The sequence below is a fragment of the Equus przewalskii genome, chromosome 24 (assembly GCF_037783145.1).
Source record: "Equus przewalskii isolate Varuska chromosome 24, EquPr2, whole genome shotgun sequence".
NCBI lineage: Eukaryota > Metazoa > Chordata > Mammalia > Perissodactyla > Equidae > Equus > Equus przewalskii.
The window spans coordinates 16528449-17681881 of record NC_091854.1 but is presented as its reverse complement, the minus strand read 5'-3'; the positions used below and the strand labels follow the sequence as shown (position 1 = coordinate 17681881).

The 1153433-nt window shown below is 37.2% G+C and overlaps 2 protein-coding genes and 2 long non-coding RNA genes across 53 annotated transcripts; 1 reads left to right on the top strand and 3 right to left on the bottom strand.

The window, feature by feature from the left end:
- Positions 1 to 294376: 294376 nt before the first annotated feature.
- Positions 294377 to 363540, bottom strand: LOC139079166 (uncharacterized). Its single transcript, XR_011532518.1, has 3 exons — positions 363363 to 363540; positions 352673 to 352819; positions 294377 to 294612 (listed from the first exon to the last, which is right to left on the bottom strand). It is a non-coding gene; the product is annotated as an uncharacterized lncRNA (long non-coding RNA).
- ADGRL2 (adhesion G protein-coupled receptor L2) lies at positions 358710 to 953497 on the top strand. 50 transcript variants are annotated; one of them, XM_070592524.1, is made up of 27 exons: positions 358723 to 359117; positions 479381 to 479449; positions 590167 to 590270; positions 734892 to 734933; positions 802392 to 802564; positions 870161 to 870374; positions 898228 to 898337; positions 904490 to 905290; positions 911495 to 911788; positions 912332 to 912435; positions 913296 to 913481; positions 914299 to 914337; positions 917126 to 917309; positions 925887 to 926012; positions 926276 to 926481; positions 927572 to 927745; positions 929495 to 929704; positions 930606 to 930826; positions 932152 to 932218; positions 940831 to 940922; positions 941735 to 941779; positions 942062 to 942088; positions 942748 to 942916; positions 945542 to 945670; positions 946212 to 946308; positions 947988 to 948116; positions 951461 to 953497. In XM_070592524.1, the coding sequence occupies exons 5-27, from the start codon at positions 802492 to 802494 to the stop codon at positions 952213 to 952215; spliced, it is 4452 nt and encodes a 1483-aa protein (XP_070448625.1). In that variant the 5' UTR covers positions 358723 to 359117; positions 479381 to 479449; positions 590167 to 590270; positions 734892 to 734933; positions 802392 to 802491; the 3' UTR covers positions 952216 to 953497. The 50 variants fall into 50 exon arrangements, with proteins under 50 accessions (XP_070448579.1, XP_070448597.1, XP_070448582.1 ...); XM_070592478.1 differs by lacking the exons at positions 941735 to 941779; positions 942062 to 942088 and adding an exon at positions 595232 to 595309 and having other exon boundaries at positions 358710 to 359117; XM_070592477.1 differs by lacking the exons at positions 941735 to 941779; positions 942062 to 942088 and adding an exon at positions 452450 to 452630 and having other exon boundaries at positions 358736 to 359117.
- LOC139079047 (uncharacterized) lies at positions 418602 to 424022 on the bottom strand. Its single transcript, XR_011532309.1, has 3 exons — positions 421950 to 424022; positions 421435 to 421516; positions 418602 to 418815 (listed from the first exon to the last, which is right to left on the bottom strand). It is a non-coding gene; the product is annotated as an uncharacterized lncRNA (long non-coding RNA).
- Positions 766712 to 769579, bottom strand: LOC139079049 (basic proline-rich protein-like). Its single transcript, XM_070591825.1, has 3 exons — positions 769427 to 769579; positions 767437 to 769103; positions 766712 to 767069 (listed from the first exon to the last, which is right to left on the bottom strand). The coding sequence occupies exons 1-3, from the start codon at positions 769577 to 769579 to the stop codon at positions 766712 to 766714; spliced, it is 2178 nt and encodes a 725-aa protein (XP_070447926.1).
- Positions 953498 to 1153433: the final 199936 nt, after the last annotated feature.

The following is a 1153433-nucleotide window of genomic DNA, read 5'->3' as shown; positions in this document are numbered from 1 at the left end:
CGCTGTGGATATTTTTCAACCTAATTATTTTATGGAATTGCAACAATTCATGTTTTTCCACCATGAAACACAACATTAAGTATCAGTTGAGAGCACTGCAGAAAAGTACTTTTAGGAGCACCATTATGAGAAAAATTATAATTTTTCATCACAGTTGTTTTTCTGGAAAAAGCAAAGGCTAATTACCTTGGACTTAGTAGCATTTGGATAATTTCTCAGTAAAAGAAACTGTGAAAACTGAAGTGTTTATTTTTCAAAAGGAAGTCAAAGGACAAATGCAATACAGTTGGAAAATCAGGATTCATATTCAATATGTAGCTACCAGCCTGTAAATTTTCATTGACAGAATGTGGAGTAAGATACTTAGAAAGATTTGGTGACCTGAGGAAAGAGGCTCAAATAAATCAAAGACTAACAATGTTACAGTATGACTTGGAGTTTTAAAGTGACAATACTACAGATCTTAAATACTGTGAGAAAATGCTCATTAAACCTTAGGCATGGAGCTCTTCATTTTAGCTACTCCTACTGCCTTGTGCCACCCATTTTCGTCTCTCAGAAACTTGAGAAAACAAAAAGGTATGAGGTTTTCTGTTTGGGTTTTTTTTTTTTTGCTTAAGAGAAATGAAAAGGATTATTTTTTCTTTTCTGTGTGAAGACGATTACCCCTGAGCTAACAGCTGTTGCCAATCTTCCTCTTTTTGCTGGAGGAAGATTGTCACTGAGCTAACATCTGTGCCAATCTTCCTCTGTTTTATGTGGGATGCTGCCACAGCATGGCTTGACGAGCAGTTCTAGGTCTGCGTCTGGGATCCAAATCTGCAAACCCTGGGCTGCTGAAGTGAAGCATGAGAACTTAACCACTATGCCATCAGGCCAGCCCCTAAAAAGACTATTTTTATTTCAGAACAGCTGATATTTAATGCTGGAGTATTAGCAAAGCTTATGCACCACAACCCAGTGGTGAATGGTTCTGCAATGGGGCACTCTACTAAGCGCCATTCTGCAAGGGGCTCTCCATCAATCTCCTTGGGTTTGGGTCCATTATCACTGAGTGAAGTTCTGAACACATGCTGTACAACTCAAAGTGTAGAAAGGCCATTAGTGACAGTACAGCTACAATGGAAGATAAATGGAACAAAGAGATGATGAATGTATTAAGCAGGACAAATTCAGAATGGAGCTCAGTTTATCTACACATCATCAGTCAGCCTTCTCTTGCTCCAGGCAATGGACACATTGTTCGTCTGTTAGTAGCCAAAGATTTTCACCGACTTAGTTGGTTTCTTTTGTTTTAACATTAAATGTCTTATTTTTAAACTTTTTTTCTATAGTAACTGACCCAGTTTAAAAATATCCTAAGCACTGGGATTCAAATGAGTGCTCCAATCACCATAATTGTTGCCTCTGCCCCCCAATTTTAGTTTCAGAGTAATTCATTATCTTTATCACACGTGCAAATACAATCTGTTTCCTTACATTCGGATTTTTGAGAAGAATAGGGAAAGAATTGGTGAAAGTTGAATTGATTGGCAATTTCATTCTCTCTGTAGCTATTACGAATTATTTGGAAGGCTGTAACTGATGGCGGCATTATCATACGACCACTCTAAAACCAAATAGCCATTACATCTAATGCCTCAGATTTCCAAGGGTTTCATCAGTAATGCATATTTCTGGGTGTTTACATGGTAAATATGGAACTCAAACACTTCTTTCTAGCCAAATTCTCCCTGCTCAAATCCTGCACCTGTCTCCTCCATATTGTAACAACTTGTTTTCAATAGTCTATTTTTCCTGGTATATTGTTAAGGGCACATGTCTCTTAAAACATCTGGCATTATTTTTAGCTTACCTATTATAATAAAATTATGAGGTGAAAACTTTGCTATTTTCTTGTTCTTTATGCAACTTAAATGTTTGTGGGTTATTGCTTAGAATTAGGCTCACAGGCAAAAAGAGGAATTTTCCACTTGCAAACAGTTTTGTTCGGGCTGAGAGGGAGACACATAAAATGACTGAGTGCTAGAAAATTTCTAATTGTAGAGCTTTTCAGTGTTGCTCTTTAACAGACTAAGATGTTCAGCTGAAACTTTGTTCATCTGCCTTCTGCAGAGAAAAACAAAAATTGAGCTAGGAAGATCTCAGTATTTTTTCATGTGCAAATCTGTTTTATAGGAGCACAACACATATGTTTCAATGCTTACATTGTCATTGTTTCTTCTTTTTCCTTTTTTTCCTTTTCCAACTGGGCACACAATATGCACCCAACATACCTATAAAAGGTTGACTGAAAAATCACATTTTATAGTCTGCCAAAGGAATGTTTGTATTAAATTGCTTCAGATGGAGAAAGTTTCATTGTGATCAGAACCCAGGAGATATAAAAGGGCCATAAAGTTTGGGTCATAATGTGAGTTTATAAGCCCGGCTTCTACTTAATTTAAATTATAGTGGCAGTGCAAGAAATTGTGGTTTACCAATAGCACTAGGCCTCCGGCCAAATACTTTCGTTCCACTAGCTGCCTCGAGATCCTACCTCTGTTGGAAAGAGTTAACTGCCTTGCATAGGTATTTCTTGTAACTCGTCATCCGAGAAAAATAAAACTTAGTAATCACACATAGGCACACGCATTATTTTGCTTTACAATTACAAAGCAGCAAGTATAGTGTAGTGTAGACTCCATTTCATGAGCTTTTTGTTTTTCTGTTTGTTTTGCTTTGCTTTTTTGTTCCTGGATTAGTGCCAATATTGAAATGTCTGCCTAAAGCTGGTGTATGGGCCCTGAAGAGGAGGAATTTAGCATCTCCATTTAAAATTAAAGTTTGCTTTATAATTTGGTCCAATTTGACTGACTATGTCTGTGATTTATAGTTTCTTATATTGGATACTACAAGTCAAAATTACATTTACACTAAGATGAATCATATTTTTGTTTTCTACTCTATCTGTTTGACTTTTAAAGCATACAGCTTTTTGCACAAAAGATGCTGGAACATAACAGATAAACTTGGCTGCCTGATCTTTGACCATATCTGTTTGCTGAGTTTTTTAAGAGATGAAAATGACAAAAAGGGCTTTGATCAAATCCAGTCAGCTTTAGCATTTATCTTAGAGTCTAACATCACAGCACACTAGCAAATAATAAAGAGGAAAAAAGTAGGAAAAAAGCATTGTATTATTATTTTTCCAGTTGAACATAATTAATTATATTTTAGACTTTTTGAATACTATCCTGAAGGTATATTTTTATGGTGTAAAATAATGTCAGGGCTACAAATAAAGAGAAATAATAGATACTAATATCTTGGAAGGAAACACAATTTAATCATCATCATAACACCTAGATGTATGTTTCAATTATTCCAGAAACAAAGATTTCTGTTGTGAATTCAGTTCCGTAAAATGTTTCCCAAATAAGTATCCTATAGTTAAAATACATGGTAGATAATGAATAATAGTCTACAGATGCCACAGCAGACAAGAAAGGCCTATTCCAATGGAATGTGTAGGCAATAAAACTTGTATTATGGCAAAGATGCTGCCTTACTAGCTTTGTAGTCATCATTCACAAGGTGCCTAATTCCCGGTCTTAATTTGGTTCTTGAAATATGTTACCACTTGGAAAGAAGCTAAGAGGTTAGCTGACAGGTTATCAGCCTGTCGCTCAGTGAAGGACTCTTTTATAATTGTAACTTGAATTTCCAGTATCTTCTTAGGTACTTTTGGTGCAAGCGAATTCACTGCCTGGAAAAGCGTCCGGTTTACTTTTTTAAGAGTTCCAATTAATGTGTTCCTTCTTTTGGATCAAAAGTGGCTTCCCTTTGGCTTCCTTTCAGAAGCCATATGCCTGAGTCACGAAGAATAAATTTTATCTATCTTGTATATACGATCCCGTTAAACAGCTAAGGCAGCCATCATGCACCTCCAATAACTTTCTTTCTACAGACAAAATATTCCCATTTTCTTCACATATTTATCTGCCACGTCTTGCAATATGATGTTCCCCATGTAATGTGACTAGTGCACTCAGTGCCACTGTTCTCTGATCTCCTGGGATAATTCCCTTCCTTGTTTTAGACACTCTACTTCTATTAGTGCAGCCTATGATTGCATTGTCCTTTCTAGCATAATAACTCACTGTTGACAAATATTAAATCGCTCAATGAAGCCACTAAGTATGACAATGTGGAACATTTCTTTTCTATCCTACACTTACACAATAAATATTTTGAACCAAGTCACCAGACTTTACAATTATTCCTATAGGATTTTATCTCATTGCTTTCAATCCATTCTTTCATCCGTTGAGATCTCTTCCAGCCTTGACTGTCGTGTGCTAACTCTTCAGTAACTTTTCACCAGTGTCTGCAGACAGCAGCCTTGCCACACCACTCCTGTCCTAATGGTTGACATCCATTTATTCATAAATCTCTTAGGAGTACAGCTCAAGCAGTTACTAATTCAGCCACTGGTTTTATCATCAAGTTCATACTTGTCGTGCCATGAAAACAATAAATGAGATATTGTTAAATCTCTAGCTTCCCTTTGACCTAGCAATCCAATATACCTACCAAGAAAAATGCCTTTAAAAAGCGAAGTTTTGGGTTTTGGTGTTTTGTTTCCTAAATCAGTGGACAAATCATTCTTAAATGTTTCAATCATTCTAGAGGTAAAATAATATTATAAAAATTTTCTATTTTCATTCCTAATTAGTTATATTTTTCTTTTCATTCTTTACATAGTGATTATGAATCCTTTTTGAAAAACAATATGAAAATAACCCAGTATAGTTTGAGTATCTCAAGCTCCGTATCATGTACGTTATTAACTTACTAAAAGTAATAAAATGCAAATAGACTTGTGAAAAATTGCACAACCTTCATATCTGAAAATTGTGTATCCATGTGATTCTATTTTGGGATAGTATCTAGGACTATCTAGAGGCAGTTGTCTTTTTTAATTGCTACCATTTGGAGGAATTAGAGGACAACATTGTGCTTATTAAAAAGCATGAGACATAAACCTTCTAATCTGATTTAATTCCACATCGGTAAACTATATGCCACTTACTTTAACTTTCCTTCAAGTCACATTGGAATAGCATTCTTTTCTCTCTTCTTTCTTCTCTGACTTTTCATATAAATTCCAGAGTCCATGTTTTGTGTTCAAATCATTGTTTTCTCTATGTCGACTTTTGTTTATGCTACACCATGGCTGTGGCACCATGCACCTTTTCTGTTAATGCTATAGGACAAAGGGTAGTGGTAGAATAAAATCAAGTCCAGAATAGGCTCCTTCAAGGGCAGGTGAAGGAAATACAATCATCAAAATATCCTGAAGTTTCCTTCGTTAATATTTATTTATATATTGACTTTCTAAAAATATAATACTTATGAAATATTATCTATTATTATAAGGGGATGATCAACAGATGATGAATCCAGAGTATAAACGTAATCTAATCACCTTTCAGGACCCGATTTATTTGCAAATAGAATAAGAAAGTGGCCTGTCAGATGTGTTTGAGAAACAAGCGGTTTTGCATGCAAACATCCCCTTCCTGCCACAGGGCCAACTGCAGTAGTCACAGGGAAAGTGATGAACCTGAAGGCCGACAGTCAAATTCCCTAATGCCATTTATCTAGAGTTAGCTTTCTAGCAGTGTCGTCAAGAGGGAAAACTAGACATCCCCCTTCATAATCTATGGTCCAATTCCTTTTCTCTCTCTTTATTCTGATGGGTCTCCATCATCATTGTAAGAGCATGGCTAAGCTTCGTACAATATTTTATAGTGCTTAAAGGCATTGAAACTAGCTAGATCGAGACTTGAAAACCAGCTCTGCCCCTCTGACAAGTGTCATCAGGAAAATCTTGTACTTGTATCTAAGGCGAGTTACATAATTTGTGGGGCCCAGTAAAACATAAAAATATGGGATCCTTTGCTCAAAAAACAAGAAAAAGTTGCTAATAAAGGTAAAAAAAAATAAGGCTTTTTTCTTTATTCCATGTTCTCTCTCTCTCTTGCATTATGATGGTGTTTTTTTTTTTTTGCTACTTAATGTCACTCTAATTTTTTAATATAAATATTTATTAGCAAGCATTTTACCATTATTCTTTACGTTGGACAATGCCAGTTTTAAGTGAAAATATGGGAAGATTTAACTCAAATGCAGAATCAGTGATATTATGCATTTTATATTTCATAGCTTGTGTATGCTTATGTATTTTGTTCTTGACAGAACAGAAATACTACACAAAACTATCTCAGTTTTTTATTACACTTTTTGATACACACAAATTCTACTAATATTCTTTCCATCCATCTCACTCATGAGTAAGTAAGACAGGAAAAGGAACTGAGTTGCCCTAACTTTCCCTTTTCATTCGTGTCTTTATATTCAACTGGTTGGTTAACACAGGGAAGTAACATGGGAAAAAGGATATGATAGGGTCTCTTGATCGTTTGCATTTCTTAGAACATCATTGGCTATTGTCTGTGTTTGAAGCAAGTTCAGAAAATGTGGCCTTGCAGGGACTCTAGGTGTCCTAACTTTGTCATGACATAACACAGTTCTCTTGTACTCTTTCTGAGTCTTGTTGAACTCTCCTGCATAATGGACTCACCAGAATTCTGTTCTCTCGGGGCATCACAAATGCTATATGCCACTGGGGAAGCAATGAATGACAGTGGACATGCATAGTGCATTGTCTCCTACACAAACACGAATCCTCCATTGTTCCAATGAACTTCACGTACAAAATACAAGTTCAAAATAAAATTATTAAGAATTTCCAGACAGAGCAGAGCAGTAAACTACATATGTGACTGCATGGGTTGCACACCCATGAAGCAGGTCCTGTCCCCATATAGCATTTAACTACCAACTTCCTTTTCCTCTTCTCCCTAATGGGCTGTAACTTCTGCTTAGAGTTATCATCTCAATGCCTAGCATAGTGCCTGACTTAGTAAGCTCTCATTATTTTTTGACTGAGTGAATAATAAATAAATAAATGATATTAACCCATCTAAGCTTTAGTTTCTTCATTAGCAAACAGGAATTTTTAAAAAAGTAAATAGGAGAATAAAATAATTAAATGAGGCATTATTAAATATATGAAAATTTCAGATTTCAAATTATGTTTAATATGGTATAAAATGTAAAATATCAGCTAGAATATTGAATTCATAGAGGGTAGAAAATCTGAAGTCATGTCCTTGAGTCAAATGCAGATGTCATATGATATAGATCTCTATATATCTGTCTCAGTTGGATAATTACTTTGATAAAAGGCAAGTTCCATGAGGGCAGGGGCTTTCTTTTGTTGTTTACTTTAGTCCCAATACCTTTTCTTAAGTGTGATGATCCATAAGTATGTGCTGAATGAAATATACAAATTAATGAAAAAGCGTGACATGATGGTCAAGCAACATTAATGTGATCAAATTCATATTAACAAGATTTTGTGGAAAAGGATTCTGATCTAAGTGTTAAGTTAATTATAAAATTAACTGATAAAAGTGAGAATTTCTCAGGGCATAGTATCTTTCCCTTCCCTGGGTGTGAAAAATAACTCCTCATTAGGAAGTCTCTCACTTTCTTGATTTCCCAGAAAATCTCCTCTAAAGATCTACCTCTGAGAAAGGAGTGGTGAAAGAAGAAGAAAGAGCGAGGGTCAAATCAACCCCTTAAAACTCTGAATAATAAACACATGATTATTTCTTTTTAACTAGTCATCAATTATTCTGAAGAAAGTGGTCTTGTTAATATTTATTTATGTCATTACAAATAAAGTAATCGACTGCTCATGACCTATTGACCTGCTTATGTTTTTAGAGAAAAGCTTTGTCCAGATAGCAATAAATTCCTTCTGTGTGACTCATACATTACCCAGAGACTTCTGGCTTCCCGGAATTTCTGTTGAAAATTTCAGCTTTCTCAGCAATAATCTCCTGTTTTTGCAAGAAAAGATTTAATTAAAAAATAAATAAATATTGCAAGATATTGATCAAAAATGCACTTCTAGTTTTGGCACCAAATATTGTTCGTGCCAAAATACAACGGCCAACTTTTGATATGCAAAGTTGAGTCTTCATTGTGCATATGTGGGTCACCTGTAACAGGTTGTTTATATTGGACTCTATCATCAGTGGGTTTTATCTTCCTTACCAAAACTCATCTTATATGTTACACTTTTTCATATTAAACTCAGTAATGCACAGTTACATAAAAATACGAATAGTATAATAAACACTCTCAATTGTACCACTCTGAAGCAACCAAAATTATGAGAGCTGGGTAGCTGGCTTTCCAAACCTCATTTATCACAAAGAGCACAACGTTCTATATCCTGAACTCCTCCTCTTGCTCTTTTCACTTATAATATATCATGGGCATTCCCTTGGGTCAATACATATAGAACCAATTTATTTTTTTAATTGCTGACTAATATTTCTTAATGGACATGTACTACAACTTTTTAACCATTCTCCTATCAATAGACGCCCAAGATGTTTCCAGTTTGAGAGCTACTAGAACCAATAATGTATTAAATATCTTTATACATATAAGCTCCCATATTGGTGATTTTATACTTTTATTACCAGTTCCTAAAATTAAGAATACTGTTTTACAAGTTTGTTCATATTTAAATTTTTATAGATGCTAACGAATTACTTTCCAATATGGTTGTAGCAGTCTACATTCCAGCTCTGTTTAAGCAAGGATTTTTCATGCTCCTCTTAACAGCACTGAAAATGTATCGATACTGCTCATTTTTGTTTATCTGATGTGTCTGTTGCTTTATTTTTATAGAATAGTATGCTATTGTTTCAATTTGTTTTTCCCTAACTAGGAAGGTTTCTTTATTTTTAATATATTTAATGGCCATCATGGTCTCTGGTGGTAATGACACTAGAAGCCCATACAGAGGACTAACAGAATTCCTCCCCCTTCCTTGACAAAGAACAACTCTGGACCCTCTTTTATCATTTTTTGGGGGGGCTCAATCTTTACTATATCATATGTAGGGAACTGCTTTATCTAGATAGCCTAGAGTAAAGGATTTTATAAATTCACCCAACCTAGGTATGAATTGGTAATGAATCTTTAATGTATCACCATTTGCAGTTATATTTGCATTTCAAAAGGGAATGACTCACAGAAATGAAATGCTAATAAACGCATTTCTCTGTGTGAGCATCACTGTAGTAAACATAAGTCTCCCTTAAAAAGAGGGGAGAATGAGAGGTAGAGAAGAAGAAATATAAGCGAGGAGTCTTACATTAAAAACAAACAAATAAATAGGAGATAAGCATTAACCATGGGAATTTCAACTTCTCCTAGTTGCCCTCAACATGCTTGGATGCATTAGAAGATAAAAATCATTCAAAATGATGATTATGGTCCCTCCGTAAGAAAGGAATTAATACCACTTCTAATAATATAAAGTTTATCCCAGTCTATTCTTAGTTAATATATGTGATTATTGAAATTCCAATCAATGTTTTTTTCACATTGGACCAAATGAGGTAAACCTTAATTTAGAAGATCAGGTTCTCACTAGTTTAAGAATGGTAGTTCTGAGAGGAATGTAGAGTTTTTCTCAAGGCTGAATTCTCCCTCACTTTCTATATCCCACATATCACCAGGGTTTCTTATCTTCTGTGTTCTTCACATCTTATAAAACCTTTTCTCTTTCACAGTCTGATTCTGCCTCACTGGAACACTACTCATAATTTGACTCTCTGACTCAAAGGCCTCCAATTTGTCCTTTACGTCTTGTTAGGTCTTTTATTTAAAAGGGTTGTCAGAAGACCATCTACATCAAAACCACTTGGGTGCTTATTTTTAAAAACGTCGATTTTGGCCTACTCCACACAAGTACTGAATCATAGTTCCTTGAGGAAATGCCCAGAAAACTGTGTTTTTAAGAATTTTTCCAGGTAATCTTTACGTATAGTAAATTTTGAGAGGTAAAACTCCAGAGTTTGCTAGGCCATATCAAACGTCTTGCTGTTGCCTACACTTATTATTCCTTGCCTTACTACCTTTAAAAAGGCAATTCCACTGCCAATAATGTCCTCACTGCCTTCTGCTCATTAAATTACCATTCTTTTACATCCAATTCAATTTATAACTCTCTCCTCCATAATTTTACAACTTTCTGTACATAGATACATAGGCTTCTTCTAGCATGTGTCCAATTATACTTTGATTATTTCTTTATTGGAATAATATCTCAGATTGCTTGAGGGAAACTGCTGTATTTTATTTATCTTTGTCCTAATAATATGCTTCCACATTTAACCAATTATCTTCATTAGTATTCTCACGACATTTGCTATATATCAAGAGCCTACATTTTTCCAAGTTTCATACTATGAATTTCACAAGCATTATTTAAAATTCCCAATAGTTTCCATGTCACAGACAAGGAAATTGTGACTCGAAGGGTGAAACAATAACGTTAGAGTTTGAACAAATAGAAAATAACAGAACCAGGATTCAAACCCAGTCCTGTCTGATTCCAAAGCCCATGCCCTTTTCACAGTATTTCAATAAATGTTGGTTAAATGATTGATTGCTTTATATTCCAGCTAATTCTCTGAGATTTGGCAATTAAACAATCATCAGTCATTTCTGTAAACCTTACAGGATCCATTAAAAAAAAAAGCTTTCTTTTTCCTCAGCACACACCCTCAGTAATGTTTCCCACAGAGATTAGTAAAAGAAAAAAGTTAGTTTAAGTATTTTAAAGAGCTATAATCCCATCCTAGCTTTCAAAGGGTCTACAAGTTCGCCTGAAAATTGCCTCATTCTCATAATCAGGGGAGGAGAATTAGATGGTTACAGCTTTATTTAATGAAGGAAAAATCCTTTAAAAGAATCCTAAATATTTTTGATTAAAAAAAAGAAATCAGTCATAAATAAATTATAGTTACCATTTTAAGCATCTATTTGTTGTCAGACTTTACGCTCAAGTCTCTACTCATCCTCACAGCACCACTGAAAGTTAGATATTAGGCCCATTTCAAACGCCATGGAATGGACTCTCAAAAGAGTAGTCACAAAGCTGGAGATTGTTGGAGGCTGATTTTGAACCCAGTTCTTTCTGACCTTGCAGTTAACATTCCCCACCCCACCCCAAATCTAATGTTTTTCGTTTTTTGGGGTATTTTTTGAGGAAGATTAGCCCTGAGATAACATCTGCCACCAATCCTCCTCTTCTTTTGCTGAGGAAGACTGGCTCTGAAGTAACCTCCATGCCCATCTTCCCCTGCTTTATATGTGGGACGCCTACCACAGCATGGCTTGACAAGTGGTGCATAGCTCCACACAGGGGATCGGAAGCAGTGAACCCCGGGCCGCCGAAGTGGAACATGCAAACTTAACTGCCGTGCCACCAGGCTGGCCCCAAATCTAATGTTTTTTACTCTGCTGCACTGCCTGTGATCATTCATCCATACCACCTGGCTCAACTAAAGGTCAAAGATATTGCTCACATTAATATCATAACCAAATGAAACTGACAACAAGATAATTCAATACATGTTCAACAATATCTGAAATCATTATTCTGCTATGTGGTTATTAGATGAATGTTGAACAGGCATGTGAATGACTATAATCACATTTATTTTACCCAAGTAATTAAAGTATTGCTAGCCTAATCTGAGGGAAAATAGGAAAAGTTGGACAGAACAGACAATTTTTCAAATTTCGAGGAAGTCACAGGTGCCTCCACTCCTTTAACAGCAGTAGCTATAGTCCAAGTTTTCTCCCTGGCTGGGATTATAAAATGCTGCTGCTTCTTTCCTTCCCAGAAGCCACTCTCACACATTTAAGTGGAATTCCATTTAAGTGGAATTCTCCAAGCCCCAAATAAAGCTCCTATCCCCAAGGTGTAAATTAATTTAAACTGACTCTTTTCCTCAGACTTGGCACTTTAAAGTAAGCAAACAAAGGCCACAAAAACTGGTTACCTGTGGATTTTGTCTACTAACTCTAATCAATTTTGAATTATGAGAATTCCAGCACTGTGGGGGAGATAAACATCGATTTGGGGGAGATAAATCCAGTTGACTGGGTCTCTGAAAAGAGTTATAGAACCAGGGGCAAACAACTTACCTATTGCATGTCTCATTCTGCAAGAGACCAGTTTCTACCTCATACATCTGGTCTTGCCTCCAAAAGTTAATTGTTCAGTTGCTACCATCTGGCAATATAAACTGGGGACTCTGGCCCCCAACCCCACTTTGTTTTCTGTGAAATGCACATATTTCCAGCACATCTTTATTTTAAACTTCTTGATAAAGTGAAATAGTTTCTGAATTTACTATGGATTACAGCTGAGCACGAGTGAAGGCTAGAAAAGCCCATAAAATACACTAATGAGTGTCCTATAATTGTTAAGCATAGAGAGAAAAAGATTAGACAAGATGAATTTGAACAAAAATGTTGCTCTTCCTGAGAAGGTAAGATGTGGTGTGAAAAGCAGAAGTCACGGCTTCTACTTACAACTGAAGACAAGCCACAAACTGGGATATTTGTAAGACACAAACTAGACAAAGTATCCAAAACATTTATTAAAACTCCTACAATTCAATAAGAGAAAGAATAAAACTAGAAATGGCTGAAAATATCGGCAGTCATTTCGCAGAAAAGGGAACTCAAATGGTAAATAAATGTATGGAAAGATGGTCAACTTCATTAGTAATTAGAAAAATCCCAACTAAGAGCATAATGAGATGCCATTTACACCCACTAGATTGGCTATGTGTCTGAAAAACTAAGTGTAAGAGAAGATTCACATCAATATAGACTCTTGGATATTCTTGGTAGGCATCTAAATTGGAAAAATCCTTGTGGAAAGCAGTTTGGCAGCATCTCGTAGAGTTCTACATTCTTTCACTCTATGGCCCAGGATCACTGCTGCTAGGTGTGTGCCCTGCACACTAGAAGATATACCTAGGTGTATACTTCTTGAACCAAGAAACATGTACTCAAATATTCACAGCAGCATTATTTGTGATAGAAAAGAAGTGAAAAGGACACAACTATCCATTGATGGGCAAAATGGGTAAATAAATATGGCATATTCTCAGGATAGTATATTTTAGAGCAGTAACAATGAATGACATTTAGCTACACGTTAAACCTAGATGACTCCTAGGAACATAATACTGAGTTTTCTTGTTTAGAAAACATTAAAAAAAAAAAATGGTCTCATGCTGTATGTCATTTTCTGGTACTTGCTTGGGAGTGGGAGTTTTATTTAGCACTGAGCAAATTTCAGTTAAAGGGAGTGGTGATTCCATTTATCCCACCCATGTGTTCAAGTGGCTTCTGCTCAAGGTTTCTAGCTGTTTTTTCTTTATTATACATTGTTCAGCGTTCATAAATAGATGGATATATATTTTTTTAAAGACAAGGCAATGATAAGCACTAAATTAAAATAATTTAATTTAGAAGTAGATCCCATTATCTGGGCAACGCCTTAATCATTCAGTAGTGGTCCATCGAGATTTGTTATTCCATTTTATATTTTACATATAAATTTATACTTTTTGTTTATCAAATGGTACCTTCAAAAAGACAGTCAAGGAAGGAATGAAGGAGGAAGAGGAAGAAGAGGTGGAAGAAGAGAGGGAGGAGGCGGAGGGAGAAAAAGACGGAGAGTGAGAAAGGAGAGAAAGGAGACAAGGAGAAAAGAAAGAGCTATGCAATCAGACCTCCCTTCAGACTCTGAGTGTAACAATTAATGATGCTTGAAAGTATGCAAGTTGTTTAACGTCACTGAGACTCAGTATTTTCAACTGTGAAATGAGAATTTCACTTCAGGGGTTGAGGTGAGTGGTAAATGAGATTAATTCATATAACACATTTAGTTATTTCTAATACACACTCCTGTTTCTCCCTATCCCCTCTCCTCTACTTAGAAGGGATAGGAAACTGAGGCATGCAGGGGAAAGGGGGAGGGGAGTGGTGGAACTTAACACAACTACCTTCTCATCAGTCATTTCTTCAGGCAGGACGCTACCCACAATTGCAAAGCAAGTGATGTCTACCCCTAGTGGCATTCCAGACTCCATCTCTCCAGACACTCAATGACCTTAGGTTTCAGAATACAACATTCCTAACTTTTCCTTCATGGTTTGAATCAAACTCTAATGCTTTGAAAGACTCAACTTTTTTTTTTTAATCAAAGCAAATTATGAAAAATCACAATTAGGTGCAAATATAGTTGAATCTTCCCTTGGGGAGGAGGTTATATTCTAACGGAGGAGTTTGTTGACTGAAATGGACCTCTCTGTGGTGAAATGTGAGCTGGAGGTGTTTGTGAGCACAGTTGCACCCCATCCCCCACCCTTCCTTACCTAGTCTGCCCACTGGGGAGAAAAACAAACTACTCAGCCTGACTTGACTCAGCCAAGGACCCACACTTTTGACAAGTTAAGCCTTAAAACCTCAATAAACACAAACATTCATAAATCTAGAAACTCCAAACATCAACGGTGGGGGCCTCCTGCATAATCATACTCAGTTAGTATCCAGTTGAATTCGCTCAGTGGATTTCAACTGGGGGAGATTTTGCCCCCAGAAGACAATTGGCAATTCTGGAGACATTAGCAGTTTCACAAGAGAGGGGCAGTAATTATTGGCATCTAGTGGGTGGAAGGGACACGGATGCTGGTAACCTACAATGCACAGGACAAACCCATCAATGAAGAATTACACAGCCTCAAAATGTCAACAGTGATGCAGATGAAAAATCCTGGTTAGCTGCGCATCAGCCACCTTGAGCTGCCTTTTGTCTGACCTGGGAACCCCAAGCTAGCTGTGTACTATAAAGGAATTTTATGTCATGGGGCTCATAATACCTTAATGCAGGGGTTATTAAGCCAAAGATCCATGGATTGGCTTAAAGCAGTTCATAAAACCCATGAAATTATATGCAAATTTTGTTCACATGTGCAGTCTTTTAAATGCAGGTCTAAAGTTAAAAAACTTTTGGAAGCCTGTCCATAAGACTCATATGTCTTTTAATATTTCCCCAAAAAGCCTGTTAAAATGTCTTAAATTCTCAACAAATCAATGAATTTCTTAAAAAATAGTGAGCTTTTATTTTGGATAGAGATTTAAGAAGATAGTGTTTATGCTCAAATCTGGATTGGAAGCACAGCCACATGACCTTTGAGTCTCAGTTCCCAAAATTATAAAATAGAAAATAATTATTCCAATTTAATTAATGCTATTTAAATCACCCAGTCACAGTAGTGTTTGTTGTTACTTTACTGTTAAAAATAAGTTGACTTTAAAGCTTTACCTGTAGAAGATTGTGGATGGTGTAAAGCAGAGCCATCCAGTAATATTTTAGAGCATATTTATTCACCAGATGAGTTATTAGAAGAAGGAGAAAAGGCACAAGATTTGAATGGAGATGTGTAAAGTGTTCCGATATCTTATCTCTACAAAAAGAATATGAAATGGATGGGGTGGGCATTCAGATGAGAAAAGGGAAGAGTGAGCAGCGAAGAAATTTACCGAATAAGCAGGCTCAAATCCAGATGCTCAGATTCTGGAGCCTAGGTTCTTTTCACTATGCCCTCTAGAAAGAGCAAGCCTGGGGCTGGCCCTTGGTCAAGCGGTTAAGTTCGCGCACTCTGCTTCGGCGGCCCAGGGTTTCGCTGGTTCAGATCCTGGGCGAGGACATGGCACTGCTCATCAGGCCATGCTGAGGGGCATCCCACACAGCACAAGGGGAAGGACTACAATTGGAATATACAGCTATGCACTGGAGGACTTTGAGGTGAAGAAGATGACAAAAAAAAAAAAAAAGAAAGAGCAGGACTTCTGGTGTTCAGACTCATAGCAGAGACATTTTGAAGAAGAGAACAATAACCCAGACGGTGAATTGCTTTTATAGGAGGATGCCCAGGCAATCATTGAAGCTGGAAGTTTTAAATAGAGAGCCTTGGAGAAAGGAAAAGTCCCACAGAGAGGAGACATTTGTTGAAAACAGGGAATTTAGAAGTCTACTTCAGCCTGTTCCAACCCAGTTAAAACCAAGCCTGGCTGTCCAAACTTGAAAGCCACCTCTGCTCATATTCCACTCTCTTGTAGCCCAGAGGCTCTTCTCCTAATCGCCACTGCCATCTCCTTTCATTTTCCCCTCTTTTCTGTGTACTCAGAGCTACCACAGCAAAATTAAAGACTAAGCTGGGACACAGTGAGTGTGACATGTGGGGAAAATGCCTTTTTTCTAAGAAAGAAAAAAGGCCTGATGTCTCTTCATCTTACATGTGGATTGCCCAACCTAGTTTTGTTGCATAGGGAAAGTTTATTTAATTGACCCAGATAGTCACTTAAAAAAGTGCCTTGTCATAATCTAGAAAGTTGAGGGAAAGGTTACTAAGGTTTTCATTCACATAGTCAGCCATTTTTTTAATTCCACAGATATTTATTGAGTGCCTCCAACATGGGCCAGGAACTCTACAAAGCACTAATACATATGAAACAAAACTGATACCATCCCAGCCCACTTAGAGTGCTGCCTAGTGGAGGAGATGAATATCAAACAGATAACCCCTACTTCATTATGACACAATTAATTGGAACTGTGATAGGACCTATGTATTAAAAGTACAAGGGTCTATAAAAGCGTATAAAAGAGACACAATTGACTTTAGGGCATTTGTTTTGAGAGGCTTTCCAAAGAATTTAGAAAAGAAGGAGAAGAAGAGTGTTCCTGGCAGGAAGAAGTGTATCTTCAAAGACATAGTGAGAAAAAAAGAGGGATAAAGAAAGATAGCTTGTTACCAAGTTACCCTACGTGGAAACATTTATGCTCGCCCAGATGTTTTAAAGACTTCAAAGTGTTTCTTAGTTTTTCCCTCTGATAAAATTGCAAAAAAAAAAAAAAAAAAAAAGAGTCCTTCAACTCTCCATTATCAATAATTTTGTGATTATGTGAACCAACGTCAGGGTTAAAAGGAAAACCACAAGTTAAGGAAAAAAAGTTCAAGAGGGAAATAAAAATCTTCAGTGGTGAATTGAACACATGAGCCTATTAAAAATATGTTCTGTTTCTACTAATGGGTCATTTTCACCTGTTCCTGCGGGCCCACCTGGCCTCGGCTGGGCTGCTGCAGCTCCCGAACAATGGAATGAACTATCATTGCAGTTTGATCCCCAGGACGTGGAGGTGACCAAAGGGTCAAAGGAACAGAAGCTGGGCCGTTACAGAAATGGGTAATCCTCAAACAGGAAAATCCACTCCCAGATCATTTGGAGCCAAATGGAAACCCGCTAGGCTCAGGGAATCACCAGCTGGGTTTCTATCTGAAACGTGTAATCATTAGATACACGCAAAGCCAGACCCCACACGGAACCCTTGTGGCTAGCCATATGTTCGGGACACCTTTGGTGTTTACCAGTGCCCCAGGACTGTGAAGCAGAAGATCCACAAGAGAACACACGAGCGCTCTGAACTGAGAACGCAAGGAGGTTGGAAGAGAGCCCCTTTTGTTTGTGGATAAGTGATCAAAGCTGGAAGCTTTTCAACAGTGAGCTACTGTGCTGAACACAGAAAAACTAAACGCTTTAAAGTAAGCCATTCAGGTTTCACAGCGTATCTTTAGGCATTAGCCTATTCTTAAAAAATTGTGTGGCATTGTTTCATATTTTACTTTTCCTAGCCAGCTTAGTTCAAAAAAAAAAAAAAAATGAAAAGACTTTTATGTAATAACAATGAAAACTGACACAATCACTTTGGACTTGAGAGGATTGATTACAAGAATTTCTGAAAACAGCGATATTTCTTTTTTTCTCCCTAAAAAGACTTTGAGGGAAACAGAAGACTAAACATGTTTCCTGGACACAAGGAAGGTCTGATGAAAGCCGTTTTTCATTTTATTTCCATGCTGTGAATGAATATTCAGGCTATTCAAACTACTGAAACAATCTGGTTCTCAAGTTAAACCACCAACCACCAGTCCGTAGGGGTGAAAAAAACTATTTTTATGCACTGTGACATTTTTAACTTGTAAAACATTGCAAATGTAGGTGGCAGCTCTCACAGTCTGGTGTATTTTTGGAGTTTCATAATCCTTCCAGCCAGAGTTCACGGGCTGCTTTTTTTCAACATTCTGGCATGTCGTGGCCTTTTCTCCATAATTGTACATGTTTAAAAAATAAATCTTTTTCTCACTGTTCTGCCAGTCTCCTGTTGAAAGTCACTGGAATGGGAAATTGAACACACACATATTCACACTTGATCTTGCCCCATCTTCTTCCTTTCTCTCTTCTCTTTCCTCACTCCTCTTTTCTTTATCTCTCTCTCTCCTGCTTCTCTTTCTCACATATGTCTCTAAGAATAGACTTGATTTTCAAAACTCTGAAGTTATATTTCAAACTAAAATTCTTGGTTCCTTCTTCTTAGTTATGCTGGTCAATGGTCAATGAAATCATATCTCGTTTATATTTGATTGTGAATTATGTATTTAAACCATGTAAGCAGTGGTTAAATTTTGTAAATTTATGATTATCGAAACGATACTAAGATAAACGTTTGAAATGTGAGAATCTATTTTTTTTCTTCATAGAACCCAATGATATAGGATTTACTTTGTCTAAATTCAACCAGCGTTTGAAGAAATTGATCGAATTCACTGCTTGATGAAAGGACAACTAAAGGTATAATCATAGAATTTTAACTGCACAATGAGGCTGTGTGGCCCAGATAAGTCTCATACAACAATGGAGAAATGAATACCCAATATTTATTTGAATGGTTTCAACAATCTTCCAAAGTAATTTCTTCTATTATTGGCCATATATAGTTGTTAGAAAGTTGTTTTTATGTTAAAGCCAGTCTCACGTTCCTATTGCTAACGTCTATTGGTCCTAGTTCTGCCTTCTGCAGCAATACAGGGTGACACAAAGCCAGCACGGACTCTGTCCTCCCATGGATATAGGCCTCCATTTCTTAATCTCAGACCTAGAAGTATTTTGCCTCAATATTTCTTCATCTATCATAATTTTGAGACCCTCTACTATTGTGGTAGATTTCTTTTGAGAGTGTTCTAGTTTATCAATATTCTACCCACTACCATGTGATCATCAGAACCGGTTGCTCCAGGCACATCTATTTATCATCTAATTGATTTTTGTAAAGTATTGGTCAACATTTATTTAGCAAGATAGGGAGAAATTTATTATCAATTAGTATAAATAACTTTTTTCCTTATATGTGTAACTAACGTATCAGTGTCCTCTTGTCCTTGTCTTTAAGCTCTCCCCAAAGTATCTTCTACTCACCAAAGAGCAGTGTTTAACTTTGCAGAGATCTGCTGGCATGAAAGAGAGAATATAAGCGGAACTCATCCCAGCATTTTCCTTGCAGTTCCCCAACTAGACAAGTCCTCTCTTGGCCCTGCTGACACCAGTTTCTCTCGCTCTCTCTTACTTTACTCAACATTTTTAGCTACTGCCTTTCTTTTTCTATACCTCTGATTTTTCATTCATAACTCCTACCCCTCAAATCCCTCTCTCTTTTTTAGTCAAAGTAATTTAGTACTGTCTTGCTTCAGTCTCTCCAACACCTCCACCCTCCACTCACTACTGTTTTGAAGAGTGCCAGAGACCATTTTGATGAAGATGATGATTTTGTGTGTGAATGCTCCGCAAACAAAAGACCCTATAGTTAGCACAACTCACCAGTCTTAGAAAGCAGGGAGAGGTTATAAATAACATTTTTTTTCCTGTCAAATGTTCAGATTCAAATAAGAGATTTCTTACATGCTCTGGCACTGGATCATTTTCCTTTTTGACAGTTATGTTAGCAGTTGCTGGTGCAAACCAGAGTTAACTAGAACCATATTTTTGGCTATATCCAAAAAACGGATTTTTAACACCTCTCATAGACTGGTTGTCCAGGAAGTTGCCAGTCTGGTGTATCCTGGTATCAGCAATGACAACATAAAACAAGGCGATGCAATAAGAGCAGTGAGCAATACAATGGCATTCTGTACTCTCCTATTGGCCTTGATATTTCAATAATTAAATAGTTCTTGGAATAGTTTTACCCCTTTGTGGCTCACTCAATATTTTTTATGTCAATTGCTGACACAATTATGCACCCAGGAAACTGATTTTTAAACTCAAGCACCTGATTATTTATATCTAAACTTATCCTGTTTCCCTTCGGTTTGGGAGTTAAAGTCAAACCTAGAGGGATTACATTTAATCTCAATTCAGAAACATTAAATGTATTTGATCTCTTTCCCAGGTTTGGGTCTTCACAACTATAACAAGCAGATTTCACTGTCTTTATATAAAAGCCTGACTTTTTTTTTAATGTTCACCAGGACAGGACAAAGCATTATCTGCCGCAACAATTAAGACCACTGTCCAGTATTACATTCATCTACCAATAGAGAACCCAGTGATTGAAAAGTGCTAGAGATGACATTTGTAGGTATTACTAGGTGTAAAACATTCATGTTTTTACTTTTAAAACCTGAAGATTGAATCATTTATGTCCTGAGACAGTCTCAGAGACTTATACACTGCGTTAAAATTTTTGGAGTAGAGGATCTATTCTATGGCTGAAAATCCTTAAGAAGAGGAATGAAATAATAATAAGCAAAGCAAAGCTTACGTGCCAACTATAGTTCTTACTATGTTTCAGAGACTTTCTAAACAGGTGGAATATGAACGTGACAGTCTTGAAAACGATACAAGTAACTCTGGATCAGAATTTTCCCATATACGTATAACATTAAAGAAAACTGGGACAAACTAGAAATGGTTTCTTTGAAACCAAACCTACAGTTCACCATCCACCCCTGCTGAAAAAACACATAAGGCTTTTTCAGAAAGATTTCTCAATGTTATCAAATAGGTGATGGGATTATTTGAAGATGGAGAAGTCAGAAGAAACTATGTGGAGTTCGCTCATAAATATCCCTTCACATTCTCCAGGCAACTATAACAGACTTAGAAACAGTTTACCAGCAGCATGAAAAATTTACCAAAAAGTATACCTGGGACTCAATGATAATGTCACAGGTGCATTTTATGTATTGAAAGAGTCTTTTAAAATAGGGTTAAGTGATCTTCACTTTTTTTCAGCTTTTCGTGGTTACATTTTTTTCTGTTTATGAAGTGTTTAGTTTCTGTTTAATAATGCTTTAGTTTATTAATCTCTGATAAAATTATTTAAAGGAGAATGCATCATTTAATATCTATAGTTTTACTTTATATTTTAATGCTCGCTTTACATTGAAAATGTCTTAAATGTTTTTCAATATTTTAAAATAATCATTGAATGCCTTTTATTAGTACTGTATAAAATGAATACCAAATTATCAGTATTGCTATTTTGCTCAGCTCTTATAATCACTAGACTATGAGGTGTGTGGTTTTTGCTAGCAGCTGCCTATCCAGTGACATATGTTATCATTCAAATCACACACCGTGATCATTAAATTCAACATAAATGCTGCTAGAAAATTGTAAAATGCTTGGAAACATTGTTCACATTTTCTTGATGTTGCAAGTTAGTAATCTTATCATAAAAGTTAAGTGAAGATTCATTGTTTCCTAGTGGTCACTATACTATTAATTCTTACAAACTGCCTGTAACAATTAACTTTACATGAAAAATGATTCTCAACCTCACTGGAAATCAAAAAAATGAAATGCCATGTTTAATGCATTAGATCAGAAAATATTTAAAATATGGATAATATCTTGTGTTGGTCACTGTAGATGGGAATGTCACTATCTCTTTTGATGCTATGCTGCATTACCCATTACAGTTTTAAATGTGTATCATTTTTACCAGAGATGATCTTGCAGGGTCAATCTATCAGTAATACTAAAACATGTTTTCTGGGACATATGTATTAGTCAGTTCCTTGCAGTGCCACTGGGAACAATTTATTAAGCCATATTAACCCATGCTATGGAAAGACCTTGAGCCATTCAGAGGACCAAGGGAGACACACATAGGCGTCTTGCACAGTAGTAGGCACAGTACAATCCAACCCAGTATTCTTGGGATCAGTTCTACCTTATGTTATTTTATTTCTCTCCAGACATGTTCTGGAGAGTAGGAAATCTAAGGAAGGTTCAACATCTTCAGTTGGGACATCATGAAGTACTCCCTAGGGCTTAGAAGTCTACAAAATGGTTGCTGCTACTGCCCTTTGATGACCAAGGTCAGAGGTTGCACCCTGTTTTACCCATTCCACATCCTGCCTCATTTGCCTTTCTCCAAAGTGAAAGCACACAGATTCTCAATAATATTTAAATCATTCTTTACTGAAGAGGTTTAAGTGATTAGGTAAAGGCTGAACAGATTCAGGAAAACTGGGAGAAATTAGGCTTTGTTCTTTTTTCTTCTTTTTTTTTTTTTTTCTGAAAAAGATTCAGCCTGAGCTAACATCTATTGCTAATCTTTCTCTTTTTGCTTTGGGGAAGATTTGCCCTGAGCTAACATCTGTGCTGATCTTCCTCTATTTTGTATGTGGGACACCACCACAGCATGGCTGACGAGTGATGTAGGTCTGTGGCCAGGATTTGACTTGCAAACCCCGGGCTGCTGAAGCAGAGTGTACCAACCGAACTTAACCACTAGGCCATGGAGCCAGCCCTTAGGCTTTGTTCTTAATCCAACTATTGTATTTCTTTGTACTATCCTAAGGAGCAAGTCTTCACTATCCAGGCCTTCTAGAAGTTTCCCAAGTGGATAGTTGACAGATCTTTGGAGCTAGGTCTATGGATCACCTTTATTTCTGAATTCCCCCCTGTTTTGTTGCACAAATCCAATGGTGACAAAACAAAGGCCAGAAGAAATTATCTGGCCTACGAAGATACTATTTGGTTTGCACAGTGTTGACCTATTCAGTGCTATAAACAAACATATAAAGAAACAAATATATTTGAAGATTAATCTTCATCAAAATATGGATTTAAAAATAAACTAAAAATAAATTGATAATATTTAAAAGTGATGAGATTCCTAGATTTCCAGTTTCTCTTGCAAGGCTGCAAGATAGGGCAACACTGGGCCGCACACCTAGGTGGTGATAATTATCTATTAAACAATGAATATACTCTCTGATTTGCCATGATACTCAAATAGCCCTGGGTTTTGTTTTGTTTTGTTTTTTAACACTGAGACCATGTTCACTGCCATTTATTATCTGTTGCTTTATATATTGCAGAGTTAGGTATCAATATACCTATCAAAATGGGGGGGGGGGATATAACAGCATGGTACTATGATTCAAGAGAAAAAACTGGGAGAAAGGATTTTTCAGACACCTGGATGGCTTAATTGAGATTGCATGCCAGCCACCCTCTCTCCTTTCCTCACGAACATTTGTGTTCATAAACATTGTTCCATGTATCATGTGCCCTTCTCTTTCCTTTCTCTCATTCCTACTCAGAAAGGTAAGCAAGTTACAATGCCTATTATTCCTTTCTAGTATCCTGCAAGTTTTACAGCCTCAGGAAAATGTTCCTGCTCTGAAAAGAATTGTATTGTACAATGTCCAATTTGAGGGCTGTTCTTCTTCCTGGAAAACATGAAAGCAAAATAGCAACTTTACCTTCTGGCTAATGATAACATCACTTCTACCCTAACAAGTAAACCTCTGCTTTCCTTGTGCTTCTGCATGTAGTTTTTCAAAGATCTCCCTTTTTATCCGTGGAATTTCCCTGCGAGCATCCATTGATGTAGAACCTTTTTATTTTGATCACATTTATTGTGAGATATCTCCCAGACAATATCACCTTTCCATCAGATTACACTCCCAGCTCGAACACTTCTCTAGCCATTTCAAAAGTGAACAAGTAAACGCATCCTTAAAAAAAAAGTCACTGTACCTAAAACATCTTACTTGGGAGAAGTGGAAGAGAATATACCTTCTGTGCCTCTTTGATATACTAATAATTTCCACGTTTGAGATGAAAAGAATTTGCATTTATTTCTACAAGCTTGCTCTTTTAAAATTATTTAATGGGCCACTAAAATAATGGCCATGGAGTCTGGGGGACTTGTCTTCTGGCTGATGTGTTCATTGACAATGTTTAGAGTTCTGGAATGCCTCAGGGAAATAAGTATTTTCAAAATAGCCTCTCTTTAATATCTGTTTCAAGGGAAAGAGGGACATTGGTGATGCTGAGATGAGGAGATTTTTATTTCCATAATTTAGTTTGAGTGTCTCAAAGCACAGTTAGTTTGATTTGTCTTCTAGCGTTCCGGACCACAGGTGTTTCCCATTAAGACAAGCAAGCTGACTTTAACGGAATCCAGCAGAGCAGCGGGCACAGAATGCCTTCTGTGAACTGCCAATAATTATTTGTCCTGGCTTTGTTTCTGGAGATTCTACTTAAATTGGTTCAAAAGCTGATAATCTGTTTCATCCCTAAAGATTAACCCCTTAAAAAAAATGAGTGTGCTTCCACATAATTGGACCGAATAAAAGAGCTCTCTTAATATCGCTGTTAAATTAGAGAATGATTTTTAAAGTGTGATAAAAGGACGCTTCGGAAGAGCACTCAATATGTAGCACTGCTAATAAAAGAGCTTCATCAATTCTTTCAGTCTTTGCAGCAGACAAAGGGTGAGTAATAAATCTAAACTGGCTAGGACCTAAATGCTTATATTCTAAAACATGCTGACTGCTGAGTCTGCTCTGAAATCTGAATTTAAACTTAAGACATCATTTACAAACTTATTGTAATTTGCAGTCCTCTGTGAACCAAGATGCAGTTGTTAAAACTTGCTTCTCAGCAATCCACTGGTCCTAAAGTGGTCATAGTCTCTTCACAAAGAATGAGTGGATGGACACACTTCAACACTCGCTGAAGACCTGGTCAGCCAATGACGACTGGATTACCATGCAGAGTATTTTCTGGCAGCCCACTTTCCCCTCCTTCCGTTTAAATTATGTTGCTTGGCTTCTTCTAAAGTGGTCTTGGATGAAGTCACTCTCCTTAAATATAACTGATCTCGAAAGAAAATCTGTGCTTATTTACTGTCTCAGAAACGAGAGCCGATCCCACATATATAATGTGGCTGGTTTAGCATATTAGAGTCACCACCGCAAGGTAGTCATCTGAAGGATAGCTCTTGGTGGAGTCTCAGGAAGACATTCGAGAAACAGACACTTCTGATGATAAAATTAAGACTAGATTGAATAGTTTTTACATTATTCCTTATTTATCTTGTTTACTGATAAATTTCTACTAACATATATGAACAATATGAATTAATTACAATAGCTTTCAAGGGTGCAAGTGCAACTTGAAAGCATGTATTTTAGTCCAAGAAAAGTAATACATTTTTCATGAGAACTAAAAAGGTAAAAACTAATTTAGAGTCCAAATTAAAAAGAAAACATGTAATGTTTAATTCAGCTGTTATCCTTTATTTTGTAACACATAGTCCACAGAGATGCCTAAGGAACCTTTGGACTCCAGGATAGATGAGAAGATAGGAAGAAAGTACCTAATGATTTTAAATTAGTTTAGTTTTCAGATCCAAGAAAACCTTCCAGGAGACTTAGAATTATCAAGAGTTATCTCAGAACTACTGCAGAGAATCTTTGAATAATCATAGAGAATGAGAGTAATGTTAAAAACAATATAGAAAGACAGATACCCAATTTGTGAAAACAAAGGGAAAATGGAAGAATCTTGAAATTATGGGCAATTAAACTTATTTCCGTGGAAGAACAACGTGATGTAGTTTTTAAGCAAATGGTTTGCGTATACTAAAAATATAAAGAGGTCATAAATAAGAATCAAGGACATCCAGAGGAGGAAGTCAAACTAAATTAACATCATTTCCTTTTTGATAGGGTTGCTTACTACTAAGTAGTCCAGTGAATACTGAAGAATACTTATTTTGTTTTCAAAAAAAAAATCTAGTGTTATTTTTTATAATATATGTAGAGATAAGATAAAGGATTTAGGGCTGTATGACAATTGTTGTCAAGGACTTTAACATCTAACTCCACTGTCTTCCTTTTTTATGCTATGTCCCACATTTAAGTTCTCATATCTTTACCATCCATCTACTCATCAACCAACAACAATCTTACTCTGACCCCAACACGTCTCTAAAACTCTTCCTGCTGACACCTTCAAGGACGCCTAATTGCTAAGTAAAAGAATCACTTCTCAATTACTTTACTTGACTTTTTTGCTGCTTTGGTAGAGTTGAGCATCTTCTTAAGACTGTTTTCGGTTTTGCTGACACCGTGCTCTTTTGTCGTTTTTAATATCTCTAACAGTTCCTCCTGTATTGTATTACTTCTTTGTCTACCTTTGCAATGTTATTGCCCTTAAACTTATACAAGGCTTTCTTCTTCCAGTGGCAATATCATTTGCACTTCTAGTTTGAGCAACAGTCTATCCGATCTGATTATGCACCCAAATCTCTCAATTTAGGACGGACTTCATGGAAGAATTTTAACTTCATCTATCTAGATGACCTACAGGCAACAAAAAGTTAATGTGTAAAACACTGTACCCATGATTTTCTCCATACTCACTTATAAAATTTTTCCCTCTATCCTTTCCCATCTCGATTATTTGCCTAACATTAAATAAGTTCACCCATTCAGAATCACTGGAATCTTTGTTGATTCTTGCTCTTCTCTCATCATCAAACTAATTAAATGTAAAGTCCTGGAGGTTTATCTTCTAAATAGTTCTTCACTACATCTCCATTGCCACTTCCCTGATATTGTCTTTACTCTGTTCCTTACATTATCACAATACATTCCAAAGGAGATAAGTCAATTATATTTATCATATCCATTACTTTTTCTAAGGAAACTGTCCCTCTAGAGGGGTAGCTCTATGTAGTAATGTATATAACACTGTTTCCTGTGAACTGGTTGGACTAGGCAGGAGCATACAACCTAATGACAAAAAGGACATGAGGGGGTCCAAGGTGAAAATCTCTGTTCAAACTGGGTCATCCAGATTACCAATGTAAGGGAATTGCAGAATATGAAGAGAATTAGCCAGTAAGCTAAAGGAGATGAAACTAAAAGATTCCAAGGCAGAAACAACCTAACAGTGTAATGGACTGTTACTACGCTAAAGTCTGAGTAGGCCAATGTTACAAGTGCAGAGAAAGCATGAGGCAGAGGATAAAGAAAGGAGAAGGTGATAAAATCTCCAGAGGCAAGATTAGACATACTGAGATGGATATTGAATGAGACACTGCAGAAAAGTTGAGTTACGTTATTAGTGAAACATTTCTGTGAACCCTTGACATTAAGGTCTACCACAATATCTATTACAGTCCCTGGTTTTACATGTACACCCATGTCAAAGCCCCCATTATGTAAACTAGACTTTGTTTCCTACAAGCAAATAAGTCTAATCAGAATAAATTCACTAGTTTTGCATTCTCTAGTCTCTCACTCCCAATATCCAACATTAATACTGTGATATTAAGTGATATAACTAAAATGATATAAGCTGCTCTCCTACTTAAAACACTTTACTCTCTTCCCTCTCTGCATTAACCAGAAAACAAAATCTAAGTTCTGAAGCACGGCATCTGAGGCCTTCTTAGATCTGATCTCTGCTTGGCTCTTCAGACTCTTGCCATTCCTTCCTACCCTTCCCTGCATAATTCATACATATATATATATACACACACACATACATATATACACACACACACACATATATATATATATCTATAAATAAAATGTGTGGTTAAAGACTTCAAAGGATGTTTTATCAAATTTATAAATAATATGAAGTTAAAAGAAAGAGCTGTAAGTTGTATTACAGGATCAAGATTCAAAATATCTCAGTGGGTTGAAATTAGAGTTTGAAATTTCTGTGAACAAATTAGTCCTGAGTTTTTGACAGTATTGTCAGCAAATTAGAAGAGAAATACCTTGACGTGTTTTCACTATTTTTACCTTAGAATTGGTCAATTATGCATTAAGCTGCTAAACCAACTAATAAGAAGTAGTTTAAACTAATTCTTAGATATATAATGAATATTACAGATGCAGTGGAATTTATCTTATTCCTACTACCCTTGGAGCAGGTTGTTCTGTCCTGGAAGCCTTTAAACAGACCTGGAGAATTTCCAAGGAAGGGCAGCTGGTACTGTGAGGGCTCTGTAAACATACATCTTCTATACTTGGCTAAAGAACCTGGGGTTGCTTAGTTTGAAGAACCAAAGATAGAGAGAACATGACATCTGACTGCAAGTATTTGAATGGTTGTCATTTGAAAGATATTAGATTTGGTCTCTGAGATCCTCAATGACAGAATGATACCAGTGGAGAGAAGATGCAGAGAGGCAGATATTGACTTTATATGAAGAACTTTAAAACTTTTAGAGATGACAATAAATATAACAGACTGCCCAGAAAAAGAGTGAATTTCTATAAACCGGGAGGTTGAGATTAGGTTTCTAATAAGGATGTACAAGCGAGATTTTTTCCTTTGAGTGAGAAATTCAATTAGATAATATCCAACAAATCTTTGAACACTGGGTTTCAATTAATCTATTAAAACAAGATTTAAGAACTTAAAAATATATTAAATCCTCTTCTTAATTAAAAATTTCAAAGATAATAAATATTTTGCTAATATACTTAAATGTCTATTCGTGCAAACGAGGTCAACAAATTAGTGTAAAGACAAGAGAAGAAGAAGAAAAAAGAAAAAGAAAAGCTTAGATTTATGTAAGCAAACATTTGAAAAATTATTTGTAACTTTGGAAAACAACACAAAAAGCAGTCATATTTATCAAACATTAAAATAACTGGTTCCATATCTGTTATAGTGCTTATATGCCCATGAACCTAATTAACTCTGTAATCTAGTAATTAACCGACCCATAAAGCCACAAGCCAATGAATGAATGAATGTTTCAGGATAGAGAAAAGTCACTGATTTATGCTCAGTCAGTCCATCCTTGGGAAGTGCATTCTTACCCTGAATTTTGCGTGAAGTTATGTGAATTATACAATTAGGCAATATGCATTTAGCTACAGTGAACAGAGTTCTGATTTGACTGCCAATTAGCCCTGCATGTTGACTACCACTTAAGTGAAATATGATGTGGAGGGTAAAAGATTACCTCATCAACTCTGCATCTGTCTTTTTTTTTTTTAACAGATTCAAGCCTACATTCAGTGTGCAATTAAATCACAAAATACTAGACACAGCGTGACCTCCATGGCGAGTATCAGTGTATATATTCACTTCCTAGTTGACAAGCAGTACAGTTATTTTACAAAACTTCCAGTGGTACGCAGTTCTAAGACTCCTACAGAAGTATGCAGGATAAAAACTCCAGGTAGCTCTGGGTTTGATTAAAAGAAAGAAAGAAAGAAAAGGTGGGGCTTGAAGTGCTTGACTGAGGAACAGGTGAGGTTAAAAATGACTGAGAAGTTACTGAACTCATTCTGACATGTTTTAAATAATGGCCGGAAAATACAAGGGCTCGTGCAGCGCAGTTAAATCTTTCCCACTCGTTAATAGAGGGGACACAAAGGTCATGGCTGCGCAAAGAGAATTGACTAATTCCTCCTATGCATGGTGTATCCAGTACCTTTTTTATTTAATTTTGTGGAGGAAAGCTGGTCTGAATTAAGCCTTCAATAATTATTGCAGGGACCTGACACAAACATTAACAAGCCCCATAATGGCCTATCTATGTATTCAGGCCAATTATTCCATACTGACTGCTAGAGTTGGGCTGCAGACATTCTGTTGGTCACTCAGAACCTTGTTTGAATTATTTTATGTTTCACAAGACACAAAAAGAAAATAGTTGTGTAAATTAGAGAAATAAGCAGAATACTACCCATGGGGGGAAAAAGCTAATTCCTAATGCTATATGTAAGCCCGATAACTGGATATGATGTTGCCATTATATTCTCCCTGGTGTGCTAAGATATTATAGAAAGAGACGCAATATGTGTCTTAAAGAAGCACAAGGACAAGAAACAGCGTTATAGGTGAGACCCAGACCAGCATTCTATTCCAAGAATGCCAACAAAGTTATAAAGGGGTAGAAGCCTTCTCTTTGGGAAAGGATGAAAAGTGAGAAGAAAAGAAATGGGTAACGATCAGTACAAGTTCAATTCCTGTCACATTATTTTCAAAAAATTTCAAGGACAAGACAACCTGACACTTAACTCTTTTCCCCCAACCACCCTGAAACGTTCCTCAATAAAGTATATGTATTGGTGTTTAATTTACTAGCCATGGTCTAATGCCAAGCCCAGGACATCTTGTTACAAGGCCCTCACTTTCAAATGTTTCTTTCACGTCAGTAGCTAGGGAGCAAATATTTTTGCCTTCTGATTTGGAGAAGCCATTGGTTTTTTTCCTCTGCTTGCTTATTCAACACTAGAAGGTTAATGTTAAAGTGACACTTAGTTTTGCTCCTTTAGATCAAATTCTTTCCACAGCTGTTACTTAAATTTCATATACAGAGTTTATTAAAATATATGAAAATGGAATCTGTGTTAAACATGACCTGTATATGACCTTAAGCATAATGGAAATCAAAACCATTTCTCTTCTTTTTTGTTACCAGTTTTTCATCCCCCGCTTAACTAGTTATTTTAAAATGTGCTTTTCCCTCCCTGCAAAACACATCTTTGTGTCAAAAATGATGAAAATAGTGTAATGCTAAAAGAATACAGAAGCTCACTAGCAGTATTTATTTATTGCTCAACACATGTTTCTCTTACTTTTGTTTTGTAAATCTTATAGATTTAAAATAAACTCCTAGAAGGGGATGAGAGGTGGCGGTTCCACATCTATAAATAATGCAGCTTACTAAATGCAAACGTTTCTTGTAGTCCAATGTTTCAAGGAGTAATTTTTTGCAGCTCTTTTGGGAGACAGGGGTTTTATACATTTCCTTTTGATATTTTTTTATCTCCATGACTTAAGTTTTAAAGAAAAATATTTATAAATGGAGTCTCATATGTCTGATTTGCAAAAGAAATACACTAAATACTACGTTTTCAGAGAAGAACATTGAAATCAGGGTGAAGATGTGCTTGCAATTTACTTTCAGCTTGCAAGTATTATTAAAAAAAAGATTTAGCCCCTGGGGGTAATGCAATCACTTTCATGATATTTTTACCCTAAAAAATAGTTTCTAGATTTAATCTCTACAATCCAATCAAAACCATACATCCACAAAGAGCCTTTAAAAATACGTTCTTTGGATACTGTTTATAGAAAAATTCACTGAAAAGCTTGACTACATTAAAAAGCTGTTGGATCTAAGTAGAAAGCAACCTTGAATAATTTACCCTGAACTTTGCAAAACACCAGTGCAGCATAGAAAAAGATTTGGTCTCTGAAAACAATCTGTTAATTTCTGTGTATACAGTTTTTCTTTGGTTTATTTTTGGGCAGAAAAAAAACCCATCACTCCTGCTGTTGAAAGGAACTTTGCAACAAATTCAGTTACTAGACGCCCCACGCCCCAAGGTCACTTGAAGCAGGACCATGACAAACGTTAGTAGCAAATGAAGAAAACTGAAACACAAATACAATTTTATTAAGAACCAACATAACTCAGGGACAAAAATGAGGTGTTCTGCTATTTGTTTCTGTGAGAAAATAAAACCTGTGAAAATTTGTCCATCTTGGAAACTAGTCAAAATAGAATTACAATTTGGAGGTAGAGAAAGAAAGAAAGAAGGAAGAGAAGAAGGAAGGAGGCAAAAGAAAAGAGAAATAAAAAAAATAAAAGTGAAGTGAAAGAGAAGAATGGAAAGAGAATTGGAAAAAAAAGAAAGCAAACTAAGTGAAATAAAATGCTAATTTTTAATATTATTATTATTATTATTATTATTTGAGGAAGATTAGCCCTGAGCTAATATCCACTGCAAATCCTCCTCTTTTTGCTGAGGAAGACTGGCCCTGAGCTAACATCCATGCCCATCTCCCTTTACTTTATATGCAGGACGCCTACCACAGCATGGCGTGCCAAGCCATGCTATGTCTGCACCTGGGATCTGAACCCGCAGACCCTGGGCCACCAAAGCGGAACATTCACACCTAACCACTGTGCCACCAGGCTGGCCCCATAAAATGCTAATTTTTCTCTGGGTTTTTGTTCACTGAAAACACTACATATGCCATCACAGGTAGGAAAAACATGGAAGCACATTCTTGTTTTAGATTCTTGTTAGTGATTATTTTTGTAAAGGAAGAGAAAAGATTTTTATAGAGACATATGTCTGTGCAGATAGAACTAGAAATACCAGTAAAAAAAGGAAAATGAATAAAGGATTGGAATTTTGTTTCAACAAATTTAAAGACTTTGGAAATTTGTTGGTTAAATGCAATGAATCTTCCATTCATAGTACAGCACAGAGGGTTGGGTAATAGATGTTGAGATCTACTGCCAGCTTCTCGGGTCCTTCTTCAAGACGAGCTGCAGGGAACAAGGGCAGCAGATAACCTCTAGCCGTCAGCAGCGTCAGGGTATGCTGCAGAAAGCCACCTTGTCTAAGGTCCTGCCCTCCCGTCCCACTGAGTGAGGTGGGTATAATAGCTGCCGCTTCTGCCCAAAGGTGGACACTCTGCCTCACAATATTCACTTCCAAGTTTCCCTCAAAGGCAGTAGAGACTTTGTTGACCTGCTCCGTAGAACACTTTCATCCTCTGCCCCAAATTGATTCTTCCTCCTTCCTTTTACAGACGGGAATCTAATAAATATCTTCCCCTCCCAACCTCCATTTTTAGCCTCTGCTTCCAGAGAACTCAACCTATAAAAGTTGTTATAATAAGCTTTAGAAACATGAAACTATGACACAGGAATCATGATTTTTTACACTCATTGAGTATTTGTAACACTCACTCACTGTACCGTATTTAAAGAACTATGCAAAGCACTTTCTATGTGTTATCTCCCTACCATTTAATCCCCGCCACCTTATCAGGCACAGTGTTTATATCTACTTTACAGAAGAAGAAACCATGGCAGAGAGAAGTTAAAATTGTGAAGACCACAAGAGACAATGCTTAGAATCAGCTCCAGCAGTCTAACTCAAGAATCCATGTTATTAATTTTTCAATATGCTATGATTCTTTAAAAATAGATAAAAGGCAACTTTTGTATACATGGTCCCAAATAGTCAGATAAAAATCTGGAAAATTCCATCACTCAAATACCCTCATGTCTGATTCTATGTAGGTGGGATATTTGGATAAGCAATAGAAAGTTTCAACTTTCACAGAGATGTCTTACATTGAAAAAACTCGACAAACATTTAATATACAAATCACTGCAATACAAGCACTGTGCTAGGTGTTGGGGACACAAATATGGAAAAGAAAATGATCACTACCTTCAAGAAGCAAAACTCTTACAGCATAAGAGAAATGCAAACCAACAATTTTAGCTCAATGTATTAGGTGCTAAAATGAAGGTACGAGATGCAGAAGTTCATAAAAGAAAGAAGCAATAGCTCCTTCTGGAGATGTCAGAGAAGAATGATTTTCACAGAGGACACAGTGCTTGAATTAAGACATGGAAGTAGAGGGTCATTCCTGACAAAGGTGACAGGCCAGCAAAGATGCAAAGGCATGAAAGAGCATGATATGAAGAAAGGCAAGTGAGTCATCTGGACTGTAGGATGTTCTCTGACAACTGGGTCATATCTTCTCGCTGGGAGTTTCCTTCGTGACTCAACCACCTAAACTATAACTATTTCTACAACCATCTGCTTTTCTTCTGGTTCTACATGAACTTTGTGCAGTACCAGTTCCATTTCCAGTGAATTTTATATCTTTTTTGCCTTTTCATTTAAGAAATAACAGAACAATAATGCTGCCTCATCCTGTACCACATCCAAGCCTTCAGTGTGAGATACCAAAAGAAAACAACCCTGACAGCATCCTGCTCTCCCCACTCACAAGCACCTAGATCATGCTAGAGACCGCTGCTATGTGCCTCTACAGAGCTCACAATTTCACCTCCGTGAGCACCTACCATGGTTTACTCTTTTTGCTTAACTCTAAGTCTTCTGCACGGGACCGCAAAATCCATTTGGCAGGAACCCTCTCTCTCTTGCTCTCCATTGATGGACTCGCCGGTGTTCAGATCTTAGCAGGCACTTAATAAATATGTGTTAAATGGATAAAAGGCATTGTTCACCATCATTTATTCATAAAATCCAGAAATATTGATGGAGTACCTACTAGGTTCCAGGTACTGTGCTAGGCCGTGGGACACAAAGTAATGAGGCTGTCACTGCCTTAAGAAGTAAATAATCTAATAGTTTAGTCTAAACATAGATATGTACAATTATTGTTTAAATACCTACTTATAAGCATAAAGGACTCAGGCTCTTTAGAAGGTTTAAAACTAGAGGAAAGTGTTTCAATTGGATGAAATGGTTTGTATAGTGAAGAACCTTCTCCAATACGTCCAATTTAAACTTTTATGAATAAAGAAATATATGGACGTTTTCACACAGTATAGTGGAAAGGGAGTGGACTTCAGAGTAAGTTAAACCTGATGCAAAATTCTGGTTCTGCCACTCAGTAACTCTACAACCTTGGGAATGTGAACTTAAATACATTAGCATTAATTTCTCACTTGTTTTATTAATCAGGTTGATAATCCCATTCCCAGAGTTTCTTGTGCGGCTCCCCTGAATTTACATCTGTAAAGCACTTAGCATACCTCCTGAGACATAGCAGTCATTTAACTCATGCTAGTTTCTTTTGCTAATTCTTAGGCTAACAACTCTAGAATCCATCAAGAGTAAGCACAACCTCCTTACTCCAAATGGTCTTCTGTCCTGTCATGCAAAATTGAAATTATATCTCTGATGACATCTACAGTTTTAGGAGACCTTGCAGAGTAGCACCAAAGTGAGTTTTACGAATTCTACGGGAGTTTTCTAACACTCTAGCTACATTATATATATTTATTTATATGTTGATACAAATACCAAATGACTTATTTTTACTTATGTTTCTCCATAGAAAGTATTTGTACTATTATTGTTACTATTCTGCTATCTAATAAAAGGCTAAACAGTGATAGCTTAATCTCGAAAGATGAGTTAAAATTTACAAATGCGTATTCGACATTTTCTCCTGTATCCGTGTCTCGTAAAGAGATCACAAATCTCAACTAGTCTCCTGGTTCCTGAGTTCACTAATGTTCAACTGTGAGAGCTGACAGCAAAATCTAAAAAATGAAGAAACAACCTACCACTGAGGGCATTACAGGGAGTGTGAGAGTTATGTTGAAATGCATGACTGGCGAGCTCTATTAGGCCATTTTATTTTCAGCCCTTTATTCTTTTAACATTTACTCTTTGGGCCTTGTTCTTTCCCTGCATATAGATGCATGATTTTCTGCTTTCTCTCAGTTGGTGAAAACAATCTTTCTTCAATAATTAATTTCAGTTTTACTTATAACAATAAAAACTTAACATATTCATTTGAGAGGTCCTCTTCCCCTTACCATCCTGGACCTCACTCTTGCTAAGCACCTGCACTGAGGGAGTAGAGTATAATGGCATTTTCTTCCCCCATCCCTAACTTGTGCTTTTTCCCCTCTTGCTTTGTTTTGCTCATTGATATTTTCTAATTCCTATGGGGAGGAGGAGGAAAAGAGGAAAGGGAAGAAAGGTTCTTTCTTGTTAAATCTGCTATGATCCATGATTGGAGTCATGCTCTCTGGGCCAGTTAGATGTTTAAATTGACCTTTTTGTCTGTTGGAGAATAGTCACAAATTAGCTGAGACATTTGATCCCTAATAAATTTTTACCTGCAGTTCCCTCCATGAGGGCAAATGTATCACTTCCTGCTCCTTCAGTTCTTGCCTCAGCCTCTTACCTCACTCCATGATGTTGGAATCGTAGGCAGCCCCCTGGAAGGATTTAAGATGGCCCGATGTTGGCTCTCTTTCACATCTGTGATGGTGTACTCTTATGTAGCCTGTGTCCAATCCATGGGAGAGCCTCATACTTCATTTATCCCCTGGGTGATGCATGTTGTTCCAGTTAGGGCATCTCTCTCTTGTTCTGCTATTCTTTTGATGTCTCAGACATCCAAGTTGGCAGTATATTATGTCTCTTAAGCTCCAAATTCTAAGTGGTTCAATTGAATATTTTCCCCAAAGTTTGAAATGTTGGTCAGACACCCCCCCTCTCCCCCAAAAACCTCCCACGAGGAAGTGGAATAGGACTTAATAGCATGAGTTTTTCCAAAAATCCCCTTCTTATCTCCACTTTGAATACTTTCATACTTGCAAAGTGGTTGAGAATGTTTAGATTCACAAAACTGGTCTTCATAATTTCTTTTGCAAATCCTTCATGGTGGTCTCATAACTCAACTTGTAATGTGGCATCAATTGTCTTGAGTCCTCAGCTGAAAGTGATACTAAAATATTTCCATTTTATTATCCTATCATATGAGTTTTTCATAAAGTTAAATTTATTTAATAAAAAAGACTTCTCTTTGTCTTATGATTACATTTTCCTCCCCTTTTGTGGTGTGAAAAAGTTCTGTTTTTTAATGGAATCCTAGTGATAGCATACTGCAGTTCTTTTCATAATGTGCTTCCTTGGCAAAATAAAACCTTGACCACTGACTATGTTAGCCCTTTATTGATTTTTAATTTACAGGTTGATTTTCAGATGCCTTAAAAATATTAATCTAATTTAGTACCTTCATTTTTTTTAAACAAAGAAATTAAAAACCTGAAGTGACAAAGCGAAATTCCCAAGAAACCTTCACAAGTGCAACATATTCAGGACTAGTACAAGGAATGTAGTTTTTCTAACTCCCAGTCCAGTGCTCATTTCACTACTAACATTCATTTAAAGAGCTAGGTAGATTGTTTAAAAAGTAAAGTCTAAAATAAATAGATAGGAAGAGGATAATTACAAAAGAGAAAGCTTGAAAAGTGGTGGTGGTAATGCTACAAATGACAGCTAACGCGTCTATGGTGCTTATGATGTGTCAAGCACAGAGCTGGTGCCTCAGATGAACTCATAGGTTCCACAACAGCTCAGTGAGATAAGAACAGTTATTATCCCCACTGTACAAATGAGAAAACAGAGGCATACAGTGTTTTTGTAGCTTACCCATGTCCTCAAAGCTTGTGGTGCCCTCAACCGCCATAATTTACAGCAAACTTCTGATTAAGAGTTGGCCAAACCTAATCTGGAAATAATATCCATTTATTAAAATAAAGTTACATAAAAATTATTAGGCAATAAAAAGATAAAATTAAGAAAAGCAAAGAAAAATACTAATACCTGATAGGACTTTTAAGGCAGTTATGAAATATAACTAATTATAGGAAAAAAGGATGGAGAAATCAGAAAAATATCAAGAGACTATAAATTAAAATGGTCTACTGATAAAATTTTAACATGTCATAATTTGTATTTTCATATTCTTTTCCTATAATCCCAAGATTTTTTGAAAGCATACCATGTGTTAAACTTAACAGACTTATGATGTAGGATTTTAGAGTCAGATGATATTTCCATTAAAGACTTCATATTTCAGGACTTCATTACAATCTACTTACAATTTATATTGAGCTTCCAAGTTCTAAAACTACTTCCTTTAAAAAGATTTTAAATCGATCAGTAAAATAAGAGGCAGTTACATACTAAGGTTCATAGTTCCTGCTGTGCATGGCTTTATCTTCCTCCACCTCTCTCTTTTTTTTTTTTTTTTTTTTTTTTGTAGCATAACAACTCGATCTTAAACACTGACACTGTGCAGGCTATGTTGAACTGTTCTTCTCCAATTTAAACAAAACATAAAACAGAGGAGATATTTATCTTTGAAGAGTGGCTCTCAGCATTGGGACAGCGCCTTATTCTCTGCTACACTCCAGGAGTTCGAGATGTAGGCAAAAATATATATGAGGGCTTGAACAGCATATTTCAGTGAAAAGAATTAATTACCCAAGGAGTCAAAGATTGCTTGGAGCAGAATGAGCGATTTCGGGAAGCTTTCCTGTAGAGCTACAATGCTGAGAAACAGACTCCATGTTGAGAAGTTTGTCCCTATTATATTTTACCTAACCTTTGGCTGAAGCCATCTTCAAGCAATGTTGCTTTGTTATCGCTAAAATGTTCTGGAATCACGTTGTTGTTTTTAACTTGCCTGCACTAAACATCAATTTTTTTGGTCCAGAAGAAAACAAAAATATCCCCACAGTCTGCCTGTCCTTGGCTTCTCCATTACAGATGAGAGTTTAATTCTTTCATCAATTTATGTTAAATTTCATCCAAGTAAGAAATACTTTTTGAAACAAACTGACAGCAAAATGCCTTTCAAAATACTGTTTTGGCTTAGAACTGTCATTCTTTAGGCTTAATGGCTGCAGCCCCAGGGCTGAAAAGTTACACTCATATTACAGCTGTTCAGTGTAATATTCAAATAATGTTTGCTATTGATTTAGAAGACTCAGACAGATTAGATTTTGTTCCCTTTCATTTACATTCTTAGCATCAAAGTCGCAGAGTGTTAGGGTACTATAGTAACGCAGTTAGGGGAAAAAAAATAATTCTGCTGACAGTAGGATCTTGTTTTTTTCATTGGTATGGCTTAGCAAAATTCATGTGTTCACCATTCACCAGTAAATAGGGGAATGCCTTTTGTATACCGGAAAGAACAATGAATTATGAAATTATTCTGACAGTTCATTCATATGGAGAAGACCTTAGACAGAACAGAGATGCAGCACACTCCCTGTTGACTCAGGGCCTCTTTTGCAAAGGGCTTAACCTTGTGTTACTTAATAAAATTCAACTCTGCTATGGGTCAGTATACTATGCAATAAAGCCTGAAGGGACCATTTCTGAAGGCAGCATGGTTTAGAGGAGAAAATACACACATTCAGAATAAAAAGATCTAAATCAGCAGTTGACATCGTATATGACCTTGGGCAAGTTGCTTAACCTCCTTGGGCCTGAGTTGCTACATCTGAGAGCAGTAATAATGCTTTAATATAAGCATAAAAAAGAGCCCGTTTCATTCTATTTTACAAAGTTGGAGTAGGGATTAATGAGATAATGTGTGTAAAGCAATTTGATCTCCTGAGGGAAACACATTAAAATACATAATATCAAGCATTATTACTAATAATTATTCCAGTTGACCTATGTGTAGAGGATGGAGAGTAGTTTGACTCGTTGGGTAACATAATTACAGAGGGAACAGGTTTACTTATTTATTTATTTATTTATATGCTCTCCCCAAAGAGCCAGATGTTAATTGTGTTTTGAACCTAGAAGAAAGATTTTTGACTTAGACATGGTAAATGGTTCACTTGAGCAGCTACTGAATAGATGGTAATAATGTGGTCCTTCCTGTTCATTGGCGTGGAATGTTTGGAGTTTGAATATGTAAGCAAGGGAAACTTCCAAGCAATGAATCATTATCTTCTAAATAGTGTATGGAGGTTAGGAAGTGTTTATTTCCCCAGAAAGAAGAGTGTTTAACAAGCACGTTCCCCCATCCCCTATCATAAGGCATTTCATGACCTTGGCTATCTAGCGTGAAATGCACGATTTTTTAAATATGAATTTACTTTTAATATGCATACAGCTTTCAAAGTCTGCCATCAAGCCAGAATCTCTCACTTTAGTTATGAGAAATGTAAGTAGAGACAAAAATCAGTGAACTCCCTGACTGGTTTTCTTTCCGGCAGATATTAGCATTCTTACTTTAGTCAAATACATTCATAAGTTCATTCATTCATTCACGGAATATTTACAGATGTATAAACTGCTTTTTAGATATTATGCCAGATTTTAGGAATATAGGAGGAGATAAAAATTTTCAGGGTTCTGAGAGAGAAGTTAGGAAAGACCGCACACAGGTGGTAACAGCTGAGTCTGATAGAATGGAAATGGCTGAAGTTCACTTGAGCCGTAAATTCAGGAAAGAACCAGGTGCAGCTAAAGCATAACCACTTTGAAGGGCAAAGGCAGAACAGGAGGCTACAGAGACAGCACGGGCCAGGTAGCATCAGTCAGGACAGCTCTAAGGGAGGGTTTGAACGCTCTCCGACAGACCAGTGAGTCCCAATAGGAGCTGAGACATGTCACACTTACAGAGCAGGCCACCCTCTTATCCACTGCACCTGTCCTCACTGGAGTCAGCCACAAGTATTGATTCACAGACACTTTGTAATATCTATGTGTGTTGGGGAGAACTAAAAAGGCAATAGGAGCCATCTAAGGATTTTAAGCAGCTAAAGCACTGGTCAGATCTGCACTTTACCCTATGTCATTCTAGAATTAGATATGCCAGAAGGATACTGTGTGCATGGTTGTATCACTCCAAAAGTAGAGGATGCCCCCTTACAAATATGTTACTTGGAACAGTCTCCAGAGCTTCTCGAAATTTCTACATGTGTTGTCTTTTATTTTCCCATACATTTGGTCCAATAATAATTTCTTATATATGTACCATTTTAAAAAATTACATTAAATATACATTAACAAATGATCCAAACTTCACATCCAGAAATTCTAAAATTTCAAAAGAATTTCTCAACCTACAGTCTCTGGTTTGTGTATCACAGCTAAAGTCATCAAGAGCTATTAATCTCTTGGCACATTTATTTTCTTTATTTTCTCTAGTTTATGGAATATGGAGGAAAAAAGACAAGGAATGAAAATCTGAAGCTCGTATTTCTATTCCCAGTAAAGCAAGTTACTAGCCATGCTACACTGGGACTGTTAATTGGGACAATAGCACCTATGTGGCCTAACTTTTACAGGTATTCCAGTATCACATGAGACAACGAATATGAATGTCCTTTGACACCTGAAGCATAGGGGACAAAAGGAGTTACCAGACAACGACTTAGCCCGGCTCTCCCATTTGACTGGAGAGAAGCCATAAAGGTCAAATGCTCAGAAAACTGTTAGAGGTCAGGCCCTAGCAATGGCAACTAACTTTGGATGTCTACGTGAACTGCCTAATTTACAGTGTCCTTCAGAAGCTCAGCTGAAAAGTACTCTCTAGTGCGACAATGTGATGAAGTTTCATGAAAGTTAGGAAATGTACTTTTCTCCACATATAAATTCATATCAAACAAAGGGTACAATTGAGCCTTTATAAAATAAATTTCATAAATAGGAATACTAGAAGTGATAGGAAAAGCCGAGGAAATCCAATACCTTCCAGTGCTATTTCCATTGACTGTGAATCGTTTGTAGGCCTTCTTTCATTTATCTTTGTATTTCTAAAACTGCACAGTGCCTGGCTCATAGGTATGTAACTGATTTTAAATAAGTTAATATTTAAGACAGTTTTCTGACACATGCATAAAGTATTGCAAATACTAAGTGAACTAAATAAAAGAATCCAACTTTTTGAATATACCTAAGTACACTAACCTACTCTCCAGGAAAAACATGGTATAAAGTTTTCAATAGGAATTTTAAATAAACATGAATGTCATTAACCTTAGTTAATGTGCCTGTTTAAAATGAAGATAAAGTGGAGATAAGGGTGACTGAACTATCTAAGCAATCATCAGTTTAAGGTATTTCATACCTAGGAAAATTGTCTGATTTATGGAATCTTTCTATAGGAAGCAAGAGGCTATTATATGTATACGATAGCAAATTTTAAAAAGAGTTGAAGATTTCCCAATTAAGCCCTCTAAAGAGCATTCTGAAAAAAACAGCCCAATAATTACCCAACCTATGGTCAAGAAAATGCCTAAAGGGAACAACAAAACAAAGTGTTTTTTTTTTTTTTTCTTTTTGGTGAGGAAGATTGTCCCTGAGCTCACATTTGTGTCAATCTTTATCTATTTTGTATGTGGGGTGCTGCCACAGCATGGCTTGATGAGTGGTGTGTAGGTCCATGCCTGGGACCCAAACCTGCAAACCCCAGGACACCAAAACAGAGTGTGTGAACTTAACCACTATGCCACTGGGCTGGCCCCAGCAAAACAATGATTTTTAATAAAATTTCTTGGCAACAGAACAAAGATAATCTGCAGAATATAGAACAATTGTTTCAAATGTAGTTTGCTCCTCAACGTATATTTCGAAAAAACTTGAGCAAGGATCAATCTAGATTGAAAAATTAATATCAAGCAGAAAAAATATACCACTTTGTGCCTTCTATGGAGGAGACGTGGCAAAGAAAACTACAGAGCCATTGCTTCAAGGAACTAAAATAAGGTAAATTATTTTCATACAGGTAAACAAATAGCTATAAGATGAGGCAGAATGTATTAAGTATTGTAGTCATAAAATGCTATGGGACCTCAGAAAGAGCAAAAATTAAGCTTCCTTCTCAACCCAACTTCTATACGTTGAATTGGTTCCGTGTTCTGTACTAAGTCCTCACTTTACACTCTATTCCTAAACAATCTTATCCATTCCTGTAGTTTTAAATAACATTTATAGTCCAACAATTCCCAAATTTCTCTTTCCAGCCAAGCCTTCTCCTCTGAGCTTCAGACTTGTAGAGCTAACTCTCTATTTAATGTCTTCACTTGAGTGTCCCACAGGCATATCAAATTAAATGTCTTTATCAGTCACGGTTCTTAGTTGCAAGCAACAGAAACTGACTCTGGCTGAAAAATCAAAAAGGAATTTTAAAAAGGATTTTGAGACACTCATAAAATCGGTAGGAGGGCTGGAAAACCAGGTTCAAGGCTAAATTTCTAGGGAAAATAATCAGAAACGCAAAACAAGACTGGCCTATTGAGACAGCTGCTACAGCTGCCGCTGTTGTCAACTCTGGAAGCTACTGTTTGCATGGCTGCTATAAACTTAAGTTTTCCACAACTGGCCACCAGCATTGATGTCCTAACCCAAGAGGATCTTGCAACCACTGTCCTCGCACCTCTGATGTCCAGAGCTAACGGAGTCTACTAGCAGAATGGACGCTCAAGAGCCATCAACCCCCAGCACGAACTGACGTGATTCATGGACAGAACGTCAAGCTGCAAAGAAAGCTGTGAAGAGTATTTTTTTTGGCTTCTATCTTGGGAAGGCAGAATTTATAAAGCAGAAAACTTTCCCAAACATAGCAATAGTGGTGAAAAGATATTGAGCACACAGAGACAGGGCAGATTGTATACCACAGAATCCAAAACAGATCTCTTCATTTTCCCTCCCCACAAATCACTCTACTTTTAGTCTTGTACAGTTTACATAATGGCATTTCCGTCGACTCAGTTGTCCAAGTCAGAGCTTAAACATTTTTCTTTAAATCCCCTTCTTCTTCACACCCACGTCTAATGCATTACCAAATTCTGAGCATCCAGATGTGTCTCAATTCCCTCTGCTTCTCTGCATCTCCACTATTACTATACGTCTAGATCAGAGGTCAGCAAGCTGTTTTGTAAAAGTCTGTACAGTAAATAGTTTAGGCTTTGTGGACTACATACTTTCTCTGTCACATGTTCTTTATTTTTTAAAAATGTAAAAACCATTTCTAGCTTATGGGCCATATGAAGCAGGTCACGGGTAGGTTTGAATCCGCAACCCAAGTTTACTGACTTGTGGTTTAGACCATGCTGCCATCAACTAATTTCTAGAATACACTAAAAGTTTTATGTTAATTAACCTGTCTGGCTCTTTATTCATATTTAGTCCATTCACAAAGAACAACCTGAGTGGTATTTGGAAACCATGAATCTGATCGTGTTGCTTTCCTGCTTAAAGTCCTTTACTGGTTGTTCATTGCACTTAGCATAAAAACAAAACTGTTGGACAGCCTTCAAGGCCTGTAACCATCTGGGCCCTGCTGACCTCTTCACATTTACTGCATGCTCATCACATTCCAGTTATATCAGCCTTACTTCATTTCCCTAAATGGCAAGCTCTGTCACAACTCAGGGCCTTTGCACAGGCTCTTCTCTGCCTGGAATCATCTTCTCGCTTTTCCTTCATCTTTGAGGACTCAGAGTCACTTCTTCTGGGTCCTTTCTGACCATCCCAAATAAAATTAGGCTCCTACTATTTTTCTCTCTAAGAGTTCTCTGTTATTTTCCTTCATAGTGCATATCTCTATCTTCAGTTATATAATTGCTTTATTTATTTTTTTATGCATGTCTCCTCTTTTAGAAGGTAAATCCCAGAGAACAAGGGCCATATCTGATTTTTCATTGCTACAAATTTCATGCGTAGCATCTTATCACATTCTCAAATAATTACTTGTTGAATGAAGGAATAAATGAACTAATATATAAAGTCAACTGAAAATATTTATGAAAATATTCATGGAGCCAGTGAATTTTGAAATAAGCCTTGAAGAATGTAAAAAATTTAGAAAAGAAAATTAGTAAGGTTCAAATGGAAAATCTAGGGCATATATAGAAAAGAGAAAGCTATATTGTGTACTAAGTTATATGGTATATAAGGGATATATAATGACATCATCCTAGAAAAGTAGGTTGAAGCAAATTGTTGAAGGACTTACATGCCGAGATAAGGAGTATACTTTACCAGAACAACCTAATAGGGTATTTCCCTATGGTGTTCCCAGAGCTTTTAATGTGTTTAAACCATTGTAACTCTCTAAGGGAGGCTTGTGAAAGAAGAAACATAAGGTGACCCCTATGATCCCCACCTCCTAGTATTCAAATCCTTGTGTAACCCCCTCCTCTTGAGTGTAGGCAAGGCTTGTGACTTGCTTCTAACCAATAAAATATGGCAAAAGTGATGAGATGTGTCTTCCACGGTTACAGCTCATAAGATTGTAACATCAGTCCTGCTGGGATACGTTCCCTTGGTTTCAACAAAGCAAGATGACTATGTTGGGGAAACACATGTGGCAAGGTATTGAAAGCGGCCTCTGGAGACAGCCAGCAAGAAATGGGTCCTCAGTCCAATAGGCCACAGGGAACTGAATTCTGCCATCCAATACGTGAGCTTGGAAGCAGATCCTTCCCCAGGACAGCCTTGAGATGAGACCACATCCCTGAGTGAAACCTTGGTTGCAGCCTTATAGGAGACCCAGCTGAACTATACCCAAATCTGGATCCACAGACACTGTGAGATAACAAATACATGTTGTTTTAGGCTTCAGTGTTTGTTGTAATATTGCTATCCAGAAACACTTAATAAAGGGTGTTATGGGATGAATTGCATCCCCTCAAAAATTCATATATTGAAGTCTTAACACTCAGTACCCCAAAATGTGACCGTAGTTGGAGATAGGGTCTTTATGGGGATAATTAACTTACAGGGAGGCCATTCTGCCGGGCCATGATTCAATATGACTGGTGTCGGAATAAGAAGAGGAACTTTGGGCACGATCACAGAAAGGGGGAAGACGATGTAAAGACACAAGGACAAGGCCACCTACACGCCGAGGAGAGAGGCTGCAGAAGGAGCCAAGCCTGCCAACACCTTGATCTCAAACTTCTAGTCTCTAGAACTATAAGAAAGGAAATTCCTGTTATTTAACCCACCCAGTTTGTGGCCCTTTGTTATGGCAGCCCTAGCGAACAAATACACAGGACTTATATTCTGTAGCATCTCAGGTACAGTCAAAGCTCGTTAGGCAAGTTTCTCTATATTCTCTTTTTTCCTCCATAAGGATATAATAATTACATCCTCAATAAGAATGTAATATTCCTCAATATGGGAAGGATCAATATGATACTTTCTCCACTCTACTTTTCTCACTGGGTCTTCAATCTATTTCCCGTGAAGGATTTGCCTTTACCTACTTCTCAGACCTGTATTCAATATGTCAAGGCACTCTCTAAAGTTATATTCTTATCTACTGTATTTTTGTAAAGGATAATTCTTACATGTTATTTTGTTATCCACTGTATTTTTGTAAAGGATAATTATTAAAAAGCAACTATAAAAAACTATAAAAATTATTTTAAATATTCTTAACATAGGATTATAGCACGATAAAGCCATTTTAAGCAGTTAGGAATACTGGTTCTTTACAGTGAGACATGAACATATATATAAGATCAGGAACAGAGATTTTAAGAAGTGCAATGAACTATTACTCAAGAGATTATTTATTGGACTTGGCAATTTCACTCAGTAGTCTAATGTTTGGAGAAACTTGCTTGAAATTATTGCAAATGGCTTTTGTTTCCCCTTCATTTCGGTTCAGATGAAGGTTGTGTATTCTCTTATGTATAATAAATGTCAAAGTACTTGTGGGTGGTTTCTAGACAATGAATGTGGTTTTCAACTACTAATTGCCAAGTTTTGGTTGCAAAATCAGGCTTCTGAGATGGGGTTCTCAGAAACTTTGATCACATATTTTTCGCTGGATGTGTTTGGAACGGCTTGAGAAGCAGTCATGGCTTACTGGGGGTTCCTCTCCATCTCCTGGCAGCCATCCCCTCCTCCTTCGTGATTTAGTTCTTCCTGTGCGCCTTTTGCATCAGGCTCATGGTGTCCTTTTGTTGACCTCTGATTGGTCCCCAATCTACTGGTATCAACTTATAGGTTATTGTGCTGATTCAAGGTATTATTTAATCAAGGAAAGAGACCCTCTCCTCTCTTTGCTTCCTAATTAAGCTCAAGCTCTCTCCTAGAGAAAAGTTTGTAATCTATGTCAAATTCCTCATCTATCGTTGTTTTTTAGTTCCTCAAATTATGTTTCGTTGTTCATCACTCCCCTGAAAGATGTCTCACTAGAGCCACTAACGATCTCCTAATTGCCAGATCCAGTAGGATCTCTTCGATATGCATTGTATCTGGTGTATGAGTCATCGCATCTCTGAGCTTTTGGACATCTCTGAGCTTCTTTTCCTTTGGCTTACATAATAGTGCTTCCTCAGTTCTCCTTTTATCGCTTCAATTAAACCTTCTCAGTATCCATGGTGAGATCCTGTTTCTCAACCTATTATTTAAACTATTTATTTGTCTTAGATTTTACTCTCGTAAGAACCTGCTCTACTGTCCATGTTCTCCTAGGATTATCTCGTTTAATCCCATTATTCCAAAAACAGCTGTATGATGATTCAATGATGACCTCAAAATTTGCTATCTCCAGCTCAGACTATGTTAGTGAGGTCCAGACCTACATTGGCCCAGGAAGCTAAGACTCCACATCTCTAAAACAGAACTATTCACTCAGCTTCGCCTCTTCACTGCCATGAAACCTGTAATTTCTACTGCAATTGTTATGTTGTCATCTCAATTAATTGTGCCAATATTCTTTAAGACCAGGGAGACATTCTATACCAAACTGCCTACATCTAATCAGTTAGCTTAACAGTTTTCCTATCCAATTTCTCACTCTCTCTCCACTGCTGCTTACTACTCTAGTTCAAGTTCTCATCATTACCCACCCAGATTACTGCAAACATTTGCTTGTAACTGTTCCTTCTGCATCCAGTCTTGTACCACCTTGATCTATCTTGCATACTACTGCTAAATAATCTTTCTAAAAGGTAATGCTTACTATTTAATTGTCTACACGTTACCTAAAGAACTATTTAAAATCTAACAGAACATCTTTCCTGATCTAGCCCCTGCCTTCTTCTCTGGCCTTATCTCTGCCCCCTCCGCCTCCACCTTTATTCTCATATATTCTATCATCCAGCCGTGCAAGCTTCTTCTCATTTCCTTAAAGTACCTTTTTATACCCATGTTTATCCTGCTTAACCTACTGGAACGTGCTTCTCCTGGACACATCCACCTTTCCACGTCATGTGCCTGAAGAATAAGTCATCATTGCTCATAACTCAGTTTGGCTAGTTGCCCTTCTTTGACTGCTTTCTGAAAGCATTAGGTAAAATTGATCACTTCTCTTTGGGCCCCACTGAATATTTCTGTTATAACATCTCACTCACTCTATACATGCCGCTGATGGTATGGTCCACAGACAAGTACGACCTGGGAGGTTGTTAGAAATCCAATTCAACATCTGCTTCCATCCCAATATACTGAATCTGAGTCTCTGGGGTGGAACTCAGGACTTGATACTTTAAAAAGCTTTCCAGATCATTCTCATGCTTATTCAAGTTTGAGATGCACTGTTCTGTAAATTTATTTGTTGCTAGAGGTCCGAAAATTAGAGATTTAATATGGCAGGTGGAAGAATGATAGAAGGAGGGTCTGAAAGACAAGCGTGGCCTTTGGAGGACCCAGTGGGAGAACACTTTGTAGCCAAGAAACACAAAGTTTTATAGAGAAGGAAACGATAAGGCTGACATACATGGTGTGACTCAGTTCCTCTCTCTCCGACAAAATTAGAGTGGATTCCTGCTATGTGTGCTCATTGAGTGGAGAGTATGCCAAGCAGGTTGCTGGGAGGCTCTGTTCTTCTGGAAAAGAGAAAATAAAACAATTTCAGCCCGAGCTGCTGGAGGTGGGACCACTGCCAAAAGAGAAACAAGAGAGCAATTAGCCCAAGGTAGAGCTGAAAGTGCCTGCCTGGCCTTTTCCAAAGTTTTGCCCATGCACCTCCAGTGGAGTATGAGGAAAACAAGATATGCACAGTCAGATGTCGTTTTCTTAAAAAAAAAAAAAAAAAGATATTTTTTCTCAAATGTTTACTATGACTTTATTTGTATAGAAATACTTGTCAAGATCTTCCTAGCTGTAGGAAAGAAAGTAGTGACAGGCAGGGACTTTAGATGAAGTCGAATTAAGTGGTACAGACAATTTCCACAAAACCGATTGTCTAAGAATTCACAAAAGATGACAGTATACATTTTTTTTTGTCTATTTCACTGTAATAAAGGTAAAGTCTTTTAGGATAAGAACAGTATCTTACTTTTCTTTTCATCTCTGATGAGGAGCATAGTTTCTGGCACATAATAAGCACTCAATAAAAGCTTGTTGAATAAATGGTGAGAACGATTTTTCTACCAGCATGAATCATAAAATTATCAAATTTTAGCCAAGGAAATGTTTCAGTAGAGAGGATAATCTGTTAGCTAATTTGAATATTGCTTTTTAAAATCTACACACCATGTCCTGCTTAATTGAATTATTCATTACTAGTTTAAAGACTTTCATTCAACACCCCTCTGGCAATGCTGTGTATGTTTTTAAACACCAAATGGACAAACTGGAAACATAACTGCCCTCAAGCGCCTACACAGAAAGGCTGGCCTACATACTGAGCGGTCACTTACACCTACAGCCTCTGCTTACGTTCTATCGTGCTCAAATATCTGAAAGGCGTCCATCCATACATAAAGCCACCTGTGTAAAACAATTTGATTATTGAACACAATGCTGAAATTTGTAATTTTTGAAACAGATACAATTCAAAATTTAGCTAATGTCAATACTGCATTTCTCCTAATTCAAAGTGATATATTATAGCAGGATATGCTAATAATATAGCAATTATAATTTTATTTTCTCCTACAAGGCCCATCTATAGGCATTTATGTTTTGATTTAATTACCAAAAACCCAGAATTGATACTGTGGTGAGCCATGGAAATAAAATTCTCTCCAGAAATTATCTATTTACAAATTAATCCTCTTAGAGATAAAGGTACACAGAGGTTGAAGTTCTCTTTACTCTATTTTTATGATGTTTCTTTACTAATACCAATATATCAGGTGTCTCTTTTTTAAATTTTTCTGCCCAGCTCTTAATTCCCTGGCTCACAAAAGCTCAAAAATATTCTACACTTTGTTGGTCTTAGCCATGCTGTCAAAAATGTTGTGGAGTTTTTTAAAAATGTCCACGCTAATGATAGAGCAAGTATTTTTATGACTTTTTCTTAAGGATTAGGAGCCACGAAAGCTGTGAACAAAATGAAAAAGAAAGTTGCAGAACTGCGAGACATTTCGTAAGTCAGTGAGGTATATAAATGCCTTTATTTACCATGAAAATATTGAGGGGAAAAAATTAGCGAACCTTCATTGACAACCTTGTTCAGACACTGCCTCATCCTCCGACCACCCCCAAAAAGTATATATGTATGCATATATATATGTGTGTGTATATGAAGTCTTCTCTTATGGCTGATATCTTGTCTTTGAATTCTACTTTTGCCTGTATATTTGTCCCTGAGCTTCTCTAGGGCAGGGCGTGACGGAAATGATGTATTCCACTTTATTATTTCAGGTCCATTACAAAGCGCCTGACACTGAACAGTCATCCAATAAATGTTTCAAGAGTGAATTCATTAATTAAACTTAAGATAAAACAAAGTTATTATAATTTAAGAGTAAGTCCACATTTATATTACAGATGGTACGTTGGTTTTAAGTTAGAACAGCGATACGATTTACTACAGTTGTATGTGTGTGTATGCTCACACACATTTCAGTCTCTTGAATATTCTATGAATACAGATAAAAAAGGCCCGCTTCATAAAAATTGGATTATTTGAAAGATAATTATTTAAATATAGCAATTTATTAACTAGTATTTGTCTTTAATGTCATGCTTTTTATTATAAGTCCTTGATCCATAACTTATCCCTCAATTTTAACACTATGTCTACAAGGAAATAAATCAGCTTTACAGTGATGCTCTTTGAGGTATAGTTTATTAAAAAACATTATAAAACTGTAGAAACTGGATTATTTAGGTTGAATTTGTGTAAAACCTAAACGTATAATCAATTCATTGAAAATAATAGTTTATTTTGTTGTGGTAAACAAAGATCTACACCAAACAGCATCCTATTGTTTTGGGAGAGCTAACAGAAAAACAATTTACTTTAAAAGTGATTATTTATTTTTCAAAGTCATTTCATAATCGTAATTCTAGCAGGCAAAATAGGAGGAAATAAAGGGTGCCTGATAGAGACAATAATGGCCTTAAAATAAGGGATGTCATTGACTGTGACCCTTAAAACACCCAGGCTCAACTCAGGAATTTGATGCAGAGAGAGTGCACATTTCTTTATAATATTCAGATCAATCGCACCAAAGCCTTAGAGTAGAAACTCAGTTTTTCTGCTCAGTAAGGGGATCAGCACCCCAATCCTTATGAGGAATATTCCCCCAGCCCAAACTTGGAATTTGATTTAGAGCTTCCATGTGTTTATAGACCATATCACTGCCTGTTGATTAATCCAGAAGTAGGCACTTGATCCATATTGAATCTATGATAATATTTCACATTCCTGGCAGAAGAAAACTTGTTTCCTGTACATTGAATAAATTAGAGCCCTTTGCTAGCGTTATTACTTGTATTTTTTAAAATTTTGGACTAGAGATACAGCATGTCTTAGGATGACTCTGCTGCATGCCATCGTTATAACTAAATGAATGATGAGGCCATTGAAGCAGAGACTGGCAAGGTGAATTGCACATGGATCACTCACCTAGTGAATTTGAGAGCTAAAATTCCAACATAGTTTGGCTCCAGGGTCTGACACTTAAGTACCATATTCTGCTGACCCTTAGGGTGTTGTGGAATTACTGTATATGTAGTCATATAAACAAAGAACAGCAGAGAATCTTTAATCTGTCCTTTGTCTCAGGTTCAAATCATAACACAATATATACCTATACAGAATTCACAGGGTAGCAGAAATTTGCAAATGGATTCTCCAATGCCTGATTGTCCCTCCTAGCACAGGTCTTTCCACTAGACTCAGCTTCACAGCGTTATAAGATGCTTTGGGCTAAGGCATTTACTGAACAACACGTTTTATGCTTGAAGTATAATACTGTCTTAACATCTAGAAATTCCTTTGCTCAGCCTTTCTCATTATTTCCATTGTTTATTCCATTCTGTAACTTCAGCCTCAGTTGTCATCTCTTTGCTTTTTCTTTATAGCCTTGGTGTACCCCCTTTAAATCTTAAAGGGTCACCTAAGAGTAAATAGGACCTTTCTCAATTTCCCACTCAACCTGTCTAGGAGAGAATTACACCTTTGCCATACCTACACAATGGAATTGCAGCAACATGACACAATTGATATGTGTCTTACTAAGGACTTTTTCCTTGTAATGAATTTTGCTGAAAAGTCTGTACATTCTTACCTCTATAGGTTTTGACTGGCTTTTCTGAAACTGCCATATGGCTACACAATGCTGGCACAGAGTTTGAGGATTTATTAGGTACCAATCCTGATCTCAGTTTCAGGTAATCAGGAAACAGAGAAGTTACAGTTCAGCTATTATGAGGGAGGAAAGAAGCAGTAGAAAGGTGGTCAGCAATTTTCAGGAATGAAACTGGGGAAATGAAAGAGATACAGAGAACTAAGAGTGACCTAAATTTCAGAGAAGATCAGTTATAAAAACACCATCACTGTCATCCCAGCGGAGAGTTAGTCAGTGTGCACACAGTACACCTGCCCCCAGCGTTCACTCTCCCCATTTAAAAGAGCAGATTTATTCACACCGTCTGTATCATCAACAATGATATATTCAGCTTCTCTGGAAAAATAATGAGATAGTAAGCAGTGGGTGGAAAATTTGGCAAGAACTGTGGTAATTGCAGTATTCGTAGCAGAAGATGGTTCCCATTGCTTCATGTTTAAATGAAGCTGTACTGGAAGCAGCTTTATTTCCATTCCTGATTCATCACAAAATCTCTGGTTCTTTGTGATAATTTTATAGTCTTCACTGTGCTACTGTATACATTTTTACTTCTAAAACTTGACCAAAACTTTTGCTTCGTTTTATTATGGAAATCTTTTTATAATTACTTGTAGATATCTCCAATGATTATTAATTCATCATGATTACAAAGGGTATTATCTTTAAAAAACTTTCATTTTTACTGTAACTAATTTTATCAATTACTTTTGGCTGATTGAAAATGAAATTGCATTGTGGCATATATATCTAAATGCTGATTTATATTTCTGACTGCAAGTTACTCTCAGTATATTCATGGAATCTCATTTATTTTTTCATTTCCTTTCCAATTATCCATAAGTGAACTGTCATTTTGTAATATCAGAAATCTATTTAGTATTTGATCACCATGAGAAATATATGCCATGTATGCATAATATGCATATGCACATATAGTAACTAAAGCTTCTAATATTTCTTTATGTAATTTTTTTATCATACATTTCTATTCTTCCCACTCATAGCCTAAGTAGTAAATAATCTGCTATGATCTCCTCAGCTTTCAGATGATGTTGTCCTTCATTTCCAACCCATAGTTGTTGGTTCCGTGATTCAATCCTGGAAGGAAAGACAGCTTTAGCTATAATATCAGTGGTAGCTTGCCTAGTTTCAGTGTCATACATAAAAAAACAGGTATTTCTCTATATAGGCCAGCCTATATAACCAGTTCTTACAGAACTCCATGGCTGATACAGAATTAAAGCATTCTCCCTTCCAGTTTTATCATCATTGGAGAATATTCCTTGGGAATGAAGAGACTGTCCATATTTAGTTGGATTGCATTTTCTAGAAAATGCCCTCTGAGCACAGCAAAACTAACATTTGTTAAACACTAGCTGTGAGCCAGACACTGGGCAAAGTACTTCATAGGTGCTTAATCCTTACTACAACTCTGGAAGAAAGAATAGGTATTACCCGTACTTGACACATGGAGAAATTGGATTGACTTGCCCAAGCTTACAACACTAGTACATGGTAAACCCAGCGTAAAATCCATGTGGTTTAACATCATAGTCTGTATGCTTTACAAAATAACTAGCCGTCCTTTCTTTCTAAATCTTTGAACTTGAGTCCTAATGAAATCAGTGTTCTATTGCCTTTCGACTGGTGCTATAAAAGTGTTAACAAGAATACTTGCACTTCCTACTTAGGGTAATAGCACTTGGAGGGGTGTGGCAGGCATTACCATCTAACTCTAAGCCCATTTCAGATATACATTTTCCTCACTTGTCAGCCCTTACTATGGGGGCTACCAAAGCTAGTTACTTTTTCCCTCCGTTTCCCTTGTACCCAGAGGGAGCCATGTACATAGTTTTGTTCAATAATGTATAATTAGAAGTTACAGTGGGCTTTTGGGGAAGCTTTTGCTCTTTCTGATAAAAATGATTGATATAGAGGCAGTCTCCTAGAATGGTGGAGTAAAAATCAGCAAATTCTCTCCACAAAAAATTTAACGGAGGGGCCAGCCATGGTGGTCTAGCGGTTAACTTCAGCACACTCAGCTTCAGTGGCCTGGATTCAGCTCCAAGTCACAGACCTGCATAGTTCTGTGACCAGCCATACTGCATTGTGGCCCACATACTGAAAAACAGAGGAAGATTGGCATGGGTGTTAGTTCAGGGCAAATCTTCTCTAGCAAAAAAACAAAGCAAAATAAAACTATAATAATAAAACTGGACAAAATTGTCAAAAACAGCCATTTCAGTACTCTGGAAGTCAAAGGCATACAACAAACCTGAAGCTTTAATTCAAGAACTACTGAGGCCGGTGGCCCAGGATTTCACTGGTTCGGATCCTGGGCGTGGACATGGCACTGCTCGTCAGGACACATTGAGGTGGCATCCCACATGCCACAACTAGAAGGACCCACAACTAAAAATATACAACTATGTGCTGGGGGGATTTGGGAAGAAAAAAGCAGAAAAAGAAAAGAATAACTACTAATACTGTGATATAAACAGTGGGACTCTGTGGGGTTTTTTTTCCTTTTTTTTTCTGGGAAAGATTCTCCCTGAGCTAATATCTGTTGCCAATCTTCCTCTCTTTTTTTTTCTTTTCCTCCCCAAAGTCCCAGTACATAGTTGTAAGTTCTACTATATGAGCTACCACCACAGCATGGCTACTGACAGACAGGTGGTATGGTTCCATGGGTGGTTCCACACCCAGGAACCAAACCCATGCTGCTGAAGCGGAGCACTCTGAACTTTAACCACTAGGCCCTCAGGGCTGTCTAGGGACTCTGTGGTGTTTTAGCCTGAGATTGTTCCTATCCCACCCCCGCCTCCAGTTCCATCAGCTTAGTAGTTCAACTAGAGTGAGGCAAGCTGTGAACACACCTCTGCTGCCAGAGGGCACTGTCTTGATTTGGAGCAAAGCACGTCCCCACGGGTGCTGTTGAAACAATAGTAATCTTGGTGGCAACAATTCAAGGGAGACCCACATAACAATAGTCAGAGGTTTTGATATTGGTTGTGTCGAGCAACAGGCCAGCACACTAGCCAGAAATTTAATAGGTCTATCCAGGGAGTAAGCCAACTATATTGAGTTTTGATATGCATTTATGTATCTTTGTGTTCTGGAAGGCGATACATATACCCAAGAGTGTGTACGTGTTCAGGAGACAATAGAGAGGTCCCTAGCTATCAATTTATTTATGACTGAATATGAGGCCTACTGCAGAGAGAAGACATTAAACGGCCTAGCAAAAAGTAAGAGCTAAGGCACACTTGTAAACTGCCTGCACTTTGAATGCATGCCCTAATCCGCACACAAATACACTGGCAAAGGATGGAAGATTTATTGACTCAAGTTTTATTTGATCAATCATTGTCTGATCACTAAGCTATGCTGATTCATCTCTAGGATATCAGGCTTAGAAATAAAAGAAAAACCTGAGCAGAGACATCAGTGGCCACACAAAAAGGAAGAGAGAAACTCTCCACAATTAGTCCATGGAAGTCACTAAACAAAAAACAAACAAAACAAATTGAAAAAAAAAAACAAACAAGCATAACAACAACCCCTGAGCAGAGGGGAAGTCTGAATCTAGATTTGCTACATGCAAGGAAGTAGGAAAGTTTAATACATGCACCAGAAAACAATAGCAGTCTGTAGAAGTTGTCTCTGAGGGGGCCTGGATGTTGAACTTAGAAGACTCTAAAGCAGCTATTATAAATATGTCCAAAGAACTAAAGAAAATCATGACGGCAATAGCATATCAAATAGAGAATGTCAATAGAGATAGAAATAATAAGAACCGATCAGAAAGTCTTCAGCTGAAAAGCACAATCACCAAAATGAAAACTTCACTAGAGAGGTTCATGAGCATAGCTGAGCTGACAGAAGAATCAACAAACTTGAAGATACAGCAATAGACATTATCTAATCTGGAAATCAGAAAATAAAAACTGAAAAAACCGAGTCCCTCAAAATCCTGTGCAACATCATCAAACACACCAAAATGTAAAAATGAGAATCACAGAAGGAAAAGGGAGACAGAAAGGACCAGAAAGAATATTTGAAGGATAATGTCCAAAACTTTCCATGTTTGATGAAAACCATTAACTTATACATTCAAGAAGCTCAACAAACTCCAGGTTGGATAAATTTAAAAAGATCCCTACCAACACACATGGAATCAACCTGTTCAAAGTCAAAAACAAAGATAAAAACTTGAAAGCAGCAAGAGGAAAATGACTGATGGCACAGAGAGGAACCACAATAAGATGAACAGCAACTGACACCTTATTAAAAAAAAAATGGAGACCAGAAGGTACTGTGATAACATATTCAAAGGGCTTAAAGAAAAAAAAACACCATCACCTAATAATTCCATATCCAGCAAGACTATTCTTTAAAAAATGTAAGTGAAATAAAGTCATTCCAAGATATACAAAGACTGAGAGAATTTCTTGCTAGTAGACTTGCCTCAAAAAAAGTACTAAAAGAATTCCTTTAGACTAAAAGGAAATGATATCAGATAGTAACATGAACCCGCACAAAGCAATAAAAAACACTGGTAATGGTAACTATGTGGTTAATATAAAAGTTGGTATATATTTATTTTGTTAATTTTTATTCTCTTAAATTATTTTTTAAAAGTTAACTAAAACAATATTTACAAATAGTATTTTGAGCCTATAAATATGAAAATGTAATATATATGACAATGTGATTCAGCATAAAGAACAGGGGAGAATATGTAGCTACATTGGAGTAAAGTTTCTATATTTTACTAGAGTTAAACTAGCATCAATCTACAGTAGAATCTGAGAAGTAAGATTCATATTTTGACCCCTTCATAAACCACTAATAACTAAATGTGCATAGTAAGATAACCAAAAAAGAAACGTTAATAGTACATTACAAAATGTCTGTTTAACACATAATAAGACAGTAGAGAAAGAACAGAAGAACAAAAAAAGATACGAAACATATAGAGACAGCAAAATGACAGACAATCATATCAATAATTATAATAAATGTGAATGGATTAAACATTCCAAAAATGGCAGAGATTGCCAGCCTGGATAAAATAATAAGCATTTCTATGCAGTCTACAAGAGACACTCCTCAGATTCAATAACCTAAACAGGTTGAAAGAAAAGGAACAAAAATAATATACCATGCAAACAATAACCACAAGAGATTTAGAGTGGCTACACTAACATCAGACAAATAAATTTTAAGACAAAATTGTTTCTAGAGTCAAAATAGGACATTTTATAATAATAGAAATGTTAATTAACGGGAATATAACAATTATAAACATATAGGCATCTAACAACCCCCAAATGTTGGAAACAAAAACTGACAAAATTTGAGAGAGAAATAGACAGCTTAACAATTATAGATAGAGACTTCAACACTCACTCTCAATAAATGGTAGAACAGCTAGAGAGGAAATTATCAAAGATATAGAAGACTTGAATAACATTATCAATCAATCAGACCTAACTGATCTGTGTTAAATACTTTACCCAAAAACAACAAAACACACATCTTTTCATGAACACACAAACATCTCCCAAGGTAACAACATGTTAGGCAATAAAATAAGTCTAAATAAATATAAAGAATTGAAATCATACAAAGTATATACTTCAACTATCATGTAAACATGTTAGATATTGATAGCAGAAAGAAATTAGGGAAATCCACAAATTTTAAGAAATTAAACACACGTATAAGGAACCCATGGACCAATGAAAAAATAAGAGAAATTAGAAAGTTTTTCAAACTGAGCAAAAATGAAAACACAAGATATAAATTATCATATGCAAATAAAGCAGTGCTTGGCAGAATGTGATATCTTTAAATGCCCATAAAAGAGAAAAAAGATAAAAAATCAATGAACTGTCATTGTGAAAACAGTGTCTCATTTTCTCAAAAATTTAAACATAGAGTTAACATCTGACCCAGAAACTCCATCTCAGATATATATCCAAGAGAACTGAAAATATAGAAATTTTAACATGAATGTTCATAGCAGCATTTTTCACAACAGCCAAATGGTAGAAACAACCCAAATATCCATCAAATGATGGGTGGATAAACAATGTGATATATCTATACAATGGAATATTATTCAGTCATAAAATAAATGAAGTATAGATACATGTGACAACATGGATGAACCTTGAAAACATTAAGTAAAAAAAGGTAGACACAAAAGGCCATATGCTGTGTAATTCCATTTATATGCAATGTGCACAATAGGAAAATCCATAGAGATGGAAAGTAGATTAACAATTCTCCAGGTACTTGTGTAGAGTGGGAAATTGGGACTGACTGCTAATAGATTTGGTGCTTCATTTTGGGGTAATGGAAATATTCTGGAATTAGATAGTAGTGATAGTCGTATATTATAATGAATATACTAAATGTATTAAATTACACACCTCAAAATAATAATTTTGTTATATGAATTATATCTCAAGAAAAAATTCAATAGCCTTTGAATCTACCTCAAAAACCCAAAAAAAAAGAGAAGAAAACAAACAACCCCTAAACCTAAAGAAGTAAGGAAATAATGAATAACAGTATGGAAATCAATGAAATAGAAAACAGGACAAACAATTGAGGAAATGAATGATACCCCAAATTTTTTTTAATTGATAAAAGAAATCTGGCAAACCTGTTGCTAGACTGTCTAAGAAAAAAAGATAAAAGATAAAAATCAAAATTGGGAATGAAAGAGGAGGCATTACAAAATTTAGAGAATTAAAAGAATTGAGAGGAATGTCATGAACAACTTTATGTCCAAAAATTAGACAACTTCAGGGGCCAACCTGGTGGCGCAGCAGTTGTTTGCACATTCTGCTTTGGTGGCCCAGGGTTCGCCAGTTCAGATCCCGGGTGCACACCTACACACCGCTTGTCAAGCCATGCTGTGGCAGGCGTCCCACATATAAAGCAGAGGAACATGGGCACGGTGTTAGCTCAGGGCTAGTCTTTCTCAGCAAAAAGAGGAGGATTGGTGGCAGGTGTTAGCTCAGGGCTAATCTTCCTCAAAAAAAAAATATTAGACAACTTCAATGAATTAGATATACTCTTTTAAAGATACAATTTACCAAATGACTCAAGAAGAAGAAGCCTGAATAGAAATATAATAAATAATGTGATTGAATTATTAATTACAAACCTTCTCACAAAGAAAATCTCAGGACCAAATGGCTTGACCAGGGATTCTATCAAACACATAAAAAAGAAATAATACCAATCCTTCATAAACTCTTCCAAAACATAGAGGAGGGAACACATTCTAACTCATTCCATGAATTCTGTATAACCCTGATACCAAAAGCCAGCCAAAGAATTCATAAGAAAATTAGAGATCAATGTTCTTCATGAATATTAACATCAAAATCTATTTTCAACAAATATAGCAATATATACATTCAGCAACATATAAAAAGGATTATTCACTATGACCGAGTGGGATTTATCTCTAGGATGCAAGGTTGGTATAACATCTGAAAATCAATTAATTGAATACTCCATATTAACAGAATAAAGGACAAAAAAACATTCAATCGTCTCATAGCTGAAGAAAAAGCATTTTAAAAAATCTAACACTCATTCATAATTTAAATTCTCAAAAACCTAGGAATGAAGAAACATCCTCAACCTGAGGATGTCTATGAAAAACCAACATCTAATAGCATGTTTAATGGTAAAAGTAGAAATGGAACTTACATAAGTAATCCAAAGGAGTTTACAAAGAAAAAATGATAAAATAAATACCACCAAACCAGTCAATAACACAGAGAGCAAGAAAGCCAATATTAAATATCTTTAAGAAAAAGATTATTGCCTCACAAAGTCTTTTAGCTTGATGGGTCCTTTTTTGTGGGTATCCCCAGTTTCTAGATTTATTAATATTTTGCGTTTCTAATAATGAATTTTGTTTGTATATAAAAATAATTCTACTGATAACTTGCATTAGGCCATATACTTTATGTTAGGTTTTGTTTATTAATGTTAATTTTTTTTTGAATTTTCAACAATTTCTTGCTAGTTCCTATTAAAACCACTGGCAAACACTGGTAAAATATTTGGCAGGATAGGTGTGCAAATTAGGGCTATAAAACCAAAGCACTCCAATTAGTGTGTGTGCGAACTGGATCTACAAAATTATCAAATAACTTGATGCAATCAGCCGTCCTAAGGGCAGATAACTCAGGTTTTGAACCGAGATACTTTTAATACCTATGTTATAAAGAGAGCTATCCACAGGTGCACCTCAAATGTAATTTCAAACGCTTAACATAAAGACCAATGCAAAACTGATTTTATTTCTCCTAAAATTGTGTTTAGATAAAGGAACAAATAATTGTTTAAGTATGCCATGATATATTAAATTTTAGAAATGCATGAAATCTATTGAGGTAACATTGAAATAAACAGGTGATTTTTTTAAAAAGCTTAACTAAAGTGATTTACGCGTGAAAATAGACGCTAAAATTTCCCAAATAATCATTCAAACTTCAAGTCAGGACTTCAAAAACACCAGAATTTAGGGGCTGGCCTGTTGGCACAGCCGTTAAGTTTGCATGTTGCGTTTCTCGGCGGCCTGGGGTTTGCCGGTTCGGATCCCCGGTGCGGACATGGCACCACTTGGCAAAAGCCATGCTGTGGCAGGCGTCCCACATATAAAGTAGAGAAACATGGGCACGGATGTTAGCTCGGGGCCAGTCTTCCTCAGCAAAAAGAGGAGGAGTGGCAGCAGATGTTAGCTCAGGGCTAATCTTCCTCCCCCCCCCCCCCCCCCACAAAAAACCCACCAGAATTTAAAATGCAATATTTACAATACAATAACTATAAATCAGCTTTTATATTCATTTTATACAATGGCATATTATATTAATTTTATTGTTTTATTATCTGCACAAAGAGATTAGTTATAGTTACTAACGGAAACATAACTTGGAATTTCTTGACTTACATATTTAGAAAGCTTGCCCTTAATGTTCTATTAATATAAGATTTTGCAATTAATTCCCAAAGCAAAAAGTAAATAAAGTAAAAAAGCTCTGCAAAATATTTGAAACTCATAATTCACTTGTAATGGGTTTTCTCTGAATGTGTGATTTGAAATTCAGTGAACAAAATTTTCAATGCCTAATTATGCATCCTTTTATGAATTTGCTCTCATTATAATAAATGCAGCTGTTATGCTTTTACCTTTCCCAGAATTTGTCACTGAAATAAAAATACATTCCATAACTTAAAGGGCCAGACGATTTAGTATAGAACTCCTTCAAGACGCCCTAGGTATCAATGGGAGATAGTGATGAGGCGTAGTTACTGTGCAAGGCCTTAAATGCCCTTCCACTCATTTCTTAATTTTGCTTCAGGGACCCTCATCAAATTCTAGTTCCTCCATTATGACTTCTTTGATTTCTATACCAAGAAGCAATACTTCCCACCCTTATTCTTTTTTTTTCTTTTTAAGGAAGATTAGCCTGAGCAAACATCTGCTGCCAATCCTCCTCTTTTTGCTGAGGAAGACTGGCCCTGAGCTAACATCTGTGCCCATCTTCCTCCACTTTATACGTGGGACACCTACCACAGCACGGCTTGCCATGCGGTGCCATGTTCACACCTGGGATCCCAAGTGGCGAACCCCGGGCTGCTGAGAAGTGGAATGTGCGAAATTAACCAGTGCACCACCGGGCCAGCCCCTAACCCACTCTTACTCTTTTAGAGCTATATTTGTTACTTCTTCAAGGCATTTATCACTTTGTGCTTTATGTTAGGTTCCTTCTAGAGTTTAGAATTCATCTCTGATGCTTGCTACAATATCTAGCAAAGTGTTTTGAGTACCTGATCAATAATATTTGTTGGACTGGAATGAGTAATTTGTTATATTCTGCCGTCAAATTCTGTGTTCTTAGGTAATCCGACAAACTCGTACTACTTTTACCTAAATCCCCTGGTCTTCAGGAGGGATTGGATCCCACGTTAATTATACATCCCAATCCTTAGGACACTGTCCTGTTTATTTACTATCACGTAACATGTATCATTTGAATGTGCTAACTTTATACATATAGATATTTCATTATTTTTCCCAGACAGAAGGAACAATGAATAATTTTATTTCATGAACTTGTATAGCTAATAAAGTCCCATTCAAAATCCCAACCCTTTTTCTTGTCCTGTGAAATTTGTCAAATTAAAATTAAAAAACATATATACATATACAAATGTAAAAGTTCAAGAATAGACAAGACATTCTTGAAGAACAAGGTGAGAAGACTACTATACTGAGTATGGAGACCTATGAAGTTCCAATAATTAAGACAGTGTGATATAAGGGCAAGAATTAAATGGAAAAGAATAGAAAGATAAGAAGCTGTAAGGTTCATAAACAGACGCTTGTTTTATTGCAAAGGTATATGACCAAATGCATTAGTATTCACTCAACTATGCTGGCCCTCCCTGTAGGAAGATAATATGTACACAATATCGTTGAAGAGTTGGCCATGTACTAGCTTTGGCCAATGAAATATAAGAAGTTAGTATTAATTCAGGGCAAAAATTTTAAGAGCCTGTACATGCTTCCTTCCTCCTCTCCCCTCTGCCCCAAAGAGCAGCGATGTCCCACACAGAGGTGGTGGCATAGAGTCAGAGCCCAGCCGTGACAGACAAGGAGTATAAATGAGAAATACACTTTGTGATTTCAAGCTGCTGAGATTTGGGGATTATTTGTTGCTATAACAAAACGTAGTCTTTCTAAATAAGTTTGCAGCATAGAGTAGTAGGGAAATTACCCATAATTTTTGCAGTTAATCATGCTGAGATAAAAGTAGCTCCATATGGAAAATAACCTTTAGAAACTCTCCCCTACTTCACCTCATACACAAAAATTAATTTTAAGTGAGTTGCAGGGCTGTAGCAAAACAAAACGCTTTCAGCAGATAATGTAGGAAGATATATTTATGACGCTAGGATAGCAAAAGTCTTTCTAAACAAAACAGAAAAAGTATTATCTATAAGACAAAAGACTAATAAATTGGACTACATAAAAAGTAAAACTTCTCTTCATCAAAATTTACCACTAAGTGGCACAGAGAGGAAAAAAAGAATATTCACAACATGTGCATCTGAGAAAGGGCTTATACACAGAACACAACACAATATTTTTTAAATGGACAAAGTCCTTGAGCAGCCACTTCACCAAAAATTTATCCAAGTGGCTGGTAAACATATGAAAAAGAGCATAACTTTATTAGTAATTAGGGAAATGCAAATTAATACCAAATTATAACACCATCATAGAGCCACTGAAGCAGCTAAAATAAAAACAATGGGCAGTAAGTGTTAGCATAGGAGTGAAGCAACTGAAAACTCTTGTACTCCTTAATAAGGGTGCAAACGGTACAACCACTTTGCAAAAAAGCGTTTGGTATTCTAGGCTGAAGTCGAAGGTACACATATTCTATGACCCAGAAATTCCACTCCTGAGGTGTACACTCAGAAGACATATGTCCCTTTGCTGGACCTGGGGATCTGCTGCTAATATTTCTTTCAAGGAAGGACCTGCTGCCCAGAGGCATCAAGTGAAGTCAGCAGACAACCTCCAGCTATCAGCTTCCTCATTATATGCTTTAGAGGCAGACAGCTCCCCACACAGGGGCACTTTTGAGGGCAGCAGCTCGTATCCACACCTGGTTACTGAAGGGGGCAAGGCTCTAAAGGCTGGCCCATTTTAGCCTCAAGTACTTGCTCCAGACCCTCCGTCCAAGTTTGCCGAGACACTGTCAGGCCCGTATCTCAGTTCGGTTTCTTTCTCTGCCCAATCACGTCACAACCTCCTTTCCTTTACAGCTGTTAGTCCCTGAGGAGTGTTCCACACCCCAAGTTCCATCTCAGCATGTGCTTCTAGAGAAATGAACCTGTCCCAACAGCTGGTTAGGAGTGGTCTAAGAAAATTGCTGACAAATTAGGATTTGAGGCTAGCTCACTCACTGCCTAGCTGGCAATGGAAACTCCAACAAGAGTGGTAGGTGGTACACAGGCAGCCCCTGGTGTGCAGAACTTATTGCAAAACTTTCATTGGCAGTGCACTGGGAGGGCGTGCTGGTGAAAGCGAATGAATCTGTCTCAGGCTTTGGAGGCGTTTGGAGGAAACAGTAGCTATTAGTATTGAACCAGTAATGCTCTACAAAAAGATTATCAATAGCCATGGGTAAGGAAGCGGCAATTCAAAGCCAGTTGTGGAACCCCAGGGACTTTAAGGTTGCATACAAAGAAGCTCTCAGCAACTCTATTGGTAGGATTGGAGAAAACTGAAGATCCTGACCATGATGTAATAGTCAGAGTGGCTAAACTTCGAGGAGAATTAAATATCCAACTAAGGCAGTCACAGGTCTTGGTCGAGAGAGCCTCTCTCAGCTCACAGCCATATAGCGGTTCTTGATGATCACCTAACGGAAGAGGAAAATCTCTGAACTGGGTTCCTAGGTGGTGGTACGGGCTGAACTGTGTCCCCTCAAAATTCGTATGTTGAAGTTCTAAACCCAGTACCTCAGAAAGTGACTGTACTTGGATATAGCGACTTGAAAGAGGTCATTAAGTTAAAATGAGCTTACTAGGGTGGGCCTTCATCCAATATGACTGTGCCCTTATAAAAAGAGGAGAGTAGGGCACAGACAGGAACAGAGGGAAGACTACGTGAAGATAACAGGAGATGGCCATCTGCAAGCCAAGGAGAGAGGCCCGAGAAGAAACCAGCCCCACTGACACCTTGATTTCAGACTTCTAGCCTCCAGAATTGTGAAAAAATAAATTTCTGTTGTTTAAATCATCCAGTCTGTGGTACTTTGTTATGATAACTCTAGCTAACTAATAGAGATTTTGGTACCAAGAAGTGGGATACTGCTGTAAAAAATATCTAAAAATGTAGAAATGGCTCTGGAACTGGGTATCTGATAAAGACTGGAAGAGTTTTGAGGTGCCTGTTAGAAAAAGCCTGGATTGCCTCGAAGAGATTGCTGGTAGAAATATGGATGATAAAGGCAATTCTGGTAAGGGCTTAGAAAGAAAAGAGGATAGCTGTAGAGGAAACTTCTATTGTCTTAGAGATAGACATATATCATCATGGAGAGAATGTTGGTAGAAATATGAATGTTAAAGGTGCTTCTGGGGGCGGCCTGGTGGCGCAGTGATTAAGTTGCATGTTCTGCTTCAGCGGCCCGGGGTTCAACAGTTTGGATCCCAGGTGCAGACATGGTGCCGCTTGGCAAGCCATGCTGTGGTAGGCATCCCACATATAAAATAGAGGAAGATGGGCATGGATGTTGTGGATGGAAGATGGGCCAGTCTTCCTCAGCAAAAAGAGGAGTATTGGCAGCAGTTAGCTCAGGGCTAATCTTCCTCAAAAAAAAAGGTGCTTCTGGTGAAAACTCAGATGGAAATGAGGAACATGTTATTGGAAACTGGAGGACCCTGACTAACAGAGATTTGTTGGCTCAGATTGTGGGTGCAACCTGAATGAGAATGGCAGCTCTAGTAGACCCTCCCTCAGAGATGTTCTTCAAAGGCAGCAGAGAGGGGCTGACCCTGTGGCCGAGTGGTTAAGTTCGTGCTCTGCTCCTGCAGCCCAGGGTTTCACCAGTTTGGATCCTGGGCATGGACACGGCACCACTCATCAGGCCGTGCTGATTTGGCATCCCACATACCACAACTAGAAGGACTCACAACTAAAAATATACAACTATGTACTGGGGGGCTTTGAGGAGAAGAAGAAAAAGAAAAAAAAAAAAGAAGAAGATTGGCAACAGATGTTAGTTCAGGTGCCAATCTTAAGAAAAAATAAAAGGACCTTGATTCCTCACTTTAAAAAATAAAATAAAAAGGGGCTGGCCCTGTGGCCGAGTGGTTAAGTTCGTGCGCTCCGCTGCAAGCGGCCCAGTGTTTCGTTGGTTCGAATCCTGGGCGTGGACATGGCACTGCTCATCAAACCACGCTGAGGCAGCGTCCCACATGCCACAACTAGAAGGACCCACAACGAAGAATATACAACTATGTACTGGGGGGCTTTGGGGAGAAAAAGGAAAAAATAAAATCTCTAAAAAATAAAATAAAATAAAATAAAAAGACAGTGGTGAGAGAAAATTCTCCTAATGGGCAGATCGCTGAACAGTGGATCTAGTCATCTATTTTTGTGGAAAAAGAAGTGGCCAACTGTTACAACATATACGGACTTATGGTCAGCTGAGAATGGTTTATTGGCTGCTTTGGGGCATGGAAAGAAATATCCATCAATACCGAAGTGGACAAAATTGATAATTTTTATAATATTCATACAACAAAAGATAGCCATGAAAATAAACTACTGCTCCATGCAATAATATGGATGAATCTCACAAAACGGAATGCAAGAAGTCAGACAGTAATGGGTTCATACTGTATAAATCTATATTCGTTTCCTAGGGCTGCTGAAACAAAGGACCACGGACTGGATGGCTTAAACAACAAACCCTTATTGTCCCACCACTCTGGAGGCTAGAAATCTGAGATCAGGTTGTCAACGGGGTTGTTTGCTTCCGAGAGCTGTGAGGGAAGGATGTTGCAGGTCTCTCTCCTTAGCTTGTGGTTGGCCATCTTCTCCCCGCGTCTTCACATCATCTTCCCTCTACATGTGGCCCAGTTTCCTCTTTCTATAAAGACACCAGTCACATGGGATTAGGGACACTCTAATGACCTCATTATAACTGCATTACCTCCGTAAAAACCCTATCTCCAAATGACATCACATTCTGAGGTTTCAGCGTTTAGTACATCAACATATAAATTTTAAGAGGAGCACAGTTCAACCCATAACAGACCCAATTTTATAAAGTCCAGAAATAGGCAAAACTATAGCATTTAGGAATGCATACTACAAAGAAAAGCATATAGAGAATGGTACCTTTAGTTGTAAGGAGGGAGTTGAGATCCAGAAAGGACACACAGAGGTGTTGGCAAAGATCAATTTCTTGATCTGGTGATGTCTATACAGATGTTTACTTTATAATTCAACCTTTTTGTATTAGGCACTTTCTTGAATGCATGTTTTATATTGTGGATTGTGTCATATTACAGGCAAGTGGACCTCACAGAACCAAACTCCCAAGGAAGATTGACTTACCTACCCAGGCAGAGAGAGTGCTGAATTCTCACATACAGCACTGAAAAGGACATATGTTCCCTTCAGGCAGCTTATTCACAAGAGAATGGAGAGAGCAAGGGGGTGGTCTACGGTGTCCTTTTCCTCTCCTATTCCTAGTCGGATAAATCACTCTACCTGCATGGGGAGGAGTGAGAAAAAATGACAGGAGCACCCAGGAGCATTATGTTCATAAAGCTTCATCAGCATAAAAGGAAACATCAGGAGTGGAGAGTAAGCCTTGCCAATATACTCAACATTGTTCCTAAGGTTTTTGTTATTTTAACTCATTGATCTTAGCCATTAAACCTAAGGACTCCTGGGGTCTGTGACCATTCCACTTAGGAGGGTAAATCAGCAGTTGATCAGACAGTACTCCCTCCACCTTCATGAGACTGATCCTTCAATACCATTCCCTTTGAAGGTCCTCTTGTAACTGCTGGTGGGTTGTAAACACTTGAGTCTCAACTGATTTGGGGACTGAACTGACTTTGATCTGAAAATGATTACACAGTACATCAAGCATCAACTCCAAAGGCCAATTTATACCCAAGGCTGAAAATGTTCTCTATTTCCCATGCCCAACCATGTTGTCAAAAATAAGCTGTCCAGAGTCTCTGTGATAAGATTCAACGAAAACATAAGGATAATGCACTAATGAAATGTCAACTTAGAGATATCACAATAATAAAATGTCAAATTTGAATATAAAGTTCTCTGTGATTATCAAATTTCCATGGCAAAATTCAAGCCCAAAGATTAAATTCCCTTGCAAGGTCGCTGCTAGAGCTTAGCCATTACATCTGTATTCTAAAGACGAAGGGAGGGAGATGGAGCCCCCATCTCCAAACCTTTTTGGAAGAATTCTGGAAGTCTCACATATCCCTGCCATTTGTATCTTCTTAGCCAGAACTTAGTCATCTAGTTTAACATAGCTGCAAAGGAGACTGTTAAATGTCTCTATCCAGGGTGGCAATTTGCTAGAATGAAAATCAGTATGGTTTTCATAAGGAAGAAGATGAACAATGATATTACAAAAGAACTAGCAGTGTTTGCTGAAGCAGATCTTGTTTGCGACTTCCGTCTTTATATATAAAAATCTCTTACTCTTTATTTTGACTTTGAGCCCCCTGTTTCTAGCACACTCGTACTAAAATGAAAGATACAATGACCATATTTTCCAGTGATTAGGCATTTTCAGACTTGTTCCAAGTGGCTGTTTCTACTGCCTCTTGCTATGGTATTTATCAGGCCTAAGAAACCTGTCAGTGTAACTTAAGAAACCATGGTGAATGGAGGTAACATTTGAGCTACGGATAAGTAACGCGAACTCAAGATTAACTTCTCAAGACCCTGAAGCTTGCCCCATACAAGATCTATCCCCACTTCCCTCTTTGGCGACCAGACCAATAATTAAGGTCAAATCCCAGCACAGTTTTGACTGGGGATTCGCTGGACCTAGTGTGGAGGCAGAGGGACTAAATGCCAAAGGAGCTGAAGAATCTAGCTGACAGGTACCAGCATAAGCCAGGAGAGTTCGCATGGGACTGGATCCTTAGGATGCTAAATCAAGGAAGTGGGGGTGCTGGGAGGTGAAACATCAAGTCGCCTAATGGAGAGTTTGTTGACATGGAGCTCTGTCTCATTGTGAAGAACACCTGACAGGGAAGCTAGGCGATGGTGCTAATATGTTGTTATGATGGGCCTTGGAAGCTTGGAAAAAGTAATGACCTACTTTAACTGAAGCAGAAATGTAGAACTGCCTTAACAGAAGGTGGAGAACAGATGGGGAACACTTACCATAAGAAGCATGTAGATCCGAAACGTGCGAGGCGGGAACTGCAGCGCACCTATGGTGCTCTGCCCAAACCTGCAATTGAGGGTTAAGAACTCATCCCCCAGCTTCCGGGAATATCAACTGCTGATGTCTCAGAGCTGTGCCTCTCAGTGAGAATAACTCTAGGCCTTGGGTTAGCAGACTATGGCCCACGAGTTGGCTACCTGTTTTAGCGCATAAAGTTTCATTGGAACGCAGCTATGCCCTTTGTTTACATATTGTCTATGGCTGCTTTTGCTCTACATCAGCAGATTGAAGTAGTTGTGACAGAGACAGTGAGGCCCACAAGACCCCTGCTCTAAGCCATAGAAGATGTCATGTCTAAGATTACCCCTTCATAAGATGGTCCCCCACTAAGACTGCGGATGGAGGGACGTAAATAGCTGGTTCTTCTTCCCTCAACTAGGGACAACTCTGAAGGCTGTACCAGCTCTGGATGTGTTGAGGACTCAGCTGCAATTGCTTTAAGGGTCAATTACCTTTTCCGCCCAATTGTACCTTCCTCACTTCCTTACAGGTGTTTCTTTTGAAATACTCTCCAAGAAACCTTTGCATGCATCTCTCAGTTTTAGAATCTGTTTCCAGAGAGTTCAAATTTAAAAATACAGATACGATGATTTAGTGACACCCATTCTGTAATACAGACATTTCATATCCCTGTGACTTCACTTATCATTTTCATTTCTCAACCTGAAACTCCCTTTTCCAACGTAACAAATTCCTACTCATCCTTTCAGATCAAGATTCAAATGTAGCCCATTACCCCTTATACCAAAAAATTAATTACTCCCTCAATTGTAATCCTACAGCAATATTGGAGGGATTCCCTATATTTTTCTCTCTACTTGTAGGTATAAAATAATAAAAAGTTAAAAAAAAAAAACCAGAAGGTGCATAATCTCATTGACATCTGCAGGGACTCTGCGGTTCATTGTATGTGTGCCTCTGTGTGAGATGTGAGAGTCAGGGGTGAGAAAGGATTCAAAATTTTGAAATCCAACAGAGAACTTTAATCATTTAGTTAATCAATTAATGTAGGTATGTATGCATAGGATAGGTTTCTCTTTCCCCTCACCCTTTCTTTCCTTCTCAACATGGTAATGAGTAAATTTTTGGCAAGAGAGACAAATTGAAAACCCATAAAATTAGTAATACCAATACATCAAGACTTCCTTAAGCATGAGGGAGTATCCTGTGAACCTTACAAGTATCAATTCATATAACCCACCCAGCAATCACAAGGGCAAGGTCCTATTACTATCTCTATTTTATAAGTAAATAACTGAGGATCAAAGAGATTCAACAACTTGCTATAGTCACACAGCTCATAGTGTCAGAGCCAAATTCTAATGTAACAAGTTTTTAGCCCATCTTCTTAAATTCTCAACAATTTACTGTCTAAAAAGAAAAACCTTACTTTTCTTTCTTTAATAATAAACTCAAGGCTTAAGAAATGGTCATTGTTTATAAGAAAAAGGTCTGTTTGACTGTTATATATTCCTCTTTGAAAAAAATCTGAAGGTTCTAGGTCATTTGTTGCTACCGCCATCATCAAGGGGTGACATAGCTGTGAGCTTCCAGAATGGAGGCAGGACCCTGAAGAGGAGGCAGAATGAGAGAAAAGACCACAGGAACTTAGAGTGAGGAGGGGATAAGAAAGAAGACCATTGTGGTGGGTCTCGTAGATACTCATCACAACTATGCTGTACTCTGGCCTAAAATGTAAAGAAATGTTTTTGCAACAGCCTTTGGACTCTATATGCACATATAATCAACTATTGGTGACAGTGATTTCTTTCTGTTGATAGATGACACCTGCTTCCCTTCTCAGACATGATAGGTACATCCTGAATGTTGCACATGAATGCAAGGTTACCAACACCACACCATGCACCGTTTCTTTGCACAGATCTAGCCTCTACTAAATGTTTGTCTCCTTTAATTAAATTATGTCTCACATACTTGGTTTTCTCTGTCTGAAGTTTAGGCTTTAATTTGACAGAATCAATAGGAAGGAGTCAAACTAGTTGGACATCATTATAAACAGTTAATATGTCTAGTGCAGTGGACTTAATGGAAAAAATAGAGAAGACAAGAAAAGTTTTAGATAGCGGAGAGAATGTAGAAGAATTTTTACTTTCAATTAGAGGCAGAGAACTTTCATTTTCATTGAAAAGTAATGGGGTTTAGTGAAAAAACTCTTAGACTAGGAGCCAGAGACTGCATTCTAGGACTTCATCTGCCATGAAGAGGTTACACAATCTCAGGCAAGTTATTTTGACTTTCCTTAGCTTTCTCATTTCAGGAATATTGTGAGATTCCGATAAAATAATCCATGTTACCGCCCTACAAAAATCCTGCCATATTGAGAAAATATAAGTGATTTTATTGTTAATCTCAATACCATATGCACATTAGGCTTTCCATAAACATCTGCTGATCAAAACTAAGTTCTTTCATTTGAACATTTCAATGACAAACATATGTATGTCCCTATTGATACATAAAAGTATAAAATCAAAAATAGGTGAAACGTCTTAATCATGTTATATCCAATACTTAAATAATCCTTACAACAAAACTATGAGGTCTATATTCTTGTTATACCCATTTCACACATGAAGATTATAGCAGTTACAGACCTGGTACAAAGTTTAATTACTGGTCAGTGCTAGAGAAAGGATTCCACATAGGTCTAGTGGACACCAATATCTGCATCACTTCCATCATGAAATATTTCTTCTGTTTGATATATAATTCTCTCTGAGTCCCTAAGACATATTCCCAGGGCAGAAAACATACCCAGTATGGACTCACAATTGCAAACAAGTCCCCAAATAATTCAGATGTGTTTTAAAGGTAAACACAGACACAGACACACACACAGCACGTATATATCCATGTGATATTAAGGAATGCCATGAGAATAATGTATGTCTGTGCTGAAATCTCTATGTTCATGGAGCTAGTTCTCATTTTCTAATTTCTTTGCTTTACATAATTATCCTCTCTTGCAAAAATGGATGTAACTTAGAATGCTTTACTTAGGAAAGTTTCTATTAATTTAAAGAATGTTCTGCTTGCAGTCTTAGTAAGATAATCAGAACTGGTAACCCAAAGGAATAATATTGTAACAAGCCACCCTTCCCATCATAATAACCACCATTCCCCAAGCAGCCTCTTCAAAAAAGTCGAAAGTTTTACTCAGATGGCAATATTTATTTTAAATAGAAATAGAAATATGCGCTCAACTCTTCAGAAAAGGTTTGATTACCTGTGAACCTTGGAGGGAGCCATCTATACATTAGCATAGATGATAATTGCCTGCTTTTGATGATGTGTACGAATTTGACATTCCAGCTACCTGTTTCCATGAGCAAGTATAAAATATTTACCACTTCTGGCATCTGACCAACTAATTACCTTCAAAATTCAACCACAGTCTGCATAAAATATAAAATTAAAACTTTTAAAATAGTTTCCTTACATTCTTTAACTTTATATTCTCTTTTAATTCTAAGTAGTCCTTCGGGCTAAAAGTCTCAGGGTGCGGAAAAGGTTATTCAGCGATCCTAGAAAAATAACTAAGGTCATGCCAGCAGTTTTTAAACACACTTTATGTGTTTAATTGAAAATCACATTTCCTTTACCTTCTTCTAGCATATATTGTACTTAACACTCTGAACATTAGCCCTCGGAATAAAGATATGAATAATATATGAGTTGCTCTTTATTATGATTTTGAAGGCTGATTTAAAATTAATTTTCAAGACTATTATGGAATACCAAATGTCGTACTCACTAGTACCTGTACGCTGCTTCCCAACTGCAATGTGCTGTTTGCCACAGCCATCTGTTCCTGTTCTCTCTCTTCCAACTTGAATGAGTATTGATGGAACCTCTCTCTAAAGGAAAAGAATTAGGGATTTGAAGCTCTCCGTGTTTTTGCAGAAAGTTCATATAAAATTTGTACTCCATAGCTAGGAATTATACAAAATATACAATTATAGGAACTCACATAAAGTCATTTGTGATATGCTTGAGTATGCCAGAAAAGTCTGGTGTTGTGTTTAAGCAATAGGTCTTATTGCACAAATGCTCATAAAGTATGCAATATGAAATCTACAGGGACTATGGACATGAATGCAATGAATAACTATGGGATGTAACATGTTCTAAAAAATATAATACTGAAAAAGAGAATTTTCATATAAATGGATGCTAAGTGGTCAAACTAAAACATTCAGCACATCATAATTATACTCATCAAGAGAAAAGTACTTCTTAATGTTTAAAATAAGCATTTCTTGGCTGGTGGATGCAACAGTATTAAAGTGAGGGCCTTTATAAGTAGTATCGGACAGTTTCAACCTCGTAAAGTTATGTCTACCCTAACAGAATAGAATCATACCGTGAACAATGTTTTATGAACCTACTCTATATGGAGCACTGTGCTAACCTGGAAAATTGGAGAAGGAAGGAAAGAAAACACAAAGAAAATAATTGATAAAGTGCTTCTCCTCAAATTTACTTCATACCCAATAGGAAGGATATACAGGCTAACGTATTGTCAGGAGAAAGAAAATAGAAAATCATAAAATCTAGTAACAAATGAAATAAACCATACAAGCAGCCCTCATCTTCACCAATCTCAAAGCAATATCCTTTATGCAGAAACTTCTCTTTTGAAAAGAAATTGGCTAATCTAAAGAGAATAACCCATGAATATGTGATCAAGGTTTCTCTCAGATTGAGGGGATGTCTTTGGTGAAGTTTACTACGTGAAAACAACAGGCATGGGATTCTTTCTCTCTCCTTGCTGATAAAGTGTAAATAGTGCCTCATTCCTTTCCCAGGTCAGTTGCTGAATGTTTGGAATAAATTCCAGAAATGAATATGATCTGCCTGTGACATCTTAGCCTATTGATCACCAGGGGTGATATAGCTCATCAGCCTGGCTTAATAGGCATCCCTTTTCTTCTTCATCATTTTACATGTGTTGTACTAAAGCTGCAATTGTCAATCAATTTCCAAATAAAGATAAACCACTGTTAAAGAAAGGCTACATGAAGAGAGGGGTTCTCTTGCTAGAGGCTCCAAACAAACAGACTTTATTTCTAGATCTGTTACTTGATTCAACAAATTTGAGACTGTAGTTTTTATTATGCATGTAACTTATTATTTTGTGTCATGTCTGTAAAATCATTGAGTAAGATTCAATCATACCTCTGAAAGTCACGTCCATAACTTTTCCAATTGGCATGAGTTGCCAAAACCGGATTTGATACTACCATGATCCTGAATGATCAATGAGATGCTCAAATATATTCTGACTGGCTGAGTGGCGATTTGATTGATTCCACTCTACATATTCCACAATATTAAACCTTTATTTTAGTACAAGTCAAGAAACAACTTGAGTTGCTAAATTCCCACAAAGAAGTATTGTGGGGGAATGTAAGATCAGTAAAAGGCCCAGTTTCTGCCTAGATAGAGCTGGAAAGCAAACACAAGTGAAAAAGATTTAGGAATGATAGCAATCAGATATTATTACAGATAAGGACAAACACAGACCTGATTCCTTAGGAGAGAGGACGGCACGATGTTTCAATTAATTGGATATTCCTGGGATAGATATCACAGACAAAAAAGATGTGTCACATACATACACACACATATATATTTAAAGTTATTTGTCCATTACTGAAAAGAGATTACTCTAAAAGGTATCCAAGAGAGCAAAAATGGAGACACTAATGTCCTTTTCCTTTCCCAGACCATCAAGTAAGCCAAAATAAAGAGCTTGGTATATCAGACGGGGTTTTACCTGAATGTGCCAGCATGGAATACAAGCACTGTAGCAAAAGAGAATGAATTATATGTTTTCAAAACCAATGTACATTATATAATCTGCCCTGCGGTGACCACGGGGAGAGACACATCGGGGGGAATAATCAAACAGGCTTGCCCAGTAAACACTCCCATGCAGATTTTTTTTCACTTGAAACCACATTTCCAGGGGTAGCTGTTATTCAACTCAACAAACTCCTGTTTTTAATAGCTCATTTAAACCTTTTTTTCACAATTCTTTACAGACTGCAAAAGGCTCCGTGCAGCATTTTGAAATGGGCTTTGCACTAATGTGATAAGAGATATCTCTTGAAAAATAAAATAAAAGCCAGCAGAGCATATGGTGCTTACCACTCAGACGTTTCTGGTTTTTTATACTCAAATTCACCAGAGAACACTGGAGATTTTAAGAAACAAACAAAAATACTTTTATACTTATAGGGATGCTCTTGTTTCTCCCACATTTTAATTAACTTTAAAAACAGTATCATTACATCTTTTAGAAGCAAGCTTACTAGCTGCTAGGAAGGAAACTAACGTTTGTTGTGAACCTGCTGTTGTGTACATGCCAAGCATTTTGCTTGCGATATCCTGTTAGAGTCTTGCAATAACCTTTCAAGGTAGGTACTATTATCTCACTTTACAAAGATGAATCTTTCTTAATCTCTCACAACTTTGACAAGTCACAGGTGATACATCGAGGCCCCTAGTTCATAACTTCAAAAGTCACATGCCACGCAAGGTGTGTCAGAACAATCAGCAGAACCAACATGGCCCGGCTTTTCATGGCCTAGACAGACTTTCGGGACAAGGAACAGCAAGGTCCTTGGCTTCTTCCCTGTGGATCCTACCTGCTAAGTACATTAGGCATTAGGGCCTCCAAGAAAGCCTCAGTGCTATCCTGCTGCGTGAGCACCAGGGGAGTTTGAAGAAGCTCTACCCAGTAACTCCAGAGCCAAGACAACATTTTTTTTTCAATTCTTTTACTCTCTGTTTCCATGTGAGGGTAGTGTTCAATTTGTGTTGGGTAGAGGAATTAGGAGAGGAGTGAAAAGAGTAGATCAGAAGAAAAAAATCTTATTCAATACATTTTTAAGGTTAAATTCTTCTTCTAAAGGTCTCCCTTTGATTGGAGAGAAAATATGAACTATAGGAGCCGGCAGAGAGTGCTAGCAATGGGGGTAGTGGGGAGAAGAGAAAGGGAGAAACACCTGCTTCAGTGAATTGGGTACACGTTTTCTTCTGTGGGCGAGCATATGCAGGACACACTAAATACTGAGGCGGCCGGAAAGCTATGAAGAATGCATCAGAAAGAAGTCAAAGAGGAGTGGTCAGCATTTATAGAATGTCTACTTTTACCAAGTGTTTTTTGCATACTTTCCATATAATCATCATCATAATCCTGGAGATAAAGTAATATCATTGAAATTTTACAAATAGGTAACCTAAGGCTCAAAGAACTTAACAAGTAGCTCAAGTCACCCCAGGCTGTTCGAGAGGCTTTTGATCCAGACAACCTGAGGACAAAGCCATGCTCCAGGCCTTGCCACTGCTTTGACTAGCTGGGGAGATCAGAGGTATGGCTATGTGAATATGTGTTTCTAGAACACAGAACATAGAGATACTAGCAAAGAACTAAGGACACTTGTTGGCATGTCACATATTCACAGTACTGCCCATATCTCCTCAGGGATCACGCTTCCCCTCCACTCCCACAGCCCCTCCCCCATAACTCGCTCCTGTAAGCACCTGTGCCTGCCACACTGGCTGTTGGAGCTGCTCAGGTGAGGCTAGGGAGGCCAGCTGCACTAGGGAATTCCTGATCTCCTCCCTACCTCCTGGTAGCCCTCGGCTAATGGCAGGTGTGAGTGAGTGGATAAATGGCTTAGCTTCCTCACCCCCAGGTGGAACAACTCTGAAGCATATTGTCTACAACCTCCCAGAAGTTTCCAGGGCGTTGAGCCTCGGCTGACCACAGAGGTCCATGTTCATCAACACACTCTGCCTGAGCTTGATGCCCTTTCCTTTCCCATTTGCCTCCTGATGCTCCTGGAACCACTTTCCAACCAGACTACATACACTCAGTCCTTGTCTCAGGTTCGGCTTTAAAGGAAACCCAACCTAACACAGTTGGGGACACTTCAGAGAGGAGGCCAGATTCAAATTGGACTTTGAAAACAATAAGTGGAATTTCAAAAGGTAGAGGGCTAAAAGGAATGGAATCCAGAAACAAAACGTAGGTGCAGGAAAACCTAAATCAATTTTAGATTTTGATATTGTCAGAGGCAGACAATAAACGAGTAGATTCAGCATGATACATCTTCGAGAAAGCTACAAAATACCATAAATATTCTCAGTTATTTCTCTTTTCCTGGGCGAGGGCCTTAAATAAGTTATCATTTACTCTCACTGCTACTCTTCCTTACTCAAGAAGATAGGGTTGTTTTTTTAATTGTCAACCATTTATTTATATCCTGCTTTATGCTAGAAAGGATCTGAGGAGAATGAAGAGTTGATGCTGACTAATTACCCACAAAGATTGAGTTCTTATTCTCCTGTTCAATTCTTATAGCAGTCCTATTCTGAGAATTCTTCATATTGAAAACTATAAGGAGAAAAAGAAATAAGGAGAGAAGATGGCATTAATGCACTGACATAAAGTAATTTCAAGTTTCCTGATCAATTTTCTATAAAAGGCAATTTTGTTAAATGAGGTTTTCTTCTCCTGCATTCATATTATTTCCTTACTGATATATATATATATATATATATATATATATATATCAGTAAGGAATATATGTATATGTGTGTCTTTTTTTTCACTTAATATACTTATAATGTCATCAAAATATTTTTTTTCCAGAAAAAGGGAAAAAAAAGTCTGTTCAGACTCCAAATACATTTCCCAGGAAATGTCATCAAAATATTTTTTTTCCAGAAAAAGGGAAAAAAAAGTCTGTTCAGACTCCAAATACATTTCCCAGGAAATGGGTTTTTTTTTTTCTGCTTTATCTCCCCAAACCTCCCCCTGTACACAGTTGTATATCTTAGTTGCAGGTCCTTCTAGTTGTGGGATGTGGGACGCCGCCTCAACGTGGCCTGATGAGCGGTGCCATGTCCGCGCCCAGGATCCGAACCCTGGGCCGCTGCAGCGGAGCGCGCGAACTTAACCACTCGGCCACGGAGCCGGCCCCCCAGGAAATGTTTTGATGCTTTTCATCAAAGGGAAGAAGTAGGGATGAAGTGCTAAAGCTTTAGCAGAAACAAAATTATGAAATATCTTCTTGTTTCATTGTTGATCTTTAAGGTGAAGAGAGAATATTTTCTAGCTTTGGACAAAAAAAAGTATTAAAACTACATTTTTTTCTTCTTTTAAAAATTCTATTTATTGTGTTTATTGAGATATAATTGACAACATTATATTAGGTTCAGGTGTATAACATAATGATTCAATATGTGCGTATATTGTGAAATGATCACCACAATAAGTCCAGTTAAAATGTATCACCACACATGGTTACAAAATGTCTTTTTCTTCTAATGAGAACTTTTAAGATCTACTCTTGTGACTAGCCCCTTGGTATAGTGGTTAAGTTCATGGGCTCCACTTTGGCAGCCAAGTGTTCACGGGTTTGGATCCCAAGAGTGGACATATACACCACTCATCAAGCCACACTCTGGTGGCATCCCACATACAAAATAGAGGAAGATTGGCACAGATGTTAGTTCAGGGACACTCTTTCTCAAGCAAAATGAAGAAGATCGGCAAGAGATGCTAGCTCAGGGCAAATCTTCCTCACCAAAAACAAAAAATCTCTTAGGAACGTTAAAATATACAATTCAACATTATTAGCCATAGTCATCATGCTGTACATTACATCCCCAGGACTTATTTATTTTATAACTGGAACTTGGTCCCCTTGATGACCTTTATCCCATTTTGCCCACCTTCAACCCCCGTTTCTGACAAGCACCAATCTGTTCTCTGTTTCTATGAATTTGGTTTTCAATTTTTGTTTTGTTTTGTTTTAGATTCCACATATAAGTGAGATTATACGGATTTGTGTTTCTCTGTATGACTTATTTCACTTAGCATAACGCCCTCAAGATTCATCCATATGGTCGCAAAGGGCATGAGCACAGCGCGTTTAAAAACTACATATTTAAAAGGTACATAGACAAAGGACTGATCGCATTCCTCTCCACGGTTTTTCCTTTATTTTTCTAATGCTGATCTTCCTATGCCTGTTTTTAAAGACTTGGAGGAACTTTCAATTGCAGATGGTAAACACAGGGAAGTGTGGCAAAGAGCATGCAGACCGCAGTGTGCATTCAGGCCAACAATTAGGACTTCACATAGTGGGAAATTACTGAAGGGTGTCAAAAACCTCCATTATGGACACAATTAGGTTCTGAGGATTGGACTGCTTAGCCTGGCCCAAACTCTACCTGAATGGCAGCGTTTGCAACTGGGGAGAAGCATCGCATTTTCTCTTTTCTCCTTTCATGAGACAACTGCACGTGAAACAAACTGTTTCGTCTCCGCAGTCTTTACTCTACCTATCACAGGCCTGATTGAATGAATGGTGTTTCGGAATCCTTGAAGCTTGTTGGATAACAAAAGTGCATTCAACTCACACAACTTATTTCAGGGAACCTTGAGAAGCTTCCTAAAACTGCCAAGGAGTGCTTGTGTGGACATCTTGCTACACCGTTAGACAAGAGAAATGGGAGGTATTACATGGAATTTTCATCTGGAAAAGCGGTTTATTTTATATTTCAATCCTAAGGGTTGGGCTAGAGATTTAAGGAATGACAGCAATTTTATTTTTGAAGATAAAGAGGAAAGCTATCTTAAATTATTACTGTTGTGCACTGAGTTTTTATGTGCATGTCTCAAGGGTGCAAGTGAAGTGAGCTTTTTTCTTTAAAGCAGCAGAAGCAAAATTGCACACCTGTGTTTTTTGGACACCGATGTGGGACCACTATGGATGCCGTAAGATTTGTTCCTAAATAAACACGTCGTAATCTGCGCATTTTTTTCTCATTTTAGGGATTAATTTTCAAGAACATAAAATTATATATGATCATAATGAACTATAGTATTTCTGATCTTAACTAGATAAAAATCTCTAAAGAGTAAATATTTCTAATCTAGTATGTGGTAAGCAGAATAACGGCCCCCACAGATGTTCACTTTTTAATGCCCAGAATTTGTGGTATATTATGTTCCACAGTAAGGGGGAATTAAGGTTGTACATGGATCGCTAATCAGGTGACCTTAAAATAAGGAGATCCTGGATTATCTAAGTGGGCCCAATGTAATCACAAGCATCCTTTAAAGTAGAAGAGAGAGGCAGGAGAGGAGGTTAGAATGAGAGAGAGATTTGAAGATGCTAGGCTGGTGGCTTGGAAAACAGAGGAAGAGGCAACAAGCCAAGAAGTGCCTGCAGCTTCTAGAATCTAGAACAGTCAGGAAAGTGGATTCTCCCCTAGAGCCCCCACAAAAGAACACAGAGCTGTCATCCCCTTGATTTTAGTCCAGAAAGACCCACTCTGGAATTCTGACCTCTGGAACTGTACTATAAAAAATGTGCATTGTTTTAAACCACTAAATATTTTGCCAATTTGTTACAGTAGCAGTAGGAAACTAACACAAGTGTTAATCCATGGTTTTTATTGTAAAATTAATCTGTTTGTTTTATCAGTGTGAAAGATATTCTAAGATGTTTTTGGAAGTATAGGGAAAATTTGTGCTTCAGTGGGAAACCACATTGTCTACAGCACATTCCGCTGGATTCTCTCGTTCTGATTCGACGGGAGCTATTTACAATTGTAAATTACAGATTACTGATAGAAATGCAAGATAATTCTTGACTGTACACGTGGAAATTCTGTTCTGTCCAGTACAGAGTCAACTGACATTCCTCCCCAACTGTGGAAGAAGCAAGCTAGTTTTGCCTCAATTCACACATTCATTTCAATATTCCTGACCTGTAAATGTGTTTGTTCTCTGGATTCTCCTTTGAAGTGGTTGTAATGTCTCAGCAGCTTTCTTATTGATGAGTTCAATAAAGTCTTTTATACACGTTCATTTTTATGTTTCCATGCTAGTCATGATTTTACCTTTTTTAGAAAATTCTCTTTTAAAAGAAATGACCGAAATTCATCTCAAGCTAAAAGAAGAGGAGGAGGAGGAGGAGAAGCAGGAGGAGAACAGGAGAGGAGGAGGAGGAGGGAAAGGAGGCAGAGAAGAGGATGATGAAGACGAGTCATTGGAATTTCACTTATCTCAATTTACCCCGGAGAGTCCTGGCTGTCGGCACAGCTGGGTGCTGCACTCACCTAATGCCCTCAGAAGTGTGTCTCCTGTTTTAGTTTTCTCCCATGTGGACATTTTTCTTAGGCAAGCTGTTTCTTGAGAGAAGAAAGGATGAGAAAAAGGATGCTTTTCAGCATTTCTAAGCTCCTTGATTCTCACTATATGTCATTCCAAACACAAACGCTCTCTGCCCCGGTGTCTTTGTCAATTCTATAATTTATATGAAGAAACATCTATTTGATGTTTATGTGACTGATACTGTATCTAGAAACTTGGAACGCATCAGTGAATACAACAGAGAGCTTCCTCCTCATAGAGCTTACATTCTATTGGGAGAGACAGATCCACAGCAACAGAATAAATGAGGTAATTACACAAATTAAAAGATGATAAGTTCTATGTTCATAGAAAAAGTAAAGTAGAGGATCAAGAATGCTAGCGGTGGAGGGCAGGTTATACTATTAATTAGGGGTCACGTAGGCCCCATTGAAAGAGTGAGATCTGAGCAAAGGCTCAAAGGAGATGAGGGAGTGAGCTGTGAATAACTGTAGGAAGAGCCTCCCTAACAGATGAAATAGTCAGTGCAAAGGCACTATGGCAGGTGAACGGTTAGCATTGTCCAGGAACCATAGGAAACCCATGTGGCTGGAGAAGGGTGAGAAAGGGAAAAAGAAAACGGAGATGGTTGCAAGGGGCAAATCATGTAGGATCCCATAGACCATTGTAAGGACTTTGGGTTTGCTCCATATCAGATGAGAATTCATGCAGTGTTTCGAGCAGAAGAATGGTACCCTCTGACTTACATTTTTAAAAAGTCTATCTGGCTGTGTGTAGTGAATTGTGTTCTGGGCAAACACAGAAGCCAATTAGGAGGCTATTGCAGTAATCCAGGTAAGAAATAATGGTGCCTTGACCCACAGTGATGGCAGTTAAATTGTAGTACTGGTGAAAAGTAGTCATAATATGAATACATTTTGAAGATAGAGTGAAATGGACTTTTTTGTGGTGTGAGAGAAACAAAGGAATCAGATATAATTTCATAATTTTCTGCCTGAACAAGCAGAAGGAAGGAGTTACCATCAGCTGAAATGGGAAAGGCTATGAGAATTCTAAGCACTGGGGGAAGATTGGGAATTTCGTTCTGGACACGCTGAATTTGAGCTTTAGATAACCAGATGGAGAAATCGAGTAGACAGTTGGATACATGGTCTGGGGTTTAGGACAGAGGTCTGGGCTGGAGATATAAATTTAGGCATCATCCACATATATATCTTATTTGAAGACTGAGTAAGAGCAGCAAATGATGAGGATAAATGGAGAAGTGATCTAGTAGTGATCACTCCAACCCTAAGAGTTAGGAAAAAGGAGAAGAACCAGCAATGATGACAAAGAATTGAGGTAGGAAGAAATCCAAGAGTGTAATGTACTGAAATCCAGATAAAGAAAGTGTAACAAGAAGCAGGAAATGATCAACTGGATCAAATGCCCCTGACACCTGCAGTTAGGACTATGAATTGGCTATTGGATTTGGGAGCAAGAAGTCCACGGTGACAGGGCTGAGAGCAATTTTGATGGAATAGTGGACTCCAAAGCCTTATTCAACTACATTTAATAGAGAATAGGAAAAGGAGACTATGTGGCAGTAACTCGAGACAATTCTTGAGTGTCTGTACAAAAGGAGCTGGTGGTAGATAAAAGATCAAGAGAAAGGTTTTAGATTTTTTTATGTCAGGAATAATTTTATGTCTATATCATAATGGCAATTTCTATCTCCGTTTTTAGAAGAGAGAATTGCTGGAGCTGTTTCTTTGAGAGGCTATGAGGGGGCTGAGTCTAGTATAGGGAAGGATTGGCTTGAGTAGGTAGCATGTTCCATGTTCATTTACAGAACCAAGGAGCAGAGCAGAGTGTGTGAGTGCAGAGACGGGGTAGGAGGTCAGTGGTGGGGAATGGTAATTATTGTCTGAATGCTTTAATTTTCTCAATGAAGAAGGAAGCAAGATCCTTCCTGAGAGTGAAGATGAGGGAGGAGGTGTTGAGGCTGGAAAAGAGAAATTGGAAATACTCATCAGAGCAGGAAAATGGAGGGATTTGGGACATATTGCGTGATGACTGGCTGTATTAAGTACCCTCTTGAGGTTCACAGTCATGAATTTAAAATAAGACTGGTCAGCAGCGTTGTGTATTTTTCCCTAACTGTTTAGCTGCACAGGTCCAAGTACAGAGTGAGTGAAGAGCTGAATTTAACTGGGGTTTTGCTTTTGCCAAATGAGTTTAAAATTCCCAGGATACATGGGATACGTTTAACTTGTCAAAAACATGTAAAGTTAAAGGAATTTTAAACCTCTTGGGTATCATATCAGGGAACAAAAGTGTCTTACTCCTAAGGGTTTATTTACCCAGGGATTTTTAAGGCTCCCATATAGCTGGCAAGAATTCAGCAGCATTATATTAATTGTGAAGCTGAGCTTTAAAAGTTCAAGTATTGGCCAACTAATTGAAAGTTATTTACAAGGGGGAATAAAACCTATACTGAAATAGCACATTTTACTGTGACATATAATTCAACATTCTATTGTTGTATCAGCATAAAGTGTAGTTATATATACAGCTGTCATTCTCATTTATTGTTAGAAGTGTCTACGTTTTATTTCTCAACTTGGGTGACTATTTATTTTAGGTAGATATCGTGCTTTATTCTTTGTACTCCCTGCTGATCTTAGCGTATGACAAAGCACATGGGAAATTCCCCAAAAATAATTTCTTTATTGATTGTCATTATCAGCTTTACTGTTTTAGGTACCTACAATCCCTGACGTGGTTCACATAATATCATCCAAAGATTCAAATCCACACTGCAGAGTTTAAATGATCTTTAAAACATATTCTTCAATTGGAGTCATTTCCGAGTGTTAGCTAAACAAAGGAGTTTAAATTTAAATTCTGTTACTATCTTGTTTCAATAACTTAAACATAATTCAAACAATTTTCCACACACACAACATACTTAATTTACAAATAAGATACATTACAGGCTAGGGCCATGTCTACCGTGTTCTTAAAAGAAACCCACAACACCAAGACGGAATTTAGGACTGACATGTAAATCCCTGAAGAATAGCGTTTATAATAGAAATACTGACAGATCCATAACAATAGCAATGCTAGCAGGCGCTGCTATAATACTGAACATCATCAGCCAATTTACCTCTTCATTCATGTCTGTTGCTAAGTGTCTAGTTACTGTAAATGCTTTAGATTTTGCATAATTTATGTAAATTATTAAACACCTGTTCTCTTCCCAGAAAACAAAGATATGGAACAGTCTCCTTAGTTTAATTGATTCCTGGCTTGGTTCTGTCATTGTTTCCCCAGCAACTACAAGGGGGTTGTAGCTCCCTAATGGTCAGACAGTGTTGGAGAGACACAGATGTTAAGAATTGATCTTTCAGACACATATAGCTGTATAGCTTTCTGTGCAGTTGGGTGAGCATGTAAATAAATAAATGAAAATATCATTGTTTCTCCTGAATGCATTTAGACCAGAAAAGGTGCACTATCAATAATACTTAATTGCAAAGCATTTTACTGGTTTTTCCTAGATCGGCTTTTTCTTTAGTATCACCCTTAAATTTAAAAAACAAAAAATGGGTCATATATTCTTTAGTGAGGTAATCCATATTTTTTTTGAATAACCAATCCAAGTTATTTTCTTCAAAGATTTTCAAACAGCTAGTTCAAGAGAATTGTGCTAAAAGTTTAGAAAGAACTCAGTGTGGTCACTTGATGTCTATCAGAGAAGCATATCTTCGTGAAAAATCACTAATTCCTATTACTAGTCTCTTTGTTTAAATGCCAAAAGTTTCCTGGATCAAAATAACCTTGGATTGACCTACCCACCCTAGAAAGTGCTTGAAATTGGCTCTTTGCTAGGGAAAAATCCAGGATAGCCTAAAATCACTTAGTTACACTGGACCAATGAGACGTGTAATGCATTATTTGTATATGTAAAATCTTTCCATGAAATTATTTTCTTTAAGGCAGTTGATTTTGGAAGTTATTTTGCTCAGAAAGGGATTTGAAAAGTTATTTATAAAACATAAAAGTGGCGAATCAGTTGTTACACCTCTGAAGGTCAGTACAGCTCTGACCCCCAGACAAACCGAAGTCAACCACTGAAGGAAATCATGAGCTAAGAAGCTGTAAGTAGAGAAAGAGCCACAGAAAAAGTGTTTAAGCTCCCTCTACCTACCATATTTCTATTCTCTGGCATTATTGATGAAACTTACCTATCACTGTGTAAAATTTTCAGTGTTTGAAATCAACATGGAAAAGTATATCTTAGTTCTGAATTAGAGTTGAATTCATATTCAGCTTTGAATATGGCAAACCCCAATTCTTGGAGTTAATAAGAATTTGAGGGGCCGGCCCAGTGGCGTAGCAGTTAAGTTCGCATGTTCTACTTCTCGGCGGCCCGGGGTTGACCAGTTCGGACCCCAGGTGTGGACATGGCACTGTTTGCCATGCCATGCTGTGGTAGACATCCCACATACAAAGTAGAGGAAAATGGGCATGGATTTTAGCTCAGGGCCAGGCTTCCTCAGCAAAAAAGAGGAGGACTGGCAGTAGTTAGTTCAGGGCTAATCTTACTCAAAAAAAAAAAAAAGAATTTGAACTCAGAGTGGCTTTTAGTCAACCTAAAAAGATGAAGAAGAGAAAAAAAAGAGTCATAGTGACAATGAGAATAACACATTTAATGCAGATGCGTTGAATGCATTCAATTTTTATGAAAGATAAGTTAAAACCCAGCATAGTAGATGTTATACGATAAAAATCTAGACATTTAACTTAACGTAAATACAATATGAGTCCATAGTGTAAGGTGAGTGGTTAAAGAAATGAAATAACATGCCTAGTACATGGCAACCAGGCTGCGCATCAGCCATTCTTCACCTAGTAACAAACACAATTTCAGTAGCATTCAATAACAAGCATTTATTTCTTATCCACACGTCTGTGGCACAGCTGGGTTTAGCCCATCAAAGCTATCCTCCTCTGGGCTTGATTCTAAGTTGTGGGTGAGTCCAAATCTTTTCTACATGTCTTTTATCACCTTGAACCATTGGTTACCAAAGTATGAGCTTCTTGCAGCCAAAAACAGGAGCACAGTGAGCAAGCCCACCTGCACAAGCTTATATGGAGCCTGTTCACATGCTGTCTGCTAAAATCCCACAGCAAAGCAAGCCACATGGCCAAGCCCAACATCAATGGGATAGGAAATATGTTCCTTCAATGGAGATTAAGAAAGATAGAGCGAATATTTGCTAAACAAAATTTTAACTGACCATGGGCAGCTGTTACTATTATTTAAAATGTAGTGATAAACTGAGGCTACTTTAACAGATGTCTAATGGGCCTAGTTCAAAAGGAACATGTCTAATCTGGTAGTGAAAGGAAGAATTCAACTATTTTAATAGAATTGACCCCATCCCTGCTCACTAATAGCTTATGTGTGTATGAGTGTGTGTATGTGTGTGTGTGTGAGTATGAAGAGAGAGAGAGATTGACGTTTTTAGAAGTAATTTTTAGGTTACATCACTATTCTTTAGAAGACTTGCTCAAGGTCATGGTCTTTCTACATCATTTCTCCAATATCACCCTACACAGTGCTCAACTCCCACCTTTCCACCAATCATATTTGATTGACCAGGGGATAATACCTCTACCCAGTGGGGCCAATCACATAATCTCTTCTGGACATTCATAATAAATGTGAAAGGCATCGTTCCACCTGAGATGATCATCTGATGGCAGGACCTGGTACACACTGGGTCTAGCCACGTACTGCAAAGCTTGTCTCAATGAGAGACGTAAAGCAGACAGCCAGAAACTTTGAAAAGAGCCGAGATCTGGCTTTGCTCCTGGAGTTTTTAGTTCTTGGTTCTGTCTCACGTGAAGCCTAGGTCTTCTTGGGCTCTATGAGATAACCTGGTACCCTTCTGAGCAATTGATCTTATTAAGGCTAAGGTGATATTCTATTTCTTACAACCAAAATAACCTGAGTTCAAAGCTGACAATTCTTGTGTCTAGGTTTGAAGTGAGCCTAGCAATACCTACTATTGAAGAGCAATAAAACAATCTTTGAAGTATTTCCAGTTCACTGTCGTTTATAGTAATTTACATTTATATACCACATCACCTATAGTATCTCATTTTATTCTCAACAAAGCAAAACTAGCAAAAAAATAACACTAAGCTAAATTCAACTCTGTGAAGTAGGTAGGGAATATAGTATTATCTATATTTAACATGTAGTCATGAATTAATGAATTCTATAAAAATATATCTGGAAATGTTTTATAAATGTACCCGGGTAATTAATTTCAGAAAGCATTTCTAGGTTATATATTTCCCCTTATTTACCAGGACTCTTAAAGATACCTAAAATTCAGGGTGAGCTCACTTACTAGCACCTCATATTGTGTGGTTTAATTAACAAAAATATTACGTAACACATTTACCTAATATGATTGGCCCAGATTTCCACTGAGCTCCCTCTGTTTCCCCAATCTTTTGGAAAAATTAAAAGTTTTGGTGTTGTTGCCTCTTTTGGCTTTTTCACTAACATTAGGATTCTATTCCATATCTCCCAGTTTTGCAGTGGGCTGTCATATGCTGCTTTCCATGAATGGCAGAAACTCCTGTCATGGTCCACCTGATGGGCTCCTATCCTACTTTGCTTGATTTGGGGAAGATACGAAGTAGAACTTACTGTCCCTTTGGTTTCCTCAAGTCCAGCACACAAGATTTTGACATGCATGGACATTTCTTTACTGAAGAGTTAATATAGTTTCAGAAGGAAATTTCCATAGAAGCTGGAAAATCTTTAAGTTCTGATAAAAAATTCAGAAAATCTTGAATTTTCTATAAGTCTGAATATGGAAGGAATCTGAAGATTGAGGACTACCATAAAGAAAGAAGGCTTCCGGGCTGGCCTGGGGCATAGTGGTTAAGTTCAGCTCACTCTGCTTCAGCGGCCAAGGGTTTATGCGTTTGGATCCTGGGCAGGGACCTACATCACTTGTCAGCCATGCTGTGGCAGCAACCCACATACAAAATAAAGGATGATTGGCTCAGATGATAGCTCAGGGCAAATCTTCCTCAAGAAAAAAAGAAAAAGAAAGGCTTCGATAAATACCTCCTCTAATCTTTGCTTTCTTTTCCTTTTGTAGGTGCATATACCTTCTCAAAGAACCTCTTGCTTCAGATCTTTCCCTCCAATTCTCTTTCCCATTCATCATCATCATTATATTTCTACATAGCAGAATGTTAAGAGCATAGACTCAGGCTCCTTACTGCTTAGGTGAATATCCTGGCTTTGCCACCCTGTGGTCATCAGCAAGTTATTTAACCTCTTTATGTCCACATTTCTTTATCTGTGAAATGAGTAGAATAATAGTATCTGTATTATTAGATGGTTGAGAAGATTAAACAGATTGTTATATACAAATGATTGAAGAGTGCCTGTCATATAATAAGCACAATATGTGTTTGTTATTATTATTATTATCCATATACACTGCTCCATGTCAAAGTCTTGTAGCCCAAATACTTCCTCATGTTTGCCCAAATCACACTGATATCCTTCACTACTCAATGCCAAAGCTTGACCATGAGCATCAACCCTATGGATGAAGGAAGGAAAGCATACAATGAGCACTTCCTGACCAACGTTCTCACCTGTGGACTCTGGTCTGCTCCTTCCTTTAACAAATGGTACTATTAAAGTAAGCACATCTATCAAGGATAGATATTAACTTATCTTTCAACTACAGACTAAATTCATCCTGAGAAAAGGAAAACATTTTTTTTTTCCAATTAGCAAGGAGCCTGTCTGCTCTGTGAGTCAATGGCCCCCAATTAGCGAGTGGAAAGGCATTTGATTTCTTTCCTGCCCCACCCCAATGGGCCTACCTGAATCATTAAAGAGATATATTAGCTTTTAACGTGTGCTCTCCTGGTTAATATGGAAGGGGAGATAACTCAATACTTTATACCCAGTTGTCCCCACTGATGGAAAGAGTATGGAGAGATTATCAATCTCTCCCACCATATCTAGAAAATACAAACAATGAGAAATCCCAGATATTTGAAACTTCCGAGGGCTGCTTTGCCATTTTCCTACTAGACATTAAGTCCTGTCAATTAATTTTACAGTTGAATTAGGTCACCTGGGAAGTTCTAGTCTGGTTTAAACTAGAAACTAGTTTTCGTAAATGCTGTCTTTTCATAATCACGGATAAGATATTTTTTATCTACAAAGTAAGTACTTTAGTTCATAAACACATAAAAATATTATATTCTATTTGTCTAATTGTCTGATACGATTTTAATTTTCTGCTTAGAGTATGCTTATAAATTGGAACATAGAATAATAAAAACTAAAAGATTTTGCTATAAATATAAGCAATGTGAAGAGTTTATTATTTAATTCATTGTAGCCTCTTCCAGGAGAATCCTTCTATAAGATGCCTAAAGCTATATTAATATGTACTGCTGAGAAATCAAATAAAAATGTTTGCATAAGTAAATTCTTAAAATTAATTGCAATCGTTTCTTAAATCTCTCTTTTTCACCTCCACCACCATTAAAATTTTGAGGTTTAATTTAATTTTGCTTAGGCAAATTGCAATAGAAATGATTCAGCTACCCCAAAAATGCATTCTGGGGAACTGAAGTTTGCAATTACTTGTTCTGAGATGTAAGTATGCCTTCGAGAGATGCTTGAGAACCTACTAGGGTTTGCCAGGTGTTCTAACTCATATGTACTCTTGACTAGCATGTCATCTGAACACGCTGCCAAATGAGGATTCTTCTATTAGTGGCTCTCCATGGGGCGCTGCCACATAATACAAGTGGTTGAAATAAAAAGAAAGCAGACTACATTCATATGATTTTCATCTATATTAATAGTAGTGTGTTTTGTCAGACCACATTCTCAGTAATACCAGCAGATAGCACGCAAAGCCTATGTTAAGTTTAGGAAATATTTCCTCCCAATAACTAGCCAAATACAGTAAATTTCATTGAGTGTATATCCAGTTTGGCTGTTTTCTCTGCAAACCATAAATCCTTTATGTTCTGATACTTGTAATAGATTTAAACACCAAAACCATGATAGTCAGGAAGTCATATAATTAAAAAAAATTTCTTGGTTGTTAAGACTATCTGGTTTCATACTGTATTTATTTTCAGGTAAAAGAGCTGAGTCTTATGTCTATAATATTGTCAGAAAGCCTGACTTCTTGTACTAATTTCCCTGCAGACTATGTGAGGAGCTTGTGCAAGCCACATAATATCCCCTTTCTCTCAATTGTATCAACCCTCAAATGGGAATTATACAATCTACCACCATGCTCCAAATAGCAATGTATATATGTGGACAAATTTAAGTATATAAATACTAGCAGTTATAAGCCATTATCTGTGTGAGCTACAGAGTTTTCTCTTGTGAGCCACTGTGAGTTTGGCTTTCGTCCACAGCTTTTAGATTTGTCCGTAGCTTTTAGAATAAAAGAGATGTTAAGTATCACTTAATATGTTTCACTTGGTAACCACCGATGATGCTCTTCAAACATTTCTAAATTATTCCAAATTGAAGAGTATAAAATGAGGAGGCACATTTCCAATGATCGGGCTCCTTTAGGGGTAAAAGTTTATCTGTGCAAAGTAAAGTTTTCTCAAGTCCTTTCCTTTAACTTGCTGCTTTTTGCTTCTCCAAGCAGTAAAGGTAGTGCTAACATCTTATTGCTCCCTAAATTTAGTCCTACATTTTCCCACATCTTTTACACAGATTTATTTATGAATGAATCTGGGTTCCTTTTTTGTTTGTTTGTTTTACTCATGACATAAAGAGATACACACAAGTCATTTTATGTGTTTTCTTTAATCTACATTTTCCTTTCTGATGGTATATTTGCAGTCTTGAATTTTTCTAATAAATAACTAATACTCAAGAAGTATTAGAGAAACAATAAGCTATTTTCAAGACCTCATCGCTATTCTGACATTCTTATATAGGTAAATTACATTTTGATAGCTTCAACATTCATGATCTGATAACTACAAGCACACATAAACTTAAAACTGGCTTATACAGTTAATAATGCCTACCATACAAGTTTGCAGGGCCCCGAGGCTCGAATAGAGTAGGGAAAGGGTCAAAGAGAAAAAATGAAAAAAAAAAGGTTCTTAGTCTCCTCCTGGCTCAATCATTTGTCTAAAGAAAACAATTTAAGGGCAACAAAGAGAGGGTAACAGCTTTATTCCCCTGATGTGCATGAGGGAATACCTGAAGACGGGGTAACTCTCCAAGTTAAAGCAAAATTGGAGTTGTATAGGGTCAGGGGAAGAGAGCAGTACATGCCCCCGTGGCTTGACTCAGATTGCACTTTTTGTTTCTAACTACTCTGAAAATTGTACTTACAATAGCTGGAGATTTTTCTTTCTCTGTATCACTGGTACAACTCCGTTGTGATAACTACCAGCATGCTTCTTTCGAGAGCTGTTGTTTGCAAGCCTTGTGGTTTGTTGCTTGGTCAAGGTTCATGGGGCAGATGGAAGCAAAAAAAAAAGAAAAGAGCGAGGGTGGAGAAGGAAGGGAAAAAAATGGAAGAAGGTAAAGTTTGAAGATTAGAGAAATGAGGAACTCTGTATCATATCAAATTTCATCCTTTTACACACCTTTCTTTAAAGTTCTGAATTTCTTTGCCATCAAATAAATGGTAACTTGGGGTCTAAGAAAACATGTTAGGAGTCAGTGAAAGGCTATGAAATTTACAAATTCTTTGAGCCTTTCTCCAAGATTGAATTTTATAGCTCTTTTCAGTTATACTCGCAACCCAAACGTCATTAATGCTATTTATTCACCATAATTATTTCATAACTAAAATCTTGATGCTCAGACATTTATACAATGCAGAAAAGGCCTATTTTGGATATCCATTGGAGGGAAGTTACTATATAGTAAAGCTACCAACTCAATTACTGAAAAACATTTCATCCCAAAAAAGCATTAGAGAAACAATTCTTCCTCTTCCACTTCTGGTAAATTTCAGTAGTTTGAATAGATTAGAATTCACATATGGTTTCAATAAATCTAAATGATAGAACAGAATGGGATGGATTCATTAATGACTTTGGAATGAGCGACTTCTAGTTTAAAAGTTAACAAGTGTCTTGGTGGTATTCAGTCTTACTCTCTAGAGCTCAAAGGACTATTTTATCTACATTGTAACATAATGTTTTAATTTACAAACAGTCTTCTACAATTATCTCTTTTTGGTCCAGCTCTCTTTGAAAGAATGAAAGGTCCTTGGCATCAATTCCTGTTTTTCTCATATATGGCCAGCAGAACTGACCCTATTGCTACCAGAACAAACTTTCTTTTGTATTCTCTCAAAATGTTGCCTTAGGTCTCATTACTGGACACTCAATTTTTCAAGACCGAAACGTGACAAAAACATTTGGAAATTTTATTAGTGTTTAGTCAAGTAAATATATCTTTACTTGATTTCCTCATTATAAAATGGCATGTTTTCCTGGATAGTACATTAATTGTCCTGGAGTGTGTTAACTGGTTAACTGTAGAAATGATCTCAACTCTACTCTTGTTTAAAATAACTAGACTTTGAACCAGAACCTCTCTGTAGTTCTTGCTGTTTCAGAAAATGTATGAAAAAGATAGTAATTTAGCACCATGTGCCTTATAATTAGCTTAATCGTTGTCAGCATGCAGCTATAAACCAAATACCAATTAGTCCTATTTGTATATCCATGGGCTTTTCTGGTTGTCTTTGAGTTAAAGTTTCTTATTTGTGCAACTTAGAGCCCCCCCAGTGTGCAAGGGAAATGTTTTTTTATACATTTTTAAATGTGCAAATTAACTGCATATTTAGTTTCATTATGCAAATGAGCTGAGCTGATAAGTTCTTATTAGCAAAAGACAGGTTTTGTAATGCTTAAAATTCAACAAATGTAGGAAAGCAATCTGTGATATGCTTCAACAGTCCACAAATGGTGGTTAGGTATTATTAGAGATTCAGTTACTGTTTAACAATCATTTAATCCCCATAGCTTCCTGTATTTAACAAAAGCCTATTTTCCAAATTGAAGAAAGCATATATATCAAAATGAGCCATGTTCACATATTAAGACACAGAGAAAAAGCAGTACATACGTGCTGAAAGCAGTACAATATCCTGAAAAAGACTGAAACGTATATTGAGAAAGGAATCCATAAGCAGAGCAAGTCACACACATACAGAAAGACCCAAAAACATTTGGAGAAATAAGTATATTTAGAAAACAAGGAAATAAACAAACATACTCAGGTCCGAAAGATGGATTTGAAAGCCCTACGAAAGTGTAATAAACATTCATCAAAATCTGTTTCCTCATCTTTTGGGAACACAATTAGATATTTTCCAGCCCCGCTTGCAGATGTGGTCATGTGACTGAGTTTGAGACAGTGTGGAGAGAAAGAAATTAGTTCAACTTCTATGATTTGCCCATAATAACATCCTATGTGCCTTTCTGCTCAGGCTGAATGGAGTCAAGATAAGCTCAGCTCTCTGGTGACCGTGGTAGCTGTGTGTTAAAGATGGAAGAGATGATGTTCACCTAGATCCCTGACATGGAACGGAGTACCTCCTTGAGTCCCTTCTCCACCACTTTGCCATCTACCCTGGACTGTTAAAGGGAAGAAATAAACACCTTGGGCTGTTAAATGAAAACAAAAAATTTCTATGGTATTTGGACCATTATGCACTTTGATCTATTGCTTTTGTCTTGCATGCTTGAACTAATGCAGAGGGAGAGAGAACAAACCTAAGGGACACTTTCCAGCTTCTGGTCAACTTTCTGTTTTCCTTCAGGGATTGTCAGAGCTTGTTGAGTTGAAGAAAATGCTTTGATGGATTCAACTTCAGCTACCATGAAGTCTGTGTAAATTAGGCCAAATACCAGGGCTTAATGAAAGAGATAGGATAGTCTAGTATAAACAGCACTGGACTGGAAATTAAAAGGTATTATTTATATTCAAGATACTGTTACGTCCTAGCTGATTGACATAAACAAGTGACTTCCTAACTAGAATTCCCTCTATTTCCACATCTGTAGGATGTGAGCACTTAGATTAAATGATTACCAAAGCTCTATCAATGACACCCTAGTTATCATTCTGTGAGTCTATAATTCAAAAGGGTTCAAAACATTACAGAGATTCTTCTCTGTAAAACCAAAATAAAATTAAAGAAGGTGAAAAATTATACCATATGTTTTGCTTTTCTTCTATTTTCTCTGGAACTTTTGAGACTTAAGCTCCAGCCCTGATGTAATCCCAAACTAGTACCTACTTAACGTCTCACTTATTACAACTCAAAGGTGGTAGGGTAATATGGATAATTTCTAAAATTATTTTAAAATCTAATGCACTGTGGCACTGGCAGATAAGAAGTGTTAATCTCCAGGGATAATTTGTTTATTGGAAGCTTTTTTAAATATATCTTGCTTCTGTGAACAAAGGAATAGTTTAGAAACTATCTAGGCTTTGAAACAGGATCTGTGTAATAATGAGCAAGTTGCTTAACCTCTCAGAACCTTATTGTCCTCAACTGTAAACAGGGTTTAACATTGGCCTCCGGCCATTGTTACAAGGATTAAATGAGATTAGAAATGGGAAAGCTCCTAGTTTCGCCCTCTCCACGCTGTAGCCCACCTGTGCATGTGTTGGTTATTCCTCAGTTTACTGCACAGTGTAGCAAGGGTAGGCTGCACAGAAGGCCAACTCTGGACCAAACGTTTTCAAGCCACTGTGAAATACTCAGGATGGCTAACAGGCTTAAACATTGGCAGAACATGCAGGTTGTGACAGAAAGACAAAATAGAGATACGTGATTGTAAAATTAATGGTAATCACTGATGAATAGTTTCTTGGCGTTACATAATTTATACTTATAGAGAAAATGAAAAGAATTGCTTTCTTTTATTTTTTTCTTTTTTAAATATTAAGCACCCGTTTGCTTTCAAAGTAGTGAAGCTAATTGACATTTCCTGGTCATATACTACATGCCAGAGGTGTTTTTTCTTTGTAATAGAATGTAATCCTCAATATCAAAGTTTCAAGGTAGGTGCCCTCCTCTATTATTTAGGTTAAAAAAAAGTGTCAAGGAGCCTAAGGCTAGTATTTGAACCATCTGTTGAACTCAATGTAGAAAGAAAACCCACGTGTAGAGTCAAACTCAAGTTTGTCTGGCTCCAAAGACCAAGTTGACATATTAACTTTCAATGACGAGGTCTACAACACCTCCATATCATTGTGCTTTAATTCACCAGCGCTTATTGCACTCATCATTCCTACCAAGTGAGTTCATGTATTAACACTTAGACAAACAAACCCCAGGATGGGATGTGGGAGTTGTATAGCAACTCGTAGGTTTACTAATCATCTCTAAATGGTGCATTGTATTGTGAAGGACGCAATTGTCTCAAAATATTTAAATAATCATATTTATTGGCAGAAAGCAAGGAGGTAGTGGGAGCATTCTGATATGTGGTCAAGCCAAATATAACACGATTAGCAGAGAACAAACAAGAAAAACTTTGTTGTGACAATTCCTTTGCATGATGTCATTTGGTTTTTGTTAGTAAAAAATGACATCTGTTTATTCATTTGTGAACAAGACACAGCCAAATTTTGTACCAGCTCTCTCTGCACAGTCCCCTCGTAAGGAAGGCCCCTCGTAAGTGATGATGTGTCAAAAGTCACAAAAAACTGTTAAGATTCTACTTCTGCTGAGAAAATAGTGCTCTTGATGGATATGTGTGTGAAATGTATTAAATCCAGATGAGAGTGGTATTTCTGTCTCCATTAGCAACAAACACCCAAGAGAATGAAATGTTTAACTTAAAGAAAAGATTGTTTGTGATCAGAATGGCAATTTCCTCGAGAGAGGCCAAAATACAGACAACTATACCACCTGGATATGCTTCAAGATTTTAGTTCCCACCATCCTCCTGAATCATTATATGTGTACAAGGAGATGACTTCAGGAAAAGTGTTACTGTTAAGTCTGGAAAGAATTTCTCCAGTTTTTAACAATGTTCTTTCAAGAATTGTTATTTACAAAACTTACAAGAATTGTCATCAAACCTACAAATGAACCTTCTTTTTTTATTACAGGTAATTTTTGAAACCTTCTTGTGTCTCTAGCTCACTTTAGCAGAGTTCCTATTTATGTACCATTTGTGTACCAGTGGACTTTGTTGGCAAATCAGGAAAGGTTCCTACGTGCTTGTCCTTTGAATGCCTCTAGAAGATTCAGTCAAAGGACTCGACCTAAAATTCGTAGGTAGGCATCGTGACTGAAATGGATGGTTGAATATACATTTATACGAAATTAGTGAAGTATTTTCATTTACAACTTACTGAAAAAAATTAAAAAGAATAACAACAATACTATAAGATAAATACATACTAATTCTTTCAGTTATCATCTCTTGTGAAAAATAATCAAAAAACGTAATGGCTGAAAAGAACAATTTTATTTGCTCACAATTCCACAAGTCAGCAATTTGGGCTAGGCACAGCTGGAAAGTTTTCTCTCGGTCTCCTCTGAGACTACTCATGTGGCTGTCATCATCAGGCAGCTCAATTAGAATTGAATGATCCGAGATCAACTCGCTCACATGGCTAGTCGTTGGTGCTGGCTGTTGGCTGAGGCTATGGGGGCAATGGGGCCATTTTTTGTCTCATGTTCAGTAAATTGTCTAGGCTCTTCACATGACAGCCTCAAAGGAACTAAAATAGGACAAACCCCTAAGTGCAAGTGTTTTTCAAACCTCTGCTTTCCTCCCATTTGCTAATGTTCCATTGACAAAATTTATCTCACGGCTAAGCCCTGGTTCTGAGTGGACAGGCAGGAATGTCACAATGCCAAGAGACAGTCATACAGGGACAGTTTGTCGTCTAGTCACAAATTAGTAGCATTCTTCCTACATGCAAAATATCCTCATCCCCAACCAAAGAGTGACACCAAAGTGTTCTCTATTCTTGGAACTCTTAATTTCTTCTCATCTTCACATTCCTTCATATTGTTTTCTCTCAGTCCACCAAACTTTCTCTTCGTTTCTTAGAGTGCCTTGTGTTCCTGTCTTCTGCGTACACTCTCACCCTCCACCAGAGAAGGTCATAGAGATTCGTGGGCAGTCAATTTGGGAGAGAAATTAGGACATCATCTATTTGGACTATTTATATAATCTGATTTATTGGGAGAAGAAAAAGTAGACTCACTTTTATTTTTCTCCTACAACTGCTGTGCTACTGTACCTTCTTTCCCCCCCACTGGATGATATCTCCAGTAGATCCGCTAGCTCTCAGGTATTGGAAGAGCAGCATTTTCAGATATTAAAAAATCCGATCAAAATTGACTCAAGGTTTTTCTTTCACATCTCGTTTAAAGCTTCTCCTCTTCCCTGAGTTTAGACTTGAATCTCAAATTCTACATATCAGCATTGGATAAAGGGGGTCGATTCATTTATCCTCCAAGGATGAGATGGAAAATGGGAAGATCAAAGTGAGGAAAATGGCAAGATCTTCTTGATGGATCCCGCTGTGATTTGACTTCCCTGCCAACTTGGTAGCAGATACTCAAATATCAGTTACTTCTCTGGCAAAGCACTGTTGTGGATTGTTCTTCCTGCTGGAAGACTTTACCCAGCAATTCTCCACTGAGTGTCTTCTACATACCTGGCACCCTTAACTCTTGCTCCTGTAATAACCCCTTTCTTCCAGGATGAGTCACCATCACGCCATCCTCTTGAATATGATATTTTCAGAAAGGTTAGGGTTGGCTCCTTTCTGTACTGACCACTCTGACCTACAGGAACCTTGACTCACTAAACACTGGGAGTATGGGCCATTCCCAATGCCTTCAGGGGCAATGTCAGACAGGCTTTTTCCTTTAGCCTTTTAAAGGACGAGGCAAGGACGGTCACCACCCCTTGCTCTAGTACCATCATGAGGTGGGCCTAAGAGTTTCTGAAGCATGAAAAGCATCCCGCTGGAGTAAGTTGTCAATTTTCCTTTCTGATAAGCAGTTTACCATCTTTCCAATGGTTTTCTGGCTTTCTCTCTGGTTTGATTTGTGGAGGAGCATCTCTCTTCTTCCTCCAAAGGAGGGGAGGGGAAATGCCTCAGTGCTTTAAATGGGAAAAGTCTATTGAACAGCCTATTACTAAAATATTTATTTACTCAGGATTTTTCCCCTCTGCACACTTAAGTTCGATTTCTAATGTAGCAGGCTTTCTGAAGTAACTATTGCTACTGCTCTTAGTTATCATTTGTCTATTCCATGTGGATTTACAAATTTGTATGTGCATGATGCTGCATACCAGGAGACACTCTTCTTAGCCTCATCAGAAAAACATAAGACTCTTCTTTTTGCTCCCTTGTACTCTGTGATTGGTGCTGCCAGCATTTATCTCTGCAGTGCTCAATTTCCTTTGCTATATTAACCAAGGTTCTCTGTTTCCCAAGACTTTCTTGCTATGATTCTCTTAGCTCTACTCCCTCAGGAATATTCTTCTTCTAAGACCACTGAGTCTGTAAGGCCAGGCCTCAGTGAGCTCCATGTCTGGTACTGAGCCCCATGTATGGGCAGAAACAGAGGTGGGTGATCTCAGTTTACACATAATCTTCCTGGCCTTGCTTTGCATCTTAGCCACGAGAATGCTTAGCCACCCAGCACAGCCTGGTGTCCTACTGCTGGCACATCTCTCTGCATTGCTCAAAACCTCAGGCCATGACTTTTCACATCTCTCCTGACTCTTGCCAGCTGTCTTCTGAAATATTCTAGGAACTATTATTTATCCTGTTCTCAAGAATTCTGACTTCAGGTAGAAATGGATAGAATTTAGGTTGCAATTGTTATTTTAGGAAAAGCAGACTGATGTATCTATTCTTTTTCTGTTTTTCCTTTACAGACTTTTTCTTTTCCCAAAAATAAGGTAAGGGATAGAAAATTTATGTTTAATGTGCAAAATTTCTAGCTGCCATTCAAAAAGTCACCAAAAACAAAAAAAACAAATAAATAAGACCAATTCACTCTTTTAACACCAAATATGTCTAAATGACACTAGTATTCAGGACGATACCCCTAGATGAGAATGGGTTCTTTCTTTTCTATTTTAGATGTCTAGGAGGAGAGAGTATTGGCTGACACATTATTATTTTTTTGCTTTTGTTTTTGTTTTTTGGAGGAAGATTAGCCCTCAGCTAACTACTGCCAGTCCTCCTCTTTTTGCTGAGGAAGCCTGGCTCTGAGCTAACATCCGTGCCCATCTTCCTCTAGTTTATACGTGGGACGCCTACCACAGCATGGCTGCCAAGCAGTGCCATGTCCGCACCCGGGATCCGAACCAGCGAACCCCGGGACGCCGAGAAGCGGAACGTGCGAACTTAACCGCTGCGCTGCCGGGCCGGCCCCTTGGCTGACCCATTATAAACTCTGTCACTTAATTCTAAATTTTTCTGGTCTGGACCCTATTGAAATTATTCATATGTGTTCATGCAAGTGCCCAGACAAGACCAAAGTTATGGAAAATATTATCCCCAAAGATACCCAATTGACATCACTAGAGCTCCAACTGTTCTAAGCTGCTTCCTTTCTTTTAGATAGAACACACTGCCAAAAATTTTAAATGGAAACAGAGCTATTTTACTCAAAATTTAAGGAAAATCTCAAGATTTATCTCAGTCTGAAGTAGGCTGAATCCATGTTGGAATGTAAGATTGATTGTATCAATAAGGGGAGGAATATTTTGAAGTGGTTTCCTGATCACGGGTCCCCTACGCAGAGGAGGACTCCTTTTGAGTCATGTACTTCCAAGGCCATGGCGTGAGCCCTAACACTGTGTTCACATGGTTATATATTTTTGTGAAATTTGCAAAGTGCTGTTTAACCACAATTTTTATATTTGCGCTCCTCTCACTCTCCAGTATCTCCTTAGTCATACTTCAGCTCTTGTCTGGTGGCTTTGATGCAGCACTGGCACAGCTAAGGTGAAAGGGAGGTGGGAATGAATCTGTTTAGTAGGGGTTTGGTGGTTTGCAGTCAGTCACTTCTGTACATAGTTCAAGGATCGCTTGCTGCCCGTTCAGATGCAGGAATGGCTTCAGAGCAACTACTGCTGCCCCATTGGGAGTGCGACTGATCCTGCAAGGTCAGAGGTTGGATAGCTGTGTAAAAGGATCCTACGACATCTAACATCAGCGGGAAGTGGCTAATAGTTAATGAGCTCCCTTCAAAGAATATTTAACATTAGTTACCGAATAAGAACCTTTGAAAAGCTCTGATATCTTACAGCTCATATATGAAAGATTCTTGAGAGATGTTTTTCCAAATTTGACAATAATCCTAAAAATGCACTTGATGTTACCAGTGATAAGGTGTGAAGCTGAAAGAAATTTTTCTAAAACTAACAATAATAAAACATCTCAATCAACAAAAGATTGAATTATCTGAGAAAAGATTGAATTATCTTACTATTATTTCTAAAGAAAATGATAGTATAAAATGTTGTCATGTGAAGAGATAACCAAAGAATATGCAGCAAAATGTCAGGTAAAACATAAAGGTAAAATGTATAACAGAAAGGTTTCGAGCAGGTTATAAGTTTAAAAATATTGCTATTTCTCTGGATTTTATATTTGTGATTAGATTTTTAAAAATTTATAGTTTTTCATGATTTCTTTTCTTTTCTAATTTCATATATAATTTTTATTGCAACTGTATTTACCCTGAAAGAAAGGCCCACAGTGTACATAAGCTTCAGGCTCCCCACACCTACATCTGCCCTCACCCCCACCCCCAGGGTATATATATTAGATAGATGGATAGATAGATAGATAGGTAGATATAGATAGATAGAAAGATAGAGATAGGTAGAAAGATAGATAGATAGATAGATAGATAGATAGATAGATAGATAGAGATAGGTAGAAAGATAGATAAATAGATGATAGACAGAGAAAGAAAGAAAAAGAAAGAAAGAAAGAAAGAAAGGAGAAGGAAGGAAGGAAGGAAGGAAGAAAAAGGAAAGAAAGAAAGATATAGATATCTAGAAAAAGTGAACAGCTCTCTCTATTTCACTTCAGCTTCTAGGAAATAAAATTATTGAAGGCAGACAATACCCCTACCATACAGGACTCTATGGATTAAAATCAATATTTCAGTGCAACCAGCTTGCACTTAGGAGCTAACTAGGAGCCAGTGCAACACGTCGACGGCTCACATAAATAAAGCAAACCTCCTAATGGAGTACATGTGAAAATTAAGACAACAACAATAACATCCCTTTTAAGAAAATTGTCTGAAGAAACCAATCCCCTTTGTAGCAATGGTGTATTCTCAGCCAAACCCTGGGATACATTAGTGGGACGGCCGCTCCACCCTTTCCCGTAACTGGCTCTCTGGCTCTTACTGAAGGGCAGATGGGTTTAGGAGCCATTTGGATTTGGAGAGGATTTTGTCTGAAGATAGATTTATGATTAGGTAAAAATTTTTCAATCAATCAGAGTATTATACTATTTTGATATTCAATAAAAATCCCATTGGTTGAAATAGGAATTCAAATAAAATAAGAATTCTGTTTTTTGCTTTTTTTAAAAAAAGAGCTTTTATGATTTCTGGGTTACCACTGGCTACGGTGTTTGAACGAGGCATGTTCACCGTCTCTCAACTTTTCAGAAGTTTACAGCTTGTTCTGAAACAGCATGCTTTCCGATAAAATCCAATTTACAAAGACGTATCTGAGAAGCTTTTCTGTAATATGTTTGAACAACAGAATTTTAGTTGCTAATAAATTCTGCGCAAGATTTATATTTTAAATAAAAAATGAATTCTCTTTTTAAATAAATGAATCTCTGAAGCAGCCTTCTCTAAAATCATGACCACACAGTGTAAGATTCAGAAAACTCTAAAGATAACCAAACATGCGTTGTATCCCATCATTACCCTTCTCAGATGAGAGACCTTGAGCAAGTGGTTCCAGCTCTCTGAGCCTCATCATACTTCACCCTAAATTGAGTCTCGTCTAGGAGCCAAATCCCATCCTGTGGGTTAAATGTGATCCCAGCTGAGACCATTTTAACACAGGGCCTTTATAAAATAATTAAAGGTGTTGGAAAACTCCTTCTAAACTTTCTATTTTCAAAGTTAAAGCTAACTTGCTGCTAAAATGCCAGTCCCAAAATTTTGGGGAAAAATTCTTAAAGGGGTTAGGATGGGTGACTGACACAAAATTGAAAATAAGATAAACAGAAATAAAGTGCAAAACTTGCTACTCCAGATGAGTGAGAATTATATATACATTTACTTTTCTTTTCAAAAGAAAGGAAGAGGAACGAGCACAGAGGAAAAGGGTTTTCTTGTAGCAGAGTCTACCTTCCCACGAAAGTCAGCGCTTCTCCGAGTTAGTGATGCTTAGGATAATTCAGAGTAACCAGCGCCTCCTCTGCTTTACAGATGGCTTGTAGTGCATTGAGCAAGAAAATGAGCAATTTATTCCATATCTTCTGGTTATTTTTGAGGGGGTTGCAATTTAGATATTCTAATAAGGACACAAATACCATATCCTTCTCTCAAGAACTTGAAAACAATTCTCCGACTTAAAACGTTAGCCACACATTATTTTTCTTTCTTTCTTTTTTTCCCATTGGGCTAGAGAGGAGATGAGGCTTAAAACTTTGTAGGTGATGGAGGGAATAACAATTAATGAACTAGATTTTGCTTTAATGTTTTTCCTTACTATTATTAATAATTGAGTTTATCTTTCTCTTCATTAAAGGAAACAACATAAGTGAGTTATTACTATCTAAAGTGTAATTGGCATTATTTAACTTAATTTAGTGACATCATGCATCTGAACTCTTAAGAAAATACTAGAATTTTTAAGTAGTAATATTCTAAAAGTCCTAAATTTGTCCAAATTCTATATTACTGACTGATAGCGGCAGCAACTACATAACAATAATGGTAACTATTTTCATTGTTTGTGTGCTCAAACACTGGATTAAATATTTTACTATATTACCTTCTTTATTTCTTAAAATAGCCTTTCGAGATGTTATTTGTAACATTTTACAGATAGGAAAGCTGAAACTAAGAGGAGGTAAATTCCTTGTGTCATAGGGAGTTGTCCAGGAATTAATCAAATTAAAATTTACATTTGAACTCAAGAATCTATTGTATTTTATTTTCTGTAAGATTACTAATAGTTCACATTTTTTTTTTTTAGATTTTTTTTAATTTTTTTTCCTTTTTCTCCCCAAAGCCCCCCAGTACATAGTTGTATATTCTTCGTTGTGGGTCCTTCTAGTTGTGGCATGTGGGACGCTGCCTCAGCGTGGCTTGATGAGCAGTGCCATGTCCGCGCCCAGGATTCGAACCAACGAAACACTGGGACGCCTGCAGCGGAGCGCGCGAACTTAACCACTCGGCCTCGGGGCCAGCCCCTAATAGTTCACATTTTTAACTTTCACTGTGCCTAGAACTCCATCAAATCCTTTACATACGTGATTTTTAAAATCAGTACAAAACCCTATGATTTTAGTACTTTTATTATCTCCGTATTGCCATGAAAACTAAATCTCAGAAATATTGAAAATGTACTGAAAAGTCACACAGCTTTGCCTATCAAAGCCTGAGTTACGTATCATTCCACAAGATGCCTTCTTCACCCAGATTACATAGGTATTGATAGAGCAAAAATTGAAAGATGCCGTAGTTTGCCCATAAACTGTTTCAACATTTGGAACCTTTGGACTAAGTTATTGTTTAAAGGCAAATGATAGGTGGTTTACCCATTAAGTATCATTACCTAGTCCGTGACGTAGCTAAGGTCACCCTAGATCATCCAGAGAAGGGACTATCAAAAAAACACAGAAGTCTGTTGGTAAGGGAAAATCTTACCCTAAAAGAATGGTAACAGTTCAACTGGAGTAAAAGAATCAAGCTGTGATATCAGCTTTGTGACAAAATAGAGAAAGAGCAAGCTTAATGTACTCAAAAGAACAAAACAAAACAAAAACCTTGCAAATGACTAAGATGCAGAGAGCAAGATCTTAGCTTTAGATGTATTAATAAATATATTCAACTTCTTTGACCTTTGAAGAGGTCAGTAGACTTTAAAAAGCAAGATTTCTCAAGACTTTCTGTTGCTTGTGATTTTTCAAATGGTAACACTTTTCATTATCATTTTGGCACTGTTATTGCTTTCATGAATGATTTAAAAGTTTGAAGATAAAGCAAGTTTTCAAAAAATTGCATAGATTTTGCTTAGAGTCACCTATACACCTGATGTGAGATGTGTAAACTAACAGAGTTGTTAACACCCTCTTTACTAAGTTCAGTAGAGAAATTTACATATGCAAAATAGATAAGCCCTAGAAAGGTGGTCTTTAAAGCAATATTCATGCATTGGACAAATCCATATTAAGACAAAACATGTCTTTATCGCTCAGAAATACTCAACCGGAGAAAGGAAAGAAAAGAGTGGAAAGTTAGCCACGACATTAGTAAGTATTGCTGTGGTCTATCCAGGGTATATTTGTTGACACTTCTGAAGAGTCATAACAATAGTTTCTGTGGGAACACAAAGTATTTTCTGAGACCAATGAGGAACAGGCAGGTCTGTTGAGCTTTTTTCTGTCTTACTGGCTCTGAGAGCCTCAAATGTCGTCTCCCACTCTCCCTCCAGCTTTGCCATTGACTCAGCATTCCCAATGGGAATCTTAGGAAGGCATTTGGAATCCTCTGTTCCAGAGGAACACTATTTAAAATAATATTGTAGAGTGTTTAAATTGTCAAACTAAACACATCGGTCTTTCTTTCTTTTTCTGCCTCCTGGCCTCTCTTCCTGACTCCCAAATATCTATTGAATAAGCATTTATTATGCACCAGTACTTGTCAGATCCTGTGTTAGTTTCTAGGAACATAAAGATGAATTGGAGATGGGCTCTGCTCTCAAGTGTCTTTCCATTTAATATAAATATGCCAGATACATCTAGATACATACTGGTTATGGTAGATTGTTCCCAAAGATGGTCACAACAATACCTCGCATCCTATATGTTCTTTACAATGAGATTTTGCCACTCTCCTATAAAGAGGTGTAGTTGATTTCCCCTCCCTTAGCCCTGTGAGCTATTTTGACCAAAAATATGTGAAGAAAGTGATGTTGGATAATGTTCAAGGCCAAGTTTAAGTGTTTGTTTGGAACACTCTTTCTTGGAAACCAGTCACCATTCTGTGAGAAAGCCCAAATAACCAAGTGCAGAGGCCCAAGTGGAGAAAACTGAGGCTTCCAGCTAATAGACCCAACTGAAGTATCACTCAGAAGCTTGTCCCAGCTGTTGGCCATGTGGGTGAGGCCATTTTGGATCTTCCACTCAGCCCAGCATCCCGGAAAATCAGAATCAGAATCATCACAGGAATCAGAACAACTGCCCAGGCAACCACCGAATTATGAAAATAATACAATATTGTGGTTTAAGCTACTAAGTTTTGGGGTGGTTTGTCATACAGCAATAGATAATTAAAAATAATGGCTGTATAGCATAGATTTTTCTCTGGGACTGGCCTCCCATACTTTATTACATAAATAAATGAATGCATGTAAATGAATAATATACTGTATTTAAATGAGTAAACATGAATTTTAGTTCTCGAAAAAGTAATACTATGTAAGCAATCAGTTTCATTGTACAGTGGAATGAGGAAGTATTATTTCATTCCTTATTCATGACAAATTTGGGAGACTCTGCTATAAATCAGGCATAGTTCGTGGCACTAAGGAAGAAAATAGAACCTCCAACCTTAATAATTCTAAGTCTAGTGAAAGAGATAGACAACTGCGCTTCAGAAATAAATGATGTGGTACACTGAAGAATGTAGCCAATTCCCTTGATACCCCATCTTTACATCCCTTGAGCCCACTTCAGAATTCAGCCTTAGTTACTGTCGAAGTTTCCATGTGGGCTCAGACTCACATTGCCTTGGCAGGGATCCACCTCAAGCTCCTGTCACCCATTTTTCTGCTTTCTGCCTTAGGGACATGTTCAACACAACAGAAGCCACTGCATGAACATTTAGGGGAATTAACGCCAACAGGGACAACTCTCAACCAATGAGGGAAGGCAGGCAGTGAATAATGAAAGCCAGTCTCCACCCTTCATACAGACAATTCTGGGAAACATTCTGCATGCTTATCAGAGGTTCCAAGAGAATTAATCTCCTGCTGCTGTCTGTGGCAACCTCAATAACTGGTACTCGTATAGACCTTTTTCTTCCACATCATACTCTCCTTTTTTCTTCTCTCTTTACAAATAACCTACCTGAATCAAGTCTTATCTCAGCCTCTGCTTTTGGTTGAACTCAAAATGAAACAAGGAGCAGTGCTCTGGGAGCATAGAGGAGGGCCTCTCGAGAATGGAGTAAGATAAGAAAGTTGTCTTTGGACTAAAAGTATGGACAGCAGAACACATGTTGATTGAATGATTGATGGCCTGAGCGATTAAAAAAGGAGCTATCATCTTTCTCTTCTGCACATTAGGCACTTGATGACTTTAAATCTACAGTACCCAAATTCAGGTTCCCTTTGGCTGTTTAGAAAGGCAGGAGAAGAAAATCAGAGCGAGTAGGATGGTTGAGAATCAGATGAACAAATGCACTTACCAGATGTTCATTTTAAATTTAAAATTAATGTGGTGAAAAAGTATATAGTTTGTCAAGAAAGTCCATGGAATGGAAAATATTAATAACAAGAATGTCTTATAAATGATGTACTCCCCAAACAGCTGAGTATACAAGATAAATTCAATTTCAAAGCCCTTGTGTCATTAACAAACCACTCATGCTTTTCTCACCAGGCTTATGGATTCTCCAGGACCTTCTGTGCATTGCCTCACATGGTAAGGATTCATTAACTTCTCTTTCCTATTTCGTTATTGTTTGACCTCCGAATTAATCTGTCTCTGTAGAGTTTCCATCACTGTTGTTTCTTCCGGATCAAATTAAAGAAGAGCAAATTCAATTTGAGTGAAAACTGTTGCGCAACTTCTCACTACTTCTAGTCTTATTTGGAGTTGCTCGTAGGCCAGAAAAAGTAGCAGGGAACAAAGGCTTCCATCTCATCAATAGTTTTCATGTTTTAACAAGACGTTTCACGGAGGGTTGTTTTATTAGTGCCGGAGGAAGGATCCAGGTGCTAATTATTAATTTAAAGTTAGATAAAGCTAAATTAAATCAGTTCAATCAGGTTGGAGTACAATAGTTCGGAGTGGAAATGAACCCTTCTGAAAAAAGCCATTTACTTTCCCTCGTGTCGCATACAGCATGCCTAAAGAGAAGGCATAAAAGTTCATCTTCTCATTTCCGTTTGAATTAGATTTATTCATACAGCAAAGTGTGAAGAATCAGGTTTGTGAATGTGTGAAGAGAATAAGAAACATACATGGGCCATGCGTATTTTTAAATACTCGATTAGGCTGGCAGGATTTCCATTCGTGAGGCGTCTGATCTTACAGTGATACTCAACAGAAGTAATATTTACAGATAACTTTTCAAGCGTCATGCTAATTGTTACATTACATAAAACCACATTTGAGAATTGGGCCACATATTTGAAGTTTAATCTGTGCATATGTGTGTACGTGAAAATATACTTCTATTATAAATTACGTAGTAATCTGTTTTATGACGTTTTCATTAGAACTTCTACAAGTCATTTCCAACCTACTTAACAGCCTGTTTTTTAAACGCTATTTTTTTTTCTTAGCACGTTTTGCGTGTGTCCCGTTTCAAGCCAAATATTAAAGGCATTATTTTTTAAAGATTACCTGTATGTATTTTTTTCTCTTCATACATCTCAGCTCTTTCTCTGATATTATTTACCACATTTTCTTTCAGATCTGCTTTGCGAGGCATAACAAAGCTTTCATTCTGTAACTGCACTTCTCAATGGTTCCAGGTTGCCACTCAGCTCCAGGGTGAGTAACTCACTCGGCTGCAATGCAGACCAGCCCCAGAAAGATGTCTTTAACGTTGGCTTCATTCCTGTTTTTACCTATTTGGACCCTCTAAATCTTAGGCCAGGGAGAGTCCACCCTATTCAGTGGTCTAAGAATGATAATCATCACGATGACTACAAACCACTCAGATTTCAGTTTTGAACAGAACGGAGTCCTCATGGATTTCATTCTGCATGGTTCACTGATGTGTGCCCAGTGCCCAGAGCCCAGAACAGTGCCTGGCACATAGTGGGAACTCAATAAATTTTTTTGAGCAAATACGTTATCATTAATTATAGTCCAATATTAATAATAATTCTCATTTTATTGATTTGTGACCAGCACTCTATGAAAAGGATCAGGCTTTTTTATTTTAATTTTGAGTTTTCAATTGGACCCAGATCCAACAGAGGGATGCTGTCTTTTGTAAAACAGTTTTGAAACTTCACAAATCCCAAAGTGCAGTTGGCAGGCTGAGCTTGGTAGAGCTCACCAGGTGACACCAACCCTTATATTTCTCTCCCCATAGCCCTCAGAGTGACCAGCAGGACCCTGGTGGCTGGCTATCTGGGACATTTTTGAAGCACTGCTCGGTATGGTTTTTTTTGGTCCCTGCACCCTTGCAAACTGTGCATCGGCTCCAACCCCTACCGCCACGTTCATGCCAGATTTGAGTGTGATCCTTTTCGGAGTCTGATGTGCTCGAGCTCCCAAATACAGGCTTAGCCCCATGAACTGCAAGAATACATATATGCACGGACACTAATTTGGAGTCTCTCCTCACTGAAGAGTTAAGCATTAATGACAAGTCGGCATGGTGAAAGAAGAGCCACTGTCCTGTCCTGTCTGTGAGCATCACTCTCTGCATGTAATAATAATACTGGAGATATTTTAAAACTCGCAGAGTGTGAAGGACAGCTAAGTTAGTGTAGGCTAGATTGCAGTATCAAGTTGACTAAATATACGCCATGATCTAAACATAAGAGAAATGTATTTCTCGCTCAAAATTAGTTCTGTTAGTCAAGCTGTTCTGCTCTGACTGCACAATGCAGTCATTCTGATACCTGTGATAACAAACATTGCATCATCTTCTAACGTGGTTTTCAAGGTTGCCCTGGGGGAAGTCTTTATTCCAATCATGTGGAAGAAGATACGAATGACTTTGAGGGGTAAGTTCTTATGGGAATACCTGGAAGCTGCCTCTCAATTCTGCTCACATTCAATTGGTAAGAATTCAGTTGCCATAGCTAACAACAGAGAAGGCAGAGGACTGTAGTCCGGCTGAAAGCTCATTAAGGAAAACAGATTGTGGCAGCCAGGATCGTTCACTCTTCAGGTCTCCTGCAGCAGAGCACACAATTCACTTGTCCCCAGCTACTGTTCCTCTGGATCCATCACTGCATAATAAGGATTACGCCAAGCTGAATACTACAAGTCTTCAAGGCACATCCTTTAGCATACTTTCTTCCTTAAACTCTGCCTGAAGCTTTGTCCATGAAACTTTACCAAAAGACTTAATGTGCAGAGTAGAGTGTAATGGTTAAGAGTGAAGACTTTGGAGCCCAAAGGTCTGAGTGACCTTGGCCATGTTACTTAAGCTCTCTATGCCTGTTTCCTTGTGTGTAAAATGGAGTAAGTATTATGCGTGTTGCATACTTAATAGAAGAATTAAAAGAGTTACACATTCGTAATACTTAGAAGAGCATATGGCCCTTATCAACCACCGTGTAACTATTAGCTATTATTGTTCTCCCACTATGCTCATTGGGATTTAAGGGGTTTTTTGAATGACCTTGATAGCTGTCAGGTTGAGGTTCCAGACCTCTTACCTCAGCTCTAAGCAAAAAAGTTCCAGTTGTATCAGTTTATTTGTTGACTTCTTTGGTGGACACAGGCCTAAATCAAGATTTCAAGATTTGCCTCAGTTGCGAAGAGCTACTTTGGCCACAAGCATATCCCTCCCAGGAGTATATGTGATGGCTCTTCAAGGCAGGGGTATAAAGGCCTAGCTGTGTCACCCGCTGCAGACCATTTTGATAGACCACATATTCTGCAGAGCTCCTTGGGGGTTTGGGCAAGGCTTTGTCTGGCTTCATGGAAGTTGAGCTGCTTCTTTTGCTGAGTCTTGCTTCTTCCCTCTCCCTTTCACAAGCATTGTTGCCCCCTCATAAATATGCTGCATGCCAACCTTCCTCTCAGTGCTCAGTGTCTGCTTCTGGAAAACCCAACGTGCAAGAACTTCTACACAAGAGTCTTCAAACAAACGAACAAGAGAAACCACTAGTCCTGCCTACGCAGTTTAACATCTTATAGTAAACTCTCATTGCTTTATGAGTTTAAGACTTTTCTGCAATAAAATTATAAGCTTCGCAAAGTCAAGAACTTGATTATATAGAGTGACTTAATGCCCACTTACTTGCCTCACTGTCTCTTTTGTTGGTTGATTGATTAATTGATAGTCTCATGGAAAGTTTTTGTTAAATATGTTAGTGAGATACAGTAAAATTAGCATATGAGTTTATTCTGACTGCTTAATATTGGTCCCCAAAATATGAAAATTCAAATATAATTTATGCTAATTGGAAGAAAGAAAGAAACGGGAAAAGAGTTTCTATGTTTAAATAATAAATTGTCACATGTCCGTTAACCAAAGCTCTTAGTAATTATTTACTACCTTGCTCAAATTCTTTGGCCTTCTCTGTTTTAGCCAGACAGATAGTAATATACTTAACACAGACTCATATGTCAATGTTCATCTGGGCCTTTGAGCATTCAGGTCCAACCTGGCGATGCCCCCAGGAGCCGGCGGAGCCTGCTGCAACAGGATCTGCCTTCCAGGGACTCTTCTTGATGATTCTAACAGTTGACTCCTCCTAATAGCGAACTAAATCTGCCTCAGTAAAAGTTGCAACGGATTTCTTCCTTTTTCACCATTTGGGGGGAAAAAAAAGTCTACATTCTTAAAGATTACAATCCTTCAAACATTTTAAGACAGCTCTTAAAATCCCCTTATGATGTTTTCTTTTCCAGGCTAACAATTCTTTCTTCCTTTAAGAGATGAGATTTTCAGACTCTTCCTCATTCTGGCTGTGGCTGTCTTCCCCTGGATGCATTCTAGTTACTCCAAGTCTATCAGAAATGGCGGCAGCCAAAACCTACTATCATGCAGCACAGTTGATTGGAACTGTTAGTTTCCTTGTTTTGAACACTGTGTTTTTATTACTGCTGTCTACATTTGCAGTGATTTTGCAGCTCCTTGTTCTGTTATGAGGTTCACCGTAGTGGCATTTCTGTCAGACTCTTAGAATTTGATTTCTCTCCAGCTTAATTAGACATTTACAATCTAAAGAACTCCCTCCCACCCCCCAACCCCCCACCCTCCTGCCCAGCAAGGATAGAATTTCCTCATTAATATCATGGAAAATGTTTCCCATCTGGCCTTTTTAAAAAACCATTATAAGTAGGAATCTTACTCAGATGTTGAGTGACATTGTTCCACTTACTGAATGCTGGCTCTATGTGTATACTTTATAGGATCTCTGGGATTGCTGTCTATAAAATACAATCTATGAAATAGTATTTTATTTTTATAAAGGTAAATTGATTTAGAAGAAAGGAAAATTCCCCCAAAACCTTCTGGAAATCCAAAGCAAGCCTGCTGTCGTTATTGTTTGTGGATATTGTTGTTTAGTCTAGATTTTACATTTTGTTTATATTGGGCTGAGCCTACACACCTTTATAGTTCCCAAGGTCTAGCTTCTTCTGTAATTGCCTCAGAAATGCTGTCCTGTGGGACACCTAGCACAAGAAATTGTGCAAGCTTTTTAAAAAAAATTGGAATTTTGTACAGCTTCACAGTCTGGTGTCAGGTAAAGCCAAGAACTAATTTTGCAAATTACTGATACAAATATAACAGAAACTATGGTGGTCTATTTACTGCAAACATTTGACTATCGTTTTCATTATTTATGAAGAACTGATTTTTCCAGAGGTTCAGCGAACAAAGTAAAAGCTAATATTTACTCACAGGTGGTTACAGATAGTAATCAATGGCCTTGAACTGAAGTGTCACAAAGTTTTGTCTTTCGCCAAAGCAAGCTTTATATCATTTAGGAATTCATGGAAGGAAAATGAATCCATAATAGATATTTTCCGGAACAAATCTTGCTTGGTCCCCAGAAATTTTAAAAATGGAGACCATAGTTTTGATCCTTCAAATTCTCAAATCTCCCCTCTGGAACACTGAACTCTAAATGTCCTGAAGGGAGTGACTGTGTCATGCTCGTCTTTGAAACCTCGTTCTTGGCCCCATGTTGGCAATGAGTAGTCTGTAAAGAGATACTTGTGGATTGAGTGAATAATGAATGAATGAATCATAACCAATGCTGACTGTGAAAGTCAGCATCTTGTGACAATCATAGGCATTACTTTGAAAAGACAGCAGGAGCCGGGCGAAGAGATGATCAGGGGAGTTACAGAGGAGGAGACATAATTGGAACATTGTTTGGGAGACCAGAAGAGAAGATGTAGCGGGAGGATGAGAAATCACCAAGGACCACAGTAGATGGCAGGAATGGGAGGTAGTCAGCAGCTTGAGCAGGAAGAGAGCCAACGCACTGCTGGGAAGTCTACCAGACAGGAGATGTGCGCTCCGTTTGGAAACGATGTGGGACGACAGCTCTCAGTACACAGACAGAGCATATGTAGCTTGTTAATTGGGGGATTTAAAAATTATATTTGATATATAAAATTAATAAAGATGATGAAAAATTAAAACTAAGAACAAGGAAATGGATGCAAAGAAGTCCTTAACTACATGTGTTTAATGATCATAACAATTTATTATAAAATGCTTAGAGCTATAGTCATGCTCATGGGATGAATGATTTTCATGAAATAAAAACAGCTGTGGGGAAATCACAAACTGTAACAGTATCAATAAAAGCAGTAAAATTAAAAGATGTACCTTGAAATATTATTCAAGTAGATAATACATATGCAGTTATCTTTTATGCTATATATAGCTCAATTAAATGCAGTTATAAAAACTAGGTCATATCTTGTAAACATTTGGTATCAGTCAACACAGCCTACCATAGGAAGTTTTTTAATGCATTGGTATGTCTTGAGAAGTATACACTTAAAAAACATTGTGTTGTACCTTCTGCATCACAACTTGCTACAGAAAAAGAATAGAAAATGCCACATCGGTGGGGTGGAGGACTCCACATTTTATATATGAGCATCTGCACTATAATTAATAGAAATAGATCAGTGTTTGTTAGGAGCAAAAGCCAGTGGTAACATAGGCCATGGACACAAATCAAACCTCATATCAAAGTTTAAAAAGCTAAACATCTTACTACATATTGTTTCCAATATTGCTAGAAAATTTCTTTTTTAAAAAGAATTAGCCAGGATGTGCAAGGTGGGTGCATTTTGCTTTTCTTTGAGAGTGTGTGCATATAATAGCTTCTAAAGTTCTATATGTTTTATTGCATTTGAATATATTTTTGTTTTTCATTTTTATCTAATTTACAATTTTTAACAAATTCATGTGCTTTACTATTTGTGGAGATGCACATTCCCCTAAGTTATTATATAACATGATATGTAACTCAAGAAATACTATATTTTGCATTTACATAGAATTTTTTTAGTTAAAACTTTTCTCGTACTTTATTCCTTTTCCTCTCAGCAATTCCATGAGATAAGCAGATTAGCTACAATAATCTCCATTTCAGAGATAAAGAAACTGAGAAATAAGGAAGTTAAGTATTTTGATTAAGGTCATCCAATTACTTGATTTCCTAGGGCTCTAAGTCAGTTTCTCCAAATTGTCTTTCTTTGAAATCCTTCTCAAACCTTCTAGCCTCTCAGTTTTAGATGTCCGTGTCACAAAGTGCTGAATAGAGTCACTAGTCAGAATGTTGATGTCTGAGCAGTTGAAGGCAGATTATCAGGGTAATTCAGGTGAATAATAACCGCCACTTGTTAGGGTCACATCTCTAAGGCCCAAGCTGGATACTTTTCTCATTTCCAAAAATGATATTATTTTTAACACTTTTAGCCATAATGATCATATTGCATAGCTCAAAAACCACCTTATTTCACAGAAAGCAAACAATCATCATTTCATTAAGTAGTGGGATTGTAATGGAAAAACTTCAGTTAAAGCGCTCGGCTGTAGTCTTATGATGAGAATATTTCTGATGCATTATACAGATTTTAGGAATACAAGAGGTGGCATGTCCTTCTGGACAAAAGACCACACACCATTCCAGTAATCCTAATCATCTATCACCATAAACATTCTCCTTTCCGAAGGCTCCAGCTCATGAATTTTTCAATATCATTCTTTTTCATAATAGTTTTGATTTTTTTCTTTGACTCTCCATTATGCCATTAATATAATCCCATAGAGGCCTTTTCAAGTAGAACGAGAGCAGCACTTAATTACTGGAATTAGAAATGACAAACATCACAGTTTTTATCTAGTTGATCTCCTCTAAGTGGTTCTCTGTGTAAATTTGAATAATCTTGAATCTGTGACATTTAACATTCTACAAAGACTTCTGAAATTATTTTTTTAAACTTATTCTTTCAATTTCTCCCAGAAAAAGGCAAGTTTTTTTCTTTCTTAATATGGGCCACTGAGTAGTATGATAAGTATGGCAGCCATTATGCAAACATTAGCTCTTGTCTCCACTAAAGAAGTGCCTTTTTTATTTTTCTCTAAGGTTGATCCCATTCATTAATATCAATAAAAATTCCAAGTAAACAATTTTATCGGGCAGTTTGGCTTCTTTGATGGTGAGTTATAGAAACCAACTGTGGCTGATGTGAGCAGAATTTGTTGGAAGAATAAGAGGTAGTTCCAAGAATCAATGGAAAGATAAACCAGGTTTAGAAAAAATGATAGAAACCAGATCAGTTCTGAGAGTTTAAATTTCAAGAACTACTCAACTATCTCATCAAGTCTCTCCATCAGAGTAAATGAATTTAGGCCATTTTCTCTATCCATTCTTTCAAGAGACAAAGGACCAACAACAAGAATCTATTGGCCAAGATTGGGTCACGTATCATATCTCAATCAGTATAAGTCAAGAAATCTTGATTTTCAGTCTCGTTAAGACTATATAAAATGTGGGAGAGGCAATTCTTCTAAATAAAAGCAGGATGCTCTTAGCAAAAGCAGGGCAAATAGATACTGGCCAGAAAAAACAGCAGCGACAACACATGCCCAGTACCATAAATCATAATTGAAACTCTTCAAAAAATATGATATCAGAGGCTACTTAAAACGCTAGACACATATAGCTTTCCTTTCTTCTGTGGTCAGATTTCTGGAACTCAGAATCTATAGTCACTCTATTTATAAAAACCTGCCATTTTTTTAATTCCCAGCGGTCGGCCATCAGCACCCAAATCTTTAACAAAAGTGCCATCCCTAAGTTATGTAATCATTTACTTTTAGCTAAAGACAATGCCTTTCCTCTCTCTTCAATGGGCGCACACTCTTTGCAGCATGCACTTTTAATGACCACAGTATATGTCACTTCTTTATTATTTGTCAAATTTTTTGTTGAGTACTTATTATGCAGCTACTACTCTCTAGACTGGAGAAATACAAAGACTACAGGATTCTTAAGGGGTTCACATTTTAGTGAGACAAACTGGGTTAAAAATAATTTTATGACATTGTATACCATGGGATCATAGAATAAGCCCTTATCTGCACACAAAAAGAAGAAGGTCGTTGGATAGAGAAGGATGACAAGTGTTCTGGGCAGAGAAAAGCATGCTTTCAGAGGAATTGAAGCATGGTGTAGCAGGGGAATTCTGTGCACTGCAGGAAACAATGATGATTCAAGTTAAGAGTGTAAGGAGCTAAATTTGTATGGATAGAAAGGGGCTTCATTGTAAAGGCATTTATATGACCTATGAAGGAATTTAAATGTTCACCTGTAGTCAATGAGGAGCCATTGAAATGGTTTAAGACAAACTAATAATCACATTTGTATTATAAGAAGACGAATCTAGTGACTACATCGATGGGACTAGGGCAAGAGCAGAGGGAGGGAGGCAATTTAGCACTGTTGTAACAATCCAGCTCCACCCCCCAAAAATGATGTAGATTAAGGTAGTTGTATTTGTTTCCGGAAGCTGCTGTAAGAAATTACCACACATTTGGTGGTTTAAAACAACAGAAAGTTATTCTCTCACAATTTTGGAGGCCAGAAATCGAAACATAGGTATTGTCAGGCTATGCTCCCTCCAGAGACTCTGTTGGAGATTCTGTTCCTTGACTCTTCCAGCTTCTGGTGGCTGTTGGCATCTGTTGGCCGTGGCTATATCACCCAATCTCTGCCTTCATCTTCACATGGCTTTTTACAATACAGGTTTTCAGATTTCCCCTGTCTGTCTCTTCCAAGGATACCTGGATCATTGGATTTAGGATTTATCTGGATAATTCAGGATGATCTCTTCATCTCAAAATGCCTAACTTAACTACATCTACAAAGACCCTTTTTCCAAATAAGGTCATGTTCACAGGTTCCAGGAAGTAAAACATGGACTTGTCCTTTTGGGGGCTACCATTCACTCTATTACAGCAGTACAATGAAAAGAGAAAATGGAGAAAGGCAGATTTGATGGGGGATTGATAAAACCTTTGAGTAATTGATGCGCTGAGGAGTAGTCCCAAAGAGTAGTTTAAAGGAGATTGAAAATTTGAGGATGACTCTCAGATTTCCATCTTGGGGGATAAAGGAGAAACTACTCTGCCTGTCAGTGCCTTTTTTTGTCTTCTTCTTAACCCATAGAGCTGTAATTTGCAAAGGATGATTCTGTGTCCAGATAATATTAGTCACTTCCTAAGACTCTCTTATAGCTATGATTCTCCTTATGGCCAAATTCTGTAAACAAGAGTCTTTTGGATGAGATTTAAGAATGCTTTTGAAAGAGGTCTAGTTTAGCAGACATGCTCTCTTTACATTTGCTCTTCACATTTCACCTTCCACCTTCCTCCTAACAAGAACAGGGATACCATAAAGTCTCTAAATGAAGCGCCAGCTTATGACCATGAGGCTGAATGAAGCCAAGTACTAAGGATGGTAGAGCAAGAAAATGGAAGGAGCCTGAGGCCCTTCTGGAGACACTACAGAAATGCTGCTCCACCCTTAACCCTCAGACATATTATTTGAGAGAAAAAGAAATTAAAGAAACATACTTAAGGAGAAGAGACAGAAAAAACCAAGAAGGAGCAGGTTAAAAAAAAAGATTTCACAAAGATTGACAAGGAGGTGCAGTGAAGCAAAAAGAATGCAATGGAAAAGTGATGTTTAGAAGCAAAAAAGGAAAGTTTTTCCAAATGTTTCCCTTCTTTTCAGAGCTCTCTTCAATCTTTGACATTTTAAGCCAATATTTATTGAATGTCTACCATGTATGTATGTTTACTGATCATAATCTACTTTTCTCTGTGTATTTCCATTTACTTCTTGGAGAATTTTATGGCTTTAACTCTACTTTTTTTCTGATAATTCACAAAGTTTTTTCCTCAATCTTGATCTCTTCCTGTCCAACTACCTACAAATCTTCCCTTTCCTTTCTTCCTATGACCAGTGACTGAAACTTTCCATAACCTTCTAGGTTCTACAAAGAAGTTTCATCACCTTTCACTTATTTTCTCATATTTGAGCTCAGTTTTGTCTAACATTATCTGAAGTGAGCCAAAGTACTAGAAATTTCAAAAACAAGTTATATAAATTTACTTTAAAACAGTAGAAGAATCTCTCAACGGGAGTTCACGTTGATGTTTGCCTTTATCTTATCTCACATACAAAATACTCAGGAAAAAAGAAAATATTCTTTCTTATGACTAGATGACAACTACTTTGAAAATTTAACACCCTTGCTGAAATTAAACCATATATCCAAAAGAAAAAACAAATCAGCCCGAGATCCTTCTTATATAAGGCAAAGTAAAATTAAAGAATATATTAGAGCCCCTGTGAGCTGTCTCTATTTCCCGAAAGGTATATATTTTGAACAAGTCTGTTCTACAACTAGTCCTTCTTATAAAACTGCTTTTAAATAATTTTAACTGAAATTTCTAATGGTATTGTTGCAAATTACTCTAAAACTAGTAGATTAAGACCAGCATTTGAATGGGCTCGTAAGATATGAGTCAGGAATTGGGAAGGAATCGGTCAGGCTGTTCTTGCCTCAAGTCCTTCATGTGGTGGCAAGTCAGCTGTCAGTTGGGGCTGTAGTCATCCGGAGGCTCAACTGGGCTGAACATCAGATGGCTCACTCACATGGCTGCAGTTGATGCAGGCCAGAGTCCACATGAGATTACTCTAGCGTGGTAGTTTCTGGAGAGTTGAACTTACATGGCAGCTGGCTTTCCCCAGAGTGAGCATCCCAAGAAAACCAGGGAGAAGCTGTGTCACCTTTCCTGATCTTGCCCTGAATACCACCCAGCATCACTTCTGGAGCATTCTTTGAGTTACAAACAAAATCTCGAAGGCCAGTCCAGATGCAAATGAAGGTCATGGAACTCATGTTTTGATTTTAAAATGCCTGAGAGTTTATCATTATAAAAGTATATATTTTTAGCTTTCTTAATGAGAAATGTTAAAAACTTTTACATCCAATATATACTGTAAGGTATTTACTATTATCTCCTGTCTATGACTTTGCTTATGGGAAACAGAATAACTTATTAGTGCAATATATGATTATGATGATAAATTTCCTACACAACAAAGAAATAATATAGCCTGTTGAGCTTTGCCTTTCTACTCTGTACCCTTGAACCAAGTTAAAAAAAAAAGTCATTAGGGTTAAAGCCTCAATTTATTAAAGCAAGAGGCTACCTCTGGGGACAAAAGACTTACAAAGTAGTGAAGGTCTTGCTCTTTCAAGCTGTGAACAGCAGTTACTTTAAGTTTTGTCTCTACAGGAAGAAGAAAACAAAAATGCCTTCTTAGAGTAAAGGGGAAGGAGAAAAATGAGGCCTCATCTCTTTACTGGGAGAAATTTAAAGAACTTTTCCTCAATCTGGCTTAGTCTTCCCTGACACTTTGCTTAAAAATAGGCAAAAAAGCCCAAATTTTTACAATTTAAGAACTAATTCTTTGAATATATTTTATGGGTTTATTTTAATTCATTATAACTAGAGGTGTTAGATTTTCATCCTAAAAATATTTTGGAAGATTTTAAATAAAGAAAGAGATTAACCAATTTTCAGAAAATTTTATTAGAGCAAATTTTCTATTAGTTTTATTATAATAACACAAGCAATTTAGACCTAGGCTTTCCTTTATAAATAAGTCTATCCTGATAATTTCAGCTTCTTCTAAAAATTTAAATCACTTTTCCATATAATTATCATCACTGTCTTTCATTTTTGCAAAGTCAACTTATATAAAAATATTTATGATAGACTTACTCTCTTTAAGGCCCCATGCTGTTGGTGTGTAAAGTTAGTGTATAATAACTTCATATTCCTGTGTCTTGTCTTGCTACAACAGCCATAATGGAAATAAATTAAATTTATAAAAGACTTTAGATATCTGTCAAGGGTTATGTCTGTAATTCCGGAAGCTGCTGGTAAAGAGGGCACTGCTGCTTGTTAAGGCAGCTAGGAACGCTAAGGAGACTCTGTTTCCAGCATAAACAAATGATGGTTCCAGTTTTCAGCTTTTCAAAGTCATGATACCTGAAGGAGCTTCTTAAGACCATAAAGCAGCTAGGTCAAGATGAAAAGCCAACATCCAGAAGATAGAAAAGAGAAAGTAGGGGACAGCCTTGCTCTTTGACATCTTTGAATAGCTAAACCAATGCTTTCCTACTTTTAAACTCTTTCATATATGGGATAAATACATTCTTATTTATTCAAGAGGCTTTTAGATGGATATTCTGTTACTTGAGGCAAAAAGTATTCAAATGAAGGCATTTAATTGCAGTGTTTTAGGCACCCATCAGAGCAAGAAATTCTATTTGCTTGTCTGGAAAGAAAGACTTGGATATTGAGTCTAATCATCTTATCTATTCCTGAGGGATCACTCCACTAGGATCAACTGTATTGCTCCACAGGTAGAGCATGTTCAGAAGAGAGTGATTGGGGCCAATTAATCTATGGGGTGTCAGAGCTATACTGGGATGAGGAAGCAGCGTAAAGGCTGAAAGAAGGTGCTATAACAATTGCTTTTGAAAATTCCTTTATTTTAAAAAGGACTGAGGTTCAAATGCATACAGCCAGCCTGTAATCCTACCCTATACATGGAATGACGGTTAAGACAAAGATGTGAGAGAGCTGTTTCTACTTTTTTCATATCCCCTTCAGGTGTGACTTCTTTCTGCTTTTAAAGGTGCCTTTGATGTTGCTTTTAGCTTAATAGCACTCATCGATCTACAAATGTCTGTGGGACAAGCACACTGCATTTCCTTGCTCTTGCGTATTCTTCTGTTGGGGTTGGGCTTCAACAAGTGCATGCATTCTTTCACCCATTCATTCTTAAAACATCCACCGACCCCACATTATGTGTTGAGCTTTGAGCTGGTTCTTGGGATAGAAAGATGACTAAGACATAAATTCTACACTCACATGCACATAGCTGAAGTCCTTTGTCACAGGATCTAGCCATAGAGTCATGTATAAATGCTACAAACATACAGAGGAAGACTTTTCAGAGTGGGTTAGGGAAAATTCCACAGTAGACAATTAAGTTGACCTTTGAAGAAGGGTCACTAGGCAGAAAGAGACAGCTGGAGATGCGTGGCAGAGGAAAGTGCACAAGTCGAGGAACTGAGGTATGAGAGCATTTTTCTTATAAGGGTGTCAAGGAGTCTACGTGCATAAAATCCAAATGTTATACAGCCATGGGAAAGAAACCTTGGATGGTGGGAAGGGTCTGGAGAGACACGCTGACAATTTTAAACTTTTAAATATTTTTTTATTTTAAATTTTATTTTGAATTTGAATGAAGAAGTCTCAAGAAGATTTGAAATGATGACATGAGATAATGAAATCTATACATTAGGGAAAAAATAACCCTGGCAGAAATTTGAAAGATGCCTTAGAAGGAAATACTCCTACATCCTGTTTAGTCTCCCGTCGGAGGGAAAAAACGCTAAAGCACATTTTTTGCAAGGGATTACCCAAATTGCCTCTCTTCTTTCACACCTAAATTTGGCCTTCTGATGACTAAAGAGAACTCCTTACTGATGCAGGCATTCCAGCCAGCAATTTGATAGCTGCTTCCTCCCATAAAATTTCTCTCCCTGGTGTTACTTTCACTAAGCAAAAATCCAGTTTTCCTAAAGGAACCTAGGATTTCTGTCTTCTTTGAGTATTTTGAACAAATTGAAACTGAAAATAATAGTAATAATGGTTATTGGATATTCAAAACAGTGGATTTTTTTTCACGTTTTGATTACATTTAAAGCCTCATTGAGTCCATGATAATCTTGCATTTGTTAAATTATTTTAGACTACTAAAAGCCCTTGTTATCAGAATTGTATTACTACATGCAAATTTCCTTTTCCTCTGACCTGTTCAAGAACAAGCTCTTTCTCCATTTAGCACCCAAAATTGATGAAATTTATTGGATAGCAGGGCATGTCAACTCATGTCATTTATTGCTGGTCCTCATTGCAGAAATACCAGCATATGTAGAAAAGAGCACCACCTTCACTTCTGCTTCATTTTTCCTCATTTTGTCTTCCTTTAATCCTGGAGATTTCTGGGTTTATAACAATAGAAATAGCATAAAGAGAACAAAAAGATTCCAAAGAGTAGGAAGAATTTGCCATAAATGGGCAAATTTATATGAACGAAATCCTAGTGGGGATTCCTTCAGCTGTGTGTCATCTTAGTTTTTATGGGAATTAACATAACTTAGTGGATTATGTTCAGGTTGACTGACAGTCATTGTGCCTGCGCTTGAATATCTCTGACAGATCATCATAGCAGAGCATGGCATAATGGAAGGAGCCCGTCACCTGAGAGTCAGAGGCCTTTGTTCCATCCCGGATCTGACACAAACTTTCTAAGGAAACTTAAGGAGCTACTTTCCCTCCCGGTGCTTCTGGTATATCATATATAAAATCAAGTCTGCTAGATAAATCAAAGTTTCAGCGCCTTCATGTTCTAAAACCCAATTATTCTTTGAGTGCACTTCAAGTTTAACATAGAGCTCTAATCATTTTAACTCTGATGTGTTTCTAAATCATAGTAACTTATTATTTAAGCCGAAATCCATCACCAAGCCAGCTAGGTGTAGGGAGGCCTTACTTGAAATTTGCAAAAATACATCTTATTTATTTGGAATTAACTGTTTCATGTCTAGCCTTGCTGTATGTACAGTTATCACAGTACAATGTTATTCTCAGAAGCCTCATTAACAGAGCAGTAGATAACATACAAAAATTGGAGAAATAACGTAGAAAACATCCCATGTATAGTAAGCAAGATTCTTTTATATTCAGTTCAACCTGAGTTGGGTTCTGCTATACACACCTTCCCCAACTTGCACATAAAAATAGCTAGAGCCCCACGCCTAGGGCTAAGCTACCAAATTACTCTCTCCTGGATATCTGAGCAAATCCTGGCCTTGTGTCGCATCCCTCCCTAAAGCTGGGTGACCCAGAATTAACTCTAAGGATATCAGAACAGTGCTCTCCACACTTCCGAACTCAGATCAACTTTGTAAAAGGGAGGTTTTTTTTTCTCAGGAGACCTGTGCTAATTGAAGTGTTGTTAAATATAATATACAGGAGATCAAAAGTAATAAGCACATTTCAAGAGTCTTCACTGAATCAGCTCAGTTTTAGCACACAAACATCAATCATAGTAGGAGACAAACAAGAGTTAACTTTTTTGCTTTTAAATGGATGAGAAGATTTTTATTCCCAAGAATGTGTAAATCGTTCTAGATTTATTTTCAAGAATAAAAGACAAACCTAGTCATAGCTACTATTATTATGTTGCCACAGTTTCTTCCAGTCTTTTTCCAACTGTTCATTCATTTCTCTTCTTGTATGTATGTGTGGGTATGTCTCTTATTTCATATTTTGTTGTGTTTCCCAATATTTTAAAATACTTACTATAAACATATTTTTTTTTTTTTAAAGATTGGCACCTGAGCTAACATCTGCTGCTAATCTCCTTTTTTTCTTCTTCTTCTTTTTCTTCTTCTTCTTCTTCTTCTCCCCAAAGCCCCACAGTACATAGTTCTATATTCTAGTTGTAGATCCTTCTGGTTGTGCTATGTGGGATCCTGCCTCAGCATGGCTTGATGAGCCATGCCATGTCCATGCCCAGGATCCGAACCAGTGAAACCCTGGGCTGTGGAAGTGGAGCGCACAAACTTAATCACTTGGCCACGAGGCTGGCCCCTAAACATAATTTCAAAAGTCAACTATATAGCCTAGTGTAATAATATTATTGAGTTTAAAAATACTTCTTTTTTTGGTACTAGGATAAAATGTGAAATGATTAACAGAATTTCAAGAAGTTTCTTCCTATTATTCAGATAGAATATATTTTCATATGAAATACAAATCCAAAAGAAGTTAAAAGAGAAAATTGCCATATTTTACATACAACTAAAGAAATACCGCAATATAGCATGTGTCACATGTATTAGTTTCCCACAGCTGTCATAACAAGTAGCACTAACTGGTGGCTCAAGCAACAAAAGTTAACTATCTCAGAGTTCTGAGGCTAGAGGTTTGAAAGTGAGGTGACAGCAGGGCCCTGCTCCCTCTGAAACCTGTGCAGGAGAGTCCTTCCTTCCCCCTCTAGCTTCTGGTATTTGCTGGCAATCCCTGGCTTCCTTGCCTTGTAGAGATCCACCACTCTAGTCTCTGCCTATTGTCACATGGCTGTCTTCCCCTGTATATTTCTCTCCTTTTATTATCAGAATACCAGTCATATCAGATTAAGGGCCCACTCCAGTATTACCTAATCTGCACTAGTTACATCTGCAGCAACTCTATTACCAAATAGATCACGTTCCAAGTGGGGTACAGGGGTTAGGACTTCCACACATCTTTTTGTGGAGACACACAACATTATGTAATATAGAAAATTTCATTTCTCCCTCTGTATGTGCTCATGCTCTTTCCTCTCCCTTGGAAGCCCTTTGCCCTTTCCTCATATTTCCATAACTTCTCCTTCTTCAAGGACAAAATCAAGTACGGCTTCCTCCACGGACAATGACCATGGGCCCAGTCATCAAATGCCTATGAAAAGCCAGGAACTTTAGGCAGGAAGCACTTTTTGTGAATTAAAACTTCAGCCTCTGGTGATCCTTTCTTCTGAATTCCCATAGCATTAGTTTTACAATTCATATTTTCATGTATTGTTAGCTATTTTCCAGCCATATATCTTAGATATATATAAGTTATTTATTGGTACAGATAGTGTTTGGTTTTTTCATATCTTCCAATGAATATCTGAGTAAAATGTGTAATGATTAAGTAAATGAACAAATGGATGATAGAAATTTCCCAGGCATGAATGCCTCATAAGATCTCTGTGAGTTCTTGCCTTCTCAAGGACTGGCTCCTCTAGAAATCCCCTCTCCGCTTTTATTTTCAACTTCCCTCTCCCTCCTGTCTCATTCTTATTCATATTCAAAAGTGTCTGAGGATCTTCCATCTTTAAAATGCTTCATCTAACCCCATATATCCACCTCCTGTATTTCTCTATCACTTTGATCTCTTCACAAGCAGTGCAAAATATTAGAGATAAATTACTTCAACTCCCATACTTCCCATTTATTCTTTAGAATAAAGGTTATTATATTTATATTATGTTATATATTATATTATATTTAAGCTTATAAAAAAGTGATAGCTATAGAAGTTAAGACCTCAAGCCTCATGCCATAATCTGTTTACTTTGATTTATTTTTCTTCATTATATCATGTATTTATTTGTTTACTTTTTATTGTCTCTCAACTGAACATACATTTCTTGAATTTAGCACTTTGCCTGTCTTCTTTATCATTGTCCACAGAAGCAAGCCGGATACAACAACTATTTATCGAATAAATAAATAAATAAGAATTTCCGTCCTAAACTATAAACGGAAAGAGGGAAGGGAACATATGTTTTTTTTCACCAATATATATCCAGTACCTGGCACATGGAAGTAGGGCAATGAATATTTATAGAATGAATGAACACATCATTGAGAATACTTGGCATCTATCATATAATTACCCAGCTTAACATATCGATATAAATAACAAATAGTATAAGAAAATGCACTGAGCTGTCTTCCCCTTCCACAAAGAAAAGCATCTAACATTCTTGGAGATTATTTAAAAAGTCCCTCCCGAAATAAAATGAAAAAGTTTTAGAGTCTTTGTAGAGTTGGGCAAGGAAATACATTTGTTTATTTTTAAGATGTCTAAAAATTCTATTCTATAAACTAGGAAGAACAGTTTTATCACTGAAAAGGCTTTTAAACTGTGGAAGATTTTCCTATCTCTGGATAAAGACCTCAAGAATTAACAGAGTTATATTCGAAGCGCTTTTAAAAACAAAGAGGCCTCTACTTTTAGAGACAATGTATAGACAAGCTCATATTGTGAGGTGTTAAACATCACCACTGATGGTCAAGTCTCATGAGCAATAAACTTACCTGTATATTCTCCGAGCTCCTTATCTTCATCTGTGCCCTGAGGTGTTGGTCATGGCTAGGATGCTATCCTTGAGGGATCCTGTCTGGAATGATAAATGAGAGGAAATAGGGCCTGATAAATACCCTAGAAAAATAAAGTCCACCAGCATCGCTATTATAAGAAAATAACTACAAGCTTCCTAATTGCTTTACAACTTCAGGGACATCTGCCAATTATAATTAAAGAATCGAAGACTAAATAGTCTATAAATCTTAATAAGGAATCTTGGAAAACAGAAGTCAGCAGGAAATATAAGTTACAGTCTTTCCCAAGAGTTCAATGAAATCTCTCTGTCCGGGCCACTTAATATTATGTACAAACCATAAATCCATAACAAGTATATTACCTAGTGTAAAAGGCAATATCTCTTTGTCAACATATATTTTAATTCGTGGTGTCAGAGATACACTATACTTTAGGATGAATTATTATCAGATAAAAATACTTTCTCTCCAACTTTGCATTCCTATGCCACCCAGAGTGGTTTCCTATAAAACTTATTCTTTGGGAAAAAACATGTCTCTGATAGCTTATATAGTGAGGAAGGAAGGAAAAAGGGAAAGGGACATGGATCATGATATTAACATTTTGCAAATTAATATGCCTGTTATTGTTGTGATAAATCTATATTTCCTGACTATATTTCTCTGTTAGTATCACCAACTTTTTTCCCTTTCCAGATTCTCTAGCCGTAATCAGTCACTAGTGTGTTTTGGCTATGGATTCAGATCATTCCCGCACCTGTAGAACGCACCACATTTCCACTTTAGGATGTTTGAGGTGCAGTTGTCTTGATTTAAGGTGAGGTGGTAGAGGGTCACAGGAAGAACACAGGATCAGGATGCAGACAGATCTGACTTGTACCCTGGTTCTACATGCCGTTGAGCAAATGAAGAAACCTCTCTAGGCTAATTCTTGATACCCAAGGCCTTTGCATTTGCTATTGCTTATTGCTTATTGCCTCTAACCTCTTTTCTTAAATCTTTTCATCATTCACTATTTTCTTTAGTATCCTCTCTGAGAGACCTTTCCAGTGGCTTATATATATTCTGTACAAATCCTCTTATCCTCTCTACCACCACCCCCAGTAACTCCCTATCCCATTATTGTGTTTCTCATTACTTTAAATTGTATTATTTAGTTCTTGAATGATTCTCTATTTGTCACCCCCCACTATTGTGTAAATCAGCCCTTCTCAGTCAGGGGCAATTTGGTCTCCTAGGGACATTTGGCAATGTCTGGAGACATGTTTTGGCTGTCACAAATGCTTGGGTGCTAACTGGCATCTAGTGTGTAGAGGTCAGGCATGCTGTTCAACATTCTAGAAATGCACAAGATAGTTCCCACAACAAAGAATTATCTGGTCCAAAATATCAATAGTGCCAAGGTTGAGAAACCCTGACAGAAATCCATGAGAATAATGACTCTGTTTGTTTAAGTCCTTGTTGAACCCCCGGAGCTAGAACATTGCCCGGCATAAAACAGCCTCTTGAAAATATCTGCCAAATGAACTTAATCAGCTGGCTTTTGGAAACAGTCAATAGGATAGGCACATAAACCTCTTAGCAGGGCCGTATAAACGTGAGTTTCCTCCCTCTATTGTATTCCAATTTTGCATTCTTAGTGGAGACCTCTGGTTCATGTGTTAAAAACTAACCTGCCCGGATTCCTCACCTACTACCTGCTTGAACATCCAATAACTTTCAAATTCTGACAACTGTATACATTCATGGGTTTTCTGATATAGGACCTACTTTGTGATCCCACTTTTGTTTTTATTTTATTTTATTTTTTTAAAGATTGGCACCTGGGCTAACAACTGTAGCCAATCTTCCTTTTTTTTTTTCCTGCTTTATCTCCCCAAACCCCCCCGTACACAGTTGTATATCTTAGTTGCACGTCCTTCTAGTTGTGGGATGTGGGACACTGTCTCAATGTGGCCTGACGAGCGGTGCCATGTCCGCGCCCAGGATCTGAACCCTGGGCCGCCGCAGCGGAGCGCGGGAACTTAGCCACTTGGCCATGGATCCGGCCCCCCACTTTTGTTTTTATGACAGGTAGTAGCAAATACATTACTCCTGCTTCAAGCAGGGTGTAAATTACAGATAATTTACACCATCCTTGATAGTTATCAGACTTCCATTCAACATTCCATGGCATCATTATTCTTAGAATATTTTTTACAAGGGCAATACAAAAAATACACAATGGCATAGAAACTTATCTATATCAGATTCTGGACGTGTGTAAGACGATGTCTGTGTTTATGGATCCTATTATTGCAATCAATCTTCCTTCAATAAACAATCAGTTGTCAATTTATTTAATCAAATTAGGTGTTTATCTTCCCTGACATTTGTATTGGCAAAGTAGATTAATACTAGATGTGGCTTTGGTATAATAAATCGGCAAATTATTTTCAATTTATGCTATCATCTCCTGCCACTAGAAACTTCCAGGGAAAAATATAAAACACCAGCAATTCATCATATTTATTGCAAAAGTTTATATACTAAAATTCAACAAGTTAACATACATAGACATATTCACTTATGGTATAATTAAATAATTTCTACCATAAGAACAAACTTTAGGTGCATCATATTTAGCAGGTAAGAAAATGTTATATTTTTGTGTAACACAAATTCAGAATTTGGTGTTAAATTATATAGCATGTAATGCATGTTTTGCCTCTGTTTCTAAAGGCTTTTCAGTAAACTTGTCACATAATGTTTTACATAATGTTTTAAGTGTAACTTTTTTTATATTTGGTTATTCTATAACTTATACAAATATAGTCTTACATTTACTTATTTCATTTAATCAAATAATTAAAATATAGCATTGCTTCATGTGAAATAGTTATGCAAGATATTGCTGTATGGGTCCAGCCCTGTGGCCTAGTGGTTAAGTTTGCATGCTCCATTTCAGTGGTCCAGGATTTTGCCAGTTCAGATCCTGGGCGCAGACATGGCACCAATCGTCAAGCCATGCTGACGCGGTGTCCCACATAGCACCACCAGAAGGACCTAGAACTAGAATATACAACTATGTACTGGAGGGGCTTTGGGCAGAAGGAGAAGAAGGAGAAAAAAAAAAGAAAAGAATGGCAACAGATGTTAGATCAGGTACCAGTCTTTAAAACAAAAAAGATATTTCCATAAAATAATGGTTGTGAGTAATTTTAACAGCTATATTAGAACTCATATAGAAAGTTTTTATATATCTCAAAGATCTTATCTTACTAAGTTATCAGTTAAATCCAATGTGGTTGTCATTTCAATTCCATTTTTGATTGACCATCAGCATCCTTGGCACATTTACATATACATCCTTAGTTGTTTTTGCCAGTAGATTAGATTTCAGAATTAGCCAGAATCCTTTGGGAGTTGACACTTATGTGAAGGATTCAGGCATTTAATATTAGTTTTGATTTTAAAATAAAGTACAAGCTAAGAATGGTTTGCCGACATGTCTTTAAAGATTGTTCTAAAGATAAGTTCAAGAGAAGAGTTTCAAAAATTCAGAGCAATAATATTGGCAAATATAGTCTCCTGACATGACTTCTTATAAGTGCAAACAGTATCCAGAAAAGCAAGTTTTGGTACTTTTGCTTGAAGAAGACCCTTACTTAATAAATATCTACTAAATAACTATTATAAACACAATTTTAAAAACTGAAGTTGACAGGTAGAGTTTAAAAAAGTAAAAAAAGCCTTCAAAAGTGCTTGTTAGAGAATGGGTAGAAACACTCACAAATGATGGGAAAAGAGTAAATAATAGAGAACATAGGCAGTTTGGTCTAAATATGACTTGTGCAACTTTTTTTTTTTAATCAGTAATCTGGCAAACGGCACAAAATTATATCCCAGGCTCTTTATTTTGTAAACAATTCTGCTTAATAAGGAATAATATCAATAACATGTGAAATATTTTAGTCCTGTGGAGAATAACTTGACTGGAGAAATACACATATAGTTTAAAAGTGTGTTAAAAATGACATAGGCTACACAAATACTACTAGTATACAAATACTACTTTTTGGTGATAAAATTTGGGATTCTTAGTACCACTAATGATAGAATGGGCATCCTTACAGATGAACACTGTAAACCATTCTATTAAATATATCAACCACAGAGCACACATAAGCCTTTCATTATTTGTGTCAAGAAAGTATATTGTCAACATAGTGAGTTTTCTTTCTTTCTTTTTTCCACCCTTTTTTCCCACTTCCCACCTCTGGCAACCACCAATCTGTTCCCCGTATCTACGAGCTTTTTCGTTTTTTTAGATTCCATATGCAAATGAGATCATATGGGATTAATCTTTTCTGTCTGACTTATTTCACTTAGAATAATGTCTTCAAGCTCCATCTATGTTTTAACAAAAGGTAAGATATCATTCCTTTTTACAACTTAATAGTATTCCATTGTGTATGTATATATATATATATGGAATGGAATGGTATATATGTTTTAATGGATATATACACAATGGAATATATGTATCACAATGGATATATACACAATGGAATATACATATATATGTATATATATATATATGTCACATTTTTTAATCCATTCATCCATTGATGGACTCAGGTTCTTTCCATACCCTAGTTACTGTAAATGATGCTGCAATGATCGTGGGGGTGCATATATCTTTTTTAGTTAGTGTTTTTGTTTTCTTTGGATAAATACACAGAAGTGGGATTGCTGGATCATATAGTAGTTCTATTTTTAATTTTTTGAGGACCCTCTGTACTGTTTTCCATAGTGGCTGCATCAATTTACAATCCCACCAAGAGAGCGCAGGGTTTCCTCTTCTCCACATCCTTGTCAACACTTTCTATTTCTTCTCTTTTTGATAATAGCCATTCTAACAGGTGTGAAGTGATATCTCATTGTGGTTTTGATTTGCATTTCCCTGATGATTAATGATGTTGAGCACCTTTTCATGTACTTGTCGGTCATCTAATATATCTTCTTTGGAAAAATGTCTATTCAGATCCTCTGCTCATTTTTAAATCAGATTGTTTGGGTTTTTTTACTATTGAGTTGTATAAGTTCTTTATATATTCTGGATATTAACCCCTTATCTGATATACAGTTTGCAAATATTTCCTCCCATTCAGTAAGTCAGTAAGTCGCCTTTTCACTTGATTTATTTTTTCCTTTGCTGTGCATAGCCTTTTAGTTTGATGTAGTCCTACTTATTTATTTTTGCTTTTTTTGCCTTTGTTTTTAGCGTCAGATCCAAAAAGTCATCACCAAGACCTATGTCAAGAAGCTCACTGCCTATGTTGTCTTCTAGAAGTTTTGTGGTTTCAGGTTTTACACTCAAGACTTTAATTCACTGAGTTAATTTTTGTGTATGGTAGAAGCTACCAGTCTGGTTTCATTCTTTTGCATGTGGCTATCCAGTTTTCTTAACACCATTTCTTGAAGACACTGTCCTTTCCCTGTTGTATACTCTTGGCTCCTTTGTCTTAAATGAATTGGCCATTTATGTGTAGGTTTATTTCTCAGCTCTCTATTCTGTTCCATCATAGTAACTTTTGCTTGTACAAAAAGTAAATTGTAAAATTTACCCTTGGTTTACTCTAAACTAACATTTTTGTTTCTGGACACAACATTGGTAGTATTGTATGCTTAAGGTGACTTTTAATACACAAAGACTGCTGTGACAAACTCTAAAAGAAAATCAATGTGGTTACAGGGATGCGTGAATTTATCAGCCAGATGGTGGGTGTGAATGTGTTAGAAGTCCAAGAACACCGGCGACCAGAGAGAAGGGGTAGATTAGAAAGAAAAAGCAGTGTGAAGATAAACCTGCTTGAGCAAATTTGAAATATAACAACCTGACAACATAGGTTTCTCTATTTTATAAAGCACACCAAGGAAATAAACAAAGAGAGAAGTACTGGTGTTTCTTGGTTCTACGTGGTCAACATACCCTCATGCCACATGCCATCCTAGATGAGCTAATGAGCCCGGGGCTCATGAGATTACATGGTAAATTGAGCGATAGCTGCTTAACTCAGTAGAAAAGAGCACTTTTATTACATGATATCACCAGGCTTTTATGGTGAGCTTTACGAGATCTCACACGGTGATTTACAATTACTCTGTGTCACCAGTGTGGCACTACTGTTGCATTGTTTTGGCTATTAAAGTAACTGCCTCCTGAGCCAATTTGCGAATGGAGACAATTCACAAAGCGGCTGTGCTTTGTACTGTAAAAATAGATGCTGGAGATAATTGGGCAAGGTGGTGTCATGTCGCTTGTGTGCCATTCATTAATTAACTGCTTGAAACTGCTATAAAATAATAGCCATGTCATCAGGATAAAAGTACAAGAGTGCAAAGGAAATAAAACTTCGTAAGTAAGAAGACAGAAGTAGCTGTTATGAAGAAAAATCAAATGTTTCCTTCCTTTTTAGTACCCATTCTTATTTCCCTGTAGTTACAAACCTGCACTTCAACTTTTCTTATTATTACTTGATAGTGTTTATTGGGTGCTAGATGATGCATGCTATTTATGTTCCCCTCTGAACTGCGGATGCTGATGGATTCTGTACTAAAAGAGCTCAGGGATCATTGCCACAGACAGAGCAATATCTAGTGATTTTCCTCCCATAAGTTGGAAACAAGGTGCATGTGAAAGGCATTCCCGAACGTGTCACTAATGGGATTTCTAATTTCAGCAACAACCAGATCTTTAGCAGATCCAGAGCCAAGTCAGGAAATAAACACATTTGGAGGACCTACTTTGCCATTAGTAAAAGCTTTTGCAGATACAGCGTGTCATTTTTTTTTAAATTTTATTTGTAGATCTACCACTATTGTTTCATAACCAGACTAGTTAATTGGCAGCTGCATCAAAAGAAAGCGAGAGAACTGCAAGTCAAAACACGGTCAGTGAAAAGTATTGAAAGAGTAACTCTGTGCATACCACACCAATAACTATTTTTATCTGCCTTCCAGTTACCAGCTCCACGGTGACCTTAAACCTGAAGCTGTAGGATATACTTAACAGTTGGAGCAGATTTGAGGAACTTGGCTGAAGATGCCTCTAGCTAAAAGAATATGCAATACCCTTATACACTACACATAGACTAGAAAAATATAGGACGAAGTACTTAAAGATATTGTTTATTTCTCTATCAGGACTCCCTCTCTATGGCAATAATGGAAACACTGGGTCACCTCACAATGGTAATTTTTTCAGAATTATGGTACACTTGAGTCAGTTTTCTCTCCTTTTAGCTGAACATTGAGCTAAGGAGGGCAGTGCTAAAAAAGCAACCCATCAAGCTTGTCACTGAGTGTAGGGAGAAGGGTGCCTACAGACTGGCCTCCAAGGTCTGGCAGTGGTTGTTCAAGGGCTTAGGCTGATGAAATATTTTCTGTCAGGGCTTATTCCACACCTGACATTTCTCATATTTGATCTGTTAATGGTTATTGCCTGCTATGCTGGTTTCAAAGGTCAGGTTCATAAAAAGGTTCTATCTCTACCAATTGAGCTCTTCTTTAGGAATCTCGTTCAAATAGGTGTTGTAAGCCCTGGTGACGAGTGCCTGATCATTACAGGGAGAGCATAAGTGTGATGGCCCATCCCCAAAGGATCATTTGTTTTCCCGTACTTCGAGGAACACAATAGCAAGATCCCTTATAAAAGTGTTAACAGTAAAAAAAAAAAAAATGTAAACTGTGTATGATTTTCTTTCATGTGTATTTTCACATCTTCTTATCAGATATGAAAAGAAATGCTACAAATTATTCTAGCAAGTAATTGTAAGAACTTTAGTAGAACTTTGGCAGTAATTTATTGTAGACAGTGTATTAATCGGAAATCATGTATTTTCTAATAATAAAAACCTAAAGCTAACTAAGCTGCCAAGGAAACTTTAGTAGTTCCACTGTTACAAGGACAGTTAGAACAACCAAGGCGCAGAAAGGACATGGATGTGGACACAACTGGAGTCAAGGAACTGAAACCCACCTAGACACTTTGCTCTCTGAGTTTCTAAGTATCTGCCTTTTTGTTTCTCATCAAAGACCAACTTCTTCCAAGCAGTGTTGTTTGTTTTCATCACCGGAAAAGCAATAACTCTCTCATTTCTAATTTTATCAAAACTGGAAAGACTGACTGATCCAACTTGGCTCCATCATTCCTTGACCAACGAGCTAGAGGATGAGGAACATGTATGAATATGGCTGATCCCCATGAACCAAATGGTTAGACTGGAGGGTGGGGATGATAGCAGTTTCCAAAAAGGAGTTTGGGGGTGGTGAAAAGAGCCCATCTCCAAAAAACAAGAGGGAGCTGCTGGCCAAATAATTGTGTTAAAACTTTCATTGGTAACATTACCTGAAAGTCAAAACATTATTCCCAAAACCCCAATAGCTTGCACATCTTCTCCAAAAATCTACATCTCCAATAAGGAAACAACTTGAAGGGCACTTTCAAATTAACAATCGAAATGTTGACTATTATATATATATATATATATATATATACTGTTTACATATCACTAAAAATGTTCCTTGTAGGGCCAGCACCAGTGGCCTAGTGGCTAGGTTCGGCATGCTCTGCTTCAGCGGCCTGGGTTTGGTTCCTGGCACAGACCTACACCACTTGTTTGTCAGTGGCCTCACTGTGGCAGTGGCTCACATGCAAAAAGAAGAAGACTGGCAACAGATATTAGCTCAGGGAGAATCTTCCTCAGCAAAAAAAAAAGTCCTTATAGAGTTTATATTCTAGAGGAGATATTCAGACAATAAACAAATAAATTAAAACTATGTAAGATTTCAGCAGTATGGAGAAAATACAGCAGGGTAAGGAGGTGGGGCAGGCAAGGAGGAGGGAGGTGGTTCCTGTTTTATGGGGAATGCTAAGGAAAGTTTTCTCTGAAAGGGGCCTTGGAATTGCCACCTGACGGGAATGAATGAGTCACACACATCTCTGGGAGAAGAATCAACTATTCTTTTTTTTTGAAGAAGAAGAAGATTAGCCCTGAGCTAACATCTGCCACCAATACTCTTCTGTTTGCTGAAGAAGTCTGCCCCTGAGCTAACATCCGTGCCCATCTTCCTCTACTCTACATGTGGAACACCTGCCATAGCATGGCTTGACAAGTCATGTGTAGGTCCTCACTGGGGATCTGCACTGGTGAACCCCAGGCTGCCGAAGCCTAACGTGCAAACTTAACTGCTGCACCACCTGGCTGGTCCCAAGAGTCAACTATTCTTGAATATAAAATTGGTTTTCATAAAGTTGAATTTGAGACTGATATGAAGGATAATGAAAAGATCACTGCCCTATGAGCCACTCTACCTTTAAGAAGTTGCAAAAACTTAGAAAAATATTTTAATCTGGGCCTCAGTTTCCCCATCTGTAAAATAAATACATTTTTGTCTTTTCACCAAAACTTAAGACTCCTAATTTGATGAAATTATTTTCCTAGTACCTAGCTCAGAGATACCAAGTACTGAGGGGCTTCTCTGTGAGCCTGAGCCGCCTCATCCCTTGCTTGGACCATGTCAGTAGCTTCCTGACTCGTGTGCCTGTTTCTCTCCTGCCTGCACCACTTGTTCCTGTTAAGACATAATTCCAGTAATATCATTCCCTTCACAAAGCCCCCAGTGCCTCTCCATTTATGCCAATAAGTGAAAACCCAGTTTGTTAAAGACCTGCGTGAGTCTGGACACAACCCTTCTCTGTTATGGGCTGAACTGTGACCCCCAAAGTTCATATGTTAAAGCCCCACCCCCAGTACCTCAGAATGTGACTGTATTAGGAGATACGCCCTTTAAAGAGGCAATTAAATTAAAATAGGGTTCTTAGGGTAGGCCCTAATCCAGTAAAACTAGTGTTTTTATAAGAAAAGGAGGTTAGGACACGGACAACACAGACAGAGGGATGAGCACGTGAGGACACGGTGAGAAGCAGGCCATCTGCAAGCTGAGGAGAGAGGCCTCAGAAGAAAGCAAACTTCCCAACACCTTGATCTTGGACTTGTAGCCTGCGGAAGTGTGAGAAAACAAATTTGTATCCTTAAAGCCACCTAGTCTGTGGAATTTTGTTATGGCAGCCCTAGCAAAGTAAAACACTCTCTAAGTTTATCTTCTAGTAACTACCACTCTCTTGCTTGCCTTAAACACAACAGACAGACACGCTGCCCCCTTGGGGCCTTTGTGCCGGTTGTCTCCTCTGCTTTAAAGGTTCTGTGCTCACTCCCTTACGTCCTTCAAGTCTTACTCAAATGTCTCCTTCTCAGTGTGGCCGCCCCTGACCACCTCCACTAAAAGTGTACCTCCTCTCCCTGACACCCCCACTTTCTTAATCCCATTTACCGTGTTCCATTTTTCCCTAGAGCACTTTCTCACTTATAATAGTTACTGGCTGATTTTTATCTTAATTGCTTAAGGCCTGTCTCTGTCCACTAAAAGGTAAACTCCATGAGGATAGGGATGGTCACCTGTGGGGCTCACAGATGCACCTTTGTAACCTAGAACTGTGTCTAGCACATAGTAGATGCTCAAGAAATATTTATTAAATGGATAAAATGGAAATGATAAACTGGACAGTACTTTAATGGTTACTCGATCCAATTCCCTTTTTTTTTTTTGAGGAAGACGCACTGAGCTAACATCCATGGGCATCTCCCTCTACTTTATATGTGGGATGCCTACCACAGCATGGCGTACCATGCAGTACCATGTCTGCACCCCGGATCCGAACCGGCGAACCCTGGGCCACCAAGAAGCAGAATGTGCTAACAACCACTGTGCCACCAGGCCAGCCCCCAATTCCTTTTTATTAAAATAAAATTTATATTCAATTTCCCTTAGCTAGTAAAATCTGTAACAAATTTTTCCAGACAGTAAACATTGATTTACTTGTAATAAAATCACTTTTGTTCATTGAAAATTGGTATCTAAAATGTGCTATGTACATATTTGTTGCCAATCCATAGATCCAATTTATTACAACTTTGGATTCAGTTTTCATTCGTCAAGGTACACTAATTATAACAACAAACTTCCCCTAATTTTCATTAACCTTAAGACCAACAAGGGCTTTGTTTTTTGGCTTTTCATTGCTCACTTCATAGTGAAGAGTGAATGCAGGTCAGAGGGCAGGAAGGGAGTCTGCTCCACACAGTCATTCAGGACCCTACTCTCCTCTAACCACTCTATCTGCCACTCACTAAGACCTAAAGCCAAGGAAAGAAAAGTCTAGAGAATTTAGAGGAGGTTTTAGGGGCCAGAACCGGAAGTGACATATATCAATTTTCAATTACATTCCTTTGACCAGAAGTAGTCATTCAGCACCACCTATATGAAACATAATTGAGCAAAGTGCTAAGGAAGAGATGGACATGGACATTGTGAGCAACTGTCTCTCTCTAACAGGTAACCATTCTCTGCTACAGGAAGGTGCCAGATGGAGCCTCCACACGGGAGCAGAACACAAATAACAAAGAGAGCATTTGGTTGTCAGCATGGCCTGAGTTACTAGACATCAGAAACAGAAAACTAGGAAGGTTTCCTATCATCTTAATTTTGTTTTATTCAGCTTTATGTTATTTTATATATACTTGTTTTTGCTGAGGAAGATTCTCCCTGAACTAACACATGTTGCCAATCTTCCTCTTTCTCCTTGAGGAAGATTGACCCTGAGCTAATGTCTGTGCCAATCTTCCTCTATTTTGTATGTGGGTCACCATCACAGCATGGCCACCAATGAGTGGTGTAGGTCTGCACCCAGGAACTGAACCTGGGCTGCTGAAACGAAGCCTGCCCAACTTAACCACTAAGCCACGAGGCTGGCCCCCTTGTTCAGCTTTATTTTTTAATGTAAATCACCAGAATATTAAATGCATTTATTCATATATACATTTAAAACAGACTACAAATGTAAATTATTTTTTATGTGTCTACTACTATTTTTACGTGAACTTTTCCCCATAAGAGCAGATAATTAAGAGTTCATTGTACGTCATAAAGCATTTGAAAGGACAAAGGAAAATTTGAAACATGAATCTTAAACTACACCCAAATTAGTTATCAGTGGACTAACAGAGGAAAACCATAAACCTTCATCTTACTTCTTCATCTTGAGTAATTTTCTACTAACAATAAGTTAAATTGTACAAAACGGTAGAGTTAACTAAGTTTGTTCATTTAAAGTCAGTCTTTTCTGGTCCTAAAGAAAATACATATAGCAGTATACCAGGAAGTTAGAGATTTTTTTTTTTTTAATTAAAAATTGGTTTCTGGACTTGAGTTTCTTATGGCCTATTTGAGTTGACAATTACATGATATTTTAAGTTTTTAATGAAAAGAACATGGGTTTTTAGAGACAGAGCTAGTGTTGAGTATTGGCTCTAACACTCACTAATTGTGGGAGTGTTGGCAAATCACTCAACTCTCTGAAACTTAGTTTTCTCATCTGTAAAACATAGAACAATAATCCTTGTCTTGCTGGGCTGTTATGCATTTTAGAATTAGTTATGAGAGCAACTAGTTCAATTCTTACCCCATAGTAGGTCCTGAATACACTATAGCTATTATTATTATTACTCTGTAAGGTAGCAAATTTTAAGGGCCAAAATAAGTTATGGATGATAACTGCAATGAAAGTTAAGAGACATGGGAAGTAAAATGTAAGCTGAATCAATGGGAATGAAAGTTCATGTAGCACTTGAATTGAACTTTAAATTATTGGTAGTTCTGGGATGGAAAAAGGGGGCAGCAGGAACACACTGGATTTCATATCAGAAGTGGATATGAACTGTTCAGAGAATGAGTGGAGCAACTTGACTAAAGAATCAAACATTGGAGGGCTCAGGGTATATACACAGGTAGCTTACTATCTTGCCTTTACAAGCTTTCAGAGATAGATATCAGGATTGTCAATGTTTGAATTTACAAATTGCAGTTTAATCAAAATATTCAGCAAGTATTGACTAAGAAATAGTATCATTTTATAAAACTATCTCTAGGGGTCAGCCCAGTGGAGCAGTGGTTATGTTCATGCACTCTGCTTTGGCAGCCCGGGGTTCGTAGGTTCAGATCCTGGGCACAGACCTACACACTGCTCATCAAACCATGCTGTGGTGGTATCCCACATACAAAACAGAGGAAGACTGGCATGGATGTTACTTCAACTACAACCTTCCTCAAGCAAAAAGAGGAAGATTGGCACCAGATGTTAGCTCAGGGCCAACCTGCCTCACCAAAAAACTATTTCTAAAACATTTTTGTAATAATAAAAGTCAAAAGGAATGTGATAAGCCATTTATATGCTACTACTATAAGAACTGTATGTCCTGTCTAATTATGGCTGGGGAAAGAGTAGTAGATGAGCAGAGTAGGGCAGGAAGTTACAACAATTTCTAACCCAAATAGTGATAGCTTAGTCATTATACAGAAGTGTTTTGTTGTTATTTTTTTATCCAGTTTTAGCCGCTTCCTCCTTTACTATGAAGATGCTGAATTCTATTACATACTAAAAACTTTCTCCCCATTTTGCTTCTATATCCTCCTCCCTCACACACACATCCAATCTTTTACCAGCGAAAACTGAAACCACACAACCCAATCCCCACCTTCACTGCCTTAGCTCAGACCTTCCACTCCTGCCTGAATTCTTGCAATGAGTTACGGACGGTACTCCTTATCTTTGACCTCAGTCCTCCAATCAATCTTGCATACTGCTTCCTCAACCATCAAACTGCTAATGTTACTCATTTATTTTTTAATAGCAAATGTTTTACTATCTTTAATATAAAATTCATGTCTGTTGCCACAACATTCAAAGACCGTCATAAACCTGTTTCATTGACGCAACAAATATTATTGCATGTTTTCTGTAAGTTAGAAACTTTGCTAGATTCTGTGGTTATAAAGATGAAAAGACAGTTACTGCATTTTTAAAGTACACAGTCAAATGAGGAGATGGGAATGGAAGTAATCAAAGTCAATTGAGATCATTTCTTAAAGTTTAGTTTGGCCCAAAAGAAAATGATTCCCAACAGCCTAGAAGAGATAATTATAAAAGTTTAACACTTATTGGGGGTTTTCTTTATACATTCTACCCAAAACTTAACTATATAAATGAGAATAACATAGCTAATATTCATTGCGGTATACCAAAAGAAGCCAATGAAATTTTAACAAATAAAAACATGAGGTTATGATATTTTATGATGTCTTCCCTTGCAGTCAGATTATTTGCTACCGACTGAGTAGTGTCAAGAAATAAAAATCTCTGCAATTATAACAATTTAAACTCAAAATTCAAATTGAATTTTAAAACATATGCAAACCACTAAATATTCTTTTTTGTTTATTGTAAATTATGGAGGCAACTGTAAATTCTTCATAACTGAAATATTTGAAAAGCAAAGATAAATAAATACAGATTTGTTCCTCTGTTATGTTTACTAATATGCATGCAGAAGCATATAAATTATTTCAGTAATATCTATTTATTGTGAAATGCCTCGCCTTTTTGAAAATAATATCTAGTATTGAAAATTATAGCAGGTAATAAAACAATGTAAACTTAAAAAATATACATCTCCAAAAAACCCTAAAGAAATTAAGGCATATTTGTACTGTTTTCCAAAAATGTTAGTACTATTCATCTTATACTTTCTGTGTATAAAATTGTAATAACTTACCTTAATACAATTTAGATTCACAGGTTAAACCTTTACTTATAAGGACACTCATAAATTTAATTACTGTTGCTACATTCGGGCTTAAATAAATTCACGTGGTGTGTTTATTATAACAGAGATGTAAAGGCAAATCTCTATTTCTCTGGATTCTTTCTTTCCTTTTGGTTAAAGTATTACCAACATTTAAAAATAAAGTTAAAATTTCCTTCCTCTTGAGCATCTATAAATTTCATTCTCAAGTTGCTTTAAGATACTCTAACATAATTTTTATCACATTTTAAGAGAGAAAAAAATCACCTAAAGGCAGTCACCTGTTAGTATTCTGCCTTAACTAAGTGGATTATGGACTTTGAAACTAAACCTGAGCACATCTTAAAAAGGTGCCCAAGCTTAACTATCTTGTCCTATAAATATGGAAGGTCCTTTGACAATAATTGGATCTCCCTAATACCCATATGGATTCAAATATTGCAGAAAGGAAATGGATTGTAAATTTTGGCAACTGAACCTAACTATACTTCCATATGTATGCTTTACCAACCACAGGATTTGGAATTCAAACTGTTGTTACAAACCATTTTTTGCTAATTAGAAGCGTCTTCATTTCTCACCTTCACAAGTAAAGTTGCAAGAAGCCCAATGTTCGCCTTGCTTATCTCAAATTCCCATTTGGCAGGCAATGTGAAAACTAACTCCCAAAGAGCTGTCATATGCCTAGAGTCTCCAACTTGGCACAGCTACTAGCTTTGACCTCAGGGAATTTTCGTGTGTGAGTCTTCCTGTGGTTTACCTCTGAGAGTTCTCTCTAAATTGAAAGAGAGCAGGAGGGATGGGTAAAACAAGAGCTCAACAAGCCAGGTGTTTTTTAAGTGGTACACAAAAACAATTCTCTTGCAGGACCGAATTGCTACAACATGGTCTCAGATAATTACTCTTACAAGGTAATTCAGGAAGAGCAAGGCCAATTAACGTAACAATGAAAAGGTGTGCTGACAGCGCAACACACATTCATCCAAATTAACACCCACAAATGTTTCTATAGACACCACATCAAGCAAAGTGTAAGCAATACAGATCTTTGTCACTACGCCCCAAAATACCATCCACTGTCATAGGATTTGATCATTTCCTGTTTCTGCTATGGCCGCCATGGGAATTCTAACCTTCTTCTTCGTAAACAGGCCAAGATGACTGGACCAAAGACAAAGGAAATTTAAAATTTGGGTTTTAACTACTATGAATATGAATCATGTTTTTCTAGATGCCAGTTGGATCTCAATATTTGAACTGTGTAATATGCTCTTTCCATGAATTCTTCTGGAATATTTTCAGTTATTACTGAATTGGTAGTAGTTTCTGTTTTCACTGTAGGGTGGTAGAGAGCCAGAATCTGGTGAGTAAACTCCCTGCGTCAAGTCCCAGCTCTCCCATCTACTAACTAACTTTTGAAAACTGAAATAACCATTTGTGTGAGCCATTTGTCTATTGGCCCTCAGATTTATTTCCGCTCTGCCCTCATTCTGTTTTTCTATTGCATGGAACTACATTTCCCAGGCTCCTCTACTTTCTGCCTTCTGGGCAGGTGTAGCCAGTGGGAGGAATTGTGGAAGACTAGAGGACAGAATGAGAGGACAGAGCTGGTAGCTCTCTGCCTTCCTTTCTGCTTCATGTGAAGCCTCTGGCAGATTCTGTGCCTCAAGGTCCTACTTGGACAGTCACTCACTCACAGGGCACCCACAGGGCAGATGCACTGTGGTTCCACCTTCCTCCAGACAAAGGCACTACCTGTCCGTGTACCTCTGGAGTTGGGGATAGCTTCTTGTTCCCCCATTATTTATGCAATCAATTTTCCATCTTAAATTCCCTCTTTTTGAAATATGTTAAAAGATTCCTGTTTCCCTGATTGGCCCCTGACACTTACATTGACGTACCACTGCTTCATGTCCTCATCCGTAAAATGGAGTTAATAATAACAGCAAACCGACAAAATAATTTTGAGAATTATCTAATGCAGTTGTTCTCAAGCTTCAAGGTACCCCAGAATCACCTGGTGAGCTTGTTACAGTGCAGATTTCAAGGCCTCACCTTGAAGTTTCCGATTCATTAGGTATAAAGTGGGGCCCAAGAATGTGCCTTTCTAATGAGTTCCCAGGTGATCGGGTGCTCCTGGTCTATAGACCACGCTTGGAGAACCATTGCAGTGTAAAGTGCTTCACTGGTTATAAGCACTCTATAAAGCTCTAGGAATTAACGCTGACTGCCATCTTATAATATTCTTTTGTCTTCTCATTTATAGTTGAGCCAAGATTTGAAGAAATTCTTAAATTCATACTAGACATGAATCTAAATATAATGAGGGATTTGTATGTATATGTAGTTTTGTCATTTTATGTCAGATTGAATCATTGTTCAAACTTTGCTTTTGAGTGTGGCAATCATATATATCTCTATATATAGATGGATCGATAGGTAGATAGATAGACAACAGAGAGAGAGAGAGATTTTTTGCTTGTACATACGGAACATGATTGGTGAAATTCTCATGTTTAATAGAGTCCTTTTGGTGAAAGTAAGACATGAGTTTGGGTTATACGCAAGCAACAACTTTCTCTCCCACTAAGGAGAGTACAACTGAATGCAAAAAAAAAAAAAGAGTAATGTTATTTTATGTGTGAATTATTCCAATACATAAAACAGCGTGTCATTTTAAAAACTTCTTAATATATATTAGTAACAAGTGCTCACAATTCACCACTGTATGGCTATATTGAAGTAGATTATCCAGTTCTGGAGGTGGAGCATATGTTGGACCTGAAACTCCAATTTCAAATACCAAACAGCTGTCCTGCTTGTATTTCTATAAATATGGAAAATCCCTTATACTGGTATAGCTAAGCAAATAAAATTGATTGTAATGGGGATACACAAAAAGATATATTTTATATATTTATAGATATAGATATCAACATCTATGTCTATCTGATATCTCTTTAAAATGCAAAGGAGACTTAAGGGTATATGAAACCAAGCTCATTATAGAGTCCTTGTAGATTTGGGGAACTTTCTCCCACCCTAATCATTACAGCTGGCTCACTTGTAACTAATTTGACAGAAATTCTTTTCTTTTAACCTAAATTTTTTTTTAAAGATTTTATTTTTTCCTTTTTCTCCCCAAAGCCCCCCAGTACATAGTTGTATATTCTTCATTGTGGGTCCTTTTAGTTGTAGCATGTGGGACGCTGCCTCAGCATGGTTTGATGAGCAGTGCTATGTCCGTGCCCAGGATTCGAACCAACGAAACACTGGGCCGCCTGCAGCGGAGCGCACAGACTTAACCACTCAGCCACAGGGCCAGCCCCTCTTTTAACCTAAATTTTAACTCAAAGTTTTTACTAAAAATTTTACCTAAGGTTGTTTTTCCTAAAATCAAGGTTTTGTCCCTAATGGTCTATATAGTTTTAATGAAAACAACTCTTCTCTAATTTATGTTCTCATATTTCATTGATCTATGTACAAAATACAAAAAGCATAAAAAGCTTTGGAAACAGAGGTAACAGGCCCTTCTCACTCACACAGCTCTATTGGAGGGAGCATGATCGTGTGGACTTACTCGCAAGCAGTCTAGTCACTAGTGTTTGGTGGCTGTATTAGTGTTCTATTTCTGGGTACAAATTTGGCAGGTTAAAACAGCATATACTTGTTTTGCTCACAGGTTTCATGCGTCAGGAGTCTCAGACAGGTCAACTGGGTCCTCTGCTCAGAGTCTCACAAAGCCAACATCAAGACATTAGCCAGCTGCATTTTCATTTGGAAGCTCACAAGAGAAAGACCTGATTCCAAGCTCATTGAGTGTTGGCAGAATTCGTTTTCTTGTGGCTCTATGACTGAGGTCACCATTTTCCCGCTAGCTGTCAGGCAGGTATTACTGTCAACAATTAGAGGCCACAGGCAGTCCCTTGCCACCTGGCTGCCTTCACAGGCAGTTCAAACATGGCTCTTTGCTTCTTCAGAGCCAGCCGGAGACTCTCTCATGCTTTGAATCTCCCCCTTCAGGAAGGTCCAGTTCTTTCTAAGGGCTCACCTGATTAAGTCAGGCTCACCCAGGATAATTCCATTTTGATTAACTAAAGGTCAACTGATGTGGAACCTCAATTATGTCTGTAAAATCAATTGACCTTCGTCATATATCATAACCTAGTCCCTGAAGTCAAATCCAACATAGTCAGTCCCAGGCATAGAGAAGGGGAAGGGATTCTACAGGCCGTGTACACCAGGGGGTCAGAATCTTAGTGGTCATCTCAGAATTATGCCCAGCACAGTGTCTGTGAGCATGAGTTAGTTTGATTTACAGAGCTATTGGAGACTGTTGATTAATCCAGCAGGAGGAATAATGGAGGTGGTTAAGAGAGCTTGCATTCTAGTTACATTTCGATGGTATTCTTACAGGACACTGATAGCTGTATAGATAAGTATTCGTGATGGTTATCAGAAACTCCACAAAAACTCCCACAGAGACTGTGTTTTTATGTGGAGATATTATTTAAAAACCTGTGAAAAGCTAAAATCATCATTTAAAAGATAAATTAAAGCGCTAGAGTGAGCAAATACAAATTGGCTAATGAATGTAAACATTACAAGGAGTGCTTTATCTCTATTTATTTATTACTTATTTATATATCTATTTAGTGTGGTATGTTTCTTTTGCATTGGCAAATTATAGAATCCTCTGAGCCAAGGTTAGAAACCCTTTCCCCCTCCACACTGAGATCTTACGAGTTATGATGACACCGACATCCCCCGACAGACAATTGAATCAGAAGAATCCTCTGCTTCCTCAAAGGAGGTGAAAAATTCTCTAATTTAGGCAGAAAATCTGAGAAATCAACAGAATCACTTTCTCTCTCTGATCTCATGATTCTCCGTAGGTGAGGAAACTTTTCCTAATATTCTCTGGCCAGGTCTCCCTTGCCATCCTCCCACTATGACTTGTTTTTATGACCTTATCTTTTTGTCCTGCATGGACTTGTGACCATAACTTATGGAATGATCCTCCCAAATCTCTGGAGACAAATGTATCAGAACAGCTACAAATCTCAGACATGGCGGGAGAACCTATGAAATGTGCGAGCTGGAAAGACTGGGCATCAAATTTTATCAACACAAATTTAACGGACTTTAAACAATTTACTCAATTTTTCTAAATTTCGAAGCAAAGATAATTAGACCTAGAGATAATGTATGGCAAGTATGTATCAAATATTAAATAATTGAATAAAATTTATTACTAATTTAGTCTACTTTAGTTTTAATAGAACCTATTTCTTGCTAGACATTCATCAGAAAGAAAACAGATGAAAAAAAAATTTTTTTAATACTGTTTCCCAGGGTGCGTTTCATGGGACCTTGGGCCCAGGTGATGCTTCTGTGTGGAAAAAAGTAAAGCAGACTCTAAACGTTGGGAAAACACCATACTCTCAATATTGCGTGAAGAGTCACAATGAATATTTGCACAATAAAGTCTCTGAGATGTCCTATAGCAAAGATAAATGCTTACTGTTTTTCTAAAACTTGCTAAAATTCCACAGGACAAGTTTAGGGGAATGTTTTAAAATAATTTTGAATATCTAAAGCCTAATAGAGATTTATTCAGAGTTTTCTCACCAGAATCAAGAAAAGAGAGATAAATGATACAGACAGCAATGGAAGAAATAGAGTCACCACAAGCAATAAACAAAAGGAAGATGTAGCTTTGATTTGCTCGCATGGCATAAATGATCACTCTTGCTGTCTTTCAGCAGTAGTAAATATCACAAATGATCTTAAGGGTAATACATTATCGAAGATAAATAAATTGTGATTGCCATTATCTAAACTAGGCAATACACTGCCACATGTTATGGCCCGGTCTTACTGTGTCAGTCTTTAGAATCTAGCACTATGGAACGAATGGAGACGGAAGGCGTGGAGTGTTGGGGGTTGGGGGCAAGATTTCAGTAAAAGAAAGGAAAGAGCTGTGAAGATCTTTTTGAATAGTGATCATCACGCTTATAGACTAGGGAACAGGAACTGCTGGTGAGAAGGCTAGTAGACAGGAAAATAAAATCTTACTTACATGATAGAAGAGGGGAGCAAGCAAACACTTCATAGAGTGGTCAGAGGTGATTGAAAAGTCATAATAAGAAAAAAACAGACCTTGTTTAGGATGCGCAAGCTGTCCCCTGGGGCAGAGTAAATCCATGTGGTGGTCTTCTGTTGCTGGAGATAAACACGACACTTGAATGTAGAAACTTAGAACGAAATGAAGTGGCTTAGTTTTTGCTGGAATCAATCTAACTCCTAGTGTTTTCCCCGCTATGCCCCAGACGAAGTGATGGGTCTTCTCTCTTCTCTCTTCATTCACACTTGGGGCTGCTTGTTGCCAGATGTGAGGTGGCAAGGCAAAGTGAAATTGGCAATAAATGTGTATCAGCTGAGTGATCTTACAGAACTTAACTTTCCAGGGCCACAATTTTCCATCTGGAAAATGAATATTAAATATTTCTGTAATGTGATTTGTAGATGCAAATGAATAAATCATGTGGTGGTATTATAAGTTTGACATACTGTGGTGTTTGACTGTCCTGGGCCCCACCCATTGGTTTGGATTTCCTTTGGGCATCACTGTCATTTTGGTCAAACCAATCTGCTACCTCCCCTGAGACAAGATATATTGGGCTAATCATGGTCCCCAATAAGAGAATGTAGGTTTTATGTTTGAAGAAACTGAGCTTTAGAGATATGAAGTATCTTTCCTAACTTGGTGGTTCATCTATTACGTCATGACTTAGAGCTTAGGTTTTCTAACGACATAGCTTATGTTCTCTCCACCTCACTCCTGTGTAGTGCTAAGTAGGAGTCAGTATTGACAAACACCAATAGGTTAGGCGCAGTCCTTTGAAGAGCATGTTAAAGGAGGGCTATGTTAGTATGTTAGTGTGGACCTGAAGGGAATGGAAATGAAGCTAGGCCTGCAAGGATGGATACTCCATAGCGAAGAGAGGAGAAGACATTTTTTGAAATGGAGAGCCCTTTAACAGAAGAATGTTTTAGGAGACTATCTTCACAGGACTTGTCTTCAGGAGTAGTGAAAAATGATGATAAAGAATTAGGAGATTTAATAATAATGATAGCCTTTTTGAGTACACACTCACTATATACCAAGCATTGTGATGTATTAGTTCATTTTATCCTCTCCATAACTGTCTGTGGGAGGAATTAATATTCTGTTCTTACAGACAAGGAAACTGAGGCTCACAGAGGCTCAAGGTCACACTGCTAGAGACTTTTGTAAACATATATGTGAGACTACTACGTGCTAGATGCTCTTCTAAGCTGTTTACAAATACTAAGAAACTTAACCCTCGCAGCAGGGTTGAGGTAAATATTATTATCCCGACATACAGAGACATTTCCAGCTGGTAGTAGAGTCCGAGTCCATGTGCTTAACCACTATGCCTGCTGCCTGGGAAGAAGTGGGGGTGGAATTCACATTCACTTCAGTCTGATCCCAGTGCAGATGCTCTGAATAACTAAGCTGTACTCCATTCCTCAGCTTAGAAAGTCTATCCGTACAACAAAGGCTAGTCAAAGAAGTGTGAAAGCAGTCGATTTGGGTGAGTTGTGATTGGTACACTATGGTGGGCAAATGCCAAAATACTTCTGTGACATTGCGTGCAACAGAAATGAAACAATCACAAATGGATGCCATTTACTCACACCTTGGTCTTCATGCCATAATAATAATAACAATAATAATGAGCCATGATTGCGTGCTTACGGTGTTTTAGGTACTATAGAAGTATTTTTGTGCCTTTCCTCAATAAGCTCGCACAACAACCTATAGTAAGGGCAACTCTCACCATTTTCCAGATGAGGAAATTGAGATAAGGAATTTGCCCAAGGTCTCACAGCTAGTGGTAGTTGGTGAACTTGCATCTAAAACCCAAGCAGTGTGACCGCTAAATGGACATCTTTAATCCCTAACCTACAGGGCCATGGTCATGGGCCACCAGGGGGTGAAGCCCCTCGTCTCTATGCATCAAAATCAGGATGGCAGCCCAGGCCTCCTCTCCTGAGTACACACAGACTTTCTTTTAATTAATATCTGTTCCTGCAAATGATTCCCCATGATCTTTTTTATCCAAAATACATGAAAACACCTCAAGCAGCAGGGAAAAAAAAGAAAAATTTTATATATAATGTGAATGAAACTGTGGGCATTTTCTGGTTTGGAATTGAACCCCCAGAAGATAATCATAATACTTCAAGTATTAACTAGTACAATATTTGCATCTTTTCTGGGTCCTAAAGGGGTGTAGAATCATAGTCTTTTTCTATTAAAAGATTTTTCCAAGTATTAGCCATATCTCTGGAATTAATTAGCATACATATAAAAATACATGTATATACACACACATAGTACATGTACAGATAAATGTGTGTATACCAGTACAACTTTTCTGGAGCAATTTTTTTTTTTTTTAAAGATTGGCACCTGAGCTAACAACTGTTGCCAATCTTCTTTTTTTTTTTTTTCTGCTTTATCTTTCCAAACCCGCATACATAGTTGTGTATCTTAGTTGCAGGTCCTTCTAGTTGTGGGATGTGGGACGCCCCCTCACTGTGGCCTGACGAGCAGTGTCATGTCCACGCCCAGGATCCCAACCCTGGGCCACTGCAGCGGAGCGCGCGAAATTAACCACTCGGCCACGGAGCCAGCCCCTGGAGCATTTTTCTAATGTCTGTATCTGGATAGTGACCATGATAAGAACAAAGAAAAAGCTATAATTAATTAATTGAGCTTTCTTGAAGGTCATGTGCAAATTCCATATTTCTATCCACATGACTCCTTCTTTTGCTCTAAATATATGTTGTTTTGAACACTCAGTAAATGCAACTTTCATTTTTGAACAATAGCTCTAAATGCTGCCTTGCCAGGTCAGCTCAGAGTATGTACCTGAGAACAGAGCTGTTAGCTCCTCTTGGTCTCCTAACGCAAGTATTGCAAAGGTGATAACTATCATCGAATCGAAGTTTCCCCATGTGTTCCTCATTATCTCTAATACACATCAAGATCTTCCAAAAATTCTATTCCATACGCAGGAGGAAAATAAGGAAGTTGTTCAGGGAAAAGATCGAGGAAAGAAGCTGAAGGCTAAGATGACAATAAAGGAGCTGATGAAGGAAGAGACCAGGTCATTAACTTTGCAATTCAAGAGCACAGAGTACTCTGGTGGCAGAGGAAATCATGTCAACACGAAATGAAAATAATACGATTAACTGAAACACTTTTCTTTTGACCATTGTGTGAACTATTTTGAAGGGAAATTCATAACCCTGCATGGTCAGATGGAAAAGTTAAAGATTTATAGGGAATATCTAAAGATTTATAGAGAATACCTTCCCTAACAATTACTGTTAGTATTCTCATGTATTCCTACTTCCTTCTGTACAAGAAAAGTTTGACACTGAACAATGGACCCAACAAACTTTACAGAGTAAGATTTTTTTTAACTATAAAAATACAACAATCCAACAACACACCAAGACTGATGAGCTGTCAACGGACGTGCGTCACTCCTCTTCCTTGCTCCTGGGATTTCAAACGCTAGAGTTCCCCAGCGTCTGCTCCAGCCCAGGCAGTCAGATTCCATCGCCATCCTGGGGTGGAATCCGATCCCTTAGTATAGTAAAAAGTTGCTTCATTCTATTAACATTTCTTCCTAATTGGTAATGGGTCTTACATGGCATAAATCATCAGTGCTTATCATGAATTCCTAGCCCAGAAAGATAAATTAACTTAAACAAGTCTTTTCATTTTGTTTCATCAAATTGCATCTTGATACATCGAGACAGTTGGGGAAAGTAATTTCCACTATCTGATCATCAGAACATTTATTTTTATTAAAAACAAACAAATTTATAGCTCAGTGTTTCACATATTTGTAGAGCCGAGGTCTTGAGCATACTCTGAGGCCATGGGCACACGATACGGTGAGGGAACCTGGGTGGACACTACATTCTATCAGCAAAGCCATCTCTGGCGGGCTGGGTTTCTGCAACTTGAAAGCATGGCCCTTGCGGAACATTCTGACACCGTGAATCTGAAGTCTCCTTCTACTCTGACTGCCAGAAAGTTTAAAATGTTAAATAATCTCTCAGACTTGCCCTAGAAACTCAAGTTGGTTTATTAAAGTTTTTTCCCCTGTTTGAAAAACTTCTTTGTTTCACTAACGGCAAATCTCCTGTGTTTTGTAAGGTTGTTATTGAACAAGTTTAATGATTTGCTGAGGACCTCATCTTGAGCATTACCAGGCAGCTCGAGATTAGAAACGTATGGCGGTGGAGGTTCTCCCAGAATAAATGAAAATATTTTATTCAGCTACTGAGAAGGGTCTCCAGAGAGCAAATTAGAAGCTAGCTGGGAAGGGAGATGTTTAGGCATGCTCTGGAATTATTTACCAGCATTTTCTGCTTGTGTGAGAATAAGCAGACATTAAGTTTAAATTAAACAAAGGGGGAAAGAAAACAAGTTTTTTCAGTAATTTGACTGCTAATGATATTTCTGAATTATTCTCAGCTTAATAGTTTAAGTAATTTGCAATGATAATAATTGTTCCTTCTAAAGCTCCAATAGTGTCGATTTTGTTTTTCCTTTTTGCCAAGATTAACCCCCTTTAAAACCTTTAATGGACATGTAATTGCAAATTTATTGTGGGCTTTGTTAATTTTTAAATTTGTTTTCTTCTTGACATTTCTTTTAATTTAATTTAATTTTATTACATTCATCAACAATTTGAGACACTAACGTAAAAGTCCATTAAAAAGGAATAAATGTTCTTTATGTCGCACTGGTTTGTCTTTATTTATAATGAGGCTGAGCTTGTAGATAGACTAAAGGCAGCTTAATTATTACTTTCAACATTAATGTGTTTTTCTCATGCACTCATTCCAAATAGATATGCTTTTAGGGTTTCTTGGAAAGAAGTAAACTGTTAATGTGGAGTTGCAATCCTCCCTTAAATAATTAAATTAAAAAACCAGACTATATTCCAAATTCACCCAGACACTTGTATTCTAAATAACATCTAGGTGGTGAAGTTGCACTAAAGGCAATTAAACTTTGTTCTTAAAAGAAGACTGCACGTTATCACAAATAATTGGTAGTTGAAAATATTTTCATGTGAAATGCAGCAGGTTAATAAACTAGAAACTAAAACCTTAAGTGCTACGGCTGCTTTTCATATTGAGGAAATGTAAATATATAGCTTGACATTCTGTCAGCCAGTAAATTACCTTTCTCGTGTCCTGAACTAAGTCACAATATCAATCATCTACATAGAAATGACCAGGACGACTAAAGCTCCCTTGACATTCACTGTTTCAACAATGAAATGCTTGATGGCAATCACGCTGTTCCTAGAAACTCAGGTTGCACGTTTGAATGTTCTGGGTTCATGTTAACTATTTTTAAAAGGATTTGGTTATCTGTTCTCAAATAATTTCCATTAACTTATTCCATTGTGATTTAGAATTGTTGTACCTTAAATTTTGAAAAGAAATGAAAAGGAAAGGAAAAGAGACCAAAATTGAGCTAAGGTGAACTAAGAACTCGGTAAAAGCATAATCCTTTCCTGGCCAGAGGAAAAACATTCTTAAAATTTGAAAAAATTATATATATATACATATATACGTATATGTGTGTGTATATATATAATATATACATAACAAATTCCCTGTTTGTGTGACTTGAGAAGGAGAGTTAATTTGGTATAAATTTTTTCTTAATCTGGAATGCCACAAAGGTTAATGACTTTTAAATACTTCAGAGTGACATTCTCAACCCTCTGCTAATACTCTTTCAGTGCTTGGGAATCAAATAATTACAAGATGAAGCTTTAAAACAGTCAAGAAGGCAATACAATACTGTGAATTAAAATGAGATAAAGGACTCATTACTGACAGAAAGGAAGGGAACAATTCAAGTAGACATGATTAGTGGAAATTTAGCAAATGCCTTAACATTAGTTTCTTTAGAAATATTCTTAGATATTATTTACATCTGCTCATGTTTTTGCCTAAATTGCTCAATTTTATGAAATGCCAGCCGTTGATTTTTTCCTAAGTTTAGTCTAGTAGTGACCAAAGTCCCTCAGATTCCCCCCAAAACACATATTTGTGATATCTGTCTTTTTCATAACTATGTAGTTGGTATGTTATTTCTTTCAAAAATGTAAACAATTACTTTTCAGCATTCTCACAGTGACAACTACTTTCAAATATTTTCTACCTATTTCTTCCATAACCCATTGTGTGGCTTTCCCCCTCGTTTCTCTCGTCAGGGCTCCTGATGCTCCAATAAGGGTACAGAAATTCCAACAAGAGTACATTCTTATTATTCATGATATAATTGATGAACTATTGTGGGCAGCACCATTGGCTGGACAGTATTGGTGAAGGATGGGCTTGAGAAGCCGATGCAGATAGCATCAGCATTCTGGATAAAGGTTCGGGAGAGAAGTTTTCTGATTTTAATTATTGTATATATTTTAATTGAATCCTTAGCGGTGAGGTACTCTTCTACATGATAAACTTCCTAATACGTATGTCTGTGTGTCTAATTTATGGTCCACCAAACCTCTCTTCTTCTCTATCTAGATTCCTTGGTCCAACTCTTCAACATCTCTTTAATTCTTTCCAAGCATCTTTTATTCTTTTCATCCCATCTCAGGATTTTTCATCACATCTGCCTGGAGAAAACCCTCCCTATTTCAATCCAACTGTCCATTTTATCCATACCTGTATGTGGGATGCTGAGTGTTGGGGGACATATGTGTGTGTGTTGGGAGGGAGGGAATCACATGACTGGTTGATTGGTGCCATTCTAATTAAATTGTCTCCAGACTCTTGCAGGCCTTCCTTTCACATTTTGTTACTTAGACTTAAATCTTCTCCATTCTCCTTAAGTATTTCAGCCCTTGATCTTGCCCCTTATTTTGACAGATGAATAAATTTCAACTCCATGGAAATTACTATTAGGGAACTCTCTTTACATCTCATCGCAAAACTGCAAATCTTGCTTTCTTCTTTGCCTCCTATTACAAATGAGAATGTATGCCCCCTTGAGTTAAAATATAATCTATATCTGCTCCAGATACCTGCCTTTCCTGCTTCCTCAGAACACTGAATCCCTTATCCCATTCTATTGGCTTCTGACCTGTGGCATTTAAATATACTGAGGACTTTTTCATATTACAAAACAAAGAAGCAAACAAATAAAAATCTTTCTCTACGTCAAGTCCCTCTAGCTACAACTCTACTTCTCTCCTGTAAGCATCTTCACATAGTCCTCATCTACATGCCGCGTCCTCTTTTTCACCTCCCATTCTCCTCCAGGTACTGCAGCATCCCCCACACTCCACAGAAAGTATGGTCTCAACAGAATCATCACTGACTGGTTTATGGTAAATTTTATAGACACTTCTCAGTCCTCATCTTACTTCATCCTTCGGCACCGTTTGACAGCATTGACAACTACCTCCTTATTCAAATAACCTCTTCTCTTTGCCTTCCTAATACTGTATTTCAGGGGTTGGCAAACTATGGCCCACAGGTATAGTCCATCACTGTTTTCATAAATAAAGTTTTACTGGAATATAGCAATACTCATTTCTTTATGCATTGTCTATGGCTGCCTTCTAAGTCTACGGCAGAGTTGAGTACTTGGGACAGAGACCATATGACTCACAAAGCCTAAAATATTTACTATCTGGCCTTTGGCAGAAAAAGTTTGTCAACCTCTCCTATATTTCATGACACTTTAAAAAAAAACAAAACCTCTTTAGCCATTGCAACTTGGTCTCCTTACTAGGTTTCACTTTCTCAATAGATCTTTTAAATGTGCATGCTTATTCAGGTTACACCCTGGATCCTATCCTTTTCGTAATCTACACAGTCTCTCTGAAAGATCCCACCTGTATGTACTGTACTCTAAGCCTGTGACGTGCTAGCTGGTCTACACGTTGATAACTTCCAAATGTGTATATTCAACTCAAACATCTCTTCTGAGCTTCTGAAACACATAACCTAGTGCAAACGTCCTTCTACTTAGATATTCTCTAGGCTTCTAAAATTCAACAAACACAAAATTGAAAATACCATCTGACCCAGTCTCCAACCTGTTCTTCCTTTGTCTCTCTCTCACTGATGGGCCCCACTCAGTTAATTGAATCCTACACTAAGGTTTCATAACGGCTTCCTGTTGCCTTTTGTATCTAATTTATCAGAATATATTTCTAGTGATCACTATACATTATATCATCTCCATCTCTAACATGGATTACTTCAAAAGTCAACTAATGTTCTCTCTGTCCAATCTCAGCAGTGTTCATACACTCTCTTTTCTCCCCCAATCCTCTACCCTACACACACACCCCCACACAGACACACACACACACACTTCAGTTGGCTAACTCCTGATTCAGGCTTCTGTTTTCATCCTCAAAGATTTCACTGCCCCCACAAATCCATCTAGACTATATTACTGTCTCTTTTTATTCTCCCCAACTTCTCCATGCTTTCCTTGTCATAATATTTTTCACATTTCATTCTCTTTACAATACTCTAAGCCCACAACAGGTAAAGATTGTGTTGATCTTCTTCACCATGGTCTGTTCAGCAAGTTCCACAATATTTGGCTTAAAATAAGCACATGATAATCTTTTTTTGTTCTGCTTTATCTTCCCAAATCCCCCCAGTACAGAGCTGTATATCTTAGTTGCAGATCCTTCCAGTTGTGGCATGAAGGACGCTGCCTCAATGTGGCCCGATGAGCTGTGCCATGTCTGCGCCCAGGATCCGAACCAGCAAAACCCTGGGCCAGTGCAGTGGAGCGCGCGAACTTAACCACTAGGCCATGGGGCCAGCCTCCCACATGATAATCTTAATTGAATGAATGAATTGTAGAGTTTGTCAATTTAGAGAATCATTCATACCTAAAATGCTTTTTGAAACAGCTAATAAATTTTAAAAGAATTTAATATTATGAATAACCTTTATTTCAATTCTTGCCTTCAATTCCTAAAATAGAAGAGCCTATGTGTCATCTGGTGCCACTCATCAAAATGGCCAGTTGTAAATGTAAGCAACGATGTCTCTGTCTCTTAGAGAAGAAATGCCTTTATCCATGGGTCCTCCTCTCTTTATCAAGGTTTGTGTACAGGGCTTTCGTATACACAAAAGAGTGATGAACGGTTTTGTAAGGTGCTGCCTGGTGATATGATGCTGTGACAAAAAATTTCAGCAACTGTAAATTTGAAAGAAATAAATTTGCATTTTCCAAAAGCAGCTTGGCTATGTATAATCACTATGTTTTGCATCTTTGACTATCATTTTCTTTAATTAATGTATGTTTATAAATGAAACATTGTTTTATGAATTTTCTAAGTGTAATCAATCAAACAGTTACTGTACAGTACAACCTAGAGTCATGAGGAATATTTAATGAAAAATTATTTATTAATCAGTCGGAAGGGTTAACAATAATGGATTTCTCCTCTACATAGGAAACTTACATATTGTCGTGTTATCACTTGTCCTCGGAATGTGTTTCCTTAAGGCAGAAAGAATTCTAAGCCGCAAGATCCTTTATTCTTCACTGGAAAAATGAAGGCCATTTCAAGGTACTCATACAAAGACAAAAACATCTTTGTTTTTCCAATTTTAACAGTTTATCCAATTTTCATGACTAAATTTAAAACCTGGAGGAAGAGGGACATGCAATAAAAATTGGGGCAGACTCCTGACAGTAACCGAGTGAATAGATCTCCTGTACAGTTTTTCATTGATGATGAATTTCCCATTCACTAAGGGAGACAGACTGAAGCATTTCTTGGCAAATTATATTCTCTTCTGTGCTGCTGCCAAATGAAATACTTGAACAAGTACAATTCCACCTCCTACGCTTGATGCGAGCCTAATGTCACTATATTTGGAATGAAACATTGCTCAAAAGTTGGTAACAAAATGTTTTTGTTTTTAACAGGTCTCAACTGTTTCTCTTCTCCCTCATTTCTTGCAAATACTATGCCTCAGATTCTTAGCAGAAGTCTCTGAAGAGAATCATTTCCATTTCCACATCAAGTCTTCGTCTGTGAGCAACCAGGTTAGAGATATCTATTAAGAAAAAGCCCAAAGCCCTGAAACGTATTTTCCCATTATGGTTTTAATTCATAGAAGACATTTCAAGGAATGTTTTTGTATCCTAACAAACAGAGAAAAGGAAACAAAAATTCATCATATTAACTTCATGTTTCTGCCAGCAAAGTATCAAAGCATTCGAGGAATCTAGGAACAATGGATGTGTCAGGAGATAGCTTCAAAGCAATGATGTCAGCATCTTTATGACAACACTCAAACTGTTGCCAGTCTGACTTTTCTTGTACACTGATTTTGTCACACCAGACTTCACTTCAGGAGACATCATCTCTTCCTCTTTCTTGTTCTAGAAAACCAAAATTCTTCTCTTGCCTTTCAGAGCTCTAAGCTCTTACCTAAAGTAGCCCTTTCCTCACTTCCATGGAACTCTTCAGTGTCCCAAGAACAGGTCATGAAGTTTAGGCAGAGGAAGCCAATATGGAACAAAAACTTAAAAGAAAGTAGACGTGGTACCTAACCATAATTGGAAAAGCATGCACTTAGGAAGCTGGGAAATTTGAACTTCATCCCTGTTGAACCATTCAGTAGGATTAACTCCTTATAAAGAAGACGCCATAACCCTGGAGAGAACAATACTTAAATGAGGCAGATAGTGTTGCTAAGTAAGGAAACACCCTTCCCAGTCCCCTTGCCTGTCTTAGCTATAGGATGCTAGAAATGGTAAATACTCCCTTTTCCAGACACCTTTGCAGCAAAGGGTGGCTGTGCAAACAGTTCTGGCCAATAAGATATGAAAAGAAGTCTGCTTGGCAGCTGCTAGGAAAGCTTTCTCTTCTCTTATCCTAGAGATAGATGTCACTCACCTCCCACGCTCCCCTATATTCCCGTCTTGAACATGGATGCAATACCTGGGCAGAAGCAGTCATATTTTGGCCATGAGACCATGAGATAGCCTGCTAAGGATGGAGACAAAATAGAAAGACAGAAGGAGACGGCATTTGTTGTCTCATTGAACGGCTGCAACAGCGCTAAACTGCTTACCTCTAGATTACCTTCAAATTATGCGAGAAAAAATAACCCCTGATTGTTTAATGACCATAATTCAGTCAGTTACTTGTAGCGAAAGCATTCCTAACTGACATACCAACACAAATATTCTCCATTCAAGGCACACTTAGTGTCTTGGCAATTTTTTCACAGCACCCTTAGGCCAAAAGAAACATCTAACAGGTTCCAGGTATTAACAAGTTAAGTCCAAAAAATTAATACATATTTACATCCTAACAACTTAGTACCTATTGGACACAGCACAGCTTCTCAAACTTTGGAATCAAAAGTTTAATTCCAAAGATGGTGGATACTGCCACCATCATTTCCCGTTTCACGTGGAATTTTGTGTGGCATTTTACTTTTATTAGAGTAACAACAGAAAATCCAGCTTCAAAAAGACATGATGTCAGTGAAAGATTTGATATCATTGTAGCAATCTAATGTCAAAACTGTGAACTACCTTGAAATACTGGTTTGTACAATAACCAACAGATTGCACTGTATTTCCTTCAAGAATTATCTCCTTTTGCCTTTGTGAGTTCGCCTAGATGCACCATTTGGGAACCACAGGCCTAATTTTCAGAACAGTCGTGATGATAAAAAGAGATGCTAAATGTAAATAGTAAGTGCCACTACCTGGAATAAAATAGATGAGCAATAAATTGTAGATATTATTATTAGCATCGTTCTCGTCAATTTTTGCATCCACTTTTATGAGTGTCCCTCTATAAAAAAAAAAATTTCAATCTCTGAGAACAGGAAATTGTTCCTTGTTCTTCCGTATCACGAAAAATATATAGCATCAAATTAGCAGCGTAGTATTTGATGGATTCAATCCATACACAAGCATATACAGATGCACATCAGCATAAAAGTGAAAGGAGCTGCTGGAAGACAGGGACCCAGTACGGCAAATCAAAATACAGTACTACAAAGATACTATTATGCTAAGCTAACTCACCACTTAGAATTTCATTATAACACCATGTTCATAAGTATTTCCTGTTTGCCTGGCACATGTGAAAGGCTTGAGATATAGAAGGGTATAAATGTAAAGAATATTCCTTGTCATTGATGAGCCCATATTCAAAGATTTACTAGCTCATGGTTGGATTTGCCATTCTGCAATTACTCTTTCACTTTCCTGTCTTTCCTTCCCCTTAATTTCGCTCCTAGATTACTCTCCCATTAGAGGGACAGAATTCCTCATGGTGCTGTAATTTTCACTTGCCCTGTTTGTGTCCTTCACAGATAAATTAGAGTGTGGGTTGCCTCAGTACAGTTCAACCCCAGGGGCCCTATCCACTCTCCATTCAGTGTGAATGGTGTTGCCTTCAACCTTGGTTTGTTGCACTTAAATTTCATGACCAACCTTCATCTCAGAGGATGAGCCTTTTCCAATATCAGGAACTGGAGGCCAAGTCTTCGTTTTTCCAAGCTAAGTTCTTGCTGCTGTCAGGTGAACAAGATGTTCCAGTGTCCAAATACCTCAAGTTTACTGACTCCAGGAAATAATAGTTTCTCTCACCCAAAAGGGCTCAAGGTCACATATTGGATATTTAAAGTAAACTGAAGGTCAATTTCTTTGGAGATGTGAGATGTAGGAAAACATAAGTCACTACTTGCTAAGGTCACTGTTTTGTGGCAGAACTTCAAGGTGTTTCCTGATGCAATAGTAGATAAATTAGACCATTTCCAAAGAAGCCCCAGTAACCAATGCTTTGAAAACTGGCTGAAAAGATTGTGCCAGGCAACAAAGCCGTTAGCTTCTGGGAAGCAAAAGCATCTAGAGGCCCAACCAATGGGATATGGAGCGACAAGAAAAAGATTGGTCCCATTTGTGAGAAAGAAGTGGATAAGTAATGAAGCCCAAAATTGTGACCAATGACGTAGGGTGATCGTAAACTGCAAACCTGCTCTCAACCACGTTGGCAGTACATATAGGCCACGTAGGAAGTGCTACAGAAAACAGAGACATTTTCAGACCTGCAAAATGCAATCCTCTTTGCACCATTTTCAAATGTAAATAATGAAACTCTATATTAATTCATTACCTTCATTTTCTAATTTTCTTTAATAGGCAAATTATTCTCTCATTTGAAATTAATAGGTATATGGGAATAGCCCTCCATAATTTAGGAATAAAAATGCTGAAAACAGGAAAATTAAACCACGCCACTGAATTTGTTTTGTGCAACTTGCAAGTCCTGCCTTTTCAAAAGGAGTATCACACATAGCTCTTTGCACAGCAAAGTTTTTCAGGATGCTTGTTTCAATGATTTGCATACGACAAGGTGTGAGGTTGGTTTATTTATTAACGTATGATATTAAGTTTTAAAACTACGTTATTTGATACTGGGCCAAATAACACATTAACTGTGTTTTTGAATTTCACAACTAGAATGAAGTGTGACAAGCTGATTAAAATTCACATGAAGAAGAGCTAGTAAACAGCGAGCCAAATCAGTAGCTTCGAAACCCTGGACACCGTATGTATTAAACTCATTCTATGAGCAAGCTGATCCTTTGTCTTCTATTTCTTCATTTGCGAGTTGGCGAAATAACCTTTTTGACTTACCTGCTTTAAAGTGAGGATTAATGACACAAAATTTGTAGTCGGATCAAAGTGTACTAAATAAGTACTGTAATTTTCAAGGAAAATATTATGGGTATTTGTATCATATACAGTAATGGAAATGGAAATTATTTACTCTGGGGACCCTGGCTGCATTATCATTAAATTATTTGCATCCTGATAAATGATTTGCATGTTAATGAAAGCGTATTCCCAGAACAGCCTTTCCAAAGGGTTTTCTATAGTTTTCCTACCAGGGATAGGTGACACCATGTGATATAAAGATATAGAACCTCAAAAGGTCTGTGAAGTAAATTATCCTCTTTTTCCTTTGCAATAGTCTTTTGGGGGATCAGTGAATGTTTTATTTTAAATTTGCCAGGTTGTCGTTAATGAGTTCTTCTTAACTCTATGGGATTTTTCACCCATTTATATATTTATTTATTTATTCTCATTCTTCCAAGCTTATGTCACAGTGACCTTTCTTACTGTGACCTGATGTTGCCTTCCACCTCTTGCTCAACTGACACAAAGACTCAGTCCCCTGATAGAAGATAAAAAATATTCTAAGTCAGAATTCTTTTCCCACTCCAATGTTTTACATTTGACTTTTATCTCTCTGCGACCAAAAAAGAGAAACAGAAAAGAAAACTCTTCTTCAGATTGCAAATAAGGTTTTGCATATTTGAGTGAATTTTAATTCTTCTCTTCTTCTCTGGAGTAATAGTCATTATTCTGATCTCTCCAGAGATGGCATTCCCAAAGTCCACCTGGGTTCAGCTGCCGCACTAAGAGCACACATTTGATCTGACATGCTGCAGATATATATTGCAAATAAAAATAAGTCGACCCTCTCAAGGGTGTTCTTACATCAGCTAAAATATAACTAGAAAGGTTAGTGCGGGAGGGGTTAGTTCCCAAAGGGAAAGGCCATTCCCCAACACTCGCCTGGCGGAGGATGAATACGCTAATTGGAAAACTAGAAGTTCTGGGGATTTGCAAGTGGAACAGGTGAAAATGTAACTGGTGATAATTAAAGGCTAATTATCTTCAACCCACAATTGGCCACAGGAGGTTACTCTGAGCCACATAAAAAGAGAGCCTGAGAGAGGGGGGAAAACCACACAGAAAAATATACAATTCTATTGCACACCTGTGCTATGAACTATAGGTGGAGATTGAACCTGTGTGGTCATGGATGGTTGATGCCTGTCTTACCCTTCTAGTCACCTTCCCTCCCAAATCTGTCTTAGGGATAAGAAGTACGTCTTACATCAGCATTAATAGAATTCATCCAAAGTTCATCTATTGATTAGAAAAGAGACACTCCTCTAATATCCCAAAGAAAACAATTTCTGAAATTCAGAGTCATTGTATTAACTCTTCCAGAAACTCAGGAATATAAACTTCTCCCATGGATCTCCTTTGTAACAATGGTTTGTGCAGTGTCAAAGTCAAAAGAAACATAGGCATCTTTTCTGGCTGGATTTGGTTTTATTTAGACACTGTGTTAGGAAAGATTGCAGAAAACTTCTCCAAGAAGCTCCACACATGTGTCAAGTGCAATAAGAGGAGCAAAGACCAAGAGAAATGTATTGGCAGAATCATCATTCCAGGAGGAATGGCCTCGTGAGTGTTTCTCTAGCAATGTGAGGGCACATGATTGACCCCTTTCACTACTCAACTAAAGTTGAGCGATCCAGAAATGGGTGCTGAACTAAACCAGGAATATCAGGGAACTCCCATAGCATTTTTCAAAACGAATCTGAGTGACAGAGATAATCTGTCTCAGTGGCAAAAATTTTATGGAATAAAACTTGGAAGCTGTCAATCATGGTTTCCCATAATGTGGAAAGAGTTGGTCTACAGTAAGAGAGAATTAGGCTGAAAGAAAGTAACAAGGACTAGAGAAGGAAAAGTCTTGTTACCTTTTTGAGCCCTTAATATTATGGGTTCCAAATGCATCTATGCTCTCTTTGGTTTGGACATTCAACACTGCCTTTTTGACTAAAATAATTAAAGCAAGAATTTTGACATTTAGAACAGAAAGACTTCTAAATGAAGGCACACACAATGGGATATAACTTGGGAATACTAAGTTCTCTTTTTGCGTTATTGTTTCCAATCCAGATGCATCCTGTCATCAACAGAGAACAGAGCATCCTCCCTTTTAGCTGAGCACTGGTTTAGAGAGAAGGAGAAATATACCAAATGGGTTTGCAGAGGTCCAAGAGCAATAGGGATTTATTTCCTGCCACCCTGGTGACGTCTGTGATGGCACTATGACTTCCAGTGAAGGCTCCTGGTAGTATAGTCACTCTGGAAAACAATCTGACACTTTTTAGTGAAATTAAGTGAGCACTACCCAATAGTCTCATTTTCCTGTGGTTGCAGAAAATTGGCCACAACCTAGTTGTCCATCACTAGGGGAATCGGTAAGTTTAGGTTGAGCCATATGAAACTGATAATATCTGACCATTTTTGACTGTAAGAAAATATCAGTCAACCTAGTACAATGTGGTGGATATATACTATGAAGTGGATAGAAACCAAAAATAAAAAAAAACTAAACTAAATCTTCCTACAGCAACAAGTATATACTTTAAAACTTAATGTTAAATATATATATATATATGATATATATATGTATGTATACATACAGCAGGAGATTTATAGCATAATACCATTTATATAAATTAAAAGCACATACACAAGAATGCAGTACATATCCTATCAGGACAGATGCATATATGAGGATACATATCAAACACCGTTAATGCGGCTTCTATTAAGGGAAGGAAATAGGAATGTGGATCGGGGATAAAAGAGAAAAATCAATTATACACAGAAATGCTTCGCATGGACCAATGATGATAATATGCCATGGACTAGGGAGCAATAAGCTCAATTCTCTGCAGCTGACAAATAATAACAGGTGATCCAAAAAGCCAAGGAGAGAGAAAGAGGAAATGTCACTGTATCAACACAAGTCCTCAGCAAAAAGTAGAAAATGAGAGGTAATGTGGCTAGGAAAAGAGGACCTGAAACAGTGCCCCATAGTTCCAGAAAAATATCTGTAATTTTTCTGAATAGTTTCTAAGCCTTCTAGTAGCCAGATGAGACCAAAGCAGCTGAGAGAGGCATGCAGACAAGACGAAGTCTCTTTCTGGTGACTGGGGGACACTGTCAGTGTACATGGCATGGATCATAGATAGTAGCAAGAGCGAAAGTCACCTGTGGATGGAAGTAGTTGATGCTGTAGGAAATGAGACCGGTGATCAAAGACCTGACATCACGATTACATCTTTGCAGAGTCTATAAGAGGCCAAAGAGTGCTCAAGAAAGTGCCTGCACTCTCACCATCTATGCCCCATCAAAATCTTCTCCATCACACCTAGACCTTCCAATTTAGATGTAATCCGAGGACAAGAGACAGAGGGACATCCTTTGTTTTAGTAAAAACCAGAATGACTAAGTAACGCTAATTTGAGTTTACTTCATGGAAACTTGAGTGAGTTGGACATAGGGGTTCATTATAAATTACATTTAAAACAGAAAAACAATGAAAGTTCAATTTTGCACATCTATGCTTTTGACTGAAATTTATGCATATGAACATCAGTTACTCGCTGCCTATATCTCATTTCAACTGTTAAACTTATCTATTTATGAATTCATGCTCGATATAGCATGTAAGTTTTGGCTCTGTATACAGTATTTGTGCACGAAGAGATATTACAGTGATGCTAGAAACAAAGTTGGAGGTTTTAATTTAATAGACAGCCACTGGTATTTCAAAATAAATAACACATTCATTAGAACTTCATATGTCAAAACCTAATTATTATTCTTGGCTGGTTCTTCACACAGGCCATTTTTTTGTTGTTGTTGGAGTGTGCTTTGCGTCGGAGACCAGTAGCTTTGCAAATGTGTGTGACGTGTTAAGGAGGAAAGGAGGCTCCTCTTAATTAATGACAGAGCTCTAACTTCATCTAACTAGAACAGTATCAGGGAGCACCAGCAAAGTCACTCCTTACATTCCACAGCATGTCCACCTTTCAAAAAATGTTCCCAGGAGAATTCATCCTACAGGATGGGGCTCTGAGCCAAATGCATGCACTCAAAGGATTAAACTAAGGAAAAATTCAGTGCCGAGTGGGAAGTTTGGGTCTTCACATGTAGTATTTTAAAAGAGCAGATTTGAATAGAAAACCAAATGAGCATCTGAAGGAGTACATCCTTGGTTTCTAAAATTGTATTCAACAGTAGAATCCATTTCAATCAAAACTCAAAACTGAACTCTAGTAAATCAATCACCTGACATCAGAGATGCTCCGGCTGAAGTTACTTCAGAGGGCAATTGGAAACCCTGTCTCTCAGACCCACTCACAGCCAGATGAAGCCCCTCAAGGCTTTGCAACACCCAGGGCCTTTGCCAAGCACACTTCAAAATTACTGAGTAGTGATAGTTATAAAATTATGATAATCAAAGGAAAACTAATATGAAAAGGTACTTTTAATTTATATCTTACTAGGTGCTGACCCCTTAATCACATCACCTCTGTCAATCTGTCCAGCACCCTTAATCCTCAAGTTACAGATAAGCAAATTATGGCTCCAATAGGTTAAGTCAGTTGCCAATATTACTAAGCTAATTATTGGCAAAGTTGGAATAGAAACACAGGCTGCCTGCATCTAGAAATCTGAGCTATTAATCACTTAGACTCTAGACATTTATATTGGTCAGTGGCGATGTTAATAGGGAAGAAAAGGGGCACTAAAGAAATAGAAGATTTCCTTGGAAGGGAAGCGAAGGGTAAAAGTACTTTAATTCAGGACATGTCACGTGTGAACTGACCAGGAGATTTCCTGATGGACCGGTGTAAGCACTCAGACACTCGCAACTGGAACGCAAGAGGTTCAAGGGAGAAAGACGTGGATTTCAGAGCAACATATAGGAGACAATTGAAGCCAAGATTCTTACACAGGGAAACAGTAAAGGGAGAGAAGAAAGGGAATACACCCTCAGAAATTAGCATTTCTGGGAGTCTTTGCAGGAAGGAGAGCAATTGAAAGGAAGCAGTAAAGAATAAATTTGCAGACACCAGGGTAGAAGAGTAAGAGTATGTCAGCATCATGAGGGCAGGGCTTGTGTTGTTTTTTTTTCCTGTTTTGTTCGCTAATACATCCCAAGTACCTGAAATAATGCCTGGTTCTTGGTAAAGACCAATAAACAGTCATATAAACGTGTTGATCAGGATCTTGTGCTGCAGAGAGGAACCTAGTCGTTGCAGTTGAAATCATCAGGGACCATATATAGTGTCACTCAAATATCCTTAAAACGCTCATTTCCCAAATCTAAATTCAACATAATCTATACACTTAAAATTCTTTTTAAAGTAGTTTTAAAAAGGGAGCGTTAATTATACAGTTTTCTATGACTAAAAAATACTAAATATTTCAGAAACTTTTTACTAAAAATTCATCTCCTAATGAGATCAATGGTAGAGTTAACTAATTTCTCAAGAAATAAAAGCCTTGAGAGTTGTATTCATTTTTAGCCTTAGATTTGCCTACTTTTACGCACACCTACATGTTAAAGCGTTTTCATTAATTTTTCAGTTGGCCTATGATTTATGAAGTAGTTAATATGAATTTAGGAATTATCTGCTTCCAAAAATGCATCATGATTTGTGTCTAAGTAACAACTGTTTCAAAAAGAAAACCGCAGTCGTTACTCGGTTGTGTTGGCTGACAAACCTGGAGTAATTAATCTTTGTTTTCAGTGAATATTTTATTAAATTAATTTTCAAAAATGTGTGCAAATTACAGTTTTAAAAAAGCTTTTATGTGTGACAGTGAAATGTAATGAAATGTACTCAGGCCCAGACATAAGCACCTGCCAAGATCTGAAAAATGAACTGCTTTTTTTTTTAACCCCCAAAAATCCAGGGGACAAGGAGTTTGCCAAAGGAACAGAAGTAGGCACGTCTGCTACTCCACACTTGAGCACGTACTCACTAGTCACCTGAACATGTTCAGCGCACTATGGCGTGACAAATGTCAGGCTTTGAAGATGGACAGACCTGGGTTTGCATTATGCTCTTGCCACTTCCTAACAGTGTGACTTTGAACAAGTTATTTCCCTTCTCTGAGCTCTTGTTTTCTTAACCAGAAATTGGGGCTATTAGACTCCCATTGTGAGGTTATTGTAAGCTCCTTGATGGCATAAACTATGTCTTTCTTGTCCAACGTTAACATCTGATGTCTACCATAGCAGGAGTTTAAAAGTACTTGCTTTGTTAGTTTGGTGAATGTGCAGGATAACTTGTATCCACTGCCTGGCATGCAGAGGGGACCCAACAAATGCTACTTCCCATTTCTTCTTCTGGCTAATTATTTGCACCAGTCAATCTCTCCCCAACTGTTTCTGTTACTGGAATAAACGTGTATTTTTAGCTTGAATTGTCAGAATCATCATCTAAATCCCCTAATAGCTCTCCCTCTTTAGAGACACCACACCTCCCACATTAAAAATATTATCATTAGTCATAACTTAATGCACTAACATAAAGCTACCCAAATATTGTCCCCAACTCCCCCATAGTAGCAGGCATTACTTTCTTCCTTTTCATTCTTTCAGCTGACACCCATAAATTCAGAGTTTAATTATCATAATAGAGTTGAGCTTTGCCAGGGTTTTGGTTAAATAGATGACAAGGCGTGTCAGGCCTGCTGCCTTGGGTTGACATGTGTAACATATGCCTCCCCCACCGTAAATTCTGCTTACGGTTCTGGTGTCAACAGCAAGTGGTGTAATGAAATATGCACTGATTGTTATTGAAATTAGGACAACCAACGAGAAAGATTCCAAAGCAAGTTTATTATTTATCTTACATTAAAACTATTATAAAATTGAAGCAGTGACATGATTCAATTTAGCTTTGCTTATAACTATTGATCTCGAGTTTTCTACAGAGAAGTCCTTTTGGGCTAAAGCTCTGCACAGAAAATCAATTTGCTTAAAATGCTTCCTTTTATACATAATAGCTTACTCATCGAGGACTGAAATTCTGCATGTGAATAACACTGCAGTCTCCTTGCCAATCACTAGAAGCACTATGTAAATTATAATTGGAATATTATGGCAAAAACCTGGAGGCCACAATCTTTCCACAAGATAATTGAATGTCAATAATGATCCGGGAAAACATTTAGAGCCGTACCTCAGTATGAGCATAAATGGCCTTAAATTTAACTTTTAAAAACTGTTTCTATTCATTGTGCACTGAACATTTGTCCAAGGATGAACGATTAAAAGCAGGCAGATACCCACTAGAAGCAGTGCGGTTCCACGTACAAACTAGAGACCTAAGTTTAGAAGTACTAACTTCAGTTCTAGTTTCAAAGGTGGCACTAACTAGCAACCAGACTTTGTGAGTTTGGCCGGTTATTTAACCTCTCTGAATCTAAGTTTTCTTATTTATAAAATTAGAAAGTCTCCCCCCAAGTCTAGGATGCTTCAATTATGTCAAGATTTATAGAGACGTTTTATACCTGGAAACAATATTGTTTAAATGTTGCAGGAAATAAATAAAAGAAAAAGGAGTTGTTGATTAGAGCTTCCAAGACATAGCAACAAAACAAAAACTGAACCTGCACACATAAGCGCTTCAGACTTTTTCAAAATACATCCTGTTTCGTGTGAATTCAAGACAGTCTTATTTTATAAATCGTATCAATCAACTTAGAAATATAAGATTTTATATAATGTTTTCCAAGTGTTCTAGTAAACAATGAATTAATTAAAGAAATTTAATAGAGAGATTTGGAAACAATTTCCAGAACTTAACAGTTGAGGCTTTTCTGATGTTAGCGAAAATTTCTGCGGTGATCATTTCACAACACATGTAAGTCAAGTCACTGTGCTGCACACCTTACACTTATACAGCGCTGGATGTCAATTACAGCTCAAGAAAACTGAAATTACAAAAATTTTCTTTATCCTTCTGTATCTGTCTTTTATGAACTCTATGATATTAGCTTGCATTCCTAATTTCTCCCATTAAGGTTTGTATATGAATTTGATGGTTATAAGTGACACATTGACTATCGCTATAAAAATTCCTTCCCATTGTGACAAAAACATCTTTTCCATGCTCTTTCCAGTTTGTCTGGTATAGACCTAACTTTCCGTAACGTGTCACACAAATTATTTTCTGACTCTAAGAGAGATACCATAGTTCCACGCATAGATATAAAATATACTTGTTAAGACTATGCATAAGTTTTACATTTTGCCTATGATCTGCTTCCACTCAATTTCCTTGAAGCTAATTTCAGAATCATTTTCCCATAAAGATTTAATTGGGAGTGTCTCTTCACTACAGATCTAATTATTTCCTACTATACCATGAACACCACACACTTCCGGCCTCACATACCCTAAAGGATTTCAATTAATTCTAGCTATTGTGAAACATTAGGAAAGTAATTCCTAGCCATTGTGCAATATGCCTAATTTGTATATATCTAAAGAAATGTGATCTAACATAATCATATTTTACTGGAGGCCAAATAAAGAACATAAATGCATTACTGAAAGGCAAATTGTATATGATTGAAATTTGTTTTTCCTCCAGAGCACAGTTTCTTCAAAAATTGTCAGAAACTAGAATTATTCCATTTCCTCATACATAAGGGGGAACAACTAGTTTTTTAACTCTAGCAAATAATAGATGCATTTTAATAAGGTTTTTAAAAATCTGAAATTAGCATAACATGAAAAAAAATTAGACATTTTATAAGTAATTGCATGTAATAACTTATTAATGAGCAAGTACATTTTTCTAAACATTTATAATTTTCTTAATAAATCAATAACAGTAAACAAATTAACATAGGCTAATAGTTTGGTCTAGTTTAATCTGTACTTATGGAAATCTGCAGCATTTTCAAAATACAATTGAATCTGTATATAGAATAATAACTGAAAATATGGTTTCCAGAGTAAGACTGAGCTGCTTTACTTGCTATGAGAATTTGCATATAGTTCTAATATTCAAAGTCTTAGTATGTTCTTGGGTAAAAGGCGAATTGAAATAATATCTTCTTCGTTTTCCTCATTGGGCTCCTTGTAAAGATTAGATAAGATAATGCATGTAAAGTTGTTAGAAAAGCACTTATTTAACAGTGAGGTCAACAGCAGGTAGCTTTCCCTCCACACTGACCTATCCTGGAAGTCTTTCCAGTTTGGAAGGAGATTTGTACAAAGTGAACACAACAGCCTTCGCTCTTGACTGGTTCAAGTAAGTCTAGCGTGGGCTTGAAAGATTTGAAGCGATCCCCAAACCATGCCTCTCCCGCCCCGATACCACAAGACCCCGCTCTCTCATCTGCCCTTCAGTCCAATGGCGATTGGTGGTTGAACCAGACTCTCTGGGAAATCTTGGCTGACTAACTCAGCAGTGAAATTCCTACTCGTCCTCATGGAGCTGTGCCTGATCTCCCTGTATTCTAGTCATTATTACCTGGTCCTAGAGGATTTCATTTCCATGCTTAACATTCCTCTCCAGCAGGAAATTCTCCTCTATAGTTACCCAAATTCTCCTGATGCACTTAAAGATCATTTGCTCTTGCTTAAAATTGATGTAGATAAACTGGTCAGCATTCTTGACATGTCTTTATACATTTAAACACCAATATTAAGAATGTGACAAGTTTATGTGCAGTTCAGTCTTAGGTAATTTTGGCATTGCTAAAAACACAAATGGGAGTCTGACTTATGCTCAATAATTTTCAAAACAGAAACAAAAAGCAATATCCAACGAGTTTCTTGAAACTTTTAGTTAGAAAGTTTTAACTTACACAAAATTTAAATCCCTTTGTCTACAATGTAAGCCTATTTTCTCTTGCTTTCTTCTCAATAGATAAGAAGAACAGCTACTCATTGTTTCGCCAGTAGTTTTTATCCTTCTGTAAGTTATTCCTCTTTTTTCAAAATCCTTTTTATCCTAGTCTTATAAAAGAGCTACTTGTCTTCTTTAAATTTGTCTATCTTCGTAACTCCAAAAGTACATATGTAAGTCTAGATGTACTTTTCCTATTTAAAAAAAGCACTGCCAACAGTAACATCCCTGTTCTTTCTCATCATGTGTAACTAGTTGTTATTATATATTGTGAATTATATGCATACATATTCCTGCTTAATATTATGTCATACACACTTCATTTTGAGTGGATGTTAATTGCAACTCATTTTATTTCTACACTCCTCAACCACGTTTCTTTATATCACTTCAGATTTATTTTAAAAGATATTATTAGCTTGATTAATTTCATTCTCATAGCTTAAGAATATTTCTTGAAGTGTTGTGATATATATCCTTTGGAATATACTCTTTAGTGTTGAAAAAAGAGAACATCTGTTTCTTAATAGACAAATGAAATTCCCTGGTAGCTCCAACTTTCTGCTGGTTTCTCAGAAATAGAAGCATCAGGACTCAGTTCCACCTAATTAGCCTTCTTTCACCCTCTTGACATCCCTTAACTCTACCCACACCTACCATGCACCCCGTTGTCCTGGGTTTCCTGTAGTTGTCTCTATTTTCTGGAGACTTAGCTACATTCCTTCTTTCCATGAGTAAACAGAAGACCACGTCAATCAATATCTATCCCTTGAATCTGCCCTTTCAATTGGATATTGCATTCTTACTCTGAGTTGCTGGAATTGGAATTGACACAGCCAGTAGGCCAAGTGATAATCCAGCTAAGGCAACATCAACATAGAAAAACAGAAATGTTCACTTTTCCTTTCAACTCTCTTCTTATGCTAATCTTCCTTAACTCAGACAGCCTCACCATTCTTTCATCAACCTTCCAAGCAAAGCCCTCAGAATTATTTTCTTTTCTTCACTATGCTTTGTCATTGTCTACTTACTTGCCAAATGTCATTTTGCTGTTATTTATTCTAAATGCCTACATTGTTTTTCTCTTTTCTTGCAATTTCTGCATTCCTAGTCTGAACATAGGCTTTGGTCTTCCACCTAAGTAAGTACACAATGAATATCAAAATGTTAATCAATTTACAGCACTCCTCTGAAAGTATTAACTTCCCAATGTTTATTTTTGTACAATTAAATATACTTAAACTCTTTTGAACATGATTTGTCAGCTTGAAATTATATCTTTTGGCTACTAAATCTTACAAATAACATGTTCAGTATAACTATTATCTTTCCTACCATTTTCATTCTAGTGACTTTGGTTCTAATGTTCACATTTGCTTTAATCTCAGATCTCCAATTAAATATATCCTGTGCTCACAACACACATTGTTTGACTGAGGTTAATATGTTGGTAAATTCTTTATGACATTTTGTGGAAACAATATTTTCTGAGTTCTTGCATGTTTAACACTGGTTTTTTTTTCTATAGCTTACACACTTGAAGAGAAATTTGCAGGTCAAAAGTCCTTGCCTCACTCTTTCTTTCCTAGAGTGTCTTGGATATTTTACTCTATTTTCTACTGCATTAACTGCTCCTTTGTGGAAACCTCAGGCCAATATGATTTTTTATCCTTAAAAGTTACTTGGCAAATATTTGCAAATCATATATGTGAAAAGTGGGTAATACCACTAATATATAAAGAACTCCTACAACTCAACAACAAAAAAACAAACAACCTGACTAAAAAATAGGCAAAGAACTTAAATAGGTATTTCTTAAAAAAATATGGCCAATAAGCACATGAAAAGATGCTCAACATCACTACTCATCAGGGAAATGCAAATCAAAACCACAAAGATATGCCACTCCACACCCTTAGAATGGTTGTTATCAAAAACAAAAAACAAAACAGAAAATAACAAGTGTTGGCAAGGAGGTGGAGAAATTTGAACCCTGTGCATTGCTGATGAGGATGTAAAATGGTGCAGGTGCTGGTTCCTCAAAAAATTAAAAACATGTCTACCATTGGATCCCGCAATTCTACTTCTGGGTGTATACCCTAAAGAATTGAAAGCCAAGACTCAAACAGGTATTTATATATCCATGCTCATAACAGGATTATTCATAATAACCAAAACATAGAAGCAGCCCAAATAGTCATCTACAGATGAATGGATAAATAAAATATACATACCATGGACTATCATTCAATCTTAAAAAAAGAGGGAAATTCTGACTCATGCTACAACTTGGATAAACCTTGAAGACATTGAGCTCAGTGAAATAAACCAGTCACAAAAGGACAAATAATGTATGATTCCATTTAGTTTAGGTACCTAGAGTCATCAAAATCATAGAGACAGAAAGGAGAATGATGCTTGCCAGGGGCAAGGGGAAGGAGCAAATGGGGAGTTATTGTTTAAGGGGAATTGAGTTTCAATTTGCAAGATAAAAAATGTTCTGAAGATGGATGATGGTGACGACTGCACAACAATGTGAATGTACTTATGCCACTAAACTGTTCACTTAAAAATGGTTAAGGTGGTACATTTTATGTTATGTATATTTACCACAATAAAAATATACCTAAATTTTTTAAAAAGTACACTAGTACAAGATTAAAATGGACACTTTTTTCCTAACTAAATAATGTATTTCCACTAATTGGCAAAGAAAAATATTGAATCTCTAAAAAAGTGATTTAACACACCTATTGACAACAGAAGAGCAGGCAAATTAACTTGATATATTCATACAATAGAAAACCACTCAGCAATACCACAACATGGATAAACCCCCAAAATATTTTCTTGAGTGGAAAAAACACCCTGCCACAAGATTGTAAATGCTCTGTAAAACCATTATAGGAATTGTTATATGGTGATAGAAATAAGAAAAAGTTATTATTCTAGATGATAATAACTGGAAGCAGGCGTCAGAAAATTGTAGGTGCTAATGTTCTGTATGTTCATTGGGTTGGTGATTATATGGGTATGCACCTGTCAAAAATCGTCAAATGGATACACATAAATTCTCTGTATTTTTTAGTGTGTGATTTTTACTTCAATTCTGATTATGTTAGGCACAAAATGAGTTATGATCCTTTGACTTATTTGCCCAAAAGACTTTTTAATCTTAGAAATCCAGTTGCTATTTTAAGGTATATCTCTATTAAGATCCAATTTCAGTCATATTGCCCAGAAGATTGTACATTTGTTTGTTATATACATACAACTCTTTATTTTAGAAGAGATTTCACTAATTGCATGTATAAATATGTGATTCTTTTCTTTTTTATTGGATTTCTTCTTCAGAGACTTTGAATGTCTACACTGTTTTTTCTCTCTCATCTTATTTATTTCCAGTTCTTTTTAATTCTTTTAAACACATGACATCCTCTATTCTCGCACATACCACCATCATTCTATTGAGATACCTTTAAATAAGATTACAATAACTTAAACATCGCCAAATCTAATGGAAAATGTTTGGTTTTCATCCAATTTGATCAGCATTTTCAAATCCTTTTGGAAGTAGTATCTTTCCCTTGGCTACCTGAATAACATACTGCTTTAAATTTTTTCTGACCTATCTGACTTGTCTATCTCTCTGCCTTTTCAGGCTGATCTTTCTCTACCCAGTGATGAAATTTAGAGCAAACTCAAGACTTTTCCTTAGTCCTATTCTTTCCTCATTCCGTATACTTTTCCTAGATGATCTCATCTACACATATCTTTATTTCACACTTATGTTCAGATGACTCTGAAATTTATACCTCCAACATAGACCTCTGCTTTGAACTATGGACCTGTACCTCCAAATGCATTCTTATAATCTCCATTAGGATAAATCAAAGGCATCTTAAAATCCATATTTCCAAAAGGAAACCAGAGATGGACTTTTTCCCCAATATTCATTACTGAAATTAATGACTTCATCTTACATCAGATTAAACAAGCCAAAACCCTAGGAATCAATCTTGATGTTGCATAACCCACTCATCATATCAAATCTCCTACCAATTCTTGTTGATATTTGTCTGTATATTTCCCATCTATTCACTTCTCTTTATAACCATTACAACTACATAACCATAGCAACTACTCTAGCGCAAACTCATCATCTCTTACCTGAGCTGCAATAGCTTCCTACCTCTATCACTCTACACATATTTTCTTGTATCTTTCAAATCTGTTTTCCATAGAAGCCATAATGATTTTTTTCTAAATACAATTTTGATCATCTCATGCCTTACTTGCTTAGAAACTTTCAATCAGTTTCCATTGATCTTGAAGTAAAGTCTGAAATCCTACAAGGCACTGCCTACCCGATTCCCAATCTACTCATCTAACTTCCTCTCAGAAATGGAACTCTTCATTTTCTGCTGTGTTTTATTCCTTATATGATTCATTCTACATTCTGCCACAAAGATTTTGAATTTTTTTCTTTGCATGAAAAGCTTTCTCTCTCTCTTATTTAGTTCAGCTTATGCTCATCATTATTTCTCATCATGAATCATTACTTTATGAGAGAAGAATTCTCAATCCTCTTAATGCAGTCAGAATCTATTAATATATTATTTGATTGCACCATGAAAATTTGCTGCTAAAATTATGGTTATATTTTATGATTTTCTTAGTGTGATCATTATATTAATATTTGGTCCAAGCACCAAAGTTTATGCCATTTTTGAGGAGGGACTATATTTGTTTTGCTTATTATTTGCTCCTCAGAGCCTAGCACAGTGCTTGGCACTTAGTAGGCGCTCAAATACGTGTTGAATTAATGTAAAAACTTGGAAGCACTTTAGAACATTGCAAATTGGGACCAGATTTTGAAGGGTGTTCAACACAAGGCTAAGGAGTTGATGCATAAGTCAGAGAGGAATAGGAACTCATTGGAGGGTTTTGGTCAAGGAAATGGCATGAAATGAACTGTTCATCAGAAAGAATAATGTGTTAATGTTTCATGATTGGTAAAGAATTGAGGTAAGTTAAAAGTTAATATTTATAGTTGAGCTAAAAATTAACAGAGATACATGGATAGAAAATAGCCCTGCAGTGAGACTAGACAGAAACTTCCTTTGACTTTGGGATCATATGTGTTGTAGAACATAGCAAAAGGAAGAATCAGTGTAATTTAAGACAGGTCAAAGATTATCCATGCTGAAGTTAGACAGAAAAATAATGAAAAAATAAAAAGAACTGCACGTGAGAATTTTGGAATAATACGAAATAATCTAACATTCATTTAATTTATGTCTCAGAACAAGAGGAGAGGAAGAATGACTTAGAGGAAAATATTTGAAGAATGACTGGCTTAAATTTTTCAAAATTGATAAAACATATTAAACCACAGTTCCTAGAAATTCAGAGAATCTGCCATACAAAGAGGATCACTATAGGCATATGATAGTCAAACTGCTGAAAACCAAAGTTAAATAGAAAGTCTTAAAAGCATCCAAAGAAAACACACATTGCTTCCAAAGGAACACAAGAATGGCAATTGACTTCTCATTTGAAATGATGGAAATCTGAAGACAATGGATAAGGGTAAAGTGTTGAAAGAGAGAAAAAAAAGAGCTATCAACATATCAACTAGAGATGAATATCCAGAAAAGTGTTCTTTAAATACAAAGGTGAATAAAGCAATTTTTAGAAAATCATAAATTGGAAAAGCATAACAATAGTACTGAACCTCTACCAAATAGGGTTTATCCCAAAAATGAAAAATATCTAAATTTCATAAACATATGCATACAACTTACCCTAAAGGAATAGAATTAAATAAAATTTTTAAAAGTTAACTAATTACGAAGGAAAAATAGCTGATAGAAAATCAAAAATAAAAGGAGATTACTTTAACCACAAAACCAGACTGTGTCATACTTAATAGAAAACTCTAGTAAGCATTTCTTTTAAGATCTAGAACAAGAGAACATGGCAGATATTAGTTAATTTAACATTTTCCTGGACTTCTTTGTCAGTGCAATCAGACAAGAAAAATTATTAAAAATTAATAAGGATTGTAAATGAAGATACTCTCATTATCTCTATGAATAAAAATGAAAATAAATAATTATTCATATATAAAATCTAACAGAATCTATAAGCAAATTTTATAACTAATAAGAGAGTTGTATCCTAGTTTTTGGAAACAAAATCAACACAGAAATATTAGAGAATTTTTATTTACTCATATTAGCTATCTGAAAATGTGGTAGAAAAGATGCTATTCAAAAAGTAGCAAAAACTTTATGGTACCTGGGCATAAATCTAATGAAGGATGTACAAAAATTTAAGAAGAAATATGTGAAATATTTTTGAAGAAGACAAAGGAAGATTTGAATAACTGAGAGGTCTATCATATTTATGGAAGGGAAGACATCAAATATATGGGAAATTTTACAAAATTAATCTATAAGTTTCCTGCAGTTCTAATAGAAATCCACTAAAGAGTTTTTATGGATCTTGAAAAATGGATTCTAAAAGTTACATATGAAAAAGTATAGTGTCAAGAATAGCCATAAAATGAGGCCAGCCCAGTGACGCACTGGTTAAGTTCACACGTTCTGCTTTGGAGGCCCAGGGTTCGCCACTGCGGATCCCCAGTGCAGACCTACGCCCCACTTGTCAAGCCAGGTTGCGATAGGCATCCCAAATATAAAGTAGAGGAAGATGAGCATGAATATTAGCTCAGGGCCAGTCTTCCTCAGCAAAAAAGAGGAGGATTGGTGGCAGATGTTAGCTCAGGGCTAATCTTCCTCAAAAAGAAAAAAAATAGCCATAAAAATATGCAAAACATATGCAAGAGGGAGGATTTTTCTATTTGACATAAAGATTTTTATAAAGCTATAATAACTAAGATAATGTCATATTTATGTAGAGATAGAGAAACAATAAGTGAGATAAAATCAAGAGTCAAGAAACAGACCCAAATATGGCAGGCAATTAAAAATCTTGAGGGCTGGATGGTTGGGTAGTTTGCTTTAATACTAAAAAATAACTAAATTATTTCTTTCCTAACAGAAGCAAAAATAACTCCAAATAAATTAAAGTATTACATGTGGAAAAGAAACAAACATATTAAAGAAATATAGACTATCTTGGTGCCATGAATCTGTTGAAGAAGAACTTCAAAAGAACACATACAAAAAGTAAGATGAATGCAATGGGTAAAATGAGTTTAAAAAATAGTAAAAAAAAAAAAAAAAGTAAATGAGAAAAGTAGTAAATTTGACTATATTTTAAAAAGAACAAAAAAATTCACAAAAATAAGGGCAAATATCAGAATGAAAGAAATATTTGCATCCAGTCAAATAAATAGAATATTACTACTCAAAATAAACATTTACACTTCTGAATATTGGTAAGAAAGACTCATTTTTTTAAAATTAGCTGCAAAACATAAACTGACAAATCACAAAAATAGAAAATGTAACAGTCAATAAACAGAATATCAATCACACTACTAATTAGGAATATGCAAAGTAAAATAATGAAATACCATCTCATACCTATCAAATTGACAAATATTTTAATCTGATGATAGCAAGTGTTTGCAAGAGTTCATAGAAATTGGAAACATTTTGCAAACCAACAAATGAACGATATTTCAACCCACAAAACGTAGACAGTGAGTGGCCCACTTACTTTAACTCTTGTAAACTCTGTGATCAATTGGACACCATGACAGATCTGCCGGTCAGAACACTCAGATCCTCATTACATCCCTCTGTCTTCCTTGTCTCTGCTGGAGAAGAGCCACCATATGGCCCCTCCTCCTCAGGATCCATCTCTCATCATTGCATCTGACCTATAGAAGATATCCTCCCAAAGTTAATAAAGGATGTTGGTGCTCCCTTCCCCAATTCCCTTTTTTAAAACTTTGAGGAGTGAATGTTCTTTGGGTCCTCCTGGGGAAACACGGTTTGGGGTAGATGAAAATGTTCACATAGTAAATCCACTCCAATATCATATCTCTCAAAGCCTTCAGACCATTCCTCTATAGCATGGGTAGGAAAACTTTTTCTGTAAATAGCCAGATAGCATATATTTTAGGCTTTGCAGGCCTCCTACAGTCCTTGCCCACATTCTTATTTATTTATTTTAAAACCCTCTAAACATGTAAAAAATCATTCTTAGCTTGATGGCTGAGAAAGAACTGAGTAAGGGCTAAATTTGGCCCATGGGCCATACTTTGCTGACCCTGCTCTACAACTGAGCAAGGAAATTTTAGCATCTCAACCTCAATTTGTGTATTTCTAGGAAATTTTTCCATTTCTTCTAGGTTATCTCATTTGTTGATGTATAAACGTTCACTGTACTATCTTATAAACCTTTTTATTTCTATAAGATCAAGAGTAATGTCCTCACATTCCTTTCTTGTTTTATTTATTTTGCATTTCCTCAATTTTTCTTTGTCAGTCTAGGTAAAGTTTTGTCAATTTTTGTGATCAAAGAACCAACTTTTGGTTTCATTGATTTTCTCTATTGATTTTCTATTCTCTATTTTGTATATCTGCACCCTAATCTTTTTTTTCTTCTTTCTACTAGCTTTGGGTTTAGTTATTTCTTCTTTTTGAGTTCAGTAAAGTGTGAAGTTAGTTTATTAATTTGATATCTTTCTTGTTTTTAATATAGGCATTTACAGCTATAAATTTTCCTTTGAGCACTGCCTTTCTGTATCCCATAAGTTTTAGTATGTTGTGTTTTCTTTTTCATTCATCTTAAAATATTTTCTAATTTCTATTGGATTTCTTCCTTGACTCTGTAGTTATTTAAGGATGTGTTGTTTAATTTTTCCATATTTATGAGTTTTTTCAGTTCTACTTCTTTTATTGATTTCCATCTTCATTCCATGAGGTTGGAGAAGATATGGTATTTCAATCTTTTAAAATTTAGATAGTTTTATTTTACATACACCAACTATAATCTCAAGAATTTTCTAACAACCTGTATTAAATCATAGTTTATGGAATTAGCAAAACTACTAAAAAATGTAATAAAATCTTGGTGTTGTTTGAGATGAGCTGAATGATATCCAAGCACAAATGCACAGAAATGTGTAAGACTAAAAGAGAAGAAAAACTGAAAGGTAAAGAAATTGGGATAATGTAAAGAAGAGGTAAAGTATGAGAAGAGACGAGCGACAGTAGAATTCTAACTGAGACTAAGTTCCTTCCAGCTGATGACAGAGCAGTATAATTAAAGTTCTTTTAACTTGGGAACATTAAGAAACTCTATGGAGGTCTTCCATTTCCAGTCAAGATGGAGTAATTCGAACTGGATTTACACTACTACCTAAAATAAGTGAAAAAAAATATTGGGCTGAATATATGAAACCAAGTCTTTCAGATATTGGGCAGTAGACAGTGCAGAACAGTGATCTCTAAGGAGAAAAACATCGAAGTGAGTCTTCCAATAGTCATTAGGGAGATTATCTCAATTGCAGCACACAGATGGAGAACCCACTTGTAACCCAGCAGCCATCCTGCGTTAAGGAGACAGAACTAAGAGGCTGGGAGTCAAGAGCAGCTGGAATCATGAGGCAGAGTATCAGAGACAAGCTTGCTGCACAGAAGGAAAAAAACAGCTTTAGACATCTGCAGAGACTTCCTCTTGAGTCTTCATCTGAGTACTGATCAGCACAGGCACATAGGGAAAGAACTATCTTGAAAGATGAGAAGAAAAAATCTGTAGAGATCACAGAGGGCTGAGAATAGTTTGTGCCCTCACCAGTCATAGTGGAAAACATCACAAGTCACAGGGTATAGGGTGGCATAATCAGGAGATTGCCTTAGCAATCTGCCAAAAATAACCAGAGATTAAAGGTTACTCTGTTTTAACTATTCTAAGCTAAAAAGGAAGCTTCAAAAGGATCAGTTGTCAAAGTGAAAGGACAGACAATATCTAATTCAAGCCCTTTTAAAACTCTATGGTAATCAAGACAGTGTGATATTGGCATAAAAATAGATAAATAGATAAATGGAACAGAAAGGAAGGTCCGGAAGTAGACTCGCAGGTATACATTCAATTGATTTTTGACAGAAGCGTCAAAGCAATTCAATATGAAAAGATAATCTTTTCAAAAAATGATGCCAGAACAATTGCAGAGTTATATGCAAAAACAAAAACCAAAATACATTGGCCCTGGCCTTATACCATATATAGAATATTAACTTGGAATGGTCATAGACAGAATATAAGAGCTAAAACCACAAAACTTCTAGAAGGAAATAGGAGAAAATCTTAGTGATGCGGATTTGGCAAAGATTCCTAAATACAACACCAAAACATTTACTATAAAAGAACAAAATCAATAAACAGAACTTAATCAAAATGAAACACTTTGGCTCTTTAAAAGACATTAAGAAAAGGAAAAGATAAGCAAAAAAACAGAAAATGTTTGTGAAACATATATGCAACAGAAGATTTGCAGCTAGAATATGTAAAGAACTCTTACACTTCTATAAGAGACAACACAATAAAAAATGGGCAAAATTGTTGACCAGAGACTTTACCCAAAAAATGTGTACAAATGGCAAATACATGAAAAGATGCTAAATACCACTGTCATTAGGGAAAGCAAAGGCAAACCACTATTAGATGTCACTATACATCCACTAGCATGGCTAACGCTGAAAGGTCTGACCACACAGAGTGGTGCAACTGGAACTCTCATGAACTGCTAGTTGGAATGTAAAATGGCACAAACTCTTAGGAAAACAGTTTAACAGCTTCTCAAAACATTAAACATACCTGATCTTATGACCCAGGCTACATATTTACCCAAGAAAATAAAAGCATATGTTCACACAAGGACTTACACATGAATGTTCCTAGCAGCTTCATTTGTAAAGGCCAAAATTGAAGGCAACCAAATGTCCCCCAACAGCTGAATGGAAAACAAATTGTCCTGTATCACACGCTGAAATAACACTCAGTAAGAAAATGGAGTGAACTACTGATATACGCCACAGCATAGATGAATCTCCAAATAATTGTATTGAGTGAAAAGAGCTAGGCCAAAAAAGCAAGAATATGTATTGCATGATTCAATTTATATAAAGTTCCAGAAAACACAAATTATTCTATAGTTACAGATCAACGGCTGTCTTGGGTGAAGGGGGCAGGGAAGGAGAGGCGAATGGAAGTACAAAGGGCAAAAGGAAACTTTTGAGGTTGATGAACATGTTTGTTTGTGGTGATGGTTTCACAGGTGTATACATATGTTAAAATTTATCAAATAATATCCTTTATATACATGCATTCTAATGTGTATCAATTATACTTCAATAAAGCTATAATAAGAAAAAGAAATTCTGTATTCAGAATTTTAGTTAATCGTTAACTTAAATGCTATAGTTGTAGAGAGCACGAAAAGGTCTGAACTAGAAAAGAAAAATATATTTAAGTACTGTGAAGACTAAAGTCATCAGATGAAGTAGAATGACAGCTGAGAAATCAGAAAATATTGAAAATGAAATAGAGATGATTTCATAAGAGAAAGATATGACATTAAAAGAGAGTTGTTGAAAGATACTGGGAAATTTGAAAGAATGAAGGGGGAACAAAGGGCATGTAGTTTTCACCTCTTCATTAATTAGAGAATTGACAGAAACCCTTAATTTCCTCACTTGAAAATGGATTAACACCTACACTGTACCTTTTGTTAAAATTAGTTAACCTGGGTATTTAATATCTCTCTTACATTATAATCATGAAGAGCAAATGTTATCACCATCTAACATGAACGTGTCCTTTATAAAAAACATTTATTTGTTATTTTATGCATTCGTATAATTGTTTATACAGGTCAACCATTGTGAGTATTTACCTTGTTTAGGGTCAGATTTACTAATTCAATTAATTTTGATAATAAAACAGTTTATTTTTTTGATAGACTGTGTTGGAAGGCTCTTTATCATGCACAAAAGTGAATTTAAAACAGTCTCAGTAATTTTTGTCTGATTAGTTAACCTTAAAAGGAGGTTCTTCCAATGAAGTACTAAGAACCCAGAATCTCTTTTTATCAATTAGACAGTCATTAGATCATTAAACACACTGCTTTCAGAACTACTTTTAGAGCATATTCAAAGATTGCTTCCAGTAGCTGGCCTTTGCCTCAGCATTCACATCCTTATGACTCCTAACCAGTGTGTTCTTTATTAGGAAGCAAAGATACGGGCAATGTGGTTGCATAAACATTCAATAAATAAATAAGGTCAATGACATCTTGCTCTAAAATTGAAATAAGATACAGGCATATACGAAATAAGGTGGCAATTACACCTCAAAAATATTTACTTAAACTACAAATAATAGAGAAAAGAACACTTTACACAATCAAGAGAATACAATTCTTTCATTCAACAGATAGTTTCTAGGCACTTGGAATAAATCAAGAGGGAAAAAAAAGAACAAAATTCCTGATCTGGAACTTTTATTTTAACAGCTGAGACTGATAATAAACAATATATGTATATTAATCAAAACTATATAATATTCTAGAAGGTCAAAAATTCTGTTGGGAAAAAAAATAGAGCAGGAAAGGGGGAATCAAGAAGGCAAGCAAGGAGGTAGAGGTTGAAATTTTGAATAGAGTGGTAAAATAAGCCCCATTGAGAAGGTGACATGTGACTAAGATCTTGAATGAAGTGTGGGAGTTAGCCAATTGAATATTCAGACAGAGGGCAAAGGCCCTAAGGTTCCTGCAGTGTTCACTGAGGGCAGGGATTGGCCATGGCTGGGGAGCAGGAAGTTGGAGAGAGCAGTAGATGGAAAGGTCAGAGAGGTATGGGGCAAGATTAGGTAGACCTTTGTGTATCGGTGGCTTTTTACTCTGAGTGAAATAAGAGCTGTCAATAGTTTTGAAAAGGAGGGTGTGAACTAATTTCCATTTTAAGAGAATGATTCTGGCTGCACAGTTGGTAATGGAATGTAGGGCGACAGGACTGGAAGTAGGAAGTCAGGAGGCTACTGTGGTAATCCAAGTGAGAGTGGAGGATGCTGAGGCCAGAGTGAATGTAAGGAGAAGGAGTAGGCAGGATATATTTTGGGTGTGGAGACGATAGTATTTTATAAGGGATAGGAAGTGGGGTGTGAAGGAAAGATCAGAGTTAGAGATAAATCCAAAAGTTTTAGCCCAAGAAACTACAGAAGGATGGAGATGCGATTATTTGAGATCTGGAGACTTTGGATGGAACAGGTTCTGGTGGATACACATCAGGAAAGCCAGTACATGGAAAACTTCCATTCTATTAAGTATGTATCAAATGCTTCAAAGGGTACCAGTCGATAGGTACGTAAGAGCGAACAAAACGTCGTTCCAGCCCCGCGGAGAACTAACAGCCAAGTGGGCTGATTGATGAATGGACTGGGGACTCTCTAATCTAAAAGGAAATTGTCAGTGAGGGGTTTACGTGGGACTTTGATAACATCATCTAATCTTGGAAAACTAAAATGGAGAGAGGAAAATGTGAGTCAAATTTCAAACAGATTAGATCTCTTCACTGATTGGTAGCATACTTATGAAGCTAATAGAATTCATTACTAATAGTAAACAACAAGTATAACATGAAGTTAGGATACGAAATTTTCCCAAGTGCTTTGCATCCTTTTTGCATATATTCAAGTATTAGTGCAAGCTAAAAATATTTCTCAAGCTGGGCTGCATGCTGAGCCAACTCTGAGGGCATCCTCGTGATTCGGCCAGAGGCGCTCCACTCGCGACATCGTGGCAGCGTACTGGGGACAGTCTGGTCGCAGCTACATCCTGTACTCCTGGGTCTGTTCAAAAGCAGAGAGAGACGCACTCTTGAAGACAGAATTCAAAGCAAATGCCGAGAAGACTTCTGGCAGCAGCATGAAAATTGTGAAAGTGAAAAAGGAATCATCTGCCCTGACTGAACTTGAGCGCTACGTCTTCACCGTGGAGACGTGTGGGCGCGTGTTATGGCAGATTGAATGTGATCTTGCTTCATGGAAAAAAAATACCTGTCTTGTTCATACATTGACATTGCCAATAAATTGAAGTATAGTTGAAAAGAATAGATCATCTCCCAAAGTGTTTAAATAAATGCGTGAAGTGGGAGAAACAGAATAAGTGAAATTAAGAATTTGAAAAATTATTCCCCCTTTTGATGCTGATCAAGCTTTGCAGCCATATCTGAAGACCTTAAACTGAATGAACTATGAGTTTGACAACAACTACTGTCTTCCAAGATATAGCATTTTGTTTACATTATAGAAGAAATCCAAGATTATAATACATATTTTGGAATACAAAGAAAAACACAAAAACTCCAAAGCATAAAAAATCACTTTTAGTCTCTTCTCTCAGGGTTAACCACTGCTACTATTTTAGTGTTTCTCATAAGATAACGTGTAAAATGCGTATTTTGGAATAAATGTAAAACACACACATGCACTTGTTAACATTTACTCATTTCCCTCAGAGATGATTTGGAAGAAAAGACAGATTTATGTGTTTAGACCACATATTGGTGAAAAAAGGTGATGGTTAACGGGGAAGATAAACATTCTAAAATAAACCAATGTTATTTTCAGAAATACATTTTAAGGGAGAGTCTGTCTCTAAAATCAAAAGAAAGAGACAATCAAAATAATATTCAATCAAAATTATATTCACTACATAAATATTTTATTTTCTTACAAAATTTTTGACACCAAATTTTGGCATCAAAATTTATGAAAGTGAAATAAAATTCAGTGTTTTATACATGTCTTATCAGCATTGACTTTGCATAAGATCTTAAAATGCATGCTTTGTATTGATAATAGTCATTTAATCTATTTAAAATGTTATGACTAATATGTGTGTGTGTGTGCGTATTCACTTGCAAGGTGCTTATTTCATTCACTGGTATAATGCTAAGAATGACACAAACTAATATTCATAACAGCAAACATTTTATGGAGCTAACTATGTGCTAGCACTCTTCTATGTGGTTTCTTATCTATCGACTAACATGAACCTCTCAATACCTCAGTGAGCTAAATGCTATTATCACCGCTTTCCTGTTGAGGAGAAATAAATGACAAAGAGATGGACTGTCCTAGCCTAGCTCACCCTCTGTCATGCAGATAAGAAGTGGCCCTGGGTTTCACACCCTGGCTATTGGGATCTAGAATTTGTGCCCTTAACACTGCATTCTGTCACTTCATGTAGTCTCAGCCCATCAATTTCTGTCTTTTCACATGAATAGGTGTTTTTTTAATTGAAGTATAATAGACATACAATAACGTATTAGTTTCAGATGTATATCATAGTGATTCGAGGTTTATATACATTACAAAATGATCACCATGATAAGTCTAGTGATCATCTGTCACTATCCAAAGTTATTACAATATTAGTTACTATATTCCCTATGCCGCACATTACATCCGCATACCTTATTTCACAACTGGAAATTTGTACCCTTTAATCTCCTTCACCTATTTCTTCCACCGCTCAGCAAAACTAAAAAGAAACAGACTCATAGATAAAGAAAACAAACTAGTGGATACCAGAGGGGGGAGGGGATTAGGTATTTTTTTAAATTATATTGGATATAATTGCAAAAGATCATCATTACTCAACTTAAAAATATATATTTTTTTAGCCTAAATGTTCTCTGTGAACTTTTTTCAGGCAATTTACATTTACTAATTGCATTTTACAATTATTCAACCAATTTACATTTCTAACGTTTTTCATAAGATCCCAGAAACTTTTCTTAGATTTTAGCACCTCCTGTTATTTTCCAGTATTTATATAACTATGATTTTCCCCCTCAGGCTTGAAAAATAGATTATTTGTAATTCAGCTTTTCTAGTAGTAATTAACAAGTCACTACGTTAGCTGATCTGGTTCCATTGTTTCTTAGGAGACTACTGTGTGCCTAATACTACTTGTTATTTAAATAAATCGAAGACATGAATCTTTCCTTGGAAGAATTTAGTATAACTGAGAAATAGATAACTACCTTCACAGACAAATCTGTCCATAACAGCATTTCTCAGCTTCTTTTCACCATTAAACATGTGGTGATTTTCACCAGGCTGCACACTCCAGTGAATAAACGTTGTAGGTGATAAACAGCTCCTAGTTTACTCACTAAAACTTCACACTCTTTGGGATTTTTTTTTAATATGATAAAGTTATCAACATGTTGGTGAATGACAGCATTGTCAGTGCAGAAATAACTTTAGATCTCCCATAATAATTGTTCTCTTCTTAAAGTATACCGTTTTTAAGCTTTCTTTATTTTTGTTATTAGTATGAAATTACTTGTAACTGTTGACATCTTGCTTTAGAATAATCTTTTCCATCTTATAGTCATGGAAGGCTTGTAGAGTCCTGGAAAGCTTTATTGAGAAGATGGGCTTTGTAGAATGTGTATTGTTGGTATTCAACATTTGAATGATTTTATATCTTTAAGTAACTATGATCCTTTACTTAAATGAGTCATTCCTATTAAATTCTATTGGTTGCCTAAGCAATATTAAAACAACCTGTATTCAATTTCATCAACAGCATCCACTGAAGTGGTTATATAGTTCTGTATTTAAAATTGTATTGTATTATATTAATTAGTGTTTTACAGTGTCCTCAAAATAGCTTAGAAACAGTTTGAACTGTTCTCATGAGGCCACATAGCTCACTGAACGATATATTGGTCTTTATTTTTGTTGCATACAAGTAGCCAAACACACATCCTCCTTTCCGTTCACTATATCTTATCCACCACCACCTCCAAAGACCCTATCTCTTTATTGGCAAGCAGTGATTTACCAGCAAAAAATAATTTTAAGATAGTTTTCAGTAAGAAGCATTCAATTATTTTTTTAAGACTCTCAACAGTTCAAAAGTTTTGTATATCCTAATTACCTTGATGCTAAACAAAATATTTATTTCTATTACAAAACAAGCATTTGAAAATAGCCAATTTCTAGAAAAAAATCACTTTTTCTAATGAAAGAAAATATTTTGCCGTAATATTTCGATAATATATTTTTCAAAGCATACCTAAAGATTTTATGTCTATACCAAGTTTTTCTTTAAGCCTATTTAGCAGTCTATGGGCAAAGGCAAATCTAGAAAATCAAAAGGGTAAGCTCTACAGACTTCTTTCTGCAATAACTTAAAATCTGATTATGAACTTTTTTATTGTTGGTTACATTAGTGTCTAGGGCAGTGTTTCTTGGTTGTTTTGTGTTAATGGAACATCTTCCAATTCCAAAATTTTCAGTGGATTTTTTGAATAAATTAAAAGATTTAAAGAATCCTACACAAGCCAGCAATGATTATCAAGCGGTAATTCCACCACAATCGCTGAAGAGCACCTAGCTCTGTGCCATCCGGGCACCGTGCTCCAGGTTGGACTTCAGCTCCACGTCCTTGTTTGATCTGTTGCTGACCTGCCGCCTCTTTTGTGTCCTGTAGAGACAGTCCTCAGATTTTGATCTTTTTTCCTCTAGGGGCTGGAGGTTGCATAACCCTCTTACCTCTTATTCCCAGTCAGCTGTACTCTTCTGATTGCTAGCTTATACCCATAATACTTCCTTATTTTCAGCTGTAGTATAAGTACGTATTAAACATTGATCAATTGTGACAAAGTATTTATTAAATATTATGGCCTTTGGACTAAGATATAACCTAAGGAATACAATGCTTCCTAAGCCAGAGTTTTGTGGACAGTTTACTCTAGAAACATTTCCAAAGTCTAAATGCATTTTGAATGTGCGTAGGTCTATTTTCTGCTATTCTAGTTAACTTTCTTTTTTACCCAGTTTAAGTTTTTCAGTGTTGAAATGCAAAGACCAGATGACGGATTATATCATGGCTAATACTTTCATAAATTTGTAAACTTGTGATATAAAGATCTGGATTCTAATTTACTAGAAAATAAGCCTTTGATCTAGGTGCTATGCTGGGCAGGGCTCCAGTCTTAAAATTTATGTAGGTCTCTACAAATGATTCGAGGATAATAAAACACAGTTTCAAATTTTCATGAGAGTCATAGGAAACCAATAAGAACAAAAGGTTTCTGTAATTCTTCATCGTCCTCCTTACATGATTATATCCAAAATCAATATTGTCCTTTATTATTAATGCGGAATGTATGTTTTTAAAATAATGAAATAATGCAGTTTTATTCCTCAGTAGTTCCAGTCTCTGACTTCATGTTTTTATTGGCGGAGGGTAGCATAGTGGTTCCAAGTATCTTTGGGGGCGATTAGAAAGCATACCGCAATTTTAGGTTATTGTTTTTTAATTCTTCTCAATAAATAGTTTTTAAGAGTCTCTCATACACAATCTAGGTGTAATATGTTACATAGAATTAAGTGGTGAATAAAGACAATCTCTCCTCTCTAGGACCCAACAATATCCTGTGGGCTTTAGGCCTAGGTAGAAAAGTGAAGTCAGAATGCATGCTGTCTGTATGTACAGCTACATTTCACATGCTTGATTGAAAATTAAACTTATTTTACGTCAGTCATGATAATGTGAAGATAATATCAATGATGATTGTATCTGTGATGATTTATGAAGATACAGTCTTTCATGATTGCATGAAGATATTACTTAATCTTCCTGAAAGGAGGAGGGGTGCCTTTCTGAAGGTGGGTGGAGTCTTTGAGGGTGGACGTGGAAAAAGGATTTCCAAATACAGGAAGAATAGCAAGAACAAAAGAATAGAAGTGGAAAAGCACAGGGAATCTTATAATAAATAGCTCAGTTCGACTAGAGATGATAGTACATGCAGCAGCGCGATGCGAAACAGAGACTTCCAAGCTACGTTAAAGAAATGTTGCTTCCATCCTTGAATTCAAATTTGTAAACAAAAATGTTATTTAATTCCATAGACAATGGGAACCTGATTAGGTTTGAAAAAGAGTGTGGTAGAGTTAGAATTGTGATTAGAAACAAAATTAACCCAATAGTAGTAAATATGCTTTTCTAGAATGAGAAGGTATGGATGTCAAGATCTGCCAAGAGGTTATTTTAATGACCCAGAAGAGAAATAATGAAAGTTTAACTAGCCTTGTGTCAGTGGGATTGGAAGGAAAAGGATGGATTTTTTAAAAATGGAAGAGATGGAATCTAAAGACGAGTACCTAAATGTCGTGAAGCAATCAAAAATGAAGATTTAAAGGTAATCCTGGGGCACTTCTGGTGTGTAACTAGAGGAATTCTGCTAGCATTACAGGATTTAGGAAGTCAGGAGCAGGAGCGAGTTGTGGGAAGAAGATGGGCAGAGTTGAGTTTAAGGGCTACAAGGTTTCTAGGTGGAATTGCAGAGAAAGGTTTTGGAAATGCACACCTGATGCTCTGGAGAGAGATGAGGGCAGGTAGTTAGTTTCAAGAGTCAGCTCAACGATAGTCCTGTTCAGTCTAGACTGGCCTGCTTACTGCCAAGCCTATATTCAGGATTCCGTCTCTGTCAATAAATTTATTACAGAGCTCCACAGGTTTTCTTAGTGGAGTTTTAAGCTGCAATTTAAAATGAAAATTATGTCATCTCTTTTAGTTCAGTATATGTATATGTCAGTGAATATTGTAGTATCTTTGTTTGTGATCTTAAAATATAGAAAATACTACTTCTTTCTCAAGTTGCTTGAAGCTTCGAGGATTACATGATTCTTAGGAACACTTTCTGGACCCCTATCCTCACCCCACTAGCGTAGGTAGCATGATTCTGAATAGGTTATTTAACCTCTCTCTTAATTTATAAAATGTAGGTAGTAATCTCTACCTTGCCTACCTCAGAAATGTGCATTATTATCAAGCGAGACGAGATGAAAGCAGCATTCAAATGCGGGGAATGATTAGTAAGTTCTCCCTCCACCTCGATCTTGCATTGCTGCATGGGAGATTCAGCGAGCTGCACGGTGGGGACATTATATGCCAGCTGCCAGGCCTCAAATAGGCCATGCTCAGGGCTCCTAGGTTACGACATAGACATGAAGCGTAGCTATGAGGCGTGAGGTTCCTGGGCTTGTGGGCATGGGCTATGAGACTTTGGGGAAGGGAAGATTCACAATGTGCCTCAGTTTATTCCTCGATAAAACTGAGATGATGCTAGAACCTCTTCATTAGGTTGCTGTGACTACTAAGTGCTCAGAAATATTAGCTATTATTGTAATGGGTTCAAATTTTCAGTCTCAAAGTCAGATTTGCAAAAATATTTATTTCCTTGAAAAATTAAAATTAATATAGCTCTGCAGCCTTTATTCCAGCTATTGGAAAATTTCTTATCAATTCAAGGTAACAGTCATTTCTGGTTTTAAAAGGAGTTCAATTCGGGATTTTGACTCAGTTAATGCAGGTATACCCACCTGCTCCCTTTGCATATCCTCATCTCTGGTGCTGAATTATAGTCTGGGCATCAGGTTGGGGGCATTTCTGCCACATGCTGATGTGTCTTCCTCTATTCTTGCTGCTCTCCACTGTTGTATAACATTAATCTTGGTACTCATTACTGTGCGCTGTCGTCTGCTGCTGACACCCATGAACTTTGTGCCCTCTGGTCGAGAAGTTCATATAGTGTGTTTTCATTGTTCTCATCTCTATTGATTGGCTAAGTTATGCAACAGTAACAAATAACCCCCAAATCACAAGGACTTTTAACAAAATAGATTTATTTCTTGCTGGGCTCCATATTTATTAAAGCTCAGTAGCCGTTCTACTCAATGTCAGTCTTTATTATAGGATACAGTCTGAAGGAGTGGCTCCGATCAAGGACTTGGCCAATTTCATAGTAGAAGGAAAAGAGAGATGATGAAACCACATAATGGATCATAAAGCTTCTGCTAGAAAGTGCTTATTTCATTTCCATTTCCATTTCATTGACCAGAGAAAGTCACATGGCCAAGTCAGATTTCAATGGTGTGGGAGAGTATAATATTCTACCAGGAAGGAACAGCAAATTTTTTTTAAAATAATGTAATCTACCCCAACACATAAGGCATCTGTGGGGCCCAAGATCACTCTCTGGCATAACCATATCCATCTCAGGCAGCCATGCACTTTTCACCTGTACGACCACACCAAGTCGAGGTGAGCAGGACACTGAAGCTACCCTCGGTTACATCTGCCTGGACACACCACAGTGCAGAGTTCCAGAAGGGTGGGAAGATACACAGCAAGCTGATGTCAGATCTCCAAACACTTATAAAGCTCAGTTTCTAACACAGTTCTGAGCATTGTAGATGCTCTAATAGGCCAGCTCCTAACATGCAGGGCCCGAGGCGAGAATACAGATGGAGGCTCCCGTATAATGTGTCTATATATTGAAAAGTTATGACATGCTATGGAACTATTACATAAAATAGGCTTCAACTTTCCACCTTGACAAATAAATCTTCATTAAGACTAGGAAGGCTAGTTTCTCATCAGAGCAGGACAGAGCAGAGAGAACCTGGCCAATCCCAGGACCCAAGCCCACTTTGGTGTGCCTTCTTTGTTCACCTCTAGCTCTCTGCCATCCTCAAAGAGGCTTTGTGCCCATACAGTCAGACACTTCAGCCAGGCTTCTCATGCTTTATCCACATCCCCCACATCTAGGGTTGCATTCACCAGCCATAGCTTGGTCTGCCTTTAGGAAGGCAGTCTTGGGAAAAAAACTCACACAGGCCTTGAAAACAACATCAATGACATCTGGGCTGGAAATTTATGGGCCCTGGAACCTGTAGAGTAGTCTAGAAGAGGGTATGTGGGCTATGGATGGTCACATACCTCTGGGCCCTAAGACTCTTCATTTACGGGGTAGAAGGACCCTCATCTACGGTCTAAGGTGCTAAGTCAAAATAAATTTTAGAGCACGTAAGCATAAGTTACATTTGTATCAAAGTATATTTTCACATATTTGTGTATATCAGTAATAGAATCTAGTCATAAAAAGATTCTAACAGACCATGTTTTAAGGCTATCTGCTCTTCTCATTTCTGTTCAGCTGCAGACACTGATTCCAGTATGATCAGCCTCACCTAATTTCTGAGTAAAACTGACCCAGTCAGGGAGCATTTTAGGCAACCCCTGTCCATTTTACAAAATATCTGTTCCTTTTGGCAAAGAATTCCCTGAGATTTTCTTATAAATAATTGTTTCCTTTAATCTTTTTAAAAGACAGCATTATTTACAAAAGTGTATACTCTTTTGAGACCTCTATATCTACTGTGTAAAATAGTATCTATTTGTCTTTTCAAATAACTCAACACAAATTCTGACTTTTGTCTAAGGACCTGAGACTAATTTATCAGCAGGATGTCCACGTCAGTGTGATGGATTGCTGGAGAGTTACCTGCCTTCCTTGGCATGATCCTTGCTCTGTGAGAAGGGAGATGCCTTTTGTACACAGCCAGCTGAGATTCGAGGGCTGTACCTATGGCCAAGACAGAGGTTTTGCTCTGGGTAAAATTAATTGAGACTCCAACTGTGGCCTCACTAGTACCCAAACTTCAATTTCTCTGCTCCCAATACTCTCACCACATACCACCTGCTTAAAGGAATCAGTGGCATTTATGAATAGGCTGGCAAGTCTTCCTTTGAAAACCATACTGTGGAAACACTTTACAAACATGGGTTATGACATGTGAGTTAGAATTCTGCTTGGTATAAAAATATCCTTTTTTTCCCAGCTTGTCACTCACTACAAAGGCATTTTTTTTACAAATCTGCCAATTTGTTTTATTTTATGTGTATTTAACTTTTTGATTCTCAAATGGGGACAACATGAAACAGAAAATCTCACATGTAACCAAGCTGAAACAAGAAAGACAATTACTTTTCCCCAATGAAATGTTCTATTTCCTTAGTTTGCTGTTTCATTAATTTCCCAACTTCATTTTATGCTGATCTAGATTTTAGTAGTTTTCCCTGAACACAACTTGAACAAAAGATGTTTAGATTAATTTAAAAAATTATTGTGGGAACTGGCCCCGTAGCTGAGTGGTTAATGTTCCACGCATTCTGCTTCTGCGGCCCCAGGTTTGCAGGTTCGGATCCCAGGTTTGGACCTACTCCACTCATCAGCCGTGCTGTGCAGGCATTCCCCATACAAACTAAGGGAAGACTGGCACAGATGTTAGCTCAGGGCTAGTCTTCCTCAAGCAAAAAAAGAGGAAGATTGGCAACAGATGTTAGCCCAGGATGAATGTTCCTCATGAAAAAAATGTATATAATATTGTGTATCTGTGATGTGAGGGGCACTTTTCTATGAGCTGGGTAATGGTAAAAGATGATCCATATTTCTACTGTCACAGAACTTTTATTTTATTTAATTAATTAATTTATTTTTGGGGGGAAGACTAGCCCTGAGCTAACATTTTGCCACCAATCCTCCTCTCCTTGCTGAGGAAGACTGGTCTTGAGCCAACATCCGTACCCATCTTCCTCTACTTTATATGTGGAACGCCTACCACAGCATGGCTTGCCAAGCGGTGCCATGTCCGCACCCAGGATCCGAACTGGTGAACCCTGGGCCGCCGAAGTGGAACATGCAAACTTTGCTGAGCCACTGGGCCTGCCCCCACAGAACTTTTATTTTAGACCTGGCACGAGGGAAGATTGAAACAGGTACAAGAAATAAATAAGAATTACAGGTAGTGGTAAGTATGATCAAGAAAATAAAAAGGTTTGTGTGGCTAAGAATGACTAGGGGTCACATAAACTGTAGGGAGCCCTCCTGAAGAGGTAAGATTTGAGCTGAGAATTTACTAGTGAGAAGGACGAAGCAAACATATATGACTATTTGGAAGGATGCTCAGCTACCTGAGTGAACATCAAAGATAACAGCACAAGAATGGGCCCAGTTTGGTGTGTTCCAGGATTGGAAAGAAAGTCATTGTAATGGGAGCATAAAGAACAAATGAAAGAGGGATAGGAAATGAGGGAGTACCAGTGCTGGGGGTCAAATTAATCGCAGTGTCCTAGAGTATTGTATTATACTTTTAGTAGGAAGTCACGAGAGGATTTTCAGCTGAGGAGTGATATAGAATATGTATGAGGAGATTACTTTGGTTGCTAAGTGTAGACTACATTTTGGGCCAGAGTATGGCGTAGTGGGTGCTGGGCAGGAAAGAATGGAAGCAGGGAATTATTTAGGACACCATTATATCTTGCGGCTGATCCCCTTCTGACTTGCGATCTTTTTATATGAAGTAATATGGTATCAGCCAAACTCTGTGTTCATTCACTTTTCTTCTGGGCCTTTGACCTGGGTTTGTGGTTTGTGGCCCTCTTATTTCTTGGTCTCTTTTTCCCTTATAAAGATACATCATGAAGACACTTACTTTTTCTCCAAACATTCAGAGCTCTTCCTCTGCGCTTGTGTGGAGGAATGAACAGAATTCTCTTTCTGGTGACACCATAGCATGTAGCAACTGCACTTAGAGTTACCAAATCCTGATGTCCAGATGGATGATGGTCCTTACAGAAGCCACTTACTATTTTCCAGAAGTTGTTAAATATTCATAAGCATACCTATGATCCAGTAATTTTAGATAATAAGCTGATACATTTTATTTTTGCCTTTCTGGCTTAGTCATTACAAGTTCTTAAACTGTAATTGAGAAAACCAACTTCATGAACATGGAAATTCCTTCAAGCTATGAAACAGTAAAAAAGCCAAATTTTTTCCTGATTTTTTTCCCCCAAGTTGTCAGATGCTGGCAGCTGGGTAACATTAAGAGGATTAGAAATATGCATGGTCTTCTATTTAGTTTTCTGTCCTTGTCGTACATGTCCAGTCTAATTTCTGGAGCATCACTTTTGCTGTTTGTTATTCATCTTTCTGAGGTTGGAACACTTAGTGGCTTTGGTTCAGTCAATAACTCCTCTGGTACTAAAATGTTCTCTAAATGCAGTGACTCGTGTGTTCTTTAATTTCATTTCTGGCTGGGTGTCTCAGTCTCCCTCTTTGTTCGAGCCATGGTGGGGGCCAACTTTCTAGAATTATTTGTGAAAAAAAGTCTCTGAATTTAGTGGATAGAGGGAGGAATTTCCCATTGCTAGGAGGTGTTGGGTGATTTCCACAATTTCTGCAAAATCTCATCACTGTGAGATTTCTGTGCTTTTAAGGGATGGCTCTTCACAACAGAATTGAGGTTGCAGTTTAGACTGAAAAGAGCCGTAAATAGGAAGAATATTGCCATGTTTTCCAACAGATGCTCTCTCTGGCTCAAAGCTTGAGTCTATCAAATTATTGAAAGTAGCATTTGTAACATTATGTCTCAATGAGGAATAGAAAAAAACCTCAGGCTATCTTTCTGAAATATTCCATGTGTTTAGAATTAACTGCTACGTTTGGGTGGGCCAATGCCATAAATGGTAAAATTTAAAAGATGTGCTGAGATTTGCTTGGGCCTCTGTCATAGTACTCTTTTTCCTTTCTTAAGACAGCTACCTTATTCTTGAAATTGAGTCCAAATAACCAAGCATTTACCTTACCTTCTCTAGGAAATACTGCCTTTGTTTTAAATTTAGCTGCAGATAATTCAGTACATGTCAGTCCATGTAACAGATGGACACTTTGCAGGTTTAATATTCATCAGCCCACAGCATCTTTGTTCCTACTTGTTTCTTGACCAAATCTTAGGTCTGGAAGAATGTGATCTACGGTCTCTATGACTGAAGATGTATAATTCAATGCAAATACTGTAAGGGAATAATGTGGACTATCTCCTGTACTAATGAAATAGTTTTCCATATTCCAAACTAATTAATGCAGCAGAAAATCCTCGATGCTGATTATGGAGCCAGCTTCAATTTGCTTCTATCAATCATTATTTCCACTTCTAGCCATGTCTTACTACAATGACCTCAAAGGAAAAAAATCAGTACCTGTAACTTATCAAACGCGAGTTATTTTAAAAAGAGCCAGACTAGCTAGTATTGTACTGTGGTAACTAACAACTCTAAAATCTCAGTGTCTTCAAACAATAGAAGCTTCTTTCTTGCTCATGCTGCATTGACGTTGAAAGCAGGCAAGGAGTATCTTGCTCATTATACCCAATCCGGGATCAGATTGAATGAGAAGTCACCAAGGTTACCATAGCACTCCATGATTGGCCTTCCCTAAGGCTTTTTGTGGACTGCTCCATTGAGATTCAAATACATGGTTTCTGTCACAATTTAGCTGGAGGAATCAATCTACGAGGAAGGCTAGAAGACAGGCTGCTGAGCAGAGGAAGGAGAGGGAATAGCATCACATTTGGTATTCTGCCTTAAGTTATGATTAGTTAGAAAATGCAAGCTGCATGGGGCTGGCCCGATGGCGAAACGGTTAAGTTCGCACGTTCCGCTTCTCGGCGGCCCGGGGTTCGCTGGTTCGGATCCCGGGTGTGGACATGGCACTGCTTGGCAGCCATGCTGTGGTAGGCGTCCCACGTATAAACTAGAGGAAGATGGGCACGGATGTTAGCTCAGAGCCAGGCTTCCTCAGCAAAAAGAGGAGGACTGGCAGTAGTTAGCTGAGGGCTAATCTCCCTCCAAAAAAACAAACCAAAACAAAAAACAACAACAACAACAAAAAGAAAATGAAAGCTGCTTTGTGTTGGTATTTGTCTCCTTCCCGACACGTGCACAATAACAACTCCATGAACAGCCTGCCCCAGCACATATCCTGATACTGGTGGAGACAAAGTATTGAGTTGCGCTCTCTCTCTGAGATTTCCTGTGGGAGAATTGAGTTTATCTGGCACTTTTCTGGCATCCTTGATCTTCTGCTTCTCTGTGAAGTACTTCTACACTAGGAAATCAAAAACTATTAATAATCATTCATTTCGAAGGTGGAGCACACCGAAAAAAATTCTGGGTCGTGCCTTGGCGTTGGTCGAGGGAATTCCCTTAGCCCACTCCCAAGCATTCTGTTAGCTTCCTCAGATTTCCCCAAAAACTGTTAACCATCATTTCAACTTCACTGTCTGTTAGGCAGATATGTCTACCTTCAACTGGTGACGTTGAACCGCTGCAGTCCAGGCAGGCACTCACAGGGATGCGAGCTTGCACTCATTGCTTCTTAAAATTCTCAAAAACCCAGCTAAGCCTGTTTCTTTCTGACTTTCCTTCTTTACCAGCTTTCCTAAAGTCCACGCATTTAAAATGTACAATTTGATGTGACCTGACTTATGTAAGCACCAGTCAGATCATCAGCACAATCACAGAATGAATACACTCATCACCCCCCAAAATTTCCTGGCGCCCCTTTTTTATCCCTCCCTTTGACTCTTCCCTTCTTCCATCCTCAGGCAATGAATGATCTGCTTTCCATCACTATAAATTAGCCTGCATTTTCTAGAATTTTATATAAAGAGAATCAGAGAGTACATGTCTTTTTCTTTATCCAACTTCTTTCACTCAGCATAATTATTTTGAGATTTATCCATGACATTGTCGGTATCACTGCCTATATTCAATTGCACGAATATATCACATTTTGTTTATGTGTTCACCTATTGATGAACATGTGGGTTGTTTCCAGTTTTTTAATATTACTCGTAAATCTTCTATGGATATTTATGTACAAGTCTTTATATGAACATATCTTTTCGTTTCTCTGGGTTAAATACATATGATTGCAATGACTGGATCATATGGTAGGTATATGTTTAACTTTTTAAGAAACTGCCAAACTATTTTCCAAAGTGGTTCTACCATACCATGTTTTCAAAAGCACTGTATGAGAGTTCCAGTTTCTGTGCTTTCTCACCCAACACTTGATACTGTCAATCTTTTCTATTTTAATGTATGTTTTCTGATATTTCCATGGGGCTTTGTTTCGCGTTTCCTGAAAGGTTAATGATGTTGAATATCTTTTCATATGCTTATTTGCCACCTATATATCGTTTTTGGTAAAGTATTTGTTCAAGTCTTTTGCCCATTTTTATTTGAGTTTTTGTTTTCTTATTATTAATTTTTTTGTTTAAATTTTTTATTTTTGAAATAATTACAAACTTAACACTTTAAAGTTGTATACAAGCTTATAATTGTTCTCAATCATTTGAGAGTAATTCGTCAATCTCATGGCCCATCACCTCCTACTATATCAGTCTGTATTTCCTACAAAAAGAAGATTATCCTACATAACCGGAATACGACCATCAAATTCAGGAAATTAACATTTGTGCATTAGAACTGTTTAACCGTCAGACCCTACTCAAATTTTGCCAATGGTTACTATAATCTTTTAAAGCATAAAAATCCAGTTCGGCATCACATATTGCATATAATTGTCGCGTCTCTTTAGTTTCTTTCAGTCTGCAACATTTTACCACTCTTTCTTAGACTTTTAGGACTTTGACACTTTTAAAGATTACAGGTCAGTTATTTTGTAGAATGTCTTTCAGTTTAGGTTTAAATGCTGGTGGTGCATTTTTGACATGAATATCCGGAAATGGTGCTGAGTTCTTCTCAGTGCATATTATTATCTAAAAAACCTTACTGAGGTGTAATTGACAAGCAATAAACTGTTTCTACTTAAAGTACACAACTGGATAAGATTTGACCTATGTATACACTGTTACCACAATCAAGACAATGAGCGCATCTATAAGTCCCCCCAAACAATCCTGGAACACTTTGTTATCCTTTCCTCCAGCCCATTCCCATCCCCGGACAACAAGTGATCTGCTCTCTGTAACCGTAAATTAGTTTGTATTTTCTTGAATTTTATATAAATGAAATTATATAATATGCACTATTTTTTGTCTGGCTTCTTTCACTTGGCACAACTGTTTTGAGATTCATCCATGTTGTAGCACGTATCAACATTTATTCATTTTTACTTTTCAATCGTATTCTATTGCATGATATATCAGAGTTGTTGGCACTTTGTGATGGACATTTGGGTTGTTTCCAGTTTTTGACTATCACAAATAAGCTGCTGTGAACATTCATACACATGTCTTTGTGTGAACATATGCTTTTACTTCTCTTGAGAAAATACTTTGGCACGAAATAGCTGGATCATATGGTAGATGTATAACTCTTTAACAAATTGCCAAATCGTTTTCCAGAGTGGCTGGGTCATTTTACATCCACCAGCACTGGATGAGAGGTCCAGTTTGTTTACTTCCTCACCAACACTTGGTAGGGTCAGACTTTTTAATTTGAGCCATTTTAAAAGGTGTGTAATGGCATCTCATGGTGGTTTCAGTTTGCAATTCCCTCATAACTAATAATGTTGACAGCTTTTTTCACGTGCTTATTTATCATCCATATATTATGACCTCTTAACGAATCACTCAAAATATGCTTGTTAGCAGACTTTCAATGTTATATTCATTATGAAAATCTGTGGCTCTGTGTCACAAGTCCCTATCTTGTCAGGAGGAGTGTGGGTCAAGATCTCTGTTTCTAATCACCTGTTTTCTGTTTCTAATCATCAGTACCTTCCTCTGTAGTGAATTGTTGAAAACCTGGCCCAGCTTTCAGTTTGATTCCTCCAAAAGTACAGTTATTCAAATACAGAAACTCTTGGGTGTTTCGTTTGCTTCAGATTATTTTTTGCGGTTGTTATGGCTTGCTGCTGTTTGTTTGTTTGTTTGTTTACTTTGGTGCTCAAAGCGTACTGACTGGAAGCAGGCTATGGCTCTCAGATATACAAAAGTAATGACAACATTTTCCATGCCCTTTGTTGCCTTTCCTTCTCAAATAGCAGTTTTTTTAGTCAGAGATTTTTAATTTCTTCAGAGGTATTGAATTTTATACTAAGTGCAAAGAAATGATTCTAGAAATAAAAACTCTTACTAACGTTTTATGTGCTTTGGGATACAAATAAGAGCATCTTAAATATGAACAAGGCTGTTTCTGCTCTCTCCTTTGCACACAGCTCACCTACAATCTCAATCATCACTTGGAGTTAGGTGTGGTATCACTGAGTTCCAACCCACCGAACAGGAATAAACGTAACATGTGCCACTTCCAGACCCAGCTCATAAACATCCATCCCACAAGATCCTCCACATTCTTTCATCTTCTAGATGATCTTGTGATAAGTGTTGAAGATGGTAGATCGACAAGATGGAGCGAGGCCGGGTATAACAGTCACTGTTTGGCGGAGAACCACACATGGACCAGGATGGTCAGTTTGGTAGATTATGTGAATAACTTCCGTCGTTTTCAGCCACTGAAATTTGGGAATTTGCCAGTTACAGCAACTTGCATTACCCTTACTAACACAGAAGTTATTGTAGTCAGAAAGACATATCAATAATAAGGTTTCTACATTTTTCTATGGGTACTTCCTCTTCTTTGTTCGGACTTCAGGCTTCTAGCCCTTGATGGAATACTGAAGCCCACTGAGACAACAGTGCTTGGAGTTTAATTGAAAGGCGTAACTACTGTGCAACAGTCCTTTTAATCAAGATGTTAAAAGGAAACTTTATTAAATTGTGATTGAATATATAAAATTAAGATGTAATGCATTTTAAATATATGAACTCAAATTATAAAATATTAAATTAAGATTTAATATATTAAATTAAACAGATTAAACTAGATTGAAGAAATACTTTTAAAAATCTCAAATACACCAGAGGAATTATTAACCATTTTATTTAAAAGTGAAAGTCTGGCAAGTACCAGAGTGATAAAATGGGGACTATCAAGGGGAGCCGCAGTGGGTGGACAGCAGTTGCTCCACTGGGTAAATGAGATTACCAAAAGACTGAAGTGGAAATTTGGTTCTGGATTAAAGAGTATGAAAATGAGAGCAAAAGGTAACAACATGTTGAATCCACCAGATTCTATGAGATCCCAGTGGCAGTGCCAACCCTGATGGCGAGCGCATGGCTCATCTATTTAGAGCTGTTATCTTTTCCCACGCCCAACATAAAAGCTTCTTGAAAGTGATTTTGTTTGTGCTTGTATATTTTCATGAGACAGGCTGGCTCTCTACAGATACTGACCCTTGGGTCTAGCAGGAGATTTTTCACAGGGGAAAAAAAAATGGAAAGAGCAAAGTTATCTTCAACCAAAACGAAAGTGTCAACTGAAAAAAAAAAGAAATGACCTACGACTTTATTTTTCTTGCTTAACCTGGAAGATAAATGAATGCAAAGATATCTTTGTACCGGACTTAATAAATGCCAGTACAAAACTCTTTAAATAAATGTTGCTTTGTCCAATTTTTACAGCAGTCCTATAAGAAAAATATTATTTTTCCAACTGTACAGATGAAGAAATTACAAATCAGGGAGGATAAGACATTTTACAGGGATGAAAGAGCTAGAAAGCAGTGTAATCAGACTCAAGGTTTTATCTATGTTACTCCAAATCTCATATTTTTTCCATTAATGCAACACTGTGTGTGTGTGTGTGTGTGTGTGTATGCACGCACGCACATCTATGCTGCATGACAACGGTGGTTTGTATTTATGGCTGGATTATATCCACAAAGGAAGCTAGATAGTTTCCTAGATGACAAGTCACTATGCATAATCACAAGGAATTAAACTGAAGTGCACAGGATAACAATAATAATAAATAACAATTATAGCAGTTACCACGTATTAAGCACTTAATGACGTGAGAAGCAATGATAAATACTTTGCTTGCAATAACTCATTTGATCATCTGAACAGCTTGTGAAATAAGCACTACCAATATCTCCATTTTATAGGTCGGAAGGCTGAGACTCAGCTTAAGAAACATGCCCAAGGCCACAAAGTGTTTCAGTTACGAGTCTGGATTCAAACTCCCAGTTGCCTCCTACCAGTGAGTCACTCTCCGTTGACATCCTTGGGATATTTAGATGGACTGAGATGAGAGAATAAGAATTGTGGAGCACCTTGGTTTCTACCTTAAACCTATTCAGGTGGCTCTTGCTCAAGTCTTAGAACCTATAAGTAACAATGAGCTGTTGTCCATGCAGGGTCATTAGCAGGCTGACATGAAGCTTTTGTCTTAATATTGGAATAAGCAATGGAGATACGCCTGGGCGGTATTATAAGTGCCGGACAGGTAAATAAAGTCTGGTTTTTTTTACTATCTTTACTCATTTCATTTCACTCTTCAACCCACTGTAATCTGACTTTAGTCTTTTCCACTTCACCGAAGCTTATCAATGACAATTAATTACTAGATCTCAAGGGCCTCTTTTTACACTCATTGTTTTTGGTTATATTTAACACATCAACCATCTTCTCAATATTCTTTCCTGACTTGACTTCTGAAATATTCATTTTTCTGGTTTTCCTCTTACCTTTCTGATTGTTCCATTCAATGCTTTTCATCCTTTTCATTTCCATCTCAGCCTGGCCACTTAGTTTAAATGCTTCTGCATTTGGTTTTCTCCCTGAGCTATTGCATCTTCTACCACAGATACCATCCGTATGCTAATGACACTATGTTTCTTCTCTAGTGTGTTATTTGTGTCAAAGGTATAACCTTCTAGACACTAATTTTTAGGTGATCTCATCAACAACCATGTTTCCAAATCTATACCAGGTTAATATCTCTATCTTGACCTCCAGAGACAGATTTCCAACTCCTATATCTCAATATATCTGGACAGCAACATGTAGATATCAGCTGCAATGTACTCTAAACTGATGTTATGCTAAGTGGTGGTTAAGAACAGGTTCTCTGGAGCCTAATTCTTCTACTTACTGGCTGCCACCTTGGGCAAGTTACTTAACGTCTCCCTCTTTTTTCCTTATTCTGTAAAGTAGGGATGATTATAGTACCTTCTCCAGACTGTGACATGACTAGTCCTAATCTGGCCTGGTCTTTTTTGGTTTAATTTCTCCGAATCTACAGATTCCCACCCATGTCCTATGCCAACACGAATGTTCAGCGATCTGTTTCAGAGCTGACGCACTCACAGCCAGAAGTCCCCCATGTCTAACTGAACATTACCAAATATCAACTTTAGGTATGAAAGTACATCAACTGAATTTCTCTGGTTCCAGTGAGCCCTTTTCCTAATTCGTTACTCAAGATACCCTTAAAATGTTAGGACTTAAGGAAGTTCAATTTCTTAGTGCACATGCAACAAAATGTCTGCTGTAGCTGCCTTTTAGCTGGAATGACCTCCCTTTGTGCTGTAACACACCTGTGAAAGACTACAGCCTTTAGATTGTAAAGTACATTCTTCCTATATTCCTGAACAAGATCAAATTCAAGCAAATTCAAAGCTGAGAGCTAAACACAGACACACACACTCTCCTCTTCTCAGGGTGAGTCAGGGAGTGAGCCATTGAGTGTATCCCTCTTTCAGCACAGGACTAGCAAACTTGCCATCCACCTAAATGTGTCATTTAACCATTTCAAGCTTAATAACGCAAGCCTATATTTGCACTGATCGTTCACTATGCTTATACTACTTCCTTGTTCATTCGATGCATTGCTGTTCATACTTCAAAATTTCTTCTAATAACATCTCAATTTTAATAGTGTCTTTCCTGACCCACTTAGGCAATAATAGCACTTTGTATATACCTTAATAATAATAGTAACAACCTACTCCATAATAACATCATGTCCTATGTACCTAGTAAAGATGAAATCCTTACAACAAGCTTATTAGTAGAATTTATGTTTTACAGATGAGGAAATAGACATTCAGTGAGTCTGAGTAACTTGTCCAAGGCACACAGTTAACATGCACAAAATCAAAATTTAAACCCAATCTTTCTGCCATTAGATCATATATACCCTCTGTCTGCCATACTTCGCACCTCGTCTAAAAGTATTTCTATCTTTGTCTATCTTACCTAATACCATATAACCTTAAGAACAAACATAATTTATGTCCACTTTTCAATACAATGTCTCTCATATAAAAAGAGTTTAAAAATTTTTATTGACTGAATGAGTCAATCAAAAAGCAATCAAATGCCATATTTGTACTACAGATATATTGACACCAAAGAGTTAACGACAAGAAAATAAAAGACAAAGTCTCAATTTCAAGTGGCTCTCAATATTCCAATTTATCAGCAATGTGGAACAGTGTAAAGGCACAGGAATAGGCTTTGGTAGATTCAAATTTGTAATTCTGACTTTGCCAATACAAGGATTGAGAAAGTCTTATAATTTCTCTGTTACATGACTTCACAGCATCCCCAAAGCCAAAAGGTTACATTATGCAATTAAAAAACTAGCTTCCCCCTCTAACAATCTGTCACTGTCTCTAAGAAAGTCAGTCCCTGATAGCACCGCACAGTTCATATTTGTAAATCACTGGCATTTAGCAAAAACTGATTTAAAGGATTTGCAAATTACAACAGATTCCACTTCAGGAGGCACAGGTTTATGAATCTGTTAAGATTTTTGATTGGGCATGAACAGCAGAAGGGTTGATCTAGGCATTTTACTTTTGTTATTTTATTTCATCTTGAACCCTGAGCTTCAATTTCCTCAACTTTATAATGGAGATTCTGTGAAGATATTAGAAGTCATAACCAGGAAGGGACACACAGTGGGTCCTAGGCAAAGGTCATTTTCCTTTCCCTTTCTGCCTCTAATCATTTCTCTTGCGGTCTACAGACATTTAATGGCTTGTCTATCTACTCCCTTACCTACAGAACTGATCTTGAAAACATATTTAACATTTAATAGAGCACCATAACTGACCAATCCAAACGAGGCCCTGCTTCAGCATCAAGGAGTTTTAAACAACTTGCAGGGCGTAGGCAGGTGTGTCCTGGTAGATTATGACTCCTGGTCCAGATGTCTGAGCTTCGCAGGCAGAAGTGCACCAGCCTACCTTATTCAACTGAGATTCATCTACTTCACTCTGACTCAGCTGTGGTGTGTAGCAAAGCTTTAATATTCCACCAGAAACCCCAATGTCAAGTTTTAGCATTATCCCTGTACTTGAAACTTTCCTCAAAACCAACTTTAAACATATTTATTTTCCTCAAAAAAGTGAAAAGTAGCGGCCGGCCCAGTGGCATAGTGGTTAAGTTCACACATTCCGCTTTGGCAGCCGAGGGTTCACGTGTTTGTATCCCAGGTGTGGACCTAGCACTGCTTATCAAGTCATGCTGTGGCGGCATCCCACATGAAGTGGAGGAAGATTGGCACAGATGTTAGCTCAGTGACGATCTTCCTCACCAAAATAAAAAAAGAAGAAAAGTAAAGAAAACAAGAAAAAAAAGTTTCTTCAGTGCAACCATGATGAACTAGTTAAACATTTATCAAGTATTTATCGAGCGCTTATATCGTACAAGGCACCATAAAATTGACTGCTAGCAGATATGGGAACAAGTAGAAAAAGGACCCTCAAAATCTGTAGTTTGATTCCACTATAGTAAAATAAAAAATGTTATCATCTACAAATTAAGACAGAGATATCATTTCATGAAATTTTCAGTAGCTGTCAATGGTTCCCAATAACTTTTAAACACAGATTACTCAAGTTTTGAACAATAGCTCCAAGATCCGAAGTATGATTTAATTAAGTTGTTAAGATAAAAATTTTTTAGCCAGGACATTGGCAAAGAGGGTCTTAAACATTGTGGAACTTGATCTCTTGATTAGGGATTGTATGTATGTGGCCCCTTAGCTATTAGTGTCACGCCATCAAATATTGTTTCATAAATATTTAGACCAATTTATCCAGGAGATAAATATAAATATTTTGGTGAGGAAGATTGTCCCTGAGCTAACATCTGTTGTCAATCTTCCTCTTTTTGCTTGAGGAAGATTGTCCCTGAGCTAACACCAGTGCCAATCTTCCTCTATTTTGTATGTGGGACATCACCACAGCATAGCCCCATGAGCAGTATGTAGGTCTGGCCCCAGGATGCGAACCTGCGAACCCCAGGCCACCAAAGCAGAGCACGAGAACTTAACTACTATGGCACTGAGCCAGCCCCATCCAGGATCTTTTTGTTCTGCTTCTCCATCCGATAATGTAACAGAGAGTACTGTTAAGAAGTTACTAAAAGACCATTATAGTTACAACACAGACATTTCACATTTCTTGAGTAAAGAGAGAGAGGAAATTAGTCACTAGTTGATCATAACTTGGCAGAAACCTGCTAAGTGTACAAAAACTATTTAAGAACAGAGAAAAAAATCTTATTAATGAAATGTCACAAAATACCATGGTTCATTAGTCCTAACTTCCTGATGCCTACGGAACTAACTATAGACTTTTAAATAAATGGTTCCTCTTATGCACACATATTGAAAGTACCAAAAGTTGTAATCATCATATTCACTAACTATAACAATCAATAATTGCAGAAAAAAAATTTGAAAATATCTAAAACCTCCTACTTGAAGATTACAATGTGTGAAATATCTAAATTCAATCTAATTAATTATTATGAAGCAGATTTAAGCTTTAATTTTAATTCTTGGATTTACTGAACTCAAGAAAGTATTTAGCAACCTGTTTATGTGTTATGTATGTTGTAATTAAAGCTGTAAATGTATTCATAAGCACATTTATAAAAATTATAATGGCATGTGTTTAGAATTCTTGATTTTGTTAAACTTGAAGTTGCAAAAAAAGTAAAAAACTCTTGAAAGTGCCTTGTTTTTATATCTTCATGTTATTCTGCATTTCCTTGTAGTAGTTAAGTAAGGATTTTCTTGGTTTGTGATACCAGGATCTTTTTTATTGCACAAGCTTCCATATGGGTAAGACCTTCCTTACTCCCTAAGTTTAGATGTCATACTCTTAATTAACTGTTAGAATTCTGAGATTGGCATTAAAATGAAATGAGATAGTGAAATCATGTGTGAAAATATCCAAATCTGTTAACACCACTATTTTCTTAATTTTGTCCAAAAATAATAAAGCGAAAACAACTTATTAGTTTCCCTTACTTTCTATGTCTCATTCTAATATTCTGTGTGTCTAAGTTATCTGAAATGGAATCAAATAATAAATATTCCTCTAGCTACAAAAATCAAAATAAAATATTATTGATTTTGTAAATTATTTTGAAATCTACTCCAACAATATTATTTTCATTTTAACATATGTTTGAGAACTCAAACATACTGTGAATAATAATATTTCCCTTGAGGATATCTCTGCATCTACTTTTCATAATTATTTTCTTATATATACCTCTAGGGACCATCCTGCTTATAAAGATTATAATTACAAGCACTTGCTTGTAAATATTATATTTTAAAGACTTAAGCCATGTCTATATTGCTTCTTATGCCGTGTAAATGTACATATACTTGTATATTAATATCACAGTTCACTATTTGCTCACTTAACTGGAATAGTTGATGTAAACAACAAAAAATATATATTTAGAACTTAATCCTGGAATTCTACTTCTCAATGTATAATTTAAATATGAGAAATCAAACATTTCTTTTGATTTTAATAGGAGAGTTATTTTAATGGCTGACGGTACAGCATTTGCTTAGCAACGAAACTTGCTTCCATTTCATTTTAGAAGACTTGATTTAGTTTAAACATTATATGTGTATTTTGACCAAATGAAAACCTATCAAGATATATGACTTCAAAAGAGTGCTTGAAATAGGAGGCTGTCTGAGCTCAGACCAAGGTATCAGATAGTGTAGATATCATCAAAATATTTCTTTTGTATTATATTCAGATGAAAATCATTCTACCATCTGAACATAAGACCTGGAGTCTTTAAGGCAAGTCAAGAGAGTTTTTAGGAAGATAGCCTTCTGAAATTCAGATTTGGCTCAGAAGGTAACTGAAGTGAGACCCAGTAATGAGTTACCAAATCAAAAATCAGACTTCCATGGCCTGAAAAAGTAATATTTACCAAGAAATCCCAAGGGACAGGCTGGCATCAGTATTTGCTCAATAAATGTTTGTTGAATAAATGGACAAGTAAATACTCAAGGTCAGAGCAGGTAAAGTTTGACTTGCACAGGGTGTTTATCCCTGCTCCCTTTTCATATCCTCACCACTGGAACTACCCAGAGTTGGACTGGTCCAGCAATGAGGAGAGAGACTGCAGCTCACAAAGCTCCCAGCTGGGCAAAGGCAGAGGTGCTAAAAATTGCCACAGATTTTTATGAGCCCCTTCAGTATATAACACCGATTTTTTTGTAAAAGCAAAAGGAAGTTGTTCAAAAATTCTCAATTGAATTCTGTGCTATGATAATGAAAATGATTATGAAAGCCTGATAGAAAGTAGCGGGTTGCACGACAAACATCACCAATTGTTGTCTTGCCCCTGGGAAGTTTGATATTTACCATTGAGACCAAAAAAAAGTAAAGACATCTTACATAACTTTGAATAACCAGCTTAAGGGCAGCCAGAAACTGAGTTAAAACGAAGAATAATTGCATTTTTAAAAGTAACAGGAATTTTCCCACAGTTGGGAATTTGATGTTGAGTTGAATGATGAATAAGACAATATGTTAGAGTGAGTTTGTAGGAAGGTGGAAATAAAAAGAATGGGAAATATTTGTAAACATAAATTTGGTGCACAAGGTTTGTGCAAATATGAAAAAAGGTAGTACCAGTTGAGTCTTTTTTTAAGTTCAAAACTTCACACATTATGAAATGAGAAAAGTAACTATTTAAGCTGAAAAAGAGTGTCACATAAAAATAATTAGACACTGTGAAAGAACATTATGCTAGAGTTTGAAACACAAAGTAAAGAAGAGGAATGTATCCAATTGAAACTGTAGGAGGAACTGAGGTGACAGAAAGTAATTGCTCAAATTGGAGTCTATCCAGAATACTGAGGCTGGGACAGGAGCCATGTGGAGCTCATCACCTGGAGTTTGGAGAAAATACATACAGAGCCTTTGTGTGGGATCACGGAGTCATACGCATGCTTGTAAGTGCTTTTGGAAGACCAACATACTTGTGTAACTCCATATGAGGAAGTGATTCTGAAATCTATTATATTTTGACTCAGAAACTAAATGGTAGACTCTTATAGTCCCAATCACTACTCAGTAACTAAAAGTGAGCCATCCGACAGTGATTGCCACTCATAAAACAGAGTCATTAGATATTTTTTTGAGATCAAATTTTCTTATTGAATATCAAGTCCAGCCCCTAGCTGATCTCTCCTTGAACAACCGGGCATACCATATAAGGGGGGAAAAAAGAAGAATTAAAATAAAGATTCTCCAAAGAGCAGATTTTTTTTTTATTTTGCATTATTAGATAGTTCGGTAAAAATGAGATATGTTCTAAAATAAGATTTGTGTGTTTTTTCAAATTTAAACATATTTAGCAATTTTTTGAAGACAAATACTTTGTAATTCATATTCAGTTTATCAGAAGATGCTTTGATGTATGTAATTCATTTCTAATGATCTCATTATATAAAAGCTAATAAGATTCTTTAATAGGAGATAGGAGAAAAAGCTAAAGGCCTTAGTGTCAGGCACCCTAAGCTTACATTTCAGCTTTACCAATCACAGACATGCAATTTAACTTCCTTGACCTTCATTTCCATCATTAAGAGTATTGAAATAACAGTATTAAGCCCTGAAGGGTTATTTTGAGAATGAGTCATCTTATGTTAGGTGCTCCACTGATGCTGTGTTGTGTACTCAATCAACAAATTGCTATTGGCCAGCACTGGGCTGGCTCCTGGGAACAACAAGTAAAAATACATAACTTCCCTGCCCTTGAGAAGCTCACTCTCTAGTGAAAAAACAGGCAGAGGGACAGTTACACACATGGTAATAAATTCACTAACACAGCCCTATACCTAGTGCTGAGGGGGCCTGGATTGTACGCGGAAAGAAAATTCCAAAAACTCTGTTCCATCGTAGAATATTCCACTTTCCAACTTTCTTGTCTAAAGTCACTGCAGTGATTGCTGTGGCAATGAGACTGTGAAAGTCAAGTTGGCTAAAGCAAATCCCAGCTCCTTTGGAGGTATGCGGACATGGAAAATCTGCATTCCCAGGAAGCTGTGAGATCATGTCTGATTCAAGTCCCAGTCCTAAACAAAGCAGGCCTCACGCTGGGTTTCATGTGCAGAGTTTCACGTCCAATCCCTGTAATGAGGTGATAGGCCTGTGTCACAGCTAGTCAGTAGCAGGCGATGGCAATTAACAGGATTGCACTAACCTGGAGATGCGCCAAGCTGGCGAAAGAAGGATTAGAAAATAAATGAAGTGAACAACCATGAACCAGCAAATAGGGCTTAATGGACGGTACGAATCAGTGAGGCAAAAATGGGCCAATTTGCTCTCATTGATTTTCACTGGCCATTGAGTTGCATTGCTCTTTTGCTTTCTAATGCATTTATCTTAGCCTAGGCAAGTTCTCTGGCTGTCATCCTGAGGACAATTCCATTGACCGCAACAACTCCATGAATGACTGGAGTGGACCCAAGTACAAGTGACCTACAGAGCTCTCTTTCAGGCATCCTGATGTGATGTTCTGATGACTTGGAGAGTCAGGGGAAGAAATTCCAATGAGGTCTTATATTATGTCCACGAATTCATGGAGGAGACTTTCATGGGAGGACTAGAAGTAAATATTGCAGAGGTTTATTCAACTTGTGTGTTCCACCTTATTTATAAATAATTCATCAAAGTGAATGAAAACACTCTAACGTGCCGTTTGCCACTAGTTCTGAATTATCTCCAGCGGAAGTGCCAAATGACTTCTGCTGTCCAGAATAAATAAACCTTGATGACTATTTGTTGTTCACTAGTTATCATAAGAGGAAAACCACGCTGTTATGTTAAACTCTAAGAGCAAGCAAATTGTGTCAGCTAGGCTAGGATACCAAGCAGTGAGTGTTTCTACCTGGAACAAGCCTTTTCTCTCCACCTCTTCTGTATTCTTTTCTCATCTCCTCATATCTTCTGGCCTTTTTACTCTTTATTTCTTTTTCTTTCTCTATACCTTCCCTCTCTCTTCCCCTTCCTACCTAATGGATGCTTTCTTCTTTCTGACTCTCCCTACTCCAAAAAGGAAATGTACTGCCTACTACATCAAAAGTCAATCAGGAAAATTCATGTCTGTCCACTGGATTATCTAACAATTACATTCCAGATAATTTCTCTATAGTCTTACCATTATGCTTCATCTCAGAATGAAGTGGCTTCTGAGATTTTGAAATTCCATCTGTTGATGATGGAAAAAAAATCTCCATCCAATTTCAAGTGAAACTGACTATCTTGCCATGAACCTGAGTCAAGTTTCATTTCTTTAAAAGAAATTCAGACAAGACAGAAAATATTTATTTGCTCAAAATAAATGATTTTATTGTGTTAAGAAGTAATAGACGATGTGCACGGAGAATTGCGGTTGATATTTACCTCAGTATGACTCTCCCTATGAAAGGGGCCCCACTGGTGACTTCAGCAAGTCAGTCCTTCACCACTACGGAGAGCAGAAGGAGCACACCTGGTCGCCACTGCTGCATGAGGAAGCCTCTGAGTTTTCCCTGGCTGTGCTGGAAGGTCAGAGCCCCCTTAGCTCATGAGAGCTAATGAGATTCCAACCTGACAAGGAATGGCTGTAGGCCTGAAAAAGACTTTTTCCCCAAGCTAATTAATAGGTATTTTTTCATGGGTCCAGGAAAATAATAAATTATTTCTCTAGTTGCCCTTGTAAACAATGCCTCATCCAATTATTTGGCACTAGGACACGCACCTAAGAAACGAGCAGGGATAGCTGGTGAGTCTAACTTGGCCATAAATATGTGATTCCTTTGGTTTTTGCTGTGTTTTAAACTATTAAACTAGGGGGAAAAGAGGAATGGGGTAAGTTGGATGTCACAGGTCTTATTGCCTTTGGTTATTGGTTCTCTCCTCTCTTATTCTTTGTTTCCCGAAGGACCATCTCCCCTCCACTTCCGTCAAGTAGCTTTGTGTTAGATGCACCCTGGGAATTGCATAGCCAGCTGTTTCGGTTCTTTCCTGGAGCTGCTGCTACTGCAGCCAGTAGGAGATACCGGGGGCCTTTCAAACTCCACAAAGTGTTAACTGCAGCTGCTAAGCAGAAAAAAAGTCTTATTCTAAGTTATGCATTGCATGACACGTGCATTTGATGTTTCTTCATATGTTTCCAAATCAGCATGTGCAACATATCACACTCAAACTGTCACCATCTGAAACACAGAGCAGCACACAGGCAAAATGTTCCAGTACGAGTTTATTGCGTGCATGCACCCCACCTGAGGCACCTGGAAGTAACTAAACTTCCAAACGCAGAGTAGCTTTGCTTTCACAGAATAGGAAGCTTCTGTGTTGAAATGAATTTCATTTCAGCTGGATTAATTTATCCTAATATGGACCTTCTGAATATTTTATCTTTCCTGTGGATCACTCCTAATATTCTGTGAATTGATTTCCATTTCTCTGTTTCCTCCCTTTCTCCTACTCATTTTATCAGATTTTCTTCCTAAAAATACACATTTATTCCCCATCACTCCTCTACTTAAAAACCATCAATGGCTTCCTCAATGCCAAAAATAAAGCTCAAATGCCTTAGCTTGACATTTAAAGTTCTCTACCATCTGGCTTCAACTTGCCTATGGTTTCTGCCTAGTTCCCTGTTCATCTAAATAGAATTCTGCTTCAAAGTGGTCTAATTACTGTTACCCCATCCCTCTATTTCCACAGCCCCTAATAAAACATCCCGTGAGTTTCTAAATACTAATTCTCTTTCTCCGTGCTTGAAATGATCACCTCCCCCTTTCCTTCGGCCTATATTCTGTCCACCTTCCAGATTCCACTTTCTCTGGAAGGATTTTTCTACATCTGCATAGTTCTTGGGGATAGTGGAGTCCACTGGGAAGTGTGGCGCCGGAATGGAAGACAGACAAAGTCTAGGAAGAAGGACCGGGTTTTAGTTCCAGCCCTAATACACAGCAATAACATGACCTTCAATGAGTCACTGAACCCCCTGGTCCTCCGTTTCCTCATTCGTAAAATGGGCTTAATAATAACTGTCTTCCACAACTTAATTTCAAAATCATAAAAGAACGTGTCTGAAAAAGTACATTGAAAATACTAAAGTATCTTTTGAATTATAACATATGAAGACAATTTTCTTCTAAACAACTAGCATTTCCTGTGCACTTATAACATGCCAGGCACTGTTCTGCCTAACTCATAATAACATTATGGTTGGTACTGTTATTATTCACCTTTTATAGATGATAAAGCAGACAGGCTAAGTGATTTGTCCAAGTTAAAACAAGGGGTAAGAAGAACAACTGGGATCCAAACCAAAGTAACTGGACACCAGAGCCTGCTTTCATTACTCTATATTTTACTGCCTCTTTTGCTATCTTGTAACTATTAACATGCATTAGTCTTATGAACTCCTTGAGGCCAGTCACCACAGCTCATCTCTGAATCTTCCTATGACCTTGACACTTTCTGTTCCCATTGCCTGGAGTGCTCGTCACATGGCTCACGTGGCTCACTCTTTCATCCCCTTCAGATCTCTGCTCAAATGACACCATCTCGATGAGGTCTTCTCTGACCACTGTATTTAAAATTATAACCCTCCAGCCTTTCCTACCCACGTTATCTACTTTATTTTCTCCATATCCCTTATCATTTCACATCCTCCATGTTTTATATATTTATGCATTTTTATTGTCTTGTTCCATTAGAATGTAAGCTCCATGAAGGCAGGAATTTTTGTTGTTTGATTTGTTACTGTATCGCACTGCCTAGAACAGATTTATTACTGTATTCCACTGTCTAGAACTGCCTACAAACAGCTAATATGTTTCACTGTCTGAAATATATTAGCTTCTTAATAAATATTTCATAATAAATTAATGATTCAGCTTAGCATATGATTGATAAAATGATTCAGGATTTCTCAACTAAAGACCATTAACATTTCTATTCAGTTGTGTAGAATTAGAATACAGACAGTATCTACAATGGCAGCATTATCTTTAAATGAATCTTTGGACAGTATCATTTGTATTAAGAAGTACAATAAATGCACTTTGAATTGGACAGGCATGTAAGAACTCTGGTTTATTTTTAACTGTGAACAAGTTGCTATTTTGTTTGTTTTTATAATGTACAAATAAGTGTATAATAAGAGAACTGAAGAGACAGAAGATCTTCATAGGATAAGCTTCTATCTTCTGTAAAGATTTTGTCCATCATAATGGCAAATATATTCACGTTGCTCACAGGAGAAAATCTAAATTCCTAGTCATGAGCTACAAGTCGTTTTCGGATGTAGGCTCCATCTGAACGTCTGCTTTCATCTCATATCACTCTCCGTTTCAGAGGCAAAATAGCACAGTAGCTACACCACAAGCTCTGGAGGCAAGCTACCTGGGATTGAGTCCAACTTCAGACACATTCCTTAATTTCTTTAAGCCTCAAGTTACCCATCAGTCAAATGGGGATAGTAATATTAACTAATTCCTAGAGTTGTTTTGGAGAGAATTGAAATAATCCACAAAAAACACTTAGCAAACTGCCCAGCACAAAGTAAGTTTTGGGTTATTGTTATTTTTTTTAACTTTAGTTTATAATCCAACTACTCACAGCTCCCCAATCTCCCCAACAGAGACTTTCTCAAGCATCTGTGCCTCTGAATATCAGCTTCTTCTTTGTGAACACTTTTCTTTAACTTATCCAACTGGCAAATTCCTACTTACCTTTCAGGTCTCAATTCATAAGCTGCTTTCTCTGAGAAGTCTTCCCTGACTAAGGAATTACCTCTTCTAAGTCCCAACTTCATCTTGTACCTATTTTGACTTTGACAACATTGTGCTCCTTTGATTTCCTTGAAAATCTGTCTTCCTCCTGGCTTATAAATACCTTGAAGGCAGAAAACATGAATTTCATTTTTGTATTACGAGTGCCTAACGCACAGTTATGACTCAATAAAGATGTATTAACTACATGAATTAATGACAAATTTTTGCTTGTTCATTTGTAAGCAAGATTCAACCATAGAAATACATTGATTTGTACCCTAACTATTTTAGGATTAAATGATCATTTAGATTTTTGGCATAAAAGTTTTTCAGTATTCTGTATTAGGAGGAAACACATTTTCCCCCATCCTGATGTTTTCTTCTAGATGAAGCAAACTCTGCTTGTGCAAATTTCTGGCATCTTTACTTTCTTATTCACTCCGTCTCACATATGAGTTCTTAATCAGATGACAGAGTTTGGAATGAAAACTGGTCCTGCTAGGCCAAGTCCCTTTCCTTCTCTTTCAAGAGTGGACCTACCCGCAAAGAGTATGGGTTCTCAATAGCTATCATCAAATAGTCAACTTGGCCACAAACATCCTGTCCTCATGGTTGAAGCTTTTGACTGCTCAAAGTTCTACCTAAGTTTGAGTTTCAACATCAGGAAGCTGGTTTATCTTCACCTATGAACCATGTTGGCCAATCAGAGCAATGTCAACAATAAAGCTGCCATTTTTGTTTTCCATTTCTTATTTTTCAACTGGTTTGGAATTCAGGTGTGGAAAAATGAGGTTGTTTACCAGACTCTTGAAATCTCAAACATCTTTCATAATTTATTTATGCTTACACTATGACATACATTAAAATGTATCACCCATCATCACTACCATGTCTGTAATATATAATCTGTGAATCTCAAGGAATCTTGGGTATATAGAAGAATTTGCACAAAGAAAATGTTCACCATGATGCTGAAAAAAAAATGAAACAAACTTTTTGAATCTGCTATGACCCCCAAGGGGAAGCACGGTCTCCCCCACCAATGAAAATCACCATGGTGGGATTCAAAGAACTTACAGGAGGAAGAAAGGATAAAACTCAGTCATCTGAGTGGGCTGCCTTATTGGAATCTTCACATTCTTCAGGCAATCTCTTCCTGCAAATTTTATTTCCACAGATTCTAACATGCTATTTATCTAGTGTGAATTTCATATTTATGCATGTTTCATGGATCCACTTATTCCACGTCCTGATGAAAATAAGCCTCTAATGAATAAAATGTTGTTTTTTCCGCTTTATTAAGTAAAACATTAACATAGAGAAAGACAATTTAAGTTGAAGTGTTATATCAGATTGTCCTTATTCTCTAATCAAACGATTACAAATGACAGAACTGGTTTGCATTTTCATTTTATAACTTTATAATACTATAAAACATAAGAATAAGAAATTAAGTAAATTATACTCATAGTAAAATCTATTTTCAGAAAGAGTGGGGAAAATAGTTTCTCCTCGTTATTTAATTACAGTTCTAAGATTTCACTAAGGAACTACCCCAGGGTGTCAACTTTTATTTGGTGGTTTACTGTATTTTCTGGTTTTGAGTCCCTTTTCAGTTTATTTTATCTGGAAAAGCATGAGCCGGCCATAAACGACACATTATTACTCATTTTTTTAGTCAGTTCTTTACATTCAGCTAAAATAGTTTTTACTCACGAAGGCTGTTAGTTCAACATTTTTATAGCTACCCATAAAAACTTCATATGCAAATTACATTTTTCTTTCTTGAATCTAGAGTAGATAATGCAATTGATGAAATACTTGTAAATGTAGCGCATATAGAATTACCACACATATATTGGGTGACATCTCTATGAGGTATTGTCCTACATTCTGTGAAAGTCCAAACCAAGAGCCAAGAACCAAACATTTAGATTCCATTCAAGTTTTCTCAATACTTTCGAAAACTTTATTAACTCATTGAGTTGACTAAGAGACCATAGTGGCATCTTTATAGTAACCAGTATGCTGCTCTAGTACCAATCAATGATTTCTGTCCTTCATGTTGGGAGTGTACCAGATAATGTACCTGTACTGAATAAAATGCCTTGAACATCTCCCTCTTGTTTGCTCTTTTTCTCTCTATGTATGTTTCTTTCTGCAAAATGTGTGTAGCATCTCTTACTGAATATGTTATTGCTCTTACCTTTGTATTTATTATAATGCATTCTCAATCTAATGATACTATGACAACAATCATGTGGGCTTCTGAATTTTTTTTTAATATTTAAAAGGTATGACACAAATGATATAGACTGATAAACACTTTTAAAAATGATACTAAATGTTTAACCTACACATGACTTCTCCTGCCTTAGGAGACTTGGTGAAAAACTGAGAACTTTGGAAATTCTGAATTTACAACTGGAGGAGAAAGAGATGCCCTTGAAAGGAAGAAAAGAGTCCTCATCCGTTAAAAAATCTCAACAAATATTTATCCAAGGGCTTATGATGTGCCTGATACTGTATTTTAGGAAACTGATGCCAGATAATTCCTGAATTATTTGTTTTCCATTTTGTGTAAGTGTTTGCACAGTGTTACACTGGTTGAAATTCCATCATTTAGAAACTCACCTAAGTTAACCAAAGCCTTATATATTAATCAAAAATCTTTTGATTTCAAGTGAATGAAACCCTCTTCAAACTCTCTGGAATAAATTGGCACTCATCTTTTATGATTCCCTCTTTCTAGTGCAATTTCCTCTATGGTAATGGTTGAAAATCTAAAAACTACACTTCCCAGACTTCCTTTCACCTGGGTTTTTTGTGTGAAAAAGAGATTCTTCCAATTAGATACACCGAAAAGAGGATGAAAAGATGGAAAGGATGCAGAAACCTTGTGTTATTTATGTTTGTTATGTCTGCTGGCCGGCAAGGGCATTAAGAAGGAGAATTTTTCTGCATCAGCATTGTATTGTGTCATCTCTAGCCCTGTGGGTGGTGGGTGGCTGTTGTGGCAGAATAGACAGCCGGGTACCTTATTCCAGCATGCAGACGCCGGCTTTGATGATCTCAAAAGAAGATTCTGGAGTGAGCAGCTTATTGATCCTGGTTCCTGCTCCCAGATTTGTAGCTCCTGCATTGTGTTCTTGAACTAACACTTCTCCTCACTCCATACTCTGGATGTAGCCTAGGTTGCAGATTTCTTGGCAGGACAATTCTAGAGTGTTCTGAGAGTCTTTTCTAGAGGCTTAATCCCCTGGGGTTTCCAATCATTTTGTTAACATTTAATTCACTCTTTTAAATTTTTTTATGCTTAAAATATATTATGGTTTCCATTTCCTGCAATGAACATTAATCAATATATTGGCTCAAGCTACACTGAGCTTTGAAGAGAATTTACTGGCTGACATAACTGAAACACTCAGACATAAGTGTAACTTTAGACAGGATAGATCCAGGAGCTCATAGACATCGATGTAACCCAGTGCAACTTTCTGCTTTGCCATTTATTATCTTGGCTGAATCCTCAAGTATGGTGGAAAAAGGCTGTGTCAGCCCAGCTTCTCATCTTCCCAGGTTCAAGTCAGTCCCGTGGCAAAGATCATCTACTTTTTTAGCAAGCCCAACAAAAGTCTCAATAGTAAGTGCTAGTGGCTCTGATTTGGTCACATGCTCATCTCTGACCCAATCATTAAGGCCAAAGGAATTAAAATGTCCCTTTGCCAGATTTGTACATGATGTACTACCCCTGGAACTGAAACAGTAAGAATGAACTCCACTCAAAGGAAGAGTCAGAGAGAACTAGGATTTCCCCAGGGAAATTTAGATGCCATTCCACAAGAGGGAAAACACATTCTTTGAAGCCAGAGAGCCAATGTCTTTGTTTAGCCTTTTTGTCTTTATCTTTTCTTTAAAATACAAGCACTTCTGAGAGGATCACGATTTTTTAAATCATTTACATATAAAGAAGAATTTACTTTATTTTCAGTTTTAATATAGATTTGTTAAATGCAAAGAACTAATTTAAAAATACTCATTAAATTCCTACTATGCTGTAGACTATAATCTCTGGGGTTCTGTAGAAATTGCCCTTAAGAATCTTACACTAGTAAGACAATTACATAATCTATTGCAAGCAGAAAAACAAAGCTATCATAAGTAAATAGAGATATTGATACTCAGAAGAAGGAAGAATTAGTTCAGTTGGGGAAACTGAGGAAGGCTTCATGGAAATGGTATTGTCTTAACGAAAACTCACTTACTTGATTGGATTGAGTTCATGGAGATGGGAAGACGTCAACACAGTTTTATGATAAATGGGGTGAGAGAAAGAATTTACTGAAAAGTTTATTGAGAACCGTGTAAGGAAGAATTTTCTAAGAACTGTAATACTTTCTTCGTAGTTTCTGTTTTTATACAGCGCATTGAATGATGACATAGGAATTGAGCAAAGCAAGATCTTCAGAATAGTTGGAGAGGATGATTCAACAAGATTTGGTGATTTAACATCTGCTTGTTTTGTAATTTATTTATACCTAATTCCATTCTAGAAAGGATTTGAAGTGGCTCTCACTTGGCTCTGTGAGGCAACTGAGAGAGAAGAGGCAAGGATTTAACATTCAAAAAATATTTGTTGAGAAATGAATGAACTTACTGAGTCTTGGTGAATGGAAGGTGGAAATTCCACTACAGGAATTGAGCAAGTCAGGAAGGAGCTGATCTGTAGAGATAACAGGAATTGACAGGAAGCATATTAGAGCAGACACTTCTTGCATTGTAACTGCATGAACTTGTTATAACAACAACAACAACAACAAAGGTAATTGAGTTGCCTTGTAGCAGTCTTCATGAGCTGTGAAAAATGCCCTCACTGAACTTTAGTTGTGGACAGAAAGCCCAAAATCCCGAGTAAGGCAGAGCATTTCTCTCCCTAAGTGGACAGATAGAAGGTGGAGCTGATTTTGTTTGTGGGATAGTAGAACTCCCAGGTACTCCATCTTTTATAGCCATAATGTGTTTGCGCTACTTGGTGTCCAAGGGCTTACATTACGTTCTCTAAGAAGTATCACACTGTCCTCCCTTTTTCCTTCTCTCAAAACATGCATGAATGGCCAATTTTTATGACTCTGGACACATGGACAACATCATTGCAAAGACTGTCTCAGGGAGAAACTCTGGAAGCAACTGTTTCAAATACTCAAAGCAATGCCTCAATATGTTCTTTTTTGTTTGTTTTTTTGTTTTTTTTTGTTTTGAGGAAGATTAGCCCTGAGCTAACATCTGCCACCAATCCTCTCCTTTTTGCTGAGGAAGACTGGCCCTGAGCTAACATCCATGCCCATCTTCCTCTACTTTATATATGAGATGCCTGCTACAGCATGACTTGACAAGTGGTGCATAGGTCTGCACCCAGGATTAGAACCGGCAAATCCCAGGCCACTGAAACGGAACACGCGAACTTAACCACTGCCCCACTTGGCTGGCCCCACTATGTTCTTTAAAGACAAATCAATTATTCTCAATATTCTTGTAGCGTATATAGAAGGTAGATGTCATCTCGACTTTGTAGATGAAAAACAAGGAAAGGAAAGAAGATTAGGAGATCTGCTCACATTTGCCAGACTACTGTAATTCGAGGCACAAATCAGACCTGGGTGCTGATTAAAATCAATGTTGCCTGCTTTGCCCCCCACACTTTATGCCCATGCTTTGCCCATAAGCAGCACTGCAGAAAGAATACACCTGTCCTACCCTCCTACTGGCAAAACTCTTGCCAAATTTGTAATTCCCTTTGCACAATTTAGAGAAAGCAAAACATATCTAAACTCAAGCCTGTAGGATCCAGACAGCCCTGGCTGTATATTTGGATAGGTGATTTAAGTCTCAGTTTTCTCCTCTGCAAAATAGAGACAACAACACCTTCTTCATAAGATAGCTATTGTTTCAGAGCACATGCTAACTTAAGTGCTCAGCACGTCTTGACCCACGATGTCCTCTGAAATAATTACTTGTTATTTCTAAATCCCTCTTACTGATAAAAGACATTTCTTCTTTTCCTAAAAGATAAGGCTCTAGTTTTAAATGCATTATTTGCTTGGAAATAATTAGCATGTTTGCAGAGCTCTGTACTATTCATCTTAGAAGGAGGAGGAACAAGAGACTTTAGCCCTCTGCAACCATTTAAAGAGTAGTCTCTTTAACAACAGCAGCAACAACACTCTGTGGTTTCAATCTTTCATTATTCACTTGTGCCTGGTGAATTGAGAAGGATACTCCATCCCCCTTGGCTCTGAGGACCAAAATGTGCTCAGCTGCGTACCAATTATGATATTCGAGTATTTTCAAGACTCCTGAATGGGAAACGTTGAACTGTGCTTGTGTGATTAGCTCCATTGATTTCTATAGAAATACAGTACTTAACTTCAATCAGTATAGTAGTTCAGTAGTTCAAGGAAGTTTACTCTTCCTTTCAAATTCACAAGGAATACACAGTACAAAACCAGCCTTGTAAAGATCACAATGACAATTTACTAAAACTAGATGTCTCAGGATCGTCTATAATTTGTTCCCTAATTTGGACCATTTAGACCACCTCATAACTCAGATGCGTGTTTTCAGTGTTACCTTACTTACAGATTATGTTGTGCAATTACTTGCAAACAACTATTGATTGCTTTAAAATAAATAGGGATCCATTACTTGGGAGTCTCCACTGTTTCTTTTCTTCAGAAATGTTTTACTGTCTTCTAGTTGAAATAGTGATGTCTTGGGCCTGCAAGATGATAGCCATTCTCTAAAAAATATGGACGCTTTTAAAACAGTGAAAAAGCTTAAGGAGAAACTTGGTGGTTAATGGATCCCAAACAATAACAGGCAGGAAACTTGGTCACCCCTTAACTCAACGTATTTTTCCATCTATCCATCTAATTATTTCTACGGCACCTACGATCAAAGTTGTTTAGGTGAGCTGACAGAGATATTAGAATTTCAAAACAATAAGTGAAGGAAAGAAGGTTTTCCCCTGTCCATACTTGACTGGAGCTGTATGTGGGGTGTAGTGAGGTTAATGACACAATGTCTATAATGTATCCTGAGCTTGGAAGGGAACCAGTACAACATTTTAAAGGTTAAATTTTTATGCTTATCTCACCTTCACTTTAGAGTGAGTCTTTTTTTGCCAACTCAGGTGACATTTGGCCAATCGGCTGCTCTCAACAACTCAATAGCCAGGATGGTCGAGATCTGAAAGATGTTTCTAATTATACAGAAGTACAACAATCTGAGGATTGTTCTTCGGTCTTGCAGCGTCAAAGCAAAGCTGTTCATGGAGATAATAGCAGAAGCAGATAGCACACTTCCACTTCTAGTTTGCCTTCTCGGGAAGACCATTATCGAAAGCAGAATCACATCCAAAATAGCCAGCTCATCTCTCAGCCAGCAAGTCCAAAATCATGAGGTCCATGATCAATAGTGTGGTGAGTAATTGAAAGATCCAATATATTTTGAAATATTGCTTTCAAACATTTGCACAGATCAATGTTGAAAATAGATCTTTTTTCTCAGTGTTATTTTCCAGACTCTTCTGATAAAATGAGGATTTAGTTTTGTTATGGTATCAGAAATACTCAGAATTTGAAAGTAAAACTCCCAGCCATCTCTTATACTTTCTCTCTTATGTTAGACTTGCTCCGCTTCCGCTTGCATGAGACGATATTTATTAAAAGTCTCCAAGACAGTGTTCCAGTGGTTTTTGTCTCTATTGCCTTCTGCCTTGCAAATTCTCTAAAGTCTTTTGTCTTTGAGAACCTGCAGCCAACAGAGCCAAGCATGTAAGAATGAACGTCAAATGACAGGTTAAATGTAGCGGATTCTAGGGTTGGTGAATTCCGAGGTTCACTTTCACCTAGGTTGTTAGAGAAGTAGTGGAGAACAATCCTCAAATTTAATCCTGCAGCGCTCTTCATGTAGAAGTCAGGAAAGCTTTCACAGGCCTCTGTGGGGTTCCATCAGGTTGAATAAATATAGGATTATGTAAGTAGTCATTTCATAAGGTGTTAGCCACTTGGAGTTTTGAGACAACATTGTTCTGACTTCTCCATCTGAGAATGAGAATATCCTTGACTGAAGAGTGTAGATAACATTTGTAGGAATATGACTAAAGTATCCAATCCATTCATTCAGTCACTCATGCATTCAATCAACACATATTTGCATTCGACAAATACATTACATATTCATCGATTCTGGTAACAGAAGCGACTTTAGTTCCAACAGGAAGCTGAATTTTCATGACAAGCTTCTGTTTCTTCCTTGGTCTGCTACTCTAGATTTTAGGAAATTCGAGCTAACTTATAAAAATATCGTAATTTTGAGAAATTTTACAATTTTTCAAGTGCTTAGAAGTCTTAAATCTTATGTCTATCAAAGAGTTGCTTTTAATTTAACTTGACCATTTTTTTTTTTTGCTTGCACTATAATGACATATCAGAGGCTTATTGCTAATGAATCCTGCTAACAACACACTATTTCACTTTTGAGCTCATCAGTGTTTTCCAGGTCAACAAATTATTGATAGTATTTTGTAATGTGTTCATTGCAGTAGCACATTAAATATGCCCACGCAGGAGACAGATGCTTGCTCCTGGATCCCCCCCACCCCCCGCCTGCTTTAGCTGTCAAAGACAAATCTCCTGTGCACTAGTACATATCTGAGTAATAGGAGCAAAAGCTTCTCCAAACTCTCTAGTGCCAAGCCCAGGCCAAAGACCAAATGTCACAATACAACTGTAAATATACTGTGTACATTGCTTATAAGAATAATACCTGTTCTGATAAATGATTATATTTCAAAATCTGTTGACTTAGGCAATTCCCCCCTGAGTGATGTCAGACAATCCTCAAGGTCTAGCTCAAAGTGTCTCTCAGTTATTTCTGGAATATGTGAGAAATGGTAACATTTGACTGCCATCTTGCTCTCAAGTGAGCTCAGGGGTCAGCTGTAAGACTACTTTTTAATTGGTACGATCTATTTGCCACAGATGAAAATACTTCCATTGTATAAATTCAAGGTTAAAATATTTTTCTGCCAAAAATAAATAAATGTAATCTGATTGTATGAAAAAATCAAGAGAGCATTGAAGAATGTTAGAGGAAAGATTTCTCATAAACTTCTGCTGTACAACTTATCTGTTGAGACCTTTGAAAGAAAAGCGTAAATGGAGAATTAACTAGGCGAAGGGGCGTAAGTGGAGATGGCTACAAATCCTGATTGTTTTCTTACAGAGAAAATGGAGCTTGGTGTTTTGAAAGCTTTGCCTTTCAATGGAGAAATCATTTTATTATACACTGCTTTCGTGAAAGGGGCTAAAATCTAGGTGGAGTTAAAAGTGAATCCGTTTTGTTTTACAAAATTGTGAATAACACTAAGAAGCAAAGATCATCCTATTCTTTAGTTGGGAGGTGTGGCAGAACCCTGGAATGGAAGATTGCTCAAAAACATCGGTAATTGCGAGCAGTTAACTTATGGGAATAAAACCTTTTTTGTGTAAGTGATTAGATTCTTGGGGCTTCAAAGAGAGTTGCAGCATCTTAATTACTTGGAACATAACTCCTCCAGTTAAACGGAAATATTCAAGGTGAAAACACATAGTAGAATTAAGGAGTATTATTTCCACCTTGAAATTGAAGCTTTATCTTATCACTGTATTGCGCTGTATTGGAAAACTGAACTTGTGTTAATCAGTATTCCTAATTACAAATAGGGAAATTGTGGAGATTTTTCAGAGCCTTGCTTTTATTTTAAATGAAATGTCACAACCATGATTTAGATAGAAAAAATTTGGAGAGGATAAAAGGCTTTTAAAATTCTGATAAACACAGGCTAACTTCCGAGATTTATAACTTATTGAACTTTTTATGCATAAAACATTTAGGTTAATTCATTTACATAAATGATTGAATTGTTCTGTTGTCGCTGCCTCAGATATGTCTGCTTGGGCATTCTTTTCCATAAAGTACATTTAGCGATTAGCTGAGTACATTTAAATGCAATATGTCTAGAATAAGAAAAAGCTGAAGATAAAGTAGCTGTAAACAACTAACTAAATAAATAAAGCTGTAACAATGCAAAAGAGAGACACAGAGCTGAGAACTGAATAGATAGGAGAGTTGCGAACATTGAATACTGATTTGGGACTCCCGTCACAGTAAGTACATCTGCCTGTCTTACTGGCTGTTTGTTTCATATTTTTAGCCAGGCCATAAACAAAACAAAACCAAAAAAGACATGAATATCGTTATCATTTTAGTGTATAATTGCCTCCATGTCATTCTAGCAGCCCTTGTCACCTGATGATGACATCCCAGGCTCAGGGCAACAGAGACACAGAGAGTTTCTAGACCATTTCAATACACACAAGACAAAATGAGGGCCGTATCCCTAAATCCCAGACCAGTTTTACAGCTTGTGGGACCCTAGTTCAGACCTAAGTTCTTCCATATTACCCTGTGACAGAAAACATTCATAGTTCTGTATAGTTCCAGGACAGCTCAGACGGCCCCGTTCCCAGGGATTCCATTTCAAAGTGTCTCATGTCTTCTGATTCAATTTGAAGAAGTAAAACAGAAAGTGAAATTTGCTCAAAATAAGACCTATAGTTGTGTTTTCCAAAATTCCTGCAGAGTAAGAATTGAGTTAGGTTTGACACAGACTGGAACCCATTTCCTCTGTGTGTGCTCCGAGAGCCCCATTTCCTGAGAACTCCAGCAACCAAAGAACCAGGGTGGATCCTGACAGTTTGTGCTAATGGCCATAAGAAAGCCCAGAATACATAGCTACTCCTGTGGGGTTTCTCCTCTCTCGTGACCACTGTCGTTCATATCCTCTGGCTGAACGCTTAGCATTTACAAATATCACTATATTTCATCGCTTTCAGTTGAATTAGAGAAAGATTTATACAAACTGAAGAGAAACTGGAGCATGAGAATTACAAAAGTAATGCACCATGGACCTAAGTTCCTGAGGATTAAAAATAGAATTATTGTAAATCTATGAACGCAGAGGACAAAGGAAAATAGGTTTAAACCAAATCATGATTTGCTTTAGGGTTTTGTTTTAATCATTCTTTTTCTTCCAGCCTATTAATTGTTTCCAAAATAAAAAAAAATAAAAATAATTCTTACATATTGGAATAGTGTTGGGAAAGCACTAAAATGTTCCATTATCTCTTTGTTTATAGACAACATGTAGAAAGTGCTAAAGTGCTGACAAAGGGATTTTATGGGGCTCAATGTTCTGAATTAGATTCTACTCAAAGCAGTCTCCTTTTTGGCAGGAGTCCTGCTTCCAAAGGCAAAAGGTCATACTTTTTTTCTTGTGGAAATTCTTTATTCTTTTCTGACTCTTTACCCTGTTGCCCATCTCCCTTGCTAGCTATTTTGGGTTAGTTACGCAGCTTAATTTGATCATGCTTAGCACAGTGAGAGAGCAGACTAATCTGGTTTCCTCCTTGTGGATCATTTACTGCAAAATGTTCTAGATCCTACTAAATTGCAGGATTCCTCTGACAATTGCACAAAGAGCGTCTTTTGACATATCTTTGTCTTTAAACTTCCTTCTAAATATTGGAGAGGAAAAACACATGGACTAGGAAATCCAATGTTCTCTATGAAATGTAATTAGCTCTCAGTCTTGTGGCATGTTCTTAAATACGCTTTGGATAACGCATAAATCACCTTAAGGTGTACACACACACACACAGACAAACCACACACAACAAACACACACAGAATAATCTTTTCTTCTGGCCATATAAAAATATTAAGACTGTAAGTATAATAACGTTTTTAATATGCTAAATTTTATCTGTTAGATGGCTCAATTTGCCCTGAAATTCTTTGTGTATAAAAGGCACAATATATTAGTATAATTAGTTTCTTTGACAAATTTCTGGATATTTGAGTTTGTTGAATTTTTGTCTTTTGTGTTTGTTAGGTGTTTCATGCTTATGGGAAGTATGTTTGCGTATGTTCTTTTTCCCTATTGAGTATGTATATTACAGTTCTTAAAAATCGTTTCTACTTGGTATATAACATCAGTTTTCACACAGTTTTTTACCAATGTAGTTCCTCAGAAACCATCATTAACTCAAGATAGACCAAGATAAACATGAATTTTTCCTTGAAATTTTTGAAAATCATTCTAATCAAGTTGAGTAGAAAGTTCAATGTCACTGTATTTCTTAGTCACAAATTTGTTTTGATATAAACTAATACTGACATTACAAAAGAAAATATAGAAAAGAGAGAAAAAATAATACCTAAAATCTTGTCTCCATCACTGTTGACATTTTTTGGTGTATTTTCTTCTAATTATTGCATTCTAAAACAGACAACTTTTCTTGATGACTTTATTTACAGCTATGCTGGGCACACAATAGACAGAACAGTAACAATCTTCACCTATATGAGGAAGCTTGAGGTCTCTCATAATAAGTGTTGGTGCCCCATAGGCATACTGTTCCTTATCTCTGCACCATCTTTAACCAGAACTGGCGAACGTTGTGCCCTCTGTGCACATATAATGCCATATTTTTTCTAGGCTTGCCCCATTAAGTGTTCAGATGGAAAAAAATCGAAAACAACGCTTGATGCTCTCATTAAATTGCTATCTTAAGCCATCCTTGAAACTTGAGTCCTCCAGTCCTTTCAGTTATATGAGAACCAATAAATTCCTTTCTATTATTTAAGCCCTGCTAATCTGATTTTCTGTGCCCTTCCAATTTGCCTAACTTAACAGGCAATTGATCTGATAAACTTCTTTAGTGGCGTGATATTTATGAAAAAGCTAATGAGGAGAGCTAATGTTCCCCACTCTCCCAGGTAAAGATGTGCATTTTCCAGGGGGCCTTCTGGTACTGGTGTCTTTTCTAACGCCAACCTGGAGCTAGGAGGCCCTGCAGGATATCTGTGAACAGATTAGCAGTATATATGGAGCTCCCACAGGGTGTCAAACCCTGTACCAGGATCCTGCAGTACTTGTGAAGAATACTCAAAGTCCTGATTTCACCCAGTTGACAAGGTAATATTAAGAAAGTTGTATGTACATGTCAGTAAAAAGACAGGTGTTGAAGGGGTCAGGATATAGTACAAAAAACTCGGGAGTCAAAGTCAAACAGACCAGCATTTGAATCTGGCTTTATGACATTCCAACTTTGAGACTGTGGGAGGGTTATTGAGATTTTCAGAGCCTCAGTTTCCCGCATGTGAAGAGAAGCAGCAGTAGCAGCATTCCCACAATAGACAATGCTTACCATGTTCTACGTATGCTCTGTAGTACTTTGTGTATTTTAACTCTGTTATTCCTTATAACAAAGTTGAGATGTAAATGTTATAAAATCTCTGCACCTTCCAAATGATGAAATTGAGGCATAGAGGATTAAATAGCCTGCCCAAGGTCACAAAGCTAGCAAGTGAAGGAGCCAGCACTTGATCCCAGGCAGTCTGATTCCAATGCCTGAATTCTTAACCTCTATTCTTCACTGCCTTGTGAGACCTATGTGAGAATTAAATAAAATAACATATGTAAGCTCTCTAGCAGTATGCAAAGTCATAACTTCTAAATACCCTCTCATTCCCTGATGAACTGAGAAATTTGCAAGAGAGGAGTTTACTTGAAAGTGAAATTTGACTTCTGGCTTAAAGAAAAGGCAATGAAAAGTTGTTGTTTTTTTTTTTTTTTTTGAGGTGCAAAGAACATCTACCTGAATGTTACTCTACTTCTCTGACTGTGAAATTCTTCTTCCCTCTCAGAGTATCTGAATTCTATATCAAACCAGGTTCATGTTGTCTTCCAAATTATTCCATTGAGAGTTTTGAAGGTAAAATCAGAGGGAAGGTCATTCCTTAAAAATAATACGGCTGAGATATACAGATTTCAACATGGATTTTAGAATACAAATTTTTCTGCAAAATGTACAAAAGCAAGGATTATTATGCTTTTTTTGTCATTCATATTCTTAATCAGGAATGTTTCTTCATTCAGTAAACATTTGTTCATCAAGTCAATGAACTTAAGTACCTACTGTGTACTAGAGAATACAAAGCCTTAAGAATACAGGAACAATTTATTTGTACTGTATCACCGTGGGGATATTTGTAGTTCTTAATTCCTGGCATCTTCCTTCTTGGGGCAAGATTTCCTCAATTTGGTTTGGGGAAAACACATTCTACCCCTCACTCTAAGCTTATGAGTTTCAGGAGAACCTGGTATCATTTCCAAGCTTCAAGCACATGGCCTTCTTCTGGCCATAGTGACTTGTCAGAGATTGGTAAATGAATTAATACTACTGTTTCGATTGAGCCTCAGGAGTTTGCTATTCTGGGACAAAGACATTGGTTTTCTCATACTAGGTGGCATCATGTGAAAATGAAATCTACTGAGCTTTCAACAGACTTACTTCCGTCTTGAGGACAGCTAACCTTGGGAAGAAACCAACCCGATAGAGGCCACAGTGTTCAGATGGAAAAAAAATTACAGCAGAAACAATCCTTGATGCTCTCATTAAATTGCTATCTTAAGCCACCCCTGAAACTTGAGTCCTCCAGTCCTTTCAGTTATACATGAACCAATAAATTCCCTTTATTATTTAAGCCAGTTGAATTTGGATTTTGTTTTCTTGGAGATAGATTTCTGATTTCTATAAGTTTCTAAAGTGATTTTGATCTAAAGTTCTTATCTTTGATAACTATGAAAATGCACTAGCAAGATGAGTTGCCTTCAGTTCCAAGTGTTCCTAGTATACATTTTGAGCTCCCTGGGTCTCATTGGTACTCAGCTACTTAGCCACAAATGATCCATTAGTTAGCTGATTTGCCAGTGCTTTTGGTTTGGGCTTTTTGTTTTGTTTTATTTTCTGGTGTGATGGGCAAGAAGAAATCCAAGAATTGGACAAATGTCTCAGCATTTTACAAGTTGTTGAAATGGTTCAACCCAATATAGCACTTTTGATAACCAAAGACTGGCTAATAAGAAATCCCTAGTCTGGTGTCTTTAAAGATATCTTTAAATACATTGCACTCTATTTCCAATTGTCAAAATGTCCTACAAAATACTGGGCATTTAGAAAGGACAGTAACCATCGAGGGATGAGAGTATTGTTCCTCCAACTCCTCTGACCTTTTCATCTCTTCTCTCCCTCACTTGCTCTGCCCCATCCTCACCAACCCCCTTGCTCTTCCTCGACTATGTCAGGCTTGTTCCCACCTCCGGGCTTTTGCGTCCGCTCTTCCTTCTACCTAGTAAACAGCTGGATTGCTGATGCTCTGAGTTTTTGTTCCCCTACATAGCCACATGGTTTTCTCCCTTACTTTCCTAAAGGCTTTACTCAAATATCGCTTTCCATGAAGTCTTTCCTGCCACTCCATTTAAAATTGGAAAATCTTCCCTACAAGCCAGTAATTTCTGCTCCTTCCCTGCCGTATATTCCTTATAGTATAGACCACCACTTAACAGCCTATGCGCTTTACTTCTTTGTTTATTGTCTGTCTGTACCCATGGAATGTAACCTTCAAGAAGGTGAAGTTTTTTGTTTTGTTCACAGCTGTATCCCCAATGCCTACAAGAGTCCCTGGTGCTCATTAGCTGATAAATGCACATTTGCTAAACAAAAGAATCTGACCTTGAACTAAATGGAATCATTTGTATTCCTAGATGTCACGTTGCAAGAACGTTTCTGAGAAGAGGAAAAATTAAGAGGATAGATGTAGTTATGTACGAGAAAAGATGAGAATAATTAAAACTGAGAGGGGCTTTAACTAAAATATGAAATACTAGAACAAGGAAACATACCTTGAAGCTTGGAAAAAAAAATAGCGTGCATTACTTGGCATGTGTAAGGGATCAAGTAGACAGTAGAATGTAACATATTGTGAGAAAGTGTCTGAAAGGTGTTACTCCTGTGTGAATAAAGACCAGTTTAACTGGGAAAAACCTGAAAATTTGCATTTGCCAAGTTTTTCCCGTGGTGAGCCAGGAGCCCTCAAGAAGGAAAGATTGCACATCACCTACTCCATGGATGGGTCAAAGGAGAGGTGACATTTGGATTAGCCTCACTCTTAGAAATAAAATCACAGGACAGAATTCAAAGGAAAGTTTCAATTCCTGCCTTCAGAAGAGACTCAAGAACCACCACCAAGGGAATAAGACTGAAAGAACTTTGTAAATGTCTGTAACCTTCATCACTTTTCCACGTTTGTTATTTTTATCTCTTCAATATTTTTCCCAGAGGAATTAGCAGTAAAACTCTTAAAACAAAAGAGGTCTGTGTGATTCTGTCAAAGGTAGCTAAATAAAGGGTCAAACTGGCCAGACATCATAAGCCTCTGCCTTCCTTCTCGGTGGATTAAAAAACCCCAAAAGATAGAGTGGGCGGCAGTGCCTATCGAAAAGAGAGGAAGACTGGCTGAATTCTGCCAGCTTGCAGCAAGGAGGAAAAGAAGAGCCCAGTATGAGAGGGCTCAGAAGCTGTGCTGTAGAAGTTTGTCTTTGGGCTTCTTAACATTTAAAATGTCATTACCTCTAAAAGATGGAGTGTTCATATATAAATGGGTTCAATTACCACTTTAGACACATTTGTAGTGTAACAAATTTATAATGAGTATTTTAAGCAAATGAGGAATGTTTGGGATTCTTTTTGCAGTGTGATGTTATGCCAAGCACCTTGAAAAGCCTCAAAACACACCTTCATGAGCATCAGAGGGCAAATCATAGACCGGCTGGGGGATTAACCGGTTTGACCGACTATGACACACATATGACCTTCAATGATGATGCTGAATAACTGCTTTTAAATGAACGTGCCTATGGAAATCTAGGCTAGCGGATCCCTTGGTAGAAGGAAATATTTCTAAATAGGACAAAATATCAAATGCATTTGCTAATGAAGCAAAATTTTGCATCTTGCCTCTGAAAATGTTCAGAAAGATATGCCACACCAAAATGTCTGCAAACGCCATCGCTACCTCTTGCCAAGTTTACCAAATGCATTAATAATGATGTCTCTCTATACAGTTGTTTTCCCTTTATTGCTAAATATTTAACAATTGCACAGTTTTAAAGTATATGACTTCCTCCCCCAAAAACTCCATTATTACATTTTCATTTCTCCTCTACTAGCAGAAAAAAGATTCTGAGTCTCTTGATGGTTGACTCAATTGTGTTCTATCTCCTGGCACTCCCGTCTTCATAATACATTGTAAATGAACAACAGCCTTCAGCTTAAACTTTGCTCCCATCTAAGCTTGTCAGTAAACAACTGTGTCTACTGACTTCTTAGATGAAAAATACCAAAGAAAACTGGGATAGCAAGAAGTGAAGTGAATAAACAAGGTCTCTCTCAGACCTGTTGTTTCATTTTGGAATAAGTCTTCCATAAAGTGATGAGATGTCCCGGATGGCTGGCCAGACACATTCCTTGAATGATGAGACAGGTCCCCAACAATAGCGAAGTGTTCTGTCAATCCCTGAGTGCTGTAACAATATACACGTGCAAACATTCCGTCCCAAAGAAAGGATTTCTGGTAAAATAATTTGGCTCACTCTTCCCATTCAAACAACAGCAGATACATTCCAATGTGTCATTTTCAATAAAGACAGGTGGCCTGCTGGTTCTTCATACCAGAACTCTGCTCTATGCTGTGAATGATACGTATGCTGCAGTTTAGCCATATATGTGTATAAAGTATTTGTGGAGACGTAAATCGGATGCTCTTCAAACTGGCTTTATATTGAGCACCACCATTTTCTGCACACTTCATAGAGTTATAGAGTAGTCCCTCTTTTTTTTCCCCTAAACTATTAAAATTTTAGTCAGCCACCGGCATGAATGTTATGAACTTCTCGCTAGCAGCTGAATTAAGTGGCAGCATTTATACACAGATAAGCTGTGTTGTGTTGCCGTCCCAAACCTGACTGATTCACTGTATATTTTTCATGTTTGCCACTACATGTGGTACCATTTGTACACCCATCTTCGTTTCCTTACAGTAACATATCTATGCTTTTGGAAAAGGCTTCTAGAAAGCCAAGAAGGAGTAGTCAGAGTAGAGAGGAGTTGTATGAAAGGCGTTCAAAATGGGTGGTTCTAAAGCTGTGATGCCCTCGCTTCCGGCTATTAATAAAACTATTGGCACCAAGTGTCTCTTCCGGGTGGTTAATTCTACGTTAACCCTACCAGTGGATAATTATTAGCTGTATAACACAAAAAGGATTATAATCTTGACCCTCTGGCTTGGTATAAAAAGTTTATTGCTGGACTAAAAGAAATAAGGCTGCTACAGAGAGGCTTTGGTTCCAGACTCATCTCCTGAGGTCAATGATTATTGGCAAGTCTACATATATGTGATAGAAAATGACTGGTATCAAAATGATCTAAATTTTTTTTGAAAAGCCCATAAATATTTGTTCCAATTTTAAGCCAAAATGGTGTCTTCAGATTCTTAACACCACTGCATGTTCCTGAATACTCTCACATATGTACTTGCCCTCTCTTTCCTATATTCCAGCCCTTAGGAAATATCTGGAGGTACTTATAAGACCTTTCTATACTTACTATGAACTTGTGGTATAAGTTTGGGCATTATGATGAAGAAATTTCACTTGAAATATGTAGTTTACATAAATATCTCACTGATAAGTTTTTTTTTTTTTTTTTTTTTTTTTTTTTTTTTAAAGATTTTATTTTTTTCCTTTTTCTCCCCAAAGCCCCCCGGTACATAGTTGTGTATTCTTCGTTGTGGGTTCCTCTAGTTGTGGCATGTGGGACGCTGCCTCAGCGTGGTCCGACGAGCAGTGCCATGTCCGCGCCCAGGATTCGAACCGACGAAACACTGGGCCGCCTGCAGCGGAGCGCGCGAACTTAACCACTCGGCCACGGGGCCAGCCCCTCTCACTGATAAGTTTTAATTAAGGGGAGGGTGGCATGAATATGATTTTTCTTCAATCACTGTTATTAGTCATGCTGTATTAAATTTTGAAGACTCAATCCTTAAAGAGAATAGAAGATTCCTCAAATCTCCAAATAGGCTTGACAATTAAAACTCAGTTCAAGTTGGTTTAAAACTTCAGTCATATATCTGCTTCCTAGAGCTCCTCCTCTCCCAACAAAAACTGAGCTTCTGGGCATGAGGAGCAGGAGCAGAGGTGGAAGCATCCACCGTGCTTTACACTCTTCCCTTCCACCTCTATTTTTGATGTTGGGCTAGGAAAGAGACATGAGGCAAGAGGGCAAACATCGTGTTCTGTAGCAGGGCAAGGATGTTGCTGTTTCTTTGGCTAGTACGATTGGCAATGCCCTCTGTGTCATCACTACCTGAATGTTTACTCTTGTGGGCTATAAGTATGTCCTTTGAATGGCCCAATGGAGCTTCCTCAATACTGGATTCAGACTCAAGCTGGAGCTCAACTTTTTAGCTCCTAAACAAGAGCTAATAAGGTCTCCACATCTAGTGTGGGGGTGGCCTATCTTAGGTGGGAGACCAGCAATGCTGCTTTAGCTTAGTTATCTTCCATGGTGTTCCAGACTGAAAGGAAATTCAAGTACCAGTACCTTTGCCAATCAGACAATGGTCGTGCAGTCTGACTTTGGAATGAGGGGTTACCTAGTATCTTTTCTTCCCAGCTTTGACTTTAAGGTAAATATCAGACTCAACGTCCTATAATATTCAAATAAGGAAAATGCACGAGACACTATGTAAAGGAGCCTCAAATTGCCTCATATAAATGACAGCTCCACAGTTTACTATGTGTGTGAACTTGACTAAGTCACGACATCTCTGAGCCTAGGTTTTCTCAACTGTAAAATGGATAATGGTATTCCCTACTTCAAGGTTATCTTAAGTATATGGATATGTCAGGTTAGCTATATGAATAAAAAAAATATTTTTTAAATCCCTATGTCTGTTTATGTGATAAGATTAAAACTTCAACAATGTCAAAAAAGGATTATTTCTTAAATGATTTCACATCTAGATATTTTATGGCAAAGCTATTTGTTTTACTCTGAATGCCTTTCAAATAGATTTTTTTAATACTTCTCATTCCCTTGGAGAAATTGTCATTTTGAAGATGCTTTAACATATCAGCATTTTCTTGAGCAGTCAGTCTCAAACTTTCCCTAAGAATTACTCACAAATGTATTCAAATACATTTTGCTAGGCACAGTCCTCAAATATTCTGATTTAATAGAACTACAATTGGGACCTCAGATCTGTATTTTGCCAAACTTCCCCTGCTTCCCGAGGAATTTGAAGCAGGTGATCCCCAGATCATCCTTAGAAAAACATTGTTTTAAGATGAACATGAAACTTTCTCACCAGTGGATTCCTATGATTGTTTGCAGCTATGTATATCTTAGTTTGGAAGTTTTGCACTAATAGAGAAAAACACAGGGGCAACTTGTATGACATTAGAGTTGTGACTTGATCATTGATTCTATAGTTACAGAAATTGTGATATTTTCAAATAATTAGCATTGCATACATATTACGCACAGACCACTCTATTACCAAAACAGTGTTTCTCAGAGATGTAGAAAAGAAAATTGACCTTGAAAGTAATGCAGCGCTAAATTTTCACTATACGTAAGGGGAAAATGGCACATCTCTACTTTTGTTTTAAAAATAATGGACATGTAATAAAAGAAGCAAAGCCTATAAAGCAAATAATTTTTCTCTCAAGTATACTTTCTCAGAAAAGTTTTCTATTATTTTATCTCTATGTTAAATAAGATGGCATATTTAAAATCATGTAATAACAGGTGCTATGCTAAATATTCACCTGGAAAATTTTTAGATTTTTGATTTAAATTTGTGAATTTCTCTCTCTGTCTCTGTCTATCCTCCTCTGATCCAGAACACTTCCCTTATACTGGGAGCATCTGAAAGATCTCTTTAGCATTTTGCTGCAAATGGTATTTTCTTCTCTTTTTGATCTCCATCCCACTCTCCCCCTAACTCTCACCCCTAACAGCATTATTCCCCAACAGTACCATGAATGAAATATCCCTGCTTCCAAGTAAGAAATACGTTGAAATGGTAAGTGGCAATAAACACACCAGTGATTGTAACATTGGAATTGTTACACAAAATGATAGACTATCTAATCACTTTGTATGCAGCAGGGCAATGATTCCATTAACAAGTACATCTTCCTTTTCAAGGTAAACTCTTTGTCTCTGATTCAGAAGAGACCACCCCATCATCTAGACTTCTCTGTGGGGAATAGATTTGTAAGTGAAATTTTTTGGAGGAGTATCTTTGCTTGTTCTGATGTCCGTAACAGCTCATAATTTTGCAACTGTGCTTGTCTTCTTTTAAAATAATTTTGAATCTAAACCAGAAAAATTGCATTGTCTAGACTCAGTGTGATTTCCCACAGTACTTCAAATCAGTATTAGAAGCATTATATAAAAGACAAATTTGTTCTTGTGTCTCTTTAGGTACAAAGCATCGTTCAGTCCTGCAAAGAGCTCATTGCATTCAGACAACTGAATAGCATGTGTGAACCTTATGTTATTCTGCCCTTTCTCAATATTTAAAAACTGATACCTATCTCTTCAAGAGAATAAGTGTTTTCCTAAGTTAAAAAGATTTCAGTTCAGGCTTGGCCTGCATTAACGCTATTGAATTCTTCAAATACATACCAGGTTAATGAAGGCTAAACCATGGTGGCCTACACTTTTTGATAAATATCGAAGTCTTCTTTGATCCTGATAACCCACAAATGTTCAGCCTGAGTGAGTTTTCACTGTCAGCATGCAGTGATTTTGATATTTAACTTAAAGCTCTAGCCCAAGGTGGTTTATTTCACTTAGGTGGATGGTATGCTTAGAACTAAGAAGCAGCAGAAATTGGAAACAGCACAAGGATATAAGACATGACATATAAGGCACTTTTTCCCATTTGGCAAAGAATCTGCATCATTTACTCATGGCTTCAAGGGCTCTCTCTCTGTATGTGAGTTCATTTGGAGTAAAACAAACAAAAGCTCAGAGAACACATCTTCATTTCATTTTATTGACCAGCCTTGTCTGCTTTCTTTTATGAATCCAGGCCTCCCTTTCCTATCATGGTAAAGCTTCTGACACTGACCAGAGACCGGGTCTTTCCATCACCTGGCAACAGGAGGCCAAACAAGGATGAAATGAGTAGGTGACGGTGTGTAAACAGATATGCACTGGAAATAACTGCCTTTTCTTTCAATGCTTAAGTAATAGTAAATAGCAACCCCAATAAATGCATTGCAAACTCAAAATTCCTCAATTTTCCCTGAGTCTAAATAAATTCTGTCTCCTATTTGTAGGATTCAATGGCCTTTAGGATATAAATAGGAAGAAAGCTGTGCCTATATAGTTTATGTAACATATGTATGTAACTTACTCTGTGATTCCACTTAGATGCTCTTAAAAATCAGGATAGTGGTTACCCTTCAGGGGAGATTATGGACTGGAAGGGAGAATGAGGGGGCTTCTGGGGTGCTGATCATCTTGTTTTACTTGATCCTGCTGCTACTCGTATGATTGTATTCAATTTGCAAAATTTAAGGTGTACATTTATGATATATACACTTTCTGTATCCTTGTACTTAAATAAAAAATAAATATATACATATATATGTAATCCAGGATTTCTTAATCTCAGCACTACTGACATTTTGGATCTCATACGTCTGTGTTCTAGAGGGTTGTTCTGTGTATTGTAGGATATTTCCACGCGTTCCTGATCCCTTCCTATTAGATGACAGTAGCATCTCTCCTCCCAGCTGTGGCGATCAAAAACGACTCCAGAATTGCCAAACGTCTCCTGGGAAAAAAATATTGAGAACTTCTGATGAAACCTATCATTGTAAAAGACTATAAGATGTCTAGAAGAAATACTTCCTTAAGATAAGATTATTACATCATAGCAATGAGTGATATCAGACTTGGAGAAAATTATATGGGTTGGCATTACTTGAAATTCATGCTGCCTTTCAAAATCCTTAAAGTTCATTACAGTTTTGATACATCATTTTTCCCAGTGCTGAATGTTCACGTGGAGCTTCTATAAGTCCGACACAGCCAATTCAGAAACGCTTTTGACAACTGATTGATTGATTAATCTCAGTTTTGAGCAGAATAATTGGTAAGAAAGGGGAACCCGTTATAGGACTACATTATTTATAGAAACAAGAGGGCTCAAAATTGCCTGCAAGACAAATATATGAAGGTATTCTCAGTTCTTATAGCAAAGCCTGACTTTACAAATGGCTACTGAGGCAGACAAGTAAGTAATTGAAAAGAATGAAAGTTGCCAAATCTCTAGGTGTGAAGAATTACTGATACGAGTTCAGATTGTTCCCTAAAACTGATAGAATTAGCAATAACTGGGTTATCACAGAGACGAGTGAAACAAGAAATTCTGAGATAAAGCACTGTGGATAGGATTTAGACAGAAAGGTGTTCATGAAATGAACATTAACATTCCAGGCAAGCACTTTAAAAGGCCGCTCTACCAAACTCACAAACACCAGCAAATCTTGATAACTCTTTTTATTAGGACAAAACACTGTTTAAAGGGTATCCAACATGTTTTTGTTTGGCTTTTGTTTGGGTTTTGGTTTTTTCCTACGTATATATTTTTTTAAGACGACTTACAGCTTAAAAGAAAAATAATGCCATCTGAATTCAGTGTTTTACTAAAAACTGTTTATCAGTGTTCCATTCCCTGCGTAAATGCTTTCTTTTTTCCCGAAGCCAGATTTGGATCACTCACTTGAGCTGGGCCTGGGGGAGAAACACAGCGTGTATGATGAGCTGATTAATTACCAGAAATCAAATGCCTTGCAGTCAAGAGCTCTGTGCTTGAAAGCAAGCTCCAGGACTGGAGGAATGGCGAGATCCACAGGCACGCATGGAGAGCAGGGAACACCTCAGGGGTTAAGTTTCACTGCTGCCTGAAACAAAGGACTCAAGAATGATTGTTTATCCTTGGCAGTGTGACCTGTGTGATCTTTTTTTTACGAGAGCTCTCAGCATATGACTTTTAAAGTCAAAGAACCCCTGTTAAATCAACCTCAAGATTTTGTTGTCTTCAAAAAAAAATCTGCACGATTTTGTCATCGCTTTTCCACTCCTTTTCACACTCTTTGAAACTTAGGTAGTAATTCACAATTAAAGGTTAGGCTATGTCTTATTTCAAGTCTTGTGTGCATAAATAGAATCCTTTGCAGCTGTCTCTTAGGAAGAGCTCCTCGTTTAAAGTGGAGTGTGTGTCTAGCAGGAGATATAAACAGAGACAGAATAATATGATGCGGTGGGAACAATATACTGCCAAGCTCCGAAACCTTGAAAGCCATTAATAATCATAGATGGGCAAGATCGGCCTGTTGACAAAATTTCCTTGCCTGCAAAGATCACAGAAATATACAACTTATTCCCTCAATTCACTGCGCAGGTTGGTTTCTTTTCGATGCCTAATATCCATAAAACTCCCATTAAAATTGCAGATCCATTTATATAAGAGGACTAAGGTCAAAGGGTCCAGTACTGAATTCTCATTCAGAAGAGCTTGCCTATTTTTACTTTCTGTTTTTTTAACTTTTTTGTTGTGAAGATCATTTGTCCCCCAGAGAAACTGCTTATGCAATTTACTCTCTGCCCCTAAAGAAACACCCAGAAGAAGGATTCAGAGCTGCAATGTTGTTGGGCTGCTTCACATGGAGGGTCATTTCTCAGAAAGGTGTCTTGCACCAATAGACACTGTAGATCCCAGCTTGCTACTTCCAGTCACTGAAACACCTGAGCCCTTCTCTTAAACAGGTAGATTTTTTTTAAAAAAATCAAAGCTATTGATTAAAAAGAGCACTAAGACAAACTCTTTCACAACCACTCAAATTTGTCTGTCTCAGAAAACAGGCGGATTGTGAGCTCTGAAAGTAAAACAGAAAATTGTTCTTTAGTATTGACTTTCTTCTCACGTTGCCTTAGAAAGCTCTTTGGCACTAAGTCGGTGGAGAAAGTGAAATGAGAGTTCCTCAAATTTGAGAGAAGGGGGACAAGTCAAACCTGCAGTATAAATATTTTAAGATTAACCAGTAGTGTAAGTGGGGTTCATGTTTAAAAGCTACTTACAAGAGAAAACTAACACCAATGAGAAAAAATACGGGATGGAAATGCTTTAAGATGTATGGAATTTATCCACTCTTGTCCAGTGAGTGTTCTCTGTTTTGGAATTCCTGTCTCCTGCTAGAGTCTAGCATCCTCTGGCACAGAAGGGCATCAGACAAAGGAGGTACTTCAGCCTGGAAGTTAAGAATGGAATTGCTCCACAACTAGAAGGACCTGCAACTAAGATATACAACTGTGTACAGCGATGGGGGGGGGGGGGGGGGGGTGGGATTGGGGAGATAAAGCAGAAAAAAAAAAAAAGAATGGAATTGCTTTTGTTTGGCGGGGCACTTTTTAAGAACCCAACTGCCATCTGGGTTGGTGATCCTTTTGTGGCTAATTAGAAAATTAGTCATCTCTCTTAGGCTTAAACTTCAAGACTAAAGACATATACAAGTAGGTGAACTGCAGAGGAACACAACAGACAGAAACCAGTGTGACTAGAAAACACTAGAAAACAGAAAAAACTAGAAAAATAACCGTGAAAATCACAATCACACAAAAATTTATCTACAGGACTCAAGAAAACAATCAAGCCTTTCAAAAAAGTTAAGTGAAATTTGTTTTCATTACTCAAGTTCCTTTTTTCTTCCTCAACCCCTTCCCTTTTGTTTGGTATTAATTTCAGGCTTGTTCTATTCCTTGCCTACCCTTCATTCTTCAGTAACTTACTGAGCCTTTCCTCTATTTCCTAGGGGAACATAATGATGAAAAAGGCAGTTCTTGTCCTCAAGTAGCTCATACTTAAATTCTCAATGCCCAGTTTTCTATTCCTATTTACTAAATCACTCGACTGTTAAATCGTAACTGTTCTCCCTATTTACCTTTTTTCCAAGTTTCTTTCATTTTACTTCCATATCTTTCGATTACCTGGAATGCATTTTACTGATATAAAATATTTCTGGAGTTCTATATATTTACCTATGATGTTGCAATTCATTGGTATTTCTTGGAAATTTGTTGAATATTTCGCAAGAAAATGTGTTTAATGACTCTTAAACAATTATTTTCAAAGATACTCTCCTCACTTGACAAGACATAATAGTTTGTGGATGATATCCAGCCCTGGGCTTCATTAATAAGATGATATTTTGGAGAAGTACCAGACATAAGTTTTTTTGCAAAAATTACATTTGAGTTTGAAATGCATTGTGTGATTTCCCCCCTTTTGGCAGAAAATTTACCCTTCTAATTATGTTTACCTTAGGCTAATATTAAAATTGGTTCGCATTCCTTGACATAAAAACTGCCTAGGGGAGAGGGCACAGAATGAGGGAATTGACCCAGAAACATGCAGACAAGGGAGAAGTCTGCCCAGGGGTGCAGGTTTAACCTAGATAGTACAGAAAGTGAAGAAGCCACAAACATATAACCAAGAGGCACTTGTCTCTAAAAACTGAGCTAGAAACCTTATTAAAACTTTTCTTTCTTACTCAGCTTTTTCTATTTTTTTAATTCTTTATTCCCGTTCAAATGAAAATGACAAAAAAACTGTTTCTTATTCTCATCTTTTTATTTCATCATTTTCTTTTGACCTCTTTAGAAGAAAATATTCTAATTTTTGGTAATCCAAAGCAAAAATAAATTCAGTTGGCTTTACTTTGGCAGTAATTTTTGTTATGCTCTCTTTTTCCCTTTTTTCTTTTCTTTTGCCCCTACCCTGGATGCATTTAAACATAACTTAGATGACATTTCTTCTTCCCCCATCGTCATTAATTCTTTCTAACAAATAATAACAATTGTAATTAAGCAGTGCTTTTTTCCAACGACCTCCAAACGACGTACAGCCATTATCTCAGGTGTAGACGTACTAGCCTGCGAAGTAGACAGGAGATAGGTAGTATTATTCTCATTTCACAGAAGGGAAATCTGTGTCACAGAGAGGTTAAGTGAATTTTCCAACGTCATACAGCAAATGACTGCATGTTCAAGCCACACACTGTGTCCTCTTTTAGAACCTGCTACTTAGAGAATCAGCCGTGTTATAGCTTATTAGCAATACACTTCATTACTAATGACTGCGGTCACCATAAAGATTTCCACTGAAGTCTTCCAAGAATGAGGGAGTCAACAGTTACATAAAAAAATAGAGAGAAAAAGAAAATATATCCTCCCTAGAGGTTGCAAGATAAAATCAGTCATTCAACAGCTATGCTTTTATTGTTCTCCTATTATGTGCCAGCTTCTGTGCTCACACTGGGGATATAACCGTGAAGGTGTAGCCCTTGCCTCAAGGAACTTAAAATTTGTTGACTAGAACTGGTGTCTTTAAAAGATACTTATATTTATTTGTAAGGAAGTATGTGAGGCTGTGTGATCATATGCTAAATGGTCCAAAATATGATTTTGAGCTCAAGGAGCTCCTGGAGTTGCTTGGTATACATTTCAGATCTTTCTGATTTTTCCCCTTACTGTCCAATCACATGGTTCACAGGTCCTTGAATTTACTGCTAACCCCTTTCTACAGGGGTCACTTTTAATATTCTAAAACATTATATTAAATGAGAACTAAATAGCAAACGTTGTTCAAATTGTACATTTTTTTAAAAGATTTCATAATCCCTCTGTCAGGACATAGGGGTCTTTTATCATAGTAAACAAATAAGCTTTAGCATCCAGAATCTTTTGACATCTAATTTGGAGACTTCCAGATGTTTCAATTTGACTGTGCTTCTCTCAGCATCCAGATTATAGGCTGAGTGTCTTCTCAACAAGCATGTTTTATTGTCGTATTCTAATAACTTGATTATTTAATGTATATTGGTTAACTTCCTCCATCCTCACAATGCTGCTCGAGAGCTGCTTTAGTCTTCTGAGACGTTCTTCCTTTCCCAGTCTGCTCTCAACCGCAGAGGAGCTTTCAGGAATCACTCACCTGTCTCCTCATTGATGCTCAACTCACCATCTGGGAAACTGTCCCATATGTTTTCTACACAAGAGTGGGAATATGGCATGTGGAAATCATTACAGATATTTTAGGAAGCCAGGAAAATCAGCACATGCCCAGGGCCTAAAAGATTCAAACATTTTATCTAAATTAAATTCACAAACTTCTCTTCACAATTCCACTGCCTTATAGACATACGATTGGGAAGCGAGTATTGGTTGGTAATTTGTACTTCCAACTTTTGTGTTGTTCTACAGCGAGGACCACCTATCTATATGCATATTCTGAGTCATATGTAAACATCCACACATTTGCAGATGCGTATAAAAAAGTACATTTCCAAGCATGGGTTTTATTTATTAACTGAAAGCTTTTTCTTTAAAGTGCAACATTAGGTCTATTTCCATTTTTTTGAAAATTTTTTTCAACTTCATTCAGGTATAGTTGAAAAATATAATTGTGACAGTCTTGCCATTTGCGACAGCGTGGGTGGACCTGGAGGGCATTATGCTGAGTGCAGTAAGCCAGACAGAGAAAGGCAAATATTGCGTGATATCACTTATGTGTGGAATCTTAAAAAAAGGTCTATGTTAAAGTAATAAAGTCCATCATCCACTTCCATTTTTTCTTTTTTTTCTGTTTTAAGTTCTGTTCTATAAACATTTCCATGTATCCTTGCTTTGTTACTTCAAGGTCGTAAAAGCGTGTGAAAATATGCTATCTTCCAAACAGACAATAAAATTCTTTTTATTATTCTATTATTGTCATATTTTTCTAGACACAGAGACAGAAATATAGACAGAGAGTTGAAAAATTTGCTTTTGAAGAAATCAAATATTCTAAGACAAATTGTAATGTCCATATTGTCTGCATGCATTAGTCAGCATCAATTTTCTGCTCTATTGGGCCTACCCAAACCTAAACTCCTATATTTACAAAAGTGAAGTATCATATTTGTATGTACTCTGCAGTCTGGTTTGAGATCAGGTCTTAGAGTCTTCAGTTTTGTTGTCATCAATAATGTCCTTGCTCCTTAGGTATTAAAAATGGATGTTTCAGAAGCTTGGGGACAACGTATCTTGAAGTGAGCTTTAACTATATAACATTGCTCACAGTTCCTCTACTGACCAATAGTATCTTCCTTCTCTATGGTGAATACAGAAACATTTAATTATAGCAGTGTAGGAAAATCATGTGAACTACTCCCGTTGCTAGGGGGCAGGGGGATGTACCTAAACTATAACAACCAAACAATTTTCCTTCATTGAGCATACAAACTAATTTGAAATGTAAACCTTAAAGAGAAAGAATAGAGATCATAAGAGAGTCCATGATTATATTTACTATTGGCATTTATTTTCATTTTTCACAATTTCTTAAATCCTCTTTAAGAATTGGTTCTCCAAAGCAAAGAAACATAGATCATCAATTCTAAAAATAGCTCAAGAAATAAACGTCAAAGTATCTACTCTTGTCTTTTGTTTTTGAAGTGCTGTCCTTGATGCCAACTATTTTAGTTAAGTATGCAGATGTGGTGGAAACAAAATGAAGTATATTCTTTCAGCTGTAGATGTGCCTTAAAAAGGTCAGATCTACAGGACCCATCAGTTTTTGTGGTTCTAATTGTTGAAAAGGTAACAAGAGTCTTTTGTAGAATGAACTCTTCTTTCTATGCCTTCTTTTTTCACTCTGTTTCTAGCACCAATTAGGAGAGCAAAGAAGTGCAAACTCATAAATCTCATTCATTGAGTAAATTATATCAAATATTTATTAAGGATCTGCCATGCACCTTTATTGTTCTACAGATTGAAGATACAATGGGGAATGAGGATTCTTGAAACTATAGAGTGCATATTTGGGGAGGATGGAGAGGTGAGATGGAAAATAAAATTATTTCAGATAATGACCATTGCTATGGAGAAAATAGATGACAGGACTGGGATACAGAGTGACTGGGTTGGGGTGTACCACGTAAGAAAGGATAGCACCAAAGGCAACTCTGAAGAGATAATATAGTGGCTGACATCTGAATAATGAGAATGAGTTAGCCAGGGAAAGATCTAGGTTAAGTGTATTCCAGACACAGGGAACCAGAAGTACAAGACCCAGAGGTGATAACAAGTTTTGCATGTGTGAGGAAAAGAGAGATGGTAAGAAAATTGAGCAAGTGCAAGACATGGAGGAAATGAGGCCAAAAGAGTTAATAGGAAGCCAGATTAGGAGGGCCTTGAAGATCATGGCAAGACATTGGATTTTATTCTAACGTAAAATCAAAATCCTTTGTATGGTTTTAAGCAAAAGAGTGCAATGGGAGGGTTTATATATTTAAAATATCCATTTGTTCCTATGTGGAAATGGGACCTTAGGGAAATGGGACTAAAAGGGAGACCAGGAAGCTACTACAATAGTCCAGATAAGAAATGATAGTAACTTGAACTTGAGTGGTTAAGAGTGAAAATCAAGAGAAGCAGTGTAGCTCAGGAAATTCTTTGAGATTGAACCCAAAGTGCTTGCTGATGGATGGTGTGTAGGGAGTGAGGGAAAGAGGGGAATCAAGACCATCTCCTGAGATTTAGACCCGAGTAATTGGTAGGTGATAGTCCCATTAACTGACATAGAAAACAGTGGAGAAGGATATGTTCAGGAAGATGGGAAAATCAAGAGTTCTGCCTCCTGACACAGGCATGGCCTCTGCAATCTAAGGATATAATGTATATCCTTCTATTGATATAGACATGAACAACTAGCCACTGCTTGATCGCTCCTAGGAATCGAAGTTGCACTACCTTTAAAGCAGTCCTTAGCACATTACATGCCTAATGACAATTAATTCCCATGATATTCCTATGAGGAAACTGCTGTTATTATACTCTCCATACAGATGAGAAAATTAAGATTTAGAGAAATTAGATAATTTGTGCAAAAAGTCACAGCCTTTATGCACTGAGATTTTATGCTTATATCTGGCTGGCCCCGGAGTCCAAACTCTGAAATATGATGTGTCAGGAAAAGAACCCCTGCTAGAGGAAAAGTTTTTCCGGTTAAGACTCCAAGAGTAAAAGCAATTCCCAAATCCTTGGTGAATTGATCTGGATTCAGGAGGTTTGGTCATAAGGATCAAGACAGAATCCAGAAAGCAGATCCAATATCAAAGGCAGACTAGTAGCAAACTGCCTTTGGCTCACTCCTGTGCCATTAGACTAAAGAACATAAATTTCCTCTCCCTGGGAAGAAGATTGTTCCAAGAACCAGAGATGGAACTTAATTTGCCAGTTGGCTGCTAAGTGATTCCAGTTACATGGATTGGGAAAACTCTGGTCCAGAAATCATTCAGTCAGACGGAAATGTATTCTCTTATACTAGGCATCCCTGATGGGACAGGACATGAAAAGGTTGCCCAGGCAGTTGCTTCTATCGGGCTCCAACCAGGTCTGATGCTAGGTAGGATATTGAGAATGGTGCAGTTAAACTGAATTATTCTCAAAGTTCTCAGCTGCTGGGGCTGAAGGAATGGATGTTTACTATTTTTATATTGGAAGCTGCCTGTTCATTTTTCTCACCAATGGATGGATTGTTTTCTCTTTAGATTATCTTCGGAAAGAGACCTCCGTCGAAAAGAGTTTAAAATATCTCTGCAATTATGACAAAGTGGAGACTGCTGATCATTGTAAGACAAAGCACCGGGATTTGAAAGTTAAAAACTCATTTTAGAGTTAATAAGTAAGACCACAAGACATTTTTTTAACTCTTGGAAGGGGGATAATCCAAACTATCCCATAAAAGTACTAATGTCCTATTCTAATTCCTTGAGTGACGAAACTTAAAAATTTATGTCTGGACCATATGCTATAATTCATGAATATGACTTAATTAAGTTGTATATTACTATAACAACTAGTTCGTTAATTCAGTCACCAGGTATTGTGTAAGTGCCTGCTAAGCTTCATACACTGTGCTGGGTTTTGGATACAATGATGGGACAAGATCTTTGCCTTCTTGGAGTTCAGTTTGATGAGGCAGGCAGACAAATAAATATGCAACTTCTGATAACTGGAAGGAAGAAAAGAGTAAAACACAGTGGGAGAGAATAATAAGAAAGACCTAGTTTAGACTGGGCGATCTGGGGAGATTTCTCTGAGAAGGCAAAAATTAAGCTGACATTTGAAAAATAAGGACTTTTTAAAAATGAAGATTTGGGGAAGGATGTAAGAAATGCAGAGAGTTAGTCTAGCCCAGACAAGGGCTAAGGACTTAGTGAATTCAGGGACTTTAAATTACAGGTGTGAATGGAGGGAGGCGGGTGGAGTGAGATGAATGTGGAGAACAGGAGGCAGACCATGAAAGGTCTTATCAAGGCGTGAGCATTTTAATTTGTTTGCAAAAGAAACCAAGAATGTGGCACAATTTGACAAAGGTTCTTCAAAGACTGCACTGGCAGTTATGTCAATAATGGATTAAAAGAGAGCAGGGGAGATGGAGAAAGACACATTATTAGACTATACTTCAAATGAGGAACAGTGATGAGTTAGCCTAGGAGAACGGCAGTAGTAGAGATGGAAAGAAAAGCACAGATTAGACATTTATTTTGAAGGTAAAATAAACAAAGCTGTGTAATGTACCATAGCTGTAGAGGAAGAAACGAGTAAAAAGAATAAATTCCAGCTTGAATCCATGGGTAGATAGAATTAATATAAAGAAAATCAGCATCACTTTTATTCTATTATTCTAATTCAATTACTCTTATTTAAATTTTTTATTATTTTACCAAACAAACTGAACAATTATTCCTTTCATTCCTCATCTTCCAGGCAAGAATGAGAGGCACTTTCCCCAGTGAGCTCATAAAGAGAGCAGCCAAATCTTTGTCTTGGAAACTTTCTCCTTTGGCCTCAGGAAGTATTGACAATGTTCTCTTCCCCATCCTCCAGCCCAGGTCCAATAGCACGACTGCTCATGAGGGAAGATTCTAGAAGGGTGGGGCGCAGAGGAATACGGGACATAACTAGTAAAATGACCGTGTTTTCACATAAAAGAAATAGTATTCTTCCTCTTTGTCTTTTCTTTTCTTTCTTTTTTTTAAACTTAGCGAGGCTATCTGTCTTAGGGCTACCCAATTACCAAAAGAAGTAAAGGGAAAAAAAAGAAATTTTTTAGCCTAGTTATTAAGAGAATGCCTAAGAATAAGTCTCAGTTTTTTATTCAACAATTTTTATATTCCTCAAGAGCAGAATATGTTAGAGATACTATATGTATATATATATAGTGCATTTTATTTTTATTCTGTTAGAAATAAGAAATTGAACTTAGGTCTTATGACATAGACAATAGCTGTTAAAATATGTCCCTAAGCATAGGTTATATATATGTATATTTTTACTATTCCATTATCCTGGTATATGTGTGTTCTCTCTCTCTCTTCTTGCCTATGTGTGAGTGTCTCTGTATATGTGAATCTTTACTCATGTAATTAGATTGATGAAAGCATGAAAATTTCTATGCCATACCTTCTCTCGATTTGAAACTAACTCTGAATCTTTTCCTAAATGCAATGTATCTTCAGATCTAAGTTTTCTGTACAAACACTTACAACTAAATGCAGATACTGAACTCAAATATTTCATATACAATTTTTACCCAATATCCAATCAAATTTAATATCCAAATATCAAATATTTAATTGACTGTCTGACGTAATGACTTCAAGGAGACTTCCTTCCACTCCTGAGTATCTGACTCGAATTGGAATTCAAGTTTGGGTTTATTAGAATGTTTTATAGGAAGGTTAATTCAGTTTTGACCTTCTAGAACCCCTCTTCTAGGAAGACTCTGTAAAATATTTCATTTATGAGCAGCTGGGCAGCACATAAACAGTATTTATTGGGCATATTTATGAGCAGAACACTAGGGGTTATAGATCATTCTCCTTAAGAAAGTTACTATGTAATGAAAAAGACAAGCATAGCATCTACTGACCTAGCTGTCTCTCACTTGCAGAACCATAACCAGAGGTGACCATATGCACAAAATCAAAATAATAAGAAATCAAGCAGCCTAGAAATTCAAAGTATAGAAGAGAACAAGAAAAAGTGCCTATAGCAGAGCCATAAATGTTGTTCACTTTCTGCTCTGCTAAACCTGGCTTATTGGATCAGTGGATTTAAAATTGAAAGAAGCTAATCATAGAGCATGAAATAACCTTGGCAGGCCCCCTACTTTATACCTTGGCTTTTAAAAGATATTTCCCCAAAGCTCTTCCCCCAAATTAGGAATATAACTACTTAAGATTTCTAAGTAAAATGCAGAAATATTTTTCATCAAGTCCAGGGTACTTCTGGGTTGTTAGGTTAGAAGCTGTTTGTAGTGGTATTCCATTATAAGAGGCCAAAACAACTGTTTTAAGAATTATTGGATTAAAAACAAAAAGTGTCCCCTGCAACAATTATTACCACACACTCTCACTCATAAACACACAAAATTACCCACATCCTTCAGCCTTATTTATTTAAATTCTTGGAGTTCATTTTAACTTTCTACTGTAGTCCAATTATCTCATTTCCATATTCATTACTCAGTAAGGAGTCTGATCACATTGGATGTTATATAACTCTCTTGAGCATGGGAAAAAATAACTTTTGTGTCATGACGCCTACTTACACTTAGCTTGAAAACACTGTGGGAGACACTCAGTAACCGTACACTCATTTGTCTGGAGGAAGGAAGAGACTAGAGCTGTATCTGGAGGCAAAATTGCATATCCACCACTTTTCCAAATTTGGATTACAGATGAATTTCTCAGTGTTTAATTGCTCAGTGAAGCCTTCCCCAAGAATCCTGGCCAGTCTAAATGATAAAAAGAGAATTACAGGGGGCTGGCCCCATGGCCAAGTGGTTAAGTTCGCGTGCTCCGCTGCAGGTGGCCCAGTGTTGTGTTGGTTCGAATCCTGGGTGCGGACATGGCACTGCTCATCAAACCACGCTGAGGCAGCGTCCCACATGCCACAACTAGAAGGACCCACAACGAAGAATATACAACTATGTACTGGGGGGCTTTGGGGAGAAAAAGGAAAAAATAAAAAAAAAATCTTAAAAAAAAAAAAAAGAGAATTACAGGACTCCTTAAGGGTGTATGCTTCCCACAGCTGGTCCTTTCACTTTTGTCCAAACTCTGTTATACTCAGGAGGCCCTCTTTTACAACAAAGTAGAAATGCCAGGGAAATGTGGGTAAATGTTATGGAACACTAGGCCCCTACTTTGCCTAATTTGAGGTACGCATAAAAGCCACTTTCATACCAGAAACACCCTCCAATAAAGATACTCCTGCTTGTGACCCTTTAGTGGGCTTTTGAGGTAAATTTAGAAGGCTCTAATTGGTAGTTTAAGAAAACAAAATAGAATACAATGTTGCACTTCATTATTAATAAAATCATATTCAGTATTAACTGTGATTTTTGTTGCAGTTTTAGGGATAAGTGTTGTCACATAAAACATTCATTTCAGATACATATATGTACTTATTAGGTCAAAATGTAAAACATATTTCTTCCTCTGAGTAGAGGTCTTAAAGTCTGGAAAACCTTGCTAGGATAAGGTATTATGCCTTTGGAAATTTCCCGTGCAAAAATAAATATGTTGCCTAACCAAGACAAACGCCTCTTGAGTGCTTCCTACAGAGAGGAGGTGGAGCAGAGGCACTGTATTGTGGAGCTAGGTTCACCTGGACACAGTGTTGGAGGCCTGAAGAATGGATTCACAATAAAGAGAGAGGTGGAAAGATTGGCAATGTCAAGCACCACTTACATGAAAATTTTGTCCTGGGCCAACCTGGAATGATGACACAAAGCAGACACTTAATTAGTCTTTGTCAAAAGCAGAATGGTTGTGAAGGGGAGGAAGACATTTTCTCTACCCTGTCTGGGTTCTTCTGGCCAGAGAATGAATTAAATTCACATGAGACAGAATAACAGGAGAAAATTAAACAAGGCTTTATAACATGTATACATGGGAGAGGCTCAGGCAACTGAGCAACTCGCCAAAATGGCTGAAGCCCCCACCTTAAATATCGTCTTCAGCTAACGACAAAGAAAGATTTTGGGGGTGGAGGGGGTGTCAGTCATGGGAGATTACCACACAAGTATAGTAAACAAATGCAGATTTAAGTCCTTGCCTTGGCATTGTTAAAAGTTTCTAGAGATAAGTTCATCCCCCCTTCTTCCTGGTACAGAGAAGGAGACACCTTTACAGATGGAGATTTCCCTTACAATGTAAATGTCTCTTAACAAAGGGTAAGTAAATTCTACTTTTCAGTTGCTTTCCTGTCTGCAGTTTATTAAAAGTAACCAGCCCCAAATAATCCTCATGCCGAAGAGACACACCTTGGGGTGGCCAATTCCAGACCCCCACAGTTGTAAGCCCTGGAAAGAAATATTTTGCCTAAAGTCTCTAGAGTTACTTCAAATATAACATAGACCTAAACCTAAGTGACTATTAGAACAGCTTAAACCTAATCAACAGGATCATGAGGAAAATTATGGGGGTCTGCAGCTCTACACTTCTGGTCTTCACCACTTCTCAGCTGGGACAGGTGACAGTCACCGAGAATAATTTCCAGAAATTGAGTTAGCGAAACAAGCCCAAATTATTTCAAATGGCTTTTTTTAAATAGTTCATAAATGTATTCTAACCCAGCAAAATAATTAATTATATCAAACAGAAATGGAAATAATAAAGTAAATATGAAATATTTTAAGTATTTATAATGTTTAAGAAGGTTTGGCCCTAATAGAGTCACAGATTAGACCATAATTTCAGTTTAAAATGTGTAATTGGTATATTTTGTGTTTTACATTATAATCTTACATTAAAAATTAAAATTTTACTAAATTTATAATTGCCATTAGAACATTTGAAAGAACTTAATACTAAACTTAATCATAAATTAGTCAGACATTAAAATATTAATTATAACCAAAGTTTACTTGGAACTAGATGAAGCTTGAGAAGTGAAGGGAAAAGTCTTTTTTCATCAGGAATTTAAATTCCATTCTCTTTCCTACAAAGGATTTAAAAAATGAGAAAAAAAATGAAATGAAAACTCAACTTTTAAATATCTCCATATTCCCCTTAGTCCAATAGCCTCCACATTCTGTCCCAGTTGTGCTTTTCTAGCTTTTTACTTTACCTACCACCCAGTAGGCACATCAATCCATGTACAACATTGCTACAGTTGTGGTTGGGATGCAAATTTAAATACATTGTTGATCTCAAGAAACTTATGTCTTGATCAATTGACATAGTTGGAGTGAAAATACGTACTAATAAAGTATAAATAACGATGCGAGAGAGAATATGATAAAGCACCAACCATGAGATAAGAGAAGCTCTGTAGGAGTTCAGAGGTGTGAAGTAACAGGGTTTGAGCCTTGAAGCACTGATAATAATCAGAGGGGTTGAGTTGTAAGGACAGATTAAATTGCAGGCCAGAAAACTAGAGTGAGCAATAGCACTAGTGTAGGAATGCATTCGATGTGTTCAGAGACTAAGGAATGCATCTGGCTGACCATTGCAAAGGATTTGACAGGCATAAAAAATTAGGATAGGTAGGTAGGCAGAGGAAGATGCCAGCCATTGCATGTGAATCCTTGCACCCCTTCTGGAATCTAAAGGGATGGGTCTAGCATGTTTGCATAACGTGACACAACCTGTCCTTCAACCTCCTCTCCTCTCCCTCCCTCAATTGGTCGGGTCAGGGTTGGATACCTGACAATATGCTGGATGAACTAGATTATCTTTTCCAGAAATTTGGAACAGGAACCTTGTGAAACTGAGTCATTTAGTTGTAGAAAGCAAAACAGCAAGATTGTGGAAGCAGAGTAAGTGCTGTGGTAGCTGAAGACATATGCAAACTAACAAACTGCAGTTATTAGGGGGAAGCAGACGAGACCTGAATGAAGAGGGAAGTGGAGACTAACACACTGAGAAATACATGGTAGAACGTCTAAACGTGAGGCCTCTGGGCCTGCACCACCAGGAGTCAGTCCCAGCACTTCCTCCAACACACATAGTGGTACTGGGGAAGTTACCACACCTTCCTGTAACGTAGGATGAAGTAAAAACAGTGATTACATCACTAAATGAGATAATATACAGAAAGTTCTTAGAACAGTACCAGCCACGTGGTAAGCAGTGTCAACTATTATTATTATCAAAGCATTATTTTTCAGTCCTGCCTGTATTTCCCACGTGTGGGTCCTTATGTTCTTAAAATGAATTCACCTGTACGAAAAAAACGTTGTTTGGTTGGTTGTTGAGGCAGTTTAAGCAGTCCTATTTTTCTTGCAACCAAATACTTCCTGACCTGAGTGACTTAAAAAATAAAGGTGGGTCAGACAAGAAAGTCCTCAAATATTAGGATAAGAAATTTGACCACTGAAATTTCTTTCTTGTAGGTCTTCTTCCCTCAAGTAAACCATTTCCTGGAATTCGAAGATGTACACTGAATCTCCCACTTGCCTCAAATTTCCACTTTGGTGAAATGGAGAAAACTTAGTTTAACACATTATAGCAAATATTTTCATGTTTTTGCTCTTTCTGCGACAGTTTGAATTTGAGAATTTTGTTAAGCATTTCCTGCAATTTTCAAGATGCATAGAAATAGAGGAACTTGAACTGAGACCGCACGCAGACTTCTTTAGGTGATCATTGCCAAACCCAGTATAACTTTTCATTTCTAAACAAATGTAAGAAACTTGAGTTTTCTGAAGTGGTTTGTGAGTTCTTAAGAGATCTATAGCAGGTAAGCTCTATTCCAGGTAAGCTCACAGATGGGACCTGGAGAGGATTTTAGGATTTTACTATGCTATTTTCAATGATTTCTTTAGACCAAGCAGTTTTCATTAGCTGTAAAAAGATATTCCATTTTAAGTAGATTATATCTGTGGTTAATTTTGGAGGGACTTTTCAAGATTAAATTAGTTTTCAATATTTATTTCATATTTCTCTCTGATTTATATTCAGAGAAGAAAACAGTGATCCTTCCACGACCATCTGTAACAGTTTGTGGGTAAAACTGAAGTCTGCAAAGTTGATTATTCTTGAAGAATGAAAAATATATAGTAATCATATTTCTATTAGTACAGCTTGATCTAAATATGATAATTCTAATTATAATGTCTTTGAATAAATATTTGAATTCAAGAACAAAATTTTTAGCAAAGTATTTCAAATTTATTCCGTAATACTAATAACAGGACAGAGAATTCTTGTTTCAAAACAACAAATCATATAAACAAAATTGTATTTACATTCTGCTCTCTGTTTCTAAGGTCAAGTCAAAAGTAAATGAGTAAATTGATATTGATTTTTAAAAATCCAACTTTTTTACTCTGAAATTTTAACATAAATTTAGATTTACTGAAAAGCCACAAAGATAGTAAAGAAAGTTCCTGTATATTCTTTACCCAGCTTCCTCTAATGTTAGCATCTTACATAACTATAAACATTTTTCAAAGCCAAGAAGTTAATAGTAGTGTGATACTGTTAACAGAACCAGAGACTTTAATCAGACTTCATCAGGTTTTCCAGTAATGTCCTGGGCTGTTCATGGATCCAATCCAGTATACCATGCTGCATTTATTTGCCATGTCTCGTAAGGTACTCCAAATCAGTGATCATTCTCCGTCTTTTATTTTTTTTTATTACCTTGACACTTCTAAAGAGTGCTGGTTAGGTATTTTGCAGCATGTCCTTCTATGTGGGTTTGTCTGATGTCTTCTTACGATTAAACTGAGCTTACGAATTTAAAACATCATAGAGGCGAAGTGCCATTTTCATCACAGTGTATCAGGATATACATGTCAACACGACTTATTCCTGGTGATGTTAAACTCTATCACTTGGTTAAGGCAGTGTCTGTCAGGGTTCCCCATTATTTTTCCCTTTCTATACTCTATTCTTGGGAAGCAAGTTATAGCCTAAAGTCAACGGATAGGGAATTCAGGACCCACCCCCACCACCACCACCACCACCCCCATCAGAGGAAGGATTGTCAAACAATTTATAATAACAAATATTTGGGAGGAAATACTTTGAGGCTATACAAACACCCTATTTCTTCTTACACTTTTACCCATTAATTTTAAGATTCGTTAGTAGGTTTGCCTGCTGCAACTACTGCTGTGGTATTCTAATTGTGATTTTCTATTTCCCTCATTCTTTGCACATTTACTACTTGGAATCCTGTGAGGAAGATGTAATCCTTCTCCATCATTGATTTATATATTAATCACTTGTTTATATCGTATGGATCCATGACTATTTAATTTTATTCTTGTCTTATAATCCAATACTATCATTATTCATTTTATTACTCAAAATGTTGTAGCTTTGGCCACTGGGGTCTATTTTAGGTTGGTTCTAACGTCCTTTTTGACATGACCTCATCCTTTTTTTTCCTTAAACACTTCCTTATTGCTCCAGGTTTAAAATTATTTCCTGCCCCAGCCTTAAAATCAGTCATTTCTCCAAGGAACCCTGTGTCCCTTTATTGGAGGATGATATTTAGAAACCAAGATCTGGGCATTGAGTGTGCTTATTGCTAGTAGGTGTCGTTGCTTTGAGTACGTCTCAGAAGCCAGAAGTAGGAAATATATGTATGTATACTAATCAGTGGACATAATTATTTCTGTAACTAGCTGTCTGCATATATTTAAAATAAACATGAGGTCAATCTGATGTCTTCGACACAAAATCTCTGAATGCAAATTTTAAGCAGGCACAGATTTCATTCATGTATCCAAACATTTAGATTGTGAATTTTTTAAGCACCATCTGAGTCATCAGAGATTTAATCAAGTTCACTCTTGTCTAATGTTTTAAGTATTATATTACGTTGAACTTATTTGAAACATGACAAACAGATGTTACATAGTAACCAGAGAATTGTATTAGCTATATATTCATTCCACAGCATTTATGAAGCACTGGAAAAGGAGCAACAGTAAGACTTACAAGTCCCCTTCCCTCACAGAGTTTTTATCTAGAGAGTAGTAAGCATTATTTGTATTGTTTTAATTGCCCGTAATTTACTGAGTTTTGTTGTATGCTTTATCACAAACATACCCTCAAAGATCTTGTTGACTTCAGAATCGTTGTGCTCTAAGAGGGCAATATAAAATGCTATAAAAGGCTTACTTTCATCACATGAACATATACCATATCAGTATATAACCCAATTTTTTATAGACTTAATTTTTCTTTTAAAATGCTTCTTTTCCTAGTTTAATTTTCCACTTTTCTTAATAAACTTTTAATAATCAATCAAATCAAAATATTGAAACGTTTACTACAAGTGCTTAATGTTATTTGTGCCTTAAAAATCTGATCAAACCCACCATGGCAGCCTGTATGATATCAGGACAAACAGACTTCTCTGCAACCTCAGTTGGAAATGAAGCTTTGATACCTATATTCGCTGTATATATTTGGCCTCTTGGCTGCCAAACCCATGCCCATCTGTTTAGATGGCAGCTTGCCTACTCATAAGTTGGCTGGCCTCTCATACTATGACATGAGTTCCAGCCAATGACAGCTAACAAAATGCTTCAGGAGGCAGCTCTTCTTACAGGAGGTCCTTTCTCATGCCAGAGCTAGAGAAGCAGTTGGCATCATGCATCCATTTAAACTTTGTTACACCTGTTGACACTTTTGTGCCAAAAGCAGACAATGCAACAAATGAACAAGAGAAAGCACAAAGGATTTAATGAAGCTTAGAAATAACCCTTTTCACCCTCTTAGAAATAGATGCTCAATTTCACTGCTGATTACTTGCACAGTTGACATTTAATTAATAGTAGGTGAAGATTGCCTTCTAAGTGACCAGAAAAGAGTTTGCAATAAAGTATCTTACATCTCCAGGATTTGAGCCCTTAACACCCCATATTGTGTCATGCAGTGAAAGTCAGTAATTACACTAAATACCTCTTTTGTCTATATTTTTTTAAAAAAATGCAGACACATGCCAATCAAAGAAGATCGCTTTTAAGATCGCTTTCTTTTACTGAGAATTAAGGTAATTATTCTAATGATTCAGTCTCCCAAATGTATTGAAACTTTGATTGTCTTTTTCCTAGAACACGTAAAGGCTACCAGGTGGGGAGATGAAGGAGATACATTGTAACAATGTTCCAGAGTTTCATTTTAACAATCATCAGGTGACCATTTAAAAATGTATGTATCCCAATAAAATTTTATGTTCAGGCATAATGAATATATTTGTTTTTGGTTATATTCGTTATTTGTATTGTTTTAACTGCTGTGATTTATTGAGTTTTTTGGTATGTTTTATCATAGACATACTCCTAAAATATGTTTCTGTAGATAAAATCAATCATGTTTTCAGTGAGTGTTTTAATCAAAAGAGTGCACAATTCCCTGGCCCCACCCTCTGCTCTCACTTCTCCTTGGACTAACACTAGGCCAGCACATCAATTTTGTATTCAATATCATGGAGATGACTCTGGGAAACAGGAAAAGTATTCATTCATAATAATGATAAAAATCACAAAATGATTAAACTAGCAATACATAACGTCTCAAAGGGTGTCGAGAGCAGATGGGGCATCTAGTTTCCCAACACGCCCTGCAAGAATCATAATGATCTCTTCCCTGCTTATTTCACAAGTTGAACAATGACAACAACTAGCAGTTATTGAGGACTTATTGTTTTTCAAACTCTATGCTAAATTCTTTAAACTCATAGCTCATTGGATACTCAGGACACCAAATGAGATATCATTTCTCCATTTCACAGATAAGTAAACTGAAGCACAGGGAGATTAAATAATTTGCCTCAGTGCAATAAGCAGTAAATGGCACAGCAAAGCTTCAAATTCAAGCAGTCTGCCTTTTGAGCCCCCAGTCTTAAGTACTGTATAACTCCGTCTTGTCTCTCATCACTTTTATTTTACACTCTGTGCTCCAGTGGATACTGAATTTTTTAAGGTACTTCCAACATACCTTTTTCATTTGAACCCATTTCTCCTGTCTGGATTTATGCCCATTCCACCCCCCACACACACATGTACTCCTTAGGGATAACTTCTACTTTTCTTCAAGCTCGCAAGACTGAGATCACTCTCTTCCTTAGTTTGATATCATTGTCTTCCTCGATGCTTCAACTTCAGGTTCAGTATTTCTTCTGCATGCTCCCATTATACATCTCTAGCAGCATTTTTCATATTGTATAGAAATTGAGTGAATAATGTCTCTCTTCCAATCTAGAACATAGGTATTTTGAAGGGGAAGACCCTATCTATCTTGTTCACTTTATAATAACAGCACCTAGCAAGGTGAACGACACCTATAGATTCTCGATAAGTGTCTGCTCACTTATTCAGTCATTCAACACCTACTATACACAGGCAGGGTTCTAGGGTTTAGGGATGCAACAGTGAACATAGATAAAATGCTTGTCCTTGGGGAACTTATTTTCTTGTTGGAGAGAGGGCCAAGTTATAAATAAAATAAATATGTTTACTATGCAATAAAAGGTAATAAATGCTGTAAAGAAAAACAAGACAGTCATGTAGGATAGAGATTGTGGTGGGGTTGAGGACTTTAAATAAGGCAGTTAAGAAAAGCTTTATGAGGAAGGCGACACTGGAGAAAAGACTGAAAGGAGTAAGAGGTCAACTCTAATGATATCTGGGGCAGGAGTGGGATGGGGGGAACTATTCAAAGCTGGAAGAAAAGTCTAAAGCAAACGTCCTCAAGCAGAAGCATGAATTGACTATTGGATTTAGCAATATGGACATCATTGGCAACGTTAACAAGAGCAATTATGATGGGTTGATAGGAGTATTCATAAAAAGATTTTTAAAGACAGTAGGAATAAGAGTATGTTTGTATAATGATGTGGAAATCCCAGAAGAGAGTGAAAACTTAACATAGAAGAGAGGAAAGGATTGCCAGAGCTATGTGCCCATATAGGTGCCATAGGAGGGTGGCTTTATATAGAAGATCCCAATTAATAATTTAAAGAGATAGAAGTTTATTTCTCATCCATGTAACTGTCAAGGTGAAGGCAGATCAGACCTATGATGTTGGGACCATGGACAGGCTCTTTGTTGGCTTATTCCTCCACTGCATCTAAGGTTGCTCTGGTCCATGTTGTACAAAATGTCTCATAATCATATTCTAGCAAGTCGGAAAGATAAAGAGGGGGAAGTGGAGGTGTCCATGCTCTTTCTCTCCGAGGGCAAGACTCAGAAGGGACATGCTTATACATACAATGATCCTAGGGTAGAACTTAAACACAAGCCCACATTTAATTTCAAAGGCTATCAGAAAATGTAATCCTTATTTTGGCCTGGCCTATGTGACTATTTCAAACTTGTGATTTCTTTTCCCTTAGCAGAAAGGGAATAGAGATTTGACCTATTTTCAATTCTGTAATCTTTCCAATCAAGACAGTTAGAATTTAGAATATATTTAAGTTCTTCTTCCTTCTGCCCAACCCCACTGCCCTATTTCTCCCAGTGGCTAGTAGCTGTGGGCTGGTCAGTGAGGGGGTAGGGATAACTATTAATCTCCACTGCATGAAAGAAAGAAGTATTTTGTGAGCCCAGTGGGAGGAGACTTTTTCGTGTCTCAGGGGAAAGAAAATCTAGCATGGAAAGAACATCAAGTCTGCATTTCCCCAAAACCAGTAACTCTATAATTTTAGTCAAAAATATTTTTAGCTCTCATTCTTGTCATAAATGAAATTGCTTACCTATTTTCAATATGAGGCAGTATAGTGGGGTAAGCAAAGCATGGGATGCTAAAGTATGGGCACATAGATCTACATTGGTGCCCCAGCTCCTGTGCTCACTGTGTGACCTTAAACAAGCTATTCATTCAAGCTTAAGTTTCCTCATATACGAAAAAGGGTTAATAATAACACTGGCCTCATCTGGTTGTTAGAAGGACTGACTGTCAAGTAGGCTGGTGCCTGGCCACAGTAAGTGCATAGAAATAATAGCTGTTATTGTCTTAACCTGACAAAGCTCCATACGTAAAATTGGAATTAGCGGTTTTGATTTTGCGTGTTTAAGCATCTCGGTAACAATGGAAATATTGAATCGATCATGTGCTTTTGATTTCAAAATTATTGTGAAGATAGTATAAGCTATGAGGAAGTTCTAGGAGGGGACAGTAAGAAGAATTTTCCAATCATCTCTCTCAGAAAAGTTTTTTGACTTTTCAACTCACTTAAGAGTTCTTTCCTAAATAAATCTTTTATATCTGAAGTAAAACAACATATACTTCAAGTTGTTAGTGTAGCAGTTATTAATCACATGGTGATTTTTCTGTCTGTTTGATTTCCCATTAAAGACAAAAAAATATTTTTGAAAAATATGGACAAAAAATGATTGGTGGATAGATGACAGATAGAAAGATGGTATAATCTATAGAGTTATGTAAGGTTAAGTTCAAATTCTAGCTCCATTTTACACAGATTTTTGACCAAGGGGCTCATCCTCTCTGAGTCTCATTTGACCCATTTGTAAGATGGGAATATTGATGCTATCTTTGTTACGGACTGAATGTTTGTGCAACCCCCAATTCATATGTTGAAATCCTATCCCACAATGTGATGATATTAGGAGGTGGAGCCTTTGAGAGGTAATTAGGTTTAGATGAGCTCATGAGAGTGGAGCCCTGGTGAACGGGATTAGTGTCCTTCTAAGAGTTAAAAGGGAGCTTGCTGCTCTCTGCCTTCAGTGACCTGAGGATTCAAGGAGAAATTGGCTGTCTGCAATCGAAAGAAGGCCTTCACCAGAACTCAACCATGCTGGCACCCTGATCTCGAACTTCCAGCTTCTGGAACTGTGAGAAATAAATTTCTGTTGTTTATAAGCCACCCAGACAACGGTACTTTATAATAGCAGCCTGAACGGACTAAGACAATCTCGTAAGATTGTGATTAAATTAAATAGCAAATAATAATGTCTTTATTCAGCTCCTAACATGTGAGGTGCATAATGCATTTTCACTTAACTGTATCTCCTTTCTGATCATTGCATGCCCCGTGAGGTCAGGGACTCTATATTACGCACCACTGCATCCCCAGTGCACAGTCCCTGGAATACTAGGTGCCTAATAAATGTCTGTGAATGAATGTGATGCCACTGGTGACAGTCTAGCAATTTTTGGAAGTAGTATTAAAACAAGGCACACAGCCTGAGGTCTTTTTCCTTTCTATAATTCTTTTATTAGATTTCTTCTCCCTCTATACAGGTCCTTTGCTTCATTATTTTTGATTAAAGATGAATGATCCCATCTCTTTGTTTATTGTACATCAGATTGACCTCTCTGATATCATTTTCAAGCAGTTCGTACCAATGCCACAGGGCTTGAAGATGTGCTGTCAACCTTCTTGAGTCTTTTCTGCCCATTGTGCTTGGCTAACTCAGCAGTTATTTATACTCCACAAGAGCCAGTCCAGTGGATCTGTTTTAATCTGAATTTTAGTGTGTATTGCCTTAAATAGCCTGGTCAAGTACCACCTACTTAGTGCTGGGAAACTTTTGCAGCAAAATAGAGAAATACTTGGATGTTGATGAAAATGTCCTAAAGACTGGCTGTTAACGTCTGTGACCCTGCCAATACACTGGCAGTACTGAAGGATGGAATCTACCCCTGGACTATTGGATTAATTTTTTAGAAATAGTCTATTAATGAATCAGAAATGAATTATCTTATATTTAGCCTTTATTCCTCTTGCCTCAATCAGAATAGTACATTCCATTTTGTGAAACAATATTTGATTAGTAGTATTTCTGAAGAGATATGAGGTATTAATCCAGTGGACTAAGGTTCAAATTTTTTTGCAAACTACTTGTGAAATTTGCCTTCCATTGCAAATTTTCGTCTGCACTCCTTTTACAACTATATTTGAAAATTAACACTGAATTTTTTTTTTGAGGAAGATTAGCCCTGAGCTAACATCCACCACCAGTCCTCCTCTTTTTGCTGAGCAAGACTGGCCCTGAATTAATATCTGTGCCCATCTTCCTCTATTTTATATGTGGGATGCTGCCACAGCATGGCTTGATAAGCAGTACGTGGGTCCACGCCCAGAATCCGAACTGGTGAACCCCAGGCTGCTGAAGCAGAGCACACAAACTTAACCACTACGCCACCAGGCAGGCCCTGAAAATTAAAACTAATTTTTAAATGGCATCATAAAAAAATATAATTTACCTCCAAAAGTAAAAAAGATATGAAATAATTTTCAGAGATGCTTTCCAGAAAAAAACTACAAAAGATTTTTTTTCTGGGCAGTTATAAATTGCCAATACTGCTTTATAGCCTTGCCTGCTTTAAAAGAAAGGAGGGAACAATAGAACTTGTTTATAAACTGTGATTTATGCTTAGGTTAGGAAGGAAACTATATTTTAAAAGTATGTGCATTCCACAAATTTTACTTTCACTAAACCTTTTCCTCCCTTTATGCATCAGGATAAATCTCACTTTCACCCTGAAGGGAAGCTTTACAATCCACAAAAAAGGAGAAACCATCTGAAAACAAGCATTCTCCACACAACAAAGGAGTCTATATGTCTGAGGGTTTTTACTTTTTTCAACGATTTTCCCACTAAGAAGGGAAAATTTACTGTCTGGGTGGGGGTTTTTGTAGGTATTTTTTAGTCCATATTTATTACAATTTTATTAGCCTCAAAAATAGTTACCATGGTAATAGCTCCATTTATATCTAATCTTAGAGCTGAATTATAGAAAACCTTCCCACTGGGTAGCATACAATGCCATTTGACAATTTCATCTAGCCTATTATTTAAAGTAGGAATTATTTTAAATACTATCAAATTGTTACATTCTATTCATGACTTCTCTTTTGTAACTCTCAAGTTAGTGAAATCCTTTGGTGTGTAATTTTGGAAGAACTGTGTTTAATTTCAATATGTATTCTTTAATGATTTTTATTACTCCTCCTTTTATGAATGCTTTATAAGCTTAGACGCAGATGATAGTTTATTTTCTTTTATAATTTAAAGCTCAAAGGGAATTATCAAAAAAACACAATTATTTTAACATAAAATCTGTATTAAATCACAATATTAGCAACTTCCAAGGACCCTTAGGTACAAAGGAATCACTTTCTTTAAAAGGTGCTCATAACTTATGAACAAGAGTCATAAATAAATGAAACAGGCCCATAGATCCACGGGCTTTAAAGGTGTTGTGAGAGGCCATCGAGTTTATTCTCTCAACCTGTCTGAACAGAAATGAAATCATCCAATATGATTCTTTTCTAGAGAACACTCTGTGAAGATGACATTTCTACCCTCCTTGATAATGTATTCAATGTTTTATAACCCTTATTTTGCAGAAATCCTGCCCAGCATTGAAGTGAGGTGCACCCTGCGTCAGTTTAACTACACACCCCCTGGCTCTGCCATATTTGCTCACTTACATCTGTAAGAGAAGCCTGGGCAAGTCTCTAATATACTTTAAATTGAAATTTTGTTAACAATAGCAACCTGAAAATGAAAAAATGTAAAGATACAATGCATTGGTAATGTGGGATTACTAGGAAAACAAGGATAAATCTGCCTCCTGGATAACCATCATATTGGTTAAAAAGACTATTTACAAGCATTGAAAAGCCTTATGAGACATTGTAAGAGAAAAGGAGACTATCACATTGCAGCGTACTATGATTATAACCAAATTTACAAACGTGAACACTCAAACTTAGAATGAGATAAATAAAAGTATAATTGCTCTGTTATGATATTGAAATGTGAGGTTTTTATATTCCACTTGCCAATTATCAGCCATGTTTTATTATTTTATAACTTTTTTAAAAAGAGGAAGGAATAAAATTAATGGAGCAAGTACTTTGTGAAACCAACCCAACACCCATTTCCACCTTTTTCTCTCTTTTTTGCCTTCAGTTTAGAGGCTGAAGGAGCCAAAGCCAACCAGCCTCTTCCTCCTCCAGCCTCCTCCACAGGGAGCGATGACCATATAACAGGGTCTGGATAACGAGATCTAAGAAGACGTCTGTTGGGATATGTCTGAGAAAAGGTGTGCTTTCCTGCTGAACATGACAGATGGCTGCTGGCGGGCCTACATCCCCTACTCACTCCCCTATTTTTCTATACTTGAATGGAGAAAACTGGAAGATCATGACAGAAACTCAAATGCTGGTCTTCATTTCATTTAGCAACTCCACCAGTACCAACAATTTTGAGACTCTTGACAGGGGAGAAAAATAAACCTCTATTTGTTTCAGCCACTACTGCCCAGATTTTCTGTTTCTTTGAGCCAAAATAATTTCTCTTTGATCCAATATGGCACATATAATTTCCATATCACTATTAGTTTGAGATCTTTGTGTCTCTATATGAGAAACCTTTTAAGAAGTTTAATCCAGTTCCCAAAATTCTTGGATTACATAATAACTTGAACGCTTTTGTGTTTAAGTTTATTAAGGATGTGTTATTAGTTATTGTTATGTTTTAAAAAAGGGAATTTTCAGTGGAAAATTTAGTGTTGTCATTACATATGAATTAGCTCTCACAAGATTTTAATGAAGAAAGAATAAATGAATCTCAACTCAATGATTATATCTCCCCTATATTCTACATACTTTTATATATTCAAAGAAACAGGCTTGGCAAAGTGCAATCTGGATTTATCAGAACAGAGTCACTTGCATTTCAGTTTTTCTAGCAATTGATTAATCTTTAACAAGTTTCCAAGTCTGCAGCTATCAGCAAGCATACTTTCTAAAAGAAATGTGAGTAACTAGTAAACCATTATTATTGGCAGTTACACTGAAAAATTTCCTCCAGAATACATACATGCCTTATGGATTACTGGGTCATATTATCAAGTTAGTTAATGTTAACTTCCAGAATAAAATAATTAAGAGATTCTGCGCTTTCATAAATGAATCAAAAGCAGAAAGAGAACGCAAGCCAAGGAAATGAGCCAAGCCTCATTTTGACACAGTCCCTTTGAACTGTATTAAAATTTGGGATTGCTATTTTTATTCCAACAAGTGAAAGGAGACGCTGTCAGAATGGAGATAAAACTAGAGTCCTGTAACAAATGAAGTATTTCTGACTCCCACTTCCTGTTCCTCTCTTTCTGCCAGAGAAGTAGCCAAGATGCCACCCACATTGCTTGCCTCAGTGTTTTTCTGAAGGTCGTTCAGGCAAGGGCTTTCCAATGGAATTCTCTCTGATATGAATCTGCAACCATAGTATTTTTCTTGGTGAAATCCAAAGGGTTGTGTTTCTTCATAAGGGATATTACTGTTCACTTTTCCAAATTTGTGCATCACAAAAGCAACGTCTTACTCTTCTTTTGCATCTAGCACCCATGACAATGCTGAAATCCACAATCACTAGAAATGTGCAGAAATTATATCTAAAACCTTCAAAGACAAGAATCTAAGTTAAAGTCCTGTTGGTACACAGCATGTTTCCACTGGTATTTTTTGAAAACTATTTTAATATTCCTTTATGCCATCTTTTCTTTACAAAAGAACATATTTTTCCTCTCACTTTACAAATGTTCCAGGAAAACCACTTGTCTTTCAATGGGAGTCCACCATTGAAGAGTAGTTTCTCTGCCTGGATGAAAAAGCTTATCACAAGAGAAGAAAATGGAAATATTGGGAGGACTTTGAATTTACACTCACGGTTACACCACACAGTATTTAAAATATTTGCATCATTAAGATTATCAGTGTTTAAAAATATTATTTTATAACTACATATTTATGATCTTATCTTTATTATAAAAAATGCAGTTTGGCTGCCAAGATCTATTAAAGTCATCTTTGACTCCACTAATATTGTTGACGTTTCTCATATGAAAAAAACCTAACCCAAAAAGCACCATCAAGGAAGGTGTCAGAGAAGAAAAAGCTTCACATTTTAATATTGCCTATTTAAGTATCAAATTTTTTTTCAACTCCAACAGATTTCGTCTATAGCATCTTCAAAGATGTTTAATGATCAAGTGGTTCATATATGATTTGAAACTCTCCTTTGTTCCTTAGTCCTTAATACCGAAAGTTTTTGCAGTAATATCTAACCTCCTGAAATGTTTGTGCCGTGGTAAGGATGAAAAGGCTCACATAATTTCGTTTGAGTTTCAGTAGGCATTAACAAGCTAAACAGATTCTCAGTGTTAAAATTAGACCTTCTTTCTTAGGAACTATCAAATAAGAAAATATTCGATAAATTTTGGCACAGGTAATTCCAGATCAATAAGAAAATAAATAATCGTATATATTCTTATGAACAGATAGTTGGTGATACTTCAGAGAAACAAAGTTTTAACAAGCAGTGTAACTATTTCTATTAGAAAATCCTTAATCTCGTCCATGTAATAGAAATAAATGCTCTCCTATAACGGAAAGAGTTGGGGAGAGGGGTAAAAATTGAGATGACTTTCAGCAAGAAAAAGAATTTAGCACTTGTGTCATCTATGGCGTTTCTAGTCACTGGCATAAACTGGGGAGCGGGCACAGAGTGGAAGGAAGAGCATTTAAATATATTCTAAATTCTAATTACCCTGATTAGAAAGACTGTAGAGTTGAAAATAGATCAAATTTAGAACTCTGATAAAGGGTTGCTTTTTCTTCATGTATGAGAAATAAAACAGCACCAGGTGAAATGGACTTAGCTATGTTTGCTAACTTTATTAGAAATTAGCTGTTTCTAGGGAGCTAAAACATTCCAACTGGAGCCAAGAGTGCACAAGGGAGGAGCCTTTGTATTTTGAAAGAATAATGAATCCAAAGAGTTGCAGCCAAATTTTGAAGGGGGATCTAAATGCTGTTTGGGGAAAAGATGACTGAATGAATTACCAGTGGCTGTTGTCACCTCCCAAAGCTCTGCCGCAGAAAGACAGTACTGAATAGCTTTTATAATCTTTTCTTTTTATCCTTTTCTTTCAAATCAAGTCAAGCAGAATATAGTTAAAGGCTTAATTTTCACTGAAATCTTCCCTGTGAAATTAGACCTTCTGAATCCAGCTTTTCCCAGCCATCTTTTCTTTTTTTAAAAAACACTAAGTAATCAGTGTTTAATTACTTGACTTTTACATGGTACAACCTTTGAGACTTTGCTGACTTACTGAGGCTTCAAGGTGCATTGTTCAGAATGTTCAGCGACGCTGGATGTCTTGTTAGTACTAACAATGCCAAGATTAGAAATGGGGAAAGTGGACGATAACACATTATTCTCGTATACCGTTGCACACACTCTGAAAGCCTTAGATTATTTCATTTTTGACGAGATCGGACACAAGGTAGAAACGGAAACACAATTCCATGCTTATGTTTTTACTTATGATTGCAGTGTCATTACTAATGACTGGAGCTTGAAGCTTTCAAATGAGAGAAATTATTTTGTGACTACAAAACAGAAAACGAAGAGAAGGGTTGGAAGAAGTCCTTTTATTCCATCAGAACATACAAATAAGTAATTCAGAACCAAAATATGTGCTTTAGCCATTAGTTTATTTATAATCTATGTGCTTAGATAGTGTGTTTCCTCTTTTATTTAAAGTTTTGCAAATGTAGGCTATAAATGGAAAATTTTTAACTGACCCAAATTTAAACTCATACTACTTTCAAATTCTTTTACAAGCTCTACCTGTGTAAAATTCACAATGTTAACATGATTTTTTTTTTATTTTTTAATCAAATATCAGGAAATCTACTAGGCCAATTTAAGGGAGGAAATTATAGTGTGCTCTACCTTTGAATACCAGTAATGAATCAAAGATTTGTCTGTAATTTATGGAAAAGTGAATCAAAAGATCTTGTGTGGTTTTAAATATACGTAATTTCTACCCTACCCACATCAAAAAAATTTTTTGAGATTCATTACACACAAGCGCAGATATAATAAAACACATATAAAAGATCAAATAGAAATTTAAAAAAATCTTGGAAATTATGACTTCTCCTTTTAAAAGGCAAAGCCTTATGATTATGAAATTACTGGTCAATTATTTTGATCTTTCATGTTTGATTATTCCTGGTGATGAATATGACCTGTTTCTGGTGTTTTCTCTTTCAAAAAAAATTTTGACCCCTAGTGGGACATGGTAGTACTACATTCTCATCTTAAGCATCTCTCATAACTCCAAATAGAAAGAAATTCAATATACAATATTTTACAAATACTTTTCTCAATACATTAATTTATATGTCTTGATTCAAATATTTCTAGAATAAGTACAAGAAAATGGTACGTGGAAATTTCTTTTATTCAGTAGTTGCAACTAGACTGTAGACTCTTTGAATGGGAAAACCATGTTAGCTTGTTCACTGTTCTAGCTTCAATGACTAGGCCAGAGTGGTAGAGTGCAGGTACTCTTATAAACATGTATTGAATAAAAGAATAAAAAATTAGGAGCCAGCCTGGTGGTGTAGTGGTTAAGTTCATGCACTCCACTTCAGCAGCCTGGAGTTCACTGGTTTGGATCCTGGACATGGGCCTACACACCACTCGTCAAGCCATGCTGTGGTGGCATCCCATGTAGAAGAACTAGAATGAGCTACAACTAGGTCATTGTACTGGGGCTTTGGAGAGAAAATAAAAAAGAGGAAGATTGGCGACAGATGTTAGCTCAGGGCTGATCTTCCTCACCAAAAAAAAAAAAGCATACTTAAAAAAAAGAAGAAAAATTAACAGGGATTGACCACACACACAGTAAGTGGACGATGTTGATACTTCCTTTTTTGAAGATCAATTACTCATTTTCTTCTTAATCCTCACCTATATGTATAAAGTCAAAGAAAGTTAGTACACATTAGTTATTTCTGGTTGTTGTCATGAAATTATTTCATCTGGCCTTCCTATAGTTTATGATTTTTTGCAATGACTGTGTATTGCTTTATCATCAGAAAAAGCAATAAACATGATTTAAATAACTGTTAGAACAATTTTGAAAGGAAAATCCAGAGAAAATAAATGTGTTTTTACCTAGAATGGAGGTTGTTTATATTGACTGAGAAATTTAAAGAGAAACAAGGTGCAAATCCACTCTTAACTCACCAAGAGGATTTGGCCACTCACATTTCATTTTTTTAGTGTACTTTTTACCATACAAAAGATTGCTATAATAATAGTGATTTCATAGGGTTGCCCTGAAGTTCAAATCAGATAAGATGAATGTACTTAGCAGGGTACTTGACGACATTAAGCATCTGAAGGGAGGAGGAGGAGGCAAAGGAGGAGGAACGGGAGAAGAGGAAGACAAAGAGGAAGATGGAGAAGAAGATGAAGAGGAGGGTTTAGAGGAGAAAGAAGAAAAAGAAGAGGAGGAGGCTGGAGGAGGAAGAGAAGGAAAGGGGAGAGGGAGGGAAATGATGGGGAGAAGGGGAAGTGGGTGGAGGAGGGGAGAGGAAGAGGAAGAATGTGATGCTACTGCAGATATTGCTGCTTTTCTTTTCCCTTGCAGCTGTAAATTGTGCATCTGAATTATCTGTGTGATGCGGGGCGTTTTACTTTTTATATGCTAGTACTGCTGCTATTTATGGAAGTCTTAGATACCAAATTAGGCCTTTTACATAAAAAGAATCTCATCTAATCATTACAAGTGTCCTGTGAGATGAATACTTTCTCCATTTTAAAGATGAAGACACTGAGATTCACAGAATTTAACGAAGTTGCCTGAATTCACACAACGGAGGGGAGGCTCCAACAGAACCTAAACTTCAGTCTGTTTATGTATATGACTTTTAAAATCTTAAAATAATTTGCATTTATCCTAAAATTTCTTTTTTGCTGTTCTTAGAGGTAGATTAATTAAAATCTTAAAAAATATATATTTGAGGATGTAATATGACAGCGACAGAAAATTTAATTTCAAACTAGTACTTTGCAGGTTACAGTACAGATGACTGCTTAAATTCAAAAGAAGCAATGAATCTCTTTTGTAATGATTTCAACTAAAATAAGAAACAGTATTGTTTTAGCTTCACTTACTTCAAATACAGAAACTCTCTTCCGCTAGAAAATTCCTTGTAACTCTTGCCAAAAAGGATATTCTGGATTATTCCATTGTTGTTGGTTTTGAAATGTAAACCATCAGGAAAATAATGAGCAAAATAGTCTACATTTTCAAATTCAGAGTTTGTAAGTTTTATTAAATTCATAGCAGGTATACCCTTTTTCGTTATATTGGAAAAATAATTCTTTTTTGTACTATCCTCTTTCTATACCCCAAAGAATTTTTTTGGCTACCTGGTTTATCTGCTTTTGATGGACAGAAGCAAAAATAAATTTTAATTTGTCTTTTAACAAAGTCTAGAGTAAAATACCATTTGACCAATAAAAATTTTCCCATACTTTAAAAATTATTTCATGATGGATTGTAATTAGTCTTTGGGTGGTGAACATGATGTAATCTACTCAGAATTCAAAACATATCATGATGTACACCTGAATATTATATAATGTTATAATCCAATGTTACTGCAATAAAAAAATTATTTTCATTTAATTTTAGTTATCTTTACATTAGTGTAAAGTATTTTCCCAATAAGAATATATATTTTACACTCTTCTATTATCTCCAATGGTTTTGTAGCTATCCGATAATTTATTGGTCACCAAATTTGTAAAGTTACCATTTTCTCTGGACTCTTTCCCTTTTTCAAACAAATCTAAGTGACTATATATTTTCTTGATTTAGTCTAGTTTGAAGTTTGAAATAAGTTGGAAGTAAACAACTGATCTAATTATGTACGCAATGAAGGTATTTAACAAACAACATATGCAGTCAGCCTTCCTTGCCTACCAAAGAGAAGTGCTCAGCCTTGTTCTCAGGCTCATGTAGAAGTTACGCAGGAAAGCATGTCACATTGACTATCTGCCTCACACTACTGAAGCCCTTATCACAGACAATCCAATCTGATGATCGACAACATGCAAGGCGGGGAGGAAATTAAAGCATTGAGGAGCTCTCCTTCAATTTGCATTTCTTTTCTTTAAAATGGTTAGCTTTGGGCTTCCTGGCTTTGGGGGGTGTTTGTGTGTGTGTTTGTTTTTTTCCTTTTTTTTTGGTTTTCAGGGAGTATGTGATTTCTCCTGGGGACGGGGAGAGGGTAGCTGGGGAGAAAGCAGAGGAGGGGATATATTTACATTAAGAAGAAAAAAGGAAACAGATAATCTTTTCTTTCAGGACTACATTATAGGAATAGATACGTATCCATGACTCCAGGTGCCCCACCTGAATGACCACAAATAAAAGTTACCTGTATCTTTGGGCTGCCAGGCTATGATAAACTATAAAGGGCTTCTGTTCAAAGCTGATTTGGTACTGTTCACAGGGAAAGAAGCCAGCAGGGCAGATCCGCCGTGGACCAATATTCTTCATATCTGAAATTCAACTGCGGCTAAGGATTCCAAAAGAGACTTTAGAGATTGGGACCCTGTGTGTTTTTGTAGTGGAATTTGACAAGCGTGCCATTTCCTGCATATCAAGCATGCCATAGGTACCATTCATCAGGGAATCCTAGCTGCTGGTGGTTTCTGATAAATTATAACTCATTTTAAAATACACGATTGTCTTCAGATTTCCATTTGGAATATATTTTAAAGTATGCATATGTGTATGTGTGGCAAAGGGGAGTTGGAATACAAACTGAACACTGTGAAAACAGAAAGCAGGGAAGCCATCCTTTTTTTTCTCCAGAACAGATTTTAAAGTTAGTTAAAATGTTCTTCTTGTTTAACTTTATCAAGGAAATTGACAAATAGAATTGTATATATTTAAAGTGTACAACGTGATGAGTTAATATACATATAGATTGTGGAATGATTACCACGATCAAAATAATTAACACGTCCATCATCTCACATTGCTAGTTTTGTGGGAGGTGGTGGGGGGGGGGGTGGTTAAGATCTACTCTCAGCAACTTTCAAGTGTGCACTACTATATAGTTATTAACTATAGACACCATGCTGTACATGAGATCCTCAAACCTTATTCTTCTCATAATAGAAGATTTGTGCCCTATGACCTGCATCACCCCATTTCTCTCTAGCCCTAGCCTCTGGCAACCACCATTATTCTAATTCTACTCTGTTTCTATGAAATCACTTTTTTTGGTTGTTTTTAGATTCTACATGTAAATAATATCATACAGTATTTGTCTTTCTCTGTGTGGCTTATTTCACTTAGCATAATGCTTTTCCAGGCTCATCTATGTCACAAATGACGGAATTTCCTACTTTTTTGTACCACATTTTCTTTATCCATTCATCCATCTAAGAATATCTAGGTTGTTTCCACATCTTGGTTTGTGAATAATGTTGCAATGAACATGATGTGCGGCTATGTTTTCAAGATGTTGACTTCAATTCCTTCAGATAGATGCCCAGAATGAGAATTGCTGGATTATACGATAGTTTAATTTTTAATTTTTGATGGAACCACCATACTATTTTCCATAATGGCTGTACCATTTTACATTCCCACCAACTGTATAAGAGTTCTTTCTTCTCCACATCCTCACCAACACTTGTTATTTCTTGTCTTTTTTTTTTTCAACTTTTGACGCCCCTTCACTTGTTCCTCCCACCCACCTCCATTCTGCCTCTGGGAAGCACCAATCTATTCTCCATATCTATGATCTTGTTTTTTTTAGATTCTACATATAAGAGAAATCATATAATATTTCTCTTTCTCTGTCTAACTTACTTCACTTAGCATAATGCCCTTGAGCTTCATCCATGTTTTTGCAAATGGTAGGAGTTCACTTTTTTATGGCTAGGTAATATTCCATTTACAATTTATTTATCCATTCATACATCAATAGACTCCTAGGTTGTTTCCATATCTGGTTATTGGAAATAATGCTGCAATAAACATGGGAGTGCATGTATCTTTTTGAGTTAGTGTTTTTGTTTTCTTTGGAAAAATATCTAGAAGTGGAATTACTGGATCATATGGTAGTTCTATTTTTAATTTTTTGAGAAAACTCCATACTGTTTTCCATAGTGGCTGCACCAATTTACATTCTCACCAACAGTGCACAAGGATTCCCTTTTCTCCACATCCTCATCAAGACTTATTTCTTGTCTTTTTGATTATAGCTATTCTAACAGATATGAAGTGATAGCTCATTGTGGTTTTGATTTGCATTTCCCTGATGATTAATTATGTTGAGCATCTTTTCAAGTACCTGTTGGCCATCTGTATGTCTTCTTTAGAAAAATGTCTATTCAGCTCTTCTGCCCATTTTTTAACCAAATGTTTGGTATTTTTTGCTATTGAGATCTTTATGTTTTTTGGATATTAACCTCTTATCAGATATATGATTCTCCCATTCAGTAGGTTGCCTTTTCATTTTTTTGATGATCTACTTTGCTGTGCAGAAGCTTTTTAGTTTAATGTAGTCCCATCTGTTTATTCTTGCTTTTGTTGCTTTTGAGGTCAGAGTCAAAAAATCATTGCCGAGACCTACGTCAAGGAGATTACCGCCTATGTTTTTTTCTAGGAGTTTTATGTTTTCAGATCTTACGTTCAAGTCTTTAATCCATTTTAAGCTAATTTTTTGTGTATGTTGTAAAACAGAGGTCCAGTTTCATTCTTTTGCATGTGGCTGTCCAGTTTTCTCAACATCATTTATTGAAGAGACTGTCCTTTCCCCGTTGTATGTTCTTGGCTGCTTTGTCACAAATTTCTTGACCACATATGCATGAGTTGATGTCTTACCTCTCTATTCTGTTTCGCTGGTCTACATGCCTATTTTTATGCCAGTCCCATACTGTTTTGATTACTCTTGCTTTGTAATATGGCATGGAATCAGGAAGTGTGATGACTCCAGCTTTATCTTTCCTTATCAGGATTGCTTTGGCTATTTGAGGACTTTTGTGATTTCATACAAATTTTAGAATAGTTTTTTCTATTTTTGTGAAAATGTCATTGGGATTTTCATAGAGATTGCATGGAACCTGTATCACTTTGGGTAGTATGGACGTTTTGACAATATTAATCCTTCCAATCCAAGAACATGGGATATCTTTCCATTTATTTGTGTCTTCAATCTTTTTTGTCAATGTCTTATAGTTTTCAGTGTACAGGTCTTTTACCTCCTTGGTTAAATTTATTCCCAAATATTTTATTGTCTTTGATGTTATTGTTATGGGATTGCTTTCTTAATTTCTTTCCAATAATTTGTTGTTAATATATAGAAATGCAACAGATCTCTGTATATTGATTTTGTATCCTGCAACTTTACTAAATTCATTGATTAGTTTTAACAGTTTTTTAGTGAAATCTTTAGGGTTTTCTATATATAGGACATGCCATCTGCAAACAGAGATAATTTGACTTCTTTTCCAATTTAGGTGCCTTTTGTTTATTTTTCTTGCATAATTGCTATGGCTGGAACTTCCAGGACTATATTGAATAATAATGGCAAAATTAAGTGTCCTTGTCTTGTTCCTGATCTTAGAGAAAAGGCTTTAACCTTTCACCATTGATTAAGATGGTAGCTTGGGCTTGCCATATTTGGCCATTATTATGTTGAGGAATATTCCTTCTACACCTAATTTGTTGGGAGTTTTTATCACGAAAGGATGTTGAACTTTGTCAAATACTTTCGCTGCATCTATTAAAATAATCGGATGATTTTTATTCTTTATTTTCTTATTGTGATGTATCACATTTATTGATTTGTGGATGTTAAATTATTCTTGCATCTGAGAGATCAGTCCCACTTGATCATGGTGTCTGATCTTTTAATGTGCCCTTGAGTTCAGTTTGCAAGCATTTTGTGAAGATTTTTGCATCTATGTTCACCAGGGATATTGGCTTGTAATTTCCTTTTCTTGCAATGTCCTTGTCTGGGTTGGTATCAGAGTCATGCTCGTCTCACAAAATGAGTTTAAAAGTGTTCATCTTCCTCTTCAATTTTTTGGAAAATTTTGAGAAGGATTGGTATTAATTCTTTAAATGTTTGGTAGAATTCACCTGTGAAACCATTTGGTCCTGGGCATTTATTTGTTGGGAGATTTTTCATTACTGATTCAATCTCCTTGCTTGTTATTGGACTGTTTAGATTTTCTATCACTTCATTATTCTGTCTTGGTAAGCTGTATGTTTCTAGGAATTTATCTGTTTCTTCCAAGTTGCCTAATTTGTTGGCATATAATTGTTTATAGTAGTCTCTTCTGATCCTTCATATTTTTGTGATATCAGTTGTAATGTCTCCTCTTTCATTTATAATTTTGTTAATTTGAGTCATCTCTTTTTTTCTTAGTCTAAAGATTTGTCAATTTTGTTTTAGTTTCATTAGTCTTTTCTATTGTCTTTCTAGTCTCTATTTATTTACTTCTGCTCTGATCTTTATGATCCCTTTCCTTCTGCTAACTTTGGGCTTAGTTTGTTTTTCCTATTCTAGTTCCTTGGGGTAATTAAAATATTCTTAAATCCTCACAGTAGTATTAATAAGTTCTGAGCATCTGTCATATAATGAAATTTTCTCTCTTCTCAGGATACGTTTCCAAAACTCCTTCTTTCCTGGGGGGTTGGGGGGGAAAGGCTGACCCTGAGTTAACATTCTGTTGTCAAAATTCCTGTTTTTGCTTGAGGAGATTGTCACTGAGCTAACCTCTGTGCCAATTTTCCTCTATTTTGTACGTGGGATGCCACCACAAGCATGGCTTGATGAGCAGTGTATAGGTCCATGCCCAGAATCCAAACCTGCAAACCCCAGGCCACTGAAGTGGAGCATGCAAACTTAACCACTAGCCCACCAGGTCAGCCCCCTCCAAAACTCTTTCTTAGAATATACTATTTTGAGCTTCTTAATTTCCTTCCAGCTGGATGGGAAATTTGAATTCAGAGCAGTTCGGTTTTAGTAGTCACTATCTATTGACATTTGTCTTGATCTAGACTTATTATATTATTAAAATCTTATATGTAGTATATGTATGTGTACGTATATATGCAATACCAATTTTAATTCTATCTGTTAAGAATGGATTTTCCTAAGTGATACAGGAAAATAATACATGATATAAAAATCAGTTTCAAAACACAATTTAACATTTTGGGAATAAAACAATTGAAGCTGTGCTCTATCAAAACAAGACTTTCTAAATAAGTCCGTCAAGTAGTATAAAAACTTTACTTAATTTTGGCCCAATTACCTACATGTAAAGAGAAAAAAATAATCAATTCTCATGGAGTTAATACAAATGCAGATATGTCTATATTTTAAAACATTGAAATAAAAGGTAATTATTTCATACCTACATAATATAAATATACAACATAGGAGAGGGAGATATAAATATGCATGTAAAAAGAAATCTTTCCCCTTACAAATTGACGATCTGAAAGGAAATACTTTTCAAGTGCACATACGAATAGATAAAAACAGTAGAATTAGGGGTAATTTTTAAAAAGTATTTCTTAGGCAGATATTTTCAAACATTTACTTCTTCTCCAGAGGCGAAATATACATTACTGGACATACATGAGACAAAATGCTTTGCTGAAATCTATTAACAGACTATACAAAATATAATTATTTTGTAAATTGTCTGCATGCTAGCAAAGAAATATCCTGTATTAAAACCTCTTCTGAACATGGAAAAAAAAATCTGATTCAGGAATCATTTAACACAACATTGTATTTGGCTAATCATGCTCTGACACAAGGAAATATCATTCAACTCAGAAGTTATTTTGTCTTTCTGTGAAGTATGTCTTGCTGTTCAGGCCAGCTTTGTCTGTTGTTCAGGTTTCGGTCTAAGTGTAAGTGCTTAGAGCATTGATCCTGGAGGCATAAAGTGACAGCATCCATACCTGGGCTCTTCTGCTTCTAAACTGAATAACCTTAGACAGGGTCTTTATCCTATTATAAGGGTCTCTAACCTCCCTGAACCTCAGTAACAGTATCTTCCCCATAGGGTTTTTTTCTTTTTTTGAATGAATTAAATAAGTTAGTCTATGGACAGTTTGTTATTTTGCCTAGGACACGGTAAATACTATATAAATATTAGCTATTTTATCTGGAGGCATTGATCTTTACACGTGGTAAATACTAACATCTAATTAAGTTACTATTTCTGCTTAGTAGTTGAAGCATAATCTATTTAATAAGACTTGTCTTATTTAATACATTTATTTCATATAATAAAAAGTATTATTTTTTAGCCATATTTATGACATGTGCATTAACGAATTCTAAGAAGACTCAAAGGTTAAAGTTTGGCTAATTTTGGTTCTATTCCGTATTCATCTTTCCTGCTCATTTTTCTTTCCTTTTTAACTATCGACGGGAAGAGTCAATAACTTTGCCATCTCTCCATCTGTCCATCTATTATTTACCAGTCTATTTCTGGGGTCTCTATTGTTGTTCTACTGATGTTCTATCTGGCGCATATTGCAAACTTCAGAGGGGCAGGCGTGGAGAGGGGATTTGCAGAAGGCCTTGATTTGGCAGATCCAAAGGGAAAGAATTTTCAGGCATGAGGGCTTTGTTGTCTAGTAAGATAACAGGACAAGGAAAACATAAAGAGGATGAGCCACGAGAGTTCTGAGAAATAGAAAGAAAATACGATATTTAAGTAGTGTTGTCAAATTTCTGGGAGGAGGAAGAAAATTAATGTCACCTCTGCAAACCAGGTTGTTTCCCAAAGAATTTGCCTCTAATCAAATCTTAACTGGCTTCAAAGTTTTCTTTCAAAGCAGTGTTTTTCCATTGGTGGGGGCATTTTCTACCTTATATTTGTAAAATACGTTTTCTGAAAGTCTCACATTTGCAGAATTTCACAGAGGTCCCTTTTACCTGAACATTTTCTGTAGGAAGATACAGGTTCATTGGATTAATAGAAGTATTTTAGAGCAAAGATGTGACGCTCATAAAATTAGCTTAAAATATTTTACATACTTATTGCTCAGATCATTGACAAAAACTGTACGAGTTAGTTACTATTATAATGAATGAATGAACCCAGTTAACTGAGGTTCATGGAGCTTACATAACTGAGCTGAGGGTCACAGCTGATCTACTGCCAGAGGTAAGGTCTGCATGCAGATCTGGGGAGATAAGTGCAGAACAAGTTATAGCGAAACTACAGGGGGGGTGTGTGTGTGCGTGTGAGTGTGTGTGTGAGTGTATTTACAGGGTGAGGGGAGAGAGAGGTTGGGGGAAAATCCAAACAGGCAGGCACAACCCTGGGTAAAAAGGTGGTGAACTTTTGAACTCTGCTGTTGTACCAAGCATACAATGATACCCACCCACCCCACTCTGCAGGTAATACAATCACAGCTCTCAGAGTAAATAAGGGCTAATCCCACCAGTGTGTACTTCAAATAAGAGCTTTGTTTCACTGGCATTAGTTCCTTATTTTTTCAGTTGTTTCTAAGTCCTTTAAATATTTGTATCATCAGTATTGCCCTGGGTTTCCCTGCTTTTAAAGATAAGGACCAATAGTTTAATTCTGCAATGAAAAGCACTTAGTAATAAACCAAGAATATAGAATTGCCTGATATATGTTTTTTAATTATAATTGCATTTTCTGCTTCTATTTCCCAAATCTAAATTAAATGTTTAATTGTTTAATTTAATGTTAATTAGATAATTTTTATATGACACAAATTGAATAAAATGTCTTTTTAGAGATGGAAAAATTACTTTGTTATAGCCTTTTACTTCCCAGGGCACAGTTAAGAGAAGAGAAGAACAAACTTACTGCCTTGTCCTTCTAAGATGTTTTGGTCTCCCTAGTATAAATTGCGCGTTCATTGAGTTTTACCATTATTTTAATCTTTAGTAGTATTCAAATTTGGCAACTTGTGCCAAAAAGTAAGATAATCATTCTCAGAGAAACTACGAATTAAAGAAAATCTATTGTTCATCCTCTTGTCTTTGTCCAAAATATTACCAAGGTGAGAAAAAAAAATTGAATATAAGAAATTATGATGATGAAAACCATGTATGTGTACTCAAAATGGGTAACACCAGCTCATAATGCTAATGTTTACCAATTGCTTCCTGCTTACCAGCATTTGCTGTAGGTTATTTAATTTCTCCTCCTTGTATCCTTTTGAGTGGGTTTTATTGTAACCTTTCCACTTTACAAATGAGAAAAAAAGAGGCAAAGTGAAGTCATGTGTCCAAGATGACACAACTAGTAATAGTTAGAGCCAAGAGCCTTGTACCAACCTTGGTACAAGCCTTGACTTGACATTGCCTTCCTCTGTGGAAAGTCAGACATTGTGATTTAAACAAATAAAAAGTGTATTTCTTATTTAATGCTCCTGGTTTTCTGCTTAAGTTATTTGAAAATCAAAAATAATAGTAAACAAGAGCTGGCCTGGTGGCATAGTGGTTAAGTTCGTGCTCTCCTCTTTGGCAGCCTGGGGTTGACAGGTTCAGATCTGGGCACAGAACTAGCACCGCTTGATAAGCGAGGCTGTAGCAGCGTCCCACAAAAAATAGAAGAAGATAGGATAGGCACAGATGTTAGCTCAGTGACAATCTTGCTCAAGCAAAAAGAGGAAGTTTGGCAACAGATGTTAACTCAGGGCCAATCTTCCTCACACAAAAAAAAGAATAGTAAACAAAACTATTAAACTGTTATACAGCAGATTGAAAGATTTTACTATACTGCATGGGATTTGCTTTTTGTCACACAATCTGACTATAATATCAGATTTACATATATTTGAAAAATTTAGTTGAAAGTATAATATACATTACAAAGGTGAAAACTAATTTAGAGGTGAAACAGACATAATGTCTATTATGGCAGAAGAAATTATACTCTTTGTAGCTCAAAAGTATTAAAATTTAATGCATTGGTATCTATATTGAACAAATTTTATATTTAAAGTTATTAAGAAATAAAATTTTAAGAATCATGTGAAAAGAATTCATTCTTCTAGATTATTAGTGTAAATCAGTTATACAGCATACAAAACAGTGCAAAGCAATTTGTGAAAGCATTACTAAGTTACATTTCTGGAAAATTTATTGCTGCTTTCATACATACATTTAATATTTCACCCTATGCAATGCATATTATTTATTTATGATGCAAATGTACAAATACTTTGAATAAATATATTATTACTATATAATTTGATTTGTATATTTTAACTATATAATAAATGTATATAGTATAAAACTAATAGCACATTTTGTTAAGTTGTGAGTTGCTTTGTTACTTTTTTTATATATGTATGATACATATCACATACTTCATAATTCAAAGAGGGTTATATATAATGGTCATAATTAAATAGATTTTATCACATAATTCTTTTTAATTACAGTAAACAGTTGACCATTTGGCATCTTTACTGGCAATGTTTGTTATCTCCAAGTGCCAGAGGAAGATTTAAATATATTCTAAAAACCACCCAAAACGCATTTAGGATTATATTTAGTTGGTGGGAAAAGAGAAAGACTTTATCGAAAACACTGCAAATTTAATCTTGTGGGATTACTTTTGGTAACCCTTATGTCACTGTTTGAGTTTGCAGAATTAACTTGAGTTTGTTCAGCTAATACCTAGCCATCATAAAATGTTACAGCTCCTTTTGACTTCCACTTAACTTCTTAATTCAGTGACCTTCACTGGTGAATTCCAAAGGTCGGGTTATATCGTAAGTGAAGCTTTTGATTTTCACGTCTAAGCACTGTGCATATTTTTGCCATATTAAAAAACAAAATAGTGAAATAAAAATAAAAGTTAAATAAATAAATATCTTTTCATTTGGAAATTATCAGATGTAGTATAAAAAAATAACCTTTATCAAGTATAAACATTCATCCTTGTCCTAGCACCTAGCACAGTGCCTACTTGTAAATACATAATAAATATATATTGAATAAATATTTTATAAGGATGTTAATTCCGTTGGAACCTAGATGCACAGGAAAATCTATAGGCAGAATCTTACTGTTGCTTCTAATATAACCTTAAATATGGTTTGGAAAACAAAAGGGAAAATTTTAAAAGTGAAGCAAGCAACTAACATTTCTTAATAAACTTCTCATTTAACTACTTCTAAAATAATTAATAAATCAATGAGGAACAGTACTAATGTTTCAAGAAGTTCAGACCCTTTGCAGCTGAGTTTAAACCAAATTACCTCCCATGAAACAAATCAAAAAATAATTCCCCAGAAAACCACTATGCATGAAGGTCAAATCATAATTCTGAGTAATATATTCCATTAATACATATATTATTCTCCTTTCTTAAATCTATGAAATGTTATCAGCTATTCCTTTATTGTGTATAATATTTTCTCAAGAAATGCCAAAAGTCAATTCTGTGTCTCTGTAAATTCTCCTTTAATTCCATAATAAAAATCAATATATATTTAGAATCAATATAATCCTTTAGAGTCAAATTTCTTCAACCATTGGAACTTTGTAACCTAAATGTCTGTACTTGTACATGTCCCGTTACTGAATAGGACATTCTTTTTCTTATTGCCAAAGACATGAAAGCCAGGAGTAATTTTCTAGGTTTCATGTTAATTCTTCGACTTAATCCAGACATTATGTACGATCAGTAAAAATCAAAAAGGGGCTGGTGTTTTAAGTAGAGGAAAGTTAGCACATTTAACTAGAATTCTGTTTGTGTTGCAAACTGTTCACCCCATTTTTTTCCTTTACTGTGAGCAAACATATTCTCTCCATGTATCTTAGAATAAATTATAATATTTTCTATATAACAAAACTCTATTTAAATTTTGTGTGTCTCACATTTTGCATTTGGATCCCAAATTCCACTCATAAATTTCTAATCACAAGTCCACAAATTACCTCACCAAAATATATGCTAATTAATGAAAGAGGTGATGGTTCTTCCTTCTAGATCTCTTTTCCTACACTATTTCTCAAAGATAACATCATTTATGTTCTTCCTCATAGTGTCTTACATCATATTATCTTTTATTCAGAAATTTTATGTGTTTTAAAAGTGCTTTTTAAGTTTCAAAAGTACTGATATTTAACACTTCATTGAGCTTTTAAAAATTTGGTAAAATAACACAATACATTCACACAAAATGAAACATGATAACTGGTACAATGTTATGATTATTAAACTGCATGCTACTTCTTCCAAGAAAAGTAAAATGATAGACGTTCTCTAACAATTGATTTAAAATCATTCGCCAAACTACAGTAGTGACATATCGTCCTTGACATTTGAGGGCGAGTTATATTTTCAAATGAAGGAGATACCCAATCAACATAAATAAAGAGCATTGCTTTTCAGAAGGAAAAGTAAATCAAGGTGATCCTTTTAGAGTCAGATTTCTGCAATCATCTGGTATTTATGAACCTAAACGTCTATACTTGTGTCTATCCCATTACTGAATAGGATAGTATTTTCTTATTGCAAAAGACATGAAAGTCAGGACTGATTATTAACTTTTCATGTTGAGTCTTTGACTTAATCCAGACATTAGATTTGTCTTTTTCTCTTACCTTCTTAATAAATTTAAAAATCAATACCTTTCCAGGTACATTGTTACCTTGTACAAGTTGTTGAGGTTATTTTCTGAAATATTCTGTGCTGACAAATAGTAAAACTCCTAGAGAAAAAAAAAGAGTGGCATTCAAATTTACTTCTCTGGCTTTCTGGATATTTTTGGTAACTTTTCTGGAATGAGACTATAAAGTACCAATTTTTTTTGTTTTTTGGTTGCTTTTAAAGATTTGCAACTGTGCTAACATCTGTTACCAATCTTTTTTTTTTTCCTTCTTCTTCTTCCCAAAGCCCTGGTACATAATTGTATATTCCAGTCGTAGATCCTTCTGGTTGTGCTATGTGGGACGCCGCCTCAGCATGGCCAGATGAGCGGTGCTAGGTCTGCACCCAGGATCCCAATCAGCAAAACCCTGGGCTGCTGAAGCAGAGTGCACAAACTTAACCACTTGGCCACAGGGCTGGCCCCTAAAGTACCAATTTTAAAGTTAGTGCTTTTAACACATGTCATTGGATTTTCATTGCTATTGTTTAGATAAACCATTTTAGGAGATTTGGAATTGTAAAATGTTAATACAAATCAAAGGAAATGTAAGAATCAACAAAATGCAGCAATGACTAGTATAAACAACAACAAATAAAATTCTGAAAAGTTGAAGCGCTCCACAAAGCGAGGGTTGATCACCTTAATAAGCTAACATTCCTTTTATCTTGTCCTTTCATGACTATTTCAGTTTATGTCTAGTATAAACTCAAGCAAATAAGACCTATCAAATAGTTGACTGTCTCTAGCTCTAGCTGTCTCTACAGAAGACAGAACAGGCGCTTCAACGCTGTTTACACGGCTTCTCAAATATCTGACAAACTGACTGTCCCAGCCAGCATTCACACCACCTCACTCTTCAATAAACCTTTCTGAGATATGACTTTATAGTTTACTGTGACTCTCTCTGCTAAATTAAGCATTAAAATATTGGCTGTAAAAGTACGTGTTTAGAAAAATCAGTTTAAACTCTTGTCCAGCCTTCTTACAAAGTGTCTTCAACTTCTTGTATTCTTGTACAACGTTTTCAAAGTCTCTATTTTTCACACACACAAAAAAATTATTTCCCAAATTATTGATTTAACTCCTTGAAAATGTAAATGTTATTTATTAAAATACATTATTATTTCCCACGCATAGTGCTTACAAACTTTGGTCTTAGGCATTCAAGTTATTTTCAGAATAAAATCCAAACTTGATTGCACGATCTGGAAACCCTTAGTGATTTGGATTTTGTTTTCCTCGTTAGGCTCATCTCTCATGACTTCATCTTGAACTACATTCTGTTCATTGCCTAGAACGATGCCGCCTCACTTCTAGGGTTTGAGAATGCTGTTTTCTCTGCATGAAACAGTACAGACCTAGCTCAGCCCACTCATTTCCTCACACTGCCTTCACTTGGCTGATTCCACCACACTCCCTCTAAGCTGACGATGCACTTTCTCCACCAAAAAGGACATTGACCTTCAAAGAAATGAGTTAGTCTTCTCCAAATATGTCAAAATACAGAGAATAGTGTAATGAACCTTCATGTAATTGTCAACTAGACCAACAGTTATCATTCTGCCATTCTTCATATCATAGTTTTTATCATACTTTATTTTAATTGACTATATATTGTCTCTATTATTCCTGGACTCTAACTTCAGCGGTGGGTAGGACCAAGTCTGTCTAGTTCACTCTTTTTGCCTATTGCCCAGCAGCCCAGTTCCTGGCCCAGGGCTGGTTCTCTACTTTATGAATTCAGAGTCTTATATTCTCAATAAAAGCAGTCTACAGAATATATTTTTGATATAATTAAAATTCAAAACAATTTACAGTGACCAACTGGTTTTTAATTAGTGACTGATTTATATTATTTATCCCCTTAAAATGATTTAAGTACATATGTGTATGTAAGTGTGTGTAAATACAAACATTTAAGCATTGGAGACAGGAGGTAAGCTGTCTCAAAAATGCATATACCTATTTAATAATTATACATAATTATATTTATAAATACATAATACAGTATTGTATAAATATTATATATTAACTTATTAAATATATAATATAAATATATATAGTTTTTGAGATCGCTTACCTAAAAGATACCTAAAATAATTGAAGCCCGTGAATCAGGAAAGAGAGCACTATGCTAAGAATGTGACTAACATGGATACTTAAAATGAACACCATAATTAGCTCTAAGCATCTTGATAACCACAGAACAAAGGAGTTCCATATGATATACACTTCTAATTATCAGAAAGAAAGATTCCAGTTTTTCAAGAGAGACAACTTTGGAAGGGGGTGGGGGGAGTCAAACTATAAATATGATTTAGCTCACAAACTGTATACAGAAAATATTTGAAATTATTATTAACAGTATTTTCAAAAACGTATATATTATGATTTATTATTACTGCAAATCAATCAAAGTCAATTACGTATATTAAGGACACTATATATACCCCTATATCCATGATATGAATATTTTCTTTTGTAATAAGACTAAAGGAGGTAAGTGTAAAGATACAGATTTTAAATAAATGAAGGGGTATATATTTATTTTAATACACAGACTATCCTATATGACTTTTAATAGCATTAGACAGTTCCATAAGCCACATATTTTAGGTTGTGATCTCTCTGATTAACTTGTCTATAAGAGTCACTCTAATTACCCAAGACTGATAATTGGCATTCAAAAAGGTAGCAGAACGCACCTGCCACTCTGACCACTGCTGACCTTCACCATGAATTAACTGAAAAATCCATGTCAGGCAGCTAATTGAATGAAGCTGTGGACTTGTAAGTGGTAATGGTTATGATTAGTGTGTAACATACCACATAACAGTAATGATGTAATGTGGGTCTCAATAGACCTCAAATTGAAGTCCTATTCTAATGAAAGGGAGAATAAATGACAAGAAGAAAACTTCAAATGGACAGACAGAGCTCCCTTGCTACTGTCTCCAATAAGAGAAATATTCAATGGGATTTGAAATATTGGTGGGTTTTCGGCTGCACCCTTGTGCTTGATGGCTTGTTAAGGTACACAGGCCTGTCAGCACTCCTTTCATTTAGGGCTGAGGAGTTATTCTTCATTTGCAGCAGGGAGCAAGGAGTCGAATTGGCACTGCTGACTGCTGCCTTTCTCAGTAGCCGGTGAATTGCAGGTTTCAATGAGGTGCATGCTGAGCAGGGCATGTGCGTGTGTAGTGGCTTACCAGTTACTTTTTTGTTACATGTTTTCAGAGCTATTACAGTAATGAGATTAGTGATGCACAAGCTGATCATGCTTTCTCTAGACATTACTCTTGGTATACAAGTGACAAATATGAAGTGAGCAGCCAGAAAATGGCATTTGGTAAGAAAGCCCGATGTGTGGGGGTTCCAGCTAAGCACACACTGTGTGCAGGATGGCAGAGCTTTTGTGGACTAGATGAATCCTGCTGGGCTCTCAGCCTCAGTGCTCTCAGATAAAAAAGGACGCTTGTCTTGTGTGAAATTTGCTCCCGACTCCAGAGTCTATCCCATGCTTGTTAGAATACGATATCTCGTAAATATCCTCAGTAAGACTTGTTGCTGAACCTCTAAATGAGAAAAATGGAGCCTTTCATAGCAAATGTATCAGCCCAGTGACGGGCTTACCCATGAGCAGAAATTGAACATGTGGCCAGAAATGCAAAGTGAGGCTTCAGAATGTGCTGTCCGTCCAGGATATTCCAAATGTGGCTGTCGCTTCTGGGATTCAGCAGTATCCCGCGGTGTGTAAATGGGTTGCACTTTTGGTATTCCTTTCCATAGATTCATATATTTACTGCGTAAATGATACTTAAAATTAATGGCGACTAGGAAACCGCTTAATGGAACTCAAGAGCAGATCTGAGAAATGGCATCGGTCTACCGATAGAGCTATTAGAATGGTCACAGATTTACATCACAGATGCTACATTAACCTTGCGAGTGCATCAACTAATTCCGTAAAGCCTGGTGTGTTTATACTGTATCCTGTCAGTAGGTTTGCAAGCTGTCTGCAATAAAACCAAAGTCATGGTACAGGACTATTAGGGGTGCAGCATATGTCTACTATGTGTAACTAGTGTGAAAGGTGGATGTAATGTTCTTTTTCTTCCATAGGTACAAAAGTTAAGCTAAGAAATGTGTTTTCCAAAGCTAAGAAATATGTTTCCAGTTTCAGTAGAGATATTGATGAACAGGGAAATTCAAGATCTTGAATTAGAGGATTAGGAATATGCACAATAAAGAAAAACATGGAGAGGAACATTATGATTAAAGGAAATACCATGAAGTCAATGATAATCTCATCAACTCATAATGCCCAATTTTGTCTTTGTCTTTTTCTTTGAAGACATTGTTTTCACAATGTGAGTTTGAATTCATATTAAATGTTTTTGAATTTAATAACTGGCAGCCGATTCAAACTAGAGATTTACCCAGTATCTGGAATTCAAAAAAAAAAAGAAAGAAAAAGAAAGGTCGTGGCCTGAAAATCATCTTAAAATATTGCTTGAAAATAACTTCCTGCAATTTATACCTGGTATTGTAATTATTGATTCTAAGCCAATGAATGAAGCAGATTTTTTAAATGATGGGCTTCTCGTTTCTTTAATGAAGGCATTAGAATGAGGTTTACATGGGAAATTATGTATATACATAATTTCTCTTCTGGCAGTAAGTTACCTATTACTCATTTGATCAAAAATACTGCGAAATAAGATGTTTTTCACTATAAAAGGAAATATCTTAAATAAGTATTTTACTTTCTAAAATTTTTAAATCAGAATTTATAGGAGCATCCTCAAATACTATTTACATTAATTTTACCTCATATTTTTTCTTTGTTCTGAATTCATATAGCATATATCTATACGCTGGCATATACATATATACATATATACATATACATATACATATATTCAATGTTATTGGTCTTTAGCATAAAGTTGCAGACAATAAATACAAAACAAAATTGAATAAATATTGCAATCTAATAATTCCAAAAAATAGTAGCTTTGTCATTACAGCAGGTATTTGTCAACATTTCTAAGAATTCCTTGGAAAGTTAAGTTGACCATCTTATGTATAAGAAATCATTCAAAGCCTTGTGATGGTTTTCAATATTACTGAAGAATATGACATAAACTGACCTAGACGTTTGGCAACAAAATACCATGTTAACTGCCCATGAATTTAGATCTTTCCAATCATGTTTCAAACTGACAGAGACCACATACATAGTTTTTTAAATTGCCAAAATGTATTTACTACTGCATTTAACACATAAAATTTAGCATCTTTTTAAGCTCTAACTATTGTAAGACACCTAAAGAAAGTCAATATATATTTAAACTTGATTAACTCAATTACTAACTCTGCTTTACCGAAGAATTTCAGAAACCTACATATGCATCCCTGGGTAATAATCACACCAGTTGAGCCACAATGTATCTTATCTGGAATAGCGCATTAAAAATGAAAGAATTGTCAGCTGTACATTCTAACTTGCTTATTTGTCAGTATTTAGTTACATTCTTAACAATTTTGAGGGACAGAGAAAATGTGCATATAAAGGCTCACAAGAAAGCAGTTTTAAATGGGCAGGATGGGAGTAAGAAGTATCAAAAATCCAAAAGAACATTTAAAATAAAACATTGTATTATAAAGTTTGTATGCCTTTAAATCACTTCATCAAAAAGAAAACCAGTTTTGTAAAGGCATAGCTACCATCAGTATTAGCTGTAATAGGGGTTGAAAAAAACCCAGTGAATCCAATCAAATCTGAAAACATTTTTATCCAAATACACATATCTTCTTATACTTGCTCTGTTTCTCTTAGATTAATTCAAATTTAGGGTCCATCAAAAGAGTGGTAACTTTTATATTAAAGTTTGAGGATGAAAAGCAAAACCTTCTCTTTTATAAGGATTGCTTCAAGGAAAACACCTTATTTCTGAAAAACTTCATAAACGCAACTGGTATAAAGGAATATTCCAAGGATAGAAATGCTTCCATGTTAGGAATGATTTTGAGAGTCCTATCTGGCTTTGGGAATATACTTTTATAACTTGGATAGAAATCTTTTTAAAAGTATTTGTCATCATCTTTAAGTTTGAAAGCTCCTAAAAAACTTGAATGGGTAAAAATAATTTTTTTCTTACTTAGCAGAGTCTTGGATATTCTTAGGCATTTGTAGTATTAATTTAACTTTGTTAGCATTTTATGCACTAAGAATGAAAACATCGGGCATTCTTCAGAACACATGAATGTAAAACACTGGGAAACATAAGGAAGTCATAGAAAAGAATCCACTTAAGTTATTACCATGCACCTAATCAAAAGAACAAGAAAGCACAGTCACATGCTGGGGCCTGGTTGTCCACAGTCCCGCCTGCATGGGGGATAGAAGCGCTCCAGTGTGCTGTAGTGACCAAACCCTTAGACGAGCCGTATCTGGTCTATGACAAATTGGTTCCTTTTCAGATCATTCATGACAAAGCAGTGATGTTAGTAAAAGATTGTTTCCTGGCAGGCTCCATATCTGCCACAGCGTTACTCCATTACTGCTATAATCAGTTTAACTCAAATTGCATGCATAAATGTAAGAGCTACTATTTTTTTATAGAAACATGTCTTTAGAGCCAAAAAACAAAAGAGCAAAGTACAATTGTAGTTTTCAGTGGCTGGATATCAACTTGAAAAACCAAGACTGTCACATATCTACACTTTCAATTTTCAATTGAAAATCTTGTGGGAAATATTATTAATTTAATGTACTCTAAATGAATTAAGTAATCTTTTTTAAATTTTAGCAGTAGTCTGTGTCTACTCAAAATGAAAGAAATTGTTTATTTGGTGAAAAAAAGAAACCCATCAAATTATCACCTCCCGGGTGATTAAAAAATAGATGTTTCATTTTGTTACCCAAAGCTAGAGAGACAATGTGGCTACACCTACTTGCTGCTGACCATAGATAAAAATAGAAAAAATATTCAGGCCATTGTCTATATTTTGGAAATACCTACACTTCTGACAGAAATAATTAGTTCTTATTTCTAAATATAATGGTGTTATAAAAATATATACTTAAGTGTTTTTTCACATTTTGTTAAATAATTAATATCCACATTAAACAAATTGAAAAGAAAAATCCTACATCTTCTATACTTTTGATGGCAACTTGTTTTTTAAAAAGTTTCTTTTTCTTATTTTCCCACTTATTTTAATGTATTAGATTGCATTTCAGACTCCATAACTAAGATTTCTTGTTCATTAAGGTGATTTTAAACCGAAGCTTATGTGCTTCCTGTATTTTCATTTAATCTCATCCATATTTTATATTTACACATTTTTCTCTGTTTTCTGAGAATGTCCAACTATACTGTGGATAACAAGTTCAAAGAAAATTATCAGTTTATTGCAACTGGAGTGTATATATTTAAAGTTCAATGTGTGACTATAAAAAAAGGAAAAATCATTCTATTTCCACCAAAGTATAAGTATAAATAGAATTGTTATATATGATTAGTCTAAATTGTTGAAATAAACTACATTCACCTAACTTGCTGAATTGGTTTTGTTTTTCTTTTGTTTTTGATTATTTTTGTTGTTATTGTTGTTAACATAGCCTATAAAGCTACTTTATGTTTTAAAAAAAGATTTTCCGTAAATTGTACTCATCACACATCTAAAGGAGGTCTTTTACTAAAACTGGCAAATCTCCTTTTGGTTTTCTTAATGCGGCTAGTATATGAGCTACCATTCAATTCACAAATCCAGGAAAAATGTCTATTTCATATATTTAACCAAGGTGCCTAAAAATGAAAAGGTACATTTCGTTTATGTTATTCTCAGTACTTTTGGATTTGGGCCAAATCTTGCAAATTAGTTTGTCATAGCAAAACTCCGAAATAGATGTCCCTTCGTGCCCACCTTCTAACTCCTTCTCTGACTTACATCTTAAGCCTGCCATGGAGGTAAACACAATGTATTACTTTTAGATACTTATGCGGATGTTAACAAAACGAAATAGAGCATTGCTCCAAAAAGAGGGGAGGAGGGAGGAAGCAAAAGGAACCTTTTCTATAATGCTGCTAGCAAGGCTTTATCTTTATGACACTAACGATAATCCCCTGTGTAATTAACTGTAGAGTGGTTATGCATGCAGCATGCAGCCCATGACAAGCCTCATAGAAAATACATCAGTATTAGCCACAGGTGAATTCGTTTAGAAAGATTAATGACTGCACCTGAATTTTAATGTCTGAAAAGGGATGGAACACTGAATCCTTAATTAAAAAGTTGAATGACTGGTATGGTTTGTTTAACATCACAAATTTCAACGGGAGGGTTTTGTATTCAAATAATGTATGCAAAGGGAAACTTTCCTTAGAAAGTGGTGAAGTCACAGTGAAAAGCAAAAATGTTTTATGTGCTTTACTTTATGTAAATCGATACATGGATCAGTTGCTTTGATATGGATCAAATGTGGTGTAATTATGGCTCTTTTCTGTTTACAGTGAATATGAAGCAAAGAATTCTTACAGAACATGAGCTTGCATTACCCTCAAACCAAGAGAAAGTTCGAGTAGGGGAGCAATGGGAAGTAGTTTCTTCATTATTATTTTACGAAGTTTTTAATGAAGAGAAAGTAACCTTGAAAAACAACTTGGCAATGCATTCCCAGAAGAGATTTAACTCTGCTTTGCAAACTCTTTTACTGAGTATTTTAAAGCTTGTCATAGACAGATTTTTCAATGACGATTTCAATCTCCTTTTTCAGTTCTCAGAAGTGGGGCAAGAGGAAAGATGAGTTGGGCATGCTTCTACCTAGAAGAGAAGGAAACAACTCAGATAAATCATTTGCCCTTCAGGTAAGAACTGAAAGCAGATGTCTTAAGAATAATCTAAAGTATTATTTTGGCCACTGTGTTTACAATTTTTAAATTTTTCTTATTATGTTTTAATTAGTCACAGAAACAAGATAATGGGTTCTGGAGCTTTAACAAAATCCAATTTGGCAGAAAGAAAGGAAAGAAGGAAGAAAGAAGAAGAAAAAGAAAAGAAAAAAAAAGGAAAAGACTGACATAATATCATCGGTCTATCCAGAGTTGACAATTGACATATTTAGAATAGATGCATATCCAAATTACTTTTTCTTTAAAAAAAAAACGCTTTAGTTTTTATTGTCATAATGTGGGATTTAAAAAAAATGAAACCGAAAATATATCCAGTGGCTTTGTACTGACATAGTTTATACAATTGTCTGCATCTTCTGTTTGTTCTTTGCTTCAAAATGGGAATTCCACTGAAATTGCAGTGTAGAAGATATCAAAGCACATGTAAAATTCCTTTGCCTTTTTCTTTGCTAGGTCAGAATGCTGCTCACATCCATGGCAAAGTAGATTTTGATGCTCCTTAGCTGCACACATTGCCGGCTGTACCACTTTTTCTGCCAAGTAAAAGCATGGCTTTTAGTTCTGTCCGCTTTCCAAGGGAACACATTTTTAATGAAATGTCATTTAGGAGTATTTGTTACTTCCTGTAAAGGCTTCTTTCATGGTTTTGTGTGTGTGAAGAAAAAAAAAAAAATCAGCCTCTTAAAATGTTGTAGTTGTAACTGTTCCCAGTACTCAGAACACTAGAGAGGGGAAAAAAAGAAACCCCAGTTCTCACAGATGTATCAGATGTTTTCAATAATGGATTGAAAAAGCATGTGTTCCGCACACTGCTAGCGTCTCTGAGATTATTATAAAGCAAGTTTATCACTGCCGATTTCCATTAGTTATAATTACCTGTGCCACAGTGTGAGACGTTATTGGCACATGAACTATAAATATTTTTCAGAGATTGGATTTAGTTTTAAAGTAAACATTGACATCTTCGCATAAAGCCAAAACTGAAATGTAAAGAAATGCTAATGCTTTGGCAGCTCTTGTCTGCTGAATTCAGTTAATCCATTAGGAGTCAATCTGTGGGATAAGGTTTGAGGGGGCTTAAAGATCCGTGTTGCTAATACCAGTTAAAATAATTTACAAAGGTGTCCATTAAACCTGTCAGCAAAGTGTTGACGGACAAAAATAGATTGAGTCTGGATCCGCCTGGAGCTATTCACCTTAAATGTCAGTTAATAATGTCTGTTATAATTTTAATAAGTACATTTCTGAAAGCTCAGTATATGGCTTTCTCCCAGTTGTGTACCTAAATCTTTTTCCAAACTTATTTAAATCTTCATCACTAAAAGTTAAGCATAGTCTCAACGGCTTCATAAGCATTGCTGGGAGAATCCTCGAATTTTCTGAAACTGCAGGGGCTCATGTTCCCTCCTAAACTGATTAAGCCAGAAAGAATGAGCAAATTTCAAACAAAAAAATAAGGGATTAAAACCCCAAAATTTGTAAAGGTGTCAAGTATTTTATTGCTTTTAATTTCAAACAGTCATTCAGAGTGATTGCTAAAGGGGAAACTGTTTAAAGAAAAATTGGTGTTATTCACTGAAAAACTGTCTTTGGACCAAAATGTGAAATAGCACTAAAACTCATATTCATAATAAGCCTCTGTTAAAAAAAGTATATATATATACATATATGTATATACACATATACAGTAAGCCTTTGTTATATATATAGATACATAGATATAGATATAGATATATACACACATATATATATTCCTAAATTCACTAGATCCTGATAACTCTGAAAGGGAGACTACAACTCTCATGATCATGGAAATGCAGTAAGTTCTCACATTTGTGGAACTGTACCTTGTTCACAAACCTGCTGCCTGTAGTGCCTTAGTAGTTAGAATTTGAACCATTTTCCTTGCTGATTGAAGGGGTAATGTGTTTGTATATGAGTCGCCCTCCCTCTCTCTCTCCCCAAAGTGCAACACTAATTTTTGACATTGCATCCTCGTATATGCACCACTTCTAAACACAGTTTAGAGCTCTTGTAATATTCATAGTCTAACTGGAAAGGATACCTATATATTTTGATGAAATCAATTAAACATACATTTATATATGTATATGCAACCCATATAGTTATCTTTTAGAAATACAGTGTAATTACACCAAATTGTCACTTTATATGAAAAATAAGGAAAATAGCACTAGGAAACAATACTAACATTTACTAATTATTATATGACAGTCATCATGTTACACTTTATGTATCGTCTCTTTTTGATCTGAAAATACGTTTGTGATGGGTATTGTATTAGACTCATTTTGTAGAAAAGAAAACAAGTTTATTGACTATTTGGGATTTAAAGTGCTCTGCTGTGCTAAACACACAATCAAAGACTTTTTTTTCTATTTGCCTTTTCTCTGCCCACTGTGTTTAACTATCTGTCACTGGCTAAATTAAGAGCTGTTAAGTCTTCATTCTAGAATTCTAGAATGTTTGTCCTGGAGTTTGTTTGGAGATTTGTTGTGCAACTTGTAGACAGACCTGTGGCAGCAAATGCGTAAATAAGCAATGGGGAAAATTCTAACTCCTCGCGGGCCCTGATTGTGATAGAATTGCACGTCAAGTTTGCAGCACTTAGAAGCATCCTTAAAGGGCGGCACCTAGAAAATAACAGTAGATGTTGACAACAGTCATGGCACTTAGGCAAGTAATGGAGTAACATCTATTTTATTTCAGAGCACATACAAACTTTCTGTTTCTTTCGTTTGGGTTTGGGGTTTCTTTAGGTAGACAGGACACATGTGCCTCTTCCTGTCAAGCTCTCATTCTGGTTCACTCCAAGCCTCTTTGTCACTCCAAGTCTGATGTCCTCAGAGAATCGGGGAAAAAATGTAAATGACACTTTTCTTCTTGTAGAAGGATTCCTTTTCATTACATACTTCCATGTCTGTAAAATGATTAAGGAATGCTTAAGGAATAAGAAGCATGATTTTTTTGTACATGTTAAAAGCTTAAGATACAATATAGTCAAAGTTAATCGTAGAATCTAAGTAGTGGGTATGTGAGTGTTTAATGTACAATACTTTAAACTTTTCTGTATGTTTGAAAATTGTCATAATAAAATGCTGGGTGGTGAGAGCTTCCAATATAATTAAGTACAGTCTAGAAATTACACACCAAACTACTAACAGTGGTTATTGCTATGAAGGTTAGGAACGAATAAGAGACTTTCACTTCCTCTGAATTGTTCATATTTTATGCAGAAGCTGTGAGATCTCTTAGGAAAATTACTTCCATTTCATATTTCAAATAAAATTTGTAGAGAAGTTAGCAGTGAAACAGAAAGTGGATCACTGGACTGTTTTAAAATTCTGTAAGCTTTCAATGGAGAGTGAAAAGGAAAATGATGTCAGTCATGTTGGAGAGGTTCTTTCTCCCCATGGGTTGTGCCAGAGGAATTAGTTTTTAAATTTCATCAGGAACCAAATAATAGAAAAGTCAGAGAACAATCACAAACAGAGTATGTTGACACTCTATTATTTGCACTACATTGTTGGAAACAGAAATATATGTATATATCATATATATAACCTTTCCCTGTCTTCATATTGTATATGATGTATTGGAGACACAAAACTATCATAATGAAAGAAAAGACAATTGAAAACCAAATCTTCATTACACAGAAATTCGGAGAAAAGAACTTGAATGGAGTGATCAGGCAGAATTAATGTAACTGAGGAAAACTACCGGGGAGAGTCTAGGCATTGAAAAATCCCCAAAATGTTTAGATCAGTCATAATCAATGGTAAAATATATTCCTTTCTAAGTTTTTTCTATGTAAACAAATTATATATATATATAAAATTCTGTATATTTACATAGAAAAATTAGATATAGATCAGGATCATACTGTATAAGTCATTATATATATATATCTATATGTCAGGATCATACTGCATAAGAGATTCTTTTTTTTTTTTTTTTGAGGAAGATTAGCCCTGAGCTAACTACTGCCAGTCCTCCTCTTTTTGCTGAGGAAGCCTGGCCCTGAGCTAACATCCGTGCCCATCTTCCTCTACTTTATATGTGGGACGCCTGCCACAGCACGGCTTTTGCCAAGTGGTGCCATGTCCGCACCCGGGATCTGAACTGGCGAACCCCAAGTAGCCGAGAAGCGGAATGTGCACACTTAAGTGCTGTGCCACCGGGCCAGTCCCTGCATAAGAGACTTTTGAATCCACTTTTATAAATATAGCACGAGAACCTGCACATATCAGTAATTACTCCTCTAACTATGCCTTTAAATCGCTGCCTTGAATTTCATCATATGGGCATACCTTGTATTATTTCTCAATCTTTATTTTGCAGACAGTCGTGTTTGATTATCATTTAACCAATATTCTAAATGTTGTTGAAGAATATCCTTATGTTGAAGATTTTGACATTTCCATATAACCAAATACACCACTCTTTTCCTTAGTTTTTGGTTCCTTTTTTGCTTTTATCTTTGAGGTCTGGGATAATGGGTGATTTTCATACCATAGATGAGGTATAGTAACAGGTGCTCTGATTTAAGAGAAGTCATATAGGAAAATCAATTTATACAAGAGACGAAACTGTAAACAAATTCTCCATTTTCTACAAATGGTTTTCCAGAAGTTCTCTAACTCCAGATTTGCTTAAAGCATACTTCTACTTAAAGCATTACAATTTATATGCCTTAGTGCATAATTTTGTTCTGATATGTACGTTGAGTTTATTTCACTATAATTTAGATACATTTTTGAAAGGTAAAATGAATTAATACAAAACCCATAAACTTTACTTTTAAGTACTTTTTAAATTGATTTTATTAATAATAAGCTGCCGTGTATTCTATAGCAACATTAGGCTGAAAATTTTTTTAATACCATCCACAGCTAGACTATTTGTATCCAGCACATCAGAAATTCAGATGTTAAGGTTTTATTGAAAAATAAATTTTTCTTAGAAATGCAGAGACTAAGTAAGTATTTCCAGGATGAACATGTTTTTCTGGCAGTGGAAGTATCCTATTTCCTTTAAAGATGTGGTATTTTTCCAAATGTAGCTGGATGAAGAAGCTGAAGTACAGTACTTCCTGGAGACCCATTTGTCATTTACCTATATTTACTGGGTTTACTGTCCTCTGTGTATCGCTGAACTTCACTTTTAATAGGAGAAAATAGGCCTTAAAAGGGAAGCAGCATTTTACTGCTGAGCAAGAAACTATTTGTATTCCTCTTTCAAAGGCTGCCTAGAAGCATGTAGAATGCCTCTTGACCAAAGGAGGTGGTATGAATATTCATGTGTTTTATGAATCACAGAGTTGAGGCCGTATGGTTTTCCCATTTATCAATTACTGGTTTAGGATTATCCAGCCGAAGAGTTGAACTGATTAACAGCGCTCTTTTTGTTTGCTCTGTGTTGAGGTGGAACTGCCCAGTGACAACTGTATTATTTCTTGCCTCTTCAGCTGTCCACACTTGTGCAAGAAGCTTAACATCCTGTCAGCTTTTATCATGTAGCCTCTTTATTACCACATTGTGAGAATTTGTATAGTTGTAAATCAGAATGACTTTTTAAGGTTTAATTTCTCATTGCAGTAAAGACCCCATGGTTCCTAGACCCAACAAGCATGGCTAATCGTGCCTGTCATAAGTGAGCTCAGGTATGCCTGGCATCTGACTGGAAAATTAAAGTTTGAAAAGTTAATGCCACAGGCAGTTGCGAAAAGCAGCTGCTGTGAGAACCGGACTGTTGGAGAGAAGTTGGAATAATTGAGGCAAATTCACCTTGATGGACCAAGTTAGCATGTTTGTTTTGGCTTTGTTTTCCATTTGTTGTTGGTTTTCTTCCTCTTTTTCTCTCATCTTCTTAGTTCCTATTTCAACTGTCACTAGGAGATTTCTTGTGATTACTACTGTTACTAAAATTAGAAAAAAACAACAGTGAATTCTTTAGTGGTTTGAGTACTCCGCTTTTCAGAAACTCAAAATTCTAAACTCTTTCTGAAAAAGGAAAACAGTGGTTATTAACCTAGAGGTTGGTCCTTCTTTCCTTCTCTCTACCTCTCTCTTTCTCTCTGTCTGTCTCTCAATCCTCCTCGTTGCCCCATCGCCTCCTCTTTCCCCCTCCTTCATGTTTACTTTCATTAGTATGCAACGGTACATTTTAATGGGATAGTGTGAAAATAGTCAAAGCCTAAAGGGGCTTTCTTGACTATATTCTCTCACTTTAAATGCTGAAGTAGCGATTTCTTTTTCAAGAGAACAATGAACCTGCTCAGCCAGTATTTAGCAGCTTAGATTTAAATCCAAACTTTTCTTTTTTGCTCTGTTACATATTGATTCCTGCTTTATCCCTTTTTCTGTTTCTTTGTGGTTTAGTTTGCTATCTTTGACTAGGGTCATCTATTTCAGTTTGTGTGTGCATAAACATCCCCAGACTTTATTCTCTTCTTCAGTGATGGGCAGCCAGTTTCAAAGCTACAGAAAACTATTTTCTCTATTATTTCGAATTATCTCTTACATTCCTCTATTATCTTCACGTGAGTGTGAAGGAAATCAGGCAGCCTCTACAATTTACTGACTATTCCAGTGCAGTGTGAATTAGCTGTCGTTTAATTCTTTGTTCATGTGTATAACTTTTACTGCTGACCTATTTGAAAAGGAGCCAGGGAGAAGAGAGAGACTGCCCCGCACCTTAGTTGATAGAGCTAACGCCTTTGCTTAGTGTGGGAGAATCTAATTTTCTCTGTGAATCTGGGACTACACAAGAGGCAAGTTAGCACCTTCCAGCACTGAGGAATCCCTCCGAACAGCTTTTGCTGACAAAGAGTCTCTGAGCGATTCAATCATTTACCCTACAAAACAAACCTGATACAAACAAGTAACTGCATATTTTAAGTGGATGTAAAAGAAGTCTATAGTTTGGGAAAACAAATTAAACTTTTTTTCTGAAGAAAACCCCATTGGCCATGTAGGACTCTATCACAGCAAGAAAGAATGTGTCAGTGCTGCTGAATTTCTTCTCTCAGATCCAAGCAGATCATTCTGCGCAGAATACGAGGCTCTGGCTGTCTGGGATTCTGAAAATTCTGTTTGTGAAGCAATGAACAGTGTCAAATTCTTTGTTCATCATTCTGAACACCAAGTCTCACATTGTGAATTCTGTTTTTCTGGTTTCCAAATCCTGAGTGGTTGCATGCAATATACATGTGGAAAGGAGATTAGACGGGTTCTGTCTGTCTGAGTTCTTCCTCCTTCTGAAGCACGGGATTTATTCAGTAAGTGCGACTTGCGAAGATCCATGCTCGTTTTTTTTTTCTGATGAGTGAGTTCAATTGTTTGATTTACATTTTATCAAATATACTTGCAACATTAGAGACACTCTGAGGCTTTAATGCTGCATCTCATTTCTGATTTGGATTTAGTGTCTTCCAGATCACTATATGGCCAGAAAAGATTATGTATTCATTAACAAAATAATGAGTAAAGCACAGGACTAAATGCTAAATAGCTAAATGAATGCTTAAGAAAGAGAAAAATAACCAACAGTCTTCAATGTTGAGTTTTTCAATAAGGTTGATCTCTCAGTTGTTTTAGCGTCCTCCTTTCTCATACACTTTTCTCTTCCATTCATTTCCTTTCCATACTACAGGACATATATAAAAATATCAAAAGCAGGAATCTTATATTTCTACACTACCATCTTTATAATTCAAAATCTCACTAATTACAGTTATTCATTCAGCAGTTTAGGCTGAAAATAACGTATACCGTCCTTACTTCTGCAAGGTGAGCACAAATTCAGGGAAAGCTGCTTTCAGCCAAATGACAAAGGGAAAATTTGGCTGAAGACTTTCAGATTCATGAATAAGTTCACCTGAAACAATAAATGATGGCAAATATAAAATCAACCACAAACGTAAAAGCAAATCTCTAAAAAAAATGCTAGTATGTCATCTCCGTTTATATAAATGGAGAGTTACTACCCTCCCCTTTTAAATAGACTTTATTTTTTAGAGAAGTTTTGGGTTCACAGCAAAATTGAGCAGAAAGTGCAGAGTTTCCGTATTCTCTCGACCCCCACGCATACACAGCCTTGCCCATTACCAACATCACACAACAGAGTAGTGCATTTCTTTCAATTTACTGTTTTGTTTGTTAGCGAAAAAAGACAACTCTCAGATGCTGAATCCATTGACACTCTGGGTAAAAAAAAATACGTTTTTAACTCAGTTTCTAGCCTTTCTAAGGTGCATTGTTCTAGGAGACAAACAATATTTCGAGTGCTGCTAAATTTATGATATTAAGTGAGTTACTGAGGACATACTGTGTTCAGTGCATGACCCAGAAGGGACTAAAAGTAACAACTTGGAAAACGTGTCAATAGAAGCAAGAGTTGGTTTGGAGATGTAAATTGACAAACGCCTCCCCAGCGACTAACCCTGGGGATGCAGCGCAGCCATCACTGAGGCTTCTCCTCCCACTATTGGCAGTCGCTTCTACCTGTGGGTGGACGAAGTTCCAGATGTAATCATTCAACACTCAGGCCCTGCTTCCTAGTGGGACTATTAAAATTGAAGCTCTACAGAGAAATTAAAATAGAAATTGTCATACCATCTTAGGAAGAAATAAACTAATTTTTAAACCAAACAAATCCCAATATATGAGAGCAACACAACAAAGAACAGAGACTTAACAGCAGCCTGAATCATCGGAAAGAGATGGTAATTAGAAATAACACATTCTTGGATAACCTGGATTTTTTCGGGCTATCATAAGATTATGAACGTACTTTGTCTGTAAAGTCAAATGTGGATCGTTCCACCAGCAATTCCAGTCTGAATACTGCTTCTGAGCATTGAATACAGGGTGCTGCAGGCACTTGCTAAGCCCACAAATCAGTAGGATATCTATCCTGCTTGGCCATCCAGGTCTAGAACACTAAATACGAAAAGCTTAAAAACCTGGGTTCCATAAACTTTCATTATATTGGAGAAGGATGTATTTTTTTAATGAACCAAGACTATGAGTATTGATTCTATTAAAGAGTTCTGGGAACATGAACAGAAAAGAGATTCTCATGATGTCGTGTCCCTCAATATAATGTGTGCATATAATCTGTGTAGACCATGTATATTTTATACAATTATTGATGAGGAAAGGGATCCCTTTAAGCCTTTACTCTTTGCATGATGTTGCTCCACCATCCTCTTATCTTGTTACTTTGACACTTTTCTAAGTGGTTTCTGGTTCCTGTATCTACTCAGCTTTTCCAGCAGCATCTTCTCTTCTTCAAGAATTGTCCTAAAGCTTGCAGCCAGTTCGCATTGTCATTGCCCTCAATAATTTTGTCTCGATATCCCTTCCCATCTTAACATAGTCCCACAAATCATTTACAAATAATTGCTATTTAAGAGTCAATTAAGCATTCACAGAACTCCTGTTTTTCAGGAAAATTGGCAGGGAACTAGAAAAGCTGATGCCATCATCAAATTATTATAACACTTCTGATTGGAACTTTCAATTTCAAGGCCAAAAATATATAGCCAAAAATAAGTAGTTATTTTTACTTCCTGAAACTACTTTACCACTGCTTAATATTTATTGAGTGCCAGTGGTATGTAAGTCATTTCTTCTAACAATAACATATTTCTATCCATTTTTGTCTTAATCATTTTTTAAAATTTTGGATAAACAAGATCATTTACATATCAACCCTGACACACAAGAAACGCTCTATGAATATTTATTGTTTGAATGAATGAGGAAGAGATTTCATTTGCTATTTGGTTTTCTTTTCACAAATAAAGTATTTAAAGAAATAAGTATGGAAAAGCATTACCAAGTTCATGGATATACATCCTACAAAATACTTTGGTGTTACACTGTTTGGTTATGCATTAGATATATTTTTTCTCCAATGTTTATAAGACAGTAAGAGGTCTTTTACATTGGCATGATGTTGTCAAAAAATAAAAGGCTGTGGGTAAGAAAAGAGCGTCTTTTTCTGTAGCTGTGCTCTGACAGAAAGAAGAGATTGGTGGTTTCAATCTGTGAGCTACACGATTGAAGGCAGACAGTTACTTAGGGCTCATTGAGTGTGGTTTGAATGGCTAAAAATAGATATGTTCAAAGCATAGATATCAATGACTTAAAAGCCACTCATGGGATAGACAACAGCTTCTTCTTTAAGCCACTTAATTTTTCGTCTCGAAATTAATATTTCATTATTCCTTGGAGCACTTGACATGGTCTTTATGGTTTGAAGACGTACAGCAACCACCATGCGAACTAATATTAAACCATGTCTTCAAAACCCAAAGAGAGAAGGTGTTGCAACTAAATGCTTTAGCACATAACTGAAGTCATTAACTGTAGTAGACAGATTTAATGCTATGACAGTTTATTTTAACCAAGGACAAAGGTAGAGAGAGGCAGAACAGGAGAAGGAACGGATACAGTGGGAAAGTAAAAAATTAAATGTCAACGTTGTCCATGTCAGGAACAGTGGCTCTTGCTACTTTCTGAACTATCATGTTCAAAGCTGTTGATTTAAGCTCTTGCTGGTAAACATGCTATTTATAACCTCAACTCATCCATATTTCACACAAGAGACTTCATAAAAGAGACAGATTTATAATTTTCTGTCACCAAATTCAAGATTACCAATTATTTCTTTATTGAAATTTTTGCATCCTTTACTAGAATAGGTATTCATAGCTTTATAGACCTTTTCTTTTTTCTGAGTCACTCAATTTAGATTTATGAAGCCAAGAGTTTTCTCCTGCAGCAACTCACAAAAACATTCTACTTCAAATTCACAGTGCCTCAATCAATGTAATTATTTCCAGGAACAAGCCACAAGTTTTAGAATTTATATCCTCTTATTAATACTTCTATATTCTTGAATTATGTAATGATTTTACATGAATGGAAAATAAGGATTTTTGAGGACAGAATATATGGGAATATTTAAAGATCACTTTGTACATTAATTGGGCATCCATATTTAAAATTTTAATTTTTTCTCTGTGTACAATCCAATATTTAAAACTTTCCAAACCGTATCAATAGCATACTTTCAGAACACTAATTATGTTGAAGTTTTGAGAAATAGCAGAGAATTTCAACCCAAACAGTACACAGTGAAACTCCAAAAATGAGGGTAGGAAAGTTTGTGAAATGTGTATGATGTTTTGAGCCTGAGAACTTAAGGTTGGTGTCCACGAAAGGGTGAATGACATGTCCTGTCATCTTCTACAGGCGCCATGCTCTCTAATCGATAGACATTTGTCTCTGGTGCAGTTCTAATATGTGTGGAATTTGGGGGGGTGTTAGAAAAATATGATCAGGCAAATTTCCTGAATTTTAGTCTGAGAAATGGTTAGGACCTAGAAAAATGCTATCTAAAATATGCCTTGAAGAATCTGGCATTTATCAGGGGGCTTAGAATGACCCTATTCTGTCTGAAGAGATGAGTGGTGATCCCAAAGGAAGACTCGGGGTTATCACGTACTTAGGCTTTTGAAGACTGGCAAAAGGAGTGCCCGGCTCCAAGCAGAATAGCACCTCTCCTTCAGGCATACACCTGAAGAGCAGAGGAGGCTGGATTTCATCCCTCCCGCTGCTGGTTCCTAGTGCTGACACTCCTTGCACAGCCACATGTTACAGCCCTTGGTTAGGTCCCAAGCAGTCCGACACCAAGCGCTGGTACAGAAAGCGAGACCAGACACCTCTTCTTTCCAGACATCTCACCTGAAACGTTCCGTATTAACACCTCGACCATACACTCATCACTCAGAATGGGAATTTCCATAAAGGTTCGAAGAATAAATAAATAAAATAGAAGTGGGTGTCTATAAAAGCTGAAGAACCGCAGATTGCTCTCTAAGAATGAAGGAGTTTTTGGATCTAATACCATGCATGTGTCTAGCTAAATACTGCTTATATAAACTTTATATGCATGTCTATAGTTTATATAATCTTCATGTTGATCTTCACAATAACCCTGTGAGATAGACAGAGCCCAATAGTTTTATGCACATTTTCACACTAAGGAGCAGTAGTTCAGAGAGGTTAAGTGGCTTGCCTAAAGCTACACGTCATGTTAGGGAGCACCACAAGTAGAACTCACTTTCTGAATGCAGAAGAGACAGGGGGCTGGCCCCGTGGCCGAGTGGTTAAGTTCGCGTGCAGGTGGCCCAGTGTTTCGTTGGTTCGAATCCTGGGCGCAGACATGGCACTGCTCATCAAACCACGCTGAGGCAGCGGCCCACATGTCACAACTAGAAGGACCCACAACGAAGAATATACAACTATCTACTGGGGGGGCTTTGGGAGAAAAAGGAAAAAAAAAATAAAACATCTTAAAAAAAAAAAAGAGACAGGAAGTACTATTGAGATTCACACTAGAGAAACAGAATATTTTGAATTTTGAGAAGATTTTATGAAATGATTGTTTTAAGCTTTTGCTGAACACTGATGAAAGTAGAGTTCATGGAAAATATGCAGAAGGTCATCAACGGCTGTGTTAGTACAACAGTCCCCTTATCCACTGGGGATATGTTCCAGGATCCCCAGTGGACACCTGAAACTGTGGATAATACTAACCTTACATGTCTTATGTTTTTTCCTATACATACATACCTATGATAAAGCCCAATTTATAAGTTAGGCACAGTAAGAGATTAACAACAATAAATACTAATAAAATAGAGAAAGTATAACAGTATACTTCAATAAAAGTTACCATAGAGCTTAGCAACCTCAGCATATTTTTTTCTTTTCTTATTAAGAATTTTCACCTTTTCAGTTAAAGGAAGCACTATAAGGCTTCTCTTTGGCATATCCAAATTTCCAGTATCACTATTATTGCCCTTTGAGGCCATCATTAAGTAAAATGAGGGTTACTTAAACACAAGCACTGCGATACTGCCATAGTCACTCTGATAAACAAGATGGCTACTAAGAGGCTAACAGGTAGAGATCCACTGCACAAAGGGATGATTCACGCCCCCCAGGGAGGACAGAGCAGGACAGCAGGAGATGTCATCACACTGCTCAGAACTACATGCAATTTAAAACTTATGAATTGTTTCTTTCTGGAATTTTCCATTTAATAGTTTCAGACTGTGGTTGATCGCAGGTACCTGAAACTCGAAATTAAAATTGTGGATACCAGTAGACTACTGTAGTTCTTTTTCAAGTTGGTTTTTTTTTTAATATTTCAGACATTTTAAAAATATACAGCAACTCACATTAATTTTGTCATGTTCCTCAATTTGTCTTGTTTGTTTGTGAAAGTGTGTGTGTGTGAGGGTAAGTGTACAATTTGATATTGGACGCAAGAGTAACTATGACCTGTTGAAGGAGGTCCAAAATAGGACATAAGGATAAAGATTTTAAAAGAGATATTTTTGGTGAAAATTACTAGTAAGGATTATTGTAAGAAAATTAATGAATAATACTATAGAATCATTTCTGATCATTCTCATAGATAGGTAAGTTTTCACAGGGCAGTCTTCAAAAAAGCAACAAGGATCTCACATGTCAATGACTTCTCATTGAGTCATTTTGTTCTCTTGTCTTTGTCTAGAATCTTTTAAATTACATGAAAATCCCAGGTTAGGTTAGGTGGCTGTTAAGCCTTCATATTTTCTTGAGATCTCATGAAATGCAAGTGTTAAAAATTTTGGGATTCTTGAGGTAGGACAAGAATTGTAAATATTCCGTTTTATGAGTGATATGTGCACCACATGTAATGTTGAACAAGTCACATTGCACGTAAGTTGAAATTGTGCAGTTCTGAGTTTTTGTTTACCCTCCAGGGTATATCATTTTTATATTTTAAAAAACATAAATATAACAAAGGACAGTATCAGAGGCCCTTCATAGAGTCAAATTGAGTGGTGCGAACTCCAAGTTGTTATAATGTCAAAAACACAGCATAACTTGAAGGTACCAAAACAGAAAACTAAGGTAAGAAAAAAAAACCCTTGCACTTTATGTAAAATATTCTTACTTTAACCTAAAAAGGGCAAAAAAAATATTGAACTGTTAACATTCACATATGGCTTATGAACATACTAACAAGATTTAGGATTCAAAAAACCCGTCTCCATCCATTCTTTTTCATCAGTACTTTTGTCCTTTATCCTCTAAACAATATGTTGAAAAGAGAAGACTTATAATCAATGAAGTTTTCAAGATACATTTTGATAGAAATAAAATCAAGTAAACTTGCTTATATTTTCCAATGGTGAACCACACCATATTGTATTCTAGATTCTCTTAATGCATTGATTTTATCCCTTGTTGGTACGTTATCCATTTAAAGAAACAATTTTACAACTACTTGTAAAGTACAAAAATTTTACATCTCAATTTTCATTTGTTTTGTGGATTAAGAATACACAGCAATTTTTAAGTACTGTTGAAATGAGACACATAATAATGTAAAATGAACAATGAAAGAGAAACTTGGGTAGTAAGAGTTTGAAACGTCAACAGATGAAGAACTCTCTGGTTTCTAACGCTACATTTTCAGATTTATTTTTGAGGGGAAATCTCCTTTTACTTTCATTCTTTCTCTCTTTCATAAGATTTAAGAAATCCTCGCAAGATTTTGAAAGCTTCTTTGGAGGCTTTCCATAATAATGGCTGCAGGCTGCTCCTTCAGGTGACTGTGAAATCTTCTTCATAGAAGTCACTTGAAATTATGCTCATAGTAATCATCCTGAATTTACTCTGAGAAGAGATGGGGCAAATAAATATGTATAGGATCAATTTTTACATTCAATTAAATGTTTGCATTTTATTCCAGTAATTAACATGAGGATGGAAACGATCTTGTGAAGCACCTTATCCACATTTATATACATGCATTACTTTACCAGGGTTAAAATATTATCATTATGCCTGATATGCACATGTGAAAGCAGATCCTGGGAATGAAGCATTTATAGTAAACATCCATATGTTTTAGTAAACACAATTGCACGCTTTCCAGAGTAAGCAAATGTGTGAATTCCTTAAATGGTATTGAAGGATTAAAATAGTCACTCTTTTTATATCCCTCAAAGAAAAAGAAACAAAACACTAAGTAGCGTGCTTTGAGATTGTAACAAAATATAATGATGAAAATAGTGGCACTCATGTGGATTTAATATATATTTTATATACGTATCTCCATCATACTAAGCCTAAAATCTAGACCCTATTGTCTTCATATTTTACAGAAGGTGGACCTTAGACAGACAGGAAATTTAGTAATTTTCAGGTGATAACTGACTTAGTAGAACTTAAGATCTAGTTTTAAAGAGCTAGTCAATTATAATAAAGCTAATGTTTACAAAGTAAATTACAAATTTTAGGCGCTGGGCACTTTTCTAAGTTCTCTCCATATATTGATTCATATAATCTACTTTATTTAGTTGATTCTATTATGATCTTCATTTTACTGATGAGGAAACCAACACAGAGTGATTAAGTAACTTGCGAAAGGTCACACAGATAATAGATGACAGCAGGAATTAAAATGTAGCCATTCTACCTCTGAAGCGTATCTTAACCACGCTTTGACTTAGATGCAGTTTTGTTAGTTTATGTGGTTCAAAACTGATCTGATTCTGGTAATTCTCAAAGCCTTAAATTACAAATATTCAAAAGCAGTAGATATCTTCTTTTTGCTGGGCCTCCCTCTTTGCAGTAGCGTATTGGGATTCCCAGTAACAACAAGAGTGGTGACACTCTCCTCTGTTTCATTTAGGGACTTCATTGTCATGAGACCCTTCACATTTTCAGCACTTCATGAGCTCACGTCTTGGGGGAAATTTTCTGCTCTTCATTAAAAGTTTACTTTTGGGGCAGCTGCCCCTAGGTAAGGTAAATACATTTAGGTTACCTGTTAGGTTGTCTCTTCAAGAGAGAAACGTAGGAAACAGGTTTGCATATGAAAACATTACTATGAAGAGTAATGAAAGCACTTACAGGAAAAAGTCATAGGAATGAGCTATGGTTAAACAAGGAAAAAGGACCTATAGAAACTCACTTGCTTCTTAAGTATCCTCCCAGTGTCCTTCTAGACCTGTTGCATTCCCAAGCTGGGAATCAGAGGGATCAGGCCTCAGGCAGAGGTTCAGGAATGTACTGTTAGCTCTCCACTGATGCCCTTTCCAACTCCCTGTGAGCAGCATCGTTAGGATGCAGGCCATTTTCTAAACCTTCACCAGATAAGACAGGCTCAGAGAGCATCATGAAACCAACCAATTTAGGTATTGCTGGGGCTCATTTTCCGTTAGTGTAACGACGTTGATCACAGCTGTGGGAAAGAAATTTCCTAACTCTTGCATGTTTTCTTATCTGAAACAAAGGGCCAGAAGAAAGAAAATGACTTTTTTATACTCATGGCCCGGTGTCTTAAAACTCACCATCAGAGACCAATCTCTTTGTCCCTGGGTTGCGTTTCATCTACAACTTCCAGCTTATGAATTTTTTATTTTTAAAGATTTTATTTTTCCTTTTTCTCCCCAAAGCCCCCTGGTACATAGTTGTGTATTTTTAGTTGTGGGTCCTTCTAGTTGTGGCGTGTGGGACACCACCTCAGCATGGCTTGATGAGCGGTGCCATGTCCACGCCCAGGATCCGAACCAGTGAAGCTCTGGGCCGCTGAAGCAGAGCGCACAGATCTAACTACTCGGCAACCAGGCCAGCACCCAGCTTATGATTTTTGAAACACATTTTACAATGAGTCTCACAACTCCTAGACTTGATTCTTGATATAATCACTTCTCAAAACCCCAAAACTTCTCTTTTTCACAGAAATTCTGTAATACCTTGAGCACCTTTTAGATTTATTAAAATAAGATATCAATCTTTTTATTAGCTGCCCAGTTTTCGTGATCAAAGAGTGGTGTTTCACCAACAAATATGTGAGACCCTCATATAAGAACAGCACTATGTGGCATTTTTTTTTTTTTTTTTAAGATTGGCGCCTGGGCTAACAACTGTTGCCAATCTTTTTTTTCTTTTTCTGCTTTATCTCCCCAAACCCCCCCTGTACACAGTTGTACATCTTAGTTGCAGCTCCTTCTAGTTGAGGGATGTGGGACGCTGCCTCAACGTGGCCTGACGAGCGGTGCCATGTCTGCGCCCAGGATCTGAACCCTGGGCCGCCAGCGGATGGAGCGCGCGAACTTAACCACTCGGCCACAGAGCTGGCCCGGCATGTTTAAAACTATTGACACAGGGGGCTGGCCTGGTGGCGTAGTGTTTAAGTTTGCGTGCTCTGCTTTGGTGGCCTGGGGTTCAGGGGTTTGGATCCCAAGCACGGACCTACACACTACTCATCAAGCCATACTGTGGTGGCATCCCACATACAACATAGAGAAAGACTGGCACAGATGTTAGCTCAGGGACAATCTTCCTCATTGATTAAAAAAAAAAAGAAAGAAAGAAAACAACTATTCACACAGGCTCATTCACTCATGCACAAATTTGAGTTAATGCTGTGTGTTTTATTATACTTGGTCACATTTTCAGGCTGTCCAATTAGTGAAACCACTTCAGAGGTATAACCATCGGGATTTCCCATTATCATCCCGGTACTACTCATGTACCAACTTAGTAACTAAGCCATTTCCAGGGAGAAGAGGCATATGCGGTATTTGACAATCCAGGTCACAGAGTAAGAAGAAACAATGTGAGGAGAAAGCTATGGTCCAATTTCCTTTCTGAGAAGATTTAGCAGGGTTGTGGGAATGAGAAAAACTGGACCTGCAATAGTAAGAGTCAAGGCACCGAAATGCCATTTGCCTGCTTGGACCTCTTCGCTCATCACTTCCCGCCTGGTCCCGCTTTAAAATTCACTGTTACGTTGAAAGTACCTAATAAAATGTGAAACTATTGTGTAAATGCTAGTACTAATCAGTCTTTATACACTAGGACTCAGGGGGAAACAGTCTCTGTTCCATTTCTTTGTTTTCTTTGCCTTCTATGCGCTTTACCAGATCCCCTGTGTTTTGTCGGGGATGTTTTTCACCCTGGCCCTGTATTTCTTCACTGACTGTTGCTCATAGTCCTTCTATCCTGGGAGCAAAATTTAGTTTCCAGATTATCATTACAGTCCCTTTAGCGCTTGCTATATGACTTTTTCAGACAAGATTTCTGATAATCAAAATTTCTTCCTATTGGGTAGTTTTTTTAACAAAATTAACTGGCAGTTATCAGATAATTGCCAGATCTGTCAAAATTAATTTTTATCTCTTTTGCTTGAATAAGGGGAAAATAACCATTTGAGTCAACGTCTGACTAGGATATACTGACAAACTCATTTACCCTTAACTGTTTATATCTCCAGAAGTGAATGGATTTTACTCCAATTAAAAAGACATATTCTCGATGCAAAGTTTCATCTTTAGCCATAAATATGTTCACTTTGAGATAAGTAGTTTTACCCACTATGGTGGAAAGATACTCTATAATATGTTTTTCTACATCAGATCAGTTCCTCACTCATTCTTTATGTGCAAAAGTGATACCTTTCATAACAAAATCCAATTTCAGTCTCATTCACATTATTCTGTTAGCATTTGACCAGAATAGTTTTTAAAATCATTTATTGTTTCAGTCATTGTGCTATAAATATTGGCTGTACAGTTATAAATATTGGCTATACAGCTATCATCATCTTCTTATTGATATGTTTGCAAAGCACTTTAAATAGTGCCTGATCTGTAATAAAGTTCATATATTCCATCGTCATTATCATCTCACTGAATCCTCACAACAGCATAATAAAGTAGAAAATATTATGACCCCAATTCATAGAAGAAAAAATTGAGGCTATGAAGTTAGGAAACTTGTCATTGATCAAACAGCTAGTAATTAGTGTAGACAGATCTTAAGTGCAGATCTGTCTGACTCTAAACAAAGCACATGGAAGATTCCCTAAACTTTGAACATCTTTCTATTCACTTGTCTTTGTACATCTGGTAACTTGAGGAAGAAAAACATATAAAACTTATCGCTAAAGTGTCTCATGATAAAAAGGAGAAATTACAAGAAACAAAGATTCGTGTACATATCAACAGGTAGCACTATTTGATCCAAACTGTCAACTAAACTATTTGATTATAGCAAAGACTCCATAACCCACATTCCCTACCTTTTCACTTCTTCCAGTGGAAAACGAATACAGTGATAACAATAAAATGTCATTGCCTAAGCAAGTGGAGGGATGAGAGAGGAAAATTATGTAGACATCTGTTTTAGCAATAGGGGGTATACATGATTCATATTCAAATCACAGTGCATTGGGATTCAATGCTTTGGGGATATTACAATCTAAAAATACTGTTGGATCAAATATACATGACTACACACTGCAAGCTTAGTGAAACATCCCATAAGAAACTAAAACGATAATGATTAAGCTAAACTAAAAATTAACTTATAATTAAAAAGCAAGGATAACAGCAATTAAAATCCTGGCCAACTCTAGACGTTTCTGGTTTACCCATAACAAATTGTCCTCCCCTAAAACTCAGGGAATATTCTCGAGAATTGTCAACACTTCTGAGTATAAAATTAAATTAGCCTTCAGGAAGCTCTAACAACTAGATATTTTTGGTAGTAAAACCAAATGTTAATATCATAGGTTACCAGTAAAACAAAACAAAACAAAATTCTCTTACTGATAAATACAGATAAGGTAAGTCTACGGAATACAGCCTGATTTTTCCTTAATGATGAAAAGGACCACTTGTACATTTTGATCAGTTTGAGGCTCTTTGGGAGGTCACTTAAAACCCACCAATGAGCCATAGAACATTCTGCCAGAATCTCTGTGACAGAAAATATTTATGCTCATCTGAAGGGAGTGAAGTTGAATGGCCCGTTTCCATTTTATCTCAAGTTACATTATTTTTTAAAACAATAGAAATTTTGTTTTGTCTCAGAAGTATTGTGGACTTCAGAATCCTTACTTATTTGTGGAACATTTGGTGTTTCCATAGGCTGCCTGAGACCCACTGACCAAACTAGGGTGAAAGCAGGAGCAGAGCAGAGCCGAATTCAGTTTCTCCTATTCACAGCTAGCTTGACATTTAGCATTGCAGATTCAATTTTTCGCTGCAAAAAAAAAAACACAACTATGGACCTTCAGGGAATTATGTTAAGTGAAATAAGCCAGATAGAGAAGGACAATCTCTGTATGACTCCACTCACAGGAGGAACTTAAAAGTGTAAACAAAGAGAACAGATTAGTGGCTACCAGGGGAAAGAAGGGGTTGGGGTGAGCACAAAGGGTGAAGGGGTGCACCTGCAACATGACTGACAAACAATAACGTACAACTGAAATTTCACAAGATTTTAACCTATCAACTGAATAAAAATTAAATTAAAAAAAAAAACACACAACTATCTCCTCACCATTTCCCCACTCCAGTCCCATCTCAGAGATCTGAACCTCCACTTAGTGGCTCCCATTCATGGTTGCGAATGATAACTATTGTAACCACATGCCTCCCATTAATTTTGCTGTTCCTGGGGAAGGAAAATAAAAATGTTTAAAAGCCTGAGACTTTAACAAGCCTCTGCCTTCATTTCATATGACACTTTGACTTGCTAGCTAGAAAGATTGTAAATTGGAACTGAATTATATTTTAAATGAGCTAAATATATTCCAATAGGGGAAAAATGTATTTAAAACACATATCTTGGCAGTATCACGCAAATGGAATCCAGTAAGAACTTTCCCAACTTTTCAAAACAGAAGAGATTGGATTTTTTTTTAAGATCCATAACTACAGTTATAATAATTTTACTGAAAATAGTTAACTAATGTCAGAATATGATGTCATAATAATTAGAAACATGATGCAGGAAATACGGATATTTTATATTTTTATATTAGTGTTGACAATAACAAGGAAAATAATAATAACTATAATACCATGTGATAGGCAATGTTACAAGCACTTCATAATCACTCTCTTCAAACCTGAGACAAGCAGCATTGTCTCTTGCATGGGTTACTGCAATAGCTTCCTACCTGGTCCTGCTGCTAAAGCCCTTGACCTCTACCACCTATTCTTGGTATGGCTGTCTAGTGATGCTTCAAAGAATAAGTCATGCCTTATCCCTTTCCTGCTCAAAACCTTCAGTGGCTTTCCACTTCTCTGAACATGGGCTCGAGGCAGAGCGCGCAGAATTTAACCACTCGGCCCCTGGGGTGGACCCTCCCTTGTAGGTTTAATGCCTTTGGTGAGAGTAAAATTGAGAGTGCTGCCTTTGGAGATGATGCATTGTGGGTTCCACACCTGCCGCTCTCAAGAACTAGCTGTATGAGCTTGGACAAGAGTCACACGACTTGGGTGAGTCGGTTCCCCCCTTTCAGAATGGAGATGATAATAGAAACTACATCAAAGTGGCTTTGTGAGGATTCAAAAGCTAATATATTTATCTATTACCAAATTAGCAACTAAATGTACTTATTTATTTAACTTAACAGACTTCATTCTTCTGAGCAGTTTTAGGTTTACAGAAAAATTGGGCAGGAAGTATGGAGAGTTCCCATGGACTCCTCACTCCTAATTTCCCCTATTATTAACATATTGCGTTAGTGTGGTACATTTGTTATAATTGATAAACCAACACTGATACACTATTATTAACTAAAGTCCATAGTTTACATTAGGATTCACTGTTTGTGTTATACAGTTCTATGGGTTTTGACAAATGCGTAATGTCGTATAGTCACCAATGAGGTACACAGAATAGTTCCACTGCCCTAAAAATTCACCGTGCTCCACCTATCCATCTCTCTCTCCCTCCACCAAAGCCCTGGCAACCACTGATCTTTTTACTGTCTCCATAGTTTTGCCTTGCCCGGGATGCCATATAGTTGGAATCATATAGTATGTAACTTTTTCACACTTGCTTCTTTCACTTAGCAACATATATTTAAGGTTCCTCCATGATTTTTTGTGACTTGATAACTCATGACTTTCTATAACTGAATAATATTCCATTGCGGGATGTACTACAGTTTGCTTACTCATTCACCCATTGAAGGACATTTTGGTTGCTTCCAGTTTTAGCGATTATGACTAAAGCGCCTATAAAGATATGCGTGTACGTTTTTGTGTGGACATGTTTTCGACTCATTTGAGTAACAGCACAATTGCTGGATCATAAGGTAAGATTATGTTTAGCTTTGTGAGAAAGTGCCAAATTGTCTTCTAAAGTGTCTGTACCATTTTGCATTCCCACCAGCAATAAGTGACAGTTCCTATTGACATCCTTGCTAGCATTTGGTGGCGTCACGTCAGTGGTTTGGATCTTATCCATTCTAATAGATAGGCAATGGTATTTCTTTGTTGCTTAATATATTTATTTTTAAACGAATATTTATTTACTTTTATGTACCAGGCATATTCTAAGGACTGAAGTTACAGGAGTGAATAAAACAGACAAAAAGCCCTCTATGGAGCTTATTTTCTAGTGAGGTGAGGCTGGAAACAAAGAAATTAGTGGGTTAATGTATATAACATGTAGGATGGTGATAAGTGCTGTTGTAGAAGAAACTTTAGGAAAGAAAAATGTTGAAGTAGGGACTAAAATTTTAAATTGTGTGGTCAGAGAAGGTGTCACTAAGAAGATGACGTCTGAGCAAAGACCTGAAGGAGGAGAAGTAAGCAGTCATGCAAACATCTGGGGGAAGTGTTCAGGTAGAGGGAATATCAAATGCAAAGGCCCTGGGGAAGAAGCATGCCTGGAAGGTTGAAGGAATGGCACGGAAGCCAATGTGAGCAAGAAGATGCTATCAGAGAAGTCCTGGGGGCTTCCTTATGTAGGACCTCATAGGACAGGGTAAAGGCTTTGCATGTGGAACCCACAATGCATCATCTCCAGAGGCAGCACTCTCAATTTTACTCTCAACTAAATATACAAGGGAGGGTCCACCCCAGGGGCAAGTGGTTAAAGTTCCGCGTGCTCTGCCTCCAGCCCGGGTTCGCAGATTGTGATCCTGGGAGCTGACCTACTCCACTCATCAGTCGTGCTGTGGAGCCATCCTGCTTCCAAATAGAGGAAGACTGGCACAGACGTTAGCTCAGGGCTAATCTTCCTACCAAAATATGTGTGTGTATATACATACAAGGGAAAAACAGTGACAAAAGGAGAACTATAACAAGAATTTAGACGTAAATACATTTTTTGTCACACGTGCAGAGGTGGCCTGCACCTTGTGGTCAGAGAGGGAAGGCCTCTGTACGTAGTAGTTGTGTGGAGAAGAATATTACCTCTCCAGAAGGAAGCCTGAAATCTTGAGGGTTTTGTTTGTTGTCATTGTTTATTATCTTTGTTGTTACCTTTGAAAACAATTTGATCACTGTTGACATGCATGTCTTCTGGTGATAAACATGAGCATTTTCTACATTACTGCATTGATCTCAATATGGATAGATTCAGAGACATCATTTCTATTTTGCTTATTAATCCATTTGTGAGGCTAATATGTGTTAGCTAATAGTGTGAAGCTAATATGTGCCATAGAGGCAAGAATGGGTTGTCTAATTTTGGGGAAGGATTTTTAAATACACCTGAAGTGGCATTTACATAAAATTACAGATATGATAGGACAAGTCATTGAGTGTGAAACAGAATTCCAGTCAACTGATGAGCCCCCAAGCAGATCACCAAGGGCTTTACGATTTTCTTTTTTAAAGTAGTTCCAAGATATTCTGTTATCGTGACAATGCTTCTCAAAGTCTGGATCTTCAAAGTGACCTTTTCCTTGCATTGCCTGAAATAAAAATTTCAGTCCATCTCTGCCTGTGGCAGTCATAAAACAACCCTACTCTTCAGCGTCCTTCCAGATTATGCAGTCTATAATAGGATATCATCATAACTTCCTTCCCAAGTATAACATCCATCCAATTAACCTTGAATACTTTTTAAGAAAGCTCACAATAGAAAAGATAATTGCATGGCTGTCAAAAATTATGACTAACCAGGTACAATAGAGCCCCGTAAAATAATTCGTATCAAAAGATTAACATTTACCACGTCGCGTTAATGAAACATACTGTGAGAGATTTAAAAAGAATAACTGGAAAAATAGTAAATAGTCATTGCATGCAAAAGATACAACCGAAATTAACTAAAAAGGCTAGAAATATACATGGAACAGAGTAAAGAAATACGTTTTCTGTACTTAGCATAGCAATATGTCCCACCATATAGAAATTATTCCTCCAAATACTTGTTATAGAGAGAATGGATGAGATAAAATGCTTTTCTTGCCCCTTTGTGGTGTCACGAGGTTATTCTATGAACAGGTTTCCACTGCATCCCCTTACTAAAAGTCAAAGCCTTTAAGGTACAGTCCTTGGTAAGAAATAGCAGGGAGAACCTTTCACACATATAGAAATGGAGAAAATTGCTAAAGAAAGGGAAAAAAGCCCCCTTGACAGATAAGCAATAGCTCTGCTTACACAGTAATTTATGGTAATATCAGAAAGCTTTTGATAAAATTTCACACATATTGCAGGGTAGGACATTGGAGAAGATAAAGGACTCAAGAGATAGGGGAAAATTAAACCATTTATAAGAGGGGGAAGTATTTTGTAAAAAAAATTTGGCAATTGGTTTTGATAGTCATAACAATTTATGTAATTTCTGTGTGTGTTAGGCACTTGCTGTCTGAAAAAGTGGCAGCCTAACATTTCCCCCATTGCTATAAAAAGCCATTTTTGAGAACGATAAATATGAGAAGGTTTTTAAAATATATATATATGCAAAACTATTGTAACACATCCAGTAATGTTTGGGAGCTAAATGTCTATCATTTGACTAGTTTAGACCTTTATTTTTATTTTCTTTGATAGCAAATCAATTTTCCAATAAAATAATTTTGCCTTTGGGGTATTATAATGAAAAAGCAATTTAAAATATATTTCTATAAATACTGAAAAGTACTTTCATACTAGATATGCAGTAAATAAATGAAGAAATATTCACACAAGTTGCTACTTCCTTTCTTGTTATCTGAAAAATAATGAGCCTTAATTTACATATTTCTCCATCAACCCCTGAAACCCTTATTAAGGTCAAAGCTTGAATATAATACATTTGTTATTCTACAGAATTTTATATTTTGAATTTTAAGGTACTACTGGATGCTCTGATTTCACTTTCAGTATTAAAAAATACAAGTGGCATCAATGAAGAGTTTTTAAATGAGTTTTTTAATATTCTTCAGTGACGTTTTTTAATAAAGTGGCTCTGCCTTCCTCTGAACCTCAATGTATCTTTGGCCTGTCATTGTCATTCTTACTCACTGATTTCTCAACTCAATTTCTGACCACAACCACAATGGAGATCTTCACTTTCAGAAACATAAAAAATTCTGTCATTCAAAAAAAGCGTATTATGAGAACTCTGTTACTTGTTTTTAAAGAACACGAACAGGAAAATCTGGAAGAAGAAATGCTAGTAGTCTCTGCTCTCCCTAACAAATTTTTCCTGAGGCAGAGCTTTAGTGAGTAGTTCTGGAAACTTCTCAAAGACTATGTGTCACTGACCAGGATGGCTGACCCTTTCAAGCTGGCTGATGCTATTCAATAAAGATATTATCAGAATCTGAAGTAACTGGTTTGAGTTTCTAAAGTATTTTGAGGAAATATTTTGCGAGAGTGGGAAGCATATTTTAATGCCATTCATATGTTTCCTTGAGAATGAAAGCTGATCTGCAGGGGCGTTGAAAGCGTTACAGGCTAATTTCACTGCACTTTCCAGCCCTGGGAGGAAGGTTGGGAGAAGCAGGAGCTGGGTGGGGGTTCAAGAACACTGAGGTGAACACGTTGACCCCTTGGAAAATCACTAAGTGCTGGAACCTGTTCTAGAAGCCTCATGTTTTAAGCCTTTACAGCAATTGTGCAGCTCTCTTGAAAATTTACACTGTCATTTTATTTATAGCAGATGTCTCTTAAAGCAAACATTTTTACTTTATACTATACAAATCTTACAGAAAATTGCAAACATAATGTGGAGTTTTGATCATGCTGTAGAAATCTACAATATTTTCTATAATGGATTATGAGCAAGGGGGAAAAACCTGATACTGATCTAAGGCTGAAGGATAAAGGGTAAGCAAAACAAAGCTTCTGCAGATGCTTTTATGAAACTTGTTTTAAAAGAAAAGGCAAAAGTTGAAACTGTGGATTAAACCAACTAAATTAAATCATTTTGTGTTCAACATACATTCTGCACGTCAGAATGAAATGACCAGAAGCCAGCATGAGCCTTAAGAAAGGTGTTCGGTTACTTGAACAATTCCACTGTCTGGACTATAAAAAAAAAAAAGTGAAGTTTTACTCAGCTTTTCCTGAGTAAAACTTGTATTTGTGTCTTGTGTATATCCAGTGGAAAAGAAAATCTAAAAATACATTTCATTTTTCTAGCGAGTTCTGATTTCTAGTTCTCTTGTAACTCAATTTTGGGTGTACTCGATTAAACATACGTCCTGTGGCTGCTCAGCAGTTGCTGAACTGCCCGATAGGGAAGTTGTAGCATCTGAAATTCAGCTCTTACTATAAAAATACAATGTGCAATTAAGGGAGAAACTAAATTCTATCTAGAAAGTCACATCAGGACATATAAATAGGAAGAAAAATGATACGTTATAACTTTACAGAAGTGAATGTCAGCAACTTTAATTTTTCAAGGAATAGTTCATCCAGCTACAAATATTTACCCCCATATTTGTTTTTCTAATTGGCAGAATTGAAAAATAGAGAAGTATATAAATTTGGAAATTGAAATCCAGATAAGTAAAACCTGTTTTTCGGAGAACTCATTGTTTATTATGCATGGTTGTAACAACACACATTTCAAAAAGTAATGTGGCTAAGTTTTCACAAACCTTTGTGAGAGTTTAACCAATCCAACAGCATAATCTCTATGGATTTTAAAAACACAAATCCAAGACAAGGACATGAAATTTATAGAATCTGTAATCATATATTGTTTACTTATGTAATAAATTTATCATTTCAAGGGCATTATTCAAAATGACCGTACTGCGTTACAATGTGTAGATTCCTATGCAGTTTTGCATTAATATGTGCAGGAAATTTTTACACTCTTAACAATCTGCCGTTGGTGTTTCAGAGGGTTACTTACCATTATAATTCTAGTCACAGATGAGGGTTAAAATATCTCTAACCTTTACAAATGTATTATCTGGCACCATTGACATAGCTTTTATTGTAGATAAAATCTATGACAAATTTTCTGTATGACAGAAGAACATGATTTCATATTAAATTCTGATGATAGGGACATATTTCTCTGCTTGTACTTCTGAAATGTTTTGGATATAGTAACAACGGGCAATACTTTCTCTTCCATTACATCAATAAAATCTCAAAATCCACTTTATTTTTATGAGTCCAGAGCTTCAGTAAATATTTCTTAAGCAGAATTGAAAAACAGGAAAAAAAATATTCAGAATTCAGCTCACTTCTAACCTTGCTGATCAAAATAGACAAAACACTTAGTTAATTAGACATAGTGAAAAGCAGAAAGAGGAAGCCACAAAAGAGCCTAGACATTGGGTGTTACCATGAAGGTGCATAAGAACTCAAGCAAAAGTTTCTCGAATATAAGTGTCAAGATAATGGTAGGTCCCTCTGACAGTCATGTAAAAGAAAGAATAAAGCCTATGATAGTAAATTTATAGAGTAATAAAAGCACTTGAGTTTCAGAGAACTGTGCACTTGTAAAATGTTTTTGACATTCCATCAAAAAATTGGAATTGTGACATTGTCATAATACGTAATCATATAGTAAAAGAATGATTGGAACTAAATCCATAATAGGTTTTTTAAACAAATTTCACATTGCATTCCAGGCATCTTCTTTCTCCTTTCTTTCCTTAGACTTAATAATCAAGAGAAATGTAGATAGAGAAGTACATTGTTTCCCCTGACCCCTTTTCCAGACAATCTCTTGGAAAAGATGAGGATTCTGGTTGGTCTATATTTTTTTCAGGTTTTGGGTTGTGAAGAGCCCTAAATAAGCCCATGTCTGATGATCTAAACTGTCTAATATTGTACCGAACACCTCTCCAAGTTTACCTACTCAGGAGAATGTGTCTCTGTAAATTGCCAGGATGCCTCACAGCTATATCAAGGACCGCACGGATTGTGTTTAAGATTCTTGAGGCTCTGCTGTACTTGAGTCTCCATCCATTGCCTTCTCTGCATGTCACAAAAGACTTCCCTAGGCTATTTAGAGTCTAGGCTTTTAATCATAAGATTACCTGAAGCCAGACGCAAGCTTCACATATGGAGAGCCAATAGTCACATAAATATCCCTCTCTCCCCACCAAAAAAGGTAACATGTGGCTTTAATTCAATTTAATTTATTTATTCTTTCAATTTATTTAAAAAAAATCCTTGCCCATTGCTTAAGCCTTTGGGCACATGTGCATAATAAAAAACATTGCTGAGCATAAATAATGTATATTAGCTCTGTCTATTAGGATTCTCCAGAAAAGTCCATCAAAATGACTTATTTTATAGTCAAAAGTCTCAATTGAAAATGTATTAGCAAAATAATTCTATTAAACTGTATATTTCTAACATTAATTAGTTACATTTATGTTCAGCTCTATAGTATAATGACTTTGTAATATCAGTTTTGATTTTAATTTAAGAAGATAATTTGTAGGTTTGCCTCAAGTTTTAGTGTTTAATGCTTTGTCCACGTTCAGACTGTGTCCACAGATTGAGACTTTTTCATTTTTCTAGTTGAACAATTGGTTGTTTCAAACCTTATCTTTTATGATTTTTTTTCTTTTGCTGAGTTGACCAACTTAATTTGCTTTGGGACGGTAAAGAAACTCAGTAAAATAGACAAACTGAAAGTTACTGCAGAATAATGTTTCATTTTGGCCATGTACTGTTCACATTTGGCCATGTGAGCAGTTAATTATTTTCAAAATTATTGGAATTGAAGTTTCTGTGGCTAAAGATAGAGAAATCCAATAATCTGATGTTAAGATAGAGTATGTCATACCTGACATTAGTTAATAAAACCAACTAAGGTGTTTATGCCTGGTCAGCACTAAATTGATTCTTTCCCACAATCAACAAGCTTTGCACCTGGTCATTTTAACCAAGAAGAAGACTGGCTTTGAGCTTACCTGGGTCCGGATCTCAGTTTCTCCCTAGGGAAGTCACATACTTCTCCGTGACTCTTGTTTCTTCATTTATAAGACAAAGATTGATGACAAAATGAGGTAGTAGATATAAAATGCTGAGAACAGAGTCTCACACAAGTAACCAATAAATGTTTGCTATTACTGTTACAGTCAATCTGATACTGTTATTCAAGATTTTCGCTTTTAACATATTATACTCCTTGCCTGAAAATGACCTCCTCTTTCTATCTTGTCTTTATAAATTCAATATTTTCTTCAGGGTTCTATAACACCAGTCCAAGGTGACTGATCTCTCACTTCTTAGAATCATGTTGACCCTTAATCCCAAATCACAGTTTAAGACACTTTTCATTCTCTAAACATTTCTTACATCTACCAAAAAAAGTACAAGTTGCTTTAAGAAGGGAACACTAGCTCTATTTCTTGTGCCCAGATTGGACAGGCAATACATGCTCTACAAACATGGCACAATTAATGCTGCACAGAATCAAAAGAGTTAACTAGCCACTGTTGATGACGGCCTTTATTTCTCCTGGTCAATTAAGAGAAGTGCATTTCAAGAGATCTCATTTGTTTTTTTTTGTTGTTGTTGTTAAAAAACAATAACTCATGTTCCTTTCATGGTGATTCCATATCTGCCTTTGGATTCAAAACACATTTTTACACTCTAAATTCTTTGGGTTGAGTCCAACTAGGTCCAGGATTATATAGTATTTCTCTCTATGATGTAGAGTTTCCAAAGCAGGGATATGTCTGGATGTTGTGTTACAAAATACAAATACGTATTATTGGATACATCTGTCAGGTTCCTTCAATTCCCTGAAGCCAAAAGAGATATGTCCACGATCATTGGCACAGTTACGGGTTACAATTGTTCAACATAGTGCTTATATACATGCAATTCACACTATCAGCAATGGGAGTTTCAAGTATTTAAGCTTTATATATGGATTTTATTTGAGCCCATTAAATAGGTGTCTTGGATGAAGGGAAGGTGGTTGTTTGAATGATTAGATGCCTAGAAGATGATTATTTTAATTTTTTACTTGGCTCATATTAGTAAAAAAATTCTACTTGCAAATTAAAATGAAACTTCTCCAAATCCAATTTTATTGTTTATTTTGTTTTGTTACTTTGCTAAAAACATAGCTCTTATCTAGTTATCATTCATTTCTTCTTATCATAAACCAGAGTTCTTTAATTCTTCCACTGTGTCATTAAAGATTCAATAAATTCTGATTTGCTTTTCAAATTCAGCATTTTTTTAGAAGGACATCAGATTCAATGGCAATTACCTTACTAGTCTCTTTAGCACCGACAGTGGGAAGCCAAGCTTAAATCCTCTGACGGAAGTCCTAAAGTTGGAAGGTCATGTAATACTCTTCTTTATAAGTAATAGTGATTTACATGTGTGTGAATTCTTCATTTTATTTTTATTAATCAATATGTGTTCATTTAAACCATTTGCTTTGGTTAGATATTTCATATTATCTGTCGTCTTCTCCTTTCATTAAGAAATGTGTATCTTATTATTTTACTACAGAAAGAGGCAACTTTTCAGTGTTATTGGCTACAGTATTATTTTTCTTGTTATTTTGTTCTTCTAGAAGTATTACTTGAGGAAATTATTTTCATATAATTTTGGAGAGGTATTTTTCCATTTTGCTTTTGTTATTATTTAAACACTTGAAATGACCAAAAATGTTAAGTACTAATATATGAGTATACACGTGCTTGTGCATGTGTGTTTGTAAATGACATATATAAACATTTTGACATCTAGTCCAGGGAGAAAGGTAAATATAGCTCTTGAATAAATGTTCTGTGAATTAATCATTGTTATTCTAGATTCTATAAATTTTTCCTCTGCTTTCAAAGACTTGTCACAGTTACAGGCAATTATATTACAGAAACTATATAGTTACAGAAGTTGTATTTATGATAATTAATAAATATTGCTGAGTCTATAAAGAAATAAGCAATATAAATTCACATGGGAGTTATTATAACTTAATAGTGATTAATAAAGTGACTATCATATTGTGATATGCATATGATATGAGCAAGAAATAGAAACTAAAGAGAGGAATTTTTAAAAGGAAGTAATATAAATTTCCAAACTCTTTAGTTATGTTACAAGCAAGCAAAATAATTTTCTCTTTTTTGTACAGTGGAGATTTTAATGTATGAAACTTTCTGATTTTTGTTTATCAAACTATTTAAAATCATAATTATTTATTTAAATCACAATTTTAAGATGTTTGAGTTATCCAGACAAAAGTGATTAACCAATAATTATTTTTAAATTTTAAATTTTCAGCAAATAAGATATTTGCATGAAAAGTTTACCTTAGAGAGCATAGGGGTAAAGTTGAGTGGAGAAGTACAACTAGATCACATAAACAAAAGTGTCATTTCTGTAAATACATATATATATATATATATATATTTTGTTTTTTGGTGAGGAAGATTGGCCCTGAGGTAACATCTGTTGCTAATCTTCCTCTTTTTGCTTGAGGAAGATTGTTTCTGGGCTAACATCTGTGCCAATCTTCCTCTATTTTGTATGTGGGATGCCACCACAGCATGGGTGTTGAGTGCTGTATAGGTCCATGCTTGGCGTTTGAACTGGCACACCCTGCTCCACTGAAGCAGAGCATGTGAACTGAACCACTATGCCACCAGGCCAGCCCCTCATTTCTGTATTTTTAAATCACTATATCTGCTTTGAGTGCACCGAACTTTCTAGTTAACCAAAACAGCTACTATATACACATGCTGTTTCAAGTATAAAATGCGTACTTATAAAACATTTGTTAAATTAGATTAAGAAGAAAAGAAGTCAATAAATTTTTTAACTGATTGTGACCAAGAAATTCTATTATAACAGAATAATCTGGTTAAATAAGCCCAAAGACTTGTTTGATTTGACCATTATTTTAATTCTATATAATGTTGTATGTGTGTGTGTGTAGACATAACTCTGACAATTTTAGAAACAGGATCAAAAAGATATCCAAATGATAAACAAAATGCACAATGCAACATGGAAATATTTCCTGGTAAATTTAGTGTAAAATGCCTGCTCAAGTTAAGGACTATGTAAATACTTAAGAAGTTAGGAGGGAAGGAAATTTAAAAATGAACAAATATTCATTTATCAAAAAACAGTGTGCTGATATCAGTGATGCAACTAACAGTAACTTTCTTGATAAAGAATTCTTCTATTCATACTCACATAAGATTAGGTAGATGTTTCTTTTATTCCTTCCTTTCCTGTCTAAATCCCTTATTTTGCACAATTTATGGCAATAAAAAATAAATTTTTCGGTTGCTATTTTTCATATATGCTGCATAATAAAATGAAATAAATTTTTGTTAAAATGGAATTCTATGAATTGTCTGTCTTATGTATATATACACACATATATAAAGACCTATTGATTATGGAACATATAGAATAAAAACTAACCTGTGCGGTGAACTGAAACTAACATTTTTTTTCTCAGAATCAGTCTGATTATATTCTAGTGTCAGCAATGAGCTCACAGCACATAATTATTCTCTAGGTGTTAATAGCACCCACAAAGCTGTGTCTAATGAAACCAGAATAGCTAAATGAAAAAAAGGAGATATCTATATCATTATCTAATCGATACCCGCTCACCCGGATATTAAGAAACAGTTGTTTGATATCTTCGGATTAAACAAATATCTAAATATTTGCTGTCTTGGTGACCAAACTGAATGATTTGACTAAATTTTTCAGCAGCCTATTTGGGCATTATGTAGACACAAACAATGAATTACTGTACTTTTGAAAGACCTGGATAAATTCCAGGAAGTCATTTACATGCACAAAGATAACGCAGCTGTATATGACTTTGTTATCATATGTGACGGGAAGAAATTTAAGTCTGGGGGGATTAAAATTTTTCTAATTTTCAGGGAAAAAATGTATAAATACATTTTTGTTCAAAATTGTCTCCTTTTCTTGGATGTTTGTAGCCGCTGAAAAAGAGCAGAAAAATGTCTCCTAGTGGAAAAATAGACCAATGGGAGGACGTAGCTGGCAAGCAGTAGAAGAGCTGGTTGACGGGGCCTAAACGGGAAAGGCCCCAGAGGCAGAAGTTGTGTGAGAACAGCCAGTCATGCATGAAGAAGTGTGTGAGGATTATGCAGACTTGAAGAAGACAGATCTGTACTGAAATCAGACCACATCTAGTCCCCAGATGGAAATCCACACGTTCATTTGTCCTCATATCCTGGAATTTCAATATTTCAGACATAGCTGTTACCATGCTGTTCTAAAAGTGCAGAAAGGTAAAGCAGAGTGTGAGTTTCACCTACTGAATTAATCAGAAAGCTTTTGCCTAAATAACTACCATTATGAGCTTAAGAAAACATCACTTCAGATGCATATGCTTAGGTAGAGGCAAAAATGAAAAAGGTTTGATTAAGATGCCACAGAGTCCAAAAACTATATTAACGCAACTCTAGCTACTCACTTTGTAATTTTTATGCACATGTAGATTTAGACAGAAAAATAAGTAACGAGAGAAAAAGAAACTCATCAGTTGTGTCTTCAAGAGAATTTGAGACACTACACACAGAAATAGATTTGTATAGATAGATTAACTTGGTAATTCCTGTTTTTCCAAGAAAGAGTGTTGGAATTACATACGTCACTATCCACATTGTTTCACTCTGTATAAACAGCCAAGCAATAAAGGCCACCTTTTAAAAACCAGAACTTCTGCAAAATCTGCCACCATCAACTAACCACCAATCTTTTTTCCAAAAGTACTGCCATTCATTTGTATTTATCAAAGACTATTGTATGCCTCATGGGCAAGACCTTCAATTCTACGTAAATAATAAAGAAACACAATGAAAACATGAAAGGAAATACAGCACGACAAAGTTCTATTAGGCTACCCATAACCCTCAGCAACTTTCTTTTCAAAAAAATTTAAGCCTCTCCTTTATTGTCTTAAATCGTCATTTTGTACTTAAGACACCTAGGGAAACTAGTAGACAGTTGAATCCCTTAACTCAGAGAACAGAAAATATGTGGGACCCTATTCTAGAAAGGTGCCAGAAAAATTCTGAGAAGCGTGGTTTGTTACATTGCTCAACAGTATCAAAATAAATAAATTAGTTAGAAAAATAATAACACCAAATACGCTGAAATAATTCTAGTATAACAGTTTCACATGTTTTCAGCCAGGAACTCCTCTGACATTCAACTAAATTTCACAGACTTTGCTTTGCATTTCATACCCCAAAGCCAATGCTTAAAATAACTCCAGGCTCAGTTTCCTGTATCATCCTCGTCTGTGTTCCTCAACACATTTTTTCTATCCCCTATTCTACCTACATCCCTCATTCATCTAAAGAACTGTCCATCTCATTTTCATTTGCACTACATTCTCACTATGCTATCCTTGAAATCCATTCTGTGGGACCATGTTCAATGTGAAAGTGTTATAATTAGATCCTTTTGGTTTATTTGGTAATAAACCCATCTGGATTTGATTCAACATGTATTAGTTTTATACCAAATCTTACCTATTATGGCTAGAATTACAATAAAGGTCCATTCCACGTTCTCTTATTTAAATTGTGAACAGTCATTCAAGGATTTTAAAAAGCAAACTATGAAAACTAAGTTTACATAAAGATAACTTAGTTAAAGAACACATTACTAGGTGTGACTTTCCTAGAGGGGAGCCAGGGACACAGACAACCCAGTTTGGGGTCTCCTGCTAGTTAGAATAGTAGCTCCCAAACTATTTTCACCTGCACCCATTTCAACAAGGCAAACGGTCCTAAGACTCACTTACCTTGCCTGTTCTTAATTTCCACTAGAGGATTACTCCATGAGAGTAATCAAATATCATTCACTGTACAATTAAATTTGGAGAGGGGGTTAGAATTAGGCTATATGGATAATTCATATATGATTCACAATACATATATTAGGGTCACATTATTATAAGATTAGAGGACGGGGCCGGCCTGGTGGCATAACAGGTAAGTTCACACACTCTGCTTTGGGGCCCAGGGTTTGCAGCTTTGGATCCCGGGTACAGACCTATGCACCACTCATTAGCCATGCTGTGGCAGCATCCCACATACAAAATAGAGGAAGACTGCCACAAATGTTAGCTCAGGGCCAATATACCTCAAGCAAAAAGAGTAAGATTGGCAACAAATGTTAGCTCAGGGCCAATATACCTCACCAAAAAAAAAAATTAGAGGACAGAAAATCAGTGATAAAATTATGCCTTGTTACCCACTATAGGGTAGTAAACAATACGCAACAAAGTGGATCATGATGATCCTAAACTAGAAGGAACTTATAAATCAAAGCCAAGAATAATCATTGAAAATCATCACCAACACAAGACAAGCTCTACAATATTCATACAAGCAGTCTTCCTGAGGATGGTGGAAGTGCCGCTCATCTCTAGAAGCCTCTCAGAATCACCAAGCACTGTGTGGCAGCCAGATTACTTAGTAAAGAAAGAAAGCTATCCAGAAAATCTAGGCTTATACAAATTTTGGCTTATAAACACGAAATCACGGTAATGCTGAATAATTACATAATATTTTATTGGTAACTAGGCTTTAATTGTACATTAAGATGAAATTCTATCGACTTGCTTGTCACTGCTCCAAAAGAACAAAGAAAAAACTTGACATCATTGCAGCAGTTCAGAGCCCATCGGTGGACCAGGGAACTTAACTTTTTAAAACATCTGCTTATCTTCTGAGCTCCTAAAAAATTAGATGTGTGTTTGGTGTGATAACCCAAAAATTTGTTAGTAATCATATTGTGGATCATCTGGATGACAACTCTATAATCAAATACTTTAACTCACTTTCGGCTCCGAAATACACACTTGTGTTCAGGATGTCACAGGATCAAGCTGCACCCTTTTAATTGTCTAAGGCTAATTAGAAGTGTACTTCACAGATGAATCAAGGGAACCTGCTCAGTAAAGGACAGCCAATGTCATTTTGAAATCCTGATGAGGATTTTTCTAGAGTTTGAATATAGAAAATGGTGAGAGAATTGACATAGTAAGTGACAAGATAGCACTGACATTCCAAACTCAGAAAAGCCTGATTGTCATTTAGGTTGTGAGCAGCAATTTAATTTCCACAAAACAACTTCATCTGTCCATTAAATTAATGATCTTCATTTAAATTTTATTAGTTTTATAGTTTTAATTGACTTGAACTTGTAAAACGGTTTCTTTTATACATAGTTATATAAAGCCGATAAGCAGAGTTTATACCTATTTTATGTTTAAACGTGTTTAAGTAATACTATAATAAGAATAATTAAGTCAGAGCTTAGGGTCATTAAGAAACTTTGCTCTTAAAAGGGCCTATACAATAGTGCCCTGGTTTGTGGCAGAGGGAAGCAGCTATTCGGCCTACTCAGTTTGTCATAGCTAATCCCCAAGAGAACAAAGCATAAAATCAATGGAACAGGCTGAACCTAGGGAGAAAATGGGCACAGAGATTAGAGAACATTTCTGTAGTCGGCTGGGAGGATTATGGTAGGACCTGCTGAACAAAAAGATTCCCCATGCTTCCTCTTTGAAGATTTCTAGAATATTATCTCCAGGGAAACCCAGGCCACTGGCACTTCCTGGTTCTTCTAAAGAGTTCTATAAAGGACCCCAAAATATCTTTCTTAAACTATAAGAAATCTTGCATTTTGCCAATTCTCACTTGTCCTCGCAGCAAGTCAAAAACCAAGCTCTCTTTACCTCCACGCTCTCTTGCATCAGAACTCTACTCACCATTTCCATTATCACTAACCATTGCCCAAAACGATGCTTTCTCCCTTAAGAAACTGAAGGTAATTCCTCCAATGGCTCCTCAAGGTGAACTCTTCCTTTGTTTCAATGCATTCTTTACACTGTTCAATATTCCCACAGGAAGTTCAGATCGGTTTGGTTGCCTGCTCTAAAAGCCATGGATGTCCCACATTGCCAATTAAATTAGGCATTCAAGACAATCATCCTGGCATTCAAAGTCTTTTATGATCTCGCTTTAACCTCTCTTCCCAAGCATGTTGCCCAATACCTCCTAAATTTCAACAGTAAGCTACTAAATGTTCATACCTATCACTTTCCCACCTCTGAATTTATACAAGTTGTTTCCTTAAAAGGAAATATTTTCTCCTCCTATCCAAATGTCATAGGACAGCTTTTCCAAGAAACTGACTCTGAGACTCTGAAATGTATGCTAAGGGGTTTAATTGGAGAGTGCTCCCTGGAGTGGTACCTGTAGAAGAGCGAGGGAAACAGGACTGTTTGGGCAGAGGTTGAAGGTGAACTTGGATAAAATTGCAACAGTGGATTCTGCTGATCCTACTGAGAACTCAGAAGCTGGGAGGGCGTTTCGGACGTCCCCAATCTAGGTAGAGGAGCCAGGCAGGCCTTGTACCTCTGTATTGACCAGTCATTGGATGCAGGCTGCCCTGGAAATGTGGCATAGCCTTTGTCAAGGCAGCTTTCTTCAGCCAGGAGGAAGAGAGAGCGATGTAGCTAGCTGTGAACAGTCAGTAGCCAAAAATCAGGCAGATCTTAAAAGCTACCTGCACAGCACAACACTTCAGCTGACCCCTTGTGCCACTCAGGTCTATCTGCTTCACAGAGCAGGTTCACCCTACCTGGGAAAAACTCCTGAATCCTGGTTGGTCTCTGTCCCTAGGGCAACTCAGAAGAGGAAGTTTAGCGGGACAAAGTAGAGCCCAAAACTACACCTGATATTCATTGTCCTTCCTTCAATATCTGCTGTAGATTCCCCAACCCCTAGTCTAGCACTTCTGCTGGTTTAGGTACGTTACCATGTAGGGTGAACTAGATCCTAATCTCTGAAGAGTGTGGTGCCCTGGTTACCATAAATTTCTGACCACGACTGGCTCTACCTTTTCCTTTTACCATCAAATTCTGTAAAGAAGTACCAAGAAATGTCCCAGTGACTCACTTGGGCACCTATTTTATTCTTCTTTGCTGTCATTGTGTAATAGCAGCCCTATCTCCCCCTGATTATAAGGATCAACTAACCTACAAGGCCACTATTGCCCTCCTTGCCTGTTGGTCTCTTGGCAAAAAGAATCTGATGTGACCAGGTGGGAGCTATCACACAAAAGTTTAACGGAACTCATGAGATAGCCTCTGGGGAACTTAGAAGTTCCCTCTCCAAGAACTAGCACTTCTAGACATACAGTGCCTAGAGTTACAGATGTGGGAAGCATGGACTCCCCAAGTAAGTCACTGCAAAAGATGGGAAGTGAGACTACTTATACTTCCACCTTTTGATTCCCAGATTTACGTATTCCACCCATTGGGAATACAGCATCCTATAATGGTCATTTATTTAATTGAATATTGTATCCCACAGGATGGAACCACAATGGGTTTCATCTGTCTTCAAGAGATGATTCAACCAGCAACCACTGGGTGGTGCAGTATGTGATAGGATAAGTGTATCCCAAGACTATGTGTCCATTGCTGTAAAGTAGCTCCTTGGATCCACGAAAATGTCAGGCAGGATTTTGTGTTGGTGAATCAAACACTCTCAGGTAGTGGTTGAGAGGCAGATTAAGGTTCTGCAAGCTGGAAGTGGAACCCCGTGCCAGGAATATATCATGATATCGGTCAGTATCAATCGCAGCACTTCCCAGAATAAAGCAAATTCTGTGAAACCAGCTTTCCATCAAGGTGGTGGTTGATCCTCTCCAGGGCTGGTGCCATATCAGGGCTCATCATTGGTTCCTGTTACTGACATGTTGAACTCTAAGTAGCAACAATAGTTAGATCACTCTTGGTAAGCAGTGCATATATGTTGGAGCTCCATCCTTTCTTTCCACCATGGCTACTCTGTGGTGGCTGGTGATAAAAGGCTGACTGATGTCAACTGGCTGAATAAAGTTGTCTACTTGGTTGTTTAGTAACTTTTCCATGGTGGATGCTCTCTGGTAGAAATTAACATGCAATGCAAAGATCGCCACACTTTGTGCCCACTTACATAGATCTATTCACATGCCTCTTCTCTAGACTTCCTTATTCTAAATATTCCTTTCTTTCTCTTTTGAAGCTGTCTAACCAACAAGCTGAGCCATTTGACACTGTCCACAAGCCCATATATGTTCTTAGCTGGGGCCACTTCTCTTTCCACATAAAGTGCTAACCTAGGTGCACAAACCAAAGCTGTTCTTAATAGAATTTCTCCTTAACACACTCTGTTGGGACCATCCCTTGGTGGAGCTCTAGTACACTGTACCCACATTCCAAGCCAACCCAACTGTGAAACACATTCAGCATTTTTTCTCTCGCATCACTTGTTGTAAGGGACATCCCTTCATGCTAAAGAGAAGGTGACAATACAACTGTGGTAGATGACATGGGATCCTGGGCAACCATTCAAGCCTCTTACTTGTACCCCATGGCTCTGTTCATGCCCCATGCCAGATTGAATCACTTCCATCTTATGTTGGTCTGTGACTGGGCTGCCCGACCTTATGACTCAGTGGGTCTGCCAGAACCCAGCTCACAAAGGGCATCTCTGACCCCATGAACATTTGGTACTTCATAGTCAGATTCTCCACATCTACCAGAGCTCAGCAGTCCATAAAGAGTTCTTTATTTGAATAGTGTATAGCTCTGTGTTTCAGATGGCATGACTGGCTCCAGATTACTCTGTGTCTATATCATGATTCTCTTTTGGAGTTTTGCCCACCACAGATACCTATAGTACCAGAGGGTAGGCCATATTGTATAGCCCAAGTGGCAAGGCTACTGGAATTGCAGCCTGGATTGCACAGAGCATATTCCTTAAAAGTGGCAGCCTTCCATGTCATCAGTAAACGGGTTGGTGCAATAATCCTAATATGGAATATGCTGCCTCCAGAACGTGAAGAAGCCTACCAGATACCATATGTTCTTCTTAGTGGTAGGACTATGAGATGCAATGATTTGTCTTTACTTTTGGAAGGGGTGTCCTGTCATGCACTGGACTCCTAAAAATTTCACCGATGAGTTAGTTGCCTAGATGTTTGTAAGGCCTATCTCCAATCCTTCTGAATACACATACTTGCTAAGACCTTTGATATACTTGACACGTTTTGTTCATCTAGTCTGATTAACATAATTTCATCAATATAGTAGTCCAATGTGATATTATGTGCCATGTATAGATGGTCTGGATCCCTTCTGATTATATTTGATAGTGAGCACAAGCTATGGAACAAGACAATAAACAAATACTACTGTCCATCTAACAAGAATTCATTTGCTTCTGGTCCTCCTTCTTGATGGAGATGGAAAAGAGTACATGCTCCAATTCAGTGGTAATGTACTATGTGTCCGAGACCATGTTAATCTTTCTAGCAAAGACAGCACACATGGCATAACAGCTTCAATTGGTCTTACTACTTGGTTGAGTCCACAGAAATTTATTATCTTCTAGGCTCCATCTGTGTTTCCATAGAAACTAGGCCGGTGAACTAAATGGAAGATATTATGGGAACCATCACCTCTGCACATTTGAAGTCTTTAACTGTGGTACCAATTTCTGCCATTCTTTCCAGGATATAGTATTGTTTTTGATTAACTATCTTGCCTAGAGTTTTGAGGAGGCAGTTTCAGAGGCTTCTGTTTGGGCTTTCCTGTGATAGTTCTTATTCCATGGGGTAAAGGAATCAAGGTGAGGATTTTGCCGACTACCAAGATGCCTCTTCTTGGACCTCATATATTCCACTCCAACAAATACCCTGGACATCAAGATCAACTGAGACCCTGTATCCAACAGTCCTCAAAAATGTTTCAGTAATCCTCTTTTCCCAGTGTACAATGGTATAGGTATATTAGGTAGAAGAACTGAAGGATTAGTTATTATATTTACTTACTCTAGTATTGTAGGGTCTTTCTACCTGGGACCTCTTTTTCAGTCAATGATGATTCCAGATCTGAAAGCAGGCTCACTATAGAAATTGAGCAAGGGATATGATTTATTTATGGTAGCTCCCCTTGCCCTCCTGGTTATCTTTTTTTAAAAATTGCATAGATTAACAATACCCTTGATGTCTTCCCATTTACCTAGAAATAATGTGTACTGTTAATCATATCCATTGCTCTCAGAAAGTCAATATCTCCCCATGTCCTCCTTACCACTCTAACCTTGTTTGCATCACATTTTATCTTGGTTCCAAAGTGCCTATTATTTTGGGATGCTGCCATCCCCATTGTTAACAGGGTATAGTTCTTTTCCCCAATTAGCAGACTCAGCACTTATCCACTGAATTTATTGTTGTGATTTGACCCTATCTTTGGTCTGGGGGCCAGAAGCAAAGGTAAGTTAGATCAAAAGGGTATGTATGCTGGTCTGCAAAGCAGAGACCTCTACATCATCTTCAAGCAGTAGCCTTTAACTGGGAGCAGTGGACCACTTCTGTAGTCCCAGGGACTTCAGAGAATCTAAAGATTCAAGAATTTTAGAACATAAACTTAGATGTGCTTAACCCATTTTTCACCTTGACATAGCAAGTTTGCTAAAATGGAGAATTCAACTTCTTCCGGAGATTTGTTACTCTTATAATTAAGTCCTGGACTGACCTTCAACTTTTTCTGCCTTCTAACCATGGGAGATGAGTCTTTTTTATACTGTCCAAGGAGGACCTCTGACTTTCACACTTAGCTTGTAATTGGTGATTACTCTAAGCCTTCCATTGGCTTATTCCAGTGTATAGATTCTCTCAAGCAAAAGCCATCCAATGCCATGACACTTAAAATTTCCCTCAGACTTCTCAAATACCTGAGATATTGCAACCCCTAGTGCATTCCCTTCCACCAATGTTCCATCTCAAGTCTAATTCACCACTGGTGAAAGTTTTAACAGTTGCCCCGCTGTAGCATGTCAGGAGCTATCCATACTCAAATCACCACCAGTGATGGAATCTTCATTGCCAGCTGGTCTGCTGGGCTCCAAAATTCCACTTTATGGTCCACTTTATAGCCACTCTCAGTACCAACTGATTCAAGTTCAATTCCCCAGTAAACAGACACTGAGATTCTGAGATCTGTGTGCAGAGCTATTGAGAACAATTGTGAAAGAAGAGAAAGGGAAAAAGAATCGTGAAGGAAGGGGAAGTTGAAATGTGATATAATTGCAAGTGTGGCTTCAGCTGATGCCCTTGGAAGCTCTGAAACTTAGATGATCCTTCAGAAATTACCTCAATCCAGGCAAGGGAGCCAGGTGCTTGTAATGCCACATTAATTAGTCTCTGGTTGAGGGTTCCTCCTGGGAGAAGATATAAACTTGGGAGTGATATCTTCCTTTCAGTCAAAAGCAATCACTGGAGAGGGACATGGCTATGAGTCCTTAGCACCCAATACTCAAAGGATCTCAGGGAATGAGTATCTTGATCATGAAGAGAGATTTGGGTGGTACAACACAGAATTCACTGCACCATCTCTGAAAGCCTACGTCAAATTCCATCCTTGTTCTTCCAAAATGGAAATATTCTCATTTTTCCTCTGAACTCTCATTTAACTTTGCTATATATTTCTTATATCGCTTTCTATCTTCTAATATATTTAGAGATAAACCTACTCTTACCTTTTATATTTAACATTTCTTAGATGCAGACTTTGGGTCTGATTTGTCTTTGAGTTCCTTACTAAATCTATTTCTGTACTTTCTCATTGTGTAATCAATATTTGTTTTATCTTGGAAACTTCTACTCACCATCAGATCTCAGCTTACAAATTATTTATTCAAGAAACCTTCTCTAACCTCCCAGACTCAGGAAGGCTATTGGTGTTCATAACACGTTGTACTTGTCTATCATTGCATTAACTACAATTACACTTAATTTGCCACAGAAGTAGCAGCTGGTAGGAAAAAAATCATGAAAGCAAGATCCATGTCTCCTTTGTTCACTATTTTATCTACAGAGATTAGCACAGTGCCTGGTGCATAACTGGTTGCTAAATAAAAAGTTATTGAGTGAGTGGAAAGATGAATGAATTAATGAGTGAAGAGGAGAATCTCCTTCATGATGAAAGTCCCTTGATAAAGATTGGAAATTAATAGTCATTCCATGATTAATAGCCATTCCATTGACTAGAATTGGTTCACGAGCTTGCTTTCCTCCTAAGACCATGCCAGGATCAGCAGCACCAAGAAGCTGCTTTCATGACAAAATGAAAGGATCAAAGTATTTCAGGCACTTTGATTGCAGGGCAGGGCTGAGTGAAGGACTCCAGAGAGGCTGTTCATCTGAAGACAACATGAGAACCTTGAGCCTCTGAAGTTCAAGATAAGATAAAGAGGCCCTTATGTATGAATGAGGGATGTGGGGAGGAAAACAATACTGTTGAAGCCAAACAGTCTTATTTGCTGTTTGACCACATCCCTCCACCAATGATCAGAGGACTGCATTTGAGCCGTCTCAAAACTCATATAGCTAAGCCACCTCACTCTGTCTTTAGAAAACAAGACCAAGAGGAGTAATGGCCCCATAAGCTGTTTATTTTAAGTTCCTTGACCAGTTTGCTCTGCAGGCAATAAGGATCATAAGTACTTTCTTTTACAGCCCCATCATGATCAGGAGTGACTTATGATATGTGTGTGTTTGTCTATGTGTATGTGCGTGCATGTGTGTGTGTATAATTTGTATATTATATATAATGTGTATATATATGTCTGTATATATACATCTGATTTATCTATTTATTTGTGGATAAATAAATCATTGTGCCAATATGTGTTATTTCATTTTATTATTTTTAAACTTATTATTACAGAGTTTGGCTTTGGCATCAGAGTATCTAGGTTCAAATTCTGCATAAACCATTTGTAAAATGAGCTGTGTTTGAAAACTCCCTTTGGCTCAGCTTCCTCATCTATAAAACTAAAGTCAATTGGAAAAGTTGCCTCAGAGTGATTGTAAGGAACAAATTAAGAAATCAATGCAAAGCACTTTGTAGGTGTTAAGCCACCACCCCTATGATTAGCTCTGATAGTGACAGGCTACGCTCAGTAAAGAACTTTGTCCAGGCATTTATCGATAAGATTTTGAGCTTCTTGCTGATGCTTTATTCAGCACAAGTAAAAAACACTGCCATAATCTAAATGATTATTTTAAGTAATAGTAGTGCTTTGGAAAGAAGCACCTAGTAATAGCAGGGTGCTAGCACAGGCACTCACAGTGAATGACTGCTGACTGACTGGTTGATGTTCCCAGCAATTAGGCTAGAGATTTCGGGGGCATTTTCAGTTGTTGTAAAGCCAGGTCATTACCGAATATCACTGACAATGCCTCCTTTTTACACCGTGTATTAAGATCTGATAAAATAATTGGCTTACTTCTCCAGGTCAAACTATATAGTCAGACCTAGTCTTACTTTTCTAATAGCCAAATATAATCTTTATTTTTATGTCACTTATTTATGAAGAAATTCTTAGCAACCACAGTTCCTATTAAGTTTCTGCTGAAGAAATCCTCTGAGTGAATCTGGGACCACAGGCAGCGCTTGCCTTTCTGCCAGGATGACTGAGTGTGGAGCATAGGCTGGACATCAGTCAAGCTCTCTTCCAGTCCTAACTCTTCTAAGTGGCAGTGTGAGTTTGGGCATGCCCAGGAATGCCTGTGTTCTCAACTATAAATTAGGAATCTATTTCAACTAACATTTATTGAACATCTACTACAATCAAGGAACTGTGCAGAGGAGAGACAGTGATTCCAAGATGCCTTTGACAGTAGCACAGAAGCTGATACCAGTGTTCTGTTTTTGGAATCCTGAGAATGCTTCCTTCTACTCTCAACCCGTTTTCTGCACATTTCTCCTCCTTCTATTCACTCTCTTGTAATACACGTGTACATATATGTGTAATATATGTGTATATATTTTGTCTCCCACTCAAGTTAAAGTTCCTTGGAGTGCAGGGACTCTACTACTATTGTTTTGGTCTTCTTACCTCCTATTCTTACCCTTAGCATTTGACAAAGCAATAACACATAGTAGGCACTAGATGAAACTTTAAGTACACAAAAATATTACTGGCTATTATCAATTTGTAGGTCAATCCTGATTCAAAAAATAGCCTGTCCAATCTCACACCCTATAATATTTCTACAAAATCATTTCCTAGGGTATCCCGCATGAAAAAGAATATATCCTAGAGAGGATTGGAAAAATTTTTCTAAAAATGGTGATGTTTGAGATAGATCTTGAGATTAGATAAGATTCCAAAAGAGGGATGGGACAGGAACATGTCCAGCATTGGGAATAATACAGGCCAGAAATTAGGAAGCTTGGTGTATGATTGGGGAAATAGTGATCCAAGTGTGATATGTGACTGGAAATCAAAAGATATTATGGTAGTAATATAATGCAAAGTTATTTATATGCTTTTGCTATTTAAAAAGCCTATATATCAAATTATGTTATGCTCAAAATGCTCCTAGGACTTTCCATTTCATTCAGAATAAAACCAAGACCCTTCCCACATGATCCCATGACTGCCACGCTGAACTCAGTAGCTACCATTCTTGTTCTTTCTTACTCACTTAGTATCCTACTAGCTTTCTTGCTACTTGTTCAACCCGCCAAGGCCTCACTTCAGGGTATCTACATTGGCATTTCCTGGGTCTAGAAATTTCTTTCCATAAATAGTTCCACCGCTTGATCTCTTGATATATTCCAGTTTCAGTTCAACTGTCAGCTCCTCAAAAGTTGACTTGCTTAGTCATGCAATCTGAAATAACAGCCTCTTTCACTCGCTAACCATTTATCTAGCCTATTTTTCTTCCTATTTCTTGTCTCTACCCAACATTAAAATAACTGTCAAGATCATCAAAAACAAGGAATGTCTGAAAAACGGTCGTAGCCCAGAGGAGCTGGGTCGGTGCCTAAGGAGACGTGACAACAAAATGTGACGTGGTATCTTGGATGGGAACCTGGGACATTAGGTAAAAACTAACGACACTCGAATGAACTGTGAACTTAAGGATAATAATGTATCAATGTAAGACGTTAATAATAGGAAAAATTGAATGTGAGGGAGCTCTCTGTACTATCTTTACAATTTTTATGTAAATCTAAAACTAATCTAAAAGTTTATTTTAAAAAAGTTTGTGTGTATGTGTCTACTGTTTGTTTACTGTCCATCTCCCTAGAAACTCTTGTTCACTGCTTTATCACCAGTCTTAGAACAATGCGTGGCACATAACAGACATTTGATAAATATTTTTCTAATTAATTAATCAATTAATTGAGTCATTTATACTTCATATGAGCCCTGCGAAGGTCTCCAAGATCTTAAATATTTGTTAGGTTTAACAAAAAACAAGAGCTAGAATGAAGATTCAAACTCAGTTTGATCCAATTCCAAAGTTTGTGTGTCTAAACACAATTTAGGACTGAAAGGGGAAATTGGAATATTGAATTTGTGCTTAGTGTAGGTGCAGTAGGGAACCATGGAAGCTTTTGAACAGAGATAGTAGCAAAGTGGATCCTCAAAGTGAAGAATGGATTAAGAGGGACAGAACCAGTGACAAGAAGGTCAACTTGAAGATTTTGACAGTGAGACAGATGAAAAGAAATGAGGCCTGCGCTACATCGTAATGGGAATATAAAGCAGTAGATGGGTGTAAGAGATATTTTGGTCTGGAATATACGGGACTGACAAGTGGTTCAAGGCAGTGAGCAAGGAGAAAAAACAGAGAGTAAACTGAAGTTGTGAATCTGGGAGACGAGAAGAATGTTAATATCATCAACTGGAATGAAGAATAGTAATTCCTCTCTGACCTTCCTACATATCCACATATTTCATGTGGTTGGCATAAGTAGTAAATGAAATGTAAACATAGAAAAATGAGAAATTCTTTGAAAAAGTTAAAAATACTGGACAAAACATAAATTATTTTCAAAATAATTTTTATTTATAAGATTTCTAAGTCAAAATCTAGAAGAGTAGAGTTTATTATGTCGTGTTCTATATGCTTTCTTTATCTAACAAAGCATTGTGAAAGGTTTTAATGTTTTCATGTCTCAGGCATAAAACTTTGGTAATTAAGAAAAAGGTGTATTGAGACCTCTGCTCTCCACATTAGTCTTGGGGTTATTAAGTGATAACTATTACTGTTACTTAATATCTATCTGAGACAAACATACATACAACATACAGAACAAATAAAAGGTGTTACCCTGGAGCAAAGTAGTTTTTTTATGATCAATAGTCTATCATTAGCATAATGTTTATTTTATGCATCTGCAGACTTTTTGTCACCTGAATTGTGGTTTATAAATATTAACCTATTGATCTTTGCTGCTCTTCCATCCACTACAAGTTTCTGATAAACATCATCACTGCTTTTTTTGTAGGTGAAGGACAAAATGAAAGAGCAAACCTCTAGATGTCTGATGACTGGACATGGTTATAGAAAGTTCAGAATCCAAGGTTGTTTAACCACATAAATCCCTCAAGATATCCTAAAGGATTACATTCCAGCTTATCCATAAAATCCAAGCTGATAATACACACTTTTAAAGAAACACGTAGAATGAGTACAATAACATAACACGTATATTTTACCCAGCATTATGACTTGTGACTTACATATGCTTTATAAATTATCAAATAACATGCTGAAAATGTACTTGCTTTGCTTCACAAAGATCTACTGCCATTTATTTTCTTTTATATTTTCTTTTTCAAGTGTTAGCACAATTTATTAAGCAAGATTTCCTGAATACTTCCCTGGAAACATATCTTTCCCGTCTTTTGGGAGTTCATTACACTGGATAGCAATCTGATTTCATTTAGGGAGTGAAGATCAGCTCTTTGAATGACCAAATAATGCAGCCTCAGAAATAACAAAAGAATACATTTAGAGGAATCTATGAAATCCATTACTTTTTCTAAAAAATTTTTTTTTACTCAATTTGTGTGGATTTTCTGATAGAAAGCTTTATTTGGTCCATTATTTCTCTAATTTATTTTGCTAAAGTAAACCCGACACAAGACTGAGGCCTAGGACCAGCAATTGAGTTATATTTAATGAAAATTTAGCACACAAAAGTGCTTCAATTATTCATATTTCTTGATTTAGACTGAAAAATGGGTGCACATATAAGTGTTCCTCTGATAGCGTTCAAATTAGCAGAGGGCTTTTGAAAATCAGTCCTTAGTAACTTCAACAAATGTCTTTTTACCAGCTTATCTTGGGAGAAACAGAGACTTTTAAATCAAACTTCTATTTCATCTATTTCTTTCTTTATTACTGAAATGAATAAAGTAATTTTGTACGGAAACTTAAATGCTTATCAAAACTGGGAAGCAATAACTACAACAATAAAACCATTTGTTAGAAGCTTCATATATTATTATATTATACTGTTAAGACTGGAGTGATACATTTGTCTTTTCATAGGGAGTTACATGAATTTCTTAAGCTGGGAAACCAGACATGTCATGTCTGTGCAAGGCAAAGGACCAAAAAATGTCCAGTGGAACTCAATGAAATTTGTTTATACAAAGGAACTTTAGAACTAGGAATTAACAGCCCCCATTTCACCACTTGCAACACAGAAAAGACTCTCAGTAACAGGTTTGACAAATCCACATTTAGTTCCGTATGGTCATTTATCCTCCCTATGTCTTTGAAAATAAAATACTGTGAAGGCGGCATTTGAGTTTTTGGTGACAAATTACTTTTCTGAATGGAATCAAAGGCTGTGGCCATCTGCAATGAAATAGATGAGCCACAGCTGGCTTTCACAATAATTAATCCTGATTGCAACAGGACTGTGGCACTTCTGGATTGATTGTGAAGACCTGTTGTGACAAATGATACTGACCAGTTCAGTCACGTTGACAACCGGTTATTTCTCACATTTAGATACAGACTCTACCTCATGTCATCAGAGGGAAGGGAAGAGATAGAAATCATCCAGCACACTTGGTCAATAGTGGAAACCTGAAAATTCGGAAATCCTTACATTGGATTTGGAGACCTGGACCATCTGCATGATACGCCAATACTGAGACTACAGCAATAGTACATCAGGAAAATGGGGAACCATAGTTTGCTGGGGACGTCTATCATGGCCTTCTCAACCCACACATGCGTCCTACAGCAAACTGCCTTACCCACAACTCCTACTACATGAACAGTAAACCACTTGATTCCGTATTTTCTCTTATGTCCCCTGGGCATAGCTGATTTAACCAGGGATGGACACTAATGAAAAGGCAGGCAGTTCATAAGCATAGTAGTGACTTTGACCTAAATCAATCACATTCCTCTTTTGGAAATTTGGATTTGGGCATCCAAGACACTGAGTTAGTTAGGTATCTGTAGAGAATTAAGCTTGAAAGTTATATAATTTCTTGGGGCCGGCCTGGTGACGTAGTGATTAAGTTCACACACCACTTTGGCTGCCTGGGGTTTGCAGGTTCCAGTCCTGGCCACAGACTTACACTCTGCTCATCAAGCCATGCTGTGGCAGAGTCCCACATAAAACAGAGGAAGATTGCCACAGATGTTAGCTCATGGACAATCTTCCTCAAGCAAAAAGAGGAAGATTGGCAATAGATGTTAGCTCAAGGCCAAGCTTCCTCAACAACAACAAGAACAACAACAAATTATGTAATCTCTAAGGCTGGGTAAGCTGTTACAGGTCAAACATTAGCAGTAGAAAAGAAAAAGTAACAATAGCTAGCAGATGTTGAATACTCACTACACCAGACACTATGCTGAATAGTCATCATCCACCATCTATTTTAAACTTTGTGTCACTATTAAGCTTATTAATAGATGCTGTTTTGGTCCCTATATAATTGATGAAAAATCTGAAATTTGGAGAGATTAACTAATTTCCTCATATCACATAGGTGCAAAATAAAGACAGAACTAAAGGTTAATTCTGTTGGTCTCCTCTTGACTATTCAGCTAAAGAACTGGGAATCTATGTGAACGGGCTGGAGAAAAAGAGAGAGAAAGATAAGGCAGATAGAAGCAGAAATGACCCTGCTATTTAACCCTGAGATAGTGGCCTTCTCTCCTGATAGCTTCTGAGCCGCAGTTCCCACAGGTGTAAATGTTCATTGATCTCTGTCCTCAAGTTCTCATGAACCCCCACTGTGTCTCTAGATTGATGTACAGTACACAATACTTGGGTTAGCGCGATTGAGATAATCACAGCAAAGATAATATGTCTTCATTTCTTCATATATTTGCTTCAATGTTTCATAGTTCACTTTGATTTCAGATATTTGACTTTAGCATCGTGTGTTTTTCTGAATACAGAATATGTAACTAGGTACTTTGAGTAAATGTGAAATTTTTATTTTTTCAACAATTTTCTACTTTCCAATTTATAAGGAATACCCAAGACCAAATCAGAAAAGACATTTATTTTTTCTTAATAATCTACATGACATGTGAATATACTTGTGCTTTTTTCTTCCCTCTAGAATCACTTTCATATTGTGAGATTTTAAATTTGGTCCAAGTGCAGGTCGAAAATGGCTTCAGCCCGTTATAAAGTTCCAATCCCATAAACAAAACCCTGATGTGAGGATCGCAGAGCCAGTCCCTTTCCCCAGAGTTCAGCAACTAGTTCAGCTGTTACTCTAAGGATGAGACATTGGGGATTTATACCCAACCTTCTCTTCTCAAAGTCTAAATAAAATTGGAAAAGATGAAGAATGCCTGGCTGATTCAGATAGCCCCAAATTTCTGAAGAATATTGCTTTCTTATGTTGGAGCAACAATCAAAGGGGACAAATCTTCTGTATTCTTTTCCAGCTGACATTATTTGTGTGTTTGAGAGTCCTAGCTTTTATTTTCCCAGGCTTCGTTTGAGGGTTGGAGTTAGAACTCCATTGCCAAATTGGGTCGATTCATGTTTCAATGGTTCAAAGGCAAGATTCCACAAAGGCACCATCACTGGTCATGTGGCTCAATCTGGACAGGGCCTCCATATTGTCTGGGAGTCCATCAGCATTTGTTTGTTCCAAGTTCCACAGGCAGACAGTACAAGCAGCGTTTCTTTTTCTGAGTCGACTACTGCTATGTTTGCCAGTAGTTAACCGTTTAAGCAAATCTAGGATACTGGAACAGCAATTTAAGATGTATAATGAGACACAGAAATAGCTCCTTAGCATTTTCCATTACTTTCAAAATGCTTCACTATCATTCTCCCTAAAATTGTTTTTCTTTGTTTTCAAAGGGAGGAGGGAAGAAAAAGTTATTTATTGCAAAAATGTAAAGACTTCTTTATTCTCTTTGATATTGTTCACAAATTCTGTGTCATTACAGGCAAATTGTTGAGAAGATTTGCTGATAATCTTGTCTCAATTGCTTTAAACTCATTCCACCATATTTTTCCCTTAGAATAATGCCCTCACTACAATGGAATTTCAAATTTATTAGCAGATACTGCCATTGATCTTTCTTCATGTTAAATATCTGTTAAATCTATACATTGCATTTATATAAATAAAATTTACTTAAATATATATTTTTAAGGATTAATGATCCATTTTGCATTTCTTTGAGTTGTAGAGCTTTCGCTACACCAAAAAAAAAAAAAAAAGCGTACCTTTTTAATGTGATGCAAATATAATACATGGATTATACATTGGATGTCTGTGTAGTGGAATGTTAAGTATGACATTCGCTTTTTCCTTAGAGTTTTGTCCAAGATTCCAAAGCTAAGATCAACAGATGCCAAAACATCTAGGTATGTCATGTTAAAAGGATGTGAAACTAGTTTAGCAACTATACCTTGAGGGTATATATATAAGTCAGTGATGAGATTGATGGAAAAAAGACTTTTTTGAATGTAGTTGTATATGGTATCAAATGGAAGAACTTCTCAATAGCTATTCAAAATTTCTGACGTTTGTCTCCTGGAGTTTGAGAGTAAGGCGTGCGAAGTCTAAAGGGAAGAGGCTGGCTTAGCAGAGCAGGAGGAGGAGCAGTACCTTCAGAGGGAGATGGCGCCTCTGCCGCCAAAGAAGGTGGGGGAGGGCAAGAATAAGGAAACTTTCCTCTGGGCCGATTAGACCCACAGAGGGTAGTTGGTCTTGAGTCAATTTGAGAAGGATATAAAGGGAAATCCAAGAAGAAAATGGAGCTGTGCCGCTGAATGCAGAAGCCGATGAGTGATTTTTAGGCATTCGGTCAGAGCTAAAGAATAGTCCAGCAGGAGATCCCTAGCGGGAAGACTTCTGAAGAATCCTCAAAAATTCTCCTTAAAAGAAATAGTCACTATTTGGGTATCTACCACATCCAGAGGACACCTCTTCCAGTTTACAGTGGCACCTTCAAATGTTACGTCAATCACTCTTACCTCACTCTGACTTGGGGAAGAGCAGGAGTGACATGGAATATTAAAATGGGGAAAGAGTGAAGACACTGGCTGCGACCCTCTTCACTGCAGTTCACTCAGCTGAGTCAGGCCCAAACTGATGGTTGAGAAGTTTAAAATTAGAGCAGAGAATGAGACTTTGATTATAAACTGAACGAGATTTTAAGACTGGGGACAAGATTACATGTTATTTAAAAATAGTGACCTGGAATGTAAGGAGATATACCCAAGAGTTCATATTGGTACTGGAAAAAATAATTCAAGAATGTGTTTAAAGAGAAACTGAGGAGAAGAATAAAATTGTGTGGTAATTAAAACCCTACAAAGTCCAGGTCCTTCAGTGTAGACATATATTGAAGTGTCTAATGAAGATAAAATCAAGGTATGCTGGTAAAATGTGTGTGTGTGTATACATATATATACATTTAAGAAATACACATTTACACATACATACATACACAAATACACATACACATTTAAGAAGATGAGTCTACCAAAGCAATACTGCATATTCACTGCCAATGTTTTCAGAAATAGTAAAATGCCTGCTTGTGATAAATATTATAATGATAAGAGAGAATAAGAGGGCAAGAGAGTGATGGCGGCAGAGTGCTGTCATGCCATCAGGCACAGCATGGATAACAAGGCGCCATCTGAGTGGACACCTGCCAAGCTGATGGAGTGCATGTTCGGCTTGGAGGAAGATTGCACCAGGCAGAGGATACGACATGGACAAAGGCATGAGACTGGGCCTGAGACCGGGCCTGAGACTGGGACATGCTGGTTGCATTCAAGGACCAGAGAGGAGGGCTGGGGTCTGGAATCTCTGGAAACAGAAGACGGTGATGAGAGGCATGGTCAGAGAAGTCCCAGGTCAAGTCAGACCTCACAGGCAATAGAAGGGCGTTGCAGTCTACACTGGGAGAGAGGGGAGGATGTTGCTGGATTCTAGCAGAGGAAAAACATATTCCTAAAGGCTCACTCTCTCATGTTTTGTTTTCTTAATTACAGTGTATGCTTTGAGGTGGAGCAGGGCACGCACTATTCAATTGGCTGTGGTTCGCTGTGCTTGCTCTATTGTCAAAAACTAGGCCTGCTTCACTCATTCACTTTACCTTCTTGGTCCCTGAAGACACTTGAGTTTGTAACCCTTATTCTGGACTCTTACAATTTCTGCCTTTCACAACACAATAGGAACACACTCTTAAGACATAAGCTCAAGCTGCTACCCTCCATGTTTCATTTTTTCTTTTGATGCACAGGTCTCCTCAGACATTGCCACGTTCACATTCTGAATTATACAGCACTTGTAAAATTTCTGAGTCTTCTGGGACTTACTGTGACCTTCAGAATAGTTTAGGCTTAATAAACTGGATACACCAGGCTGATGTGCCAGCCTGATGGCCTAGAGGTTTAGGTTCAGCACTCTCACTGCTTCAGTGGCCCTGGTTCATTTCCCAGCTGTGGAACTGAACCACACAACTGTCAGTTGCCATGCTATGGCAGCAGCTCACATAGAAGAACTAGAAGAACTCACAACTAGGGTATATAATGATGTACTGGGGCTTTGGGGAGGGCAAAAAAAAGAGAGAGGAAGCTTGGCAACAGATGTTAGCTCAGAACGAATCTTTCTCTGCAAAAAACGAAAAAAGAAACTAAATACACCAGAGGTCTTCAGCTTGTTGCCAGTTAGAGTCCCAGCTAGTTCTAGAGATGCTTTTAATTTCTTCCGAAGAAGAATCAGGCAAAACTGGAACAAGACTCATGCCTACACAAGTTCATCTTAAGGGAATGAGGAGGCCAGCCACACTGCATCATAAAATGTACTCCCTGGCTCCAAAACTTATTGCTATGGAAATGAAATCAGTTGAAAATTCACTTCCAAGACAGACTCGAAGAGGGAAAGAAACCTCCAATAAGCAGCCTAAGTGTGTTTAGAAGTGGAAAGAAAACAGTATTCATTTGTTCCAGTAATGGCATGTGTAAGAGAAAAATTAGGGAGAGAAAAGGACTTCAGGTTTCTTTTTCTTACAACATCCTCTCCCTTTAGCTGCTTCCTTGGGTACCAAGCACAGCAGGGGAGTTCAGAACTCTTACTACCAAGCACAGGACCTACTGGACACCTCAATTTAACATTGCATGGAAGATCAAACACACCATACTTTGGCATTTAGTTTACCCTCTTATGGAATTCCCAGCACTGGCTCAACAATACTGCAGAACTGAACTTATACAGTCTATAAAATTTCCCAAGTGAATTTAATTCTTCTTTGCTCTGCTTAATATGCATTACCAGTTAGATTTATTAAGCATATACTATGTGTTGAGCACTCTGGGCCCTGGATATTAGGCCTTGGTTATAATGAGATTAATAAGAACTATTTTAGCCTTGATGAATGCATGTTCTAGCAGTGTAGACAGAACTATAACTAGATAAATAGTGATGCAGTCTATTAAGTGTTCTTACTGAGGTAAAAATACAGTATGAATACACAGAGGACACTATCTGGCTGAAGGAAGATCACATACAGAATTGAGCACCTCACTTTTCACTTGTCATTTTACATTTTAACTCATACTAGAATTCAAGAAAAAATAATTTCACATATCACAAATCCTATAAGGTTATAAAGGTTGTAGAAAGGCTTCGAGAACGTCTTAAAGACCTTGAAGTGCATGCTATAGCAATGCTAGAGGGAATCCACTGAGGGTGTTTAAGCAGGGGACATACTTAATCACAATCACATTTTCCCCCTGACATCTCTAGACCAGGCCTCTGCTCTGAGCCCCTGATTGCTGTGTCTGACAGCCTACATTCTGTACATCTCCATTTGGAGGTATCATGGGTCTCTCAAACATAATGTTCAAAATTCTTCATTTCCTTCCAATCTAGTTCTGCATCTAATCCTCGCCATCTCTGACAGTGAGTGACATGGCTGTCTACCCTCTGCTAAAGCCAGAAACTTAGAAATCTTTCTTGAGTCTTTCTTTCTCTTCATCCCTATCACCAAATCCTTTTATTTTTCTACCACCAGGTGGTATTTTGGATCCATCTGTCCCTGTTTATTTCCATTACTACCACCCTAGTCCATGCCACCCTCACACTCCACCTTTAAAATGGCCATGACATCCTTCTTGGTTTCCCCACTTCCACTGGTGCCTTGCTCCAAGACGATCTCTATAGCAGCCAAGGATGATCTCAAAATGGAAACTAGATGAGGTCACTCCACCTTACCCTGCCCCACCCTGAGGCAACATGCAAACTCCTCAGAAGTCTTCATATTATACATAGAATAAAGTCAGATTCCTTACCAAGGCTTTGAGTCCCAGAATCCTCTGGCTTTCTTACCTCTTCAATAACACTTCCTGTCACTCTCTCCCTCACTCTAAGTTCCAGCTCCAGCTGTCTTTTTGTTCTTAAGCACGTCAAACATTTTTCCCCTCCCTGCAATGTTCTTCTCCCCATCCCTCATCTGGTGACTTTGTCTTACTCCTCTGTTTTCTTCTTAAATCCGAAATCTTCCTTGACCATTCTCTGTAACACTTTCTGGTCCCCCAATCATTTATATCATAGTACCTAATTTGCATCCTTCATAAAACATATTTCAGCCTGTAATTAGATGGATTATGATGATAGATGACAGATAGACACATAGATAGATAGACAGACAGATGGATGGCTCTTCTTTAGTCGTTTAATGTTTCCCTTGCCCACTGTATCCTCTACATGAAAGGGCTCAATAAGTTTTTATTGAATGAATGAAATACACTGCTCTCTTTTTTGATCACTTTTCTTTGAATTTGCATTTTGTAACCAATTTGCATATATTTCCAAGTTATTTTACTTATAAATCTAAAAATTTCCTCCCCTGACTACTTTCTACCAGATTTGAAGAATGGAAGAGGTAACATCCTATCCACCCTCTTTTTACTGAAAAGCACTAAGAAACAATATTGCAGGATATTTTCAAATGCTACATGTTTTTTAACTCCCATTGACCACTAGATTTCTTATATTCCCATATATGACCAAATTCTAGATTTCCTAGAACTTTTATTTAAATACATATCCATTTATTATCTTCTGTCATCAAAATGAAGCAGAGGGGCCAGCCCCGTGGCTGAGTGGTGAAGTTCACGTGCTCCACTTTGGCAGCCCAGGATTTTGCCCGTTCCGATCCTGGGCATGGACATGGCACCACTCATCAGGTCATGTTGAGGCGGCGTCCCACATACCACAACTAGCAGGACCCACAACTGAAATATACAACTATGTACTGGGGGGATTTGGGGAGAAAAAGCAGAAAAAAAAAAGAAAAAGATTGCAACAGTTGTTAGCTCCGGTGCCAATCTTTAAGAAAAAAAGATGAAGTATATAGTTAAGTCGGCTTCTCTACTGTTTGTGTCTTGAGGAAAATAATAAAAGAAGGACAATTCCACTCAAACTTTGTTTTAATATATGAGGTAGTATAGGTAACTTTTCATTGCAAGTACCCATAAACATCTTTCTTTTGTTATTTCACTCCCAGCTTCTAGCCAAAACATTAAAAAAAAAAAAAAAAAACTGTTCTTGCAATCCTTGCAGAATGTCAAGGCTTAGAAAAAGAAGAAAGTCCCAAAAATCTTTTCAGAAATCCTGTTTGGGCGCCATTCCCAGCTAATTTTTGCAGACCAAGATGTTTGGGCAGTCCTGGTATGCCGGGGATAAGCAGTTGAGGATTTCTATCTGAATCAAACCCGAACTCCAACCCTAATTAAAATACCACAACATTGTTAACTCCTTGACTGTGTTAGACATCAGTTTAGTAGGACTAATTCCATTTTGGAATACAACCTCTCGTTTATGTGCCTGCTGATTGCTTATGTTTTCATTTCATCTCTCCTGCTGCTTTTCAAAGGATAGAAGTGTTGTCTTACTTTTTGGCTACGCAAACATCTCTGGAGTTACATAAAGAAAGTAAAATTATTGAAGCCAGATAACACAGATATGGTGACAGAAGCTTCTGGAGCTTTCTGTTTTATCCACTTTTCCCCCTCTGATGACTAAGGAGGGTGCAAAAGAATTCTTGTGATACTTTTTTATATTGTCATACATTTTGCAGAAAGAAATACTGATATATATATATACATAGACCCATAAAATTTTAATTGACAAATGCATTTGATGTTGACATTTAAGTTCCTAGTCCCCCATGTAGGAAGCATGAACTGACAAGATTAGTGCAAACTCTGTGTGTGTTTGTACAACATAGCATATATGTAATCGATGCTTAGAAGTTACCAGTCTGTAAAAATATGCCCTAAATTCTTTGAAATCACATCAAAGAAAATCAGCAAAGGACACATGTTCTCTGTCCCTCATCCCAGGACCTCTTTACATGCGCGTCACCTTTTGATCCTGTTGCCTTCAAACCTTCTTTCACCTCCTCAATTTCAGCTTGCATTACCTGTTGCTAACACTACTGCTATTCCCTCATTACTATTTCACTTAGAGTTCTGGAGCCTAGTATGAAGTCAAATATAAAGTGACAAGTGAAAACCAGGGGGCTTCAAAGTACAAATTGTATGTGATCTTCTTGCCGTAACAGAATAGTGTCATTGTCCTGTGAAATTAGAGCATCTACGTTCTTTAACTCCAGAGAATTAGCAACCACATGGATTCTACACAACAGCTCATGGGAATTCTAGAGAGACTTGGAAACCTTCCTCAGAAGCAGCACAAGTAGGGAGTTCCCAGATTCCCATGTAAATACTTTCCTCAAATTATAAACATATCATTTATCAAATTGAACAATTATTTACTGGCTATCTCTCCCAGATGCTGGGCATAAAGCAATGAGGAAAAGTCAAAAATCTCTCCCTCATGGAGCTCACTTTCTATCTGGGAAGAAAGTTAACAAACAAGTGAGTAAGTACAGTGTATATTAGGCCAGAGCATGCTAAGTGCTGTAGAGAGAAGTAAGGCAAGGAAGGAGGACTGTGGGCTGGGGATGGGGGTGTTGGGCAGTGGGTGGAAGTTTAATAGAGTGATCAGGGAAGTCTTTACCACATGAGACACTTAAGGAAAATCCTGAAAGAGTAGGCAGGTAGGATATCTGGGGGAGGGGCACAATAGGCAGAGGGAAGAGGGAATGCAAAGACCCTGACGAGGGTGCATGCCTTATGTCTTGGAGGAAGAGTGAGAAGACCAGAGAGGCTCAAGTGGAGAGAGTGAGGGAGACTGTGGAGGATATGATGTCACAGGGGTCAGGAGAAGGGGGAAGGGAGTCCAGGTAGGACCTTGTAGTTCAATGTAAGGACTTTGGCAGTTATGTTTCACTCTGAATGAGATAAGACGCCACTGGGAGTATAGTCATTTCCTAGGCCTGTCTTTACAAATTACCACAAACTAAGTGGTTTAAAACAACAGATATTTCTTGTCTTTCAGTTCTGGAGGTCAAAAGTCCAAAATCAAGGTGTTGGTAGCAACACGCTACCTCCAAACATGCTGCGAGAGATTCTTTCTTGTCTCTTCCTGCTTTTGGTGGCTCCAGGCACTTCTTAGCTTGGGGCTACATCACTCTCATCTCTGCCTTCCTGTTCACATGGCCTTCTCTTCTGTGTCAATGTGCCTTCTCTTCCGTCTCTTGTGAGGACATTTCTTATTGGATTTAGAGCCCGTCCAAATAATCCAGCATGATCTCATCTTGAGATCTTTAACTTAATGACATCTGCAAAGACCCTTTTTTCCAAATAAACTCACATTTACAGGTCCCAGAGGTTAGGAGGTGGACATATCTTTTAGGGGGCCACCATTCAACCTATTATGGAGAGTTTTGAGTAGAAGAGTGGCAAGATCTGACTTGTATTTAATAAGTTCATTCTGGTTCCTGTGATGAAAATAGACTGTCGGAAAGCAGGATGCCTGTACAGCAGAACCCAAGAGACTATAGGGTACAAAGCAATAATTCAGATGAGTATGTGGCCTGCACCTGAACAGTAGTAATGGAGGTGATGAGAAATGGTTGGATTCTAGATATGTTTTAAAGAGATGACAGAATTTACAGATTTTATATGAGATGTAGAAGAAAGAGTAGAATTATGGGTGAATCCAAGGTTTGGGGCCTACATATCTGTGAGTTACCTTTGATGTATATCATAGAAATGCTTCTTTTCCTATACAGCTTTTGCATTACATTGCCAGGGTCAAGGTCACTGACTGGCTGCTACTCCTCCTTCATCAGGTCTCAGGTTGGATGTTGTTTCCTTCTGGCAGCCTTCCCTAACTTTGATAGATTGGGTCAACATATCTCTATACGCTACACCCTAAGCTTATCCCTGTCATAGCTTTTTTTGTCATTAGTCTTAACTTGCTTGCTCAAAACACCCTAAAATTTAGTAACTTAAAACAAAAAGCATGTATTTAGCTCATGGTTTTGCAAATTGACAAATGACTTAGCTTGGCCGCTCTCCTGGTCTGGGCCAGGGACCACTGATCTTGGCTGGACTTGCTCATGTATCTGCAATTAGCTAGTGGGTCGGCAGGGCCTGGCTGATTCATAATGCCTCAAGTGAGATGGCCGAGATGACTGGGGCTCTCTCTCCATGGAGTCTTTCATCCTCCACAGGCTGGCCTGAACTTGTTTACAGAGCAGTCAAAGGGTTCCAAAAGGGTGAGAGCTGAAGCTTCAAGGTCCCTTAAAGTCTAGGTTCCGAACTGGCACAATTTCACTTCCATCAAATTCTTTTGGCCAAAACAAGTCATAAAACCAATCTAGAATTAAGGGATAAGTAAATAGACTCCACCTATTTATAGGAAGTTACTGAGTATTGTAGCAATTTCTGCAATCTATAGTATCATTTAATATAGCTGCTTATTTCGGTGTCTCTCTTCCCTGCTGGCTATCCCACAAGCAGAGAAACAAATCTCTCTCTGTTTTCTATTGTATCTCCAGATGGTAAACACTGAATATGTATTTGGTAAAGAAATGAATGGCTGAAAGAATGAATGAGAGAATCGATTGGTAGACAAACTAAAATACAGCTCAGCCTGCAAATGTCATGATTGCTTGGTCGGCCTCTATTCGCCTGAGTTCTACATCAGAATATTCATACAATCAGTATCTATAACCTGTATTTTCAAGTGGGGTAAATTATTGCTTCAACTCAAAGATCTGAATTAATGTGGGCATATGTAAGAAATGGCCAAAATAAGCATTGTTTTTTTCAACATAAATATTTGGCATAATTTTTAAGGGAGCTAGATACTCATTTGCTTTATATTAACCTAGAACAATGAATTATTTTAGTTTTTTTGGAATAGCTGTATCTGTATATACAAGTTAACAAGATACTTACCTCTTGAGTTGCAATAGTCATTATGTAGACCCATTTTTCTTTAAGGTTCAGAGTTCTTTTTTGCCTCAGTCACCTGGGTCTCTTTAGGCATGCAAACAAAGTTTTTCAAAAGGATTCTTTTCTTCCTTGCTGATGTTGCCTTAGAATCTAAAATGCAAAGGATTCATGACTGGTGAAACACCTTGATTGTTAAGCAACGCCATTGTCTGGGAAACTTCCAGTGTTTTACAAATGGAATAGCAGCAAGTTATCCTTTTTGCAGTGGAAATATATAAGAGCCTTAGTGATAGATAGAAGCACTGAATTTAAAATCTGTGTGCCCAATCATTTTCACTAATGATTTCATTCCTAAAGCTCCATCCATTTTTCTGTTATGCCACATACCATGAAGAATTTACACTCCTTTTAGACTCTCTTACATCTTTCAAACCCTCCTTAACGTGAACTTCTTTTGGCACTGAAGCCGAACATCTTCCAGGGCCTTATTGATCTATGTATGTCAACGCGCTGTTTGTGCTGCTTGTCTGTCTGTTACAGTTGGTCTAATAAGTCTATTGGACTTTTCAATACTGTATTTGGTAGTGTGCCTATGTTTTGTACTCAGTATAACAGAGGTGTGGAAACAAACTAGTAATCTGAGAAGCAATTCAGAGAGAGCTACTCCTAGAGAACCTTTAACTCTCCAAAGAATCTTTTAATTGTTCCAAGAGCAAGAATATCTGGGAAGCAGAAATATAGTGAGGAGCTATCTGGGGGTCCTATGGATATGTGAAGAGTAAAAGCTCAGTTCTTTGGACATCGAAGGAAGGGAACAAGAAAGAAGAAAGAAAAGTTGTTTCCACATCAAGTAGATATTGTTAACTGTTAGAAACCTGTGTCTGCTAGGAAGCAAACACGGAGAGGAGTTAGAGGTCTAAGTGTTTCATCAAAGACCGAAGCCTATGAAAATCAAATGATGGAAGAGACCGTATTGGTCAGGGAAAGCCTCTGAGGAGTCCTGCTCTGGGCAGAAACAGATAGCCTTCCAAGTCCCAATATGTTCAGTCATTGTCAAAGGGCTACCTGAGTAGGTAAATGTGAAGGCGCTGTTAGATGGAGACTTTCGGCTCACTCCCCTCCTTGCTGCAGAACCACAAGCTTTTTCCTGAAAGGAGATCCAAATGGCACACCTCACTGGCTGCCAGGGAAGTTTAAGCAGTTTCAAAATATTTTAGAAAGAGCTGAATGTGGAACTAAACTGTGCTGTTTCCACCTCCATTGGGTGGGTAGTGGAGAAGAAGGACGTAATCAAAGATAATTTAAAAGAATCCTAATGTATTCAGTCATTCTGTTAATCAGCATAATTTTTTAATCATTTGTGGTTTGGGTGCCCTTTTTGGAGGTTTTACTTGTCATTGTGTTTATGGGAAATTGACAGTTATTAATTGTTTTTAAGCTTGAACCAGTCCTTATTAGAATTCAAATATATTTCCCACTACTGGATCCAATGTCTATATAATCATTTATCTTACAGTGGATTTTACTGTAAGTGTAATATTTACAAGAAGCAATTTGTCATTCTTGGATTAAGTATAGAAACTTCAATATTTTCTGGATAAATACGTCAAAATAACTAAGATTCAAGCAATACAAGAGAAGGGGAAACTTATAATACAGCATTTTATATTAGAGTTGGGAAGTTTGCTATCTGGTTTGACTCTGTTATCGTTATTGTTTTTATAAATGTGATTTTCCAATTATTAACCATCATTAGAATTAATGGCGTTAATGCTAGTAATCTGTCTCACTAAGGATTTCAAAGTGCTGTATTCTTTAAACGCTAAATGCGTTCCAGGGCTCCCGCAGTGATTCCCACCCTGATTTGCTCTATCCCAAAGTCTCCAGACACAATTAATTTAATTCATATATGAATATGCCATGCAGCACTTTAGGTTAGGGAATGGAGTGGAAGACCTTCACAAACAATCTTGGAATATTTCAACTCCCTAAAGACTGAAATCTCTAATCTAATTGGCAATACATCCCCTTGTCTCAGTGCGGACGGCACTCCTTGTCATTTAAACGTTGTCCTACGTCTGTGTTCTCAGGGCTGGGGAGTCCAGATGAACACATGCACAAGTTGTACAGAGGCAGAGGACGGACGCAGGTCCATGGCTAATGCACGGAGGTACAAAGGATCTCCTGTGCTTGTGCCCAGTGCCTCCTTTCTGGAACCTGCTCCTCAATTCTTCCCTCACATTCCAGTCACATCTCTCCATTTCCCACTCATCCTTCTACTCTGGGCTCTGAGCAGACTTGATTGATCGTCCCAGCTGATTGTCTCTCATGCTGCCTTTCCTCTGCACCCGTGTTCGCTCGATCTGGAACACACCTGCAGCCTTCTCCTCCTTCACCCCTTACTTACCTGAACTGCTCCCACTCTGCCTTCCAGAGCCACATCAAGCATCACCCCGTTTGTAAAGGCCTTCCCTCTTTTTTTTTTTTTTTTTTTTGAGGAAGATTAGCGCTGAGCTAACATCTGCTGCCAATCCTCCTCTTTTTGCTGAAGAAGACTGGCCCTGAGCTAACATCCATGCCCATCTTCCTCTACTTTATATGTGGGATGTCTGCCACAGCATGGCTTGACAAGCAATGCCTAAGTCTGCACCTGGGATCCAAACCAGTGAACCCTGGGCCAGTGAAGCAGAACGTGGGAACTTAACTGCTGCACCACTGGGCTGGCCCCTGTAAAGTCCTTCTTAATCACCCCAACCGTCCTCCACCTGCCTGGCCTTCTTTCCTCTATATTCTTTCCCTTTATATAGATGTCCAATGTTAGAATCGATCTGTTTACATGTCTGGTTCCATCATCTCCATTAGAAATGAGAGCAAGGATGATGCATTTTCAAATATGTAGTCCAGGTTTTTGCTAACAAAATACTCAATGCATTTTGTTGAACAAAGGAATGTTCCTCGTCCCAGTGCACCAGGAGCCCACACTTCATGCGGTTCTCTGAGCACCTGCTGCAGGACCCCGCACATACTGGCAGATCCAAGTGCACACAAGCAGAGGGATAGCACCATCCTTGCTAGGACTTCGTCCTCACACTCTTTTATATACCAAATGAGCTTTCTCTGCTCCTTCATTGAAATCAGCTTTCCTTGGCATTGCTGATCTTCAGCTAGTTACTAGAGGAAAGCAAAATTGTTAATGTGTTAATTCTGCCAGTAGTATGCGCATTGAAAAAGAGAATAGGAAGCCAGTAAAAAGTAGAAATGAACCCCTAATGGTGGCATTTCAGGAAATAGGAGGGGACAGATGGGAAGATATTTCTGGACTGGGAGCTTCTGGGTGCCCTTCACATTGTGCCACACAAGCCATTTCCTATTCCTATACAGAAGGTTGGTTCTGCTGCTACCCCACTCTCCAGCTCTCCTGAGAATAGTATTTCTATTTCTGTCTTTTATACAAAGGTAGAGACACCAGTCCTTCTGGTTGTCAAGGACCAGAAAGGAGCCCACCTCATGAAAATGGCCAGTAAAAGCCAAGGACAAAGAAGTCATCTTTTTTTTTTTCTACATTCAATAAACACTGTAATAGCACTTCCCAGTTCATAGAGGCAATCAGTTCAACAGAAAGAGATTTATAATAATTATAACAATATCTTACATTGATTACGTGTTTACGCTGTCACTATACTAAGCTTTCTCCTTTCTTCCTTACACCAACCATACAATAAAGGTCGTTTTCTTATCCTCATTTTACAAACAAGTTAAGTAACTTGCCCATGGTCACAAAGCTGGTCATTGTTTTAGTCAACACCGGTGCCCAGAGTTGTGACTCAAATCCTAAACATACTTTCTGGAAGGGACTCCCTGGTATAGGGAAGGGGGTGCCTAATTAAGCTTCCACATCAGTATACAATCCAGCATTACTGGTACTGTTATCACAATCCTATATATGGCAAGACACTCAGATATTTATCTTATTTCCTTTTATTTCATGAGAATACAGAAGACATTATAATTTCTGAATCAAATTTTTACATTAAACAACTGGTATAGAGAATATAAATGCTTTGCCTTTATTTCCAATATCTTTTCTACAAAAAAGAACTTATGAAACATCTAAAAAATATGTAAAGGACATTTTCAAAATATTTGGGGAGATATTTTAAAGGCTATTATAGGGTCCCTGATTTCAAAGAGTTTACAACCTGAAAAGTAATATTAAGACCTCAACAGGGGCCAGCCCCGTGGCTAAGTGGTTAAGTTCGCATGCTCTGCTTCGGCAGCCCAGGGTTTCAGATCCTGGTCATGGACCTAGCACTGCTCCTGGAGCCATGCTGAGGTGGCGTCCCACGTAGAGGAGCTAGAGAAACCTACGACTAAGATATACAACTATGTACTGAGGGACTTTCAGGAGAAAGAAAAAAAGAAGATGAAGATCGGCAACATATGTTAGCTCAGAGCCAATCTTAAAAAAAAACACCTCAATAATATTCCCACTCCCACCGGTGTACAAGCTGTGTCCAAACGAATACCGAAAACCTGGGAACGGGGCCAGCCTGGTGGCCCAGCGGTTAAGTGCACATGTTCTGCTTCTTGGCGGCATGGAGTTCGCCAGTTCGGATCCTGGGTCCGGACATGGCACTGCTTGGCAAAAGCCATGCTGTGGTAGGCGTCCCACGTATAAAGTAGAGGAAGATGGGCACGGATGTTAGCTCAGGGCCAGTCTTCCTCAGCAAAAAGAGGAGGACTGGCAGTAGTTAGCTCAGGGCTAATATTCCTAAAAAAAAAAAAACCTGGGAACTCACCCATCCACTCAGTAAGCAATCAGACTCTTGGATGTCAGAGACATAAAATAACTGTCAGCTTCACCTTTTACTTTCAAGCAATCGCGTCCTAAACACTGTTAGTCACTAAGTCTGCACACTTCGGAAATTCCAGATCTTCACTAAATCTCATAGAGATGTATGTTGGCATTTTCCTTGAGATTTCCTTTAAAGTATCACTTCTGTCCATCAAGTCAGAGTTCCTGTAAGTACAGCGTGTTTAAATTCTTTATCTTTCCTGACAGGATGTGGATTTCCAACAGCAGCAAAAATCTGACTAGTCTCCTTACTACTCTCTGCAAATGTTGCTCACATGTTTATGTTGAGATTTTCAGGTCATTTGTTGAAACATAGTTACTGATGTCATTTGGTTCACACCAAGTTAATGCTGGCTTCCCCAAGGCTATGATCAATTCAATCAACCAGCTGATTTGACTGATTTCTCCTTTGAATTGACCTAATTGCCTGGCTGCTTGGGCATCTGCAGACACCTTTGCACAAAGAGAAGGCAGGCTTCACGTTAACTTCTTAAATGAGGGTTATTCTTTCCTTCCAAGATCTGCCATGGACTTATTGAGTGACTGTTTGCAAGAGTTACAATCATATCCCCACTCTCTTCTTTCTCATTTTTAAAATGAGAATACAAATATATAAGCTCTGAAGATGTTAAATGGAAAAGCAAAGAATAATTGCATATTTAAAGATACATCTGCATTATATAGAAAGAGGGATTTCTTCTATTCTGAAATGCCAGCAAGAGACAATAAGGAAAAAAAAAGAATTAGTGACTTAAAGAGATAAAAAAAGAACTCCCTTCAGTTGTACATTTGGGTCCTTTCAGATAATTAATCATTAACAAATATTCAAATATTATGTTCTTTTTACATTACAGTATATACCACTAGCCCTTTAAAAGTTAGCAACAATTAATTGTCTTTCAAAATAAATATTCTACTTAAAAAAATTCCCTCACTGATATATATGCCATCAACTCAAAGCTCATTCAAAACTCAGAGTTTTATGCAAACTTGTTTACCTGGCTACTAATAAAAGATTTTCAACATGCTATCTCAAATCCTGATGACAAAACAGAAAGTCACAAATTGTTTATAAAAATTAGATCAGATGGAGCATCAGCTAATCTCAGTATATTTTTCCCTGTGATTAGCCAGTTCTTAATGACAACATTTCTTATCTTACAACTGTGACATGAAGAGGGAGCTGTAGCTCTTCTGAGACACCGTTCTGCAAAGAAGCAGCTTATCCACGCTCTCCGATCTCGTGTCTGTTTCTCTTTCTCTCTCCCTCTCTTGCGCTGTCCCTCATTCATTCACTCTTCCATCTTTTTGCCATTGTGCCAGCTCAATTTAAATGTATCTGCTCTGTATCTGTTCAAGTGGAGATAATCCATGCAAATCAGGAGCAGTGGCTTTCAGTGCTTGGTTCACAGAGAGGACTCAGCTTGAGGAGGTCACTCGCTCACAGCCGCTCCTCCCATTATATTTTTCCCCTTATTGCAGAACTGCTGTATGTATACAGTGCCTGAAAGGACTCAATTTACTGCAACTGCTGCCTGGCTTTCCTTACAACTTTTTTTTATAAAGGAACTTACCTCCATCTGTCTTTTCAAGGTAGGAAGTCTGATTCTTCTAAAGACGTGTGTAATGCCTCCACTGTCTGCTTATTATCAAATGTCACTTGAATGCTTTATATTGTTGCTGGCATTAGGCACAAATGCTGTGACTCCAGGTGCCTCACGCTTTTGTTACTTAACGGTATAGGTACAATTGTTGACGTGCCGGTATTGTAATGTTTATTTTCCCTGCAGTCAGCTTCAGTTTTAAATGCCAGAAAGATTATAGTGTCCACTCTCTAATCTAGAAATGCAATCTTCTATTAAGTTTCCCCTCTTAAAAAAAATAATCTCAGTATGCTTTAACTTATCATGTATCCTGGCCAATGATAGCCAAGTGTAAAATTCAGCCGTGTTAAGAATTTTTTTTTAACCTGCAACCTTCCTGCAGCATTTTCTGTGAAAAAGAACTAACTGTTGAAATGTTTTTAACAACAGCAAGGAAAGGATAGATTTTACTTCATTCTGCTGCAAAGCCAGAAGCCGAGGCCTTATTGCTAACAGGCCTGTCAAATAGATTTATTTTTCACAATTCGTAAATTGTTACTGGGCTATGCAGAAGTATTACAATTAGTTAGCATTCGGTTGCTGTCATTATACAGGCTATTATTTATTGTTTTGAGACTGAAATTGTGTTATGAAAAAGTTTAACGTGGCAAGGCTGAAAAGAAGGCTTATGTTTGCATAATACTGTTTGATATCATTTTTTAAGACTGATTTCAATAGCCAAATGGTTATGTTTGGATTAAAGATGCATATAAGAGGCTAACAGATTTGACGATGTACATGCTGATTTATGAAGGCAATTCCTGGGTTTACATTACTTCATATGTGCTTCCTTGAAGTTACTTGTAATAATATTTTAATCATTCCTCAGTCATTTCAATTTTAAAACATTGTAAATGTCATAAAATTACAGACTCAAAAATCTTTTTGATTAGTACAAATATAATTATAATATTCCAGTTACAATTTAGATTTTAATAAATGTAATGTCTTTGAAAGCACTCCTTATTAATATAATTTTGCATTTATTACCTTATTTTTCTAAGAAAGTTTGGCGTGTGGGTATGATAAGACTATTTAACCTTTGTGTAGTAGGAAATTGAATATAAACAATAAACAAAGTTGACAGTCTTGAAAAGAAGAAAAAATGATCCTCTGGTATATTGAATAGTTCTGATGACATAAATCTTAGATTTCATCTTCTAGGTAGATACTTGTAGTTAGTGGAGTTCGAAGGAAAAAATTTATTATCCTCATAAAATATCTCAGTGCCCAAAATGTGCAGTTCTTTTTCTTTTTGATACAGAGTCTTCCATTGGAAAAAAAATGCACCCTGATTTTTGAGTACCGTACAAGGCATGAAGCCCTGTCATTGTTAGCATAAAGAAGACATCTACACAAGTATTACTGTGCAGAGGGCAATCTTTCTGTCTCCGGCATTTGTTAGGTTACTGTACGTAGAATTTAACAGATAAATATGTTCTGCTTCGTGGCATTTTAGTGATCCTATTGGTATGCAGGCTACTCTGCTAGGATAGCAACAGGAAAAAAAAAGATATATGTTTTATAGCAGTGGGTAATAAAAGCCCTTCACAGTGAGAGAAGAGGAATTTGACTTATTTCTTATGCAGTAATTAGAATTTCTTGAAAACTCTTTGAAATACTGAGTGGTAAAGTAAACTGAGGCTTCCCAGGATGGGCTAATTGAATTTATCTATTCGAATCATGTAGTTGCCCATGAATATCTTCTTCCCAGACACTGTCACTGGAGGATTCCATTCACATCTTCAGTATTACAGGGAAAGAAAAGAATTCGTCACTAATGGAGGAAGAGGGTCATTCTCTCATATTTAAAACAAGTTTGAGAAGAGCACAGGAAAAGCTTAACAGATGGAAAGGTGTGTGGGATTGCCTGGTTGTGTGAACTTGAGACTAGTGTGAAACTAAAGGATGCCCTTTCAGAACAAAGGAACGCCATGTAATACTCTGTCAGCAGTCAAGCTGAGGAGAGAGGTAAAAAGTGGCCAGGGAGATCTTTTGGGGACAGAGAAAATGCAAACAACAAGGCATTCTTTTTCAACCAAATTATCAGTGTTTGATACGTATGATGGTATTCTCCCCATGGAATCTCAAACCACATTTATACAGAGTTATTTCAAAAGCACATATTTTATAGACTTTCACATTTGTTTGCAAACCTCCTAGGAAACTCCCCAAAGACCTAACTTGTATGCCTTAAGTTAGGTTTCACTGTGCATCCTAAATAAACTGGTCATAACCTTCAACTCCCGTAGGTTTCTTTTGCTTCATCTGTAAGCTTGCCATTCCTCTAGTAACTCATTCAAGCAACTGTTCAAGATAAGTTACATTTCACTCCATTTTAGTGCGCCTTGCAGCAGAATCTATAGAACCGGTAAACCTTGTAGCTGTGTGTAATATCATGTGGTTATTCCCACCTGGCTCTTTTCTGCTGGTTTTATTGAATACAGTTAAAAAAGATAAATTATCATCTTAAAAGGATGCTATGGAGGGTGTTAATAAGTTCTCTGTAACTTCAGGAGTGTTCAGTGGGGCCAGAGAAACTTGCAACCCTGCTTGAGGGAAGATAATGTGCTTCGTCAGCAGACATTCAATGCCCAGATCATCTGCAGACATGCAAAATGTCTCGGGAAGGACTGTATCATACCACATATATTTTCTACATCATGAAACTCGTTGCTGTGTATGAATTGATCATAATATTAAGTAAAACCTCAGCAGATATTAATTCTTTCATCTGTGTTAACTTAATCGGCACAACACTATCAGGTCAGGTCGATGGAACCATCACCCCATTCCATAGATAATAAAATCTAGGTACAGAGAGGTTCAGTAACTTAGCCAAGGCCACACTGTTGTGTCAAAACTAGGATTTGAACCCGTTTATTCTCATAATGGCTTCGAAACATCACACAATAATGCCTTCCTGGCTAATTGGCTGAGATGACTAAAGATAATGAGGACACCCCTCCCCGGAGCAAAAACATTTGTATTTACCCACTTATCGTCTTGATTCGAATATCTGATTCGGATTTTTCAACTCTTTTCATAGCTCTTCACTTCTATCTGTATTAGCATTATAGCAGAGTTTTTAAAGTTTTTTCATTTAATGCGTGCAGGATGGTTACTCTTGCAGAACATTCGTCTTTTACCTCAAGGAGTTAAGAACTAAATCAGATCTGTAATTGACTGACTTGTCTACTGACAGCCTTTGAAGTGCTGCCCCCCCACACACACCTTTTTTTTTCCTGTCTAAAGAACAAGATTGACGTCTCTTTATATGTTTGGAATTTTTCAGTGGTGTAAAGTGCCTGGTAACGATGGAAATTAACCTGAGGCTTTATCTAACTACCTTCCTTGCAACTTCATTGAAGTTCTGGTAACAATTAAAATTTTCATGCAAACAACTGTTCCCATCAGAAAAAATATATTCTTCTGGCTTGTCATGTCTTTTTTCAAAATCTCCTGGGCAGTAGAGGAAAGCCCTTTTCCTTGCCTTTCTTTCCACTGGACGCATCTGAATGAAAATTTCCCCCAGTCGAAATATACCGGCACATTAGAAACGCATACAAAGAAAACAAATGAAGTGAAAATTCGTCTTTAAATGGTCAGACTCTGAATCACTGAATAAAATGATCTGTCCTTGTGTCAGAAGGTGTTATCTCCTTAAGGAGAAATGAGCAAGAACGGGTCTATACAGGGAAGCGTTTGTGGTTTTGCTTCTGTTTATTTGGGCTAGCTTGAACTGTCCCCTACTGTTTTTCTTCCCAGTGTGAAGAGATGGACTATTATACATGGAACTCGTACGAATCTGATTCAAAGACTGTGTTCGTTTGACCTTTGAATATCAAATATGTAACATAAACAAAAATCTAAACAGTATCAACACATAACCAAGAGGCAAAAATGTGGGGAACATGGGTCAGTAGCAATTGAGCAAGCTACACATTTCTCGAGGAACGAAGAAAAAACAATTTCGATGCCATTCTGTGATACCAGCATTCTTTTTAGATCTTATTTGAAGTATCAGGCAGATGGACTGCCCTATATATCCAGAACCCCTATCTGCTGGCAGGCAGAAAGCCTGAGAACCTATCTTTAAAGTTATTTTAATATATCACTTTGGCCCGGATTAGCCAACTTCGGCATCGACCATTGGTACAGGAAAGGTTGGGAATTAATTTAAATTTGAGCTTACCCTTCCATCATCTCTTGCTGAGTGAGTTCCTTAGCCTGTGAGACATTCCTTTCAGATTTGATTTCTCCATTACTTGGTTGATATTCCTACCTTGAGAAAAAAAAAACCGGGGCAGGAGGAAAAGAGGACATGGTGGCTGTGAACGGTGTTGATAGAAACAGTCAAAGGAGTCAAAACGACCTTAAACCATTTGAAGAACATGTCCGTCCTCGCTCAGTTCTTCCGGTACATAACTGAATTTCCTATCTAAAATGATGTCAATTTCCTGAAACTAAAAATAAAATGAAAGGATTTTACTCCCTGTGGAAAGCTTGCAGTGGCAAAAAATATTCAGATAACTCCGTCTCAAATGTATTAGCCATCAATTGAGACCGGACAGTTATCAACATTTGCCTCAAAAATAAAACTTCACTAGCTTATAAGATCCACACTTTGGAAAGCAAAGTCAAAATTGGTAGAAAGTCTTAAACCAGGATTGGAAATTTGTTTTGTTTGTTTGTTGATGGCTATTATTATACATGTTACTTTCCTATCAATCTTTTCCCAGAAATATTAACCAAGTACCACAGTCACTGAGACCTCCTGCCTGTGTGTTCATAGCACCTACAGTTTACACTGCACAACTCAGCCTCTAATTGTGGTTTTTTCCCTCATATTTCCCCAGTTGTTTTATGGGTCATACTCTTGTATCCCCAATAGCTTGTAAGCTAACTGGGGTAACGATCATCCTTGCCCAGTGCCCTTCACAGACCTTAGCTCAGCATTAAGGCCAGAGACTATTCTTGATTAATATTTGAATGATTGATTGAACTTTTTAAAAAATCTAGTTAGCTTAGATCATATATTTTTAAAAATTTGTTTCAAGGGCAAAAAGAGGACCACTTGTCTACTCAAAACATTACTTAAGACTTGGCTATATTCTAGACACTGGGCCTAAGCTCTGACGGCAAATGAAAGTTTACACGTGCTCAATTTTAAAAACGACAACAGGAAAAGAGATTATTTCAATAGATAAAATTATATGCATATGACTTCTTCTTTTGGAAGTTAAAGGGAGAGGCACCTGGGGAAAGAACTGAGGTGAAAGATGAGAGCAGGACGAGAAGAAAAAAGACAGAGAAAATAAGGCAGTTTGGTAGGTAGTGGAGGCATGGGGAAGAGAGATATCTTGAGAAGTGAAGAGAGAAGTGTTTAGAAGAAGTTAAAGAATTCAGACCTTGGCATTTCTTATTAACCACAGTTTACAGCTTTTTAACTTCTATCATTAAATCTTCATACACTATAAATGGAACAGAAATAGTAATTAATCTCAAAGAGAACTTATTCTTTGGCCTGAAGCTTTGGCTCCCTGGGAATGAATACACTAAGCGGGGTTGGGGTCCTAAGTAAGGATGAAAGCAAAGAGGAAATAAGGGGGCTTTTAAGGCAAACTATAAAACAGTCAATCCAATAAGAGATCCCACAAAGAGAGCTTACAACTATAAATCAAATTCTAAAAGGAATTTGGCAAATCCAGTCTTACCCAGGCAGACATCAACGCCTACGCAGGATGGAGATGGGGCCAGTCAGGAGTGGGTTTCAGGACAGCTTAAAAGGGACAATTGGCAGCCAAGGCGCTCCTGGGAAAAGGCCGGGGATGTGTGGCCTAAGACACGGGCTTCAGGAGGCAGTGCTGGCAGGAGTGAAGCAGCAAAAGCAGTTTGGGGCTCACCAACATGGGTAGAATGCAGGGCTCCCCATCTATCCCCTTCTGGGCCAGGGCCCAGGGGAAAGAAAAATCTCGCAGATCCTCAGAAGATTCAGAGTAAAGGCACTGAACATATGGCTGCCCCTCCCCATTGGGGTGCTCTGGCCTCAGGCTAGAGGCATTTGGTTGTCTCAGCTCTCGGTCATTTCACTTTTAGGCCCTTAGCCATGCAGATGTTAAAGACTATTTGTGAAATCCTTCTGATTAGCAAGTGAAAAGCCATTGCAGACTGGCTCCTGGGATTTCGTTGGATTCAGAGAGGGACGGAGCAGCCTGCAGGTAACTGTGAATGCTGATTTCTAATTTATCAAAAGAGATATAGGACCGTGATTTAAAGTCTGCATCTTTGATCGGAAAACAAAAATCAAAGGTTTTTAAAATCACGTGAAATGAATTTACAGAGGAAGGGTAATGGCACAGGAAGGGCACCAGCTTCAGTCACACAGACCTGAGGTGGAATCCCAGCCACGGCGAGTATTATTTAATCTTTCTGAGGTTCAGCCTCCTCATCTGTAAAGTAGCAATAGAAATACCCACTTCTCAGTTTTATAGTAAAAAATGAAATAGTGTCTTCTATATGCCCAAACAATGCTGAGCTCATGGAAGACCTTTGACAGTACTTCTTCATATTCATTTTGTTTTCTGTCCAAAATTAAATTTACACGACCCTGGATCCCATTCATAGACATATATATTTAGATGTTTCATGGCTTAATTTTAATTTGTAGCTAAGAAAAGAAAAGAGATTCACAGGACAACAAAGCACTGATGTTTTCTTACTGTTACTAACATAGTATCTGAGGATGGTCGGATCCTTAAAATTAAAATTCTTAGGTCTTCTCATATGGCAGGAAGACAGACCATAGACGTGAAAGGTAAATCCTTAAAGAAAGATGCTTCCTATGCTTGGGTTTATATTTATAATTTTGATTAAAATTAATATTTTCACCTACCTCTGCTTCTCAGGTCCTGATTTAATATCCTTGAGGCCTGATGCCTAATGACCAACATGTGTTAATTTCCACGGCTCTTAAAATGGCGTGCCTGTCAGTGCTCCCAGGCACTCGGGCGATGGGTGTTAGCTGCAGAGCTTGCTGAATTTCCTTTCAAGTAGGATCTGTGCACACCACTAGGAGTTCCAGTGGTTCCAAAGCCAGATTGAGAACTTTTGGAAGAGTTGACTATGAATTAGTCAAATATAAAATCCATCCTAGGAGGATCTTTTTTTTTTAGCCTTTTCTGTGTATGAGTTGAGCACATATCAGAAAAAAAGAAGCATCAGGACATGAGAAGGTCAGGAGGGTATTTCACAGCCTTGTAGGATTTTTCTGATTTCTTTGGAAACTATGTAAATGAATTCCTTAAACACAGACTGTCATTGATTTTTTCCGATGCTCGTTGATTGCCTCTTCATTGCTTCATGTATGTGTTCTCCCCAAACATCTACTATCGATATTTCTCTCCCTCTACTCTGTCCCCAATCCATTATAAGTGTATCATTAAAACCTGTTTAATTTCCTATGAAAGATTATATTAAGTGCACTTTTAGTGTAATTATGTCAATAGTGGAAGATAAACATGTATTAGGCAGTGCAAAATGCTGATTATCTGTCAGGGCAAATCTGTTTATTTCAGATATAGCAATCTGACAACCCCCTGGTGTTAATCGGGAAAGTACATGCTCATGCCAGGTACAGTTTGGTGGAGTTCTGACAGCGAAATGCTCTCAATGGCCTCCTGCTGTGACATAGTCTTTATCACGTGTAAACCCGTATACATGTGTCTCTGTGTAATAAAAAGCAGACGTGTGGATTGTGTGTTTTAGGCATGTGTGATATGCTTATATTTGTGTGTTTTTGTATACATAGAAAGTGAAGTAGAATTTGGGAAGCGCCAGCATCCAGTCTGCATTAACAGCTCTGCGTAGGATGAAATGGCTTGAGAAAGGGGAGAGTGGATTACAGGATTAGGCTGCATGTTAGTTTGTGCCCAGGGCAGGGTTTGCCCTCAGTAATGTCAGCTCAGAGCCATTTGTATTAATCCACAGAAAAAGGAAAGAGCTGTTGCAAAGAAAGAGAATCAAGAGAGGTAGGTCTGGTACAGGATGTTCATCCGATTCTCATGGCAAACAGGCTTCTTTTATTCTCTTAACTTTTTTCCTTGAGATAATCGTTTCTAAATATATGCCAGAAACACTATTGACTGCCAGTTCTATTGGGCACGAAGTTCCTCTTTAAGGAAATAAAGCAAGATCAGGAAGTCAACATGGCCCGCGTGCCTTGGCTGAATTTCACCAGGTTTTTGTGCAGCAGAAAATGAATCGAAATGAAAACGAATTGAATATTCAGGCACAGTTTGCCAACCCCTCTGAAAAATAATTTTGTCTGACTTTATTACATTGTGATCATTTCCCGAATGCCATAAAGTGCTGAGTAGAATAATAAAAATTGATATGTATATTGACATTTCGGTTTTCTAAATAGAAGCCGAGAAAATACAAACAGCATTTGGTCTTTACAACTCTGCCGACCAACCATTCGTATGCTGACTAATTCACTTACTCTCGAATACCTCATTCGGCCTTAATATAAATGTCTTCTGAAATAATTTCTCCCCAGTAGATTATGCACGTCTTCAGTTTGATTCAGAATTTACATGAGTAGTTTGCATATTTTTGCATCAGAGTGCTGCTTTAAATTAGATAAAGGTCACTGTCATTCATAATCAAGAAGAAGGTGGATTAAAGGTCACAATTCAATAAAAAAAATCTGATTAGATGTAGAGATTTGTTCATGTGATTCAATATCATTGGATAAGTGGAAATCATGAATCAACAAATTACCCTCAGTAGAAGAGGTGGTGACTTGCTTTGCTGCCATCAAAAATATTCTGATTTTTTTCCCCAGTGTATAACTTGTTTGTCTCTGTGTCGTAGTGACGGTTGCTTCTGTTAACTCTTTTACCACTACGTGTCTTTTATAATGTCATTTGGTTTTAGGAGTGACATAAATGGCAATTTTATCTCCCAAATAAAGTAGTAGGTTATAATGAAATAATAATAGACAGATGTGGATTAGGAAGTCCCTAAGGACTTGTGGTTACTGCTCCCATTTTTTTCCCTGAGGTAGTTCCTAGCTCTTCCTCTCTTTTTAAAGGATGGAGCCGTCACACTGCATTTCTTCTCTTACATAACTATTTTATACCTCTCCTGGACACTTAAGAGCCCCTATAAACCCTTCCGAGTCTTAACATCTACTTGGTATTTCTGTTTGTGATTAGAATGGATAAGCATAAAATAGATGTAGCCAGTGACAGACAATTAGACTTTTTCAATTTGTTGAAGTTTTGAAGATATGTTTGACAATGACTTGAATAAATGGAAACTGGTTGCAAACAAACAAATGCTAAGTTGCCGTATATACTTATTTTGTCCATAAATCAATCTGAATACCTGAAGGAGAAAATTGATACACCTTTCATTTTTGTTTGCAGTTTTGATGTAAGTACTGGAGTGCTTACTGTAAAGGAACTCACTGTTACTAGTAAAAAATAAAGTCTTATTTCCTTATCTTCTATTTCTTTTCTTTTTCACAAATGCTGCCAACTTAAAGAAAAATCTACCTTTCTCTCCTTAATTGTTTGTCTACTTTTTTTGCTATACTGGCATCTTAGCATAGGATCATCCACCAAGAAAAAAAAGAAAAGAAAGATAGACAAGGAGGCACCAGCTTTTTAAAGCACATTGTTTATTTTTCCAAAGAAAATCAAACATTTTATAGGAACTATAAAGGTTAAATGGTTTAAGCAGATTATAATTAGTTAATTTTGTTAAACATATACCGGATCAATTTTACATTATTCTAATTACCTTTTGGAATAACTGGTTTGGTGAACAAATTCACTTGATGTTCAGGATCAAACAAAATTACCTTTCCTCTGGGTAGGCTTAAGTTTCACAAAATGATTTGGAAATGACCTCCTTTGCTTTCATCTAAAAATATCTTTGGATTTAGAAAATGATTAAAGTTGGATATATTGTGTACTAAACCAATCATATTTTATCATTTCATAGCTTATTCTTTCTTTAAAGAAGAATATAATGAAACTTCCTAAATAGATGTTTCCCCTTTAAGGAGACTCTTGAAATTCATGCAGTATCATGGTATTTGTAAGGCTGAGTCAACTCTTATTTCTGCCAAGAGACATATATTGTATTCTGGTAAGTTGATGAAGTTTTTTTCTGATAAGACATAGGAATGAAAGCTGGATAATCATTAAATATCATGGTCAATTAGATATGTTCTGATTTATGTCTCTGCATTGTATGTATGTGTATGTACCTATATTTATACATATAAATGGGCGATCCCTGAATTGTAAATACTAGATCTCAGGTAGCTGGGCAGTACATAAGAAACCACATAACTCTCTCTCACCCACCGCAATTTAGGGTATCTGGGAAGCAACTCGGGAGAATGCCAATATGATTTGCCCTTTTTTTGTCAATGTGGAGTTAGCAAGTGCATCTAGTGTCCAAAGATAGCTGTCTCTCTTTTTGCTTACAGAAGTAGTTCTCAGTTAGGGGTGATTTTGCTTCCCAGGGGACATTTGGTAATATCTGGAGACATTTTTGGTTTGAGTTGGGGCCGGGACGGGGGAGGGGGCAGGTCTCGGTATCACTGACCTTTACTGGGTGGAGGTCAGGCATGCTGCTAAATGCATAGGACAGCCTCTCACAGCAAAGAATTATCCTGCCCAAAATGTCAATCACCCCGTGGATGAAAAACCCTCTCTTATAAGAAAGAGGGAGATGTTTCTTCATTATGTGTACCTCTTTCTCCACACTCTAACTTCACATCATCCCAATGTGTGTCTGGCTAACTTCTCTTCACCCCTAGGAACCCTCAGGGATCACCATCACCTCACTCTGGAAATTTCTGCTGATGTGTCTTCTAAGTATGATGACACAGCTTTGTGTTACCACACCGCTGTATGCCTCTGAACTCTAATGATTGATTTGCCTTTCTGTATCCCATACTAGACTATAAATCTCCTGAGAATTGTACTTTGTATTGCTAACTTCTAGCACAGTTTGTGACATAACTGTCTTATTAAGATTTGTTGTTGAATGAAATCAAGCTTATCTCTAGAAACAATACTGTAGAGGGTGTTTGGTTTATCTTAAACAGCACTTAAGATCTACTCTAAGCATTGTGGATTAAATATACAAATTGTAGTTGCTGGCCTAAAAACATAACTATTTTTTTAGAAATTTGAAACACAACCATTTTTAAGTAGGGGGTCTGTCTGCATATTTATTTATATCTATATAGCTGGATGTGTTTTAAAACTTAATCATGTGTTTATGAAACATGGCATGATTGCATATTTTTTTTTTTTCAAGAAGGTATACATTTTAATGAAGACACTCCAAAATAAAATCAGGAATATATACATGTACCTAAATGAGGCATATTTTCACATTTACAACATTAAGTTTTTCTAATTCTAATGATTGTTTATATTTAAAATGTCAGATATTATATTTTCAATAAAATAGGAAAAAACACTCTCCACCTCTAAGGAACATGGATGCCTTTAACGCAATCACTGTTATTTCTGTGCTTTATGTTTTCTTTATCTCTGCATTTTGGATTCAAATATGGTCAATAACAGTATCAAATTATGAAAATACATATGCACAATTGAATAACAAGTGATTAGCTAACTTATTGATTGATATTAATCAATGAGAGTCCAGGATTACTTTTTACATCAATTGTTACACCTTTCAACAGGAACGTTGATAACTCTGCAGTTTGGCAATACTGTGTCCCTTTATTATTTCACGAAGAGGAAGAATGAAGTCACAATCTGACATGTCTCTGATGAATAAATATCAATGTAAGCAGCTAATTTGGGTAAATAGCAAAAAATTTACTTCAATAGAGCTTAAAGATTAAGAGCACAGATTCAGAACCAGAAAGATTTATGTTCCATAGATCTCTAAATAGCTCTGCCATTTAGAAGCTATAAGACCTTAAGCAAGTCGTTTGACTCCCTAAGCCTCATGTTCGTCTGCAAAATGGGGACAATACTGACATCTACTAATACCTACCTCACACGGCTGTTGTATAAACAAATGAACTGTCATTTAAAAAGGGAATTTTTTATGTGCCCATGAACACATGTTAGTTCAATAAATGGTGTCTATTATCAACACAGGAGTAGCTGCAGAGGTAACCATGTTAGTAATAGTAGCAGTGGTGGGGCACTATAAAATCCAAGATTTCTTTTATAATCTGAGAAATATACCAAATAACATTCCTATAACTTAAAATTGGATTTATATTAGAAAAAAAATTTACAAAATAAATTCTCTTATATGCTTTCTTCTTACTGCAGTCATAATACTCAACATCACTCATACTCTTTAACTATTCTAATTCTGTCTCCTTTCTCCTACTTCCATCCCTCTGTTGCATGTAACATTCATTTTACCCTCCACCAATTTTATGATGTTGTTTGCAAATTTGTTTAAAGGAAATTTTGAGAGTAGGTTCCAGACTTAAAGCTTCTTTAGCAAACCCAACACCATTTTTTTCTCTATCTCCTTGTCCTGCCGTGGCTCAGAACAACATAATCATAAACACAAAACCAGGTTTGTTTTTTTTTTAACAGGGTGCATCACAGATAAGGGAGGTGTGAAATATGCAAATTTTTCTTAAACTTAGGAGAATTCCATCCTTTCTCCTCCATTGATCCCAACAGCCCACTGTGCCAAACCTGTCTTTGAGAATAGCATTTCTACAGGCTGACCACAGAGATCAGGCTCAATGAATCCTTTCTGAATGGGACTGGAATAATGAACATTTCTAGCAAATGGTTCTATAAAGGCTAAAATAATCATGAGACAAATGACCATGAGTTTTTAAAATTGTATTCATTAATTTTACTTCTTAGAGTAAGGCAATAATTAAAAAGGAAATTAAGATCCATGTACCATTTTGTCTTCTAGGGCTTCGAGGTCAAATATTTCTTGGAACTATTCTTTCAATCTTTCTATAAACATACATAGGTGAAGTTCATAAGGTATGGTTACTAGTAGACTTTAATAGTTTAAAATTTTTGTTTTAATTTTAAAATAATTGAGGCACAGCACTCATTTCAAAACTTCAGGAAATAAAATACTTTGACTATATATTTGGAAGGGCTACTACTCTTTTACCAACATATTTAAAATACAAATGCTGACATTTAAAAAAAACTTGTTTATTAAAATATATATGAATTACATTGTATATACATATTATGCATATTATATAATTGTATATTATAGATATAATTATATATAATACATAATGTAATACAGCATGTGTGTCTATATATATATAATATATATTATGAACCAACTAGTGTGAATCCTTAACTTCTACCTGGGGATGAGGAAGGGGTAAAACAGAGAGCTCTGTCTTTGGGCCTTCACCTTTCCCACATTCATTACAAACAAAAAAAATACGTATATCCAGGTTACACATGAAACAAACCTGAAAAAACTTAATCAATATTATATATGACAACAAGCAATAAATATAAGTTAGTACAAGATAAGTGATAATTCTGTACATCAGTTAAAAATGTTAAATTGCGCAACTTTAAATGGGGCTCTCTGGCTGGGAAACTTAGAGAGAAAAAGATTTACGTATTTTGGTTAATCAAGTTTAATTTGCACCAATGGTGAGATCCAGCAGCTAAGAAAGCATACTACCGCCTTAGGCTAAATTAACAGACATTGTAAGAAGGACAGTTGGAAGAATAGTCCCACTAAATTCTCTAATTATTAGAACACATCTAACATACTGCAATTAGTCTTCTGTATTTAAAGGAGAACATTGAAAAACAGCGTGTCAAAAAATATGTGGCCAAGTTGGAGAGGAGTTTAAAAACTATGTCACATGAGGAATAATAAAGGAACCAAAGCATTTGGCTTAGAAGAGAGAAGACTAATGGCTAGCCCCGTGACTAAGCGGTGAAGTTGGCACGCTTCACTTTGGCGGCCCAGGGTTTCGTGGGTTCGGATCCTGGGCGCGGACACGGCACTGCTCGTCAGGCCATGGTAAGGCAGCGTCCCACGTAGCACAACCAGAGGCATTCATAACTAGAATGTACGACTATGTACTGGGGGCCTTTGGGGAGAAGAAGAAAAGAAGATTGGCAATAGATGTTAGCTCAGCTGCCAATCTTTAAAAAAAAGTAGTATTAAGATTAAAAAAAAGGAAGAGAGAAGACTAAGGGGAGATATAATAAAAAATTGATATGGATATCTTTCAATAAATATTTATTGACATTCTCTGGCACGCACTGTGCTTAAGTATAAAATAAACAGAGAAAACAAAAAAACATCTTTTACCCTTTTGTTAATGGACTTTAAAGTCAAGAGGAAGAGACAAGACTTTAAATAAATAATCATGCAAATTAACATTTGATAACAAATAGGGATAAGGAAGGAAACAAAAAGCTACAATAAAAAAATAAACTGATCTGTTATAATTGGGATGGGGTGTATTGTCAGGGAAGGCTCTCTAAAGATGCGACATTTAAATCAAATAAATAAAGGTGGGGGGTAGGCTTGATCTCAAACAATGATAATAGCATATGCAAAGTATCATAATCAAGGTTCCTAAGGTGGAAAAAAGCTTAGTAAAATTGAGGAAAGGAAAGAGGAGAGGGTGATTAGAGCACATCAATGAATAAGAAAGAATGGTGTGAACAGAAAGCAGGGCCACACTCTTATAGCCCTTTGGAGCCACATTAAGGCTTCTATTCTAAGTGCCAGGAGAAGCTATGAAGACTTTAAGCAGAGAGTAAGGCAAGGAGATTTGCTTTTTACCGAGATCCTTTTGGCTTTGTCTGGATGATGTATTGGAAAGGGGCTAGAGGCGGTGAGGAAAGCACTTCAGAGGCTGTTGCAGCAGAAGAGGCAAGAAGAGAGAAAGGTCGTTTGGCCTCAAGTGGAGAAGATGGAGATTGAATAAAAAAGAGAGATTCAAAGATATTTTAGAAGTAATATCAAGAGAATTTGATGGTGGATTGAATGAGGTTGTAGAGAAGGAAATCTGGTGCCAAGCAAGACCCCCATTTTCTGGTATAAATAACTAGAAGAATTGCTGAGAAACAGGTGAGGAAACTTTCAAGCAAAAATTCAAATGCCTTGTTTTGGCCACAATAAGTTTGAGAAGCTGGGTCAATTGTTTAAATAACAACCACCACAAAACTGTAAAGACAGTTTTCATATTATTTGGGTGAATATTTGGTGAATTGCCAGGCAGAAGAGAGAGCAGAATTGTTTTGTGTTCTTCAAAAGAGCAGACCCTCAACCACAATGTCAAATTTACCAGGAGGTCAATTTCAACTCAGTATAGGAAAGCACTGTTTTTAAGAACTAAACTATCCAAAAAAGTGAGGAGGGCCTTAGACGAGGATAAGTTTCTCCTCACAGTAGCTACGCTGGCAGAGACCAAAGTCTACAGGAAATGGTTGCACTTTGTGGAAGATTGGACTTGAGTCTCTTTCAATGCTATTGTGTTCAACATCCAGATATCCAGATAGCAAGTTTTAAAACTTTGAGAAGAAAACAAAGAACATTCTTACTTAGGTCACCACAGGTGTTTGGTAAACCCTTTAATTTTTGATTGCTACTGGGCGTGTCCCTGGCACCTTTCTACCAGAAGGGTTATTGATTGCATCAAGCAGCTATTGGCTCTTTACTGAAATGTGCACACTTTTCCTCTCCAGTAAGTGAAGGTTATCACAACGCCAGAAGTGAGCTACAAGGCTTAGAAGCTTAGAGTTCTCTTCCATTATCACCCTAAACTCTCCTCGTGAACGTGTTGCTAATTTATTACGGCTTGCTTTCTTGTTGTGCTTAAACTTAGCCTCAAGCATCCTTCTGCAGCCGGCACTCCCAGACAATCAATACCCACTGATTGGCATTGTCATTTGAGATGATATTCATCCCAGCTGTTATGAGTGCTCAACCCCATGACTCACAGCTCTTGAGGGTGTCTACCCTCACAGACTCCACAGGGATGTGAAGCTGTGATTTCTTCTAAGCCCAGAGGATCTCCACGAGAATTAATACCACTAGTCAGCCAGATGAATCTTCTTTCTTCTCCCCTTGGTAGTGCTTTATATTTTTTTCCCTGAAAAACTTGGTAAATTTAAGAAGATTCTGCAGTATGACCCATATAGGCAGGTGGAAAGATTACCGTGTCTTTAGGTTTGTCATAATATCTCGGTGTGTGACCCTGCCTTAAATGGAAAGTGGGAAAAAGAATTGGCCACATAGCCAGGCATCCCATGATAGACACTGTAGCTAATCAGAGCCAGAGATTTGAGGCAAAACATCCCAGTCCTTAGGGGAAAGAAAAGCTTCCTTTTTCTTTCTCATAGACTTTCATCTTCAGTAAGAATTGTGTGCTTTGTGATTGTGGTTCAGGGAGAGTACCTATCACATTAGAGTTCAATTTTAATATATCTCGAGCTCTTTAATAAGACAGTCTGTTAAGACGAGGGCACTGACTGATTAATAAGTTGGTTCAAGTAGACTTTCATTCGGGTCTCAGGAATAAGTGCTCTGTCTAGTTGATAAATTTCCACACTAAACACAAACGTTGTTATTTGTCATATACTAACTGTTTTAATGGGCCATTCTTCATGATCTTTAACAACTATCAATTGATCTCTAGGACTCAGATGTCGCACTGCAATCCAGCTATGTTCAAATAATCTAAGTTTAAGTGAACTATAATAGAAGAGAAGAAAAAAATATTAATTTGCTCTCAGGACAGATATATATTAAGCACATAGATGAAGATGTGAACGACAAGCAGTGACTCAGAGCTCTTATTTTTCTCCACCGCAGAACTCTAGTAATCAATCCAGACAGTTATATCTTCAGATCCTCAGGTTTTAATAAAGGTAAGTCTAAGAATTCTACTTAGACTTTCAGACCATTACATCACGAACCATCAGAAATAATCAGAGATGTTTTAAATCAGCTGGGAGATAACCTGATCGATTTCATACTTGTAAAACATAAACTCTAGAGGTAGCTTAATTTCCACATTCATCATTTGTGATTATTTTTCCAGTTCCTCCTTGCCTGAAAAGCTGCCTCGAACTCAGATTTCCCTTTAGCAGACTGGCAGGCCTAGGACACTTATACAAATGAAACCCAAAATGCTTAGAAACGAAATGAGTTGTTTTTTAAAGAGGTTCAGGGCAAACACTTATGTCCTAAGAGTACAAAGGAATATGCCTCCTTCTTTATCTGATTGTCTCCAGTGGTAACATTAGCACATCAATGTTTTATGCATTTCATACATAATGCTCCATGTGATTATCAAATCCAGACTGTAGACCTGAATCAAGCTTGTTGAGAATGGAATGGAACGGGAGGAAGAGCATGTGCTATTGAGAAAAAGCATCCCGTTTCTTTATCTTCTAGCAGCTCTGTGGAAGACTTTCTTTTGGAAAGTGCTCAAAGACAGATCAGAGGTGATCACAAAGGTTCACTATCTGAACAGGTCTGCTCTAGAAATAGTGCTTTGGAAATTTGAGGTGGGAAAGAAAGGCAGCTTGTGCCAGAAACTGATTAAATTTCAGTTATCTATCCAAAGACATCCCTAGTTGCTTGTAAAATGCTCCATATAATTACAGTAACTACGGGTTTAAAGGAATTTATACGTTAGCTTTTATCGTGGGACTTTCTTTGTGGGTGCGTTTCTACTTTAAAATCAATATCACTAAAATAAACTTTAATAAGATTTATTAATTTTATCTATGTGGACCTTTTAAAAGTCAATATCAAATATCTTTCTCCAGATTCTTCTTGGCATTTGAAGAAGCTTAGATATAATCAAATGTCATGCCCTCTGTATGTTGAATGATCATTGTTCTATGACTTTGCTCTTGTACACAACTTAGCCCTATTTTAAACTTTGAGAGAGTTGTGAATCAATATAAAGACTGTTTAAAATGTGCAGGTCATCCTGTTACACGATCTCAGGACTGCGGACAAGGCCTATGAGCTGTTTCTTGAGATCTTGCTCAGTGTTAGATTTGAATAACCCATGGAAGTAGGTTACCATGGTGGCTGACCCTATACCATGGTGGCTAAAATCAGTTTTTGGAAAAAATCTACAGGCTTTACAAAAAATAAAAAGGCTTTTAGAAAGTTGTGCCTCCCCAGAGAACAATACTACCCCCTTTCCTGGAAAGTACAGTAAGGAGCATTGGTAGGCTACCACGAATGTCAAACCTTTTCCTTTTCAGAAGATACCTGGCACCAACATTTCTTTACAGTAAGCTTCAAAAGGGAAGACTCCCTCCCAACTACACACACTCAATGGCTTCCTGTTAGGTGGCTATAATCTTCATCCAAAGAAGGGTGAGTTTACATTTTTCATTGGAAGGAAGACTTCTGAGGAAATCAAATGTTAAGATCTTCATTGACACCAGAAGAATTCTCTCAGTAAAGCCTAAATGAAGCATCAAATTGTGTTACCCCCTGAAAGTGAACCGTGATTTAATCTTAAATCTCAGACATTTGCAAACGTAAAAGTCAAGCCAACCTCTCATTCATCCCTAAAAGAAAGGTAAAAATTAAGCCTCAGTACTAGATTGGATGCTTATCTCAAGTAGTAGCTAAGTTTCCTTTCTTCTGTCTCTACTCCACCCTCATAATGTTTAGTTTCTTGAACTATAGTTTCTATGTAATAAACGTTTTTGTACCATCCTGGAAAATTTATTATGAAATGAGTGCATAATATTGAAACTGGATTGGTTAGGCATACCTTGAAAAGATAATTTAGTAGGTAGCCAAGGTAAACACCACATCTTTCCACTTGGATAAAGTGGAGGGAACAATATTTCAATACTTCAACATGGGTAACTCCCCAAGGGTAAGGGTCACCTCAACTCCAATACCTATATCCACCCAATGCAACAATTAGCTATCGCTAGCCACCCTACTCTCTCTCCCACACACAGGAAAATGCTATTGGACACAGCATTGACTCAAAATATCAAATGGCACAGAAGTACTTAATTATAGTTTTATAGTCTGCGCTTCACCTGAACTACTTAAATTAGGCTTTCAGGGGCCAGCCCAGTGGTGTAGCAGCCAAGTTTGCACCCTCCTCTCCAGTGGCCCTGGGATTTACAGGTTTGGATCCCAGGCCTGGACATGCGTACTGCTTATCAAGCCATGCAATGGTAGGCGTCCCACATATAAAACAGAGGAAGATGGGCACGGATGTTAGCTCAGGGCCAATCTTTTCTAGCAAAAAGAGGAAGATTGGGGGCGGATGTTAGCTCAGGGCTAATCTTCCTCAAAAAAAATTAATTAAATAAGGCTTTCATTTCCTTTGTTATCTGCTAGTAAAGGCTATTGTTCATGATCCATAGAGGATCTATCAATCTATATTAGGATAGATTTTGGTTGCTTATAGAGTAAAATCTGATTAATAGTGGCTTAAGCAAGCAAACATTTTTTTTTTTTTCATGCAGAAGAAGTCTGGAGGTGGTCTGCCCAGGAGTCATATGGCGGCTCTATAGTCACGAGTCATCCATGCTTCTGCTTTGCCACCCTGCGTGTTGGCTTCCCTTCTTTAAGGTTGCCTTATGTTTGCAACACAGCACCAACACTCTAGCCACTACGTTCTTTTTCCAAACACCAGGGAGGGGAAGGAGAAAAGGGCCTGTAGAATCATCCTACTGCATTCTTCTCAGAACACCACCACCACACATCCAAAGACTCATATTTGTATCTCATTATCCACCCAGTTTTGAAAAGAGGCTGAAAGATAGTTTTGTAGACAAACATATTGCTGTTCCCAAAAATATAGGGATGCTGTTAGGAAGAGGACAAAAATATATATTAGGTGGGCAGTTAATAGTCTCTGCCACACAATCTTTAAATTTGCTCCTTAAATATGCTTCCAAAGTGGCTTATTTGGAGGACGTGTAACCTCAAATCTAATGCAAAATATTTCTCCAAAAGCTAGATGGAGTTTCTGCTAAGATCTGTTAGCTTCGTATACCTGCCTTAGTGGTATTGTATTTTAGAAGCAAAAGCTCCAAATATAAAGTGCAACTTTAAAATAATTTGATTTAAGCAAAACTGCCCAAACCACCAACTGTTTTTTAGGTGCCAATTTATTTTTCATTTCAGAAACTTTGAGGTGATAGGTGTCTATGGTTTAAGCAACTGTTATTTTCAAAGCTTAAGAGAATCAGAGAGAAAATTGTTGGTTTCACACTATCAAATGTTCCTATTGTGTTTCACCTGAAACGTTGTACTTACCAGCACATTATTATATTGCTCTAGAAACTGTGATCTTTACAGATTAATTGTCATCTGATAACTCTGCTGGTGCGAATTTCCTTCTTTTCCTTTTCACGTTTCTGATGATCAGTTTTTAATTTGAGTCAAGGTGAAATAGAAAGAAAATTGTCATTTTGATTAAATTGCTCTTAAATAAATGGCAATATATTTACTCATCCAAGAAGCTTTTTAGTTTCTGGCTGGTATTTGCCATAAGCTAATAAACTAAAACATCACAAGATTAAAGACTATTAAAATATGAATTTTCCCAACCGTGTTTAGCATCTCATCATCATGATGAGGATGAGCAAAAATATCTGAAATATGCTGCTGACGTTTTACAGAAAAATAAGGTCAGAAGATAATCTCAAATACTGACCCAATGGGGATTAATTCAAACAGATTTCTAAAAGTGTCACATGTCACTGAATGAAACACATGTGATATGCTGCCTGGTTGATGACATGTGTAGGTCACAGCTGATTAAAGAAAAGAGAAGTCTCACATTTTTATATTAACATGTATGCACACTTCCTTGGGAGTATTCTATTGCTGGGGCACATACAGAGAATGCAACTCTAATTTATCTAACATAAATCCAAAAATATTTAAGGTCTCTTCCTTGATCAGAGTCAAAGTATGCTACAGGGTTTGGTTATCTGGAGAATGTGGATTTCCATAGGTCAGAAACTATTCTTTTAAACTGAGATTTCTTTAAAATTTAGTCAAATTAATGGATCTTTCCTATTATACCTTGCCATTATCGTCTAGGGACGCAAAAGCTGTTAGCACATGGCATACTTAATCATCATCTCTACTGGCTGCCAACAGATGTATCAGTCAACAACAAATGCATTCCAGTCATGCCCTGGAAAGAACTGCTTCACACTTTTGGAGGCTGACATCTGCACCACGTAGAAGTGTAAAGAAGTGTATGAGGTCTGCATTTGCTGTTACCTGCTATGTGCATTTGAGAAAACGTGTAAGGGTTTCTCAGAGGATGTTTTTGAGGAACTCAGAACACATATTAATAACTGTTGTTGCTAATATTGTAAAGTTTAACAACATAGATTAATTTGTGGTTGATAAGCACACGTGATTGAGTCACACCTTTCATGAGTACCAGAATCACATCTTAAACTTATTTGGGTGTCCTATAGTGTCTGGCACAGTTCCTGGTGAATTGTGTGCTCTCAATAAATATTTGATGATAATGAGTATTTTACTTTACATCTAAACCAAACCAAAGCATCAGTTGAAAAGGGAAGGATTTTGGACATTTAGATCTCTTTACTTCCCTATACTCATACCTTACTTAATTTCTTTAAAAAAAAAAAAAATCAAATAGTATGGAACTGCCCTGAGTAATAAGAAATAGGCAAGAATGCTAAGGACAATAGGTGACTTAGAAAGAGATTTCACATTTGCAAATAAAATAGATGGTTTTGGAATTAATTCATGTGACTAGTTACGCTCTGAAATAATAATTAGGTAATTTGGACCCTTTGTGGGTATGTTATTTTTTCTTTATATTTTGGGACCAGGGTAGCCAGGCAGGAGAAATACAGACAATAATAAATCAAATTACAAGCATGATGGAGTAATGAATAAATGCTCATTTTTTCATGATTATTTCCTCCATGTTATATTTATTTTCCCCAAATAATTATTAGCTTTATATAAATAATATACTTTATTCCCTTGCTAGTGGAAAATAATGTTTGACATTAAGGAAAGGTCAGGTATCATGAATGGGAAACCACAATGAGCATTGCCTTTAAAGATTATTGAATAAAGAGGTACATATATTTGACAAAGTATAGAAATCAAATAGCTGCCATGTTAGCAGTGCCCTTTTACATGCCATAGATTTATTGACATTTACTAAATATAAAAAAAAAGAGTAGAAACTGTGAGTACTTAGTATGCATTATGATGAAAAACCTAATATCACTTCCCTGAAGATTATATGAGAGCATTTTAACCAGGATCAATTCACCAATTGGTTGGAAATCAGATTGGAATATAAATTAAACAGGGTACTTAATTTTAGAAAATTAAACAGGGTAATTAAATTTAGAAAGCACACACATGCAAAAACTAGTTAAGTCACTTAATGTGGTTAAATTGTATCTATTGACTTAGGCACAAGCTAAATCCATATGACAACAAATGCACGCACCAATACAGACTTTCCACGAGCCCAAGTTGTCCTTGATGTTGTGACATGATATGGATTCTGCAATTCACAAGAGTGCTTACTGCTATAGATGTCATGGTAGTAGCTTTCCAGCAGAAATGAGAAGAAAAAATTGTCCAACTCCACGCCTTTCATTTAAGTTCAAAATCACAATGTATACTTTATATTCAGAATTCTCATGGGGAAAGTCAAAATAAACAGATGCATTCAAGGTTCTAGAATATTTACTTTCACAACTTCATTTTTTTTTCTGAGACAACACAATTTCTGCCCTTAATTCTGGAGGCTCCTGTTTAACTATCAGTATATTTGATCAGTAAGAGAAACATTTTGTAGAGATTGGGAAAAAAAAGTCAGGCTCATAAGAATCTTTATAGTTTTCATAGTCTTTCACATGCCAATCAAGTTAGGTAGTACCTTATGGGGCCAAATTGATTTATATTCAGCAGATAGAGTGATACCCACCTTCCAAAAGTTTCAGAAATGTTAAATTCAAACCTCCTCATGGAAATACAATTTAATCACAGGTAAATGTGCTTGTTTGCCATTATCTGAATTATGGCATGGCCTTTGAAACTTACACAAGCTCGAAACATACCCAAAACGTTGGACTTCACTGAGGAAATATATATTTAAATGTATAATAATAATACTTTATATGAAATGGTACCAAATACCTATAAAGTGCCTTTGCGTTATTTTCTCTAGTAATACATCAAAGCACGAAAGTTGGTTTTAAAAAGAGGGTAGGAGGGGATGGCCTGGTGGCGTAGCAGTTAAGTTTGTGCATTCCGCTTTGGCAGCCCAGGGTTCACAGGTTCAGATCCCAGTTGCAGACATACACACTGCTCATCAGGCCATGCTGTGGCAGCATCCCATATACAAAGTAGAGGAAGACTGGCACAGAAGTTAGCTCAGGGACCATCATCCTGAAGCAAAAAAAGAAAAAAAAAAGATTGGCAACAGATGTTAGCACCCGGCCAATTATCCTCACAAAAAGAAAAAAACAGAAGAGGGAGGGAAGTGGGGACTTTTATATGAAAATTGAAAACAGTGAGTTCAGGAGTTTTGTTTCTCTTTTTTCGTTTTTCAAAACTATGTTTGTCTCTATTTTGTTTGGGTTTTTTTCCTCAGAGAAAAATGAATCATCATGGAATTATAATATTTCACAAAGAAGTGAGCTTAGAGCTCATAGACTAGAAAGAACAGTGGCCTGAGAATTAAGAAACTAGTTTCTGAAATGAACTCTACCATCATCCAGTTATGTAGCTTTGGGCAAGTCACAGAACCTCTTTAGATTTTGTTCATGAGGCCATAAAGGGAGGATATTGGAATAAATCATTTTAAGTCATTTATTAAACATAATAAAGGGCTTTGATAGCATCTGCCAGGTACATATGGGACTCAAAGAGAGATAACCTAAATGCGTAGTTTTTATCACCAGCTGGGGCTCCTATTCTGAATCTGCTCTCCTAGTTAGAGAAAGTAGGTTGAAAAAAATGGAGAAATACCAGGGAGAACTTTTTTGTTTCATTCTTAGAGCCTAAGCCAGCATCAAGCCAGAGGATCCAGCCCATTAGCTGCCTTTAGCCTGCTGGCACCTCCCTCACCTTCCTAGGAAGGCTTAGAAGGCAGTTTTTAAAGGGTAATGTGTTAAAGAGTGGCTGGGTAGAGTAGAGGGCTTGGGGGGTTAGTTTAGGTGATCAGGAAGGCCTTTCTAAGGAGGTAATTTTAAGCTGAGATCTCAGTGACGGGGAGGAGTAGACACAGGAAGATTTCAGGAAAGAATGTCTCATTCGGAGGAACAGCAAGAGAAAGAACACTCAGAGAACAGAAAGAAGACCCTCGTGGCCGTTGCTCAATGATCCAAGGAGGGCGCATGTTACCAGATGAGTGTGGGTACCAGAGAAGCAAGATTCGCTCAACAGAGGAGTAAGTGAGAGGCGGAAAAGAGGAGAAATCAGTTCAACAGAGTGGCTGATGCCACATTTGAGCACATTTGGTTTCAAATCTCTGCTCTATCCCTTATTAATTGTGAGACCTCAAGCAAGTCACTAAACCTCTCTGAGCTTCAATTTCAGTCAGTAAAATGGAAGTGAAAATAACTACTCCTCGCAGGTTTTGAGATAGTGAAAGTAAAGAGCCTAGCTCAGCACCTCACATACAACAAACACTCAACAATTATAGTGATATATCATTATAATTTTTATTGTGATGATACAGTGATGACAGCGTGATGGTAGAGGGGCTGGTGGCAGTGATTTCCAATTTTTTTTTTCAGTCTAAGATATCTTTTATCGAAATAAGGCAAAATTTGTACGGCAACTTAACCAAACTACAAAATGATTTTACTATCTCTATTTACACATTAAAATATGAAAAATAAACCCTTTATACTAGATTCTAGTTACTTAGAAGAATACTCCATACATTATTATAACCCCCATCTAGCTTTGCCTGGATATGAGTTTGCTTGCCATCCCAGCTGCCAGATCCAACTTTCATGATGTGATTAAAGGAGCAGCAGGAACAGGACCTTTCCCAGTACTCCCAGAACAGCATCCAGCTAATAACACAAGCTCTGGAGCCAGCCAGCCTCGGTTTCGCTCAGGATCCACCACTTGTCGGCTGTGAGGCTGTGCGAGTTGCTCATCTTCTCCGCGTCTTGGTTTCCTCATCTCTAAAAACAATATCTAGATCTTGGCAATCTTGTAAGCATCAATTAGATAATGCATGTAAAGTGCATATTACAGTTTTTTACATAAATTCTCAAAAATGCTAGCTATTATTAACTGTTGCTATGACCCATGAGCCGATCTTTCTGCCATACTAGTTTCACTCCTTTTAAACCCTTTTGTAATTTTAGGATGAAAGGATAGAAAGCTTTTTCCTTGTTGCAACTTCCCCAAATATATCCATATAGTACCATTTTACTGGCTTAAAAGAAATGCTGATTTTACAGGTATGATTCTCTGGCCAAAACGTTGATAAGTTACACGAATGTATTTTTCTCCTATGGCCTTAATGAAATAAAAAACCAAGGAAAGTAGTTTGTTAACATTTAAATGGGGCCACCAATGGGTAGTAGGATTTCAGATGACTTTTACTATATTTTTTTTTTATATGGCCTATTAACACATTTATTTTCCCAGAATTGGCACTTGTAAAAAATGGTTGCTCACCTCTGCCTGAAGTCATTATCACACATTGATTATCAGTCAGTACCTCAGAGGGATTAGTTGCCAGTCAGAGACAGTAAGAATTCTCACAGGAGGGACTATGGAAGACAGTGGAAGCTGAGGGACAGGCGAAAGTGTTCTAGGAAAAAGGAAAAGAAAAACGTCTGTGGTGACGATTAAATGAAACAGCGTATGTCACGGGTTTCACATGTTCCTTGACTCACGGTGTGTTCTCTTGCCACTAATAAGCCTTCCTCATGTATGACTAACCATCACAAATTCCTCCTTTGAGAAATGACATTAAGTAACTTGCCCAAGGTCGCCTGTATGGAAGAGCCAAAATATGAAACCAAATTGGTTTGAATCCAAAGACTTGAGAATGCTGTGACAACAAGATAAGATTTTTTTTAATATTTGCATATGCTTCTGCGTTAAAGAAAACGTTTTTGTGAATCACTTCACCTGATCCTTACACACATCCACAAACACCTGTTAAATATCATTGCTCCATCTTCCAGATGAAATTGCAAAGCTCAGAGTGTGCGAGTAATTTCAAATCACATAGCTGGAGCTGGATCTTGAACCCACAATTTCTGACTCTTAGTCCACTGTCTTTCCAGTACAGCACAGGGTTTTCATTCCCTAATTGGTTACACACATAAAATATCAAAACAAATCCTAAGGAAGCCGGTCCCTCACCCCCAAACCCAAAACTGTGATTCTTGTTCACAAAAACACGCAATTTAGTGTGAGAAATAAAATCGGTATGTACAACAGAACTTTGAGATCCCTTCCATAGTACAGATGAGCAAATATAGGATTAAACATAATTTATGTGTATGATCCCAAATGCCCCTCACACATTCCTCCCACCTCCGTTTTCCCCTAATTTGGTCATTCGAAATCAGTTGTGGAAGGAGAAATATAACGTCTGTATTTCGTCCATGCTCTGTCCCAGTTTTCACTGATTTTGAGATTCCTTCCTTCCTTCCTTCACTCCACATTTATTAAATCCTACTAATAGCCAGACTCCTGTACCAAGCCCTGGGGCTATCGTGTTAAAAAAGGCACCACCTTTCCCTCAGGGAGTTTACCAATTCTTACAATGTTTAGCAGAAAACGTTTAGTTCACTCAATAGCAAAATTAGTTGGAATCTAGATGCCAAAATTTGCTAATACTTCCTTCCCTTCAGCAAGTCCCTGCTAAGTGCCAGGCTGCTTTAAGTGTGGCTCTTTGTGAGACAGGAGAGATTATTATCACGGTCCTTTGTGATGGCCTTCACTTTATCATTCCTTTCTGTCCTGATTGATGTTTAGTGGCCTTGTCAGAGCTTCTCTACCATGCCAATCTGCCGCTTCCAGACCTGTTTCCACTCCCTTTCTTGCCTGTAACATTCCAAATTAGATTTTGGAAAATCATTTGTGCAAGCTAAAACAATGCTGCTTTTCATAAATATACTGATAAAAATACAAACATGACTGATTGTCATACTAATCAAGGATTAGAAAAGGGACTAGTTCCACAGTAGCTCATTGTAATCCCTCACTTCACAGTTCAGGTTGATTAGAAGTAGTCTTCTAGTTTCAAATATTAGTCAGATGCAAAGCCAGATGAGACTGGAAATCCTGATGGAGCCAGTTAATTGTGCTCATCTCCTTGATCTTCTATCTGAGTTGGGAATACTTGTTCGTGGTCTTAGTAATTTTCCTGTGCTCATTGCCCAGGTCCCTGAGGGTTGTTGATGTGAAGGACAGCTGGACCTATATATCTATAGCTGTCAATGCACAAGGTTACTCTGTTAATACCATAATCCCCATGAATGAGGAGATGACTCATCCTCATTTGGAGCATCTTAATGATCTGATCCTCCTCTAGAAAGAGTTCATAATCTTTTGCATGTGTCATCCTAACACTCAGGTATCTGAGATATATCAGATATCTCTGGGATATCTTAGAGAAATACCATTTGCTTTAAGCTACAGGAGACCCAGTCTTCCTTGTGTTTCCACGGCTTCTAATATATGGTCTTCCTTCAAGTTCATCACCAAGTTATTCCACTGTCCAGATCTGCCTTCTTTTAAGATCTCCATTAGTCTACAGGATTTAGTAGAAAACAAGAAAATTGCTCATGAGAGTCACCATGTATTTTATACGCTGGTATATTCTTTTGTTCACAGTGAGTCCCAGAACATTAGACCGTCTAAAGGTCAGTCCCAGTCTTCTGAGTCTCCATTATGTGCCTTATGAATTCTGTGAGTGCTGAAGTCTTCGGTCACATAATTTGCAAATGGATATCCAAATAGGGCCAGAGTTCTTAGGTTTGTGAAATATTACTCTCAAATTTCAATTCTTATTTTTTTCTCGTAACCTCTCTAAATAGGAAAAATAACGTACATATTTACTTAAATGATTATCTTAGAAATTGTCTAGCCTGAAGGTGATGTCTATCACAATTAACATCCCTCTTAGCATACAGTCAACAAACGTTTTCTTGGTGTCAGTCTGGACCAGGCACTAAGATGTTAACTGATAGTACAAGGGTAAATGACTGCATAGTGGTTAATTTTAGTTCACAGTGATGGAAATTAAATGATTTAACTAAGAGAGGGCAAAGAATGCTCAGAGCTCCAAGAAGTTCCTTCACACTTCCAGACATTACTTTGGCCTAACTCTACCAGAAACCTGGAAATTTAATAACAATAGTTAATAATTCCAAAGCATTCACCATGTGCCAGATGATGTTCTAAGTAATTCCTACTCTAGCCATAGGAAATATTGGTATCCCTCTTTTGCAGATGGGGAAATTGAGATACAGAGCAATTATGTCACGTGACTGAATTCAGATAATCTCAAAACAGCAGAGCTAGAAATTGAACCCAGTCTGACTCCAATGTCCAAGCTCCTAACAAGCAGATGGGACAGCCTTTCCCTGAACTCTGCTCTTGACCTCTGGGTCTTAAAATGCTCTCTTCTTCTATTTGTTTTTAAGTTTTACTCTTTTCTTAGTCTCCCATCTCATTACGCTGTTCTAATGCCTGGAATGCTTTTCCCCCATCTTCTTTGTGGCTCTAATTCTGACTCGCCCTACAAACTTCAGCTCATGGTTTGCTCTCTCCCTTGAATCTTGAGCCTAATTTAGACGTACCTGCCTCAGTGTTCCCAGTGTGCCTTGTGTTTAGCGTCTGTGTGTGTATAATAACTAATATTTATTGAGCGTTAATACATGGCAAGCGTTAATGACTTTCCATGGGTTATTTTGTTCCATCTTTACAACCCTATGGAGAAGGCACTCCGTTTCACAGAAAGAATTTTGCAGCATAGCAGCAATTAAGGAATTTGCTTAAAGTTAGAATTAATTAATTAATTAGTGGTAACTGAGAAAGCCAGGATTCAAACTCAGACAATCTGATTTCAAATACCTTGCTCTCAAGCCCCACATCCATATATATGTTGTACACACGTGCAAACACACACAGTCATAATCATACCACATGCCATCTTGTGCCTCTTGTCTTTACTGAAAGCACCTTGCAAGTCAGAGCCATGGCTTATTTGAGTTTGTATCCATGGTCCCTACCACACTGCCTAGCAAATAAATATGGCTTGAAATTCTAACTGCTATAGGTCTTCTCGATTTTTCCTCATTGGTTTCCTCCTTTTTGTCCTTTCATCCTACACCAGCTGCTTACTTCATGGTGTTCCCCTAGGCTCCAATTCCTGCTCTTTTCACTCCAGGTGAGATTAGCTCTGTGGCTTTAGCTCCAACCTGTATACTCACGATTTCCTTATACAAAGCACCAGTACTGATGTCTCATGAGACTCATCCTTCTCCCTACCTTTGTACACACTGATTCTTCTGCTTAGAATGACTTTCTTTCCTTTCTCTGACTTGCAAGCTCCAAGTTATTCTTCTAAATTCAGCTTAATCACAAGCTCTGTTAGATTCATGTGTCCTTTCCTAAGTAATTTTTATCCCCATTTCCCCCCTAGCAGGACTTGCATCATGTTACAATTACGTGTTTACCTGTATCTCTTCCTCTTAGGAGACCATCGAAAAGAACAGTGCTATATTCATTTCAGTATCCCAGTGCCTGGAAGAATGTGTCACATAAAGTGTGCTCAAGAAATCATTTAGTAAATGAATGAATTAGAAATCTGCAGAACATATTTTGAGTAACGCTATATTTACAAGAGGATGCTTTTTAATGGGTATCTACATGTTAATGTTCTGTCATTTTATAATGAAAGTAATTTGAAGATATTGTCCTGAATAAATAGCATATTATGAACTCTTTTATTTCAAAATGTAGATTTAATGTAAGAAGATTGATATTTTATTCTTTTTTATGCTTTTCCAATGTATAATTAACAATAGGAGGACATGTTAACCTTATCACTCATATCCAAGCCTCTGCTTTTTGAAGAGTCAAAATCCTTTGCCCAACTTGTGCCTGCCCCGGGTCATGAGTCCACAGCAATGCCTCTGATACAGAAGCAATTTTTTCTCGCTACTAGGATAGCAGGGTCATCTGATTGGACTTTCTATGGCCCTGGCTGAATAGGAAGGGAATTAAATTGCAGTGTCAAAGGAAATTACTCATTCTAAGAAGCATTCGCGTATTATCTATGGCCAAAACCATCTCTGACACTCATTTGTGATTAAAATTAAAAGTAAGAAAGAAGAGGCAGTTTGGCAGTCCTTCTACGACAATAAAATTGTGAGGACCAAATTAAATTGATGGTAAAATCTGTGGCACACCAGATAAGAAAGTGGTTTTCTTGGCGGTGTTTTAGAGTTTAGAGGCATACCCAGAGAGCCAAGGAGAGAAACTGTGTGCCCCGATGTGAGATGGTCTAGACAGGACTTCATTCTAGAACAAACCTTGTTTAGGTGATGCCTGATAAGTTCACATCACCCAGGCATTCTCTCACGGGGAGATTTTAAGGAGCAAAAGTCTTTTTAAACGGAACCCTAAAGATCTTAATGGAGAAACCTTCAAAACAAGCTCATTTTTCATATTGTCAATAAACATTACTGTTCTGCTTAATTTCATTTTTACCGTAGTCCCAGGCATATATTTGAAACCTGTTTGCATTTTCTAAGGTAATGGGTGGTTACACTGAATGGTCGAAAGATAATAATTTCTTGATAATGTATCCCTGAAATAACATGTGGAGTTGAGCTAAAATGCCTTCTTTAAAACATTTCCAAATTATACAGCGTGGCTTAAAAATTGTGCTGAGTTCTATGCTTGTAGAGGAAATAAAATTAAAATGTTAAATTTAAAAAGAAATTCAAATTGACTTTTAGAAGTAAAAGTGTTTTTTTGAAAAGCAAGGAAACTATTTTAGTTCCTGAAATAAATATAGCGGCAAAGATAGTTTAAAAGAGAAAAGCATCTAGATTTATTTAAAAGACATGTCATCTCTTCGGCCTCTTCATACAGGGCAGACAGAACAAAAATGATTTATCAGCTGGGCTATTTGCTTTTTACAAAACTGTGATTTGTTTGTTATATAGACCTGTCTTTATACGTTCATTTTATTGCCCAGCGTTTAAACACTTAAGAGTCTTTTCTTCAAACATCAGTTTTCTGAACCTAGTGAACATTTATATTCTCCTTAGAGAAGCAGGCTTTTTCAAATTTGAAGCAACAGTTTACCATTTGTTTTATTCTGATTCTTAAGCATTTTAATGGAAATGATACTTATGTTGCTTTCATGTGATCACACTACTAGATGAGTCTATATTTCAGGGAAAATATGTTCGTGGAGCTCAAAGGGAGTTATATCCATTTATGTATCTTTCATGTATCTATCTGCTAAAACCCATCAACACTACTGGAGAATTAGTGCCAAAGACTACAGTAAATGTTAGTAACTGTATCTATTTTAGATCAAAATTTGAACTAAAAGAAATATAAATTCAAATTTTAGGTTTTTATATTTTCCTTTAAGAAGTGTGAATCTTATTAAAACTAGTTATTTACCAAGAAAAACATAGGATATGAGTAGTGAGTAATGTTGTTCAGAAAGAAGCATTAAGCTCCAACTGTGTTGCCGACTGTCCCTGTGAGCCGAACAGGACTCTCTGAGGTAATGACAGGCAGATTTCCTGGACAAAGGACTTGCAGAACAAAGATTGTTTTGGACCTAGCTACAGGGCTGGAATTATAGTATACCAAGTATAAGTATTTAAGAACAGACACCATTTTAGTAATAAGCAAAATTTCCTGCAGGAATTTTTCCCCTTGGTAAAATCCTTGTTATAAATAGCCAAGTTAATCTAATTAAAAATATCACTTAAATGTCCATATGGTTTAGATCCTAGGTTAAGAATCCATAGAAATTACAACAAATATTGAGGAGTTAGAGTTACATTGGGATTGATCAAACCAAATTAGATCCGTATTCCAATGTTGTCACACGGCCTTTGACAATTTTCTGTTTGTTACATGATGATTTTGGAAGAAATTGATTAGCTCTGTCTGAATTTGGCTATGCTACTAAGTGATATCAAGCTCTGCCTTCACCATGATTCATGAGTCAATTCACCATTTTACAACAAATGATAGCTGGAAAAAGTTTCCATATGGCAATTTGGATATAATTTTAAATGGATGTCAGTGGAATTCAAACTTACTTGGGTCAACCACTTCAGCAGGGTGAAAAAAAAAATCAAAGTAATGTAACAAATTTTAACTTTCCATTAAGTAACTATTTTTTTAATTGAGTTCTTAATACATGTATTAATACTTCACATTTCATATCTTATTTTATCTTTATAACAGTCTAATGAGGCCAATATTATTGTTCTCTACCTTCTAGATAAAAAAATCAAGGTCCACAAATGTTAGCCAACTTTTCTTTTGACAGACAGCTAATAAGTTATAGAATTTATATTTGAGCTCTGCTCTTTCTGTCTACAAAGTCTGGCTCTTTATCACAACAGCGGTGTTTTCCAAATTGTAGTCTGTGTTTTTCTAGTTATGTTATGTTTCTAGTATTTCTAGAATGTTAACAGGTATTCTGTGGAAAAAAAATGCAAGTAACGTATTTTTTCAAAAATAAAAATTTTTAATGTACCTGTAAAGAAAATAATACACACATAATTATTATTATACAACAATCTTCTTTTAACAATAAATTGTTTATTTATAAGTGTGTACAAAAATAGTTTTTAAAAGGCCAGTAAAAGATTAACACAAAACTCAGAAGTGTTATTTTCTCATGTCTTAGTCAGCTCAGGCTGCTGTAACAAAATAGCATAGACTGGGTAGCTTGAAAACCAGACATTTATTTCTTACAGTTTTAGAGGCTAGAAAGTCAAAGATGAAGGTGCTGGCAGTTTTGGTTCTTGGTAAGGGCCTCTTCCTGGCTTGCAGATGGCCAGCTTCTTGCTGTATCCTCACATGGTGCAGAGAGCAAGCTCTGGTTTCTCTTCCTCTTCTTATTGGGGCACTAATAAGAGGCTTGGTGGCTTCACCCTCATGACCTCGTCTAAACCTAATCTCCTAAAACCTTCACCCTGGAGGGTTAGGGCTTCAACCCTGAATTTTAGGGGGGCACAAACATTCAGTCCATAAGACCTCAGGTGAAAAATAATTATGTGATAGTTTAAGGGAGTAAAACACAAGAAAGTGTAAATCGTCATCAATATCTAGTTTTGGGGTTTGGTGATAGATTGACTGGGGTCTTTATATTACAAATAAAACTAAAAAAATAAATGAGGGTCATACATGGATCAATGATAAGGGTGAGTCAAGAATTACAATTTGGGTGATTTGTGATTGATCCAATTTTGTATGCTTGAGGTGAGGGAGGTTGGGGGAGAGGAGAGAGAAAGAAAGAGAGAAAGAAACTGTTTGCCATATTGAGAAACTGAAATATTCAAATGAGACATAATCTGATTCACAAAAGAATAGTGTTCAATCCTCACATTTAAGCATAGGCAGCCTTTACTAATCAAACTCCACATTAATTTCTGGACTATGTTATATATTTTGTCTTACTACTTTAATAGGTATTTCTGATTCATAACTTTTATCCTATCTTAATTATACAACATAAATTTTCCCCACAAATTTTTGGTTGATAGAACATCTGAAACAAAAAGAGTATTGTGTCGGAATCAAAGAAGCAAAATTGGAGCAATTCAAAATAAAGATCAGCAAACTTAGCTTTAAGTTTAAAAACCATAAGGCAACTGTTCATCATGAAACAATTACTTTTGAAGCATCTTAATTCACTGTGCACATCATGTAATTGGTGATTTTCTTTCCCTTGACACTCCTCACTCATATCAAACAGCTAAATGATGTCCATAATCATTTTCTCCTTTAAAAAAGACCATTTTCCCTTGTATGTAAAATTTTCCCAAAAACATAAAATTAATTATGTTTTATGATTTATTTTATCCTATAAGACTTGTTGTTTTACTCTTAAGAAAATAAAATTCTTTAGTTTTTCATGTTTTACTGAATTTGGGCCTAATACGAAATTTGAATGTGTATTAGCTAGCTATTGGTACATAACAAATTATCTCAAGACTTACTGGTTTAAAACAATAGTAAACATTTTTCTCTCTTGGTGTGTTTATGGGTCAGGGATCTAGGAGTGGCTTAGCTAGCTGGTTCTGACTCAGGGTCTCTCCTGGGATTTCATTCAAGATGTCAGATCGGGTTATAGTCATCGAAGGCCTGACTGAGCCAACAGCAGTGGTGTGTGGAGCTGGCTCATATGGCTTCTAAGGCAGGATTCTTAAATTTTCAGGAATTTTGCAAGCTAGCTGTTAACTATAGCCATTATTAAAAATTAAATTATATAAAAGTTATATGAGATTATATTCTAAAATTACATATAAATAAATTATATTAACATTGAATGCAATAGTCAAAACTAACCACTTTCAACAATTTTACTGTTTTACTACAATCAGTGCTTTTGAGGTTACTTATCTCTTTTACCACTGTGTAGTGCAAATACCATAGAGCTGTGTGCTACCGTGCATCTCTTCCCAACTCTACATTTCGTGACGTAACTTGCTAGGTTGAAATTGGTCATTGTGTGAGTATTTATACAATAGGATTGGGTAAATGCTATAAATTGGGGCTTGATTTAATGTTTTGTTAATTGCCTAGACTTAAGAAAGTAACATAGAAAATGTTAATAATGCAGAGTATATATACAAGTGTGTTGTGTCCATAGCTATCACATTGTCAATAGAATAAAAAATTGAGAAAAAATTTTTCCATTATATGAAAGCTTTTTTCCAATTTGGCAGAGAAGTCACTCAAGCTATTGATGAATAAGTGATGTTCCAGCATATGTATTTGTTTTTCCACTTTTGTTTTATTTGTTAATATATAAAAATATCAACCAGCATTTGTCTCAAAACTGTGGTCATTCACCAATGAGGAGTGACTTCTTTAATGAATTGACTAGTAATCAAGCATCTATTCAAAATCTGATTTTGTGAAACTTTTTTTTTAAAAACATTTTATTTTTCCTTTTTCTCCCCAAGGCCCCCAGTACATAGTTGTATATTTTCAGTTGTGGGTCCCTCTAGTTGTGGCATGTGGGACGCTACCTCAGCATGGCCTGATGAGCTCTACCATGTCTGCGCCCAGCATCCGAACTGGCAAAACCCTGGGCAGCCAAAGCAGAGCACGCGAACTTAACCACTTGGCCACAGGGCCAGCCCCTGATTCTGTAGCCCTCTTGTTGGTAAGAAATTTCAAAAACTGATAATGGATTTTGCAAGAAATACTACGTCACACTCATGTATGAGTGTATGGAATTTATAATGAAGAATAATGTATATTATTGTTAAATTTTATGTTACAGTTCTTTGTAATAAACTAATATGTGTGCATGTGTGTAGATATAGAGATACACATCTTTTTTGGAGAACAAGAAAACATTTACCAGCACACCACTGAGCTGATTGAACTTCCAGTGTGGCTCACTCGCATGGCTGGGAAGTTGGTGCTAGTTGTTGACAAGAGGTCCCAGTCCCCTGTCATGCGGGCCTCTCCACAAGGCTGCTCAACATGACATCTGGCTTCCCTCAGTGTGAGCAAAGCGAGTGGAAGAGCCCGAGGGAAGCTGTACGTTTTTCATGACCTAACCTGAGAACTCACATACCATCTTCTCTCTTTCTTGAAATAAATCTAGATCTAAGTCTATTCTCAAAAAATGGTTAGTTAGTTGTAAGTCCTGTATTAACTGACTGAATGCTTGTGTCTCCCCCAGCTCTAAATCCCAACATGAAAGTATTAGGAGGTGAGGCCTTCAGAGGTGCTTAGGTCAAGAAAGTTGAGTCTTAGAAAAAAACTAAAGCCTTCTAAAAGAAGTCCCCTTGCCCCTCCCACCACGTGAGGTCACAGTGAGAAGACGGTCATCTATGAACCAGGAAACTGCCTCACCAAACACTGAAGCTCCCATGTCTTTATCTTGGACTTCTCAGCCTCCAGAAATGTGAGAAATAAATTTCTGTTGTTTATAAGCCACATGGTTTATGGTACTTTTGTCATAGCAGACTGAACGGACTATGTCAGCCACTGAGTTCGGGCTACATCTAACGGAAGGAGAGAGCTGTCTCCTCTCTCTCTTTCTCCCTCTCCTTCTCTCTCTCACCCTTATCCAAGGTGACACATCTCATCTCTAGAACAGCTGCCAGTATTCCATTGATACATAACAGTTTTCAAAGAACAACACTGGTCAAATAAGTTTTGAAAGCTGTGAATCCTGCTACATTGTCCCATCTATTCTTATCCCCACAAAATGACTTCCTGGAAGTAATGGGAAGAGTATGGTATTTTTGATAAAATGTTAGAAAAAGAAGTGATAGGTAAATGATCTATGAATGCCAGAATGAAAAATACATATATCGAACAATTTTCTCTCTATAAATATTAATGCCACAGAAACCGTATAGTGCCTGGAAAATTCAGGTGAACTGCTTTTGGCCTACTAGCCATAACTGTCCTACATTTAGAATTATTTAACCAAAGAATGAGAGGGAAAAAGAGACAGAGAGCAAGGAAAAGGCAGAAAGGAAGTCAGGAAGGAAGAAACTCTGTACATAGTGATGTAAAATTTAATGCTTAGGAAAGTTTATGCTCATATTCTAAAATTTGTTAGTAAAAATCCAGATATTCAATTGACATTATGAAGTTTGGAATACTCATTATATATTCTATTCACTTGCCTAAATACCATTTCAAAAGATTTGAGCTTTTGCTGGATCTGCTCTTGGATTTTGAAGTTTATGAATAAATAATTTTTATATTTCTAGCCTCTATTGTTTCACATTTGATTTTCTGCAACAAAATATAATACAGCAACAGTAATACCTCGCTTTTCCATAAGAGTTTTTGCAGCAAGTTTATAAAAGTATTGTCTGTTAACCCAAAGTTAAATTGCATGCCGAGAAATAAGACACGCATTTGGAGTTGGGGGGGGACGTGGAAGAGGACGCAGCAGGGGATGCTCACCTGGGAATGCAACGCTTCCTCCACAGGCATGCAAAAGATTTGCAAAATGAAAGTTATCCATCATACTTATGTAGAAATAGGTCACAGTCACATTTTTGCAGTTGTCATAATCCTTTTGACTAATGCAAAAATCCACTCTATGTTTGTGGCATTATAATCTCATAATCAGAAGGAACAATTCAGCAAACCATCTTTACATCAAGGATAGATCTTTTTCAAATGCTGCATCCTCCACATTCCAGATGCGATTATAGCACCATCAGAGACTGCTATGGGTGGAACTGTGTCCCCTCTCAAATTCATCTGCCGAAGCCCTAATCTCCAATGTGACTATATCTGGAGATAGGGTCTTTAGGAGGTAACTAAGGTTAAATGAGGTCATAAGGGCTCTAATCCAATAGGTCTGTGACCAGTAATAAGAGGAAGAGATCTCTCACTCTCTCTCTCTTATTCCCCACTATGCAAGCACACAATGAGAAGGTGGCCATCGATAAGCCAGAAAAAGAGGTCTCATCAGAAACCAAATGGCTAGTACCTTGATCTTAGGTTTTCCAACCTCTAGAACTGTGAGAAATTTCTGTTGTTCAAGCCACCAAGTCTGTGGTATTTTGTTATAGCAGCCTGAGCTGACAAAGACAGACGTTGGCGTGGAGAAGTAGCGTGCTGTTGCAACATATCCCTGAAAATGTGGAAGTGGCTTTGGAACGAGGTGGTGGGTAGAAGCTGGAAGAGTGTTAAGGTGCATGCCAGAAGAAGTTGATTGCTGTGAAGGGACTGTTGGTAGAAATACAGACATTAGAGGCAATTCTGATGAGGGCTCAGAAGGTAAAAAGAGAGCTGGAAAGAAAGCTTCCATCTTCTTAGAGAACACATACATAATCATAAACAGAGTGTTGGTAGAAATGCGGACATTAAAGGTCACTCTGGTGAGGTCTCAGATGGAAATGATAGAAACTGGACTATTGATTACTGGAAAGGCGATTCTTGTTATAAAGTAGCAAAGAACTTGACTGAATTGTGTGTTAGTGTTTTCTGGAAGGCAAAATTTGGGAGGGATGAAATTGGCTATTTAGTGGAGGCGATATCCAAGCAAAGTATGGAAGATGCTGCCTGGGCTTTCCTTACTGCTTATAGTAAAATGCAAGAGGAAAAAGATGAGTTGAAGAAGGAATTGTTAAGAAAAAGGAACTAGAATTTAGGAGATTTAGAAAACTTTCAGCTCACCTATATTGCAAAAAATGAGAAAGCTTGTTGTCATTTTTTCTCATTTGTTTTTTGTGTTCTTGTTGAAGAGAACACTAAGGGTGTGGCAGAACAACAATTTGATAACGAGATCATGAGCACAGCTCATGGACTTAATCAGCCATTGCAGCAGAAGCCAGGAACAGAGAGATTATACCAGTAGAGCCAGTTCCACTTTGAAATAAAGGGGACAGAGAAAGCAGAGCAGAAGGAAGGCCGTTGGATGTCTTGGATTACATAGGACAGACCATAGAGCTATTCAGCTGCTAACATGTGCTATTTTTCAAAAAAAGGGAAAAATGACCCCAAAGCATTCTTGGGTCATTTAGGCTGCCACTCCCAACACAGAGCCTAAGGATTGGAGGTGCCCTGCAGGGCCACCACAGTGGGCCTGGAGAGCAGAGCATAGATCCAAACCAAACCTTACAATCTAATGGATCTTAGTTCCTCTGTAGCTAAGATCCTAAAGTACATCCCTCACCACCGCCACTACCAAACACACACACATCACTCCTGAGACTACTTGTTGTGTTTTCAAATAGGGTCATGACAAAAGCATCCTCTGGGGTTGCAATGTTTCTTAGTGCTATGTAAGATCTAACTTCTTAAAAATCACTCCTCTTTTGTATATCTGTTCCACTCCACGGAGCATAAAAGGTGCAATTAGTAGGTTAGGTCTACAAGCAGGGGTAGGATGGAGTGGGTGCAAAGACAGCTTTATTAAAAACTTGGGATAATTTCCTTCAGCCTGGTGAAAAGAAACATTAATTGAGAGGCAAATTCTTGAGTCTGAGAGCCAGATTTTAGAGATGTCCAAAAATAAAAGAAAACAAAATCCAAGAATAAACAACAACAAAAGTTCACAATGAATTGCTTTCAAAGACTACTTTTTGTCGCTGCCATTAAAAAATTTTAAAAGTTTTTAAATTAGAACAGTATGAAATATGAGGTGCCCAACCGAGCCTTGCCAGTGTAATACTGAGAAAGAGTAAACAATTACATTATATAAACCAACCATCTGAGCAGAAATGATAATTAAAGTAATGCATCTGTATGCTTCATTGATTTATGAATTTGTTTAATGATTCTCCTTCAGAGTAGCAAAAACTATTACGCATTCACTGATTTTAAGAGACAATATATAACTGCCTGACCTTTTGTTGCACCAATGGAAATAATCTGCAGTAATATTCTGAGAGATTCAAATGGTCTCACTGATTTTTGATTACACTTTAAACCATATATATTTTTTTCTTGAAAAAGTTTTATGATTGTGTATTCATAACTATTGATTGTTTTGGAAAGAATCATGGCACCCGAGCAAAATTGCCTCCCAGCAGCTGGAGTTAGGCTGAAATCAATGCGCGCAAAGGCATTAACCGTGGTGGGGATGTTGGCAGCAGGCCCCTCTGCAGGCCTCACTCCACAACCACTAAAGAGGTGTCTGCTTGTAACTAGGAGCTGCAGGACAAATGCTAAGTGACGGTGGTTGTTCTTATCAGGGAATTTCTTTGTTTATTTGGTGTTCAGTCACAAGCTGATCTTTCTATTCATGTCTTGTGGTGTAAACTTCCTTGTTTGTTTTCATTTCTTTTTAACCTGGGAGCCAGAGAACCTGAGCACACAAGCTAACCTGAGAAGAAAAAATAGAAACTTAAGAATAAGTGATGACAAGAATGGCAGGAATGTAGGAACGGTGTTAGTGCTCTGAATTTTGAACTCTTTAAAAGCTTCCTTCTCTCTCTCTCTCTCACTTACACATGCACACATACACACGCACACCTTGCACCAATCTCTCCAAAGATCCAAAGAAAGAGATGTTGAAGAGAGACCTGTTCTGCAAGCAGCATACACACACACATCAGCATTCATTCACTCAATAAATTTAAGCATTCTCTCATCAGCATGTCCAGGCTTGACTGGAAGCAGATATAAGAAAAATATAGGAACAGCCAATTTGCCATATCAGATCAGACCACACATTTATCTATTTCTGTACCTCGCCTCTGGGAGTGACCAGTTTCTGATGCTTCTTGGAAGATAGGGAAATAAGATCAAACAAAAGAAAACATGCTTTCTTCAAACGCTTTCAGTACTCATTCCCTCATAAGGACAGGATTTTACCATCTTCTAGTCTTGTGCGCTTTTATCTTTTATTTTCCCCTGCACCTTCCTATCCCACATCAAACTTAAAATGATAACTGCAAATGTCATTTGAGTCTTCTGTGAAGTGTTTTGGCAAACTTACAATTTATCACGCACCTTTCTTTCATTCCTCTTATTTTGAGATTTACCGCTGTTGAAAAGTTCATTGTTTTTAAGAATAATTTTTTAAGGAAAAAGAAAAGATACTAAATGGCAAATAACTCTCCTTGATTTCCTCAGTGCAGAGCTGTAACTGTTCCACACCGACTTTCTCATTGGATGTGTTGTATTAAATGACACATTGAGTCAACCTACCTGAGAATGTTCTAGCAGTAATACGTGTGCTTATTGCTATCGGAAATTTGCACAGGGCTGGCCCAGTGGCACGGAGGTTAAGTTCCCACGTTCAGCTTCTTGGTGGCCCAGGGCTCGCCAGTTCGGATCCCAGGTATGGACATGGCACCGCTTGGCAAAAGCCATGCTGTGGTAGGCATCCCACATATAAAGTAGAGGAAGATGGGCATGGATGTTAGCTAGGGGCCAGTCTTCCTCAGCAAAAAGAGGAGGATTGGCAGTAGTTAGCTCAGGGCTAATCTTCCTCAAAAAAAAAGAAACAAGAAATTTGCACACAGTAGGGTATACAGTGTTTGAGATTGAGTCAAGTAAATATTTGTAAAACATTTTTGTCCTGTAAACCAAGATTAAACGAGATCTTCAAGGATTTCAGTAAAAAGCACCCAAAATTATTTTGGAGACCGTTTGAAAAGAATTGCCAAGATTTGAATCTAAAGAATAATTGGTCAAGGAACCAGTATAATAACATGAAATATTGAAGAGAAACCAGATGAAAATATTTGGATAAAAAATTTCTTTCATACGTGTAGGATAGACTCTGTTAACAGAATTTCGATTCAGATTGCATAGAAGTATCAAAAAAGTAGAGAAGCATAGTCTACCAAAGTAAGATCTTCCAGTGGCAAAACGTAATGATGATAAAGCAGGGTTAGAATATTGGATAATTTTAGTGCTTCATATTTCAATCTAAAAATTTTAGGTTTTTTCTATGTAGGCATTTATTTACACATATGTATGTGTAACTCGACCATTATGGAGCATTAGACAATATGGCTTATGTGTTGATTTTGTAGCAAAGGATTTTCTATCAACAGATCTCTGATCATAGAAAGAAAAATTTCGCTCATTTTTATTGACATGACTCAAAGAGATGGTTCTTAATAAGCGATGTCCATTATGTTTTCATTGATTTTCAGGAATAAATGCAAAGTTACAAAAATAAAGATATTTAAAATCTGGAATGTATTTCCCACCAGATTATGACAATTTAAAACTTGGCCAAAATTTGACCCTAAATTATTTGACAGTGTCCCTTTAAGACTTTTAAGGGTCATTTAGCATTTCCATTACAAAACTTGACTTTCAGAGGTTTAACGTTGGCAGTTTAAAGTTGCAGGAGTCTGGAATTTATACAAGTTGTCAGACCAGATGCTTTTTATTTATTTGTGTGAGATTTTTCTTTTACCCTTTCTTCTCTTTCCTGCTTCACTAAAAGTGTTTCTAAAACTGCTGGTAACTTCCAGAGTACACAAAAACGAAAAACTTTAAGCTTTCTATTTTTCTTTACCAGAGCTATAAATATTTTCATTTAAAAATATGATAATATGTAGGGAATCACTCTACACTCCATGATGAAAGTAAGTCCACCCAATTTGAGAATCGTTTATATATATTATGACAAGGACAATAAATAAAAATAAAATGTAAATACCAATGAAAAATAGCAATCTAGAGATACTAAACCAAATGAAGAAGTTCCATTGTATGGACAAGGTTTTTGACAAAGGGACAAAGGAAAGAGTGATTTCAGATTAATTGTGGAAAAGTCTTTGATGTCCTTTATTCAGCATGTGAAACCTGCAAGTAGGTTTGAATCCTAGAGGGAGGATGCTGAATGTTTAGAATCAAGTTAAAGTTGTTTTCAGTGCTTACATTTTCTGACAAAAAAAGTATTCCTGTACTTGCTTTTTAAGAAGCTGAATGACTACATAGGTGACAAAGTTGTAAACCCCTTCAAATAACTGACAAGTGTCTAAGTCACTTTAAAAAGATTAAGAGTGGCTCCCTTGTTCTAAAATTATATAAAAGTGCCATTTCACTTTTCAAGCAATTTGAAAGCCATTCATTTCAGTGGCAGGTAGCCAAAACACAAAAGCCAGAGAATGGCAGCAGAGATGTCATACAGGCTCACACGTGTGTTGTCCAAAGGCTCTGCTGCCTCTAACCTCAAAGGCACAGCCTCAATAGGTTGCAGAGACAAAAGAGTCACAGCAAAGATCTGCACTAGGTACACGTGTGGGTGCTGGCTTCTGGCTTGCCCTGATTCATCTGCACTGATTGCCATTCCTTAAGTGATCTCTTGAGCATGGATGCCAATGTGAAGGATGCCACATTGTGCATGCCTGGATGCCAATGTCAAGTTGCTGGCGGTGGAGCAGAATTTGCATCATCACAAATATCTGATGGACAAAATCTCAAGACATCAGTGGACATTCTGATGGACCACACATGAGTTTCAGTTTCTGAAATCTTCTTACAGATTCGTTACTTGCAACATATCAGTTCGAATGACACAAAATCTATCAAAATACACACAAGAAATACTCTATTTCTTCTCCCCACCCAACGCAGTTGAAATATAACTTTGCACAACATTAAGCTCTAGCTGTAAAAACTTGAGTTTGAATGGCCTGAAATGGTGTAAAGAATAGTTTAAGCTATAGGTCAGGCAGCATGCTAGTTCATGGAATACTAGAACTCCCAGTGAGGGTTGGGAAACAAGACAATCTTGGAAAACTTGGAAAATTCCATTGTATCTCAAAGTTCTACTTTAAAAAACTTTCCAGCGATAGTGGTTAAATAAGATTGTACGTTAGTTGGTATTGTATGCCCTTTCTCCCAATTTAAGATGTGCCATGTGAGAAAGGGAAGTGATTTCTTTAAGTTCTTTTGGTGAATCTTATGCACCTGCCTAGTTCATAGCCGTTCCTTTCAGTTATCTAGACTCTTTCAGTGTGGGAAGGAGACTATATATAAACAATTTAACAGAATTCAAGCAGCAGCAATGGAAGTAAAGGAAAAAGAGTGTTTAAATCTGAGTCAAGAAAGGCTTCAAAAATGAGAAGACATTTATGTTAATGTTTAAGAAATAGGGATAGAAGAATTTAGTCAGGTAAACGAGTCGGGTTAGGGAGTGGGGGAGAAAAACAAAACAAATATTTTAAAATATTCAGAGATGGTAGTGATGGAACATAGATTGAGTGTTGGGGCTGCAAGGAGGGCTAGAAGTTATGCCAGCTAACATGTAATGAATGCTTACTACATCGTGAGCAGCATTCTGCATTTTTTATATATTAGTCAATTAATCATCACAAGAACCTGCTAGCTGGGTGTTAGTTATTAACCTCACTTTACTTGCCAGGATTGCACCCAGGCAATGTCTCTGCCAGACGCTTGCACCATACTGCCAGCAGCAATAAATAAGACTAGACTGCCAGGAAAGGATGCAAACACCAAGAGCCTTGCACGGCATGATGGACAGTTCAAACGGGGTCCTTTCATTCTGTGGGTATTAGGGAGCCTTTGCAGATTTTTGAGCACATGAATGTCACAATCAGATTCACTAGTTATCCAAATCAAGGATAGACTGATGAAGGACATAGGAAAGGGTAGGAGAGGGACCATAGTCTAGGATAGAGGTTCCGATGACTAGGCCTCTGAATACACCTGTGCTTAGAAAGATGCAGATGCTTGGGGTCCACACCACACCCACAAAGGAGAATTTCTGGGATGATGGGAACTTTATTGAGTGAAACAGCAAGAATGTTAGAAGGGGAACGAATTTGAAGAGAAATATGTAAAGAAGATTTTGCAGGACATAATGATTGACGGGAGGTGGAAAGATGAGGAATAGGAAAAAGTCTAGGCTGACTCCAAGGTTGGTACCTGGAGCCTCATTGGAGAGAAATGTCTTCAAAACAGGAGAGAACCCAAGAGGGAGAAAAGGGTGAATGTGATGCACTGCAAGTGGCTTTGGGTTGACAGTATGGACGTGTCAAGGATGTTGCGGTTCTGGAGCTCATAAGAGAAGCCTTGGATAAAGTTACAGATTAGCAGTTGGTAGTCCTCAGTGAACTGATGGTAGCTGAAACCATGTGAAAGGGAGAGGGTGCCCCTACACACATGAGGAGTAAGAGAAGAAGGTCAAGCATGAACCCCTGGGAAGTGTAGCATTAAATGGGTGAGTATCGAATGAGGAATCTGAGAAGCCATGTTGGAAAAGTTGTAGGGTTGAAAAGGCAAAGCAAGCGTGGAAGAATTGTGGTATGAGATTGTGGGAGTAAGATAACGTGGTGGTAAAGAGCACCTGCTTTGGAGTCCAGCAGACCTGGGTTGGAGTTTTTTTGGTAATTATCATAAGCCAGGCACTGTGTGAGTACTTTATATGTGTTATTTGATTGAATCTTCCCAAGTCACCCTACAGAGATACTACAGTCTCTTCTCACTGATAGGGAAATAAATCTTAGAGTGTTAGGAACTCGCTCAAGGTCGCTTTACTAGTTAATGATGAAGTTGGGATTCCACTTCTCTCCCCAGAGCCTAAACTCCTGATCACGTGCTATAACACCTCTGTAAACCCATTCTTCAAATGCAAGGCCATGTATGTCTTGTTGAACATCGTATTTCCTTGCATCTAACCCACTGCCAGAAACAGAATAGGTTCTCGATAAGCATCGATGGAAAGAGAGAAGGAATAAGCATTGAAGCATAGATGTTGTCTGTCCTCTCATCTTGTTGCCTCCCAGAATACCTTCCCACTGACCTTATTTGAAACCAACCCATCCCTAGTCTCCGTTTACACCGTAAAGCCTTCCCTGTCGGCTCCATCCGAAGACAGGCTTCCTTCTGTACTCACACATTTGTTTGTGCCACTTACCTGGAATTTATTCTTTCTTGCCTTGTATAATCAATTCCCTTTTTGAATTCTTATATCATGCTTCAAAAGCAGGCAGAAAGCTTTGCAAGGGCGTTTGTGTACTTCTGTATTCTTCAGGTCAACTAGCTCCATGCCTTTACCAGATAGGTCTTAGTAATTGTTTGCTGATTGATTTCACTGGTTAAAATCAGAATATTAAATGACACTCAACCCATGGTTGTATCAAAAATATCACAGCCCTTCCTTCATCTTTTTCAGAAAGATTCAAAAGGATGTAAAACATAGATTTTAGGAAAAGCAACTTTATAGGAAAAAATACATGCCAGACATTCATAGTTACTCTCTGTAATGTTTTTTCCTACTTCCTATTACAGCAGACAGGCTTTTCTATGCTTTAATAAATCCCAATTTCCATGGCTTTTATGTCTTATGCATTTCAAATTATATTCAGTTGAAACTTGGCATACAATTTTCAGAGTTTCAAATATTTTCTCACACATATGTATTCTCTTAAACTATAAACTTGTTTGGATGTATGGCCCCAAAAGTAGATTACTGAGTACTTCAGGTGCCTAATTGGATAAGATAAAAGTGCAGGAGTATAGTTGTCCATGAAGGCAGTGCTGGCATTCAAGAACGACAGCACAGCAGCCCCAGAAAGTGTACTACAGACAGCAACGTGCAGAACCTTCCATGAGAGACCAGGTTCCCTCTGGGCGCGCAGCTCTGCCTGCTTGCACATGCAGCAGCTTCTGAATTCTCACAGGTGTTTTGTGGGCAATAAAGGCCACATTTATCTGCCATTACCTGATGAATAGTGACCTACTCCCTCTCGGCCTGACCTTGTCGCTGTTTTTGTAACCCCGGGATTAGACCACTGCTCTGTGTTTCTACAGATAACATTGACAACTGCCTAAGACCCTCAGCTTGTGCAAAACTAAGTAAAATGTTTTCTTATTGCCACCTTTGCATTTTTTTCCCTCCTGATATTACTTTTTTTTTATCTTGGGTAGGATATGAATGTTGTTTGCTTTGGGAACCCTAACCAAATGCTTACCACTTGACATGAAATCATTCTTTAGGTAATGGTTTGTCCGAAGATAGCAATAAAAGGGCCTGAGATAGCGCTTCAGGACAACTCTCCAATGCTTCCCTCACTCCCATCCCTAATTTATACAATTGTGCTCCTTAATTAGATTTAAAATGAACTAAGGGAAGTGATGTCATCTCTAACAGGAACGGTAAAAAACTAAGCAGGCTAAATTCAACCTACAATTTCACCAAGGCTTAGGTTACACCGTGTAAAATACTAGCTCCCTTCCCAGGAAGAAAAAAAAAAAGATTCTCAAATCACATCAAAAAAGGGTGTGGATCAATGAAAACAATATGGGATTTTTGCCAGACGTGGATTCAGCTTCTGTCTCCTCTGCTTACTGTGTGACCTTGGGCATGTTCTTAAGTTTGAAACTAATTCTTTTGAAGGGGAGGACTCCAAAAATCAGAAAGAATAGGGAGAAAGAAGTGAGAGGGGCATATCCACTCCTTTGTGGAGGAATCCCCGGTTATTGCCTCGGCGTTACTGGATGACGCGTGCTAGAGTCTCTTCTGACAGAAGCCTTCTAAACAGCTTCTCCGTTGGGTACTTCAGTCTGTCTTCAGGGAGCATTAAGAAATTTTCTTTTTGAAGTCCATTAAGAGTCACAGATTTCCTTTCATCTAAGGTACTAGGTATTTAAGCTCATCTGTCCAAGAGATGGCTAGATAATGGCTACTCACGTCCAAAGAACTTACGAGAAAGAGTGTAAACATAGCAGGACTCACCTTCCTGAGTTACCCTCGTCTTCAGCCTGAAAGGACAAACTCTGAAGGAAGGATGCTGAGTCTTTGGGCATTGTTCATGTTTAGCCTCATCCTTTGTCTCACGATTTATATTCATTGGCTATAGAGACTAATATTTTGTGATCAGGCTCCCAGATTACCTCTCTCGTCAGTTTTTAGGTTGTAAAGTGAAAAATACAGCGCTGGCCTCTCCCAAGCTGAATTTTAATTCTAAGCTCCTTTACATTCAGTTGATTGCTTTTACTAGCTGTGTCTTTCAAAGTTTCTAGCATATTTGCTAGGATATAACTCAATTATTTTTACCCCTTTACTTAATGTTATGTAGCATGATGTTACAAAAAAAAAAATACTAGATTTGGTAAAAAAAAAATCTTAGCACCATTTTGGATAATTTTTTAAAAATTCTGACATGTCTTGTTATTTAATCTGTACAACAATCATATGAGATGAATAATAACACCACCATTTTATAGGTGAAATAAATGAAGCTTGGCAGGGGCGCAGAGTGGGTGGGGATGGGAGGTAAGGAGTTAATGAGTAGGTTGCCTAAGGTCCTATAGTCAGGAACTAATAAAATCCATATACAAACTCAGCTCTCTTGATTCTAATGTACATGCCCTTTTCACTAAACTATTATGCCTCTGAAGTTATTTAAAGTCCTTAAGCCTTAATTCATTAATTTACCAAATGAGGATATTAATCTCTGCGTAGCTTAGAATACTCTTGTGAAAATCAAATAAGTAAAAGTGCTTGATAAACACTAAAGTGTTATAGAAATATGGAGTGATAATAAAGTAAATTAGCAAATGCTGAGTAACAATCATTTTCTTATGAGTTATTACACATATTACACCAAAAGGCTCTTATGGATATTAGCTATTTTTACCGAGGAGAATGAAGCCCCCAAGAGTGGAAATTAGACTTCTAATTCTCTTGTCAACATAATTTTTAAAAATAATCAGAAAAGCTAACTTACAGAAACAGGGTAAATTTTACACTTTTATAACTGTGTGACAGAGGGTGAATTTCCAAGGCAATGCGGGAAATGACAGATTTTTCATAAGCAGGTATGAGAATATTTTTCCCACATCATGTGAATAGGGTACAGCGAGAGAAAGCAGTGACCTCGCCTCTCTTGAAATGAATGTGCCTTGATGACTAAGTCGAAGATGCCATCGCATGCCCCGTGTGCTCAGAGAAAGTACAAGCACTGAATCCAGATTTTCCAGAAGCTGATGGTGTCCTAGATTTCTGTTGTATTAAATTCAGTCTGACTCTGAATAATCCCAATTCAAAACCAGATACTTGTGCAGTGGAAAAGCTGCTTTTGTGTTCTTCAGTTTTTTCAAAGGTACAGTATGGGTGATATTTTCTTTCTGAAAATTTCATTGATGTTTTATTGATTTCTATTGGCACAGTTAAAAATCAGCCTGAATAAAATAGCCTTGTTTTCTCCTTGCATTTTAGAGATTCCTTAAGTCTTGTCACTTTGGAAATCATAAATTACTTGATTTATATTAAGCGCGTACTGTTGTCCTCACCTTGATAAAATGGTGAGCCAAACAGAACTGTTTACATTATAATGGGAAAACAAGATATTAATCAAACAATTATACAAATGTTGAATTAGAAATTTTAATAAGTTCTATACAGGAAAATGATCAGGTGGTAGGAGAGAGGTCTACTCCGTGGGATCAAGGAGAGTCCCCTGAAAAAGTGATGCTTGAGCTGAAATCTGAAAAATGAGCAAGAGTTAATTAGAGGAAGAGGATGGAGGAATGAGAAGAGGGAAAAGAACTCTGGGAAAGGAAAACAGAATATTTAAAAGCCCGTATGGAAGGGCCTCTGGTTCTTTCCAAGAGATGAAAAATAAACCTGTGTAATTGGGCTGGAGAGTTGGGGCAGGGTAATGACATACGGAGGCCAGATAATGCTTAAGCATAGACACTTTCTTGACCATGAATAATAAAAAGGCTTTAAAAATGACTGTATTAGGTTAATACTTACACTTGATAACTTCATTCGTGATATATTTATTGAGCATCTGCCATTGCTAAGCATTATGCTACAAGGTTGACTAGAGAGAGAGAGCGATGAACAAGGCAGAAACGATTTCTGTCCACATCAAGCTTACAGTCTATAGTTCCGATGCATCTTTGGTTACTTATGTTCTTCAAAGGAGAAACTACTCTAAGTTTTGGTTTAAATTCTAAACTTCAATAGAAGCAATTTAGATGTTACATTTCATTCATTCGTACATTTATTTTGTGTCCTCTGAGAAAACTGATGGCTCTTTGGAAAATAAAATACACTTCTGGTTACACTTTCAAAGGGAAGCTCTACAGTGCCAGCCTGGTGGTGTAGTGGTTAAGTTCGTGCTCTCTGCTTTGGCAGCCTGCAGTTTGCGGGTTCAGATCTTGGGCCCAGACCTACACATTGCTCATCAAGCCATGCTGTGGCAGGATCCCATATACAAAATAGAAGAAGATTGGCACAAATGTTAGCTCAGTGATGATCTTCCTCAAGCAAAAAGAGGAAGATTGGCAAAAGATTTTAGCTCCGAGCCAATCTTCCTCACCAAAAAAAAAAAAAAAAAAAAAAAGGAGAAGCTCTACAAACCCTCTCTATATACTTATTATTCTACTATATGGATGAATTTATAAACAGAATTCCTCATGAACTGAAGTATATTTTTACAAGTCAAGATGTATGTATGTGAGAGAAAGCTAGATCTTTTAGACTAAATTTGTTCCTAGATCTGGCTTAAGCGTTTATTGAAGACTCATGATTGCTCTGCCCATTCTTTTCCCACTAGATTACGGTTGTCTACAGAGATCTGGGGATAAGTTCCCAGTAGGTGTGAGAGGAACTCCTCGGGGAATTCACAATGATTTCTGCTATGTGAATAGCCAAATCAAGTCATTAAAGTGACACTCATCAAGTCATCATCATTGGAAATTACTAATTACTTTGTTTGGTTATGAAGATTTAGACTGTATTCCTAATGTTTTCTCCAATCCTCTGCCACTAATCATAAGAGGGGGAAGATGAGAAGGAGTGAGAGTATATCACCGCCCCCATTGGTGTACGGGAGGAAGGGTCAAGACCAGCCTCGTGGACTTATGACTAGGTTTCTATTTTCAGCCTTGATCTTCCCCCTGAGCTCCAGTATTGTATATCCTACCTCATGCTTGTTATCTCTACCTAAATATCTAAAAGGTATCTCGAAGTGAACATTTCTATAAGCAGAACTTTTTATTTCCCCCATAAACCCTTTAACTCCCACCCCGTTTCTCTCCTGGTCTTCCACACTCAGTGAGAGAAACCACCATTCACTTTTTCCAGTCAAAAATTTTAGAGTCAGCTTAGATTTCTCCCTTTCCCTCATCCTTCCAACATCCAATCCATCAGCAAGTTCGTTTAGCTCTACCCCAGCATTTATCCAGAATGTATCTTCACAGCCATCCCTCACCACTATAGTAGATAATAATCCTTTCTCCGCACAGCAGCCAGGGTGATCATTTTATAATAGTTCAAATTGTGTCATATCTTAACTTAAAACTCTCCAATTACTTCTCATTTGAATAAAATCTGGACATTCATCAAGGCCTCCAAGATGCTGTATTATCTACTCTTTGTCTGCTTCTCACGCTTCCCCTCATATCAGGCTTCCCCTTTCTGCTACAAGCTTCACTCACTATTTTGCTATTCCTTGTACAAATCAAACAGGGTCTTTGAACTTGCTGTTTCCTCTGCTTAGAACTTTCTGCCCCTAGATCTTTGCTTGACTGTCTTCTTGTGTGTCAATTTGTCAGTTCTAGTATTATTTCACCAAAGAGACCTTTCCCAACCACAAATGTGTTGTAGTATCCTGCTCATCAAAATCATTCCCTATAATTTTGTTTAGTTTTGTTTTCTGGATTGTTCTTACTCTCTTTTTGTAAATGTGCTTCATTTCTGTCTCTTCCAAGTAAAATGTAAATTTCATCAGAACAGGAATCATATTTATCTTTTTCATGTCTGTTTTTCCAGTACCTGGGAAAGTGATCTATAAATATTTATTAAAAGGAAGGAGGAAAGAAAGAAATGGAAGGAAAGCAGGAAGGAAAAAATAAAATACATAGCTAATGTATCCAATAAAAACAAGTTTGCATTCCTTATTTTTCATAGCCACTCTTCAACCCAGATATAATGTAAGGAAAAAAATATTCTGCCCAAAGCATTCCAAAAACATTTTAATGCACTCTGGAGAGAAAGTCTACGTACCTAATGTCTATTGGAAAAATTGTGCAGTAAATCTGTGGATAAAAGAGGAATGCAAAAAAACAAGAGAAAAAGAAAGACCTAATTTTGCACTATTAAACAATGTTAGTTGCATTATCTTGTTTTCCCTTACTTTTATAAGAAAAAAAAATAGAAACACAACAAACCACAATGACAACTCAAATGCATCTTTATTCTTCTGGGTGTCATTCATTAGATGATGCGCTGGGCTCCACTCTCACTGTGTGTGTTAGTCTCTCTGAGCAGAGCTCCATTGATTTCACAGTCTCTGAGCTACCATTTTGGAGACTGCTGAGTGCAAATATTATAACGCCATTTGGGGTACTCTAATGTGCTTTTTAGAAAAGTAGTCTCTCAGTAATACTCCAACTTACGCTGATTGGGGCTTGGGCTACATGCTTGCTGAGAAAAGATGGCTCTGCTAGCTGTTATGGTTTATTTTCAGCCCTTTAAACTTGACAAATCTTATCAGAGTTCTTGCCCAAGACTTTATTGATTCTACAGGGTGGCCCAGAGCCTTGAAGTCGTCCATGGGGAAGTGCTCCCTAAGGACAAGGACTCTGTGTTATAAATCACTGTATCACAAAAGGGACTGACACATTAGAAACACTCAGTAAACGTTTGTTGAATGAATAAATGAATGAATAAATAAATAAATCTTAATTTCTAATTCATTAGTAAGAAAAATGAGCACTTTGCCTTGTCCATCTGATCTCCCACTTTTCAGTTACCCGAAACTTCCCTTAGAAGTCCCAAAGCTACAAATACTTTCTTTTCCCTGATTTTTTTATATAACAAACGTTCATTAACCACCTATTTGGTGCAAGCCTTTGGAATGAACACAAAACAATTAAGACATCTTCTGCCCTCAAAGAAAACCTATTCAGAGACAACCCTGTGAAGACTCTTATCTAACTTTAGAATTTTTTCTGGCCTCTTCTACAATAATTCCCTGCTCTAGTAGAGTTCACAATATTTTTTTCAGAAAAAAATTCCCTGTTAGTGCTGCCCTCCATCCCTTGAAAGCCCCTGGTTCTCCTGGTCTATGTTTACTTGAGGATATAAAGTCTATTCTTCCTTCAGGCTTAATAGACATCATGTCTGGCTTAAGGCACGGCAAGAAACTAAACATGAAATGGTATCTTTTGGCCCTCTGTAGGATTGCTTTTTCCAAGACACTTTGGGATGGCGTCCTAGACTTTCATTAAGCATTCCTATAGTAAAACACCGTAGGAATCTCACCCTGACATTTAAAATAGGGAAGCTTTTGAGCATGATTTTTTTCATAATATCACTCTGTGTCCCCTCTCTCTATGAAGTGTCACATGAGAAGATTTTTCAAAACTAAGAGCTGAGTAAATCCTTGCTTCTCCCAAAGAATTCTTTTCATTATATTCAAAGTTAATCTTATAACATTTGCAGCTGCCTTTTTCATTTTTTTTTTGACTTATTAGAAAGCTTAGAGTTGGAAATACAACCAAAGTTTAGTCATTAGATGGGATTACATTGTCCTCCTATCATTATGCTAACTTCTCCACAAGATGAGAAAATAGGGGTCTCCGAATTTACATGTAAAATTTTTTAATGGAAGATAATTTCAAAAAGTCTAATACATATTTTCCACTTTTTGAGAGAATAGTGTTCAGTACAGATAAAAAAGTACCTGTCCTCGTAGAATTTATATTCTTTATATTTTTTCTTACTATTTTTTAACCAAGAGAAGTGGGGGAAGAATGCCCATCCATTGATCACTCAAATGACCACATATGGATAATATTTTGTTACATTTCTTTACAATTTACTTAGATATAAAATTTTTCTCATGTTATTAAAATCTCTTCTCAAATGATCAAGAAATAGTCCATTGAGTGGATATACCTAATTTACTTAACGTACCTTAATATCTTAATTGTGCAGGTCTTGTTTCCTGTTTTTTTATCATTATAATCCTGTTATGTTTTGGGATTATCAACCTGTAGGACTTTCTGCCACTTTCCTTGTTAGATTATTCCAGACATACATATATATCACTTCATTATATTTACCACACTGCATTCTTCTCTATCAGCATTGACATACTTGCTGTATGTGTTTTTATACTGGTAGAGATTTATTAAGCAAAATGAATATCCTAAGTCATTTAAATATTTGCATGTTAACTATTGACATAAAAAAAGTGCATTACAATAACAAGACAAAATTTAATAATGGGAGTATTCTTCATAACCAAAAAGATCAAGAATAGGAAATTTTGATTTAATCTTGGAAAAAGAGGCTTTCTGTGATATTTCAAAAATCTCCTTGCTACAGTCAAGCATGCTAAAGGGTAACTTAGTCATTATTCAAATTAGGCTATTAACGAGTCAATCCTGTGGTAATCCAGCTGAATAATTTTTTCTCTGGAGATGTCTATATGTAACAAATTTTCCATAAAGTTTGACAATTAAAAAAAAAAGCGTTCTAGTACAAAATTATCCTCCTGCTAAGAAACCGGAGGCCTATCTACTGAGTAGAATTCTCACGTAGAAGTAGTCACTGGAGAACTCAAATGTGTGTTAACCATAGGCCTAAACAATTGGTTCGTTTGGTCAAATAAATGATAAAAGTCATCCAGCAGACTGCCAACCAATCAACTCATTTAAATACTATCTCTGCGTAGTAGCAATGTTGTAAAAGAGTTTTATTTTTTTCCCCCCCAATTCAGAGAGGTAACTTTCTTACTTGCCAAGTTAAATGATTTTCTGAAATACGCATTGGCATATAAATTAATGCCTGTGTATACGGTACTGCGGAAACAATAGCCTAATAACGGAAGCCTGTAAATACCTGTAGTATTTTCCTCAAGCCGTTCTAAAAATGTCTACTCTATTAATGCCTCCCTATTTCTGATACGAATGAAGAAACTCCAAGCAAACTGCGTTGCAAATGACTTTTCTAAGAGCATTTAATGTTGTTGGAAGACCTGTTTCTTTGTGAGAGTGAATCATTTTTACATTCTCTATCTGAAGGGATGACTTAACTGGTCCCTCAGCGCTTGTTTCTGCTGTGTTTTGTCTTAAATCATTTATTATTACAGCCCTCTTTTTCCTCTCACTCTCTCCTTTGCCTCCCACCCCACTAAAAACCAACAGAAAGCCAGACTGAAGGGAAAGCGTAGGAGGGATGAAATTTTGAGTTGAACAAAGAAAGGATGAGCCCTGAAAATTTCTATTTTTATTTTTTTTGTGACTTTGCCTCGGTCCAGGATCATGCTTTCTTTTATTTCAACCAGAGTGGAAGCCCGTCGTTTATGTTCTGACCTGTTTCCATGTTCTGAGTGCAGGTCTTCATGTGTCTTCTCTGCAACCAAAATTTTAACTTATGCTTTCACTCCAGGAGTAAGGACTCATAAGAGTAAAGGTACAAAAAGAGCAAAAAATCGAGCATTTTCAATGTGATGGACCCAAGTGTAGGACAATTAGATTGGCAGATATGGGTGTTTAACTCTGCTATCCAGATCCAACCATTCTTAACATAAAACGTGGTAAAATAATTCAGTACGCAAAAGGTTAAAATGGCATCTTTTATGATCTGCATTACTATGAAAAACTAGGAGTGAAATTCTAAGCAGTACTCTTGTAATCAGTCACCAGAGTTCTTCACGTCAAGAACAACAGGATGGTGGAAATGAATATCTCAAATCTGTGATGTATCCGAGACTTGGATTGCAATAACCAGTTGTTCTGTGCATATATTTGCTTTTATTTGCTTCTCCATCCTATCTGACAGCTGATCCACCTGAGGCTGGAGCTCAGGTGGAGGTATATGAGACCAAGACTAACGGGACTTCCCATCGGGACATCTGCCAAAAAGGGGTATGAAATTTTAACAAACAGTCCATTTGTGTAAAGTCAGTTAGAATCAAGCCAGAAGGAAGGCAGAAAATCATGAGTTGGAAGATGAGAGCTGGTTTAGACAATAAGTCACATCTAAACCAAGGTGTAAACCAAAGCAAAGAGGGGTGGCATAGAAAACAGACATGAAGTGAAAACTTGTCAAAATATAGGGAGAGTAAAGAATGTAATTTATGGATGTTAATTTTTCATTTGCACTTCCATTCATTTATAATAAATATCTCACGCTCTCCTTCAAATTGGACGTAAACTATTAGTTACATATGCCATCTTCCCTCTTTACATCCTGGTTACCCCTGCTTCTGCTATGTTTATTTCTATCAGGACTAAAGAAAATCAATTTTTTTTCTTTCTTGAATAAAAGAAGTGAGACAATCCAGCTTTGTGGCATAAATGATGTCTTTTCACGGCACTAAATTATCTAGTAATATTGGTTGGGAACAATAATGGAGAATCTTCATTTGATGACCACAATATTCACAAGCATTATTGCAATGACATCTACATTTTATTGTCCTGATTCAACTTTTGCACTTTTTCAACCTTAGCTGAAATGTGTTGGATTTTTAAACCAGACCATTGACATTGGGTCATTTGACTTGAATGACATCTCTATCACTGACTAGCTATCTGATGTTCAACATAAAATCTGATTTTCCTAAGGTTTAGTTTCTTCATTGACAAACAGTGTAAAATATCTCAAAAACTTGTCTTAGAGACTAAATGTGTGTATTAACAAACATGGATGCTGTTAGCAGAAGGCGTGACTCCGCATCGGTTCTTAAAGAAAGTAGTTTCTATTCTCCACCACTCTCGTGAATTTTCTTCTCTTCTGCTGAGTAAGCAAGACATTAAGGATCGTATGTTGGTTTTTGATAGGTTTTCTCAGAACTTTCTCCTGAAAATGTTTATGAAAATCTTCAGAGACTGGATCTTCCAGTCATCATAAATTTCCCGTGTTTTCCTACTTGTGAATACAAGTGAATTGGTCACTGCAGTAGTGTTTAAGAGTAAGTCTTGTAGGTAGAAGAAATCTCATGCATCTCCGTCACCTTCATGAGCTCCGTACTAGCAACTCACCTGGATGTGGTACACATGGCTCCAGAAAAAGAAACAGTAAATCCGGTGTGGTGAGATGTGTTCCTTTTAAATCACGTCTACTCAAAGAGGCAGGTTCCGTGCACAAATATTTATAGTAACATGCCAGAAACCCACAAAACCTCTGTCAACAGAGAGCATTAAAACAAAGGACTGTAAAATTAAATGCAGAACTCATTTTATACAGATTCTAGGTTTCCTTCCTAGTTTTCTTGCTTTACTCTTCTTGTCTTTATGCTTTTCAATGGCCCGGGACGACATACCCTCTAACATACACCAAGAAAATATTTCTCTGTCAATCTCTTAATCTCTCTGGCCTCTGATTTAACATAGAAATATTTTGTACTAACGTGAATTTCACACTTGGACTGTGTATTCAACTAACCTTCCTTTGAAATAAAATAATATGACATGTCTCAATATTTAAAGCTTATCCTTATATATCTTTTCGAACTCTCTAATGAATTTTAGTCACTTCTTTTCAAATCTGTGATTCTTGAAAAACTTCCATCCATTGGATTCTGTGATATAAGACTCCCTTCATTCTTCTCCCTTGTCAATCATTTCTATCTCTCCTCTTCTCCTATTTATCCTTAAGAGTTGATGTCCCCCGAGTGTTTTATCATAAATGCTATTCTCTTTTTATGTCACACATTTTCCTGAGAAAATCTTAGCCTCCAAATGCTTATGATTTATAAATTCTTCTACAATTAAATTTCTCCAGAGTTCTAGACCCATATAGCCAACTGATTATCTTCTAGTCACACAAATTCAAAATGTCTAGCAACTTTCTTGCTAACCATATTCTTCCTTCCATATCTCTTATCTTGGTAAGTGTCACCAATTTCTGTATGTTTGAACGAGCCTGTAACCAGGCAGTAATTCTTAACTTGTTTTTCCTTTCCCCTTATCTAATCATTTACCAAGCCTTATCAATTTTGTTTCCTTAATATCTCTCAAAAAGTTTAGCTATCTCCACCTCCATTGACCACTTCCTTAGTTGAGGCCCTCATATTTCTCTTTGCCCTGTTCCTCTCTGTTCATCACACATCTTCTAGAGTGATAGATTTAAATGTACATTTGGATAAGTCGATCTATTGTTTAAAATCTTTTAATGACTTTCTGCCACGTACAAGACAAAGCCAAAACTATATCAATGGCATACAAAGAACTTTCGCATAGATCCCTAATGACTTCAACATCTGTCTCTAATGTCTCTTCTTCACATTTACATTCTTAAAGTAAGAGAACTGCTGGCAGTCTGGCCCACTACCTCTATGCCCCAACTTTCCCACCACACCGTGGCTTTGCATCCATCCATCCCACTGAGTGTACATTACAGATGCATGAAATGTACTCACTGACATCTTGACATGCGTATCCACTCAGGGAGCTAATTGTTATTATTGGACCTTTTTTCAGGCATAACTCCCTTATAAAACCTCTGTAACCACAAAAAAATCTTGTAAGACAATTTCCTCCTCCCCATGAGAAAATCTGAATCTTCTATATATTTCCATTATTACATCCAATATACATATATTCGTTACAAGAACCAAAATGACAAATGTTGGCCTTTGCTCTGAATAAAGTGAAAAGGAACACTAACGAAAGAAAATTAATGTTTGTAGGAGTGTGTGTGTGGGTGTCAGACAGACAGTCACAGAGACAGAGACACAGACAGATAGTGATACATAGAGAGAATAAGAGAAATGGGGACAGAAAGATGGAAAGAATTCACAAATATGTATTTGAGGGTTCAATAAATACAGTATTTTGCAACAAGAATAAAATTATCATTAAAATATTTGCAGTTTGGGCTATTGTTTTCCCCTTGAAACAATACTCTTTAAGGATTCACCAAAGGAAAATCCCTAAATATTTATAATCAGTAATAGTATGAAGATATTAATTCATGTACTGATAGTTTAGTTGTTGGTTATGCATTGCTTGCTTGGTAGATTTTTTTAAATGTATTTCCCCCTTCAAGTAAATGCTACAATATGTTTAACTGCATGCATTTTTGACAAGTGATGGCTTATATATGGTGATAGAAGTGTATGTATATTCTTCTAGATATATCAGAGATAGAAAAGAATGTGTGTGCTTATGTATACATACCTATGTACATATACATTTACAGGTACCTATATATATACATATATGTGTGTATGTGCTTATGTATGCATACCTATGTACATATACATTTACAGGTACCTATATATACATATATGTGTGTATATAAATGTGCGTGTGTGTGTGTGTGTCTAGACACACGTATTAGTTGTCTGAGACAAGTAGCCACTTGGCATAATGTATCATTTCCAGGATTGGTTTTTATTTGAGTTAGAGTTAAAGGACTTTGCCCAAAGCATTCAGATATAGTCTACTTCTGATAAAATGATGCCTCCCTATACAGGGCTATTGTTCTGCTTCTAACAGCAATCTTGCTTCAGCTGAATGGATGACCTTAGTCTAAAGTGACTGGCTTATTTGAAAGGCCACGTATACTTTTTTCCCATGAGCAAAGGAAAGCTAAACTAAATCAATTTATGTTTCCTATGGACACGAAAACAAAAAAACCCTTGGCTCGGAAAAGCCATGGCAGAAAAACATGTTATGTAAAACAAAGCATCGTTGGGCTGGAGCAGTAATCTATGTGAAGCACTTGTAATCTTATAGAAAGCACTGGACTACTTTTGGTATTGGGGTTAGGTGTTTTTTTAAATTAATTAATTTATTTATTTTTCATTAGCTAAGCTTTTGGTAGTGAGGTATTGCAAACTGGACAGCCGCTCGTATGGATTTCCAAGCCAGTGGAATAGCCTTGAGACTTTCTTCCCTTCAGGGTGATGTCATCAGTTAGCCAGTTTCCGTAGCACCCCACACACTACCAAGGTTCCTCTTGGTATTAGTTCTGCCTTCACCTGCCAAGAAAAGAAAACACACAGCTTCCTTTATTCTAAAGTGAAACAAAGTGGTTTGGACACAATTTGGAGGAGAACTGCCAGAAAAAACAAAAAAATGTTTAACTTAATAATGTTTCCATACATTTAGATGCTCTCCTAGAATATACGACTTTAATTGATTTTTACCTTTTTTATGGACTACAACTGGTGTAGTAGAAATTGAACTTTGGCATTGACCCAGAATGTTAAAGAAACGATAGAAAACTTTATAAAATCCAAAACTATTAAATAATTGCTGGAGGGATTTTTTTTTTTTTTGCATTTCACAAAATAGCACAATGCTTGTTTTTAATAGAAAATAATCTCAACTTTATCTGAGGTAATGCTTTTGTCTGTTTTATGTGAGACAAAATTCTAAACAAGGTAATTCATTAAAAGCATATTGTGTACCAAAAAAACTGAAATAATTGCCATTGTTTCTACATGAAAATTATTATGTTCACAACACTTTTTGTACAACTAAATATAGGCATCCTAAAGATACTTGTACGTTTCATCCTCAAAAGACCCTCCCTGCCAAAAAAAGTTTTCAGATATTAAGTTCTGAAGACAGTTAAAACTTATCTTATCATCAGAATGCTTAGGGCAGAGTACTTCAGAAATTTTGAATGATTCCAATCCTTTTAGGAACACACTGTAGCACTTAAAATCATCTCATCCTTCATGAAATATGATTTTCCCCCCTTGTGCTTTTAAAAAACTGCACCTTATGAAATAAATTTTCATTTGGAAATACCAAAAGAATTAAGTTACACTAAGTATAATAGAATCATTGATATTAGAGAAGAGAAAAATGTATTAGGCCTCTCCTTTGATGTCTCAGGAAGGACAGTTTTCAATATAGTATGTGACTTAGTGAGTTCTCTAGTCTAGCGTTTAACGGGAATTTTCAGTATGCTAATAAAACGCTTTTAAAAATCTATCTATATGGGCCATGTGTACCCAAGTGAGGCAAATGTTACTGAAAAGTAGAATAACTTCTCGTTTTCTGTAGTTCGTTAATATTGGCCTTGAGTGGAAAGGCGGCATCTTTAGGGTCTCCACCACCCACAGAACCATTAAAGGAATCAAGGAAACTTGCACCAACCACCTGTCCCTTTTATGCCTGTTTGGACTATGGTCATAGGGATAAAACCTTAGTGTTCTGCACAAATTGGGGTAGCTATTTCTTCAAATTCTACTTTTATATACCAAGTTAGGTTGAAATAACTTAAGGCAGAGAAATAAACTAGAGCTTGAAAAAGGCAATTAAAAGATGGAAAATAGGCTAGTGATGAAGGAAAAGTATAAATGAAAAGATGACTTTGTGGAATTAAGCCTGTGTTTCTAAAACTAATGTTTGCATTAAAAATATTAAACATCATTAATATTCTCACTTCTAAACGCTTGTTTTGAATATAAAGTGAGATAAGAAATGTAAAGCATTTAGCACAGCATAGGATATGTATTTCATAACTAATCACTTTTGTTCTTTATAAATGAAATATTCTATCATGTGCAAGAAGTAAGCTGAAATACAGTGTAAAAGTATAGCTTTAAATCTCTGTGATAATTTCTACTGTAATTATTTACTAGGAAATATAGAGGCTATTTTTCAAAAAGTATGCCATGATTTTGAAGAAGAAAAATCATGCACTTCATCATCCAACCATTTATTCACTTATTCAATAAATACTTATGGAACAAATCATCTCTCAAGCATTGTATTAATTGCTGGACACATAGCAGTGGACAGAAAACCCAGTATGCTTGAATTCTAATGGAGGTGACAGACGTATAAACAGATCAACAAAGAACAAAGGAATAAGTGTTGAAATGGAGGTCTGTTGCAGGTACAGCTCAAGGGCAGTCATGTGAGAAGGGTCAGCGTAGGAAGCCTAGAACACTGAGGTCTCTGTCTCCCCCCATAGTGAGCTGGAGCATAAAGATCTTAGATATCACACACCAATGTGAAACAAACAACCTGTCCATTGTTCATGTGAAATGGTAGGTCATTCTTTAATCTGCAATGTCAGTAAGACTTTATACACTCTGCATCAATCAATTTTTTAAAAAAACTAGACTATTATAGCAACACTTCAATTAATGAATCATCTGAGAAGAAGGATGAATAAAGTCAAACTCTGTTTAGAAATAAAAAGTGGACAAAAGTCTTCATAAATTATTCAAAGAATGTGAGTGCATCATAGAGCTCAGGAACCATGTCCCTCTAAGATATAAAGGTGATGGGCAAGGCCGTTGACTCCCACCTTATGTAAGGAGGTCAAGGAGGGCAAACACAAGGGAAAGATATCGTTGCGGTCAAGTTTGCTTTCTCTCGTTTGTACCCTATTTGCCTCCATTTGCTAGCATTCAGACAACTTGGAGAGCTTACTATTGCTGGACGGACAGATTATAATTTAGTCTGAGGAAGTTTCAGTATGTATCTCATCAGATTTGGCTTCCTATGCTCTTTGATTAATTAATTAGTCGATTAGTTTGTTGTTTGATAGCCCATCCCATTCCAAAAACGTTTTTGAGGTGACTAACTTCCTGACGCTCTAATAATAAACTTTGTCCCCTGTTAAAATAACGTACCTCAACAAGCAAGTGGAGAGATGTCTTCTTTCCATAGGGGAGCCCTTGAAATCAAACCACAGTTGTCCACCTATATGTAAGACTAAGGCACACAGAGTTATGATGCAGGCCCATATTATTTTGACTAGTCACTCCTCTAGCCTCCAGAAGCATGTTGACAACAGGAGCAGTATAACACTGTAATTATTTCCTTACATGTGAATCTTATTCCAATAGTTGTCAAACTTTAATATCCATCATCATAATTATACAAGGGGACGGGGCTTATGAAGATATAGCTTCCAAGAGTTTCTGATTAAGTATACCTTGGGTGTAGCCTCAAAATTTACCTTTCTAAAAATCTCCATATCATGCTGATACTGCTAATGTGGGGATCATACTTTGAGAACAATTGTCTTGTCCAGTCCCTCGTAAATACCTAAATGATGGTAACGAAGCCTTACCTCTGTACAGAAACTTTTAGAAAGTGCTCAATAAATGTTCAACACATTGAATAAATGAATGAATAATTGTACCTGGTTTAGTTCTCCAAGGAGGAAGGAATAAATAGCTTCTGATCCCACTTCTCAAAATGTTGGTCTTTGAGAAACTCTATGTAGGATGAGCCTGGGGGCAAGACTATAGGGAGAGCTGAAAACCCAGGGCTGGAAATGTCAAACAGCATTTCAATCTTCAGTTTCCTCAATGATAGACAAACGAGCTCCACATAAATCCTTGGCAAGACTCAAAACATACTACTAAACGGGTGGGAGGTTAAAATGTAGAAAAGGAAGGGTTCATCAAGAACGAACGCTGACTGGCAGCATCTTTCCTTAGCAATGTTACTTACAGAGAACACCAGGGAAATACAATAGGCATAAGGCATCTGGAACCGCCAAAAGGGCTTGCTTCTCGTGCACAACATGGAATAAGACAAGCCGTATGCCAAACAAATTAGATAGATCAATTAATAAAGACCTAGATGAGTATAGTGATGTCTGCCTGAAAGACGATTTCTAGCGGTGTGTCTCCTCCTTGCTTAACTTCAAATGCTTGTTTTCATCAAGATTTTGAATGATGACATGAGGGTGGGCCGCCAGAAGCACAAGTGATTCAAAGCTTGGAAAAAAGGCAAGTGATTTAGGAGACAGAATGTAAATCTGGCAGTATGCCATGCATGAGAAAGGCTGATAATCAGCAATAGGTTCAACAGAAGTCAACGGTATGTTGTGACCACCTTTAATTGTATATAAATATGACTATATATACAAATATATATAGTCATACATATAAGTAGACATCTATAATACATATATTACATATACATATTCAGAGAGAGAGAGAAACATGTTCAAAATGTTCAGTTGAACATTTGGATTTTCAGAAACCTTTAAACAAATGGAAAGAACATGTTACTGCTTACAAAAATGATAGAAAGATGACCATCTTTAGATGATTCTAACATTCTTGTACTGGTTCTAGGATTAGGGGTTGTTAAACTAGAATGTTGCAAGGGTATCAGTACTCGGAATGATTTCACATTTTTTACTCAGCATCCTAGCTTGCATGACTCCTTAGCTATGTTTAAAAGTAGTCCCTTAGTAAAAGGAATTTCTGGACCCTCTTCTGTGGAGACCTGCACTGGATTCCTGCTATAATGTAGTGGTGGCCTCAGGGATAAATTCAGCTCTACTTCATCACTTGCATTTAATGATTTTTTTTCTTTTCAAAATGCTATCCTTGATGCTATTTTTAAAAGCAAGAGTACAGCCTTTGACATTCTGTTAATTACAACAAAGAGAGCTATGTTGTGTCTTATGCTTACTATGTTTAATAAAATAAAGGAATTGAATTTTTTTTTAATACCACAACAACAACATCATTACAAAGATGGCAGTGAAGACCAGCTTCCACTCTCCAGTGGATTGGCCCCAGCCACTCTTGTCATTGGCCCTGTTCTCTCTTCCTTTTACTAGGCTGAATAACATAGATACCCTTAGCCTTTCATCACATCAATTTACAAACTTTTAAAAGTTCCATTTTGTTCTGTTCAAAACCGTGAAGTCCAAAGCTGGATGTACTAGTTTATCTCTAACCTATTCCAGAGAACCATTAGGCATTTACCCAGCTGCCTGTGGGGTAATTCTACTCTTCACACTTCTCCAGCACTGAAAAGGGAAAAGCAGAATACTGCCAACTAAGAAAACATTGCCTAGTGGCTTGGTAATCTGGGAGTTTTTCCAGCCTGCCTTGTGGAGGCAGCCCAAACATCATAGTGTTCCCAAAATGCCTGACTGGGTTGACTAGGCCTGTAGTAATTTCCCACAATTGTATGCTATAAGCTTCTTAGTAATTGTATGCCCTAACCTTGTTCACACCACTTCCTTTCTCTCTTCCTTCTTCCCTTCCTTCTTTCTTTCCTTTCTTCCTTCTTTCTCTCCTTACCTTCCTCTTCTCCTTCTTCCCTCATTCTCTCCAGTCCATATCTCCTATCAATTGTCCACCCCCTGATATTTTGCAATTTGGCATGAGATCCATTTTACTCATGCATGACAGAAGAGAATGAGCACCCCAGGAATTGGCCAGACTCTTCATTAAAACCCAACCAGGCTGGGCTGTGACTGTTGGAGGTATAGTGCGCTCAGGCAGGGGTTGCCAACACTAATAGCACTGTGCTTGGTCATGAAGAAATGCATGACTTTATATTTATCAGAAACGACCACACCGGAGCAAAAAGATAAACATTATTTTCAGGAAAAAAAAATCAATCATCGGCAAATACGTGAAATAGAGATAATAATATTGTAAGGTTACCCTGAGAGCTGAATGCACAAAAAAATGCAGGAAAAGTATTCGGTGCATTGTCTGGCATTTAATGAACATTCACTAAATGGTGTTATCATCATCATCACCTTCCTCATGTTTTAGTTATTGCCAGTATCAAAATTAGCAAAATCTTAAACTAGAACCTATTTTGGTAAAATCACATTCAGATATTGGCTGGATGTTGTTTGGTATATACTCACACTAAGACAGCAGGAAACGTTATTATCCCAGAAGCAGTTTATGTCACAACCTTCAGATTCATTGAAGCTTATGCTACCTCTGAGTTTCCTGACGGGACCACGTTACACTCAACATCAGCCTAAATCCAGGTTGATTGCCAGGCGTCCTATTGGTGCGGCAAATTTGTGATGGGACAATATGTGCAAATATTTTTAATTGCCTGACAGTTGTTCTTCATTTAAAAAATATCTTACTTTAACAAAATCGTGCCATTTGCGACAATGTGGATGGACTTTGAGGGTATTATGCTAAGCGACATAAGTCAGAGACAAATATCGTACGATTTCACTGTATGTGGAAGATAAACAAACACATAGACAAGGAGAACAGATTGGTGGTTACCAGAGGGGAAGGGAGTCGGGGGAGGATGAAAGGGGTACAGGGGCACATATGTATAGTGATAGATAAGAACTGGACTATTGATGGTGAACACGATGCAGTCTACACAGAAACTGACACAGAATAATACACACCTTAAATTTACTCAATGTTATAAGCCAATATGACTTCAATAAAATAATTTTTTAAATCTTACTTTAAAGTGTATGCTTTAATTTTTAAATACTTCAAAAAGAGAAAAAAGCTGTATTATCTACCCCAGCACCTTAATACCACATTGCTCAGCATTTTTATGTATTTCACTTTGAATTTTTATGCACTTTTCAAAGTCATAATAATAATGTGCATATGATGTCATAACATGCTGTTTCATATTACATGCACTGTAACTGTTAAAGCAGATTTTGTCATCAGAATATCCAGGTTTAAATTGTAGCTCTGTTGTCTATTAGCAGTGTAATCTTTATGTGTCTCAGCCTCCCAGAAACTCAATTCCTCCTTACATAAGAATGAGGTAATAATAACAACATATATCTCATCATAAGAACCGAGTTAGAGAATTCATGTAAAGGGCTTCCTGCAATGCCCAGAACAGAGTAGTCAATAAATGTCATGATTTTAATGGTTGCGAGTAGTCCCTAATCTTTTAACCATCTCTAACTGGTTAACGTCCACTAATGCAATTTTATAAATGATGTTATAGGTAGCAAAATTCCAGGTTGACAATGAATGTTTTTGGTTTTGATTTTTTGCTGATGTGATCATTAAAAGATGATGTCATATTTCCTATTTGTTTACACCACTCTTAGCTGTTTATTAAAATTTTTAATTCAATGTAACTAAAAGTAATAATATCATGCTTGCCAGCTTTCTTCTCCATCCAAGCTTCCCTCCTCCAACCCTGTCCCTGCCACCCAGTGGCACGTGCCCAAGACAACTTCAGGAAGAGAACTGCAGGATTTAGCAGGTCGCTATGACATGGTTTTCTTCTGTTAGTCCACATCTCACACTTCCTGGAACATACAGCAATTCCAAGACTCAAACTGCTTCTACTCCCTTCCTTTTTTCAGAAGCCTGAGCTACAAAAACAAACTGTAACTCCTTTCCCCATCTAAATTGAATTTGCATTTCTTTGACTACTAATGAGGTGAGCATTTTCCCATCTGTTTGTTTACTTGTTCTATTTCCTCTTTGGTGAATTGTCTGTTCATGTCCTGTGCTCAGGATTTATGAATTTGTATGGGCTTGTCTTTCAAAATTACAAAGTTATTAACCCCTTATCAAATATAGACTGGGATATTCTTTATGAAATAAGGACTTTTATATTTATAAAACTAAATCTATTGGCATTTTTTCTTTATGGTTAGTTTTTAATCATTTGTAAATTCATAGTCTTCTATCCAAAAATCCAACTATTTATTTCTATTTTTCCTACCTTAGTAATAGTTTGACTTTTTCATTTTAACATTTTAATCCACCTCAAACTTATTTTGGAATAAAATGTGAGGTAAAAGAATATGTGGCTTTTTCCAAATTGCTAATTATTTATCACCACTTTTGACTAAGACTTCTGCCAATTTTATTGATTTATAATGACTTTATTATACAGGACATTTTTACAAATAATAAGAATTATTTCTTCGCTATTTATTCTTTTCCATTCAGCTGTCTACTTTTATACAAAAATCATGGATTTACTTATTATAAGTTTATAATGTGTTTTATAGTGGTGGTGGTGGTGGTTGCTGTTTTGCTTTGATAGTTCTGCCTGTTTATTCTTTCTAAATGAATGTTACATTAGAGAAAAATGTCTTAAATTTCCCCCAAAGCTCCTATTTTATTTTATTTACACGAAACATACAAATACATGTGGGAATTATATGACATATATAAATAAATGAGGTTCAATCATCTCTTCCAGAATCATGTCTTATCCTTAAAAATCTCAACAAAGTTTTCAATTTTCATTACATATTTTATTTATATAGATTGCAGCTATATTTGTAATTTTCTTTATATGCAATTTAGAGATTTCTTTTTAAGATTATCCTGGGTTACTGATAGCTTTTATTGATGTTTTGACTGTGATTTCTTCTTTTAATTTAGTTCTGGCTTTATATTAAACACACATATTTTGTCATATTCACAATCTTTTATTTCATATAGCTCTTTGGGGATTATAACTGCCCAGTATTTATACTCCATATTTGGTTTCATGTTACATGGATTAATCAGAAAATCCCCAAATAATAATAAAAATTAATGATGGCAATGGAGATCCGTATCTTATTCTGAGATTTCACCATTAAATAAATACTGGCTGTTGGGTTAAAATAGTGATTCTTAGGGGGCCGGTGCCGTGGCTGGGTGGTTAAGTTCACACGCTCCACTTCGGGGGCCCAGGGTTTTGTTGGTTCGAATCCTGGAAGTGGACATGGCACTGCTCATCAAGCCACACTGAGGCAGCGTCCCACATAGCACAACCAGAGGCACTCACAGCTGGAATATACAACTGTGTCCTGGGGGCTTTGGAGAGAAGAATAAGAAAAAGAAAAAGAGGGGCCGGCCCAGTGGCGCAGCGGTTAAGTTCACACGTTCTGCTTCTCGGCGGCCCGGGGTTCGCTGGTTCGGATCCCGGGTGTGGACATGGCACTGCTTGGCAGCCATGCTGTGGTAGGTGTCCCACGTATAAACTAGAGGAAGATGGGCACGGATGTTAGCTCAGAGCCAGGCTTCCTCAGCAAAAAGAGGAGGACTGGCAGTAGTTAGCTGAGGGCTAATCTTCCTCCAAAAAAAAACAAAAAACAAAAAAAAAGAAAAAGAAAAAATGATTGGCAACAGTTGTTAGCTCAGGTGCCAATCTTTAAAAAGAAAAAAATAGTGACTCTTTATCGTGTTCAAGAAAGAGTCTCCTATTCCTTTTAGTATTTTCATGAAGAACGTCTACAGACATTTTCAGTGTCTTTTTTAATACCTTTTGACAAAAACATACCATTTCCTTTTAATATCTCGATTTCCTATTCTCCATGAATAGATTTTATAATACTGAAGCATGCTTCCTCTCCTGAGATTAAACCTCAGGTGGTTGTGGTAAATTATTTTTCACAACACTCTCATAATGGACTTACAACCCAAGAATTTAAACAAATAATCATTGTTGTATCAAACATGTCCCTAATGTCCTGCTCTTGTAACCCTGCTTGCCTTCCTTTATCCACCAATTTGGTAATCTTATAAAAAAAATAATTAAGCTTGTCTGGCCTGATTTGCACTGAGGAAGGTCATGCCTTTCATTGGTCGTGATTCCCTTGTCCAACAGTGGTTTAGTTTTTCTCCCATAATGTTTGTTTCTATGTTTTACTAATTTTTGACATAAAAGAATCTTGTAGATATTCTTCCCATGCTTTGGCCTAACTGAGCCCTTGTGTGCTTTAGGGTTCTACATAAGCCTCAGGGTAGCCTGGCATACATCATATGATTGTCATTCAATTGTATTTTCCTAAGGGATGTCCACCAACAGTTAGCAATCCCTCAGCTCTCACACCAACTCACATCGACATTCATAGCTGTAAAGCAGGTTTTGTTCTCCTTTTCCTGATTAAAATTTTTAAATCACCCAGACTCAACATATGGGATTTTTCAATATCCCATTATTATTAAGACTACTATTGCTATTTGAGTTTAAAATAATAACAATCTGAATGTCCATTAAGGACTATCGCACAATAGAGGAAGCTTTTGTGAAGCAAGCACTTGCTAGGTATATTGTGTGCCTGGTGACCCACATGTGCCTGAGATAAAAATGAACTATTTTCAATTGCATGTCATTGTCTAGATTATTTGCTTTTTAAAAAGCAATTTTAATATCTATTTTAAGATTGAGAGAAATTATGAAGTGCTGAAAAAAAACAGAAGCAAATAAGGACATAAACTATAAAATGAACTTGATCAAAGACAAAATTGCATTTAAACACTCTGGTTCCATTGTCCAAGCTGAAAATGTGCCAAAAATAAGCAGTGAAAGATCAAGAAAAAATTGGATACAATTGTTCTTATCTTAAGATGATAAAATTTCTGGGAGTAATAGGGAACCTGAAAATTTTTATTAAGTGTATAGGGAGACCCCATACTGTTAGCCCAGTGATTACAAAATTTGAATGTTTCCATAGGGATCCCAACTAACATGTATTCTGGGGTGTTTCTATTTATCAAAGAAAAATTTCTAGGATTGCTCCTCCAAGATAACTTCCTAATTGCTTTACTTACATATTTAACATGTGCAACTGTCCATGCATTCGTTCAGCCTGTCTGTCTCGACCACATACAACAAGTCAGGCACTGTCTTAGGCTTTGAGTCCGCACCAGTGGAGTGAAGTCCTCAGGTTTCTAATATTTTTCTCATTCACACATCATCTGCTCTTCCATGCGTCACTCCAGCTGTGTCTATTGAACTATATTGGAGGAAAGCTTAGATAAACAGAAAGAGCTTATTCCTCTGGAGTTAACTTTAAATTGAAAATTCAACTCTTTTAATATTCCTTTTAAATTGGTTTTAGTTGTATATCAAAGTAATTGACCCGATCCTACACCACTGAAACATCTCACTTAAAGATTCAACAGCTAAAAAAAGGCTTTTAAGTTATGACTGTTCCCTAACAGCGGGTAAGAGAGAGAAAGGGGGTGGGGGGAATGTGTGTGTGCGTGTGTGGTCCTTCAAGCCACCATGGGTGGTCATACATCCTTCATTATTTAACAACAACAAAAAGTTCTCCTGAGAAGAGTTTGTCAAAGTGCTCAACTTCTCTGATAATTAAATAAATGCAAATTAAAACTACTGTAAGATACACTTTATAAAAATCTACTATAGCTTTTATATTACCAATCTTGACCAAGGCTTAGGAAAGCAGACTCTGCAAACTGTTTTGTGGGAAAGCAACTTGGTACAACATTTTTGAAGGGAAATTTAACAACATCTATCAAAAGTAAAATAAACTAAAAATACACAAGCCCTTTCACTCAATATCAGTATTTTTATTTCTAAGAATTTTTTCTATGAAAATTCTCATATAAATGTGCAAAGATATATGCAACAATGTATGTTGTACCTTGTTTATCATAGAAAACAATTAGATACAGTCAAAACGCTTATTAGTCGGCAACTGGTTAAATAAATTAGAGTTACTCATACTATGACATATTGTGCCGCCCTTAAAAATGAGAAAGGTCTATATGGACTATATATTGAGAAATATGTTTTATGTGAATAAAAATAGGTTGCTGAAGCCTAGTGAAATCTCATTTGCATAAAAAAGGTGCATGTCGGGGGAAGCCCCATGGCCCAGTGATTAAGTTCCGGGAGCTCCGCTTCGGTAACCAGGGTTCAGTTCCCAGCTGCTGACCTGCACCACCTGTCAGCGGCCATTCTGTGGCAGTGACTCGCATACAAAACAAAGGAAGATTGGCGGAGATCTTAGCTCAGGGCAAATCTTCCTCAAGCAAAAGGAGGAAGATTGGCAATGGATGTTGGCTCAGGGTGAATTTTCCTCAGCAAAAAAAAAAAAATGCATATGTGTGTGCATCTGTATGTGTGTGTGGTGACTAGAAAATTAACAGAGAGATATTTAAGAAACTCTTAAAACTGGTTACCTGGCTCAAGAGAGTGGGCAGATCTGAGGAGGTGAGGAAGGACCTTCTATTTTTCACTGTGTGCCTCTTTTGATTGTTTACTTTTTTTGCATTTTAAATTAATTTTTAAATAATCCATCATTCATTTCTCTTTTTGAGTTGTATAACATAACAAGTTTATAGCAGATGTGAAATCAGAATGTACTGTTTCCACCACTGTTACTATAATTCCATTGTGTTTTTTAAGAAATTTTACTGACGTGATCTGAAATATTTGAATTATTAACCTGCTCAGGCTATCCTAACAAAATACCACAGACTAGGTGTCTTAAAGAACAGATGTTTATTTTCTCACAGTTCTGGAAGCCAGAAGTCCAAGATCAAAGTACCATCAAGGTTGGTTTCTGGGGAGACTTCTCTTCCTGACTGGCAGATGGTGGCCTTCTCACTGTGTTCTCACGTGGCCTTTCCTCTGTGTGGCAGGAAGAGAGAGATCTCCGGTGTCCCCTCCTCTTCTTATAATGACACCAGTCCTCATGGCGTAAGGACCCACCTTTATGACTTCATTTAACCTTGATTACCTCCTTAAAGGTCTACCTCCAAATATAGTTACATTGAAGGGTAAGGTTTCAACATACGAATTTGAGGTGGACATAATTCAGTCCACACATCTTCTGAACATTTAGAACAATGTAAGAGACAATGTGTTAATGATAACTAATATGCTTGAAAATGTGGCTTTGAAAGACTGTTTCATAATAGAAAAACTGGCAATAGATTAGGGTAAAAGAAACAGCCCACTTATTTTGGCCACTCACTTTAAATGCAAGAAGTTTTCAAAATAACCTTCAGATATATATATTGTCTTCTCCACCAATTGTTAATGCTTATGAAAAAACGACTTTATCTTCTTTCGATTTACTTTAAACACCATAACCCTGTTGTGGCCAAGACCTCCACAGTTGTCCAACGAGATGTGAAGTTGTGGTGACACATGTCTCCTGTAGTCAGGTAGTCTTTGATAAATACATAAAAAAGGGACATAGTATTCCATTCCTTTGTTCTTCTGCCACACCTGAAGAGAATACTTAAATTTTATCAATACTATTTCCACATATTCTTTTATGATATGGTCATATAAAAGTGATGGTCCTATAAATTTATTTAAAACCCACTATTTTTCTTTAGAGAGACACAGGTTTTGAGGCTTGAGTGAGCACTGGAAAATCATAAAGCCATGTGAATATAAGCCTAGCATGAAAACATCGTTTTTATACAGGCTTTATTTTTCTGAGTTGAAATATATGCCAAAGGCTACAAAAATGAGAGCTAGACAGATGTCATATCACTACATTTGTGAAAGGTGAAAATTTGATCTATCCACAATAACTGGTTGATGTCAAGTAAATTAAATCAAAGGAGAAAGGCAGATGAAGTGTCATATCAATGAGAAAGAATAAACACAAAAGTGATTGAGATAAAACATATAGAAATATTTCCTGATACCTAAGGCTACTAAACATTGTTTTGGAAAAGGTGGCAAGGAAGAAATCCTTAGACATTACCCAAGGAAACTGGAATGCTGCCTTAGAATTAGAGAAAGTTATAGTAATTATTTAGGATAATTGGACAATGAGTTCACAATGTGTTAATAATGAAACATGTGCTATATTTCATTAATAACTAAAATAAAAGCTAAAGAAGATTTGCAATATTTATATCAAGATGGTTTCCTGGCAGAAAACTAAGGACACAATTCTTCTTTTCTAATCTGGACTTGCTGTTAAGTAAATATAAAGATTTGCTCAGAAGTAAAAGGGAATGGTACCCGAAATAATTGCTAAAGAAAATGAAAGGTCTTCAGAAACCAGGAAAATAAGTGTTAACTTGAAGTCTGAGACCACATAGCTCAGGATGTTTCTATAATTGTCTAATGTCCTTTAGGAACTTGCGGCTAATTACAAAAAAAAAAAAAAAAAAAAAAATGGCTCCAGAGCAATCTTAATTTGTTTTCTGTTTAAATAGCACAACCTATTAGGTTTCAATGTCTCTAACTTTAAAGAATTTTATTTCTTTTTCCTGAAAAAAGCCTTATTCTTTACCATAAAAAATGACAAGTACAAGGTCAAATTCAAAGGTAATCTAATGACATGTCTGCCTATTCTTTTATCTAAATGAAATAAAACAGACACAGGCTCTTTTACAAAGGACCTAATAGAATAAACCTAGTAAGCAGGAAACCATTTCATTTAGCTTAGATGACTTGCCCTTGGTTTCAAAGGTGACCAGAAGTCTTTGGTGTGTGATAAGGTGGTAACTGAACTGGTTTATCTCCTGGCTTCCATTATGCCTTCTCTCACAGTGTTTTTTTGTATTGTGTGCCAACATATCTTCAAGGTGTTTCTTTCTCCTCTCCTATTTGGTAAACGCATGATAACAGAGCCCCAACCAAAGACCAAATGAATGTACTGCTACTCACCATGATTTTTTCTGCAACAACCTAGAAGTATACATTGTCTGTGCTGGTACATTATATTTTCGGTGGCTATGCCTTACAAAAGAACGTATATACTGGACTAATGAAAACACATTAAAAGAAATGATGTGATATGGATATACTAAATTCAAAAGACCCTTGACCAATTTGGTGCAAAAAATTAGTGCTAAATAAGTGTTCACTGAATCAATGGTCGTTATGAAATATGGCTATTGCTACCACTCTCATGAGTAGAAGGACACTTTCAAATTGCACCCTATTAAATCTTCTATCCTCTACTGTCCTTGATATTGTCTTTTTCTACTCTGTTGGCTATCAATAGTCAATCTATATTGCATGAGGACAGCTGAGACCAATGTCTTGCCATTACCTGCAGGAGCAGTTAGGCCGTATGTCACAATATTAGACAGTCATGGCTTTCTTTGAATTGATTTTAATATAGTCTTAACTTTAATGGAAGTTGATCCTCACTTTCAGAATTAACTTCAGCTAGGATTGCTTGTGATTTAAGATTCCAAAGAAAGTTATCCATTCTTCAGAAGCTGATAGTGTTGGCAAAGTCAGTTATGAAATGGTATATGTTAAAGCACTTTGAACTTGTAAAATAAGATACCAATATTAATGATTATCATTATTGCTTTTTGGAGTCTGTGCCAAACCTTGTAGAATATTTCACTTACCAAAATTTTCCTAAAATAATTCACAATCACAGAGAATACCAGCAAAGTTTGTCTGTTGTAGAGAGAAACTTATAGAAAAAAATTAAGAAATTTTTCATATAGAAATCATGCAGATAGTCACTTTTTGTATGATAACAACAAGGGTAATTTACATTTACTATGTGTGTTCCATGTAAGGCACTATTTCACATACCTTAAGTACTTATTTAATCCTTTCTATAATCATATGAAGTAAATACTATTACGATCCTCTTTTACAGAAGAGGAACCTAAAATTTGGGGAGATGAAGTAACTTGGCCTATGGCACATGACTAAATGACTCAGTCCAATCTCAAAGCCCTCAGTCTTAAATACAAATTAGTTCATTTATCCAAAATTACTTGTTCCCAACTGCTATATTCCAGGCACTGTGTTTTTTGCAGTATGCAGTGTCATGACCATGTAGGTAGTATGACTTTCTTTCTATTTATCCTGCCTGGGAATGGAGTGCGGGGGTCTCTTGAGCCTGTGGATTAGTATCTTTCTTCAACTAAGAAAAATTCTCAGTCCTTTCTCTCCAAATAATGCCAGTTTCATCCTCTCTCAGTTCCTCTGGGACTCTAACATATACTAGAATCCTTCATTCTATGCCGTATTTTCCATCTTATATTTTCTATCTTTTCCATCTTATTATTTCTCTTTGCTTTGTTCTGCATAATTTTCTGGTCTTCATCATTGGTGTTTTATATCTTGTCAAATCTGTCCATTGGAATTTAATCTTGGTTATTGAAGTTTTCTTTCCTAAAAATTTTTAAGGTGATGCTTTTTCAAATCTCCTCTGTCACTTGTTATATATAGATCCTGCTCCTTGCAGCTTTTTTCAAACTTGTGTTTCAGTTTTTTAATTGTGGCAATAGCAGTTTCAGTCTCTCTGACTGATAATCCGATATCTGAAGTCTGTAGACGTGTTCCTTCTGGCTGGTGTTTCTCCCGGTGCTCACTCACAGGGCCTTGTTTCCTCGTGTGTTTAGTCCTGGGGATTCCTTGAGGTCCAGCTCCAGATGAATGTGTGTCAATTTCTGCCCAATACCTAGAGGCACTAATTGCCTGTAACCATCTCAAATCGAGCTCCTAGATTGGAGACCCCCGGACCACCAACGCCATGTGTATTGTGAGCTGCAAATCTGTAAAAATATTGGCAAGAACTTCCCTAGGACAGGTTGTTTTGCTCTTCCCTTTGCTCGCCTGCTCTGTGATATGCCCAAGCAACCCTCATTGCAATCCCCTAGGAGCAGAGGATGGAAGGGTAGAAACATGGTTACTGCTGGTTCCTTTGTCCCTTTTGGGGCCTCAGCTCAATGTAAGCAGGATGTCCTTTAACACTCCCTTACTCAGAGACCCTCAAAGAGTCTGCCAAAACTATAGTTCTAATTTGACAGAATACAAAAATATCCTTGGGGCAAAGGCAACTCAGTATTCCAGGCTTGACTTACTTCTCTAGATCCCCACTTTTTCTTCAGTTTCATCCTCTGGACCTTACTATCTTGTTACATCTTGGATGCTTTTAAGAAAATCTTTTTAACCCAGATTTGTTGTTTTCAGTGATTTCTCTGAATAATGCTACCTTTATTAAACCTTTCAACATTCAGTAATGTAGCCATTATTGAAAAGAGAGGCCCATAAATAACAGGGACAGGGTCTTTTTCCTAATATAGATTGCATTCTAGTCAGAGAGTAATACCAAAAATAAGTAGGTAGAGAGATAAGAAAGTGATTCTGAGTTAGGACAGGAACTATGAAAAAAATAGACAATGAACTGAGATAGATATTAATGGAGGGGAGGGGGATATTGCATAATAGCTTACTAATTTTCATAAATTTAAAGGAAGTTGAAAAATCAACAACAACCTAGAGAAGAATTTAAGATTATATAAAAGTTAAATGTTAAATTAAATGCCTTGTGACAAATTACTTAGGCAAAGCATGATTCATATAATATATATGTATGTATAATAGTAAGAGGCTTAGATTGGCAACGGGGTTTCAGGGATTGGTTCCGTGTGTCATTTACCTGCAGAATGATCTTGGAAAAGCCACCTGACCTATTCAGTCTAATTCAACCACCAACTAACTGCACAGTTTTTGCTTATCTCTAAATGCAAGGCCCGTGCTTGGCCCTGGATGGGAGTGGTCCTAGAAAGTCAATGTGAAGGTCAGCTAAGTGTGGATCTTGCACTTCCTGCAGTGTGGAGCTAATATAAAACTGAAAAGAAACTCTATGCCTAAAATTTCACGTCTGCTAAGCTGAATTCTAATCTCAACTCTGCAGCTTGTTTGAGCTTGAGTCAACCACGTGATCTGATATTACAACTTGGGGAAGTGGTTTTCACACTGGGCTCCCTGGAACATTAAGTGTTGTGTGGATTCCCCCTTCCACCCTTCAACCCCTTACTCTCACTTTAGGCTGCCTCAGAACAAAGGAGAAGGGGAGTTCTGGAGCTTCATTCTGAAATCAGAAGAGTTCTGCTCTTATCCATTCTAATATCAGGCTTTCCTGTAATATTTCCTGGGCATGAACAAAGAATAGTACAGCTAGCAAATATTTGAAAATCTGCTGGTTTGTTTGTTGATTTATTTATTTGTTTATTGAAAAAGGTAAAAGAGTTATGAAAACGGGATAAAGCTGGTTTTCATTCTGGTGATGAAAGAACTATGAGGGAGCTGCAGAATTATTGCAAAGGATTTTCACATAAAGGCACGTACCAAACGTTAGCCATTGGCAGAACATACAGGTCTTAAGTGAAGGGTGAAAAAAGAATTATATATCATATATGTATGATATATATATATATCTGTATATATATAATAGAGAGAGAAAGAAAGATAATACATACGTGGATATGCTATTTTGATTTTTAAAATATAAATAATTCATGTTCAGAGGGGAAAGCTCAAACGGTATAATAAGTTGTAATGTGAAAAGTAATGCCTCCTTCCTATCACGCTCCTTTCAATTTATTGTATATTCTTCCAGAATTTTTCCATACTCTTGCCAACAGATTTGTGCAGTTTTTCGTACACAAAGGGAATTATACTGTACATTCCCTGCTGAAATTCGATGTTCTCTTTTAATATATCTTGGACATTTTTCTATCTCAGTACTTATTGATCTACCGCCTTCTTTTTTAGTACTGCGAAGTATTTCATTATATGAAAGTAGCATAATTTATTTAACCAACCCACTATGGATGGACATTCATTATGTTTTCATAACCTCTCTTCAGTTGTTTTGCTATTACAAAGATGCTGCCACAAACACCCTTTATATTACCAGTTTTGAAAAGATGTGGGAGCTGCTCTGGCAGCTGCTGTGTCATGTATTTTCTCAATCAAGAGATAATTTAAGTACAAATACTCATGAAAATTTTTGACACTTAAAGGAAATCCTCATGCTAAAATTGGTCGGTAACTGCTGAGTTAGAAATTCATTTTAAGCTTTCGTTTAGCATATGCTGTTTTGAAATATAACAGGCAATCAAGTTTATTAACAAATGAGATAAATGAATGCCCTTATCTGGGACTCACTGAAATTGATTCATTGATGGAGCAGACTCGGTTTTTTGAGCACTTATTCTGTGCTCAGGATTGGTGATACACAAATAAGATATGGTCCTGTGCTCGGAGCCATTGTGGGAGAGACAGTCATGTTAACATAAATTGCAATACAATGCAGCAAGTGCTACACTGAAGAGCTGCCCTGTGCTTTCGATATGTTAACGTAAATGCTGAAAATGATGAACTCGAGCTACTGTTCTCCCTACCAATGTATGTATGGAGGCGTTCTTCAGGCATTTTCAGTAACTGTTCACCGTTTTCTGCAGAAGGAAAAGAGAGAAACAGAGAATTTGGCAAACGAGCTTCAGTTTTCATGGGCTTTGCAATCATTTCCTATCAGTGGCTCACGTAATTTTTCCTCTAAAATAAAGGAAGGATTTATCTGTCTACTTTTACCTCTCTAGCAAGTCCTCTGCTCCTTTATTTAATTTTATGTGCCCTTCGAGTGCAGCAGAGGTTTATCCTTGCAGAAGTCTGTCTGTGGGAAATTCAGACTAACGCTTGACAATTTAGCTACTTACACTTCACTCTCTACCCAAACCTATGCCACACTGAATGCTAGCGACTGTCTTTGACTGATCAGAAGACACTTATTTGGATTCCTTTTCTGGAAAGGAGAAATAGGAACCAGGAACACATATTTTACTGTGATCAATGAAGCTTAGGAATGCATCTAAAATAATAATAATATAAAAAACAACAGCTATGAATTATTATACCCTTACTGCTGTGATAAGAGCTCTACTTACTGCACTAAGCGTTTTACATATATCATCTTATTTAGTTTCCATAGCAATCATTATCTCCAATTTACTCATGAGAAGCATGGGAGAAGGTAACTCACAAAGTCATGCAACCTGCAAACGACAGAGACAAGATTTAAATCCAAGTCTGTCCAGTTCCATTGCGCCTACTTTCAACCACTGCACAATACGCCTCCACAATGAAAGCTTCTTCTCAAGTCTGGATAGTACTGATATCTCTTAACCATGTGTAAAACACCAAATACATACCTCTCGCCCTTCACCCAATCCACCCTCACACAAAAAAAGCAACGTTTCCTCAACTTAAGAAGAAACGTCCTGCCTGGATGCAATGAATAAAAATAATGTTTATTTTAGAAGGAAGGTTTTGAATATATTTGAGATATTTAAGTTTTATACCCACCTTCCCATGTAACTTTGCCGCCTTAGAGTCTTTATGGATAATAAGTCTCATCTATTTTTACCATTTTCTACTAACTTGTGCTGGAGGAGCAAGCTAACACTAACAAAGAAGCTAGCTCGACAGATAAAGCCCCAAGGAAGGAAAAAAAATTATCTGTTTTAGAGTAGTATTAGTCTAATTCCACATCCCCAAATGCCATATTTGGATTAACCAATCTCTCTTAGATAAGCGGGATATAAATTAGCAATGGCAGACTCGGCCCAACCTCCCTGCTGGAAGCATATTATTAAGAGACCATGCCCAATAGTATTAGGGAGATATATGTTTGACTAAAATCTTGAATCCAGTGGGAAAGAGTGCCGACTGGCACAGTTTCTTCTTGTTAGTTCAGCCTCTCTTGTTGATGTAATGTGGTGGGGGTAAAACCATTTGTGTTTCACAAAGTCAATCATGTAGCATAGATCACACCTGTCACTGAGTTAGAAAATCTTTTGCAAAATCTTCCTCTAATATAATCAATCTCATCTTGTTGATTCACAATGCTTTTCTGAAAAAGGACAAGTGTAACTTTTTGTGCCCCACCCAACCAAATCACGCTTCGACAAAATTGCTTTCCTCTTTCACAGTTTGTACACATTTTTTTGATTGTCTGATAACATCTGCACATGGGAGTGTAAATTTCGACATTGTTGATGTTTCCAAATAGTTATAAGTTCCAGCTGTTAGTCCTTTTCTCTCCAATGGAGAGCTAGCATTACGAAGGAAAAGAGGAAGAAAAATATAGATAACTAGTTCCCTAGTCTTTCATGACTGAGGAGATAAATTGTATGGTAAAAATTCTATTAGCAATTATATTTTTAACAAATTAGAAATTCTCAGCAAGTACTATTTAAATATTCCCAGTTGTCCTCATTTTCGGGTGGAGAGGAGATCAGTGATTACAACCTGGGTATGTGGAAAGTTCAGATAAAACACAAAACTTCATTCCCTAGAAAAACCATTGTTTTTCTAAACACATGCAGAATTTCACGAAAGGCATTCTCTTGAAGTTCGAGAACATTTATAAAGTCAGTGGCAACTATTTTGTAAGTGAGGCCCATCACAGCCAACTAATTCCTGTTGCTATTGCTCTCTAAACGAAATCTCTGCCAGCTTAACTTTTGGATAGAAAAGCAGATTCTACAAATTGTTTCTCCCTCTTTAATTACTTGCAGGTTCTTGTCCATTTTAATTTCACAGTGAGGAAGAAACACCAGGGAGAGGCCTATGTGATTCAAGAGGTGGGAAGATGCTGTGACCCACCTCCATCATGTAAAATCCTTATCCAATCTCTAAGCCAAAGTTTAATACTTAGGAGGGCTGCACCAAATGGATGCATGAGGATAATAAATAGGGAACTACCCTATGTAATGGGTATACATCAACCAACCAATTAATCGTTTAACACCTGTTATGCTATACCACCGTCCTTCTCATTTTGAGAGTGTTTATAAGATGAAAGTGCTTGATTTCTGAGAAATATGTTTTAATCGACTTCAAGAAACATCTTAGTCATCCATGAAGGAATCAAGCAGCAGCATCTTCAGCTCCGTGACTGAACTCACTATGCTTTAATGGACTGTCTATGTAGGGGAATAAAAGACGTAATTGTGTCCCATTTTTAACTTTTAAATTTAAAATAAAATAAACCCAAATCTATATTATGCTTAAATCCCTATAAACATCCTCCCCTTGAAGATAATAACTCATTCAACCACAGAGAAGAAATAATATGATAATCAGGCTTTCCCTCCAAAGGATTAAAAGCAGAATTTTTTTTTTTTTTTTTTTTGCAATTTCTAGAGTAGTAAACTAAATGGGTATGAGTTGGCAAGAAGAGACTTAGTGGATGGCGCAGGTTCTTTCAAAACAGGTAACTAAATTAGTCTACCTTTCTTTTTTCTCCAATACCAGCAGAATCCAGCCACTATTCTTGACTAAATGGGAAGCTCTGTCTCCCTGTACCTCAGGGGTATGATGGGATCCTTGCTGGTTTGCTTCATCTGGTGCTTTTCCCATTGAGCGTGTCATCCACAAACAGACTACACAGCGTCTTTGGGAAATTGAGGTCAGGAGGGAATATGCCACTCTGCCTGCCAGGCTCCCTAGGATGTTATTTCACCTGCTGGGTCCAGAAACTTATCTCCAGAGTTCAACAAAGAAAGTGCTTCCTTGATTAATCACATACAGGTTCCTGCCCCCCGGGGTCACTGGGTGATGATTCCTTGATGCTCAGCAAGAGAATCCACCATATAAAGGGGATATTACCGCTGCCACCGACCCTCCTCTACACATTGACCTAACCTACCGGCTCTAACCACAGATGGCTTCTTTAAGGAAGATTACAGAAAGGGACTCAACTCCACACAGCAAAAAGTCCTGGGAAAATGTAAACAATTATCTCATATACTGCTCTGAAACAGGATGATCACTCATGTTTTTCCTTTCAAGTTGATCTTGTTTTCTCTATTTTCTTAGTATTATCTTTCCATATTTACTACCTGAAACAACCATGAAATGGCCTTGTCCACAGAGCATTCTTATTCACACACTCTCCACCATATCACGGGTGTGCAACCAGACTTTATTTGAACTACTCACCACCACCCCCCAAATAGCCTTGTCAGAGGCCACTGTCTTTTGTTTATTCATTTGGCAAACATTGAGTTATCCCACTTTATGCTGGATACCATTCTAGGCACCAGAGACACAAAATAATGAGCAAACTAGAAATAATTCTTACATTCATGAGCTTTCAGTGGAGTGGAGAAGACGCTCATTTTTCAAACAGTCATTTTTTTAAATGTGTAATAAAAATTGTGACATGCTTAAGACAGAAAGGTTCACTCAGTTGAGAGAAGATCTAACCAACAGATCTGATCTACTCAGAAGAATCTTTTGTTGAGATAATCTTGGTAACAAGCAATTACTTCCAGAATAGTAACAATAAAAAACAGAGCATCCATTGGAATTTGCATGACACTTTCCTTTAATGATAAGACCTCAGTTCCCATAGCAAAAGGAGTGTTATCATCAAAGAATTCAATAAGCAAGTACTACTGGAAAGGAAAAATGGGCTTAAAAATAAAAGTTACCAGGAAAAAAAACCACATTTACCAGAATACATACATGTTTGCAGTTTATGTGTTTCTATATTTTGGTCATTTATCTACCACCCCTTCTTAAGATGACAGAGCTTTTAGATAGAGAAAGTCAGCATCTTTGTTTTTTATCAGAAGATACGACTAGGTAACTTATTAGGCAGTTAAAAGTTCATGGATATTAGTGCATGCACTGGTAGCTCACTCCACAGCACAGTGAAGCTTGTGGCCCCTGGAATTAGACATATGGAATGTACAGAATACCAACTCCTTCGCCACCACCCACTAGATATATGATTCGTGGCAAATTACATCAACTTTTGGGACCTCAGTTGTCTTTGCTTTAAAACAAAAATAGGAGGGGCCGGCCCAAGGTGCAGCGGTTAAGTTCGCATGTTATACTTCGGTGGCCTGGGGTTTGCAGATTCAGATCCTGGGTATGGACCTACACACAGTTTGGCAAGCCACACTGTGGCAGGCATTCCACGTATAAAGTAGAGGAAGATGGGCGCGAATGTTAGCTCAGGGCCAGTCTTCCTCAGCAAAAATAGGAAGATTGGCAGCAGATGTTAGCTCAGGCCTAATCTTCCTCAAAAAAGAAAAATAATAAAACAATTTTTAAACAAAACAAATGAAAAAAAACAGAGGCCAGCTTGGTGGCACAGCAGTTAATTTCCCACATTCTGCTTTAGCATCCCGGGATTCACTGGTTTGGATCTGGCCATGGACATATGCACCACTTATCAAGCCATGCTGTGGCAGGCGTCCCACATGTAAAATAGAGGAAGATGGACACAGATGTTAGCTCAGGGCTAATCTTCCTCAAAAAAAAGCAAAAATAATTTTTTTTAATCAAAGAGAGTTCTTGTGAGAATTAAAGGAGAATGTTTTAATAAACCGTTGTATAGTGGTTACTATGTACCAGACACTGTTCCAAGAACTTTCTCAATATTTACTCAATTAACTCTCATAACAAACCTATAGGGAAGGTTCTAATGTGACTTTTTATCACATTCTATGTGTGACCTGGCCAAGGTCATACAACTAGTAACAGATGAGGCTCAGATTCAAACACAGAACTTAAGCTCTCAGCCCTTCACTCGGAGGTTCTGAATACACATAAAGCACTGGACAAAATGCCTGAAATGTTGTAAGCATTTAAAAATGTTCCTTGCTGTTCTGTCCGGCTATCTGCTATCCATGTTCTGATGAGTAGTCGCGCCAACTTTCCCCAGACTAATACTATTTTCTAGTTGGAGAATTAGATCTCCTCTTCCTTTCCTTCATTTCTTCCTCTTACTCTTCCATCAAAATTATCCTTCTCTCTTCTCTCTCATATGCACGCTCATTATTGCCCTCTAATGGACAGATATGTGACATCTCCTTATTTTTAATTTTATTGTAATAGACTAGCAGACAAATCAAAATTACTATAAAATATTTATAGTCTTGTGTAGTATCTGACTTGAATATAAACACGGGCTTTTAGCAAAGATTCTAAAAAGCCCGTGTTTACATTCTAAGACAATTTTCAGGCATTCCTCAATAGTGTTGAGATTTCAGTACTTGTTCTAATCATTCGTTGTCTTCTCAGCAAAGAAATTGCTGTGTTATTTTATGCCACAGAGTACACAAATTGTGCTGAATTTTATGATGGTTCAGTAGCAACCCTAAAAGCATATGCAAGTATTTTCTAAGGAATGCCCAGTCTGTGAGGAGGAGCATGCTCAAAACGAAATTTCACTGAGATGTCATCACTTACTCAACACCACAAGAAAATCAGAAGAATGAAGTCTTGTTTTGGCATCTGCCAATGATTCTGTGTTAACTTAAAATCGGATGATCTATTTTGGATAGACAAGACCTGGAATCAAATCTACGTCCGCATATCCAGGGGCCTATTTGGAATATTAAAATATACTATTTCATACCTTAAGCAAAATATCTCACATTCTCAAAATAATAATAGAGGCTGTTTTCATAAGGCGTTTTGCAACTTTCCAATAAGTTAAAAAAATCAGTTGGGTAATCTCCTCCCCTTCCCAAAAAAGTCATTGTGGAATAATGGTTATGGCATGTAAGGGAATTGTTCTTATATATAATACTTTTATTTCGTTTCCTTTTAAAATCCAATAAAATGTTATCTCCTCATGAAAAGTTATAAAATTTAGTCCCCTTGAAGAAGATTATAATTAATCTGAGGTTTCAGACACATAGTTAATCTATTACTAGGAAAATTTTCCATCTCTGCTGTAATTATCTTGAAAAAGTTTGAGATGAGACTTTAAAAAATCTTTACCCATACATTAAACAATTTTGAATTTTGCTCTCTTTAACTGAGAGCAGACCAGGAAGGAGTACACTCTTAGCTGCAGTATAAAAGATTTAGGCTAGAGAAAGAAATGGCCTCTGGTGGTTTTTACATCATGGAATTTTTTTTTATCAGTGGGAATCACAGACCCTCTGTGTTATGGGCTTCACAATAGAATTTTCACCTTTCAAATATAATTTAGGTGTAACACTGTTTTGTGATAAGGCGTGAACTGAGTGACGTTTTGGCGTCTTTTGATCCCTCACCTTGACAGACTACATGGGACCATAATAGCACCAATCTTGAGTGGAGAAGTGGAACCGATTTTGCTAAACATCTGAAATATACTCTTTCTAAATAGTAACACCTGGTCATACAGAAAGTCCCAAAGAGTCTTTGTTCCCAGGAGATCCCCCAACCCAGTTTTCCACTACCCAAGAGGCTTAGGTAATACAGCTCAGGTCAGAGACGCGCAGCCATGGGGCCAGCCTCTGGGCTGTTCTTTAAATAGAATTGCTTTTCTGACTCTTCACTCTCAAGTTTTGAATACAATGCAATTTCAACTATTCCTATCGATATTTTTCTGTTAATTAAAAATGACAAACGACATTGTTGTCTGAGAGGAGTTAGTTCTCTGTGGTGGATGCCACCAGAGCCTGAAAATCACTGACTTTGGGGAAAGCAGAACTCTGCTCCCCAGTCAGCAACATCTGTGATATGAAAAGGGGACTCCAGAGGTTAAAACCAATTTAAGCTTGTCAGTCTCTAGGCAAATGCCGCAGAATCTTCAGAAACAGCTTGTGATGAGGGAGTGTTGAATGGAAATAAGCTCAATCAACCTTCTGAGTTGGATCATTGAGAACGCTGGGATTTTTAAAAGTGTATTTATTTATTATTCTGTTATGTTTTGGTTACATTTGGTTTTAGCTCTTTATTTCTTGTCTGGTGTCACTTGAAGAAATGTGCATTTCTGTGAGATGTATTTCCTCCCGTTTCAAAAAATCTTCATGGAAGAGAAGTTCATTGCTACCATCTGTACTTGGTTTAGGAGAGCTTTGATTAATAAGGACCACCCTATTGTTCATTTGTTTGACATGTGGAAATATTTGTAATCTGTTCCTGGTGAGAGAGATTTCAGCAAGGACCTGGTTTGACTTTCAAACCCACGTTGCCAATGAAAACCAGCCTCCTGATTCCAGAGGTCAGTGGGGAACAAGCAAAGGTGTTTTATCCTCCCCCCACCCCCTCCCGCAAACACCAACACCTGTTAGAAGTGAGGTTGAAACGATCCTGTTGGATCTCTGGCTCAGAGACCCAATTCCAACCTGAAAGAGGCTCTGATGTATGGTGTATAATGAGGGCTGGAGACTGCCCACTGCTACACATCATTATCATTCAGATCATGAAAGAAAATGAAATGGTTCAAGCAGATAACAGCTGTTTTTATTCTGCTTTTCAAAGATTCTCTTAAACAACCTGATCTCATTGCTTTTATTTAAGGGTGAACACCCAATTGTAAACATAGGAGAGATGCATTCTCATGATGTCAGTAATAAAAGCATGTATAAAGCAGCATGTGTATTCTGGAAAGCTAACTAACCATTAAAGCCAAGAAACATAGTCTGGCATGAATCTTATTATGTGTCCAAGAGGACTTGATGGTATGCACATAAGAAAATGTAATGAAACAGCAGGAAGGAGAAAAGAGGGGAGGGCAAGAAGTCAGAGGGTTGGGGGGCGCCCAATTTTATATCTGTGAGATGTTAGCAAAATTAGAGAAAGGCAAAGCTTCCAAGAGCATCTGAGAAAAGGGTTACATAGCAAGTGGAAATGCAAGCAATTTGGTTTCTGTTTCACTATATACTGTGTTACAGAATCAACTCTCTGCATTTTGATCTATTAGTTACAGGCAATGAGGTTGTTAGACAAGACACAGGAAAAGGGAAGAGTCTTCCTTTTATCAGGACTTCAGATGGCATTTGGGGTGATGTACATCTATTGTGTCTGTAATTGCTGAGATCACTATCACAAGCATTCGGGCTAGCTTGCTTGAGGAATTCCACACCACACATTGTTCCTCAGAATTTTGTGAAAATAAAATTGCATGCGAGGGAATTTTGACAGAGTAAACCTTATACAAAGCCAATCTAATTGATATTCATCATAATTTTTCATCTTTGCAAAAAAATAGGCAATCTCTCCTAGATGCACTGTATGACAATGCTCAGTTTTTAATGTTTTCTTCTTATTTCAGTATAATAGGTAGCACTGGGTCATATGTATTAATTAAAGCAAAGTAAACCATTCCTTTACTCGATAATAAAAATTTTTGTGTCTGAGGAAAGCATATGTATTAAAGCATGTATAAAGTTTACATCTAATGTTGGTTTATGACCCACATAAATTATAACATTAAAGCAAAAGATGAGTTCAATAAGCAGTTTAAAATTGGGAATCTGCTGTTCCTGTGTTTAGACTTGTGCTTTAAAATAAAATAAAAAAAAAGCAGAAGGCATAAAAATGTCAGCTCCATAGATTTTCTGCTAAAAAATTCTTGTCCACCTGTGCATAAAATACAACCGACCCCAAGGGTGTGTAATTTTACAAAGGCAAATTAATTTCGTACCTGCCCAATGCTCAAACCGTAATGTATTTCAAAAGTGAACAATATAAACCACTAAATATGAGATTGTTTTAGATAGCTCTGCCAAAGGAAAACTAAATGCGTGGTTTGAGGTCCTAAATTATAGCTGGATTTTCTGCTGTTAGACGTTCATTAATGTGGATGGAGCCAATGAAATAAAGTAGCAACATCTTGTACCACTATATGACTTCCTAGTTCTTTGAATCAAATAGGGAATGATGTGGAGGCTTGTGCTGTTTTGAAATGGCATTTCTAGCTCTGTCAGGAACAATGTTTAGACTGAACTGTAAAAATTTTTCATCAGTGTGAAAAATGCTGATTCCATGGGCTGGTATGAAAATATAACAGTAGCACACACACACAAACAAGTGTTCATTCCTCATGACCAAAACTAATATTCCTTAATATTATACTCATTATCAATTATGGTTATATTAGTTTTCCAGATTGCAAATTATCTGGATTCCCAACTCCTGTTCTTTTCCTTTCCTCCTGGGTAGGGTCATTCTCCTGCTCATTAGTGGACCCGCTACTAGAATACAAGTACAAATAAAAGGAGAACAGAAAGAAGCCACCCACCACCTCGGAAAGGAACAAAAAAGCATACAGATTTGTACTTATTAGCAGCTCTAAACATCTGATGAGTAAACCGTTTTAAACAACTGACCAAAATAAGCATTTTGAATCTGCAAATATATCCTGAAACACAGAGGCTGTGTAGGCTAGGCAGCTAGGGGAGGCCCAGGTTACAGCGCTGAAATTCAGAGGATCGTTTCTATTTATGGCACATTGGATTGTCACAGGGCTATGGAACAGGAATTTGGATGCCAAATGAATAACAAGTTTGAAGGCTGAGCACCAAGTGACTTTAAACATCTGTGAAGTGAAAATGCCCCTGAACCAAGACATGCTGCTGTGTTGAAAACAATTACTGTTACTGATCATTTGCTTGCTTTAGCTAAAGTACACGTCTTCTGATGGGAGCAGGTGTATGGATGGCTCTGTGAATCATCATTAATCAAGTCACAAATGGACGCCCCCTCCCCTTTTTTGGTAAATCCATGCAAACAAAATGACAAACGTTCTAAAATCTCCAAGATAGAAGCCTGTGATGTGTTACCGAGGAAGGATAAATTTCACCTTCTCGTTTCTCCAGGAGTCATAGTAATCCAAAATCAAGTGAGCAGAGACACTTCAAAAATCTGCCCCTTTACCCCCTGCCTTTGGTATATTAATGACTACAAGATGTTGAATGCATATTTGAGCAGTCAGAAGAACCTGCTTCCCAAAGGGAAAAAGAAACTGGAAACAGACCCAGAGGAACTGTTAGTGGACGGGTCTAAAAGCTCTGAATATCAGCACATTGCAAAGCTTGGTAACAAAGCTTAGGCTATTGCGTGATCTCTACATCAGAGTCAGCGCAAACATTTTCTTTCATTATGACTTCTAGAGCATGACTTGTGTTTCATAAACCGCAATTTCTCTTTCATTGGAATTCATCGCACGAAGCTAACAATTAGCATTCTACCATTGCCTTTTTTGTCCTAGCCATAAAATGTTTTACTAGCCAGCTTTAAAAAAAAGTCAAGAACTAGGGAGGGGGGGGAATTTGTGTTTGAGGCCATGCGTTGAATTTAGGTTCCTCTTTAAAGGACGGGGTAGAACAAAAACCAGCTGCTTTCCGAATGCTTATTTTGATTTTGAAGCCCACTTGTGCACAGGTGTCATTCTTTCCTTTGTTTACTTTTCTCTCAATTGTCTCTCTTTCCCTCTACACATCCATGACGCAGATTAGCACAGGCCTCCAAGCCCCAGGCATCAAAGGAATTAGGTCAGACCCAGAAGAAATCAGGTTGCAGGCAAGAAAAAAATTTTTAATAAAATAGAAGCTATGCCAGCCTGGAACTTCCATACTCCTTCGGGCCAACTAAGCAGCCCTGGCCTTAGATGTAACAGTATTAAGTAATTGGTATGTGGGAAAAAAAGCAGAAAAGATGTTTGAGAGACTGAAGATTTTAATAGGATTAGCATGATGATATGCCGAATTTATTTAAAGCTAGTCTGTATATGCTGCTTGGGTAGGCTGGGTTCTCAGTCTTAAAACAATATTTGCAATTAAAAATAATTCCAGGAAAGCTCTAGTGCAATATCTGTTTTCCTGTAATTTAGGTTTTTGCAAAAAGCTATTTTGTATTTGTATTTCACCTGAGATTGGTAGTCTTTTAAAGCATGTATTGTCTATCTAGAGGAAATTCATATTATGTTAGCATGTTTAATGCTTATTTATTCATATCACATTATATTATCTTGTTTTGGGTTATTCTAAGGACAAAAAAAGAGAGAGAGAGAGATTTTATTTGAAGATGTCCAGGCTTAGTTCATTCTCCAGATGACCATTTTGGTTGCCATTATTACTGCCTCCGAAATGATTGGAAGAGTAATTCGAATTCAACCTATCGCATTATCCAAGGGCGTTCTAAGAATAGCAGCAACCCAGAGAAAGTTCTGGCAAAGATGCAAAGGCAGCCTATCAAAGTCAGCAATAACACTCAAGAGTGTTTTCCAGAGTTAGCGAATGCAGATGAGAATATTTACATGTGATCTCTCAAACTAAAGAAAGTATTTTGGGAAAGATATTTTTCACAAGCCCTGCATTAGCCCTTATGTACTTTCTTAGCATTTTTAAAGGGTTTTTTGGATAATGAAACAAATCTTTGGGTGATGCTAGTCACATTCACACATGTCATCCCATTTAATCTTCCCAGATGCCCTGGGAGGGAGATATTGGTGTCCTTAGCATCCCCATGTGAGATAAGAAACTGAGGCACAAGCATTAAGAAACCTGCCGAAGGCCTCAGAGTTGGAAGATGGCAGAGACAAAATTTGAATTCGGGGCATCAATGAAGCTCTAGGGGTTTCTCCATCTTGCTGCCAGCAGTTTTCAGTTTTAGAAGAGGCGAAACCTCTTCAGCTTCTGAATGTAGTAAATCTCGGTTTGTGATAGTTCTCAGACATTCCTTCCAACTGTTGTTATTATCATCATTATTCTTATCAGTAAGTTAAATTTAACAAGGGAAAATATTATCCTAGCTAACATATATTGAGAGATTATTTCATGCCAGATATACATAAGATTTTCATGTATAAATTAATCTAATGCTCACTGTAAGAGATCTAATACTATTATTCCCCATTGGAAGAAAGGGAAATTGAGTCGGACAGACGTTGAGTAATTTCCCAAGTTATGGGCTAGAAAGGAGAAGAACCAGGATTTAGACCCAGGTAGTCTGTTTCTAGAGTCAGTAACTATAACCACTAAGCTCTATTGCCTCCCCCAGGTCATTGTTAATTTAATCATTATGTCCTGCTCTGTGTGAAGAAGGGGCATTTTGTTAAATGATTACGTTGTGCATATAAATGAATACCAATTATTAAGAACACATTTTGCATATGTCGTGCATTTTGTCTGGAATTACCTTTCCTCTTCACCATCTACCTAACTCTGCTTACTTATCTTTTAAAATTCAGCTTTCGTATTAGCCTTCCCAGATCCATCCATCTGATTTACACGCCCTTATATCGTCATAGGGTAGTGCTATCATAGCATCTATCACACTGTGTGGTATTGCTACATTTCGCTTTCTCTCCACCTGGACTGTAAGCTCCTCTAGGGAAGGGACTCCATCTTCCACGTCTCTATATCACTAGTAATAATGCTTGTCATGTTTAAATGTTAAACATGTTAAAATGATGTTAGGTGGTCAGGATGGCCAAGCAATCTAAGAATAAAATGATGTTTAAATACTTTGTTGGGATAGATGGATGATTGGATGAAGGATGGATGGATGGAACTATAGAAGAGTAAGTGATGGGGCCGGCCCGGTGGCGCAGCAGTTAAGTGCACACGTTCCCCTTCAGTGGCCCGGGGTTCACCGGTTCAGATCCCAGGTGTGGACATGACACTGCTTGGCAAGCCATGCTGTGGCAGGCATCCCACATATAAAGTAGAGGAAGATAGGCACGGATGTTAGCTCAGGGCCAGTCTTCCTCAGCAAAAAGAGGAGGATTGGCAGCAGTTAGCTCAGGGCTAATCTTCCTCAAAAAAAAAAAAAAAGAATGAAAAGAATACGTGACATACATGTACAGCAAATGTATGTATGAGGCAATCCAATGTATGTGCCAGCTTTAAATGGACAGAGCTTCCTGGACATATTTCTAAAAAAAAAGAAACATTTTTATAACTGATGCATTTTCCTACTTTAACTTTAAACACCATTCCGTCTTCTACTGCCTTCTTTTAATAGCCATTAATGATGACTCAGCAAGTTAGCCATAAATTTACTGTTAGAAATTCTCTTTAGTTTTTTGTTATGTATACATCAAAGTTTTTGAGCTTTGTAACCTCACTCCTCTTGAGTCTGACATGCTGGATACCTTTGGATAGAGGAGCTGCCTTGCGCTCCCTTGCTCTGTGGCTGAAGCCCTCCACTTCCTTCCACCATTTTCCTGGCAGGTCCTACTTGAAGCTTTGGCCTCTGTTACCCCTACTCAATTTAGCAACAAAAGCATGAAATCCTAAACATACTGCCAAGTATGCATCTTCTACTTCAGAACAGACATACCATCCTGGCCCTAACAAGGAACAGACCACATAACATTTCCAATGTTTTAACATTTTGCCACTCCAAGTGTCAAATTATATCTACCTCCCTAGCAGAACCGAAAAAACGATAATGTTTTTCTCATTAACAGCCAACATTGTAAGAAAACATTAATTTCCCCTGAAAAAAAGACATGGCAACTGCAGGGTACCATCATGGATCGCTTAGTGATACAGTTTATGAATATAATACTCTGTTGAGAATGCAATTACTAGAGAGACATTTCTCCATGAAAGATTTGGGATTGTTTATAAACAGAAAAAATTATCCACTGCTTGGAGAGTTGCACTGGACAACTACTAGTCAAAGTTTAAAAGTATAAAGGCAAGTAAAGTCAATCATCCACTAATTTTTCTCAAGAAAAAAGTTTACTAGATTTCCTTTTACACTATCAGACAGCTTCTCATTTTGATGTGATAGACTAATTATTTTCCACAGTGGTATAATTCATTCATTCATTATTTCATCAGATATTTATAGAGAGCCCACCATTTTTCAGGCTCTACGGTGAAATACATTTTCTGACTGGTGGTTAAATATCTCATTTCCCTCTTACTGTGTTTTCGACTCCAAGGACTTCGTGTTTATGACTACACAAACTAGCCAGGCAAAATCTCCAAACAAAATAACACTGGGGGCAAAATACACATGTGTGGGAGTATAATTAGTAGCAATAGCAGTCCCTCAGCTTACATAATTTTTAATACTGGATTTAACGTTATTGCTGTTGGTTGCTACTGAATGGCAAGAAGAGTGACTGGAATCTTGCCATCTTCTGGTTACATAAATTAGAAAATATGCAAAATCTCCATTTGATTCTTGTTTGGATTTTTCTTAATCAGTCAAATATGTGTTCACAAAATGTGGGTACTCCCACAGTATGAAACTGTGTGTATGTGAATGTGCAAGTGGGTGTGATATTTATGTATTTATATATGTGTGTGTGTAAATACATATTAATATATTTTATATATGTGTTTTTTTTAACTAGGGCACTGTATTCATTGTAGAAGCGAACCAAAATCTATTTAGGATGCAAATAGCCAGGGGAGAAAAACACGGAGCCACATAACCTGAAAGTATAAGAAGTTTGTGAAAGTGGCCTAAAGACCGATCGATCAATACACAAAAGTCGTCACAACTTTTAAAGTCTACCGACATAATCTTTTAAACCAAATAAAAAATTACAAGTTGGGAAAATGTTTGTGGGTTATCAAAACATTCTTTACTTCGGGCTCGCGCCGTGCTGTCTCATATTCTTGCAAGTCTCATGGGATGCTTCTTAAACACACTTCACCTTTCTTTCTTCAGTTTCAGGGTAGAAAGGGTCCCTTTAACTCCTGGAGACAGTAAATCACAGTTTGTGTGGTGGTTCTCAGAAGACACTTAAAGAACTGAATTGGATGCTCTACATAGCGTCCTTGCCAAAAGAGTTCGGAAATGACTTCCAGCTTCCCACAGTAATAAAATGGCACTGTTTGGCATCTTTAAGGTAATAAAAGTGAATTTTTTCCATTCTAGTAAATGAGAAGAGAGGCCTGGTTGTTTTAAAAACTGATTAAAATGCATGTGTTTTCTTCAAATTATGGAGCGTGATATGAGCACGCTTACACGTGAACTTCAGACCACCTCAGAGCGTTATTATTACATCCAGCCCTCTGAGGGAAGCAGGATGTGCTAGTGGGTGGATGGAAGGGAGCCTGGGAGGACCCGTCAGGTGCTGTGAATACTGAGGCCGTGATTCAATAGGTGGCACTCTTCCCTCTGAGTCAGTGCTGAATGAACTTGGAGTTCGCTCTTTGGAGAGTATTATTTTGCTTGAAGGAAACGTTTTGGAGGTTCATAAGTGTTTCTGGCACTGTTAAACAGCTGCTGAGTCTAATCGCAGACGCTGGCTGTACTTTGGCGATGGGAAAAGCTCTAGAAAACAGGTTTCATGTCTTTAAGAAAGAGGCTTATGTAAGGCATTATCGTCATTTGTATACAGGACATTTTAAAATTCAGTTTCACTCTCCCTACCGTTTCAAAGGAAAATCTTTTGTCATTCCTATTTGACTCATAGGGTCTAGGAGGAAGTCTGATCATCTTCCTTTTCCCATCTGGTTATTCATAAGGCACCTGCATCTCTGTGATTTCTCCTAGACTACACAAAGCCACCAACTGACAACAAACATTTTATAAAGGAAGAGTGCCTTTCAGAAAAGGCACCCAAACGTTAGAAGTTTGTCAACCAAGGGCACACATAGAGCTTTCTACCCTTATTTCAACTGTACCAGAAGTAGTAATTATCATTGTTTTAACCAGAAAAGACAAGATGGATATTTTTTACATGCAGTCCTTCCCACATTTGTCTTTGTTTATATGCTGCAATTAGAAAGCTATTACAAACAAATTAGTAATATCATGGAAGAATTTTTAATGACTTGCTGATTTCAAGTATTGCCAAATACCTTCATCTACCCGTCACATTCTTAAGAGACATCAATGTGTGTCTTTATATAATCTCTTTGTGAAAATTAACATAATAGTGGCCTCAATAGTCAGGGGCTAGTCCATTAATTAAGTAGACAAAACCAGTAAAGAGGCTAAACAGATTATTACAAAAGAAACGGATGTAGATACACCCGGTTTAACAATAGTGGGGAAGGAGGTGTCCCTAACAAAGATACGAGAAGAGGAAAGGGAAATATTACTGCCGCTCTTAATGACGGTCTGTAAACACTTGACTAAGTGTTTATTAAGCTTATGACATCTCACTTCAACAAAGAAAGAATTAGATGTAAATGCTAATGCCTTTTGCTCACAAATACTCCCAACGAGTATGACCCGAATCAGAGCATCTGACTTCAGTGGGTAACCATCTGTGATAAAAAGGAGAATGTTTCCTTCTGGGCTAGCACTGAAATACCAATGGAGGCAGCCTACCTGCAGCTAGTCCTGACCTTCACCCTCAAGTACTTCAAGTATGTATTTACCTGTTAAATTATGTGGTCTCCAAGCTGATTCATGACAGAGGTTTAAGGAAGAAAAGTGTAGTCCCTGATACACTACTGATCATCTATAACATATGGCACAAAATGTTTATAGACCTGTATCTGCCATTATCCCTTTTTTTAATTTAGCCATTTCTCTCAATATTTTGGGCTACGAGCTTTTCACAGCCAAGGACCATATCTTATTTAAGTATGAACAGAGTAGGCAATCAATAAGTATTTGCTGAGTGAATAAAGGAATAAACATGTAAAAACAAGTTTCTCATTTTTCTCCTTGCTAAAATGGAAGGAAAATTACTTTCAGCAAATATATAAGGGTAAGAACATTCATATTCTTGATTTTGTTTTTAGTGTTAATAATTTTATCTATAAATACAGGAACTGTACTGTGCTTACCCTAAACAACCTTACTGCTTAAAAATATTAAAAGTTAAAGACGAAAAAGTAATGGCTTGTAAATTCAACATCTCTGTCTCTTATCTTAGCAGGGACTTGCTTTATGTTCTTCCTAAGCTTGTCCCCTTGTCCTCCTGTTATTACCTCCTCTGTAACTTAAATTACTTATTTACCTTCTATATTCCAAATAGTATTATATATATATAGGAGTTAAAATAATCAGTTTCCTTTGAAAATTCCCAATTGTGATTTCCTATTCTAATATGGATATTTTACATCCAAATGATATTTATCTTTGCGTAATGGATAAAATTCCATTTATACATTCATTTAACATATATTGGTTGAGCGCCTACCATGTGCGAGATACTCTACAAAACACAAAGACGCAACAGAAAATATTCATCTTCTCTTGATTCCACATGTTTCAGAGTTAAGCTAATTCCACAGGTTTACGTCGATTTGGCCAGTGATCTTCACTGATTGTATAGGCTAAAGATTTGTCTTTAAGAGAGTGATTCTGAAAGTCGTCCATGTTTCAGAAGCATCTGTGACTATGTATGTAGTAAAACAGGTTCTGAATTTCATTCCCCTGGAATCAGGCTCAGTAGATCTGGCATAGAGCCCAGGAATAGGCAGCATTTCTAACAAGTTTCCCAGGTAATTCTCAGGCAAGTGGTCTTCAGTACATGCACTAGAAATGACTGCCTGAAGAATTAAAGAGGTTTTTCTTTTCATGCAATGTTTTATTCTGGGTACAACAAACATCTTCTTTTGCTTCCTCATTATTTTGTTTGTATAAAATGAATTTAAATTTTCCTGAATTGCATTTTATAAGTACAACAGAATCTGTTGTAACCCATGGGGAGTACTGTAGGATATTTTTGTCACTCTAAAAGGGGTAGGGATAAATGAGGAGTATTAAATGTGATTTTTTAAAAAACTCACATTTTAATGATAAGAAAAATACTTCAGTTGCCATTATTCAATTTTAAATTGGCAATTCATTATGATGAAAATCATGGACTTTTGGTCATTAACTTTGACTATTCTTTTACAAAATAATTTTCAGAAGTCTCCGCTAGGTGCTTTTCTTTAACGTGTTCCTTTGTAATTTTGCCTTAAAATATTCCATTAGGTCCCAATACGAGTTTTTCCTATGACTTTAGAAGAGAGTAGATAAAAGAAGTAAGATCTATTTTCCTTCCTGTATACTTCAACCTCTTTGAACAGATTATTTCTCTCCACAAGTCCTTTAGTAATATGGCACATGTCATGGGTTGTGAACACGGTGACATTATTTAAGATCAGTGTAGACAGAAAATCTGTGACCAGCCTCTCTATTTGTTATATTACGGTCTATCATTCTCACACAGAAATGTTGGCTTGTTATTTCGTGATTTGAGTTCCAGACATGGTTTTCTTACTTCGAAGGTTGATAGATCATTTCTTTGGGAAGATATGATATATTTCTAACCTTTTCTAATTTGAATATTGTCATGTGTGATCTGGTAATTTTTTTTAGATAAGACGATAGTCCCCACGCTGAGTTAGATTTCAGATGATATTAATCCTAACGGCCACCTCCTGCCAAGTTTGGCACCGTTTAGACCCTTTCTTTGCAAAACAATATCATATTTACTTTTATTTTTTTCTGTCCTTTTTAAGAACTTATTTTAAGAGGCTCACTTGGAAATAGCTCTTAGTAATAAACAATTGGGAAATGTTCCCCTTTCATTGAGTGCCCTAACCACTTTCACCTGAATAATCCAGCTCACTGAAGACTGAAATCTGTTCTCGCTATTTGTGAAAACATAGTGTCCAACAATAGCTACCCAACAAATACTCTAAGGCTGATAAAAATAGAATGAAGCAGAATATCTCCCCCTCTAAAAACAAACAAAAAAAATAGATTTTTATTTTGAAAGTCTAAAAGGCTAAATAAACTTGAAACACCATTTTAAAAGACATACTTCCACATGATAATTTGCCCTGGGGCCTGGAAACAATTATCATAAAATTTTGTGGAGAAAACCCCCCACTGTTTCTGTGGTGGCATTTCTGCCATGGTTCAAATTAGAACTCCTATAAATCTTGGAATTGAGCAAATAGGGAAATAAAAATCTCATAAAATATCTGTCTGTATTCATGCTGAAAGAATTGTCAACCTATAAAAATCAGAAACCAGTTCAAAAGGCAAAGCATTTATTTGGGATCAAAGAATTGCAATTTGGGGAGCACAGACTCAGGGAGAAACCCGAGTGATGCTCCACCTACAAGAGAGGGACTCAGAGTTTTTATGGGAAAAAAGGAGGAAGGTGAAGTCAGTTGTATTAAAGAAGCGGTCACTGGTGCTGGATGAGATGAGGCTAGGTTTGTACTTCGTAGACTGGCTTGAGATTTGCTCATCAGGCAAAAGACCAGATTTCTACTTCACTGATGGGTTAGTGATTCGATCATCGGCAAGGTCCAATTTTACCAGTCCTTACAAACAGGATATTCTTGTTCTTACCGACTTCTTGGAATGTTAGCAGTTTGATCCAGTTTGGAAGATAGCAAGACGCACCAGGCAATTCCTCTGAACTGGCTGCTCTGGCTCTATTTTAATACGGCTCCGCTCATGTTAACTTTCACAGAATGAATTTGGACAGGATTCCAGATCAAACTTTCTAAATGTTGAGGTGGATACATTTCTACCTGCTTTCCAATTTGTGGCAACTTAACTAAACAGTTCCCAGTTAAAATAGAATCTATACTTTGATCATTCCTTTTAAAATGAAATCGTGGTAATTTGGGCCCAATTTCCTGCATTAATGTATCCATTTCCCTACAAGAAATTCTGTAAGATGCTACAAATAAGTAAACAATTGAAAAGTGTTCTCCACAAATAATGATGAGGCTGCAAATCCAGGAATCTTATGCCCTGGACCAGTAGTGGACCGGGCAGGGGAATTCCGCCTCAAAAGTAGACAAAGAAACTTTCTATCCACAACTTTACAATGGTAAAGCACATTTACACTTATGACTGTTTCCTTTTCAGCAACCTCAGTGAGAAAGTCTTCTTTATCTTTTCAAATGTCATAATTGCATAATTACAAATGTTATGCAAATTATCTATTTACATGCCAAATGACAAATCCGAAATACTAAGCATCATCAAACTTTGGAAAATGCATAAATATCTCTAGGACAGTATTTTCAAATGATGCATAGAGGCATATACAAATACTTCTGAACCATGGGCAAAGCTTAAAAAAAGAAATCTTTAAATAGGAAAATCCCCTGAGGAAAGACTTGACTCTGGCTTTGTAAATGAAAAATGTTTCAGTGGGTAGAGGGGACCCACGCAGTAGTTGTAGTCAATCTAATCCCATCAAAGGGGCACACAAAAGTATGTTTCTCACTGTGAAAACATCTCACAGTGAAGGTCTAATTGCCTTTATTGTCTTTTAAGAATATATCACTGAAAAGGAAAATCTTCTTGGTCTACCATAAGCAGTCAAGGGATTAGATATAGCCATCACTAGGCAAGAGTTCTTGTCTGGTAGGCCTGTAATTGTAGCGAAAATTCAGAATCCTCTTTTTCCCTTGTAAATCTTCAATTTATGGATGCTAGAATTTTACCCAAAGGGAAGAAAAACAGGAAAAAGAGAGGCAACCTAGAATATTTACCTGCTTTTCAATCGCTTACCAATAATGTCAAAGTGAAAACAGATTATTAAATTAGATAACGCTTTAAACAGGAAAGATGTATTTAAAGTATTCTATTTGATAACATTTATACCGCAATTCTCATCAGCATATTCGATATCATTCTTCCTCCAAAAGATTTCAATCTCATTAGATGTCTAGCTCTTATGTTCAGTTTTTTTTTTTTAAAGATTTTATTTTTTTCCTTTTTTCTCCCCAAAGCCCCCCAGTACATAGTTGTATATTCTTCGTTGTGGGTCCCTCTAGTTGTGGCATGTGGGATGCTGCCTCAGCGTGGTTTGATGAGCAGTGCCATGTCCGCGCCCAGGATTCGAACCAACGAAACATTGGGCCGCCTGCAGCGGAGCACGCGAACCCAACCACTCAGCCACGGGGCCAGCCCTCTTATGCTTCAGTTTTTGAAAGATACTTTTTAAAGTACTTTCTATCTACCTATCTAACAATCCATCCATCTAAATATCTGTATCTCTATCTATCACAATATCTTCTAAAATAAGAGGAAAGATTTTCAAACACCTTACCAAAAAGCTCCTACACTAATAAAAGAAAATAGAAATTATAAGAAAATGAGTTTATCTTCCAGTTATGAAATCAGGGACCCTTCTACCCATTGAATTGATTTTAGCTCAGCATGATCTTCCATATGTTTTCTGAGTTTTCTCAGTGTTCTTCTGATAATGAGATAAAGTGCATTGTTTTGTCCTCCGACATTGCAGAGTGATGTTAACACAAGGAGTTTTGATTTGAAAATCTTTAGCTGGCATAATTATACATTCTGTCCAGGCCTCCACTGACGGGAAGTAAACTGTTTCTCTCTGTCAGTTGTCATGCTTAGGGGAAAGGCCAGATGGGGCCAGCAGCTAAAACTACAAAAGAAGCTCTCCTAGGTCGTTGGTGGGAAGCTCGATATTATTGCATCCCTAATAGCAGCTGCTTCTGTTTGAACTCGGGGTTATGAAAGATGAACTACATTAAATGGTAAATCATTAAATATCAGCTGAGTAAAAGTACTGTGGTGCATTTCCTTGCTTAAATCATGAGCATCTGTCTTCTCACATGCAAAGAGTTGCTCTTTACAATCATGCAGTGAAACACTGACAGAAGGGCCAAGGCTAAAACCGCATGAAAAACCTCAAGTAGCAGCTTTTGGGTTTTCAGTTGGTGAGCAAATGATCATCAGCACACATTCGGCCATGGAGCTACAGAGCAACACTGCATTTAACACAGCTATAAAATATTTAGGAAGGCATAAGCCCTTTAGAACCTCATTTTTTCTCCTATTATATGTTTATTCCTCAGGAAAAGAAAAACAACTGTTTAAATTATGTCCATCTAATACCTTAGATGTATTGCAAAGCCTACAATTTGCTGGTTTCCTTTTACTATTGATCCCCCTCTTACTTATGGGGATGGGAGCATCATAAGTAGAGATAAAACTCATACTGATTCAAAACTAAAACTGTACAATCGTGGATGCCATAAAGTAAGCCTTCAGGACTGTTACAGAAATTAGACCCTTCTCATCGACTTGAATTAGGTGGCAGAATAATCTCAAATGGCAATTATAGCTCTAATCTCTTACTCCCTGCATGGCTTCGATTTATAGTAATATATACACAAGTGCCAGCAGTTACCATAGGACAATGTTCTTTTTTTATCTTCCTGCCGCACATGCTCTCATGGTGTTTTAGCTCCACTGTGGGTTTGTCTTGTCCACGTAAGCGTTTGAGCTGTCATTATGGTGTCACGCTAGATGCCCGCATCCTGGCAAGATACTGGAGGTAAATACGGAGCATCTCAACGGCAGATTCTTTCCTCCTCTCCTGAATATATAGTCCTGGAATAAAGAAACAAATGAAAATCTAGGATTCACTTTTAGGTTTTCAATTAGTCGTCTCCCTTCGGTGTAAGACAGACTTCAAGGGTTGCTACTTTCAAAATTTGGGGAGAAAACATAAAGTTTATTGCATAGAATATATTCTTTCAATCATTTTTATACTATGCTTATTTTGAGAGTGTATCCTGTCATGTCATTCCCACACTTGTCTCAGCCGGGAACAGATTACCTTCTATAGACAATAGAAAGAGGGTCTCTAAAATTTTCTTAATACTTTTACTTACAGATTCATTTCACTCAACAGATGAAAGGAAGAATTTTCTTTTAATTTCTATTAAAGGATGTAAAATTATCCTTATATCAATCACAAAACAAATGCAATTTTGAGGAAAAGATTGTTTACTAACACTCTACTTATTATAAAAATACGTGAATCCTTCAAAAGAACACATTTTTATATCCATCAAACTGCTTTTTTACAGAAATTGTATTATTTTTAAAGCTATTAAGATGCGTTTCCTTATAAAAATGAAACTATCTTTTAATTGCTTTATTAATTAGCTCCTACATCCAGTAGAAATATCGTGGAATATCTTATATGCACAAAGTCGTATTTTGTTTAAGGAAGAAACAATTATACTCTTATAGGAAATCATAAGGACCTCGAAGACCACCTTATTGTGACGTTAGACAAATTATTTATCTGCTCTGTACCACCATTTTCTCATTAGTATAATGGGAATAATAACACCAATCTCACACATGTGTAAGAATAAAATAAAATAAAATACGTAAAGGACTTATCATAATACCTGACACATATTAAGCTCTTAGCATAAATGAAATGTTTTTGCTCCAAAACACATATAATGTGTTTCAAAACTATACCATGTAGTTTATCACGTTTCTGAAGCCTCTCTCTGTTTGCTGACCTGCTATGCATTTACTAAAAAGACTCCTTTTTATAGCTTCTCACTCCACATGTTTTATCCACTGGAAATCTTTCAGAGATCAACCAGTGAGGCCAACTTGCAAATATATTAATGGAAAACATATATAGTACATGGTTACCTCTTCTGGGACATGAATAGACAAACAGAAAATGTCAGAGTGTCATGTTTTAGAAGAAATATAAATCTTTGTGAACTACTGGACATGATTTTGCTAACAGGTAAAAGGAAAGACAACAATTTTGACAAAGTTAAACTTAACGCCATGGGACATGGTTCTCCCCATGTTGGCTGCTTTTAAGATTGTGTAGCCTCTACTCACACTCAGATCAGACTAAAGATAACGGAGTCTTATTTCCCGGCATTGAAGGGTGGATTGAGCTGGCAGGTAGGCATGCCCAGGACACTGTCCAGGGCATAGAAACAGGACATATTCCTATTATCCAATACTGTCTTGTCATTGTGTTAAAATATCTACATCCAGAGAGCCCAGAATGCTCACTGGACAGAACTGACACTTTAGAACCTGAAAGGGTTTGTGTAACTGAGAGGAAGAAATAAGTCAGTCATACAGAATCTGTAATTCTGACACTGAATACTGAATAATCTAGCAGAATTACAGGCCCTGTTCGGTGCATCGTTCTGCATCTTTGTCGATCAACTTCCTCTTATTTTTTTATTCCCATAATAATGTTATACACGTATATGTACTGTATAAATAACGAAGACAGAAGGTTAAGCGTTTCGTGTTAAAATGCTACCTGAAATGTTAAAAGAAACCACTTAATTAATTCTTAAACCACTTAGACTAATTTCATCACAGATTATGTCATTTGACAAGTCATGTCATTACTGAAGCCAAGGGTAAATCACTCTTTTTAAAAAATATAAAGCCAATCTTTAAAGAGCTTTACAAAAATGAAAGAACTGATTGATCTCACCCCGCTCTCCTCCTGAAGAAAAAGTGGTCTACCGATGTATCAGGCTCTCTATCTAGTTAGTTGTTCTTATCTATAACAGCTACAAAGTTTCCAAGGACAATACGTTTTAGTATTATATTGCACATTTCATTTTGTAAGGACACTTCAATTTCTCTTCATTTCTGGAGGAAGATGAATTTTGTCACTGAACATTCCAGACCCATCTTGCTTGAAAGGCGTCAGTTGCACACCAGCATTTATGGAAGTCCCGAGGTCGGGTGTCAGAGAGCATCCAAAAATGGATGAAGCATCACCCCGCAACTGCCATCTGTTGAGTGCTTTCCCGACAGCTGTATCTCTTGACCATCGCAAGTGGAGATAACCACAAGAGGCATGGAGGAAGTGCGCAGCCGTCAGACACGGAGGAAAATTCCATGTTCGTCTGTGAAACAACAGTGCTTTTAATTGCACCATAATGATTTTCTAACAGACACAATGGAATGTAGCATAGTCTTAGAGCTGATTTAAAGCACACAATAAACCACAGCGCAGCTGAAAAACCAATTGAGACTTCTTAGTGCCAGGAAGGTTTTTGTCCTACGTGAATACTTAAGAGCATTTTCGCCAGCTCCTCTGTCCACAATCCATTTTTACCAAAAATAACTGCCTCTATCATTGTGTCGGGGCAGTTTTGAAAAGTAAATGAACATTTTCATTTCAAATATCAATGAAGTTAAGCTTTGGCTTTAGTTTTAATCTTCGTGATATACAATCCTAAACTAAGACAAGTTCATGGGCTGAGGATGGCCCCAAATCTCACTTTGCTGATTTTTTTAAAACCACTTAACATTTTTATTCTTATCCTTGAGTGTGAATGTCTGCCCAACTGCCGTCAGTCTGTACTTCTTACAAAACATTCTCTGACATAGCAGTTGAGATGGTATTCAGATGGTAGAATTGGCTGGTCTGACATGGAAATTCTTGGTTTCTTAATGGGGCAATTAATAAGAAGACCAGAAGCTTCCATTATTTGAGGACCCACTATGGGGCTGTCCTCCTCTCAGTACTTCATAGGCTTGGACTTGAAAGATTCCAGTCAAACATCACTTTGTGTGAAAGTCAAATACTCTGTTTCTGGGAATTTAGTTGTCAGAATATGATGGATTAATCAGCAGAGGCTTTCTAAATTCCCCAGCTCCAGTCCATTCCATAGCATAAAGGAATGAGAGAGAGAGAGGCAGAGAGAGAGAAAGGGAACTTTAAAAGATCTACACTTTTGCACTTTCCATTTGAAATTTCATCATCATTATTATAGTAACCAATAAATGCTAACCCTATCATATATATGCATAACACAAACATGCATGTATGTACTCTAAACTCTCATTTTCTTGACCTGTTGTCAGGTCTCACTTATTTGTACACCATTTTGTTACTACATGTTACTACTTCTCAGAAGTGTGGCAGCAAGGGCAGATATCGGACCCGAATTTTAAAAATAAATAAATAAATCTGTGGGAAACCTGCATCAGGTACATTTGGACTCATTCTCTATTTTTTAGGGGAAAAAGAATTCCCTGCCAGGGGGTCCTGCCGGCATAGTGGTTAAGTTCGCACACTCTGCTTCAGAGGCCTGGGGTTCACAGGTTCGGATCCTGGCCGAGGACCTAGCACCTCTCAGTCAAGCCATGCTGTGGCAGCATCCCATGTAAAATAAAGGGAGACTGGCACAGATGTTAGCTCAGGGCCACTCTTCCTCACACACAAAAAAATCCGTACCAAAATGAGCCACATATTTCTAGAAATGATATTTTTCAGGAAAAAACCTGAACCACCTATCTAGGACCCCAAATGCTACAAAAATTTGGAATATACACTTTTGAAACCTATTATCCCTATTTGTGAACTACCCATCTGCAGTTGGAAAACAGCTTTTTCTACAAGGACCCACTTTTCTTGGTCCTAAGGCCTGTCTGAGGACCTGACTGCCCGGTTCCACCACTTCCCAGTGAATAATTGTGAGAGAGAAGAGTGAACTGTGCTGTCACCTAGTTGCTATTGTTACTTTTTTTTTCTCCAATAGCTGTTTGCGCTCTAATAGTAGATAAACATTCTTTTGTTGTTTAAGAAAATTACATACACAATTCAAGAGGTGTAAAGAGCCAGGAAGCCGACAAGCCACTGCCTAATCTATCGCCTAATCTATCGGATTCAGTAATTGGGGAGGCGGGGAGGAAGCGGGTGTGAGTACATCCTACCTGAGGTCGGAATATTTCTTGTCCCTAAGTCAGCGGTCGGGAGAATTGCAGCCTACTCTGGGGTCGGGTCGTTGCCAGTCCTAAGAAACAAGACTCTCTCACTCCTGCGCTTGGAAATCAGTTGCAGTAAAGAACGCAGGCACCAAATGTGTCCCTCCTTCCCTTGTGCCTGGATCTATGCCTAAGGGACTCTTCAGTCTCCTTCTGAAAACAGTGGTTTCCATAGGCCAAACAGTGCACACTAAAATGAGAAAAATAAGCCGTATGTAATTATAAATATATGTAAATGGAACAGATATGTATTGTTGCCTCCCGCGTGCCAGGCAGTGTTTGGGGTAGTGGAGAAAAAGAGGTCAACAAAGGCTGTGAAGCCCATGACCTCATGGACTTTATATTGTAATGGAGGAGATTGATAATTAGCAAACGAAGAACACACAGCCAGGTAGTCACAAGTGCTAACAAGGGCTTGATGAAAACTAAAGGAAGGTAGGGAAATAATGGAGAGGAATGGGAGTGGGCAGGGGAGAGTCAGTCGGCACGGGGTCTGCGGAGAGGGACTTTAAGTGGCATGGTTAGGGAAGCCTGCCTCTTGTGGTTCCATCTGAGTGGAGGGCTCTGCCAACGTCCCAGGGAATAGATTTCCAGTCAGAGGAACGGCTGGCGTAAAGGCAGTGAGGTGGGAAGGCGCTTGGCGGGTTTCAGGAACTGGCTGCTTCGGAAGGCCTTTGTGGCATGTCAGGGTAAACGTTGCCAACTCTTCATTCTTGCAAAGGCTGTCTTGCATGCTGAGACTCTGGCTTTCCTCCTTCTCTCACCCCTCACTGATGTTAGCATGTCCTTTCTTTTAAGAAATGATGTAAGATTTCAATGCTAGTTGGTTTTTTTTCAATGGCGTAACTTGGCAATATAAAATGTTGGCAACCTTACGTTGTTCTCTTTTTTCCTCCCCAAACTAATTCATGAAATACAAAACTCTGTTAAGCCCTGGCTTAAGACGACGTGTGTTGAAAGTGCCAAATCTCTCTGTGTCCATGGAAAACTCCATCCTAACTCACTCCTAAGTGTTGGTTTGTTTTGTTTTACTAATTTCTGTACCTACTTCCTACTTTCCAGGTTTATTCTGAAAGAAAAAGAAACTCTGTACTCCAAAAATGCACATTTTAGATGTTTGGTTTATTTTATTTTGTTTTAACATGAAAAAGCGGTCGTAAAATTTATACCTGATTCTTTCATAAAACAGCAGGTCAGCAGAACAGGTACAGAAAATGGGGCCCTTCCAAGATCTTTTATAGTCTGACATCAAAATTAAATTGGGATGTTGAGAACATCTGGGCTTTTCCCCCTTCCCTCGCTTCCCCCAGGATTTCCAAGGGATATCCGTGTTTGTTTTGTGTTTGTATTTTGGGGATAGGGTGGGGAGTCTGAAGCTGTTTTTTTTTTTTCTTTAAGGGAAAAAGAGAAAACCAGATATTTTCAAGGGAATTGACTAGTAGTGGCCAGTCTAACAAAGAAACCCACTAAGCCCAACCACAACCTGACAGAATGAAAAGTGATTCCAGAGCTGCCACTCACCGCAAATCCCCATGAAACATGCCAGGAAACCAGCTGGAAGCGGTTGAGGGGCCGCTTCTCAAGGGCCACATACGTGGCCCCCAGAGAATCTTCTGGTCCCATTCAAATTCAAAGTTGCACCGTAGGGGAGGGGTGGAGACTGGAGACAGAATTAGCAGCTGTGTGATCACTTTCAGGGGTATGATGGCATTGATTTAAAATGCAAAGCCGCATTCCACAGTAAACACAGAGACAAACTGGAAGCCGAGAGGAAATGGGACTTCATTTGGTGATTTTCAGTTTTAGGATCGAAACGGGGACAAGAAGAACAATGCGATTTCTTTTTCCAGAACTGAGATTGCCTGTTCTTTTTTTGTAGGATAAGTGAACATGGACTGATATATTACTTCTTTGGGCGTCCATGCTAATAAGGCATACTTCCCACAGAATCTGACAGAAAGGATGAATACCTTGCCCTGCTAATGGTTAATTTGTAGTGGCATGTGTATTTCTTGAATGTTCATGAAGTTTTCTAATTCATCAGCACACAATTGGGCTTTTTTCTTCCCTTTACGCAGAATGAAATGCCGAGAGGGCAGGAGGTTTGGGGTGTTGTATTAGCCCTCAGCCAGTGTCTTTACTGCCCAAAAGTTATTGCTAATTTTTTTCCACCTCAGGAACGAAATTATCCTTTAGCAAATAATTTAATACTGACCACCCTTTCAAAGGTTTGTTACTGTTCAATCTATTGACTCTGTCACAGATTGCATCAAGCCACAGATGCTAATCTGTCTCTTGTATTTGAATCTCCTCTGGGAAACATATATTTGGGCTTACCGCTGAGTGAACATGACTGTTAGGATTATGGAGAACCAGACACAGTGAAGAAAAGCAGCATCACTTTTCTGACTGGAAAGTAAACAATAGGGCGATTGTCGGCTTACACTTTGGGGCCAACAACCCTACTGCTGAGAAGCTGTACGTACAAACCAAGATCAGCAAGCGGTCCTGATGTGTTCTTGGAGTTGGATGTTGTCAAGGATTCAGATGAGCTACCCCAGTGAGTACCCAGGAAACAAAACAGGATATTCTTGTTGAAGGACTGCTTTCTGTAATTATGTTGATTTTTTTATGCAACACTTGAACTTTTAAAAACTCAAGGATGCATGTGAAGTACTCCAGAGGAGAATAAATGATTGGGATTTTGTCTTAAGTGAAATGTTCGCTTGTGTTCTTAACAAAATTAGCTTGTTTGTATTTGTGAGCAGGCCTGTGAATTAAGTATACTTAGACCATGCCTGTTTTGTCTTCCCACCTTGGCCCCTCACTCCCATTTTCAAACAGGAGGTCAAGTTGTCTTTGGAACATCATATTTCCTGCTTGGAAAAGGCACTGGATTGTATATAGTCTGACAGGAAAGTTTCAAGAATACCAGGAGTTTCCCCCAGAAGGCTTGGGGGAGGGGCGGGTGTGCAGCATCTATAAAGTTCTTTCCTTTGACCTATCATGAGCTGTTCTATTGTTGTGTATACAAAGTCTTCGGAATGGAAACAGCTACACTAAACTGTAAATACCCTAAGGAAAAACGTCTTTGGAAATATGTCCGTGGGCTTGCTTGGCACGCTGTACTTTTATCTGTCCTTCCTTGCTGAGGAAGGGACATCTGGCTCAGCGACTTGCTGTTACTGCTATCATGCTACAGACATCCGTTTACTTCTTTCCCATCCGAGTATCAGTTCTGTGGATTAGACAAGAGATGTGACATATTTGTATGCCAAGAAACTTGGTTTTGTGACAATTATTTGCTCTTTAACAAAATTACTTCATGCTCCTTTTCTTTAATCAAAATGCCATGCAATTTCGTATTTCACTTGGATAATTCTCATAATTTTACAACACAATGAAAGGATTATAGATTAGCACAGGTCAATCTCCTCCATATCCTCCTTATTTTTCTTAAGATTCCAATCCACAAAAGGTCATGGACAACATAATACTTCCTGGCCAAGGACACCACAAGGTCCCTTTGCAAAAGCCCCCCACACACACACACCTCCCCCCAACATCCTGCTGGGCAATCATATTCCAATGGCAGTGTGCCCTGAGTTTTAACCACTGTGATTCAATGGAGAAAATGAAATGTCTACTAGTCTGCAACTACCAAGTTTAGTCAGGGCACCCTGGGAATGCTGACCTCACTTTAGGGGTAAAGCTGTGTGGGGTAGAATTTAAAATGGTGCTTGGGGGTCAGCCTGCCCGGGTTGGAATCCAGATTCTACCATCTGGCGAGCAAATTACTTAACCCTTGTTTCCCTTGGTTTCTCTTCTATAAAAGGAAGATTATAATTTTTCCAATTATTCATTGCTGCATAACAAAACACCCCAAAACTTGGTGATTTAAAACGACTATTTACTATTCCTTCTTACTTTTCTGTGGGTCGACTAGGCTCCCCTAGGTGGTTCTCACTGGGATCTGTCATTCTAGTGTAGTCATATAGTAACTGGAGTCATTTGAAAGCTTGAGGGGGCTGGCCAGCCAACGTGGTTCATTCACATGCTGATTGTAGGCTGGGAGCTCATTGGGGGCTCAATTTACACCTGGCCTCTCTATGTGGTTTGGGCTTTCTCACAGCATAGAAGCCGTCATCTGATTTCTTACGTGGCAGCTCAGAGCTCCAAGAGAACAAGGCAGAAAAGCTAGGCCCAGACCTAGTCTATTGTCTCTTTTGCCCTATTCTATTCATCAAACAAGTCACCAAGCCCAGCTCAGATTAAAAGGAAAAGGAGTTAAACTCCATCTCTCAATTTGAGGAGTAGTTAATAATGTGCTGCCATCCTCAATCCACCACAAATACAATATCTACCAAGGAGAGTTTTGTGAGAAATAAATGAATTAATCTATGTAATATACTTAGATCAGTGTCTGGCACTTGTAATATATTTTGAATAAAGGTTCATTATCATTATTTTATAGGTCCTTACACCATTTTTTCCTCATTGCGTTTATCACTGTTTGACCTTACTTGTAATTATGCTTGTGTATATGTCTTTGTGTGTTTATTTTCTCTCTCTCTCATCCAAATATAAACTTCACTACCATATAGATTTCATTTTTTTTCAGAGCCTAGAAACTGTCTGGTATATAATGCTGATGTTGGTGCCATTGAACTCATTCCAACTCCTATTGACCCGTGTACAGCTGAGCAGAATCCTGCCTGCTCTTTTTGCGCCATCCTCTCACCTTCCAGTGTTCTATCAGACAATGCTCTGCTGTATTCATAGGGTTTTCATGGTCAATTTTTTCAGAAGTGGGTGGCCAGGTCCTTCTTGCTTGTCTGTCTGGTTCTGGAAGCTCTGGTGAAACCTGTCCACGATGGGTGACTCTGCTGATGTTTGAAATACCAGTGGCATAGCTTTCAGCATCACAGCAACACGCAGCTGCCACAGTATCACGACCAACAGACTATGGTATAGAATGAAAGTACCATAAATATTAGTTGAGTGAATGAGGGATAAGTGAGTGAACCTTAGTGAATGTAGAACTGGAGGAAACAAACATTTTGGATGTTTGGTTGTGGAAAACGGGAGTGCGTTTTAAGTTGGGGGAGGATTATGAGCAGACAGTTTGACGTTCTGATTTATTTAAATGTATTAAAAATTAGGATCAATATCATCTCTTACCTGGAGCAGTTTTTAACTGAAACTGTCCTAAGAAGCATGAAATATATGAACAAGTCTACTTCGCCTCCAGAATGGCTGACCACAATCAGCACAACTAGCAACTGCATTCGCCACCCATAAGCCTTAGCATCTGACAGGTCTGGGTTTAGCTCTCTGCTCCGCTGTTTGCTTGCTGCCTGACATGAAAAGTTTTTTTAAATTCTCTGAGTTGTAAAATCTGTAAAACCAGACAATGAGGCATACCTCATGTGATCCCTATGAGAATTAAACACAGCTGACAAAGGGTTTCAATAAAAGTACTGGACACAGTTGATAAAAATGTACCAATCCCCAAAAATATTAATGATAAGGAAACTTTATTGACATGAATTTTATTACACCTATACTTCCTATTCGAGTGGACGGCTTTTCAATTTTTATTTTTCAAAAACTTCCAAACATATTAAAAAATATTAAAATAATATTAAGTTCACTTTTTACTAACTTGACATTCAATCTGTGTGCATATTGATCCATAAATTGACCTTTCTACTTCACCAGTATTTGACAGGAATTGAAACAGAATATTCAGTAAGTTTTAACAACCCTTTTAAAAATAAATGTTTACATATATCAAGAAAAATTGTGACATCAAAGGAAGTAAATATCAGTCCGAAGAGCAACTTCCTAGAATTCAAGGGGAAATCCCCTCCTCCACCACCCCCTCCATGAGGATGTCCAAAAGTAAATTACTTAATCAACAGTTGGTGCTTGTCCAGAGTTCTACAAATTCAAAGCAAGCAGAGCTGTGGGGAACTCTTAAAGGGAAACCACTTCTTATTTTTTAGAGCTCTTAGTATTTCAAAATAAATTTGTTGACCAAGATGAACTGATAAGTATAAAAATTTATTTCCTCCACACACATACACACATATGTATAAAATCAATTCAAGATGGCAATTTATGGGGACACACACATTTATACAAATTCAAAGTGAGTAAAGTGGACAGAAATTTTGTCTATTTTCTTGTTTCAGAAAAGCTGTCAAATATTTCTTACATTGAAAGATTGCTCTAGAACATGTGGAAGATGGAAGCTAGCAAAAAGGATGATGCAATAGAGAATCATAAGCCTTCAAAAGGAAAATATTCAGCACTGATGTTGTATATTGCTGGCAGCTAGAAAGGACAGCATATATTCTGTTCTCTGAAGAACAAAACACCAAAATGGGCACGCGGCAGGCACAGCTCAGCCCTCCAAAGCAAAGGAGAATTCACAGTACAGCATAGTAAAATGTAATGGATTTGTTTTTGTTTGGGGGGAGGAGGATGTACAAATACAGGACTCAGCAACAGATTTGATATCAGATAGTGGCAACATTAAAATTACATATATTCATTGTACCTGACAAATAGTAGATGATTAGCAAATATTAGCTTTCTTTCCTTCTTTCTTTCAAATTGTTTTTTTTCCTGCCTTTTTGTCCATTACCTCAATGTCTGAGCTCTGTAACTAAGAGCACAGCCACGTGTCTTGGGATCACCCTATGGTTCTTTGTTCTCAAGTAAACAAACCCTATCTGGTTAAGCATTAACCAATGGCAAGTGATCGGCTCTGTCATGGAGCAGAATGGGAAAATCAGAGGCAAGATGAAATAAATACAAATTAAATTTGTCTGAGCATTTCCATCGTTCCATATTTAGTTTCTTCATGAGCCATATATTAGGAAGACAAGCCTGCCAGAGTTTATCCACTCTGTGAACCCTACTTAACATGAAAGGGGAAAACCCTGTTATTCCCTCCCAGAATCTGATTGGACCAGATTGTTAAGGCTCCATAAGGTAGATATTGACATTCATAGCACCACCATTTTTACTATACAGAGTGCTGACAAAAGTAATTTTGAGTTTTTTTTTCTCCTTCCACACCTTACCCTTTCCAGAGAATGTCTATAATTCTACTCCTTAAAATAGTGACTCCAGATGGTAAGAATTCGCCACAAAAGACCTTCATAAACATTTACCTGTTACTTCCATATTCGTAGTAATGATAACTAATGCCTATAGTTTGGAGAATAATTTGTTCCATTTATCCAACCAAGACAAAAGCCCTTTAGGGGAATTTCAATGTCCAGTCTATTATTTAGCCTCATGAACAAAAACACCACATTGCCCCACTTAAAAAGGTTCATTGCAAAGGTTAAGAACAGCTGAGGAGGTGTCTACAGTCTCCTGGAATCGAAAATGTACAAACAAGAGAACTAATTTTTCTCTATTGTTTTTACAAAAAAAAGGAAAGCTTTTTTTCACACTAGGCAAACAGCAACTGGTTTAGTCTCATAAATTTACATATCCTAAGTAGTGTCAGTATTCAGGCAGATTAGATTAACAGGCCTTGTGTTATCATCCAAAGGAAAAAAAAAGGAAAATATATCCAAAGTCATCTGGTTAATTGGAGGAGGTGGGGAGATGAAGCTGCTTCCATTAAGTTCTTTTGGAACAGTTGCAAGATCCACAAAATCTGTTTTTAGCTCAGTCATTCATCCTGTTGGATGTGTGATGTGTTTTCAATTTAATGATAATTGCCCTTTCTGTTTCTTTGATAATTGCCCTCTCTATTATCATTTATGGGGATTCAAATTATAAATCAAGACAAGACAGCCAGAAAAATATTATGATTGTCCCTTCTGAGGCCACAGCAAATCAAGTAACACTGCCAAAGTCTGAGAGCTTAAGCTATTTCCATTTGCGTGTTTTCTGAACATTTTATTTTAGGGTCCAATGGTTTTCCTAAAGAAGAGGTTGCCCGACAATAACAGGACTGAATGACAATGGATACAGAGAATATAAGTTTAGCTTCAATTCAACATTTAAGTATTTATATTTGAAACCAGACGCTTGCACTCCTGACTGAAAGCAAATGTGAGGAGTCAGCCAGAAATGTTTCTTATCAATCGCGGGGTGTCCCCCTGGAGGACATTGCACAGCCCTGGCCCCCACAAGGCTCCTCTCCCTCTACTCTTGGCCTGTTTGGCAAAAGACTGCATTCTTCTCACTGAATATGCTCGATGATCCACACGATGAGATAAGCGCAAGGACATGAGTGAGCTTTCATCTAAGAGTCCAGGAACCAACTCCCAAAACAGAAGCAGGAAAATAAAAATGTGCACCCAAGAAATAGTTCTTAGAGGTGGTAACAGTGGTGTGCTGACACCAGCTCGTACCTGCTCAGCAGGTCCTATTATGACGTTTTCAGGAATTCAGCAAGCTGTTTCTTCCCCTAGAGAGCCACTATTAAAAATTAATTGTATAAATTTCAAGTTAAATACATTATATTAAAAACAAATATAATACATGCACAGAACTCATCACTTCCTAATTATTGTAGTATGCTGTATTATTTTCTGTGTTCTTGAGGTAGCTGTTATTATTGTAGCTGAATGATAGAAATACTGTATAATGGTGTGACCTCTTCCCAGCTCTGCATTCAGTAACTTCATATCAGTGGCTTGAAATCAGCAATGGTATTTACAACACTGATATCAGAAAATGCTACAAATCATTGCTTCCCCCCCCCCCCCCCCCCGGAGAGCTAGTTGTTAAACATTTTGCACTCCAGCCCTGGATAGTAATATAGTTGCATAAAAGGGAGGACCTTGGAGCTGGGACGACCTGGGTTTCCTTTGGCTCAATTGGTAGCTGTATGATCTTGGGCAGTTTATTTAAACTATCCGAGCCTTAATTTGTCACTTTTTGCCCTTCAATATCTTTCCATCACTATTAGGATAAAGTCCAGAATCCTTAGGGCTTTTTTTCCCTTATCCTTGCCCCAGATTTCTTTACTCCTTGAATCCTGTAAGTTCCTCTTGCCTAAGGACCCTGGAATCTGGAGGGCCCTTCTTTTCCCTGTTTGTCCTGCTAACTCCTACCCATGATTCAGGGCTCAGTTTAAATGTCACTTTTTTAAGGTAGACTTCCCTGATAGCAACCCCCTACACCCCTTGTATGATAAATTAGGATCCCCTAATACAGACTTCCATGGAACCGTTGCCTTCATAGCACTTGTCAAAAGTGTAACAAAATTATTTTGCCTGTAGTCAACTGCCTAATATCAAAATCCCCTCTTTTGCCTGTGTTTCTCATGCATGTTGCTGTTACTCTCTATGCCCTATGCCTTATGCCCATGGATGTCTGCTTTGCTAAACTAATCACTTAAATTGAATCTGTGGGATATCTGTTTTCACGAGAACATCCTTCTTCTCAGAATCACTCAATGTACCTAAGAGGCGCTACAGCGCAGTGGTTAAGGACAGGGGCTCTGAGACTAAGCTCTCTACGTTTGAATCTTGACTCTACTTAGCAACCTTCTCTGCATCTCCATTTCCTAATTTATGAAACAGGTTAGTAACAAAATCTACTTCCTCGGGGAGGATGTGAAAATGAGGTAAGTTAACCCCTGGGAAGAGCTTAGAGCAGTGTTGATCCTGTAGGAATCAGAATTTAACTGTTTGATATTATCCCTACTTGCCTTAACTCCAGTTGCACTTTCTTCTAATTGTACCATTTCCCAGAATCCCTGCTCCTATGGAGACTCTCATCCTCCTTTACCATTGATGATTATAGACAATCCCACAGCTTCAACTATCTCGTCCATCCACAGAACACCCTAATCTCTCTAGCTCTAGATTCTCCCCTAATTTATAATCTTACCGTTCCAGCTACTTACCGTCATCTCTCTGAGACTTTTTGACACATCAAACACAGTGTACCACACCTGAATTCATCATTACCCCATCAAACTAGTTCGTTCTTTTGACATCCGTATTTCTGTTAATAGCATCCCAATTTCTCCAGTGAGGCTCCAAGTTTCTAATTCATCTATGTCTCTTCCCTCTCTTTTACTGCACATCTCAGCAGTTGCCAATTCTTATTGACTGCCTCTGAAACACCTCTTGCATCTTTTTCTTCCTTTTAATTCCCACTGCTCCCACCTAGTCTAGGTTCTCATTAATCTCTTTCTTGTCTGGACTATAACAATAGCCTACTATCCAATCATCACAGCTTTAGACTCAGCTTAACATAACCAGAAGCATTCTTTTAGAATTAGACACTCTCATAACCTGTTTCTCTCCCTTGCTCTCTCTTCCTCTCGCTCTCTCAATTACGTGGTGCTTTACGGTCGTCTTAAAGAGGAGACCTTGACCAACTAGTTCACCTCTGTATCCTCGTACCTAATAGTACTAAAAAGAATTATTTACTATTAAATTTACTACTATTATTAAATGTTATTATAGTATTAACATACTATATTATTAATATAGTATACTATTATTAAAATAGTACTATTAGATGTCAAATATCGCTAAAAGTATTTGTTGGGTCAGTTATTGAATAAATCCGTTTTCTGTCCTTACTCTGATCTATAGTACACACACTTCGTCTACTTAAATTAGATTTCTGGTTAGTTCACTCCACTGCTCAAACATCATCAGCCCTTCCCAATTGATTGCCTACTGTCTAATGTCCCCATCCTGGGATATGAGGCTCCAATTAAGAGGCCAGACTTACTTCTATGAAAGCTCCATGCCACTTAGAATATTCAAAGAGTTGTTTTTTAACTAGGAAAATAACAATATTGGTTATGATTTCAAAAACCTCCTCAGCCTACATCACACAAGACATTAGAGAAAGCACTGGATTTCCTTATCAATTACACTTCCCTCTGAAACAGAAGGCCCAGTTAGTCAGGAATTTCCCGTCCTAGCGCAGTCGTGAGGGCACTAGTCAGGGAAAAGATATGGACATCTTCAAACAATGAAAATATTAAGGCTGCTTCCTCAAAACTTTTCAAAATAAATTTTTCTTTTTCAGATGTAAAAGACATTATAGATGGTACTGGAATGTTCTTCTATTTTACTTAAATTCATTTCACTTCCCCTTTTCTCTAGATGAGGTTATCACTGGATGCACTTTTTGTCTAAACTGGCTTCTTTTCATTCTTGAGCTTTTTTTCATATTGAATTACATTCTCTTTTCTCAGTAACTATTCATCATTATACTTTCTTCATTTTCATCTTGATGATTAAAATGTTGCTTTCATATTACTTGGAACTTATTTTATCTTGAATCTCATGGATTTTTCCCCTGAATTACAGTTTAAAGAATACTCTTTCTTAATTGGTTTTTAAAGTCCTGATCTTACATTTTTGCATACTGATACCACCACTACATAAGGAATAAATGTTCCTCAAACATCTGACTTGTTTATTTAGATTCCATTATTTTGAACTCGGAAATTTTTCCAGAAGAAACTGACTTTAAAATTTGAAGAAATTATGCAAAGAGCAACTCTCTTCAAGAAAAGAGAAGTTTTTTTTTAACAACCATAGTAAGGGTAGCATTCAAAGGTGACTAGAAAGTTCCATTCTGATGAATAAGACATTCTCAAACTTTAGCAAAAATAACTTATTTTGTACATTTCACTACACTGTGTTAATGCTGCCCTCGTTAGGTTTACTCACAAAGTTAATATCTATGTTTTGATTGTAAAAGACACATACAGGAATTAATTCTATTTCTGTAAAATCTAAATTATCTAATATGGTGTTCATTGAATCTTTTACCATGTGCCTAAACTCTCAAGAAAATAGTGAACATTTCTTGAAACTTGCATTGTCAAACATAAATTTCTATTTAAAAAATAGATGTCTGGGGGCCAGACCTGTAGCCTAGCAGTTAAGTTCGGCATGTTCCACTTCGGCAGCCCGGGTTCTGTTCCCAGGTGTGGACTTGCACCACTTGTCAGTGGCTATGCTGTGGCAGCAACCTACACACAAAATAAAGGAAGACAGGCATGGATGTTAACTCAGGGCAAATCTTCCTCAAGCAAAAAGAGGAAAATTCACAACTGATGTTGGCTCAGGGCAAATCTTTCTCAGCAAAAAATAAACAAATAAATAAAAGTAGAAGCTGGCTATCAGTTCAAAAGCTATACTCACTACTACAAATATCAACAATTACTCAATTACCTTTGTCCTCTTAAAGGCATAGTTTGATAACCAACATTAATTCATCCTACAAAAATGTTTTTTTTATTACAGATGAAAATATCCCTTTTTCACAAAATTACACAATCAAATGTCCATCAATTCTATGTTAATCTCACATCTATTAGCTAACCATGATCTTAAGAAAAAACCCTTAAGTGCTAGTTTATTCCTTTAGCATTTTCAACCATAGTCTGAGATGAAATGCCCATCTAGAACTGTATCTAAGCAAGGGCAGTGCGAAGCGTGAAGCCTGGAGATGAGTTTATCTAGCAAATTTTCTATTGTTACTCATTGTAGAAACTCTATAGCTATGCTGAATCCTCACCATAAAACATGATGCTAGGGAGCAAAATTCAGTATTAGATTTGCTTGGATTTCATCCAAGGACTGTCATTTTGATGCAAGGTCATACAGAAGAAGGACGTATGTCCATTCCTCAGCTATCATTTTAAGGTCAAGTTTTGCAGCCTCATTCAGCAATCTGATCATAGCCTTTGTATTTATAAAGCCCCTTTTTTTTTATCCTGCTCCATTTGATGTTAAACTTATAGTATGTTGAAAAATTAAGAATTTCCGGTCTCCAAAAATGTGCTCTCTTGCTCTCACTGTAATTTTTGTGTGTAAGAGAACAGTATTCTTCTCAACGTACTTCAATCAGGGACATAAGTGATATTCACAAGCCCCTTTAAATTCAAGAAACAGTAACAAATCTAGTCTCCAAAATGTATAAATCCTTAGCCCATGCTGGAATTCTATTGCTTAAAAATTTACTAAATAATACCTTTTTTTTTCCCCCAAGATTAGCCCTGAGCTAACATCTGTTGCCAATCTTTTTTTTTTTCTTCTCCCAAAAGCCCCACAGTGCATAGTTGTATATTCTAGTTGTGAGTGCCTCTGGTTCTGCTATGTAGAACACCACCTGAGCATGGCCTGATGAGCTGTGCCACGTCTGTACCCAGGATCCAAACCGGCGAAACCCTGGGCCCCCAAAGCAGAGCACGTGAACTTAACCACTCGGCCATGGGGTAGGCCCCAATAATACTTTTTTTTTTTTTTGAGGAAGATTAACCCTGAGCTAACATCTGCTGCCAATCCTCCTCTTTTTGCTGAGGAAGACTGGCCCTGAGCTAACATCCATGCCCATCTTCCTCTACTTTATATGTGGAATGCCTACCACAGTATGGCTTGCCAAGTGGCGCCATGTCCGCACCCAGGATTCGAACTGGCGAACCCCGGGCCGCTGAAGAGGAACGTGTGCACCTAACCACTGGGCCACTGGGCCAGCTCCCCCAGTAATACTTTTTTAATAGGCACTCATTCCCTGGTCAACTTTCTTGATTAACCTATGTCCGTTGTAGGCTAGAGACAGGGATTCCTTTTCCCTTGCAGGTCTAAGACTCCCTTGATGGAAAGTCCATCCATCTACATACTGATTAGTTAGGAATGAATTTTAAGTATTCAGAACCTACATATAACACCTTGACTTTTAGAGACTAAAATGAGCAGAAGACAGAACAGTAATTAACAGACCAGAGTTGGCTTTACCATCTGACTGCTTGGAGAAACTGTAGCTAACTGCTACATCTCACCATTCCTCTCTTAAGTAAGCAACTTGCTGCTTGCAAAATGTTTTGGACTGGAATAGGAATGTTCAACATGGAGAGAAAGCTATTACTTGGTAGTCAGATAAATAGTAACTTCTTGAATAGTCATAATCAATAAATAATAAATATGCATACCATCAAAATTATACAAGGTCAATTAAATATATTCACTTTATTGAAAGAGAAATGGACACTCATCTGCTATAAAGGTGGGATGGTCTGGAGTCCCCCCACCAACAGGTGTAGTCGATAGGGAGTGAGAAAAAAGTTGGGAGGGCCATTTAGAGCTGGAATTTGCAGATGCTGAGAAAAGTAGCCAATAGCTGCTGAGCAAAAAGATCCTAGTACCATTACCAATATAAAAAAATAAAGTTTCTTCCCTGTTTACCAATGGGGAGCAGGCACTTGCTTTGCTTTAGGAAATAACGTTTCTTTTGAACCTTTATTCATTGGAAACTGATACTAAAGAAAAACAGAAAACCTTTCCTTATGCTTTTGGAAAATAATTAATGCTTGTAAAAAAGACAGTGGTCCTCAAAGACCGTTAAAGAGAACAAAAAATTTGTATAATCTCTATATTTTTAATGTATAGTCACTTCAGATCTGAGGGATATAAATACCTGAAGAAAGAAAATCCTCTGAGCCATTTTATTTTTTTACATTTAAAATGATTTCTTGAGTTCACGTCAATATTAACTTTATGAACTCCTCATATTCTGATGTATTTGTTGAAGAGGAAACCCCGCACCCTCCCTTCCCCTCTGGGAGAGACTTGCTTTCTGATTTGCCCTCACATCTGCATTTACCGGAGGAACAGATGCTCCACTTCCAAGGGTCAGAGTTTGGCCTTTTCCCTCCCATCACTAGAGCAGAATGAGAGGGGTTCCAAAGCGCTGTGGCAGCTTTCCAATGGCTGGCCTGTACTTTTACATTTAAAGTAAGCAGGTGGCATCAATGGGCTGTCTAATGACTAACAAGATAAGAGTGCAATTGATCTTTTTATTAACCCGTTTCCCCAGGTGGGTGGCAGCCTGCTCCTCCCTCCTGGGTTCAGTTACATTGTTCAGTTCCAGGAATCATTTTAGACTCTTTTGGTTTTTTGTCTGAGCTGATACTTAAAACACAGGAGCACAAACGCTGATATTCCGTGTCCTCTAAATCCTATCCTCTCTGGACCTCCAAACTGGTAAATGACTTTATTATTTGAATCTAACTCAAGACAGTAGTTAACACACATGCGGATGTATCTTCAATCCTATTGATGTTCTTCTCATGCTGAATTTGAACCACGACTTTGTTTGTCTTCCTTCTAGGTCGCAGACCACTTACCCTAGACCTCACGACTAGTTCTGAAGAGTATGGAGCCTACATAGATTCATAAGGTAAATGATTAATTTCAAAATAAGACCTAAGGATTCAACTGTAGTGTGAATTCCAGCATTGTGTAAATGTCTTGTCCTTGATTTATCTGTTGGCGACTTTCTAAGTTATGATACCGAGTAATCTTTTGATGGAGGGTAGAATCATGGTGCTAGGTATTGCTGAGAGAAGATCAACTACATCTGTGCGTTCCTTCGCTTCAGAGGTAGGTTATCTGTTGTATATTGCTTAAAGCTGGCTACCTACCTCCGTTTCTGACGAAAGTATTCTCACGGTCTTAGGAGCCTCCTGCCCTGGAGTAGGCCAGGACGTCAAAATCATTTAGTCAAGTGAAGAGTGATTAGATCTGTCATTTTCATGAAAGAAGCCCAAAATTATTAGGATGCATTCCTTTGTAGAAGTAGACAGAGGTACAAAGCATCCTATTGACAGGTGGTGTCAGATGAGGAAGTGTGGGATAGAGGGATTTAGAGGATGGCCTCGTATTCCTATTTCTCTGAATCACAGTCATCATTTGCTTTCCTGCTTGTTAAATGGTTGTGCATTCCTGGAAGCCAGCGATTCTATATTAAGGTAGACTCGTACAGGATCTTTGATATCGCTATAGTAAAATGATAAAAAGCCTGGGCTTCAGAGCCAACCTAAATTCAAATGGTGGTTCTGTCATTTACTTGTTCTGACAGTGTGGGCTTGAATGTTCTCATCTACAAAGTGGGAGAAATAATAGTGCTCACTTCCAAGAGCTGTGGCAGAGTGTAAACATATGAGTACATGTAAAGCACTTAAAATATTGCCTGGCACCTAGTAAGCACTAAATTTACTGATTAACTAAAGCTCTTTTATTCTACTTCCTCACTTTATTTATTTCAGTTTCTCAATTTTCCTTTAGTTCAGAAACTCAGTGGTTGTGGGCATTATTAAGGGAAACAAACTCCCAATTCCCTTTAGCAGCCTCTCTCCTAAAGGGGATATATTATACCTTTCATGTAAATGTCAGGAAGGAAAATAATTGGCATCCCACTGCCCTTTGAATGGGTCCCTGGCTAACCCTAGGTGGTGTGACGTGTAAAGTGACCTGGAATCGGGGCGCCTGCCAGCTCAGTGCACAGCGTAGTGGGAGAATCAATTAGAAGGCTCATCGCCATTTCAGAAACATGCAAACATCAACCGGCGTAGACTTTCAGGAAGCAGAATAAAAAGGAACCTACAAAACAAAAAGCCTTTCAGGAGGATGGAAGCACCGTTCTTCCAAATCACGAATGGATGATTATGATCACTGTTAGAGCTTAATGAGCCTCTATATAGCTAATGACTTCATCTTTCCAGTAGATGTGCCGATACTCCATGTTTCCACTCACATCCATCCTTCTCTTCTAAGAAGCGTAACCCGTTGTGCTAGTTGATCAGAACAAGTCTTTGGAATTCCCCCTCCTCCGTCAGCAAAAGCATATTTCTCAAATCTACCATCGCCTGATTTCCTTCCAGGACTGGAGGTAACAGATCAGAGAAAAGAAAATAACACCAGGGTACGGTTTATAGAACCCTGGAACACGTAGGTTCAATCCAAGACTGGTCATTAACTGCTATCTGACCCAGTTTTGTCATCTCCAAAATGCAATAGGTCACTGTCCTATTTCCAAAGATAACTTTAAAGATAAAAATATGTAAAAATGATCTTTTAACACACGTAGGGACATGGTTTATTTTACTTAATTTAGATCTTTGCTACAAATGCTATCAGTGATTATGGCTATATTTTTATTTTAATAACCCAAATGCAAAAATTGGTATTATAAGGTTTTAATGAGTTATCTGCTAAGCCCTTTAAAGTCTATTAATTCAAATAAGACCTAAACTGGAGTTAGAATCGTTTTTTAATTAACCACAGTATTGTAATATTTAGTCAACAGTGATACTTAGCGTTAAAATCACTGAAAGGGGCAAAATTTGGCAAAATAGAAATAACGACATATCTTCTAAGGAACAGGAATTAAAAATAGGTTATTTTTTGGAAGAGAAAATTTTTCATAAAAATAATAGATAACATTTCCCAGCACGATTCTTACTCAAATTTCAGTGTGAATATTTCTTTGATTTTCCTATTTTCAAAATATATCCAGTAAACATAGATCTTAATATGATCTTGAATAATAATCATACCAATATTGTTGTCTTAGTATAATATTGAATAATATCATGCCACTATAATGTTGAAAGTGAGGCAAGTCATAGTTATGGTAGAAGGAATAATGTTAGCTATTAAGACAATGCTTTAGTGTAACACCCCAGAAATTTTAAATAGTTTTATGTTAAAATATTCCAGCATAATTTTTCTGGGATCTTTATGGTATAAATAAATTTTGATTGCTATGGTAATGTAAGAAACATGACTGGATAATGTCTATTCTATGTAACCACCATTTCAGGAAAGTGTCATTGTTAAAAAGATACATGACTGGGATAGCATTTTTGAGTTCTAGTCCCAATTCTACACCTGAACTTTCTGAATGATCTTGAGGAGTTTGCATCTGTCGGAGTAAAGTTTTTGATATACAATTTGAAGAAGTAAATAAAGGAGCCTCAAAAGTGAAGGCTGATTTTCAGGAAAAATTTTCAAGCAACAAAAATGTTTCGCAGATTCTAACAGGCCCCAAATCCACATTGTGCCCCTGATCTTCCCTCACACGCTTCCGCCCACTCCTCTTGCCCTACTGATCCCAACATTTCAAGAATGAAAGGGTTAGTTTAAAATGGATCCTCTTCAAAGGCACCGGAACCTTTAAAATCACCAAAAGGTAGGAGCTGAATTTCCTTTTCAGTCTCACCAACTGGATGTTTGGAGACCATTTTTTTTTAAGTCATTTACCTAATTTTATTGAGGGTCTATAATATGTCCAAAACTGTTCCACAACAAAAAAGTATAAAAAGAGTGTAGAGTGTGGCCTCTGCTCTCTGAAGTTTATTTATAGAGGTAATATCAACACAAACAAAATAAATATTAACATCAGAAAAAAAATATGTATATGTGCTCATCTCAGTATTTTAATATATGAATTTTGTCGGAGTTCTGGTGGAAGAAGTGGGATCCAAGATGTGGTTTTAAGAATGGAGTTTGGATGCCTAGTTCTTCTCTGGGATAAATAAGCAGTGGTCCTGGATTTATATTATCCAGGGTCTATGTAATGAGCTGTTTGACCACTAAAAGCAAAGCAAAGGAGTAGTTGAAGGGGCTGGTTAATTCACCATGAAGGCTAGGTAAATCCCAGCCAACAAGCCTTTCGCTCTTCCATGCTCAATAAAAGCATGAATAGACATCCCACTAAAATCCAAAGCTTAGCTGAAGTATGAGGCTCTCCCCTCAGAATGCAACAGTGAATATTCCGGGATGAGTAGAAAGAATTCAATCCTCGAAGCTGAGTTCAAATCTTTGAGATCCAAATGTTGGGCTTGGGTATTAAGCTCACTGAGTAACCCCATATATCTGAAATAGAAACCCAGACTCTCTGAGGCACGTCAAGCATAATCATTCTCTCCCTGAGGACTCAGTCTCCTTACTTCTCCCCGCTGGCCCAACAGCTGCTTTCTTTGCATTTCTGACCAGTCCCAAAGTGAAACAATTGAGAAAGAGAAAGCTAGAATCATGGACCTTGACAGATAAAGACTTGAGAATGTAGAAGATGAGTCCATTTTATTCCTCATTCTAGGAATGAACCATTTGCCATCTAAGGAAAAAATGAGATCCTTCTCATATTAATAATCCAACACTTCACTCATGCAAAGAAAACCAAAATTACATATTGTTCTTGAAACTCTAAGTTGCACTGTGTTGTGAAAGTAAACTGTAAGTATGCTGATGACAATGATAATCATAGCTACCATTTGTGAGTTTATTGTATGCCTGGCATTCAGTTATATGGTTTAATTTCTGTACATCTCATTTAATCCTCACAAAATTTATATTAGGAAGGAGCTATTGTCCCCAGTTTAAAGATAAAGAAGTGAACCTCAAAAATTGAATTTGATCAAATTTTACAAGTAGCAAGTGGCAGAACCAGGATTTGAACCCATGTCTTCCCGAGGTCAAAGGCCATGCTCTTGCCATTATGTACATTACCTTTCAGACAGTGCTGCCTCACTGTCTAATGATGCTCGTCTTATATACTCAGGTACACCAGGAAGATGACTGATTTGACAGCTTTATTGCATGTATGTACATTAACATCAACCAAAACTTATTATTTAGTCCCATGAAGTCAATGAATGTTTTGCAAGCAGATAGGCTACAGATTCAGAAAAATCAATGAATATATGACTAAGCAAGTGAATTATGAAGAGTAAAAGCATTGTATGTGCTTTTTCTTGGAAGTAAAGGGAAAGCTATAGTGTTAATAAAACAGACCCAAAGCTAATGACTTAGAGCCACCTCCCAAAGTAGAAATCAATCTGACTCTAAGGTTGATTTTGTTCCTTCCGTAAACTTATTTCCCAAAGGAGTTTCTTAATTTTGACATTCAAAATGGAGAATCCTGTCATGGCTCTTTACTTGCAGATTCAAGGCCAGTTTACTTCGTAATATCTCCTCATTTATTAGTCACTTTCGTATAAGGCTCCCTTTGCCTTGTTTTCACATTCTTCATCTTCTTACACACTCTCTAAGACTATTCTCACTGTCTGGAAGATCTTCCATTGATCTTACCTCTTCTTCCTCGTGTCCATCAGATCTTCATTGAGGCTTCCAGGATTTGTAGCTCTGATTTTGCCCAAAGATTTCCCAATTAATTATATGTAAAACATTGTAATCCTTCTATTGAAATCATCCTTCCTCTATAGCCAAAGGCATTACCAGTGGTAAAATGTATTCATTTTGTATCTAACAGTAATTTCAACCATTAGCTTGTACTTTTCATTGATCTATTTTTTCTGCTCAGAGTAGAGATGCTATTGTAGAAAACAGATAAATATTAAAACATGGAAGGAAGAAAAAAGCCATTGTTTCATGCCAACCCCCTGAGAAAAGCATTGTCAACATTTTGTTGTATCTCTTTCTAGTCTATTTTTTTTTCCCTAACACATTTGCTTATGTTTTAGTTTAAACTCTCCCTGCCTTAATGTACATTTTTTCCTGCTTTTTTCCTCCTAAAATTAGACCCTCTAAGATTTGGATTCACCCAGTTCCCTGAATTCATGAAAACCAAGGACTACTGACTTATGAAGGCTAAAGGATTTCCTAGCTTGGATGAGATTAAAAAGCTTTCTTTCTACAAAAATGTTTCCTTAAATACTACCTATGAACCTCTGGCCTATGAGAATAGCCTTCCTCGCACCTTATTTTTCTTTGTCACACCACCTAAAAGAAATATCAGAAACTCTCCAAGTTTAACCCTGAGTCTGGAACTCTGGAAACTGCAAAGTATATTCGTGGATCTGTAGTGTAGATTTTATAGACAGAGATAAAGGAGCTGAAATATCAGCACCACTGAGGGAGAGCCTGAGAAATGAACAGCTGTGCGTGTTGAGGTTTCCCAGGCAATGGGGGTTCAAGAGGAAAATCGCAAGGTGTCAGGACAATCAAGACACCACAATATTTTAAACTGCAGACACTCTACATCAGGGCGGATGCTGCCAGCAAGAGGTCTGTGTTTTATTGAAGTCTAAACTAATTCCCCTTGTTTTATGCTACTGAATGGTTCATTTGCTTTGGGACCCTCAGGGGGTAAAGGGGAGGGAAACAAATTAAGTCAAAACTGCAAAGACTTGTTAAAACTACACAAGGTGTGTCTAGCTCTCTTCTTGTTCTATGATACGTTGGGAGAAAAAAAAAATCTGTGGGAATTCCACCCTGACTGACTCCGTAACAACTCACAGCTGATTAAGTCAACCTTTGAAACAGGCAATGAAAACACAGAGAAAACCAAACTTAGTATGCAATAGCATAAACTAATCATCGTTGCATTTTCTGGAAATTGTGTTGGCGCCAAGATGAGAAGTAGATAAAAAACTCCAAGGAAAACAAAGACAGCTCTCTCTAAGTCAGTAAGTTTACTGATTAATGAAGAGCCAGGCTTGCTGCTAAGGACTTGATGTGCAGTGGTTATGAGCATGTCCCTCCATAACAGCTGCCACTTAAGAGTTCCAAGAAGGGACTCATGCATGTGCCTAGAAAGAGAAGGAAGTAGAAACATTTATGACTTTTGCACCACCCAATGTACACAAAAACACACCCTCACTTAATCCTGTCTATAAAACTTTATTTATGTAGTTGTAAATTGGGAAATCCCAAGCATAAAACTCTATATCTCTTAAATATACAAGGTTTTAGTGGACTGGTGACTGTGGCTGGCTTGCTTATTTTTGCTTTTTCTGGTAGCGAATGATTTGAAATCACAGGGAATCCATATCACTAAAGCCAAAGAATAGCTCCGAGTCATTTGTGGCATGATTAGCAACGTCGTGATGTCCTTAAGGACAAAACACATAAACGTTCTCCTGTCACTTACAATCGTGTCAAGGAGAAAACCAAAATGAACTTGCAAAGTCATGCACAGCTCAATTTTGGAAGGCAAAAAAAATCTTCCTTTGAAGGAAACGAAATCAATCCCCAGTTCAAATTAAATTTGGACTATTCTGTGAAGCTCCAGTACACAGCTCCAATAACAATCAGTACTTACGGACTCAAGGTGCAGGCAAATAATGTTTCATTTAAAAGAAATTGAATGAGGATTACTGACAGAGAAAGTTTTGATGCTATTTTGTCTTAGTCAGAGTTAAATCATGCCATTATTGGCTCAGTGGTGAACGTCTCAATCCCCACTCTTCTTTTTTTTTCCTGAATGCACTAGGAGCCCTTTGACGGGTTGGGCTTGTGTCTTCATCTTATTAAAACCTTGTCATGCAAATATATCATAAGTGTAGCCTGAAGACTTCTGTCTCATGCAAAATTTAGCTTAAATTCTACTGGCATGAAACACTTTGTTATGCACAAACCTTCTGTTTGGTTTGCTGACATTCTTCTTAGCCGGCTCTCATGGTGATTCATTATCTTGTGATATAGATTTCCAAGTATCATCTTTGTATTGATTTTTATATCTTTAATAACCACTCCACAGAAGATGGCTCCACTGGTGTCATTGATCGCATCAAAAATTCAAGGCTTACAGAAATACTAGAGGGCTAATTGGTAGCAGAACATTTCAGACTTAATCTTAATGCAGTCTTAATCTTCGGCATTAAACCTACCTGAACATTTCCTCTTGGAGCTGAGGAGGGGCATTTAGTGCTTCGTTGAAAACACCTGGTGAGAGCATGCAAGAACATGGCAATAAATGGACTACGAACTTGAAAATGTCACTTAAGAAACATTCAGAAATTAACAGCAATCCTTTCATCTGCGGCCTCCCTACCTGGAGCGCTCCTTGCTTTCCCTTTCCTCTGGCTCCACTGAGCCAGGTTTGCCTATATGTTTTAGAAACGTAACTGTCGTTAAAAAGGCCCCATAATTCTAAAGCACAAGCCACCCTTGGGTTTGATAATTTCCCAGTCTGACAATCGAAGAGATTCCTCTACAGAAGCTCAGAGTGAGCACCCTGTTTGTGTGAGTGACTTTAAACAACAAATTTTGCACTGTTGGTGTGGGGCCAGCAAGTCTGGAGGCCCAGTATAGAACTTGGCATATGACATTCTACTTCCTTCTTTCTAGCACCCCAGTCAGGGAGCATCCAGATCTGCATTAGGAAATGTAACCAAAGGGAGAAGCAGTGCTTTCTGCAAAGCTTAAGGGTAACTTGGAAACACTGAAACTTGGATTTACTGTAGTCTCTCCCAAAATATTTTGTGAACCTGCTCTGTGCCTGCCACTGTTTCAAAGCACAGATGGTACCTGCCCTAGGGAACCTTACATTCGGCAACCTATGGGTGGAAGGTGGAGAGGAGACTGAGGTATATTTAACAACTAACAAAAGGGCACAAGGACGTGGGCTTTGGAATTGGCCAAACCAGAATTCTATTCCATCTCCAGCATTGTGCTGTGTGGCGCTTGGTAGATTGCTGCTTCCCTGAAAAACGGCAACAGCTAAAGTCTCTTTCTCATGAGAATAAAACGTGGCAATGTGTGCAATGCTGAGTATTGGACATATTATCCATGCACCCCAAAGGCACGCTTCCTATTAGAGGACCATAAAGGAGGAAGCTGTGTGGTTTTTTCCCCTCCCTGTAGGAGATGAAGTCATTTAAAAGATGATAGAAAAAGGCAGCCATAAAAAAATTGCATGTATTCTGGATTTTTGACAGAATTTAGAGCAAAAAGCTAAACATATTTGCTAGTTAAGCAATATAGATGTAGCATCAAGTGCTGAGGGGAATCTGGAATATTTAAGACATTTAAAGTCGGAGTGAAGACTTTAGAAAGAGTGGAAAGACAAAGGGATGAATCAAGGATAGATGCCATAGTCAGATATTATAAAGGTTGCGGTAGGATTTTGATGTTTAGCATTTAGGTATTTGAATCTTGGGATTCAAATAATTTTTAAATCATCAGAAATTATAGTTGCAAATTTCAAAGTTTCCCATTTTAAAAATGAGATGTAATAATCTCATAAACAAAATAATAAATATGTAAAGTTCTATGTAGTTAACTTAAGAATGAATACACTATTAGAATTTATTGCTGTGAATATCTTCAAAGTGTTTCATTTACAATATGTGTGAATTTCAAATAATTTACCTAGGATATGACATTTAAAGAAACGACAAACACTCCCATTATATAAATTGTTTTTCTACTCAAGTCATTATTCCTTTTGTATAATTATTTGCTTCACGGAATTTAGTCATGTGTCTGGTCTGTAAATACTCATTTCTTGATGAAATTCAGTTTGTACGTTTATGATAGCCTCTTTGCTAAACAGGCTACAGCTGTCAAACTAGGAGAGCAAAACATCTTCAAGTGGTTTCATTAGAGATGTTTTCATTTCATCATGGTCTATCTGCCTTTCCAGCTGCCCTCCCACAAAACAGTCCCTGATTTTACAGTTTCTCAAAGAATTCGTCACCCCACTTCCCTGCCTCTGCCTTTTGCCTTTTATTTTCTTCCTCCGTCGCTTTCTTCCTCTGCTTTCCTTCTTTGCCAGCTTTGGGTCTTTTTGTAAGTTTCTACCACTTTCCCTCTGCTTCACTTCCAGTCTTTTCTCCCTTCCTCTTTCCCTTATTGTGTTATTACCTGAACTGAAACCCAAAGCACAAAATTGTAAATTTGATTCAAATTTTATTTATCCTTTGGACATGTTAATAAACAATCCAAGGAATCTCCCATTGGGGTGCTAAATTCACTTTCCATGTGTTACAAGAAAAGACAGACTATGACATGAAAGGGAACAAAAATTCTGCCAAATTCAGATGCAACAAAATTCAGTGAGGATGGTTTTCCAAGAGCTGCGAAATTTCTTTTCTCCTTAACCTTTACCTTTTTTCTGCAGTATAACAGAAACTATTAAAAGTGTTTGTGGTCCTAAATATAGGAAAAATACTTCTCCATAGTAAGTTAATATGAAATATGAACATTAATTTTTAATTTTCTATTTTTAAAAACTTCAAAATGCTACCAAAAAAAAATGTAGGTCTCTATCCTTAATATAGTAGAAAAAAAGTTAGACATTCAGTACTAACCAGCTTATTGTTTCTGAACATAGTTTTCCCTTCTGTTTAACATTATCTATTCTTTACCATTGTCAGGAAATTGCTTTACTTATTAGTACAATAATACTATTAACAGTATTTGATTATTGACCACTAATCAAAGGATTGGAATATAGTAAAATGCCACTAACAAAAATACATTTTTTAAATGTTGCCTTTTTATTAAATTCCTCTCTAATAATTGTAAAAACTACAAAAGTGAGAGTTAACAGAGATTTCCAGCCAAACGAATTTTTTTTTTTAAATATCAGGTTTGTATATAGAATGGCCCAGAGACGAAATATGAAAGTTTGACATTTTCAAAGCCTTCCCTTTTCAGGGCTTTCTCCTTTTGATCACAGCTCTGTCCCTGTTACACTCTCCAAATGGAGGCCCCACATCATTCCACAGCGGGAGCCACCTTTGCATCATTATTGATCCCATTCTTGAGAGCAAATGACATATGCCTTTCAGTTTGCCCCTGTGGAATTTATATAATTTCAACTTATAAATTGGATGCCCAGTTGACAAAACTAGCATCCTAACTTTCAGTCCTAAATCATCCTAAATAATAAGAATAATCACCATGTTTTAAGCAACTATGATGCTTTCACTTGCATTATCTTGAAGTCTTACAAAGACCCAACATGAGAAATATCATCTTCATTTTACAGATGAGAAAACTGAAAATCAGACAAATAAACCAATGTTGCCCAAATGCACAAAATCAATGGTAATTCCACATAGACTTTCTGTTCTAGTTGACAAATAGCAATGTCCTTCAAAATAGTGGTTTGCCCATGATTAGTAAATGTTTTTGTTTGATTTTGTTTGATTTATTCTGGTGAGAACATTTAACATGATATCTAGCCTCTTAACATATTTTGTGTTTGTGTGTGAGGAAGATGGGGTCTGAGCTAACATCTGTTGCCTATGTTCCTCTTTTTGCTTGAGGAAGATTGTCACCGAGCTAACATCTGTCCCAAACTACCTCTATTTTATGTGGAATGCCTCCACAGCATGGCTTGATGAGCAGCGCTAGGTCCACACCCAGGATCCAAACCTATGAACACCGAGCCGCTGAAGTGGAGCACATGAACTTAACCACTACACCAACAGGCTAGCCCCCTCTTAACATATTTTTAAGTGTACAGTAAAGTATGGCTGACTATAGGCACAGTGTTGCACAGTAGATCTTTAGAATGTATTCATCTTGCATGACTGAAACTTACCCAGCAGAATTTTGTGTGCTTAACATGTCTCCCCCCAGTGGATTGGGTATGCCTTTAGGGGTTTAAAGAGCTACCCCTTTTACTCATAAACAATGAACCAAATGGTCAGAAACAGGACTAGAAATTTTTGATCTCCTGGCTCCTACCAACTTGCCTCAGACTGCCACTTCTAACCAGGCAAAAGACATGTCAGGACACAAGCTCTAAGGAACATTTCCACAGCCTAAATCTTCCTGCAACATTGCCAGAGGCTTCGCTGCCTCAGGACCAGCTATCTTACGTGCCTCAGTCAGGTGTACGCTTATGTCCTGTTGAAAAGGAAACAGCAGTCCTTATGCAGATGTATGACAGCATATGGTCAGGATTTAGATGAGCCAATACTTGCACCTGGAAATCAAATATCAGCACCAGCAGAGCCTCCTGCTCGCCCAGGGCAGCATCCACCCACTGGGACAGGGAGCAAGCTGCCAGACCGAACGCATCCAGATGTCCCACCTATCTCTTCCTCCTCCCCATACAGCCTTCCATTGTTTTCTTCATCCTTTGGCAATATTTATAAGTTTTTAAAGGAGTAAAGGAGCCCAGAAAATACAACAAAATATGTTTTTAAAGGAGAACAAACATATCACCCATTGAGCAGTTAAAGATTTTTTGAAAAATTAGTTTATCTTAGTCTTTTAAAAGGTTTTGTTTTCATTATCTTTTCCCCAAACATTGGATTTTTGTTGTAATTCTTGCTCAAAGGTTTGGAAGAAGAGTATCCCTCTTAATTTTTAGATGGACTAAGGCAATTTTGAGAAAGTGCCATCTCAGATGTCACAGAATGTCAATAACATCCCAGCCGCCTGTACTGATTCTGACTTTTACATGGTGCTAACTGTCCATTTCTTGCAATTTACACCAAAATCTAATGTGTTGCTTGGGGTAGCTCACTAGGAACGGATCTTGTTTTATCTTTTCAAAACGCTTATTTCCCTTAGGCATGTGATGTAACCTCTTTGTACTTTAATATCTCTATATATACTTCAGAGAGATAAAAAGATAAAATGTTGTAAATGTGTTGAGAGCTTCTGATCCCTCTGAAGCAGTAATTAATCATTCAAAATGTCCCGTATAAAAATAGCTTTAGGGCCGGCCCAGCGGCATAGTGGTTAAGTTCCTGTGCTCCACTTTGGCTACCCCAGGTTCACCAGTTCCGGTCCTGGGTGCAGACCTATACACCGCTCGTCAAGCCATGCTGTGGCAGCATCCCACATACTAAAAAATAGAGGAAGATTGGCACAGATGTTAGCTCAGGGCCACTCTTCCTCACCAAAAAAATAACTAAATAAAAAAATAAAGCTTTATAAAACAGGGTTTGGGAAGGGACCAGCCCAGGAATGAAGGAATGAAATAAAACTTAAAACTAGCCAGTAAACATGAATTCTTCAAAGCAGAAATGAATAGTTGATAGCCCTACAAAAAAGAAAAGAAGGAAGAAGGGAGGAAAGAGAGACAGAGACAAAGAGAGAAAGAAAGAAAGGCAAAGTTAGCTTTCCTAGCCTACATGCCCTTCACAAAATGCCCACTTAGAAGTAAGCTTAAAGTAATGAGCGATGGCAGCCTCTGGTGATTAATTTTTTTCCTATGTCATCTACAAATGAGGCATTTGACGTAAAGTTATCAGGTAGGACAGTCTGTCTAATTCTTACTCAATTATTCTGTTACTAGAAAAAGGCCTTGTTCATATTAGCACCTTGCTCCTGTATTATTAACTGTTTAAATATTTGGCTTGTATGACTTTCCAGTTAGTCAAGATCTAAGGAGGCTATCCATATCCTGAAAAAGCAGGCCGTTCTATTTATTTTGTAGAAAATCGTTTATCGGTGGGAGGGTAAATAAAATTAACATTAAAAATAAAACAAGTTGTATAAGCTTTGTGTAAAAAATATGAATGATCACTGTCTTCTAATGTGTGTGTAGCAGGGGAAGAGTTGGTATCAGACAGACATGGATTGACCTCTGACCCCTCCTTGACTAGCTGCCCGCTTTGGTCTCTCTGGGGCTCAATTCCCTCCTCTGTAAAATGGATATAATAATTTTTGTGAAGTTTAAATCAAGCCGGAGAATGTAGACAAACCGTTTGGTACTCAGCTCTTGTTAAATGTCATTTCTTCTTCCTAAAATTTGTTTTTCTTCAAAACATTTCTACTGTTTGTTGTAAATGATGGTTCTCCAAACTGAGAACTTTTGTTCCAAAGCTACTCCAATGACAGCCCTGGACACCCAAACCTACAGCTGTCACCTGATTTCTGAATGAGGAGAGCTTCTCCTCTGGCGTCTTGCCCCATCTCTCTGGACTCTAGAGGTGTCGGCAACAATTGAGTCTTGTTTTTATTTGTCATGCATTCTCTTTTTTGTGAGGTAGTTACCTAAATTAGTAAACTATATAGACAGTGAATGAACCAGAAATGCAATAACCGCTGCCCAGTCAGCCCTGGACTCCTTCCTGCATGAGATGGTGCTGAGGCTGGACCAGGAGATTGATGTATGGGAAAACAGTTCAAGTTCTTTGCAGGAAATTATCCTTAGTGTCCTTATTTATTACTGGGAAGAATGAAAGCATCACCGCCGCTCTCATTAAAGAAATCTGTATTGAAGCCGACTTTAAGCCTATTTCTCAGATTTATCCAGATAATGTAGAAGGGAAAAAAAGTTTTTCTTCTTTCCTTCTCTCTTTCTTTCTTTTTTTTCAAAATGCAAGCAGACCAAAATAAACCCTATTAGTGCTCCTATAGCCAAAGGAAAAGAATCTCACACACATACACACACACAATCATATTAGTAGCATGTCCCATCAGGAAACCTTGACATGATGGATATTTCAAGTGTTATCATCTCAGATGGAAGTTCCCATCAAGCACAAATGTACAAAGTTGCATTTTTTTCCTTCTTTTCCTTTTCGCAAACACGTATTGTAAACCCCAAAGAATCCTGCTAGCTGGCTTTCTTTCTCTCTATTCAATGCCTTCCTCTTCGACTCCCCACCTCTCCTCATTACCCAGCCCCAATTTGTACACACACTCCATTCACCCCCACCCCACCCCACCCCCATCTCTAGTGGTGTGAAAATAGAAAAGCATCTGAGTCTCTGGGCAGCCGATCCTTTGCTAAGGTTCATTTTAGCTAATCCAGACATCCCGCACAGCAGGGGGAAAACTGCTGTATCTAGTGAAACAAGAGCATGAATAATTAAAACTCTGTTATTAATGAACTTCCAGTCATTATGTAAATGAAACTGATTTCAAGTCTAATTTGTCAGCCTGAATTCTTTTTCTGTTCTCCCTTTGTCTAGGACAAGAACTCATCATAATGGACTTGATAATAAAACACTGTAGACATGCTGTGTGCAGTACCCATCTGAGTCAGAGCTTTTAGCGTGGTTAATGGATACAGTTACTCCAGAACAAGTCTATAAGGCATTTTGTATGGCTCTAAGTTTTAAAAGCCGCTCTTTTTTCCCTTTGACAGGGCTGCCTCATTATCACTTACCTTTACACGAGGGGTGGCATATAATTACTGCCTAGTAAATAGTTTCTTTTTCAATATCCATGATGCTCAAAGACAGCAGAGTTCAAAAAGATCCAGGGGAAGGGAAGTCTGTAGTCTTCCAAGAATGACAAATAGCCACCAGGGAGAGAAAAGAAAAGAAAAAGGAATACTTGACAAAGCACAAGACCACTAAGTACCAGTCGCCCACTGTCCCACCATCAAGTGTCACTCATGCTATTGGTGCCATTGTCCTAGTGATACCCTGATGTCTGTGTTCACATATTTCAGCTACATTGTTTAAATCCACTGTATTGTTTGTGAAATCATTCACGATTAAGGTGACAGCTTCAAATACTACAATCTGATTTCCTAGGGTTACAAATATTTTACACAACATAAAAGCAATAATTCTTTCAACAGAAAGCTATTCACCAGTGTCAACTCATTGAGAATTTACTTAGCTGGTGTCTTTAGATTTGAATTTTGAAAATGCTTCAGTATGATTTTTAGGGACGTGTATAAAGTAGATATCAGAAATTAATTCATATTTTGGATGTTTGGCATGTGATTTTATTTCTATAAGACAATGTATAAATAACAGAAACTGACTCATATTTTGTATATCTGTTGCATTAAAATAATTAACTTTGCTCCATGTTTAGAAGGAGGGAAAAAAAAGTTCTCCAGAAAAATCCTAAGTCTTTTAAGCTGCAGATGCTAATAACATGATTCTTGCTACTCTGGTAGATTTTTCGTTAATGGATCATAGTTCACAGTAATATTAAAAACTAAAAAAGTTTTCTAGGTCCCCCAAATATTGGTGCACCAGCTCCTAGGGAGTTTTATATCTCTATGTCAACATCTGCAGTGCCTTTGTATCATTGAAATCAGAGAAGTGTTGTAGGCATTGCTTAACTGTGCTCTTTTGTTATTACGTAATATTGCTTTGTTTATATACCAAAGAGTAGAGAGTATCCGAATCACTTTTGTCCAAACAAAGAAAAATGGACATCTCAGCATCTGCCTGAATGAGATAATCAATCCTTCAGGTATCAGTCATTAGAGACTCCTAACACACGTTTTCAGACATCTAAAATGTGCCCAACACTGGCTTAACAATGGAAATAAAAATTTGGAAAGGGAACAGTCATTTTCATACAGGAGGAGAAAGGTCAAGTAACCAATATTTATAACTTGATGTGAAAAGTTACTATACACATATGTGTAGGAATATATAGTGTACAAAAAGGTGTAAAGTGTCAGAGAAGCATTCCAAAAGTAATCTGTGGGAAGCCAGGAGACACGATGTTCAGAGAATACCATACTCTCTACTTTATCTAACGGCAAAATATTATCTAGCCCAAGTCACTGTCAGCATCGTCAAGTACAAGGGTCTGGTTATAATTTGATTCCTTTTCTCGTGGATGCATTATGCAGCAATCCATGCCTCAATTTCCCAACCAGCAAAAGGCATACAGTTATTCTAAATCATGTCTGGTTTTCACAATGTCGAAGTATAAATTGATGGTGTAGGTTAAAGAAATTCAGTTCCCTGCAAGTTCACAGGAATAAGACCCGACGCAGGGCACCACAGCACGGACAGCACAATCTGATGTCCAGTGATACCCAGCTTGACCCTGCCCGAGGGACTGTCCCACACATCTGTCAGGCTTGCCTTGAAGAGGTTTCCCCTCATTGTGCCTATGCCAGACCTTGCTAAAGCCTCTGCTCATTCTGATAAACCCTGGAATTCCTCTAACCCAATCTAAACCTAAGAACAGCCTACATTAAAAGACAAAAGCAACCCAGTAATAAGTGCAGGGGATGTGATGACATATAACATATGATCTCGCGTGCACACAGACACACACACACACACACCCCCCCTATCTCCCTACTTTCAATTGATAATCTGGCTCATGGGGCCAGCAACTCTGTTCAATTCCTTGCCAACTCCAGAAGTCGTAAAAATAGGCAATCTGAAATTAACGTCAATTAAACTATGTTGCTTCTTCGGAAAGTTAAAAGGAAAACACACATAAGTAATAGAAATCAATTATTGTATATTCCCAGGCCTGTTCTTATAAACTGGAGAGGTAATCAATCACTCTAGAGATTCCTACAAGGTAATTACTGTTTGTTCTTTAACGTTAGGACCGTCCTCTTCTTCCTTCACACCAGCCTCCGGCAGCTGCCGCCTCGCAGAAAGCAAATAAGCTTCAGTTAAAAAAAATAAAAGATGAGAAGAAAGTTGGTGTTCTGCATAATGTGGACACTAAGACTGCTGAACTTCGTCCCTTTTCTGTGACCTGAGTCTACGATACTTTATGGTCCATGCTGTATCCACACATCATAGCTGCTTTTCGGTAACACACGCGGCCACGGCTTTGAGAGGGGGCACTGCTGCACAATATCTTTCTGGTGGATGTTTAGTCACTTAATAGAACCAAGTTCGAAAAGAATAAGCAGCTGAAAAAGAACATGGACCAATTAAGAATTTAAAACAACTAGCATCCCACTAAGTCTCTTTCCCCTTTTTAAAAAGAAGGGGAGAAAAATAAAGAGTAAAAATAAATGCCGCTGCTGTTATCGAGAGGCAAAAAGCACTAACCAAGAGATTTCACAGCGCTTCAGTCAGAGTTGAGCTAATGAATATAAGTTACCTTAGCCAGTTTTAGCTGACTTTGAAATTAAAGTTCCATACACTTGCATGCTGGGAGAGCTGGACTCGAGCAAAATGGACTTAATAAACTCCATTGTGCCGTTAGATCCCTAGTGAGATTTCCTGCCCATCCATGACCAATCGGTATTATTTTTTCAGTGACTGGTACTTTTGTGAGCAAGATTGGGGTTTCTGGGAGTGATTAGCACTTTTCACCATTGATTGACAGGTTCAAACAGAAATGAGACAATAGGAGGAGTCATTAGGAATTCAAATGTAAGGTTAGTGTTTGCAGGCTTTGCGATTCATTTTCATAGAAAGGAACTATATACGTAAGGAAAGGAATTAAGGTTTAAAATGCTCGCTCAGAAAGTATAAATTCATCTTTTCAATTTCAAAAAAAAATTTTCAGAATTGAAATGAATCAAAAATAAGAAGATGAAATGGCGATATTTTTGACAGTCTTTCAGGAGATTTCTCATGTCAGCCAGGGATATATTCAGCTCTTTGCTTTAGATATTGAAGATCTGAAGATTTAAAATCTTAGAGAAATCCTCAGTAGTAAAGGTTTAGATTTGGGTTTCTCGTAGATTAAAAATCTTGTAGAAAAAAAAATAAGTATTGTTTTTCTAAGAAAAGAAATATGTTGAAGCTCACCATTATATCCAGGGAAGTTTCCTTAGGGAAATAATTATGGTGAATGATTCTAGCATTGACCAGTAATTGATAATTGGCCACAAATAATTAGGGTAGAATATCTTTCCTGGTGTAAATTATGCTAATAGCTCAGCCTTGTCCCTAGGTGCTGATGTTGGTTTCTTATAAGTAATTTTGTTTTAAATTCACATTATAAATTTAGCATACTGTACTTGAAAATTTAATCTTGTTTGGCATCAAAGCAAAGGCAGATAATACAGAATTAAACAAGCTTAATCAAAGAAGAAAAATAAGATGCACACCATTATTTTTCAGGATTTTTTGAGAAGAGTCGACTCCTTCTGGGAAAAAAAGTTTTCTGCGATGGAAATTCTGTTTTTCAAAAAAGCGAAAGCATAGTAGAACAAAATGTGTGACTTGAAGTCACCTCACAAATTTAAATAGAAGCATTTCTGATATCTCATGAGTTGTTAATATTTAAAGGACCATAGCGTAAATCCAATACCCTGCGCACGAAATGATCACCACATTGGATTTTTATGCACATCCTGCGTGTAGCTCGGCATTCAAGCTGCATTTTTGAATATGTTGTGACTAATTTACGCCAAGTTTTCATCAACCTAGCATTCTTCATTTTTCAATTGACATACAAAGTTCTGTAATTTGTGTGCTCAGTATGTTAATATACCGAGATAGTGAGAGAAAATCCAATGCATCACAGAGACAAAATAAACTGTCAGGGAGCCTGGATGAAAGTCAGAGGTCAAGAAAACAAGTCCCAGCCAGGGAGTGGCTCGTGGTAAGATTTGTGGGGGTCATTAATAATCTACACTTCCATATCACAAGATGATTACTGTCATTCTTTTGTGACCAATCTGCTATTCAATTTCCCTCCAAAATTTCAAGGCATGCTCTATGAGTGGTTCTCACACTTTTCTACAAATTGGAATCCCCTGGGGATCTTTAAAAAATGTAGAGCCTTGGCTCCCACTCCACACTTTCTGATTTCTTGGTGTGGAATGCAATCCGGGCATCAAGAAATTTTTCTGAGCTTTCAAAGAGATTCTAATGAGCAGCAAAATTTGGGAAACACGTCTGCATATGCTTTCTGCCTCCGTTTTCTAATTTGGTCTGAAAAGACACCACTGTTCTCTTCTACACATAGTTAAAAGAAATGCCTCTCCATCCCGCAGTAGATGTCAGGCACCTGGCTCCTTGATCCACCGTGTTTTCTGAGAAGGATCATGGCACCATACCCAGTGCTTCTGCCAAACTCTCTTACAGCCTCTCATCTGCTCTCAACTTCTTTCTTATTTTCCCTTTTACACTCTTTCATCCCCTAAATTACTACAGATCAACTGTTATCCCTCTGAGTTTTCAGCTCTTATTCAATTTCCTATCTTTAGCGATCTTTGGTATCTTATTGCCAGTTTAAGTGTGAAAAAGGTCCCTTTTCAATGTTACCTATTTCTTTCCCTTTTTCCAAAAACCCACAGGCAGGCTCTATTCCTTTCTTCAATCTTCATCCAAGAGCTAAGTTAAGACTCTTAGTGATTTCTTTATCTCATTATAGTGGACTTCTCTGTTTCAGACTCTAGTTTTCTACCTGTCTCCTCCCAACAGGCTCATCACTTTCCTGTACAAAATGCTACTGTCAGACTTCTTGTCATTTCCCTTGCTCATTATGAACACCATGTCAATGTGTTTCTTAAACACATCCTATCCAATTCATCTCCCTATTCTTTTCCAAGAGGCTCCTTCAGTGCCAAGCTAACCCCAGAACTATAGTCTGGATGAGAATCTGTCTTGGGAATTGATAGTAATACTTAATAAATGCTTAGACAACAAAGAGATGCGTACCCGGGGTTGTTCCACAACGTGCATGTCCAGGAGGCTCTCTAGATTTCTTGGAATTACTACAGGCCTTACAAATGCATTCGTTCTCACCCTTACACTTCTTCCTTTCCTCAGCTCAGTTTTTCCAGACTCATACAGCTGACACTGAGCCAGGATCATCCAAAAAGTCGGGAAGGAAGTTCTATACATCTATGTCTGTGTTCTATTCTTTGTCAGATTATGCAAATTGTATACTTATTTGAAAAATTATAAGAAGAATGAATGCCCTTTTGCCTTCCACCTCAAGGGCCTGTTTCCTACTGAGCTTTGCAACATCAATCATCATCCCTGTTTCTGTTCCCCAGTGCTCCCATCCACCATTTCCCTTCTCATAAAATTCTACCCCACCTGCTCTCTGCCTTCCCTCTTCCGTTTCGGTCTCCAATAACCTTTTTCAAATTCTTTATTCTCCTTTGCCAGGTCACCACCTTGTATTTTCTCAACTCCCTCTTATAAATTTACTTCTTGCCATGACTCTTTTCTATGATAGCTTTTCAAATACATCTTCTTTCAGAGGAAAAGAAACAAAAAAACATTATTTTAAGTCAAAGAAATATACACCAGTGAGAGAACCCTATCTTCTTTCATGATACATTGTATTTCTAAACTATTTAATACACATGTGTCACATGATTATAAAATGTCAAGTCCTGGATGTAGAAATAAGCTCAAAGTAACATGCAAGGAGAGTAAACTGCTCAAGAATCAGAAAGCAAAATTCATCTGTCACCAAATGAGTTAAAAAGGTCACAAAGTGAGTTTTTTAAAATGAATTAAAATGACTGATACAACTATTTTTAATTTGTTGATTTTATTTTCTTGGTAAGGAAGATTGGCCCTGAGCTAATATCTATTGCCTATCTTCCTCTTTTTGCTTGAGGAAGATTGTCTCTGAGCTCACATCTGTGCCAATTTTCCTCTATTTTTTGTATGTGGGATGCCACCACAGCATGGCTTGATGAGCGGTGTGTAGGTCCGCACCCAAGATCCAAACCCATGAACCCCAGGCCACCAAAGCAAAGTGTGCAAACTTAACCACTATGTCACTGGGCTGGCCCATTTAATTGGTTAATTTTAAATGAAGTCATTAACACATAGAGTTACTTGTATCTCTATAGAGAGAAGAATGGTTTATCTGAGTTTGGACTTGTGAATTGGACAGATTTGTGTCAAATCCTGAATGTAGTTTTGCTCATTGTGTAATCCTCAGCAAGTAATTTAATGTCTTCTGGTCTGTTTCCTCATTGGTAACACACAGCTATAAATTATATCTTATTTGCAGGATATTTTTGATGTCTGAATGAGATCAGATCTGTTAAGCACATTGCAGGGCTGGGACATAAGAGGAACTCTGTAAAGGGTGGTTGGTCGTTTTACTATGGACATGCCTTGGTAAACCTGTTACCAAGTATCTAGGTATTTTTTCTGTATTTCTTGGACAGCTGTGTTATGATTCTTTTTTCAGACCATCCTAAATCCATCCCTGGCATTTAACATATCAATACTAAGAGATTCTATATTTTATCAATGCTTTGGCATTATTCAGTATTACATATAGTTTGCCTATTTTCTGTTCAAGGGAATTTTAAATGGAAAACGTATTAAGATACCCCATGTGCTTTCAATATAGTACATCTGTTATCAGCCTTTATAGCCACTAGATGTCAATACAATGTTTATCTGGAAGGTTTAATAAAGGCTCATTAGTATCCTATTTAATGATTAAATAATGTATTCCCTTTGCAAGATATTTTAATATTGAAGGGTTTCGGAGCACTTTACTCTAATATTTATGGAATTCACTCCACTAACAACTGAAATGCTTCACCTCATCCAGGTGTAAACAGTTGTTGAGTAGAAACAGAGTTTTAAGTCTGAATCAAATTAAAATTGCTGAGAAAAATGTATCGAGGCAGAATATAATTGCTCTAATTGGATTTTTTCCAGGCACTTTACTCGCAGAAGCACAATGGGATTTTTATTATTCATAACTGGATAAGACCTAAATTTTATATTTCATTTTAAAGGTAGCATCTTACCTTTTCATAGTTACAATGGTAATTCTGAGAGAAGAAATAATCTAAGGTGTTTCTAAAATCATTTCCTTCAGGATATTGGCTATTTTATTAGTGATTTGGCTAAAGATAATTTAAATTCCTGTCAAAACTCAGCTTTAGAAGGCTTGAGTATTTACTTTTCAATCTTTAACCCTCAAATTACAGTCAATAACTTTTCCCTGAACATACTAAACATTATTTTTTAAAGTCCCATACTCATATAGAGAAATGTAGTTCAAATCTCCTTTCTTTTGAACTGAGAGTGAGACTTACACGTAAAATAGAAAGAACAGGACTTCAAAACAAATGACAACTAAAGATCCAATAAACAAAGGAAAAATAAAACCATATTATTTTTATCTGAGGAAGTTATTAGATGTATTTTTTTCCCAGTCCCAATTTTATGTGTTGTTTTCCTCTGGATATGTATCACATAACCTATCCGCTCATTTTAGCCAAAAAAGGTAACAAGAGAACTTGGAAAATCCATTGACTCAAAAGAAATCTTTAATCTTTAGTCTAAATATCTCTTGTTATGTGTCGTAGTAGTTTCCTACATTGTTGATCCTCAATCCTAAACAAAATGGCACTGTAATGAAATTTTAGGACAAGAAATGAAATTTTAGGACAATATTAAGAAGTTTCCTTTTTTCTTTGCCCACCTTTCCCTATCCACAGTACAAGTTGGCAATATTTGCATAAGATTATAATTTAACATATTAAATACTTTAGGAAGAAAGGGGGAAGAAAGAAACTGAGGGCGAGAGAGTCTATTTGAGGACCCAGTCATTAATCTTCCAGCCATTTTACGGAAATTCTCTTCACAGTTAGGACTCCAGCGCCAGTTATGTGAGCTAGATGGATCAACGTAAGCAAGTGAGACAGAGGGGAAGGAGGAGGCACGGGGGAGGCGGAGAGGGAGGAGAAGGTGGATGAGAAGGGGGAAAAGGATGAGATGATGAAGATGGAAAGTGGGTAGGAGTGACAGAGGGGATGGTATGATAGACAAGAAAGATTTGTGTAGGTTCAGAATGTTGAATTGACTTTCCAATTGTCCCAAAGTTTCAGTTGAAGTCTAAAAGCAAAATAAAAAGTGACTGCTCCCCCACTTTGAAGGGAAGACTAGCCCTGCACTGTCAAACACAGTAGGTAGTAGGTACGTGAGCCAACTGAGCACCAGGAATGTGGCCGGTTGAACTGAGATGGGCTGCAAGTGTTAAATACATACCAGTTTTCAAAGATGTGGTATGAAGAAAGAATATGAAATCTCTCTTTAATATTTTTATATTGATTATACATTTAAAAATAAATTTTTGGATTAATTTAGATAAATAAAATGTACTATTAAAATTATTTTCGGGGCCGGCTCCGTGGCCGAGTGGTTAAGTTCGCGTGCTCCGCTGCAGCTGCCCAGAGTTCGGATCCTGGCCCCAGACATGGCACCGCTCATCAGGCCACATTGAGGCGGCGTCCCATATCCCACAACTAGAAGGACCTGCAACTAAGATATACAACTGTGTACAGGGGGATTTGGGGAAATAAAGCAGGGAAAGAAAATAAAAAAGATTGGTAACAGTTGTTAGCCCAGGTGCCAATCTTTAAAAAAAAAAAAAAAATTATTTTCACTTCCTTCTTTTGACTTTTTATTTATTTATTTATTTGCTGAGGAAGATTCACCCTGAGCTAACATCTGTGCCAGTCTTCCTCTATTTTGTGTGTGGGTCACCACTACAGCATGGTCACCAACAAGTGGTATAGGTCCGCGCCTGGGAACCAAACCCAGGCTGCCAAAGCAGAGTGCACTGAACTTAACCACTAGGCCACTGGGGCTGGCCCTCTTTTGACTTTTTAAATGTGGGCTCCTAGAAGATGTTAAATTACATAGGTGGCTTGCATTATATGTCTAGTGGACAACACTGAACTACACCATCTGGGAAGCCCTTGCTAACAGATAGCAAAAATGGTTCTGTGGTTCATATCCTTCCTATCATCCACCTCCAGCTGAATATTGGGAGACTAAGTAGAGAATGAGGAATGCTTTGTAAAGGAAAAACAGAGGCCTGTCAAGAGTAGCTCTGTGACATCTTCCTTCCATCAGGCAAGGGACATCCCTCTACCCACTTCAAGCTGAGCAGAGAGGAACTTCAAAAGAGAACCATTTGTGCAGATCAAGGTGCAGGTCCAAAGGGGATACTGACACTTTATGCTATATGGATAGCCATACGGTTACAGAAACTCCAGGCAACTCTTTCTCCTGGTACATGGAGCTGAAGGTGGTAAGAGAGCTCTTAGAAAAACTTGACCTAGGCTTCCTGCAGTTGGAGAGAGTGAGGAGCTGGAGTTAGTGAGGGGGAGAGAGGAGGAGCAAGGAGCTAGAAGAAAGAGGCCACTTCCCCTCTCCCTAGGGGAGGTGCCTAATGTGGGCAGGTTGAGCTGGGGAGGAGACAGGAGCTTTGAAATGGATGTGAAAGGAACATTTTGGTTTGGGTAGAACTGGGTTTTTTAATAGGTGAAAGTGATACTTCTAATACATGAAAAAGACCAGAAAACATATGGAATATGCCTAAGTTCAGAGGCAGGAAAAGATCTATTAAATTTATTGTCTGTCTCCTCCATTAGAAAGGAAGCTCCAGGAAGGCAGGGTTGTCTCCTCTGTTTGGTTTTGTTTTCACTTGCATACTCTAAGGGCTTAAAATTGTACTTGGCACATAGTACATATGCAATAAATATTGGTTGAATAGATGAATAAATGAATCTGACATAATATGATTGAAGGCAGTAATTGGAGGGAAAATGCTTCCTTTTGTACCGATGGAGTCTAGCATGTTCAATAAACTTGACAATTCTATTAGGAAAAGCAATGCCTGTGTCATTTAATGGACACAAAATGGCTGGTAGACAAGAGGAGGGATTGCTGGTCAGTTCAGCAAATGCAGTCCATTTTAGAAATTATAGAGTATAGTCAAATCCCTGCGTGATGCTTTACTATCAAGAACTCTTTTAAATTTTCCTTGCCAATAGTCTCATATTAAGGCTTGCGGTGCTTAAAATATTTCCAGTGTTTTAGAGTTATTGAACCTCTTTCAGTCAGTAAGATTCTGAGCGAAATTTCTTCCATCATTCATGGCCAATTACCTTTGTTTTTTCAATTTCTGGTCATTTTGTTTGAGACTGAGTTTTGAGTATGATGAACAATTTTCATCATTATTTTATGTAGATTCAAGTAACAGTGAGAAAGACTGTAACTTTGACAAAGATATATGAAGCCACCTATAAAGTTTCTAACCTTTTTTAACAAAAGGTCTCGTTAGGTGGTACGTGATCACTGCACTGAGGACCAAGGACCTCAAAGCAATCAGAGTCAGCATGATTAGTTCTTTAGGCTTCTAAGGCTTTTGTTTCTATATCTGTAGTTTTCTAGAACTCACTGACATCAGTTTTTCTACTTCAAAGTCAATAATAGGGATATGACAAAATGTTAAACTTCTAGTTCAAAAATATTTGTGCCTGAACATTTTTGAAAAATACACCCATGGGCATAAAAATACACTCATGGCATACTCATGATTATTGTCTTTCAAAGTATACGATGGTGATAATTATTTCATCTGGGTATGTGAATTTAGCTCAAAAATGTGTGCATAATTGGTTCCTTCCCCTGAGCACAAGTTGACCATTGCAGTTTCCATGACTTTGGTCCATGTCCCAACAACTCTTCTTTCTTTGACGTCTGATATCTTTGTTCAAAGGTACCAAATAGCCTTTAAGCTATACAGGTGAGATCTTTCTCAAAAGATTTTAAAACCGTTTATGCATATTTTAGAATATTTTATGAAAGGAAATTAGGAATCAATTTTTTATTTCCTAAAATAAAAGTTAGACAAATTTTACTCTACTTTCCATCATTTCATGGATGGTGGAAAAAGAATGCTACAAACTTCAATAATTTTGGAAATGATTTGATCTTTCTTAAGGAGGAAAACAACAATGAACTGTCATACTAGAGGGTGTATTCTATGAAAGGAGATGAGCAAACAAGCACGAAAGACAGGAAAAGCAGACAGAGATAAAGACGGGGGCAAGCAGATCAAGTGATTGAAAAGAAACAAAGTGTAGAGACAGCAAATTGTTGTCAACTCCAGCGTCAACTTGGGTTAATAGTGACTTTCCTGGAGCAGGTTGTTTAGAAAAATTTTAAGGCTATTACAATCTATGTAGGAAATAGTGTCATGATCACAATGCAGGAAGGGGGAGTAGAGTCACAAAAGCAGTGTCTTTCCATCTCTTCTAGAAGGTAAAGTTTTGCCACAACAAGAAAACCCATGGATATTCAAAGGAAACAGAGTCACGATCAATGTCAGGGAATCCTAGCTTTGTCAACACTGATGAACAAGTTCTAGATTTCTTTTTTCCACTGAGAAGAAAACTCTTCACACTAATCATTTAAATTTGAAACCAATACACGGTTTGGAAAGAACATAAACCAAAATAAAAGAAAAAAAGAGAATAAGATCATTGGACTATTTCAGACTAGTTCACATCTTTGAGGTCTCCATTATTATACCTTAAACTACTGGGAGAAATTGAATATAGGATTAGTGGGCCACTCTAAGTAAAGTTACAAGAATTATGGAGAGTACGAAAAGTGCTTGAAATCTAGGTATGAGGCAAGTATTTTCCCAGTGCTCAAAAAGAGGAGAAAAAGATGGATTGTACTTACCAGGAAAACACTGGGCTTCCTCCATTCCAAAGTAGAAACTTCCACCTGTGCTCCCTCTCCTCATGCCAAGATCCTTCCACCTTCTCTTCCTAGACCAATTTATTGAAAGAATGGTATGCCTAGTTACCTTCCATTGTTCTTCTGCCACTGAACTCTCAACTCCTTACAATGGATTTCATTTCGTTTCACTGGACTCTCACAAAGTTCCTATTTAAAGAATTGCTAAACGTCCAGTTTGTGGTGCATCATTAAACATCTTCCATTACACCTTCTTTCGGGTAACATTGTGTTACTTTAATGCATGAGACCCTATGTTTTCTTTGTAGTCATCCTACATCTTTCTCAAGCTCCTCATCTGGCTATAAGCGTAGTCATGTCACTTAATGACAGGGATACATTCTGATAAATGCATTGTTAGGTGATTTTGTCATTGTGTGAACATCATAGAGTGTACTTACACAACCCTAGATGGTATAGCCTACTACACACTTAGGCTGTATGGTACTAGTCTTATGGGACCACTGTCATATATGCGGTCTGTGCTTGACCAAGACATCCTTATGTGGCACATGACTGTATTCTCTTAGATTTTGTCCTCAGCTTTCTCATTCCAAATGTTTGACTTCAGAAATATTAGTGACAATCATGGATTAAACTGTATTTTTATGTCACTGATGCCCAAATATATCTGCCTAGTCTAGACCACCTGAATGTTGGCCTTGTGTTCCAGTTGCCCAGTAGAAATATCCATGGTTGTCCTACACATACTTCAGGTCAACTTGTCCAAAATAGAATTTATCTTTTCTGTTCACAGACTCACTTCTCCTTCTGTTATTCACATTGGTTGACCATTCCTGGCAACCTACACTTGAACCAATACTCTGTACCCACCATGCACTTTGTTACAGTTTACGTGTCATATCATATAATATGCACAACAACCCCCTTGAGATGGATTATGATGCCCACATTACAGATGTGGAAATGGAGGCACTAAGAGGTTAAGTAACTTGCCCAAAAGGATACAAGGCTAATAAGTCATGAAGCCAGGATTCTTACTGACATCTGATTATCTTAAGAGACAATAAGCTTTTCGTGCCAACCTGAAGGAAACATGTATAAGGAGAGATGTGTTTATTCTCTTTCTACAGAGGAAAGAACTGAAACAATCAACAGAAATTATATGAATATAGATTTCAGTCAATTTATCAAGGACCTTCTTAAAAAGTAGAGTTATAGAGCAAAGAAACAAGTGTCCTGGCACAGTAATGGCTTCAGACTCAGGACTGTTGCAGAAAAGTCCTTTAAGTGGAGAAGAAATTTAGACTACACAAACTCCTAACGTTCACCACAGAATCATATTTCCTAGCACTGCCTCCTTTGGATAACAGATTCAACAGTCTGCTTACTAATCCTACGAAAAACTAGACAGATGCACATGAACATTTAATCAATATACTGCATATTGGGTAATCAATGCACTGTTTATTAAACAATCTAAAGTCATGAAACTTTGGTAATCAGTTTAAATAGGAAAAAAGTGGTTTTTTCTTTATTTTAGTGGATCAGCTGCTCGAGGTCATGTTCTGTTTTGAAAAGCAGCTACCATGGGTGCCATAAACATTTCTAAATGATCCATCCTCGTAATATAGTTCTGGCTACAGCATTACCTTTTGTGGTTTCCATAGGAAGAGGAGTGAAAAGTGTGAAGGGAACAAATGTGACACTGTTGTGAAGTTGAAGAGAACATTTCTTGCATGTTTGGGTGTGTTTTTGCTTTTCTCCCATAGGTGTAGTACATCTGTGTTTTATGCAGCTTGGATTTTTGTTTGTTTGTTTGTGTAACGTAGACTTTAGTCTCGTTTTTGTTGTTGTTTTAATCGCTGCTTTCAGAAAGGGTCTGGTTCAACATTTTGCATCATGTGATAATTATTCCTCAGGAGAGCTATAAATAAGTGCAAGGGGCAAGAAGTGTCATCATCTCCAAGTAAAACCGTCACAGGGAAAATCTGAAAGGGGAGATACCCGATAAGAGATGCCAGAATTCATGCCTGTTTCTTGTGGCCGGGCAGGCCAGGCGATATGCCCACGGCTCTAGCTGATTCTGCTGCGGCCACTGGCAGGTGCCTACAATGAGATTCTGTTCATCCGCTTTAATTAGCACCTCATCACTTTCAGCTTGGTGTCACCCAGCTGGCTAGAGCAAGACGACACCTCCAGCTTGAACTGGGCTCCATTCCATGTTCTTGGAGCTCATGGAGACATGCAGTGCTTTCTTCAAGTGCAGCTGGTGCTGGCACTTTCATTGTAAATTTAAATCTCTGTTTGGGAAAAGGTGATAAGAACAGTTTGTTTCAAGTCCCTGGTGTTTAAGCCTTAAGCGATTCCCAGTGAATACATTCAAGGTTCCTTCTGGTTTGATCGTCTACAATTTGTAGTCTTATTAATAGTAGCAGTGTTCAGATTCTCCTTAATGATATGCACCCCAAGGAAGTCTCAACGTGGGCATCACTGTTTCTCTGCAGCTCAAAGTTTATGCTGATTGCTTTTATCATTTTGGGTGGTACTTGTTGATCAGTGCAAGTCATGAGAAAAATACCGGCAACTGCATGCGTTTATCTGAGGGTTTTTTCTTGTTTCAATGGGACAAAGATGGGATGCTTACTAGATGCATTCGATTTTATCACAGTTCTTCCTCAATAACACGGGTGCTAACATCCACGACTGCACAGTGAGCTCCATGCAGGAGCTTAATGTCTTCTGTTTTTCTATACAGTTGTTGCACCATCAGGATTTAACTCTTCTTTATAAACTATCTTGATTGTGTTACGCTTAAAAATTATTGTATAAATGGTATTTTTATCTACTTTATAATTAATTTCTATGTCTCTTGGCTTTTGTGCCCAAAATTGGAGTTGGTGATTAAAATATTTGCCTTTTCTTTAATTTCTTCTTAAACCCCTTTATATGCTCTCTAGGCATCAGGTATCTAAGATTTGGAGATAGAAAATGAAATAGCTCAAATTAAAAGTATTTCATTTTTATATAATATTCTAGGCAGTCTACCAGATGTCTTCTTTTGTTCTCTCAACTTCAAGATCATCCTTTTAAAGTTTCATTATAAGCCACAATAGTACGTTAAATTGTAAGCAAAGTGTTTTCTGAACATTACATAATTTAGTTCTCGCAACAATTCTGAAATTTATAAGTAAGTGAACTGAAATTCAGACAAGCTAAGTCATGGGCTGGGGTCCCCCAGGTGATGACAGAGTTGGCAGATCCCAAGCTGGGTCCCCATTACACAACACAAGGCTGGAAACTCTCTAAACAGATCTAGACTGAGCTACTTACCTTTGAGCACAAGGGCAAAGTAAGCTCACCTAGTGAACAACCAACCAGGGCATCTAGGAGGCCCGTGGCATTGGTAAAGGCCTCAGACGTTACTAACCATGTTTCTTTGGCCTACTAATTGACTTCTTAGAGCTTAGTTTTACATTTGTAGAATAGACAAAATTATACTAAACTCACACAACTATTATGAAGACTAGATAAGTTAAAATGCCAAGTATTTAGCACAGTAAATTTCAGTTACCTTCATTTCTCTTTTATACCAAAAATATTGATGCCTAAACTAGCATTAGCAGATGAAAGTGACATATTCTCACTCGGTCAGTTAGAAATTATCTGTTGTTTATCTTGACAATTTGTCCTAAAGCAGATTAATATTTCAAATATGTTTTATTTCAGAACATATAGTATACAACTACCCTCTCTCTGGATAAAACAAATGGGAAATGCTTTTTAAATAGGAGAAGGCATAGATAAACATATTGGGGCAAGGAAGAACACAATTTTTTAAACTTTACTTAATTCCTAACAATAATAGACTAATAGTAATACCTAAAATTTATTATATAACCACTAAGTGTTTTTTATAAACTTATTTTATCCTCACAACAAAATTATCTGATGTATAGTTTCTATTAAACCCATTTTGCAGATGAGGAAACAGAGGTATGAAAAGGTGAGGTCATCCAGCGCAGGAATTTCCATGAGTCAGTCTGATGATAGTGCCCCTGTTCAACCATCACAATACACAGCCTTAAAATAAGTTAACTACTGGGGCTGGCCCCGTGGCCGAGTGGTTAAGTTCGCGTGCTCCGCTGCAGGCAGCCCAGTGTTTCGCTGGTTCGAGTCCTGGGCACGGACATGGCACTCACTGCTCACGGGGCCATGCTGAGGCAGCATCCTGCGTGCCACAACTAGAAGGACCCACAACGAAGAATATACAACTATGTACCGGGGGCCTTTGGGGAGAAAAAGGAAAAAAAATAAATACATAAATAAATAAAAAATAAGTTAACTACTACTTGTAAGAGTAATTTTATCTATATACAGATTGAAGTAATGAAGAGATGCCTGAACTTTGGCATCCTCAGATTAGAAGATATGTGTCTTTTAGCATTTATGTCATTTCTTTACTTGTTAAAATCAGTCATTGTCAATAAAACTACTCATTAAAGTAAAAAAGAGATAAAAAAGGAAGAAATTTAATTTGAACTTTGGATAACTAAAAATATTTGTTCATTAAATGTTTTCCAGTTATTCCTATCAGTGTCTAGTGACAATTACTTTAAATATATTAAAAATAAATGTATATGTTAGAAAGTTATTGGTGAAAATAATAGAGGAGCTAATTAAGATTTCTAAATGAGGAAACCCAATAAACTGTCAAGAGAGAAATAATTCCACAAAATTCAAGCTTTAGGAAAGGAAAGTTTCCTGTTCAAACTCTCTCAGATGTAAAATCACCTGGGAACGATTTCCCCTATGGAGGTTAGTCATTAATTCCTTGAAGAGAGAGAAAGAAACCAGAAGGATGCAATATTCAACGTCAGTCTGGCTCCAGGGAGGAGCTGTGGCCCTCAGCTCAGAAGTTCCGGTGCCAATGGGCAACTGTCTGGGGCCACACCAGTGAGGCAGCCAGCAGCCTCCTCCCCTGATCTTTAGGAGAACCCAGAGTTGTGTTTTGTTAATCTGGGTAACCTCATTTCCTTCTCATTTAACTAGTAGGACTTAATTGAACTACCTGCTGAGATCTCTGGCACATAGCTAAATAAGGTGAAATGAGGTCACAATGTTCCCTAACCCACTTTTGGCCCCATTTACAGTATGGGCTGGTTTTCAAAGAGGATCAGAAAATACTTTGACAACGGCAGGTTACTTCCAACTCCTGCTGGATCCAGCTACACCCATTGCAGGTCCCTTGTTTTCCTCCTCCTGAACTCCACCCTCCCTAAATATGTAGTTCTTCCTGTTTCTTCCCCTTCAGCTCACCCAGATGCATTTCCCATCTTTTCAAGCCAATTACCAGCAAATCCTTAAGACCCTCCCACCCATATCTTTGTTCCATTGATGTCTCCAGACACACTGTGTCCACAACTTGCTTTTGACAGCTTTTCCTCTCCTAACAGACCTCATGAATTCCTGTTTCGGCCTAAAGAGACTGTATGTACACAAGGTTAAACATGGCCTAGAAAACTAAAAATCCAACCCGCCAACCTTTTTATTATGTTAAAATATCAAACTGTTTGATATTTTAGCGCAGCCATGACTGCATTGTTCAAATATTTGGGCTTTGGTAGAAACAGATACTGGTTATTTCTGACGTAAAAAACAGAATATAGTTTGTGGCCAAAAAAAAGTTTGAATAAAGCACTGTATGTTTCTGCATTGTATTCCCTTGGAAAAGTGCTGGTGAGGATTCGTTTCTGTACCATCTTGAAAATGTGCGTTATTCTTTTACTACCCGAGAAATACATGTTTATTAGAGAAAAATTTTTTAAATTAAATAAAAATGTATAATAACTTGTTTCTTGTTCTGACCTCACACATATAAACTATTATTTAAAAAATGAGGTAAATAGCCATTTATATCTGTTTTGTCTGTGTGGTTCTGAAGCTGAAGCCAAAATGCCTGAATTAGCCACGTATACTAATTGCCATAAATTTCCACTCCACACTGTAAGAATTCACTAGGTATTTTTCCTTTATTTTTAATTTGTGTTTCCATCACTATCAGTGCTTTATGATAGTAAAACAACAGTAATTATAAAACCATTAAAATATATCACAGCATGAATTCATTTTTACTTCATATTTATGAACTTAGCACACATTAGCTAGGGTTCTGTTTGTAGATGTAATATAAATAGTTCTTTCTTATAGATTATCATTTTAAGCCTTACACCTGCATTATGCACATCCCTACCTTTTACGTTAAGCACACAGAGACTTACTATATACTGCTCTATTTTTTGGGGGGGGTGGGGAAAGATTAGCCCTGAGCTAACATCTGCTGCCCATCCTCCTCGATTTTGCTGAGGAAGACTGGCCCTGAGCTAACATCTCTACCCATCTTCCTCTACTTTATATGTGGGATGCCTACAAAAGCAAGGCTTGACAAGCTGTGAGTAGGTCCACACTCGGGATCTGAACTGGTGAACCCTGGGCCACTGAAGCCGAACGTGTGAATTTAACTGCTGCGCCACTGGGCCAGACCCTCTACTACTCTATTTTTGTTTAAATTGGTCACCATCTCCTCCTTGGCTCCCCCTCGGCTCCCCGTCCTTGACTCCTCCTGCTCTTTCATTATATTTATGTATGAATTTACTCAAGTTTGTGTGATTATTTTTCTTATTTCATCTGTCTCCAAACTTACCGTAGAAAGTTGACTATGTGACACCATGAGGGAGAACAAACTGTCATTGTCAGGACCTGGGCTCACCAGTAAAACAACTCTCCATCAGATATTTTATGAAACCTGAACCCAAACCTAACATGAATGTCATAGGACTGTTCCTAAAACTATGTCTGTCTTATGAAGCCTTCGATGGGACACACTTCAGACCTTTAAGTTCAAGTTAGGAGTGATAAGTGCCTTTCATATTGAATCTTACTTAACCCACTTAGAAAAGATTCATTGTTGCTATATCTTAACAAGAAAAACATGTGTCAGTGAAGAAGAAAATGAAGCAGCCAAGATGAATGTTCAAGAGCCTTTGTGCATTTAGAAGCATAGAAGTATTCTGACAACAGAATATTCCTGAAGTAAATTTTTAGAAAGGAACAGAACAGTGACTATGCAAGCCAATCATTATTGGTAAACAGCTATTTCTATTTCAAGTTAATTCATTCTTTCAATGATAAAACTACATAAAAGCTGGTGCCAGCCTCATGGCCTAGTGGTTAAGTTTGGTGTGCCTGGATTTGTGGGTTCAGACCTGAGGTGTGGACCTACACCACTTGTCAGCCATGCTGTGGTGGTGACTTACATATAAAATAGAGGAAGATTGGCACAGATGTTAGCTCAGGGCTAATCTTCCTCAGCAAAAAAAAAAAGAAAAAGAAAAGAAAAAAACACCTACACAAAACCCAAAACCGCATAGGATTATGTGTTCTTTTTCAGAAGAAAAAAATGAAAGATTTAGCAATGTGTAAACAGAATCAAAAAGCCAGGCATAATGAAGTCTTACCCACATACCCACACACACACTGGCAGTCACAGAATGATTAGAGTGTGAAAATAGGAGAGATGTTGACCAGGTTATTTTCTACATTGCACATGACGATGTTTGAGTTTAAACAAGGTATTTTCAAGCATATTTCCTTTCATAATACATTTAATAGATGTATGGAAATAGAAGACAAATGTTTAACAATTATAAGATAAGCTTATTTGAAACTCTCTAGAATAAGACAGCGTTCTCTAAATCCTGGTGTCTCTGATTTTCAAAAGACTAAATCAAATCCCCAAAAGAAAGCAATTGTGGTGGAGTTAATTAAGACAACTTTGTGGCTGTATTTGATCATTTTTAAAGGGTATAAGTTTCTAAAGGGTATAACTTTTCATGTTTTAAATTGTGTAAGTCTTCAGCATAAAAGGGTCAGCTCCCTTTACCAGATGTATGTGTATACCTGCTGGGGGCTACTTAGACACACAGAATGTCGGGGGAAAAAGCCCTGTTGATCTGGCATTTATAAATTTAAATTTGAGAATAAAATTCAAAGATTAACTAATCAAAATCACACAATGCGATAAAGAAATATATCTACATTTTCTTGTTAAATCTAATTATTTGAAGAGTACATTCTTAAATGTTAATCTCTCTTCTAGTTCAAAAGATTGATTGGATACAGAGGAGCAAAACAGCTTGCCCATGTCAACAGATCATTTTATTTGGTCTCCAAGTTTCTGAATGAACTTCCACACAGACGCGTGTAGACATCTGAACTCCATAAATCCACAGGTGTTTAAGGAGCCCTAAAGGCTGGGTCAGATAGCAGCCTTGTTCCACTCTGACTTTACAAGGATTTCGTACTGTGTGAACAGCACTTGCAAGGATTTCTCTTTATTGCTGAGTAAAACCAGTAGCAGGAAGATCCACTTTTAGCTTTCTTCCCTAAACTGTAACACAGTTCACTTTTATTTCAGTTATGAGCTACGTGTAGCAGATTATCTTGTACACAATGTAGGTGGCACTTTAGTTCTCTGCTTCATGAACTGTACAACTTAGTACAAAGCATAGCCTTTTAAAAGGAAAAATAGCTATCTTCGGAGGGAAAATGCGTTCTGTTACAATGATTTTCCATCTTTCCATGCGTTGCGCTGAGAAAATTTTGAAATGTCCAAATATCATTTATTTGTTCCTCTTTAAAACTAGAAGTTTTGCATATCTCATAAGGGAAATTTGAGTGAAGTTAGTGTAAGCAAATGACAGATTCTACTCAGGAAATGTCTGGAAAATCTAGTTTGTTTTCATTTTGCTTCTTTGTTGCTTTCTTTTAGTAATTAGGCCAGAAGCCAGATTCAGAGGACAAATTCAGAAGAAAAACTAAAAGCCTTTAGGATAATCAATATACAGTACGCCTTGAATGCTATGACAAACTATGACATTCAAATGTCCCTCAATAGAAGATAATAGTTCCCTTAGACTGGGAAATTGAGTCTAAAAAAGAAAAGCAAGAAATTGAAAAGAAAAAAAAATTGTTCTTGAAGAGTGAAAATAAGATGACCTAACTGAGTGGTGTATAGAATTAGGAACTGGGAGAAGAAATCAAGACCATTAGGGGATTTTCGGCATCAGAAGAATTCAGAGGGAAAAAGGTAAAAGCCTGTAAGGGAGGTTGCCTGCAAAGGCATAATTAACTCAAATAAAAAGCTTGGAGTCTCCATGTTGCTCCTCTGTTAAGATTTCATGTGATTTTAGGAATATGTTTATGACAAAAGTTTTCTGTCGCATATTAAAATGATATACTTCGAAGTGTATTTGATATTGAAGCAGAATAAAATCATGAACATCAAAACGTTGCTTTATATAGTCTAAATGGTATTTCTGTGACTTGGTTTAAGAGCAATATTTTGTTTTTAAAAAGATGTGTTTAGGATGCCTCAAGAGCGATGAGCACAAGTCTCCTAGGGAAATAATAATTTCTTAGATGGCACTGCTGTAGAGTATACACAGGTATCACCAGGTACCTAAGAGTCTTGGAGTCTTGTGACCTTTCTGCATGAGGAAGGTTGCTGAGGAACACTGCTCCTGCCCCCACAATAAATAAACAAACATTTGGGAAAGAGAGAACCAGATCGGCTCAAGTAAACATTGATTAGCAGTCCGGCCTGATTCACCTATCAATGCATCACGTATAAATGATGAATCAAGTAAAGGACTGAAGATCAAAGACCATCAACACATAAAAGTAAAGACTCAGGGGGCTGGCCCCGTGGCCGAGTGGTTAAGTTCGCGCGCTCCGCTGCAGGCGGCCCAGTGTTTCGTTGGTTCGAATCCTGGGCGCGAACATGGCACTGCTCATCAAACCATGCTGAGGCAGCGTCCCACATGCCACAACTAGAAGGACCCACAACGAAGAATATACAACTATGTACCGGGGGGCTTTGGGGAGAAAAAGGAAAAAAAAATTAAAGAAATAAAAAAAATAAAGTAAAGACTCAGAGTTAACCTCCACAAGAGATTACTCATCTACCGAGTCAACACCTCTGCCCTACGTACAACACCCACCTCCTGCTTTGTGTCCATGTGCGGCTTCAACAGTTATTTTAACACCTTCTCTATACAAGCCACGGTGCTAGCTTTCTCGTGAAAATGGGCCTAAATCTTTCCTTTGAACATCCAAACACGAGGAGATTGCAGTTCCTGAGAGGAGTTTGGTTTTGAAACAGGCAAGAATTATTTGTAGGCTTGTTTAGCGAATCAGATGAGTAAACAAGCCAGACAACGCATGTCTGGTCAAAACCCGAGAGTATGCATTCTCCGCTCTGGCCCTCGCTGTACTTCATCGACGTCATCTATTTATAAGGCTGACCTTCCCACTCAGTACGAGCTCCTCAAGGTCAAAAACTAAGCTACTGTCCTCTTTTTTTTTCACCTCCTAGCACATTGCCCGTTGGTTGAAAACAACTGATGTTTTCTGTGGCTCATAAGTTGTCTCTAAAGAGAATCATAAAATATCAACGTCTTTGTAATAAATGTTAACTATTTGGGAGAAAACAAATACACATTCTGAGGTTTTAAAAAATAAATCCCGTTACTTACAGATCAATGCAGAATATCTACTACAAATTGATAAAACTTCAATAAAAGGTATAGTGCTAATAGGTAGATGGGAATTACTTAAAATGAATATCAAGTTATACATCATTATCTTTGTTTTTCTCCCAGAGTGCCAAATATTGATTCTGAATCTATCTCTCACCTCCAGAGTTCTAGAAATCTTCCCCCATGCCCTTTGTTCAATCGGGCAGGATGTAGAGATCTATTTCTCATGCTTTGGGTATAAGAGTTAGAAAATCTGTCTCATGTTTGGCAGATTTCCAAATGATTGAGTACTTTCATTTCTAATTCTAGTTTGTGATTATTGATTCAGCAGAGGAAAAGTAACTTCAACAAAATTGATACCTGTTTGAAAGTGTCTCAGGCTTTAGAAATGTAGCAGGAAGTGATAAGACTACCAGATAGAAGTCAGGTCGGGTCATTGTTGCATGAATTTAAAACAAGGAAATCCAAAAGGGGCCTCATCACATCTGATGATCAAGCAACATAAACCCATTTAAAGCTATATTAGGAAATGAGGATTATTCCTGAAGTATCAAGGAGGTAAAGTTGTGTCTTCAGTAACACTGTCAACTCATATCACCATTTCAAGGTTATACGCTGGAGTTTGGGGCAGCGGTTATGTGAATGCTCATTTACTTGAAAAATAGACAGGCTAAAGAGGAGATGTGGAAAAATGTGCACGTATGTCAGTGTAAAGTACGTTCTCCTCTCAAGGACTTAGAACCCGCTCATTTCTTAGCTACATACAGTAAGATATTTATTCAATTCAGCAGACTAGGTTAGTAAAGAGCATGCTCACTAATTATAATCTTTTTGTTTGTTTCTAGTAGGAAATAAAACTGCCAATTTCCAGTGATACATCTTTCATCCTTTTTCCAATCTAAATATTTTATCTTTGCCTAATATGTTGAAAACTCTCGTGACCTTGCATATGTGGTTTGAATTAGTAAAGAAGAAGGAAAGCAAAAGGTAAATGTTGAATATACATACAAGAAGGCATTTTTACATAAACGTCTTCATAAAATGACCAAAGAAGTGTAGAATACTTTAAATTCTATTCACTTTTTTAATATCAATTTTCAAGTAGATTTGTGTATGTTTCATCAGTTCAAAATTCAGTTTAGTGTAAAAAACTTTGTTCTGATAACGACAGTCTATTGACTGAGATCACGTGGGAATGAGAAATGTAATAAAACAGACATACTTAGATTATTGCTGGGAAAAAAATGGGTTGTAAATGAGAAATACTTGGACCTAGATGTGCTATAGTACAAATGTGTTTCTAATCGTTGAAAATCATCACTGTGCAATATTTAAACTTAGACCAAGAATACTTCATTTCTAAACTTGGAAAAACTGATTTCATGTAAATAAAATCATTCTCAAAATTGGATATAACGTTCAATATTCGGAGTTCAGAAAGACGTTTGAAAAAGCAAGGCGTTGAAGATTGCCCTCCAGATCCTGTGCTGATGGGCTGATGCAGTGTCCTACTGACGTCGACTGGAAATTTGCTGATGCTGGGCCTCGTGAATACACTTCCTTTCTGGATTTCTTCCTCATCCAGAAACAGAACAGGAAGGTCATTTGTTTGGGAAATAGAAGAGTATGTTAATAGCATAAAATAGCTTGGATTATGACTTCTTCTGATATCAACTATATAATGTATATTTTTTAATCTAGAAACAACTACAAAAGTATATGTAAGTGATAGACAAAACCTGCAAAGAAGGAATAAAAATCCTTTTATAGAAAACACATATACATAATCCTAGTACTCATATGAAATACCCCCATCTAAATTTTATACCGCTCTAACGTTTACAAAAAGCAGAGTCAGTCAACCTTAAGGAGATCTGTGAAATATGTTTCAGGAGCAAACAAACAAACAGAATCCTAAAAAAACTAAATGCAATAGCAGGATTGCTGAGCAGATGCGAGATGAGGCTGCCCTGCACATCACAATTAGCCAGAAGCTAAACTCCTAGCAAAGAATATTTGCTGTCCATCAACCTAGGCCAATGGTTGCAATAAATATTTTTCTCCATATGTCACTGACTACCTGCCTATCTTTAATCTCGGGCCCTTGAAACTTTATCTCATGAAATATTAAGATATGCTTGTGCTTCGCCTATTTTTAGTCCTATTTCTCAAAAGTGTTTTATTTGTATAATATATCAGAAAGGAAGACAGAGTGGCTGTGTGTTTCTTCCCTTTGTTGGGATATGTGAAAGGAAGGGAGTGCAGGTTATCTTGGGCGTGAGTTTGTCTCTGGCCAGCTGAAACACATCAGTGAAGTAATTTCTATTTAAAGTCTTGGCTTTGCCACTCAGTTTGTAATAAACCAGAAATATCAGACAGAAATCAAGACACAAATCAGTAATGGCTGCCAGAGAAAATGCATAGGACCAGGATTATCTTTAGGAAGAGGGAGTGGTCAGTGGTCATTCACAGCACAAGCCAGCAGTCCCATCAGAAGTTTGGGTCAGTGGATGTTCTATACCTGTTCAAAAACCCCATAACTGTTTAAAACATGGGGCAGCTGGATTGTTCTCAATCTGATTCTTGATATGGAGAAAATACAAGGAGTTGGGTGAGTAGGACAAGATAGAGGCGCTTTCTGAAACAATGGGACTTTGAATTCTCTTCGCTTTTAAATGAGCTGAAGAGCCAGAGTGTCAACATTCCTAAACTCAGGTCTCCTTCATGTTTTGACAACATCCACCATCCTAATAGCACCAAGTTTTGCAAACTCTCTTGCAAAACTTCCTAAATGCTCATTCTGCATATTAAATTAGCTTCGTCTTGCTAGAGGGTGTCAGAATCTTGCTGATTTTCCCTCACTGAAGTGGAAAACTTACTTCCGTCAATCAGCAACATTCTTAGCAACTTATCCATTCCATGTAAACTGAAGCAAGACGTGGTGTCCCATTTTAAAAATTTCATCTATACTCATCATTTTTAAAAGTGCCATCAGAAGGCTCTGAGTTCCTCTTCTGAAAGTGGACGGTTTATTTTGAAAAGGTCTTTCCTGGGGCAAGATCAAATGTCCATGATAAAACCAAACCGTAAAATTACTTTCCCATCATTTGCAATGTGTTTCATAGGGATAAACAATACAGTCACACAATTCTACTGGTCGAGAAAACCTTAAATACCACCTATGACACGCATTTCATGTCACCAAAGAAACAGAAGCTCAGAGAAATTAAGTAACTTTCCTGAGACTATATAGCACTTTACTGGCAAGTGGCAGTCTGGCACCCAGAAGTCTTGCTTCTTAGTCCGGACGTCTTGTCAGCATACCTACAAATGGTCCTCTAAAAAGTACACGGCAATGCTTCTCTTTTACAAATATTCCCTCTCTCTCTCCAGTTCTTTGCCTTCACCCTGGGAGATTTAGAATCAACAACTCTTTTCTTGGAATACTTTGTTTTAATGCGTCAGTTACCTTTATTTTTGCCAGTGTCTATGCTCAAGGCCATTAATAGCAAGAGTTCAGAACTGACACATTCCATGAAATGAAGTCGCTAACCCACATTACCATTTTTCACTCAACAAAATTAATCAGCCCATGTAAACCCAAAGTAGGCAAGTTTGCACTTCGAATGCATCAGAGAACCACAGTGGTGACATAGATAGATAACTATTAACTCCTTTTAAGCTTTCAAATGCCTTAGAATGTCAGAGGAAAGACTCTAAAAACTGCAGATCTTATTCAAATGAATCAGGATAGAGCAGATGGTTGAAGAAGGCACGCAAGCAAGAAGGAAATCTCCTGTTCTCCCTGTCTGATTGGTTTGCCCACAGAGGAATAACAATTCAGAGAAAATCAGTCATCATGGCGGATGTCGTTAGCATATTCCCAATAAGGGTGCTTACATAAAAATTCCCAGAGAAAATGAATGACTGCTTGAAGATCAATGTGCAAAGAGCACTTTTTCAGCTGCCTGCCTTCTCCCAAAATACACGCTATTTAAGACTTAAAAATTGAAGTTTATAAAAAATATAGGCAAATACTGAGAGTGCAAATTAGTACTGATTATTATAAGCAAAAATAAAGCAGATATATTTGCAAGTTTTGTCAATGATTAGAATGCTTTAGTGCCTTAGGTTTCACATGTTTTTAATTAAATTCCATTTGGGCTGCAACAAAGTCCAAAGACTTACTAAAATATGGAATATACCCTTTCTTCTCTCCCCTGTGTAATGGAGGATTAAGCAAGCTACCATGAAGCAACGTCATTGCTTTATCATGAGTCCACGCAGTAAAATGTGTTTTCCCCCTCTTAGCTGATAAGCAGAAATCATTGAAACAACGTATCTACTCTAAAGAAAAACTTGCATGAAACAGTTTTAAGAGGAAAAGTTCTAATTCAGGTAACTATACATTTAACATGCCTCTATTGAGAAAACATTTCGGAAGACGTGATTTAATTAAAGACCAAGCAAGAAAATAATAGATGCTTACTTAAAGTCATACATTACACAACTGGTGAGAGCTTGTCATTCGTATACATTTCTCGTTCCTTCTCCATACAGTTTGTAAATTTCTAGTTATCGAGGGGATACAAGCATCCTTTGTTGTTGTCAAGCCAACTATTTAACCCTCAAAAAAGAGACTAAAGAATTTCTTCTTTATAGGAAGAACAGCAATCACCAAATATGCAAACGCCCTTATCAATAATAAATCTCCCTGATAAATTAAGCATGAGACACTGTATTGGCAGGTCTTGTTAAATAGAGAGGACCTAGGTAATGTTATCACTGATGGGACCAGTAGAAGGCAGATGGTTAAATAACACAATAGGAAATGTCACAATAGTTTTAATTTTATTATTGAAACCCAAACTTTCAGTGGCAGTAGACAGATTGCCTTCATTTTTCATCCATATAGCAACCATCTTGAACATTTCATCAAAAAGAACTTTTTCTTACACTGGCATTGCAACCAATAAAACCTTTTATGCATGGCAAGTTGGCAGAAACTATTAATAAAATGTCTGTCAACTGCACATCTCTCTCTTTTTCTTTAGCAAAAAAGGGGGGAAAATCATTAATTATAGTTTCTGTCACACACAAAAGACACAAGGATTGTTCTGGTTTCCTAACAGCCTGAAGTCACCTAGTGACCACCTCTTCTGTTGAATGTGAGAAGGGATAGGTCCTTATCCATCTAAACAAAAAGCTACAGAGCAATCGGAACACATTGCCTGTGTCTGCCTGGGCAACAAATGTGGTATTTTAGGTTGACTCTGAAAGAGGATTATGAATATGGATAGAATGCAAATACTTCATCTATCTTAATCAGAATACAGGAATTCAAGCTGTTGAGGAAAAAAAAAAAAAAGACCTTAGAATTCCCATACATGGAAAGAAATTTTATAGTGCTTATTGAATTTAGAAGACAGAGATTAGAAATGAACTTAATGAATCCGTTCATCAGAAAGCAAGCAACAGACTTAGCAACAAGTGTAGATCAATTACCCTGATGACAAATAAATATAGTGAACTTTCAGAGTGGGAAACAACTGTTTAACACAATTAAAAAAGAAAACGATTTTTTTTTTTTGGTGAATTTACTTTGTCCTTGCTTTTCTACCTGATTTTTTTTTCTATTAACAATTTTTAAAACCCTCTCTATCCTCCTAAAATGATCTTTCCACAAACAAGTTTTGCAGTATGTTGTGCATAGTAGAAAAGTAAGACCATAACTACACGATTTCTGTAACCAAATATAAAGAGAACAAAAGAGCCAGAGTGACTTGTACAGGTTCCTTCCGAATTTGCAACAAGGTTTTAGCAATAACACGGTGTAGAAAGCTGCCAGTTTTCTTTATTATTTCAATTTATCTGCTCTCAGTAAGTCAACCAAAAGGTCTAGGTAGGCAGATTCACCTCGGCTGGATTCCCCATATCTGTTCACATTTAATGGATGCATTTGCTCCAGGCGTTAGAGTATTGAAATCCAACAGCTTTCTGTTTTTTGTTTAAAGAAACTTTTCAATTTAGTGTACTTCTTCATATGAACACTAGTAATTACCAGTCCATGACGCTATGGATTTTTAAAAATATGTACTGTAATTATTTGATGAAGTTCATTCAAGGACTTCTTTATCTATGCAGGGTGGGAAACTTGAGGAGATGGAAGAACAAAGGGGCTTTATAATAATCTATAAATCTAAGAAGATAAGTATAGTCATAGGTTCTTAATCTCCAGGTTTACTACAAGTTTGTGTTGTAAATATATCTAGATTCAAATCCTAGCTCCACTTGTTCTTAGCTGTGTGGCTTTAAGCAAGTTGTTAAACCTTGCTGTATCTCGGTTTCCTCATCTACAAAAGGGGGAAAATACTGGTAGTTACTTCATATAAGGATTAAATGACAAAGTATAGAAAGCGCCTAAAGCACTACTGGGACATAATAAGTGCTATATAATTGTTAGCCATTATTATGAACTGGTTTGTTTTTATTTGATCTACAGCCAAAAACAAAAAGATGCAAACTAAGCTTAACAATGGAAAGATTAACGTGTACACTAAATCTTTGCTCATAATCTTGACTGCTGGCAGGATAGATATGGTAAAAATTCGAATTAGAATTTTACAAAATTAAAGTAGGGACCACTCATAATGAATGGGATACTGTAAGCAACTATTCCCTTGCGAGACTGAGGACAATAATATCGGTAATGCAGAAGTATATATTGTTTCTTCTCAGTCAGAAAAAGTAACAGCAAAAACCTGGCCAGTATCGTGACCGATATTATCTTGTTTATAAGTTTGAATCCAAGGTAAGAAGTGACTGTGTCCTTTCTTGCTCTAACTAACATATGCTTATGCACATATCGTACATACAGAGAGAGAGAGATGTATGTCATCTTTATAATCTTTTTTTAAAAACCTCTATGGAATAGAACTTTTTATTGCCACTGGTTAGAAATGTCATATCATAAGAATCTGGCAAGCATTCAGAACCATTTAATCTTTCATCAAGGTTTAATCAGAAGAGGTTTATATCTCTTTTGTGCATTGTCAAGTGCCCACCGCAATTTGTCTCCCCCACACTGGACTGACAGATTGAGCGAATAAGCAAAGAGCTGGAACATTTGAATCTAATTGCAGTGTCAGCACTGTTAACTGTATTTATGAGAAGAGAGTTAACACTATGACATTAATAATTTCATCAGATTACACATGTTTGCTTGACAAACAAGCAAGCTATTCTCTTTAAATTATCTGTGACTAGCGCCGTTTTCAGCTGGAGAACAGCCATGAATTCCAGTTTAAAAAGAAAAATAAACTCCCCAAAATGCTATTCAACTTATATTGTTATGTTTTGGGGGAGGAAAAAAATTAAGTCTTTAAATATTTGCATTGAGCCAGACTTTATAAATCGTGGTTTCGTGTCAATAAGAAAGAAAAAAATGGTTAGGAACGTACAATAAAAAGGAAGGGCCGGGAAGTATAACCGTGTCTAGCTGCACCGTAGTTCAAAATAGCTTCAGGCAGAGACATGAAGTCTTTTAGTTTGCCTTGACTTTTTAAACCACTAGATGCTCACCTGCAGTGCTTTCTGTGATTTGTGGCAGCTTACCAAAGGCACAGGATAATAAAGACAGTTTGTTACCCTCTAATTTTGGAGGGGCATAACACATGAAGCTTGTACAGCAATCTCTTACCTACATATTTCACTCCGTAAGGGGAAACAATAAGAGAGAACATGACATGTATTAGAGAAGTAAATTACAATGTTATACTCTTTGGTCCAATAAACCATTGTGGGCTGTCACGCTCCTGACTACTGAAGTGTTGTTTTATGCTACAGCTTAATCAGCTGGGTCTAGGCTGTGCTTTCATATGCCGGTGCCTTAGGCAGCATAAATGCGATGATTCACACACATGATCACAGGGGCCTCTATGGTGAGGTCTGCACAACCTGCCACGGAAGTTATTGGCCGGGGTGATGGATCTCCTTGCACTTAATTTAGAAGAGGAAATGGGACTTGAACTCGATTGTTAAAATTATCGCAAAACATGGAGCCACCTGTTTGTCTTATTTAATAGGAGCATCTCGCTGGTGTTGGTTCTAACAAAGTAATGTTTCATCATTGGAACCTAGAATCGATGCCCTTTCGAGAATCTCACCAGCAGGAAGCATCTGTATTTGTGAAGCTTATGCAAGGCAGCGTGATGTGAACCTGAACGCAGAAAGTTAAAAAGAGATTTATTGATTCCACCACTAGCGAGCCCCCAAACAAAAGCCCACCACTTCTAGAAATACATAGAAAATCAGATGTCAAGAGGAAGTATTTGGCCTACCTGTTTTATAATTCTGAGAGTAGTTTTTTATTCAGTTTCATTATTCTTTTGCAAGTAAGTATTGATACTATACTAAAAAAAATAGAATGATGGTAGTAGATTATATAAATACATATATATACATACATATATGCACATACATACATACACATAATCCCCAATTACAAACACATAGATTATTACTATGTGCTCTTGAAAAAAACTAATAGATCTGGTGAGGAAGAAAGAATAACACATTCCTGAACTGAAAAAAATCTCAACTCAGTATCAGTCACTTAGAAAATCATATCACCAGAAGTTTATGCAAAATGAAGAGGAAAAAATATTTACGAGACTTAAAGCAAATTTTCCCACTAGGGTGGCTGTTATCAAAAAAAAAAACAGAAAGCAAGGGGTGGAAAGGAGGTGGAAAAATTGGAACCCTTATACATTGCTGGTAGGCATGTAAAATGGTATAGTCACTGTGGAAACCATACAGTGGTCCTCAAAAAATTAAACAGAATTACTGTATGATCCAGCAATTCCACTTCTCAGTATATACCCAGAAGAATTGAAAGCAGGGGCTTGAACAGATGTTTGTACACAATGTGCATAGTAGCATTATTTACAATAGCCAAAAGATGGACCCAGCTGAAATGTCCATCTACAGATAAATGGATAAACAAAATATGGTATATACATAAAATAGAGTAGTATTCAGCCTGCAAAAAGAAGAAATTTCTGACACAAATGACAACATGGATGAAGCTTGAAGACATTATGCTAAGTGAAATAAGCCAGACACAGAAGGCCAAATATTGTATGATGCCACTTATATAAGGTACCTGGAATAGTCAAATTCATAAAAACAGAAAGGAGAACTACGAGGGACAGGGGAGAAGGACAGTTGGGGAATTATTGTTTGATGGGTACAGAGTTTGTTTGGGATGATGAAGAATTTCTGGAGATGGTTAGTGGTGATGGTTGCAAAGCAATGAATGTACTTAATGTCGCTAAACTGTACACTTAATATGGCTAAAATGGTAAATTTTAAATTATGTATATTTTACCATGATTAAAAAAACAAACCTCTTAAAGAAAAATAGAGCCCCTACCCCCAAAAACTAGTTGAGACCAGAATTAATAATTTAATTCTATCAAGAGAGGACTAACATAAAATTACAAATTCCAATTAGGGTAAATTCTCACAGTTGTGGATATCAAATTGATGGTAAAATGTTCAAGCTAGATGAGAAATTCCTAAATATTGCATTCATACCCCTTGTCCTAGAGACCAGAGGTGCTCATGAGTACCCTCAAGATGACAGTTTCAGGGGCAAAGTTCACTGTTGCTGCAATGTTCATTGTTTAAGGATAGATTTGATGCCCATATTAGAGAAATGGAAGTATGAAATTATCTGTATTTAAAAAATTTATTCTGTTCACTTCTCTACACAATGCAGCATTTTGGCCCTCAAATTATGAGTAAAATTTTAGAGGTTTTACCAAGGACATCTGAAGATTTGTGTGGAAGTCCCTCCCCATAACTTATTGGTATACTGCTCTGCAATATTTCTGCTATGTGATTTTACTAGCTCTCTGCATCAGCTAGTGTGTGTGTTGAGAGTGCAATGCAAGTTGGCTCTGCTCAGGGCTGCTGTAACTTGAAATCCTGTTTAGCAATAGCTCACACTCTGTTTCGAAAGTGTGCTGGATGCCTTGTAATGTTTGTGTTTTGGTTCACCCATCAAGGTACAGGGCACGTCTCTTTGTTTCAACATTAACATCAATTACAAGAGCAGGATCCTGAAACCTGGAGTTGAGAAAATCTGAATTTTTATTTTGCTTTGTCTTCCTTTCTTTCATCTATCTCAGTTATTGTTCTTTATGGGATCGGTATCATTACCCCACTTTCATTAAAAACATTTAGAAAGCACTACGTTATGCACAAGATGGGCCTAAATATTGTGCAAAGATCATTACATGCAACTTGGGTCCCTTCCTTCTGCCTGGAGGAATTTCTGTTCCTATTCTGAGAAAGACAGACTGATGAGCAGGCAGAATTATAGGAAATGCAGAGAACAAAAGGGCAGAGTAAACAAAACTGTGGCATTTGCATCAAATCCAGGTCAAAACTAAACTTCTTTTAGCATGAAATCCAACAATATGATAAGTCTGGAAAGAGCAAGACCCAGATGGTAGCACCTTTCCAACCAGCCCAAGAAAGGCTGCCTCAGAAAATATTAGGAACTTGAAGGGGAGGGGTGCATTTACCCTGGCAAAATGTTCATTTAAAATTCTGTGAGGTCAGTAAATTACCACTCAAGATGACATTTCCAAAAATATATTCCAAATAATACTCATTCTAAATGAAAAAGAGTCCCAAGGCCCAATTGACTCACACAGTATATCTCTGTTGGAGATTGACACTGACCTTTGAGCTATCAAAGGCACTGTTAAGTCCTGCAATAAAGAAGATAGCTGAGTTTTGTTTAATTCAGTCTTTCTCGAACTTGTTGACCCTCAACCCCTTCTTCCCCCCAACCCCTACATTCATCCATCTAACAAATGTTCATGGAGGGCCTTCTCCAGCCAGCCAGAGTTCTAGGACCTGGGGATACAGCAGTGAACAAAACAAAGACTGCCTTGGCAGACTATATTATTAGGAGGAGACAGACAATAAACAAATTGAGTACTGTGTATAATGTATCAGAAAGAGTTAAGTGTGTTGGGCGCAGGGAAAAAGAGTTAAGTGCAATGGGAAAAAATTTAAAAAAAAATAGCAGCCAGAAAGTGTTGCTATTTTCGAGAAGGTGGTCAGGAATAAGATGACACTGAGGCACAGGTGAGATGTGTTGATTTGATCAATTGCTGGGGGGGGACCAGTGGAAGCCCCAGGGGAATATGAGAACTAACACTCCCCTAGAGAGGGAGCCCCCAGCACTTCCTCCCAGTCAGGAGACTTAACATTGATAGGAAAGTTCGACATAGGGGCACTAGCATAAAGCAGTTCTAACAAGGAATTGATTTTACCAGTGTGGATGGGTAAATTGCTCATCTTCTAAAATCAAATTAACTCTTTGGGGCCCCTAGGGTATTGTTCATTTACTAATTCATTTACAAATTGTTTGCTCCTTGCCTTCTAATTAGTGACATTCTCCTTGGTGACCGCGTGTTATGGAAGTGTGTTGCTTTCGAGTCCTCCATTTCACATTATATGGAGGCCGTTTATCTTGCTCCTTGGGAGGGAGGTGGCACCTGGGAGCAACTGGTCATACCTCATTTGTCATAACCAGAAGGGTGGCCATCAAGTTGCTGAGCTGTGTTGAGTGGAACAATGATAAGGGACTGAAATTTTTGCTACCTGAGTCAATTCTCGATACCACAAGAAGGGGCTCCATTTACTATTGTTGTAATAGAAATTGAATGACACTCCTTCAAAGATAAAATAATTTAGAAAGGTGGAAAGTTTACCTCGTGCTACTTGGGGACACATCACATTTTCCATTTCCCTGGTAGAAATATTTCCTACTTTCAGAGCCAGCTACACAGCTTGTGGGGTTCAGTGCAAAATTAAAATGTGGGGCCTGTTGTTCAAAATATAGGGGGAAAAAAAAAACAGTGCCAAAGGTCCTAAAATATACAGCTTTCTTTTCTTTTCCTCCACAATCTCTTTCTCTTGATTTGTGTTGGGGTTTACTTGCTATTTAACGTCATTCTAAGTACAGTAAAATTTTAAGTTATTAGCGTGAATTTTACCATTCAGTTTTATGTGTGCAATGCCCATTTTAAACGCAAATATAAGAGCATTTCAGTCATGTGGAATTACTGAAATTACACAATTCATATCTCGTAACTTGGACATGTATATACATTTTATTCTTGTCAGAACAGCGAAAATGCTACACAAAACTTTTTTCATGTCACTTCTTGATACATGCACATTCTACCATCACTGATCACTGTCTGCCTTACTGATGAGTAAGGAAGGATTGAAAGGAAAAAGAGCTATATCCTCCCCTGTATTTTAGTTCCCCTCTATGTCATCCTCAGCACCAATAACAGATGTAATGTAACCTGCTTCCCTTTTACTCACTTTGAGATTCACTGAAGTCCCACACAATATGGGGTCACTAGAATTCTGTACTCATGAGGCATCACAAATGCTCTGTGTGAATGAGAGGCAAAGAACAATAGACACATATATTGCATGTCTCTCCTCTGTTTATGTAGATGCTCCATTGTTCCATCGAACTTCGCTTATACAACACAAGGTCAAAGATAAAAGTATTACGAATTTTATACATCAAACTAGAAAGTTTCTGCACAGCAAAAGAAACAATTAACAGAATGAAGTGGCAGCCTACAGAATGGGAGAAGGTATTTGCAAACCATCTATCAGATAAAGGGTTAATATCTAAAATATATAAGGAACTCACACAACTCGATAGCAAAAAACAAATAATCTAATTAAAAAATGGGCAGAGGACCTGACTAGATATTTTTCCAAAGGAGACCTACAAATGGCTAACAGGTACATGAAACAGTGCTTAACATGGCTAATCATCAGGGAAATGCAAATCCAAACCGCAATGAGATATCACCTCACACCTGTTAGAATGGCTGTTATCAAAAAACAAGAGATAATTAGTGTTGGTGAGGATGCGGAGAAAAGGGAACCCTTGTGCACTGTTGGGGGGAATCTAAATTTGTACATCCACCATGGAAAACAGTGTGGAGCTTCCTCAAAAAATTAAAAGTAGAGCTACCATATGATCCTTTAATTCCACATCGGGGTATAAATCTGAAGGAAATGAAATCCCTCTCTTGAAGAGATATCTGCACCCTTATGTCTATATATAATGGAATATTATTCAGCCATAAAAAAAGAAGGAAATCCTGTCATTTGTGACAACATGGATGGACATTGAAGGCATTATGCTAAGTGAGATAAGTCAGGCAGAGAAAGACAAATACTGTATGAACTCATTTATATGTGGAATCTAAGAAAAAAAAAAAGCCAAACTCACAGAAACAGAGAGTAGAATGGTTGTTGCCAGGGGTTGGGGGCATGGAGAAAATGGGGAGATGTTGGTCAAAGGGTACAAACTTCCACTTACAAGATGAATAAATTCTAGGGATCTAATATTCAGCATGGTGACCGTAGTTAACAATACTGTGGCATACACTCAAAAGTTGCTAAGGAGTAAATCTCAAAGGTTCTTGCCACAAAAAAAATTATGATTATGTGAGGTGATAGATGTGTTAACTAATCTTATTGTGGTAATCATTTTGCAATATATACATGTATCAAATCATCACGTTGTACGTCTGAAACTTATACAATGTTCTTTGTCAATTAAACCTCAATAGAGCTGGGGAAAAATGAAGGTTATAGTAGGAGGCGAAAAAGAAAGCCTTATTAATGGGAAAGACATTCTGATAAATCAAATTGATTTTAATCTTAATAGCCAATTTAAATAATAGAATTGGCTAATAGCGTCAAATTAGGTTAAAGAGAGGGATAAAAATCTATTTCTACATGTTGTTTCAAAACAAGACATTCTCTGGCTGCCATATTCTATCAATCTGATTATACTGTATGTAGTAAAGCATATCCCATGACAAAAAAAAAAGGAGTTTCAAGACTGTGACAACAGAACATTAACACAAGTGCCAGGCCCGACTGGCATGAGGTGCTGTGCCTGGGCTGTGTACCCACGAAGCTGGCCCTGCCCACTTTACATGGAGCACACAATAGGCACTTGGGGACCACAAATGAGGGTATTGCCATCTCACAGAAATGTTACAAACTCTGTTCCTTCATTTATTTTCCAGATGTACCTCTGACATAACCTTTAGAAAGTAAAATATTCTCCAAGAATATATATTAAATATTAGTTTGAAAATAGCTTCAGGACTTAGTTTGAACAACTAAGCTCAAAATGCTCCCAGCCCAAGTGCCCTTTTTCTTTAGGCTCAATTCAAGAAACTTTTGATCCACTGATGGAATGGTTCATCCATCTCTTAATGTATGCAATATCATAGCTCCTCTTTCCTTCTTCTCACACTAAAATCACATTTTGATTAAAGTCGCCCTTTGCTTCCTCCTTTCTGTCAACCACTGGCATATTCCTTGGGTATCAAATCCCTGTCTTTCAGAGTGATTAAAATCCAGAGGAAAGGAGTACCTCAACTGCCAAATGAATTGGAGATCAGTGCACAAAAACACACAAAGCCAGCCAGCCTGCTAGTAATTCTGACACCCCATTAACTGCATCATCTGCATCTGATGGCCTTTGCTCCTTCTCTTGAGGGCAACATAGCCCTCATTCCACTCAAGGTGTATTGTCTTCTTTTCATGGGAAATCACTTAGAAAAGAATACGTAAGTGACATGGCAAAAAAGATGCTATGTTTGGTAGTACAGAAGCAAAACATCACTTCCCAGCACGTTTCTTTGACTACTCTATCTGCCATCCCACGTTGTATTGACCTTCTGTCCTATTCAGATCTGTGCTGTGTAACCGATGTGGCATATACAGCATTTTGACAGACAGTCCATATGAATGAACTGTAAACCTGGTGCCTGCCTGCATTGTGGTAGAAATCATATTACCAGATTCCTAACAAGAAGCATTATGGTGTTAGAAACTGTTAAAAAACATGAATGGAAAAAGACCCCTTTACATGGAGCCCAAAAACTAGTTCAAGTAACAAAGCCCTATTTTCCATCTTTTATGTAAAGCAAATGGATTAACAACTGGCATGGAGCTGAAGTGACACCCTGACTCGCCGTGCCAGGCAGGCTCTCCGTGGAATTGTTTGCACCAGCCATTTCTTGTGTGCAAACAGGAGAAACTTGTTCAGGCAGCAGCCACTCTGAATGGTATGTGAGGATTTAGTGAAATACATGCTCAGGACAGCTTTCTTAATCCTTGCAAGTCTGCCCCACAGAGGGAATTCCAGGGTGACAGATGAAGGAAGCTTCTAAGTCTTTCACTGCATACAGTCAAGTCCAGAAAAAAAGTTTGAGGAGCTCTGTTTTATACTCAGTTTCCGCTCACCCAACAAACACCACGGTTAGGAGAAAAAGTTAAACGAAAGACGGTAATAAACATGCTAGTACTACCCACTGATTAAAGTGTCATGATGTCTCTTTAGAAATCAAAGGACTTATCCTGCTAATGAGCGGAATTAGACTGAACTAAGAGTCGTGTTAATAATGATCACTTACAGAGCTGGCTGTGTTAGGAGTGATCATGGTAATGGGAAAGCTGAAGATAATAATATTTCTCAGGTGCGTATCCCCAGTTTAAAGCAGATTCAACAGGAACAGGCAGGTACCCCAGCGGCCCAATTTTAAAGACTGGAGGGAATTTTTTCGGAGTGAGGATAGTAGATTAGGTCCTAGGTGAGTAATGAAAAGAGGGCTGAAAAACAAAATTCCTTATTAGAACCAGAAGTGTTAACCTGACAAACACACTCATTCAAACTCTTTAATACTATATATGAAATACATATGGTACTCATTTTCCCTTAAAATGAGCCATGATAAAAAACAATTTTATATTCTCAAGGCTAGAACCAGAGAAGATATGCATTGGTGATAATATTGATTTTTTTTAAAATTCCACTGAAAGGCCATTATTAGACATAGGTTATAGTTACAGCGAAAACTGAGAGCTGTTTTGAATCCCCCGGGGGGGCAAAGTTATGTTGGCTCCTTTTTGTCATTGTCAAGGTGTAGAAAGAATGAAAAATACGGTGGTGTATTTCATTATTAGTACGCATGAGCAGTTTGAACTCTCCATTATTGGGTTGTCTTTTTTCAGAGTCAGTGCCTTTTTCAGGCTCCTTTTAAAAAACTATTTGACAAGGAAAAAATAGCTTTCTTGGTTTGATATGTGAGTATATACAAGTTCACACAAGTTCTCACAAGCACGTAAATGAAGAGCATGCCCTGCAAGCTTAATCATATTAACTCTGAATGCAATCAAAGCTTCAAATTTTAACTAGATCTTAGTGCTAAACACGAGCAAAGACTCTGTGGAGATGTTTCTTGATCTTGGACATAATTTTTTTTTAAGATTTTATTTTTTCCTTTTTCTCCCCAAAGCCCTCCAGGACATAGTTGAGTATTTTTAGTTGTGGGTCCTTCTAGTTGTGGAATGTGGGATGCTGCCTCAGCATAGCCTGGTGAGCGGTGCCGTGTCTGCGCCCAGGATCGGAACCGGTGAAACCCTGGGCCACCGAAGCAGAGCGCGCAAACTTAACCACTAGGCCACGAGGCCAGCCCCTCAAAATTTTTTGGATAAATAAATTCTATGCCTTCCCCTCAAAGTAAAATTTCTATCGTATCTAAAACAATAGGAAATATCTCAGTTAGCTACAGCCAGATACTGTCACTCGACCATTCTGAATGTGGAATAAAATCCTTCTAAAATAAATAATTGTAGGCAATCAAAATGCTACCAGTACTTTGATGGATATTGTCTTTCTTTCGACTAAAACCAAAACTAAACAAGACCACAGATTTTCAGTATGTGAGTGATTAAAAACCTTTAGCATTGTTTCTTTACTATTTCAATTCTCTAAAACTATTGCTGTTAATAATTGTCAGTAACTTGCACCTTTATTTTCTTTGTGTAGGGGGAAGGAGGTGGCCAAAGGATTTTTTTTAATTAGTAATCTCTCTTTTTCCATCAACGTTAATTGTTTGATATGATTATACCTTCCACACGTTTCTTTTGTGCTGCTTTGTCTTTTAAGGATGGCTAGGTGAGTCAAAGAGAAAAGCATACTTCATGTGAATATTTGACTTCGACACTATTTGGATCAAATTATAGAGAAAACAATGTTCTGGAAATGATTATTTTTTGTTAAACTTATGGAGTGTCAAGATAGGCCTTAGTGAATCAAGCAAGCACATTTTTCAAATTATTTCAGTAAAGGATGGGGAGTTGTAAAAGTGACTTTTTAAATTTCAACATTTTGTGATAGCTTTTTCCACTTTTTCATAGGGGAATACTATCTCTTTAATATGTAGGCGTTTGTCTGTGATGTATGTGTATGTGAACTTGGTATGGGTTTTACCTCATCTCACGAAATGAGCAAACCAAGTGATTTTAAACAGGTCTATGTTTTGTTTTTGTTTGTTTGTTTGTTTGTTTGTTTGTTTGTTTTGAGGAAGATTAGCCCTGAGCTAATTGCTGCCAATCCTCCTCTTTTCACCGAGGAAGACTGGCCCTGAGTTAACATCCATGCCCATCTTCCTGTACTTTATATATGGGACGCCTGCAACAGCATGGCTTGCCAAGCAGTGCCATGTCCCCACCCAGGATCCGAACCGGCGAACCCCAGGCCGCCTAAGTGGACCATGCACACTTAACTGCTGCACCACCCGGCCAGCCCCTAATCATGTCTATGTTTTAATATGTGAGCCTCTAGCCTGCTGTGTGCAGACTTCAACGGTTTACAGTGTGATGTTTCACGTCAATTAAGAAAAGATGAGAGAATGGGCTAGTGGAAGAGTTTGTTTCCTTGTAATCAACTGTAAAGAGACCAAGGTCATGTAACAGATTTTTTCTTCTTTCTTTCTTTAACCAGAAAGACTATGTGAATGTAAATTGCTTTATTGGTGAAGGGAATTAAAATTATAAAAAGCCAGGCTTAAAGAAGTGCAAAATCAGGGCTGTGTCGGAGCAGGGACAATATAATTGCGGTATGGATTCCCATATGGGACTAAATTATCTAGATTTTAGTAACGTCAGCAGTTCTGTGTCGTTGCTGGAATGCAGCCAGTGTGCCATATTTGCTTCATTTTTTTAAGATGGTTCTGATTTTACGCAATTTTAAGTATGCAGAAAGCTAAAATTGTTCGGGTATTTTGGTGGCACTTCTCAGATACATGTCTTTGCATGTCGGGAATTTTATTTGACTATTAAACAGGAAGTGACACTGATGTGGCTTTATTATTTTTAAGCAAAATGCCATTTATTATCATTTCTATCGAGGCTGTAAAATCTTCCCAGTAGGGGAAAAAAATACCCTCTTCTGTGAGCACATCCCAAGGTTGTCTTCCTTGACAGTGTACCATTCAGTAATACTGTTTTGTAGCAACTCAATAAAGCTGATAGTTTTTCTGGATAATTACCCACAGCCCCCTGCAGGACAAATTAGCATTCATGACCTGAATAATGCTTACTAGAAAGAGTTCAATGGAATTTACTTAATCAGAATCATTGCTTTCTCTTAGTTAATTTTTTTTACTTAGTCCCCAATGCCCGCTAATAGCAAATATCTTTCGGGCCAGTGTTTGATACCTGATAGAGAAAAAAGCATGAACTTTAAATTTTGCAATGTCTTTTTGGTCTTGGGAAAAAAAATGTATATTTTTATATATAGTGTGTGAAAAAATTAAGCTATCTATCTTCCTTAAAATTTTCTGACTGAATTTATTTTTTTTCTCTTTTTAATGCTTATTGGTTTGAAAAGGAGAGAGATTTTTCATTTTCTAATTGTCTCACAACAGTGTCTCAATTTGTTGAGGACGAGCCTAGACAATTGGTCATGGTTTTGGAGAGGATGCCTTGTAATATCTCTGTTCCTGGGCACCAAAAATTAGAGAATTCTGTAACAGACTATGGACGTTGATTTTGATGATTTGCTGGATTTTTATTTTGTTTGTTTTTGATGATTTGTTTGATGATTTGAACCAAAATACCAAGCAATATAGTTATTAGGATATTAGGAGAAAGTGACATTAATTGAGCTTCTACAACGAGCAAAACACTTTGCCAGGTGAACTGTTTATTGTATTTCATTAATTCTTGAAATGGCACAGTAAAGGAAGATGAGTTTCAGAATTTAAGGTACTTACTCCAGTTTATACATCCAGTAAGCAAAACATAATCCAAAGACTGCCTGAATCGAAAGTCTACGCTTTTTTGTTTTTGTGTTTATGTGTAATGCTTTCATATTTTTAGAAAGGCAAGAAAAGGGAATCCCAAACAGATTCCATTTACTGAATCTCTAATTTGGAAAAGCCTCCTAACCTGGAAAAGGAGACATTTCTAAAATGCAGCTGCAAATCAGTCTTTGAGGGAGGACTCCATAGACACAACTGACCAGGGTAGAGTCTGATCAGAGCAGAGGGATCCATAGCAATTTGATGGTTCTCTAAATGTTCATTTAGCCCATTTCTCCTCCTTCCTGTCATCTTTTGTGAATCCCCACAACCCAGCAGAATAAGAGGCAGCTATGAATTGCTGGAACACAGGACTCCCTGACGGAACTTTCCTGGGGGCTGGGAAGTATTCCAGTCATCTCAAGCTGTAGGACAAAAGTGTCAGATGAGATGCAAAATAACAAAGCAAAATCAGCAAGGTCTGTCAGTGTTTCTATGTGCTTAACTCAGCGGAGACACAAGAATTTCTGTAGGAAGGGAAACTTGTCTGGACTGTTAGTTTGCATGACAACCTCACAGTTTTACTTAGGTGGTATGGTTGTTTGGGTTTGCGTACTGTGTTTGTTTATTGTTTATTTATTGTATGTTTGTTGGAGGTGACTTGAGGGGAAACTGATGAAGATTGTACAGGGCAATTAGAGTCCCAGACAGAAACTTCTTGGCTCCTACCCTGGTCAGACTCTGTACTTCAAATGTATTAAAACAGTTCAATACAACTGAAAAGGGGCATTCATTCATTCAGGCCCCTGTCCACTGTGCCATGCAGTGCTGAACTGAATTTAGTACTTAATTAAGTCTCCCGGGGTGCAAAATGGTTATCCCATTTCTAAATCTAAATAAATCGAAATGTTTTTTCAACTTTGGGGGTTTCAGAAAACCCGCAACACATTTTTGCACAGATTTTCCTTCCAAACACTAGAATATTGCAAGGAAAATTCAATCCATATGTTTCAGATTTACTGAGAGTTGCATCAAAATCTTGTGTTGCAATTGACATTTGATGTTCATGAAGTTTTCTGAATGCTTTTTATTTGCCTTTAACTCAAGAACAGAAAGTTGATTTGTCAAGCTTATATGTACCAAAAACCCCAAAATATTAAATTTGGGTTGAAGACAACAAACTTAAAACTCTGCATCAGGCGTAAAATTTAATAAAGCATTTGTCTTGCCATCTCTACAAATTGTGCATATGGATATGCAGATATGGACATTCCCGGCAATATGGTGTACATAGATATACTTTTGATATTGACATGGTAAGGAGAAAGTGGGACAATGAAAAGAAACAGGGTCAATTGTTTTTTGTTCTGGTACTCCTTCCCGATTTAAATATTAACAGTATATTGTTTATAATTTAACGCAAAAGATATGTTCAGTGACAACCTATATCTAACTTTCTTCTATCTTTCAACAATCTCCAATCAGTCTATGATTGGGACTGAGCTCTTCATGTGTTTTCTGGTCAGTGGTGTACCTCCTGGTCACCATGCAGAGAGATGACGCTGAGACAGGCAAGAGTGAAAATAAACAATTTAAACTGCAGCGCTAGCGTCTTAGGGAAGGTAGCATAAAAGAATCTGCATTTGCTGTTGTTAGTGCTGTTTTAGGGCGTTCTAAGATGACTACCTCCCTTTATTCATGACTAATAATGTGCTTCTGCCTCTGCTTAGAGCATGACAATGGTGCCTTCCAACCAGAATCTGTTCAGAGAGAGGCATAAAGTTTCTAAGGAGCCAAGCACCTCAGGAAAGCAAAACACAACCGAAAAAAATGTTTTCTGTTAGCATAAAATAAATAACAGTCTTCTGGCGTTTGTTTATGACAGTGTCTACAGACAGTGAAGGAGTGGGCCATTCACTTTGTTTGTTATGTGATTTGTATGTGCAGCCTCTTTTATAGTTTTCAGTATTTTTACTTTCAATGTTTCTTCTCTTAGAATAAAAATATATAGGAAAATAATTCTTCAATGTTGAAAAATAAATGTATGTAACCAGAAAAAAATTAAAAATTCCTGAAACCTCTTCCCAGAGATAACTGACATTTCCTTTTGTTATATACAGTTCCCTCCATTGTATTTTCTATACATAAACATGCACACATTATATTTTTTACAACGAGGTCATACAGAACATACTACCTTATTCACTGGCAGTGCAGAGCCATAGAAGATTATGCTGTATTTTAAACGGTGGCATGGTATTCCATTGTTGGGATGAACTATTTAATCATCCAAATATTCAAATATAATCATTCAAATTTAGTGATTCAAAATTTTAACTTTCAGGTTGCTCCAAAATATTGGTTCCATAAAGTATACTACAAATATCATCTTTACTTTAAATTTTTGTCCATGTCAATAATTATTTCCTTAGGATAAAGGTCCAAACGTCACGGCTTTTGAAGCAGATTTACAAAAATAGCATGCTCTTTACATTTTTTCTTTCAAAATGACAATGGATATATGGCTCTGTCTCCACGTCTTCATCTGATCTTCGTCAGGACCTATCATTCACCTTTGCTTCTAGAAAAAGACCCAGCATTTCCACCAACCCTCTGTTTACCCATTGTGTGACTTGAAGCAAATGGCTCAAGCTGTCTGAGCTTCAGTGCCTCTGTCAGATACTGGTCACATCACCTTCACGCCATTCGTAAGAATTCAGTGGTGCTGATGAAACATCTTGTGTGCAGTGGGTGCTTAATAAATGGTAGATACTTAAGATATATTTAGACCAAAAAGTGTAAGGTATTCATTGAAGGCCTTTTTAAAAGAATTTAGCCCATTTCAGCCCGAGGTCATATTGATTAAGTTGTGTTCTGCTACAAGTAACAGAAAAGGAGTACCTTAAACAAATAAAGGACTTGTTTTTTCCCACATAATTCCACACCCGGAGGTAGGCCTTGTTGGTGTTGATTAGTGGCTTAAGGATGTCGGAACCGAGCTGCTTGGGATTAACTTAGCCGTTTCCCGCGGCCATCAGCATATGGCTGCTGCTGCAGCTTCAGTCCCATGACCTCATTTCAGGGAAGAAGGAGGAGGAAGCGACAAGAAAGGAGAGGAAGCACCCACACGAGAAAGCCAGAGCAGACTGTGACCATCAACTTGGTCCCTGCTGCCCCTCACTGCAAGGAATGTTTGGAGAGCTGGCACTTGCTTTCTACAGAAAACCAGCGTACTCGTCTGCCTGTCGAAGGTGCCTTTTTCCTTCTCCTACTATACCTCTTTCTCCTACTTGCTTCCTGTCTGAGACAGAGTAGGCTTAGCCAGCATGGTCTGAGGCGTGGTCCAAATCTTACCCAGTAATTCTGCCTCACCCACCAGTTTCTATTAATGCCTCAAATTTTGTCATCAGCAAATTAAGCTACCATCCGCTATATGTTCAAATGCATTTATCTCTGAAAAGTTGGCACATTGCATCATTTCTGTTACTAACACCTTAGATAATCAATAAGCTTATTGATTAGATCCCCTTAAAGAGGAAATTAATTGAAACTAGGTTTTTAGCTAGGGAAGATGGAGAGCTCAGTTTCCAACGATAGGCACTAGCCAGGCGGGCATAGAAATAGGTGAAAGGAAAAAAAAAACAAGAAATAGGTGAAAGGAAATGAAGAGCAGGAAGGGAAGATGAAGACAGAGAGCGAGCAGAAGCTGTTAGAAAATATTAGATAAGCACATCAAAAATAAATGTCACCTTCTTCACAATTTGTCCTAGAAAGAGCTTGATTGCTCTTTTCCCCTTAGTCCTCCACACTTGTGAATATGTCTGATCACACGTAGAACCTTATCTTGATACATATCTCAACACACCAAACCACGAAAGAGAAAACTAGCCCGGCCTGTCTCTGATACCCTGCTAGATCCTACTTCAAGCTCCACACATGTGAGGCCCGGTGTGGCCGCACTCAGGACCCACTACCCAGAGGAATGGGAAGTGTTGGCTCAGGGGCTGCTACCCAGGGGGAAGTCCTTTGACTTGATGTTAGGGTATTAGGAAAGAGGCATTCATCTTAACATTTTGTTAACACAACAGAAACAGCATGGTGATTCAGTCTAAGCTTTCTGGAACCAAACTGCCTGGGTTCAAATCCACAAAGACTATGAGAAAGTCATTTGCTATGCCTCAGTTTCTTTGTCTGTAAAATGGCCATGACAATGATATTTATCTCCTAAGTTTACTTTGAAGATTAAAGGAGGTAATATAGTTTAATTACTAAGAGCTGTGTCTGGAACACGGAAATATTTGCTTTGTTGAACTGAAAGCTTTCGTTTTGTTCTATCTCAGATCTTTTCCTTAGATACTATTAATCATCTTCGATGTCTATAGTTCTTTAAAATTCCCAAAATGTTCCGCTATGTATTTTATCCCTATTTCACAGATGGTGACTGGAATCAGAGAGATTATGCACATGCCCAAGGTCACACAGGTAGTGACAAGGCAGAGACTTAAACTCAGAAATTTGAAGACAAGTTGAATGAACTGTCTGTTATGCCACACTGATTTCTATTTGGGAGGAAAAAGTTTGGAATCATGGCAAGATGAACATGTCTCAGGACTGATTCTGTTTGCGTGTATTCTTCATTCCCAAAAGCTGAGTCTGCTTTATAGGGAGCCTGTGTACTTGCCCGGAAAGGTCTAAGGAGTGTTTGACTTCCTGATTTCTGTGTAATTTCTGTACTATCCCAGAAGGATCACAGTTTATTCCACTAATATTAAATGGCCTTGTAATTATACTTTTAGGAGCATACTCAAGAAATGAATCCTAACCAGAGAGAGAGAAAAAAAAAGTTGTATACAGAAGGATATTGACTTTAGAGTTATAAATAATAGCCAAAAAAGTAACAAATAACCTAAATATCCTTGGCACAGGATCAGTTAAGTAGACTAAGATACATCAACTCAATGAAATAATGATAGTCATAATAATTACCATCTGGTAAGCATCCAGTATGAGCAATGCACTTTACTAGCTCCTTTCAAATGGCTTCTCTGTTGATTTCCTAAGAGTTGGGCATCATTATCACCCCATTACATAGATAATGCCACAAAGTCAAGGTCATATGGCTAGTGTGACAGATACAGTAATGACTCATCCTTCAGCTTTACTTGCTTCTTTATGGCTGATGGAGCCCTGATTTCGTTGAAGAAGAAGGGTGAACAGCCCTAGGAGATGAGCTGAGAATAGTCTAAGCAGATTAGAGCAGTCCCAATCTCCTTTGCAAGTAGTAAGTCTAGGGATGGGCATGTGATATGATTCTGGTCAAAGCGACTTAAGAATAAACTTGGCTTCTTGAAGATTACTTCCTCCAGACTCTTTTCCTTTTCTTTTTTCCTGCTCCCTTTCTTATTGCCTTTGAACGTTTCTATGTGAGTTGATGATTCTGGAGGCTGAAGTAGCTAATTAGGGATGCTCATAAACAGATTGGAAGCAAAATGATGAGAGTGATGGGGTAAAGAAGGAAAATAATCTAGATCCCTGACGATTACAGTGAACTGTCAAGCCACCCTGCGATTGCCTGCCTTTGAGGGTTTGTTTTGTTTTTTTCTGGAAACAATATACATCTTTTTGGTGTAAACCACCATTCATCTATTATTTGGTACCAAAAGTAATTATTATTAGGATTGATAAAGCTGTGAATGACTTAAACCCCCCCAACCTAACTGAGACTTAAACACATATAAAAATCTCTCCCATAAAAGTCCTTCATAGGCAGTCTGGACCAAATGTAGCTTTCCACAAAGTCATCAGAGACCCATGCTTTTCCAGCTTTCCATTCCTCCATCCTAAGAATGTGCTCTTGCCACTGGGATCAAGATGGCTGCTTGAATCCAGCCTTCATGCATGCGTTCCAGCCAGCAGAAAGGAGGAAGGGGCTAGGAAAAACATACACCCTCACTTTTAAGATAAAGCCAGGAAGTTCCATATACCATTTCACTCACATCACATTGGATAGAACCACTGGCTGCAAGAAAGCAAGGAAATGTCATCTTCATTCTGGGTGTTCATACACTCAGCTAACAATCAGCAATTCAATCAGCAGGAAAAAAGTGAAGAACATATAGAAGGAGACACATACAACTGATGAACCCACATCTGTCTGACTCCAAAGCTGTACGGTTACTGCTATATTCCACTGTCTCTTATAGCTAATTAGACTGCACAATGATGAGGAAAATCTGTTATATTATTTTCTATACTTTATTTTGAAACTATTTCACAATTTAAATATATTATAAAAAGAAATATGCTTTTAATATGTTATGCAGGATAAAATTGTATATAGAACATACATGGATAAAATTACGTTTTCAAAAGATTTAAAAGAAAGATTGTGTTTGAATTTAGGAACATCAAGGAATCAGGGATTTGTTCCTACATTTCTCTATTTTATAAGGCTTCTTTAATAAGCAAGTAATAATTTTATATTAAACATCTTACACTTAGGTATCTACACCATATTAAAATCCTATAAACCATACAGTCAGAGAACGTTTTCACGGATAGCCACTAAGCAGGTCTATAAGTGGTGGATTTTATGAGGAAGAAAAATGATAAATAGCGTGTCATGTGATGCTTCATAATTTTTGGTTTGTAACTTCCCGGGTCACTGATTTCTCAAAGAGTTTTCCTTCTTTCCGCACATTAGTTAGGTGATTGAGGAAGGTGTCAGCTACTGAGACATGGGAAAAGATGATGTGGAGGAATTAAATTCTTCTTTTCTTTCGGCTGAGTGTACAAGATACACGACATGATTTAGTAGTCCTCCCCCTGTGTGTATTAACCTCTGACTGCTGTGGGCAGTGTGGAGAAGACGTTGTCGTTGGCATCCAAATAAGATACGTTCTTTTTTTTTTATAAACTGTGTACTGATTTAATAAAACCAGTGCTGAGAACTGGAATGGGAAGGACCAAGAAAGTTGAGGAAAGAGCAGAAAGAATTGCTGGTTCATTATGATTAAGGGTTATGTTGGGATAGAGGCAGGAAGAAGCACTTTTGGAGGAACATTCTGAATAGAATACATCTGTTCGAGTGATCGCCATCTCTGCTCAGTGCAGGCACCTGCACAGCTCGCTTAAGTGGGAGCAGGAGTAGCCAGCAGCACATATGAAGGAGGAATAGAAGCCAGGATTGTCCTGTCGTGTAAGTGATGTCTCTCTTAAGAAATTATAAGTGTATGTAGTTTAGGTTGTACTTTTGCTGTCTTTTATATTTGCGTGCTTGCTGACTTTTTAAGGGAAAAGGGGACAAAAAGAACCATTTTAAATGATTTAAATAGTGAACTAACATGTAATTATGATAAGATAGATAAAATCTATATTTTACCTCCTAAATTACAAGCATGATAAAGCTAAATCCTGTTGGTTTACATCCATTTTCCAGTCCGCTAAAGTGAGTATACAAAACTTCCTCTTATGCAACAGGAAGTCTATGGCTCGTTTCCAGTACTTTATTTACATTCAGAGGTTCAGTAGAAATTTCATCTTTGAATATGTTCTAGAGAAGATGTCCTACTTTCAACTTCCCAACTATGTCATTCAAGAATTGTGAATTGAAGTGCAATGAAAGTTTGGCTTCTTAATAGCAACAGAAAAAGCAAAATATCTGAGAATAAATTTAACCAAAAAAAATGAGCAAATATTATACGATGAACCTTTAAAAGCTATTGGAGAACAGAAATTAATTGAACATACAGAGAGACATATAATGTTCTTGGATAAGCGGACACCTCATAAAGAGGTTCATTATCCTAAGTTCACCTATGAGTATTGTGTGATCCTAATATAAAATATCAATCCAAGTATTTTTGGAACAAGATAGGCTAATATCAAAGTTCAAATCAAAAAATACACAATCAAGTAGAGCCATGAAAACTCTTAAAAAGGAAAGCCATGAGAGGAAACTAGACCTTCCAAGTATTAAAATGTCTTATAAAGCTTCAATAATTAAAACAGTATAATATTGACCTACACGCGCATACATACACACACGAACATACAAACACACAACATACACTCAAACATAAATAGAATAGTTTAAAAAGTCCAAGAAAGACACAAAAACATAGGAGAATTTAATATGTAAAGATGGCATGTTAAATCAGTAGAGAAAAGATTAATTAGTTAATGGAAAAGATTGAAAAAGTAGAGTATTCATGTGGGAAAAAATAATATGGATCTATAATCTATCCCCACCGTATATTAAGATAAAAAATTATCTAATAAAATGTAGGTAAAGGAAATGGGCAGAAATCTCATAGAAAAGCAAATACATTTAAATAAAACAAAAGATGGTCAATCTCCCTCATAACCTAGGAAATACAAATCAAAATCATCTAGAGGTTTTTTCACGTATAAGATTGACAAAGATCCAAAAGTTTGATAGTACACTATGTTGGCGAAGGTATGAAGAAACTGGATTTCTTCCACCTCTATGGAAAACAGTTTTCCCAAAGCCAAAAAAAAAGTGTACAAACATTGGAACCCTTTGAAACTGAAATTAGACTTCTAGGAATTAGAGAATGTATTTAGGACTATACATATGCATGTGCTGAACCACACATATATAGAATTCCACCATAGGAACGTTGTGTGTGTGTAAAAGCAAAAGACAGAAACAACCTAAATAGGTCCACATCAGTCAGAGACAGTTCAAAGATCTAATGGAACAACCATATAATGTAATATTTATGCAGATATAAAAGAGAATAGGAAGCTCTTCATTTATAAATATAAAACATTTGTCAATACTTGTTAACAGCAACAACAACAGACAAAGCAAAATGGAAAACAGTATATGTAGTATGCTACCATTTATGTTTTAAAAATAAGAGGATGGGATACACATATTTGAATAGAATAATTTTGTATAGATACATAAGAAACTGACAACATTGTCTACGTCCAAGGAAGAAAACTTGGAACGAAGAGTCAAGGGTGGTAGACTTCTCACACCTTTTGTATCCCTTGAATTGCAATCTTTTGGGTGTTTTAATAGTCAAGAAATAAATTGATATGTAACAAATTTTAAACGCCTTAGCGTGTGACGAACAGTTATACCCCATAAGTGTGACTGGGTTCGGGCACATATTTCTAATTAAACGGAGAATGTCGCAGTGGTGTGTTGGAGCCAGTTCCCTTCACACAAATAGGTTTGAAATCTAAATACCAATTAAGAGAGGCAGAGTGAAAAAAGCACTCAGAAAGAGCGTGACATCCTATACATGTAAAAACGTCAAAATGGACATTCTAAGTGTACTATCTAACATCATTTGTAAAATGTCTTCCCAGCTCTTTGTTCAGTGACGTTGTACTGGTAGCTTGAAATCAACTCTGGTGGGAGTATTTACCCTAAGGAAATCAGCAAACACAACACATCAGAGTTTTCTTAGTGTTGGGGAAGGGAAAGCCAGTGGTTAGACATTCCCCAGCACAGCGCTGGCTCCAATGTTCCAACTCTTACCATGATTTTCTCTGAGACTTTCAAATTACTTGATATTCTTTCCTAAAATGTGGGTTGATATTTACCTGACAGTGACACTGATGAGAGATTGCATGCTAGGGGAAGATAAGCATAATGCAAGTGGAGTGCTAATAATTAGAAATACATCCTCATCTTGACGCACGACCAGCGGCATTCTTTGAGAAGACTTCATGCATGGAGACACCAGTCATGGTATCTTTCCATTTTAAATGAACAGAGAATCTTCTGTCTCATTTTTAGACAACTATATAAAAGCTAAGGAAATAAAATTAATCAAATTTGCAAGCTTATTTAGTCTCCTTGTATCATATAGTGTATCTCATTTAATATTTGCTTGTTTTATTAATAATTGAAAGCAATTTTGCAACACATAGGCGTGCAGAATAACCTCTGATCCTATGGGAATTAATGTGTAGTGACAGTGGTCCAGAAATGATACAAATTATGATAATAAAAACCCTGCTCAGCTATTTTGCACTTTAACTAAGTACTATAGATATTTTCCTTGTAAGAATACCCCCCTTCACATGGAATTTTTATAACAAATTCATCTAGATATTATAGCTTGATAAGAAGCAAACTACTCATAAATAGATATATGGCCATAAAATAAGGTTAACTTTTTCTTAATAATTGTGATGAAAGAAAAAGCAGAATGTCAGATGTGTCTTCAAAGGAAAATTACTTGGAATGTGTAAAAAAAAGAAATGTAATGTTTAACATCATCTGTGTTAAACTTTTATAAGCCCCAATTAGGGCTCCCTTCTGTTGAGGTTTTCCTCTAAAGTGAATATATGTTCAAGAGGGAGAAGATTCTTAGTTTTTGGGAGTGTTTGTATTTTCCTGCTTCAAAAACAACTCCTGTTTATGTAAATACACCCTCCTTGCCATTGTTTGTGTCAGTACTGCCCACAGGGAAGTCTATTTCAAACATACAAACTCTATATTTGGGAAATAAAAATTAAATCAGATATTTTTGTCTGTTTGTTATTAAAATTCCGGCGTAAGTTTACCCAAGGGCAGAGCTAACACACACACGCCTACTTAGACCACTGTAATGCACATATTTACTTTATTTGAAAGACTTGTATTGACCATTTTGAGACACCTCCGGCTATGGCATTTCTCTACTATCAGGTTCATGCATATATTTTTAGGGTATTAAAAATCAAAAGCCCATAGTTCTTTAAATCACTTCTGGCTATGAAAGTTGCCAAAGCAAAAAATAAAATCGGTATATGAAAATCAAAATGTTTTTATTCAATAAATTCAAATTGAGCCTTTAATCTGTTAGGTATGATAGCATCTCCAAAAAAAAAAAAAAGTCAACATGGACTGCCCTTTAGGAGCCTCAAAGACAATGCAGATCATTTATCAGCTGTATGAACTTGAGCAAGTCAGATAGGCTCACTAAACCTCAGTTTCCTCGTCTCAGAGTGGTGTTAGTGGGATAAAATAAGCAATACATGTTTGGTGCCCAAATTCGTGACCCAATGAGTTCTATAGGAATGAGAAAAGAGGCAAATGAGATTCTTTAGAACAGAAATGGACTCTTATTCATACCGATAATCTAAACACCAGCATAGCGCCTGGCATATAGTGAGCAGCCAGTCAACATCCGTTGCAGGATTAGAGTGATCAGCCGTTCATTGTCGGCTGGTATAGAAGGAAAACCTTAGAGATAAAATAGAATTTTAACTCCATCTTGAAGGATGGGCAGGATTTGCATTGATGAAGAGAATAAGAAAAGATATTCAAAGTGGGGAAGATAGCAGAAGCCAAACTCTGGAGAGGAAATGAGAGGAGTCTTTTAAGAGGACAATGAATAAGATTTCCAGACTAGATCTAAGAGCTCGTGGAGCCAAATCTAAATCTTGCTAGCAAAGGTGAAAAGAGATTTATGAAGAGCCTTAAAAACCAAGCGGAGGAGTGTGGACTTTATTAGGTAAGTAAATGAGCAGTGGAGGAAAAACGATGAAAAATGCTGTTTTAGGGAGTTATCCTGGCAGTGGTCGGGGGAGAGAATCCAAGGAAGGAAGTTTGAGCTGCGGCCCCACAAGGAGAGGTCGATGCAGCGAAACAGCTGGTGTAGAGGTGAAGGGCAGTGGAAACAACAAGGAAGGAAGAGATTTGGGAAAAATGCTAAAGTAAGAATCCAGAACATTTAGTGACTTTTAATATGCAGCATGACGATGAGAGGCCAGGAAAATAGGATAAAGTTGGTGCAAAGAACAGGCCGTAGGATGGACAAACAGCATATTTCAGATGGATCCTGTGACTTTCTTTAATTGCATTATCTGTTACAATGAACCATCCAATATACTTTGGGCACAATTGAGTGTTTATTAAATGCTTACTGTTTGTCCAGTCTGTACTAGGTGCTATGGGGAATGTAGAGGAAGGAAGTCAATGACATAGATACCGTCAAGACACTGATTAAGAGGAATATTAAGAATATTAAGAGCAGTGTGCATTGAGCACATAGTATGGACCAGCTACATTAAGCAGACTCACTTAATCCTCACAACAACTTTAGGAGGGAAGTACTACAATTTGTCCTCAATTTACTTACACAGAAAGTGAGTCTGACAGTGGTTAATTACCTTGTCCAATGTAACAAAGCCAGTAAATAGTAGATTCAGAAATAAAATCCCACTAGTCTGACTCCAAAGCCCACAGTTTCACCACTAGACTATGCATGATTTACATGGATGGAAGTCACTAACGGATGACAACAGACTAAATATTATTGAGCAACAACACCCTGGTATCATGGATTTTGTTTTAGGGCAGAAAGGAGAGAGATGGGGCTTGCAGGAGAAGTTACATAAGCTACTGTACAGAAAGGAATGAACACAATGTGCCCGAGGAAGTTGGGGAGATCAGCCTGGCTGTCACAGGAGGGTGAGTAATGAAGGGAAGAGAATTGAAAGCGTAAATCTGGGCCAGATGATGGCTACAGGTCTGAAAGCCTGGGACAGAGCAGTGACTCACAACTCACAGGAATCAATCAATTAATGTATACTGATGCCCAGCCATCTTTCCAGTAGCGGCAGGCTGGGGAGTTCAGGATGAATGGACCCTCCTCTCACTTTTTCCGTACTTCAGCTTTTTCTTCTTACCAGTATGGGCCCAGGATGCAGTCCATCCAGTCAGCCAACTTATGTCACATCAATTCAAACTGTTCCTGTTTCAGGACGGCGAAAATTCAAAAAGCTTCCTGATCTTCATCACACTCAGTTCCATCAGATTCAGTCTCTTTACGCTGGGACAACACCTCTAGAGACTCTATGTGATGTGAGGAGAGTAGTATTTTTAGTATACAGGATGGACTGGGGAGAGAAAGAAACAGAGATTAGAAGGCTAAGTACCTAGCACTCTATCTGATGCGTGCCTGCTATGCTATAAATAGTTCTTGAAAGAAGAAAGAAACTTTAAAGAAGGTATTCTAATAATCCAAGTTTGAGGAGCGAAACTTGTGCTAGTAGAAAAGGAGGATTAGGAATAGATCAAATGACATTCCACAGAAAAAAAAATTGACAAAATAGATTGGATATGTGGGGAGGAAAAGAGAAAGCCATGGACTATACCAAGTTTTCGAACCTGTATATTTGGCAGGAGGTGATATAACTGACATTAATTCCAAGAATTAGAAGTTTCATTAGGGTAGAAATTATCTCTCTGGTTCTCTGGTGTAATCTAGAAACTAGCAGCACACAATACATAATGGATAGGCAGTAAATAATTAGGGTGTTGAATAAATAATGTAATAGTTTTAAGAAGAAAACCAAACTCTCCTATCCTGAAGCTGTGACAATGACATTTACTGCTAGAAATCCACGTCTTAATGAATGACTGTTACAGAAGGGACTTTGTTATATACTTTAATAAGTTAGACCAGGAAAAAGAAAGTTTGAAGACCACTGCCCTAACGCCTAGCACAAACGCCTAGTGGTATTCTTGATTTTAAGTTAGGGCTAAAATCACGAGAATGTAGGGCCTGGGTTAGGTATTGGCTGGATTCCTGAAACCATCTCCAAGACAGATTTATTAAGAAGATCAATGAACCCCTCACTTGCAGGGGCCCCTATATCTAATTTTTTTTAATTTCTTAAATTTTGCAAGCTTCAGACACCACAAAACCTGGACCCATCTCTGAACCACTAGTCAGATATTGGGTCCAGCTGGTGCAAAAAAACTATTTGAATTTCCCTGTTGTCATTTCATCATCCTGGATAATGGAAATTTACATCTTAGACTGTGAGCAAAGTTAGAACTCAGTGTGAATTGCAGTTATGCCATTTATAAGCTCTGAGGCTTTCGTCCGCTCTCTCTAATTTCCTCATCTGCAAAAAGGGAATGGTAGTAGCTACCCTCAGGGTTATTATAAACTTAAATGTGCATAAGAGTTCAGTAAATGGCAGCTCTATCATTATTACTAATTAGTCTAATGATTCTTATCCTTAGTTTTCCCATTTTACATTTAGAATTTTGTATATAATTGAGAATTTGTTACAAAGCCTAAAAAAAAAATCCATTAAATAAGATGTTCATAACTTTTCCTTTACTTTTCAAATGATCCTGCTAGGAGAATTCCTGGATATGTTGATTTGCAAGAGTTATGTAGCAAATTCTGAACAAAAAAATTCTTTTTTTACGTCCCTGCAATCTCATTGGGTATAAATCTAAACTTTTTATGAATAATCATTTGCCTGCAGAGATTGCCCTCTCACCATGATATTCCAAGAAATTTTTCAGGCTGAACAAAAACCAAATTCAGAAAATAATCTGGTGGTCATTCTTACTATCTGGAAACCCAAAAGAGCCATGGAAATCAATGAACAAAAGTGTATAATTTTATCTTAACAATCACCAGCTAAAGAATGATTAGAATTTTACTATTTACGCAATCATCTTTTAAAGAAAAGTGGACTCTCACATATTTCTTGGGGGGAGGGGAGGCACTCTCACATTCTTTCGCCCTTAAATGCATTCCCCTGAATTCGTTTCCCAACTAACCTACTCATTAATCATTCCAGCAGAGGAAGTAATGGATTAAGCCAAAATTTCTCAATTTTTTAAAGTCCGAGGGATCCTTTTCCTAGTCCTTGTATACACTTTAAGTATCCTTTAATTTTAAAAAATACAGAATACCAAAAACTACTCTGAACTCCATAATGCTTTCAGATAAATTTTATCTAAATAATCTTAATAGCAACTACATACTTCAGAAGAATAGCGATACAAATGTGTGTAAGCTATATAATATATTCTATTACAGAGGTTGGTGTACACTTTTCCAGAAATAACTCCACGTTCAATCCTTCCTCCCACCCTACCTTCACCCTGGGAGTCTAAGGAACACCACCTGGGAACCATTGTTTTATGTACCTCAGAGTCAGCGGGCAGAACGTCTTGGCTCATTCTGCGAGTCATGATTCCCTCCTGGCTTCGCAGAAAATCATCAGGTGAATTCAGAAAAGAAGAGGAACACATGGGGCCACTTTCAGCTCATGAGCTTTCTAGGCAAAGCCTCATCATGAAAATGTCCTTTTACAGACCGTGATAAATCCAAGTTCTAATTCTGGTCCCACCACCCATTAAAACGTGGGTCTCACCTAACCGCAGTGGGCTTCCTTTACCTTATCTGCTGAGGAGAGCTACGTTAGAAGATTCCACCTTCTCTGCAGCAGACTTTCCCAGCCTCACAGCCCTTTCACGGGCATTATCTAATTTGATCTACACAACAACTTTGAGCTAAGACAAGGCAAATAATAGTATTCTCGTTTCTCAGATAAGGGAATTGAGACTTAGAGATGAAAAAGCTTGCCCAAGTTAGACTTAATTCGTGTTTGAGGCAGATGCCTAGCAAGGTCTTCTGATTCTTGAACTGGTGAGTTTCTGACTACACCCTACTGATCCCAATTCTATAAAGCTAATATTCTAAGACTCCTCTCCCATCTTAGAGACACTTCACATGGTTTATGCCTGAGAATATTCCATGTCTAGTAAGAGCAGGGAAATGCTGCTATTCTTTAAAGATTTTTTCAAAGGTTACAGAATCAAATACAAATTATTTTTAAAGATTCTCTATTAATTCAGATACTGGCTGAAAATTGTGGATTTTTTATTTCGATGACAAAAGCATACATTTAAGACGCTTTCCTCTCTCTTTCCTCCTCGTTTTCCGACCCACAATCAGGGCTTGCTGCTTCTAAGCTTTTTAGCGTCTCTGGATGAATCTTAGTGATTTGAAATAGTTGCCACTGAGCTGTTGTTCGGCACTTAGTCCAAGTCTGCTCTAAGTGTGTACAACGCAGAAAGAGTTCTTTTCTGAAGACTTGTGACTCTAAGCTTCGAGAATTGTTGAAGGGTTTTGTTTTCCCAGAGCTGTCAGGTTTCTTTGAAAGAACTGAAAAGAAGCAACAAAGGAAGATGTGAGAGCGATTTAAAAATATTTTAAATATCTCTTTGGTTTTCCAGTCTTTTCAAATTGAAGTTCTCTTGTTAACCATTCCATACTTAAATGCCTCTATCTTTGGAATGTTACTCTGTAATGATATGACCCTTCTTTATTTTGTGTGTGTGTGTGTGTGACAGAGTGTGTATGAGTTCTTTTCTTTTCTTTCTTTTTCTTTCTTTCAGCCTTTTCTCTGAATGGTAAAGGTTTACTGGAGACTGAAAACTTCTTATCTTTTCAAAGAATAGAATTTGTAGTAAAAATGGTTTGATCTAGAAATAAAGATGGAGGGGATATAGAAATAAAAGTAACATTGGAAAAATAATAAGGGGAAAGAAACAGACAGCAGACCAAAATCGTATGGCAGACCATGTTTAAGTGATTTACTTGGGGTTATGTGTTTTTAAAAGCAACATATAAATGCATAGCAGGATTTTGGCAGATGAAAGTGTGTTCTGTTTACTTTAAGGCACTCGATGATGATAAACAGTTATTTAGAACAAGTAGTATGCCTGATGGTGCAAAGAACACTAAATTAGATATGGTTCCTGCCAAGTAGGTTTGAAATCTAAATACAAATGAGAGAGGCAGGGTTTGAAACATCCAGAAGAAACCGAGCATTCTACACATGTAAAAATGCCATTGTGGGCATTCTAAGTGTACTTGCAGATACAATTTGTGAGATTTCTTAAGTGCACACACAAACATTATAAATAAAGTCATATTTACACGGATTTGATATGTGCACAGATGTAAGTACCTGGATTTCAGACGTGTAATTTAAGGGTGAAGCGTTTAGCTGCTAAATACAGGCATTCACCTAAAAATTGCTCTCTTTACTCCTCATCTCCCTTACATTTTTAATTCCTTCTAAATTACGGTTTGAATAAACATGCAAACATTTGTTGTTTCTGAATAATGTGTCAAATATATATTTGAGTGAAATTTCCTCTAAATAATTTTTCAATTTTGTGTTTCATCTCTGTAGTTGCTCTTTGCTCACTTGATGAAAATGTTTTGCTTTTTTTAAATTGGCAAAGTGGAAAATTGAAGAGCCGTTGAGAAAAATAAACCCAATTCTTCATGTGAACAATTGTCTCACGCTGATGTCTTGAAACCAGAAAGCTTTCTGCTATTTATTTACCAGAGATGAGTACAGATCATTTCATTGTGCATCGATTTTCTCTAAGGAGGGAGGAAGTGTGGTCAGCTAAACAAGACACTGAAATGGGGAATCAGCAGCCACAACTCCTATTGTCATCTCCAGCTGCAGAATTTGCTCAGACTCTTAGAAACTCACTTGATTGCTATGATCCTGGTTTTTTGGTTTGTTTCTTTTTTTGTTTCCTTTGGTTGTTTTGTTTTTTTAATCAACAAGATCGAACTTATAGATTAAATTCTTTGAGTTCTTTTGTTGGGTTATTTTAATTGGTCTGGTCTATAAACACAATATATTGATAAAATGAGAGCCAATACAATTGGACACCATTCAGGAATAGAATCATTCCACATTCATGTAGCCAAATGTTTACTGGGAGCCTACTGTCTACTGGGCACTGAGCTGGGCGTTGCATAGTGTATTTGCTCCTTAAATCACGAGACAATTATGAAACTGACATTATGTGCAAATATAAACTTCCCAGAAGATCAATACTATATGAATTAAGAACAATTATCCAAAAGAAGATCACTACACTTTAAATACAAAGAACTCCTTTATTTTTGAAAAACACTTGTTAAACACATAAAAAATTTCAAATCCCTTAACCTGTTTTTATTCTGTTTTCAAATTACTGTTTTTAAATTTGTGAAATATGTCCATTGTACACATTTGGAAACTTGGTATACTTATTTGTGTATTTACATATGTATATGCTTATGCTGGAAACACATATATCTGTGCCTTTCAAATTATAAATTAGAACTCACAGTAACACTGTTTCAAATTAAAATTATTTCACCCTCATTAGGAGGGAACCTGCTATTTTTTTCTATTATCAAGTTTTTTTATGCCAGTTCTGTCTTCTTGGTTACAGTGAAAGATTAAAAATAAATAGATAAATAAAATGTCCTTTTCAAATTGTTAGTTTTATATTCATGCTGTTTTTTTCGTTTATCATTGAAAATGTTTTTAGGATTGGATGTTTAACAAGAAATTCTGTGACTTGTGCTAGATTTTATTTATATTTTGCTCTTTACACCTATATTAGATATGAATCTAGTTAAGCTATTATAACAGAGAAACTCCAAAACACAGAAGCTCATACGAGATAAAAGTTTATTCTGTCTCACATAACAGTTTAGACTGGCAGGACTGTTGGTGTATGGCAGCTGCACAGTGTCAGGGGCCCAGGCTCCCTCTGTCTAATTGCTCTGCTATCCTCAACTCTGTCTTTCATCTCCTGACCCAATGTGGCTGCTGCAGCTCCAGCCATTATGTTTGCCTGCAGCCAGCAGGAAAAGAGAAAGGGGTAGAGGAATGCATACTTCTTTCTTTTGAAAGCATAAACTGAGATTTTCACATATAACTTCTGAAATGATCCATGGTAGATGTTCAGGCACACCCACACTGGAAGACGTGATGAGGTCATGCGATGCCTGCACATATACACAGGTTCTCTGAACATAACAGTGAAAGTGCAACCTCAGACCAGGACACTGTGTTATGCTGAGGCAGCAGTATCGTGGGTGATTTTCTGAGATGGTATACAACTCAGGGAGGTTTGGAATAAGGCAACATAAAAGCCTCCTTCAATTTATATCGTCTTTCCATTTCTAAAAAAATAAGTGTTAAAACAATGCAAAATAAAAATTTAAAACTTTGTGTTGCGTGTAAAATAGAATTCAATTCTAGTCTTAGGCAATTATCAGCAGGTTTTTCCCCTACAGAGATGTCTAGCACAGTGTTTGAAAGTCATGAGCAATGTAGATCAATTCTTGTCATGTGGGACTTTTCTATACTTTGTAGGACATATACTATCCCTGGCCCAGACCATGAATTTTCCTCCTCTAATTCTGGTAAACACCAAAAACAACTCTGAAAATATCCAAAATGTCCCTCAGGGACAGGACAACTCATATAGACAGCTCTGGTGCTACAACGTATGTTGGCACCTGGTCTAACTTCCAACATATCACGGATAACAATTTTAGCAAATATTCTGCAAGGGTCTAACGAAGGGTCATCAGATTTCTAACTGTTAATAAATATATCATTACCACTAATCACCCAATGTTGCACGTTCAAGGCTTTATTTAGGACAGCGTGCTGCTTATAAGTACCAAATAATGTATTTGTTGTGAGTTAATGTTGCTATATAAAGGAACCCTATACTGGACATATGTTTATTTCCTTCTCATGTAAAAGTTTTCCCCAGGTATTCCAAGACTGATATGGCAGACCGATAATTTGAGGGCCCTTGCTTCTCTGTTGTCACTCTGCCATTCTCAACATTTATGGTTTTCATTTCATGAATCCAACATGGCTGCTCTAGCTCTAGCCATTACAACTGTATTCCAACAGTGAAAAAGGAAAAGATAAAAGAAAAAATCATAATCCTTCCTTTTCAAGGCAAATCCCAAAAGCTACACAGACAACTTCTGCTTGCATCTCTTTCTCTAGGACTTAGTATTTTTATTTTTGAGATTTTAAAACTACGGATTGTTGGTAACTCTAAGCATCTAGTAGATACTGTTCTACCAGACAGGTGGCATAGTGAAATGAACCTCAAACTACAAATTCTAATTCTGGCTGTGCTGCTAACAAGTTTCAGGATCCTGGGGACATCACTTAACTTCTATGATCCTGTTTCTTCATCTGCAAAATGAGAAAAGGGGAGTTGAATAGGTTATTTCAAATTTCCAAAATCCAGAGTGTACTATGCCTAGGACATTTTATGACTAGAATCAATCTTAAACCTTTCTTTTTCCTAAAAATTTTCCAGTCTGTTCATTCTAGGTGGCTGATTTTTATTTTCAGAAGTAATTGTGGTTTTACAAAGTACCTTAGGAACACAGAATTTAATTAAAAATTTTACTTTATGTCTTTGTCATAGTTTTTTTAAACAAATATATGTTGAACACTTATCACATGCCAGACACTGAATTAGACACTAGAGATATTAAGGGTGAGCAAGATTGGCACGATATCTTCCCTTACACAGATAAATAGGAAATAACTGCAGCTTATAGCCAGTGCTATGAAAGAAATATATAAATGTGTAAACAACAGACAAATCGAGCCAACAAACTAAGTCAATCACAAAAGACCAAACAGAGACCTTTAGAAGAGAATGAGCTGGCTGTGCTGATCGTGGAGATCAAGAGAGCATTCCAGGCAAACGGAACAGCCTGTGCAAAGGTTATAAGATTCGGGGGAGGGGAAGTGTGGAAGGCTGGAGAATAGTGAGGGGGTGAGGAGAGGGCGGTGACCCAGGAAGAGAGTGGAAAAATCCACAGGCGCCGGATCACACAGATCCTGCACGCCTTGGAAGCAATGTAGGTATAGAATAGTTTATTTCCAGGGAAGCGTTCAGACATCGGAGGGATTCAAACAGGGGAATTATGTGAATCGATTTATGGTTTAACATCACTTTTGCTTTTGGTGGAAGGAAATAAAAGAGAAAGTGGAGAAACCAGTAACCCAGGGAGAACTGATAGCAGTTAAGACAGAGAGGTGACAAGAAGAGAGAAAAACTACCTTTACAAAGTGCAGTTGAAAGGGTTTGTTCTATCTAGGATGACATGCAATCAGCCAACGAACAATCACATTTTGAGGTCCTACTCCACAGCCAGCGTGAGAGCGTAAAGATGCAGGATGTGTAATTTATTAGGGGGAACACTAACATATAGAAAACCGTATCAGTGATCTCATAGAACCTCCCCGACACCTTACAAAAGGCCATCTCTTTGGGTTTACAGGAGAAATATGTAGAAATCTGAAGATAATATTTTTGTGTTCTATCATTGTTGTTGCTTATTGTATTTATAACCTGATCTTCCTGTGCCAGTAACCAGAATGTGAGCAATGTCCGAATAGGTATTTCTTCTTCTCCACGTGTCATATTTTTCCTGATTTAGGCCAGGTCATGGACATGGGGTAGATGCCAGATGGCAGCAGGTGGCAGGAAGATTACAAGAACTCTCAATTTAGACTTTACCGGCATATTTCAAGCTCTCATTTGCACCTGCCTAGAGAGATCCTGAACTCCGGCCTCTTCACAGATCCACTTCGGCAAACCCTTCTGGCTAAGCAAGAGACAAACTCACAGATGGCCAACATAGGCTCTTGCTTTCTAGAAATTATAAGAAACTGATTTAATTTCAAATAAGAAAAGAAGACCAAATGTAGTAAATCATCTCATTTAAAACAATCAGTGCACTGTCTTAGGAATATCTTCTGAAAGCAATATCTTGGAATAAACTGAGAGTAACTTGCCTCAGAAGTAAAGGTTCTAGATGAAACAGACTATACTTTTGCTACTTAAATTACCCTTTGAGGGAAATTTTCAAATATTATTGACATGGGGGAGCTTCTTGTGATAGCCTCATGTCAATGGCATAGGGTTTTCACTCTATACGACAGGTTTGGAAACTACTAGACTTTCTCATTCATAACAGGAAGCCCAGTTCTTGTGGATGGGAATGTGGATGGCCCTCTGAGTCTGCCAAGAACAACTGGAATAAGAAAAATAAAAAGAAGCTGGAGCCCCAACGCTTGTGGCCATTCCCATTTCCAGAGTGCCTTTTGCTGGTGGAGGGCATGGTAATTCTGACATCCTGGACACATTTTAACCTGAGTAATAACACTTTGCTGACTTAAATACCACCTGTAGTTTCAATTAGCTGGGCATGCTTCTAAACATTCTTTTGCTGTTAGGCGAGACGTGGTTACAGCCAGCACGCATTCTTCAACGGTGAATAAAAGGGTGTTCTCATCTAGAACCAACTTTTCAAACTTGTGCAAGGGCAAGGATATAATTTAAAGATTTAGGCTCTAATTTGCAACACATTTTCAGAATAATAGGGTCAATAACACTTGTATAATATTTCCACTCTTGTAAGAGGTATAAAATCCAAGAATATAGTAGTTTATTATTTTGATTATCAACTCAATAAATAGAATGACATTATTGCTATCAAATGCCTAGTTAATAACCGCATGATAATACTCCAAAGCTTGAAAGAAATATAAAGGACATTCACAATTCAGCAATGGATTATTCAGATTTTACAGCAGATATTTCTCAGCAAATAATCCCAGCTATAGAAATCATGTTCCCCTAAATCAACATGTCTTCCACTATTCCACAGAAAACTGGTGTCCTTGGAGATCTTAACAGATGTCCATCAACAACAGTTTATGTTATCCAACAAGTCTGGGATATGCTGGTTGAACAAAGTTGAAAAGGTTTTATTTTGTTTTCACAATTCCTTAATCATCTGCTAATGCTTATTTTGACCTCCAAGTAAGGGCATATGGGATGTAGAACTATATTTCCCCAATTCACTTGTCTATAGAACCCTGGAACATGTATTTCTATAAGTGGTATGGATTTACCCTGGTTATTCTCTCTGCTTGGAAGGTTCTTCTCTTGAGAGCCATGGGGCTCACTCTCTCACTTCCTGCAAGTCATTTGCTCAAATGGCACTTTCTCAGTAGGATCTACTCTCACGAACCTGTTTAAAACGCCAACCTCTATCCTTACCATTTGGTAATCTAGATTCCCCTTATCATGTTCTACCTTTTACCCATCGCATTTATCATCTACATAATGAAGTAACTTAGGTTTATTTTCTGACTCCTTCCATTAGAAAGGAAGCTTCAGGAAGGCAGGAATTTTTACTTTTATTTTACTTTGATGCATCCCCAGTTCCTAGAACAGGGCCTAGCATATATTAGGTTCTCAATAAATATTTGTTGAAGCAAGAAAAAAAGAGAATGTTTTCCACCTATTTTTAAAATCAAGATGTGTCGTATAAATGATACACTTCCTTTTTCCCTGTTGTAGAATTTATCTGTATGTTATAGTCAGCTCTGTCTTAGAATCTAGGAAACGCAAATCAGGGGACACTTGCATTTTTCTGAACTCACTGCTGCCAGAGTTAATTTAATATCTGGTAAGAAAGAAACAGCTTAATGTCATTCCTGACTTTTCTTTCTCTAATTTCATCACTCCCCTTCCTCTCTCTGAAATTAATTTTTTCTAAGTTGCCAAGCCTTGCCAAGTCTATTTCAATAATAACTTCCTCATTAATTTCCTTCCCTCCTTCCACACTAGGAAGGGCACGTGGAGGGGGACAGCTGGCAATAATCCTGGAGAGGAGGCCGGAACCTTATCATAGGTGGCCTTCGATGCAATTAGACTTTCTGTGGGAAGCAATAGTGAGCCAATGCATTGGTCTAAGCAAGATCAGAATTTTTAGAGAGATACCTCTGACCGTGATGTATCAAATGGCCTAGAGGTCAGCAAGATTCTCATTTCTAATTCTGCACTAACTCTTGATTTCCCTTCTTTCTCATCTGCTTTTTTCTTTGGCCACCTACTCACATCTCAGACCTGCTAGTTCTCCAAGAGTCTGGATATGCAACAAAGACACGGGCTCAAAGACATGGCTGTTCCATCTCCTCCGAGGTCTTCCTGGCCTTCTTGCACACACTGATCAGAAGAAAAGGTTCAAAGGGAGGAAGGGGAGAAAGAGACAAGCTTTCTGGATATCTCTTATCATAATCTCTAAATTCTCTCATATAAATGAGGGAACTTCAGTTCAAAAAACATAAGTATTTTACTGAATTTCACATAGATAGTGAAGCTCAAGCCTAAAGCTGCTCAAGAGGATAAAAAAGTAACATTAGCTGACTTCTAATGAGCCCGTTCTAAGTCCAGAGAGTGAGATGTATGCTTTACAGGAATTATCTCATTTAAACTCCAACAGCCTTATGAGAAGCCTCAATTCCTATCCCCATTTTACAGAACAGGAGACTAAGGTTAGGAAGATTAAGATATTTGTCTAAGTTCACGCAGCTAGGCAATGGTGAGTCTAGGCTAGAGCCCATTTTATCAACTAGAGTGAAAGCCCCAACCTCCGTATTATCAATAAACTCCAATGCTTTCCACGATGCATCTTGCCTCCTGTGGTATGGAAAGCAAGAGCCACAAGGACACATACTGGCCTGGCCCTGACCATTGCCACATGATGGGCTGTTGGCTGTGGGTATGAGCGAGCCCTCTGCTCTCCCTGCTGTCAACATGCCTGCAACAGCTGTTTATCCTGCCAGTGTTTGCGGGGGAGAAGGAATAGCTCTGGAAAGATCAGCGCCCTGAAAATAGAAGGTCCTTTTTACCCTGTCTTTTCCTGTTTCATTTTAACAATTTATATCTTTTTCACCACCACCACCGCCTTCCCCTACAATTCTGAGGAAGGGACAAAACTCTAAAGGTTAAGGTACAAAGATTGTAGTTGAATCTCCATTGACTACCAAAGCAGAAAAGTCCTCTGTAAACTTCAAAATTTTACCATTATTTTCCTTCCCAGCACTGTGGGGTACATGGGGGCTCGGCAGCATTTTATTTGGAAACCTAGAGACTGGCCTCCCCTTTTTTTTCTTTCTTTAATACTCATTCGGGGTTGGTTCTGTAGTTGAGGTTCAGGTAGAGGCGTCTAAATTAGATAGTTATTAATTCATATCAAAGGGGCTATTACTCAATCTACTCCATGATACAAAGACTGGCACAAATAAAGACTTAGAAAAATTTAATTCCCATAGATATAATGATATGACACAGTAATAATAAATTAGAAGCATCATAAATGTGTTTACACTATGCTCAGATGTGCAAAGAAATGGGGTTTCTTTATTTCTGTTTAACTGATTGGGCTTTCTTCATAAATTCTCACCCACAGGGTAGTTTAGGAAAGTTATTTTAAATTGTCGATTCAGTCTTATTTGGTAATTCAACCTATCTCTTTAACCAGTTTACCCAGTTTCTGCCTTAGATGAGTCAGGGAATTCCTCTCCACCTGGAAACGTGCCCGATGAGTGAGGTGGATGCCAGCTTAGCTGGGAGCGGAGTCCTGGAATGCAGGAGGTGTCCTCAAAGCTCTCTGGTTTGGCCTACTCCCAGAGCTGGTACCATCTCAGGAGCGCCTTGTCCATACCCTGGGCATTCTGATGCGTCCACTGCAAGAAATTGCCTTTAATGATTATCATTTGTATTTTACTCACTTGACTCTAACAATGCTCTGGGGCACCATTTCCTTTTGCTGATTGGGCCCCCAACGCCACTTTCACAACATTATGTATTCCCTGACACACGACTGTAACTCCCATTTGGACCTTGGTCCACAGCAGGTGGCTTCATTCCCCTTAGGCAACCTCCTTTGTTTGGCAAAGTTGCCAGGCAGGTCCTTCAACTACTTTCAGCCAGATCCTTCTGGTTCATTCCACAGGACGCTCAGGAACTTCTGGATAGCTACCAGACCATACAGGAGTTGAGGGAGACTGAGGGGCTTAAACTCAGACCTCTCTGTACAAAACCATGTTAAGCCACTGAATTTAATTTGATGTAACAGCCCCCATGTTTAAGCAGAAGCCTGTAAGGCAATAGCTTCCAATATCCTCTTGGAGAGCAGAAGTGACTCTCTCTTCAGCATTCCTCTCAACCTCTCTAGAACATCTCTACACTTCTCCTCTCTTACTGAATCCCCACCTGGAGGAATTTGTGAAGAGAAGAGAAACCTCTCTGCCTTCTTCTACCCAGAATCCAGTGGGAACTGAGAAGACAGGCATTTCCCACCTTCTTCCTAACCTATCCTGTCCTCTTCTCCTTTAAGACTCTCTGGTATAGTTTGTCTGGCCAGCTTCTCAATATATTGAAGAAGAAACAAAGGAATTTAGAAAACCCTTTTCTTTCTTACAACCCAAATTTCATCACTATTGTCTCAAAAGAGTCAGCTTGTGAGATCCAAAACTGATCAATGGCTTCTTTGTTCTAAACTTGGGAATGCCCAGCTTCTTCCCTGGGGCTATATGCTCAGGAGGTAGACATTTGCAAGGGAACTTGATTTAAGGGAGGAGTGTAAGTACTTATTTATTATTTCAAATGATTCAAATATGATTTCAAATGTGATTTCAAATAATTCTCATCATAACTCCCAATAACACCAATATCAGGTTCTTACTGTGTCAGATACTGTGCATCAACATTATTTTATTTTTTACTTAACTCTTATAACAACCCTATTATGAAAGTCTTAATACACATATTTTCAGAGAAGAAAACCAACGCTTCGAATGATTCACAGTTGGTCGGGAGTTCTTGCCCCTATCCACTGCAGTCTACAATAGTTTTTCTCAGCTCAACTATAATTCACATAAGAAATACAACTTATGTTACAATCCAAATACACACATCAACTAAAGCATGAATTTCATGTACCAATACTTAACTTCCACTCATTTTTTTTATATTCCTGCAATTCTATTCCTTTCTATTAATATTATTTTTTCTTTTTAATGCTGGTCACAACCAACTAAATTGACTTTACAGCCTACTAAAGGGTCATAATTGACAGATGAAAAATGCTACTCCAGCACCTGTGGTATCAATATTACCGAATTCTAGTGGAAATGACATCCAACTATTTAGTCATTTGGAAATCAGGCTAAGGTAATTTTTCATGTGCAATTTGTAATTGGGAGAGCTTGAGTATGAAAGACTTGAAGCAAGTAAAATAATAAGTAAAATGTCAATTAAATATTGTTAAGTAGCTTTAGAACTACTTAGTAAGAGGAAATCCAGAAGCTGAACAAACATAGATTTGTGGTTTAAACACTTATCATTTTCACAAAGTCTTCTTCTTTAATTTGGCTTCTCAGAACTTATATCCAGATATTTTCTCCCTTAATTTTGATCTGCAGGACTTAATTATATCTCAGGATTTTAATTTTTTCTCAAGGATTTAGATTAAAATACAGCATTGGTTCCTTCAAAACTATCTCTTGCAAATCTCTAAATAGTTTCAAAAGAAAAAGGCTTTCCTAGCTTCAAATTCTTGGATGATAAAGGATCTGAGTCAGTGGACACTCTGTCCTTAGAATAAGCAGGATAAACCCAGGATTGATAATGCCAATTCATAATTTTGAGATGAGTGAGTGACATTTCGGGAAACAAAAGGTTCAGAAAATGTTCAAGAATTTCATCATCATAAGACCTAGAAAAAGCCAACAGATTTCTGACTTCTCAGCCCAAGGATCATTACAAGGTTATGTGCTGGAGTACTTTGTTTAGACAACTTTCAAGTAAATCAAGAAATGAGCCCTCTCTCACATTTATTGCACTTTCTAGTTCTCACTAAATTGTACCTTTGACCTCGGAGACATTTGCAATAGCACCAGGGTGTGGTTACAGATTGGATTAGTATTGCCAAGCAGATCCTTCTGGCACGCTGGAAGCCCTAAACCATCAGTCACCTACTGAAGCTGAATGGATGACGTTAGTAGCTCTTAGGGTTAGGATTTTCGGATATACAACTGGAGGACAAAACAGATGCTGTTGAAAATAAGGAAAAGAAACTATTCAAAACACAGTAAAGGCAAGGGTATTTGAGTAAATTCTGGGAAACCTGAGTTCTACTCCTGAAACTACTGTGAGTTAGTTTTGAAAGACTTACAGAGTTACCTGACCTTTTTAGACTTCAGATGTCTCACCTGTAACTATCTTCTGTAGCTTATCACCTGTCAATGGTCTCAGAGCTACCGATGTTATGCCAAATATTTGGCATCCATTATTACCTTCAAATTGCACATGAGATCGAAATCACCAATTTAGAGTCGTTTTCTTCGACGCTTTAGGGAATACTATAAATAACAATCATTCTAGATTCTAGCACCCTTGAGAAGAACCTAGTACGAGTAGTTTCACGAGAGGGTTAAAAAAAAGTGGAAACAAGATTGTGGGAGGAGAAATTCATATAACCTGCAGGGGGCACTAAGGTACTTTTAGAGAAAGAATCAGATGACTGGGCATGAGAGGTACGTGTCTCCCCAAATGTAAGTAGGCAAACTGGAAGAAAAGAGTAAGAGATGTCTTCATTTACCATTCCTCATATGCTTCCATTACTCCCCGCCTCAAGTAGACAGCCGAGATAGCATCAGTGATTATAAAAGATAAACTACTAACTGATGGGAGAGGAAAAAGTTTCCAAAAAAGGAGAAGCTCCTTTCTAAGGATTTGATGAATGAGCCCTTGCTACCTAATAACTTCAGAATTGGCCAGTTAGTCAGGATTAGGAAATCCAAGGAGAAAGTGTTCAGAGCTTAAGACGTATTGATTATTGACAGAACAGAGGTAAATTACAGAGAGAATTCTCGGAGTCTTAGTTCTTCCTTTATAGGGTGGGGTCAAAAGGATATCCCCGGCGGAAGACTCAAGTCAATGCCTTATATTGCAAGATCGCTTTTCAAGAAGGCATGAATCAGATTAAGAACGATGCCCGGAAATGCCCTTATATTTGTATAATACTTAACAATTTGAAAAGCCCTTTTGTATAGACATGATCTCATTTAATCCTCATGATGACCATTTTATTTTTGAAGGTTTAGAGAGGTTAAGTGCCTTGCCCAAAGCCAAACAGTAAATTTCAGAGAGGATCTTTAACGGAAATATTGATTTCTAGTGATTTTTAACAGATCTTTGGGCGGTTCTTCCAACCAAGTGTGTCTGGGGGGACATATTCACAATGGGAAAAATTCTGTAACAAGCCCAAGAGATGTCAGTTTACGTTTTAAAGTGAAAATCAAATGGCAGATAGTCATAAGGAAAATTTCTCATCACATGCTTTGCGGTTCCAAGAAGCTAACAGGAGTTTTCACAACATCATGGAACCAACACAAATGGCTAATCTTAACAGTACGCTAAATTGGCAGTCATGTCATCTGCCTGATCAACAATATGCCAGGCTGCTTGAAATTTATCCTGTTACAACTCCTCTGGGTGAAGGTATCATTTCCAAAAGGTCCCTGTCAGAAAGTAAATAGAATTCTTTTAATAAAAGTTAATAGAAGTAGAACCATGTATGACTTCTATCTCCCTACCCAACCAACCTCCCCCCTCCAAAAAAGAAACCAATTCCTTACTGCCCATATTCCAAAGCCCCAAAGCCAAAGGGAATCTGGAGTCAAAACAAGAAGAACAAGTTTGGGTGTGAACTCCATTGGGAAGCCTCAGGTCTCACGATGAGCCATAATGATGTCACGAGCTTGAAGAGGGGCATTGAAGTCAGACCTGGGGTTAAAACCCAGCTCTGCCCTTTGGAAGTACTTACACTCATTGAGTCTCATTCTCATGTCTTTGACATGGGGTTAAAATACTGATCCTGCAAGTTGATGTAAGGATGAGAAAGAATACATGTAAAAGTATGGCACACAACAAATCCTCAGGAAACAGCAACTAGAATTTTGGAGTCCCTGATGCTTGGTGGGAAATGTGGCACAGAGCAGTGTGGAAAGCCCTCAAGACAAATTTGCCCACTTCCCAAACCTGCCTACAGCCAGCCCATCTCATGATGGGTCTGCATATCCAACAGGCCAAGGACTCTGTCAGAAGACGTCTTTTGTCTGAGTGTCGCTTTAAGTCCCCAAGTGTAAGGATTTATTATACTTTGATTTGTACGAGTCCTCCAGGATCAAAGACGGATTCTGAATGTTAGTTGTCAAGTGAAGGAACGATCATGAAAATATAAAAGTAAAGCAACTCCTGTTGCCTTAGGAATAGCTCATTTGCAAAATCTACTACGTATTACATTGACATATTTCCTCATTTCATCTATTAAATCTTCCATTTTAGTATAACTAGTTTGTCACAACCAAATACTACAATTATGTACGTTTATGTACAGATTGTATGCGTTATAGTCTGCCTATAGTTTTTAACAAATGCTGGGTCTAATGTGAAAAAAACAGGAAATTAAGGTCTACATATGAATACACAGCATCTGCATTTCAAATATCCTTGAGTGTGGCTACATTTTTTTAAAAACTTCTTCTGAAATTCATACCTTTCTAAAATTTTAGTTCTTCTAACACACCAATCAAACTAAAATTTATTCTTAAAAAGAAAATCTCCAGTTGAAAAATTATGAAAATAGACACCACGGATTGAAGCAGCTCCAAGTTAACTGCGGTGTATGCATGGGCACTGCTCATGGGATCTTGTATTGGAGGTAGGGTCTCACTTTCCTGTTCCCTGAGCTTTTGTTCTAATCTCCCACCCAGGACTTGGCCTATTTTACTGGCACTTGCCTGCATTTGGCCTGGGAAAATGTTTATTTAAAGATTGCCCTCTCGCTGGTCTCTCAGCAGCTTGTTTGTAGATGAGTGTGCTAGTTCAAACTCCTCCATTCACTGTTGACTAAGACGTTGAAGACTTCTTCAGGCTCCACTAGGCTCCAGAAGAGTCTTTTGAGAGTCTTGGCCTTTTTCTTCCTGCCAAGTTACCTTTTTTTTTATTAAGCTGATAAACTCCAGAATTGTTGGAAAGTACCTGTTTAGAAAAGGGTTTAACTTATTCTCATGGGGTTTCTGGATGTGGGGGCAATATATTGGGGCCTGGGGTCCATTGGTCCCCAGCACAGTTAGAACAGGGTGGCCTCTCTTTCTAGCTCTAAAAAGGTTTCTGGAATGTGAGGCGACCACAGCACTGCTTTTCAGAGACAGCCATAGACACTCAATTTCCTTTTCCCTCCTGTCTCCCATCTCAGTGTGGATCTCTCTCTCTAAATGTGAGTCTTTAAAATTAGGATTTCAGGTAATTTGATGTTCACCAGGTGAATGCTAACCAGATAGAGTAAATGGTACTTGGCTGGGAGAAAGAGGGGACGGGAGTGGAGGGGAGGGGAGGGGAGGGGAGGAGAGGAGAGGAGAAAAAAATGAGCCTAGTCACACCATGAGTTCTGACTCAGGCTAAGTCTGGTCAGATGCCCGAAAGGGTTTAAACTGTTAATTTTCACATATTGCTCCAGTAAGCAAAACTAAAAGCATTTAATTCTTCTAATAATCTCAGACATGGTATCCTTGTAATGTACTACACAATCTGTATTGATTGCTCTGTGGGTGAGATATGCATTTAATAAACACATATTCCAACGTGAAGCGTAAAATCAACGTTTAAATTACTATTTTTAAAAGCCACTTTTTTCCCCAGTGTGTCAAAACCAAATGTCGACTGGGGAGAAAAAAAAGACTTACATTTCAATTGTTTCTTGAGAAACTAATTCATAACAGGCATTGAGATGAGCAGGGCAAAAGCAGGCAGCAGAGGACCAGAGGAATAAATTCTATACTTTTTCAAAACAAGTTAGATGTAAGGCTGTCTTCCATAGGATCATTTGGGGACAGAAAAGAGCTTAGCTGGAAGTTATAAAGGAAGAATAAATTTTTACGCTTCTGATAAACAAATAAAAATTGCCAGTATTACGTTAAAATTGTTGAACGCATAAAAATTTAAATATTGATCCACTAAATATGCCATTTATACGCATGTAATAAAGATTAGATGATAAACTTTTAGCATTATTTACAAAGGGCATTATTTACACATAAGAGCAAATTATTTTGCCAAATTTAAGCAACCAGTTTCTGAACTTTTAGTATCCCCCAAAGCAATGTTCGCAACTAGGCAAACGTCTTACCCATTTTAATGCTCTTTAGAAGACGTCTATAAGAAAGGAAATTGTAAATGTGCAAAGTGGTAAATAGAAGGGGTGAGTAAAGAAAAAGTGAATTTATATTTGCAGTCGTGGAGGGGACTGTTGTTTTTGATTTGTTCTGTGCTCTAATCTGGCATGCTATTTCACCCTCCACGACACACATCAATACCTTCTTTATGTCTAGCTATTACCACTCATTTAAAAATCTATTTTACATGATTCTTTCAGCCAAAAATGGACCATAATGACACAGAATACAGCATGTGCTTCATAAATTCTGTAAGAATCAATACTTTGGCTGGAAATTTGTCAGTCTCTCAAAGTTATGCATCATTAAACTTTACTGTTATTACAGTGGACTCTTCTTCAAAGTTCAGTACCTGGCTCCTCCTGAAGAAACGCTTTGAGAGCCAGGAAAGGTTGAGAGAAGCAAAAGCTGCTTGCAACAGGATACATACCTTCAGATGATGCTTAATTTGCAAAATGCAAATAGAACACAAGCTATTTTGCTTATGTATGGGGAGGTAGTTTATAAGATTCAGGTTATAAGATTCAGTTTATCTAAAGGTCACATAGATGATATCTAAACAAGTTTGAAGAATGTGAAAAATATTCATCCCCTGACCAGATTGCATCTTCTTCTAATACTCTGACAATTATAGCACACGGATTGAGAAACAGATGATTTCTGGATTCTTCACCCATTTTACGCTGCTCTCTGGATTAATTTGCAATAAGAACACCGCGATCCCTTTTGTTTTGTCCTCCTTGAAAGGCACTTGGTGATTGGCACAATGACTGGCCTGTGCAGACACCCTCTGTTCAGCCACACCTATAGGGACTCCACTGTAATCATGTCACCCACCGGCTGCCTTGTCAGCTTCAAAAGCAAATACTGGCGGAGTTCCCTTTGTGAGCCGTCTCCTGCTTGCCTCTCTCCTCTCATTGGTCAAGATCTCACTGTTCTCCTACCCGTCAGGAAATATTTCAAGTTCCCAGAGCAGACTGAGCGCTGACTGTGGGGTTCAAGGCTTTGGTTCCTGTCGTTCCCGAATCCTGTCCTGCCCTTTCCCCTCTTAACGATTACTTTCTTTACGATCTCAGAATATTTATCACCTTCTCCAGGAAATCCTCCCCGATCACCTTATATTGAGTTCAGTGCTCCTCTATTCTAGAAAGCACCCCAATATTACCCTACATTGTATTTGTACTTAATGAAATTGCCTTTTTCTTGTCTGGCTGCTCTATAACAATGACAATTTTAGTAGTGACTGCATCTTATTTGCCATCATACCCCCTCACTCAACCCAGGGCCTGGCACATAGTAGGTGCTCAAAAAATCATGAAGGAACAAATAAATGAAATGTTCCATGTGCAAAGTAGAAGGGTAAACACGAAAAGTCTCAGAGGTGTAAAACTAGCTCCTTTTCTTGAGGGGCTTACAACAGGGCAGGGAAAACAGAGCTTAGACAGAGATTGATTTAAAAGAAGAGGAAAAGGAACTAAGAAAAAAGTCATAAAAATCTTTTTAATCAGCTACAAGAAAGTCTCTCTTTCTTCGTGATAATACCCCAAAAAGTTTATTTTTCAAATTTAGCATTTATAGACTGCATGAAAAATTAAAAAATAAATGGCCATTTGAATGAAGGACTTAGATGAAGTCAAACACCTTTTCTTATGCATGTTTTCCCTTATTCCTGTGAGATAAGGAATTGTCTCACCACTGGTTTGTTGACAGTGTCTTCAGGGTCACGCTGCTCCATGGGAGAGTTCGAAGTGCAAAGATTCCTTTCTATTCATTCTTTCACCCAGCCTTTCAGCTTCAGATATATTTTCAAGTTTGGACTAAGCTCTTAAAATTTATTCTTGGGTGATAAACAAGGCTGATTCTCACTTCTTAAAGGAGTTAATGTAACAAAGTGTTTATAACAGTACCCGGCACTCGGTTAACTTTCCATATGTGTTTTGTCATTCTTATTTCGTACCCCCCGGTATCTTCCAATTAGCCTTTCAAAAGCACTGTCTCTCAGCCTACAAGCGAGTACAGATTGAGAAGAAAAGGGATATAAGGAACCTTGCAGCAAATTCGGGGACTTTTCCATGCATTTGAAATTACAGTTCAGAGTTCAGTCATTTGAATTGGCTGCTAAACAATAGGAGCTGTACTTGGTCTGAGTAGGCGTGAGGCAGCTGGAATCTGGCTCAGGTAGGCTCGTCCCTAGTCTGTCGTTTTGGCTGTGTGCTCTCCTACTTCCATGATCTTCGCCTTCGATTCTTCTATCAACCTGCAAGGGGACTTGGAGGCCGGTCATCCTCCCACCCTATGCAGAGAGGCAGCCCGGCAGGGTGGGCTTCTGTGTCAGACATTCTTGCTTTGTACCTGGCCCCACCATTAGCCTCCCTGAACTTCCTTTTCTTTATTTGTGATGATGGAATTAATAACCAGTCATACTTTAAAATCTCTTGAGGATAAGTGCTAATTAATATAAAATTAATGGCATAGGTATGCTCTGATCTTGATGAGAGAAAACACTCTTCTAAGTAGGTAACTGATGAATGTCAGTTGCGATGGATATAAATGCTATGAAGAATCGGTATCACGTACAGTGTAATAGCGCTCCAGTGCATCACAGATAGTATATGCTCTGTGCCCAATAGGTTATGGTCTATATTTTTTAAATATGCCTACCACACAGTTTTGCACTTGTTCAGAATTCAACATGTATTTTTTAACTCAATAGAATTGATAAGAATAAGAGATGATCCCCAAAGAATGGCAGGAATACACTCCTAAAACTTTACTGTCTTATTACTGTTCAAATAATAATTTTCAACATTGCTGAGTTATCTGAGTCATATGGGAAAGTCTGGAAAGAGTCTATCAGTAAAGCCCCAAAAGGTCTTATTAAAAGAAATGAATTTTCTGACCTACTATGAGTGGTTTATTTTTCATCTCTAGGGACTGATGTTTTATGATCTTTTATTTGGCTTACGTAGAGGAGCCATGTACAGCACTTCAGGTTGTGCACTTCACAAGGGCATCACATCTAAGGGGCATTATTTATATTATATACACTTTTAATATTTTGGCTTTCAGATTTATTCCACCTTTGGACCTGCAAATAAATTTGTGTATTTATTATGACAGTTTTCCAACCATGGCAGTTAAATATCTTGCTCTGAAAGAACCAGAATAGTAAGGTAATTTTTCGACACAAGAAAATCAAGCGTCTTGAGGAAGAGTCACCGTTTTCTAAATTCACACAAAGACATCATAGAGGCTTGCAGCCGCCCTATCACCACAATGCCTAACAGTGCTGAGCAAACAGTAGGATGTTCATAAATACTTAGGGAATGAACAAGTCAGTAAACAAGACATTTCAAAGAGTATGGCTATTGTCAAGGATTCTAACAACAGAAGGCAGCATTGTGAATGGTCAAGAACACAGACTCTGGAGTCAAAAATACCTGAGTTCAAGTTTTAGTTCTATGGTTCACTGTCTGTGTATCTTGGATGAGTAATTTAACCTTTCCATGCTTCATTTTCCTCATCCATAAAATGGAAAAATAATATCATCTATTTTACAGAGTTGCTTGTAGGACTAAACGAGCCGATGCAGATGAAACACTTAGTGTTGTGTCCTGTTCAATAGCGGTCTAGAGAGTCATACACTACGGTCAGTGTCCAATAGACTATAGTTTCTATTTTTCAAATGTGCCTGACACAGTTTTGCACACATTAGGAATAAAATACATACTTCTGGATTGAATAGGATTGATGAGAATTAGAGAATTGTGGACATATATTCCTAAAACTTTGGAATCTACTATTATTCAAATCAAGTTAAATGTTCAGTAAATGTCTCATTGATGAAGGTGATAATGGTGAAGAATAAGGAGGAGCAAGAAATGAAGGAGGAGGAGGAGGAAGCAGGGACCCAAAACTGGTCAGTCAGGAGTCAGAGCCAAAGTCGAAGTCTTCACGATGGCTTACATACCTAAAGGATCTGCACCACCACCCAGGCCCCCACACACTCTCCTCTGACCTTTCTCCCTTTACTCCCCCTTTGCTGCCTCTGTTCTAACCACGTTTATCTTCCTGCTGTTCCTTGAATGCACCAGGCGCACTCTTGCCTTAGGGCTTTCATTGAAGTTATTCCCTCTGCCTCCAGTGCTTTTTCTTCAGATACTTCTTGGGATAATTCCTTACTTTCTCCAAGTTTTTGCTCAAATGCCACTCTCTCAGTAAGACCTACCTACCATTGCAACCAGATGTAATACCCCCTGCGTCATCCCGCCCCTCACCCTGCCCCCACCCACACTCTCAACTTCCCTTACCCTGCTCTACACATATCACCTTCTAACATACTCTATAGTTTATTCTGCTTGTTATTTACAGTCTCTCTCTCTTCCCCTAAGTGCCCCTCCCAGTGCTAGAATGTAAGCCTCAAGAGGGTGCAGATTCTGCGGATTTTATTCACTGATATAATCTAAGGACCTGAAACAGTACCTGAGAATAGGCGCTAAATAAATATGACTTGTAACATTTCTCATTTTCTTAAATCCTTTTCTCTCTTGCCATTGTTTTTTCTTTCGGTTTAAATGCAATAAAAATTTTCATGTTGCACTGATATTATTTTGGTTATAGGATTTCCATGAAACAATTAACATTCTCTGTCCTGGCCTCCTAATATGAGCCAAGACCACACAGAGCTTAGAACAGCAAGATTTTGCTTTGTTTTGTTTTGTTACGCTTAGGCAAAACTTCATGTCTTTCTGGGCAAATCACAAAACACAAGTTTGCGTAACTTAGATAAAGATACTCTCGATTCACGTCTTTCTTGAAGAAGCTAAAATACTAAAAAATTATAAATTTCAAGGTACGAGAACAACAGCATAAATGGCTTCCCAAGGAAGCTAATCAACGCTCACAATCATCAATATGTATTTCTAGTTGTAAAGAAAAGTACAATTTCGTAAATAATGAATAGAAGATAGGGAAAACATGAGTCCTGGGGGGAAACCAAATTGTGCAAAAAAGAGGTTCTTTAGGAGGCAAGTATATAGCTAAAAGAGACAATAATTTAAAATTTGTTGAGCCTCTTGAGTAGGTGAGAAAGATATCTCAATTAGAAACACCAGTAACTTTGTTCTGTATATAAATTCTTAAGTGTGTGCATATATATCTACTCTCACACATATTTTCGTTTAAAGACTAGGAAACAACTACACCAGACCGTGTATGTTTAGTTTATTAAATAACTAACAGAGACTGAGAAATTAACCCTTTTTTCTAATGCAAATTTTTCTCCATATCTACATTTAAACCTTTCTTACGCCCAATAAATTTAAATAAATTTTATTTGTTTCCACATAGTCCCAAATATTAAATTCTACATTCTCAGCTGGAAAATGTCATTTACACATAGAGATAGTTTATTCTCTGCTATTTCCTAGAAGTGATTTCTATTATTTAAAATTTTAGCAAATTTAGTTTTAATTTTTTTGTAAACTATATAAATTTTTCAATTTTTTTAAAAAAATATTTATACCAACATTCTGGGAATATTAGGCAATGTTTTTCATATCTACTGTGTGTCTAGTAAAGTCTTTAGAGAATCACGTTTCGTATTTTGGGTTAATTACTGTTTAATTTCAAAATCCAAGGGGTTAGTGCCCAGAAACAAATATTATGAAAGAAAAATTAATTTTTTCTTTATTTCTATATGTCATACAAACCTGTAATTCTAGAAAGCATTTTATTTATTCAGTCAGTCATTCACTCATTCAACAAATACGTCTGCAGTTCTTGTATTACAAAAGCAAAGCTGGACTTTTGACTCGATTTGCAGAAGTTCATTGCTATGTGGCCTCCACACTGTGCTGGGTGCTGCCACACATTACTTTTAGCCATCAATATCTATAAACATCTCTCAATATGACCTGTGAATGTTAAACTGCGTAGGTATCTCCTGCAATTATCTCTTCAGAAATGTGACAGAGGAAATGGGCTCGTGTCACCCATAGGAGTTGAGAAGCATCTAATGAAAATCATTGTAACTTGGCTTCTATTTAAAGACACTACATGCCAGTTATTATCATGCACTTGGATTATTTTCTGTCTTGCAAAATATTTTAGAATGGTTTTTATTGCCGTTCCTTGACATCCTCCTGGGGTTCAGGTCACTATTATTTCCATTTTTAATGGGAATTCTTTGATTACTTAGGGAATAGGACAATATCATTTAGGGATAAGTACTGACATCTTTTGTTGGAAAGCATTACCTAGAAGAGGATGAAAGAGAGGAGATACAGAAAAGAGAAGCTCAAGGAATGGTGCATATACAATTGACTGTTTTTGTTTGTCTTAATGGCGTGAATGACACAGATGGTGTTATTTTATACATACTTTGGTGACTCTCAATGTAGACAAAAATATAACAAAATTTCACAGCTAAAAATTCTTCTTTTTCAATGAGGAAACTAAGATCTGAAGGAAAATAAAATTCAAGTCTCCTAACTCTAACGCTAATGTTTCCTCTATTTCTCCTGCCCTTGAGAAGCTTCTTCTCAAAACAAGAACATCATATATAAATATAAATACCACATTTCTTCTTCCTGTACAATGTTGCCGCGTATGCCAAAAAAATTGCAGTTACACCAAAATATGCATAGTTGTAATCGACAAAGTAGAGTTTAACATACAGGAAATACTATAGTTTCTCACCACCACCTAACCTGACCATCTTTCTCAGCAGTAAGCAGTATCAAAATAAGGGAAGAAGTCACCCACCCACGGTGTTCCCTAGGTCCTTCCTATCCAAAGGAACAACTTATATTTATTCACTGATATTTACAAAATGCCATTGGCTGAGTATTAATTTCCAAAGAAAATAACTTTCCAAAGGAATAAGAATGTTAGGAATGCAAAACCAAAATAGGTAGATGTAATTAATAGATTTCAATTCAAATTAAAGAACAATTGTTATAAAAATAGCTAACACTTTCTGAGAGCCTACTAGATACTAGAACTTTTTGTTTTGTTTTCATGAGCTCACTTAAAAAAAACACCTCTGAGCCAGGTAGTGTAGATAGATCATTTTACAGATGAGGAAAGCGAAGATCAGAGATACTAAATAGTTTCCCCAGTGTCTTAGAGCTGGTAAATCACAAATCTAGACATAGCCCAGATATTTCTAATCCCAAAACAATGGTCTTATCCACTATGCAGTTTTCATAGTAACTGACATCAAATCCTCTTCCAAAATTGTCTGGATAGTGGGAAGGGCATTGTATACATAAAGGGTAGGATAAAGGAATTCTGTTAAAATCAATTCATTAGTTATTTGGTGCTATGTAACAAATTACTCCCCAGACTGAGCCGTTGAAGGCAACGAATATTTTATCCTACAGTTTCTGTGGGTCAGGAGTTGGGGCACAGCTTAACTGGGTCCTCTGGATCAGAGCCTCACAAAACTGCAGCCAAGGTGACCACCAGAGCTGCAGTCACCTCAAAGTTAGACTGGAGGAGGATCGTGGCCCGAGCTCGCTCAGATGGTCGTCGACAAAATTCAGTTCCTTGTGGGTTGTTGGACTAAAGGCCTCACTTCCTCGCTAGCTGTTGGTGGAGCCTTCCTCAGTTCTTGCCACATGGGCCTCTCCATAAGGCAGCTTGGAGAGTGAGCAGCTGGCTTCCACCAGGATAGGAAAAAAGAGAGCAGCAGAGGGTGCGCAAGACAGAAGCCAGAGTCTTTTTGTAACCTAATCTCAGAAGTGACACACCATCTTATTCGCCAGATTTTATTCATGAGAAGCAAGTCACTAGGTCCATCCCACACTCTGGGGCTGAGGGGGCAGACTTACCTGAATACCGGGAGGAGGGGATCACCGGGAGCCATGTTAGAAGCTGCCCATAACAGTCAAGAAAATGTTCTCAGAAGATACTGAGGACTAAAGGCTCAGCTGACTCTGGTCCACATCTGGCTCTAGCAACACCCCTTAAGTGAATGTCCTTCAGTAGGCCCCATCCTAATTCAGGCAGAGTTTAACACTATGCAGAGTGCAGCATGCCAACCTCCAGCATGGCCTGGGAAACAGTATAATTCTGCCTGGGAGTCACCTCGAGCAAAATTCATCTCTTTTCTGAACTGAATTTTCATTTACGATATCAGAAAAGTAAAATGGTAGATGTGAGTAATGCATTTTTGTATAAGATAATGAAAAGAAGACAGTTTCTGGAATCTTCTAACCATGTTTAAAGACACAACTCAAAGATACCAGCTGTTTGAATACAGGCAACTTCCTTACCTATCAGAGCCTCAGTTTCCTGACTGTGGATCAAGGACATACTAACTCTCACAGTGTTACTGTGAAGACTAAATAAGATGATCTATCTGAGAGCATTTCGTTAACTAGAAAGTACAGCATATAAATACAAATTTTGTTGGTACTTCGCTTAGCTACAGAGCAGGATAGATTGTTAAGAACAGCTGCTTAGCATGCTATTTAACTTTCTTATTAGGGCAATAAATATCTTTGGAATATGGATAATAAATACACTGTGTTTTTACAGCATTCAAAGCACCATTAGTAGCCACATTGGCTGTTGATTTACTAAAGAGAAAAAAGATTTCCAGGCAGTTTTGTTTCAAAGAGGCACTTGTGTTTTTAGAACCTGCCTGCCTTCACCACACTGCAGAGGTTGACAGGCGACACACAAGCTTTCTACCGTGTTGAAACCATCTGGCTGCGAGCACTTCCTCCAGCCGTTTTCCTTCATTCCACACTGCCCCCTGTTAAAATGTTCCCGTTGTGCGTGTCTTTGACTTGAGGGAAAACATTTTCCCATTTCATGTAAGAACAACATGGATTTGAGGCCCCTGATGGCCCGGGAGAGTACATTAGCCTTTCTTCTTCAGTGGCCCAGATTGAAATCTCATCTAATGTTTTCCCATTAGAAATGAGATGGTGAGATATTTTCTGGGAAGTGATTTAGGTACACTAAAACAATCTATAAGGATCTATTGATTAGAAGTAGACTTGACTCAAACTTGATTTGTGTGCAGTGAAGTACCTTGGAAGGTGATGTGATTGACAGGCAGTGCAGAATAGATCTGGGGCTGGAATAGTTACACCATTGCAGCTTTTTATGAGGCAGTACATGGGCAGAACTCATCTGTGGAGAAAGAAATTGAGAAAGAAAAATAAGGAATTTAGAGTACTGAAATACTGCATACTCTGTGGTTTTGGTAACATATATAAATTCAAACATACAAACAAAAAAGGGGTTTTTGCATACTGAGAATTATAGGAGGAAGGGAATTCCGGGGTGTTTCTATGAACTTTGAAAATATTCCTATTTCCAAAAACATGTATTGGTTGTCATTAGGCTATTCCTAATTAGTTTTGGTCAATTACATAGTTTTAAAATGCCTTACCAGCAGATAATAATGGCATTACCCAGTTAACTGGAATCAAATAACCAAAAGCCTGAATCCAAATGGCTTGCCCATAATCTTGTAATACATCATGGTAGAGACTAGAAAAGGATGAAACGATGACTTAAGAATTTCACCACTGGAGTAATAAGGGTGAAATGTATATTAACATAGTAAGTCAAACCCCAGCCAATTATGAAAATGCAGAAGTCTGTTGAAAATTTTGCATTTATTACGTCCTTTCACTCCACGAATTTACTTGAACTCAAGTCATCATGTAAGCAACATTTAAAATAACATGATATTGGGTAACTCCAGGTATGTTTTGCCTGAGTCAAATATTTCACTTTTTCATGTAAGTAGGAAATTATGATCTGATAGCATTTTATTTATTCTGAAAATAAGTTTTGATACTCGTTTGAAGAAATTTCAAACTAATGATGGTGTTGAAGCAAGAAAGAAACTCAGTTATATTAATAAATCATAAATTTGAAACAACCAAATTTAAATTAAATTTCATTTGAGCTGCTCAACTTTTCGCAAAAAGTAGTTAAATAAATCTCATAGTGTTTGTATATGCAAAATACTTCAAAGGGCAGACGTTTTCTAGCAAATTTAAGTCTATAGCTTTTAAAAATAACCCCAAGTTGATCTTTTTAGACATTATCAACGTAGGAATAAGAATGGATGGAGCTAGAAGTTAAGATAATCAATTGTTGTGGAATTAGCTGTTCTTTTTGAAAATCGAGTCATAAATTATCTACTCCTGCATTGTTCAATATGGTAGCCACTAGCAACGTGTGGCTATTTAAATTTAAACAAATTAAAGTACGTAAAATTAAAAATTCAGTACCTCAGGGGGCTGGCCCCATAACCTAGTGGTTAAGTTCGTGCTCTCTGCTGCAGCGGCCCAGTGTTTCCTTGGTTCGAATCCTGGGCGCGGACATGACACTGCTCATCAAACCACGCTGAGGCGGCGTCCCACATGCCGCAACTAGAAGGACCCACAACAAAGAATATACAACTACGTCCGGGGGGGCTTTGGGGAGAGAAAGGAAAAAAATTAAAACTCTTAAAAAAAAAATTCAGTACCTCAGTTGCCCTAATCACATTTCGAGTGTTCCATAGCCACACGCAGCTGGTGGCTACAGTTGTGGACAGCACAGGTACAGCACCTTTCCCTCCTCACACAAAGTTCAATTGGACAGTGCTAAATTCTACCTCCCGTTTCCCTGTGTGTGGTCTATGTTGTGGGTAGAATCAGAAAAATATGCAGAGCATTTGATATTCTGTCCCCAGTGCTGATAATTACATAGCATTTTTCTTCCTCTTCAAAAGTTAATGAACACAAAATACTTCATGGTCCAAGGTGTCCCATTAAACTATGGAAGTTCTAACAAAATGAGAGTTGGCAATATTTAGAATTATGTACTGGGTTCAATGAAGCACTGAAATATGCTTATCAAGTCTCCATTTGTCGTCTGTGTTTGGAAAGAAGTTAATGGAAAAAAGCACATTTGTTAAACTACTTTTTACACTAAACAAAACAATATTATGAAAGGAAGTTCTTAATGTGCGTAAAGATTAGGATGTCATTGAATCAAAATACCTGATAGACTGGAATGGGCTTCACCCTACTGGGAAGAAAGATTTTCTTCTTCCCATATTCCAATATTTTGTTCTTGCAAGACTTACTGAATGTGTTTAAATGTTCAAAGTCATCAATAATAAGATAAGTCATAGCATTTTTTTGTATCTGAGAACTTGCTATCTGAGGATCTCAAAATGATATATTACCTTGCTGTAAAGCATCAAAAAAAAAAAAAATCAGCATGCCCAATTTTTTTCCTAGTTTTTGCTGCTGGTTGTGGCGTTAAGTGAAATAAAATGGCTTCACAAAGAAAATCAAGAATTTTGAAACCTCAAATATAACCATTAATATGATGACTTAAAGAGAAGGCAGATTTTCTCCAAGAAAAATACAGCGGTGTTTTCCACTGTTAAGAAAAGAAAAGCTGGAGGAATGGCTTTTCTTCCATGTAATGTATTTCTAGAAACAGGGATCATTGTCTCTGAACTTTCTTGACCTTAGCCTGTTCTCTTTTGCTAAAGTCATTAAAATGATTACAACCTCAAGGAGGGTTCCAGTGGTATATTCTTTTTCCTCTTTTTAACTTACTCTGAACTGAACCACCTTCAAATCCTGCACACATCCCATTAATCCCATCCAGCTCTTCTGTCTGTCTGGATGAGTTTCTTCAACAGGTTTCCCCAATATGCATTAAAACACATAAATCACGGGATTAAACTTGTAGAGAATGATGAAAGCTAAATTCGTGTATATACATGTGGTGGGACAAATGGACCCTTTTATTATTTAACCTGAATGAAAGCAATAAATTTGAAACAGGTTTAACTGATGATATTGGTAATCCACAACAGATTTCGTAAGTGTTTTTGAATGAACATTGGTTTTGTTCAATAATCCCTTGGATTAAAGAAGGGTTAGATAACTCAAACAATCTGCAAAAAATCATCTTATTTTGCTATTTATCTTTTATTTTTACCCGAAAAATGATATGTATGGTTTAGGCTTTTGCAAATTAAACCAAATATTACATTTGTCATTTTGTTTTTTACAATTTGTGGCTGCAGTTAGACTATATAGTTTCACCTGTGTTCTCAGGAAGCAGCCTGTTCTTCACCCTCTGTTGTTTATATGTAATATTATGTAGTAGTAATATGTATCTTGTTTTCAGGTATATTGACAGTAGTCTCTTCTCTTAATTACTGCTTTACTGATCTACCACATTCACATTAGGTACTCTAAGTCGTATAAACTCTAGGATATAGGATAAAAGTCCTTTAATATTCTACTATGCATTCATTTAGTTGTCAAAAAAAGGTTTGAAAGAATTCTTAAGTGGGTACTTGAAGTCAATTCTAATAATCATCAAAAATAAATAACTGCTAACATTTATTTAGCAATGTTATCTTTCATTCATTATCTCATTGAATTCCTCACAAGAATTCTATGAAATAGGGATAATTATAGCCCCATTTTTGCAGATGAGAAAACTATATAACATGATTAAGCAATTTGCCCAAGGTCGTACATCTACCAAGTGGCAGATCTGGGGTTCAAACACAAGTTATATGATGTGGGAGCCCATCCTCTGATACATCATATTACTTATCTATGGCTGCATAACGTATTACCCTAAAAATCAGTGGCTTAAAACAGCAAACACTTATTATCCCATAGGTTCTGGGGGCAAGAATCCAAGAATGACTTAGCTGGCTGGTTCTGGCTCCAGGCCTCTCAGGAGGTCGTCTCAAATGTCAGCAGGAGATACAGTCACCTAAAGGCTTGGCTTGACTGGGGCTTGAGGGTATGCTTCTAAGATGGCACACTCACGTGGGTGTTGGGATGCCTCGGTTCCTCTTCAGCTGTTGGCAGATGCCTCAGTTCCTTGCCACATGGACCTTTCCAAAGAGCTGTTTGAGTGTCCTCTCAACATTGTAGCTGGTTCTTTCAAAACAAGACAGAAATCACAATGTCTTTCATGACCTAGATTCAGAAGTCACACTCCATAATTTCTGCAATATCCTAACGATTATACAAGTCAGCCCTATTCTGTGTAGGATGGGACTACACCAGTAAGTGGATATCAAGAAATAGACCATCTTGGAGCCTGACTACAGTATCCACTAAAGTATACTACTTCCCAAGGAGAGCTCTATATAGAATGTATTTCTATAAAACTTGGATATTCCAGGTTTTCATGTCTATACTTATAGATGTTGAACCAAAGAACAGCCTGCAAATGGAATTTCAACTGCTACTGATTTAGATCTCTAATGAAGAGGATATTATTTTTACTGGATAAGAATTTCCAGAAGAATATTCATATCATATGCAAATATAGGAAAAAAATTATATCCAAAGGGAGATGTTGAATTTTTTTTAGTGATCCATCATTTTGCTGTCACCCAAATTACCATTTTACTCTAACTCAAATTAACAAGCATTGTCTATGACAGATAAATAGTAAATATTTTCAGCTTTGCAGGCCATGCAGTCCATGTTGCAACTATTCAACCTTGCTGTTGGAGCATGAAAGCAGTCACAGGGAATATGTAAGTGAATAGACGTGGCTGTGTTCCAATAAAACTTTGTTTACAAAAACACATGGTGGGTCAGATTTGGCACACAGGGCATAGTCTATCAACCCTTAGTCAAAACAGTCTTTGGGTGGACTTTTGAACAATTATTACTTTGATTTAAGGTAAGTAAAATCACTGTAAATTTTTTGTGACAGAATTATATTAAGTAGTTTTGTCCTGGCCCATAAAATATTGTACCATTTTAGGAAAGTTGGCAGCATTGTCAAGATAGAAGAGATGAACTTCTGTAAAAACAGAGCATAATAGATAAGACAAACAATTCACACATCAAATCAGCACTCTAAAAATATCGAGTCATTCTAGAGTATAAACTGACTTAGGGGGGATGAAATTTGGATAATTCTTAATTCTGTTGATATCTGTCTGATGAATATTTCATATTTTTGGCTGACCTTGAATTGTCTAGACTTCATGCACTGTGCCCAGCATAGAATAGGCACTCACGAAATATTTGTTGAATGAATTAAACATCTTACCTCTTTACCTTTTCTATATCACACACTCCTCACCCCCAGGCCTTCACTGCCTTTTCTTGTCTCTTCAGTAATTTTGTCAGAGCAGATTATGAAATATGACGTTCACAGTTAGTTCTACTTTTAAGAAGTTATTCAACAAAAAGTAAACAAAAGGCAGATAAGAAGTAGCTATTGGAAGATAACTGAAGATATAAAGACTTAAAAACAACCTGGAAAATTATGGAATAGAATGAGCATTGACTTCAAATAGACCGGCTAACAGGAGCAATGAAGCATCAGACAATAGAGTAATTGGTAATGAATTTATTGGCCTCTGACAAAGCTATTAAAGACCAGTTCAATTTAGTCATTCTTACTTTCACTTCTGTTATTTTTACTTTGAGGCCAAGAATTATTTTTTTGAAACCTATATTCTAATGTGGTTATATCTATAGTTTAAAAGGATGTCTACTCCAGTGTCCATTCATTCAATCAAACAAATATTTATTGAGTACTTACAATGTGCTAAGCACTGTGCAAGTTCTCAGAGATACAGTGGAACGCAACACAGGGACCCCGCCCTTACTGTACTTGGAAGCTGACGGGGGATTCGGAAAAGCAGACAGGCATGGTAAAAATGAACAGCATCATAAGGTGTAAGTTCACATCCAGCTTAATGAACTGCATATTAAACAGGTGGATTAAGCTTTGTTATGCTGGTCCTAAAGACAATACCTATGGGGCACTTCAGCTATTTTGACTTTTCAAACCAAAAGCAACAATAACAAAATCATAAACACTAACACTGGAATACCCTATTTTATAACTGCATTATAGACGATGCAAATTATTAATAGAGTTTTGAGGGGAAAAAGGTTTATAGCCAAATTTTTTGTAAAATGCTGGGTTCAGCATAAACAGTTTTGTTTTGTTTTTTTCACTGCAGGACTTCTCAGTACCTATAATATGGTAATAAGCATTGTGGCTCACCCAGAGGGCAAATATGGTTTCGTGTCTTGAAATCTGTTTGATTATGGCATGCTTCTTTTAAGGAAGCGTCAGTTAGTATCTAGCAGGACCTGAATATTTCTTGGAACATAGTTTGAGAAAGACTACCACATACAATTTCACATGTTTTAAGCAAACCATGTTTATTATGTTCCAGGAGAGCTAATTCTTTAAGTGAAATATTAAATAAATCCTTTTGTTAGGCAGCAGAGTTGTTTTGCAAAGCTCTCTCATTTTGCATCTTTCAAATTCAGAATTTGCTTTGCTCTTTTTAAAAGAAATATTTGCCCAAGGTCCCATTAAGGACTATCAGATGTTGTTAATCCTCAGCTAAGCATGCGACAGTATTCAGGGGAGTCCAGCTTGTGGCAGAGGCCTCTATGGTCTCAGTCTGCAGAGGACAGCCAAAGGATGATTGGCACAAAGTGACATCTGGTTTCCCAATCGCCTCTCTACTGGCTGTATTGGTCCTGGCTCAGTCTTGCACAAAGCAGTTCTGGAAGACAGGACGGCACCATCTTAGTGCGTGTGTGTGAAGGAGAGTTTCTTTTTAGATAGAATTTGACTTATACAGTATTTGCTTTCAAATCAGGCACCTTCTATTTGAGTTTCTCATATTATCGGGTGCTCTCTCAAATACTTCTTTTGAACAATAAAGTGCTGTTTGGAGAAGACACATAGTCTTAAAGAAACTGAATAGTTTTTGAATTGTTAGAGATGTCTCAAACCGAATTTGTAAAAATAGCAGACAAGGAAAGTTAACATAGACAATAATTATTTCTGAGGCGTCTCGCTTCATAAGTGCGAGTGTTAGATAATGTTGTAAACAAACCTTTCTTCAGATCACTTCAAAAAGCAACATAGTGAGTTGTTACAAAGTGGGGATCAAACAGATACCTACAAAATGAACTATTTTAAAAGTTATAAGCACTTTTGAAAGAAGCCCATGGGAATCCCTACAGGCTTAAGCAGGGAAATCATCTAACCGGTAGTGAATACTTACAGAAGGGGGGTCGGGGTATGAAAATGAAAATGGTTTAAGATCAAGAAGGAAGGACAATCAGAGATTGGTGACTGACCAAACGAAGCACCTGCTTTCCGGAAATTAAAATCATGTATTAGGCAGCTCTGACTTAATTGCCAAATGGGGTGAAGCCCAGTCTCTAATGTAAAAGGGTCCCAAATTATAATTGGGCATCATGGATTAAAATTCAATACCTGAAAATTTCCTCTGAAATGAATAGGCAACTGGGACAGACTGCAGAGCCCAGTACAATATGCTTCCCACAGCTGACACTGGCAGGTCACTTTATTTGGCACCAAATAAAGTTCCCAAGTGGTCTTTAAGAGCATTCAGCTGCCGAGTGCTTGTTTCATTCATCCCTTATTGTGCTGCCCGTAGCAGATCCAAAGAAGGAGCATGAATCAGCTCTGCTGATGAAATTTTCTCAGGCTGAGCGAGGGAGATGCAACTGGACTGACTTCACCCCTTTAGTGACACCCTGAATGGTAATGGCTTTCACGCAATGTCGTTCAACAGGAAATTTAGGGAAAGGAAGGATAAAAATGAACAATGGAATACTTCCAAACAGATACTGTTTAGAAGAAAAATATTTTTAACGAGAAACATTATGTATTTTGTCATTACCATATAAATGAGAAAATTGTCAAATAAGGCTGCGGTCCCCCTTTGTGTACCCCCAGACACAAAGTGGAGGCTCAAAGTAGACCCTCAGATTTCCTACGCGAAGCATAAAACTACAGCGCTATATTTAGCTCTCTTTAGTTGCTTCTTTTTAAGGTATCCAGAGGAATAAAAGTCAATCCGTTCAATATCTTTTGTTTTAGATGTGCTAATTTCAGAGCGTATGCTCAATATCGGAGTGTGTTTCCTTGTTTCTGTCAATTCTAGTAAAATTTTCTAATCCTAAAATAATATTTCGTGTCCTCCCCCATGCCGGTTTAGGAACTGCAGGAGCTGGAGCAATCTTACTGAGGTCGTGAACCTGTCTGATGAACTTCAGATGAATGGAAAATGTTCTTCCGAGCTTAACAGGCCTTATTAATGTGCAATTCCAGTACAGATTTTTTTATTTAAATTCACGGAAAGGTTAAAAGGCAGTAGTTTTTATTATTGTTTTGCCTTTGGTTTAGGACAAATTCTGCATGCATCTACAACAGAAGACGTCTGCTAATTATTTCATATAAATCACTGTTAGCGGCAGTATCCAATAGTGTTACTATCACTGAATTGTTAAGAGTCTTACATTTCCATTAGAATTAGGAGCAAGGGCTAATTATTTTAGTTAAAGCTAAATTTGATCTAAACGGGAAGCACATTTGGCATTCAGTCTAGAAACCTACGGCTGTAATAAAAAACTGCTTGTAAATGCAGAGACTGGAAAATGTATACAGACTCTTCGGTTTTCCATTTTTAGGAGAACTTGCTGTAGTTACAGTGGGATCATTAACATAAGTATAGTAATATAAAATAATTAATATAAGATGTTCTGTTCTCCTGTTTATGGCCAAATTTTGCAGGATAAAGTGAATTAATTTGCCCAAATAAATTGGTATGCAAGTATCTAAATGCTTCTCTAAATTGAATTTCTTTTAATTTTTTATTATGGAATATTGCAAATTTATACTAAAGTAAACAGAATGGTATAAGAAACCCCCCTATACCCACTATCCAAATTCAATGAGTATCAACACATTATCTTGTTTCATCTATACCCCAATCCTCTCCTCCATCACACTTTTCCTCTTGAGCAGACTAAGTGTAGGAGCCAAATTGTATGGGATTTTTAAATTAGTAGAACTTATTTTAAAAACTGGCACATTCTCAGGGTCAAGCATTTTACTTAAGAAGCATTTTTTTCCCAGTTAACCCAGGAGAAGAGTGGCGCACTATACTCACAATATGAAATGACAGATGAGGTGGATATTTGGTAAAATCATACTTCACATACCAGAAATTCAGTGATCTGGGTTTTCATTTTCTGTGCGTTTCCTGGGTAATTGATACGGTTCTTTTTCACCAGTGGAATCTCTAGTCTTCCAAGTCTACCACTCCTCTAAACCTCTCAGCCTTTCTTTCTTTCTCTCCTTATTTATTTTTGCCTCTTATAAATCATAGATAATAATAGTTCCCACATCATAGCTTGTTAGATTTTAATGACAGCCTCCAAGGACAGGTGTCAGTTAAATGAAACCTATAATTAAAATTTGTGCTATTCTAAAATTGGGTTACTTGGCAATCCTCCAGTCAGAGACTAACCCCATTCAGATGATAGGCGTGTAGTAGTCATCCGGGCTACAAAGTGTGCGGCAGATTCAATGGAGGCCAGAGTTTGCAAAGTGCCAAAACTATGATGGAATGCTTTGGTTCAGCACACCCACATTTCAGGTGTTTCTACTTGGCACCTGAGTAAGTGGTCTGTACCTTGGGACTTTAGCAACTAGTGTTCTTGTTCTTGATTAACTCCACAATTTGGGTGAAGGCTATATGTGTTTCACCAAGCAATTAATTTAGGTATGTGCATATATATGCGATTATCATACTTATGTACTAAGTATGATATTATCAAATTCTTTAACCTCCGGCACTTCCTCACTAAGAAGTAGGGAGGCATGGTCTCAGTTCCAGTCCCAGTGTTGAACATGTACATCATCTTGGACTCCATGCTAGTCCTATCAGACGTGGTTATCGTTTTCCTACAAGAAATACCTCTTGAAGGATCCTAGCTTGCAGAACCTCCTGAGACTCCTTTGGCATTTACTCAAGAGCAAGCTCTCTGACTTTGTTACTGTTCCTATAAATTCTGCTCTGGGAACTCTTCAACCTTTCATTGATTTCTATATCTTTGGACTTGTCATTTCCGCCCTGCAACACTCTACCGAGGGAGAAACACATAATCACTATTAAGTTGGAAACGTCATGATCTTTTCATCTGTAGCCCTCAACTATTGACACCCTTCATGAATTTGTGCTGGGCTCTCGTTCTCTTGGCCCCACTAACCACCGAGAGGCATTCCCTTCTACTCTTGGACTCCTGGGTCTTCAACCTGCATGTTACACATGGTCCTCGGATAAGAGTTTCCCTTGCCTGTACAGTGTCTTTCAGACCGTATGACTTTATTGGTAAGTCTTCTCTATGTTCTCACCAGGCTCCTTGGAGATACACTGGCTGGTAGACACATCAACCAGACCCAGCTCTGTTTTGTAGCTGAGTCTTGAGTCTCGATGATGGCTCTGGCTTGTCTTAACTCTTAAGCCTGCGTCTCTGCAAATCAGCAGTCAGACTAGGACACTTTCTTTTCCTCGACCAGGTGTCACTTGCAGGATTATTCTGTTAGGAAATTAACCCCTTCTCTAAGCTCATTTATCCAATTTTCCATTTCAAATCTTTCCCTTCTCCTATAGCTTCCAGGCACAGGGGAAAAAAAAATCAAGTTGCTATTATTCGACCAGAAACATCTTTATTTTTAAATTATTTAAATATTCAATCTTTCCACCTTACTGTGTATGGGTTTCCCTCTAACAAATGCACTATACAAAGATTTGGGTGTATGTTTTATTTGATTTTCTTTTGGATAAAATCTAGATTTTTTTTAAATCAGTAAGAAAAGGCGCAAACCATTAGGAAAGCATTCAGGGTAGATTAATTGCTTATCAAGTTTTCATTCTCTCTTCAAACCATATTGAACCACTTGTTTTACATGAATTCCAAAGGCTGGTGCTAGCTTTCACTTCAGGAAATAAATGACACAGGGTATTATATTTTAAGGACCATTAAAACCTTGAAATTGCACAGTGACTTAAAAAACAACAAGTTATTTAGCCTGGATAGCTTTGTAATGGTTATACAATGGGGAAATTCATTGTTAAATGACTCTCCCACTCTAACTTCACATATAATGCTTGGCAGGAAGAGGGAGAAATAAGACAAGCATCCGGTACACAAGGTGTAATGTAAATGGTGCAGGAACACTATGGGTCTGTGTACCAAGTGGATTGGAGAGAATGCACTAAATCTTTCTCGGAATCCTGTGCTCATTGACCCACAGCTGGTGACTGCTATTTTTGCCTGGTCTAACAAGGCTAGTTCATTGCTATGGTCATAATTCCGAACTTCTATATTCTGTTACAGAAGTTGCTCTTATCTATAGGTTAATATGTTTGAGATAAATAAGAGAAGGTATCTGTCATATCATTCATGAATCTTTGCTAATATAAATAAGTTTGGATTTATATCAAGTGGCATTTGAATGCGGTCCTTCTGTTGTCTAATTTATCACCTTTCGAACATTTTCTTTAACACCTCCATTAGAACGTCTGTGAAGGCAATGAAACCTAGCTACCAAACTAAAGGCAGAATGCAACAAGTTCTAAAACAACAAGAACGATAACACAAAGAATTCTTTTGAGCAAAACGACAAACTAACAACAACAATAAACAAAAAGCAAACCCCACCTGTTTTTACGATGAAAAGCAAACAGCATTTGATTCAGTAAAGAAGCAATAATTGCTTAACTAGCCAAAGAGATACAGCTCATTATTTTTCTATTACTCATTTATGTAGTTTTCCCCCCTGAAGCACACGCATAATTCGGGTCTTTAAAAATATGATTTACATATGGCACTTGAGGAGCAAAATTTTGGAAAATCATAAAGTGTTCTTTCCTGTAAAAGCAATGTCCTTTCTTGTTAATGCTGAGGATGCTTTTCCCAAAGCTCTCCTTTTCTGCGCAAGACAGTGTAGCCACTAATGAGGAGAATACGGCAAGTACCTCTGTTGAATGTTTTCCTTTGTTTATCTACAGAGAGTTCATTCTGCAATAGGAAGAATCCCTTAGTATGGATGAGTCTAAAAGTGCTCAAATTCTGCCAAGAGCAAAGTTATAAAGCTTTGTGTACCCACAGTTTAAATTAATCTAAATAAGGCCAAAGGAACTCTATCATCTCAAACAACATCAACCACATTGCTTCCATTGTCTCTGTTTACAAAATACATTCTGGCTTATTTCCATGGATCCCGTTTCCAGTTACAGGCTCTCTGGTTGGCAATACTAGAAGATGTGCATGTATAGTGACAAACTCCGACACTGGCACTTGCCGTTTATTAAAGGTATATGATGTTTTTCAGCCTGTTTGGAGTTTCCAGAGTAGTTCCAGATAGTGGCAATCAGTCCTTGAAAACGACTCTACGTCCAATAGTAAAGAGCACTTTCAGATGGATTTTTTTAAAAGAGAGCATTAATTCAGAATATAAATTAAGAAAATAATGTTTAATGGTGAAAAAGTACAAACTTACCCACACATTTTGGTTTCATGTATAAAACATAAATAGCATATGAACTCTGCCTTGTGTCCTCAGAGAGAGCTGCAGCTTTTTTTTTCCTTCTGAAGAGTGTTCAAAATATGCTATTTTAAACACAATAATTCATAAATAAAATACAGTGCTTGCCAAAATTATTTTTTCACCCGTATACGTAGGGCCTTTAGGCACTGTTCTGAACTCTGATTTTCTCCTGAGATACAATTTAAGAGCTTAAAAAATGTCTTTAAAAGACTTCCTGTGAAATATGCAGGCTTTTTTTTTTTTTAAATTTGTGTTTCTATATGGCCAAATTGCTCTGTTGTTATAAATACTGTATGTAAAATTACCAGATTGCCTGGCATTCCATTTTTACAGGGGATACTGCATCATTAAGCATTGAAAGAATATAATATAACTATTCAAACTGCTTAAAATATTTTGTAACCATAAATTATTATCCAAAAATATTTTTCAAGTAGATAAAAAGAGTTGTCAATTCTGCATAGTGAATGCCTCATAAGGGGCTCGTTTGTGGTTGAAAACTGAATAAAAGCAGTAAATTAAGACCAGACTTAACCATAGAGAAACTGTAATCCACTGCAGATTTCCTTGGTGAATGAAGTATTGTTATGTGGATTTATCCTTCTTGCTTGTGCAGTTAACCAGTCACATCTGTGGCCAAAGCGCTGTCTGTGCTCACAGACAACGCGGGTTCACTAACCCCAAGGAGGTAAGCCCACGCTGGTTTACATTGTATTGATAAGTGCAAAATAAACTTCACAACTGTTTCACAGGGGCTGCCTGTGAAAGGGCAGATAGGATATTGAAACTGAACTATTGTTAAGGGTGGAGAGGAGTGTCACAGAAGGAGCAGGCTCTTGAGAAACTGCAGGCGACATTGGGTGTTTGGTTTTCTAATAGGCATGATGTTAGCAAGGGGGGCTGTGATGAAGCCCTGTGGAAGGTGGTGTGAAAGAAGGACAGGAGCATCTGGGGTTTCCGAACGCAGTCAGAGCTGAGGACGGACGGAAATATGGTATATGTTAAAGAGCATCACTCATCATAAATATTCAATTTCAAGAATTTAAATAGTTTACAGACATAGAAGCCCTTGATGATTATTTTATCCAGCATTGTTGATTTTCCTCTGTTGTTCATCGGCAGCCGCCATAATTAATGAATAAGACCCTGGAAGGCTTGACAATGAGTCGCTTTAGTCTTAAGTCTGTGGATTTTTCTTTGTGATTACATGCCATAAAATAACTGATTTGCCTTTTTGTAAATGAAATGAAAGGGAGGCAAATAAGTCATATCTCTGATTTTTTTTTCTTTTAGAGCCTAATGTTTCCAAACAACATCACTTTTGATTTCTCTGATGAAGGCTTATGGCTACCCCTCATGCTTTACAAAATATACCAAGTCAAAGCCGAAAAGAAACCGTAAGTGAACATTATTTCAAGACAGTTATTTTTCATTATTTTGGAAAAATTTATCAGATTTCCCTGTAATTCATTGCAATATGTTCACTTTGTGAGTGATATGGGAAAAGAATAGAAAAAGAGAACATACAAGTGAAAAATGCCTTTCTTTTTCTATGGAGGGTTGAGATTTAAAAGTTGTAAGAGTCCCACACCTTTCTACAAGAGTATTTTTACAAGCAAGGTCAGCTTTGCAAGAAAAGAGTTTATTCTTGAACATAAGCAGGCATTTGTACATTATTGGTACAGTAAAATGTGTGTAAAGTATAGATATACTGGCCTGTTCCAGTATTTGAATCCTTCAGATCAAGAAATTTTTCTTGGAATTTTTCAAACTTGGAGTATTGCTTTTCCCTAAGATGGAAGATATTTAAGCTAATGAAACCTATTTCAGATTCAGCAGCTCCACTAAAGTGTAAATAGGTTATCTGCTCACGAAAAAGCCTTCGCGACTTGCAGCAATGTGGGTCTCCTAACATGAGTAAAGAGATCCCAGAAAACATCAGTTCTTCCAAATATGTGCTAGATTGGATTTGATTCCTGAAGAAGAAAGTTTGTAATTACCATCTCTACTTAATTAAAGAAAACCACAACTTGATTATACCCATTACACCTTTACAAAGGTGTCTGTTTCTGAGGAAAGCACAATCTGAAAATCTCTATCATTACATGAAGTATCTATATATTCCATCAAAACTTCTGGAGTTCCACAAGCTTTTTCTTCCAGTTGGTGAAAAGGGGTACCATGCTGATTGCAGGTAGGTTTAGTTCAAATTGCCTGTAAATATTGTATAAGCACCTGCACCTAAAGACAATGTTTTTCTTATAATTTAAATCCCACCCCCACACTCCCACAGTACACACACACACTCCTTGTAAATTAAGGGGAGGAAACTTCAGTAGAAACTGCTATTAGCAATAAATTACTCTTTGGTGCTTTGCAGTTATATTTTCTAAAACGGTTTCAGATTGATCAAAATAACAATTTACTGTTACATTTTTCTGTGACTTCTGTGTACTGCAACAATTTAATAAAGTAATAGAACTTCCCCTTAAAAGAACAAGTGCTCATTATCACTTGTAATTCCATGTTGTGTGGTGCGTCCAGTGTTGTGAAAAGGTTATGGATCTACTCACTGTAACATCAAAAGTGTAAAGGTGATGGGTGAGATTCCCTTTGTTGCAAGTGCCGAGAAATAATCATTTAAAGGTCAGTTGCACTCAAAAAAAGAACATTTGTTTAATAAGTAACTCATTTTAGGATATGCTGCACTTTTAAAGGTTACAGAGTAGACCAATTTGCCAGTGATGTCAGCAAAAAGTACTATTAAAGTCATTGGTCCTATTAAAACAATCCTTCATAAAACTCAGATTGTATGCCTTCTCACACAGCCCAGCACACATCAAAACAGCGTGCAAACCGTTTATAGGGTGACTTAAGGAGACATTGCCTTGTGCACATTACCTGAAGTGTTCAGCTCCTCTTAAAAGCAACAGTGGAGTGTTAGGCAGGAAAATATGTTAGTACACACCCACATACACACCATCCCACAGCTGATTCATTCTATTTTGCTTCATTCTTTCAGTTTTACTAATTTCTAAGAACATACCCATGTGTCTTAGGTTATACGATTTCTCACTGGATGGTACACCAACAACTGTTGTGCTAGAAACTCTTTCATAAATGAACTAATTATTGATTCAGCTATCTATATAGACGAACAACTATTTTTTTCTGTTCTTTGCTATTCTAAGACAAACTTCCCTCCACTGCTCTTCCCCCAAAAAGCCAAAGAGAATTTGGTTTGGCAATAAAATGGAATACTAATTTGATATACAGACCAAAGAGAAGTAACGATAATTGTAATATAAGCAAACATTTTTTAATACCAGAAGGGGTTTTTTCCCCAAGATCTGAATAAAGGTGGTGGTTTATTTAATATAACTTTGTATTATTAAAAAATGTGTCTTTGGGGAACTGATGCTCAACACATAAAAGTTCTTTTGTTGTTTTTACATTTAGCATTCTGGAAGCAGTGTTTTAAACTGGCAATAATTTTTTCTAGAAGGTTAGCTCTTGGCTTGAGATGAGTAAATAAATGGAATAACTTCAAGAGAAACCTCTGCAGAAAGCAGGCCCTCTGAAAACTTGATTGTTTAAGATTTGCATTTACTTTTTCACTCTTTACAAAGGTTGCAAAGCTTCCCAGTTGCGACATTTGGTTGGTGATAAACAGTGAATTCTCAGATTTTTATAAGGAGTTGACTTTTAACACACACTGAATAAGAAATTTAATTACAGGTTAAAACAATACATTTTCATGCAAACTTCTAAGATTCATTATTTAGATTAAAGGAACTAGAAAGCTTATAACTCTTACCCTATGGTAAAGTAAGAACCGTCTGTATGGACACAAGATATGTGCAATTAGAAGAAAATACGACACTCTTATTTCAAGCAATTTAGCTAAGAATCAAGTTATTCCCTTAATTTGCCTTGCTTTTCATTTGAAAGAGGCAAAATCTATTTCCTGGGCAATTTTGCAGAGCAAAGATATTAATACTTTGGGGTTTAATTGTATCCTGTGTTTAAATACACTGTGGGTGAAACCCCAGACCTCTGCTTAATTGCTGTGAGAAACTAGCCTGATTTCTCTGAGATTAGGCACACGCTTATGTATACTTTGACCTAAGAGTGCCTCCTTCGGAATTAATCTTCTAAGGTAGAGAGATTTGCTTTTCTATGTGCAGCAGGGCCATTCGTGACAAACGGGGCCTAATAAACTAACCTCACCCCCCACACCTCGCTTTTGCTGTCAACGTTTTTCTTCATCTATTCATTTCACACATCTCTTGTCTGGTGGCTTATTAGCAAAACCCTAAACTGGGCAAGAGGAATAATTTTAATGGTATTTTTTCAATTAGAGGACTTTGAACTTTAAATCAAAATACTTCAGAAATAAAACTGTAAAGAAAACTTTCATTTTTGCTAATGAAACAAATTGTTCTAAAGCAACCCCATTTAAGTAAATACTGTGGCCCTGTGAAAAGACAAACAATTCATATTTACTTAAAATTTTGTTCTGCAGCTGTATTTTGTTGAATTCATCTAATGTATGAAAGCACTTTTTCTTTCCCATCAGCTACATCAGAATTGTTTTTATAAGATGTAACAGAATGTTCTGGTTTTTAAATATTTATATTAATCAAAGTTAGGGCTGTTTATATTTTTTGGCAATAGAGCTTTTCTTTAAAAGTGATGCACTTCCATTTAACTAAACAAAAGTGTTGAAATGGCTTGTCATATCAACCTCAACATAGAACAGTTGGTAATAGAAGTTTTGAAGACAGGAAGAAAGGGCAGCTAGTTTCTCAGCTTCAGGTTAAATACGGATTACCAAAATATGCAATATTGGTAATTTCCAAGATTCTGCTGAGGAAATGTCATTCGTTGCCGCCTATAAACTATAGAGTTACCTGGTTGAAAGGTTTGCATTCAAGTTTCTTGTTCTGTTTTCTTGGGGCATTGGTAAGTCAAGACTAAAAGCTGGCTAAAAAATGACAAACTGCTAAAACTGGGGGGTTACTAAATCATTTAATTCATGGAAAACATGCTCTAATATTTTATATATTTCTAAACAATCTTAGTAATGAAAAAAAAACACCTTCGTGTTACTTACCTGCAATCTTCTATATTTGTGAGCAAAAATAGCTCAAACTAAAGCTTTTTTGAGGTCAAACCTCCAGCTGTTGTTATTACCATAAGCTTTGGGTGGCTAATAAGGAACATTGTGGTCTATCCAGACTTTCATAAGGGAAATGGAATCTTCACTAAAGACATTTAAAGAGCAAGCCAACCTTGATGAAATTCATTCATAATTAAACATAATTCTTTCGTAGTTTGAACAATCCCAAACATTCTGGAAGCTTAATAAGAAGCAGCTTGGAGTAGATCAGTCCATTGGGAATTGTGTTGTTGTTGTTGTTTTCATTTGTTAGTTCAAATTGTACTGATTCACTTCTGTGAGAAATCATCCTAAACAGGAAGAGTGGGACCAGAGCATGCTGGCCCTAACATGGAAGCTATAAATGCTTTGCTTTCAGGGAATGGTAAGCACCTATCAAACAAACAGGAAGTATTATTATGCATTGCAGGCAGAAAGGCTAAAGGTCTCCTGTTCGAACTTTTGGCCCTTCCTGAATCCCTGATCCTTCGTTATTTTGTTGAACTCGATGTAAGTCTTGACCAGTAGCTGACTCTGAGAAAACACTTCCTGACATCATTTTCAAAGGTGATGTGGGATTATTATGCCCGCCTTTTCATTTGGGGTTGAGGATGTAAAATCCGACAGTGGTTCCTGGTTAATACTTCAGACGGTCTTCTAATTGCCAGGTCAGGCTAATTCGTTCCTTTGGCCTTTAGCTTTACTGCTTCATTTTCAAACATTGGTTAAAATAATCAATGCGCGTGCACACACATACACTCACCAACACACAAACATTTAAAGGGGCAAAAATATGCTATCGCAGAACAGGCAGAAGAGTCTTTTTAATTACCTCATTCATAATATAAAGTGGTGAGGGGAGAGCAAAAGAGGTCAGGGTATAATAAATATAAAATTCAAATCTCTAAACTAATTTCCTTTTTTTATTGTACCAGCTAAAGCCAGTGAAATAAACATGTATACCATTATGTCACACCATTATGGATTATTATTAATATCTTGTTTCCAATTTTATGCAATTTTGGAATAATCCAAATCTATGCATTCGCCTGGGTAGGGGGTTTTGCTCGAGGTAATTGACATTATATAGTCCAAAGCACAGAAAGAAGAAAACATATCTATAATCTTTACCCATTTCCAAACAGAGGGGGATAATCGGACCAATTCTTCTATTGTGTGCCCTCCCTTTTCATGCAGGGTTTCCTTTGAAGTCAGAGGGAGCTGGAGGAGCCGGGGCTGAGAATGTGGCTGGAGGAAAAGAATGAATATTATCAGGTCAGATTCTCATAACCAGGTTTTATGCCACATTAACCATTGAATTTCCTATAATGCAAAGCCTTTTATGATCATTTTTACCTTCTGGTTTATTCCAAGCTCACTAATACAATTTCTAATAATATACTGGGGGTTTTTCTTAAGTATATTTATTTGAAAAGCTAGATCCACAACCCAGGCCCTCAAAAATATAAAGAAACAATTTTTTTAAAGAAAACGCTGATAACTGAAAAAACATCATTTTCTGATTATTTGGAAGTCTAGATGAATTAAAAACACTGGCCAATTAAACTGGCTTCGGAGTGACTACAAGGCAGAGAAGGTATGAAGTGGATGGGGGGCTTGGCACTTGGAAAGCAGTTTTCTCCGTTCTCCCTTGCTTGTTACCACCTTCAAGGAGAGATGTAATGTACACTTGCATTTGTGTTGCCTAGCTAAATTTCAGGTTTGCTATTGCCATTTGGAAGTTTATTTCTTAGCCCCTGTTTTTTACAAATGACAGGGAGCATGAACTTGCGTAAATGCACAGGAGGTAACCGTATATAAACCCAGATAATGATGGCCTGAAGGTGTGGTCAGTCATTTGATTTAGGTGAACAGACAGTTGTGCAAAGACTCGCTTCAGTATCCATATCTCCAACCAGAGGAAAAGGATTGAAGGCAGGGACTAGAATAGAACTGACCCACTTGTCAGGCTGAGAAGCTGTCTAAGAACCAGCCGAGTTCTTCATTCCGTTAGTGTATATTTTTAAGAATACTGTGCTAAGCTATGTGATAATTATTACAGCTACAAAAACAAATCACATGGCCCTTGAAAAACTCAAATTCACGTGGAAGAGAAAGACATGTAAATAAACAATCACAAAAAAATTATGACAAACATCGTAACACAGGCATCTACTATGTGCAATAAGAGCAGAGAGAAGGGAGTTATTAATTCTGTCTGGAGGTTGGAAAGAAGTGCTCAGATGGTCAATAAGAGTTTCACAGAAAAGTTGATAAACAAGCTGTGTTTTAAAGCATAAGCAGAGATTCACAAACAGAAGAGGAAGGAGGGGCCATCCCAAGCAGAAGGAATAGCACGGACTCAAATCAGAGCATGTCTTATTCAGGGAATAAGAAGTTGTTGAGTCTGACTGTAGTGCATGGCTTCCAGGCTGGATGGTATGGGGAAGAGTCTACCAGAATTTGGTTCCAAATTGCAGCCCAACAAACAAAGCCTTGTATGCTACGCTAAAGAGTTGAGACTTCATCCAGGAAACAGCAGAAAGTCCCCAAAGTGTGTAAGCAAGGGAGGAACATGAATTGAATTTTGTTTTAAAAGATAGTTAGCATCAGCAGAGAGGACGCCTTGGAGAGTAACAAGAGTAGAATAATGGTCATCAGATATAGTAAAGTTGAGAATTGAAAATGAATGAGAGACTTTGCTATGGTAATAAATTAAAGAGAGATGGTAAGAGGTAAAATTTTTTTAAAAATTGACAACGTCAATCTATACAATTTCTCATGTGTGCACTATCAGGTTTGGATCAGAGTGATATGGGTGGAAAAAAGATTTTTCCAACATAATTAATAGAAGCAGATGGTGTCTTAAGTCGGAATTCCTAGAAGTGGGGCCCAAGATGGAAATTCTCCTGAAAATGATTTATTAAGGGAGCTCTCTCAGGAGAATGAGAGCAAGAGAAGCAGAAGAGGCAGAAGAAGAAAGCTAAGCAGGGTGTGGTCTCAGCTGAAAACTGGCTTTAGCTTAGTCCCTTGGGTGGGGGAGGGGCTCTGGAACATGAATTGCACCCCAGGGTTAACTCTTCTGATCCCCAGGGAAGGTGATTCTCAGCTGAGTTGGCACTGTTCAACAGAGGGTTAAACTTTGGGAAGGGTGCAGACATGAGCTGTTAGCGTCCAAATACTCAGAGCAGCTGTGGGTGAAGAAGCACCATCACCAAGTACTGTAGTCCCCCCCTTGCACTGCTCAGACCCACCTGCTTCTTACATTAAGTTTCCTCCTTCCAGGAACAGTCACTTCAGGATACTGGTTGATCACATTATCCTGGCTAATGTATGAGAGAAAAGTTAGCAGGAGAAACTGCAGCTTCCTGTGCTACAGTTTTTCCCAAGGCCATGACACAGTTATCATCTCCCTCCTTTATCAAACTTCTAGATGCTCCTCCTCATGGGCTAGTACACCTGCAGTTCGAAGCAGATTGCCTTGAGGGGTAAAACAAATTATCATCTTTAAGGCTTCTGAGCATCTGGTTACCAAGCCCTAACCAGGTTGTTGTTGCTGCACTGCCATTACAGTTAAACAAGGCATGGGAATACCAAAATATGTCCCAATGGATCTCCTGAGTGACAAATGCATTGCTCCATGCCTTGAATATCTGGCATCACGGCTGCCTCTTCGTGATAAGCATGTCAGTTTCCCTGCCAATATAGTAACTTTTTTGTGCCATCTAGTTTACCATGACAAGGATCCCAACGGAATCTGGCAACAGCCACAGCTTTAAGTGTACTGAGACTCTTGCTGTATCCCCTGGTGGTAGTTTCCCTTCATTGGGACCCAGGACCTCTAGACTCACAAATCCTGAAGTCAGAGGGATGGGTCACTGGGAGTGATGATGAGTGAAGTCCATCTTATGTCATCTTATGTCCATTCTTTGATTCCTGGACTCACCTATTCTACCTGTTGGGGACAGAGCACCATAAAACATCCGTTAGTTTAAAGTGTACACTATAGTCTGAAAGGTGATACCCATCCTCGCAGGGTGTCATCTTCAAGCTGATGCCTTAGTTGTGCCACAGTGTGGTAGGACCAGTGAATCACATGGTTCTGTGCCCACTGCCATAACTCCTTTATCATGAAGTGAGTTCCTTATCCCAATTAACATGATGTGACTCATATGGTGCACAACTATAATGCCCTGCAGAATGTCCGGACAGTCCTGGTCCTTTCAGTTTATATTTTGACTGAGCTGGAGAATTAACACAACACTGAGACAAGACCATGGCCACTGTTTATCCGTATGAATATAAGCTGTTTCTTGATCCTCCTTCTTGATGGGTATTGAAAAAGCACATTTGCCAGAACAATAACTACTTACCTTGTATCTAGTTAACTTGCCCTAGTGCATATGTTACATACAGCATAGCAGCTGCATTGAAACTACAACTTGGTTAAGTTGGCAGTAGTCCACATGATTCATCTAGTTTGGGTATCATCTAGACTGTTGAGTTACATAGGGATAAGATGGGGATCCTCAACTCTGCATCCTTTAAATCTCTGAGAGTGATACTAATCTGTGCAATTTCCCTCAGGATGTGATCGTTGATTTTGGTTTACTAACTTAGTGGAGGAGATAGTTTCAAGGACTTCCACTTGACCTTTGTTAATACAAATCAAATCAAGGAAAGAATGGTAGAATCCTACCAACTCCTAATAGGTCCTTTCCAATAACACATTCAAGGAATAGCTAAATGACCACGAGGTGGGTGTGTGGACCCAGTAGAGCTACCATGAAATGAATCTGGGTCAGGACTCCATTTACTTGCCAATGTTCATATATATGCCTACTCTAACAGGGGACCCATGATAGTGCTATCAGCATCAACTCATACCTTGTATCTAACAGTCCCAGAAAGATCTGAGTATCCCTTTCTCCCCAGTGTACAGTTTCCTGAGTAAATAGCTCTTGTCCTTTTGGGGAAGGACTGGAGAATCCCACACTTGGCATAATGTTGCCATTCCTTTCTCATGGGACCCAGCATCTCCTTCAGTCAGTGGCTCTAGGTCTACGGACTGGCTCAGGTCTGAAGACAGAGCAAGAGATGCAGACTTTCCATTGAGTTACTTGACCTCATAGTTTTGCTCATCTATTTTTATCTCTTTTGATTATATACACAAATAATACCCTTGTAGACTGCCCATCTGTCTTGCCCTTACACGAGGTGCCATTTCCTTAGATACTTTGGGATGGCCTCCACCCCTACCTACAAAACAGACATTCCAACCTCGCTTCCCTTTGTAATGATTGCATCAACTTCGCTTCTGACAGTTAAGTGCTGCTCTGTATACCCTCTATCAATCTGGAATTTTACCATCCTCATTGCCCCACTGTACCCCAGTCCTGTAACAGCATCACGCACTATCCCTGGCCTAAAAGGGACTTATGCTTCTCCACTGTTAGAGTCCCCCTTATCAGAAGATTCCTCAACATACTTATAAATACAATGCTCCAAGCCCTCCTGAGGAACAAAATCAAATATGAATTTTTCAGTCTTATATAATGGGCCCATTTCTGTACACCCATTTTTTTCATCTGTTTTTTCCTTCCTCCACAATATATTGCTTAGAGTGCTGGGATCCCTACTTCATTTCATGTGGGCCATTGCTCTTTCCAAGCAATCAAGGGCTAGCCCAGTCTTACATTATACCTATCACCCAGGGCCTTGCTGGGTGTTAAATTTGGTGTCACAACAAAGTGATCCCATATCAGCAAACTGTCCATATAGCTTTATATTCTGCCCATGTTCAAGAAGGACCCTCAGGATCCACTCTCAGGCCTTCTCTTGGCATACGTGTCAGCCAACTCTTAGCACTCCACTGGTGTATAACTCATCTCCTCACTTAGTAAGCCATTACTTCCCTAGTCAGGACATGCTGAGATACAGCCCAAATTATCAGTCTGACTCCCATGAGGGAAAGTACAGACAGATCCTGAGGATTGTCTTGTAAGAAACCTGCCCTATCTGAGACTTCCGTATAGTCCTCAACAAAGCAGCTCTCTTTTCCAACAAGAGAGTAGGCTCTTAGTAGCCACTGCTGCAAGCCAAAAGTATTCAGGGGAATATGCAGATTTAAGGTTGTCAACTACCCAGATATCCCTGTTCCAAACCTCAGGATCTTACTCCTTTTCTTCCAAGACTTGGAATTTGGCAAAGGAGCCTTGCCTAGGCAAAGAATTTAGCCTTCTTTAAAATTCTGCCACTTTTACAATTGTGATGTGAACCTGATCTTCAAATCTGTCTGCCCTCTAGCTAAAAAAGATGAGTGTCTCTTTAATAAATGCTGCTAATATGTCTTTCTGACTCCCACAGTTTGCTTTAAATTCTGAATAATAGATCTGAACTGTGTGACAGACAGGCTCTAAGATGGCTCCCAGAGAGCCCTGCCTCCTAACATTCATACTACAGTATGATCCACTTCCTTGAGTATGGGCTAGCCGTGTGACTTGCTTTTAACCAGCAGACTATGGCAAATGTGATGGAATGTCACTTCCATGATTAGGATACATAAGATCATCACTTCCTTCTTGCTACCAGAATCCCTCTCTTGCTGGCTTTGATGAATTAATCTGCCATTGTTGGAGAGGCCCATGTGGCAAGAAACTGAGGATGGCCTTCTGCCAACAGCTCACAAGGAACTGCATTCTGTCAACAATCACATGAGTTTGAAAGTGGACACTTCCCCAGCCAAGCCTTTGGGTGAGACCCTAGTCCCGGAGGACACCTTGATTGCAGCCTTCTAAAAGACCCTGAAGCAGAGGACACGTTAAGCCATCCCTGGGCTCCTGACCTATAGAAACGGGGAGATAATAAGTGTATGTTGTTTTAAGCTGCTATCGTTGTGATAATTTGTTGCACAGTGTAACTAAGAGAGCATGTCATTTTCTCCCTTCAGTGCGTCAATGATACTTAGTAACAGTCACTGAAATCCACAGTCCTTATAGTTCCAATTTCCCCACACCGCTCAAAGCCAGAGACATTCTCTCGCTAAGCTATCCCTTTCTCTCTGTATCTCAATCCAGTTTACCACCATAGGTGAACATTTTAGCCTGGAATTGGCAAACTTTTTCTGTAAAGGGCTACTTGGTAAATATTTGGGGTTTTGCAGGCCATATGGTATCTGTCTCAAATACTCAGCTTTGTCTGGCAATACATAAATGAAATCTGTTCTAATAAAACTTTATTCACAAAAAGCAGTGAGCTGCATTTGGGTCACAGGCCGTAGTTGCTGACCTCTGATCTTAACAATCACACTGCTAACAATACCTACCTGCCTACGTGCCTACCACCAATGGTAGCTACAATACGTACCTACCACCAGTGACAGGGTCCTCATTGCCAGCCACCTCCAGCATCCCATCTTAGACTCTGCTTTCTGAGTCCACTTCCACTACCATCCTTCTTGGCTTGGGTTTCCTAAAAGCAGAACCTAAGAAAAAGTTTCTTGTAAAAGTGATTCATTGAAGGTGTGCTCTTAGGAAAAGGGGGGTGGGGGGGGGCGGGAGACAGAGAGGGCAAGGGAAGAGTCCCAGCAAAGACATGTATTCAGCTGAAAACTGTGGGAGCCTGGTCCCACGGGAAGCTCTGGAGCACCAGAAGTCAGTCCACCTTGCAGCCAGGGGGCACCTGGAGGGGCGACCTTTTGTACTCCTTATATCAGTTCCTCATTGGCTGTTGGCTGCCCTGGTGGGAGAACATTCCAAAAGAGGCAGCTTCCCTTCTCAGAGCAGAGGGCAGCTGTTAGTAACCAGCACTCACAGCAGCTGGGGTATGGGTACTTCCCTCTTCCGCTCCTGGGGAGATGCTTTTACCCCAATTAAACTTGTGTTAATGGCCTGGAAGTATTTTCATTAATTTCTAAGGGATGGAAATGGGGTGGTTAAAATACAAAGAATATTAATGATGCTAAAAAGGATGCAAAGTAATTTTTCCTAGTTTTTTCTCTCGAGGAATATTAGCCCTGAGCTAACATCCGTGCCTATCTTCCTCTACTTTATATATAGGACGCCTGCCACATCATGGCTTGATAAGTAGTGCATATGTCCACACCCGGGATCCGAACTGGTGAACCCCGGGCTGCCAAAGTAGAGCGAACAAACCTAACCCCTCCTCCACCAGCCGGCCCAAAAAATTTGTTAGTTTTTGTTATATACTTTATAGGTGTTGCTGATTATCACCTTCCTTGACCCATTTGTCATCTAGAACTAACATAGTCAAAGCAGAGAGAATTGAATGACAGTTTCGGGTACAATTAAGGGAAACATGGGCAGTACCAAGAGGCAAAGCAAAAAGCTCAAGGTTCTCATATCATCCTGTGCTCTCTCTTACGTAGTATAACAGCAATCACCACAGAGCCGACCTACTTCAGTTTCTATCCCACTCAGTCCCATGCCGGCTGTGTGAACTTGAGTAAGTTACGTAAAGTTTTGTGCCTCAGTTTCCTATCTGTAAAATGGAGCTAATACTAATATCTAGCTCATAAGGTCATTGTGGGAGAAAGAATGAACCAACACGTGGAAGTGTGTACAACAGTCCTTGGTACGTAGCACACACTTAGTAAATGTTAGCTTTATTACTATTGGTGGTGGTGTTACATCTATGGTGATCATTAACTTATCTATTGCTGTATTTATATGCATCTTTCACAATGGACCCTTAATTGTACTGTGTTATAGGCTCTATTTCCTCTTAGTCCAGCACTTCAGAATGTTAAAGAATAGGATTAGATTAGTCTGCTCTCAAGCAAAACTACAAATCTCCTTCCTAGACCCCAAGAGAAATTCTGCAGAGCCATATTCTTGAGTCCTTTCTGTAGAGAAAGAGTCGGAAGTGTACCTATGCTTCTAAGCAAATGCTGGGAAAACAACTTTTTCTCTCTCCACGTCTGAGATAATTATCCTTTAGCAATCAAACTTCAAGAGCCTCCAATTTGGGGGAAGGTAAAATTATGCCTTAATTTTGTAAAGTTTGTTGGCCTGGCTGACCATAAACAAGAACCTTCAGAGAGTTAAAAAACATTCTATGTACTTTCATGCATAGATTTGCAACTATGTATATAGAAACACATGAAGAATACTGTTTATTGTATATTTATGTACAATGCTTCAGAAGATTACAAGTTTCCAACTTTCAGCTTTATAAAAATACTTTTGAATTTATAATAATGCTCAGAGTACAAGATTCCGCACCATGGATCCAATGAAATATATCTGATCCCCATCATCTGTCTAGCATTTCTGCTTCTTCTCTTCATCTTTATAAATCGCTACTTCTCTTCATCTTTATAAATCACTGCTCAGTAAACAAGGAAATAGGAACCAAGCAGCCAGGGAGATTTGGAAGGAAGATCACAATTATTTGATGAGTGAAACATCTGGAAAGGGATCATGGCCTCATTATCTCTCAAAAATAGTTAATGAAACTCTCCTTTTAGTTCGCTGAAGAATTGTAAGTGGAAGCGCTTCATCAAACATTAACTAAGAAAATGTATGCCAATGCTTTGGATAAGTCAAGTTGTCATTCTGCTCCATAAATATTTATTCAGCAGATGGTTTTTAAACCTACCAGTTTCCTTTTTGTAAGGAAAAGTTAAGTTGGTATATTTATTTTAGATTATGTTACAGAACTTTTCAACAGTTGGGATTTTTAAAAACATTTATTCAATTCCTTTTCCTATTTAAAGTCGGTGGCTTGAACTGAACAAATGATAATGTAGTAGGAATTTTCACATTTAACAGGTGAAGGACTTGTCTCACCTATTACGTCCTTTCCTCGGCCATGTAAAACTCTGTTTTAAAAAATTAGAAATCTTTTGAAATCCTGCTCTTCAGAAAGAACATATTTAAAATCAATAAGCCATTGGACAGCAAACAGCTTTTGAAAGATAATTGAACTGTAGAACTAAATTATTTTCAACCCAAATGTGATTATGCCTTTCTGGTTTAGAAACACATTCTTGAAAAGCCCTCATTCTTTAAATAAGGACTTGAGTATAATATAATAAGGAATAACTGGTGTCATGTGAACCGGCAAACACATTAAACATCAACACACTGCATTGTGCCTATTTGATTCAATCACCAAACACTTATTGAGCACCAACCAAATGCCAGGGGCTGTGACAGGTGCTAAGAATGCAAAAAGAAAGTGGTGGTCACTGTCTTCAGGGAACTCATAGTCTAATGCAGGCGACAGACACTTGGACAACTATCTATAATCCAGTATGACAAGAGCTGTCTAGCAGCATCAGCTAAGCATTATGGGAGCAGGAAAAAACAGTGACTGCCCAAATGTGTTTTAAAATCGAGAAATGCAATAAGAACTTTTTAAGAACCAGGGATCACAAAGAGAGTCAGTCAGGATATGAACGAAGATTAGCAACAGCCTTTGTGAGAACAAATATAGACGAAAATTCTGAACCGTCACCTCAGGAGAAATGGGAGTAGAAACATTTAGAGAGCCGCAAGATTGGGAGCAATGTCACTATATTAACATCTCAGGAATATTTTGATGGAACCTAAGATGTGACTCTAATGACAGACCTCCTTCTGGGCAATAGTATCCCTCTAACTACTCGGAACATGCTAAATTTCTCTAAAATTGTTAACAATTACAAAAGTTCATTATTTCAACATGGCAGTCAACCACATGCTAAAATTAAATTTGCACTGTGGTATATTCAGTTCTGGGGCAAATGTGGTCACAATCAATTAATATCTAAGAAAATTACGGTGTGACAAAAACTGAAGTGAAGTGCTCAGCTCTTCATTCAGTTAATAAAACTCATTTAGTCGGCAAGATATAATTACATGACCCTGGAATATGAACGCATTGCTCTGGCATTTGCTTTCATATCTCTTTAGGCTATTAACTATATTACCAACCACAGTTCTTCATCTGACTTATCCTCTTATCCTCCATTTTAGTTCCAGAATGCATAGATTTTACTGTTTTTCTGAGAGTTTTCTGAACAAGGTGGTTAAAGTATATCAAGCAACAAAAATCTCTGGCTTGGCAATTTTTTTTTCCTGAAAAATTTCCCACCCATGCGCTTCTACTTGGAGACTAACACACAGGGTTAAATAGTCTTTAATTCTCTGCCTCAATATTCATCTTGCCTTTCTGGTGGTGACACTGCTATGTGCAACCGCTGCTGCTTAAACTCTTCCCTCTGTCTGTCCCCCACCTGTCTGTTTTCAGTCAGCAAGATGGTTTTGCCTTATCTTTCTGAATATTTGAATAACATGATTAACTTTTAAAAGCACCCTACAAAATAAAGATTTAAATACAGTCCCTGCCCCGTGAATTTATAATGTAATGAAAAGGCACCTTCCAAACAAAGAAAAGATGGAAAGATATTCTTCCCTAGAAGAGTAATTGACAATAGGGAAAAGCCAGTTGTGTCTTTTTTAATCCTTTGCCTTTGACATCTGTCATTTTGGGGAGAGGGTTATGTGGGTGTTGGGTGGTGTCACAGTAGTAGTTAAAAAGTTCTCTTTATCTCGTGGTACTCATTCTCTATCCTTTCTCAGTAACTTTCTACCTTATGTTATTACTTTCAGATATTTTTCTCTTTAGCTCATGGCTAAAGAATTATATTTGCAAATATTTATATGTTTGAATTAGTTTGAAAAACACAAGAGCAACAGCAATAAGGATGTTTAAAATATGTAAATTTATTTAGTGTTTCATGATTTCCAAAGCACTTGTACATATATCCTCTCGTTTGATCCTCACAATAACCATGTGAATAGGCAGGGCAGGTATGATTGTTTTCATTTTACACATGAGAAACTTGATTACTTTGATTGGGTTCCCCCAGAAGCTTACTCTAAGACAAGGATTCAAAGGCAAGTAATTTATTTGTGAGCTGATCCCAGGAAACACTGACAGGGAGTGAGGAATGAGACAGGGAATGGAAGAAAGCCAATAAAAAGTGCATTTTCAAGGCAATTTCCAATTTGGCAACTGGAACTCAGTCCTGCCGGGGAACTTTGAAGGATGGTGTAGAATACAACTCAGTATTAGCCCAAATCAAAGGGTAAACGAAGCTGGGATATTCATCTACCAACTCCCCATCCATCTTTGGTTGAAGTTGGCCTCCACAGATAACAACTCTAGCATACCTCCAACTTGCTTTATTTGTAAACAGAGCATATTCTGAGAGGCAGAAAAAAGTCCTCAGTCCCACAGTCACAGGTGTTCACAGTAAGCAGCCTTCAGGGTGCAGCGGTGAATGCTGAGGGAACACGGGTCAGGCAGGACAGAGTTGCTAACCAAACTCGGCAAGGTTAGGCCACTTATCAATCCAAAATTATACTAGCACAGGGAAGGCCAGGAAGGGAACTAGGCCCTTGATTGTTCAGTAGATTCCTTGATACAGTAAAATAAGACGGCACTCACTGTGCTCAGAGTGTAGGTTGGAAGAGTCAAGAAGAGAGAATATACTAAACATGAAAAAGTATTCTTTAAAAAGGTCTAACATTAGGGGCTGGCCCCGTGGCCGAGTGGTTAAGTTTGCGAGCTCCACTGCAGGCTGCCCAGTGTTTCGTTGGTTCCAATCCTGGGCGCGGACATGGCACTGCTCATCAAACCACGCTGAGGCGGCGTCCCTCATGCCACAACTAGAAGGACCCACAACGAAGAATATACAACTATGTACTGGGGGGGCTTTGGGGAGAAAAAAAAAAGGAAAAAAATAAAAATCTTAAAAAAAAAAGGTCTAACATTAATTGAAGATTTATTCACCCTATACATATAATAAAATTATTCAAAGACTGCAGCTTTTATGGAATGCAAAGAAACATCAATACATGATCCTTTACACTGCAAACATACTAACACCCTGCCAAAATACACTGCCAAGGTTTTCAGTCCAACTGGAAGCGTTTTGCCAAGGACACTGGAACGAATATTAGTATTTACATGCGCCGTAATACATTTAAAGGGCATGTATATTGCAGAAAATTATGACACACAAGTTAGATAAACATTATATGGAAAAGTCATAGCAACATGTACATGTCACCACTTGACAGCATCTTCACATCGGCATCACTCACTCATCAGTAGCAGTGAGTTTTCACAGTTGTGAAATATTTGCATACAGATGTGAAGGTATTCTTGTGGCTTACTCAATAAATGAGAATGGGGCTTTATGCACTCCTGAGTTTTCAATTAATGTTGTTGACAGAATGAATGGCTATTTATGCCAACCAGCCTTTCATGTTCACTCGTGGTACACAATACCTAAGTCTTAAAGATCTCATCTAAATGCCTCCCCTCTTAGGAGGGTGCTTACGGATTCTATTGTATAAATGGGGTAGCATAAGGTTCAATGATTCTATCTAATCAGCAGAGTGGACCTTACATTTTAGCAAAGCCTGCCGAAGCCTTTGTTCTGCATGGAGCATTATCCTACAACTTCTACAATAACTCAAATGTCTGATTGTACAAAAATCTTAGGTAACGAATGGCTGAACCTAACTTTCCCAAGTATAGCCCACCCTTATCACATCTCAACACTCAAACATTTGGGAAAAAGATGTCTTCACAGGAAAATCATTTTCCTTTGTGCAGTAAATCCTTGGTATACTCATCCACTGTTCACTGTGTGACCAGGGGCCTAGCACAGAGCTGGAACTCAATATATTCTTGCTGAATTTAATAACAAGCAAGCTACAAAGCTATCAGCCTTGGCCACTGTGTGTTCCAAGATTTCTGTAACATGGTACAGTTTCTGGGAGGCGGAGGGTAAAAGTGAGTACCCTCCTTCACCCCACCCATGCCACAATCTCTTCAGGCAGGGAAAGGAAGGTATAAATGTTATCCAAGAAAGGTGTTCATAACAGATGAGGAGAATTCCATATTTCTGCTTGGACTAGAAAAGGAGAATTCCTTTGGGAATGGGGCTGGTCATTATTCACATTAATTAAAACCAAAACAGTAATTTTTCTTTCCATGCAGCTTTATTGTTTAAAAAAAGATCTTTCACAAATACCTGATCTCTTTTTAGTCACACAAGAGCCCTACGAAATGACTAAGGATTACTCTCTCCATTTTTCAGATGAGAAAACTGAGTAAGCTTAATTGATGTCCCCAAAGTTCTATATTTAAGGAGAAGAAAAGCCAGAATTCCACTCAGGTGACATCTGAGACTGGGATATGGACACAAGTTTATCAAAAGTAATCTGAAATAACACGTTTTCAAAGTTCAAACTACATATCCCAAGTTTTGAGACTCCATATGAAAAATGCAGGCATGTTTGTTTACTTCTGGGAAGCAAATTAAATGTATAGTCCATGCATTGTTGATGTCTATTATTTTAATTCCTAAGAAGTACGTGTATCAAATTGCCATTACAAGAGAAACTGCATGAAAACAACTTGTATTTACACGCATTTTTAGTTTACACTTGAGTGTTTATTTTACCACTAACTTACGGACAGTGATGTAACGTGACACTGTTTTGAAAATCTGACATGCCAGTGACTGTTCCGGAGCACAGATCAGTGTTTGTACACTAGGGAACTCTAGCCTGGGGTGGGAAGGTACAGAGACAAGAGGCTCCTCATTAAGGGTTCATGTGCAAACAAGCAAAGAAGTCAGACCAAATGGTCACCAACAGCCTTGAATTATAAACTAACCACAGAGGATCTTTTTAGAGTTTTTACAACATTTGGCCATGTAGAACAATCTCGACGGTTCTAATCCATCTCTGACTTCTTATTCTTTTCAAGTGTAGCTCATTTCCTCTTGAAATCTTTCTCCTGCTCTGTGATCAGCACAGACAAGAAGGGGCAGACAGGCCCAGCATAGACTCCAGGAGTCTTAGAGCTAATTTAGGGCAGAGGCAGAGAGATGCCCTGAGCAAATATTCCCAGGGCTCTCAGGGGCTCTGCCAGCAGGAGAAATCACAGGCCGATTTGCAGTTCTCTGCTCTGACTATCAGAATTTTCAATCTGGAAGAGCGTTTAGAGATTACTTAATACAATATATTCATTAATAGACTTGGAATTGTGTCTCTGAGAACTAAAATGACTTGCCCAAGTCAGTGGCAAAGGTAGAGAGAAAAACATACCACTTGGAGTGGAATAAAATATATTAATTTGCTTAAAAACATGAAATATAATCAAGATAGACTAGTAGTGAGGCTGGTGGACCAGACTTTAAAGCACAAGATTTCTAAGTAAATCTTGATTTACTTAGAAGCCTTGAGACAGAATACAGCAAGTCAGTTTGGCCTCCTTGCCTAAATAATGAGGTTAATATTTATTTCTCAAAAGGCTTAGATCTATCATCTAAAACCTTAAATCATATCCATTCAATGCCATGCTTAAGCATTCTAGTAATGAAAAAGAACAGCCAGTCTGAAACACAGGGGCTGCTGATAGATGCTAAAATAATGAGTATGCTTCCCCCTCGTGCATAGGTGATCATTGGTGAGAGAAGGGCATGACTAGCAACTGCTTTTTCCTTGGTGCAGTGTAGAGTTGAGCAGGATGATTTATAAACCTCAACACATTGAAGACCAAAAAAATAAATCATTAAGTAGCATGGCTCATGATTCAACTTGCTTTTTTTTTTTTTCCTGCTAACATGGGTAATAAATTGTGTGGGCTTTAATAATTTATGGGAGATGTTGTTATAATGTGAGAATATTAACTTTGGTGAGTCTTTTAATTTGCCTGTGATGTCAACAGTGTGCTGAAGTGTTTCTTCTACAGGATGGCAATACTGCTGGTGCACAATTGAATTTGACACTTTCGTCAGAGGCTCCTGGGGACCAGATGAGACAGTTCACTTTAGTACTGAGCTTATCAATTTGGTGCATGTCCCTCAGGACTTACACGCCACAGAGAGAATTAAACAGAATGGTTTGAAAGCACTTAGAATCATATTAGCACATTCACATATAACCCTTTTTCCCCCATGTCCTTGTGGAAGCACATTCACATATAACCCTTTTTCCCCCATGTCCTTGTGGAAGCATAACCTGACAAAGGCCATTTTATTTCTACCCAGGACTACTCCTCAGGTTTGCTAGGAAAAAAAAAAAATAGATGAAAGAGGAAATTTAAAAACTAACAGAATGCAACACCAGGAAAGCCAGCGAAATATTCTAAATTCATCTGGGAATGTGGCCAATCTCTTCCCAGTTAATAATATCCCTCGCAGGTTCCCTCAGATGTTTTCTCATCATTTCACAAATGTGTGACAATACTGACCCTCTCATATTTCAGAAATAATTCCTCACTGTCCTGCCTATGCCTCCACTCTGGAAGGAAAGAGCCTTATAACAGTTTAGTGAACAGCAGAGCCAAAAAAATACATGGATAAAAAAGAGGTAGAATGAGAGAAAAGGGAAGAGGAAACAGTTCGAGAGATGATGCTAAGAGAAAAGAGTGTCTGGGTGACAGCGTGGAAGAGGTTGAAAGCATCAGCAAGGCACCATTCCCAAATTTTAACTTTAATCTAGAAGCCACACATATACCTAAAGATCTACCTCCTTTCATGTTTCAAACCAACATCTCTCAATATACAGTTTTCAAGTTTTTTTAGTTTAAACAAAAATGAAGCAGTAAATTTGAGAGATTAAAAAGTGAAATGGCCTGGGGCCGGCCCGGTGGCGCAGCGGTTAAGTGCATACATTCTGCTTCTGCGGCCCGGGGTTCACCAGTTCGGATCCCGGGTGTGGACATGGCACCGCTTGGCAAGCCATGTTGTGGTAGGTGTCCCACATATAAAAGAAGTGGAGAAAGATGGACACGGATATTAGCTCAGGGCCAGTCTTCCTCAGCAAAAAGAGGAGGATTGGCAGCACTTAGGTCAGGGCTAATCTTCCTTAAAAAAAAAAGGGAAAAAAAAGAAGTGAAGTGACCAATACAGGCAGAAACCAGAAGAATGAGAGAGTACAGGAATTACTGGTGGGAAAGTGAGGAAGGCTGGTGCTAAATATGTTAGCACATTATGGTAGGTGGTTAATGAATCAGTGGAAAAATGAACAGAATCAAAGACATAAAGCTAGGTCTCTCTTGCTCTTTCATGTTTCAAATGGCTGTTCCTGTTTCTTTGAATTTTCATTAAAACATTTTTCCTTTGGCCTGAGATATTTAGTTCAACTCTCCAAACCTAACTCAAATTTAGGCCTTTCTTTCACAACCCAAACCCAAGAAATTCTCACCAGTCTCAACTGGCCATTTCTTCTTTAACCTCAGCACCTTGTCCTGCTTCCATTACAGGTTCTGGCTCAAGGTCTGGTTCTTTCAAAAGATGGTATGTGTGTGTGTGTGATGACATGTGCATTACAACACGTAATTACTTGTCTTCCGGAAAATGTAGATGCATGTCTATGTAAGAAATCCCTTTCATAACTAAACCAACCTGTAACAAACAACAGGTCTACTGCCCATGCCCAGCTGACCCACAGAACACCAGACATTTCTGACATACTAAGAAAAATTTTGAAACTGTAAGCTTTAAAATTGTTTTCTTGTATGTCACAGTCCCACCCATTAATCAACCCCCAACATTATCAGAGAGAATGAGAAAGAAGCTCTGAAAGAAAGGACAGTTGAGAAAAATATTTTATAATTATCCATAAGACCACTAATGCAGTATTTTTTCACCCTCAACAAAAAAAGGGGAAAAAACAAAGGCTATTCTATTCAAGGCTAGTCTTATTCTTCCCTCTTCTTCTGTTTGTTTTTTTTTAATAAGAAAGTGATTTTATTTATTTTTTAGGTATTTATTTATTTTTTGGTGAGGAAGATTGGCCCTGAACTAACATCTGTGCCAATCTTCCTCTATTTTTTTTGTGTGGGACATCGCCACAGCATGGCTTGGTGGGCCATGTGCACGTCCACGCCCAGGATCCGAACCCGCAAACCCCAGGCCGCTGAAGTGGAACGTGCAAACTTAACCACTTCTCCACCGGGCCGACCCCAATCCTCCCCATTTCTTAAATGTAGTCTGGCTTATTTATTAAAGTCTAAATAAAGTTAATAACTTGGTTAGGGCTGTGTTTCTCAATCTTTGTTTAACAAAAGGACATCTTTTCACTGGTCAATCTTACAGAGAACCCAATATCTGAAACAGAACGTGGAGGAGCTGCTTTGGTTGAAATGGGGACAGGAGAACTGGAGCTCCCTGTCCTCGGCTCCCCATGTGGGGCTCTCCAGGGACTCCTGGAGTTCAGTGAGATAGAGCTTGGAATCTTTCAGATTAGACATAACACAAGGGTAGGCACAAGTTGCATTCCAACAGAATCAAATAAATAGCTAAGGTCAAAGCAAATTGTCAGAGCAACAGGCAACAGTGCTAAGTGCAAGCAACCATCTCACGCTGTTAAGTTTTCATGAGTGAGGACTAAGAACTGAGAAGCAATCAAGCCCAGGACTGAGAGGTTCGGGGATGAAAAATTCTCATTGCTAAAATTGGGACGGTCCCGGGCAAATCAAGACAATTGGTCACCCTATCAAAGGGACCCTCTATGGGGGTCCAGGCGACAAGTCAAATCATGTCTCTCAATGCTGAAAGAGTAGCATCAGCAGCATCTTCACACAGAGAGCAGAGCACAGCACATCAGGATTCAGCTGAGCCATGCCTGGTTGGCATTGGGCAGCTCTAGGTTCTTTGATGGGGAAAAAGGAGGAATCGATGAAAAAGTACCCCTTTTATAAACCACAACACAGGAGGTGAGCATACAAATACACACCCACACACTTCAAGAAAGACTTAATGTGTTTATCAACAATTGGTTCTTTCTTAGAGTAGATAACAAAACACTTGCACGTGTAATTTCTTTTCAGCCTCCAAGATAGGAAATTTTACAGATGAAACTAAGCCTCAGGTCTTTTCACTGCAAATTTAGTGCCCAGTGTCCTACTAGCCACATAACCTGGGGATATGATTTAAGGTCACAGATAAGGACAGCTCCAGCTGCTATAATGCCTGCCATCCAAGGTCGACACAAAGAGCCCTTCCCCTAGGCTGCAAATCCTTTTGTATCAGCCCTGCCTGTGGAGATTGGGCCCTGCTTAATTAGAAGGCTGAATTCTAAATGTGCTTAGTGTTTGTCAAGTCAGGAAGACAGAAAACTATCCTGTCTGTAATTTATGTGTGCCCAATGACAAACTATATTATTCAAGTGAGAAGAGCAGATGGCCCCAAAACAAGACAGTTATGGCCCACAATTATAATAATTATAGTACCCAGTGGATCTCCAGGATATCAAGAGAGCAAGGAATCTAACAGTCACCCCAAAGACATTTAAAAGGAAAAGGAGTTTAAACTATGCCCCAAGTAATAAAACGAGTTGAGACCCTGCTTCATCAAGATGAAAAGGTTTATTTCCTCACGGTAAGAAGACAGTACCAGAGGGAGCGTGTCATGAGTAGACCATGGCCCCAGGCAGGACTTGCAGTTTCTCGGGAGTGTCATCAGCTACTTCTATGAAGATCAACTTTGTGAGCAAGGACATTGCACCGATTTGGGTTATCTTGGGAGAAACCTAACTTCTCAAGGGCTGATTTACATCAGTCATTTTTGTCCCTTATTTCCATTGCCGACAGTCTGGTTCCATTGTCTGTGAAGATTAGATTTTGCAGTCTTGAAAATAGCCATGCAAATTACCAAAATGTTTTCCATTTGAGACCTTATACATATTTGAATAAAATCAACTCTAAGCTGTTAAATGGAATTAGATGAAATAGGCTAAATCTGATGACTGAAATTTTAAAACTTCTGCAAGAGGCTCCCGCTATCCCAACCCCTTTATTAATGGCCAATTGTAAATGACTTTCGCAAATGGAAACACCATTTGTCACTTTTTTTTAACAAGTATGGCACTGTTACTGTTTCAACTCCCCCCACTCAATTTAAGCATCAAGATTTATAGCTCCTCGTGAGCTCCTCTATCTTTCTGTTCCTTCTTTGTACCTCTCCAAATGCTCAAGCAGATTTTTTTAGAATAAAGTGAAGATAGTTTGTTCTGAACTCAGACTGAGCATTCTGAGACTCGACTTAAAAAATCTGTGTCCCCCCCCATTCCTTTGATTCTATTCTCTCCACAGTAGTTTGTGTTCCTTCTCTTCTGTCCTAGCATCATCCATATTCTATATGAGCTGACTCTTTCTTTCAAAATTCCTCCCCTGTGTATCCTTGATTTTGTTTTTGGTTTCCTGCTATTTTGAAACCACTCTGTATAATCTTGATTGGCCAGTGAAGATTTATTTGCCACATAGCCACCAATTACACTAAAAATTCCAAGCTGTTTCATTTCGCTTGATTTTTCTGCGATGTGTAACCAAATTTTGGTCATCAGGCAATTGCTTTCTTATTTGTATGAAGGAGAATTTTATCAAAGATTACAGACACCTGATACAACTCATGTGTAGGCCAATGAACACACAGCAGACAACCAAGAAATGACCCCTACATAAACAAACACACACACACACATAAGCTTCAGTTTAGCTTATATCAATCAGATATCTGTTTGTTTTGGTTTAGTTAATTTATACTGGGAACCCAAGAATTCACTATGAACTCAATTTCTTCTCTTTCTGCCTATGTCTTTGTTTTCTTTTTCTTTATTTATTCCTTCCTTCCTTTCTCTTACTTTTCATTCCTGTCTCTCACGTATATATACTCTAACGTAGCAATGCAAATAAATGCCTCAAGAAAAACAACTTGGGTGTTCGTGTGTGTGTGTGTGTGTGTGTGTGTGTAACTTGTCTTTCATCTATTTGCTCATTCATGTGGCTTTCACAGAAGTACGAATGTGGCTTTCACAGAAGTACTTCACCTCCAGAATCATGTAACTAGAAAACTGCAAAGCAAACTCTTGTCCATTTTGGAGAATCAAACATCTTAAACAATGAAATGCCTCTCAGTCACCTAACGTTTACTTTATAACCAAAAGCAATGCTTTCATGAAGTGAGTCACTTCTGTGAACTTGGAAAACTCAAGATTACTTCAGAAACTTCATCTCTTAAGTCTTTAATTTCTAATTTCCGTAATTCTCAAACTAAGCTTTTCTCTGAATTTTGGTTAAATTTCCCTGGAGCAAATCGCAGAAATATGTCTTTCTCTGAGTGACTATGGCTGCTAATATATATATGAACATGGAATTAACATGTATGCTGATGTAAGTTTCCCCAAATGCAACTTTGGATATTAAAAGGTAGGTTATACTCTAATTGAACCAAAACTATATTAACCAACCAATTTATTAAGCATCTATTTCCTGCCAGACAATTCGTTAGGCTCTGGGGACTAACCAATGAATGAGATACATGTGGCCATCTCGGAACTTATAATCTAGTGGGAAACAGCCAATTAAATACACAACAAAGTGTGACGAGGGAAGTTACAGTGGAGGCACCCGACCAGGTTCTTCTAGACTAGGCGAGTGGCTCAGTAAATTCTTGCCATCTAAACGGAAGACTGAAGGACGAATGGCACTTAGTGAGGCAAAGATGAGACCAAAGAGTTTCAAGTTGAAAGAAAAGCACATGGGAAGCTCAGAGGGTAAGAAAGAGCACATTCCCTTTCTCATTTTTGACCTTTGCATACATTCGTGTGTGCCTTGTGTTATTCAAACATTTAGCGATGTAACTGTATGCATTTTGGAGTATTTATATTTTAGGAATCTCTCCCAAAATATATTTCCCTAACTCTCTAACATGATTTGATTTTTAGTTAACTAAAGATAATAAAAGAAGGAAAATAGTCATCTCTCTCTGGCACTTACTGAGTTTAGAAAATGTAACTATTTCAAATGTTTTAGTTGCAATAGTATGGAAAGAAGATAGAGACAAAATCCATTAAAAGCAACTTTTCTTTTCCTCTCGTTCAGTCCCTAGAGTTTATTCTCAAGGGCATTCTCAAGGCCATAAACTCATGAACCTTACTAAAGTGAAACACCTTCATAATATTTCTCCCAGGGCCAGGGAGAGGAAGCATGAAGCATGTGTGAGCATTAGGCGGATCTTTAAAAGGTTGTAGTAAGTGGGTTTCACTGTACTGGCAACTCTCATGGGTTCATTTTTTCTGCTACACCGGGTAGCACGTTCATATCCGATTTTCAGTGCATGATTGCTCCTAGTTATCTCTCAGTATTCCTGCTTCAGGAAGGTTCAGCCATTCAGTCCATCTTCCTTTCTGCGGGTGAAGGGTGGGTCAGAAGGTAGAAGTAGACAGAGTTCTTTCCCCGACTGCTTCAGAACCCAGAGGCAGATGCTCTCCACGTGGCGTGAGGCGCACGGGAGGGAAGGTTAGACTCTTGCCCCAGAACCCGCTTCACAGGATAATGAAAGCACTGGTATTTTCTTTGTTGGTTTCCCATCCACAGCCTTTGTGCTTTTCTAAAATCTTTTTCAGTTTGTTAATAAATGTCACAGAGAAAAAAGAGCCATATGCTCAAACACGTTTGGGAAATACTGGGTAAAACAGAGTTAACAAGGGTTTTTGTTTGTGTGTGTGTTTGTGTGTGTGTGTGTGTGTGTGTGTTCCCTAAAATGCCTCTCTCGCGCATTGTGGATACTTGAGGGAGAGGTTTACACAGTCCTTACCAATCTTATTTAACCACTAAACATGTTTTTCTTCATAGCATCTCACAAGGCCAGTATTCCAAGAAACCTTTGGAAAGCATAACTCTACTACTTTTCGCCACTGCCTGTATAAGACGAAGGACTCTTGTGTTTGTTGACTTCCTCTCCATGTACCTATTCTTCATTCTTTTCCCCAATTTTCCTTACCCCTGCTTCTCTGTTCTATTCTTTTCACCTTTCTTTCTGCCTCTCCCTTTATTCTCTTTTCGGAAATTTACAATAGCTATTGAGTGACCGAAATAGTGCCTCCTAGGTCCCAGGCTCTGGTCGAGGCTCTGGGAAGAGATCACCTAAGACTCCTGCTCCCTGGGAATTCACGTGGGGGAGTCCAGGGAAGGAGATACTAAACAAGTAAATAAATGAACATGTAAATATGCAAGTGAATTTTATCTACCAATTCTTGTAAACTAAATCACAGCCCATTTGTATGCACAAGTCTTGGGTTCTTTTTGGTAGATAACAGTTACCATCACAACCTTTGAAATGGATGAGGGTCAGCTACTCCCCCTACAACCTTGCTGTCAGGTTATAAATGAAAGCAAGACTCACACCAAATTCTATCACACATAAGGGCTTGATTAAGTAAAATTATTAGGAAACAGGCATGACACAGTTAATAAAGCATGTTCTCTGGCTTGACAGAGTGCCAATTCTCTGTCCTTTAGGTATTCCCATCACCATCTTACATGAAAAGTTCCCTCAAGATGGATGTGACAATATCCAGAGGCAGGATTCTGCAACCCTCATGGTCAGCATCAGGCAATCAAAAGTCTTCTAAATCAGCGGCCAGACATGGGAGATTTTGAGATCAAGCTTTGTACTCCAGTCCTAAGAAAAAGTGTTTTCTAGTTTTCCATACCTTGTTCATGCCAGACTGGGGGATATAGCCAAAATGATTTTGACACATCCACCTTTAACTTTACTAGTGAGAGTCCGTTTCTAGCATTCATCATGCTAATTAACAAGGTGCTAATTTCACCAATAAAAATGCGCTTCTGACATTCACTATGCTAATTAGCAAAACATCTTTATCAGAGGTAAAGATAGCTGAAGTGCTTGTAGTGGCCTCCTCTGGAGCGTGGCCCTTCTGTCCAGCATTAGCTAATAGCCTGCACCCTCCTCTGGGGAGTGAATTCCTGATGACAATGCTGTCTGCACCTGGGGTGTAACTGCAACCAACTCACCCTTAGATTTCAAGATCTATTCTAATCCATTGTATGTTAATTACAGTGTGGCCTCTCTAAATCTGATAAAGAAAATAAAAGAGTCTATTCGAGAAGGTCTCTAAGGAGGAGGACAGGTGATAGCTAAAGATATTCAGACTAATATCTGAGTGAAGAGAGCAGCTAGACCTAAGGACGTCTCGGGCAGAAGTAAAGGAAGTGCAAAGGTTCCCATGCAAAAGTAAGCTTGATGTGTTCAAGGAGCCGCCACACGTCCAGGGTGACCAGCGCGGTGAGACACTGTTCAGAACGAGAGAAGATGAGGTCGGAGAGACAGAAAGACACTGGATCGCTGGAGGCCCTGTTAAGGAGTCTGGAGCTTATTCCAAAGGAAATGGGAATTCATTGCAGAGTTTTAAGTAGGGGAGTGACATGGGATTTACATTTTAAAAGAGGGCTCTCTGCTGAGTGAGGAGAATGGATTGCAGGGGGGCAGGAGAAGAGTCTGTGAGACCACGTAGAAGGCTACTGTGGTTTATAAAGGAGATTACGGTGCTCCAGTTTAAGGTGGTATTAGGGAGGATGCAGAGAGGAAGCTGTGGGGAAATGGAAAATTTTAGCATATATTTGGACGTAGAGCCAATCGGACTGAATGATGAATTGGAATTAGGAAGCAGAGTGAGGGTAAAAGGAATCAGAATCTTAATTTTGGGCTGTGCAACAAGGTTGCTTGTGGTACCCTTTATGAGAATGGTGGGGGACTGAGAGAGAAATCCGATCTTTTGAGGAGAGGATGGGCAGCAGAATCAACACCACAGAATGAGAGCCTCTCCATCTAGATCAGGATCCACCTGTGAGGCCGCAAATTCCAAATCAGAGATTCACAAGCCAGTTTCTTCCACCTTTTTAAGGTTTGTGGAAATCGCTAGAGGCACACTAAAGCCTTCAGCAGCATTATGCTATCCATTCCTCTTAGTGCTCTTACAACCAAAATCCTAGCCTTCTTAATCTAAGAATCTAACAGCTTTGTGAAAATGAAACGTAGTTCCTTTTCATACAAAGACCAGAAGGCCTATTGTGACAGTCAGAGGCTACAAGGTAGTTATTAAGGAATTGAGTCCATTATGGCCTTTGGATTCAGAAGTTAGGAGATCAAATTCTGGCTATGCCCCTGTTTCGCACTGTGACTTTGGACAAGTCTGGAAGCCTCAGTTCCCTCATTTATAAAAGGGAAATAATCTATGAAGTGAATGCTGAATAAAGTAATATATGCGAAAATTTTTAAACTTAGTAAAATTGCTATATAAATTAGCCATTCCTTTTTTAATAATAAAAAAATTCCAAATAACGCAGGCCTCCTTTGTGAATGTAATAAATATGAAACCCACTTATTGTGCCTACTGCATTCAAGGCCCTCATTTTACAAGCCTTTGGTATGTATACATTACCAATTTTAACAAAAAGATATTCTCTTGAGTCTCCAAGAATTGAGCCTGGATAATAAATGACATTATTTTTTAGCTAAAAATTATTTCCTCCAGTGGTATTAAAAAATTCATTGCAGCAAAATCACCCCAGGAGCTCTTAAAAACGCTTGCCCCAAATCTGCAGAATCTGAATCTCTGTGAATGGGACCCAGGAATCAATATTTATCAAATACTCCCCTGGTGGTGGTGATGCAGCTGGCCCACAGGCTAACACCTGGGAAGCCAGTTTGTAGGTGACAAAATGGAAATGCAGAGAAGTAAAGTGACTGACCCAGTAGCACAACTGGATTCAGAGCCTTCTTTCCCAGTCTAGACCAACAGGCCGCCCATTGTATCTTCTGGGCTCCGCGTGATCCTTCTAAATAAGAAAACCTTGAGAGGTGACAATAGTGAAAAGCCAAACTTTTTCAGTGCCAATGTGCCTCTCTATGTTCAATTTAACCACAAAGATAAGCAAGGACCCAGGAGACTAAAGCTTACGGTGAATTCGGAATGGGCTCATGTAAAGTAGATCAACAGGCAGAATAAAAATGAGGCAGAGAGCCTACATTTATGCATGTACCTGGTCTCTCCCAGGTATTCAAGTTGAGGTTCAATGGCAATTGTTGTTATGAAATCCTACAGATATTTTATGCCTATTTTCTATCAGATGGGAAGGCAAAATGGTGTATCAAAAGGAGTGTGGGGCCCTCCCAGTGGCATAGCGGTTAAACTTGCACACTCCACTTCAGAGGCCCAGGGCTCACCAGTTCGGATCCTGGGTATGGCCCTATGCACTGCTTGTCAGGCCATGCAGAGGCAGGCATCCCACATATAAAGCAGAGGAAGGTGGGCACGGATGTTAGCTCAGGGCCAATCTTCCTCAAAAATAATAAAAAAGAGTAAGGACTTCGGAGATAGATCTGTGTAATCTTGATAACGTTTCTCAACCCTCTAAGCCTCAGTTCTCCAATATGAACTAAAAATGATTTTTATCCACTCTGCAATGTTTTGTGAGTAAAGTACACAAAAACACATGCAAATTGCCTAGCACGTAATTAACTCTCATTAAACATTGATTATCCTCGTTGCGGTTATTATTCTTAAGCTGTGTGCACCATGCAAGTTACTGTGGCTACTAGGTGATCATGACATGGTCCGTGTCCTCAAGAAGTTTATAAAATAGGGAAGACAGACAAGGAAACTAGTTACTCTAACAGTATGATTTAAAAGCATGGACTCTGGAAGCAGTTTGAATTCCAGCTCTGCCACTTACTGGTTGTGCAATCTTGGACAGGTAACTTAATCTGATATGAAATTTCCTTCTATATAGAACTGAGATCATTATACTTGCCTCTTAAGGTTGTTGTGATAATTACAAAGCGAGTGCGTGAACATGCACAGCACAGAGTCTGGAACATAATTACCTGCTCAATAAATACAGCCGTTATCGTTGTCAACTTATGTTAGAAGCAGGCACTGGGTGTGATGCCAGTACCAAGGAAGGCCACAAACCAAAGTCAGGGGTGGGCTGGTTTCTGTACATGAAAGCCAGGGAAGGAGGCGAGGGCAGAACTGAATCTTGAAGGTCATATGGAGATAACCCAGAAACGAGAGAGGAGTGGAGCACTGAGCAGATGGTGCAGTGAGTAATAAGGTGGATGCAATCAGGGAGCTACAAATAATTCAGCCTGGATACAATGGGAAGCACAGAGCAGACAGATGTATGAGAGAGGCTGGGAAGACGGACAAAAATAGTGAAGGGAGGGTCTCTTACAGGGCTAAGGAGCTTGGACTCCATCCTGTAGGAAACCCAGAACCTTTCAAAGATTTTAAGCAGAGGAGTGACATGATCAGATTTGTATTTTTAAAAGATAAGAATAAACAGTATAACGCAATGGAACAAAAATGGCTAGGAGTGGGGAGGGGCTAGCACTTATAAATGTGAGCAATGCCTATGAACATTTTGTGAGCTAAATGACTTTTAAAACAATTTCCATTGCTGATTTAAGATACTTTGCACAGATGTGAAAGCGCATTTTTTTTCTGACGGAATCTCATTTCTGTTCTAAATTCTTTATATCCTTTTGTTTGCCCTCATTTGTGTTTACACCACCTGTCAATTTAGTATAATCTGTGGTTTTAATGTGTTTTCTCCCTCTTCCAGATCATTATTAAATGCGCTAAATAAAACCAGACCCATCACTGCCTCTGGCACTTCCCTCCCTGAATGCTTCCACCTAGTTCAATATGCTGATTGTTATTGGCATAATACTTCTAAACTCCTTGAAACTTCCTTAGTACTCTCTAGTCCATATCTGTGAACAAGATAAATAGTCAAATGTTTTCTCTTTAACTAGGCAAGACTGGGGCCTCTAGCTTGGTCCTGTGAGCCTTGGCCATCTTGATTTAATCCCAAACAAGGGCACATACATGGAGTCCAAAAAAGATGTTACTTGATGAGGCACATGTAAACCAATGGGTCCTTGCTTAATGTGCTCTTTAATACAAATGTCCTAATGGATAGACCCAATCAATCGCTTCATTCCATAGTATAATGACTGAGGAATGTGTGTACGTGTGTGTGTGTGTGTGTCTGTGTGTCTGTTGGGGAGACAGGCTTCTGAAACCAGATTTTGTGGTATCAAAATCTTCTCTTCTTTACAGAGAAGCCAGTGGTCCAGAGATTTTTCCCGTAAATCTGGAAGTGGGGCCAGTCCCCGTGGCCTAGTGGTTAAGTTTAGCACACTCCATTTCTGCAGCCTGGGTTTGGTTCCCAGGCTCAGACCTATACTGCTCTGTTAGCGGCCATGCTTTGCTGGTGGCCCACATACTAAAAAATAGAGGAAAATTGGCATGGATGTTAGTTCAGGGTGAATCTTCCTCAGGAAAAAAAAAACTGGAAATGCATATATTAGTCAGGGACATCTTGAGCTTTCAGGTCACCCCTGCCTCTCCATCTCTCAACTCCACCTCCAAGTGCCCTCCTAGACTCCAGTTCCTCAGTCAAGCTTCATGGCCATACTGGAATGGCATGTGTAAGAAAAGAGGAGAGGCTGTCCCCATTGTAGGAGGCAACTCTAAGAACAGATATCAGTAAATCAAAAAGCAGTAAACACGAGCATAAAATATTGCAGACCATTCTTACTTGGCTTCTTGATTTTGCCTTTCCATTCATCCCTTCAACAAACTTTTTTTTTTTTTTGAGGAAGACTAGCCCTGAGCTAACATCCGCTGCCAATCCTCCTCTTGCTGCTGAGGAAGACTGGCTCTGAGCTAACATCCGTGCCCAACTTCCTCTACTTTATACGTGGGACGCCTACCACAGCATGGCTTGCCAAACTGTGCCATGTCTGCACCTGGGATCCAAACCAGCAAACCCTAGGCCGCCAAAGCAGAACGTGTGCACTTAACTGCTGTGCCACCAGACTGGCCCACAACAAACATTTTTTGAGGCCCCATCTAAATGTTAGGCCCTGCTCTAAGGACCGCAAAAAATTGAAAAACCAACATTGAAAAATGAAGAATAGTTGGTCTCTTTCTTCAGGAAGCTAAAATCTAATTGGGAGGAATGACTAGGGGGAAGTAACCCAAGCTCATGTTTTCTTGCACTTTAATTTCATCCCCGTGTCCAAAATGGCATCTCAGAGAATGGTTCTGTTATAGACATGTCTTCACCTGATTAAGCTGGGAGTTTTAAAGCAGACAGCTTCAGATTGCATACACCAATCATCCCACCAGCCCATGCCTTGTCACACTTCCCCACTTCCACCCAAAGTCAAGGCCTGAAGCAGTCAGCCTTATTCACTGGCACCATAGTCACCTAGAGAAGCATCCTTAGAAGTGTCTGGAGCCTGGGCATTTCAACCAGGGCAGGGCCTACCTGAAACCATCAAATGTCAGAGGAAGTCAAACTGTTGACAGGCTCCCTGACAGAAACTTTTGGAACTCAATTTTGACGGTGTTCAGAAAAGAGGAAGAAGGTATGATGCTTTCCCCTCTCCCTCCCATCAGACGGCTAGCACAGGACCCAGGGAAGCTGCCTCAGTTGCCCTAAACAAGAGATAGGTCTAATCATCTGAGTTCATCTACTATATTTGGACTTTTGCAGTCTGGCTATTTCTGGTCACTGGTTGCCCATTTGGGTTCAATTTCTCTTTTCAGGTCTGGTCCTTTAACATTCAGCTCAGTGAGGATAGACTAATTTTCAGAGAAATTGTACTTATCTAGTTGTTCACTCCTTAAGGCCAATTTGCCTAAAGTGCTCAATTTTATAAAACTACTAATTCCAAGTCTTCAGCACTGTGAGCCCTTTCACTTTCTACCTGAGGCTGCCTACTCATTAGCATCCAATTCTAGTTTTCAAAGAGGTCAGGCGCTCTCTTCCACAGGCAAGTGCATTGACCATCGGTCTGTATGACTGTTGGACAGATGGTAGGCAGCATCATTCACAGGACCCTCCACTTGGGTTATCCATTGCAAATGACCCCAGTTGCCAGCAGAACAGCTTTCTTTCCCTGCTTTTGGTAATAGTCTTAGTTTATTTCCTGTTTTGCTTTTGACTACTTGATCTCCATCTGGGATGTGAACAGCCATGGGTTTACAAGGATGTCATTGATATGGGGCACACAATCCACACAAAGAACCTTTCCTTTTCAAGAACAAACTTGGCCTCTTGCTATACCAGGAAGGTAGCAGAGCTCAGATGCTATGTCAATGTTTCTTTAAATGGCATTTTTCATTGCAAGCACCATTCTGATAGCATAATCTGAAATATTCCCCGTGGAGTTATCTCCACAGACAAACACACTTCAGTAAGTAGCCCTTTGCCAGGGTCATTGGGAGGAAAATGAACAACAAAAAGATTCCACCCACTCTTATTTCTGATAGTGACCTAATGTTACCCTTGAAATGTGGAAGGAGCAATACCCCAGGGCATAACCTCAGCCGGTTATGGACCTTGCCCTTGGTTATAGCCCTTTTTAATTTTCATTTGCTGAATCTTTACAACTACATAACAAAAAGCTGTATTGTTAAAGGCCATGTTGCTTGTTTTCCTGTCCAATTATAAAGAGTATATCTTTGTCTTTGCAGCAAAGGGAAGGCAGGAAGAGGAAAAGCGCATTAAAGAGGGACATTAAGTGATTTATTTTTATCATAGGTAGTTTGGATTATGGCACTTGACATAGACATTTGACTGTATCAAAGCTTCCGGAAACAAAGCTTAAAGAGTAAAGTTTTAGTAGAAAAGTCAGTTCTTGGTCATCAAATAATGGTCCTATGGAGCCTTTGTCCCTGAATGCCTTGCCATCACTCATAATACACTGTTCCCAGTCCACTCAGAGGCTACTGTCTAAACAAGATTGACTATTACAAGGGGAAGAACAGAAAGTTTCCTTTGTAATGTCACCAATTTTTTTACATTCTGAGAATCCTTCCCCAGGCACCAGCACAGTTTTAAAGGCAGAAAGGTGACCATATTTTTATGACAGTTTTTTTTTCCTTGGTCCGAGGTTGGAGCACTAGAACAAAATAGCTCTTTTTGTTCATTGTACCAAGAAATTCCCTCCTGGATCTATCAAGTGTGACTGTTCACCTAGCAAATAGCTTGGACATATCCAGACATAAACACCACATGAATAAAACATGTTGCAATTGTTGGATATAGTTATGTTTTTACAAAGACAAGGTGTTCTGCTCTACACTATCTGCAGAAGTTCACAGTAATCATTCTCAACTGTGACACTTTATCTTATTAACTGAATAAAAATACTTTTAATTATCTCAGTTAACTCTGTTTATTGTGACAGTATATGCATCATTAATTTGGAGAAGTTTTTTCTTTTAGCTGTTACTGTAACATAATGGCAGGTCCAGGTTGAGTTCTGAATTGGGTTTATAAAAAGGTTGAACACTTGGTTTCCACATTTCAACTCAGACATTTATTTATATATTTCCTTTCCTGTTAACTGTAAATGAAGTTCTCTAAAATAAAGACTGCTTGGGGGGAAGGATCATTAATCAGCCACACCTTGATGTTTTACTGATAATCAAAAGTTCCACAAAATAAGCAATTGTGTCTAATCTCAATTGCTGTACCATATCTAAAGAGAGTATAATACCTAAAATAAAATTAATCTACACCACACAGTGACGTATAGACTGAGGTCAGCGCCTTGATCTGTGCGCACAGGCTGAGGAAGCAGCCTGAACACATCGCCATTTATGAGTGGACCGCCAGAGCCCAGCACAGTTGTGGACTTTTTTTTATGTCTGCCCTCAAGCCCCCTGCAGTGCATTTAGTACCTCATTGCCCTGGGCACTGACCCAGTGGAGATTTCCCTATTCACCAACAATCTAAAGCAATTTGCACTTATTGACACCATGCCAACTAATTGGTCTTCATGACCTGCAAACTTTCGGGAAGGTCAATTCAAGCCACCTTTGTCGTGTCAGGGATCAATGTAAAATTCCTCAAATCAGAGGCACTTCTGCTCTCTAACCCCATTGGAAAGTTGTCTGAAGTTCTCTGAGTTGCCTCAAGGAGAAGGCATTCAGACTTATCCAGTCTGAAGTTTCAAGATGATAGAACAGCATTTTGTGATCCCTACGAAAGGATAAAATATACCAATATATCTTCTAGGAAGATCATTAAACTGTATTGAATTCTTTCTAGAAATTAGGTCTGGTGCTAGGTGAGCATGTGTGTGTGTGTGTGTTGTGTTTTGCATTTAATCTTCATAATACCAGATTAAACCAGGGAAGCAGTGTATGAATTAGTTAAGGGAACAGACTCTGGAGTCAGACTGTTGGGGTTCAAATCCCTGATCCTTGCCTACCAGGTACATGACCTTGAGCAAGTTACCTAACTTCTCTGTGCCTTAGTTTCCTCATCTGAAAAAAGGGGATAATAACATAGAACTGTTTCGGAGATTTAAGAAAGGAGTACAAATAAAACACTTAGAACTTTACCAAGTATGGAGCTCTTAATAATAAACATTAGTTGTTACTATTATTATCCTTATTCTATATTTTAGGATTTAGAGGGCCAAGATCTGAAAGAGGTAGAGCCAGATTGAGACGAGAAATGTTTTGCAGGATGCAAGTAAGTCCTAAAAAGTTGTGGAAACACTATTGGTGGTGCAGGTAATAATTGCAAGTGGCACATCGGCAATGCTTTCAATACTACGTGTTTTCATGTGAAATTGAAAAATGTAAAATGCGTAACTAGCATGTGAATTGCACGGTTTCGTGGATACTACTGTTTAGATTGAGCTCAAGTAAGATTCAATTTAAAGAAAAATGTTATGTAAATTCTAGTATAAGAAACATACAAGTATGGCCCCAAAATTAAGTAATTTTTACTTAAATATCTAGAGTTCAGGAATACTCCAGTATAGCATACTGCCTCCCCAGACCAGTCTAATCCTCCTCTGAAACAATAGTTTTCTGAATCCAAGTTAAGTACCACTATAGAAATGAAGTACCTGTGCTCTGTTTTCTGAATTTAACCAATGAATGAAACAAATTATATGCCCGTGATACACCTAGAAATCTCCTTTATATTAACATGAGATAACTCTGTCCTCAAATAAGGAATACTTTAGTTGAGGAGGAAAATCCAAAGGTATGAAAGAGAACTCAAGAAGTCGCTAATAAGTGTGATAATATTTATAAGCAGATGTTCAAATATATAAGTTCGGGGTAGGGAGAAATTAGCATGCACAGGAATAATAAGAAAAGTCTGCACGTGAACATGGAAGCAGAGGAAAGCTTGTACAGCTTCTAAATCTGTACATGGAAAAGGAAAGCTCTTCCACATGTTAGAAGCACAGAGAAGCTCACCAGAAGCAACGACGGAACTCTGAGAAAATGGAAATACCAAGGTTATACATACTCCAGACTTTTACGTCAGAATCTCCAAAGGAGTGGGGCAGGGTGTTATGAGTCTTTTTTCCCTCTACCCTGGTAATTTTGTTACATATGTGGCCATGTGCTTTTGAATGTACTCCTGCTATCTGAAGGCTGAAGAGCTTTCCTCTCTTTGGTTACTTAAGGGAGCAGCCCCTACCTGAAAGGCCTGAGGAGGGAGAGGATTAGGCTTTGGGGTGAAGTCCATCTTTCCTGCTCTTTCTCACTGTTTCTTGGAGACTTCTTAATATGCTTTGGTTCGTGTGGCAGGCAGAATTCCAAGATGGCCCCACGATCTCCATGCTCTGGTGCTATGACCTATCTCTGCCCTTGAGTGTGGGCAAGACTCGGCCTTCCTTCTAGCCAATAGAATATGTAAACCTGAAGGCATGTCACTCCTACCTAAGATTCTGTCTTAGCAGACTGGAAAAAGATTTTCCTACTAGCCTTGAAGAACCAAAGGGCCATGAAGTGAACTCCCTAGGGAAAGAGCCATGTGGCAGGGAACTGCAGGTACCATCTAAAGCCTGAGGGCACCCAGAGACAGCTAGTGAGAAACCAGGGCCCTCAGTCAAATAGCTGCAAGGAGATGAACTTTTCCAACAACCTAAATGAGCTTAGAAGTGGATTCTTCTTTAGTCGAGCCTCCAGATGAGAATGTAGCCTAGCCAACACCCAGATCGCAGCCTCATGAGATCCTAAGAAGAGGATCCCCCATAAGCCGTACCCTGACTCTTAATCTACAGATAATCTGCAGACATGTGAGATAATAGATGTCTCTACTGTGTTAAGCCTGAAAGTTTGCGGTAATTTGCTGAACAGCAATAGGAAATTAATCATTGACTTTAGCCTACACAAATGGAGGGACAAAATCTCTGGATCAGAGACACAGCTTGATTCCCTCACTTCCTCCTCTGCAACTAGTTGTAGTTTATCGAGCATTTACGTTTTCCCTTGGTGATTTGCAAGAATGAGTGGTTCCACCAGAGGTCAAAAGCTTCTCCTTCTTCAAGTACCATTTTAAATCCCATCCCATTCCCAATACAGCAAAAATGATTCGTAAAAAGTAAAGGGATATAAGTTTAGATAGATATAATTTTTTAATGATAACTTTTTTCTTGTTACAGAACTAATATGTGTTCCTTGCAGGAAGTAACAGGAGAGGAGTCATCTCAAACAACAGCACGAAAAATGTCCACAGTTAATATCGTCCAATATTCTACCTGTCTTTTTATATACATATATACCCTAAATATGGCACCACGTATCCTTTAGAATCAGTATTTTTTAACGATGTACCATGCATGTTTTTCCAAGTTATTTAACTATCTTTGACATCATTATTAGTTTTATAATGTCTCATATCGTATCCCATTTTACATATTTGATTTAATTTATTTAATCAATCTGGATAGAGCTAGAATTTGAAGGGACTTTAAAAATTTCTGAGAAGTTAAGCATTGGGAAATGTTAAATGGGCATCAACTTTGCTCTGAATCACATCCAGGTTTTCAAACTTTAATGAGCAATACCTGGTGATCTTATTAAAGTGCGGATTCTAATTCAGAATTAGGTCTGGGGTGGGGCCAAAATTCTTTATTTCTACCAAGCTTGTAGCTGATACTAATGCTCCCAGTCCCTGGACCACACTCTCAGTAGCAAGGGACCATACAAGGGATAGACTAGAATCAACAAGACTAACCTGGAATTAAAGGCCTGGTCTGGACAGACACAGTGGCAGTAGACAGTAAGAGAAGCTGATGGATATTTCAAAAGAAGAAACAATAGCACTTCATGACGGATTGAATCTAGAGTGTCAGTGTGGTAGAAGTCCCTAACCTGGAACAGTTCAAGTTTAGTGACACTGACAGAAATGAAGAGTCAATTGCAAGACTGTGATGAGGTGATTTGGGCCATCTTGTTTGTGATGTAAGAATAAGTTCCTGTTGTGGGTTGAATTGTGTCCCCCAAAAAGGCATGTTGAGGTCCCAACCCCAGGTACCTGTGAGTGTAATGAATGTGACCTTATTTGAAAACAGGGTCTTTGCAGATGTAATCAAGTTAACATGAGGTTATACTAGATCAGGGTGGGCCAAAATCCAATGACTGGGGTCTCTCTAAGGAGAGGGAAATTTGGAGACACAGAGATTCACACAGGCAAGTTGGCCACACAATGACAGAGTCAAAGATTAGAATGATAGAGATGCAAACCACGGAATGCCAAGGATAACTGGCAACAACGAGAAGTTAGGAAGAGGCAAGGAAAGGTTCTTCAGAGACTTCAGAGGAAATAAGGCCCTACGGACACCTTGACCTCAGACTTCTAGCATACAGAACTGTGAGAGAATAAATTTCTGTTGTTTTAAGCCATGCAATTTGTGATATTTATTATGGCAGCTCTATAAAACTCATACAGTAATCTAATTGTTAAAGCTGTGAAAACAAATAGAAATATGAGATTGAAGAACACATCCGTCAGAGACAGAGATGCCAATTTTAGAAACTTTAGAACAGAGATTGTAGTTCAAGTCCCTAAGAAAATAAGCATACAGAGAGAAGAAGTGAGAGCACAGTCTTGAAAATCACTGATAGTTGAGGACACTGAGGAGGGAAGTGTGGTAACCCCAAAAAGTCATTTAATGTCTCTAAGCTCCACTATCCAATTCTATATAAAAGAGAAGGCTGAATTCGACAATCTTGGAGTACTTTTGCAGCTCTGTTATTTTACATCCATCATTAAGCTACTACTTTGGTAAGATGCTGGGAAGCTAAGAAGCAATAAGAGGAATGCACAGAGGATCTTTGGTGATAATGATGACAATAGGAATACTTTGCATTGTATCTTTCTGGGGAGTTGAAAACATTTTTATCTATAATATACTATTAATCCTAATACCTTCAGTACGAAACAGAAAAGCATTATCATCATTTAAAGGATAAAGAAGCCGAGACACGAGAGAGTTAAATGAAAAAGATTCTTCAGTGTAATATATTGCCTGAATGAGGCAGAATGCTTATCAGGAGAAAAACTAATGACAACATAAAGAGCACAGAAATACTGGTGGGAGACACATCACATTCTTGTGCTCTCCCTTCCTTCCTCCTTTTCTCCCTCCTCCCTCCCTTCCCTCCTCCCTCCCTCTCTCCTCCAAATTACCTTGCCCCTATTTGTAAAAATAGATTTTGGTTACAGAATATTTGACAATCAACAAAAGAGACATAATTGACGTGTTGGGTGATCAGGAAAATAGGTATTTTTCTTCTTGGTTATTTCAAGTGTTTTCCTTCTTAGGGTTAATGAAGAAAGAATAGTTATGTTAGATACTCTATCATTTCTGTAAAGCTGTCATTTTTCTCCTGTCTTTAAGGACAGGAGCAGCTATCAATGATATTTTACTCACGGAAAGAAACTACAGAGCTGCAAAATCTATTTCGTGAGAGTCGAGCCTCATCTTGTTCTTTAGAAAAAACCAATCCTTCAGCTGTCTTAGCCCTTCAAAAGAGACATTCCCAAAGCGCTTCAATAAAGTATTAAAATTTTCTCCTTTCTTTATTTTAGAGTTGCATTCTTTGGGGTGCTGCTACATTAAGTGGAAAAACAACAACTGACAGCAAATAACCTATATTAAAACACACTCTCCATCAGCAACCATAACTTCCTATGGGCAGTAAGCATTTTAAGAGCAAATCATACTTAAAAAAAATGGCATGCCTTGCATGCGTTGAAGTGTAGACTATATATAGTTAAAAGTTCTTTGTTTAAAAAGCTGTCAGAGAGGAATTTTCCTTCTTTCATTTGCCTTTGAAGAGTGACTAGCCTGCAGCAACCTCAGCTATATTTTTTCCTCTATGACACAATAACAATCCCAAGTGACACACCCCCTGAATGATTGGAAAGTGGGTTAGGCTGCAGGAACTTGAGACCCAAAACACAGTGGCTTCAACGTTCTGCCACAAAGCCCCTTCAGAGACAGGGGCCTTTCTTGTGGTTACGTACAAGAGTGCTCCACTCTTTTCCACCTCTTGACTGGTAAACACCAAGACCCACCAATGCCACGAAGACCAAGGCAGCAGTGTTGCTACCAACCAGTGAACTATTGCTTTAATGACAGGCTGCACTTTCATATAAGCCATAAAATAGGACAAATGTTATCATCATTTGAAACATGTAAAAACCGACACATGGAAAATTTGGTTGACAAGATTCTTTAACTGCAATAGAGCGAACTGACCAGAGAGTGGACATGTGAGACATTCCGAGGCCTCTGGACTGAATGGTCCATGAAGGAATGCTCTATTTCAGTCCTTTGACCAGCACCTCAGAGCAGGCATTTCATAAATATTTGCTGCCGTGCAAATGAAAGCATGTGTACCTTTACTTTACCAGTAGGAAGAGAAAATTGGCAGTTGCACAGTTTAATGATGACTTCCCCACTTGTGAGCACCAGAATGGTGAAGGGCATGGGTGGGTGGGTATATGCGGAGAACTGAGTTAAAGATAGGGGAGGGGATAGCTCTGCTCTTTCTGCTTTGATATTTTATTCATTGTAGTGATGCCAAACCTGAGACACATCCCACATCAAAGGGTTTTTGTAGTACCCTTAATAATTAGCAGTAAATGTTAGCTATTATTCTTATTACTATTATTATTATTCTAGAAATGGTGATGGGTTCAGAAGTCATGAAAACTGAATCTGTATATCCATAACAAATGTGACTATAAAGGCACATGACGATTAAAATAAATATACTTGAACATATATATCCAATTTATCCAACCAACTTGGTGTCCTTGATGGCTTTCTCTTCTCCAATAATCTGAACTCCAGACACTCTATAAGAGCTTCCCTACATCAGTAATAGTTGTCTAGCATCCCCTTTTGGGTAAATCCGAGAGAGACAGGCCTCTAATTGAGCTGGGTTTCCTGGGTGTTGATCTGGGCACAGAAGTAAATTGGGCTGTATTTAGCTGCTGTGAATAATAATAATAATAGCTACAATTTATTGAGAGTTTACTATGTGCCAGCTGCCCCATTAAGCATTTTGTTTTCATTATCTTATGTAATCACAACAACCTTGCTGGAATTACTATTATTACTTCCATTTTCCATGTGAGGAATCTAAGGCTCAGAAAGCTTAAGTAACTTTCCCTGTGATCATTCGGAGCTGTTTCATTCTGAGTAAAAGCAGACTGAGGGGGCTGGCCCACTGGTGTAGCAGTTAGGTTTGCACGCGCTGCTTGGGTGGCCCGGGGTTCATGGGTTTGGATCCCAGGCATGTACATACACACCACTCATCAAGCCATGCTGTGGCAGTGTCCCTCATACAAAATAGAGGAAGATTGGCATGGATCTTAGCTCAGGGACCATCCTCCTCAAGCAAACAGAGGAAGATTGGCAACAGATGTTAGCTCAGGGCCAATCTTCCTACCAAAAAAAAAAAAAAAAAAAATCAGACTCTGAGAAGCAAAGACATATTTAAAACTGTAAGACAGAGAGCTTGAACTGGACCAGAACTGTAAGACCAGCCATATCTCAGTTAAGACAGATTCTGAGCATAGAGACTTGAGAGATCCTTGAAGCTCTAGATTTTCACAACCTCCCAAGCTTCAAGTTCCAAGCTCTGGGCCTCAGTGCATGACAAGATTCCACAGCCTGGCATGGCTCACAGCTGTGGTTTGATCCTGAGCAGCTGGGAGCCATCCTTGGCTAGTCGACGAGGCTCACCATCAGTAGTGTGTATCATCTCGGCTTCTTGGCAAGCTCAGCTGATAGCCTATCAATCATGTTAGTTGCAGTGAACCACAGCATTTTTGGAGTTCCTCCTTCAATGTTACCTTCGGGTCCTGCATCACATTTTTTTTTTTTTAAATAACTTAATCTTTTAAGGTGTTAGTGGACTTTTAGAACCACCCAAAGTCATTGAGATCTAAATCTGATGAGAAAGATACAGATCCAGCTGGGTAAATACTGAATCATATCAATCATAAAATGTGACTATAAAGCAAGAGTTATTCTGAGGGCAAGCCCCAAAGTGGAGTTTGGAAGATTTTCAGAGTAAGGACATCATCACTGGGTTCTATCTGTGGCCTCTCAGAGCTGTTGTTTGGATGTATAAGTCTCAGTGGCTGTGTTAAACAATCAGAGAATCTTCTTGTGGTTTGTATAACTTCTCTCACCAGGCTAGCTAAATGTCCTCTCTTGATGAATCTTGATTGATATAAGTCAACGTCGACTGAGTGATAATGAGCCAGACGTTCAATATATTACTATATTTTTTTCTCCCAACAACCCTGTGAAGTTAAGATTAGTATCCCATTTTACAGATAAGGAAACTGAAATTCCTAAGCAAGACCTGTGTCACCTATTTCTCCATTCAGATTAGTATTTAAATCTAGGTCATGCTAGAAGAATGCTTTCTTTCCACCATTCACAACTTTTTCAGCCCCGGCCTTTCTAAGCCCCTCTCCAGGAAGAATATTTGTAGAAAACACAGTACTTCCTCACTTCTAAATCAATCAAATGGCAAACATATGTCATAATTTATCCTCAAGAAGAAAATGAATTTATTTTAGGCTCAAAAACTAAAGTTCTTTTACTTCACAAATATTTATGACCTATATTAGATACGTTTACTTCGCTAAGAAATTACAAGAAATAATGCGATTTGTTTTAGATAAGGTTTGAAGATTGTTTAAAAGCTTTTACATTTAGAGGATAGTACCTGAATCACAGATTGTATATTATTCCCAACTCTCATTAGAGCTTTCAAGGAGAAAGTCATCCTTATATCTACCGGCTAGTAGAGTAGCTGCCAGTAGAATTTATAGTGCAAGAGCAACCAGTAACTCCTACTTCTTTAAAGCACATTTTCTCTTAGAGACCTTGACAGTTTAGACATAGGGCAAAAGCTTCATTTATTGACTTCTAGTTGAAGAAGACGAAAGGGATATTTTGAAAAGAAATACCAATGAAAATAAAGATCCAATCATATAAGTCTTCAAAGAAGAAGATAATAATGCCATGCATATGCCAATAATATATATTTTTCCTAGGTATTAAATATATACCATATTGAATGCCTGAAGGTATTAACAAAAACATGCTTATACCTTATAAAATTGGATCTGACACGATCTAAAGCAGTATTTTCAATCTTATGGTTACAACTCTCAAGCATATTGTTAAATCAATTTAGTGGGTCATGAACAGCATTTTTTTAGAAGAAGGAATAGACTAGATTATAAAAGAAAATATCAGAATACAATGAGTCAGCCTACAGAACACATGGTAAAGTTAAGTTTTGTATTATGAATGTAAGCTCCCTATTCACTGCTATTTTTCCATCAAATAGAACAGAGAACAGTTCTTTGCACATAATTGGAAATAGTTAAACAATCATTGTTAAATGAACGAATATGTGTGCTTGTGTGTAGGTAAATATGTTTTTAATCTTTTATACCAGGTCAAAAAGTAAAATTTACTTCTTTTTTTAATGATTTTCTTTCTTTGTTTCTTTTCTTTCTTTCTTTCCTGTGTTTTTGCTGAGGAAGATTTGCCCTGAGCTAACATTCATGCCAATCTTCCTCTATTTTTAGTATTTGGGCCACCAGCACATCATGGCCACTAACAGAGCCATGTAAGTCTGTGCCTGGGAACTGAATCCAGGCCGCCAAAACAGAGCATGCTGAACTTAACCGCTAGGCCACTGGGGCTGGCCCTGAAATTTACTTCTTAATGTAGAACAGGATAAAAACTTTGTCTTTGTATATACACATACACACATATGCATATACATATACATACATACATATATACAATACATAACAATCATACATACAAAGATAATGTCTTAGGTCAGATTTCCTAGAAGCAGAGTCGGAGACACGAGGTCTTGCAGAAGTGAGACATCAAGAGTGTTTTCAAGAGACTATAAGAGGGAGGGAGACCAGCAGGGTAAGGCAGTGGAGAAAAAGCCTCTGTTTCAGAAGTCTAACCTCCCAGCTTTCCCCAGGAAAGGCAGCTCCCATCAACCAAGGCCAATCTCTCTCTGGAGAAGGTGGCAGTGACAAGACAGACCCCTCCCAACTAAAAGCTGATGATTTTTCACTCCTTTATTCAACACACACTTATTGAGGACCTACTCCGTGCCAAGACCAGTGTTAAGCCCTGAAATCTGACCCTACCTCACAGAGATTATAATTTAGTAGGTCAGAACCCAATTGCAATTTTTCAAAAGGTAGAATACATATGGTACAATACTTTGTAATAAGAAAAGGGGTCATTTCCATCACAAATTGGATTCCTTGGACAATCGTCAAGTTTCTTTTACTCCTTAGTTTTCCTACATTTTTCTAACTCTTCAGAATGAAACCAGCACATGCATTTAAAACGAAGTGACATGAATGCAAATGTATATATCGGACTTGATGAGCAGCCTAGAGTAATTTTTGAATATACTAATACTTTCCTAAAATATGCAAAATGTGTTACAACTTGAAAGTTTGCAATTGTAAGAATAGTCATACGAAGTGGCAAAAAAATAGCATGTCAACTATGCTATTGATATGGAAATAAAAAGTTATATTTCTGAAGAAAAGAATTTCTCAGAATTTTAGCAAAGCTAACCAAGCAAAACAATTTCTAATCTACTGTTGGCTTCTACACGTTCTCCTAATTTTAGGTGATGTTTTTAATATTTGGATGATTAAAATAATAAGATACACAACCTAATTTTGAGGCTTGTAGACATACATTAATATTGAAGAACAGTGAAAAAAATTGCCCCTTATTATACTTTCCTCGCTTCATTATTGTTTTCTCAGGAGTGCATCAAGAATTTCTACCTGGTCAATCTGAGCCCAAAATATAGACTTAACCGTGTCGCTCACCTGCTCCAACACCATCAGTATCTGCGGCTCATTTACAGTCTGGAAGCAGCCTACCTTTCCAATCCTATCTCCCACCAGTGGTCGCACACTGGATATAAACCCTGCCAGGTTCCCTGTTCCACTAACTGACCTCCCCCGAGAGCTAAAGCTATTCGTCCTCCATTTGAATGCCCCCTCCCCGTAGCACCAGGCCCAGGCTCTGGTTCTAAGCCTGACCTAAATCAGAAAGCAGAGTGAACATAGCGGATTTATGGTCCTCTAACTCACCTGAAGGAATTAAAGATTAATGACCTTATCTCTCGCCTAGCTCTGACCTTGTAGTGCACATTAGCACTTCTTAGATTTCAATGTGCATACAAATGACCCTGATCCTATTAAAATACAGGTTCTGATTGGTAGGTACACATGGCAATGTCAGAGCTGCCAGTCGGGGGGCCACACTTTGAAGAGCAATGTCTAGTCACTGATTCTCAAACTTGTCTGCACCTTGCACTCACTCCCTGAGACCTGGGTCCCGTGCCCAGACATTCTGACTTTCGTGGTATGGGGTGCAACCTCATCAAGGAGAGTTAGAAAAGCCCACAGTTGATTCTAATGTATAACACTTGAGAAACACTGGTCTCATTTATACCTTCCTTCTGATCATTCTGTCCCTGATCTACGTTGCCTGAGATCTACATGACACAATATTGATTATTGCCATTCTAACTTCCTCCTTCCCCAACCCCGACCCCTGCGTCAGACATTGGAGCTCTTTCCCTGAATGGCTGGTGGAGACCCACTAAATTTTGAGAGATTTCCTTGATGCTCATTGTAAGGCCTGCCCACCTAGACTTTTGAACCTAGCCTCTGAGATCGTTGGCTGTGAGATTTCCTATCTCAGCAGGTTTCTCCTGCCCATTCAATATTTCTCACATTGAATTCTATAATATCCTATAGCCACATAAGTAACATTTGATGACATAAATTTTAAAAAGAATGATTTGTTCATTTATCCAAATAAATTCTTATCAAGCACCTCTTATGTGTCAAGCAATGTTGTACAATCTGGGGATGCAGGATTAAACAAAACAGACCAAATAAAGCTCCTGACCTGTTAATGCCTACGTGCTAATAAGAGAGAGACAGATAAGAAACAAATAAATGTATAAACTAAGTTCAAGTAGTGATAAAAATTATAGAAGAATAATAAACAGAAAAAAGGGATCAATAAGAACAGAGTCTAATATTTCATATAGGATGGTCTCAGGAGGGTCTCCTATAGAGGAAACATTTGAGCAAGACCAGAATGAGGCTAGGGAAAAAGCCACACACTTATCTGGGAAAGGGAAGGCTGCAGACAGCTGGAAGGAACAAGGGCAATGGCTCGGAGTGGGCAGTTGGGAGTAAGGTAGAGTAAGGAGGCCACTGTGGGGGGAGCTGAGTGAGCAGAAGGGCATTGTTAGGAGAAGAGGGGTTAGGCGGGCAGGGCCACGATTAAAGTCAACCAGATCAGACACGGTCAGGACTTTCATTCCACGTGAAATGGGAAGTCTTTGGAGGGATTTGCGCAAATGATTTAAAAATGACTGACTTGGCTATAATAGATTTCTTTATACCAAAATCTATTTGGTAATGATGGCCTAACCTTTTCCGTTGCTAACCTGCCTGTGACTATTTTAGGATATACTGCAAAGAAGTGTTTCTCAGCCCATATCATCCTCTACTCTTTCCCAAGTGGTTTTTTATGGTTAGACAACTGTTCTTCAACTCTGAGGTTCCAATATACAGAGAGAAACAGAGAACTCTTATTTAGGCTATATCTGTAAAACCCTCATTTGGCTTTTTTAATATAGATACGGTGGTGGGGAGGACTCTCCTTTAGACAGAACACTCAAATACCTCACACATCGTACTTGGTTGCCTCACAGGCATCTCAAACTTAATATAGTCAAAAAAGAAGCATTGGTTTTCTCTGCCAAATCTACTCCTCCTCATTTCAGTAAATAGCACCATCACCTATGCAGTTGTTCAGGTCAAAACTAAACTGCTGGGGCTGGCCCCACGGCCAAGTGGTTAAGTTGGCACGCTCCGCTTTGGTGGCCCAGGGTTTGGATCCTGGGCACAGACATGGCACCTCTCATTAGGCCATGTGGAGGCTGAGTTCCACATACCACAACTAGAAGGACCCACAACTAAAATATACAACTATGTACTGGGGGGATTTGGGGAGAAAAAAGCAGGAAAATAAGAAAAGATTGGCAACAGTTGTTAGCTCAGGTGCCAATCTTTAAAAAAAATAAATAAATAAAAACTAAATTGCTATCTTAGATTCCTCCTGGTCCTCATAACTAATCCTTCATTAAGACTTGTTGACTCTACCCCCAAAATGTTTCATGAACATTGGTTATGAAGCTTTCACCACATCCACTGCTACAACTTTAGTCCTTACCAACATTTGTAGGGGTGAGAGGAGTCAAGGGTTCAGTTTTTGACACGTGAGCTTTGAGAGGTCAGTCAAACCCCCAGATGGCTATGAAGCTCGTAGTGACAGAAATGATTCTGGAGTTGAAGAGAGAGGTCTGGGCTAGAGACATACATTTGAGAGACTTATGGGTGCCAGTGGTATTTAAAGTCATAAGACTACATGAGATCACCTAGGGAGTAGGTAGAGACAGAGAAAAGGTCCCAGAACTGAGCCCTGGAGCAGTCCAAGAAAGGAAATGAGTAAGAGTCCCAAAGAGGTAGGAGGAGAATCAAGAGGAAGTAGTATTCTGGAAGCCAAGCAAGAAAGCGTTTCAAAAGGAAGAAGAGATCAATTTTGTCAAATACTGCTTACAGATTAAGAAGAAAACTAATAATCTACCACTGAACCCAACTGACTATAATCTTTTGGCTGGACTAATGCAGTAGCCTCCTAATCTGTCTTCCTGCCTCTTGTATTTCCTCCTTACAGGCCATCTTCCACAAAAAAATCAGAGCTATCTTTCTAAAGCTTGATCATATCAGATCATTTTCCAGCTTTAAACCCTCCAATGGCTACTCATTGCAAATGGATTTAAAACAGGCAAAGTTACACCTCATCTGGCTTCTGCCTACCTCTTTGAACTCATCTCCCTCCATGTTCCCCCTACTAGGCTCCAACCAGGTTAGCCTTGAGTTACATTCTGGGGAAGACAGACAATGTTGATGCCCTGCCGTTATCCTCCTGTCCCTGAAGAGTTTTCAGCATACTGACAGTTTCCTGTCTTTAGCACTTGTGTTTCTCTAATTATTTTCCTGAGGACTTTCTTTAGTTCGTCTGGAGTTTGCCTGACCTCCATAGATACAGCCTGAAAGTGCAGGAGAGTTAATACCCTGAGGATAAGACTCAGCCACGGGATAGGGAGAAGGCAGACTCATGGCCCAGCCTCCCAGCCCTCTAGTCAAGAGGTGAGTTCCAAACGGTTTCTCTAAGAGGCTCCACCCCAGAGGAAATAAACCCATTATCCACAGCAGTAACCCTCTCCTACAACATCGTTTTTTGGGTCTTCTCTCTCCTTGTCCAGTTTCTCCATTTCCTCTTTGGTGCTTCCTGGGGTGACCTCCCAAATAAACTACCTGTATCATGTCCTTATCTCAGAGTCTACTGTGAGAAATCCAAACTAAAATGCACGCAAAACCACTTCCCATCCTTGGGCTTTCACAGGTTTTCTGCCTTCAACTTAGAAAGCTCTTCAGTCAAACCCTTTGAGTGGCGTCCTTCTTATCAGTGGGTTTCAAGCTGAATGATTCATCCTCCAAGAACCTCCCTGGTTCAAGTAGCTTCCACCTGTCACTCTACCACTGCTGTATCTTCCAGAACCAATAAATGATAAAGTTATCTTACTTATCATTTCATGAGTTTATGGCTGTCTCACTTCTTCCCTCCTCACACTCAGCACACAAACCACTCTCCCCTCCCCATTCACTGGACACAAGACTGTAAGAATTCCTTAAAGGCACGAACTCTCTCTGCCTGCTTGCTCAGCCCCTAAAACGGTACCCAGACCAGAGAAAGCAGTGAATATCTGTAGACTGGCCGACTTAAGGCCTTGCTGATCCTACTGGAGTACAGGTACTCCTCTCACGGCTGCTCAATATTATACCAGGGGTCTGCATTTATGTACCCAGTAAGTGTGAAATATGATACATCTTCCAGGAGCATAAATTTGATCAGACAAAAAGTGTGCATGTGTGCGTGTGTGTGTAGGAAAGTATGAAATCATTTACTTCTCAATAATTAAAATTTTTATTTTTATATTTAAACAAACAGATATCTTATGGAGTAATATGGGAGATTCTCTTGGGCTTTCATGATAAAATAAGTGTTGAGCGTCCCTTGCTTTAGGGGTACTTTGATGGGAAAGTCTGAAAGCCTTCCTCTAAGGGACCCATACTCTAATTGAAAAAGGGAGGAAACTCTAACGGGAGCGGATGGCTACACAAGCTGTCCCTCATTTTTTTTTCTAAGCTTTTTCCCTGTTCTCAGGCGCCTTAAAGCCATTACCCATACTTCTTCATTTTCTGGCCCAGTTTTCCCCAAACTCAGTTCCCCAGAACCATTAATTTATGTTCTCTAGAGATTAAAGAATCCGTGCTCAGATAAGATTGGAAAAACCAGATTAAGCCTCCATAGAACCTTTAAAACGCTAACGTGCATTTTTCTTAAACCAAAGAGCGGGACTACAGACGTAGCCCCCCAAACTTCCCTGACCCTGAAATCCTTTCGAGAGTTTTTTGAAAACAGATAGGGAAACATCGTGCTGATGTAAGAGGATGGTATTCCAAATCCTGAGTGCATTTCCAAGTCAGGCGTGATGCTAAGTGCTTCTCAGGGGTTTGTACACCTACACGGTAAAAAGGTGATTCTTTCCTTAAATCCTCAAAAAAATCTTCAAGGTAGGAATTATAATTTTCAATGTCTGAACAGAAAGTTGAGAAGTAAAATAATGTGACCCAGGTAGTAAGTCGTGGAGAAAGAATTTGAAACCGTGTTGGTCTGGTTCCAAGGACTCTTTTTTCTACTTAGCACAGCTGAAAAAAAACTGGAAGGAGCTTCTACTGAAGCTGCAGAATAGGATTTCCAGATGTCTTCCTCAAAATAGGGGTGAGGAATAAAGATTTACATTTTGAAATGATTGCTTGTTTCATCTGATATTTCATATTTATTGATTTATTTTATATTCTCCTTAAAACAATTATTTTTAAATAATTGCGTGGACTTTTGAAGGAAACAAAAAGTTTCAGTTTGAATTCATTCTATACAATCAGCCCACACATGGTTCAATACATTGAAAACTGAAAATGTTTTCTATAGCAGCATTTAAGGGAGGAGTCAGGCATATTTCTGAAATAATTATGAATATATTAATTTAAAAGTTAACATAAAGTGTAAATAGTGAATATCCAGTTCGTTGGCCTGAGGAAGCATCTTATTAAAGGTACCACATTTGTCTACATAACAATGTTATCATCAATATACTTTTTAATTCAAATTTTTTTAAAGTCTAAATAATTTTTTAAACCTTCACATGCTCTCTCCTTCTTTTATTTTTTCATTTCACCAGGCAGACAGCTAAATATAGGACTGCATCATTCCAGTTACTGAACAACTGGCAACAGTATTGAGGAAAACTAATTGGGAAATAAATTTTTTTGAAAGATAAAGAACAGTTTTCTGATGGCAGAATACGCCAAGGGACATCACTTAACCAGCCCAAGGTCCCATTTCTGAGCCTTTGACTTTTCTTTCTCCACTCATATTTTTGCACCAGGAGACCTTGAGTTGGGTACACCCTAGCCCCCATTGTTATTAACAGCAGCAAGTCAATCTGAGGACCTCACAAATGGTTGAGGAGTTGATAGCACATTGTCAGGTCAACAATACAATCCTCTCACTCAATGAGCGGCCATTAACATAGTGGTCCACAGTTGATTGTTTTCCGGCATTCTTCAGGGAACAGATGGAGTAGCTGCATTCTTACTTTCGAAAGAAACCATCCCTGAACTTTCTGAAGAATAAAGCAATGGAACGAAACTGGCGGGACATGCCTTTCTCCTACTGAGTGACTTTAGGGAAGTCCTGTAAACCTCTCAGGCTCTCAATTTCCTTGTGTGCAACATGAGAGTGTTGGAATCACTAAAAATGTATGTAAATTTGTACAAGTTCCAAAATTCTATAAGCAATTCTCTGAAGTATGCTACATCTTCTGTTATCCCCTCTGCGTCTCATCTTCCTATTCGTTTTTAATTTGCAAAACTCTTAAAAGAAGAGTACAGAAGATGCGTATAATAGCGTTCAATTCCATGGGAACTTATTGTGCACTTTTATCAATGTGGCAGCTTTTGTCAAACATTTTATCGTATTTATTTTTACCAGCAACCTGGGCAAGATGTTATCATTATTCTCATACTATATTCAGATTTTTCACACAATAAATATAACCCAGATCTCCTTGTCTGGAATGCACTTTCTACTCCACTACAATTGAAGGTCCTTTAGTTGTTTAATTAAACAAAATTTTATAAATTGTCCTTGCAAATCCATTTTCCTTTTGCCGCTATCAGAGCTCTGGCTGATATTATTAAAGTGTCAAATCATAAAGAGCACGTCTAAGAGCCGTTCTCTTGCCTTGCTCTCCCCCATCTCTTGTAGTTCCTACTCTTCTGGTTGAAAATTTAAAAGGACGACTTAAGTAGACTCTTCTAACCAGAACCACAGTGAGATGTGAACTGGGTAAAGTCAGCGTTTTGTCCTTGAAGTCACAAAAGTTGTCTCTGCCCTAACTCTTTATCCCACATTCATAAGAGTAATAACACCTTACAGTGGCAGAGCAAGAAACTTTAGCCAGATGCACTGCCCTCCTGAGAGTAAGCTGGAAATTGTAGGAGTGCTGGAGCGGAGTCAGGAGATCAAGGGTGGCAGTCCACCAGAAGCACTAAGAAGCAATGTGACCTCGAGCAAATTCTTCCTGCCTAAGAAGAGAGGGGTGGCTTGTGCTTAAAACCTTTTGTGCGTCTTAAGCTCTCACATTGGATGATTCACTGTTGATTTTCAGAGTACTTGTCAATGAGGTATTAATAGGCTTACGGTGCATTCTTTTTAAATACGTGAGTACATTGCAATAAAAAATTCCAACCTTAGAGTTCTTAAATCTCTTGTGTAGGGGAGGAAGACATTTCCTCTCCCCAAATGTGGGTTCGTCTGGCCGGAGAAAGAATTAAATTCACATGAGACAGAATAGCAAGAGAAAATTAAAAAGCTTTATGAGGAACCATGGCCCGGGGCCTTTCTTCCCAAAGGAAGAAAGGGCACCACAGAAGTGGGGTGCATGTAGTGGTTATATACCCCCAAACAGGGTGTTTCACATGTGATTGAAATGTCCCTTTTACAATAGTCACGAGGTTGCTCTGTCAGCACAGCTCTTGACAGAACCGGCAGATAGGTCTGCTGTCTCAGTGAGCGCCGCAGGGTGGCAGGTGTGTTACCTCGGGCTGGGGGGTCACAGATGAGCACCGCAATCGGTTCCCAGCCTAAAGAAAGATGCTTAATCTTTAAGGAGATGCCAACGTTGGGAGGGGGAGGGAAGTCAGTTACAGGAGGTTACCAGACTAGCACAATAAAATGCAGATTTAAGTCCTTGCCTTTGGTATTGATTAAGAGTTTTTAGAGAGATGGTCATCTCCTTTCTTCTTCCTGGTACAGAGAGGGAGGCACCTTTTACAGATAGAGATTTACCTTACAAATGTAAACGTGTCCTAACAAAGGGCAAGTTCCATTCCTCAGAGCCTCCTTCCCTGTCCCAGTTTATCAAAAGCGATCAGCCTCAAATAATCCTGACGCCAAAGAGACATATCTTGGGGTGGCCAATTCCAGGTCCCCACACTTGCAACTACTACCCAATCTCAGACCTAGAGGACATCACTATTATCCATTTTGAGTACGTCTTCCAAAATTTTTCTATGCATTTCCATACATATATGAATATATATAGATATATAGTAAGCTTTAAGGAAAAGAGGTATCATTTTTTAAAATTTGTACAACATTAACTATCTTTCCATATCAATATATATTGATTGTCTTCATTTTTCTACAACTACTGCCTAGTACGTCATGCTGTGAATGTACTGTATCCTGTGAAATTATTCTTCCTTTGCTGGACATTTAGACTGTTTTGTTTTTCCTATAGTAAAGAATGATGCATTGGATATCCTAGCATATGTCTCTTTGGTCACATATATGATGGTCCTTCGATTAGATCTGAGGTGAAATTTAATTTTAATATACTGCCAATTCATCCTCCAAAGTCACCATACCAATTCACACTTCCCACCAACAGAACATGAGAGAATCTTACACCTTAGCCAATACTTGATGTTATCAAACAACTTAAGTCAACCTAAGGGGTAAAAATGTTATCTCAGCCTTGACTTCACTCATTCTTTCCTGTGCTAGACCACCTCATCACAGTTTCTGGTCTCTACCCCTCCCAACACCCCAAGGAGAGTTGAGTCAGTGCCCTTCTAGTAAATGCTTCCTTAGGAAATGACCTGGTATCACTTGCCTTGGTACAAATGTAAGTCAATTAGCTGCTATTCTTATGGATATTTGCATTTCAAGAAACTTCATCTCTAATTGCAGAATAAAAGACTATAGGGCAATTTAAAGAATTATATAAGAGAATTATTTCTTGGACTAAGAGGCTTTCATAGCTCCAGAAATCACATTATTAAAGGCCCCGGCCATGATCCCCTAGGAATGCCTTATTGATGTGTGGAAAATCATGATGTTCTGGCTAGAAAATCCTTACTTATGCTGATTGTTCTTCAGATCATCTCAAGTAGCAAATGTACGAAGTTCGCTTCTGAAGGGTAATGGGGTGTGGCTGTTGACGGAAGAGGAGATACTAGAATCCTGCACCAAAACTTGCTTATACTAACAGGAACCCCATGGAGGCGCAGTTGTATATTTACAGACCAGAACTATCTTCCTCCGAGCTTATAAGAGGAGGCAGACATTTCAACCATTCAACAGGTCCATTTTTTTTTTAAAGATTTTATTTTTTTCCTTTTTCTCCCCAAAGCCCCCCCGTACATAGTTGTATATTTTTAGTTGTGAGTCCTTTTAGCTGTGGCATGCGGGATGCCATCTCAGCATGGCCTGATGAGGGGTGCCATGTCCATGCCAGGATCTGAACCAGCGAAACCCTGGGCCGCCGAAGCAGAGAGCATGAACCCAACTGCTCGGCCACAGGGCCAGCCCCTGCAGGTCCATTCTTGGATTAATAGAGCTCTTCTTATTTTTTTGTTAGCAAATATGCTGCCTCTGAGGAAGACCTGTTGGTCTACAATTCAGTTTGAAGAAATGTCTGGCTCCAGCCACTCTGGACAATTTTCTTATCTCCTAAATGAAGCTAAAATGCCTTACCAGCCTTACAAGGTGGTATGAGATTAAAATGCTATGCCTCATGTGGAAGTACTTTAATCAACTCTAAAACGGGGGCTGTAATTATTATTAAGTAAATAAACTAATAAAACAATATTTTTGAATGCTTAAACATGCCTGAGTCTCACACTTATACTCACAAAGATCTTGTGAGATCAATATTGCTGTTCCCAAGAGAAAGCGGAAACTCAAAGAAACTGAATATCACACTGGAGATAAACTTAGCACCAACAACAAAATTCACACGAAATCTTTCTGAATCTACAATCTAGATTCTTTCCAGCCCGTAATCTGCCTTTATCATTTTTCAGTATACCTCACCTAGTAGGTACTAAATAACTGTATCTTAAGTAAATACATTAATGAAAATTTACATTGTGTTTGATTGCAGAATTCTGAATACTGTGAGGTTTCACTTCATTTAAATATGTATCTAAGCCATAATAATAGCCATGCTAATTTCAGTACCGACGCATAATAGTTCAAGGTTCACCTCCAATAAGACAGTATCTATCTGTGGGTAATGTCCTGGAATTTGGACTCACTAAATGGATGGTAGGACTGACAAAACAACTAGGAAGTTGCTATTTCATGCAGTTTCCCCAGGCTGGTGACAGTACACATTCTGGGGAGATGCGATAACAGCACATTTTACATCTTCATGTGTTGAAACCAATAAATCTTAGTCCTTCCAGAAGCACAGCCCTACTTTGGGTAAAATTGCAGCCATTGATCTACAGTTCACTCTGACTTACCTTTCTGCCTTTTTTCTTTTCATGCAACCTCCTCCTATTTAGATGTGGCTCACTGGGTGGCAAAATGCAAAGGAAACCAAATGTGAGGGATGATAGAGCAGTCGATAAGCTAGTATTTGGGGATTTCTGCTTCTAAATAGAGACTGAAAGAGAGGGTTCATAACAAATGCTTGTTATATCCCAGAGCCAGCAGTGAGATGGGAATGGAGGGGCTGTGGCTGCTAATTTAGAGTTGAACTAAAAACCTCCTTTATATCAAGGAGAACGGGATCACACCAACTCGGAGTATTAGATCCACCGACCAACAGATCTGACTCCTTCTTTTTGTAGATCTGAAAACAGAAGTCCAGACAGCGGACACAGTTGGGATTCAAACTCAGAACTCTGGACCTTGGCCCCAGTGTACTACCTTCTGCCACCCACCTCCCTCTCAGCTGCAGCCCCAAATGCACATGTTGGAGCCGAACACTTTATAAGTCCCTTCTGTTTACTGAGGCAAAACAAAGAAAAGACACATATTCCTTCTCCCAGAACATTGGGCACAAGACCCTGTGCAGATGCCACGGTTAATTGCACTTAAAATGTAATTCTGTGAGGACGGTTTGCACTAGATGGAGAGAGGGGATTGAAGAGTTAACAGGCTCCAAAGAGAACCGAATTTCTGATCCTGCTTGAAGGATGGTTAGCTAGGGGCATTGCACAGCTCTTAGGATACATGTTACAGAGTGACATTTCCATAAGCCTCAGGTTTCATTCTAACCATCCCTTTTAGTGGTACTGGGGAAGACGTATTTCTGAGCTTCCTAGCTTGAAATATTTAAAGAAGACATTTAAAGGTGTAATTTAAATAATGAATGCAAGCAGGTTTCAGGGAGAAAACAAGCCCTGCACTCCCAGGCATTCTGATTCATCTTACTGGACAAGTGTCTGCCTGCGCTGTCCTGTGGACACTTGGAACCAGAGGGCTGTGCTGGATTGCGGGGTTGGCCCTGACCAAGAAGGCCAGCTCAGGCATCAGCACCAGGCCAGCGGTGCCAAAGGCAAGCTGGGAGATGATTTTTATCCATACCAGACAGTTAATCCCAACCTAATCGCAAAATAAAAGAAGTTTATTTTGGAGTTCTCCCACATTTTCCAGACTCTTCTGCCCTCTTTTGGAATGCCCTGCCTTTCTTCACCCAAGCACCTAGGGCCCTCAGATTTCCACTATCCTGGCCAAAAGCATTCTACTTCCACCTGATTCTCTCTCTTCTACACCTATCCTACCGTAAAGTACATCAAAATCCCCTTCCTTCTTCTTGCTGTGCACATCTCAAATAAGATATTATTTGACTAGAAGAATTTATAACAGGGTGATAAAAGAAATGCTATCACTTTCCTCCTCCTATCCTGAAAGATTTGCATTTTAAAACCTCTGTTGACTTATCCCAAGGGAATCTCTTAATATGTGGAAAAGGTGTTTTGAGCTGAGGCCCTCCACTTCTTGAGCACTCTCTACTCTCAACACTGGTCCTGACCAGTCAGATGCACTAATGGTTCATTTCAATGTCCATCCTCCCAGAATGTCTTGTTTCTTTTATTCCACTGAACCAGAGTTTCTTTGTTTTTAAAAAGTTATATAAGAAGGCTAACAGGGGATTTCTGTTCCTGCTTGAAGATGGGTCAATCTATTCTAGTTAACCCTTTCTGGGTCTGGACTTTGTGATAAGCACAAGTCCTATATTATTTACTCTTTCCCACAACCTTCTGAGGGAGGTTCTATAATGACCTCCATTTTAGAGAAAACAGGCTTAGAACCGTTAAGTAACTTGCCCAAGGTCATGGTAAGGAGTAGATTTGCGAGTCAAACCCAAGTCCTTCAGATTCCAGATCCCATGCTCTCAACCACTGCACCATAAAGAGAAAGGCTCTCATTCCCAGTCAGAAGGCCCAAGTTTCAGTCGTAGATCTGCCACCAAGCAACAATTGTCACCAATTTCCTTCACTTTTCTAAAACTCCTCCTAATCTGTAAAGTAGGGAGATAATAATACTTATGATGCCAAGCTAAAGCAAGAATTCAATGTGAAAAATGATTTATAAATGGTACCAAATTTATATGGCTATTCTCACTGATATAAATATGGTGCCTATTCTTTTTTTCTTAATCACCTCCCCCCAAGGGAATTTTATTTCTGTGTTTATGTGAATTCTACAAAAGATAGACTTATAACATAGCAGACAGTAAGCTGAGACCCTCTCTGTCTTGTTCTTCGCTCAGGCTCTCAACAAATACTCGTTAAATAAATGAATGATTGATCTTTGCTTGGAAAACAAAAGAGGAGCATGACAGGTGAAGAAGAAGGCTTTGTTAATTGAGAAATTGTCACTGGTATGCAGAAAACAATGACTGACTTTTACACGGGCTTGGCAAACCCTAAGGAGCTCAGTGGTAAGAAGATCTACTCTATCATATTAAAATGAATGATATTTTGTGTTCATCTTTAACAAATCAAGGGAGTCTTTAAGGTCTGACTCGCAGCCCTATTTTGGCCCATGTGTAGCCCCATTTAGGCTTGCTAACGCTACCTTAATCCTGCTTGAACTTCTAGACTCCATTTGCCAGCCATTTGCAAGTCTCCAACAGCATGGCTGTGTGTAGAGAGTGTTCAGTCCACTTCCTTTCCCCACCCCCACTTTCTATTTTGGGCTTTCGCCCTCCCCTCTTGTACCTGGCATGTTTCCCAAGAAGTGCTTCAGTTGCAAAGAAGGAAAATACTGACAGTGCATAATTTAAATGAGAGAGATGTGCCATGCCACATTTTCATTAAAATTACAGAAAAATCCAAGCTGTGTGGAGTTTAAGGGAGATCAGAATAGAGTCCAAAGTGCTATCATTACATTTTGTAGTGTTTTTTTAGCTCAATAAAGCAGCTGTCCTATATTTGCAAAATAGCTTGGAAATTGTTGGTCGTGGAAAAGGAAAGATGCGCACTGGGTTTTTTCTTTCTTCATTTCAGTTCAGAGTTCTCTACTAGTTACAAGAATTAGAAGAAAATCAAACTGCACAATTCCTGTCATCTCTATTAGCATCTAAATATCAAACCAGGAACATGTTGAAAAGAGCTTCTAAAAGTGGATTGGGACAGAATTATGCTAACAGATTAACAAATTCTTACCAGCAAATTAAATGCTCCTTTGGCAGATAAGCTTAAAAAAACAGTGGCACTTGTTTGTAAGGGTGTTTCAGTAAGCAAAAGTTTTCTGCAAACTTACACAAAGCAACCAAATAAAGATGTGATTCTAGAATAAAGACCTGAAGCAAATGTGGAGAACAAGAAATACCAAAACGATACTGTTTTCTCAGTAATTGTAAGATTTCACCACTCTTGGGGCCAGCTCCGTGGCCGAGTAAGGTTAAGTTCGCATGCTCCACTGCAGCGGCCCAGGGTTCAGATCCTGGGTGCGGACATGGCACCACTCATCAGGCCACGTTGAGGTGGCGTCCCACATCCCACAACTAGAAGGACCTGCAACTAAGATATACAACTATGTACCAGGGGGGTTTGGGAAGTAAAGCAGAAAAAAAAAAAAAGATTGGCAACAGTTGTTAGCGTAGGTACCAATCTTTAAGAAAAAAAAAAAATTTCACCACTCTTGAGCTCAATCATCCTTTAGAGCTAGAGGTCCATTATATTTTGGCATTAGTTTGTCATATCTTGGCATCAGTTTGAACAACAGAACGCTTCTGTCATCAACTGGGAGATTTTCATCTCAGTAGGTAATAACTTTCCTGTACATGGTTAACGCCCGTTTTCTTCTACTATCTTAGGATCTAGACCCAAGGGTCAGAGATATCAAATAATAAAAAATTATCTGTTCTATTTGGAAATCCAGCAGAAAAAAGGCAAGAATGTTTAGAAATCTTAGAGAAAACAAATTTAAAAGCTAATTCATTTGGCTCATTCTGCAAATAAATTACATTTCTATGGTTTCCTAACTGAAAATATGCAATTATGTATCTCTAAACACAACATTCGTATAAATGTAAATCCATCTTCAGCTTTGTTCAAAAGTGGGATTCTCACTCTAACATACACCTGGAATTTCCATTCCAACAAATCACCCTATAGATACTGTTTCTTTTTCTTTTAATGTTATATTTAATTACACAAATAGCATATGAACACACTAGTGTAAAAAGAATAAATAATGCGGAAGGAATAATTATTCACTTAAGTGAACATCCTTAAATAGTTTTGCCAATTTTGAATTTTTTTAAGTCTCTTTAGTCATAGTTCCCTTTCAGCTCTTTCTCATTTTTTTATTATTGCAATTTGTTGAATAAAGTGAATCATTTGATCATTTGTCCTAAACAGATGCCCCCAGTTTGGGTTTTATTGATTGCATTCCCTTGATGTTATCCATCATATTTCTCTGTTCTCTGTACTTGCTATAAATTGGTAGTTGATCTAGGGGTTCAATGTCATGCCAAATATATATACATATATATTTCTCCTATTCAAAATACTTTATAGGTCATGGGAAATTCTTCATCAAGACATTGTCTCTCTTGCAACTTATTTTTTAACTTGGGAATATGTCAGAGATTCCTTCTCCCTCAGTACGTGTAGGTTTACCTTAATTCTTTATTCCATAGAATGATGTATCATAATTTACATTATCTTCTTCCTGATGGACCTTTAGGTTGTTTTCACCTTTTTCAACAATGCTACATTGAACATCCTTATATACAGAATTTTGTGCACACGAGTGAGAGTTTGTAGGGCGATGAAGTCTTTAGTCCTTTTTCTCCTGTGTGCACTGTTAAGAGATCCTGAAAAGTGGAGATATTCATTCATAGGAGAAGAAACAATAGAAGGTCATTTTGTTCAATGCAAATGCATTTGGGCTTCTTCCCAACACCAGAAAGGTATCTAAGATATTGCAGTGGTCTCCAAAATGGGGTACATGCCTACCAGGGGTTACAGAAAAACATTCATTGGGGCATAGGAAAAAAAGTGGAACTCCTATTTCTATTTATAATTCTCTGTGTGCATCTTTTATAATGTACAGAACTATGTGCAAACAATTTATAAATAAACATCTATATTTACTTATATATGTAAACTGAGTACGTGCTCAAAATATTTAAGGAAAAAGGACGTCCTGAGGAAAAAAGTTTAGAAGCTGTTGTAGATTTGTTATATGGAGCTGAGTTCCTGCAAAGCTGATTGCTGTGTCTCTCCACCTAAATGACTTGTTTTTACCTCTGTAAAAAAAAGCAAACCATCATTTTCTCCCTCAAGGTCCAGCTTCTTCCCCTGATTTCTGCGTTTCTATTCCTGGCATCAGCAGCGTTCTCCCCGTCACCCAGTCTCGAAACCCTGAGTCATCTTTTGTTTGTTCCACCTTCCAGCTCAGCCTCTGCAATAGCTCTTACATCCAAGCTTCCTCCTTCCCATCTCCCCAGCCACCACCCTTTCTCAGGCCCATTTAAAGCCTATTACAATAAAGTTTAATTGGTCTCCACTCATTGTCTCTCTTTTTAAGCTGATATATCCTAAAAGATGAATCTTTCCAAATCTCACTTCTGATCACACCACAAGCCTGTGAAATTCCACATGTAATTAAAAATTGCCAACTGGACAATGTCAAAACTACCCCTAAGTATGGTATTAAGAGCCTTCATATGCCTTGGCTTCAAACTCATTCTCTTCCCCACCGTCCTCTCCTTTTCCATGCTGAGATTTATTCAATCAAATGCTTTCTTTCTGCCTGACACTGCTAGTGTAACGGAGGAAACAGTTTCCCTCGATCCTCTTAGGGTTCCTGGCTAGGCCTGAAAATTAAACTGACAAAGACAGAGTAACAAGAGAAGAGCATCCACATTTATTTAAGTTTTATGTGACACAAGAACCCGCATAAGGAAATGAAGATCCAAAGAAACAGACCGGAATATATTTATGCTAGGTTTTTTGAAGAGTGGCAGTTGTGTTAAAAAATAATAGGCTAAGTAGGCAGTGAGCATAGTAAATTGGGGGAAAGTAAGCAAGTCCTGTTTGTAGAGCTCTTCTTGGTGTCCCTCTGTCTTTGGAGATAAAGAGGCTCCTTTCCTCTGCACAGAGGGAGGGCACCTCTCACATGAGAGTTTTATGACCATTCAGGGGAGAAGAAGGGAGCAGGAAGGACTCTAACCGTCCTGCTTCTGCCGTTTTCTCAAACTCCTTCAGCTTCAAATGTTCAGTATACCCAGCTGCCATATTTTGGGAGTAGCATGTCCTAAACCCCATCACTAGACATATTATAGGTGTTATCTCATTTAATTCTCACCATACTTTATGAGGTAGATGGCTGAACTTCCAATAATGAGGGGAATTCCAGAACCAGAATGTCTGGATTCCAATCCCTGTCTTATCAATTGTGTGACAAGCGACTTGCTAGACAGGTTTGCTACCCTCTTTCACTTCAGTTTCCTCCTCTGTAAAATCTGTATCTACCTTACAGGGTTGTTGGGAAGACTAAGTGTTAACACCTTTAAAATGCTTAGAACCATGCCTGGTGCAGAGTAAGTGTTCAATAAACGTTACTATGCTCATTTATTACTATTGTTAATATTGATATTTCCATTTTCCAGAAGAGGACACTGAGGCACATAGAGGTTAAGTCAATTGCCCCTGTTCACACAACTAGTGATTGTCAGAACAGGAACTCAAACCCATATCTGTCTGACTCCAACACCCATGTCTTAACACAGTCCTTTGTCACCTCTGGTTTCCAGTCCCATCTCTCCTGCTTCCTCTACATCTGTACTCGAAGCTCCAGTTATATCAGGTAACTCACAAGTCTCCAAGATGCTCTGCATTTTTTCCTTTCCTTGTCTTTCTTTTCACGGTCTTCCTCTCCTCCTGACACAGTTCTGTTAAAATGCTCTTCATTCCTCTCCTTGCTCTTCACTGGTGACCTCAGCCTCTTGAAATCCTATCTGTCCCTGTGAAAGGCCACTTTCTTTGTGCTATGCTCATTCACCTTCTTCTTCCCTTGTCCATGTAATGAGCAACTGTGACCTCTCTCTTTCATAAAGTATAGGGAGAATTAAATGAATGGACATACATGTTCTGGTTGTCATCATTTTAGTGCTTTTTATTGCATATATTTGTGCACCCCCAGTGGAAATCAGGATTTTATGTTTGAAAGTCCCCCAGAGATCATCTTGCCTGATGACTGTTTTCAGAGCCTGAGGGTTCAAAGGAGGCGGCCCAGGACTGCGGGAGGTGGCTGGGAAAGGCTGAGTGGGTGATCTGTGTCCTCCTTACACACACCCACACCCCTTCAAACAGAGTATTTCCTTTTTCTCTGTTTCACCTATTGGGGTAGATATCTGCATACATTCTACAGTAAATTATTGTCTTCTCTCTCCCACTATATCTGCAACACTTTGTGCGAGGAGAGAGTCTTGTGGATAATCTGTTTCTAGCGGCAACTAGCTCAGGGCCTTGACAGACTAACTGCTTATTCAAGGCAGATCCACAGAGGCAAGACACTGTGCTCAGCATTTAATGTATCCTGTCTCAAATATTTAACCTCTGGACAGTCCTGTGAGGTAGACATTCCCTCCATTTTAAAGATACAAAAATGGAGACCTACGTTGCCAAAGTTAAGAATCTGCCCAAGTTTACACAGCTAGTGAGGGATAGAAGGAGGATCGGACTAGGTCTGTCTGGCTCAGATTCTGAATTTGGATGGACCAGGATTCCAGTCCCTGTTTATCTCAAACTAGCTCTGTGATCTTGGCAAGGTGTGTAATCCTCCTGAATGTCACCTATGCAATGGGCATAGCCCTACCTCTAAACACTGTTGTTAGGGTTAGAGTCTATACGCCAGATGTCTGGCTTTCAACCAAAGTTGCCTGTTATCATTTTCACTACACCATCTACCACAACATTTTCTGAGAAAACTCTGGTTACCTTAACGTCTGAATCTTCTTCAGCAACAAATACTAAAGAGCAGGATTCTGAGACATCTCGCCATGTACCTAAAGTGATTTAAAAATGTTCAGAGAGCCATGCAGTTTCTATCAGGGAAAGACAGCAATTCAATTCAGAAATTCAACAATATGAACCAGTGATACAGCAAGTTCTGTTTTATAGCACTGCACGAAGTCTGGAGAATCTGGTCTGCTAAGGGAATTCCCTCAAGGTTAAAACCTCCTAAGAGAAGTAGCACTTCCGCTCCCTTCCCATGAAGCCCCTAGGTCTCCAACTCTCAATTCTTTTGCCCGGAAGAGCAGAGTCAATTGAGAGAGGAGTGTGTGTGTGTGTGTGTGTGTGTGTGTGTGTGTGTATGTGTGTTCTTATTTCACTGTTACAAGGACGAGAAAGTTACTTATAAAGCATAAAAAAAGAAAGAATGGCAAGTCAACAGGCTTATCTGCACCTGGAAGAATGTTCTCGATGGGCTCACTGCCATAGAGTTTTACCACATATTATGTAGTATATTCGTTGCTGTTTAATCATGTCACTATTTATTTGTATACATATACATTGTCTGCTTTTGAATGCTTGCTTCTAATGTGCAACTTGCTTTATTGAATGCCTGCTGGTTACATTTTTGAGAAGGCAGTGATGGATATCTGTTGCAGCTGTCCCAAACAAAGGATGCCAATGGGAATGAAAGAAGTAAACCCCGAACCCAGAAGGAATGATTCTACAGAAGTATTTAGCATAAATTTTCTTTCCTGTCTAGGTTTTCCCCTTCTAAGATGTGGACTCTGTTCTTATCTGAAAACCCAGTCAAAATAATTGGTTCCTTTTATGAACCTACCCAGAGAGCACATTTGTTTAAAAAATTAGTCGACCACTGGATATGCCACATCTATGACACTGGAACATGGCCATGTGAGGAAGGGCTCTTAATAAGCATCACTTCATAATTGCCAAATGACTTGTAGATGTCTGTTACATGTCACCGTTAGCTTCTTCACCATGTTTTATTTTGGTGCACCCTGCTGGTTTACCACATGCTAATCAGATGTATCCTAACTGAATTTAACAGAAAGTATCAAAAATATTTCTAAATTACTTTCTTTTTCTGCCGTTAATTTAGGTAGTGAGCCATGGATCAATGTTTATTGGAAAAATAGAGCTTTGCATACAATGAAATGCTGTTTTTGTGTGGGAAAGCACATTTTTTGCAAAGAAAACCATTATGTCAATACACAAATATTTTCAGAATTTATCACCCTGCAAATGCCTAACGTGATCACTACTGATGAATTTCAGATTGATTTTTGCCCTTTCGACAATCTATGGCCAATACCACATGGCCATATTTTCTTCCTCTCAAGCAGAGATTCCAGTAATGAATTGGATTTGCTCTAAGAAGTGGGATTTAAGTATCCTTCACTAAGTATGTCCATTTTAGCGCTGTGGTCTAAAGGGGACAGATGACAAAAGGACTCTTCTTGAGTTTACAGTTGTTTGATGGGTTCAATTTGTTTCAGCGCTCTACAAAGTAATAATGTGCTGTCTTTTGTATATTAGATCTAACTATCACCTGCTTGTTTTCCAAGCTGTTAATAGGTTGTACTGAGTAATCTGCACTCTCTTTGTGACCCAAGAGAACTCACTGAGCTTGGAGGTACAATCTGTGACTCTGGGGCAGTTTTTCTCTATGTAAAGCTAATAAAATCTGCACCTTACCCTTATTAGTGCTGTCCTCTCACCAACTGAGCTAACACCTCTGAAAGTAAATAGATGATTTGCACAGAGCCACTTCCACATTCAATTTCCAAACCAGTTCTTCCTGTGTTGCAGTAGAAATGTATCCTATGGTGAAAATTTATAGAACTTTTAGTACTTCTTATAAGCTTCCTTTTCCACATTTTAGCAGAAAAGGGATCATTGAAAAAGGTCATACATACAATCTGGCAAAGACCTAATAATACAGAGTATTAAGATGCAAATAGGGATGTCTTATTCTGTTTCTGTTTGTCACCAACATTAATAAATTTGGTAAAAAATATTTATTGAATATCTACTTTGGGTCAGACACTGTGTGATTTAATGATAGATAAAACAGTCGGGTCTTGCAAGGCATAGAGTCTAGTAGGAAAACAAAATAAACAATAAGAGTTATGGGGAGTTCAGGGTGAAGTTACAGGATTCTGGGAAGGCGTTCTGAAAGTGTTAGCAAATCATCAAGGGCTGACAGTTTTCCAGTCTGAAAGACCCATTTTCTTCCATTTTACTTAAGCATATTTCTCTTTGTACTATTTTAAACACTATGTTTAATTCCATGTGTTCTAAGACTCTTTACGCTTCCTCTTTTACCTTCTTTATTGCTACAAAGGTTTTGAAATAAAATATTTAAACTTAAAGATTTCAGATATTTAAAGTATTTCCATAAGCCCTCCCTAGGAAATTAACAAGCGAGGCTATCATCTTTGTAGCAATGAAAAAATTAAGGCAGAGCGAGTCCTTCTTGGTAGTAACATTGGAGTCAAAGAAATATTCCACGTTCCTTGATTCCTAGGCTAATAGTGTCTCCAACTGGTTTCAAGTCTTATTCATTTGCTTATAAATCATTACAGATTTTTGGTTGCCCAGGAAATTGTATTACTATAAGAATTTTAGATGATAAGTGCTTTTAGAAAAGTAAAGGTGAAGAATCTTGAACTATTCCTTAGAAAAAAGTATGTAAATACCTGTTGCTGAAACCAAAGAAGACACAGTGGATGCAGCAAGTTGTTTTGTGCCAATGACATGATTTTCAAAGACTAGCTAATCAACTACATGGTCCCAACTTTAAAAATTTTACCTTACACAGCCTTGTTCAACAACTAACTTCACCGATCTGTTCTAATTCATTTTAAATTGTCTAGTTATGGCTAATTATTCATAGGTTGAAGATATACCCCAGTTTGCCTGGGATAGTCCCAGTTTACACCAATTGTCTGGTATAATTAAAAATAGCACCCCTTTCACTTGAAAAGTACCCAGGTTCAACAATAAACTTTATGGTCACTCTAGTTTATTCACCATATTCTCATCAAATGAGTTGACAACAACAGGATCATGCCTCTTTAGTCCCCTCCTGCTCCCCACTGCATATCTTCTCATCATCTGTATATAGTTTTGAATACCTGTCAGATAAGTATTACTTAATTGTGATAGAGTACAGGAGAAAAAAAGGAATGCGGTCTGCTTAAACATTCTTCAAGTATTGGTAACAAAATTACTTCCATGTCATTTGGTAATAGTACACTGGTCCAATTCTTCTTAACCAATCACTATATTTTAGTCGTTTTGTTAAGTTAGGCCTGATTGATTGCAAGAGGGCATGAGCAGGTGGTGAGCATTTGGCCATTTGGTCTTGCTGTTAAATGAACCATTTGGAAGGTCCAGGCATTTGCTAGCCATATTAATTGTTAAAGTCAGGTTTAGAAGCATGATAATGGAAGAAAATATGTTCTTTAAGAATTGGCTCCTTATTGTCTTAGTATTTCCTGTACACGATTTATAGATTCTTTTCAAGTATGAGAAATAAATTTGGTGGATAAATGTCATTTAGTATGGTTTTGATTTTGGAAGGGGGAAGGAAGACTGCCCATCTTTGATTTAGGTTATCATATGTTCACAAAGCTAGGAGGATCATTGGTAAACTGTATATCCTGCTGCCCTTAAGTGTGACTACAGGTTATAAAATATGTCATTTGTCAAAAGAAAATACCGTATCTTGAGGTTTTTTCTTTTAACTTATTTTATTTTTTTATTTGTATTTCTAAATTGTCCATACGTAGGAAATCTTTGTATTTTCCACAGTGTCCAACACAATGCTTTATAGCTAACACTCAAATAAACACTTATCAAATGAACAAATGAAAGGATGACTATTCTTCTTATCTTACCATATAGTTCAGATTTCTAAAATATATGATATAGTAAGGTAATTTATATCCCAGATTTATAATAAAAATATTTTTCTTGTGTTCTCCTAATTCGAGGGTATGTTAAGACCTACATGCTTATGTGCATCCCTCTCAGAAAAGCATTTAAAAAATTCCAAGCAGAGGAACGTATAATTCCACTCCAGTTTCACTATTATAACGTTGAGGTGCTTTCCTTCTGAAATAATCAGGGTGATTTTTTGATAAAACAGCATGTAGTGATTAAAATATGCATTCCATGAATGGTACCAAACCTTTTTGTGAATCAAATTCTTTCAATTCTCAAGAGTTTCCCTCACCAGGCATAGATTCAAGAAATTTCTCAGTGATTGCCTTGCTTACTAGAGAGTGATTGAAAAAGAACATACACTAAGTCTCCAAAATCTGAAAAGCTGTCTGAGGGCACAAATAGTTGAGACAATTTAAGAAACTACTTTTATTTTAGTCTCTGAATGACAGTATTGCATTATCATTTCCTTCTTTCTGTCCCTTTATAGGCCTAGAGTATCCATAAATATTACGTCTCTGCCTAAATTCATTCAATTTGTTAGTTATGTTTATCTGGGTGGAACTTTAGACTGAAAGTGATTTAATATGTGTGGTGTTTAGGCCACATTTATTTATTTTGTATGTATTTATTGAGTCACTATGATATACCAGGTACTGAACTTGATGCTGAGGATACAATAACAAATGACTCTTGGGGACTGCCTGGTGGTGTAGTGGTCAAGTTCGTGCACTCCACTTTGGTGGCCCAGGGTTTGCCAGTTTGAATCCCGGGCACAGACCTGTACACCACTCATCAAGTCATGCTGTGGCAGCATCCCACATACAAAATAGAGGAGGATTGGTATAGATGTTAGCTCAGTGACAATCTTCCTCAAACAAAAAGAGGAAGGTTGGCAATAGATGTTAGATCAGGGCCGATCTAACATTGTCCCTCCCACAAGGATATCACATTCACTATGAGTGAGGAGGAACGTAAAGAAATAATTAAAATAAATACTGTGTGGTTCAGACAAAAAGAAAGGGTTGATCAAGGCACAGCAATGACACAGAGAAGAAAGTGATTCATAATAAACTCTGGGTGAGATTGTAAAAAAGAATCTTCAGAGATGGATGAATAAACTGAATCTTTAAGAATTAGCAGAGTTTGCCAAGTAGCTGTAGTTCGTAAAGACAATTTCAGGTACAGGACATGCAAAGGTACATTATATGAAGACCATAAGCACCTGGAAATCACAGAGGAAGTGTTCTAGTATATAAGTAGCATTTTCCTTTAGAAATTGATATCTTATGAGGGGCTGGCCTGGTGGAGTAGTGGTTAAGTTCAGCATGCTCCCCTTCAGTGGCCCAGGTTCGTGAGTTCGGATCCCTGGCGTACACCTATGCCACTTGTCAGCCATGCTATGGTGGCAACTCACACACAGAATAGAGGAAGATAGGCACAGATGGTAGCTCAGGGCTAATCTTCCTCAAGCAAAAAAAGAGGAATATTGGCAACACATGTTAGCTCAGGGTAAATCTTCCTTGGGGAAAAAAAAATTGCTATCTTATGAGTTTTCTATGTATGTGATAAAACACTTGATCCTTTTTGACCATTCTCTTTAATAAATTAATTTCTAAGCTGAGAGGCACTTCATTTCTTATTCAGCAATGTAGGCAATAAATTCTCATGAAGGCGTTACTATTCTCAACTCGAATTTTAAATGTCATTTTTCGTACAATTATGTTTGTCATTGGAATGAGCAGCCAGAGTTGACATTGGGTCTTCCACATCTGTGAGTATCTAGGAAATGGAGGTTGATATTTCTTTTGAGAAGTATGTTAGGTAAATGTCAGATTATCTCTGTATGAGAACCTCTAGATGTTATAAATCATAAATCTCTGAATGAGAGGCCATACCTAGAAATCCCCAATATTAACACCAGTGCAGGTAATGCTCTCCATGGAAATATTGAAGGTGCTTTCCATTTCAGGGACAGCAAGGCTGACTAATTCCCTTATGATCCTGCAGAGAATCTAGTTTATGTCAATAACTTCCCGGATACCCTGTGATACTCCAAGTGGTTCCATGTAATGCTTCTTATGACACATAAAAAACTCAGCTGAACTGAAAGGAAAGAATTCCTGTGAACAGTGATCTCACCTGTTCGCTCATATGTTTCTCTCCAGTCAGAAAATAAAGTTTCATACCTGAAGCCGAATGGCTGGGCTAAGTAAGGCAAGGTTGTGAAAATCCTTAAACAAACAAATAAGCAAGCGCAATCTAAAAGAGCTACCGCCCTGCCAAAATGTAATGTGTCTTTTTAAATCAATTTTGAAATTAGACTCTCAAGGAAAGGAAATGCTACTGCATGTCACAACATCTGCTAAAGTACATTTATTTCCAGCAGAAACAATAGGACAACTCCCTGTGGCACTTAGCTTACTGAAAAAGACCAAATTGCTAAAAAGATGCAGTACCATAAACAGACATTTGTAAAGGCTTGTCAACTCCGATGAAATGGTTTCTGTGAACTCTGCACTTCTCCACGCCCCTCTGCAACTCCTCACTTCTGTAATAAACGCATTAAATAAATAAGTAAATAAGTAATGCTGCTAAAATGATGAAACCTTAGTATAACCTTTCCAGCAAGAGATCAAAACATATTGATTGGTGACTGCTGATGGACATCATTAAACTCTCGATGTTTCATTTCATTTCTTCTTCTCTTATTTTATTTATTTATTATTTGTTTGCCTGCTGGCTTCTCTATACTGACCGACCCTGCCAGTTCAACTATTAAAGAATTTCTTTCTCCAAGGAGGCCTGATGTAAACGTGATAATCTCTTTGGCGGCTCCTATGATGGCCCATGAATAAAACATATGACAACCCGGTTGGAGTTGAAGCAGTTCACTATTCGTTACCAAAGAGAATGTCTGGAAGCTCCTGGAAAGCTTCACCATGCCTAATCCCAGAGGCTGGAATCCCGTTCTCGGCTCCCACGAACTCACGAGGGTTGTGGCTAGCTATCGGCCTTATGGTCAACCACCCTTTAATGTCTTATTACACAGGACCTTATGCTGGAGATTGGATTTGCACACTTCTCTAATTGTGGCAGAAAGCAAGTCTCTGCTTATAGAAGGTACAGACTGTATCCTTGACAACAAAAGAAAACGTTGACTAGGTGAGATTTGGAGAGAAGTCTAAAACCTGAGTGGAAGAGCTAGAAAGCAACCACATCTACTGTACTTAATAGTGTACACAGTGAAATCAAAATGTGAAGTTGCCTACCTGGTTCTTTATAATAGTACAGAGCAATGATTGGATACTTTTTGCCTTTGATTAACTGTTCCGACCAAGACAAGTTTATAATTCTAAGAAAAGGGTTTTGCTATAATCACTGCACTGGCAAATCAAAGAGGTAAAACCTCTCCCTGGTTGAGTGGATGTTGTTGGGTGAATAAAATCAGAGAGGAATCATTTAATGTAACCTTTCCCATACAACAAGAGGACAATTGTTGTTATAATTCAGGTTTGTTTTTAAAGTATAGTCATTAAAAAACTGCTTATAACACATTTTTTTCCTGGAAATCTCTCCCTTTGTGCATTGGCTTTGGCCATTAATCCTCTAATTATGTTTCTGCATATATTTAATTTTTGACCTCCTGTAGAAGGAACCATAAAATGAGCATTTTATATAAGGACGGTTTTGTATTGCGATGTAACAGCTGCTATTGACTAAACAATTTTCCTGAGACTGTCTTTTGTGTGTCAACAAGTTCTCCTCATCATCTCTGACATAGTTGGTACTTTTTACATGGTTGCCATTATGCTTTATTTATCTCAGTGAAAAAATTAAATGCAATTCTGGATACTAGCAACACTTGGAAATTTAAAATACATTTTTGCATTCTAGTATACCCTAACGTAAGCATGATTTTAAGGCTGTATATGTGGTTTTTGTAAAATTTAGAATTCTATTAAAAGCGCTGTCAAAATATAGGGGCATAATAAATGTAAAATTATAAGTTAATGTCCAGGACACATTTACTTTTAAAATATTATAAATAATAAAATTTGCATCTACTGCATATTTATAAGATCTATTCTATATTATTTATGCATCTCCTTTGTAAGATTTAGGTAGCTTAATTTAAATATAATATCTAATTCTCAGTAAATCATTATTGAAAAAAATGTTGGATTTTAAAACTTTTGAAATCAAAATCAAATCTCTTTCCAACAATTTTGAAACATTCAACATCTAAATATGTCTGACAATATTCATGAGAAAATTGCAGTAACACCTAATTCATCAGCTTCACCATAGAATGAGGTATTTCACATAAGCAAATTATCCTAACAATTGTAGCTTGTCTCCTCCTGTGTGTTATGAAAATCAAATGAGACAAAGTATAGAAAAGTGCCTTATATTGGGACTGGCCCCATGGCCAAGTGGTTAAGTTTGTGCACTCCGCTTCGGTGGCCCAGGGTTTTGCCAGTTTGGATCCTGGACCCAGATATGGCACCGCTTATCAGGCCGTGTTGAAGTGGCATCTCACATGCCGCAACTAGAAGGACTCACAACTGAAATATACAACTATGTACTGGGGGGATGTGGGGAGAAAAAAGCAGAAAAGAAAAAAGATTGGCAACAGTTGTTAGCTCAGGTGCCAATCTTTAAAAAAAGTAAAGTGACTTATAAACTTTAAAACACATTATAATTGATACTATTATTTTTATTATGCTACAAGCTCACTTTTAGATGATTTATTTCTAAAAAAACTTTCCAAAATACATACTTTCTTGCCTCCTTATGTCACATATATGGAATGTAATTTAACTGAGATTTATAATTATCAACATTAATGGAAGGAACCTAAAGTTTTATGAGGGTACCCTCTGCAGCATCTTGCCCTTGATAATGGCTCCACACTGTTGCATTCTTTTAGTTCTTTTATCTGTGGTTCTGCTTCTTGCTTTATGAAACTGTCAGTCAAGTTGACCTTTTTCATCCCTTCTTCATTCTCCTCTCTTTTCTCTTCTCCTAGTTTACTACTTGAGTCTGTTGTGGTTTGAGAAAACAGATAAATCCACTTGAATTGCATCTCAACAGTAAATTGGTCTGAGTAAGGATCTGTAAGTTCCTGTAAATCTCAGTGGATGTGTTTTATTTATTTATTTATTTATTTTGGAGGAAGATTAGCCCCAAGTTAACATCTGCTGCCAATCCCCCTCTTTTTGCTGGGGAAGACTCGCTCTGAGCTAACATCCTTGTCCGTCTCCTCTACTTTGTATGTGGGGTGCCTGGCACAGCATGGCTTGACAAGCGGTGCCATGTTTGCACCTGGGATCCAAACCAGCAAACCCTGGGCCGCTGAAGAGGAATGTGGGAACTCAACCACTGCACCACTGAACACATATTGTGAGTGGCCAGTGTGTTTCAGATACATAATTAGACAGTTGTGGCCCTTGTCTTCATGAAACTTACAGTCTACCTGGACAAACATAAAACATAATTACCCAAATACTTAATTAGATTGGACAGGTGCTATGAAGAAGAAATGCAGGATCCACTAAGTACATTTAAAAGAAGTCACCTAAACTAATCTAGGAAGCCCTCCCATTTAAACTGAGACCTAGAGGAGGGGTAAAACTAAGGCCTCCAGATAAAGAAAACAGCATATAACAAAAGTTTGGGGTATTCACAGAATTTTTCTTTATTTCCAGAATCTTCTAACTAGGTGAAATGGCTAACTTAAAAGATCTCTTAATAAGCAAGTAGCTTACCACAGAATTTCTCTTCCGGAATTTAAAAAATTTCTTGGATGATAGGCTGTACTTCAATTTATTTTTACCTGCTCCTCCTTCTAGAACTTGGGGGAACTCTTCTCTAAATTCGCAATGCGTGTTATTTGATTTAATTGTGGAGTGTGGCTTTTCTGTAACCAGCCCACTTATGCCGCCTCACCTTGAGGATAAATTTCCAATTCTTGACTGTACTCTGCTCTCAATCTGATTGTAGAACTCCCACTGATGGCAGTCGGAGCTGTGCTTGTGTATCTAGGGAAGTACACTGCCCTCTGTGTCACTGTCAGACACCTCTGGCATGGAGCCTGGATGCCCGAGTGAGGCTGCGAGTCTCTAAGGAAACCGAGCTCTCAGCGGTGCCACGCCAGCAGTAGTGTGAATGGAAGCAGGGAAAACAGATGAAAAGGAAGGGCTTGGCTTCTGGACCAGCACCCTTTATCCCGCCAACCAGGGCAGTAGAAGGAGGGATGGAAGGAATTGCAAGCATTTTTTTCAAGACTAGACTCTCTATTTCATACAATCATCAACTTTATAGCCACAGATTGATTTTTAATAATTACCATACCCCTAACATACGCATGGCCCGGGCTAGAGTAGAAATGGAGATCCAAACTAGAGGCCAGCCCTACCCACTGCCCACCCCCTGCTCCCACTTCCCACCCTCTGCTCCCACTTCCCACCCTCTGCTCCTTTCTGTAGGCAAAGGGCCTACTAGACAAGGACGTGTCTGGCTTCCACCTGTCATCTCCCCTGAACCCAGTCAGCCACACCCAGGGAAGACACCCATGCTGGCCCCGGAAGCAAGCTGCAGGCCACTTGGACAGGGAATTTCTGGAAATGCTTGCTCTTAACCACTCACTAAACTGTACTGCTTTAAATAATGGGGAAATTCTTAATGGTTTGATATTGAAGATGCATGGGTTTTAAGGATGAGAGGGCTGTGCAACTTTTAAAGCTTGTTTTTAAGTCAGTACATCTCAAATATCCTGCGCAGAGAATCATGTGGGGATCTTGTCAGAATGCAGATTCTGAGTCAGTAAGTCTGGGCCGAGGCTCCAGATTGTGCATTTCTAACAGGCTCCTGGGTAATGCATCTCTGTAGACCACACCTTGAGTAGCAAGGCCTCTGTGAACGTTACTGGTTTCAGTTGCGTACGGGTTCGTTTGTGTGTGTGTACCTGCTGTTACTTTGGGATGGGAAATTTTAATACTGTGTGTAAAAAGAAATCACACTGTAGCATGAGTTAAAAAGACGTAGCTTTTAGATGTATTATTATTTAAGATTCTTGTCTCGATGATGTCCCAGGCAACAGCTTTTCATAACTAGTCCTCCTTCATATTAACCTGTTATCAGTGATGTTACCACGTCTTATCTTTGACTTGGGCTTTCAAGTGTTGCTTTACCAGCCTTCCAAAACCCTACAGATTTCTAAGATACATATTAGAGCCAATGGAAGACTAAATGTCTCCTGGTGTATAAAAGAGGTTTTGATTAGATTTAAACAGCTGTCATCTCTGAAATTTCCCTCTCTAAATCATTTTCTGCTTTCAACAAGATCTTACATGTTGCTTTCTTGGCTGGATGGCGTCGGTACCCTTCTAACTATTCCTGTTAACTGTGTCCTGTGGCACGGAACTGATACATATTTAAGAACATCTTCACTAGCTAAAAAAGCACTTGGCTTAGAGAAATTTTACTCTGGCATCTTCTCTGCCGCAATAACTATTTTTCCTTGTAGTGAGCAAAATTCAACTGCATGAAAAAGGACAATGATGTCACAGGTTGCACTGCTAAAAGCGGTTTTGAAAGCTGTCATAAAAGTTACCACTTTTCATTTCACCTAGATGAAATGCAATCTAAAGTATATGTGTTTTCAAAAGCAACTTCATCTCAATTATCGAGTTCCCTGGACTTGTGGGAAATGACAATTTAAAATGTTAACCCTGAACCAAGATTACATAATGGAAAATTGACTAATGTTTTAAGGATAAGTATATTTCTAGCTTGTGTTAGTCTACATTTCTTAAATAAAATGTGAAATATTCTACTGGGTATTGGACAACACCTCCCCCTGAGAATTTATAGATTATTAACTGAAATGGCAGTTTTCTTGTTAGTCATGATCAAAGTGATTTGGGAATGTCTAAAAACATGTGAAAGTTGATTACACATTTTATTGCTGGCACCACATTGACTGGCCACCCATATGATGGAGCAATTGTGACTGTGGACGAGTTCCAATTAGCCTCGGGGAGAGAGCGCACTGAGTTGAGACCTTTGGAAAGCATTTATTTGCTTGCCTCATTTAATCAAGTAACTTTTATAATTTTCCAGCTTTTAGCCTTATTTATTCCATATAATGAGAAGGAAAAATATCTTAGTTCTGGCATTTAAACAAAGCATACCCATCATTTAAAAATATTATTTCAAGATACAAATACCTACCTTTTTCAAGAAATGTATCTGTTTTGTTTTTTGAAACAAAAGACGTACGTAGAGGAATTCTACTTGATTTTAAAGTAACCAATATTTGTCTTCAGAGTATAGGTATGACTCTCAAAATCCTATCCATCTTTCAAGACCCAGTAAAATCCCTTCACTTCCAGGAAACTTGTATTCCTCTAGTCAGAATTACTTCCTCAATCTTCTGTTCTCTGACAATAGAATTTATGCACATCTAGTAATATGTCTTGTATATACTCTTTCTGGGGTGCAACTAGATACATTTGCTACTAGAGGTGAGCTCCTGAGGAACAGAAATCATTATTTATGTATTTATTTTTATTTAATCTACTTAAATTTAAATTTAATATATTTATTCAAATTTATTTTTATTGCTATTTTTCCAAAAGAGCATAACCCAGTGCTTTCGAATAACAGAGGTGTAGTGTATAATGCTTGAACTGATTCTTTCTAACTGTCAATGACTATGAACCAGTGCATTGTGGGGTGGTGCACTTTATTAAGATCATCAAATTATCATATTGACCTTTTAAGAAATGTCCCATGGTAAATGACTTTTCTAAATTATTAGAGCCCTGGGAATATTTCAAAATTTCTTTGAATACAATTTGGATACATAAAATCACATTTTAAAATATATTTTCCATCTAATGAGTCTCTCTTTAATACATAAATTTTAAAAATTTTAATGGTGTTTTGCTTATTTTTTAAATTTCCTGTAGCATTTTACCTCTCTTGCCTTGAAAATAAATAAAATTAGATATACTTAATGTATAGTTCACAGGATTTGTATTGTTGGTATCTCAAGATACCTCCATTTGTATTCAAAATAGTATTTGTATTTTGCAAAATAGTGTATTAGCCAAACTAACACAAAATAAAGAACACACCTAATAATTATTACTGTATACTTCCACTGTTGCAGGAAACTAAATAAGATAGGTCAACAGAAAATCAGAGGCGACGTTAAACAATGCTTATCCTCCAGCTCAAGTTTTAACTTTTAATTTTTTGCAATAAAATACATAGCTTTACATATTTTCTTTTCTGCTTTCCTTTTAATAGGTGACCTTGGCAACTTTTCCATTTTCTCTATTTTTAGAAGATTGTTAACAAGTCCACAGGCATTAGAGGAAATATACTCTCTGGAGTAATAGAACTCAAGAAATAATATAATGATAATCTACCCCTCCAATCCAGGGACTTGTTTTACAGTGGCATTAAGAGGCTTTCAGATGAAAAATATAAATTAGTCATTTAAATTCAGGCACTGAAGTCAGGAAAACTTGGGTTTAGCGATCAATTCTGTCACTTACTAGTTGAATGACCTTGAGAAAGATACTTTGTTTCTTTTAGATTTGATTCCCCAGTCTGAAACAATGGACACTGTAACAGGGCCTACCTCGGGGGTTGGTTGGAGGACCCGGATGCATGTAAAGCACTTCCCGCTGTGCCTGGCGGAGAGCCCATCCTGAAACTGAGCTTGTGTGATGTGGTGGGAAGATCTCATTCCTGAGAGCCAGCCCTTCCCATCCATCAGCTAGTCAGGCGCATGAGCTCGGCGGGTGTGGTGTTGGTCTCCTCCCTGATTGTTTCTGTTTTTGTTTACTCCCAGGCAAAAGGGAACACCAGATTGTAGCAATTAGGAAAGAAAGTGAGAACCCTCAAAGTCAGAGAAAAAAATCAAAGCAAAGACTTAGCCACTAAATCTTCCAGAAGGAAGGAGGAGAGAGAGGAGCTAAAGCTTGATGGATTAAATTCTGAACGTAGTATCTTAAAAGGAATTTTTGTGGTAAGGGACAATGGAAAGATACCAACTTACAATACCAACCCAAGGGCAGGCCTCATGGAAATCAAAGAAAGTGACACTGACAAGCACATTGCAGAATAAGGGAACGTTTCAAAAGAGAGGGCTATGTATTTACCATTTTGCTTGATCTACATATCAAAAGCATCTTCCAACAGTATATAGAAGATCCTTGCAGGAAAATGTTTCATATGAAAAATAAAAAAATAAAATAAAACAAAAAAGAAGAAAGTGCTGGAGGCCATGTCATTTGTTTTTCATCCTATTCTCTTTCATAGGCTTCAGGCCAGGAGCAGGTAGCTCATGCGAATGAATACCTTCCCAAATCACCACAGAAGCAAAAGAAGGTACTGGAAATACAGCATGCACCACACTAACATGAGATAACCTAACTGAGGGGTAGAAATGATCGAGGAAAATTAAGTGGCCTCAACATGAAAAAGCACAACTTTTATTTCCAGCTGATAACCCGTTATGTAATAAAAGCCCACTGTGCTTTTTAGGAAGAAAGAAACCTTTACTCAGCCAACTTTAGAACTATTTTTCTTTGATAACGTATTTTGCTGAGTATTTTGAATCAGTAATATTGAAAAATTGAAAGTCAAATTGCTAATGAGTTGAAATCAATTGATTAGCTATTTGAAAATCGATATTATTCTACCCATATATTAGGTTGCATCTCTAGCATGGCAAAAATTTTTCCTTAGCAAAGAGACGTCAATCTTTTTTGTTACAAAACACTTAACAGAAGTTTAAGCCTATTTTCTGTTTTGTTGTCATTGTTGTTGTTTAGCAGCAAAGAAATTGGTCCAGGATTTAACTAGAACTGATAAACAGTCTCAATTAAAAAAAATTATTTCACTCAAAATGAAAGTTTTAAAATTGTCATTAACACTCGATCAAATTTATGACTTGTTTTGATTCAAAATCCATATCAGGGTTTTAACAGGGAATTTCATTAATTCTACCCGCCGAAGGTTATGGAAATGTGTGGAGAATACATGGGTCTTTTAGAATACTCAGGTTCCAATCCTGGCTCCGTTGTGTTCTGGTTGTGATTCTGGGCAACTGTCTCACCCTTCCTGAGCTCCGTATAAAAGAAGGCTAAAACTACCTATTGCTTGTGTCACATTGTTATTATGAGATTGGAATAAGTTAATATAAGAAAATAACTCAGTAGAGTTCCTGAAATATTTGCAGTGCAGCAAAATGTATCATTTCCCCATAAGAGCACTACCATGAGACAGCTCCTCAAGTTGACTTCCTTCTCTCACATGTCCTATTAATTATCAAGTCCTATCATTTCTACCTCCTAAATATCTCTCGATTATATCTTTTTTTCATCTCCCCTTGCACTTTCCAAGTAAAGCCCCTTATTACCTTAGGCCCTGACTAAAATCATGGCCATGTAATTCACTGCTACCTACAGACGCAACTACTGCCAACCCATTCTTTATATTGAATTCTCTTTCTAGAGAATGAATATTATCCTTCTGCTTAAAATTCTCCATGACTTCCTGATGCCCATAAAACAGAATTTAATCTCCCTAGACTGATACAAAAGGGCCTTCATCCTTAAGTAGTTCAACATCATCTTCTATTATATCTCATTGTACACCCTATGTAATGGATGCACTATACTATCCTCTTCCCTGGACTTCTTTTTTTGTTTCTTGTGAGGAAGATTGGCCCTGAGCTAACATCTGTGCCAATCTTCCCCCATTATATGTGAGATGCTGCTGGGACAGTGTGGCCTGACGAGCGGTGCTGGGTCCATGCCCAGGATCCGAACCTGTGAGCCCCAGGCTGCTGAAGAGGAGTGTGCAAACTTAACTACTACACCACCAGACTGGCCCCTTCCCTTTGCACTTGCTGTTCATTTTGCCTATGATGTATTTCCCACTTTCTGACAGTATACAACTATTCATCTTTAAGACATGGCTGAAACGTCACCTCCTACATGTCGCCTTCTCAGAGCAATAGGAAGAATTTATCATTCTTGTAGGACATATTTCCATTATACCACACCATATTTTATTAATTACATGTTTACATGTCTGTCTCTACACTGGACTGCGAGCTCCACTATATAGCATAGAGCCAAGCATGTGTTAGGTAGTATTTGATAAATATTTGCTGAATTAATGATTGAGAACAACGAAAAAATCAATGAAGTTACAATGGGTCTGTTCATGAATTAATATGCCCCAAATTTGCAAGTGGCCTTTATTTTTGTTGTATATTTGTAGCCTCTGTCTACACAGGGAGCAAAAGAAATGAAGTCAAGATCACCATTTAGGGAAGTGTACCAAAAAATTTTTTTAAAAACGACAGCCCTTGTGAGTCAATTATATTGATATTACAAGCAAATGTATCTTTGGCCTCAATTATCAAGTTTAAATGTCTCAATTTACTCTGCTTGTTTAGACACAGCGTGAATACAGAGGTATTTTTGTTATTCTTAGCAAATACCAATTTTAGAGAGTCCATTCTTTCCCCTTTGCATGCAAGCACAAAGGAAAGAGATGTGTGCAACAGCAAACTAACTTCTGTATATGGTTTCATCACAGTCCTCATTCAGCGCGCTCTGTACCTTGGTTCCCCCTCTATAAAAAAGTACCAGCCTGTAGCTTCAGGATGCTGTGGATTTAATGAGAAGATTCAGCAGCCATCCCATTTTTCGTTGTTGTTATTCTCGAGAAAATAAAAGAGAAAAGTAAAATATCCTGGTGTATAAATGGAGGAGCCTGGCTTCTGCCACTAACTTATTTAGTGCCTAGCATAGTGCTGACAGTGGATAAATGTTCCCTGTTGGTGATGAAATACCAAATACAAGAACCTGTGTTTCTGGTTCTGCACTGTCATAAAGCTGTTATTATTCAGCATTTATTGGGTACCCACAGAGTATGAGGCATAAACATGGCAGGTAGAAAACACACAGTCCCTAACCTCTAAATTACAAAAGACACATGCACAGGAAGGTAGGTGGACCTCGAAATTGTTTCCAAATGGCTGTTTGTAGGAGGATTTAGACAGTAGGAAAACTGAAGGAGGGCAGGGTGGGGTGGACAGGCCAGGTGTTAGGAAATGAGAGGTGTAAGAGGAGATAGTGTTTCCATAAAAGGGATAGGTCGGAGGTCAAGCCAATTTCCGGAAGCACCAGAGTGAACATGAGAGATCCACTGGTGATAATGAAGAACCCAAGGGAATAAAGAGGCAAGAGAGTTGTTCTATTGTCTCTCCATGTCCTCTTTGCTTGTAGGGGCACTTCCTGTAGCCTCTCTGGTTGACAGCAAGAGAAAACTCATGATTATTTGAGAGGAAGACACTCCCATGCTAAATGAATGGCTTTGCCATTTACTAGCCTCAGTTTCCTCAGCTTTAAAATGGAACAACAATACTTCAAAGAATTGAACTCAAAAGAGGAAGCATGTAAGTGGCCCACACTGGTGCCTCGCACATAGTTTAGGAAGCAAATCCAGAACCCCTGGAATCTCCAGCTAGTTATCCAATCTCTAATGTCCCAGGTTTCCTGCTTTTTTTGCTTTTTCCTTCTTCCGTCAAAAGGAGTAAGATGTTTTCTAAAAAGAGATCAGGTTTAAACAAGCAATATGGGTTAGTAAATATGTAGACAGGATTTATGTTAATGCTAAGGCGCTGCTTCCAACTGAATTTGGAGCCGGTGAGATTTTAACCTAGTTAGTAATTTTTTTTAACGGTCATTAGATAGAGACCAAAAAAAATCACAGTGGGAGCCTTCTAAAATGGTTCTTGGGGCCCTCAAGGGCATTTCCCTCAGTCTTTTCATCAACAGAACTGGTCTGTATTGTAAGTCTTATTTATAGGGTGGCTTACAGGCAATTTCACACTGCGTTTCTCTGATGCAGCCCCCAAAAACATGTAAACCCAAGGGATTAGTAGCGATTTAAAGGGAAAATAGTGTGAAGTTACACCATGAACCCAGGCAGCGCAGCTGCCTTGATGCACTCACTGTTCCCCTGGGCTCCTACAGTGAATGAAACTTATCTAAGTGGCCCAGTCCACTCCCACACTGCCAGATCCGCATCCCTTTGTTACAAAGTGCACGAGAATTGCTCAATCTCAGGGGGCAGCAGAGTCTGGAATGACCGGCATTGTGGAAACACACACAGCAGTTCACTATCTAGGAATGAAAACTTAAATCTCCTTTTAGATTTCTTTGTTGACAGTTGCAAGCAGGGCTGTGTTGTAAATAAATTGTTTATTCCGATAGTGTTGCTTTCATAGGCGGTTCAGATACATTTATTGAGTAGGGCAGCTGTCTGAAATGGAAATGAAATAGGAATATCACCAGAGGGCCACGTAGAAGTCTTGAAAAAGGCTGAATATTCCCCAAATGCAACCATCATGAGGCTGGCATACTTACATTGATGATCTCATCAGACCAATAATTAATAAGCGTGAATTAGGCTAATGAAATCAGATAGGGTAATGCAAGGCAGTCTCCTACTTGTTAGCATTGCTATTTTCTTCATTATTTAATCTCTAACAGAAACTGAATTTGCTGCTCAAGATCTAATTGAGCCTATTTGACTCCGAAACAATTTTTTTAAAACTCTTCCAAAGAGCCTTTAAGAAGGTGTAATTGTGAAAATATTAAGAATCTATACAGCACATGCAACATCAGGAACATAGATCAAATCAGAACAACTGGAGGCATTGCCTGCTCCTTTGATAAGACTAAACTGCAAGTAAAGGAAATGAAGAGGCATTTTTTTTCCACTTTTTTTCCCTCCCCACATCCCCCCCATACATAGTTGCATATTTCAGTCGTGGATCCTTCTAGTTGTGGCGTGTGGGATGCCGCCTCAGTGTGGCCTGATGAGCGGTGCCATGTCCTTGCCCAGGATTCGAACCGGAGAAATCCTGGGGTGCAGAAGCGGAGCGCAGGAACTTAACCACTCGGCCACAGGGCCGGCCCCGAGGCATTTTTTTTCAAGGTAGAGATTTTTAAAAGGCAGAGATCCTCCATGCCCAAATGGCAGCTTCTTTAATTTTTTCGACACACATCATTTAGTAAATAATTAAACTGTAACATATCTTTCCCTCCGAGGATCAGCACTATAGTGTGATCTGGAAAAGTAATGGGGATCAAAATGGAGCCCTTCGGCCTGTGGAATGGAGCTGTGAAGACCTGACCTGGAAGCAGAACAGGGGAGTTCTCCTTCCCTGATGGCAGTGTACGAACTGCCACTGTATCTGAAATCTGCAAGAAGAGGGTAGATTGCGAGGCTGCTGTGATTTGGTTTCGATTTGAGGCTTCTCTTCCAGAGAAAGCTTGATCATCTGCCAAAGGAATCCAAGCAGAGGAAGCATGTGCTTCGAATTCTTCTTCCCTTAAGGAGCATGTGGATAAGCGGAGCCCCCGTGCAAATCGGCACTGTCAGGGGACCATGCCAGTGATTTCACTTGTTCTCGTGTCTTCTGTTGGAACACAAGTGCCAAAAAAAGAGCCAGGAAGTGTGCATTTGTGAGTGAGGGGTTAAACCCAGCAGGATGTGTGGATAAAATTACAGCATATTTTCTATTTGATAATATTGGATCTATTTTGAGATTACTTATCAGTTGGTTATTGTGCTAATAATTGCCATTAAAATTAATACTACATTTTGGGAATTAGGCAAAGAGCTAACAAGTTTGCTTTTACACAGAGCTTTCCAAAAGCAATCTGGGTAACTTGTTTCTGGAATGCAGCTGTGTAAGTTTTCATTAACATCTTGCAGGTGGAGCCTAATTTTAGTTCAGCCTTGAGAAGGGGGAATTGTTCTCCTCCTCATATGCACAGCACCACAACAGCAGCAGAGCAGGTGGGGCCCTGCCGAGCACTTGTTTACTTTCCTGGTTTTTAAAAACAGATGATTCATATCGTTAATCATACAGTTTCTGTCTGATTTTAACATGTCTTTAACAGAATAGTCTGCAGTCCATTTGACCCCCAGTTACTCAAATGTGAAACAAAAGCAATGAGATGGAAAATGATAAGAAAATGAGCAATGCATCCTAAATATAGTGGAGGGGAAGCCAATGAATGAAGTAAAATTTAGAAATACATCTGTTTGGCTACAAAAGCATTTTACAAAGCAACCTTCCAGACTCTAGTTTGGCAATTTGAAGTTGGCTCAGTTAGAAAGTTCAATATTTTTTTTTCCTGCCATTGCAAGGAGGAAACTATTAGGGGAAGGAAGCAGTTACTGGGAAGAGGGGAGCCGAGGGGTCAGAAAGGACAAGTGAGATGCAAAATGTTTTCTCCTGCAAGCACTTCCCTGGCCTCTGAATCTCAGGGAATGACTGGTAATCAGCTTCAATTTTATGTCCTAGGAAAAAACATTGTAAAGAATCAGAGAGTGATTAATGAGAGTAATCTCCCTTTTAATTTGTTCAGGAAATATCTGGAGCTTTACATTAAGCTTCCAGGGCACAAACCCCATACCTTTGCTCTGTTTAATGTGTTCCACCACAGTGAACCTACTGTGTGTCTCTTTGGATGTAAGGCCAGCGCGATGGCCCTAGTATTGCTGTGTGTCGTCCGGTTTAAACAAGCGCCTTTGAGTTCTGCTGCCCTGTGGGGTGTGCATGAAAATTCCATTACCTCCACAGAGAGGGGGCAACTCCGTGTGCATATTTGTTTCTTTCAATTCGGTCTCTTGGAATGGATGGAATTTGTGATTCTGCTGCATAGAAGTCTATTGTTCTGAACCTCAAAATAAACCTCTTCTTGAAAGCTCTCTTCTGGACCTTGAAGGTCACCATTCAATGTCTTTGCCTTTATGAAAGTTCTTAACCTGGGATACAGGTTTGTCAATGAATGTGCTTCAGGGTGCTTGTGAACAAAGTTTCTCGTGTTTTGGAATAGATGTGAATGTGCATTTTTTCTCAGGAGAAGGTGCACAGCTTTTCTTGGATTCCCAAAAGGGTTTATAACCCCCCAAATCTTAAGAACTATTGCCTTACACAGAGTGTTTTCAAATACTGCCTTTAATGTAAAGGAAATACAGCAGTGTACTTGGCTAATGATTAGAACTCAAATGTAGTATTTGTCAGCCTGCCGCATAGAGTGAGTCTTCATCTGACTGAGAACTAAGTTTACACTCTAAGTCTGCCTAGTTACTTTCCCTGAGACGTCATAAGTCTTTCCTTATTTCTAACCTGTAACTGCTAAATGAGCATCTAAGAGGATATTAAATTTTCAAGATTTGTTCTTCTATTCAACATTGATTTGTTAAGCACTTATTATATTTAAGGTACTTTTGGATTTCAGAAATATATGACATAGTCTCTCTCTTTAAGAAGTTCCCAGACCTGTGGCAGAGACAGTCAACCAGGAAAAGAAACTCGACCAATCAATGTTTGTAAAAGAGGACAACGTTATGTGAGACCTCAGATTTTCAAAACAGATTGCACCTCCTCATTTTGAGATGTAAATGCAAAGGTCAGAAACAAATGTCTGTGACCCTTTGACAATATGACAAGAATCCTATGCTACTCCCAAACCGGCTTGTTCCCATTCCCATTCCACTTGCCTGCAGATGTGACTGGAGAGGGAGCCATGGGTGACAGAATGGACGGATGGAACTTTAGAAGTGGATCCCATGACTGGAATGGGATGAAAGGTCATCAAAAGGCAGGAAGGAACCAGTCTGTCTGAGACGTAGGCTAAGTGAGCAGTTTTGACTGATTTGATCTCACAGATTCCCTAAAGCTCCACGAGGCTGTGATTTTGCAACTCTCTCGAGAATAGTCCTACTGGACTTTTCACAAACACAATGCCCTTTCGTTTTCCTGTTAAGACCCAATCTTTGGATGAGATCTCTCTCTTGTAGATACTTGAAACTCAGAGTCTGTTCCTGTTTCTTTCATCCCCAATGTTTAAGGTTCTTCTAATTCAGTCCCCAATTTTTCTTTGACTCCAACTTATTCACAAGAATAGGAGAACAAAGAAAAAGGAAAATAAGTTGATGTGGAGCAGGAACAGAGTACTGCCAATTCTCTCTCACTGTGACTCAGACTACGAACGGCAGACGCTAAGGACAGATCTTCCCAATATTCTAATTGCTTTTAGCCTCATTCAGAATGTAAAATTCGGTAGCCAACTTCTATTCATCATGAAATCCAGGACTATCTTGGAGAGGATGATGATGTTGCAGCTCTATTTGCAGAAAGTATAAAAGGTTGTTTTGGCTATCTGTACAGAGGGCTCAGTTTTTGAATATTCTGAGTTAAAAATCACAACCTGCCTTCCTCATTTCTAGGTTTTTCGTTTCTCTGTAAATTCTTCCTATACTCCTCTCTAGGCAAACCTATACTTTTCCTGCTGAGATTCCTTAAGTCATGGAGTAAAATGTCACCTACAGGAAACATGTGATTCATTTCACTCTTGCTGGTAGGTACATTCAGAATTCTACCTCAAGAGGTTTATTTCCCGTTTTTAATCTAAACTTTATTGGGCTGCCTGCAGTGGAAGCTTCAACCACAGCTGCTGAAATAAAGTCTTTCCAGAAGCACTTAAAGAAGACCCGGTTGTTCTGGTTCTGCTTCTGAAGAAGTTCCAGTCAGCAGCAGGGCAAAATTTATGGGATGCTTATGAAATTTTTGGTTTCTTAAAAGAGCACGCATTCCACAAGGAATTCGAATACATTCTAGGAAAAATATACAGACCTCTCAGCCAGCACAAGGACACACACAGAAAATTTGAGGGGTCACAGTTTGGCAGGACCACACTAAAATCATCTCAGACAAGTGAGATAAATCCTGTTCAAAGACTTAAACAGAAAGAAAGAGGTTCTGCAACTGAACTGGGGAGCTCTGACAATATCTAATTGTTATCTTTAGTTCTAGGATCCGTCTTTAATATTTATTGGCATCAGCTCTGCTTGTTTTTTTTTTAGCCTACGAATTGGGTGAGGATAAACAAAACTTTGGCCAGAAACTCTGTAAGTACATGAGAATCTCTATTTTGTAGAAAAGAAATAATTTAAAAATAGAGAGTATTTTCATAGCTCATACCAATATGTTTGGGTAATGTCTACAGTGACTTTTCTTTTTTAGACTTTTGATTATCCATAGTTATGGAGGCTAAGGCAAAATGGCTTCCATATATATATTATAATCAAATTAGATAAAGTATTCTAAAAGTGTTTATATCCAATCTGCTGCCCAAAAAAGAGCTAATACTCGAATAACTTGAACCAGGTGGGATAACAGAGGTGCCAACCAATCTTCACCCAGCAGTGAGCAGTGCTGGATGATTCCTTTGATGTCAGGCTGTGGGATGCCAGACTTTTTTTTGAATTACTGTGAGATAGAAACAAAGAGGAGGAGAGTAAGTGAGATACAAATCAGCTTGTTGAAAAAGTGAGAATTGGCATTACTAATAATGTAAGTGATATTTCAATTTCTATAGCGCGTTGTAATTTTCTAAGTATTTTATCTACGGGATGATTTGATCTTTCCACTATTCTCCGGAGGAAGATAGTGCAAGAATTATCAAGTCATTTTATAGAATAGAAAGTTAAAATCAGGGTTGTAGAGTGGTAAGAGGCATTTTTTTTTTTGCCTAAATAATATTTAATAAAAATTAAATTAGTTATCAATACTTTAAAAATTGGAGACCACATGAAAAACTGGATACCTGACACTGAGAAAAGTTGAAAGTTCTGGGACCACTGGATAACGCTGGGCCGGTATCCCCCAGCACAGCACACTTCCACTACTTCCTGTTTCCTTATGCCCAGTCTCCTGGCTCATTAATCTTTACTTGCCTGGCCTTTTTCGGCATTTGATTTTTGCACCCCTGGTGTCAAAGGATTTTCATAAGGCCACACATTGAGATCATGACAGAGGCAGACCTAGAGTGCATTGCTACTGCTGCATTCTTTTATCATGAAATGTTCGCACTGGACTGGGTGACTAGCACATCCTTCTTTAGTCTCCTCCAAGAACACTTTGCTCCACTGAACTTCTCACAGTTGCCCAAGGGGTCATGTGCCCCCACATCCCCGTATGGTTGATGCTATTCCTTAGGCTTTTCATACTGTCTGCTTGCCACTCCCCACTCTCTTGACTAAACCTTAATCCTAGCGCTCCACTCTCAGGTCCCTCGCTCTCTGCAGCCATCTCAGAGCCCACTTGCAGCTTCCCGCTTCTCCCCATGCCGTCATTTATTCAGCCTCTCATTTATTCAATACGTGTCAGATGATTGAAAGGAAACAGAAGGCAGCTCTTTAGCCTGTGCTTGACTTACTCTTCTCCCCAGGTCAATGTTGGGATGAAAACATTACAGTTTCTTTCTCTATTTGAACTACGGGTCAGACTACTTAATGAAGATTTTGGGGAGAATGGTGTTGAGCCACATCTATCACAGGCAACGTGGGCAAACTTTGGGCAACTTCTCTTTGAGGAGGTCCAACATGAAGCTTGCTGATTCAGTATTTTTGACTTATTTATTTATCAAAAATGCTCCTTTATTGAGGAGAGAAACTCATGTTTCTTTACCACTTTAGTAAACAAAGAAAACATTAATTCAAAGTCTAGAGAAGGCAGTACTCTGCTTTTCCCCAGCAGGAGACAAATTGGTGCCTGGCAGGGAAAATTTTGTATCAACAAACGATGTAGAAAAGCTAAGGACTGGCCTAGTTATTGATTCATTCCACAAGAGTTCTTTAACACCTACTGGGACCTGACACCAAGCCAGGCCTTGGAGATAAGTAGATATGTAAATAAATAAGTGCAATGGATATTATGAGTGTATATAGGCATCTGTACAGGGCACAAGGAATATAAAGGGGACAGTGGTCAGTTCTGCCCAATGAAATCAAGAAAAGTTCCATAAATAAGTTGACCCTTGAGCTGAGTCCTAACAGACGCAGATATATTTTGCACTCATTTTGGATAGGATGTTAAGTACTGCTTAGCATTACAAAATAAATTAGGAAGACAGATTTCTCCTTCATGAGGTTATAGATCATGTGAAAAACACTTAAGAACATAGTGGGCACATAAAGAAAGCATGCAGTAAATGCAAAATAAATAAATAGTGATATAATTTCCAGATTCTACCTGAGTTTCAATCCTGGCTCAATTATTTGCTAATGGGGTGACCTTGGACAAGTTGCTTAACATCTCTGTGCCTCAGTTTTGTCCTCAGGTTTAAGGAGATGATAACATTATCTACTTCACAGAATTGTGATAGTAATCAATAAGACAACGTATGTGGAATGTTTAGTACAATACCTGGCACACAGTAGTAAAAAAGTTAGCCCTTAGAATTGTTATAATATAATTAGTATAAGCCCCTATAATATTTTTCTTTGAAATAGCCAGCATCAAAGAAAGGAACATATATTTCAAAGCACTTATTAATGAAAACTTAGATGATTAAAACAAAAAAGAAATCTCCTACCTAATATGCCTTGCATCATTTATGTTTCAGTTTTGCATTTTATTCTCACTCAGATAATGAAAGCAGACCGGGGCCCATAATTGCCTTTCTGCAACTAACTGTTCGGTATTCAGTTTCTTAAATTTTTCAGTGAGATTCATCTTCCAGCCATAATGCATTAGCATAATACTATTGTGTTGATGCTTCCAATACCGCATATTACCAAAGAGAACTATTCTCAGAAACAAATTTTTACTTTCAAACATAGAGTAAAATTGTGAACTTCAAATTTTCTGTTACATACACACATAAATACATACATACATCTCTTTTAATAATATAATATATAAATTATTTTATACTCTCCATCATTTTTATTAATAAACATGTTAAGAATATTAAGAATATTATAGGAATATTGAAAATAATATCATCAATATGTATATATAGAATGCTCTTCTCAAAAAAATAGTCTCAAAAAGCATTTATTTCCTGCTAATTCTTTGGTATATTCCTATGAAATTCATATGAAACTGATTCTTTAGTCTTTTCTAGATAAACTAAAATAAGATTTAAAAAAATCTTTCACATTTGGGTGACTCTACATTCTCTTGATAACATACCTTTCTTTCATTCTATGCTTACCTACCAGAAATAATCTTAGGCCTTTCTATGTAGTAAAAATATATGCTATTCTATAAAAGAATTAATAAAGCTCTTTAAAATATAGTATAATAAAAGTACAATTAGGGAAAAGTCATATCAATAGAATATTATAGGAAGATAAAGCCTTTATTATTTTCTAATACCCACTCGAACTGGAATAATAAAAGTCACCAAATAGGGGCCGGCCTGGTGGCTGAGTGGTTAAGTTTGTGCGCTCCGCTGCGGCGGCCCAGGGTTTCACCGGTTCGGATCCTGGGCACCGACATGACACCGCTCATCAGGCCACGCTGAGGCAGCATCCCACATGCCACAACTAGAAGGACCCACAACTAAAAATACTCAACTTGTACCAGGGGGCTTTGGGGAGAAAAAGAAAAAAAAAAAAGTCACCAAATAGAAGCTGCTTCCTTTTCTAAAGATATTTTTCATTTTACAAGATTGGGATCATCTCCCATATGTTTATCTTGAAGAAAAGGACCCTGTCTTATATTATCGTTTCTGTGTCACCTCTTGGGCCAGCACAGCCCTGAGGCAGCTATGCTTTGAGATTTCAGTGTGAGCAGCTTCAGAATTTCTCCCTCGCTGTATGGCTCTGTTGTGGTCTGGGCCTTCTGCCATGTTCTTGGGCAACACCATAAACCACTACACTTTCCACATCTCTTTTCTTCTTCCCATGTCCAAGTCTTGTTTCCCAGACTGACAAACTGTTCATAATTTATTACAGAAAATTTTAGCCCTCTCTTTATCTAGTGCCACCCATCAGGCTATGTTCTGAAGAACCTTGACTTTCTCAGCCTGAGCGTCTCATCCAGATTTGTCTAGTCATTTTCCTTAACAAAAGAACCATTCATGTGTGATATAAGTGTTACTCCTCCGGAGAAGGCGAAAAATAGAGGGCTTTTTTCTTTTTTATAAAACAGGATTGCGAGGCTTTTTTCCCTCTCCACTGTGTAGATATTTTTCAAGAAATATTTTTGAAGTGTGTTGTATAATTAAGACTTTGTGCAGAACAATTCAATCTTCACTTTACTTCCCTTTATGGGAAGTGAAGCCCAAGAAGGCGAGAGCTACATAAATATGTTCTAGAGCCTTCAGAAAAGAAAGAACTTCAGACGTGATCATGGAATCTCTGCCAATTATTTGTGAGGTATCATAGAGAATGGGACAGAGTTAAGAAAACTGGAGATGAGTCAATGCTGACCTGATTTTAGAAAGGAAAGAGAGATTCTGAGAACTGCAAACCAATGAGTTTGACATCAGTCCTTAGCAAAATTTAGACAGGATTATTAAAGTAAAAGTGAGCATTTTGAGAGGACGGCAGTGACTATTAAGGATCAGTATGGGTTCACTAAGAACAAGGCAGCCCCAAGGAAACTAATCTACTTTTTACTCTTCAAAATAGAGTATAACTGAATTTTGGCAAGTTTTTTAATCAAAATACTCATACATTCCTAGAAGATAAATTCGAGCTAGTTTATAGTATTGTTAGGAAGTTTCCAAAAATGGCAGAATTATCTTTTTTCTTTTTTTTGAGGAAGATTAGCCCTGAGCTAACATCTGCTGCCAATCCTCCTCTTTTTGCTGACGAAGACTGGCCCTGAGCTAACGTCTGTGCCCATCTTCCTCTACTTTATATGTGGGACGCCTACCACAGCATGGCTTGCCAAGCTGTGCCATGTCCACACCCAGGATCCAGACTGGCGAACCTTGGGCCACCGAAGTGAAATGTGCAAACTTAACAACTTCGCCACCAGGCCGGCCCAGAATTATCTCTTTAAGAATGATTAAGAATAAACTTTGGAGGCACAGGGCCTTGTGGGTTCAAATTGAAGCCTTGGAGCTTATAAGCTGTGTAAATTTGTGCAAATTGCATAAACTTTCTGAGCCTTAATCCCCTCAACTCTAACGAGGGATTAAAACTATGTCATAAATATGTTGTGCTTATTAAATGACACAGTGTCCACGAAGTGCTTTTTACCTTTCTTTAAATAAGTGCTCAATAAAAATGATAGGTGTTACACTTTATTAGCTAAGGCTGATGGTCTGTTGTCGGTCTGAAGAGAGATCTCTGAGAGGTGCACTAGCACTTTTTTTGTGCCAGTAATTTGAAAGAAAACATCCTAATGATACTGGCAGTCTCCTTGCTATGCTGTGAGCTTTTTCAGCGAAGTGATCGTATCTTCTTGCTTTTGGTGTCATCACTGCCTGATGTAGTGCCTGACCACCGCAGCCACTTAGATGTCATTTGAAGAATGACACAAGATAAAATACAGTAACGAAGACACCGAATAGCAAAATCGGGATTCAAAATTGCCACAAATAATTAGAACAATGGGCCGGTACCAAGGATGAGCTGTAGTACGGATGGATATAAGGTCCACATTTCCATCATCAATTGCAAAAAGAACAAGTGGCAAGAGATTCGATTAGACAGAATTTGGTATGAAAAAGACTTAGATATTTTACTTTTGTAAAAATTCAAGAACTAAGGATATGATAATGATGCCAACCCCTCCTCAGAGTGCATTTCCTGCCTTCATAAAATTCTAATTTATTAGAAATAGAGTCCAGAATCAGGGAGGCATCAGTACTCATATACTTTGCATAATTAGACCACATCTCAAGTGATGCATTCAGTTCTGATGCCACATTTAGGAGAGACATGGACAAACTGGAATCTATCCAATATGGTGAGAGGCCTTAAAAGCCATCTCATATTAGAATGATTAAAGGAATGTTCAGTCTGAAAAAAGAGTAGACTGAGGGGAAAATGATAGCCATTTTTCAAATAGTTGAATAACTTTCATGTGGAATAGGGATTAAATTTATCCTCAAAGCTTCAGAAAAAATTCATACCAAAGACTAGACAATTCAGGAAGATATTGGTCAAAATTAAGAAAGATCTATATTCAAAATGAGAATGGATTGTCTTAGACTTAGTAATGTATTCTTTTCAAAGTTACTTAATTTCAATTTGTTCAGCAAATGATTACCGTTCACATTTATGCGCAAACCTTGTGTAAGCCCTGTACAGGAACCAAGCCTTCGAGAGTTTGTAGGTTTGTTGATTTGTATCATTTAGAATGTCCACATATGCAGTTATAAATGTACCACCAAATGTTTACTTAGCAAAAATTTATTGAATATCATTGCCTGTCAATTTTGTGCTAGATGGTGGGCAAGTTGAAGAAAAGGCAATATTATACATATAGGAAATTCCAGTTTTGGGTGGGTTATTGTTCAAACTTTGATTTTTGAGATTAAATCAATCCAAAAAAAAGCCAGTTTGCTTGATTTAAATGTCACTGAGGAATCGAGGAGTCTGAGAAAATTAACATCTCACCACTTCCAGAGTACATTGATAAAGTAGGTAGAAATTGTAAGTCAAAGACATGCCATTTTCATCTACTGAGCCCCATATTTTCCTGGCTTTGTTCTGATCATGCTATCCTTACAATGATGAACAAAACAGATAATTTTGGCATGTTTCTAAAATCTTGTCTTGCCACTTCCATACCTAAATTTCATTTACACATATGCCTAGAAAGAGATACGTAGTCAATCAACTTTTTTTAATGCTACCATCAATGAAAAAACATTGAATGCCAGCTGTCTACTACTCCTTAAGGACTAAAAGATTCCCTTTTCTTAAGAAGTTACAGAACACTTCTCCTATTATCCTTTTCTCTTAAGAAGTAAAGGCATCATCACTAACAGATATATTTATTTGCTATCAGAAAATTTAAGAGCAAAGTGTACAACATATGCAGTGATGTTCGTTTTAATTATTTGGGGAGCTCCAATTTTCCTTGCCTTTTGTTTTGCTAGTGCTTGCTTTTAAAAAAAGAGGTTAAAATATAGTAATTCTCTATGTTTAAAAAAAGCTATATTTTTAAGGAATGGACATCAAAAAGGTTCTATTTTTGCTAAATGGCTCATTAGAAGAGGATGAGCTCTAAAAAGAAAACTAACAGAAAGCAGTAGACCTGCCTAGTCCTGCTCAGTGCAGGCCAATCCTGATTCAGCAAATAGGTATTTGCCAGTAGCAACGAGCATTGTGTACTACAATGACAGTGCTGCTTAACTCGATACTGTTCCCACACCTCTGTTAGTCGGGCCCAGTGCGTGGGTAACTCATGAAGTCACTGGGTACCTGAGAGAAATATTGAAAGCGGTGGAGGTTATGAGGGTTTAGAGACAGGTGGAACTGGCTACATGATCACAGCCACGCCCACCTGTTAAAATGTAGTTGGCAATGAAATTCATGCCAATATGACACCTGTCTGCAGAGGAAATTCATGACAAGACAGAAGGGCAGGCTTTGGATGACGATAATAGTGTTGTGACTGTGATCTCCCAAGAGGCCTCTCCGGGGAAGGCTCAATTCTCCCTTCTCACTTGTGTGCTGATTGGAATTTGAAGGGAGCTTGGTAACTGATCTTCTACGTGGACCCAGAAGTACTGCTGATAAGGTAAGGGCAATGATACCTCCTGGTTTGATCACTAGAGGTAGATTATAAAGAGTTTCTCTACTCGATCTTCCCTTTCAAATGTAGATTACTGGGACAATCTTCTTGGCAGTGTACTTCAGGATCTTGAACTTGAGGGATAAAACTGCTGGGTGCCTGCTCTAAAAAGAGACACCCAGCCCCTGCAATAGCTGTCTGTGCAGTTTCTGTCTTAAAGGGATACAGAGAAACGAGGACGATGGTGAGCCGAGGTTGAGTGGTAAGGAATGATTTCAGAGGAATGTGTCAGAGCCACCCATTTCCTGGGGCCCTACATGATGATGCTTTTAGTAGCCACCTGTATTCGGAGATTTAAATTTATGAAAAGAAAATCGTAATGATATCTTAATTGCTATAAGCATGTCTTTTCAAAGGAATTGTCACACAAACAGTTCCTTCAGAGGAACTGAGAAACCAAGGAGAGATGGCTTTACTGTAGGAGAGCTGAAGAAAGGCTTCTGCCCTACAAGTTAACGTTTGTGGATCTCTTTGGCAAATAACAGTCTCCATTTCAATACTGCTGTGTTTGATGAGGATTCAAAAAGTCTTAATCAAATCTAGCAGTCATTGCTGCTTCTTTCTCTCCTAATCTCCCTGATCTTGAATTATGAGATCCTTATCTGTGAAAATAAAACACCATTTGTTAGAGCCTTTTCAAAATTAAGACTAAAACCATCAAAACCAATTGTTTGTTAGCATCAAACAAACAAATTTTTTAAGTTTGATGAATTGTTTGTAAGCACTAATCAAGTGGGTGGAGTCATAAAAGAGGGGAGGGAACCAACTGGAACAATATATGTAATTTGTTTGCATTATTATTTGAGATAATTACAAAGCAAGCGTTCAAAAGCTGTTCTTTATCTCTATAACAGAAGAGGGGGGAACCAGGGAGGAGAGGAAAAGCACAAGAACACGCAGCCATTGTCAGCTGCAATCTAAAATATTGCTGGATTCACAACGGTCGAACATTAGCAGTACTGAGAATGCCAGGGACAGAAGTGTCACGTTGAATGTAGAGTGATGACTTCATAGGAAGGCAAAGCTGAGGATATGACCAGTTTGCAGTCACAGAGAAATCAGCTTTAATTAATTTGAGTGCCAGCTCTGTGTATAATTACACAGCATGAGAGTTTGCATGCAAATGCGGAAATGCTGATTGTTCAAATACTTGCACTTGCTCATTAATACCTTGGGACTAAGCAGGGCTGGCAAGCAGACAGGGTATAGCACACACGGTGCCTGCAGGCTAATTTGTATTATACTGTAGTTAGCAAACAGATTTCAGATGTTTCTCCTTTCTTTAAATAATAAGCACAAAAATATATGTGTCATTTTCATCTGTGACATACTTTGTTTTCTTCTTGATTAAAATAAAATGTTGGGGCCTTTTAAAAAACTGTTGAGGGTATACTAAGCATTGCTCTAACGCCAATTTATAACTATTTGAAGTCACCGCATCAAATGTTACTGCATTTATACCAGTTATAGGATATATCTATTTGACATTTTATGTAATTATCCAAAATAGTCATTTTTTCATAATTTGTGACTCTATATTCAGAAAAGGTAAATGTATAGTAATTAAAACCGAGGAGGACTAAAGCAGTGGTCACAGTCCAATTGCCTACTTGTCTATCAAATCTAGTATCTTGAGTCCAGCATCAGCTTGGGGCCAGGGGCTTCAGGGAAAGGATTGAATTATTTGAGAAAGCATCTAATTCTACAATGTACTCAGGTGAGATTTTCTATTCTGGACCTCTGATTGTCTTAGCAGAGATCAGCTTCAACCAATTTCCCGACTTCCTTGACAATGCCCCAGGGAAAAAATCTTCCTAAATCACAACCCAAGGAATATCTGATACTTTCTTCAGAAAATGGTATAAGAAAATAAGGAATTTGCCCAAGTCCCCCAAATCTGGTCCTACTACCAAGGCTATCCATTTCTTTGCCAATGTATTCCATGCATATTAAAGCATTTGAATTCTACAAATATTTACGAAGCACCTATTTCTGTTAGACACTGCAAGCAGAGGATACACAATAGTAAGCAAGATAGACGGTCCCTGTGTTTGCCATCTGTTCTCTCTCAGGAGTTGTCGAAGGAACCGAACTCGGTTTATCTGGGAAATACATGCTGTTAGCAGTGACCATCTTGGAGAAGCCCTCATTGCAGAGCCATGAGTCTATGGCCTTCCATAGACACAGTTCTCAGGGCCTTTATGGGAGACTACTTCCCTCTCTGATATTTCTTCAACCCGATTCTTGTGTAAGATGAAGGGAGCTGCCTCTGCCCCAGGGTTGAATGGAAACTGTAAAGGACATATGACACCATCCATCAGGCAGGCCCAAAAGTTTTATAAGAACAGACTGAAGAGGAAGGCTGTCAATACCCCTCTCTGAAAGCCTATGTCTGTAAGAAGAGTCATTTCTTAAGGAGAAAAAGTGGACACATCACGTAGATGGATACAGGAGACCTCACAGCATTTGGTCTGACCAAAATTAGGCAGCATCCACATAAGTATTCTCAGTGAGTTCAGTATATGACACACTGAGGAGCACCAACTAAAGAGCATGACCCTTCCTTCCTACAAAGTCTGTTCAAATGTTCTGCTGCCAAAGACTTCCTACAGATATAGGATATGTGTATGGACAAAGGAGGAAAGCAAGAGTAAAAACACTCATACACACCACCTGGGCTCCCACTTCACTTTCAGAGTGGTCATAACCCTCCACCCTACATGTAGAAAACATACAAGAAGGAAGGAGGAAATCAAGGACAGTGAAAGAACTCAGGGGTATTTCCATGATGGCAAACATAGTGATTTGGAAACAGTGGATTTCAGGGGCTCACTAGGAATTGCAAGTATGCTGAGCTCAACCAACTTTTCCTCATAGTTCTGCCGCAATCAGACACCCAAGATCAGAAAGCAAAAACGAAAATAAATTCTCCAACTATGTACGCATGAAGAAAATTCCATCTGGCTGGGACCAAAATATTAAAAAATATGTATGTGGAGATATTAGTATCTTTACCAAGAAGATCAAAAAGTCTTAGAGGATGTTTTCTATAGGAAATGACTTCTAGTGTGAGGTTGTGGTGAGATATGAAAGGATTGATATTCCTGGATGATGTGAATAATATCATGAAACAATTACCGGGTAGGGAGGACAGAGAAGAAACGTGTAGAGAAGAAAGAAGAGGATTTACTCGGGAGCTAGAAAGTGTTCAGGAAACCTGAGCAAGCTCTAGTCACGGACTTGAAGAAAGCTTGTACCCACTGAGGAAGCACAGCGCACCTGGTGACTCAGGATGGCCACCTGTGCTAATTATCACAGAGCGAGAACCTAGATGGGCTGACAGCAGCTGACGATTCAGCAAGGATTAGGTCAACAAGAACTGTTTCCACAGGTTTGTGGGTGCCAAATACACATTTCAAGGGCATGAGAAAAATGAAAGTGAGAATAATTGGAGAGAGGGAATATGTGGAATACTTATTCAGAAAGTGAAGGCGAAGAAGTGAGGCAAAAACCATTTTTTTCAGGAAAGCAGAGATTTAACCAAGTTTGCACGAGAGAAAAGAGCTAGTGGGGCAAGAGCAACTGGGGGTTTAAAGGGAAATGTGTCCTCAATGGGGCAGAAGTTGGGGAGAGTCCAGGTAACTATAGAGATCTTTTTTTAATCTTGCTCCATGAAAGGAGAGGAAAAGAGGTTGGTGACAGAGAAAATCTGAGACGGAGGTGAGGAAAGTCGTGAGAGTATGTGCCAGATATTCTGATCCTAGTGAAGATGCTGGGCATAGAAAAGGGTGGACATGACACAGAGGGAAAAATGACTTTACTTTCTTACTGGAAAAAACAGGCAAAGCAAAATAATTTATGATGAAATTAAGTGAAGAAATGAGGGACAATGAAGAAGTGGAAACTGGTCATTGTAAAAGCTTCCCTTAGACGTTAATTTGTTCCAAGACAAAGTGAGTAATGGGACTGGACTGGTAATGACCTAACAGTCTCGAAGTTTACCTTCTCCAATATCACTGTACCTGAAGTGGCTGTCTACAGTCCAGCACTCTTGTATTCTACACTGACAGGTGCTGTGGGGAAAACAACTGCGTGAGAAGTAAAGACAATTAATGCACCAAAGAGCTTAGTCACTAGGGGGAAAGCCACCATCTCTCTGGGGCTTCCCATCCCTCCTGCTCACTTGTGGCTTTGCTAGTGACAGTAAATGAATTTCTTTAGCAGAGAAGAAAGCTGTATGTGGCTGTCTGGGTCTCCCTTTATCATAGTACTCCACCCTACCCCACCCCCGCCATAACCCAGATTCCTTTTGGCTCCTACCCCCTGGGTTAGGCATCAAAAGCAGGGCAGCATCTCCTGAACACCAGGGTTAAATACAGTACTTACATACCACTTGGCAAAGAGAGAGAAGGCTCCAAAGGGCTAACCCTCTGCTGACTATGCCTGGAATTACCACCAGCATTTTAGGACAGGTGTCTTCTCAGGCCTAGCTGGCTATTCCAGTTTTCCTGCCAGAAGACAGGAGCATAGCACATCAGTCATTGAGTGGCTGCCAAGGGACACGGCATCCCCTGGGAGTGGCAGGCCTGGGTGTGGTATAACAGGGGCACTGAGCATTCTGACATTCTGGAGAGAATGGTGGCTCTGATATGTGGATGTCTGGGCCCCCAAGGATCAGGTGGCCCTCAGCAGGCAAAAGGGCAAGACGAAGATCATCTCAGGAGGCTTCCAGTCTGCCACTTGCTGCTTCTCTCAATTTCCTTTTTGTTTGGGCCTCTTTCCCTGCCTTCTGCTACCCTCTTCCCAACCTTTCCCAGATCCCAAATCTAAGGGTCCTGTTGACCAAGTAAAAGAGTTTGTAGGATGTAAAAAATAAGGAATGTTGAAGATGATATTCCACCCAGCCCCAAAATCAAAGAGTTGTTGAGGGTTTACTTTATGTCAGTCACTGCAGCCAATGTAGGTGATTTGAGGATAAACAGCTCAGGCCCTTCACTTGTGGAGCTCACTATGAAATGGGAAATAAACCTGTGAGACTGGAATGCCTGATGATATAGAGGCATAAAGAAGAGAAGTCTTCCTTCTGTAGGAAGAGAAAAATATTGGCAAAGCAAATGGCTGAAGCAAAGGAGTTTAGATACAGAAATGCAAATAAACATGAGAAAGCTGTGTTTCAGAGATTTTTCTGGCAGCAATATATAAAGTGGTTTGGATACAGAAGAGCCTAAAGAGCTTTTAGGAGGCTATTGGGATAGTCTATAGAAGAGAGGGGATGGAAATGAGGATAGAAACGGCAGCGATATCTCAGAGGAAGTATTGACATGGTTTGGCAAATTATTATGGAAACAAACAGGAAAGTTGCCATAGTTGACTGAGATTTCAAACCTTAGTGATGACATTGTTAAAAAAAAAAATAGGAAATATGAAGAGGAGATGGAAATGTGAGAGGGAAGAAACTGAATTCAATTTGGATGCAATGAGTCTTTCGAGGTGCTGGAGCCTATCCTTGTAGAAAAGAGAAGCTTGCAGATGGGAAGCTGTATCCAGCATTCTGAGGAGATGACAGGGCCAAAGACAGAGCTGGGAGGGTGGGGGTTATCTGCAGACAATGCCAAAAGAGTAGATGAGGTTGTCAAAGAAGACAGAGAATAAGGAGAAAGGAGGGCTGAGGAACAAACTTTTGGATCCAATGTATGAAAAGCATGAAGAGGAAGGAGATTCTTACAGTCACATAGATAAAAACAAAACTGGGACTTCCACAGAGAGGAAGGGTGGAGAGTTTCTGGAAGGAGGGACTGGTCAGACAACAAGGAGGAGACACAGACAAGGAAGATGAAACATGAGAACAGTGGATGTCACAATTAGTCATTGATGACCTTCAGGAAAGAGGTTTCATTAAAATGATGGGAAGAGAAATCTTATTGCTAGGTGACGTTTTTACTAAATATCTCCAGTGTGTTTGAATATTGAAACTAAAGCAAAGCATTAAGCTTTCTAGGGGTTTGCCCTTAAACTAAAGGAAGAGGGCATAAGGACTACCTCAAAGAAGGAGGCTAGTGGCGCCAGTTTAACTTGGTCTGCTGAGCCATTTTTCCCAACCAGAAGCCTGTCGTAATTCTGGTTTCTCTCAATCTCTTCCTGGTGTCAAGCGAAGGTAGGTGGCAGTCAATGGGAAAAAGTTGGTGATGTTCAAAGACAGCTAAGGCTGTAAAAGACAATCAGTCTCTTCCTACAATTCATGCTTAGGAATGAAAAGAATTTCCCCCTGAGAAAGTCATCTCTACTCCACCCACTGTCCCGGGCCTATTTTATCTTTCTGAGCACAGTTTACCCTCGTAGATGTTTGTACAAATTTCTTGTCTTATGTGGTAAGCTCATTGAAAAAGGGCTTGATAACATCCCTTTCAAGGCAAGGTATCTTCTTCAGCTGCTGGTGATTTTTAAAAGCTACATAATTCTCAATAGCTTTGCTATCCATGTAGCAAATTCAGGGAAGTCTGTCGCCATACTTTATTATGCTTAGTTTAAGAAACAGGCTAATCTAGAAAATCCTAAATAAATGTACATCTTTCCTCGCCTTTGCTTTGATGTATCCACATGTTATAGTGCTCAGTGCTCAGAACTATCCAAAGCAACCTGATAACAAATAGTACCGTATGACCTGTGAATAGAAAATTATTTTGGGGGCAGCCCAGTGGTCAAGTGGTTAAGTTCAAACGCTCCACTTTGGCGGCACAGGGTTTTGCTGGTTCAGATCCTGGTTGCAGACGTGGCACAGCTCGTCAGGCCATGCTGAGGCGGCGTCCCACATAGCACAACCAGAAGGACCTGCAACTATGTACTGGGGGGGCTTTGGGATGAAGAAAAAGGAAAAAAAAAAAAAAAAGATTGGCAACAGATGATAGCTCAGGTGTCAATCTTTAAAAAAAAAAAATTATTTTTTGCCATAACTAAATACGTTTTTTATGAGCCACCCAACTATATACAGATGCCTCTTCAGGTGTGCAGCTGAGATGTGGTATCTACATTGTAGGAAGAGAATATAATTATGTGTTTACCTGTTAGGTAATTTCTGTGTTACCAAAGAGTTATGTATGGGGAATATGAATTATTTGTGTGGCATATTAACATAGCACTCAATTGTATGTAGTTCGTGTGCTTCTTTTCAAAATGTAAGTAGCTATTTGATGTATCTGAGCTTTTTCTGTATCTTTTTTAGTTGGAAGAATATCTCTGTCTCTTATATAATTCTGCAGAATTTTTATTCATCTATATATGTATACATGCACACACACACATGCACACACACACAAACACACACACTCTCTCAAACACTCAGGGAGGCACCTTCATAAACTTGCCCTGAATGGTTGTTGGTTTACCTGTCAGAGAAATTCATTACTAAGAGAATGCCTTGCTTTATATGCTTACTAAATTTTTAAAAAATGTTTTTCATTATATTTATGCAAACGTAACTTGGCTAGCTCATAATTTACCAAATGCAAGCATTTGTCAGGGTTATTTCCAATCACTCAGAAAAATGTGCCTTTGTGTATTTTGATTATTTAAAGCAATTTTGTTTCCATTATGCATATATGCAGCCAGAGCAGCATGACTGTCTTGACTGAGGAAGTAGGAATGCTCTTAATTTTCATCCATGCATCTGCAGAAGTACTTTTGATTGTTTAACCAATGTACAGATAGTGATGTGGGCATAAATGGTTTTGCACGCATTTATTTTCCTTGGCACTTCAGAAAAGAGGGTTAATGCAAAGGAAAATTACATATGTTGTTGTTTGCATTTAAATATAGATATACTCGATTGTAAGCTGAGAAAATGTTTAATATTTTGAAGCATAAAAATTAGGATGCATTCCTTATATAGAAATCTCTATCTTGTAACCACATCTTATTTATACATTAGCTAAACATCTGGGGTTTTTTTCCCTTTGGACTTACGCAAGCTTTATACCAAACTCTGAAGTTCTCAGGGATCAAATAGTGTCATTCAAACTTGCTTACCTTGCCTTGAGGCAAATCAGCTTATTTGCTCATTAGATGAGTCCATTATTTTCCAAAGAGACAGGAAAGGGAAATAGAGCTGATCCAAGTCAAGGCATTAGAGACCACTATCTTGAATATGGTGTCACCATATACCTGTAGAATTGTTTCATTTTTTTTTTCTGGGCTACTATATTTCATTGAATCTAAGATGCTATCAACATGCCAATATTTTCTATTCTACAAAGAAAATGTAAAACTTTGCCAATTAAACTAGAACATACCATTGATTGAACAACCTATCTCAGTTTCAGAAGTGTTAAAATGAGGGGGAAAAGACACCTTACAATGGATAAAATAGCATATATGGAATAATTAGGAAGCATGAGCTCTCTGATATAGTACGTTCACTACACCGGCGCAACTCAAAGGTGATCCTATCCTGGCAAGAGGTTTATTCTCTCTTTCATTCAGTGGGACTAAAAAAACCTACGATGTCTTCTAACCTGTTTCTACCTTTTCTCATTCATAGAGTTAGCAAGAAGCTATTTTCTCGTTTAAGAGAGTTGACATTGTCTTCTTTTTTTTTTTAGCTTCATTGTAAGATATTTAAAGCGTACAATGTGGTGATTTGATATTCGTACATATTGTGAAAGGATTCATCCCATTGAGGTAACACATGCATCAACTCACATATTTACGCTTTCTGCAGGGTGGGAGAGGTGAGAAAAAGTTGACTTTGTCTTGGAGGAGGCAAAATAGTAGTAGAAAAAGAAAAAAAAACTTAGGGTTTAGGATTCTTTTTAAAGTTCTGACTTGGTTCTTGTTTCTGTGAGACTTCAGGCTACAAATTAATCTCACTGAGACTGCTTCCCTCTCACTCTGTCCCCTTGGAGCCCTGCTTTTCTGCCCATCAAAATTCCCCCTCCACACCACTCTGGGCCTAACAGGCATTCAGATGTTTGTTCCAGGAAACTGGAACAGAAGTGGCTACTGAATATTCCTTAAAACACAATGCTAAAGCAACATAAACAAGTCAACCAAAACTTGTGAAAATCTTCAAAAGGTGCTAAAACAATCCGATCCCAAACACATTGTTGTAAAATGTATAAATTGATAACTAAACAAGTAAATTCTTGGATTTGGCAGTCAGATAATGGACTTTAAGAGAAATAAGCCATTACCCTGTCCCCCCATCACCACCGATACCTCACCCGGTGCCTGGTAAATAGTATCTGCCCAAGAGATATCCTTGAATGATTTAATTAAGTGATTAATTATGACCAAAAATTCTCTTTCCTTATCTCAGTTTCAGAGAGAAGCATTATGAGGCAAGAAACAATGGGAAGAAAAAAAATTAAATTGCATTTTCATTGATTCCTTACATATTACATACCAAGATCTTTTCTATTATAGTCTAAGATTCTTCTGGCACCATATGTAATATTCAGTTACTTATCACCCACCCGTCTATTAAATAAACATGCATGAAGCATCTAGTGAATACCGAGCACCCTGGATAGAAATGTGAACTGCATTGCCCTCCACAGCAGTGGTGCCTCAACTTTTTGATCTCAGGACCCTTTTGCATTCTCAAAACTTATTGAGGATCCCAAAAGCTTTTGTTTATGTGTTTTATATCTCTCAATATTTATCACATTAAAATTAAAACTGAAAAAATGTTTAATATTCATTAATTTAATTAAAAATTGCAATAATAAAGCCATTGCAGATTACCATAAAAGCACATTTTTATGAAAAATGATGTATTTTTTGCAAATATCCTTAATGTCTGAGTCAAGAAAGGACAGCCGAATTCTCATATCTATTTCTGTATCAGTCTATTGCAATATATCGTTTTGTTTGAAGTGTATAAGGAAAATCAGCCTTGCACAGATATTAGTTGAAAAAAGGAGGAATATTTTGATAGCCTTTTCAAATCAATGTGATATTCTTCTTTGATACTAAACCAAATTTTGACAAATAAGAGTTTATTAAAGGTTACTTGCAGAGTAAAACCTGAAACCATATGAAAGAAATTTTTAAAATCTGTTGCATTAAAATACATTAATTTGTCTCATATGTTGAATAGATCTTTTACCTATGCATTACTTGTGTGATTTTGTAACATGATGCACTGGTCATTTGGAAAATATTGTTCCACTGAATTATGCAGATTTCCCAAATGTCAACATATTTCATAAAACATCTTTTTAAATCACCACTGCTGGGGTCAGCCGGGTGGTGCAGCGGTTAAGTGCGCACGTTCTGCTTCTCAGCGGCCCGGGGTTCGCTGGTTTGGATCTTGGGTGCGGACATGGCACTGCTTGACAAGCCAATGCTGGGGTAGGCATCCCACATATAAAGCAGAGAAAGATGGGGACGGATGTTAGCTCAAGGCCAGGCTTCCTCAGCAAAAAAGAGGAGGATTGGCAGTAGTTAGCTCAGGGCTAATCTTCCTCAAAAAAAAAAAAAAAAAATCACCACTGCTAATATCACCAGCAAGCTTATCAGAAAAGTCTTTACTATTGGGACATTGTTAAGTTCACGGCGGCAGATACAAATTGTTCTTTAGTTTATAATTTTTGCTTGAATATTTGAATTTCATCATTGGCGATAAATACCATTTTATTGTTTTCCTTGAAGTGACTTGCTTGCTTTCATTCATCTTTTGAAAAATATCTGTGAAATATTGAAGTCTGAATAACCATAATTTGTCTGTTAGTTGCCTTTTAAAGTAAAAGTGGTATTCCATGAAAAGAGCAGCTTGAAACATTGACCTCACAAGTGTTTTCCTCGAGACAATCATACCTCAGTAAACGGCAGCAGTGCTTTCTACATGCATCCCCTTTGGTCACACAGGATATTAAAAATGTGTATTCAGAGATTTGAATTTTATAAAATGAATACTAATTTTCATTGTGTTTTAAAGAACATTCTTAATTGAAAATTGGTATGTTATTTTTTGTTGGTTCTTTGCTTTGTGTTGTTTTTATTTTTGTTTTGCTGCGAGGGTGAGGTGATTAAGAACACAGTGACAACAGTACTGCAATACGGCTTGGTGCTACTGCCTTAATTCAAGGTGTTAGCATTTTAGACAGCAATGCTTTTCCATCATCAGTGCAAATGCCAATAGAGTGAAAAAGATAATGTCTTCAAATTATTTTGAAAATAGATTTGACGTTGCAAACTCCCCTAAAAGGGTCTCAGAGACACTGAGGGGTCTACTTATTTCACTCTGAGCACTGCCACTGTAGAGATTCAAAGGTTATAAGGAGCAGATAGGCAAAGGAACAGAAATTTTCTGTGGTTTGTAATAAGTACAGTGATAGAGGAAAGCACTGGGTCTTTTAGGAACATTTCCCAAAAGGGTATACATCTGCGTGGGATCCTGAAGGACACCTAAGTGTCAGCCAAGTCAAGAATGAAGTCTTTGGCTGATTAAATCCTGTACCACAGAATATTATTTCTGTTTTCATTTTACTAATGCTTTTTCTAAAGTCTAAAGAGATCTCAACCATATGGTTCCTATATGGCAACTGGATTCCAGAAAACATGTATGCCAGTCAAGTAAGGTCATTAATAAGCTATTACCACTCAAGGTTGAGTTACTATGGGAATTTGGAAGAGAGAACCTGGACAGTTGCATGAGATTCTGTGTTGTATTGCACAGACATTTTTATGTGGCAAGCCAGATGTCATCTATTTTATGTGCCTTTGGGCTGTGTGTCCCAACAGAAATAAATTCAAACTGGCCCCTGTCACTGTGACCTGGCTGGATATCACTAACCATTTTAAGTAACACTGAAAGAATGTAAAATAACTGACATGGACTGAATTCCTGATATGTGACTTACTGACCTTCCACACATTAGCACATTTAATTGTCAAACTATTTGATAGGTATTTATAGTATCCCCATTTTTAAGACCTGAAGACTGAGGTTCAGGGATATTAAGTAGTATGCCAAAGGTCACTAAGTGCATAAAATGCAGCACTTGCTTCTAAGCCAGCTGTATCTAATTGGGAAGTCTCTGGTCTTTCTCAAACTGAGGTGTCTGTAGCCAGGGAGCAGGCAGAGGTTTTTCAGGAGGAAGAGAAGCCCCAAGGCACACCCTGCCCATGGGGCCGAAGCACCAACTAACCTGGGTGGTAGATTCTTAAAATATTTTTAAATTCAAAACAAAAACAGATATATAACGAAATAAAATGGAAACCACTTGAATTTTTAAGAATCAGATGGAGACTACAAAGAAACGTCCTCTCAGAAGAAGAGAATCTGGGATTTTCCCACTGTCCCAGTGTCAGAGTTCATCCTCCTCTGCATCAAGGGCACTTCTGAGACGCACTCTGAGACGTTCATTCTTATATCAAACATACCAATGTGTTTTCCCCAGTAGCCGACCAAATGCCGTCCACTTAGTGTTCAAAGCAGTCGAACAGTGCTAGGAAAGTGCTCATAATTCCTGATTGTTACAGGTACAAGGCAAATTTCAAAGCATCTTCCACATATGTGACATCAGTGTGTACCAGAAAAGATGGGGTTAGAAAGAGAGAAGCAATTAACTCTGATATTTACAAACAGCCACTAATGGCAAATGATAATGATTATGAGAACGAATGTGACAAAAACTCTATTTTTTGTGTATCTACCATGTGCTGAGCACTGTGCATGAATTCATCATCTTAAGTAAACTGCACAACAATCTCATAAGATGATCTTATTATCCCCATTTGTGTATGTACCCGGGCATAATACTATTGCATTCATGTTATCCCAACAAGTCTATGAGCTATTATTATCCATATGCTGCTGACGACAAAATTGGTCTCAGAGTGGATAAGTAATTGCCCAAGTTTACACAGTAAGTAAATGATGGAAGTATGCACAGACATCAGTGGGCTTGTCTCAAAAGCCTCAGATCTTTGCATACCATGCTGCCTTGATATTAGATAGAGATAACTATATAATTTTTGTCTAAACTTCGACACATTTGAGATAAAAAGGGATGCTATTAATAACTGTGCCAGAGCAAGAGACATAAATTGGAATTGCCCAGTCAATGAGGGGTAAATGGTTACCTTATTATTAGGCAAAGATAGGGCCTTTGTGGTATTCAACTTCTTAAAAATAAATATATTTAGATATTTCTTTGTTTTAAAATCTTTACTAATCATTTTACCTTAAGCAAATTTTTATAATTTAAGATGAAATATCTTTTGTATGTTCGGTATCCAAGATAAAATTTTTACCTAGCAATTTAAAAAATGACAATAGAGTAAAAAACATGCATCCTTTTTGATACATTTTTATACAAAATGAAACAGAAGTCAGGCGTAAAACTCTAAAGAGGATAAAGAAGATTTAGAAAACCCTAATTCAGTATTAGAAGTTAATGACTATGGTCCTTGCTGTGTTCTGAAATGTTATAACTTACTGATTGAGTGGAGAAAATTCTGAGAGGGATGTTGCATACTTGAGTGTTTTCCTATTTTGGAAATAATCCTGTAACAATAACTCGAGACAGTTTTATATAATTGTGGCAGGTAGCTACTCCACCTTGATCCAAGTACAGGTTTGGGCATGTTTTTTTTTTCCTTCCTTTTATAGCTACCTCTATCATAGGTGTAAGTCTTAATTTCTTCCCAGTAAAAGAAGAATAGCTTATAATTTCTTTTGTTTCTTTTTCTTTGATGCAAGAGTTCTCTCCTCCCAGTTTTTAACCTGCTTTGTTCAGTCTTTTTTTTTCTGCTCTCATTTTTTTTTCTGTAAATTTCTTTTTTCAGTAGATTTACATAAAGTTAAGTGGCTTAAGCTGTTTGTAATATTATTTTGGGGTTTTACTGCTTCTTGCTTTGGCTGCTCCTGATCATATCCAGATTTATCTTCTAGAGGAAGTTAATTTAGTAAAAAAAATTTTTTTGGTTAAATAATTACTATAAACTTTCCACCAAACAGGCCACTCAAAAGTGTAGATTTGTTCACAAACAGATGGGTTTTTTTTTCTTTTTTTAATTCTAAAGAGACATACATATATTCTTGAGTGATACAGTATGCACCAGCTTTGAACAAACATTTTCTCCACCAGACCTTAGGTCTGAACAAGACAAAGAACAACTCGAATAGTGTAGTTTAGCACTAGCAGATTTTGCTCTGTGTGTGTGAGTGCTTCTTGTAAATTTTTGTGCTTAAAGTCGCCTTTCAACCTTTTTAAATCATCTTTATGAATCTTTTCAGCTGGCTGGACATAAGAAAAGAAGGCTTTTCTCTTGAATGACTACGAGAGTTATTATGTTAAGCGTAGAGTAAGAATGTGCTGAGCACTTAATGCGACATGACATGCATGGGACTCCCCACAAGCTTACCTTCAAAAGGATGAGACAGAGACAAATATAGACCTGCATACATGTCAAATTGCCAAGAGCTGGGGGAAATATCTCTTATCCCCCCTGCTTTCTCTTTCATTGTCTCTTCATGAGACCAAGGGCACAAAACATAATGAGGAACAGAAGTCAAAGGAAGCAGAGTTCTTCGGTCCACTGTACGCATTAGTAGAACTGGTATTATAATTAATAGTTGAGGTTTTGAGGCCAACCAGATCAAGGAAGGCAAGGCAGCCTGGTCCCACAGGCACCTCTAAACCTGGCAATGCTAAAGTTAGCGAGGGTTTGTTTCTTCCCTTCACTTATAGCAACCACTGCTAGGACATCCAGAGCACCCACAGAATCATAATTGCTCAAGGTACCGAAATATGTGATATCACTTCATATAAAAATGGGACATGAGCAAAGAGAAGAAATATGCAAGTGATAAGAAGGGAAGAAAGAAAGGCATTTATGCTCTTGTATCTTATACTAATGACCTTCACCCTTCATCTCTAACACAGTTAGATCTTAAAAGTTTATTCCTAGTCTTAAAGAAAGTACCTTGGAACAGTTCATATTCCTGAATATGGCAGGCAGTCTGCTAAGGGAAGAGCAAGGCCCCTGGAGGCAGAAAGATCTGTGTTGGATCAGTTCTGCTGTAGACTTTGCACAACCTGAAGCAAGTTTTTAGATTATTTGAGCTCCATTTCCTCATCTGTAAAATGTTTAGAGTATTACTTACTCCACGGTGTCGTGAGTGCTGAACGAGTTCCTACACCCAAAGCATCCAGCACAGGGCCAGACATGAGTGTGTGCTCATTCATTGGCTATTGCTATTGTCATTGAAAATATAATTGTATTTCCAGAAACTACATTTTGTTACTGTCAGAATCATATAGGAATCTGTATCTGAGGAATAACAAACTGAGGAATCTCCATCTTCTCTGCCCTGGGTGGTCAACATTTTTGAAGAAAATCTCTCACACGGAAATTACAGCAGTCCAACCAACTGTGATTCGGCTAGGTCATACAAAAATCCACACACCACCACAACCACCACCAACACAACTAGAATCTAAGACCTAGGTTAAACCAGGTTAAAAACCGTCAAAAGCAGCATAAAAGGATAAAGCCACAAAATCAACGTGGGGGATTGAAGGGTGTGCAAAATGGGTGAAAGGGGTCAAAAGGTACAAATTTCCAGTTATAAAATAACTATCACGGGGATGTAATGTACCGCACGATGACGATAGTTAATAATACTGTATTGCATATTTGAAAGCTCCTAAGAGAGTAGATCTTAAAAGTTCTCGTTAAGGAAAAAAAAAACGTTAGAGCTATGTATGGTGACAGAAGTTAACTAGGCTTCTTGGGGTGATCATTTCTTGTTATATACAAATATTGAATCATTATGTTATGCACCTGAAACTAATATCGTGTTATACATCTATTATATCTCAATTTAAAAAAAAACAATGTATAGCCCGAAAGGTATGTATTTTGGTGATGGTGGTGGTTGTGATGGGGAAGACTGAAGGGAAAGACAGTGTTTAAGTGATTAAGAATGCGGGACATAGGTTCATATCCAATTCCACTACATAGCATTTGATCTTTAAAAAAATAGAGTGTTAAATGTTTTTGATCCTCAGTCTTCTCATCTGTAAAATGGGGACATTAATAGACCTACTTCATTAGATTGCTGTGATGCTTATATGGGATAATGTGTGTAAAGCAATAAGTACAAACCTGAGTAAGCACTCAATATTGTTATTAGTACCTGTGGGCCTTTTGTTTCTGTTTAGAATTGGTTGGTCACATTTTCTCCATTTTTTCAACCCCATTTGTTTCTCTAAGTCATCAGGGCTTCTCAAAACAAAGTCCTGGAGTATCTGCTTCTAGAACACTTGAGTGCATTTGAGGGCTCCATGAGAGTGAAGCATTCTAGAATGTAAGTAATGAGCCATTCATAAGTGATTCTCCACATAGATCCACAGGAACCCAAGGCTGGGCTTCTCTCCTTTGGGAAGAGGCACCGCATGGCTCCCAAAAGGCCAAGTACAAGTCAAAGGTCATACATGGTGTTTAACATTTCACCATCAAAATTCATCTATCAGTGAGACTCAGTTCATATGACTAATCTTGTTTGATTTGGCAATGAAGTGAAATGTCAATAGGCTTCCTATTTTGACTGAAATTATTAAATACACCAAAGGGAATATTGCATGTGTGTTAGTCATCCCAGAGTAAAGATGCGCATACTTTCCTGAAAAGTTCAACTATACTAATGGGATAATGGATCACCAGAATATTTTATATTTGAAATGCATACTTTGTTCACATTCTTGCCTCACTTGGAGAATTGTGTCATTGTTGCCAAAGTCTTGGGTTTCCTTTACCCCATGCCTGGATTCTCCATTGACACTAATGGGAATTTCACCTTCAAGCACAAGACAGTATATGGAAGTCAAATGACAAAAGCAGAAGGTAAAGAATACATTTTATACATTGTGCTACAGAATTTCTTGACTGTTTCTGTTATAGTCGTTGACCATTGCTAAGAACCATTTGGAAATCCAAAAACATATTGTCTCTAGAGGCTAGTCTTTTGAAAACACACTTTTACCCATACATGTCATCACAAATTATATAAAAGAAAATTACAGATCAATCTACATAATTTTAATTTTGCCTTTGGTTAATTACAAAAGCATATCCCTCTGGCACTGCCATTACTCTATAAGGTATGCTTGCTTCTTTTTTCAGTCTGAAGGAATGGCATTTTTGGAGAAAAAATTTGTCAATATTTTCTTAAGGAAATATAATGCAAAATTTGCCACTTACTGAAATTTAAAGTGTGATGAACTCTTTGTAGTTTGTGTTCACACATTAACGATAACCTGTAGAGCTGTGAGCTACTAGAATATAACACTAAAAAAGAAAACCTATGTGGAAGAAGAAATACAAAGCCCATTTTTATGAGTGACCAAACGTCAAAAATGTATTAAAGCGGTTTACAGGCTACCCTGTTCATTATTTTGCTGACTTAGAAACCTTGAAGTGTTTTCTACCCATTTCATTATCTGCAAAAGTATGAACTGTAATGGAATTTACATGAAAATCCTGCTACAGTGTGAGGACTTCACTGCGTAGTCAGCTTTGCCTGCTAATCCAATCTTCCCCAATGCAGTTGGTACGGCAGTTGCCAAACTCAAACAGCAGGATCTCTTTTGTAAAGAAAAGTATGAAGTTGAGCTGTAAAATGAGCACAAGTATTTTTCTATTACTCTGGATGCTTCCTCTTGCTGAGTTTACATGAGAAGTCTAGCAGGAGGTGTTATTAAATAGCCTCAGAAATTAGCCCCCAAATAATTATCTTGGTTTAGCTATGGAAAAAGATGCGAGAGGCTTAATGAAAAAAACATTTAAATTTTTGTGATTGAATATCTGTTGGACACCTCTGTAGTTATTAACCCTTGTGGGCAGGATTTCGGATTTTTTATTATTTTTAATTGAATTGTTTTTGGAAAACTGCAGATTAAAAACAGTTTTCTCCCCTATGATAGTCAGAGATCCCAGGCAAACTGTGTAATAATGAGTTCTTTAAAAGTTTGGTTTAAACCTCGCTGTGTGGCAAGGAATATACCATTGTTCAACATAAATTTGGATTTTCATATTACAATAGATTTATAAGAATACTAAGTAAGAAAGAACATCTCCAGTCATATAGTCCACCACCTTCCTTACAATCATCATCTTCCAATACACACAGCTTTCTTTGCATTTAGTAGTTAATTTGCCATGAATTAAAGCTTCCTATGGATTCCTTAAGAGAATATTCCAAAAGTTCCTAATTTGTTTGTTGTTGTTTTTCATTTTCCCCTATACATTTCTCAGTTGTGCTTCTTTTCCTGTGGTCTTTTACCATTCCAAATAATTTCTCTGTCTCTATAGTATTCGCTATTTTTAAATATTTGTTGGCTCTTATCATGTCAAATCTTAAAAGTTACTTAGTCAGTTGCTTTAATCTTCCCTTTCAGGCCCCCTCGCAACCTCATCTCCCTAGTCACTTCATCATTTTTTTTTTTCCTCTTAACTCTCTCCAATCTTCCACATATTTCTGGAATTGAGTTTATCCAAACTGAATGCACTTTTCCAGGTGCATCATATATCATTCCTTGGGTCTGGGATGTGATGGTTCTTTGTATACAGCCCAAATGCAGTGGAGTTTGTCTTTTTTTCCTGATCGCTGTCAGCATGCTGACTCAGAGTGTTCTTTGAACATCTCCCACTGATTCCTGAGGGAGCCTTTCTGAAAATGGGCTATCTTCTACCTGGTTAGTCTATTTAAAGAATGTGATATGAAAGAAAATATGATTTTGTGAACTGTATTAGAAAACATTTCCAATTACCCCTCCCACCCCCTGCGGTTTTTAGAAACACATCTATTTTTGTTGGCATCTTCATTTTTGTTAACTATATTTTATTATGAAAATGGAATGGAAGCATATACAAGCAAATTGCTGCTAAGGCTATCAGAGAGAAAGTGGAGAACTCGACTTGACTTATGGCAGAATGATTTTCCTAGCTGTATTACAGATGTTTAAAAAAAATAAACTTGAAAAGGTCTGCACTGAAATTAAAACATTCTTTATTTAATTTTAACAAGCGACATTTTCTTCACCTATTCATCCAATTCTTTTTAGCTGATTTTCTAACCTTCAAAGCAGTTGATAGTAAGTACAAAATTGGGGGTGAGAAACAAGAGAAGAAGATAAAATTAAACATGATACACCAAAATTTTAGTAATAAGTTATATGAATTTCTTTCTATGTCATCATAAGTAGTACTACTCAATATAAAAAGACTATACAGTATTAAATAGAAGTAGGATCCACCAAAATCAGCCATAAGCCACTCCAAGCAGTATAACAAAAGATCATATAACACCCATGCATCAATAAAGCAAATCTGGAGAATGTATGAGCCAAGGAATATGGGAAAAAAATTTATTGTCTTCCCTAAGTTTTATATATTAACGTAAATATATATCATATTCATAGATTCTAAGAGGCTATCAATTGTAAGAACTCACTGCCACTCATTTGGTAACAGCTTTTCAGAAAATAAACTACACCAAATTTACACCGCAATTTCTTCTTGCTAAATGATAATAGCATACATTTATCTATATAATTACATATTACTCTTGTCTTTGAATTGCAAAGTTTGACTCAAAATTTTTTTAATATCCTTGGAATCACTTTGGAACCTTTACCGTGGCATCAAAGAGACAACCACACTGCTTTTCAGTTAATTCACCTCTGCTTATAGAGCTCAGTCAATACTCCTTCAGTGATGAATCTAAACAACAGAACAGAGCCAAATTATCTTGAACAAAAAAGAAAATTATTGACTTTCGTAACTTAACAATGTGTGGTATTCTTCAAGCGCTGTTGGCTCATAGACTCAGAAAATATCACCATGATCCAGTTTCTCTCAATATGTAGAGACTTTCTCTTCCATGCAGTCTCTCTACTCAGCAGGGGTGTCCCTTGTGCAAACTGCAGAGCTCTCATCTCATATCCTCTCATTTATTCCAACACAGTCCTGAGAGCTTCTCTCCCCCAACCCTTACAAAGTCCTGGGTCTGGCTCTCACTAACCTGATTGGGTCATGTGTCCCCACCTAGACCCACCACCTTAGCCAGGCACATGGAATTTACTGAGTTATCCAAATCTTACAGCATGATTCAAGAGAACTTCCTGTGATGATGGAAATCTTCTATAATTCACAAAGTCCAGTATGGCAGCAACTAGCCACATGCAGGCATCAATCACTTGAAATGTGCCTGACGCAACTGAGGAACTAAATTTAAAAAATTTTTTAAGTAATTTAGATTTAAATTAAACAGCCACTACTGTATTGAACAGTGCAGTTCTAGAGTTTTGCATACGGGTCAAATCTATTTAGATTACGTGGGCTGAGGAGTGGTTCCCCAAAGGAAACAATTTTGAGGGGAACATGTCCTATTTTACCAGAAATGAGAAACATGGATGCCAAAGGGTAAAAACAACAGATGTTCACTATACTGTACCCTAAAACTTGAACTTTTTATTAACATTTTTGGGCCTGACAGTTTAATTTCACATTATATGGCTTGCACCCTATTACCTGCAGTTTTTCTACTTTCTATTGCTTTCTGTGTTTTCTTTAGTTAAAATGCATATGGTAGGAATTTTGGACACATAGCTGTTCAGGCTTGAACGAGGATCCACTTCAAGCTATTGTTAGGGATTCACTACCCTTAATTGAATTATCTTTTATGCACACTGTGCTCATCTTTTCAAAGGACGTTTTAAACGACAAATATGGATCCAAATTTAACTTAAAATTCATGTGGCACTTTCAATACAAATAACAAACGGAAGTGACAAAAGTATTAATCAGCTTACAGGCATCGTTAACATCAAATGTGCACAGTGACAATTGTAGTACAATGTAGTCCTTTGCCTAAAGTTTGGAAATTATCTTTTGGACACTGACACATTCATTGATTCAACTAAGTTTCCAAGACAGACAGATTCCTGCCCACATTGAGCTTATAATTCTCAGTTTAAAATACACGAAAATGTGGTACATCATGCATCTTACACTGGAGGCAAAATATATCAAATTAATACAGGTTTACTACAGAAAATTTAGAACTGTGGAGACATAATAAGAGAAAAATAAAAATTATTTATGATCCCATCACTTAGAGGCAACTACCATTAATGTTTTAGTGTACATTTCTTTTGACTTTAACAAAATATATGTGTGAGTACTTAATACATTTTTCATAAGAATGAGAACCTACTCCAGTTACTCCTTTTTCACCTAATTTTTAACCTAATAATATATTCTTTAAAAATGTTGTGTTTAATGACAGCATAAGTTTCCATTGTGTGAAAAAATATATATCAAAAAAGTACAACTTTTAGATGAAAAGGATATGTGCATTTTTAAACACTTTGAAAAATGTAAATTCCATATAGGTAGAGATTTTTGTCTATTTTATTCACTGCTGAATTTCAGTGCCTAGAATTTTAATTCTAGATTCAGAATCTAGAATACATTCAATAAATATTTGTTGAATGAATGAGTATTGGTATAGTTCCCCTTATAATTCAAACAGCCAAGTATGAGATGGTCCATTTCCCTAAATCCTCATCAAGACTGGCATTTTTTATTTTTTCAGTTTTGTAGACAGAAGATAGCATCTCATTACAGTTTTTGTTCCAACTCCTTTATTTCTACTGATAGTACAACTTGTGTCAAATCATACTTACTTAGGCCAAAACACATTCTATAGAGTAGGAAACATGGAGCCTAATTTTAGCTGAATGTTTCAAAATCTTAAAGTTTTGACTAAGCAAATTCTAGTAGGAGGATTGTGTTTGGAAATGCCCTTCCAGCCCACTAAGAAACCATAAGAATTGGAGAAGTTACTAAGCACACTCTACCTCGTTATTACACCTTAACATATAAAGACCTATAAATGCAGGTATTGTGTTTTAATGAATCATCAAATAGAGAAAGCTAAAAGAAGAGAAATGTGATGAGCCTGACTCATATTTCACTCTCCCCCTGACTGCTGTGGAAACACCTTTTCTCCATGCCCTGAATTTAACTCATAATCTAATACTTAAGCACAATAGAAGTTTATTACAAAAACTGTAGGGAAAACTCAGAAACCAGGTTGGGAACTCCAGTCAAGCCTCATGTGGAACCATAACCAGGACAGATAGAACAAGAACATTCCACAGGGGCTGTCTCTCCCTGAGCATCTGCTTTCCTCTTGCCCTCACCCTTTCTCTCTCTTGCATTTGCCCTTTAGTCTCTGTGTGTCTCTTTTTCTCTTCCTGCCTCTCTCTCTAGCGACTGTCTCTGCTTCAGCACTTGCACATGCCCAAACATGGCCCTGCACTGGCTTTACCTCCCTTTCTTATTGAAGCACTTAGTTAACTGTGCTCCCATTCCAAATTCTCTAGAGAGAGACTCAGATCCACTCACCTTGGGGCAGGTATCTCTCCCACTCTGTCGCCACTCCAATCTGCTGTGATGATAGTGATAGCGAAAGATCACCTAGTTCAAATATGAGAGCGAGTATCCACTACAGATATGGGACTAGTTTTTAAAGAGGATTAGGACTGGTAAATATCTCCAAAGGCATTGGTCACATTGTGCCTACACTTGTTAGATGCTGGGATACAACTGTAGGTAGAAAGTGGCTCCTATTATAAAATAATTCACAAATCTAACTTGAGTATACAATTTCAAAAAAATCTTCCAACCATCTCCATTTGAAAAATCATTTATGGTAATCAGGGTTTTTTTAATCTAATTTTAATTTTATGGTTAAGCTTCTCTACTTTTATTTTTCAGCTTAAGTGTTCTGCCATTTGTCCGTGTCAGAGTTCTTTGATTCCACAGAAACAAAATTTTTTTAAAAGTTTATTTTTTGTTCTACCAATTATAGGTTCCTATTTATAGTTATTTTTAACAGGGATGCTGTATCTAGCAATTTCAGTACTTTCTTGCAGTACTGTTTTTCTCAAAATTATCTGACTTTGCAAAAATCAAATAAAGGAACAGAGCTACCTCTTGCAATGCCAAATTTCAAGAATTTTTGGCGATAATCCATTATTAACTGTGCTCTCTATACTACACAAAACGATTCATCTGAACTAGTGATTTGATGATGTGTGTATTCCATATTTTCATTTTCTTTGCATTTCATAAATTTTATATTTTCCCCCTTCAATTCTGTTGTAATTTAAAACTGCTATGGGATAAACTAAATCATTTTCTCTTTCTTATTTAAGTAATTTCTGACAGTTAATCTTCCTATCTTAACTAGGGTTATTTTGAGGAAAAAGAAAATAAATTACACTTGAGTTACACCTACGAGTAATAAACTATTTAAATCAAGCCATCTCCATCATTAATATCCATTACGCTGGCCATATCCAGATCTTGTAATATATGATAAATGGCTAAATTTACGGGATCGGCCATGTTGCAGTTTCATTGCTTCCACTATTCAGATATGTCCTCAAATTGTGGCAATATGCGTGAAATGACAGCCTTCCTTAATGACTGATGGGGACAGTCTCATCATGGTGCTGGCCATTGTCATGAGCATCAATCACAAAGGCAGCCAAAGATGTCAAATCTGCTGAGATGCTCTTTAATCCTGTGATCCTAGAAAGTCACAACTGTCAGCACAGATCCAAGCAATTGTCTAGCTCGGTGGTCCCTAACCTTTTCCAGTTAGAAGAACCGTATTATACTAGAAAACATTGTTGAAAAATTCACTTTTAGTTTTCTTTGAAAAAGCACACAATGGCCAAAACCAGGCACTTTATAACAAACACGTTTTGAGACATTTTGCATTGCCTTAGCCAGCCTCTCTTCTCTGAGAACTACTTCCACATCTACAGAGGTGGCACTTTATGCTATATTTGAGGTCAGAAATATTTGTAAGTGACATTGATTTCCTAACTATCAAAACACTTATACTTGTTCAAAGAAGTAAATGTAAAACATGCTATTTATTCAGTCAACAGATCGTGCTTATTTTGTTTCAAACAAGATGAGAACAACTGATGTAGAAAATGCACTTTTTATAAAACCCACTCTTACCTTAATGATTCAGGTAACTGAGGGAAAAGTTTTGTTTTGTTGTTTTATCCTTTATTTAACATTATGGATTGACTCGATTGTCTACTTCACCTAATGTATCAGACAAAGCCTGTGATTTTATAGAAAACCATGTCTAAGTTATCACGATTACCCTCCCAGAATTCAGGTAGGGTAAAAATATGAGTGTATTCCCTGAGGTGCAGCAAAATAGTTTATTTATTACTACTTCCGCAACATCTCATTTACAAGTGGTTAGATTTTGAAGGATTATTAACTAGGCCTGTGTAGGCAAGTACAACAATTTGACTTCAGGAAGCCATTATCTGAGCCACCCTCCCTCCTGCTAGGGCCGACGGATATTATTTACAGAAATGAACCAGTGTATTTTGTTTAATACAGTCTTAGAACATTTGTACATATACTATATCAAGTTTTCCTGTTTAAATGTTTCTCTGCTGCATGAGTTCATTTAAAAAAGTTTCCCACATAATTTTGCCTGTTAATTCCATTAGGCTCCTCAAGTTCCTACAGTGGCTTCCTAATCTATCAATTTTGGACTTCTCCTTACCAAATGAGAACCCGGACCTTCTTCAAAATCTGATTTAAAACTTCTTTCCTCCAAGAACTTTTCACAATAAACTCCATTTGATTTTGCATTTCCTCTAGAGACATCCTAAGTAAGATTTCAAATGTTCTATTACCTTTTTTTTTTCTTTTTGGTACAGCATATGTGCCATGCTTGTATATCCAATTTGAACTGCTTTACGCTTTATATGAGATGTACACGTGCATCACAATCTCTGTTACTTCCTTATTTCACAGATGTGCATATGTGTCTGCTCCTCTCTCTGCATCTTGATAATGCTTTGCTTGAGCATGAGGAAACGTGGCCTATGTGCTGTTTGGTTTTCGTTTTAATTTTTCTAGAAGAGCTTCAGTGCCATTTATCACTGTTGACTAAGAAACTCATATATTTTTCCCAACAGAGAATGGTGATACATTTTGCAGTTTGTTCATTCATTCACTTACCCATTAAAAATTATTTATTGATCACCTCCTGGGTGCCTGGCATTGTGCTAAGCACTTGGAATGCAATGGCAAAAGAGAGAGACTCAGCCCCTTCAACTTACAGTCTAGACCAAGACAATCTGTTCAAGACCCATGAATGATGATGCTGTCAAATCTTGTCCCAAGCTCATGTGTTAGCCATAGAGACTCTAGCATCACTAGTCCCTGTGTCCCTTGCTGTTCTCAGTAACCTATTTATTGCTGTTACAGAGGGAAAGAACCAGTAGATTACAGTAACTGAGAAATCCATATCTTTTCAAAGGAAGTGAGTAGTGGATCACATATGCATTATCTTGACCTTGGATCAGGTCATAGTAGACACAGAGGAAAGGAATGTTACCTCCTGCCAACCATGGTTAAGAGAGGACCATGTGAGATCCACCCCCAGAGCACTAATTGACATACTGCCCTAAAACCTGTAGATATGCCAGTCATAACAAATACATCAGATAAATATCTCAACAATAAATATATTTGACATTATTCTTGTCAGAGAAAGGCTTGAGAGAACTATATATGCTTATTTAACTCCATCGTTCTTGCTTTCCATCTTAGAGGTTGCCAATATCATTACTACTATTTACTGTTAATTGCCTATGTATATTATTTGAATGCCAGCATACGCTTAAGATGTGCTATTTTTAATGATGAAGATAGTGATAACTGGAAATGGTGATTAAAAATACACTGTAAGCTTAGCACCTTCATAAAAATCCCAGAGCTCTTTACAAAAGGAATGAAACAATGAGCTGAAATAACAGCTGTGCTAATCATAAGCTAGTTAGAAAAGATAACACTTAGGAGTTTGGCGCTTTTTGAAGCCCATAAATTAAAAAAGACAAAGTTTCATGCACGTGAAGGCTAACTTTTAGAATTTGCTGACAGAGGATGGTCGAATAGGTAATTTAACTTACAGATAAAATGGCTCTTAAGTCGAAATGGGCAGGATATCATGTATATGTCTTGGGACTTTTATTTTCCCTTATTAATCAAAATTGTCAATTAACCAGATTTTTTTTTACATTTAACTCGCAAAAGGTAAAGGTAGATCACAAGAAAACAAGCTTATAAAAATGACTTTTATTTTTAAAAAACTTCTAGTACTCTTTAGGGGCCGGCCCTGTGGCTGAGTGGTTAAGTTCTCACTCTCCGCTTCAGTGCCCAGGGTTTCGCCGGTTCGGATCCTGGGCGCGGACATGGCACCACTCATTAGGCCACGTTGAGGCAGCGTCCCACATGCCACAACTAGAAGGACCCAGAACTAAAATATAAAACTATGTACTGGGGGGATTTGGGGAGAAAAAGCAGAAAAAAAAAAGATTGGCAACAGTTGTTAGCTCAGGTGACAATCTTTAAAAAAAGAACTTCTAGTACTCTTTAATCTAAATTCTCTGTACCTTCTAGATTTCACAATAATCATAATAGTTTATGATGGTTTGAGATACTTTAGAATTTCAGTTATCAGGTACTTTACTATATTCACTGTATTTCACTTAATTCAGCTACAAAATTGAATCGAATTTCAATAAAGTAACACTGCCTGGTGTGCTCAGTAGTATCTGAGCAGGAGAGAAAGTGAGCTTCCCTCAGGCTGTAAGGTTGGTGCGATCAAAGGGTTGACCACTGTACGGAGTCCGATCCCACGTATAAATTGCTTGACACCTAATGAAACTAAAGAAAGCAGGCCAGTCATTAATTTTATGCATTGTATTGGTTTGCTGGGGCCGCCATAATAAAATACGACAGACTGAGGGGCTTAAACAGCAGCAATTTGTTTTCTCACAGCTCTGGATGCTGGAAGTCCAAGGTCAAGGTGTTGGCAGGTTTGATTTCCTCTGAGGCCTCTCTCCTCGGCTTGCAGATGGCCACTTTTTCATTGTGTCTTCACACAGTGTGTCCTTTCCTTGATGCGCATGCATTCCTGGTGTCTCTCTTTGTGTGTTTTTTTATAAAAATACAAGTCAGACTAGATTAGGCTCATACAAACGGCCTCATTTTACCTTACTTACCGCTTTTAAGGCCCTACCTCCAAATACAGTCACATTCTGAGGTATTGGGCGTTAGGGCTTCAACATATGAATTTTGGAGAATACGATTCAGAGCTAATCACACATTTTGTAGTGGGTTGAACAATGTTCTCCCAACAGATATGTCCACTTGGAACCTCTGAATGTGACCTTATTTGGAAGAAGGGTCTTTGCTGACGTGAGTAAGGTAAAGATCTCGAGGTGAGATCATCCTGAATTAGGGTGGGCCCTAGATCCAAGGATGGATGTTCTTATAAGTAACAGAAAAAGAGAAAACACCCAGAGATTGGAGTGATGCGTCTACAGGACAAGGAACGCCAGGTGCAGAAGCTGGGAGAGAAACATGGAACGGATTTTCCTTCAGAGTCTCTAGAAGAGACTAACCCTGCCAACAGCTTGATTTTGGTCTTCTCAAATCCAAAATGTGAAAAAACAAATTTGTGTTGTTTTAAGCCCCCCAGTTTGTGATAATTTGTTGTGGCAGCCACAGGGAACTAATACAGATCTTGGGACAGGGAAAAAATAAACACAGCTACCATGTACTGATGACTTCCATGTGTGAGGCACTATACTACGTATATATTATCTCTGAAATTCTCTAATCATCTATGTGAGATAGGTACCATTTTACCCATTTTACAATGAAGAAACTGAGGCTTAAAGAAGTGTAAGTAAAATTTACTATCTGGAAGGCACAGATAGCATATGTCAAAGCTAAGATTCAAACTGCTGTCGGTTTGATTCCATGTTGTGGTCATTCCATTATGCTGCACCAAACTAACAGATAAGAGTATCTTGAGGCTATAATGACCTAAAGATTTTGTGCTGAAAGGACTCAATGTATTGAGGTTAGACAGTGACTCATGGAGGCAGTTAGAGAGAAGAGCAAGAGGCAGACAGAAGAGGTACCTGCCCTTCATATTGTAGGGAATGCGTTTGCCCCAGCATCATCCCATAACTAAGGCAGAGGAATGAGCTCACTTTTCTCCTCTAATGATCCTATAGCATTTGGCATTCCTAGGATTTATTTCCTCCCTGGAGGCTCTACTGAACCCAATCTCTCCTACAGTTCATTGTTGGGTGGGAATGATCTCTTCCTTGACATGGATCCAAGACACCATATTCAGTTTGCAACTTTGGTTTTCCCTTTGAGCCAGATCTCTGTGACTAGCAACTTCAATCTGATTCCTAGCTGCTTTTTTACTGTGCTGGACTCTGGATATCATGAACAGAGTATAAGTGGTCACTGAGGACAAGTAGATCAGGAATAAAGATAGAGATGGCAGCTGGAGTTTTATGTAAACATTCTTGCTCCATCCATTTATAAGGTTTCCTCTTCTCCATTTATGGGCTTAGAAAGACTCTCTCGTCTCAGCCCCTCACCAGGCCTCCAACTGATAACTTTTGTTGTGTTGATGGAACCCAGTTTTTCTAACTTACAAGTCTGAACAATGAAACAAAAATATTTCTGTGGATCAGATATTTTCATGTATTTACATATTTCAAGCTCAGGCAATATATTTATTTTCCATCTCCTCAAGAACCTACAATACTGTCAGCATGATATGAGTGCACAAATAGAAGTTGACTAAACAACCAACAGGACACCAGTCATGGAACTTCTAGAGTCATCCCAGCAGGTAGAACTTTTCAAGTCTGGCCATTAAAATTAAAACATGTATATCTGTTTTTCATTTATAATTGCAAAACTAGAAGATGTCCAAATTCCACAACCCAAAATATATACCCCATAAAGTATTATTGTTGAAATTATCAAACTTTTGATACTCTGGATACATGACTTGAGAACAAACTGAAACCCAAGTTAGAATTCAAAATTTCAAAGAGTCTGGTTTCAAACCACAGTGACAGACCACAGTGGCCTCTGAACCAAATTTAAATAAATAATGATGTCACAAAATAAACGAACTCTGTATTCTGCAATGCTGAAGATGTGTCAACATTGCCTAGCTATGTTTTTATGGTGCCATACAATTTGGCAGGATGTGGATTTAGGTCAAGATTGAATGCTGAGCTAACTGATAAGCAATATACCAACCAATACCTCGCTTACCTGGCTTCGTAATTCTCATGCCTGGAAGAAGGACAGATTCTCTGAGCTAGCCCTTATCCTTTTGCATTAGTTTCTAGTATTATGCTCAACAACTATTGAAGAATCTCTTCAGTCTCAATCTGATTCTCCATCAGTAAGGACAGCCCAACACAAAGAAGGTCAATGAAACAGCAGTGTGAAAAAAAAAAACCGTCCCAATAATTTCTAGAGGTGGCTCCACCAGTTTAGGAACCTAAAGCTGAAACTGGGAGACTATACTCATGTGTTCACCATCAGGACCTTACAAAGAAAGTAGACGGGCTAGGCACAAAGGGGTTGACACAGCAGTTAGGGTGAGCTGCAGCAGAGCCCCCACCAGTGCAGTGGGACATTCTTTCTGTTATTCATCCAGCAGTTTGACTTTTCTCCTTCTACACAGTGAGGCTGAACTGTGGTGTGATTTTTCTATCCCTGTTTTCCTGATGCAGTCTGGCGTTCAAACACCTGTGTTTCTGACCTCATTTTCTCTGTGCTGTCTTGGCTTCACCTTAGGCCCAGAACTTTGTGCTCTTTACCTGGGGCCCTAACCCTGGTGACCTAACTGGTCATTTCTCTAGATTCTATCTTCACAACAATTAACCTGGTTATAGGGCTCTAGCAGGCAGGACAGGGCCTTCTCTTGTCACTCATTCCACTGGGTGCTTCTCTCTGCCTGCTGCCCCGGAGAGTAGTGGCCTAGTACCCTCTGATCATGCTGGTGTTTTGCTTTTGGAATAATCAGGCCAAAAGAAAGAGCTTCACAAAAAGACCTTTTGTGCTGGCAACTGTAGACAAGGCAATCTCTTCAGCATGAACCAATCCAGTGAAACAAGTCTGACAGACAGAAAACAAAACAAAAAAACCCCACAACCTCATACAAGAAGAGCTGAATTAATCAACTCAGTTATCCCAGGGCAACCTTAGCTGTTGAGAGTGCAGTTTCTCGAGTCAAATTGCAGGATTCCACCCCTCGCTCCACCACTTGCTATGTGACCTTAGGCAAATTGTTTAACTGATTGGCGCCTCAGTTTCCTCATCTGTGGAAAGGGGATAGATGTATTGGGAGGCTAAAAATGAAATCATTCATGTAAGCATCTACAATAGTGTTGGCACAAAGCCCGTGCTCAATAAATTATTGAGGATTTGATAGAGTCCATCAACCCGTTTCCTCTACCTTAGATGCAAAACGATCGGCTCATTCAAGCAAATGTCCTGGTCTGGAGCAGTGAGAAGGAGCCAGGGCAGGTATTAACAGGTATTAACAGTTTATATTAGGACGTAATATAAACTAATCTCTTTTCCACCCGAGAGCTGCCCTATGGGAGGCACAGAAAAGTAGAAAATGAGCCTAACCTATTAATAGTGATTGACAAATATAGAATGATAAATAAAGCAGGTAAACAGAGCAAGAGATACCGGCCTCAGCAGAGGCCCTAAACATGACAAGCTTAGACTTACTCCACCCAGCATGCCAAGCTAATCTCCACAAGGCTACCATGTTTCTCAACAGGAGAACTCTTGGGGTGAAGTAACTTTAAAGAAAAGAGTATATATAGTTCATGTATTTTTCTTCCAAATAATTCTCTGACTAAATTCTTGTTATCCTATTTCCATCCATTAAACAAGGATTTATTAAATGCCTACTGAGTACATAGCACTATTGGACACATCCACTTGAAAAGGTTTATCTGAAGCTGAGCAAAGCACAACACGTTTCTGGCATCCTTGAATATGATTTCGGGCCTATTTAGTAGCCATGTCTGAAGTGGCATCTTATTTTTGAGCCCCTAGTACTAACCATTCACACAATATAGCTTAAAACCAAGTTTTACTTTTTGTTATATTTGTGAAACTAAGTCAAACAAACTCTTGGGCTTGGCAGTATTTCTGTTACAGCTTCAATACCTGTTGCACTGAACGATTGCATTGAACAATCGTTAACAAAGTTGAGACAAGCACATGGTTATTCAGACACAGATATGGAGTCCAGACATACATAGGGACATGACTCAAAGGTTTTGAGCCCCCATAGCGCTTACTGTTTGTACTGTACAGACTTGCCACTTGGAGCTCCAGCCAACACGCACACTTAGTATTTGAAAGTTAAACCATTAGGTAGGATTTCTCCTCTACCTCCCCTCTCTAGATGAGATACCTAGAGGATCAGCTGCTGTGAACAGAAGTAGGGAGCTTTTGAGACGAAAAAGGCATGCAATATAGCAAAAGGGATGAAAGAGGTTCAGATCTCACAGAGAGTAATAGAGAAGGAGGGTTAAAACCTTCAAGTTGAGTGTCGAAAAGCAGAGTGATGGATTATAGAACAGAATGGAGAAAGATATGGTTAAAGGTTTCTATTACCAAGAAAGAAAGGCTCCGTATGGAAAAAAATATATTATAAACTGGAGCATTACGTTTTCAGGACCCTGAAGGGTCTTACATCCCTTTCGTGTATTACAGGTTAGAGGCTAATCTGAGATGAAGAGGAGACAAGGGCATGCTAAGAAAAGGGACAGGTCACAGAATCAGGTAAAGAAAATTAGAGTGAAATGAAGTTGTGGAGAGAGGCCAAAATAGATACAGGAAATGGGAAAAAGGCACCAGTGATAAAGAAACGTATATTATCAGGAAAAGAAAAGCATACAAAAAATAATTTGATGCTTTCCTTTGAATTTAGAGTCATTTTAGTTTTAGAAAACAGATCTTTGGGGCAGTATATTTTAGCATGTTGAGTGCTAACCACTGAGATACTGACACTTAGCTGAGGGAGATGTGGTCCTGACATTTCAAGATCCATATCCTGAGATCAACTTTAATGCAGGAATGATCATACTCAGAACATAAGAATTACATGTATTCAATTAAATCTTATCGAATCTTACCTTTACTTCTTACAAGACTTGGGATCTTTTGCACTTAAAATTTAAAGCTACATGTGAATTTTACACAAACCTCTCCACTTTTTCTCTAAAAGCTAACACACTAATGCCGCTGACTGAATTCCCCTTAGAAGATATATTTTTCTAAGTGAGAGAAATCAACTGAAGACAACTTTTAAAGGTGGCTAACCAGGGAGACCGCAATATTCAATCAAGTTAATGTTATCAGTGATTATTTGAATATCTTTGATGTCATAGCCCTGCCTCAGAATTTCAAAATTCACTTCACTTTGAAATCAAAATATACGTGCTTTTTTTCTTACTGTAATATAAAATATATATATTAAAGTTTTATCAAAAAATTGAACACACAAAAGGAAAATGCGAACTTTGCCAAATTTTGATAAAAATTAGTTTTCAAATATCTTATTATCTATGAAATATATAAAACATAAGCTAACCGTGAATAGAATATTTTACTATTTGTGTGACAAAAGGCTGAAGTTTTACTGCCGTAGGTTTACATTAGCATGTGCATTTTTAAAAGGCAAAGTATGTATTACTGTGGAAAAAAATTGGGCCAGGGTTTGGAAAACCCACATTTTAGCTTCAATCCTGCCTTTGCCTACTAGCTGTGTCACTTGTTTAACATTTTTCTCTTTTAAACTGGAAATAATACATTCCCTATCTAGTTCGTTGACCATAAAAATGTAGTTTTTAAACCAAATCTATAAAAACATACGAAACATAATTTAGTTGTTTAAATGTAATTTCCTAAGGAGTCACAATTTCACTCATTAAAGGTTTGTTATCTGAGATATGGCTATCTCTCTTTTCTTTATATTGCCAAACTCTTGGACTTTTCTTCTATTAATGGAAAAACCAGGGAAGGGAAAAGAGAGATTAAAACATTTCACTTTTCAAAGCCATATCTTTATAATCATACTTTAAACTACTCTGGTTGAAGATTTTGAGGGAGATGGCCTGGAATTCAACATGTCAAACCAAGCGTTGGATATCTTATGTGTAGCTTTTGACTGTGAGTGGCGTCATGAGAAGAGTTAAGAATGGAAGCAAAGAATGCAACAAAAAAATAACTTATCCCATAAACGAACACTCCAGAAAGGAGCTATTTTACTGTTAGGATTGCTATTATCATTCTAAGCCCTAGCATAGTAGGAGATCAGGGAAATGTATGATATGAATGAAAGAACAAATGAATGAATGCCTCTATCTTTGCAAGAAAAAAATTATTTCTATTCTTCTTATACCCAATTATTTGCCATGGGGTCACTCTTACCACAAATTTTTCTGCTTTTCCCAGGATTTCTGAATTGTGATTTGTTGCCATTTTATCAAGTGTAGGACTTATGGTCAAGTTGTTTGGCAAGTTCAGTAGTTAACACCTATCTGTTCTACCTAATCTACAGGGGAGATTTCCAGAAGCATCTTAAAGAAAGAGGGACAGGGCTTAAAGAAATTTTTTTTAAAAAAAAAAGGCACTGTCCTTGCAAAGAGTGATGTAAGAGGTAAGGAAGTTAAGAGATAAAACTGAACAAATGAGTTTGGGGAGAAAGCTAGCCTTTTACAGAATAAAAGGAAACAGAAAGGGTGAAGTACTTTTGGCCAGCCTAATGAAGGGTTTTGAAATTGAGGGTCCTTAGAGGAAACCTGGAATTAGAACAAGTTAAAGAAGTAAAGAATGTAGGGAATGAATGGAAAGGGCTTTGTTTGTCTAGAGTTGGTGCCTTAATAGGAAAAAAGCTGGCCAGCAGCAATGGCTGCAGCTGACAAATCGGCATGTGTAAGAATGCGGGCAGGAAAGCACAGTGCTAATGACAGTGAGAGGTTTTTTTCTGAAGGAGCACGTGCACTAATCCGAAGGAGTTGCTTAAAATTACAGTTTGCTTTTTTTTTTTTTGTCTTTCTCTTTCTCAGAATTGTTTAAAGAAAAGAGAGAGAAGAAAAAGAAAGGGGTAATTTATAGGATGTACCTTAGGAACTATTATTAGAAGAATAAAAAAGAGAACTACTGGCAAATGTGAGAGCATTAGAAATGCGGTAATTAAAAGGTTCTATAAGAAAAAAGAAAATTAGAGCTAACAGTCTTCTATTCGCCTATTGTGACTTATAACTCACATTTCACTTTTTTCTCCTAGTACAAAGTTCCCTGTTACTGTGTGTGATATCTACATGCAATTTGTTGTTGTTGTAACTCCATACACGCAGGCATAAGTGAAGCTTTGTTTTTGTAGGTGCCTTGAGTTTATCAGCTTTAATTTTAGGGGAGAATTTCTCTTTGCTTTGAAAAGCGCCCAGCATAGCTACTCTGTGTTAGCAATTAATCTCTATTTTGGTAATATAGCAGTTATGAATAAGTGATACGTAGATAGAATGAAATGCATGCCAACGTTGAAGGAAAGGAAAAGACAAGGATAGATGCCACTGGTGACGAAGTGTATTTATTCTGGGAAAACTGAGATGGTATGTGTATGTTGGGAAGTGGGATGTTAAAGATATATCTAGGAAAAAAAGTGGGAATAAGATAAATGCTAGGAGTGTGATGAATCAGTTCTTAAGGAAATTAACCTATTCCTGATGGATGATTAAGTATTCCTTGAACACATGAAAGCACTTGTGTTTCTAAAATGCTAAATTAAGATACGCTCAAAATTTCAAGAGAAATCAATATCCATTAAAATACTGAGCAAATTTGGCAATGTTCTAAACACTACTTACATTATCCCATTTAAAATACTTCTAAATTGTATAAAGTAGGAACTAATATAATCCCCATTTTACAAATGAGAAACTGATGAATAGAGATGTAAAGAAGTTTGCCCAAAGTCACACAGATAGTTAAGTGACAGAGATTTCAAATACAGGTTGAGTCTGGTTTCAAACAGATTGACTCCTGAGCCAGGCACAGTAACCACTATACCCTCTGTGTCCAGGAGAATCATGAAGGTAAAATCTTACTGTTGTAGGTGAAATTTTTACCAAAAACAACAGCAACAGTATTTAAGTATCACTGAGTAGCACAGGCAGTACATACTGAGCAACTATGAAAGATTGTAGAGTTCTCTGCTTCAGGGTTGAAGATGTCTCTCCTGGCCTTATTGCAGCGCATCAAATGCTGCTCAAAGACAACGCCTCAAAGTGCCTAACTTGTGACAATGGAGTGTCTGAGATATTGGTGAAAACAGAGCAGGAGAGCAAAAAGATAGAAGCACCAGACGTCTCTATTTAGGTTCCTCTTTCTTCTGCTGTATGTACATACCTTCTAAAAGGTCCCTTGTTCCAGCTCAGATTAAATCACACGAAATTATGTTTGAAGACTATTTTTGTTTGCTACTTGAAAGATGATAATGTTTCATGAATTTTTTTGTGTCGTCTCCAATAGACCTTGCACCTCATTTATTCCAAGGACAGCATAGGAAATATTTGAGAACAAACCAAAGGATTTCAGTACCTTGATCATTGAGCATTGAGTTGATAACAGAAAAAACTAGGGACAGGTGACCATAAGTCACCCTGTGAGTTCAGAGGGGAAGCATCTCAGAAGATGATAAATATGAAAGCCTTTTGTTTTGATAACTAAAGGCATCATTCCCTGGTAATCCTTGGTCATTGGAGAATGAAAGACCCAATGCAAGGCTAGGAAGAGAAGACTTCATAATATTAACAACAAAAATAGTTTAACTTTTTTAGCAATATGAAATTTACAAAGTGCATAAGCAGATAAAACCTCTTTTGATCCATCTCTCTGAGAAGCAGATAACTGTGTATCCTTGGAAAAGTCACTTATTCTTTCTTAAGCATCAATTTCCTCTATTGTAAGATGGGAAAAACAATGATTCTCCTTAGGCAAGTTACTTAACCTCTCTGTGCCTCAGTTTCCTCATTTGTAAGGCAAGAAAAACAATAGTATTAGGTTGAGACATAATTTTGCTGATATTCAACTGTTTTTCATTTACACAAATGACATTTTCATATGGTTCAATCTAATACTTATGGCATTTTTGTGAAGATTAAATGGATGAATACCCTTAAAATAGAGCCAAGCTGTTAGTACACGCTCAGGGCTAGTCGTATGAATACGATCTCAGTTTATCCTCATAATAGCCCTGTGACACATAATAGGGTTCCTCCTTTGAATATAAATTTATGTGAAATAACATAAATGGTATTTATGATTTATAAGTGGGGAAAATGTAGCTTTACAACAAATACCCCTACATTATAACCCTTTGTCCTGTGGTTTCTAGGCTGCTCAGTGATTGTATATTATATCAGCCAGTTTACAAGGTCTCTGACTGCTTTCCTTCCAATCCAAATTTGCCATCTAAGGGTTGGCTGGCTAGTTTTGTAGTTGAGGTTTTAATAAATACTTATTAGATGTTGTTTACCTTATACAACGGCTGGAGGCCAACAGAATGAGTTTATCTATGTTCGTCAACTCAGAGTTGGGTATAAAAAGCATGTGAACATGTCAGAAAAAATGTTTTAATGTATTGAAGTACTGCTTGGTTAAAAAAAATAAAGTAAAATGCAGTATGATATTATAATGCACAGGGATAAATAAAATGATAGTTCAGAGTTATTTGTATATTCTGATTATTATTTCGTGGAAAGTTTTTCACTTTGATTTTGTGTGTGTGTGTGAGGAAGATTGGCCTCGAGCTATTGGCCTTGAGCTAACACCTGTTGCCAACCTTCCCCTTTTTGCTTGGGAAAGATTGTTGCTGAGCTAACATCTGTGCCAGTCTTCCTCTATTTTATGTGGGATGCCACCACAGCGCGGCTTGACGAGTGGTGCTAGGTCCACACCTGTGATCCAAAACTGTGAACCCCAGGCTGCTGAAGCAGAGTGTGCGAACCTAACCACTATGCCACCAGCCAGCCCTTTGATTTTGATTTCTAAAATACCAATTGTAAGCTCCTTGCCAATGGACGTTGTGCTTTTGCAAATATATGCATATAATATTTATACTAAATTGGTATATATTAAAAAGGAATAATTCATTTTGAAAGTATAGGATGCTAAATATTATGGAGGAAAAGTGAGTAAAAGAAACAAAGTTTTAAAACTGTTTAATCTACATTTTATAAAATGCCTTTGAGAATGAATTAGAAAACTTATATGCATATTGTGTAAAGTATTCTCCACTGTGAATAAATGTAAATAAATACATAAATAAAGATAAGTGAATAAATAAATAAATAAAGATAAAAGTCAAGGTGTTATTATGGTTAATAAAACTTATTATTGGATTCTTTTTTCCAATAATTTAAACAGTATAACAGATTTTTGCCTACTCTTCTGTCTGAGAATGAGTAAACTAATTCAAACTTGTTCTTTAAATATTATTTGAGAAGTGATGTAGAATGTACCAGGATTTTTTCCACAAAATGTATTTTTGAACATTTGCAAAATCTAAATGATTAAAATGTAGTCATCTTTTGTGAGCCCTATCAAAAAAATAAAGATCAAAAGAAAAACACAGTAGCTATTTCTCCCACCCTTCTTTTTTCTCAAATGTAATCATTTGAGAGGATTGCTATAATTTTTGAAAGGATCGAAAGGAACAGAACAGTAATCTTAGTGAAAAGGAATTTTAATAACTGAGTATTCGACATATTCTCTTCTTTGACTGAAAAATAACTTTTCCTTTAATACTATATCTGTATAGGTAGTGAGAAAGTGTGTGTTGAATCACATAAATTGGTAGATTTTTTTTATTGGTTTTTTGGTTTGTTTTCATTCTAGGATCCTATTTCTAAATGGTGACTTTAGACAAGCTAACATCACCTTCATTTGGAGAAGCCTGGAGATAAAAAAGTGGGAGTGATTTGCCCAAAATTACATAACAAAACTAGGAAGAGTTCAAGCCAGGACTCAAAATCCCTTGTCCAATGTTCTTTCTTTTCCATCTGGATGCTACTGACTTCTGTTTACTAATCTATCCTAGAATCTATCCACTTTCATATTCTTACTTTTCTTTCCTTTTAACCGATGATATCAATTCTTTAAATTTATAGTGGTATCATTGGAGTAGACAGATACCTATTGAGCTAAGGAATAAAATACCAATTTTTGCTTGAGAATAATAGGAGACTTTTGGACTGTACATTAAAATAGAGTTACCATTTGTGGGAGTTAGTAAAACATGTTTATCTGGAAGGTGGCTAATGAACAATAGGAAAATGTACAGATTTTGTCTATCTCAATCACTTCATTTTCCATTCATTCTTGTCGGAGGACATAGGAGCTCTAGCAGCATAGTGTTTGAAGCAGCATTCAGCTGCTATGACAATATTTTTTTAATAAAAATAGCTTTTAAAAATTATGAAGATATTGAAACATAGAAAACACAAGCAATATAAGAAAGTTTCTTTTTTAATTCAAAAATCCACTCAAACTGTTTCCCCAATTAACCCTTTCTTTCCTTTCTACCTCCCCCAATTTACCATCTTGACTGATAGCTTGCCAGTCTTTTTTTTTTTTTAAAGATTTTATTTTTTTCTTTTTCTCCCTAAAGCCCCCTGTTACATAGTTGTGCATTTTTAGCTGTGGGTGCTTCCATTGTGGCACGTGGGATGTCGCCTCAGCATGGCTTGATGAGTGGTGCCATCTCCAAGCCCAGGATCCAAACAGCTGAAACCCTGGGCCACGGAAGGGGAGCATGAGAACCCAACCACTCGGCCATGGGGTCAGCCTCTTGCCAGTCTTTACAAAATGATTTAGATGCAACTAAGAGTTCATTATAAATTTGACCCAAATATACTAAAGAAAATCAGCAAACAAATATGAGAATAAGATATTTCTCATCCTGAGAAAGAGACTTTCACTGAATAAATGAAAAACTGATGACAAGAAAAAAACTAAACTAACCATCTGTCTAAGACAGCTCACCTACCATCGCCTCCACTCGTTCATGCTCTATTCCTTCACCTTTCTTTACCTATTTTTCTTCTTAGCACTTGTAATAACCTGGCATACCCCATATTGCCTGTTTATTGTCTTTTCCCCCCTCACTAGATGGTAAGCTCTATGAGAATAGGAATTTTGATAGATATTTATTTGCTTAAACAGTGGCTGACATATACAGAGTTTTCATAAATATTTGTTGAATGAAAAAATAAACTAGAAATTGGTTGTTTGGGAAATAAAATTTTTGGTTAACTGAATAAAACTATATTTGTTGAAAAGATTTGTAAAATGTCTGTATTGAGCATGGCAATATTTCGATTGTGATTGATTTTCATATTCTTTTTTAGGGTCATAATTCTGAATATCACTTCTTATTATAGTATAATATGTGTCGTGGGAGTTACAGTAAAATCCATACTGACTTTATGACTGACCCTGTTTTGAATAAATCTTCAATTTGGATGTGATTTTTTATAATTGGCCAGTTTCCCTGAACAGCAAGGAGGTAAAATATATTGATTAATTGAGAACTGCAGTTAATTGGGTTTTTACTAAAATTTATTATACTGGCACAGAGTAGGCACTCAAAAAATATTTATCAAATAGATGAAGTCCAGTTAGTTAACACAGACTTATTATTTTGCTTTTAGTTTTGAGTAAAAAGAGAAATTTTCAGTTAAATATGTGATATACAATAGCATTAGAAACCACACAGCAAGCAAGAAAGCAATTCAAAAGTATTTCAAGTTCTTCTCATTCTCTTCTTCTTTTTCATTATTCTTTCCCCATTCCCTTCTATTCTTTTTCCTTCTCATTCTTTCCTGAACCATCTAGTCCTAAACCCATTAGGTGAGACAAGTAAGGTGAGCGTCCATAGGGAGTGTGGGAGGGAACAGCCTCAGCAGCCTAAAGAGCAGTGTTGGAGCTCAAGGAGGGTGAGAAGGCATCTGTGTGGAGGATGGAGTGTTCAGCAGCAATAGGACATTGGTTACAGACAAGGAGATTGATCAAATAAGTAAACATAGTAAGCATAATGGGAGATAGGGTTTTCATTGTTGGAGAAAATAGTTACAAATAAGAAAAGAGAGAAACCACACTAGATCCTGTCGTGTTGGTTTGGAAATGGGGGTATTAATATGAACTCTTGGTGTTTCATAGATACAGATATAGACATAGGTATAGAAATGGATAAATATAGATGTGTTAATATGTGTATATATACATAAAGATAGATAGATGAATTTTTTCATCCATATATTTCCATGGTCCCAGATCCTAATAATAATGACACCCCCAAAACAATGAGCATAACTACCTCCCAAATCTTGGTTTTTAAATATCATTCTCAACTAAAAGAAACTAGGACTCCTTGGAGAAACAGCTGATTCCAAAGCTGGGGCATGAAAAACACAAAATTAGCCTAGAATATCTTATTGTGCCAAAAGCATGAAAGCACTCAAACAATGCCAAGGACATGTCAAAGAAAGAAGAAGTCAGATTAAAGGGGCTCACACTGGCCATATCCGAGACTACTTGAAGATCAAAGTGAACAATAGAAACAGCAGATTATAACACACTGGATAAAATGGATATCCACAAGTACATACTGATATAGATAAATAGGTTAAAAGTTAATGCACTTCCTCACAATATACATATATAAAAGGGAAAAAAGAACAATTTTACAGTGATCACCTTAATCATGAGATCAATATTAACAACACAAGTAATGTGCCAACTGATAGGATGCTATAAGAGGAACACAGCATCATTTTTATGATTTCCCTGCCAAAGATAGATAACCTGAATTTAATAACGAGAAAGCAGAAGACAAATCTAAAATAAGGAGCATCTTAGAAAACAGCTAACTTGTAAATTTAAAAAATGTCAAATCCATGAAAATCATTGGAAAACTGACATCTTCCAGATTGAAAGAGACTACAGAGGCACAATAAGTAAATGCAATATTTGATTCTGCACTGGATCCTTTTGCTATAAAGGACAATATGAAAACAAATAGCAACATTTGAATGGGGTCTGATGATGACATGGTAATAATGTATCAATTTTCTGATTGGCTGTATTTCCGTTATTTAAAAAATGTTGTTGTTTGTAGGAAAAATATGGTAAAGTATTCAGGATTAATGGATCATCATGTTGGAAAACGGCTCTCAAGTAATTTCGGGAAAATGTTATTTGTACTGTAGTTGCAACATTTTTTGTGATTTGAAATTGTTTCAAAATGAGAAAATAATTAAGAAATTTCAAATTCAACACCTTCCACAAAATTTTGTCACAATCCTGAAATAGCTTTCAGGTTATCTTATAGAAAAGTCTTTTATTTTGATAAGTTTTATAATAGAATCTGAGGTATAGAATGCAGAGGGGTCTTCCCCCACCTCTTTTAAAAATAAAGTGGAATAATAATGAAAAAGACCACTCATACTTTGTGGGAGTTCTAGTGAATACAATCAAGACCTCTCAAACGTATGATACAAATGGTTGTAATGATGGTTTTCTCTTTTGTTTTATATTAGAGACCCTTTATATGCTTTATAGGAAGCAGCCAAATATCTATAATAGGTATTAAAATATCAATGAATATTATCTAAACAGAAAACTATGGTATTTCCCTATGGGCAGAAAACTTAGTAGAAATAATGTGTAGACAGGTAACATTTATATATTTACTTACATTGCTGTAATACAATTATTTTCAAATAGCATGCCAAGTAATATATTACAATGTTCCCTCCCTGCATAAACTTGAAGTGAATTCCAACAAGAACAGGCCATGCAGGCCACGCATGAGGAGAAGCCTAGGATGGCACATAGATATCGCTGCGTCTATTCAATGTCCTCGTTGTCTGGGGTTGCAACAGACACAGCCAAAATTAGAGCAGCAAGAAATTTATGGAGTGGGGGTTGAATGTGCATTATCAATGATGGATTTGCTCAAAAGTATGTTGGTGTACTTGGGAAAACTGGATAATTCTCTTTAAAACAAAATATGAAAGTGTATAATTTCAGAAATTATGACATTGCAATATCAAATTTGTCAATTTAGAATTTAAATATTAAAATTTTAGATTAGAATAAAGCTTTTGTAGTGGAATAAAGAGATATATTCTACTTGTATTTGATTGCTAGTTTAGTTGGTCAATCAAGTAATAATTTTGATCATATCCGGTACTTAAGATAGCTGGAAGGTTGTCATTATTACTCCTATTACTAGCAAGGGATCACAGAGGTTGACTATCTTTCTCTAAAGGTAAAAAAAGTTTAAAGCAAACTATCTTTCCAATATGTCTTTCCTGTCTTGGGGAATACTCCATTCTTTTGTGGAATTAAGTTGTGGTATGAGGAGTTTGGAGTGTGGCTGGAGAGTTGAGGAGTATGGGGGCCTCAGGTTATCTGAGATTTCCTGGCCTTTCATTGGAAAGGTTTTGCCTCATGTCTAAGTGTCTGCTGTGGCAAGTTCCTCCTAATGAGGCATTGTGGCATCCTGATAGAAGCCAAGAAATAATAATCAGCCTTCTTGGACTTCATAGACTCTTTCTTAATTTGTGAGAAAATTAACTTTTCACAAATACTATGATTTGAAGAAATTTATGACGTTCATTTAAGAAAACACTCAGAATTCCACATCACTTAGGACAACTTAGGCTAAGGTCAGCAACCCAATGGAGAGGGTTTAAAATACAGTTCGCCAGCTCTACAGCTAAGGAAACATAGACAAATTATTTAATCTCTTTGTGCCTCGTTTTCTTCATATGTAAAATGAGACTAAAATAACACCCAAATCATAGGATTATTATGAGCATTAAATGAGACAACACAAGAAGATTGCTTAAAGTGCTACCTGGGACATAGTCTACACTGACTAATTCTCAGCCACTCTTATAATTGTTGGAGCTCGAGGAACAAAGACAAAGCTATCAAGCAAAAGTAGAAATCTGTGATTCTTGGAACACATTTTGGTTGAGCATTTTCTGAATAAGTATATTTATTGGTATGGACCCAACACCACATTAGGACATGCAAGAGCTCTTTTTTTTTATCTGTAAAAATGGGGACGATAATAACAGTATTCCTCACAGCATGGTTATAAAGATTTAATTATGAAACTTAGCAATTTGCCTGGCACTACTAATAAGCACTCAAAAACACCAGTTGTACTACTATCGCTAATTATTATTATTATCATTATGATATAATAAGATCAGAGTTTGAGAGATACATGTGAGGGCATAATTACAATTTTATAGTATAAGAACAGAAGAGTTGACATTTGAAGTCTTTTTAAGAATGAATACAGTTTTTCCAGATGGAGAAGAGGGGAAGAGCATTCATGGATTCCCCATGTGTTTTACCTAAACTTGACCTGTTTTCAAAAAGCCAGTGGGCCCACAATTATTCCACCGAGAAAGTGCTTTTGAATTGACCATGTCCATACAAACTAATCAATCAATAGGTCATTGAGCACCAAACCTGTGAAATATGCAGATAAAGCGTAAGATAGCTTCTCAGCTGGTTTTTCTATATCCACATTCTCTCTTCTTTAGCACAATTTTCATGAGGTTGATGCACTAATTTTCCTAAATGCAGTTTTCATCATGCCACAACTGCCAGAGAACATAGAGTAGTTCTCAAATGCCTGCAGTATCAAGCCCTTATGACCCTGTCTAGCTTTAAGGATCCTCTACAGTCTTGCAATTCAGAGTTTAGCATCAGCACAAACAACACCTGGGAACTTTTTAGAAACAGATCATCTCACACCTCAATCCAAACCTACAAGAGCCTACAGTTTAACAAGATCCCCAGGTATGCAAATTAAAGTTTGGGAAACATTCCTTTACAATATCCATGAATCTAAACTAAACAAAATCACTAACCCATAAGAACCCATGGTTCCATCAAGAAGAATTAAATCCTTTCATTAATATCTTTTCATTCAAAGCAATCCCTTTGCTCGTGTTCTTAACTCCACTAGAAATACTTTATTTCCTTCCCACCTACTATCTAAATCACATGCACTTTTGAAGGCCCAGTGAAAAATCCCACATCTTCCCTCAAACTAAGACAATTTCAAGTCACACTAACCTTTCTGAATATTTCTTGAATTTAGGTCAATACCATTTCATTCCTCTTATTTATATTATTCATTCACTATTCGTTGAATACTCATTTTCTGAATGCTTATCGTTTACCAGGCACTGTTGCACTAGCCAAAATGCAAACAAAAATGCACTTTCCCTGCCCTCATTAAGCTCACAACCAGACAATAATGGTTCAGTAGAGACACCTTCATCTCCACAGGCAAGTGCAAGTGGGTAGATGCAGGGGTGCAGCACCATATTGGATAAAGCTATGCGATTTGTGCTTCTGTTTTGTTAAAACTACTTAAATGAAGGAAGTAATGTTGTTGAAATTGAAACCTTTTGTGGCATGAAATAGATTAAACATTTTAATTAACAGAGACAAGACAGAGATACTGTGCTTTGTTTCATGTTAAGTTTATAATCCTATAGATGATTGTAAGTTTTTTTATAGGCCAGTAATGTCTTTTTCATTCATTTAACAAATATCAGACTTTTAAAATAGCTCACATTTATCCTTTTCTGACTCCTTAAGTTTAGACATGGTAGGCACTAAATAAATACTTGTTGATTGAAGACAGTGTTTGATCTCAAGTTGGGGACTAGGTTTACACACATGGAACAATCATTGCACAAATGCGGCCCTTTCCTCCCACTGTTATTCATGACATAAGGAAACGTTCATGAATTTGCAATGACACTTTGGTTTACTAGTAGTGTCTTCTGGATCAAAAAGTTCCTCCAGGGTGCCATGGAAGTTTCTGTTTCTCTATAGCTAATGTTTGTGTTCACCAGAGACTATGTTGGAGCACAGCCAACCAAATGGAACTGGCTAGTAAAAGCTTTTGTGGGTGAGCATTTTGAAAACAAGTCTCAAGACCATTTGCCAGCAAAACCTCTGCAGGTGGAATTTTAAACAACATAAGTTAATGTAAAGGTCTAATTTGAAGAGGCCTGGAGGGGCAGGGGAGATAAAATACTTACTGAAGTATGTAACATCCCATATTCTTTGAAAGTAAAAATAAAAGTTAGCTTTTCTTGTTGCTGAAAACCACTTATCAGCTCTTTAGATAGAAACAGATGCTTCTGGAAGACAGCCACTCTTCAAAAGATCTTATGCTCCAAACAACAGCACTAGAGAACATTAAGGTTAGATACCATGCAAGACCTTTTGTGAGCCCCTTGCTTCCTTCAGTGTGATTTGAGAGTGGGATCACACAAGGAAACTTCAAAACCAAGCTAAGTAAAAAGACTATTTCCAGCTAACATAAACTAGAACTTTACAGGACCTGGTGTTACACAAAAGATACACATTACTTTGACTCAAGATCAGTAATTTCCTTATTTTTATAATCTTCAAATTGGTTACAACTTTCCTTTATCTTCTTCAGCCATCTTGCTGAAGATGAGCATTCCCACACGATGTGCAATTTTCTTTTCAACTTTTAATTTCTCTAGGTACAGAAGAAAAGCTCTGGATCTTTAATTGAGCAATTATTATTTCTTAAGTGAATATAGAGTTTGAGGATCATGCCAAAATCTTCCTTTCATCCAGAGAACAAGTCTAACATAGTCAGTGACATACGCCTTGTTTGGCACCACCCCAGCTTTAGGTAGAAGAGCCAAGTCAAGACTGAAAGGGGAACCCATTCTTCACCCCCAGTTACTCCCTGGCATCTACGAGGTTCTTGAAAGAATGCCAATTAGGACCAATTTACATGTCTCCTTGGAGGCTTTGGATAACTCTTCACTAAGAACTGTTTGTTTTTCTCATTTAGACCGTTTCTCCAGAGTAGGATTTGTAAACTGGCTGCTGAATATGCCGTTTGCAGATCATTGCAAGGTTTCCATACCAACATAAAGCTCTGGGAGTACTTGAAAAATTCATTGAGAAATGACTCATCTGAACTCCCAGATCTAAATTTGTGGAGTGGTTCCACCACATTTTCTACAATGTTGTCTAAGAATTCAAGCAACAGCAAAAAAGAGTTCATACGCAAACAGTTCATGGAATATGTCTAGACAAGGAACTTGCTGCTTCATAGCTTGTGCTATTGTTTAAGCAATTCTAATTGCTTTAAGTTTTTCTTTCTATAAAGCTGGAATCCACTTTTCTGGAACTTCTACCATTTGTCTTAGTTTTCTAAGACACTCATAGTCTCCTTTGCATAACAAGTCCTTCAAATATCCAAAGTTGGGTTCCATCTTTCCCCTCTTGTATAGGTTTCTGTTTTTAATTAAACTTCTCTTATTCCTTCAGCTACTCCTAAGGATATATGGCTTCCAAACGTCATCATTAATGAGAAGTTAGCTTTTTAATAACCACATTTTGAACATAGTCAGCTAGTAATCAGCTCAATTAAAGTTAAAAATATATGACTGTATTTTAAATAATCTTTTTTAATGTTTGATTAAGTTTTGATTGAATGCCATATTTAGTATTATGTAATACTGTAATACATAAGATGCAATCTAGAAATTGCTATTAACATGTCAGACTGTTAGACCCAGTTAAAGAAAACATCTTTTGGTTACCTCCAATAATGAAAATTTTACTAGACGCTACGAAGTGGGGACTGAAAAATCATGCTGAAATATTACTGTCAGCTATTGGTGTAAAATTTCTCACCAGAGAGCTATCACAACTTCAGGATAAAATGTTTGCTGTCTAAACACAAATTTTAGCAGCCACTAAAATTGTTAGGAAGACCTTAGATCACTTTGCTTCTTAATTACAATTTTTAAAAAAATTTATTACACAGTATCAAATTAAAATATAGTTACGATTTGCAAAATTCCAAACATTTATGAAAATATAATAAGCTAACACTTTAAATCAGACTTGGAGACAGTTTGAATATTCCTTATATGGCCACAAAAGTTTCTGGAGTCTTTTGCAAAATGCTCAAGTGGTGATTTATCCAACAATGTAGACGGTTGATATTCGCCCAAGTGACATCAACAATTTAATGCATCATGCTTTTACTTCTCATTAAAATTGCTGTATTCCTGAAGCTTAACCAAATTTTCTTCATGCTTGGCCCTCCATTTAAGTCTAATACTCTACAGTTTTCCTCCTATATCAGCTTTTGCTTTGTTTTCAATTATTTTCCCTCCTTCTCTTACCTGCTTTCAAGATATAGAGAAAGGCTCTTTGCTGTGCCAATTCAAAGTATATTCAGATAAAAAATAAATAATTCAATAGGCTTGTTGAGAAGGGTTGACATTTAAATGTTGGAGGTTGTTTCCTTTACTCATTGGCTCTCCTATTGAGGTCATGTGACCTATGATAGTAACTTGCTAGAGTGAGTTTCAAATTGGTGAAAAACTTCTAATAAAGGAATAGTGACAGAAATAGCCAAAAAAAAAAAAATCAATAAAGTAGGAAAGTCCACATGTATATTCTTATCAAGTCTTATACTTGTCCAATAGTTACAAGCCTCTCTGAAAATATTTATATGTGTAGGCGGAGGCAAGTTGCCTATTAAATTGTAGGAAGCATTATCAGATTCATCAGGACTTGGTTGTAAATTTGACTACACAGTTTTGGCTCATAGAGAAATGAGGAGGAAATATCTGATTAAAGTGTGCATTGCTGCTGAGGCAACTGAATGTTGCCATAGCAATTGAGATGAAATGTACAAGAAGTGAGATAATTAAATCTAACCCTTTAGTAGTTTTGACAGTCAATGCACTGCCAATAGGAAAAGTTATCCACAGTATTAAGATAAAACACATTCCTCATGGAAAGTCTCCTTACTAGTATTTTGTTGTTCCCTTTCTAAATACATTGCTTTAGGTGTCTAATTTGAATGTTCTCTTTTAATAATCAAATACAGTTTTGACCTTGGTCTGTAGCTGCCTAGAATTTCTGCTGGTTTATTGTATCATGGGAGCACATGTCTATAAAAATATCTAATTTTTTTCCTGTAGTTCTTTAAAAAAGTATACTAAAGCCAAAGCTGTCATATATGAGCTTGGAATTCAATAATATCTAGAACGTGCTGCCCTCTTCAGGAGCTGGTGCTTAAAAATACTTTTTTTTTTTAGCAGTTTAGAAACTATAAATACGAGTTATAGTATCAAAAGTTGTATTAATAATTCTTTAAGAATAAGCACCACATACAATAAAGTACTTTTAAGGTTAAAGCTTTTTCCATTAAAATCTTTCATCTAAAAATCAATAAATAGGGGCTGGCCTGGTGGTGCAGTGGTTAAGTTCACATGTTCCACTTCAGCAGCCTGGGGTTTGCCAGTTAGGATCCTGGGTGTAGAAGAAGATGGGCATGGACGTTAGCTCAGGGCCAGTCTTCCTCAGCAAAAAGAGGAGGATTGGTGACAGATGTTAGCTCAGGGCTAATCTTCCTCAAAAAAAAAAAAATCAATAAATAAAAAATTTAGATAAATTATTAATATTTATGATTAAATATAAAAAAGTTTCCTTAAAAGAAACTACATTCATGGGGAGAATTCCTGAATCATTGCAGAATTTTAGACTTCCATATTTACTACTCAAATGTTCTTCAGGAGTAAAAATGTTTAAAAAATAAGATATTCTCTATGTGAAAATCTAAGTAGTACACCCTTCAAATATTAACTTTATTCTCCAGTAAAAAGTCAGTACATTTTGTGAACATCAATATTTGTTGTTAGAAATTTTAGCTAGTTTTCATCTACAGAAACATTACCTTTCTTGGAAATAATGATTCCAAGTTACATTAACACATTATAGTTTTTAACACATTATAGTTTTTAACACATTATAGTTTTAACACATTATAGTTTTTATTCAAAATTACTTCATTCAAAAAATAAAGTTGAAGGGTCTGAAATGCAATTATCCAAAAATTCAAGCAAATCCCTTTTCTGCGTATGTTATATATTAAAATTTTCTTAGCCATCAACTCGTTTTAGCAGAGGGAGATGAACTCTGTGTTTTTCTCTGAATTAAGATTATGATACTTGAAAAAAAAATAAAGGAACAGAAAATGACCAAGACTTAATAACATTAATTATTGGGATATGAGAAAAGCATATTTTCTTACATCCTGACATGTTCCTTTATATTAGAAGTATTGACACTAAGAAAGGTTATTTTGTATTAAATTATTAAATGTGAAAGTAAATCTTAATTGAAAAATTTTAAAGAACACTACATTCAAGAACAAACACCTTTTCAAAATACAATTTTGTTCTAACTCTTATCATGTGATGCAATTAGAATCTTGTTTTTAATCAACAGAAAACAATAAGAAAATGTCTTTAATATCTTTTATTTCATGCAAAAAAAAGTAGGAGCTTGGATTCCTAATTTTGTTTCTCAACTTCTATATCAGATTTTCAGTTCAAGATTCCAAACAGGGAGTTTATTTACATAAAAATAGATGTAATGGTCACTAATATTGACTTCAAAAAAGTAGAATACCCCTCAATTTTCCTTCCCTTAAAGAGATTCAGGTATAGCTGTCTCGTCTGTATAGAAGAAAACTTCAACTGAGCTAAACGGGAGGAGGAAAAAAAAAATCTATTGACAATATTCTCTTAATCCTATAATATTTATTTGGGGAAAATAAAGTGTTTTATTCCTGACTTTGAAAGTACTTATCACAACACTTGCTTAATGCTCGGGTAAGTCTGTCCAAAGGCATGTAATACACGTTCAAGAATTCTTAGAACACTGATTTGTGTTTTCTGCAATAGATTTACCTCATTTTTGTTTTGCTGCTGATGCATTACATTTGGCAGTTAGGATCCCTGTGGATGGAGGTATAATAAATAATAATATTTCTTTTCTTTGCTTTTCCAGGGTATTTATGGCACAATGATAAATTTCATCTTTCCCAGAATGGTAAGTAAAGAGCTCTTTCTATATTTGATAGTACTGAACACAAACAAGAAAAGTGAATTGTTATAATAAAAATGGAATAACATTTGCTAAATACATTGAGTGATCTGATAATTATAAGGCAGCTTACACCCTTGAAATAAATGGATGCTGCATTCAAATTCTATAAGAATTCCAAAATACTCACCAAATAAGCTCCAGGCTCTTCAGAGGGAATAAAAGGTTTTTGCTTTCTCTGTTGGATTGTATTGAGCATAATGTATTCAACATTTTGTTTTCCGGGGTAATTTATTTTAAAAAAATACACCGATATAGAAATAAACGTGTTTTATATTCTATGAGCAGAAAGAAAAAACATATCTGTGATACATACTGAGAGCGGGTGAGTAAGAGTCCTTTGGAATTTTTACTGTTACATAAAAACATTGTAATTTATGTTTGACCAGGGCTTTTCAGCATCTGTGAACTTAAAAATGTTTGTTTTCTAAGAGCATATATCATAACTTCTCCTAGGCAAGCTAGCTACTGTACACTTCTGTTTAAATATATAGTTTTACTGTCTTTATGTTTTTATGACTTAAAAGGTAATATTTAATTTTAGTCTTAATCATAACCTCTCTACAATTCAAATAACAATAAAAATTAATCTTACTGAATAGAAGAGGTCAATGTAAAATGATATTTCTCAGCAAGTTATTACTGTCCCCTATGAAGTTTTTTTTTTTCTCCAGTGGTTCTTGGGTATTCCCTATAAGAAGAAGGAATTTCTCACTGTAGAAAAAAGTCACATTGAAATAAACCAGTCATCAAAAAGTGCTATGTTAAGTGAAACAACAGGGCACAAAATACATACACTATATGTTGTGTAAACGTGTGCTTGTGGATTGAGGGGAGTGAGAATGGAATCCTATTGTAGGCTGACAAAAGGGCCTCATAAAAGGTGCACAAAGCAATGGAAACACGAGTAGTTTAATAGCCTTCATTCCTTCTTCTTTTTCTGCATTTCCTATAATCAATATGTATTATTATTATAATCAGAAAAGCATGAATTGAATAATAGGTTGTTCAAAACAGTATATTGATTATTATTGAAATATGTATATATAAAATTGAAGAAATACTTGGTTGTGCCAATTGCAAAATCAAAATGATCTTATATGATTAAAAAAAAAATCCTTCTCCCTAATCCCAGAAGATTAGTTGGGTAAAAAAAATAAAACAATGAAGGATTTAGAGTAAGGATAAAGCTATTACTTTTATTAATTTTACTGCAATACAAAAGGACTCCTAGAATGCACACATATGTGTGAAAAAATAAACATTTTAAAACTAAAATAAAAAGATCTCCATCTTCACATTGGTTTTTAGTATATAAGATTTTGGTATTTTATGAACATTTTTTCAGAAGAAGAAAAGATCTAGCTAAGAAAAGGCTGAAATATGAAGGTAAAACTTTTAAAATAAACTCACACTTTAAGTTAGTAGATCAAACTACTCAATAATAACAGAAAACTTTAATGTAAAATCTGTGCACTTTATCCATCTACCCAACTGCCATCTTTGCAACTTCAATGTGCAGAATTATTTTGTGGGCCAAGATTAAAAGAAAATAAAGTGTAATAGACAACTAGGAAAATACAAAGAAATGTTAGCACAAGAATTGCTTTTAACCTAAAATATTGTTAATAAATCATTTATTCATAGTAAACATAACAAATAGCACAACGAATAGAATATTTTTGAAATTATTTCTTCTCAAGAGAAGTTTAGTATATGGTGAAAACTAGCATAAAAGTATAAATTGTAGTTATAGCTTGTGTGTCCAATAACTGTATCTGAAAATAGGTCAACAATTTTGGAAGAAGTCTAGGGGGGAAAAAAAGGTGCTCTTGCAAGCATCTAATACTGTTCACATTAATGCTTTCCAAATCCTCATTTCTATACCTCTTTCTCCCAGTTTACATAAAATTGTAACAAAATTGGTTCTCCGATTGTCTGGCTCACAAACCAGAAGGGATGCTATAAAAGCTGAGAGGGAGAGCGGGGAATGCGTTGAAAAGTTATGCTGTTCCCACCTGTTCACCAGCAGTAAGAATTGAGGTAGCAAAGACAAGCTGTATGGTTTGAAGTAAGATACATCAAATGCTTGGGTTTAAAATTCCTGATCTGTTAAATAGGGGGTTATACTGGAAGATTTTTGATAAAATCTAAATTCCTTTCAAGCCCTAGAATTTTGCAATAAAATGATATATCCTTAACTGACTCTACAGAACACAAGATAATATTGTGAGATTTGGAACTGTTAGAATGAAAAAGGTTTTAATACTTAAGAGGGTAAATTCCATTCATTTGCAAAATTCATTTATATTGAAAGTCTCACCCAAATTATATCAAGTAAATGAGAGATTATATATTGTGTATATTGATAATCTTTCCATTTTACTATTTTTAAAATGTACCTTAAAATATAACCTAAATTTTCTCACTTCGCTTTAAAGGAGATAATACTCTAAATGGTGTGTCAGAGAAAACCTAGCATTAGCCTTTCATAAAGACTAGGGAGACAAATTCTATTTGTGTATGGAAATGTATATTTCTAATAAATTTATTCTGTGAAGATGCTAATCTGATATATCAGGGAATCAAAATTTTTAATTCATAAGTTTCTTTTTTCAAAGTCACTCTGTAACATTTTTAGTACAACTAATATATAATGATACTCTAGAAAGAAAATAAACAAAAGTAACCTCTTGTCCCTAACTAAGATCAGGGTCAGTGTAACAAATTAGTAGATAAATAAAACATCTGCTCATTCCAACTATTTCTTTCTAATTTGTAAGAGTGCAAATTTAAGTAAGCAGCCACAGTTCTGAATTATGGCGTGAACTGAATTGAAATGTAAATATATATTTTGCTCACATGTATCTATTAAAACTGAACTTTAAAACAGAATAAATCTTCAGCATTACCAGGTTTTTCTAAAACTTGGATTAGAGATTAGAGATAAATAAAGCAAATTTCTCAATGTAATTAATCTGCACTTGAACAAACTAATTTTCCCTCATATTCCCAATTCCTGCTGTACTTAATGAACAAAGAATGGCTGCATATTCCTGTGAATAGTCACAGCGTTCGAATCTTCAATCAACAACAATTAAATGCACTTTATTTCTGAGAACACTAATAAAAACTTGTTACTTTATTTCATTAATGACAAAAGTTCTATATTGGAATTAATTATAGTCAATAGTCACTTTGCTATTTATCTTTTAAAATTCCACAACAGTTTCCAATGCATCAAATGTCAAATTTTAGGTCAGATGATAGTAATATTAAAGCATTGTTAATTGGCCAACAGCTTGATTACATTTAAGATTTTGAAAAAAGCAAAGATAAAAACAGTCCTCTCCTTTTCCTTCAATTAAAATTGCATGCAATTATTCCTGTAGATTACAGAGCTCTTATGGGACTTCCGGTTTCATACAACTTTTTGGTTCATTTCACAAGAATAATATTCATCCTAATTAGCAAAAAACAATTGATGGGCTTTTTTTTTTTTTTTTTTTTTTTTTAAAGATTTTATTTTTTCCTTTTTCTCCCCAAAGCCCCCCGGTACACAGTTGTGTATTCTTCGTTGTCGGTTCTTCTAGTTGTGGCATGTGGGACGCTGCCTCAGCGTGGTCTGATGAGCAGTGCCATGTCCGCGCCCAGGATTCGAACCAACGAAACACTGGGCCGCCTGCAGCAGAGCGCGCGAACTTAACCACTCGGCCACGGGGCCAGCCCCTGATGGGCTTTTTACAAAAGGGACTTCACTCTGCACTGATTACTGACACTAGTCTATCCTGTTTTTAAAAATAAAAAGCTCTCAGCGACAATCTTCCTCAAGCAAAAAGAGGAAGATTGGCAATAGACGTTAGCCCAGAGCCAATCTTCCTCACTCACACACAAGAAAATAAATACATTAATTAATTAATTAAAAGTAAAAATTTTAAAAAAGTTCAGCTTTGAAAGCAGTTAATTGAATATGTTACCTGTTAGCCATTGGTTTTGAAGACAATCTTTCTTGATGAGTGGTTAATCCATTTTAGTTTTACCCTCCAAACTTTCTAAGCAATGTCCTAAGTTGGCTTCTGAAATGATTTATTACCGCTTTATATCAGTTCAAATATACAAATCAAAATTATTAAATAAATAAAAAGACATTTATTGTGTTATTGAGTTGTTTAACACAGCTTACAAGGTTAAAATAGTACTTCTTTTTAAAAATGCTTTTTAATATTTAGTAGCTAAAAAATAAAAGTTCTCATACACAATAAGAAATAACAATTCATGAATCCCTGAGTCACTTGTGATCTTTCAAGTTCTCTGTGTACCCTTCTACAATTCCTTAGCCCTTTCTTCAACCAGAGCTAAACATTATCCTGAATTTTCTGCATCCCTTGCTTTTCCATGAGGTAATTTTACCTCATGTATTTGCATCACTAAACATATTATTTTATGTTTACATGTTTCCAATAATATGTAAATAAAAATGCATGCATTTGTGACTTTTCCATTAAACATTAAGTTCTTGAGTTTCAATCATTTGCAGCACATAACTATAATTCATTAGATTACACTGTTGTATAGTATTCTGTTGTATGACATTAATTTACTTGTCATTAAGGTTGATGGATATTTGGGTTGCTTCCAGTTTCTTGTTTCTGTTTTTCACTATTACACATAGTGCTGCTATAAATGTTCTTGAACATGTATAAGTAGATACGTAAAAAAATTTCTCTTGGGCAAGAGTTCTTAACCTGGACTGATTTTTAGCCCCAGGGAATATTTGTCAGTGTGTGGAAATATTTTTGGTTGTCATAACTTGGGGGATGCTGCTTGTTTCTAATAGGTAGAGGCCAGAGATGCTCTAAACATCCTATGAGGCACAGGACAGCCCCCACAACAGAGAATTACCAGATCTACAATGCAAATAGTGCAAAGTTCAGAAACTCTGCTTTATCATATATGTTTGAAAATGAAATTGCTGAGTCATAGGGTATGGAAAATTTCAAAGTCATTAGATAATTCCTAACTGTTGTATAAAGTATTAATTTTACACTTCTACGAGGAGTGTAAAGATAAATGTCCCAATAGTTCTGCATTCCTATTAGCACTTAATATTGTCAGATACTTTAAAATTTGTTATCAATTTTGTAAATGTGAAATAAAAACTCATAGTTTCAATTTTCAATTCCTTGATTACTAATGAGATTGTGCATCTTTTCTCATTTTACTGACAACTAGTGTTTTCTATTCTATGAGGTACCAATTCTTTTTAACCAATTTTTAAAAATTGAATTGTAGGCAATATCTATACTAATCCATTGTTCTTTATCTGTGTCATAAATGTCTTTTTCCAGTTGGTGGGTTATCTTTTCACTTCTTTTATGTGCCCTTTTAAGAACACAGCCCTTAATCTTAATGCAGTTAAGCTTAGCAAACTTTCCAGTTTTGCTTATATCTTAAATTTCCTACTTAAGAAATCTTACCCTTTATCTTCCAAGTGTTTTAACATTCTGGTTTTTATATTAAGTCTTTAATCCATTTGAAATTTCTGTATACAGTGTAAGGTAAAAATAAATTTTAAAAACTAGAAACTGTAGTCTTAGCACCATGTATGGAATAGCTGACACTTTCCCCACTGATCTTTAAAGCTACCCTTTTCATGAATCAAGTTTCCATATATTTATGGTCTAATTTTTGGCTCTCTGTTTTATTCTCTTGGTCAATTTGTCTATCCCTTCACCAATCTTACACTGCTAAAATTATTATAGTTTTATAGTAACTTTAAAAGTTCCTCTATTTTTTCTTCTTCAACAGTATTTTGTCTCCCGGGGCCCTTTTCTCTTCCACATAAGCCTTGGAAAAAGCTTGTCACTGCCCCCTCCTACACACACGCAAAACTTGATTGAAATTTGTTGGAGTCTACAAGTCAATCTGAAGGGAATTGATACTTGTATTATAACTTTCAGTGTTCCAATCCAAGAATATGGTTTATTTTTCCATTTGTTTAGATTTTCTATAATGTTTTATTTCTCCCATAAATTTGTTAGATTTATCTCTAAATACTTTTTTATAAAATATTTTTAAATTATATCTTTTTAATGATTTATTTTGTAAAGTAAGAGTTTCTAATGTTTGCTTCTGGTATGTGGAAATACAAATAATTTTTGTATTTTTATTTTATTCAGCAAGCTTTCTAAACTTTCTTATTAGTTCTCATAATTTATCTGTATTCTCTCTTGGATTTCCTGTGTAAACAATCATATCTTCTGTGAATGATGTCAGTTTTGTTTCTTCCTTTCCAGGTCCTTACTTTCATTTGTTTCTTGTGTACTCCACCAACTAGACCTCTATTCCAGTATTATATGCAAATTATGATAACAGACAATCTTATTTTCTCCTGATTTTTAAAAGAAAATGCTTTGAACATTTCATCATTAAGTTGTAGGTTTTTCACAGATATCCTTTATCAAGTTAAGAAATTTTCCTTTTATTTTTAGTTTGCTTTGATTTTTTATATTTGATGGACGTTGAATCTTATCAATATTTTTTCCTACATTAATTTAGAGAACATTATGATTTTTCTCACACAGGTTTGCTGAGAACTGAAATATCTCTTACCCTAAGGACATTTACTGAATGGGGTGAACACGAATTTCAATTTTCATGTCCTTGGTGGCACAGGGGAAAAGTGACAAAGCCCAGGGCTTAGTGTTAGGATGAAAATGGAAATATCCCCATCATTAACCTGATCTACAAATAAATCCATCCCATGAAGGACTGCAAGGAAAATTGCAAGTCTTAAATGCATAACTAAAGAGAAAAAACATTCTCCCTTGAAAATTTATAATCGTAAACCAACCTTACTGTGTTTTCAGCAATAATTCACACAACCTCAGTGGTCTAAAGACTCCAACTTAAGAATTTAGTTTAGGGGCCAGCCCCGTGGCACAGTGGTTAAATTCAGCAAGCTCCGCTTCAGTGGCCCAGGTTTGTGGATTTTGTTCCCAGACTCGGACCTACACCACTCATCAGCCATGGTGTGGCAGCGACCCACATACAAAATAGAGAAAGACAGGCACAGATGTTAGGATGACTTTTCCTCAGCAAAAAAAAAAAACAAAAAACAAAAAAAAAACTTGGTTTAAACTGGTCCCTAGTTGTACCTTTTGTGTCTGGCAGAATCAAAAGAAAATGTGCTCTGGAGAGCCCGTCTTTATTCCATCCTCCAAGAATTTTAACAGATAAAATTCCATGAATATAAGCCTACAATCAGAAATCACAGACACATTGTAAAAAAAGGGAAAAATGAACAAGAATCAGGTGAAGAAAGATAAAAAGCAGAATCAGATTCACAGACTTCAAATATTGGAATTATCATTTTAATTCTTTTTTTGTCCCCTTCTTTTTTATTCTCATTCCTTGTTGCACATAAAATTATATTCAAAAATATTCTCTTTTTAGTATTTAATTTCCTCAGAAATAACATGTAAGCCCTTTTCTTCCATAACGTTGGAAATTAATAGTATAGTCAAGTAAACCTAATTACACTGAAATGGAATTTGATTATGACATTTATCTACCGAGCTATAAGAACCTCAGTGAACACAAAAAGTAGAAATATGAATAGGTACTTTTCTGTTTAATTTAAACAAACAAGATTGTAAATATAGTATTAGACTAAAAATACTAAAACATACATTGATGGCTAAAATATACAATTTTTTTTCAAACTTTAATATTTTTTGTAGACAGATTCCATTTAGCTAAAAACTCAAAATAATAAGTATATTATAAATTATTAGAATATCCTTTATTTGTGCAGCATGATATTTCCACTCAAACTCTCAAGGACTTTCAAATATCTTTAAAATTTATGTTTTGAAAAGTTTTAGAAAGGAATTGTGTTGTTACTTGACCTTGAACCCTTGATTGGTCTTATGTTGGGTACTTGGCCAAAGCTGAGCCAATCATAGTCTGTCCTCATAATTTTGAACCTGGAATTATGGAACAGACTCTTTGGCAAAGGGAGAATATATTGGTTGATGGAACCGAAGGAATGCTGATTCTGAGCCTTAATTCCAGTTATTAAACTTTCTAGGGATCCATGAACCAATAAATTGCCTTTGCTAAATCTTACTTGAGTTGTTTCTGTAACTTGCAACCAAAACGGTCCTGATAACTACACTTATAAAAAGAAAATTAAATTCTGAGATGGTTTCTCTGCATGCTGATAGTCCTAGAAGACAACAGAGGAATAATACCTTTAATACCTTTTCCGCCACAATGGAAGGGAATTGGGAAGAATTCCTGGGTGAGTTCATTTGAAGCACTGCCTTCACCAGAATGTACCTCTTTCCTCGGATTTATTCCTGAGGCAGGTCAAAGTAAGAAAGATTACCTAAGATTATTCCTTATGACAAGGTTGAGGACCACTAGTATTTTGACAATTAAACTTCCGATAGTTAGAGGGATTGCATCAAGAAACCCTTCCTGGATGTAATATTTTCCAGTTACTTTCTACCTGAGATTTTACATGGCCTAAGTGGAAAGGACGGGACTGAAATTTAAGGGGAGAAGGTAACAATTATTGAGCACTTTATGCTATGTTAAGGACTGGCTGGTCCATTTTAATTTATTTTCTAGTGAGGTGTTATGGGCTGAAACACGTGACCCCGAAATTTGTGTGTTGAAGCCCAAAGCCCAGTACCTTAGAATATGAGTGTATTTGCAGATAGTCTTTAAGAGGTTATCAAGGTTAAATGAGGTCGTTGGGTGAGCCCTAATCCAGTGCGACCAGTGTCCTTAGGAGAGATTGACACAGACACTCACAGAGGAAGACCATGTGAAGACATAGGGAGAAGACAGTCATTTACAAGCTAGGGAGAGAGTTCTCAGAAGAAACAACCCTGTGTGTCCAATCTACCCTTTAGTCGTTCAAATGTCTGCTCTACTCTCTCTTCCCACTATTAATACTTTAGTTTTGGCTTTATTTTTATTACTTGAAGTATTTCAATAACCATCAGCTTCTCATCATTCTAATTCAAGCATTCATAGTCATGCTAGCAAACCCACTGGACTGTGAATTTGTTGAGAACAAAGTTTGCTTTATACTCTCTTCTTATCCCCAGTATATAGTCCATGGTTCCTAAACTTGGCTGTGCATCAGGTGGCATTTTTTAATTACAGATTATCAGTCCCCAGACCATATCTATTGAAGCAAACTCTATAGGCATGTGGGCTAGAAATTGGTATTTTTATTATGTGCCTAAATTGATCTTACGAATAATGGACATCTGTTACTTCTATTGGCCCATCTTTTTATTAATGGTTGTGTGACAGCTTCCCTGAGACTTCTTATCTCTATCTTTTGTCCTACATTTCTTACTGTGTCTTCCATTATCACAATGTTTTTGAATAAAAAATCTAATTACACCTTTTTGAAGTAAAATGGTGATTCTTTAACATTAACGATGTCTTTCAAGAATTTTCTTCTTGAAGATCTATATCTATTGTAGGTTATGGTATGTCTGTTTCCTAGGAAGCTACAGAAATGTCCTAAAGATATTCCAGTATGCATAATAGTAAAAATAAATGAAGCCTATCCAGTTTATTCAGTGTAAAGCTGACAAGTAGATTTCAGCACTAGGTTGTCCCCTTAACTACTGCCTCCAACTATGTGAAAGAACTGGCAGAAACATTTACTTCTCTTCTATAGTTATCTTGTGGCTTGGCCTTATTCATATTCATACAAATGAATGGGACCACAAGCGAAAGTGGGTTTAGAGTTCACCTTGGAAAAGGAAGAAGTAACATCTCAAATTCTACCATGGTCCTCCATATTACAAACTCAATTTATGCAATTATCATTTTGCAAAAATTGACAACTTTATACCCTGAAAAGAAAAATCATGCTACTTTTCTTACTTCAAGTAAAAAATCGCTTCAAGGTGGAAGCAGTGGGTCTTTGTATCTACTCAAAGATAGGAAACATGATTATAGAAAAAGGTAACAAATAATGGCAATCCTTAGAGAGAAACTCTCTGCTGTAGTCTATATGTGGAATCAAAGACACTCTTTTAGACCATACTTAGAAAACAAAAGAAAAACTTGCTGAATATATCTGCCAAACGGATTAACTCAATAAATGTTTGTTTTGTGTCTATTACATCAAGCATTTTATAATATACAAAGATGAAAACAGACACGATTCCTGATTTTGTGGAGCTTTCAGTTTAGTTAATAGAAGTCCTAGTTAAAAACAAAAAAAGTGGGATGCTTACAGGAGGCTGGAATGGAGGCAGAAAGGTGGAGTGTGTGAGCAGAGGTCATGCCCAAATGACACTTCCTGGAGGGACCTCTTATTCTGTGCTCAGATGTCAACAGTCAGGAGTACCCGGGAACTTGAGTAAACAAATGAGCATGACCTTTTCCAGTACACTCTTTGATATTCATGCATACTTTGTAAAAAGGCTGGTACAAAAACTAAATATTATTCATGGTCTACTTTTCCTGTTCTAAATGTATACATTCATGCATTCATTACACAAATATTTTATCAAAAGTACTTATAAAATAAGGCCTCTTAAGCAGACTGGAAGGCCTCAGTATGAAGTGATATATTAACCAACTACTCAGTCCTTGGCTTATTTTTTCCTGGATCATATTTCTAACATCGTGGGTCCTTCAGATTATAATCTTGACTACACAGAACAATAAAACTTTAGTACTTCCAGACTTGGGTTAGCATCTCCAGGAAAAGGAAGCTCCCTATTTCTTCTATCAAGATAGTATATCTTTGAAAAACTCTGACTATAAGTGGTTCTGTCTTTTAACTGGAATATACCTCATTATACTTCGCAGCCTCTTAATTCGGCCTCTTTGGGCCATTCGGAATAAAGCTAATCCCTCTTCCACATAATAATTTTTTAATTCAAGAAATATGGGTGAGACTTTTATGAAATTAGGATAGGCTTAGTAAGAAAGATTTGGAAAATTAAAAGAAGTAGGTAAAGAAGGAAATAGCCATATTCCCAGTACCCAAGGCAACCACACTCAAAATTTTGATATATCTATTTCTAGTCTTTTTACTATAAATAGTTTTGATTCACTATTATTTTACATAATTTCATCGTCACATATATAAAGACACACATACACAAATATAATATAATTTAGTTGCCTTTTAGAGGAGGAAATTTGCTGTAGAGGATAAATGGGCAGGCACTGAAAGACAGACCTGAGTTCAAAGTCAAGCATTATCACTTGCTAGCTTTTATTGCCTTGGACATATTACTTACTCTCTCTTGGCTTCAATTTTCCTTATATATATATATATATATATATATTTTTTTTTTTTTATATATATATTTTTTTTCTTTGGTGAGGAAGATTGGCCCTGAGCTAAGATCTGTTGCCAACCTTCCTCTTTTTTGCTTGAGGAAGATTGTCACTGAGCTAACATCTCTGCCAATCTTCCTCTATTTTATATGTGGGATGCCGCCACAGCATGGCTTGACGAGTGGTGTGTAGGTCTGTGACTGAGATCTGAACCTGCAAACCTGAGGCCACTGAAGTGGAGTGTACAAACTTTAACCACTATGCCACCGGGCCGGCCCCAGCTTCAGTTTCCTAATCTGTAACTAGAACCCAGTTCTTCTTCTTGTGGCTAGCACTAATTAATGTAAAATGGTTAGCACAATGTTTAGCAAACAGTAAATACTGAATAATGATTAAAATTATTATGTTTATACTCTTATGGTGTAGTTATCAAATATAACAACTTTCAGGGTGAAAGTTCTACAATTCTTTTGGCCTTTTCTAATATGAGATGGTTTTAAATCTCCTTCCCAATGCAGGCTGCTCAATACCTAAAGTTTTGTAATTTTTCCATTAATATCTTCCTTAAAACGTTGCTCTCAGAAGTGAACAAGGTAATCAGAACAACTTGAAATAGAGTCAGATTATACCCTCCACTATTCTATGCACATCCTAAATTTATTACTTAAGCCTAAATTATTTCCTCCTTCTCTTCCTCTTCTCTTTCTTCTTCTACTTTCTCCTTCTTCTCCTTCTTCATCTCCTCCTCCTCCCCTTCCTCCTCCTTGTTCTCCCCATAACCATATTATACTGTGGTTTCACTGCCATGTAAAGCTCTTTTTTTTTCCCCATGAGTACTGTTGCTGAGTCACATATCCTTCAAATCAAATTTAGGCAGTTGGTGTTTTGGTCCCAAGGCAGGACCTCACAATTATTCCAATCAAATTATACATTGTTAGATTTGTCTATCTTTTAGTAATTAAGAATTTTTAGATCCTGATCTTGTAATACAATATATTTACTCACCTTCCCTACCTAGTGTAACTGATTTTTGATAGGCATGCCTTCTTACACTTTTATCTCAGTCACTGATAAATATGTTCACATCAGACAAGGTCAGGGACGAAGGTCTGTGGTGTACCACTTGAAGAATCTTCCTCCAGTCTGACACAGCCTGATCAGAATTACCATTGGTACAATCATTCAGGCGGTTATGAAAACACATAATAGTACCATCCCTAAACCCATATTTCTCCACCCACAAGGTCCATAAGTATATAAAAAAAGATCTTATTAAGTGACTTGCTAGAATTCAGATATTTATATCTCTTGCCCTGATATTCTGGTTTATTAACTTTACAGAGAAGAATACATAAGATTGAGCTGAATAGCTTATCCTTATTGATTTTATATTTTCTCCTAATAATTACTTTTTCAAAATGCTCACAAAATAGTCTTTTATAAAGATAATCTAGGGTATTCCCCGCACTTCCACCAAGCAACATCAGTTTCCTGGATCTGAAGTTCCCAGACTCTGTCATTTTTTGAACCTAAGGTATTCTTCTCTTATCCCCTCCACTCCATTTCTCAAAGGTAATCAGCTAAACACTCCATAATCTCATTTAGAAGGTTTCTGGTACTAATTTATAGAGTTCAAAAGACATATTAGCAGCTAGACCAGTCAGCTTCTCCCAGTATAGCATATAGGTGAAGTGCTCAGACCACGACGTCAACCATGTTGGCTCAAATCCTAGCTCTATCCTTCTCTAGTTGTATGATCTGGAACAAATTATTCAATCCAATAATAATGCATGCTTTATAGGGTTGCTATGATGATTAAATGAGTAAATACATATAAATACTTAACATATGACACCTCCTAAGTCCTCAATAAATGTTACCTGTATTATAAGCCCTTTACCTATTTTGTCTTTCAATTTTTGGCCAATGTCTAATGGTCTTGACCTCATTCACTCAACACATATTTACTGAGTACTACCTGCTATATACAAGCCTAGAGATACAGTATGGAACAAATCAAAGACCCTGCACACATAGAGTTTACCTTCCAATACAGGGGAAAGAAAACATGTAAGTACGTAAAATAATGGCAGCCAGTGACTGGAAGAATGAAAAGTTTAACAGTTACAGAATTATTTTAGAAAGGGTGGTCAGGGTCCTCTCTGAAGAGGCGACATGTGAACAGAGATATGAATGAACCAACAGGGAAGAAATATAAAGGAGTAAAGATGCTTTGCTTTCTCTTTTTCACGAATGAATTTTATGTCTTTAACTTTAAAAATGGGCCTATTCTGGTATTGATCTTCTTCCTCATTTCATGCTAAGGAAATCATTTTTGGTTCTCTTTAGCATCTTTCACAAGTCCCAGCTCATTCTGTGCTCTAGTCTTGCTGATATTAGTTTTATAGGTCTATACTACCTTCATGTATTTATGCCTGATTATGTCCCTTTTACTATCTTCTGCACATGCTGTTTTAAATTTAGAGCCTGCCGATAGGTCCCTGTGCAGCACACTGGTTTCTTGAGTTTTCTCTGCATTTTCTTGCTCATTAGAATCATTCGTGTTTGCATAGGCAGGACACAGCAGAAATCAAACTCTAAAAGCACATGGTTGATTTTCCCCAAGGTTCCAATTGTTTCCTTTTTACCTACTGTTTTCTGTCAGAATTGGGTCCAGAGTAGGAGTTCCCCTTACTGCTTATTCTACCTTCTGGGAAAGGAAATTATCAGCAAGGCTGGTCAAGAAATTGTCAGTGTTTTGCTTTCCGAGGAATGAAAGTTTCTACAGATGCTTCAAGACTAAAATCCCTAACACTAAGATATGTTGCTGCGCTGATAATTTTGTGGTCTGCAGTAGAAAAGCATCCTTCTGGCCAAGAGGTGTGTAATGTAGTCACATGGTGCTGTCACTTTTCTGTGTCCCACAGTTTATGTTCGTCTAGAGTTTTCTCCAGTGTTCCTCTACCCATAGGTTCTTGAACTTACAGGTAGGTTCATAGCTTCTAACCAGCAAGGACTATTCACCTACTTTTCAATCAGCTTGGTCTAATTATAATCAAAAATAGATTGGATTAAAAGTTACATTTTTTATATAACCAAACTCTATGCCCAGGACACCACAAAGTTTTCCCTACACCTTAGTATTAACAAGCAGCACAAAGTCGTAGAAAGCTTTGGAATGGAAGGTGGATTCTATTCCTGACCAAGCCATATACTAGCCTGTAGATTAATCACATGTCAGAGCTGAAGGTCCTTTAACTGAAGGATGAAGGATCTGGACCCTCTACTTTCAGTGATGAGCAAATTGTGGCCTAAAAACGTTAGTTGACTTGCCCACAGTCTCACAGTTAGTTAAGGATAGTGACTGCCAGAAAAGGTTATTTTTTCCTTCAGCCAGTAGACTTCATCCATCCATCTCACCTTCGATTAACAGCCCAGAGACTTACTTCCCTTGCTGTGAAATCCAAATAATAAAATCAGCCCTTCCTAGCTCACAGAATTGCTGTGAGAAGGGAAGAAGATAATAGGTGTGTAATGATAGTGGTTGTGTAAGGTAGTATTATGAGGATGATTTTAACGATTTAATCTGTAGGATTCTCTGGGCTCTTTTTCCTTATTATTTAAGTGATTTGCATTTTAAATTTAAATCTGTGGTGTAATGTGCTGACTCTGTTATACATTTACAACAAATTGCAGGCTGCCTCCCACAGAAGAAAGAGCCTGGCTTTTGGTATCCCCGAGACCAGGATGGTAATCCTTATTCTGTCACTCAAGGGATACATGACAACACATTCTCTTAACTTCTCTGATTTTCGTTTTCTCATCTGTTAAAAGTTAAACGTTCTTCTCTCTTACAGTTACAGTGGGAATTGAGACCCAAAAAGGCTCAGTATCAGTGGTTGCTTTTGTTTTATTTTAGGGTGGCTTTTTTTGTGTTTTTCTCCTCCCTCAGACCATGAGCTTCTTGATGGCAAACACTATGTATTTATCTTTGTATTCCTAGAGTCTGGCACTCAATAGCTACACAGTATGTTTGTTGAATGAATTATTTACCAAGGTGAACAACACAGAGTGGGTCTGAGGGTGGTAGCATTTTGTAAGTCAGTGTTTTTCCAACTCTACTCTTAAGAGCACAACACTGAGTTTTGTGGAGGGGCTTCAGGGGCTGCTAAAAGTAGGGATGAGATGAGAGCATAGCTGAGCGTGAACTCTTGGCCTTTATTTTGTTTTAATCAGAGCAGACTTACTTGTTTCTTATTAATATATTGGGCTTCTACGTAAGAAAATTTTTAGGGGAAAAGATTTTTCAGCTAAAAGACAGTTGCAACAAGACCTGGAGGCTTTAGAGTCGCAAAGATGCATCTTCTAATACTTCCTTTACCATTAGGCACCTTAGGCAAGTTCACCTTTCTTTGTCATGATTTCCTCATTTATCATAGGACTTACAGCATTTCAGGTTGGTTATAGATGGGCAGGAAGATATCACATGCACACCTGCCATTTCCCAATGTATTTTGCCAAGAATACCAAAATGGATTCCACCTGGATCCAGGTGGCCGTTTATATCAGGAACAGGTGCATGCAGACGCAGTGTACCTTGGCTTGGCTTTTCTCTTCCTCTGGTTCCCTATGGGCCACACAGCTGCCAGGGACACTACTGCCAGGACTGAATAACACAATTTTTTAAACTCAAACTTGCTACTCTAGAAGAATTTATATTCATGGCCTAGACACTTCCATGTAGGAAACTGCTTACAAATATTGGGTTCTCCCAGTTCTAGAACCAAACTAGCACAAGCAAGAAAACCTCCTTGAGGCAAGATGGGGAGGAGCAGGCAACTCAGGGCCAGGGGTCCCTGCATGGTATCTCTGCCTCCAGCTTCCAGGGTTCTCACCTCCCTGGAGGTTTTTTCTGAAGATTAAATAAAGTTAGGCTCATGCTAAAATATTCAGTAAAGTATAAATGCTTGGGCTTGGGCACCGATAGATCAAAACAGATGCTGGTCATAAACTACCAGCAAGCCTCGCCAGTGCGTGCCAGCTGAATGCCAGCCCCCAGATAAAGTAACATTAAAATGTCCTCACGATATCTGACACATAGATGGTGCTTGATGAATGTGCATCCCCTGCCCAGCTCCGCCTTCCTCCTGAACAAAATCCAGTAAAAACAAAAATGGCAAATCTAACACGACATATCCTCAACTAACCTGAGAAATCAAGCTTATTATTTCATTAGTAGAATATTTTAATGAAGGGACAATTTCTAACACCAAAATTTATTCTGTGGTCTACAGTAAAATAAACTTAAAAAATTAATTGTAGACTATTCCCTGAATTAGAACCCAGCTGTTAACTAGTAGTATATCTTAGCTAGACCCAGTGGGGCCATTGTCTTTCTCCTCTGAGTTTATCGTTTTTCCTGCTAGAATGGGTTAATTCATTAAATTTACTTATATTCTATCAGTTGCTTTAAGGCAGTGTTTCCCAGAGGTTGGCAGCGGAAATGAGAAACACTCTCCCAAAGCCACCTGGGTTTTTCTCCCCATTCCCCCAAGTCCTTCTAGAGATTTTGATGCCTTCCTTCCTATTAAGAATCTGCCAGAATGAGCCATTAGAAGTACGTATAGGATTCCCTAGGCAACTTAGCTTAGAAAAGAGTTAAGCTAGCCTTTGGGTAGGTTTTGTTGCTGTTGTTGGAAGAGCAGAGAAAAGAAAGAAGGATATCTTTGCAGCAGAGGCAAAACTGGACTGTATCCATTTCAGTAGTGAAGAAGACAGGGCAGAAGGATGGACCAGAAGTAGAGAGGGGAGGCGAGGACACGTAATCCCCCAGCTTCACCATTTGGTCAGGGTTCCCTCAGGTCTCATCATCAGGTCACACATTTGCTGGGCATTGGGCATCTTAGAACAGCCCTTCTCTTTCTGTGGCTCTAGGAAAGACTGAAGGCAAACCTGAGTACAGCATGCAGATAAGCATATATTGCCTGTATTGACTTCCTGCTGTTTACTTTCCAGTCTTTATTTTCTCTTTGCCTCACCATTCTTAGTTACTCTTATTACTTTTATTTCTATTTGTTTGTAAATCTCCTTAAATTCTTTTCGGAATATGAAGGGTTATAAATTAATAAATAAAAATTAGGGTTCCAAATAGACAACTGTCTTCAATTGTGTTTAGCTCTTTCAGAGTACAATAAGTTTAACCAGATATTCTTCTAATGTTATGAATTTAAGGAAAAACTAAGCATTTTTCACTAAAAGAGAATAAAAATCATAAGCTTCGAATACAACTAAGAGTGACTAGATTCTTCAAATTACTAACTTAAAATAACAATCAAAAGTACCAGAAACAACACTGGCATACAAGTGATAATAAATTTTTATGTTGTCAATACAATGCTATATACTTCAAAAAGTATTTCTAAAATTCTTTGCTAGAATACTACCCAATATGTAAGAATATTCAAAATTGTTCCACTTAGCTTGTACAATTTTTGGCATCCATGTAGCAGCATTTTGAAGAACTGTCAACTATTTTATGCTATTAATGGTACTAAAACAATAGCATATATTTGAGGACTTACTATGTGCCAGGTACTACTTGTATTAATGCATATAACCCTCACAAAAACACTATAAAATATGTGCAATTATTATTCCTATTTTATAAATGAGGAAAGAAAGAAACAGTTCATTTAAAGATGAGCTTCTATAACTTACTCAAGGATATACAGACTGAAAATGGTGGAGCTGAGCTCTGAACCCAGGTGGTCTGGTCCAATTCTAAGCTCTTTTTTTTTTTTTTTTTTTTTGCTGAGGAAGAGTCACCCTGAGCTAACATCCATTGCCAATCTTCCTCTTTTTTTGCTTGAGGAAGATTAGCTATGAGCTAACATCTGTACTAATCTTCCTTTATTTTGTATGGGGGAAACCTCCACAGCATGGCTGATGAGTGGAGTAGGTCCATGCCCAGGGTCCGAACCCATGAACCCCCAAACCCAGGCCCATGAAACAAGGACATGGAACCCCCACCACCTGGCCATGGGGCCAGCCCTCCAAATTCTAAGCTTTGACGCTATGTTGCGTCCCTAAAAAAAATTTTTTTTAAGCATCTTAAAATTAACATTAACCAAAGTAAAGTGTATTTATACTTTACTTTATGAGGCCCCTTTCAGATCTTTTTTAACAGGTCTTTTTCAAGGTAAGGGAAAAGAAAAGGTTAATCTTCAATATGGTTTTTATTTTTAAAAAGTAATGTCTGTGGCTTTTTTTTTTTTTTAAGATTTTATTTTTTCCCCTTTTTCTCCCCAAAGCCCCCGGGTACATAGCTGTATATTCTTTGTTGTGGGTCCTTTTAGCTGTGGCATGTGGGACGCTGCCTCAGCGTGGTCTGATGAGCAGTGCCATGTCCACGCCCAGGATTCGAACCAACGAAACACTGGGCCGCCTGCAGCGGAGCGCACGAACTTAGCCACTCGGCCACGGGGCCAGCCCCTAAGTCTGTGGCTTTTTTGAAAGAATAAGCCAAGTGCTTCAATGGTGATGTTTCAAGAATTTCTGCAGAGCAAAGTGATTTAAAATGGTATTTACCAAATTCTTGACTATACCAAATTGCAGAATTTTAAGTAAGAAGTGAATATAAATGATTTCAGCTAGGTAAAGCCTCATGGGATGCTTATTAAGCATCAAGAAAAGAAATTTCACTTCTCAACGTATGTGTTCTGTTAAGAGTCAAAACCAACAGTAAAAAGGTTTCATACTTTTTAGTATGGACACAGACTAATTGGCCATATTAATTCTCCAATCTTATGAATTGAATATATCTTTTATCTTAAAATTTGGCAGGAAAAGTGAAAAGGGAAAGAAGAAAAAATCTTTGAAAAATAAATACTATGATTACTAGAAAAGCTCGATTTTATTTTTGTCATTTAGAAGAGCCTTGCTTAGTAAAAAAAAAAATGGAAACTTCTAATATGCAGAGCATCCAGTCATATATGCCAACATAAATTTCTAGGTTTAACCGGAAATTGTTTGTGATGATTTTCTTTTAAATGGAGTTTGTCCCAACAATTGACAGATAGAATTCTTCGAATAAAGTTCTGATGGTGAAGCTGCTTAGATAATTCTTTAATAAAATGCTAAGCAGATGTTTGAGTAATTGAAACAAAATTAGGAAAAGAATAGTTAGTTGAAAGTTTTATAAAACTGTTAAATAGGGGCGAGCCCAGTGGCCGAGTGGTTAAGTTCACGCGCTCTGCTGCGGCGGCCCAGGGTTTCACAGGTTCGGATCCTGGTTGCGTACATAGCACTTCTAGTCAGGCGACTTTGAGGCGGAGTCCCACATGCCACAACTAGAAGGACCTGCAACTAGGATATACAACTTTTACGGGGGGGATTTGGCGAGATAAAGCAGGGAAAAAAAAAAAAAAAAAAGATTGGCAACAGTTGTTAGCTCAGGTGCCAATCTTTAAAAAAGAAAGAAAAAAAACTGTTGGACTAGTATTTCAATAAGACTACTTCAATGAACACAAAAGGTCTTTTCAGAAAGAGACTCTATTTAATTATCAGAATTTTTAACTGATGCAAAGGATATTATGCAAACAATATAATTTATAGGAATTTTTAAAAACCAGCACGTTTAATATAGGTGATTCTCACTTCATGGAGTCATTCATTGCGATCATAGTTTCCAGTTGGCATACTGATATAAAATATATAACTACATTCCATGTCTTGACCTGTAATCATACTAAACATTTGTATATGAAAATATAAAATAAAATTAGGAATAATGTTAATAATATTAATAATACTCACAAATAAAAAACATAACATAAACTTGGCACAGTAAAAAAAATGGCCTACGAGGAGAGGGCTAAGCTTAAGTCCCAACAGCTGAGAGAAAGAAGAATACAGTTCCGAACTCAGGTTCAGTAGATAATCTCAATTCTAGGTAAGCAGTCCCTTTGAAAAGTATAATCTTAAGAAAGAATACCTTTTGAACACATCTGAGACCATCAATCACTTGTAATTTTTAGTAAATCTTAGCTTGTTTGCCTTAAAACACTTTGTGTTTAGCTCTCTCTGCTATGTTAGCGTGGCTTAATTACTTAACTAATAAGTCTTTTAAACTATGTGTATTAATCCTTAAAAGCGTGTTTGCTTCCGTTTGTTTGGCTGAAAAAGACTGATCCCTTTCATTTGTCCTCCTTTGGTGAACGATATTTATGGGACACTAGGTCATACAAAAATACTCAGAATCATGATTTGTTACTGTCAAGGGACCTTTCCATGTAAGGAAAATGAACAGAAAGAAAAGAAAGTGCAAGAGTAAACATCAGTGGAAGAAGGATGGAAAGCAGCGTCAAGTGGGGAGAAAAAGAGAAAACGGGTAAATGTGAGTCTAAGTAGAGGGAGGATTAAGCCAATAGGTAAGAGTAAGGGAGCACTCTAACTTCCATATTGAGCTATGTAGTAAGTGCACAAAGGAGATCGCATATATGCAAACCCTTTGAACACAGTAAATCACTATTGCTACCATTCAACACATTTCTTCATATCGTATAACGCATATTGACAGCAAAGTCACACATTTGTTCACATATAAATTATTAACCACTGGAACTCAAAAATTAAAATGTGTACAGAAGCCAGGAAGAAAAAGTTAATCAGTGAACGGCAGTTGGGTGAAATACATCATCCTCTTGATCTATCTTTCTACTTCACCCTTTATAGAGACGTAGGTCAAGATACATTTCACTTCCCTTTAACGCCGCTGTTAAAGTAGAAGGCAAAACATTATCACAAATTGAGCGATTCATTGCAAAGATACTTTGCCTTCGTTTGAGGGGGTAATAGGGAATGGTGGGGTAGGTGGCGAGTCAGAGCGCGTGTTTCATTAAACAGGGAAAGCCTCTCCTGCTGAACATTGAACATTGTTACGAGGTAGCGTACGCCAAATGTGGCCAGATCTTTCCAATTTTTTTTCAGAAGCTGGAAATCCACATTTTGATTGAAACTTCCTAATTTTTAAAAGGTGACAAATAATAGATTTAAAAAACACAAAACACTGTGTGACTCAATATCCATGGGACAATAAATTACATTTGTGGGTTAGATTTTATACAGGCCATCAGTTTGTGACCTTTATTGTATGCTATGCTAAGAGCTGGGCATATAAACTGTAGGGAGAATTGAGGAGCTTACTGTCTGGTAGAGGTAGGGAGAGAGTAAATCAATAAATATAAGGATGTGTGATAAGGGCTATGACAATCCATGTTCATTTTGATGGTCCTTCAACACTGAAAACTTCCATGTCATCAAAGAAAGATAAAATGATATTCAGAATGATTTTCTTAGATAGCAGAGTACTGTGCTAATAAATTTTGGAAAGATCTTTTTAAAAACAGGAATGTAAACAAAAAGAAACAGCACTTAAAGTGTCAGCAGAAAATCAAAACATCTTCCTTGGAAATTTTGATTAATTAATTTACTCTTTAAGATAATATCAATTAAATTTGCTGGTGATCTGGCAAGAAAAAATTGGTTAAAATGCTTCTTGGCTCTTCCATGTAGGGTTCCTGTCTTTAACTGCTTAGTAAGTAAATCACAAATGAGCTAAGATGGAAGGATGATACTTTTTACCATAATATATAAAATATCAGATGTTTTGCCTTTAATAAAACTAAAGTACCATGGTCCAAAATATAACCCTTAAAAAGCTTCATGTAAGTCCTGTTGATTCTAATTTCTGAGGTTCCTTAGACATATTTTTATCTTCTATAAGTTGTTGGGATGGGAAAAGTGGAAAGGAGGACTGTTCTAGATAAAATGGGATGGACAACCAACTTTTCAACTTCTGTGAATTCAGAAACTCAAGTGTGTTCATTTCCTGCCTTCCTTGAGCTATTTCTCACCTTCCCAACACACACACATTGTTATTAAATTTTTTGAAAACACTCCAATTTTTATTGTACACACTAACTTACGCAGATCTTAAAATATTTACATACGGCCCATAAAAACATTTCAATAAATTGTCTAAATGAGTTTGTTAATAAGTAAATTTATGTGTGTGTGTTTATGTGTACACTTGTGATAAGAACATTTGTATAAGATTTCTAGGTTATTTGACTTGTAATAGCCATATCAGCAAAGCAATGCTACAATATTTGGATAGCAAGTAGCCTTCTTATTGAACTAAACATTATAATAGCATTCATGATTATAGGATTCCAATTCCTTTATTCCATAAATACTCTCCAACAACCAATTACGGCTCAGGCCTTTTGCTAAACACTAAAGAGGCCTCTGTTCTTCAAAACAGTCTGAGAGTAGGTACAGTCTTTCAAAAATTCCTTTGTCTGACTGGTGAGTACCATTCTGAATAGTATAATATTACCTCTTGTATTACACAGCTGGGAGGTATTTTGAGGGCCATTTATATTTCTAGATACAAGAATGTGGGCAGAGAGGGAGGTGATGCTGGAGAGGCAGTTCCAGAAAGGAGTTTTAGGCATCGAATGAACTTTTTAAAGACTATTGTCTCCCCAAGAGTTCATGACGCTACTTTGGTATATTAGAGACCTTTAAGTTATATTAGACTGCTGAGGGCTTCTCATAGGGTTTGAGTATTGTGAGTAATGGGTATAAAAATGGTATAGTTTTTTGCTGGGTTTATGGATGACTGGATAAGTGGGAGAAGGACTGGAGAAGATAGTGGCTTCAAATTTTACTAAATGCCACAACAAAGATTGAGATTTTAATACGTATAAAATTAGGACCTCCCTGGTAAATTAAAGCTAAAAAGAATTTGTTGAAAGCATATGTCACAAAATTAAAATACAACCTGAATGAACCCACCAAAACCTAATGTAATGGAGAGGGGAGCAGTACCACAAAGGAAAAACTGGGTGGATTTTCCAAAAGAAAGGCGACTGGAAGGTAAAAACTAGAAGGTAAAAAGGTTACTTGTTTTGTTCTGTGTAGGACATACTTAAGTGAAAGCTTATTTCCCTCCCTGTTGAAAAATAAAATTGATGAGAACCTGCTGCAAATTTATTCTGTAACCTCACCAAAGTTGGGGGATTATTCAATTATTTTCATTATTTTTATGAGTAAAGATGCATCTTAAGGGGAAAAAAGAACAATAAGATCTATTTGAGAGAAAATTTTGTGAAGTAATAGTCTGTGAAGAAATAGTATATAAAGCTCCTGAATGCCATGCATATTATATATATCTTTATGTCCTAATTAGTTTTGTGTATTTGCTTATAAATTTTTGTGTCTACCCTTACATATTTTCCATGCATACCTGCCCTTTGTTTCCACAGATGATTTATTTCTTATGGGGAGGGAGTATGTTTACGACTTTCTAGTAGCACCTAGAGCACTGAATTGAGGAAAGCAGGTTTTCTATGAGCGTTGAATAATTGCGTTTATTATCCTTACATTTTGGAAAATATGTCAGCCTACAATCTCAGTAAAAATGCAAAATTAAAAATGCATATAGAAAATAACGTGCACGTTTCTCTGACATTTAACCACCCAGTTGTGCCAAATGTAGCACAAATGGCTGGGGACCTATGCAAACGGTGGGTGATCAGAGAGCAAATTGTAGCAAAACCAAGTCCCATTGGTGGCGTCAAGGACAATGCATTCTGAATTCTATTTTGTATTTCTTCTGTGATATTATGCCAGAACACAAATATATAGACACAGATATATGCATATACATGTGCATATATATATTTTACAGAATTTAAATAATTCATTCAAATAAATTATTTAAATGATTTAAAAATTCCTTTGTCAAACAGATTAATGGAACCTTGTTATTCAAAAGATAAATCATTTTATATGAAGTGGCAAAGACTTCAAGGGCTAATAAAGGTTTTATGAGAGATAAACTTTTAATGAATTAATACTTTTGCATGTACTTATTTTCTATATACATAAATATACACACAAATGCTTACAATGATATTTATATCAACATTTCTGACTGATTTTTAAGGAAACAGTATTCACAGTGTTTAAAATAAAGTATTTTTATAGATTTGATTTTTAGGACTCATGGATTATAATTCACCAAGCAAAGCAGAAGAAGGTTTAAATAATAGTGCTGTAAATGTTATTTGTATAATGAGATAAAATAGACTTTTTTATATTTATAATCTATATAAACCCAGTAATCCTAAGTCCTGAGCAATTTTATATATGTTGTTTTCTAGGGTTTAAAACGCATCTAGCACTCAAGTCTTTTAGCTGTGTAGGTCTTAATCAGAAAGACGTTTTGCTCTAGAAAATTATGGTGAACCAGTATTTGTATAACAAGACCTTAAGACCTTGGGAAAAATTTTAAGGATTTTTATGAAGCTCAGTACACATTCTTCAGCTAAATTTTGGCATAGTTTCAATTTTGAGACTCCAGTGAAATTCAATTGGTTTATTTTATAATTAAAAACAAGGAAATCATAGTAACAAAAATATATAATGTATAGCACTGGTGTTTATAATAGAAACACCCATAAAGAAAGAAACATGTTCTAACTTTTCTCATTACTCCAAAGGGAATTGCATCTTTAATCACACAAAGCACAACTGCTTTCTAATTTTGTTTAAAGTGTTTCAATACTTACAAAAACCAGATCAGGTTATTGTAAATCTAGAGCGAATTAGAATCATTGGCCTCTGCTCAGCTCTATGTAAGGGTTCTATGTAAATCATAAATTTAATGGCATACTAAGACACACATCTGTTTCAGTTTTGTAGAAGTTAATAATCTAACTACAGAGTATTTAAACACTTCTTTCATTAACTGGAAAATTGAGGCAAAGATAGACTTCCCTCAGTCATAAGGTGTAATATTTTACCTCCAAATTCTGATGTTATAAATTTACCGATGTAGTTAATTTTCTAAATATTTCATCTAGTATCTATTTTTGACATGACATGATTTCCTCTTGTATCAAAATATTCAATATAAACAAATAGGCCAGCATTATCATCTCAAATCTACACCTGCATAAAATATTTTGATTTATATATATCATATTTAAAATCATTTTGCAGTAAGGCACTGGAGAGAAAGTAAATATTGAGTAATTATATGAAAAGTCAAAATTCATTCTTTTAAATATTTTTCAGATTCCTTATTTGATTACCCATAAGTTTATTTTTAAATGATAAATGATAGTCTTCCGGGGATCCATATTATTTTAAAATAGTTCACATTCTTGGATTTCTCAATTTACATTTTATAGCTAGCATTCATACTCAACTTTTCTCTAGTTTTAACAAACTGTTATTTTTTCATGTATTTCTGAGACCTCTTTCTTTGAGACATGCCACTTCACATATAGCAGTAACCCAGTATTTTAATGAATTACTGTGTTTCAATTATCATTAGAAAATAAACAGGAAATTAGTTTTTCTTGCAGTATGTTTTACATTGTCTGAACAATGAAATATATGTGGTCTGAATTTGGGTCATTAATTCAGGTAGTAAGAACATAGTACTAATTAAATTGGCGTCATAAATTACATTCCCAAAATGAAGGGGGCATTCTTTTAATGCGCTAATAATCTTCTTTCATTATATTGTAGATATGTGATTTTGGTAATCAGGACAATTTGATGAGTATGGATGGTTCAGTGCTACACATCTCCATCACTGACACAAAACCATTCAAAAAATATATTATCCAGGTGATGGTTCAGAAGCGTCCTTTTCATGTGGATTGGCTGGAGAGGCTATTTATGTGTTTTTATTTTTTAACCTAAAACAAAATTTTTTCATTGAATATCGCTCAACAAAACCTTATCATTACCAAGCCATTTCAGTACTCCTCTGAGATATAAATGACATTTTAGTATGATTCTAAATTTGGATACTAATTTTAAAGAAAACGGATTCTCTTCTAAGGCGCTTTTACTTATCACAAAAACATATGCCTATTACATCATTGTTTGGTCTAGGACCTAAGTGATTGATTTCATAGTGACCTTAAGAATGGATTGTAATGAGTTGCAATAAGTTGAAAACTTAATTATAAAGATTTAAACTATTCTTGAAAATAGAGATGGCAACATTCTATTATCTTATCAAGAAACTATGATGAGAGCTGGGTTTAGAAGAAAAATCTTTGCAAATTGCTCTTCTAGTTTCCACATGCTCAGACAAATTTATTTTTACTAAAATATATAAAACAAAGGCTTTTTTAAAATAAAGCAGATAAGTGGAGTTAAAAATAACTATCATACTAATTATAGAAAAAAATAATGAAAAATGTTGGTAATGGCTAATTTATACGATCAGAAGAAACAACAAAAGTCAAGGTCAACCATCTCAAGCTACAGAATCTTAGACTATAAAATATTTCAAAACTGAAATAAAACAATTTTTGTGTTTCAAAAATATTAAGATTATATATTTCAACTATTATTTTATGCTGTATCATTTAGGAAACTTTAATGTATTCTAATATGAAAACATTAGCAGTGTCATACAATTGTTTATTTGACACTTTCTAAAACGCAAAGAGGGCATCTGTGAGTCTGTTTCCTGACTCTTAAAAGCCTTTTGCAAGTTTTGCCGGACTACAAAACTTCATGAGCTATGACATGAATAACCAAAGTCATATTCTCAGAGGCACTAAAAATTCAATTTGGACTTCTGTGAAATTGCTCTTTGGGTATCTTTGAGGGTTTAGATGCAATGGAGTGAAGTTGCCTCTACTATTAACCATTATCTTGCTTTTGTTGTCACTCAATCGTCGCGTGACGCTTTACCACGAACTGTCCATTCAAACGTCTCATATTTAAAACAAAGACTTGCGATTTTAGGTTCCTCTTAGTTTAACTTCAACAATTTTTTTAAAAATGTAAAGAAATTTCATCTGTATTGTTGACAAAGGTTTGCACATATTAAAAAGGGATGGTGAGGCCTATTTTTAAACTACATACTTGAACAAGAAAACGTTTGGTTATGAGTATTTACCGCATAAAATAATTATTACAGGAAGTGATAGACAGCTTTGTATAAAATGAGTGTTCTTATAGTTACACTTCATGGTTTGACAGAAACATTGATAGAAGAAGATCTTTAAGACCCAATTATAGCAAATCCTCAGGGTGCAGAGATTAACACGAGTTATGGGAACAATTTATGGGAAAGAAAGACTAACTCTGAGTCATGTAAGACTCAGCGGAACAACGATTCTGAAGGATATCGTTTTTAATTTGCTTACTTTTGAGTATCGTAATGGCAACGGTATAAAAATTTTACAACCCTTTACATACAGTTATATATATATATATAAACACTGCACAGGAAGAGCCATGCTACCAGTTGTATTGGTGGATATTTTTTAAAAGTATTAATTGCAAAATGATATGTATTTAATAATATATGTGATTATATACTTGTAAATAATGTCATTAAGCACAGTATACCATAATCATATCTGTACTATAGTTTAAATTGCCATTGCTTTTGGACACTGCATCTTTCCATTTTAGAGAGGGTTTGGCCTTCTTGGACAAAGATTTACTCAGTCTGGAGGGAGCTGGGAGAATAGTTAAAAACTTATTGGCTTTGCCAAATGCTTTCATATGTTTCTGCTCTCATGGAAAATGAGTTTTGATTTCTTGTCAGCCTACATGCATGGTGAAGCTAAAATGAAAAACAAAGCTAGCAACTTGCAACCAGTTCTAGTTATGTTTGGTATTCACATATTGCTTTGATCTGCTCTAGAGCTTTAAAAGATGTATTTTCTAGAGTAGGGAAAACTAGTTTCAGCACTCAGCATCGTTGAACAGTAATAAAAAAATAAAAGGGAACTGACTAAGGTTAGGATGAAATCTGGCTAATTTTAGTTCTATTTCTGTATTAGATACTAGACCAGTTTCACATGTTTTCTGTTTACTTGTTCGCTGTATTTTAGAACTCTCACAGAGCTCTCATCACAGGCAAAAATGTGCCGCCCGTAATGAATACAGCTTAGCCTCATGGATAGTTCTCTACAGCTGGGCAGCTCAAACTTCACACGATTTGGGGCCTACTATCAAGCCCCCAGTCTGTTCCCCACCCCACCCCACCCCAACCCACCCCTATGAGCATCCCTTTCTGAACTGGCTTATCCAGATCGAAGTTTGTCAGAGCCGGGCAGTGACGAAGTTACCCACGTGTGTCTACTGGCTTATCCTAATCACAATATTTTGCTACCATGCCCATTTTCATACCTCTTCAGATTCCTTAATTTGGTACCTGAACTATTGTTCTTAATACTTGTATTTTTGACAAGTACCTCTTCACTTCCCTCTAAACAAAGATGCTCGGATGGTAAATAGCATTAAAAATTAGCATAATTTCATCATCAGAAATATGTGAACCCATTGAATAAAATAATCTTTAGTTTCTTAAAGTTGCTTAAATTAAAACCATGAGTTCCTACAGTTGGAAAAAACATGTATGGTTAAAATGTTTGAAGCCCATCAATCTCTCTAACCACATAAGCTAATGAGTTCCTTCTGTTTTCTTTGAATGAAATCACCATGAGTGGTTAGATGTTGATTTAACATAAAACAAATGGAAAGGGGTGTTTCCTTTGTCCTTTGTAGAATTTATTTTTAAAAACAATTAGCAAGTATTATGAATAAGTCAATGATTTTGCCATTACTTAAATAATAATATAGATTGAGCAGTTAAATTGACTGTATCGCAGGGAAGCATCATCTACTCACTCCCCTTAACTTGCTCACATCTGCAGACATTATTAAGCTTCTTATTTCATTTTTTTCTACCATAACACCTGTGTTGTTATAAATTATGTTTGGAATTGTCATGAAGTGTCAGGCAAATTACGTTTTCTGGATGTGTATGTGTCATTTAACTGCTCCTTTGTAAATGGCAGGTTGTGGCTAACAGCTTAATCTTGAATATATCAGTGCAATTAAAAGCTCTGTTTCAAGTCTTTGTGGATACAAAGAAGGTTGACACATTATTATGTGTAAAGTGCAAGGGAAGTATTAAAAACTCTTTAATATTTAAAGCATTATCCCAGAGAAGGAATACACTTAGATATAATTTTAAAAACATAGCAAGCTTATTGTAGTCTTAGGAAAAAAGTATTAGATCCTTTGAACTCTGTAAAATACACATCCTATTGAATTAAAATTAAAAACTTGTACGAGACATTTTCCACTCCCTATAGTTTTAACCCCCTCTCAAGGACCCTCCTTTTTTTGTGGTGTAGTCTCTTTAGGAACATAGTGGAGAGTGACTCCCTTATGTCCTGAGCATCAAAGAATGTCAGACCTATGAAATGTAGATAGTGGGTTCTTGCAGAGATTCTTTCTGAGAGAGTTAAATAAATAAGTAAATGAGCCAACATATGGCCAGCTTAATTCAGGCAAAAATTTCTATTGATTACTTACTAAGCTCACTAAATAAAAACTTCAGCCCAAGCTTTGCCTCCCAAAAGAAAATAGGATTAGACAAATCTGTGCACTCATTGGGGCTTCTTGTGAATCATGCTCAGATGAAAAACCTTCAAAGGTGAACAAAAGAAAGGGCTAAAATTTTTCAGTAAATGCAAACTATTATTAGTTTGACATATTTTGGTTTACAATCCTGAATAAAATAATTTTAAATTCCAAAAGAGACCATGATATAAATGACCTCTGAAGTCTGAGAATTCTATAATTCTGCCTTCTTTTCAACTACTTTAAAGTAGCCTGATTTAATTTTCCTAGATACCTCTGTTGTACATATAAATTTCGACAGATGTAAAGACTTAGGTATGTAACAAGGTTTCACACCAGCTCTGCACAAGTGTATTTTTTTCCAGACTAGTTTATACCCTGCGTTGATAATATCTGAACTATGCTATCTACGAAATTCCAAATGGAAGTGTGTATGTAGTTTAAAGCACAAACACTCTAAATAGCTTCTCTTATCTTTTGGAATGGTGAGAGTATTAAAACATCAATACATTAAGTAGAAAGAAATTAGATCATCGAGGATTCTTGCTTAATTTGAGAATTATAATGAATCCACCAAAAGAGCATGTTTCAGTTATTTGCACACATGTACTTTTAACTCATGACTTTTTACAAGTTGAGAACAAACTTGACCACTAGCTGGATTTACTTCAGTACTACAAATATCTGGCTTTGTGACAAAATAACTGATAGGTATTTAGAGTCTTCATGTCTTTTGAACAATCTGCTGTTGACATTTTAATAACATTGTTGTTTGAAATGATTTCTGAAGTATGATGACTGCAACATACCCGCAGCAACAGAAACTACATATTGTTTCTGAAAGCAAAGAAGCTCAAGTTTCATCCTATTTTCTAGAGGTTTTAAATCTTGGAGATTCAGTTTTTCTTGAAAACCAATGCAAACACGCTTCTTTAATTGACGGCTGCATTCATTAGTAGAACCAGAGATTTAGAAACGCAACCGAAAACCTCGGCACTTTCAGCTCAGAATTTTGTAATTAAAAAAGAAAAATCCAGGTTTGATTTTCCTCGTACGCAGAGGACACTTAACTGGTTTCTAAACATTTTTCAAGCATGATTTGCCCGGTCGTGGTCTATTCTCTTTAGCTTGAGTCTGTCGTGGGCGCTGTCTGGCTGTTTGCTGACACTACCAACAGAGAGGTGCAAGGAAGTGTGGTCAGAGGACAAGAGCAAAAGCAGTTTCAATGTAAGGAAATGAGGGAAACAGACCTAACAGCACGATGAATGCACTTGCGAGTAAAGACCCTTGTAGTCTCCTTTCCTTCCTTTGCTTATCCTGGTGGCTTTAATCAAAAACAAACAAATCGCTCTTGTGAAATATAGTCAATAAAGTCAAAGTTGGGCTAGTCCTCCGTAACTACAAAGAAAAAGTCATCGCAATTTTAAAAAATGTAACTTTCATTAACGAGCGCGCCGGAAATCTCCGGTATCAAAGACGCATTAACCCTGGAGCGTCCCCCGCGCGCCGCAGCCGGACGGAGGCAGCGGTGGCGAACAGACGTTCTTTCTCCTCGGAGCAGTCACACAAAAGGAGGGCTGCGGAAACTAAAAGTTTCGGGGCCTGCGGCTCGCGGCGTGGAGAAAAGAGAAACCTGGAGACGGGGTGGGTACAAGACGCATCCTGGGCGCCTCTCCGAAGTCCAGGCAAGGAGCAAGCTCCTGGGCCTGGGGGGGAGAAGGGAGGGGGGCTCCGAGGCGCCGGCCAGCCCCCTGCGCCCCGCCTGGGAGGCCGGCGCGCCGCGCTCTCCCAAATACCCTTCACCCCGGTCCAGAAATAAAATAAATGTTTTTAAAGTGCGTGTGTGTGGACAGGATGGAGAGCGCGCGCCAGCGGAGCGCGCGGAGGACCGAGCGCGCAGTGAGTGGAGTTTAGGGAGGTGGGGGTTGAAAAGATGGGTTGAAGGTTGGGGCTGTTGGGGGGGGGGTCTGGATGCGGAGCCCCGGGACGGTGGGGTGGGGGGGACGGCGAGCGGACGGGGCGGGAGGGGAGGGGCGCCAGCCACCGCAGGCCGCCTCCAGGGCGCGTTCCGCGGCCGTGCGCGCGCGTCCCTCGCCGCCGCCGCCGCCGCCAGGACAGCCCTGCGGCCGCCCCGCCGGCGGAGCCGGGGCCGGCCAGTGCTCGGGCGGCTGCTGGGCCACCGCCACCGCCAGCCGAACTGCTCGAGCTCGTAAGTGTCCCCTTTCGCTCCCCTCCCCTCCCCTCCGCTCGGGCGCACGGCCGCCGCAGCTGCTCAAATGGAGTGGAAAATGGCCATTGGGCGGCAATGAGTTATAGATTATCTGCTCCGCGTTTTGTACTTAGCTGCCTGTAATCTTCTTTTGAGTTTGCCTGAGCCTCTGGCTGGAAAAATCAGGAGGGAGAGATTTGTCCTTTGCCGCTGTACAAGCTAATATGTTGATATGATTAGGCGAACTCGGGGGGGTGGGGAGGTGGGGATTTGGGGAGGAGGAGGAGGAGGAGGAGGCGGCTGGAGGTGACTCCAGTTCAGACCTCGCCGAGAGTCTGTGTCAGGACTTCGCACTCCCCCGTCTCTCTCGCTCGCTCTCCCTCTCTCCTGCTCTCGCTCGCTCTCCCTCTCTCCGCTCACACACACGCAGAGGTGCCGGAGCGAAGGCGGTCGCTTACCGGAGCGTTCCTGGGGATTGTCGGGGGGCCTGTCCCCGCCGCTGCTGTGCGTGGCGCGCCTCTTCCCTGCACCGCCCCGCTGCCCGAGCCCGAGTCCTCGCCGCCGGGCTGCTGGGGGGCAGCGGCCGCCGCTCCGCCGCGGCCCGGAGCCCAGCAATGTGAGGAGGGGCCGCAGGTCGGCGCACGGCGGGCCGAGGGGCTTCGCCGGACACACGGAGCTGGCCGCGCGCCCGCCCGCCCGCCCGCGCCCCCCGCCCGCGCCCCCCGCGCCCCCCGCGCCCCCAGCGCCGGCCGCTCCGAGGGGACTCCCAAGTCTGCGCACCTCTGTCGGGCTCTTGCCCCGCCACCCCTTCCTCTCTGATCCCCGAATTGTTGCTTTTGCGAAGGGAGCGCGCGGCCAGGGGGTGTGCGCGCGCCTGGCCCAGACCCCCGTGGCGGAGCGGCGTGCGGGACACTGCGGGAAAATGTTGACCTAACCCCAGGAGCCGCCTGGCGCAGGCTGCTTGGCTGGAGGCGGCGGCGGCCGAGCAGGAGGACGCGCCGAGCCGCCGCGCTGCCTCCCGCGCCCCCTCGGCGGCCGGCGACCCACTCGCGGCCGGCCTCGGCCCTCGGCGGCCGGGGTCGCCGCCCGGCTCCGCGCCTCTCCCCGCGCGGCCCCCGGCCAGACGGTCCTCCCCGGGGCGCGCTCGGCGAGCGAGGTAAGAGCCGCGGGAGCGAACAATGTGCCTCTGTACCGGGCCCCGGAGACCTGTTTGCTTGGCGCCGCGGGCCCGGGGTGGATGCTGGAGGGGGCGGGGGCTGCGGGAGAGTTGGGGCCGGGCGCCGTGTTTCTGTTCGGCGAGCCGGGGACCCGCCGCCCGGGCTGCGCCCCCTCCCCTCCGCAGCGATCGAGCCGCAGAACTCGCCGTCGCGTCCCCCCGCGGCTCCTTTGCTCGGGGAGTGTTGGAACGCTTTCGGGGCGGCAGTCCAGGGGCTGGGGGACCGGGGAGGGGCAGTCGGAGGGGCTTCTGCGTTTTCGGATGTTCTGGAAGCTTGGGCCGGGAGGTGCCGCTCCCCCGTTCCCGGCCCGCCTCGGGAGGGGCTGCTCTGCTCGGGGCGCGGGGCTCGAGGCCGGGCGGGGCGCGCGTCCCTGTCCCCAGCGCCCGCGGGCAGAGCCGTCCCGGGTTGGAAGTGGAGCGGGGAGGCCGAGCGCTGGAGCGAGTTCGGGGGAGTGGCCGGTGGGGGGCCCGGGGCGAGTTGTTGCGGGGTGGTGTTCCTTCTTGTCGGTGGTGAGGCGGCGTGGGGAGGCGAGGATGACAGCAAAGCGCAGCCAGATGTGGCGGGGCCGGCGCCGGGGCTGGCAACGATTAGGGGCGGCCCGGCGGGGCGGGCGGCTGGCGGGCCCGGGCCCGCAGGCCCCGGGGAGGGCAGCCTCCCGGGCCGCAGTGAGAGGGCAGCAGCGGGCCGCGCTGGGCCCGAGACACAAGTTAGGGGTGGGGGTTCCGGGACTGGCTGTGGCCCTGGAGCTGTAGGAAGCAGGGCTTGCAGGATGGGGGGCGGGGTGGGGAGCAGCGGCGTGGGAGGAGCGCTAGGACTGGGGAGACCCCCGGGCTCCCGGAGCGGGGGCTCCGGGATTGGCTGGGGCGCCCCGACCCTCTGGCGGAGAGGCGAGGGCGAGGGAAGTGACAAAAGCGCCCCAGCAGTGGGAGGCACGCTTGCAAGATTACTTCACTTGGGATCAGTCAAGTTTGTTCCTTTCGCCCAACTACGGGGCTTGGGGTACGGGAGATCGCTGGAAGCTTTACTTGTTCCCAAGTGTCGCTGAGCGCGGGCTAAGGAACGTGTGAATTTCATCTATTTTTTCCTATCCTCTGTTCACTCTGTGCTCTACGGGCAGCGTTGGAGGGACAAGTCCTGCAGCGTCCGTCTTCTTTTCCCATCTTCTGTATACTCCTCCCCCCTCATCCTTTCCCCCTTGCTTGCCCCCCCGCATTCCGTTCTTCCTGATGCAAACTGTGTAGTCTCGGATTCAGACCGAGGAAATGTTTTCCTCCTGTTTCTTGAAAGGTGTCAGGCTGCTTAGCAGCTTCTCCAAGCAGCCTGGGAGCGTCTGAGCCGCAGCCACCAACCATATGGTTCCCGTTACAAAGGCCAGGTTCTTAGGCTCACGCCTCCTCGCCCCCGCCCCCAATGCTTACATTTTCTTCTGCATTCTTTACAGTGTGTGCCTCTCCTCTCTTCCCCTTTCCAGAGGCGTAGATTTAACGGACGTGGTTGGTCCATTCATTTCTCTCTCCGTGTTTGCGTCTGGAACGGGCCCCTCCGAGTTTGTTTTTTGCTCAACTCGAGTTGCACAATGAGGAAGAGTTACATCCGTTGGGTAAATAATTGCCTGTTGGGATGTCTCCTACTAAATCATGTTTGATCTTGGGCAAGCCTTAAAAGATGGGGACTAAGGAGGCAATATACGTCCATAGCAGAAAAATAAAATAGTTGGTGTGGTGTCTTTGGTAACATTCCAAGTTGTGGCGGGTCTCTTGACCTAAGTAAAAGGTAACTTTATAACTTTAAATTTAGTGATCTTTATCATAGTTGAGAAAGCCTTTCTAAGAAAATCTACTTCTCTTCAGGTGTGTTATGGAACTTTTTGTTGTGCCTCCCTCCACTCTCTAATAAATTTATGCGTGATAGAGAGAATACTGCAGAACAAATGTTCTGTTGTTTAGTTTCTTCAGACATTCCGATTCTCTCCTTTTGTTGCTTGCCTCTAAAAGAGGTGCCATTTCACATCATTCTGCACAAATTGTTTGAATTAATGCAAGTGTGAATTCTTACCGTTTGAAGGGGACTATTAGCATATCAAAGGTTTCTTAGCTTCAGCTCAATTGAGAAAACTTCAGCCTGTCTCCCATTTGCTTCCAAGCGGAGGCCCAAAGGGCAATGAGAGTTGTAAAGGGTAAAAATAGGGAGGTGGATTCAGGCTGTGTTTCTGAACTTTTACTGTTTTGTAATTATGTGAGTGAAAAACATTGTCTATTGCTGTGGAGCCCTTGCAAATGGCAAGACAATTATTTTCTATTGATAAATGGTTTGTTCTTAGAAAAAGGGTGACCTTTTGTTTTATGATCGTCACTGTTGCCTCTCTTTTGGGGTCCCTTCTGTGGAAGGGAGAGAAAGCTTTTCCTTCTAACTTAATACTTTCCTAGGGCCTGCACTTTGTTATATTACTAAAATGGGAACGAAAGCCTGATAATTAGTCTATGAAACAATAGAAATCTTGTGATACAAGGCCACTCATTTTTACACCTAGGAAACTTTATTTTTAATATACTTGCTAAATTAATAGGAAAAAGGAATCAGTGGAGGGTTTTGAAAATTAAAAACTCAACATGCACTTTGTTAATGCTCCTTCTATTGCAGGTGTAAATTTGAAAAAGGTTTCTAAGTGGTGCACAATTTTTTTATGATTGTACTTAAATAGGGATAATCCCGATTGAGTAGTCATTGTTTCATCTCAAAATTTTTGTATTTTATCAAACACAGTAAACTGGAGAATTCAGCTTAAAGTTGGTTTATTTTTCTTAATATTTATAGTGCATTTGCTAATGCTTTTTTACATTTGCAGAGAGGTAGGTTGTTTGAATTTCTTGTAACAGCTCAATATCCATGAATGAAGAAACAAGGACGAACAGGTTCTGAGGTCCTTTGGGTCATTTTCTGGAGATCAGATGGGTCAAAGGAGAGGAACTTTTATCTTCAACTTCTGGGGAAGCATTGGTTTTATTTATTGAGCTTACCATTTCCTAAAACCTAGTTTTAAGATGAAAATGAATGTTTGGGAAGGTTTTGGAGATTTGTGAGCTCATATTACCTTTGATAGTTGACTCATTTTGGACGTGAATTGATATCTCTTCACTGGAGGAGGGCTTTTTTACTAATGTTCAGGACTCCTTGTTTTAATTTTAATAGTAAAAATTGACTTTCTAATAGACAGTTTTGGAAGGAAAAATATCATTAATTGCCTAATATTTTTAGTCTTCAGTTTAATAGGATAATAACTTTTTTCAGATTAAGATGAGGTTTTTTTAGTGGCATTCAAATTGTGTTATCATTTACCCTGAAATCGATTTATGATACTTTATTTATCTGATCCCTTCAGTTGTCTAAGAAGTACTTTTGAGGTAAAAAAGCTCACATTGATGTAATTGCTATTATTGCACTTAAGTTGCTATTAACTAGTCTTCTTTGAATGCAGAGTGCTGTAAAGAAAACACATTATCCTTTAGAGCTATTAGTGATAATCTAAAAATTGTCTTGAAAACATTGCTCTTCATTTTATATGATGGTGAGCCTGAATTCAGCAAATCTCTAAAGGTGTAAAATGCAGTGAAAAGAAGATTTTTCAACATTTAGATGACAAAATTGGACTACTTAGAGAAAAATTAATGTGTTGTAGAAGCAGTTCAGCTGCCATTTTCAATCACTGTGGGTTACTATGTGTTGGCAACAGAAAACGAATTTAGAAATGCAGATAGCTCTGGGAGCAGGTAGTTGGGGAAATCAGAAGATTGAATCATGTGGGGTAGAATAAACCAGTTACTTCAGGTTTTGACTTGAGAATTCCCAATAAATGTAATTTTTTCCAGGCTTTTGACTCTCTGCTTTATTAATGGACTGACATCAAAGCAAACAACAAAACTTCCAAATGTTATAAAAACCAGTATGAATATACAGATCTCGTATGGTATATGACAAGTCTTAATTTAAGACAAGCAGTTGGAGTTTTTATTGCTGCAATTTTCACAATCAGCAGAAACGTTAACACCGAGCTTCTGGGCGTTTCCTTTCTTAAAATTAGCAAGAGGAGAGCTTTAAAACCAAGGTTTACTTAGGGTTAGATCTTTATTTGATCATTTGGAAGCTTTCTGTGTTTTATTTAAAAAATTTAAAATAATATTTTAATGTCTTAAGTAATATAGGAATATGTGAGCTAAGATTGAGAGATAGGAAAGGTCAGGAGGTAACTTGTTATCAGTACACCATAGTGATAAAATGTTACCGCTCTGTTTGCTCTCAAAATAGTTACTGGACCTAACTTTTATGAATAAATATTCAAATAGCACTTAGTTTATTGACAGGTGTAGTGTGAGATGAAGAGAACATTACTATTTCATCTAAGGTATGTGCTGCACACACTTGTACCCACCTGAGAGAAGTCTGTTTTCCTTTTGTTAAGAATCCATACCACTTGCCCTATTGGTGATATTTAATAGCACAGGTTAACTGTATCTAAATTAGGAATGAAATCCAGTTTTGGAAATTTGAAGAATTTACTGTTAATATAAGTTTGCTCTTTTTACCAAAAGTCTCTTCAAAGATTGTACACTTTACCTCCTGATGTTCACCGGATCTGACTTTGAGTTTTGAAGGAGAGGTAATCTGCCTGCTTTTCTGCGGAAAAGGTTCATGCAAAATTAAAGTGGAATTATTTTCAAGCTGGTAAATTTTAGAAATAAAATGCATCGTTATAAGAAAAGTCATCAAATTATTTTCAAAAATCTCTAGCTAAAAAGTTGCACAAATTGGTGATTTTGATCAAGTGTTAAAAATAGCAAGCTTAGCTGCTAGACCTTAAAAGGACTTGAAATCCTGTTTATATTTTGGTCGTATCAGTTCCTAAGGTAATTTGTTTAAATGTTGGTTCACTATTACCTAAATAGATAACTGTTTTGTAACCATTTTCAAGAGAGATTAAAACATTTTTATTTTAAAGATAGATTAAAATCATAGCTTAAGTTCGCTTCTCTCTTACGTAACACTAATTAGTCTATAGCCCCACCCAAATATTCATCTCTTCAAATAATTCTTGATTGAAGGTTGAAAGCTTGAAAAGTATTTAATCACCCAGATTGCGGTAATTAGACTTGATGTTATCAGAAAAATTGAGACTGTTCTCTGAAATCTTTTTGCTACTCAAGATTGGTCGAGTAGTGATTATTATTTTTTTAATGCTTTAAGAAAATGGGTTATTTAACATAGAGATAGTTAATTATTGGAATTAGGCAATTCGAATCCTAAAGTAGGTGACATTTTTCTTGACCTAGTGTGATCACTTTTAAAGGAATAGCTATAACTAGGGTCTGTAATTTCTAAATTTTATTCAGGACTTAAATGTGGTATTTTGCATTTAGCATACAGGCTTTGTTAAATATATGTTATAAACTATGAAAATTTCTTAATGCTATTTTGATGTAAGTAGGTATTTTAATTTAAGTGGGTCATCGTGTCATAAGAAAAGGTCCTAATCAGCTGAAAATACTTAAAAAATCTTTTTGGGTCATTTATCTGATGGACTAAATGTGGGTGATAGTTTGCAGACACTTTCCAATATATTCTTATCTAACAATTTTTAAAAAGTTATTAAGAAAAAAACTCCCATATTTTGCAAATAAAAATTATCCAAGAAAAGTAGATCGAATGAAGGCACCAAGCACTTAACACCTGCAAGTAAAGTGCAGCTTGCAGCAAAATGCTATTGATTGCTTTGGAAGCACAGAGCAAGTTTAAATGCAATTTGTTTAATTACAACAAAAATGCAGTTTTATGAAGTAATATAGTTTGTCTTCTTAGAGGATTTTATGCATTGTGTGGTGGTAAATAAAATCCCATCACAGTTGTATAAATTTGTTCAATTACCAGAACGGCTAAAAGAAAAAAATCAATTTACGTTGAAAAGCAACAGAAATTAGATTACCTTGGTTAGTAGGAACTTGCCAGCAGTGTCTAAATTGCTTAATAATATCAAAAGTTACCATGTTTCACAGTGTAAGGATATTGGCGTCTGTTTTAATATGCATACGTCTTGTTTACTTGGTGACTTTGGTTATGTGAACATTTCTTTTTTCTTTTTGCTTTCCATTTTTGTCTTCATGGAAGCTGTTACGTGACATCCAGAAAACTATTTCCACTTGCTATTCTCATTTGTTTTAGAGGTTTGCTTTTTAGTAGTTGCTTTTCTGGATTTCTCACATATGTAATCAGTTGACATTTCGGATCAGTGTAGTGGAATAGCAGATGTCACTTTATGAATCAGAAGAAACCTGGACCATCAGTAGGGTAGCTAGGTTATTATCAGCAGGAGAAACACATTTCAGAGATGTTTAAACACTGACTCTGGGATTATTTGGAACTCTGAGTCTTAAATTCTTGTCACAATAAAGTGGCATGGGATTCGTCGTAGCAGAGGGCTGGGCACCTGTTTTATCACCGCCTTGATTCGTTCTGGCACCCAGATTTACCCAGGTGCGAGAGCGGCCACCACTGCTGCTCGCAGCCACTCGGCTGTTTTTAGGTCATGAAGTCAACCTCTTGGAATTTCTGGGGAAACCAGTTGAAAAGGGAGGACAAATGTCACTTTAAATAGAGATGTTTAAATCAGATTTTTGCCTGAGGGTGAAAGTTAGGTGTGTTTTAGCCCGGATGTGATGTCTCCCTCTACAGAGCACAGCATTAATCACTGCCTGACAAGGAAACGTATGCCGAGCCACACGGGCCCCTCTTGGTCTCATCATTGATTTTTCCAATCTGTGAAGAGTGCATTATAAACATTAAAACTCACACACATGGATTACACCTTAATCTCTGAATTTCAGTATTGAAATTAGTTATCTTAAAAGAAGCCTACTTAAAGCTGAAAAATCTTTGAGAGACTTTTTTTTTAAGGATAAATTCAATACTGTAATAAAAATAGAAATACAAGATTAAAAAGCAGGTAGGTTAAGCAGAAGTTAACTTTCTGAAATAATGACCAAATCTTAATTCTGTTTTAAGATGCATTAAGTAACTTTGAAAATGTTTTTTTAATCTGATTTAGATCAGTTTGGACACATTATTTGGTTAGAACAAAACCAGATACAACCTTGTATCTTTTTGTGAATGAATAATAAAATTTAGCCATAGTAGTAGCAAAGAAGAATGCATCATGAGGTTCCTAATAACAGAAAAAGGGTTTAGTTTTGCTCTTTCAATTATTAGATAATATTCTTAACTCCTTTCTTGGTCAAATATATACACAGACGTACATACATAAGCGTACAATTTATATTCTGTTTCTTTGTATATACCAATATTTATTGACAGTTGTTGGCCAAAAATTAGCACAAATGGAAGTTTAAAACGTGAAATGTGTATGATTAAGATATCTGTTTTTAAACTGATTTTGAAAATGCTCGACGTTTAATCTCTGTTTTGTTCTCAAAGGTATTTCTTACCTTTGGAACATGAAATGCTTGTACTGTGCACACTCTGCATCATTTTGTAGATATTTTGACATCAGTCCACACCTCAATTATTGCTCTGGATTTAGATGACAGAATAATCTAACCCCAGTTACTGTCAAAAATAGTGCTTGGCTGTTGGGGGTGGGCGAGGTGACCTTGCTTTTTTGACTAATATTTTCTCTTGGAGAGGACAGTAAATAGTGTCTAGCTATCGAGAGAGCAAAGGAGAATTCTCTCTTTTGTTTATAAAATGAGTTCTGATTTTAATCATTTATTCTTAAGATTAAATACTATGAGACCAGTTCTCCATATAAGGGGTGAGTCATCGCAAGATTTTAGGTAGGCTCTTTAGTTGATATATATTTGGTTTTTGTAGATTATATTTACTTAATCAGTTCTTAACTACAATATACATTAAAAAAATCATCTTGAAAATGATTTTCCCTGTGTCATTACTTTGAAGCAAAGTATTTCTATTTGGAATTACTAGTTTTTTATTCCACTGGTCCCTTCCACGTGGAAATTTTGTTGCTCTATGATAAAAGCCTACCATTTTTTACTGTTTATTACTGTGGTTATTGATCAGAAATTACAGAATACATTTTTTTGTATAGCATTTTTTTCACTCATCTTCATGTTTTTAATCTCAAGATGCATATGATATGTTTTAATTCTTAAAACTCCTGGCTTTCCTGTGGTTAACGTCCAAGACAGTTTGGGAAACATTAATTTTGGTGATGATGTAAGCTTATGCACTTGTATGCCAGTGATTGTACATATTTTCATAGAATTTGACAGTGGTTTAATGTATTAAATGAAGAATTGATGCATTTTTTATATCTTGTTTTTCATTTTAAAAAAGATGGACGTAATTCTGAAACGCTTCATTTTGCTTCATATGCATCAACAAATAAAAATTATGCTAAAATGATTATGTCCTAGACATTTTCACTTTTACTAAGGACCTTTAACTATTTTTGTCCTTTTCAAAGTTCTGTCTGTCATGAGAAAGGCAACATTTGGATTTTAGGTGCTTCCTCTTGATAGCTCTATAGATGAATAATGGGGACGTCCCCCACTTTGTTTTTTCTGCTGCAGATGCTGTGATACCTATAGCCTTGATGGAAGCCACTTTTCATATTGTCATTGGTTTTGAACTAGGTCTGCAGCCTGAATATTTAAAAATAGAAGTGAAACAAATTCTCTTTCTTTTTCTTAAGCAAAAATCTTGCTAAAAACGCTGCTTATTATAAGTTGCCTTTCCTCTTCACCTTACTTTAAATGGAAAAAAGAAATATAACTATATCTCTGTATGATATTTCTGTATGTTTTAGGATGAAAGTTAGCATATCTTTTATAATTTTCATTTATTTAGTAAGGATCTTAGTTTTTTGAAAACCGCTTTTTATAAGCCTGTCAGTTCATTCGTAGGTAAGTCAAACTGAATTTGCCTCAAATTTCCAGTCTCTGCTTATATGTTATAAAGGTAGTGTATGCATGTTGGAAGGGGGAAATCTTAAGGAGAGGGACATCAATTTTTTGGGAACACCTTGTCCCTAGGACTTTGAAACGGTTCTTCACTTTGCTTTTTTTTCCCCGCTGCCTTGGCAGAGATGGGCCTCATTTCTGTAAACCTGGGGAAAGGAATATGTATGGCAGAAGGGGAGAGTGTGTAAACAGAAATCTAAAACAGATTCTGAAAAAATATTCTGGAGGGGTAAAGAGCATTTTGCAGGCCAAATCAGTTTTTCTTTTTCTTTTTTATATTGAATTAATGAAAATAGATTTATTTTTCAGAGGTAAATACTCTCCAGGTTTAAATTTTAGAATTATTCTAAATAAGAACATGTAATTGTTACTGGCATCTGTTTAAAATTGATCTTTTATCTTTCACTGTAAATCATTCCTAAGATGCCACCTTTGATTGTTTGCTTGGCGATCAGTAGACACATCAGATAAAGGGATTGGACCCCTCTGTTTTGGGTTCTCTGTCATTTCAGGCTGGTGCTGGGTAAGCGAAGTAAGGTTTTCTTTTCCTTAAAATACACTTTGTGAGAGTAGCTCTTGGGTGACTTTGTGACAAGTTTGGTTATTCTGCCTGCTCTGGCTGCATTCTTAACAAAAAAAAAGGGACAAGAATAATAGTGTTGAACCACAAATTTTCAGGAGCAGTTATTTTAAGCAGATTATTGGTAAGGAGGAAGGAACAATGCTAGATAAATGGTATTTTTATACAATGGTGACCTGCGTCTTTACGCAGCCAACTGCTTACATGTTTCAAATATGTTTGCTAACCCTTGTTATTACCTGCAGAGGGAGCTTGTATATGAGATAAAATAACCAAGGCAGTATAAATTGCTAATTTCTCCTTTGAAAATTATATTTTATTAACATTTTTATTTTTGTTTGCAAAAAATTGTTCTAAGGAAAGTAAAGCATTTTGGGATTAGCCCAAATTATAGTGAAATTTAACATATTAATGCCAGGTATTTATCGTTTCCTGTATTCACAGGTTACAATGTGGTTTTTGCTTTTTCTTAATTAGTGAAAGTAACTTGAAAGATAATGAAGATGGTGAATCAGATTGATTTTGAGATTCCATTTTTTTTAATGATTGGCTAAAGCTCTGGGAGGATGACCGAAGAATTGTCTCCTGTTTAAATATCTAATAATTGTTAAGAGATCTTGATCTTTTAGATAATTTTCCAGATTATGTAAAATACTATAAATGATCACTAAAGAGTATGTAGTAAATTACATTCCTCTACATTTAATTAATAGATCAAATTAGATGAGTTGCATATGCTCTTTTCTAAAAACAAAAATGATCTTCTTGGATTAATGACTTTTACTTGCAATAATGGACCGATTGGTGCAGTGATACAGGGAAAGTACCAGTAAGGATGTACTATTAAACGGCTTAGTAAAATGCTGGCAAACTTGGTAAAAAAATGAATGCAGGCAAGATAGACAGTGCTCGATCAAAAACTAAATTCTGTTTATGAACCATGTCAACTAAATTTCTAAGAAATTATAAGCGGGATGCTCAAATACTTGAGAGTTTTGTGAGCAGGTGTTTTGGTAAAAGCATTTGGGAGCATTCGGATCTTTTTAGCAAGCAAAATTTTTCACATTACCTGCATATATATTTTCAATTGTGCCAGGAAATTTAAGCGTAGGATATTATGTTAAATTCTACCAAAAAATGAATCTTTTAATTTTTAGTTTTACATTTTGGTATAGTGACGTTATTTCAGAATTTGCTTGTTGGGAAAAAAAAAAGTTATCCACTTAAGCATCCTTGAAAAGAGATGTAATAGTTCCTTTTTTCCATTAGTTTACTAGGGAAAGATATGACATAAAAAGACTTATTTTTTTATTGTAAGAGGCTTTGTTTCTTAATGAAAATCATTGTTATGGATTTATCATTTTGTTACCCAGTCTTTCTAATGTGCAAAGTCAGATTGTTACTCTCACACGGAATGACCCTCTAAGTAAAGCAACTGTTGTCGATAAAAGAGATTTATGGTTCTGGCGTGGGCTTTTGTATAAGTATTACCCTCTCAGCATGATCATGTATTATCTTAACAAGTCTGTGCTACATTTCTGTAGAGCATTTTCATATCAGGGTATGAATATTAGCAACAGCAATTACACTTCAATAGGATTACCATGATATGTTTTACAAAAGTATACAAATGTTCCTTTTCCATAGAATTATTGGTAGGCATTCTGTGCTGCCAAGTTTATTTCATTGTCTTAAATAAGACTTGATAAAAAGAGGTTTCTTATCATAGTTGGTGCTAAATATGATAGTCACTGGAAAATGGAATCTGCTATTACAGTTCGGTACCCTTTTTCCCTCAAATACCACACCTCCCTCCTAGTGAGGTAAGGGTTACTGGAGAATTCATTCCAGGAAAATTATTACGTGAGGAGCAGTAACTGTCACAGAGTGCATAACTTCTGTGAGGTTACTGGAAAGGCACAGCTAGGGTAAGTTCCACTTGTTTTGTCTTAAATTTGGAGGTCAACTACTGAGTGGTTTTTAAAATAGCGAAATTTGAATTCATTGCAAAGAAAATGTTTTATTGCCAAGTTTATAGAATTATTGTTGTCAAAGTATTATAATATTGAGGATGTTTGTGACAAGGAAGTTAACTGGCAGCTGCTTCTCAATTTAAAATAACCCTGACATTCTTTGTAAGTTATCAAAGAGATTTTTAGTAAATATTCTTGAATAAATACTAACAAAGAATATGAATTATGATTTAGCATCCTCTGCTCATTTGTATATATGTTGAGTAAATGCGTATGTATTAATTGTTCCTGCGTCTATTTGAGCAGATTTTTAAAAGAAAAGTGTATCATGAGTAGGATGTAATATAATATAAAGACTAATTCTTCAGACAAGGGTAATATGTGTTATGAATATAGATTTGAAATAATTTTTCATAGACATTTCATAAAAAAATGGAAGTTCCTATTTAAAAAAAAGAGACGATATGTTTTACACTCTTTAAACCACGTGTCAGTTATTTTAACATGTTAACGTCTTAAATGAAAGCTAACAAAACATGTAATGAACCCTAAACAATATTTATTCAAAGGTTTATGTGTACCTCTTTGGAGAGTCTGGAATGCAAAACTGTGCATCTGCATGTCTTAATAACTGTATTTAAAAAAAATAAAAAATGTATTTTAAATTGCCTTATTACCAGGATTTGAAACCTAATGTTTTTATTTTAATTATAAAGATAGGTAAACAATATTAGTTTCTTTTTGCTTTCTCTATGTTTCAAAGGCGTTCCCTTTTGTCTATTGGATAGATTTCTTCAAATTGAAATCTAACAAAGGTTTAAAAAGACTACTTTTTATGATGTACACTTTATGTAGTATGATTTTGTGGCATTCACATGATACTGCTAATTCAAAGCTGCACTGAAGAGTGAAAATGTTAAAATCTTAGAATATCAAATTATTCATTTTAAAAAAGAATATATCGCAAATTTTCTCCAGTAATTTAAGCATAATTGCATTGCCTTTATATAAAAATAAACACAATGCCTAAGGAAATATCTGAAATTCAAAATAAAAATGCTGATGCGTTCTACTCATAGATAATTTTATCTGTTATGTTGTATGTTTCCATATTTTAATATAAATATGATTAGTACAACCACTTTTTTGAGATATATATTTAAGAAGGGAAAGAAAACCCATTTAATTATTGAATATTTATGTAATGGTATTTAAAAATTAGTTTATATTTAATGCTCTTTAAATCAGATTATAGATGCAAAAGGCATTTTTGTTTTGACCGAATATAAGTCAAAGCAGAAGGGTAGTTGTTACGACTCAGAGGCCCTAAATAGAAAGTTAGTTTAGGTTCAAGGAAAGGGCTTAGACCTGCATTCAACTACTTGTCAGAGCATCATAACAAATGCTTTGTTGTCTCTTAGTAATTACTGGCCCACGATAGCTATTGGCTAATGCAAAAGAATTACCTGTACCTTTGATATGATTTGAATTATACTTCAAGAAAATCTTTGTCTTAGCTCTCTGCTGTGTGGGATTCCGGTCACAGCTGCAGCATGTTCTGGTATTTAAGAACACATTCTAAAAGCACTTGTCTATCTTTGTAATCTTTATGGAATTTAGGGTTGATTAGTGCTTATAAAATATTTTGTAGAATTATGGTGACATAGAATTATAATGAACCGGATGGTCAAGTGTAACTTTTATAGTTTGCCTATTTTATTAATTTCGTCCTCTTCCACACCTCCCTTGGGTTTTTATTTTTACTGTTTTTCTTGTATTCTGTTACTAATATGTTAAGAAGTAAGTATGTAAGTTCTCCCGACATTTCAGCCTGGAAATCTATAATTGGTTTCATTAAATGAGAATAGATAAACAATTATTACTCAGTTAATGACATTACATGATTAAAAAATCTAGGAATGAATCTTAGGTATCTTAGAATTCACATTTTCTAGAGTTGCATTTTTCAACAACATTTAAGACTGATTTTTAACAGTTTGAGTATTCCTAAAAAAATTAGAGATTAAGAATTAAAGCTCTTTAGAACAATGCTAAATTTAATAGCCTTTAGTACAACCATTGCTTAAGTATTTTAAGGATATTGAGAATCTTGTAAATTACATACACGAATGGCCTCATTCTCTATCTTGGCTGTTAATTCCGTGAAAATCAAAAGGAGCACATCAAGAAGGTTGCAATTGAATCACCACAGTGTTAACTTTTAATCGAAAATATAGCTTTAATTTGTGAGCTTTCTTTATTAAAATCGATATTTTCTGTTTATAAAGAGTAAGTCATCAAAAACTCCTGTGTATGTGTAAAACTGATGATATTATTATCGAATGACTTTTGCACTGTTCTGAAGAACACCTTTTCAGTATTTTGTATATTGCTTTAATATTTTTGATATTTCCTCTGATAAAATGTTTTCTTCAGATGTTTTAATAATTTGATGGTATTCATTTCTGAATTGATGGCTGAGGGCCGTATTTCTCTTTAAAACAGTCACATTTTTTCATTTGACTTCCCACGTAAGCTGATTGACCTCCTAAAAAGAACTGAGATGTAAATCTAGTGATTAATATCACTGTACGGTATAGGTTTTTTTTAATGTGGAGTCATATGGCAGTAGTCTTCAGAGTGTTTCCATATGACTTAATATATATTAAGCCCTCCATAATTAAAAAATGAGATTTGCTGTCCCTTCATGGTTGCCGTTATTTAACTCTTGTAAGAGATTCTTTTAATGTTTGGTCTGGTAATCGACCATTCATTATAACATTGTAAGAGTGATCTTTTTATACTTGACTACTTTAATTCAACCTACAAAAGAAAAACTATTCCCTGTACTTGTCTCTTAAAGAAAAAATAGAAGTTTTTCATTGAAGCGTCCTAAGTGACAGTTTGAAAAATGTATGTATACTGCCATGCTAGAGTTAAATTTGTGTAGTGAATAAAAGAATTTTAAAAGGGGAAAAAAAAAAACTAGTTGGTCTATAAAAAGGATTTGTGTGGACAACTACATAGCACACACAATTGATGCCTTTGATTGACCTGTCGTCCTACTTTGTTGTATTTAGATATGCTCTATCAAAATATAAGGCAAATAAATACATGTATTAGTTCTTGGCCAAGATTTAGCGTTATCTTGGTCTCCTTTTTTGGCAGAAAATTAGGCTCACTCTGTTATCTAAACTTGTAAATTATTGCATTATATATGACTTAAGTATTTGTTGATTTTCCTCTCCTTATCTCCTTTTCTATTAGAATCTAAGACTTAAACTTTTGTGGTAAGTTTCAACCTAAACTTGTACTGTTTTAATTTGTTGACATTATACGTCTTGCAAAAAGAGATTTAAAAAGTAAAAAGTATATGCAACCCTGTAGAAGGATATGTTTTTAGACAGGGAACTATAGTACGTATCAATAATTCAAATAGTTGGAAAGTCAAACTAAAAATCTTAGGAAAGATTCCAGGAAATGCTGTATAATTTTGGCTAAATAGTCAGAATTGTCATTAACACTGCTTATAAAGGTTAACTTTTGGACAGAATCGCAACTATACCACTCTGAATTTTTAAAGTTCCACTTATCCACTTAAACATTAATTCCTTACTTCTCAAATTGACTTTTTAATGATAAGTACTCATTACTCATTAACTCTTCAATATTTTACATCATTTTAATATACAATCAAAAATTGATGAAATGTAAGTGTTTAACATCCAGGTTAAAATTGTTTGAAATCACCTATCTTAGTGGTATAGAAACAGCTTTAAAGGTAGGACTTCTGTCCAGTTTTTGTTGTTGGAAGATTTATGAACAGATTGAAAAATATTTTAACAAATAATTCAGTGGAAATTAGAAACTCTCTGTCTTTAGTAGTGAGCTTCCTTCCTGTGGACTTTGGATTTTATTGATTTTACACAAGCAAGAGATAAAGGATTAAACAATAACTCTGGAACAGCACAGATTTTGGTTCATATATATAAATATTATGAATTTTAAAAAATTGAAAATTGTTCTTAGTTCTAAAGATAATCATCAGAATTTTATCTTTATCTTCTAAAATAGAGTGCAAATACCTAATGGTGTATTTGGTTGTTTAGCTGAAAAGCAGGTGTTTCCATCTTTGGAATTAATTTATGTTCAAGATTGTATTAATCTAACTAAAACCCCTTAAGTCAACTTTTCATTTATACGAACATTTATAGGGTACAACTAAGATCATAAAGGTCAGTTTGAAGGAAGTAAATCTTAATTTTTGGCAACTTTGTCACTCTTCTGTGTTGTGCAATTTATAGTTTTCTCAGGGCCAGAAGATATGACCAAGCCAGAGCGATTCCATTCTTGCCATTATCCTACCTCTCACTCCCAGTTTTGATAAATTAAATTGTATTAAGATGCACAGTTCCAGAGAACTCCTTACTGTATAAAAGAGAATTCTTTTGAGTCCAATTAATAGAAAAGTCCTACCCAAATTATCTTTTGAAAAATCTGATATTTCGTATGTGGCTACGTTCTTACAGTACGTTATGCTTCTGTAGTTGGGAGCACCCGTTCCTGGCAATGTTGCCTGTGTGTAAGTGATAGGTGAGGCTTAGATTTACTTTAATAATTCACAGTATTTATAATGCTTTGGATTTTACTTTCAAGATGGTATTTTTGGTTTCCTACAATGCCACAGAGGCTATTATAGCAGCACATGTGGTTTGAAAAAAATGACAGAACTTGTGGCAGCCAGTTTGCCAAAATTGCCAGACCAAAAGTATGCATTTGCTTGCGTTGGCCTTAAAGTCTGTATTTTAAAATATTGACTGTGTTATCCTTTACAAGAGCAGTTTGATCTCTAAGCACACTTCGTCCAGTTACCCATTAACTTCTGTGCTTTAATTCGATTCATTTTAGATCAACAGCCCCTTATTAAGGCCCTGCCTGGGAAAGTGTACTGCATAAGCACTGTGCTCTCTAGATACTTATAATCTCATGAGAGAAACAGACGTTTCCACAAATAATTATAATACAAGGCGTGCTATAATAATGTGCCAAAATGAAGTGCAGAGGAAATGCCGTGGAAACGTAGGGTGGGTGGAGTAAATTCAAAATGAGTAGTGTAGAAGAAAGCGACCCCGTTCAAGGAGACTTGAAGGTAGGGAAGGATTTCAACGGATGCAGGCTTTCTGAGGAGGACAGTCAGAGGTAAAGGCGCCAGGAAAACAAGGGCAGAATATGGTGCCCTAAAGAGCATGTGTATGGAAGGTAGGAATTGCACAGGGAGTGGAAGGAGACAAACTGGGATGTTAGTTTGGGACATGTTTATAAACAGCCTGTTCTGCTAAGATTAGACTTCATCATATAGGCCAGAAAAAGCCATTAATATTTTCAATTGAAAAGGTGTTCTATTTAATTGCTAACTCTCAAGGTGGTGTAACCAGTGAACTAGAGTGGGGGTATTCTGGAAGAAATAGAACCCTAGTTAGAAGGCCAAGTGAGAGGCAAGGCCACAGACAGATGGGAAAAGTTTTGTGATGGTGGGTTAGGATTTGGTAATTGATTGTAGGGCAGAGGAAGGGCTCAGAATCAAAACCTAGGTTCTAGACAAGTCATTGCTTCCTGCATTAGCCTGCTCAAGAGTAAGGGAGGAGGAATGAGCCCAGCCCGTTTTTCTGACAACACTTTGAGGTGTGTGCATTGTGCCTAAAGAATACCAGCTGCCCCCAAAATTGCTTCAAGTTGATATATAAATTTTTAGTGTGATAAATGTTTACTTCCTATATAGATATTTCTAAAAATATTCTTGAGTATATAACTGCATATGTTTAAGTGATACGCATATTTTTTCAAGTGCTGATTAAAGTGAAACATTTTATTATGTGGATTTCAGGCTATAAGGTTTAGGTTTTTGGTTTGTTTATTTGTATTTTATATGAGGTTCTTACAAGGTAATCAAGAATATAAAAGTCAGCTATTATAATCTGGCTAGAGAGAAATCTTCATTTTGTGAAAGAATACTGTTGTCATGATTAGACCTGTTAAGATAATCTCTTTGTTCAGGGCCATTTTAGTAACATTCTTAACAGCTCTTTCACCAACTAATTTGGTATTCTTAGGTTTCCTTAGATACCAGCCTGCCCCTTTTTGGAAAGCTTAGGGGTTTCTGTGCATCCTTGAAGGTTTTTTTAAATTCATTGCAATTTTTCTTTATTGTGGTTTTCTCTTTTGTTATCACGAACTTATATTTGTCTCTTGGTACCTAGGATATTTCCTGGCTACATCTTGTTCGTTATAAGAATAATGAAATCATTTCCTCAGTGGTGTCTCAGTTGTTTAGACCTAGCAGTAACTGTTAGGTTTTATGGCTGATCCTTTGTAGCTGGTTAATTATGGGTGACAAGGCTGAAAAACAACTAAATGCACCTATCAGCACCTATCACCAGTCATTAACTTGGAGCAGGCTCTCAGTATATTTTTGAATAAACAGTTATCATTGATGATAATGAAGATCACAGTAAATTGCTCTAGAAACTAATCAGTTTCAGCTTCCTCTCATGGATATAGGAAATGATAAAGGTAATAATAAAAGAATTAGTACTGATTTTTCTGTGCTAATCCAAAAGTATTCTTGTTTCCATATAATAGAGAAAATTTGTCTGATGCAGTTATTATAGTGCTTAATAGAGCTTCATACATGGAAAGCTCTCAGTAAATGCTTATTATTATCATTATTGATGTGAATTAAATTTGGTTCCCATGTTTAAATGGCCCTTGTCTTTTGGCATCCATTTTCGCTCTTTAGATTTGTTTTATTTTTTCTCTTATTTTTGTTTGGGAGATTCTCTCTTCTTCTTTTTCTCAATTCTGCTCAGTTTTCTGTTATTTTTTATTGTTGGGTTTTCTATTATTGTTGCTATCTTCCTTAGATGATATATCAGTGATTGATCAGACTGGCTTTATCAGAACTGATGTTCTGAGACTGCAAACAGAAAGTGTTGATGTCTCCCATCCACCTGCAAATATCAGTGCTTTCTGCTTCCGCATTTACTGTATGATTAAATAAAAAGGATAAATAGTTTTCCTTGTTTATTTTTATAATCTGATGCCTCATTGAATTACCATACAGAAAACATGCAAGTAGGACTCTTTTTTTGTAGTTCTTCTCCCTGAACTACAATCACAGCTCCAAAGTCCCTGCCCCCAAATCATCCCAAAGATCAGGATCCTTCCGTGTATTAACAGTTTTAAAAGGGAACCAGTAGGGGAGACTTGTCAGAACTGTATCCTGGTATGAAGGCTGGCTTCTCCTTTTTTCTACTGGTGGATCAGTTATGCTGAAGACATAGATTCACATAAGGTAACCAACAGGAAATAAAGGGAGGTTAACTAATATCGTTGTTGATACTGTACTGGGAATTTTATTTTATTTAGTCGGTTCAGGAAACCGTAAAAATATAGTAGAAATGATTAAAGAGACAGTTTTATGACCATTTTAAAAGACGTTTTATTGGTCATAAGATAAAATGTGTAAAGAAAGATTTTGACAAAATATTTTAACAAATCTATGGTGTAACCATCTAGTCACTTAGCAACCTATGAAACAGTGACATGTAATATCTCATAAAATCGTCGCAAAGGTGGCTCAAATTTTAGCATCAGAGACATTTTCTGGTATGCAAGGAGCCATTCTTCGACAGGTCCTTTCTTCAGTGGGTAATTAGATGTCACAGGTGGATTATCTTTACCTATTAATTGTGAACTGATCATTTTTTGGGGAGGGGTGGTGGTGGTTTGTCTTCCAAAATGTCTTCTAGCGACTAATACTAATCTGATTAAAATATTATTGTGTTCTTGCATTCACAACAGAAGACTACTGTAAATTTCGTTATATGAAACTGAATAACTATAGTTTTATTTAAAGTATTAATAAAATCTAAATTTGCACATCGTAGCTGTAGAGTCTCAAGGTTTTAATTTAGTGAAATGCCAGAATAATTTCTTGTTTTTACTTTGACGAGTGTTCTGTGAGAAGCGTGTCTTCCTCAATTAGGACAGACATATATATTATACCATTTATAGAGTCTAATTATTAAAACCTGTTAAATTTCATTATTCAGATATCTTTCTGCAAATGAGGTGCTTAGGTTTATTGTCAATGTTGTTAGATTCATATATTGAAGTCGATTAAGTTGCAAATGCTGGTGTGAGAATGGGTGGAAAGTTAGGATTTAGAAATAGCCATGGTTTTTCAGCGGCCTCAGTAAATCATAAATACTAAAAAGAAATAATCTACAATGCTGCATGCATTATAGGCAGTATTAGATATCTTAATTGCAAACTAACTAAGGGTGAAGTTTAATTCCCAGTGTGAAATTTACTGCTTTTTCATATAGAGGTCGTGTTGAATTGGAGTGCCACTGTTGGTCCCATAGTTTTGAAGGAGAAAAGAGATGTGGACTTCTAATTTTTTCGTTCCTTGTTCTCATGGTGATGCAAGTGTAGTGTACCTGTATGTTGCTCTCTACTTAAAAAATTTCGCTTTAGGAGGAATTTTACTGTTGGAAACGGTATTTTCTGAAATTCAGAATATTGCCTGGAAAACATAGATGTGGAAGCCTACTTTGTCGAAATTTTTGCAAAGGAAAAATTATCTTCTCACACTGGCCCGGTGGCCCAGTGGCGGTTAAGTGCACACGTTCTGCTTTGGCGGCCTGGGGTTCGCCGGTTCGGATCCCAGGTGTGGACATGGCACCGCTTGGCAAGCCATGCTGTGGTAGGCGTCCCACATGTAAAGTGGAGGAAGATGGGCACGATGTTAGCTCAGGGCCAGTCTTCCTCAGCAAAAAGTCCACATTTTGTAATACGTCAAACGTTGTAAATTTTCAATATTTTAGATTATAAATTGTTTTTGTAAGTGCTGTTAGATTTTCAAGTATTTTGAAGAAAAATTATCAGGAGATTATTCTCCTGGTGTTTGGTTGGACCTGAGTTGCAGGTTTACTTTCTAATTGTGGAGCTTTCTGCTCTTCACTTGTACAATGAGGAGACTCAGTCGTTTTTAAAACTTTTCCTTGAGGTGGCTTATTTGACTTCTATAAATGATAAAAATGATAAGGTATTTTACGCCAAACAGTGACAAATTAAGCCTTCTGAAAAACAGCCATTACTATTTTCTGTGTTTTGAATTGGCATTCCTCAATATTTAATTAAACATTTCATTACAAAATAGTCTGAAGTAGAAAGAAAAAAATCCTTGAAAATCTCTATTCTAGGACCTCTCTAAGTTTCTTTCCAGTTTTAAAACATTATGTTTTGGTTTGACACTTTGGTTTCTGAATTCCGTTCACTTTTCTTTATCCTTTCTGCTGTTCGTGCACATTATTTCCATTGTTCGGTTTATTCATCACCTCTTCCTCCCTCTCTCCTCCCTATTTACCTAAGGAAGGAAGCTTCCTTTCTGTGGAAAACATTTGTTAGGTGCTGTTTGCCAGGAGAGTGCCAGGGTGCCTGGCACTGAGGTTGTAGATGGGGAAGCCATGTGTTCTGTTTTCAGTTAGCTCGCAGTAATTTGAAAATGATATTTCAGATACTTCGTGATAGTGGAAGGCACATTGTACTTCGGACACAAGTGGCAGTGTTCCTGTGGTATGTGTGGTGGAGGTTTGGGGAAGGAGGGAGTTAGAAAATCCAGTGATGAGCCTCAACTGAGTCTTGGGGAAGGCATAGCGGCTGGCTAAGGCACGGGTGACTGAGGGGATTCCAAGCAGAAGGAGCAGCATAAATAGGCCATGCGAGGTCCCGAGGTGAAGGTAAGCCTCCTGTGGTCCACGAATGGCGTTCCCAGTAAATAAAGGGTGGTGGTTGTCAAGTTTAGATGTTAGCTAAAAAAGAAATGGTAAAAATTTTTTAATGGTAAAAATTATCATGATTTTCCAGAAATTTGGTTAATTTATTGTATATCCACTGTATTAATCACCAGGATATGACACCACTCAGCAGAATCAAGATTAAAGAGGTGAGCAAAAGCCGTGGTCCATAAGGAGCCCTCACTCCCTTCATTACCTTAAAGTAGTTTCTAAAGTTGTTTGTGCTCTTGTCTCATTTCCGTATCTTCTGCATCATTGTATTGCTTGCAGTACCAGCCTCAGTGCCTTGAACAAAGTATGCATCCTGGGAATTTTTTTGGTTTGGTTGGAAGACACTGGTGCTGAAGGAAGATGAATATTGAAAATTTTGACGAAGAGATTTTAAAAATAGTTTCAAAGCTTAATTGGTGTGTCACCATAAGATAAGCCAGTAACCACTACATACCACTGATACAGGCAATGACTGTAGGAATTTGAGGAAGGAGAGGTTTTTCCAGCCTGAGATGCTCAGGTTGGCTTATGGCATAGATGGTTTTTTAAACCTATCAAGTCTGTAGAGAATTTCCTTGGGTGGAAAGGAGGGAAATGCTTTCTATATGGGTAAAAAGTCTTGCATGAAAGTCACTTTGAAAGACATATTCAGAATTACTGAGCAAATAAATTTGACAGAACCAGAGGGTTGGATTAAACTTTTTTTTTTTGATGAGGAAGATTGTCCCTGAGCTGACATCTGTGCCAGTCTTCCTCCATTTTGTATGTGGGGTGCCGCCACAGCATGGCTTGATGATCTGAACCTGTGAACCCCTGGCCACTGAAGGGGAGTGCGTGACTTTAACCACTACGCCACCGGGCTGGCCCTGGATTAAGTACTTTTGAAGTTAGGTCTGTTTGGGTTCTATTCCCAGTTTTGCATTTTGCCCCTTTTTTTTTTTTTTTAACTTTTTCTATTTACCACCACTCCTCCAGCCCCCAGTTGTAATTTCTCTGTTGTTAAAATAGAGATACTAGATTTGTTGTGCTAATTAAATTACAGTGAGATAATAATATATGTCCTTATGGGAAAATTTAAAAATCAGCAGTTCTGAGATCTGCCTTTGTTAGGTCACAACCACAAGTGTTTTCCTTGTCTTATGTATAAGTGATCTCTAGGATTGATTCCATCCAGTTTTACACCTTTTTATGGTTTAAAAATGGAGGTTGGTATGCTGGATGGAGGGCAAGAAATCAGCCATGAGATTTTTGCAAAAATTTAGAGAGAAAAAGGTTAGGGCAGAGGGAATGAAAGGAGAGAGAGGAGATTAAGACATTTTAGAGAAAGAATCAATAAAAACAGTGAGGGAATGTGTACCACTTTAAAATGAAGTACCTTTTATGTTAACAGAGCTATATTTTACCCAAACTTAAAATGAATAATGCTCTAGAGGATTTTCGTTTTAAAAACTATTAGAGACTGAGCTAATTTCATTTGTGTTTATATATCCATGCTTGTACACTTGTACACATTTAGTAAGCTTGGTTCAAAGAAAATCTGTTATTTCATAATGGGTGCGATTATTTTCCTTTTACCATTTCACACTAGTGTATTTCTTTGTTATTGTAAGTCAGCAATTGAAGAATATATTATAATTCATGCCAAATCAGTATATGGGTGTAGAAGGTTTTTTAGGAGACTAATAATGGAGTAGAGGCTTCTTTCATGCATATGACTGTATAAAATAAAACATTATTAATGTTAGCAGGTGTTGCACTTTAATCTCCTAGAATGATTGTTTGGTACCAGCGGGAGATTTATTAAGCCTGAATCGTGTGAAAGTGTGTGTGCATAAGCCGCTACTTAGATTGTAAAAACGCTATTGAAAACCGTTAAAAAGTTTTAGCTGTAATTGGCAGAGAAGTATTAACTGTGCTAAAAGAAGTGTGTGTGTATGGTGGCCCCTGCGCCTTCACCTTTTTATCATTTATCTTCTTGTATTAATGTCACTGAGTTATTAATTCATGAGCCAGGATGGGAAGGGTGAAGGCACCATTTAAATGTGTGGCAAATTTATCCTTATCGCTAGAGACATGAAAAAAAGTCATTTTGTGTTATCTGTAAAATGGAAAGGACATTTTAAAATTTCATTTACAGTAATCCACTTCACTTCCAGTAAAACACCTAGATTATTACTACCATAATATAATGCTCTTATTAAAAATTTGTAACCTTCTCCACTCTTTTGTCTTATGTATAATATTGATAGAAAAGTTTAGCCTTCATCTATTTTAATGTGATACCTATTAACTGTAGCTTAGACCTGTTATTATGGTATGTTATAGTATGACTATTCAATTTTAAGAAACTTTAGATTGCAAAAAATAAAAATATTTATTGTAATAGTAACAAAGTATTTTGATTGAGGAGAGCCTATATATAGGGAAATGGAAAACTCTAAAAATACTTTTGTTCTAAAACAAATGTGTGCATTAATTGCGACTTCATGATCTTTTGGAATAAGATTGATGATTTTGGCCTTGTAGAATTGTAGCTTTATAGTAGAAATTCAGCAAATTAGATTTTAGCAGTTTCCTGTTGAATATAATGTGGAACTGGGATATATCCAGTATTTCATATGGGTGAGTAGGAGTGGTGACAGAAATTTCAGAAGTTTGAAGCCACTTTTACCAACAGCTATTTGAAACCATCATATTAATGGTAGAATACCTCCGGGGTCTTGTCCAAACCTCATTACTTTTCAGTCTGCCATTACTTACTGTTTTGATTGGTTTTACGTTCTCTCCTCGGAGTGGTAAGATAGGTTACTGTGGTAATGTCCTTTATTTATTTTTTTTTCTGGAATTTCCCCCCAAACACTGTTAAGCCGTACATATTGGCTCTGTTACACTCATACTGAGACACTAATTTGTTTTGGTCAGTGTAATGCAGCTTTGTTTTATTTTCCTCATTGTAGCATGGTTAATTTACCTTTACATTAACATTTAAATTAATTTCTTAAAATAACAGACTAAAGTTGTTTTGACTATTTTGGCAGAGATTGATCGTTATTGGTCAGCTCGTTACTTGACTGAACTGCGTTCAGTTATCTCCACCTTGTGCCTGTTCATCTCTAGCAGGCGCTGGCAAACTGGTTGGCCAGCTATTTTTGTAGTAAAGCTGGTTGGCACACAGCCACGCTCATTCATTATGCATCATCTGGGGCGGCTCTGGCACTACAGCGGCAGGGCTGTATAGTGTGACAGAGACTGTATGGTCCTTAAAGCCCAAAATATTTACTATCTGGTCATTTATAGAAAAAGTTTCCCGATTCCTGCACTTTAATGTTAGGCTACATAATTCCTTGCTTCTAATGTTTCCAAACATAATGGTGGAATACTATTGATAGTTTTTAGCTTAAGAGATTTGAGCAATCACTAGTTATTATCATTGGTAGTTATTAAGCACAGTTTTTTGCTTTTCTTTATATGTGGAGTAGCAACAAGGGATATTTTTTCCTCAGTTTTCTGAATTGGAAAGTTTAGAAAAATTGTTGAAATGCTGCAAAAATACATTTGTCTTTAACCAAATGAGAGAGTCTTGGCAAGTAATTCAAGCTTCTAGTCAGTGTTTCTCAGCTTTTTATAACCTATGTTTCTTTTTATTAAACATCACTGTTTTATTACAGCTTTAATGTTATTTGAAATTTTAATGGAGGTTATAAAATTATATTTTAAAGTTGAAAGTCCCTTTTCTAAAAAACCACATACCTCCCCCACTCCATGATTGAGGAGTTAAGAAGCAGTGACACATAAAATGATATATTTTAATTTTTGAATGAACTAAAGTTTTTGTTTCTGTTTTCAGATTTTTTATGTTTAGCAACCATTCAAAATGACTCAGTTCATCACTGTTTCTTGGTAGCTGTGTCCGAGACTATTTCTCTTGCCTTCCCATCTCAGTCTCCTAATGCTCTTTAGAGGACCCAGCCACGCCAGCCATACAGAATTGTCTAACACTGGAACTAAGAGTCTGTTCTGCTCATTCACTTAGACTACAGCTTTATTTCTAATGTTGTTAATTAAGTTAATTTTCAGAAATAATTGGTGTATTCCTTTTCTCTACAATTCAGTAAAATGCTCTTATTTTGAATTTTGCTCATAGACACTGATGTATGTGGTATGGAGCATAGGGCTTGATGGAGACCGGCCTTGGCTAAGGCACAGGAACTTGCTCTTTCTGGAATAAGCCCCTGAGGTTGTCTTACTTTTTGATCATGTGTAGTTTCTCCGTGAAGGCAGAGTGTGAATATGTGAGCTGAATAAGTCAGGTTATTAAATTATGGCTGCCAATGTAATCATCTGAAGTAGGTTTCAAAAAAACGTTCTTCTAAAATAGCAACTCCTTTAGAGACAATTTCTAAAATGTGAATTATGAGAATAATTGCTGAGACATATTTTGATAGAAGAGACAAGCCCTTAGTGGAACTTGTTGCGGTAGCCCGTAAAAATCGTCCTCACGATTACTTTAGGTGGAATCAGGACCATAAACGTGTAATTGGAGTAATTGAGAAAATAATGGAAGAGTAAATTTATTGTGTATTCCTACCCTGGTATGTAGTTGCTGAACTTGAGGCCTAATGTCTGTGAATTGTCCCAACCCTCGTAGTGGTGGGGTAAGCCAGGATTCTAGAGTGTGCTCCTGGTTTCAGTCCTGGATTCTTCATCAAGGTGGTATTGGTTGGTCTAGGGTACATATCTCAAGGGAGACAGAAGTCCAGAAACTGCTTTTATTTCTCTTCTCTCTCATTATTTTGTTATAAAATACATTTAATACCATTAAGTTGTTTGGAAATTTAGCAATTATTAATTAATGCAAATTTTGAGTCTTCATCATTTTCCTGTGTATTTAATTCTCCTTAGAAGATTATTAACTTTTTGAAGGTGGCAACCATATCTTAATCTGTTTTATAATCCCTTTGGAACCTAATACAAGACAATTAATGTGTAAGGTAAGAATAATAATCAAATAAGTAACACTCATTTCAGTACTCAACATCAAAAATATTTAGACTGTAATCACTAGGTATTCATTGACTTAAACTGACATACATTCAGTTATAGTGTTAATATTATCTACCTTATTTTAGAAATAAGATTTGCAAGGTTAGGAGACTATTTATTGACAAAGCTTGCAAATGAGTTGTATCATTTATTGATTACAAAACGCAGTGTGCTGTATACTTCACAGAATTTTCTTCAGCTTGTTACTGTGTGTTTTTTATCTTACTGTTAATTTTTCTTATTTATTTTTAAGATCAGTTGACATATTTTACCCCGATTACCTCATTACCTCTAGAAACCTCTGGTCACGGTGATATTGATGATCTAACATACAACAGATCCTGCGTCATTATTATTTCATTTAGTGGTTGTATATATAGACCAAGAGGGAATCTGAATATCGATTCAGGGAATGGCTAGTAACAATGATTTATGAACAAAGGATCCAGTGCAGTGACCCAAGCAGAGGATTGCGTTTCTTGAGCAACACTGGGTTTTTTTCTTTTCTATTTGCCTGAACAATGATTAGTCCATTATATCATAGATGTTAACGTTAAAACGTTCTTTCCATGACTGTTAAGATTCATTGTTAATCTTATTGGAGGAAGTCCTTAGGTTTATTTTTTTGCCGTGAAAGCAACTTCTCAGGTACTTTGGTTGATAAGATTTGTCAGTCTAGAATAATTTGTTAATTTATGACGTATATTGTAAGCACTTTAAATAGCACTATAAAGGAATAAAATTAAGATAGCTCGTCTGGAAATACTAAGAATTAAGTTAACATTTAGCTATCATTACCTAAGGGATGTTAGTTTTACTCATGTAAACATTTTGAAAATCAAGTCATTATTCTTTTGGTATTTCATTGCTTTTCATGATCCCAAAATGACTTTGTTCTATTTCCATTTTTTGTTCTAGAGTGAAAGATAATAAAACGTATAAGTGAGTAAGTTTATCTGAACTACTTAATTAGTGACAGTAGTGGTTTTAGAGCACGGGTTAAATCTTGGCCATGCTGTTTACTTACTAAGTCCTTGAACAGTTTAAGTATTCTCATTTTCAGGCAAAATGGAGGTAAGACGTATTCCTTCACGTTGTTGTGAAGATTGCATGAAATAATATAGGTAAACTATTTAGTTTATCTATATAGTCTAACTGTCATCTTGGAGGAACCCAACTATGTGCCAGGCAATTTTTTGGGGGGGAGTGGTGAGGGTGGGAGGAGACTTGCATATATTTTTCCATTTTTCTGTAGTGAACATTGATTTCTTCTGGGGATTTTAAATTAACTTTCTTGTTTTGCTGAGGAAGATGTGCCCTGAGCTAATGTCTGTGCCAGTCTTCCTCTATTTTGTATGTGGGTTGCTGCCACAGCATGGCCGCCGATGAATGGTGTAGGACTGCGCCTGGGAACCAAACCTGGGCTGCCAAAGTGGAGCGTGCCAAACTTAACCACTAGGCCACAGGGCCAACCCCATATAGCTTTTTCTTAGGAAAGGTTATTTTTGAATTAGACTGTAATCTCCCTGAGGATAAAGAGTTTTGTCTCTTTTGTTCCTCAGTACAGAGCACATGATAGATGCTCAGTAAATGTTTGTTGAATGAATAATTTAGTCACTAGCAGAGAGAATGGCTTTGTAATTAGCCTTGATTAGAATTCAAGCTCTGTGACCTGCTTGTTGAGTAACTTCAGAGGAGTTACTTCTCCTTCCTGAGCCTCAGATTTCTGACCTGCGTAATGTTGACATCATAAGAATTGGTGATGTATGTCTGATAGGGTATTTCATACATAGTAAGCACTCAGGAAATATTTTTGGCCGTAGTACCCATAATTTGCATTCAACTCAAGAAAATTGCATGAGACTTCCAGACTGTTGGAAGGTTAAGAGGAAATACACTGTCCTAAAGTTGGAGAGGAGTGCCATATAAAAATAGCTTTCCCTTTCCCCCAAATGGGGAAAAACTAGCTTCTATGTTGTAGGTGTCTGATAATTTTAATAGTAAATACAAAATATTTTGAACAAATGGATTTATAATTTTTTTGTAGAAAATCTGGAGAAGCTGTCAAATTTTCATGATATATAAGGTAATATTTTGAACTGGGCATGTAGCTTCATTTTTTTTTTTTTCCCCTTTTGAAACTTCATTTGCAAGTTTATGTTCAGTCATAAAAGGTCCCCTACATTGGTTCGAAAATGACAGCCATTTGTTTTTATTATTTCAACTGGAAGGATTTTAATGAAGAGAATGGCAGACTGCCCCACACTGTGCCTCCGGTGTCCACAGCTCCCAGCCTCCACAGCTCCCAGCCTCTTTCGCATGCTCAGCATGACTCCTAGGTATTATAGTGGATGGCAGATGTAATTTACTGGGAGCATTCCTGAACTCGTCTCCTTTCTCCTGCTCCTCTAAGCCCTCTCGTAGGCGAATTTATTTCTTCCCCACGAAGAAGTTTCAATACAGGGTAAGATCAATAATGAATGGTAAGGGGACTTTAGCATAAATAGTTTAATTAAAGTACTCTAGACTTGAAACCAGCGTCCGCAGAAATGAAATGGAGAAAGAAGGTGGAAACTAGCGGTTGGCCACGTGGTTTTAAAATCTCTATCAGCATTCCCAACCCCAACCCTATCTTTGTGAAGGGAAAGAAAATAAACGCAAAAGGATGCAAAGGAACGTTGAACGTCTGGAGCTAAAAAAGGCTTTCTGATTAGCGATAACAAGAGTTCACTTAGACAACTTACTGAAAGAAACTCCCGAGGGTGTTGATGTTTTCTCCTCTGTTAACAAGAAGGGGAAATTCTGGCCTGCAAGGACCGCGCAGAAGATATTTCTGAAAAATAAACACCCTGAATGAGGGTTAGCTAAACTGTAATGAAACTGTAATTTATTTTTCATTTCCAAGCCTTTGCATGGGGGCAGAGTGGGGTTAGTATCATCCTTTTTTCTTGTTGTTTTGGTAAAATATAGAAAAACAGCTTTCTTTTGCTAGTAAATTCTGTCTCATTATGATTTTAATTTTATAGCGCAAATAAAACCAGAAAGACATTTTGTACGGCTATCTTTAGCGTTCATTTAGAGTTGACATACATTTAGTGTGTAGGATTTTAGCCTTACCCAAGGCATTAATGTTTCATTTTACACAGCATCAGTGCATAATAACAAGGATGGGTGACTTAGATAGGTCTCATGCTTACATGGCACTTTGCTTTTCCTGTTCTCATGCTTGTGGTTGTTTTGGGTTTAATATCCAGTGTTCACAGTAGTGCAGTGTCCATGAGTAGAAGTCAAAGGTAAAGCTTTAGATATGAATCCTTATGGTGGCTTTGCTCTTAATAGAATATTAATATTAGTTAACCAGTCTTTTAACATTTTGAATCATCTTTTCCTCTTATTAATTTGAAGCATGTTATATTCTACTTCTTTCATTAATGCTTGTAACAAATGGGTTTTATTTTTTTCTATTTTTGCTAAATAGGCTGCATCACATGTAAGGTTAAATGTAGTTTCCTGGTAATGTAAGATACATACACCAATGTTAAAACTGATTTGTGGTGTTTTCCTAATTTTGCTGACAATTTAAGACACAGGATGTTTAATGCAGACAATAAATATAAGCAGGTTACTGTCTGAAAGGTTGGAGCTAACTGCACATTTTAAGTAGTGTATAAAACATCGAGGGCTGTTGGGATATAAACAGTGCTGAGGCATATTCCTGGAAGTCCTTGTTCAGCTTTGGAAGGTTTAGTGGTAACGATGCATTAATTGACTTTTTACATGACAGAGTAATAGGATACTTAGATCTAAAAAAAGTCTTGACAGAGGTTTGGTAGACAATGGCATGTGGTTTATAGAAACAAGATTAGGGTGAAATTGTTTGAATCTTACTTGAAGGATAAGGAAAAAAGGAGGAGGAGGTTGCACATCAGAAGTGGCTTGGATCTTTTAAAAACCAGAGTCATTTGTAGTTCAAGTAGAAATGTTCTGTTTGTTTTTATTAAGACCTGAACTGTTTCTTAGCATTATGAGAGGTTCTATCCGTGCACTGTGCCTTTACACTCCCAATTTCTCTCGGAAGCTCTTGGGGAAAGGTTTTCTGCAAATCTAAAGACAAACTGGTTACTAATATGGGGAATCACTTAATCTTTTCTGTTGATTGAAAGGAATTTTGGTAGCCCTTTTCTGATTTTGTTCCTTGTTTTCGTTTTGCACTGCAAGGAGCATTCACTGAGCTTCATTTTGCAGGTGGTCGTAGAGTTTGCAAGACAAGTCTGTTAGCTACGTCTATGCCTGTGAGTGTCCTTTGGCTCCACTTTGATTTAGGAGCAATGTTTTCCTGGGATTAGTTTCACCATATATGATTATTCATCCATTCTATCCTTAACTAATTATGGTTTGTTAAGTATTTCAATTTTCATTAGCATTTTTTTAATGGAAGGTTGTTTTTAATTGGGATCACAACAGGAAAATCTTTTGACTCTTTTTTCAAGGTTGCATTTAAAGCTTGAGCTTTTGAAAATAATTTTATTTGATGTGAAGCTGACTGGATATAGGTTGTAGAATGAGAAAAATAAGTTTGATACTCTTGTTACCTACTCACTGCACAGACAGTTGGACAGACTTCAGCTTTATTTGCAAAAAAGAAGACATGATTTTGTTACATTCCAGGACCTGTTTCTGTTTGTTACAAAGAATCATTGATACTAAGTCTCACAACTGCTGAGAGTGTGCTTTTGAAATTGTTTCACATTCTCAAACATTAAAATGCTGTTTCACACTCAAACCTTATGAATGCACTGAAATTTTAGTATCGTTGAAATCTGTTTTTAAAATATTCTGTCCTGGCCAAAGACCACAAAAGAGGTCTTGGTTGTGTGGTTTCCTCCTCCTTTCCCTCGCTAACAGGGGTTTTCCTATCTTGGCAGCTGTTTCCTACAAAGGCAGTCATCAGTCCCTGATTTCTTCCTTCCCTTTCTTCCCACAAACAAGGACTCTTTCAAATAGCAGATGACTGAAGACAGACTGATCTGAAGTCGCTTTAAGAAAGTGGAAATGTGTTCAAGAGTTGTGCATGTGGGCCAGCAGCCTGTATGCATGAGTTCATTGAAACGAAAGTACCCATTACACCCAGGACTTGGACTGTCAGAATTCTTTGCTTGAATCAGGGGCATTCCAAAGGCTGACTTAATTCTGCTGGTAGTAATTAATGCACCTCCTGCACGCGTTAAAATTATTCTACTTGCTTGATCAGATCATTGAACAGTTTGTTAGGATATAAGAAATTGCTCATCGCTTAGCCTTTTCGATGTGACAGGCCATGAGACTATCTGACTTCTCTTCATGCTTTATATAGAAGAGCGTGCGGTTTTAAGGCAGGGACTTTGCCACAGCGGTTGTCAACTGCAGGTTTACCTGGGGTTTAGTCTTTTGCATAGTCTTTGGGAACTCGGCGAGAAAATTGTATGGGGACAGCCAGCCAGTTCTGCAGGGTCCTGTGGCCTGTCTCCATCAGATTCATTTTTGAGGTATCATTCTTTTTATATTTTCGGCATTCAGAGGAAGCAGGTTGCTCTTTTCCTTTTCGTCTCATTCTTTTGGACAGAGAAACATCTGAGATGTTCTCGGAACGGGGTGGTACTAATTCTGACTCCCCTCATCATGATACCTAATTGTCTGCAGAGGCTTCAGAGAAAGCTGAAAAAATTGGGCTGATGTGGATCATGTAGGAATATATAGCGAAGCAGTTTGATCTCTGAAGCTCTAGGAATGGTAAAACAAACTCCCTATTACAGAAATATCTTGCTAGTTTCATCTGTGATTCTGTGGATCTCTATATTTAAACACTAGGTAATACTACAGATTAATTTTTTACATTCTTTTTGGTGTGTTTGTTGGTAAAGCAAGATAGTGACTTTATGGCGTGAAGTGTTCTAAACCATTTAGAATCTGACCGCTGTTCCACTGAAGTGACGTTATGGGGAACTGATGACAGAATGCAGTGAACTGCTAATAGATGCGCGTATGATACATGAACCATGTAGCAAATGCAGAGTAGCTCGGATAATGTGAAGCAGAACTCAGTCAGCTAGGAAAATTTTGTTTTCTAAATTTTCTCTACGCTTTAGTGACAGCATCTATATTACATAAGATTTCATTTTATTTGAGTATATCTATAGAGACAACCTCAGAATGGGGTTAGTCCTCTCACTGCCCCACTTTTAAAAACTCTTCATTTATAGCAGATAGAAAGGGTAGCTTGAGGAAACTTCGGGAAGACTTAGAAGGAAACAATAGGAAGTTAATATGAAGAAACTGTTAAGATGTCCCTTTAAAGGAAAAAATTTGTAATTTCTTTACCTTCAGAATGTAGACCAGGAGGCTGGATATGTATGGGAACTGCTTGCATTTTATGTGTATTATAGGGCTAGTATTTACTCTGTGATTTTTTTATGTTACCGTAGAAAGAAGTAAGACACTTCAGTAGAACCCAGCAAATGACCTGGTCTCATGTGACCCTAAGAACTGGAGATACTGATTAAGTCCCATTCCTGAAGTTTTTGTATCCTCTCCGGTTGAAGGAGTGGATCCTTAAGAGCTAGTCAAAATTAGACTTGGCTCTGAGTTTTATGTTTTTTGCCACCTTTCCCCCAGTTTTTTAAAAAACGGTGATGCGACCTTGTTGATATCATCATCATGGTCTAGGGGTTTTATTGGTCCATTGGATGGACCAACCCACTCAAGGGTGGAGGTTTGAGCTTATTAAGTTATACCTTGCTATAAGAAAAACCAATATGGGAAAATCTGAAACTTCGAAATGAAGTAGTTGAGACAATCACTTTATTAAACTGCTCCCTCTATGAATAACTACCAATCAGAGAAATAACAATTTGCTATGTGATGTTTAGGAATGTGATGTTTTCAGGATGCTATTGTTATATAAATTAAAGTACACCCATATGTTAAAAATTGTACACCCTTGTATAGAAAAATAAACTTTTATTCATTATATCTCTGATCTTTCTTGCAAAGTAACAGGATAAAATAGTAGATAATATTGCTGTTACCATCACTAGAAACAAACAAAAAAAGCATATGTATTTATAAAATTTTGTTAGAGGTATTATGCATTTCAGTTAGTACTTGGATAAAAAGACTGAAATGTGGCATGGAGAGACAGATGTATTATTCTAGAATGACTTTGTAAGCTTTTCAAAGAAAAATTCATCATTGGAATTTATATAACTATTATGTCAATTCACATGTTCTCATTATCTATAAATTTTGGGGAGGGTTTTGATCATTTTCAGAATGTAAGACTCAGATATCCAGTGTATAGGAGCAGCTTCCATATTGGATATAGAATCAAAATATATACCTTTTTTTTTTTTAAAGATTGGCACCTGTTGCCAATCTTCTTCTCTTTCTTCTTCTTCCCTAAGGCCCCCAGTACATAATTGTATATTCTAGTTGTAGGTCCTTCTGGTTGTGCTATGTGGGACACCGCCTCAGCATGGCTTGATGAGCAGTGCCATGTCCGCACCCAGGATCTGAACTGTTGAAACTCTGGGCTTCTGAAGCAGAACTCTCGAACCATTTTTATTTTTTCCATACTTAGGAGAGGGAGAGAGGAAGGGAGGGAAAGAGACAGAGAGTTGTTGTTGTTGTTGTTTTTGTGTTTTTTGTGACGTAGCAGAACCATAGAGTAAATGATGGATTTGTTTCTTTTTCAGATATGAGGATCAATGATGCAGACTCCTGGGTTCGATGAAGCTGGGCATTTATAACTAGATTCATTAAGGAATACAAAGAAAATATTTAAAAGGATCAATAATGGTGTCTTCTGGTTGCAGAATGCGAAGTCTGTGGTTTATCATTATAATCAGCTTCTTACCGAACATGGAAGGTAAGATGCAGTTTAAATTTTATTTTTTAAATCCAGGAGAACTTAAACTATGCAGTCTTCTTTATATAGAAGTGGCTGAGATGAGTATTATTTTATTATTTTAGAAATAACTGTTAAAAAGATTTCTTGAATGTTGAATTCTTTCTTTGGCAGTTGAATTATTTTTGTTATACAGCTATATATTATGGAAAGTGCTAGAAGTCTGAATTTATATGTTACATAAATTCATAATCATTGTAAATAATTGTGAGAGAATTAAGTGAAAGCTTTGTTTTGGTATATATTTTACAGTTATTGACTAAATTTATTCCAGTAAAATTGGAAGTATTTTGTGGCAACTCTTTCACTTCATCGTTCATTTTATCTACTTAAGTGTGGTCATAGTTCTAAAACTCCTAAATAAAATTTTTTCATATCTTGTGGAAAATGTTATTGTTTTGCAGTTCTTCCTTTTTAATGTTATCTATATCTTTTTGAAGACAGACCTGATTTTTAAAGAACTAAAACTCTTTTGAGACTTAATGAAATAATTGGAACAATCATTTATTAATTACTATATGGGTTTCCTTGTATCCATTATTTCTTTAGTCTTATATGTTATTTCCATGTGACAATAACACCCTTTTGGGTGCTTTTTACAGAGCAGGTCAGAAGTTAATATGGAGCTAAGATGTGTTAATTTTATAGCTAGTTGATAGTGGTAGTTATTGTATTTGGCATGAAGATATATTAATCTTGTAAAATCTGTGAAGAATACAAAATCTCTGAGAATGTTTGTAAAATATAGTGGAGTTTTTTGTCCCAATTAAATATTCTTGAAAATATTTTAGAATTTTAAGATTGGTTTTATATATACTTTTAAGCGATCCCATTCATAGCTATTAATAAAATGGTAGATGGAGAAAAGAGGCATACAGTCAACTAATAGATAGAAACTTATTATTTCATTGTCTTTGTAATAAGCTTAAAAATGTTAATGTTTTAATTTTGCTGTAAGAATTTTATTTGAATTTCTTGTTCCCAAATTATGTTTTACCATTTTCTCTTTGCCCTCCCAGTCTTCTACCTTCAACATATTGACATAAATTAATATAATTCAAATAAATGGCAAATTTACAAGTATTTTAAATTGAGAATTTCTGTATTCAGGAAGTAAATAATGTTCACTTGGATCTAAGTCACACATGAAAGTTACAAATGGTTAACATTTTCAGAAGATACTGCTGTTTGCATCAGAATTGAAAGATGCATCAACTCTAACATTAAAATCTAATATATCTGAATGAATAGTACCATAATGATAAACAACAAGCAGAAACTGAGTTTAATAATATGAATTTCTGGCTTGGATTGTCATGAAAATCTTATGTATAGTCTCTAATTTTGCATCTGTTTTTTGGGGGGAAAAAGTAACTGAATTCCTGCTGTTCTGTTTGAATGTTTTTATACATTTAAAAAAGATTCCAGGTGTGGACCAATGGCTCATTAGTCCACATAATGAAAAATTTTCCAATCAAGATAGAGACCACTGTGCTGGCACAGTAGCTAACTCGGTAGGGGGCTAGCAGACAGAGACTTTTTCATGAGATACTGCAGTTTTATTTCTAGTGTCACCTATCAGGTCAGGATTCATATCTGCCGTTAAGAGAAATGTCATTGTTGGTGCATTAGGCCAGGGGGTGTTCCTTTTGAAGCAGTTTCCTCCTATGGGTATAAAGAGTCTGGGACGAATGCACACTGCTACCCGAGAGAGTATACGCAGTTAATGCACAGTTAGAACACTGATCCAGCATCATATGGTTTTGTCTTAGAAAAGTTTTACATGACACGATAGTCCTTTACTGCCAGAAAGCAGATAATGCTCTGTGAACACCTATAGAGAAAACCAATCAAAGTTAGGTATGAGAGCAGCGCAGGAAAGAAAATATAAATTTACCCAGTCAGCCGTTCAGTTATGTGATTGTTACCTTTTCACATCTTACAGAGCTGAGCACTTTTTTGTATCAGTTTCTGGATCCTTGCGGATAAACTCAGATAAGGGGTCCTGGTTGGTTTCCTCCCTCCTTCCTCCTTTATTGAGTGACTGAATGGAGCCGCATGCTTGGGATTTAAAAATGCACAAGGCACAGTTCCTGCTCTTCAGGACTCATGGTCTTGTGCAGGGGTCAGAACCTCAAATACCTGCTGGGGCCGAGCAGGCCAAGTGACTTCAGTGCACAGGCCTAGTGGAGGTCTGCAGCAGGCAGGAAAGCTCTCCACAGAGGTCCCAGGACTGCCGTTCAGTATTGAACCTGGTTTTGCCAGTCTTCTAACTTTTCAGTGCAATCCAGACATGAGATTTTTAGGTAATAGCAACTAATTAAGATTTTTTAAAAAAACCAGCCTGTGTGTTGTATACGGCTATGGACCATGCCTTTTCAGAGCTTTCTTTTCTCCTGTTTACAGCAGTGTTTTACCTTAATTTATGATTGTAAAGTCTTAACATTTTTAGATTTGTGTTTTTTTTATTTTTTTTTTTTATTTTTTTTTAAGATTTTATTTTTTTTCCTTTTTCTCCCCAAAGCCCCCCCGGTACATAGTTGTATATTCTTCGTTGTGTGTCCATCTAGTTGTGGCATGTGGGACGCTGCCTCAGCGTGGTCTGACGAGCAGTGCCATGTCCGCGCCCAGGATTCGAACTAACGAAACACTGGGCCGCCTGCAGCGGAGCGCGCGAACTCAACCGCTCGGCCACGGGGCCAGCCCCTAGATTTGTTTTTTTTGTACATGAGAGGTAAATTTCCTCTTTTGCAAAGAGGACTTACTTGTTCCATGTTCAGACAAACATTATAAAGATGTTATGTTTTTGTTTTGTTTTTTTTTTTTTAAAGATTTTATTTTTTCCTTTTTCTCCCCAAAGCCCCCCGGTACATAGTTGTGTATTCTTCGTTGTGGGTTCCTCTAGTTGTGGCATGTGGGACGCTGCCTCAGCGTGGTCTGACGAGCAGTGCCATGTCCGCGCCCAGGATTCAAACCGACGAAACACTGGGCCGCCTGCAGCGGAGCGCGTGAACTTAACCACTCGGCCACGGGGCCAGCCCCTAAAGATGTTATGTTTTGTGTGCATATTGAAGAGCAAATCACTAAGCATTTTTTGTTTTACCATGGTAAAAGCTAATTATATAAAGATTTAATTGTTAGAATTAGCTTACCTTCCTCTATCTCTTTCTCTATCTCTATCCATTAGTGTTTAAGAATCAAGTCTTATCCATTAAAATTTACTTGTTTTTACACAATAGGAAAAAAGTTTTATTTATTCTTAAAGTTTCTCCTCCCCTGTGTATTTTTTAAAATTATTTTTAGAATTTCCAAATAAAAAATGATTATAAAAGACCAAACTTCCAAAATATTTTCTAAGTTTTTCTTAGAATTGATTTTATTCCTAGAGAACTAACCTCAAACCCTTCAGAAATCAGTTTTGTTGAGAAACTGGTGTGTTTTGATTCTTTTGGCCAATTTTTATAAGCGTAGTAACCCACTGTGGAATCATGTATCAGTAAGTAGGAAAGTAAATTGAATTCTTGTGTCCTGGAGAATTAAATTATGCTATATATTGGAGCCCTGGCAAGCATAATTCAGACATGAAGGCTTGCTCAAGTGACAAGTTACAAATAATAGGACTTCTTCAGCAAAGTCAGTAATAGAGATTTCTGTGAGTATGTAATTAGATTTCATTAGTCAAAATTTTACTTAATTAACTCAAATTACGTTGTTGCTTCTCCTTATTTCAAAGAAAAATATTATGCCAGATATAAGTGGCAGATATGTAAAATACAGCTTTACATATTTATTTTATATACATCAAGAAAATTTAAGAACGTAGCTACAAAAATAATATCTTAGCAGTTTTTAGTGTATCTTTAAATTCTCTAAGAACATTTTACAGTGACTTTTGTGTTAGTAATATCTTATTAAAAACGATGTTCGACTGTGGGGTCTTTCCACTAGTTGGGTGGTAGGAAAGTAGATCAAAAGGTTAAATATGAATTAGAAAAAACTGTTTTTGGCATATAAATATTTCCTTCAGAATGGTCTGTAATTTAGTGGAAGGAATAATAGCTTTGCTCTCCAAGGTTAAACTTAAGACGGCTTAAAATAATTCAGACCTGTATTTCTTTTTTTCTTTCATTCTTTTATCTATACACACATATAATAAAATGTATAAAATTTTTATTTATGTGTGCGCACACACACAAACACACAACATGTAAGCTTCGCAAGGGCAGGGATCTTTTTCTTGGTTGATAGATGAGGCCAGGTGCCTAGAATAATGCCTGGCTTATAGTAAGCACTCATTCTGTATCCATCACTTGACTAGCATAAATCTTTGAAGGGGATCTTAATAGTTAGAGAGGAGACAAGAAACGGTTGTAATAACAGGGTGGTAAGTGCCATAATGATGATATTCACAGAGGCATTGGGATGAAAGGTGGTTAAGTGAGCGGGTGAATGTCAGGAGAGACTTCCAGCTGGAAGTCATGGTGAAGCTTGAGCTGAATCTTTGTATGAGCTGAATAAGCTAGTAAGGCAGTGGTGAGCATGGTAGTGGAGAAAAAAATCCATGGAAAGAGAACAGCCTGGATGTGGAATAAAGTATTGCAGTGGTTCTCAAACTTGAGGAGCAGTGGAATCACCTGGAAGGTCCAGGGTGGGGCCCAAGCATTTCCTTTTCTGACAAATTTCTAGGATGACACTGATGGTGCTCAGCATCACACTTATGAACCACCGTGGCGTTGTCTGTGTGTGGGCAGTTGTAGAGGTGCATGGGTGTGGATAACTTAAAAAGAAAGTTTTTTTAAAATTTTGATTTAATCCATTGATTCAGAAGTAGTGACCAGTTGTTTACTAGGAGTTACTATCTAATCCTTTTCATATGCCTCTTTATTCCTCTGATCAGGTCTCTGGGGTGTAATTTTAGGCTTCAAAATAGGATTTTTTTTTTTTTAACTCTCTTTTGACAGTGTACTGAGGAAGAAAAAAAAATTTGAAAACTCGGCTCCAGATTGGGAAAAAAGAATATATTTTCTGTTAAGGATAAATGTTACATTTTCAGAGCTCCTAAACCCTTGCTTCAGTTTGTCTCTTTTCATTTTGATAACCCTGTTCTTTTTCTTGTTGGGAATAACTACGTGGCCATTGCTATGATAATACTGAATTGACTTACTATAGGGACTTTAGATTTCCCAGTCTAGCAAAATTGGCTACTTTTGTTCATTTCAATATATTTGATTAGTTGACAGCTAGGAGGTAAATTTTCAGCAAGGTACATGGGGATTTGGCTGTATGACTCCGATTAAACTTAATGGGAGTCACAACTCCCATTAAATTAATAGGGATTGTACAGCATATCTATGTTTGCTGCATAGCAAATGTAATCTTATATTTTAAATTCACAAATTATGTAAATTAACGTTGGTTTAAAACCGCATTTTTTTAATGATTTTATTTATATTTTTAGTGCAGATCAATGTGATTTTACTCCTTAAGAAAGTACCTAACTATATTGCTCTTAGAACATTTTAAATATTCTTTATTGTGTTGTGTGAGTGTAGTGGAATTCATTGCAGCAGCTTTCTTCTGAATAGGTAGTGATGTAATTCATTTTTAAAAATACCAGTACTAATGCTGTTTGCAAATTGTATGATGTTTCTTTTTATCTTGTAAACACCAAGATGCCGTATACATAGTACTGCTACCAAGATTCTAAAGCAAGGTATATTTGTTCTGAATATGACTCAAAGTTGAAAAAAAATAAGACTAAACTAATAGGATACACTGGCACCTTTTAAAAAGTTAATTTGGAATATTCTTTGGTCATCTTTATATATATATTCAGTGCCATATTTCACATATGAAGATTGTTTCATTGCTTTGATTGTCGATTTTTTTCCCCCACTTTTCCTCCCACTTTCTACCTCGTTTCATCCTCTTGCTTCTTTTCCAGTCTTAGAAAGGTTTGTTTATTCACAGTCTCTGTTCATTCACCAGTAGATCTGTTGCTGGTGGCAAAGTGTTATAAATCAGCGTGTCACGCACAACAGCCACCCGGGAGACCTCAATAACATTGTATTGCTCGGCTGTTTAATTTTCACAAACCTCCATTTTATGACAGAAAAGACTGCATCAGATACTTAATGAATAAATCTGTTATTATGAAATAATAATTTGCTAAAAGTAAACAGGATATAAACTTGTCCATATGAGAAGAAAGTTTTGAAATACTGATTTTAAATCCATATTAGGCCTTTATCACAGTTAATGTTAGATTTCAAAAGAATCAATAATGTATTAAAGGTGGCCAAAAAGCACAGGAAGCATGTAAAGCACCTTAATTTTGCTGAACAGTAATTATGTTAATTAGTCCTTATCGAGTAATTTCAGTTTTGATGAATTTCTTGCTTCGTTTTTTGAATTGATACACCCTTTCACTTTTTTATGTACTGTATACTTAGGTTGTAGTATTGGAAAATAAGATAATACAAATGATTGAGCGCATCTCAGTATGGATGTAGAACTGAAACGTCTGGAAGAGCAGATTTATTTGCGGCATTACGGAGGGAGCGTCTTCCTGAAGCATATGCTTGGTACCCTGTGGTAGTCTTTATTTTCTTTTCACCTCCTGCATGGCAGAGAATGACACATGACAGCCGTGCAGTCTACATGTATTAGACATCAATGTGGATTAGTGAATATCTCATGACATCTTTCAACCCTATTCTTGAACTCCTTTTGTCAACTTGACAGAAGTGATTCCAGGAGAATACCTAGCCCCGGCCCTGGGATCTCTTGGCTAAAATGTAAGGCTGAGAAGGGAATTCCGTATCAGAGCTTCAGGAAGCAAAAACAACATTTATAATCCCTCCTTATCAGCATGGGACTCTGCTGAGTTGGACTTTTATGTCTGCCATTATTCTTGCTTTGAGGGCTTATTTTTCTTAAAAGTTCGTTTTTTTCTCCTTCTGATTTTCAATGTAATATATTCTCCTGAGAAAAGATAAAAAATAAGAAAATTAAGATAAGCATTTAAAGTTGTTCATAGTTCTAGGACCTTGATATAACCACGACACATTTCCTTTTTGTTCTTCCCCCCCACACACATACTTGCTATTATGGATAAAACAAAGTTACAATGAATAAAACAAAATTAGGTCCTTCATCTCCCTATACTGTTATATTCTGATTTTTCACATACTACTACCATAGCTTGTATTACCATATCATTATATATTTAGATAATGGATTTTAACAACTGCATTGTAATTTATCATGTATATGTCAAAAATGATGTAATCCTCCCATGCTACCCATTGGCCATTTGAACTTATTTTTTTTTCAAGTATAAGTAAAATAAATATCTCGCTAAATCTTTCCCTTCATATGTAGTTATTTCCTGAGACTAGGATTCTAGAATTCTGATGAATATATCTGGCATGTGGACATCTTCTCAAGTGGTTTTTCTGAAGGAGTATACCAGTGTTCACTTTGATTACCAGTGTGTTAAGGTATCAGTCTACATGCTTTACCAGCCTTGATTTTGAATTTTTAAAAGAATTGACACTTGGTGTTTGAAAAAGAGTATCTGATTGTGAATTAAATTTGTAATTTGGGGGCTACTTTTGAGGACAGAAGCATTTTTCATGGCCAGTGGTAGTTGTGATGGGAACATTCTGTTCACTACCTTTGCTAATTTTTCTCTTTGTGCCGTTTTGTTAAAGCTTTTCTTATTTTTTAAACTCCTTGATGAAACCTTTTTGTCGTTTTTATTATGGAAAACATTTGTTTGCCTTTTGATTCATACTGCTTAATTTTTTAGTGAAAATTTCAGAGAGAGAATTTTGTAAAATGATGCTAATCACAAGTTTAACAATTATCACTATTTTTCTTCACTTGCTTTATTTACCCCTTTTTTTCTTTCCTTACTTCTTGATATACAGCTATTTTCTTTTGTGAGATCGTCCTTTTTTTGTGTGCTTAAAAATCCGTATCTTTAGATTAGTTGAATATTTATTCACTTGCATTTCCCTGTAGCTCTTAAATGTTTTTATTTAGTTTTTAATCCATTAGGAATTAACTTTGTTATGACGTGACAGCTAAGATCTCAGTCACTTAATTTAAAATGAAGTGAAATAGGGGCTGGCCCTGTGGCCGAGTGGTTAAGTTTGCAGGCTCCGCTGCAGGCTGCCCAGTGTTTCGTTGGTTCGAATCCTGGGCGAGGACATGGCACTGCTCATCAAACCACGCTGAGGCAGTGTCCCACATACCACAACTAGAAGGACCCACAACGAAGAATATACAACTATGTACTGGAGGGGCTTTGGGGAGAAAAAGGAAAAAATAAAATCTTAAAAACAAAAAAAATAAATAAAATGAAGTGAAATAATATGAAGCCATTTGTTGTGAATCAGCTTTTAACTAACAAAGTAGATGAAGTTGGGACATACCCAAATTAAAAATGAATAGTGGGAAATAGTTTAAAAAAAAACAAAAGAAATGAACACAATTTATGTCTATACAGATTAAACTACGGATGAAAATATCACTGTTCTTCTGATTTTAATAATCTCTTTTCTATTTAATGAAATTTATTTTTAAGGGATAATTTTTTTGTCAGAGAGAGAGAGAGGGAAGACTGAATGAAAACCATGTCAATAGTGATTAAAATATCCCATAGTGAATTCTGCCTTTGAGGAATTTTAGAATTCTGGAGTATCAAGAAGCACAAGAAATTTCCTGGAAAAATTAGGGGGATTCAGATAAAGCAGCATTTTCTTTTGCATAGGGGTTTAATCTAAAAAAAGAGATTAAGTAAAGTTCTCTTTTCATTTTGCTGATTATTTATAGAGTGCTTCTTACTATTACTTTGTACCTCTCTCTTTGTATCTAATTAGTGTGTGTTTGTGTGTGTGTATTAATCATTAGTTCTCTTTCCTCTTCCTGATTCTTTCTTCACTTCTAGTATTAAAATCTAAACCAGGTGGTAGATATGCCTGATATTAAATTCAGGTTTTGATTAGAGGCAATATAATATGTTAATAAGAGTCAGGGATTTCATAACTTAGTCAAACATAATCAAAAGGATGGATGGGGGCATTGCTCCTTGTGGTGGGGAGAGAGCTCCATGGTGGATTTGAGAGACCCACTTTTATATGGCAGGATGCAGTGGTGAGGTGATGGCAGGTGATTCTAAAGTTGGTAAGTAAAGTGAAGGAGACAGGTGGTGTAGGTTAAGTGTATGCCATTGTTTAAGGAAGGTCCTTTTTATAGTTTTCTTTTTTGGTTGTTTTTAGTAGATATGTCGGATACCTGAATTTGTTTCCAGGCAGAAAGAAAGGCAGTGGGATTCAGTGCAAGGAGAGGAAGGCTCATGTAGGAAAGGAGAATGTTTATTATGATCCAGAGAGAGGAAGATTCAGGAAGAGATGTGTACAGGAGAACAAGAAATTTAAGAGAGGTCATGCTGGATGTTTTTAATCTTATTTATCTAGAACAGTGCTCTCCAAAATTTAATGTACCTGTAAATCACTCGGAGATTTTGTTAAAATATAGATTCTGATTCAGTAATATGCGATGGGTCTTGAGCTTCTGCATTTCTAATAAGCTCCCAGATGATGCTGAGGTTGCTGGTCTGTGAGAGGACATCTGTATCAAGGAGTTTTAGTTATTAAAATGTTTAGTCTCGGGCGGGCCTTGTGGCGCAGCAGTTAAGTTTGCACGTTCTGCTTCAGCGGCCCAGGGTTCGCCGGTTCTGATCCCGGGTGCGGACGTGGCACCACTTGGCAAGCCATGCTGTGGTAGGCGTCCCACATACAAAGTAGAGGAAGGTGGGCATGGATGTTAGCTCAGGGCCAGTCTTCCTCAGCAAAAAGAGGAGGATTGGCGGCAGATGTTAGTAGCTCAGGGCTAATTTTCCTCAAAAAAAAAGTTAAAAAAAATAAAATGTTTAGTCTAGAAAATCAGATCATTGAAAATAGAAATTTGTTTCTGAGCTTAACAACACATTTGAAATATAGAAATAACATCACTGTCAGTTTTATAATTTTTATTTAAAAAAGGAACTAAGCTACCTTGAAACTGTACTGAAATGAACATTTCTATATTTTGTTACAGTTCTAATCCTATTTTATATGCTTTCTGTTGACTTTTTATCTGATGATTTGTTTTGAAAAATCCCTGAGTACCATTGCAGCTTGACCTGTTCTCTCTAATATTTCCCTCTGTTCCCCATTGACTGTCCTACTTTCATTCTGTTACGTGGAAGCATTATTGTAATAGCATTTTACTACAAATGTTTTTATTACTTAAAGTAACATTATAAAGTCATGTAATGCCAAGTGTATGTTTGTCTTAACCCGTTTAGAAAAAAATTATATTTTAGTAGTTTTTCAAAGTCAACATATTTAAAAAACTAAGAATTGTCATCATTTTCACTTCAGTGTTAATACCCTGACATGTTAGCACCATGAAAGGCTATAGGATGGGGGTACTTGGATGAAAACTAATTATCCAAAAACAGCTTAAAGATATTCTATCTGCTTAAGGTCTTGTAGTGATTTTTCCACTTTGTAGTATTATATGTAATCAAAAATTTTCTTTATTTTTGGTTGTGGACATAATCTTTTAATTTTCCTGTCAAAGATAGGTTACTGATGTGATTTATTTTAGTTTTATGATAATACAAATCTCAAATTAAGTTTATTTGTAAAGTTCATTAGATTCTTCAGCTTTTTCAAACCAAATAAAAAGTAATTAAATAGCAAATTTTAAACAGAGAGAATTCTTCATAGGTATCTTAGAGGTCAGAATGCTTTTGTTTTTATTTTTTGGTAGAATTGAAGAATTTTGGACAGGATCACATCTTGGAGATTAGCAGTGTAGAAGTTTTCAATTTACGGATGAAGAAACTATGGCCTCTGAAAGATCATCCCTTTGCCAAATTCTGCTTAGTGGAGTCCGTTTTTCTTTGTGTAGAACTTGATATTTAGCCTCAGGTCACTGGTGTATTTAACTACCTCATAAGGTTGTCACTTGAATATTTCACATATATTTCATAGTGCTTAACGCTGTTTAACTTAATGGTGATGATTGAAAAAGATCATTTAATCATTACCATTTCAGATTAGCAACTATATTAAGATCGATTTTATTTTGAAGTATATAAACATATATATTACAGGAGGATCAATCTTGCTAACTCTGCAACTTTCAAATAACCTTCACAGGTTATACAGCTACAGGCATATATCTTTTAAAACCACAATTTCTTTTTGAAAGTACAAAGAATTGCTGAGAATGATTAACCACCAGAACACTGGAAAACTGGAATATGAAACAATAATTTTTACTTTTACTCTATTTAGTTTATCACTCACACTGATTAGTAGTCATCGTTAAAATAGTGAAGGCATGCCTTCGAGCCCCTCCTCCAGGTATGGGTTGTAGACTTTATCTTTTCCTTTTTGTTTGCTTACACCAGGAAGCCCGTTTAATCCTTTTGCTTTGTTTTAGAGTTTAGGCAAATAGGGACCATCCCTATTAGCTTTCAAAAGCTCTTACTTTTGTTGCATTAATGGCACTCACTGTAGATTCTGTGATCCTGCTTTATTTACCAGAAAGCTTGCCTTTGAGAGCTGTCACTCCTTTCTTTCAACTGTGTTGTTAATTGACTGATAGCAAAGATTGAGTGGAAAACCTTTAGTGACACAAGCCTGGATATAGGTGTGACTCCAATCTAAAGGCTGGTGAATCTTTGCTTCTTGATCCCGTTTGTATTTGTACTAAAATACTAAATACAGTCTAGAAGAAGAAAAGTACATTTAAAAGTATTCAGAAATGTTAAGCAACAATAAAACTCCGTAACCATTTAAATGACAGCAGCTGACTATTTGAATTAACTTTGTGTTTGGCTTAATTTGGGGCCCTAATTATTCTTAACTTACGTGAGTAGATTTCAATTATAGTATCCTGCAGGGATTTGTAGCTAAGGCAACTAAAAGAATCATTTTACATAAAGTACTTTTGTTCAACAGATTAGGCAAGTTAAAATGTAATGATGTAAAATTGAAACCCTTCTGACAGGGTCCAAACAAATGTTTCTAGTAATTTTGTTTAAAAAACAAAGAGATTGAACTAAGTTTAATTTTAAATAATATTTTGTTCTTTTGGGAAGATTGACTTCATTGTAATACTGATAAATATATAAATGTGTTTTAAGATTGCATGTTTTAGGAAAGTCGTGAAACATTAAAGATAGGGACCGATTTGTCACAGTAGGAACCTTCTTAAGTAATGTTTATTTGCTTTATAATCCTTGATATCCAGTTTGACAGCTTCAGATACATCGGTTTAGAAGAGAAATACAAACAAAATAAATTGAATGATTAGCACCTGTTCTGTATTTCGGAATGCATTTCAGTTGAACACAAATCAGAGACTCATTTATAGATTTGAAATGTTATATACCATGAAGTACAAGGATACACGATATGGTTGACATTGTGCTGCAGTCAGTAGATAACTCAATATTTGACTCCTTTCTCCTAAATCCTCTTTCTCCCCACTACAAGAGTCCATAGTGATTTTGAACACCCTTTACCAGACTGAAATCTACTTTATGATTATTAGCTGTAGATGCTACTTCGGTTCTTTGCTAATCTATGTGCTGGAACAAAGTATAAAAAACATTTGGGGCCGGCTCCATGGCTGAGTGGTTAAGTTCGTGCGCTCCGCTGTCGTGGCCCAGGGTTCGGATCCTGGGCGCGGACATGGCACCGCTCGTCAGGCCACGTTGAGGTGGTGTCCCACATCCCACAACTAGAAGGACCTGCAACTAAGATATGCAACTATGTACGGGTGGTTTGAGGAGATAAAGCAGACAAAAAAAAAAAAAAGATTGGCAACAGTTGTTAGCTCAGGTGCCAATCTTAAAAAAATAAAATAAAATCATTTGCCAGCATCAATAGATCATTTTGAGGCTTAACCATAACATTTCACTAGAGTCTTCTAGCTGTTTAGTGTTAGTCTAGTCCAGCAAACAAAGTTAAGAGCCAGCAGCTCTTTTTTTTCTTAACTTCTCAGCACTCCTTTGTCATCCTCCACCCTCTGACATCCCCTTCATCCTCTTCCTCTCTCCTCCCCCTTCTTTATCGCTTCTTTCAGTTTTTGAACATCTATAATATGTTAGTTATTATCTTTACATGCTTCTATATGCATTGTTTCCTTTCATCTGGTCAGTCTGTGTTGAGTTTTTCACTGAATAAAACAATCTAAAAGGCGTAGATTAAACTCAAGGGCCCCTACTTTGACTTCAGAGTGAGGTTTTTTCTCCCATACTTCCAGCCAAGCTCAATTATTAATTGTTCCTTGAAAAAGAATACCAAGAAATCCATCTTCTACCTATTCAGCTCCTATCTGTTCTTTGGGATACTATTCAAAAGCTAGTACCTGTAGGAGGTTTTTCCTTAAATAAACAGGAATCCTGTGAATTTATATAGCAGTCCAGTCCGGTAGAGTAGGTCACTAGCCACAAGTGGTTATTGAGCACTGTGGTTAATATGACTGAAAAAGTACATTTTTATTTTATTTAATGTTAATTTAAATTTAAGTAGCCACAGTGGTTAGTGATTACCATATTGGACAGAACAGTTTATAGGAACTTTTCTTTGTTCATGTAAGGCTTCTTTTTTTGATCACCTCTTACTACTTTATATGTTTTAGTGAATTCTTTGAGGTCAGGGGTAGTGTTTTACTTACTTTTGTATTTTTCATAGTGCTTCGGCACTCAGCAAAATGTCTCCATTAACTGAGAAGTGCATTCAGGGAGTGTTGATACCGCAGGAGTATTTTAAATACATACTTCATTCATAGTGCAGCAGTTTCTCTAGTGGTCACCTGCAAATGATGTGGTGAGTTTGTGAATATTGGAAACAAACAAGTGTAGCTTAATGCATAGTACCCAGCTTGCAGGAGTGGAGTCTTTGGGATTAACAGCTGAGTGTGCTTTAAGGATACTTTAAGACTAAATGATAGCAAACCCTTGTTGCTGACTGCAGCCTCAATTCGTACATGGTTTTGATAGTTCTTTAAATTATGTAGATGATGATAACCTGCATCTAACTAAGCAAAGCTAGTGGTGACGTCTATTCCCCAAATTGAGCTTCTTTTGTGAAATCCAGCGATGGCCCCAGCTGATATTGCTGTTTGCTTTCTATCGTTTGAGAAGGTGCTTTAAAAGAAGTAATTATGAAGGCATCAGTTTAAAAATGATGAGTAGTGAATATCTCTAGTCATTTAGAAAATTTTTGTGATCTTGTCTTGTGAGTTTCTTTTAGAAACTGGAAAATTCTTCTCCAATTTTTAGTGTAGATATAAGAAGGGGGAAATTTTATCCTTATAATAGATATTTTATTATAATGATATTTTACATAGACTTAAACATTACACTTGAAAATATATTACTTTTTTGGTTACTATTTTCTTATGACTTCATTATTAATATTAAAATGTTTATAGCTTGTTATTGAAATTGGTGGCTTTGCTGGGGAAATCTTCATAAAATGTCTTTTAATTATATGTGCACTATATATGCTTATGTTTATATGTGTGTATATGTGTACTGGCAGTCAAAATTCCTTATTCTCTCTTTATTTAAATAGCATTTGCAAATGGATAGCTGATTTAACATGCTCTCTGTGTCTGTCTACCTGTCTCTTTCTCTCTCTCTCTCTAATTTAGGGAGAAAATTAACCAATTCTGTATTTAGTAGAAACTAAGGTAAATACACAGTGCAACTAGAGGAAGTATTTCCTATATTCATTAATTTTGAAGAAGAAAGCATTTGACTTAGAATGGTGATTTAAAAAATACTGTATTCTGTACTTCTGAATATTCTAGCCTTAAGTACTTTGTGATTAAAAGATTCGCTAGAAAACTTGAGAAGTTTTCATTGACCTCCTCAGCATTGATCTGAGGTTTCTGAAGTGCTAGTTTCTGACCCTCACATCTAGTGGTTCATTACCACCTCTTGTTTTATTACAATAGTGGTGTCTCTCAGATCGAAGCATTATTTTATCAACTTCGTTCCTGAATGATTTATATTTATTTCAGCAAGTCAGTCCATTCTTGAACGTTTGGCATCAATGAAAATAATTGAAAAGAATGTGTTCCCATTTCATAGGGTAAATATAAGAGGAGAGTGTCAGAAATGGTTGAGCTGTGGCTGTGTTATTAGAACAAATGAGTAATAATCAACGTGACCACCTGGAAGGAGAGGGTATAGTTTATTATGGGGAGAGCTACTTATGAGTATAATCTGGTATATATGTGGAATAAAATAACAAACAGTAGTACTTTATAAGCTAAGTTCATATATTTGTCATTTAAATATGACAGGCATAAGAAAATAGTCTAAAATTTATAATTTCCTAAATATACCATTTAACCTACCTGTTTTTTATAGCACTTCTTCAAAATATGATCATATGAAAGTATCTGGAAAATAAACCTGCATGGATTTAGGTTAAAATTTCTCTTTCTTTTTTATTTAGCATTTGCAAATGAGTGTTCAGTTTACCATGCTGTCTCTGTGCGTCTGTTCCTCCCTCTTTTGTTTGTTCTTGCTCTCTTTCTTTCTGCCAACTTAGAAAAAAAAATTAGTAAATTCTATATTTGGTAGAAATATGTACTTTTGTGATTTTGGCAGCTGAGGAGTACTGTACTACATAAATTACAATACACTGACACAGTGAATTTTTTTTACAACTTCATTAAAATATTTTTCTTAACCCAGCTTAAGAAAATTTTATTGGTATTTATTCTACATGAGGATCTGATACTTTAAATTTACCCTAAAAATTTTGATTTTTTTTGAAATAGTTGGTATAGTTGAAGAAAATACCCAGTTGTCAGTCCATTCCAAGAGTGAAGAAGGCAGGCAGCTGGTCCAGCAGAGAAAGGGTCTAGTTGTTGCATAAAAAGTTCATGTCAGCATTTTGACACTGCATTCTTTTGGGGTATCTGTTATCACTGAATAGGAAGCTGTTTCAAACTGACAGGCAGACAGAATGTTGTGCTGAATGTGTAAATTGGAATTATCACATCTAGCGGGTCCCTTCACCAGGTGCCGGCTCGGAGCTGGGTTCTGTACTAATGTTGAGGGAGTGCCAGGAATAGTTTTATTTGCTAATTATCCCTCATCCCTCCCAGTGTCGAATTTTTTTAGTAAACAGCTTGCCCAGGTGTTTTTAGGAATGCCTAGCAGGACAATGCAAGACTGCAGGTGCTTATGTGGGGAGAAGATGCCGTACAGAACACCGAAAACATCTATATCCATCTGTGTGAAGACTATTGCTTTCAAGGGTTTTACTCCCTAATGTACTGAAAACAATACTTGTCAGTATTTTGTTGGCCCTGGGATGCTGGTGAAGGCAGAAAAGTGGGGGTTGGTATTTGTAAGAAAGCTAGAACATTTAATTAGGCCTTGCGTTTGAGTCTCTTAAAAAATTTTATGATATGCACCCTATGTGGATAAGCAGTGAAGTTTTCAGACTCTGAACAATGAAAGCAAATCAAGTGTTAATAAACGAATATTAAAGATGATTTTTTTGTTTCTTCGGGCTTTTTAATCTTACCAGAAAGATTTACTACTACATGATATAATTGTTTTTTTCCTGTCATTTTTTCCAAGAAATTCTTTTGTGGTATAATACTGTGATGTTTGAAAACAAAGTTTAGAATTTTTTATGCTTTACGAATTTATATCACAAGCTGTTACTAAGTACTGCTCAAATTAATTTGTGCTTGAAGCATTTAGAATAGTGTTACTTTTTTTGAAATTTAATAACTTGGATCACAAAGTTATTCTTTAAATAGTTCTGTTAATCGTGTTTTCTTGACTGTCATAGATATTTTTCTTAAAGAATTTGTGATCTATCCTTTGCCTATCCTGTGAGCATTGAATTTTCCTAATACATCTGCCATTATAGATTGCTTTTCCATTTTCTTTTTTCTAATCATTTTTCCATTATGGTAAGATAATGAAGTGCTAAGTGCTCAAAATATGAAGATTTTATGAAGTTTCTTGTAGTGTGCCTAGGACTGTGGAAGTTGTCTTGGCATTTCGACAGCCAGTCACATTTCAGTGGTACTGGTGAACGTTTCATGGGATTTATCCTGTCAGGTTTGATTTGGGATTAGACATGATTGTCTTTTGTGTTGACTTGGTCTCTGTTTCCTCTTACTGACATATCCTGTAGTGAAGTTACATTTGTATGAGAGTTTCCCAGGGGAGCGAGAAAGGGTATATATTCAAAGGCAGCAAAGTCTGTTGGTATAAAGTCCGTGGGTTCAAATTTTGACTCCTTTACTTACCAGCTGTGTGAACATATGCAAATTATTTAACTTGAGTCTGCATTTTCTTATTTATTTTAAAATTGGGAAATATGCCTACTTTTTAGAACTGTTGATGCTTAGAAATGAGATATTTAAAAAAACCATTTAGGGCCAACCGTGGTGGCCTAGTACTTAAATTCAGTTCCGGGGTTGCAGACCTGCACCACTTGTCCGTCTGTCAGTGGCCATGCTGTGGTGGCGGCTCACATACAAAAAGAGGAAGATTGGCAGTGGATGTTAGCTCAGGGCGAGTCTTCCTCAGAAAAGAAAAAAAGTCATAAATTTTGTTGGTAATTATTGAACACCTGCCATGTGCCAGGACTATGTTTTGTGGGAACTAGAAAGCTGTGTAGGTGGCACACCCAGCAGAAACTGGGTATGTCACAGAAGTCTTTCTGGCAGAGATACTTGAATGAGTAAGAATTGGTCACCTGAAGAATGAGGCATTCCAGGAGAGGATAGTGTGCAAAAACATTGCCACTGAAACACGTGATGAATTGCAAGCGATTCCATGTGTTTGCAAGGTAAGGGATGACAAGAGGTAGCACTGGATAAAGAATATGGGCCAGACGGTGTGAAAGAGTTAGGATTTTATCATGTAGGTGACAGATAATCATTGAATAATTTCAAAGGTGATTATAGATTTTTATTCTAGAAGTATTTCTTTAGGTTGGCTGGGGTTGACCGTGGAAAGGAGAGAGTACATTGAACAAGTTCCTATGGGGCTAGGTGGTTAACATAAAAATGAAGCAGGCCGAGTATAGAGAAATGAAATGAAACTGGAAAATGGATGCTTGTCTAAAGTGGACAGATGCTACTCAGCTTCAAGTGATTAATTTGTCATTATTTTGATACTTTGTCAATGTGAGTATGTTGTCAAGTTGATCTGATTTTTTTTTTCCCCAACAAAAGTCAGAAATTGGTTTTGAATGTTCTATCTCTATATTTTGAAATATTGGAAGTTAATTCAAAATACAAACTCAGACACCGAGGAGGCGAGTGAAATAGACCTGTGAGCTGGATTCCTTCTGTGATCTGCCCAGTTGTACCCTTTTTCTTAAATAAGACTATCCCAGTAATCTAGGTGAGAAAGAATGAAAGAGTGGGAAAAAATTGCCATGAGATTACAAAAAGGGAAATGAATTGATGAGATTTCAGAAGTAGAATTGATGGGAATTGGTAGATCATTGATGAGGGAAAGAGTGATTTATTCAAGTTTATTGGTGGTAAGGCATGGAGAGTAATGGATGTTTGGGAATAAAATAAACTGGACCCTTCCAGGGTTTCAGGGAGAGTCACACTGCTTGATTTGCCCTTCTGGAGTTTGGAAGTTGGAAGGAAACTAGTCATAGCCACAAATCCGGAATCTGGAGTAGCAGGAGTTTTCTGTTTACTTGTCGTGGGTTCTCTTTGTATCTGCCTGCTCTTCTCTTGGATACCAACTGGCCTTTCTTTCCCTCTACTCTATGTTTACATTTCTTTTTTCTCTTTGCCTTGCTCATAGTTTCTACTCCCTCACAGTTTTATCTTAGGATGACTTTTCCTGGCCTCTACCCAGCCTTGTTCCACCCTGTCAGCTTCAGCTCTTGCTTTGTTCTGGAAATGCCCCATGTTTCCCAATTGAGACTCTTGAGTAAGAGAGTAACTCATGGGCTTCTCTCCTTATTTTGCATGAAGCCACATCATACATTGCTCTTGGAATTGTGGGCTCATTGTCCTTGAGTTGAAGGATCATGTCGGGTTCCTGGTAGGATCTCATAGTGAGGTTGGCTTTGCCCCCTCAGCAATGCCTATAAGCAGACTGTTTTCAGTTACAGTGAATCCACTGCTGGCAGAAATGGCCATTTATATTTAGGCATGGTGAGTGATGAATGCAGGGAGTCAAGGTGGATGGTGAATTCACCAAGATGAGAAATACAGAAAAAGAAATGAATTTGATGGATAATTTGTGTGGTCAGTTTAATGAAGTTGCTTCAATTAAAAACAAGTCACACTTGTCACTGGGGCATACTTACAGAATTAAAAAATATCTAAGAATTAGATATTTAGTATTAATATTCCATTTGGCCTTAATATTGCATAGTTTATAATAAACATGTAACATGAGGCTTGCTTTAATCGTTAAATAATAAACATGAGTAAAGTTTGGAAAACTTTTATTGTAGGTGTACAGAAACAGCTAGTTTTTAATTTCTCTCCCTAATTTGTGATTTTAATTTAAATCTAAAAACAATGGCTGCCCTTTGTGGGACCTGTACTGGCTATCAGGGGCTGTGCTAGCTTCTTTCCATTCATTGTCCTGGTTAATGCTCCCAGCAGCTTTATGAGGTTTGTAGTATTTTCTTGGTTTTGTACCCGAGGAAACTTGCATACATTAAATCAATAGCATTAAATCAAAAATAAATGCAGAGATGAGATTCATTCATCCCCATGACTGATACAAATTCTCAGTGCTCTTTAATTTGTATAATAGTGAAAATCCATTTTAATTTTCAATTTTGGAATGTTTCTAGATGTATATACTGTGGTGCCTACGGTTTTAGCCATCCATAATTTAAGCAATGCATATATGTAAAAAGGAAATGGCTTTAAAAAAGGCTCATAAATGTACGCATACTATTCACACTCCAGACAGCCTATTGAGAAAGTGAAAGATGTAGGCATTCAACATATGCTTTTTGTCTCTAGTGCCAGACATCTTACTTAGCTTTATTTTTTAACTGTGATGACTACATATTTTGGCATTGTGTCGACACATCAGTAGAAAAGCCTCTATCTGCCCACAGATGGTTCCTTCTGATGGCAACCTTCTCCTCTCAAATTTGCCATGCATTCACAGCTTCCATGCAGAGAGGGTTTTGTTCCTAATCGATAAACATACAATTGAAAGATTATATTGTGATTTGAATATACTACTATTTTTTTATTTTAAATTTGTAGGTTCTTGGTATATGACAGTATTTAAATAAGTTATTGAATAAATGAATACAATTTTAAAAACTCATTTTGTGACATTTTGAGAGAGAATATCATTGGCTGTATATACCATTGTATAACCATCTATGGACCTCTTAGAAGAATTTTTCTTGGGTTTATATAGCAATTAATCTTTTTCACTCTCTCTGCTATCATCTAAATCTTTACTGTTATACTGATATTTTGAGACTGGCCTTGAACATGTTTGGGAATGGTAAAACATTTTATCTCAAATGAGAAATTAAAATTGATGGTTAGTTTGGAATAGAGAAATAAGGAAATATAAAGGTGACTACATTTAGACTTAGGAAACTGGAAATCAGGGTGGATGGGAGTTAAATATGATAATACTCTAACTCTCCAAGGTATAAGCAGTTAGTTTACTCATTGAAACCTACTCTGTTCTCCTGGGATATTAACAGTGTTGGTTTAAATGACGTTACATATAGAAAATTTGAAATTCTATACCTGATATGTCAGAATGGAGAAAACCAGACCTGATAACAGTTAGGACATAGAACTAACACTGTTGAGCCAATGGTACCACTACTCCTTGGCTTGGTTTATTCATAAAGTCATTTGTTATTTCATTCAGTAAATGCTATGTTTGTTTATTTCTTACCATGACCTGCGTTTTTTTGTGCTTGGTGGTGTGAAGAACTGAAACTCAGAAGAATGAACATCATTTTATCCATTCCTGTAAACTTCCTCTTAGGACAAGAACAAATGTATTATAGAAATATTTAGAGCTAAGACTTAAGACAATATATTTCTTAATCTTATCTCTGCTGTCTTCTGAAGCGTGACACATCCTTACTGCTTTAGAGATTCAGCTGAAATAGAAGGGAACAGGGTCAGTTTTTGACTTAGCATTCTTCTTCTTGTTTTCTTTTGTGTGTGAGGAAGATTGGCCCTGAGCTAACATCTGTTGCCAATCCTTTTTATGCTTGAGGAAGATTGTCCCTAAGCTAACATCTGTGCCACTTTTCCTCCAGTTTCCACATGGGATGCCACCATAGCATGGCTTGATGAGTGGTATGTAGGTCCACGCCTGGGATCCGAACATGAACCCTAGCTCTGGGCCACAAAAGTGAAACATGTGAACTTAACCACTATGTCACCAGGCTAGCCTCAGCATTCTTATTTTTTAAATTATCAGAATTGGGGATGATTACTTAGATCAGGGCCAGTGACATTTTAGTACCCTTTAAAAATGATAGCAAGTGTACAAAAACCTGAAAAAAAAGATCATTCGCAAAACTTAAAAAACACGTGAAATAAACTGTAGACGTTTAACATTTTTTTCCCCAGATGTAGTGTAGATGGAGTGCTGTTTGTAATTGAGTGCTTATTTTTTAGTGGCTATGGCTTATTTTCAGCTTGCTGTGGAGTTTTTATTTTAACGGGACATGGAGTTTGTAGTCATGTAATGTGTATTATTGTTTATTTTTCTACATATTGGAAAATGATGACTGAATAAATACAGTTATACCTCTGTGAAGTTAATTGTCCAGAGTTTATTGAGGTAGCTGTGTTTGAACATTCAGATTTTGATAATTAGTAAGGAGTGAGAAGATGCTACCCATAAAGTTGTAAACAATGGACACAGTTTAAGATAGTAGAGTAAAATATAGTGCTTGAGTTTTATATTTTTTAATAATTTGAGCATCAGAGTACTTTAAAATATTTGCCATTTTAATTCTGACATAATTGTGTATAAATGTTTTTTTTATTTTTGTGAAAATGTGTTGTTTAATTTGTTTCAGTTCAACAGTATTATTTTTGTTTCTGTTGTATAGCACTTTTGAAATGTTTCATTCTTCAATCTTAACATGATTAGAAATTCTCCTATAAGTAAAAATGACCACAAAACAGAACTTTTAATATTATTTGATTAATGCTCAATTTTTTGTTAGTGTTTTGGTCATTTGGACTATAATATTGTGAGGCTTCTTAAAAATATAAAATAAAAGTCTTTTAATGACTTTATTGAATTCTAAGCAAATTCAAACATTATAGAATGTTAGAAAGAAAGAATAAACATCTCTTAGTGATTTTTTTAAAATAAAAAAACGGTTTTATTTTAAAAAGCAAATAAAATGCTGTCACTTGAAACTCTTTTTTTCTTTTAGTGTATGTTAAAGTGTTAAATGTGCAATATCTCTAGCAAATTTTATAATCACATATTGTATAGTTTCAGTCTCCTACATCTCTATGTTAGCTGGAAAAATATCCCCTGGTGTCCAGACACAAGAGGTGCTTTGGGGAAAATAAACAATTTCTAGGAATTCAAGACTTTGGATCTTGGTCTAATGCTGAGTCTAATTAGTTAATTTCTGTGGTCCAGATTCCTCATCCTAAAAGTTAAGAAATTAGATTGGAAGGGGGCCACTATCTCTGCTGACTAAACTGTGAAATAAAGTTCAGTCTACTGGAACAGAATATTTAGTTCTAACTTTAAAAATCTGCTTGCCTTTAGTATCCTTTTTATTTATCATTATTTTTGGTTTTGTCTTATTCTAGCACTTTCAGCATGTGATAGGTGATTGCTGTTAAGTATACGATTGTCTGACTCTTCATTACATGTCCTCATTAGTTTGAGAACTTGTGCACATTTCGCTGACATTTTAATAGGATGGTAAAGTATCAGAGTATTTTACCATAGCTACTTTTGGAAAGATTTTAATGTTTTCAGTAATATTAACTCAGCATAAGAAACTCACCTACCACTTGATAGGAGATGTCAGAATGTCATGGCAGGTTCTACGTGTTTGATTAAAGTTGTTACTGTGCAGTGTTACACTCACAGAAATTCATAGTTTATTGATTCTGTCAGTATCATTTCTAAAATGTCTTTTCATATTTGCTGTTGTTTTTTATCAACAAACAGATGACTGTGTTTTGTTTAGATCTTGAACATTTTCCATCATGTGTTATTTTGTTATAAAAGAATTTAGACTTAGTGATTTTGTTTTACTTAACATCAGTCTTTTTATATATACTTTTGTCATCATAGAGTGTAATAGAAGGTAATTTATAAAAAATAAAGTGGAATTTTATTTCACTTGCCAAAGTTAAAACTATCAAAGTTTGTAAATTAAGAAAAAAGAAAATTAATAATGTAGATTCATCATATTATGTTAGTTATCAAGGAATTAAAATAAGAAAAGGGAGGCTAAGATGGTGAGAAAAAGAGCTTTTTAAGCTTTGAAAAGTAGACACTTATTTTTTTCCTCCCCAAAGCCCTAGTACATAGTTGTATATTCTAATTGTAAGTTCTGGTTCTTCAATGTGAGCTGCCACCACAGCATGGCTGCCGAGAGATGAGTGGTGTGGTTCCGCCTGGGAACCAAACCTGGGCCAGCCAAGAAGAGTGCGCTGAACTTTAACTGCTAGACCATCAGGGCTGGTGTTGTTTTCACGTTATCCCTATTGGCAAATTCACCAGAAAAGAACACAGCTGATTCATAATGAGCCAACACCTTTTAGCAACTCTTATTTCTCTTTTAATTTGTTGCCACCAATTTTTGAACTTTCTCTTAGCTACCTAGTAGCCCCTTATCAACTTGCTTTATCTTCCTTTGGTCTTCACTATTCCTCTCTGACAGTTACTAATTAACTACCCTTTGTGTAATAAATAGATCTTGATTCAAAGCTGGTTTTACATGGTAGCTTCATGACAGCAGGGACCATGTCTTCTGCCAGTGTGTATTCCCAGACCTCAGGAAAGTGCAAGGCACAAATATTTTTTAAATGAATAGACATTTGATGAATGAATGAATTTTTCAGGAGATGACTATATTAATAGAACATGAGTAAGCCTTTTTTTGTTTTTTGGCTGAATTTGCTTTTTATAAAGCCTAGAGAAAGAAGAGATGTATTTAATTTTCCATAGCACTTTTATTCTTTGACCGTGCGAGTTCATCTGTCACTTCTCACATCTACTGGTGTCTCCCATGCAATAAGGACTGTATGGCATAGAGGAGATACTAAATAAATATTTGTTGGAAGGATGAATAAATGAATGATCCCGTCCCTATTTGCACCTCTGTAAAATGAAAAAAAATTACCAGACCTTGTTTTGGGAAAAAAAAAAATTTGCTCATGAAACCAAATAACATAAAAACCTAGGCTGGTTTCTAAGTACTAAGTCACAAAGAAAAATGAGCAAACACTGGAAGGCTGGGAATATGAGTTTTAGTGTCATGTTTATACTTTCTCAACGGCGATATTCTGTATAGACTTTACAAAGACAAGGGGCCTCTTCATTTTATGGGGGTCTAACAGTGCAGTGAATTTAGATGATTTGTTTGTGATCAACAGCTGGAGCTAGCTGGTTGAGGATATGATGTAGAAATCAGTCTGTATGATTCCCAGGCTATTGATCTTTGCCCTGTGGAGGATTGCTTCCTTTCTGGCTTTTGGCCCTGTCGCATATGAATTGAGGATGGCTGAGAAACAGCTCCTGTTGGTGTTGATATGGTCTTGCAAGTTTTTGAGGTACCCAGGCCACAGTAACCACTGGATGGGACTCAGGGTTGCTTGATCGTAGCATTTCCCCATTGCCTCCTAAATACTGCTTAGTGCCTGAGGATCCTCAGGTTTTAAATGATCATTCTGGAAAGGGGCCTTCTCTAGAAACTGAAAAAAATCATCTAAAACTATGTTTGACAATTCTTTTTCTCCACTAAACCCCTCCCCCCTGCCATTTGAGGATTATGACACTTTGCCCTAAATGGTCGTGTCTCCCCTCCTGTGATGATCTGTAAATTGCTGAGATTGGTTGTAGTGAGCAGATTAAAAGATGGCAGATGGAGGAGAAACCTTAGGCTCTTGCTGTTATGTAAATTTGATTTAGTGTAAAGTGAGATTTAATTGTTTACATTAGGACCAATTAAGGGGGAAACCCAAGAAACCAGGTATGGGATATTGAGGGCCTGCTATGGAATAAACGAGCATGTTTTCTCATGCAAAAAGATTGGTAGCTGAGTTATGTATGTTAGTTGAAAAAAAAAATAATGAAGTTGTCTGAAAAGATTAGAAGTCAATACATTTGACCCAAACTTATTGAATTATGTGCCACAAGTATGAAATCACCTCTAGACTCTTGTAGTTCCTTAGTACCAAGAATTAAAATGTCTGCTGCTATCCAGATAAGTTTATTTTTCAACAGTTTCAAGTTTTTGTCCGAATAACATTAAAAAGTAATTAAAATTTTCTGATGTAAGTAGCAATCTATTGTGGAGGAAGAGCTAAAAGTGCTGGAATTCAATTTTTCTTTATTAAAAATCACAAAAACTATGAAAATAATGTTATATTTTCAGCATTTCAGGTCTTGTAATTTTGTGCTTTGCCATGCACTTATTTACCATTGATATGGGTCAACAGTGATATCGCAAGTCATAAACATTCCTGAATAGTAAGTTGTCAAATATATTTCGTGGCTTAATTCCATGTGTTCCTCTAATAAGAAGGTGCTCAATGTGAGCCTCAGAACTGTCAAGCATGAAGATTTTGTTGTATGCAAAATTAATTGCCAGGTGACATGTCTAAAGGCAGCATATCACTTAGCAAATGTGTACACATTTAGTGAGGACCTGCTTCTGATTCCAAAGAAATTGAATGTTTCCCACAGCACTGACACAGCACGTAGAGAATTCTTTTTCTTTTTCCTCCGAATAGTGGTTATTACATATGCAGATTGTTGCACTTGACAATGAATTGACCCATAAATTGACCAATGGCTTGTTAAGGGTAAAACTTTTAAAAAGTTGCATGATTGTTACACTGTTTCTATTTAATTTGACAGCCTCATTTGTATTTTTGTTAATATGAAAGTTTCAGTCACTATAAATATAGTTACAGTGGAGTAGGAAAATGAGATTTTCCCATTTCCTTGGCTTCGATTGTCTATTTTACTTCATTTCTAAAATTTGTGACAGCTCCCAAGCACTGCTTTACAGATGGCAATTTGTCCGTATGTGTGTCGATATCTCCAGCCTTTCCTCCATTCACTGTTCATTCAAACAAGCAAGCTTAACTGTTTAAAAGAGATGTTAAGTTAGCTGCAGTGTTCCATTGTCGTTCAGCTTCCCATCTATATTTCTAACTGTAACCTTAAATTATTTTGTTTTTCTAAAATTTAATGTAATTTTAACTGGTATTCAGAACCACTTGTGACACTGGCCAGCAGTTTTTTCAGTTACTTCCGTGCCATCTTTCAGTTCTGACTTAATAGCTAAAATATATTGAAATAGTGAGAGTTGGTAAGTGAGCCATATCTGATTCACCAGTTAGGCTTTTACTGATACAAAGATAAATGTGAAGTATTAAAACTGGAAACATTTTAGCAGCTCTCGCAACATTGCAGCTATTTTTTATCACTTTTATTTGGGGACATAGAACGTTCACATAGTTTCTACTTTAAAGATTATAATTTCAATTTTCCTCCCTCCCTCTCACCCTCCCTCCCTCTGTTCCCTCTCAATAGGAAGAGATCGCTTTCCTCTGAGCACCATAAATTAGGAGCTACCTGTTTTAGGAAATAATCTCTAATTTTTCCTAATTTCTTATATTTTCTCAAATGTGAGATTAGTAGTTTTAGCTACTAGTTGTAACCCAGTGATCCATCTCTTCTGAGAGATACCCAGGGAAGTGAGGTGGCCTTTGTAAGCGACCTTAGCTGAATGCCCCACAGACAGACAGTACTGAGAACAGAACTCCCAGGGAGAGGATTCATGACCCTAAGGGGACGGGGAGAGACGGCTTTCATCATAACTGTCCATGAAAACTTGATTATTTTAAGGGGTATTGAAAATTTTGTTTGAAATGATTTAATTTAAAATGTTCAACCTAAATTATGAAATTTAAAGAGAAGCCCATTGGTATTTGTTTAAAGTTCAGAAAGATAAAAGTGACATCAATTTTGAAAGAAGGAAAGAACAAGTTACTGGGCATTTTTTTGTTTGCTGAAGTTTTTTATGCCAGTGGTCATAAAATATGGATCTTATTTTCTTCTTTAGGTAGATTAGGAAAAAGGGGCTAAGAAGGTTTTGGTAACTTACTGCCCAACATCACATAATTTTTAAGTTAGTTGAACTGAGATTCAGATCGAAACTTCTTTACTCCAGAGTCCATGTTCTTCCTGTTAAGGCATGCTGGCCTCAGAGGAAGAGGAAAGAAATGTTAACATTTCATGCTCTTGCCTTCCCTCTGTTTCTGGAACATGCCAGACTTTTTTTTGTGTCTTCCTTAGCCTGTCACATTACTGATCTTTTCTTATCCTTTAGGTTTTGGCTCTAATTAATGTCAATGCCCAGAGAGGCTTTTCATAGCTATCTTATGGAAAGCACCTCCCAAGTTACATCATCCTATTTATTTTCTTCCTAACAGTTCTAGAATCTGTAAATGCTTTCTATGTATGTCTCTCCCTCTGTAAGGTCTATGAGGACCGGGACCTGTCATTTTCCCTTTTGTTTCTTCAAGTTTTGTTTCATAGAGTAGTACTTGGCACGTATTAGCATATTTAGTAGCTATTGGTTAAAAGAATGAATACAAATTTTTATGTGTTTGGCTCCCTTTTAAGTACGTAGAGATAAGCAGGTACTATTTCCTCAAAATTTTTAAAGAAGGAATTAAAACTGCACTTTAGTTTTAATGTCCAGTTGCTACTTTGGCAGTCAAAAGTTACTTTAAAGAAATAATGTAATAGATAAATTTCTGTGAAAATTGTTGGAAATTCTTATTGAAACTTTACTGTATGTAAGACATTTTGTAATCTGGCATTTGTTTTCCACACAAAATCCACTTCTGCAAGCATATCTTATTATGATTTATTAACCTGATTGTATATCCTGCACAAAAGAAAGTAATCTCTCATTGATATTTGGGATTTATTGTAATTTCAGTTTTTGCATGAAATGGGAACTCTCAGGACCTTGTGTATATTGCCTGCATCAGAATCTTACATGAGTCTTAACCAACAGTAACCAGGGGTGAGCTGGACGTACAGAGTTATAAGTGGCAAGTAAATGCTTTGATTGCTAGAATGTGAATTGCTTACTGTGGAATGTGAATTGCTTACTGCTAGAATGTGAATTGCATACTGCATTATGGTTCTGGGCCAGAGAATTTGAGATCTTTGTTCCATAGAATAGTGGTTATTTTTTAAACTTTGGGAAGCTTTGAAAAACAACTCCACTTATTTAAGTAGTTTTTCTTAAGTAAATTTAAGTAGGAACTTTTCCCTTTTAGCCTAATAGTTGGAGAAGATAGATGAGGGAAAACTAACCTTGTAAAATATTTCTAGCGATGTAATAGTAGCCAATTCATTCTGTTTTAAAAATTATGGTATTTTCATATCTCAAAACTCTTTTGCATCTTACTTGATTTTGGCAATAAGTTACTATTAACATTAGTGTTTAATGATTACTAAAATCAATGTTTTGAAATGTCTACTTTCAAAAAATAGCCTGGATATGATAGTGTTTTGCTATACTGGAGACAAGGTAGTGTTGTTACTAAGCCTCATGGGAAGAGGGGAGTGCTGTTTTGGGTGCCAAAAAAACAAACCGACTGCCTTCCCTGGGGTGTTCTGACTTCCTTTGCTGTGTGCACATGGGCCTGCGCCATGGAGCTCTTTTTAGATCAGTGTCAGAAAGTCAGAGAGTAGGAAGCAAGTCTACTGATATGTAAGAGAGAAAACAAAATTGAGGCTGGTGAGTGAGTTTTATATTTAATTCTATACTTGAAAGAAACTAATTAAATAACTGTGTAAAACCATATCTGATTATCTGCAGATTAATTCTTATCTACAAATATTAAAAAAAAAAAGCATGATTCTGCTTTTCCTTACTTGGAATTGGTAATATTAAGTGCCTAAATGACATACAATTATAAAGGAAAACCAGATATTTAATTGCAAAGTCAAGAATAAGTAATGTTTTTAAAATTTTAATCTGTATGATGTTTGCTCTTCATTTGAGTGAATACCAGGAATTAGCTTATCTGTGTATAAAGAGCTTAGATTCCATTTCATTCTCTGTTCTATTTTAGATTATTTCTTTATGTCCTATGACAATTCTACTCTCTAGATTTATGGTGAGATGTAGGCTTTCCTGGTTCTTAAAATTCTGGAGCTTTTAGCCTCCTTGGGGAACCTGATAAAAGCTGGGCAACAACTTCCAGATAAAAGTGAAGCTTCACATAGCAAATATTACACCCTTGGAATCTACTTAATGATAAAGCTCCACTTTGCATAGGGGGATGTGTGTGTGTTATAAAAATTAACCGACTTTTTTCTTGTATACTTTAAGAGTTTCATTGATAATATTCATCTGTGCTATTGCTATATCCCAGACCCTGGTGATACTATTAGCAAAAAAACCAGACAGGTTTTAACTTGCACTCAGTTAAAATGTGGAGGAGACATACTTATTTAACTAAATTACAAATGGGGTAGGTTCTACAGTGACGGTTGGTTGGTGTAGTGGCCACTTTCATCTATGTTCCCCTCTTTATCGGTTGGTTTATTCCCCACAGCTTAGCAAAAGTGAACTCTGTAAAATATAAATTGGACCACTTCCTTTTCCTGTTAAAAACCTTTTCGTGGCCTCAAGTGGAATAAACCTCTAAGCCATCTAACTTAGGATTCTCTCTCCAACTTGCCATGGAGCCACTCTTTGGTCGGCTCCCCTGGCTTCAGGCATGCTGGTCTTATTATAGTTCTTATAAACATCTGAGGACCTGTACACCTGTAGTTTCTTTGCCCAGAATCATTTTCCCCTCCGCTACTCATAATTACTTCTTTGTTCTTTTTTAGCTTGAAATTTAAATGTTCTTATCTGAGAGAAGCTACCTGCCCAATTTAAACACCCTCCTCTCCCACAACATCCATACATACAGCACTTTGACTCACTGATTTCTTTATTTGTATTTACTGCAATATGAATCTGTTGATCTATTTTGCATGTCTTTTGAGGGAGGTGGGTACCTATTACTTACACTAGAGTGTTGCCTCCATGTGGCTGGGAATCCGGTCTTTGTTTTAACCAGCTCCTCGTATATCGTATGCTGTCAGCATTTAGTAAATACAAAGACGAGTTGGAGTGTATGATAGGATATTTGACCAAACCAGGGGTGCCAAGTTTTCCTTGTGCAGAGAACTGGAAGGAGCTTGGTACGTTTGACTAATTGAAGTGAAATGTAGCTGATGGGCTCAGAGAACTTGTGTTCAAACCAAGTGGGACCCTGTGGCATCTGTTGAGGATTTTCATCTTTATGCTAAGAACCCGTGGTCACCAGAAGGTTGGCCTGATCCACTTGTGTTTGGAAAGGTCGTTATGGTTGCTGTGAGGAGAAAGGATTGCGTAGTGGGGAGAGTAGAACTAAAATATATTCAGGGAGATTTGAAAGGATGTGACAGAGAAGTGGAATCAGGATCAATAAGTGGGTTAACTTGCTAAAAGTAGAGACAGAAAAGGGAATGAATTAGAGAGATACTTAAAACATTCAAACCTTCTGGACTTGGAGATGGAAAGGTGTGTCAAGGATGACTCTTGGATTTATAGCTTGTGTAACTTGAATGAATGCTGAAGAGAACCAAATTGTTGGTGAAAGTACAGTTATGAATCAATTACGGGTTTTTTTCCAGGTGTCTCTTTTTTTCCCTCTCATTTTCACCTTCAAAGTGTGTTTGTTTTCAGCTATTTTCAAAGACTGTAGAAATAGAAAAATTCTGATGTGATCAGAGTTTTCTAATTAAAAAAAAACTTTTTTCTTTTAATAAGGATTGGAAGGCCCTTGAGCTACATTCCTGTAAGCTACAGTATAAGGATATACAGTTTTTGTTTTCGTGGGAACTGTGATCTTGCTGTTTCTTCACAAAATCCGCTTAACATTGGCCACTCCTGTTGTTAATATTAGGTCACCATGTATGATGACTTCCAACCATGGTCAATGTACCTAAGTATATGTATGAAAGTATCATAATAGGAAAGTACTAACATCTAGGTATGGTTTGAATACTTTAACTATTCTCTTTACAATTTATAGAGAAGTACAATTTCTCGTTGTATAGAAAGGAAGAATGAATGTCAGTCAAATCGATTATCAAAACCATTGATTTAGGGCCGGCTCTGTGGCCGAGTGGTTAAGTTCATGCTCTCCACTCGGCAGCCCAAGGTTTGGATCCTGGGCGCGGACATGGCACCGCTCATCAGGCCACGTTGAGGTGGCGTCCCACATCCCACAACTAGAAGGACCTGCAACTAAGATATACAACTATGTACCGGGGGGGGGGGCGGGTTTGGGAAATAAAGCAGAAAAAAAACAAAACAAAACATTGATTTAGTAAATGTTTACAAAATGTAAAATATAATTTGTGACTTAATTGGATAAGATACATTATGTGTTCAGGTGCATACTTTCTGTTTATTTAGATAGACATATTAGCTTTTTTTTTTTTTAAAGATTTTATTTTTTTTTCCTTTTTCTCCCCAAAGCCCCCCGGTACATAGTTGTATATTCTTCGTTGTGGGTTCTTCTAGTTGTGGCATGTGGGACACTGCCTCAGCGTGGTTTGATGAGCAGTGCCATGTCCGTGCCCAGGATTCGAACCAACGAAACACTGGGTCGCCTGCAGCAGAGCGCGCGAACTTAACCACTCGGCCACGGGGCCAGCCCCCATATTAGCTTTTTTTTAAAGAGAGATTTGAATTGAGTCCTCATGAGTCGTTTAATTTTTAATTCCTTTGTATTCACTTATTAAGTGTCCATATCTTTATATGACAACTTGTTAGTCTTTAGATCTGCGTGGTCAAATTATTATGTTTAATGGCTGCATATCTTGAAAACTGTAGAGTGCTGTACCACGTCAAAACTGAACAAGCAGGGAATGCACGTTTTCTTTTATGAAACAACAGAAAATTAGTAACACTCACTTGAGATTTGTATGAAATTAAAGACTTGGCTTTAATTTTTAAATTATTATTCAGACAGTTATTCAGACTTAATTCCATACGTACTGGTGTGTGTATCTGCCCATAAAACTTTTGTTCATATTCATGACTTTTTATAAAAGGAGAATGAAATGTAGTTAAGTTATTAAAAATACATTTTTTTAAAAATACATTTTTTTAATAACCTAACATTTGTTGAAACTGAAGACTTGTCCAAAAACATTTATTTAGTCCTAATTATCTACATCGGAATCCTTGGGTTCCTTAGATCTTATTTAGCACATATACTTAGGTGAAAACAAGGGATAAGCAGTGTTCCTTTCCTCTTTATTCTTGAAATGGTCTGAAAGAAAAGCTAAATACTCCTATTTATCCTTTCTGGAAACATTTTTTTTATATATTAACACAACATAAGACTTTTTAAGGTAGCATTTCTAGTTGCAAGAATCAGTTTTCAAGGGGACATCAGAGTAGAAATAGGGACCTGTTTTGGTCTATTTCAAATAATAGCTTCACATTTTGGAAAGTACCCATAGTGATAATGTAATTTTGGCATATTTGAAAATTATGAGCTACGAAATTATTTTCAAGATAGAGAAATATAAACTATATTTTAAGTTGTCAGAACAACTAGTCCTAATGAAAGCATTTTTACATTCATTTGCAGACTAAGAATATTATGAAGCAATCAAGGTTCTGGTTTTTATTGGTGTTAATACTGTTAAAATAAAAATGATTTCTCTCTGTACTTTATTCATTTACATGTTAGTATAGTTAAAACGACCAAAAACCTGCTTTCTTTTTTTGGTTCTCCATTTTTCTGCTAATGAAAATTTACGTTTAGAGTGGTTGGTGTTTATTTATATAAAATTACTTTTTAAAATACTTTATACCCTTTTACCTAGTTATAGGGAAAGAGGCCCCTTGAAAACTGATTCTTGCGGTTAGTTAAAGCATTAATAAATGATAATTTTCCCTGACTTTTTTGAAGACAATATTTTTGTTTGGTCAGATGGACTATACAGCATAAACATAAATGACGACATTGTTGAAAAATGAAAAATAAAACTGTAGTTTTCAAGTCACAATGTTTCAATAGGTATTACTTCCCATTGATTTTAAGTATTAATTTGTCACTAGACACTGGTAGCTAGAGAGATTAAAATTTCTTAGAAATTAATTTTAGCATCTTTTTTTAAGATGAGGATGTAGATTGGTTTGCTCCTTACCTATTTTGTAATCTCGAAGGAAGTGAGTGAGGCCACAGTAGTGATGAGAAACAACCTGCCACAACCTGCTGAGTTGGGAGTTTTCATGGATGTGGAGACAGAGTTCCTTAGAAGTTTGAACTTTAGTCTGAAAAACCACAAGTAGCAGAATCACCTCTCGTCTCTCAAAAGATTCTTACCAGTTTTTAAAATATGTGGTTTTAATCTTCTATATTTCTATTCTGAAAGCACCTGTAATGCTGATGATTTGAATGTCCTCTGTAACCTTTGTGTATTGACATGTTCCTCTCACAAAGACTTATTTATTCACACTGTATGAAGTATTGGGGCTGATTGACTTTGCTGTTACGGTGTGCCTCTTGTAATACTCATGTCAGAGTCAGTAGAAGGAGGCACATGCCTTAGACATTATTTTAATTATTTTCTACTTTTATTTCTGAAAAGTCATTGCCAACAGAAGACCCTGAGATGTTTTTATACATATCTACATATATATATTCTGGATATCTTGGGCTAGTACATAGCCAATATAATTACGATTTTCCTATTGTGACGGTGTTAAAACTGTGTTTTGGTATTCATCAGTATAAAGAAATGCTGGCAAATCTGTAGTGTGCAAAAATAAATAAAATAACATCAGAAACACTTATAACTTCTTACTAGATCATTTTGTCTGCTCTGCTAGCTTAAATCCTTAAGTCTTTGGAGAAGATTCAGGATTAAAATGAGCAAGTTTATGATGTAAAACCAGTATGTGGAATGTAGATTAAAATAAGAACAAAGTACTACGTTTAGTCTGTATTACTGCATCTTGTAGAGAAAATGATGAAGTTAAAGCTCAAGTTTATTTTTAATTCAGGGTCTTGACTGAAATGTGAAGGCATTTTAAGCCACCTACCTATTTCAAACGTGGCATGGATAGACCACCTGCTGTTAACGTGCTGTAAGGAAAATGGAGGGATATAATTAGTTTGGGTGATTTGCCTGACTCTGAATATAAATGAAGCTGAAAATCTTCTGTCCTATGCTCTTAATAGTGAACTACTAGAGTGTTCAAATCTTTGTGCAAAAGTGAAGGCTGTTATAAGGGATTGCCATTAGCTTCTTATTTTTTTTATTATGTGAATACTTGTCCACACTGGGTAATCAAATATAGTTCAGTAATAATATTTAATACATCTCTAAATATGGTACTTTGTGAATGTGCTTTGACACCTTCTGCCTGAAGTGTAGAAAACCCCATTTTTTGGAAACGTCATAAATGGTAGGTAGATCAGGGTTATGGCTAAGAATTTGACAGAGGAAATGGAGAAGCCTTTACAAGGTATACAAAGTCAACTTACCTGAGGTAGTAAAATATTTTGGAATTAAATGCCTTTTGCACGACACAAGAACTGGCAAATTTGTTGAACATATTAGATGGCAGGAGGCTGGAAATTTTTTGAAAACTTGGATCGTGTATTCTATGAATAGTATTGTAATCTTTGAGTAGAGACTGAGGGAAATGGAGATCACCATATGATTCTTAGTTTTTTCCCCCTAAAATGGAAATATCTAATACTTACCAGTGTGCACACATCTAAAGTGCCGGTGTTGCTGAAAAAAATTGCAGTTTTGTTTTAGTTAATCACTAATAAAGTTTATTATAGGCTCACATTCTTCTGATGGTTGTATATCAAGATGGAAAAAATGTACAAAACTCTCTAATTTTTGATGTAGGTAAAAAAGATGGAATAGTGAGAAATTGTATTTGGGAATAACTTTTTAACTCCAGATTCCCATGTGACACTTCGTGGTTTTATCCTAAGAATGTGTAAAGAGTTCCCTAGATCTTTTCCCACTCATAAAGTTTTGAACCTACAAAATCATGATTCATTTTGGATGGGCACTTGCTCCAACACGCCCTCTTTGCATTTGTCCATGGCATTGAAGACTTGCCTTTCTGCTCTTTGTGCACACCGCCCCTTGGAACCAACTGAATTGTATGAGATTGTCATGATGTAGCTTTAAGCCCTTCTGAAGATCATAGGTGAAGTTGAAAATCAAAGGTGAGCCCCTTGCTTTATAGTGTGAGTTATACCTTTTGGTGCATTGGTGGAATACTGATCAAACATTTTAGTAAGTTTCAGCCTAGATTAATTTATATATTGTGTAAAGTCCATTAAAGGCAACAGTCAACATAGAATGAGGTTTTTAAAAAGATTATTTTTTTCAGGTCATATTGGCTTATGACGTTGTGTAAATTTCAGTATATGTTATTATATATTAGATTCTATATAGACTGCATTGTGTTCATCACCAATAGTCTAGTTTTTATCCAGAAATGGTGAAATTTTTGATCATTGAGAGTGACTGCCTTTTTACCTTTAATGAAATTTTTATTGAAATTTAAAATCAAGAAAAAACTGTAAGATTGTATTCTCAAGTTTTCCCAAAATGTTTCTCCAGTTGCCATCTTCCAGATCTGAACTCTCGTTGAAAAGGCGAGGGGCAACATCTTAGTATTTGTTAATATGTGTTTGTAAATATTATTTTGTGATTAAATCTGTGTTTTAAAGAACTGTCTTCTAGATTTAAGGGAAAGAGGATGTATGGAAAAGTCATTTGCTTTTGGCTTTAGGTTTTTGAAATTAGTGTTAAAGGAAAAATGTTTGATTTGCTCAATGAGCAAAAAATTTTTTTAGTCTTGGTTTGCTTATGCTACCAAAAGAAAAATACCTCGCTTGCCTACGTTCTAATTCTTAATTCTTAAGGCCACGCACCCTTTCTTCCCAAAATCCCTGCAGCAAGTGACCTTGTCAAATGAAAGTGGGGAATAATGGGAGGCAGCCCAGGGACGGTGGCTCATTTACAAGCAGCTGTTTGCTACTGTCAGAACAAAGGCAAATCAGAGTTGCATTAAAGGAATATGACAGGCAGAGTGAACAACTGTCCGACTGCCAGCCCGCTTCCCTAATAATACTTATCTCCTACTGTTTGGCTGAAAAACTGACTGGCTTGAGTAGTTATAAAGGTCTGGGGTGAAGATGTATAAGGAAATAAAGATCCATTTCTAGCCTTTAAAAAATACAGAGTTTATTGTTCATTGTTATGTAGGATTTGAACTATGATATATTGGAATCTATTTAATAATGCATCATGTGATTAAATCCTTGATGTACTTTTGTAAATTTGGAACAACAGTTCAATCTTATTCTTTAAAATAGTAATTGAGTGCAGTACCCTTCTTACATGTTCACATGGAAAAAAATTGCCTTTTGCTTGTGGCTTGATATGCAACCAGCCCTTTTGTTATTGTTTTTGGAGGGGCACTTAGGGTTTATTGTGTGACTTCTGTGCTGGTGTGAAATGGAGAACATCTTCTGTGTCTGTCATTTGCATTTTTTAAATATTGCTTTTAAAATGTTCCAGAGAGGTACATTTTCTTCCACTTTGCCTCTTTAATGCACAGTTAATAATATGTCCTTCACTTGAACTTTTTCCCCTATAAATCAATTATGCATTTGCTACAGTAGTTCAACTTTTTAAAGTGCATAAAGGAGAATACTGTATATCAAGTGCTTATGGAGTAAATCTGTTCATTTGAGCAAGAATCTAGACCTTGAGAATTTTCACGTCTTTCAATGAACAGTTGTTAGTTTAAAAAGTTGACATTTTAAAAACTTAGCATATTTGAGCTAGTTTTTAAAATATTAAAAAAAGCTAAACTATCAAAATGCTGTCCACATATGACTTTATATGGCATAAATGTAATCAAAAATATAAAAAGTTTTTAATACCTGGCCAAAAATGGAATTCAAGTTGGGTTTATCGTATGCTTTGAATGTGTTCCTGAAATATATATATATTTTAAAGATTTTTTATTTTGTTTTATTTTTTTTTCCTTTTTCTCCCCAAAACCCCCCAGTACATAGTTGTATATTCTTTGTTGTGGGTCCTTCTAGTTGTGGAATGTGGGACACTGCCTCAGCGTGGTTTGATGAGCAGTGCCATGTCCGCGCCCAGGGTTCGAACCGACGAAACACTGGGCCGCCTGCAGCGGAGCACACGAACTTAACCACTCGGCCACGGGGCCAGCCCCCCTGAAATATGTTTTAAAGCAAATAACTTGTACATCGACCTCTTTTGTCGTTTACTTCATCATAACTTCATATGTATTCTACCATGAAATAATACTTAGGAATTCTAACATTTGTTTTTAAGGCTATATCTTTGTTATATTGTATTCCATGTGTGTAATTTTCCCAAAAAGCTCTTAATAATACTAGATTGGACAGTACGTGATCCTTTACACTCATTCAGGTGTACTATAAAATTACTTTTTCTATTGATTCTATTAGACAATATCAGATCACAAGAGAAATCCCTCATTTACACTTAACAGAGCTTTTCATGTAATAACAAGCAGAGTTACCTGACCATCAATAAATGCTTATTTAAGTTGAGTGACTAAGTTAAAGACTGTAGCAGTGAAAAAGGACTTTGAAGATAATTTAATCCAAGCCCTTCGTTTTTGACATGATGTTCATGACTTGATGTTTGTTCAGGTTAACATGGTAAATGGTGGTAGAATCAGGGTAACTGAAACCTTGAGACTGAGAGAAAAACTATTAAAAATTCTTGACTTTCCTGCTTATTCCCTGCCTTTTTGTTGGTGTGTGGAAGATTGGCCCTGAGTGAGCTAACATCTGTTGCAATCTTCCTCTTTTTGCTTGAGGAAGATTGTCACTGAGCTAACATCTGTGCTAGTCTTCCTCTGTTTTGTATGGGACACCACCACAGCATGGCTTGATGGGTGGTGCTAGGTTCGCGCCTGGGATTCAAACCTGTGAACCCCAGGCCGCTGAGATGGAGCATGTGAACTGTAACCACTACACCACCAGGCCGGCCCCTGCCTTTGGTTTTTGTACAGCTAAATCTACTTCTGGAAGCTGAGCTTCAAAAGCCCTCAGCCGTAGTTTCCAAGCTATGGACTGGTGTGGGATATGTATCAACAAGCTCAGCCTCTTAGGTAGTAGAATTGAAAGTAGAATTGATTCCCTTCTTGAAACAGGATTCTCTGGGTGCTTACCTTCACCACTCCTGCTCAGCCTCTTATCCTTGAGTCTTAATTCCTATTCCTGTCTCTCTAATCACCCTTTCCAATAGATTTTTTTTGGATGTCAGCGAAGCAACAACATTTTATTATGATCGATAGTCTCACTTTAAAATGACATAAAGTAGGATATTTCTCAGAATTGACTTGCAAACGAAAAAAGGTTTGCCTTTATCTCTGTGCCTTAAAATTTATTGCAGCAGTTGACATGACTAAGGTGGTATGACACAGTGCTTAACAGAGTGTGGGGCCAGAATGGTTCAGTGTGAGCCTCAACCTGTTCAGTCCTCAACAGGAGTGACCTTGGGCCATTTACTTAACCTCTATGCCTTGTTTTACTTATCTTTAAAATAAGGATTATTTTAGTACTGTTAGGAGGGTTAAAGAAATTTATATTTATAAAGCACTGAGACCCCTTATTTAAAGAAAAAAAACTCACTTCATATTTTTGGGAAAGTGGTTAGAGATGGATCTTAAAAGAAACTTTGCTCCTGGCTTAAATTGATAGGTATGTGGATACGTTTCTCTTAGAAGTTAGTAAGTGTGGCTCCCAGGTGTTAATCATGAGTCAGGCTTCACAAAGGCAGTTTAATTGTGTTTGAAAGAGGAAAATCTCTGTAAATCATGTCTACAGATTTACAAAATAGACTAGAAATATTTATAAAAATCTATAATTTTCCATTTGTTTACTATATTAGAATACTACATGGTGTTAATGAATAAGTATTTACAATTCCTGTTCCCAAATTGTATTACCATTGGGGGGAGTTTTATTCTCCTTGCTAAGTGTCCGTAGAGAAGCCCTGGTTTTCCAAGTGAATAAATCTCTTATGTTCAAAGCCCATCCTTTAGCATAGGAGGAGTGTTATGGTGGCCTACTTGGTTCTTCTTCCCTAACATAGCCAAACACGATGGAATTTCTCCTTAGGTCCACAGCTTATGTACTTTCTATAGGTCCCACATTACACATACATAAAAATTACTATAATGTAGATCAGAAACCTATTTATTAATTGACTTGACATTCTTATATTAATTTATTTGTAAATAAACAAGTGTTGCTTTATGCAGCTCATTGAATACGGATGACATACATTTTTGTAAAATGTTTCAAAATACATGAAAATATAGCAACCTATGAAATTTAAGATACTATGTGTATGTTTTTTAAATTATATATTTGCAGGATATTTATATTGGGGACATAGCCTATCTGTATGAATAGATGTTGGAGAAATCATATGAGAATTGTTAGGAAGTTTGCTTTTTAGTTGTTTGCTTTGTTAACATATTTCTTGATTTAGTGTAAAAAATAGATTTTAGAAGATTTACTTATGCTTTTAGTTAAAGCATGCATTTACAAATTATTCTTTTGTTTGAAGTTGTAAATAATTAATGAAAAATGCTTTTTACATGGCAGTGAAGCAGTCTGTTAGTTTCATATTTCTTTTTCTGAATTTCTTCTATTTAATGAACCCTTTCTTACAGCAAGGGAGGACATGTATTCATTACTTTGCCCAAACAATACTAACACATTGGCAGATGGTCACTTTCCAACTGGTTTGTCTTCAAAAAAAAGAAACTAAAATATTACAGTACCAGAGAGATGTTGTAATATGTCCCTTTTAAATTAACAGGTTGTTCTTTTCAAATATTTTATAATTATAAAATAGCTCTGTGTCAGATAAAAGGCTAAAAACTAGAGTAAATGGCATCGTGGGAAACTTGAATAAATATAGGCGTATGTGGTGTATCGTCCTATTCTTGAACATACTAGGAATTATTTTCTTAAAAAGATACACATTGTATACTATGGTAGCATTTGGTTCTATTGGAGTCTAGTGCAATTAGTTCATGTCCAAAGTTACCAGTTTTAAAACATATATATATACATTCTGAAAGAAGATACTTCCCTCAAAACCATTTAATTAAAACAAGCCTGTTAGCCTAACAATGAAATCAAATATGAAAATAATTTACCTGCTTTTTTTCTTTTACCCATATCTCGACCCCCTCAAGAAATGATCTGTACCTCTGATTGGCTTTGAGACTATTGAATTATTTCCAATCTAGAACCAGACTGAAAGTAGCATTGTAGAAGTGGAAATGCAACATATAGATGAATAGATTCAGAATCAGTATGAGGAGGAAATATTTGGAGAATCTGAACTATTCTTAAAACACAGATTTGTTATTGAACAAACGGGAAAGATCTGCAAATACTTATGAATAAATGTTTGAAGAAACTAGAATCATCACAGTTGAAAGTAAATCATTTGTTTCTCTGCTACTAAGTTGCCACTAAATATCTATTCTTGAGCAGAGACTTAGATCCCGGCTATCATTTCTTCATCCAGAACATTAGCCAGTTGGATTAGACAGTTTGTAAACCTTTTTTTGAAGCTTTATAACTATTTGATTGGGGATTAATTACTCAACCCAGAATAAAATATTTAAAATACATTTGCCCAAGTGAGCCAGATATATCTGTAATGAAATGGAAGGTAGTTATAATGACCGTTCTTCATACTTGTGGTAAACAAATCAAGTGTTATAGAAACTAAACTACGAAACAACTGAATTTGATTCCCAGTTCTAATTGCTAGCACTGTGAACAAAAAGAAACCCTCAAAATGTGCCGAGATTGGGTTCCTCTTCTGAACAGTGGAAATAGTAATACTTCAGGTTACCTCACTGTGTCTAAAGAGATGCCTTGATGTTTTACCTTTTCAAAGAGTGATCATTTCAATATCCGTATGGGTGCCCTTGTTGGAATGCTTTCTAGCATTATTGCTTGAACTTCACATACTGTCGGGAGTCATTTCTCAAGTAGTTGGCCGTTCCTATCACAAAACAACTTTCTCTGATTGGCACAGAGATGGAATATGAAGTTAGCCTTGAGGTCTTTCTTAACTGAGAGTTTTGGTAGAAAGCAGTTTTAAGATGTCTTAGTCCTACCCCTTCAAATCCTGACTTTAACCAGTGCAGCAGCATCTTTTAGTCTTTAATGTTGTGCTGGTATTACTCTTCCCAGGGCCCTAACCCCATTTCTTCCTATATTTGTTTGAAATATCAGTATACTCAAATTGAATATTATGGAATAAACAGATTTATATGCTTAGTGTGAAACTATATATTGTTATGAAACAGTATGGGGATTGATGGAGTTGGGGCTCAAAATAATGAGTAATAGAACTTTTTTTTCATAAGATATTGATTCCTATGTACTTTATTTAAATATTAACCCCATGTTAATGTTTGCATTTTTCCTCTCAAATTACTTGTTACTTTCAAGTTGCTACAAATAGCACTAAAGGGAAGGAGGGAGGGAGAAACCTGCCTTTGAGATTCTTCCTACTCCTGGTCTTCCTCTTTTCTGTGTTGTCTGTGTTCCTCCTTCAGGGCTAAGCTGAGATCTCCCCTCCTTCGTAACGTCTTCCTTTACAGCTCCACTTCTCATTAATCTTCCTTTACTCCCAATTTTTACATCACACAGTCTGTGCCACATAAGTGAATATTTAATTATGTATACTTCTGTGTATGGATCTGTTTTTTCTGCTTCCCCAGTAGACCTCCAACTGTTTAGGTGAAGACAATGTCTTGTCTTAATCTTGCCCCGAGTCTGCCTCAGCGTGTGCTACAGCACCTAAGTGGTGCTCAGTGAATACTGGATTCATTCATTAGTTGGTTCCTTTTTTCCATTACCCTTTTTCTTTTATTGAGGGTGAAAATTTATCCTAGAGATCTTCCGCCCACCCCCCGCCTTTTTCTCCTGAGTCTACCATTTCAACTGATCTCCTTGTTTTTCTGGTAGGTCAGCATAGATAGATGTGCTATAGAAGCCTGTAGGTTATTGTCTGATTTTAGGTATCTGAGGAAAAAATGTGAAGATAGAGAAATGATAATTCATAATTCATGTTGTTCTAATTAGAAATGAGAAAGTTGGTTAAATCTTCAAAAATCAGATTGATGCTCAATAGACAGAGGTGTTTTCCTCCCTGACCTGTCAGCTCCCCGTCCCCCCAGCCCCATACGCTCCCCCACCCCCATCCTTGTAGTTTGCAGTTTACTGGTTTCTATTATAACTAAGAGACACTGCTTTCTAGCAAACCTATTGAAAGATTTTGATTATGCCGAATATACTACTACTAATTTAAATGTCCCACATAGATTCTAGCCCCTTTTAGTATTCGACAGAGTGAAAGTTCATTTTATCTAAAAGATTGCAGAAAAATAACATGGTTTTTTTTTTTTTGTATTAGAAAATCATGCTTTTTGCAAAGCCTGTCTAAATAACCAGAGCTGTGTATATGGATAAGGACATAGTAAATATGAAAGCAGTTTGAAAAATTAGAAACAGTGTAAACATACAAGTTAACTTTATACTTAAAAGGTGTGCCTGAGGGCAAGATTAAATGCCTTTTGTATCTATGGCATCTTTTAAACTGAAAAACTGTGAAGTCTGTTCCCACAGTTCCTAAGATGCTCTACTATGCCCTTTCAGCTAGTTCCAGTAGATAATTGAGACCTAACACATCCATTGTATGTAATGAATCAACTTCTGTCCAAGGCATCTAGAATAGCAGAAGTGGGAAAATAGACCCTTGATCATTTTATGTAGGGCTGTATTCCCTTGTGGCTTCCTAGTTCAGGAAAGCTAAAAAACAATCTGTTTAACCTCCATTTGCATAAAACTTTATTTCCCCACAAATATGTTTTTGTGAGCTTTCTCCTTCTAGATTATTCTTATTTGACCCAATTGGTTAGTGGTTAAGATGTATTGACTATACAGTATAGTCCAAATATGGTTGGCCCTATTTGTTTTCAAAGTTTTAAATGTTGTATGCATGTTTTATTGACAGCATTTTTTCTGCTTAATTATGTCTTTTGTTGACAGCTCAAACTGTCTCTATTTACTCTTATTTAAAATGCAGCTGGCAACAGCAGTTGGTTTGTGAAACCAAAGCACGTAATTAACTTCCCCAGTTAAGGTATGGTGTGCTTTGTTGGGAGAGAAGGCATTTTATGGAGTATGTTACTTTAGTCTGAGAAGTTATGCAGTTTGTTTTCAGGATGGTGTATTTTATAAGAGAGAACTTAAGCAGAGAATTGAAAAAAAAAAACGGTGTGACATTCTAACACTACTTGAGTACTAAAGTATACAAAAAGTACGTATCAGTTAAACCAAGAGAATCGGATACCAATATTCAGTGTAAATATCGAATTAACATAGTGGAGCCAATAGGAACATTTGGGATCATGTTCTTTTCATGTCTGTTTTCACGAATGATCAAACTTTGACTATATTACTTTGATGTAGATTTTTGAAGAAATGTAAAAAAAATCCTGCTCTTCCTATTTTCAGGGGCACTTTGTGATTACTAATTCTGAAAGAAAATAAGTAAATCCCTTTGTATGAAGTAACATAAAAATGGGGAGAAAATATTTAGATGATAAATTTCATACTCTGAGATTTTTTTTATGTCCTGGCTGCTTAGTTAGGAGGTTCCTCTCGGTTCTCCTGATGCTGCACGACAAGACTTTGATTCTGGATCCTCTTCTTCCAGGCATCAGCCAGTGCAACTTTATTATTTTTCCATTTCTAGCACTCTACCTGAATCCCCATAATCGTTACCCTTTCTTTCTCTGTATTAGTTTTAACTAGTTACTTGCCTTGCTTACCTGCTTAGACAAGACACAGATTTTCTTTGCTTTTTAAAAGCCAAGATACATGGTATTTTTGAGATGAGAATGATAGCGATAGTGGTATTAATTAAAAGAAATTAAGAGAAATTAATTAAATTAAAAGAAATTAGTGCTGACTTGCTAGTTTTTTACACTCATAAATGTTTTAGATTAAGAAATTTTTTCTCTGTTTTCAGGTGAAACTGTTTTCTTTGTTGGTCATCCCATAAGAGCAACCCCATGCTTGTGAATGATTTTTAAGGAATCTTGCCACTTTTTTCTTCTTGGAATTATATGTTGACAGAATATAGTTTCCTAGAGGATACTGTGGAATATTTTTACTAAAGTTTTACCAAACTTTCTGACCTGCTTTTCCAAATTGTACAATTTCTCATCTTGTATTTTAATTTCAAATTGAAAATCGGGAAATTGCTAATGATGTTGAAATCTAAAATTTGTTGAATCTTTCTAAGCATGTATTGAGCAGAGTTAAACACCATGTGTGCCTTCTTTCATGTAACACTCAGAAACTCTTATAGTCAGTGTTGTTATCTTTATTGCTAGGTAAGTGACTAGCTCTAGAGAAACCTGGTTGATATGTGACCCAATATTAAGTTTAAGTAAATAAAAGAGAAAAGAATGAATACGTTGAATCATGACAGTTGTCCTGTTGATGAGGATGTTTGATTTCCATGTAGACTGACAGAATTAACATATATATTGGTAATTTTGCATTTATACTGTCTAGTAGTTGAAGTGAGTAGAGAGAGCTTCAAAATTGAATGATCTAAAAAGAGTGTTCCAAAATAACATAGTTAGATGAACTAAAGGAGTACTTTTGAAAATGAATTAGAATTATATTAGAAAACAAATACTTTAATGGAATCTAATTAAGGAAATAAAAATAATTAATAGAAAAAATGGAAGCAGTGTATGGAATTATAGGTGTAAAATTGCCAACTTATTTCAGGATTTTATCTCATAACAGGTACTATTCTAAGAATGACCAATATCAAAAAACAGAAGTAAGGAGGGGAAAGTTAAGTAAACCATTTTGAGGTGGTAATATCCATTTAGGACTGTGCTTTTGCTGTTTTACTTATTCAGTTTATAAATATTAAATGTAATGTTGTGACATAAATGTTTGTCCTTATACATCTCCCTTTCAAACCTAAGATTTGATCTTTATTTTTGGAGGAATTTTTTAAAAAAATTGATGTTTAAGATACTGATGAGTACTAGTTCACAAACAGGTCTTCTGATAGTAAATTAGTAAAAACTTTCTATAAACACAGCTGCTAAGACCTGCCAAGATGCCTTGGTCACATTTCTTATCTAAAGCTTGATAGAAATATACTGCTGCTTGCTAGTTAATTACCGTCTCCAGATAGAAAAGGAAAGGCCTTGAATTTAGCATTTGTATGGTTGCGTGGCCCTGTTCAGTCAAGCTCAATGCATGTTACATGATTGCCTGAGAGGAATAGAAAAGCTACTTTCTCAGTCTCTGACCAGAATGCATGATAAGGCTTGGTGTCAAAAAGGGCAAGATGGGGATCACAGCAATTATGGCAGAGGCAAAGTGGTTTCCTTGACAACCAGATTGAGGATTCATTGTGATGTATTATTTACTACTTGAAAACCTCATTCTGTGATTTAATTAAGGATTGGGATTTCCATCAGTTCTGTCCTTTCCAAATTTGAATACTGTGTTACTGTTGTTAAGATGTACGCTGAAACAATCCCAAACTGATGTTGCTGTACAACAAGGACAAATTAGGCTTGCCCTGTGGCTTTGTGGAAATCTAGGCAGGTCACTTCGCTAACGGTTAACTGATACTAAATGGATCTTATGTTGGGTGATGTTGTTAATCAACACGTAGTAAAAGCTTGATAATAACGACCCCCCTGGGATCTTCAGAGGAGCATGGTTGCAACAAGTGAATTTTACCTTTTTTGTTGAAAGCAGTTTTACACAGTTGGTACATGATTTGTATTTCACTGATTCATTTTAGATGTAAAATGCGCATGTTATTTCTTTGCACTTACCCACATAATTATACACCTTTTATGTTGCCCAAATTACAGTCTTTTAAATTTGGTAGTAATCAGATAATTCTTTGCCAGAAAGCAAAAGTTCAGCGTCTTAGAGCAAGTTAACCATCAGATAATTTAGTATTTCCTATGCTTTCTCTTCCCAAGTATTCCTTAGATACTTAATTACCTTTGCAGATGAAGCTCTAAGTTGACTGCTTAGTCTGCATTATTAATAATCAAATGTGATAAGCTTTTTAACATGTGGTTTTTATTTAAACAACAAAACCTGCCAAATAAAAAATAATTTTAATCCTTTATTGAGTTCCTATTCAAAATGAAATATTTGCATGTACTTTTTAATTAAAGTAACGTCTGCTTAGCTCGTTTACATTCTTTCTGTCAGAATTTCAGCCTGAGGATTCTATATATAATTAATGTTAGAAAAACAAGATGGCAATCCCTTGGTAGAAAACTGGTAATGGATTAAAAGACCCTTGCTCTGAAATTCCAGGAATGTGACACTTTCTCAGAAGGATGCACTTAGTCCTGAAGTCTAGAGATATTTAAAAGTGCCCCCAGTGTAATTAGCCAAAGATAGACATTCTGAGTGTATATTGTATGTTTAATAGGGATTATTTTTTCTTTCTTTCCTTCTTTTTTTGAGGAAGGTTAGCCCTGAGCTAACATCCACCACCAATCATCTTCCTCTTTTTGCTGAGGAAGAGTGGCCCTGAGCTAACATTCATGCCCATATTCTTCTATTTTATATGTGGGACACCTGCCACAGCATGGCATGATAAGCGGTGCATGGGTCCACACCTGGGATCCAAACTGGCGAACCCCAGGCCGCCTAAGTGGAGCACATGAATTTAACTGCTATGCCACAGGGCTGCCCCCTAATAGGGATTATTCTTTTTATTTATTTATTTTTTGAGGAAGATTAGCCCTGAACCAACATCTGCTGCCAGTCCTCCTCTTTTTGCTGAGGAAGACTGGCCCTGAGCTAACATCCGGGCCATCTTCCTCTACTTTATATGTGGGACAACTGCCACAGCATGGAGTGCCAAGTGGTGCCATGTCCGCACTTGGGATCTGAACTGGTAAACCCCAGGCTGCCAAAGCAGAACATGTGAACTTAACCTCTGTGGCCACCTGGCTGGCCCCCCAGTAGAGATTATTATAAGTAAATTTATGACTGATGTTAGATATGATTTGAGGAGAATCATTACTTTGTCCAGAATAGAGGTTTGAGTGTTCTAACTAGAAGCTTCAGATTTCTTACTGAACCAGTTGATAGACTACACACAATGTGTGTTGAGAATGTGCGGAACAGTTCCCTAGGCGGGAGGATCAATGTCTTAGAATATAACATTAAGTAGTTGAGGAACATTGGGGAATTCACATAACCATCCTGGATTCCCATTATCTTTATTTAAGGATTTGGATGAGGTCAGCGCTTTTCAAATTGTAGGTTGCCACCTATTATCAGTTTTCGAAGACAGTATTTAGTGAGTTATGATCAGCACTTAAATGAAAGAATAGCAAATAGAGTACATTATCTATAGTAAGGTATTTTCGTGAAATTTGTATTATACGAATGTAATAAAGATGTTGTGTTTTGATAGAGAGTGTCATGCCTATGGGATATAGTTAAAATATATATATACAATATATAAATAAGTACATATATATTTATATAAAGAAGGACTGGGCTGGGTGATCCTAAAAGTCTCTCCCTGTTCCAACATCCCCAAATAAAATTTTAAATATTTAGATTTTTCTAAGATTGCAATATTTTAAAAATAGAATTTATCACGTGCAGTTACTTCTGGAATAAAAAGATAAGTAAGAAAGATGCAAGACTTGATATTCTGAGAGAGTAGTACCTATATAAATTGTAATTGTTCCTGATTACTAAGTGCGATGATTTAGGCCTGTATGAAAGCTGTGAGAGCATGGAGGGCAAGTGATTGGTTCTGATTGTCAGCTTCAGAAGATACTTCATGACATTAGACTATACCTTTGAAAGATGAGTCTGATTTTGTTCATTTGGGGCAGAGAATTGAGATGAGTCTGGACGCTTTGGATGTGGCTGGAAAGTCAAGAGGCCTTGCAGCCATGCTTAGGCATTTGGGGTTTATCGTGAAGACCAAGGAGAGCTGGCAAACCTGTTAAGCCTGCTAGAATCAGATCTGCTTTTACAAAGATTAAAGGTAGCAGAGTGGCTGTCCCACTGAAGTAGAGAAAGAGTCAAAGGGTAGAGAGGATGAGTTATGAGAGAATTTCAGAAGGGCCGTTCATGAAACGATGAGGTTGGGGGCTGTAGGCAGTGAGTCAGAAAGTCCTCTTTTGAGAAACAGTATAATAAATTAGTTTGACCGTCTTTACAGCACATGCTAACTGGGTTTCATTGAGTTTGTCAACACACTTGGGTTTTATTTTAGTATTTTAGAAATACCAGAGCAATTTTCAATACTTTTGCAAAATACTCAAGTAAACCTTTATGAAATGTTGAATGACTGAAATGAAGCTAGCTTTGTTGATTAAACAAAAACTGTAGTGAGAAAAAATGTTTTGATGGAATACTTGCAACTATGCATTCCATATATTGTGGTATTTTTTAAAATGATAGTTCTTATAAGCTAAAAAGTGACCTCGATATGATCTTTCTGTAATTTCACTTCTAGTCCTCTCCTTACCTGTTTCAGTTTGTGTATTTTTGATATTAGAGATTTTAAAACACTGCCTTTCCTGAGGAACCTTCCTTGACATCCCCCTGTCAAGATAGTTTTCTATCTTTTGTGAAGTTACTCACCTCTCACTGTATGATGTGCTTCCATTTTACACTTTTAAGACTGGAGCTGCTTAAAAATAGAACCTGCAAAATTCATTTCAGCATACTGTGTTTTGCTAAGCACATGGTGACCACTCAGCAGATGTTTCAGTGATGAATAAATGGGCTAAAAAGCTGAAATATATGATAAAAGTAGGGGAATTAATAGAAAATTGAATTTAAAAGATTAAAAATGGAGTTATCTCAAGGAATTAAAATTGGCTCTAATATTTGGACATATGGTAGGCTACTGTTGGCATGTTAACATATAGTTTTGACATGTAGTTACATGGTAACCTGTATTTATTAAGTACCCACCTCTTTAGGTGCTGGATTATGGTTGTGAACAGAATAGAAACTATCTGTCCCCTCATGCAGACTTTATTTTCCATCTTTAGTCAGAGAGTATGGAATTCAAGTTATAGCGTGATGGATGCTGGGAAGACATCATGAAGAACTTCCTAATTGTACCTGAGAAAATAGTGGAATCGTTTAATAAAAATAGTGTATCATTTCCATTACTGAAGTTGGTGACATTAGATTTTTGATACCACACTATTTCCTGTTTTTGCAGACTGTATAACGTTGAACATATTTTGAGTCTGAAAAGTGAATGGTAAGAATATTTAGAAATAGTGAGTACCATCTGATTATTTTAGTTCAATTAAAATTGTTAGTGAAATAGGAGATTGAGCTATAGGGGCCTAGGCAAGATGACAACTCCTACATAAAAATATAAACATTAAGATATAAACAGTTGTTTTCTGGCTCCAGAAAGCACACTCCAATGGCTTCCTCTTAAAGCTCCTCTTAAAAGGCTTAAAAGTTCTTAAAAAGCTTTAAAAGCTTAAAAGTTCCTCTTAAAGCTCTACATGGCTTAGGAAAATTTTATCTGCGGCTCTCTATGTAGAAAGATCTCTTTCTTTCCAATATCCATAGAGGGCATACTCCCATAGCCTTCCAAAATATACCTTACTACGAGTAATGTGTAGGCAAGCATATTTCCTCAGAAATAGTGAAATGGAATTATAAGATGATGGTTAATTTCTTCAACAGGCTGAGTTTGTGCTAGACGCTGAAAGCAAAGGTGACCAAGGCAATAGACCAAGATATAGAACCTTGTAGGCTATTTCCCTGGAATCCTGCCGAAGTTTTTAGGGTCTTCGATCATTTGGTTTGGGTAATAAAAAATGCTGACATCTGAATGCTCAGAAAAAATTGAAGCAATGTTATATGTAATGAAGTTTTTATCATTAAAATGTTTGTTACTAACTTTTGGATGACTTTGAAATTTTGCCTATCAGATTTCCAAATAAAGTTTCCACTTGTATAGTACTCAGAAGTGTTACTAGGTGAGAGAATTGTATATTCAAACATATAGTTTGTAAAATAAGTTTAATATAACCTATGGAAAATCTGTGAAAAAATTATCGGTGTCCCTTTAGTGTAAATTTGATGGATTTAATTTAAATGTCTAGGAAAGGTTTTGAAGGACTTCTTAGGATTGCAATGATGCCCATGGTAAAATAGGCTAGAAGAGTGCTGAAGTGAAGTGGCCTGGAATCTCAAAAAATAACTACTGATAGGACTTGATGAGGTACCATCGTTCAGCGAGAGGACCAGTAAAGCCAGTCTTCAGATTCTTTTCATAGTAATGTGACCTTGGATAAACACCCCAGAGCCTCCATTTTCTGAGATGTGAAGTTAACATCACGTATGCATTGAGTGCTTGCTATAACCAGGCTCTATGTTAGATGCTTGGGACAAAAACAGGAGTAATTATCCATTCTTGCCTTCAAGGAATTTTAAAGTCTTAAAAGGAGAAACACAAAGATAGATAAGTTTGAAGCTGTGTGGTAAGAGCAGGGAATGAATGTGGATATATTGTCAGAATTATGACACAGTGTAGGAGGTGCGGTGGGATAGCTTGGGTATTTGTTCGGAGAAGACTCCTCAGGTTTTTCCTGTTTCTAATCTTAAAAAGGGATGAGTAAGAATTTACTAAGCAGCCAGGATATTCTGTGGATTCAGCCAGGGTCATTGTGATAATTAAATGAGATAATGTATACTATGTCTAGAATATTCTAAGTCCTTGCAAGTCATGGTCCCTTTTCTGACCTATCTATCGGTGGACTGTCTGTGTGCATACACACATACACACACATACACAATTGGCAAATGAACCTTGTGACCTCAAAGTATAAGGAAGAGAGATGGGAACAACATCTCTAGCTTATTTCTAATTACCTATAATTATGATTTCATAATCTGCAAATTGTCTACATATAATGAGTTACTCAATTATATCTGGCTTATAATTTAACAATTAGGCTGTTTCCTTAGTTCACTGGAGATGGAATCTAGAACTTACGACTAGGTGTGAAATATACCACTTTTTAAGAAAAGTATTGCTGGCAAAATTTAGCACTTACAGTTGCCAAGCACTATTTTGACTCCTTTACATGTAGTGGCTTATTTAATCCTCACAAAACCCTATGAGACCTAGGAGCTGTTATTATCCCAATTTTACAGATAGCGAAACTGAACTTCAGAGCTTTACCTCTGAGCAGCATCACTCAGGTAGTAAACAACGCAACCTGGGTTCAAATCTGGATGCTCTGTGCTGGACAGTGTACATCTGCAAAATAGCTTAGGGTTGAGAAGTTCCTAGAAGTAAGCCTTCTTGTCCCAGAAGACTGAGACTTTCAAGATCTATGTGCAGCCAACAACTAGGTTTTACAGCACACAGGAAGCAGGCAGAGTAGCCAGCCTGTGGAATATACTAAGTGGATGCTTTTCTACAAGTGGATGTGGTCGACAAGCTTGCAGAATACTGTTGCAGAGCAGAGCAGACACTGGAAGTCAAAGTCCACATCACCAGGGAGATGGAGAGAGCATGTCACTAAAGGGCGGGGGTAGTTCTTTGTCTCTGCATTCTTGGGGCATCCTGAGGAACATGAATGTGCTGGCTCTACTCTTTGCCCTTTCAGGAACACTCAGTGTACAAGAGGGCTGCCTGTGGGGCACTGCGATGACCAGTGACCCTTCCTTTAATGCTGTTCTTTAGCAATAAGTGACTTCTTTTTGAAAAACCTAACATTTGTCAGTGTGTTTTGGGGGGGTCTTGTGCACACAATTTGTTTTAAGTGCAAAAGTTATCATCCTGTCTCTGAATCAGGTCTACATTTTAGTTTCATCCTATTTTTGTACTGCATCTTCTGTTGGGGAAGGCTTTAAGAGGAGGGAGCTCTCTAGCCCTCCATGAGAGGGAGGCCCCAAAGCTGAGCACACAGGAAGGAATTCCAAGTGGCGAGAATGGTATGAAGAAAATTACAAAAATGGGAATGCACATACCAGATTTTAGATGGTGAATAAAGCAAGATTCAATTCTATAGTGTAAACATTGTAACACTGTACATTTTAATAAATTATATGGAATAAACAAACTGTTGGAATTTTCTCCATAACACCTTGGTGCACAGGTGCCATTTGCTTCTTTCTTTTATATAAATAGTTAATTGCATAAAAATAGATCACTCATCCACCTTTCAGCATAAGGGTTAATACAGGCAACCATAAAGGGGCAACCGCTGGACAGACTGGGAAGAAGCCTGGATTGAGTTGGGGGGAATTTGGAACAACCAACAGGATGGTAATTCTGAGTTGGAGGGTAGGAAAAAACCCGATGCAGTCTGTAGGAGACCGTCCCCTGCTTTAGCAAAATTCTTCTTTCCTTATTGAATCAGTATGTGGGGGCCCAAGGAAACTCTTATCTCAGATGCAGTGAGGAAATTAGATGTAAGGAGTTGGGGATACGTGCAGTGTTTGGAAAATCCACCAGGATCTCCACGTCCACATAGGCGTCTGGCGGACAGAGTCCAGTAGCTCAGAACCATGAAGATCAAGGAAACACTTTGATTCCCAGGGTGAGAGATGGTATATTTTCAAGTTGTTCCTATACAGGGAACCAGGATTTCTGTTATCCTCCTCCAGTGAGGGCCTTTTTGTTCACCTGCTCACTTTAACTCAAGTTCTGCTTCTTGGTACCTAAGGGTTGATGGCCAGTTTTCATCAGCTCACTGATTACTGATCCCAGTTGGTTTCGATGAACTGGTCATTGCTATACCAAAAAGGGTTCCACTTCCTGGGTTTGTTTTTCCTGGACATAAATATATAGAGAGAAGTAGATTTGTAATTCATACGTATATATTTATATGTAGATTTATAACTCTTTTGCATAATTTTCTGGGAACACATTCCCAAGTCACTAGATATTATTATTTTAGTATTTATAACATGAATTATTATTATATTTATATTATCATATTGGTTGTTAGGGTTGCATCATATGCTATTTTGTTGATTTACTTTTAAACCGTTTCCCTATTTTGGTCTTTCAGTTTGTCTCAGATTTTTCATTATCATGAGTATCTTTCTATCCAAATCTTTGTCCAATTTTTGAATCCTTTTTGGACTATGTTCTTACAAAAGGGGTTTCGTAAGACTCTTTTCAGAAAGATTGTACCAGTTTGTAGTCTCCGAAATATATGAGGGTGTTTTACGATACCTAAACAAACCAATCTTTGGTAATTTGATGGGAGAAAATTTCACCAAATTTTAGTTTTTTGCCTTCTTTTTGTCCTTACCAATTAAACTGAGCATTGTATATGTTTATTTGCTACTGTTTATTTCATTTTCCTGTTCTTTTTCTTCACCTACTTTGAAATCGATACTCATGATTTATAAGCACTTCTTATATAAAATATTTAACCTTTATATTGTTTGTTTAAACAGGTAATGTTGGGAGATGTAATTTTCTGAAACATACCTGTTGTCATTATAAATCAGCTTCACCTAAACTTGCTCTCTCATTTTCTGATAAGAAGCTCTTGCTTGTTTTTGAGACTCTTAGCAAGTCTTCTATTTTTCTTTTTGCCTTGAATAGTAGGGAGTTTTTATCTGGTAACATTCAACTTCTTAAGGGTGAAATTAAAAGTATTTGAGATTGTATAGAGAAATAAACATTTAAAGTATCAGGGAAGGGGCATCTGAGTAGTACACCAGGGTTTAGCAACACTGGCTCAGACAGGGTTCCTAAGAGCCTTTTTTCTTGCAACTGTGTGTAATTTGTTAGGATCTCTGAATCCAGAAGTTGGAACTGCTCTGTTGCTTCTGCACTGTTGGTACCCATAGGGAGCAAGTATGAGGATGACAGTGGACCGTGTATGCAGGGGCAGGGGCTATACAGCTGGATCTGCTGCCGTGCTGTCTCTCAGTTCCCTTGATGTTCAGCTTGGCAGTTAAATACCAGAAAGGATATAATTTTAACTCTACAGAAAAGTAGTATTATTTCATTTTTTTTTTATCAGCACCTGAGCTAGCATCTGTTGCCAATCTTATTTTTATTTTATTTTTTTCTTCTTCTCCCCAAAGTCCCCCAGTACATAGCTGTATATTCTAGTTCTAGGCCCTTCTGGCTGTACTATGTGGGATGTCACCTCAGCACAGTCTGATGAGCAGTGTTAGGTCCACACCTAGGACTCGAACCGGTGAAACCCTGGGCCACTGAAGCAGAGCGTGCAAACTTAACCACTCTGCCACGTGGCCAGCCCCCAGTATTATTTTTTTAAGGCTACATTTTTTAACTTTGCAATGTCAGATTAAACTTCTCTCTCCTCTCTCCCTCCCTCCCTTCTTCTCTCCCTCCCTGAGTGTTCCCCTGACACAGATTTGAATAGTTTGAGTGTGTTCCTTAAAACCTCATCTTTTCATTAAAAATTGAACAGACTTCAATGTCACAACACAAAAATAGTAATACTGAAGCCACTCATGAAATCCAAATCATTGTATTGTCGTTTAAGGAATTTTCAGATAACCGTCATACCATTTTGGGCAGCGGTGTCTGTTTTAACTCACAGTATCCCAGTAGAGTACATCTATAAGTTATCTCATTGCTTCTGGGACAACTTGTACCATTGAGTGGGCTTTCTGCAGTTTGTGGAAGTCGTGGAGTTGCCTCCAATTTGAGAATTGTTAATTTCTATGGCTTATTCCAGAATATAATCTAATGGGGGTATTAGAATGTGCTGGGGATATTAGAATGCAGTAGGGGCACAAACACAGATGGATGAATGAATGAGCAATAAATGTGTTTAGGTGGGGTTGCCAAAGATGTTAGCAAGAGGTAATGTTAGAAATGCTATTTTCCATTTGGTAGTGGTTTTGATTATTTTGAATGTGCATTTTGATGTGGAATTCACAAAATGAGCTCACTGCTGTGTTTGCTTTCACTCATTTTGTCATTTTGCAGTTTTTAATTGGTCCAGGACCATTCGTTGAGGAAAGTAATAGCACAGTGATACAATGTACACTGGAGTAAGGATTTCGTTTGTTTGGCTTTTATGGATCATCTTACCCACTTTGGTGGTCCAATGGCTAAGATTTGGGGCTCTCACTGCCATGGCTCAGGTTCGTCTCCCAGTCAGAGAACCACACCACCAGTCTCTCAGTTGTCATACTGTGGTGGCAGCGTGCTGCTGTGATATTGACTGCTATGCCACTGGTGTTTCAAATAAGGGCAGAGTCCCCCATGGTGGACAAGTTTCAGTGAAGCTTCTTGTCTAAGACACACTAGGAAGAAGGACCTGGCCACCCAATGCTGGAAGAATTGGCCGTGAAAACCCTATAAATAGATCATTGTCTGATACAGCACAGGAAGGTGAGAGGATGGCGCAAAAAGACTGGGCGGGCTTCCACTCTGCTGTGCACAGGGTCCCTAGGAGTGGGATTCAATTCAAGGGCACCACCACAAACAAAAAAATTACCCGCTTGGTTAGTTGTTCCTGTAAGCTCTGTGTATCTCTTAGAAATTTATCTTTATAGCTGTTTGTGAGATTAAAATAACCTTCAGTTATAAAAAATGTCTTACATATTAGTACTGACAGTCTGGATTTGGGATTTAAAAAATTTCGTGTATGTAGCTTTATTTATTTGCAGCTATGTTATACTCTTTTTTAACTTTTTCTTTATTTTATTGAGGTCATAATGGCTTATAACATCGTGTAAATTTCAGCTGTACATGATTATATTTCAGCTTCTGAATAACTGCATCATGTTCACCACCAAAAGTCCAGTTTTTATCTGTCACCATACCTATGGGCCCCTTTACCCCTTTCTGTTCTTCTTATCTATGTGTTTGTTTGTTTACCTTCCACATATGAGGGAAATTCTATAGTATTTATGTTTCTCTGTCTGACTTATTTCACTTAGCATAATACCCTCAATATGTAACATAATTTAGGAATGAAATTTTAAGCATTTTTTAGAGGGGAAAAGGAGGTAAATTTGGCAATGTCAACTTTGGTCTCAGGAGTTATTTTTTGAGGTGGAAAAGTACTTCAGTAAGCATTTGTTTTTTCCTATAGAACCTCGTTGGAAAATTCCCTCTCACTCCTAACAGAACAGCCTTTCTTTATCGTCTTCCATCGTATTGGTGTGTTCAATAATAATAATAATAAAAGTCCTAACTTTCAGAAGTCTTTTGAGGTCTTAGGGAAAGAGTGCCTCTTACTGCACGTAGGAAAGAGACATGAAATTTCTCCCTTCTTCAGTGGGAAAAAGGTTAAATGGCTGACGCTTTTTAAATGATCCAAATGTTAGTGTGGGTAACAATTTGTGAAAAGTCAAGTTAAGAGTTAGGCTACTTTCAGGCTGTGTTAGTCCTTCCTACCTGAAGTGAGAAATAAATACTTCATAGGCATGTGCGTGGGGATCTGATGCCTTTGCGGTGTCGGACACTTGTTTGAGTCAGCAGTGGTTGAATGTGGTTACCCTTAGATTCCTGTTTGGAATTGAGAGAAGTGAGTGGGCGGTTTCAGTGCAGTTTCAATGTAGTTAAGTCAAATAAGTTTTAGGATTGGTATTAATTGGCCCCCTCCTAGATACCTTTAATGAGGAAGCCTGTTGTTACACAGGTAACTTCTTCACCTTTTAGAGTTTATTGTTGCCAAATAAAAGTTGATTGACATGGAAATTGATATTCAGATACATTGTTATTCCTCTTGTAATTGAACTTAAATGTACCCTTTAAAAAAGGAAATTATGGTTAATCATTTTTTGTGGGTTTTTTGCTATTTTTTAAAAAAGTATTGGTTGTTTATGTTTAAATACACAAGGCATTAACACAAAGACTTAGAATCTAAATTTTGACTCTCTTTGATCTGAGAGACCTGCCGGGACTACTTTAAATGAAGTCTCCACCCCTAGTTTTATTCCTCAGACTAACACAGTGCCAGGAGAGGAATAGAATCCTTGAGCCAGCATGGCTTAGGGTGAGTCACTGGTTGAGGGAACAATTCTCACATTTGCGATTCTAGTTTTAACTACTTTTAAGAATGAACACTCTGAGGCTGGGTGGATGGGGGTTACGAATGAAATTCCTGATAACAGAAGGGTAGTAAACAAATAACAAAATTACTAGAAGATTATATTAAATAATCAATGTGGAAGTAGAAATACATTGTTGTACCTGAGGAGATGATGAAATTGTTTTGTTACTTATTCTGTGATTATTCTCCAGACTTTTTGTTGTCAGTGAATAAATTATACAGAATTACTAAGAGTTTTAATTTGATAGTACAATGTGAGTTGAGAAATTGCATTTCCAGTAGTAACTTCTTAATGTTAAAGTGGTTTTAACTAGTTAGAAAAAGTAATAAATGTAAAGAGCGTTTTCTCTTTCCCTTAGGGGAACAAAGAGAGAGGGGTAAAGTTGCTCTTGTGGTGTTTGAGACGCGTTTATGTGACTAATGGCCACCACTCCTGTACGATTTTGCCCTCCAGCAGGTGGTCCGTCATTTAAGGGCGAATTTGATAGTTGAGTCCCACTGATTTAGAGATTCTGATGATGATGTCATCTTTGTTATATTTTTTTATCTCCTGACATCTAGATTTTTTACTAAAACATTTTCTGATAGTATGCATAGCTTACACTTGAAAACTAGAAATTTTAAAACTAACATATATAAAAAGATACAATTGTGATGTGTTTTATTCCCCTATAAATACATCTTCATTTTCCTGGGTATATGGCTTTTTGTATGAGGAATTAAAGTATAAAATAAAGCATAAAATAGAATTAAGTAAAAAGTGAATAGCTGTTACGTGCCGTGCATTGTGCTGAGACCAAGGATGCGAAAGTAAATAGGATTCACCTCTTTCTATGGAACAGCTCAGAGTTCAGTAGGGGAGGAATATAAGTAAAGATATCCTTAGACCTTGTTACCTACTCTGACACAGGAGCTCATAATTGTTCATTCACTCAGTTCATTCGGACATCCATTTATTTCACATATCTATAAAGAGAGCATTGTACACTCACCCTTTATTAGGTTTTGGCATTATAATGGGGAACCAGATATGATACCTTTCCTCAGGGAGAACTCCCTTCCCATATAAATTACCCAGCCCAGGGATCATTGTGATTTTTGTTCACCGTTGTATCCCAACTGTCTGGAAGAGTGCTGGGCACATGGTAGGTGCTCATTAAATGTTTGTTGGAAGAAGGAAAATAGATGACCCAAACCTGAGCTCAATTCTCCTGTTCCTGTTGTTCAGGAAGCCTTGAACTGGGTTCTGCAGAGCAGTTGTTGCCTAAGAGAAAAATGAGTAGAACATCCTGTGTAGAGGGAATAGTTTAAACATAGGCACTGAGTAATAAGGGTAATATTAAGGCTTAACACAAAATTCATCAGTTTTTTAAAAAATAGATTGAAATTAAAGTATTCTTTATTTGTGAGCTTTGGAGAAGTTATAGCTGTATGCTGAGACTATTAAAAGCATCTCTTTTTGTGGCGTATATTATTTTTAATAGACATGCTTATTAGGAATTTTTCTTTTAGAGTTCAGTATTAAGCTAATAGTATTTTATAACTTTTAAATTGCTATATTTTAATGGTGCTTGCGAATTATTAATCAGTGGTGGATAATTTACAAGTTTTAAGTGGGAGAGATCAATTTCTTTCTAATATGGAATTTAATCCCAAAATGTTTTTGAGAGTTTCATAATGTATGCTTTCTCCTTAAAATATGGACAGGCTTTTCAGAAGTAGTAATGTTTGAACCAAACAGCTGGTGGCATTCTAATATTTTTACCTTTGTTTATCCACAGTGTCCAGAATTTTATCACTCTTAGTGAATCCCAAAGATAAAGTTTTTTTCCCTTGTTGTTTATATAATTGGATTTAATTATGTATTAATTTTTCATTATGTGTTTATTAGTAATTTTTTGTGTATTCCAGTGGAAATCACAGTATTTTGTACAAAAATTGATTTTGCTTAAAACTGTAAACGTTCTTTTTAGGAAAAAAATATGTTTAAAATGCTTCATAATTTAAAATATATCCAAAATAAAAAAACCCCAAACAGCTGTAAACCAAAATGACACAAGAAGCTAAGGCATATCACTCATATATGGTGAATTGATTATTTTGTAGTTACGTAATCTACAAACATTTGAACACTTTGTTTTGTAAGAACTTTATATTTTTGTAAGGATTTGATTGGTGCTTCATGCTAACAACAAAGTTTATTTACAGACAAATTGCTGCGTTTTCAAGGCCGCTGTGCTTATGCTAGAAAATGACATTGCATTCTCTTTTTTTTCTTTAGTCTTGGCATGAAAATGAGTTCAAAGGTGAGAGCAGTTCTTTTACTCTCCACATGTCATAGTGTAGGCTCCCCACATAATACTGACAGGTTAAAAGGATTATATGTTAATAAAGACACACACAAAAATAGATTTTTTTAGGGTTTGGTTGATAAAGTTATTTCTTAAATGGACTAGTTGAATAATTAAAACTAGAGTGACATTCTATGAACTTAAATAAAATGTTTTTTACTGTCTTTTAGTATACAAAGAAAAGTTGTATAATACATCCTTGATTGTAAAAGTTATGTTTTAATGACCTCATAAAGATGCAGAGATAAGTGAAAAAGTTGAACTATTAGTGCAATAATTTTTTAGGTTTACTTTTAACATTTCTCTTTATCTAAATTAAAATGAAGTGGAAATAAGTTTTCGAGAAGCTTGTAAGCTAGAGTTCAGCCTGGTTGAAATCATGTCCCCTCCTCATTAAGTATTTTCCTTATTTCCATTTTAGGAAGAAATCTCATTAACATATATAAACAGGAATAAATCAGAGATTTCGTATGCCAGCACTGGTAATAGACCGTGGCCTGAGTTAATGTTTCAGTAGAGCTTAAAGTCACAGCCTCAGTCCCATAGAGGTCCCTGATAATCAGAAGGCATGGTGCTTACTGGGACCCTAGACAGCATGAGCAGTGGCATCCATGACAGGGTTTAGTTCAGAGCAATTAAGAAAAACAGTACCAGAAAAGTTGAAGTTTTTATATTACAGCTTAATAAGAAGACTTTTATAGGAATGTATGATTTCACAGAAATGTACAAAGAGCACACTGAGTGGAGACAGTATTAGAAAAGCAAAATGTTCCCAATCAGGTGCTTGAAGTCCACCAAGAGTATGAGCTTCTAACAGAGTGTACCATTTATTGCCAGAGAAGCATATTTTCTTGCAAAAATGCTCATAAATGATGCAAAATCCAGTGATAGAATTCCAATTCTGGTCTTACGAATTCCCATCTGGTCACAGTACATCTGTTTATTAGGAGTTATCCCCTGAATGTGAATGATTTCAGTCCTAAGTCGCTGCACCTGTTGCCGAGAGGTATTTATTCCAATCACTAGCCTAAAGCACAGAGAGTTATTGCTTGACATTTTATAGCTTGGGGGAAAAAAACGCCTGTCTTTTCAAAATCATTTCTTCAGAGTAGAGAAAATGGAGCCAAACAGTTCATTTTACTCTAAGCAACGCTATTTGGCAGTACTCACATTTGCACAGCACAAAGCTGCAATATTGATTTTTTGCTCACAGGACCTCCCACAAGTTTTTTCTTCGATTGTCAGGGTGGCAAGATGGATTGGATTACACTTTGCTTGTTGGATGCTTATTTTTTTTGCTTTGTTGAAATAGAAATAGATTGAAAATACAGCTTAGAATAAATATCATAGTAATAGTGTGATTAAAAGGCTTTAATTTGGGAATTTCTTTATGTTGATTATGTTGACTGAGTGATTTAGTTGAATACTTGACCATCAGGCACACCATTTCCTTTCCTGCCCTTCTCCTAAGATGGAAGCGCCCAGTATACCCTAACTATGTCCTCCACAACAGGGGTCCCCAAACCTGCTGCTAATTGTCATTATCATTTGGAGAGTCATTAACGTAACATTTAAGAACATGAACCTGGGAGCTGAATTACTGGGTTTCAAACCTTGATTTCATTCCTACTGGATGTGTGATCGTGGAAAATGTAATTTTTCTGCACCTCGGTTTCCTCCTGTGTAAAATGATGATAATAATAATAATACCTACCTCATACGGTTGTTGTGAGGATTTATAGTCAGTAAATATTTGTAAAGTCCGTAGAGGGACTTCCGGTGATGATCGGTAAAGAGGGTGGCAAATCCTCTTCCCTCAAAACAAGTATAAAACTGAACAAAATTGTCAACAACCACCATTTTAGGGCTCTGGAAATTAACCAAAGCTAGATGAGAAATTGGGAAGCATTTATTTATGAAAAGCTGGTAGAACTTCTGGTATGAACAGTGGACATTTAAAGCCGTCTAGACTAGGGCTGCTTTTACCCCCCATCACCCCTCCTTAGCCGTGTCATTGTGGCAATTTCATTAGGGCAAGCTGGCCTTAAAAACCAGTGACTTTGCTGCCAGGGGGAGTTGCTTGATTTGGAGTGGAGGGTGGGAACCCATTCCCAGTAGTGTTGCCAGTAAAAGTAGTAAACACTGTGGAAAACAGATGGGGAAAACCCATAGCTCTGCCAGCCTGAGGTTGTGGTCCTTGGTGGGCACACTGGAGAACCAGGCTGAAACATAGCCGGGAAATCTTGGAAAAGAAAGAACCAGAAGTTCTCTATGCATGCTTGACTAACTGGGAAGCTACACGCATCTGCAGAGGAGACGTGAGAGGACTTGGCAGAAAGTAAATAACCAAGGCTGACTTAAAAACAGCCTGAACCTTGAACACCCTCCCTAACACACACTCAGATCAATCAGCAGAGGGTGTAGACCTTATTACGGGTTCAAGGTTTTTGTGCAACATCTCTGGCCAGTCATTGGCTGCTCGCTAAGCTATGCAGAGATGGAGTGATCCCTAGGAAGCTAGGCTAGAAAATAAAAATATGAATTAAAATAACAACAACAACAATCACAATGAGCGGAGACATTCCAGCTGCACACCTTGGGGAGACAGATTCTGCACATTAAATCCAGTCAAGATGCAAAAAAGAAGATCTCACACAGCAGTAATTCTCAGGGGACAGAAATGTGAATCTAGAGTCGCTAACAGCATATTATTTAAAATATCTACTTTTCAACAACAACAAAAAATTTACAAAATATACAGAGAAACAGGGCAGTTGACCCATATACTCAGGAGAAAAAGCATTTAGTAGAAACTGCCCGTCTAATGTGGGCCCAGATGTTAGATTTAGCAGATAAACATTTCAAAGTGGCTATTATGAATATGTTCAAAGACTAAGTCTTAAACTATCTTAGAGAATTAAGAGGAAATATGATGACAATGACTTAACAAATATGTAATCTCAATAGATAGATAAAAGTTACTTTAAAAAGGCCTTGGAGAAATTCTTGGCACATCTTAGTTACTGTATCAGCGTGGTGCAAATAAATTAATGTTTTCCTCCCCAAACACAGATATCTCAGCTTCGTCTGAACCCAGAGATTCTGATTAAGTAGGTCTAGATTAGCGCTTGAAGATCTGTCTTCTTGAAGGTGCTTACCAGCATTTTTAAACGCTGCATGACGCTGATGCAAAGCCATGTTGGCAAGTGATTTTTTTTAAAAAAAGATATCCTCAAAAATAATCCAATTTAAACAGCTAAGAATTATTTCATGTACAAAGGAAAAAAGAGCGATTAATAGTGGCTATACTTGTGGTGGTTTGTATATATTGTATATATTAATGAGTACAGTAACTCATTAATGTGATGTAAATAAAGGGGTAAATAAATGTTTTTACGAATAGGTTTTTTGTTCTGTCTTTTTATAAGATACACTTAGTGGAAATATTGAATTTCTAAAATTAATATTAATTGCAGTAGTTTTGTTTAAGAGTTTCCAAACTTCCTTTGAAGTATCATTCTCGATGGAAAAGGTTGAACTCATACCCCCTGAAGTTTTCAAGGAAATAGTGTGAAGGGGCTAAAGAAGGCACAGTAATTTACATCTTTCTTAAAAATTTATGTAAATTTTTCTTTTGGTTCCATCGTTGACCCCTGTTCATTTTCCCCCTGCCACTAAGTCTTTGATTAGAATAGTTAATCCGGGGAGATGTCTGCTTGTGATTTGTGGGACCCCTGCTCAGTTCATCACATGTACTTTTGAGAATTATCTTGAGGGCACCATGTCATCTGCATGTTGTGCCACAGCACATCCATGTTAACATTCTCATATATGTTTATATTTTAAAGAAATGGAGCAAGTAATTGATTCATTATTGATCACTTGAAAGTGTTAGAATAGCATGCGTACCTGATTAAAATGGCTTGCCTATTTAGAATCATAGATTGGTGAAGTTTGACGTGACTTTAAAATGACTTTAATTCTTCAGAAAAAGAAATGAAAACTCAGAAAAGTAAAATGACCCAAGTTCCTAAGGCTGACCCAGCCACCCATACTTAGTGTTCGGTGTTCTCCATATGTATATAGTTGAGCAGTTGTTGGTTTTGCTCTCTTTATGGCACACATCCCTACATTTCCACAAGTACAATTTTTGTTATTGTCCATATGTTTTGTGAACCTTTCCAATAATTGTTTCCTGTCTAATTTACTAGCATTCTTTGGTGAATTTCAGATTGTATGAAAACTTATAAAATAAATGCTGTTGTATTATCAACAAGATGGCTTGAGAAGTCACAGGGCCGGCAAAAGAGCCTGGGAACCCTGCCTGGGTTACAGTCTAACTCCTTGTAATCCTTGAGACCCAGAATTACCCATTATTTGATGCCTTAGTTTCATTCTCTGTAAAAGTTGTATCATAATAATAACTACTCCATTATTTTTTTGTTGTTGATGATATTGGTGATAAAAGAAGGTGATCCATGTAAAGCATTTAACACAGTGCCAGAACATAATAATTGCTGTGTAAATGTTAGCTATCATAATAGCGCCTTTCATTTCTCTCTTCATGTTTGTTTTTTTATGGCTATATATATTTCAGGTTGGAAACACAGGGTTTAAACAAAGGAAAGTTTATAAACATGTAACTCGTCTGTCTTTGTGAGAAACACTAATGAACCTCAATAGTACCTAGAAAATAATAAATTGACAGAACTTAAATATTCTTTTTTGAGGACAGCACATAGTTTTCATTGACTATAAGTAGTTTATCTTTTTTTAATGCTTACTACTTTTATTTTCACTACCAAAGGAAATACATATTACAGAGGAAAACACATTGCAATTTATATTGTTTTAAACAAATGCTAGTGTTCAATTTAGTGATTTGGTTCAACAACATTTATTGGAATTATGTATCATATACCAGTCTAGGCACTAGAATTATAAGTAAGAACTCTATCATCACAGTCTAGCAGGGAAGATATATATTAAAAATGAATATGCCCAGTACCATGTAATAATAATAGGCACTTTAGTAGATATTATAAGTTCAATGGAAACAGAGGCGAGAGAGCAAGTAGGAAAGAGAACACTTACGGTTTAGAACAATGGACGTAGCAGTAAATAAAGCAATATTCGCTGTAAGAACTCATTCTGTTCCATGCAGTGAAAGTGTAACTACCATGATCCCTTTCTCCAGGAGAGTCTACATTGGAAATCTACTAAACTATTAAAGTGTGCTCATCTTTTTGTTTCCTTTTCCTTACTTTACTTTCTTGGATGACTATGACTAAGGTTTTAAAAATCCTCTTTCTGAATTACCAAAACAGCAAGACACTCAACTGTGCAGCTTACCAAATATCTTTCAAAAGCAGAGGAAAATTCACTTAGAATAACTAATCCTGCAGACTATCAACAGCAACAAAAATTAAAGGACTCAATTTAAAAACCACGGTGCTTCAAGTCAATTCTATATTTTTGACAAATAGTACAAATTGTGAATTATGGCTCCAAGCCAGTTTTCTAATAACACGTTCTAATATTCGTAATATCCTCTAATAATGTGATTTATTCTCTTTTATTAAGGAATTATAGTTGCAAATCATCTCTGCCTTTAAAATATGCTGTGCTCCAAAATCTTATTTGATGTCCCTTGTTTGAATTTCCGCTCAGCTTTTGCCCCAGAAATGGGTCAACTTCTGAAGTGCTAAGAAATAATTTCAATTAAAACAAATACAATAATACTAGTTTAAGCTGAATTATTTGTATGGGCAATACAGTATCAGAAAATGGAAGAAAGCAGTAGTATATGTAAAATTTATTTATGAATGTGTGGAAGTTTATAAGTGAACTTTTTGAAAGCTTGGTCTGTTTACTGTTTGCCTTGACATTGCCCAGCTCCATTTCAGTGTTCCTTCTTCATTGATGCACCTCTCTACATACTTTTAGTAATGTCTTAAGACCATAAACCTTCTTAGTGAAAACCTACTAAGGTTAGGACTTGCCACAATCACCTGAAGATTTCTTTGCTCCAGATTGTGTCCTTTTCTTCTCTCTTAATTCCCATTACACCTTTAGTTTTCTCACTTGAACTGAGAGTTCAACCAAATTTGAGAATTGCTGGTTTTCTAAATCATGCCAATGTAGAATCCAATCACTCTTTTGAAAGACTATTTGGATCTTAGAAAGAAGATGCTTGTTTATCTAGGTGACTTTCTAGTTCATTGAGTTAGTGAGCAGCCCTGTACAATAAAGTTCAAGAGAAGAGTTTTGGCATTAGATTGACCTGGACACAACCCAGCTCTTCAACTTGGAAGTTTGTATCTTGGAACAATTTACTTCTGAATGTCAGTTTTTTCTGTTAAAAAGGATGTAAGCAATAATTCATGTGAGGCAGAGTAGTTAAAAGGATAGAGGTAAGACAAAGTACTGAAATTATTGCTAGTCTTTTATAAGAGGAATGTGATAGATGGCAACAGGTTAGAGAACTGATCCAAATCGGAGGCAGTGGAGGAGAAGTTTTTGGTGTGCAGCTAACCCACAGGTAGCACACCACACAGCGAAGATGTGCTTCTCCCACCCACAGTTCTTCGTGGCTGTTCTTGGCTTTCTCTCTTTTTACCTTCGTTCTATGCTCTGCTGCTGCGTTATGGGACCCCTAGTTGAAAACTATGGGTAAAACTTATAATTCTAATCTTCTGTTCCATTCAGGAATCTTTTTCACAGCCCTCATGAACAGTGGTTATCTATACTCTTGTTTATTGCTTCGTACATAAATTGGTATAGCACTTCTAACTAAGCATTTTTATGTACATTATCTCATTTTAGAGTCACGCAGGTAGGAAAACTAACCTCACGGGTGTTTCGGCTCCATTTTGTAGATGACAAAACTGAATCTTAGTGAAATTTTGCCCTTTCTGGGTGTTTCATTGTGTCGAATTGGATTGGAGTAGTGCTGGCTCCTTTCAATGCCCATCTGCTGAATCCTTTCATTTGTTTCAGTTTTAAATAAAGTGTCTACAAATGGAAATAAGTTATGGTCCCCTAAGCATGTTACCGTCATAGTATCTAAGTTATTTCAGGGGAGAACTGCTAAGACAAAAGTATTTTTAAGATAAGACTACTAACTGCAATTAATATGTCTACATTAAATGAGAAGGAAAGGCCAAAAGTCTAGCAGAAAGTAGAGCAGAGCTTTTATTCCTTTGCATAAGTGAAAATTGTTCCTTGATTAGTTGATGCATTCTATAGTTGTGAAATTTGTCACTATTTATAAATCCTTTGGTTACATTTATCATTTTTCTTTGGATTTACTCACAAAGAGCCAGTTAGTTTCTGATTGTGACTAGATTGTATAGAAAATATTTTGTTAGAGTAATTTTAAATTGTCTTATAAGGATGAATAGTCCAGCTAAAGATATATTTTTAAAAATCTATTAAGGAATTCTTGACACATAGTTAAGAACCAAGGAATTATTTAATAAATGTATGAATTGAATGACTTAAAAATATACTTTCTATAACATCCCTTGAATATAGACGTGAACCGTATTACTTGAAGATGCATTATTAGAATAATAATACTTCATAAATGAGTTAATTTTAATTTTCTCTCTCTTTTTTTTAAGGTTTCAGCAGAGCAGCTTTACCATTTGGGTTAGTTAGACGAGAATTATCCTGTGAAGGTTATTCTATAGATCTTCGATGTCCAGGCAGTGATGTCATCATGATTGAGAGTGCTAACTATGGTCGGACAGATGACAAGATTTGTGATGCTGACCCATTTCAGATGGAAAATACAGACTGCTACCTCCCAGATGCCTTCAAAATTATGACTCAAAGGTAAATATTCTTGTGTTAATGTCCCATGTCAGCTACTACATCCGAATTGGTAAAATTATTATAATAATTTCTAAGTGGATGAGTATAGTCCATATCTCAGTCTATTTACTAGACTGAGTTAGGATTTTACCTATGAATGCTGATTTCTGCTTTGTAAGTTTTGAACAACATTTAAATCTCTGTATCATTTTTGTATAGATTGACATAGCAGAAGGAATATGTAATACATATCTTAAATTTTTATATATCATAAAATAGAATAATATTTCAAATGTAGTCTTTTTTTTTTGAGGGTTTCAAAATTTTGAAGTATTTTTGTAGTATTAAGAATGTTTAATTATCTGGGTCTTTGGCAATAATTGCTCTTTAATTTTTTAATTAATAAACATTTTTTACAGCAAAAATGAGCAGAAAGTAGAGAGTTATCATACCTCCATCCCCCCCCCCACACACAACCTCCCCAACTATGGACGTGCTGCACCACAGTGGTACATTTGTTACAATAGATAAATCCACGTTAACACATCATCACCCTAAGTCCATAGTTTACATTAGGGTTCACTCTTGGTGTTCTGCATTCTGTGGGTTTTGACAAATTTATGATATGTATACACCATTGTGGTATCTTAGAAGATAGTTTGACTGCCGTAAAAATCCTCTCTACTCCCCTCTTCGTTCCTTCCTCTGTCCTAACCCCTTGGAACCAGTGATCTTTTTATTGTCTTCATGGTTTTGCCTTTTCTAGAATGTCGTATAGTTGGACTAATGTAGTATGTAGCCTTTTCAGATTGGGCTTCTTTCACTTAGTAATATGCATTTAAGTTTTCTCCATGTCTTTTCATAGCTTAATAGATCATTTCTTTTTGGCGTTAAATAATATTCCATAGTCTGGATGTATCACAGTTTATGTCTCCATTCACCTACTGAAGGATATCTTGATTGCTTCCAAGTTTTGGCCATTATGAATAAAGCTGCTATAAACATCTGTTCAGGTTTTTATGTGGACATAAATTTTCAGTTCATTTGGGTAAATGCCAAGGAGTGTGATTGCTGGATCATATGCTAAGAGTGTGTTTAGTTTTGTAAGAAACTTACAAACTGTCTTCCAAAGTGACTGTATCATTTTGCATTCCCACCAGCAATGAATGAGAGTTCCTGGTGCTCCACACACTTATCAGCATTTGCTGTTGTCAGTGTTTAGATTTTTGCCTTTCTAATGGTTGTGTAGTGAGTGGTATCTCATTGTTGTTTTAATTTGATTTCCCAGCTACATATTATGTTGAACATCTTTTAGTATGCTTACTTGACATCTGTATATCTTCGTTGATGGTGTGTCTCTTTAGATCTTTTGCTCATTTTTTACTTGGGTTGTTTGTCTTCTTAATGTTTAGTTTTAAGAGTTCTTTATGTATTTTGGATAACACTCCTATATAGGGTATATCTTTTGCAAACATTTTCTCCCAGTCTGTGGCTGGTCTTCTCCTTCTGTTGATCTTTAGCTTTAAAAAAAAAACAAACAAAATAAAAACAATGAATTCAAGTTAAGAAAGCATATGGCATTTGCTCTCTCTCTCTCTCTCTCTGTAAGGTAACAGACCATTTGGTTAATTTTGTATTTTGAAAATGATGTGTTGGAAAGTGTGTTATAAACTTGAAAATATATAAATAATACCTCTTAACTGAACAATTGCCTTTCTGCATATAGACAGAATACAAAAAACTGCTGATAACTTGTATCGCCTTTCCTTTGTGTTAACACAGTACACCTAACTGACTCTTGGCATCTTTTTTTCTAAATTTTGGTACTCTTGACATCTTAATTAGAATTTTCTTATATATAAGATATTAAAATCGTAGTTAGTTTTGCTTGAACTAGTTCAGTAATACCAGCAATCCCTGTTAGACTCTCTGAAGGAACACTTAAGTATCATGGAGTTTGTTATAACATTATTGCTTTTATATTTTGTTTACTAGGAAAATCCCTCATCTTTCTATTTAAAGCCTTCACCCTCTCCTCCTGCCTCTTTTCCTCCTCTGAACACAATATTCTGTCTAGCTTTCTAGCTTATTTACTATTCTACCTTGAAATAGAATAGCAGATTTTCTAGACTGGTGTCTGGTCAGTGTAGGTGCAATGAAAACGTCGAAAGGTGATTAAAAGGCAATGAAGGAAAAAATAGAATTATTTTTAAAAAATCCGTGATATAAGAGTTTGGGTACAAGTTGCTGTAAAATCTCTAATTTCACAGAGAATATGTATTAGCATTATTTTTATTGACAGGACATTATAGTAAGTATTTTTTTTTTAATGTTGATACTGACTAAGATATTTTTAAGAAACCAGAGAACATATACATTACTTTGGAAGATTTCCCTCAAAATGTTTTTATTTTTAGTTCTTAAAGAGTAGTTACTAAAAATTTAGGGCAAAATCTCATTTGTGTAAATGGCGCTTGATACAGGGTTTTTTAATTTAAAATAAAAGTCCTATATGGACTATGTAGGGTTTGAAATCTGGCCTGTGAAACAAACCACAAAACATAACTTACCTTCTTTGGAAGAATGGATTCTGTGCTCCAGTAAAACTATGATAGAACATTTCCACATAGTATTTCAAAATTTGGGGACTGCCTGTTCTGGGAGTTAATAAAGGCAGCCACTAATAATCGACCATTTATCCATTCTTTACATGTTGATCTAACTTGTTCGCTGGTAGTGACATGAATGAGCATCTAGAAGTAGGCCAGAGACAAATAGGAAGTAAGGAGTTATTATGTACAATCTCCTGGTTTTACTAGACTGACAAGCGAAAAGCAGTGGGAGTTGGTACAAAGAGAGAGTCTGGAAGAGCTGGCCTTGAGGAATTGTACATTGTAGGTAACTTATCTTTGTTTGTGGGGTTATACATTTAAATACACAGTTGAATATCTAGCAAAATACATAAGTCTTATCAGACTTGTACGTATAAATATAAGTACATATTACAAGAAATGTATAAGATAAGATAGTAAGTTGTTTTCATGTTTCATTATGTTATAAAAGCAGGGCTGTGTTTTTGATAATAAAAGGAACTAGAGTCTTGGGGTATCTAAATTCTGTGAAAGCACACAGTGGTTCTCTGTTCCCTTGTTATCAAAATCTCCAAACAGTTTATGGTGTATTACCACACATAAGGGGTTAATTCCAAAACTGGCTGTAGAAATCCCATTTTTAAATTGGTGTATTGTACTGATGGTTTATAATTACATAATCAGCAACAATGACAATTTAAACATGAACATTTTATTGACAAGGAAGATAATGGACAAGGAAGATAATGTTAAGATGACTTAAAAATGAGTTTCATATTGGTAGCTTGTAACTTGCATTCTACATACATCAGGCTATAAACGTTTAAGGAAGTCTGCCCTATTTGACTTATATAGTTTCACATAACAAAAAATAGGTAGACAGTATTTTTGTAGCTGAATTATTACTGAATAATTATTGAGCATGCAGAGTACCTGTCTCTTTTTTATTTTAATTTAAAAATACTCTTTAAGTATTTACAAATAAAGTAAGAATTATTGTCACCAGACTCCTAATAATTTGGCAAATTTTTCCATTTATAATTATCAAAAAATGTGATATTTAGCAATGTAGAAAAGAGAAAGTTTTTTCTTGAATATAGAAAATTTCCCTTTGGAAAGCTCAAATAAGAGTAATGGAATTTTTCTATTAAATGTGGAAGTTCCCCTTTTCTACATATAATGATAGAGATAGGTGCAGAAATTTCAGTACAATTAAAATATGTTTGTATTATAATTCATTGCTTTTTCACCCCCTCTCTGACTTTGATCACTTCCACATTTGAGAGTCAAGTAAATAAATACCCTAGTAGCTCTGACCATGGTGGTGGTAAAAGGATTAATAGTTGTTATTCATTGTCCATTTTCTATTTCCTGCTCATTTAAAAGTGTGAAACCAAGGCTGTATTATAATAATAGTACACTTGTCTTGTAAATACACCAAATGGCTCATCCCAAAAAGTGAGAAATGAAATTCTTCCCTAAAATGATATGTTTTTTAATATTTTATAAAATAATCACTGTTAGAGATAATTTTTTTCAGCGCTCTTTGAAGGTAATTGTAGTGGAGTAACTTAAAAAAATATGAAACGGTTGTAACACTTTAAATTCATTAAAGCAAAAAGAAAAACAACACCCTACTACTACTTTGAGGTGTTTGATGAATATGTAAATTAGGATTTTGCTGACAGTATTGGTTCTTTGCAGCACTTGGGTGCAATCTAGTTAACGTCTTATAGTGATGTGCCAAATTGTACCTGAGATCCTCTCCCAGTCTTGTTTATAATTGTCCCTTTGTTTGAGAAAGGATGAGAACCTGCCCTTTCTAATCCAGGTAGTTTCCTGCCTTAGACTATGCTTTATAATATGTCCTTAAGGTTTTAGCGTTTGGTCTAGAGATCTGAAAGTAAATATTGACTGTTTTTCTTTTCAGTATTAAATGTGAGGTTAGTGTACATGGGTAGGTTCAGTTTTACAGTCTTTACTCACAGTGTCAGATATCTATCACTGTACCCCTGTCAATACAAACAGGTTCTAGAAGTACTGTGTACTCCTCCGGAGACTATACTAAGAATACATGCCTCAGTTTTCCCCTGTATTAGGAAGGGTATATTTTGTGTAATTGATTCAGAGATAGGCTGGGGGTATTTTTGTATTAAAATTGGCCAAGGAAAGTAAAGTAGTGCCCTAGACTTAGAGAACGACCCTGGCTCCTTTAAAGCTTTTACCCCAACTTTTAAGCCCACATATAGAGAGCAGCTGGCTAAAACATCATAGCATAACTACATTAGGTTTCTTAGTACATACAATTCAGTGTATTTTTGGTTGTTATACTACCCATGTAAGCTCCTTTAGATTTATTTGGGATTAGGGTAGCATATTTATAAATTTTTCAGCAATCAGTTGTTTATACAGGTTTGGCACTCGCAAGAGTGGCAAAAGAACATACGGAGGAAGCATACAGAAGCATATAGTTGATAGTTACAGGTGAATAGATGATATTACCCACCGAGGTGATTAGTTTGAGCACGTGAAAGCTCTATAGAACACACCTGCATTTAGGGGCAGAGGTAAAGTTGCTATCAGGGAAACCAGAAGAGGCACTGGAGATAATGTCTCATAAGCCAGTAGTAAAGTATAAAAGACAGACTTTTGTTTTTTTGCTTTATTTTTATTTATTTATTTATTTATTTATTTATTTTTGAGGAAGATTAGCCCTGACCTAACCTCTACTGCCAATCCTCCTCTTTTTGCTGAGGAAGACTGGCCCTGCGCTAACATCTGTGCCCCATCTTCCTCCAGTTTATATGTGGGATGCCTGCCACAGCATGGCTTGCCAAGTGGTGCCACCATGTCCGCACCCGGGATCCAAACCAGTGGACCCTGGGCCGCCGAAGCAGAACGTGCACACTTAACCGCTAAGCCACTGGGCTGGCCCCAACACAGATTTTTTTTTTCCCCTTTTTTGATGTTGAAGATCTTTATTCTGTTTAGACAGCTCAAATAAAAGAGCATGTTAGGATTTTCAAGATAGGGTTTCAGGATAGAAATCAAGAAAATAGCATTCAGCCTTGCATAGACCAGAAGAATTAGGTAGTACCCTAGTCACGTGGAACCAGACAGTGACTAAATTACCAGATCTAGATTTATAAAGTAGGGGTGTAGTTAGGGGATTTTTCTCTTAGGGAGCAAAAAAATCCAGCTTCTAGAACTTGCATATAATTTAATTAAATTAAGCTAAGTAAGTGTCAAAGTTTATTTCAGAGCTTAGATCTTTTCCAGAAAGGTTGGGATGATGGAAGTAAGCTCACGTATGTAGGAAACAGGTTAATCTATTCCCATCCTATACTCCATTCCATAACTTTTCTAGCCTTGAATTTCTTTTTCTAAAGCTATCAATGTCCCAACCTGTTATCGCCAAGTACAATAATTACATTTTATTTAACAGTGCTAACCCAACAGCAGCTCAGATGGTGACAATTGCTTGTGTGCATGAGGATTTTAAGAAATGTGTTATTGTATACGTATGTGCATTACTTTTTCTGTTCCATGGTTCTTTACGTTACAGTAGCTGCAGATTGAGACTGGAAAATTTAGTGCATCCTCCCAGCATGCAGTTAGAAGTAAGGCTACATGGAAAGGACCATGCGTGCCTTGGTCTGGAATAAGCAGAAAGATCTTTCCCTTGGCCTTTCCACCTCTCATTTTTGCTACCAGTCAAGGCACATAACTGGGGAGCCTTGGGGGTAGGGGCGGGGTGTAGGGGGGGTGACGACGACATAGGCCATTGCTTCTATTTTAAGAGAGTTATTGAATAACAGATTGTTAGAGCTGCTGGGGAACTTGGGACTCATTGTGTTCTAACTTCCTTCATTACATCGGGGAATCAACTGTCATTGCAGTCCGTGTGCTTTGTCCACACTGCGGCATGGATATTCTTCTCACTTATTTTTAAAATATCCTTTGGGACGAGTGGCAACATGGTATCCTTCTTTTTACTTAGCAGTGCGAACCTTTAGAAAGGTTCAATTATTTGCCACAGGGGCTGAAACTTCAAAGCATCTATACCTAGAACCTCATACCTTAGTGGCATGAAAATTTATTCTTGAGCAATAATTAATAATTATTCTTAAATAATTCTGTTATCTAGGTTTTTAAAATATATTTCTGTTATTTTGAAGTATACTAATAGATGCTAGGCATGTGTAAAATATTTAAAGAAAGATACTTAATCACACACGCACAAAACCTTCCTACGAGAACTGATGAATATTGGAAGCTTCTCAGAATTTGACCAAGAAAATCCATTAAAATGCAATCACAGTTCTGCCAGCGTTCTCTGGCAGACTTCATGATTATAGATTTCAGTGTGGATATACTCTCCTTGACATACAACCCTCTCAACTTTGATATTGATCATTCGGTCTTCATAAAGAAGCTTTGTATCCAAGTCAGAGCTCTATGAAACAGTTTTTTATTTAATTGTTTCCTGATCTCTCTTTATAGGTGACAGTAAACTTCAAACCTATCTTTCTAGGAAGTTCACATCCATTCCTTGTTAATGGCAGTGTTTTAGAGGGAAAAAATTAGCCCAATCTGCCTTTTCACCTAACTGGATGTTTCCTAATATTTTGGGGTTGGTACGTTTTCCTTTTGCATTATTCTGGATACTGACTGCTCAGGGATGCTTCTCTTTTGTGTAGTCTGTTTATTCAGTGTCCCTATTCCTTCTCATAGGACCTAAGCCTACCATTTCTGAAAAAACTGCATTCTTAGCTTTATGCTGTTTATCTATCCCCAGTGTTTTTCTCTGCCTGTGGTGTCAGATTTATCAACCATTTGTCCATCAAGATGAAATGTATCTGGGGAAAAATAAATAACTCAGGTGCCGCTAACTCATCATCTCTGTGCCACGTACTTAGGTTATTTTCTGCTAGGTGATGAGTTTCCACTGATTTTTCTCACTCTCACCTGAGTTGTTCTAAGACAATTAACTGGAACTATAAGCACCTCTCTTTGGCCAAGGATTGGGAGGTGACTAGTATAGACTCTTGCACCTTAGTACAGTAATAAATAACCATTAAAACTCTAATTGGTATATCTAATTGGACACATACTTTGCATGTCACTTGCTGATGGGCATTTAAACCATAGCACTCATTATAGGAAGGGAAGACTGTTGGCATCAATAAACATGAAACATATTAAACATTCACATTTAGTGTACAAGAAAGGCTAATCAATTATAAAATGGCTTAGAAGACAAGTAATCTCAATATCCCTTATGACCTGCTTTTCAAATGTAGGAGAAAGAAACAATGGCACATCAAAGGTTCTACCCTACAGGATGCTGTTTCTCCTTTTAAAATTAAAATTAGTAAAACAAGTTTACTAGATAATGCAGACTGGAAGTACAAGTGTGAATTGCGGGGCTTCACTGGTACTTCTGGTTAACAAATATAATGCCTTTTATATTATGTCCATTGATCGGGGAAGCCAGGACCGTTTTCCCTAAGGACACTACGTTGTGATCGTCCGTATTTCTTAAGGATTGTTTAGTGAAATCAGGAGGCTTGAATAAAAGTTTGAATTAGATTTTATTTTTGGACAGCTACTGGTCAGATGAGGGAAAGGGAAGTTAAAGTTTTGAAAAGCAAAGGCATATCTCATTTCAAGTCTGGTGATTTTTCTTCAGTTTTTATTTTTAGCAGTTGTCTTTATTTTTGAAATCACAGTGGAGAGGTGAAGAAATAAAATAAAAGCAAATGTGAACATTCATTTGACATACAAATTTCAATATTATCGTAATAATCTTTTCATAGTGCTTTTCAGCCTTAGATATTGTTTATTCCAGCTTTCTCATTTGAAAGATGAATGTTACGAATGAGATGCCAATGGTATTTCAATATTAGGTATATTGTCATATACCTTGCAGTTTTTTACTCACTTAGAACATTCTCTGCTATGCACTAAAATATTGATTTCTTTGTAGAGAGTAAATTTAAACGAATTAATTATGTTAATTAACAGAAACTAAGTCTAATTCAGTGTTATATTACTAAAATGTATCAGACAATCAAGTGTTTGATAACTAAATGAAGGCACACCAGCTCTGCTTATGTAAGACGAGTTTCAAATGCTCATTTGAGTACTTTGTTTTGTACCTAAGTATGATTTCTTTGTAGTGTGCATCTGCTTTCTCATGTCATATTACTAGTGTCAGTGTATAAAAATGGCTTACAAGCATCCTTTAAAAAAGTTTATAATTTGAACAAATAAAAATAGGTGTTTAATTCCAGTTGTAGAGAATAGAAATGAAATTTTATTTTAGAGTTTCAAATCAAGATATAGTCACTATTTTTCCTTTGGATTTGGCTTTTTCTTCTGTTTTTTTCCCCCTCACCAAAAACTCATGGCCAAATGCTACTGAAATGTAATATAATGCATATTTTCTACCAATATAAAAAATGAAGAACAAATTAGGAATTGTAACTTCTCTTAATAATTTGAAATGATTTTTCATATGCAGTACAACTTTATATTGGCATGTTTATTACCAAGAAATGAAAACACGTATTCATAGAAGCTTTAGAATGATTTCACTGTCTGAAAATAAGCTATTTATTATTTAATAAATTGTATTATGTAATAAATAATAACAAAATATAATTTTGAGTAAAGTTGAGACATTTCCATTTTAATTATCCTTTTTATTTTATTGAGATTTCTAAGTAAGTAAAAAAAATTCCTATTTGTTATTTGGTAGAGAAAATATCGTTACTTGTTGGTTTACTCCTTATGCTTATTTTATTTTCTTACTAGCCATTTAGGAGCTCTGCTTTGCCACATCAAAAGCAGGATAAGAATTGTGAGTCAGGATCATTCATAATATAGTCTATTGACTAACTTTATTAAGTGAAGAGAGAAGAAGATTTGGTATTAAATTATTTAAAAACAGCTTAAACTGTCATTGATTATGGCTCTATTAATTTTTCCATATATCACGTAATGAAAGGGCACACCTAGACCATGTTAGCAACAATAGCAATAACAAGAAAACACCAGTATCGATACTCTACTTCGTATATTACCTAAGGAAAATTATTATGGTTTTCAGGTTTCTGTTAGCATCTTAGCTGTCATGCAGATCTTAAAGAGCTCCTCTTTTTACTTTTCTGTGTATTTTCTTTAAATATCTTATAGCAGTTTAGTTAGTTTTTAGTGCTGTTTGCTATTCTACAGTTAGATTTAGAGCTAACATCTCTCAGATGTTTCTAGGAAAAACTTGGTTTTGAAGAAATACAAAGAAGTGAGCGATTCTGTAATCCTAATATTTGTTTATTTCCCATCAATCAGTCAAGTGTATTGTGTAACTAATACGTGTGGCAGTTCTCCAAGTATTTTTTCACATGTCATATGCAACCAGTAAAGACATGGATTTAGAACTTGCCTCAGCACACTCGCGTGGCCTTGAAGAGAATGTCTGCAATGAGAGTCACTCTGTATGACTTGTCTTGGAGTTGTAGCAGTGGTCTTTCTGTTGGTTTTTTCAGACCACAGATCTGTCATTGTCATGGAACTCCTCTGTGATTTGTGAAAATACTCTGTTCCTGAAGGTGGATTTACCATGATGCTAACGAAGCTTCACCATCGGAGCCTTTACTTGCCCAGGCCTCTTCCAAAGCACTGTTAGGACCCCCAGCTCCGTGCTTACAGGGTCCTGTGTCTTTGTAAAATTTGCTGAAGTGTGATGTTTAAAAATGTTCTGAGGTTTTGGTTTCATTCTGTGACTTCTTCTCTGTTACACTTCCCCTCATTTATGGTCGCTTAGGAGTAGCCAAGGGCATTTTGGGATTCTATTAAGTGGAGTTTCGGGTGGTGATAAATTCACTTTGGGGTCAGTGGGGTATTTTTATGTGGTTCACAGACACTCGCGTACACTTTAGTTATTTCTAGCTATTCTGCTGAAGAAATGGCCTCAGAAATACTTCTATTACTCATTATCCTGCCTTACTGATCGTGACATAAATCTCCAAGGCCAGATGTCATATTACAATTTGAATATGTCCTATGGCACTTGAAATATGTGGCAAGAGGAAGAGAAATAATGTTAGAAATGTATGGAGCCAGAAGCTAGTCTGTGAGAAATTCTTTCATTATTAAGTGTGTAAAATAGTAAGCGTGGGATTTGGTTCTCATAGATAACTGTCAAAACAGAAGTTCTCTCCTGTATGTTCTTGGTGGACTACCTATATAGAGAACACATCCAGTGTAGTATTTACAATTACGAATGCACCATACTGTTACCCTCTTTAAATGAATGTCATATAAAATAGAATTTATCGGAATACCTGTGTTTGTGGGGCACAGGCTATAGCAGTTCAACAAACATGAGCACCTATGACACTGTAGGTGCATGCTTTATGTGACCCAACCATCAATAGAAAAAATTTTCATCAGCTGTTTTAGAGGAAAAGCAAAATTATAGAAAGTGACATGAAATTGTTATATGAAGAGACAGTCTTAAGATAAGTGGTGATAAAATTGTTAAGGAAAGTATTATAAAGGAATGCCAGGCAGTTAATTTATTACAATGTTATTTCAGTTTTCTGGGTTTTGTTGCTTGTGATACTTGTTGGCTTTAGAAGATGTGTAGTGATTTCTTTTTTTTCATGAGTAACTACTTTGGTACCTGATTTTCTACTTGTAATTTTTCTATTTTTTTCCTTAAAGTGGTAGCCTTAAATTTTACAAGCTTTAGACCTCACAAAACTAAAGTCCACTCTTAGCCATTTTTATTTATAATGTGATGGTTTCGAGAAATTGGCAGTGCTCCCCTGAACATTCATAGGCTGATGTGTGCTTTTCAGGAGATGTCATTGTATCTTTTGGATTTTATTTCATTGTGTGTCCTTTGCATTCTAAAGATTTAGGATTTGGGAGAAGAAAGAGTGAATTAAAAATTTCACAAATCAATTTATTAAGGGGTATTAAGTAAGTATATAAGATAACAAAAAATTCCTTTTCACAGTTTATGTTAAATAAATGCTTGGTTTAAAACATTCCTATTATGATGTAACTAAACTCAAGGCGTTCTAATCTAAATGAGGTTTAAACACATTTCTTTGGCCTTTGCTTATGCACGTTCCTCCGGCTCTCTCCATTCCTAATTTTTGGAAGTTTCCTTCATCCTCTCCCCACTCCTATTACAGCCTTCATGTGGAGAAAAATATTATTTTTAAGTTACTTTTCTTTAGTTAATGATTTCCGTGGGTTTCTGTAAGATCTGTAATCAAAAGGTCCTTTAGTAAATCAAAGCTTTTTTTTCTTATTATTGCTCTGGAAACTTGCCAAAACAATACAGCCAGAGGAGGCAAGAGAATGTATGATGATTTTTCTAGGGCTTTTTATAATTTGGTAATTTTTTTCCATACATTGAATTATCTTATGACCCAGTCCTAAGACGTTTATATTGTTAATTCGTAGAATTCTGTGTATATAATTTAAAAGAATGTTTATAAGTCACTTTGGAAATCTAATTGTGAGTTATGTGAATAAGACTATACCTTTAAAAATGTACATGGACAGGTATGTTATCTATAGAGAGATAGATAATGGTCATTACAAATATATTATCTGATGAGTTGATTTAGGCCCTTTATATGTACATTGCCATTTATTTCAGCCTTTGACGAGTAGACCTTTATTAAGCTGTGATGATTACTGAATATGAAATGTAACCAAGATTATTTTTTATTCAAATATAATTTAAATATTCATCAAAGAGAAGTTATGCTTGAGACTGACAGAGACTATTAACATCAAAAAATATAATTAACTGCATTGGGTATCATGAAGCAAAGTTAGCCAAATAGCCGAGAGGTCTAATTGCTGTAGAGTTTGAGAAGCAATGGTTTTATTTTATGCCGGAGCTGTGGAATTAATGGTAATGCGGTTTCCTATGTGGGCCAATTAAAAGCTGCCTGTTAAGGTTCATTGCTCTATAGGAGACCCATTGAATATCGCTTAGTAAACAGGATTGACATGTCAGTGTGTACAAGAAGATAAAATACAATAAAAATCATGAAAAGAAGAACTAGTATTAAAAGAACTGGTTTTGAAAACAGTTCCTTAGCCCCTTTACAGTTCCACTGTTGCAGTGGACGTCGTTGGATGCCCTCCAGATCCCCCGGCAGGATCAGACACTCTTTCCCCCAGCTGCCAAGGGAGTTGCCTGCTGGTGGGCTCACCCGTGTGGCTGCCCAGGAACTGCCGGGGGGCTGAAGGCATCTTAAACCCTTCTCCCCGAGGCAGCCCTCACTGAATGCCACAGTAAAAAGGTTTGGCCTCCTCATCCTTTGCTTCATTTTGAAACATCTCTGGAGGGCTCTCCCATCTCCAGAACTCCCTTCCTGAGGCATTTGCTGGGCCTTTGTTGCCACTGCGTTGCACTCCTCGCTCTCCCCAGCCCTGCGTCCCTCCTGGCTTCACCCCTAGTTCCAAGAGCACTGTAAGCCTCTCACAGATCTCTGCCTAAAGTTCCAGTCCCCATGTTTCCCCGCCGAAGGCAGGCGCTAATATTAAATATAAAAACAAGTCCTGTCTGGTATTGGTTACAGACATTAGAGGAATCTGGCAATTAAAAACAAAGTGTTAAAGCAAAAAAAAGAATCGACCAATTCAGATCTGAAAATGGCATTTTACATTTGAAAGTTTATCTTTGTCGTGTGGTCTTTTTTCTTTAATAAAGGTAGTATTCTGACCTTTGTGATGCTATTACACTTTTTAGCTGAATACAAAATGAAAGCATTCCTGATTGAACCCAAAAGATTTTGCTTTGCCCAGGCTGTAGAGATTCAAAAGTGGGCAGGCGTTCTAATGGCATTTTGACATTAATGAGGTTGCTGAAATGGAAAAGTTGAAGGGTCAACGATAAGAGCAGTAGTAAGATCTTCTACTGTTTCTTTCTCTTATTAGTGACATATCAAATATATTTAATAAATTGACCATGATTCCTAACGTAAAGTATGGAATGTTATGTGTGAGTGTACTACTTTAAGTATTAGAATACTTTTTGCAAATAACCGTAATTCTAAAACTCTCTAGCTATAAAATATGCAACTTCGGATGTGTGTAATTCAGATGTCGTATTTAGCTGTAACTTTCATAAGACATAAAAATCTTAAAATAGCTTAATAGATTTTAATGTGTATAATATAAGAAGACATACATTGTCTCTTTAATCTGCAGTGATAACGATGTTTTCCTAGTCATTTATTATTTAATATGCTTACCCCGTTTATATCTGTGGCCTCAGCGTGCATGTTAGCTTTCAGAAGAGTGATCTTGCTGCTTCACAGCACACAACCCTGTCCTCTCAAGCCTGTACATGGTGTTAGCCGTATTTAAAGCTCTTGAGTCTAGCATTTTATAGGTCACGATGAACTGAGCCTTTCAGACAAGTTACTGCTATGGAGCTCATTCGGGCTCGGAGTATAATATGGAATGGAAGCCTTCTGCCTTCATTGTAGTTTTTAAAAACTAATACAAACCTTGTAAATCAGAAAAGTTTTAATTTGGTGTATATCCTATGGTTATGGAACTATGCGTGACTTCTGAAAATTGTATCTTTATCTTTCATTCATTGATTTGTGCTACGAAATAATTACTAAGTTATCTGATGTCCAAGCTACTGTGCCAAACGTTGTAAAGGTATTTATGAACAACTGGTGAGAATATATATTTTCAAGTCTACAGACTGATGTTTCTGGAGTTAATAAATTTTAGAATCAGGCACATCATTAATGTAGCGCACGTGGTTCAGAGATTCTCAAAACAGGTACTAATCCCTCAAAGATATTGTAATCTGGTGAAGAAGATGAGATATGTACAGAAATAACTATGATCCCACATCTCTCCAATAGCACAATAAACCTCTGAAAGCTGATGGGAAGGGAAAGTGATGAGTAATGGCCTGGGGTGGAAACCTGTGCTCTCTGCTGAGGGAATACGGAGTAGACCTATGAAGGGAGTTCTTCAACTTCTCTCCTTACCTTTCCAAGCTTTCTGTACCACGCAGCGTCACCTCAACTTTCTTCTTCCTTTTGGGCACTGTGAATTCTCTTGTGCCTAAGCTAAGGGGGAAGGGATCTTTCAAAGGTTGTCTTCTTCATATTACTCAAAATTATGGAATAGTTCTATAAAATAGTGTATTTAAAAAAATTTTTAACTCTGTGATGTTGATATGGAAAATAACACTAGAGTTTTAGACCCTTCATATTAACTCTGAAACAATGAGTTCACTCTTTGTGTAATTTCATATCCATTTGTTCATTTTCTTCTGCATAGATATTGTTTGCATATGGTGTATCTAGGGTATTACCATGCTTTCAAAATTGTAGGTATTTCTACACCTAGGATATAGCAGCAGATAATGTCTTACATCACTGTTTCTAGTACCAGAATCACAGGTGGATAGAAAATTATCATTTCCTTCCATCTTTCCTTCTTTCATTCCTTTCTTTCATGCTTCCTCGCTTCCTCCTTCCCTCCCTCCCTTCTGTCTTCCTGCCTTCCTTCCTCCCTATCCATGTATCTATGTAGCTATCATCTGTCTGTCTGTTTTTAGGTAATTTCTTGCCTTTGTGACTGAGATGCAGCAAGCGGACACTTCCCTTGATCTGTGCTTTTAAAAAAAAGAGCACTTTGGGTAATAAGCTGTAGACTGAATGCTTATGCGTAGGTGTTCAGTTATCGAGAATGCCATCAGCAATGCCTTGTTGCTTTCTTATCAGCTGCTTCCTGCTGTCAGCTTGGCACTTATTTCAATAGAAAAGGATTTGCATCAAATGTAATGCCTTATTATATACAGCTAACATGGGGTTTTTAATTGTGCAAACACATGAGACTCCTGCAGTGATAGTCAATTTGATAAAAGGATTAGATTATGAATATTTTGTCATGATTAAAGATTAGTTCTGATTTATCAGAAATAAGCCAGTGAAATTTGCCATGTATATATCAGTCAGGTGAGACTCTATTAATTTTGAGAGCGTATGAACCACCAAGTAGCCACCTCTCTATAAGTCTCTGATGAATTTGATTATTTATATTCAGATTATGGGCATTAGGATTGTTTTTAGCCTTCCACACCTGCTCTACTGCTAAGAATATGCCAAGAGTCAGTGGTTTCAGCTTTTTGCCTTTATTGTTTTTCATCTCTCGTCTTACAGAATAGATAGGTAAATATCTATACAAAATTCTACAGTTTTTCTTAAGGAAATGACAGCTAGTATGTATCAACAGGACATTTTGAGTTGTTCCTTCGAATAAAACCCCCCCATAAAATACAGAAAAGTAAGAATTCCAGTTCAGAAAATATGTATTGAGTATTTTTTGCCATAAACAGGGCTAGGCATTCTAGTGGATTTGCAGAAAGCCTAACAACACCTAGCTGGAGAGATAAGAGTAGGCCTAGAAACAGCTCAAAACATCGTGTGATCTGATACAGTAAAGAGCCCAGCATTCGTTGGGGTGTTTGGAAAAGAATATAAACAGAAACGTAAGATTTTAGAGCTTAATTCTAAACATGGCAGATACTTGGTGAGAAAATATAGAAGAGATGCCACATAGCAGAATATGGTTAATTGCCAGATTAATTATATAGACAGTTACTGCCGTAGGGGAAGGAGAGAAAGATCACTCAGGTTTGAGTAATCAGGGAAGAATTTAATACCTTTGGCCCATGTAGTTTATGAGTTGGTTTTCTCCATCCCCCTCCTTAGCTGATGCTTCCTGCAGAGGGTCCCCCTCCCTTACTTCCTGGTACATAACACCGAGATGCCGGGTGCTCCTCCTAGGCTTGTGCGGAGGGCACCACTATGAGTTGGAAAACAGCACTTCCTCAGACTGGTAGCCTAGTGTCCTAACCTCTGATAATGTTCTATCCCAGAGACTTAAGGTCCTTCAGATGGGTCTTCGTGTTAAGGAAGAAATAGCTTAAGAAGCGTGTGTAGACAGTAATTTCTGTGAGAATTAAGTTCTGATGCTGCATTCTAGATTAGAAAGAACAACATAAGAAAATATAGGTAATGGTTTTTATGGGGCACAAGGTTAAAATTTAGAAACAGGTTCATGACTTTCAGAATAATTGCATAGTACTTTGTTTTCAGAATGAGAATTTTCACTTTGTTGACCCTTTGGAGAAATATTAATTCTACGCGTTTCTCTGTCCTCTGACATTAATTTGTTAACTCAATTGGTATTATTAAGATATTGCTCACTCATATTTTTGCATCCCCTTTTACACAATATGTCACATATTTTACTATCAGAATATTTTATGTTACATGAGGAACATAAATTCCTTTGAAATAAAAGTAATAAGAAAAGTGTATTACCTGAAAAGTAAGTTTGATGACGAGATAATAGTACAAAAATTGTGAAAAATTTTAGTAGCAAAAGAATTCACCTTGGGTAAAGAGCAGCAGTGCTTTCTTGCCTCTTGATGGAAAAAAAGGCACTTGTAGAATGTAGTTATTTTAATAAAAAGTGAAAAAATTTTCCTGAATTGATTATATACTTTAACAAAAAAGTAGTACTTTGTCTTAAATTTTGCATAGATGGAAAATTTTAAAAACCCACACTACCAAAAGTCTTCTGATTTTATTTCTATGCTTTCAGTTTGATTTGTACAGGAATTTCTGTGGACATTTATTTCTGTGCTGTAATCACAGTGAGGTCTGTAAAAGCGGACGTTATATTAGCTTTCAATTAGATTAGAAATTAGTTTCTTTCATATGCATAGATTTTTAATACTAACTAAATGACACCCCATCAAACATCTTGGGAGGCAGAAAAAATATTTATGGCATAGTTTTTTTGTTTATTAAAACCATATCCAAACCTAGGGAGTAATCTTTAAGGTGAATTTAACATAGCAACAACAAAAATCTAGTTCACTCAATTTTGCCCTCCAAAACTCCTTTTAGTTGCAGGTTCTTTTGCATTATTTCAAACTCTAATCCTCAGAGCGGGTAATTAACGGACCAGAAAAGCCATTTGTGGAAAAGAAGAGCCATAAGGGTGAAAATATTTCTTCACAGAATGATCTTTAAGAAGTAAATAATTACAAAAGGAAACGGGTTGGGATGACCAATCTAAATCTGAGGATAATTGGAAGGAATAGAATATGAAAATCGAAATGCTTGGCATGTACAACAATTCTCATATCATAGCAAGACTAATTAAATATTTAGAAACCAAAAATCCCCTCACAATTTGAAGAAAAATAACCCACAACAAAAGGGTCTGTAACTTTGCAGATAATTAGCAAGGGTTATAGGAAGGAAAAACATCACAGATTGGCTCCGAGGCTCTGCAAGGTCATGTCTTATTACACTGTGTCTTTTATATGGTCTGGTAACAAGTTTCTTGCTAATTTAATCTAACTAGGGCATCCCATAGCGATTTCCCATTTCCCTTGTTAAAAATGTGATCGTTTCTGCAAGTGCAAACTGTAGTCGGTTAACATTTTTATAAATAATTGCTCCTAATTGATACAGGTCATAATAATTTTTTGAATTATTAAAAGGAGAGGTCTTAAATTTGGACACAGAAGCGATATTTTTAAAATATTTCAAAATTTTATAGTTTTTATCTCCACTTAAATTATCTTGTTCCTTTCATTAAGTAGTTAGACCTGATGACCCTGTGAATGAAATTTTGTCTCAGTGGCATGCTTTGTAAATAAATACTTCTTATTTTGCTAATAAAAGCAAGTACATTTATGTTGAATGTGCATTTCTGCAAACAAGAGATTTTGTACTGGATTAATAAGGCTCTGAGTGAGTCAAGCCTAATTTGCATTAAACTGACCCCAAGGTCTAGTAAAAACTGCAAGGAATTTCAAAGGTTTCTAAAACATAGGAAGTTGTTTTTAGCAAATCGGCGTTGCCATTTCAAAATGCTTATCTTAGTTATTAATGCGAATTTTTGAGAAAATTTTTTAGGTTTCTTAGATACAAATTTAACTATAAATATTAAATATTTAATATAAATATTAAGGCATGCATACATTGTGACTATAATTTCTGACTTAATATGTTACTCAAACTGGTTATGGAAGATAACCACTTTGGTGTTATTTCTGTTTTCAACATGGTGAAAAGTAGAATGACAGCTTTCTGGACATGAAGAAACAGGACTTTTATGTGAAGCTTTTGTTGACTTGCTGTAGCTTATTTGATAGTTGCTTATTTATTTTGGGGGGTTTTCTCTTTCTCTTAGATACTTTATACTTTTTCAGTCAAGTAGTTTTCAGTTTATGTATTTATAATACAGAAAGATATTTTGCAGTTTTGCTTATAGTTATTAAATAATAAATTGGCTTTTCTGTGCTTTTTTTCAAATACAGTTGCAAAGATTTAATCACAGTTGCAATTTTTAAAGAATCAGGATTATATTTAAAATTTTTGAAAACATCAGTATATATAAAACTGAATGGAATAGAAATATTATGTAGTTTTTCCTAATTATGTATCTGTGCATGTCGCAGTATTCAAGCATATTCTCCTAGAGATTCTGCTAGTAACTTTATTTCAATAATTCAACTTTATTTTAAGGATTTTAAAATACTTTAAGTAACACAATATTCTATGATGCTTGGAGTATAATATCCTAACATGCCTAAAGAATTAAATACTATATGATGGATAGAAATCTTTTAGAATGCACAAATTATTAAGTAAATTATGAGAACAGTTATGTGACAAATGGGAACATTACTATAGAGCACCTCCTTTTTTTACCATATTAATTACACACCATTTAGCTTCCTAATGTTATGTTTACCTAGCAATTAGTTAGGCTCACAAATCATCATTAATAAATATTTAAAGAAAGCAAGACCCACTTTCCTTAGCTCTACAGAACAGAAGTTTAGATGACAAAAGAGCATTTCATCATACAATAAAAAAATAAAAGTTTGATAATAACGTGCAAGTCAGTGTCCCTCTTTCATTTGTGAGGATGATTGTAACCTTGTATCGTGGAGCATGACGGCTTTTTATCCCTTCGGTTTATTTGATTACTTTGCTTGAGAAAATCTATTTGCATTGGGACTCACCTATTCATGTTTTAAGGTCATCTGCTATGTGTTTAAAATTTCTTTTCTAAATTTGGACTCAAAAAGACAGGAGGTTTAGTGCCTAGAGTACTACGTTTCTTGGTTATTTGGAATTGTTGGTGTATGAAGAATTGATTTGGAAGCTAAAGGGTAGTTTTTTCCCCTGCCCCTTAAATAGATGTGTCTCGTAAGTCTTGTATTATTGGTTTCATGGTACAAAACTATGTCCAAATTGACAGAATTGTTTGAGAATCAGGTACAGTTGGTTGAAACAGAATTGGATATCTGGTATTTATTTTCTACTAACTGTTTATTTATAAGCAGAAATAGCCAAGTTAACCATTCATCATTATTTCATTCATTCAAAAACAATTACTAAATTTCTCTTATGTGCCAGGCGCATAATCACCTCCAATACGAATTTACAGGTTGACAGCGTTCTTTTTCTTTTTTGCCCCTTGTGGTAAGGTTTCTGAAATTTTTAAACTTGTGTACTTGAATAGAATAAAATGTACTTACTGACATATAATACCTTTTGTTTTTAGTAATTGAGGCTTGAGAGTGAGTATCATTTCTAGTCCATTAATTAGAGAATGGATTCATCTTGCAGTAATTCAACTGTAGATGTTCTGTTCATTTACTAAGATATAATTCTCCGTGTGGATATGGTTTAAAGTCTTCCAGGGCACTCCTGTGAATGCTCTACTTATATTTAGCACTTTGCAAAGAAGTATCATTACATGTTACCCTGGTAACTTGAAAGCACTTATTTCATCTCCAAAAAGTGAGTCGTTTTAACTAAGACAGAAGGTAACTCAGGAAAGAAACAGACCTATTATTGCTACTATTTTATAATTGAATTTAAAAAATAACAGATGCCACTTAGAGACTGAAATTGCTGAAGCAATCTTCACTGAACATACAGACTCAATAAAGAATTGGGCTAATTCTAGAGGATGACTCCAAATTTGAGCAAACAGTAATTTTTAGTTTCTGTCGTCATATACTGAGCTTTTCTGTTGAATGCTGGAGTATTTGTTCAAGTCGGTAGATTTTGCATTTTTAATCTTCCTTAGAACTGTGGTGAATAATGGCCCCTGGCAGGAGATAATGAAATTTTCTTAATTTATATTTTCAAGCAGAAGCCTCATTGAAAATGGCATCCTATGGCCTGGAGACATAGCCCTTGTGCAGGTTTCAGGGGAGATGCAATGCTAATGTAGTGCCATAGAGACGACGAATGACGGGACAGTGAAGTAATTTAAGGAAGAAAAGAGAATGTGCCAAAGCTTTATTGTAGCATATCTAATGATCTGCTGAAGATTCCCAATGGTTTTTGGAGCACGACTGGAGAAACTAGTGTTATCTTGCCAAAACAGAAGCCCCTGCTTAATCAGCAGAACAAGAGTATTGATTAAAACACCTCTCACAATAGATTACGCATGGAATCTCATCTCCATACTTTGCACTTGGTAAAGTGTAATAATGAGCATAAGATAATCAAAAGAAGAGTAAAAGCAATTTGTTAGGCATTGTACAATGCAAGATTAGATTTGGAAAGGAAACAAATTTGCATGAGTAGTTCAGCCTGTTTTTAAAGCTGTACACAGGAAATCCTCTGCACAGTCTAAGAGCTACTCTGGAAGAATAAAAACGTTCTGTCCCTTTAAGGTTTGCAAATCTATGTCCATCTTATATAGGGAGTACTTATTGTTATTACTGATATTTTTGTTGTTGGTAATTCATATTTACTGAGGGATTGTGTAAAGAATTTGCCTGTATTATCCCATTTAACCTAATGACAAACTTGTGAAGAATTATGTTTTACAGATGAGAAAGCTAAGGCTGAGGGGTGTAATACATTGCTTCTGGACTCACAATTAAGTGAGCAGCTGAGCTGGAACTCAAATCCCAAATCTTTCTGATTCTAAAGCCTCTGCTTTTTAAGCACTAATCTCAATTAGCAAATGATTTTGCTTCTGAACAGAGTCAAACCATATGCTGTATTGTTGATTTTTATACAATTTATTCTCAGATTATAATAAGTAATGTGCTCATTGTGCCTTCTTTCATTTACAGCTTTAAAAGATTAAGGAAAAGCAACATATTAATAGTTTGCATTATTATTATTTCATTAGTGATGAAGTGCTACTGTCCCCAAAATAGAAGATAATATTTCTTCAAAATTCTGCTGTTAATCTGTACAAGGCAATTTCTAGGTAATTTCCATATACTAGTATGTAAATTATTGATAATACACATTTATAAAATGCCTTTTCATCAGTTACATGTTTTTCTTGGCAACATTTATCTTAATTTCAAAAAATATTGTGAATAGCTTAAAAGTTAATATTGAAGCCTGAGAACATTGATTACATCTGGAAGATAAAATATACTGTTTTTAGTACTCTTAACTTTCTACCATCTGCTAATTGTGATAGTTAAGAGATTCATTAGATATTCCTTAAAAGTATTTTTCTCCTACATATTTTGCACAAACCTGGACAATATCACTGACTTCAAAAATATTACACTCTAAATTTTGCTAATAAGTAAATATATTGGTATTCTCCTGTGCATAAGAAGTAAATTAACAAGCTATTAATCTCCAAAATTGTGCAGTCTTATTTTCTTCAACTTTTGAGATATACAATTGGCTTCATTTCTAAATAGAATTTTTCCCGTTTAGAGGAGAAAGACTTATAGGAATGAGTTTTAAAATAATTTTAAAAATTCAGGTTTTTTTGCTCCATTTACATAAAGCAGCTTTATGGCCTATAAAACAGGATTTAGGATTTCCTTTGTTGTGGTTGATGGGTTTTATGATTAAAATATAAGTTTTATGAATATTTATGTCAGAAATAATACTTTTATTCTAGTGTTTGAACTTGATAATTTTACAAAGCATTTACTATTGGATTTATTTTAGTTAATGTATGGAATTCTCAGGATAAGTGTTGTATTATATGTATATTTTAGATTAGTAAGAAAATTAGAGGAAGAAATCTTTAATTTGATAGTCAGAAAGTTGCAACCTAAAATAATGTATAGAAATAATATATAGGTGATATTATTTGGTAGTGCTTTTAACCCAGTGATATGAAATAATGGTTAGCCTTTGGTCTATACGTGCCAACTTTTGGGAATGTGGTTAGAATATTAAAAATGATTAATGTTTAGAATTTGAGACAGGGTGCTTATGTACTTTTACATTTATTTCCTAGGTGGTCTTAAATCGTATACTATACCCCAGAAACTGCTTAGCTGTTATTTGCAAGAGCTGCTTTATGCCTCTGGAGTTCTCTCTAAAAATAATTATATATTACATTAATTGTCTTCCCGTAGTTGTGCCACTTTATTAAAATTTATCTGAATAAATAAATCAAAGATTGAATATAGAAAAATTTGCAGTGATTACCGTGCATCTTCTTTGTGGTTATTTTTAATGACATCCTTCTTCTAGGGAACATAGTATATTTTCACAGAATGTCAAAAATTTTATTTCCAGATTTATTTAGTGTTATAAATTTTCATTAGCTAGCTAGCAAATATTTCGGAAAAGGATATACTTTCTCTCTGTTGTTAAAAATGGGCTTACATGCGATGCATACATGTACTTAGAAATTGTACTTATTTAGATCCCCTGTGTTCAGAATTTATAAATAACTAGCCTACTTGCTCAAAATTAGAGCAACTAAAACCCTTGATTCTTATGATTAAAATTAGCAAGAGAAGACATGTTAACATTGTAAACTCTTATTATGTGTCTGCTGCAAAAATCATGCTCATCGCTTAATGAGTTTCTATTTCACTTGTATTGGCATTGAGATTTATGGAGGAAAAAAGCAGGCGTTTCTTTGCTAAAGTATGTAAACCTGTCTTGTTTTAATCCAGTGGTTGTCCTGCATCAGAATCACCTGCAGAGAGAGGTCAACCACAGATTGTTGGTACTCACCTCCGGAGTTTCTGAGACTGTTGCTCTTGCTTGGGGTGTGAGAATGCATTTCTAACCAGTTCCCAGTTGATGCTGGTGCTGCCGGTCTGAGGACCACTTTTTGAGAACCAGTGCTTTAACTTTCCTAACTCATCTCTGCAAATACAAAATAAAATGAGATTATTTAGAAGTTGAAGTGTTTAAAATATATCTAGTATCCATTTTCTTTTTGATGAACAGTAATTAATTAATTGAACTTGTATTTCCTTCAAGTTGTAATCAAAGGTCCACCTATTTAAAAAACAATTTCTCTTCTGTGTTCTCATTCATCTCAATTTTTATGTTTAACATCTAAAAAAGTGTAGATTTTTAACATAATGAATCTGTGTAGTATTACCAAAATATACTGATAATTTAATTGTTAATACAACCATGACTTTACTGATAAAGAAATCTTTTTCTGTGGGGGAAGAGGGAGAAAAATCATGCCAGGAACATTGCCCGGGGCTGAGAATACAAACAACTGAATACCTTTCCTTTCTTGGCTTAGTTGTGCCTTTTCATTTTCATTAGAATGCAAACTTGAAGCAGAACAGTTGGTGGGAATTTACTTTGCTTCTGTGGCTAATTGCTTTCTATTTCCCTAACTTCTTAAATGATAGCAGTTTATGGTTTTAGAATCTTACCAACAGTGTATCCGTTAAAGAATTTTCAGATTTTTCTTAGTACTAACAGCTCACACTGGTATTTTTTTTCCCCTGTGTCCCCACGCTTAATTGTATTTGGAAACTTAAAGCTACTTGCTTCGTTCATAAAGGAATGTACATAGTCTGAATTTTTATTTTCATCATTTAGTCCTCTAAAAACTTAGGTTTTCTTTTCCATGAATCAAGATACTGGTGTGCAAATCGGATAGTCTTAGACTTTTGCGTTCCTCTTGCTGACCCTTTCCTGTTAGCCCCTGAAGTCCTTTTTTTCTCAAGATTAATTTCTTGCACTTTTGATATATAAAAGTGAACATTTGTGACATCTTGGGAGGCCGTGAATTCTAGAAATCTGTGTAATTTTATTTATAGCAACTCCATTAAATCTCCTTACCTTCAGTTTTACTTAAGAATAGAACCCTAGAATTATCACTTTTTGCTGTCTTAAAGTGAATGCTGTGTACAATGTGATTATTAAAAGGAATAAAAATTATGTAGTTGATATAAATTGTGTAATTGCTTTGACATTTGTTTGAATTGTAATTGTGGTCCGATGACTAATATAAAGTTCAGAATAAGAGTAAATATGAGCAATTACTTTTCATTGTACGGTGTTGGTCTTTTAAACAATATGAATGCTTATCCCTTGTATTCTTCTTACAAACATGCTGTGACATTGAAAAATAGGGAATAAAAGATATTTTAAATCCCATATTAAAATCATATATATTCATTTGATCTTCTAGTGGGAAAAAAATTGGATAATCTTCAGTGTATTCTTAATTTTTGAAAAATGATACATGAATTCCCAAATCCTTTGAGCTACATCCTTCTCCACGTTGGTTCAAGGTTCGTCATGTTCCTGGTCCATTTGGACCTTGAGCGCTATCCCCTGTCTCTCCCACCTCTTTCTGGTTTGGTGGTACGAGAGGAGGCTACAGTGGGGAGGGGAGGGTGATGAACTATGTGAAAAGTTTACTCACGAGTGGAATTGTTATTTTATGGGATTTCTATCATGAATATATTTCAGATTTATTTAAAAACCATTTACTACATGGCAGAGTTTTGTTGGGTGGCTGTCAAATCTGTACCTAAGGGAATATTATAGAAGGGATATCTAACTCACAGGAGTTTTGATTTCTTTGTTTCTGAAAGATGTGAGAGTGAAATAAAGGGGGGATCCTTGTAGGTATGCATAAATGCAAGGAAGGAAATAAAAGAACTTTAGTTTCTGGTGGGGATTTTTTGGTGAGGAAGATTGCCCCGAGCTAACATGTGTCGCCCTTCCTCCTCTTTTTGGTTGAGGAAGATTGTTGCTGAGCTACCATCTCTGCCAGTCTTCCTCTATTTTGTATGCGGGACACTGCCGCAGCATGGCTTGCTGAGCGGTTTGTAGGTCCATGCCCGGGATCTGAACCTGTGAACCGTGGGCCACCAAAGTGGAACATTTGAACTTAACCACTGTGCCACCAGGCCGGCCCCAGAACTTTAGTTTTTGATGGAGACCAGGTTAGTCACTGAGAATTCCTGGGAGATCAAGGAACTAAAAAAAATCAATGAACTCTCGTGTTGCTATAAAATTTAAGAAAGAAGAAAGTGAAACATTAGTTGAAACATTAGACATTGACCTATTGAGAAATCTTAAATCCATCTGCTGTTTAAAATTTTAGGATATAAAATTGGTTCTGTGATTCATGTAAAAATAATTCATTTACACTAAACAGAAAAACATCAGCAGATTTCTTCAAATGATTGTACCAATTTAAGAGAAAGAATAATGAGAATAAAAAATGATGTTGCTTTGGAATGTAACGCTGCACCAGTTACCTTATCCATGCTCTTGAAAATTATTTTCTGTGGTATGTTTTTAAAAAAATGGGGAATACAGTATTATAGATTAATCATGATGAAACACCATTAGTATTTGCACAAGCAATATTAGTTATAATTTATTTAATATGTAAGACTTTTGCTTGAAGTTCATTATATTATACCTTGACCTATAAAATTTACCTGTTAGATCCTGTAGAAGTTTTCAGGTCTTGTTGCTCTTCGAGCAAGACTCAACCTGGTTTCAGTCGAAATGGCTCCAAAAGTGCATGCCTTACTATACCTCCGCCTCTCTAACACAATTCTCCTCCCACTGTCCTTTAGACAGTTGTGCTAAAAACAGGGCTGCTTTTTCATTCATTTGCCGTTTTATAGTCTAGTTATTTTCTGCACTATAGAGTGTCTGGTATTCAAATTGTTAAATAAATTTTGTTATAATGCTCTTGTTCTGCTTGCTTTGCCTTCTTAATTTATATACCATCAGAAAATATAATGAAAACCTTGCAAACGTTACATTCCATGGATTGTAGTCAAGTGAAATTACAGGGAAATAGTTCTTGCCTTTACAAAGCTTATAAAAAGATCATGTGGACTATCCATAGGACTTAAATAGATATCATCTTGCCTAGAATTCTGACTTAATTCTAATAATCCTGATAAATTAATGACAATATAAAAATAAGAAAATACTTCCGATAGTAATAAATAGGACATTCTAGGCATCGTGGTAGTGACATTCTTTTTAACGTTGTATTTCAGAGATTACTAATTTAGAAGAATGAAGGTTCACAATCATACCATATTGATAGTATAAGCATGTCAATCTATGAAAATAGTAAGAGTAACAACAGTGCTTAGACACTGAATGTGTCCTGGGCACTGTGCTAAATGCTTGGAATGTGTTCTATCATTTATCAGGCCATAGCATGGCAGGTGCAGTCTACTAGCTTGATATCTGGTATTCAAGAATATAGAAAGTGCCTGTGGGGCTGGCCCCGTGGCTGAGTGGTTAAGTTTGCACGCTCTGCTTCGGAGGCCTGGAGTTCACCAGTTCAGATCCTGGGCGGGGACCTAAGCACTGCTTGCCATGCCGTGGAGGGATGCCACATAGAAAAACTAGAATGACTTACAACTAGGATATACAACTGTGTACTGGGGCTTTGGGGAGGGAGGAAAAAAAAAAGAAAGTGCCTGTGATAGAAAATGTAACACAAAACTGTATTTAGAGGATAAATTTAAAAAGCTTGCTCCTTTATTTTAATATGTTGTCAAAACTTACAAGCTAATCAATTTATGACTCCATGTCTCTCTTCAGTTGTAGCACCGTTTTATTTTTCATAATTTTAATTTTTAAATATGGCGAGTATCCTGGTAATTTGTTTGTTTCACTACATATTGAGTATGTCAAAAATTCCAGTTAAAATGTATGGTAGAATAATAGAGAACTGTTAGCTATTTTCTTTTCACTTCAAGTTAAAATTTAGCGTGACCCATGATGCAGAAATATTACAGCATAAAGAAAATAGGACTTTTGTATCTCTTTATTTAATCATGTAGAGTGACCTAATACCAGTTGAACTTTTTGATTTTTGGTACTAGTTGCTTGAAGAAAAAACGAATCAATTCTCTATTATATTTCTTTAGTAAAGATAAATTATTATGTTACATAAATGTGATTTGTTTTGTTTTCCAGGTGCAACAATCGAACACAGTGTATAGTAGTTACTGGGTCAGATGTATTTCCTGATCCATGTCCTGGAACATACAAATATCTTGAAGTCCAGTATGAATGTGTCCCTTACAGTAAGTATGAAGTTTGTATTCTTCGCTTTCTCCAGCATTCCTCGTCGATACTGAAAGACTACACATGTGAAAGAAGCATATGTTTATGGCCTACAAAACCATTATGCATGCAGAGCACTAACAGACTCAGGCCTCAAATTAGCTTCATGAAGTGTGGAAGGAAGCCATAGTGTGATGCTGGCCAAGTGTCTGTCTGTGTTCTTAAGTGTTTGGCTTTTAAGGCTAGTGTTTTTCCAGAAAACAAACTTGAATTAGCTATTCAATAGGGCAGATAGAAATCTGTACTTTTGCCCAATACCAGTTGCTGACAAATTGGTTTGGCTCACAGTTTTCTAAAGAAGAAATTGACTTCGTTTTTAATTGTGAGCTGCTTGAATGGCTACCTGCTGTTGTGGTAACTTCAGTGCCTCGTAAAAGCTGCCATTGCAGTAACCGAGGCAAAGGCTGCCTTTTTTGTTCCCTTGTCTTTAAGGGAGAATTTCTTTACCAGGTTCAGCGATGAAACCTTAACACTAAATAAAATAGACATAACAAAACCTTACACATATTCCTATTTTTAATTTGGCACAATATCCATTTTTAGTAAGATCCTATAGGGGGGTATTTAAAATTCAGTTGGAAATTTCATAAGTAGGCTTCAGCTAATGCTTTAATTCTGGGTGGTTTTCCTCCTAATCTCAGAATTCATAGTTCTAAATTGTAGTCTATACTTTCAAGAGAAAAAAACAACATCTTAGACGACTGATTTTCATAAGCTAGTTTGTTTGATAGTTTTTGTCTTCTTTACTTTTTAAATTAGAAAAAAAAAAAGTGTCACATCACCTTCATTCACAGGGATTTGAATTAGAAGTTCTTTAGTGGCAATTTTCTAGATTGGAGATAGTTTTTGTGTACTTCCCTCCTAAAAAAAACTGGATTCAAACTAAATAATGAAATTGCTTTTTCTAGAACCTCAAAAACTAGATCTCTAGTTCTAATAAATTCATATGTCCTAACTATCAATTCTCATAGATGTATAATGCATTCTCACACATCCTGTGAAGGTGCTGTCTCTGTCTTCTCTGCCCACAGTTTTGATAAATTGGCTTTTTGTGGTGTATCAGTTAAAGGCCAAACACAGATTATCTTTTCTTTTCATCCCTGCTCTGTGTTCCTGTGTTCCTGTGAAATGGATGCTTTTTATGTTTTCAGTATTTTCTATACCATCTGTAGGATCGGAAGCCTACTGAGTGCACTGATCTTTATATCATTTCTCCTGTGTGTAGTGTTGGTGGCTTACGTAATCATTCTCCTGTGCCACTAGAGGAACATTGTATTCTTTTGAGCTAACCAAAATTTTGTTCCGTAAAGGCACTTTCACTTGAATTTAGCGTGGTTTCTGTCCTCAAATTAGAAAAGGAATACAGCATCCATTCCCAGACAGTGGAGTCAGTCAGAGCGGCCAAGAATTGTGTCTTTCTGGAGCCAGTTCCTGTCACCTAGTCTGTAGACCAAGAACAGTGTTAAGCAAATATTATTTTCAGACTCTTAAGTTATTTCTTGTGCTGTTTAAGAAAGGAAAATGTGGATATCTTCTGGAACATCTAACTTTCAAAATTTTACTTTTTCAGTTCTCCAGAAGTATTGTACATTGTGCACTAAACTTGCAAATAGCTATACTCAGAGAAGTATTTGTTCTTTTTAGTTTTTATCCTTAAAAAAAAAAAGCAGTAATTAATTTGCTGTTACCTTTCTAGATGTTTGCACGAGGCAGAAATAAGTCTATGGCTTTTTTTGTTAACTATTTCTTGCTAAAGAATAGAAGTAATTATAATACCTGTATACTGTACAGTAGTGACACACTATAAATTGCATGTTTTTTGCTAGTATTAGCATTTCAAGCAAAGGATCATTTTAGATTGTTTGATCTTCTGTAGGTTGTATACTTCCTTATCTCTTTCCCTCTCCTTCTGTTTCTTTAAGCTTCTGTCTGTTATGTCCATTTCGTCCACTTGCTTTTATTTTAAGCCTCTGGCTTTCACTTTCCCCTTGTTTTAATAGTGTTTTTGTACTTTGTAACATTTGCATACCCCCTTTACACTGTATACTTGGATAAAAATCATCACCATCAGATAACATTTATGTGTTATCTGATAGTGTGTTTCTCTTACCACTTGGCTTTATGCCAGTTTCAATCCTGAGCAAATTCTCCAAGGGCTTATGAATCCCAAATGGTTTCCTCCCATTTAAAAAACATTTCAGAAATTTTCCATGATTTCTGAAAATTTTATGATAAATTTACTCAACAGACTCTACTAGAAATGCTGTTGTCTGTTTCCCTTTGTATAGACAGGCACATGTATTATATGTGACATTTATACTTGCCAGGTAATGTCTTTGTCAAAAATGTATGTCACAGGGCATCCCTTTGTCATTAACAGAAGTGTTAGTCATTGAATGTGTATGTGTGTTTAAAGAAGTCATAAGGATCTTGTAGAATAAAGGAGAATGATCAAATTGCAATTTCATATCCTACAGGCAGGATTTGGATTTGATTTTTCTACCCTCTTGTTTCAAATTATCATTTAATTATAAAAATTATACCATAATTTTAGCTACAACTTTTATTTGATGAGAAAAATAACCATTACTATTGATTAAATTATTGTTAATAAATAAACATGAGATTATTCAAAATGAAATAGTGTGTCACTTCTGGTACAGAATACGTAGACTTTAGTCTGTTTGGGTCGATTAATTGTCTTGCATATCCACGTAGTCCTCCCCTGATGTTAGTGGTTCATGTTTTTATGTTTGTTCTATAGAATGGTAGATGTATTATTATGAATTAATTCACACATTCTCTTAAGACAAGTTGCAGTACATATTTGGCATGTGATGAAGAATGCTAATTTTATTAATTTTATCGTATTTTCTATATTCTTCTGAGTGGATAGAATTTTGGCTTATTTGACAGACATCTATCCTTTGGGTTTTCATAAAAATCATAATGTAAGGACTTTTGTTTTAAACATCCATATGTTATGTGATACATCAGTCCTCAAAGGTTTTGTGAAATCACTTTTATTGTTACATTTGGTTATTACTTCTCAGTTTTCATCAGAATTATAAGGTATATACAATTTATACTTACTTTATTTTCTTTAATATAAGTGATAGCAGTTAAATCACAAATGAACAAAAACTTCCCTCTTGAAAATTTTGCTCAGTAACTGCACTGTCATTTTAGTGTATCAAATAATAAAACCCAGTCATTTTCAATTAATAGAAAGCAAAATATACTTTCTTCATCCTTTATTGAACTTGTTTTAAGTTCTGTTTTAAATATGTAACATTTTTAAATGTATTATTCCCATCCTTTACATTTAATTTATTTCAGTAAAATCGTCCTTTTAAAAAAAGAAAAGAATATAGCTGTATATAAATATAGTCTGAGCAGTCACGACACTAATGATTTCTCTTATCCTCATTTTCCCACCACGCCCTTCCGTTATTGATTCCAAGCAGGTATAATATTGCTGTTCACTGAGGAGTAATTTTAGGACTAGTGGTTTTTTCAAAGTGAATTGTTACATGTCAGTAGCACTGAATTTCTTTTTACCGGATGTAGTCAGAGTTACACACTGTAGAGCAAGTATGTTTCCTGAAAGTGGTTCAATAGCCCACATTGGATGGGGGAGGTGGGGTCTTACTGCGAAAGGTTATATGCTATTCCGGTGTCAAGAATATTTGTGTGGTATGCTTCTCCCTAAGGTAATTCAAGAGGTCAGTATTTAATCTTGATGAATTGTTGTAATTTTTAAAAATTAATCAAGCTAAGACATCTTAATGAAATGTGCAACTACAGTATCTTTGAGTAATCAGTTTGGAGGTACGATATTAGCCCACTCTAATGCATTTTAGTAAGAGAAGAGGGAGAATCACAGAAATGAATCTGGTCATTTGATGAAATTCAGGCAACATACTTCAAAGCTTACATACAATGTAAACTAGTATTTTATGGTTTATAATCATTAGAATACTTATTTACCAGCAAGAATTTTATATAGCGCACTTCCTAACTGCATAATCCATTTCTTTCAACTTCTTGGAGGGAAGGTTTTTTTCTCATGTAACTCTACTAATCAGGTTTGTTTTATGAAAGCATTTACCTTTTATGGGGTCTGTGGAGTCAAGGTACTTGCTTTGAATGCTCTGTATGATTGTCATTGCATGCTTAGCTTGCTTTCTGTGTAAATTGATGATGGTAAACAATGTCATAATAAGCTAACCATAATTCTTTCTTCCTTTTTCTCCTTGCCTACTGTGCTTGCTTTTTCCTTGTATGTATTTTGCTTACTTTTTTTTAATAGACTTAGTATTACAAGTTTGAGATATGTGATATAGAGAATTTAATAAGAATTTTATAGTATAAAGTATATATATAAACCTAAATAATTAAATTTAGTAATTCTTAGTGGGGAAGAAAGGGCACAATCTTACCTCATCTTTCAAAATCTCTATTGAGATGTGGGGAGATTTATGTATTCCTGAAAAGGAGGCATTGTTTTTATGGTTAAGAAGGATTTTTCTAGAAATAAAAAATAATAGAAAAACAGTCGAAACGTGTACTGAGATGCATAATTATATATTTCTTCTTACAATAAATATCTTTGAAGAAATGTTAGAATGTAACCACATCAGTATTCAGTAAATTTGACCTAAGATCCAACATTGAGTTGCCGTTTTTATAAATATATTTTCCTGTTGTGATGCTTACCTAATTTTAGGCAATTTAATAATGAGTTCACATGATGAAATAAATGGGGATGATACACCTGTGCATGCATTTGTGTCTATAGCATGCATATGATAAAGTAAAACTTGATAAGAATGCTGAGTGACTTTGGAAAGGCAAGAGTATGTATACCATGCATTAGTGAAGAGTTTCATTATTTATTCAGGTGCACTAAGTGAAGCAACATGCCAACATATTTGTATTGTCTCCTTAATCTACTAAAATGATTGATCCATGTTCTTTTATGTAACTTTAGAATCTTTCTCCTGCTAGGTTTTCTCCTGTTATGTGTTTCTCTTTATCCAAAGTAGTGCAGCTCTTATTCTTCCTATATTTAGCGTCTATTACGAATTCAGTCTTAGACTAATAGTCAATTTATTTTAATCTTTTTTCTTTTTTCCTTGCACTTTTTTTTATTTTTCTTCCGATGCTTAAAATAGAAGTGGAGCAAAAAGGTAAATAACGTATACAGTCTGAACCCCAGCTCCCTGTTATGTGCCTTATGGATGTTACCTCCTCCCTTCCCTCCCCCCACAACACTCCTGACATTAAAATAATCAGCAGGATCTCATAAATGCACCTCATAAAGAAGTCAACTGTTTACAATGAAATTATATGACTGCTAAATCTGGTGATGGGGAAAAAATTCTGAAGTCGCCGAGGGGGAGCTGTCCTTTGTTTCTTTTTCACCCTTTATCTCTTTTTCTGACACCCTTGGATATTTTATTATTAAAGTGTCATCTTGCCTGGCTTCCAGAACCCTCTCCATAGCATGCCATGGTTACAGGGTCTCCTGGTCGTTTCATCACTGCTTTCCTCGTATTTACTTTTCTCTGTTCCTAATCACATTTTCCGAATATTTCCGTTCCTTCAACTGAAGCACCTTTATTTTCAGTCTAACTTCTGTAAAAGTTCTATAGAAGCCTACACATTGGGTTTTTTGTTTTATTTGCTTTGTTTTGGTGTTTTGCTTTTGGGAGCTTAGAAGTGAGCCAGGGGAGGAAAGGTACAAAGTTTGGACTAAAATACTTTGTACACTGTTATGCACAAACCTCAAAATTTTAGTGCATAAATTACTAAATTATAAGGTAAAAAAACATAACAAAAAGGTAAATTGCCAGCTCAATTATGAATGATCTTAAACTTAGGTTTGTATTTGTGAAAGTAAACCCCGGCCACTTTGTATGCTGGTACATTGATTGTGGTAACTTGAGGAAAGAAAGGGGTAGTACTTGTATTAAGTATAAATTTTGGTAAAATTGAATGTTAATTAAACGAATTTTTCTCTTTTGACTTATGATTATTAAATCTTGTGTTTGCCTATGTAATTGTTTTTAACTAGCCTTAATTCTTGTCTTTTCTCTGTAACTGTTAGTTTTTGTGTGCCCTGGGACACTGAAAGCAATTGTGGACTCTCCATGTATATATGAAGCTGAACAAAAGGCAGGTGCTTGGTGCAAGGACCCTCTTCAGGCTGCAGATAAAATTTATTTCATGCCCTGGACTCCCTATCGTACTGATACTTTAATAGAATATGCTTCGTTAGAAGATTTCCAAAACAGTCGCCAAACAACGACATATAAACTTCCAAATCGAGTAGATGGTACTGGATTTGTGGTATATGATGGTGCTGTCTTCTTTAACAAAGAAAGAACAAGGAATATTGTAAAATTTGACTTGAGGACTAGAATTAAGAGTGGAGAGGCCATAATTAACTATGCCAACTATCATGATACCTCACCATATAGATGGGGAGGAAAGACTGATATCGACCTAGCAGTTGATGAAAACGGCTTATGGGTCATTTATGCCACGGAACAGAACAATGGAATGATAGTTATTAGCCAGCTGAATCCATACACTCTTCGATTTGAAGCAACGTGGGAGACTGTCTATGACAAACGTGCTGCCTCAAATGCTTTTATGATCTGCGGAGTCCTCTATGTGGTCAGGTCAGTTTATCAAGACAATGAGAGTGAAACAGGCAAGAATGCAATTGATTACATTTACAATACCCGATTAAACCGAGGAGAATATGTAGATGTCCCCTTTCCCAACCAGTACCAGTATATTGCTGCAGTGGATTACAATCCTAGAGATAACCAACTCTACGTGTGGAACAATAACTTCATTTTACGATATTCTCTGGAGTTTGGTCCACCTGATCCTGCCCAAGGTAAGAATGTTTCCTTGCTAATGCTTATGTCTTTTGTGAACAGCTTACTTTTGAAAGACTTGGCGTCCTTTTGCTGATTATTTTCTTCATTGTTTCACAGCTAAAGCTTAAATGATAACGTTGTGGCATTTCATGTTGTCACAAAATGTGTGCATTTTAGCCTTATTTTGGTCCAATTTTCTTTTTCTGAATTTCTTCACTTAAATGTTGACTTCAAAAAAGTGTAGCATCATTGGTCAGTTTAGTTTTTCACTGCTAAAAATACAAGACCAACTCACAAACCTGTTAGCTTTCTTTTTGTTCTTTTCCTCCCTGACTTCTAAATTGACTACCCTCTATGTGCAGACCTTTTAACTCCTTGGCGCCAGTGGTTAAGGCAAATGTGTGTGAGGAGGCCCCAGGAGAATTGCTGGGCTTGATGTACAATGCCAGGCGTCAGTGTTCTGGAGTTTTGGCATCTGCTCTCGGGTTGGAGAGGGAGTCATGCAACATCTTCCTAGATCATCATGTAAAATTACGCATTTTTGTTTCCTGATAAATTAGTGATGGTTTTAAGTAAATATTTCTGTGACTTTAACTGTCACGTATGGACTAAGCATTAAATGATCCCAAGTGATGATTTATGAAGAGGGGTCTGCTAGGATTTTTGATTTATGTTCTCTTTAGGTTTCTTTATGGAAGATCATTATTTTAGAAAGTAATGCTAAATCTTTGGAAAAATATTTTAGTTAATCAAGTGAATTCAATTCTGTGGGAAACAATTTTTGAGAGTAAATTAAATGAATATTTGATTAAAACAAGATTACTTCATCCTTATGGTAAAAGAGTAACCTATTAATATATTATTATAGAGCTTGCACTAATTATATGTATTTTCTGTTTGAACAATAACATTTGTGTTTTAAAGATCTGAATTAATGTTTCCATTTACTGAGTTAATTGGAGTTTTCAAATTACTGAGTTACTTCAAAATTTTAGGAAGCAGAAAGTTCTTTAAAATAATTGAATCAATCTCTTCAACAAGGTGGAAAAGAAATTAATAATTTTTTTCTTCTGTTAAAGCAATACACATCCACACACTTAGACATGATTACGTATACCCACACATGTTTTAAGATATACTGTTACTGAAAATTCTAAATATTGTCATAAGGCCGGGACCTTAAAAGCAGAACTCACACCCTTTTGTAGTTGAATTTCTAATTTGAGTCATTATAGAATACCAAAATAAGTGATTTTTGTTCATAAAATAAGAGCAATAATGACATACCAACTTAACGCGAGGCCCCTTTTTCTCTAATTCATGGATGGCTAGAATTTTTTGGCTTAAAATTACACCAGAAATGTCCCATTGTTAAATTTTCAACAATTAAATCTTCTAGGGTATAAAAATCTTTATGGATAGTATCTTAGAATCATTTATTTTTAAATTTAGACTTATCTTTTTTCTCATGAGCTCATCAATCTGGAATGTTTCTTGTTATCTCACTTGTTTTCCTAAAAACTAGTACCATCCTTTTCCTTTATCCTATAGGTTTGTCAAAGGCAAACTTCAGGAAATGATAGATTTTGATGTTGTAATGATCCCTGTGTTAACCTTTTTTTGTAACCTGTTTTACCCTTACAGCTGTTATGCATTTGTCTTGGGTGTCAGTAAATCTCTTCCCCTCTGTTAGAAAAAAAAAGGAAAATACTTTTAGAAATGCAAATTCATAATCAAACAAAACGTGAAGTGTTATGAATAAAGTTGCGTACAGATTCAATTCAAAAAGGATCATTGCCCCATCTACTTGTCACAAAGTACCTTCGCTGACAGGATGAATAATAATGTCATTTTCCACATGTGGCTTATATTCTAGTAAATAATTTGATCCGTTTCAGATGAAAAAGTCTTTGATAATTTAGATGCTTTTTGGAAAAAGCAGTTACCAGCTTTGAAAATGAGAAACTTAGACATATTTGATAACTGTATTCCTACAACTGTATTTTGTTATCCAAAATAGTTAGCCATTCTTAAATATGCCCAGAAAGTGAAAATTCATATTGACCCTTATTAAACCCTTAGTGGTAAAAAGTTTTATATGACCTAAATTTCTCTTGCTGCTTGTTTGAACCGTATTTTCTTATTCTCTCTCTCCTTGTAATTTATCTTCCTAGGCTTTTAAAGACTCCTGTCTCTCTTGTCCAAGATGTGTGTTGTTATCTATGTGCGTGTAGATGGGGCCTTGTAGAACTATTCTAGCCCATCAATTTAGGTCAAACCAATAAGCCACTGTCAGCTTTCCAGAAGCAAGATCCGAGAAACTGATACAATAGAGCAATCAGAGAAATCAGGTCTTTGCCTGTCATAAGACAGTGATTGACTGGTTTGGCTGAAATTCACAAAGTCTTAGGTACTGGATTTGTTACCATATTTGAGGCCTAGGTGTACATTGTGCTGTAAAATTATCCATTTCTTTCATTTTTTATTGTGGACTGTTTCCTATGTGTATTAGCTTCAATACTTTTCCCATTTATAAATCCAAACCTTTTTATTCCTTAACAGGGCAAGCATGTTATTTTTTTTGCCCTGATCATAGTTTTCAAATACATCTTTTTTTCTTTGAATTCTTAACTTTATGTGATCTCTGCATAGTTAATCTGCTCCATTCCCCTAACCTAGATCTGTTTTTCCTTTCACCTTCTCCCTGTGTAGAGTGAGCTTGGGAAAAACCTTTTCAGTCGTATTTTAACTCTTTCCTATTTCTTAATCTGAATTATGTTATGTTTGCTTAATCTGTCTACAGATTTAGTATCCCAGATATGTCGGAAAAACATTGTCTTGGGTTTTGACAGTTCCTAAATATGTGTCTTACAGTAATTACGAAGTATGACATTTCAATAATGGGAGAGAAAATTTTTATCAAGAGAGCTAGTTAAGTTTATTTATTTAGGAAGTGTTTAGCTTGGAATACATATTTATTGAAACATCTTTCCATTGGTAATGAATGCTTGATAAAAGATGATCATTGGTTTTAGACATTGAATAAAGGTAAATTTAGTGAATACACGTTTTTGCCTTACCAAGCTGCAGACTTACTCTAACTTATGTTCCTTCAGTGAACAGTAGCTGAGTTCTTTGACCCGGGTGAGGGGAATACTACCCCTAGCATAAATGGATATTGTCTTTAACTCTTTTCATGCAGGAAAAAGCTGGTAATAAATAGCAAGTTCTTAGTAAATGCTACCATAGTAAATTGAACCATTCTGTATGTGTTTGTCAAAAATCTTTATGAGTACCCATTAAATATGTTTATTAGCATTTTATTAGCACTGTTTCTAGGTCTTTGTACTCAAATGATAAATGGTAGGCAGAATACTAAATGAGTTAATCTGGATGTTTAATATGGCATCCTGATAACGCTGGGATAGAGCTCTATAAAATAGGGTTTGATTTGAGATACAATTCTTGTGAGTTGCTGAGTTTTCTATTACCATTTATAGGGTATTCTTGAGTTTTAAACCTTTTGCCACATAAGTTTCATTATGAAATTTTTTATTATTTATTGCTCCTGTATTTTATGTTATCTTCCCAAATCTTTTCTTCTTTTAGAGATTTTCACAGAACACAGTGTCAGTTAAATACTCCAAAAAAGGAGTATATTGCTTTGTGGGAAGGCATATTCCAGAGTCTCTGAAAATCTTTTATCTAGAAAAATAAGATCATAACATTTAAGAGTATGGATAAATGACCTTGAACACATTGCTTAACTTTCTCCATGGCTCAGTTTCCTCCTCTGTAAAAGGAAGATAATCATAGTGTCTACTTCATGGGGTGTGGTAAGGATTAAATAGGATGATCCGATGATCCATGAATGGTGATTAGCATAGCATCTGCTACATAAATGCTGATGAGTAAGTGTAAGCTTTTATCATTAGCAGATGCCCTGTTGGAACTTGTCTTTACTTATAGAAAGAAACATTAATTTTTAGAAATACCCCTGTATTTCTACCTTCAACGTTAGAAAAAAATTACTTTTCTTGAAGTTGCTAAACTTCAGCCTTGCAAAATCCCAGAAATTCTCGTTGTCCTGCAAAAGGGTTTAATTTTGCCTCTTAAAGTTTGCTTCCGTGTTTATTGTTATGATAGCCCTGTATTTCATTGATTTACCTTTGAAGAATGTGTTGATTCCCTTTAAACTTCTTTTGATGAACAAAAGGTGAAAGAAAACCTATGGAAGTATATTGTCAAAACACATGGAAATAGGCTATAGAATGTCGCATGAAATTTTGTGCATTTAGTAGATGTCATTTTATTCCCTACTATGACTCTTTACTGATGCTTAGCTAACAGATCACTAGCTGTAGTATTGTTAATACATATTTCAGTGATTAAATATGTACTAATTAGTACAGCGTTGAGAGATCTGTAAGATGCTGCAGCGCTCAACCGTTTTGCTCTGCCCTTTGCTCTGCTCGCTCCGATTCCCCACTCCCCTTTAAGATTTGATTCAGCGGCGTCGTTTGACACTTCTGCAAAAGATTGTGATGCTTTTGACAAATGTTAATTGAGAAAGCACTGAAAGCTTGGCTGCATTGTAATCAAAAGAAAATTACAGAGGTTTAACAAGATGTCAGGCAAGTGCTTTACAGAAAAAGACAGACAGGTTTGAATAGGTTTCTGCAGCAGCTGGCTGGGCATGATGTTTGACTAATGTACACAGGCATCTCTCATATGGTCAATAAATTCTGCCCTGGAAATAAAACACATGCTTAGGAAGTTTCTCTTGAGATACCAGGAAAAAAAGTTTAGAAAGTGTGTGGTGCGCTTATTGATAACAAGAAGTTTGTTACTACTAAAAACTAGAAACAAGTGCACACTGCTTTTTTTGATAAACTTAGCATATTTTGTCAGTAGTGTCAGAATTATTTAAACAACTATGGGCCAGAACTTGAAATAGTAAACATATTAGTGATAATGTGAACTTGTTTTCTAGTAAGTTTCAATGTTCTGGTTTGTTTCTTATGTGCAGAGAAGGCATAAAATAAGTTAATGTTTTTATGTTACTTGAAAACAATAGTTATTTTAACTTGCTATACTTGAATGGTTTAAATTTAAGGCATCATACGTGTAAGGTTTTAAGAGCCAGTAACCTCTAAATGTTGATAAACTTTAGTGTGATCACCTAACAGATTTTAAATGATAGCGTTAAAGTTTTACTGACAGAATTTTTGTTGTTTAAACTAGTTAAATGGTAATTAATGAAAGAAACATTAAGCTCCATTATTTTTTTAACCTAGTGGATTTAACAGTTTGAAAGTAATGTTGGAAGTCAAAAATAACCTTTTAAAAAATTTCTTTTTATGTTTCCGCCTTTAAATGTGTAACTGTTGTTCCTTTTATACTCTCTCTTAAGTGTCAGGCAGCTGTGTAGGGTTGGTTTCGAATTATGCATGATTTGATCTAACCTGTTATCTTGGTAAGAGGTTGAATTGTAACCTCTGACCGGAACTAGTTGCTTTTTCATACCTGCGTTTTCAAAAGTAAAGATGCCGCAGGAAGCCTCAGATGTTTTCTTACTAAAACAGCATAAGCATGCCAAGCTTATCTTCTGTTTGGATCTAATCAGGCATGCTAAAAAATCTCTCAAGCAAGAATGGCTGCTGGGTGGAAAGATGTCACAGTATTTATTTTCCTGCAAGATGTAGAGTGGGTGACTTTAAATTTTCTATTGTTCTAATTATATATAATTGTCAGACTTTTGTTGATACTTTGAATTTCCTTGTTTATAGAGTATGGGTTTATGTAAGAGAAGAATTTTTCTAAACTATTTAGCGTTGACATAATGTATTTGGTATGTACATTGAAACTTTATGTAAAACTGTCCTTCATTTCCTGTTAGATGATATTTGATGAAATTATACCTGAACTATATTATCAAGTATTTAATTGAGAAGTAAACCTAACACAGTTAGAGGCACACAGCAACATCTGTAGTAAAGCCTAGACTTCCATCGCTTAGCCAACAAAATGAATAAATTGGGATAAATGAAGAGATTTACTCTTCCTCCCAGCCTACTGATGTTCTCAGGAATTCTTATTGTGTTGGATTTGGGGTGGTTGGACGGTAGGGGTTTTGTGTGCGTGTGCACACATTCATGTGTGTGCCTGTGTGTGAGTGCAAGTGTGTGTTGGAGATTAACATGCTCATCTTTTTTCCATAGTGCCTACCACAGCTGTGACAATAACTTCTTCAGCTGAGCTGTTCAAAACCACAGTATCAACCACAAGCACTACTTCACAGAAAGGCCCCATGAGCACAACTGTAGCTGCATCACAGGAAGGAAGCAAAGGGACAAAACCACCTCCAGCAGTTTCTACAACCAAAATTCCTCCTGTAACAAATATTTTTCCCCTGCCAGAGAGATTCTGCGAAGCATTAGACGCGAAGGGGATAAGGTGGCCTCAGACACAAAGGGGAATGATGGTTGAAAGACCGTGTCCCAAGGGAACAAGAGGTATTTCCTGTAAAATACCATACGTACATTTTCGCGTTGAGTCAGTAGGTTCTGAATTACACTGAAGTGATTTTATTTGGGGAAAGACAGAGATTTACAATAGCTCACTTTGTTATTATTTTTGTTACTTTTTTCCTATAGTACCTGTAGACAAAGGTTTTTAAACTGTAAAAGTCATTTAAGATCAGGCACTGAGTTACTTCTCCCTCCTAAAGACTTCGGTCAGGCCCGAGATTTTTGCCTGTAGACTCTATGAGGCTTCCTTACAGCTGTCTTTCTCATCACAAGTATCATTTTGGATGAGTCCCAAGAAAATCAAGGGCTTTTTGTTTGTTTGCTGTAAATGTCTGTTATTTCTATGCTGACTTTATATTTACTGTTTATAATGCACATTACACCCGACTTTTTGTCAGTTATTGTCAACCACTTCCATTAGTGTTTATTCAAAATTTAACAAGCAGAGTAGGATCATCATTGCTCTTTTCCCGAATGCATGCAGAAAAATGGTTTCAATTTCACTGTTGTTTTCTACATCTGTTGTAGGAACTGCCTCGTATCTCTGCATGGTTTCCACTGGAACATGGAACCCTAAGGGCCCCGATCTTAGCAACTGTACCTCACACTGGGTGAATCAGCTGGCTCAGAAGGTTGGTTGGAACCTTTGAATATGATGCACGTTTGTGATTAGGGGCTTTGACGTCTAACATAAATAATTTAGCTTTGTATGTTAAAACCAGCTTCAATGCTCTTTGTTCAGTATGAAAGTAAAACATTATGCATAGTTTTGTCTGAAAACTATTTATTCAAAGTCACATATGTTTTGGGGCATTCTGTTTTCTGTGTTAAGCTTTTTACTGAGTACATACTTGCTTAATTTCATTCATATTTAGTTTGTTCTCTTTCTTTTGATGTTTGTAAGACAAATAGTACCTTGGCCTAATAAATCAAATATCATTAAGTTTGCAACTGAAGCCACAGAATGCAAGCAGATGTTTATATCGCAGATGATTATGGTAGAATAAGTAAAAATGACTTTAAAAGGCATTGTAACTTTAGTATTACATTGTAATGCAGTGACATTTTAGTCTCTCCTTCTCCATCCACCTCTCTGAAACGCAAGCAGTAGATAATAACCTTCAGTATCATACTGATTACATTCCAGTTTAAATTTTTGGATCATTGGAATAAATAAGTAAGATTTTTAAATAGCAGTTTAAAATGGTTGCAGTAAAATGAGAGCTGTCTGAAAAATTTTAAAAAGGATTTCTGGTTTTCCTTTTCCCTTTTGTTTCTTTTAAATGTCTGGTTAAGAATTTCTTTTGTGTGTTGAGGATTTAAGAACCTTTAATCATCTGAAATGAAGAGAAAGTTATTGTTCTCAATTAGTTGCAGATTTTGACGTATTTGCAAATATTTTTTTCACCACAACAAAGATACTAGGAGAAGAAACAAGAAGCCACAAACAGAACAAGAAATCTTACAGAGATAATGTAAATTGCCATTTCAGATCAGAAGTGGAGAAAATGCTGCTAGCCTTGCCAATGAACTGGCTAAACATACCAAAGGGCCGGTATTTGCTGGGGATGTGAGTTCTTCTGTGAGATTGATGGAGCAGTTGGTGGACATTCTAGATGCACAGCTGCAGGAACTGAAACCTAGTGAAAAGGATTCAGCTGGACGGAGTTATAACAAGGTAGGTAGAAATTTTCTGTGATTTTTCAATTAGACATTTTGTATGGCAGCTCTTGATTCTTCCAGCAGTTGACTGCCAAACCTCTGGCCCCCTTGACATACACTTAGAAACAAAATTTCTAATTTGGTTCATTTCGTAAGAAAGAATTACAGTTGAGAAAGGAGCAACGTGGCAAAAAAAAAAAAAAAATTAATTACTTGAAGGAGATCTTAGTTGGTGCCAAACTTCATCAGCCTGATTGTGGTCAGGACTCTCGCTTTAGAAGGCATCGTCTGCACTTGGAGAGATGTGTTAACAACTCATAAACTTTGTTTGCTAACACATTCAACTCTTATGGTTGCAGCAGAATTGTAATGCACATAGGAATATTAGCCACTGAAATACTGTTTTCAATGCAGGTTTGGAGGAAGGTCAAGTTTCCCTCTCTAGGAGTATGGCGTATTAATGCTATTAATTTTTCCTATTATGACAAAAATTTGGTAATTATTTTAACCATACTATAAAATAAGTATTTATATGAAATTGATTTGTGGCTAATATGGTTTCATAGGGTTAAAAATAGTCTTTGTTTTTTCTTTTAACCACATATTTTGTCTCTAGTTTTATCAAGATACTTTGGATTAGTATGCTCAGTAAAATATAGCTAAAAACCATAAATACACAATTTTGGCAGTCAGTGTCGACTCACAAAAATCCAGAGGACTACCATGCATAATAAACTTAGAGCTCAGGAACATGAAGTTTTGAGGATTTTTTTCCTTCCTCATTTTCAACAGATAAAATCTAACCTCTGATTTTCTTTTCTTTTACTAAAAAGCTCCAAAAACGAGAGAAGACATGCAGGGCTTACCTTAAGGTATCTCTCCTGTGCTGTCACCCTGCTTTCTCCCTCCTTCAGCTACCTGCCACGCTCTGTCATCTTGCTGCATGATCCAATGTATTTCAGTCTTTGATAATTATATAATGTGCCCCATATCAGCTGTACAAATGTTGGCTTTTCACAGGTATATTAATCTCAGAATAAGCAAATCATTTATTTTTATAATTTTTGCTGGTTTTTTTTCTATTCATCCAAACGTACAAGAATTTTAATGAAATATCCTCTGAATTGGAAAATAATCTATAGTCTTTGGTTCCTGTTGTCATCTCTGTGGATTACAAAACAACCTGAGTAAAACAGCTATGATATACTCTTGGCAGTTTATCATATCAAAGACTGTACAGTCATGATGTATGTGCATGAAACAGCCCCTGCTTTCTTATTTCTGTGGTGTCTTCTTAAAACAGGCTTTGTCCTGAAATTTTTAGGAGTCATTTCTAGACTCAGGTTGATACGTTACTATGGGTTGGGTTACTAGAAATGAAATATACATAATATGACAGTGCTATCAATGTATGTTCTATATTGGTTTTTATCAGGTTGATAGGAACAGAAAGCCACTCTTTGGCTCAGAATCCTTGTCCACTCCAGCCAGTTTTCCTTCGTGGTAATCCAAGTAGTGGGAAACACGGAGGGGCTGACAGAGGAATTACGCCATGCTAGTTCTGTGTGATGGATCAAAATAATAATACTAGATTGCATTTTGTTGTATTCTGTGAATTTTAGAATTTCCTTTCAGGGGGATAGTTATTTTCTAACCTTAGTCATCTGGGGACCATATCCCTAGTAAGTCAATCTAGGCCATTTAGGTATAACGACAAAACAAAAGAACTTTGTAGTTTTGTAGAATCAAGGTTATTCAAAAGCCGTGACATCACCAATTTTGGTTGGCAAGGTCTAGAAAAAAAGAATGGCATTCTCACTAGAGAGTAACATATGTTGTTGGACCTGAGAACTTGACAAGAAAAGGTGGTGAGAAAGTGAGTTCTTAGGTGGTAATATTCTGAAAGTCCTTTTTAGCCTGTTTAATAGGGGCAAAGAAATAACTGCTGAAGTGTACAGAATTTGTCATACTGGAATTTTCACTTCGCCTTTCAGGTATTAGTTAATGTGTGAAATGTAATAATTGGTATGTTGCCCAGGACATACATCTCAGTGGGAAAAAATAGCTTTTTTTCTTTGGCAGGGAGAGGCTACTTTAGGAGTATGATTAGGCTAATGATCATTTTGATTCTCCTAGAAAAGTACAAATGGTAATAAATAAGGAGTGTTTCAAATTAATAAAAGCATGCCGTCAGTGAATTATGTGTATACATAGTAAATTTCAGCATGACCTTAATTTCTGACCAGTGTCATTTTCAGTATGTCTCAAATGAGCTTCTCTGTTCAGATAAGACTAATAAAACTCCTTAAATTACAAATCAGAAGCTGACTTACACTATGCAAATGAAGTGCGTTCCCGCTTTGTGACAGGATTCATTTGTAACTGAGATTAGAGGCTCTGGTCTGTATTTCTTGATGACTAATGAATCTGGCCTCAACAGACCAATTTCTGTTCCACTCTAGTTAATGGCTGCAGCAGCGTCAGTGTGAGCATTTTGACTATTCTGTCTCCCATTAGAGAGAGAAAAAGGACTTGAACACCACTTGGAAGTATCTTCCACCTGCCAGGAAGATCGTGGTGGCTCACATGGCAGACAGAAGGAGGATATTAAGATGGATTAAGCTAATTAATCTTACTCTGACAGTAGTCTCAAACAACTTTTCCTCCTGCTTATTTCAGTATGGGACCTCAAACTGGCAATTTTTGTTGCTGTTCTTTGAACAGTGTATGTTCTTTTTTCCTCAGTGATTACCAGTAGATCAAAACCAGGTATATATGGCCTTAATGACACATTATGACTAGGGAAATGGGCTAGGGTAAATAAACTTAGTGATTTCAGCTATCCAAGCCATAGTCAGTATACAGCTACAGTAAGTATCAGTACAAAAGCCTGTCTTCAATTGCTTAACTGACTGGGTTATATTTTTATTTAATGTTATTTTGCGTGATAAACTAAACCTACATATATAATATTTACAATTTGGATGTTTATGAAGACTTCATTCTGCTTTTCTGCTTTCATTAAATTATTGTTATAGGCTTTAAATATTTTGATTGTTCTCTTGATTTAAAAACTGTTTATGAATTAAAGTGTACTCTCAATATACTCTCAGATAATTTATAAACTTTGAAATCATCTTGTTTTTTCCCCCAGTGGTAATAAATAGACAATGTTATAGAGCACAGTTTTGGTTATTTTTTAGTTCAGGTTCCAAAAAAGAATATGGTTTAATTTTCGAGCATAAATAATATTAGGCTACTCCAGAGATGTCAGTGTTTTCTATTTAGAACATTGAAGTCTTGAGATTATAAGTAGGAGTGACCATGCATGTAAGAGTAATAGCTCAGATTAAGGGCTGACGCTGGTTGTATTTCTCTTCAGTAATTGAGATATGATTAGATAAACAGAAACAAGCCATCTTTTTACACTTAGTCTTGATAATCAAGTAGCAGTCTACTAATCTTCAGTTAGTCTTGTTTTCAAATTGTAAGGTATATTTTAAATTGGCCAGATATATGTTGTCCAGGTGTTCTTCCGTCTTGAAATAAAGAGTAAATCATCAGGACAGATAAATATTACAATTGTCACTAGTCAATGATTGAAAAGCACCCTGGAACTAGAAGCAGTCAAAACTGATGATAGTTTTCAAATGGATGCAGGCAATTGTTGACACAGTGGACAACCTTCTGAGACCTGAAGCTTTGGAATCATGGAAACACATGAATTCTTCTGAACAAGCACATACAGCAACAATGTTACTTGATACCTTGGAAGAAGGAGCTTTTGTCCTGGCTGACAATCTGGTAGAACCAACCAGAGTCTCAATGCCCACAGAAAATATTGGTAAGTGAATCAATTGTCAGTTTTCATTTTTATTTAGAAGATAGATGTTTAAAGGAATAATGTTCCCATTCTGAATCTGTTGAGTTATTTCCCAGTGCCAGACTTCTCTTTTGTCAAATTATTTTTGTCTGTTAACAAGAGATATTATTGAGCACACCTCATAAAATTAATGCAAAAGCCAAAATCTATTCTATATTTTTTAAAAGTTGGTTTTATGTGGATTTTTTTTTCCCCAACCGAAAAATCATTAAGGGAAAAAGTGTTAAGAGTACTTACATGCCAGAATATGGATTGCTTAAGTAATGAAAGTGCTCGTTATGGAACTGTGGGAAATGCTTTTCCGTTTTATATACTCTGTTCCTAATAAATTTAAGTCATTTTCTGAAATGTTTTCTCCAAATCTTTTAGGCACACAGAATTTGAACCAAATCTTTATATTAAACAGCTGCCTTCAGGTGAAAATGTGGTCAGTGAACTACATCTCCCATAGTGCAGAATATCCATGCTTCATAGATTGCAAAATAGCTGCGGATAATTTTGAAGTATAATTTAGAATTTAAATGCTAGAAATGAGAGATAGGAATTTACTTTTGATGATATTTGAAAGAAGTACTCTAAGTACAGTAAAATTATGTTAATTTAGGCCTGACTGGTTTAGAATTGTTGGTTATTGTTGAGCTTGGATGAAATTTCTAGTGTCTAGTAAAGTAAAAATGTTGCCCAAGCATAAACGAAAAAACCCCCAAGAGGGAACACAGACTACTCTTACACCAAAAGAGAGCACTGGAGCAGCAGATATTTACTGAAGTCTTGTTGTACCTGCCTAAATCATGAGACTTTATATTAAAAAACACAGAAAAGACAGGTGTATGGAAGAAATAGACATTAATCAGATTATGGTAACTGAATTTAAATTCAGAACTTTAAGTGTATTTTAAATAACCGAAGTTTTAGAGAAATTATTATTAAAATCATATGTTTTTATTTACTGTAAGATTTGGGAATGATAACTCCATAACTTCAAATTAAATGAAATCAAAATACTTTGGCTTGCCATGATCTGGGATCACAGTCATAAGGAAAATGATTCTTTACCATAGTCTTACTTGTAACAAAATGAAGAAAGCATCCCCTTTCTGTCTAAAGTGTAAGGTTAATTTATTTACCAGTGTAATAAAATTCTTAAGATGTACATTAAACAATTCTCAAATGTTTCCAGCGATGAACCTGGAAGGGTAAAGGAGCGTAGACTTGATTATCTCAGAGGATGAATCATAGAAAGTATTATTTGAAGTGTTGTATTGTGACCTCAATTTGTTTTCTAAATCTTCTAAAGCCTATTTTAAAAGCAAAAACCCTAAAATTTCCCTCTTATGCAAGAAAATTTGATGGGCCAGGTTGACATTCTATGCTCCCATCAGCCTCATATATTCAGAAGACATAAGATATTTTATTCCAGTTTGAGACATAGTCTGAAAATTTAAGTGTCCAGGAATATATTTTTCCTAATACTAGTGTTTTCAGAGTTCTAAAGGATTATTCTTCATGTTTTTTTTTTATTTTTTATTTTAAAAAGAACATTATGGGTAGAAATTCTTGTAGAATGTAGTATACATTTTACTGACTTCTGAAAAATAATACCCTGAACTTAATATATGCTTATATTGATTACCTAAGAATTACCGATATAAAAATCACTTTAAATGTTCTAACATAGTTGTCTTTTTTATTTCTAAGACATAAACAATTTTATGACAAATATCACCTGTAACTTAGTATGAGGAAAACATTCACCTTTTTCCTGGGACTTGTTCTCTTTTCAGACATGAGGACTAAAGTAGCCCATTATCCCTTTACATCTTCAAACTCTTGAAGCTCTTATCTAAATTTAGGGCATGGCTATAATATCTTAGGTTATTAAGACAATTTGGTTTTCCTCCTTAGTGATTTCTCCTTGAATCCTTAGTTTTACTTTTTTGTTTGATTTATCCTTATAATACATGACCTCATAAAAATGGTATAATTATATGTTATAACTATATCTGATTATAGCTTTTTAAAATCAACTTTGAGGTATAATTTGTATATGGTAAGAGCAGCTGTGTCAAGTGTGCAGTTTGATACTTTTTGGCAAATATACACCCATATGACCAAGAGCACAGTCAACACTGCTGTCACCTCAAAAAGGTCCTTTGCAGTCAGTCTCCTCATACCACTAGCCCCAGGCAATCAATGATCTGTTTTCTGTCACTATAGTTTTGCTTTTTCTAGACCTTCAGTTGAATGGAATCATACAATATGTACTCTTTGATCTTCTTACACAGAATAATGTTTCTGAAATTCAGCTGTGTTTGTGCAAGCATCAGTAGTTCAGTCCTTTTTCTTGCTAAGAAGCATTCCATTATAAGGACACACCACATTTGTCTATTTACTCACTTACTAGACATTTAAGTTGTTTCCACTTTTCGATTGTTTCCAGTTTCTTAGTAAAGCTACTTTTTCCCCAAGTGCATGTACCATTTTATACTCCTAACAGGCAATGAGAGTTCTGGTTGCTCCACATCCTCATCAACACTTAGGATTGTCAGTCTCTTTAATTTTAGCCATTTGAGTGGTTTGCAGTGTCATCTCATTTCGGTTTTATTTTGCATTTGTATCATTTCTGAGTTACATTTAGCTGATAAGAGTTCCACTTTTCATGTGCTTATTGGCCATTCATACTTCTTTTCATGGGATGTCCATAGATTTTGCCCATTTTTAATTGAGTTGTCTTTTTATTAATGAGTTATAAAGATTCTTTATATATTCCCAATGTAAGTCTTTTGTTGGATGTATGGACTCTGAGTGTTTTCCCTCAGTATGTGACTTTTTAGAAAAATTTTCCTCATGATATCTTGAGAAGAGCAGAAGTTTTTAATTTTGGTAAAAAATAAATCCTCATTACCCAGCTTCAACACCGTTCAGCAAATCTGTTTCACTTATTCCTCTCACCATCATATTATTTTAAGGCAAATCCTAATATTGTATTATTATCACTATAAATAATATGTATCCCATATTTTTTAAAAGAAAACACAATGCCATTGTCACATTTTAAAAAATTAACAAAAGTAGGTTCAAAATATAACAAAAATGTGTTTAAATTTACTTGATTTTTGTGAATTCGTTAATACTTAATTTGTTTTAACCAGGAATCAAACAAGTCTATGGTATACATTTGATTGAGATATCACTGGAGAATCTTTCAATTAAAAGTCATTTCTCTGTACATCTTGGTTTTTTTTAAGCTTTTTTCATTTTTGTTAGAGAACTTGGGTGGCTAATTTGTGCTGTAGAATTTCCCACATTCTGGATTTGGCTCATTTCATTCCCACTATATCATTTTACCCTAACTGATAAATACTGATAATTAGATCTAAAGGCTTCATCAGGTCAGGTTTAAGCCGCCCCCCCCCCCACAACCCCCAAGAACTTTCTATCACATCATATGACAGAGGCCCATGATGTTTGATTGTCTGTTCATTTTGATTTTATGATTGATTAACTGGTTTAGGTATTATCAGCCTGATCTATCCATTCATTATAAAATTTCCTATCATTTATTTTCGCAGTGGACTTAGCAGCCAACATGATTGTATCCATCAATTTAGACTTAATTACGTTGAGATCACAAAAACATCACAACAGCAAAGGCTTGTGCTCTTCACCATCAAGGCTTGGCCTTGGCTCTGCTCTCTATGTCTTAAGGCTGCTCCCTGTTGTTTTTACCCCAGGACGCAGGCTGATGGAGCCTATAGTGTCACAGGTCTCCTGGCAGAGGTCATAGTTTTCCCTATATGCTCTCTTTCTTTTCTTCCCCTTTCTTCTCATTGCAGCCACTACTTTGTGATAAATTTGAAAAATACAAGGACAGAGAAATATATTAAAACCCTATCTCCAGCACTGGCTATGAGTGAGGCTCTGGGTGGCTCTCCTGTGAGTCAAGTGTATTCACTTTCAGGCATATATTGTTTCAGGCGCATGGAAAATATAGAGAATATCATAAACTTCTGTTTTCCAATCACCCAGCTGAGCTATATCTTAGTATTTTACCACATTCACTTCAGATTTGGGGGGAAAGAAATAGTTAGAGATAGTGTATAAGTCCTCTGAGTCCCCTCCTTCCTGATCCCATCAAGAAGCGGGGTAACCATTTGGTCTACAGATAGGTACATTTAACAGTTACTGTTCATGTTTTTACTCTAATGATTTCACACTACAATTGTATAATTATTTCCTACCATTATATTTTTTGTTCTTTCTGCATGTTGATATGTGCATCTCGAGTTCATTTTTTTGATCTAAGAATACACCACAGTTATTGAACTGTGCCAGTGATAGGTATTTTAGTGGCTTACACTTTTTTGCTGATGTAAGAAAAATTGCAGTGAAAGTTTTTGTATGTCTTCTTGCTATGTGTGCGCCTTTTAAATGTGTGCACATACACACACACCTAGAAATAGAATTCTTGAGTGATAGAGCATGCTCATCTTCAGCTTTACTAATGATTGCCAGAATGCTTTCTAATGTCGTTTTACCAATTTGCATTCTCACCTCTAATACTGTTGTTCAGCATCACTCTCTCGGCTTGGCTAACACATTATTGTTAACGTGAATTTCGTCTTTCTAATGGATTTGAACTGATCACATTATTGTTTTAATTTGCAGTTCTCTGATTACTTAATGCATTTATTGGATATCTTAGTTTTCTCTCCTGTGAATTTGTTGTCCATAACTTTTTCCTGTTTATTTTTTCTGTAGATAATGCATTCCGGACACTAATTCTTTCTGATTATATAGTTTGCACATACTTATTCTGTCTGTGCCTTCTTTCTTTTACTTTGTTTATGGTATCTTTTGTTTTACAGGATAATAAAGTCAGATTTATCAGTCTTTTCTTTTAGGGTTGATGCTTTTGGTATCTTGTTTAACAAATTTTTTCCTTTTTGGTGTCTTACTCAAGAAAATTTTTTTCTCTACTTTGCAGTTTCAAAGATCTTACATTTTCTTTAGAAGTGATAAATCTTCGCCTTTTTACAATTATGTCTTTAATACACCTGGAATTTATTTCTGTTTATGATATAAGATAGGGAACTAATTTGATTTTTTTTTCCATATGGATAATCTGTTGTTTCAGTACTTTTAGCGCATAATTCATTCTTTTCCCCAGTGGTTTGTAATGATGCCTCTGTCATATATCAAGTTTCTATACATGTAGGGAATGTCTGTTATACGTTGTTGCTTTTGTTTTTGTTTCAATAATATTAATATCTGAAGAATTCTTTCAACCCAGCTCCTTGAGGAATTGCCTTGGCTGCTTTTGGCATGTCTCTTCCATGTGAATTTTAAAACCAGTTTGTCAGGTTTCACACACACAAAAAATGTTCGAATTTTTGTTAGAATTAGACTGAGTTTGTAGATTGATTTTGAAAGAAGTGCCACAGGTTTACCTGTTGAGTTCTGCCAAATACCACAACCATGATGTAATTCTCCATTTATTAGGTCTCCTAATAAAGTTCCATATTTTTCCCATTAATAGCTTGTGCTTTTTTTTATTAGATTTATTCCTAGGTAACTTACACTATTTGTTTTCGTTGTAAATAGTCTCTCTTTTTAAATTACATATTCTAACGATTTGTTGCTTGATATGTATAGGAACACAATTGATTTTGCTGATTGCAGCCTTGCTACGTTCTTTTACTTCTGATAGTATCTAGAGACTACTTCAAGATTACTATGTATAGTTAATTATATTTTCTGTAAATAATAACAGTTTGCTTTTACCTTTCAGTCTTTATACCTTTTGTTTTTCTGGAATTACTGCATTAGCTGGGTCTTTTAGTACAATGCTAGATAAAACCTGTCATAGGGAGCGTAGGAAGCATCCTGACTTTAAAAGGACTGCATCTGGAGTTTTTCGCCATTGTTTGCTGTAGGTTTGGATAGATAACCCTTATTGATAACAAAACTTTTATCTGGGCAAGGAATCTTCCTTTTATGCCTATTATTTTGTAAAGATTTTTTATATTGAATGAGTATTGAAATTCATTGAATTCTTTGTAAATTTTTTTCTTTCATTTCTTAATTTGGTGAATTACATTAATATATTTTCTAATGCATTAATTTCTATATGTCTTTTTGAGATAAATTCAATTTGTTCAAGATATTGTACTTAAAGTGCATGGTAATTTATTAAATATTTTTGCATTCTTTTAATAAGTGAGAATATCCTGTAATTTCTTTCCTTGTGCTGTATTATGCGTCAGGCTTATACAAGTCTTGTGAAAGGAGTTGGAAAGCATTCTTCTGTTTTCTGGAGCAGTTTAAGATTCAGTGTATATTTAACTATCAGTTTCTTTTCTTGTTTAAAAAATTTTTTATTTGTTTAATTGCAGTAACACTGGATTATAACATTATACAGCTTTCAGATGTACATCGCAATGTATTTCGAATTCTGTGTGGATTAAATCATGTTCACCACCCAAAAACTAATTATAGTGCATCCCCTCACATGTGAGCCTAATCACCCCTTTTGCCTTCCCCCCCCAAGTTTATTTTCTTTAGTGGTCATAAACTCTTGTGGTTTTTTATTTATTTTAGTCAGTTTTATGTTTCTAGGAAGTTTTCCCTTCTTTCTGTTTTTAATTTTATTTATTTATTGATATGTTTGTTTGTTTATTTATTGGTATAAAGTTGATTATTGATTCTCCACTAAGATCTGTATTAATGATTCTTTTTTTTTAATTCAAACAAATCAATTTTTTTACTATGGACATGATTTTTAAACTCTAATAAGTAGATATATGTTGAATGAAATTAAAGTTTGGTAAGTAAATATCTGTTGAATGAAGTTAAAATTCTGTGCATGTACATCTATATTTGGAACATTTCATGAAAACTCAAAGGGTTTCCTTCTCTCACCCTGTCTTTGTCTTGTTTTAAGAATAATTAATAATTGAGAGTCCCTTTCAGTGTAAGGAAGAGAGAGATATATATTAGATGTATGATTTTGTCACTCTTCTCCCCACCCCCACCCCCTGCCCGCACACATGGAATTGGTATGAGGAGAGGAGATCATGCTCTTCCCCACCTGTCTTTCTAAGCAGGGATCAGTAAACTGAGGGTCTCAACCAGCTTCTGCTTCGGACAGAATTCTAGGAGTCACATTATCTCAGGAGCTTGATTTGTCATCTGATGGGTTTAAAAATCTCCCAATGTTATTTCATATTTACAGCTAAATGTATACGTATTTTTACAAAACAAAGTTGTGAAAGATTAAAAAAAATTAGTATCCAAGAGTTATATTCTATAATGATATAAGTTCATTTTTGTAAAAGGAAAGGGAGTGGGTGAATTCATCACATTTGTGTGTTGGTGTACAAATTTCTCATTTCTTCAAGAAAATGACATATTCTAATTACTAATATTAGTAGTTGACTTTAGTAGAGACAATAATTTCCATTCTTTTTAAAAATTAAATGAATATTGATATAAAGTGTTGCAATCTTTATTGGAATTACAGTATACAACGTTTATGTTGACAGTGTTACTATTATGTTTTTGAAACAAAGTTAAACAACATTGGTCTCTTGATCAGGCAGATAGTCTCAATGTTATGTATTGACTTGTTTTTCGTACATATTTTCTAGTTTTGCTACGTGATTTGAATGTTTGAATGTCGAATTACACTGCAGTGGTTGGCAAATTTTGACTATAAAGTCCCAAACAGATATATTTTAGGTTTTGCAGGTCAGGTAGTCTAAGTTGCAAATATTTAACTGGCATTGTAGCACCAACGCAGCCTTAGACAGTGTGGAAATTACTAAGCACAGCTGTGTGCCAATAAAACATTATTTACAAAAACAGGTGACAGGCCAGGTTTGGCACACTGGGCCTTTTTTGCCCAACTTAAATAGGTAAAGATTGATGGTTACTAGTGAGAATTAATGGGAAATTTTAACGTAGTGCCAGACGTTTTCTCATAAATATGCTGTGCTGATCTCGGTACTTTTAGAAATTAGAGAAAATCTATTAGTGCAAAATTGACCTATGTAATCCTGTGTATTAAAATGTATATATAGAAATAGGTGTATACGTGCAATAAACGCATTCAAACTTACACTTTGTATTTAAGCTTTATCACTGCCAAGTAGTGGTCATTGAAAAGTTATTTAATGTAGGAAAAAATCATTTTGAAATATTTGTGTTTAACGATTTAAATGAAACTTTGAAAGTTGTGTCCTGTGAGTTCATATGCTATTCATATTCAGAGGCCAAAAGTCTGGAATTAGTTTATGACAAAAGATATAAAACTATGAAGAAAATGTTAAACTGATTATACAGAAATTTTTGGAGTAATCAAGGTTTAAGTCCTCTTGGAGTAATTTAGTTGTTTGTTCATGATTTTGTTGAAATCTAACAGGTAAGTTTTGTAAATAGAGAAAAATAAACAGTGGTTCCCAAGCAATCATCATTTGCCTCTTTGTAGTTTAACGAATGTCCTCTTTTGCCTCCTCCCTTATCCTTTGCCTTGTCCAGTTCTGGAAGTTGCTGTACTCAGTACAGAAGGACAGGTCCAAGACTTTAAGTTTCCTCTGGGCATCAAAGGAGCAGGCAGCTCAATCCAGCTCTCGGCAAATACCGTCAAACAGAACAGCAGGAACGGTAAGAGGGAACAGAGTCTTAAAAGTTGCTGGGTTTTTTGTTCAGTTAACCCTATTCTAAAATGCTGTTTCTTTGACTCCTAATATAACAAACACAGCTTAACATTTAAAAGCAGACTTAAAATATTGCTTTACTCTTTCCCGGTAAACTTAATCTAAATTAAAATTCTTTAAGGATGTTTTTCATTTTATTCTTATCTGAATGTATCCTATTTTATTCATAAGCTCATTTCCTGTAAAGTCATATTACTTTTACCTTGCCAGGGCTTGCAAAGTTGGTGTTCATCATTTACCGGAGTCTGGGACAGTTCCTTAGTACAGAAAATGCAACCATCAAGCTGGGTGCTGACTTTATTGGTCGTAATAGCACCATCGCAGTGAATTCCCACGTCATTTCAGTTTCAATCAATAAGGAATCCAGCCGAGTATACTTGACAGATCCTGTGCTTTTTACCCTACCGCACATTGATGTAAGTTACGTATGCTAATGAAAGTAGAAGGTTATAAAACCAGGAAGAAAGGAAAGCAAAACTGATGAGCTGGGGATGGGAGAAGGGGAATGGGGAGATGGCAGAGAGGAAAGAAAAGACCTTTCCATTTGAATTTCAAATGTTGGACTAGGTCAGAGACACAAGTTTATTTAAGTCTGTGAACATAAAATTAAATGAGCCTGGTTCAGTGATTATTAGAACTTAAGTGTATTCTTAATGAAAGCTAATTCAGTAATCAACAGGAAAATGTAAATGACAGTAATTTGTTTTAGAATGAAGATTAACTCTTACCTTAGCAGCAGGATAGCCTAGTTTTAACTGTTAGGACTCTGCCTTTTTAGGGTGGGCAATTTTTTGTCTTGTTTCATTTTACTGATGACATTTGACACAATTGTTATCAAGCATTGGGTTTTTAAAAATCTGGGATTGAAGAGATGTGAGTCCTCTGCTGTGTCTTGGAATGCAAGTTGGTATTTAAATAATGACAGTGTTGGAAGATTGTCTGCAGAATTTTGGCTGTTGTTATAAGTAGAGTGAATAAGTGCCCACAGATAGCCAAGTGGATCTCCAGAATTGGCAAAGGAAGATAAATTTGTGCAGCTATTCTCTTCTTGAGTCTGCTGCAGTTCATTCGCTCTTTTCTGAACTTTGACGTCACTAATGTGTCACTTAGAACAAAAATGGGTCCAGAATGGAAAAATGGATTTTAAAACATTTGGTCTCTATAGCATTTTCTCAGAACAAATTCATGGCTCTAATTTTGTCAGAAAGGAAAAAAAAAAAGATTCTAATGTGCCATCAGTATGTAAAATCATAAGATGGAAATTGTAATTGTGTAAAATGAGTCTTTGGTAATTTAGAGTACACTTTAGAGTGTTTCGGACTATAAAGCCCCTTTTAAGTTAGATATCTGCCTTGGATAACATAGTCCACAATTTTGCTGATGAAAAACTTTATAGTCCGAAACATGCAAAGTTTAATCTAAATTACCTTTTACACATATTAAACAATTGCTATTGCCATCTTAGACTGTAAAATCCTAATTTTATCTTGTCATTTTATTTCCCAGCCTGACAATTATTTCAATGCAAACTGCTCCTTCTGGAACTACTCAGAGAGAACTATGATGGGATATTGGTCTACCCAGGGCTGCAAGCTGGTTGACACTAATAAAACGCGTACAACGTGTGCATGCAGCCACCTAACCAATTTTGCAATCCTCATGGCCCACAGGGAAATTGCAGTAAGTATTTGCACTTCTAATTAGTAGCAGAGAGAAGCCTTGGAGATTCAAAACAGCTTGTATAATAGTCCCTTCTTTGGGTGCTTATCATAACTAAAAAGCAAACAAACTAATGTGGATTTCTAATTGTTTCTACACTGTCCATGTATCTTAGGAAGTCTTGGCACTGTACTTATTGTCACTTCTCAAAATCATGTGCTTTACAGGCTTGTGCTAAGTTTTTCTCCTTTGGACAGGTGTTGGGCAGAGGCGCTTTGGATTTTAAAAATGAACAACAGTAGGTCGTAGAAAAGAGACAGAGGGCCGTGAAATTCAGCAGGCCCTCCCTATCTTGCATGTTTGGCTCTGATTTTACAACTTGCACTTTAAGTTTTCTGACCACTTTGCATACTATGCAAAACTGCAAATTTCAAAAGGTCAGAATGGCTTCTGGAATATTTCTTAGTATTCCTTCTTGTGATTAAGAGAATGATAGCCAGAAGATAAAAATATTTTAAGAAATAAAACATGAAAACTCACAGATCTATTGTGTACTGGATTCTCAGTATATAAATACAGTCTTGTTCCATATAATGACATTCAGTCCGTGATGGACCGCATAGATGACAATAGACCCTTAAGATTAGTACCATATAGCCTAGGTGTGTAATAGGTTATATACCGTCTATGTCTGTATAAGTACTGTAGGGGAGGAAGAAATTTTCCTCTACCCTTCTAGGTTCTTCTAGTCTAAGAATTAAATTGACATAAGATGGGTTAATAGGAGAAAAACAAAAGTTTAAAAGCATGTATGCATGGGAGAAACCCAGGGAAACTGAATAACTTGCCAAAATGGCCAAAGCCCTCACCTTAAATGTTATCCTCAGCTAAAGACAAAAGAAAATGTTGGGGGTGGGGAGAGTCAGGGAGTTCAAAGGGAGGGAAGGCTATTCGCAAGTAGGTGAAAAGGAGCAAAGGTTTGGAAAACAAGTGTTTGGCCACAGAGAAACAGAAGAACACAGAGGGCAGCCCAACAAACAGGCTTTTCTAGGTTCCTCCCTGTCCAGCACCTAGTTCATGTTACGCTAAGGTGATAGCTAGCTTCCTGAGACAGGTTTTTTTATCTGAATTCTTTTAGGCAGATAAGGGGGAGGTGACAAGGAAAACTTTCGGAGTCTTTTGTTTCTTAAAATTATTCAGCCTTAAATAATCTGCCTGTTAGAGAGACACATTTGGGAGTGGCAGATTCTGTTCCCCTTCAGTACACTCCTTGATGTTCACACAATGACGAAATCGCTTAACGACTTATTTCTCAGAACGAATCCCTGCCATTAAGCAATGCATAGCTATATAATATAAAAAACCCAAGGAGAAAATTAAAACTTCACTTATGGGTTAGCCTGGAAAGTCATTAAAATGTAATTTCTTTAAATCATAACTAAGTGTCTTTTATTCTATTATATAAATATTTTCTGTATGTTTCTATGGGTAGTTATTTCCGTCCTTTTGAAATGATTGGGCTCTTGCATCACTTTCTAGGTAGACTTCCACTTTCTTAGGTCACTGTTTGAATATAAAAAAGTTAACAAGATAGTACTGACCTGTGTTATATGATCAAAATTTCTTTTTAGTACTGAGCCCTGTTTGAACACACGTTAATAATATTCAGGGAGCTTAGTATTAAAAGATGAGCTATCATATGTGAAAGCTGTCTTACTTTAGGTGATGGAATGCAGGAATATTAATGATCCTCATTTTTTTTATTTTCAGTACAAAGACGGAGTTCATGAATTACTGCTTACGGTCATCACCTGGGTGGGAATTGTCATTTCCCTTGTTTGCCTGGCTATTTGCATCTTCACCTTCTGCTTTTTCCGTGGTCTACAGAGTGACCGTAATACTATCCACAAGAACCTTTGTATCAACCTTTTCATTGCTGAATTTATTTTCCTAATAGGCATTGATAAGACAAAATACATGGTAAGCACTCCTCCAGGGTATTGACCTTGGATCTCTGAACATTATTATAACAGGTGTGAATGTGCACAGGATGATGATACTGATATTTGACCATGTGGCAATAGGACATGGCAATATTAAAGGATAATCAGTAATGAATTAAAAGCCCAGTCATTTCTTGTATTAAAGTGCAGTTGCATTTTTGGGGGTTGTTATTAAGATGTAATTTGAATAGAAGGATGCTGGGGATACTGAAGTGAAAAGATTCTATTTTTATAATTTTCATTTTGCTTACGTAGTCATTCTGCCCACTGATCATTTCTTCATATTCCAAGCAATTTATTCATCATCGTGAGGTCTCGGTGTCAGAAACAGAGCTTAACAATTAGTTAATGCTTCACCCTATATTCATCTGCACTGGGATGAATTTAAGAATTTCTGCACTATGGATGATGAATTTAGTATTTTCCACATATGTCAAGAAAATAATGTTAGATAATTAGAGCCAGGGTATTTGTCATTAAAGACAATTTTTAAAATTCGGTTATAGAAAAACCAGAAATAATATATTTGGAAACAACTGTTCTAAAAGACTTATGAAGAAATCATCTACAAATGGAAACTAAGATTTAATAATGGAGAATTCTAGAAAAGAAATTATGTTTTCTTATTTGCGCTTAATTTCACTAAAAATAGTAATGTATTTTAGCAGTGAAATTTCTAGCACACCTAGCATCATACTCTGTAAGCATTAACCTCTTCAAATTTGGGTGTCCGTTTATGAAAAAAAAGTTGTTTAAAGAAGCAGTTGTTTACTCTAATGATGGACTTTAAAGACAATAGTGAGCAATATTTTACAATTTTGGAGTGAGCTGTTTTTTTCATGTGTTCTCTTTTGTCTTTTTGTTCTTTTCCTTTGTAGATTGCATGCCCAATATTTGCAGGACTTCTCCACTTTTTCTTTTTGGCTGCTTTTGCTTGGATGTGCCTAGAAGGTGTGCAGCTCTATCTAATGTTAGTTGAAGTTTTTGAAAGTGAATATTCCAGGAAGAAATATTACTATGTTGCTGGTTACTTGTTTCCTGCCACAGTGGTTGGAGTTTCAGCTGCTATTGACTATAAGAGCTATGGAACAGAAAAAGCGTAAGTAATTGCACGCGACCTGAGTGTTTTTCAAGTGAATAATTTTTTAAAGCCTGTTAGCTGTCAGTGAGGGTCCCTGACAGACTAAAATAGCATCTGAAAGCTTTATTGGTAAGAGAATGGGCATGCCGTGCACAAATTACAATCAAGTCTTTTGTAATTTTCTAGGTTCAGAGGATTTGTACTCCGGCGAGGCAGATTCTAAATTATGGACTTTCTTTTTAACACAAAAGATTGACCTGAAACAATTTGAAAAAGTAAATAACTTTCTGGCCTTAGAAAGATATTAAGTAAAAATTCTTCTGAACTTAAAGCATCTGACAGCCTTAACTACTCAGTTTTAAGCTAATGCTTCATTAGCTTTCTTTGTGCAGCCGACCCTCTAGCTGACTCTCATTCTGAATTGTGACAGTAGCACATTCCATCCCATATGTTTTACTTTGATAATATTTTATCAGGCAGTTTGAAAGGATTAAAATAAGTCACTGTCTTTCATTTATAAAAATATAGATGTTTATGGAAAGTGACAGAAGGTGGACATAGCCATGTTTCTAAGGATTTTATTTGCTAGAGGCATGAATTTGCTTTCCAATTCTGTTTATTTTTTCCTTTGATAAAATTAGTTATATAAAGATTCTTTGGACTAAAGAAAGCTTTTTGACTATACAGATGATGAAAGACAAATAAAAGAAATTCAGTGGGGATTCAGTGTTATATGAAAAATGAACCACTAAGTAAAATCTGTCTTAATAAGTTTATGCATCATTTACTCTAATGCTGTATGAGTTCTGTGGTTTGATTTTTTTTTTTCTAGTATTCATCCATTCCCTTGAGATAGTATATTTATGCTATCCTGTTTTGCAGCGAACATAACATCTGAACATTTTTGTTGTCTGTTGTGTTCCATAGGGTTAAACACTTTAGCTCAGTTATGGATCTGAAAGGCAACTTTTGAGATAAGAACTTTGTAATGGTGAGACAATTTGGAATAGTGAGTTTCAAGATTTTAGTAAAGTCAGAGGTCTTAAAAGTTAGAGATCGCAGTGTGGTGGGTTTGTTGTTTTCCCCATACAAGCGTAATTATATATGCCTTTATCAAATTTAAAACCTGAAATGAAAAATAGTAGGTTGAAGTAAATAAATTACTACTCTTTAAATCAAAGCCAACTCAGAATTCTTAAAATTGTTCCTGCTCCTAAGAAATGAGTTTTAAAAGGCAAATGTAAAGATAATTTTGTTGGTTAGACTCTTAGAATTCTGTTTTCTTTGTGATGTTGAAGATCCATTGAAGCTACTTAATATGTATTCTTTTCTTTTCGTAATAGTTGCTGGCTTCATGTTGATAACTATTTTATATGGAGTTTCATTGGACCTGTTACCTTCATTATTCTGGTAAGCTGACTCTATTTTTGCTTCAGTTTTAGCTTGCTTCATTTTTAGCTAGCCAGCTAAAATGAAACACGGATAATTTAATACATTGAAACAAGGATAGTTTGCTTTATTGTTAATTTATCCATGCCTTCAAAGATTTTTAAACGTGTCTGGCTTACAGGATAAAATTATATAGTACATTTGAAATATTATACCATTATTGAGAGTTTATATACTTGCTAATTAGTACTATTTCCGAAAATCTTTTTTCCTGTAAAAGATACTTTTTCTCATTTCTAATTTAGTTTGCTAAAATATCATGGCATAATCAAAAAAAATATACTTATATAAAAGCCATGTTAAGATTGCATGATTTGAAACTATTTTGATAACTCGAAAGGAATAACTGGTATGTATAGCATCTTTTGTTTTTGAGTGGTGGGAGTTTTTTGCTAACAGTTTTAGTTCAGGAAGTTGTGTCTCCAAAATCTATAATGTTAGCCCTGCGCCAAGCCCGTATAGCATTCATGAATTAAATGAATGTTTTACAGAAGTGAAAAAAGATTAGCTGAATATTTATCATCTTAATTTCCACATAGTAGTTTAGTACTTTAAAATAAATGTCCACACCCTAAATTCTCTTTCGGGCTCAAAAAGATTTTTTTAAGCTTAGATTAAAAATGAATATTAAATCAATTTTAAACTCATTAGTAATAAAATTGCTTTAAGACAAAATACCAAATAAAAATACTAGTTTTTAAGAAATTTTAGCTTAGGGGCTGGCCCCATGGCCAAGTGGTTAAGTTTGCATGCTCCGCTACGGCAGTCCAGGGTTTTGCTGGTTCCGATCCTGGGCGCGGACATGGCACCACACATCAGGCCATGTTGAGGCGGTGTCCCACGTGCCACAACTAGAAGGACCCACAACTAAAATATACAACTATGTACTGGTGGGATTATGGGGAGAAAAAGCAGAAAGAAAGAAAAAAAAACAATAAAAAAGAAGATTGGCAACAGTTGTTAGCTCAGGTGCCAATCTTTAATAAAAAAGAAACTTTAGCTTAAAATAAATTTGATACAAGTTAAGTATAGTGACATTAAGGTATTTTTTAGCTTCTTACATTACCATTAGTCAAATATTTGAAATATGGTTGAAATAAAAGAATATAGCTAAAATATTTGAATTTCAGTATTTTGTTTAAAACTTTTCACTCAGTTTCAGCATTGTGTTGTTACAGATAGGTGTTATTGACCATTGTAAGATTGAAAGGAAACATAAATTTAAACATTGCCTATATCTTTCTATTTCTATTAAGGATTTTTTTTCTTTAGAAAAGTGACACAAATGAGCATACTAAGATATTTCTGTAGTTAACTAGTGTTTCATAAAATTGAGAAAAAAATTTAGTAGTTTAAGGAAACAAAGCTACTTCAAGTCTATGTACTTGTTATTAAAATGAATTATTTTATCCACCTGTTTATACAAAGCAAAATGAAAATTTGAGATGAATGCCTATATGAATCAAACCAGTAAAGCATTCTCAAGTGTTCCTAGGAAAGCTGATTTCTCATCAGAATTATTCAATCCAGATGGTTGCCCTAGTTTTTGTTCTTGGTTTCCTTGTGTTAACACAGCCCGAGCCTATCTGAGTTAAAATGGCAACCAGCTAACCTGAAGAGGTGGGATCCTTAGAGACACAGGCTCCTTGATTTTCTCCTGAGCCCTTGGCCAAACATATTGATACTTTGAAAATTGCAAAGGCTATTTTAGGGATATTTGGTCTATAAAAGTGTGATGTGTTTACTTCTGCTGTACTGGAGTTTTATTTTCTATTTATATTCTCTGAAGATAAATACTAACTTTAGAGTATTAAAAAAACGTTTCACTTGGCAAAAGGAGATAGTGTTCACAGTTACTCAGCTTCCTCTAAGACAAGAGGTAAAGGACGTTTTCTTATATTGCCTACTTACAGTGAGAGCCTACTGTTAGACATTAGTCTTGTCATCATTACCCTCTACCAAATCATCTAGGCTGAGATGTGAAGGACTTTTGGAAACAGTGTTCCCAGCTTAAAACAAAACAAAACAAAACAGCAGGTAGCAATCACAGTGCAGATCCTGGGAGTAATTCTTCTCCTGCAATTGCTTTGCCCTCTAATCATCCCAACACTGAGACAAAGAGTGATATAGGAGTGTAAAACGTTATCTCGCCTGTAACCTCAATTGAGATGTGATCTGATTGTGCAGCACGTGTTTCTTGAATATTAATTCATTTACCTACATAGATTCTTCTGGTGATAGAGAATGTTTAAAAGTCAATTCAAACACAAATCTTAATATAAATCATATTGTATACTACCCTTTGAAGAAGTACTCTCATAACAAAAATTACCTATTGATATTTCTAGAAAGTGTAGTTTTGCATTTCCAACTTTCCTGAATTGAAATCATTTAACTTAGTAGTATTAAATGTGTACATTTTTAATATCCTATGAAGAAAAATAACATGCTATGAAAAATAAAACTTCCTACTTGTGTCTTTCTATAGAATGTCTTGCCTACAGGCACTGGAGTTATTATATCTATGAGAAAAGTGCTTGTAAGTAATGAGCAGTGGGAAACCATTAGTATGCTTGAAATGGTTTAATGAAAGCTTGGATCATGACACGTCAGGAGCTGTTCTTATCATTTGGACAGCTCCATCTGCATCGTTAATAATTAATTCAGTTCAGTAAGAGTTCAGCTCACACACTCATTTAGAAGTCTTCTTCAGAGAACACCTCTCTGGCTGCGAGTCCCAGGGAGAAATAGGTTTCTGCTTGGCTAACAGCAAAGATCGGGAGATACAAGCGCAGTTTTAAGTTGCTTTTGCCAGGTAGCAAAAGCTCCAGGGAGGACAAAAAGGGTCAGAACATGTGCAGTTCAGTTAGGTTACTTCAGAGTGGTGTTTCTGTTCGTCTGTCTTATCATATCCATGTCAGCACTGCAAGCTGTGGAATGAATTTTAAGCTGCTAAACTCAGACGGATGTGATTCAATTGAGCAGGTTGATGACTGTGAAACAAACTGGGCACTTTCATAATCTGTGGTATTTCTTCCTTTTTTTAAACTTTGTATTTTCGCATCGTCATTATGGGTGGTAATGAGTTACCCTGTATCATTAAGTAGCGAATTTTATCAGCAAATTATATTGGCAGATTATTTAAACAATAATTTAAGAAATTATTATTTTGGGATAGGTGAAAGAGTATTATTTGTCATTGGAAGAGAAAAAATGCCCCGTTTGGCGATTTACTCTTTTTAACTGAGTAAGAAAATTTTTTTCTTCTGAATTTGCTCTCACGCTTTCACATAGATATCCATCTACCTATTTACCTATGTGTACACACACAGAGCAGAGGTAAACTCTGATTAATTTCTGGATAAGTTGCCTTATCTCCAATATTAATCATCAGTATGGGCATTTAGCCTGCTGAGTTGACATACGATATGTAAGACGGTCCTGTTAACTTGTCCTTACTAGGGGCTTCTATGCGAATGATTGAGTAAGGACATGTACTTAACCAGGTTTAGACAAATCTTTGTGTCTGTAACTCTGTCTTTTTTCTTTTCTGCTGATGCATAGCACCTTTCAAACTATCCTAAAATACTGTGTTTAAACTTAGTAGTGTTGATGTTCGAAAGAAAAAATAAAGAACAAATTGACAAAAAGTGGCTGCACTGGAATTGAAGGGAGAAGGATGGTGGAGAGATTCTTCTCTCCTTGTCTTTTTGCCTGCCTTCTGGTGAGAAATAAGGAAAATTCCGTGTTCGATGGTTATAATTTCTTTTATTTTTAAAATGCATATCAAAGGCAGGAAAATAAATTGGGTAGAAATAAAAGTGAGGAGAAAGAAATCACTTACTCTAACCAGATGAAAAAAGAAGCACAGAAATATATGGCTGGAAGGAACCATTTATGTCATGGGGAAAATGCAAAGAACAAAGAACTCAGATTTGCAACCAGTACTACTCCATCTTCAAGGAACTATTTTGGATGATAGATTTAATCAAAGATGTTTCCATTTGCCCACCTCTTTCTTGTTCTGATTCCTGTAGTTATATTTTAAAAGAACAAGAAAGGAGTAGAAGAGAGGGAAAGAAATCTATTGAAATATATTACTCTACAAAATCATGACTCTTATAGTGTATTACCTCTCAAAAAGAGCATAGCAGCAATATTTATTCTATGAAACTAAAAATTAGCATTTACATTTTTTAAGCATTGGAGAAAATAAGCTCTAAAACCACATTTAGAACAATTTGTTTATAGGGCTGGCCTGTTGGCGTCTTGGTTAGGTTTGTGCACTCTGCTTCAGCGGCCTGGGGTTTGTGGGGTCAGATCCCAGGAGCAGACCTACACACCGCTCATCAAGCCATGCTGAGGCAGCCTCCCACATACAAAATATAGAGGAAGGTTGGCACAGATGTTAGCTCAGGAACAATCTTCCTCACCAAAAAAAAAACCTTGTTATAGTTCAGTATATGTTCTATTTAATTCCAAAAATGTTTCACTGTTATCCATGTTAATGATAACATATTAAAATATTCAATGTCTAAATGATGTATTTTTTTCATTTCTCTAATAAGACTAGTAAATAATATGCATTAGTGAAATTTTTATTTTTTTTAATGTGGAATTGAGGAAAAGAAAAATATCTTATGTTTAGCATTTTTTGCCCCTTTATATTATGATTCACAGTATGTCTTTCATGCCTTTTTTCATAATTGCTTTGTCTTAAAATGATGGTATTTTGTCTTATTTAAGATACCATTGCCTCATTATTTGTATATCTTCAAGTCATATTTCAAAGGCTAAATTAGTGTTGGATTTCGCTATAAATTTGTTGGCAACCTAAATATTAGTGCATTGGCTATGAATTTTATTTTCAGTTTCTTTAAATTGGAAAATTCACAGATACTTGTGAAACAATCCAAATGCAAAAATCCAGTGGTTTTGCGATTATTTTTCTAGTATTTTTAGTTGCTTTTAAAGGTCTTTTTGAAGAATTTAATCTAAGTATGTTGGAAACAACAGCTTTTTTTTTTTTTTTGCTCTCAGGTTTTATAGGTTTGTGTGGTATTTAGCCATGTGAGTATAATTAACACAAACAGGTTTGAGAAAACGCAACCAACTGTTGTTAAACATACCATTTGGCTAGCGGGAGTAGAAGTGTGTGGTTATTTTAACCATTTGCTGATTATGGGATGGTAGTGTTTTACAAAGAAAATGGAGAATCAGCTATTCTGGCAAGTCCATCAGGGGGAAGCCGCCTGAAGAGCACATCTCTTAAGTTGTCCAGAATTTCTTGAGGCTGTAGTTTATCTATTAATTTATTATTATTATGTTTTTTAAAGATTTTATTTTTTTCCTTTTTCTCCCCAAAGCCCCCCGGTACATAGTTGTGTAATCTTCATTGTGGGTTCTTCTAGTTGTGGCATGTGGGACGCTGCCTCAGCATGGTTTGATGAGCAGTGCCATGTCCGCGCCCAGGATTCGAACCAACGAAACACTGGGCCGCCTGCAGGGGAGCGCGCGAACTTAACCACTCAGCCACGGGGCCAGCCCCCTATTAATTTATTATTTATCTTTAACTTCATTTGTCATCTCTGAGTGATTTCTAAATTGAATTACTTTTTATAGATGTGGAACCTTTTTTAAAAAAATAATACTAGTATATCTTTGCTTTGTTAGAAGACTCCTAATTTTCTCACTGAAATGAGAATAAATTGATTAATTTTATTTGGAAAGACTGAGCTATGGAGCCAGACCACAGTTTAGTGAATCTCAGGACTGACATTATATAGCTATGTAATCTTTGGCAAGATACTCAGCATCTCAGATTTGTAATATCGTTATCCAAGTGCTTCCTGCTACCTCTGGAGATGAGATTATAGGTTGTTGGATTTTTTTTCCTGTATTTTTCTGAACTTGTACGGCTTGTCAATCTATTATATTTGTAACTAGAAAGAAACACTAAACACATACATAACGTTAAAAACCTCAGTAGGGTGAGGGGAAAAGAAGAGGAGATGCATCTAACAGTCTGTGTTTTCAGAATTAAATGAGATAAGTTTTCTGTAGCACATTCATCTTGGTTAGTCCTCTGTCTTAGCAAGAAAGAAATGTCTTTGTGTCATATTTAAGCTTTAATTCTATTTTTATATAGGTAGATTTTATTTTCATTTCAGTTTTATTGGAAAACTAATTCTTGTTAGTTCTTAAATAATGTTTTTTTATCTAATTTTCTTCATTGAAAAATACTTTGGGATGAGTTCACCTCTAAGATGTCACATTTTCTACTCGTTTTCTTTTCATAGCATAATACTTAATACATCCAACATTTTTTCACATTCCTTATTTTCTTGTAACTTGTACATTCATGTATAATAACTTTTCTCCTTTCTGGAATTTACTACTACTACTGTTATTTTATTCCTGAGGGGATAACTAATATGCTTAGAAAATAATGAACACCAAATTGTGGCCCTGTATGCTTCAGGAAATCTTTTTTAAAAAAGGAGCAGTGGGTGGGGGTAGTGGGACAGGAAACAACTCTGGGTCTAAAGTTTGGAATAAAGGAAATTAGTGGTTTATTAGGTATGTTCAAAAAGAGGAGTTGAGAGGTTTAAAGGATTTTTAACTCTGAATCTGTAAAGCTGCTTTTCTTTCCTAAGGGTTGTAGTCAGTTGGTCTGTTTACATGGGTTTTGCTTTGTTTGTTTGTTCTTAGGATATTTAGAGTTCTTGTTTTAACCATTCCTTAATTTTACAAGTTAAGGCTTTCTGGAGCATAAAATAAAAATAAGAACGCTATTGATTTTGCCTTTTAAAGAAAATTAGAGATGATTGTTTAAAAACCAGGTCAAATATTTACCATACCACCAGAAGGATCTCCCTAATTTCTCAAACGCAGAAATTGTGTCTTACCCACAACACAATAAGCACATTCTTGTCTGGAGCAATAAGATCAATAAATATTTGTTGAATGAAATGCATAATATTGTAATATCCTTGCGAATGTAATTATTTGTTTATATTGTGAAAAGTTGGGATAATCTTCAGGATATAAAGCTAGAAAATGTTTCTACAAATTTATTTACTTTTTCTCTAGACATGTATTTTAAGAAATTAATTTTAAGTACTTTTTTAAACAAAGAACTTCTTTTGTCCTCAAGTAATTAACATCAAACAATAGAATGCTGTCTGCCAACACTTGCAAATTATGCCCATTAACCTCTTAAGAGAAAATTTTACATCTAAGAGCAATAGTAAGGCACAGTAGACAAAATGAGTGATACACAGCTTAAAGTAAAGCCTTGACTCTCTTCCTAAACTCATTGTTAGGAAGGACCTGGAAATTTTATTTATTGTCCTATATCCTTTTTCCTAATTATAAAATCAGAAGTAGTGATGAATGAGTAAAATAATGTTATCATTTTATCAGATGGTATTGTGACTCAATAAAAATGATCATATTCCCGTAACAAAGCTTTGCTGATTACTTACCACCAAGGAATTGCTTTTGTCCCCACTTATAGTGGGTCCTTTTCTGAATATACTATTTGGGCTTGCACTTTCTGAATCACATAAAGCTCACAAAAGAACTTTGTTTTGTCTTTTTCAAAGTAATAATCCGAACTAAATAAAATGTCAAAAACATCCAAGAGCCGTCTAGGTTAGTTCTGTTTTTAGAACATAAAAATGGAACTGCCTTCCCTCCATCCAGCATTCTGCAGGTTTCTGTAGAAGCAAATGCAAATTACAAGCCCTTCTCTCTCCTGAGTCAAAACAGCTCTTTCCTTCTAAGTTCACTCATGTCCACCTCCCAAAGCTTCCCTCTGCATCGGGCTCCATCTTTTTCCCAGTTTACTTTTGTTTGCACCTAGATTCTTTGCACCACTGAATGTTTGGAGGGACTCAAAACAGCCTTTCTTCAGAATATACCTACTTCCATACAATATGGAGACATAAGGGGAAAAGAGCTGATGGCTTTTAACAGTAAAATAGCAAATATATATATATATATTTTTAGAGTTTATCTTACTTCATATAACTAACGAACATTTTTTGTTTGATTTCATTTGATTCTCACAATTACCTTGCACATAGATTGTGCAAATGTTATTATCCTCATTTAATCAATCAAAATCAAGAGCTGGAGTCTGAGCCAAGTCTTAGGGTCCCAAATCCAGGAACCCTTCTGTTATAAACTACGTAATGTAAATGCCCCATCTAAGCAGTTCACTTCCGTGTTTCCAATAGATGGCTTTTAGGCCCTGGAGTACCTCTAGCTAAAGAAACTGATTTAGGTTTTCTAATTTATTTAATCATCACCACATGGTACTGATTTAATGAGGTTGCAATTTCATGTCAAATGATCTATTAAAATATCGATCATACATAGCCCGAGTATTTTTTGTTTAAACTCAACTTGATCATTGTGTGTGGGAACTAAAATCGAATCAGTGGCTACCACATACTCATCTCATGGATAGTTAACTGCATTCACTCATTAAATATATTTGAAAAAACTGACTAATTGTTCACTCTTTGGTCATAATGGTCTAATTGTTTCTTTATTTGTTATAACAGCTAAATGTTATCTTCCTGGTGATCACATTGTGCAAAATGGTGAAGCACTCAAACACTTTGAAACCAGATTCTAGCAGGTTGGAAAACATTAAGTGAGTATTTTGAATTTTAATTTTAGTGCTTGACAAACTAAGTGAAAGATATTCTCCACAGGGAATACGTGAATACCTTCTGTCAACTGTAGAAATTATTCAGAATGATCCAGGTTGAGTCTCGCTGTTACCATGTCACAGATATTGGTCAAAAATGAGATAATTGCTGTCTTGATCTAGAGCCAAGAAATTATTTCCGTGGCTTGGTGGAAATTCCATATCACTGTAGCAATTTCATTTGAATTTAAAATGCAGTGCAAAATGATGTTTCTCTTTGCATGGCTGATATGATTATATTGTTTGTTTTGTTAAATGACTTTTTTGATTTAAGGATTCTGAGCAGTTTCTACTTCTAATCCTGTTTTCCTCAGAGAATTTAGTCTATTATTATGGTTAACTTGGAGATTATCTGTTGTTTTCATGATAATTAAATAGTTGTTTACTTTATTTCAATGTTGAATAAAAACTGCACTATCTCATCAACGGAGAAATGCTATCTAATTAACAAAAAACTGATAGCTCTGGATTCATTAAGTCATCTTACGGAAGCATTTTCAGTTATCTTTTAAATATGAGTTAATTTAAAATTTGGGGAGGTATTATTCAAGTTGGTTATAAGGGGACTGCGAAGAATATTTTTTTTTAATGTAAAAAATGGCAGATCTGTAGTAAGGGTAATTTTTTAAAAAATTAGGTGTTTTAGATAGGTTAGTGCCAGCTTCATTGCATGTTGCATGGTAAGAGAGAGGGCTAATCTTTAGCATCTCTCTCTTTTCTTCCTTTTCCTCTTTCTGTCTTCTCATCTACACCAGTAATTACCGTGTTTGTGATGGCTACTATAATACGGACTTACCTGGGTAAGGTAGAACCCTACATTAACAAATTTATGGCATGATTTATATTTTCTACAAATCCGTCAATATCATGAATTGCCCTTAATTTTTATAATTATTTTGAATATCTAATTTGCTATAGTATTTTTAAACAATAATATGCCTTTATTTTTTAATTGCTTGCCTCTGCATTTTGACTTTCTTAATTTTGACTAATTTATAAATATATAAATGCTTTCTTATTACTTTCTATTTTAATTCTGTCTAATAATTTTGTTTCTCTTTTCTGCTTATAATGCTTTCTAGCTATGAAGATAATAAGCCATTTATCAAGTAAGATCATTAGTTAGACATGGAATGCACTGACTTTGAATCCTTCTCATTCCGCCCTATTTTCTACAGTTCTTTTCTCCTTAAGCTATTCATGATGAAATCTCTCCAAAATTATTTTATTTTGAAATTGTTCTCATGTTTTTGTCCCATTTCAGCCAGGCTTCTTCATGCTTCAGTTGTAAAACCTTAGGTTCACCTAAGATTAGTTTATTAGAATCTGAAGTTTAGGTGTTAAGTGATTATCTGCCATTTAACCTTTCTGTATGTGTCACATTATTCAGTGTCGTGAGTGCACCACAGGAATAAAAATATAGAAGTAAGCTAATTAAGGGCTCCTTAATTTCCTCTACCAAAATGCACATAAAAGACAATAAAGTCATGGGGGATGTTTTACACCTTGTATTTTCATATAGTTTTGATACCTCGTTTATTCTGGAGTAAGAAAAGGTCATACCTGCTGTTGCTGTTTTCACTGGAGGCTGCAGTACTAAATGCTATTGTTCTCTCTTTAATCAGTGAAAGGTTAAAGCCAAAATGCTGTTGAATTTGAATGTGAACATAGGGAAAGTCCACTGCTCCTACTGCCATGTTACTGTTTAAGTGTGATTCGTGGTGTTCTCCCATTGAACCTGTTCATAACATTCACTTTATCTTTTCAGGTCTTGGGTGCTTGGTGCTTTCGCTCTCCTGTGTCTTCTTGGCCTAACCTGGTCATTTGGGTTGCTTTTTATTAATGAGGAGACTATTGTGATGGCATATCTCTTCACCATCTTTAATGCTTTCCAGGGAGTGTTCATTTTCATCTTTCATTGTGCTCTCCAAAAGAAAGTAAGTGGAAATGGAAACACCTAGGGGCTCTGCTTGCTTGTCCTTTGGTTTGAAAATAAGAGATAGGATACAGAAGATTTTACAACTGGCGTATTATTAAATAGCATCATATTTTTAGTCGTAAATTAATTGTAATGCATGACTGGAAATTAAGGCTTCACATGTAAAATATGTCATTACCAATCATCTTTTGGATCTCAATTTGGGAGTGTTATAAACTCCATACTTAAGATTTCTTCTTTGCTAGGGGGGTCTACAAAAACCCTTTGTGCAAAGGGTATCCAAGATAAAGAATAGGTTAAACAACCTCATTCTTTGCTCTATAAAGGGAATGCAGTGATTGAAAACATTGAGTATAAAGATAAATGACCTTAATTTTAAAAGCACCAGACATACAAAAAATTAATATTAATGTTGTCTTTTGAGTAATTTTGAAAGATCTAAACCCCAATAATTTCATGTGTCACATCTTATTATTTTGTTCTGATTTTATGTTAAGTGCAGTCAGCAAAAATGATTCAAAAATTAAAGTTGAAGATGAAAAACTTTAGTCTGTTGCAAGGAGATATAAAGCTTAGCTGCCATTTAAGTTTAAAATTTCCATGCCTTTCACTAGGTATCAACCTCTCCCTGTCTGCATATCTAACGTAGTCTTTTTATTCTGTTATTACTAGTTGGTCACTAAATTGAACAGAGAAATAGAATTGTGAAAGTGAAAACTATTATGTTTTCAGTCCTGACGAGATGATAGTGTTGTTACTTCCATCAGTTTTGAATAAGCTATAATTTTGAGATAATGACAGAGGAATGTGCAATACTGACAGATAATGTACATTCACAACAATATAGGCATTAGGCAAAACCCACACTGGAGGGTGTTATTTGGATAAAATATCATTTTGATTGCCGTTGTCTTGGTTATACAGCATTTCAGAGTAGTTAATAGCCATTCAATGTACAGAAAGTTTTTGTGAGGTATCATGTGTTATTTAATAATAACACTGAACTTTAATTTTTTAAACCTTATACAGGTATAATCTTGTAATTACTTTGTTCTTTTCTATGTAAATGAACATTTTGTATACATGCATATGATCATGTAGCCATAATTTCTGCCAAATGTTTTTGACATAAAGCGTAAACTTAGCAGAGAAAAGGTGAGGCCGTCATTATTTCCTTGTAGAGTTACGTGGATTCATTGAACAAAGAGATTTGCTGTTTTATATGCTTTTTTAAATTAACAGTTACATTTTAAAAGCATCACGTTGCACGTTTTTTGGACATGTTCTGCTTAATCTTGGAATGTCCTATGGGGTATTGCTAGGATGAATTATTAAGAACATGATATAAAATGGTCTAGTTAAAATCATGATTCTTACTGCTTGAGTGAGCTTATGTAGGCAAAGAAAATACTTTAAAAGTTCAACCCATTGTTATTTGTTCTAATAGATGTAATTAAATAAAGTTAAGAGGATGAAAATGCACGTGCACGTAGATTTAAAAGGTCATCTAGTGACTTTAATTCTCTGATTTTGCAAGGAATGCGTGTCAGATTTATGGTCTTTGCAGGCAGATAACTGAACATAAAAGTGTGAGGGGAGAAAAAATTTTTGAGTGTTTTTTGTAACCTAGTGGAAAAAATCATTTTGTATATGACTTCTCCTTCATGTCAGTCTTGTAATTTCAAAATCTCAATGGAAGCCACAAGAAAACAAGTTTATATGCCAATTTAGCTGCACAGAGTCCAGCTCTCTCCCCTGGTCCTCCCAACTCTGTACCACCTCTGCAGGCGGAACCCTAGTATTTAGCAATTGTTTGGACTTCACTTTTTAAAGTTTACTCTAAACTTTCTTTAGGCCTAACAACTTTTCTGTCTATTCATATATTCAAGCTTCAGGGGAAAAGGGAAATTACATGGGTAACTCATTAATGTGAATGGAAATTGCATAAATAGTTCCCTTGTGTGCTAATGAAGTGAATAGGCATCTTAGGCTCTCTGCACTAAATGTTAAAGCTAGACACATCAGAAAATGAAGAAAACATCCCATCCTCATTAATGGCATATGTATCAAAGTACTTTTTTCCCTTTATTCTTGCGCCAAAGCACTCTTGTCATTATAAAGAGGTTGCCCGCAAAACTATGCAATACAGTAAAAGAAGTTTATGTGTTGACCTACCTAAGAGGACAGGAAACGTATAAAACTTAAATGACTGAATTATGAGTGGTTAAATGTAATTAAGCAAGAAAGATAGTAATTTTTGGTCCTATTTTCTTAGCACAAAATGTAAAATTCGGGTTGCTAAGTATGTAGATAAAATAAGGCTTTTAAAATACTAGTGTATTAATAATATTTGCATAACAATAACAGGTGTAGAGCATTTCTACATGTTACATCACATTTTAAAGACCCCACCAGCCAGTCTAGTGGACACATATTTTTCTGATTTCTGTTTCAGCAGTTTCAATTCAACTTGATTTTGTAAGTTCAGTTTATTTTCTCCATGGAACAGTATTAGTGGAACTTAAATTCTTCTCAGTTGTCTCCAGTGCTCATTTCATTAGAGAGTGAGAGGGAGGCAAATCTGTTTCTATTAATCCCTGGGTCTCGTGGGTATTCAATGCAGGTACGGAAAGAATATGGCAAGTGCTTCCGACACTCCTATTGCTGCGGCAGCCTCCCAACTGAGAGCCCCCACAGCTCAGTGAAGGCGTCAACCACCAGAACCAGCGCCCGGTACTCCTCCGGCACCCAGGTAACAAGGAACTTGAGAGCATCCTTAATTAACCTTCTTTAGAGAAACCCTACTGAGACGTGTTCTATTCACTTGCGCTAAGTGTCTCCTCATTGTGATGATCTAGGTAGCAAATACTTGCTTTTTTAGTATTTTGGTTTTAATTTCTTCTTAAGTATCTCTTCAAGGTCTTTAGGTGTGAACATCGTTTTTGTGAGAGGTATACTTCTTTAAGAAGTGTATCATAAGCCTTTGGATCTCCTAAGCTCGTATAGCACAGCTCTCTCGTAAGGCACACTCAATAAACATTTGATGAATAATCAGTCATCTCCACTTAAAAAAAGGCAATAAAAGAAAATGTTTCAGAGCGGAAGGTCAAATACTTCTTTGTAGAGAAGCAACAGAGCAGTATGGACTTCCTTAGTTTTAGACCAGAATCAACACACATTTTTTTTTTTTAAAGGCCAACAGATAATCCTACACAGATTGTTTAGAGTAAATCTTTGTGTGTCTTTATTGGGGAAACTAACATAACATATGTCTTGCTATTTTATATTAATAGAGTCGTATAAGAAGGATGTGGAATGACACTGTGAGAAAGCAATCTGAATCTTCTTTTATCTCAGGTGACATCAATAGCACTTCAACACTTAATCAAGGTCAGTTACTAGGAAAATTTGAATTTACAATATAAATTTTGTACCTTTTGCCAATTTACAATAATTCTAGAGAAAATGCTGAATTTTTCTCGCAAATGGGTTTATATCACAAGCTCTTAAACCTGTTGAATCAAGTTTTACCCTTTATTTATCCTTTATTAATGTATATTATTCAATAATGTAATGCAAAAAGTATAATTTTAAACTCCACATTTAACAAACTAAGGCCAGAAGAAGTAAATACTTTGCCACAGATTAAAATGTTTTCCTAGTGAGTACAAATTTATCCTTTCTCACCAGGACATTTATGAAAGTTTTCTTCTTAAAACATTAATATAATTAGAATAACTACTATTCACATTAAATAGTGCCGATCTTGCCGTGAAAATTATTTGAAAAATTCTTTTATATTTCTTTCAGAGTAAAAAATAAGTCAAAACATTTATAGTAAATCTGCATAAATAATTAAAATACATGAGAATTTACAAAGTAATTTTTAAATTTGAATTGCTGTTTTTAATGTCTACAATTACAGCTTTAGATTTATCATATAATCAGTGTAATTCATACTTTAAGTAAGCTGGCAAATAAGATAATTTAGCAAGATAAGGACATGAGTGCACGTACACACACGTTTTCCTAAATGCAAGCTTAGTAAATTTCAATTTGGTGTAAAAAAGTCGAACATGTTTTATTGTTTATATCCCTGGAAAGGTAATTTATCCAGGTGATTTCAGTTTTGATGTACCAATTTGTAATATATATTTTATCACAATGAAATATTAAAGACATTTTTCATTGTTGACATTGTTCTGATGAGATTCTGGTTTAAAATGAAAAAAGGAGTACGTATGGCATCAAGACCAACTTGAATTTTAAAATATTTTAGTCAAATTGCATTAGCTATGCAAAACATATGTTTGATAAGTATTGAAAGGTTTGTAATTTGTCAATTAGAATGAGTGAAATGTGTGTTTATTCCATTGCTCTGATGTTTTACCTAATTCTGTTAAGATGACTATCAAAAAGGAAATGAATTATTCAATGATTCATTTTTGAAACCTGGCAAATGAGATTACAGAATGAAAATTCTCGTTACACAGAATTTGTGAATGGTCTAATATTCATTATACGCTGTCTCTTTTTCCCCCCCGGCATGTGTGCTCCCGCATTTACTAAGAGAAGCTTTGTGCCATGTGTCATACTTTTTACCTGTTTGTGAAAGTTGTTTTTCCTCCTGCTTGTATCAGAGTTGGTATTAACGCAGATGTTTTCAGGAGGGATAATCCCACACCTGTAAATTCTGAAAGTTCGAGATTCCCTCTTCTGGGCCTCAGTGGTTAGGTTTTTAATATTAAGCAGTAACATCTTGAAACATAATGTTGATCTCCGTGCATTTAATTGCCATTTTTGTTTAACAGTGATTTTGTATAAATTAGCAAATGTCATCCTCAGCAGGTGTTTACTTGGGGGACTTAGAAAGCACCTGTGAATCACTGAAATTTAACTTCCCTCTCCCCTTTCTCCTTCAAATTAGTAGTTCAAATAGAGTCAGAAAATTTCAGCAGTTTCCGTTCCCAACTTGTCCACTACCCTTGATGAATACAAAAAGTACTTTACTGCAACTGTAACATTAAAATAAGAGAACTGATGTATTTTTTTCTGTTTCTTTGCTTTAGGAATGACTGGCAATTACCTACTAACAAACCCTCTTCTTCGACCCCACGGCACTAACAACCCCTATAACACATTGCTCGCTGAAACAGTTGTATGTAATGCCCCTTCAGCTCCTGTATTTAATTCACCAGGTGTGCTTATACTTACAAATAAGACTGCCTTTCTTTGCTGCTAAACAGAGCTGTGATCTTTGCCCTTTTCCTAGAATACTCAAGTTGCCATATATTTATTATTACGTCCTTAATTTCTCAATTAAAAAGAGTTAATGGTGTTGCCCATGCCAGGCTTCTAAAACTGCACTATATTATAGTAAAAATTCAGTCATGATAGTATTTACCAATAATTATCCATGTTTTTGACACAGGTGGCATAAATCTTAATATATTATTACAGGACTGACATCACATGGTCCGAGAGCCCATCTTCAAGATTTATATCATTTAGAGGTATCCTATCTATGTAATGTACTGTTCAGTTGACTCTAAAGCTTGCTGACAGAATTTGCTTCTGGAATGAATTAGCTAATAAAGATAATTTGGATGCCTAGGTTTAGAAAACTACACCCAGCCTTATCAATGTAACCAAACTATAGTATAGTGCAGCTTTATGGTAGTTTTTCTTTTTTCTGAAAAAACTTTGAGAATAAAGTTAGTATTAGTCAGTTTATCCCTATAGTTTTTTATTGGGGGGAGGGGGAGAGATTGTCACTAACCCATCCTGTATTACTATGTTTTCTAAAAGCTTATTGTTTTTTAAAAAAGCATATATATTTAATATTAATAGAATTTTCAAGATTTTGATAAAAGTTATCACGTAATTACTGCTAGCGTATAATCTTTATTTGTGATTGATGTTTGCCACTAAATTAAACACAGAACTTTGTTTCCGTTTTTTTTCTTAAAATTCTTTTTTAACGTAACTGCAGCTTCTCTTTTCATTCTCTTGTTTTTCTTACTTTCCTTATGCTTTCCTCTAGCAACCTACAGAGAGACAAGTATGGGAGTAAAACTTAACTTTGCCTATCAAATGTAAATTTTTTCAGCATGATTTTTAACCGGCACAATTAAAAACATAACTAGCAGTCATGAAGTAGACTCAGCGGGCAAGTGGTTCACAATTTGCAACTAAAATGTTACCGAATTCAAACAGTACATCTCTCTGTACTGTCTTGTCAGTAATAGAGGTCTGTAGCAAACGCTGTCCGTACTTAAGTATACGCAATGCTGAAATAATTTGCTCTTTCAAACTTGAAGTACTGTCAACCAGGACACTGAATAATTGACTTACCTTTTCTGCATTCCCACAGTAATCTTGCTACAGGCTGGGCAAAGTCTTCAAGTGAATTACCTGAACTTGAGCAGAAAAAGTTGCCTCTTCAAAACCAAAGATGTGCTTAAATCTGCAGTATATCATAGAAAACAGCTTTTGGATTATCCAGTATATATTTTTATATTTATTAAGCAACAATCAAAGGAAAGAAAAATGACAAGATCGAACCTCACAGAGGAAACAAGTGCCAGCAAGTGATCCATGTGTCACCTATAACTTAAAACACCAAATGTTTTCTGGTGGTAAATCTTAGAATAAAGATTGTGGCACATAGATAAATTTATAAAGCTGGAGAATTGTGTCAACCAAGCTCAAGGAGGCCTTGCAATGCAAATAACTATTATAAGTTCATTTTGTTCTATGTGGAGCATGAACCAAATTGAGTTGTCAGTCTTTCAAATTTGGAAGTTGGATCAGAGTTTTTAAAATAACATGAGTCGCCAACAAATAGAATCCTCCCATTTTCTCATTTTCTGCTAATGATAATTTGTTGAACGATTATCAGATATTTATTGGTCGTGAAATTGAGTTTTCTAGGATAATCTGCAGCTTTAAGAGCGGAGTAAGCACCAAAAAGGGAAATTTCGTATTTTTTCCAAGAACTAAATTTTTTCCTAAACTCCTCCAAGCCTTGCATACAATGCAGCAGCCTCACAGTGGTCAGTTTCATTTCAATAACATCATTTCATTCTTTTTTTTTTCCAGACCTATCTGTAGACGTGATTTTTTTTTTTTCTCTAGGATTTTGAAAGTGACTAACGTAACTTCCATGGTGCAGACCATTTCATTTTCTCTCAGACTTTTTTTTCATTTGCCTGAGAAGCACTGTGATGTCTTAGTTTACATGTTTATGTGTCTGTAGAAAATACAACTCTGATTCAAAGAGAGCATGTTACCACATTTTTTTTCCTCCTAAACCTCTTTTCATATCTTCAGCAGACTTATCTGATCTTTCATTCCTCTAGAGATAAAAATATATTAGCTGAGGCTGACACCCTTTTCCCATTCCATAGTTAAATATTTATTCTTGGTTTAATTTCTGTGACCCATACTTAAGAGATCTCTAACATTTCTGCGTTGAACTTCCATGCCCATGGTGTCTGTGGGCCAGTCTCGGATAGTAGACTCTGCTGGTTCATTCGGTGCTGTCACTGTGACTGATGCAGACTGCAGGGCTGCAGGCCAACTCTGACCGTTAGGAGCCTGGGGCCATTGCTATTAGAGTATTAGTCCCCAAAAATAATCATAATAATCAAAATAATAAGAAATATTCAATGCAAAAGTAAAAGGCTGCTATTGCTGGTAATCTAATTTGTTGAACCCTTGCTCTGACTAAGTTGCTGAGAAGCTTAGAACTTCTTCATCATGTTACAATAAATCATTTTACTTTCTTTTATATATCAGCTACTCTTAGGCCAGATAGCCTGAGCAGACAGACATGATGTGAGTTGTCCAAAGTGAGTCACCCCACCTGCTGTCTATCGTGTTGTTGGATGGTGCTTGTGGGCCCCTGGTCCAGTCAGTGTGAGAGATGGCTGTCTTTGTTGAACATGAATTCTTTGTATCTGTCCATTTTTTCATTCTTTTTTTTACTTCATCTCCAGAAAAAGGAAATGTTAGAATGTCGTTTAACAAGTTGCTTGCCAGTTCTGTGGGTTTATGTGGTACATTTGCCTTCAGTTTTTGTATGTGACTTATTCCTTTTTAATTTAGTGTTGTTTAGGACAAATTCTGTTAATTTTATTTTTATAGACCATAGTCTCATACTTTAAAATGTAAATGTCACTAATGAATTGCTTTGCATTAACTATGCAAGGACATGGAGTGAAGGCTACTTTGTAAGAGTGTCAGAGATTTGACCAAAAATCAATTAATAACTACCATCTCCCCAAAATTGATCAAGTAATATTCTGTTATGCCATCTTCCCTCCCTGAAAAACAGTATTATTCTTTCACACTTTTTCCTATTATATATGGGGTTGCAACTGTTTACAGTTGGGAATGCGGGAAAGCCTGGCACTTTTCAAGTGTTAGCTTTCAAATACAACTTTGTCCTGAACGACATTAAAAAGTCTTGTACAAAAGAAGTAGACATCCTGTAGGGAGGAACAGAGGCAGTAATGGAAACCCCCCTTTTCTGTTTCAGGACATTCACTGAACAATGCCAGGGATACAAGTGCCATGGATACTCTACCGCTAAATGGTAATTTTAACAACAGCTACTCACTGCGCAAGGGGGACTATAATGACAGCGTGCAAGTCGTGGACTGTGGACTAAGTCTGAATGATACTGCTTTCGAGAAAATGATCATTTCAGAGTTAGTGCACAACAACCTACGGGGCAGCAGCAAGAGCCACAACCTCGAGCTCACACTACCAGTCAAACCTGTGATTGGAGGTAGCAGCAGTGAAGATGACGCAATCGTGGCCGACGCCTCATCTTTAATGCACGGCGACAACCCAGGGCTGGAGCTCCATCACAAAGAACTCGAGGCACCGCTCATCCCTCAGCGGACTCACTCCCTTCTGTACCAACCCCAGAAGAAAGTGAAGCCCGAGGGCACTGACAGCTATGTCTCCCAGCTGACGGCTGAGGCTGAGGACCACCTGCAGTCCCCCAACAGAGACTCTCTTTATACAAGCATGCCCAATCTCAGAGACTCTCCCTATCCGGAGAGCAGCCCCGACATGGAAGAAGACCTCTCTCCCTCCAGGAGGAGTGAGAACGAGGACATTTACTATAAGAGCATGCCAAACCTTGGCGCTGGCCATCAGCTTCAGATGTGCTACCAGATCAGCAGGGGCAATAGCGATGGTTACATAATCCCCATTAACAAAGAAGGGTGTATTCCAGAAGGAGATGTTAGAGAAGGACAGATGCAGCTGGTCACAAGTCTTTAATAGTGCAGCTAAGGGGTTCCAAGGGCCACATGCAAGTATTAATAAATAGAGACTCCACCGGCCTCATGCAGCTCCCTCAGCCTCTGCTTGAAGACCTGGCTCCGTTGACCTGTGGTTCTCCAGTGTAAAAAAGATGACTGAACCTTGCCGTTCTGTGAATTTTTGTAAAACATACAGAAACTTTGTATATACACAGAGTATACTAAAATGAATTATTTGTTACAGAGAAAAGAGATGCCAACCAGGTATTTTAAGATTCTGCTGCTGTTTAGACAAATTGTGAAACAAGCGAAACAAAACTTTCCAGCCATTTACTGCAGCAGTTTGTGAACTAAATTTGTAAATATGGCTGCACCATTTTTGTAGGCCTGCATTGTATTATATACAAGACGTAGGCTTTAAAATCCTGTGGGACAAACTTACTGTACCTTACTGTTCCTGACAAGACTTGGAAAAGCAGGAGAGCTATTCTGCATCAGTTTGCAGTTCACTGCAAATCTTTTCCATTAAGGCAAAGATTGAAAACATGTTTAAACCACTAGCAATCAAGCCACAGGCCTTATTTCATATGTTTCCTCAACTGTACAATGAACTATTCTCATGAAAAATGGCTAAAGAAATTATATTTTGTTCTATTGCTAGGGTAAAATAAATACATTTGTGTCCAACTGAAATATAATTGTCATTAAAATAATTTTAAAGAGTTTGAAGAAAATATTGTGAAAAGCTCTTGGTTGCACATACGTTATGAAATGTTTTTTCTTACACTTTGTCACGGTAACTTCTGCCCATTTTCACTTACTTTCCACTGTATACAGCGTTCTGCTTTGACAAGTTAGTCTTTATTCTTACATTTAAATTTCTTATTGCCAAAAGAGCGTGTTTTATGGGGAAAAAACTCTTTGAAGCCAGTTATGCCATGCCTTGCACAAATGTGGTGAAATCTAGAAAAGATTGTGTCACCCCCTGTTGATTCTTGAACAGAGGGCAGAGAGGGCAGTCACCGGGCACTTCTCACAAACTTTCTAGTGAACAAAAGGTGCCTATTCTTTTTTAAAAAATAAAATAAAACATAAATATTACTCTTCCATATTCCTTCTGCCTATATTTAGTAATTAATTTATTTTATGATAAAGTTCTAATGAAATGTAAATTGTTTCAGCAAAATTCTGCTTTTCTTTTCATCCCTTTGTGTAAACCTGTTAATAATGAGCCCATCACTAATATCCAGTGTAAAGTTTAACACGGTTTGACAATAAATAAATGTGAATTTTTTCAAGTAGTTAACGTGCACTTCAATGTATGATACATAATTGGCTTTAACACACTGGTCCTTGCCCACCCTCCCCCCTTGGGTGTATTCAGGTCTCTTCGTGATATAACCCATGGATATGTGAAAGAACACAATGAAGTTGCCTGATGGTTCTGTGTGCGGAAAAGAATATATTGTATTTGTATTCTATTTGCCCTTTACCGGTGCCCAAAATCTAGCAGATAAGTTTTAACAGGGAAATATAGTGAAGTATTTTTGTTTGTTCTATTTCACCAGAACTAAAACAAATAAAAAGAAAGGAAGAAGAAGGGTTGGAAATTCTATCATCAAATTTGGGCATCATAAAAAAAAACTGATTTTTCAGCAGTATTTGAAAGAAATTCTTAAAACATACTTTTACTGTTTGAGGACTATAAGTATTCCTGTAGGCAAGGATGAATGACAATATTTGTTAGCATGGAAAGGTTCAAAAATCATATGATTGAATCACAACAAATAGATTTTTCCTGTCGGCATCATAAGCATTTATACCAGATTTCTTCTAAAGCTTAGTGGTTCTCTCAAGCGCGTCCACCCAGTTAGAAATCACTTCTTGTGGATGCACTTAGTCATGCTTATTGAATTTAACAAAAGTAATGAGAAAAAAAATTTTAAGTATGTATTTATATATCTAAATGTGGATATTGTAAGGTAGACACTATTGATAAAAATAGCAATATTTAATAATAGGATAACAATGGCAGGGTGTATTCACATATAGTTAATACCTAACAAGTTGGAGATAGATTGACTATAAGAAATTATATCAAGGGCCAGCCCCGGTGGCCTGGTGGTTAAGTTTGGTACATTCCGTTGGACTGCACGAGTTTGGTTCCTAGGTGCAGACCTACACCACTTGCCTGTCGGTGGCCATGCTGTGGTGGCAGCTCACATACAAAAAAAGAGGAAGATTGGCAACAGATGTTAGCTCAGGGCGAATCTTCCTCAGCAAAAGAAATTAATTTCAAACAGATTTAACAATCCTATGAGGAAGGGTATTTGTATTTCTTTGGCTAAAATTCTTCAGGAATTTACAAAATTTTATTTGCTAGCAGGGAACATTCTGTAATCAAAACTTTAATTTTCTACTGTGTTATACTTCTTTCCTTTCAAAGCCTGAAACTATGGTGTTGTGTGATATGTACTTCCCAGTATACAAGTTAACTAGGGTCAGGCGGGTTCTGTAACGAATTACCCAAAAAAAGAAGCAGCGTTGATTATTCAGTTAGTGCTCCTCCTTTCTCTTGAGGCAGTTCTTAAAACTAGTATGATGCAAACAAGTACATAAATACATAGTCCCTAAGTGGTTAATGGTCTCTTTAGAAAAATTAATTTATTATGAGTGTTTAGATTAGGGAATACAATTTGGAAGCTATCATTCATCTTTTCCACCAAGAGAAGAATCATTTTTAAAATATATGTTTGCCTTAAATTCCATCCAGGATTTCCCCTGGTACAAGTTAATTTCTTAGGTTTAAATTGTCAATCTACTGATGGATGCAGCACTCTATTTAGTAGCCCACTCGTTTCTTTGGATCTGTGTAGACTTCACCTAGGTGTACAATGTCCACCTCCTTGGTGGTTATTCTTTGTGATAGTCACGACTGTGAGCTTTTATAAAGTCATGTTATTGTACCTCCTCCCTGGAATCATTACTCAACTGGTCTATTAATAATAAAGAATGATTGTTTCCTTTATTTTAGATGTGGCTTGATACCAGACTGACCTTTTATTTTATCTTACAATATAGGCTGTTAGTTCGGTTTATCAAAAAAAATAAGAACAGATATCTGTTTATATTCATCTTACAGGCTTTTAAAATTGCATATGTGGAAGAGCATCCATACACATCTATAAATTACTTAAATATGTTGTCACCTGCAACTCATCCACATTCATTTGAGGGTAGTTACGTATGATATTTTAACCAATAAAACAACAGCGACGGTTATTTGACAGAAAATCACCATCACTATCCTATCCCCAAAAAGCAAAGAAGCATCATGCAGAAATTCATTGCCAAATTTCAAAAGAAAAATTCATGTGCACTTGTAGTGTGTATTCAGGATGCTGCTTTATTTATTTAAATGAGAAAGGATAAAATGTTCTTTTCTATCAATTCAACCTTGAACCTCAGGCTTAAAACCAACCTTTAAGAGGTTCTCATGGGATAGAGTGTTTTGTAAAATGTTTTAACTCAGTACAATTTTTATTGCAGTTATAACCTTCTAAGTAGAAAAACTTGAAAGAATGCATACAAGTTGAATATCTGAAATGAAAACAGCTCTTCATATTTTATTGATATGGAATTTTCTTTAAAGACAGTAATCCCTACAGTGTTTTACAAATAAAACTTGGTACCGAGAGTTCACAGGATCCTGTGTTCCAGATATTTCACTTCCCATGAATAGTTGCATTAAATCCCAAACGTCAGTATGAAAAGTTACTGGCATGTTGAACATGGATGAGGATTGCTACACAGGGTAATAAAATTAGTATGCTTTTTGGTTAAAATGCCGGATTTGAGTGGATTTTGAGCATGTATGGGCAGACTGGAAGCATTAGTGCTAAAGGAATAGTAGTAGAGTGAATAGTAGTGGGTTGGATATTAATTCGTGACAGCCTTAATTATCATTTGAATGGTATGCGATGAGAATTTGCTGTTATGTCGCTCTGAGTCTTTCTCCAAGTGATCATAGAAACACATTCTGTTAGCTAAATGCACCAAGCAGAAAAACTTGAATGTTTAAGGATATCACATTTTTAACCAACATGTACTCTGTGCATATTACTGATGCTTTGTTGCAAAACATATGGGACTAATGGAAACTCCTGGATGTTATCCAAGTTCATTTCAAGGCACTATGGCCAGCGAGCTTTCAAGGCCAGGGTAACATACATTTGTCAGAGGGCATTAATAATAAGCGGTAAGAGCACCATGTAATTAGGCTAATTAAATGTACTATTAGCTTTTTTCAAATATTGGCAATAGACCGCCCCTCATCTCTTAATAAGGCTTCTCTGGAGTCTTCATCCTTTTCTCGATGGCATTACTGTTTACTGAGTGTGCAGTTTCTCAGACGTCTTCAGAGGTCACTTTGATTTTTAAAGCCTATTGTTTTAACTGGTAAAATTTTTCTGAATTAATGCATTGTGAAATGCTGTTAGGTATCCTGGCATTTAACATTATAGATCACTGCATGAAATAAGAAACAACAAAAGAGGTAATCCAATCCAATTGAGCTCACCGAAATCATTACCTGATAAGGGAAAAAAAAACACTGCCCCAAGAATCTTTCATACATTCTCTAGTCTGTGCTTATTGAAGCTATAGGATCAAAATCTCAGAAATGTTTAAAAGGCATAGTCAATCTTAAGCAAACCAATGCTATGTGAACATAAGAGACTAGTGATGAATGATCAATTTTTGAGTAGTTTTCTGAATATGGTTTTCATAAGCATTTTTCAATCATATGTCAGGAATAAGCTCTTTAAAAAGGCATTTTAGCAGTCACAGCAACGTGGCTTTCCTGTTTGATCTTATTAGGCAAAAAATGACTGATCTTTTGATGTTCTCTTGGAAAGGCTGACAGCTTCTATATAGAACACCCAGGAACAATAATGATGGATATCAGAGAGATTGATTAGATGAAAGATTCATTCATGTTTTTCTGCTGAAATATCAATCTTCATAAATAGATGGCTTTTAAACCAAAACATAGCACTAGCACACAGTGAATTCTTTAAACACTATAATAAAAGAGCTCCAAAACAACAAGTGCTGTCTCATTTTTCAAAGCTATCTCAGGCTAAATGATTTTGTCCCATTTGTTAATTTTACATATTGCAACAAGAAATAAGTACCAGCACCTACCGTTTAATAGATGCTTCACAGATGCCCGGCTCTGTACTAACGTTATGTGCCTTATTGCACTTAATCCTCCCAAGAATCCTGTGAGAAGGGTACTTATTATCCACTTTTGTGAAAGAAGAAAAATAATTTGCTCAAGGTCTCACAGCTGGTGAGTGGCCGAGCCTGCACTAGCATGACGTTTGTTTGGCTCCAGAATTTGAGCGTTTAACCAACATGTGTCACTTCTGGTTTTACTCAGAGTCCCAAGAATATTCCTTACACTTCATAGGCTTTTCCTCTGCTGGTAGAGCGCATTTGTTTGTTGTTTGGAGTCTAGAGAACGTAAAGGAAAATAAAGTGAAGGAGTCAGTTTAAATGAGTCGAAGTGTCTCAGAAGAGGAAGATCTCCCTGGTAAGAGTGAAATCTCAAATCTTAGCAAAAGTGAACCCATTCGCTGAGTGGTCCTTGAATGTAAAGTTTATTGGTTACTGATTTGCCTCCTTTGGAAATAACTTAAACAAAAGGTCATGAGGAAGTTGCAGTAGGGAAAAAAAATCAAAGGATTTTGATCCAGGACATGGAATTTTTATTCCTCACCTGAGCAATAAAGTAATACTGGTGTACCCAGTCCGTGGGGTGATGAACAAGAGAAACAAACAAGAGAAACGATTTATTCAGGTATACACTTTTTATTTCCCTTCATGACCAAGCCATAACGATAATGAAAAAGTCATGTGAAAAATGAAAATATTTGAGTTCCCTTAAACTTTTTTGAAAGTTAACATTGTTTTCAATTTAAATGATTGCGTGTGTGTGCTCGTATATTTTACTATTTAGGGTTTTTCCAGTTCATAATCTAGCTTTATCTTTAACATTTGTCCAGAGACCTAGTCTTTCTCTCTGAAAAATGAAGAGTTTGAACTAAAGTGGTATTGCTGTATTTTGTTTTTTCCAAGAAGTGTCCTGCAGAGCCCCGGAGTTAGAGTGGGGAGCTCAGAAGGACCAGCCGGTCAGGGGTTCCCTGTGAGTAGGTTGTTGGGAACGTGATCCACTAAAGCAGGTTTTATACTGAGCTTTGTGATTTATTGCATTAATTCTCACACTTGCCAAAGGTAAGTGTTCTTACAAGTTAGGAAACTGACTACCTAAGTACTTCAGTGTAGCCCTCTGCAAGCGTGGCTGGGAATTGGATCTAAGCTTCACGCCTGAGCCCAAGCACTTAAGCTCTGTTTAATTCAGCCTCTGGGGACAGTCTGGCCTCCCAGAGCCCTGCAGGGGCCATACAGCAGTCAGTCAGGACGAGAAAGCCACATGCACTGACTTTCGAGTGAGCCACTCATTACGTAGTGGGTCCTGGGGTGACAGAGGGAAGGGAAGAATTCATAAGGGATGTGAGACTTTGTACTGTGGGCTCCTGTCCAGTTTGACACTGCCTTTTCCCCTGGCCACTGCCCCTGAGGACTGTCTCAATGGCCTTGTTGGTGCCATTCACTTCTTTTTATTATTATTATTGACATAACAAAAGACATCTTTATCTCTTGGGAAATTCTAAATTTGTTTTTTTTTTAATTAGGAGCTGGTTTTCATTGTTGGAATTAAGATAAGTATGTTATTGAGCTTGAACGCTTTCTTTTTTTTCTCTTTATTAGCTAACATTGGTTTATAAGATAATACGAATTTCAGGTCTGTATCGTTATATTTCTATTTCTGCGTAGCCTACATCATGTTCATCTTGATGCCGCTCACTTCTGTCACTGGCTCCTGCCTGCCATTCTTCATTCCCTACTCCCTATTTCTTTCCTCTTCAAGCTTTTTGTTTTTCTTTTTAATTTTCTCCTTTTTTTCATTGTCCTTGTTATTTGACTTAAAAAACTATTTTAGTTTTTAAGTATATCTACTTTTACATGCCATCTTTTCATTTCACGGATTTTAGCCTTTTTTCTTTGTAGAGTATATATTTTAGTCTGTGGATTTCCTCTTTCATTTCAAATGCTTTTTTAAAAGTTTCATATATTGTATATTATTTTTTAGTATTAACCTTTAATCTTTATTGGAATATAAGCTTGCTTATATTTAAATTTCTCTCTAATTTCATTTTTTAATTTCCTTCTAATTTTCTTTTTGTCCTTCACAGTCTTTAAAAAATAAAAAAGTCCCTCTGGTTTTTTTTTTTAATTTTTTTTTCTCTTAGCTTTCTTTTTCGATAGTCAGCAAGAGTTATGGCCACAAAGATGGTGGTGTTGAAAAAAAGTCTTCAGCATTTCAATCCTACTTGTAATTCTTCTGTATTTCTCCCGATTTTAGTGTTCATTTTGTATAAGATATTCACATAAGTAATTTAATGAAGTAGAGGTGTTAAGGGTTACGGAAACTTTGGATTCACACAGACAGAGGTTTAAGCCTTTGCTCTCTCTTGGGCAAATTACTTAACCTCTCTCAAATTGTTTCCTCCTCCGGAAAATTGGAATCAGCCTACCTTGCCAAGGGTTGCTGTGCGGATTAGAAGTAATGTATGTAAAGTGCCTTAGCGCAGCGCCAGGCTCGTGATGGGCCCTCAATAGAGAGTAGCTGCTTTTCTTCAGGAAGATATTGTGAGTAGCAGAAACATCTCGTGACTTTAAGTTTTATAAAAATAATCAGTCATCAGGACTTCAACTGGATTGTCATTATCTGCCTCTAGCCATGTGGCCAGGATTTATCAGGAACACTTCTATGAACCGTGCACCTACAGCCACCAGGTTCGTACCTGCAGGGGTGGGTGACTCCAGGGGATGGCCAGCTTTCTGCAGAGATCTAGGTGGATGAGAGCAAAGGGGAGCAGGCCTCTGAGTCCTCTTCTGGAATATTCATTTAGCTAATTAAAAAAAATATTTTATGCAGAGAAGTGAGTCACTCAGCTTTTCCACTTCTCTGCTTTTCTCTTCCCCCCTTTGTCTTCTCATTCGTTCCTACAAAGCAGTAGACAAGCCTTTTACTTGATTTCGTCTTTCTTTAATCAATATTGGTCGAGTATCTACTATGTGTTTGACGTATAAAAGTAGGTGGTGAGATATAGAAATGAAGGATGTCTCTGCCCTTGAATTAACAATGGTAATGACTAACATCTCTTGATCACCTACTGTCTGCTAAGCTCTGGATTAAAGACCTTCGTGAACGTGATTTCATGTAAAATTTTCTAATTTTTGTAACACTCCTATGACATAAAAACTATTACTATCTGCATTTATGGGTAAGGGAACTGAGGCTTAGCAAAGTGAAGTAACTTGCTGAAGATTCAAAGTCTGGTCAGTGGGGAACCTGAGAGCCTGAGTGCCTAAGGACCTTGTTATGATACAACTGACGTGGCTTGAAACCAAAACAGATATTTAAAAGGATAATTACGACACAATAAAATAAAGGTTTAACCATTGCGAGAGCAGAAAGGAGGGAGTGATTGACTGAAGGGAATACTGAGAAAGACTTTTTTGAGGAAACAAGTGTTAGAGCTAGATTTTGAAGGATAAGTAGGAGTTTGTTAGGTGAACAAAGCAGAGATGGAATATTCTAGGTGGATGGAAAATTATGTAAAAAGCAAAAAAGCTGTGAAAAGACATGAGACGATTTGAGTGAGAAGTTCACTGTGACTGGAATAATCTTCTGTGACTGATGGAGTGTGGTGGACCAAAAGTCTGAGGAGATAGATTGGGGCCAGATTGAGGGGGGGGCCTTGAACACCTCTTGGGTACTGGAACTGATGGCTGCTGCTTTTTGCCCGTGTTGGAAGAGGGGAATGGAACTGGTCTTAGTGTTTGGTGAGTTCTCTTATGTGCCTTATTTACATTATTTCATTTAAGTTTCAGAGCTATGAAGAAGTAGCTTTATTTATTAATTGTTATTATTATTGCTTAAAGTATACAAATTATAAGAGTAGTACTTGCTGAATTGTCACAGTATGAACATACGAATCTAACTAGCACCCAGAATGGGAAACAGAATATGGGATTCTGCCTGTGTCCCCTTCCAGCCATTACACCCCGAGGATAACACTACCTGACTTCTAATACCATAGTTTAGCCTTGCCTGTTTCTGAATTGTGTAAAGTGGAATACTGCAGTATATAATATTTTGTATATGGTTTCTTTTCTTCAACATCATGCTTGTGAAATGCATTCATGCAGGCAGATGCAGTTGTAGTTCATCCTTTTCATTGCCGCATAATGTTCCACTGTGACTACATCATAAATTATTTATCCAGCCTTGGAGTAGTTCTTATTATCTCTGTTTCACAAATGATAAGCCTTGAATAGGTTAAATAACTAGTTTTAAATCACAGAGCTAGAGAGTAGCAGAACTAAGATTAGTCCAGTATCATCTTACTCTAAAGCCAAAAGAGCTGTAGAATATGGGCTTTGGGACAGCCAATCGCTAGCCAACAATAATGTGTTTAGTACATTAATTACACAACAGTCTATTGTGTGCCAGGTACCTTTCTAGCTGCTGAGGGTACCGTAAGGAACAAAGCAGATTCCCTGCTAATAAACGTTTAAACAAGAAGATGACGTCAGCTGCCAGTAAGTGATGAGGAAGAGAGTAGTAAACACGCATAGAGTACTGAGTTTGTGGCAGGCCCTGTTCTAAGTACTTTGCCTATATTGCTTCATGTAATTCTCCAAACAAACCCATGAGGCAGGTGTGATAGCTTCTCTCATGATCCGCGTTTGCAGATGAGGATGCCGAGGAATGGAGAGCCCAAGGACCCCGCCTTCTGTCCCGCAGTTAGGAGACAGAGGAACTGGATTCAGATCCAGAGAGTCTGGCTCCAGAGCCTGTGCACATAACCACAGAGCCAGGAAGGGTGAAATGAGGAAGCATCCCTCAGCAAGAAGGCCAGTCTAGCCAGGATGCTGGGAGAGGCCTCTCTGAGGAAGGATGCCTGAGCTGGAGGCCTGTGTAGTGAAGAGGAGAGAGTTGTTGGAAGATCCGGAGGGAGAACTTCCCAAGCATAAGGAGCAGAAAGTACAAAGGCTCTGAGTCAGGGAGGAGCATGGCTGGTAAGGTCAGAAAGAAGGAGGAGAGTGGAGGGAAATGAGGCCTTAGCCAAGTACAGGTTGGAGCTGTAGAGATGGGGATTGCGCTATCACCTTCAACACACACCAGATGCTATTTTTCTCTCTGCGTTGCTGTTTCCTAATCGGCTGCATTGGTCTCCCCTGTGGAATAAATGTAGTGACCCGAAGGAAGGTGGAGAACACTGACAAGGCAAGTAGGAAGTGTTCAAAACTTCGTTTCTTCATTTTCGTGCTCTCCCATGTCATTCCTACCCTGGTGGCGGCAGTGCAGCCAGGGACTGCTGGGGGTCGTCAGGAGCTTGTGAAAGAATGTGAGTGACTCGTATTTTCTCCCAGTTTCCTGTCTGCTCTTTTTCATTACTGATTGCAAATCGCCAGCTGGGGTTTGGAGCTGTCATGAAGGGCAGCTCAGGTCAGAATCTTTTCCACATTCATGTGGCACATGTGGCAAGGGGCAGAGAGAAAGGAGAAGAGGACAGAAAGAGCAGGGGTCTCAGTGAAACTTGGCCAGGACGCCTCTGAAGTCCGGCACCGCGCTGCCCGGAAGGCTAGAAGGCTGTCAGGCGCATTGCGAATGAGAAACCTGCGCCTGCGTGGGACTCGTTCATTCCTTGAGATGGGAGGCTCTGCAGTGTCTCAAGGTGAGACAATGTTATGTGCGGCTCGTCGGATGAGCCTGTTTTAATTATATGCCTCCTTGATTATTGTTCTGCAGATTGATTAGAACCATATTCAAGACATTTGTAGATCATAGTTCCTGGACACTTCTATATGTTAGCAAATCAAGTATGATTTATCCCTGGAATTACTGGTTAGGGACGGCTTCTTTTCTTCAATGCGTGTTCTCTCTAGCTTATAATTTTAATTAGCGCTTGCTCCCAGTTCACACTGAGAATAGGGATGATTGTCACTTCTGCGCTGAGGCGCAGCCTTAGCTTGTAATGCAACTTTGACTTTTGCATTCAGATTCTTTAATCAACACTGGATGTAGGATAAGGGAAACTGCTGAATTAAAGTTACAGTGCAATGGGAAATTGAATCGCCCTTCAATTGAGGAGATGAATTTGAATTAGGTTACTGATCGGCGAAGCTGGATTTGACAGGTCAGGTCTCCTTATCTACCATGCCCAAATGCTGGGGAGAAATGACCCTCCTCCTGCACCCCACCCGAACTGCAAGTGACCAGACCCCCAGGTGCAGAGGGCCCAGGCCAACCCTGGAGACTCTGATGTCAGTCTTCTCTGCGGCTCGCAGCTCCTGGAGAAAATGAATTGTGGCTCTCATTGCCGTGCTGTTTATTGTAGTAGCTTTAGCGGCTTAGGCTGGCTCATCATCTTTCCCCCTGCATATAGAGATATCTAATCTTCTCCCTTTTTTCTTTTACACCGAGGGAGGTAAACAGGAGCTTCCTGGGCAGTCCTCTGTCTCCTGACTGGGGCAAATGTGTGTGGATGAGGGAAAGACAATTTCTTCCCGAAAATCTAAAGTAACTGTAAGAACAACCTGCTTTGAATTTCTGATTACCTTCTTCCTACCCTAGATAATATTGTGCTGTTTCTTGAAAGATCTCGTATCTTGAACAAGATAATTATATTTCTCCTGATGCTTAAGGAGAATTTTCCCTCTGTGAAATACAAGAGAACTACCTATTTCAGAAAGATTTAAGTTCAAATTTAACCACTTCGTCTCTGAACTTCAAGTGAAATTTAATTATCACCGCCTTGACATACATTGACTAATATACAAACAGTGCCAGGGAGAGCAGAAAAGTGAGAATGTGCTAAAGAAAATAAAGAGCTGAGAAGAGTTTGACAGAAGATTGGAATTTTCAAGAATGCAATTTGTTTTGGCAAGTTCAAGCTCTTTTTTCCCTAAAAATGCAGTTGGTATTAAAATACAACGTTGCTTGGCAGTGCAAATATGGATATTTAACAGCAACAAGTTGAGCAGTTGAAGTGTTCCTGGGCCCAGGTGTAACAGAATATTGTGAGGGACTTACTTTCCTGAAGTGAAAGGCAGTGTTTGAAATGAAGTAGAATATCCTTGAGGATTTTTAATCACCCACTAAAGCTTAAAGGCTATTTTATCATAGAGTTGAATGTGATCATTGGAAAACCAGTATAAACTTTGCCCTAAATGAACAGTCCAGGTAAGGAAAGAATTTTTTCCTTAGGAAAATTGGTGCTTTGATATTTGTTGTATTAGTCAAGGTTCTCCAGGAAAATGGAACCAATAGGATGTATACATATATATATGCATGTATATATATACATATCTCTTTATATATGTATATATATACATACATATATAAAGAGATTTATTTTAAAGAATTGGTTCACAGGATTCTGAAGGCTGGCGAGTCCAATATCCGCAGGATGGGCAGGCAACTGGGAGAGGGGCGAGTTGATGCTACAGTTTAAGTTGGAAGGCCATCAGGCTGAAGAACTCTCTCTTGCTCTGGGGAGGTCAGTCTTTTGTTCTAGTCAGGCCTTCAGCTGATAGGATGAGGCCCACCCACGTTGTGAAAGGCAACATGTTTTATTCAAAATCCACTGATTTAAATGCTAATCTCACCCCAAAAGACTCCCACAGAAACATCCGGAATAATATTTGATCACATATCTGGGCCAGCCAAGTTGACACATAGAATAAGGAGGTTTTACGGTCTCTTATTTCTACATTCAACTTTGAGGCATTTTCAAAATATTATTCTATTGGCCTTTTTTGGTTTTACATTTTTTAAATATTTTAAATCTTAGGACGCTTCCTACTGGAATCAGTAATAATTGCTGTGTAATGGACTAGGATTTCAGGACTAGGAAAATGTTAATAAACTGATAATTTGGGGGATATGGATAGGAGAAAACTACTCACAATAAAATTAACTCGGTTGAAATAAAGGTCCCACTGCTCTTCCTGTTCTTTGTCACCTCTGTGAAATAATTCACCAAGTCTCAGTTTAATTCCTTTTCCATGAAGAAAAATAATAATAAAAAACCTACTGGTTATTAAGTGCCTATTATTTACAAGGCATGGTGCTAAGTCCTTAAACGCGTTAAATGTCAATTCAAGTCTTATATCCGCCCTGTCTTCTCCGTTTCTGTTACCACTGCCTTCGTGTAGGTGCCATCATTCAGGCATTCCCCTGGAATGTCCTGCTGCAGTCACCGCTCTCCACCCAATGCAGTTCCTATAATAACACCAGATGTATTTTTTCCAAGCCTTTGTTCCCCTCTTTCCACTCCCTTGCTTCCCAGTGAGCAAAATAAAATTTTCATTCTTGACATTCAAAATTCTCTGTGATCTGACTCTATCCAACCTCACCGAACCATTGACATGCACTCTCGCTCCCTCCAGCCCACCACCAGCTCCCTAGTGTTGCTGGCTTACTCAAGGTCTCATTCCAAGAGTTGCTCTTCCTGTGCATCCATTATCTAAATCCTACCCACCGTCCTGAAGATCCTCTGACTTTCAGACACCATGATCTACAAGTTGATGGACCCTTTAAGTAATTATTATCTGTGCCAGGGATTTTGTCCCAGTGTAAGTGAAAATCACACACTTTCCTATCTGTATTTCTTATGTGCATTTTCACCTCCAATAGAATACGATTTCCATTAGGGCAAATAGCTTGCATGCCATTTCTCCCTGGGCTCCCCCTTTTCTAGCAGCGTTTGATGCAGAGTAGCACACATTCAATATCTCTATTTGTTGAACATAGAAACAAATGAACTTCTGCGTCTGGCAGTGAAGGTCTAGATATCTTGACAGTCCTCCCACTGAATACACTTAAAAACACGAAACAAAATATTTTTAAATGTCTTTTAAAATGCATTGATGAGCTGGCCAGACAGTAAAGCCAAAAACTAAGAGAAGGATGGAACGGATAAAGATAAACTAATCTAAGCTGAACACTGAAACCAAATTTTGCCTCTTCCCTCAGGACTTAGACTGAACCTGGGAAAGCTGATCTTTGGTTTTCACGGTGTACTGAGACACAGGAATCAGAAGATGATTTCCAGGGACCTCTTCTGAGAATTTATGACTTCAAGTTGGCTCTCATGGCTCTCATTTCATGTGCATTCGCACCTCAAATTCATATTAGGGAATCCCAGGTTTATAAGGGTTTTAGGCAGAGCCTGTTTACATGAAAGAATAGTAAAAAGTTGACAGTCCCTAAATATGTGTCCCTAAATCACCCAGAATCCCAAGGGGCTTATCAAATAATGATCAGGCCTTGCTGTTGGATGCGTCTTGAGAACTAAACCTGCCATAATGTTTCTTTCTCTTTCTAAATCCATTAAAGAAAATAGCAAAGAAAAAATTGAAATGACTACAGCACATTGTATTCTCGGAGAGACAATGTCCACCTACTTTTTATGGCCAGAGTCAGGAAGAGCCAGGCCATCAGTATGTCCTGGAGACTGTTGCTTTTCAAGAACTCCATCAAACTGAAACAACAAAGATCCTGGCATCGTCTGGTCTTGCCTCAGTCCAGGAGGGCTGTTCGCCAAGAATACATATTAGTCATCAGGATTTGGGCTGGGAATTATTTACATCAACCTGCACACCAGGATTGCCGCTAGGAAGGTAAATGACTGGGGCCAATGTCAATCATAAATTCTATTGAGAAAAATAACATGCCTCCACGATAAAAGGTTATAGCAAAAGGGAAAGAAAATATTAGCCTTCTCTCTTACTAAAAAGTGATCTCAGTTTCGGAAGATAAAAAACTTCTGGAGATGAATGATGACAATGGTTGTACAACAATGTGAATCTACCTAATGCTGCTGAACTGTGCACTTAAAAGTGGTTAAAACGGCAAATTTTATGTCATGTATCTTTTATCACAATTTAAAAAAGTTATCTGGACTATTTTCCTATGTTTAATCCCATTTATTATAAAATATCAATTATTTGATTAAACATTTATTTAGCCTATCTACAACTGGTGTAAAATAGACCCAGAGACCTATTGAAAATAGTTTTTCATCAAGCAGTCCCTTGGTGTATATGAAACTTTAATGTATAAAAAGGAATATCATAAAACCGTCAGAAATGTTTTGAGAAATCTTTGGGGCAAAAAATGGATAGAGTCTCACCTGAGGTGACATGCAAAACAAACAAACAAACAAACAAAGCAAAACAAAATCATGAACAGTAAAGAGTTAAATATAAAAATCGGAATTTTTAAAGTTAAAAAAATGTAGATAAAGAAGTTTGGATGTAGAAAGGTTTTATAATCAAAAGAGCAATGAAGAAAACAGGATATAAATATGATTAGATCACATAAAAACATGAAACTATCCACAGAAGTAACAAAAAAGTATGAAACAATCAATGTTTAATAATAATATTAAGATATATTCAAGTTTGCTAGTATCAAACAGATATAAATTATTACCAGGAAGAGCTGGTCAATTAGTAAAATTGACATTTTCAACATCATAGCAAAATGTCTAACTAAAGAACCTGAGTGACTCTTACTAAATTTATCAGTAGTGAAACCAGAGTTCTTTGTACTGTTTTGGCCTCATGAATTTAGGTGGGAAGTTTCTGGGTAGATTCAGTGAAGGGGCACAGAGATAATTAGATTGCAGCAAACCCAAAGAAGCTTGTATTCATCTAATCTAAGGGAAAAAGTGCTTAAAACAATAAAAGTAGAATTATTACTATATTAAAGAGTACTAATTGGTTTCATTTCGACAGAAGAAAGAAAAACAAGAAGAAGATCTTGCAGAATAACATATTACGGTGAAGGCATTTTGGATATTCTGAGGCAGCGATTTGGCAGTAGGTTATGAAAGACGGTTTGAAAATCTTTTTGGATGATATTTGAAAACAGAAGAGATTTTCTTCTAGCTCAGGTGCTTCTGTTTTAGGTTAGAAGCTCTGCTAAAAACCTTTTCAAGGACCCCTTTGGAGTTGTGAGTCCGGATCCAAACTTTATGCAACACAGCTTTAAAAGAGAATGTTTTAAATAGATCTGGCGACTTGATAAAACCAGCTTTCAGGCTCCAGGCTGAAATCATCCTCTAAGGATACGGACTCCACTTACCCATGGTGCTTGATTTGTTACGAGATCTGGCGAATGGAGCAAGTTATTCTCTTTGCCAAAAGAATTCTCTTTGGGGTATGTGAAAATTAGGTATGCTCTCAGGGGCTCTGTCAAGTGGATTAAATGAGAGAGCAGTGTGCAAATGCCTAACCCAGAGCCTGACCGTAGGACGTGCCTCAGCAAAGACTAGGCGCGCTAGCAGAAAATATGGTTGAGAATTAGGAAATATGTTTATTCATATATTCAAAGTGGGGCTTACATTAGTGCTACAAATAATAATAATTATAATATTAATATAGATAATGCTTCCTATAATGCCAGACACTTATTTAATCCTTACATAAATCCGTGGAAAGGGGCCTGTTAGTACTGCTTTTGACGATGAAGAAACTAAGGCACAGAATGATTAGAAGAAATGTGATGTGAAGGGATGTGGGGCACAATCAGGCTGGAAAAGAGTCTGAGGACAGATTGGGGGAGATTTAGGACACTGTGATAAAAGTTTCTATTTTATTCGAGGTGAGTCTTTGCGAGTCTCTGAGAAGAGGAATGACTAACCACAGGTGTGCTTACAGCATTGTGGTGCATGGTTCTCGTTCCGGCGGTGACTATGGCTGGATATGAGAATGGCAGTATTGAGATACTAGATTGGATACTAGGTGAGAGAGAGATGAGGGGGAAGGGGGAGGAGGGCTTAGTGAGAGATTATGGAGGAAGGATTTACACGACTTCATTGCTAACTGTACGTCCGGGAGAGGGAAAGGGAAGTTGAAGATATTTTCGCTTTATTAACTTAATTAAAAAAAAAGTAGGATTGCATTTCATGAACAGTATCTGCACACAGTTGACCATAATTTCTGAAATTCATTGATTATCCAGATCATTAACGGTCATAAGTCTTTAATTTGTTTATTCAGATTTTAAATATCCTGCTAACAACCCAGGTCTCTCAATACATGGAAAACAAAGGCAAGCATATTTTTGAATTTGTGATTAACAAAGAGATTCAAATCAACTCAGGCAGTTAAAACAGATGAACTCAATAAATGTTTCTCGAATGAACGGGTCAAGCAGGTAAACTGACCATCTCTCCCAAATCATTATGGTAAATTCTTCTACAGTTGAGGATTTCTTGGCAATTTTTTTGAGTGTAACCAAAAGTTCAAACGACAAAAACACTAGTCATAGGATTTGGATGCTCACAACTCCCAGGAGAGTAGAGAACGAGAAGAAATTTGAGAATCAATAGTTCCAGTTGTACAAGCAAGGAAATAGCACTGCACAAATTGGTAGTGTGAACAAAGCAGTAAGACTCTCCCGTGCCTTCTTCTAGTCATTCTGGTTATTCTTGGCATCCTGATCCCTCCACCCATTCTTCTCTCTCCTCCCACACTAATCTTCTTACCACTCAATTCAATTTTCCACCCTTCATTCAGTTCCTGCTCTCCTGCATTCTGGAGACACCTCAATTTTCTTCTAATTGCAAACCTTTATGCCTTCCCCTCCCTGTGTTTAGAGTGTTTCCCCTGGCTGGATTTGCCAAGTACCTTCCCTTACAAGCTTCAAAGGTCTCTTTCATTTTCCCTTCCTCCCTGTAGCCCATCATGGCTAAGTGTGGGTGACATTGAATCTCTCCTTTATTCTAACATGCTACTTGTTCATTCTGCAAAATCCACAACTGCTGAACTCAAAACAGAATGTAATACTTGTTTAGAATAGGCTAGCTTTTGCTCTAATATCACCCTGGTTGGATAATTCTATTTTGGCCACATTAATATAGTGTGGTCTGAAATGTAGGCATGTCGACAACAGGAATTGATTTTATTTAACTCACTTACAAAAGCATCAGCATAGCACAATGGGACTAAATTCACTATTAATAAGTACTGCTGTGAGTACCATTTTGTAACACTGATACTAGGAATCAGACTAAGGCTGTGTGCAGAATGGCCATATTCTGGCTGTGTATATTTGTGTTTCATGGTGCAAGGTTTGAACCTCGAGGCCAGAGATTGGGGGCAAGAAAAAGGAAAAAGAAGATGAAAATTATACGTGTCTTATGAAACCCCACCTAGTAAGTCTGCCCTCTTATCCCACTGGGAATGCCTTAGTTCTTCCTACAGCCTGGTTTAGGCTGCTGTCATGATTTCTTCTCACACACTCTCCCCTCCGCTTCATTAGCTAATCATAGAGCAGGAGCCGTTCCACCAGCATGCCTGTTTCTTCTAACTCTGCGAGTAAAGCTAACACTCACTGCTTAATCACTTTTCTCTCAACAGGTAAGGATAATAAAACAGTGGGGAAAATGACAAAATTTAGTGCACCATTTTCTGTGTTAGGAGTCATGCACTCACTCTTTCTTTGACATTCAATTCCTTACTGCAGAACAGCAAGAAACTCAAGCAGGTGAGACCTCAGCATCCTCCGTCTTGAAACAGGAGTAAGCAGAACCCTCCTGTTCAAATCCTGGGCTGATGGTGCCTGCAGTACCGCCTGCGAGATGGCAGTAGAGGATCAAGCAAAAACCGGGGGCCATCTCTCTCTCTCTCTTGTAGGACTTCCATAGTTCCCATTGCAGTTGAGGCAAACATTAGGAAATGGAGATCTGGAAGGGATACTTATGGATGTCATCTGCTCCAGTGTCCTATTTGTAAATTATGAAACCAAAGCCCAGGAGGTTGGAGTAACTTTCCCAAGTGCGTTTGGGAATGGGGTAATAATGGGAATTGAGCGATCTGACTCCTGTGACAGATCACTAGATTAAGTAGCGTCAGTGAACTCTGATCGCTATTTCAAAATACAAAATATTTTGATTTTATTATATCCCTGGTGAACACATTTTTTAACATAAAACATTGGCAAGCAGTAGCTGCCTCATATATGTAAATTATACATAGGTTATGGTAGATTATGGCAGACATTAGCAGTACTTTTCAATATAAAGTCTCTTCCTAGGGTCACTGGAAGCTACTCTGAGCAGCTGAGTGAAGCCATATGACTAAAAGTCAGGGGCATCCCTTCTGCGGCGAGGCCATGAACATTTGCACGATTTTTCCAGCTGTCTCTCTGTTCATTGTCTGCAGTAGAGGCAAAGGGTTGGGATGGCGGAGCCTCAGGACCGAGGCAGCCTGGATCACTTCATCATCATGTGGACGATTGGCTGTGCTGGAAAATTGTCGGAAGGAGAAAAAAAATTATGTTTTAAGTCACAGATTTTAGGATGGTTTGTTATTGTAGAGTAAGTATAGCTCATTCTAATTAATAGAAAGATATTGGTATTTTCATGGGTTTGGTTGATATTATCCTCACTCTTTAACATTGTGTTGTTTACACAGGGTATATGTTATTTATGCCAGATACATAGTGGTCTGAAAGAAAGTTTCCTTGACAGGCGGTTTATCTTTCATGGTGCGCTACCCGAACAGACACTTTGCCTGTGATTCCCTGACAGTTCTGCTGGTGACGCCTTTCTCTCTTAGCACCAGTTTTCCAGAAGACAAGACCTGAAGCAAATGCTTAAGTGCTAATAGTTTATGGAAGTGGAAACCCAGGGAAGCAGGAGTGAGGTAGAAGGAACGCCGGACCAGGAAAGGGGACCAAATATGAAGGCAGTAGATTACAGAGCTAGCCATAGTTTTGGGATAAACTGACCACTTGGTTTCTCAGGATGTCTTCAGAGAAGCTGCAAAAAGCTATTGTGCCTCCAAACAGTATGGAGGGCAGACAGGATGAGAGAAAAACATCTCTTCTCCTTCCCATCTCACTGTGGTCAACGTTTGCCCCATGGGGTTTGAGCCCCCTGACGTTTCTGATTGGCATATGCATGAATGTGGCAGCACCTCATGCCTCAGTGGTGACAGGCAAGTCCTTGGCCGTGAGATGAGGTTGCTGAGCTGTGCTTGTGAGCAACATGTGTGGCTGGGAGCATCGGTCACAGCCGAGAGGGCTCCCTGACGGCAGAGTGGTGCTAAGTCTTTGCTTTAGTCCCTCCAGCTAGAGAGCACGGCAAATGAGCTGACTCTGGGGGTTGCATAAACTGAACTGGTTAGAGTTTTATAACTCTAAAAAGACAACAATACTGTAGCTTATTTAAGGATTAAAGGGTACAATGTGCATAACGTACTTAGCACAGGGCTTGGCTCAAACTAACTAGTAATTAGAGGCCAAAAAACCAATCTGGTAATAATAAAGCTTGTTAAATATACAGAGAACTTATGCATATTTGTTATCCATTGTTCTTTTACTAGATCCCTGAGCAGTAGGAAGGGCAGCTCTCATTCCTATTGTACTGGTGGGGAACAGGAAACAGAGGAGTTGAATTGCTTTCCCAGGGCAGTCAGGCCCGGGTGGTGAGGCTGGAAGAACGGCCACTCCCAGCCCATCTACCCATTGCCGATATGTCCGCTTCTCTTTCTTTTAGACTGCCTGAGTTCTGAAGTCACCATCTGGTTTATGCTAGCATTTTATCTTTCACTTGGTACCTGGACTTTTGGTAGATGCAAAGAACTGAATGTTCCTGAAAAGAAAGAATTTTTCTATTCCTTTTACAACTTAAGAACAGTTGAACCATCAGCTCATATCTGATATATAAGGCTGAAGTATCTGAAGAGATTAATAAACTAAATAAAATAGTTCCTCCTCATCTGCAGGGAATACGTTCCAAGACCCCCAGTGGATGCCCCAAACCAAGGATAGTACTGAACCTTATAAATATTATGTTTTTTCTTATACACCCATATCGGTGATAAAGCTTAATTCATAAATTAACCACAGTAAGAGATTAACAACAAGAACTAATAATAAAATAGAACAATTATAACAATATACCGTAATAAAAGTTACCATAGATCTTAGCAACCTCAGCTTATGATTTTTTTTCTTTTCTTATTAAGTCTAGAACTTTCACATTTTCACTTAAAGGAAGCCCTTTGCAGCTTCTCTTTGGCATGTGCAAATGACCAACATCACTACTCTTGTGCTTTGGGGACATTATTAAGTAAAATGAGGGTTATTTGAACATGAGCACTGTGATACAGCGACAGTGGATCTGATAACTGAGACAGCTACCAAGTGACTGATGGGTGGGTAGTATATACAGTGGGATCTACTGTACAAAGAGATGATTCACGTCCTGGCTGGGACAGGGTGAGCTTTCATCACGCTACTTAGAACTGTACACAATTTAAAACTTATGAATTGTTTATTTCCGGAATTTTCCATTTAATATTTTCAGATTGCAGTTGACCGCAGGTAACTGAACCCACAAAACGTGAAACTGTGGATAATGGGAGGGCTACTGGATTGTGGAAAAGTAAAATTCAGAATTATTTTCCAATCAATTTTTCATTAAATAAAAAATCTAAAGAGATCAATAACTATTGTTTTGAGCAAGTAAACAAATGGAAATCGTGGGTATCTGGCAAAAAAGGGTGATGGGAATTCTGGCACTGTGGACATTTCTAAATAAATTTGTTCATAAAACAGAATTTTTTTATTATAAGACATATTATTATATAAGAAAATAAGCAGAGATAAACAAAAAGAAAAGAAATTGATACACAATCTCCATAGCCAGAATTAACTTTATTTAAACATCTCGAAATCTATTCTCCCTCTCTCCCTCCCCTTCTCTCCTTTCCCCTCCATTCCTCCCCTCCATTTCTCCCTCCTTCCTTCCTTCCCTTTTTTCTCTTTCTCATACAAAACTATTCTGTTTCTAACTGGCCTTTATACTCAACATATAGACATCAATAATATTTTGAATTTAAGGGAAAATTTTATTTCTACAAATTTCCACTGCTTTGACAATTTTATCTAGTCATTCTCGGGACATTTTTGATTAGAGGATTCCACTTGCCAGTGGTACAACCTACCCTCAGAGCTTCTTTTGTCAAAGGTCGTGTAGTCTGATATCCTAAGAATTTGCTGCATTGGCTCACCCAGTGAGAAGCATCAGGTCAGTGGAATTCCCACATCTGCACTGTGCAGTGAGTGACACAGAGGCATCAACCCAAGTCACACACCATTAGGAACCGCCCCAGTGATTTACACTCCTCATGATGATATGTTGATTTGCCCAATCACAGTACTGTACAATTGCTGGTGTATTATTTTCAGAATTTCAGAGATTTCCAGACTACTACTAAAGTTGATTGACTATGCTAATAAAAAATATCACACCCTTAGAAGATTCTTTAGTAAGAACCACCAGCCCTGCAGAATGGAAGTCATTCAAGGAAAATCCCCAAATTAAAAAAAATGACTCCTAAAATAAATTTGGAATAACACATTGTCTACACTATTTTCGTAGGCTGTACCATTCTGTCCGTGGTCTGTGCAGACAAGTAGCATCAGGAAAAAACAGCTCTTCAATTGAAAAGGTGCAAGAGGTGCAATTTATGACACCTTTGCAAACACACTAGGGACTGGGACATCATTTCACCTTCAGCTACTAGCGTGCAGGAAAAACAAAGGAAAAGTATTAATGTGATACATCATTGCCTTTGGAAATTGGGAGAATAATTAAGTTCCTCCCTGACTCCCATTAACACAGTTTGCCATTTGCTACAACCATCCAGCCCCTACACACACCTTGAAGTGATTACTTTATGAAAGAAACAACGAGAAACCCCAAAACTTGAGGCAAAAATTCTATAAAATGCAACTTGGGAGTGCCATTAGTAGCCCAGCAACATTTTTGGTGGCCCCCACTGTATATCGCTTAACTGGTGCAAACTGCAAATATGAATTGCAATTACATTTTGTATAGTTGATTCAGTATATCAATCAGCCCCATTGTTCCAAAAGAAAGCAATTTAGTTAAACAGTTTTGTCAATCCACGCAAAATGATCAAACTAATTATAATCACAATCATGGGCATATTGCTTAAGGTTCTTGCGCAGTGTGTGTTACTTGGAGCAAGAGAAGGCCAATTCCAGAAGCATTTATCAAATGCCCACTATGTGTTCAGGCTACGCACTCATGGTCGAAGTATGAGACATGTTGTCTGCTCTCGAGCGGCTTTCATTTAATGCTTAACGGAGGTGAAAAGGTATGAAGAACACAGTGCAAGATATAAGTCTCAGATAAGTGGGAATGTTGGAGACATTTAGAAGCAAGTGAGAACAGGTATTGTGGAGTGGTCAGAAAAACCTTACCGAAAGAATGAGATCTGAGTAGCAGTTGGCTGGTCCTTAAATTATGACTACAATCGGAGAAGAGAAATAACAGTGGAGAGTGGAGGGCAGAGCAAAAGGTCAGATGGAAAAATGAGAGGCAATAAGGCACTCGTTAGTTTACTCAATTAATTTAGCAAATATTTATGGAGTGAGGTTTATGTGCCCCACATTCTGCCAGGTGCTGGAGAGACAGGCTAACAGGACAGGCATTGTTTCTCTTCTTGTGGAGATTCCAGACAACCTTGAGGAAGTCACGCTGGCTGCAGAGTAGAATGAGATGAAGTTGGAAGAACCCAGTGAAGGTCAGGAAAAATCCTGTCTTCTCATATTATGTTTGGTCCTCCCATCTGCAGCCAAGTAACGCATGCCCAAGTGGTTTATAAAAGCAAGTCAGCGCTGACGCTGGGAGCAGGCCTTCCTTGCCCAGGTTCAGTGACGCATGTATACGGAACGTACGACATAGGGTAGAATGTGTATTGTCCTGACCTTATGTGGACTAACTCTCTTAAGAGCAGGTAGGCCAAACTTCAGGTGTGTGACGGTTGGTGAAAATGAAGGAAAGAAGGGGATTTTATTAAACCTACTATGCGCAAGGCCCTGTGCTGGATCTCCCATCTTCACAGCAATCTAATTAATAGTATGATTATAACAAAACTCTTATTGCTGTTATATAGATGAAGAAACTGAATCTCAGAGAGATTTAGCAGCTTCTCCAAGAATATGTTAAATGGGGGAGCCACACCTGTAACGCAGATACAATTACTCCTCTGCTCATTGTCTTACCCATTATTGCTATTCTGCTGTATTGCTATTGAGAAAAACGAGGGTGTGAGGATCAGAAGCCATCTCAAGAAGGAATATAATGAATTTAGCAATAGAATTTAGAATCCTATTCTCCATTCAAGGATATAAACTTCTGGTGCAAGGGAGCTGGGTTAATAATAATAGGTATGTAAAAGGAAATAAAAAGAAAAATTAAAGAAAGACAACCCTAAGGGTAGTAATAATGAAATTTTAACAAGAAAGGCCTACATAGACAGAAAGCAATTACATTTAGCAAAATACACTAGTGCCTTTTGAAACGATTTCAAAGTATGGCTTTAGCTATGAGCAAAAACCTAGCGGAGACTACTGCTTTTGCCAAAAGCCATACTTGGGAGACGGAGTAATGGCCCTCAAAATAGGCCTATGTCCTGATCCCCAAAACCTGTGACTATGTTAATTCACATGGCAAAGGAGCCTTTGTGAGGTGATTAAGATAAGAATCTTGAGATGGGGAGATTTTCTTGGATTATCCGGGTAGGCCCCACGCAATCACAAGGGTCCTTATAAGAGGGAGAGAGAAGCGTCAAAGTCAGAGGCGCTGTGACAACAGAAGCAGAGGGAGAGAAGGAGATATTAGGATGATGTGGTGCCACAAGCCAAGGCATGCAGGCCCCCTCAAGAAGTTGGAAAAGACGGGGACATGGATTCTCCCTGGAGCCTCCAGGAGGAATGCAGCCCTTGCCAACCCATTTTAGACTTTTACATTCCAAATCTGTGAGATAAATTTGTGTTGTTTTTAGCCATTTAGTTTGTGGTAATTTGTGACAGCAGCCATAGGTAGGTAACTCACTATATCAAATGCCTGCTATAAGTAATTTGGAGTTGCAGTGATTTCTGACATCAACCACCTGGGGTTGGGCCAAACTTCACAGGTTAAGGGCATGGTCCTCCACAGGTCTGCCCTCACTTCAGCTGCAAGTTTGCGGTCCACAGGCCACTTTCACTTCTGACCAACTGACTGCAAATTCAGGGATTCTCACTGACCCCTTAGTTTTGATAATTTGCTAGAACAACTCATAGAACTCAGGAAAGCATCATACTTATGATTACAGTTGTATTATAGCAAAATGATACAAATTAGAACCAGTTAAAGGGAGAGAAGCACAGGGTGAGGTCTGGAAGGGTAAAGGTTCCGTTTTCTCCTCGTGTAGTCAGAGCGTGTCACCCTACTGGAACATTGATGTGTGACAGTATGAAGAGCATTGCCGACCAGGGAAGCTCACCCAAGCTTCAGTCCAGAGTTTCTGTTGGGGCCTCATTACCCAGACACAATTGATTGATCACTAGCTGTGTGGTTGAACTCAGTCTCCACTATCCTTCTTCTCTCAAGAAGCTGGGCTAATATCATGTGGCTCAAAGCCCCAGTCCTCTCATCCTATGGTTGGTCTTTCTGACATGCCCAACCCCCATCCTGAGTCATCCTATCCTGAATCAACCTGTCTAGCAGCCCACCATGAGTCATTGCATTAACGTAAACTCGGGTGTAGTCAGGCCCACCATGAATAACAAAGACATAGGCAGATAGGACCACCCTTACTTGCTCTCCATCTTACGTATCAGTCCTGAAAAATGAATGTCTTCCTCACAAGTGTCCTGAGATATAAAATAAAATCTTCCAGTGGTAAGTGGAAAGTGAAAAATGTTGAACTCTCTTTTATTTTGCTTGTTTTAAGCTCGAAAAGTCCATAAGTTTGAACAAATGGTGTAAGTTTTTTCCAATGAGAGTTCTTTATTTGAAGAGAGGTGACAGTACCTTTAAAGGACTTGTCAACATGGGAAAATGTCCAAGAATAGTGGAGGCTTCCTGATATCTGACTGAAATGTAGATTTATTTAAAAAAAGAAACACAAAAAAACCCCAAATCCAAAACCCAAAAAACTCCTCTCAAACCAACCAAATAGGAGAAAGGTTGTTTTCAAGGCAGATGGGAGGAACAAGGGAGGGAGGACATGACTTTAATAGTTGCTGCAGAAGGATGCTGTAACAAAAGATACATGTAGCTGGTAAAGCTCCTAGGTAGCATTTGTGCCAAAAGAAGAAACCAGCCGTACTTGATGCCCTAGGACATCAGCGGTCTGACACTGGATTTTAGGCAACAAGACTGTGATAAACATAAATTAAGCGTTGCTGTTCCCAGAGCTCTTTCTTCCCAATCACACAGTTGCTGTGATTGGGACTTTGCAATTGGATCTGTGACTCAGTATATTCTAGCCCCTATTCCTGCAGTGACGGTAGAGAATAGCCTTTTAATGGCGATGAGTGTGTGAATAGAAAGCTTTGGAAGATGACTGTAACAGGTTGAATGGTGGCCTCCCAAAAGATGTGTTTCCGTTCTAAATCCGGGAAACTGTGAATGTGAGCTTATTTGGAAAAAGGATCTTTGCAGATGTAATTAAATTAAAGATCTCAAGATGAGACCATCTGGGATTACCTGGATGGGCCCTAAGTCCTATGACAAGTGTCCTTCTAAAAGACACACAAAGGAAGGATGCACAGAGAGGTGAAGGCCATGTGAAGACAGGGGAAAGCCTGGAGTGATGTGGCCAGAAGTCAAGGAATGTCTGGAGCCACCAGAACCTGGAAGAGGCAAGGAAGATGTCTCCTCCAGAGACTTTGAAGGGAGCTTGGCCCTGCTGACACCTTGATTTCAGACTTCAGCCCTCCAGAACTGTGGGAGAATAAATTTCTGTTGTTTTAAGCCACTAAGTTTGTGGGAATTTGTTATGGCAGCACTGGAACTAAAGCAGTGACTATATAAATGCACGAATGCAAGGGAGGTTTTACATATCCCGCTCATATTATATATATTATGTATATATATTTTTATAAAATGTGGTAGTGAATTTGCTCTTACAGATTTCTGGTGACAGTTACCCCTTCAGCCCTACCAACTAACTGTTCAGGTGACAGTCATTACAAATAGTGCAAAGAACACAACATGCTATCAAGAAAGAAAAGCCATAACAATAAGACAAGAATAATAAATCTATTGTTTAGTTAGTACTGAACAAGGTGTTACCTCTATAATATCTGAAAAGAGCTAAAAGAAAATCTTTAGTGGCTTTGAATTTACTTCTCAAATTAATGTGTTTTTAAAGTATGTGGAATAAAGGACCAGGGGATTATTTACATATTGGTAACGTATTTCCTTTTCAATCTTGGAACAAAAAGTAATGTTTAAAGCCTGTTAAAAATAAAGCGTTAAATTTCAGAATTAGTATCAACCATAAATATATGAATGAAAAATAAGTATAATTTTGACAATTATTCAATAAACTCAAAGTGAAACATGAATCTGAAAAACTAATGCTGCCAGGAATGTATGGCTTATTTTGGTAGCCCACATTATTCAAATTCATTATCTACTTGAACTATACTTCTTTTCTGTTTTCGTCTAATTTTATACGTAAATTATTTTTTCCATTTTAATGTAAGCAGTTATTTCCTTCCATCTTCCAGATCTTTGTGAAATGTCATAGATAAGAGTTTACCAGCTTCTTTCTGGGGCAGCCTCAGAACATTGCCATGCTCCGAGTTAAATGGTCAATATCAGGTCTTTCTGTGTTATGCAACTGGAAAACTCCTGTCAAACCCTGTAGCAGAAGAGGAGAAGATTAAGTTAGTTGATAATCTTCATTTTCATTTAGTATGAAAAGAAAACATTTTTAAGATCAATATTATATTTTAAATTTTGCATTTGGAAAAGCTTGGCATAATTTTTTGGATAATGGACGGACCTCAGAATACAGGCTTAAATTATAGGTTTAGGAATATGGACACTTCTGTAAATTTGCCAGTGATAATCCAGGTTGCTCTGTGTAAGTCACCAAATCTTTCTGTGTTATAAAATGCCAATGATAGCACTGTCTTCCTAGCTTCCAGTTTTTTTCTTTATAAGGCTCTTACAAGCAGAATGAATGTGACAGCACTATCAAATGTGAGGGACTACAGTCATTTGACAGCTGATCTGATTGTATAACCAAACTGCAGACAACCTTCAGAACACCCTCCACTTAGCAGACTTATTTCATTCTCAAGTGTGATGATCTTTTGTATTTAATAAGTCAATTGTGGTTTATTTAAAAACTAATTGTAAGTACCTAGTTGAATTTTCATTTAAGCTATTTTTGACATCAGTGGGCAACCAAAATCCCAATAGGGCAAATTCGGCCTTGGATGAAATCTTTTTGTGCAAAATCTTTGGAACTTTTAGTTCCCCAGTACCTTTAATATTCACTCTTGAGTTAGAGTCAGTGGATTTTTTGGGGAAAATTGTGGCTCCCAGAAAAGAAATCTAGGCCTCGTGAGTGTCCTAGCTATCCTTGGATACTTGAGCAAGAGGAGACCAGCCCAACCCACGTCACTGCACATGCCTTTGACAATCACAGTTTTAGGAAGGGAGTTTGGACCCTGGGAGATTTCCCGAGTGACTTGTATGTCCTCTCCATGGGGTATCCTTTTCCTACTCTTCCCCCTTTTGAATTGTCAGGTTGTCAAGGCTCCATGGTTTACTTCTGTAAGTAATAGATTACTTGTATTTTTAGAGTAGCATTGTATTAGGGTAAATTTTTGACTTAGGTTTTGTTCAAATTCATTTAATGAATAGCTAAATGAAAACATTTTGCTGGTTTCTCGTATTTTTTAATCAAACTATAACTATGGAGGTAATTTTTCTAAAAATCAATGTAGTACAATGCCTCAAAGTAATGACTTTGACTTTCTGATATGCTAGATTATAGCTTCAAAAATAGCTAATGCAACTCCTTAATTTCTTCAGCCAAGAAGGAAGGCAATTTTTATCCCTGATAAATTTTTTCAAAAAACACAAATACCACCACCTTATACTCCCCAAAATCAGGATGAACTTTCACTCCATACATGGGGAAATTGTTTGGAGGTTGTTTCGACGGTCCTCAGGGCAGGTGCAGAGTGGGGTAATCTTATAAAACCTCTCGGTAGCCTGCTTATTGACTTGAGGTTCAGCTGAGTTTTCTCTCTGCCTCTCTTCCCAGTTGCCCTGCCATGCCCTGTGGTTGCCACCACTGTCCTGGGACCTGGAAGATCTCTTTCCTTCCCTTCTCTGTCAGCCATATCCGGGGGCCCTGCTGCTATCCATCTATATTCCCCCCTTATTCACTTTCTGGGCCCTGCATCCAGGTGCTAGTGCACAGGCACAAAGCCTCCAGCCTTCGGACCCCACCGCAGGGACACGTGTCGTCTCCCCCTGCCTCAGCAGTATCTGCAGGTGCCTCTGGATGAATCCATGGATTGAATCGGATGGAGCCAGGGTTCCAAATGAGCTGCTCTTTGCTCTCTGAAATACAAAGCCTCAACCCACGGAAGGCAGGAGTGCCCAAAGAACCTAAGAGACTTCTCAAACAGTGGGCACAATTTCCTAAAATTCTACTGAGCTTACAGAAAATGTGGATAAGCCTGCCTTAAACCATTTGGAACATGCCACTCCCATCTCCTAATAGGTTTTTAACTCAATTTTCACATTAGAATGTATAATATTCTGTAGGAAAAAGGCAGCCTTGCCAATATAATTTCAAGGTGACTGCATGTTTCATGTAACATATGTCCAATACCCTGGGTATAATAACTACCACTGCGTAACATCCCTAATTAATTGATAACTATTCTGTGGATATTATATAAGCCCTTTATTAAAACACATATTCAATTCAATAAAGAGAGATTTAAGTCCAAATTACAGTGAAGGACAGCATTTGGGGTTCTTTACCTGCATGTGCAGCTAAACTGGGGCCGCCAAGTGGGGACCATTACCCTCTTCAAGGTTGGGGTGGTCAGTCCTGGGGAAAAGAAAGAAACAACCAGCCATCAGTCCCTTTATGTAACAACTTCAAATTAAACTGTGAAAAGCACATTCATCCCGGAGGCCTGTCCTCTGGCTGGGGTTAGCCTCTGTGGTTGGCACTTGGAACTTTCTGTAATGAAAGACAAATTAGCACACTGCGCATACAAGCAGGGAAATCAATGAAACCCAAAAGAAGCTGCCACAGGAAAATAAAGATTAAATGGGAGATAAAGAATGATGGCCTCCAATATCGGAAATACCCCACACCCACCAAAAGCCTTCTTTGTATTGTTTTGCTAAAGCAGACCGTAATTTTGATGTTTCATAAAATTTAAGTGGAGATTTTCTTTCCGTGGTAGACATAAATCTCCTGGAGGAAAGATTTTATATGTAATTCCAATTTTGTGGTGCTAAGAAAACAAAGAACAGGTGAAGATTTTACTGCAGGTAATTTTGTAAATTATTAAGGAAAAAAATCTCCCACAGCCATGCCATAAACACGCTCTCTATCAAAAGCTAAAATAGCAAGTCAACGATGACTTTTTAAGGTATTGTAAGATAAAATACTCAAACTCTAAACTAGAAATAAAACTGCCTATAAATATTTACTGGTGGGATGACTGTATGATAATAATAGCTCTTTCAAACTCATACAAAAAATATCAAAATACTGAAACGTACTTGTCCCTGAACATGTGAGATAAGTGCGATCTAATATACGTAGCACATCCCGACATGCATGCTAAGGCTGTGCTGAAAACTGCATCTTTGGGGTTTTAAATTATTTAAGGAGCATAAAATAGTTCACTACAAATCTGTTTTTAAGAAAGTGTAGAATTAGATGTATAATAGGTTCATTCATAAAGTTTAGGAGACAAGTTTAAGAAAATTTTTTATGATTTTTTTTAATACGGCACGTGTGCAGCTCAAGGAAGTTCTTTCTCATGTGTGGGAAACAATATCTGCACTTGGCGGTTTGCTAGCTTCCGCCTTTCCAAAGAAAGCAAAAGAAAATTTGGCCTGAAGAAATATTCTTGAAAGAAATGGAAAGGCTCTGTTTTTGGATTGGTTGATCAACTTCTTTGTCTTTTGACACAAAAATTCATTGTAGTAGATTATTTCCCTTGATTTTTCAGACAGCCATAAAAGGAAATTATGTTTGAGGCTCAATTTTATTGCTAGAAATAGTTTAATTCTGAGAGTGTGTCCTCCTTTGGTCAAGAAACTATTGGCACCTTTCTATCAAATGAAGCCACTATTCCAATGATGGAAACCTGGCTACATTTATATGTGGCAGAATTCTGGAGAAATTGGACATGCAGTGAGAGAAAGAGAGGCAAAGAAAGGAAGAGTGACAGAGAGAAGACAAGGACAGAGAGGCAGAGAAGGAGAAAGAGAGTAGGCCGAGAGGGGCAACGGAGGCAGAGGGATGAAGGCAGAGAGACAGGAAATGGAAAAATCTGCCTGGTGAGCTACGAAGGCTCCAATTGTTGCTTTCAAGGTTAATTTAACAATGTTAGTCAAGGTAGCATGAATTTAACGTGACTGGTAGCCTGATTCCCACTTTTGGTTATCACATGTATATGAATATATTTTTTGGGGACAATTTGTTATAACAGTCTGTTGCTCACCATTCTTCATCTTTGGATTCATCTGCGCATCAGGGGATTTTAAAGGAAAATGCAAAGTGACAAAGCAGCTCGTTCTGCATCCCCCTGCCTCCCAGTCCCAGAGTGAAGCACATTACTCAATAGTTTACCTAAAAAGCCAGAGGCTGCAGCTCATTAATGTGAAATCTATCTAATGCCTGGCTCACTCTGTGAGGCCTCTGGGAATCTCATCAGAGGTTGGCAGTCATGCTGTTTGAAGAGAGGGCTGCAGCTGCTTCTGGTAAGGGTCCCATGGAGCGTGGTGCCAACTTGAGTCAATCTGTTGGTGGTTTCTTCCAACCTAGGGTTACATTCAGAGCATCCTAATCAGGATACTTCACTTCATTCTTTCTTCCTATCACCTGCCAATGCATAAATTAAGCCAAAAGACCAAGAAGAAGTCCCACAGGCTACTCTGGACAACCTATGTGGCATTGGCTCTAGAGCATGTCACAGAGTAGCTGGTGTTACGCTGAAATGGAATTGCTCTTTGCACGCTTTAGTGGAGGTAATTTAGAGCTGGAATAGGAATGCCACGCTATATACTATCTTTAAGAGTATTCCCTGGTTCCAGTAATGTGTTCATAGATTCCCAAAGCCAACTCAGCCCTTGCTAAAATCTCAGGGTACAGTGGTGCTAAGAGTAGATTGTGTACCCAGAGTCAGTAGATCTAATTTCACTATGAGATGGTCATTCTGCTCCAAGCTTCCCATATAGACAACGCTTTTTAACTTCATTCTTTGACAATTTCACTGGGGGATTGCTTTTGTTTGCTTTTTCTCATGCAGATTTCACTGCTTTATGAATATTCTACATCTTTATGTGGGACAGACATTTGAGAACTTTCTCAAGTTCCCAACTGAAAAAAATACCGTTTTGGCTGCCAACCTGATCCAACCTGTGAACTCTCTCCTAACTCTCCACATCCCTCTTTGAACCTTATATTCTAGACATTTCTCCTAAATTTAAAATTTCAAGCTAATCCACCTTTTTTCATTGTGCTCTGTTGGTCTGCAAAGCCTTTTCCTCTTGGTTGTCTGGCCACACCTCCTCATGTTTGAAGACTTCCTTTTGGTTTCACCTTCTCCCGACATTTATTCTCACCAGCTTCCCTCTCTACTCCTTGCATGGTAGCATAGACATTCTACTGCCTATAGACTTGCCCAGATGGAGCTCTTCACTCCCTAAGGCACTATTATCTTAGAAGTATTTGCATTCCCAGTGAATGACCAAGAAAATAGGTGTTCAAGAAAACAAAAGAATGAATGACAATAGTGGAAAGATTTTAGGCTTGGTCTCAATCAGATCTGTGTGTGAAAAATCTAACTTTATCACTTATTAGCCATGTGACTTTCAGCAAATTACTGAATGTTTCTTTGTTTCATTATGGGTATTTGTGAAATGGGGCTAATAATAGCTACTATGCTAAGGTTCTTGTAAAAATTAAAGGCAAATATATAGACACTTGATATCAAGTGTCTACAGCACATAATAAGCACTAAATAAACTATAGTCCTCCTTTGTCTGTCTTTCCTTCCTCATACATATTTATGTGTATAAATGTGTGAATTTGTGTTTGTGGGACAGAAATTGAAATAACCAAGGTTACTAGAAGGGAGTATCTACAAACCTGGCCTTTGGGTCTTTTCAAGAAATCTTCCCAGCACAATCAGAAGGACCTACAACTAGAATATAGAACTATGTCCTGGGGGGGCTTTGGGGAGGAGAAGAAAGAAAAAAAAGACAAGATTGGCAATAGATGTTAGCTCAGGGCCAATCTTCAAAAAAAAGAAATTTTCCCTGCTCCCCATCTTCCCACTCACTGTGGGGTCCTTTCCTCACGATTATGTGCAGTGTTTGTACCACTGAATAAACTTTTGGATTTAGTGACTTGTTAATGTTTGAAACAGCTCTGATTGGCTTTCCTATTTCCTAAGATGGTTAGTTAAAAGTTAATGTGTTTGGGGGCTGGCCCCGTGGCCGAGTGGTTGGGTTCGCGCACTCCGCAGCAGGCAGCCCAGTGTTTCGTTAGTTCGAATCCTGGGCGCGGGCATGGCACTGCTCATCAGACCACGCTGAGGCAGCGTCCCACATGCCACAACTAGAAGAACCCACAACGAAGAATACACAACTATGTACCAGGGGGCTTTGGGGAGAAAAAAGAAAAAATAAAATCTTTAAAAAAAAAAAGTTAATGTGTTTGACCATTTTCAGTCATTTTTTTCGAAGATGATATTTAACTAGTATGTTTTTAATTTTACAAATGTCATGATCAATTTTCTTGTCACCTCCACAACATATTCCATCATGTGTGGCTTCTGGAAATGTTCATTATTTGACTGACAGTATTTAGAAGATACTGCTACTACTACTACTAAGAAATAATCCTTAATGCTCGAGATGAAGCTAGAAAGGGAGTGTTTTAAAAGAAAGAATAAAAAAAGAATCTGAATATTAAAGATGCTTCATTCAACAACTAAGGCATCCAAACTATCTGAGAGATTTAATGGCTCATCTTATAGCTGCTGAGAAGAAAGAAATAATCTATTCATATGTGGCCCTGAATACAGAATAGTAAAGACGCAAAGCTTTGTAATTTTTCAAGCATGTTTAGTTTGTGTTCCGGAAAACAGAGATGGGGCTTTATATTGTTCATTTAAAATGGGAAATATTGGAAAACGAGAGTCTGAATAACAATAATTAATACTAAATTCTTGCAGTTACAATGCATCTTTCATCCCAACATCCCCGGGAGTTTAGTATTTTTCCCAAAAGCGCTGTTTAATGCTCCTCTCATGCATTTGACTTACAGCACACTGACATGGCAAATCAAAGGCAAAATAGCACTTAACATTGAAAGATTGAGCCACTGCAGCAAGACCAAACTCAAAGCTCATTCTGGTAAACTCTGCTTTTTTTCTTTAGAAAATATTGTTTTTTAGACGTTAATAAAGCCAGCCAAAGCTTTTACCCTCCACCCACAGTCAGAGCTCTGCCACTTGGACTAGTCCTTTTCATTGCCAAGATAGGTCAAATTAATTCTTCATTTTTATGCACAATCATGGCCCTTCTCTTTGCTGGTCTACTGGGATATATATTAATCATTTTTTAATAGCCCATTAGGCGTCGTTGTATCCTATGGCAACCAGGTCTCTATCAATTTCAAAGTCTTTAGTTTTATGCAGTATGTCCAATAATACATTTCTCCATCTGCTTAGGTAAAGAGTGAGCTTGGAAATAATGGTCAAAACAGTGCTTTTTAAGTTTTCATTAGATCATATGCTTTTTTAGGGGTGGAAGGCAATACCCTAAATTATATGCGTTAAGTATACAGAATATAATAGGATCATTATTACAAGTAAATGCCAGTAGATTATTCAAATCATGGTGGTGAGTCCACCATCTATGTAATAGATACAAAGTATGAATAAATATACATACATTACATTCCTGTTTGGACTTCAGGAAATCTGTTTCTAATAAATAACAGTCTTGCTGCATGTAGATGGCTCCCTTTTTCTGAAACATGATTCTCGGACTGCATGGTGCTTAATATTTACAAATAGGATATGGTACATATTAAATCTGGGCATGGTAGTAATAAATTGCTTCTAAAGAGAACTGACATTTATGGAACACCATGCCTGGCATATCATCTCAGATAACTGTCACAATGAAAGGTTGGGATTATTTTCAAACTTCGAGATAAGAATCTTGAGTCCCAGAGCAGCAAATGATCTAACTGACTGAATGATGTAGCCAAGATTATTCAGTTAATAAATTGACTAGTTGAAATTTTTCTTTGTGATCAAGGAATTTCCTAAAAGTAATATAATCTAAGAGAAATGAAATTGAAACTGTTTAAACTAATCTAAATTTAAAATACTTTAGATTAGAGCTTTGCTAGACAACAACTAGTCTACAATCTCCCAAATGGCAAGGATTGTGTCTTTCTTATTTATCGTTGTATCCACACACCTATGCAGTGTCTGGTGTAGATTAGGTGATTAGATATATGCAGAGTAAGTGTATGAATGAAACCCATCTTTTATGGTCATGCCTGTCACCTTATAAATGACCACACATGTAGACGTTTTCTAGGTTGAGCTGTGCCGTGGTTTTATCCTCGGGGAGAAATAAAGCTCATTTATTATGTTAGAAATATCAGACCAAATCAATCTTCATAAATTATATGAAACATTGTTGCTCTTTTTGAAAATGCTCAACATGTTTCTGATGGATTGTATAATTGTACAATTTTGATTTCATGAATTCAGCAGATATTGCTTTGTTGCTGAGCTGGTTGGTAGATACATAACGATGAATAAGATAGTTGCCCTATCCTCAGTAACTGGCATGACATAATAGAAAACAATTGGTTGCTGGGATCAGAAAGAAAACACTGGAAAGCTGTGACCTTGGGCATATTATCTAGCTTATTCCAGACTTGGTTTCCTTATTTTTCTTATTAACTGCTTACTTTCTATCCTTATGCTTTAGGGCTGTCTCTTATACGTTGCAAATCTCTGGATCTTCTTGTAATCTGTATGATAAAATATTTCTTTTAATTGGAAAGCTTAGGCAATTTATATCCATGTAGTTGAATTGTTTCTACTTTCTTATTTTGTGCCTTTTATTTTTCTCTCTTTTTCTGTTACTTTTTTAAACTAAGATTTTATTTTTTAGAGCAATTTTAGGTTCACAGCAAAATTCTGGGAAAGATACAGAGATTTCTCATATACCCCTTTTCCCCACACATGCATAGCCTCCCCCATTATCAACATCCCCCTCCAGAGTGGTACATTTGTTATAATTGATCAACCTACACTGACACATCATAATCACCCAAAGTCCCAAGTTTATATCATGGTTTGCTCTTGCTGTTGTACATTCTATGAGTTTGGACAAATCCATAACGACATCTATCCATCTATTACTTTTTTTGGATCCTTTTTTGCCTTAATTTTTTCTTTTTTTGGTATTGTATGAGTTTCCAAGCACCACTTACCTCCCCAACCCCCTGCAACCTTTCTTCTCTCTTCCTTCTTTGGAAATTGGAAATTGTATGGTTTATGCCTATTCCTTTAGTGGTTTCATAGCTCTTTTAAAATGAATACTTTAAGTCTAAAGTTATTTAATATTTTACTCATTGTTCAAGCAATGAAAGAGTTTTAGAAGGCATTACTTCTTACCAACTCCTTCCCAATTTATGTACCTTTATTTTGAAATATTTTCAACTTATGCTGTTTGTTGATGTCCCCACCTTCGGCAAATAAGTCATTATCATTGTTTTATGTAGTATTGTATTAGCCTGGGTTCCCCAGACAGCAGAGCCTGAGACAAGGTTTTACAAGCAAGTTGTTTATCTGGCAGTATGTTAATTAAGGGATGGTGGCATGAAAATGGCAAGGATGGAGAACCAGTAAAAGCTAAATTGTTGAATTAAGCACTGTTAGAGGTGACGGGATATGCATCTTTTAGGACCACGGGATTAGCCTTACTGAAAGAGTGTCAGGCTGTCCACTTTGCAGAAGAAGTAGGGGGCATTATTCATTGGCTCCCAGTCCCCATTGGTCAAAAGCTCTGGTCATCCCTGGAGGCATTAACTGCTTGCTAGTCCTGGGTTGATCATGTGTGGGAATTCCCAGCTTAGGAAGTGAGAGACGCAGTGCAGTCAGGCTGCAGCTGTGTGAAGGTGAGGCAGTCTGCATGCAGACTCAGCTAGCACAGCTGCGGCTGAAATCTAAGAGGTGGCCAAGAGAATTTGATGAGGCACACAAGAAATGTCCAATTCAACATTTCTTCTTGCTTCTTGGATCATTTCCTTCTGCTTGAAGAAGATCCTTTGCAATTTCCCTAAGTGAAGGTCTTTTTGTGGTAAAAATATCAGTTTTTGTTTTTGAGGAATGTCTGTTTCTCCTCTCCTCCCCAGTTCTTGAAAGATTGCTTCCACATTTCAACATTGATAAGGCTCTATGCTGAACATTATTTTCTCTCAAAACACTGAAGATATTATTTCACTGTCTCTGGCTTCTATTGGTGACATGGAGAAGTCAGCCATCAGTTTAATTGTCTTATTTCTTTGCAGAGGAGCTGCCATTTTCCTCTGGCTGCACTTAGGTTCTTTTTCATTTTGTACCCTATGGTTTCATTCTGATTAGTCTAGGTGTGACATCCTTATAATTTCCTGTTGGGATTTTTTGAGCTTCCTGTATCTGATCATTCATGTTGTGTCATCAGCTCTAGAAATTTCTCAGCCATTATCTCTTTGAATATTGCCTCTTTCCTATTTTTGCTATTAATTCCATCTGGAACTTTGATTACATTGTCTCATGTTTATTTCTGTCAAACTGTGTCCAGATTTTCTATTTCTTTGTTCCTCTAGAGTGTGTTCTGGATAGTTTTTCATCTTCCAGTTCACTAATTCTCCCTTCAGTGCTTTCTATTCTTTTGTTTAATGCATCCATTGGTTCCTTTAACTCACATAATTGTATTTTTTTATTTATTTATATAAATTATAGAAATTCTATTTTGATTCTCTTTTAAATATCTTTGGTCATTCATTTTTTTTTTTTTTTTTTGGTGAGTAAGATTGTCCCTGAGCTAACATCTGTGCCAATCTTCCTCTATTCTGTATGTGAGACACCACCACAGTACAGCTTAATGAGCAGTGTGTAGGTGCACATCTGGGATCTGAACCTGTGAACCCTGGGCTGCTGAAGTGGAGCACACGAACTTAACCACTATCCCACTGGGCCAGCCTCTAGTCATTCTTTTAAATTTCTTATTCATTGATCAACTTTCATGCTTTGCTTTTTAAAAAAATTTAAATAGGTTAATGTTATTCATTTTATATTATCTATGTGACTGTCAATTTCTGAAGTCCTGATGGGGCTATTCTAATTTCTGTTATTTCTCCTGATTCTCATTCATGGTGCTTTCTCTTCAGATATGTTTTGTAATGTTTTTTTTTTTTTTTTACTGTGGGTGGTCTATTTTACTTATACCTTATAGATTCAGTGCTATTTTCCAAGGACCAGGTTGAAATTTAATTCTTTTAGAGAGGATTTATATTTGATTCTGGCAATTACCTATTGACACTACCAACTCTGGTTCACTTTACATTACATAAATTATCCATTTCTTTATTTTATGATCATATAGATAACACAAATTTGCATCACTAAATTTGTGGGCCCATTGCATTTGCAAACTGTCAGAAGAAATTTTTAATTTCCTCCACACAGGACGATCATGGCAAGAAAGTCTCTTTGCTAACCACTACTGTACAGGATACTTTATTTCAAGTTTACTTTTACATTGAGGATACAGACTTTTGGAATGTCATTCAATGCAGGCATCTTCTACTAGATCCTCCACCTTGAACCACCTCTGAGTTTGTCTCCTGTCTGCTTCTTATACTTCATCTGTCAAAGATGAAGCCCAAGATTTCCAAGCCTCGGCAGAAACTCTTGGGGCAAAAGTGAAATTTGGAATCCACTTCACTCTGGGGTCCTGTTACTTTGTTTTCAGTTCTCTGGATTCCTTAATATCGTGTCTGCTTAGTAATACATTAAAAATAATTCTTTCATATTTTATCTAGCATCTTAGTTGCTTCAATCAGGAAAATTTAGGAAATAGGAATATAGTCTCCATAATGTTGTAAACAATTTTTGCCTCCCATTTTTTCCCTCTAAATGTATCTTTTAGTCACTTAAACTCAATTTAAGTGCCCTCATTCTCTTCCTTCTGGTTCAGTTTGTTATTCCTTTCTTCTCCTTCTATTTCCCTGCTTTTTCACTTCCCTGGTAAAATAAAAATTGGAAAGAATCTGGCGTCCATGATTTACTCTTGCTGATAGATTGATTTATTACATTTTAATGTGGTTTTAATATTTCAGTCACTTACCTTTTACATATCTTTTTCTGTTATATAAAAAGAGACTTTCTCCCCTCTTGTTTGCTGACATTTGCAATTCTTTTAATAGGGGACAAATTGCTTTGGGGCACAAATGCTACTGAATCTCATTTTCCACAAATCTGTCTTGATGGCAAATGTAATTTAATATTTTAGCTGTAATAATAGCTCTCTTCTATTAAACGCTTGGTATTTGCCAGGCGCCGTGCTAAGTGCTTTACCTGCATATTCTCAAATCTTCAAACCACCCAGCAAGGTAGATACTATTGCCTCTATTTTATTGAAGAGAAAGACTAAGGCTCCAGTGAGTGAGGTAATCTAGCCAAGTTTATACGGTTAGTGAGATTCTCACTCTGCCTGTCTGGTCCCCAAACCTGTCATCTCTTTCCACTGTCTCATTCTGTCTCTCTTGAGTAACTAGGCTAACAAAAACTGCCTCATGGTCTTTCCCCTGGAATGACTGCTGACTCTTATGGGAAAGAATGAGAAGGCTTACTTCTAGTTGTGTTTCTGGGTGACTTAGTTTTAGATTCTGGGTAGAGGCTGGAGTTCTTGAGATGGGGCCATGTATATTTTTGCTTCCTATACATGTTTCTCCCAACACCTGGAAGCCTATCTGATAAGTTTTCTGTTTTCAGACTTCCTCAAAATCAAATTTTACTCCTCCTTTGGCCATAAGACTCTCTGAATCATGATTTTATTTTCTAGAACATGTGATATCATTTCAGTTAGTGCTGATGATATAATCAGACGATAATTAGCTCTTTTACTGACCTACTAGAATATATCCCTAATGCCTCATATATTTCGAGCTCTGGTAATAAAGTTTCTGACAATAAAGTATGCTGTCTGAGCATAGCTTCTTCATTAATAGAGGTATTACTCTACTTCCCTAACAAAACCCTTTTCGGGTGAAAGCCAAGATGGACCAGCCTTGTGCTGAAATCTGCTATATTTGCTCCAGAATGGTTCCAGAACACTATTTTTTAAACTAAGAGCATGAGTCATTGACTCATGCTCTTTTTTTCCCCAGGCAAATGGGACAATGTCTTGCCTCTCATCTCCCAAGATGATGAGGGTGTTAAGTGGTAGATGGGGAAGCCAATTAAATGCTTTGAATTCCTAAGACAAACTATTATAAGTTAAGCTACCATAATTATAAAGGAGTTTATTGCATTTTGAAAAAACAAACTCAAATAAAAAGTAGAAATTATGTTTAGCATGCGTAGTTTATATAAATGCGTTATTAAACTATGTGAATATAAACATCTGTATAATAAAAAATACTATATGGTTGCAGCTCCCACGATTTAAAACAACATCTTCTAAGCTGCTTGTGTAATTAACTATTTTCTGTGTTCTAAGGAATAGTTCCATGAGAGGAAAACTCACAGAAGAGCGAAGGTGGGGCAGCCTGGAAGTGGGCGACAGGGGAGCATTCTCTGGGTGGCTATACCTGGGCCCCTTTGTGTTCTCAGCAATCACATGCAGGGGAATTGGTACAATTCTCAGGACAAGCAAAGACTAGCCGAAAGGGCAAATTTGGTTCTGCAGGGTTGTGGTTGTCCAAGATGTACGCTAGTCATTCATTTGGGGAGGATTAATGGTATATCTGTTCTGTGCTGGGAGCTGGAGAGTACCAATGACTGAGATGCAGTTGTTGCCTTGGGAGAGATACGACAGTAAGTTACAATAAAGTGGGGTAAGCCCTTCACTAGACTGTGGACAAAAACTCATGGGAAAATTCCATCCATGGGTTTTAGGGAAGGCGAATGCAGACTATTATGAGTAAAAATTTACTGTAATACTAAAGCAAAATCCACTGCTTTTTGGATGGTCTACAATTGGGTGCTGCACCTAGCAGTAAATCCACATTTAAAATTCTTTAGCTTCAATGCAGAGAAAACAAAGCAAGCAAAACCAAAAATCGTCAAAATTCAAAGCAACTACAACTACAACCTGTCAAATTCAAACCCCATGTTTGTGTGGAGTGAGGAGGAGCATTAGCTTTCAGCCCCCACCCTTTTGTCCTCCAGCCCTCAGCCTCTTAAATGGGAGTTTAATCTGCATGAAGAAGTTGAAACGGCACACGATTGCTCCAAACACAGACTCAGTCACCAAACTGTAAAATGAAGTATCATAGGCATTTGATCCTTTATTGACAGGCTTTCTCTGTTGTGTTTTCCCAAGGCAGCTCCTCTCATTAAGATGACATCCACCTACATCAAAGGAAAAAAGGAAGCCGGTGACTGTTCACACACCTTCCTGAAGGGCGTCTCCTCCCTTCCATTCCTTTTCTCAGTTCTGTTGAGCTGTGGCACTTTGAAACCTTGCCTCATTGAACAGACTTCCCAATTTGGTGGAGTGCACGAGCTTTTCTCCACTCAAGTGTCTGGCAGGAAATGCATTAAGCCGGACTTTATGGGAAGTCTGTTAAAAATACCTTCTTTAGTATGGGGAAATTTCAAAGAGGAATTGAAGTTGCTAATTTTAGCCCATTTCCAAGGCAACATGTTTGCATGGTCCAGGGTGGTGGCCTTAGATGTCTCTATAAAGCAGAAGGCCATGGGGCTGTTTGTGGTCTGAGTATAGGGTTTTGTTCCACTTGTGTTGTGGCCCGCACTGGGGTGCTGCCTGCATGTAGGTGAAATTGACATAGCCTCTTGTATCTCTGGCTGAAGTAGATCTGGAACAGGAAAGGACTTTCCAGGATGTAAATAAAGGTCCACTTATCGGATATTTATTTTCAGAGGGATCCTTGAGCAGTTCATTGCTTGTCTCCAGAGTCCCGGTGTCGTCTTTCAGCATGAGCTGGATGTTTGGATGAACTTTAAAGCTTCCTGAGTTTTGATGTGTACTGAAACAGAAGCTTTGATGCTTCAAGCTGCTGACTGCAGAGGAAATACAAGGTTTAAAGCTTATCAGCAGATATACAGAACATGCAATATCCAGAAACGTTTCCCTCCATAGTAGAAACACTGAGAATTCCATAGGTTCCATGACAGCAAAGAGCAGACTAAATATGTTACTCAGAGCACTGAAGAGCTGGTCCCTGACTCCCTGAGGTGCCCCAGTTCCCAGTGTTCCCTGCCCCCACTCTCAGGTTTTTAGCATACTGAACTCAAACCAACCATGGGGGGATGTTTGCTTTCTAGGCATTAGCCCCTTTGATTTTCCTTACTTAGAATGCTCCTTTGTTTTCTTTTTGTCCTGGTGTATTAGTTTCACTGGGCTGCTATAACAAAGTACTGCAAATTGGGCAGCTTAAAACAACAGAACCGTATGGTCCCCCAGTTCGGGAGGCTAGAAGGCTGAGATCAAGCTGTTGGCAGGGCTGTGCTCCCTGAGAAACCTGGAGGGCAATTCTTTGCCTCTTCCTAGCTTCTGGTGGTTCGTTGGCAGTCTTTGGCATTCCTTGGTTTACAGATGCATCACTCCAATCCTCCGTCTTCACACGGTGCTCTCTCTGCATGTCTTTACATCGTCTTCCCCTGAGCCTGTCTGTCTCTGTGTCCAAATTTCCCCTTTTTATAAGAACATCAGTCACATTGGATAAGGGTCCATCTAATGACCTCATTTTAACTTAATTATCTCTATAAAGACTCTATTACCAAATAAACTCAAATTCTGAGGTATTGGGGGTTCAGACTTCAACATATCTTTTTTAGAGGAACACAGTTCAGACTACAGCACCTGGCTAGTATCTCCTCTGAGACCTCAGCTTCTAAGCAGTCTTTGCAATCCTCCAAGCTGAGGTTAGATACCCTTTCTGTGAACTTCTTTGGCATTCGGTATTTTCTCCTATGATAGGACTTAATATACGGTGTTGCCTGCCTAATTGTTTGTCTTCCACAATAAAAGGACAACCTCCTGAAGCCGAGGACGGTATTTTGTATCCATGACGGTTAGCACAGCGCCGCACGTAGGAAGCACTCACTGAGCTCACACCAGCAAGATAGGAAGTGAGGAAAAGCAAAATTCCCACACCTGTGATTTTAGCATTTACAGTGATACTTTATATTAAATAAGAAAACAGCCTACTGATTGCTAAATAGATTATTTGATCTGAAAAGGACCAAATAACTAGACTTTGCATTGGTAGGGAGGCTTTACAATGAGTCAGAATCAAATTTGGGAAGTGGATTGAGCATTTCCACAGCCCCTTTATAGAAGATGAATGGCCAGGGATCCAGGACAAGTGTCTCTGTAATAATGGGGTATGTGGGAATGAGTGCTGCTGAGGTGGCAGAGCATGGGCAGCTAGTGCAAACAGCTGGCTTCTATTCCTGACTCACCCTGGATTCACTGTGACCTCCTGCAAATCGCTTACCTTCTGACGTTCTTTTAAGTGAGCTCCAAGATAAGGATGGCGATCGTGACCATGTAAACATATGGAATGAGATGAGGACCAATTTTTAGGATAAGGTTTAAAGACATTTTCCTGAAAACCATTATTTACTCTAAATGTTGTGAATGTTATGAACTGGCAAACTGGCGATGTTAGCTAAAATGAAAAAGGGTAAACTAATTTGAGTGAGTAGATTCAACTTCAGTAAGTTTAGAAACAAATATATATCTTTTTTGCTCTGGTAAATAAAGCCAGATGTATAGAAGGCAAGCTGATTTACGGAAAAAAAAATAGGATCCATCTCAACCTTTTTTCTCGTTGATCTGTTTTGTTTCTTTCTGTAGTGAGAGAACTGGAAAGTTGATCTTTGAAGAGAGGCTGGCTGGAAACCAAAATAGCAGAAGTGGAGAGTTTAAGGGAAGTAGAGTTGACTTCACCAGTCCCTGGAGGATTTTGACAGAGAAAATAGATCTAGAGATGACCCTCTATTATCTGCATGAATTTTAGAGGAGAGCAACAGAAGCAGCTCCAGAATTTCTGTTTGTCAGGCTCAGTGGTGGCAGTCTTGTTGGAAGAGGTGCTCATGACCAGGATGCTGGAAGCTGTCCTTACAGAGAAATTTATATTAAATTATAAAATTGAAGTTTGAAATTTTAGAGGATGGTGGGATGGAACTGAAAGAGATTACAGAAATGTTCATAAAGCCTTCATTTTCACTCTTAGGCACCGTATAAGCTGCAGTGGGCACTAGGGCCAGTGAAAGGAGTATATGCAACAGAAACACACAACTATAGACAGCTATGTCCCAATTGAGATTGATGCTCACTCCTTTCCTTCGGAGCATTAATGCTGGAGGAAATAAGAAATACACATGGATTCCTGCAGCGAGGTTCCTGATTTCCTCTGAAACTCTGAGTCTAGTCAATCAATCCATATATCCAAATGTCGGCATTGATCAACTCCTATCTTCTCTACAGTGTGTTAAGTGGTCTGGGGCTATTCAAAAAGGGAAGGGTGAGAAAATATGGGCCATAATACCCGCTGCCAAATTGTTTATAGTTTGGTTATTGAGACCAGCTGTAATAGAAGGAAACAATTGTAGCACAGTGCAGGAAATGTAAGCTCTGTGATAAATTTTGAGAAGGTAATAAATGGTGTAGTTGGTTGTGAAAGGAGAGACCTTGACGGATAGAAGTATTCCATGAAATTATGGAAAATATGAGACTTCACCTGGACCTTGAGGGAGATTTGAATTGGCAGAGGGAAGGGGTAGGCTAGAGATGACAAATACATGTGTCTGCACACTGACTGTCTCTTCCTGTGTCCATGGCAGACATTGTCAATCGATCACCCCATAGCAGATTTTTCTTTCCTTAGAGAACCATCCACATATTGCTTTCTTAGATTAATTTAAATAATCAGTTTATTTTCCTATCACACTACAGTCTAGTGTAAAGGTTAAGCCTTGTTTATCTCCAAACCTACTGAGTTAGGCACGTGGGAAAAGGTCACTGTGGCAACTTAGAGGTGTGCTGCTGGATTTCACTTCAAGACAGAACTTCCCATTCAGCTGTGAGGAATGTAGTTAGCTGATAATCTCCAGTTGCAGTATTTAGGGATCTGCCTCCATTACAGCATTTGAGCCAAGGCCAAGCTCTTCTAGGCAGCCCCCAGCCAATGACTGAGCATGGGGGGGACTAGGTCTTGACCATTTCCGCCATCTGTAAGACACCTCTAAAGGCAGTCTTTGCTCTGAGGCTCCAGGTTGGCTGAGTGTCAGATCTGTGTTGCAGTTTGACTCTCCCTGCCCAGCCCTGCTTCCCCACCTCTTATCTTTCACAAGCAATACCTCCAGGTTAACCTCTTACACTCCTAATGCAGTTTCAATGCCTATTGGAAGAAGCATCTGCGTTAACTCAGTAAAAGATTATGGGATTGACACGGGTTGGTGATTCTGGAGAAACCATTTTGTGTTGTCTAGGTCCCAGTTAAGCCTTCACTCATTCTACAAACACCCCAGGCATCCACAAAATTTTGGGCTCTGAGATAGATGTCGGAAATTCAAAGATGGCTAAGGCTGATCCCTATCTTCGACAAGACAGACTCATGTATTAGAAACTGAGACTTAAGAGATGAACAATTTGTTCAAGACTGTTCTCCTAAGTAGTCAGCTGAGTTTCTAATCCAAAGAGGGATTTTGGTTCCAGAGTATGAATCTGTAACAGGTACAGTAGACCTGGTGCAGTTAAATGCACTGGTGGGTACATTACTTTGTTCTAGTTCAGTATGCCCGCAGGAAATTCTTTGGAATACTAAACCCTAAGGTGTGCTTCGTGGAATGGACATGTTAAATATAGTCAAATAGGTTTCTTGACTGCAGTTTGGGGGAGTATTTTATAAGCTAAGGTACACTGTGCCTTTGCAAGAACAGGTCAAGTAGTCAATGTTTTCCCAACTTATTGGCTCAGGAATTGTGGTACAGTACACCTCTGAGGAATGCTGTCCTATCCAGTTAAATCCTTTGAGGGTATATGACTTACTCCAAGCCATAGCTGACGTCCATTTAACGTTTTCTATCTGCTTGTCACTGTAGTCCTGTGAAGGGGGAACTATTATTGACCCCACTTTTTGGATGAGGAATCTGAGGCCCAGAGAGTTAAGTACCCTGCCCCAAGCAACACGGATGTGGCACTGGAGCCGTGCCCTGCCCCGCTCCCTGCACTCTCCTGTGCTCTCCTGTGGGCCAGTGTCTTGGATGTGTTCAGACCAATGAGCCTGCACCTTTCAGAGATGGGGAACACGTGGCTGAAATTCACCAAGGACACAGGAAAGTGCGTGTGAGAGAATGAAAACTGCTTTGCTCCTCCACAGGGACTGTGGGTTTGGTGCAGTTCAGTGAGACATATGCACAAAGGCCTGGAAAGAAGGTTGGTTTAGATGATGTTTAGTGGGAGGGATGAGCAGGCCAAGCATTAATGCTCCCATTTGGCAGTCTTGCAGGGATGGGTTCTCCCTTCTGAGGGCATCTCTCTTCTCTCTGGTGCCCCTTGACCTCCAGATGTCGTCCTCTCTTCTGTTCTCCAGTGCCCAGTGCTCCATCCCTTATGCCACCCACCCCCCATCAGATATAGTAAAAGCAAGGGCTTTCCAATCAGACCCCTGGATTCAGCTCTTCCCTGTATCACTTGCCAATTGTTCCAGTTTCTTCATCTTTCTAAGCCTCAGTTTTCACGTAAGTAACAAGGTGGTATAAAAAATGTCTACGTCTTAACATTACTGTAATGATCCAAGAAAACAATATACATAAAATACTTTGGACATGATGGGCGCTTAACAAATGGTGTTGGCTGTAAAGTCTTATCTCTCTAGCTGTTTCTGAAATTAAATAGTGACCCTTTAAACTGAATATCCTTCCAAATGTAAGGGGGAACAAATCTAATTTCAGGCACCATGCAAGTAATAGAGAAAAGAGGAAAGATTTTGCAAGGGGTTGGTAGCATTTACACCTTCTCTAAGTACCCTACCATATGCATGATTGCTATGTACAATGCTCACCCTTGAAAGAGCCCCCATTTGCTTCAATTGCTGATGACTTCAGGTACTGCAGGACCAGGTGACCTGCATATGCTCAGTGGATTTGCTCGCCATTGGCCTCTGTTTTCTTAAGACTTTTTACTGTCACCTCAATACCTTGTTGGTAATTTGAGTCTTTGAAGGGGCAGACAATGAGGGTTTTAGTTGGCTCTCATGCCTATTCTGTGGCTTCGTTTGCCTCTTTCCCAGAGATTGAGCATTAGTGTCTATGGGCATGAGCTCGATGACTGCATTGTGCAACGGAAATGAAAAGGAAACATTCTTTCTTGCCTCCCGAGCTCTGCCTGGCGTTGGCTGCAGCCGGTGGCTTCGTCTGAGTGGTCAAATGCCCTGAGCGCGTGGACACGGCAGCTGTAATTGCATACTTATCTCTGAGACAAAAAATAAATGAAGTTGCTATCTAATTTATTCAGATGGCTCTCAAAATGCATCATTTCATGTACTGATTTGATTTCCAGGAACTAGAAAGTAACTCTGAATGCTTTGTTAGAAAATTACTTCAGCACCAAATGAATCCTCGTTTTTTTTCCAGCCACAGTAACTAACAGCTTAAGATATAAGATAAAAATAACGTATTTTGTAATTAATATTTTAATTTACTACAAAGGGAGTGAATTGGTGACTAGACATCTCTTCCCCTTGATAATAATGAACCCAGGCAATTTCAAAAGAAGGAGTTTAATACCTTTGATTAAGAACATGTTTCCACAGTGGCTATTATGTTCCCATTTGAAAGAGCAAACCAAAACTCAGGCTTGTTTTATTTTGCAACTGCAGGGGGTCTTATGGCATCAAAAGAAGACAAGAAAACATTTAAGGATAATTAAAAGCAATTTGCCTCATCAGGCCTTTTTCCTCCTCTTTTTTCCTCTTTCCCTCCTTCTCCCCACAGTACTTGTTAATTGCCACTTCAGTGACCTAAGGAACTTTTTTGTCCTTCAAGTAACTTGCCTATTTGGCTGTTGCCCACACTTATAATTGACTGCATAAATTAACGAATCTCCATTAGTTCATTTAAAAAACAGAACATGATTGGGGCCAGCCCTGTGGCATGGTGGTTAAGTTTGTGTGCTCCACTTTGGTGGCCTGGAGTTTGCAGGTTCCAATCCCAGGAGTGGACCTAACCTACACACTGCTCATCAAGCCATGCTGTGGCGGTGTGCCACATATAAAATAGAGGAAGATTGGCACAGATGTTAGCTCAGGGCCAATCTTCCTCTCTTTAAAAACCCAAAAAACAAAAAACGAAACAGAACACGAGTTACTCCCTGTCTCATCATGCTAGCTGGTTAGACACTAGGAAAGCTAAAGGCAGGAAATGAATTACAGGTCTTAATTCCTTTCCTTTCCAAAAGGATGAATGCCATGAAGTTCCTGCTATAGAATCGGAAGAGTAGCTTGCTTAGGGTCTCACTGTTTAGGGTGAGATTGGAACTCTAAGCTTTGTTTTTATTTTATTATCACTTTAGGTTAAGCTTTCTCTGTTTCTATATTCATTTTAAAACTTTCCGTTTAGAATTCTCAATCGTTCCTTCAATTTGAATGCCCCTGGCATGCATTTAAGTATATAACACTTCGGTTGCAAAAAGTGAACTTGGTGACTCTCAGAAAAGGGATTGTGAAAAGTCATTCACAGCAGCTCCCTCGGAGACAGAAAACTCAGTCACCTTCAGGAAACTTTTAGTTAATGTTTTAAAATAACAGAACCCGGGGTAGGAACTGAGCCCCTAAAATGCAAAAGGTTTTAATTCGGCACTATGTTTTCAACTCTGAAAATTGCTAGTAAATGGCATTACACTCCCAGAAAAAGTGACCTCCTGGGAAGAAGAGTGATCCACAAACTTTCGACCTCAGAATTTGAACAGTTTTTCTTTAAACTCAGGTGAATTGAGCAGTGTAGACCAAAGTGTCACATGCTGAGAAAGTGCAGGAAAAATGATGTTGAATTAAGTAAAGGATTAAGTTGTGTGTTAGGAGAGGGAAACCCACAATGGCCATGAGTCTAGGTAGGGTGGTCGTACTGCTGGTTTGGGGAAGGAGCAGCGCAGGAGAGAGAGGGGTGAAGAACAGTGGTTGCATACTAATTCTTCAGCGAGATAGACTATAGGAAAAAAGGGAAAAAATCTCAATTTAATCAAATATGTGAGCCTCAGAGAAGTAGGAAGTAGTTTAATCCCTCTTCCAGACTTGTTTTCCATCAGCAGCTCCCTGTGATCCCCAAACACACAACCACACACACTCCCAACCAGTGTGCGCGCAGAGTTTGAAGTTTTAAGATTTTCTATTTTTGTTTTTATAGCTTTGATTTTTTACTACATTTTATACTCAGAAATAGCCAAATATTTGCATATGAAGCACATTTGCTCCAAATCCTAATTTCAAAAGAATTTGAAACAGAATATTAGAGCTAAAGAAAGGCTTTGGAGAGTAACACAGAAAAGAGGATTGGCGAAATCCCCAGAATGTCCTGGGGTTAGCCTAACCTCCTTAGATTTCTGCAGATGAGGAGAGAGGGCATAAATTTTAGCCTGAGTATCCTCAGAGAGAGAAAGTAGAGTGAACTGAATTCTCTCTCTGTTCCTCCACACCCTTTATTGTGTGTCCTGGGAGATGTTTTCAATTCCGAAAATTCTGTAAAACATTTTATATCCTAGGAACTCGACTTAGTTCCTGACTGGTTGGATCAAAGTTAACCCAACTCTATTTTGAGGAAATATTCAAGAAACTGGGAATAGTCAGAACTGATGGTAAACTTGTGGATTGAGAAGTTAAGATATTCTCTGAATGATAAACTGCAAATGAAATGGGAAATTGTAAGTTTGGTTGAAGTCACATGCATCCTAAGTTTGGCATAGCTTTGGAGAAAAGATGTACCTTTCCTCAGAGCGGTGGATCCATTCCTGCAGACTGACTCTTTTCTGCCCCTCCAGCCCCTTGCCTGTGATTCTCCTCTTTGCTCAGCTCCAGCCACACTGACCATCTTTCTGCTCCTCCAACATGCCAGGCTCCTTCACGCCTAGCCCTGGCACACACTATGTCCTCAGCCTAGGACGTCTCCCCTGGATCTCTCCTATTCCCTTTTGGGGTTGATTTGCTGCTCATCTGTCAGGTGACTAATTAAAATATTTCTTATTTTGTTCTCAAACCACCTTATAGTTTTCTTTATAGGACGTATAAACATAATTGAGAATCACTTGTGTAATTCCTGCTTTAATATCAGTGTCTTTTTACAGATTATAAGGGTCATGAGGACAGAGGCTATAATTATCTTGTTTACATCATATAGTAGTTCTAGGCCATACCAGTCCTTGATAAGTCATTATTGTGTGAATGACTCTATGACTGGTATTGGTGTTCAAAAATAGGATGAATACTTAACTACTCAAGGCAATTGAAGTGGAAGCCAATCTCAGTATTGAGGATGAACAAGTCTTAGAATTCTAAATGCTAAAAATAGAGGAACGTGAGTGTTGAACATATATTGAGTGGTGAGGAGTACTGGGGAGACAGAAAACAAGCAATGCTGATGATCTGACGTTTAGGCAGAGAACAAAGACCAAAGTTTACCCAGGATCATTACATGGCAGGTAATGAAAGGGGACTGCTGGGCTGAACCAGTTTAATGCTACCTTATTGAAAGTCCCTGGTATTGAACATGTTATTCATAGTAACCCAGGTTTGTCAGTGAACAAATTTCTTGACATTCTGACAAGACTGGGAGCTATAGATTCAGTGTTATCTGTTCACACACATAGAATGCAATATTTCTCATCCTTCTGGATTTCTCTGATACCTGACATTCCATAACCTTCTCCAGAAAAGTTTCTGTAAGTCTTGTACCCTTCCTTTGTAACCCATAGTGCCCTCTATATCTATCATTGCGTATATTTACCGATTTATTTTCTCTACTACACTGCGAGCTTCCTAATGGTAATGATTTTCTCATTTGTCTGTATATTTCCATGACTAGCTCAGTGCCTAGCAATAGACACTTGAGTAATGTTTGAAAACTTAATGGAATTTAACTCATTTTAATTAAATAATTGATTTCTTTTTCCAAGTAAATGCCTTGGTTGGGAAACAGTTAAATGTATATTCATATAAGGATACCCAGCAGAGTAGGTCGTGTAGACAAACTTAATAAAGTTTGTTGTTTGACCAATTTTAGCCATAGATACTTTGGTAGATTAATATAAAAATCATCTTGTCACTGCCATGTGATTTTGCAGGATCTCCCTGGAAGAGATGGAGTCTCTTTACTTAATCCTTGAATCTTATCTGGTCTTAGAATTTGATTTGGCCAATAGAATGTGACAGAAATGATGGTGTGCCAGTTTCAAGCCTATATCTTCCCTCGGCTTTCTTGAAACTCTGCTCAATTGCTTTGTGAACAAGTCTAGACAGCCATTCCAGCTGAGGTCATCCTGGACCAACTGGTTCCCAGCTGACCTGGCAGCTGACCGCAGATGCATTGATTGAACCCAGCCAACACCAGAACTGCCCAGCTATGCACAGCCCAAATTGCTGACCTGCAGAATTGTGAGCTAAATAAATGGTTGTTGTCTTAAATCATTACATTTTGGGGTTATTATGTAGCTGAAGTTAATTATTATAGATATGTTACTTTTAATGTGCTAAGTTAAAATAGCTGATACTGTATTTTGCTAAGAAGATGGGTGGTAAGATCTGACTCATGCATAGGGCATTCCCTGGAAAGGAGAGTCCTAGAGGGAATGAGCTGAGCAGTGGGAGACTTGAGACATTAGATACCTTGAGTGGGAGTTGGAAAGTGACAAAGGAGAATATCCTCATTAGGGAATAAACAGTGGCTAATAAATAGGCAGACCCACGGGGCATCTCATAGAGAGTGCAAGCTTACTCAAGATTAGAGGTGATTGCAGAGAACCGATCAAAAATAAAGGTGAGACAAATTGATGACTTGATATTCCGGGTAAGTAAGCTGTGCCGTACACAATGCTGGAAGGAGCCTGCAGGAATTAATGGTAATTGCAGTCTGCCAATATATGGGAAGAACAAACATCATAAGGAAATAATTATAAAGGATGGGATAAAAATTATGAGTGATTTTAAGAAAAGAAGAGAATTAAGGAGCAATACTTACTAGAGTGAAGAATGTAAATAGCTCTTCCAATGTGGAGTGTGGAGGTCTGAATTTGCTTTCTTTCACTACCACTATTTGGCTTTAAGAAAGTCAGTGAGGCTTGGGTTCCTCAAGTGGAATCTGGGTTAATATAACTCTATCTCACAGAGAGAATCAAAGAAGATAGCAAACAGGAAAGCACATAGTCAATTGCAGGGAGTTAGAGCAATGGTTCTTAATACCTAAGGTTGATATGGGAAATTAAAACTAGGTAATTCTGGATGATCAGCTCATGGACAGTCTTAAGGGAGATCTTTTTTTTTTAATCCTTGGCTTCTGTCATTTATGTCAGCCTCACCCATTGTCCTTTCCTTCACCTCTCTCCGGAACAGCCTTGCTCATTGCAGACAGTGGCGAAGGCTTCTTTTTGCTGAGGTTGAAATGTTCACTCACCCTATAAATCAAGGTGGTGATATGGCTTCACCTGTTTGTGAATATCTCTGCTTTTATAGTCCTGTGATGTGCTCCAGGACACTGGATAATAGCAAAGGTATGTTAGAGAACAGATGTGTCCAATGCTATTTTGTGACTTGATCTTTTGGGATTAGTTTCTTTTTATAAAATTTGGGGCAAAGAAGGCAGGATTTTGAAACTTTCTCTTCTGTCTTTTTAATTCCCATTAGTTCATTGGCTCCACAGTTCTGCCGTTGAGTCATGATATGCATTGCTTCAGGGGGAGGGCAGAACCCAGCCAAGAACAAAGGAGACAATGTTCAGTTTTTGAATTCCAAAACATGCTCTTGAAGGTAATTTCAGAGACAACTGTTGTGAAAAGCCAAGGCATTCACTTGCAATACATAGGTTTGTTGAAAGAGAAATCAGAAGCTTTGCTTTAAATATTAACTATTCCTTTAAAATATTAAGAAGTTAGAGGACTGAAGGAAGAAAGACTTACGAGAAGCCACAGAATACAGAATATGCAGAGTGAAACACAAAGATGATTTTCCAATACATTGGAAAGAAGAAAACTGATGGGGAGGAGCCTGGAGAGGAAGAGGGAGAGGAAAGCAAGATTATTGAGCCTGGAATTGGGGCTGGTTCCTGGCCTGGGTGGGATCGAAACCCCAGATGATTTTAGAAATCATTGATTAGAGGGAGATGGGTTCTCACATCTTGCCTAGAACTCTGGATGGAGATGACCGCCTCAAAAGGGGCATCCTCAGTGGAGCAGAAATTATGGTGTCGTGTGTATAAGATGACCAGGGTGAGTTAGCTCACCGTCTAGTCTCCTTTGGATTCAGAGAGGAGATCCAGGAAAGTTCTTAAAATTCTTAAAATTTGGAGCATGGGATTATATTTAAGAATTAGAAAATAGCGTGTCTGCCAGGAGGCTGCCACAGCTTAAATTTGAAACATAGACTGGCTAGCCCAAAGCAGGGGCTGTATGTGGATGTGGCTAAATTTCAGAATGTCAGCTGTACCTGTTAGTGCTGAGGTGAAAGCTTGAGCCTATAGACAGAGAAGACTGAGCTACCTGAGAGCGCCATGTCCGTGGTCAGGAATCAGAGCACAGATGTCAGCACCACACAGTTTAGTGTGGTGATGGAAGCCAGTTTGTGCTCAGAGACCAAGCAAGAGCCAGATATCCTTTCTCTAATGACAGAACAATTCATTAGTCCCTTAGTGGTACGAGAAGGATGTCGGGGAAAACCTGGAATTTGACTATCCAAAGGAGATTAAGCTTAAAAGAGAAGGATCTAGAGTTACCTCAAAATAGGAATATCTAGTCTTTACTTCTGCCATCAATGGAAATGAAGGCTCCTAAGTATGATGAGTCTGGTTCTGTACCATATTCAAGCTTTGACGCCGCAATACCACTCTTCAGAGGGGTGTGAGGGGCATATATCAATTTGGCTCCCTTCCTTCTTTGAGCCCCATCTAAAACCACTTTCTGCATTGCAGCATGTGTGCGCATGTCTGTCTCCCCACTTGATTGTAATCCTATGATGGTAGGGACAACATCTCATTCCTTTTTATATTCTCAGCTGATGGCACAGAGTCTGGCACATACATGTCTCTCAAGAAATCTCTAAATGAATCCATGATGGCAAACCAATAGGGCAAATTGTGAAAATTTTTACAAAAAACTTTCTGTAGAATTCTAGAAAATCTGATGATTCTTGAATTGAGTTGTCAGAATCAACTGACCATTTTCTCTGTGTTGTGGAGACATTTCCCATTTATTAATGTGTGGAATGCCTACTATGTGCATCACTCTAAACACTTTTCGTGTAGAAATCATCTAATATTCCCAAGGATCCTCTGATGTTAGTCTTGTTGCTCTCATTTTGTTGATGAAGACTGAAACCTGAAGAAGTTAAGACACTGACCTAAGATGCCATAGCCACTAGGTGGGACCAGCCAGGATATGAGTGTGGCTCTAGCCTGTGTTCTCAGTTACTATACCACGTATGTCTCTAAATGCATATAAGAGCATCCTCATGTGGAAGTGGTCCGGAAATTTGCTATTAGTGAGCAATGATAGATAGCATTCCACTGTATGGTCCATACGATTTCATGAATGAGTATACTCAAAGTATTGTTTTGGTGTTTCAACAAATGAAAAGAGTTCTCCCCAGCAGTATGGAAAGAATATCTATGATTCTTTGCAATAAAAAGTACTGCTAGGAACCTGTCAAAGTTGGCTTGTTTGTTCTCTCAGGTGTGGAAAGTCCTAATGAGGTCAGACAGGGTTGTGGGGTTCCGTGGTCCCTTTTGTGAGCTTCCTCATGCCAGGAAAGTGACCCTGGGTTCCTATACCACTGCGATCCTGGAAGAGTCTTAGCTTTCTGTTCGTTGAGTAGGGACTTTGGGGAGAAGGAAGGAGCAGGGAACCCGTGAAGGTGGGGCTGCAGCATTGGGCCCTGATCCACTTCCAGAATGCACGCAGCAGTGGAGAGGGGCTCCTGGTGGAGGTGAGCCCGTGGATCACATGACTTCTTTGCTTCTTAGCAGGGTGCAGAGTGAAGAGACTATCTCTCTCTTGGGATAAATCCAGGGCCAGGGTGACATTTTGAGGGACTGTTCTGCCTTTGTGTGTGTTGGGTCTGACTGGCAGAGGCTTGGGAATCCTTGGAATATGAAACTACAGCAGGGCCTACAGGGACTTCAGCAAATTTTTGAGATGATTCTGGAAAACGAAACTAGCTCTTTGGACTTACCCCAATACAACACAGAAAAATGGTCTCTAGGATATGAGGGTCAGCTCAGCAGCGCTTTAGGCCCTGCTGTGCCAGTAGACACAAGCGTGACTGCAGTTGATTTTTATGCAGTTTGATGGGTCTGTGCCTATCCCGCATTGGCTGTTTCATATGCTGAATGTCACCCCTGGCCTTAGGAGAAGAGAGAATGTTGCCAAAACAGACATAGTTCTATGAGAATATATTGAGACATAGTCTTTGTTTCATTTCTAAAATTTTTGTTCGTAATTTTTCTAGCTTCACTGTAGGAAGGTAATAAACATCAAAGCTGGCGTAGCCAATGATCCCTTTCCAGAGATATGACCAGACAAGTCTCCTTTCACTGGGCTCTTGGGGAAAGCACATTCCCAGGATGGGAGAGGAACATTAAACCATGTGTCACTCATTCTGCAGGAATGGAAATGTTGGTTTCTCTGGCTGTAATAATTTAGAGATTAAATGTTGGACATGTGACTGCAGGAGGGCTATGATTTGTTTCTTAAATCATAAAATCTTGTTTCCATTTCTCGTTCTGTATGCATCTCCTTTGGAAAGCCATATAACTTGTCCAGCATGCCATTGCATGGAACTGTGTCAGCGAGTTTGTGGGCCTCTCGATAAATCATGTCACGTAGAGATTGCCTTCATAAGCCAATCCTCCACCTGGCCACCATCCCCAGAAAAAAGAGTGTGCTTTGTTACATGTGATTGGAAGCTTCCAAATCAGTCTTGGCTATTTCCTATTACTCAGGTCCTTCTAACTTCCCCTTAGCTATTGTAGAAAAGATGCATTTGCTAGGGACACCAGCAACTGTGCTCTGAAACTTTATCAGAGGGAATACTCTCTAATCATTTCCAATTGTGTGAAGGCTTGGGACCTGACTTCTGATCACCTGTAATACTCAGTACCATGACTACCTTTTATTTTCCTGCCTACTTGTCACATCCTACTTGTTGGAGCATAAAATTTGTGGCTTGCAGAATCCCAAACCTAACCAAGTGATGGATGTACTGTTGACGATTAATCCACAGCTCTATGTAGTTTTTTTTTTTAAAGACTGGCAACTGAGCTAGCAACTGTTGCCAATCTTCTTTTTTTTCTGCCTTTTCTCCCCAAATCCCCCTGGTACATAGTTGTATATTTTAGCTGTGGGTCCTTCTAGTTGTGGCATGTGGTACGCCACCTCAACATGGCCTGATGAGCGGTGCTATGTCCACACCCAGGATCCGAACCAGCGAAACCCTGGGCCTTGGAAGCAGGGCATGCGAACTTAACCACTCGGCCACGGGGCCGGCCCCTCTGTGTAGTTTTGAGTCTACTGCTTTTTGATTGATTTGTGCTGAGTTAAGCAATTAATTAGATGGCTACTAAGGCTTGATTCTTAACTGTAATACTTTTCCTAGAAGTTTGGGTCTAGTAACACCTGCTTGAACCTGCTGATGGTCAGATAGGCTATTATTATAGACAAACTTCCCCCCCACCCCCAAAACCTCCACATAAACTGAGAAAATAGAGTGTAGTTAAACATGTTGTTATGACCAGAGAGTGCCCTCTCTCTTTTTCTCTTTCTGTCTCTGTCTCTCCCTCTTTGGGATCTCAGATGCTGTTAAATCAATTTCCTTATTTCCTAGCAGACAAACTAGTATCTGTCCAGTGTGGAGACTCTTTATTATTTGTTTATTTCAACTTTATTCCCTTTAATTTCTACTCCACCCATTCCTCTCAAGGAAGAAGCAGCCAGAATGGAAGGGGTTCCAGGGCCTTAGTTTGGGCACCTTATCTCTCATGTATAGTCTGAATGGAACTCAGCAAATTCTGGGACCATTTGGATGTTTTATTGAAAGGTGTTAGTTTTATTACCATAGGCAACTATTTTGACGTGCATCTTTTTGTTTCATATCATGTTTTATTGTTTTGGATATACATATTTCAAATTTGTGTAAATGAGATCAGATGATGTATATCTCATTCTGTTTCTTTTCTTTCCTTTTTTTTTTTTTAGGATCCATCCCTGTTGCTATGACCAAACCGCATCTGCTGTTTCTAATGGCTGCATGATGCTCCAGATTGTACATCCTGCACATTTGGTTTATCCGCTTCCCCAGTGATGGACACGGGTTGCTTCCAATATCCCCTCCCCTAATCCCAACTAATGCTGCAGTGAAGTGTCCTAGGTAAATATGTTTACCAATTAACAGATGAATTTTCTTCTTTAATGTGTCTTTCTTATGTTTGTGGAAAACTGAATTTATGAGACAAATTTCAGTTTTCATTTCAATTCTTTTTTACCCTTGAAAAAAATCCTTTAATATTTTACATAATGCTCCATAGTTTAAAGGTTACTTATAAATTAGTCATGCCCTTTGCTCAAAATTGATCTGTTTTCTCTTCTTGCTTAAATTTACAATTATCATAGTATTCTGTTGTGCTCACTGGGTGACCTATATATTTGAGAGAATAACAGTTTGTCTTTGTGTCATGGTAACAGTACTGTTTTCATAATAATTCAAAATGTAAATTAGCAAAATCCAATACTATAACAGTCAGTGAAAATCTGTAGAAGGTTGTAGGTACCATTAAAAAAAAAAAACCCTAGGGGTGACAGAGATTGAATGGCTAGATGATGTATTTTTCACATATTTTTCTTTGTCTTGAAGAGCCCATCTGTTAGTTATGCCAGGGCTGGCAAACCCTACGGTTCAATATTTTCTTACTCTCTAGAATACTAAGCCAACAGTAAACGGAAAATAATGAATGGAGCTCTATTCATGAAAAAAATTCTTCACAACGCTGTTTTGGATGGAGGGGAATCCATGAAACTGTGAGACTTTGCCTCATGCAAAGCCATCTTCTGAGCTAAGCTGCCAGAGGTAAGTTATGGAGCACACGGTGTTTTCTGACCCAGTAACTCAGCAGTGGCAGATTCTATTAGAACTATGTAGCTGACCAAGGCAATGATATGTAGACTGAGTGTTGATCCATGAAGGGGCCCCGTATAAGAACGTGGTCCCCAAATGGTGCTGCAACTGGAAAATGATGAACTGAACCAGTTAGATCACCGGTTTTGGGGCTCTTGAAGCATACAGGGAGATCCTCGTAACGGAATAGGAAGAAGTCGCTGATAGAAAGAGAACTAAAGTCGTTAAAAAAAGAATAGTAGGTTGATTTCAGTGGTATCCTAAAAAAAGATTCCAGTTTCCCTTAGGCTTATTTGAATATTAAGACAGTTTTCTGTGCATAATTCTTTTCCTAGAATATAAGTGTTTTTTAGAAACCAAAATAATCCTAAATAAAAGCAGATAAGAAGCCAAAAAGCAAAGCTGAAGGTGGCAATGAGAGTGAAGCAGATTCTAATTTTAGTAATTTATATTTTAAGGATAAGTAAGTAAAGAAGTTAGTGAACCAGTGGAAATACATTGGAGCTCTGAGTAGCTATAAAGGGAATGACATATTAAGCTCTGATTGTATCCATGTGTTGAAAATGGAAGGAATGATTCACAGCTGATTTTTCCAATACAATAGCTATTTAACTCTACATTTGGGACACTACAATATGCTGATGGAAGGTAAAGATATTGCCCAAGGTAAAAAAAGCTCAAACGTGGTGGAAATGTGTGTCACAGGCAGTAATACTCACCGTATATCCGTGTACTCCACTACATTTTACAGCCTTCTTTGTAGTTAGGTTATATGATGAGTTCTGGTCACAGCCTGTGGATGGATTGACATGTGTCGCCTCCAGACTATGTTACTCATGATCAGCTGTGAATTCTTTCTGTTCTCTCTTTGCCTGTCTTGGAAACCCTGGAAGCCATGTGTTGGGATGGTAGAACCACAAAATAAAACCTGGAAGGATCCATAATTCATTGCTGGGAAGTGAGCGGCCCTGGAGAGTATCTAGACTTGCAGAGAGTTTGTGAGAATGGATAATAAACTTTTATGTAGAGAGCAACTGCGATTCTTGAGGTTGCTTATTGCTGCCAGACTCATACCGGGTGGGATTTGAATCCTGGCCAATCTATTTTACTAGAAATATTACACTCTTCCCACCACGTTATATTGGCTTAAACAAAGTGGCAGGCTCTGAGATAGATGAGTCTCAGCTTTGTCATCTCAAAAAATGGGGAAAATGGACCTCACCCTAGGAGTATTATAAAAGCTAAATGAGGTAACTGTTTTAAAATGTAGGTTTTATTTTTATTCATGCATGGTGGTGCCAACAGATCAGGAGATGACTGCCATTGAAAAGATAATTCATTACTCACAGTTCCTGAGAGGAGCAGGTGTGCCATACCATGTAGGGCCTTATGAGGAAGCACCAGGATTGGTCAGGAGGCAGAGGGAGTGAAGGGAAAATGCGAGCAAGAGCCTTTATTGTTGTTTTGGTGAGAAGGAATGGGCAAGGCAGGGTAAGCAGGCTTGGGGTTGGCTAGTGTGAATAATTTCACTGTGCTCTGACGCATAGGAACTGTCTGTAGTTGTACTGGTCCTGGGGTGATTAGGGCAGTGGGACAGTAGCCTGGAGTGTGAGAGAGCCTGACAGAGGAAGTGGTTGGGGCGTGGGCTCTGGATTGGTTGGTTTGCATATGAAAGGCGAGTTGTTTAAGGTCTCTGGGAATTGGCTAGCCCTGGGATGGGCAGTCTCTTGAGGGCCAGCAAAGCCCCAGATGTCAAAGCATCAGAATAAAAAGTCACGCTTAATACAATAACATACAGGAAAAGCACCTAAGTGAGTGTCTGGCCCAGAGTAGTCCCTGAGGTGAGTTCAGAAGCAGGTTGAAGGGAAGCAAGTTGGAAAGCAAGAACAGACAGGAAGTGTTGACAGGGTGCTCTATCAATCTAATCTCTCTCTATAACTCAAAGAGATTCTTCAAAAATATGTTGCTGATTATGTCACTTCTCTTTTCTAAAAACCCTAAATTTTGGGTTGGCCTGCTGGTTTCGTGGTTAAGCTGGCATGCTTTGCTTTGGCAGCTGGGGGTTCACGGGTTGAGATCCTGGGCATGGACTTACATACCGCTCATCAAGCCACTCTGTGGTGGCATCCCATATACAAAGTAGAGGAAGACTGGCACAGATATTAGCTCAGGGACAATGTTTCTCAAGCAAAAAGTGGATGATTGGCAACAGATTTTGGCTCAGGGCCAATCTTCCTCACCAAAAAAATAAATAAATAAATAAAAAGAAAAAACCCAGAAATCTAAATTAGTTCATGCTCTTCTCTCTGTTTGTGTCACTCTAACCTCCACACCTATCAGAATCAATCGTACTCATTTTGCAAGTCTCAGCAAATGCCATTTCTTCTGGGAGACATCCTGTCAGTCCCATCCATTTTGTCCTCATCCTGTGCCCCCTTCCCCACAGGTCTGTGTTGAGGCCCTTCTAGACACCCACACGTCACTGTAGACATCATTCACACGGTGTTAGAATTGCTTATTTATTTATCTGTACACCTTCATTAGCCAGGAAGCAACCTGAAGGTGGAGAGATGTCGAGAGTTCCCTCCTTTAACCTGGATTAAGTCCCCATTGTAAGCGCTCACTGCACCTACACCTCTTTGTAACACTGACAGGTTTTTAAAAATAATTTATTCAGTGTCTGTCCTGTGTTCAACTGTTGGCTCCGAAAGGGTCTACCTTTTTTATTTCTATAAATATAGCACCCCTCTGCATAGTCCACTCTCAGTGCGTGTTTGTGGAATGTCTGACAGGCAGGACTTGAATCTGTCCAGTTCTTCATAACACTTGAGCCTTTAAAACAGTGCCTGACCCTTACAGATGCTCAGTAAAAGGTATTTGAATATAAGCAAGTATAAATCCTCATAAAAATCTTCTAAAGTACATATTGTTCCAAGGACTTTTAAGAGTGAGCAGAAAGATGCTCAGGAAATAAAGACTTACTTGGCCAAGATGCTCAGCAAGATGGAAGCAGAACTGAGACTCATACTGAATTCTTCTGCCTCCAACGCTTGTTTCCCTCTGACGATGTCCAGGCTTGACGAGCAGGCTGAGTTGACAGCAGTGGTCAGTCCAGTGCTTCTCAAACTTGAATGTGCATACAAGCCATCTGAGAGTCTTGAACAGAAGCAGATTCTATGTCTGCACTTCTGGAATGGGACCTGAGATTCTGCATTTCTAACAAGCTCCCAGATAACGCCCATGTTGTTAGTATGGCAGCCACACTTTGAGTAGCAAAGATAAAGATGGCCCATAGATTAATTTTCCTGTCCTATATGCTTATAACTTCTCCAGAGAAATAAAGTAGAAATGGAGAAGAAACTTAATTAGTGTAAAGACTACTTGTTATTAAGGGAAGGAATATTCAAGCAAGGTAAGTGGTTTAAATTGATCAAATTCAATAGACAATTGTTCAATTCTCTAATTTTGCTGCAGGAAAAAGAGAGTCTATAACTTTGAAACCAAGCCCTTATTTTTGTTTTGTCATCAACAAGAAGCCGAAAATAACACAATTTCAGTCAAAAAGAACTAAAAGGTTTGCAACGGACTTCTTAGGTGATGGTACAGTTGCACGGTCTTAGGATGGTTCCCTGGGTAACAGACTTCGAGACAGAGATCTGCCTGTAGGAGGTTTACTGGGGAGGGAGGGAGGCAAGGTGGGTACAGAGAGGAGTTGACCAGCAACGCCTTTGTGGCAGAGCCCCAGCTGGTCCAATTGGGATCTCTGAGAGGACCTGAAGTGGTCTTCAGAGCTGTCCCAAATCAAGGTGAGAGGGCTGGGTCAATATACCCCTACTGACCAGTCATTGGGTGAAGACTTCTACCCCCAGGAGGAGTATAACTTGAGTGAGGCCACTTCAACCAAGGGGGATTCACAGAGAAGCAGTCAGAGTGGGCAGCCAGCAGCCCTCATGCCCAGAAGCTGGGGAAATGGAGCCTTAGCTTGGGGGAGTTCCCTAGTATCGATTACAAATGTTTCTAGAACTAAAGTACTTCTAAGATATCTTCAAAACTATCTCTGGGTTTCTGCACATTCTCCAGAGAAACAGGTCTTTTTGCTGCAAAGAGCTGGAAGTCACTAGAAGAGAGTGGGGTCAGGAGAGTGAGTTAGAAAGACAGCAGTATCCTACCTAGATCGACGGTTGGCCGTATTCAGAGCTGTCTGAAATAATTATGACTACAAAAATTTCGCAAAACTCACAACATGGCTTTTGGATCCATCTACGTATCTACTCCTTATATTTTTCTAGCTTTTTCCTTCTCGGCTTCTCCATTATAAAATGTGGAGTTCCAAACAGATGATCTATAAAATCCCAGACAGTTTTAATAAAATTCTGATTATATAACTCTGTCTTCTTCTAAATCCCTGCCCTTATCAACTGGCTCAGAGAACAGAAACTTGGTCTAATCCAAAAATGCCTTTTGCCCACAAACATCTATTCCAAGAAGCAAGAAATACCTAAAAATAAAAAGGAACAGTTGGAATAAATATTGGTCCTTTTACATCATGAATCACTTTTAAAGTAAAAAATTAAATTAAAATCTATTTTAACTCTATAGAGATTTGGAATATAGAGAAAAAGATCCCCAGTTTATCTTAATTAATCTGTTAACATTTAGTTGTATTTACACTTTCCACTTTCTATATAATTATGATTATATTGTTATGTAATTTTGCATCCTATTCTTTTCCTTTAATGTAGATATCCAAAACATTCCCATGTGTATTGAATGTTCTGTGTAGTTAAATTTAAATATCTTTATATTATTTCAAACAAAATAAATTAGAATTTACTTAATTCTTCTAATTTGGGAGATTTCTCTTATTATTTTTTAAAATTTTTGGTTAATGGATATAGCTTTGTCTACACTTTTTTCCTAAAATTTAGATGATGGCTTAAAATAGAATCCCAGAAGTAGAAAATGAAGCAAACTTCAAGGTCAAGGGAGAGCAGTTAAGATGCTCAGAGCAACAGGTAGGTGTTGTTTCTCCAACAGGGACAACTTCCTTCTCCATGTCAGTTTAAGGATGACTTTTATTAATGACCAGGCCACAATCTGATTATTTCACAAGGTCCAAGACTGGCAGTAAACACCATAAAAAATTAACAGAGAAGAAAAGAAAAGAGGGAAGGAAGGGAGGAAGAAAGTACAGAAGAGCAAACAAACCCGTATTATCCTTACACATTTATTGGTTTTGTAAATCGATCTTCCATTTTCCCCCTTAACTAAATGATGCTCACCTTATTTGGGGGGAACATGATCAAACAATACCACTTTGTATTCTACTTTTGCAAAAGTCTTTGTGTGGTGAACAAGGAGGCGGATTACGGAAGTCATTCTATACCCCAGGCAGAATGTTATTATTCTGATATGTGGTTTGGAACTGGGGTGTGAAATTCTCCTTCACCGGAGTCTTAGAGGAGAATGGAATGTTATTTCTCATTTGGGAACACCATTTTTGAAGAAGAGCAATCGACTTCTCAAAACAAAGCCTCTTCTGCTACTTAAAATTAAAAACCTAAAGGAAAAAAGCAAACTCTTAGATTTCATCTTGTATTTTTCTTTTATTGAAACTGCCTCGTGTCCTGCTAAACTTTATTTTTTCAGGATATCTATGTCCCCATTTCTCAGTTCCCTGATTTCTCTCCCTCTTTTATTTCTATTTGGCAGTGGTGACCAGCAATACTGGGTAACATTTGAAAAATAGCCTGGGAAAATTTCCAAGTTGCCTGGCCATAGATAATTTCATGGATTTCCTCTGCCTAACTGGTAGAAAGAACAGGTTAAATTCAGAGCTGCTGGGTAACGTCTAGTGCTTTTTGGTGTAGCTCAACCAAGGCATAAACAGTCCTAGCGGATTTGGACTTGGGGTTCCCGGATGCACTATTTCTTCTTTATAAATATTCTTGCTTCAGGTCACTGCAAGTCAGCCCAGAGAAGAAAATCAGTATCAGAAAAAAAAAATATATAGTGGTCTGCCATTGCTGCTAGTGATCAGCCAGCCATTGCCCCCATCACTCTGTGGTCCTCAGAGGGACAGTAGGGGTAGGTGGGCTAAGAGGAAAAGCAGGCAGCACAGCTGTGAGTTCTTTTCCAGCAGCTGCAGATAATTTCCTTTGCACAGAGTACTTAATCTCTGTTTCCCATTATGGCTCTGTGAAAAATGAGTCCGAGGGGCCGGGCCTGTGGTGTAGTGGTTAAGTTTGGAGAGCTCCACTTCAGTAGCCCACATTCATGGGTTAAGATCTCAGTTGCAGACCTACACCACTTGTCAGCCACACTGTGGCAGCGACCCACATTTAAAGTAGAGGAAGATTGACAAAGATGTTAGCTCAGGGCTAGTCTTCCTCAAGCAAAAACAGAGGAAGACTGGCACAGATGTTAGCTCAGGGCTAGTCTTCCTCAAGCAGAAAAAGAGGAAGATTGGCAAAAGATGTTAGCTCAGGGCTCATCTTCCTCAGCAAAGAAAAAAAATGAGTCCAACAGTGCTAAGTGATCTCTGGAGTGATTTGGTAGAGTACTAATAAAAGTTATGGAATGCAAATATCAAGTGCTAGACAAACATTTAAGGATGATTCTCCTATTTAATGGTTTTGAATTCCTGGGCTTTTCTCTATTTTCCGACTGATCTTTTCCTTCTCAGCACCCTCCTTTGTTCACCAAGGGCAGGGCCTCAGCAAGATTGGCTGGGACTCTTGTGCTGGAGGTAAGTGCTCCTCTTCACTAATGCTCTCAGTCCGCGACGCAGCCTCTCACATGCCCAGGAAAGGGCTAGTTCACCATCTAGTTCATTCTCCGGAGCATCCATTTCCCATAGAGCAAGTAGTACAGGAACAACTTTCCTCAGACTTTGCTACTGTATGAGTAAATCTAGAAAAAAGTAGTTGAGACTGGTAATATCACATTGGAAATCATTTGGATTCCAGGAAATTCTTGTTTCTGAAGCTTCATTGATTCATTCCTTCAAAAATTATATATTAAGCTTCTATTTGTATTCTCTGCTTTTCAGTTATGGGAATTAGGATATACCAGTAAGGAGAAGTACAATCTATGCTCTTAGGTGGGAAATGTATACATAATCAAGTAAACAAACAAATTATATTACAGTCAAAAAAGCCAGAAGTGCTATATAGACAGTAAAGTAGGTTGTATGGGACCCTATGAAAGGGAGAGTTACTCAGATTGAGTGGTCAAGGAAGGCTCTGAGTGGTGGCAGCTGCTCTGAGACCTGAATGATAAGAAAACATAAACCATCAGATGAGAAATTTCCATCTGCTGCCACCACCACATCTATCCACCTCATGAACTCTGCCCTCCTCCCCGGTGCTATTGATGAACTCCCCCTTCTTGTCTTCCTCACTTGTCAACTGGGTCCATCCGCTCTTTCCCACTTGCGGGAATCACACGGCAATTATTTCTTTGCTTCGCTGCAAAACCGAATTTTCATTTTCTAATGGTTCATTGCCATTGATACTTTAGCATATTGTATGTTTTTTCTACTTTAAAAAATACCGCGACTCTATGTCTCTCTCCAGCTACCACCTCAATTATCTGCTCCTTTTTATGGGAGATTTCTTAAAATTTTTCCTCTTTGTCTTTGCCACTCCACTTTTGGAGCCACTCCAATCATGTTTTCACCCTCAGCGCTCATTGAAGCAGCTCTTATCAAGTTCACAGATAACCACAATGTTGGTAACGTCAGTGGTTACCTATCTAAACTTGACCTATCAGTAGCAGTTGACGGAGTTGATCGCTCTGCTTCTTCAAACACCTGCTTCCCTTGAAATACAGGACCCCACACTCGCCGGGATTCCTGCCCACCTCATTGCCTGCTCCTGCTCCCGGCCTTTGATAGCTTCCTATCATCTTCTCCAGGTTTTTGAGTTCTCTGTAGCTCAGCTCTTACACTTTTCCTCTTCTCCAGCAATATTTACCATTTAGGTAATTTCAAGGATTTAAATTCAGTCTCTATATTGGTGACTCCCTAATTTCTCTCTCCAGCCTGGAGGCCCAAACTCTTATATCCAAATGGTAGCCTGATACATCCAAATGCAAACCTAATAGTATTCCAACTTCACATGTCCAAAAATCCCCTGTGGCCTTAGAAAATGATCTGCCCCTTCCACCAAAAGGGAAAACATGGGAGAAGAAACAGTTTTGTGATAGAAACCAAAGCATTCAGTTTTAGACCACTGTCTCTGGAGTCATTGCTCATGTTGGGCAAAAGTTCAAGACACGGTCAGGGCCCGAGTTAAAGAGTTGGAGGAATGTTTCTGATTTTCACAGCAGTACAGCTGTCAGAGATATGATTTTTGTTCTTCCACTGGCCATCTACCAGTGTGATCTCTGGAAACTAGAAGAGAACAAAAGTGGGTTATTTTTTTGGCATGTTTATATTCCATTTTTGAAATAGCCTATGTCATTTGAGGGAGGCAATCTATGATAAATAGATTTGCCTTTCCTATTTATGTTATAGTAAGCATTTATATCACTTAGGAAGTATTATATTACTTAAGAAGCATTTGTTGAATCCAAATAATCACTAACATTGTTATAGATATTGAAAACCCAAATACTATGATGCTGTGTCTGATATTGTAAAGCTTACTTGAGAAGATAAGACCTATAAAGAAAATAGTGTTATAAACAGAACAAATAGTGGTAGGTATTTCAGACGCTTTCCCAAGTGCAATTTGATGTGAACCAATTTTAGCCCTAAATAATTATAATGCATCAGGGGGCTACAGTCTTGTATTACTTGAAGGATGTGAAATTTGCTATCGTAAGTCAGTTTAACTAAAATATCTCCTAAAATAATTCAACAGAGACAAAAACTGTCTGATATGCCAAATTTAGATATTCTCTTGGTTCATTATAAAGATGACATTGCTTTTTATTGGTTAGATTGATATTGAATATAATATTCAATTTGAAAATGTCAGGGGGAAATTCAGAAAATCAGACTTGTGAGGCACCCATCCCATGTAATTCTAATTAGGAATTGTTTTGTATCTTATCTCTATTTACTACAAAACAAAACAAAGAAAATTAACAGTTTCCTGCATGAAAAGATTTAAGGTGAATAAAGAAATGAGAAATTTCTACATATGTGAACTTAATTTTTTTAATGATGGTTTTTGAAGGAAAGAGTCAGAGAGTACTGAGCTTAGAAAAACCAAAACATTTGGATACCACACTTGTGTGTGTTTTTGAAATGCTTCAAGTTCCCCAAGTTTATGAGCCCAGAACAAACACAATTAAAGTCATTGGGGAAAAGGTTTAAGGAGCTATTTTGAGATGCACACAACTTGTTATAAGTCAACGTTTGACATATTCAGGAAACTTAGCTTATTGAGACATGATTTTAAGCAGCCGAAATGGGGGATGAGCAAATGTGGGGACAGAAAAGTTTGTGACCATTGACCAGCATATACATTACTCCCATCAACCTTGATACCGAGGTCATGGTTTAGATTTACAAAGTTTTGATCACTTGGCTAAACCAAGAATCACCTGCTAAACCAGGTATACTTTCTCTTTGGGCTGTTGGTTGAATCCTCATTGTGTTTGTTTTCTGGAGGTAATATGCTTTCTTCTCCCCTTTTTCTGCTCCTTGTAGGTTTGTGAACACTACCAAACTCTCCTAGAAATGGTTACTGTAGCTCTGAGCCAGCAATGAGGACTCTCAACTTTCTCATGCAACACATGTCTCCCTCGGTCTTCTTTAGCGACTTCTATCCTCTGCTGCGCTCCTGGTAGCCCTCTTGATATCTACTTTAAGCCGCTGCCTCCTGTCTCAGGAGGGAAGCTGGGAATTTTGATTTGTAAAGGGGTGCTTTTGACTGAAGCTAGACTTCCTTTGTGGCTTTTCTGTATGGTCTTATCTGTCTCTGGAAATGTGATCTACACGATAGATGTGAACGGACGAGTTGAGTGGTTTGTGGTGTCTTCTCTCTGGATCATCAGTTTTTCTCTAGTTGACTGGGAAATTTAAAGATGTCTACAGAGCTGACATTTTCAGTGGAAAAGGAAAGCTGAGTCCCAGGTTATGGCTGGCTGGAAGCTTGGAGTGGGCCAATGTGACAATACACATTGGAAATGCGTCATATAAGAGAATACCATTCTCCTCTCTGGGTTGCACTTTCATTGAATTGCCATTTGCTTCTCCCATTGACCTGTCTTGCTTCTGTGTAAAGCTCTATTTCTGATAAAGTGCCCTTTCTCTCATTTGTCCCAGAGAACCATAGCCAAATATCATGAAAAACCATTGGGAAATGAAAATACCTTCAAGTGAGAGGGCTACTTATCAGGGATCCAAGAGTTCAAATCTCTGCCAGGAAGTGGCTTCAGACTCTTGGAGCCTGAAGATGGAAAATCCTAACCCTTGGAGTTGCTTTGGATTCCAGCAAGTAAGGAAGGAGTTCCCATAAAATGGAGCTGAGGTCATGGCAGAGTGAAAGGGTTAAAATAACATGACAGGAATTGGTCAGCGTGCCCTGCTGGTCTCATCACAGAAACTAAGTAATTAACGAGTCCCCCTCCAAGTCTCTCCTCCATCCTTGTGACTTTCTGTGCTTAATTGTAAATTAACCTTCCTTCTCTCATTTTCCATTTTCCTTGTGTTAGTGAAGCAATTCAAAGAAAAGTGCTGGGGCTGAGCTCCCACTGGAAAAAATAAAGCAGTGCTCAGTCCCTGTGAGGGCGGGCTCACGCTGGGCACTGAAGCTGGTGACATTATGGAGCTTGTTAACTTCAAATCTTCTTCACTTTACATTTTTTTGGTGATATATTTTACAGAAACCCACCCCGGGGAGAGAAGGGCCAGTTGCCTCTTTATTACACTGTAGAAGAGTCACATTAGCGTTCCAGTCTATATATTATGAAATTAAGTGGATACCCTTGGGGTTAATTCCTTGTTGTAATTGTAATGAAAAGAAACAATTTCTAACCCTCCATTTAAGATCTATAACTATTAAAATCCACTAGTCTTAGTGACTCCTGGGGCCAGTGGATTGCTTCAGTATGTATGAAAAAGGGCACTCCTACAGTGTCCAATATCAGTAATTTAAAAAATAACAACCTCCAAGTGGGAAAACTAACAAATGAGTTTTCCATTTAGCCCCTCCCTGCTGTTTACCCATGGTGTGTTATATTCATCGACTGTGTGAAATTATATGCATATTAAAATATGGGCCTGGGTTCTAGGATTTTGGTTGGACCAGGGGAGGGGAAGGGTACAGCATGATGCTCTTCAGAATGAAATTTAGAGTGAATCATCATAAAGGACCAGTTGAAAGAATTGGGGAAAAGGACCATGTTCCCAAACCGGCACCTCGCCTCCTCCTGCTGTGTCCACGGCCTCTTCTGCTTGTCTTAGAGTGGTTTCAACATGTGCTTTCAATTGCAAATGGATACATGTTTTGCTTTATAATATTTACCCTATTATAAATCAGTTTATTGTTAGCGGCAAAAAATGTACATTCTGCATGTGACATCTGATTTAATTTCTTTATTAGAGCTATTATACCATTAAACACCAAATTTACTATCATCTGACATAGTGTAAATCACTGGTTGGTACATGCACGGGGACGATGACAATAATTTAAAATAAAGGAAAGGGACGTTTCAGTTCATAATGGAGTGAGTATGTGAAAAAGAATGAGACTTTGTGAGGCTTCTAAGATTTCTGGTGGGAGTTCTTTTTAATAAATGTATTTGTTCGGTTGTGGTTGACATGATCATAGCTCTTTTCATTTCTCTCCTTTCACTCATCATAATATGAACTGCTTCAGAAGAAAGGCAAAGCAGTTGCACGCTTGACAGAAAAAGAGCAAACGAAGAAATAATTGTATTAAAAAAATTCATTCTGTTGCTCAAGAAATGTGATGAAAAGTTCTATTTAGAGATTTCTTTTTGGATAATGCACTGCATTGCATGTCACAACTTATTGGGGAAAGTTTTATTTTGGGTGAACAGTCCCTGGTAATTCACGCAGCACAGCTCCTGGTGACTTAATGTATGTGTGTGCGTGAGGTGTCTCAGAATGCTCATGAAAAGCCGTTACTCCTCTGCTGTTCTCATGCCATTTGCAAATCTTGTCATTCCCAAATTTGTCTCCTATGCAGTCATTTCAGAATGCCAGCAGAGGGCTGGTAACGGCCCATGATGTTTAGGTCACTGGCTTGTATCCGAACTAGGCAGGTGGTCTGAGTGAAATTAGCAGGCCTGTCTCAATTCAGTTCCCAGCTTTCTCTCGTCCACTCCATCAAAACATTTCGCCAGTATCCTGGCTGAGCTTCGCACTTCTCTCTAATTGGCCACTTTGGAGAGAAGCTTTTGAGATGCTCAAACATGAACATGGCAATCTAATAGAGAACTGCCCCGCGGTGAAGTCTACCTGGGAGTATCCGACTCCTGAAAAGATGCATTGCTTTTCATTTTTCACTTTTTATATTGAAACAATTATAGACTTACACAAATTTGCAAAAACTGTACAGGAACTTCATGTGTATCCTTTACCCAGCTTCCCCGGATATTAAGACTTACATAACCATAGCACAATCATCAAAACCAGAAAGTTAAAACGGCCATAATACTATTGAACTATAGTTTATTTAAATTTCTTTAAATTCGAGATTATTCAAACTTCATCAGTTTTTCCCTTGATACCTTTTTTCTGTTCCAGGATCCAAGCCTGGATTATACAAGTTGTTATTTCTTCTTGGTCTCCTGCAATCTGTGACAGAGCCTCAGTCTTGTCTTTCATGACCTGGATATTTTTCCAGAGTACCGGTCAGTTATTTTGTAGAATATCTCTTGTGTTTGGTTTGTTTCCAGTCTTTCATTGTTAGGTTCAGGTTATGCATTTTTGGCAGGAATACCAGAAAAACAATCTGTGTGTGATACACACAGAACCTGATGTAGCTAAGCCTTATTGCTGGTGATGTTGACTGCAATTACTTGGTTAAGGTACTGTCTGCTGGGTTTCTCCAGTGTAAAGTTGCTATTTTTCCTGAGATAGTAATTTTCTTAAAGAAATTTATTTGTTTTGGTGAGGAATATTGGCCCTGAGCTAACATCTGTTGCCAATTTTCCTCTATTTTTCATATGTGGGATGCCACCATAGTATGGCTTGATGAGTGATGTGTAAGTCTGCGCCTGGGATCTGAACCCGCAAAGCCCTGGCTGCTGAAGTGGAGCGTGCAAACTTAACCACTACACCACCAGGCTGGCTCCCTGATATAGTAATTTTAACATTCAAAATTTTGAGGTCTTTGCAAAGAGGTATGTGTTTGGGTATTTCAAGGTAGAAAAAGGAAGAACCACCCTTCTAAGTTTTGTATTTAAATAAGTCTAACATTTTTTCACAATCTGCACTTTGCAATCCTTTTAGTGTTGAAGAAGCTCAAATAGTTGATATAAAATTTTCCTCGGTGCTATGACCCTAGACTAAGAGCTGTAATAGAGGAGCATGAGAACAATGCCAGCTTGTGGCCTGCACTTGGAGGCAAGGAGTCTGTGAACTTGATCATTGGCTGATGTTGCATTTATGGCTGAGCCAGGCAGATGAGTGAAATTTGGAGTATGATTTGAGCTATATTCCTGAAATTATTTTTTATTTCATTAATTGAGTAATTATTATTATTTTGTATGTGTCCGTCTATCCCACTGTACTGTGAGCCCCAGGAAGTTGGGGATTGTAAACCAATATGGTCCATAACCTTAATTCCATCTGCAAGGTTCCTTTAATCATGTAACAGAACATATTCACAGGTTCCAGAGAAGAGAGTGTAGACATCTTGGAGGCCTACCATGTTTCCTGAGGGACTGAGTGAGACTAACACCATTAGTAGGAGACTAACAATATGAGTAATAGAAACGGAAGCAGGAGGAAGTGATCTCTTTCTACTGTTTTCTGAGGGCTTGTTACATGCTAGGTGCTTGTGCTTGGTATTTTACATATTAAATGTAAGATTGGTTTCATTTTCTCTATTTTTCGGAAGTAGAAACTAAGAATCTAAGGACAGAGGGCTTAAGTAATTTACAGAGCTAATAGATGGCAGAGCTGGAATTTTATTCCTTGATTTTCAAATTTAACCCCTTCTCCCCAGTTTTGAAAGTTTGATCTAATACTTATGGCAAAGAAAACAAATAAGATGGTAAAGTTTCCCTCTAGCTCGATCCCTTTTCTGTTATCTATCCTCTACTTCTATTATCTGCTTTTCTATTAAATGATAGGCTTTGAATGGCAAATCAGAATCAAAAAGTAAAGATGACCATGAATAGAGTAAATGGACTATGTTGAGAAAGTAAAAATAAATCAAATAATTTTATTAATATTTTAAAATGAAAAAATAAATATGAGAACAATGGAAATAAACATGAGAACAATGGGGTGACTTTTCTTTCTACGGGTTGAAAAGTTTTCAACAGTCATGTTTGCCTCTTCAACTTAAACGAATCGCCTTGGAACTGAAATAGATCTGGAACTGAGTTAGTAAAGGAGCCTAATTATTAAATTAACATTTTTGCAGTTGATTATTGCTAGGCCAAGAGTAGAAAAAACTTCCGAGAGATGATAAATTCAGAGAGTGTTATAACCACAGTAAAAACTTGCTTCAGGTTGTTATGGAAACTCATAGAAATGCTCCCAAAGGAGGTTACAATCATAGGATCATGTAATTATTACAGCTAAGGTTATATTTATCAGGATGAGCAAAGATTTTCTTCCTTTCAGACTAGAGCACTGAGACATCAAGACTTCGCCCCTTAGTCTTTCCTGTTTTTGCTGGGCTCCGTTTTCTTTGTCTACGTGGCACTATTGACAGCCTCAGGGGCCAGCAACTGGTGAAGGCCATCCAACCACGGAACAAAGATCCTTCTGAGAGCAGCTAACAGATCATGTGTCGGATCATTCCTGCCTCTGATATTCTGCCAGATCCACTGCATGGGGAACTTCAGATATCTAAAGGCTGCCTTTCATTCGCTGTCCCTTTATTTAGGGCATAATATTTCTGACATGTGCTTCAGCTATTGGAAATTTTCTCTGTTTCCAAATTCTAGGCCTACAAAGTTCTACTGAAGCTTTTCTAACTGCGTCTTATTCTTCAATGTTTCTTTTTCTTTTTTTAAATCTTTGGATCTTCTTAAGTGAAATTTTTGATAAGTATGCTCTTTTTGTATTGAAGTTTAAACACTGTTTATGCATACTTTAGATTAATCCCTTCTTCTCTTTTCAGGAGTACATGTCTGGTATAGAAGGATATTATTGCTTATGGACTTTGTAAAGTGGAGCCTAACTCAGGATTCCTTGAGCCTGGTCAAAGACTCCAGGTCTTATTCAGAATTTATGACCTGTGATTATTTTGAAAAGATATATGTATATTGGGAATAACAGATTAATCCCAACAGAATTACTCCTTCCAGTCCTTCTTGAGTGGTTTAATTCCTCTTCTTGATGGTCATCGACTTTTCTCAGAAATGCTACCCTCTAAGTTACTCTCTGTGGATTTATAGACAATCTAAGAGAATAAGAAGCTTGAAATGAATATTACTGGCTAAGGAAAATTGAGAAATTGGGGACTTTTCAATTCGTATTATAATCTCTGCAAGAATTTACAAATTAGAACATATCTTCTAGACTTGTCTCTGAGCACAGCTTGTTTGATCTTTAAACTGGCCGCTCCATTCAACAAAACCGAGTGCCTGGTGATTATGTTTTTATAAATTGACTGGCTAACTCGATCAAACAAAATTATGTACACCATACATGCAGACACTACCCAAAAAAATCTATAAATTTAGGAGAGCCAAACCTATCTCCTAGGCAAAGCTGTCTGTATTATTCAGGTTTCTCCAAATAATCAGAACCAATAAGGTATATATATATATCTCTGTATATATAGATCTCTCTCTCTCCATGTATATATTTATTTATAAAGATTTACTCTGGGGAATTGGCTGCCGTGATTACGGAGACTGGCAAGTTCCAATATCTGCAGAGTGACTTGGCAAGCTGGAGACCCAGGAGGGCCCATAGTATAGTTTCAGTCTGAGTCTGAAGGTCTAAGAACCAGGAGAGCTGATGGTGTAGCTCCTGTCCAAAGGGTGGCAGGCTTAAGACCCAGGAAATGTTGATGTTTCAGTTTGAGTACAAAGGTAAGAAAAAAGCCAATGTTCTAGTTCAAAGGCTTTAGGTAGAAAGAATTTTGTTACTCAGGGAAAGGTCAGCCTATTCAGGGCTTCAACTGATTGGATGAGGCCCACCCACATTATGGAGGGCAATCCGCTTTACTCAGTCTGCCAATTCAAATGTTAATCTCATCCAGAAACGCCCTCACAGACACACACTCAGAATTATATTTGATCAAATATCTGGGCATCTCATGGCCAAATTGACACATAAAATTAACTATTACAGTGTCCGAAGAGTACAGTATTTTAAAGTGTTTAAACATATTACATTTTGCCAGTTATGAACTCAATCTCAGTAGACTGTCCAGGGTATTCCTTTTTTTCTTTAAACCATTAGAATGTGTGGCAGGGTTCAGGGAACATCAGTATTTGAAGGGACGATGAATGGCAAGATATTTGCTTCTTCATTCTACATGAATCTCGAAAACTCATATAGCCCTTGCTCTGCTTTATTGAAACCTCAGAGGCAGGGTGTCTGGTGTCTACAGTCAGTGACATTTCCCAGTTTATAATTCCTTCTCAGGGTGGCCTGTACTCTTGAAGAGCCACGTTTGCATGGCAGCGCTCTGCCCCTTGGAAGTCCTCTTGTGCCCACTGGTGAAGGATTCCTTCAGCATATTCTCTGCAGTCACTGGAGCAGGCCCAGAGCCTCTGCTCGTGACTTCATCAGCTCACCTTGCCAGCTCATTGTCATTCTATTGGCCTCTGAGGAGAAGGCACCATGGATCCTGTACACAAATGCTGCAGAAATGATGATTAGAGGGAGAAGTGTCAGTGAGTCATTGTGGAAAATAATTTTCCTGTAAGTAATAAGGAGAAGGGTGTTTTTGTAGATTATAAACCCAACCATAGCATCAAGACCCTGACTATTTAAAGGACACTTGAAGATTTTCAAAAGAAGAGATGAGCTCAGTGGGATTCTTGGGTCTTATTCATTCAATTTTAAATGGATTTTTGTGGAGAAAAAAATAGCATTTGGTTACTTTAAAGCGTTTAAAGTGCTAAGGAAAATAAATTTTACTTGTAAATGCTTAAAGTTATGAATAGTCTGTCTACATTTTCAGCATTTTACTTCTATCACCTTTGCTGGTCAACTTGTCTTCTTCCTTAAAGGACTTTATTAATGATAATTTTAGAGCATTAAAAACCATATTCCCAGAATTCTACCACCCAAACACGATTAACTTCTTTTTATGATCCTATCAAAAATTTGTTTGTATTATATATGTTTCTGTATAGCTGTGGTAAAAAGTCATATCTTTTTAAGGAATCAGTTTTTATCTGGCCCCATTTAGAATCTTCCTTCTTCTTCCTTTGGGAAAATTTTCTATTCCACCTCCAATCTTTATCCATCATCAGCCATGATAACATGGTGAAACTGGCATGTATGATAAGCAAGCAGTTTCTCAGTTTCTTACACTATTTCAAGTAAATATTAGCTGATGAACCTACTGTTATACAGGCAACCAAAAAACTTTTCAGGACTTATTCAAATAAGTTTACGGAGCTACGCAGAGCAATATTCTTATAGAATATTATATATATGCATTTTTAAAAATATACTTTCATGAAAAATCTGTCGTGTGTTGTAATAACTTTGATTTGGAATTTGGGATGGACTATTTTAATAAAAAATTAAGTCTTTTAAAATAATCTTTTAGAAAGGAATATGGCAGACCCCATATTCTATTTTTAAGACAGTGCAGTTCACGTGACAATGATTGAACTCCCCAGGCCCAGTGATGTTTGTGTGCTTAGTGAGAAAAGAGAAGGGTGTTAATGCCTTTAAATTGGCAAATGTATTTCAAATAAAACAAGTTTTGGTTCTGGAACTTGGTGCCAAAGGACGTCATTGAAGGTGGAAACATATGGCCATGACTGGTGTCTGGTGAAGGGCCCCCGAATTGTAAAATCCTAATGCTTCCTGCATAAACTGAGCTCTGAGAGGGGAAATGAAGGGATTATCCTTTCTTGGTACCCCAGGGTGCTACGCTATCGAGTGCATTACAGTGATTTCATTCTTCCTCAAGAGGATCATTAGTCCATTTCTCTACAACAATTTTCATGTTTTTTAATGTACATCAGTATGGAAGGAATATCTAACCTATTTGTAAGGATCGTAAAAGATTGCTTTTCCTCTTAAAATTATGTTATAAAAAGTGAACGTTCCCACTGCTTTATTGCTGGATGCGTTTTCAAGATTTTTACTTTTTTCTCTTTGTGAAACATTTATTTTCTCTTAAAACAATATTGGCCACTTTACTTGTCCTTTCTCGTTAAGGAAAAAAGAACCAATGTTCAGAGTGGTTCAGAAAGAGAGGAAGCTTCCAAATGATCTCCAGACAGTGAATTTAACCCTAAATCTACTTGTAAAATCCAGTATCCCCCACAACAGGAATGCTTTTCCTATTCATAGCTGAAGACAAATCTCCATCGTTACAATGGAGGAGAATTACTAAAAACGTTTAGAAGTTCTAAATTGGCAGGAAGCCTATAAGGCAGAAGACTTATTCCTGTTGCTATTCTAATTCTGCCTAAAATGCTTGTTTTACTCCCATAATATAAGCACATTGTGATAAATACTCATGCCCTAAGGAATTAACTTTCTGCTGTGACTCTTTGAGAGTTGCCGTAGTAAGTTATGCTGTAGTAACAAACAATCTCAAATTCTCGTTGGCCAACTACATCCCAGTTTCTCTCTCCCAATGAAGGCAGCAGGGACCTCTGTTCCTTGTCGTCACTCAGCAACCCAGATTATGACGGTTCTGTCTTGACTGTGTTTCTGCTGCTAGTGTGGTAGGGGGAAGGGAATGTGGTGAACTAGCATTAGCTATTACATCCTGTGCCTGAAAGCGATGTATTTTACTTCCTCTCACATTTCCTTGGACAATGCAAGTAAATAGGACAATGCCCAGGAGAACAAGACATACGGTGAACAGGACTAACGACTCTGATAGCGTGATATCTATCTATGTGTATGTACGAGCATGAATCTGTAATAGAAAGCAAGCTGGTTTAGGGAAGATGGAGGCAGAGTTATGCTGGAAGTAAGCTACAGAGAATTCCCTGGGTTGTACAGATTAAATATTTTAGAACAGTTTTAGATTTACAGAAAAAATGTGAAGCTATTACAGAGAGTTCTCATGTGCCCTGCACCCAGTTTCCCCTATTATTACATCTTACATTAATATGGCAATTATTGATTGAATAGTGTTACATTATTATTAACTAAAGTCCATACTTTATTCTTATTTCTTTAGCTTTGCCTAATGTCCTTTTTCTGTTCCGGGATTCCATCCAGGAGGCCACATTACATTTAGTCATGATGTCTCCTTAGGCTCCTCTGGGCTGTGACACTTTCTCTCATTTTTCTTGTTTTTGATGACCTGGACAGTCTTGAGGAGTCCTGATCAAGTATTTTGTAGAATGCCCCTCAATAGAGATTTGTCAGATGTTTTTCTCATGATTACATTGGTGGTATAGGTTTTTGGGAGGAAGAACACAGAGGTAAAGTGCCATCTTCATCACATGGTGTCAAGGGTACATATGATCAACATGATTTAGCACTGTTGATGTTGACCTTGATCACCTGGCTGAGGTAGCGTTTGCAAGCTTTTACACTGTAAATCTACTCTTTTTATCTCCTTTCCACACTGTCCCTTTGGAAGGAGGTCACTATGAGCAGCCCACACTTACAGAGTGGGGAGTTATGCTCCATTTTGTTGAGGGTGATGTAGCTATATAAATTGTTTGGAATTCTGCATGGGAACTTTGTGTCTTCTCCCATATTTATTTGTTGTCTTATTTATTTATTCAATATTTTATTTATATTAGCATGGACTCAAGGATATTTATTTTATGCTTTGTGTTATAATACAATGCTACTTTTTCTAATTAAAAAATTATTTGTATTCTTTGTTTTGTTGCGGCCTCTTTCCTTGCTCTGTTGAACCATGTCATTTGGGACGTGAAGCTTAGAGTCGCTGCAGCCTCCTTGCAACAATGAAGGGATTTGCTGAGTTGGAGGGTGAGGTCCGGTCGCTGACGATGGCAAAGCAGGAGGATAGTAAGACCTGGATCCCTTTTTTTTCCTACTTTAAAAAAGAATTTTGTTACTCAATTGTTCTACTTTTGGCAATTGGGAGCTCCTGTGTTCCCTTAAGATACTCCTTTCATCATTTTTTTTTTAAAAGCATTTCCTTATTTTCTGGCACAGTTGTACAGATTAACTTGTAGAAAGTTGAGTTAGTAGTCCAAATTTTCCATCTGCTAAAATAACGTCAATTATTTAAATTATCATATTTTGCTGCCTGGTCTTTAGTTTCTAAGAAAGGCAGGAAGGTATCAATGTGGCTGTTAGGTGGGTTGATAATTTAAAACTGCATTGACTTGAAGTGTGGTGAATAACAATCCTTTGTCTAGAGACTACAGCCTCCGAAAGGGAAAAGATGAGCGGTGCAGAAAGATCGAGGTTGGCCAGGACTGTCATTTCTGCCTTATGGAAACTATCTTCTTGCAATATTATTTGCAGGAATAACAATCAAATGTTCTCTTCCACTGGCTAGAATGTTTCCAGGAAAAGGGAACCTAACTAATATTAGGATACTGGATGCATTGATTACTTTTTTTCTAGTATAGTATGGTATTCTAAAGCTAAATTACAGCTTCTGTGGAGGGCGCATCAGTACTGCAATTCAATATATTATGCATAATAATGATAATAGTTTTTATATTTGCTTTAGAGGGCCAAGGTTTTTAGAAAATTGTTTCGCCACTTTTGGCATATGATACTAGTAGAGTGCAATCTCTTGCTCTCTCCAGTGCAAAGAAACTAATTTCTAAATCTGTTCATATAAGTGAAGGGCTCTTTATCAAGTACGCACTTCAATTGTGATTTGGATGTATTGCCGTAGCATGGACTGCCGCGCTCAGCTTGGGTCATAAAGCCTTTGGATAACCAGTAGACAGCAATCACCACCAATCTGGGCTACATGTTTTAATTGTCAGTTCAGGCCTAGAGAGCTCTGACTTGCTCTCCGTCTGCCAGCAGGTCTCCTTAGGCGCGGGAATATTACTGCTATTGGAACACAGAATTTTTCATGCAGAAATATTAGAAGTATACCAAAGGGGCATGAGATAAAGTGACTTCTATTTTAACTGAGATAAGGGACATCGAATGGGAACAGTGAGGAGTGGTGGAAAACGGTGGGGTTTCTTGTTTACAGGCAGAATAGTTCAAAACTACATTACACTGGAGAGAGCTCTTGGAACTGCATGAGAAGAAACAAGAGCTGGGAATAGATTCTTAGGCCTGCGAGCAAACATTTCCGGAGAGATTTACTCTTCTATTTGTGCTATAGCAAAGTGAAGGGAATGTGACAGAAGGTGCTCTATTAGTTGGTTTCTTCCATAGCTGAATCCCACATCATTAAGGGCCTTGGAAATACAACAGCATTTTAAATTGGTTGCTAAGTTGTGCTTGTAGCCAGTACGGGGAAGAAAGGTTTTGGGCAAATGTACTCTTGGCGGTATATCCTGCCATGTTAGAGGGTTGATGTTTTCCACACCAGATAAAAGTTCTCTGTGACCACCTGTGCCATATGCCATTACCAATCCCCTCAGCTCTAAGTCCCCTTAAGCCAGTACAAAAGACCTCTTTACTACCATTGGAATTCAAAAGACTTGAAAGGCCTCCAGGAGGCACTGTAGAGAAGCTGCAGTCAGAATTAAATATCTTTTAGTTGAGGAGAACCAGTTTCACACCGGTCTCTGAACTTGGAAATCTTAGCATTTTTCCCCCAGGAGATGGGGTGTTGAAATCAGATTGCTAAAGCTGTGTTACATGAATGAGAGCTTAAAAAAAGATTAAAGAAGTTTAAGGCAAAGTTCAGATATATCTTTACTATCTTCCTCAGCACATTGACACAAAGGATTAAACACAGTTTAACAGGAAAGTGGAAAAATGATTTTAATAGAATGTGGCCAGAGTCTGGGTACTCAAGGATTGTTATCTATATTCCTGAAAGTAGAATATTCTCACATAAAATTGAGAAGTCATTGAAGTTGTATTCATCTATAATGACATTCAGAAAAATCCCTATTTATTTTGACATGAGAGAAGGAGTTAGGAAAAAAAAACTTCTCCCAGGAACCAATATTTTATTTCATTTTCTTCCTGACTCACAATCACACCTGATTTATTGTTAACATCTGTCAGTGGCTGAGGTTGTTAAAGACTCTGAGCTGCACTTGAAGTCTCTTTTATAATAAACACAAACTTTCTATAAAATAAATAGTCCTAACTGATACTCGTTCAACTGGGCTGAAAAAAAGCACCAAAAAAACCTACTGAATGTAAAACCTTTAATAGCTTATACATGTACGATCAAGAATTTCAGTGAATTTGCTTTGCTGGTACTTATTTTTAATAAGTTAAGACCAAGATGACACTTTAAGACATTGTGCTTTGACGGCACTTGGTAGAGGGAAAAAAGGTCCCTCGAGTGCCTGACTTGAAGAGCCCCATGAGATTCTGTGAAATATACTTTTTGAATACTTCAATTTACAGTGTCTTTTCAGTACTCAATTAGCATAATTTGACACAATTATAGGTATAAACATTTTATAGGCACTTGGTAGCAGGAGTGTCGAAAAAGTGTTGATCTCCATCTACTTATATTGGCAGCGCTCACCTAGTTCTGGCATGACACTTGAATGAGCAGTGAAATATGCTCCCTACTATTAATAAAATTCAAAGCATATTTCATCTTGACACCATATCACAAGTTTGACACTGAAGTTCCTCTCTGTGGAATTTTGAGTCATGGAGACATCTTCTTGCTACATCCCCATCTCAACTAGATGATAATTTGATTCAGACGATTTCAATACATGCCAATATGTATATCTACCCTGCAAAATGGAGGCATGCCCACAGAGGAAAGAAGGTGTAACTGACAGGTCAACATCATTTTTGTGAAGTGGTACCTTGGTGGTTTAAAGAAATACTTAAGGATGACTTTTACCAATTCTCCTTTTCTTATGCTTTATCAACAGGACTTTCGAGAATATGAAATTACATGAAACAAAGAAATTATTTTTAACCCTCTTGATAAAATTCTACTTTTAATGAATTACTTTTTAAAATTTCCATTGTGGAAGATGTAGTTTAAGCAGCTCTAAAGCATTTTCAAATCAAGCGGCATAGAGATTTATTGAAATCGGCATCTTCATACAAGAATTTGGTTTGATTTGTTGTTTTCTAACAGCCAGACCTTTTTTTGTGCATGTACTACCTAAATGCTTGAAGAAGAAAAAGAGGAATGATAAGTGTAAGACGTATGGGAGAAAGAAACTCAATTATTAGGAAAAAGGGAATAAAAATGATATGTGACATTTCTTCAGCTCTATTTTCCCTCATTGTTAGTCATTTCAGGTTTCCTAGAATTGAGATGAAGTCCATTTGGTTGGGCACTATTTTACCTGTGATGTAGCAGCTCTGATTACAATTTATGCCTAATAAAAATAATCTGATTCATCTTAATGCTATTGAAAATAGAAAATAATCTCCATCTCAGTAAATAGTGTTTTGGGTCAACGTAATTTAACTTTACTAGTCATTGTAATTTTTTAACGGTTATTTCTGACGTTTGTACTTATTTTTAGAAATTGGTTTTTAGAGACATTTTCTCTTAAATCTCCTCCATCCAATCAATTTTTGCAAGAACTAGGGTATTTTTTCCTTTTTTTTTTATTAAAGGTTTTTTTTTTTTTTTTTAAAGATTGGCACCTGGGCTAACATCTGTTGCCAATCTTTTTTTTTTTCCTGCTTTATCTTCCCAACCCCCCACCCCCGTACGCAGTTGTATATCTTAGTTGCAGGTCCTTCTAGTTGTGGGATGTGGGATGCTGCCTCAACGTGGCCTGATGAGCGGTGCCATGTCCGTGCCCAGGATCCGAACCCTGGGCCCATGCAGCAGAGCACGCAAACTTAACCACTTGGCCACTGAGCCGGCCCCAGGGTATTTTTTTCTTAATTTCAAATTTACATCATTCAGCTTGATATGTAGAATCAAAGCATTATGAGGGTTTGTTTTTATGTAGTACCTCTAAAAGCAGGAAAGATGAAATAATATGAATAATATTTCCTCATATTGATACTGTAATGTATAGTTTTTTTTTTTTTAAAGATTTTATTTTTTCCTTTTTCTCCCCAAAGCCCCCTGGTACATAGTTGTATATTCTTCGTTGTGGGTCCTTCTAGTTGTGGTATGTGGGACGCTGCCTCAGCGTGGTTTGATGAGCAGTGCCATCTCCACTCCCAGGAGTCGAACCAACTAAACACTGGGCCGCCTCCAGCAGAGCACGCGACTTAACCACTCAGCCACGGGGCCAGCCCCTGTAATGTATAGTTTTTGAAATACTTTGGCCTATTAACTCAGTTGATATTCACAATAACAAGTAGAGATCCCAGTTCTCAGAGTAAGAAAAAGTATTTTTCAGTAATTAGAAACTGAAATATACCCTTGGAATTCTGACCATATTATTGAATTATATTCTATATTTTATATATCTCCCAAGGTCAGAGAAATTATTATCCCCATTTTGCAGGTGAAAAAACTGAGGCTTGGAGCAGTTGGGTAATTTGATCAAGGTCAGGAGGGGTAAGTATCAGAGTTTGAATTTGAGCCCAAGTGTCTCTGATCCGAGAATTCAAGATTTCAACCTCTACTGCAGCTGTCTCTTTTGAGAGCAGCTCACACACCTCTATGATGTTTTTGACCTTATTTTTTTAGAGCAATTTTAGGTTTACAGTAAAATTGAAGGAGAGCTACAGTGATTTCCCATATACCCCCTACGCGCACATGCAGAGCCTCCCCCATTATCATCATCGCTCACCAGAATTTTTTATCAAGGATGAACTTACATTCATCTTACATATTATGACAGACCATAATCACCCCAAGTCCGTAATTTACGTTAGGGTTCACTCCTGGTGTTGTACATTCTATGGGTTTGGGAAAAAGTACAATGACGTATATCTATCATTATAACATCGTACAGACTATTTTCACTTCCCTAAAAAATCCTCTGTTCTCTGCCTATTCATCCCTTGCCCCCACCTCTGGCAACCACTGATCTTTTTATTGTCTTCACAGTTTTGCCTTTTCTGGAATGTCACATAGTTGAAATCATATAGTATATAGCCTTCTCAGATTAGCTTCTTTCACTTAGTAATAGGCATTTAAGTTTTTTCTATATGTTTTCATGGCTTGAGAACTCATTTCTTTTCAGTGCGGAATAATATTCCATTGTCTGGATGGATCAAAGTTTATGTATTCATTCACCTACTGAAGGACATCTTGGTTGCATCTAAGTTTTGGCAATTATGAATAAAGCTGCTATAAACATACATGTGCAGATTTTTTGTGTGGATATGTTTTCGATTCCTTTGGGTAGATACCAAGGAGCATGATTGCTAGATTGTAAGAATGCGCTTGGTTTTGTAAGAAACTGCCAAACTGTCTTCTAAAGTGGCTGTACCATTTGGCATTCCCACCAGCAACAAATGAGTTCCTATTTCTCCACATCCTTGTCAGTGTTTGGTGCTGTCAGTGTTCTGGATTTTGGCTATTCTAATAGGTATGTAACTCTTTCATTTTTTAGATAAAGAAACTGAGTCCCAGAGGAGCAAAGTGTTTGAGACAAAATTTCCCAGCCGATGAGTAGAAAAACTAGAGTTCAGGTGTTGATGTTAGATATCTGATGGTAATGAATTTCTGTGGCTACATTATTCTCTCAATTGTACAGCTCTATACATGGATCACTGCATAGGTGAAGTAGTTACTTAACACAAATGTGTCTGATAATTAATGGCAACTAGGGGTGATTTCTTACCTGTGCTTTATGAATGAGATATTTCAGAGCTGACAGTGTTATAGATTTATTCTCCAGCTCAGATGGGATTTGAGCTTGCCAGGATCACTCAGCTGTATGGATCAAATCATACTTTCTAAATGCCATTTCCCCTTGATGTTCTGTCCCTTTACCTACACTGATCAATGGGCTTCTGGTTATAAAGATAGGACTGGAAGTGGTTTCTTTGATTTCTCTTGATGATTTCAAAGGCATTAAAGGATACCACCCCTTTTGTGGGCCCTGGGCTAAGGGTGAGGGGACGGTGCACGTTATGATAGCCAGGCAAGGCCAATCCTGACCTTTCTTTGCTGTTTCTTGAATGAGATTTTGAAATAGACAGAGACAAAGTGGGAAGGACAGGCTGTGGAACAATAAAGCTTTTAACATCTATGACACGCTTCAGGAAGATCACAGGGGAGCTAACGCTGAGGGAGAAATAGCAACAATGATCCTTTAAGAATGAAAGGTGACTAATGTAGAGAATGAAGGAAAGGAGGAAGTACAAATGGGAAGAGATGCCGAGGTGATTCTGTAGTTAAGTGAAGTCCTCTCAGAGTTGTGAGATGATCTTTTCCTATCTCCATCTTTTCCTCTTGTTTTTGTCTTTTTCTGGAAAAAGGGATGTGACAGCACAAAACTGATTTGAGGGTATTAGTTGCCTCATAATGAGCCTATTCCCAAATGGAATAGGATGATTTTTGCCACTAAAAACTTTCTATCAATGATTGTAAAACAGATGGTGGATAGGAATTACTTACTTAGAGTGCTGGTGGTTCTTAGCTATTGACTGATTGGAATCCCTCTTGAAGTTCTCATAAGAACATGGAGTTTTTCTTTATGAATCTGAAAATGTCCATACCTCAATTTTTTTTAACATGTCATCTTAGATTTACAGGCTCCCTGAAGGCGATCCCTGAACTCCTGTTAAAGAACCCTTGGTTTAGACAGTCAAACTAGCCTTCATAAGGAGAGCAGAGAAAGCACGAGAAGATGAAGAAGTTTTAGATAAGTAGAAAGATTAAATGCGAAAGGACTCGATAATATTGGTGAAATAGAATGGATGATTGGGCCGAGAGTGTCTCCTCCAGCTCTCGGCCTCTCTACCTCTTTATTGTTCCACTACTTAAAGATTCGTGCCCTTCACCCCTCACTCCTTTCTTTTCTGTCCTTCTTCACCTCTGAAGATCAAAACTCTGCTAGGAACTAGCAGTCAGACTGCTTTGGAGCCCCATAGCTACTTATGCCAGCTGTGGCAATAAAATGGTTACAGCAACCCAAATTTCTGGGAAACATGTACTCAGCTTTAATGGAAAAGCCCATCCTTTAGGCCAGTGCTTCTCGAACTTTAATGTGCATGCGTCTCCTGGGGGATCTTGGTAAGATGAAGATTCTGCTTCTGTAGGACTCGGGTGAGTTGGGGTCTGGGTTTCTAGCAAGCTCCCAGGTGATGCTACTGCTGTCGCTGCTCCATCGACAACACTACGACAACAATGCCGTGGTTTTCTTAGGAAGCCAGTAGAATGATCCCCATCATTGAGGGTTAAACTTCTGTGTGTGTGTGTCAAATAATCTAAATTTACTTTCCCAGAAAAATGCTCATTTCTCAATATGACCCCATAAAAAAAGATTTTGAGCCAAAAAGGAAGTAGAGAATTATTTCATTTTTGAAAAATCTAAATTTTTCCGAAAATTGGAAATCTACCCTTTGATCTAATGAAATGGAGGCTGGTCTACGTATAACAACACCTCCTGTGGCACAGCCTGGGGAATAAGAATAGTACGGATACCTGTCCACCTGCCCTGTGAATGTCAGAAAGAAATAACCGGAGGAAGCTTCCTCTACTTGCATAAACATACATGATTTTTTTGCACATAGTTATGTATAAAGGCTTAGCAAATTTTATAATAAAGTGGCAGCTATTTCCTTTTCCTCATACTCATTTTAGGGGCTAAAATACAAATAATTGTTATATTTCATTGGTTCTAACACAAATATTTCTTTCACTTTTTTTTTTAAAGATTTTATTCTTTTCCTTTTTCTCCCCAAAGCCCCCCAGTACATAGTTGTATACTCTTCATGTGGGTCCTTCTAGTTGTGGCATGTGGGATGCCGCCTCAGCGTGGTTTGATGAGCAGTGCCATGTCAGCACTCAGGACCCGAACCAACGAAACACTGGGCCGCCTGCAGTGGAGCACATGAACTTAACCACTCAGCCACAGGGCCAGCCCCTTCTTTCACTTTTTAACATAGCTGAAATTAGAATACTCAATGAAGTTTACAATTGCTGTTGACCAGGTGGCACTTGTAAGGAAGGGCTTGTTTTGTGAGCATATGTGAGCTTAATTGTTATTTTTGGTGGCATGGCTGGATAATGGCAACCTCTTGATGTTTCAGTCAAAAATCGTCAGGACTATTTGAGGAAGGGATATGAATACAGAATGGGTGTCACTACCTTGAAAGAAAAGCCTAGGGATAATTTTAAGAAATGCTACGTTCCCAATGCTCTTGACAGCGTAGAGTTTGATGTTGTGTAACACGGTCTCTGTGGCTCTGAGATGAAATGCAGTTTAAGAAAGTCAGATTCCACATGTGCAGACGTTTTTAAGCTACTAGGAAAATATATTTGACTTTTCCTTTTAACTTATGAAAAAGAATAATACATGATAAAAATCCCTGTGCAAATGAATCTGGAAGAATTCTTTCGCTAAGAATAAGACAAAAATCCCAGGTAGTAAGAAAGCATCGTCTCCTACTTTGCCAGCATTTTGTTTGCTTTCCTAGTGGTGCATCTTGCAATGAATGTATAGTTGATTTGAAGAAATATTTCAGTTTAAAAATTGTATTTTGGGGGAAATAAAGTTATCCCAAATCATAAAATTGTAGATAATGGAATCAAAGGTAAATTCAAGGAATTATCTTCAGTTAGTGAGTGTCTAAATCAAGCAGGACACATGAGGACCCAAAAAAGAATGGAGAATAGTGAATGTTCCTACCAAATAGAAAATCTAGGGAGTAGATTTGGTTTTCACACTGAGCAGATGTGCAACCTTTGGCAAGTCACTTTAATTCTCTGGATCTCAGATTCCTAACTTGTAAAGTGAAGAGCTTGTCTTAGGTAATCTCCAACATCCCTGTAAGACCTTGGATTCTGTATATTAAAAAAAATGCAGTGGGTAAAAGATCAAGCTCACCCATTATGTATTGTTTTATCCCCTTTATCACAATGGAATGTTGACTAATGAGCAACGGATTTTACTTACATTTTAGTTTGATTTGAACCAGGGTTCATTTAGCTGAAATCTTGTCAGCTCCTATTCACGTATGGAGAGCTGGTTAGGCTCTTCCTAACAATTCTATGGATACTTGAAAAACTGTAATGAATAAATTCCATGGTTTTCTCCTTTCCAGAGAAAATAATCTTAAATTCTTGTTTCCAAAAGGAATAAACTTGTGATTCTGTAACAACTTCTGTTGTATCAGCTCACCATTTGGTTTTTTGGCTGCACACCAGCCATTCCCCTTTCTGAACAGTGCCCACATTTCTTTCTGAAGAGCGACCTCTCTCTAGTCTGCAGTCTTGCTGGGGCTGTGAATATGCATCTCTGCACTTCCTTAGCCAAAAGGTGGGCATTGTTCCCAGACTGAACCCATTTCTTGTTTCTTTTTGCTGGGGGAGCGGACTCTGAATCTAGATCCAAGTGTTACAAGAACGTAAAAGACAGTTGGAATTTTCTCGCTACTGTGCAGTGTCCTGAAGAGGTGGTCAAAGCGGTCCTCCAGCCTTGATGTCCCAAGCCAGCTGGTTCCCAGCCAGATGCTGAGCTAACGCCAACCTGATTCAAAGCCTGAGTTAGGCTCGAAGTGCGTGTATTCCCTCAACCTCGGGTTGCTGTAACCAATTTATTGCCACAGCTGGCATAAGTAGCTATTGGGCTCTGAGGCAGTCTGACTGCTAGTTCCTAGCAGAGTTTCGATCATCAGAGGTAAGGAAGGAGTGAGGGGTGAAGGGCACAAATCTTTACCAAGGTGACTGAATCTTCAAGTAGTGGAACAATAAAGAGGTAGAGAGGCCGAGAGCTGGAGGAGACACTCTCGGCCCAATCATCCATTCTACTTCACCAATATTATCGAGTCCTTTCTATGTGCCTCACTCAGGCTTTGCCATGTGAGCTCCCCGAGATTGCTTTAATGAATTCTCTTTCGAAGTGAACCAAAATGGGTTTCTGATGCTTGCAATGAAGGAAACCTAGCAAGTACAAGGACAGAATTTGTGTGGGGAGCTCCAGGACTCCAGTATCAAACCTAATTCACTCAGCCTCTCAGTGTCTTGATGAATGAACTGTGGAGAGGGCAGAGGGACCCTTGCAGGATTCTGATGTCTCGCCACACACCACATGAAAAGGGTTCAAACTTCTTGACTGGTGTCGGGTCCATATAACATAAAACTAAAACATCTCTGCATACTGTTTTTACTTTTCCTTTGATTGCCCAAAACCTTTCAGTCTGTGTGACGGGCTTTGGTTTTGACACAAATTACATCTCCAAATAGAATTTTGAAATGCAATTTTTACATCTATCCTTCTGTTTATAATTAAAAGTAATTGTGTCCCTTCCTTGACTGGTCACCAAATGTGGTATATAAAAAGAATTCAAGAAGGAAAGCCATTAAAAGACTGTTGTATTCTATTTAAATTTCTCTTCACAGAAGAAGAGAAAACAAATTGGTTTATTTTTTCTTTTGTGCTGTGATAGTTCCATTTATTAGTTATAACATTTTGTTAAATTTTTCACAAGCCCAATTCCTATTCCTTTGGAAACCCATTACGCTGCTTCTGCTATTCCAGATATTAGAAACTATTGGCTATTTAAATGAAAAGAAATATAGAGGCAAAAGACAAAAAACACTTAAAGAAGGCAACTCATGACTCTCCGAGTTACTTCTCTTGGAAATATGAACTCAGGTGTTGTCCTCACCACTTATCCTGCCATTTCCAAATGGCTTTCTTTTCTGCCACCTGAGATTTACAGGAACCATTCCTGCATATGTTTAGGGTAGCAGTTAATAATTTGAGCTCTAAAATCACATTTCTTTTGTGTCTATACTAGATCCACTAATGTTGTGACCTTGGGCAAATTAATCAATATCTTGAAACTTAAATTTTTCCACCTATAAAATAGAGTTAACCAGAACACATTCTCACATGATTGTTGTGAAGTTCATATGGGGTAATTGATGTAACACACTTAGCATATCACCTGGCACCATGTTAGCCCCTTGATGCTTGTTATTTGTTATGGTTAATTTTTTTTATGTTAAGCAATGGACAGATGCAAACACATGGTGAAGGCAGAGTTTTGAATGAATCAGACGGTGCAGTGTGTGGCGCATTGCAGAGGAGAGGATGTGAGGCGGCAAGGCTACTGGGTTACTTTTGCAGTAGATGTGATGTGATGTTCAAAAGGCCAGATACAGTGGGTGGAAAGTAACGATGTGAAAAGAGGGACAAGTGAAGTGAAGAGTTAAAGGAAAAGATTTGTTGATCATCAGATGAGGGTATCCAAGGGAAGAGTCATTCCCTACTGATTGACTCAGTAAAGGTATGGGAAAGTCAGGAAGGGGAATCGATTTAGGAAGGAAAAGGAAACATTTTGTTGAGTGCAGGGGGTATCTAAACAGAAATGCCCAGTCAAGAGGAGAGGAAGTCAGATTGAAGCTTGTGATGGGCTGTGCTGAAATCCTTAGTAGGTCTTTTGTACTAATAAACAGAGCATATCATCTTTTTCTTTTCCATGGGATACATAGGAAGTTTTGGGAAAGCAGTGGCTTTTGAAAAACACGTAGGCTTATGAAACATCAGTTTCCCCCTCAGCAAAGCTGATGTTGAATCGTTCCTGTGGGCCACCTCCCAAGTGGAAATGGATATGCAAAATATGAGCTTAAGGATTAGCTGTGTTGAAATGAGAGTTAAAGCATGAAAATATATATTGTATTATTCTTTACTCAATTTATTTTTAAATACTTAATTTTTGTTTTAGATGTTTGGAATGTTTAAGATACTATTGGAAAAAGCAGACAGCATGTTCAAAAGGCAGAAAACTTATCTCCTTTCTCTATTTTACTGTGCTTCCAGATCTGAGGCAGGGCACAAAGATATAACTAAAGAAATCAACAAACAATAAATGCATGGTCCAAGAGGCTAAGGGTTTTATGTGACATATATAATAATATAGAAAGATTAACTTCAAAGGAAAAATATACAAGGGGATTATTTGTCTGTACCAGAAATAGAACCCATAGGTGTAAAAATAAATATGCATGAAATCCTTACAATTTATATGTGTATGTGAACCACTCTCCATGAAGTACAACTATGATGATTAAGCATGTAAATTTTGCTTGCAAGCACAGACTGCTCACCTAATCGTCCATTATATACGCAATTTACTGATTTGCACGCTCAACTAGACAGGCTCAAATATTATCTGGATGTTGCTTAAATGTCCATGGTTTGCAAGTTTCGAGTTGTTCAAAATAAAAAGTTCCACTTCCGGAGCAGGCACACCACTTCTCTTTACCCTGCTTACATTTTAGTGCAACAAAGTGCCCACAGCTTATTTCTTTCAAGACTCTTTTTGCCTTTAGTTATATAGAGTTAAATTTGTTACTATTTTGATCTGGTAAAAAGAAAATTTATTTTATCTTATTTTGCTGATAACGGGTATGAAGATACATATTAAATCATTGTATCTGTACTTGCTTCACAGTAAAAAATATGTAGTTTGGAGTGGCCTTTGAACTCAACTATACTTTCATAGTATATTCTACTTTTTGATGTCTTAATTTATAGAATTGCATCTCTGAGGTGGGGTATTTGAAACTTTGAGGAATAGTTTTATGTCAAAGATTAGATTTGAAAATTTTTACCCCTTTTCCAATTTTCATCATCAAATACTTATTTTGGTAGCTTGTATCTCCTTTGATTCTGAGGTGACACAAGCCTGACTGCATGGTTCTTGGCAGAAAATTTTAGTTGAAGAGATGTGTGCTGGAATGGACTTGTGATTAGTTGTATGGACAAAGAAAAAAATCTGGAAATAGGTGTAAATTATAGTGTTCTCTTTAGAAACTTATACAAACAGAGTTTCCTCTTCTTTTCCCTTTGCTGTGCTCACCTGTAGTGTTTCATGGAGTTATATCTATCTACCGCACATAGATATTGACAGGATGGCGGTCAAGAGCTCAGTCCTGGACTTAGGACTCTGGGTTTGAATACCAGATATGCTAATGATTAGCTAGGAGACATGGAGTATATTTCATAATCTGTGTAAGCTTCAGATTTTTAATTAAAAATTTTTTTAAAACAGCCATCCCCTCATGGGTGTCTAACAGTTATCGTATAATGCGTCCGACACAGGCGGACATAGTAAGCAAATGTTTGATATTATCTTTACTTTTAGAGTTATCATTTCTTTCTATGCATGTCAGTGCTTCATCAGAATTTACATGGCTCAGCCAAATGGTACCTTTTTATTCAAAGGCAAACCTATTATGACTCCCTTTTCATAGCTCTTATTGGGAAAGACTTAAAAACTTTCAAAAACTCTTAGATACATTTGTTTTGAACATACTCATTTTCACACAAACAAAAAGGAAAAACAGTAATACACACTATAGGGAAGTCTACTTGCTAACACCAATGGTCCATTCCCATAAGAATATTTATCAGCTGCTTTTCATGAAATACATATTTTAAATCTTACAATAATCTGCAAAGTGGATATTATTATTCCCATTTTATTGATGAGAAAATTAAGACTTATTGAGGTCAAAATCTTTCCCAACGTCAGAGACCTAAAAATTGTGCATTCTGGGATATGTCCAGTTGTACAAAGTCTGGATTTTTTTCATATTACATGAAGTTGCATTTTTAGTCACATTAAAGAAAAAAAATCCAACGATTTTTTAATTTTAAAAAAATCAAGAATGACAACTTTGCACTCCCAGTTTCTGGAACAACTCTAGGTTAAGCATACTTAGCGGTGCAAAATATTCTAAAATGCAAGTCAAATGAGGTGTGTGTGAAAGCAATCCTTTGTCAATTTAAAGAATATAAACATTCCTCTGAAGAGGGAAAGAAACACCTTTTCCAAAATTTAACTACTTCCTTTAATCACACTGGATTTTCCTTCTTTAGTTTTTTGTTCACCCACTGAAATGTTACTAGGTTGAATATCACTCAAATAAATAAATAATCCTATTTCTTTCCATTAACTTGCCAACATGTAAAAGGCTAGGAGATTGATTTACTTTCGGGAATCAATTTAGGGGTAATTCTTCTCCATCTAGCGCAACTTTTGATCCTTCTAGTCTCTTTCACTGTCAAGCCAATAATATCCGTTTTATTTTCCTGGCCTTGAAATTTTTTCACAGTCGGCTTCAGTGACATGAGCTAGATATATTTCTATTATTTGTTTGTTTTTTAGCAAAAATATTATTGACAAAAAGGAAAATTTGAAGGTATAATGACAACAAATCGCTCAATTTTCATCAGACTCTGCTCTACATAGCATAAAAATGGAGAAAATATAGAACAGTCAATATAAAGTCTTTCAAGGCAAGCCTGATCAGCCAAAGACAAATAGTAAAGAGATATATATGGGAAGAGTGAGAAGAAATACAAAATGGAGAACTATGTCCTGGAAGCTGAACTTTATTTGTAGAGGTGTCCCCACCTTTATTGCCGATTTGAATGTTGGGGCAGCACAGCACAAAACTCTGCACGTGCTTGCAAATGGACTGCATCAGCAATATAATATCAAGTAGCTATTTCATTTGATGTGTGAGTTAGAATATAGTCTGATTCATTGGAGTAATCTTTTTGCAGCCATACCACAGACATCATAAGACTCAGTCAAAAGATGGCATCTTTTAAAATTTGAAAACATCAACCCTGCCAATTTACTCATTACTATTAACAAGATCAAATTATAGCAATATCCAGCTCAGCAGGCACTTATGTATTGTTGTTATTAAAAATGTCTGGCCCCGCAGAAAAAATAAGACTTGTCAAAATACTAGAAATAACAACAACTCACTGGGAACCTACTATGTGCTGGAATTTTGCAAATATTGTCCTTTTTCAATACAACAACTTTGCAATGAAGAAGTTATTTTACAGGCTGAGAAATGGAGGCGTAGAGAATTTTAGCCACTTTTTTACAATATACCTAGTAAGCTCCCGAGTGAGGGCTTGAGGTCTTACCTGTCTGGCTGAACAGACTTTACTTCCTTGTTTTCTATACCAAGCTGCTACACCTAAAATAAAATTGTAAGTATACATAACAAATCGTATGCATATATAGAAATCACATATATAAAACCATATCCATATTTGTATCTAAATATATACGCATCTATATCTAGCTCTATCAATTTCTCTCTCTCTGTATCTATATTTTTACCTATCTTTATCTCTTTACCTGGGAATTAATTCTATATTAACATATAAAATAACTAAAAAAAATTAGAGTATGATATGAACAGGTAAAGTACAGTCTGAACTGAGTAGAATGTGAAAAGTAGTCAAGAAGGGAAATGATAGAGACCATTGGTTGCATTTGCCAGAAAAAAAGATACTACTTTTGACTTGGTCTTATTGGAAAACTGGGGCCATTTGCAAACAGGAGAGAGAAAGAATGCAAGAGAACGTGTATTTATTGAGCACTTAGTGTGTTCTAAGCACTGAGAGAGACAGTCGATTTTTATTATTGCTTGTAATCTTCTTATTATCCCCACTTTACAGATAAGGACAATTAGACTCCAAAGAGATGAAGTAACTAACCCACAGCCCAGAGCAGGACTTGAACCAAGGTCTGTGGGGATCAAATGCTATGTGCTTTTCATATCATCACAAGATCGACACCACAATACTATATGAGAGTTGGTCTCTGAAAGCAATATTCAGATGAATTGGAGAGAGAAAGAGACTGAGAATGAGGGGAACTTTTGAGAGTTTAATAAAGTAAATCCAGAGCTGAAAAGAAGAGGTCTGGATTAAGGTTGTGACATTATGCTTAGAGGAAAAGAGCAAATATGATTTTACTTCTTGTAGGCATACGTGGTTCCTAGTCTCTGAAATGCTTATAGTTCTCCAGAAGTTCAAAAGTCACCTCAGATCTTTCATTCATTTGATGAGTACATTTGTCTAAATTAATCTTTGAAAGTACTTACAAGTGCTTGTGAACTGTCAGATAATTTAAGAGTTTAGAAGTAAACAAAGTGGGCATACAGAATTTACTGGATGTGTAACAGGACAAGCTCACAAAATAGACTAGAACTCAGCGAGATTAGGTTAGGGATTTCTTACCATGCTGAATTTGTTCCAGGTGGAGAAATGGACCTTCCAGAACTTTTAAATGAATTCACATGTAGTGACTCAATGGCATTATGCTGAGAGGTCTTGAGAGTGGTAAAAAATGAGATTGTGGAGAAATTTCCAGTGATTTTATTGTTAAAAAATTCTGAAGACTAGGAATCTGCAAACTGAAGATAAGCAAATATTATTCCCAGTTTTGAAAAAGGGAAGAAATATTTTGCAAACTACAGAGTGGCAAGCTTTACTGATCTCTGGCACGACGAGAATGAACTCTAGGGGGGCGGTTGCGCACTTCTGTGAGAGGAAGTGATGGTCATTAGGACCCAGGGTGCACTCAATCAGATCAAAGCATGTGCGAACAATGCATTTCATTTTTGAATGGCATTGATTTTCTGGTACAACAGACCAGTGTGGTGACATTTCTCTGGGCATTTCACCCGTCTAGTGCGTGATTATTTTACATCTGCCCTGTCTACAGAGCTGCGATACCTTATCCCCATTCCTCGCTCTCACTTGATGACCTTATTTCTCTTTTCGCTGAGGAAATAAGAGCTATCAGAGGAAACTTCTGCCCGCTTGCTTCACACAAACTCCCCCTCTTCCTGCATCTTTGCCCACACAGTCTCCCTTCCCCCACCCTGGGGATGACCTGTCCTGCTCCCACTGAGTCTAGCTCTTCTCCTCATACTCTGCAACCACTTCCCTCTTGCTTGTTCAAGGCCAGCACATCAGCAGCTGACCCTTCTTTCTCAGATGATATAAACTTCTTTTCCATTGGATCACATGCCCCAACAGACAGATCTGTTATATATTTCCCTTCTTAAAAAACAAATGAAACCAAAAGTCAACCAAATAAAGCCTTCTCTTGTCTGTGAATCTACTTTGAGTGATTACCTCATGTTATTCCCTTTGGACCAAAACTCTCTCAAGAGTTGCTTTTCTTTGCCATGTCTAATTCTCCTCTTCACGTTCTCTTAAACCCACTTCTTTCAAGCTTTGGTAGCTGCATGCAGTGGAACTCCTCTTGTTAGTATTATCCATATTCATGCCTCTAGGTGTTGACTTGATTAGTCTAGGATGGAGCCTGGGGCATGCTATTTTTTTTTTTTATTCTTTTTTTTTCCAGTTTTTTTTTATTGAGTTATTGATAGGTTACAATCTTGTGAAATTTCAATTGTACATTAATGTTTGTCAGTCATGTTGTAGGTGCACCACTTCACCCTTTGTGCCCACCCCCCACCCCACCTTTCCCCTGGTATCCACTAAACTGTTCTTGGTCCATAGTTTTAAATTCCTCATGTGAGTGGAGTCATACACAGATTATCTTTCTCTTGCTGGCTTATTTCACTTAACATAATTCTCTCAAGGTCCATCCATGTTATTGTAAATGGAATGATTTTGTTCTGTTTTGCAGCTGAGTAGTATTCCATTGTATATATGTACCACATCTTATTTATCCATTCGTCTGTTGATGGGCACTTAGGTTGCTTCCATGTCTTGGCTATTGTAAACAGTGCTGCAATAAACATTGGGGTGCATAGGACTTTTGGGATTGCTGACTTCAGGCTCTTTGGATAAATACCCAGTAGTGGGATGGCTGGATCGTATGGTAGTTCTATTTTTAGTTTTTTGAGGAATCTCCATACTGTTTTCCATAGTGGCTGCACCAGTTTGCATTCCCACCAGCAGTGTACGAGGGTTCCTTTTTCTCCGCAACCTCTCCAACATTTGTTGCTATTAGTTTTAGATATTTTTGTCATTCTAACGGGTGTAAGGTGATATCTTAGTGTAGTTTTGATTTGCATTTCCCTGATGATCAGCGATGATGAGCATCTTTTCATGTGCCTATTGGCCATCAGTATATCTTCTTTGGAGAAATGTCTGTTCATGTCTCCAGCCCATTTTTTGATTGGGTTGTTTCATGTTTTGTGATTGAGTTGCGAGAGTTCTTTATATATTAAGGATATTAAGTGGGGCATGCTATTTTTTGTAAGCTGTCCAATTGATTATAAAGTGTGGCTGGGACCAAGAACTGGCCCAGGACTTCCAAGTAAGGATCAGATCCCGTAGCGTGCTTACTCCAACACAGTGCTGACTGCCTCTGAGGGTCTGCTTTGGCTATCTAGCCAGCTTCTCTCTTTGACAGTTCTGTAGACAAAATGGGGTTATTATTGTGAATTATTCTTTGTGAGAGTTACTGCAGAGTCGCCTTAAATAGAAAGCTTGCAATGCATTTTAAAATAAGATTATGATTTACAAAAAATTGATTCATTCATGAATTTTCCAAAACACAGCTATTGCATTAGGCCAGGTACATATTTATTTCTCAGTCTTTGCAGAAGCTTGTATGCCTTTATAAACTAATAATCAGAAAGAATATGGGACATGAGCAAATCATTATAATAACTTTATTTTGTCTTGTGTGAAACATTGTCTCTCAAGCAATTTAAAATATTTTACATCTTTGTAGGATAATACTTGACATGTTGTATTTCTGAATTGAAATATTTGCCCAGACTACTAAAAATTCATAGATGCCCTTAAGCTGAGGGTTCTTTTGCTTGTGTGCACAAAAACCTTTGAGGAGTTAAGTGTTATGTATTGAAAATGTAATAGTGGGCGAATTTTCTATCTATCAATCTTTGGGGCTGTCATCTACTTCTATAGTGCTTATCACCCTATCATCTATTTGCTACATGTTTTCTCAAGATATATGGTTTGTACTTGTCTCCATATTTATGGCGTATAATGATTTTTGATGTTTATTTGTTCCTATTTCTCTTTTGAGAAAGATAAAGATAATATCAATGCATAGCAATGGAAAGAACGAGAGAAACAGTCGGCTTTTCAACATTCCAGAAAAACTTGCAAGATCAAATCAGCAGTTGAATAATCTGAGAAGTCCTACAGGCGATCACAGGAGTGAGAAGAGATCAGAACTGGTGCTAGACTGGGCTTCCCGTCCCAGGTGGGCGCTAATTAGCCCTGTGACCTTGGTGGAGCCTTGAACTGTTCCACACCTCAATTTCTTCAACTCTGCAAGGAGTTTAACTTTTAGGTTCCTCCAAAATGCTCGAGACTGTAGAGAGCTTTTTATAGCTATACCTGGGAAAACAGTAATCTATCCTTTCATAAGGATTTTATTGTTTAATAAAAGAATGGGAATAATGCTATATTAGCGCTGAATAAACCCTGTTTTAGTGAGTGCTAAAATAAATTAATTTGGTAATTTTTCTTTATGAAAATTGTCAGAGAAATTAGATCTGTCTTGGCGCACAAACATGAGAGTCAAAAGAACAGAAAAGGCAATTTCAATTTCACTCAACTCCTTTCAGAGACTGGAGACAAACTTGGAACTCTTCCAAAAGAACCAAGTAAACAGAGAGGAAATTTTGGAAGATTGGATCAGAGCCAGAATAAACTAGGATTTCTGTTTAGGACGGATATTGCAAAGGGGTCCAAAAAATGATTCAAGGAGATATATTTAGATCTGGAAACCAGGCAAAGTTGTTTTAATTAAAAATTTCAGAATTAGGAAATTAATTTGTATCAACATTAATCTGTATGAGAGACTACTAAAGATATACAGAAAGGCACTTTGACTAATGACACTTTTTTCCCCCCTACAGTTTCAATACCTGTGGTGCATTAAGTGGAAAAAAAGTCAAATTAACTCCGTGTAATTGTTAATATAGTAACATAAAGTTTATATTTTAAAAAATCATGGTTGTTTGGGTTTTGTCCTTGAAAATAAATGACATAGAAATAATTCTATTTTTTAACATGTTTAGAAAATATCATAAGTTATAGCAAAGGCACTTAAAATAAGTAAAAGGAAATAATGCTCAATGGGGTCAAAATATTATTAAATTAGGTCTTGATGTCTGATATTTAATTAGCACAACAGAAAAAAAATAGATGGATGAGACTGGCCGTGCCATGGCAGGATTCTGAAAGAGCCATCCTTTATTCTTACAGTGAAAAGTGATCCGAATTATTCAGATTGACATTATTAGTTGATTCTGGTCAGATTTGTTTAAAGTCATTTCATGTTCAGAACAACATGTTCTCTACCTTGTAAAGCCTGGTTAATTGCCTAGTAATCCCAAGAGAGAATTGCAGATGGGTAAAATAATATACTTGAACGACATCTCAGTTGATATGTAATCTGATATAATAAGAATTTAAAAATGTTTTTCTCTTGATTTTTAGAAAAATGATAGAAAATCGTTGAAAAGCAAGACCCTAAACAACAACAGAGAGGATCTCTGATTGTTTTTTCTTTTTTGAGGAAGATTAGCCTTGAGCTAATATCAGCCACCAATCCTCTTTTTGCTGAGGAAGGTTGGGCCTGAGCTAACATCCGTGCCCATCATCCTCTATTTTACATGTGGGACACTCACCACAGCATGGCTTGATAAGCAGGATGTATGTCTGCGCCCGGGATCTGAACCAGCAAACCCCAGGCTGCCAAAGCAGAGTGCACGAACTTAACCACTATGCCACTGGGCCAACCCCAGAACATCTCTGATTTTAATGCTTAGCATGTTGGGGTGTTCTATAGGAACTCTAGCACCAATGACTAGCACAATATGATTTGAATTCTAGAGTTACTGAAAAGTAATGGAACTATTTTCAAATCTGTCTACTGTTCACTTAGCTAGAGAAACATTAATCAGATTAATTGAAGTGGATGAGAATTACTTTAAGATATTAGAATCATCACTTTTTAAACATTTCTTTAACATTTTAAGGTTCTAGCTACATTTTATTTATAGCTGTTTATAATAATTTTGATAACATATTTCACAAAAGAGTTATATTTAGTGGAATGCAGCCTATTTTATAGAACTAAATGTATACCTCATTCGTTCATTCAGTAAACATTTACTGAGTGCCTGCAGGGTGAGGAGCTTTGCTGGATGAATATTTTTCTACTCTTTCTAGTTTTAGCTTTGCTAAGTCTGAAACTTATGTTTTACTCATCATTACTCTTTATTAATTCTGTTTTTGTTTTGTGCTTACATCAAAAACGAATACTTTAGGTTTTTTTTTTCCCCTGGGAAAGAGTCGCCCTGAGCTAACATCTGTTGCCAATCCTCCTCTTTTTTGTTTCCCTCCCCAAAGCCCCAGTACTTGGTTGTAAGTCCTTCTAGTTCTTCTCTGTGAGCTGTCGCTACATCATGGCCACTGACAGAGGCATGGTGCGGTTCCGTGCCTGGGAACTGAACCCGCCGAGGTGGAGCATGCTGAACTTTAACCACTAGGCCATGAGGGCTGGCTCGAATACTTTAGATCTTTTTCAAGATGCGTTTTCATTTTTTAACCTGCACTTTGAACAATGTATTGGATCATCGGTTTTGTTTGGGTGTCTTTAGAATTCTGTTAGACTCACCTGTTCCCCTGACTTTATATGCAGCCTTGCTCATGTGGAGATAGAAATGTGAGGCTCTGCAAGACTCACCCAGAACCTTCATTAACCCCTAATTCCTGCTTCCATTATAACGGTAGAGTTCAATATCTTGTCCTTTGTAAGTATATCCATTACCAACTGAAAAAGAAATAAAATGGGAGCAAAAACATACTTGAAGCAAAACAATGTTCATGAATTTATTTGCCTCATATAGGTAATCCTTGTATAATTGGCAGTATTGGTGTTTTATAATCATGCAGCTAGAAATTGAGGACTAATGAAAACACAAAATTCCCAGGCTGGGCAAGACTGCAGCAAATCCAACCCAATATTTGGTCTCTTTTAGTAGGGAAATTGTACAGTTAAAGGGGCTGAAAACCATGACTGCACTGAGATTTGTAGTATCACAGACTTGGGTCTGAATCCTGGTTTTATCACTTACCCGCTACGTGACCTTTGGCAGTTACCTAACTTCTGTAAACCAAAGAAAATACTGGTAAAATGAATATGATAATTTCTACCTCATACAATTATTGAGGATTAAATGGGATACTGAAAACAAAGTTTTACCACAGTGCCTAATCTGTGGTTTTAAAATTTATTGACCAAAATCTATCTTCACTGGTGTGTATTCAGGAGCGTAATTGTTACATCTTTTTCTGGCACTTTTTATACACCATTGTCTCTACCATGTGTTAGAGGTATAAGGGTAGGCACCTTTTGGAGGGGGAGAGAAGAGATAGACTGGTAGTTATGATTGAAAGTACATATATGTGAATCATACTCTTTCATGGTATGCGTATGATTCCATTTATGGGAAGGAGAACTTTACTTTTTTTTTAAACACTTTTCTTGGTAAAGCCATGCAAATCTTTGTTTTACACTATGATGTGTACGAAGAGAAGACAGCAAAGAGATGAAACACAGAACTCTGAAATTAGGCTGCCTGGATTTCTGCTCTGGCTTTATCGCTCACGAGCTGTATGACCTCAGGCTGTTTATCCTTCTCTGTCTCCGTTTCCCCAACTGAAAAGAGGGGATAATAATGTTACTTGTTCCTTAGGATTGTTTTCAGGTTTAAATGTTAAAATGGACATAAAGTTCTCAGGGCAGGTCCTGGCTCCCAGTGAGCATTCAGTAAATGGTGGCTATTATTAACATTATATGTCATATCCTATTTAAATATAGCTAAAGACTACTTTTTTGGTGTGTGTGTGTATGTGTGTTTGTATGTCTTAGGGCTTACAATTTTGAAGTGCTCTATCAGGCAAAATAATATCAGCATTCTATATCCCACAATTTGTCTTTACCAGCTTTAATAATATATCCAATAACTATCTATGTTCAGTAATATTACGTTTAGTCATAGGGATAATAGTGTCAGGTATAAATGGCACAATTAAAAACACTACAGGAGCTAAGTTGCTCAGAAAGTTGCAATGCAAATGTTCTTGCCTAAAAGCCTTGTAAATGCACAGCGAGAAAGAATGAGGGTATCTTATTTTATTCCCCGGTGGGAATCTATCCACATCAAATACACTACATAATTCTGCACATGGGCAGTCTCTGCTGGGGCTGCCTGCCTCATCATGCAGGCCCTCTAGAGAAAGAGATGGATAGGCATTGATTTCATTTTTAAGGGAGTCAATACATTACAAGTCTAAGTTAAAAGTAGAAGCATATCACGTGACTCTTACAGATGTTTTGTAATATGTCTAGTTTAAAAGTACTAACATTAACACACACTTGGAGCTGTTTACAAATCATTGTGAAATGAAATTTCAATTACATCCAAAGAATGTTTCAAAATGACGTTTAGTCAGTTTATTCCAGGATGATGAAATTAATTTGTTCATTGAAAAATCATGTATTAGGTACCGTAATATATTAAGCTCTGTGTTGGCGCTGAGATACAAAGATTGATGACATTTCCCTGACCTCAAGGGGCTGACCATCTAACAGGGGAGAAAAGGAAATTAGCTTTTTAGCAATAGGCACTATGTTAGATTTGTATAGAGGGATTTAGAGGACAAGAGAGAGGTTTCTAATTAAAACTAGGCTGGGTGTTACCACAGGCTCTCGAGAGCCAACTCTTTAAGTGCTGGCCTGAGTAAGCTAGTGGGTGCATATGTTGGGCTGTGTGGTATGGGTAAGTGATGGGAGCAGACTGGGGTGTATTGCAGGCAAAGGGAACAGCTCCTGTGCAGGAAGGAAGGTGTGAAGCAGCATGAACTGTTTGGGGAATCGCAGTGTTCCACACGGATGGAGCACAGGGGTCCATGAATTTACAGAGGCAGTTCAGTTCCTCCTCCCAGGCAGGAAGAAGCTGGGTGCTGGATGAGGCTGGGGGGCAGTGTTAGGAGAGCCTGGATCAGGAGTAGGGGCTGCAGTGTCCCTTACCCATGGACCAGTGTGTGCAGCAGAGCTCTGGAGAGAAGGAGACATTGAGAGCAGCAGATCTGACGTCTAAAGGAGGCAACCAGGCAGCATTCAGGATGGAGGCAGAGACCGAAGCAAACCAGGGACTCGGCGGCGAGAGCAGAGGTTCAAAGCTGCAACCTGGGTATGATGTGGAGCTTGGAGGCATTTCCTGAGCAGCCGGAACACAGCTGCAGCAGATTTTTATAGGGCACTTGCAGCCTCCTGAATTGGTGGGGAGGGAGCTGTTAAGGGCACTGATCTGGCTCAGGCAGAGGGCCGCGAACTAAACTGAGGAGTTTGAACTGTATCCTGAAAGCTTTGGGGAGTCATTGCAGGGGGTGTAAGCAGGGCAATGGCATGATCGGATTTGCGTTTTAAAAAGATCTTGTTGGCTGCTGTGTGCGGATGGAGTGGAAGTTTGTGAGCCTGAAGCCTTGGAGATCAGCGAGGGGGGTTTCCACAGATGAGAGATGATGGGAGCCTGGTCTAAGGTGCCGCAGTGGAAATGGACTACAAGGAGACATTCTGGGGAGACCTGGAAGGTGGAAAGAAGATTGGTTAAGAGGAAGAGCAGAGCCTAGGAATCAGCTGATGTTTCTGAATTGGGTCCCTGGGATAAACAGTTGTGCCATTTCCTGCAGCCCTAGATGGAGTGCAGAGGAGGAGAGAAACTGATTTCAAAGGTAGAGGTGTTGAGTTTGAGGGTTCTGCTGAAAAGCTAGATGGGGACAATCTAAAATGAGTGGTGCATAGAGGTCTAAAACTCAGAAAAAGATCTGGGTTAGGGACAAAGATCCAGGGTTCACGACTATTTAGATGGTAGCTGAAACTGGTAGATTTGGATGAAGTATACTGAGAGAAAAGAGCAGAGAGCTCTGGTAGACATTGACATTTAGGAGAGACTGGAGGAGAAGGATTCATGAAACTGAGAAATAATGGCCAGAAAGGGAGAAAGGAAATGAAGAGACAGGTGATAGGGAGGCCATGGGAGGAAATAATTTCAAGACCAAGAAGAGCTGCAGAAGGGTCAGTGTGATGATTAAATCACTGTGAACGTAAAGGCTAAGACAACAAGTGCCCTGACTTTGCCAGACACTTTACATGTAGTAGCTCGTTTAATGCTCATAACAAGCCTACAGGTTGGATGCTATTATTATGGGGCTTCTGGGGCACAGAGAGGGTAGGTCATCTGCCCCACATCATAAAACAAAACAAATATTGGAATCCACATATTTTGACTCCTGAGTTCAGATCCATAACCAGCAGCTCTGTCAGTGCTGAAGAATCGAAAAACTAAAAAGTAAAGCTAAAATGCAGCAAGCTGAGCAAGGCCGAGGAAGATGAGAAAGTCGAAACAATGAGTGAATACGTCTCTCAAGGAATTTTCATAAAGTAATCTGGAGAGGTCCTGGCTGGAGGGGAGGTGGGGCTGAAGGGAGATTGTTTTTTTTTAATTGGAAAGATTTGAGGTTGTTTATGCATTGAGTTAACGGAGAGAGTGAAGTCATGGGTAAATGTGGGAAATGATGAAATGAGTCCTTTCAGGCATCAGAAGGGGTTAGGATCCAGAATATAGGTACAGACATTAATGGTGGACAGATATTTGTTGAACACATACTGTGAACTTGATTTTAATAGGTTGGGCATATAAAGATGTATAATATATGGTAATTGCCCTCAAAGAGCTCAAAGTTGAGCTGGAGGCAGACAGTTATGTTACTGTCTTATAACATGTGCTGTTTAGAAAGGGGTGGCTAAAAGACTGACTTTGAGAAGTTTGGGAGTGAAAGCTCTTCTCCTATCTCCTTAGCTTATGGTTTATGCTCCAGTCACACTGGCCTCCCTTTAATTCCTTAACAGGCCAAGGTCCTTCCAGTCCCAGGATCCACATACCTGGTCCCTTCTCATCTTCAAGTCTCTGTTGGAACGTCACTTCTGCAGAGAGTCCATCGCTCGCTGCCTATCTGGAGTTGCACTTCCCACACTTCATTCTCTCTCACATCACCCATTTGCGTCCTTCATGGCCATTTTCACAACTTCTAATCACTTGTTTATTTAGACATTTGTTTATTGTGTTGCTTCTCCTGGATATGATCTCCCTTAATGTTCTCCGTGGTCTCTCCAGTGCCTAAACCGCACCTGGCACATGGGAGATGGACAGTATGCTTTTGAATAGGCGAATGAATAGAAGGAGTAATGTTTGGGCAGAGTCTTTAAGGGTAGCCATTAACTGTGTTGATGAGGTGGACTAGGTCATTTAGGTGATTTTAGACTAGTGGGAAAGCATGTGCAATATGACAGAAGCATGAGCCAGGTTGGCATATGTAAGTAGCAATCAGTGACTCAGTATATTCACACCGTCCCATGAAATGGCTTAGTGGCAGTGGTGGTGAGGGTGGAGAAGATAAGGGAGGGCTTGGCCACAGAATGGTACATCTTGGCCATCTAAGGAAAGGACTTGTAAGCCAAGTCAAAGATTCTATTGACATAGATGGTGCATTGAAAAAACTGAATACTATGCAAATCAGATCTTAAAAATCAATTCTGAGTGAATTTAGCTATTAACATTTATACCTAAATTGTGAGTAATTAAAAAGTCTTCTGTTTATTAAGTTCTGTCTTGATGTAATTATCATCACACAATACAAACCGTTGACTTAAATCCTTCATCGGAAATTAGATTTCTGTGAAAAATCGAGGATTTCTGTTTAGTGTGTATCACATGTTTTCTTGTGATCACTGCCTAGTAATTCAGTAGCCAGCGAATAAAAGCCTTTGTCATTATATGAAGACATCAATATTCATTAAAACAGTTGGGTTGGTCTTTGTAGGTATGGTAATGGAAATCTGCAAACTTGTTTAACCAAAGATCAAACAACCTAATTAAATGTTAGTCATTAATAATAATAACTTCATTTTTTTCTTTTTTTGGGTAAGAAATGGCAAATGGTAGCAATACAGCACAAAAAGAAAGCAAGCAACAGTCACTGAGGAAACTGATCTTTGTTTTTTATTAATTACTAGATTAGAGAAATGACATTTACTGAGGAAAATAACAGATCATTTAATGAAATTGCCAAAGGTCTTTTAAACCTCCAGAGAATTGAAAAAATGAGCTAAATGATCAAAACTAATGTTGGGAGCTAGGACTGTAATACTTGCTAACATTTTTGCTAATTTGATGTTATACCAGCTTCTTTTTTTTTTTTTTTTTGAGGATTGGCACCTAGGCTAACAACGGTTGCCAATCTTTTTTTTCTTTTCTGCTTTATCTCCCCAAGCCCCCCCGTACATAATTGTATATCTTAGTTGCAGGTCCTTCTAGTTGTGGGATGTGGGACGCCGCCTCAATGTGGCCTGACAAGTGGTGCTATGTCTGTGCCCAGGATCCGAACCCTGGGCCGCCGCAGCAGAGCGCGCGAACTTAACCACTCGGCCATGGAGCTGGCCCCTATACCAGCTTCTAAAGAACAGACTGAGAACAAGAAAGGGACTGTCTATTTTACATCCCTGTTTTTTCCTTTAGTCACCTGAGATTATTTTCATGTGATGATAATATTGTCCTGATGGGAACTTTGGTAGGATAGATATCACTAGGTGTATGTAAAGAGACAATTTCAAATTACCCCTTCAGTTCAGTCACCTGCCTGGAATATAATACATTACTTCATGACAATATAACTTTGCAACTTGCGTAATTACTAACCAAAATAAAATTAAGAGCACAAGTAGTATCTTTTCAGTTTTCTAGCATATTTGATAAATGTATTTACCTAAATTCTGTTTTTGAGGTATATGTCCAGCTTAATTCTTTGCTTTTGCTTGGAAGCATATAACTGTTTAAAATTGGTACGATTATCCCAGATCGTCTACTAAACTGTAGGCATCTACTAGTTTTGAACTGAGGCTGTAGATACTTTAGCGCTTGGGGTGTTTTTCTTTATTCAGCACAGTTAACACTAGACTAGCTGGTAACTTTAGACCATCACTGCCTGCATGTGTCTTCTCATATCACAGTAAAGTTTAAGGAGACTCCTCACGGCCCTTGCTCCCAAAAAGGACACTTACAGACGAACACCAATGCATTAAAGATGGTGAATTTTCAGCTTCCATTCCCAGGAGAATGATCATGCCTCTGTTTTAAGGATTGGCAAACTATGGCCCGTTGACTAAATTTGGTCTGCTGTGTTTTTGTAAATAAAGTTTTATAGGATCATGGCCACAGCCCTTCATTTACATATCGGTTATGGTTATTTGCATGCTGCAAAGGTGGAGTTGAGTACCTAGTTGCTGCAGAGACCATGTGGACTGTGAAGCCTAAAGTAATTTCTATTTCGGCCTTTACAAAAAAGTTTGCTGACCCTTGCTCTAGTGCAAGGTTTCTCTAAATATTTCCATATGATGATTATTAAAGAGGATTTTAATGGTTGGGATTAGTCAAAAGTCAAATAGTTGGGAAAACAGTTAAACAAATTTAATTTTTTCCTTACTGCAGAATTTCTCAGAACAATTAATATACTAATGCGTGTTTAGATCCTTTTAGAAGGAACTGTTATATTAGTATTTCCCAAAATTACCTTATTATTATATCTTTTTCTTGTGGACTATGTGTGGGATTAGTGATCTGTGAAATGCACTTTGAGAAATGCTAAAATACATGTTTTCTTCATGATTTTCTATTTCTCACTTCTCTTTACCACTTGAGAGAACTGTCAGTTCCTTCTTTTCCCGGTAGTTTAGATATTATAAGTTATTTAACTTAACGTAATGTGCGCCTTGCTCCCACTATTTCAACATGATCCCAGTATGAATTATTTTGATGTCTGACCTCCTTTTTAAAGAAGCATTTTTTTCATTCTTTTGAACAATGTTAAACTTAACTTGAACACAGTATATATTGAACAGTTATATAACCACATGATTTCTTTCCCTACCACTGCCCTTAGAAAATATTCGAAAGTCAGCTGTATAAATTAGCTGCCCTGGAAAAATTAAACTTGCGTCTAGCATCTCCTTCACAGTGGACAGTCTGAGTTAACAACTTATCTTTCTTTATGTAGAAGTAATTGTTTACAAAAAAGGAAATGCATATGGACGATATACTCAGTAAAGTAGTGTGATCCTTTTCCCCCTTAAGTGTAAGGTTTACTTAGATCAATAAAAAGTAGTGATTGAAGACTGTGTTTATGTGTTTCAATGAAGCAATAAAAATTTGGGCTCATGTTTGTTTCAGATATATAACTGCTGCCATAGTTCAGATTTTTAGCTTTTATTTTGGGTAGGACTATGAAATTGGTAACTTAAACTCTTAGAGTCTGTCCTCTCCCTGTCTTCAGAGTAACCATTCCAAAACACATATTCATTCTTTCCAAAACACAGAGCCCTTCAATGGCTCTCCAGTACCTATAGGAACTGTAAAGTCTAATCTTTGCCACATTATGGAAAGTCTTTTGTGATCAGTGAACGACATTTCCAAGAGTTTGCAGAGCATAACCTGTGTAACTTGGACAATGGTCCTGACTTAAACGTACAAGCCCTGGAAAGAGACTGCATGGGTTCAAATCTGTGGCTCCATTATTTATTAGCTGTTTGACTTTTGATAGACTGCTTCATTTTCACCTTTCTTACTTTCCTTGTCTATAAAATGGGGATAATAATAACACTTGCCTTATGGAGATTTAGTAAATACAAAATCTTGTAATTTGTGGAAAGCTCTTTAAAAAGTAGTTGGCACAGGATAACTGCTCAGCAAATGTTATACACTACTAATATCATTGATTAATAAATATTGATTGGTATTAGCTTTATGCTCTCATTAAATTTTATGTATTTTCTTATTTATCCTGTTTTCACATGTGATAAGCACCTGGAGGACAGTGTAGGATAGTGGTACAGAGCACATGTCTGGGCGTTAGGAAGATCTGGATTCGCATCTTTACTCTGACCTCATGTTTGAAATAGGCAGAATATTATTTCATTCTTAGAGCTCTGGGAGAATGAGCAGTCATAATACTTGCCAAGCAATTATTACAATATTTAATGAATATAGTGAATACCCCCAAATGGCACCTACTATTATTTCTGTATCAATGGTGCTTTGAACATAGAAAGTTTTAATTACTGCTAAGTAATTTGCCAGGTCCTAATTTGGAGAAAACTAGTCCAGTTTGAGAAGACTTAGAGGGCTTCTGTCTTTGTGTCTTAACAGTAGTAATCTGCAGCATCTATTGGATCCAATATGAGACTATTATGAAATTCAGTCAATTAAAATGAGGTCAAGATGTTAAAATACAGAGTAATCACGTACATTTTTCCAACTGCTGAGTCTAGTTCAGTCTCTACCTTTGAATTACTAGTGTAAAATTCTATTAATCAATTTGCTCAACTTCCCCATATCATTAGAACATTTTGATTGAAAATTAAAAATTTTCAATTTGTAATTAAATAAAACTATGTTGAAAACTGTGGTTTTATTTAATTTTTGAATTAAACTAGACATTGTAGTTGATGGGCATTATCAATTTATTTGCATGATTGATTTATTGATGTCTGTTTCACAAACTGGACTATAATTTCCACGAGGCAGAAACTTTCTCTATTTGTAGAACCCTATTGGGTTCTTGGCACCCAGTAGGCTCTCACTAACATTTGTTGAACGAATGAATTTCAGTTACCTCTTGTAACCCTTTTAATTGACCTAAATAAGGTATAAATTTAAAATTCGTCTTACATGAGTGAATGTACCTGTATATATTAATCTGATTTTGTGACCATTCTGTATCAGAGGTTGGCAAACTATGGCCTGCGGGCAAAATTCGGCCTGTTGCCTGTTTTTGTAAAGACTGTGAGTTAAAAGTTGGCTTTATTATGTTTTTAAATGTTTGAAAAAAATCAAAAGAGGAGTATTATTTCATGATATGTGAAAATTGTAGAAAATTAAAATTTCAGTGTCCATAATTGGAACACAGACATGTTCATTCATTTCCATGTCATCTATGGCTGGTTTTGCCCTAAATGACAGAGTTATGTAGTGGCGACAAAGACTTTGTATGGCCCAAAAAGCCTAAAATTTTGATTATCTGTCCCTTTATAGAAAAAGTTTGCCAACATCTGCTCTAAATAAAACAAATAAAAAGAGACACTATGTAGTTTAACTTGCTTTTGATTTTGAAAGAATCGAGATAAATGACTGCGTGCATATTATAGTTCTCTATTTAACTATAAATTATAACTATATAATTTATTATCAATCACAGTTCTAGAATTATAAGCTATATAGTTTTTTTAAACCAAATCTCTCTACAAAAAAAGGACCAGTTTTAATAAAATATATACATTACTTAATGTCAAATCAAAATAATTCTTATTTCAGAGTTTTGTGTTCTCACTTGCTTTCATTTATATGCCCCAATGATTCAGATGTGGGTATAACTATGGATTTTTTTGAGGGTAAAGTATTTAAAACCTAAATTTTAAATTAAGACTTTTTGGAGGTATAATTATTCTACTAACTTCAAAAACTTTCTTTTCTTTCTTTTTTATATAGCTCTTTTCTCCTCTCAATCTCAGCTATCAAGGTTTAGGTTAGTAGCTGCTACAAAAAAGAAAAAAACTCCGGATAATAATAATGATAATAATAATAACTCTATATTTTGATAGTATACTGTATTCTTTTTATTTTTCAAAAACTTTCACATATATCACGAAAACCTACTGAACTTACTCTAAAAGTTTATAAGTTAAGGCATGGTACGTTTCACTCTTGGAACTGGTATGATGGCAACTATAATCGAGGTGAAGAAGTTTTTACCCTGCATTTTTTTTCTAGTCCATTAATTCTTGTACTGATACCCAGAACTTTTCATATGAATAGACAAATAGAATATGAAAGACTGTCTTTGAATTTTTGTAGTTGAAAACAACACCACAGGTAATTGGAATTAGAGTTTTAAAAACCGTTGTAAAGGAATTCAGATAACATATGGTCATTTTTTTCATGTTTTTTTGTGAAGTAAGTAGACACATATTACCTATGGTTCAATTTCTCATAAAAATTTTTTGGTAGTTTCAGCTATATGTAATTTTTAATTTGCTGAGTATCTTTCATAACCACTCCCACAATTTTTGTTTTCCCAAATAGGAACTGTGTCAAACTGGGTACATGTTAAAATGCTAAAACAAAGGGAATCTAAAATAGAGGTTTAAATGATTTTTGTTCTTAGTCGATCCTGACTCCTAGTGACCCTGTGTAGAGCGGAACTCTGCCTGTTCTTTTTGCGCCACATTCTCACCTTCTGGTGCTATATCAGACAATGCTCTGTTCCTACTCATAGGGTTTTCATGGCCAGTTTTTTGGAAGTGGGTTGCCAGGTCCTTCTTCCTAGCCTGTCTTAGTCTGGAAGCTCCACTGAAACCTGTCCACCATGAGTGACCCTGCTGGTATTTGAAATATTGGTGGCATAGCTTTCAGCATCACAGTAACACGCAGCTGCCACAGTATGACCATGACAGACAGGTGGTGTGGTTGTCCGACTGAGAAACAAATCTGGGTCATGGAGGTGAGCCATCTTAACCGAGTCTTAACCACTAGACCACCAAGGCCAGTTTAAAATGATAGAATTGACTATTTCTCTTACAACAATCCAGAGTTCTGTGATCTAAATCTGGTAAGATGCTGCCATCCTAATACCCTGTCTTCTCTGGGTCCACAATTGGTTGCTCCAGTTGTTATCGTTTCCCCACTAGAGAGAACAAGGGGCCTGGAGCACATGCACAATCGCTTTTGGGGAAAAGGCCTCAATTTGGCACATCTATCACTTCTGCTCTCTTCCTGTTACCTAGAATCTAGGCACATGGCCATATTAGTTGTGGAGAATGTCGTCTATAGCTGAGAGGGCGTTTGCCAAGCTTAACTCAGTCTTATTGTCAAAAAAGGAGAGTGGATATTGATAGATAACTAATAATCTTTGTTACAGAAATGGTGCTACCTGCTTTATCTGACGTATTGATTGGTCAGTATATATGGATAAAAATACAGACATTTCTTCTTTTTACAAAGAGAAAAGCTGTACAGATATAAATTTGCTCAGACTGACTGTTTTCTGATACCAATATTTCAACAATATTGTACACAAACCACTGAATATTCCTAAACATTCTTTCTATAAGCTATTATGTGACCATTTCTTATGAAACTGATTTGAATAGAGAGCAACTCAGACTAGAAAAGGATCCATGACTTTAGGCCAGATGCCTGTGGGCCCACAGAAATGCAAGAGGAAACCTATAGATTCCAGTTTATTAGGGACCAAAAGAGTTAGAAATTCTAAAAGTAAAAAGAAAAATCTAAAAAAATCTAGATATTAAATAACTCTTCTTAATAATATACTGCTAAGTTAATGTAACCATTCAACAGTCAATTTTATATTATAAACAACTAGTTTAAAATTTATTTGATGGAGGTGGAAAGGTTCTACAGAGGTTAGTGACTGTTAATTCTATTTGGTTTATTTTCAAATGTTGTTTAAAAACTGGCTTGCAATATTTAGGAAACTTAAGATACTGTATGCTAATTAACAGACATTTTAGATGGCATTTGAGTAATTTTCAAGGATAAACTCAGTCAGTAGAACTCATTAATTTCTAAATTTTAAATGATTTGTACTGGCTGTGCCTCTCTCTTGGATGAGTAGTTCCTCTGGTAAGCACCCTAATATTAGACTGTCTCTTGAATTTTTAAACTGACTTATTAAAAGAAAAGGCTTGAGTGAGAAAAATCATACAATCACAAAGCCATCCTTTCCGCTTACTATTAAGCTAACAATGTAAGCCCAATATTTAATGTTATTAACAATGCCCAAAGTCAAAGGTTTGTGATTAAATGAAGGATACAAAAGAACTGCCATGTTTAAAACATCATTTAATTTTTAGAAGAATACAAATCAAAGACTAGAATTAAAGCCCAAGAGAAAATTTTATTTAAGCGTATTTGAATTTCTTTTCAGTTCTACTTAACCCTCAGGTTTTTTTTCTCTTCTTCTGATAAACTTTTGCCCTCTAGCCTGCTGTGAAAAGAACAATGAAGCAGCCACCAATGTTCCCTAAACTCTGTAAGTGACTCTTCCTGAGTCATTATCCTTCAGCTTCTATAAGGAGCATGAAAAATTTCCTTTCTACCTCTCCCACCGGGAAGCCAGTGCAAAACATTGCACTCGATGTCTTGTAGAGTGGAAATCAAGAAACACAGGGCCCATCTGTGTACATCTTGCATGTTGAATGGAAAACATTATCACCAATATAAATTAACAAGAATCCTTTATCTGGCCAAGGCTCTTTTCCCACACAATGTAAGTAATGTGGCAAAGATCTGAGACTTCCACGCAACGACTGCCCCCAGTCTGGCCTCTTCTAGTGTTAAAGAAGAACGGGGACCTGGAAAATTTTCAGGGACTTACTTAGGCTGTGAATCCTCTTCTGGGCTGGTGAAACTTTTGTCCTCTGAGTTTTCAGCTTTTCATCAAAAGAAAAAGAAAGGCATAAAAAGGAGAAAAGATCCAAAGCAGGAATTTAAATTTCAGGATTGAAGATTTGATACTGATTTTCTCTCTCCCCGCCTTCCTTTTTTGTCAAGAAACCAAGCTCTCGTTTTTATATGGAGCTTCTCTGCTGCTTTGTCAATTTATCAGCCTGTGAATCCAGAGTAGATTTTCCTCTAGGAATCAGGCCTCAAATCCCAGGAACATAAGTAATTCTATAAGGTGATCGAACCATTATCCAAACCCTGCATACTGCCTGCTAATGAGCTGGCACTCTCCTTGGGAAATTTTGGGCTTTGCTAGACACTATTGGTCTTAGAGTCCTAATGTAGCATATGGAGTGACTCATTACTTGATCAGAATCAGAAGGTTATGAATCTAAAACAAAAACTGGAGGAGGAATATGTATTTAACCTGTTTACTAGCAAAGGTGCATGCTTTACACATGACATAGCTGAATATCTTCTGTGAAAAATACTTTCCCACTTCTGGTGTCTTCCACCCACGTGCTTGCCTTCTCCTTTTAATTAGCCAAATTCCCATTCCTGACCTCTTCTCTTTTTACTCTGTTTACCTACTCTGGATGCATCTTTTTTCCCCTGCCGCAATCAATCCTTGCAACTACCTCCTAATTAACACATGGTAAGTCTCCTCTATAAAAATATGTATTTACTAAATTATACACAGGAGTTTTGTCCTATAAATCTCCAAGGTGGTGAAGGCTCTCTGTTATCTGTCACTTATGTGACAATAAAGCTAATTACAATTGCCATGTCACCTGTGGTGTTGCTGTGTCTATCATTAATAGATATTTATTCACATTCATGCTATAAATTTCTGTGCATAAGCCCATGCTGTTTTTTTCTCTGGAGAGGAGGGCACCAATACTCTGGTATTTGTCTTCCCACTTCCTATATTTCCATCTGCATCTTTCTCCAATTTCTAATTGAGATAAAAATGAAAAGATAAAGTTCTTTGAAGATATCTATTAATTTATAGGCATTTCTCCCAGTGTTTTTCTCCCTTCCACAGCGGGTCATGCTAAACATTGATTTACAGAAAAGCAACTGTAACTGCATCTGTAACTGTTTTTCACCATGATTTTGGCTCGGAAATTATAGCTTCCATAAAAGTCAATTATAAAATGGCAGAAATTGAAAGAACATTGCTTAATTAGTGAATACGGTACAGATTGGCTTAGTTTTCAGATACCTAGACTTCTACCAGATAAAATGCACAGACGCCAGTGAATATCCCTAACCACTCTTGATATAAGCTTATTGCGGCAGTACCACAAGCAAACAGCATCATTGGCATTTGGCATGATATCTTTGTGATCTATCACTTCCTGGCTGCACCAGTTTGGTTTCAGCATCATTGTCTTCTCTAACTTTCAAGGGCTGAATGACACAAAGTTAAATGGCAAGTGCCCAAGGACAGAGCGACCAAAATGAAAGAGAAATGTGATTTCCATGGAGCAAACTCTGTATGTGTGGAGTTACGTTAAACATGCAGCTAGAGATTCCTGTCGCCCAAGTTATTCCCATCAAAGCCAGGCTCCTCACTCAATGACAGACTTTTGGTTGCAAATAATAATCTGGCCTGCAAAGTCCAGTTAAGGATGTTAGGGCCTGAAATGAATACTTGTGAATCTGAAAGTACTTTTTTTTTCTGGTTGAAAAACCTGTAGTATTTTAACATAAAATATTGCATTCAAGTTTTAAACTTGCTTTGAAACACACTTTTTTAGCACAAAATAAATAACATTAACATTCAAAAGACATAAACAACTATTTAAAAATTTTAAATTATTGTTAAAATTATAGTATTTTAATTAAATAAAAAGAGACAGATGAAGCAGTAATGTGATAAAGGCATATTGGCAAAAGTATGGTTTGTAAGTTTCTTTGTGTGAAGTAATAAAAAAGATTCTAAATTTACATTCATTTTCTCATGGAATTACTTCCAACTTACTTTTAATCAAGACAAAAGCTAAACATACAAAAGAATTCAGAATAAGACTGTGAAATTATGCCGCAAAATTAAATGTCTCTCTTGTAGGCTAAAAGTTTGCTATATGAATATATTAAAAAATGAATTCCAGCAAGCCGGCCCCATGGCTGAATGGTTAAAGTTCCGTGTACTCTGTTTTGGCGGCCTGGGTTCGTGGGTTCGGATCCAGGTGCAGACCTACTCCACTCAGTGACCATGCTGCGGAGGCATCCCACATACGAAATAGAGGAACACTGGGGCAGATGTTAGCTCAGGGCGAATCTTCCTCTCTCTCTCTCTCTCTCTCACAGACACACACACACACACACACACACACAAAGTTTGGAAAAAAATAATGAATCCCACATACACAATATCTATTTTTAGACTTATTTCTAAGCAAGAATCCCAAGATAAATCATATAAACATAATTAAAATATGCATTGCCCACAGTACACTGGAGAAAATTAAAATCTATTAGTTGTTAAAGATTTAAAGTCCAATATAGCCCTGGAGAGCTAATTCTGTAGTTGTAAATCTGTTAACACAATGATAAAAAGGAAATATGTATTGATAATAGTTACTTGATATCAGAATCTTTCCAAAAAGAAGAATTTTATTAAATCAAATGGGATAATAAGGAGAGAGTCTTTGAAAATCATGCGTGCCTCCTGACTCAGACAAGCAGCCAATAACACTTATACAAACATGGGATAAGTGAGATTCGGGCTACTTTAATTACCATTACTCTCACTTGGATAGGAGATTAATGGATAATAATCGTATTACTGGGAAATATTGGAGGGTTGGCAAAAAATGCCTGAAAAGTTCCAAATTAATAAACTCAATTTTCTATAAAAAGTAAGCCAGATACATATATATGAAATTAATTTGTTTGCCCTAGAAGTTTAAGTTAAATTTTAAATGCTTTCAAAGTCCCATAAATGCATGTTAACTTCTGCTTAACAGACTTTTCTGAAAAGATGCCAAAAAAACCCCTTACATAACTTAATTTAAAAAAAAAGATTCATACAGTTAGAAAAGTTTGTTGTCTTTATTAAGGCTGATAGATATTTGCATGCGTGGTACTTTCTTCTCATGAACAAGTGAGCAGTGTGACCAAGTTTTGAAGAGCTCTGGTAAACTCCACAAAAACTACTTAAGAATAATGAATAACGATGCTTTGCTCAGATGTACGTTTATTGATCATCAACTAGTCACCAAACACATTGTACCTCCTGCCAAGAATACGCACAGTCATACTCTTATTGAACGAACCACGGTCAAGGCCATTATTTTATGAAATCATTTTATGAAAATCACTCTAAAGACATAGAAGTTATATTTCTACACTCTCTTTCAATAATAGGAGATAATTTTCAAATCAGATATTTTTATTGATCTAACTTGCATGACATCCTTTTATTTTCAAAAATTTTAGGGGCCGGCCCGGTGGTGCAGCGGTTAAGATCGCACCTTCCGCTTCTCAGCTGCCCAGGGTTCACCGGTTTGGATCCTGGGTGCAGACCTGGCACCGCTTGGCATGCCATGCTGTGGTAGGCGTCCCACATATAAAATAGAGGAAGATGGGCACAATGTTAGCTCAGGGCCAGTCTTCCTCAGCAAAAAGAGGAGGACTGGCAGTAGTTAGCTCAGGGCTAAACTTCCTCAAAAAAAAAAAAAAAAAGAATTTTATTATTTATTTCTGTTAGGATTCATAGGCAGTAAATCTAAAAACAAAGAAAGAAGTTGTTCCCCTGTATGGTATTCTGCAAAAGCATTAGATTTGGAATTAGGTGATCTGAGTTAGTGACCCACAACTACAACTTACTCCTTCCTGTGTGATGTTAGGCAAGCTTCCTAACCTCTAATTCTGGGGTTCCTTGTCTCTAAGATGGAGATGTGTACTTTACCCCACAGCATTGTTGTCAAGAGTCAATGAGAACACACATGCTCATGTTAAAGCATTTTGCAAACTGTAAGGGGCTATTTGAATGTGGAATGTTTTAAGTGTTTTGGTTGTGAACTTGTGAAAGATTCCCAACATTTATGGGGAAGAGTGTTGACTTTTCTGAGATAAGGATGTGTTGAGAAGGGAGTATGTGGCTTTGCCAGTTCTGTAACTGGAAACTTGGATTGTGAGCCAAGACTTCTGCCTAAGGGAATGACAAATGTGAAAGCAGCAACTGGCAAGAAAAAGACACAGTACAGCGATGAGATTTTATTTTATTGTTGATAGAATATATTTTCTTGGGAATTAGATTCATTTTCTCTCTACTCTATGTATGTTGTATTCTCATAGAGCAGGTACTTACAAAAAATTGGCTAAATTACGAGGATCTCATTCTAAACCATGACAACTTAAAAGGAACATGGGAAAGTTGGAGGGATTTCTAAGGAGAGTCATAAATACAATTAAAGGGTTTGGGCATGGGACCTGTGGGGAAAAGGTTCTGGGATTATTCAGTTTGCTGAGGACAAGGCTAAATGTAGAATGTGGGAATGTGTAATATACTCAGGATAAAAGAACATCTGTTTTCTATGTCTAAGAAAAATCCGAAAGGAACTGAGCTTAAGCTATAGGATAACAAATTTAAATTAGCAACAAGAAAGAATTTCCTGACAGTGAGGGTTGTTGGGCATACAAGGACTTGTTGGAATCTCCTTTACATGTCTTTGAAAAAGTGTTTTCATTAAAATAGAATGGTGTAGGTGTTGACCTTCCTGAGTATAGGACAATGGATCAGATAACTTTTAAATAACATTTCTAATTTCCTCATTCTTAAGTATTGTTACTCTGGTAAAATAGAAGAGAACTCTGGCAAAAATTGTCCAAAACGAAGAAGTTCTTTATTTGTATGGAACAAAGAGAAAATGCAGTTTGATTCCAGTTATCCTATATTGTATGATTATATAATAACTAAATTATTGCTTTGCATATTCTAGAATATGGAGTATGTTTAAAAACACCTAATGACCTACAAGTTAGAAATTCTCAAGTGTAGAAATTCTCTACATTTGAATTCTTTCAACTCTGGAGTGACATGGAGTAGGATATACAAAGTGTGGGAAAGACTTAGCTGTTCATCAAATACTTGTTTCTTATTTTTCCTGTGTGGGACTATATTTCCCAACTTCCTTTGTATGGATGCATAGCAATATATCTGAGTTCCAGCCAATAGAATGTGAATGTAGTGGATGTCTTATGTGCCATTTCTGGACCTTTTAAGAAAAGGGCATGCCCACCTTCACTCTGTTTCCCTTTCTGCCTGCTGCAAGCTGACTATGATGATGTACTAGGGGATGGCTGAGCAACAAGTTGGAAGGGGCCTGGGTCTCTGAGTTATCATGTGAAAGGCTACCTGCCAACTGGGAACATCTGTCCTGGCCCGTTATGCCAGTGAGAAAGAAACTTCTATTTTATTTGAATCACTGTACATTTTTTAAGATTTGTGTCTTCTGCAGACTTAGATGAGACATGGAATAACCAGGAGCATATTAGTGTATTTATTTCTTCTCAGATCTTCTTCAAATACTTTTCTTCTCCTTGTTTCGGTTTCTCTTCCATAAAACAGTGAGAACAATGAACTCACTTATTTTGTTTTTCTTTTTCTGTGTTGGAATGATGAATGACGTTGCATCTTGAATTATAGTTTTATTATTTAACCTAAAGCATGAAAGGATTTTTCTAGCAGTTGAATAATTATATTAGAATGTATTTGTTATAATATGGAGATTTATAACCCATTTTGCTCTATCTTCAAAGAAAAACAAAAGGAAAAGCTTTAAAATATAGGAAGAAGCCCAAAGATTTATCATAAAGAATGGTTTGCAAATGAATTCTTCAAACCAACTCTGCTAAAAACATGGTATCTTTTTTACTGAAAAGATTTTCTTCAGTATGCTTAATAGTGGTTATTCATAAGACAGCTATATGTAAGTTTCACCTGTAAGTTAGAATTTTACATTTCATTCTTTTGTACCAGGGACCAGTACAACTAATACTTTTACAAAGAAAAAACTATTTGCATGATATTTAACTATGTTTCTGTGAAATTGAAATATAAACCAGAGGAGATTTAATGAACTTTCTATTCATTCTTCCCGTCTATGGACATTGGAAATCACAAATATATAGAAATACTTCTACGCTAATTAGTGGACTAGATTACTCAGAATGTGTCTTCCATGTCCTACTCTTGAGGATTTTGAAAACTGGTGACAGGAATTTAATACATGTGGGTCTACATCTAGTTCTAGATAAAGACTTGGAGACTCGTCTTAAGAGTAAAGGACATAATAAATTATCCTTAGTCTCTTCTGGCTCCCTAGCTCTATCTGAAACCAAATCATTCATACTATGATTTGGAGGTAATACTATGTGTACTTACGAGCTTGGGCTGCAGAGTTAGAATACCTAAGTTTAAATTCTGGCTCTGCTATTTACTGACTGCTGCACCTGCGGCAGCATCTCACTTCACCTTTTCTGTTCTCGGGTCGTTCATCTTTCAAAAGGAGGCCTATAATGGTACCTACATTATATAGATTTGTGTGGAATAATAACTTAGGGCCTGGTGTACAGTAAACAATCAAGATCATAACTCTTATTTAATAAATATTTATTGGTGGTCTGTTATACTAAAAACTACAATATATTAAATCTCTTTACATGTCAGACGATGTACTTGACACTTTAAAAGTTCTCATTAAATTCTAACCAACCCTCTATGAGGTAGATATTGTTATGTTAATTGCACAGATGAAGTACCTAAGACTCTGAGAGGTTAAGTAACTTGCCCAGAGTCATACGGTTAGCAAATGGCAAAGCCAGAATCTAAAACCTAGTGTACTAAGCTCCAAAGCATTGTACGTGGAATAAGAGGGGTAGGTGCAAAGATAGAAATGATATAGTCCAGGAGAAATCAGTATAATCACGGCACAGACATTAAAAGTATGTATCTTGCTAAGTGTTAAAATAAAAATGTCAGTGATGTGCTGTGGGAAGAAATCTGGTATGCTTTTTCCACTGCATTTATCACAAAGTTGTGTATTTTCCTGACATTGGTTGGTTAGAAATTGTTGCTAATGAGATAATTGTTGGGGCTTAATCATTGACTGGTCTACTTTCTGTTCCTTGATGCCATGCCATGTGCTTGTCCTCATCCTGCCAATTGTCTCACAAGCACGTGTTTTGGGTCCAAGAAGAAAATATAGGCATCCGTGGGAAGAAATGAGCAATTGCTATTGGAAAAATCACTCAATATGGCTGAATAGGTCAAAAGTGGAACACTCAGTTGCACATAGGCTTGCCCATTATCTCCAAGACCTGACATTTTTGGCCGAACTATACATTGGGACTAAGGTAGATTCTAGATCAAGGTGACAATTGTAGTTCTCTGCTTGCACCCGCCTGGCTACATACAATCTAAAACTTGCTGTCACTTAATTTGATTTCTCTGCTTGCAGTTAAGGTAAATTTAGTCATTTATTCAGGTCAATTATTTAGGGAGGTGAGAAGTGTTAAAGACATTAATTAATTGTGGAATTATAAAATCAGAAGGAACCTCAAGAATCATCTAATCCAGTGTCCTTATAGTACCAATGAGGGATCTGAGACCAAGGGAGAGTCAATGGGTTAATCTGAGCCACAGTCTGCTGTGTGCAGAGCTGGATTTAAAAGCTAGATCTTCTCATCATCTTGCTCACATACCATATTGAATTAGTCAACAAATCCAGTGATGGATTCTACTTCATTATTTCTGATAGCCAAGCCCTTCTCTACATTTTCGTCGTTTGTTTCTGCTGTTGTTTTAGCTGTAATAGGAAAGCCAGCCGGATGTGGGTTAGAGAGAAAAGGCTAAAATTAGTAAGACCCTTTTGGTTTATCAGCAACACCTGTACTAGCTTCATCTTCAGCTGGCCTTAGCAAAGAAACTCCCTCTCCTGAAGCAGCCAGACTTTCTTCTTGTGGATCAGAGCTGGGCTTGGTTCTAGGTCCAACCAGGCCCTGTGCTTGATCTGTTACATCTGGAAAAATTTGATTAGAAAAACTGCTTTTAAGGGGAAAGAAGGAAGGTGATGAAGAGAAACTGGAATAAGGTTTCAATGTAAAGCTAAGAAGAATCTTAGGGATCACCTTATCTACCTGTCTCATTTTATAGAGCATAAAATCCAGTATTGGATGAGTTGAGCGACTTTGGAGGCTATACAGAAACGGGGCTGGAATTTGGTGCCTCATTCCAAGTCATTCCTTCATCATTCAAGAGCCATAGTAGGTAAATATATTGAGCACATACTTTGTGCCTGGCATGGTGCTAATGCATGTATTGTATGTTATATAATATAACATATATTATATCATATACTGCTTAAAGTCTTAAGCCTGGCCCCATTGACAGCTAAGTAAACTGAGGCTTGGAGAGCTTAAGTAACTTTCTCACATCACATAATTATTAAACAAGAGACCTAGAATTCCACTATGGGCCTTGCCAAAACTATGAAGCGTCTGAAACTTTAACTTCCTTGTAAGCTAACAAATTAGCCTGCTGTAGTTTTATGGATGCTGGCAGAAGACTTGAGACTCCTGGTTCAGAGACAAAGGATTTTTTTTACTTGTATTAGTAATAGTAGCCAGCATATGAGCATTTTCCTGAGCCTTAGTTCCTACAAAGTAGTAAGAAGGGGGCCAGGTGTTACCTGCACATGCAGTGAGCTGCATTATAGGAAAGGAATCTTGAGCTGAGGAAATAAATCTGTTCTAATGGGCAGGAAGTATGGCTGCCTTTTGCTCTGGAGGGAAATAATATCGTGATCTTCCAAGGCTGTTTGCTATTTAATTGTGCTTGCATAGATAGTTCGTAACAAAGTCAGTCAATGCCAATGCTTGAAAGACATGCAGAAATGTGAAAGACGCATGGAGAATTGTCTCCCAACATACTTTGACTGTAAAACCCATATAATCAGCCACTATACCATACTAACTCTGCACCAATGCAGCCGGCAGGAAAACATGATGTTGAAATAGTTTGCTGTTGCAATGCAAACCTTTCAATACTATAAATTTCTGCCATTGAAATGCCATTGGTAATCAGGCCATTCAAACTTGGAATGAATCACACTGAGTGAGGTGCACATTGAGCCACAAAAATATAATTGGGGCTGGTTTTCTAAAACTTCTGTGTCTAGGCATTTTTCTCTCTTTCTTAGCAGCTGACTTGAAGCAAGAAAGAGAGAGAAGACAGAAGGGACTGTAGGCTCAGTTTGAAGAGAACAGCACCTCTAGGCTCTACACTGTGTGCAGGTGTCATTGTGTGAAGTCTTCACAGGTTATTGCTGATGCTGCTTGGGTCTGTTCATAATGCCGAAACGGATGGTAGCTACCAAGGTGGAAAGGGCAGTTTGGTCTCCTGAGTTTAAATAAATTCTGCTTACTCGCTGGTGTCCTTGGATAAATTCACCCCCATCTCTGGGAGTTTCGCTGGCTCTAAGGTGAGAGTGACCCTTGTCTAACTCATAGTACAGTACCAGGCCAGTAACAAGCAATCAGTTAACATTCATTATTATTATTAAAAGTAGTAGAAGTCTGGCATGGCTAAAAGTAACACTGAAAAGTGCTTTTAATACCTGGAAATCCCACAAGAAATATCACTTTGAGTTGAAATCAGTACAAGGAGGAATTTTAAAATGAGAGGTGAATTTTTATTATTTAAAAATGTAGAAATAATATTTGCGATGATAATGTTAATGCTGCTGCCTTTAAATCCCAGAATGAAACTCGACTGCCTTCATTTATGCATTCCCCAAAAAAGGAATTCTTTTGTTAAGCCTCACTTAGTCCATCTTGAAGCACCTTTCAGTCAAAGAACAGCTTCTCATTAAGGGAAAAATGATTATTAACATCCTCATTTTGCTTCCTCTCGTGAATTATTTGCATTCAGAAATGTGCATGGCATTAGTTTCAGGGTAAATGCAAATATGACAGCGGGATTTCTCACCAAGCTCTTTTTTATTATTAGCTCTTTTTATGTACTCCATTTATTATTCCCTCCTCATTTTTCACATTGTATTAAAATGTTAGGTTTCTTAAAATAATAATATTTCTTTCATTTGGTAATTTTCTCAGCCCTGTCTACAACAGTCTGCATCACAGAGCGCCCATCTATAATTTGGGTTGGCTTCTAATGACTGCTCGTCTTTGCTTAGGGGAGGCTCAGGAATTAGCTATCGTGGTAACTGAATCCCTGTCTCCCACCGAGAATGTGATTACTCCAGGTGAGGTTCACGGGCTTGCGAAAGAGGGCAGTGGTGTGAGGAAGCCTTCTGCTGTGAGTGCTGGCGGTCTATTTTACAGTCTGGGGCTTGAAGATAAATTAAGATTTTTTTTCCTTCAGCTTTGAGCAGTGTCCATCTCCGCTGCTTTTTAAATACAATAGCTCACACTCTGTTTTTCTCTCGATGTTGCGAAGTTGTTTTGTGAGAAACCTTGTTGGCTGCATCCTGTGTCCTCCTGAGGAGGAGCAAACGGATTGGGAGGCTAAGGATGCGTAGTCGGAGGGGAGTGGGCACAGCACGGCTGGAGCGGAATCTGGGAATCCGGGTGTACTTTTCACCAGGATCTGCCTTGATAGACTGATGATGATTATTTTGTTTTTCCCTGGTCATAAAAAAAAAAAAGGTAATAGATCTAACTAATAAAGGGAAACTAATAAAATCATTTGATCATTTTGATTCACTACACTTCACTGTACCAAGCTTCCCTGTTGACTCACAGATTGTTGCTGTCAAATCATTTTATATTTGTTTCTTTTTGATATAACTTAGCTTCTCCTTCTCTCTCCTCTTGTTACTGTCCATCATTTTACTTCTTCCTTCCAGGGTGCCAGGGAATGATCAATGATCAAGGCTGAAGGCAAGCTATCCAGTAGATCACATAGATGTGTCTGTTCCTAAAATGGCATAGTATGCAACATGGAGATATTCTGATAAAGCTTTTCCCGCAGGATCTGCTTCTTGGTGCATTACGAACTACAGGATATGGTAAATAGCTTTTGTACTTCTGTTATGTAATATATACATTTTTACTTTGTAGAGTATCAGATGAGAGAGTATTGACTTGACCACGACCCAGAAGACATAACAGGAGCAAGTGTCCAACTGATAGTTTTGCTGGTATGGGCCCATAGTGAGACTAGATCTTCCACATATTTTATAATGCCTTCCTTGCACCAATTTTATTAAAAATCCTCTAGTGAATAGTGGGTTAGCATATACCAGCTGTATTTGGCAGGTGGGAAAAGGAGGATAAAGTGTTTCTCACAGCTGCTAATGGGCTACTGGGCAGCATACACCATTCAGCTTAAAGAAGATAATGGTAATTTTGAGTAGTTATGATGTGTCCAGCACCTTGCTAAGTGCCCTAGAGACATCATTTCAGTATATTTCACAACAATGCTGTGAGGTAGTTCCTATATTATCTGCATTTGTACAAGAGGAAGTTGAAAATCAAAGACGTTAATCAGAGCCTCCAAACTTTTTCATGTCATAGAATACCTAGAATATTATATCTCTGTCACACACTAAGGAAAGTGGATGAAGATGCTATCAGAGGCAATCAACCAAAGATTTCAGGCAGCCCAGTGTCTGGGCAAACCTGTATCCTACTCTGGGCACAGCACTATGCATGTAATGGGAATTGGCACGCCACCATTTTTGGTGGGATTATTCTTTCTCTTTTTTTGGACTATTTGTATTCCTTTTTTCTGGAATCACCAGTTCATATGCCTGGCCTTTTTGTCTCCTAAAGAGAAATTCATCATTTCCCTATTGATTCATAAAACTGATTTAGGGTATGGAGATGGTAAGATGACAGACTCTGGATTCAAACGTCTAGGGTTTGTGTACTGGGACGTTCATGCACTGCTCTTGTTCATGTTCTGTGACTTGTTAACTGTGACTGCTGGCAAGTTGCTTAACCACCTTTCCCTTAAATGACAATTATAATAGAACCACCCTTGGGTTGGTTATGAAATGGTACCTTAGACCAGGGAGAGCAATGCCCATCGCCTAGGAGCGCTCATGATTGTTAACTATTATGTCATGAATATTGGCACTTTGCTACGTATATTGCAAATATTTTTCCAATTTGTCTTCTTCTTGTCAACTTTCTTTGTGAGCTTTTTGACATATATAACTTTTGGTGATGAATGACTTTGAAGAAAATCCACAAAGGTTAGAAGGAACTATTAAAAATGCTTGTTTAAAACAGGTATACAGTTAACAGCAGTGATAAAATATATGCGCGTAAAAAGACACCCACAGCTATTTTGATGACATTTCATTTTGTTCTTTTATCTATACATCCCAATGAGTTCCTACAAGGGAAGACGTAGATAATCCATGCTACATCTCCCGGTTGATTTCTTCAGGCTTTTCCCCTACCCGTGTTCATCTTTTGACAGTCTGAAATGGAGAAAGCATTTTCGTCTCAGAGGAACTGTGGGGCTCAGGAATGTTTGACTTTGATAACCCCACCATAAAGCACTGCCTTTGCTATGAGGTACTCAGTGTCATCACTCAAAATCTTGGCCAATTGTATTAGGAATCCTGGAGCACAGTGGTTACAACAACCATTTAAGTGCCACCAAGGTAATCACCCAGGGGGACTGGCCCACGAAATTGAGAGATGGTGCTACCTTTGAAGGATGGTCCCTCTTTCAGTGTTGTGATGTGTATTATGTGAATGACAGGCTAATACAATTCCTTATCCACAGAGAGTTGGTAGGAAAAATGCACTCCAGATGAAACCAGTAAGAATCACCATTTGGTCAGAAGATAAATTGCCATCACTTTTTTTTAACCTAAAGTAATGGTCTCTCTCTAATCTATATATTTCTTTCTTGGACTGATAACCACTCAATTAAAAACAGACTTGACAGGGTTGTCCTATTGTTTTATAAACCATCCTATATATGATAATTTTCCTATTTGAATTACCTGGTGTTTAACCAACCACAACTTTTCCAAAAGAAAAGTTGAGAGGTCCAGGCCCCTGCTGCCCAGAAAAAGAAAGAACTCAACAATGAAAAGCATAGATACCTCAGTTCTCTGAAAGTGGTGATTATATTGGCTTGAATTTTAATAAAATAATTTATTCTTTAGGGATGTCTGGGAACTTAAAAAGGTTCAAATTGCCCAATGTCTGTCCATAAGGTACCCAAGATTTGTGTTATTAACAATGATACATGCCAATAAAGAAAACTATATATGCCAAAATTTTACCTGCCAGTAAAGAAAATTACCACATTGGGACAATTTTTAAATATGCTTAGAAATTAAGTATATTCTATCAACAAATACAGTTAATCAATATTTGGAAGCCCAGGAGATTGTCTGTGTGTTCTCAATTCTTTAGGTGATTCTGGCATCCATTCATCAAACTCCGGGACAAAGATTCCTTCAAGTCACATGCATCTGCCAGACAGGAACTGGCAAGGATCTCCTCATTTTGTTACAGCCTGGCTGGGGACCAGTGTGAAAGCTATATGGATGAACATATGAATAAATCTACTGTCCTTATCAAAAAGGGGCAGCTATCATCAGCATAATTTTGGTCCCCACACAGTACCTCTCTTAAACTTGTCCTGATAATGCGGCTGGTGTTGAGAATAATGTTTGGCTGGTAGTACACTAAAATACAGTCATTTATATATTAAGAACTTAAGGGAATACTATAATTATTGAAATAACTCAATAAACATCCGTCTGGTTGGTATTAATGCTTGCTGGTTTGTGCACATCTAAATTAAATATAAACAGATCCCTCAACCTCTAAAAGCTTAATATGAATGGCATACGCATAGACAGATTGAAAGATACATAGACAAATGCCAACACCAACCAAAAAAGTAAATCTAACCAAATATTTACATGATGTACAATTGCTTGCACAAAGCTTGGAAAGTGAAGTTCGAGGCATGAAATGTACCTATCAGAATATCTGCTATTGAGGGAAAAATAATCTCATTAATTCTAGTTACTCCTAGAGAACTTTCTAAGGCAATAGTTTTGCTCTCCCTCTCCAGCAGATAGATCTTCATATTTTGAGGGGCTAAAATGGCACCTGGACCACTGTAGATGCTAAGTAAAATTTTTGTAGAAGGAACAAAAGAAAGGTAAATTTGGAAAGAAAGTTTCAGGTATGTGAGGTGAGAAGATTTAGAACCTTGGAAAAATGGACAATTGAATTGAAGGTCCTGAGAAAACATCTTTGTTAAACAAAACAAACAAAGAAACATGCAAATAGGCCAGCCCTGGTGGCCTGGTAGTTAAGTTCAGTGCCCTCTGCTTTGGTGGCTTGGGTTTGGTTCCTGGGCACAGATCTACATGACTCATTAGTGGCCGTGCTGTAGCAGTGGCCCACATACAAAATTTAGGAAGATTGGCAACAGATATTAGCTCAGGGCAAATCTTCCTCAGCAAAACAAAAACAAAAGCAAAAACAAAAACGCATGCAAATATGCAGAAGCTTAGAGAGATGAGAGATGGAATGGGGAAAATAAAATTCAATTTTAGTTAAAAGCTTCTCATACTTTGATAACCTACTTTGCAGTTTGATTGTTTAAAAACTTGTATTTAACAAATGTAATAATGATTCATTGATTTACTGTATCAGATGGAAAATAACGATAGAGCTGCTTGTCTTCTTTTTAAAGTTAAATTTTTCCCAGCGTTTATTCTCGCTGGTTTGGAAAAGAGGGACCTATTGGCTCACGATGATCTAAGAGTGATCCCAAAACCTTTGGCTGTCCCTATCTGATGTCATGCTTATAGAAAGACCTATTGGAAGGAGCCATAGAGAGCAAGAACCATGAATTTTCTCTTGTCAGATTTTACCTTTGTCGTGATGTGTAAGAGCTTTGTTCCACACCACTGGGATCGTGCACTGTCAGGTGGGGGGAGTTTGAATTCCAGTAGGATTGTGCTCAAAAGGGAGTGTGGCTAATCGTAATGCCAGGGTTGTCATGGGTGTGATGTTGAGATATTCAACCCGGCCCGACAATAAGGACAGTGAGAGCTCTGCACAGTTTGGGCTAGGCTCCTTTCAAAGTCCCCAAAGGGGCATAATCATAAAAGAAGTGGAGGAAACCAGCATAACCCCTTCAAAGAAAAGAAGGAAATCACAAAACAAGCCAATGATGAGGCATTCTGATTTCAAAGAGACAAACAAAATCCCACTTCTCAAAGTGGTCGTTTTGAAAATCACACATTTTTATAATCTGATTTTTCACTTTCTGTTGCAGATTAGGTTAGGTTTTTAGCATTCTGAAAGGAATTGAAGCACAATAAATGACAGCCCTTTCCCCACCCACAGAAGTATGTGATCTGCTCTAATTAAGAGAGCATGATCTTTGAAATCAGATCCAAGTTTAAATTCTAGCTTTGTTCATTGCCAGCTATGCGACTTGGGGCAAGTTACTTCCCCTTTTGAAGTCTCGCTTTCCTTCTCTGTAAAATGGAGACAATAGGATCCACCAAACAGGAATATGGTGAGGATTTGATGTTATAAAGTCACCTAGCTCCAGCATCTGCAAAATGTTAGGTTTCCTTCCAACGAAGACAGTGAGGAGTAAGAAGGATCCTTTTTTGAGAGAGAACTGATTATTTAAAGTTTCTGCGCATTTTTATAGTTTCAGTAATATAGTGAAGCTCCATAATAAACCAAATCTGAAAATGTAGCCAAAGTATGTAATCACGATATTGTACAAATATTTATCTAAAAGAATGTCAGTTGTAGTTCTGTTTGTGATGGAGAAAATTAGATATGATCTACATGTTCAACATGAGATTGCTTAAATAGATTATGGCAAATCCATTTGATGCAATACTACGCAGCTGTTAAAAATATCTCATAGCTGTATACTTGAAGTTCTGGGAATATTGACAGTGTTTCATTGAAAAAAAAAGCCCAATTTCATTACGAGAGGATTCCAGTTTTGATATGTGCATTAAGAAAACAGAAAGTAGTGGGCTGGCCCCGTGGCCGAGTGGTTAAGTTCGGGCGCTCCGCTGCAGGCGGCCCAGTGTTTCGTCGGTTGGAATCCTGGGTGCGGACATGGCACTGCTCGTCAGACCACGCTGAGGCAGCGTCCCACATGCCACAACTAGAGGAACCCACAACGAAGAATACACAACTATGTACCGGGGGCTTTGGGGAGAAAAAGGAAAAAAAAATAAAATCTTTAAAAAAAACCAAAAAGTTAAAAAAAAAAAAAAAAGAAAACAGAAAGTAGTACACCTGCCTGTGAAAGCTGTTGTGTCTTTGTGGTGATATGGTGTGATTTTATTTATTTGTTTTTGTCCTTTTTGTTGTTTTCCGATTTTTCAACAATAGTAAAAACTTAATTTTGTAATAATAAAAGTATGTTTTAAAATAACTAGTCTCTGGCTTATACCTTAAATAATACAGTTAACTAGTGGCGCAGTTGCCTAAATTGTAAAAGTCAAAAGATAATAGTCAAATAATCATTTGGTAGATTATATTTCTGCATAGGTCTCAAGAAAAACTAGCTGAATTTGTAGAGTTGCTGGTGCGTATTATAAGGATGTCTGGCTTATCTATGGTTTATACAGATATTTTTATATTGTACCTTTCAATAACCAAAAACACTTTCATTTATATTACAATTAACTCTTCTAAGTGGATCAGCATAAAAAGTTTAGGTAGAATACTTGGTTTTCATTTGGTCATTTATATAGAGAGATGTTTTGTTTTTTGGCTGAGAATGTTAAGAAAATATATATCGCTTTTATTTAGAAAATTAAAGACGTGAAATCTAACACAGAGGCTAAGTGATTAATATATGCTAATGAGCTTGAATTCAGTAGAAAATAATAGTGGTTTTAAAAAACACATTAATTTACCTTCTCATTCATTTATTCTCTCGCTCGTTATACCTTTCTTCTATTCAAATGTAATTGAAATTTAAAATAAAAACATATAATAGAACATTTAAAATACAGTTCTAAATGTAATAAAATAACCTAAGAATAACAATATTCTTACTATTCTTCAGCATCTGATTAAATCACACAACTGGAAGAAAAAAACTACCTATGTATTTGCTTAAAATTGATTCCATTAATATCCTATAATAGTGTCCTTTGTTGTAAGAAAAATATTCCATTACTCCTCTTAGGTAGTTAGTAATTTGGAGAATTCAGGGAACCAGATTACATTATGATACTTAAGTTATAGGTTCTCTCTTTAATTTGAGTCTGGAGTTAGCTGATATAAAACATTATTTGTTGGTGTCCCTGGGTCATTAGGGTACATACTTTGCTGCAAATATTGTCTTCACAAGCTACTGAGTAGACTATGTTTAGTTATTTATTTTTTTTTCTGGGCAGTCTGACGGGTTATTTCTGCAAAATCACTTTTATTATCTATGAATTGGATCTGATTTGTCCATTTGGAAGACTAAAAACAGATATTTTGAAATGTGGTACAGTGGCGTAGTCCTTAAGAGTCAAGATAGTGGCTAAGATCCCCAGCAAAGAATGTGGACATGGTCCCTGATTAATATCCCATCCCACCAGCCTTTGACAGTGGATACAAAAATGGACTTCGTGTGCGATGTAACTATGACTGCAGTTGATATCAATGATCATAGATATCTTCTGCTTATATCAGGTGTTTAGTGGACCATTAAAAACATTTAAAAAATTATTAAATTTTATATATACTATATAATGCATATACATTTACAGTAGGTTATAACGTTTATTAAAATTTAAAGTTTACTTCTTTGACTTTTGTAAGCAAAATATTCACATTTGAGGAAAATGAAGAAATGCAACATAGTAGTATAAAGAAGAAAAATATATTAAAGGGAAGAGAATAATCATATAGAGGTAATCTCTGTTAACATTTTGGCATGTTCCCTCAATCAATAAATCTCTCTCTCTCTCCACACAGAAATAAATAAACAAATAGATAAATGTGCACACACACACACACCCCTACATGCACACACGTACTCATCAAACCCTAAAGAATTTTAAATAATTCAGATTATTCTGTATAAAATTGTAATTCCTACTTTTTATCCATATAAATATGTCTTTTCCACTAGACATTTTCAATGGCTGCATAATAGTCCATTGTATGGACACATTATAGTTTACTTAACTATTTATTATAGTTTGATATTTAGGTTTGTTTTTATTTTTTTATTTTTATTTTTTTAAGATTTTATTTTTTTCCTTTTTCTCCCCAAAGCCCCCCAGTACATAGTTGTATATTCTTCGTTGTGGGTCCTTCTAGTTGTGGCATGTGGGATGCCACCTCAGCGTGGTTTGATGAGCAGTGCCATGTCCGTGCCCAAGACTCGAACCAACGAAACACTGGGCTGCCTGCAGCAGAGCGCGCGAACTTAACCACTTGGCCACGGGGCCAGCCCCTAGGTTTGTTTTTAAAGTTTTACTGTTAGAAATAATATTCTGATAAATACGTTTCACCTAAATCTTTGTATATTTCTAATGATTGCTGTGTCAAATTTTTTATACATATATATAAATTTGTTTAAATATGTTCTCAGGGTGTAAATTAATCTCTTTAACTGAGGCATGACCAACATGGGATATGTGTACATAATTTTTAAATGTACTTTAAGTAGAATGATAATGCTCCTTCCTTCATTCAGATTTCCGTTGAGTACCTGCTATGACAGCACTGTTCTTGGATGCTAGAGATCCATCCTTTCTTTCTGTACCAGTTTATACTGATGCTGTTGCAACTGCTTTTGTCAGGGTCACTGTTAACCTGTATGTTTTAAAATCCAGTGGTCAATTTTCATGTTTTTTTCATGGACTCATCAACGGCATTTGTTTGTATCTGAGACATTACTCATTTTTGTTCCCCTTCCATTTCATTGACTGAGCTTTCTTTGCTTGTTTATCTTCATTTTCTTGACCTATATGTATTCAAGTGATGCAAGGTTCACTCCTGAAAATTCTCTTTTCTGTGATATTCACAACCTAGATGATCTCATCTGCCTCATAGCTTTTAATACCATCTATTCTCCTACAAGAGCTAAATCTGTTTTCTGTTTCTGACTTTCCCCTACATTCCAGACATATACTGCCAACTTGATCGCTCCACTTGGATATCTAGTAGACGTTTCAAACTTAACATGTCCAGAATCAAACGATTGATTTCACCCTCTCCCACTAACAAATAAACAACATGCCCCCGCAGTTGTTCCCTGTTCTCTTTAAATAAATGGCAACTCCATTCATCTAATTTCTCTGTTCAAAACCTTGGAGCCACCATATCATTTATTCAACAAATAATTATTGAGTGAGCATCATATTTCAGGCTCTATTGTAAATGCTGGGGATTAATCTGTTGGACACACAGACACCCTCTCAAAATGGAGTTTGCAGTCTAGTGAACTTTAATTTCTGTCTTTCTTAGCCCCCATAATTCCATTATCAAATTTTGTTGATTATACTTTTACAATATATCTAAATCTGACCACTTTCCATAATCTATATTCCTTTCTGCCTAGTCCAAGCTGTCATCAACTTTCTCCTGGTCTGTTGCATTAGCCTTCTAACTGGTCTCTTTTACTTCTGTTTTTACACCAATAAAGATTCTTGCCAATACAATATCCAAAGAGATCTTTGAAAAACTCAAGTCAGATCATGTCACTCTTCAATTTAAAATCCTTCCCATTTCAAAATAAAATCCAAAGTCCTTACCATGAACTTCTAGACCCATAGTAGGAACTCAACAAATATCAAGGATGAAAGGCTGGATGAAAGAGTGAAAGGATATGACTTACAGGCCCTATATACACAGTGCCCTCCCAACATAGCAATTTCAAAGCCAAGATCAAGCTGGTTGTTATGGTTGTGTATGGTGGAGAAGGTGGACTTCACTGACACAGAAGTCTGAGTATTTGATTGACAAATAATCAATCTAGCTTTTGACATTAAGACCAGTCCGGTTAGACATGGCCATGGCTGCTCTGGGAAGAAGAAAAATCCCAACCTGAATCTTTTCAGTAGGAGGAAGGAGATTGATTTGACATAAAGGCTTTACTCTTGGCCTTTTACCATCCTCTTTTATGTGGCATTGAAGAGCTATGAATTCAGATGCTCAAGTTATGATTCAATCTATCCATATAGAATCCTTGATTTATTTGAATCATATGTATCTATCGCCCAATAGTTACGGATATCAGTCGCTCCACACCCACCTCATCTGTTATCGTTAACAGTAATCGGTTGACCAAGCTTGGCAAGCTACCCAGACTTTAATCCATAAGTGGAAACAAGGAAAAAAAAAAATCAATTCTTTTTGGTTTATATGTGTGAAATTAAAACACTTCTAGTTCAAAAACTGCCTGGGCTAAAAGAACTAAGTTTGTGTCACTATCATTTTTTAAAAGACTCATTTGATACAACTTTCCTGTTAATGTGTTGATCAGTAGCAAATTTCACTTAGTGGTATTCAATATTAATTTTAGTAGCTAGCTCAGTCGCTCGTCTTACTAAGGGGCTATTTGCACTTTCTTTCTTTTAAAAAATGGGAGCAATTATTTGTGCTTATGAGAGCGAAGGGAGCAACCAAACACTAAAAATAGAAATTATGGAATTAGCCATAGGCAAATTACAGAGCAGGGACAAGCCCATGCACATTTCCTCCGACTGGCCTGCTGCTGACCTCCTTCTTGAAGTGGACAGGCTATTTACTTGAATGGATGACAAGTTGGAGGACCTCCTCTCACCTGGTTCCATGGCTCTTTAGCTCAAAATGCTAATTGAGGGCTTAGTTTGATGCTGCACTTTGGTTCCGGGGACAAACCTGTTAGAACCATAGCTGAGAGTAGAAAATGCATTATGTCAGGGCCACCTGTTAAATTTGAGCCATAACCTTTGGACTGGGTGACAATTTTGTGGTTTTTAATTTTACTTTCATGTCTTTGAACTTTAAGCCCCTTCCGTGCAAAGTTTCTCTTAATTGATATATAGAGTATTTAATGTGGGAAAAAGTTTTGAATTGGAGAAGTGCTATTTGTCATTACTACTAAAAAATACATGTATCTATTCCCCCCAAAAGATAGCCAACAAAAAAGAATCTGATTCATCTTTGGAAAAGAGAAAGAGAAAAAAATAATATATCGAGGAAAAGGATCTGAGCAAAATCGCATTTAGTGATCAGATTCTCTTTTTCTTCGCTGCTGTTGCCAAGGCATCTGCAATTATTATCCTTTTTGTATGAGGATGAACACATGGAAGCAAACAGAGCTTGCATTTAGCGAATGAAATATAAGAATTGTTGGGGGTAGGTGGAAAGGAAATGATGGAGTTCAGAGAACAGATGTTCTAAGAATTATTAAAACTTTTCAACATGAAATTTCATACCCTGTCTCTAATTATTGCATTGCTCTTCTTGTATCCTGACAAGTCAGACCTGTTAAAATTCTTGAGGAGAGGGAAGAGAAATGGCATGTAGAGGCCAAGGCAACTTGCACCATACCACTGATGCCTTCCAGCCGGAGACATGCTGACCCTCTCCTCAGCTGCTCATCTGCAATGGCACAGCGCTGCCCACAAAAATGCCAGAAGAGAGCACTTCTGGCTGCATGTTTTGCATTCTTCAAGTGCATCATTAGAATTCCTTCTCTGAAACCCCCTGCTACATTATTGTTCTCAAAATAAGTGCTCTTTGATTTTTTTGACTTTGTGTTTGCAATACCCTAAAACAGATTCCATTTTGTTCTCCGGTGCCAAGTTATCTGAGCATGTGTTTTCTTTCCATGCAAAATTAGGCTTTCTGCACCCATAGATTGGGAGCTAAAAGCTTCATATTTATTATCTTTAAGGTGCTGTGTTAATGAAAGAATTTTAATCATTGACATTGCTCTGTGAATTATGTATTACAAAAACCCCTGCTGGTGAGTTAGACAAAATTAACCTACTGTAAGGGGCATTAAAAAAATCACAGCTAATTAGTAAGCCAACAGGAACAAAGAAAACGTAAAACAAAGATGTTGAGAACAAGACATTTAGGTAGGAACTGCTGCTTTCGTTTCAGACCTGGCTCTTTCATTCAGGCTTCATTTGTAATACTGCCTGCCATTGCTGGAATCTTCCTCCGATCTGATATGTTCCATTAGACTTGAGTATTTTTATGTTTTGTAATTAGTTTTCTAAGCTACCGTCGCTTCACTCTTTCAAACCGTGGAAATCCAAAGGCTCATAATAGAAAATGGAAGATATTTTTAAATGCTTTTAAATTATTTCCCAGGCGATCTATATTAGAGATGTAAGGCAATTGGCGGGGATTATAATGGGAAATGATTTCCATCACTTTTTTCCCCTTGAATCACTCTGTATGCCCATCGTATATCCTGTATCTATCCTGTATTTGAAAGTAGCAAAGCTTTGTCCAAACTCCCTTCCTGATGCAATTCCATGTGGAGCGGACAAAGGCAGGCATGGGCTTAAATCATGGACTGTGTGCCTCCTCAGCTCCTTCTCATGCTGACTTCCAAGGAGCCGTGCATCACTCTGCTGGTGCAGGAGCTGGGAGGAGACAACTGACCCTGAGAGGCTGCCAGGGAGATGCTCATGCTGGGCCCCATTTCTTTATAATTGTTCTTTCTAAGTTATAGGTGGAGATAAAGCAACCAAAATGGGACAAGCAGAAGCTAGAGACGACAAGAACGTCTATTTCCATTTTTCCCTGCTCAACAGAGGCCCTGAGCATTAAAAAGGATAAGACAATTCTTTGACCTTTCATTTTCTTCTGAATTATTTCTTTTTATTTTCTTCATGTTAAAATTTCTCTCCTTGCCTAACAATATCCAAGGTCATTGTCTTTCTGATAAGAATCCGATCTGCTGTTCTTTAGAGAAAGCGTCATTAATCTTTCCTCTTCCATTTCTGAGTTTATTGTAGGAGTAACCTCTGACTCTTGGATGATTTAAAACAAAAGCAAACTGAATAATTTTGTAAAAATCTTGTGGGTTTTTTTAGGCAAAAGGAAATGGTCAAAGAATGTGCAGCAAGGAGGGGTTCCTATTTTAAAAATGACATAAAGGGTTGAAGGATACAGGATGTCAGATGTAGGATGCAAGCTCTTCATGTGGTAATTTTGGCTCCTGCTTACTTCGAGTTGCAGGCACCTCTTTCATGTTGTTCTTCACTGCTCTCTCTAGGCTTAGAGAATTTAAAGGATTCTTCTACTTTTCAATTCTGACGAGCTTTCTCTTTTATTATAAGATCAGTGAAAACAAATTGGAATACTACAATAAATTTGAATGTTTTTGAGTCTAAGAGCCCTTGTCCCACAGCCTTCTACTTCCATCTCCACGGTTAGAAAGGAAGCCCCAGAAACCCACGTTTCTCTCCACAGCCTCTTCACCACTATCTGCCTTGAGCCCACCATACTCTTTCCTGTTTATGTCAGTCACCTCAAGAGCCCCCGTGGTCCAGGTCACCCCTTTCTACCACAGTCTAATCCTCACAAGGCTCACTCATATCCCACATCCTTCCTCCAAACTCTTGGCATTCTTCCAATGTGATTCTATCCCAATATTAGCAACATATCCCAAGCTCCCAACTTTATCTCCAAATGTTTCCTTCTCGGTTTCATTTGAATGGAAATCTGGTTCTGCTCTGAGGACTACTTTCCTTACATCCCTCTTGGTTTCCCCACTGGTCTGGAGATGGAATAGGTGCTCCTGCTCCTCTTTGCTCCCTCTGGATGAGTCTAAAAATCCCATATGTGACCTCAGTTTGTCACAGCTCCCCTTTGCTGCTGACACCTACTGACTGGGAGATCCCCCCTTACTGTGATGATTTTTACTCATTGCACAATGCCAGTCTCTCCAGTGTTTCCTCCAACCCCCATGACTTCATTCGTGGTGATTTAACTATGCATAGAGTTGGTCTTTCTAACACCGGGCTCCTCAGTTCTTGGACCACTTCTCCAAGAAGCTTTACCTCCACCTTCTTTTGCCCTTCCCTTATAAGGTCAGCCTCTTACAGGCTAGACCGGATCATTATCAGTCACAGCATCTCCCCATAATCCAAACTTCCTGCCTACATTCCCTGAATACTACCTCCTACCTCTCCAGGTCTCTCTCTCTCTCCCCACTCTCAGTGATCTTTTGGCGCCATGGTGACTTCTAATCTATTACTTTGCACTATCCTCACGAACCCAATGTCCTCATTGGTTTCCTCACCTGCTTGAATTCCTCTGTCAATCAACTATTATAATCACGCCTTGCAGAGCCTCAACCCTCTGCCTCACTCTTGCTTTGTTGTACTCACTTGAGAAAATCACAACCTTAATTCTCTCCCACCCTTTACCTACTTAATGTCTGTACCCGTATAGCTGAATGAGATTAGAGACCCATACAACATCACACAGAAGAATTTCACTTTGGAATCATAACCAAGAACATCAAGTGGGCTTTTACTACTGCTGGCAAATAATACCAGTATATCATAATGGTATAATATATTTCTAGTGCACTCACTGCCCACTCTCCTGTGCAATTCACACTTTCTCCTCTCCTGTTTAATCTCATATATAATGTATTAAACCATATCAGACTCTTGGCCAGATCATAAACATGCTTTTCTCTTTCAGGCTTTCCTGAAGCTCCACCACCTTAGAGCTGTATGATCTTGGGCAAGTTGGACGCAACTTCCTCATCTATAAGATAAATATGTTATACCTATATCATTGGATTGTTGTGAGCATGAATTGAAATAATATTGATAAAGTCTTCAGTTTTACTACTTGACACATAGTTGGAGGTCAAAAAATATTGCAAGTATTATTACTAAATTTAATTTTTTGGGCCAAGGAGTCCCTTTTTCTGCTTCTAGAAGCTCATACTTATCTTTAAAGGCCAGGACATAATTTTTCTTTCTGGTGAAGTTGTCAAGTCTTCTTCTGCACTGTAGTGGCACCCCGTGCTGGTCTTTTGTAGTAGTTATTACACTGCATTACAGTTGTTTCTCATATGTCTAGCTCCCCAGCTAAAGTGTCTCTTCCTTGATAACACTTCATATTTCTTATTTAAATTTGCATCTCGATGCTCTGTTCTAGTGACTGGCAAAAAATACATGCTAGTTGTGTGAATAAAAGAGGGAGTTAATATTTCAGTGTAATATAATAATTCTCCTATGTCTACATGTATAGCTAAAATTATTCTCAAATAAAAATTTCCTTTTTTATGGAGAATTGCTTGAGAACAAAGACCATAGTAGAATTTGAATCCTGCTCAACATCCACATATATGAAAATTGTATCTAATTAGTCGGATAGTTGAATGGGTATTATCAACTGAATGCGTAGCTCATGGTCAACCCAGAGGCTAGGCTGAAGACTCTACTCTATAACAAAAGGCCCTGTCAGACCAGCACAGTCTTAGGCCTGTATGTGCTGAGATGCCTTAAGGAGTTCAGCTGTTCCTATGGTTTATTCTGCAACAGATTTGACACCCAAAGGCATGAGTTGCTTCCCTGTATAAACTCAGCTTCAGACTTCCACGTGAGAGGCATCCTTCTATCTTTCCTTTGGGGGTTCTGTGGTACTCTTTCCTTTGAAAACTCTCTCCTCCTTCAGAGTCATCCAGAATCACAAGATGCTAGTAAACTAAGGGGTTGGTTTGAGTTTGGTTGGGAAAGAAATATCCTGCTGCTATTCTTTTTGATGTCTTTGTCTTGTCGATGTTTATCTTTACCTCTTTAAGGTTAATTAATAGAAGTGAGATACATGGATGTTATTGTGTGCATTACTGATAAAACAGGAACAAAGAGGAGTAGGCTGTTTGCCCTCATGGTAGCCTTGTAAGCCATCCACAGGTCTGGGGATAGTTTTCCAGAGCCTTAACATGCTTTCCCTTGCTACTTTGACTTTTCATCACTTGGGGCTTGAGTTGTGTAAGAAAGAACTACTATTTCAAGTTTATGTTTGTACATATCACTTTTTTAAGGGAAGGTGGGAGAACAATGAACAACCGTCTGTAGATGTTGTCACCACTTATCACCAGTTTTGCTGAGGGCATTACAAGGTGCGAAGAACTGTCAGCTGAAAGAAGATCTATTGGTTCCCTGGCTTTCCAGCATCTGGGAAAGAACTGAGCAGCCAGTTGAAACCTCATACCATGCAAAATTGTATTAGATGCTTCATAGCTACCTCGCTCCCCTTCCCCTTCTGAAAGGAGAACCTCTACAGGGCCTCTTCCCATCTCCCTCCACAGCCAGCCTGATGGATCATCTGAAACTCTCTGAGGGCACTTCCTAAGGCATAACACAAAGAAATATTGTACGAGTAAAAATGCTAGTAGGGAACCATGCAAAAATCTGCGTGCATGTCGGAACATAAAAAGCTAGGGAAAGCCGCTGCCAAGACTTGAGTCTACAAGTAAGTTTTAAGAAACCGACCTGTCCTTATGGTTGATCAGTTAACCTGTTGTGTAACAGTAAAGGCAGCAGAGAACAAGTAGCTCTCTATCAAGGCAGTCCTTTGTTACCTGTAAACTACCATCTTCTGCCTTGAAACTGTAGTTTCTGCACAATGAACTACAGGATGACAGAAAGACCAAGACTGCCGACATCGGATAACAGAAATCCTTGGCTACATAGCACAGGCTTCAGGCCACTCATCTGTATACTCATAAAGAGAATAATATTATTATTAGCAACCACTATTGTTTACCCACTGATTTCTAAGTTCCAGCTCTTGTGCTAAAAAATTAAACGCACATAGTTATCTCATTTATTCCTTCAAAGAGCCTTGCAAATTTGCCTTATTATCATTTTACAGAGTGGAACCCAAAACTCACAGAGGTTGTCACTTGCTAAAGTCACGCAGAGAGTAAGGAACTGTGATATTGACCCGAACCCTGTATTTGCCGCAGCTTTCTCTCGTTCTACTTCCTAAATCTACAGACTAGATTCTCTCTTCCTACTTCTCAAATCTACAGATTACAAATTTGTTCCCAAAGCTACAGAGTAGATATGCTCCGTGACCAGGAAACAGACTTGGGGAGCCCAAAGCGGCAGGTACTCTCATGTGACTGTACTCACAAGATGGTAGAGGTTAAAGTCAGCAAACATTTGAACTGAACAAATATGGATTGAATGCTGGTCACAAGGCCAGAGATGTGCTAAACTCTAGATGAGAATAAATGCCGTAGGGGTGGAGGAATTTGGATCACCTATTCCTATTTTCAGTCTTCAGCCAAAGAGCAAAGAGTTCAGCTCCCCTCCCATCCCCACCCACTCGCGAATATATTTCCCATCCTCCAAGGCCTTAGCATTCATTTGGGTAGAGGACCACACGTTCCAGGTTGTCCTGGGTAGCACTGGGTGACACTCATCCTTCTGGTATATTGTTAATAGCACCCACTAGCACTCTCAAAAGTATCCTGGTTTGGCCAATAAGCCTAAAGTTTAGATGTTTTTCACCAGTATAGGGAAACGAGAAACTTAAATCAGCCAAGCAATGTTTACTTTAAAATAATGAGTTTTCCCCACACGTCTTGTCCTTGGAAAATCATATGGAAAAAAAAAGATGAGAAGAATGGGAAAGAATCTATAGGTATTTGACAACACATGGGTCCCGGTCAGTCTGCCTCGCTGGGTCCTCTTCCAGCCACTGGCTATGTCATCTCGTGGGGCGCGCTCCCTTGGCCGCTATGCGTGATGGCCGTAGGGAATTGCATACCTTTAAGCTTTCAAAGATCTGCGGGGGAGAGTTATTGCTTTACTAAGTTGGGATCTTTTGATTAAATGAAGTTCAAAGTACAATTTCTGATGACTACGCAGACCTCAAGATCGACACGGAATCCTGTTTTGAATTTGAAACTCTGGCAGCATCTGCGCTCTTAGAAACAAGCCAGCTAGTGGACATTCCACCCCGGCGGCGAGCAGCTGACGCCGCAGCTGGGAGCGCGCGGCCCCTCGGCCTCCCGCGCTGGGCAGCGGGTCAGACGGAAACAGTTGTGGGGTTTTCGGGACCCCTTTCTCCTGCCCATCTTGCTCGGCCCTTCGCCCCTCGTTCTTCATAAAACTCTGGGAGACATTGAAAGAATGAACGACTTATTTCTCAATGCAGAATGAACATAGGAGTTTTGCATTTAAAAGTGACGGAGGGAATTAAAACAATTTAGTTTGCAAAATTCAAAAGTAGTCATGGTGCTGCCAAAACGCCGCCTTCATTGGAGGCTTCGGCTGAAATGTCAGGATTCGGTTTGTAGTCTGGGCGGGTATTTTGAACCGTAACTAACTCACCTCTGTGACTGTTTTAATGTGTTTTCGTAAAGCCTGGCAAAATTATATAAATAAAACGTCTTCAGATTTTCATCTTTGCTCCGCTGTGTTGCAAAGGGGTAATCGGACCTCACTGCAAGCGCTATGGAAAAACACAGCTTAGCTGACAAATTAGTGGTATTTGGTGCTAATATTACTAATTCAACATTTGGAAGGGTTGCTCACTGGGGAAAAATAACATGTTCTCTAAGTCGCGGGAGAAACTAGGGAGATAGTTAATGGGTGTTGGCTGCACTGCGCATATTGCTCACAATGCTCTTCAAACTGCCGCTGACTTCCTGCCAATAGACGTGGAAGTAATTGTCAACAAGATTTATTGTTACGCTCACATTTACACAGCGAGAGAGGCAGGGTTGAAAGAGTTCTGTGAAGTTCAGCACCGACTTCTACTGAACCATAGCAACGCGCCCTGATTATCGTTAATGTGTGCCACGGAGAGAATTTTGCATCATTTGAGGCCTTTAGATCATTCTTCTTGTTAGGAGCAAATTCCCCCACCATCCTCGGTAATTTCTCCCAAGATCAATGAGCTGCGTGTCAGTTTGCTTTTTTCCACAGCAAAACAGTTGTTTTGTACATGGAGAGGCAGTGTCCTTCAGCTCCAGAATTAGGCGTCATCTTCAGAGTGTGACCAACCAACACCAGCCTGTGGAAATGACAAAAAGAGACAGAGGAGGGAGATTTTAATTTTGAAAGGGAAAGGTTTTGCTTGCCGATTTAGAAGATGTCAGTGAAGGAATGTACTTGGTTAAAAATGCTAATGAATATTCAGGAGCTTCTAATAGTAACATATTCTTTCCATTTCGAGTCTATTGTGGGAGTACCTGATTTGTGTGGATGTATGAAGGAGTTTCTCGCTCTTTCTTCAAATGACATCTAGCTCTACAGGAGTGAAATTAAAACGATGAGATTGCAATTTCCTGTGATTTGGGAACATTTTTCTAAGAGTGAGGAGCAAACTTGAGTGTCAAGAAATATGCCAGGAGTTTAGGCTGCTCAAACCATGCGTGCAGTTAAAGCCCCCCACACGGCTAACACACACACAAGATTATCTCTTCCTTGAATTTCAGGATGGCATTTCCAGGCACAAGAAGCACCTGTTGGTGAAATCTCTCTCTGTAATGAAGGACATCTGGATCGGAGACAAAAGTAGAGAGCGAGGACTCCGCTAAGTGGAGAGAGAGCCCGTGGTAGTGACTGAGGCAGCAACTGCTCTGAGAACTAACAACTGTGGGGGAACAGATACGTTGGACAAGGAGTCATTTATCTAAGCAGTATTTACACGGCAGCAGGCGTTCGAAAAGGAATGGATTCGGATTTGGAAAGCTTTTCTTTCCTTTGCAAAAAATAGGCGTGATGCAGGAAATCTGAAACCTCCCGGCATTCCCCCTTGTCATTTGAACATTTACCATGGAGCTTGTTTTCATACCATTGAGTGCATTTCCCTTGATTACTTTTTGGAGAGGGAGGAGAAAAGATATAAAGGGACCTATCATTTTAAATGCCACCTTTCACAATGTAGATGAAAGTGGGGCAAGAAGCAGTATTGATGAATAACGCTGGTAATATTAGATGTCAGTGTAGAACTTAGCACTTGCTGTATGGAGTTCATGAAGGGGCCTATTGGGCTTTGTATTTTGTATCTTCAGAATGGCACAGAGAAGTATTTCCTGGGAGGCCATGGTGGCTTTACATGATCTGAACCTTGAGATGACGTGGAAGTAAAACCCCCTCGGGATGAATCATCTAGGAACTCATGAACACTTTTGTTGGTACTAAATATGCTTATTTACTTAATGGAGAGCGTGGCCGCTTTCATCAGTCAGGATTCCTTCAGTAATTCTAATCATAGTAATTTTAAATTATATTTAGAAAGCCTTACTGGCAGCAAGGGACTGTTTGGAGTGTATTACACTTATTTTCTCATTCAGTCTTCACAGCCATTCTCTGAAGTCGGCACTAATGAGGAAACCAGGTTTTAGATAGATTAGGTACTTAATCTAAGGTCATCGGCTAGTGAGTTTCAGCTCCAGGATCTGCACCCTATTCTATATCTATGACATTCCTGCCCTCAGGTTTGGTATCCTTGGGGTGATAGGTTATTTTATGCATCAACTTGGAGGGTGTTTTGGGGTGAGATTAAATTTTAAATCAGTGAACTTTGGGTAATGCAGATTTCCCTCCATAATGTATATGGGCTTCGCTCAATCAGTTAAAGGCCTGAGTAGAAGACAGGGCCTGGCCTCCCCGAGCAGCGGAGGATTTTCCAGCGGACTGTCTTTGGACTGGAACTAGAACATTGGCTCTCCTAGGTCTATGCCTGCTGCCCTTTGGACTGGAATTGCACACGGGCTTTCCAGTTTACTGGCCCACATTGTAGATTTTGGACTTGTCAGCATCCATAATCACCTGAGCCAATACATAAACAGCTAAGGAATTGACTCAGGCGATTACAGAGGCTGACATATATATATGTATATAGATATACATCCTATTGCTTCTGTTTCTCTGGAGAACTCTGACTAATACACTTGGAATTATTTTTTTATTTTGATTGGGTAAGACTTGCTTTCTGAGTGGAGTCACCATCAGAAGTTCAGTTTACAACTATTGAAATCTAAAGGCATTGCATCAGGGACATGCTGGGATATAGGGTTTCTGCCCACGTAAGAACAGTATCTGCCCCTCTCCATCACTATTGTCCCTATGCTAATTTGGGTCCAAATGATCAAGCTTTCACACTGAGTGTTACACTGTTTCCATCCTTTCTCATGGTGACCACTTTGCAAATCACCACTGCGTTAACGAAAGGCAGCCATTTCCTTTCATTCCCTTTTTCTGCTTAATGATCTATCATGGGTTCCCTTTTCCATCAAGTTGATAGAACACTTTACAATAGTTATTTTGAAGAATAATCAAAGTGTGGTTAATTCCCTGTTCTGACAGTGTTGTATAATGCTCCAATAAGAAAACTCAAGCCAGGGTTTCTAATGACTATTGGATACAAACTGAAAATTTTCTCTCTACAAATTGTTTAGAAAAAAAACAAAATAAAACAAAATCCTTACCCCTCGAGAGACATTATCCTTTCCAGAGACAGGCATCCTACATGGAATTTCCAGGATATTGTTGCATCCTGCTCACTGTTAAAAAAAGTTGCTGGTTCAGATTTTCAAAGCGGATGTCTTTCAAAGGTGACCAACCCTGGATGTTCTCAGTAGAGATCAGTGACTATTGGAATAAGAGAAATTAGTAGAAAGAGTAGGAGAAAATGGTAAAGTTTTGTACTGTTTTATAAAAGATTCCATTATAATTACGATTTTTACTTGCTTAAGTATGCAAGGAGAAAGAAGGCAATTTTCTTAATTCCAGTTTAGTTTGTTTAAAAAAGTCAGTTAAGTCATAGTCAGTCAATTAAATAGTAAAAAGTCTGTGAATAAATTAAAAATATCTTCTATCAGATATATAATGAATAAATATAATTTACTACAACAAATAAGTAAAATGTGTCATAGTCTTGAGATTAACAATATATATCATTGTAGCTTAAGAAGCCAGAATGTCACAAGAGAATTATCATATAAACATACTAGTTAGAATTTAATTTCATAATGATAAGACACAGATTAAGTATAAAACTGATGACTTTGAACCCAGCCTAGCTATAAATTCTATCCTTACTGTTTTGAAGTCTCAGACTGGCATGTGTTCTCTAGCCTCCATTCCTGTTTTTATGATGAGATGTCAAAGGCCAGCTCCCTGCTCCATGTCTCAAAGTATTTCAGTCAATAATTCAGGCTTCCACTCTTTCAGAGTTACTGTTATGGAAACCAAGTATCTCTAGTTTCAACTCATTTAAGTGTAAAATATTTAGAATAAAATCTATTTTATTTTATTTTAATTACCACAAGAGCTCTGGCTTTGTGTATCACGCAGAGTAAGATGCAGAGCAGAGAGCAAGAGCTTGTAAAAAAAACCACTTGGGTTTGATTCTTTGCTTCCTAACTTCTCCATAACTTACTACGTGTTTAATCTTTGTCCACTTGAGCTGCCTGAGCCCCTTTTTCTTCCCTTGACATCTAAGGGCTGCTGGGAGAATTAAATAAGATAATTTATGTTGGAATAAAGTGGCAGTCAAAAGGTAATCACTCAAGAATAATTTGGGGGCCGGCCCGGTGGCACAGTGATGAAGTGTGCACGTTCCACTTCTCGGTGGCCTGGGATTTGCTGGTTCGGATCCCGAGTGCGGACATGGGACCGCTTGGCATGCCATGCTGTGGTAGGCATCCCACATATAAAGTAGAGGAAGATGGGCACGGGTGTTAGCTCAGGGCCAGGCTTCCTCAGCAAAAAAGAGGAGGATTGGTAGTAGTTAGCTCAGGGCTAATCTTCCTCAAAAAAGAAATAAAAAAGAATAATTTGGTTGTCAAATTGTGGATGACTATAAACCTAGGATTGGCAAACTGTAGCCTGGGATTCAAATCTGACCCTCTATCTAAGTTTCTAAATAAAGTTTTATTGGAACACAGCTACAGTTTTTCACTTACATATTGTCTATGGCAGCTTTCATGTTACGAAGGCAGAGTCAAGTAGTTGTGACAGAGATTGTCTGGCCTGCAAAGGCTAAAATATTTACTATCTGATCCTTTACAGGAAGTTTGCCGACTCCTGCTGAGACCAATATAGAGACCACCATTAAGTAAATAGCATTACTTTTCCAAATTGTTGGAAGATTTTACAAAGTTGGAAACAGAGGTTGAAATTTGAGAAGAAGTTCCAGTCTTGTTTCTATAAAATCTGCAAGGAAAGAAAGATAAAACAATAACAACCAATAATGAACTAAGAGCCTCTGCCCCCAAACTCCATGGCAGTACAGAATATGTACATTGCTAGAGGTAATGGAACTCAAAGCCCACTAAATTTGGAGCTTGCTGTTAAATTTGGCATCACTAATTTACAACTGGTTCCAAATGCAGCAAAGCGCTTTCTTCCATAATGATATATATGCGTCTCTTTGCCTGAACTGCAGGATGAGTATTAATTAAGGTACTTTTCTGCTCAAACTTGTTCCTCGGGGAGGAAGTGAACACTCCCACGATCATGTCACTATCCTGAGGTTTAAAAAAGAAACAGATGAACTTAAGGGTCAACAACCCTTTTCATTAGATTTAAATTTGTTCTTTTTCTGTACTTCAGACAAAAAATCTTTCTCCCTCCCTTTTTTTTCTCCTTAATTTACCCTAGCAGTTAAGTGTACAGACTTTGTGATCAACACTCGGGGATTCATATCCTGCTTCTGTCATTTACTAGCTGTGTGACTTTGGGAAGCCACTTAACCTCTCTCATCTCCAGTCCTCTCATTCATTAAACAGAAACAATAATGGTACCTTCCAGTAATAGTATGGTTGTTGAAAGGATTACATGAATTAATACACGTAAAGTGCTTTTAACAGTATTTGGCATGTAGAAAGCACCAAAATGCAATTTGCTATGATTACTATCATTGGAGAGTTTAGTTTTCTTCAGGAAACGTTTGTTGCAATACTTGAGACACTTGAAGTTGTGTTATTAGGTCATATATGCTCACATTTTTAGTAAGAGAAAAAAAATTGCACTCCTGTCGATTGATATGGTTATTTCTAATTCAATTAAACGAATATCCATACAGCAGATATTATTTACGTAATATTGTGCCGGTTTGCTGGCAACAAAAAAAAATGTGACACCATCCCTCCTCTCAAATAATTTCCAGTCTAGTAGAAGAGATAAAGTATACACACAGGAAACAACCAGAGACCAATTCAGCAGTAGCATCCTCCTCATTATCTCCTCATCCAGTTTCTATTTATTGATCACTTACTCTTACCAGATTCTATACGTGCTGTTTTACACACATTACCTTTGTGAGTTCCTACACGCCAATCCTGCGATGAGATGTTATTCTTCTTCTTTAATGCATGAAGACATCGTAGATGAGAGAAGTTCTATGACTTTCTCAAGGTCATACATAGAGTGACAGGCTGTGTATACAGCCATTAAAAAATAAGATTTCGAAAATTCTTCCTCCCCAGATATCACAGCAGTTTTAAAAAATACTGTTCATTTTGTTTTAAAGATGACTCCTATTTGTTTGAGTATGGGTGAGGAGTATTGGAAAACGTCAACGATCTGTAATCTGTCCCTTTACACAAGCTTATTTTAAAACTGAATGTAGTCAGGTTCAAGATAAGTGATATGAACTAATGCTATGGGCTGCATGCTTCGGAAGTTAAAAATAAGAGCATGGAAGGTTGGAAACAACTGATGGGCAGACTTTGTGAAGGTTTCAGTGATGATTTTTCGTGATTATTTTAATTGAGCACCATTGCTTTTTTTGTGTTCAAAGACCTGCTCTTGAAGATCAGACATACATTTAAATATACCCCAAAGAGCCTGTAAATGTCACTCTGTCATCCCATGTGGTTGTACTTTGCTTTATATAATAGATATATTTTTTAGATAAATTGAAATATGATCTCTTGGCATATAGTGGGTGCTTAATAAATACTAGCTAATAAAAAGAAAAAATGAATATATTTACATTGAATTTACATTGTAATTTCAGAGCTGCTTTATTTTCATTTCTGATTGATATTTAATTGGCGTGGCCTTGCCACTCGAACTTTAATTATGTCTGTCCCAGCAGACTCTAGAGCAAGCAGTGCTAAGTGAATATTTACTTAGGTGTCTGAGAACTCACTATTCAAATAAGTCCAAAATAGATCCTTTTGAAAATACTCTTGTAAAAAAGAAACGAAAACAAAAAACACATTGATTTATTTCTTCTGTAGCTTCAGTGTTTTTATGTGGGTTATTTTCTTAAAATGTTTCTTTTAGAATATTAGAGAGAAGATTCAGCAAGCCTGCTAATAAAATGGGGAAAAATAGGCATATCTGTACATGTGTGTGTAGAGGCACAAGTTTTCTCAGCTGTAAAAGATGTGTGTGGGGAGAAGATATGAGATTTTAAGGGATATATGATCATTTTTGTAATTTTGGGGGGATTTGATATGAAATAAAAGCCAGATATTCTTGGGGCCGGTCTGGTGGCATAATGGTCAGGTTGGTGCCTTCTGCTTTGGTGATCTGGGGTTTGCAGGTTTGGATCCCAGGTGCAGACCTACACACCGATCATGAAGCCTTGCTGTGGAGGTGTCCCACATACAAAATAGAGGAAGATTGGCACAGATGTTAGCTCAGGGACAACCTTCCTCAAGCAAAAAGAGGAAGATTGGCAACAGATGTTAGCTCAAGGCTAATCTTCCTCACCAAAAAAAGAAAAAATTCTTAACTGTTCTTTCAGTTTCTCCCAGTGAGCAGTGAGAACCCACTTGTGTGGGGAACCACCTGAGCTATTTATTAAAATGCAGCTTCCTGGCCCATCCCAGACACAGCGAATCAAGATAAGAGGGGTCAGGCCAGAAAATATCTATGTTTAACAATCGTAAGATACTTTTACACACGTTAAGAGTAAGAACCCATTCTTCAGTCCTAAAGAATCCTGAAAAGTAGATTAGCCAAACTCATTAAATTTTCTGAAACTGATATTTGAATTACGTATTTACTAATATGAAATCTTTACCATACAAAAGTAAATATCCAGAGCACCAGAAATCCTTCCTAATTAAAAAGTTGACACATTAAATAAAATATGGGATATTCAGAAAAGATTGAATAACCTAACTGGATTGAGGATGTAATGGTTAACATTTATCTCTGAAATTAGAAATATTGTCATTTTTTTTTTTACTGTTGCCCAGGTAAAGGTGAGAGAGTGAGGGATGAGAAGCTGAATTCTGGCAAGTGCTAAGATGACTAGTCTTATAAAAGTTGCTAGATTCCTTTCTTTAAAATCAAACATATTTGGCTTCTGCTCAGTATCTTCATGATTATTACACAGCATTTTAAAGAATAAAAGTGGTTGAAGTGCTACAAATAAGGTCATGGGTCAGCGTCAGAATGCAGTATTCTTTCTTAAAAGACCTGTCTTTGATGATGATTATTTTTTTTTTTCACTGACACTTAGAAAAACTTTTGACAACCTCCAAAAATCAAAAGAGGCAACAATGATGCTATGTTTACGAGGCTAATGTCATAACTATTGAGTGCTTATGTTGCACCAGGCTTTCTGCTTTGCATATTATGTCCTTTATGCATATTTTTTAGTGACTCTTTAAAATCAGTTTCCAAATAGGTATTATTACTAGCATTTGCAGATGAAGAGACGGCTATTTAGAGAGTTTAAATAAGTCACTCAATGTCAGAGTTAGTCAGAGGCAGGCCTGGGGAGTGAATTCAGGCATCTATGTCCAGAGTGTGGGCACTTTAAAAAGCATCTTGCCATCTCTGATAACCTGTTCATAATTTGGTGATGGGGTAGTGGGTGAGACTTTAATGAGCTAAAGTAAAAAATCTCTCTCTCCTTGTGCTTAATCCCTTTGTCTGCTATTTTCACCTCATTAGTCTCATTGGCCAACCTAGAGCACTTGTCGTGTTGGACTTGCATGTTCGGTGTCTAACATGCCTGGAGGTGCAGACGCACAGTGGTGCGTTTTACTTATCTAGAACTATGTTAAGGAAGAATTGAAGACTAAGGCGTTGACGTTCATCAGGGAGAGCTGAGTAGACCATAAATGTTTCTTAGTTTTGGGGTATACTCTGGAATCTGTATATTCTAAAAAACTTCCTGAATTGTGGAAGGCTGAGCTTTATCAGAAGTGACATAATGATTGTGGCTCTGGGCCTAGTTCCTGCCTTGGACAGAGTCAGTGTTCTATTTCCTGTCACAAAATTGAGAAGAAAAAAAAAAATCTCTTTCTCAGGAGTGAAGTTTTAAACCAAGTATCTGAGTAATAATCCTGACATTTTTCCAGCTGGAATGAAAAACTGACTGAACTCCAAGGGAGTCAGAAGCCAATTTGAGAGAAGAAGGTTGGAGAAGAGGAGCAGAGGAAGCCTTGATTTCTGAAATGAAAACGGTCAGGATGGGCAAACTTAAACTCTGTACTCTGATGCAAACCGGCTGATTGTATCTGCTGGAAGGGGGTTTAAAATACAATTAAAGTGGACATGATTGCGTAATTAAGAGAAGAATGATAGGGACGCTAACGTTCAATGAATGAGCAAATGGAAGCATAGAGCATGTGGCTTGTAACGGGATCAAACAAAACAAAACAAAAAAAGCAACTTCAAGAAAAGACCTAAGGACAGATTTTTCTGTTTTATGCAAATGGATAAAATATGGTATAAGCTTTTAGTGGTCTATGATACAAAGAATTGTAGGATTTGAACATTAACAGAAATTAAATGTTGGTGACCTTCCAACACCATGCAGCTATTAAAGCCAAGATGTCATGTTTTAGGACTAATTTCTGTTCACCAGAGAAAGCAAACTCCCTGCACTGATACTCAGCAAAGACGAAGTCTGTCCATTGGAAGATCGTGTGAGACTTCACGTTGTAGCCGGAATTCCAGAGAGACAGACACGTTTCTGCCAACTTCCCTGATTTAGTAGTAATTTGAGGTTCAGGACCACAATTTTCCAAAAGGCCAGGAATGCCTTTTCTAGAGGCCCCAGCAGAGTTATTTGTATCTTAGAGATCCTTTAAAACAGTAGCTACTGATGACTTTCTCCCACTCCTCAAGGGACTTGACCTGGAGAAACAGGGCTAACTGAACAGGAAGTTTTCTAGGGAAATTTGTTGCTCTGGATCAATCTTAGTGTGATTCTCTGGCCAACATCTTCACTTGTATGTGAATTTGCAAACGAAGTCATGCATGTGAAATTGGTTATTCATGGAGAAAAAAAAAGTCTGTTTTCTTTTTGAATAAATATCTGTAGTTTGTACTATAAATAGAATTTGCACATTCTAGAAAGATTTACTGAAAAGAAGAAAACTGACTCATCTATTTATATTTATTTTACTTCTCATTAACACTTGTATCTGATGTTGGGAAGGAATTATTACAATAAGTTGAGGGATTTGCCATTTGAAACGGACCAGGATAACTTAAATGCAACATATTTTCACAAAGATAACTTAAATGTGCACAAGATCATCTGGATGATTAAACACACATTTCTCTAAGTTTCCACTCAAAAGCCCAGAAAAAGTAAAGGAATTAAAAAGAAAAACATATGAGAAAAGAAGTAGGAGAGAAGGCAATAGTAGACAATGAATTTTGGAGAGACAGAGGATTGGGGACTACATCTGATTCAGGCAAGCTGAGAAAGGTATCAAGTAACACCTGCAGAAGAAGATACCGCCGAAAGGGCATTAAATTTGTTCTGCAGAACTCCAGAAAGGAGGATCCAGCCTCCTTGGGAGGAACAAAGACGTGGCAGTGAACACAAAGGGTCTCCACGTGGAACAGTGAGCCTCCCTGGGTCACCTCCCCGTTGTGGCTCAGCTCGGTGACTCTGATTCTTACTCTCCCACCCTCTCCCCACCTCCAGGCCAATCCACAACCTCTAATCATGACTAGAGTTTCCCCTTCTTTAAAAATTAAACTAGAAAGTCTCTGATTTCAGGTACTCTAGACCCAGATAGGGGTAGGATCAAGTTAAGTGCTGAAAATAGGATGACTGGTTGACATCTGCACATGGAAAGATGAGGCAGCCAGCTCTTTAGCTCCTCTTCTAGAATGCAGAGTCAGAGGACGCCCCCTCTCACCTCCTATCCCCAGGTAGGAGGCTGGAGAGCTTTTCTTTGAAAAAGCAGAATGACATTAGAGGAAGAAAATAATCTTTAAACCTTGACGTTGATAGTATTTCCCACAAAAAATTTAGCTTGTCACTTTACAATAAGGTTCAAAGATTAACAAGTCCCACCCTAACATACAGAACTTCTCATGAGTGTTTTAAATCTTTTACTCTTAAACATATAAAAACGGACAGGAGAGGTCAAGGGATAAAAGAGGAAGCTCTGACTTGAAAGAGAAAAAACCAAAATAATCTGTAAAACAGAACTCTTAGGAAACAAAACAAAAAGGAAGCAGAAGAACACTTTGAAAAAGACAGAGAAATAACCAAAGATATTGTTTCTATGAAGAAAACAGGAATCTAAAAATAAAGAAGCAATAAAAGAAAAGGAAAGAGGCTTTAGATATATAACAATTAAAATGAAAATTCAATATGCTGTAAAGATAAAGTTGAGAACATCCCTTTGGGGTTAGAACAAAGGGATAGAGATAGAAAATAGATGGAGGGGTGGGGGAGACTAAGAAAATTAAAAGACCAGTTATGGAGATCCAACAACTAGTTCCAGAGAGACAGAAACAGAAAATAGAGGGGAGAAAATTATCAAAGAAATTATACAAAGATTTCACTCTTTTTAAAGACATGTCTCCATGTTGAAAGGTATATCAAGTGCCCACAACAATGACCATAAATAAATTTATGAGGACAAGAATATTACTTAGAATACAGTGTTGCCTGTTGTTACAAAGGCCAAAATAATAGTGGCTGAAGCAAGATGGACATTTATTTCTCTCTCATATATTAGTCCAAACACAAGCAGCATGACTGCTTCATGGCATTGAGAACCCAAGCTCCCTTTGTCTTGTTGCCCTGCCCTCCTTAAAATGTGTCTTCCCTTTTTTAAGATGGCTGCTTTAGGTGTTGCCATAACATCTGTGTTATAGCCGTCAGGAAGAGGAGAAAGGGAAAGTGAAGCCATCTCCGCTTTGCAGGGCCCACTCCAGAAACTATATATAATTTCTACTCACATCCAGTTGGCCCAAAATTGGTCCAACATGGTCACCCCAGCTATAAGGGAAGTTGGGAACTGTAGTCTTTAGCGTGGGCAGCCATGAACCTAGTTAAATCTTAGAGTTCCTTTAACTAAAGAGGGGAAGACCAGTATTGGGGAGCAACTAGCAGCCTCTGCCACACCCAGAGATAAAGAAAAGAACCTAGAAGCCCTCACGGAGAAACAACAGCCAAAGTAAACCAATAACAATTAATAACATGTAAAAGATTAGGGAAAAATGATATTTGATTCCTCATCAGCAAGACTTTAAGCTAGAAGACAACAGAACAATTCTTTCAGTGTAGAGAAGGAAAAGAATTTCCATCCTTTATAAGGGAAACAAACTAACAATCAAGTGTGAGTTGAAATAAAGACATTTTCAAACCTGCAAATTCTCAGACACAAATTGTCTTTCTAAGAAATATACTAAAGTCTGTTTCAGCATGGAGATACAATAACATTTAAAAAGAAGAAGTCATGAGATTTAGAAAGCAGGGGAATCCAACACAGAATTACGAAGTGAAATCCCTGCTGAACAGGAGGGCCAGGGAGTAATGAGTCCAGATTGGAGCAGGTCTGAGCATAGGATTTTCTTTTAAGGCTTAGGTGGATAAAACTCAAGCTATGATGTAAAATGAGTTTCCACTGCTTATGAGAATGGAGAGTTCTTAAGGCTGAGAGTTAGAGCCTTAAGCAAGGAAAAGGATTGGTGGGAATGAGACTGGAGTTAGAACATGCGCATGTCCTTCAGGGATCCAAGACTTCACAGGAGGGGGATGGGAGGACAGCAAGAGGCTGGAAACCACAGCAAGGCTGAATGAAAAATCTAAAGCAGAGGGGACTTGTTGGAGTTCCAGAAAGATACAGACGTGTGAGAGCAGTAGAAGAGTCAGAATTTTGTTTGTTTAGGCAAAGATAGGGCTTGGCTACGTCAAAATTTCCGTCAAGTGGAGAATAGAGTGCAACAGGACATAATTTTCCATGCAATCCCTTTGGGGGATTCCAAAAGTAGTGCTGGAAGGTGAATTCATTTAGATGCCTTGGCAAAGGGAATAATTGAAGTCCTCTGTGTTTCAGGGAGTCTTCTCAGGCAGGATCTTAAACAGGAATGACAGCCAGACCACAAAAAATCTCTTGAGATTTACCCAGCAGGGAAATGTGCTAAGTTCCCAGAGCATGTGGTTGAGTTCCCTGGGAGCAATCATGGCACTTGCCTTTGTAGAGAGATCAGACTTCAAGCTGAGTCTGAGAGAATTGTATGTGTATGTGTGTGTGTATGAGAGAGAGAGAGAAAGAGAGAGATTGAGATTGAGAAATGAAAAAAGTAGAGAGATGCTCTTATCCTTGTACTCCTAATGCCCGTCATAGTGTCTGGACCATAAATATTTGTTAGCTAACAGGCAGGGGCCCAGAAGAGATGCTAAGGAGAAAGACCAAGAGAGTGCTTAGGATGAGAGAAAATAGACTTTGGTTGGGCAACATGTTCAGTTTATGATATTTTATGATTTTACTATTAAAGAAATAGTATGATGTTGCATTTTTACAACATTAGGCAGTAAGAGCAATATTACTACTTGGTATTTGACCCAGGAACTGTATAAAATTAAATCCAGGCCTTCCTGGGTTCACCTTTTTAGAAGGTGATTTCCCATTCTTGCGGCATATACACTAATTAGTTGAGAAAATGTTTTTCCTTGAATGTGGATTAGTGGTTCATGAAAAGCACGTAAATTATCTTTCATTAGATTTAAGCAAGACAATATTAAAAGACGGAAGAAAAAATTTTATTCCAGGTATGAAAAATAGGTCATAAAAAGCTAGGACATAAGCCAGAAAATTATTGGCCCGAGCATCAAAAAAAATAGCATTTTTCTGAAAGATTAAATACCACAAGGCAGTATTAGGACTGTTGATTGAAGCACAAATTTTAACAATGAGGTTTTGGAGAGAATAGAATTTAAGCTACTAACTCATAGCCTAGGCAATGATCCTAATAATATATGCCAGAAATAGAAAGAAAAATGTTATAGATTTTTTTCTCTCAAGGGAGACTGAGGAACCCTAAGGATTTTATGAGAAGTCTACTTTAGTGAAGTTGTTTTTGTTGTTTTGTTTAAAGAGCTTCCAACTCAAACCCCATTGAGATTTGCTTATCAGTCGTTGTTAAGCCTTCAATATATTTTGACAATAGAATGCAATAGTAATTATTGTATTGTACGTATTTGTAGCAGCCTCAACTGTGATATACAGAAAGTGGGGAAGAGAAGCAATCATTTATGCATTTTATTAACTCATTCATTATATGAGGTGACACTGGTTATATCAAGATTGTGTAATAGTCTATTCTAAAGCATGGATTTTTTTTTCATAAAACAGCATGAATGTATCATGCCAAAGTAATATGAATGTGAAAGAATACCCATCATAGAATAATAAAATCATTTTACAAAATGAGACACAGAATTCATTTGCTCAAGTAGCTGCCAGTTGGTTGTCTGATAAAAGAGCTAATACATAAGAGGCAGGTTATAGACACGTGTGTGAATGGTAAAGATGGCCTTTCAGCCTTGTGGGCAGTATGCCACCGGCGCTGCAGCGTGTGTGGAGAAGTGCACTTTTGAATATATTAGCTCAGCTTGTAGTGCTGGATTCTAATTCCATATTCATTGTGAAATTTTGATCATTCCTAACATTTTACCTCTCTAGACTATAATGAGCCATAGTTTCTTCATCTGTAAAATGACAGGGGTTGGACAAAATCTTCTCCCAATTCTCAAAATATCATCATACTATGATTTGAACCAAAGAAGAGGCACAGTTAATAACCGCAGCTCTAAGGATTGACTGTCTGCTGATCAATTCAAGAGGTCAATCTCTACCCGAAAGGAAATACTGTGGAAAATGCTTACAAATGATTGTGTAAAGGATGTTTGAGAAGGAAAAAGAGATTCACAGTGTCTCTCACTGCTGGCTACGTGGAGATAATGGGGAGTATTTGAATCAATTGGCTAACCTTGGCAGTGTGCTACTGTGAGGAGGTCATTTAGAAAGCTCTTTCTGGATTAAAGAAGCAGGAGGGAGAGGATCTTGTGGTAAAGAAAGCTGAGTGAGGGAACGAGAAGCAGAGTGCAAACTGTGTTAGCGTGCGCGCATGTGTGTGTGTACATTCAGGCAGCCATGTTCCTGTGGACTTGTGCGCATTTCCATGTTCCCATTGAGAGATAAGGAGATTTAACTAGTCTGTGCTTTCTTTGCTTCCCCAATATTGCTAGGCAGAAGTTTCACTTGAAGACTCAAAATTGAAGAGTTCAGGGTTTTTTTGTGAACCGTAGATGCAGATACGTTTCCCTTGACTTCAGGCCATTGTTACAATTGCACATCTTTAAAATCTTGGGTTTTAAGAATAAAGTTTGAAATCTGTCAACTCTTTAAAAAAGTTATGTCTCTACGTCCTTTCTACTACACTGGGCAGGTGAAGTGTGAAATTAAAAATAATGATCCAGAAAAACATATTTTTCTAAAAAGAATTATATCCTGTAACAATAGACCAAATCAGGCAGAAAATGCACCTCCTGGGCAATTAACTGGTCAGAGATACAATGAACTTGAGATTATGTGAGTGAGTTAGAAGGAAGAGATGCAGAGTTTAAGAGTTATTAACATAGATTTTGGAATCTTGCAGGTACAGTCTGAAATCTCTCCCTATTCCTTTACCAATTGACAGACTTAGGCTATTAATGTTTTAAGCCAAAATTTTCCCGTATGAAAAAAAGAGGCTTATATTTCCTATCTCCTAGTGTTGTGAAAGATGAAAGAGATTATGTATGGAACGCCTTTAAGACGGTGCCTGGCACATAGCTGGTGCCTGATAATGGTCATTACAATCTTTTTAACACTCACTCCCACGTAGTAGGTGCTCAAGAAGCATTTTCTTAATGTCTCCTGAAGTCATAGATTCTGGAAACCAAAAATGTCATGCTTATTATTGGCATGGTGAACTGCAATTTCATAAAAATTATTGGTTCCTCACTAGCTGACCAAAGATCACAGCATCATGCTTTCTTCTGTTGGGTCATCTGGGGGTAAGGACGCACTGTACCTCATGAAGTGGCTAAGAGTTATGGGAAGGGGAAGTGCAAGGAGAGGTCACAGTGTGGCGGCTTTGACAAGGAGCAGGCCTGGGTGGGAGGGGGATGGTAAGAGAGGGAGACAAGAGGCAGTCAAGGAGAGGTTTAGGAATACATGTAAACATGAGTGATCACAAGGCGCCAGCTCAAGACTCACTTCTTTCTTCCTTCCCTCCTTCCTCTTTTTTTCTCTTCCTCCCACCTTCCCTTTTTCCCTTCCTCCCTCCCTCCCACTCCTCTCCCTCATTTCCTCTGCTCCCTTCCCCTCCTCCCCTTTCCCTTGTCTCCCAGCCTTTTCCTTTCTGTCCCCTTCCATTCCTTTTCCTCCTGTTCTCAGCAGATGATTTCAGTTGGGAAGTGACAAGCCAAGCAGTTCTGCTTTGTCTTCTGTTGGGCTAGGCATTCTGAGATCTATGTGCACCTTCAAACTGCTTTCCGCGAAACCTCAGGTTTCTGCAAGATGCTTCTACAGAGTTTCACGTTTAATTCAAATGGAAAATATATTTCATTTTTTTTAAAGCTGTAACCAAAACCAAAGTAAAAACCCAAAACAGCACCAGCAACAGACGCTGAAATGTGATATTTGTCAATTTTTAGCACTTTAGAGATTATCCAACATACTATGTGCATTGAGTTTAACTTGTTTTCAAGCAGATTTCAGGCTGTGGCTCCTTTTGCTTACTTATGCATGTATTTGACCTTTCTACAAATGTGTAATTGATTAGGAAAGAGGGAGTTTTCTCAGGTCTTTCTTTGAATTCAAGCCTGTATATGTGTGCTGATGTAAAATCGTCGAAGTGAGTTCACTGGTTCAGCACATGTGTACTGTGTTCCATTAAATGCCAAGCAAAGCTCAGGCATATCAGCTTAGCTCATGCTCTTATCATGGCTTATTAGACAATTGTGCAATAACAGGTGAACTCTACACGCTGCATCATGACCATGTTGTACTAATGCTAATGTCAGATGTTACTTGCCTAAATGAAATATACAGGTAAGTGTAATTGTTATAATTGAAGTGAAATAGTTGCTGTCTGAATTAGAAATCGATCATTAACTAAAAACAGGAGGTTTTAAAAGGAAAATAAAATTTCATGCTTAATACCATGAAAATTATCAGGATGAGATGACACAAGATAAGTTATACCAGCCCCAAACATAGAGCTCTCTGCACAAAGTTCTCACTGGGTTTGTGAAATTAAGATTTGCAAAGTTCTTTGTTCTGTGAATTCTGACAAGTTCTGAGGTTCTGAAATAAAAGAGTGGCTATAAAAATTACTGTCCCAACGTCTTTTAGTGCAATTTGAACCGCCACTTAGTGTTCTTGAAAAAGTATACTTAAAAATGTAAATCTGTCAATAAAGAAGTATTTATAGCGCAATTTGAAGTTATCACGTTGTAAGTAAGGGGAAGCACAAGATATCAGGAAAACACTTATTCAACCCTACGCTATTGATTTTGCAACGGTCATGGTAGATGAGCAAGCAATGAGCACACTTAGTGCCATTACTTTAAAATACTGTGTGAAAAGGACACCAAGAAGCTGCTCATGAAGAATTGTTTATTTCAGCAAGTGAATTACATGAAATCATTACAATTCAACTGTTTCAAGGTATAAATACTGTGCATTATACCAATTTGTTTGTGAGATAGGACCATACAAGTAAATACAAAAGATACATAGCACTGGGTAAAATCCTTTAGGCAGATACACCAGGAAAAAGTGTTTAAGTTTTATTCTAATTTTAAAAATATGCTATCAAGTCAGTTGTCAAAAATGTATTGGTGTTGCAGTTAGCATTGAGAAATTAATCACTGGGAAAACTATAAGATTTGTAATTCATATGAGAGCAGTTGCCAAAGTGAGTGCAAATAATTGTGGTATGTTGTGTAGACAATCGCTTGGTATTAAGCAGATTAATGAGCCTCTTGTGAAACAGTGGTTTTGTGATAGAAATTGCCCAAATTTTAAGGTGTATTCTTTATAATGCAGAACATTTAGTGTTATTTGTGGTATTTAGATGATGAGTTCCAAAATTCCTTTTTCAAGTGAAGTTAGTTGGTTCTACCAAGGCCTAGTCCTGATAAAAATCTTTCAAATGAGACAAGACATCTTGTTTTTTTTCTGCCTGGTAATAATGCCTTTAAAAAAACCTCCCTTGAACCATGGTTGTACTTACTTGCATCTCTTGCTGACTTTTTTTTTTTTTTTTGGTGAGGAAGATGGGCCCTGAGCTAACATCTGTGCCAATCTTCCTCTTTTTGCTTGAGGAAGTTTGTCCCTGAACTAAAATCTGTGTCAGTATTCCTCTATTTTGTATGTGGCTACCACCACAGCATGGCTTTTTTTTTTTTTAAATTTATTTAATTTATTTACTTTTTAATTTTTTTCCGAGGAAGATTAGCCCTGAGCTAACTACTGCCAGTCCTCCCCTTTGTGCTGAGGAAGCCTGGCCCTGAGCTAACATCCGTGCCCATCTTCCTCTACTTTATATGTGGGACGCCTACCACAGCATGGCGTGCCAAGCTGTGCCATGTCCCCACCTGGGATCCGAACCGGCGAACTCCAGGCTGCCTAGAAGTGGAACGTGTGCACTTAACTGCTGTGCCACTGGGCTGGCCCCCAGAGCATGGCTTGATGAGTGGTGCTAGGTCTGTGCCTGGGATCCCAACCCATGAACCCTGGCCTGCCCAAGTGGAGTGCGTGAACTTAGCCAATATGCCACTGGGCCAGCCCTGCTGACATTGTTAATAAGCTGAAGAAGCTCAATATGACAATGCTGGCATGCCATATTAATCTCATTTATAACTACCTACGAATGTAGCAATAAAATGGAAACAAAATTTAGATTCAAGGTGAAAAATAAATTTGATTCTCATAAAACTCTGAGTGAATATGCAGTAGAGATGGGCATTAAGATATATGAGATTCTTTAATAACATTATTGAATGTTTCATAATATTTCAAGACGTATATCTTGCATTTATGAATATATCTTTTTATACATATAAATGAAGATTTAAATTTCTTTGGAAAACCACTCATCAAATATAATTCTGAGATATTGCTAGTTCAAATTACAAACAAAATTTTCGTACTATTCCTCTTTCAAGATTCTGGATGTGTTTAATTGAAGACTTCTGAGATTAGAAACTGAGAGGTTAAAAAAGTTCACGAGTCATCTGTGTAAATCAGGATTTTCTCTAGCCTATGCGACCAAAACAAATGCAAAAATCAATTGGATATTCATGCTGAAATCAGATTACCACCATCAGTTGTAGCACCTGGATTCAAAGTTTCATGTACAGTCCAACAATCTTATTTTCTTATTGATTTACTTTCTGAGTAAATATGATGAATTTGAACTTATAGAATATATCCATACTGGAACATACATTAGAATATTTTTTATATTGGAGTGTCTGCCCAGGATTTCATTTTGTTTTATTTCACTTCATTTTTTTCTTTCTTCTCATTTTCACAACTATACTGTCTTTCCTTTATATTCATTGATCATCTATTATGTGCCAGTCAATGTTCCAGTTTCTGGAGATTTAAAGATGAGCAAATGAAAACAATCCCCGATTACATTCCTTTAGGGGAAAAAAATAAAACTGCTACTGAATGTTTGAAAACTATCACCCTAGACTTTCATTCCTATAATAAGAAGGATCCAACCTGGATCTGCACAATCTTCTCCTAGAGCTGTATGGCCATGGAGCAGACCTCCTGTAGAAATTTGGAGCTGAGCAGGGAGCAGACCTTAGAATAAAGGCAGAGAGAGCACTGGATAGATTTGGTTCCGAAGGAGTTGCTTAGACTCTAAGCATAAAGGTCTGAAGTTTTCTGTTTGGGGCCAGAGGAAAAAAACCAGAGCTCTATATTGTATGCAAGCTTTCCAGGTTCTCGTACAGCCCATATATAGTAGCCGCAGTTTGTTGTTTGTAGTAGTTTAAAAGTTCTGAGCATGACTCAGAAAGATCAATTAACAGACACTTACTAATGCCAACACATTCCTAGGTATTCTGTGAGAAATATGAGATATTTGCTTTATCCTTAAAAAGTTTCACAACTAACTGTAAAAGAAAACTAGCCATTCATCATACCAGATATAAACTATCTGTCAAGTACCATTTAGAATCTCAAGATGAGTCAGATGTTTCCTATACTAGGGATAGATGTAGTCAGAGATTCCTGTAATACAGCATCGAATATGATAGAGCCATGAAACAGTGAAAGACTTTCAAGAAGTGTGCCATTGACTTTAAGCGCCACAGACAATTAGAAAAAGAAGAAACCAAAGTGGTAGGAAGAAAATTCAGTGAGGGCAGAAGGACGCTGGGTAAGCGGTGTGCTGGCTCCTACCACCTCCAGAGGGCCAACCACGCATGTTTCTTTCCAATGCTGCATTGAATGTTGACATGTTTGTAGCTGAAAATTTGTCATGATGGAAAGTATTTATAACATGGAAAATGGCAAAAAGTACAATTCAGGGTTTATTGTTTGTTTGTTTGTTTTTGTCTATCTTCTTTGTCTGGAACGTTGTCTGATAAACATTTACTAGTATGTCACTGGTCTATTCGGATGCATAGTATAAGGATAGGTAGTGGTTAGGGAGTGACTATTTCCTTCTGCTGCATATAATCATGGATCTACGTTAGTCACTATTATACAATAAGCATAGCAAATTTTTGGGAATGAAATAAATGTCGACTTAGAAAAGTAACAGGAAAAGAAAATCTTGAGTTCAGATCCACACTAGGGTGTTCATTTGCCATGGAGGTGTTCTTTTGTCCTGAGATATGTAGTGCCTTTATGTTCCCCCAAGAACGTCCAGAGCCATCTGCCCCTGATCCATGCTCCACTCAGAGGTGCCTTCCCTTCCCTCTCCCGCTTCAATTGACTCTTCCTGAGTCCCTTCCCCTGAATCATCGTTTTCATGATGTCTTCTCTAAGTGTCAGTAGCTTGTAAGGGTTCAATGTGATAAACAGTCCCTTGGATTACAATTTAGAGTCAAATAGATTTGGGCCCCATCGTGGCTCTGTTTCTCATTTACTCTATGTTGACGGCAACTGCTAAGGTGACTTGGTCTCAGTTTTCTTATTTGTTAAATGGAGTTAATAATATCTACTTTATAAGACAGTGAGGCATAAATGAATAATAATGGGAGTAGAGAATCTAATGACATTACTGGCAACTGGCAAGTAGAAGCTATCATTATTTTGTGTAGTATTATATATAAATATACACACATAAACACATATTTCTAACTTTTCTGGCTCCCCAACTTTTTTTTAATTGAGATATAATTGACATGTAACTTTATATTAGTTTCATGTGTATAACATGGCTCAGTATTTGTATATATTGTGAAATAATCACCACAATAAGTCTAGTTAACATCCATCACCACACATAGTTACAACGTTTTTTCTTGTGCTGAGAACTTTTAAGATTTATCCTCTTAGCAACTTTCAAATCTACAATATAGTGTTGTTAGTTACAGTCACCATGCTCTACATGACATCCCCGGGACTTATTTATTTTATAGCCAGAACTTTGTACTTTTTAACCCCCTTTACCCATTTCTTCACCCTCTACTTCCTGCTTCTGGTAACCACCAATCTGTTCTGTGTATCTATGAATTTGGTTTTTTGTTTGTTTGTTTTATATTCCGCATATAAGTTAGACAGTATAATATTTATCTTTTTCAGTCTAATTTATTTCATTTAGAATAATGCCCTCAAGGTCCATCCATGTTGTTGCAAATGGCAGGATTTTCTTCTTTTAATGGCTAAATAATATCTTACTCTGTGTGTGTGTGTGTATGTGTGTGTCTGTGTGTGTGTGTGTGTGTGAGAGAGAGAGAGAGAGAGATTTTTATAAATAAAGTTTTATTGAAACACAGCCACACCTATCCATTTATGTATTGTCTGCGGCTACATTGGGGTCCAAAGGCAAAGTTAAGTAATTTCTTTACTTGCATTTTCTTTGTCCATTCACCCATTGATGGACACTTAGGTTGCTTCCATGTGGGCTATTGTAAATAATGCTGCAATGAACATGGAGGTGCGTACACCTTTTCAAATTAGTGTTTTCATTTCCTTCAAATAAATATCCAGAAGTGAAATTGCTGGATCATATGAGAGCTCTATTTTTAATCTTTTGAGGAACCTCCAAACTTTTTTGCATAGTTGCTGCACCAATTTACATTCCTGCCAACAGTGCACAAGGGTTTGTTTTCTCCACATCCTCACCAACACTTATTTCTTGTCTTTTTGATAATAGCCATTCTAACAGGTGTGAGGTGATATCTCATTGTTGTTTTGATTTGTATTTCCCTGGTGATTAGTGATGTTGAGCATTTTTTCATGTACCTGTTGGCCATATGCATCTTTTCCTTGGAAAAATATCTATTCAGATCTTCTTCCCATTTTTTTAATTGAATTGTTTATTTTTTTTTGCTATTGGGTTGTGTGAGTTCTTTATACATTTTGGATATTAACCTCTTGTCAGATAAATGATTTGAAAATATTTTCTTCCATTCAGTAGGTTGGCTGGCTCCCTGACTTTTAAGGAAGGGTTTATGCTACTTTGTTATTTCACTTAAAATTCCTTTTATGTTATAAATATGAGACAATGATCTATTTATCGCCATAGAGGTTTAGAGCAGCAGGACCATTCCCTTTAGAGTTGAGATATATGTAGAGGGAAAGGTTGGCTACATCTGCCTGACAAAAAAATGTAAAGGGGTTTATAGGACAATTTTTGAAATAGTTCCTGCATGTTTGGGTTTGGAGTTGGGCCAAAGTCAGATAATACCCAGAGTGAAGACTCTGCTGATATCAGAGAGGGCTGTAGTTCCTATTTTCCTATATAGTCAGATTTATGTACCTGCTTACACTTTGATGGTGTGCACACTGTAAATCTAGGATCGCTCTGAAAGCATCAATGGAGCAGTAAAGCATCATCATGCACATCCATGTAATAGTGATAAGACTTTTGTGGTATTAAACCAATGTATTTGTCAGCCTGAAATCATGTTTCCTTTTAGCATTCTGTTTCCAAGGCTGAGAGGTGAAGTGTGTTGCCCTAGAGAATGAGAGAGAGTGGTTCCTTCCTGAAACCCATAGATCCTTGGTGTGCTTTGAATCTCAAAGCTGACTGTTTTGACTACAAGGCAGTAATAGCGAAATCCTGATAATCATGAAAGAGCAAAGCATTTTCCAAATTCTTTTGGTTCTTAATTATAAGATCCAGACGTGGAATATTAGAGAGTAGAGGGTTTTGTGTGTGTGTGTGTGTGTGTGTGTATGTGTGTGTCTGGAGTAGATATAAGAAGTAGATAAAAGAACAAGATACAACAAAGATGTAGAAGGTCTCTTCCTGTGCTCACGAATTCTGGGAAAACTGAGTGAGACTAAGGTAAGGCAAAAAATTGTACTTTGTATTTTCTTGTCCTTTTTTTGGAGTGGAAATCCAAGACAGGAGTATCAAATAAATATCTACATATTATTAAGAAGTCCAGGAACATGGCTGAGAGTGTGTGCTTGTGTGTGTTCATGTGTGTGTGTACTAACATAACTTCCTCTGGCACAACTAAAGATTGCCAACCTTTAGGCCAGGAATTGGAAAACTTTTCTTGTTAAAACTCAGCTAGTAAATATTTTTGGTTTTTTTGGCCATGTGGTTTCTGTTACAATTACTCAACTCTGTCTTTGTACTACAAAAGCAGCCATAGACAATATATAAATGGATGGGTGTGGCTGTGTTTCAATAAAACTTTATTTATAAAAATCAAATGGCAGGCTGGATTTGGCTTTCAGGCCATAGATCTCCAATGCTACTCTAGGAGACACTTTAGATGAGGCTATTTCCAACATGTCGCAGGGCTTCTGTGAGGATGTGTAGGGGTCCTATGAGAACTAGTGGAGCACTAGAGAACAGAGATCAAGACAGAGAGGCTACTGTTTTTAGGGAATGGTGACTGAAAACTAATGGCTGGGACCAGCACACAACCCTCTAAAATGCCAGAGTGTGTCTCAGTCATCAGTAGTCAAAAGACCATAGTAGGCAGCTAGTCATAGCAAAAGAGCAAAAGAGGTCTTCTCCACCTAGAGGATCTTGAACTTTGTAAACTTGGTCACCTCCTTGGCTCCCAAATATATCCAGACATCATCCTGGCCAGAAGCAGGATGAAAGACATGTTCCCTTTGATAGACATGTTCATGCTGATTCTCACCCTACTTCCACGCCCAAACCACACTTTGATACCCCTGGAGGAAAGGCATGGATGGAGGACGAGGACTAGAAATAGCTTTCACTTATTCCCACCAGCTAAGAATACTTTGATGAGCTTTACTTTCTACCTTTTATATCAGAAATAGTTTTATTCATATTTCAAATATAAAATTCTAATGTTGAACACAATTTTTTAAAACACACTTGATTTTGATTCTGATACTCACCTCCAGGTATCAATCATTCCTCCATGATACTTGGTCATTCCTCCCCCACCAGCCCTTCCCTAATCTGCTCACCCACTCTCCCCAAACCTCAACAAGGTGAGAATCACTGTTCTATCTATTCTCCACTCAATCAAGGGCAGGTGATGTTGCATAGCGGAAAAAGAATTTTTGTAGGAAACATATTTCTACAGTGAACTGATCATTAACGTTTTTGGAAATAGTTTAATCCCTGTTATGGGCTGAATTATAGCCTCCTAAAAGATGTTGAAGTCCTAACCCCTAGTACCTCTGAATGTGACCTCATGTGGAAATAGGGTCTTTGTAGACGATCAAATTAAGATGAGATCGTTAGGGTGGGTCCTAATCTAATAGAGCTGGTATACAAAAGGGGGAAATTTCAATGTAGAGATAGATAGGTACGGAGAGAAGACTGTGAAGACAGCGGGAATACATCATCTACAAGCCAAGGAATGCATGAAACCATCAGAAGCTAGGAGCGAGGCATGGAACAGATTCTTCCTTGCAGCCCTGGAAAGGAACCAAAACTGCTGAGAACTTGATTTTAGACTTCTAGATTCTAAAACTGTGAGACAGTACATTTCTGTTGTTTAAACCATGCAATTTGTGGTGCTTCGTTACGGCAGCCCCAGGAAACTAATGCAATCTCCTTCAATGTTTCTCTCTGAAGAATATTCAAAAGTTTAAGAGCTAAAGCTTCCAATGAGCACACATGACTAAGATTTCACCCTGACTCAACCTGTAATTCCCAGCTGGCCCTTGCCAGAAATCTTATTGACTGCACTGAACTAATTCCACAGATTTCCACCCACCTCTGGATAAAAATTCACTTCTAAAGGCACTCTTATACAACTGTAAAAGAATCACAAATGAAAGGACTCATCATTGCCCTCTGCTCTTTTCAGGGCAGGACCTCTGGTCCTCGGATCTGGCTTTTCAGTGCTGGTGCCCAAGATAATGCAGGAGCTCCCAACGCTGATACTTTTTTTTCCTATCAAATTCTTAGCATTTCTTCCTGAAAGCCTTAAGACAAAGGTTGTGTCTTCAGAGTAAAGGAGAAATACAAAGTGGGTAATTATCCTGTTAATTTTGAGTGTATAATTTTAGCCCCCAGGGTGAATGCTTTTTATTGGAATTATCCAGTTTGGCTGAGTAGAGAAAGCCAAGGAAAACATGAGTGTGACAGACTTTAGTTTGGTTCCAAATCTGTGGCTTCTGCCCTCTTAGTGATTTAAGCTTTGAGGATGAATTCCTTGCATTGCCAGGGATTCCATTAGCGTGTAGGGATATTGCTGTGCTATTCTCTAGCACGCATGCAATGGTACTGTGTTACCTGTACCATAGAGAACAAGGCATGATTAAAAACATTCGTGGTGCATCGTTAAATATAGAAATCATTATAATTGGATTAATTTAGGAAATACACAATGATGCCTGAGTTTCCCCCTGAGAACCAAATGTGCATTAAGAGCTAAATTTTCAAAAAGTTCAGAGTTGACTTTCTCTCATAAAAAGATGTGGATTCATAATTCAGACTCCCTTAATCCCCGGCCTCACTGAAGAAAATATAACATCTATATGCCTCGTTGCTTTCTTTTTTGAGGAAAGAAAACTATTTAAATTTTATTTTCAAAGTCTAGTTTTAATCCAGACTGAACAAATGTGCCTGGTTGGGTGATATTTTTGCTTGAGTCAAATCTATCTTCTATTTAAAGTCTAAATATGGATTTCTACAGGTGAATCTAGCACGCTCCATGAAAATTTGGTCCTTGAGGTACAGCATGGACCTTTGCAAATGCCACTGGAGGCAATGACATCTATCCTAGTAGAAGAAAGGCGACGAGCAGATGCAGGCACTATAAGTGATGGAATAGTCACATAACAAAATACTTTCAACGTATCTTTTGTTATGCAATGTTACCCATGACATGCCTATCAGCAATGTTGTCAGAGGCTGTAATTGAAGAGATATATTAATTATTATCAGTCACCTCCAGCATTCTTACGAGCGGTGGAGTGATGTCTTCATAAAATGATGACACTGATATTGTCTAGCGTGCGGGAGGCTGTGGAGATGAGAGTTTTTTTTGCAGTAGATGAAGATGTTCTGGATTGCATTTCCTTTTAGCATCATTCCTAAATTCCTGGACAGAAGAACTACTGGCGATGAAATGTCCAACTTTCCTCTCTTTTCCCCCTTCCCCCCAGGCAGTTCTGCTCTGGGAAAAGAAAAATTAAGAACACATTGTGGTTAGCAAGCCCAGTGGCGTGGGCTGGGAGGAGTAAAGTGGGTTCCATTCTTTAGCTGATTCCCCCTTCAGCTCTTCTGAGAGATTCAGCTCCCTCCTTCTCCGCCTTCTGCCCACCTCCCATTCTGCATGTCAGCACAAAGCAAGTTGAGATAAATTAAGGCAGTTCAGAGCCTGCCCCTTGTTTTCACCATCTCCACACTTACAAGCTGCAATTTTGTAGAGGCAGGTAGTGGGTTGTCACAAGAAAGTAATAGATTCTCCACAAGTTGGAAACTGTTTTTGATATTTCGCTGTTGTTTTTAATTCAAATTGGGAAAATATGTTCAGGATAAAACCAGATTATTTTCAACTTCATTTTTTTCAATAATTTAAGATTGTACCTGGAATTGCAATAAACTTTCTCATATCCTGTGTATAAGTCAGTGTCTATTTGGCAAAAGGAGTCAAAATAATTCTTTCAAACTTGCAGCAACAGTGTGATATGGGTGCTGCTGTAAACATCACCCCAAATTATTTGAAATTATTCCTTCAGGCTGGGATGAAAAAAATAGAGAAGAGCTGCTTGGAGAAGTGAGCCCTGGAGCAAGGATGGGGGGCAGAGTGATGGGAAAAGTCTGTAGCTTTTCTTTAGCAGATTCTTTCATGTTGGTGAATGTAGATTTTTCAGGAACCACATTTATGTCATTACCTAGTGGTTGCTTCTGAAAATGTTCAATTATTGAAAACTCAGATAAACAGATTTGAAGGTAAGCATTCATTTTTATTGCATGGAATGAGACTGGGGGCCAAAAAAAAGCAACTAACATTGGCTTGTGACTAGTTCTTGGTGAGAACTTGATCTTAGTTAGGTACTATCTGATTTCCCACTAATGGTATTTTCTTTTGACTGTCAAGATTACTAGCCTAGGTTGTTAATCTAAGTACAAGACTACTATATCAACAGAATTTGATCTCCAATATTTCAAGATTTTTTTTTGCTGAGGTAGATTCGCCCTGAGCTAATATCTGTTGCCATTCCTGTTTTTGTATGTGAGCTGCCACCACAACATGGCCACTGATGAGTGGTGTAAGTCCACACCTAGAAACTGAACTCAGGCTGCCCAAGTAGAGAGCACTGAACTGAACCAGTAGGCCACCAGGGCTGGTCCTCAGGATATTTTTGAATTATCTATCAAGACTATATTTAAAAAATTACAGATTCACTTATTTAGAAGGTGTTATTTTTATACTGAAGTTTATGTGACTGTTGGAAATTCACAGATATCTTAGCACCATTTGAGTGTCCCCAAGTGATCTTTGCACAGAGATTCCATTCTTCTCACACATCTTTCTGGTTTCTTGTTCTCTGTCATTTCACCCACACCCACATACAAGAACATATTGCCTACAGTGATTGCAATGTTTTGCTAATCTTGGCCTATAAATTTGAAAATGTTTTCCTCCTTGTCCACCTGGCTGCAAAATATTTTGATGCCAAAATTCATCATTCACATCAAAGAAAGGAGAGTTTGAGATTTTCCCAAGTATTTGGTATTAAGAAATTTCTTTTGTAGAGTCTTTAAATTTCCTAGTGAGGTCTGTTCAGTATCATTAAAAATATTAATCCACTACAATCTTTCATGTCTTCCAAAGGAATTTAAAAAGTAATTTTGTTCTTCAAAACCTCAGAATGTTGACTGTTATAACTATATTTAATCTTCACTGTAAAACTCAAGGAATTGAAAAATTAAGTTGCCTAAGCTAGTTTTTAAAACTCATTTCCCTGCATGAATACCTCTTCCTTTCCATAATACTCTTGCCTTTTGTGGACTAATTTCTGCCAACACACAATTCGCCTTCAGTGTATGTGCCATGCCATTTGAAAAATTGTGAGCAATCAGAAATGGCTGATTGTAGGGATTCCTACATCCTTCACCTTCAGTTCGTGGCTTCACAATGTCACTGCCTTTCCATCTTCAAATTACATTATGGCAATTCAGGAGGGCCAAGGGGGAGTATAGCATAATGGTTAAGAAAATGGATTTTGAGGTTTGAAAGAACAATTTAGAAATGCTGGTCAGTTCATCTTAGGCAAATTATTTAATATCTCTCCTCTGTTTTATCATCTATAAAAATGAAGATAATGATAGTATCGATCTCATTGCTATGAGGATTAAGAGAGATATTATGTGTATCACACATAATCAGCACTCACAAAATGTAAGATATTAATAAGATATTGGTTTATTACTGAAAAGGTGCTGGAGATTCTGTCCAAAACTAGAAATTTCTTTGTTGGACACATTATTTTACTTTTCTCATATAATTTATCATTTTTTATCTGCCATTCCAAGTTATTCCACGTTAGTCTTCATTTCTGATTTTGGTGTTTTCCAATTGTAATGTGGAAATCACAATTTACTACAGCGTGTGCACAAAGCTAATTGAATTAAAAGGGACGTGTGTAGTCTCTGAGCGAATATAGATGGACATGTTGTGTGTGCTTTTGTTTTCTATTCGTAGATTCTAAATTCAACTTCCACAGTTAGCTGAGCAAGTTCATGCCCTGAACTTGGTGAGCAGGGCCATCTGAGACTGTCTTGGCTCATGAGTCTGCAATGAACCATCCTTCAGGCAATGGGAGAGAGATCTGAGGCCGTGGAAGATGTACTGAGCTTAGATTCAAATTCCAACTAGTCACTTATTCTATATTTGGGGAATTTTGGACAAGTTATTTAACCTCTCAGAGCTTCAGTTCCTATATGTGTAGAACAGGTAATAATACTTACTTCATGGTGTAGTTTTCAGAATTAAATGAGATAACAGGTAAAATTGGTCAGAATCGTATTTGGCATCAATAAGAACTTAATTAATATTAGTTAAATCTAAAAAAATTGTCCACTTTACTGGGTCTATTGGTGAATTGCCTTGTCTAAGATTTTGCTAGTGATAAGCGAACCTTGTGGTGCTCAGTTGTGTACAAATATTTTGGAACTCATCTTTTTGGCACTCAGACTTGACTTGTGTCATTCCAGTGGACGTGGACCTGCTTTGGATCAAAGATATTCGTGTTTGGGTAGCTGCTCAGAGTTTTTGTGTTGGGATTCTCTGCTGCTCAGTCTGCTATTGTCAGAGCCTGCAGAGCTGTCTGGAAGCTGTGGAGAAGGAATTTTACCCGGTATGAATTGCTCTGCCATGCTGGGTAGATTAAAATACATTTAACGCAATTTAGCAAATTTCATCAAATCTATGATGCCTTTGATTATAAAAAGACATCCAGATTTCAGAAAATATGCGTTGTAGCCTCTATGAAATATGGTAAATATCAATCTTCAAGGATTTATTCTCTTTGGGAACTGACTACACTTTCTGATTCAGTTCTCTCTTCCCTCCTCATCACCAGCCTAATGGACTGATTGGCACTTACAAGGATGAGGGATCCTAGGAAACAAGCTTTGACAAATATTTTTGGATGCCTTTGTTGGCAGAGTCAAAAAAATTCACATCATTTCTAAGGCAGCTATTTTAACACTACATTAAGACAATTTTATTCTTTAAAAGAGGACAGTATAATAATTCCTTCTACTAAATAGAACTGAATGTAGTCATGTTATTGTGTCAGAGGACAGAATATGGCTTATAATGATAATACATTTAATAACAATACGTTTGCTAAAAATAAACATTGTTTATATACAAAAATCATTACAGTATAATGAGCTATTTGTATATTTATTTGCAGTGTTATCTTACTTGTTATATTGCTATTAAAATCTATTATTTATCTTAACTTTAATAAAACATATAATGAATTTCACATATATGGTATCTCTTAGCCAATCTCTTAAATGTATGAAAGTACATATATTTTTAACAGAGTTGTTTGATATGGACAAAAAAACGCAGAGCTTGTAAGGAATCTGGGCCTTTGGTTTTAGCATTGCTTATTGGTTCCAGACCTGCAATTCTTGTTATGTGGAGTTCCCTTTCAATTCTTGATGGAAATCTGAGCTGTGAATGTTTTGGCCCTCATATTTATCTATTCTATCTGATCTAATCTATTGCCTACATCTGTAAATTCAAGGTGACTGATGAACCTGACAAATTGGCTTCAGTCTGGACAACAAATGCATAGGGGATTAGACTTTTTTTTTGAATAATTATAAACTAATTTATTGAAAATGATTATAAGGGATAATATATAACCGTATGTGACATATGTGTGCATGTGTGCAGGCACATAGCAGAAATATATGTAATATTATACCTCAAAAATTTAACAACGATTTTCAGAAAAATAAAGTATTAAACGTCAAAAGCACCCTGATCTAGTGGCATCCTGTAAGATGGGTGTTAAGGTGTAGCATAGTGGACTTCGTCCAGGCTTCACCTAAGAGATGGCTTAGTGAACCATGCTAGCTCTGTTGTGAATTACCTATAATCTTGGACAAGTCACTTGATCTTTTTGAATCTCAGTCTTCTCATGCATAAAAAACTGGTAAATACCCTCCTTACAGATGTGTTGAGAAGTTGGTTGAGGTAAAGCATGTGAAAACAATTAACTTCATGTCTCAGACTAAGTACTCAAAAAATTACTTTTGCTTTATTCTCTCTCAAAATCAATATTGTGCATTGATTATTGTGTCAAAGCATCTACATACGTAGAAAAATGCAGATGCATATAATATGGTTCTCTAATCAAGACTATCAAACAGTAATCCTATGTACTTAATATGGGCCTTCAGCGCCCCCTCTGTGTTTCATGTCTCCCTTGGCAGGAGTTAAGAGGAAACCCCATACGCCTATTCTTCCACTCTCCATCACTCCAGCCTTGCCATCATTACCTACTCTGAGACCCATGGATTGAATCATATTATGCCCTTTGTTTCTGTTACATATGTCCCCCGAAAAATCCTCAGAATCCTAGGTCACCCTCTATCGCTTGCACTCTAACACTCTATATCAGTTCAAGAAATCCTGCCACAGGACCTTCTGGAAGTCATGGGTAATTATCCACAAAATCCTCTGTACCTTCAGTACCTTCCCTGAACAATTATCTCACCCTCTTGCTCTCACTGGAAACCTGCTCTTGACATGACTACTTCTGCCACCCTCTCTAGTGGGTGTTGATTTTTCTCCGACCCCCACTTATGTATCTATGCTGAAGGTATTGTCAATGACCACCTTGTTCCTCATTGCTATTTCTACTCCATTTTCTCATCTTTCTCTGTAGATTTTCCCAGCTTTGAATGTCATGTCATTTATCTTTTTACTACCACCCACCTTGTTACAATCATCTACCAATCCCTGGTACTTAAAGACTTTCCTTCATTACTTAAAGAATTTTACTCCTGGCCCGTTGCTTCTCAATCCAACGCCATCATAACTCTTGGTGACTTTATTATTCTTACAGGTGATCCTTCCTATACAGCAGCCTCTCAGTTCCTTGACCTCTTCCTCCAATGATTTTGTCTCCCACCTGACAGTAGCCACATATTCCCTTCTGAGGGGAATCCTAAGCCTTCTTATTACCAAAAGACTTTTCATAATCCCAAACTTATGTGTCCCATAAAATGATCAGCATCTCCTATTTTTCAGCTCAATTCTTCCAGTGTCTTGACTCCAACAGTCTTTAAGTCCTGGTGGCATCTACATCTATGGCTTCTCCTGTTTTTACTATATTTTACACATGGCATATTTTCACTTCCCTCTCCAGACAGCTTAAATTTCATGTTTAATTAATAAAATCATGTCATTTTATTCATCCTCAACTTTCTCACTTAGTTATGAAAGAGTTCGTCTGGTAGACTTTGGGAGATGTGCTGCTCAGATCCTCCTTTGAGAAAGAAATGGCTCAAAAGAGAGGAGTATGGTTGGCTAATAGCCTCCAGCTTTTAACATCTTTGTGTCTGATATCAACTCCTTGGAGTGGTCCAATGACTCAGCCAAGGACTGAGTAAGGCAGTGGTACCAAGGTCAAGCCATTTCTGCTCAATGCAAGACTTCTCTAATGGGCTTCCTGTTCCATTGGTGGAATTTGTAAGTTTGCATCATGGACTGCCAGCTCCCTCGTTCTGATCTTGCTTCCTCCTCTTTCATTTCAGAGGCATTGTTCCCCAATAAACCTTTTGCACTCCAAATTCCATTTTAACACCTGGCAGAGCGGGCAAATGTACAACCCTGGTTAAGTCAATCTCTTCGCTGATTTCATAGTTACACCTGGACATTGTTGTTGGTCTCACTTTAAATTTATGATCAAGTATATAAGGGAGCCCTTTGTGCTGCTAGGCAATCATACTCAACTTTCTTAGTCCATTTACTATTTGACTCTGCTAGATCATCATTTGATATCCTCTATTTTTCTCCCACCATCTACCTATTGATAACTCTCAATTTGTATCTCTAGCTCAGACTATTCCTAAACTGCAGACCCCTTTATCTAACAGTTCACCCACCATCCCCATTGGAACATTTTAACAGGCACCTCAAATAGGCCCCAAATAGAACTAATTTCTCCTGCCATCCTGCTCCGAGCCTGCTGCTCCTTTAGTATGCCCCAACTCAGTTAATGGCAACTTCATTATTCCAATTGATTAAGCCAAAAACATGGTCATCCTCAATGCTTCACTTTTTCTTATAATTCACATCCAAGCTATGAGCAAATGCTATGGTTTTAGCTTCAAAAGATACCCTGAATCTGTACACTTCTCACCATGTCATCTGAGGCCACCTTAGTCCAAGCCACCATCACTTCTTTCCAGGATTGTTGCAGGTGTCTCCTAACTGGTCTCCTTGCTCCAGTCCTTGTGTCTTTCAGTCTGCTTTTGGCACAGAAGCCATAGTGATGCTCCAGAGGTGTAAAAAGATAAGTTTGATCATGACACGCTTCTGCTCAACCCCCTTTAATGGCTCCCACTCAGAATACAAGCTCATAAAAGCCAACGTCCCTATAAAGGTCTAAGGGTTTGGCATGACAGGGGCCCCTGTTACCTATCTGACTACTTTCCCCTTGCTTTCTTTAGTCTCACACAGAGTCTTTTTGCTGTTAAGTGCCTCTGTAATTTTTCCACTTCATAGTCTTCGCCTCTGCCTAGAATTTTCCTCCCTCAGATATTCACAATGCTCACTCTTGAACTTCCTTCAGATCGTTGTTAAAATGTGTAATCTTGCTCTTCACCTTATTTCAGATTAATTGCCCACTCCCTGACGTTTCATATTCTCCTTTCTTGATGCATTTTACTTCATAGGATTCAGCACCACCTAGCATCCTCTAGTTTATTTATTTATTTTATTACTTGTCTTCCTCACTAGACTATTAGCTCAATGAGGATAAGAATTTTTGCCTATTTTTTACTGCTCTATTTCCAGTGCACAGAACAGTGATGACATATAGCAGTGACTCAGAAACATTTGATGAATATTAAAGAGTAAATGAATTATATGTCTGTTATAGGTTCTCAGCATCCTGTTTGTCGTTCTAGGGAATAGAAAAGAAATGCATATCTAGTTTATGCTCTTGATCTTTTTATCACTTAGCTGGACAATTTTACACTTCCCTTGCATATATAACTGAATTCATATTTTATTATAGCACCTACAACAAGGGTTTGGAAGTCATGAGTGTGTTAGAATTACAGACATAATTCCACGTTTTATACCATGAAGCAGCACTCATTCTTCAGTGTCATGTCTTTTAGAGCTCAGTAATGTTTAATTCAACCTTTCAGTTTGTACGTTTTTTCATGATTATCTAATAGCTTCACATAGGTAATTCTCATTTCCAAAACAACAACATAATAGTCTAGTTGAAATCAAAACTGGGTGTCTTTCTAGACCAAAAGATGTTGCAGGCATCCAGATTCTTGAGTATTTGAGTTAATTAAAATGATTTTCTGTAGTAGTAACTCTGATTAAAGCAGAAGGTCTAAATAATTAGCTTTCAGCATGAAAGTTTAAACAGAAACAATTCACGAATTTCCTTATTACGCTATTACCATTCATACAATTACGACTTCTCAGACTTTATCTCCAGCCCAGATCCCTCCTAAATGCCTGACTCAGGCTCATATACTCCTCTACCTACTAGATGTTTCCATCTGATTGTCCCTTAGCATCTCAAATAGATAATTTAGCTCCATACGCTATAGCTCCCTTTATTTCTTGTTTTAGTGAATGGCATCATCATCTGCTCAGTTGCCCAAGACAGAAATTGAGTGTCTTCAAAGAGTCATCTCCATGTGTATAGCACTATGTTAGACAGTGAGAGTGCAAAGTTGATTAAGACACAGATCCTGTTCTTGAGTAGGTTATATCTAGTAAGGGAAATTGATGACACAAAATTATGATTTCACTTTATTGTGGTCATTGACAAGAAGGGTATAGAAATACACTTTTTAGATTGGATTCTAGGACCAGTTTGCTGCACTCTGCTTTGGAGACCCGGGTTTGGTTCCTGGGTGCAGGCCTACACCACACGTCTCTTAGTGGCCATGCTGTGGGGGTGGCTCACATACAAAAAGAGGAAGATTGACAGCAAATGTTAGCCCAGGGTGAATCTTCTTCAGAAAAAAAAAGATTCTATTATAAATTTATTGAAAAATTGCCTTTGCTAGGTATTGAAGAAGGAATCTTGAAATTAAAAAGTAGGAAGAATATATCAAGCGGAGAGAGCAATCAAAGCAAAGGAGACAGATGAATCACAAAGCTTAAAGATAGAAGTATGGGGCCGGCCCAGTGGTGCAGCAGTTAAGTTCCCACATTCCACTGTGGCAGCCTAAGTTTCACTCGTTTGGATCCTGGGAGTGGACCTTCGTATCACTTAGCAAGCCATGCTGTGGCAGGCATCCCACATATAAAGTAGAGGGAGATGGGCATGGATGTTAGCTCAGGGCCAATCTTTCTCAGCAAAAAGAGGAGGATTGGCAGTGGAAGTCAGCTCAGGGCTAATCTTCCTCAAGAAAAAAAAAGATATAAGTATGATATGAGTCATTCGTATAACAACATTGTTTAACACAATAAATACAATGTTTATGGCAATAAGGTGGACAATGAAGTTGTGTGGGTAGATATGGACAAGCCCATAGAGGGCCTTGAATACCATACTAAGAAATCATGGGCAATGGGGAAACCATTGAAAAACCTTAAGTAGAGGAATAGATAGCCAGACTTGATTTTAGATCCACCAATGTATTTGTTTTGGGAAGGATACAGCAAAAGTCAGAAAGACTGGAGGGAGATGAAATAGAAGGCTACTGCTTCAGTCCAGGAAAGTAGGAGGGACTGACCTGGATCAGTGAAAATAAAAATAGAAAGCAGGTAATATATCCAAGAAATAATCAGGAAAGACTTCTAAGCATCAGGTGATTAACCACAGGATGAGTGATGAAGAGGAAGAAGTTAGAAAGGCTGGTTTCTGCCTTGGATATTGAAGAAATTTTATGTTAATATCGAAGAGGAGAATGAAACTTTTCAGAGATACTATGAGTTCTGGTTAGGATATGCTGATTTAAAAATGGCCATGAGGGGCCGGCCCCATGGCTGAGTGGTTAAGTTTGCATGCTCCCCTTTGGCAGCCCAGGGTTTCACCAATTTGGATTCTGGGTGCAGACATGGCACCATTCATCAGGCCATGCTGAGGCGGCATCCCACATAGCACAACCAGAGGCATTCACAACAAGAATATACAACTAGGTACTGGGGGGGCTTTAGGGCAAAGAAGAAGGAAAAAACATGAAGATTGGCAATAGTTGTTAGCTCAGGTGTCAATCTTTAAAAAGAAAAAAGAAGTATTATGTTTAAAAAAATAAAATAAAATAAAAATGGCCATGAGACAGCCAACATCATATATATAGCAGTCAAATTAATATGCAAACCTGAAATTTATTTATTTATCCATTTATTTATTTTAGCTGGGGAAGATTTACCCTGAGCTAACATCTGTGTCAATCTTCCTCTAGTTTTTGTATGTGGGCTTCCACCGCAGCATGGCCACTGATGAGTGGTGTAGGTCCCCACCACAGAACCGAACCCTGGATGCCGAAGCAGAGTGTATCAAACTTAGCCAGTAGGCCATGGGGTCAGCCCGGCAAACCTGAAATTTAGCGGTAGAGAGAAATTGTCAAGAATGAAACCCCGAGCGAAAATCAGAACTTGAATAAAATAGAAGCCCTACGAAGGACTGAAGGAAGGAACTGTCAAATAGGTATGGAGAATCAGGAATGGGACTGCAACACCTGATTACTCATTGAGAATAAATGAGCTAAATCCCAAGAGTAGGTTCACTAAGATGTAGGCTGAAACATGTCTATAGAGTCTGGGATTAGAATTCATGGATGATTTGGGCAAGAGTAGATTTAGTTGTGGTGAAATGGAAGCTAGATTATAAAGGATTGATTGCATGAAACAGTATAGAAAAATGAATACAGACTAATTACTTAAGAGTCTTCATTGACAAGAAATTGTATGAAATTGAGTATTGGATAAGAGGAATTCCAATTTCTCAGCATCCTGTGGATGAGGAAACCAATGCTTAGTGGTAAGGTCGAGTAGTTTGTCCAAGAACACCTGATTGTAAGTGTTACACTCAAAGTCATAACTTTCATTCCAAAACCTATTCTTGTTTTAAACAGAATAGATGGCACAGCATCAAGGACATGAATAAGGTGATCAATAATATCATCACCCTCATATCCTCTCCTTTTCCCACTGTACCACATTTTCTTGCAGCTGTAGTTGAAGTTCATGTTAGAACAACAATTATGGCAACAAGGGAGAGGGTGTATTGACAAGGAGAAGCACTGTAGGCAGCGAAAAGGAGGCAAGGGAGGAAGAGCTGTCAAAGACGACTCCTGGGTTTGTAGCTTGGTTGACTGAATTAATGGCTATGCTATTAAAAGGAAAAGGCAACCCCAGAAAAGGAGCTACATGTTGGGAAAGAAAGAAGGAGAGGGATGAGATGGCAAAGACTGTGGTAATGAATTTTGACAATTCCTTGGCATCTGCCGGTCTTGATATTTTTAACATACACAATAACGCATTTGAGAATCCTGTAACGCTTGAACAATTTTTCATTAGCAAAATGAATTTCTATATTCAGTATTGCATCAACTCAAATGTGAAGGAAAAACTAAATTTTACCAGAAACTGGCTAATTTGGGACCAACTTAGCTGGTTATTGGTATTGTGTGTTAGCTAAGATGTTGAGTGATGGATGGTCATGAAGAGAAAAAAATTGCAAATAAGGTGTTTTTCATAGACATTTATTGAAAGAGAAATTTGTGCAAAGTAATGAGTGTCTTGGTCAAAACTACTGGGGATACTTGTATGTTACCTAGTTTTTTATGTGAAAATTCTATATTTTCCTCTAGAGAGAGAACATTGATTTTTTGTGTGTGTGTGAGGAAGATTGGCCCTGAGCTAACATCTGTTGCCAATCCTCCTCTTTTTGCTTGAGGAAGATTGTCGTTGAGCTAACATCCATGCCAGTCTTCGTCTATTTTGTACGGGGAACGCCTGCCACAGCGTGGGCTGACGAGTGATGTCTAGGTCTGCGCCGGGGATCTGAACGGGTGAACCCCAGGCCACCAAAGTGGAACATGTGAGCTTAACCACTACGGCACCAGGCCAACCCCAGAACTTTATGTTAATCTTCATGTTTATCAGAGTCCAACTAGAACATGAAACTCCTGATCTGGAATTAGTCTAGGTGGCAGTGGGAAATTTGCGGAAAATAATTAGAGAAGAATGACGAATGACGGGTGACTGAAACCATATAACTTGAATCCATTATTCCATCAATATGACTGGAAGTTAATTTTAGAGTTTATACCCTTTGCTTTTGAATCCTGAACCTTGAAAAATAGCTATTCATTCAAACCTTTTCATCTAAAAAGCTGAGTAGAGGGAGACAAAAGAGGACCACACACTGCCATTAAATTAAAAAATCATTAAAAAAATTAATATCTCTGACTTCATGTCAACAGCTCTACTAATAGGTGCTTCAGAAATCACAAAATGACAAACAACTAAAATATGCAGCATTAAAATTAAGAATATTTGATAAATACATTCTTGCGTTATTAACTTTAATCAGAGAAATGGCATTTGAGTACATGGTTCAAACATCTTACAAGTGAGTTTGAAGAAGTCCCAGTGTTTTCCTTATGTTTGTAAAGTGTTTATAGACCCTGACAGCAATGTGTTCATGTACTCGTGTACTCATGGTCTTTATTTCTACCACCCTAAAGGATTAAGGTCAGAATAGTGGCAGAAGTCATTTGAAGGCAAAAGCCAGGGTTTTAAAAATTTCAACTATGCATTTGTTCTCCTGCTATTCTTGCCTAAAAATTGCTCTGTGAGCTACCAGTAAAGAAAGGGTCAGTATTAATTACAGCAGGTTTAGCTTTCCTGCATATTGCATGAGACATGAGGATAATAATAGTCTCCTCTCTTCCTACTTTTGCGTTATGTCAATGATCGTCAGGAAGGCAATGTGCCAGGAAGACTACCCAGCCTTCTATTTCTGCCCGAGGTATCTGCATTTGAATCCAAAATATCTACGATTAAATTCAAATCCCAGAAGACGCTCAAATGAGTCTACTCTGTCTTAGGAAACGCTTCCTTGTGCCACCGAGTGGATTTTCATGCTGCGGCGCAGTCGCACGCACTCTGGTTCCACAGCGAGGGTTCCTTAAAGAGAGGCTTCTGTGCTTTGCTTCCTCACTGGATAGAGCTTTGGCAATGGGCCAGGGAGACTGAGAAAATACTCTGAAATTAGGCATGGACTGGCGATAATTGCTAATTATTGAATGTCAATGGGTGAGAAAAGAAAAATCCATGTCATGGCAAAGGGATGCTATATAAAAGTGCCAACCACACTGTCACAGTATTCAATCCATCAGTCTTTATAAATAAAGGGTACATTCAATTAGGCTGAGTAGATGGTTATTTAACAATAGTCAATAAAATATTTCTTTACTGTATAGTAAATAAGGCTTATATTTAACCACAGCTTAGTATATTCCAATGTTAATACCAGGGCAGTTTGTTTTCATAGCATCTAAACAGAACTTTCTGTTGACATTTCTATTGCGTATTTAATGAACTCATATCAAATATGCATGGCAAATAAATACTATGTTCCTGGTAAACCTTTACTCCTTCCCCGCTCTCTTGATCTTTTCAAGTGAAGTGATGTGCGTTTCACAATATATTTCTTCTCTCATAAAAATGCATATCACAACATTGTAACTAAATCTTATTTCAATATTTTTGCAAGACAGGAAAGAGAACTCTAGATCACTGTTAAGTGCAGACTTGCTGCTGGTTTAAAATGCAGCTCAGAACTCTACCTCAGTTTGCATCAGCCAGTCTACTGAGAAGTACCCTTCTGACAGAAAGGATTAAGGCTTTCCAAAAGTCCTTAATCTGCTGCCTATATGGAAAAGCACTGTTGCAACGCATATATGATGCTGCCAATCAGAATCAGGGCTGGCAGTGATGGCTGCTTTAGCTTTGCATGTATGAGAGCACCTAGAAGATGGAGAGTGCGCCGCTGCGCATCTGGGCGTGGGAGCAAGGTTTTGTCCGTCTCTCCCAAGAACAAAGTAAGGCACACTGGAGGCCAGAAATTAGGGTGATTGGGTGTGCCTTCACTGTCACGAAATTGATACCAAACAGTATTACAAGTGACTTGGATTTCAAAGATTTGGAAAGGTCACATCATCGACAGGTCCTTAAATCTCCAATTTCATCCATACATAAAGCACATATAAAAGCTGACCAGTGGAAAGAAATAGATGAACACATGCGCACTGTACTGCCTCCTGTTTTCTGGCAAAGTTGTGTTTAGATTGTGATGTTGCCGTAAGTGTCACTTTCTCTGAAGGAGCAGAGGATGGCAATTTGATCCCTAGGAATTTAGAACTGGCATGTGGTTCAGCTAGACAGCAAAATAGTGATTACTTCCTCTGAAAACAAATATGGAAGTAGAAACTGCTAGGCAGTGTTTGTCTTGCCCAGAGACAGGGTGTGATCTGCAAGGGTTTTCCTGGTAATTAAATTTTGAAAAGGATGTGAATCCCTTTATTTATACTGTGTAACTTTGAGACCAGAAATAACAAATGTTTGATTCTTTAGCTCAATGGACTTTGAAATAAATGCTTATTTTTGTTCATCTCCAGCTTTGGGTATTTTTTGAAATGCAGCTTTAAAGCTAGCCTTCCTTGTAATTCGCTATGGGACATCTTTATACACCGCTGACAGTAATACAACTCATTTTGGGTGATTAACTTAACCCCCAGTATTGCAAGTGTCGTGCTGCATTAGCATATCTTTCAAGGAATAGTTGCAGTGTGAGAAAATTGCCTGTAGGATTATTTGCAACTAGGAACCTGTGAAATGTAAAATAAAATTGAAGACTATAAAGTAAAACATCAAAGCTACCTAAAATATTAATAGCCAGCACTCTAAAAAGTAATTTAGAAGATTGCATGAGGTAGTGAAAATTACTAATTTAAAAACAGAGTTAAAAAAACAACAACAGGCAGGCGTTTAGAACAAACAACAGACAATGCAAATGCATTTCGTTCTTATTATACAAGGAGTTCAAGGGATGGTGAAGACTTATCAATTGAGAGGGTCTGAAGTTCAATATTTGACCATCCTGAACTTAAAAAATATGAAAGCAAAGCTGACATTTTCTCCACTTCAAAATTGAAGGGAAAATGTACTGTGCCCTTAGTAAAATATTGTGTTGGGTCCAAAGAGCATTTTTAATTCTCCCTGGAAGTTTTGTTTCACTGAAGCGTTGTTTTTTAACTTGCTCTGTGATATCTGCTGTTGGTTCAGAGGTTATTTGATTGGTTATTTCTGAAGCATTTTCCAGGTTCAAAGCTAATCCCTGCGTATTCTGTCATTCTCACTAGGTGTTTGTTTTGAGAGGAAAAGCGTCAAGTGACATGGTGACTGTAATTTCTTTTCTTAAAGTATAGGATTGGTTTTATAGGCAGAATGCATGGATTTTGGAGTCGTACCCATTTAGGTTCAGATCTTGTACCTGCCACTCATTAGCTGTGTGACCTTGGGTAACTTACTTAACATCTCTAAGCCTTGGTTTACTCATTGTAAATAGGTCCTAATATCTACTTCAATGTTTTGACGAAGATTCCATGAGATAACACTCATAAAACTTCCAGAATATTGCTTGGTAAGTAACGAACATTCAATAACTTGTAGTTACTTTGATGATTCATCATTCGAGATGGTAGTTTCAGAGGTGACGATCAAGGCCCTGTGCAAGATGGCATGGAACTCCATGTGAAGGTTGTCACCTGGCAGACCTGTGGGCTTTTTATGGTACTTTTCTACACTGGGAAAAATGTTTTCTGCTTGGATCTGTGATGGATCCAAAGGAAGAGAGGGGAATGTGGAAAAGAAGAGGTACATGGTGAGGGAAGAGGAGGAGGGTTACACTTCTTACATCTGGGGAGTGGTGGCTCAGTGCTTATGCTGGATGACTAAATTTGCTGTGCCTCTCTTAGCTAATGCCTAGCTCATACAGAAAAAAAATAAGTTAATCTGAGCATTTAAGTAAAGCACATCATGTTTCCCAATATTTCAAGATGGCTGATGAAGGGCAGAGTGTACTCAGAGTAGAAAAGTAAAGTAAAAGCAAGATTGGAGCTAGTGAGCAGACTAAAGAAAAAATAGCAGAAACAATAGAAAGAAGGAGGGAAAGAGAAAAAAAAGAAAGAAATCACACACGAAAGAGGTTATAAAAAGAACTAAAAGAAACAACTCAGAACAAAGACCATGGAGATGATCATAATGATGATAATACCACTTTCTGAATGCTGACTGTGTACCAGGCTCTGTACTAGGCATTTTAGTTTTAGATTAGGGTTTCTTTTTTTTAATTCTTGCTTTTTGAACAAAGATCTTCTTATTTCCATTCATAAGTAGGAAAATAAGTTCATGAAAGTTACATAATTTGTCCAAGATGCACAGTATTTAGGAAATCAGGAATTTAAGAGATTTGAGGAAAATGATTTTAAGCTATAGGCGTCAAAATGAGATCATGTTATAGGACTTGAAGAAACCGGAACATAATCAAAAGAAAAGTCACTGTGAAGGTTGTGGTAAAGTTGAAATTAAACTATGTAAAGTCCATTGAATTGTGGCAAGAGTACTGTTATTATAAAATATCATATATTTATCATTACATACGTATCATGTATATTGTGTATATGTTATGAGATTTTTCAAATTATTATAGCACAAAGAACACATAACTTTACTTTAATTATGAATATAGTCAGAATTTTTAAAACGTTAATTGAGCAATCATTAGAAAAACACCACTTAATAAAACACCCTGAGGAATTAACAAGGCAGAGAATACAATATCTTCCTTTATACTTTGGTGTCAACATCTAGCTTTTAGTAAGTTGTGTGCTGTGTTCAGCATTATACTAGGACTTTGTGGAAACAAAAGAAGAAAATATGTGATCTATGTTGTCACTGAATTCATAGTTTAGCTAGGGTCCGTGCAGCAGATAAAACAATATATAGTCATGCGCCACATAATGACATTTCGGTCAACAACAGACCACATATACGGCAATGGTCCCATAAGATTAGTACCAAATAGCTTAGGTGTGTAGTAGGCTATACTATTTAGGTTTGTGTAAGTACACTCTATAATGCTTGCACAGTGAAAAAATCACATAAACACACATTTCTCAGAATGTGTCCCCATCATTAAGCAACACGTGACTGTAATATAAAAATATTAAGAAAGCAGATAATCATATTAAATGATATGAGTCAATCGGTGCTGCAATAATTCAGAAACAAGTCACTGTGGCTGGAACATTAGGGGAAGATTCTTAATAAATGTTAGGAACTAATTTGTAAGAGGCCACATAAATGAAACAGTAAAAGTACTAAAAGGAGACATTGGAGAAATCCTTTATAGGAATAGAAAAGGCCTAACCATGATTAAAAATCTAGAAGTCAAAACAGAAAATATTTACTACATTAAAAATAAAGATCATCAGTTGAGCAAAAAAGTGCTTTCGGAAAGAGGAAAAATCAATGGGCAAACAAACGATCAATGCAACCAGTTGAGACTAATGTGTCAATCTCTCAGCTACACAGAGAGCTCATAGAAATTGTTGAGAGAGGGACAAACAACCCAAAAGAAAAAATGGACCCAGAATATGAACCGATAGTTCATTGAAAAGGAAATACAAATGGTTCTTAAGCATATGAAGATTTGCCTAACCTCATTTAGGACAAGAAAAAATGTAAAATACATTGAACAATTATTTTCGATTATCTAAACCAAGAATAGAGCCCCAAATAAACCAGATGGACTAGTCAGGAAGGCAGATTCTCCAGAGGAATTTTGGTGTAATGTCAGAGAAAAAAGAGGAATGGATGCTGGAGAGCAAGGAAAAAAAGATGAACTATCTAGTATAAATGCTAAAACCATACCATGCCATCATTTCATCGTGAGTGCATTATGCTATGAGTATTTGTAATGAAGAGGTTGTGTGTTCTGGAAAGGTTCAACATATTTTGTGTACTCAAATATGTTTTAAGATTGTTGCTCCCAACCAAGATGGAAAAATACGACATCAGATTTATCCTCCTACTTGAAATAACTGAAAACTTGGACAAAATATATGATACTAGAGTTTTCAAGACATTGAACATTAAAGAATGAAGGACAGTGATTCCCAAGAGTCAGGAAACAAATGAGGAAAGTCCTGTGATTGCCTTGGTTTATTGCCTTAAGAGGATTTCCAGGCTGCAGTGCATGGAGAGGGAACCCAGGCAGTGCCCGCTAGACTTCCTGAGCTGGAGAGAAGGAGCTGAGAGTCTAGGGGCACTGAGGAACACAAAAATCAAACAAATAAACAAGCAAAAACTACCTCCAGGTAGCTATAGGGAGTCTTCCTTGCGTAATCAACACAGTGCTGCTCAGCAAATATGTGTGAGGAAACTACGAGAGACCCAGAAAAGAACTATCTGATAGCATTAGAAGCAACAGTACTCAGACTGACACTGGGTCAAGAATATTGCTTATTCTCTAGCCAGACTGGACAATCATGTAATTCACAGAGAATCGGGTAAATACTGAGAAGGATTTTGCCTCAGTAGAGGGGAAAAATTAGACATAGACTACTATTTTACTTCAGCTTAACAAATCTTTAAAAGCAAGATCTAAAAGGATCAAACTGTTTCCAAGTTACTTAACTGAATCCCAGAATAAAGCTCAAGAATTTTAGAAGAATATAAAAATATCCATCACCCAACAAGGTATGATTCACAATTTCTGGCATGCAATCAACAAATTACCAGGCATGAAAAGAAGCAGGAAAATGAAGTCCGTAATGAGGAGAAAAATTAATCAACTGAAACGAAACCACCTCTGAAACAGATGTTGGAATTAGTAGAAAAGGACATTAAAACAGTTATGATCCATATATTCAAAAAGCTAGGGAGAAGATTGAAATGTTATACAAAGACATGCAAGATAAAAAATCAAAATCAAACTTCTGCAGAGGAAAACTCTAATATCTGAGATGAAAAACACATTGGATAGGATTAATGAGAGATTAGGTATTACAGGAAAAAAGATTAGTGAACTTTAAGATCAAACAATAGAAACTATCCAAAAAGAAAAACAGGGAAAAAAGATTCAAAGAAAACATCACCACCAACAAAACCAGACCACCAGGGAGCTGAGGGACTACTTCAGGTGACCCAATGTGTGTATAATTGGAATCCCAAAGGAGAGGAGAGAGGAGGGGGAGACAGAAGATATTTGAAGAAATAATGGCAAAAATTTCTAAATTTGATGAAAACTATAAGCCCACAGATCCAAGATGCTCGATGAACCCCAAGAAGAAAACTATACTAAGGCACAAAATAATCTATTTACTCAAAATGAGTGATAAAACGAAAATCTTTTTTTTCTTTTTTAAAGATTTTATTTTTCCTTTTTATCCCCAAAGCCCCCCGGTGTATTTTTAGTTGTGAGTCCTTCTAGTTGTGGCATGTGGGATGCCGCCTCGGCATGGCTTGATGAATGGTGCCATTCCGCACCCAGGATCCAAACTGGTGAAACCCTGGGCCCCGAAGTGGAGCGCGCGAACTTAACCACTCGGCCACAGGGCCGGCCCCCAAAATGAAAATCTTAAGAGCAGCTGGATAACAAGACATGTGATTTACAGTGTAACAAAAAATGCTGGCAAGTGACAAGACAGTGGAGAAACATTTTGAAAGAAGAAAAACTGTCAATGAAGAATTCCATAACTAGGTTGGCTTCTACTTCAGTTTGGAGATGGAAAGAACATTGCAACAAGGAAAATACCAGAAAAACTGTAAATTAATGCCTTTTCATGAATTTACAGGAGAATTGCAATAGGAAATCTTGGTAGTGAGGCATCTGCAGAGAGCAATAGGATCCAAGCATTTGCTAACTTGGGGCAGACAACTTTGGCTGTTGTACAGTAAGCTGGTAAGAAGATACAACTAAAAATTGTTAACAAATTACTAAACTTGGAACGTGGCTGGCATGAGAGTGGAAAGCCCCTAGGGGCTTCAGATATTATAACATTCTCACACTCTTGCTTTAACCCCACAAGGCACTAACAGGGATGATGGGGAGAGTCCTGAGATAGGTTATCTCATGATGCTCTTTGGAGGAAGGGAAGAGCAGTCACTGCCAAAACTCCACCCAGAACATTTTTCCTCTCTCCCTTTCAGATTGAAAGCCTTAATTTTTGAGGGTAGGTGGTGATAGCAAAGAGCAACAAAGAAGTGTTGCTTTAGGGTGCTGGTAGAAACCCATTTGAGAAAGGGCATTTTTTTTTTTTTAAGTACTATCCATGAGGAGGAGCAGAATAAGTTCCAGGCTCAACACTACAGCAGGAAGAAAGGCAGGAGTGTTGTGAAAAACACACCCCAGTTGGACTCACAGAGATTGTATCAGCCTAAGATTGTCTTAATCAAAACATTGGAGAATGACCCCTTTCCCCCACAGGCTAAGAAGTATTGAGTAAAAATAGCAGTGGAAAACAGCTGAGAGAGCCGCAAAGAACAGATTCTCTCTGGAGAGAAGTGCAGTGGGAAAATACAATACCGAAGGGAGAATAAATACTCGAAAAGTCATCTCTGACAGGAGCTGGCCCAGTGGCATAAGTGGTTAAGTTTGTGTCCTTTGCTTCAGTGGCCTGGGGTTGACAGGTTTGGATCCTGAGTGTGGACCTAGCAACACTCATCAAGTCATGCTGTGGCGGCATCTCACATAAAGTAGAGGAAGACTGACACAGATGTTAGCTCAGCAACAATCTTCCTCAAGCAAAAAGAGGGAGATTGGTAACAGATGTTAGCTCCAGGCCAATCTTCCTCACACACACACACACAAAACACCCAATCTTCTCTGACAACCATCCTACACCCTAAATCCAAGATATCACTGGGGGAATTCAAAGCCTATGGTGAATTGAGGCCAGTCATAGCAACAACAAATCTCAAACACAGTCCAACTCCTGACTAGATTAACATAAACCCCTCACTAATGGTCTATCAGAAAAAAGGTGTGCTCATTCTCAAGCATAAAAATATTTATGTCAATATCTACTGTTCTACACAAGATACCTGGATTTTGAAAAAAAATTATAAGGTAGCCGAAAAGGCAGGGGAAATCATTCTGGAGAGACAAAGCAATCCCCAGAACTGGTTATCTCAGTTATAACATGGAGGTTGCAATTATTTGACAGAAAATTTAAAATAACTGTGACTAATATGTTACAAGCTCTAAGGGAAGAGTTAGATTGCAGACAAGATTAGACAGGTAATTTCAACAGAGAGAAAGAACCGAGAAAGAATCAAATGGAAATGAAAGAATTAAAAAACATGCTAACATTGATGAAGAATGTCTTTCTCGGGCTCATCAGTAGACTTGACATACCAAGGAAAGAACAGTGAAGTTGAAGAGAGGCCAACAGATTACACAAACTAAAACACAAAGTACAAAGAGTGAGGGAGAAAAAAGAAAACAGAACAGAGCATCCAAGAGCTGTGGGAAAATATTAAGTGGTTTAATGCAGGCATAACGGGAATTCTAGGAGAGGAGAGAGAATGGAATAGGTGAAATATTTGAAGAAATAGCCTCTGAGAGTTTTCTAAAATTATTGACAGATATTATGTAAAGTAGTCCAAGAATATAAGAGAACATGAAGTAGGATAAATACTCAAAAGCCACACCTAGGGATTTCATATTTAAACCAAAAATGAAATACAAAGAGATAATCTTGATGGAAGCCAGAAGAAAAAAGATACATTTGGAGAAATAATATAATAATTACAGCAGATTTCTCATAGAAACTGTGGGAACAAGAAGGCAAGTGACATCTTTAGAATGCTGAAAGAAAACAAAAGCAGAACAAAACCTGTCAACCCAGAATTCTATGCCCAGACAAAGTATCCTCTAAAAGTGAAGGAGAAATAAGTACTTTCAGAGATACACAAAAATGGAGGGAATTCATTCCTAGTAGCTCTACTCTACAGAGCATTTTAAAGGAGGTTTTTCAGGCATAAGTATTATGATATCAATTAAAAGAAATGAGAAGTGTTGAAAATGAATAAATCAAGGTAAAATGAAATTTATATTTTTCATATAGCTTGCTATCTCTAAAAGATACTGATTAAATCAAAATAGTAATATTGTGATGTGTGAATATAACGTGAGTTTAGTGTATATGTTTAAAAAAATATGACAATGGTACAAAAGATATGTGAGAGGAATCAGGAACATATCCTCACAAAATTCTAACACTACAACTGAAGCAGTAATATTTTTTGAATGTAGATTCAGATAGTTTAAAAATGTATATTGAAAAACCCTATGAAAACACCAAAAATTTTTGAAAGAGATAAACAATAATTCAACAGAAGAGATATACTGAAATCGTAAAAATTGATCAATTGACCCAAGAGACGGAAGAAAAAGCAGGCAAGAAAAAAAAAAAGGACAAATGGATCCCACCAGTCTACCTCTAGGTATTTATCAAAGCAAAATGAAAACCCTATGTCCGTAGAAATACTTGTATACAAATGTTCATAGGTCTTTATTTGCAATAACAAAAACCTGGAAACAATCCAAATATCCACCAACAGATGAATGGATAAGAAAATTGTGTTGTATCCATACAATGGAATAATACTCAGCAATTGAATGAACATTTTAATTATATATACAACATGGATGAATCCCAAAATAATTATAATGAATGAAAAAAGTCAATAACAAATGAAGTATGTTTTTCTTTGTATAAAATTCTAGAAAAGGCAAACTAATTTATCATCACCAAAAGTAGATTGGTGGTTGCCTAGAAATGGATGGGTAGCGTGCGGGAGATTAAAATGCAGCAGGAGAAGACTTTTGGGGGTATAGGCTATGTTTATCTTGATCTGATGGTTTATGAGTGCATGTATATATCAAAAGTTAAACTGCATCCATTAAATATGAACAATTTGTTGTATGTCAATTATACCTCAATAAAACTGTTGAGAAAACATATTTTAGGCAGACATGATAACACCTTCTGGTTTGTAACTACTGTATTTTTAATTTCTTTCCAATTTTATTCTGCTTTCATAAATTTGTTCCCATACTTTTCTGATGCAGGATCATTTATGTCATGCCTAACGTCACAAATGCAAAAATAATGGTCCAAAATTATTAAAAATTTATCCCACAGCGTACACTTCTTAATGATATACAAAAGCTAAAATTCTGACTTTTGATTTCCATCTAGTTTTCTTCTCAATAACTCATTCTGTGGCTAGCTGCTCACCAAATCCTTTTTCTCTTCTTCTGGGGCACACAGTTAGACTACATTTCCTATCTTCCTTTGCAGTTAGATATGGCCACGTGACTGAGTTCTAGCCAATGGCATGTAAGCAGAAGTGATAGGCATGACTTTCAGACCTGACTTTTAGACATCTCTGTACATGACCTTTCTTCTCATTCCCCATTGTCTGGCTGAAAGGACCCTTACAAAACCCCAGAAGAAGGCAGAGCTGCAAGCTAAAAATGCCTCTGTCTGTAAATTAAAATGTGGAAAGCTGCGTGTTAACCAGGGACAGTGGAATTAGACTGTTATGGAGTCATGAATTAAATTTTATTGGGTTAAGCCATGAAATTTGGTGGCTGGTTTTCTATGGCATCCACGTTATCATACATACACTGCAAATATTTGCCAGCGTTACTAGAGGTAGTAAAGATGGCGCTTAAGATGGCAGAGTCTTCCCCTGGACAATTGTCTTTTTAGCTGTTTTCATACATGTTACTCTGGTGCCAGATTCACAATAGATAATTAATAAATGCTTTTTAACTTTCTTGACTTATTTTTTTCCTTTTCTTTTTGGAATACAGTAATAACAAAAAAGAGAATACACATTTATTTGTTTCAATTAGCATTTCTTTACGACAAAATTAAAAAGTAAATTTTAGTGGTTTTGTCAATACAGTTGTCTCACAGATGCTTTCTCTATTATCTGTAAGAATAAGAATCATATAACACTATTGAGAGAAATAATTACTATTGAAATAAAGTGTGTATAAGTATTTGTAGTCACTTGCAGAAAACTTATTCACCCTTTTGATCAAAATTCTACTATACAATTGCAAATTATGTTTTCAAAAACAAATTACAAAACACAATACTCTTCTTTAGTGCAAAATCATCTTGTAAAAGGATTATTTTCATGAATAGCAATATTTCATTTCAATTTGTAGGTGTTCTTTCTAAAGAAACTATTAAGTGGCTCTGTTTCTCTACAGGATTTACGAAAACAAGCGCGACTCCCTGAGTACAGAGGGATACAGCCATGTGGTGCTACAGTCCAAGTGCCTGGTAATTGCTAAAAAGGCAACCTCATGGTGTTCCTTTTCTGGGTAGATCTGGTCGCTGCAGTACCACCTCCACGAGGCGCTCACTCCACCTGGCACGTGGCATAACCACAGGCTTTCAAGTCAACAGACACCCAGAGGAGGAAAAAAGAACTCTCTTCTCAAATTGCAAGAAATAGCCTTTCCAGAGAAATTACTACAATCATAGTAGAATTGCTATTTCTTTAAGGAATAAAGAAGAAATCTATGTGGCTAGTTGGAGTCTACGGAGTTTACAGTGGGAGATGTGAAATGGCCACTCCAAGATGTAGAAAAGCCCTTCTTCTGCAGCACGCTGTTGAATCAAGCCCTTACTTGACAAGTACGGACAGATTCAGAAAAAAATGTGAGCTAACTTAGTTCAGAGGGTACTGTTACCTGGGGCTATGTCCTTTACACACTGAGATCAGAGATGTTCACTGAGCATTCAGATATTCTTGATGAAGCTCTGTTCTGACTACTTTGCTTATTTTTTAGAGATACCTGTTAATTAGAGAAGTAGACCTATGTTTGGTAACAAATAGACTCATTCCATAAATACTGAAAATGAAATCTTCGTCCAAAGAGTGGAAAGCTTAAGAAAGAGCTTGCATAGGTTGGGAATACCCAAAAGAGAGGTTGAAGAGAGAGCCTTGAGGCAGTTCACAGGTCACAGGCCGTCAGATGAGTGAGTAGTCACTCAAAACCCTCCTCTATACCTTATTCAAAATATATCAATGGACTTAATGTGAATAAATCAAGTCCATTCCCCTGCTTTGGAAGATCATAAACAGAAAATCAAAGATCTGAAATCAGAGGGCTGAGAAGGACTTAGAGAAGTCACAGAGTTCACCAGTTTGCCTTCCAGCATAAGATGGCATCTGAGTCTAACAAGGCAGGTAATGAATATTCTTAAAGGTGGCTGGCGGTTCACACTGTTCAAATGGATGTCCAACTACCTTTTATTAAAAGAAAGAGCTTTTTTCCCCTACTGATACCAGTGGCAGAATCATTCGAACTAAAATATGTGTTAAATATCAGAAGCCATCAATGCTCTTACAGAGGTTTATATTTCTCGCACTTCAGAGTAACATTAGGCAGTGTGATTTAAAATTGCGACTTTTAAATCACTTATCTGTGCACTTATGGGATGGATTTTTTTAAACCACTTTTTGCCTTTACTTTTCTCCCTGTCCACAGTAGTTGAAGCTGGGCTGTTTTTAAATTTTTCCTAGCTTCCTTTCCTCTCCCTCTTTCTTAATCCTGGGGTCATGATTTGGAACTAGAAAAATTTGGTATAATGGAGCAAAGCCTGGACTCCTGAGAGTTGTCAGAATAATGGAGGAGAGAGTAAGCAGTTTCAAGGTCATGTGGTAGAGGCCCTGATGGAGTTGTGTGCAACAAATCACTGGTGGGCTGGTTGACTCTTACTGGAGAGTCAGGGAAAGTAATGTGGAAGTGATTTGTCAAAGAAGAAGGAGATGGGGTGGGTAAAGGGTTGGTGATGTTCCAGAGGAAACAACATAAGCAAAGGTGTAAAGCTGTTGACTACCATGGTCCATTCAGTGTTTAGCAATCAGGTCGCCATTGTTGAAGTTTAGAGTAGGGAGCGTGGAGAACTGGAGGATGAGCCTGGAGATTGAGGCACAGGTCAGGACACGGAGGGACTCACATCATTAAAGACAGGCTTTTGGATACTACTGTTGGCATGTTGTTAAATCTTAATCTTTCTGGATGCTCTTTCTTTCCATGAGAGTAATGCAGGAATTAGCTAGCAGGAGGCCCACAAAGGCCAGAAGGGCTGCTATGGACATAGCTGGAATCAGAGTGGTAGATCTACTGAGAAAGAAACCCACGAGGGAAATAAGGACATTTGATAACCTGACCCAGCTGGTCGTCCTGTCAGTGGTGCCTTCTGATGAACCACCCTGCTGCCAGGACAGTAAGCTGCTCTACGTTTAAACAACTCTGTCTGTAGTTTAGATTTTGGTGGCAGGCCCCACTTTAATTCAGGTCAAAGGTTGACATGAGTTCAGTATAAGAATACAAGGTTGTTAGACATCCAGAAGGCTAGCTGGCAGAGTTCTATTATCACACATGGCAATGTCCAATGCCTTAGCTCCCAAGTCATTCAAGAGACTATGTCTCCTTCTATGCCCTCCCAGTCCAGTGCAGTTTAGTATTGTGTCCTTTACTTAAAATGCTGACAAGTTTCACAGAGCACTGATAGAGTGTCGAAGCTGCCCTTTCTTCGAAGCTAATCTGAGCTACACAGTAAGTTCCAACATCATTGGAACTTGTCTCAAGTTGCAAAGTCAATCTCCCTTAATGACAGTTTGTTAGGACAGCATTTATTCCATAAATAAGAATAAGAATTAAAAAACTGAAATGAGTTTCTGAGAGTTCATGTAGCAAGGTGTAAGCCCAGGTGGACCCCTTCACTGTTATCATAGCTGCAGAAATGTTGAAAGTTCCGGTCCCTACGTCAGTGGGTTTCCATCTTGTATTCATGTGTGTCCCCGGAGGGTGTGAGCAGGAGGCTCTCTCTCAGAAGAAGTAGTGCAAGTGCAGTGTCAAGTCTTGTCTGGGTCTTCCTCGAGGTTTGCACTTTTCTAAATGCGAAGTTGTTGTGCCAGTCTGGCTTGAAGGCTGATAATGAAAATAGGACTGACTCCTTGTCCTAAGATGTAAATAAGTTAATCAACAAATTTTAAAAAGAGAGAAAGACAGAAAAGAAGGAACCAAGTCTCCAGCCTGGATGTCAGCTTCTTAGAATTCCAGTTCTGGGCCTGGGTTTCTGCTTTAGCCCCCATCCCAAGGGACTGTTCTCATTGCCACCTTCTTCTACGTGTTGAAGGAGCACATTTTCTTCCTTTTGTACTGTCCATAGATGTCCAAATCATGAGTGGACAGGAATGAACTTTCAGGACAATGGACTTGGCTGGTGAAGCTAAACATGGGTTGCCAATTAGGCCTATTTTCCAGTTCTCGTTTTGCTCAGGTAGAGAGGCTAGTGTTCAGCTGGAGACTCTCCCCCATCTATGTGGACTCCTTTCTGTGAATCTCTTCCAAACCTCTCTGGGTCTCCAGAGATAATGAGCACATGGAATGGTGGGTCTGAAAAGGGGAAAGGCCTGGTTTGGAAGGGAAGGTGCTCCAGGTCAAGACCCAGTTAGATAAGGCGCCATGTCACTTTTTACCACGTAAATAGTAGCTCAATGAATTATTTTTTTGAAGTTAAAATTTATTGTCTGAACTCTATTCCATATTAAATGATTCCATTTGAGATCATATCTTAGAGTTCCCATTAGAAATTTAATAATTTGGAGATGATTTCTCTAGCACTATACTTTAAGAAACATCCTGTTAGCCATCTTTTTTTAAAATTGTTTATTTGAATTCATAATAGTTTACATCATTGTGAAATTTCAGTTGTACATTATTTCTTGTCTGTCACCACATAAGTGCTCCCCTTCACCCCCTGTGCCCACCCCCCACCCCCCTTTCCCCTGGTAACCACTGAACTGTTTTCTTTGTGCATGTGCTTGTTTATATTCCACATATGAATGAAATCCTCTCTTGTTTGTCTTTCTCAGTCTGGCTTATTTCGCTTACCATAATACCCTCCAGGTCCATCCATGCTGTCGCAAATGGGATGAATTTGTCTTTTTTTTCTGGCTGAGTAGTATTCCATTATATATATATAAATATATATATATCCCACATCTTCTTTATCCAATCATCAGTCAAGGGGCACTCAGATAGTTTCCATGTCTTGGCTATTGTGAATAGTGCTGCAATGAACATAGGGGCACATATGTTACTTTGGATTGTTGACTTCAAGTTGTTTGGGTAGATACCCAGTAGTGGGATAGCTGGGTCATAAGGTAGTTCTATTTTCCGTTTGTTGAGGAATGTCATAAGGTAGTTTTATTCTTAGTTTTTTGAGGAATCTCCGTACTGTTTTCCATAGTGGCTGCACCAGTTTGCACTCTCACCAGCAGTGTATGAGGGTTCCCTTCTCTCCACACCCTTTCCAACATTTGTTATTTTGAGTCTTGTGATTATAGCCCTTTTAACAGGCTTAGGGTGGTATCTTAGTGTAGTTTCGATTTGCATTTCCCTGGTGATTAGTGATGTTGAACATCTTTTCATGTGTTTATTATTAGCCATCTTTTAATGGACATGTTTGTTCTATAATACTTCATTTGTAAAGGGTAAGTTATTTCTCACCTCATTGTACTTTACTTTTTTTAGACATAGGATCAAAGTAAAATGCCTTACTTTTTAAGACTGTTGTTAGTGCCATTAGGATTTATTCAGTTATCTTCCAGGTAACAATTTTTGTTAATATGACTTTCACAAACTCAGCTGTCTGAAAATGACTAATTATATAGTGTGACAAAGGAGGTTTATACATTTCTTACCCAAAAGTATTGCACTGAAAGAACAATTTTGATTTTATTTTTCTTAAGGTAAAAATTAAAGGCAGATTTTATGACAAATAATGGCCTTGACTTCATGTAGCTTTCCTTGGTTTGGGACTGTCATTGCCTACAACAGATGACGTGGATTCAGTAGGACACTGCTATGGTTTAATTTGATATTCTAATGTTTTTATCACAGCATCCAGTTGTCCTGTATCTCTTTATGCTGTGTTCTGGGAGTGACAGAGTCAAAAAAATGTGCCTCTTTAGGCTGTCATTCTCCTTAACTCCTCCTCTTCAATTACATTTGCATGCATAATACATCATAACAAATCAGATGTTGCAAAGACACACAAGAGGAATTATGTGAGGTGTGGCAAGAGATGTAACTGATGTAATAGGAGAGGAGGAGATTGAAGGGTGAGAGAATGAAGAGAAAGAAAACTAATGAATGAAAACCTCTATAGAAGATGGCAGCTGAAATCTGTCTTCTCATCTTTTTAAGGCCAGTGATCAATTGCAGAAAAGTTAATCAAAAGGGAAAATGCAAAACCAATTTTGTTACTACCAGTCTACTAAGAGATTAAAATGAAATAATCTATTTGTTTCTAGAGGGGAAGATACTCATTAATTTTTAGGCAGTAAAAGGAACTATGACATTGAGGGAATCTCTTTACTTCACATGTTAACCTGAAAAAAAAAAAAGAGAAAGATATTGAGGTTGTAATTCAAGCTTATTGGAAGTGTTTTCTCGTAGACTAGAAACAATCTTCTTGACTGAATGAACCCAGGCTGAAATTACAGCCATACCTATAAATACCTCAGCCACTTTGTTCTGCTCCTACCTTATAATGACTGGATTAAAGTGTTTTTCTTATGTGATTGTATGTCTTCCGGCCTCTTGACACATGAAATTGGCCAATTTAGAAGCACTGGTACCTGATGGTCAGCAAAAGGCCATTGTCCCTGAAGTGCTATTAGTACATGTCAAACCTTGGCCAATAACTGGTGCAAGGACCAGGTCCTTCTCTGAAAGGTTTGAATAGCCCCTTTCAAAATGATGGGGATCAGCCAATATCTGCTGATGATTTTAAATGTTTTACTTGGTCTGACAAAAGCAAAAGAAACAGGAATTGGGCTCCTGGTCCCCTTCATTTTTGTCTCTTTTTTTCTGTCTCTTTCCATTTTTCTTACTCATTTTCTGCCTTTTCTACAAACGCATAAGGGAAATAATAAATTTTCAGTAACGTGGAAGTTGGATTAAGTTCAGGAGAAGCCCAACGTGTTAGAGTGGTTACGATACATGCTATAAATCTCTGCTTTCTGTCCCGCTCTCCTCGGCTTCTATTTCCTTCGCTCCCTCTCAGTCCTCTTACTTCTCTCATCTCAGGCCAGGCATCCCACTCTGCGAGGAGGAATATAACAGATTGCTTCAGTGAAGCATTTGCCATTCTCCAGGTTTTTTCTCATCATTCTTTTGCAGCCTTTTCCCAATACTCCTGACAATGTGGAAGAGCTCCCCAGCCAATCGTTTTCTGGCATTCCATTGGTTCCATGGCGAGATCTGAGGAAGCCCATCAGCCTCTGCTAGGCTGATAACCATCATTGCTTCTAATGTGTGCTTCGGCATTTCTCATCACAGCACGCATCTGTTGGGGAGATAAAAGGAGAGATTTACAAATATATAATCAGCAGATGTATGAAGGCTGTTGAGGCAAAGTAGACTTAGAAGGAAGCACATCCACATTTTCTTGGGGGAAAGAGTACATAAATATGCTGGCTTTCGTGTGATTAGGTCATTACTAACACCTGGAGCCTGTTTCGGTCCTTGGAGGAAAACCATGGAGAATATTTGGTAACGAACACATTTGGTTCACAGAGGGGGTTATTCGGAGCCAGATTGGAAAACATTTTAAAATGGAATATTGCCTGCATAAAAGAGGCAGATATTTCAGCTTCGCTACATAACAGGAGTTCTCTAGTGGATCCTTCTGCATAATGGAGCCGTATGGTATGTCTATGGACTGTCACACTCTGATGTCACAAAAGCGTACATATCCTTAGCCAAATGTTTACATGTGCATGAGAGCATGTGCAACATCATTTAATCACTTTCTTCTGGGCCCTCATGTCTTAGCTCCACAGCCTCAGTTGTATAAGGAAACTCACGTAAAACCAGTGGGGTATCTGAATACTCATGAAGAGTTTTCATAGCTCTAGTTTTTCAAATATTGTTTGAAGTGTATCTCTTGCTAATCTTTAGCATTCTCTTCTTCACCACCCCTAAACTTCCTATATTAAAAACATGGGAAATTTTTGAAACTTTTAGAATAAATGACAAAATAATTTCATATTTGAGGCTTTCCTTTTGCCTTAACTAACATAAAACTGATAGATATTATTGTGTCTCCTCATAAAACACATTTTATTGATGAATTTCCCAAGCACATGTGTTAGAAGCCATAATTTTTTTTTTTTTTTTTTTTTTTTTTTTAAGATTTTATTTTTTCCTTTTTCTCCCCAAAGCCCCCCGGTACATAGTTGTGTATTCCTCGTTGTGGGTTCCTCCAGTTGTGGCATGTGGGACGCTGCCTCAGCGTGGTCTGACGAGCAGTGCCATGTCCGCGCCCAGGATTCGAACCGACGAAACACTGGGCCGCCTGCAGCGGAGCGCGCGAACTCAACCACTCGGCCACGGGGCCAGCCCCATAGAAGCCATAATTTTTAAGGGAGAGAAAAAGGACAGATCGTAAACCTGTGGAGAAAGCAACAAATACCAAAAGAAATTAATTACCTAGCCTTTGCTGTACCACAAGAAAAACTTAGTGTAGTGATTTCTTACCATGGACCCAAATTTCTAGAAAACTATACATAACCAAGAGAAACTCTGTGGGTCACACTAAGTCATCAGGATATTGGGAGGTTGCATCAGGATGACACTGTCCAACAGAGAGGAATTGCTTGCTCTGGTAAGAGATTAAAAATTTAATACTGTAGAATATTGTATTATTCTAGGCCTCTTTCTCTTCCTTTCCACTTTCTCTCTCACACTGTTTAGTTGTTTTCTCCTGTCTGCTCTATCTGTGACGAAAATCCTTAAAAAAAGTTTTTTAAAGGAAATTTTCAGCCTCTTCCTGTGTAAACTGATTATTTCTATGGGCTAAATTGTCTCAAACGTGGAACTTTTCTTTCTATATGAAAGGATTAACCTGGATGCTGAATATTGTGTCTACAATAAGGGAAAATGAATAGTTAGAGACACTAAAATAATCTCAATACCAGCATCAGCATGCACTCTTCCTTGGTTTAACATCACCTAAGCTATTTCAGGGCACAGCTACATGTCCTTAATGATTACACATCTTCTTTCATCTCCAGAGTGAGATGAAAAAGAAATTATATCTGTTTTTCTTCATTGTCTAACAGGTATATGCATAATCTATATGATAAACATGTGGCAAGCAACTGGCACATAAATAATTCAGCAACGTTAAACAGGGAATACATTACAGACTGTCTTCCCTACGTCCCACCTCTCCCCTCCCCATTTCCATCCGCAGCCTTCAATACCAGCATGACATCCATTGAGTAGGTATGTTCAATTTGAAACTTAGGGAACTTCTCAAGTTCTAACTCCAGAAAGGAGACAAAATGAAATAAAACTTGCTTTTTCATTTTTAAAATCCTTTATTCCCTTTATAAGAGGCAAGTTTACCCCCTCTTGTAGTCGAATTACTTTAAAATTCGGATAAAGCTGAATTTGGAGAAGATTTCTCTCTCTCTACTTACATCCTACTTCATAGAATTTCTATGAGTCATACTGTTTTAAGGGTTCATAAAAAAACCACTTGGTACTCTACCAATTTAATATTCCAAAGGAAACATTTGCCCTTGAGATTCTTCTAATATGCTGCAGTTGGATTCAATGAAAGAGTTTATGTGCATAACTTTTGCTGTCTTATGGGATTTTCTTTGTGGTCTGTCTTATGGCAATTTGAGGATAAGAAAGGAAATGAGAATCAATATTGGATTATCAATTTCTGTTAATCACTACTAGCCTCCTGCCCCTCCCTCTAATGCATTCTCATCC

Bases quoted from the DNA above. Each gene is read 5' to 3' on its own strand.
- LOC139079049 (XM_070591825.1), bottom strand. From the start codon at position 769,579: ATGGTTGGTGGCTGCGGCTCAGACGCTCCCAGGCTGCTTGGAGAAGCT. The intron at 769,104-769,426 runs GCAAGGGGGAAA...CCTCTCCGCCAG, and splicing joins AACGGAATGCGGGGGGGCAA to AGGGTCGGGGCGCCCCAGCC. The intron at 767,070-767,436 runs GTGTGTGTGAGC...CCATTTGAGCAG, and splicing joins CTTCGCTCCGGCACCTCTGC to CTGCGGCGGCCGTGCGCCCG.
- ADGRL2 (XM_070592524.1), top strand. From the start codon at position 802,492: ATGGTGTCTTCTGGTTGCAGAATGCGAAGTCTGTGGTTTATCATTATA. The intron at 912,436-913,295 runs GTTGGTTGGAAC...TTGCCATTTCAG, and splicing joins TGAATCAGCTGGCTCAGAAG to ATCAGAAGTGGAGAAAATGC. The intron at 929,705-930,605 runs GTAAGCACTCCT...TTTCCTTTGTAG, and splicing joins TTGATAAGACAAAATACATG to ATTGCATGCCCAATATTTGC.